General features: G+C 42.3%; 4 protein-coding genes, 1 non-coding gene and 1 pseudogene across 17 annotated transcripts; 4 read left to right on the forward strand and 2 right to left on the reverse strand.

The window, feature by feature from the left end:
• Nucleotides 1-13,714: 13,714 nt before the first annotated feature.
• On the forward strand, nt 13,715-398,142 carry LOC126101567 (PDZ and LIM domain protein 3). 4 transcript variants are annotated; one of them, XM_049912213.1, is made up of 9 exons: nt 13,715-13,856; nt 49,424-49,572; nt 85,655-85,895; nt 343,074-343,223; nt 344,223-344,279; nt 346,635-346,723; nt 348,554-348,607; nt 356,233-356,401; nt 397,452-398,142. In XM_049912213.1, exons 1-9 carry the CDS (start codon nt 13,746-13,748, stop codon nt 397,542-397,544), a joined length of 1,113 nt encoding a protein of 370 aa, XP_049768170.1. In that variant the 5' UTR covers nt 13,715-13,745; the 3' UTR covers nt 397,545-398,142. The 4 variants fall into 4 exon arrangements, with proteins under 4 accessions (XP_049768170.1, XP_049768171.1, XP_049768172.1 ...); XM_049912214.1 differs by lacking the exon at nt 348,554-348,607 and adding an exon at nt 372,080-372,109; XM_049912215.1 differs by lacking the exon at nt 344,223-344,279 and adding an exon at nt 372,080-372,109.
• LOC126101566 (isovaleryl-CoA dehydrogenase, mitochondrial) lies at nt 397,674-465,158 on the reverse strand. The gene is made up of 8 exons (XM_049912211.1): nt 464,891-465,158; nt 450,199-450,288; nt 449,798-450,019; nt 444,982-445,143; nt 426,733-426,992; nt 419,704-419,794; nt 414,657-414,825; nt 397,674-398,622 (listed from the first exon to the last, which is right to left on the reverse strand). Exons 1-8 carry the CDS (start codon nt 465,017-465,019, stop codon nt 398,489-398,491), a joined length of 1,257 nt encoding a protein of 418 aa, XP_049768168.1. The 5' UTR covers nt 465,020-465,158; the 3' UTR covers nt 397,674-398,488.
• Nucleotides 432,859-432,933, reverse strand: Trnat-ugu (transfer RNA threonine (anticodon UGU)). Its single transcript has one exon. It is a non-coding gene; the product is annotated as a tRNA-Thr (tRNA).
• Nucleotides 465,159-465,246: 88 nt separating the features above from the next.
• LOC126101564 (bifunctional 3'-phosphoadenosine 5'-phosphosulfate synthase) lies at nt 465,247-840,612 on the forward strand. 8 transcript variants are annotated; one of them, XM_049912203.1, is made up of 13 exons: nt 465,247-465,433; nt 579,417-579,509; nt 775,168-775,197; nt 779,002-779,116; nt 785,318-785,553; nt 785,841-785,979; nt 787,294-787,412; nt 787,495-787,698; nt 799,259-799,492; nt 806,254-806,451; nt 807,723-807,959; nt 827,945-828,191; nt 839,476-840,612. In XM_049912203.1, exons 1-13 carry the CDS (start codon nt 465,395-465,397, stop codon nt 839,571-839,573), a joined length of 1,989 nt encoding a protein of 662 aa, XP_049768160.1. In that variant the 5' UTR covers nt 465,247-465,394; the 3' UTR covers nt 839,574-840,612. The 8 variants fall into 8 exon arrangements, with proteins under 8 accessions (XP_049768160.1, XP_049768161.1, XP_049768163.1 ...); XM_049912204.1 differs by lacking the exon at nt 775,168-775,197; XM_049912206.1 differs by lacking the exon at nt 579,417-579,509.
• Nucleotides 762,908-763,025, forward strand: LOC126102471 (5S ribosomal RNA; annotated as a pseudogene).
• A 79,430-nt stretch (nt 840,613-920,042) lies between the features above and the next one.
• On the forward strand, nt 920,043-993,008 carry LOC126100309 (coiled-coil domain-containing protein 6). Of its 3 annotated transcripts, none has more exons than XM_049910917.1 (9): nt 920,043-920,168; nt 920,294-920,538; nt 920,688-920,837; nt 926,544-926,776; nt 931,108-931,265; nt 932,370-932,505; nt 958,777-958,904; nt 970,704-970,882; nt 991,217-993,008. In XM_049910917.1, the coding sequence occupies exons 2-9, from the start codon at nt 920,323-920,325 to the stop codon at nt 991,397-991,399; spliced, it is 1,383 nt and encodes a 460-aa protein (XP_049766874.1). In that variant the 5' UTR covers nt 920,043-920,168; nt 920,294-920,322; the 3' UTR covers nt 991,400-993,008. The 3 variants fall into 3 exon arrangements, with proteins under 3 accessions (XP_049766874.1, XP_049766873.1, XP_049766875.1); XM_049910916.1 differs by having other exon boundaries at nt 920,051-920,205; XM_049910918.1 differs by having other exon boundaries at nt 920,051-920,196.
• The last annotated feature ends 103,450 nt before the right edge of the window (nt 993,009-1,096,458 follow it).

Raw genomic sequence — 1,096,458 nt, forward strand, 5'->3', positions numbered from 1 at the left:
CAACATCATCAAAAGCTTCCTCTATGTCTAGAAATGCTATAAACGTAGGTATGCCTTTCTTCAACCGACCTTCTAAGATATGTCATAGGGTCAGTAGTACCTCGTGTGATCCTATGTTTCTCTGGATCTCAAACTGATCTTCCCCTGGTCGATTTCTACTAGATTCTCCATCCTTCTAGAAATATTAATCACTGCTTAACAGGACACATGGATAATTCAAGCATCTGTGATGTTTGCTAGCCTTACAGTTGGACATTATGATATATTTTGTTTTGTTTCACTTATAGTGAGTCCTTCTGCTGCTATTACTGCACATGTCTAAGTATCTGGGCTCGCTCTAGCGGAGAGCTGTCTGTATATATTGGTCGGTGAAAGCAGTACACACAAGGTGAGGGTTAGACTCCCAGTTCGCTGCACGGTTAGATTGTAGGAGAAGAGTGAAAATAGCGCACACTTCTTTTTAGAGTGAAGGATTCTTTCTTGGTTTGTGTTTTACTGTATACACTTTGTTCTAGAAAATGTTAACACTATGTTTGTACCACACTGAAATACAGTTATCGGATGCAAGGATATTCGTATTCGTTATGGTATTGACATGGACGTTTAATATTTTAGAAGATGGTCCATCGGCCTACCTGTACTTCCACAACTTTCTAAAACAGTAGTCGAAGCAGATACTTCAACTTCATGGTCCCGTTTTATTCTTTCTCTGGATTTCCTTTCTGTCGAAACACTTCTTTTTCAGACTTCTTCACCAGGGGCATTAGCAAGTCCAAGTCACGTGGAGCACAGGTCTCTATTGTTAGGAGGAGATTGCTGTACATTGTGCCTCGTTCTTTCTAATATTCGATGCAGGTTTTAGAGCATTGTGTAGGATGTTGCTGTGAACAGAAGTAACTTTTTTATCAGGTTCCTTGCAGGCCAATTTTTGTAACAGCTCTGTATAAATAGTAGTAGTCAGCAAGAAAATGCGTACACTCAAAAACACACACAAAAAACAAGTAAAAACAGAAAAAGGGAAATTTGGCATCACAAATGACATACTAGAGACAGAAAATAGCTCTTGAATTAATGTTCAGTTGCGTAATTACAGTGACACTATACGGAAGAATGCAGCTTGCAACCGATTTTAAACATGGGAGATGCAACCGATTTTACACATGGAGGAAAACTGCTTGATCTTAAAGTGATGAATTAGATATCTTCTGTTAGAAATTTTTCATTTTTTATAAAATATTTACGTGAACAATTTTAAATCTGTGAATCAATATGTGAAAACGAAAAATCGTGTAATAATCCAGGACACCTGCTGACGATTCCTTGTTACAAATGCTACACGCACCTGGGTATATAAACAAAATTTAATGTGCAGCACGCGAAAATGCGTTTTGTCCTACAACGTCTCTACCCTTTACACTAGTTGATGATTTCGAGGGTCTTAACATGTCTACTCGGTCACTCAGCGCGCGTCACTTTAGTATGAGCGTGTTCTACGTGTCCACCATCACGCGACAAACAACTTGTCTAACGCTAAGAATACTGTCACCATTTTCTCTTCGCACACTGCGATAGTGGTGAGATACGAGAATCTTTCGTCAGTCAAATCCTGGATTTTTCAGGGCTTTATTGGGGAATTACAAACGGTGAATCTGTCTTTCGTTGTTTGTCATAGGGACAAAGAATCCGTTTTGGAAGTTTCAAAGTATCTGCTAGCACCGCGTAAAATATTGTGTTGACAGCTTCCCAAGGGAGCATGCTTTTTCATGCAGTACGTCGTCTCACACAGTGGAATTATTGTACGAAAATGAGCTTCTAAACACTTCTCAGTAATATCGTAAAATGAGAGAATCTTCTTGAGTAGTCGTGCATTAAACCGCCTTTAAAGATATAGCGCATATTTTCTCCGTAGGTTTTCTGATTTGAATGATATTGTAAACATTTTTAGCTGTAGTTCAAAAGGAACTGACGCATAGACACGGTCTGCTAAGAGAGCGTGTTGAAAAGTAATGCCTCCGAATTTTTTATAGCAAAACTCTTAAAGATTTTAAAATAAAACAAACTTTATTAACATTGCATATCTTTATTCTTCATGTCTACATATTTATTTCTCAGCATAGTCACGCCGCCGAAGAAGAAATTCCTTGCAACGAGAGACCAGTTTGTTGATACCGCCATTGTAGAATGTTTCACTTTGTTGACGGAGCCACAACCTCGTGTCAGCTTGCACCTCATCACTATCAAACTGAAGACCTGGAAAATATTTTTTAAAGTTTTGTAGACAGATGAAAATCGGATGGGGCCAAGTCGGGACTGTATGGTGGGTGATCGATGACAGTGAACGTAAGACGTCGGAAAATTGCAAATGTGGCAGTGCTCATATGTGATCTGGTATTGTCATGCTATAAGAGAGCGTTCGTTCTTCATGTGTCGTCGAACTCGTCGAATTCTAAACTCAATTACAGCACGATGTTTCTCGCGCACCGATATACGAGGGTTGTCCAGAAAGTAAGTTCCGATCGGTCGCAAAATGGAAACCACAGTGAAAACCAGAAACGTTTTATTTGCAACAGTTAGATACACCTTTCACCTACTTCTCTACATAGTCGCCGCTCCAGCTTCGAGTTTTGTCGTAGTGTTGTATCAACGTTCCAATATCCTCATCATAGAAAGCAGCCGCCTGTGATTTCGGCCAGTTATCTGCACTGGTCTGCAGCTCGTTGTCTGTGGAAAAATTTTGTCTTCATAGCCAACGGTTTTTGTGAGCACGTATGAGACTCAGGGGGACCCAATTACGGACTGTATTGTGGATGATCAAACACTTCTCATCGGAAACGCTCCAGGAGCGTCTCCATTGCCCCTGCAGTGTGCGGACGAGAATTGGCATGAAGAAGGAACTGCTCGACAGTTGTGTTATGTGGGCTGCATGACACAGGCGAAATTTCTAGCCAGGCCCCCATACTTAGCGGGAGACGCTGTTCCCTAAGCATCTTTGCGTGCTCACTGTTCACTCAAAACTGAAAAAAGCGACGCGACACGATCGACGTGCATACTAGAGACACTGCCCAACACATTTGTGCAAAGCCTTACTGGATTTTCCCAGTGGTTTCCATTTCGCGACCGATCGGAACTTACTTTCTAGACAATCCTCCTAGCTACTTTACACACTGTCGTGTTACGTGCTACAGTTCGGAGATTTCTAGTGGCAGAGGGATGCAAATATGCAGACACGAAGAATGAAATTGTATAATATAAATAACGTTTGTTTTATTTGAAAAGCTGTAAGAGAGTGTACACAAAAAATTCGGAAGCATAACTTTTCAGCAGGCTCTCTCGTATATTTGATACGTCCTATTTCAAGGCGAGAAGACCTGATATTGTTGTGAGAAGCGTCATGTTGTAGAAGTATACTGGCTGTTTTATAAATACCTTCCAGAAAATGCAGTGTGACAATGAATTACAGGCACACTTTCACGCTCGTGATGCAAATTTAGCGCTTGGGGGTACAGACCTTTACATAGTTGTCGCGTTTCAAATTTCAGAGCTGAGAAAAATGCGTTTCATCTTCGCCCCGCCTCTAAATCCTCCTTGTTGCCAACGAGTGAGATGAGATGCTGCAGGGGTGATTCTAAAGCGTCGCCCACTGGAACCGTATGCAGAATTCTGTTCCTGACGAAGTAGTCAGCAGATAAACAAGTATCTTTGGATGAGTCTCAGATAAATTTATCGCACGAGTGAACGCAGTCATAAGAGACGAAACTCGTGTTTTGGAGGAGCAATACGGAAATCCTTGTTCAGCCAGTCTGATGCAGAGATTTCCTGTCTGATTAAAACTGTGTTCTGGACCTAGGACCAGACCCGGAACCTTTCTTCCAGGAGTGCCAGTCTCGAAAGACTGCAAGAGAATTTTCGTGAAGTTTGAGCGGTAGGAGAAGTACTGGTGCAAGTGAAGCTCTGAGGAGGGGTCGACTGCCGTGCGGGGATAGCCCGGTCGGTAAGGGCATTGCTCGCGAAAAGCGAGATTCCGGGTTCGAATCTCTGTCATGTATGCAGTTTTAATATGGCAGGATTTTTTAAAAACAGAACGCGTTCCTCTTCGAACTGAAATATTAATTCTGGATTCTTACAGAGGTTTGCTGTTTTCCCTAAGTCATTTTTGTCGAACACCAGATCAGTGTAACAAAATAGAAAAAGACTTGCGGAGGATCGGTGAATAGAACAGGGAGTGACAGTTAACACTGCACGTAAATAAGTTTGCAGCACAAGTGAAAGCATCCATCACTGTACGATTTAACTACTGGCGATAAATTAGTGGGAACAGTAACTCCCGAAGAATACCTAGCAGTAAACATCCATAGGGAAAGCAGATGCTAGGCTGAGATTAGTTAGAAAAATCTTAAGGACCGGTATTTCACTCACGAAAGAAGTGCCTTAAGAAAACTCTCATTCGATCGATTCTACTTTTCAGCAGGAATCGACAATCTAACGTGTTGTTACTTAAGGTACTGAAGGTGTCCATGAAAGATGATAAACCTGTTTTATCGTTAACGTTCGTTGTAGAAGTCCAAGACTTGCATCTTCATGTTTTTCGCTGAATTCTTATACAAATTTTAGGTTTTAATTCTTTGATTTAAAAATACCCAACACATATTGTCTTTCCTTTGCATGTCAAACAAACTGTAGGTTTTTACACCCCCAATCACCACAACAACTCACTAATTCTCCCATTGCTACTATGTGATTGGCATGATGCCGGCCGTTACACGGACGCTTGACAATGAATGCATCGTATTCTCAGCATTATCAGAATCATTATTTTGTGTAACTTGCAATGAATAGAAAATTTTACAAATGCTCCTACGCATGACAACATGGTTAACAGAAAAAATACACATATTTTACATAAATAGTTTCATAAAATGCAGAGTTTTTAAGGGCTAAATTTTGCAAGATGAATATTACAAAGGAAGAATGAAATTTGCGATTTGATGTTCAGTCGACTTCAGTGTCATTACAAATGGAGATTTAGCTTGTCTTGGACAAGTAGAAGGCAAAAAATCGTTCACGGGGTTTCAAAAGGAACCACTCAGAAATTTTAAATGTTGTAAGTACACCAAGGGAAACGTAAAAATGAAAATCTCCTCTTTAATATGAGGCAAGCGACACCTCTTTCGGTACGCTGATTATAACAGCAACAAGATATGAGCTATTTATTCAAATCTATACATTTGTGTGTATATTTGATGAAAAATATGTCAACACATCAGTGAAATGGTAGTTACTGAATGGAGGACTGGACTACATGTATAATACAATATTGTGGAAAACAGTTCTGACTTAATCATTTGTTTTTGATAACAATTCGCAGACACGCAGCTGTAACATGGCGATCAAGTGACGAAATGTGGAAATGCGATCGCTTTCTACGAGATCGAACAAATTACACTAGGTGAATGTGGATTTACCAAACTTGAAAACGGTAATATATACCGTGCAGAGAAGTGAAGTATGATATACATCGAACGCCTGTGTGGAGGAATGTTAGGAAGAAAATTAAAATGCTTCTGGCCTAAGTAAGACTTTTATTACAGTCACAGAGACTGAACATATCCCGTATGACACATATGGATCAACAACTAAAAACGTAAGGCCGCTCTAGCACTACCCATGGCGTGCTAGCACTCTTGGACTAATCCACCGAAGGTCTACCAGGCCTTACACCGATGCTACCTGCCAAGGGCCTAAGTTAGAGTCCATTGCCGAAGCACAGAATTGAAATGTTCGGGTACAAATCCAAGATCGTCTTATGAAGCAGCAACGATCCCAGTTGCAGTCCAAATCGAAGTCCGAAGCGAACGTACAGCGATGTTTATAGTGTGTTGGGGGTTCAGAGAAAATTTAATTCACGAAGGCAATAGAGGCTTTCGAATCACTTTTTATTGATTATTTCATTACCAACGTCCTTACCGCAATGGTAACACCGGTTCCAGTCAGATGACCGAATTTATGTGCTATCGAGCTGGGCTAGGACTTGGATGGGTCTGCCGAGCGCTGTTGATAAGCGGGGTGCATTCAGCTCTTGTGAGGCCAATTGCGGAGTTACTTGACTGAGAAGTAGCTGCACCGGTCACGAAGACTTACAAAGGCCGGGAGAGCGGTGTGCTGACCACATGCCCCTTCATATCCGCATCCAGTGACGCCCATATGCTGAGGATGACCCGGCAGCCGATCGGTACCGTTCGACCTTCAAGGCCTCTTCGGACGTTTTTTTTTTATTATTATTTCATTCCGTACACATGGGAGACGAGAGGAGCTGGCAGCAGACAGATCGCTTCTCATCATAAAAACGTTAAAATATAAGAGGATATCAAAAAAATTCCGTTCGAAGGCCATGCTAACCGCTTGCCTTCAAATCGGTGTTTATATGCCAGCATCTGAGTCGCGTAGGGTAGCATAAACGCTGCAGCAGCGCCCTCAAACGGAAATTTCTTGATTGCCCCTTATACTACATATATCGACTCTTCGCAGTTACAAGCCTAAAACAAATGGTGTAAAATAAAGTAAAATGATTCATTATAACGATTTTCTAGAAAAACAAATGGCGCTGGTGTAACTGATGCTAAGACTGTGATGGTGGCACATTCGGTAAACTCCTCAAGGTCAGCTTCCAGGAGCTAGTGGCAGAAAGGAAGGACTGACGGAGGGATGAAAATGGACAAGGAAGTGGTATGTATAAATTGAGACCAGAGACGGAAGGTGTGTAGTTCGGAGAGGTATTGGAGATTTGATCTGACGAGAGGATATGTGGACTGGAGCTGTAGTTAGTAGGATGGGTAGATGTCAGGGTGGATTTTTGGGCCTGAAAGAGGCTGCATCTTGAACTAGCTTTGGGACAGAATATAAAGGCTGTGTAGGTTATGGTAGGCTGCTTCTGTAGCCCGTGACATTTCCCTTTATATCGTCTAGAGCCAGGGTCATCATCATCACACTTTCTCACGAGATCCTGTGTAAAAGGGGAGGGGGGGGTGGGAGGCTGTCCACAGGAATTTGTGTAGGACTGCTCATCCCACAAAAGGCAGAAGGTACATACGTGCTGCCTCATATGGTGCGTCATTCAGGTCGGATAACGGAAAAGGTGACTGTCGAAGACTATGAAACAAATGTAGATGACTACGTTTGCTAAATGATGCAGCAGGGACTTACGTTCCTCAAAACAACCCCGTTACTTACACGACTTTGAAGACGAGTTTACGAGTTTGAAGAGCGTAAAGATGAAACAGAATTACCTCTAGATTTGAACAGAGAGTGCCCATATAAATTATCTTTATGAACGTACACTTGAATCATTTTTGAACTCTACTAGATAATAACAACTGGTTTTAAACTTGGGAGGAGATGCTCAAAGTTTTGGTTCCTCACTGATACATGTCATCGTGTGGACTCGTAGTGGCACGAACAACGTCCAGGCGATGTTTAGTTTGTCTTCGTTTACAGTCCAAGAATTGCACGGCGACGTGTTCAAATGCATTTCGATTACATGTCAAGTCCTATAGGTATGTAAACTTGGTTCGGTACAACTGATTCTCCGCGATTTCCTTAAATCGCTCCAGGCTAATGCCTTTGAAAGGGCATGACCGATTTCCTTCCCTATCGTTTGACACAATCCGGGCTTGTGTTCCGTCTCTAATGACCTCGATGTCGACGGGACGTTAAACTCAATCTTCCATCCTTAGGAGGAAGTTTACTTGTGTGAGGTCCGAAGTCTGTGGCAGCCACCGTAGGGGACCCTCTCGTCCAATCCATATACCCGGAAACTTTTCATCCAGAAATTAGTAAGCAGTGATGCGGTGTTCCCTCCTGCTGGAATATGACGCCAGGTTCCAGTTGTTCCAGTTGTGGCACAGCAAATCTGGTCACACGTTGAGGCAAACGTCACTCTTGACTGTAGATTCGCCGAAAAAACAATGGACCAATGGTGCAGCTGTGCGTAAGTGCACAGCTCCGCATCACGCAGTTACCTTGGGACTATCTCTTCCCACTTCGCGTCAGACATGAGGTGACACACATTCCTATATGTGAACGTTGTTCTTGTTGTTGTTGTCGTGGTATTTAGTCCTGAGACTGGTTTGATGCAGCTCTCCATGCTACTCTATCCTGTGCAAGCTTCTTCATCTCCCAGTACCTACTGCAACCTATATCCTTCTGAGTCTGCTTAGTGTGTTCATCTCTTGGTCTCCCTCTACGATTTTTACCCTCCATGCTGCTCTCCAGTACTAAATTGGTGATCCCTCGATGTCTCAGAACATGTCCTACCAACCGATCCCTTCTTCTAGTCAAGTTGTGCCACAAACTCCTCTTCTCCCCAATACCTCCTCATTAGTTATGTGATCTACCCATGTAATCTTCAGCATTCTTCTGTAGCACCACATTTCGAAAGCTTCTATTCTCTTCTTGTCTAAACTATTTATCATCCACGTTTCAGTTCCATACATGGCTACACTCCATACAAATACTTTCAGAAACGACTTCCTGACACTTAAATCGATACTCGATGTTAACAAATTTCTCTTCTTCAGAAACACTTTCCTTGCCATTGCCAGTCTACATTTTATATCCTCTTTACTCCGACCATCGTCAGTTATTTTACTCCCCAAATAGCAAAACTCCTTTACTACTTCAATTGTCTCATTTCCTAATCTAATTCCCTCAGCATCACCCGACTTAATTCGACTACATTGCACTATCCTCGTTTTGCTTTTGTTGATGTTCATCTTATACCCTCCTTTCAAGACACTGTCCTTTCCGTGAACGTTATGAGAATTCAATCTGGCGGATACATGAAAAGTTGACTGTTCTGAGAAACAAATATTTTCCAAAAAGTCATTCTTTGGGTCAGTCTAGACTATCAAACTGCAAGCTGCTGACGCCAAAGTTTTTACGTTGGCTTTAATGCCTGAAGTATCTGCACCTTGTAGGCTTAGTTACAATGCGTTTGTCGGACTAAAAAACTGCTGTGTCTTGACCACATTGACCCCCCCCCCCTCCACATTTATGTAGAACACTGTCTGTTTTCATAAATGGTGTGCACCAAACCCGAATAGTTGGTCGAGTCGGTGTTTCCCTTCCGTACTCCGTACTCTGTTGGAAAGTTTCGTTGCACCTAGGAGTCTGAGTTTGTCTCTATGAACCTTCGACAGCCACATTTTTCGTCAAATTTGCTTCATGTAGAAAGTAAACAATGCTATTTTAAACGCTACAAACCATAGTGCACACAGGGTTTTCTTACTGGACAGCTCGTGTGTGTCCCACTCCGAACAGTGAAGCGGGACTCACGGAGACGAAGCGCGCAGGCCTAAGCCGGCGGCAGTAGCTACGGTGTCGCAAGACGCCACGCTAGGACCTCTGCCAGCGGCTGGTCGGGCCCTCTGTTTACTACAGCGCTGGCGCAACACTCGGGGTTTTCCCACTGCTGCAATGTCTCCTTTGCGAGTACGCACAACTCTGTACTGTTAATGCTATACCGACAGTGCGATACGTCCTGCGATGCCTACCGCGGAATAGTGCCGGCAGATGTACACGCGATCCAACAGGTTGTTTGTTTATTTACATGAAGTGAAGGACACCGATGTGACGTCATATCCTGAGCTCGAAGGTAACGAGGTATCTCTAGCAGAATGGTCTCAATTGCAACCAGCATGAATTCCGAAAACGAAGGTTATGCGAAACAACAAAATTAATATTTTGAAAGCAATGAGTTATGGCAGTTAAGTAGATGCAGTACGCTTGACTTCTGAAAGGCGTTTGATTCCGTGTAGCACCTAAGCTTATTATGTTAAGTACGAGCAGAAGCGGTATCAAGCGCAATTGGTGACTGGTTTGAGGGTTTCTTGGCAGGGGTACAAAGCAGAGTCATCGACAGTTGTAGAAGTTGCTTCAGGCATGGCCCAGGGAAGAATGTTCCGACCATTGTTATTCCTGAAGTATGCTAACCATCGTACGGAAAATATGAATAGTAACCTCAAAATTGTTACCGTTAATTATAGTGAACTACTGTCTGAAAAAAAGCTGCATTAATATCCAGTCGTATCTAGACAAAATTTCAAAGTGGTGGAAAGACTGGCAACTTCCTTTAATTGATCAGTAATATGAAACTGTGTACTTCACAAAACGCAGTACCATAATATTCGAGGAGTACAGTGTCAATCGGGCACAATATTGGACTCATACAATTACCTGGTGTAATAAGTTGTAGAGAACGAAATTGAACGATCACATAGGCTTACTCGTGGGTAAAGCAGGTGGTAGAATTCGGTTAATTTGTTGGATACTGGGAAAATGCAATTAGCCTACAAAGGAAATTTCTTGGAAAACTCTCCTGCGACCAGCCTTACAATATTGCTTAAGTGTGTAGGACCCGCACCAAATAGATGTAACAGGCTATAGTGAAAGTATACAAAGAAGCGCTGCACGAACGGTCACATGTTTGTTTGACCCATGGGAGAGCGTCACAGAAACACTAAAAATATTGAACTGGCTGACGCTGCAAGATGCCAACTGTCCCTTGAAAGCCTATTTACTTTTAAGTACAAGTTTTAAGTGAGGAATCTACGGATGTACAAGAAGTCACTATCTATGGCCCTTGTACGGATCACAAAGATAAAATTTTCTTTAAACTGAACTGTTTTATGCAGCACTACATGCAGTTTCCTTTTCCAATCATGTGTGAGAAAAGAACAGGGGAGGACGTTATACTTGACACTTTTACAGCTGATTTATTTCGGGAAAGTTTTTCACGTTATCCTTCGATCTGTCAATTTACTTTGTGCCTGGGGTCTTCTACTGGTGAAAGAAATTTTTCTTACTACGATCTCAGCGCCTGCTGTTCACAGATGTAGTCCGTAGTTGTATGACGAGCATAGACTTATTATTCATTGGAAGAACTGTAATAAACACAGGTCGTCTCTCACGCCACTGCAGTAATTTACTGTTCTCACTACAATAGGTTTTTATCCAGACTTACTGTTCATTGCACCAACTCTCCGGCTGGACGATTATTACAATCCATTTTAGCAGCATAAGAGACAAGGCTCCGTCTGATTTCCGATATGATCATGAACAAGAGAGGATAGCAAGTTTGTGATATCGGTACTGAACCGTAATGTATAGCAAATTTGTGGCTCGCGCTGGATAGTGTCTGTACCTCGCTTATTTGGAACTGGTAGACGGGTTGAATTACAACGAATACCTCACGTGATCATTGCTATTACCAGGGCATGCTGAGAAGTAATCCATGTGAATTTTTTATGTGAAAACTCTTAAGCATTTTTAAATAAAACAAATATTATTAACCTTCTACATCTTTATTCTTCATATTTGTTTCTCGACATAGTCGGCGACGAACACATTTCTTCCAACGAGAAATCATTTGTTGATAGCGTTACTGTAGAATGTTTAACTTTGACGGAGTCTCAACCTCACCTCAGCTCGCACTACTTCATCACTATCAAATGGAGTTCTCGAATGTGTTCTTTAAGTTTTGGAAACAGATGAAAGTCGGGTGGGGCCAAGTCGGGTCTGTATGGTGGATGGTTGAGATAGATCATGGTTGAGATAGATCATGTTGCAAAGGTAGTCTATGTAAAAACTGGCGCAAAAATAATTGCCTTCAAAATATAATACGGGGTCTTAACTAACAGTAAAACTATGAGTAATTGATATCCACTGGTATCACATACCTAACTACTCGTAATACGAGAATTTTGTGTTACAGGACTACTGCATTTTGTAAATTCATATTTTCCTTGGCATTGGACGTGTAGTGTCTTAGTGGAAAATATTACTATTTTTTTTTGTTAGTTAGGTAATGTCTTTCGGGAGGATAAATTATTTTTGTTATGAACACAAAATGTTTTTGCAAATGGCGAACGTTATAAATGTTTAAAGGTTGTACACTCTTTAAGATAAGAAACTTTAATACTTCGTCTATAAAGATGAAAGTAATTCGGTATATTCTTGTTAGTACACGTTTTCTTTACACGTGGGCCAGAGAAATAACATCTGTCCACTTCTGAACTCAGTATTTTATATATTTAAAGTAACTGGAGCTTAAGTCTTTAAAAGTATTCCAGTACAACTGAAAATAATTTAGTCTGTCTATGCAAGAAAAACAATCTCGCGACGTTAAGCGTCTGTATCTACGTGGACATGAAGTATGAATTAGACACCACAAAAATACAGTTCCAATACTGCTAAATATCGACCATAAATCGGTGATGTTGTTAAGGTCAGTTATCTCTATGTATAAAATATGTTTCAAAATCCTAAAGCAGCGTTGTGTACAGTCGTTCTCTGGTAGCTATGATTCATTGACTCAATATTACTTCCTTATTTTGCGTAATAAATGAGAAAAAATGTTTTATGGATGCGCGGTTGTTGTCCACTTTATAAAGTGGGTACCGAAATTTTCATCGTTTCCTGTCACGTCAGTGATATCTCAAACTACGAGGGTTGGAACTTTGATAATGGCAACTATTTATTTACAGCCCCGACAAAATAGATACGTGTTTCAAAGTTTTAGTGACTTCAAAGTAGTCACCAGCATTGTGTATAACCCATTGCCAGCGATGCAGCGATGTAGAAGTCGTAGGATACTCTTAGCAGCGCCAGTTGTGTTGACAGTTCGAGCGTCGCGCTCTATTGCCCGACGAATGTGTAGCAGTTCTGAAGAGAATGCTGTGAAGTGTTTCCTTCAGTTTAGAAATCGAGTTGAACTTACGAGGGCTTAAGTCAGGGGAGTACAGTAGGTGGTATAGGACTTAGGGGCCCATCAGTCAAACAAATCAGTAACAGTTTGCACCGTATGTGCTTGAGCATTGTCTGCACAATGATGGTCAGGTCCTGCAGAAAGTGTCATCACTTCTGTCTCTAAGCTGATCGTAGGTTGTGTTCCAATAATGAACAACATAGAGACAGAAGTGATGACACTTTCTGCAGGACCTGACCATCATTTTGCAGGACAATGCTCAAGCACGTACAGTGCAAGCTGTTACTGAATTGTTTGACTGATGGGGTTGCTAAGTGCTATACCACCTACTGCACTCCTCTGACTTAAGCCCTCCTAAGTTCAATTCGATTTCCAAACTGAAGGAAACACTTCACGGCATTCGCTTTAGAACTGCTACAAATTCGTCGGGCAATAGACCGCGCCGCTCGAACTGTCAACACAACTGGCACAGCTGAGAGTATCCTACGACTTCCACATCGCTGGCAACGGGCTATACACAATGATGGTGTCTGCTTTGAAGGTCAGTAAAACTTTGAAACAGGTATCTATTTTGTACGAGCTGTAAATAAGTAGTTGCCACTATTAAAGCTCCAACCGTCGTATATCCATCACGAGATCGAGTAGAAGTGCTAATAGGGCAGAGAGAGAGCCTTTACAGACGTCAAGTAAGCGATTTTCTACAGTTCTGTGCAGAGCTGCGGAGCAAGGTTTTACCTGTCATTTTCATTACAACTGTGCTTTCGAAACTTTCTATACTCAACAAGTGCTACTGTTTGGAAGTCTCATTACTGAGACTTTCATATCGTTTAATTTGGGTAGAAGTTGTTGCCCATGCCCGGAGTGCACCGCGAGAGTGAGTGTGCTTTGTGTGTGTGTGTGTGCGTGCGTGCGCCCCACGCTGCAGTGTACGTGAGTGGGTGTGTGACGCGGCAGGCAGCAGAGCAGAGAGGAGCAGCCGGCTGTGATGGGGCGGCACACGGTGAGCGTGACGCTGCGCCGCGACGGCCCTCGCACGCCCTGGGGCATCCGGCTCGTCGGAGGCGCCGACCTCAGCGCGCCGCTGCTCATCACCAGGGTGAGTGTCCGGCTCCCTGCGCTCTTCAGTGTTTACCGGATCCACAGCAGCAACCACAACTGCGATACTACGGTACTGAGCGAAACCCCCAGCGGCTGGTCCTGGCGGAGGTTAGAGTCCTGCCTCGGGCATGGGTGTGTGTGTTTGTCCTTAGGATAATGTAGGTTAAGTAGTGTGTAACCTTAGGGACTGATGACCTTAGCAGTTAAGTCCCATAAGATTTCACACACATTTTGAACTTTTTTTTTTTTTTTTAAACCTCCAGGCCTCCGAAAACGATATCTGTAATCAACCTCTTTCAATTTATTGATTAAAAACAGTCTTGGTTGCAAATTTAGATTTTTATTTTTCAACGACGCGTTTCGCCTTATTTAGGCATCTTCAAGTTATCTTGGTTCAAATAGCTCTGAGCACTAAGGGACTTAACATCTTAGGTCATCAGTCCCTTAGACTTAGGACCACGTAAACCTAAGGACATCACACACATCCATGCCTGAAGCAGGATTCGAACCTGCGATCGTAGCGGTCGCGCGGTTCCAGACTGAAGCGCCTAGAACCGCTCGGCCACTCCGGCCAGCCAAGTTATCTTAATTTGGTATTTCTTAAAACAATCCTTTAGTCAGTGTAGCCGAAGGGTATCGTCGAAAGTATCAGGCCAACATCGCCTTCGTTAAACTCAGTAAAATTTTTCTAGATGGACGCGAGTGACACCAAGGTCTGCATAACGCGTTCCCGTTCTCAGGAGTGAGTAACAGGATAAGCAGGGGGCTCAGGTAGTAAGCATAATGCACCACCATTTTACTGAGTTTAACGAAGCAATTTGTTACTGGTAGGTTTGATCATCACGCGAGTGTTACGGAAATGCTTCAGGAACTCGGGTGGGATTGTCTAGAGGAAAGGAGGCGTTCTTTTCGTCAATCGCTACTGAGGAAATTAAGAGAACCAGCATTTGAGGCTGTCTGCAGTACAATTTTACTGCCGCCAACATGCATTTCGCGGAAAGACCACAAAGATAAGATAAGAGAGATTAGGGCTCGTACAGAGGCATATAGGCAGTCATTTTTCCCTCGTTCTATTTGGGAGTGGAACAGGGAGAGAAGATGCTAGTTGTGGTACGAGGTACCCTCCGCCACGCACCGTATGGTGGATTGCGAAGTATGTATGTAGATGTAGATAGCGATGTTGGCCTGATATTTTCGACGATGCCCTTTGGCTACACTGGCTAAAGGACACTGTTAACAAATACCAAATTAAGATAACTTGAAGATGCCTAAATAAGGCGAAACGCGTCGTTCAAAAATAAAAAACAAAACTTGCAACCAAGACTGGTTTTAGTCAATACTGTTAAGCACTGGTTTGCTGTATGCCACATATGGATTGGATGAATTTCTTTCCATTTAGTCCTCGTCTAGGACACACTGCGTAGCTAACGAGGAGAACACGGCGAGTGCCATTACCCGATTTCCCAGAAACTTCACTCACTGGAAGTGAAATCAAAGTAAGCGAACACGTTTCTCGACTTGTCTGTAAATACTCGACAGTTTCTGAGAAAGAGACAGGCACAGCTTTCGACGTACTTTAAATGCCTTCCAACGTACAATGAGCTTAGTCCAACTACTGGCACAGAAGCTAGCATCGCAACCTTTCATTTTTGCGCCCCGTCTTTGAAACCTGATTATTGTTTTTATTGATTTTATTTTATTTTATTTTATTTTTCAGTTATCTTCCCATGTCTGTAGAAGTACACTGCACGAATTTTTTTTGTAACAAGTTAGGGGATAAAATGGTTCAAATGGCTCTAAGCACTATGGGGCTTAACATCTGAGGTCATCAGTCCCTTAGACCTAGAACTACTTAAACCTAACTAATCTAAGGACATCACACACATCCCTGCCCGAGGCAGGATTCGAACCTGCGACCGTAGCAGCAGCGCGGTTCCAGACTGTAGCGCCTAGAACCGCTCGGCCACACAGGCCGGCTTTATGTTTATTCTTCAGAAAGATTTTATGTATTGTCTTGAATGATACTGATCGAAGACAAATTAGAAACACAGAAATTCCGAACAATACGAACATCGTGCGAAGGCATGTTTTCCGCAGGGACACTTCGTATGAACCTCACTCGGCAAAGAAACGTCATTTACATTGTTGATGATCACGCGATGCCAATCATTTTGCGACGAACCGCATAACGTATCACTTTACCGAAAACTGGTGCTTCCAATTGATTATGAATCAAGACGCCAACTGGAATTTCACCGACAACAATTTGAAATAATTTTTCCATTCATTTATTGTCTTTTTTCTTTTCAATTCATTCACCATACAATCATTAGACGAATAAGGATGGCATTATTTGTATACACTGGAAAACTTTCGCATAGTGATCTTCTGTGTACATGGATAGATAAATCAAAACAGATAAATAAAAAAATGAATATATTCTGGTTTGGAACACGGGACGCAAAGGGATGAAGCCGCGACGCTAGCTGCCGTGCCACCGCTTCAGTTGAACTAATTGCTCGCTAAAAGGCACGTAAAGCACCTGTAAAACTTCGACCGTCGTTTTCTCAGAAACGATCGAGTATTAACGGACAAGTCGAGACACGTTTTCGCCTATTTTGACCCATCTCTCACTAAGCGAAGTTTCTGGGAAATCGGGTAATGGCACTTTCGGGTGTTTTGTGGATTTGGGTTCACCCCCTCTGACTCCAGTGTCATGGAGGTTCGGGTGTTTTCCTCGCGGGTTAGTAGTGAGCCAAAGTGTGCAGTGGACCTTCGAAAAAGCTATAAGCCGCCTCGAAGACGTCTTCCGCAGAAGGAAACGAAACGTTGCGCTTCAACAACAAATTAAACCGACCCTGGCATAATAGCCCGGATTGTCACATTTCCGGCCGTGAAAGTTTACATTTTATAATTCTTATTACTGTCATTGAAGCTGAGGGAATTAGATTAGTAAATGAGACACTTAAAGTAGTAAGTGAGTTTTGCTATTTGGGGAGCAAAATAACTGATGTTTGCCGAAGTAGAGAAGATGTAAAATGTAGACTGGCAATGGCAAGTAAATCTTTTCTGAAGAAGAGAAATTTGTTAACATCGAGTATAGATTTAAGCGTCAGGAAGTCGTTTCTGAAAGTATTTGTATGGAGTGTAGCCACGTATGGAAGTGAAGTATGGACGGTAAACAGTTTAGAGAAGAAGAGAATAGAAGCTTTCTAAATGTGGTGCTACAGAAGAATGCTGAAGATCTAACATTCTGCGTGGTGTCTGTTTGTTCTATATCGTGTCTCCCTACCACTTTCGCGCAACGACGCTCTCAGCGTGTTTTTTAGGCAATTGACTAGTTTGAACCTGGGACCTGTTGCTGGTAAGGAGACGGCAGACCACACATGACATGTAGAGTTCAGAAGAGTTCAGTGAGACTAGCGATGATATAACCAAATACTTAATTATTTCAGCGTCAGCTCCACTGCACTCCCTATAAAAGAATCTTAATACTAACTAAATTTAGTGGAAGGGGTTCAAGGCTTTCCTATTTTTAGTTAGCTGGTAAAATAACGTCGAAAAAGCAGTTAAGTCTACCATTGGAAATTTTATTCTACTCACAAAACATTGTTTATAAATTGCACTATTGATAAAAGGAAATTTTTTAATACAGGATGGTAAAAACCAATTGCGTTCAACAAAAATGTGAACGAATATTCCCTGAATGGGTTTCCAAGTTCTACAATGGATCGAAGAATGACCTATGCCATATCACATCTATAATCTAGGTTTAAATTAAGTTTCACAAAAGAGAAAACTATCAAAAAGGTCTACAGTGACCCTCAATTATCTTTAATTACTTATCTAACTTGTCGTAAATTACAGTGGCTGATGTGGCTTCTCAATAACTATATAACAGAAAAATCATCGCGTTTCAGATTTTTACTTCAAGTGGCAAATGTGAACACCATGAGCTTTAATTGACGATCGACACTAGTATTACGCAAAAAGGGGGTGTAACAGATGAGACTTCTGCAGCTCTGAGTGAAGCTTTATGCGCTGTTATGCAGCATCGCATGCGTTCATTACCTTGTCGGTGTTCGTCAGGGGGTGGCGTGCAGCACAGCTCCGCTCGCCTCGTCGTCTCGGAAGCAACTCCCTCCTAACTTCTCCTTACTACAATTTACTGAAGTTGGTTTAAAAAAACTATCTGGCTGTGTTTTCATCTGACCAATCAGGGTCTCAATGTTAACCTTAAGCTCCGCCTACAAAAATTCTGTCTATCCAATGAGAAACGTTATACTTTTCGTGGTGGGGCAATGTTTTTAAAGTTTGCAACGTAACAGACGCGAAAAAGTCTCACGCCAAAACTTGCAGCTGGTGTGGTCCTTTTAGTGTTATCGTAAGGTCTATACTGTTCTTATGGAGGGCTCTATCTTTTAACATGGGCTGGGGGGTGGTCCTGACGTAACAGAGGCACGAAAAAGTCTCACACTCAAACTTGCGGCTCGGGTGGTCCTAGCGGTTAGCTGGCAACGTGGGTCTCCGTCCCTTATCGTAGGGCCTTCCAGCTTAACACGGTTCTGCTCTCGGCTTCTGTTCTCGTTTCTCCCCTCGGAACTGCGTCTGTCTCACGGTGGGAAGGTATGACATGCATTTAGGCATTCTTGTGTTAGTCTGTGGTATTCCATTTGCTCACTCGTTACTCGTATTACTTTGGTTAATTTAATGTCACGATTTATTCGGAGCTATGTGACATACTACTGGATTTGCTTATCATGTCAGGGTTTTCATGGAAGGTGTTGGATTTGCCTGACACCTTACAAAGATTAGATGGGTAGATCACATAACTAATGAGGATGTATTGAATAGAATTGGGGAGAAGAGAAATTTGTGGCACAACGTGACTAGAAGAAGGGATCGGTTGGTAGGACATGTTTTGAGGCATCAAGGGATCACAAATTTAGTATTGGAGGGCAGCGTGGATGGTAAAAATCGTAGAGGGGGACCAAGAGATGAATACACTAAGCAGATTCAGAAGGATGTAGGTTGCAGTAGGTACTGGGAGATGAAGGAACTTGCACAGGATATAGTAGCATGGAGAGCTGCATCAAACCAGTCTCTGGACCGAAGACCACAACAACAACAAGAACATTACTGTCGCAGAAACCGCTGTCTAGTTTTACTTTTACGCCCATCGGCAACGAAATACCTATTGTGAGATTATTACGCCTTCTTTCCTGAAGTACAAACTCAGATATTATTCCCTTTTGAATAAATTATGCACCCTTAAATCGTTCGACATTACCTTGAAAGCCCACTACGTCGCCTTCTTCATCAGTACCGATGCCTTTTCTCCTTTCAGTCGACCACGTACAGTATCTAATGACGTTAATGTCCTCTTGTCCGCGATGGCATTTTCTGCTACCATTTTCCATGTGTGCTAGTTCCCAGGTAGTGCCAGGAGCGCAGTTCGCTTTTTAGCCAATAACGTTTTTAAGTCGAATATACTTGCAGTCCGCCCCATACATTCGGTCGTGCAATTTCTATATCAACAAACATCTTTGTTCACATTGTTCAGAGAAAATAATAATTTTCGTGTAGAGGGTTGCTGTTGATTTGGGGGAAGACACCAAATAGCTAGGTCACCGGTCTCATTGGACTAGGGAAGGATGGGGAAGGAAGTCGGCCGTGCTCTGTCAAAGGAACCATCCGGGCATGTGCCTGAAGCGATTTAGGGAAATCACAGAAAACCTAAATCAGGATGGGCGGACGCACGATTGAACCGTCGTCCTCACGAATGCAAGTCCAGTGTGCTAACCAGTGCGCCAGCTCACTCGGTAATTTTTCTTTAGAAACACACGGCTATCCCACAGTAGGTCAGGGGGATGTAAAGCAATGGGATCTGCAGTAAAATTATTGCAGAGTCCAAATAAAATGTGACGTTGGCCGTTGAGTGTACTTCCAAAGAGTTCCTTACGCAGGATGTGGTTACACACGGATAGTATAGGGGGACGGGGGGAGAAGAGGTGGGAAGGAAGAGGTGCTTACAAGCAAGTCTTTCAGTCTTAAAGGGAAAGGGAGGTTCTATGTATTAGCACATCATCCTTGGCCTCTACCATCAATCAGACTTTTCCTAGCATCTCACAAGGATTAATAACAGTTTCTTTGTTAAAGGAAGGATTTATAACACAAAAGCGTTCTGAAAACTAACTTCCCCTTGAACAACACACACACGTAGCTGACGCGAGGACATTGTGATAACCATAAACGAATCGCTAGGCAACTGCCAATATTCTCTGAATTGTGATACCTTGACTAAGAACTTTGTGTTCAGTTACGATGGATTAAGTTTTTTTGTTGCACGTGAGGATGCGGGTGTAAGACGTGAAACCGGTAGTGCGGTTGGTTAAAACTTTGTTTTATCAGTAGCCAACTGTGTTTTCTTTCATCATGACCTTCAACAGCAGCGGATGGCCCACATATAAAATTGTTTCTCATGATTTTGTTTTGTCGTGCCTCCTCCTCCAACTTTTTTCCCCTGCATCAGTCTTCTGACTGGTTTGATGCGGCCCGCCAATGATTCTTCTCTCGTGCCATTCTCTTAATCTCAGTGTAGCACTTGCATCATATGACAGTTATTTCTGGGATGCATTGCAGTTTCTGTCTTCTCATGTAGTTTTTACCTTCTACAGCCCCCTCTAGTAACATGGAACTTATTCCTTGATGTCTTAACACACGTTCTGCCACCCTGTCCCTTCTTCTTGGCACTGTTTTTCATACAATCCTTTACTCTTCAGTTCTGCGAAGAACCTTTTCATTCTTTATCTTATCAATCCACCTAATTTTCAACATTCGTCTGTAGCACCACATTGCAAACGCTTCGATTCTCTCCGTTTCCCGTTGTGCGCTCGCATTGCGTCGCCATGTTGGCAGCCCTCCACTACAGATTACGAGCTTAAAACGTAGCAACAGTGACGTTGGTGTTTGTCACAGAGGCTGAGAGAATTTTGGCCGCTGATCCAGCTGCATAACTGAAGGCTCTTGCGTCACAGGCGATGACGTCATAGCGGAAGATAGAATATGCGAAGGCAGATTTCGATCGTTCGCGAAGCAGAAATTGACAATGGAAACCAATTCTAGCTTTCCGTATCTTAGCCTGTCTGTTATTTTGTCATTATTAAACTATGTACCTAAAAGGACCCGGACAACAACTGTAGGCCCACAGTATGATGCCAAATTACGTACGTATTCAAGCGTATGTGAGTGCAGAAACGATGCAGCGACACTGTAGGCAACATTCCTGTCTGAATGAATCAATAGAGAAGATTGAGTTTCAGTGGCTCATAAATTTGTGAATTTCTCAAAAAGATTTCAGGAAATACTTCACATTTCCTTATACTCTGTAACGAATGTTGCTGTGCCTTGAGGGAACGAACAGCTCAAGCTTTCGTTTAGCAAGCCTGAGGAGCGTGAAAGTGTACTGTGCGAATCTACAGTGAGATTACACTTTCGTTAAAGCAGATGACACAAAGCACGATTGCGCGACATCTCTTAGACTGCTAAAAGAGCTAATGTTGGTCAGTGCATTGACTTATGTTGTGCTGGGTCCCAGTACGTGATACGATAATTAGAGCGGTGTGTAAAGACCCGACATCTTTTTTGTTTGCTTTTACATTCTACTATTTAGCCTCTACAAAGTAGTGATATTAGTAGGTAACATAAAACGGATTATATCTGTATTTTTAGATTTTTGCACCGAAATTACTGAAGAAACAAATTTTTAAATGAATATCGAGTTTGCTTAAATATGATCCACGCACGTGATAACCTACTTGATCGGAAAACAATTAAGGAATTTGTCAAACACAGTAAGTATGCTACGCTACTGGCCATTAAAATTGCTACACCAAGGAGAAATGCAGATGATAATCGGGTATTCATTGGACAAATATATTATACTAGAACTGACATGTGATTACATTTTCATGCAATTTGGGTCATTGATCTTGAGAAATCAGTACCCAGAACAACCACCTCTGGTCGTACTAACGGCCTTGATACGCCTGGACATTGAGTCAAACAGAGCTTGGATGGCGTGTACAGGTACAGCTGCCCATGCAGCTTCAACACGATACCACAGTTCATCAAGAGTAGTGACTGGCGTATTGTGACGAGTCAGTTGCTCGCCCACCATTGACCAGCCATTTTCATTTGGTGAGGGATCTGGATAATGTGCTGGCCAGGGCAGCAGTCGAACATTTTCTGTATCCAGAGAGGCCCGTACAGGACCTGCAACATGCGGTCGTGCATTATCCTGCTGAAATGTAGGGTTTCGCAGGGATCGAATGCAGGGTAGAGCCACGGTTCGTAACACATCTGAAATGTAACGTCCACTGTTCAAAGTTCCGTCAATGCGAACAAGAGGTGACCGGGACGTGTAACGAATGGCACCCCATACCATCACGCCGGGTGATACGGCAGTATGGTGATGACGAATACACGCTTCCAATGTGCGTTCACCGCGATGTCGCCAAACACGGCTGCGACCATCATGATGCTGTAAACAGAACCTGGATTCATCCGAAAAAATGACATTTTGCCATTCGTGCACCCACGTTCGTTGTTGAGTACACCATCGCAGGCACTCCTGTCTGTGATGCAGCGTCAAGGGTAACCGCAGCCATGGTCTCCGAGCTGATAGTCCATGCTGCTCCAAACGTCGTCGAACTGTTCGTGCAGATGGTTGTTGTCTTGCAAACGTCCGCATATGTTGACTCAGGGTTCGAGACGTGGCTGCACGATCCGTTACAGCCATGCGGATAAGATGCCTGTCGTCTCGACTGCTAGCGATACGAGGCCGTTGGGATCCAGCACGGCGTTCCGTATTACCCTCATGAACCCACCGATTCCATATTCTGCTAACAGTCTCGACGAACGCGAGCAGCAATGTCGCGATACGATAAACCGCAATCGTGATAGGCTACAATCCGATCTTTATCAAAGTCGGAAACGTGATGGTACGCATTTCTCCTCCTTACACGAGGCATCACAACAACGTTAAACGAGGCAATGCCGGTCAAATGCTGTTTGTTTATGATAAATCGGTTGGAAACTTTCCTCATGTCAGCACGTTGTAGGTGTCGCCACCAGCGCCAACCTTGTGAGAATGCTCTAAAAATCTAATCATTTGCATATCACAGCATCTTCTTCCTGTTGGTTAAATTTCGCGTTTGTAGCACGTCATCTTCATGGTGTAACAATTTTAATGGCCAGTAGTGTACACTTCTAAAGTGAATATTCATAACTGGACAGGTTTTTTTATGCCATCGGGTTTGTACCTTTTGTGCACTAACTTTTAGAGAAACATGTAACAAGATAAATTTTCGAGTCATATATCAATGAAAAATTCCATGAACCATTTTTAATCACAGATATAAATTATTTTTTGAAGAAAGATATATTTCATTAATAAAATAGTTTACACGAGTAAATATTATTGTTTTCCTGTAATAAGTAATGAGTACATATTTAAGTGTTGCTAAATGTATGGAAGCGTCAAACTTGCGTAAAATATCCACAACCCTGGCTTGTAATTGAATTTTCTTTTGCATCGCTGAGTCATACATTTCCTTGCATTGCTCTGAGAATTTCAGCACCCGAGGAGTAAGTATCCCACATTAGCAATTTCTTACTAGTGCTTATCACAGTACCTAGAACTTATGATTCCAGTCCTGAACAGTTGTGCTACAAACGAATAATTCCCGAATGGAAATGTGATTAAGGAACTGATCATTTTATAGAGATAAAAATTTTGTTTGTGCTAGTTATGTCTAGGTAAGGACCTATTGATAGTGTCGTCGTGCCTGCCCTTTTCTCAATATGATCTAATCCAGAGTTTCAGTCTTCGTTGATAGAAGTGTGATACACTGTGAGCTAAATCGGCGTAAGGAATTTCCATAAATCTTTGTTTTACATCCTCAGTGCTCTGCTTTTCCAATAGATCAACTATTTATTAGTTCTGTATGCCTATGTGAGCCTTAATCCATGCTAGGTTAGCTGTTTTGCCGTTTGAGACTTCTCTTTCGGTGATTTAGATTGTGCAAACAAATTCTAGAATCTGTTAAAATTATAATTTTTTCACCTAAAGTCGTGCTATAGCAAACAGCCTCCTTTGCCGCTCAAATTTCTATTCTTGAAATAATGGTTTCTATGAGTTATGAAACTTTTAAGTAATACCCCTTCTCCACCAGTTACGGTTTGCAAACCATATGTATAAATATGTACGTCATCCGCCCAGTTCGTCTCGAAGAATTGCCTGCCTTTATATGGCGCTATGCGTAAATAACTCGTTGGCACATAAAATATTCCAGACTGAAAGTTAGTCACTTCGTACTCCGTACTAAAACATCTATGTTATGTTGCGCTTCTGTACGACTGGGAGGAAATGATGACTTTGACTAACTCATTTAAAATATTTACTGTTTCACGCAGTTAGACGCGAAACTTATCTATAACTGGATGTCTGTACACTGTCGCTCTATTACTTTAGAAACATATTTGTTAATATTACCCTGTGGTCACAGAGTGACATTTCCCCACTTTCCACCTTTAGAACATGGGGCGATCGAAACCATAGCTCAAAATCATACGATGTTTGTGTGAGAATTAATTAGACTGATTTTTCATGTACACAATTTTTTTGTTCAGACAATGATATTGTTTCCTTCAAAGTTGTTCCTTGAGCAGCTGTACACCGGCGGACTCATTCTCAGCCTTGGTAGCAACTGAAAGGCTTCAATTTGTATGGCCCTTGGCCATTGGCAGTGGCCTCCCAGAAACAAGCTTGGCCCCATAGCCACTCCAGAATATAATCAAATGTTTGGGAGTTATCTTTATGTGTGACAGTCGAGGGACGGCACACCTTACCTATAGCCATCTCTTACAAGGCACACATGTGGATGTATGTAGTAACTTTCTGCGATCGTTGAACGTAGTCCATGGTCTGGATATGATCCTCCCAATGCCAAAGATGGTAACGTGCAGTTTACAAGCAATCTTTGGTTACTTTGCCAGTGCAGGAATGGTCATCAAAGTGTGATACGACACGCTCACGCTCCCTGCCACAAAGGATGGTCTCGGTATGGTCAATGTGAGAGTTAGAGCAGCTGCTCTATATGTCACCACGATGATGAAGAGGTGGAACCACCGCCAGCACAGCTTCACAGGAACTCATATTGAAGAATTGGCCTTGGCCCCATTTCTCTCAAACCTTCCATTGCGACGTGGCATATTTCACCGACAACATCTCGTCTTAGGCCGGCCGGAGTTGCCGAGCGGTTCTAGGCGCTACAGACTGGAACCGCGCGACCGCTACGGTCACAGGTTCGAATCCTGCCTCGGGCATGGATGTGTGTGATGTCTTTAGGTTAGTTAGGTTTACGTACTCCTAAGTTCTAGGGGACTGATGACCTCCGAAGTTAAGTCCCATAGTGCTCAGAGCCATTTGAACCAACCATCTCGTCTTAAGGAGTTTTTTGTGGCCTTATGTCAGCACTGACCTCTGAGTGAGCGGCTGCAGAGGGCCCATAATATTTGTTGCCACATGATGTGAGGTCATTCCTCAAATCCGATTGAAAGTTGTCTATCCTCGGTTACTTTGCCAGTGGTCTTGCTTTCAGTGCAAGGCGCTCTTCTCGAATCCAACGCCAGAGTGGCCTGGTATTCGGTGGTCGACATCAGATATATGAATCCGTACAATATGGCCGATTCTGTGTTGTGTCCCCAGTACCACCTACCTGATACAGATGAGCGCTGTGGGTCTGCCATGGAGGTATGCAGGTTGATAAGACTGATTTTGGCACTCATTCTGTGAATAAGCCCTAGAGTGACTCTGACATTCCTTCTTATACCAGGTATGACATTTTATCCGCGTAATAAGATGAATACAGTGATATGGGTCAAGGGTTTGATTATGCTGCATTTTTACCGTGATGGTGACAAACAATTTTTCGATTTTTTGGCGCTTCCTATTGGAACAAGTCACTCGTCTACGACACCACCTGCGCTACCGCCAATACTTTGCTACATATGTGGTGTGTCGAATATGAGAAGTCAACCTTTTGTATATATCAATTTTACGAAACAGACCAGCGAAGGCGACAGAACCATATGTACCCTTTTTTTTGAGAAGACGTATCTAGCCTTAATTGTGGGGTAGGAGGAGCCATGGACACGTTGGTTCAAATGGTTCAAATGGCTCTGAGCACTATGGGACTTAACATCTGAGGTCATCAGTCCCCTAGAACTTAGAACTACTTAAACCTAACTAACCTAAGGACATCACACACATCCATGCCCGAGGCAGGATTTGAACCTGCGACCGTAGCGGTTGCGCGGTTCCTGACTGAAGCGCCTAGAACCGCTCGGCCACTCCGGCCGTCATGGACACGTTGACCGTTGGTATCAGTGAATGTAGTCTTCCTGCTACACACACACACACACACACACACACACACACACACACAGAAAACAAAAGAAAACAAAATTGCGGTGGGGGGGGGGGAGGAGGGGGGGGGGCGAGCGTGGTTCAGAGACAAGGAAGAGGGAGGTGAGGGAGCTGACGAGCCTAAATGTGATTTTTAGTCGGTTTCCCTCATCCATCTAGGTGAATTCCGCGCTGGTAACCACGTACAACATCAGATACACAGTATCCCGACATTTATAAAAAAATAAAAACGCTATCAAACTTGAACTGCACTTGGCAGATAGGATACGCAGACTCCTTCTGATAGTTGTGGTGGGGGGTGGAGGGGGGGGAGTAGTGGAATGAGGAAGGGCATCCAGGCACCAAACGCTACTAACAATGCCACAAACGATATCTAATAATGCCAAACGGAAAAAGAAGGAAATTAAGAAAGGACATTTGTGATACTGACTGGTGTGGAGTGGGATGGACACCCATGGCAGGAGATGCGTTTTGCAAAGTGGCAGAGCACCCGGTGATGCCCTTGGCCAGCTTCCAGCGTCTTACTGCTGCCAGCTAGAGGGCGCGCCAACAACGCCTCCGACGTGTTCACTTCTTTTAGTCTGTTACTATCGTGTCTGTCTCCTGATGAGAGCAGGCCGTCGGGCTCTGCTGATAACTGATCGCATACTTCTGAGTGTAGGACTTTGGGCTTAAAACAGCCGCCGCTCGGATTTATTACAGGGTTATTCATACCTCCAGGGTTTCAGAAGCCATGTTTCATGTGCCTGGAAAGATGACTCTACATAACGTGCTTGTTTGGGGCGCAGAACAACCACATGACATTGTGTAGCTCATTCGCGATTCACCTAAAATTAACGTTTCTCTTGCTTTGCCCTCTTCAAAAGTTTATGGACAGTTTTTCTTTGCGGAGAAAACTGTGACTGGTTTCGTGTACATGAACATGCCACATTTACAGCAAGGCAGTGGAGACTTCATTGTGCAACAAGATGGTGCTCCATCATACTTCGTTTGATACGTTCGTGATTACTTCAAATGCCTAACTGCCTCATTGTTAAAATGGACGTGCTTCCCTGTTCTTCATTAGGCGCTAAGGTCACCTGACTTAGCTCTGTGTGATTTCTTATCATCGGATTATGTCAAAGATCGTGTGTTCCTTCCTTCACTGCCATTTAATTTTGGAAGAGTTGCAAGGAAGGATAATTAATATGGTCGCTGACATCACCCTTGACATTTTGGGACGCGTATTGCAAGAGTTTGGCTATTGTATTGAAGTCTGTCGCATCACGAATGATGTCCGTGTTGAGCACATGTAACTTGAGTTAAAAGTTGTAGAGATATTCTATGCACTGATACGTGTGTATTTTCTACATGTCTTGTTATTTTCTCGCAGTCGTCTACTAAAAGCCGAGAGATACTTATGAATGACGCTGTACTTCGCCAGCCTCAAAAAGTACTGCCTCACTGTTTGACAGGATTTTGAGGCCGCACGGCAGGAAGATAAAAGGAGCTCAATTCGGCCCTTCACGTTACATCAGAGAAGTATGGATCCACTCTTTAGAAACAGTATCCGCTGTAAATTCGCTATTGGCCGACGAGTGTTACCCGTTTCAAACTGATAACTTCTCAATCAGCTTGAATTGAACGGGTGACACTTCTAAAGAGTGGATCCATACTTCTCTGATGTAACGTGATGGGCCGAATTAAGCGCCTTTTATCTTCCTGCCGTGCGGCCTCATGAACGCTTGCATCTAGCCAGAAATTTGGAAGTGTCTGGTCTCATTTCGTAAGCAAATATTATGTTTTAGACGAAAATGATGCGAAATACGTGGAAAAAATTACACGAAACGTGATGTGAGGTATGGATAATAAATGTTTAGTGAGGACAGTTCTTGCAATAACTAAACGCATATGATAATAGCTGTATGTAAAGTGATAACATTCATATCAGTGTGATATACTCGCTCTACGTCAGAACAGCCAAAAACACAATTTTAAAGAAAAAATTATGTTCCATTTTCAACAGAAAACCAGTCTAACAGTGCCCAAATTTTCCATAAATACTTGTAACATCACGATTAATATCGTTCGCAAAAGAAAACAGTTTATGCCCCACGCAGTTATCTGTGCGTAAATAACTTGAAGTAAATCGTCTACCAAATAAGTGTATAATAAATAATATTGCCATAAAATTATATGTATGCACTACGGGGAGATGATAACGTCCTCTCACATACAAGTGTGATTTGATAGACTAAGTACTAATCAGAATGGGTGACAGTAGGATCTGGGTACACCTTTTGACTACGAACATAAGATAAATTTTGGGCATTTGACGAAAAGGAATCTCAGGACCAACACTTTGTTCTATTAATTATATTTATTTGTGTTTTTGATAGATGAAGTTCGGGTATTACGGGGTACAACTTACTTTTGTAGTTGTATCTCCAAATTGAACTCATTCATAACTCTGGAACACACGTTTATCTTAAACTGCAACTATTGGGCAATAAGTATTTGTGTTTCTCTTCAACAAATTTTTAAAAAAGCTCATCACTGAAAAAGCATTAAAACACTTTGTACTTGGGAGGTAATACGGGATAGTCGGAAAATATGAAACAGCCCTGTAAAAACACAGATAATCATGTAAATTTCGGAAAATATATGTTATATGCGCAAAATAGAATTCTGAGATTGCTCTTAATTTAAACTCTCAAAATAAATACTTATCAGAAAAGCAAAAAAAAATTACTTGATGCGAGAACGAATCTGTTACGTTTATTAACTTTTCTTTAAGTTCTGAAGTAATTATTTGTGTACGTACTATGCGCGATTCATCTACTTTCATAAGTCACAGATCAAATGTTCGTTCTCAGCGCCTGCGTAATCAGGGTGAGCGAACATTATACCATGTATATCACATTGGCCGCCACGTCATCTTGACGCTAACAACATAACAGAGCCAACCGTATCGGTTGGCAAAAGTCGAGCAGTACATAACAATCTAATAATCTTTTACTTAATAAATTTCATTGTTTTAATTATTAGTGTACATTTTCAATGAACATTGCTTATTTTTGAAATCTTGCATTAAAAAATTTCGTCAAACTACATGTCCAATTTGTCAATTTGTTTAGTAGTTTGTGCATGCAGAGATACTAGAAACAGAGCTCAAAAAGTTGATTACAACATCTGTTAGAATTATCGATCATCATATTGACTACGCAGATATTCTGGCGACTAAGCAAACAAAACAACAACGAATAATGTAGGATACATCACCGGGTCCGTAAAACAAATGAAGCGCTTCTAGCCAATACACACAAAAATACATTAACAAATACAATAAAAATTTAAGTGTCGCTTTTACCGTTTCTAGACATGCATTGTAGGTTCCTAGGTGGAAGACGTCTTTTGAGTCCGCAATAAATTGCACAGAAGTTGAATTACCTTGTGTACACTATATTCGATGCGTAACAGCGTGCACACAGCGTCGGTGTATCAGCATGGAATGCAGTTCTAGAGTACTTTGTTGCAGAAATATATCTCCTGTAATTTCATATGCCGGTCCATATAGTTGACGCGCATTGCGTACACTAAGAAGAAGTGGGAGTGGACCAGACACCTATCGACTCCACGAACCGAATTAACGACCTCTCGCATGGCATACTGACGAACCATAGTGTGGTTCAAGACGGTTTGGCACTCTCATTTAGTCAAATTTTGGGCTTGTGTTAAATCTCCAACCTCCATGCACAGACAGTTAAACTACGACAGCACAAAGAAAACACTTTACACGATTTTCAGATGGAGGGTGTTCATGACGCTGCTTCCTTAGGCTGACTCACTGCTGTAGAGGCAGGAAAGGTTAAAAAATAAGTAATTATAAAACAGCGGCCACTGACATCGCTGGGATAGAAGAAAAAAAGGGAAAAAAGATAAAAGAACGTCCTGTGATCTCCTATCTTGTCATCAATGCTTTGTGAGAACTTCCAAAATTGTAATCTTTGCCGAGCGGGGTAGCCACATGGTCTCTGGCGTCTTGTGCGGTTCGTGTGTCTCCTCCCGTCGGAGGTTCGACTCCTCCCTCCGGCATGGGTCTGTGTGTGTGTTGTCCTTAGCGTAAATTAGTTTAAGCTGGATTAAGTAGTATGTAAGCTTAGGGACCGATGACCTCAGCAGTTTGGTCCCATAAAAACTTACATCAAATTTCCAAAAAAATATAATCTTCAAGTTCTCACGTCGCTTATAAGAAAGATAACCTGCGTGTTGTTGTAAACCATGTGAAAACGTGTACTGTTCAGCGCTGTAACATTGGTTAGTGTACCATAGAAGGAAAAGCGAATGTCGATGACGCGAGCCCTTGGGGGCTTCGATGTGGGTTGTAAATGTGTTACTTTAAGTGCTTTGCTTTGTCCCGTTTATCTTGACCACCCCAAATAATTTTTTGTTCAGAAACAAAATAAAAATTTATGAAGCAAATGTTGTTTAGGTACTCGAGTGACCACCATGGCTGATTTTTTTGTATCTTTGTTCGTTTCGAAGATATGAACAACAGTACGTGTTTTTTAATATCTCCCTATGTTTTTTGTGGTAAACCATTTTCTTTCCTCAAGACCACTTAAGAAATGAATTACAGGGTATCGTTCAAGTAAAGATGACATTAAAAACCTAACACAAAACTGACTGTCTCACCTGTAATAGCACACAGTGCAGGTATCCGGGATAACGTTACTCGTCCACATGCTGAAATTGACAATAAACGAATGGAAAAAGGATGCAAATGCATACCGGTTATTAAGTGGACCGTTTATAGTTGAAGGTTTCTGGGAGTACGATGTAGAGAAGGGAGGACTGCTGCATATTGTTTAAAAGTACTACGCTACTATACTAGATACACCCATATTGTAAATAAGAAAACATTACTGCAGTTACTATTCTGCTAATTTACGTTCTCCATAGATGTTTAGCATTTCTAACTTCTGGTCGTTAGTTTGCCCCGGTGGCTAAACAACTTTTGCTTCATAGTATTTTTCTTTGCTTCTAGAGAAAATGTTGTTTGGGGTGGCCATGATAGATGGGACACATTAAAGGGCAGTAAATTTCAAATGTTCCCAACGTACGGTAGGTCTCAGACATCCGGGTACTGAACATGTGACACGGTAGTAGCTTCATCGGAGTTGCATTCGCACGGATCTTCTACCTGCCTCTCTAAATTCACTTTTTTCCTATTCTCTTTAACGTGTCCTTCGTCGAGTGTTACAGCACAGTTCACTCTATCGGTTATACGGCATTTCATTATTTGTCTTAGTGAAATACTTCAGTATCAGCGAGCAAAGGATGCACTGGAAAACACTAAGACTAAGGGAAAGATGATAGTAAATGTGTTGAGGCATTAAACAATAGCTATAGTATATCCAGTAAATAACTGTGCACGTTGGGCCAGAGTGCTACTGTGAGAGTAAGAGGTTCACACTGGAGAGAAGGCCGCAAGAAACCTCGTTAAACCATTCAGGAGAAACTTAATTCATGCGGCTGCACGCCCGGAATTTTATGGAACATTCAGAAGACTGATTTCATAAAAAAATAAAAACAAAATAAGAGAATCAAAAATGACGAGTAAAGAGCTGTTACGAGATTTGATGTGTCATCCAAACCATAAAAAAATTAAACATGTGCAATAAAGGTGGGGTTACGGGAGAAAATGTAATAATTAGTTAACGGGTAATGTTACACTTACATAAATACTCCTGGATCCACCGATGATGCATTGTGGAGGATCCACGTACCGCTACTAGACATTTCGTTTAATGTTCTACTCGCAAACAGAGCGATGGAAAGACGACTGTCTATATGCCTCCGTACGTTCTCTAATTTCTCACATCATATGTTCATAGTCCTTAAGGGAAATGTACTTTGAAGGCAGTAGACTTGATCTGAATGGGACTGAAATGGCGGTTCTCTACATTTCCGCAATAGTGTTTCGCGAAAAGAGCATCGTCTTCCGTCCATGGAGTTGCATTTTAGTTCACGAAACCTTTCCGTAATATTTGCGTGAGAATCGAACCTACTGACAATAAATCTAGCAGTACGCCTCAGAATTGCTTCGATATTGTCTTCCTTTAATCTGACCTGGTGGCGACCCCAAACAGAATCGCACTAGCATTGTATACGCCGTATCCTTTATAGATGCGCTACGCTTTCCAAATTTCTTCCAGTAAAACGAAGTCTAGCATTCGCCTTCCCGACTACCAAACCTAACTTGCTTATTCCAATTCATATCCCTTTACAGCGTTGCAGCTAGATATGTAATCGATGTGTTTGTGTGTAAGACAGCACCCTACTGATGCTATATCCGAACGTTCCTGGTTTGTTTTCCCTACTCATCCGTGTTACATTTTTCTACATTTATCTTGAGCTGCCGTTCATCACACCAACTAGAATGTATGTCACCTTGCATCCCCCAACAGTCACTCAACGACAATACCTTCCCGTACTACATCACAGCATCGTCAGTAAATAGCCGTAAATTCCTGTTCACACTGTCCGCCAGATCATTTATGGCATTTATGCTTTTAGGAATGACTTCCGATTGCGTTATATTGTGTTACATCACAAATGAAGTTCATGCTATGACTGCAATGTTAATACACTTGTACTTAACGAGGACGTTACTAAAATTTGATAAGCTGTTAAAGGCACGCGTTTTTTCGGCGAATAAAATTACGTATAAAAGCCAGATCAAAGTATGCTTGTACAGCGCCGTTTCTGCCCCGCTATACTATTGTGCGCGTATATGACATTGAAGGTGGTACTGCACTATGTGGCCACCCGTACGCTTCACATTTAGCTCATTTTCCAGCAATTAATCTAAATATATAACTGCAAGCCTTAAAGAGGATTGTTCCCCGTTTTCCCAGTTTCAGCAGGTCCGAAAGCCTTTAAAAATGCAATGTTTGTTTTACAAAGGTTTTATGTTTTAAAATCTCTGCAGCTGCAAAGACTAACTCACTCACATTGTATCCCGAGAATCATTTGACGAAGTCCTTTTTCGACTCCCAGACGGTTCAGGAATTAAGTAACGCATGTTTGAGAGCATCGCTGTGCTCTTGCAGTTTCACAACGTATTTTTAATTCTGTTATGTCGTTAACATTACAGAACTTTTAATTTACCTCTTCGCTGGCTGTAATATGTATTTGTGCCCTCTAAACTTCCATTCGTTTACCGTCAGAAAAAAAGAAACATCGAAGTCATATTAGCGGAGGGTGAATACGAAAATGATGCAGCTTTATTCATACATCGATCACTATTTAGTACTTCACTACTAATATTAAATCCCTCAGCAGGTAAACCAGTATCGCAAAATTGTCGTCGAAAAATTTAGTTCTCCGCGTCCACACCATCATTTAAACACTAAATCCATGACCAACCTTTCAACTTTTTGAAATTTATTTTTTCAGTCATTGCTAATCGAAATGGCGATAAAACGTCTAAAATATTTTACATTTGGAGCGGAGGATACCATCGTCCGCATTATACGACAGGGGGCCGCCCATCTGGCAGAATGCAAAGATAATAATTCTTCTCGGATGTCTGAAAAATAGAAATTATGGGTAATTTTCTCCCAGGCGAACGTAATTAGTGACCGTCAGTCATGTCTTCTGGAGCGTGGCCCATTAGCTGCGCGGCGTGTTTGCTGCTCCTTTTCTCAAATGTCACAGTGCTGAGAAAACATTACGCAGCTGTGGCTCAATATGTCTTGGCGAGCAGTATTGCTCGAGAGTGGCAGAATAATATTTTCCAGCGTATGAATACGGGGTTCTCCACAGCGTGGACCTCACCAACCGTTTACACCGGTGACTGGTGCAATTGATACTGCTAGCAACAAAGTGACAGACGCAAGGCTATCCCACCGCTATGAGCAACTACTCACAGTCTTGCTCATTTCTAATTTTCAATGATTTTTTGTAAAGTGGTATAAGATAGAAAGACTTTAACCTCACCACTGCCCCTCACGAATTTCTTCTCCTCCTCCTTCTTCTTATTATTATTATTACTTGCTCGATGTCACCTTTCGTTGTGTTTGTTTATGGTCGACCACTCTGTGGCACAACATTAAGTTTTTATTCTATCCCGAAAGTGTTCGAGCTAGTCACTGCTCTCGAATGTTCATCCATACCCTAAAACCAACAACACGTTCGCCTTTCTCGCCGTTGTAACAAGAGTTTGTTGTTATTTCGTGATACGGCACATGTCCCCAAGGTCATGTCGCAGGAGAAGAATCAGCTGCGTCATAATGTGTTCGTCACTACCTGACACATCTCAGCATGCGTCACCATATACGTTCATTCATTTTTGTGACATACCATAACGAGAAAACACTGTGACAAGAAACTGGATACGTGTTCGGGAGGATGCCGGTTCAAATCCCCCTTGAGCCAACATTACTTCAGTTTTCCATTACTTTTCTAAGTTAAGGCAAATTTCGAGACGTTTCTTTTCAAAGCGTACAACCGATTTCCCTCCCTTTCCGTTCCCAATCCGAGCTTCTCCTCTATCTCTGACAACATCGTCCTTGATGAGAGACAAAATCACAATCTTCTTTCTTCCTTTAAAACAAATCGCTATTTACGTATGCATGCTTCGCTGAACCCTTTAGACGCAGTATCTTCTAATTCTGTCAGTGGTGTGCCTGTTCAGTGTTCATAAATGAAAGAGTCATACAAGTTTTTTAAAAAAAGGTGTCGATTATTTTCAGAGATGTTAGTAATCATCGGAACAAGAAAAACAGGCCCAATACACATTGATCTGGAAATACGTATTTTCTAAGACCTGAACACCTGTCCATAAGAGGGTCTAAAGTAATTTGATTGAGGAATGAGAAAAGACTTTGCATTGCCTCCTCGTCAACAGGGTCAAACGCTTGTTTTTATGAGTCAGGAATTGCGCCCGTGATCCAACTGTCACTAACATTTCTTCAATCCATATAACAATACCGACCCCAAAAGTAGCTCGGGACGAAGCAAGGATAAAGAAGAAGAAGAATGTAGGAGCACTGAAAAAACATTTACACGTCAGCATGTCCTTTGGTGAAAATAACACCGTAATCTAATTTTTCTTCCCTGTTCTGTGTCGTGGAACTAATGAAATATCTGTTAACCAGTTAGCGATAATCTAATTAAAATTATTAGTAACAAAATAATATTTAAAAGTTCTGTTTACCTTGATGTCTTATTATGAATACTAGTGGCTCTAAACGCGTCACCCATAAATTTACGTGCTATTTTTTTTTTTTTAATCATCAGTCTTCTAACTGGTTTGATGTGGCCCGCCACGAATTCCTCTCCTGTGTCAACCTCTTCATCTCAGAGTAGCACTTGCAACTTACGTCCTACGTCGTAAGATTATTAATCCTTAAACATGGAGTTTGTCCATTTAGCTGCTAAATTTCATTCATTTATTCCATTCAGATAATATCGATCCAAAGTAGCTAAGATGATCTGCCATATGGTAATTAATGACCTTCCATTTAGCAGACTACTGTTCTACTTGCGCTTATAATATTCGCAAGGGCCGTTAATTCTAGCTTCGTGCTTTGAAGTGAGTGTGATTGCTGTTGATACGTATTGAATAATATTACACTGGAGAACGACGTCTGATAGTTTAGACGATGCTACAGTAAGGCTGGCTAGCTTCCGAGGAAGCAATGTCAGGAAAGGTACTCGACGAACGCTGCCAGAGAACCAGGTAGCCGGTGCCAAGCGCACTCAGCCGGAATGACACGCGACTATTTGGCGCTGTGGAGATCGAGAATGACGCAGCGGGTGTCTGACCAGTCGGCAAAGAAATCTGAAGGACAGCTAGTGACCGTGTTTTAGGCGGGGGGCTGTCAGCGGGCTGGGAAACAGCAAGTTTCTGACTCTTATAAACGGAACCTAAACGTTTATGGCCTATCTCGCTGTATGACACAGTAACTGTGGCCGTTGCGAATGAAATTGTGACGCCACTTCGTGAGCACTAACCCAAAACTGTCGGAATGGTTTTTACTGACAATAAGATCTAACACCCGGCAACGAACGAAATGGAGTAACACTACAGTAACTGGGTAAAACGATGATACCAGCTATTTGTGTAGCAACAGTAATTTAACTGACATAGCTAAGATGTCGCGTCGGCACGTATGTAGAAACACGGAAATAACATTACGACAGTTGATTCGTCACCATGACGCAGTGTTTGGTAGGAGGATTCTAGCCTCTATCCTTAACTAATGAGCACGGTTAACCTTGAAAGCTTCGTTCTGGAATGTCTTTGAAGAAGTGAAGTGCTTAAGCTAATATAGCTCAAATCTCCAAAATAAAAAAGAAACTAATACTCGTAATTTGATAGGCGCACATCAGCTACGAACGGTATTTCTAAATTTGTCTTAAAGGTTTGACAGACAGACAGACAGACAGAAAAACCCGGCGGCGAACTCATTTAGTAACACGTGTAAATTTTAACAAATGTCTCCTTTTTCTTACTAATGGGAGTCTGCAATTTATATCGTCTCTACTTTGGCGATCGTCAGTTATTCTGCTGCCCAAATAGTAAAACTCATTCACTGCTTTTAGTGTCTCGCTTCCTTATGTCGTGTACATACACTACTGGCCATTAAAATTGCTACACCAAGAAGAAATGCAGATTATAATCGGGTATTCAATGGACAAATATATTATACTAGAACTGACATGTGATTACATTTTCACGCAATTTGGGTGCATAGATCCTGCGAAATCAGTACCCAAAACAACCAACCACCTCTGGCCGTAATAACGGCCTTGATACGCCTGGGCATTGAGTCAAACAGGGCTTGGATGGCGTGTACAGGTACAGCTGCCCATGCAGCTTCAACACGATACCACAGTTCATTAAGAGTAGTGACAGGCGTATTGTGATGAGCCAGTTGCTCGGCCGCCATTGACCAGACGTTTTCAATTGATGAGAGAATGTGCTGGCCAGGGCAGCAGTCGAACATTTTCTGTATCCACAAAGGCCCGTACAGGACCTACAACATGCGGTCGTGCATTATCCTGCTGAAATGTAGGGTTTCGCAGCGATCGAATGAAGGGTAGAGCCACGGGTCGTAACACATCTGAAATGTGGCGTCCACTGTTCAAAGTGCCGTCAATGCGAACAAGAGGTGACCGAGACGTGTAACCAATGGCACCCCATACCATCACGCCGGGTGATACGCCAGTATGGCGATGATGAACACATGCTTCCAATGTGCGTTCACCGCGATGTCGCCAAACACGGATGCGACCATCATGATACCGTAAACAGAACCTGGATTCATCCGAAAAAATGACGTCTTGCCATTCATGCACCCAGGTTCGTCGTTGAGTACACCATCGCAGGCGCTCCTGTCTGTGATGCAGCGTCAAGGTTAACCGCAGCCATGGTCTCCGAGCTGATAGTCCATGCTGCTACAAACGTCGTCGAATTGTTCATGCACACAGTTGTTGTCTTGCAAACGTCTCCATCTGTTGACTCAGGGATCGAGACGTGGCTGCACGGTCCGTTACAGCCATGCGGATAAGATGCCTGCATCTCGACTGATAGTGATACGAGGCCGTTGAGATCTAGCACGGCGTTCCGTATTACCCTCGTGAACCCACCGATTCCATATTCTGCTAACAGTCATTGGATCAAGACCAACGCGAGCAGCAATGTCACGATACGATAAACCGCAATCGCAATAGGCTACAATCCGACCTTTATCAAAGCCGGAAACGTGATGGTACGCATTTCTCCTCCTTACACGAGGCATCACAACAACGTTTCACCAGGCAACGCCGGTCAACTGCTGATTCTGTATGAGAAATCGGTTGGATACTTTCCTCATGTCAGCACGTTGTAGGTGTCGCCACCGGCGCCAACCTTGTGTGAATGCTCTGAAAAACTAATCATTTGCATATCACAGCATCTTCTTCCTGTCGGTTAAATTTTGCGTCTGTAGCACGTCATCTTCGTGGTGTAGCAATTGTAATGGCCTGTAGTGTACATGTCTACGCCTGGTGTTTTAGTTAGCCCCAGTAAACCCCTGTAATAATGTAACCCCCATTGTGAAAACAGCTTGAATCTTTTGATAGCTTTACAATTGAGTTAAAGTATTAAATATTTGAGTGTAGGCATCTAAGCGAGGAAAGTATTCCTATGGTCTGTAATTATGTTTGAAGTTTGTTTGTAATCGCTAATTACACTCGATAAGCATGTTGTTGTAAATTACACCCCGTTTTCAACAAAAGCTAGTTGTTCACGAATCTTAATGTTTGTGAGATCATATCGCCTTAACTTTGTGTCGTACAATAACGCAATTTTCCAGTTACATTCAGTGATATATGTGGATAATGTATGCAAACTTCGTTGGGAATAGACTTAGTAGAAAAACAGTTATAAATTAAAACGTCATGTGTGATGTTGAAGTTTTAGTGTATCGACAGCAAAAAATGTAATCTGTAAACTTTCATCCTTTCATGAGTTACGGGGCGTGTCAACTAGAAAATGTTTCGTAAACGTTTCAGATTTTGTGCAGAGTTTTTTTAATGTCGTTAGGAGCTCTCATTCTCAGATACTGGATGACTATAGTTTGGGTACTTGCGCGCCATGAGTTTCGCTGTCCCAAGACGTACGTGTATACAGTTTCAAACTGTAATATTTGGTTACTGTGTTAAACCTGTAACGTAAGATTGTACCTCCTAGTGGACTGATTATGAGAGCATTTTAAATTTTTAAATTCGTTCAATAATTATATGAAATTTTGAAAAAAAAATGCCTTCGGAAGCCGATACAAAGATAACCTGTAACTGGGACTGGGTTACCCTCCCCAGGTTATCATTTAGTAATAGAGATGACAATGCATCTCAGATATATTAGTCTACATGTGACAGACGCTAATCCAAGGTTATTTACCATATTTTATTTAATGGTTATTTTAAAATGGTTCAAATGGCTCTAAGCACTATGGGACGTAACATGTGAGGTCATCAGTCCCCTAGACTTAGAACTACTTTAAACCTAACTAACCTAAGAACATCACACACATCCATGCCCGAGGCAGGATTCGAACCTGCGACCGTAGCAGCAGCGCGGTTCCGGACTGAAGCGCCTAGAACCGCTCGGCCATAACGGCCGGCGTTATTTTAAAGTATACTTTTGTAAAGTAGAAAAGAGACAACTTTTAAATTCCTTGTTTGCAAATAGATTTTAATTTCTTCCATTATAATTTCTGAAGAAGCACTGAAAAGTAAATGTTTTTTTGACTGTCAGACAAAAGTAAATTAAATTATGGTCACTTCTGATTATAGACATTATGCGATTTCAGTTCTTGTTCGAACATCTCCAGTCCCCTTCATTATGCGTAAACCACCACCTAAGAGCCCTCTTCTCTTCTGTCTGTAGGAAAAGTTGCGCAGTTCAGACTGGGAAATTAGTGTACGTCTCCATGACCTTTTCTGGTAGCAAATTTCCCTGGACGCAAATTTGACGGGGCTCAGTTTACAGGGCAGCGTCCGCACATTTTGGAGGCAGTTCGCGTGAGTCAGCCGACAGCCCACGCAGCCACACACGTGCAGTGAGTGGGTACTCGCCCCGTCCGTGTCACACACTACGTGGGCTTCGTCGTCGTGATTCACCGCAACACTCAGAAAAGACCGTGTGCTAAACCGTGGACAGAAATAATACGCCCAGACGAGTAGACGGCTACGGTCGGAGGGGAACTGCGTGGTTGTCATTTCCATGGCTTTACATTCTAGGTTGGGTTGGGTTATTTGGGGAAGGAGACCAGACAGCGAGGTCATCGGTCTTATAGGATTAGGGAAGGACGGGGAAGGAAGTCGGCCGTGCCCTTTGAAAGGAACCATCCCGACATTTGCCTGGAGCGATTTAAGAAAATCACGGAAAACCTAAATCAGGATGGCCGGACGCGGGATTGAACCGTCGTCCTCCCGAATGTGAGTCCAGTGTCTAACCACTGCGCCACCTCGTTCGTTTGCTTTACATTCTGCTATCCCCACTTTGTTTCAGAGTTCATAGGTAAACCCATTGTGGTGACCTCACTGGAAGCTATACATTTGTTTCAAGCTAACTGGGCAGTGGCTGAGACACGGGGAGGGTGAGAGTTCGCGAGCTTCCCAATTTCGACTTTCCGTAGCTTTTTATAATCACTCCCTGTCAGTGACGCACTGGTCCTTTCAAGCGAGGACACGACTGATCCCTTTCCCCAAAATATCCAATCCAGGTACTTCTCAGTCTCTAATGAACTCACCGTCGAGGAGGTGTTAAACTTTCCTTCATTTCTTTGTTCCTCGCAAAGTACTGGAAACACAAGTTTTCGAGTTTAACGTCATGTTGATGCTCTGGTGGTTATAAGACAGAACCGTAATTGGTTACTTACGGGGCTTTGTTGGAGAAACCAGTGCACAGTTCGCCAGAAGTGATTTAGAGACATTGCAGAAAACAATCCAGAAAGACGAGGTGAAGACGATGTCTTAACCACAGCCGCGTCACTCTTTGCAATGTGAAAAGAGTTGCGGGAGTGGTGTTACTGCAGATGCAGTGAATCAGTCCATTAGCTCTTCATTCGTGCTGCATCCTAAAGTTTATGGAAGTCCCGCAGGTTGACGCAAACTATATGCGTTGTTGGAGAAAGAAATGAAATGAAGTTGTATTAACACTTTGTCGACATCAAGGTTGTTCAGTACACAATAGTTGCTCTTTCAGTCAAAGATGCTGGGGAGTATGTGGTCTTGTCTTATGAAGACATCATTCTGACATTTTGCCGGCCGGAGTGGCCGTGCGGTTCTAGGCACTACAGTCTGGAGCCGAGCGACCGCTGTGGTCACAGGTTCGAATCCTGCCTCGGGCATGGATCTGTGTGATGTCCTTAGGTTAGTTAGGTTTAATTAGTTCTAAGTTCTAGGCGACTGATGACCTCAGAAGTTAGTCGCATAGTGCTCAGAGCCAGCCATTCTGACATTTTTATCTGAAGTAACTCTGCCATTCCTCCAGTTTATTAAATCATTTCGTCCGTGACTATTTTCAATGGCTCCTTCTCGGTTGTTAGTTCAGTCTTTTTTTTAGTTCTGAACATTGCACAGGTTGCTGTTAAGTAATTTAAACGCATATTCTATGCACCGGAACTAGTGACAGAACTTCTTCCTCAGGGAGTGCAGACTAATCAAGATAGCTTTCAGCATGACATTTTTCCTCATTTTAAACTGTGTGTACCACGCCGTCTTCTATACATTACATCTTACCATAACACATTTCAGAACTGTGTGTTTTCTTTGCAATATTCACATTACGCACCATACTGATTAACTAGCAAGTTTGCACATGTAGTACAGTCTAAATAGTTTAAGAAAAACGAACGAGTGTAAACCAGTGAATACATTTCGAAAAGCTATGAGGAAGCATTTCAGGTGGTGTTGGCCCATTGTAGATGTCACACATTTAGACTTAGTTGCAGAACGACTCTGTCTGAACGGTGACTTGTTGCGTTCGTGAGTGACACAGCTTAAATGGCTGGCAGGAGGTATTTGTCCTTTTGAACTGCCGTGGCGAACTGTGGAATGATTGGACGAAGGCCAAAGAAAGGCCAGCGTTGCGGCCATCAGTGAGAGGCGCGTTGTCGTTGGTACTCGTCGAAACAGAGGCGAGAGCGGAGACTATTTGCGTGACGACGACGTTGTTTCCCGATTCATATTTTAATTTCCATCAATTCCGTAATGTATGAAGAGTTCGCAAGTTCCTATGTCTAACAAACCAGCTTACAACGATTTTGTCTGAGGATGTTTGCTGATTTTTAGTTGGTGTGGTGAACAGCAGTTTGCTCTAAATGCAGAAAAATGTAAGTTAATGCAGATGAATAGGAAAACAAATTCCCGTAACGTTCGAATACAGCATTAGTACGGTGCTCCTTGACACAGTCACTTCGATTAAATATCTGGACTTAATGTTGCAAAGCCATATGAAATAGAAAGAGCATGTGCGGTTGATTGTATGAAAGGTGAATACTGAACGTCGTTTTATTCGGAGAATTTTGGGAAAGTATAACATATTCATAAAGTACATGGCTTTGGAACGCCAGGCGACCCATTCTTGAGTACTTTTCGAGTGTTTGGGATCCCTACCAGGTTGGATTATGGGAAGATATCGAAGCAATTCAAAGGCGGGGTGCTAGATTTGTTAACGGTAGCAACACGCAAGTATTACAGAGATGCTTCTAGAACTGAAATGGGAATTCCTGAGGGAAGACAGCGCTATTATCGAAGAACACTATTGAGAAAATGTAGAAAACCGGCATTTGAAGCTGAAGGCCCAAATTCTCTAACACAGCCTGCAATAAATGGTGCACAAATCATTCAGATGAGTAGTCTAGGTCAACTGCCACGATGGCACCTTTTAAGCGAAATGCCGACATGAGCGCTACCACATCTCTATAAGAGCTTAATGCCGTGTGTATATTACTGCCACCTCCCAGACTTGTTTGGTCAGCGTGAATGGCAATCTTTGACAGTAGCGAAGAGGCGAGTACGAAGTACGCGTGCGAATAGCTTGTAATCTGAATTCACTAATGTCAACGACGGAAGTCTTGCGGTCTTCACACACCGTTTGGTTTTCGCACAGGGATGATCATGCCCTCCAAAATTCTCGGGGAGGGAGGAGGGGCGCGAAAGTCTGAGTCCAGGAGCTCGCAGCACATCTCCCGCCAAACTTCCTCCATCAAATCAGAAAACGTGCTATAAAATTCATGCGAAGACCATCAGGTGCAGGGGATTTGTTCCTTGTGCCCCGCGACAAGGGCATACGCATATCTTCCAGCGTGACGGCCTCCAAGAATATGGCGTCGCCTTGCACCCAACCCGAAGGTGCAGAACGTCCGTAACATCATTGTCAGTTCGTTGACCTGCTAGGTATAGAGAGCGGTGACAATCTGTGAGGACACGGGAGATATTTGTGTGTGTTTCTTTGCAAGTGGCCCATCCGCCGCAGTAACTGACGTGGTGAGTTGCCTCTTATGATGTCTCCGTTCTCCGACGATGTGATGTAGAGAAGCACGTTCCTCTGAGATGAAATCTTGCAGTCTCTCCCGAACATGTGTGCCGCCCAACCTGGCAGCCGTGATCTGCTGAAGCCGTTGCATTAAGGTCGCATTAAGGCCGGGTGTAGTAACGTATGAGATGACTATCAGGATCTTAAGTACATCATCCAGTGTCATCAAATTCTGTCTCTTGACCTTAATGAGTCGGAAACTGTCTGCATGGGTCAAAATGTCGCGGTACCTAAAAACCGGTCAAAATATTTGACTAGCTAAAATCAACAATAACGAATTTATACCCATGAGCTGAGTATCAAGGATATGCAATGTTACATCAAATATAAAGTTAGTTAATTGGCAACTCAAGAGTGCAACGACAGGTGAACAGTACAGTAATCCAATGGGGTTAGAAAATAATGATGGACACATGCAAGTTATGGCAGTAGACAACTTCCACAGGAGGGGGAACAATGTAGTATTGACCCATATGTGCCTTATACTGGCAAGCATAAAAATAGCATCTGAGTATAGTACGCAAAACTCCAAAGTATTATACTTAAATCCCGATGATCATCAGTATTCAAGTATTATAAGTATTTCATTTGAAGATATATGGCAACATTGACCTAACGATATCTAGCAGAGCATAAGTGATTTTGCTGGTACATCATTGATGACCTGGACCAACAAGTTAAAATATAAGTCACTGCCTATTTATGCATACCGATATCATTAAATCTTGACAGGGTAACACCTATAACGCTGTGTCTGTAAACTGTTCATCCATCCTAGGTACCAGCTTACCACATACTCACTGTGGTAAATGTCCCCTTATAACTAAATTGTAGTAAGGTTATACGAACAACTAACAGAGAAATGTTATCAGAAGTAAGTCAAAAAAATTATCTCTAACGTTACCATATAGGTGTAAAGACTCACTGGCCTCAAATGTATCAGAGGCCAAGTAATTCGATGGGGACGCAGTGGTTCGATTAAGTTCAAATAATACAAATCTGATGCGAACCAAGCACAAACACTCAACATATACGAGTCAAAGCTAAAAATATAAAATATGTTAACTTCAGATAACGAACCCCTAACTTAGGCGTCAATGGCTACCTACACCTTAGTCAAACTACTAAATATTGTCCATCCTGTCACTTATATCTACATCAGGCGTTGCCGTGATATTAAAAATAAATACACACATTTACTAGGATTCATATAGGAAGAGATTGACAGACAAAATGCAATTATTGCGTACCCCTACTGCCCAGTATTCCAGAGAGGTGTCGGACGGTTCTAGGCGCTACAGTGCGGAACCGCACGATCGCTACGGTCGCAGGTTCGAATCCTGCCACGGGCATGGATGTGTGTGATGTCCTTAGGTTAGTTAGGTTTAAGTAGTTCTAAGTTATAGGGGACTGATGACCTCAGAAGTTAAGTCCCATAGTGCTCAGACCCATTTGAACCATTTTTTGGAATCGGGTGAGATATTTGTACACCAGAATCTAACTCTCAGTCTACTTATAACCATTCAAGCACCTTCTCTAATACATTATTACAATATTATGATGCATAATCAAAGAAGATCGTAATTAGGGTGTTCTAGAGTAAAATATATCGTCACCTCACGTCATAGTCGTAAGAACGCTACACACGGAAGGAGCCATATAACTGGATCCGTGAATCAAATCTAAAATAAAAAACAATGGAGTAAATGACGAAGTTTCAAGAATACATCAACACACTACGTTTTATGATCGACATACCGTTATGTAGCAGCTCTTGGTGGCCAGGCGACGCAGACTGAGGCTGTTTGCAAACATCTATGTGTGGTCAAAGATGAAACCATAGAGTCAAAGGTTATAGGAAGCGTTGCTGGTAAGAATCGATAATAGTATAGTCGTTTCTAGTGGATCTCTAGTGAGGACGACGCATTACAAATCAAGCTATGGGGAGGCTAACGTATCCAGGGACTATTAATGTTCTTGATATCAGAGTAGTAGGTCGTGAAAAATTTCGAAAAAGAAATTATTTTTGAATTCTGTTTGCTCATTCAGTAGATTTTTATCCTCTTGCTCTGCATGGATGTAAATTTCCAACTCTTCAGGTATATCCATCGTCCCTCCTTTATCGACAATATGTAGTATTTCTAAATTATCATGAATATTTATGATCGTATGTTTTGTTTTTCGCAAATGTTCTTTAAAGGTGGAGTGCTCAATAGTATGCAAAGCTGTATGTTCACGGAACATTTCTTTAAATGCCCCACTAGTCTGACTAACATATATTCCGTCGCAGTCACTACGTTTAATTTTGTAGACTCCAGATCTCATAAGGGGGTCGTGTTTTTCTATAGAATGAGTAAGTGTGTTTGCTAATGTGTTTTTACTGGTAAAGCCTAATTCTATATTGTTTTTACAGAACGTTTGCGCGACTCTGTAGGAGATAGGACCTAAGAATTCCATGCTAGAATGTATCTTTTTACTGCTTTTATTCCGGGATAGAGCAATTTCGTGCAGTAAATTGGATTTCTTTTTGAGAACTTTACTATGAATCTCATCAATAATCTCAGGTTTGTATCCATTTCTTACCGTTCTATCTTTTAGTATACTCTTTTCTTTTTCGATTTCAGCGTTTGCTAACGGGGTTTTACTCATTCTGCTAACCATGCTGTAAAAGAAAGAAGTTTTGTATGTATTGAAATGCATAGAACCGATGGGTATAGTAGCATCAGAAGTTGTAGATTTTCTAAAAATGTTGAAACAATGCCTGCCATTCATATTTTTACAATTACATCGAGAAAATCTATTCTGTCCTCAGTTTGTTGCTCATATGTGAACGCTATTTTATGGTGGAGGTTATTGAAAATACTTAAAAGTTTATCTAACCCATTATTCCTTTCTTTGTATAATATGATGGTGTCGTCTACGTATCGAAACTAGTAAAGTATTAAGTCATTTAGCTCTGGGTATTGTGTAAAGGCTAAAATTTCTGTATGGTTCAAAAAGATGTTAGATAGTGTCCCTGATAAGTAATATCCCATGGCTAACCCGTCTTGTTGTTGAAAGATTTCATTATTGAACTGAAAGTAATTGTGAGAGAGAACCAGCTTGAGCAACTGGATGAACTCTTCAATTTCACTTACTGACATGTTTAGACTTGAGGAAATTCTTGTTGCAGGTATCAAGCTACATGTAGTAATTAACACACAAGTGATCCAGAAAATTAATGCACACTAAATGTAAAGGTATTTACAAAAAGAAACACTCTATTGTTTGAACTAAATGTGCATATAATTTTATAATCATTTAACAAAAATGTTCACATTGCAGAATAAATAAAATCGAAAACCCACTGATGATGGCACAATGATGCCGAAACATGTTTGGGTACTGAGAAAAAACGGTGTTTAACATAACTGGCGAGCCTCACATCAAACAATATTGATATTTTGTTTATGTAGGTGTTTCGTAAAACCGAAAACTAAGCCACTGGGATAATTTGGCACAATTTGCATTAAATATTTCAAACTTTTTTACAGAATGACGAAGAAATTCTCAATGTATCTTGAGTTTTATCAAAAATTTATCAGAAAAAGAGACCTAACTGTCCTCATTGTAGCCAATAGCTACAAAACATGCCTTGCTTGCATCACTACTCTCTCATGCGACACTAGTTTCATCGACACTCTGCACGCCTATTTAAAATAATCAAGTTAAAATGTGTGAACTATACTTTTCGTACATAATTTGATTGCTGGACTCCTTACTTTTGAACTGGTAGAAGTTGGTAGACCTCTTTCTGCCAATGATTTGCCAATAATAATAATAATAATAATACAATGTAGATCCTACAGCAATGTAGTTGTCATTATATAGTTACTGTTGTGTTGTACTTTTTATTATTTCCTTCATCTGTTGCAAACTGAACAGTGATGAAATTACGGGGCCATTGTGGGAACTACCTACAACTCGGATATATTTAAGCATGTGATGTATATGTCTCAAATTTACTGTTAGAGATGCGTGATACAAAATGTAACGTGTGTGTAAAGCGAGTTGACCACGTGAGAAAGAAGCGGTTCAGACATACGTTTCACAAGATGTAACTACCACAAAGTGTCACGTGTTAATGCTAGCATTTAAAAAATGTAATTATTGGTAATTTATGCAATCAGTACTACAATCGTATAAAGTCTGATAATAGTAATTATCTTACAAAAATAATATACTTTCCTGACCGAAACACAATCAAACCGTTTCGTTTTTACCCCCTCGGGAGTAATTACGTCCGAGTTGGGAACCAGTGTTCTACGCTCTGTGCTGTGAGGCGGGAGGGGCAGCAGTCACGTTACCGCTCAAAGCAAAGCTGCGCCTCATACCTACCGTGTAAGTTTGGAATGACATTCAAAATCTGCAGAGCTCTTATGGAAAAACCTTAACCGAAACCGTAGCGACGTCACTTTTGAAGTCAATATACACTCCTGGAAATTGAAATAAGAACACCGTGAATTCATTGTCCCAGGAAGGGGAAACTTTATTGACACATTCCTGAGGTCAGATACATCACATGATCACACTGACAGAACCACAGGCACATAGACACAGGCAACAGAGCATGCACAATGTCGGCACTAGTACAGTGTATATCCACCTTTCGCAGCAATGCAGGCTGCTATTCTCCCATGGAGACGATCGTAGAGATGCTGGATGTAGTCCTGTGGAACGGCTTGCCATGCCATTTCCACCTGGCACCTCAGTTGGACCAGCGTTCGTGCTGGACGTGCAGACCGCGTGAGACGACGCTTCATCCAGTCCCAAACATGCTCAATGGGGGACAGATCCGGAGATCTTGCTGGCCAGGGTAGTTGACTTACACCTTCTAGAGCACGTTGGGTGGCACGGGATACATGCGGACGTGCATTGTCCTGTTGCAACAGCAAGTTCCCTTGCCGGTCTAGGAATGGTAGAACGATGGGTTCGATGACGGTTTGGATGTACCGTGCACTATTCAGTGTCCCCTCGACGATCACCAGTGGTGTACGGCCAGTGTAGGAGATCGCTCCCCACACCATGATGCCGGGTGTTGGCCCTGTGTGCCTCGGTCGTATGCAGTCCTGATTGTGGCGCTCACCTGCACGGCGCCAAACACGCATACGACCATCATTGGCACCAAGACAGAAGCGACTCTCATCGCCGAAGACGACACGTCTCCATTCGTCCCTCCTTTCACGCCTGTCGCGACACCACTGGAGGCGGGCTGCACGATGTTGGGGCGTGAGCGGAAGACGGCCTAACGGTGTGCGGGACCGTAGCCCAGCTTCATGGAGACGGTTGCGAATGGTCCTCGCCGATACCCCAGGAGCAACAGTGTCCCTAATTTGCTGGGAAGTGGCGGTGCGGTCCCCTACGGCACTGCGTAGGATCCTACGGTCTTGGCGTGCATCCGTGCGTCGCTGCGGTCCGGTCCCAGGTCGACGGGCACGTGCACCTTCCGCCGACCACTGGCGACAACATCGATGTACTGTGGAGACCTCACGCCCCACGTGTTGAGCAATTCGGCGGTACGTCTACCCGGCCTCCCGCATGCCCACTATACGCCCTCGCTCAAAGTCCGTCAACTGCACATACGGTTCACGTCCACGCTGTCGCGGCATGCTACCAGTGTTAAAGACTGCGATGGAGCTCCGTATGCCACGGCAAACTGGCTGACACTGACGGCGGCGGTGGACAAATGCTGCGCAGCTAGCGCCATTCGACGGCCAACACCGCGGTTCCTGGTGTGTCCGCTGTGCCGTGCGTGTGATCATTGCTTGTACAGCCCTCTCGCAATGTCCGGAGCAAGTATGGTGGGTCTGACACACCGGTGTCAATGTGTTCTTTTTTCCATTTCCAGGAGTGTAATTTTGTTGACGCCAAAATTCTGTTTTGCATAGCTGAAAGCTCACTCCATATTCAATGGCGTGTAGGACTGCTGACACAGGTGTGCGTGTGTTGCGTGTTGCAGGCGCAGCCAGGGTCGCCTGCGGACGGGCGTCTGAAGCGCGGGGACACGATCACCAAGATAGCAGAGTACGATGCGCGGGATCTCCGCCACCAAGACGCGCAGTCGCTCTTCCAGAACGCCGGCAACTCCATCTCCATCGTCGTCCAGCGGTGAGTAGCCGCTCCTATGATTTACCCAATACAACACACAAAGAACGTCACGAAGTAGCCCCAGAAGAATGTAACAAAGTCAATGCGAAAGGAAGCTGGAGCTGCCTGCTGTATTACCGGTAAATCAGTTTAGTAAGGAATGGTTGCAAAACACGGAAACGAATATTTTACAGAAGAATGGAAAATGTGATAGAAGCCGACCTCGACGAAAATCAGTTGGGGTTCTTAAGAACCATAGGAAAACATAAGGCAATATACACTGTCCGTCCAAAATGTTTCGAGACTGATTTTATTACTGGCGCACCAACATCGACGCAGTAATTACGGTGGCAGCTACAACTAACAACTGTAAACAACAGATATGCAGTCGATCAGTCTGTTGTGAGCAGTGTTAAGTTGTGGGCTTCCGATCGAAATATGCCAACATTGTGTCACAAATCTAAATGGAGCAACATCTTTAGATCAAGTGTTCATGACATTTTTCCAGATTGTTTTGCAGAACCAAAATTATGTACGAAGTTTGTCCCGCACAACTTGACTTCCGAACAAAAACAATACCGCATGTGCGTCTGCCGCGAACTGGTTGAAATACAAAACGTGCAAAATTCTTTTCTGAAGGGAGCCATCTCGGTTGACGAGGCTTGATATTATCAGTACGAACCTTCCACAAAACCACAAACTGTAGATTTTCGCTTGGAGCCTCAGCGCCTTTACGGCATAACAGACATTGAAACCAATGTGACGCGCTAGTTGAACAACATCCCAAAGAAGGACTTGTGTGACAGTTTCACTTGGTTGTTCGAACGTTCTGCGCTTTTACCAACCGAGTTTCTAAAAGTCTGGACTGACGGGCTACACCACTGACATTATGAAGATGGCAGGGATAAAATACAGGGAGCTAAATCTTATTTAGAACTTGTACTGAAACCACACTGCGGTTATAGGAGCCGAAGGGCATGAATCGACCGCTGTGATCGATAATGGAAAACACTTGGTTGTAGCCCATCATCGATTTTCTTCAATTTGTACGAGGGTTGGACATTTAATAGTGGCAACTATTTATTTACAGCTCGTACAAAATAAATACGTGTTTCAAAGTTTTACTGACCTTCAAAGTAGTCATCAGCATTGTGTATAGCCCGTTGCCAGCGATGTCGAAGTCGTAGGATACTCTTAACAGTGCCAGTTGTGTTGACAATTCTATTGTCCGACGAATTTTGTAGCAGTTCTGAAGCGAATGCCTTGAAGTGTTTCCTTCAGTTTAGAAATCGAGTTGGACTCACGAGGGATCAAGTCAGGGGACTGCAGTAGGCGATATAGCACTTATCAGCCGAATCAGTCAAACAAATCAGTATCAGCTTGCACTGTACGTGCTTGAGCATTGTCGTGCAAAATGATGGTCAGGTCCTGCAGAAAGTGTCATCACTTCTGTCTCTATGCTGTTCATTTTTGGAATACAACCTAACGACGAGCTTAGAGACAAAAGTGGTGGCACTTTCTGCAGGACCTGACCACCATTTTGCAGGACAATGCTCAAGCACGTTTAGTGCAAGCTGTTACTGATTTGTTTGACTGATCTTGCTGCTAAGTGCTATACCACCTACTGCACTCCTCTGACTTAAGCCCTCGTTAGTTCAATTCGATTTCTTAACTGAAGGAAACACTTCACGGCATTCACTTCAGAACTGCTACAAATTCGTCGGGCAATAGACGGCACCGCTCGAATTGTCAACACAACTAGCACTGCTAAGAGTATCCTACGACTTCCACATCGCTGGCAACGGGCTATACGCAATGCTGGTGACTACTTTGAAGGTCAGTAAAACTTTGAAACACGTATCTATTTTGTACGAGCTGTAAATAAATAGTTGCCACTATTAAAGTTCGCCGGCCGTCGTGGCCAAGCGGTTCTAGGCGCTTCAGTCTGGAACCGCGCGACCTCTACGGTCGCAGGTTCGAATCCTGCCTCGGGCATGGATGTGTGTGATGTCCTTAGGTTAGTTAGGTTTAAGTAGTTCTAAGTTCCAGAGGACTGGTGACCTCAGATGTCAAGTCCCTTAGTGCTCAGAGCCATTTGAACTGCTAAAGTTCTAACTCTCGTACAATGAGCAAGCAGTAAATAAACCGAACCAGATATTTGGAAAGGGAATTAAAGTTCAGATAGAAGAGCGTAAAACTTGGAGCTTTGCTAATTGCATTATAATTCTGCTAGAAATTGCAAAGAACTTAGATCATCAGTCGAACGAAACTGCTACCCCCATGAAAAGAGGTCATAAGAAGAACATCAAGAGAAATGAAGCAAAGATATAGAATGTAGTTGAATTAAATCAGGCTGTGCTGAGGGAATTAAGAAATTAGTCGGTGAGTTTTTTTTTGGGAGGGGGGGGGTAGGGGGGAGGAAATTAACTTATGACAGACGAAGTAGGTATGATGGATAACGCAGAATAGTGGTAGCAAGAAAATTCTTTCTTGGAAAGTGAAATTCGTTAAGGTCGAATATAAATTTTAAGTGTTAGATATTTTGACCTGAAGATATTTGTCTGGAGTGTAATGAGCTTCTCGAATAACTAATGAGAAATAAATCTCGGGTGAACAGCCTGGTATGAGTGTGCATAGGACACCCGAGATTTATTTCGTCAAAAATACGCCTGGAGAAATTGAAAAATCGCAACTAATGAGAAGGTACAGAATAGAAATGGGATCGCATACTGACTACAAAAAGGGATCAGTTAATAGGACACATCCTGAGACATGAATATGTTGTCAATTTGGTAATGGATGAAAGTGTGGAGGGTAAAACTTGTAGAGGGATACCGAGACGTGACTGCACTAAGCGGGTTTAAATGTATGTTGGTTGCAGTACTTTCGCACAGCTGAAGACGCTTCTGCAGAATAGGCTATTTTGGAGAGCTGCATCAAACGAATCTTCGGACAGCAACTGTGAAGTCTTTTCATTGCGGTTCCTCCTTTCAGTCGTCGCTCTAATTCTGTTATTTCAGATAATCGTTAGAGAAGTAGAATTTCTACTAACATCTCAGGAAAAACATAGGAAAGGTATGTGGAACTGATGATATGTCTGTATGATTCTCTACATTCTATTGTGAAATAACTTCATTCCATTGCAGAAACAGATTATTGTAGTCAGCTGGAGCGACAAATGGTAGCAGTACACTGACAAAACCTACTTTTTGTTACTAACTGAGGAGAGGCCCGACAGATGTTACAAACAGCTTCTTTATTAACATGCAAAAACTGGTGGTTCCAGTAGGGATGACAAGAAATTAACTATGCCTCTTCAGATATTCCAACTAAGTATTGTTATAAGGTATAGGCTCCAGCTAAGTCCCGGGAGCCAGTACTAAACCGGGAACTCTTGCCTACTGCAAAGCCTAACTTCTCGGTGGGACGCAGTCTTCTCCGATGGCACGTCGACGAGCGTCTAAGTGGCGGACTGCAAGCGGTCGGCGCATGACTCGGCTACCTCTTACTGACGGGAACTGTCCCAGATGTTTTTTTTTTATTTTCATTCTTATTTCAATACCCCACAAAGGCGGTGGGATGGCAGTGGATAAAAACCGCTCTTCAGCCAAAGATTATATAAACTGTATTTAAAAGATGGTTAAAAGCTGACAATAAGAGACGATTTTGAAAAAAAAAACATATTGGTGGACGATATTTACAAGTATCGCATAAAAACAAGTGAGAATAAATTAGTTTTTTGTGAACTATACATAGATGGTGGTTTCTAAAACTCATCTTACGATTTTATTTTACTGTTAAAATATAGTCGCTGATGAATGTGAATGATGGCATGGAATAATGGTGATGCTAAATGATACCTGAAAAACCTGTCATGATGAAGATGTGATGATAAATATGACCTTGGAACCCTGTAGAAACGCAAGGAGCGACTAGAAGTCAGCAGGGCTTATGAAAGGGGGAGGAGAAAATTGAAGGAAGGTGTGAGGTGGAGCGTTGTGATTAGGGTTGGAAAGGTGGGTATATTCCGAGACGGGTTTCATTGTTGTGGAGTTTCATTGTTGTTGAGTGGGAGGTGGTTAAAATTCATGCGGGAGAGGATGGATAAGGCATGCAAGTGCATGAAAGGTACAGTATGGATGTAGTGGCGCAGCAAGGTACCCGTGTTGGTGACTACTTTGCTGGGACAGAGTTTTGCGATTACTGTATCGAAACTGTAGGTGCTTTAGGAGGACAAGAAGCTGTGGGAAATGCATGAGCTGTTACAAGATGCGACTTGGGGAAGGTAGGAGAATGTTGAAGGCGAGGAAGAGTGCATGGGACTTGTAGGATTTAGCCGAAGCAGAGACGCAGGAAACGTCGGCTTAGAAAGGTTGTAGACCCCAGGTGCAGCCTGTAGTAGCTTTAGTCGGTTTCGGGCTTTGTGTTCAACGGCAAGGAGATGTGTGCTCCTTGTTAATTTTCGGCTGAGGGTTAGTCTTAAATACTTTACTTTGTTAGTCAGAGGGATGATTTGTTTGTAGGTGGGGAGATGGGAATCTGGACGACGGAGCCGCCGAGTTGTGGGACCGAAGTTTGTGGCTTGGCTTTTCTGTGGATTTACTTGAAGATCCCTCGTATTACACCCCTCGAATAGGAGATTCAAGTGGCGTTGGAGGGAGGCATGGGAGAGTTGAAAGGTGTGTTGTGAGGCTAGGTAGACGGTGTCCTCAGGATATTGCAGGACTATGTGGGGGGCTGCGGTGTGGGAATGTCTGCAGTATACAGGATGTAAAAGAGGAGTGATAGGATGGAGCCTTCAGTCACACCTGCAGTGGGGTGAAAGATGCGGGAGCAGGCGTGGCTGATAGTGACATATTTAGGTCGGTGTTGAAGAAAGGATGCTATAAGGCCGACATAGTTAACTGAGAGTGCAACGATTTGTAGTCTGAAGATCAGAATGCCTTACCTGGTCGAAGACTTTTTGGATATCAGGGGAGACAAATAGGCCAGACTTCCGTTTATTCAGATAATGGAAGATTAGGTGGGTAAGATAAAGAAGTTGGTCGTCGATGGAATAATTGGGACGAAAGCCACGTTGGATACTGGGAATGGATAGCTGAGTTGGAATCTGCTGATGGATTTGTTGGGTAATAATGGTTTCAAAGATATTGCTGGAAACTGACGTGAGGCTGATTCATCGATATGACGATGTGAGGGTGATTTATCAGGTTTCAGGAAAAGTAGGACTTTGGACGTTTTCCACGGCTCTGGATAATAGCCTGTGTAAACAGTGGTATTGTCAAGGACGGCAGTGGTTTCGTGAAAGGCTCTTGGACAATCTTTCAGATGGTGGTCGGTAATTGTATCGTGACCAGGCACAGTGTTTCGATTTTTAGCGAGTGCTTGTGTAATGTCGTCTGCTGTTAAGGTGTGTTTAGTCCTGTTCGTGAAGCGCTGTGGAAGTACTTGAATTTTCATGCGAGGGGTGAGGTAGTTGTGTTGGTATCTTCATACACATAGGAGCCTACGTATACTCAAAGCTGAGAGCATGTGGGATGTTGAATGTGTATTCCAGGTAGAATGTATAGTCGTTGGTTTTGGTGAGGTTGTCGGGAAGTAGTCTGTTGTTATGCAGGATGAGATAGATGGGTGTAGGGTAGTTTCCAGGGAGTCTATGGAATGGTTTCCAATACTTTGTAGAGTCTATATGTGTTTCGTTTAGTGATGCTTGTCACGTGTCACATCCGGCGCCGTTTGGCTTATAGCTAACTGCAAACGTATTGCTGCAGCTGTCGGTGGCGTGTGAAGGAATACTCTGTATGTGCGACAGGATTCCTGGACGAGGTCAAGAGCACATAGAGAGAGAGCATGGCGGTCGTAGTAGAGCGTTTGGAGTGGACTGTGGTGGGAAATTGCGTCCGAGACAGTGTGTTGGGGGAAATCAGCCCCACTTTGGAGCCGCTAGGATTTTGAATTTAGAATGAGGACTTACGATTATGGTATGAATTTGGGCGCGGAATGCGTATCTGTCAGCACTGTAATAATCCTGGATGTGCAGGGGTGAGTGATTAGAAGTGGTGCAAGTTGGGTATGGTACACAGAATGAGGTCTGGAAAGGATAGGTAGGTGGTCACTCTTTTTTGGATCGAGGACTTCTACTTTGGTGCGTCTCAAGAGGTTACGGGAGACAATAATGGTATCGGAGGTAATGACCACGTCAGGACAGGTGTTGACAGGGATTTTTATATCGTGGCCATTGAGTATGTTGATAAACTGACACCAACGCCATGTTTCTTCGACAGTGCGGGAGTGAAGGTTAAGGTTGTCTGTGATTATGTATGTTTTAAGGATATGGACTACATGGGAAATCTTAGGGAATGGTATGGTTAGGGTGGTGTAGATAGCACCCAGGGTTAATGTGAGTTTTGGGAGAAAGATGGCGAGGATGGGATGCTCAGTTGAATCATTTAGGAGCGGTTGGGGAGTAGAAGGGATATTTCGGAGATGGGCGAGGGCTACTGTGTCATGGGCAGTAGGTTTGAGATTATCAGTGCGACGTAGGGTGTAAGGAGACATGGGGTATGGAATGGTGGGATTGGAGAAAGATTTCATTGAGGAGGAGGGCATGGATTTCGTGTTGTTGGAGACTATGGATAGTAAGATATTTATTGCGGCGGAGGGAACGTATATTTTAGTAAAGGACATTGTATGTCTGCTGCGCAATTTTCAGAAAGCAAAGAGGACTTTGATGGGCCGGTTACACTAGTGTGTCGAGACGACGGAAAATGAAATGGGCTTGATTTAGGGAATATGTGGCGTAGGTGTTGAAATGGAAGATGGCGCCTGTGGCGAGGGTTATTTGTTGGAGGATGTGGGTTCTTTCAAAAGGATGTATGTTTTAAAGGATTAATGTTACGAACGAATTATAGCGTCAATAGTGGGTGAAGGACGAAGGGAGTTGTTTGTGTGGTCTATCAACTGTGCGTAAAGGGATGGTGAGCTTAGGCATTTGGAGAGAGGGTTTGGATTTGCATTTGTCGGAGTAGATGGGATGAGGTTGGTCACAGATGTTATAGGTAGGTGGCGAGTTTAGATTCGGGCATTATTTGTGAAGGTGGTTCTGCAGTTGTCTCTAGGTCGGGTTAAATAGTCTCTCTTCAGGCAGAGACGTGCTGCTGCCTAATCGGCCATGACTGGATGGAGGTGTGATTCTGTGGTGCGATCAGCGGCCTTTTGCTGATGCCTGGCGTCGCACCCGCTGGTCCGTAGGTCTAGGTGCGCCTCCTGGCGGTGTGGGCTTCTGTCTGATGATCCCGCGAGGCTGCTACGGAGCGCGCGAGCATCGCCTACTGTGACCCACGCATCGTAATTGTCGTGAGAGTTGCGGCTGTTACCTCTGATCACCACAGAAATTTGCGTATTAAATATGGTCGACGGGCAGAAGGACACAATAATAATAATCTCTGTTGATCCATTCTGGATAAGGGACAGCGGCCCGTCAAATATTACCAAGAAAAACCGCCAAAACAGTCGTATATTTGGAGAAGTTATTTGATTTAGACAACCGATTTCGGCGTCTCAATAATGCCAACTTCAGGCCCCAGTGCACACCGTGTACAATCAATCAAATATATCGATACTTGCATACCTTGAGCCCTCAGTAACTGAATTCTGTGAATTAGTTTTTGAAGTTTTGTTAAGTTTTCAAAGCTCTAGTTATGCAAGTATTGACATAACAAGAATGTCTATACATGGAGTGCACAGGGGGCTGAAGATGACATTATTGAGATGCTGAAACTGGTTGCCTAAATAAAATAATTTCTCAAAATTACGGCAGTTTTGGCGGCTTTCCTTGGTAAATAATAATAATAGGCTTATACCGCTGATGGCATTCTGTTGTGGAATTAGAGAACACGTTTTATACTAACTTATTCTTTTGTTCTCCAAGAAAGGTGTTTTTGGAGTTTGCAGTTACTTATTCTGAAATACTAAATTTTTAAAGTAAAATTAAATGAAGTTACTGCTTAAATAAATGACTGGCTTAACTTAAACTTTGTTGTGTAAAAATGACTTTTAGTAACATCAGTGTAACGTAATGCAAAATTTAGAAAAGGACGAACAATTTACTTTTGATTATTGAAATATTGAAGTGGATTTACTTTAAGCAAAAGAGCAACTGGAGAACGAAATAAACAAAGATGTTTATACTATCTGATCAAAAATGTCCGGACAGTTCTCTGTAATTCCGGAACTGACAGATATATGTAACGATAAGCGAGCCTCCCAGTATAAAGGGGAGCGGAGGGATACAGAAGTAGTAATAGCTGAATGGATCGGTAGGGAGAGCTCAGTGACCGAACGTGCATGGATATCACTTGACTAATATGTCAATTAGAACATTTCATTTTGTAGCCTCCCCCTTCCTAATCGGCCTACAGGACTGCGATACAACTGACCGTGATCGCATATGCCTAATGAAATCTTATAGCGAGTAAGGCGATCGTTACCGAAGGAAAATAACGCCGGTTAGTTGGAGGAAAGTGTGCGACAGACTCTTCTGAAGAAAGAATCTATTCTAAACTTATGCTACATACTAATGATAATTTTGAAATTGGTGGAATATAGAGCAACCGCTCACGAACTCCACAGGGGAGAAAGAGGGTACCGCGTAGTATTTACCACAAAATTTACAGATAATACAAAGAAAACACTGATTAGCTAAAAAGGGGATTATTAAACGGTCAAAAAATGATTCAAATGGCTCTGAGCACTATGGGACTTAACTTCTGAGGTCATCAGTCCCCTAGAACTTAGAACTACTTAAACCTAACTAACCTAAGGACTTCACACACATCCATGCCCGAGGCAGGATTCGAACCTGCGACCGTAGCGGTCGCGCGGTTACAGACTGTAGCGCCAAGAACCGCTCGGCCACTCCGGCCGGCTTTAAACGGTCACCAGCCCACTAGGACAATGAATCTGTGAGTCTGCAGAATATTAAGGAAGGTAATGGCAAAGAAGTTGAAGCAAATAATCACTGGCGTGGCAACAGAAGGTTGTCACACTTTTCCACAGCACAACAGTTCACGAGAAAATATATCAATCAGACAGCTCTGAATTTGCAGTTACTTATTCTGAAATACTGAATTTTTAAAGAAAAATTAAATGAAGTTACTGCTTAAATTAATGACTGGCTTAACTTAAACTTTGTTATGTAAAAATTACTTTTAGTAACATCAGTGTAACGTAATGCAAAATTTAGAAAAGGGCGAGCAATTTACTTTTGATTATTGAAAGATTGAAGTGGACTTACTTTAAGCAAAAGAGCAACTGATTTTACTTTTAAAACAACAATAATGAAATACTGTACATACCAAGCCAGCAGAAGTCACTCGCTAAGCTAAATACAGAATAAATGAAATTGCGCACTCGTAAAGTTGTGCTGTATCTTTAGTTGTTAGTATTGACAGTGAAATTTACTTTCAGTAGCCTGTGTTATGCAGTACAAGAATGAACAGTTACTGAGGCAGAAAAGTTAGACTAAAACTTGGGCTTTAGCAAACACACAAAACTGGAAGTAAATAGTTAATCAGTTTTCATATTCTTAAGATACTCGGCGATTGCATCGAAAGGAAAAGGGATCCAGCTTGGTAATAATGTCTGAGGACAATGACAACACCGGTGCCCTACAAGTTTTAACTATTGCAGATTATTATTCAGGTTAGCCGGGTAATGCCTACTGAAGTTTATGATTTTTCACTTAACGGTCTCTCTGCTCGCAACGCGACAGAAACTCTCCATATGCAAAGATAAACAACGGGACAGCTACTGCCATTTTGTCGTTACTATCGATACATTGAAATAAAGTTCCCTTGGCTATTACCCAGCAATTTACAATATTTTCATTATAATTACAATCAATTACAAAAAGTCAGAAATAAATACACTATTACATCGGTTACGTATTAAATATAGTTTCTGTGATATAACTTACATATTCAGAATCAGAAGTACAAGTTATCAACGGATATTAAATGGCGAAAACTTTTTAACGGTACAGAAGGTATTTTACCTGTATTTTCGGTGTTACAAGTTCTTCCAAGGCTCTCCAAGTAAACTGTTAGTGATATGCTTGCGAAGTGCAAACGCGAAGGAACAACCGTAGCTAAATCGAGACGAAACAGACGTCACGTATTTACGGACAGGGACCGTCCAGCGTTGCTGACAGTGGCTGTAAAAATTCGCAATAAATCGGCAGAAGGAATCACGCGTAAGTTCCCAAGTGCTACCAGCAGTCTAGGTAGTACAATAACTGTGCGTAGGGAGTTAAAAAGAATGTTGTACCTCATGAGGCAAACATTACTGTTACCATTGCTAAGCGACGCCTGAGGTAGTATAAAGAGCGATGCCCGTTGATAGTGGATGACTGGAAACGAGAAATCTGAAGTGAAATATTACGCTACACCTTGTTGCAGTCCGACGGAATTCTTTGAGTTAGGTAAATACCTGGAGAACGTTACGTGCTATCATCTGTAGTGCCAACAGAAGCACGGAGGAGGTGGCTGTTTTTCGTGGTGAGGTTGTGGTTTTGCGCTTAAGAAAAAAGGTTGAAGAAACAGTGGTACCACAGGTAGTCTACATAACACACCGCAAGGTGGCTTGCGGAATACAGAAATAGATGAATATCATAAGACAGCACATAGCCTCAGCTTACACACTGCCTTGTTGACAATCTCTGTCATGGCTCTGTGGTATCGACGTCATATCTTAATGACACCATTTGTTCTTAACTATTGGTGTCGCTACTTGTGTGAACCAGACATATTTTTCCGCCCTTGGGTTGACCAGTGAGCATCTTTTGTTATCCCATGACCATCCCAGTGGTCCAGCACGTGCTGGCTGTACCCCATACAGATGCAGGTGGTGTCATCGCTGACAGAGAACCGCTAGACCACAGATGCACTGAGACTGCCGAGTTGTGGTCCGTGGCCAATCTAGTATTTGTGAGTACCGCGTGATAGATCTTGGTCTCGCATAGTTATCTTCAGTCATTTTGGGCGTAGTAGAAATCGTGTTCTTATGGAATACTAAAGCCAGTTTCTTCAGTAATGTTTTAATCAGTCAAGCATTAAAACAAAACTGTAACCCTGATAGTATTTTTAAATGTGAAGAGAAAATAAGGGAAGGTCAGCCTACCTTCTGAGCGAGAGTAATATCAAAGTAAAAAAGCTTAAAGAATTCCTTCAGCTAGCTTTGGCAAACCACTTACCAAAAATCACAAGCAAACGCGATTTTACTTCCATATTAAAAAAGAACTCCCGCATTACTAAGAAACTATTATTCCACAACATTTTTTCGCTGTTGAACATTACACTCACATTGTTTTACAGGCTATCACAATCAATCGACACATTGGTTGCGGACGAGGAGATTGCGACGCGCCAAGAAATGCCGCGTAGGAGATCTGACACAAAAGAAGCAATGGTGATGAATACAATTGTGTGCTTCCTATGTATATTAGCGATAGTTGCCTTCAAAGTTGAATTCATATGTGTTTTTCTACTACTGAAAACAGTTATGAAAGTAATTTTTCGCACGACTGCGCAGGTGTTCCGCTGTTTTCCTTGTATATGTATATAATGTGTCATGAAACCATATAATTTTGTAGGTACTTTCAGCGGAATATGCGGATACTGGTTGCAAAATGTGTTGTGTCATGCACAATGCGGCAGTTTCCACGTATCTAAGTGTTTATGACGTCATGTATCGTGAACTACGTGTGGAACAACGCTACACTTTTCTACTTGCGTTTAGCAGCATAGGTGGATACTGCCTGTGAAATTTATTGGGAATACAGGTAGTAGTACAGTAATAATACACTTAAACGTCACGCATGATGCAGGGGTTTTCATGCACCTTATTGTTTATGACGTATCTCCTGAACTATGATAGGCAGGTGGATCTTATGCCTCCCCCCCCCCCGCCACAGCGCTTGTTGGCTGACGGTAAGGGTTATGTGTACCAAGTTTGGTTGAAATCGATCAAGTGGCTTAGTAGAACATGTGGAAGACACACACACACACACACACACACACACACACACACACACACACAGCAACAACGAACTAATGAGAATAGTAATAGTAATGAAAAGTCCATGTTCTTAGACAGAGTTTAGCTCATTCGATGGATTCCTTAAAATATTACAGTAATTGCTAGGATAGCCTTCCCACACCTCTTTGATAAGTGTGAACGTATAACGTAAAAGAATGATTGTTATTTTGACACTCGAGAATAACATCCCAGTGGAATGAGAAAAGTCAGCGAATATTCTCCGTAAACTAGGCTTTAGATTCATACAGTTTAGTAATTCATTTTTCATTAATTATGGAAACTATGTTACTGTTGGAATCTCTGTTTTGTTGACTATCCAGTTTTCTAGTGACACAAATCGAAACAGATCCTGTTCCCCACTTAAAATTCTTGTCTTGGGTTGCGCAATGGACTTGTGTAAAGCTGACGTTACCATCCGACTCCAGCCCTATCAGTCGACATGTATTAAGCAGAAACATGCCTCAAATCTTCGTTCACAATTCTGACTTTTAAGTTTTCCATCGTTTTTCTCAATCATTATGCGAATTCCGATGTAGGTCAATAGGTACAAGGATAAGTCTTTCCTTTATTGTTGACTAGCTTCCTTGAACATAATTCGAAGTCGATGGCACGCCATTCCTTAATCTTCCTTCTTTCTTGAGTAAACAATGTTTGAAGGTGAAGTATTTCTTTCTTAGAATACTTCCAAAACGTCACAAGTAGGTGTAATTAAACTTTGTCTATTGGAACAAATAAACTTGGAACACAAACAGCGTGCTGTTTCTGATGCAGTACAACAAAAGAAAATAAACTTCCTCCAGAAATTCTCCTTAGTAATGTGAAGCAAAAGTTCGACACAAACAATTGATGTTCACCGAAACGAAAATAGTCTTGAGACTGTAGATTACGTTCTCTTGGCCAGTCTTCAAAACAGAGCACGTATTCAGTGTTCTATTTGCACGAGCATCACGACTTGACCATATAGCAGGTGAACTAAATAGAAACCTAGTCCCAACAGGGAATCATTAGTCCCAACAGGGAATCATATAGCGCTCGTAGAAAAAAGTGTTCCGAGACTGTTACCTGAAATGTTCCTCCATGATACTGACAAGAGGGAGATTGAGTTAATAATTAAATCACTAAAGACCAAGATCTCTCATGGATATGACGGGGTATCTAGCAGAATACTGAAGTATTGTTCCATGTATGTTAGCCCAGTACTTAGCCATATCTGTAACTTTTCCTTTAGGAGTGGTCGGTTTCCTGACCGATTAAAGTACTCGGTAGTAAAGCCACTTTATAAAAAGGGAGACAGGGATAATGTTGGCAATTATAGACCTATTTCTATGCCATCGGTGTTTGCTAAAGTTATCGAGAGGGTTGTATATACAAGGTTACTGGAGCATTTAAATGCACATAATTTACTGTCAAATGTACAGTTTGGTTTTAGAAATGGCTTAACAACTGAAAATGCTACAGTCTCTTTTCACTGTGAGGTTTTGGACGGATTAAATAAAAGGTTGCGAACTTTAGGTGTTTTCTTTGCTTTAACGAAGGCTTTTGACTGTGTTGACCACAAAATATTACTGCAGAAGTTGGACCATTATGGAGTAGGGGAGTAGCTTACAATTGGTTCGCCTCTTACTTTAAGAACAGAAATCAGAAGGTAATTCTCCCCAATATTGAGAGTGGTAGTGATGTTCAGTCCCAATGGGGCACTGTTAAATGGGGCGTTGCCCAAGGGTTGGTGGTGGGGCCACTGCTGTTTCTTATTTATATAAATGATATGCTTTCTAGTATTACAGGTGATTCAAAAATATTTCTGTTTGCTGATGACACCAGCTTGATAGTGAAGGATCTTGTGTGTAATATTGAAACATTATCAAATAATGTATTTCATGAAATAAGTTCGTGGCTTGTGGAAAATAATTTAATGCTAAATCACAGTAAGACTCAGTTTTTACAGCTTCTAACTCACAATTCAACAAGAACTGATATTTTGATCAGACAGAATGGGCATATTATAAGCGAGACGGAACAGTTCAAGTTTCTAGGCGTTCGGATAGATAGTAAGCTGTTGTGGAAAGCCCATGTTCAAGATCTTGTTCAGAAACTAAATGCCGCTTTATTTACCATTAGAACAGTATCTTAAATAAGTGACATTTCAACACGAAAAGTAGTCTACTTCGCATATTCTCATACGCTTATGTCATATGGTATTATTTTGTGGGGTAATTCTTCTGATTCAAAAAGGGTATTTTTGGCTCAAAAACGGGCTGTTCGAGCTATGTGTGGTGTAAGTTCGAAAACCTCTTGTCGAGCCCTATTCAATAGTCTGGGAATTTTGACATTGCCCTCACAGTATATATTTTCTTTAATGTTGTTTGCTGTTAGCAATATTAGCTTATTCCCAAGAGTTAGCAGCTTTCACTCAGTTAATACTAGGCAGAAATCAAATCTGCATGTGGAATGCACTTCCTTGACTCTTGTGCAGAAAGAAGTGCAGTATTCTGCTGCATCCATTTTCAATAAGCTACCACAAGAACTCAAAAATATTAGCAGTAGCCCAAACACTTTTAAGTCTAAACTGAAGAGTTTCCTCATGGCTCACTGCTATTCTGTCGAGGAGCTCCTGGAAGAGCTAAAAAATTAAGCAAATTCCAGTGTTACATTGTTGATTTTCTTTATTTAAACTTACAACTTGTCGCCTTAATATGTTTTTTATATTCCATTTTATCTGTTTCTACAATCTACAACTGAATATGTTTCTATATTTAATTTTATCTGTTTCTACAATCGTGTTATAATTTCATGTATTGACTCGTTCCATGACCATGGTGACTTCTCCTTAATGTGGTCCCACGGAACAATAAATAAATAAACAAAGGCTCGGAGCATAAGTCGCAGGAACGCTGCCGTCAGGGTGGCGAAGGCGACGTCCGATCCTAGGCAGTGTCCAAATGGTGATGGAACATCAGTCGCTGGCTGGTGAAAGTAGAACTGGCTCTAACGGACGGGGTAGAAATACTCGCACGGCAGAAGGTAACAGTTTTCGTATTGGGTATCGAAGTTGCAGCGGATGCAGCAAATGGTGCATGTCTGGAGCGACGCCTGATGCTATCTTCTCCGCCCTCTGGCTGGTTACCAGGCTGCCCTCTGGAGGCAGAACCGGATACCAGGGAAACCAGGCTGAACGCAAGTGTTGAGCTGACGATAACCTGCTAAGCACAGACGCGTTGCGGGTTGGCAGCGCCAAAGGGAAAGCCGAGAGAGACGCCAGAAGGCACTACTTTAGTTATGTCGCTACTGAATAGCTGTTAAGTGATGCGCTGACGATCTCCCCTTTGTTAATTCTTTTTATATGACCATAAAAGTGTGAACGGGAGTAAGTCAACCATCTCCACACTGAAATGAAGTAGTATCTTGTAGACATTAAAAAACCTCCTACATTAAAACTAAGTTGTAACAATAAACCAACTATGTTCCGATCAACTTGCAGCGGCGCTCTTCGGGGCGACAAAACTGCAGAGCTCTCCACTGTACGTATCCTTATGTATGAGATTTTCTCACGTTTGATGATGTTTGCATCGCTTATTCAGTAGCTTAGCGTGTCAATATCTACTTGTATGTACCGGTTTAGCAGTGAACCTTACGTCCGTTTTTCGCCTTTGCAGTTCTGTAAAATTCTAGATTCAAAAAATAAATAACATCATTAAGTTTCCGGAAGGTAGTATATGCTTCTTTATAAAGTGTTGAAATGCTGTTGAAACTTACATATTTCCACATTCTCATGTGGTCAAATGACAAATGTGTCTATGAAGCACCGCAGCACTTATTACTTCTTGCTCAAAGGCTCCGATGAACTCTTTTACTAGAAAAGATAGTCCGCCAGTTTTTCTGTAATACTTCACCATCTGAAATTCACCGCTGGCACCAACAACCAAAATACTAACGAAGAAAGAAATTTAACTCATTGTGTGAACATGGCAGAGTAGGAAGAGTACATGATTAAATTTGTAGGTGCTTTAGTACATAGAGATGCCCCTAAATCAGGTGGACAATGAGTCGAACTGAGCTTTTATGACAGATTAGGATACGTCATGCTGATTCAGCTCCACGCCAGAGTTCATCAGTTGTAATGGCTACTGAGTGGTGGCATGTCAGTTCTCGGCGATTCATGGCCAGAGGTTTACATTGAGTGAGAGATGTAGAGATCGTGCTGACCAGAGCAACAGTCTAAGACGCTATGTATCGAGGCAGGCAAGGCAGTATGGGCAACACATGGTCCTGCATTCTCTTGGTGAACGGCAACGTTACAACGTTTTCGAAGATACGGCACAGCCACCAACCTTCGCACACCATAAATGTCATATGCTAGCCAGCTACCTTGCAGGGAGCTTTACACCTTGATGATTAGTTGATGGGGTTTTGCAAATTAAAATGTTTTCATATATCTCAGATCATTGAGACATAGAAATAAAATCCTTTGACCAGTTTCAGTCCATATCATTCGTTATTAAAAATACACTGGAGTATAGGATTCCTCCGTAATTTCAACAGTAGCAGCGATTTATTTTCCCCCAGATATCTTGGTTCAAATGGCCCTAAGTACTATGGGACTTAACATCTCAGGTTATCAGTCCCCTAGACTTAGAACTACTTAAACATAACTAACCTAAGGACATCACACACATCCATACCCGGGGCAGGATTCGGACCTGCGACCGTAGCAGAGCGCGGTTCCGGACTAAAGCGCCTAGAACCGCTCAGCCGCACCAGATATCTTGTGCTCTTTATTTTTCTTCAGATAAAAGTTATCAGTAACGAGTTTGGAGTAATACCTAAATTCCCTTATTGCTACGTTAAATGTGCTGATTTTGTCAAAACACAGCAGAATTTAAAAATATTCATCTCACTAACATTCTAATGCAGTTGAAATTGTGACAGACTCCTGAAACAGTATATTATTAAACTACCAACGAATGAAAGACGAGTCAATAGTTTATGAAAATGCCTATTCCAAGCATAAAAATAAACTGTAATTTCTTCACATATATTGTTCCAAACCCACGGCAATCCTCATTTCACCAGCTGTCTATGGCCCTTAAAAATTACATTATTTCATTGAATAAATCTCTAGTTGCTCGAATATCGCGCCAGGTATGGAAGATTCGCGTATTAATCATATGGCACACTGTCATTTGCCGAAATCATGATTCGATATCTCAAACCATTTATGAAATACGACTAACGTTATGAATATTTCATTTTGGCAGTTTCGCTGTCGCGTGACTTCAGGATGAAGCGTTTTGCATACTATCAAACTGATGACTGATACAGATGTCTTTCCAAGTTTAAAGAATAATTTGATATGTTAGCTATATTTCATGCGTAGCAGTATATGACCTAACATGGGCCAACAGCAAATTCAAAGCGACCCCTATTTTTCAAAGGAAATTTTCCGAAATTCTTGCAGCAGTTTACTTAATCTCGAAATATCACAGTATTTATGATCATTAATGAAAATATTGGTGGTTTGTCATAAAGAAGATTAATTAAGCTATGAGATGTGAGAGAATCAATTATTTTACTGAATTGTGTCTTTAGAATTGTCTGAGAGACAATGCAGACGGGGCAGCTTCAACGACCTCCCGTTCATGCAGTCATACGGGGCTCTTACGAGTAGCTTCCGCCCCGAATATTACACTGTGCAAGAGTTTCAGCATCCGAGATACCGTTACCACTCCCCACTAGCCCGCAGTCAAGCGCGCAATCTAGCGAGTTTACGGCAAACCTTACTCTATGTGACACGGGCCTTATCGTTATTTCGTGAGCACAGTGAGTGTATGCTGTGCCACACGAGGGACACTTCAATATACACTCGAGAGCGTTACTGTCGCCTTATAATCCCTTTGCCTTAGTATGTACCGCTTTATTGAGTCGGTTTTCTGTCTGGAGAGTTACTGGCATGTAGGCGATGTAGAAGATCTACTTCTCAGTTTTTTCTGATGGTATGACTCCTTGTCAGAAAAATTGAGAAAGTAGCTATTGTACTGCTTTTTTATGGTGTTACGATTCCTTGTGTGTATAAGGGGCGTTCAAAAAGAAACGAGCAAGAGTCATAATTACAGAAACCAGTACCTGTATGTTAGAAGTATTGACCCTCGCTGTTGAGACACTTGTCCCACTGTGACACAAGGTGGTGAATGGCTGTCTCTTAAAATTCCCGGGACTGCGATGTTAACCAGTTCCGCACGTACAGCTGGACGTCGTCGCCCGAGGTGAATCGTTTGCCCCTCAGCCCCTTTTTAAGGGGACCAAAAATGGCGTAATCACAAGGAGAGGGGTCCGGACTGTATGAAGGGTGGCCGAGAACCTCCCATTTGAATTTCTGTAGGAGTGCCGCGACTATGTTGGCTGTATGAAGCTTTACATTGTCGTGGAGAAGAATGACCTCACGGGTGAGATTGCCTCGTCGTTTTGATTTGATCGCTTGGCGAAGGTGGTCAAGGTTTGCGAGTAGCGCTGGGCATTCACCGTTGTCGCGTGCTACAGGAAGTGAATCAGAAGGGGACCACCTTGGTCAAAGAAGAACGTCAGCATAACCTTTCCTGCACTAGTGTGAACGACGGAGTCCAGCTGTACGTGCGGAACTGGTTCACATCGCAGTTCCGGGAATTTTATGAGACAGCCATTCACCGCCTTTTGTCACATTGAGACAAGTGTCCCAACAGCCAGCATCAATACTTCTGACTTACTGGTTCCTGTAATTATGCCTCCGGCTCGTTTCTTATTGAACACCCGTTATATAAGGGAGAGGGAGTGGATTATAAAAACCGTCTTACTGGGATACATGGAAGAGAAGAGGAGGCGAAGTAGGAAGTGATTTCAGAGCTCGGATGGTATGATGGGTGGCAGCACAGCGCTAAGAAGGAAGCCGTGAATCGCAAGAAATGGGGACAAAAAGGACCTGATAATACAGCAGAATACTTATGACAACTTCTTGTATGCATCTTGTATGCAACTTCTCGTATGCAACTTCTTGTACGCATCTGCGTGAACAACCTAAGAAAAGTACGGATGTTATCCAGTATGTGGTATTGACATCACTATGGCATTCACTAGGTTCCTGGTCACGTGTTTAGATACTGGTGCTGTTCTAAATCCCTGTAACAACATCGCAGGATCTTCTCTGCTGCACCGAATTAGAGCTTTTGTTCCGTCATTGATAGCGTTGCGTTGGTGTGGATGCGTTGTGTGTTGCAGTATTGGCGGTATCAAGAACGTTGGTTGGAGGCTCCTATACTGCCTCTGTATAATCTGCGTGCCATAACACTATGACTGTTGTCCACTGCGGAACTGATTGTTGCCTGGTGGCGCAGTGGGCACTTGATGTGGTTAGTAAAGTATACAGGGTGCCCTACAAATGTTGCGACAAACTTCGAGGGATTGTATAGGGTGTCTTGAGGAACAAATCGATACTAGGAAGCCATGTCCAGAAACGTAATCTAACGACGCTTCGGAGCGTCGACATCATAGGCGCAGGCGCCTGCCATTAGGCCACCCCTTTGACAGCAACATGACTGCGTGCACTGATGGATCGCAGGCGCAGCGTCTTCCAGTGTTTTTTGTTATTCCGTGATCCCAAGTGATTGCTACTATCGCCAGTGGAGAAAATGGAGTTAGCTGCTGCGTAGACAGGACTTGCCTCCTATGAATGCGATGCTTTGTATCTTTGTGGATGACTTATTTGGACATGGGTTTCCAGCTGCAGTTTATTTTTCTCCTGGATACCGAAAAACATTCGAGATTTTAGAGGGACAACAGAGCATCGCATCGCTATTCGTATGTTACTGTCATGATCATCCGTGGAAAATGATTGAAGGACACTGGAACCATGAGTAGGTCACGCTCCGACAAATAGCATAGGTGGCAATCTATGACGTATCTGACGATAGTTTACTATTCTGGTGCTGACATAATTGTTTCGGGACACACTGTTCAATACATATTAATGAGGACCTGGCTTCACTGCAGAGAACGCCTGCGTGTTACCTTGTTGACCCAGCATCGTCAATCACGATTACAGTGTGCACGGGATCATAGAGACTACACCATGGGTCAATGGAAAAATGTCGTCTAGTCGGATGGACCACATATCTTGTTACACCGGACCGACGTTCGTTTTCAGGGACGCCATTCTCCAGGTGAAAGGCAGAACGGAACATACATCATGGACGTAGGCTGCAGGGGTGGTAGTGTGCTGTGTGGAACATTAATCTGGTCTTCTGTGCGACCTGTGATAGTAATCAAATGCCCCATGACACTGACGATTACATGAACATTACTGAAAACCATCAACATCCCTTTAACCTTGATGTCTCCCTCGATGGCGATGCCATATTTCAGCAGGATTTCTGTCCGTGTCATAAGGCGACAATAGTGCTGCTGAGTTTTAAGCAACACGATAGTCAATTCACTTTCATGTCTTGGCCACCAAATTCGCCTGTTGTCAATACGGTTAAACATATCTAGGGCGCTACTGGGCGACCACAAACCACCAACCCTTAATTTGCGGAACTTTCGTGATCTTTGTCTAGAAATCTGGTGCATCGTACGTCAGGAAACCTACCAAGGACTTGTCGAATCGATGACATTCAGAATCGTTGCTTATTGCGTTCCAAATGTGGAGTATCACGCTATTAAGCAAGTGGTCGCAAAGTTTTGGCTAGTTAGTGCACGAACTAGATAATGTAGAATGTTCTTTCGAGAAGGAGTAATCGCAGAAGTCAGATCCCATCGGCCACCAGTGGGAAGACTCGATTTATCAAACCGCTCTTCTGTCGATACTTACTTGCTTCCAAATCAACCCTTTTTATCTTGAAATCAAGAATTACGTTTATATGACAATACTACATACTTACGACTAATATATAATCATGTTTCGACAGTATAGTAATTAATAAAGGTACGAACTATATCTCGAGGCGTTAGTAATACTCCTTGTAATGAAATATACAAAGAAATAGAGTAATGCAGATGATAGGACATAGTTCTTTATATCATTACTTGAAGAAATATAGAAACTAACTATTTTTTTCCGTTTTATTTTATCCAAGAACCCGTTTCTACCTTTCACCCATCTTCAACTTACGTAATACACTTAGAACTTAATCAGTATAACATCATTCTTGACTGCTTTCTGAATGTTACAACTGCCTTTTGTCTATTATTTGTAATTCCTTTTTCTGCCTTTATTTACATAACACAAATACTTTCATGTTCACAAATACAGAGATGCAGAAAAACATTCACCATGTGGCCAACTAACGCGTCTGTTTATATCGGGAGCTGCAGTTAAAGTCAAAGTTACAATCTTCTTGAACATTCTAAAACTATTCCTGAAGTAACTTATGCTTCTCCATTTATGTAGATACACATTTTCGTGTAGTTGGAAAGACGGATGTCATGTAGTTTTAAAAGATTTATTTCACAAGTTTCATACACAGTTAACAGATTGACACGTTAGATTAGCATTTTAGAATAAATCAAGCAAAAGACTTATATTATATAAAGTAATTAAATTGCCATATTGGGAAGCAGAAGAAAAGTTATGGTCTTTCATTAATTATTAATAAATGTTTGTATCGCGTCTGCACTTAATGTGTAGGTTTGTAAGTAATTTAAGAAAGTTGCTTAGAAAAATTTTTCTCGCTAAGTCTGGTATTTAGCATGTCAACGGGGATGTGCATTTGTGGGAATAAATTGCTGTTTCTCGATCAGGTCATTTTATTACCTTTTTTTGCTGGATGTAGTATTTGTAGGTTGTGCAGTAGTCTATCGCTTGACGTTCATCATCAGCAAGCTGTAAGATAAATGCGGATTAGGTTTTTCTAGAAAAAGATCATCCCTGTGGCTGCGGACCTGCAAACTGAAAGCTCTTCCTGTTTGGCAAATAAGAATATCAGGCAGCCAGAATCGCGTGTTTTAATATTTTTATTTCAATTTGCTTTCCCCGTGGCCGGTTTCGACCAGAGTCTATCTGTCGTCTTCGAAACTGCAGTGTACCCGGAGAAAACATTACTATGACGACTCGCACAACTGCATAATCAGTATACCGTGGGAAACATTATGATAACCACAAGTCATCATATTTTTTACATACCTTCTGGAAATAATATTAATGTTCATGAATAAGACAAACGTAACGAGAGCACACTCGACTTATAAAACTAAGGAGCCAAGTTGACTTGTAAAATACATAAAACAGAGCAAATAAGAAGTCTATAGCACCATCAGTGTGCCCCGGAGTGGAGACGAGTTCGTCAAAGGAGTCGTAATAGTACAGCCCATCAGGAATTATTGAACTGGCATTCAGCGGAAACGCCGATAGACAGTTACGCGCATGGTCAACAGTGGCGTAAGTAACCATTACATCGATTATTAAATATTCTTTGAAATACAACTTTGTACTTGCTAGATATATCGACATAAGAGCGGTTATAACTATCGGTCCAAGTGAAAACAACCACAAGCATTTAAATAATATCCCAAAACCTGAATCACAGACACACCTGTCTCCTACACTACAACATTTATAGCTTGCTTATACGTGCAGGTAAGTTAATTTGTTAAAGATGACATAGACATTGTCCCTACACTTACAGGATAAAACACATTAATACACCGACGCTTTTTCATACTGACATTCTGAGTGTATGTCAGCAACAGTTGGCTAAGAAGATACTTGCAGACCAGAGTACATTAGGAATACATCTGCAACATGCCAATGTACATTTTGCACGAAGGGATGTATACAGTGTTTTGTATTCAATTATTCTTGGAAAAATGAAATTAACAATAGAAACAAAGAACATCGTATCTACTCCAAATGCCAGCTGCTAGTGTTAAGTACCTATGCACAGGATATTAGAGATATGAAAGGGTTCCTATTGTGACACATGGGCTATCAAATGTAAAAAGAACATAGAAAGAAATGTAAAAGATAGCCTGGATATTTTCCAGTCCATCTTTTACATTACTTTCTAAATATATTCTTTTTATATTTGATAGGCTAACAACTGGAGCATTTTATAATGTTTCTTTCTTATTTTTGTTGTTAATTTCATTTTTCCAATAGTATTTGAGTATACCAAAAAAATTATACATTCCTTCATACAAAGTGTACATAGGCATGTTGTAGGTGTATTCCTAAGGTATTTTTTTTTCTCCTGCTACATTGTAGACCAGAAGATAATAGCTAAAGTCTCTTAAAACCGCTCACTGGGGAAATAAAATAAAAATAAAAATATAACAACACGCGGTCTTGGCTGCCAGATATTCTAATTTACCAGATATCAGATCGCTGCCAGCAACATGTGAAACTTATGTATGTTGTGTCTGGCCTATGTATATGTTTGGACATAAATTGCAGCTAAACTTCCATATTCCTATTCGATTGAATAGCTTGCTGTTGTTTTAAATACTATGGATGCCTTCATCCTTTTTCTGTTATTTGTGTAAACCTGATTCCGGTATTTGTTCCATGGAAAAGGTTGGTTACTTTATACGAATAGTTTTTTAAATAGGGCCAGTTTTATTGTAAGCTGTGAAGTGTCATTACATTGTACTGGTTTGTCTTTGTTATTGGTTATGTGGGAATATATTTTAATGCTTAACTCATCTATTAATTTTTGGGCTGCAGGCAAATATTGTAAGCAATTGTTTTAATGGTGTTTAGTTCGTCGATTTGGTAAACTGATTATAATGGGATTTTAATCCTTTTGTGCTTATTTGTTTGACATGAGCTTTTGTTGTTTTTATCTCTGTGTGTTTTCCTGTATACCTGAATTCTATGCCTATTGTTAGAGTTATTTAGGCTGAGATACAGGAAACTTCAACCTTTGACTGTCTGGTGTCCAACAGTAAAGATAAGATTGTAATACAGTTCATTCATTTATTTTGCAGGAACGTCAATTTCTTCTGTTTCACCATCAAATAAAATTAGTATTTCATCAAAAGATCTTTTACAGTATATCAGACTGTAAACTGCCTTACAGTTCTCTCTGAATGATTTACATTCTAGTTATCCATGAAAAATCAGGAAGTAGACTGACAAAGCAGTTTCCCATTAGTAAAAGAACACCAGATGTGTAATAACTGTGCTGTCAACAAAGAAATGAACTCATAGATTGTGATTCTGCAACTTCTCCCGGTGTAATTCATTACGAAATAGTTCACTGGTGAATAGCACGGTGTCCAACGGGCACAATATTTTCGCAAGCCACCACGTTGCTATCATCAGTTGCGCGGACGAACTGGTCGCCTAGGAGCTGGCACAAAGTTTGTATCTCCTCCACTCCTCCTTCTGATCTGGCGTTCTGAATGCGATCCGCGCCCAGGTGCGGGCATGTGTCTAACATCTCCTTCCCTTCTCCCTCCCCCCTTCTCCACCTCCCACGCCTCCTTCCACAAAGTTTCTCCGTCCGACGTTCGTGCCAGGGACACGTGCTGGCGGCGTCTCCACTGTTATTCTATATCTATATTAATACTCTAGTACTGATGGTGTGTGGCGGAGGGTACCTCTGGCACCACTAAGTGATCCTCCCTTCCCTGTTCCAGTCGCAAATGGCGCACGGGAAGAACGATTGTCGGTAAGCCCCTCTATTAGCTCTAATTTCTCGAATTTTCTCGCCGTGGGCACTTCGCGAGATGCACTTGGGAAGCAGTAATGTTTTCCGACTCTTCCCGGAAAGAGCTCTCTCCAAATTTCAATAGTGAACGTCTCCGTGATGCACAACGCCTCTCTTGTAACGTCTGCCTCCGGAGTTTGTTGGGCATCTCTGTAACGCTCTCACGCCGATTAAACGATCCGTGATGAAACGCTCTGCTCCTTGTTGGATTTTCTCTATCTCAACTGTCTGTTCTTCATGGTAACGATCGCAGATTGATGAACATTACTCAAGAATCGTCAAACCATCGCCTTTACTTCGTGGGTAAGTTGCATCTACTTAAGATTTTTCCTGTAAATTTCAGTCTGGCATCTGCCCTTCCTTTTATTTGTTTTATGTGGTTATTTCATTTGAGGTCAACAGGATAGTTACTCCTAAGTATTTTGCGGTTATACAGTTTCCATAAATTTGTCATCGATAGTATAATTGTACAGTAGTGGGCTTCTGTTCCTCTGTATGCGCAATATGTTACATTTATTTAGGTTGAAGGTCAATTGTCAGTATCTACACCATTCACTAATCCTCTGTAGGTTATTTTCCGAATTAATACTGTCTTCTGACGTTGTCACATTCTTATCGACAACCACATCATCTGCAAACAGTCTTAAAGAGCTTCCGAAGCTAGGTCATTAATATACACTGTAAACAGAAATGGTCCTATCACACATCCTTGAGTTAATCCGGAAATTACCTTTTCATCTGTTGATATTTTTCCGTAAAGAGCAGCGTGTTGAGTTCTGATTGTAAGGAAGTCTCGAACCCAATCGCAAATATGGTAAGATACTCCACAAGCTCGTGTTTTTTCACTAAACGGCAGTGCGGGCGATGTCAAATGTTTCCTGAACTCAACGAACATGGCATTACCCTAAGCGTCGTTGTCCACAGAAGATTTTCGTTCACCAGAAAACATTATAATTCTTGAACATAAAACATATCTCATAATTCTACAACAGATTGGAGTCAACGATAAAGGCTTTTAATTGTGTGGATCTGTCCTAGGACCATTCTTGAAAACGGCAATGACTTTTTTTCCGGTTGTTAGGAACTCTCCGTGCTCTAGCGATCTACGGTAAACTGCTGCGAGAAGGGGAGCAAGTTCTTTTGCATAATCTTTAAATACTGTTGGAGGTATGGTCCTGACATGCTTACACTACTAAGCGACTGTAGTTTCTGTCCCTTGGTCGATTACCTCATTACCTGCCATTTCGACGTTTGTACGACGATTTAAAGGAGGAGCCGTATTACGAAACGATTTCGTGAAGACCGAATTTAGTATTTCGTCCTTCTTTCTTATGCTCCATTTCAGTACAAGCCTGTGCCCGAAGTCAATTCACTCGTTGTGGAATATCTCTTTCCTTTATCGTTATTTCTAACACACAATTCAACATAAATTGACATTCTGGTTACACAGAATGCGAAGATGATTAATGAGTCAGAATAATTGAAATTCCTAGGTGTTCAAATATATCGAGATCTGTCATGAAAAGCCCATGTTCAGCATCTTGTTCACAAACTGAATGCTGCTACATTTACTATTAGAACATTATCTACAGCATGTGACAGTTCAACACAAAAACTATTCTGCGTACGGAATAAGGAATGATAGCCCGGATTAACTCTTCCCATTCACGAAGGGCATTATTGGTTCAGAAACGTGCGGTTCAAGCAATTTGTGGTGCAAGTCCGCGAACTTCTTGTCGACACCTGTTCAGGAATCTGGCAGTTCTGGCATTGGCCTCTCCATATATATTTTCTTTAATGTTGTTTAGTGTTAACTGTATGAGCTTAATCCTACGAATTAGCAGCTTTCACTCAGTTCATGCCAATCAGAAATCAAATGTGCATTTGGATCGCACTTTCCTGACACTTATGCAGAAAGGCATGCATTATTCTGTTGCATCCATTTCCAGTAAGGTATTACAAGAATTGAAAAATCTTTTATTTTGTTTCATGTTATTTATATTAGCAGTTGGTTCATAAATTCTCACAGCAGCCTGTTTTGTTGTAACTGACAATTTTATATGCCCTCTTGCTGGTCGTTGGCGGCACCCTTAATCTACAAAAGGTGTTCGCGTCTGTTTTGATCCACTACGACACTTGACCGCGCATCATTTTGAAAAGATTTGATTTTAATAAATTCCATTCATTGATTTGAAGTATATTCTCGCTGAAAAAAAGAATTTGGTGCTTTAGTTTAGCGTTCACAGAAACCGTACTTCTCAGGCTGTTGGGTCTTTTTAGATCCTGCGCATTTTAAACTTCATTATTACAGCAAATCTTGACAATACCCAGTTTGTCATCAATGGAACCGGCATTGTGCAGTAATACGGGGTAGAAAGAAGTAAAGTCATTTTTGTTTTGAACAATGGAGTGTCTATTTCTGTGAAAATGAGGGAAGAGAAAGTATAAGTCGCTGTTTTCTGCTGTAACCAAATCAGGTTATAAATTGATTCACTTCTGCTAAGGTCCTTGTTTTCTGCCTTTAGAATTCTTATGTTTCGTAAGGGTTATTTCTCAAATACATTTGATAGTGATGAAGCAGTTTCAGAGAATGAAGATAATTTTTCGGACTGCAGCTCTTCTCTGTAGAAGAAATGGTTCAAATTTCTCTGAGCACTAAGGGACTTAACTGCTGAGGTCAACAGTCCCCTAGAACTTAGAACTACTTAAACCTAACTAACCTAAGGACATCACACACATCCATGCCCGAGGAAGGATTCGAACCTGCGACCGTAGCGGTCGCGCCGTTCCAGACTGTAGCGCCTAGAACCGCTCGGCCACTTCGGCCGGCTCTCTAGAAGACAACGATGACATACCAAAAAAGCAAGTGCTAAATAGCGCAATCTTAATTTCAAAATATAAATCAATTGAATGGATTAATGGAAGACAGAACCCCCGACGCCAACTGAGATAAAACAGTTCACCCGACTCCAGGGCTAACAAGGTACGCCAATTCTCGCATTACAAATGAATACTCAGCATTCAGATTGCTCCTTCCTTCTTTAATTAAAAACACTATATTCATTCATTCCAGTGCTGAAGGAACGCGTTTCTATCAAGATACGTACCAAAAAAATTATGCTCTTGTCCTAAATGCTCACATAGTTCCCTTGTTATTAGCAGGACTTTAAATGCTACAAAATGAGGTTACTGAAAGTTTTTAGAATGAATACAAAGGTAGCCCAATTTTCAGAGTTACATTGCTGGTAGAAACTGTCAAAAAGATAACAAGAGTTTTCCGATTTGTTGAGCGAGAGTCATACTATGAATACGTTGCACTATAGGATGCATCTACAAAGGTTTTGTGGGAGAAATGGGTAGAAATGTTATTTAAGTTGCATAATCGCAACATTTTTATTCCAGTAGATGAGAGAATTGTTGTATCCAGGGGAAACTGCTCTTTCCGCCACTTTATGCCTAGTAAACCAGCAAATTATCGCGTGAAGTTTTGGGTATTTTATGGCAATGAAACAAGCTATTTGTGGAATATTCGGCCATACACCGAGGAACGCCCAGTGGGCGCCCCTGAAAGCCTAAGGGTTGTAGTTCACTTGTCTTACGCCTTGAAAGGGCATAACTTTGCCTGTGACAACTTTTTCACCACCCACGATCTAGGACAAACGCTGATGACAAGAAATATCGCAATTATTAGAACTGTGAAAGAAAAAGTCCTACCATCCCACCAAAACTATCGTAGACCAAGCCCATTCATAATTGCAAATCAACATTTCTTTAGCAAAGGACACAACGCATGTACACTATGTGATCAAAAGTATCCGGACACCTGGCTGAAAATGACTTACAAGTTCATGGCGCCCTCCTTCGGTAATGCTGGAATTCAACATTGTGTTGGCCCAACCTTAGCCTTGATGACAGCTTCCACTCCCGCAAGCATACGTTCAATCAGGTGCTGGAAGGTTTCTTGGGGAATGGCAGACCATTCTTCACGGAATGCTGCAATGAGGAGAGGTATCGATGACGTTCGGTGAGGTCTGGCACGAAGTCGGCGTTCCAAAACATCCCAAAGGTGTTCTATAGGATTCAGGTCAGGGCTCTGTGCAGGCCAGTCCATTACAGGGATGTAATGTCGTGTAACCACTCCGCCACAGGCCGTGCATTATGAACAGGTACTCGATCGTGTTGAAAAACGCAATCGCCATCACCGAATTGCTCATCGACAATGGGAAGCAACAAAGTGCTTAAAACATCAATATAGGCCTGTGCTGTGATAGTGCCACGTAAAACAACAAGGGGTCCAAGGCCCCTCCATGAAAAACACGACCACACCATAACACCACCGCCTCCGAATTTTACTGTTGACACTACACACGCTGGCAGATGACGTTCACCGGGCATTCGCCATACCCACACCCTGCCATCGGATCGCCACATTGTGTTCCGTGATTCGTCAATCCATACAACGTTTTCCCACTGTCCAATCGTGGAATGTTTACGCTCCTCACACCAAGCGAGACGTCGTCTGGCATTTACCGGCGTGATGTGTGGCTTATGAGCAACTGCTCGACCACGAAATACACGTTTTCTCACCTCCCGCGTAACTGTCGTAGTATTTGCAGTGGGTCCTGATGCAGTTTGGAATTCCTGTGTGATGGTCTGGGTAGATATCTACCTATTACACATTACGACCATCTTCAACTGTCGGCCTGTACGCTTTTGTGCTGTACGTGTCCCTTCACGTTTCCACTTCACTATCATATCGGAAACAGTGGACCTAGGAATGTTTGGGAGTGTGGAAATGTCGCGTACAGACGTATGACACAAGTGACACCCAACCACCTGACCACGTTCGAAGTCCGTGAGTTCCGTGGAGCGCCCCATTCTGCTCTCTCACGATGTCTAATGACTACTGATGTCGCTGATATGGAGTACGTGGCAGTAGGTGGCCGCACAATGCATCTAATATGAAAAACGTATGTTCTGGGTGGTGTCGGGGTACTTTTGATCACATAGTGTGTCATACATCCCAACTAAAAACAAACGTGTTATCCCGCAAAGCAATCTTCACTACCATGCAAATGTCAATGATGACTCCAAAAGAAAACTTCCAATTATTTTAGACTGCCTTGCTAAGAAAGCAGCTGTGGATACACTAGACAAGATTATGGTGAACTATACAGTAAAGAGGAAGACAAACAGATGGTCCACTGTGTTCTAAGATACCACTGATATATCTGCATATAATTTATCACTTTGGTGAAGTGAAGTGTTGCACAAGCATTTTTCGAACCGATGAATTATGATCGCCACTATAAAAAGTTTATTTCCCTAATGAATTAGATAATGTGCTGTTTGGATGAATTATTTATGCGCATGTTTCGTAAAGTGGATGGCCGCAGAGTATCTGCAACCCGTAACGACGATAAACATCGTACCACGTTGGCGGTACCTGCTGGTCGGGCGGTTTACTCCGTGTCGTCGGTTCCTGCCTTGAAGGTATGGTGCGGGCCAGAGAGGAGTAACGCTCGTGATAATACCTATGACGTCACGGGGAAAAGAAAAAAAAAATGATATACATGGATTCAGTTGGAGTATGTTATGACTGACCACTTTTGGGCTTAGTCCATATCAATATAATTGTGATGTTCTGAACCACAGAGCACTTTTGCCTCGCATCATTGATGTAAACAAGAGTACAATATACGATACGTTGGTGAACAGAAGCATTGTATTTGTTTTGAAAACTGAATGTTGGATTTATACTCCTAACTTCCAGTCGTAACCGCAGCACTTCAAGAAACTAAGTTCAGCTAGAAGAGAATGTCAAGTGTGCAGAAATAGGTAAGGTGAACAAGATTGAATAATATGAAGTCTTAGTTACCAGTCAGGCTTTACTTCGACAGCAGACACATCGGTAAAGAACCAGCGGAACATCGCACGTGGCGGCCGTCGCCCACAACCCGAACAAATACTGCTGGGAATAAATAAAATTTACGAACAACAAAAGTAGTAACCATAAATTTGAAATTTTAAAGAGAACTGGTGAATTTTGAATGCGCAGATTTGCGGGAGATGGTATCCGTTGTCAGTAGTAACGAAGATCAACAGCCAAGATTATGCTTAAGTGCAAAGTCAATTGTCAGCACTGCGAATTAAGAAATTGGAAGATGTTTTGGTAGCCGATAGACAACGATTAAATCCTTCGATTACATTTACGACGGAGAGGGTAATAACTAGTCCACAAGTCGGAAGACTGAGGCTACGGCTACGAAAGGCGTCCATTGTAGTAATCCTGCGCATAATCTACAGGAGCAGTCGCAGATCGCATCTGCGGCTCGTCATCCTACAGCGGCGGCAGCTTCTATGGCGCTCCCGCTTTTACGGCGCAATACAACCTGTGTACAATCCGAGTTCATTAGTGCCCAACAACATTTTCTTTTGTGGTGGTGTTTATCTTGTGGAGTAAACTGCAGACCGTGTGGGTGTACTACAGTGGCGTATCTAGCCTTGTTACACTTTTGAGCTGAGGCTTATAAGGCAAGTCTTATTGAAGACATTCCCACGGTGACGAGGAGAATGGTTGCGGATGTACCGGGCTGATTCAGGACATTTAGTAAACAGCTGACTAGTGATATCAACGAATTAACTGCCACACTAGAGAATTCTGAAACCGAATTAAAGAATGGAACGACAACAACTAGAGCAAACAAACACCACACTAAAACAGCATATCAGTGATTCACACAGGAAAAAGCAGGAAATACAAAGGAGCACCTCACAGTTACAGACGAAACTTTCGAGGAGATAAATTCGGAAATATTGAAACAGCGCAATTTAGTTCGAAATGATGTGGATGAGCAATTTCGAGGTATAAACGAGGGCATCAGACAGTTAAAAGGATTGACAGAGCAGGAATTTAACACACACGATAGACGATCAAATCTCAGACACACAAGTAAAGTTGAGAGCGTTGGAAGAAAGCAAAGGTTCAAATGTAGCCGCTATTTCGGGCTCTACACTTGCTAGTGTGGAGGAGCATGTAGTTGAACTAGTCGAGAATACAGTACGGAAAAGGACTGACTCGTCTGTAGATACATCTCACTTTGATGCGGAAACAGATAGAGCAGAAAGTCAGTTACAGAATGTTTGGGACGAGTTAACGAAGACCAAAGACTAATTAAAGAAAATAAAGTTTATTGCAAATAGTGGATTGTCAGCCGAGCTGGAAAGTGTATTAGTCCATCCAAGCAATTCTCTAGATTTAAGCCAGATGGGGATGGTTCATCCTATGGATTTTGAGGAGTATTTACTAAATCTTTACCTAAGACATGGGATATTAGAAGAGGATTGATTTCACATTAAGTTGTTTAGAGGGAGACGCTGCAAAGTGAGGAATTGCTCATGCAGAAGAATTAACGTCCTGGAACGTTTTCAGGAAAATTTAAAAAGAATTACTGGTCTCATAGCACTTAAAAACTGACATTTGAGTTTCTTCACCCACAGTATTAGAATAATATTGGGAAACTTTTAAGAACTACACTCTTAAGATAAAAAAATTAAAAAACGCACCACAAAGTAACTATCCGAGAGGGATGGAAATCGGCAGGTGCGATGTATATGTGCTAATGCTTACAGTTTCATAAAAATTGGACTGTTTATTCAAGAGAAAGATCTCTCCCCTCTGGCCCTTATTATTCGGCTTGACACGGGTTGATAGAGTTGTTGGATGTCCTCGTGAGGGACATCGTGCCAAATTCTGTCCAATTGGCGTGTTAGATCGTCAAAAGCCCGAGCTGGCCAGGGACCCTGCCCGTAATGCTCCAGACGCTCTCAGTTGGGGAGAGATCCGGTGACATTGATGGCCAAGGCAGGGTTTAGCAAGCACGAAGAGAAGCAGTAGAAACTGTCGCCGTGCGTGGGCAGGCATTATCTTGCTGAAATGTAAGCCCAGGATGGTTTGTCATGAAGGGCAATAAAATGGGAGGTAGAGTGTCGTCGACGTATGGCCGTGGTCTAGGGGTGCGCGGATGACAACCAAAGGCGTCCTGCTATGAAATGAAAGAGCACCCCAGGCCATCACTCCCCTGTTGTCGGGTCATTATGGCGGGTGATGGTCTGGTTGGTGTACACCGCTCTCCAGGGCATCTCCAGACACGTTTCAGCTGACCGTCGGGGCTACATTCGAAGCAGGACTCATCACTGAAGTCAATTTTACTCCAGTCACTGAGCTTATAGGCCGAAGGGCCGTGTGCAGTCATAAAATAAACTTTACTTTTGCTAGACGGCCGCCTCCGGATTCAAAAGTGTAACGTCAGTGCATTTGGTGTAGAATTACTGGGGTTCAGTTACCGGTAAGGGATTCTCTCAGCCTCGTGATACCAAATGAGGAGCGCCATCATCAGGTTTCTGTTACAGGCAATAACGACTGGAAGGATTGGCACATGCTGCTCACATGCCCCACGACCGTAGATCACTACTTGTATTGCCTTGCAGGCTTCAGTCGGTCAGTAGAAACAGGTCTAGGGTGTAATCCGTGAATGGTGTTAACATCTACATCTGCTGAAGACGACGTAATTTATTGGTAATGTCTTGATGTTTGGAGGGAAACTGTATACCCAGCGTCCTCTATTTCCGTTGTCCCAATCCTAAGGCCATTCGTCAAGTGTCCAGTCACGAAAATCTTATTAATTATTCGGAACAGTGTAATTTCTTTTATTTTATATATCTTATCCCGATAAGACGAATATGTTGCTTCAAGATGTACTGTAATGTCAACGGGGCGTTATTCTCAGAGTGATGAGCAGAGCTTCTGCCAGTTGAGAGATCGTCAGATCAGAGGAGTTATGGTCTGGGGTGCTCATTCATTTCATAGCAGGACGCCTTTGGTTGTCATCCGCGCACCCTTAGACCAGATCTGTATGTTCTTTTCATCCTCAGGAGGACCCCTCGTCATAGCGTGGCTCTGTGTCGTATCAGACGGAGCCTGTGCACCCAAGCACTTGCTGCGAAGCCCACAGCGGTAATCAGGTTTACACTGTGGTACAGTTTACCAGCTCCAGGGGTAAGTTGTAGCTGGCAGTGGTGGCGTTGGTTATTTTGTGCATTATTTTAGCACCTATTCGACAGTTCTTGATAGGTTTGCGGAGTTACGTGGCACTAAATGTTTATGTACAGGTCAGCAATTCCCTTAAATAACGGGAACCACGTCATCTTTTCAGCCTCATCCGGTGTTTGTGCATAGCATCACGATGGAGGTATCCATATGTGGAGAACGAACTTTGGCAGATTGCATTCGAGTCGTCATACTGGCCTAGTATCTTGCATGATAGTATGTCCCACTGGGTACACAACACCATCACTTCTGGTTCTTATAGCCGGTAATTTGGACAGTATGCGTTGCATTTGAGCCATATTAAGTACGGTGGTTTTGCCATATCACTAATGTTTCCGTTACGTTATCTTTCAACAAGATAGCATTTGCCCATGCTGCACTGATCTACCCCAGTCGTAGTGGAAGGCGAGTAATGCCATGTCAGACTCTCAGCAACCCATGACCAGCTGTTTCCAATGGGTGAGAGAACTGGAGAACGTGCTAGCCAATCCAACACGATACATAAGGTGTTGGCCTGTCCATCATGTTATCCAGATCTCTACCCATTGAAAACATCTGGTCATGGGTTGTCAAGAGGGCACTAGCCTGGCCAGGAGGTTATCCAGATCTCTCAACCATTGAAAACATCTGGTTATAGGTTGCCGAGAGGGCCTTGGTCTGACCAGCAGGTTAACCAGACTTCTAACACATTGTAAACATATGGTCATGGTTGTCAAGAGGGCATTGACCTAGCCAGCAGGTTATCTGGACCTCTCAACCATTGAAAACATCTGGTCATGGGTTGCAAAGAGAGGGATAGGCTGGCCAGAAGGTTATCCAGATCTCTCAACCATTGAAAACATCTGGTCATAGATTGTCAAGAGGACATTGGCCTGGGCAGCAGGTTATCCAGATCTCTCAACGATTGAAAACATCTGGTCATGAGTTGTCAAGAGGGCATTGGTGTCGCCAGCAGGTTATCCAGATCTCTACCCATTGAAGACATCTGGTCATGGGTTGTCAAGAGGGCACTGGCCTGGCCATGAGGTTATCCAGATCTCTCAACCATTGAAAACATCTGGTTATGGGTTGCCGAGAGGGCCTTGGTCTTACCAGCAGGTTAACCAGACTTCTAACACATTGTAAACATCTGGTCATGGGTTGTCAAGATGGCACTGACCTAGCCAGCTGGTCATGGGTTGCAGAGAGGGGGATGGGCTGGCCAGAAGGTTATCCAGATCTCTCAACCATTGAAAACATCTGGTCATAGATTGTCAAGAGGACATTGGCCCGGGCAGCACGTTATCCAGATCTCTCAACCATTGAAAACATCTGGTCATGGGTTGTCAAGAGGGCATTGGCCTGGCCAGCAGGTTATCCAGATCTCTCAACCATTGAAAACATTTGGTTATGGATTGTCAAGAGGGCATTGGCCTGGCCAGCAGGTTATCCAGATCTATGAACCATTGAAAAAATATGGTCATGGTTTGTCAAGAGGGCATTAGCCTGGCCAGCAGGTTATCCAGATCTCTCAACCATTGAAAACATCTGGTCATAGGTTGTCAAGAGGGCATTGGCCTGGGCAGCAGGTTATCCAGATCTCTAACACATTGAAAAATTTGATTATGGGTTGCCAAGACGGCACTGACCTGGCTAGCAGGTTATCCAGATCTCTCAACCATTGAAAACATCTGGTCATGGGTTGTGGAGAGGGGATGGGCTGGCCAGAAGTTTATGCAGAACTGACACACTGAAAACACCTGGTCATGGATTCCCAAGAGAGCTTTGGTATAGCCAGTATGTTCTCCAGATCTCTACCCAATTAAAACATCTGTTCATGGGTTGCCAAGTTTCTGGCATGCCACTACTCGACAGCCACTATGACTTACAGATTGTGCATTGGGTGGAACCAGCAAGTAATGACGTGCCCATATTTGCAAACCAATCTCAGTTCAACTTGGTGCTCAGCAGGGTTAGGTCCATTGTTGCTTGTAGAAGTATACGAGATTTCTCACGCCACACACCCCAAAAATCAGTTACAAGTTCAGTCACGTACTCTTACTGCTATGTGCACATAAGTAAAATTTTATTTGTTATCCTTGTTGGTGATGTAATTTTAACGGCTGGTAGTGTAGGTTAATGAACTGAGTATTAACTAGCTGGATGCTCAGCGCTGACTGTTTCCTGGATCCTTTCCTCAGTCACTACCTGTGGCTGCTACTGACTGATCTGACGCTGCTTTCTGCAGGGAGGGGCCGACGCTTCCGGGCGTGGGCGGCAGTGCCCTGACGCGCTCCATGACGCAGCCGCTGCCTGTGTCTCCGCCGACGCCGACGCCGTCCGCAGCGCCGAGGCCCCCGGTGGCTGGCGGCGTCGCAACGCCATTTGCGCAGTCGTCCACGCTGCCCAGGGGGCAGGTCGTCTTCCCGCCGCCGCTGCCCTCGGACGTCCAGCCCCAGGACGACGACATCAACGCCATCACGCACCAGGTACGTCTACAGTCAACCTGCCTTCCCATTGTGGCTGCAGCCCAGAATGCAGCACCATCCAACCTTGTCTGGCCGAGCACATATGCGGGACGAGGGGAACGAGGCGCAAGAACGGAAGAAGTCCCTTTTGACATCGAGAGGGCTTTTGAACAGGTGATGCATGATATAATGCTTCACTTAGACTTTCCATTCGTGTGGAGAAGGTTGTATTCTGTAAAATGCTACAAACATGTCTCTGCGATCAGATGTGCACTGGATCAAACCCCACTAAGCCCACAAAAGGGAACGGGTGTTGGCCTGTCAGATCTCAGGCGCGCTGCCTCAGGAAGATCAAGTTCAGCCGTACCTTTCTCCCATCTACCGAATCACAGAACGCAACTGCCAGAGATACAGTGTAGCAGCGAAGACTTGTGTATGAACTCAACATGTGGTTAGACGCGCGATCCATGTTGAAATATCGATGCATGAATATGAGCTGCACTGTTGTGACGCTTTTCCGAGTTGAGCGAAGAAAGTGGAAGAGTCCACGCTTTGCTCAGTCTGAAACTGCTATCTCTGTTACACTACTGGCCATTAAATTTGCTACACCACGAAGACAAGCAGATGATAAACGGGTATTCATTGGACAAATATGTTATACTAGAACTGACATGTGATTACATTTTCACGCAATTTCGCTGCATAGATCCTGAGAAGTCAGTACCCAGAACAACCACCTATGGCCGTAATAACGGCCTTGATACGCCTGGGCATTGAGTCAAACAGAGTCTGGATGGCGTGTACAGGTACAGCTGCCCATGCAGCTTCAACACGATACCACTGTTCATCAAGAGTAGTGACTGGCGTATTGTGACGAGCCAGTTGCTCAGCCACCGTTGACCAGAAGTTTTCAATTGGTGAGAGATCTGGAGAATGTGCTGGCCAGGGCAGCAGTCGAACAGTCGAACATTTTCTGTATTCAGAAAGGCCCGTACAACACCTGCAACATGCGGTCGTGCATTATCCTGCTGAAATGTGGGGTTTCGCAGGGATCGAATGAAGGATAGAGCCGCGGGTCGTAACACATCTTAAATGTAACGTCCACTGATCAAAGTGCCGTCAATGCGAACAAGAGGTGACCGAGACATGTAAACAATGGCACCCCATACCATCAAGCCAGGTAATACGCCAGTATGGCGATGACGAATACACGCTTCCAATGTGCGTTCACCGCGATGTCGCCAAACACGGATGCGATCACCATGATGCTGTGAACAGAACCTGGATTCATCCGAAAAAATGACGTTTTGTCATCCGTGCACCCAGGTTCGTCGTTGAGTACACCATCGCAGGCGCTCCTGTCTGTGATGCGGCGTCAAGGGTAACCGCAGCCATAGTCTCTGAGCTGATAGTCCAAGCTGCTGGAAACGTCGTCGAACTGTTCGTGCAGATGGTTGTTGTCTTGCAGACGTCCTCATCTGTTGACCCAGGGATAGAGACGTGGCTGCACGATCCGTTACAGCCATGCGTATAAGATGTCTGTTATCGCGACTGCCAGTGATACGAGGCCGTTGGGAACGAGCACGGCGTTCCGTATTACCCTCCTGAACCCACCGATTCAGTATCCTGCTAACATTCATTGGATCTCGACCAACGCGAGCAGCAATGTCGCGATACGATAAACCGCAATCGCGATAGGCTACAATCCGACCATTATCACAGTCGGAAACGTGATGGTACGCATTTCTCCTCCTTGCAGGAGGCATCACATCAACGTTTCACCAGGCAACGCCGGTCAACTGCTGTTTGTGTGTGAGAAATCGGTTGGAAACTTTCCTCATGTCAGCATGTTGTAGGTGTCGCCACCGGCGCCAACCTTGTGTGGATGCTCTGAAAAGCTAATCATTTCCATATCACAGCATCTTCTTCCTCTCGGTTAAATTTCGCGTCTGTAGCACGTCACTTTCGTGGTGTAGCAATTTTAATGGCCAGTAGTGTAGATCCTTCGCCTGATGGATTTCCACTGCTTCTTTCACTATCGAATCCCATAATTATAAAGTCGACGCTGTATTTGGACATTGCCGTACACCATAGAGTGACCAGCGTCCATGCAAGTCCTGCTGCAGCTGATTTATTGGACCTGCTAGAGACGTTCGTATCTTCAGCGTTCCGTACATCTCTCTCGGAAAGTAAGGGACACTGGCCCGATTTATGAAAGCCATGGTCGCAGGTGATCTTTCAACTCTAAGCCTTGCAGAGCTCGAGCCATCTTTCACAAAACAAAAAAGTGCTTCGGAGGAGAGCGAAAGATTGTATGAAGGCCGTTCAATAAATAATGCAACACATATTTTCTGAAAGTATGTTGGTTTTTTAAGGACTCCAATACACCCTATTATTTCCCACTCTTTTGACTAAAGAACCCTATTTTTAAACATAATCTCTTCACCTTAGTGAGAGGGCCTCTATGCCCGCATTTTACTACTCTACTAGTCGACGCCGGAGCCAACGTTCTACTGCATCATCCACGAACACTTCCCGCGGATGGAAGTCGGAAGGCGCAAGATCCGGGCTCGAGAGTGACTGAGGGAGAACATTCCTGTGAAGTTTTCTGAGCTTCTCCTGGACGCGCAGACTTGTGAGAGGCCTCGTGTTTTCATGGAAAAGAGGTACCGATACGCTCAAGTCCAACACTGCAGGAGTCACAGCTGCGTGTGGCCGACCGGCACGCGAGAGATCGGGCAGGTTTGTGTGATCTTGTTGCGATGATGGCAAACGCCTCGCGCAACGACTCACCGTGCTTTTATTCACTGCCAGGTCTCCGTAGACGCTCTGCGATCGCCTATAAATACCTGCGATGCTCTGATTTTCTGCCGAAAGAAACTCAGTGATATTGCTCTGCTTGGAACACATCTCCATCACAGACGCCGTTTTGAAGGCTACCTATGGCGCCACCAGCTATTGGAACTGCATGAAACTATAGGGCTTGAAGGGGAATATTCTAAGATGCCGCACAATAAAGTTCTGCCTTTTTTCAAGCGAAATCGGTCGAGAAAAAATGTAGCATTACTTATTGAACGCTCCTCGTACTACGTGAGGAACTGACCTGTTTTTGACAACAGACTTCCCAGAAATGCTGGAAATCTCTCTGTTGCATCTGTCTCATTCCTTAAGCCCACCTTATACACTCCTGGAAATTGAAATAAGAACACCGTGAATTCATTGTCCCAGGAAGGGGAAACTTTATTGACACATTCCTGGGGTCAGATACATCACATGATCACACTGACAGAACCACAGGCACATAGACACAGGCAACAGAGCATGCACAATGTCGGCACTAGTACAGTGTATATCCACCTTTCGCAGCAATGCAGGCTGCTATTCTCCCATGGAGACGATCGTAGAGATGCTGCATGTAGTCCTGTGGAACGGCTTGCCATGCCATTTCCGCCTGGCGCCTCAGTTGGACCAGCGTTCGTGCTGGACGTGCAGACCGCGTGAGACGACGCTTCATCCAGTCCCAAACATGCTCAATGGGGGACAGATCCGGAGATCTTGCTGGCCAGGGTAGTTGACTTACACCTTCTAGAGCACGTTGGGTGGCACGGGATACATGCGGACGTGCATTGTCCTGTTGGAACAGCAAGTTCCCTTGCCGGTCTAGGAATGGTAGAACGATGGGTTCGATGACGGTTTGGATGTACCGTGCACTATTCAGTGTCCCCTCGACGATCACCAGTGGTGTACGGCCAGTGTAGGAGATCGCTCCCCACACCATGATGCCGGGTGTTGGCCCTGTGTGCCTCGGTCGTACGCAGTCCTGATTGTGGCGCTCACCTGCACGGCGCCAAACACGCATACGACTATCATTGGCACCAAGGCAGAAGCGACTCTCATCGCTGAAGACGACACGTCTCCATTCGTCCCTCCATTCACGCCTGTCGCGACACCACTGGAGGCGGGCTGCACGATGTTGGGGCGTGAGCGGAAGACGGCCTAACGGTGTGCGGGACCGTAGCCCAGCTTCATGGAGACGGTTTGCGAATGGTCCTCGCCGATACCCCAGGAGCAACAGTGTCCCTAATTTGCTGGGAAGTGGCGGTGCGGTCCCCTACGGCACTGCGTAGGATCCTACGGTCTTGGCGTGCATCCGTGCGTCGCTGCGGTCCGGTCCCAGGTCGACGGGCACGTGCACCTTCCGCCGACCACTGGCGACAACATCGATGTACTGTGGAGACCTCACGCCCCACGTGTTGAGCAATTCGGCGGTACGTCCACCCGGCCTCCCGCATGCCCACTATACGCCCTCGCTCAAAGTCCGTCAACTGCACATACGGTTCACGTCCACGCTGTCGCGGCATGCTACCAGTGTTAAAGACTGCGATGGAGCTCCGTATGCCACGGCAAACTGGCTGACACTGACGGCGGCGGTGCACAAATGCTGCGCAGCTAGCGCCATTCGACGGCCAACACCGCGGTTCCTGGTGTGTCCGCTGTGCCGTGCGTGTGATCATTGCTTGTACAGCCCTCTCGCAGTGTCCGGAGCAAGTATGGTGGGTCTGACACACCGGTGTCAATGTGTTCTTTTTTCCATTTCCAGGAGTGTATTTTACCCAAAGCGGCGTTTTATAGCTTGGCCGCAAGCGCAGTGACGCTCCTCTCTTAAACAAAGTTTGCGAGCGCCGTAGTTTCAATCCGTCTACACACTCTGAAGATGTACGAAGAGTATGAGACCGAAATATCAGTTCAAGAAATAGAGTTTCTGTAGCCGTATGCCCGAAAGTTGATGAAATAGTTACACTGAAGCGCCAGAGAAACTGGTATAGGCGTGCGTAATCAAATAGAGAGACCGCCTATATAGGACAACAAGTGCCTGCCGTGTTGTTGGATCGGTTACTGCTGCTACAATGGCAGGTTATCAACATTTAAGTAAGTTTAAACTTCATGTTATACTCGGCTCACGAGCGATGGGACACAGTGTATCCGAGGTAGCGATGAAGTGGGGATTTTCCCTAGCGACCATTTCACGAGTGTACCCTGAGTACCAGGAACCCGGTAAAATATCAAATCTCCGACATCGCTGCGCCCGGAAAAAGATCCTGCAAGAACGGGACCGACGACGACTGAAGGGAATCGTTCAACGTGGCAGAAGTGCAACCCTACCGCAAACTAATGCGGATTTCAATGCTGGGCCATCAATAAGTATCAGCGTGCGAACCATTCAACGAAACATCATTTGTATGGGCTTTCGGAGCCGAAGATACACTCGTGTACCCTTGATGACTGCACGACACAAAACTTTACGCCTCGCCTGGGCCCGTCAATACGACATTGAACCGTTGATGACTGGAAACATGTTGCCTGGTCGGACGTGTATCGGATGGACGTGTACGGGCAGAGGAAGGCATCCTATCCCTGTGGAAGATACTGACGAGATTGCTGTTGCTGCAACTGAACCAGGCAGAAAGTGCCAGTGTTCGTGTAGTATCACGAGAATTGTCCATCCCATGGTCAATAGCACAGAAAATTATGTGCTGTATTTTACGCTGGCACCCGTACAAGATCCAGGCGGTGCAGCAATTGAAACCTCGTGAACCGGAGCAGCGTTCTGAATTTGGTCTTCAGTTTCTGGCACACATCGAAGTTGATGACATGTGGCTGGCCCATATTCTATGCAGTGACGAGGCATACTTTACATTACAGAATGCCTAATTTGGGATACTGTTAAAAGGTGTGCTGTGTATGAAGAGCCACTGCACTTGCCATATGTGAGTGTGTGTTGTGGATTCTCAAGTACCATTAATCTCGGTCCGTTTTTCTTTGAAAAGAATACACCCAGAGGACCTATCAAGTATCCTCCGACGTCTGCACATTGTCGAGGCCTCCTTGCAGAGCAGGCGGTTCCTGCTGTGGAAGAGCGCAACGGTGTGGAAATCACTGTTTTCGTGCTAGGTGGTGGCAATAACTCATATTGCTACGCCGTACGGTCTAGGGCGTCTTGTCACGGTCCGCGCGGCTCTCCCCGTCGAAGGTTCGAGTCCTCCCTCGGGCATGGGCGTGTGTGTCGACTTAGCTTAAGTTATTTTAAGTTATATTACATAGTGTGTAAGGTTAGGGACCGATGACCTCACTATTTTGGGTGGCATAACACCTTACCCCAAATTTTTCATATTGCTCCCTCATTAAAATCTCTGCTTAAAGCAACCTCTGCAGCAACGTATTAGTTCCAGAGGTTTTCCGGATATACGGCTTCCAAGATCACGTAATCTGAATCGATGCGAGTTTTGGAACTGGAGATATCTAAAAGAACTCGTTTACAAGAGACACGTTCGGTCTCTACGTGATCCGAAGGTCAATATACAGGAACACTTTGCTCATTTTCCACAGGAACAGCTGCGAGCAGCTGTTGATCACGACATTTTACGGATTCAGCATGTCGTCGTCGTCTCCGGTGCTTATACTGAATAAACTGTGTAAAAGTAAAATCAACATAATCCCTTTCCTGCTCGTTTTACCATTTCTCCAGACATCCTGTTCCTAATGCATTACAAATGGTTCAAATGGCTCTGAACACTATGGGACTTAACATCGGATGTCATCACTCCCCTAGAACTTAGAACTACTTAAACCTAACTAACCTAAGGGCATCCTACACATCCATGCCCGAGGCAGGATTCGAACCTGCGACCGTAGCAGCCGCGCGGTCTCGGACTGAATCGCCTAGAACCGCTCGGTCACAAGGGCCGGCTAATACATTACATAAAGAAATATTTTTATACGTCTTTCTTGCGTTCATAGCGCCATATTTTCACCTAGTAGCCAAAATTGGAACTTCTTTTTTAGCAACGTGAATCGGGTCCTAATTAACGCATTAGAATCTCTACCAAGGTTTCCTGCCATACGATAATTACAGCTTACGCTGGACGTCTGTGAGTAGCTGCACTTTAATTACAATCACCCGGTATATTACGAGGTTCCATTGCTGCTGACGCTGGAACGAAGTAATAAATGAGGATACTAACCAGTGAGGCGCCGTAACTGTTGTCAGGTCACTGACAAGGGAACCTCCCCATCGCAACCCCCTCAGATTTAGTTATAAGTTGGCACAGTGGATAGGCCTTGAAAAACTAAACACAGATCAATCGAGAAAACTGGAAGAAGTTGTGTCGAACTATGAAAAAAATTAGTAAAATATACAAACTGAGTAGTCCATGCGCAAGATAGGCCAAATCAAGGAGAATGTGATCTCAGAAGCGCTGTGGTCCCGTGGTTAGCGAGAGCAGCTACGGAACAAGAGCGCCGGCACGGTAGCTCAGCGTGCTCGGTCAGAGGGTTAGCCGCCTTCTGTAATAAAAAAAACTGAGTTAATGGATCAACAACGAACTTCAAAGGGTGTCTTACGACGTCCGCCCCGATCATATAGAACGAACGAAAAACGAACAAAATGAAATTAAAAATTACTTTCTTTATTTTCGCAAAGTTATGATCGGTCCGTTCGTTCATTGACGTCTCTGTTCACTGTAATAAGTTTAGTGTCTGTGTTTTTGGACCGCACCGCAAAACCGTACGATTAGTAGACAAAAGGACGTGCCTCTCGAATGGGAACCGAAAACATTTGACCGCAAGGTCATAGGTGAACCGATTCCTCCACAGGAAAACACGTCTGATATATTCTATACGACACTGGTGACGGCATGTGCGTCACATGACAGGAATATGTTGTCAACCCACCTAACTTGTACACTTTGCGAATGGGTAAAAAGATTCTTCTACCTTGCCCGATTTAGGTTTTCTTGTGGATGTGATAATCACTCACAAAAAAGTGATGAAAACATAAGGGTTTGTCACATAAACTGAAAATAAAAAATTAAACATTTCACTCCAGAGAAGACTTGCACCTAGGACCTCTCGTTCCGTAGCTGCTCTCGCTAACGACCGGACCACGGTGCTCCTTGACTCCCGTTCTCCTTAATGTTGTATATCTTCGCATGGACTACTCAGTTTGTATATTTTACAATTTTTTTTCATAGTTCCACACAACTTCTTCCTGTTTTCTCGATTGATCTGTGTTCAGTTTTTCAAGGCCTATCCACTGTGCCAACTTATAACTAAATCTGAGGGGGGTGCGATGGGGAGGTTCCCTTGTGAGTAGCACCGCGCCACGGCGTGACGGCGCTGCCCGTCGGTTGCAGCGGAGATGAGAAGGTGGGCAGCGGCGACCCTGTTTTTGGCGCGGCCGTGTCTTTTTGGCGGCGTGCCGCGTATCGAGTTGACGACGGCCGACCGCATTCCCGGGTCCCCGGGTTATCACCGCCTGACTAATGCCGCGCAGGTGGCTAGAGGGGCGGGCTGACTCACGCCGCAAACACCTGCCGCGTCGCTTCGGAAATCTCGCTCTAGCAAACTTTTCCTCAAAAGCGCGCGTAGCTACACTCCTCGGTGTAATACAAGCGGTGTACGCGATCTCATGCGAATAGGTATAGAGTGTATCCGACACGTCCCCGTATCACATAAAGTACGGGGTTGTTGTTATTGTCGTCTTGAGTCCGAAGACTGGTTCGACGCAGCTCTCAACGCTATCTATCCTGTGCAAGCCATTCATCTCTGCATAACTAATGCAACCCACAATATTCTGACTTTTCCTTCTAGATACATAAAAAAAACTTTTGCATCACCTCGGTTCCGAAAGTTCCGGAATGGAGATCTACATGAACATCAATTCCGCCCTTTTTATTGCTCATCAAAATTACACATTGCATGTTTTACCACCATACAGTGAGACATTCAGAGGTGGTGGTCTAGAGTACTGTACACACCGGTACCTCTGTTACCCAGTAGCATGTCCTGTTGCATTGATGCATTCCTGTATTCGTCGTGGTATACTATCCACAAGTTCATCAAAGCACTGTAGCTCCAGATTGTCCCACTCCTCAACGGCGATTCGACGTAAATCCCTCAAAGTGGTTGGTGGGTCACGTCGTCCGTAAACAGCCATTTTCAATCTATCCCAAGCATGTTCGATAGAGTTCATGTCTGGATAACATGCTGGTCACTCTAGTCGAGCGATGTCGTTATCCTGAAGGAAGTCATTGACGAGATGTACACGATGGGGCCGCGAATTGTCGTTCATGAAGACGAATGCCTCGTCAATATGCTGCCGACATGGTTGCACTATCGGCCGGAGGATGGCATTCACGCATCGTACAGCCGTTAAGGCACCTTCCATGACCACCAGCGGCTACGCCGGCCTCACATAACGCCACCCCAAAAGAGCAGGGAACCTCCACCTTGCTGCTCTCACTGGGCAGTGTGTCTAAGGCGTTCAGCCTGACCGGGTTGCCTCTGAAGTTCCACATCATGCAGCCTCTTGCGCACAATGTAAGTCGTAACGCGACGTTCTGTAGCTGCACGAAAACATTATTCAACATGATGGAGTTGATGTCAGGGTCCTCTGAGCCTTAATCCTCAGGTAGCGGTCATCTATTGCAGTAGTAGCCCTTGGGCGGCCTCTCTGTATCTCCTCCATGTCCGAACAACATCGCTTTGGTTCACTCCGAGACGTCTGAACACTTTCCTTGTCGAGAGCCCTTCCTGACACAAAGTAACAATGCGGACGCGATCGAGCCGCAGTATTGGCCGTCTAGTCATGGTTGAACTACAGACAACACGAGCCGTGTACCTCCTTCTTGGTGAAATCACTAGAACTGATCGGCTGTCGGACCCCCTGCGTCTAATAAGCGCTGCTCATGCAAGGTTGTTTACATCTTTGGGAGGCTTTAGTGACGTCTCTGAACAATTGGCTCTGAGCACTATGGGACTTAACAGCGAAGGTCATCAGTCCCCTAGAACTTAGAACTACGTAAACCTAACTAACCTAAGGACATCACACACATCCGTGCCCGAGGCAGGATTCGAACCTGCGACCGTAGCGGTCGCGCGGTTCCAGACTGACGCGCCTAGAACCGCACGGCCACACCGGCCGGCTCTGAACAATTAAAGGGACTATGTCTGCAATACAATATCCACTGTCAACGTCTTTCTTCAGAAGTTCTGGAACTGGGGTAATGCAAAACTTTTTTTTATGTGTATATATTCATCTCTTGGTCTCCCTCTACACATAACTTATAAGAAAACATCTTAATACCTAATTTTACAGTGATGCGGCACTGTTACAGGCATCCGTATTCAAATACACAGATATGTAAACAGGAGAATGTACGGCGCTGCGGTCGGCAACGCCTGTATATGACGACAATTGTCTGGCGCAGTTGTTAGATCTGTTACTGCTGCTACAATGGCCGGTTATCAAGATTTAAGTGAGTTTGGATGTGGCGTTATACTCGGTGCACGAGCGATGGGACACAGCATCTTCGAGGCAGGGATGAAGTTGGAATTTCCCCTATGACCATTTCACGAGTCTACCGTGTATACCAGGTATCCGGTAAAACATCAAATCTCCGACTCGGCCAAGACCGGAAAAAGATCCTGCAAGAACGGAACCGACGACCACTGAAGAGAATCGTTGAACATGACACAACTGCAGCCCTTCCCCAAGTTGCTGCAGATTTCAATGCTCCGCCACCAACAAGCGTCAGCATTCGAACCACTCAACTAAACATCACCAATATGGGTTTTCGGAGACGAAGACTCAATCGCGTACCATTGATGACTGCACGACACACAGCTTTACGCCTTGCCTGGTCTCGTCAACACTGACTTTGGACTGTTGATGACTGAAAACATGTTTCATGGTCGGACGAATCTCGTTTCAAACTGTTCCGAGCGGATAAACGTGTACGAGTACGGAGACAACCTCATGAATCCACGGACCCTGCATATCAGCAGGGGACTGTTGAAGGCAGGGGACTGGAGGAGGCTCTGTAATGGTGTGGGGTGGTCCAGTTGGAGTGATACGGGACCCCTGATACGTCTAGATACGATTCTGACAGGTGAGCATCCTGTCTGATCACCTGTATCCATTCATGTCCATTGTGCATTCCGATGGACTTGGCATTTTCAGCAGACAATGCGACACCTCACACGTCCAGAATTGCTACAGTGTGGCTACAGGAACACACTTCTGAGTTTAAGCACTTCCGCTGGCCACCAAACGCCCCAGACATGAACATTATTGAGCATATCTGAGATACCTTGCAACGTGCTGTTCAGAAGAGATATTCACCCCGTCGTGCTCTTATGGATTTATGGACAGCTCTGCAGGATTTATGGCATCATTTCCCTCCTGCACTACTTCAGACATTAGTTGAGTCCATGCCACGTCGTATTGCGAGGGCCCTACATGAAATTAGGTAGGTGTACCAGTTTCTTTGGCTCTTAAGTGTATATTAGATATTAAAAAACTTTCTAGCACTTAATTTTATATTAAAAAACAAAAACTCTTTTTCAAAAACTGATTGCTACTGCCAGTCTACATATTATATTCTCTGTACTTCAGCCATCGTCAGTTATTTTACTCCCCAAATGGCAAAACTCATCTTGTATTTTTAGTCTCATTTCCTAATCTAATTACCTCAACTAGTTTGATGTAATTCGACTATACTCAGTCACCATTCTATTAGTTTTGTTGGTATTCACCTTATAACCTCTTTTCAAGGCATTATCCATTCCGTTAACTACTCATCTAAGTCTTTGCTATCTCTCACAGAATCACAACGTCGTTAGAAAACCTCAAAGTTTTTATTTATTCTCCCTCGGCTTCAGTTTCCTTTAATAATGTATTCTTGCTTCCCTTCAAGGCTTGCTCAGTGCACAAAAAAAAAAGTTGGTAATAAGTTACAACTCTGTCTCTCTCTCTTCTCATGTCCTTTCAAAAGTCTCTGTATTTTACCCTTGCGTTCTTCAAAATTTAAAAGAGTGTAGTGCGGTATGTAACGAAATTTGAGACTGGGTTGAAAATTTCTTAATAGGCAGGATGCAGTATGTTGCCTTGGTGGGTTTTCGAGGCTGTCCTATGGCTGCAACATCAGTGAATCATGACTGGAAACTGTCCACTCGTAAATAAAATGAAATGAAATTATCACATAGGCTCAGTCTACGTAAGGCGTGTCGCAGACATACGTTCATTGGGCTGGGCGGTTTTTTAGGTTAGATGGCCTTGGGCAAGTACAGAAAGGGCAACAGCCTCAACGGGAGCGGGGCAAAGTCAGGACATGCGGGGACCAAGCAGCAATCGGTATCGTAATTGTAAACTGTCGAAGCTGCGTTGGTAAAGTACCGGAACTTCAAGCGCTGATAGAAAGCACCGAAGCTGAAATCGTTATAGGTACAGAAAGCTGGCTGAAGCCAGAGATAAATTCTGCCGAAATTTTTACAAAGGTACAGACGGTGTTTAGAAAGGATAGATTGCATGCAACCGGTGGTGGAGTGTTCGTCGCTGTTAGTAGTAGTTTATCCTGTAGTGAAGTAGAAGTGGATAGTTCCTGTGAATTATTATGGGTGGAGGTTGCACTCAACAACCGAGCTAGGTTAATAATTGGCTCCTTTTACCGACCTCCCGACTCAGCAGCATTAGTGGCAGAACAACTGAGAGAAAATTTGGAATACATTTCACATAAATTTTCTCAGCATGTTATAGTCTTAGGTGGAGATTTCAATTTACCAGATATAGACTGGGACACTCAGATGTTTAGGACGGGTGGTAGGGACAGAGCATCGAGTGACATTATACTGAGTGCACTATCCGAAAATTACCTCGAGCAATTAAACAGAGAACCGACTCGTGGAGATAACATCTTGGACATTCTGATAACAAACAGACCCGAACTTTTCGACTCTGTAAGCGCAGAACAGGGAATCAGTGATCATAAAGCCGTTGCAGCATCCCTGAATATGGAAGTAAATAGGAATATAAAAAAAGGGAGGAAGGTTTATCTGTTTAGTAAGAGTAATAGAAGGCAGATTTCAGACTACCTAACAGATCAAAACGAAAATTTCAGTTCCGACACTGACAATGTTGAGTGTTTATGGAAGAAGTTCAAGGCAATCGTAAAATGCGTTTTAGACAGATACGTGCCGAGTAAAACTGTGAGGGACGGGAAAAACCCACCGTGGTACAACAACAAAGTTAGGAAACTACTGCGAAAGCAAAGAGAGCTTCACTCAAAGTTTAAACGCAGCCAAAACCTCTCAGACAAACAGAAGCTAAACGATGTCAAAGTTAGCGTAAGGAGGGCTATGCGTGAAGCGTTCAGTGAATTCGAAAGTAAAATTCTATGTACCGACTTGACAGAAAATCCTAGGAAGTTCTGGTCTTACGTTAAATCAGTAAGTGGATCGAAACAGCATATCCAGACACTCCGGGATGATGAAGGCATTGAAACAGACGATGACACGCGTAAAGCTGAAATACTAAACACCTTTTTCCAAAGCTGTTTCACAGAGGAAGACCGCACTGCAGTTCCTTCTCTAAATCCTCGCACAAACGAAAAAATGGCTGACATCGAAATAAGTGTCCATGGAATAGAAAAGCAACTGGAATCACTCAACAGAGGAAAGTCCACTGGACCTGACGGGATACCAATTCGATTCTACACAGAGTACGCGAAAGAACTTGCCCCCCTTCTAACAGCCGTGTACCGCAAGTCTCTAGAGGAACGGAAGGTTCCAAATGATTGGAAAAGAGCACAGGTAGTCCCAGTCTTCAAGAAGGGTTGTCGAGCAGATGCGCAAAACTATAGACCTATATCTCTGACGTCGATCTGTTGTAGGATTTTAGAACATGTTTTTTGCTCGAGTATCATGTCGTTTTTGGAAACCCAGAATCTACTATGTAGGAATCAATATGGATTCCGGAAACAGCGATCGTGTGAGACCCAACTCGCTTTATTTGTTCATGAGACCCAGAAAATATTAGATACAGGCTCCCAGGTAGATGCTATTTTCCTTGACTTCCGGAAGGCGTTCGATACAGTTCCCAACTGTCGCCTGATAAACAAAGTAAGAGCCTACAGAATATCAGACCAGCTGTGTGGCTGGATTGAAGAGTTTTTAGCAAACAGGACACAGCATGTTGTTATCAATGGAGAGACTTCTACAGACGTTAAATTAACCTCTGGCGTGCCACAGGAGAGTGTTATGGGACCATTGCTTTTCACAATATATATAAATGACCTAGTAGATAGTGTCGGAAGTTCCATGCGGCTTTTCGCGGATGATGCTGTAATATACAGAGAAGTTGCAGCATTAGTAAATTGTAGCGAAATGCAGAAAGATCTGCAGCGGATAGGCACTTGGTGCAGGGAGTGGCAACTGACCCTTAACATAGACAAATGTAATGTATTGCGAATACATAGAAAGAAGGATCTTTTATTGTATGATTATATGATAGCAGAACAAAGACTGGTAGCAGTCACTTCTGTAAAATATCTGGGAGTATGCGTGCGGAACGATTTGAAGTGGAATGATCATATAAAATTAATTGTTGGTAAGGCGGGTACCAGGTTGAGATTCATTGGGAGAGTCCTTAGAAAATGTAGTCCATCAACAAAGGAGGTGGCTTACAAAACACTCGTTCGACCTATACTTGAGTATTGCGCATCAGTGTGGGATCCGTACCAGATCGGGTTGACGGAGGAGATAGAGAAGATCCAAAGAAGAGCGGCGCATTTCGTCACAGGGTTATTTGGTAACCGTGATAGCGTTACGGAGATGTTTAACAAACTCAAGTGGCAGACTCTGCAAGAGAGGCGCTCTGCATCGCGGTGTAGCTTGCTCGCCAGGTTTCGAGAGGTTGCGTTTCTGGATGAGGTATCGAATATAGTGCTTCCCCCTACTTATACCTCCCGAGGAGATCACGAATGTAAAATTAGAGAGATTAGAGCGCGCACGGAGGCTTTCAGACAGTCGTTCTTCCCGCGAACCATACGCGACTGGAACAGGAAAGGGAGGTAATGACAGTGGTACGTAGAGTGCCCTCCGCCACACACCGTTGGGTGGCTTGCGGAGTATGAATGTAGATGTAGATGTAGATGTAGATATCACTGTTCATCAAGAGTAGTGACTGGCGTATTGTGACGAGCCAGTTGCTCCGCCACCATTGACCAGACGTTTTCAGTTGGTGAGATATCTGGAGAATGTGCTGGCCAGGGTAGCAGTCCAACATTTTCTGTATCCAGAGAGGCCCGTACATAACCTGCAACATTCGGTCGTACATTATCCTGCTGAAGTGTAGGGTTTCGCAGGGACCGAATGAAGGGTAGAGCCACAGGTCGTAACACATTTGAATTGTAGCGTCCACTGTTCTAAGTGCCGTCAATGCGAACAACAGGTGACCGAAACGTGTAACCAATGGCCCCCATACCATCACGGCGGGTGATACGCCAGTATGACGATGACGAATACACACTTGCAATGTGCTTTCACCGCGATGTCGCCAAACACGGATGCGACCACCATGATGCTGTAAACAGAACCTGGATTCATCCGAAAAAATGACGTTTTGCTATTCGTGCAACCAGGTTCGTCGTCGAGTACACCATCGCAGGCGCTCCTGTCTGTCATGCAGCGTCAAGGGTAATCGCAGCCATGGTCTCCGAGCTAATAGTCCATGCTGCTGCAAACGTCGTCGAACTGTTCGTGCAGATGGTTGTTGTCTTGCAAACGTCCCCATCTGTTAACTCAGGGAAGGAGACGTGGCTGCACGATCCGTTACAGCCATGCGGATAAGATGCCTGTCATCTCGACTGCTAGTGATACGAGGCCGTTGGGATCCAGCACGGTGTTCCGTATTACCCTCCTGAACCCACCGATTCAGTATTCTGCTATCAGTCATTGGATCTCGACCAAGGCGAGCAACAATGTCACGATTCTATAAACCGCAATCGCGATAGGCTACAATCCGACCATTATCAAAGTCGGAAACGTGATGGTACTCATTTCTACTCTTTACACGAGGCATCACAACAACGTTTCACCAGGAAACGCCAGTCAACTGCTGTTTGTGTAAGAGAAATCGGTTGGAAACTTTCCGCATGTCAGCACTTTGTAGGTGTCGCCACCGGCGCCAACCTAGTGTGAATGCTCTGAAAAGCTAATCATTTGCATATCACAGCATCTTCTTCCCGTCGGTTAAATTTTGCGTCTGTAGCACGTCATCTTTGTGGTGTAGCAGTTTTAATGGCCAGTAGCGTAGCTCACGCACGTCGGAAAGACACGAATGCCAAACTAAGCCCTTGCCTGCAAGTTGGTGCTTATATACCCGCATTGGAGTCTCACTATGTTACGCATAGATGCAGCAACGCCCTCAAACAGAAAGTTTTCGATCGTCCCTCACATAAAAAACACCGACTGGTAGAGAATGGGCATTATGATAGCACATGCATCGAGACTACAGAGAATAACAAGTATGGTTCTACAGTGAGAATGCTTGAGAAACGGGACGTACTAGAACAGCATGTACGCATGTACTAAAGTCTTACGGATGATGGGCAAAATCGGTGATCCGGTGGTTGCTTCTTTCCCTCGTCACATTTGTATTTTCGTATCACTCCTGGAGATTAGCCCAGAGCATGTTTTGCCTGATGTATTCTGCTTGCTACCTCATTACGAGGAGACCGCCCGACTAATTGGGATGGGTTGCAGCAGCCTCTTTACCCAACATTCGGGGTGACCGAGCCCATTGTGTGCGCACGACTCCTGGCTAAGCCGGCCACGGCCACCGGTACAGTTTGCGAAATCAGGGCTGGCGAGTGCCTCAGAAAACGAGGATCGGGACTCAGAATAGCCGACCGCACGCCGCGCCAGATTATCTTTCTTCTCTAATGAAGCCTTAATCTCAGCTGGTCACTCCTTAATGTGTATCGCCCACTATTTTCAGACTCATCGTTCCCGTATCTCAGGCGACCAAACAAAAATTATGTGCTAATGTATACGTCTACTTCCATTTGGACCGAGAAATAACCATCGGATCCAGCATCACCCTTTTTGTATTTGAAGATATATTGCAAACGGAAGCTTTAGCGAATTAGACTCTTTTAGAGAGATAAATGATTTTAACGAATAAAATCATAATATGCCATACACCAAAAAAGAATGTTTCGAGCACAAAGCGTCCGATATCTCCGCTATTTTTGTGATAAAATTTTTACCCATACCATAGCTCAGCGCTGAACTTACACAGGCCAATGGGTAACTTAACAGCCTAAGAATAGTGGAGGGGCACCGTTACATACTGATGAAAACTTGAATTGTAAGAAGCTTGTTACTGATCTTCTGAAACAGTAAAGTTCAACTACTTTTTCTCTTAGTATAATCACTAAGCTTGTAAACAAACGAGTGGACCTCCTGACGTATTCTGCGTATTTCTACTCAATAGTTTCTTATGGAATAATTTTGTAGGGTAATTCATCACATGGAAAGAAAGTATTGATTGCACAAAACCGAGTGGTAAGAATAACACATTTTAACACATACATTCGCTAATGAAATTCGTCATATGTAACCCACTGAGATGAACAGTGATGCCTATACCCACAACACTAGAGAGAAAAATTACCAGTTTACCCATTATTAGCGCTGTCAATGTTCAGGAAGACGTTCACTATGCAGCAAACAAAGTTTTTTGTCATTGACCCAATAACACAAAATGTATGTCGGATAGCAAAGGAAGTTATAAATCTAACTTAAAATCGTGTCTCCTGGACAATTCCTTCTATTTCAGTGTTGAATTTCGGCTTAATAACTGATAGCCAGAAGAAAAACCTTCTTTTTAAGTGTAGTTGCACGAATAGGACAAGCCGGCCGGTGTGGACGTGCGGTTCTAGGCGCTTCAGTCTGGAACCGCGTGACCGCTACGGTCGCAGGTTCGAATCCTGCCTCGAACATGGATGTGTGTGATGTCCTTAGGTTAGTTAGGTTTAAGTAGTTGTAAGTTCTAGGGGACTAATGACCACAGATGTTAAGTCCCATAGTGTTCAGAGCCATTTTTGAACGAATAGGACTAAAATAATAATGTGTTCATAGGACGAGGAATTCCACCTTACGCAAGACATCTTTTTAGTTTTGTTTTACCCAGACATGTGGTAGCACTTTTTGTGCTATCTTCAGTGGGTTATTTTTTTTTTATTTTCGTACTGTAAAATTGTTGTTACATATTAATATTCAACGAAACTTTTGGTGCATAATATTTACATTTGCGAATGAATAATTGTTGTAAAATAGTATACATCATTTGTTCAAAGTTGAGATATGTGTTTATGACCTGATGCACTGTGTGTTGTTTATAACATTATGTCTAAAGTTCTAGTTATAGCTTAATTGGCGAAAGAGTGGATGTATGCATTAGTTTACACACCTTACATGATGCTTTTGGACATTTATGTTGGTAGCTATTCTGCTACACAGCCTACAACTTGTCATCTGCAAACAGCAAAACGTAATATTTATTTTTCTGTTTATTATGCATTTACGAATGGAAACGGGTATATATCACTTTTTTGTGTGAAACTTACAGCTTTAATGTTGTAGTGCGTTTTCATATGTTGTTGGCGAGGTGAATATGCCGATTTCATGACCTATGGTCACTTGACATTTCACTTTCTCCGATTTTTCAAAACAGAGGCGGAGTTTTCGCCGCCATTACGTGTTGTGGCCGTGTGGTATTCATTTGTTCCATAGCGTGATTGGATGGGTGAGGCGCGCGAGTTTGAAGTGTATTTGGCGTTTGTGGTGTTCGGTTTGTGTGTGTGTGTGTGTCTGTGTGTGTGTGTGTGTGTGTGTGTGTGTGTGTTGGGCTGGCTGTATTTGTCAGTGTTGGTGGTGTTTCTTCCAAGTTTGCTTTATATTGTGTTGTTGATTCTGTATGCTATGTTGAGTCCTTGTTTCTGTAGTATATTACCCACCCTCTGTGTGACTTTGTTGCTGTAATTCATTATGTCCCATTTGTTGCTTACTGTCTGCTGATTTATTGTGTGTTGTATTTGTTTGTGTGCGTTTTTCATGGTTATGTGTTGTTTGTTTTTGTATTTTGTAGTTTATTTTGACTACTCTCTTAGCATCATATCCATTCTACTGTGCAATTTGTTTTATTATGTTCAGTTCTTTTGTGTAATCATGTCTGTTCATGGGTATTTTGTTCAGTCTGTGTAGTAAATATCTGAAGCTGGCTTCTTTGTGAGTTATGGAGTGATTGGACTGGTTATGAATAACGGTGCTGGTGATTCTTGGTTTGCTGTAGATTGTGAATTCATGTTTGTTGTTTCTCTTGTGTATGGTGGGATCTAAGAAATTAAGTTTTTCATCTGTTTGTGTTTCAATACTGAACTGTATTTGTGGGTGGATGGAGTTTATGTTGTCATTAAGTTCTTTTATGTGGTTCATCTATTAAGAAAATTATGTCATCTACATATCTGTACAAATATTTTATTTTGTACTGCTTTGATATTACTATTTTGTCAAAGATTTGTTTTTCTATCTGATTGAGGAAAATGTCAGCTAGGAGGCCACTGATCAGGTATCCCATGGGTTGTCCATCTTGTTGAGAGCAAAATTTGTTGTTGAATGTGAAGTAGTTTTGCTCTGTGATGAGCCTGAGTATGGATGATATTTCTTGTATGCTTGTTGTGGGTATGTTTCCTTGTAGTTGGAGGTTTCTTTCTATGATGTTGATGGTTTCTTCTGTTTGGATGTATGTGTACATGGAAATTATGCAAATGAAATTAATGTTGCTTTGTTTGGTATGTTTTCATTTCTTATTTTTTCTGTTAAGTTATTAGAGTCCTTTAGACTTCTGCTTTCAGTGTATTTGTATATTGTCTGTAGCAGAGTGTGTGTGTGTTTATCTAAGTAATATGTTGGTGCTTTGGTCAAGTTTATCAATGGGCATATAGGTATCCCAGGTTTGTGAACTTTAGGCAATGATTTTAGGGTGGGAGCCTTGGGATTTTCCTGTATGATTCTTTCGATCTGTGTTTCCCTGAAAATTGTTTCTGTATTTTTCTGGTTTTCTGTAAGTTACTTTGGTATCGGATTGTTGGATCACTTCTTAATTCTGTGATGTTGTTGCTTTGGATGAGTTCTAATGTTTTGTCAGTGTATTCCTATTTCTTGACGACAACGATCGAATTACCCTTGTCAGATTTTGTGATGATGGAATTTTCTTGTGTTAATTTGTTCTGTAGTTTTTTGTAGGTTTTTTCTTCAGCAGTCCTTGTGTTTTCTTTAATGGTGGTTTTGTTCTCTTTGATTATGTTTCTTATTTCCTCAGCAACTAGTTCTCTTGTTAGACTTGCATTGAATTCACGTGTGTTTAGTTTTTCTTGTTGCTTTATGATGTGTTCAGTTTCTGTTATATTTTCTATTATCCTGTGTGACACCATTGTATTTATGTTATGTTTGGGACCCTTTTCAGATAGTTGTTCAGAAAATTTTATGTCTGTTAGATTAATCACTCTTTTGTGAAGGGTGTGTTTGTTGTATTGGTGGTGGAATTGGTAGGTGTTTGTGTGATTTATCATTTTGATGAGTTTCTTTTGTTGGATTGTATGTTTTCTGCCTATTATGATATCTGTGTATGTTCTAAACATGTACATTAATTCATCAAAAATGGTGGATACTTTATGTGATTTGCAAGGTCCATATGCAATCTGTATAGTTCAGTATTCAGAGCCTGATTTTTGGAATACAAAGACTGGATTTCTTGCTTTATCCACATGATTTCAACCTTTCATTTTGTCTGATGTGCTGCAGATGTTTTTTACAGTTATAGTTCCATAGTTGGGTACTGTTTTATAGGCTAAACGTAGTTTGTAGAATTTTATGTTGAGTATGGGTTTTTGAAGTTTGATGATTATGTTCTGGAATTTTTTGAAAAGCTCCGAAGAACTGCAGCACCACAAGATGAATAATGTGTTCATTAATGTTAACACCAATCATGTAAACTTATCCTGGAAACTGATTAGTTCCACATCATTTCGATAAAAGAATTGTTCAAATGATCTATGGAACGTATAACTAACTTACTTAGTGTTAGGTGAGTTCGCACACGAGACAGACATGAGATTCACTGCAAAGAAAGTTGGTCTGCAGAGACAACTATGGTTGATAACTCATGCTGGCAGGCATTCCTTTCTCAAACTCGCAGTGTTTCTATAGGTTTGCATTACCTCAGCTGACGATGTAAACTCGCGGAGTCTTGTGACACAATACATGTTTTTTCTAAGGTCAGAATAACACTAGACTCACAATGACAATAAGTAATGGACGATAAATGTGTGCAGTAAAATACGGAAACGCGTTCGTCCCGCTGGATAATGTTCACGGGGGACAGCATAGACTCCAGATTTATAACAGTCCACAGAATGAGCGAGGCTGTATATCGCTGATGTGGGTTTCCCTCAGAGCACAACCTTAAGTTACAGTATATGTTAGAAGCCTAGTTATTGACAGATTAGAGAACTTCATGCACTTTCAAATCTCTGCTTATTGAAATTACGAGGTTTTCAAAGACAGCTGGAATTACGAAGTTTACATTGCCTACCATCAATATATATAACATATAAATAAATATGTAATATATAAAGGGGAAACATTGTTACCAAAAATCTCGGAAAACATCTTGACCGATCTACTACTACATTTGACACAATACCCTAACGTACTACCAAAAATTTCGAAACGTTATTGACAGATTTTCTTAAAATTGTACACTGTACTCGAACGGACATTCAGACGGACAGTAGGATATGTATATCACAGAAGCTCTTCTGCAAACCATGCAGAACTAGAACTGCTCGAAGAAAGGATATTGCGGAGACATGGCTTAGGCACAGCCTGGGGAACATTTCCAGAATGAAATTTTTACTCTACAACGGAGTGAGCGCTGATGTGAAACATCCTGACAGATTAAGACTGTGTGCCGGATCGAGACTCGAACTCGGGACCTTTGCCTTTCGCGGGCAAGTGCTCTACCGATTGAGCTACCGAAGCACGGCTCACAATCCCTCCTCACAGCTACACTTGCACTTGCCCACGAAAGGAAAAGGTCCCCAGTTCGATTCTCGGTCCGGCACACAGTTTTAATCTGCCAGGAACTTTCATTAGACATATTGTTTCTCGCATATACATTCTGTCTCATTATATTTATTTCTAAATTTGAATTGTGTATACAACAATGTGCTGTTTCGTTTTATTCCTCCCAGACGGTTTTCACAGGAAACAGGAAAATTGTTTTTACGACTTATGATCATATTATAGGCATACTACGAGAGCATGTGAATTTTCAGTAACAATAAACAAGGTTCAAGGTGAGAGAGAAAAAGAGGGGAAAAAGAGGTGGGAAGAGAGGAAGAAGGAAACGGACACCGATAGCAGAAAGGAAGAGATGGTCAGAGAGAGAGAGCAGGAGATAGAGAGAGGGGGAGGGAGGAGTAGAAGGTGGACAGAGAGTGAGTGGAAGAAGGTGATTTATAGACGAGGGGGAGGGGGAAGGAGAGGAGGAAATGGACAAAGCGTGGAGAAGGAGGATATCAACCGGGACAGGAAGGTGGGAGAAGGACATTAGGACGTATATCCAATTCCCATACATACGACGGCCGATGTTCAAATCATCACGCTATTATTTGCACGGTCGCAATGCAGCCGATCTCTGTGCCCGAACTTAAAGACTTTGGACAACACACACGAAATATGGCCTGTCAGAAATTGATATGTTTAGTTCAAGAAAGGAGGAGTGTCTGGCATCCTGAGGGTGAAAAAAAAAAACATCATAATTTGGACATAGGTCGGAATCTGTCGAGTGAGTTAGCAACTTTATTGGAAACCACGAGCAGGCGAAATCTTTGTCGGAAAGAATCGGCTTAAATTATAACCTCAAAAAATGATTTGTGTATGTGAAAAGGATATCAGATCTAATACTATGAGTTGCTGTAGTGAATCTTTCTTGTGATGTGATAGCTGTCCAGTTTTTCTACCTACGAATTATTGCTGTCTAGGCGTAAATTATAACCCCAAAAAATAATTTGTCCAGGTGAGAAGGGTAGCGTACCTATTGCTTAGAGTTACTGCAGTGAATTTTTTGGGTTTTGTTATGTGGACATTAACTGTCCTTTTCTGTGTTATTGTAGGTGGGCATTAATTGTCTGTTATTGTTATTACTGCTTACTGGTGTCAGTGCCAGTGGGGTGTGATTCCGTTATAAAGGGTCTCCGGAGATGAACAGTTAATATTCAGGGGTGTGACAGGAAGGATCATTCGAAGCAATAAGGTGTAGTAAACATGAGCCTACATGCCTACGTTAAGAACTCTGAGTGCTTTTCCATCACTGATAATGTGAAACAAATCTCTCTTACTTCAGGGTCCTCGGTTTCCATATTTTGGGAGGGGGTAGTATGGACCATAGGCACAAAAACTTGTAAGTTAAATATGGCCTCTAAAATGCATATCTTAAGAACTATGAGCACTTGTTCTGAGATGTGTTTCATATTAAAGAAAGAGAACATGTGCTCACGCATTTTAGAGCCCATGTTTACTAGACTATTTTGCTTCGAACGGTCATTCTGTTATATCCCTGAATATTGGGCTACTCCTGGGCCATCTTGTGTGAAGCAGTTTGCGAATGTGGTGTAAGTATTTCCTCTTTCGAGAGCTTTAGGCATTCAGAGTATCTTAGGCTAAAAGTTGTGTTTACAGTTGACACGTAAGCTGAATGACAGTCAGTGAAGGTTAACTGACGTGTGTCCCTTTTGCTGAATTTATTTGAATGCTGTGCAGTATTTGTAATCTCGCTCTTCAGTTTCATCACGAATCGTGTCCAGTAGGTGATATAACTTTTACTTGTCTGGTTATTCCTGTAAGTGAGGAAAGAACAACGCCGTGTTTTCAATAGCAAAAGCTGCAATGCAGTACTCGTCTCCAAGCACAGGGGGGGGGGGGGGGGGGGGGGTCATGGTATCCATCCTGCCCAAGGAGATTAAAATAGATTCTTACTCTCTTGATAGCCTGGAGTGAAACCTAACCTAATCTGTTTCCCTGTACGAGTGTTTATCAGGAATTACGTTTCGCCAAACAGCTGGGAGTCTTTTTAAGAACAATCTACGTATTTTGTTCTAAAGAGATTAGATTCAGCTATAAAGTGTTTATATGTCCTTCGTTCTACGAGATGTCTTGAAAATATCATTTTGATCGTAAATATTTATAGGATTTTCGAAGAAGATGTTCGAGCTATATCAGTCACACTAGGAATGGTATCAACTAGAAGAGAGCAACCTTTTTTGTGCTGACACAATAAAAGAATGTGGCAGACTAAGCCATCGTTTTGTCAGTGGATGTACCTGGAAAATTCTGAACGGTATCTATTTGTGAGACATGGTCAAATTAGGCCCAGTGTAGAAGAGTAATAAAACTAAAATAATTTATATCTCTCCACTTCTGTCTATGAGTACTTCAGTTTCACACTTTTGAAATATGATGTTTACAGCATAAAAATATTCAGCTTTTACTACAACTGTAAAGCAAGTTTTCTCAGAGCACAATGAGGAAGCAGTCATGATCCCATAGTGTAAACACCGCTTTCCATGTTCATCTTTCTACGTTGTATTGGTGCTCTAACGCCCCTGATACGGGGCCAAGAGAAACAGCATGCGACATCTAGCAGAGATAGCTTGAAGCTCTGGCAGTTTGGCAAGCAGAGAAATCTTGTGGTGAATGCCAGAACTACACATTCACAGACATGTGGAGCTCTCTGGCGGCAGAACTCAGAATCTCGTGAACATCGCAACACGCACTAGGAGGACGGAACACCGAAATATTGCAGATTCGCCAGTCTTGTACTGACGCGATTTTCCGTCTGATACTGTCCAAGTTGAACATCACCTTCTGTTAGTAAAAAGTTACTGAAATATTTAAATTATCAGTTCATTAAAATTAGTCAGCAGTGTTTCAGTTGGTGTTAGTCTAATTTACACTATAACGCAAAGAGAGTTTAATTATGAAAGACACTTTAATAAAATTTTTGCAAATGATGTTTCGTGCCTTTCGTTTCGAAATTTGAGAGTTCGGGTTAGTTTATTCATGGCGTTAATCTCAAACCCGGCACCTCCCTAATTTCTTTAGGGAAGTCATTGCCCTGCATAAGCTGTTTTTCTTTTCGAAATGCTTTATGATTTTTCGCTATTACCTGTTTCGCCCCCTTGGGTATTTTCAAGACAGATGTGAACCTGTTTGTAAAATGATAAAAGTAACTCTTTCGCAGCTCTTTGCCGACGTACCAGCGTCAGCCACATTAAATTCGTTTCTTCGCAATTAAAATAAAACCCTGCAAATGACATGTTCAACATCTAAAAATCCTTATGCAAACCAATGATTTAATGTGGAAGACGCTGGCAAAGTGACGAAAACTCGCATAAGGGTTGCATTTTATCATTTTACAGACAGGATTCAAATCTGTCTTGAAAATTTCCAAGAAGATTAAATTAGCTTATAGCGGAAAACCGTAAAAGAAAGTGTTTCTCTCAAAAATAAAGGGGTCCTATATAGGACAATGACTTCCCTGAAGAAATTTGCAGCGGCTGTGGACCCATACATACCGAAGACTTCCCTAATCCATTGATCAGATTTCTCTCTTACTGTTTCCTCTCTCTCATTGTAATCTCTGGATAATGATGCAAAGTTCGGTGATCGCCATGTCATCACAGAGAGAAGTTTTCAGTTGACAACGTCGCCCATCTCCCAACGAAGCAAGCTACCCGCCCAACCACTGAAAGGCGGGTTGCATATGCACACATCCGAAGGCGTTCACTATGCTGCGGAGAAAAGGAGTAAGACAGTTCATATTCTAATGTTATTCCTGAAATATATTAGCCACAGATGTTAATGTTAAATCGGCACATTAACATGAAAAATCTGTAACTTCCATCTCAGCTTCAGAGACAGAAATTATACTAATACGGCAGAGTAGGTTGACCGTTGGTACATGCAGAATCGAGTGTATTGTTTCTGAAAGATATTACTTTTATTCAATGAACGACTCATGAGTTTATATCAGACAATGCGAGAAATAAGAAAACGCGATGCTTGTTGTCGTTGCTGGAAAAAAGGAACGAAGTAGACGTCTCAGACTAAATATATCGACTAATAATCAACAGCTCTCCAATATCACCATGCAATGAATACATTACGCTTTATAGAAGTGCCAGATCTTCCACATAACCACTTTTTTCATTATTCGTACCTACCGAATAAAAACTCAGAACGACCTAGTGCTGAGATATTTTCATTTCTGAAGAACTGTTTCAAGGCAGGCATTAATAAGTGAAAGGTACAAATGTAATGTGTAAAAAGTGACTCCACCTCTGATGTTGAATGTTCCTTTAACACCCGTCGAGTGTGATATCTTTCAGGCATCACACCCATAGTCAAACACATTTACCAGAACAGGAGCACGTATGGGACATGACAATCAGAACCGAGTTCTGAACTTCCAAGTATTTTGAAATGAGGCGTCAGTTGCAGGAATTAAAATAGAGTCCATCCGCTATGGTGTGTTTTGTTTTACATGTTGGCGATAAGGCTCTGCCACCGCGAAATGAACAAATATAATGCTATTATCATTCTAAATCCCTATTACTTGAAACGTGTTTCTAGCAGCTGAGAAAACATTTCGATCTAAATGCGGTGCATTACCACTCAGCAACTCAAGTTATTCAGGTATGTGCTGAAGGGCAGCTTAAGCTGTTGTTACGCACTGAAGATTCATTTTTAAATGGCCTCAGCTCTACACTCTTGTGACACCTTAGAAGGTTTTTCGCGTTTTTAAGAATATACAGGAACCATAGACTGAATTACTGACCGTCTCTGCGGTAACAAATGGCTCTGAGCACTATGCGACTTAACTTCTGAGGTCATCAGTCGCCTAGAACTTAGAACTAATTAAACCTATCTAACCTAAGGACATCACACACGTCCATGCCCGAGGCAGGATTCGAACCTGCGACCGTAGCGGTCACTCGGCTCCAGACTGTAGCGCCTAGAACCGCACGGCCACTACGGCCGGCTCTGCGGTAACATTCGACATAAAATGTATATGTGGCTTATTGGTTACTAATTAGTCGCCATCTTTTCGTATTAATAGCACAAATAATCACACAGATTGATGCATAGTATTATAAAAACTACATTGTCATGTTGACTACTTTAACGCCTGGAAGCTCATTATTTAGGGTAACGCAACTTTCATTTTGTCTGTTCTGTTGGCTATCCGATGTTTGATAGAACTTGTTTTTGGGTCTCTAGCTACTAGGTACACATTTACTGCACAACAAGAGATCCATGGACACTGACCCTGTGCCGGCCGCCGTGGCCGTGCGGTTCTGGCGGTGCAGTCCGGAACCGCGGGACTGCTACGGTCGCAGGTTCGAATCCTGCCTCGGGCATGGGTGTGTGTGATGTCCTTAGGTTACTTAGGTTTAAGTAGTTCTAAGTTCTAGGGGACTTATGACCTAAGATGTTGAGTCCCATAGTGCTCAGAGCCATTTTTGACACTGACCCTGTCAAAACCCCTCATCAGCCATCACCTTTGGCGAAATGACGAACAGTAGAGGCTAGGACTGAGGGCACGTGGAGTCTCCCGAAATAAGGCTGTTGAGAAATTTAATAAGTAGTGGCGTTGTTTCAGTTTAAGCAAAGCCTGTGTACCGCCACTCAGTTTATTACTGTCTCGCCAGTAATCTGATCCTTCATATCTGCAAAGTGGCGAAGGACCAGACGCATACGGAACGCTTCTTTCGGCGATGGGAAATCGAACTCACCCGTAAATATCGTCACGCTGAAGGCGACACATCGGGCGGGAGTACGACGAGCTGTTGTTGTATTTGTATTTGTTATCGGATTTTGTGAATGGATCACTGTTTGCTGCTCTATCAGAAAATAACGCTCGTAGGGTACTGGAAAGAAGGAGATTTACTAACTTTTTTTAATAAATTTGACATTTGTGTTATTACTAGCAAATAAATTTCTCAACTAATAAAATATTCCGGGTTATTATGTCGTGGTCGAATGGATTTCACATTTAAATCCAACATTTCGTCCCCATATTCGAAGGAAATTTTCAAGGGGTATCGTAGCTTCTTAGAGTGTCCGATTTATACACTAGGTCGCTACTGACTGCAGCAAAATTTTCTTTATGTCTGCTTCCGCACAGTGGCGTGACGACATATATTTTGAATACACGAGCGCATTTCGCCGTTGTCGACTGGTGTCGTCCACTGTTGCTATCACCCCATGGAGGAAGATTGGATTGGATTGGATTATTTGGGGGAAGAGACCAAACAGCGAGGTCATCGGTCTCATCGAATTAGGGAAGGGCGGGGAAGGAAGTCGGCCGTACCCTTTCAAAGGAACCATCCCAGCATTTGCCTGGAGCGATTTAGGGAAATCACGGAAAACCTAAATCAGAATGGCCGGACGCTGTATTGAATCGTCGTCCTCCCGAATGCGAGTCCAGTGTGCTAACCACTGCGCCACCTCGCTCATGGAGGAAGACTGGTACATATCTTCTTCAGCACCGGTGTCCAAATGTCCTCCGCAGATGCAGACGAAACGTTGAGGTAATTTTCAAATGAATATCGACCAAGGCATAAGAGCCCGGAACATTTTCTTAGTTGTGACATTTCCAGCCGTGGAAGTTTACGTTTTACAGATACATTTCTTTTAAGGTGCAAACGGAAAAGGCAAATCCTTCACTCGATATATGCTAACCCTTCGACGAGTACTCTTCCTTTTTGTATACATTTTTGTGTCAAACTTGTGAACCGAACTAGACATTTGGAGTTTTGTTTTTGGTTAATTCTAAATGATTCCTTTTTATTATTATTATTATTACTGTGCAATGACCGGACGCGACATCATCCGTTATAACTATTCACACTTTCTGAAGTGAAACTGCGTTATGCCGACAAGACACATATTAAACTTTTCTGTTTAGGTTTGATGTCTCTTAGATTAACAATCATTCGATTAGGCCTGTTGATATCGAAACCCTCACATGAAATTGCCAGGACGCTGGGCCCGTCATTGTATTGTATCAAACCCGCTGTACTGACTAGCCTTGAAGTGTTATGCTACCTAACTCTAAAATTCTCTGCAAATTACATGTGACTCAGGTTTCAGTTTGATTTGGTACCTGCCCGCATCTCGTGGTCGTGCGGTAGCGTTCTCGCTTCCCATGCCCGGGTTCCCGGGTTCGATTCCCGGCGGGGTCAGGGATTTTCTCTGCCTCGTGATGGCTGGGTGTTGTGTGCTGTCCTTAGGTTAGTTAGGTTTAAGTAGTTCTAAGTTCTAGGGGGCTGATGACCATAGAAGTTAAGTCCCATAGTGCTCAGAGCCATTTGAACCATTTTTTTGATTTGGTACCGAGTTCTTGAAATTTTCACAATGCTTTTTCCCTCGCGGTTGACGAATGACGATATCTAGAGAACGTAGGGAAATACAAACAAGAATGCTTTATTCTATTGTAAACAAAGCTTCGACCTTAAAAGAACGCGAAGACGACGTCGAAATATATAAAATTCAATTTTCCATAGCGCTGAATGAACCTTTGAAATCGATGGTTTCATTTTTGTAGGTTAAGTTTATCCCTAGAATATAATTCAGTTATTTTTAACTAACTGTTTCTGATTTTTTAATAATTAATTTATTATTAACATCCAACAACGAGCTACGAAAGACCTTCATACATGCGAGGCTTAATTCAGTGTAACGATAGTTTTCTAACAGAATCTTGCCTTAGCAACAATAATCTAAGATCACTGTTTTTTCTACATAATGACATATTTAAATAAAAATCTTCCACACCGTCGATCATATTTCAGTTCCGCCACAGTAGATCCAATACTATTCGGATATACATTCAGCTGGTTGAGAAGTTTTTCAGTTATTCATCGCCTGAAGTATAGAAGAAAATGGCAGACTCCTGGCTCGGCGTAACATTAAATGCGTTTTCGGTTCACTTTCGGGAACGGCGTGCCCTATTAGACTTAGCGAATAGGACTTGAGGCTCCATAAACCAGTTTTCTACCTATTCCACGAGAATGTTGTAATGCATACATCGGCACACTGTGCAGACAGTCGAAGAAGGATGCTAGGAGGACAGGATGCATACCAAACTCAAGAGGCTACAAAGTGTGCTGTTGTGGAACACTGCACAGTTGTAGGCAACTCGATGAAATATGATCAAACGGAAGTGCGAAAGTAGACCTCGTCGGTTTGGTACTGTGGCCTAAAGGAGGCTGTCGAAATACTAGAGGTTGACAGATGTCCCGAACAGTAGAGACACTGGCTTCTCAGTAAAGCAAATATCACAACGTCGACCGAGAGCGACTTCTGCGTACGACGGGGGCCGCAAAAGCACTGGAGGACCGTAATTCTTGCCCAGTATTCAGCGATCGGGTCCCCTTACCACTCCACTCGATGCGTCTTGCGGCCGGCAAATGAGAGGTAGGTTGGAGAGCGATAACGGAGGCACGATGTAGCAAAGACGCTTCTTCCACAGGTAACACCTGAAGATGATGGCAAGTTACTGGTCATCCGTGAGTAATACACATACATTAATCACTTATTAAATAATACTATTATATCTCATGTGGTGAGAAAAATGGTGTCCAACAAGGTTTCCAAGAGTTCAGATCCCTAAATTAGTCCAGAAAATAGCAGTTTTTGTGTATGGTTAAACCTAGACATGTAAGGTTAATCACCTACAGGGTGGAAATTGTAGTTTGCCACATTCACAGCGTTCATCAGTATTAATGTAGCCCCATTTCTTTATACCGGGATAGGTCAGTCCTTAGGTGATTCAGCATTTTTCAAATCGTATATGGGTGTTCGAACTCCCCCTAAGATTCCTCCTTCGGGTTTTTCCATGGGCCTATTGGGGACGAGCTCCGCCAAAGTTCTCTCGACATGTATTAGGTGATAATGGGTTGCTGCGGTTGATTGTAAAAAGCTCTTTGTTGATTTCAGTCTCAGCGGCTGAGAAATATGCCCAAACAAAGGGTATTGGGATCTCTCTCTTGCTTTTGTTTTTCAACTTCTGCAGCTGTTTCCCCCTTACTTCTACGGGAATTGTACCCAGAATCTGATAGGCCTGATATACAGGTGTAGCGTGAAGATATCCTATAATGCTATGTCGTGTCCCATTCAGAACTACATCCATTTGTTTTGCAGGAGTCTTATTCGGCCGATACATGTACTTTCTCCTATATGGTTTTGACAATTCTCTGATAGAACACATAGGCATGTTATTCAACGAGTCTAAATATCTTTGCCAAACATGCAAAAGTTCAGAGTAAACGAAGATGAAGAAGTAGTACTCCTGTTACGAAATTATCCGACCACTTAAATTTTCTCAGTTGTTCATGTAGTATGAAATGGTAATTGTCGTTTCTAGACTTGAACGCACTTGATATCCTTCATGAAAGGCCCATACAGAAATTATCAGACATTACTGTCACGTAAATAAGCTGTGTGGGACATAAATTTCCTGTTCGTTGTCAAGAAGACCTAGCTAGAACGTCCGTGTGCAATATTTCCTTCTTTCAGGTATGCGAAACAGGCGGAAGGTAATTCCAGTTTCTTTGGTGTAGCATGCGGAGACTCGGTAGGGTTCGTTAAAATATTTGTGCTGGCGCTTATGTGGCACCGGTCTCTCATTATCTTGGGACACTACCTGGCAGGAGCCGTTGCCCCCAGTTGTAAAGAGGCACAAATAACAATATAGCACAGCGCCTGCCTCCGGCTAAAACGGAATTCTCCACAATTAATTTTAATGACGTGGCTCGATTCTCTCTTTCTTTGATAAGTTTCCCACCATTGCAGCATACTCGCCAATATATTCAGCTTGTATTATGGAGGAGCAGGTATTAAATCCTCGGCAGTTCGCCTGATTTACGTTTTCCGCGGTTGCCCTAAATCACTTTAGGCGAGTGTCATAAGTCACAACCAATATCTTTCCTCATTCTTATCGAGTTCGGGAAAACTTCGTATGTAGATTGATTGTGCAACTTTCTACGGTGCCAGAAGATGAAGCCATTTGGCTCTAAAATCAATATCATGTAAATTTGACATCAATGAACACAGCTGAGTGGGAATTTTTTTTAAAAAGCGGCAAATGAAAATATACAGGTCGTTTCACAGTTGCTATTACAGGCTTCTAGGATTTGTGAAGGAGACTTAGTACATAAAGTTTTGAGAAGGAACGCATTTTCGGAAACATACTGTCTGGATGTAAAATAAGTTCGAAGATCAGATGGGTTTCAAATCTCCAGCTTCTCGTTTCGCACACGACAGAGACAATGACATCTATCCTGTGCGCCCTACAGGAGCTGTTCCATGTGGCGACCTTGCTGTTTGTTGCACAACGTGTATCTTCGATGCATGCCTCCTTACACACGATCCACATACCCTGGTATGCATCCGTTGAGCACCAAAGTCATCCCTCGTTGTTGTGGGCACCAGTTTCTCGCAGCCATTGCTGTAGTGATGAAATCTGTATGCGATGGACTGAAGCGGCCTGGAAAATGTTCGATGCGTCTGTTGTACAACTTACAGGATTCGAACCTACGACCGTAGCGGTCGTGCGGTTCCAGACTGAAGCGCCTAGAACCGCTCAGCCACTCCGGCCGGCTTTTCACAGTTATTCGCATAAAACATTAATTAATTTTTCATGTTTACGGTTCGCCGTTCAAGGGTGCGCTGAAAAGTAATGCCTCTAAATTTTTTGTGTGAAAACTCTTAAAGTTTTTTAAATTAAATAAACGTTATTAACATTATGTATCTTGAGTCTTCATGTCTACGTATTTATTTCTCAACATAGTCACCCTGACGACAAACAGATTTCTCCCAACGAGAGGGTAGGTTGTTGATACCGTCACTGTAGGATGTTTGTCTTTGGCGATGGAGGTACAACCTCGCCTCTGCCTGTAACGCTTCATCATTATCAAAGTGAAGTCATCAAAGGAGTTCTTTAACTTCTGGAAACAGATGAAAATCGGATGGGGCCAATTCGGGACTGTATGGAGGATGATCGATGACAGTGAACCAAGGCGTCGGATTGTTGCAGATGCCGCAGCGCTCATGTGTGGTTTGGCGTTGTCACACTGAAGGAGAGGGTGTTCTATGTCTGTACAAACTCTTCGAATTCGAAACTCGATTACTGTACGATTTTTCTCACGCACAGACATAGTTCCGTTAAACACCACGTTACACTCAACAATACGGAGCCCCCTAGAAGCAGAGAGCTGCAAATATGTAGACATGACGAATAAAGATGTAGAATGTTTAGTTTTTGTTTAGTTTTAGTTATGTCATGTACCGTAGTTCATTTTCCAGATTATTTTATCGATATGATATGGAACAAGTCAGATTACAAGATATATATATATATATATATATATATATATATATATATATATATATATATATATACATGAATAGTGCTAATATTAATATTACTGAAATTTTTAGTTCTACACATGCAACTATATTTAGAGGTACAATTTTTGTTTTACCATTTCTGAAACAGAAACTCGTCCATGGAGTAGAAGGAGTTGTCCAAAAGAAATGATTTTAAGCTGGATTTAAAACGTTTGATTTAAAAGTTTTAAAAGACGTTACATAAAAAATTTGGTGGTATTAATTTTTGGCACGCCCTCGTACAATATCGCCAGGATGTTATTACACAATACATGAGCAGTTACATCACTAAAGAAGCATAATGTTAACAAACAACAACAATATTGAGATTTTTTATGATACGACGTAGGAGATAGGCATTAAACAGCTATTTTATAATATAGATCTATGGACAAGTTAGTCACATTATGAATGTCAAAAACGCAAACCTAGGTATAGTAATTGTTTACACATCAGGTAACAAACAACGTAACAATACAATTTATATCCATACCTAAAACATTATTACATATATCAATTCAATCGATAAGAAAGACTATGAGCTACACAAATAGGAGAACGTTTAAGAATTTTATTATGGTACAAGCCTAGGTCTCACACCACAACTCTAAGGATTACAGACGTCATACCACTTAGGCATCAGGTTATTATAGACCTAAACCTTGGACATCAGGGTGGTCAGAAAACCAAGCAGTTGAGTTGTAGGACCTCAGTGAAGATTTTTTTAAAAGCTTTTATTCTTTAAATCTTTTTGTTCACTTAAAATACCAGTGGAAAAATGCTCATATCAGAGTACAAAAAGGTGAATACGATCCTGTTTAAAAGACTGTGACTGGAAAGTGGGGTATCAGCCACCTCGTCCTACCTTCCTCAGCGCCTTTAAAAATTTTCACAAAAATTTTGGCATGCGAACATATTCGCGGCATTTTTGACATGCAACTCATTTCTCACTCACACAAGTTCCCGTAGCTATATCTCGCTCACAACCACTAGTACATTGCCGTAAGTCTCTCATACCCATCCACTCCCACTTACCCACTCTCCCTAATTCAGCACAACTCATTGTAATTATCTCTTTGTGTCTCTCTGTCACTGTCACCTCTCACAGCCAGTCTCCTTCGTTCTGTCCTATTACTACTGTCCCTTCTCACTGTCATTGTCTCCATCTTGCTCCTTCTTACTGCTAGTATCTCATTCAATCCTCCCCACTGATGCTGCTTCTCCTCGCTGTCACTAACTCTTTCTTCTTCGCTGTCGTTGCCAAGGCTCTGCCTCTCATTATCACTCGCTCTCACCCACTTCAACTTTCTCACTCTCTTAATTCCTCACCCCCTGGCACTGTCTTGTTCTCTCTTTTCCTAGCACTGTTCTGTCACTGTCAACTATGTTCCACAGCCGCTGTCCCTTTCTTTCTCTCACACTGCCATTATGTCCTTCGCTCTTTCTATATCATAACCCTTGTCTACAATCTTCCAGTATTTATTACTTTTTCGTCTCCCCCACACTGACACTGTTGCCTTCTCTCTCAGCGTAAAAAAGTGCGAATATATTCGCGTGCCAAAAGTTTTGGGACAACTTCTAAAGGTCCTGAGGAACGTACAATGGGGCAGCTGGTACCCCACTTTTCAGCTCAGAGAGCATTTTTGCTCTGGTTCCCTTCTCTTCCCTGCTACTGCAGGGCATGTCACTCATATAAAAAGAACTTAGTAGTAGTAGTAGTAGTAGTAGTAGCAGGAGCAGCTTTATTCATCCGCAAATGTCTTTTTACAAGGATATAGTTCATGTCAAAGTATTTACAAGTTTAGACCAATTTAAAATAAGCTAATTCGTATACATATACATTTACAGACTTCTAGTTATAGATAATCATTAGATTAACTCCTGGTATACAATACTTTTTTCACAAATAAATTATTAAATAATGTAATGCCACACTGTTCACTCATATCTCACTATCACAGACACACTCACACACACACATACACACACACACACACACACACACACACACACACACACATCTCGGCCATTTTCCGTACCACAACTTCCCATTTGCTGTCCTGAAAAACTTAGTCTGCATCCCTCTGTAATGAGTGAGATGTTGAGCTCAGAAAGAGATAGAGGAAGAGGTGTTAGTGTTGTGCTATGCATAGCTTGGGGTTAAATATTTATAGAAAAGGAAAAAACTTCAAACTTTTGTGTTCTGCCTTACGGCAGATCTTGTCAGGGGGAAGCCTCGTCAGAGAGGTCCACCACATGAACGTCTATGGAAGTGATTCCAGTTGTGGTTTCCCGTTTCCTTCTACTAATGATGATGAAATGATACTGAGGACAACACAACACCCAGTCCCTGAGCGGATAAAATCTCCGACCCAGCCGGGTATCGAACCCGGGGCCCCTTGGCTTGCCAAACCGCCGCGCTGACCAGTCAGCTATAACTTTTCTTTACCAAACCCCTACTCTGTTTTATCTAAGTAATCCTTCAATGTATAAAATGTATTGCATAACAGGTATTTTTAGCTGCCTTTTTAAATAAGTGTATTTTTGCAATTTCTTTAATCTCTTTTGGTAATCTGTTGTACAGTTTTATTTCTTGGTAGAAAATGCTGTTTTATGTGTATTGTTTCTTGGTAAATGGAAGTTGAGTCTAGCTCTTGTTCCATAGTCATGAACATAGCTGTTTGTGCAGTAATTACCAATGTTATTTTTGATGTGTACAACTGACTGGTAACTGTATTCACATGGAGCAGTTAAAATTCCCCCCTCCCCCCCCCCCCAATATTTTGAACAGGTCTTTACAATGAGCTGTTTATGGTTATTATTCTTATGGCTCTTTTCTGGAGTTTGAAAATTGTGTTCATATTTTGTGCATTTGTTCCCCAAAACAGAATGCGATAGCTAAGAAACTTTAATGGCCAGTAAAATTTTGATAGCTTACTTATGTGAAATTGAAAGAACGCAAAAGTGATTTAACACTGTATGTAGACTCGATATAACGTGCACAAATGTTTTACATGTGCTTCAGATCTTACTACAACATGGAATTCTCAGAATCCTTCTGATGATAACGAAGGCACTTTACAGTATATTTCTCCGTGCTACGTCATTTTATGAACTACATTTTCGCCTCACACCGGATTTTACGTCTGTATTTTTCGTTTACAGGTAGGGTAACTTTGAACCTGTGTATCTCGGAACCGGATAAAGATATCAAGAAAATGTTCAAGGTTGCTCAAGACAGCAGTCGTAGGAATATATCGTAAGAATTACATTCCTTTGCTGCGAATAGCCGTCTTGGAATACGCGACTCGGTTTTGATACCCAAGAACCATGTTTTGGGGGATTCTCGGTAACGGATAAAGAATTTTTGAAAATGGGAAGAGAATATAACGTTAAAATACGACCAGTGTGCTGCGGTTTTTTATTATTTAGAATTTGTCGCACACCGGAATCCATATGGGCATTTTACGGTTACTTGTAATGTAAGTTTGAACGTCTCTATATCGAAAACGTATAAAGATACCAATAAAATTTTTGAAGTTCGAGATCGGGATCTTACGAAAATATCTTTAAAATTTGAGACATTTACTGTGCCCAGCTGTGTTGGAATCCGCAGCTCGGTTTTGGTACAAAAAAATTGTAATAAACGCCTTTTATAGGGCTTTCTGAAGAACCGTCTATAAAATGATAAAAATTTTTCGAAACACGGTTAAAATTTGAGCAATTTGTTACCGTTATCTGTTATTTAGATTTAGCCTTATACTGGATTATACGTGCGTATTTTATGTTTAGAAGTAGGGTAGCTTTGAAGCTCTGTATCTCGGAAACGGATTAATATATCAATAAAATTTTCGAGGTTATTCGAGATAGGGATCTCAGGAATACAAAATTTCAGCCGTTTGCTGTGCACAGCCGTCTTGGAATCTGCGTCTCGGTTTTCGTACGAAAAACTGGTAAAAAACCCTTTTTGAGGTTTTCTAAGGAACCACCATGAAATAATTCTTCCTTCATCTTCCACCGTAGACAACATCAAGTGAAAAACAACCAAACGATTTGCTCCATTTGCCTAAGCAGGGAGAAGTGTGGAATATTTATACTTTGACCCTTTACTGTAGGATAGTGAGACTAAGATGGTTCTTCTCTTGCGGATAAAAATGGTGTCCCGCCCAGGGGCTGTCAAAAACACTTCACTCTTGTCTTTCTGTCGCCAACACAACCCGCGGTATGAGCCCGGAAGAATCCAGTTTTTATACTCGGAATTTTGGAACATATTAGGTAGCGCATGCTGTCACATGCATGCCGATTGTCAGAGTGTTGCTTGAAATTTCAAAAAATCTCAGTCTAGTAGATTCATTCTATACCTTTACCAATTTTGTTTATTAACTTGATATTGTCTTCTACATTGCTCATTGTACGCCCAGAAGATTTCATATGTTATATGTACCGTTAAGGCTGAGGGACTAGAATTATGGGAATCTTCCTAAAATCTTCTCTTAATTTCCTGCCCTTTTCACCGATGTTCATAGCTGGTTCTGTACATACATGCTTGATCGGATGTTGACTTCTGTTCTAAGTTATTCTGAAGTCTTGTTTTTATCTCCTCCTCTGTCTGAAGAGCTATTCTCACAACAATATTTCCGTAAACCTAGTTAATTTTGACATACATTTTACCTACATAACGGAAGGTGGTGTATTAGTTTTCTTATTATTCCTATGTAATTATACGTGGTATTCACCTGCGACCGACTTGTAGGCACCTCTTCAAGGAGTTAGGCAGTTTAACTGCACTATCGCAATATACATATTCCCTAATGAAATTCGTAATAAATAATTATAATTCCTCACAATTTGAGAAGAAAGTGTGTACCTACAACACTAGAGGAGAGAATGACCTTTGTTACCGACTATTAAAGATATAAATGACTCACACGGAGTTCCAAGATGCAGCAACGAATGTTTTTGATCATTTCCTCCGTACTACAAAATGTCTGGCAAGTAGCAAAGCAAGTTTTAAATCTAACTTATTATCATTTCTCCTAGGCAGCTCCTTCTATTCCAGGGACGAATTTCTATTTACAAACTGGTAGCCTGAGAAAAATATTGTTTTAAGTATGATTAGGCCTAACATTAATCACGTATACGTATCCTGTAAACAGAGTCGTTCCACGTCATCTCGATTAGTCGTTCAAATGATGTATGTAAAATGTAACTAACTAACTAATTAGCAGCTTATGCGACGCTATGGTTTGTGGAAAATAATATTGCTGAAATGGTCTGTCCTGGACAGAATCAAGCCAATGGTACACCTATGGAACTGATTAGAAAGTCGACTTCGCTCTGGACCCCAGCGTCCAACATCATTACCCTCTGTGGTATCGGCTCTTGAGGGAGAATGGGCTGCCACCCTTCCCTATTGATTCAGGCACCTCATTGAAAGTGTCACTACCGGAGCTCAAGACGTCGTGAAGGTTCAAATGTTTCGAATGGCTCTGAGCACTATGGGACTCAACATCTGAGGTCATCAGTCCCCTAGAACTTAGAACTACTTAAACCTAACTAACCTAAGAACATCACACACATCCATGCCCGAGGCAGGAATCGAACCTGCGACCGGCGTGAAGGTGAAGGGTTGACTTACTCTATATTTTGTCCACTAATAGATGTCCGGGTACTTTTGATTAGACGGTGTACTTCGAAAGTTAGAGCAAGTTGCCGTTCATCATACATTAACATTCTATCCAAGTCACTGAAGAACGACACTTTTGCATTCGCTACAGCATCGTCAGCAGTCGTATATTGTTGCTCACCTTATCCGACAGATTGTTTAGATATTTAGAGAACATGAGTGGTCCTATCACCCTTCCCTACGTCATTCCAGACAATACCTTTGCCTCCGATGAACACACCTTCCAGGACCAAGTAATGGATTCTATTACTTAAGATTCTTCACTTATCTGGGAACCAATTCCATATGGCTGGACCTTCGTTGACTCTGCAGTGCGGCACTGTGTCACTTTCTGGAAATCCAGGATTATCGAATCTCCTTTTACCCTTCATCTATTGTTTTCAAGATAACGTGTGAGAAAAGGGTAAGCTGCGTTTCTCAAGAGCTGTGCTTTCAAAATTAATGTTGGTTTTTGGATAGAAACTTTTCTCTCTTATTCATTGATGGCCATTTCCTAGTACAATGCAGATCAGAAGAGCGCACAAGATCAACTCTTGGCGTCATTGAATGCGGAATTATTAGTTACAGTGAACCGTCATGATGGTTGAGGGGACACCTGAGATACTTTTGGTGCATCATCCACCATTTCTGTTGTCGTACGTCAAGAAGCTGTGGCCTTCCAGCCGTGAAATGGCCGTAGATGATCTTCAAGCATTACTCAACGCGGCCCGCATCTCGTGGTCGTGCGGTAGCGTTCTCGCTTCCCACGCCCGGGTTCCCGGGTTCGATTCCCGGCGGGGTCAGGGATTTTCTCTGCCTCGTGATGGCTGTGTGTTGTGTGCTGTCCTTAGGTTAGTTAGGTTTAAGTAGTTCTAAGTTCTAGGGGACTTATGACCACAGCAGTTGAGTCCCATAGTGCTCAGAGCCATTTGAACCATTTTTTTTACTCAACGCGCTTGCTCTGCCAAGCAAGTTCCCCATTGTATTGTATGGAACTGGGAACCTAGAAACGACGGAGAGGCTTCGTACCCGCCGTAGCCCGCAGTGGTACACAATCCCACAACAGGCTACAGCAGTCCACTCACCTCACCGCCGCCCCATACAAAACCTGACTGCTTTTCACAGACTTCCACGAGGCATTTGATCAAATTAATCACAAATACCTGATAGAGACAATGCACCGAATGGACTTCCTGCCAAAAATCATCGACATCATCAAGAACATGGCAATGGGTGTTACTGCGCAAATCTCCGTTAACTGTCAACTGACAAAACAAATTTAAATAAAAAGGGGTGTTACCCAAGGAAGCCCCTTATCCATGCTCCTGTTCGTTATATCGCTGAAACCTTTCCTGAGACAGCTACAGCACAGGCTGACAGGCATTACCATTCAAGGAACAAAGACCGTGGTAGGTGCTTACGCGGACGATGTAGGCGTAATCATCAGAGACCAAGCAGATGTGACACAACTAGAGATGGTACTTGCAAAATACTGTTCCGCATCATGTGCGAGGGTAAATGAAAACAGAAATGAATTTCTAAATATAAAACGGCTTGCTAACTTGCAAATTGAGTGGGCGAACCATGTTACTGAACACAAAGCTCTTGGAATAGCATTGACAACTTCCCTTTTAAGAATGATAGCAATAAATTGGCGGGAGGTGGCAAGAAAAATCAAGGGAGCTTTGATTTAAAACGGTCAACGTAGCATAGACCAGTTCCAGAGAATACTGTTTATCAACTCGTATATTTTATCCAAGGCCTACTACATAGCACAGCTTCTCCCCATTCCATCAATGGTGGCGAAGACGATCACGTCCACCTTAGCAAAGTTCATGTGGATAGGGGAATTGTTTCGAGTGCCGGTGAAGACAGCAGTTTTGGATCCAAGCAATGGGGGAATGGGACTAACCGGCATCAAGCCTAAAGCGATGGAATTGTATGTCAAACGAACAAGGAGCATAATGTGTAACGATCCAGGATGCATTACAGCAAAACTATACGACATTGTCAGACCAGAAAGTGCAGAGCCGCCGATAAATATACAAAAAATAAGTTTTAAGCGAAAACACGTTAAGGAGTATTATCTTGAACTAAGCTATCTTAGCAAAAAGCCTTTAAAATCCAAAAACGTTGCAGCAAAGGCGATTTTAGCTGAAAAACGGAAACATGAAAGGGAAAATAACATAGAAACTAAATATGCTGGAATAGCATGGAATGTGGTCTGGAAAAACATCAGTAGTGATGTCCTTTCGTCTGACGTGAGAACAGCGTGGTACAAGGTAGTCAATAACATCATCACCACTAATGAGCGTCTCTTTGCCATCGGTTTAAGTGACACTAACCTCTGCAGCAAATGCAACATCGTTGATAGTGTGCCACATCGTTACACATGTGGAGACCGGATTATCAACTGGAGGTGGACCCGGGAGAAAATTGCTTAAATAACAAGAACTTCAGCAAACATTCTTCAGACCAGAAGAAATTTACCACCCTCAGGCAAAAAATAACGCAGTGATTTGGTTAATGGACAAATATACAAGTTAAGTTTTTAACAATATTGGGAGCAATGAACATATTGAATAGAAGATGTATATGGAAAATGAATTCGAGAAAACACTTAAGTATCAGAATCACAATAATAAATATGCTAACATGCTCCGAATTGTCTTCAACAGAATCGGTATAGGTTAGGAACTGGATTCCTCGTAGAGAGGGGATGGGTTGGGTCACGTTCCCGACCCTAACCTCACCTGCCAAGTCACACATAAAAATAAATCAGTAGTAAATCAGATACAAGAATATGACGACAAACATCTGGTGTCTGATATAAAGGAAGATCTTGAACTCCCTAAGGATGCGTTTAGAAGGCTGGAACTGACAAAAATAACAAGGCAGTGAAGGATTTTGCGATGTCGCTGTTCGGGACTGCTCTTCTGTCCACGTAGTTTACCCTGGAAGGGAAGCACATCAAAGATTTAGTTCAAATGGTTCAAATGGCTCTGAGCAGTATGGGACTCAACTGCTGTGGTCATCAGTCCCCTAGAACTTAGAACTACTTAAACCTAACTAACCTAAGGACATCACACACACCCATGCCCGAAGCAGGATTCGAACCTGCGACCGTAGCAGCAGCGCGGCTCCGGACTGGAGCGCCTAGAACCGCACAGCCACCGCGGCCGGCAAGGATTTAGTGAATGATCAATTTGGGTCTGGGAAATGATGATGAGGAACCTCAGACTGTAGAGGAAGAAAATGTGCATGCTGAACTGCCACCAGTTGAAGGTGACAATGAAGGTGCTAAATGTGTGCTACTGCTAAAGACTGAATATGATTCCTCATTCTTTGAATTCTGTAATTTATGACTACAATTATCTGCCACCTTATTTAAGTCATTTCATTGTAGCCATTTTTGTTACTGTTTTTGCGCAATTAAAAAGAAAAATAGGGTTATTGTGCGGCCCCCAGTGTACCACTGTACCACCCTCCCCTCCCCTTCCCCCCTCCGGAACGTCTCACACCAGAAGAGTGTAATCCCAATGTCTGCGTGGTAGAGTAATTATGGTGTACGCGTACGTGGAGAAAGTGTTTGCGCAGCAATCACCGACACACTGTAAATGAGGCGGAATAAGGGGAACCAGCCCGCATTCGCCGAGGCAGATGGAAAACCGCCTTAGAAACCATCCACATGTTGGCCGGCACACCGGACCTCGGCACTAATCCGCCGGGCGGATTCGTGCTGGGGACCGGCACGCCTTCCCGCCCAGAAAGCAGTGCGTTAGACCACACGGTGATCCCGGCGGAGGTTCGAGTCCTCCCTCGGGCATGGGTGTGTGTGTTTGTCCTTAGGATAATTTAGGTTACGTAGTGTGTAATCTTAGGGACTGATGACCTTAGTAGTTAAGTCCCATAAGATTTCACACTCATTCGAACACAGATCACACGGCTAACCGTGCGGGCAAGTTCCCCATACTTGTTTCCCATTCTATGTGTAGGGCGAGATGGAACAGCGCTTCTGACGTCTGCTCTAGTAGCAACATCCCTTGACGAATTACAGTAGCAAGCGGAAAGAACATGGACTATTATAATTATGCAGAGCAGTCTTTCATGGAGAAGTAAACGTTCAGAAAAATGAGTGCCTGTTTGAGAATGGCAGATGCAAGTAGTGGCTGAGTATAGACTGGTGTAAGACTGCGAAGACTATTAAGCAGGCGGTTGCTTCGCAATCGTCGCAGCCGTGGCGTTTATTCCGGGCCGTTGTTTTCGCAAGCCGCCGCTACCGGCCAACGGCGGCACGGTACGCAACCCGTGCATTCTTGAGGGCTCTCTCCGCGACAGTGGGTAGTGCGCCAATCTGTAACTGCCGTTCCGGTGCCAGCCTAGTCGACCCCCACTTACCACCGCTTTCGGATCACTTTTACGGTGAGCTCATAGACTCGAATAGCGACACGCCAGAAACCTGGCTGCACCACAGAAACCTTGTATTTTCCAACGAGCGGCTCTTTCCCGTTTTGTATATTATATTTTAGAGGGTGAAAACTATAATAAAGGCATTCTCCACACTTCCGAACGCAAATGTATGCGATAAAAATTCCATGTTACGTCCAGCACCCCCAGTAATTTCGCATCTCTTCCATATTTAAATTCATGTCCGTTCCTAAGGGCATTTTTTCTCTACGTTTTGGAAGGAAGTAGTATTTTAGAGTCCATGTTTACTAGACTTTTTTGCCTAATTTTGCCGTCATGTCCCTGAATATTGACAATTCCTCCAGAACACCCTGTATAGCATTTCTGCATAGACAACACACACAATTTATCAGGTTGCCCTCCATTCAGAGGCTGTTGCACGCAGCGACTGTTATTGACTTGTAAATAATAGATTTCAGCTATCAGTCGTCCTTTCGAAATTTATTGACAGATCTAGATTTCAGCTAGAAACTAGTCATTCTCAATACACTATCATTTTTGATCAATGCATGTAATGCCTGTTGGTCGGGCTTCATTCACAGTCCATTGAAGGACGATGATAGCTGAAATCTATTATTTACAACAGACAATTTATATTTTTTTCTGTTCACTGGACCTCATTGCAGCGCAAATGTTTACCCTACGTCCTTCTGTTTTGCAAGTAATGTTTTATCGCTAAATGATCGTCGATCATCACTTACTTGTCACGGTGTCACCAAATGTCAGAATATAAACACCGTCAAAGATATTACGTACCGTCTTAGACACGTTTAACGCCATTTGATCTTGTCCTTCTTCCCTACCGCTTTCATTTTCCTTTCTTTCTTAATATAATTTATGATTCTGTATTGCTCTTATTATCTGAAATGGATTTTTATCTTAAATGTGTGTCTACATGTCGTAAAAGTTAGGAATGTGTCCCGATGTTGGAGAGGACTCGAAGGTCCTATCTTACCAATGTAAAACACGAGCTATTGAGGACAAATCTCTAAATGCAGTTTATGCGTTTCCTCTGTGCAATCAGTTCGTAGACTGCTACATTTAGTGTATTACACTGTTTTCCTGACAAACTTGGACGCTGACGAAGAAGTAAACATTTAAAAATCACTGGAAGAAATGGGTAAAATGAAGTGGACGGATATGACGTCAAATATAGATGTGACCATGAGAGTTGGGGCGAAGAGATCGATGCTGGCAGTAATTTGCATGAGTAAAGCGAATTAGGCTCCACAGTTCGTGCGAAGAAACCAGTTAATGCACAAAGTCATTGGTGGAAGTTAAAAGATACTATCCGGCCGCGGTGGCCGAGCGGTTCTAGGCGCTTCAGTCCGGAACCGCGGGTGTGCTACGGTCGCAGGTTCGAATCCTGCCTCGGGCATGGATGTGCGTGATGTCCTTAGGTTAGTTAGGTTTAAGTAGTTCTAAGTTCTAAGAGACTGATGATCTCAGATGTTATGTCCCATAGTGTTCAGAGCCATTTGAACCAAAAGCTACTAGATCGTGCAATAAGACCCAGTTACTGAAGAACTGGAAAGGTGGAACAGAAAATATGTAAAGTATATCTCATGGACCTGCCTTTAGACATGATATTCGACATTATTTTTATTTCTTTTGTTATTCTGATTAGTGAATTGTTCACCGAGGCAGTTATGAGCAGAACCTAACGTAGAATCCAAATCATGTCTTGACGCCGCACTTTAGTGTACGCAGAACACAGGCAAAAGTGAACCTGTTGGAATTGTAGTCATACATTTCCCTCGCAGCTGTGTGCAAGAATAAGCATATAACAATCACAACTTGCATGGAGACTCTTACTGATAAATAAATCGTATCTACTTTATTCATTACCTCCTTGAAATTCTGAATTTACCATGTCTACGATATCATATACTTGGGCAATGCTATCCGTAAGAACCTTTAGCTGAAAAATTTCGTAACCTATTTTATGCTGAACTATCAGATTTTAGAACATCCAGCGGTATACTGAACACATCGGAGCGTTTAAGTCGCTTGACTCGTAGTCGCAAGGAACCCGGCCTAGATGTTTATATTTACGTTTCCCATAAGTCCTCTCAGCCAGTGCAAGTGAATTCTGGGATAGTTCTTTGAACAGATCCTGGCCCATTCATGTCTCCTTCCCCTTTGAATTGCCGGCCTCTGTGGCCGAGCGGTTCTAGGTGCTTCAGTCCGGAACCGCGCTGCTGCTACTATGGTCGCAGGTTCGAATCCTGCCTCGGGCATGGATGTGTGTGATGTCCTTAGGTTAGTTAGGTTTAAGTAGTTCTAAAGTCTACGGGACTGATAACCTCAGATGTTAAGTCCCATATGGCTTAGAGCCATATGAACCATCTCCTTTCAATTAGTTATCGGTTTATCTCCAACGATCTCGACAAAATGTTAAAAACGTCAATCTGCGCAACGAAGTTTCGACACCATCGTTTTACACATAATGCCTAGAGGTATTTCCGCGATCGATATTTAACAATTTAGTAATAGTAAAACAATGACTTGTACTATATTTGAAAGAATATACTTTCTTTTAATGTGAGCCTATTCAATACGATGTCTACCAAAAAGAGACTTTAATGTCCAACGTTACCAATTTGTTCCGAAATGGAGCATTTCAAATTCTCTGCATATTGGTGATCATTGGATGAAAAAATTATTTTACAGATTCAAAAATTAAGACAGCATACAAGAAAGCGTACTGCATGTTTCCTGGGTGCCAAACTAGACAGTACGGTTAGTATTTCACATTTCGAAGAGCTCTGATAACGCACCTGAGACACAGTTATGAAATATGGTCTAACAGCTTCCAAACCTTGGAATACATACTAGCCTAGTAAAGAAACACGACGATTGTGGTGACTCACGAAATATGTTAACAATTTTAAAAAAATGATAGGGAACATTGACAAAAAGAAGCTTTGTTTTATTTAGCGTTTACTTTTTTCATGTTGTACATCGCTAATGCTAAGATGGACGCAGATGGGGTAACGGACGATCTATCTGAGTGCTTTAAACTGGGACAGGAGAGTAATTTACAGAACCCCGGCTGCGACCGACGCAATACCAGCTCTGTAAATCGCTTCTGTGACTCTGTGACGGAATTATTTCAGCTGGAGACACGCAGCTGTTGCAACTTCCCGCTATTTCTCTTCCTCTGAATGGACCACAGCACTGGCTCTCGTGTAGCGGAATAGCAGCTTCAGTGACCAGATGCAAAATCTGAACGGTGCTGTCTGAATATTTCTGGCAGTGCGGACTCTTAAAAATTCATTCCTATCCCCGTTCATAACGTATTTCTTGCATTTAAACGGATCTTTCCCACATGAAATGTCACTATAGGCCCACTTTATCTTGCCGCTGCTTCGTTATGCCACTCACTCTCACATCCTCTCCAGACACCCCATCAGCAAGCCTCCCACAAATATCAGCACTTACCTACCGACAATTTCACACGCAAATCCTTTGTCCTAATCTACAGCCCACGTACTCAAGCAAAATATAACCGGACGGTATAATTTCCTGTGTTGAATCTAGATGACTGGCATAATCGTTTTAGTGAGATCATGCTAGTGATTGTCTTACGTTTGATCGTAAAACCGGCGTACCCAAAACCTAACGAATATGGCTTAGGTTAGTCGTCGATTTAATTATGTAAAGAAACTAGAACGTGGCTGGATACCATGAACATATTGTTCATTAATCATACCGGGTTAGCCTCAAAAATCACAAAACAGGCTGCTAACACTCATTAAAATAGGCAACACCATGCAACAATAGCAGCCGACCACCATCTACTGCAGCACAACAGCGGCGCCAGTTTTATATACACATATATAAATCTGTACCTGATCTCAGAGCCACGCCCTCCAGTCTGTGAGAGGGAGAAGGGAAACGAAATCACACATAAGCGCCAGCAAAGCATCGCTTGAGCGCTCACATGGTGTGTCTTTATGCAGATTCAACATGTACGCGAGTCAAATAAACCTACTTGTTCCTCACTAGTTCTTCAACTACCTTATGGTGTGAGGAAGAGGATATTTCTAGTACCACGGTTGCATGGATAAGTTTAAACTGAATCAAATGGCAGAAGATAAATCCAGGAACATTTTACCGCATAGATAATATTGTGGGGAAGGCGAGCCGAAGGTTGCGTTTCATTTCACAGGACACTTAGAAGATGCAGCAAGTCCACTAAAGAGACAGTTTACACTACACTCGTTCGTCCTCTGTTAGAATATTGCTGCGCGGTGTGGGATCCTTACCAGGTGGGATTGACGGAGGACATCGAAAGGGTGCAAAAAAGGGCAGCTCGTTTTGTATTATCACGTAATAGGGGAGAGAGTGTGACAGATATGATACGCGAGTTGGGATAGAAGTCATTAAAGCACATTAAAGCAAAGACGTTTTTCGTCGCGGCGAGATCTATTCACGAAATTTCAGTCACCAACTTTCTCTTCCGAATGCGAAAATATTTTGTTGACCCCAACCTACGTAGGTAGGAATGATCATCAAAATAAAATAAGAGAAATCAGAGCTCGAACAGAAAGGTTTAGGTGTTCGTTTTTCCCGCGCGCTGTTCTGGAGTGGAATGGTAGAGAGATAGTATGATTGTGGTTCTATGAGCCCTCTGCCAAGCACTTAAATGTGAATTGCAGAGTAGTCATGTAGATGTAGATGCACGAGGCCCAGTTAATGGACTAAAAGCAGCGATGGTATAAACCATTACACAATGACATGGTAAAAATTGTCGCACTGCTGGAATGTGACTGTCTCCAGACAGAAAGTGACGTCACACAGCCGCGCAGGATTAGCTGAGCGGTCTAGGCGCTGCAGTCATGGACAGTGGGGCTGGTCCCGGCGGAGGTTCGAGTCCTCCCTCGGGTATGGGTGTGTGTGTTTGTCCTTAGGATAATTTAGGTTAAGTAGTGTGTAAGCGTAGGGACTGATGACCTTAGCAGTTAAGTCCCATAAGATTTCACACACATTTGAACATTTTGACGTCACACGTCATTATACCATACTATCCCACAAATTTCGGGAAGTGGAAAGTTCAGCAACCAGTGTCAGCGGATATCTCACGATGTCGAAACAAGGACGTGGTACATCGCATCGGCGAGTGCCTTTTCCTCCTACGCTGTAGAAGGCAGATGCAATACTTGCATACTGTCAGTGTGCAAAATAAACTGATACTGTTCTATCTTTTCACCGTGCAATACTGTGATTAGACATGTAAAACTGTAGTTATCAGTTACGAAGTCAAAAATAACGGCATTCATTGATTTGCTACTTAAGGCATTCTTTATATCGTAGGTTTGTAACTAAAAAGAAATAAAAAACAAAAAAAGTGTATAGGAAGTGAAACATGTTTTTTCAATGTGTTATAGAATTTAATAAATTTTGTATCAGTATTATAGTATTATATGCATTTTGTTGTTATTTATGTACTTTTGGGTTCCATAAGTTCATTTGAATATGGCCCTTTTTAGCTTATCTTAATCTTTTGTAATTAAAACACGTTATTCAAGGCTCATTGTGTGTACACCCCATACAACAAGTCACATTCGATTAGTTTGAAAACCAAGTATATTTAAATAATCAGTTTTTCATTCGTATACTATCCGATCCAACCTTTAAACTTGGTTTTTACATTTAACGGTAGCATTGTAGAAAAAAAAATTATCGGGAATGTTGTTTAATATCTCAACTTGAAGATAAATAAATATTAGTGTACTTACTGAGGGGTGATAAATATGTGCTTTGGCTGCTGAAAACTACCGAAAATCAATAAACACGTTCAACACACTTCACAAATTAAGCGTTTTTTTCTCACTTAACATGGTTACTTAGGAATATATATGGCTTTTTTTTCTCCTCACTAGAGCGCAGCATATAGATCATTCCGTCTCACTGGCTTACCAATAGTTGAAGGATGAGGTTCTCCACCTAGCAGGAACATTGCGGATATTCCGTTGTTTCCATGCAATATTCAAAGAAAAATGGTTGTGCTACGCCTATAAATGGGAAAAATCGGAGCAGCAAAAACCAGAATAGCAAATAAGTACATCTAACAAGTAATATACCGTAAGTATACAACTCGCGAAGTGGAGTAGTTAAACAAATTATTAATTTGTACAACGCAGCTGCAGCATTGAAATTTCAGTCGATGTTTTTAACGATGTACTAACTGGAGATTAAATATGTATTATGCCATGTGAACATGGGTGATATCCCAAAACGCTTATTGGTATAAATAAAAACAGAAAAGTGGCTGATTTCTGTCTTTCTTAAAACCAGTATAATGGGTAAATTAATATTCGATGACGGTGGGTATCGAATCCATATTTTTTGGTGATGACGTTTCAACCCAAGCGGTAGAAGTGAGGTGCGAAGACAGTGACATATCAGCAATTCTCTGTAACGCCGAAAGCTATTTCTACCAAATTTTGACATGCGTATCATTTGCTATTTGTGAAAAAAATATTGTTATATTAAAACACCGTACAGCCCCAATGGCTGATGGTGAAAGTTTGGAGTATATTCAAATAAATTCGGTATACATCTGACTCACTACGTGTATACAATATTGTGGGAGTAAAATAGCCCTACTATCTGTAGGGCTTAGAGAGGAGATGAGAAGGAGTGTCCTATAAAAATGTTCGAAAACGACCTGCTACTATTTCTTTACCGTATTCATTTGACTTACAATACTTTACAAGTGTGAAACACAATTTGTCTCTCATGTACTGTTCAGTGCGATAACCAAAATAATAAAATAATGGAATATGAATGAATGTAAAGAAATTAGATAAAATACTTACTCTGTCACAAAAAAGTTGTTTGTTCCATTTTCACATCAAAAATGTTGAGCCATTATCCACTACTTTTTGCGTATTTCTTACCCAGACAGAGTTACAAGTTTCATCAGATTTCAGATGTTAGTTCAGGGCGACATTCGTTAGACATTCAGATGAAGAAATATGTGTACAAAAACATGTTTTATATATAATGTGTGCGTGCGTGTGTGTGTGTGTGTGTGTGTGTGTGTGTGTGTGTGAGAGAGAGAGAGAGAGAGAGAGAGAGAGAGAGAGACACATATGTGTGACATATGCATATGTGTGTGAAGTCTTGTGCAAAAAGCTAGTGCTATAACAATAAAAAAGTAAGAAACTTCCTGGCAGATTAAAACTGTGTGCCGGACCGAGACTCGAACTCGGGACCTTTGCCTTTCGCGGGCAAGTGCTCTACCAACTGAGCTACCCAAGCACGACTCACGCACCGTCCTCACAGCATTACTTCTGCCAGTACCTCGTCTCCTACCTTCCAAACTTTACAGAAGCTCTCCTGCGAACCTTGCAGGACTAGCACTCCTGGGATATTGCGGAGACATGGCTTGGCCACAGCGTGAGGGATGTCCAGAATGAGATTTTCACTCTGCAGCGGAGTGTGCGCTGATATGAAACTTCCTGGCAGATTAAAACTGAGCTACCCAAGCATGACACACGCCCCGTCCTCACAGCATTACTTCTGCCAGTACTTCGTCTACCAGTTGGTAGAGCACTTGCCCGCGAAAGGCAAAGGTCCCGAGTTCGAGTCTCGGTCCGGCACACAGTTTTAATCTGCCAGGAAGTTTCATATCAGCGCACACTCCGCTGCAGAGTGAAAATCTCATTCTGGAATAAAAAACTAGTTGCAATAGTGATCAAAATTAATAGAAATGTTTGTCACATTAACATCACTATCGTTACATTTCTCGTATTCTGTTTTTGTAAAAAGGGGACAATGATATACAACAGAAAATCGAGGAAAAATTAAAGAGATAATCTAACAGCAAGAGATTAATTGGTCTGGGGAAGAGAAAGTCAGAAAGAAACCTCCAACGTGATAAAGGGAGAGAAAACTAAGGTGAGGTAAAGGAAGAGAAAACTAAGGAGACAGAAGAAAAAAAGAGCTCGTGACGCGAAGGAGGACCTTGAGAAAGGATGAATATATCTTTAATAAAATTTACTAGCCCGTTATTATCAGAAATACCTTACTTTTTGAATAAGGCTCATGCGAGACGAGACGTCACGGGCCGACTGTACAGTATCTTGGCAGTACGTCAGTTGCAGGGAATTAAATGTGCCGGTGGTCTGCGCTGGGGCCGTTATTTTTGCCCCTTCGTGTAAATGCAGACGGGATCGACGACCTGAGGTGACCCGCGGAGGCGGTATCTGGCGGGCCATGTGCGCGCGACACGTTGGCCGACAGCCACGCACAAACACGCGCGTCACGCACACGGAATGACAGAGCTGCGCCGCGGCACGTTAGCGATGCTGCAGCGCCTGTACTTTAGTCTGCACCTCCTCCTGGCACCGGTATGTTAGAGAACAAGCCGCCTGCAGGTACACTCGTGCTTGTGCATATTCCCCAGGCTCTGTATGTTCGTCGCTTTGCCAGCTTTGTTCAGCAGAATGCATCCAACGTTTTTTTTTTATTTTTATTTTTATTTTTTTTTTTAAGGATGGGCCCCCTTCACGCTCACACCAACGTGGTGACCAAACCAAAAGTTCTACTTCACCTCCGTATAACATGTTTTTTGAATCAGGAGTCACAGGATGCGGGCTGTGATGTTATCCATGCGTCTGGGTAAGATTACTCATTAACATGGTCCGTCAGGAGATAGAAAGTGGACGAGAGGGATCGAAGGGTAGCGGTTGTAAGGGCAGAGGAGGAAAAGTGCCAAGGCAAGCGCCAAGGGGAAAAAAGCTCTGCGACAGTAGGACGGGTAGTAAGGGCAGTAGCGGCTTGCTAGCTGCGACAGTGCATGCAAGGTGTGGTTATGTTAGTGCGAGGTATCGTGCATCGTTACCTTTGTCGTTGCGGAAGCTCGTTGTGGGGCTTGCTGCAGTTGCTGCGTCTCTGTAACAGTTTAAGGTCGTCATACATTAGTGGGCGATCGGTCATGGATCGGCTCACTGTGTAGGGGGTGTGTGTGGCTGGTTTGCGTGCTGTGTGCAGCACGGTTTCCCTGCGGTTGCCTGTTTTTCGGCGGGTCGAGCATCTGGGGTTACCAGTAATAGCTGTGTTGCAGGGGCTCGCCAGTACTGACGTGTTAGCGTCCTATGGACCATAGATGTTTAATTCCTTTTGCCAATAGTGTCTTTGGTCTAATATGTTTCCATCTATGGTTGCGGTCGTAGTTACCCAGAGAGAAGATAAACGGGTTGCGCGAGTGTCTCGTGTTATTGTACAGTCGTTTGGAGAGTTTTTGGAATAACTGCAAGATGGTATCTAGCCGATATTCCCGGTGAAGGTCCGCGGTGCGTGTGTAGCGCGGAGCGTTGCTTATGATTCTGAGTACTTTGTTCTGTATGAGCTGCAGACGGCGCAGGCGTGTGGGCGCAGCGTATCCCCAGACAGGGGCTGCGTACGCCATCTCACTGGGTCTTTTATCTCCTGCAGACGTGGGACTATTACATAGTTTATTTGAGCTTTATATCGAGAAAACTTGTTGCCAAAAGATTTTTAGAATGAATGTGGAAAATATTCGATTCTAAGGCAACTTTCCAGACATGGTGATCACTAGTATCCTCACAGAAAATCGAAACTGCAACCCAATATGTACGAAAGAGAACTAATATGAATAATAATCAGTAGATTTTCAATTCAGAGTTCTCGAACGATAATATCTTATCAGTTTTAAACCTGTAGTTAGTTTTTGTCATAAATCTTTTCACTATTATAAACTTACGAAACAAAACATTATGACAACCTGCTCTACTTTTATAACGCAGTAGCGCTGCGATTCTGCGTGACAGGGTCGACAAGCTCTTGGCAATTTTCCGGAGGTATATGGCACCAGAAGTCTATGCACAGCTCACCCAAGTCTCCCAAATTAGTGCCATTGTTTCGTCAGCACGGAACTTGCGCCGATTGCGTTCCAGATGTATTCCGTTGGGTTCAGATCAGGCGAACATGGTTGCCAAGACATAAACGTGAGTTCGCTACATTGCTCCTCAGAGCACTGTAGCACGATTCTCGCCTTGTGTCACCTGATGGAAAATCCCACCGCCGTCGTTAAGAATATCAAGCATGAAGTGATGCAGCTATCAATAATCTTCTCATAGACCACAGATATCATACTGACGTAGATTACCACAAGTCCCATCGAAGCTCACTTGGATCTCCTCCATAGGATAATACTGCCTCCACCAACTACATCTACGGCGCTGTACATATTTCTAACAGCCGTTCGTCAGGATATCTGCATATCGGATACAACCATCGATCTGGGGTAATAAGAGACATCATTCATCTGACCGGGTAAAATCTTTGTATTGGAACGCAGGTCCAATCTAGATCTACATCTACATGTATACTCCGGAAGCCAACCAACGGTGTGTGGCGGAGGGCACTTTACGTACCACTGTCATTACCTCCCTTTCCTGTTCCACTCGCATATGGTTCGCGGGAAGAACGACTGCCGGAAAGCCTCCATGCGCGCTCGAATCTCTCTAAGTTTACATTCGTGATCTCCTCGGGAGGTATAAGTAGGGGGAATCAATATATTCGATACCTCATCCAGAAACGCACCCTCTCGAAACCTGAACAGCAAGCTACACCGCGATGCAGAGCGCCTCTCTTGAAGAGTCTGCCACTTGAGTTTGCTAAACATCTCCGTAACGCCATCACGCTTACCAAATAACCCTGTGACGAAACGCGCCGCTCTTCTTTGGATCTTCTCTATCTCCTGTGTCAACCCGACCTGGTACGGATCCGACACTGATGAGCAATACTCAAGTATAGGACAAACGAGCGTTTTGTAAGCCACCTCCTTTGTTGATGGACTGCATTTTCTAAGGACTCTCCCAATGAATCTCAACCTGGCACCCGCCTTACCAACAATTAGTTTTATATGATCATTCCACTTCAAATCGTTCCGTACGCATACTCCCAGATATTTTACAGAAGTAACTGCTACCAGTGTTTGTTCCGCTATCGTATAATCATACAATAAAGGATCCTTCTTTCTATGTATTCGCAATACATTACATTTGTCTATGGTAAGGGTCAGTTGCCACTCCCTCCACCAAGTGCCTATCCGCTGCTGATCTTCCTGCATTTCGCTGCAATTTTCTAATGCTGCAACTTCTCTGTATATTACAGCATCATCTGCGAAAAGCCGCATGGAACTTACGACACTATCTACTAGGTCTCTATGACTCATGCCCGCAACAGTCGTAACTGACAATATCACTGGGTCGACATGGGCACACGTAGGGATCGTCTGCTGCAGCTCATGTTAAACAGTCTCCACTAAACGGTGTGCTCTGAAACAGTTGTGCCTGCACCAGCGTTGTACTCTGTCGACCGGTCGGCCACAGATCGTCGCCTTCCTGTGTTTCAAAGTGGACATTTCCGACGCTCACGTTCTCTGATAATACTTGGACGTCCAACACTGTGGCTCCACCTTCTTTCTACCACTCTCCATACATGCTCACGATAGTATCTCGCCAACAGCGGACCAGTTTCACAGTTTGCGGGGTGCTCATTCCCTGTCCTTCGTCCTTTGTCAAAGTCGCTTATGTCAGTGGTTTCCCAATTCGAGGCGCTTATCGTCGCTATAATAATTACCCTCCGCATATACAATGCACAATACAATTAAAGGATCATTTTTTTCTAAATCTGATAATTATTTTCCATCGCGACGTATAAGTTTCAAATTTGGCACAAAAGTCCTTACAACCTTCCTCTGTAATGATGCGAGAGCGTAGCGCTCTATGAAATCACCTTCGGGCTCGGCGAAGTTTCAGACAGCAAGATGTTGACACTTGCGAAAAAGAAGGCCAGATCTCAAAAGATCATGTGAGGTGTAATTCTGCTCAACGTCAAGGTGGACGTTACGGCAAGTTGAAAAAGAGAGAAGTGTCAAGAGAGAGAGAGTGAGAGGGATATGTATATTTGAGCATAATAAAACTCTTCCCTCAAAAAACATTTCTCTTCTTCATACCTCCTCTGTGTTGCCATAGACCACGTGTTACTGATCTCAAAAAATGGTTCAAATGGCTCTGAGCACTATGGGACTTAACTTCTGAGGTCATCAGTCCCCTAGCACTTAGAACTGCTTAAACCTAACTAACCTAAGGACATCACACACATCCATTCCCTAGGCAAGATTCGAACCTACGACCGTAGCGGTCGCGCAGTTCCAAACTGTAGCGCCTAGAACTGCTCGGCCACCCCGGCCGGCTCACTGATCTCATTTGTACTAAGACTGCAGTACACGTGAAGTGCCTATTTGCTTCCTCCGCCCTGCGTGGAATGCATAAGTTGTAATAAATGTTCACCAACCTGCAGTCCTCTATAGTTGTTGTCCCCTGTACAGAAAACAGCACGTAGGCCGTGAATCCGTTGAAGCTGTAAGAAACTCTTAGCGAGGAACTGTTGTTTTAGAAATGATTAAATATCCAATCAGTTTGGTTATACGGGATGACACTTGCTTTTTATTTGCAGAACAGAGAAACTGCACAGTTACATTCCTTTTTAGAGTCACAAATGATTTCTATTATTCGACAAATTAATGAACTGCGTATTTCTGCAATTACAATCACACTGTTCTCAACTACACGTCCATATAACCATACTTGCAAATCAAGTATTAACCTGACACTGACCGCCGCAGATAACATGTCAGTCCTCCGAGGCTTCCGAACCACCTCTATTAACAAACCATAGACTACCAACAAAGATTTAGATAACACCGACCGCTGCAGTCAATACGTATGTCCTCCGATGCTGCCGAACCGGCTCTCACATTTACAAACTAGACATTGAAAATTAAGACTCGACTGATACCGCGGCGGACAGCATGTCCGTCCTTCGGGACTGCCGAAACAGCTCTAATCTTACATCCGAACCACTTCGCCCGCCATCCAAGCTAGGCGTGATACAAAGATCACCGAAGTGCTTCGTCTGCCTTTTCGTTTTGCAGTTGTTTATTATTCTGCTGGTTATTGAAATCCCTGGACTAGCAGGACAGAGTGGGTGAGGTTACATTTGTGGAAAAGGGCCAAAATAAGTTACTGTCAGTTGCACTCAAAATATAAACTTTATTTGTTAAAACACACAATCAAGAATGAAAAACTCTCAAGGTTTTAACGAAAGACCTCCTTTGATTTAATTTAGATCGGCTGAAGGCCACATCGAAAATCCAAGGCACAAGGCCTAAGCAAGGCATTGAGTACAGGACTTCTTCTGGAGGTTTCACTTCTTCAAAAAAATTTTTTTAATCTTCAAACGCTGAACGCCTTAGCTTAAATTTCTTCATAGAACTCGGCTGAAGCCCACACATTAATGAATAACAGTGTTACAGCTTAGAGCCGAGACAAAGATTTTCAATATTTAATCTAAATAGGGTGAAAACTCGGCTGAAGGCCACATAGCAGTCAAAAAAATTTAACGGATTAAGGCCTAGTAAGAAGAGCAAATAGGAAACTTACAAGAACATCACTTTTCGACCTAGTCTCCTTGCGATTCACCGCACTTGGTCCATCGTTGTACAAGTTTCCTGATGCCCTCATAAAAGAAGGTTGTCAGTTGAGCTGCGAGCCAGGAATCACCGCTTCTTTCACTGCTTCTTCCGAGGCAAATCGACGGCCCTTTAATGCCTGTTTGAGTGGACCAAGCAGGCCGGTGTGACCGAGCGGTTCTGGGCCCTTCAGTCTGGAACCGCGCGACCGCTACGGTCGCAGGTTCGAATCCTGCTTCGGGCATGGATGTATGTGATGTCCTTAGGTTAGTTAGGTTTACGTAGTTCTAACTTCTAGGGAACTGATGACCTCAGATGTTAAGTCCCATAGTGCGCAGAGCCATTTGAACCATTTTTGCAAGGTACACTGTTTATTGTTGTGTCCCATTCCCCATAATGTTCCAGTACTTGACCTTGTGCGGCCCAAAAAACATGAAGCATCAGTTTTCCTGCGGACGTTTGGGTCTTGAACTTTTTCTTGCACGGCGAATTTGGATGTTTCTCTTCCATACTCTTCCGTTTACTCTCCGGCTCGTAATGATGGATCCATGTTTCGTCACCAGTAATGATCCTGTCTAAGAAGTTGTGCCCTTCGTTACCATAGCGATCGAAATGTTTCTTGCAGATGTTTAAGCGCGTTTGATTATCCACCTGTGTTTGTTGTTTTGGGACATATGTTGCACGAACTTTATGAAATCCAAGTCTGTTGTGGATGATTTCGTGGGGAGAACCGTGATTAATTTGCAGACGATGTGCCATTTCGTCAATAGTTAATCGTCTAAGAGAAACATTTCACGTGAACGCTCAGTGGTTTCTACACTTGTGGTGGTAAACTGTTATCTGGCTCCATCGTCGTGCGTAACACTTGTGCGACCATTTCGGAATTTTTCAATCCATTCGTAGACATTCCGTTATACAAAACACTGTTCCCGTACTGTACCGAAGGTCTTCGATGAATTTCGGTCCCTGATATGCCTTCCGACCACAAAAAAACGGGTCACTGAACGTTGCTCTTCTTTGGTGCAAATAGACAGCGGAGCAGCCATGATTAACAGTACGGCAGCGATAACGAAACTAACCTAGCAGCTTGAAAATTGAAAAGATATAACAACAAATAAATAAAGCATGCGTCATCAACATGAAACGATAGCACTACCAAAATAAACAAACCTGTAACCAAACTGCGGGTAATAATTAACTTACCCTCACATCGCTTTAGTTTCACAGTCCCTGACATACGAGAGCGTTCTGAAAAGTAATGCTTCCGAATTATTTATGTGAAAATTCTTAAAGCCTTTTAAATAAAACAAACGTTACTGACATTCTACATCTTTATTCTTCATTCTTTATTCTATACCACATCTCAAACGCTTCAGTTCTCTTACTTTCTGGTTGTCCGAAAAGTACATGCCCAGAACTTTCTTCCTCAAATTAAGGGCGATGTTTGATACTAGTCGACTTATTTGGGCCAAGAATTCCCTACTTATTTGTGTTATTTGTGCTAGTCTGCTTCTTATATACTCCGTGCTTTAACCGTCATGTGTTAACTTCGTCAACCACACGGTCCGCAGTCATAATGTTGAGCTCGTCGCCAATCACCTTCTATCCTCATTGCTTTCGTATTTCTTCGATTTACTCTCATTTCATCTTTTGTGCTTATTATGATGTTCTTTTCAGTCAACAGGTATGTAATTACTCCTCACATTTAATGAGGAGAACAATGTCGTCAACGTATCTAATTAATACACTTGCTCCCTGAATTTTAATTTCGCTTATGGATCCTTCTTTTAATTCCTCGATGTAAAAGTTGGGAAGAAGGTCTTTCTCTATGTCTCTAGGTCGACAAATCCTATGAACGTGCCTCGCTTCTTTTTAAATCTTAATTCTGTCATCCACCGCAACATCAGCACTACCTTTGCGGTGCCTTTAATTTCGTTAAGCTAAACTGTTCATCGTTTAACGGATCTTCCATTTTCTCAATGCTTTGTCTCTGGTCACTATCATTAATAATAACAATAATGATAAGACAGTGCAGGACCTACAACAGTTCAGTAGGCATTACGTAGTTGCTGTTGTGCTGTCAATTAGTTCGCTTATTGTTGCGAAGAGAATAACGAAACCATTTCTGATCTCAGAGAAGGCATTTTCATGAGATATGTAACATGAATGTGACGTGAATGTCTCAGTTTTACTGTCACAGACGCAGGTACAAACTGCAAAGTTTGTGGTTAGTGAGTGGATTATGTGAGAAAAATGATGTTAATACATACGTTTCACAATTATAACACCCACAACAATGTGTCATGTGTTACAAATAATTTGGTTTCGTGACCGAAACACAGTTGAATCCTTTTGTCTTAACTCCTCAGAAAATTACATTTTACCTTCAGTGGGTAGCAACCCCCAGGTTGGGAACCACTGCTGTAAAGCATACACATTGAAGCGCCAAAGAAATTGTTATAGGCATGCGTATTCAAATAAAGACATATGTAAACAGGCAGAAAACGGCGGTGCGGTCGGCAACGTCTATATACGACAACAAGTGTCTGGCGCAGTTGTTAGATCGGTTACTGCTGCTACAATGGCAGGTTATCAAGATTTAAGTGAGTCTGAACATGGTGTTACAGTCGGCGCACGAGCGATGGGACGCAGCATTTCCGAGGTAGCGATGATGTGGGGTTTTCCCATACGACCGTTTCACGAGTGTACCGTGAATATCAGGAAACCGGTAAAACATCACACCTCCGAAATTGCTGCGGCTGGAAAAACATGTTGCAAGAACGGGACCAACGACGACTGAAGAGAATCGTTCAACTTGACAGAAGTGCAACCCTTTCGCAAATTGCTGCAGATTTCAGTGCTGGGCCATTAACAAGTGACAGCGTGCGAACGAAACGTCATCGATATGCGTTTTTTGGAGCCGAAGTCCCACTCGTGTACCCTTGATGACTGCACTATACAAAGCTTTAAGCCTCGCCTGTGGCCTTCAACACCGATTTGATGATTGCAAACATGTTGCCTGGTCGGGAAAGTCTCGTTTCAAATTGAATCGAGCGGATGGACGTGTACGGGTATGGAGACTACTTCATGGGACCCCTCATACGCCCAGATACGACTCTGACAGGTGACACGTCCGTAAGCATCCTTTCTGATCACCTGCATCCATTCATGTCCATTGTGCATTCCGACGGATTTGGCAATTCCAGCAGGACAATGCGACACCTCACACGTCCAAATTCTGAGTTTAAACACTTCCGCTGGCCACCAAACTCCCCGACATGAACATTATTGAGCATATCTGCGATGCCTTGCAATGTGCTGTTCAGAAGAGGTCGCCACTCCCTCGTTCTCTTACGGATTTACGGACAGCCCTGCAGGATTCATGGGTCAATTTCGTCCAGCACTATTTCAGGCATTAGTCGAGACCATGCCACGTCGTGTTGCGGCACATCTTCATGCTCGCTGGGGCCCTACACGATATACAGAGTGTTACAAAAAGGTACGGCCAAACTTTCAGGAAACATTCCTCACACACAAAGAAAGAAAATGTGTTATGTGGACATGTGTCCGGAAACGCTTACTTTCCATGTTAGAGCTCATTTTATTACTTCTCTTCAAATCACATTAATCATGGAATGGAAACACACAGCAACAGAACGTACCAGCGTGACTTCAAACACTTTGTTACAGCAAATATTCAAAATGTCCTTCGTTAGCGAGGATACATGCATCCACCCTCCGTCGCATGGAATCCCTGATGCGCTGATGTAGCCCTGGAGAATGGCGTATTGTATCACAGCCGTCCACAATACGAGCACGAAGAGTCTCTACATTTGGTACCGGGATTGCGTAGACAAGAGCTTTCAAATGCACCCATAAATGAAAGTCAAGATGGATGAGGTCAGGAGAGCGTGGAGGCCATGGAATTGGTCCGCCTCTACCAATCCATCGGTCACCGAATCTGTTGTTGAGAAGCGTACGAACGCTTCGACTTAAATGTGCAGGAGCTCCATCGTGCATGAACCACATGTTGTGTCGTACTTGTAAAGGCACATGTTCTAGCAGCACAGGTAGAGTATCCCGTATGAAATCATGATAACGTGCTCCATTGAGCGTAAGTGGAAGAACATGGGGTCCAATCAAGACATCACCAACAATGCCTGCCCAAACGTTCACAGAAAATCTGTGTTGATGACGTGATTGCACAATTGCGTGCGGATTCTCGTCAGCCCACACATGTTGGTTGTGAAAATTTACAATTTGATCACGTTGTAATGAAGCCTCATCCGTAAAGAGAACATTTTCACTGAAATGAGGATTGACACATTGTTGGATGAACCATTCGCAGAAGTGTACCCGTGGAGGCCAGTCAGCTGCTGATAGTGCTTGCACACGCTGCACATGGTACGGAAACAACTGGTTCTTTCGTAGCACTTTCCATACAGTGACGTGGTCAACGTTACCTTGTACAGCAGCAACTTCTCTGACGCTGACATTAGGGTTATCGTCAACTGCACGAAGAATTGCCTCGTCCATTGCAGGTGTCCTCGTCGTTCCCCAGTCGCGAGCCATAGGCTGGAATGTTCCGTGCTACCTAAGACGCCGATCAATTGCTTCGAACGTCTTCCTGTGGGGACACCTTCGTTCTGGAAGTCTGTCTCGATACAAATGTACCGCGCCACGGCTACTGCCCCGTGCTAATCCATACATCAAATGGGCATCTGCCAACTCCGCATTTGTAAACATTGCACTGACTGCAAAACCACGTTCGTGATGAACACTAACCTGTTGATGCTACGTACTGATGTGCTTGATGCTAGTACTGTAGAGCAATGAGTCGCATGTCAACACAAGCACCGAAGTCAACTTTACCTTCCTTCAATTGGGCCAACTGGCGGTGAATCGAGGAAGTACAGTACATACTGACGAAACTAAAATGAGCTCTAACATGGAACTTAAGCGTTTCCGTCCACATAACATCTTTTCTTTATTTGTGTGTGAGGAATGTTTCCAGAAAGTTTGGCCGTACCTTTTTGTAACACCCTGTAGAGAATGTGTACCAGTTTCTTTGGCTCTGTAGTTTATATGCATCTGCAGTACATCGTCTTCTGGTCGGGCCTCGAACCACACCCCGCTCATTTTCTGGCTGGTAATTACCTTTCCGTCTCCCCTGTCGTATAGCTTTATCCCCATCAGATATCCACCTGGTCTGTTTATGCCCACGATTCGTTGACCTGAGTTGGTTGCTGGCCGAGTTATACCGTCTGACAGTTGGCGCTGTGGTGTGGATGTCCTGCCCTGCCACAGCGCTAGCCCTTGACGTAACCCGGCTGCTGGCCGGCCCCGCGTGACACGCTCCTGCCACAGCTGTGCTGTTGCGGCCGCCTCCCCCGCCGCAGCGGCAGTGGGCGCCGCCCTGTTGCGTAACCGCCGAGGTGGGCGGCGTGGCGCACAGCCCGGAATACCGCCGCCGCTGGTCCCCCGCCAGGCCTCACTTTCCGACTCCGTCCACCCGGGGCGTCACGTCTGCCTTGCACTCCGTACTGTACGTGCTCGAGAAACGTACCAATCGAAGTACTGTTGAAAATTCTTATTGCAGTGGTGCCCCAAAGCTCTCAAATGATTCACGAAAGACATTTCCAAACTTTTAAAGGCTGCTATGAAAATACATTATCTGTGATCATCGTCATAGATCGTCATCAGAACGATATTATTGTTGTTGTGATCTTCAGCCCAAAGACTGTTTTGATGTAGCTTTCCGGGTCAGTGTCTATATAACTACTGTAGCCTATATTCATTTGAAACTGTTTCCTGTTGTCAATACTAGGTCACCGACTACAAATTTCACGCCTGACACCCCTTTAAGCCTCAGGGTGTGTTCTCTCATGCTATCCCCTCTCTTAGTTAAGATTTGCAATAAATTCCTTCCCCCCCTCCCCCCCAATTAAAAGCAGTACTACCTCATTAGTCATCCGATCTATCATCCAGAGTCCGACATTTTTTTGTAGCACCTCATTCCAAAACCGCCGGTTCTCTTCTTCTCTGCACTGGTTATCGCCCACCTTTAACTTTTATATATATCGCTACACACTTGAAAAATTCTTTCATTTTATTTTCTGTTTACTCGCATCCACAGTCCTGCAATCCGAAATCAATTCCAGAAAAGACTCTCCAACACTTACTTTTATAAACGACAAGTAATTGAAACCCTCAGCTGCCTACAGGTGTTGTTTGTATAACTCTATAGGGACAGTTGAAAATGTGTGCCGCGACCGCGACTCGAAACCGGGATCTCCTGCTTACATGGCAGACGCTCTATCTATCTGACCCACCGAGGACACGGATGAATAGCGCGACTGCAGGAACTTATTCCTTGCACGTTTCCCGTGAGACCAATTTTTTCCAACTGTCCACAATCTACATACGTAATGTACCTAATAGAAATTTGCCCATCCACTCATGACTCGCGCCCTCTAAGGTCTGTGCGAATGCGCACAGGTTGCCCGAATTCTTACGGGAATCATCACCTTAGTGGGCACGAGTAACGAGTGGATGGGCAAATGTCTATTAGGTACCATACGTACGTAGATTGTGGACAGTTGGGAATGTGTGTTTCACGGGAAAGTCCCTGCAGTCGCGTTATTCGTCTGTGTCCTCGGTGGCTCAGATGGATAAAAAAAAAAAAGATGGATAGAGCGTCTGCCATGTAAGCAGGAGATCCCGGGTTCAAGTCCCGGTCTGGGCACCCATTTTCAACTGTCCCCATCGAGGTGTATCAACAACACCTGTATGCAGCTGAGAGGTTAAATTAATTATCTTTTATTCTAGAGAAGCTGCACGGTCATCAATGGCATCTGTTCTTTCGAGAACAGTTGCTATCTTCATACTTACTTTTATGTTACAAGGGTATGCCTACGAATTTGTTATGTGATACTTTATAAGCTACCTAAAGAATGGAAACGTTATTAACATTCTTTGTCTTTGTCCTCTATGTCTACATAGAGGGCTCTGAATTATTACTTGCGACATGGCGGTGTGTAACTTAACAAAGTCAGTGCGTGAAAAACAGTGTGCTATAATCGACATTCCAGTTCGAAGAGTTCATCCACACACAGAGCAACCTCTCCTTCAGCATGAAAATGCCAGACTACGCACGACCGCTGTGTCATCTGCAGCAATCCGGTGCTTCGGTTCACTGTCATCGATCATCCTCCACACAGTCCCGACTCGACCCCATCTGATTTTCATCTGTTTCAAAAACTTAAAGAACACCTTTGAGAATTTCACTTTGATTCTGATGAAACGGTGCAAGGATAAGTATGGTTGTGGGTCCGCTGACCAAGTCAGCCATTCTACAGCGACGATATCAACAAACTGGTGTCTCTTTGGGAGAAATGTATTCTTCGCCAGGGCTGGGAAATAAATATGTAGTCATGAAGAATAAAGTTTTAGAATGTTAATAACGTTTGTTTTATTCTAAAATCTTTAAGAGTTATGGCATAAAAATTCGTAGGCACTAGTTTTCAGTCATCAGTTATCTGCTATATTAGCAGGTCCTTTGCCTCTCCATTTTCTGCGATCCATTGTTTCCTTCTTAAGGCTGCTGTATGTTGCACCGTCCATCATGTCATCCAGTATCTGGAATCTCTTTCTTCCTCGCTTCCTTTTCCCTTCTACATAACCTTTTCAGTACGCCATCGTAAATTTAACATATTTCTCTTTTGCTAAAAAGCTTTTCTTGCTATTTACAGAGTGTATTTTATGACCTCTTCTACCATAGTCAGTTATTTTGCCCTCTGTAGATCAGAAATCCTTTACAACGTCAGTTCTCCATTCGTTAATGTAATTACTTTAGCATCAAGTGATCGAATTTGATTACATTCGATCATTCTTGATTTACTTTAGTTGATGACTCTCCCATAACCTGTTTCCAAGATACCGCTCACCCCATTCAAGCTATCGTCCTTTATCCTGTCTGAAAGAATTACATTGTTATCAGGAAATCTTGCTTTCTGTTTCAAATATACTGACGGGAAAACAATAACGACACCAAACAATAATTAACATAATAATGAAATTTCGGGAATATATTTTAAGTGATTAACACTGCAATAGCACAGGTTAATGTAAGCGCGAGCAAGCCATTGGAAATGCTGGTACGCTCATAACCGGTATAACCGCTAGAATGTTGAATGCGTGCATGCAAACGTGCATGCATTATGTTGTACAGGTGCCGGATGTCAGTTTGTGCGATGGAGTTTCATGCCAATAACAGTCGGTAGTTAATACAGGGCCGGTTCATGCTGTTTGTGGGTGACGCTGGTGTTCCGTATGTGCGTGATTCACATCTGGTGATCGATCAGGCCAAAGCAACATTTCGACACTCTGTGGAGCATGTCGGGTTACAACAGCGGTATTGCGGCGAACATTATCCTGTTGGAAAACAACCCTTGGATAGTTATTCATGAATGGCAGCACAACAGTCCGAAACGCTAAATTGACGTACAAGTTTGCAATCAGGATGTGTGGGATAACAACAGGAGTGTTACTGCTGTGATAGGAAATCGCACTCCAGACTATAGCTCCACGTATAGGGCCAGTGTGTGTGGCTCGCAGACAGGTTGGTAGCGGGCTCTCAAGTGCACGCTACACGGCGTCTGGCTCAGAGCTGTCCTTCAAGTAACCGATTTGTAACAGTTCGTTGAGTCACTGTGGTGACAACTGCTGCCGGCGGGTGTGGCCGAGCGATGCTAGGCGCTTCAGTCTGGAACCGCGCGACCGCTACGGGCGCAGCTTCGAATCCTGCCTCAGGCATGGATGTGTGTGATGTCCTTAGGTTAGTTAGGTTTAATTAGTTCTAAGTTCTAGGCGACTGATGACCTCAGATGTTAAGTCCCATAGTGCTCAGGGCCATTTTTTTTTACAACTGCTGGTCACATTGCTGTGCAGATGCAGTACGATGCGCTAGAGTCATACGCCGAACACAATGGTCTTCCTTCCCGGTAGCGCCGTTGGCCGTGCGGTGCCCGTTCTTCTTGAGATGGTACAATCTCGTGACAACCCCTGCCAGCAATCATGTACAGTGGATACATTCCTACCAACTCTCTCTGCAATACTGCATCCAGCTTCTCCCAGCCCAATTACGCGACCTCGCTCAAAATGTGCGAGGTGTTGATAACGACGTCTTTGTCGACTTAGAAGCATTCTTGACTAACATCAAGTCACCACGTCCAATTTCAAATGTAACTAATGCTTACGCCCTTCACAGCGTGTATTTAAAGCAAACCTGATCTGCATCCTCATAGTGGAGGTACTAGCGCCACTCTTATGCGACAGGCGCCGAATTTGAATGGACATCATCTTTCAGATGTAGAACACGCCTACCAACTTTCGTTTATGTCGCGCAACTCCTCCTTGCTATTGCGATTTTTTCCGGCAGTGCATATCATTGGCGTCCTTCAAATGGTTCAAGTTACTCTGAGCACTATGGGACTTAACATCTGAGGTCATCAGTCCCCTAGAACCTTAGAACTACTTAAATCTAACTAACCTAAGGACATCACACACATCCATGCCCGAGGCAGGATTCAAACCTGCGACCGTCGCGGTCGTGCGGTTTCATACTGAAGCGCCTCGAACCGCTCGGTCGATCACAACGGCCGGCCATTGGCGTCCTTTACTGCTTGTTCAAAGGACAGGTTGAACAACGTGCTGGGTAGTCTACAATCCTGTCTCACTCATATCGCAACTACTGCCGTCCTTCATATCCTCCCTCTTTAGTTACTGCAGTCTGGTCTCTGTATCCAGTTTCTGTACAATTTGCATATAATTTTCGCTGGCCATATTTCATCTCTGCTATCTTTAGAATTTCAATGAGTGTATTCCAGTCAGTTGGGAGTAATAATCATGTAAATAAAAATGTAAATGTTCCTTTGTTCGAAATCGTGTATCTCCGAAAGTTCTTGACCGATTGCTTTCAGATTTTGAAACAACGTTCAATTCTAATATGGGTGTTCTTTTAGGTACATATTTTTAACGTATGTACAGTGTTATTACAAATGATTGAAGCGATTTCACAGCTCTACAATAACTTCATTTTTTGAGATATTTTCACAATGCTTTGCACACACATTCAAAAACTCAAAAAGTTTTTGTAGGCATTCACAAATGTTCGATATGTGCCCCTTTAGTGATTCGGCAGACATCAAGCCGATAATCAAGTTCCTCCCACACTCGGCGCAGCATGTCCCCATCAATGATTTCGAAAGCATCGTTGATGCGAGCTCACAGTTCTGGCACGTTTCTTGGTAGAGGAGGTTTAAACACTGAATCTTTCACATAACCCCACAGAAAGAAATCGCATGGCGTTAAGTCGGGAGAGCGTGGAGGCCATGACATGAATTGCTGATCATGGTCTCCACCACGACCGATCCATCAGTTTTCCAATCTCCTGTTTAAGAAATTCCGAACATCATGATGGATGTGCGGTGGAGCACCATCCTGTTGAAAGATGAAGTCGGCGCTGTCGGTCTCCAGTTGTGGCATGAGCCAATTTTCCAGCATGTCCAGATACACGTGTCCTGTAACGTTTTTTTCGCAGAAGAAAAAGGGGCCGTAAACTTTAAACCGTGAGATTGCACAAAACACGTTAACTTTTGGTGAATTGCGAATTTGCTACACGAATGCGTGAGGATTCTCTACCGCCCAGATTCGCACATTGTGTCTATTCACTTCACCATTAAGAAAAAAACATTGCTTCATCACTGAAAACAAGTTTCGCACTGAGCGCATCCTCTTCCATGAGCTGTTGCAACCGCGCCGAAAATTCAAAGCGTTTGACTTTTCTCATCGGGTGTCAGGGCTTGTAGCAATTGTAAACGGTAAGGTTTCTGCTTTAGCCTTTTCCGTAAGATTTTCCAAACCGTCGGCTGTGGTACGTTTAGCTCCCTGCTTGCTTTATTCGTCGACTTCCGCGGGCTACGCGTGAAACTTGCCCGCATGCGTTCAACCGTTTCTTCGCTCACTGCAGGCCGACCCGTTGATTTCCCCTTACAGAGGCATCCAGAAGCTTTAAACTGCGCATACCATCGCCGAATGGAGTTAGCAGTTGGTGGATCTTTGTTGAACTTCGTCCTGAACTATCGTTGCACTGTTATGACTGACTGATGTGAGTGCATTTCAAGCACGACATACGCTTTCTCGGCTCCTGTCGCGATTTTGTCTCACTGCGCTCTCGAGCGCTCTGGCGGCAGAAACCTGAAGTGCGGCTTGAGCCGAACAAAACTTTATGAGTTTTTCTACGTATCTGTAGTGTGTCGTGACCATATGTCAATGAATGGAGCTACAGTGAATTTATGAAATCGCTTCAATCATTTGTAATAGCCCTGTATATTTTAATACGTATAATGTTCAGATATAGATGTCATATATGAAGCGGTAGCAATGTTACCAAAAATCTCAAAATGTATATTTCCAATTTAATTCAAATTTTTACGCGTTACTACAATAAACGTTTGCACACATACTTACTATACTTTTTAATATATATAGTCTGAAGCCTTAAATACAACATTCCTGTTTGCTAACAACATTTCACTATATATACAGGGTAAAACGAAATTCGCGCACTCGGGCTTCGCAGCGCAACACCTGACATGCCAGCGATAAAAAAAATTCGTCCGGCGAGCGCGTCCGGCAGAAAAAGGACGTTAAAGAGTGGCAATCTGGGTACACTGTAACTACATATATAGTAACTATCTCTGTGAGCACACATTGTTTGTGCTGTAGAGTTGGGCTAGTGGATAGAGTTTTGGGTTAGCAAGCACGAGGTCGATGGTTCGATCCTGGGTTGTGTCATATGCTTTTTTTGGTCCATGTGGTATGGTATCTGGCATCTTAAACGTCAACATCGATTGCAGCGGGTCCTCTAGAAAACATCTTGCACTTACATACTACAATCATAGAAATGCAAGATTGGTCCGCTTTGAAAGAAGCCCTCTCCACGTCGTGGCCATGAATTTATTCACACAACTTCATCTACTAGATGCGAAACCTGTTTTCTTTGTACCCTCCTCCAGTGGTTCTCGCCTCGTTAAGGTCCATTACATTTCGTCGGGGCCTTACGTTACCAGTAGGGCTAGAACGTGCTTTGCAAATAATGTTCAAATTCGGTAAATATTTGTATGTGTTATCACGATAGTCTCACTAATTATGCCTTTCAACGTTGAGTATGGTAACCGCATACTATTTAGTACGTATTATTATTATTATTATTATTATTATTATTATTCTATCGATGGGATTGTGGAAACATCACGTCTAAGACCGTTATAGAAACACTGCCCTCGGGAAACATGATCGTCATGAAGCGGTGTACGTGGTCGGCAACCAGTGTACGATACTCCTTGGACGTCATGATGCCTTGCACGAGCTCCACTGGAACCATGGATGTCCACGTGAATGTTCCCCAGTGCATAATGGAGCGGCCGCCAGCTCGTCTCCGTCCCACAGTGGAGGTCTCAAGGAGCTTATCACCTGGAAGACGATTTGTCGTCCTCTCATCGGAAAGATGAGAAGGTATCGGAATTCATCAGTCAGGCAGCAGTAGGCCGCCGAGACACAAGCAGCAGCAGGGAAGTAACCGATACTGTGACTTTTACGAGTTCCTAACCAGGAGCGAATTTTATAATATCATCTTTGTGCTTTAATAGTTTAGTTTCTTGAGTTTCTGCGTATGAATTTAATATCTAATAGCCAGAGTTCTCGCGTTTTCGTTTGCGTCGGAAAGTAAACCGATTTTGTTACATATTACAACTTCCTAATCAGGGATGAATTATTTAGTTTCACCTGAGTGCTTCGCTACTTGGGTTTTTGAATCTTTGCGTATTAATCTAATTTATTAGACACAGTTCCTGCGTTTTCTTTAGGGTCTACAGGAGAGTTACGCAGCACGTGCCGATAATCCGTTAGTCTGTATAGTTTAGTTTTACACCGTCTTTAGTATGGACAGGGACTGCGATTGTTGTGTGCGGATGCGAGCCGAGTTGGTAACACTTTGCTCTCAGCTTCAGGCTGTGATAGCTTCGGTTGCACAGCTTGAGGCTGCAGTGGATGGGCACCACAGTTGTGGGCCGGCCATGGGGCTCCAACAGACTTCCAGCACGTCGTAGTCCTCCGGTCGGTCCTCACCGGTTGCCAGCCCAGTTACTGCTCGCACTGAGGCTGACCCCTCACCTGTGGTCAAGTGGGAGGTCGCCCTGGGGCGTAGCAGGCGGCGAAAGACTTCCCAGGCGGCCGCACGTAAGAGGCCTCAGGCGGTGTCCGTGACAAACAGGTTCCAGGTGCTGTCCGTGGCTGACACTGTCGCTGAGCCAGATGCTGTGTCGCCTGTCCTGTTTCAGAGAAAACCACTCAGCCTGCTAGATCCAGACAATCACAGAGGGTGAGATTATTGTTAGTTGAGAGCTACAACGTCAGGCGCGTTATGGGGCCCCTTAGGGACATGGCCGCCAAGAATTGAAAGAAAACCAATGTGCACTCCGTGTGCATACCGGGTGGAGTCATTCCAGATGAGGAACGGGTCCTCCCGGATGCCATGAGGAGCACAGGGTGCAGCCAACTGCAGGTTGTTGCTCACGTCGGCACCAGTGATGTGTGTCAGTTTGGATCAGAAGCGATTCTCTCTGGTTTCGAGCGGCTAAATGAAGTGGTAAAGGCTGCCAGTCTTGCTTGCAAGATGAAAGCAGAGCTGACCATTTGCAGCATAGTCGACAGGACCGATTGCGGACCTCTGGTACAGAGCCGAGTGGACCTGAATCAGAGGCTCAGACGGTTCTGCGACCGTGTAGGCTGCAGATTCCTCGACTTGCGCCAGAGGGTGATTGGGTTTCGGGTTCCGCTGAATAGGTCAGATGTCCACTATACCCGGAAGGCTGCTACACGGGTATCGGGGGCTGTGTGGCGTGGATTGGGAGGTTCTTTAGGTTAGATGGTCTCGGGAAAACATAAGAGGGGCTTCAGTCACAAAGGGTGCAGTCAGGCCGAACACAGGAAGAACATAGATACATGAACCATCGATATAACAGATGTAAATTATCGTGGCTGTGTTGGAAAAGTACCAGAGCTCCAAGCGCTAATAGAAAGCACTGATGCTCAAATCGTTATAGGCACTGAAAGCTGGCTGAAGCCGGATACAAGCTCAGCCGAAATTTTTGCGAAGAACCTAACGGTGTACCGAAAGGATAGGCTAAACACGGTTGGCGGTGGCGTGTTTGTTACTGTTAGAAGTAGTTCATCTTGTCGCGAAATTGAAGTAGATACTTCCTGTGAGTTGGTATGGGCAGAGGTCATTGTTGGCAACCGGAATAAAATAATAATTGGATTCTTTTACCGACTTCCCAATTCAGATGATACAGTTGCTGATAGGTTCAAAGAAAACTTGAGTTTGATTTCAAACCCGTACCCGACTCATACGATTATAGTTGGTGGTGACTTTAATTTACCCTCGATATCTTGGCGAAAATACATGTTTAATACCGGAGGTACGCATCCGAAATTGTACTAAACGCATTCTCTGAAAATTATTTCGAGCAGCTAGTTCATGAGCCCACGCGAATAATAAACGGTTGTGGAAACACACTTGACCTCTTAGTAACAAATAATCCTGAGTTAATAATGAGCATCAAAAAGGATGCAGGGATTAGTGAACACAGGGTTGTCGTAGTGAGACTGAATATTGTAACACCCAAATCCTCCAAAAATAAACTAAATATATACCTAACCAAAAAAGCAGATAAAAATTTACTTGACGCCATCCTGAGAGACAATCTCCACTCCTTCCAAACTAATAATATAAGCGTAGACCAGATATGGCTTAAATTCAGAGAAATAGTATTGGCAGAAATTGAGAGATTTGTAACAAATAAATTAACAAACGACGGAGCTAATCCTTCTTGGTACATAAAACGGGTCAGAACACTGTTGGGAACAACGAAACAAACATACCAAATCCAAACAGACGCATAATCCCCAAGATTGGCGATCTTTTAGAGAAACTTTGTCTCGAAACCTGGCAGCAAATCCAAAGAGATTCTAGTCGTATGTGAAGCATGCTTGCGGCAAGGCATAATCAATGCCTTCTCTGCGCTTTAGCAATGCACATACTATCGAAGACAGTGCTGCCATAGCAGAGTTACTAAACACAGCCTTCCGAAATGCCTTCACCAAAGAAGGCGAAGTAAATATTCCATAATTCGAAACAAGAACAGCTGCCAACATGAGTAACGTAGAAGTAAATATCCTCGGAGCAGTGAAGCAGTTTAAATCACTTAATAAAAGCAAGTCTTCTGGTCCAGACTGTATACCAATTAGGTTCCTTTCGGAGTATGCTGATACATTAGCTCCATACTTAACAATCATTGGCAACCGTTCGCTCGAAGAAAGATCCGTACCTAAAGACTGCAAAGTTGCACGGGTCACACCAATATTCAAGAAAGACAGTAGGAGTAATCCACTTAATTACAGGCCCATATCGTTAACGTCGATATGCAGCAGGATTTTGGAACATGTATTGTGTTCAAACATTATGAATTACCTCGAAGAAAACGGTCTATTGACACGCAGTCAACGTGGGTTTAGAAAACATCGTCCTTGTAAAACACAGCGCATGAAGTGTTGAGTGCTACTGACAAAGGATTTCAGATCGATTCCGCATTTCTGGATTTCCGGAAAGCTTTTGACATTGTACCACACAAGCAGCTTGTAGTGAAATTGCGTGCTCATGGAGTATAGTCTCAGGTATGTGACTGGATTTGTGATTTCCTGTCAGAGAGGTCACAGTTCGTAGTAATTGACAGAAAGTTTTCGAGTAAAACAGAAGTGAATTCTGGCGTTCTCCAAGATAGTGATATAGCCCCTTTGCTGTTCCTTATCTACAAAAACGATTTGGGAGACAATCTGAGCAGCCGTCTTGGGTTGTTTGCAGATGACGCTGTCGTTTGTCGACTAATAGTGATCAGAAGATCAAAACAAATTGCAAAACGATTTAGAAACGATATCTGTATGGTGCTACAACTGGCAGTTGACCCTAAACAACGAGAAGTGTGAGGTAACTCACGTGAGTGCTGAAAGGAATTCGTTAAACGTCGGTTACACGATAAATCAGTCAAATCTAAAGTCCGTAAATTCAACTAAATACCTAGGAATTACAATTATGAACAACTTAAATAGGAAGGAACACACAGAAGATGTTGTGGGGAAGGCTAACCAAAGACTGCGTTTTATTGGCAGGAAACTTAGAAAAAGTAACAGATATACTAAGGAGACTGCCTACATTTCGCTTGTCCGTCCTCTTTTAGAATATTGCTGCGCGGTGTGGGATCCTCATCAGATAGGACAGACGTAGTACATCAAACAGTTCAGAGAAGGGCAGCACGTTTTGTACTATCGCGAAATATGGTAGAGAGTGTCACTGAAATGATATAGGATTTGGGCTGGACATCATTAAAAGAAAGGCGTTTTTCGTTGCGACGAAATCTCCTCACGAAATTCCAATCACCAACTTTCTCTTCAGAATGCGAAAATATTTTGCTGACACGGATCTACATAGGGAGAAACCATCACCACGATAAAAGAAGGGAAATCAGAGCTCGTACGGAATGATATAGGTGTTCGTACTTTCCGCGCGCTATACGAGATTGGAATAATAGAGAATTGTGAAGGTGGTTCGATGAACCCTCTACCAGGCACTTAAATGTGATCTGCAGAGTATCCATGTAGATGTAGACGAGACCATGCAACGTTGGCCACTACGCCAACTTCCAGTGCCGATGGTCACGTGCCTATTTCAGTCGTAGTTACCGAGGTCGTGGTGTTAACATTGGCACATGCGTGGGTCGTTAGCTGCGAGGCCCCATCGTTTGAAGTGTTCGGTGCACTGTGTGTTCAGAAAACTTGTACTCTGGCCAGCGTTAAAGTCTGACGTCAGTTCCGCCACAGTTCGCCGCCTGTCCTGTTTTACCAGTCTGCCCAACCTACGACGTCCGACATCTGTAATGAGGGGTGGCCGTCCAACCCCACGATGTGTGGACGTGGATTCACTACGGTTTAGCTACGTGTTGAAGACACTCACCACAGCACTCCTCAAACACCCGACAAGTCGCACAGTATCCGAAATGCTCGTACTGAGTCTCTGGGCCATCACAGTCTGCTGTCGGTCAAACTCCGATAGCTGGCGTGCCTTCCCCATTCTACGCACGGACAGCACACTCACTGATACTGCATGGTCCGTGCGTGTGTCTGAGTGGCAGTCACTCCCCTTCAGGTGATGCTGCCATCACCTGGACGTGTTTATATCGATAGTAGGGCGGTGGTCGTAATGCTCTGGGTGAACAGTGTATATCTCATTTATATCGTATAAACGCAACTTTGGTCACATTAAGCGTATGTGGTGACAGTGCAATTTTAAAGCCTCCAGACTGCTCCTCAAAATCGACCTGGAACGTTTCTTGCTCTATCAGAAGGCGTATTATCCAACTCAAATACACAACCGTCTTCAGAAACGCCAGTAACTCGAGAGCAACTAACGGTTTCGTGATAGGTTTTATAGTAGCCACAGCTAATTGACTTGTGTAAAAGGTGCGAAGCATTTAATGTGTTGTCCAAAGAAAGATTTTATACGTTCAGGGAAGAACAGACATCCTGTACGGCGCATAACTGTCAAACAATATATATTGCATCAAGCCGTTTGTGCAGCACTCAGTTCGAACATCAACAGGAAACAATATGTGCTTGGACTTTCTAAGAGATCAACATGATTTTTTCCTACTATCCAATGATAAACTTTGCTAACTTAAATATACCAGTTTGACTTCAAGAAACGACTTTTTCTGGATCTTCTGACGAAAGTGCCAGGAGTGCTTTTCAAGATCTCGCTGCTCTGTGGAGTTCATGTTTGAAATTATATTCTGACGTCATGTGAACTGCCTGATTCACCTCCGTAGCCAAGGTAACATACGTTTTCGAGTTCGACTGGTGCTATAAATATCATTCACAGTGACCGGCAGTCGAAGCAGAGATGGAAACGTACAGTTACTAGTTCCCAAACGGTGTTAAATCGCAAACCACTCCGCAAAATCTCGTGAAAGCATATCACACCGTTCAACGCCTGTTATTCCGATCGGTACGTTAAATTCAACTGCACGGACTGAGTTTCTTCGTCTCCCGTCCTTTCATTAGACATTTACCACATCGCAAGAGCGCAAATACAACCTTCCTCAAGAAATACATACCCAATTAACTATCGTAAATGATCAGAAGGAGGGAAGTTCAAGCCAATGCCATTAGTACATTGTTCAAGGTAGCAATGCAATAGTCATGCAGTGGCTTCAACTCTCATCTACTTCAACTGTCCATCAGTCACTTTGGCGTCTTTACTGTTTAGAACAATTGTTGCTAATTGTGGCTGGTAACATTCCTCACACAAGTATTGCTCACGATTTCTGAAACGGCATGCTCAAAAGTAAAGTTCCAGAAATTTTTATGACAAAACTCTTAAGGCTTATCGAATAAATTAAGCGTTATTAACATCCTCCATTTCTATTCTTCATGCCTATATATTTATTTCTCAGCATAATCACCCTGGCGACGAACACATGTCCCTTAACGAAGGACCAGTCTCTTGATACAGTCACTTTGGAATGTGTGATTTCGTTGACGGAACCACGCACGATATCACCTCTGCTTGCACCGCTTCATTATTATCAAAGTGAAGTCCTCGAAGGCGTTCTTTAAGTGTTGGAAACAGATGAAAATTAGATGGGGCCAAGTCGGGGCTGTATGGAAGGTGATCGATATTGGTGGGCCAATACGTTGGACTGTCGCAGATGTCGCTCGTGTTTGGTCTGGCGTTGTCATACAGTTTCCCACGCATCAACATAGTTACGTTACACACCGCCATGTTAGACGCTGAAATTCGGAGCCCCCTAGCGGCACAGGGCTACATATATGTAGACACGGAGAAAAAAGATGTAGAGTGTCAATAACGTTTGGTTTATTTAAAAAGTTTTACGAATTTTCACATAAAAAATTCGCAGGCATTACTTTTCAGCACGCCCTCGTAGTAATACAGCATAATATTGTCGCGTCGCACATGACACTGCAGACCGAGGGATGTCAGATGTTTACAGAATTTCAAAAATGACGTGATCCGTCAGTTCTTTAGCCACATTCATGTTTCACTCAAATTTACTGAACCTTCGTCTTCTCAGAATTATCACGGCGTACCTTTACTAACCATGAAACTGCTGAAACAAATGACTCCACTCTCAAATTATAAACAATGTAGACAGTTAGTGGCATCTCTTCAGCACGGCTCGTGAATCTTGTCATTCAGTGTCTCCCCGAAGAAAACACAAGTTCTAGCATAAAAATAAGTCCAAAAAGAAATGCGAATGAACTGTACGACGGAGACGGCGACCCAAGTTTCATTTACTTGCTTATAAAATCTGTATGTTCTTTATGTTTGCTACACGTATAGCCTTGCCAACTGGGCGCGCGGTCAAAGACAGTCCACTACGCGTCATAAAGATGTTCCCAAGCGTGTAAATCGTGCGCCAGCTATTTTCGTACTTCAGCGCAGTCGCTGGACATCTCATGGTGCCGTCGGCTGGGATTTCAGGAGACGTCAGTGAACGATTGCACTAACCTGCTTCTTTTCTGTCACATATTCCAAAGACTGAAAATTCCAATTTGAATCAAATTCAAACTCATATATCACACCCATATATGAAACCCTTTTCGTAAATTAAAACCAAGGTATATCTTTGATTCTGACCTTAAATGAGACCGAAACAAAGTAATAGCCTTACATTTTCAATTTTTCTTATAATTGTTGTCCCGGCGGGGTCAGGGATTTTCTCTGCCTCGTGATGACTGGGTGTTGTGTGATGTCCTTAGGTTACTTAGGTTTAAGTAGTTCTGAGTTCTAGGGCACTGATGACCATAGATGTTAAGTCCCATAGTGCTCAGAGCCATTTGGACCATTTTTTTATAATTGTTGACCGAATTTAAAAGGTTAAATACGTCATAATCCAGTCATTACGAAGTATGATCTTATGTTCAGGGTGTAACACAATAAGTCAAGTATTAAAGTTAGAAACTGTGTACATTCCTTGAGGCAGCGTAACTCATGGCACGAAAATTACCCAGACGATATTCATTGAGTATTTCAGAATGAGAACACTTAGTGACTTCCAACAAGCTTTACACATAATTTCGAATGTTTTTCTCACTGATCCTCCCGCCTCCACCTCTCCATACAAGCACGCACACACGCACATACAAACATATATACATACACACACACACACACACACACACACAAACACACGCACACACACACACACACACACACACACTAATGAAAGCAAAAAAAAATATTGCGTACTATATTTTCATTGGTTATACAGAAAAATTTCAGCATAAGAGAGGTGGTTTTAGCTTATTACTTCTTTACTGCCATCTTTATTCCCAACCCATTTTCCAGACAGTGACCACATATAACACTGCAAGCACTTGCAACATTATCACACTTCCGCGTGACAGTCCTGCCAATGCCTTTGCCTCTGATGAAAAGTTGTCGTCGAGGATAACGAACTGGTTTCTGTAACTTCAGAGGTCTTCCAATCGCTCACATGTCTAGGAACCTATTCCATATGCTCGTTCCTTTGTAAAATGTCAGCAATGGGGCACAGCGTCAAATGCTCTCCGGAAGCGCCTAGAACCGCTCGGCCACAGAGGCCGGCTGTTCTCCAGTAGCTTGGGAGAGATTCATGGTGTATGCAAACTAGTGCTTAGAGTACTCTTTGTATAACCGAATTGGGATTCCATCTGCATCTGGAGACGTATTTGTTTTCAGCTCTTTCAGTTGTTTCTCTACTCCAGGGGTATTTATTACAATGTCATCCATACGGGAGTCTGATTGTAAAACTTCGGTGTGTTTGTACAGTTCTTCTGCGTGAACAATTTCTTAAACGCGAAATTTATGACTTTGGTTTTTCGTTTTGCTATCTTCAACTGCCACATCAGGCTGGTCAACGAGTGACAGGATGGAAGCCATAGACCCTCTTAAGGATTTTACACAGGACCAGAATTTTCTCGGGTACTCGGCCAGATCTTTTGCTAAGGAATGACGGTGGTAGTCATTGTATGCTTCGTGCATCGATCTTTTTACATACGCACGAATCTCTAGTAACCTTTGCTTATCGTCATTGGTGCGTTCTCTTTTGAACCGAGAGTACAAAAGCCTCTGTTTCCTTACTCAAAATTTTCAGAATTTCCTTGTTAAACCATGGTTGATCTTTTTCGTCCTTAATCCACTAACTACATTACAGAGATGAGTCTAGCGTCCTGTCATCCAGGTTACTGAAAACTGAGGACCACCTCGGATTACACAATACTTGAGAAGAATCGACTGTGGCTTCGTTTTGGAAACCATATTGGCGTTTGTAAGAGGTACTACTATCGTCAGTTCTATGGAGCAGTCAGTCGTACTCGTCGCGCATTGCTGTTCCTCTGGGATATTGAGAGCCCTCGCGTCTTTTTCGGCGGAGGCACTACCACACAGTTTAGGTCAGCAACCAGCAACATCTTAGGTCAGCCACATTTGCACTTCGAAGCATTGCAAACCTTGCGGAGGGACAAATCAGTAAGTTGACATATTAGCTTATCTAGATTCAATAATGGCATATAGAATAATGTTTTGGGATAACCCAAAGAAAGAAAATGTTCTTTAGTGATAAACGTGTTGTAAGAGTGATATGTGGTGTTCACTCCCTATCATCTTGTGAATATCTGTTTAAGGAGTTAGACATTTTGATTAATGCCTCACAGTATTTTTACTCCCGAATAACATATGTTGTAAATAATCCACTCCCGCTCAAAAGTACCAATGATGCACATAATTACAACACGAGAAGAAGAAATACGTTCGTTGTTCCACATTAAGGTTGCCTCTAGCACAAAAAGGAGTGCACAATGCTGCAACCTAAATTCTTGATCACTCACCCTTTGATATAAATATCTGACAGACAGAAAAGTTAAATTTGAAAACAAGTTAAAAAAGTTTCTCTTTGGCAACGCCTTCTATTCCGTGGAAGAGTACCTACTTTTGTAATCTGAAAAAGGTGACGGGTAACAATTATTTATGCACAAAGTACTAAAACAATTGTAAATGTTCGTCATGTAGTCTTGTTTACATATGAAAGTGTATTGTGGATGTAAAATGACTCGTTCCACATCATTACAATTACTCGTATAAGTGATGCATTAAATCTGTAGCTAACTAAATGAGTACTGTTTCTGAGTATCGCTCGGGTGTCTGAGATCCGCACCAGATCTGATTAAACAGCAGTTCAGAGACAGGCTCTTAGATCATTTACCCGTAGGTTCGAACAACACGCTGGTGCTACAGAGATGGTTCAGGAACTCAAATGGGAATCCATGGAGGGAAGACCATTGAGAAAATCCAGGCAAAATGTCATTTGAACGATTCTACTGTCTACAGCGTACATTTCGCGTAAGGACCACGAAGATGAGATACGAGAAATTACGCCTCATACGGAGGCATATAGATAGTCATTTTCCCTGCTCCTATTTGCGTATGAAACAGTAAAGGAATGGTTGGTAGTGGTACAGGATACCCTACGCCTCCCATCGTACAGTAGGTTGCGGACTATATACACTACTGGCCATTAAAATTGCTACACCAAGAAGAAATGCAGATGATGAACGGGTATTCATTGGACATATATGTTATACTAGAACTAACATGTGATTACATTTTCACGCAATTTGGGTGCATAGATCCTGAGAAATCAGTAACCAGAACAACCACCTCTGGCCGTAATTACGGCCTTGATACGCCTGGGCATTGAGTCAAACAGAGCTTGGATGGCGTGTACAGGTACAGCTGCCCATGCAGCTTCAACACGATACCACAGTTCATCAAGAGTAGTGACTGGCGTATTGTGACGAGCCAGTTGCTCGGCCACCATTGAACAGACGTTTTCAATTCGTGAGAGATCTGGAGAATGTGCTGGCCAGGGCAGCAGTCGAACATTTTCTGTATCCAGAAAGGCCCGTACAGGACCTGCAACATTATCCTGCCGAAATGTAGGGTAGAGCCACGGGTCGTAACACATCTGAAATGTAACGTCCGCTGTTCAAAGTGCCGTCAATGCAAACAAGAGGTGACCGAGAAATGTAACCAGTGGCACCCCATACCATCACGCCGGGTGATACGCCAGTATGGTGATGACGAGTACACGCTTCCAATGTGCGTTCACTGCGATGTCGCCAAACACGGATGCGACCATCATGACGCTGTAAACAGAACCTGGATTCATCCGAAAAAATGATGTTTTGCCATTCGTGCACCTAGGTTCGTCGTTGAGTACACCATCGTAGGCGTTCCTGTCTGTGATGCAGCGTCAAGGGTAACCGCAGCCATGGTCTCCGAGCTTATAGTCCAAGCTGCTGCAAACGTCGTCGAACTGTTCGTGCAGATGGTTGTTGTCTTGCAAACGTCCCCATCTGTTAACTCGGGGATGGAGACGTGGCTGCACGATCTGTTACAACCATGCGGATAAGATGGCTGTCATCTCAACTGCTAGTGATACGAGGCCGTTGGGATCCAGCACGGCGTTCCGTATTACCCTCATGAACCCACTGATTCCATATTCTGCTAACAGTCATTGGATCTCGACGGACGCGAGCAGCAATGTCGCGATACGATAAACCGCAATCGTGATAGGCTACAATCCGACCTTTATCAAAGTCGGAAACGTAATGGTACGCATTTCTCCTCTTTTCAGGAGGCATCGTAACTACGTTTGACCAGGTAACGCCGGACAACTGCTGTTTGTGTATGATAAATCGGTTGGAAACTTTCCTCATGCCAGCACGTTGTAGGTGTCGCCACCGGCGCCAACCTTGTGTGAATGCTCTGAAAAGCTAATCATTTGCATATGACAGTATCTTCTTCCTGTCGGTTAAATTTCGCGTCTGTAGCACGTCATCTTCATGGTGTAGCAATTTAATGGCCAGTAGTGTATGTATATGTAATGAAGTGAAACGCAGTTTCTGTGTGTCAATAAAGCACGGAATTATAACTGTCACGGCAGTTGTGACGGAATGTTCAGCTCGGCTGTTGGCTAGTTGTACTCGTGCGTAGCTGGTGGTGGTTACGAACTGTGGAGGGACGGAAGGGCCCCGGCGGATAACGACCGCTATTCCTGACCAGCAGCTGCCGGCTCTATCAGCGCCGTTGCCGTCCCCCGTACCCCGTACCCCGCCGAACACTGCCGCCAGCCACACCGCCGTTCCCCAGACTCGCTACGCATGGTCACAGGGGAACACGCTAGACTGTTCACAGCACGCAACACCTGAATCACGTACTAGAGGAGGCTTTTCAAGCCCACTGTCGGATATACAGGTTTCGGTGTTTGGAAGTTTCCGTGTCTCGATTCAAGCGAATGCGGGGATGATTGCGATGAGCAGACCAGGGCTAATTTCCTTCCCCATCACTAGTCTTTTCAATTTATGGATCGAGACCCGCAGTCAGCTTTTTGAAAGAAGTCGTTTTCCTTTTTTCTTTTATTTTGAAACAAACCGTTTATTTCATCATTATAGTATTCCATAATTTTGCAGTTCGTCCCCTTGAGCACTGACGAGCTACATCGCAATATAGAACAAAATAATACGAGTTCACACAGCCATAGTAGGTGTAGACACAACCATCACAGATGAGAAGCCACCATATACGAGGGTCACTCCAAAAGAAATGCATACCATTTTTTTGTAAATCCATCTTTTATTCTACATGTTTGAAAGTTTTACAGTGTGTAAATACTTCCTTTAGGAACAATATTTTCATTTTTCCACATAATTTCCGTCCCTCTCAGCTGCCTTACGCCATCTTGGAACGAGCGCCTATATACCCGCACGGTGAAATTCTGGACCAACCTGTTGGAGCCACTGTTTGTCAGCGTGCACAAGGGAGTCATCATCTTCAAACCTTGTTCCACGTAAAGAGTCTTTCAGTTTCCCAAAGAAATGATAGTCACATGGAGCCAGGTCAGGACTGTAAGGCGGGTGTTTCAGTGTTGTGCATCCGAGTTTTGTGAGCCACTGTCAACATCCTGGGAACCCACCTGGCACAAACCTTTTTTAACGCCAACACTTTCAGTACTCTGCAAACACTTCCTTCCCCTATCCCAACGTAGCGTGACAATTCGTTCACTGTGATGCGTCTGTCAGCAGTCACCAATTCGTTAACTCTCTGCACATTCTCTGGAGTGTGTGCAGTACGAGGCCTGCCGCTGCAGGAACAATCCTCAATATTGCCGTGCCCGCTTTCATCACGTAACCTGCTTGCCCACAGACTAACTGTACTGAGATCGACAGTAGCATCTCCATACACCTTTTTCAACCTCTTGTGGATGTTTCCCACTGTCTCGCTTTCACAGCACAGGAATTCTATGACAGCACGTTGCTTCTGGCGAACGCCAAGTGTAGCAGCCATCTTGAAGACATACTGTGACGGTACCACTCAAGGGAACAGGTTGAACTAAGTTTGAGAACAAGCGGGAAGGATATATCTACGCACAGTAAAACTTTCACACGATCAGAATGAAAACTGTATTTTTACAAAAATAGTGTGCATTTCGTTTGGAGTGATCCTCGTAGAATGGGGAAAGCAGATTCCCTGTCATGTCGCTGTGGTAGCATATACAACACATTAAAAATACTTTAGCATAACTATTGAGGCTATGTTTGGGCGAAACACTTTTCGCATCACCACCACATGTAGCTTTTTCACTACAGTGCTGTGAGGTTCAAATGGTTCAAATGGCTCTGAGCACTATGGGACTCAACTGCTGTGGTCATAAGTCCCCTAGAACTTAGAACTACTTAAACCTAACTATCCTAAGGACATCACACACATCCATGCCCGAGGCAGGATTCGAACCTGCGACCGTAGCGGTCGTGCGGTTCCAGACTGTAGCGCCTTTAACCGCTCGGCCACTCCGGCCGGCTGCTGTGAGGAAAATAACATTTTTAATGTAATGTAGCTTGACAGTTAGCTAATTGTTAAAGGCTGCAATAAATGTTTATTTCAAAATAAAAGAACAGTCGCGCAGGAAAGTAACTTCATTTAAGAAACCCTTCCCGTGCTTGTCCTCACCGAACTTCTACCTGTCCTAGGAAGAACATAAAACACTAATATTTCTTCGTCGTTTCTCTCAACCTAACAATTATCGAAACTAAACAAATGCAAAATTTATTGTATGTAAATAGTAATAGGAAACTATTTATTTAGAAAACATAAAGCTATGGTAGGAAAATAATTATTATAATAAATTCTCTTGTATACAGTATACCACAGAAGAGAGATAAGGTTTTATGCGAAACATGTCTTTCAAAGAACCAAATTAAATTCAGTTGCGTAAAAGAGTAATAATTGTCCCCATCTACCAGAAGAGTTCATTGCAAGTGAGTACAAATCACCGCACATATTAACTATACAAAACCAGCTGTCTTGTGAGTTCGTTATTTGTGTGTGTGTGTGTGTGTGTGTGTGAGAGAGAGAGAGAGAGAGAGAGAGAGAGAGAGAGAGAGAGAGAGAGAGAGAGTGGTGTACACAAATCGCCCCTACTAACTGATCGTTCACTCAGACGATGTTGTCATCGTGCTCATTTCACGACGTTCATGAAAGAAGAACTAATATATTGCCATACTCTTCTCGGTTTTCTGCGCTCACGGAGTTTTAACGGCAACCTTCCCCGTCTTCCACACGCTCTCTTGTAATATCTGTCATTAGAATGTTATGGACATCTTCGTAACACTCTTGCGCGTACCAAACAAATCATTGGTGAAACGTGTTCTCTTTGTTTGATCGACTCTATCCCAAGCCAGCTCTGTCTTGAACGAATTACGTTTCCTTAAGTTTCCCTCCCTCCATCACTCTCAGGCTCTTATCTTCTTATCCTGCAACTAGTTTTGTATGTCTTTTGTTGAGGAAACACCGAACAGAGCAGGACATGTCTTCAGCACCATCTAATCCGTTCTCTTGTCATTAGTAGAAATGCATCTGAAAGATATGCTCTTCCAATAGGAGCGTACCCATAAACACTCATCAAAACAAGTTTTGCATCACCTCGGTTCCGAGAGTTCCGGGACTTTGCAGAAAATTGGAATAGGGATCAACATAAACATCACTTCCGCCCTTTTTACTGCTCATGAAAACCACACATTGCTTGTTGCACCGCCATACAGCGAGACCTTCAGAGGTGTTTGTCCAGTTTGCTGTACACACCGGTACCTCTAATACCCAGTAGCACGTCCTCTTCCATTGATGCATGTCTGTATTCGTCGTGGCGTACTATCCACAAGTTCATCAAGGCGCTGTTGGTCCAAATTGTCCCACTCCTCAACGGCGATTCGGCGTAGACCCCTCAGAGTGATTGGTGGTCACATCGTCCATAAACAGCCCTTTTCAATTTATCCCAGGCATGTTCGATAGGGTTCACGTCTGGAGAACATGCTGGCCACTCTAGTCGAGCGATGTCGTTATCCTGATGTAAGTCATTCACAAGATGTGCACGATGGGGGCGCGAACTGTCTACCAATAAGACGAATGCCTCGCCAATATGCTGCCGATATGGTTGCACTATCGGTCGGAGCAGGCATTCGGGTATCGTACAGCCGTTACGGCGCCTTCATTGACCACCAGCGGCGTACGTCGGCCCCACATAATGCCACCCCAAAAGAGCAGGGACCCTCCACCTTGCTGCACTCGCTGGACAGTGTGTCTAAGGCGTTCAGCCTGACCGGGTTGCCTCCAAACACGTCCCCGGCGATTATCTGGTTGAAGGCATATACGACACTTATCGGTGAAGAGAACGTGATGCCAATCCTGAGCATGCTGTTGAGCCCATCTGTACCGCGCTGCATGGTGTCGTGGTTGTAAAAATGGACCTCGCTGTGGACGTCGAGAGTGAAGTTGTGCATCATGCAGTCTATTGCGCACAGTTTGATTCGTAACACGACGTCATGTGGCTGCACTAAAAGCATTATTCAACGTGGTGGCGGTGCTGTCAGGGTTCCTCCGAGCCATAATCCGTAGGTAGCGGTCATCCACTGTAGTAGTAGCCCTTCGGCGGCCTGAGCGAGGCTTGTCATCGACATTTCCTGTCTCCCTGTATCTCCTCAATGTCCGAACAATATCGCTTTGGCTCACTCCCAGACGCATGGACACTTCTCTTGTTGAGAGCCCTTCTTGATGCAAAGTAACTATGCGGACGCGATCGAACCGCGGTATTGACCGTGAAGGCATGGTTGAACTGCAGGCAACACGAGCCGTGTACCTCCTCCTGGTGCAATGACTGGAACTGATCGGCTGTCGGAGCATGGTTGTTTACAACTTTGGGAGGGTTTAGTAACATCTCTGAACAGTCAAAGGGACTGTGTCTGTGATACAATATCCACAGTCAACGTCTATCTTCAGGAGTTCTGGGAACCAGTGTGATGCAAAACTTTTTTTGATGTGTGTATCTAGTTTTTCCTTTAACCAACGTGTTATCCAAGATCTCTGTCATCTTCACTGCTCAGTATGAACGCCAGACCTGTAATCCATTGAACATACAAGGTGACAATTATTGAACTATATGAAATAAAATAATGGTAGTCTGAAAGATTTGCGTTAGGACGTTCAAACTGCACGGTTGGCCTTGTATGATTCACACATCTTTGTTTACATATTTCCATGTGCTGAAATTTCTTGGCATGTGAGTGGTACTTCAGGTTATGTCTGTAAATATACTTAAAAAAGAGCACCATATAGTCCTAAATGCTGCATCACAGGCAGTCAGCTCTGGAACGGAATGGCGCGGTTTTTTCAACGACACCAGGACCCCAAGGAAATTTCATCATTTGGGAAAAAGCTAATTTAAAATTATCGTAACGTGAACTAGCCATCTGAAAATGAACCTTTCGGTTCGAAATCGGTAACGGCGCTATTTAAATAAATAAATAGCGTTGTAAAAAGCAGCTGGTTGCTGTCGTCTTCTCTGTAAGAGTCGACTTGTGTTTTTTACGTAGCCACGGGCTCAGAATGTCAGTTTTCGACAAAACTGCAATTTAGACTTATTGTACAAATTTTGTTTATGAAAGTCCTTTACCCATTAATGTGCGATGGTGAGCTATGCATTAATCTTTTGATTGGGTTACATACGGAAAAGATGTTACTTCCACGCTTTCCATTTTGATTTCTTCTCTTAATCTCGTTGTTTCCGATGGTTAAAAACACTTTATAAGGTAACGTTTCTGAACCATTTAATTAAGATATAGTACTATAAGCGAAATAAAGTTACAAAGACATCTAAAACTTGTATGACTACACTGTTAATTACATGAAAAAAGGATGGAGTAACTTCGATAATTATGGCAGCAGTAAGGAAGATTAAGTACTATAAACAGAATAATCTTACAGAGCTTCTATGACTACACTACTAATTACACAAAGAAAGATTGGTAGCACTTGGATAAGTGTGGCTAAAGTAAAGTATGTCTGGATCCAACAGTCCTCAAATGTACTTTTTAGTATGAGTCCGTTTTCCGTTTTCTAACAGTTGCCAAAGCTGTGAGAGAGAACTTACATCAATTACTTAGCTGCCGCCTGTACGAATATCGTTCTTCATACAGACGTAGTGCGGGTAGCATAAAACGACATAGGTAGGGGCAGCTCGATCACCCTGTATGTATGAAACTCTATTTTAAACTAAGTAACGCTCGTCTCTGCTCCCTAAGCAGCTGTTTACCGTAAAATAAATATTGTGAAGCTTCCAGTCTGGCTTGCATGCCAGTTGCCATTTATTCTGAAATAATGCCTTTTTGTCACTCAAATAGCTCCATGTTCTAGCCGTCGTTGCTTCACACCACAGATTTCTTCATTTAAGGAATTTCAATAAACCACCGACACCCATTTCTTTAAAGAATCGAACTCTCATGTGTAAAACAGCTTCAAACAACTGATTGCTTAACAAATGAGCCAATGCATTAAATATTTGACGTTAAGCAGGTAAGCGAGAAAAAGATTAGAAAAGATTTGAAATTATGTGTAAAGTTTGTAGGAAGTCGCCAAGAACTCTCTGTCTCAAATACTGGATGAATACAGTCTGGTACTTCGCACTGCTTGAAGACATATACTCCGTTCCTAATTGTAATATATGTCTTACTGTATTTAACTTTTGACATAAGACTATACTTCTTAACGAGTAGATTATGACAATTTTGAATTTTTGAATTCGGCCAATAATTGTATTAAGTACTGAAAATGGTTTATTTGTCGCCTTTGGAAACTGTTAGATAGGCAACCACCAATTGGGATACTACAGCATGAACCTGTTTAGCGGTTTAGTAATATACACTGAAGGGCCAAAGAAACTTGTATAGGCATGCGTATTCAAATACAGAGATATGTAAACAGTAAAATACGATGCTGCGGTCGGCAACACCTATATGAGACAACAAGTGTCGGGCGCAGTTGTTAGATCGGTTACTCCTACTACAATAGCAGGTTATCAACATTTAAGAGAGTTTGAACGTGGTGATACAGTCGACGCACGAGCGATGGGATACAGCATCTCTGAGGTAGCGACGTACAACCACTTCACGAGTGTACAGTGAATATCAGGAAACCGGTAAAACATCAGATCTCCGACATCGCTGCGGCCGGAAAGACATCCTGCAAGAACGGGACCGACGGCGACTGAAGAGAGACGTTCAACGTGACAGAAGTGCAGCCCTTTCCCAAATTACTGTAGATTTCAATGGGCCGTCAACCACTCAACGAAACATCATCGATAAGGGCTTTAGGAGCCGAAGATCCACTCATTATCCCTTGATGACTGCACGTCACATAGCTTTACGCCTTGCTTGGGCCCGCCAACACCGACATTGGATTGTTGATGATTGGAAACGTGTTGCCCGGGCGGACGAGTCTGTTTCAAATTGTGTCGAGCGGATGGACGTGTACGGGTATGCAAAGAACCTCATGTTTCCATGGATCCTGCATGTTAGCAGGGGACTATTCAAGGTGGTGGCGGCTCTGTAATGGTGTGGGGCGTGTGCGGTTGGAGTGATATGGGACCCCTTGTCGTGTAGATACGACTGTGACAAGTGACACGTACGTAAGCATCCTGTCTAATCACCTGCATCCATTCATGTACATTGTGCATTCCGACTGACTTGAGCAATTGAAGCAGGACAATGCGACACCTCATACGTCCAAAATTGCTACAGAGTGGCCCCAGGAACACTCTCGTGAGTTCAAACACTTCCTCTGGCCACCAAACTCCCCATACATGAACATTATTGTGCATATCTGGGATGCCTTGCAACATGCTGTTCTGTCCGCCACCGTGGTCTCGCGGTAGCGTTCTCGCTTCCCGAGCACGAGGTCCCGGGTTCGATTCCCGGCGGGGTCAGGGATTTTCACCTGCCTCGAGATGACTGGGTGTTTGTGTTGTCCTCATCATTTCATCATCATCCAGGAAAGTGGCGAAATTGGACTGAGCAAAGGTTGGGAAATTGTACGGGCGCTGATAACCACGCAGTTGAGCGCCCCACAAACCAAACATCACAACATGCTGTTCAGAAGAGATCTTCACCTCTCGTACTCCTACGGATTTATGGACAGCTCTGCAGGATTCATGGTGTCAGTTCCCACCAGCAGTACTTCAGACATTAGTCGAGTCCGTTCCATGTCGTGTTGCTGCACTCCTGCGTGCTCACGGGGGCCCTACACATATTAGGAAGGTGTACCAGTTTCTTTGGCTCTTCAGTGTAAATAATAACATAATCAAAGACCATATTATGTACGAAGGGGTTTCAATAAGTAATGCGACACTTTTATTCTAAAAGCTGGTTAGTTTTATTCAGGATACTACTACACGATTTTGTTCCCCACTCTTTTTGCTACTGCAAGAGGCGACTATTGGGAGGGTTGGTTCTGCGCCAGGAGGCCCTCTCCCATTTCGCTCCTCGCAAGTTTTCCTCGGAAGGATAGTAGTGACCTGTGGTCGCCGGTAGGCGCAGTGAAAGAAGATTCATAACTAGTTATTTATTTTCGTAAAAATACTTCTTGACTCGTGGATGCGTCGTCTGTCAATGCCCGCTGAGGAATCGTGTCATGAGTGGCCTGCCCGCTCAAAGCAGGTGACGCCGCACTCTTCATTCCATCCGACTGCTGTACTGGCCGTCCACCGCTTGCTGTGGCCCCGGCGACGGCGCGGCGCGGTTGTGAACGACGGCGGCGAGTCTATGGAACTTTTACATACCGGCTTGGGAGATTCTGTGTCCCCTCCCGCTTACTACACTTCTTCATCATCCATCGCGCGCCTACGACTGTGGACGTGTAGCCCTGAAGTTCCATGATATTGGCCTACCGTACTGATAGGCCCTATTCAGTTCGCCAGAATGTCAGGAATGGTGTCCTGATCCTGGTGGAACAGAAAGACCTCTAGGTCCTCCCATCTGCCATAGAGGCAGGCTATGGGGTTGAACTCTGTGACTGGTGACTATGCTGAGGTAGCCATCTCTCCCAGCAGCTGCTGTTGATGTCTACAGGTTGCAGGAAATCTACAAAGACTTGTGCCATGCATCACTTCACTGCAATCAGGTTATCGAGTGCAAACGTCATGTATGCCATCTATCCGTCTGACTGACTGCCTTACGAGCTAAACTGCTGGCTTGTTTATGGAGCGAAGTAGTGGCTAATCTTTACACGACGTCATTCGTCATGACTGCACAGGACTTCCTATTACGAAGGTATCAGCACTTTTCCTTCTGCCATGCTTGCTTATCGAGTTTGTCATAGTACAGAACTGGTTCTTAAAAGCTCTTGATTCCGTTTGTTGCATTCTTCTTAGCCTTTTTTTTCACATAACGAAGGTGACGTGGCTCTGTCTGGCTACTCTGATCCACTGCATTCTGCTGTCTGCTTCGCCAGAAACGCCGATGACCCAGCCTCAGTGACGAAAAGCTGCTGCTGTAATATAGCTAGATAGCTTCACTTTCGGATTTTGAAAATTTTATCCGTTTTACTGCCCTACACAAGGTTGGCATGCAACATTACAAAACCTTATTTTTTTAACGTAATCTCTGTTCAATGCGACGGCCTTACGCCATCTTACTGGGTGCTGCTGTAATATAGCTAGATAGCTTCACTTTGGGACTTTGACAATTTTATCCGTTTTACTGCCCTACACAAGGTTGGCGTGCAACATTACAAAACCTTATTTTTTAACATAGTCTCCGTTCAATGCGACGGCCTTACGCCATCTTCCTGGGAGCGATTCTATGCCCGCATGGTACCACTCTACTGCTCGACGTCGGAGCGAAAGTCTTCCTGCATAAATAACCTCCGCATCATCCACGTATTGCATCTTGCTGAGCGCGTCCCTCACTGAGCGAAACAGGCGGAACTCTAAAGGTGTGCAACCTTGCTGTAGTGTGGATGAGGAAGAACAGCCCAAAGAAGTTTTGTGAGCAGCTCCCGAATGCACAGACTTGTGTAAGGAGAAGTCCATTTGCACTTTTATTGCGAAGAACACGCTGAAGATGTTAATTCGATTTCCTGAGGGTGCCGGCCGTTCTGGCCGAGCGGTTCTAGGCGCTTCAGTCCGGTACCGCGGTCGCAGGTTCGAATCCTGCCTCGGGCCTGGATGTTTGTGCTGTCCTTAGGTTAGTTAGGTTTAAGTAGTTCTAAGTGTAGGGGACTGACGACCTCAGAGGTTAAGTCGCATAGTGATCAGAGCCATTTGAACCATTTTTTTTTTCCTGAGGGTAGCACAGCTGTGTGCGGCCGTCGGCACGCTGCAGATCGGACTGGTTTACGCGACCTCGGTGCAATGATGGCAGGTGCCTCGCCCAACGACTCACCGTGCTTTTGCTTACTGCCAGATCACTGTTGACATTCAGCATGCGCCTGTAAATATCTGCGACGCCCTGGTTTTCTGCCGTAAGAAACTCAACGAGAGCTCTCTGCTTGGAACGCACCTTCGCTACAGAGACCATTTCGAAGGCTACATATAGCTCCGCCACCTGTCAGAACTTATTGAAACTAAAAAGGCTGAAGCGGGAATATTCCACTGTGTCGCAAACAAATTTTCCATTTTTTTCAACTCAAACTGGCCTAGAAAAAAATGCGTTCGTTGCTTATTGTGCACCCCTCATAGTACTGCTACATTCATGCTGCGAGTCGTAAAATAGAACTGCAGGTGAGATTCGCCTGTAGATAAGAGGCAGCGTTTGGACTGCGCAGTGTGACGTGGCAGTGCGTGGGAGCCGCGCTGCGCTTCCAAACACAATAGCCCGGTAATCGCCGGCGGTAAACAGGTTGCGAAAGGACTCCGTGTGGCGTGCCAAGTGGCACCAAAGCCACGTACTCCCGCTCAGGCAGCTGAAAGCTTCTGGGTCGAAGTTTCGGCAACGTCTGATTTCACGCAGAAAGAGCCTGCCAATGCATGTCTGGCATTCCTCATGGAAATGTTACTGGCTCTCTGCTGTTCCTGATCTAAATGAACGACTTCGGAGACATGTGAGTAACCATGTTAGATTGTCTTCAGATCATGCTATCATTTACCTTCTAGTTAAGTCATCACAAGATCGAAACCAATTGCAAAATGATTTATACGCGATATCTGTATGGTACGAAAAGTAGAAATGACCCTAAATGATGAAAAGTGTGAACTCGTCCACATGAGCGCTAAAATGAATCCGTTAAACGTCGGTTGCATGATAAATCACACAAATCTAGAGGCTGTCAATTCAACTAAATACGTAGGAATCACAACTGCAAACAACATAAACTCGAACGATCACATTGGAAATGTTGTAGGGAAGGTAAACCAAAGACTGCGTTTTATACGCAGAACTCTTAGGAGATGCAACAAGAGACTACTGAGGAAACTACTCTGCCACAGTGGTGCTGTGCGGTAAGGTATCTTTACCAGATTGGACTGACAGAAGTCGTCGACAAAGTTCAAAGAAGAGCAGCTCGTTCTGCATTACCGCGAAATAGGGGAGAGTGTCGCGGATATGATATGCGAGTTGGGGTGCCAATTACTAAAACAAAGGCGTTTTTCATTGCGGCGAGATCTTTTTACGAAAGTTAAATCTCCAACGTTCTCCTCGTAATGTCTATCTACATAGAGAGAAATGATCGTCATAATAAAATAAGAGAAACGATTGCTCGCACGAAAAGATTTAAGTGTTCATTTCTTCCCCCGCACTGTTCTAAAGTAGAACAGTAGAGAAATACGGTAGTGGGAAAGTGAGTCGATGAACACTCTGCCAGGTACTTAAGTGTGAATTGCTGAGTAGTCATGTCGATGTAGATGTAGATGCAGTTTTTACGGAAAAAACTCTGGAAGTGGCATAAATGGAGAATGAAAAGAAAGTTCAACAGAAGGAATTTATGTTAGGACGTAAAAAATATGTTTACACTGCACAATATGAATGTGTCAGTTTCACATAGCACAAGTAAAGTCTTTTAAGAGTGCAAGATTCGGGGTTAAGGTCCTGTTGACAATGATTTCATCCATACACATTATAAAAACCATATCAAAACATATTATAAAAATAGATGTACGTGTATATACAGGCTGATTCAGCTGCTCCTACCGAAGTCGTTTTTTACAACCCAAAATGTTATATGCCCTTCATAACCCATGCGCGATATTTTCATATCCTCTCGCTCACTACACGCGGATAGGTAGTCCTACAGAAAAAATGAACGGAACCTTTTTGTTCATTTAATGTATATAAATTTTGTACTGGTATACGTTTTCGCTAGAGGCCACAATTGTCGATTTATTTAAGAAAAATTCACAGAAGTGACTTTCAAACGCATCTCCACCTCCACATTCATCCCTCGCCAGTCATGATTTGTAATATGTTGTTCGTGGCCCTCCCTTCAACCAATGTACGAAAATTTCTGACTACACGAACTACTTTCGATATTCGTCCTTTTTTGGTCTCTGTTTATTGTGCTATTATACCACCAGTTTAGTCGGATATTTCGTTAACATTATCAATTTAAATGCGCCCATGAGGGTAATGAAAGAGAAGTAGCTGTTGTAAGCGTTACGCTGAAAGTAACTACACTGAGTTTTCGATCCAAACTTAACCTTTAAAAGCACAGTAATTTGCACTCAGAAAGCCTGACGAATACAGTGATGTAATTGTTTAATTTATGCTGCTCAAATTAACAAAATTGTCAGGCAAAATTTACACGAACTTAAATTTAACAATTTTTGAGCGCTCGACTAAGCCGGTGGTATAATAAGGCAAGTCAATGAAGACCAAGAAAAGGTCGAATGTAAGAAATAATTGGTGCAGTCGCAGTTTTTGAGCAGTTGTAGGAAAGGGGTGCCATGAACAACATAACAGAAATTCTGACCGGTGGAAGTTAAATGCGGGAATTGGTGTGCGTTTGAAGCACGGTTTTCTACGTTTTTAGTGACGAACTCTAAAGCTATTTACTCTAGAGAAAACGAATCCAGGTAAAAAATTTAATGAATATCTCGCACGTGGTTATGAAGGCCAGATATAACGTTGCAGGTTACACAAAACGTCTGTGGTACGGGCACCTGAATCACCCTAGATGTGTACGTGTATTCGACGTCTCTTAAATCACAGTGCCGATTTCAACCAAACTTGGTACATATGTCACTTACTGTCCGGCAAGAATATCTACCTTTCAAAGGGTGGGGGATGGAGGTGAGAATGCAGTGTAGCTCACGATGCACGAAAACCCATTCTTCAGTCCTCCATTATTTGATAATGAGACCACTTATTGATTTGCAACAAACTTTACACATAATGTCGGTCCTTTATGAAACTTTTTCTAGCTGACAACGCCTACAAAACGATGAAAGGAAAATTGTTTATCGCTTACTACATTTTCAATGTTCGTGCTGTAAAACTGCCGCATGAAGCATGACGTTTCGTTTTATTATTCTTTGCTACTTAGTTTCCATACTCACCTTGTGGACATTCAACTTCGTCACACTATGCGTATCATATCTGTAACAATACTTGCTACTCCAGTCCGATGGCTGCCGGTGTTGTGTAACATACCACCTCCTTGCTTCAGAAGTCAAAAACATCTTGGTCGTCTGTGTTCGAGAATACTGAATAACTCGTCACTCCCAATTCACGAAGACGTGAGACAGCCAGAATCATGCAGGTTGAAGTCCCGTAAACCGGTATGTAAAACGGCTATGGAATTGTTAAAGAAAGGACATGCATCTTGAAAGTTGAAGATCCAACAGTAAGGCTCAATTGTTTCGGCTTGCCAAGATACACTTGGACCAGGCTTAACCGTTTCAGATGTGGTGTGGGAAGAAGTGCTTCGATTCTTCGTAAATGGGTTTGGGTGGACACCCCATACTGTGACTGTGCTGACTTTCCACAAACAATGAAGCATATAGCAGTGGACTGCCCCCTCCGTGCCTTCCCCGGAAATCTAGTGGATTCGAACCTGGTTACTTCCGAAGTGGTGGATTGGATCAATGGCTAATATATAAAGATCTAAACTGTATTTTAGTGTGTCTGTGGTATTGTATTTTATATGTTTTTGTGATATTTATGTAGCATGTAGTATGTATTTTAGTGTGTCTGTGGTACTGTATTTTATATGTTTTTGTGATATTTATGTAGCATACGCTAAATAAATAAATATTTACTACTAACTGCATTCGCAAAACATTCTTCAGACAGTATTCACGTGCACCATTGAATTTACCACCAAAATTATATCATTGTGCGAGACACAGTCCAGGAGATGTGATGATATAAACACTGAGAAGCGTGAGAAACTGACACGTCTTGCAAGACTTTTAAATTTATTGCTCCGTTGCTACTAATTCCATTTGCAACGCTATTGGCAGACAGTATCCACACATACCTCTGAATTTACCTAGAAAAATATACCATTTTACGACACGTAGTTCATAAGACACGGAGTCATAAACACTGAGGTGCGTGAAAAACTGCCGAATCATGCACGATGTTTTGATTTTCAACTTCTTTAGTGCTAACTCTGTTCACAACACATTTGGCAGGCAGTAGCCACATATACCTGCAAAATTGCATCACTGTGCAGTATATAATGCGGGAGATACGACGTCGTAAACATAGAGATTCGTGAAAGTAATGAAACTGCTGGGCGAAATTTGCTAGAGTTACAGGTGAAATATATGTAGATATACGTGTGAAATATGTTAAATATATGTGAACTATATCTGATATGTACGTGAAAGAGCAAAGCCACTGGTAAAAAACTCATGCATCACCGGTACGATTTCAAACAAATTGGTGCACATACTACTTACGATCTGGAAAGAAACACTGTGGGGATAAGAGCCACCAGCGTCCTATTGGGTTGAGCGTGATAACGTGAAAGGGGTCCTAGGAGATGGACAGACAGCGATGAGGAATGGGAAGATGGACAAAGATAAAAGGGAGGAGGTGGAGGAAAGAGGGGAGGCGGAAATGGACAGAGAGAGGGGAGAGGAGGTGACGGATAGAGAAAGGAAAAATATAGGAGATGGGCAGAAACGAGAGAAGGAAGAGAGAGGAACAAAAGGAGTGGAGGAGATGGTGAGCATAGAGAAGGGGAGGAGTAAATGGACACAGAAAGGAAAAAGAAGTTCATGGACGGAGAGAGGGGTGTGAAAGAGATAGACAGAGAAAGGAAAGAGAAGGAGATATACAGGTAGGGAGGGAGGAGGAGACGTGCAGAGTGTAGGGGACAGAGGAGGCAACAGAGTGGCAGAGAGAGGGGCAAGGAAGAGAAGGAATAATAGAAGACTGAAATACAGGGTGGCGCACGAAATGTGTTACCATTTTGTTTTTGAATATAAACTTTATTGTCAATACAATCTGAAAGGAACATATACTACAATGAAGAGCCGTCCATGGAGATTCGTTCTAACTCAGCACATGCTCAATATGTCCACCATTTCGTTTCCTAACTTCCTTCAAACGAACACTGAAGTTAGTGATTACCCTATGGCACATGTCTTCCGTAATTTCCCTGCAAGCTTGAAGAATAAGTCTTCTGAGCTCCATTAAATCACGTGGACGTTTCGGGAAAAATTTTTCCTTTACGTACCCCCAAAGAAAAAAGTCGCATGGATTGAGGTCTGGACTACTGGGGGGGGGGGGGGGGGAAAGGGGGGGGGCAATTTTGTCTATTATTGAGGCTACCTGGAAACCTGAGTGAAATGATCCACATGTCGAAATGCTCGTGTAAAAACTCCAACACAGTGTTTGCAGTATGTGGCCTTGCTACATCTTGCATGAACCACTGCGTGTTGAAGGGCAAGGCAGTAGCAAGAAGCTGTGGAATGAAGCTATTGCGAAGCATGCTCAAATAACGCTCGCTGTTCACAGTTTCTTCAAAGAAAAAGGGTCCAATAAGTCCGTGACTGGAAATTGCTGCCCACGCTGTAATCCTCGGAGCATAATGTTGTCGTTCATGAAGCACTTGTGGGTTTTCAGTGGCCCAAAAGCGTACATTTTGTTTGTTAACCACACCGTCTAAATGAAAACGCACCTCGTCTGAAAACCAAACGTTGTTGAGAGTTTCTTCCCTATCCTCCGCCCACTGAGCAAACAGTAGTCTCTGCTGCTTGTGTTCTTCAGTGAGCTTCTGTGCACAGGTCATCTTGTATGGGTACATATGGAGGTCAATTGTAAGAATCTGTTAAACGGAGCGTCTGGATATTCCCAGTTGCACTGCTGCCTTTCTACACGATTTCCCAGGACTTCTCGTTACAGCAACTCGTACCGCTTCAATATTCTCCGGCGAACAAACAGGCTTAGGCCGAGGTCGCTTCGCTTCCAATACTGTTCCTTCCTGTACAAATTTATCGTACAACCTGTGGATGGTCTTCTTGCAAGGGACCCATTGTGTGTTGAACTGTTGTCGAAAACGCCTCTGAGTCACAACAAGGCTTTTCGTTTGATGAAAAAGCGACACAATTGCCGATCGTTGTCAGCCATTGCTGCTTGCTAGTCTCCTAGCGGCAGTATCGTGAATTACACGTCATTTCGTAACTCATTTGTTTTTCCAAGCTCTGCTGGTACTGCTGTAGAGATTCCAGCTGGATATCTAATGTGCGTCGTAAATTGTGAAAGAAACAATTGGTAACACATTTCGTGCGCCACCCTGTAAATACATAGCTAGGCAACGCCATGTACTCTGCTAGTTAGTGATACTGCAAAAGTTCAGACTGGGGCAGAAAAGGGGAGGAAATTAGGTGTGTCCTTTTAAAAGGAACTATTCAGACTTTGCCTTAAACGATTGAGAAAAATTATGCAAACTCAAAACTGTCATCCCCCCCTCTCCCTCCCCCTCCCCCCCCCCCCCCCAATGCGGTTCCAGTGACTTACTACCGCTCCACCCCATTCAATCGGTCATAAGAAGTGGATACATGTCTGTTTTATACAGAAAGGGTCTTCGGAGGAAGACTTCGTTAGAAATACTACTCTAGAGTATCGATAACTTTCTGTGTGGTATTCAGGTCCGAACATCCCGTTCGCCATTCCAGATATTGAGTTGCTTGCATTTGAAGTTACTCGTATGCGGTACGACGTCTATGCTATCGAACGTTGTGATGTTGGAAAGTCCTAAGCTATTACGTCACACAAGGATGTTATGTGTCTACATGTGTATAGCCACAATTTCTCGTTCAAAGACGTAGTGGTTCATTTGTCCGAAAGAATTGCTTATATCGGGATGGTTCCTTCGAAAGGGCCCGATCGATTTCCTTCTCCAGCCTTAATCCGACCTTGTGCCCCGTTTCTAGTGGCCTCGGTGTCACGGGACGTCGAACTCTCTAATCTTCCTCGCTTGCTTCCCAGCAGCTGATCGCCTTACAGATACAGGATGTTCCAGATAAGGTGTTTCTGTACTTGAAAAAATAAAAAGTGAAAGGAATATTTAATTAGATTAGTAAGCGTAAGAAACGTTACTTTTTCTGCGAAGTTTTGAACGTAGTTTATTTAGTTATTTTCCAGAGAGATACAGTAAATAACTGTAATTTATTGAGTAGAACATTAGTTTTTCTGTCAGGTAGCTGATGTATTTAAACCAACTGCGTCCAAACCAAGTTAAAGCGAACTTCTATGAAATTTAGTTATTGAGCCTGAAACGTTCAAAGTTTTATGGTTGGATGCAACGTGCTGTTCATTATTAACTGTGTTTAGATGGATCTTTTTGTGACAGAGTATTGATTTAAGTGAGACTTTCAAACGCGTGCCCTTTCTCCTGAATGCACAACAAAGTGCACCAACGACTTGCGAACCAGAAGTAAAGTTTCTGGTGTCACGGAGCAACAAGCTTTGTCGGTGTGCTGTTTGAAGTCATGTTCGCTTTGTTTGCAGAATATATCCTTACGCTTCCGTAGACAAGTCAGTTCGGAATGCACAAACAAACGAGGTTCGGTCTGCCATAGCTATTGGCGTGGGATAAACATGGCATAAACGTCCAACGAGTGCTTTGACATGTTGCTGATGTTGAGCGATCTCCGACACCATGGCAATGCAACAGTCTTGGCTTATGCGTGAGATATCCTGGTCGAAGGAATCCGGCAGCCATTTCGTTCCTACATACCTTCGGGAAGAAAGTAGTTTGAGATGTAGCTCCGGTAATAGACAAAGACCAGCTATAAGTCAGGGCATGGAAGTGCTCGTTTTACAACACCCCACGATCCTGAAATCAGCTTAGGAGAAGTTCCTGCAGTCACTGGTATCAGCCTTACGTCTTTGAGACGAATAATACATGGTCACAAGTGTCACCCGTACCTCCGGTAACAGGCACACGAGCAACAGGTGAACAATTTCAGCCGGAGAGCTACTTATAAAGTGTTATGTTTCCTAATGAATCCACGTCTATAATTTATGGTGCAATGAACTGACATAACATGCAGTGATTGGTCACGAGAAAAATCCCTAGGTGGGTACGCCAAGTGACCGTAAAAGGACGTGGTACATTAATGTGTGGTTTGGGACGTTGAAATCATCGTCCCCACTAATCAACACGTAATGTGACAGGTGTGATGTATCAAGCTTTTGTAGCCGACAGTAGAGATGTTCGCCTTGAAAATGTGTAGACATTAGAAGCCGCAGAGGAATTCAGCCAATTCTACACGTAATGTTATGCAATAAATGACCATCAGAGTTGCTGGAAGATGGATTGAACGCCGCGGTCGCATAAATGGTTCACACGGTCACCTGATTTAACAATAGAAGATTTCTTTTTGTAGGGATATGTAAGAAATCGTGTTTATGACAACGAACCCACAACCTCATATACTTCAAAGAATTTATCGAGGTACGCGTGCTTAGCTGAGTGGCAACGTGCTTGCCTCCCATGCACTGGGCCAAGGTTCGATTCCCGGCCGACAAGGAGATTTTCTCCGCTCGTGGTCTGGATGTTGTTGTTCTCATCATCATTTCATGCTCATCGTCGGCCGCAACTCGCCCAATGTAGCGCCGACTGAAATAAGACTTGCACTTGGCGACCGAACTCGAATGGGAGAGGCCGGCCAGGGTGGCTGAGCGGTTGTAGGCACTGAACTGCGCGACCGCTACCGTCGCAGGTTCAATCCTGCCTCGGGCACGGATGTGTGTGATGTCCTTGGGTTAGTTAGGTTTAAGTAGTTCTAAGTTCTAGGGGACTGATGAGCTCAGATGTTAAGTCCCATAGTGCTCAGTGCCATTTTGAACCGAATGGGAGTTACCGGCCAACAATGCCATACGATCATTTCATTTCATTTTCAGCTTATCGAGGAGGCTTATCATTCCGTGACACCAAAACTTTACATCCAGTCCACAAGTCGTTTATAAGAGGCAGTGAGATGTGCATTCAGTAAACCTGACATTCATTTGAACACCTTACTTAAATGAACATTCCGCCACCAGAACATTCATCTGGTCACAGCCAATTATGTTCAGCATGTTGCATCTAGCCCTAAAACTTTGAACTTTTCCAGCTCCCAAACTAAAATTCATATAAATCTGATTTAAAATTATCCGCACACAGTTGGTTTAAACACGTCAAATACACGACAGATAAAAAGGAATGTTCCATTTAGAAGATTATGACTGGTTGTTGTAGCTCTCTCGAAAATGACTGCACTGTATGACTAACAAAATGGAGCACGCAGAAGACATGATCGAGTGTCAATATAACGTCGTACACGTGCGTAGCATCGGCCAGTATTAAACGATCAGGGCTCCAGTTCTCTGTGACAGCTAGAACGGCCACTAGAGTGCATTAGTTTTGTTCATTTTCTGTTGTTTTTATCGGCCCGACAGGATAAATGAGGGACATGAACAGCATGAGATGTTGAGTGCCACGCGGGATTAGCCTAGCGGTCTAAGGCGCTCCAGTCACGGACTGTACGGCTGGTCCCGGCGGAGGTTCGAATCCTCCCTCGGGCATGGGTGTGTGTTTGTCCTTAGGATAATTTAGGTTACGTAGTGTGTAAGCTTAGGGACTGATGATCTTAGCAGTTAAGTCCCATAAGATTGCACACACATTTGAACATTTTTTTGAGATGTTGAGTGCTAACTGTGAAGGACAGGGAGATGCTGCATACTCGTGTGAGAAGGCGTTATCAGCACCTCACAGAGTCTGAAACGGTTTCGTGGGGATCCCCATTTGACCGCCTAGTCGAATCGTGGAGTATCTACGTTTGAGAGACATTCGAATGTGTCAGTGGTCGGACTTAGGACTGCATGGAAATGTGAGGGCAGGAGCAGCCATCGTCTATGTTCCAGTCGACCACGTCGGACAACTACGATGGAGAATCACCGTACTGTGCACCAAGCACATCGTAACCCTTTCACATACGCGTCTGCCATCCGCGAATAAGTAATGGACTGCCTCCAACACTCTCTTGTTATCCCACACCGTTCGTTGGAGACTAGCAGCAACCGGATTGGGGAATTAGACTGCAGTTAACGACACAACACAAACGGCTACATTTAAAGAGGTGCCGTGAGCGGGAATCACGGACGGAATGAATGGCACCGTATTGTGTTCAGCGATAAATCGCGGCCCTGCACTACCCTGGATGACCAAAGTCGGCGCGTACAGCAGCGATCACCGGAGAGAGCCATTCCGCCATAATGGGGCACAGTGGTGCTCCTCCTGGCGGCATGGACTGGGGAACCATCGGGTATGACTTCAGGCCACGGCTGGTAGCGATTAAGGGAATTCAGACGGCAGAGCTGTACGTCACGTACATCCTGCGTCGTTACCTTACATGCGACATTATCGTGGTGCTAGTTTCCAAGAGGACAATGCACTTCCACAAATAGCACACGTCTCTATAAACTGTTTGCGTCACGTGATTCTTGAGTTTCTCCCGGGGCATTTGATAATCAAAATATCCACGGGTGTACTGCCGGTCTACAGTGTCCAACGGGCACAATATTTCGGCGATCATACATGTCGGCATCATCAGGTGAACTGACGGACTGAGCTCCTATGAACGTGTCGGCACGGAGATCCGTACGCTATGGCTGCTCAGGGGGAACTGGGTTCGGTCGCGGCGGCGGCCGATTTAAATACCCTCCGCCCGCGGGCGCACACCCCGCCGTCCGCGTCCCGCGCCACGGTCGCGCGGTGGAACAGATTGCGACGGCGTCTGAGATGACGTCGGTGTGATATCTCTGTCCGCCGTGGTCGTCACAACTATACGTTTGCTCGGTTTACTCTTGATTAACGCAATCGCTGGTTCCCAAGCCTTGCTAAGATTATAGCCACAGTCACGGTATATGAGGTCGTCATTGGTGCGAATTTCGATGGCCTCTCTAACAACGCTGTCCCAGTATCTCGACGTCTGTACCAGAATCCTCGTGCGTTCATACTCCATAGCGTGATCTTCCGACAAACAATGTTCAGCGACCGCCGACTTGCTCGGATACATCAGTCGAGTGTGCCTCTGGTGTTCACGGCATCGATCCTCGACGGTAAGCATCGTCTGACCAATATACGACTTGCCACATTGACACGGAATCTGGTACACGGCGGCCTTCCTCAAACCGAGGTCATATTTGGCGCACCCCACCAGTGCACGAGTTTTATTCGGAGGACAAAACACATTTCTTCAAAATGCGGGCGATTTACCCCGAGATTTTCCCCTGTATATGGAATAAACGCAGTGCCTACCTCGTGATTTCATCCATCTCGACAGGTTGTGCTGTAGTGGTTGGGCGGAGAGCACCTGATGATGGCGACATGTATGATCGCCGAAATATTGTGCCCGTTGGACACTGTAGACCGGCAGTGCACCCGTGGATATTTTGATTATCTTTGCGTCACGCTCAGATACTCCCACCTTCCCAGATCTGTCCTTTATAGAACCAGTGTGGGACCAGATCTGACGTCAGCTCCGTCCTAGTGTCAGTGTCACGGGTATCAAGAACCAATTAGAACTGTTGTCGGCCAGATTGCCTCATGAAGATACAACGGTTATGTGACATTCTTCTCATCCGAATCAGCGCATACATATAGGCCAGAAGCAGTCCAACATCGTACTGATACACTATGTGATCAAAACTATCCGGACGCCTGGCTGAAAATGACTTATAAGTTCGTGGCGCCCTCCATCGGTAATGCTGGAATTCAATATGGTGTTGGCCCACCCTTAGCCTTGGTGACAGCTTACACTCTCGCAGGCATAGGTTCAATCAGGTGCTGGAAGGTTTCTTTGGGAATGGCAGACCATTCTTCACGGAGTGCTGCACTAAGGAGAGGAATCGATGTCGGTCGGTGAGGCCTGGCACGAAGTCCGCGTTTCGAACATCCCAAAGGTGTTCTATAGGATTCAGGTCAGGACTCTTTGCAGGCCAGTCCATTACAGGGATGTTATTGTCGTGTAACCACTCCGCCACAATGGTTCAAATGGCTCTGAGCACTATGGGTCTTAACATCTGAGGTCATCAGTCCCCTAGAACTTAGAACTACTTAAACCTAACTAACCTAAGGATATCACACACATCCATGCCCGAGGCAGGATTCGAATTTGCGACCGTAGCAGTCGCGCGGTTTCGGACTGATGCATTCCGCCACTGGCCGTGCATTATGAACAGGTGCTCGGTCGTGTTGAAAGATGCCATCGCCATCCGCGAATTGCTCTTCAACAGTGGGAAGGAAGAAGGTGCTTAAAACATCAATGTAGTCCTGTGCTGTGATAGTACAACGCTAAATACAAGGGGTGCAAGCCCCTCCATGAAAAAAGCAACCACGCCATAACACCACCGCCTCCGAATTTTTCTATTGACAGTACACACGCTGGCAAATTACGTTCACCGGGCATTCGCCTTACCCAAACCCTTCCATCGGATCGCCACGTCGTGTACCGTGATCTGTCACTCCACACAACGTTTTTCCACTGTTCAGTCGTCTAGTGTTTACGCTCCTTACACCAAGAGTGGGGTCGTTTGGCATTTACTGGCGTGATGTGTGGCTTATGAGCAGCCGCTCGACCATGAAATCCAAGTTTCCTCACCTCTCGCCTAACTGTCATAGTATTTGAAATGGATCCAGATGCAGTTTGGAATTCCTGTGTGATGGTCTGGATAGATGCCTACCTATTACACATTACGACGCTCTTCAACTATTAGCGGTCTTTGTCAGTCAACAGACGAGTATGGCCTGTATGCTTTTGTGCTGTACGTGTCCCTTCACGTTTCCACTTCAGTGTCTCATCGGAAAGAGTGGACCTAGGGAGGGATGTTTAGGAGTGTGGAAATCTTGCGTACAGACGCATGACGCAAGTGACACCCAATCACCTGACCACGTTACAACTCCGTGAGTTCCGCAGAGCGCACCATTCTGCTCTCTCACGATGTCTAATGACTACTGAGATCGCTGATATGGAGTACCTAGCAGTAAGTGGCAGCGCAATGTACCTAACATAAAAAACGTATGTTTTGGGGGGTGTCCGGATACTTTTGATCACATAGTGTATCTAGACTTACACTGTCAAGTTCTTTCTAGATATGACTCGAATTTGTAATCGCTTAAATAACATCACATACTCTTTCAACTCGTGAAGTTTCGTTTCGTTTCCGCTGCCCTTTCTGGGAGCTTCACTTTATTCTTCAGGCAGCGTAAATAAACTAGGTTCGTAACTCTCCTGGAAGAATAACATTTCTTACGTTTATTTATCGAAATAAATATTCTTTTCACTTACTATTTTGTAAGTTACAGAGAAAAACGCCCCATGTTGCTTATCCTGATATCATTTTCATGAGAGTTCCTCCGAACAGTCTTTGTTGTTATCACTGTTGCAGTGTATGCAATAAAGAGAAGTTGTAATGGGATGGAGTAGATGTTCTCTGCCTTCCAGTTCATTACAGCATATGTTGGTCATTGACGCGTGTCTCTGCCGTTAGTCCTTCCTCAATGAACCTACCATTGGAAATCACCGCCTCTGAATTTGACCTGTCGATATTATGTCAACGGGAAGACAGCAGACTTCATGGAATGTACACCGTCGGTACGCCATTCGGTCAATTAAGTCATCCCATCCGTTTTTACTCACTTTCGTAGCATCACTACTGTCAAATATGCTCTTGTTTGTTAGGTACACATGACGCAAAGTGAATACAGTGCCGCTGAATTGAATGTTGTAGTTTCCTACACCGTTGTTGAGCGTACAACACACTCACTTTGAGTGTCAGGTGCATACCTGTGTATTTCCGTTTACATCTGCATCGCAAGCCACGGTAAGACGTATGGCGGAGCGTAATATTGTAGAAGATTTGTATTCTGTCCTTCCCATTTGATTTACGGATGATACGGGGGAAGAAAATACTGTTGATACCTCTATCTATAATTTTTCTGCCGTTATCATTACGCGACAAGTATGGTGGAAGAAGTATTATGTTTCATTATGTTTTCACAAGCTTCACTGTTCTTACGATTTTCTCTTAAAATATAAATATCAGCAAATTTGGGACATCGGTTCGTACACAATAACAGTTTAGGATTTCTCGATGTTTCTCGCTTTCACATCTGCGTTTCCGATTTGGTTTTGAGGTTTTATTAATTCAGCCAAAAATTTGAAATGCTGGAAAAATAACTGATTATAGTGATATTAAAACCTGATGTGAAAAGCCACAATGTTCCTCTGTTCCATATTCGGTACAAAATTTTGTTTATTTTCGGCACTCAATACGAAATTTCAAACAATAGTGCTTAGAAGTTGCTGTTTAAGAATATACGGTACCCATTAAATATTTTAAGTGAATTATAAGTAAGTGGTTAAAAATAACATTATAATAATACAGTAATAGTTTCATACTTTCCTTTTAAAACTATAAACTGCAAAAATCCTTAAAAATAACTTTAACAACTGTAATAGTATTTACACTGTTACTTACAGAATGCCGGCCGTTGTGGCCGAGCGATTCTAGGCGCTTCAGTCTGGAACCGCGTGACAGCTACGATCGCAGGTGCGAATCCTGCCTCGGGCATGGATGTGTGTGACGTCCTTAGGTTAGTTAGGTTTAAGTAGTTCTAAGTTCTAGGGGACTGATGACCTCAGATGTTAAGTCCCATAGTGCTCAGAGCCATTTGAACCATTCTGAACTTACAGAATACTTTTTCGCTTCCTTCTGTAGTCTCACATTTTGTGAATCTGACTTGTTGAAGTGCTAAAATAAGACAGTTTTTAATGTTTGATTTTCCTTATCCTCATTAATCCACTTTGTATATTTGTTACAGGTAAGCAGAATCTGCGTCCAGCTAATGCAGAGCATTTCAGTGTCACGGAGGTCAACACCAACGGTGCCGCTACGACGTAAGTAGCAAGGAATTCAGAATTACTAGATCTGGATGTGGGCCGCGATACGAAACTAAATCTAATTTCTGCGTTACTTTCAGCCGAACAGCACATTTTATCTCCTGTTAAGTAACAAAGACTGCAACGAAATGATGAGTCGTGATACGTACCAAGTTACCAATTGGCTATTACTCTACAAGGACAGGTATCTTAATTCGCATTTCAACTCTCGTCTGAACATAGTCTGATAGCTCAATTGCAGAGAATTCTTCTTGAAGAGAGTGTACCTTGTACGTGTGCTCCAAATGCTGTCTTGTAAAATGAATATCTTAGTTAACACAAAAGAAGCACAAATTGTTACTTCTGGGAGGAAGACCTGAAAGCTCAGTTACTTGTCACAGAAATAACGTCGACATCAATGAATTTAGTTTTTGTTATGTAAGTGCACGACAAAACACTAACTTAAGTCAAGTGTCAGCATGACTTGTGGAATAGTCTTATTTGTGTGGCCAGTAGTAGTGTTTCATATGCAAATGCATTAATTGGAATATCGTGTCGTCATCATTTTTCTACCTATTATCGCCAACGGAATTTCACTCAGATTTAATGAAGGCTTATAAGAATTCTGCTCTTCCAGTTCCAGCAGTTAGTCTAACAATTGGGCGATACAAGTCAAACGTTGTCGTGCTTATATTGAACGTGATCCACGAGAAGCGCGTCAAAAAAGTGTATTAATATATGAAAACATGGAGGATGTGCGAAGCAACTTTAACATAATATTTTACGATATTGGAATAACTGTGGCGTTACTTAGCCAACTCAACGGAGAAAGTCATTAAATTTCGATGATAATTTGAAAAATCTACAAAATAATTACCTTTGCTTTCTGCTCCATCGCTCACAATTCTGCTGCACTATGCAAAAGTCCTTCCATGTTCATGAAATTGAGTCGCTTTGACTTTCCACACTACTGCTTGCAGACGAAACGTCTAACTGTGACGAAACCTTTACATGAAACATCGACCAAGTCAGTTTTTATTAGTTCCATTCGCCATATGGATGTACTCAGACGACATATGATGACAAATATAAATTTTCAGTGTTTGAGATATAACATTGCATTAAAATTAGAAATTTTCGAAACTATTTTTTCATGTTAATATGTGAGCCTCACAGGCGATAAACTCGTGAAAATTCAAAATTTGGAACAAGCTCATAACGAAGTTTTTATTACTTTGATCTCTGCACAATAATTAGTCTGAGACGGACCTGCACTCGTCTCGTTTCTCACTTGATGTTACGCTGAATAGCACTATAGGAGCCTGTGTGGTAGCGCTGAAATAACCTCTATCAAAAACTCATTCTTTATTTCCGCAATAGGAGGACAAAACACTATCCGCCAGTCGGTGCCTCCTTGCCAGTTTTATGGGACCTTAACCACTGCCACAGCGAGTCTACTGAATCTAGGAACTCTCTAAAATCACATGCAGTTAGGATCTTGGCTAGAGTATGATAATGTTTATAAGTAATGTGTTTTCTTTTAGCGAAGCTGTGAGAAATCACCTTTAGGATCTTGGCTAGAGTATGATAATTTTTATAAGTAATGTGTCTTCTCTTAGCGACGCTGTAAGAAATCACATTTATCATTAGATGTTACTACCCAAATGGTTTTGGAAATGCGTCATGTTCAATACGAACTGCCTTGAAACAATCACCAAAAAGTCACTATGCTTGAAGCTTTCACTCTATAAGTTCCAATTATGTAAGCCTCATTAAATGACCTGTTCCATAATGTTGTTAGAAATAGTTTCTCTGCCTTTAATTGTATTTTGAAAAACTACCAGGATTGAATTTACCCTCTGTGATAAAAACCAGTGGACGAAGTAAATCGACAGACACGGACTACGTCAAAATATATTCATCGTGGACTTAAAAATACAGTGCTTCACTGCTAGACAGAGCAACTCACCATGAAACCTTCCCGTCTTCTCTGTATCTCTTTTGTTACACAACCCTTCCCTTCTACAATAACCTATGAAACCTTCCCTTAGGATTTCTATCTCATGCTTAATAATAACAAATGAAATCTTCCCTTTGAAATTAATTCTCTTTCTCAATCTTCGCATACAAATTTAAATGCTGCTTATTAAAAGTGATTTTCTGATTATTTCGACGAAACATAGAATGTGTCGTCGTCGTGGCCCTCAGTCGTTACCTGCAATAACCCAAAACTGTTTCTTACCTTTTTTTTAATTGTTACTGGATCGCCATCTGACTGCTACATCTAACTGCGACATGAATACACTTACTCTGTTTTACTATGCTCTATTAGCTGCTGGTGGGCTGTCATAATAAGTGGCAGTATTTATTACCAAAGCTGACGTTATTCTTTAATAGCAAAGCTCACGTTAATCTTTAATTAATTTGACTGAAGTTACGTAATCCACAGTTAAACTTTTTCTTGACAACAATAAGTGTTTGTGTTGTCCTCATCATTTCATCATCATCCAGGAAAGTGGCGAAATTGGACTGAGCAAAGATTGGGTAATTGTACGGGCGCTGATAACCACGCAGTTGAGCGCCCCACAAACCAAACATCATCATCATCATCACGACAACAATAAAATTTTGCGAAGTTTTGCGTTGATGGTTTTTGGGATGGATTATAATCAGTAATGCAATATTGCTGGCAAAAATTAATTATATTCTGCATGAAATGATTTTACAAACGTTCAAATGGGACTTACTTTTCACAATAATCTTACCACTAGCATTGCGCAAACATACCTTCAGTAGTCTTGAGTTTCTCAGAAAAATAATTCAATAATATTAGTTCCTCTTATGATACTAGTTAGCTGATGTCTCTGTACATCCGTTTATAATCTCTTGTAAATCATAGCTGGTGGCTGGCAGGCACACCGCTCCTCTCAACCTCTCGCTTCAGACCTGCTACCGACTCGCTTCACATCTCGCTTACTACTGACTTCCTACGAACGCTAAAGTGCGGTCTCTCCCGCCAACAATGCTTTCTGGTGCAGACAATACCTGCTACCATTACAAAATGTATCAATACGCGGTCTTTCCCGCTATTTTCTTAAAATGTATCCAAACGCGGTCTGTCCCGCCCTTTTTAAAATTATATCATTGTGTGGTCTCTCCTGCTAACAATACTTTGGTGGAGACAATCCCTGCTACAACAATTATTTCCTACATGACAAATATTAATTATTCCTACTTAATCCTATTAATAAAATATAAACATCTTTCATAAATTGTGGTTTGACAATAGACAATAGAAATATACACATCTTACAACCATCGTACTGTTGTGTAACCCCCAGTTTGACGCAAGTAATTGGACTGTCGTCACTTCGGCGCGTATTTTTACTGAAGCAGATGGTCAGTTACCTTACCGAGGCCCAGCCACCCTGTTGCAGGCCTTCCTACCCACGAAAATCTGAATTGGTCGGCGGGAGTTAAATGTGTCACACAGCTCACAGTGTACGGGCATGATTCGAAAAGTGCCGGGATTAACGTACCGTGCTCCCCTGGCCATCAGACTCCCCGGATTTAAAGTCAATCGAAAATATGTGGGACCATGTTCGCACCATGGATCCTCAGCCGAGAAACCTAGCGGAGCTGGCCGCGGTATTGGAGTCAGTGTCGATACCTTCTAGAACCTCACTGCCTCTCTCCTGCACGTCCGCGCTGCTAAATGTGTTTATTTAGGCTATTGACATTTGGTTACGTTAATGTCATTGAACCATGTATTAAGATAACGTCATCTGGGGTTGACGTCATCATTCCTAGGCGTCTGCAGTATAGACCGAATTTTTTTTCGAATTGTTAAAAATTAACATAGTCACATTTGTTACATAAGACCGGTAATCTACACTCCTGGAAATGGAAAAAAGAACACATTGACACCGGTGTGTCAGACCCACCATACTTGCTCCGAACACTGCGAGAGGGCTGTACAAGCAATGATCACACGCACGGCACAGCGGACACGCCAGGAACCGCGGTGTTGGCCGTCGAATGGCGCTAACTGCGCAGCATTTGTGCACCGCCGCCGTCAGTGTCAGCCAGTTTGCCGTGGCATACGGAGCTCCATCGCAGTCTTTAACACTGGTAGCATGCCGCGACAGCGTGGACGTGAACCGTATGTGCAGTTGACGGACTTTGAGCGAGGGCGTATAGTGGGCATGCGGGAGGCCGGGTGGACGTACCGCCGAATTGCTCAACACGTGGGGCGTGAGGTCTCCACAGTACATCGATGTTGTCGCCAGTGGTCGGCGGAAGGTGCACGTGCCCGTCGACCTGGGACCGGACCGCAGCGACGCACGGATGCACGCCAAGACCGTAGGATCCTACGCAGTGCCGTAGGGGACCGAACCGCCACTTCCCAGCAAATTAGGGCACTGTTGCTCCTGGGGTATCGGCGAGGACCATTCGCAACCGTCTCCATGAAGCTGGGCTACGGTCCCGCACACCGTTAGGCCGTCTTCCGCTCACGCCCCAACATCGTGCAGCCCGCCTCCAGTGGTGTCGCGACAGGCGTGAATGGAGGGACGAATGGAGACGTGTCGTCTTCAGCGATGAGAGTCGCTTCTGCCTTGGTGCCAATGATGGTCGTATGCGTGTTTGGCGCCGTGCAGGTGAGCGCCACAATCAGGACTGCATACGACCGAGGCACACAGGGCCAACACCCGGCATCATGGTGTGGGGAGCGATCTCCTACACTGGCCGTACACCACTGGTGATCGTCGAGGGGACACTGAATAGTGCACGGTACATCCAAACCGTCATCGAACCCATCGTTCTACCATTCCTAGACCGGCAAGGGAACTTGCTGTTCCAACAGGACAATGCACGTCCGCATGTATCCCGTGCCACCCAACGTGCTCTAGAAGGTGTAAGTCAACTACCCTGGCCAGCAAGATCTCCGGATCTGTCCCCCATTGAGCATGTTTGGGACTGGATGAAGCGTCGTCTCACGCGGTCTGCACGTCCAGCACGAACGCTGGTCCAACTGAGGCGCCAGGTGGAAATGGCATGGCAAGCCGTTCCACAGGACTACATCCAGCATCTCTACGATCGTCTCCATGGGAGAATAGCAGCCTGCATTGCTGCGAAAGGTGGATATACACTGTACTAGTGCCGACATTGTGCATGCTCTGTTGCCTGTGTCTATGTGCCTGTGGTTCTGTCAGTGTGATCATGTGATGTATCTGACCCCAGGAATGTGTCAATAAAGTTTCCCCTTCCTGGGACAATGAATTCACGGTGTTCTTATTTCAATTTCCAGGAGTGTATTTTGACAGGCGCTCCGCTAGTCGTAAACGGAGAGAATTTCCGGGATAACGGAAGCAAGAGCTGCAAGTGAATGCTGTGCGGTCTCGTTTCAGCTGTTATTCTGGACAGGCGCCAGGACGTGCAGCACCGTTCGCTCTCTGAATGAATCAAATTAATAACGGGTCGCGCAACGCAGCAGGCGGCCGTTAATCCCGGACGAGAGACTGAAGTGGCCATCCCGCGGCCCGCTATAATCGCATTATTCCGGCCACGCTGTCTCCACTGCGCGACTTTCATTAACGCCGGCCCCTAAACATAGCAGCGTCTCCTTGCAGCGGTCATCGTGCGGAGCTATAAATAAGAGGCGTACACCTCCCACCACTCGCCACCGCACGTTACTTGCTACACGGATCGGGTGACACGCTCCACCGTCTGGTGGTGTTCAGCTTGTCTCTTTTCTTAAGCCGCTCAATGGACGACGTCCTGTACCGCGAGCAAGTTGTAATCTATTTTTTTCTACTCACTGAAACACGTTCATCTTCCGCTGAAACTAAGGTACGCATAGAAAAAATGATGTCGATTAGACGGACTCTCACAGGTTTCGGCAGATTCAACACTGATACAGGGGCATGGAAAAGAGAATAGCGGCTTTAAAAATTTTTAAACTTGTAATATTGAACAGAAGCAGTTGTGGTATCTAGGAATCATAATGACACAGTATGGTTGATGCACGAAATTAAATCGGCTAAGGCAAAGAAAGTTTCCTGCACGAAATATACTTCCTTCTTACTTATTAATTCGAAATCTAACGACCCACTTTCGTTGGTGTACTTAATATAGTTACGGATGGTCCTTCTGCATTCGTGGTCTAGGGGTAACGTCTTTAAGTAGTAATAAAACGTCGTCGGTCCCGGGTTAGAGCCCATCCGACCATTGAATTCTGAATAATAATCAGCATTGGTGGCCGAAGACTTTCCGCATAAGAAGTCACCCCTCATTCTGCCAACGGCCTTGTCAAAGAGAGCGAACAGAGGTTCGCAACACTCTCTTGCCCTGGGTCCCCTAAAGGCGGAAGAATCAGCGTTGAACGGCATGAGGATGCAAAAGTCAATAGAAACCACTGCATTAAAGACACATAATGTGAATCCCACATGAATAAATAAAGGAGGAACCTTCTTAAATCGTTCACTACAGTACCTAGCGTACGCTGACGATGTGGCATTAGTCGCACGAAAACTGCTATGCTAGGCGAAGCCTATCAACAACCGGAGAAAGGTGCAAGGGAACTTGGCCTGACAGTCAACATCGAAAAGACCAAGTATATGGCAATGACCAACCAACGAAACTTACCAAATCCCAGGATAGCCGACAGGGAGTTTGAAAGGGTGAGAGACCTCAAGTACCTTGGGTCGACTATCACTGAGACAAATGACATTGGCAGTGAGGTGCAAGCCAAAATAACAGCAGGTAACAGATGCTACTTTGCCGCATTACCCATGCTTAGGAGTTCGCTTCTATCACGAAAATCCAAAATCCTCATTTACAAAACAATTATAAGACCAGTTGTTATGTATGGTGCCGAAACGTGGACCATGACTGTAAATAAGGAAAGGATCTTTAGCATATTGGAGAGAAAGGTGCTACGTAAAATATATGGCCTAGTATATGAGCAAGAAGGTTGGCGCATTCGTACGAATGCAGAACTACAACACCTTTTTGAAGAATCTGACATTGTTACTACCATTAAAATAAGAAGAGTGCGGTGGGCAGGGCACGTGGTCAGAATGGAAGAAGACAGAGCGTGTAAGAGGATTTTTGATGGCAAGGCTGGAGGCAGACGGCGTAGGGGACGCCCCAGAAAGAGATGGGTGGATGGATTTGGAGAAGACATGAAAAAGCTGGGTGTCAGAGGATGGAGACGGAAAGCCATGTATCGGATAGAATGGCAGGATATTGTGATGCTGGCCAAGGCCCTTCAAGGTCTGTAGAGCCGAGGAGTAAGTAAGTAATGTGAATGTGGCCTATAATTAAAAAAGTGTCATGATGATCTCTCCATTGGCCAAAGATTCCGCAACAGTCCCGCATTCGTATCTCAGGAAGGAGACTGCCAAGGGGAAGGCGACAGTGAGAAAAAGACTGAATAATCAATGACGGGATAACTTTCTACAAGTCGGGTTGTGAAATGTCAGAAGCGTTAACGTGGTAGGGAAACTAAACTGAAAAAGGAAATACTAAGGCTCAGTCTAGATATTGGGGAGGGGGGAGGGGTCAGTGAAATGAAACGGAAAGAAGACAAGGATTACTGGTCAGATGATATAAGATAACATCAACAGCAGCGGAAAATGGTACAACAGGAGTGGAATTCGTTATGAATAGAAAGATAGGGCAGAGAGTGTGTTACTGCGAACAGTTCAGTGACAGGGTTGTTATATCAGAATCGACGGCAAACCAGCAGCGACGACGATAGTTCAGATATACATTCCGCCGTCGAAAGCTGAGGATGCAGAGATAGAGAAAATACATGAGAATATTGAACGGGTAACGCAGTACCTAAAGGGAAATGAAAATCTAATAGTCACGGGGGAATGGAATGCGGCTGTAGGAGAAGGAGTAGAAGAAATGGTTGCAGGAAAAATGGGCTTGGGACAAGTAACGTAATAAATTTCAGCTCGTAATAGCAAATACTCTGTTCAGGTATCACAAGAGGAGCAGATATACTTGGAAAAGGATGGTAGGTACGGAAAGAGTCAAGCAGAGATCCTGAAATCAGATATTGGGTTTAAGGCGTATCCAGCAGCAGATATATACTCAGATCAAAATGAAGTAGTGATGAAGAGTAGACCAAAGTTTGAGATTAGTAAGGAAGAACGAATACGCAAAGAAGTGGGATACGAAAGTACTAAGGAATGAAGAGTACGTTTGAAGCTGTAGATACGACAATAGGGAATAGCTCAGTAGACAGTACAGCTGAAGAGGAATGGACTTCTCTAACAAGGGAAATCACAGAAGTTGGAAAGAAAAACATAGGTAAAAAGCAGGTAACTGCAGAAACCATGGGTAGTAGAAAAAATACTTCTGTTTATCGATGAAAGAACCAAGTACAAAAACGTTCACAGAAATTCAAGAATACAGAATAAAACTCTCTGAGGAATAATATAAATACGATATTCAGGAAAACTAAGAAGAAATGGCTGCATGAAAAATATGAAGAAATCAAAAAAGAAATGATCCTTGGAAGGACTGACTAAGCATATACAAAAGTCAAAACAATATTCGGTGAAATTAAAAGCAACAGTGTTAACATTAAGAGTGCAAGGGGAATTCCAGTGTTAAATGCAGAGGAGAGAGCTGGTAGGTGGAAAAGGTACATTGAAAGCCTCTGTGAGAGGGAAGATTTGTCTGATGTGATAGAAGAAGAAACAGGAATCGATTTAGAAGAGATAGCGGATCCAGTATTAGAATCAGAATTTAAAAAACTTTGGAAGACTTAAGATCAGATAAGGCAGAAGTGATAGACAACATTAGATCAGAATTTTTGAAATCTTTGAGGGCAGTTTCAACAAAACGAATATTCACATTCGTGTGTAGAAAGTGCACTGAAGAGCCAAAGAAACTGCTACATCCGCCTAATACCGTGTAGAGCCCCTGCGAGTACGCAGATGTGCTGTAACACGACGTGGCATAGTCTTTACTAATGTCTGAAGTAGTGCTGGAGGGAACCTTGCAGGGCTGTCAATAAATCCGCAAGAGTACGAGGGATGGAGATCTCTTCTGAACATCACGTTGTAAGGCATACCAGGTATGTCCAACGAAGTTCATCTCTTGGGAGTGTGGTGGCCAGCGGAAGTATTTAAATTCAGAAGAGTGTTCCTGGAGCCATTCTGTAGCAATTCTGGACGTGTGGGGCGTCGCATTGCCCTGCTGCAGTTTCCAAGTCCTTCGAAATGCACAATGGACATGAATGGATGCAGCTGATGAGACAGGATGTTTACCCACATGTCACCTGTCAGAATGAGTCGTATCTAGATGTATCAGGGGTCCCATATCACTCCAACTGCACACGCTCCACACCATTACAGAGCCTCCACCAGCTTGAACAGTTCCCTCTTGATATGCAGGCTACATATCTGTACACGTCCATCCGCTCGATACAACTGAAACGAGACTCGTCCGACCAGGCAACATGTATCCAGTCATCAACAGCCCAATGTCGGTGTTGACGGGCCTAGGCGAGGCGTAAAGCTTTGTGTTGTGCAGTCGTCAACGGTACACAAGTGGGCCTTCGACTCCGAAAACACATATCGATGATATTACGTTGATTGGTTGGCACGCTGACACTTGTTGATGGCGCAGCATTGAAATTTGCAGCAATTTGCTGAAGGGTTGCATTTCTATCACTCAGAACGTTTCTCTTCAGTCGTCGTTGGTCCCGTTCTTGGAGGATCTTTTTCCGACCGCAGCGACGTCGGAGATTCGATGTTTTACCGGATCACTGATATTCATGGTACACTGGTGAAATGGTTGTGCGGAAAAATCCCCACTTCATCGCTTCCTTGGAGGTGCCGTGTCCCATGGCTCGTACGCCGACTGTAACACCACGTCCAAGTTCACTTAAATCTTGCCAACCTGCCTTTGTAGTAGCAGTAAGCGATGTAACAATTGCGCCAGACGCTTATTGTTTTCTACAGGCGTTGCCGACCACAGCGCCCTATTCTGCCTGTTTACACATCTCTGTATTTGACTATACTAGTATTTTGGCGCTTCAGTGTATGTGTCTGGCGATATACCATCTGAATATCGGAAAAATATCATCCACACAATTCCGAAGACTGCAAGAGCTGGCAAGTGTGAGAATTATCGCACAATCAGTTTAATTGCTCATGCATCCAAGTTGATGTGAAGAATAATATACAGAGGAGTGAAAAAGAAAATTACGGATGCATTAGCTGACGATCAGTTTGGCTTCAGGGAAGATACAGGCACCAAAGAGAGACAACTATGACGTTGCGGTTGATATTGGAATCAAGGCTAAATAAAAATCAAGACACGTTCACGGGATTTGTCGACCTGGAAAAAGCGTTCGACAATGTCAAATGGTGCAAGTTGTTGGAAATTCTGAAGAAAATAAGGGTAAGCTATAGGAAGAGACGAGTAATATACAACATGTACAAGAGGCAAGAGGGAATAATAAGAGTGGAAGACTAAGAACAAAATGCTCGGATTAAAAAGAGTGTAAGACGGGGTCATATTCTTTCGCCCCTACTCGTTACTCTATACATCGAAGAATAAATGATGGAAATGAGAGGAAAGTTTGGGAGTGGAACTAAAATTCTAGGTGAAAGAATATGAATGTACGATTCGGTGATGCCGTTGCTATCCTCAGAGAATTACACGGTCTGCTTAATGGAATGAAAAGTCTGATGAGTACAGAATATGGACTGAAAGTAAATCGAAGAAAGAGGAAAGTAATGAGTAGTAGCAGAAATGAGAACAGCGAGGACCTTATCATCAGGATTGATAGTCCCGAAGTAGATGAAGTTATGGAATTCCACTGCCTAAGCAGCTAAATAACCAATGATGAACGGAGCAAGGAGGACCTAAGAAGCAGACTGGCAAAGGGGCATTCCTGGCCAAGAGAAGTCTACTAATATTAACCATAGGCCTTACGTTGAGGAAGAAATTTCTGAGGATATTCGTTTGGAGCACAACATTGTATAGTAGTGAAACATGGACTGTGGGAAAACCGAAACAGAAGAGAATGGAGAGGTGGTGCTACAGACGCATGTTGAAAATTAGATGGACTGATAAGGTAAGGAATGAGAAGGTATGCGCAGAATCGGAGAGGAACGTAATATGCGGAAAACACTGACAAGAAGAAGGGCAGGATGATAGGACATCTCTTAAGACAGCAGGGAATAACTTCCATGGTACTAGAGGAAACTATAGAGGAAGACAGAGATTGGAGGATGTAGGTTGCAAGTATTACTCTGAGATGTAAAGGTTGACATAGGAGAGGAATACGTGGCGGACCGATCAAACCAGTCAGAAATTGCTGACTCAAAAAAAAAAGGGGGGGCGTAATATGTTGCTGTACCTCTCTCGTGTTGTAACATGAATGAATCAATGTTAACTGCTTGGGCCGCGACGTTTTGCAAAGCCCTGTCAATGTAAACTCCATAACTATACGAATGTTCAGCTTTTTTCTCGATCGAGAATGTTTAGCAACGCAAAAATTCCACTCGTGCTTGAGCAACGTAATTCTTTTGTTCTGCAATTAACGAGACACATTGTACCATGCACCTATTCCGTTTTCAATGCAGTCTAGAGAGAGAGATATTAAAATTAACTCACCTGTAACTCGACAGCTAACCTGCTGCCTGTCTGCGCTTTAGACTAGTGCATTCAGATTTGAAATTTGCAGAGACTGACACTGCACTTACTGTGATAATTTATTTATTTATTTATTTATTTATTTAACCTGATCAGATTAGGGCCATCAGGCCCTCTCTTACATCGGACCAGTGTTCCACACATGCAGCATTTCACACATCAGAGTTACATCATGACCATAGTTTAAATGAGAAAATTAGCTTACTCTAGTGACAATATGAATAAAGAGTAGTGACTAAGACCGAATAAAGTAAATGCGGCAGTATTCTTACAACAGGTGCTATACATACAGATTATGATAAAAGCAATAATAATGCGGCAGTATTCTTACAACAGGTGCTATACATACAGATTATGATAAAAGCAATAATAATAACAGTAAAAAATCAAATAATAATGATAAACATGACTAAGACCTAATAAAGTAAATGCTGGCAGTATTTTTACAACAGGTGCTATACATACAGATTATGATAAAAGCAATAATAATAACAGTAAAAAAATCAAATAATAATGACAAACATGAGAAAGATTGGCAATAGTAATGAAGGTTTGTGCAGATGTACATTAATATCTTGGTGTGTAAAGTAGATGTTTACTTGTATAGCGACTTTTGGGGAAGGGAGATTTAAGGAGGGGGAAAGAGGAAAGTAATGAGGTGAAGTGCATTCATGTACAGAGGAAGGCATTACTGTTGCTTAAGTAGATACGTCATTAACTGTTTTTTGAAGCCGAACATGTTTTTAAGTTCTCTAACATAACGAGGGAGGTTATTCCAGAGTCGGGTTCCCGCTACTGTAAAGGACTTGGAGAAGGTGACTGAGCGATGCAATGGAACGGAGAGGATTTTATTATAATGGGAACGTGTGTTTCTGTCATGTTGTTCCGAAATGAGTGTTAGGGACGAGGAGAGATATGAGGGACAGTGTACATTTATAAGGGAGTAGATGAGACAGAGTGTATGGAAATCTCTGCGTTTGTCTGCACGCAGCCAGGACAATTTTGCATATGCTGGTGAAATGTCACAGATATATCTGACGCAGGCATTCATGACCAGTTCTAGACGTCGGGAATTTTCCTGAGAGAGGCCTTGTAGGATAATATCGCTGTAGTCAATGATTGGGAGTATAAGCGTTTGTACTAATTCCTTTTTCAGATCGAAAGGGAAGAGTTTTTTTATATTTTTGTAGGACATGAAGGGATGCTGATGCTTTTTTGCACACTGGAGTTACGTGCTCTGTCCAATTTAGATTTTCATCTAATATTACTCCCAAACTCTTTGCTGAAGGAGATAAGTTAATATTTGTTCCATTTAGGGTAAGAGGTGGTACGGATTCCCGATGTTTGGGGCTAATGAGCTTAGAGTGACCAACAAGTACCACTTGGGTTTTAGATGGGTTTAGTTTTAGACCTATGTCCTGTGCCCATTTTGACAGTGCATCAAGGTCAGTATTGAAATTTTCAATAGCTTTCTTGAGATTGCTTGGTTTCGCACTTAGATACAACTGAAGGTCATCAGCATACATATGATATTTGCAATAGGTCAGAACCGATAATAATCACATTGAAAATCCAATAATTCCTCAACCTCGCCCATCTCCTCTCCCTCCCCACCCCTCCCTCCCGCCCAAAGTTAGTCCACTGTTTTCCAGTTCTATCACCATTCAGATGCCTAGATTTCATGTCGATTAGCCCCTACGGTTCAGAATACTCTGATCGAATCCACACTACCTGATAAAAAAGTGAGGTACCCAGAAGGGGAGGAGGAAATGAACTTCATGGCCTGAGAGGTTAAGTGATGTTGTTATGGTGATTAAAAAATTGATTCAAATTTACAGAGAACTTTGCACGATGAGACCATTTATCATTATGATCCGCTGGCCAGGGTGCAATGACTGTTTTGTTGGGAAACATGTACATAAATCTGTTGCATCCTCTCGCGAGGGTAAGGTTGGTCCACAACGTAACTAGGCCTCGATATCCTCGATACTGAAACTGGGGCAGAATTGACGTCCGATCTGGTCCCAGGAAGGTTCTACTGCGGTCATATCTGGGGATCTTGCTGGTTTCTGGAGTACCTTAACGACACGCAGGCAATTCATAGATCTCTATGCCGTCTGTGGACGAGCAATTTCCTGTTGAAACGATACTGTCGAATGAGGGGTAACACATGAGGATGAGGATGAAGGACGTCCAAGAGTCGCCGTTGTGGCGTCACGGTGCCCCATTGTCAACCATGTCTTGGATATGTTCCCGATGGCTTCCCATACCATAACGTCAGGAGAAACACTGCTATGCGTCTCCAACCCACTGGAAGAAGAATGGGACCTTTCCCCAGCTCAACGCCGTACGCGCCGATGACAGTCATCCTGGGTAGTGCAGAACAGCAAGTCGTTCGCTGAACTCCATGTGACACCATTCATCACCAGTCCACGCTTCCTGGTCACCCAATCACTCCAAATCCAGCCGTTTGTGTTGTGACGTTAACGGCATCCTACGCAAGGGAAGGTAATTCCCTAGACCAGCTGCTGTTGTTCTCCGCCCAATGGTGCGGGCTGGCAAAGGACATTGCAGGGAGTCCATTACATGTGCTTGGATGTCAGGTGCAGATATGAAGGGTTTACGATGTGTTTGGTGCACAATACGACGATCCTGCCTCCTTTGTGATATTCATAAGTGGTCGAGGGCATCGGGCCACATCCACAAATGTGGATATTGCACGATTCGACCAGCCAAGCAAGAAAAGGAGACCCACAATGAGGTCCCATTCGAAACTCTGTCAGGTACAAATAACGCTGTCTCAAATCATTACGCGGCGTTTCCGTATCCTGCACAGTAATGACATCTGATGTTCACGTCCTTTATATACCCTGCCAGGCCTTGTAACACACTAAAAATGAACAGCACTAAGACATTCTGGTGACCATTCTACATATCACAGAGAACTGCTATTCTATTCATTTGTATATTCGCCGGATAGCTGTCTTTACCAGAGTAGCGGGCCTCCTGAAGGAACCGATGGTGGGCTCTGAATCCAGGCGACAGACGTCATTCGTGCCGACATGAGCCAAATTTGCAGCCAAGTGCCGGTAGAGATTTCTGCGCATATCGTGCAAGACACATCGATCATCCCACAATTTCCTTAAGAGTCTCCATCACCCACCGAACGTTGCAGCAAAGTCAGCAGAGTACTACCCATAAACTAGTGTTAATATTCCAAGCTTCTTCACCTATGTAGCAATCAGAAGCACGTTCCACACCTTTCACTGCTCCAATCCAATGAACCCCTTTCTGACAACCTGACATCTGATATTCACGTCATTTATATACCCTGCCAGGCCTCCTATCTCTAGGACACATTCACGACACTTGACAATTCCAACATCACAAATGATGGCGACCCATCCATTTTCTATCGCTATACATGGAAAAAAAATCTTGAATCGTAAATTTTATAACCTTTGCTATGCAGTCTGCACTTATATGCGTTTCCAATCAATTATATCAATCTAATTTCATCTTTTCTGTCTAACTTATGTAACGGTAAACAACTACTACTTCCGCATTTTCTACGCAGATTCCGTCCTCTCCTTTATCTCCTGCACCCAGCTGATGTCCCAAGACCCTTCCCTCCCATGGGTCCATACCAGCATGTAGAAAACATCGCTTGCCTTACGGTACATCCCATCCTTTATTCATCCCAACTATGCCTCCACTTCCGTTTCAATAATTTCCTCTGCCAGAATTTCCTTTCCACATCCGACAATCTTCTCCCATACCAGCTCAAAGTTCCCACACCTATCAAACATTTTGAACACCTTCGCCTGTCCGCCATAAAATTCAGTCCCAACACCCATCTGTGTCCCCACCCCCTTTACTTATGATCCTTGTCCTGCCTGCAACGCTAAACATATCGAAGATCTCTCTCTCTCTCTCTCTCCTTTTTTTTTTTTTTTTTTTTTTTTTGATAAACAGCGTTTAATTTACTTATAACCAATTATTCAAAATGACAGTCATAGTCGCATTATTCATTTTGCCGCCAACCGGTTTCAACCCACGATGGGGTCATCTTCAGGGCAATTTACACCATGATAGTTACCAACTATCATAGTTACCAACCGTGAGCAGGCAGGGTGACGGCTCCAGCGAGCGACCAAATGGTGTAAATTGTCCTGAAGATTACCCCATCGTGGGTTGAAACCGGTTGGCGGCAAAATACATAATGCGATTATGACTGACATTTTGAATAATTGATTATTTCGAAGATCTGGTTGTAGCGCCCCCAGATAATTCTGCTTCATCATGTTCTGCAGCAAGGCCTCTATCTGCACGTTCCACCTTCCATTCATCTCCAAACGTTCCACATTCTTTCCTGCTGCACAAATGTGGGTGTTGCACTATCATATCATGGTACAATCCATGAAATCTATCCAGCCTACTGATCGTAAACTAACCCGTCGGCACCAACACAAAATAAGGCTCCAACGCACTGATGACCTTTTCATAGCCTAAACACTGTAGTCGCATAACAAAATGCAACAGCGCTGTTTGTCTTCAGTTTGGGAATACTGCTTCGTTGTGAAACCTTCATTCCTTGTGGAACCTTCATCCAGTATGATACGCTTATTGGTGATATGTGTGGTATAATTTGTTTATGTAGGACTCGTTCGCTGGTCGATGATAACCTGCCGTATCATTAATTATCTGTTTTAATTTTATGGTTGTGAACATAAAGCGATAGTGACAGATGTCTAAGTCTTACTAGGAAACGAGAGTATCTCAGGCATAGGAAGAGCACCCCTTTATTTTTCAAAGTAATTATTGAGACTTTGATTACCCTTCGTACATTGTAGCCATAGCGCTGAAACTAACGTGAGAGTACACACAAAAGCACACATATAGTGACAAAGCAGAAACTGGGATGAGATGAGGCTGGGGTAAGAAATCGCCATTAGTTTGACCTTGAGTGTTTTAAGTAAATCGCGGAAAGTGCTAATCGGGAATACCGGAGGGGAATCTGGATCCCGCCCTTGCTGAGTACGGATCTCATCGGTCAAGTACTTCATCGTCTCGTTCAACACCATTAATTACCTCTACCCGTAGTACCTTAGATTTTTGACTGCTCAGCCACAATCGTCATGACCGCAGAAAATTTATAAACTTACAGGGCGATCCGTGATGATGATACAAATTTTTAGGCAGAATCTATTCAAATTCCGCCGTAGCTTCGCGCAGCGGTCAAACTAAGGGCTCCAACTTCCGAACCTGGCCATGGAATACAGAATTTTCCACTGAATACTCCCCAATACCCTCAGATAATTTCCCGTGTTGATGGACTAGTAACGGTGCTCGTAACTTGATGTCAGAGAGACCGAAAATCCCAAGTCTGGGATAAAGGAATAACGAATTCTTTTGATGTACACAAGTTTTACGAGGTGCTACATTTACAACAGTTGTTCAACATGGTGTCCCCCAGCTTCAACGCAGGCTGAAGCTTTGTCGTGCCCGTTCTATCACCCACGGTGTCGTTCGAACAGTGTCGCAGGCAGCGATAATTCTTGCAAGGAGATCATCTTCGGTCTCGACAGGCATATCTGGTACACAAGCCTATAAGAATAAATCAAGATCAGGTGAACGTGCTGGCCATGAAACAGGATCTTCTCTGCCTATCCACTTTTCCGGGAATAACAGGATCTTCTCTGCCTATCCACTTTTCCGGGAATGTCTGATCCTTCGTGTTGGAACCACACCCACTGATGAATAACTAGTGGGATATGTTCTGGGAACCTACATAGTACGTCTCTGATAAACCGTGTACACTGATGCACTTAAGCAGGCAAGAAGAGGAAATGGGCCTAGTACGCTACCATTGACTAGGCCTGCCTACACGTTGACTGACGATCTCTGTTGACGACTCTTCACAATTCTAGCGCGGACATTCTCCTCAGCCATAACATGACTATTTCGACTATTTAGCAGTCGGTGTCTGGTGAAACAGTCTTCATCCGCGAAAAGTACTTGCACAGGAAAGTGAAGATCGAGTGTAAGGCGCTGCAAGAACCGTTGTCTGAACGCGATACGACATACCAAGTCAGCTGGAGTCAGACCACGCTCTTTCTGTGGATGGAAGGGTTGCAGCTCCATCTCCTGTAATACTCGTCCCACAATACTCTGCAAAACATTAATTTCACTTGGAATCGATCGAGTGCTTATTGCAGGCGCCTCATCCACTGGATCAAGCACTGCGTTTTCCTCGTAGCTTGTCGTCCTCCTCCGTCTTTATGCACTACTGGCCATTAAAATTGCTACACCAAGAAGAAATGCAGATTCTAAACGGGTATTCATTGTACAAATATATTATACTAGAACTGACATGTTATTACATTTTCACGCAATTTGGGTGCATAGATCCTGAGAAATCAGTACCCAGAACAAACACCTCTGGCCGTAATAACCGCCTTGATACGCCTGGGCATTGAGTCAAACAGAGCTGCCAATACAGCTTCAACACTATACCACAGTTCATCAAGAGTAGTGACTAGCATATTGTGACGAGCCAGTTGCTCGGCCACCATTGACCAGACGTTTCCAATTGGTGAGAGATCTGGAGAATGTTCTGGCCACGGCAGCAGTCGAACATTTTCTGTATCCAGAAAGGCCCGTACAGGACCTGCAACATGCGGTCGTGCATTATCCTGCTGAAATGTAGGGTAGAGCCACGGTTCGTAACACATCTGAAATGTAACGTCCACTGTTTAAAGTGGCGTCAGTGCGAATAAGAGGTGACCGAGACGTGTAACCAATGGCACCCCATACCATCACGCCGAGTGATACGCCAGTATGGCGATGACGAATACACGCTTCCAATGTGCGTTCACCGCGATGTCGCCAAACACGGATGCGACCATCATGATGCTGTAAACAGAACCTGGATTCATCCGGAAAGATAACGTTTTGCCACCATTCGTGCACCCAGGTTCGTCGTTGAGTACACCATCGCAGGCGCTCCTGCCTGTGATGCAGCGTCAAGGGAAACCGCAGCCATGGTCTCCGAGCTGATAGTCCATGCTGCTGCAAACGTCGTCGAACTGTTCGTGCAGATGCTTGTTGTCTTGCAAACGTCCCCATCTGTTGACTCAGGGATCGAACCGTTACACGATCCGTTACATTTTCTCTGCCTCGTGATGACTGGGTGTTGTGTGACGTCCGTAGGTTAGTTAGGTTTAAGTAGTTCTAAGTCCTAGGGGACTGATGACCATAGATGTTAAGTCCCATAGTGCCCAGAGCCGTTACAGCTATGCGGATAAGATGCTTGTCATCTCGACTGCTAGTGATACGAGGCCGTTGGGATCGAGCACGGCGTTCGGTATTACCCTACTGAACCCACCGATTCCATATTCCGCTAACAGTCATTGAATATCGACCAACGCGAGCAGCAATGTCGCGATACTACACTCCTGGAAATTGAAATAAGAACACCGTGAATTCATTGTCCCAGGAAGGGGAAACTTTATTGACATATTCCGGGGGTCAGATACATCACATGATCACACTGACAGAACCACAGGCACTTAGACACAGGCAACAGAGCATGCACAATGTCGGCACTAGTACAGTGTATATCCACCTTTCGCAGCAATGCAGGCTGCTATTCTCCCATGGAGACGATCGTAGAGGTGCTGGATGTAGTCCTGTGGAACGGCTTGCCATGCCATTTCCACCTGGCGCCTCAGTTGGACCAGCGTTCGTGCTGGACGTGCAGACCGCGTGAGACGACGCTTCATCCAGTCCCAAACATGCTCAATGGGGAACAGATCCGGAGATCTTGCTGGCCAGGGTAGTTGACTTACACCTTCTAGAGCACGTTGGGTGGCACGGGATACATGCGGACGTGCATTGTCCTGTTGGAACAGCAAGTTCCCTTGCCGGTCTAGGAATGGTAGAACGATGGGTTCGATGACGGTTTGGATGTACCGTGCACTATTCAGTGTCCCCTCGACGATCACCAGTGGTGTACGGCCAGTGTAGGAGATCGCTCCCCACACCATGATGCCGGGTGTTGGCCCTGTGTGCCTCGGTCGTATGCAGTCCTGATTGTGGCGCTCACCTGCACGGCGCCAAACACGCATACGACCATCATTGGCACCAAGGCAGAAGCGACTCTCATCGCTGAAGACGACACGTCTCCATTCGTCCCTCCATTCACGCCTGTCGCGACACCACTGGAGGCGGGCTGCACGATGTTGGGGCGTGAGCGGAAGACGGCCTAACGGTGTGCGGGACCGTAGCCCAGCTTCATGGAGACGGTTGCGAATGGTCCTCGCCGATACCCCAGGAGCAACAGTGTCCCTAATTTGCTGGGAAGTGGCGGTGCGGTCCCCTACGGCACTGCATAGGATCCTACGGTCTTGGCGTGCATCCGTGCGTCGCTGCGGTCCGGTCCCAGGTCGACGGGCACGTGCACCTTCCGCCGACCACTGGCGACAACATCGATGTACTGTGGAGACCTCACGCCCCACGTGTTGAGCAATTCGGCGGTACGTCCACCCAGCCTCCCGCATGCCCACTATACGCCCTGACTCAAAGTCCGTCAACTGCACATACGGTTCACGTCCACGCTGTCGCGGCATGCTACCAGTGTTAAAGACTGCGATGGAGCTTCGTATGCCACGGCAAACTGGCTGACACTGACGGCGGCGGTGCACAAATGCTGCGCAGCTAGCGCCATTCGACGGCCAACACCGCGGTTCCTGGTGTGTCCGCTGTGCCGTGCGTGTGATCATTGCTTGTACAGCCCTCTCGCAGTGTCCGGAGCAAGTATGGTGGGTCTGGCACACCGGTGTCAATGTGTTCTTTTTTCCATTTCCAGGAGTGTATAAACCGCAATCGCGATAGGCTACAATCCGACCTTGTAACAACACTAACGCTATCCTACTGTATATGTAATAAATTTTTGTCTTCTGAATTTCGATAAATTAGTATAATCGATATTCTGGTTTCATTTCTTTTTTGTTTCATGCCATTATGTTGAAGAAGCTATAAACAATTTTCGATGTAAATTTTAATATTTATGTCAAATTTCAAGCAATGTTGTAATCGAAGGGAAGTGTACCTAATGTTGAAACTATTGTAAGATGTGAAAGTTGTAATTGTATGCCTGGTCCATACGTAGGCAATGTATTAGAATATGTGGAATGTAAAACCTTTGGTGAATACCCTGTCTGTAGGGGAGCGGTAAAAGGTGGAGGCAGGCGAGCGCGGGAAAATGCACACGGGCGCTGCACGGCATAACGGGCTCAGCAGAGTTAGTCGGAGTTGGGCATCGATCTGAGAAACATGTGCTGGATCGAGGAGGCTCTCCTGGAAAAAGTGGTTTCGTTGAGCCTCGGATGCGCTGTTTCCGACGTCTATACAGCATGGCAATATTCCATAGGCACTAAATGGAAAAGAATTGCGACGCTATGAAGAAGTAAAGTGCCGATATTCCATGAGCCGTTGCTGTAATTGCATGTGTGCTTTGTGCCTCGCCATCTCGCCGCCTGCCGACCGCCTCATCGATACGAACAGGTTGAAACTTTCAGTACTGTATTCGTGTGGACCAGTGTCACTTTTGCTACATACTGTTCAATAATAACTTAAATTTTACCAGAACTGTCCTATCAATTAATTATCCTCACGACTAACCTAGACAGGGTCCTTTCCACATGTTGTGCAATCCGAGTATCCCAGAATGAAGATTTAAAGTTTATGTTAATAATAATTACTTGCAGACCTATCTATGTTAGAAGGATATTTAATGAACTTTGTTGTTAATGAATACTGGACGAATAATATAGGTCTGACCAAGTTGGAAGATAATATTGAAATTGGTTTAGTAATGAAGTTTATTTAAATTGAGACAAAAATAACAGTAGTTAAATGAGCAGGATATAAGACAAAAAGAGTGGTAAATCATATATTGGAAATCTTGAATGCTTAAAACTTTCAATAATTAAAATTCCAATGTAGTGATCATAACAGTTTCAGGGTCTCCCCCCCCCCCCCCCCACCTTTTCATTCTTTTCTATTAATTTGAATTCTGAAGTGTACTGAACTGATTTGACCAGCAAAGTTAAAGTCAATATAAAACCTAAATTTATCAGTGTTTTCCCTTCTTAAAATTGACTTTGTAGGTGTGTTTCAAAAGTGCTGTTTCTAGGGTAACCTATGCCCGATTTCAGTCGCATCAATAGACAAAACGCAATTTGTAGTAATCATTATAGTGTAATGTTGTGTATTTATAGCTTGTCCAAATTAGTACAGGAAGTGAAAATATTATTTCAGTAGATTTTTCTGGTTCTAAAATTTACCATATAATCCAGTATTACTACGTGTTGTAATGCTTGTACGTACATCCACTTGTACAAGGAAAAAACTCACTTAATGCCTAATTAGGCTAGCGACCGTATTATTAAGAATTGGTAGTATCTGCTGTGTATGTTTCTTGCCCGTCCTAACGTGTAGTTGCACTTTAGACTTGCTTGACGTATCATTGTTGTTACTGAGTGGGTGTAAGTCTGATTTTGCTTCCATTCAGGTACACGCGGTCAACATATTTACTAAAATCCTTTCTTATAAGGTGAAGCCCGTCAACTTACCATAGTACAGGCTTTAAAGAGTTAACGTACGCCCGAGAGGAGACGTTACAACCTTTATCAAAGTCGGAAACGTGCTGGTACGCATTTCTTCTCCTTACACGAGGCATCACAACAACGTTTCACCAGGCGACGCCGGTCAACTGCTGTTTGTGTATGAGAAATCGGTTGGAAACTTTCCTCACGTCAGCGCGTTGTAGGTGTCGCCACCGGCGCCAACCTTGTGTGAATGCTCTGAAAAGCTAATCATTTGCATATCACAGCATCTTCTTCCTGCCTGTGAAATTTCGCGTCTGCAGCACGTCATCTTCGTGGTGTAGCAATTTTAATGGACAGTAGTGTAACTGCCCTGTTTCACTTAACTGTCGGAACAGTCGTAGAAACATGGTGTGAGTCGGATGTCTTCTATACGAATATTTGGTCCTGCACAACCTTTCCGCTTTTCCGCTTTGTTTGCTCATTCACGAAAATTATATTTGCAAGTTCCGTTACTGGGTATAATTCCATTTAGTTAGGGCTGAACCATGTTAATACTTCAACTTCTGAATACAGACCGCAGTCTACTACAGTACAGACACTGTATAATAGGGTTGCTCATGTCAGTACACGGTACTCCATCAGCAGGGGATTAGTTATTATCCCAAACTACACAATTAAGTGTTCGACGGCGTTGTCTGCAGTGCAATCTTACCAAAACAGTACCGGCACATTATTCCACTGTGAAAGGCATCATAATGATTGCCGCGCGGGATTAGCCGAGAGGTCTGAGGCGCTGCAGTCATGGACTGTGTGGCTGGTCCCGGCGGAGGTTCGAGTCCTCCCTCGGGCATGGGTGTGTGTGTTTGTCTTTAGGATAATTTAGGTTAAGTAGTGTGTAAGGTTAGGGACCGATGATCTTAGCAGTTAAGTGCCATAAGATTTCACACACATTTTTTTCAGAACGATTTTCGGTAGTAAATTTCGCCTCTGTCGTTACCTCAGACTGATACATCTACCCTTCCCCGTCAGTTTTTAGCACCATCACGGAATCACCCGTGATATTTGGGAATAAAATGGGTTCATCTTGCTGCAGTTATCTCCAGACACCAAAAGTCGCATTCTTTCCGCTGGTGGCGCTGGCCATAATATGAGTGAGCTGCTGTAGGCGCCTCTGGGTAAACAGTCTTAAAGTATTTTCAGAACGCGTTACGCGGCCCCTTGCTTCGCAGCGGTCTATTAATAACGAAAATGGCCCACATGTGTACCACACGTAAAAAAGGGGCTTCAGTATCTGTCAGACGCTTTGAATTCAGTAAATTGTTTGTTTATTTTAAGTCTGTGATTTTAATAAGCTTCCCCCAAAAAGCAATAGTGCCAGTGAACAACAACACGTCGATGAGAGACATTAAAAAGTAAGTTATATTTTATTATTCTTGCCGACGCTTAGGTATTAACAAATGCATTACAATACAGTATGACGACACACTATTTGTCTACGAAATCGCGAAGTCTCAGTACAGTAATATAATCACGAATTCTTTTACGACGGTTTTGTTCTATTAATTGTTCTCCGTGCACCTGCCCTACATTTGTGTGATTCCGGTTGTTCTTCAAAAGTCAGTTGCTTTCCTGGCAGAGGCAATGGACGATATCGTAAAGCTTGGATCTTCGTAGAGAATTAACGGGGAAAGTGCACGAAAACAGTTACTCCCTGATTAAACTTGTGTTTACGCAGTTTGCCAGTTTTCCTATTGCCGTCTGAGGAACATCGGGCAATAGCTCTCTATTTTGGGAGACAGAGAATTGGAAAACACGTTATAAATTTCTATTTTGCTTCCATATTCCTTTAGAAATAATATTCCGTTTTTTGTCGAATACATGTATCCAGATAGCGGATGAATAATTCCCATTTTAGAATTCTACATACATTTTTGTTTACTGTGGGCGTCTCTTTTGTAGAACGTCGTCTTTTTTCTTGTGATTTATATTAATTTGCAGCGTAACTCGTACATGGTGCTCAGAAACCGTCTGAAAAGCCTGAAAGGGTGTTGCAGGGTAGGTTAGGTGAGAAATAATTCTCGTGAAAAAAATTCGATACGTTGCACCGTTTCTCAGTTAATCAGCATTGAAGACTGCTACACGCGCAAAGTCAAATGGCTCGCTCGAGTCGCTGTCACCAAACGTGTTCTTCAGTTGGTTTCCTGAAACTGAACAAGAAAACGATACGAAAATTGGACATGGGACAGTAGCAAGGATCGAACCCGAGCGAAAGGCTGAGCCATCACGTGCGCTGTCACCTACGCTATGAGAACAATAGACGTAATTGTATCTGTCGTGCCGCTTCAGTCTGGGTGCGCAACGGCCTGGTTAGCGCTAACTTCAATGCCAACTAACTCAGAAAGGGGGGGAAAGCATCGAATTTCTCTTAACAATTATTCCTCAGACCACAACCTGCCCTGCAACACCGTTACAAGCTTGTCGGACTGTTTCTGACCATCCTGAATACTCATTATTAGTCGCCAACGTCCGCGTTACTGTATCTCATCATCCAAATTCCAGTTAAGGACTCATTTACTGATATCTTTTACACTCAGTTTGCTCAACACCGCACACTTGCAGGACCAAGGATAAAGGTTGTATACTAGATTTTTCCGCACTTCGTTAGGGAAACTTTAGAGAACGCAATCGTGTCATAATCGCACAGTTTGAGGGGTTGTTTATGAACAGGAATAATGCGGTTACTTGGGTCTCATGGCTGGCAATTAAAGTATGTTCAAAAACTGCAAGAGGACGTTTACGCAAGGAGTGGGTGATTATTTATAATAAATCGGATTCGTAGAGATTGTGTCAAGAAGTATTGCAATGTTTGCAATTTATTATAATGTTGGGCCTTATTAGTATAAAAGTAGTAAGCAATAAAATATGTTTAGTTCTTAAATTCCTCACGTAATTCTCTAATTTGTCAAATTTATCTTCACTCCGACCGCATCTGCGCCACAAAAAAAATGGTTCAAATGGCTCTGAGCACTATGGGACTTAACAGCTGTGGTCATCAGTCCCCTAGAACTTAGAACTACTTAAACCTAACTAACCTAAGGACATCACACACATCCATGCCCGTGGCAGGATTCGAACCTGCGACCGTAGCAGTCGCACGGTTCCGGACTGCGCGCCTCGAACCGCGAGACCACCGCGGCCGGCCCTGCGCCACAAGCGCAAATAAATAAATAATGAAGTCAGCAAAATCAAATAATACTACTTGTTACTGAATGAAAGAATGAATGAATGGAAGAGAATTAGGTTAATGAAAAATCTCCCATTGTATGATCCCTCTGAAAATTAACTATATGTGGTAGATTGCAGAACCGCCTCGGTATACGACACAATATGCTTCTTTGCCGTTTCTGTGGACTCGCTAAATAACAGTTGGCAGGTGGTATTATTTTTCGCTTTGTGTTTATACTTTAGAATAGGGGTTCGAAACTATTTGATATCGACAAATTAGTAAAAGCGGAACAACCACGCAAAACTAGTTCTTCGAAAACCACACAAGGCATAAAACACCCTCCCTCGACAATGATTATAGGTTTGATCGTTAGTGTGGGAGCCTTACCAGCTAAAATTAATGTAGAAAATGGATAAAATCGAGAGAAGAGCAGCATGTTTGGTCACGGGGTTGTTTTAAAGGCGCGAAAACGTTTCGTAGCTGCTCAACCGCGTCTGCACGACAGGCGCTAGGAAAAGGCGTTTTGCATCTCTAACATGTTTATTATAAAAATTTGAAGAATTTCTAAGAAGAGCCAGGGCCAATATTACTACTTACCATACACATTTCGCGAGAAGACTGACATGTGAATCGAAGAAATTCGTGTTCATACTGACACTTACGACCATGATTTTCCCGTACTTCATTTTTCAATGGGACATGAAAAGTGGGAATAACAATCATGCCCAAAGTACTCTCTGTTATACACCATAAATTGGTTTGCTGGGTACATAAGTAGGTATAAAAATTGTAAGCAGGTTGTAGAGGCAGATCTTATTGGTCCCTTAACCAAACTATACATATCTGTCGTCGAATCTAAAACTAAGTGGCACATTAAGAAGCTTTTTCAAAAACGCGCTAAGAATGGTGAGAAATAAGATAGAACAGGCATTACTTGTAGCACTGTATTGTCTGAAACATTAAAAGTATATTGCTTTACAGTAACCAAGGTTATGTTTGAATTTTACTTGTGTAGAATGTCGAACAATTAACTAGGTCAAAAGTTTGAGAAGGTATGAGCCGGCCGCTGTGACCGAGCGGTTCTAGGCGCTACAGTCTGGAACCGCGCGACCACTACGGTCGCAGGTTCGAATCCTGCCTCGGGCATGGATGTGTGTGATGTCCTTAGGTTACTGATGAACTCAGCAGTTAAGTCCCATAGTGCTCAGAGCCAATTTGAACTTTATTTTTGACAGCGAAAACAGTGGGCGTCTCTGGCATATTAACATCGACACACACTATAATCTTACTTTTAATTCTTGTACTCGAATCCTTGAATTACACACATCAAAAGAGTGTTGCATCGCCCTGGTTTCTAGTACTCTTGAAAATAGACGTTGGCTACGGATATTGCATCACAGACACAGTCCCTTTGAATGTTTAGAGATGTTAGTAAACCCGCCCAAAGATGTAAACAACTATGCATGAGCAGCGCCTATTAGACGGAGGGGTCAGACAGCAGATCATTTCCAGTCATTCCACCAGGAAGGAGGTACACCGCTCGTGTTGTCTGTAGTTTAACCGTGCCTAGACGGTCAATACCGCGGTTCGATCGCGTCCGCATTGTTACTCTGTGCCAGGAAGGGCTCTCAACAACGGAAGTGCCCAGGCGTCGGAGTGAACTAAATGGCTGGTTCAAATGGTTCTGAACACTATGGGACTTAACATCTGAGGTCATCAGTCCCCTAGAAGTAAGAGCTACTTAAACCTAACTAACCTAACGACATGACACACATCCATGCTCGGGGCAGGGTTCGAACCTGCGACCGTAGCGGTCGCGCGGTTCCAGACTGAAGCGGCTAGAACCGCTCGGTCACACCGGCCGACAGTGAACTAAAGCGATGTTGTTCGGACATGGAGGAGATACAGAGTGACAGGAACTGTCGATGACATGCCGCGCTCAGGCCGCCCAAGGGCTACTACTGCAGTGGATCACCGCTATCTACGGATTATGGCTCGGAGAAACCCTGTCAGCTACGCCACCATGTTGAATAATGCTTTTCGTGCAGCCACAGGACGTCGTGTTACGACTCAAACTGTGCGCAATAGGCTGCACGATGCACAACCTCACTCCCGACGTCCATGTCGAGGTCCATCTTTGCAACCACAACACCATGCAGCGCGGTACAGATGGGCGCAACAACATGCCAAATGGACCGCTGAGGATTGGCATCGTGTTCTCTTCATCGATAAGTGTCGCGTATGCCTTCAACCAGACAATCGTCGGAGACGTGTTAGGAGGCAACCCAATCAGAATGAACACCTTAGACACACTGTCCAGCGAGTGTAGCAAGATGGAGGTTCCTTGCTGTTTTGGGGTGGCATTATGTGGGGCCGACGTACGCCGCAAGTGGTCATGAGAGGCGCCGTAATGGCTGTACGATATGTGAATGCCATCCTCCGACCGATAGTGCAACCTTATCGGCAGCATATTGGCAAGGTATTCGTCTTCATGGACGACAACTCGCGCCCCATCGTCCACATCTCTTGAATGACTTCCTTCAGGATAACGACATCGCTCGATTAGAGTGCCCAGAATGTTCTTTAGACATGAACTCTATCGAATATGCCTGGGATGGATTGAAAAGGGCTGTTCATGGACGACGTGATCCACCAATCACTCTGAGGAATCTACGCAGAATCGCCCTTAAGGAGTGGGACAATCTTGACCAACGGTGCCTTGATGAATTTGTGGATACTATGCCATGACGAATACAGGTATGCATCCATGCAAAAGAACGTGCTACTTGGTATTAAGAGGTACCGGTGTGTACAGCAGTCTCGATCACCACCTCTGTAGGTCTCGCTGTATGGTGGTACAACATGCAATGTGTGGTTTTCATGAGAAATAAAAATGACAGAAATTATGTTTATGTTGATCTCTATTCCAATTTTCTGTACAGGTTCCGGAACTTTTGGAACCGATGTGCTACAAAACTTTTTTCATGTGTGTATATGTAGATAACATTCCTTTGTTCTCTGATAAGCAAGTTTGTGTCGTGATGTTTGTTAGTTAGTTACATGTTCCATAGATCATTTGAACGATCCTTCTATCGAAATCATGTGGAACGTGTTAGTTTACAGGATATGTATACATGAGTAATGTTAACGTTAATGAACATGTTATTATTTTTACGTGAAATGTATTCGCAGTTGTGAATATGGACACCATCAACTATATAATGGAATGACGACAATGACAATTTGTGCCGGTCTGGGACTCGAACCCGTCACAAATTTTCATTGTCATCCTTCCATTGTACAGTTGATGGTGTCATATTCACAACTGCGAATACTTTTCATGTATTTCATAACGGCTATAGGCGCCGCACTGCCTGTTCCTTCGAACATGCATGCATAGTCCATAGTATTTCTTAACAACACAGGCACTGCAATATCGTATTATTTAGTTCTACTCAGACAACTACACTTAATTTTTTTAAGTGGCTACCGGTTTTATGTACAAGTTCATCTTTGAAATAGAAGGAGCTGTGCAGGAGAAATGATTTTAAATTAGATTTAAAAGTTGCTTCGCTACCTCTCAGACATTTTGTTATTGGGCAAATGAACGAAAATAATTCGTTTCGTATACCGAACTCCTCTCTGATCCACTGACAGCTTTTACAATGGTTAATAAATATCGTTTTTCTCTCTAGAGTTGTAGATATGTACTTCATTGTTCTTCTCTAATTGTGATGCACTATTAATGACGAATTTCATTAGCGAATATACGGATTGTGACGGCGTAGTTAACCGCCCATGTTGCTCTCTGTTTAACTTATAGTCTTTTCGCTTTAGTTATAATGTCGACTGTTTCAGCACGGATACCTTTATATGAGCCACCTCTCGAAATCGATATTCTGATTTTTCGATCTCTGTTATTAAAGGTCGCGCGATTTTCGGTAGCGGGTGTGAAATCGCTTTGTCGCCACGCAATTCGGCTGTAGTGTATAAATCTTTTGCGCAACTCCTGTGAGGATGTTACGTTGCAGTGCACTTGGCGCGCGCCTCGGCTGTCTCCTGAAATCTATTTGTGGGTGTAAACTGTTCGGTCTGTCGTAACCTTGCTTGTCTTCTAGCTTGCAGCCTTCTTGTGGGGGTGCTCTCCTATTGCCCATTGCATAACTTACAGTTTTTGCTTTCACTGTAACTTCAACTATTTCTGTATTGATACATTTAGGTGAGCAACCTCTCGAAATCGATAGTTTAATGATTTTAAGAAACATTGTACTATTTTAGGGCGCAAGTGTAGAAGCTATGCTAAAGTTTTTACGAAGGAGAAGATGGCACTGACTCGCTGTTGAACTTAGGCGTGTCAGTTACCGGTTGCAAACCGTTTGACAGCAGTACGGTGACATTTAGATGTGACATAGTGTGCTGGTTTTGTCGAGTGTGCCATATATTGATTAAATATTGAAGTTACTTGTACCCTTGTCATGACCTGTGATGATTTATTCCAAAACAAGTGTTACTGATGTTTTAGGCACTTATAATATCCCGTGTAACGTTATTGATGGGTACTGAAATATGATAAACGGAAATTAATCAAATACTTCATTATGCGTAACGTACATAATGTATCATAGATAGTTTTACAAACTTGGGAGCTGAATTCTTTACACCTAAACAAGAAAAAATTCCATATACACAAATATCCAAAAATCATAAGTTTAGCAGCGACTATCGTCGTACTTTTCCAAAATTTTGAAGGAGTAATGTTCGCTCTGAAACACGACAAAAAATTTCTAGAAAGGTACATCAGAAAATATTTTGCCTTTCATTCATTAACCATTCATTCATTAACTAAATTAATTAACTAAATAATGTTTTGCACATTTCTCAACTGTCACTCAAAACGTCATTTATTTGCATATACGCCTGAATGGACTGTGGAACCTCTGACCAGTATTGTATACAAACATTTTTTTTAACGTTGCTAATGAAACCACTCAAAGTTTGTAATGAGAAACAGTCTGTGGCGAACATATACGAAGGTGGACGAACTAGTACTCAAACTCTGAAAGGCATACATAATACATAACCAAACTGGACAGACTGTCATTGCTCAGGCAAGATCTTGCTAAGCATATCCGCATTGATTTAACTTTGTACGATTGCGTTATCCATTGCATTACCAACGGTAAGTGCGCAGATTAGTAATAAGTTACATGTCAGTGACAGCTGTAACAGTACTTTTGATTAATAGTGATTTGGGTAATTATGTAGTGTATGCGGAATGCTACAGCCGGTGTTTGATCTTTTATGGACACTCATATGGGATGCGGTGCCATATGAATACAATTTTTTATAATAAAATTGCATCAGCCGTACGTCAGTTACCCGCATCCATAGCAAAAACTTTCTATTAATTTACTTTCGCCAATTGCCACGCTGTGTAGAGCAACGAAATTGTTGCCGACAGGCCGAGTGGTAAGGAACTGTTTTTGGTAAGGATTGTCTCATGTAAATCCAGGCGGTCCTTCATCATCATCATCATCATCATCATCATCATCATCATCATCATCAGCCAATTCAATCATTAGATGATGTGGCCTCTTCGAGTCGTGGATTCAGGTAGGCTTTCAGAAGTCTTCTCCAAGTGGGACGGTCTTGGGCAGCTCTCTGCCAGGTGTTACCAGCGATCTTCTGGATGTATTTGTCCCATCTGTCTGGTGGTCTTCCTCTAGGCCTCCGGTGCTCTCTCGGACTCCACTCCAGTACTAGCTTCGTCCATCTGTTGTCTTTCCTTCTTGCAACGTGGCCAGTCCACTGCCATTTCAAGCAACCTACTCTCTCTAAGATTTCAATAACCTTCGTCACAGACCGGATGTCATCTGCCCTTTTCCTGTCCTTTCGTGTATAGCCCAGCATTGATCTCTCCATGGCTCTCTGTGCTGTCCTAAGTTTCCCTTTTGTGAATGAGTTCAGTGTCCATGTCTCGCAGCCATACGTCTTCACAGGAAGAATGCATTGATCAAATACTGCTTTCTTCAGATTTACTGGCATTTTTGATCTGAATACTTTTGAATTCTTCCCAAATGCTTGCCAGCCAAGCTTAATGCGTCGATAGATTTCTGGCCTTATGTCTCCCTTCATATTTATAATGTGGCCAAGGTAGACATATTCACTGACCTCTTCTAGTAGACTGTCCTTGACTTTCACATCTCCAGCTGGGACCCATTTGTTGGATATTACTTTTGTTTTGGAAAGGTTCATGTTCAAGCCAACCAGCTGACATTCCGATGCAAGATCTGTAACTAAGGCGGTTCTTACTTAACTGCAACTCCTTTCTATCACTACTTCTTGCAGCTTAGTCCCTATGGTATGGTGAGACCAGTCAAGCTATTGCTACGATATCAGATTTACTAAGAGAGAGGATGCAATTGCAATCCCTTGCGAGAATGTTGCAGGATGTTCAGTTTTTGTGAAAAATGTTACGCATGGAACTTTCAAATTGGAACTGACCTTACAGTCGAAATCGCAATTGTTGTGGTTCGAAATGAAGTTGACAGTAAAAGTCAAAAAGTCGTTCTTCAAAATATTTTCTGACTGTGAACCCTCCACAAGAAAAAAATCTAAAAAATGTTTTTTGTCACGAAACGATAGCCCCTCTTCTCCTATCGTTCTTTCAGTTAGACAAGTTAATACTTTGGGCTGACAAGTATGGCTCATTTCTACGAAATAGCATGAAAATTTGTGAATTGGTATGGCAGCTGCTGAAAATAATTCGTATGCCTAATTCACACTTCGAAACAAATACAATCTAGTGTTTGTTTTTAGCTGACTCAACTTACAATTGGCATTAGTCATACGGAAATGGAAATACTGAAAATATTGCATAAAGACACAACACAGTCGTCTTCTCCTCACTCCCTCCAAACACACGCACTTTTTACTTTTGTTAAACTAAAAATGGCACCGATCAGCTCGTTTTTAGGATATGTCTCCGGGGTGCAATGCAGATACCAGAACTGGTAACCTACGCCCAAGCATTTCCCTATTGGGAAACCCACTACCCCAAACAATCTCACCTAGTATTTGGCTGAAAATAATCAAGGCTCTATAATGGGCTGAATCTCAGTCTACTCTGCCTTCTGCAGTAGATACTGAAAATACAAAAAAATCTAAACATGGAAACACACGAGTATCGGAACATGATGAAATGTTCTGATTTTTAAAGTAGACTTTGGTATGTCCGCTGAAAGTGGCACAGGAAAAATACCCAGGTATAAAGTGAATATGAAGTTTATTATAACACACATAAATAGCCTTCTCAGATGGGAGTTAGTTTGTAACACAATAATCAAAAACAAGTCATTTCCTGACTTCTGAAAGAACAAGAATAACATTTGAAGACTGAAAACCTGAAAATGTCACAGTAAATTGAAAGTTGCAAAATTCACTGCCCATCTGTTAAGAGTACCACAGTAAAAGTCAGGAAGAGACGCGGAAAAGTGAAAGGCCCGCGAGTTAGAGCGAAAGTCAACGTCCTGAAAGGACACAGAAAAGTTTAAGTCAAGCGTATTGGCGATGAAAAACGAATATCACAAACTCCAATTTCTAGGTCTGTTTGACGTACAGGCCACGAATGGAGTAAGTCCCTAGCTGGCAGCTCCTGGAGTCGAAGATCGACGTGGACAGCGTCGTCGTCGTAGCTGCTGCTCCAGAATGACATTCTCATTGCAGGAATGCTTTTGCAATCGGCGCCTGGCCCAGGAGAACTCTCTCAGACCAAACTGAGCGAGCGTAGCCCGGGCACCGGCCTAAATACTGCCTGAGCACCAGTGTACTGAAGGTACTACTTCCAGCCATGTCACACACGGAGGAGAAAATGACCGCGGGGTCATCGACCTCTGTCGGCCCTTGTGTTGCCACCTGACGGCCGGGCGGAGCATGGCTATCCCTTGTCCATCGCCCGTCCCCTGCAATGTCTGTGCCCACATAACCCATCTGTGTTGTTGGTTGCTGGCTGAGTGGGCTGAAGGCTTCGACACAGATGACTTGACTCCGTATATAAAACTGAGCTCACAGATCTTGGTGAGGATTCTGTCTCTGCACTGACGCAATCATTGGATATTAGGTTCATTTTCGGAATGAGTGAAGTTTGAAACATTTTCCCGCGTCCCTGATTTCCGATTTCCGTGGCTTCCGTAAACCATTTGTAGAGAGCGGAGAATAATCTTTGAAGAGCACACTGTTGTATCCCTTCTCACACTCCCACCAAGTAGAGCTTATGATCCGTCTGACCCCATCCTCTGTGGAACGTGATATCCTAGTCGTCCATACCTTTCTCATTATTTCCTGGTTAAAATTCATCACATTAGTTTTTTCACGCACGCAAGTACATTTCTTCTCTGTGGTTTCGTTATTAATGGAAGAAATATGTTCATTCAGACACCTTAGGTCTTATTTCTTCCGTGCACTATAATCCAAGTCAACTGTGCTGTGTAATGGTCGAACCAGCTAACCAAATGAATAACGTGACATGTTGTAGGTCAGTATCTTTGCAGTTTTCAAATGGTTCAAATGCCTCTGAGCACTATGGGACAACATCTGAGCTCATCAGTTCCCTAGAATTTAGAACTACTTAAACGTAACTAACCTAAGGACATCCCACGCATCCACGCCCGAGGCAGGATTCGAACCTGCGACCGTAGCGGTCGCGCGGTTCCACACTGAAGCGCCTAGAACCGCTCGGCCACAACGGCCGGCCATTACAGTTTTGTAGAGCTGGCTGCTACAAATAAAATTATTTTAGAGGTCTTAAATTTCGGGAAAAGCCTAAAAATTTATCTTTGACTAATGGCAGTTTTTGTTTAGTTGACGAATGGATCGTGTTATTCACAGAGTTTATTTTTTTGGATATCTGCTCTTTAAAAAATAAAATCCTGTCGTTTCTACATGATCCATATCGTTAAGTGCGAAACGACTAGCTGTTCTCCAGCGGTCGATTACTGTTCTCGAGATCTCTTTCAGTGCACACCAATAAGTGCTCTTCTGTTGTGTGCCAGATACTGACCAATGCCTAAAATGATGTACTGCTAGTATGAGACTTCCATTTCTGTTATCTAATATTTATTTGTCTGTAAACAAGTGGACAAATTTAAGGTGTGAGCCGACTTTTGCGCCGTCCAGTATGAAATTAGTCTTCTCTACAGATACTTCTAAACGTTCAATCAGGAAACACAGTTTCATTTAATAAGCTAGGCGGATCTGTTCACCACGGATCTGATTTGGTTTATTGTGCAGTGAGTAGACGAAAGAAACTCTGTGCAAACTGTCCCCGAGAATGAGTTACTTCCGCAAACGAAGAAAGCCATGGAAAAAGGAAGATAACCGTTCGTGAAATAAAGAAAAGCAAATGTAAGAGATATCGATGTTTTATATTTCAAAGAAAATTCATCTGTTACTGTTACCACTGCTGCATGTTTGTATGATGAGTTTTGCTATTTGGGAAGCAAAGTAACTGATGATGATCGAAGAGGGGAGGATATAAAAGGTAGATTGGCAATGGTGTGAAAAGCGTTTCTGAAGAAGAGAAATTTGTTAACACCGAGTATAGATTCAAGTGTCAAGAAGTCCATTCTGAAAGTATATATATGGAATATAGCCATGTCTGGAAGTGAAACATGGACGATACGATGAACAGTTTAGATAAGAAGAGAATAGAAGCTTTCTAAATGTTGTGCTACAGAAGAATGCTCAAGATTATATGGGTAGATCACGTAACTAATGAGGAGGTACTGTATAGAATTGGGGAGAAGAGAAATTTGTGGCACAACCTGAACGGATCGCTTAGTAGGACACACTCTGAGGCATCAAGGGATCACCAGTTTAGTACTGGAGTAATAAAATCGAAGAGGGAGGCCAAGAGATGAATACAGTACGCTGATCCAGAGGGATGTAGGTTGTAGTAGTTACTAGGCGATGAAGAGGCTTGTAGAGGATACAGTAGCGTGGAGAGCTGGATCAACCACTCTTCGGACGGAAGACAACAACAACAACAACATGTTCGTATGTTTCTTGAGAATCTCGGTTACATATATTAAAAAACAAGGTTATGAAATCGGTCAGGAGCTTTTCACCAGCAGATCAGTAATCCTGCAAGAATGATACGGCAGGAAACATTTCTTGGAACACTGTCGCTATCTGGAATCGATAACAAACATTCGTAGGAGACACGTTTATTTTTTAAGTTTCTTTCTCTTTGATGTCTCATCATCTAGTTAACTAAATGGGTCGTTTTCGTATACAAAAAGTTGTACAAAAAGAGAAACTCATTTTTGTATCCATTTCTTAGAATACCTTGCGACGCTCCTCCCTATACTTCTCTAATCGCTTTGAGTTGCCTTCAAAGCAACCCTAGGAAACCAAAAAAAAGGTTCAAATGGCTCTGAGCACTATGGGACTTAACTTCTGAGGTCATCAGTCCCCTAGAACTTAGAACTACTTAAACCTAACTAACCTAAGGACATCACACACATCCAAGCCCGAGGCAGGATTCAAACCTACGACCGTAGCGGTCGCGTGGTTCCAGACTGCAGCGCCTAGAACCGCTCGGCCACTCCGGCCGGCTAGGAAACCAAAAGCTATAAATAATTGAATCACCATCATCACTATAAAATGTCGACCCCCTGCATTAAAGGTAGTACAGTTAGTCCCATTGTACCACCTGTATGAAAGGTGGGCTACTAAAGATCCCGTCTCTCTTTCACACTCGACTTCGGAAACGAAGAAGGGTCGATGGTCTCCTCTCTCTTTTCTTATCCTGGTATCGAGCTATTCTCCTTCCCTACCGCACTTCATATCCTTCTACCCTGGGCATGCAGAAGTTGGTCTGAATGCCTTGTGACTGCATGCGAGAATACTGAAGCCATTGCGTTCAAGATGCCAAATTTCTGTTCGTTACGCTTTGCGTAGTAGATAGGAGGACCCTGAAGTGGCAGTTTCTTTCTCCCGTCAAGAAGGCTCGTTGGTGGAAGTGGGAGTTTCCAGCAACTGGTGGCTGGGGTTGGTGTTGCCAACACACCGCTCGCTGCCGTCGTTGTAAATAGCGGCGCCGCGAGGCGGGAGAACAGCATTGCCCAACTGCGAGATGCTTTGCCAGGGCAGACAGCCGGTGCTGACCTGCGCTCTCTCTGTGTTAGCCGCCCAGCTGCCGGTGACAGTCAGAGCGCTGCACCATGAAACGTGCACGAGATAAGTGCATTCTACACTTTTTTACTTGTTCTGGAAGACGGTTGTATTCCTTCATCCGTTGCTGGGGTCTAGGCGAAGATAGAGTCTACCACGACGTTCGATAATAATTGCTCTTAATTCCATTGGGACAAGGGCTTTTGTGTGATGGACGTTTTTCTTGTGGTAAATTCTATGGGACCAAGCTGCTGAGGTCATCAGTCCCTAGGTTCACACACTACTTAATCTAATTTAAACTAACTTAAGCTAAGGACAACACACGCGCCCATGTTTAAGTCACGGGCTGGGCTAATGACCATAGAAGTTTTGCGCCCTAAAACCACAAACAAAAAAAAAAAAAAAACACGCGCCCATGCCCAAAGGAGGACTCGAACCTCCGACGGGGGTAGCCGCGCGAACCGTGACAAGGCGCCCAAGACGGCACGGCTTCCAAGCGCGTCTGTGATGGACTTACATCTCTTCTTTGCTGCCTACATAGAGTGAAATGGTTAAACTGAACTCGTATACGAGAAGGTCGCGCCGCAAAACATCGTCCAGCCATTCTGATTTACTTACCAAAGAAAATCACCAAACAGCCGTATGTTTTTGGAACTTATTTTATTTAGACAGACAGTTTCGGCATATCAGTAATGCCATACTCAGACCGCTATGCACTCCATGTACAGACAATCAGATATATCAGTACTTGCATGCTGGAGCCGCCAGAATCTGGATTCCGTGAATTCGTTTTTAGAGTGTTTACTTCGACGACTTGCACGTAAGTATCGATATATCTGATTGTCTATATATGGTGTGCATAGGGGCTTGAAGAAGGCATTACTGATACGCCCAAACTGGTTATCTAACTATAATAACTTCCCAAAACATACGGCTGTTTGGCGAGCTTCATTGGTAAATATTTGACCGACCGCTGTCCCGATTCCACAAAGAATCAGCAGAGGTATTCTGATTTACGTTTACCGTTGTTTCTCCTATCCTAACCCTCTTATCTCGTCTCTGAATTTTTCTGTAAGTTTCTAACATGAACTGAACAAATCTGTCATGTGCGTCTTATACTTGTTTCACACCCCTTGCTAGTTGTGATATATCCGCCTATTGTAGAGCTAAATATGCAGCCAGCTGCAACATAGGCATTCCTTTGAGGGAATTATTTTAACACGTAATGTTAGGGCCGGAGGAGTATACGTAAGTTATTAAATACTTAACAGTTTAAGTTGGCTCGCCGTCTTAGGTGATGAGAGGTTCATGTTGTAATTCAAACTACGGTATGAGACACAGTTATTCATTACACGTTATATTTTACGAATGGTTTAGTTCTTATTTAAGAAACAGCGTGCTGAAAGTTAACCTACGTTTTTCGAGTAATACAAAGAAGAAAGCCACATCATCTGCATGGGGAGAAATTACATTGGGAGTACCACAGGATTCGAGCATGGGTCCGCTACTGTTCTTGTTTTATATTAATGACCTGACATTTTACTTCAGTCCTGAGGCAGATTTACTCCTGTTTGAAAATGATAAAAGGTTTCTTAAGAAGTCCAGCAAACAAACATCAACATAAAAAAAAGTAAATGATGTTTTGTGAAAGTTACTGAATGGTTTTGCACAAATGGGCTAGCTTTAAACTGCAAAAAAAAGCGCAGTTCATCTAGTTTAGTACTTAAAAATTATCCCAAATCTTATTAACCTCATGTACCAACAAGAAATAATAAACAGGGTAGAACGTTGTTAGTTTGTAGCCGCGTGTGTTGATGAAAACTTAAACTCGAAAAACCATATAGTATACCTGCTGAAACGATTAAGTTGGCTACTTTTGCAACAGGAATAATTACCAACTTTGAGGGTACAGATGGCGAAAAGGTAACATTTTGCATATTTGCGTTCACTGATGTCTTACGGGACAATTTTCTTGGGTAACTCCTCCCTTAAAAAAAAGTATTCATTTAGCAGGAATCTCTTTAAGCAGGTGGGAATGTTAAGCATAGCCTCATTCTACATTTATTTGCTTATGAAATTTGTTGTCAACAATCTGTCTACGTTTGAGAGTAACAGATATATTCACAAGTATAACACTAGATGGAGAATTGATCTGCATTATCCTGTAATGAATGTTTGACACAGAAAGGGATATCCTGGCAGCGATTGTTATTGTGAGTTTAATCTCTGTTGCAGAAATGTGCTTTTGAAACTGACGTTATGTAAAGGTCGTTTTAGAAGATTGTAATCGATATCATAGTGTAGTATTACGTGAGTTTCACCGAGGAGAACTGGACTGGATCATTATTATTTTCTGGCGCCTCATTCCATAGTTATAAATGACTACACTTCATTTCATTACAGTTCCTTATATGTTTTTGTTGCTTATAATTCCCTTTAGTTAGTCCCTGGTAGACGGATTCTTGTAGTGTTTCTCCGATAATCTTTGAACTTTACCTGTTTTGTGGTGCCGAATCTGGATTAATATGAGGGGCTTACACATGTCGTTCCACAATCAGACCATTGCGCAACAAGAGCGGCAACTTTTCTTTTTTACGTTTCTTCCAGGTACAGCTCAGCTCTGACATGTATAACTGGTGCTTCACAGTGTGGAAGTGAAATGGCTCGGCAACTAGAAACATACTCGAACGGCGAAGCACGCGAGACAGTACTCGTTCTTGTAACCAAAACTTCTAAATTGTACACATGATCACCGTGACATTCTGGCAGTATAGGGACAAAATGCACTACTGGCCATTAAATTTGCTACACCACGAAGATGACCTGCTACAGCCGCGAAATTTAACCGACAGGAAGAAGATGCTGTGATATGCAACTAATTAGATTATAAGAGCATTCACCTACAACGTGCTGACATGAGGAAAGTTTCCAACCGATTTCTCATACACAAACCGCAGTTGACCGGCGTTGCCTGCTGAAACTTAGTTGTGATGCCTCGAGTAACAAGGAGAAATGCGTACCATCACGTTTCCGACTTTGATAAAGGTCGGATTGTAGCCTATCGCGATTGCGGTTTATCGTATCGCGACATTGCTGCTCGCATTGGTTGAGATCCAGTGACTGTTAGCAGAATATGGAATCGGTGGGTTCAGGATGGTAATAAGGAACGCTGTGCTGGATCCCAACGGCCTCGTATCACTAGCAGTCGCGATGACAGGCATCTTATCCGCATGGCAGTAACGGATCGTGTAGCCACGTCTCGATCCCTGAGTCAACAGATGGGGACGTTTGCAAGACAACAACCATCTGCACGAACAGTTCGACGACGTTTGCAGCAGCTTGGACTATCAGCTCGGAGACCATGGCTGCGGTTACCCTTGACGCTGCATCACAGACAGGAGCGCCTGCGATGGTGTACTCAACGACGAATCTGGGTGCACGAATGGCAAAACGTCTTTTTTTCGGATGAATGCAGGTTCTCTTTACAGCATCATGATGGTCGCATCCGCGTTTGGCGACATCGCGGTGAACGCACATTGGAAGCGTGTATTCGTCATCGCCATACTGGCGTATCACCCGGAGTGATGGTATGGAGTGCCATTGGTTACACGTCTCGGTCACCTCTTGTTCGCATTGACGGCACTTTGAACAGTAAACGTTACATTTCAGATGTGTTACGACCCGTGGCTCTACCCTTCTTTCGATCCCTGCGAAACCCTACATTTCAGAAGGATATTGCACGACCACATGTTGCAGGTCCTGTACGAGCCTTTCTGGATACAGAAAATGTTCGACTGCGGCCCTGGTCAGCACATTCTCCAGATCTCTCACCAATTGAAAACGTCTGGTCAATGGTGGCCGAGCAACTGGCTCATCACACTACACCAGTCACTACTCTTGATGAACTGTGGTATCATGTTGAAGCAGCAAGGGCAGCTATACCTGTACAAGCCATCCAAGCTCTGTTAGGCTCAATGCCTAGGCGTATCAAGGCCGTTATTACGGCCAGAGGTGTTTGTTCTGGGCACTGATTTCTCAGGATCTATGCACCCAAATAGCGTCAAAATGTAATCACATGTCAGTTCTAGTATAATATATTTGTCCATTGTTTACTCGTTTATCATCTGTATTTCTTCTTAGTGTAGCAATTTTAATGGCCAGTAGTGTACAATGTCGTGGCCTCGGCCACAGATGACAGTGTTTACGCAATCGAGGCACTGAGCGGATTTCCGTCGTCCAGGTACTGAACGATTGGTAGAACTTTCCGACCGTTGTTTACAGAGACATGGTCACTATGTTGAAAAATAAGGGCTTATGTCTTTGTCACTTTGAGGTGTAGCGCAGCATTCAATAAAAGTTACTGGCCGTGACATAGTAATGAGCAACTTACTGGTTGAAGTCCCCTCATACTGCCGCCGTCCATAAGGACCTCGATGTCAATGGGACGTTAAACCTTACCATTCCTTCATTCGTACTGCAGCATGTTGCTGATCAGTAGTTGGGTCTCATATGGAACTCATTCATGCCATATTAATTCCGATAGCGACTTCAAGCTGCTTGAGAAACGATGAGTGAAGCTTTAGAGGGTAACTGTTGGAGTTACTTGCATCAACATGTCTGTTGCGTCAGACTTTATATCGTGTAACATCGAAAGTTAGTTTTTTTAAAAAAAGTGCTAGAAACTTGTCTTTTACGGAAACCATTCGTTTTCTGAAGAATGCTTTTAACAGCATTTTACCGTGTTACATGGTGCCATTCCTAAAGAATATCAAAGCTGTGGAGCACAACCAACAGAAAATGTGACATCATGTTTGCTTGATATAATAAATACTGATCAAATTCCACCAGTAGTAGTACCAGTGAAAGTACCGTCTACAAATGAAGGTACAAGTCTATTTTTCTGCATATTGAGATACAGAGTCCTAAAGTTAAATGTGCCCTGAAAAATCTGCTGTTGGGATACCAGAAATACTCAAACATATGGCTTCTTGCTAGAGATGAACCTTTCTTTCTGTTTGTTTGGTTCATTAATTTCAGAAGCATTATAGACAGAAAAGTGGAGGTAATGGACTTGTATTGAATATAAGTCCTTCAAAGATACTATTTATTGACGTTAGTTTTAGAAAGATGTGCATTCGTTCACAAATGAATGTTGTGTTTCGGTGACATATTTTCATAAGAATATATGCTTTTCACCTGGTGGCAAACGACTAACAGAAGTTACGTTGCAGCGTTCACCTTTGCGTCACTAGCGCTGAAGACAATCACTACAGTTTTTGTCCAGGCTGTGGCGTGGGTGAACTGTGCATCTAATGTCTGTCAGTGAAATGGTATGATATTTGTGGTACTTGGGAGGCGCCAAAATATTCCTGGGACAATTCATACGTCGTCGCAGTGTTCCTCCACGTGCCGTGGAACGGTAGTTGAATGAATCAGCAAACAGTGACATTCAGCCCGTATGCCAACACTTTGTTTGTGCTGCCCAGATGGAGACCATGTCCTCACAGTTGCGCCACCTTCTGGGCATGCACATCTCAAACCAGGCCTGCGGACCTCCGGTGGTGCGACTGGTCGGTATTTTTGGATTGCAACGTTTGAGAATAACTGGCGTAACAAATTATATTCAGTACTAGCTTAGCGCCCGCTCCTTCGCTCGCTCTGCATAGGGTCATTTCTAATTTTTAATCGAATTTGTATGTTCTTAGGCCCATTGTTCATGTGTAAGTCTTCAGAATGTGCAAACATTTAAACGGCTTTCTTTATTTAGTTCACAAATTGTAACACTTTCTAAACATTTTATGCAAATTAAGGCCTTAAAAGCATGGTCTTCAGAATGTGCAGGGGATAGGCAAAATTATGTGAAAAGTGGTAGTATTGGGATGGTTGTGTTAGATGGTCAACAACGCAGGTAAGGCACGTGTCGCACTGGACTTCGCGTGTTCAGTACGGGCTAGGCATCAGTGCAGGTTGTTTACGAGCAGTGCACACTTCGTATTTGCATTCAGAGGCCGAGGTCGACGTGCAATGAAAGACTTAACAGAGTTCCAAAGAGGGGAGCTTGATTAGCTGGAGCATCAGTATCCAAGACAGCCAACTTATTGAATGTTTCAAGAACAACTCTTTCAACAGCCGTGACAGCCTACGCAAAACATGGAAAGACATCATCGTGTAAACGTAACAGCGGGTTCAAATCAAAACTAATTGACAGAGATCGTCGTATGCTAACATGAATTGTGTCAAAACAACACAAAACTACGGCGGGTAAAGTGAGTGCAGAGCTCAATAGCCATCTTCGAGACACCGTATCTATCGACACTGTCAGCCGGGAACAACATAAAGCGAATATTCATGTACGAGCTGCTATGCCGAAACCATTAGTGACGACAACCAACGCAAAGTAGCGTAAAACATGGTCTCAGGAACATAAATACTGGACGGCTGATCAGTGGAAACACGTCATATGATGCGACGAGTCAACCTTTTTCGTGGTTTCCAACATCGGGCTGGGTTTACGTCTGGAGAACGCCAAAAGAAGTCTACAACCCTGATTGCTTGATTCCAACAGTTAAGCATTGAGATTGAAATATGATGGCGTGGGCAACCATATCATGGTATTCTGCTGGCCCCATCATTACTCTCAAAGGCCGTGTTACAGCAAACGATTATGTGAACATTTTAGGTGATCAGGTGCACGCCATGACTCAAAAGTTGTTCCCCAACAATGATGCCATATTTCAGGACGATGATATACCCACTCACACGACCTGACGTTTTAATCTCACAGAACGGGCATATGATTAGTGAAACTGAACAGTTCAAATTCCTAGGTGTTCAGATAGATAGTAAGCTGTCGTGGAAAGCCCACGTTCAGGATCTTGTTCAAAGACTTAATACTGCCATTTTCACTATTCGAACGGTATCGAAAGTGAGTGATACTTCGACACGTAAATTAGTCTACTTTGCTTATTTTCATTCACTTATGTCGTATGGTATTATGTTTTGGGGTATCTCTTCCCATTCTAGAAGGATATTTTTGGCTCAGAAATGGGTGGTTCGGGCAATAAGTGGTGTGAGTTCACGAACATCTTGTCGACCTCTGTTCACGAGTCTGGGTATTTTGACATTGGCCTCTCAATATGTATATTCCTTATTGTCGTTTCTTGTTACCAATATTAGTTTATTTCCAACAATAAGCAGCTTTCACTCGGTTAATACTCGGCAGAAATCCAACCTCCATTTGGATCGGACTTCCTTAACTCTTGTGCAAAAAGGTGTGCAGTATACTGCTGCATCCATTTTCAATAAGCTGCCACTCGAATTCAAAAATCTTAGCAGTAATCCACGCGCTTTCAAATCGAAACTGAAGAGTTTCCTCATGGGTCACTCCTTCTATTCTCTCGAGGAGTTCCTTGAAAAATTTAGCTGATTCTCATTGTATTGCTGATAGCGTTTGCTTAAACTTATGGACTGATTTTCTTTCAGGTTTATGAACATTTATTTATATCTGTTATTACTTTTACGTTATAAGTTCATGCACTGACACGTTGCATGACCTTGGAGATTTGCTCCTCAATTTGGTCCTACGGAACTTGACATGTAAATAAATAAAATAAATAAACAACCAGGACAATATAATCGTGGTACGAGGAGCATGCAACTGAATTGCAGCATCTTCCTGGCCAGCACAGTCCCCGGACTTAAACATTATCGAACCCCTGTGCGCGGTGTTGGAGAGCAGACTCCGTAGCAGATTTCCGCCTCTCTCGTCACTACAAGAGTTAGAGAGGTTCCGATCGAACAGAGGCATAACATTCAACTGGAGATTATATAATAATTATATGTCAGTATTCCAAGAAGAATCGCAGCTGTATTACGTTCAAATGGGAGCCCAAGTAAGTACAGGTGTTCACATTATTTTGCCAATCCCTTGTACTTCTGACCAAAAACGGATTCTGGTAGCTGGAGCTGGAGGTTTTTGTTAATCCTGCCTTCTCAGTTCTTTTGGTGATATTTTCATAGAAACTTTCATCCCGTAACACATATTTATTTGTTTCTGACCGAGATGGGAAATGCCAGTCTTCATAGACTGTGGTTGAAAAATGTTTTAATATAACGAAATATTTTCATAAAAATTTTCCTCTCCTGCTTCATCCCCTTAGGGGTTGAATTTCCTAAAACACTTAAACACGTATTTTTTCCGACAAACCAAATAAAAATTTTCGTAGATTCAGCTTCAAAAATGTTTTCATAGTGAAGTATTTTCATAAAACTTTCATACCCTATTTTACCACCTTAAGGGTTGAATTACTAAAAATGCTGAAACACTTATTCTTTTTCTGATCGGAAAACCAAGTATCAATTGTTGTAGTTCTAGCTTTAATAGCGACGTATTTTCGAAAAGCGTTTCATCCCCTGTTTCACATTCATAGGGGTACAGTTTTCAAAAATCCCTTCTTAAATGACCCCCTACAGTACTCGTACAAGATCAACACCCTATCTAGATTACAAGTTTCTATCCTTAGCGGTTTGTGCTGGGCGATGATGAGTCACTGCATCAGTCAGGACATTTCCTTTTATATATAGAGATTATTTGCAAGGGAACGAGGTAAATCACATGTCGAACACCGTTTCCAGAGTTTAGAAATCCAGTGCATCAATGGTCTATCCTTGTTCTGCCGATGATCGGAATGCTGTAGTTTAAACGCCCAGCCGCATTTAAAGCGTGGTGTCTGCTTATGCGAAACGAATTACCACAGGAAATAAAATGGTGCTTTAAATCATTTGAATAATCTGTTTGGGTTCCAGGGAAATGAAGGAATACACGACGCAATATTGGCTGTACGATTCATCGTAAAAGATGGTTGAAAAATAGCAAACCTACGTTTATAACATTTATAGATTTACACAAAACTTTTGACAGTGTTGATTGGAATACACTCTTTAAGATTCTGGTTGCAATAAAGAAAAATTACAGGGAGCGAAATCAGGCGGCAGTTATAAAAGCCGACGGACACGAAAGACAAGTAGCAATCGAAGGGTTTGTGCATTAAGCAAACTGTGAAATTAACATGAAAAAAAGTTTGAAAGTGAATTAATGTTCAGGGAGAAGAAAGAAAAACTTTGAGGTTGTCCAATGGCATTTAAATTCTTTCAGAGACAGCAAAGGATTTGGAAGATTAGTCGAGCGGAGTGTGTGGAAAATAGGTTATAAGATGAACGTCAACAAAAGTAAAACGAATGCAATGGAATGTAATCGAATAAAATCGGGTGGTGCTGAAGGGTCTGTATCAGGAAATGAAACACTAAAAGTAGTAGATAAATTTTGCTATTTGGTGGCATGGCAAAGACGAAGAGGAGATAAAATACATTCAGTAGTTGCAATAAAAACGTCTAAACAGAAATTTGTTAGCATCTGAATAAATTTTAGTATTAAAAGTATTTTCTGAAGCTATTTATCTGTAAGGCAGCCTTGTTCGGAAGCGAAAATGAACGATAAACAGTTCAGACAACAAGAAAATATGATCCTTTCAAATGTTATAGAAGAATGCTGATCGCTAGATGAGTAATCAGATAATAAAGAGATACTGGACACATCTTGAGGCATCAAGCGATACTAAATTTGCCAACTGAGGCATATGTGTGTGTATGGGTGTATGGGGGAGGAGGGGGGGGGATGCGAGAATATTACAGAGGGGTACCAAGGCGTGGCTGCAGTATGTTCAACGAGACATAGTTAAACACACATGAAGTGGCGTGCACAGGATATACTAGCGTGCGCTCTGTCTCTAATTACCTCGTTGTCGACGGAAAGTTAAACACTCATCTCCCTTGCCTTTGCTGCCGGTCAGCATGGACTTCGAACAGCGCCGCTGGCTCGTAAAGGGGATGACATGAATTCGAGTCTCGCCTGTGGCATATTTATGGATTTTAAATATCCCGTTAACTGTCCGACATAGATACATAGCATCAAATGGAAAATTTATCAAATCAAAAAGTATAATGTGCGAGTGATGAGTGAATCAAGTATGTCTGGATTTCTATAATGATTTTATGATTCTAAAGCTTAAGGAGGAAAAACTCAGATTTTTTATGAAAAAATCACTAATTTTTAATGGATACAATTAGTTTCTATAAGATCCTCGAAGAAGCTAAATCAGTAAGTTTGTCTTATCGAGAGCTACTAATCTGGATCGAAAAGACATCGGTCATGTTTTTATGAGCTCCTTCCAACTATTCGTATAGATGGAGACAAATTACTTAAATGTATCAGCGTTCTGCGTCCTGGAACCTTGCCGCATGGAGAGAGGCCAAGAACGTATCTCGTCAACAATGCACGTGGCTGTCTAGGTGCGTGTAATGAATACCTGGGATTACTCTACATTGGAGTCAGTTGTACTCATGCCATGGTACCAGTTGTTCTAGAGATGTCGCGTTTGACATTAAACTGTGCCACTTGATTTTATCTGAGCACTACGCGTAACTGAACTCTACAAGCTATACTATTGTGTTTGTCTGATCCCTGACTTGACACCTTATTATCCTTATATTGTGTTGAAGGACTAATAGTCTGACTCACCGTGTGACTGATGAGAGCACAGTCCCTCATAGAAACAATGGCGTCACTGATCGAACTACAGACCGAAACCGAATGTGACGCAAGATAAAGTTCATGTTATGTAGCTGAAAGTGTTACTAAGATAACTGATAGCCCGCCCGGTTGGCCGTGCGGTCTAACGCACTGCTTTCCCGGCGGATTTGCATCGAGGTCCGGTGAGCCGGCCAGTCTGTGGATGGTTTTTAGGTGGTTTTCCACCCGCCTCGGCGAATGCGGGCTGGTTCCCCTTATTCCGCCTCAGCTGCACTACGTCGGCGATTGCTGCGCAAACAAGTTCTCCACGTACGCGTACACCACCATTACTCTACCACGCAAACATAGGGGCTACACTCGTCTGGTGTGAGACGTTCCCTGGGGGGTCCACCGGGGGCCTAACCGCACAATAATTGGTTCAATTGGCTCTGAGCACTATGGGACTTAACTTCTAAGGTCATCAGTCCCCTAGAACTTAGAACTACTTAAACCTAACTAACCTAAGGACATCACACACATCCATGCCCGAGGCAGGATTCGAACCTGCGACCGTAGCGGCCGCGCGGTTCCAGACTGTAGCGCCTTTAACCGCTTGGCCACCACGGCCGGTAACCGCACAATAACCCTGGGTTCGGTGTGGGGCGGCGGAGGGGTAAGGTGAACTGCGGTAGTCGTCGTGGGGTTGTGGACCACTGCGGCTGCGGCGGGGACGGAGTCTCTCCGTCGTTTCTAGGTCCTCGGTTAACATAACATAACATAACATAACATAACTGATTAAGTATGCGGATACTATGCATCCGATATGAAGAACATATACTACGTTAAGAATTATTGTTGTTATGGTCTTCAGTCCGAAGTTTGGTTTGATGCAGCTCTCCACGCTAATCTATACTGCACAAGCTTCTTCATCTCTGCGTAACACTACTTACTGTATTGTTCCTTCTCTACGATTTTACCCCTTCCCCTCCCCACATCTTCCCTACATTGGTTGTGTAGGACTAGCGGATAGAGCACTAGACTTTTATCGAGGAGGTCCTTGGTTCAGCCCCCGATAGGGACCGAGAATTTTTCTTCGGGCCAGTTCCTCCAGGATGGCCGCAGGTCCACCCAGCCTGTTATCAAATGAGTACTGAGTATCTTTAAGGGCAATGGTACCGTTCTCTCCCCTTCCTAGTGGGACGGCGAAGAATATTTACATTCTACCTGCAGTAAGGCCGCACACGTTACCTTTAGTTTTACATTGTACTTCCGTCCATTACCAAACAGACGAATCCTTGATGGCTCAGAATGCGTCTTATCACCTGAACGCTTCTTTTCGTCAAGCTGTGCCATAAATTTCTTCTCCCTCAATTCGCTTCAGCATTCTTCTGTAGCACCCCATTTCACATCTTCTGTTCTCTTCTTGTCTGAATTTCTTTTCGTCTACGTTTCACTTCCGTAAAAGGCTACACTTCAGAAAAATATCTTCAGAAAAGACATTCTAACACTTAAATCGATGTTAGATGTTACTGTTTTCAGAAATGCTTTTCTTGCAGTTACCAGTTTGCGTTTTCTACCCTCTCTAATTCGACCCTGCACCGATAGCAAAATTCATGTATTAATTATAGTGTCTCATTTCCTAATCTTTCTTATAATTGCTTGATTTAATTCTACAACATCCCATTACCCTTGTTTTACTTCCGTGACGACATTATCCGTTTAGTTCAATTGTTTTTCCAAATTCTTGACTGTTTCTGACAGAATTACAATGTCATCGAACATACCTCAAAAATTTTATTGAATCTCTCTGAATTTAAGACTGAATAACATCAGCGGTAGGGTTAACCCAGCTCACTTCCTTCATGTCATTCACCTCTTACAAATGCAGTCTGTTTTCTGCACAAGCTGTAAATAGGCTTTCGCTCCCTGTGCTTTAAGCCGGTTACCTTCAGAATTACAAAGACTGTATTCTAGTTAACATGGTCAAAGGTTTCTCTAAACCTACAGATTCTGTAAACTATCTTCTAAGATAAGTCTTAGCGTCAGTATTGCCTCGCGTGTTGCTACATTTCTACGGAACCCATAATGATCTTCCTCGGGGTCGCCTTCTACAAGATTTTTACCCATTATTCTTTAAGCAACAAAAAGAAATTGTAAATATGATAAATATATATCATATATTATGGTACTGGATGACGCACAATTAAAGGTGGCTATAACCACATCAAAAGATAATGTACCGTGCGTTTTACGAGGGCCTGCTGAAAAGTAATGGCACAGAATTTTTTATGTGAAAACTTTTAAACAGTTTTTAATAAAACAATCGTTATTAACACTCTACATATTAACTCTTCGTGGCTACATATTTATTTTTCCACATGGCCACCCTGGCAACGAACACATTTCTCCCAGCGAGAGACCAGTTTGTTGGTACCGTATCTGTGGAATGTTTTACTTTGTTAACGGAGCAAATACCTCGCCTCTGCTTGCACCGCTTCATCACCATCAAATTGAAGTCCTAGAAGGCGTTTTTTAAGTTTTGGAAATAGACGAAAATCGGATTGGGCCAAGATGGGACTGTATGGAGGGAATCGACGACAGTGAACCCAAGGCGTCGGATTGTTGCAGATGTCGCAGCGCTCGTGTGTCGTCTGGCATTGTCATACTGAAGAGTAGGGTGCTCAGTGTGTGGACGAAACCTTCGATTTCTAAAATCGATGCTGTTTATCACGCACCGGCATGCTACACGCTACAGTTCGGGAGCCCTCTAGCGACAGACGGCTGAAAATACAGATACGAAGAAAAAATGTAGAATGTTAGTAAGGTTTGTTTTATTGAAAAAGCTGTAAGAGTTTTCATATAAAAAATTCGAAAGTGTTACTTTACAGCACGCCCTCATACATGAAGAGTTAACTGCCAAACAACGTTGTGCGAGATGCGTGTGGCACTTGCTGAATGCTGATCAATCGCTAATGAGGATTGCATCTTTGGTCGTTGTGAAACGATTACAACGAATCTTAGGCGCCAGTTTGTTTCTTTGGATAAGACGTAGATCCACCGATTCACGATAGAAACAAGACAGTAATAAAACCAATTCATGACAAGAACAAGACAGAAGTCAAAGCAGAAGCGTACTTCATGGACATGCACCAATATAGGCAATGTCAATATCAGCTGCTTATAAGGTAACGGCAGGTGTGTACTCGGAGGCATTAGGGAATTGTTTAATTGATTACCGTCTAAAAGATGTAACAGTAGCCATAATCGTGAATAGTGCAGAAGCCTTCTGGATCAACTGAGTAAAAAAATACGTACTACGACGCGATATCCACAACCGAAGAAAAGTTTTCAGGACTATTAAAGGAATTTTAGTAATGGGAAAACCGAGGAATTCAGAGTAACAATTGTTCTAGCATCCATACTATTCACCAGATTTGGCTTGTGAGTTCCATGTGTTCTCACAGATAAGGAAATACTTGACTGAAACGGATTTTCTCTCCAATAAATGACCTACATCTGAAGTAGATGATTAATTTGGTTCAAATGGCTCTAAGCACTATGGGACTTAACATCCGAGGTCATCAGTTCCGTAAACTTAGAACTACTTAAACATAACCAACCTAAGGAGATCACACACATCTATGACCGAGGCAGGATTCGAACCTGCGGCCGCAGCAGCAGCGCGGTTCCCGACTGAAGCGCCTACAACCGGGTTAATTTGGAGAACGCCCACAGTGACACTTCTGGTACGGAATTACTAAAAGGTTTGATGAAGAGCATTATCATAAAACAGTATCATGTCGGCTATCATGTGCATTTCTAACCACAAATCACGCTCCTTCACTGCTACCTTGCCCCTCTGTGTGAGACTGTGAGATTCCTGTAATCCTAGTGCTATTTTGTCGACAACTGACAGACCGTGGATGTATGATAATACGCATTAACTCTTCAGACAAAGTAAAAACAACAACCAGGCACTATTAAAAATTCTACCTGTGAAGAACAAAAGCTGCGTTACGATTTTCGAACCGAGAGGTTGATCTTCGTGAGGCTGTTCACAATTATGACTACAAATGGTTCAAATGGTTCTAAGCACTATGGGACTTAACATCTGAGGTCATCAGTCCCCTACACTTAGAACTACTTGAACCTAACTAACCTAAGGACATTACACACATCCATGCCCGAGGCAGGATTCGAACGTGCGACCGTAGCGTTCGCGAGGTTCCAGACTTTTACGCCTAGAACCGCTCGGCCACAACGGACGGCTAATTGTAATTACATTACGGGTTCGATGCGATTTTTGCTGATTGTGGCAAAGGTTCCTTGGGGTGGTGAGTCCTAGTGGGAAAAAAAGATGTAAAAGTAAGTAATTTTTTGTAAATGAACCTAAAAGTGGATTATAATGAGGTAAACAACTTCCTGATATTAGCTTTGCATTACTTAAACAACATCATGAGACAAAAACTGAATAAGTTATGTGTTACTTACATCGAAAACAGAAAACTAATTCAATTTTTAATTTAGCAAATTGTTTCCTTTATTATAATCTTTGTCAAGTCCACTTACTACAAAGCAGTCATGTTTAATTACGTCGTCTTTTTCTATGCTTTAGGTTACCATGACCCTAAGGAACCTTCGCCACAATCAGCCAGTAGTATATGTTGAGCGAAATACGATTATGATTGAGAACAGCTGTCTGAGGATGAATCTGTCGGCTCGAAACCTGGGGCACCTTGTTTTTGCTATTCGGATGTGAAGTGGATGGTTGTTGTATTAACATTATTGTAAGGTGTAATATTTACAGATTCACTCCAAGTGAGAGTGTCTTAGCAGTGACAGCGGGAGATAAAGGAAGCGACGCTCGGAGGAGCCGGCGCCCGGCGTGCAAGTCGGCCGGCGAGCGCAGAATTAGCTACAAACGCGGCCGCCGCTTCTCATATCGCGGACTTGCGATTTGGCGCCCGGGGCCCACCGTCCGGATGTCGTAACTTGCCAACACTTGGCCGCTTCGAGGTGGCCCAGTTTGAAACTCAAACCTCATCGCTCTCGGCTACCGTGCCTGTCCACTTACTCAATTCACTGCGTACATTTGCCAAATCGCTCTACATACCGGAATTATTTCGCCTGTATTTGTTGACGTCAGAACTCGATAATTTTCAGAAGACCCACACGGTTGATGAATAGATAACGTCGTGTTCATATGTGTTACGAAAAAAAGGTGGAATACATTGACACCATCCCCTGTGTTCTTCTACAAACCGCACTGTTAGTCTACGTCTGCAGCTACATCCACATACATATTCTGAAAGCCATGCATAGTGGAGGGTATCTTGTACAGCTGCTAGTGGTTTTATTTTCCCTTTCATTCCCAAACGGAGTGAAGGGAAAAAAATACTATGTGGTTTCTTACGAGCCCTGGATTCTTTTATCTCGTCTTCACGAAATTTTCGTGAGATATATGTTGATGGCAGTGGGATCGTTCTACAGTTTGTCGCGAATCCTGTATAGCTAGACTGATCCAACAGTGTTTCCCGAAAAGAACGCCCTCTGCCCTCTAGAGATTACCATTTGAATTCATCGTGCATTTCCGTAACACTCGCACGAAATGTTCAAATCTGTGTGAATTTCTAAGGGACCAAACTGCTGAGGTCATCGGTTCCTAGAATTACACACTACTTAAACTAACTTATGCTAAGAACAACACACACACCCATGCCCGACGGAGGACTCGAAACCTACGGCGGGAGAGGCCGTGCAGTCCGTGACATAACGCCTTAAACCGCGCGGCCACACTCGCACGTTGATCGAACCTACCGGTAACAAATTTTAACAGCACGCCTCTGAATTGCTTAAGTATCTTCCCTTAATCCGACAATCTGCGGATTCCAAACACGCGAGCAGTACTCAAGAATGGGTCGTACAAGTAGTCTGCTTGACATATGAGCTAAACTTACCTAGAATTCTCCCCATAAAGCGAATTCGACCGTTCACCTTCCCTAAAAGCAGCCTTACGTGCTCGTTTAATTTCATGTCGTTTGGCAGCTTTACGTAAAGATATTTAACCGAAGCAACTGAATCAAGCGCACATCACTAATACTTCATTCGAACGTTACATGATCGTTTTCCTGTTCATGTGCATTACCTTACGTCTTTCCACATTTGGAGCCATCCATCATACCAAATAAAAATTCTATTCAAGTCATCCTGTATCTTTCTCCAGGCGCTCAAAGACGATACTTTCCTGTAACTCTACAGCGTCATCAAAGAACTGTCGCAGATTGCAGATTGCTGCTCATCCTGTCCGTCAGATATATATATATATATATATATATATCCTGTATCTTTCTCCAGGCGCTCAAAGACGATACTTTCCTGTAACTCTACAGCGTCATCAAAGAACTGTCGCAGATTGCAGATTGCTGCTCATCCTGTCCGTCAGATATATATATATATATATATATATATATATATATATATATATATATCCTGTATCTTTCTCCAGGCGCTCAAAGACGATACTTTCCTGTAACTCTACAGCGTCATCAAAGAACTGTCGCAGATTGCAGATTGCTGCTCATCCTGTCCGTCAGATATATATATATATATATATATATATATATATATATATATAGAGAGAGAGAGAGAGAGAGAGAGAGAGAGAGATCGGTCCTGTCACACTTTCGTGAGGCACACCTGACGAAACCCTTGTGTGTGATAAACACCACTGTCGAGGACCACACACTGGTTCTATTATTTAAAAAGTCTTCGAGCCACTCACATATTTGAGAACAATTTCCACACGCTCAAACCTCCGTTTACAGGGACGTGGCGATGTGTCAAGTCACCGGAAATCTGGGAATATGTAATCTGCCTGTCGCCATTCATTCGTGGTTCGCGGGATATCGTACGAGAAAAGGACAAGCTGAGTTTCGCACGAGATACTACACTGAATGCTGGTACTTGTACCATTATTTCCGATTCCTTTTTCATTCATGAATGTGGCACCGGATGAATGGTTGCCGAACTTGCGTTTCCATACTTGCCCTAATTGCTTCCATTTACACCTACCTAATGACATATTTTTAGCATACAAACAATAAGCTTTTCATGTTGTAAAATTGTAGACGCTGCGCAGTACCTAGGAATATGTCGACGAGATATTTGTGATCCACGGTCTTCGAAGGTGCGCTGGACTACCTCCCAGTTTGTCCAATGTTACTAACTTTACTCGGTGATTCATTTCGGGCGTAGACTTGCAAATATTTTAGCTTTGTGACTATTGGTACATAGAGTGACATTTTTATTTATTTATTGGCCTTCGGTTGCACCCATACAGACAGTCCAAACATACAATGTCTTAAAAAGTTAAAACAAATTGCAGTTCCTTTGTGAATATAAGAAAACTAAAGATACAACGTCAAGGGCAGCTACAAAAAAATATACAGACAGAAATACATCGGTTTCGTAAGTTAACAATCAAATTTCACACACACACACACACACACACACACACACACACACACACACACACACACAACCTGTAAAACTGATCCCACTTGTAATTTATTAACGTCTAAATTCTTCAAATGGTTCAAATGGCTCTAAACACTATGGGACTTAACATCTATGGTCATCAGTCCCCTAGAACTTAGAACTACTTAAACCTAACTAACTTAAGGACATCACATACATCCATGCCCGAGGCAGGATTCGAACCTGCGACCGTAGCAGTCGCGCGGCTCCGGACTGAGCGCCTAGAACCGCTAGACCACCGCGGTCGGCGTCTAAATTCTTCCTAAATAAGCGGAGTACATACGCGATGCCTAAGGACTAGCTCCGTAATCAGCCAGTCGGATTCCCCTATCAATCGAGGGCAGCCGAAGATGTGGTTAATGTCCTGCAGCTCCTCACTGTGGCAGAATGGCGGTGGTAAGAGGTACAGCCTGTAAAAGGTGTTCACGGTGGCATCCGAGGTTGAACTTCAACCTGCCACTGAACATCACAAACTTGTTATTATTACCTATGGCAGCTGAATTGCATTTCAGGGCCCACTATTCAACATACCATTGGGCCTTCGGTACGAGCGGGTGGATCTGTTCGTACCAGGTGTTCTTGTACAGACCTTCGGTCCCCCACGCTTTGTTCCATTCATTTCCGTGTCTCTAACTATCGCAACGAGATCATTCGCAGGATGTATGGCTCCTCTATGCCATTTGTCGTTGCGTCGTTGGCCAACGTGTCAACCTTCTCATTCCCCACAATATCAGCGTCTTTTCTTTCTCATTACTAACAACACAGCACCACAAAAAGACAAGTTGTTGTATAGATGTAGATCTATAAACAGTGAACCGTTGAGAGTTTCTCGTGATACATGCGTTCTTTTCAACCGATCGTCTACAAGGATAATTGATTGATAAACATTGATGATGATGTAGCAATTTACAAAACTTGTTGCTTAATCCCAAACACTAACGTAAGATAAACGTTAGTACCTGAGTTTAGTCTTTCATTCGTGATCTATTCCAGTGTAATGACGCCGTGTGCTATAAAATCTGGAAGCATCTGTGTAAACTTACAGGCCTAAAATCAGAACCTAGGACTGACACCATCGACGGGTAATAAGTCGGAAATGAAACACAATGTAGCTGTTCCCATACAAAAGCATCTCGTGCAGTTGCCTTGCCTACGCACCTTGTCCTCTCCTCCTCCGCGTTATGTTGTCTTAAACGCGTACGTATTTCCTGCGTTTACGGGCTGTCAGAGAGGAAAGTCAAACAGAAACGAGTCCGCGTCCAGCGTGTTGACGCGCCACAGAGTAGTTCACTGGACTGCTTTGTTCTCGGCGGGAAGCCGTGCACTTGCGAAAGCCACGGACTCAGTTTAGAGCCCAACGCCGGCGTCGCCTCTCCACCTTGCTCCTGAGCTGAGGTAACCACACGCATACACACTCAGAACAGCGACCGTACACCTGTTGTACTCGTATTGCTTTCATTGCTACCATTTTTTTTTCACAACTGCTAGTGCCCACTTTTCACATTGAGAGCCAAATATTATAATTTTCGTTAGACTATGAAAGGGCAAAAAAGAGTAGCTTCTGCAGTGCCTCTAGAACTGTTTGTTGATGTTAGATACCGTATGTTCTCTATGGCTTTTTTCTTTTGTGATAGCTATTGCTATGGAAACGATACCTCCCATTGTGTATAGGAGTGCAACAGAATGACGTTTTAAAACTTTAGGAGATTGTAGACGATGAAATTTGGAACGTTTTTATCTAAGAAACCTATAGCCACAAACGTGAAATAAAGTTTTCACATGACTATGTACTTTCCACGCACTCGGTAGGTTAAATTGTAAGTAGGCTGTTTAGGTTATTATGTTGGTAACGCCACGTAGCGCTCTGTATGAAAATCACTGACTGTTCTGTGTGCAGCCTGTGGCTGGTTTGCATTTTTGAAATATTCGCTGTTGTAGTGTTGGGCAGTTGGATATGAACAGCGCATAGCGTTGCGCAGTTGGAGGTGAGCCGCCAGCTCACGATCTGGACGTGTGTCCGTCAGAAAAAGGAAATTTGTAAAACTGGATGTCATGAACTGATATATATATTATGACTTTTCAACCCTATTAAGATAAATACATTGTTTGTTCTCCATCAAAATCTTTCATTTGCTATGCCTATCAGTAGTCAGTGCCTTCAGTAGTTAAAATCTATTATTTAGCTGGCAGTATTGGCGCACGCTGTATTTCAGTAGTTTGAGTAACGAAGATTTTTGTGAGGTAAGTGATTCATGAAAGTTATAGGTTATTGTTAGTCAGGGCCATTCCTTTGTAGGGATTATTGAAAGTCACATTGCGTTGCGCTAAAAATACTGTGTGTCAGTTTAGTGTTGATCAGAATAAGTAAAGAGAGAAATGTCTGAGTACATTCAGTTTTGCTCAGCTGTTTGAAAATCAAATAACTTAGAGGTTTTCCAACACTGTCATTTATAAATTTTTCTAAGGGGATGTTTCAAAATGAAACACCAGAATAATTTAATTTGGAGAACGTTAATTGACAGTAGAGTACAACCCGATACTGTGAACCTAATCTGTGGCTCACTACCGTAGAGTAAATGTGCAATATGACGACCATCAGCTTCGTTACATAATGAGCAACGACGAACCGCTTTGCAATCTATGTGTTATTCCGAAGTGTGTTGCAGCGTTCCACCGGACATGCATTCATCTCCAAAGGAACAGGAATCGATGCGAGTACAGCCGTTATGAAATACATGAAGTGTATTCGCAGTTGCGAATGTGGACAACCATTAGATGTGTACTTGTGACGGACTGAGACACGAACCTGGCTTTCCCGCTTATCGTGAGCGGTCGTCTTTCCATCTGACTATGCGAACACGACTCACAGCCAAACCCAAACTTCCATATGTCGTCAACCATATCCCAACAGCCTGTACTTGTACATCCATTATGTATATTCCCGTAAGGGCGGCACATTTCACATGAAAGTCGCCTGCCCAGTGTCGGCAGATAAATACAATTCTTCTTTCCTTCGCTACCGACTTTATCCCGCATTGTGCGAAGGGTCGGCAGGGTTAAGTACGGAGTTGGCATGGGTAACTGTAAGGAGTGGCCGGATGCCCTTCCTGCCGCCACCCCAAATTAGTGTACCCCAGCTGTCTGCGTCTAGTGTAGATCGTGAAATAGTGTGGATGTGTTTCAAATGTCTGCGAGTCGTGTAACTGAGGCGCGACGTGGGAACTAGCCCGGTACTCACCTAGTAGCATGTGGAAAACCGCCTAAAACCACATCCAGGCTGGCCGGCACACCGGCCGTCGTCGTTAATCCGCCGGGCGGATTTGATCCGGGGCCGGCGCGCCCACCCGAGTCCAGGAAGCAGCGCGTTAGCGCTCTCGGCTACCCTGGCGCGTGGCTGATAAGTACAATATTGCATCGTAATTCAGAATAACACAGGCGCTACAATATCGTATTGATCCAACGACACCGGGCAAGCGACTTTCAAGTAAAATGTCTCCCCGTACATACGGGAATACACATAACGGATGTACGAGTACGGGTCGTAGACGCATGATTGAAGACATATAGTAGTTTGGGTTTGATCGTGAGCCGTGCACGTATAGCTAAATGGTAAGGCGACCGCTCGCAATAAGCGAGAAATCCTGGTTCCAGTCCCGGACCGGCACAAATTTTCATTGTCGTAATTCCATTATACAGCTGATAGTTGTCAATATTCGCAACTGCGAATACATTTCATGGAACCATTTTTTGTCAGTTTATGGTCCCGCGCGCCCCTCTCATGGTACCAAAAGCTGTAAAGACACGCTTAGTAAGCTGAGATACTGTTCCTATTGGCGTAGGGAACATTAAGGACTTAACATAACCCCAGAGAAAGAAGTCAAGAGGGGTAAGATCTTGGGAGCGCACAGACCAAGGGACTGGGCATCCCCTCCCAATTACTGTCTGCCCGAAGTTGTCTGTGGGATATACCCTGGCCCGACGATCGATGCGCGTTGGAACACCATCGTTCTGAAACCACAAACTATTGCACAATTGCAAGGAAACGTCCTCCAAAAGTTCAGCAAAGTTCAACACCATTCAAACGATCAAGTAAGATGGTGGACCGATAAATTGATATCAAAGAACACAGCCCAAATGTTCATTGAGGACCTCACCTAGCAACTTCTCATATAAGTAGAGCGTGTATTTTTTGAAGCCGGCCGTAGTAACTTTATTTCAAATTTACAGCTATAGATTTCTTAAATCAAAATGTTCAAACTGTACTAATAAGTGGGCGCATACTGCTAAGTTCTCTGTCAGTTCGACTCGATTTTGTAATCACTACAGTAAAATCACACACCCTCTCAACACATGTAATTCCCTTTCGTTTCTTACTGCACTTCGGGCTGCTGCGCTTTTTAATGAGGCAGTATGTACGTACAAAGTGTAACAGAATGACGTTTTAAAAATTTTGGGGATTGTAGAGGATGAAATTATGAACGTTTCGATAACAGGACCTATAGCTTAAAATGTGACATAAACTATCTACAGCCACCACTGAGCTATCGAAAATCAACGCAGTTCATGTACGAGAAGTTACCAGGTAAGATTCTCGGTGAACGTATCGGCTGCAGTTCATGGACGTCACCTTATTGGACCACACACTTTACACATCGTTTAAATGGTGTGTGGTATCTGGGCTTTCTTGTGGCACTCCACGCAGTCACCATTAGGACGGCATCCTTCGCTTCCCACGGTTTCGTAGCGCTCTGTTCGCTTGTTTGAGCGCTCGGCCAGTTCGGAGTGTCGCAAGAGATTCCGATCATATTGCTGCTCGATAAGCGTTTTTTTTTTTTTTCTAGCCAGCATTCCGACGGTCATTCACTCGTACGCTGCTTCTGGCGTTACGAGGGAAAAATCTTAGACAGTTTTTTAACGTCTGCCAGAAATACTATTGTGAGGTGCGACAAATCTGTCCTGCCATGATCCGCCTTCACAGCTCTTACTTCCGCCAGTGCCTCAGCTCCCAGCTTCCAAATTTCACAGAAGTACTCCTCCTTAGCTTGCGGTCCTAGCACTTCTGGAAAACAGGTTATTTCAGAGAAATGCCTTATTCTCAGTCCAGGGGATTGTTTCCGTAATTTTCACTGTGCAGTAAACTGTGCGCCGATTTGAAACTTCCTGGCGTATTAACAACTGTATCTCAAAAGGGGACTCGAACTCGGAACCTTTACGTTTCGAGGGCAAAAATGAGGACGGCATGTGAGTCGTGCCTCGACAGCTTAGTCGGTAGAGCGTTTGCCACTGGTAGGCCAAGCTTCCAGTTGAAATCCCGGTTAGGCACAAAGGTTTGTGATGTCCTTAGGTTAGTTAGGTTTGAGTAGTTCTAAGTTCTAGGGGACTGATGACCTCAGAAGTTAAGTCCCATAGTGCTCAGAGCCATTTGAGCCAACAAAGGTTTGTTTTCAAGTTGTGCAGACCCATTTGTTGCGTATCCTTTGGGATAACTCTATTCGTTTGAGACGCACAACTGACGTGACGTGTCTGCTATTATTACCAGGCAAAGCGAACTGAAAACCGAACCTGGTTGGCAGCACCATCGTGTTTGTCCCTAGAAACAGATAGGAGAGGTAGTAACAGCGTATTGCATTGTATTGTATTGTATGTTAACCGGGGGCCTAGAAACGACGGAGAGGCTCCGTCCCCGCCGCAGTCGCAGTGGTCCACAACCCCACGACGACTACCGCAGTCCACTTCACCCATCCGCCGCCCCACGCCGAACCACTCTTTCAGGGTTATTGTGCGGTTCGGCCCCCGGTGGACCCCCCCAGGGAATGTCTCACACCAGACGAATGTAACCCATATGTTTGCGTCCTAGAGTAATGGTGGTGTATGCGTACGTGGAGAACTTGTTTGCGCAGCAATCGCCGACATAGTGTAACTGAGGCGGAATAAGGGGAACCAGCCCGCATTCGCCGAGGCAGATTGAAAACCGCCTAAAAACCATCCACAGACTGGCCGGCTCACCGGACCTCGACACACGTCCGCCGGGCGGATTCGTGCCGGGGACCAGACGCTCCTTCAATAACAGCGTATACTCCGTATTCTTAAACATAGGGTGCCAAGAAGCTGCAATTCTCTACCCCAATCCCCTGCGTAAGGCAGAAGTTAAACGTGGATCAGCGATTTTGTTTGACAATATTTCTCATTCACTACCACTGCAACATTTATTCTCAGCGTAATGTATATTAATCCACGTTTCGTCCGAATTAACCACTAGCGTCTTTCGTTCTGATGTTTGATTTTTGTCGGAAAAATCTAGCAGAATATACCTTTTATGCAACTGCGTTGTGTTGTTTGCGTATGATGACTCGTTTAATCTGGAATCATTCCAACCAGTTCGCGTGGACAGAACACCTCTTCTGTTTTCCTGCTCGTCTTGGTTTGTGAAATAAAATCTGTGAAGGTTTCACAAAGTTGCTGTTCCCTTGAATTATTCATAATGTCGCTGAATTAATGCCCAATAACACACTTATCCATACCGAAAATGTGATATTGTGTTCATTTTGCATGTTCTTTGGTGGCAGATACTTGAATCACATTCCACTCAGCACCACGTCCATCCTGTCGTAATTTGCACACCATCAATTTACTCAGCTGTAATACTTTCCTTGCACTTTTAGTCATCTTATCTGTCAATAAATTTAATAGCATTAACGGCAATCCGTTATATTGTGAGTAGTTCTTCACAACTGCTACCATCTTATGGTTGGACTTCGTAGATATGTAGATAAAAGGGTACCTTACTCTTTATTTAATCTTAAGATGGACTGTGAACTCGTGGGCCGTTAGCTTATCCGCTGTGGAGGTGACGTTTCAGATCAATTTATTGTGATGCCTCGATTATGGCTCGCGGGACTTTGTACCGCCGTTAAGGAACAACGGTGCTGGTGTACTCCAGGTGTCTCGTGGTAGGGCGGAGAGTGTCAGCGTTGGTTAAGAGCCTGCGGGTGGTCGTGACAATGTGGACGATGTAATCGTGAATATATAGCATTTCCCTTCTTGGTGGAGCTTTCGAATCCTGCCCCATCTGGGTGCCCGTATAAAGATCCTGAAGCATCTGTTTTGAAGGATTCGAAATAGTTGCACGACTTAACTGAATAGGGGGCCGTACATAGTCACGTGACCAAGTTAGTTCCCACTACGGTCGGATCAGTCGTTCGCTTTGGTGAGGAACACATCTCTGAGCAGTGCGCCGGTCGGTGTTTGTTGATGCAGAACTGGTGCAGTCATTGAGGGAGAAACGATGGGGAATAGCTGGTACACTCTTTTTAAAACATGACAGACTTTGGCCGAAATATGTAAAAACTAATTTCCTTTCCTGCTTGTCATTAACAGCAATGTATTTCTTACCAAAGATTCTTGTGGACTGCTATACACAGTTTTAAACTCTGCGGTAAACGGTAGTGCAACAAGTAGAAATTCCGCAGGCACATACCGACCCCTTCAGTATACAGTGTAACCAAGGAGAAACGGTCAATATACAGGAACACGACAGAAAAGGTCATTCAAAGCAAAAACGTCCAGAAAACAGGGGCTCTAAAATGCATGCATTACGAGCTATGAGCACTTGTTCATCTTCTTACTGTGAAAAACATCTCTTCTACTAAACAAGTACTCAAAGCTCTTACGGTATGCGTTTTAGAGCCCATGTTTACAATCGCTCGTGCACCGGCTGTAACACTACGTTCAAATTCACTTAAATCTTGATAATCTACCACTGTAGCAGCATTAGCCGATCTGACAACTGCGCCAGACACTTGTCTCATATAGGCGTTCCCGACCGCGGCGCCGAATTCTGCCTGTTTACATATCTCTGTATTTGAATATGCATGCCTATACCAGTTTCTAGCGGACTGATGACCACAGATGTTTGGTCCCATAGTGCTCAGAGCCATTTGAACCATTTGAATACCAGTTTCTATGCCGCTTCAGTGTTTATAGGACCGGCCGGGGTGGCCGTGCGGTTCTAGGCGCTACAGTCTGGAACCGCGTAACCGCTATTGTCACAGTTCGAATCCTGCCTCGGGCATGGATGTGTGTGATGTCCTTAGGTTAGTTAGGTTTAAGTAGTTCTAAGTTCTAGGGAACTGATGACCTTAGAAGTTAAGTCCCATAGTGCTCAGAGCCATTTGTTTATAGGTGAAGAGTACGAGAGCATGTTGGTATTAGGACGAAAGCGTACCAGGATTAAAAATTTGTGGTTTGAAGATGGAGTTGTCTGTATTCGCAGGGTGTACACTACATCTACATCTATATACTGCAAACCACTATGAGGTGCCTGGAAGAGGGTACGTCCCATTACATCAATTATTAGGGATTTTTCCCGTCCCATTCACGTATGCAGCGCGGGACGAATGATTGCTTAAGCAGCTATGTGCGCGCTGTAATTGCTGTAATCGTGCCTTCGCCAGCCCTATGGGAGCGATACGTAGGGGGTTGTAGCATACTCCTAGATTCGTCACTGAATATTCATTCTTGAAACTATATAAGTAGGCTTTCAAGGGGTAGTTTGCGTGTACACTATATGATCAAAAGTATCCGGACACATGGCTGAAAATGACTTTCAAGTTCGCGGCGGCCTCCATCGGTAATGTTGGAATTCAGTATGGTGTTGGCCCACCCTTAGCCTTGATGATAACTTCCACTCTCGCAGGCATACATTCAGTCAGGTGCTGGAAGGTTTCTTGGGGAATGGCAGCCCATTCTTCACGAAGTGCTCCACTGAGGAGAGGTATCGATGTCGGTCGATGAGGCCAGGCACGAAGTCGGCGTTTCAAAACATACAAAAGGTGTTCTATAGGATTCAGATCAGGACTCTGTGCAGGCCAGTCCATTACAGGGATGTTATTGTCTTGTAACCACTCCTCCACAGGACGTGCATTATGAGCAAGTGCTCGGTCGTGTTGAAAGATGCAATTGCCATCCCCGACTTGCTCTTCAACAGTGGGAAGAAAGAAGGTGCTTAAAACAGCAACGTAGGCCTGTGCTATGATAGTGACACACAAAACAACAAGGGATGCAAGCTCCCTCCATGAAAAATACGACCGCACCCTAACACCACCGCCTCCGAATTTTACTGTTGGCACTACACACGCTGGCAGATGACGTTCACCTGACATTCGAAATACCCACACCCTGCCATCGGGTCGCCACGTTGTGTACCGTGATTCGTCAATCCACACAACGTTTTTCCACTGTTCAATCGTCCAATATTTACGCTCCTTACACCAAGCGAGGCGTCATTTGGCATTTACCGGCGTGAGGCGTGGCTTATGAGCAGCCGCTCGACCATGAAATCCAAGTTTCCTCACCTCCCACCCAACTGTCATAGTACTTACAGTCGATCCTGATGCAGTTTGTAATTCCTGTGTGATGGTCTGGATAGATGTCTGCCTATTACACATTGCGAGCCTCTTCAATTGTCGAAGGTCTCTCTTTCAGTCAACAGACTAGGTCTGCCTGTACGATTTTGTGCTATGTGCGTTCCTTCACGATTCCACTTCACTTTCACATGGGAAACAGTGCGCCTAGGGATGTGTAGGAGTGTGGAAATTCCGCGTACAGACGTATGCACAAGTGACACCCAACCACCTGACCACGTTCGAAGTCCGTGGGTTCCGCGGAGTGCCCCATTCTGCTCTCTCACGATATCTTATGACTACTGAGGTCGCTGATATGGAGTACCTGGCAGTAAGTGGCAGAACAATGCACATAATGTGAAAAACGTATGTTTTATGGGGTGTCCGGATACTTTTTATCACATAGTGTACGTTACATTTATTTACGTTCATTGTCAACTGTCAATTCCGTCAGGTCTTCCAGCATTTCACAATAGTATTGTGGCGTTGTCCGCATATAATGTAGGTAAATGTAAGTTAGGACTACCTAAATATAAGAATTAAATGATTGAATTATGTCGCACAGTATTTTTAAAATCAAGTGTATCTGATTACAAATGTCACTTTTTTCCATACTGTCGGGAAAAAAATGCAACATAATCGTGGACAAGGTCATTTTATGAACAAGAGAGGTGACAAGTAGTTCGTCATTGTAGGAATATATGATACTCCCTTCCCAAAAAATAAATAAATAAATAAATAAAAAATAAACCCAACCTCCAGTTTTCTCCTGGCGGCAACGCAGGCTTGTACTCTCGCAAGAAAACGATCGTAAAAGGGTCGAGTGGCATCCTGCGGTAGATTGGCCCAAGTATCTTTCTCCTTTTGTTGCAAGTCAGCAATGGTTCTTGCAAGCACTGGAGGACTACGTTTGCAGCAGCATGGACTATCAGCTCGGAGACCGTGGCTGCGGTTATCCTTGACGCTGCATCACAGACAGGAGCTGTAGAGTTGTGGATTTCTTTTCCTATGTATGCGCAACATGTTTCAGGGTCAACTGCCAGGGTCTGCAAAAAAATGGTTCAAATGGTTCTGAGCACTATGGGACTTAACTTCTGAGGTCATCAGTCCCCTAGAACTTAGAACTACTTAAACCTAACTAACCTAAGGGCATCACACACATCCATGCCCGAGGCAGGATTCGAACCTGCGGCCGTAGCGGTCGCGCGGTTCCAGACTGTAGCACCTAGAACCGCTCGGCCACTCCGGCCGGCCCAGGGTCTGCACCATTCATCAATTCTTTGCAGGTCGTTCTGAAAATTCTTACTATCTTCTGGCGTTGCTACTTTGCTATAAAAAACTGCATCATCTGCGAATAGCCTTAAAGAGAGCATCCGACGCTTTCTACTTAATCGTTTGTACATATTGTGAACAGCAGCGGTCCTATCACACTTCCCTGTGGAACTCCGGATATTACCTTTAAATCTATCGATTTAGTTCCGTTAAGAGGGACGAGTTGAATTCTATCTGCAAGAACGTCTTGAATCTAATCTCAGGTCTGCTCTGATACTCTGTAAGCTCGTATTTTTTTCATTAAACGGCAATGTGGGACGGTGTCAAATGCCTTACTGAAATCAAGGAAACGGCATCAACCTGAGCGCCGTTGTCCACTGCGCTGTGGACCTCATGGAGGAACAGAGCGAGCTGAGTTTCGCAGGATCTCTGTTCCGGAATCCGTGTTGATTTTTATAGGAGAGTTGTTCATTTTCCAAAAAAGACATAATTCTTGAGCATAAAACAAGTTCCATAATTCTACAACATATTAAAGTCAACGATATAAATCTGTAATTGTGTAGATTTGTCTTACAGCCTTTCTTAAAAACGGGAATGACCTGCTTTTTTCCAATCGTTAGGTACTTTACGTTGCTCAAGTGACCTACGGTAAATTACTGAGATGCGAGGTGAACAGTGTGTCCTTCTAGGTTACAACCACGCTCCACTGACGAGTACGCTCTCCTGTTGAACAGCTTCATCCATTTGAACGGGGTCGCGTTGTGGACGTGTGGGAAGCTGGGTCGACGTCTCGACGGTTGCTGCACATGTTGGGCACCAAGTATAGGTGGTGTGTGGCTGCCTTTAACAGTGGTCTGTAGAAATTCCCACATCTGTAGACCAGGTTGTGCACGTGCGCGTAGTACACAGGCATGTCAAGATCGACGCACTGTGCGAGCAGCGGCGCCGACAGAACATCCAGCCACACGTTACACCAGCTGTGTCGTGCAGAACTACAGGGAACAGTCTGCTTGCAGCCAGGGTTAAGATCACGTGTGCCTTTGACAGGCTACCATTGACACCATGACACTGCCAAGCACGGCTATTCAGGTGTCGTGAAAGAGTTTACTGGAAAGTGCAACGGCGCGCTGATGCCTTCGGTAATGAAACTAGGTTCTATCTGTAGCGAGTGATGGACGCACAAGTGTGCGCTGTGGACCTGGTGTGCTGCTTATTCCAGAGTTCATTCGACCACGACACACTGATCCCAACCCAGGCTTTATGCCATCAGTTCCAATCCGCAGTCATAGTTGATGTTTCCAGAATGAAATTTTCACTCTGCAGCGGAGTGTGCGCTGATATGAAACTTCCTGGCAGATTAAAACTGTGTGCCGGACCGAGACTCGAACTCGGGACCTTTGCCTTTCGCGGGCAAGTGCTCTACCAACCGAGTTACCCAAGCACGACTCACGCCCCGTCCTCACAGCTTCAATTCCGCCAGTACCTCGTCTCGTACCTTCCAATCTTCGCAGAAGCTCTCCTGCATACCTTGCAGAACTAGTTTGCGGAGTTTGGAAGGTAGGAGACGAGGTACTGGCGGAATTGACGGGGCGTGAGTCGTGCTTGGGTAGCTCAGTTGGTAGAGCACTTGCCCGCGAAAGGCAAAGGTCCCGAGTTCGATTCTCGGTCCGGCACACAGTTTAAGTCTGACAGGAAGTTTCATAGTTGTTTTCTCCAGGGTAAAGTAATCATTGCCCGCTACATTACACAGGCTGTTATCCCCGTGCTACTGCCATTTATCTGACAGGTAGGTGATGTGGTTTTTCAGCAGGACAATGCACATCTACGTATAGCTGCTACGACGCAACGTGGTGTTCAACAACTAACCAGTAAGATGATGAAGCGGGATCGTGAAGATGATTGTTGTCTTGCAAACGTCCCCATCTGTTGACTCAGGGATCGAGACGTGACTGCACGACCCGTTACAGCCATGCGGATAAGACGCCTGTCACCTCCACTGCTAGTGATACGAGGCCGTTGGGGTCCAGCACGGCGTTCCGTATTACCCTCCTGAACCCACCGATTCCATATTCTGCTAACAGTCATTGGATCTCGACCAGCGCGAGCAGCAACGTCGCGATACGATAAACCGCAATCGCGATAGGCTACAATCCGACCTTTATCAAAGTTGGAAACGTGATGGTAGGCATTTCTCCTCCTTACACGAGGCATCACAACAACGTTGCACCAGGCAACGCCGGTCAACTGCTTTTTGTGTATGAGAAATCGGTTGGAAACTTTCCTCGTGTCAGCACGTTGTATAGGTGTCGCCACCGGCGCCAACCTTGTGTGAATGCTCTGAAAAGCTAATCATTTTCATATCACAGCATCTTCTTGCTGTCGGTTAAATTTCGCGTCTTTAGCGCGTCATCTTCGCGGTGTAGCAATTTTAATGGCCAGTAGTGTAGGATAGGAAATCTAGTAAACGAATTTGACGATAATTATTGAAGTCTTCCTTGTGCATGGCTTCCAGGGTCTAAGACTGGACATCATCCCGACTGCATTTTCCTCCTTCTGGCGGGATGAGGGTGGTAGTGAGGTGACACATCTAGTTTACGATGAACCCAGTGGGGAGGCGTGTTTCCCGGAAGGAGCGGCGGCGTGCCCGTGGCGGGACTTGCGCAAGCGGCCGGCAGGCGCGCCAGCCGTCCCCTCGCGGTGGTCGGTGGTCGTGGGCGGAGAGCGGGGCGTCCGCCGGCAGCCGCGGTAGGCGGGCGGCCGCAGTCGGCACCGGGACGCGACTCGCGAGCGGCGACTCCTCTGCAGGCGACATGGCTGCCGACGTCGGCGAGGCCGCCGGGCTCTGGGTGAGGCAGCTTAACTGTGGCGCAGGGCGTTCCAGGCCCCAGACAAGCTAAACGGAAAACTTCGGAACGTCATGTCAACATATCTCCTGCGCCCATTACTTTCCGAGATACACCACGTGTCTGGAAACGCATTGGTGCAGTTGACAATAAATCAGCTGATCGTTACCGGTTACAACCCGTATGTAATAATGCGAAAGCGAATTTATTTTGCAGCTCGTGAAGATAGATATTCCATTGCTAATCGGAAATGCATCCACTTTTAACGTGTGAACTAGTACCTATACAGCAAACAAGCGCTTCCCCCACTGTGATTTCTAAAGTTTTACGGGCGTGATTAGCTGCTGATACATTTTCGACTTTCTTCCATTTTCGACGATTCAAGGCAGTTGTGTTCTTGCGTACAATATTTCTACAAAGCGACCTGATAGTCTACTTCAGGTGCTGCGAAATGTGATCAGACCTGCGCTCTTTTCTAGACTCCAGTCTCCATATCACCAGTCGCAACACTTGAACAAAACCTCTAGGTAAGGCGTCGAAATATTTTGCGCAAACATAGAATCGCAGTTTAGCTGGAAACCCATAAACTCGCAAATTAGTTCTTTCCCCGTTTTCACTTCTTACATGTGTACACTGGTCTTAAACCAAGGTATACGCCATTATCTGACTGCGAAGGCTCTAGTGGTCTTAGCGGGTCTACTACAGGCCTACTTCTAACACTTCAAAGTCCTAGATAAGTTTTGTTGGTCGTGAGAAAAATTCAGGCTCCCTTCCTGTTGTTTTGGTGAACAAAAATGCATCAAATTCTGTAGTAAGAGCACATACCGTGCACCTGTCAGTTATCTATCTTCAACTAGTGGTCCAAGCGCATAAGAAGGGTTGTCAATGAATGACACTGCACAATATGTCAACTTATCAACTAAGAAAACATGCTGTATGTTACTCCCTACAGTACTGCTGGGATTTTACCAGCTCCTTTGTAAGATGTTGGTTCTATTGCTGGTAAACTTTGGTTTGCCGCTGAACATAATCTGAAGAATCAGTTCGCTTTAGCAGTTAACCATATTCCCATCGCCTGTTACAATCTCCTTCTTCAGTCTGTGGCAAGACAGCGCTAGTGGCAGACATAGCCTTCAGGTTCTACTCGTGTATCGTCCACCACACTAAATAAAATGTAAATGTCGTGTGACTAGTACCTCCCGTCGGGTAGACCGTTCGCCGGGTGCAAGTCTTTCGATTTGACGCCACTTCGGCGACTTGAGCGTCGATGGGGATGAAATGATGATGATTAGGACAACACAACACACAGTTCCTGAGCGGAGAAAATCTCCGACCAAGGTGGGAATCGAACCCGGGCCCATAGGATTGACATTCTGTCGCGCTGACCATATTTTTTTTGTGTTCGATATAGTTCGTTGAGTTTAATCTGGGCGGACGTCACAAGACATCCGTTCAAGATGATTCTTTGACTCAGTTGTTTTATTACAGAGAGCACGCAGCCCTCTGACCGAACATGCTGAGCTACCGTGCTGGCTACCACTCAGCTACCGGGGACGGACGTCCACCACACTCATGTTTACGGAATAAACAGTTTTGTAGGGTTTTATTCTGTTTCTTAGAGTGTGTTTATTCGACCTTAGTGCACTAATTCTTTTACATCTTGTTGGTTCTATCGTCCCGATTTGATTTCGCTCAGTGGGAAAAGAACCACCTTCGCGCAGGGTATCGAAGGCTCCGAAAAACTTATTGGATATTTTCTGCCCATAAAACTGTAGTTCATTGTCTCCAACTGAAGCGCTTCCATTGCAAAGGCTTTCACTAAAGACGGGAGGCATATCGGAATACTCTGCAGATCTGCCTCTGCAGCTAATGTTGTGAACTACAGCAGTAAACTGATACAGGTAATAACTCAGTCAAGACAGAAAGGTAAGAACCATCGCTGCATTGCTTCCCGTAATCAGTATACGTATCTCTGCACAAGTGCAAAAGGAAGGAAGCTAAAGGCTTTACCTCCCGACGAGAACGAGACAGAGCTCAATCTCGTGTTTTATCGGTGTACGGAAGGAAATCACATGCATCTTTTTTCGAAGATGGCATTTGTTTTAAGCCGATACAGGGAACTCACGGTAACCTTAAATAAGCCTGCGGGGATCTTGCTTGACTCTGCTCCTCCAGCTAGTGAAGTGCGCATTCAGCGGGCCTACTTTATGCACCATGCGAGTTTCAAATGACTGTAGTCCTACCTCGGAAATGTTTGAGAATGGAACCTGTTTTTATTTGATACCTTCCTTTAATAAGAGTTAATGACCGTACCTCCTTACGAATGACTGTTTCGTCTTGAAATGAAGTTTATTTTTCTAGGACAGTGGTCCACTGTCATTTGCCAAGGGGCGCGGCGATTGGCTTCGATTCTAGATGAGACACTGACAAGGTCGCTGCGTTCTCATCCATTGTCTTCAGAGTCCCGGTGTCGCACGGATTCGGCCGAGTGACACATAATTAGTTTCTGGCGCCGCCTGTGATTGTTTACACTGCGTTTTGAACTGGGATGTTGACTAGTTCGTAATCTGGGTTAAAACACCGTTGTTTAACACTTATGTATTTACACTGTATTTGCGGAGACCATCGGAGATGATTACTGTTTCAAGGTTATTTGTGTTTAGCTGTCACTGCTGCGCTTTTTCCAACTACGACAAACATTACATTTATAAAAAAAAAAGAAAGAAGGAAGAATAGAATTTTCTACTAAACGTACCGTCGACAACAAGGCTATTTGAGACGGAGAAGAAACTCGTGTTAGGGAAGGATGAGGAAGAAAACGGGCCGTGTCCTTATAGGAGCCAGCCCAGCATTCGCCTTAAGCGATTTAAGGAAATCACGAAAAATCTGTATCTGGGTGGCCGGACGGAGATTTGAATTGTTGCCTAGCTGAATGCGAGTTCAGTGAGCTAAACAGGGCGCCACCTCGTTCGGTACATTTCACGTATAAATTCCACTGCAGTGAGCCTCCGTTACAGGATGCTTCATTTGGTGTAAATACTGCAGCGGGGACTCCCAAGTTCGAGAACTATGACCACTTTTTCAGAGATAATCTTACGAATAAGCGACCGGCTTGAAATTGTCTTATAGCCAGCCATTACATGGATATTTCAACGCAGTTCTTACGCGTACTGCAGGTCTTCAGACCATTAAAGGTGATCACGTCTGCCAGACACCGGATTGAAAGGATAATCATTACATAAATTTGATTGGTTGGCTGATTTGAGGGAGGGGACCAAGGATCGAGGTCATCGGTCCCGTCGGATTAGGGAAGGATGGGGAAGGAAGTCGGCCATGCCCGTTCAAATGAACCATCCCGGCATTTGCCTGAAGCGATTTAGGGAAATCACGGAAAACGTAAATCAGGATGACCGATGCGAGTTTGAACCGTCGTCCTTCCGAATGCGAGTCCAGTGTGCTATCCACGCGCCACTTCGCTCGGTATTTTGTACATATGGAAAACGGCGTCAGAAAGAACCGCTGTATAAATTCCAGGAGATAGGCTGGCACTTCTTATGCCGAAATCTACCCTCGCCTAGAAGTTGTTCACATTGTGACAGCTTGAAGAAAGGTAATAACAGTCGTAGGTTTTATCATCAGAAGTTCCAGTTCCTGTCCTTGTTAACTAACACAAGTCCCTGTCGTCTACAGTCTCCACATAGTATCGCCGCCCAAACATCATCGCAAATTACTATCAGATTGTTCCGATATGTTGGCAACTGATAGATATAGATGTACTCTAAAATCCTGTTGGTCCCTATCAATAACGGTAGCAGATAATACATGTTCTGTACTATAGCATCATACTAACAATCAACACCGGCCAATTTTTCTTCGACTTGTAGACTCTTCGGCTGCTGGTAAGTTTTTCCACACGAGTAAGTGTTGCTGTCCACCATGCTGTAGCAAAATGGCACACGTACGCTTGGTCGGCATTTGCTATACGCACCAGCTACTGAAGCTGACATTCCAAGATGCTTAATTATTTAGCTTCTTTCAAGTTCGATGGATCAGTTTCACGATACCTCTCTATGATGTGTAGAGCGTCATCTGTGTTGCAGAAATGAAAAATTTTCTCAGCGAGAAAAGTAGCTTAAAATCGAGTTGTTTAAATATTTATATTTACCTATGCTGCTTTAAGCTAATTAAATCACAGGTACTGGTGCATGGACAGGTATTTTCTATTTGGACATTCTTCTGTGCAGCAGGAAGTGTCATTATTATCTATAGGAGGTTTTCGTTCACTAACAGATTATTCTGCATTATTTGTCCTGCCATAGCTATATCTGAATAGTGGAGACCGTTTGTATTTCTAGTGTCATACCCAAGAACACTTCAGTTTCTTTCACAAATATCACCGGTTGTTAATGACAAGTTGCATAAAAGAGTAAATATGTTGTGGAGCTGTTGTTAGTACGTTAGGATTGCTTCAAATGTTGTCAACCTGAGACTCGATAATTTTCGCCACGTGTAATCTTCATTGCATGTTAACGTACAGTGAATGCGGTTTGTTCAAGTACAGAATTGCAATGGAATGTGTTTTGTCAAAAATTGACATGTTGTGTGGAAATACAAGTTAGTTCTTACAATCAAGTAAACACGACAACCAACCACTTTTGATAATGCTAATTATTAATAACAAATATCACCATCACTGGTTTCCAACTGATAGCGTCATCACCAGACGACTGTTCACGTTTAAACAGTTCACGTTAACAGTGACTGGTTGCTGGTTTTACTTTATTGTAAGAATTAACCTGTATATTGACATTTTAATCGCTGGAATCTGCACGCACGCAGGGTAAATAAATTTAAGAGAGCAAGAAGCTATTTGTCGTTTAAAAGCTCTAGTTTGCAACAATGTACTCTTAGAAAAGTTTTCTTTCGTGTGCTCTTTCTTCCTGTTCTACTGTTATTGTCTAAGTTCCATTCTGCCTTGCACCTAACAACATGAAGTAGGGTTTTTTTTATCGAATGTTAACAGATGAACAACTTCGCTGGAAGACTGACCTTCCGTCAGTACTGCGAAATCACACGTTAGAACACACTAGAGGGCGGCATCGCAGAAGGTCAGAATACGTTGCCAGACGCATCTTCCTTCGTATCTGGGCATTCGTAACAGACTGTGGGTACTTTCGAGAGGACATACAAAGTTTGGTGGCGCAGTGTTGAGTACTGCACTGGCATTCAGAGGAGGCAGCATACAGATCCAGCACTGGCCCAGATTTTGGTTTTCCGCGGTTTTCCTGACTCGGTTAAGGCAAATGCCGGGTGATTCGTTTGAAGAGGATACGGTCGATTTCTTTTCTCAAGCATTCGAACTTGTTTACCGTCTCTAATGAAGTTGTGGCTGACAGGACGTTAAATCGTAATCTCCCTCCCTTCCTTCCTGTCTTCCTTCTTTAGAGCTTAAGACTTTAGTAGAAGATTATTGAGCATAGTTGATTTTGTTTTTAATTTCCCATAGAACGAGAGGTCAGTCTGACAATGCTGCAGATGGTAAAGGACGTCATGCTTTTGAAATAACCGTTTAGGAATTTAGTGAACAGATTTATCGGAGCATAAATGCCTTAAATCTGAGTACAAGACTCTTGTTTGTACCTATTACTGTTCTCTGTTATGACTTCAATATCTGCTTGTCACTCTGTCATCTTTTGACAGCTTGGTGACTCCAACGCGCAGACGCAGAATCCAGTTCAAAATTTAGTGACCTCACACACGATGTGTACTTTCCGTTTTACACACCAAAGGACTGCAGAATTCTACTATGATTAGTATTAGGATTATGCGCATTTGTTTGCCATTACGTGATGCAGTCGCAGTGACGTTGTCTCTCTGTCTTCCTATGCAACTGCAAGTCAAGTATATCTACCTAGAAAAGCCTTTTGCTAAACTTTAGTTTGACGCAACAAGTGTATATTACTTCGCCTACATTTTAGTCTTCTTATTTTTTAGGCCATGTGTGATCCCTTACGGTGCGACTATACGAGTCTCATAGCACCTGATTTCCAAATCAATTTCTACTGTTGCCACCCACGTCAGATGCAGTGTACTTTTAAAGCATTCAGTTTGACATGCAGACACATTCGCAGTTCGCCTTGTCACAGTACACAGAGACCTATCACTCTCTCTACACATGTGATTTGTACTTGAACTTCATTTCACTTTACTCAGATACCCCTCAGTGTTTTAACGACGTGTCCGACTTCGGAGATGTGTTATTAATTCTATAAAAAAATATTACTTTTTGATAAAGCACTTGATGTAATGATGACTTTCTATGACGCTGTTTCACGCTGTGGAGAGTTCGTTAAATGAGAGAAAACTACCTTTCAGTTAGTGAAGTTCCTAACTTAAATTTAGAGCCTTCAACCTATAGCAGAAATATCAGGTGTGCCACTGTAATTTCGGCGGCCTTGCAAAATACAACTTGTTAAGAAAAAAACTCCTCCGCTGAAATGAGGGAGTTGTTTGTTATCTCAGCGCGCCCATGCATGGGAGAAACGTAAATAAGCATAAAATGTGTTTACGTGAAATGGCTTGAAAATGAGATCAACAGAAAACACATTACATTAACAACTGTTACTTCTAACTACAGCACACTCCGTTGAGTTGAAACATACAACAAATGCTTTAATGAGCTTAAAATGCATGTTATCTCATTCTGTAAGCAATAAGACGGTAAAGTCTTTAGAAAAGCCAGTGTGAAAAATATTTTCATAGTTGCGTGCTCTGAGTTTCTTTTAGCATCAATATTATATGTTCTTAACCGACTTCATTTATCAGTAAACAGTAATTTTATGTCACTAAAATATTGTTTGTAATAATCTGCGATTTTCCATCATCTGCAGTGCGGAAATTACTAGTTCTAGACAAAAAATGAGTAGGACATGTTGTGTAGGAAATTTAATGTGAGTGCCCCATCCCCACGCTTACACCCCACAGGTGGAAATTACCTGTTGTTCGTGACACTTTTCGTGACACTTTGACTACCAGTACAAGGTCTTACGGCAAAATGGTTCAAATGGTTCTGAGCACTATGGGACTTAACATCTGAGGTCATCAGTCCCCTAGAACTTAGAACCTAAGGACATCACACACATCCATGCCCGAGGCAGGATTCGAACCTGCGTCCGTAGCGGTCACGCGGTTCCAGACCGAAGCGCCTAGAACCGCACGGCCACACCGGCCGGCTCTTACGGCACATCAGGCGCTTGGCATATCGCATTATTTCATTCGCCAAGGCGACAGAAGCGTTGTAGCTTCACTACAGCACCTACCTGTTTGTAAAGTGACTTGCTAGGTAGCAAGTTAGAAACTAACGATAGACTAAAACACAGTTTCCAGCACCTTACATAAATTCTCATACTATCCTTAAACTAAGTTAACCGACAGTTTACTCGCATTTCTTGTTCTTCTTTCTTCAATTTTACTTAATATCACTTGCTCTGTTACTCAACTGATGGACTTGAGTATAATGACTACAGTGACGGCTTTATTTCCGTATCATCAACATAAGACGACATTTACTGCAATGGGCCTCTTATGATTCACTCTACACCACATCAATCAGTCACAGTTCACAATCCAACATTCCACGCTTCAGTGATGTCATAATTTCTTGAAATTACGGAAATAGTAACACAAAACCGTAAGAGGGCTGTAAAACAATATCCGGAACGAAAACTTTATTAGCTTTCTACTGCAGTTAGTAAGGGATTATTTATGTTCTTTGGGTGTAACAGGGTGGGGGGAAGGCAGGTCGCCGGATTGTTCTCACACACTTTCCTCCATTATAGGTCTGCAGACCGAAGTGCGATCAGGTGATTCTGCACTCTGTCCGCCTCACTACGTCACAAGAAGTAGCTACAAGGTGTTTCACAAAATTATACTGATCCTTCCAGAGCGATCCGAATCACTGGCATCGCAGTGCGTAGACATGCCCGGGTGGTGTTTATTTCCCACCTAGTGCATTAACACTACGTGGAATACAGATATGAGTTACTACAAATACTAACGCAAGAAACGAATATGGGCAGAAATCACGTAAATTTCTGTATACTGTTCTACACTGATAGTAGGGAAATTAATTTGTTAGTCATCCTGTACGGCAGCAGTATTGTTCTTCTGGGAAAAGCAAATTTCCCCGTCACGAACGCTGCTCGCTTTTGATTTTGCTGACAGCCTATATCTCCCCGGCACTTGCTGTCCAGTTCTCTTCTGCGAGCAGTCAAAAGTCTTCACTGAGCATGTGTTTATATAGTGATTTACGTTTTATAAAGTGAGTACTTGTTTTCAGTTGTTAAGTGAACCATTAGTAAAATATCAGAGCTAACTCTCTTGGACAACACTGTGTGCAGCAAATCACCTACCACTCCACTGCTGGACAACAAGAATTGGTGAGCAGCAATACCATCCAGAACCATCTCCTCGCTACCGGGGACAGTCCCAAACATTGCACTCCACAGAACTCAGAGATTAATATGTGCGCAGGAATACTGCCACTGGGTGCTCGAGGCATTTGAAAAAGCCTTCTGCACTGACACTTTGATGCACGTCAATGGCAGGGTACGAGTACGTCCAAAATTACGTCAGGTTATGAATCCCGCATTCCATCTGTGCATCGTTCAGGCAGTTGGTGGAAGAGTCCTTGCTTGGGTGGGCGGGGTGAGATGCTTTGGGAGAAATACATCTCCTGGTACGTCTGCCATCGTCTTATACTGCCTGGTGATACAACAATCAACTGACGGGTCATGTGCATCATGTGCATCAGTATACGTACCATCTCACATTACGCATCGCTCCAGAACTGTCTCAGAATGGTTTGAGGAACACTGCACGCACATGAGTGTTGCGTACATCTGGGATGTCATCGACCGAGATGATCACCACGTGGTCCCGATTTCGATTAGTCTCTACAAACCTTGATTGACGGTTCGGAGGGCTCGCCATTGCTTTCAGTGTCTCCACGCCACGACGCGTCGTCGCAGTCATCAAGGGGAAAGTGGTCGCTACGCGCTAATAGGTCTCTCTAATTCAGTTGTTAAACAGTGTATTCGGGGAAAAATCTACCCTTGTGTACGTCCCATAAGACAGTATTTTGTGTATATCGTTGAATCTCTTCTCAACAACTTTTTTGGGAACTTGTCATAAGTACAGTATTAGAAAAATTTTAAAGTTCTCCACTATCGGCTACTTCGCATAACTCGCTTCAAAAAAGATCGAAATGTATAGTACTAAAGAATTACCTCTCAGTCAAGCGTTAACCATTTTCCTACAAAACAGGGAAGGATATGCTACTTACTACCAAGAAAATACTGCTGCGCCGTAATCATCATTCACCTTGTTCGTTTACAATGAGTTGTAAGAAAAAATGAATTATATTACCAGCAGCGACAATATGGGCGGCTTAGTAGTTGGTATCCATTGCGATTGCCTATTGGATTGGGCACAGATACTCACTTTTCACTATTAATATAAATACGGGTATATTCTGATTGTCGCGATAAATCTTCCAGAATCCAGCAGGTGATGTACAACTGGTACAAACATCTTCACCACTCACAGACAGGTTTTTTTTTTTTTGCATTAACACAATCGACGTGTGAGCAAATACTACAATCTGAACTGGTGTCAACATAATTCCCAAAAAATAGCGTTACAATAGTTACAGGCAATTACAACTGCTTATACAATGCTTTTAACTAAACAAAACTTCAAAGTGAACTACAACCTTAGTTCTATTCTTATTTTAACGTAGTGTGGAATTATTGGCTAATGGTAAACACAGATTCGGTTTATTACAGCCAACTTATTTTCCAGACAAATTTCTATATCCTATTGAGTTTCGTGTTAATTTCAATAACAGTTCATAATTACTGACATTTAGCAACAATTTTAATTTGGAATCTCAGGTTAAAAATATAAAAAGAGATCATTGTACTAATATCCATTTTCTTCAGCTGTCCACATTTTTTTTTCTTACTTGTCGAACTAGATAGGTACTACAAGCAGTAATTGCGTCGGTAATGCTTCTTCTTCGCGGAATCCGGTTTGATGGTTGTTCTTTCCTGTCCCTTGGCGTGTTGAGTAGAAATATATTTGCCAAACTCCAGCCTCAATTCTACTTATTGCTGAACGCCAACGATGAATAAAACATTTTTGGAAATATTTGATCATATTGTTATTATTGTTCTACACGTGTTGTTTTCTTGCTTTCATTCCTGTAACAGCTTGAAACCGTTTCATCTTCTCTGCGTCTCAGTACAATCTTTGCACTTCTCACAACGCTTATAACGAGCGAGCATTCTGATTTATCGTCATAGCCCTCATACCTACTGTTATATCACCCCAGAAGCTACCGTGTGGTTGAAGGTGCACGCACTAACAATGTTTGATAAAGATTTCAGTCACCTTATACTATACAAAAATAGGATGGACTAAAGTTGTGTAAGAGGCCACCTACGTGGATGAGTCATGTTTTGTGAGAATTGCTCCAATTAATCTCGTAGTCTGGTGTTCGCTTTTAGCGCTGCTAGATTTACGTGCACATTCCATTTCGTGCCGCTTCTGACGGTTACCTATAAATGTTTGTCCGTCGTGATCGACGCTAATGATTTATCTTCCGGTATTGTACTCAAACAATATCATATATTTTCTTCCTCGGAACATTTTACTACTGATGAAGGCTCTCCACCCTCGTAAGTTCCCAGCTCCGTCTCTAATGACCTTGTCATCGACGGGATGTTGAATACTAAACGTGCTTCCTTTCATTTTCTATCTCTTCTTTTCTTTAACGAGTGTTGTAGGGTAGCGAAGTTTGTTTCCTATTATTTGAGCGTTCCCTGATTCGCGTGTTTCCCTGTTGACCAGCTGTTTATTCATTGGATTGCCTGTGACTTCAGCTATTTCATGAACAGCCGTGTTTATTAAAGTTTGTTTCTCTAAGGTGTACATGAAATTAAATTATAACGTGCCAGTCGCCAAAAAAAGTATGGATTTTTTTTTTTACTTTAAAGCCGATCCTCATGATTTTGTTGCAGTTATCGTGGAAATCTTTAGATGTTTTAGTTTCATCATTTTGGCCTATAATCCAAACTTTTCCATCGTGTGACTCTTATGTTTTCCGAGGGAAGACATACCTGGACACCGCACGCACTCGGACACCGTACGCAAGGATAAGGATTTGTGCAACGATTGTGAAGGTGGTGAGATATGTTCCTGTTCGAAGACTAAGAACTGTTGCGACTGGGGTACTAACAGTTTTAGCTGCTATGGGATAAATGTCATACCAGACAGTACGACCTCAGCAGTTAGTCTGATGTCTAAAGCTTCTCATTAATCAGCTGCCGAGTAAAGCATTGTGGTGCTCAAACTGCCTGTCAGGTGTTTACAAATACATAAAAGGCCGCATTTCATACATGACATTTAAAAACTATGAGCTGCGAGAAAGTTAAAACAAACACTGCACTATATTCCACTACCACTTGATGGGAAGAACCCGCATTTAGGAGCAGTAAAGAGGAGAGGGGAAGGTGGATTGCTCCTTTGGGATAGTTAAAATGTTTATGCAGCTACTGGGTTCAGGTAAGTTGGGTCGTGGGGTTAGGTATAAGATGGGTGGATGGTTATTATCAAAACATCAAATTCGGGATACATGCAGCTAGGGTGGCGGTGACACCAAAGTCAAGAAGAGGAAAGAAAAGGGAGGAAAGGGGTGGGAGGGGAGCCCTGAACTCTGAAAGGGATAGGGAGAAGTGAACTAAGTTTGATAAGAGGGATAGACGTCAGGTTGGATGTCGCTGTCAGGGAGTGGTGGTCTCTTAAAATTACACTGTGAGAGGAATGGAGCTCTGCAAGTGAAGAGTCGGCGAGTTGTCTTTATATACGCATGGAAACACACCAGGATTTGTAATTAGGGGCAAACAATGGGGCTGTTGAAGTCGAGTTTACAGGAGGTGTAGCATGTATGGAGGTGTTAAATGTGCGCGAGGGGGTGGGGAGAAGAGATTAGCTGTTAAAGCATTGTCGTAGAGGAGGGTAATCGGATTCGGAAAGCAAGTCGAAGTGAGCGGCATTCAAGGATTTGGAGTGATTGATAGACTGTTGGTGTCATTTATCTGGGAGAGGATAGCTCAGCTCAAGACTTTGTAGGTGTGGATTACGGCGAAGGGATGCTATCCCCATGTTAGACCGGTAAGTATCTCCGTCGGTTGTGACCGTTCTGTTGAAAGGTTAGTAGTTGGGGTTTCTATCTTAGTTAACCATCAAAGGTTGATTCGAAGTATTTAGTATGATTGTTAACTGGATAGGATGATCATACATGGTAACGTAATGCTATTGAAGGCGGAAACTATAGGTGTTTCTTTCTATAATTATTGCCTCTGTTTGAAGAGACTACTCTTGATAGCCATTGGTTCTACCAAGATTTTAGCTGGTTGAGATGGATCTGGAGGGATTGCTGAGATTTCTGGATGATAAGGTAGAGCTGTAGGAAGGGGATTTCATCGATATAATTGAGGAAACGGGCAGGAAGTAGTGATTTAGACATATCGTCAGTGTGAAGAATATGTAGGACTGGAGAGAGGGCAGAGTCTTAGGGCACTCCTGCAGTAGTGTATTGGTAATTGGTATTGTTAATAGTGACAAAAGATGTACGGTTAGATAGGAAGAAAAGGTAGAGGGCAGCGGTGGTTTTCCTAAAGAATGCATCAGGTACCAGGGTAGGAACAAGTACGAAATGGCATAAATAATTTTCTCACAACTTACCCCCCCCCCCCCCCCCCGAAACATACCGTGCCATTTCCTTACACAGTACCTGCAAATTTACAAGAAATTGAAGAATCGTGATGTTGTGTACGTTGGTAGCACAGGCCGTTGTTACTCTTATCACGTTTGCTACTGACGCAGCTGCTCAAGAGATACCAGTTCAATCTAAGACAATTGTCTCTGTCTCTTAAGTAAAGTTCCCGTTTCTTGCCCACCGCTCTTTGAAAGGCTTTGTTCGACAGATAGTCTGTATCCTTGAAGGGCTCGTGCAATGCTTCCTCCACGCCCTTGGAGTTCGATGCACTCAGATTACATCAATATTTCACCGAAATACCTCCATCACAGTGCACAATACTTTATAGGATAGTTTAAAAGAAGTATTTCTTTTTCAGTTGCAGTAAACTAGATATTTAGAAATGGATACAAGGTGCCGCTAGTTCACAAGAGACCGATATATATCATTTCCAGGAACCACTTCTCTTCTAAGTATGCTCCTTAATCGTTACAAAATACACATTCCTCAAATACGTCCAGAGCACAATAGGAACAACCAGAAATATCAAAACTGTACGAATTCATTTCTTTGCGCCAGTTTCACTCACGGATCATACTGCCCTGTCTCGCAAGTCAACACGGCTGCCAGCAAGAAACATCTGCTGAAAGTTATATATACAGGGTTATTACAAATGATTGAAGCGATTTCACAGCTCTACAATAACTTTATTATTTGAGATATTTTCACAATGCTTTGCACACACATACAAAAACTCAAAAGTTTTTTTAGGCATTCACAAATGTTCGATATGTGCAACTTTAGTGATTCGGCAGACATCAAGCCGATAATCAAGTTCCTCCCACACTCGGCGCAGCATGTCCCCATCAATGAGTTCGAAAGCATCGTTGATACGAGCTCGCAGTTCTGGCACGTTTCTTGCTAGAGGAGGTTTAAACACTGAGTCTTTCACATAACCCCACAGAAAGAAATCGCATGGGGTTAAGTCGGGAGAGCGTGGAGGCCCTGACATGAATTGCTGATCATGATCTCCACCACGACCGATCCATCGGTTTTCCAATCTCCTGTTTAAGAAATGCCGAACATCATGATGGAAGTGCGGTGGAGCACCATCCTGTTGAAAGATGAAGTCGGCGCTGTCGGTCTCCAGTTCTGGCATGAGCCAATTTTCCGCGGGCTACGCGTGAAAATTGCCCGCACGCGTTCAACCATTTCTTCGCTCACTGCAGGCCGACCCGTTGCTTTCCCCTTACAGAGCCATCCAGAAGCTTTAAACTGCGCATACCATCGCCGAATGGAGTTAGCAGTTGGTGGATCTTTGTTGAACTTCGTCCTGAAGTGTCGTTGCACTGTTATGACTGACTGATGTGAGTGCATTTCAAGCACGACATACGCTTTCTCGGCTCCTGTCGCTATTTTGTCTCACTGCGTCTCGAGTGCTCAGACGGCAGAAACCTGAAGTGGGGCTTCAGCCGAACAAAACTTTATGAGTATTTCTACGTATCTGTAGTGTGCCGTGACCATATGTCAATGAATGGAGCTACGGTGAATTTATGAAATCGCTTCAGTCATTTGTAGTAGCCCTGTACTTAAGAACACTTTCCATTCGTGAGAAAACTATGAAGTTTCTTAGGAAATGTGTGGTGCTGTCGATGAGATTAGGCTCTAAATGATTAAATTGTGATTGGTTTCAGTTTTTTCTCATTGTTATATTGTATTACAGCCGCGGATTTCTTAATCCAACATGGGTGAAATACATTTTTATCGCCTCGCTTTGTCCGACAGAGGGAGCAGAGCCGCTTCATTTCTTGATCATCAGTCTGTGGCTTAAATCTCCAACTTATCCACAGTGTTTTATAAAACGAGGGCATGGGACAGAGCTGATGGTAATCTGTCTCTCGTTACATTCAGTGGGTCTCTTGAATATATATAAATTATGTCTGTTTCCGTGGAACTTTGGGTGTGGTGTGTCCGCGTGACTTTCCCCTATTGACTTTGAAATATACTTCTGTTTGCTTTTGTGGAGATAATCGGTGTAAGTTGCTAGGACCCAGATGAGGCGGTGCAGGTACTGTTTAGTGATGTACATATCATACTCCAGTTGTCGGATTCCTGAATCTTCCTTAGAGTAGTTGGATAGCTAGGCGACTTTTAATTATCAATTTCGCCGGTCAAAGCGAAGCTGGTGACCCTTGTTTAACCTGATTTCATAGGTGTAGCAGTGCAGAAAATTAATGCGCGTCTGCCATTAAACGTTACCGATTAAATCTGCAGAGCAAATTATCATGTAATTTGTTTCGTGCACTGTCGATCTAAAGGTGGCTTCACATGGGGCGTGACATGTTATCGGAAGCCAGTGTGGACGAAGCATCGTGGTAATTTCTACGACATAGAGAAGCATGACGGCTCACGCTGTCGATCTTCATTCGTGAGTTTGCCCTCACTTTGTCAACAACGTATCGGGTGATAAAATTACGAGAGAGTTAAACTCTACGATTGCTGTAATTCTATCCATGAAAACCATTGTTATATGGTACTACCAGAGAACGTTACTGAGGCAGAGACGTGAGACTGGCAGCGGCTCTGAGAAATTTCCAGTATCGTTGGAAGTCCCCTGCAAAAATGTTGGGCCATAGTCGTCCATAATGGCGAAATTGTTACCTGCATAGGATTTTGGGCATCAACTGATCTCAGGATTATGTCCCATGAATGTTAGACGGGATTCTTGTCGGGTGATCTGGGTGGCCAAATCATTCGCTCTAATTACCTAGGATGTTCTCGGAACTAATCGCGAACAATCGTGGCCCGGTGACATGGCATATTGTCATCCATAAAAATTCCGTCGTTGTTTGGAAACATGAAGTCCATAAATAGCTGCAAACGTCCTCCAAGTAGCCGAACATAGCCATTTCCAGTCGATGATCGGTTTAGTTGGACCAAGGGACCAGATATATTCCATGTAAACACAGGCCACACTGTTTGGAGCCACCACCAGCTTGCACAGTGCCTTTTTGACAACTTGGGTATATGGCTTCGTAGGGTCTGCACCACACTCGAACTCCTACCATCAGCTCTTACCCACTGATATCTGCACTCATCTGACCAGGTCACGGTTTTCCAGTCGTCTAGGGTCCAACCGATGTGGTCACAAGCCCAGGAAACGCGCTTCAGGCGATGTTGTGCTGTTAGCAAAAGCACTCGCATCAGTCGTCTGCTACCATAGCCCATTAACGCCAGAATTGCGCCGCACTGTCTAACGGATACGTTCGTCGTGCGTCCCACATTAATTTCTGCGGATATTTCGCGCAGTGTTGCTTGTCTGTTATCACTGACAGCTCTACGCAGACGCCGCTCGTCGTTAAGTAGTGACTGCCGGCCACTAAATTGTCCGTGGCGAGAGGTAATGCTTGAAATTTGATTTCCCGGCACGCTCTTGACATTGTGGATCTCGGAATATTGAATTCCCTGGCGATTTCCGGAACTGAATCCCATGCGTCTAGCTCCAACTACCATTGCGCTTTAAAAGTCTGTTAATTCTCGTTGCACAGCCATAATCACGTCGGAAACCTTTTCTCATGAATCACCTGAGTATAAATGACAGCTGCACCAATACACTGCCCTTTTATATGTTGTGTACGCGATACTAGCGCCATCAGTATATAAGCATATCGCTATGTTTTTGTCACCTCAGTTCATAGTTTCAATAATGACATGTTTGTTTATGACAGGATGTATTGCTTCGTGTTTTGGTAAAAGTAAAAGATTTACAATGTCGCTTTTTGCTGTGCCGCGATAGGTTTTTCTCTATAATGCTGTTGAAACAAGACCTTTCGCATATGCGAATAAGGTTGTCCAGCAATTTGCTATCGATTTGCTTCATTTCACTCGACATAAGGTCGCTACGAAGATTGTCACACAATTGAAATTTGCCGGTACAGGCCTGCACAGTGTCCGTATACAGGGTGAAAAGTATTTAAATCGACAAACTCTGGGATGTTGTAGGTGACATCAAAACAAATATTTTTCCCTAATGTCATTTTTTCCTATAAGGATTATTTAAACCGATGGAGTTCATATTACGCTCTTCAATTGTTAGAGGCCGTATTACGATCTTCAGTTGTTAGAGGGCGTATTAGGCTCTTCAGTTGTAGGCAACTGCTGTCCACCAGTGTAGAAGTGCATTGTCTGTGTTTACGAATGGAGCGATACACCTGGAGTGAGAACACTGATATTGTTGGTGCGTACTACGTAGCGCACTACAACGGACGAGCTACACAGCGGGTTTATCAACAAAAATATCCTAATCGCAGTGTCTCGCATCATACGACCTTTGCTGTTGTGTACCAACATCTGCGTGATACCGGGTCATTTAGCAGATTACCTGGACAGGGACGCCGTCAAACGGTGAGAGCGCTGCAATTTGAGGAAGCTGTCTTGCAGCATGTGGAGCGGGATCCTTCAATCAGCACTCGTGCAATTGCACGTAACATGGGGACGAATCAGACGAATGTAAGAACAGTCCTTCGAGCGCAAGTTTTACGTCCATTTCACTTACAGCGTGTCTACAACCTGGAACCAGTTGATTATCCACCCAGAGCACAGTTTTCGCGGTGGTACCTGGAACAGTGTGAAATGTTCAAAATGGTTCAAATGGCTCTGAGCACTATGGGACTTAACTTCTGAGGTCATCAGTCCCCTAGAACTACTTAAACCTAACTAACATAAGGACATCACACACATCCATGCCCGAGGCCGGATTCGAACCGGCGACCGGAGCGGTCGCGCGGTTCCAGACTGTAGCGCCTAGAACCACTCGGCCACCCTGGCCGGCAGGGTGAAATGTTTCCTACATTTCCATCCTCTGTGTTATTTACCTATGAAGCAACGTTCGTGTGTGATGGAGTATTCAACATGCACAATTCGCATGTTTGGAGTGATGATAACCCACATGCCACACTTACTAGCGCTCATCAAGTGCGGTTCTTGGTTAATGTGCGGGTCGGTGTTGTTGAGGACTGTTTAATTGGACCGTATCTGCTAACTGGGCCATTAAATGGCAGGCACTATTACAATTGTCTCGCCAGAGCATTGTCAGAATTTCTGGAAGACGTCCCGCTCTCCACGAGAGAACGCATGTGGTTCCAACATGACGGGGCGTGCCCGCATCTCGTGGTCGTGCGGTAGCGTTCTCGCTTCCCACGCACGGGTTCCCGGGTTCGATTCCCGGCGGGGTCAGGGATTTTCTCTGCCTCGTGATGGCTGGGTGTTGTGTGCTGTCCTTAGGTTAGTTAGGTTTAATTAGCTCTAAGTTCTAGGCGACTGATGACCTCAGCAGTTGAGTCGCATAGTGCTCAGAGCCATTTGAACCATGACGGGGCGCCGGCACATTTCAGTAGTCGTGTGCGTCGGTTCCTGGACCGACGGTTCCCAGGAACGTGGATTGGCAGAGGTGGTCCTGTACCATGGCCTGCTCGATCCCCAGATATTTCCCCTCTGGACTATTTTGTGTGGGGAGAGATGCACAACCTTGTTTGTGCAACTCCTGTTGCATCAGAAGAGGATCTGGTTGCCCGGCTAGTAGCAGAAGCAGGAACAATTCAGGATACTCCTGGGGTTTTTGCCCGTGTCAGACAGAACATGATCCGACGGTTTAACCTTTGTTTACGTGTCAATGGAGGCATTTTTGAAAATCTACAATAATTGAAATTTGGTTGTGTTAATGTGTTGCCTCTTGGTCATAAAAAAATGGAAAAGTGTTTGTTGGTTTAGTTAATTTGCCACCAGAGAAATCTTCCTTTACCGGTTTTAATAATCCTCATAGGAAAAAATGACATTAGGGAAAAATATTTGTTTTGTTGTCCGCTACAACCTCCCAGAGTTTGTCGGTTTAAATACTTTTCACCCTGTATAAACGGAAGCGTATGCACTTTGGTGTGCTTCCACAATCCTGCGTAACAGAAAATCGATCAAAGGTCAAGTAGTTTGAACAGTCTTAATGCTTGCACAGTATTACGCTGTAGTCAAACATGCTTGGACCGAGTGTTTGATCGTGCATGCTTGTCGATCTTGCGGTTAGCCCGTAGCCGCTTTAAGACTTCGTGGATTCTGGCCGCGGTCGCCAGTGGGATTTCGCACGACACCGCGGAAGTTGCGAGGGCGGGTGTAAGGAACGTTTCAATATGCAAAGCGTGAGTAATGGAGGCGGCAGTTGTTTGATTTGCCTCGTTTGTCAGAGAGCGTAAGCAAAGGTCGCCGGTTTCATTAGAGCGGCACTTCTGCGATCTGCGGACGAAAGATGCGGCCGCAGAGTGACGTAAGGCGTGCCATTGTGGGCGGGCGGCCCTTGTCCGTCATCAGCTGAGCGGCCGGTGGGAGGGGCGCCGGTGGCCGGTGTCTGGTGGCTGCGGCGGCAGTCCGCTCCCGGCCGACATGGAGGACGCCGCCGGCGCCGCCGCCGCCTCCCGCGAGGGCGCAGAGTTCTGGGTGAGGCCACAGTACTCTACCACGGGCTTTCTGGCAAGCTCTTCGAGCGGGTGGCGCTCTGGTTTGAATACGCCACCGCTCAATTCCTGCCCCATTCGAGGCCAGTGCCAAGTCGTCGCTCCTTCCCATGCCTCGCTGTTCACCAAAGGGAGCTTAGATTGGTAGCTCTGTGATTGAATCCTATCTAGTACGGGTCTACGATTTCAGAATTTGGTAAACTTTATTTCGTTATTTAAATTTTTAACCTGGTGTCTTTCTGACGCCACAGTCATCAAAGTAACCCAAGGGAGAGAAGTCGTGTGCGCCACCTGACTGTGAATCGTGTAGACTTTGTTTTGTGTTTTACCGTATGTTAATTGTTTCTGTATTGCAATCGCCCTTGCCGGATTTAGGAACCAGCCCAGCATTTGCCTAAACGAGCATGGGAGACCGCCTGAAAACTTCATCATTTAGCCACAAGCTACCGTCTCTCCCCGTTCCAGTCGCGTATGGAGCGCTGGAAGAACGACTGATTAAATGTCTGTGTGCGTGCTGTTCAAATGGTTCAAATGGCTCTGAGCACTATGGGACTTGACTTCTGAGGTCATCAGTCCCCTAGAACTTAGAACTACTTAAACCTAAGTAACCTAAGGACATCACACACATCCATGCCCGAGGCAGGATTCGAACCCGCGACCGTAGCGGTCGCACGGTTCGACGGCCGGAGTGGCCGAGCGGTTAAAGGCGCTACAGTCTGGAACCGCACGACCGCTACGGTCGCAGGTTCGAATCCTGCCTCGGGCATGGATGTGTGTGATGTCCTTAGGTTAGTTAGGTTTAAGTAGTTCCAAGTTCTAGGGGACTTATGACCACAGCAGTTGAGTCCCATAGTGCTCAGAGCCATTTGAACCATTTGGTTCCAGACTGTAGCGCCTAGAACCGCTCGGCCACTCCGGCCGGCTGTGCGTCCTATAATTAGCGTAATTTTTCCATCTCGACCCCCACGGGAGAGATACGCAGGGGCTGACAAATATCTCCGCATTCATCACTTAATACTGGTCTCTGAAACTCCATAAGCAGCCTATCGCGCGCTAGTTTCCATCTATATTCAAACATCTAACAATTCAAATTTCTAAACACTTTCGTGACATTCTGCTGTGATATCGAAATCTGTCACAGGTTTTGTGACAGTTCTTGCGGCGCGGGATTTGCCGAGCGGTCTAAGGCGCTACAGTCATGGATTGTGCGGCTGTTCCCGACGGAGGTTCGAGTCCTCCCTCGGGCATGGGCGTGCGTATTTCTCCGTAGGATAATTTAGGTTAAGTAGTGTGTAAGCTTAGGGACTGATGACCTTAGCAGTTAAGTACCATAAGATTTCACACAAATTTGAACATTTTTTTTACCGTTCTTGCAGTTCTTCTTTGTCCAAGTTCAACATTTCTTGTTAATCCTATTTGTACGAGTCCCACAAACTTGCTCAGTATTCTAAAATGGGATACACAGTCGATTTGTAAGCAGCATCCTTTATAGACTGGGTGCATTTTCCCAGTATTCTGCCAATAAACCGAGGTCTCCACCTGTCTTACCTATGACTGAGCCAATGTTATCATTCGATTTCACACTTATACAAATTGTTACACTCAGGTATTTGTATAAATCGTCTGATTCTAATCGTGATTAACTGATATTGCAGCCTTAAGCTACTACATTTTTTAGGAAGTGCGTAATTATATATTCCTCTTCATTTGAAGAAAGCTCCCAGTACTTGTACCATATCGAAATCTGTAAACGATGTTCTCAGGATGCTCGCTGTTTGGCGTGAAGGAGGTCATTCTGTTAGAGATACGTAATTATCTTTGAGCTAGTCGTAAGATACCTCGTTTAACCTTCTTCAGACTCGTCACTCTCAGGTCTTTGTGTCTTAGAAAACAAACAATTCACACTGATAAGACTCTCAACGTACAAATTAAAATTTTAAAAAAATGGCTGAATGAAGTATTTTGGGGAAAATGTGGCATTCCACCACCGATAGGACAATACCTAGTCGAGCACTGAAGTAAAACACACTTTCGAGATACTGACACCTATAATTTACCTTATAGAGATCAGTACCTGCAACTGACTGTCCCTGAGGTGCGTCCTGTAAATCTCGAAATTATACTTCTTTAGGTAATTGTAACTCAATTAACAAGCTACTTTACCAGGTGTCGTGTGGCTGATGCAGTGAAGTGAGCATTTCGACTGGACGTGACTACGTAAATGCCTGTCAGGATGATTTAAGTGTGTTTGCTGTGTGTTACTCTAGAGTCTACAATATAACGTCGCTCTTCTATTGTTGACGACAATGAGAGCGAGAAGGTAAAGGGTCAAACTCAAAATCAATAGGATCGCGGAACTTAACATTCCCATTTTTGGACTGATCACCACCAACATTGTCACGTACGCTCACTCCATGAGACCCTAAAGAGTAATTTGCAACTTGATCCAGAACATTAGCGTAAAGTGTGATTGTTGGAAGCCATATTCCATACTTCTCCTCTATTTGCTGGCAAATTCTGGTAATGAATATATATTACAGCGCAAGATTTGAAGCAGATAAATCGCAGCTGATATGCCTTTGCCATTGTCATGTCTGTGAATCAGCTTCATTGCTATTTATAGGAGAATCCATACATTAAGGTGATCTACGACGATGCTTGTCAGACGCGAAAGTCACAATAGCTTCATACTAAACCTGACGTAAATGGGGTCAAACATCAACCTAATGGTATTCACATAAATCTTCCGTAATACAGGTGCTGAGATGTAGGGAGCGTGAGTAACTTCTAAGAATAAAGTATACTCTCTCGTGTTCGTGAGCCTTTTTATTCTTCTCTAAACAACAACCATTGTAGTAAATATTTTCCTCTTATTGTATTATCCAAGAAAACTCTCTCAGTTGTAACATATCTCCTACAAGAAAACTGTGGAAGACACAGTGGCACCCATACAACGGCCTTTGTGCTATCTTTCCGAAACCTCCACACTATCTTTCCAAAAGTAAGCTGTTTTCCGCTCACATTCGTTCTTAGAACTTCACGTTCACCTTCTTCATTTGCAAAGTTCATTTCGTCTGCTCCTGGTCATGCGAAACTTATTAACAGGCTAGTGATGACGTGAGAGGAGCCTCAAATAATGTAGCGATATCGGTAACGCACTGATTCGCATTCTTGAGGAACAGAGATAGTATTTTAATTTTATCCATTGTTTTTCAGTGTTTCGTCCGCGACTGTTTTACTTTCGTAAAATGAAGAACAAACCGTCTTCAGTCACAAGTTGCGTTTATTTACTGCATTATGCATTTCGAGCCCTGGAGGCTCATCTTCAGGTGCTTTTTAGTGATCTACATCAGGTTTTTTAGTTGTTTGCCTTTTGATATTACATTTTTGTCTTACAACAAGGTATATTGTAGATATAAGTTTAACAGCGTTAATAATTTACTGCATAGTGCAGTAAATAAACGCAACTTGTGACTGAAAGCGGTTTGTTCTTCATTTTACGAGAGATAGTATTCTCGTCCGACCATTTTGAATAAAATTTTCTGTAGTTTCCATTAATCATTTAGAGCACGTGTTGAGGTGGGTCCTTTGGCAGACTACCGTCACATTTTTCTCCCATTCTTCTGCAAAGTAACCAGTGCTCTGCCTCTAATAACGCTGACATCTACGAGTCGCTTTTCTCTAACTTTGCTTCTTTGAGCAGCTCAGAGGTGGACACCCAGACTCGACGACGGAAATTGTTGACAGTACTAAAGAGTTGCCGTTCTTTCTTATCAAACAGCGACAAATATTCAGCTTCTGTCAACGGTGAGGTGTGGCCTGTCATAGTTTTAGGGGGCGCAGTTTTCGAATTATCAAGCGATTAAACAGTCATAGACAAAAATTCGCTTTCTCAAAATGTAACAACATATCAATGTACGTGACGTAGTTATTTCCTTCTATTCCAATGCTGTACAAGTAAAGAAAGAAACACAAATGCCCGTTCTAGTTATGACATGTTGGTCTCGTGTTAACACAAACAATGAGGAACGTAATCTGTTTCGTTGACTGTACGCGTTTGACGCTGTTCACCGGAAAATATGTCAGTCATGAATATAACATGCTGGTGCTAAATTACATTATAATATTACAAAGGGCTGTGCCACTAGAAAAAGCAATAGAATTCACTAGACCAGCTGAGATTCACACTTGATAATGTATTATATAAACACTAATTACATAAGTCTGTTCCGAATACTCATCAGAAATGGGCTGTTGATCATCTTTCGGTATCTGTCATCTTTTCGTGAAAGTAGAGACAACAGCACGTATTTGTTGTCCTGTTTAACTAATCACTGCGTTTGGGATATCGTTCCACACGTAATCTGTAAATCGTCAGATATCTGTCTGGCATCTCGGTAGTTAAAAGGAACTGTAAGTTAACAGGGTTGGAATCTATTACGCCATGTTAGGCTTAGAAAGAAGTCTCTGAACGGCTTAAAGCAATCCTTTAACCGGTTATGGAAGGACTGGTAGACAAGGGTAAAACTGTAGGAACAGGCAGAGAGTAGAATATATGACACAATTATCGAGGATGCTAATTGTAAAGGTGATTAATAACCAAGGAACTCCAAATATATTGTAATCAGTCATTCTCGAAAACGATGAGAGCTGATTAATTTGTGTGAAATATGTTTGAAGCAAACTTTTAAGGACGAATTGAATCGCGAACCTGACGGTATCAGGCTTATGTTAGAAAATTGATAAACCTACTTCAACTTCATGACATCAAAATTGAGATTCTTTTGTCGAGAAGGACTTCTGATACATTGCTCCGATTTGATAGTATCATCTAAAACTCTTTCTGGTACTGTCAAGTTGAAGCGCACATAATGTTGCAATAAAATTGTTGTTTTGTTCAGATTATGTCTTTTGGTCAGTCAAGAGTCTTTGGATATACCACCATTCGTATACCTGTTTATTTATATCATTTACCTCCTCTGATTTGGATATATCTTTTTCTGCAAAGTAAAGTTCTGTTGTGTCCTCTCCAAGAAACATCTTATTCCGTGTGACGTAGTGCTTTAGATAGTTGCTGTGACGTATCACAGCTTAGTAAAGGTAAGCAGTAGTCCATTGTCGCATTAGCCACTCTGTTTTGTGTATCTGAAGTATTCTGATAACCACTTTTACATGTAGTTAATAGTACTGGTCAGACATTGTAGCAAATCAACTAAAATGTGTAACATTTTGTAAAATGCCTCATGTATTCGATAATCTATGATAATTAAATGAGAAAGCTTTTCGATGTGGTCAGAACAATAATAGCAAAAATTGAATGAAAGTATATAGACGATATCGAGGTCGGTGTAACAAGTGTGCTGAGATTGTTTGTGACAATTGTGCACAGAAAAGTATTCTCGTTGAGTAGCCTTTGGGACATTAAATACGACTTACATCGAGTATCTACATAGTGCAATGAACGGAAACTTGTATGAAATGTTGTTGATTGCAAAATAACGGATAGAACACACAGACGAAATACCTAAGTATAAGCGATACAGAGGAGAGAGAACGCATGAAACCTGTTGTAAGGAACGAACAGTTGTTAATTAGTGTTAGAGTTACAGCTGTTACGTAGAATATTATATTTGTTTGGCCTATTTTTGAGTACTGCTTAGCCGGCTGCGGTGGCCGTGCGGTTCTAGGCGCTCCAGTCCGGAGCGGCGCTGTTGCTACGGTCGCAGGTTCGAATCTTGCCTCGGGCATTGGTGTATGTGATGTCCTTAGGTTAGTTAGGTTTAAGTAGTTCTAAGTTCTAGGGGACTGATGACCACAGCAGTTGAGTCCCTTAGTGCTCAGAGCCATTTGAACCATTTGAGTACTGCTTGTGTGTTTGTAACCGTAATCAGGTTAGATTAAAGGAGAAAGTAGGGAAAGTCAGAAGTGTTCATTTCTACAGTAAGACAGAGATGACGATGGGTTATAGATAAGACAGTTTTACTCTCAAAACACAGTTGATTAAGTGTAACGAACGAGTTCAAATGGTCCAAATGTCTCTGAGCACTATGGGACTTAACTTCTGAGGTCATCAGTCCCCTAGAACTTAGAACTACTTAAACCTAACTAACCTAAGGACATCACACACATCCATGCCCGAGGCAGGATGCGAACCTGCGACCGTAGCGGTCGCGCGGTTCCAGACTGAAGCGCCTAGAACCGCTCGGCCACTCCGGCCGGCGTAACGAACGAGTATTCGAGGCGGACTGTAAGGTTATTTTTAACCTCCGTTGTATTTCGCATCTAGGGACCACAAGAAGAAATGATAATTATTCGGGTGGTCGTGGAGGCACGTTCTGTTCGCAAGTGGAACAGTGACACAGAGCGAGGTGGCGCAGTGGTTTCGGGTGGACGGCGGTTCAAATCCTCGATCGATCACGCAGCTTCACGACTTTACGCTTTGACGCAAATTCGAGGTTTTTTTTTTTTTTTAAGGGACACAGCGGATCTCTTTCCCTATATTTCCCCAACGCGAACTTGGGCTGCGTCCCTCATTACATCATCGTCGACGGAACGTTAAGTCGTAAGCTTCCTCTTCCTCATTCCCCCTCCTCCCTGCCCCCCTCCTCTGCCTCCTTTCCCCTCCCTGAAACAGTGAAACGCAAGGGCACCCATCTGAAAATGGCCGCAGGCTGCAGTACTGACATGGTGTACTATTCCGCAGCCCCTCTGTTGTTACGCGGGCATTCTTTCGCCCCGCATAGTTGCAAGGCCGGAGGGCGGGGAGTCGTGCGGTTACCGCGGCCCAGAATAGCGGTCCGTCACTCGGTATATTTCCAGTGACGGACTGTTTAGCGCAAACTCCGCCACAGGCGCAGGCCGGCTGCAGGAACAGCGGCAGCCCTGACTCAGGCCTGAGTGCCCGCTATCGGAACCCAAATAACTCCCGTGGCTGCGGGCTGCGCCGCCTGCTTAGATGATGTCAGCCTTGACCGGAAGGATGGAGCCAGCTGGCTGCAAGCTGCAGCAAACCTGTCTTTAACCAGTCAGTCTCATACGGCCCCTCGCGGAAACCCTCACATACTCCTCACGAGAACTACTCCAGACATTCACTCCAAAATACGGAATTCACGTTGTCAACAACGTATAATGATAGTCAGTCGCATCTGTATCTTCATCTACCGGGTGATCAAAAAAGTCAGTATAAATTTGGAAACTTAATAAACCACGGAATAATGTAAATAGACAGGTAAAAATTGACACACATGCTTGGAATGACATGGGGTTTTATTGGAACAAAAAAAAAGTTCACAAAATGTCCGACAGATGGCGCTGGACAGCATCTACATCTACATCTACATCCATACTCCGCAAGCCACCTGACGGTGTGTGGCGGAGGGTACCCTGAGTACATCTATCGGTACTCCCTTCTATTCCAGTCTCGTATTGTTCGTGGAAAGAAGGATTGTCGGTATGCTTCTGTGTGGGCTCTAATCTCTCTGACTTTATCCTCATGGTTTCTTCGCGAGATACACGTAGGAGGGAGCAATATACTGCTTGACTCTTCGGTGAAGGTATGTTCTCGAAACTTTAACAAAAGCCCGTACCGAGCTACTGAGCGTCTCTCCTGCAGTCTTCCACTGGAGTTTATCTATCAACTCCGTAACGCTTTCGCGATTACTAAATGATCCTGTAACGAAGCGCGCTGCTCTCCGTTGGATCTTCTCTATCTCTTCTATCAACCCTATCTGGTACGGATCCCACACTGCTGAGCAAAACGTCAGTGACTGCGCATGACAATCGTGTATAAAAGGAGCTGTAATGAGAGAGAGAATCAGATGCGCCAGCAGTCGCAGCATGTTGACGTTACCTGAAAAGGCGCTTTTAGTGAAGCTGTATTATCAGAATGGGGAATGTGCTAGTTCAGCGTTACGGTCCTATTGCCATAGGAAGGGGATTCGAACGGGTAAAGGTCCGTTGACAAATGCAGCTGTGGCGAGAATGATTTCGAAGTTCGAAGCCACAGGTTGTTTAGACTATAGACCCCATAGTGGCCGACCGAGCACAAGGAGTAATGCTGCTGAGACAGTTCAGGAAGAAATGGAGACTGTAGCGGGTTCTTCTCTGCAGTCGCACGTCACACCGGCATTCCATACACTACTGTTTGGTTGGCACGTAGGCATACCCTCCGATGCTATCCGTACAAAATCCATCGGCATCATGAACTGTTACCTGGCGATTTAGTGAAGCGGAGGGCATTTGCGGCGTGAGCGTTTCAAAAGATGGCGGAAGATGACGATTGGTTGAGTAACGTGTTATGGACCGACGAAGCTCATTTCACGCTCCGAGGGTCTGTCAACGCCCGTAACTGCAGAATTTGGGCTACCTAAAATACTAGAACTGTCGTGGAAACTCCATTGCACGACGAGAAAGTCACGGTATGGGTTGGATTTACCACATCTACCGTTTCTTCGGGGAAATGCGTGATTCTGGTTTTGTAACTGCTACCGTGACGGGTGAGAGGTACGCCGATATGTTACAGAATCGCATCATCCCCGGCCTGGCTCATAAACACCTGCTGGAACTTACGATATTTATGCAGGATGGCGCTCCACCCCATATTGCTAGACGCGTGAAAGATCTCCTGCGCGCGTCGTTTGGTGATGATCGTGTGCTCAGCCGCCACTTTCGTCATGCTTGGCCTCCCAGGTCCCCAGACTCAGTCCGTGCGATTATTGGCTTTGGGGTTACCTGAAGTCGCAAGAGTATCGTGATCGACCGACATCTCTAGGGATGCTGAAAGACATCCGATGCCAATGCCTCACCATAACTCAGGACATGCTTTAAAGTGCTGTTCTCAACATTATTGAGGAATGATGGTGGACATATTGAGCATTTCCTATAAAGAACATCATCTTTGCTTTGTCTTACTTTTTTATGCTAATTATTGTTATTCTGATCAGATGAAGCGCCATCTCTTGGACATTTTTTTGAACATTTGTATTTTTTTGGTTCTAATAAAACCCCATGTCATTCCAACTATGTGTGTCAATTTGTACCTCTCTATCTACATTATTCCGTGATTTATTCAGTTTTCAAATTTATACTGACTTTTTGATCACCCGGTAACTACTCTGCAATTCATACTTAGTGCTTGGCAGAGGGTTCATATAACCACTTTCAGACTACTGTACAATCCCTGATTCCTCTCATTTTACGACGATTGACATTTCTCCCTATGTAGGCTGGAATCAACAAAGTATTTTCGCGTTCGAAGGAAAACGTTCGAAATTTCGTGAAAAGATGTCATCTCAGATGTCATCTCAACGGAAGTCTCCCGTGGTAGCTGAGTGGTCAGCGTGACGGAATGTCGTACCTAACGGCCCGGTTTCGATACTCGACTCGGTCGGAGATTTTCTCCGCTCAGGGACTGGGTGTCGCGCTGTCCTTATCATCATCATTTCATCCCCATCGACACGCAAGTCGCCGAAATGGCGTCAGCTCGAAAGACTTGCACCAGACGATCGGTCTAACCGACGGGGGCCCTTGCCGCACGGCATTTCCAACTCAACGGAAAACGCTCTTATTTAAATGATTGCCACCCCAACTCGCGCATCATATTCGTGACTCTCTCTTCCCTATTTCGCGATAATACAATAGGATCTGCCGCTCTTCGAACTTTTTCGACGTCCTGCGTCACTTCTATATGGTAAGGATCCCGCACCGCCAGCAGTACTCCAGAAGAGGACGGACAAGCGTAGTGTAGACAATCTCTGTAGGGGATTTATTGTACCTTCTACGTGCTCTGTCAATAAAGCGCAGTCTTTGGTTCGCGTTCCCCACAACATTACCTATGTGATCGTTACATTTTGAGTTGTTCTTAACTATAATACCTAGGTATTTAGTTGAATTGACAGGCTTTATATTTGTGTGATTTACAGTGTAATCGAAATTTTCAATATTTACCGGCAAATGGCACTTTTCACACCATATATACACCTTGTCTAAATAATTTTGCAATTCGTTTTGATCTTCTGATTATTTTAACACTGCTAAATGACAATATTATCTGCGTGCAGTCTAAGATGGCTGATCAGATTGTCATCTAAATCGTTTATACAGAATAAGAACAGCAGAGGCATTGAAGTGTGTACACGAGAAAAAGTATCGAGATTGTATACCTTGCCTAGTAACATATCTATAGAAAATTCCTCTACAATGCCTTTAGACAAACGTTCGATTTTGTGTACAAGTGTGTACTTACGTTAAAGTCATACAGTTCAGTGTTGCGCAATCACGCAATCGAGCTGTGACTCACAGGCACACAGGGGTGCCTCACAAAGAGAGCACTCAAGGTGCCCCTGAGAGATACGACAGCAAAGAATCGCTTCTCGGCTTTTGACAAGATCAATGTGTAGGTTTTTTTGAAGGCCACAAACTTTGTTTATGAAAAAAATACAGTCAAATCACCAACAAGAATGACATTTTCACGTACTCCGCGTTCTTTACTCCCTACATAAGTTGCTTCATTAGGGCAGACCTTACGTCGACCAAGGGTTCTTACAACAAAAGGCGGAGTGCCATACAATAGGTCGTACAAATATCTCTTATTATAACTGTCCGCAGGTGGTGGTCTCGCGGTCGCATTCTCGCTTCCCGAGCACGGGGTCCCGGATTCGATTCCCGTCGTGGGTCAGGGATTTTCACTTGCCTCGAGATGACTGGGTGTTTGTGTTGTCTTGACCATCATTCACGAAAGTGGCGAGATTGGAGTGCGGAAAGGTTGGGAATTTGTACGGGCGCTGATAACCGCGCAGTTGAGCGCCCTACAAGCCAAACATCGTCATCATCTATTATAACTTCAAATACACTAAATGCACGATATGTAACTACGTCACTATCACTAAAACTTTCGATCATTGAAATCGGCGGATTTCAACGTTTTAATGATCATGATGTAATAACATGTCGGACATTCAATGTATTTGAAGTTTATAATAAAAATATACGTACGTCGTATTTTGATGGCACTGTGCATTTTGTTGTAAGAACACGTCGGCGACGGAAGGTTGGCCCTGATGAAGCAATTTATGCATGGTGTAAAGGAGATTCTTGTTGGTGATTTGACTGTATTTTTTTCATACATAACGTCTGTGACCTTGAAAAAAAACTACACGTTGATGTCAAAAGCCGAGGAGCGATTCTTGGCGTTGTAGCTCTCAGGAGCATTCTGGGATGCTCCGTGTGAGGCACCCCTCTGCATCTCTGTGAGTCGTGAGGGAAACCGAGAGGCGAAACCAGAGGCGCTGGTCTTACAGAGTAAATCTGCATCCCTGTAAAATGCACGGCCTGCCTATCGCCGCTGAGAACAGATGTCGCACTAAACGAGGAGCCTTTGTTGGTCACGTGGAGGTGACACAGTTGTGTCATGCCTGGCGTGTGCTCAGGATCATTTACACTCGTGCTATTTCAGGGCAGAGTAATTTTTGAGGCTTGGAAACATTAAGAAATGGCATGCAAGAGAGGGGATCCATCGGAGGAGAAACAACAACTGTTCGCTCCGCTCCACCAAGCACTATGTAAATGACAATTGTTGATGTTAATTACACCGCAAAAGGAATAGGGACTCGCCCTAGCGGAGACAAACGAACTTCGTAATGTTCCTCAGAGCTCTCGACAATGTGTGAAATATGATTGCTCTCCTGTTCCCGCCTCGGAGGAAGATGGAGAAGAGACTTCGTGACCCATACAGCCTCGTGCCTTTTTTTTTTTTTTTTTAAGAAAATTGACGTTTCCATTCGGCAGCAGGATATTTGCGACACATCTTTGACCCGACCAGTGCATCTCGCGCCTCGCCTCTCTTCAGCACTATACCTCAGTATGATTGGAAATTTGTGCTGGCGTTATGCACCGCCTGATTGTTTATATGCAATCAACGGCAGTGTGACACATTATTACCTCAACTTCGAGCATTAACCGAGAGCAGAAAGGAGCTGACCGCTGTTAACGCCTAAAGGTGACACACAGATCGTCCGGTCACAGCAATTACGTTATGGTGATTTTAACTCACTAAAAAAAAAAAACTTTAAATACAAAAGAAAAGTAAGCTATTCTTGTAAACAGGGCACAGTGTTATTTACCTAATGCGCCTATACGGATTTGGATTTTCTGCGCCGCGCGGGATTAGCCGAGCGGTCTTAAGCGCTCCAGTCATGGACTGTGCGGCTGGTCCCGGCGGAGGTTCGAGTCCTCCCTCGGGCATGGGTGTGTGTGTTTGTCCTTAGGATAATTTAGGTTAAGTAGTGTGTAAGCTTGGGCACTGATGACCTTAGCAGTTAAGTCCCATAAGATTTCACACACATTTGAACATTTTTTTATCTTCTGCGGTTTTATGATACCAGTCTAGGAGAGTGTTGGGATGGCTCATAATAACAAGGAGCTGCCCCCTATTTCTTACACGTGTTTAAGATTTGTAAAACTAAGTAAATTCGACTGGTATCTTTATATTTAATTCTGTAGTTTCGTAGTTAGACGCTTTAGTGCTATAGTTTTATCATTTAATAAGTTCTGCATACGGTATGACGTAGTCTATGAATTTGTCTCATTGCCAAAAACTCAAATAAAAATTTTATGGCTAAATACTGACCATTCCGTCTGTGTGTGTGTCTATTTAGACTGGACATAATCTAGGCACCCACGCACGCGTGCACATACATACACACATACACATACACATACACACATACACAAACACATACACACACACACACACACACACAAAATAATTTGAGGTGATAAAAATCATGGGATAGCGATATGCACATATACAGATGGCGATAGTATCGCGTACGTAAGACATATAAGGGCAGTGCATGGACGGAGCTGTCATTTGTACTCAGGTGATTCAAGTGAAAAAGTTTCCGACGTCATTATGGCCGCATGATGGGAGGTAACAGACTTAGAAAACACGGAATAACAGTTGGAGCTAGACGCATTGGACATTCCATTTCGGAAATCGTTAGAGAATTCAATATTCCGAGATCCACAGTGTCGAGAGTGTGCCGAGGATACCAAATTTCACGCATTATCTCTCACCACGGACAATGCATTGGTCGACGGTCTCTACTTAACAACCGAGAGCAGCAGCGTCTGCGTAGAGTTTCCAGTCGTACCACACAAGCGACATCGCTTGAAATAACCACTAAAATCAAAGTGGGACATACGACGAACAGTGCTGCGAAATATGGCGTTAATAGGCTATGGCAGCAGACGACCGACGCTAACAGCACATCGCCTGCAACGCCTCTGGTGGACTCGTGACCATGTCGCTTGGACCCTAGGCCACGGTTTTCCAGTCGGAAAACAGTGGCCTTATCTGATGAGTCCCGATATAAGTTGGTAACAGCCGGTGGTAGGGTTTGTAGACCCAATTTGTCAACAAGCCACTATGCAAGATGATGGTGGCGCCTTAGTCGTGTGGGCTGTTTTTACACGGAATGGATTTTGTCCTCTAGTGCAACTGATCCGATCATTGACTGTAAATGGTTATGTTCGGCTACTTGGAGGCGATGTTCCAAAACAACGATGTCGTGCTACCAGGCCACAATTGTTAGCGATTGCTTTGAAGAACATTCTGGACAGTTCGAGCGAATGATTTGACCATCCAGAGCGCCCGACATAAATCCTATCGAACATTTATGGGGCATAATCGAGAGGTCAGTTCATGCATAACATCCTGCAGCGGCAACACTTTCGCAATTACGGACGGTTATAGAGGCAGCATGGCTCAATATTTCTGCAGGGGCCTTCCAACGACTTTTGACTCCATGATAAGTCTAGCTGCTGCACTAACAGGGCAAAAGGAGGTCCGACACGATATTAGGAGGCATCCCACCTCAATGTATTATCTACGAGGGCTGTTCAGAAAGTAAGCTCCGATTGATCGCGAAATGGAAACGACTATGATAATCCGATAAAGCTTTGCACAGATGTGTTGGGCAGTGTCTCTAGTATGACCCTAGATAGCATCACGTCACTCCTCTCATTTCTGAGCTCACAGTGATCGCGTAAAGTTGTCTAGAGAATAGTGTCTCCCGCCAAGTACGAGGACCTGGTGAGAAATTTCGCGTTAGCCGACCGCGGTGGCCACGCGGTTTAGGCGCTTCAGTCCGGAACCGCGCGACTGTTACGGTCGCAGGTTCGAATCCTGCCTCGGGCATGGATGTGTGTGATGTCCTTAGGTTAGTTAGGTTTAAGTAGTTCTAAGTTCTAGGGGACTGATGACCTCAGATGTTAAGTCCCATAGTGCTCAGAGCCTCGAGAAATTTCGCCTGAAGCTATACAGCCAACATTACATAACTGTCGTGCAGTTTCTTCTACAAGGCAATATTCTCAGCCGCATTCTGAAGGGGCAATGAAGATGCTCCTGCATCGTTTTCAATTGGAAATGTTTGACTACCCACAATACAGCCCGTAATTGACTCCCCCTGCGTTTCATTTCTGCTCACATGAACCGCTGGCTATGAATACAACATTTTGGCACAGAAAACGAGCTGTAGGCCAGCGTAGAGAATTGGCGGAAAGCACTGGCGGCTGTCTTTTATGATGAGGGTATTGGAAAGTTGGTACAACGCTACGACAAATGTCTTAGTCAGAACGGCAACTACGTAGAGAAGTAGCTGGATGGTGTAGCTAACTGTTAAAAATAAAACATTTCTAATTTTCACTGTGGTTCCCATTTCGCGATCAATCGGAGCTTACTTTCTGAACAGCCCTCGTATTTATTTCTGTACGAAAATTTAATTTTTTTTATTGTTTGCAAGCATTATTTTTAGGGAAACAGTTTGGATATTGCTGAGCCGGAGTGAGGTTGCCTTGTGAACTGTGGAGATAAATTTTATTGTTAGCGGCATATTTATGATTCCGCTCTAGTTTCAGATTTACAGCGAGTGTTAACAATGAATTTCTTAAGAAAGTAAATTCATTATGAAACTGTTATTAGTATTTTGTGGGATAGGCGTTGCATTGAACCGGGGGCGAGAACATTCAATTCCATTCGAGAAACACAATAAATAAATCTGACGTCATGACCACAATAATTACTTGTTGTTGACTAACGTAGGTTCATTCACTGACGAATAACACTGAACATCGCGATAAAGCTTATACATTTCTAATAATTGTTCTTCATCTTCGTTTAAAGACTCCGTAGGACGGCAGAGAGCAAATAAATGCGGAACTCCTTATTCTTATGATATTTTCCTTTCTTGTACCAATTCCCTTGACACTGAGATTGTCTTAGGCTATTGACGTTGACTCTTCTTCCGTAACTAAACTGCCTTTAGTTATTAATTTTCAGTTTAGGTTAAATGGATATTGATCTTCTTTAATCTCTTTCAACCTCTCAGCCTTAAGCTTCTTTCCTTCTTTTCGCAGTTCAGTAGTACCAGACTAGCCACTCGCGAAATTGTGGCCCTGTATTGCTCAGCTTATAACTGGCTCTCTGTGATACATGCATCATGGCTTGTTGCCTCGTAACTCTGGTATCTTCGGAAACTATCCCGACTGTGACCTCCGACTGCAATACGCCTCCACAACTGACCTCAAACCGGCTTACACCACAGCAGCATAGAACCGTTTTACTTTTTTCTAATTCTCGGACACCGCCGTGGGTAGCAACAGAGCACGATATCTTTCTGGTGCACAACTAACGCTTTATCTTTCTGGTGCACAACTAACACGTTCTCGTTCCCCAGGGCTGCGGTTTTGAAAAGACAAATCTTTGACTCCACGTGTCATTTCGTCCAATGCCATCCAGCCTCTTTCAACAAAGAAAAAGTGGACACACTCGATCCTGTGTACCTTCTAAACAACAAATTGATTCATATCTCGTAAATGATATTGAGTTAGGCGACAGATCCGTGGAAAGATGTAGGTTTAGGTTTACAGAGTGCTTCATGAACGGCGTCTGTCATCATATGTAGGACTTACACCGAAACTTGGTGGCGGGGGACGTTACGGTGGTTTGCTTCGATCTTTGAAGTATCACCACGTTATCATTCATAGAATGTTGCGGTTCGCCGAATTTGCACCAGTCCACGACCGTCTGCATCGAAACTCACTCTCACTGCATAACATCGCGGAAGAGTAGGTGGCTGTTGCCAAGGAAAGCGGTTTCCTGTTGATCGCAGTAACGAGAATGTCCGAGTGATGTTTGTCAGGTCATGATATCATACTGGAAGCATCAGACGTTGTGGACTGGCTTAGAACATGGCGGCCCACTCGCTTTAAGCGACATTTAGCCTACGTGGTGACTGCTTTGTAACCTACTGGATCCGTTGTGACGCCGTGAGTCAGTCAGTGTGAACAGACCGGTTGATGGGCAAGCAGTGTGAGAGCGGCTCATGTCTGTCTGTTACACTTGTAGGGTGACGAGTGTTCGTTTTATAAACAGAGTCAAGTGTTCGAAACTATATGTTTCATTAACACAGACAATACAATTCTCTTTCGAACTCCCACATTCTACCAACTTGGGGGAACTTAGGACCACACATGAGTGGGCCTACTGGCAAATTTTGGCCGAAATTGCAGTTGGGCTTAGTCGCGAATCCATGGTTCAGTTCCAGGGTGTAATACACTCATGCTCATAAATTAAGGATAATCCTGATACATGGTGAAACAACGCTCTGATGGGCGGTTTGTGGGTTTAAATCACCTCGGGGTATGACCATGCGGTGCATTTGACCTGCGGTCGTCGCACGGTAGCGCTGGCAGCAGTCCACATACGCAGAGCTGTGTTGGTGCTTGTCAGAGTACGGTGCAGCGAGTAAATGTGCAGACATTTTGAGACGTGCTAACGGTGACTGTGTGTTGAAAATGGCTCAAAGAATACATATTGATGACGTTATGAGGGGAAGAATACTGGGGCGACTGGAGGCTGGTCTAACACAGCAGGTCGTAGCACTGGCCCTCCGTGTGCCACAAAGTGTGATCTCAAGATTATGGCAACGATTCCAGCAGACAGGAAACGTGTCCTGGTGCTACAGTACGGACGTCCACAGTGTACAACACCACAAGAAGACCGATATCTCACCATCAGTGCCCGCAGACGGCCACGGACTACTGCAGGTAGCCTTGCTCGGGGCCTTACCGCAGCCACTGGAACAGTTGTCTCCAAACACACAGTCTACAAACGACTGAACAGACATGGCTCAAATGGCTCTGAGCACTATGGGACTTAAATTCTAAGGTCATCAGTCCCCTAGAACTTAGAACTACTTAAACCTAACTAAGCCGGCCGGAGTGGCCGTGCGGTTCTAGGCGCTACGGTCTGGAGTAGAGCGGCCGCTACGGTCGCAGGTTCGACTCCTGCCCCGGGCATGGATGTGTGTGATGTCCTTAGGTTAGTTAGATTTAATTAGTTCTGAGTTCTAGGCGACTGATGACCTCAGAAGTTAAGTCGCATAGTGCTCAGGGCCATTTTTGAGCCAAACCTAACTAACCTAAGGACATCACACACATCCATGCCCGAGGCAGGATTCGAACCTGCGACCGTAGCGGTCGTGCGGTTCCAGACTGTGAAGAGACATGGCTTATTCGCCTGGAGACCTGCAAGGTGCATTCCACTGACCCCTGGTCACAGGAGAGCCCGTAAAGCCTGGTGTCAAGCACACAGTACATCGTCTTTGGAACAGTGGTCCCAGTTCATGTTCACAGACGAGTCCAGGTATAGTCTGAACAGTGATTCTCGCCGGGTTTTCATCTGGCGTGAACCAGGAACCAGATACCAACCCCTTAATGTCCTTGAAAGGGACCTGTATGGAGGTCGGGGTTTGATGGTGTAGGGTGGGATTATGATTGGTGCACGTACACCCCTGCATGTCTTTGACAGAGGAACTGAAACAGGTCAGGTGTATCGGGGCGTCATTTTACACCAGTATGTCCGCCTTTTCAGGGGTGCAGTGGGTGCCACCTTCCTCCTGATGGATGATAACGCACAGCCCCACCGAGCTGCCATCATGGACGAGTACCTTGAAACAGAACATATCAGGCGAATGGAGTGGCCTGCCTGTTCTCCAGACCTAAACCCCATCGAGCACGTCTGAGATGCTCTCGGTCGACGTTCGATGCACGTCTTCAAACCCCTACGACACTTCAGGAGTTCCGACAGGCAGTGATGCAAGAATGGGAGGCTAAACCCCAGTAGCTGCTCGACCACCTGATCCAGAGTATGCCAACCCCTTTGTGCGGCCTGTGTATGTGTGCATGATGATCATATCCCATATTGATGTCGGGGTACATACCCAAGAAACAGAGGTGTTTTGTAGCAGATGTGTTTCGGGACGGTTTTCTCAACTTATCACCAATACCGTGGACTTACAGATCTGTGTCGTGTGTGTTCCCTATTTGCCGATGCTATTAGCGCCAGTTTTGTGTAGTGCTACGTTGCGTGGCACCACATTCTGCAACTATACTTAATTTATTAACATGAGTGTAGTTTGCCTCTCGCCCCTTCCCAAACATAACTTGCTGTCACCCCAACTTCTAGCGTATCACAGATACCTACTATTTTAGTAATAATAATAATATAATTAAAACATAAAAATTATTTTAATAAATAATAATTTATAGAAAAATATGTAAAACGATCAATAAAATATTTATTATTACTTATTTACATCAATGCTTAGTTCACCGATTTGGCATAACTTCCTTGAAACTGCAGTTGAGAGAAATACGGAATTGGAAAAGCATTCGTCCGAAAATTGATTGAAGAACTATAACAACAAACTCTCACAACTTAGACAATATCAAACATCATTTGCGGTCACGACTGATTGTTTTCATTAGAACCATTTTAGTTATATGGTCAGTAAAGCCAAATAAAATACCAAATGTAAGACATAGTTCATTCAGCTCGTAATTTCCACGTTTAGTTGCGATAACTTCAGGAGGTACCTACTGTCTATGTAGAGAAAAACAATTTTACCTGCCAACAGGACAGTGGTCCTAGGCATACTGCATAATTCCTGTACAACACTCGAAAACATCTGAAGATACTGAAGTATCTTGATTTAGATATGTTGAAAATTTGTGAAAAATGGTTCAAATGGCTCTGAGCACTATGCGACTTAACTTCTGAGGTCATCACTCGCCTAGAACTTATAACTAATTAAACCTAACTAACCTAAGGCCATCACACACATCCATGCCCGACGCAGGATTCGAACCTGCGGCCCTAGCGGTCGCTCGGCTCCAGACTGTAGCGCCTAGAACCGCACGGCCACTCCAGCCGGCATTTGTGAAAATATTAGAATCCTGCACTAATAGAGATTTTCTTATTTTTTAAAAAAAGCGATAGACTGAAGAGACGTCCTGAAATCTGGGACAAGATATTGCCAATGGAGGTACCAAAGCTGATTGACTCAGTTAATAAATGAAACTTCCTAATCAATTATTTACCTTTCTCCTAGCATCCAAACTACTGGTAAGGGTCGATTGTGAGACATGCTTGGACACCTCAGTCGGTATCACTTACCCACAACAGGAAAAAGGTAGCAGGTACAAGCGCATGGTTTTATTGTACCAGGAGATTTCAGATCAGTGCACACTCCGCTGCAGAGTGAAAATTGAGTCGGGAATTGATAAATGTTTCCACTGAGTACTTATGCAGAACGAATAAGACATATGTTTATAATGGTGCGTAGTATGACACAGTGTACGCTAAGTAAGTCAGTTTCGAATTTCCAGCCTCCTATGTACGTTGATACTGTTGCAGATTTTCATCCCAGGCAAACCTGGTGGAACAATACGAAGTTTCGAGATGCACTCAATCGATGTTAGCGCGAGAATTTGATCACAGGAATTATTAAAAGTGGAAATAAAGAAATGTGCACATACTGCTTGCACTTCTGAAATGGATGACTGCTTAATGTTTCCCTTTTTTTGCATATTTCATACTTCATACTACAAAATCAACATTCTGCTGTGCATGTTCTTTTTAAGAAAATGATTGCCTCCTAAACTAGCTCCAAAGCTGAAATATCAAGGTGGAGAGATACGTATTATATTTAGTGTATGTAAAGATACAGCAGAGGCAGGAAGGGAAGAAAAAAAGAAAAGGTATGAATGAATGAACTGTGTAAAATCGATGTAATGCATATCATATTTATTGCGACAGCAACGTTTTATATTTCCGATATAGCCGTCGTGCAGGAACCTCAAATATCAGTTTAGAAGAAAAGGAAAGCAGCGCTTTGCAGTTAGAACCAACCTTCCCCTTGCATTGACAAACACCTCGCAGTTCTCGGAGCCGCTGCAGTTCATTACCCCAGGTATCGCATAGGCTCCGTAGCAAACATTGCCGTTGCCGGGTTTAATTTGCTGTGATCGGCAATCCCTAGGCTCTTGTAACTAAGTGCGTAGGAAACCCTGCCTTCCGGCGTTACCGTGTTGCTGCGCAATACACCCTAGGACTGTTAATATTTTTAAAAATGTTAAGAATCCGATATATCGATATTTAAACGGCATGTCATTATATATCTAAAATATTATCAACATATCGATATATCAGCGAAAAAAATGTCGACGTGCCATCCAAAAAACAATATCGGCTGCACTTTCTAAATGTACTGCCGGTTTTAGAGCTGTAAATTTAGGTATTTGATTTATTATTAGCTATTCCGTATAGCAGCAAGTTCCCAGCCTGATTATCTCTCTGAGTAAGAACTGGAAGGAAGACGATGCACGTTCACGCATGCCGATAACCACCTTGCTAACAATGATAACTGCAGGTAAGTAGCACAACAAAAGGTATCCGATGGGTCCGTCGTTCGGTTTCATCACGTATCGGATTTGTCCGGAACACTTCGTATCTATTTCCCTATTTCTTCGTTTCTAGAAACGCAAGCGACCTAGCAGTTGTAGTGCCAAAATTGCGTGCTGAAGTTAAACGTTGCAGTTTCTGGTAATAGCACCGACTGCCGGTTACGTCAGCATTTTCCCTTCACACGTCTCCGCCCACAGGGAAGACCACTTTTGTCATTTAGATTTTTGTTCACCAGTTTCAGCAACTGTTTTTGAAAAATGCCGATGTGAAGAAATAGCACACTAGTTGCGTTAAAAACAGTTTTTTTAACTCAACTGGCCTGCTATTTCTTCACCTCGGATATCTTGCCATTCCATTCGCACCGCCACCACGCGTTGCAATCGATCTTCTTATTTGTACCATCTATACTTGTTTCACGCAGTCAAAGAGAAAGATTGGATGTAATGAAAGCTCAAAAAGTAGTAAAAGTCCTTATACAGCGAAAGTGAAATTATGTTCTATTACAATTTCAAAAGAACGACTTCAAATATTTGTCGAAAATTGCGAAAAAAATATAATATTAATAAAAATTACCGTCTCTCGATATCCCCATGTCGATATCGATATACTGGTGAAACGATGTGACAGACATGTATCGACATTTGCCGAAAGAACTATCGATAATCGACAATTTATCAATAGTCCAAATACACACCTCTTTCACAACACCAGCAATCATTAGCCAGGGATGTATATATCGACATTTTCCGGAAAGAACGTCGAAATATCAGTATTTTAATTAATAGCCCTAATACACACCTCTTTCACCACACCAGCGACCATTAGCCAGGGAGGTATTCCTCTCGCAGCTGCCGTCCAGTTAAACATTCCGATTAAGGTCCCCCTAAATGAACCATCTCAGCAAGTATGGGTAGCCCGAGAATGGGCGGCTTTTCCTGCCTGTAATGATCCCTCACAGAGGCACCGTTTGGGCAGACCGTAGCGCAAAAAAAAAAAAAAACCGAAAAGGGCATCGTATTACACATAACTTGAAATTTCTAGAATTTCTTGCCATATCCGAGACTTAGTTTTCACGCTGCTTCAACTTCGAAAGTTAGCTGAGAAACATGGAAAGAGATATATGCAAAAGTACGACGCTTTTACTAAAATGTTTGGATCAGCGACTGGTTGGTGGCCCGGATATTCTTCGTCAAGTAGTGTAGGGAAAAAAAAAAAGCAAACCGGTGATCATGCCCTGAAGACCGCGCGGTATACGACCGACCGCGGTGTCATTCTCAGTTATTTATCATCGGTTACGGTATGGAGGGGCACGAGGTCCACAAAACTCACTCCCGACCGTTGTCGACGACCAACCTCAGAGCCGCTACCTCTCAACCAGGTATCTCCTCAATTGGCATCACGAAACTGAGTGCACCCCGGTAAATGCAGCCACAGACTACACTAATTGTAGAGGACAGCTGTGTCAGGTATGTGACGTCCACACGTGCCTCTGCTTGGCCCATCCACCTGGCGTTGTGGGCCTGCAGGTGCTGCGCTCAGGGTGTCAGCGAAAATAGCTGCCAAGGCCGTGACGCTGGCCAAGACAGCGAGCGGGCCTACCAGCGCCCTTGGCCAGGACGCCGGGCATTCTTCTTTGGGAGCACACCGCTTCGATTCTCGAAACCAAAGCCGGTCTGATAAATCGTCTCTCTGGGGTGGTTTCTCAATCAGAGGTGCGGTCATCCTTCCTTGCGGGCGTTGCGCGATCGCTAATTTACTCTTGTCAATGCTGAATCTGCGAAAAAACCGCCAAGTTAGCCGAGAGCGCTAATGCGCTGCTTCCTGGACTCGGGTAGGCGCGCCGGCCCCGGATCGAATCCGCCCGGCGGCTTACCGACGGAGGCCGATGTGCCGGCCAGCCTGGATGTGGTTTTTAGGCGGTTTCCCACATCCCACTAGGTGAATACCGGGCTGGTCCCCACGTCCCGCCACAGTTACACGGCTCGCAGACATCTGCACACATTCGTACTATTCCATGGATTACACTAGACACAGACAGTTGGGATACACTAATTCCGTCCTGGGGGGTACGGGGTGGCGGCAGGAAGGGCATCCGGCCACCCCTTAAATTAACCTTGCCAGATCCGATTAACAATGCCGACCCTGCGTCATTGCGGGAAAAGGCACAAGCGAAAGAAAGAAAGAATGATGAATCTGCAAATAGATGTTCATATTCATTCTGAATGTCTTTGCTCAAGAATACTATTATTCACTGTAATAAGAAATACGTCGTGGCGTTTAAGAATAGCGTTGGTGATAGTAGAATCTAATATCTCCGTACCAAGTGCTCCATAACATCGAACGGGATTCATATCATAAACAGAATCCGTACTACCCTAAACGTTCGCATAAGAATCAAGAAGAACGTCAGACGTGTAACCAACTTCTTAAATTTTTGAGCCGTGCAATTTTTCTTCTTTCACGTGGACTATTTTAATCTTGGTGTGTTCGCTGTATGAGCCTATAGGCTACTTCCCATGATGCCTCTTCACAAAGGTGAGGTAATCCTCTTCGTGGTGGTACCTACAATTCTTGAAACTTTTCTAGTTTCGCTTCGCACGTCGTTACCAGTTCTGTAGTATCTAAGCACTCGTCTCTAGGCCTCAGCACGAAGCATATATATAATCTTAGTAGACCGTGATCAGTCATGGGGCTTCTAAGCACTCGTACTAGTGACGATGGTCCACGACGCGAAACTGAAAAAGGGTTAAGAATTGTACGTACCACTAAGAAAAGAATACATATACTAACATTATACAGGGTGTTACAAAAAGGTACGCCCAAACTTTCAGGAAACATTCCTCACACACAAAGAAAGAAAATATGTTATGTGGACACGTGTCCGGAAACGCTTACTTTCCATGTTAGAGCTCATTTTATTACTTCTCTTCAAATCACATTAATCATGGAATGGAAACACACAGCAACAGAACGTACCAGCGTGACTTCAAACACTTTGTTATAGGAAATGTTCAAAATGTCCTCCGTTAGCAAGGATACATGCATCCACCCTCCGTCGCATGGAAACCCTGATGCGCTGATGCAGCCCTGGAGAATGGCGTATTGTATCACAGCCGTCCACAATACGAGCACGAAGAGCCCTTACATTTGATACCGGGGTTGCGTAGACAAGAGCTTTCAAATGCCCCCAAAAATGAGAGTCAAGAGGATTGAGGTCAGGAGAGCGTGGAGGCCATGGAATTGGTCCGCCTCTACCAATCCATCGGTCACCGAATCTGTTGTTGAGAAGCGTACGAACATTTCGACTGAAATGTGCAGGAGCTCCATCGCGCATGAACCACATGTTGTGTCGTACTTGTAAAGGCACATGTTCTAGCAGCACAGGTAGAGTATCCCGTATGAAATCATGATAACGTGCTCCATTGACCGTAGGTGGACGGAACTAAAATGAGCTCTAACATGGAAATTAAGCGTTTCCGGACACATGTCCACATAACATCTTTTCTTTATTTGTGTGTGAGGAATGTTTCCTGAAAGTCTGGCCGTACCTTTTTGTAACACCCTGTATATATAGTTTTCAGACCTCCTTTCAAATTTGCTCTATATACAGGATGGTTATAATTAAACTTTAAAACCGCTGTAGAAATAACTCCACTGAATGACGTCAAATTGCAACGGAATACTATCGTAGAAGGTAGAAAACGTATGGCTGAAGAAAAGTAAATAGTTACAAAATGTAGCAATTGATGGCGCTGTAAGCATCACAATTTAATAGTGGTCTACTACAAATGACTAATGAATCATACAACAATGCCTAAGGTGAACGTTTGACGTTAAACAAGCTGTACTACTCAGTGTGCATGGATGTAGAAATGTGATAGTTACGTAAGCCCATCCACCACGGCAAGGTCATATCACATCGTGTGGGGATAATCGGTTTTTAATTGTCCTGATTCCAAAAACCGCATAAAATGCACCAATCAAATCGGATTGTTAATTTCATTGTGGCGCAAAACATGTTCAATATGCTGTCCACCGTTTTCTGCAAAAAGTTGAAATCGAGAAACTGCATGTTCCACAACTTATCGAAGTGTTTCCGGGGTCACGTTCAGAATGTGTTGCACAATGCGCGCCTTCAATGCAGCTAAGTTTGCAATCGGAACACTGAAAACAACATCTTTCAGATAACCCCACCGCCAGAAGTCACACGGATTAAGATCAGGTGATCGGAATGGCCAGGTGGTAGGGAAATGGCGGCTGATAATTCTAGTATTTCCGAAATGGCGCTTCTGCAGCTGCTTAACTGGATTTACAATGTGGTGACGTGTGCCACCTTGCGTAAAAATGACCCCATCCACACATCCATGCTGTTGTAGAGCTGGAATGACGTGGCTGCGCTAAAGACACCCATAGCGCCTAACAGTGACGGTACAGGTAACAGGACTGGAAGCACCTGTGTCTTCGAAAAAATATGGCCCTATGATAAATGATGCCGTAAACCCGCACCACACAGTGACATTTTCAGGATGAAGTGGTACTGGTTGATTTGCGTGTGGATTTCCCGTTACCCATGTTCTACAATTCTGTGTATTGACATATCCTGTCAGATGGACGTGGGCTTCGTCTGTCCACAAAGTCTTTTACGGCCAATCATAGTCCGCTTTAATACGAATTCTAAAGCAAAGGTCTCTCTTGTTGGCAGGTCAAGAAGAAGCAACATAGGTAATTTTGAATGTACAGCAAAGAAGGATGTTTCGTAGTGTTTTACGCACCGTGCTCACGGGTATCTCCAGTGTTCGGGCAATTCTCCGTGTACTACACTTTTGCACTCCACCACGCGTCTCCTCCTGCATTGCTGTGGCCACGGCTTCCACTGACGTGGAATCAATTCGTTTCCTCCCTCTACCATCCTTTCGATGTTCTAATTGAGCCCGTACCACCTCAGTCGCCCTTACCACTCATGACAGAGAATTCTCTCGATCAATGTTATCACGGTTTACCTGATGACGAAAGTCAGACTATCTCACAGTTTAGTTCTCATAAAGAAGTTCTAATGAACAGCGTACATTCCGACCGCAGCTGTAAGGGAATGATTTCGTCAGTTCACAGTCAGCCTCTTGCCATGAGATTTTATGCTGTATGAGTGATTCGTGTGTTACCCTCATTTCGAAGGTCGTTCACTGGATCACCTCTACAAGGATAGCGTTTCCAAAATAAGAGTAAATCTGTCTATGCTTCAGTTTTTCATTCGTATACAAATAAGCGTAGTGTTGACTTCTACTAGGAAAAGAACTGTTCCGTGTGCCTCTTTATTAAATTTCTAAGTACAGTCGTTTACATAAGGTGTTATTCTGAACGAATTTCCAAAGCATCTTCAAAAGTAGATTTGGTACCGTTTTTAGTTTACAGGAATAGATCAGTTGCGATTTGAAATTACCCTACTTCAGATACAGAAGTCAGTTACGTTTTATAAATCTCGTTCAGCTTCTCGGATTACGTCACTGACATTTATGATGAGATTCGCCTGCCAGCAGTAAAGAGAACCATCGAACCATACGCGGAGAAATTCAAATAATTCAAACATATCTTGAACGAAAATAAAAACTTTAGCGTCATATTGCCGGTAACTGCACTACTTGTTTCTGGGTAAGAACGCTGCTTCTTTGGCTGAGTAGTAGTATCGCGAGAAAGGAAGGGAAAAGAAACCCCGCGAGCAGGCCCTGAAGACCACGCGACAGTCGAGCGATCGGCGCGTCGTTGTCAGTCATTCATTATTGGATGCGGTATAGAGGGATATGGAGTCAGCACGTGGCATCCCGGCTGTTGCCCACATTTCGACCTTGGAGCCGCTAACTCTCAATCAGGTAGCTCCTCAGGTAGCGTCGCAAGGCTGAGTGCACCCGGGTCCATTCCTCCCACCAAGAAAAAAAATCCGTGACAGTAACGGGAATCGCGTTGACCACTCGACTACGGAGGTGGACAGTATCGAGACAACGATAAAGAAATTTCGCAAATTTCGGAAAGTGTATGGCAACTAATAAGAATATTTTGTACATTCTTATTAGCGAATTATATTCCTTGCTGGATTTATCAAAAATTGTCGCTAATTGCTTCGATGACAACTAGAAACCCATTACATTATATCTTCGTATGTATCCACCAATAGCAAAGAGGGGCGCTTGTGTGACTGTTTTTACAAACGTGTCGATTTGAGATAACTGCTGAACGGCAAAACATGCTTTCGTTCCACTCTAGCAAAATAAACTGCATATCTCAAATAACGTTCTGGTGTCCGTGACCTTACAGAAAGAAGAAATTTCGTTTCAGCTGCCATGCATACTTTTGGGACTGTATCACATGAGGTCATTTGAACTGGAACAATTCTCTCACTGTTCCGAATTGCCCCGATTTTCATTTGAGAATTCTGAGATTCCTTCACGATTTATGAGGCAAAAAAATTCAAGCAATATAGACAGCGCAGTAGTTAAGTTGGAACTGCAAAAGCGTTTATTACACCGAGAACTAAACGCTTTCTTGTACATTTAAAGAAGTGTGAAGGAGACAGCAGCTCGTGTCAATCACAGGGAATGATAGGCAGATGAAACATTCCTAATTCTGTTCTGTTGGCGTGACTTGAACACTTCGGGAATCGTCTAAATTTTGTGCATCAGCAATAAACTGTGTGTCTTTACCCAACGGCGTCACTGGAACCACGCTTGTCAAATATTCGAAAGATTTCACGTTGATGTCTGATAATATCTGCACTGTAAAAATTTCAAATACCGAGTCATCCAAGTGAAATTGCGCGATGGAATCGAATGAGTGAACGCAGTGGTCGACATGAATTGTATTCACACGTGAGATTCAATGTAACTGTTCAGCAATCCCAATTTAGGATATTTGTCACTTTGCTAACCCGTTTCAGACGAACACTGGAGTGGTTTCTCCTACAAGGGTCCTATCTTTCCCCCTCGCTGATGATGTAATCGACGGGAAATTAGTCTAGCCGCATGTCAGCACGAGTAGCTGCGTTAGCCTGTTGCTTATATTTCCCGCGGTGCAGCTGCGTGTCACAGGTCACCTGCCATGGACGAAGTATTGTACGAAGGGTTGTTTGAACGTGCAATGAAGAGCCTGCACTGACAAGGAAAATGACCCATTATTGATGTAAATATGCATTCATTACGTTTCTTTAGAATGCGATGTTTTCGTAACAAGAAATTTGTGGAAAGCGGATACTTTAGTGATGAACTTTTGTCTCGATAGAAAGTAGCGGTGTTGGCCAGGAGGTCCCTTTCGGATTCGGCCGCCAAGTGCAAGTCTTATGTCAGGCGGCGCCACATTGAGCGACTTGCGGCCGATGATGAGGATGAAATGATGATGAGCACAACATAATACCCAGTCCACGAGCGGAGAAAATCTCCAACCCGGCCGGGAATCAAACCCGGGTCCAGTGCATGGGAGGCAAGCACGTTACCACCCAGCTGAACAGGCGGACGGTAGAAAGTGATACATATGATTCAACTGGTAACTACCTCACGTGACATCTTTTGAGCGATGAGTATGATGGAACACACTTTGAATTGTGGTGATAGTGTCATCGTCGTCGTCATCGTTGTTGTTGATATCGAGTAAGCTTTACTTGGCAGTAAGTACTAGGCTTTTAATTAAAAACTGAAAGGCACAACGTTAAAGTTCCACAATAATAGTTGCTTTATATTTAATTGTGAACCGACTTAACAACTCAAGACTGAACAGACAGTCCACACGTCAGCGAGAGCTTCTAGCTGCACAAAGAATATAAGGTCTCGCTGATGTATGGACTGTCTGCCCAGTCATAACTTGTCTGATGATGCCCTACATTCTAGAAAGCCGAAAGCCGGCTCACAACAAAATGTATAATAAATATTATTGTGGAACATCAATACAGTGTGTTTCATATTTTTAATACACTGTCCAGTCACCTCTTCTGTCGTTGTTCGGCACTGGCGTGACACGCAATAAGCCTGACTTCCCATTTATGAATAGCTCCGACGTGCGCGAGGAGTGAACTGTACAACAGAGCCGTATTAGAGTACTCAAAACCGTTCACATATTATTCGTGAACGTCTGAGGATATGACCTACATTTATAACAAGGTTTCGTTTTAGCAATAGTCAGAGTTGAAGTGCTACAGTTTATGTAGTCTGTTCCACTGCATTGACTGCTTAAATATATAGTTCGAAGCGAAACAAAACACAAAAAAATCTGAAAATATCCTCCGGGTACGCTGAGAGAACCAACACAGAATAATGAATGGTATCTTCATCGTCCACATATCATGCTATCCATATTTAACACAAAAAGACGTTTCCCCCACTGTTCACACGTAAAGAATCACTATTTATTATAGCATGTCTACACCTTACTCTGTAAATAATTCTCACCAGCCCCCACCCCCACTCCCAAATAAAAAAAATTGTTAACTTTCGAGTGTGTAAATTCTCTTTAGTAAGGGGAAGGAAGGCTAACGAAATCCGCTGCGATACGCCATTGCCAACATTACTTTATTATGCGACACACAATACCGGATAGTGAGGTACTCGTGTTTGCGACAGTTAGCCGGCCGGGGTGGCCGAGCGGTTCTGGGCGCTATAGTCTGGAACCGCGCGACTGCTACGGTCACAGATTCGAATGCTGCCTGGGGCATGGACGTGTGTGATGTCCTTAGGTTAGTTAGGTTTAAGTAGTTCTAAGTTCTAGGGCAGAAGTTAAGTCCCATAGTGCTCAGCGCCATTTGAACCATTTTTTTTGCCACAGTTAATCTTACAGTGCCGTAAACATACCGGTACAATTTGGTTTCCTGTATTTTTGACAGATGTCAAAAAACAATCACAGCTGATCTACACCCTCCAATAGCGAACTTCAGTGCCAGTAACGAAAAGAGCTTACGTTGAAGTATTTTGTCCGGCATCAGGTATGACACTATCGTATGATTTCATTGTGTTCTCACTCATCGTTGCACAAGAACAAAGTACACACATCATAGGCATTTACCTTAGAATAGTGACAGTGAGGCGCAATATGCCTGACACTCCTGTGAGGAATGGCTTCGCCGTCTGTATGGTCTACCGCCCACTGAGGCGTACGGCCTTAACTTAGCTGTACTTCAGCGCAATTCAGCTAGCTTTATGTAAACAGTCGTCGGTGAGCTTGACAGTTAACTGCCGCAAATTACATCAGTTGACGTGCTTGGCAAGCACCAAGTCAGAGGCAAACTGCGTGAAGCAAGTGACAAGTTGAACAGCTGAGTTCTGGTTATTTCATGGGCTGACACCGACTGCCAAGTGGGAAGCTCGCCTGTCACCCCGGCTACCCTCTGAAATTTTGTTTTCAACCCAATGGGTGCTTATAACAACAACATATCAAGCGTGCATTGTAAGTCAACACCTGCAGAGTGAAGCTACATCAAGGGGGGAGCCAGAATCGCATACATTCCATACCCTTGCACCAATTCCGAGAATATCGCCATAACACCTCGAACATACGATTTCCAGTGTATGTAGAGTGCCTCTCGCAACTAAAAGGTCTACTACGCTGTATCAAAAGTAATCTGGTCCTCAGAGAACTGCGTGTGTACTGCGTAGTGAGCCAATATAGCGTGTCGTATAGTGAACAGACTACATTCAACATTATGACCACTTTTTTTCCCCTAGGCCTCTCTTCCGCATTAACAGTTATACAAGCAACGTAGGACATAAACCCTTACATCGTTAACTATTTGTTGTCCTGTCTTCCTCAGTTGCGCATAATATTATATTGGTAACTATTACTTTAGGTCCGTCGAATCGGAACTCAATACAATAAATTTTTCTTGCCATTCGCGTTTCGCCTTTTCTGCAAAGTATCTTCAGTGACGAATTTCGTAGATGCTAGTGTACATGTGTTCTTTTTTCTGGTTTACAGCCGTTCTTCTTCTGCTTTCTGCCATACCAAATTTCTTTTTCACAGCACAAGGAAATGAACATTTGTTTGCTTGATGTTTCATTTTGGAGATACGCTGAAGCGCCGAAGAAACTGGTATAGGCATGCGTATTCAAATACAAATATACGTAAACAGGCAGAATACGGCGCTGCAGTCGGCAACGGCTATATAAGACAAGTATGTGACATCGGTTACTGCTGCTACAGTGATAGGTTATCAAGATTTAAGTGCGTTTTAGCGTGGTGTTACAGTCGGCGCACGAACGGTGGGCACAGCATCTCCGAGGCAGCGATGAAGCATGTCACGAATGTACCTTGAATAACAGGAATCCGGTGAAAGATCAAATCTCCGACGTCGCTGCGGCCGGAAAAAGGATCCTGCAAGAACGGGACCAACGACGACTGAAGAGAATCGTTCAACGTGGCAGAAGTACAACCCTTCCGCAAATTCCTGCAGATTTAAGTGTCAGCGTGCGAACCATTCGACGAAACATCATCGATATGGGCTTTCGGAGCTTAAGGTCCACTCGTGTACCGTTGATGACAGAATGACAAAAAGCTTTACGCCTCGCCTAGGTTCGTCAGTACCGACATTGCACTGTTAACTGGAAACATGTTGCCTAGTCGGAAGAGTCTCATTTGAAATTGTATCGAGTGGATGGGCGTGTACGGGTACGGAGACAGCCTCATGAAATCATGGATCCTGCATGTCACCAAGGGACTGCTCAAGCTGGTGGAGGCTCTGCAATGGTGTGGGGCGTGTGCAGTTGGAGTGATACGGACCCCTGGTACGTCTATATACGACTCCGTCAGGTGATACGTGCGTAACCATCCCGTCTGATCACCTGCACCCATTCATGTCCATTGTGCATTCCGACGGACTTTGGCAATTCCAGCAGGACAATGCGACACCCCAAATGTCAAGAATTACTACAGAGTCGCTCCAGGAACATTCTTCTGAGTGTAAACACTTCCGCTGGCCACCAAACTCCCTAGACATGAACATTATTGAGCCTTTTCAACGTGCTGTTCAGAAGAGATCTCCACCCCCCCCCATACTCTTACGGAATTATGGACAACCCTGCATGATTCATGGTGTTAATTCCCTCCGGCACTACTTCAGACATTAGTCGAGTCCATGCCACGTCGTGTTGCGTCACTTCTGCGTGCTCGCGGGGGCTCTACACGATATTAGACAGGTGTACCAGTTTCTTTGGTTCTTCAGTGTATGACAGAATTACAGAAAGAAGCCCATGATTATAACGTGAATAAAGCTCCCTGATTTCTTGATGTATCAATGTGGACGGCCCACCATAGACCACTGATCGTAAAAATAACTTAACCGAGAGAGATCAGACACGAATGCCTTCACACTCAAACCCTTATAGGAAGGGAGTTCAACAAGAAATGCAACACATGTTTTTCTCGGCTAATTTCGGTGGAAAAGTGCGAATTTCGTTTTGGGACATCGTGAAGTATTCCCGCTTCAGGCTCTATAATTTCATGAAGCTTCGACAATTGACGGCGCTATACATAGCTTTCGAAGTGACGTCTGTAACGGAGGTCCGTTCTAAGCAGAGCTGTCATTGAGCTTCTTTTGGTGGAAATCAGAGCATCGCAGATATTCATGGGCGCTTGCAGAATGTCTATGGGGACTTGCCAGTGAACAAAAGCCCGTGAATCGTTGGGCGAGGTGTCTGTCATCATCAGAACAAGGTCGCGCAAACATGTCCGATTTCCAGTGTGCCGGCCGGCCGCCAACAGCTGTGATTCCTGCAGTGTGTTCATCGCCACAAAAATGCAAACGAACTTCTCTTTATCCACTACAACGCAAGCTATCACAAGAGTTAGCGCACCCGGGAGAAGCTCACTGAACATTAGGCTGACTTCCCCATCCGCCGCGCTGGGTAGTCGTGCGGTCTAAGGCGTCTTGTCACAGTTCGCGCGGTCCTTAAGATAAGTTAGTTTGAGTTAGATTAAGTAGTGCGTAGGGCTAGGGACCGATGACCTAAGCAGTTTGGTCCCATAGTCCTTACCACAAATTTCCAATTTCTTCCTCATCCACCCGTCAGCCCGGATCTCGCACCTTGACTTCCATCTGTTTGTCGCAATGTACTTTGCGCTCTGTTGTAAACAGTACATGGATGATGGGGAGGATATTGACGCAGCAAGACGTTGGCTCCGACATCGGCCTACAAAGTGGTACCATGAGGGCATACAGGCAATCTCAGTAAGGTGGTGTAAGTCCTTCGCAATGAGCGGAGATTATATTGAAAAATAGGCTTTTGTAGTCAAACAATCCCTCAGGCATGGGTGTGTGCGTGTTGTTCTTAGCGTAAGTCAGTTTAAGTAGTGTGTAAGTCTAGGGACCGATGACCTAAGCAGTTTGGTCCCTTAGGAGTTGACACACATTTGAACATTTTATTTAGCGAAAAAAGCGGGAAATATTGCGGCGTATTGGAATCCTTAATAAAACCAACTGCTTTCAGAAAATACAGTGTTCCATTACTTATTCAACGCTCCTCGTAACTGCTGCTGTCAGCGAATGTAGCTCCACCTCAACGAACTTCCGAGCGAATATTGCGAAGTGAAGCGGCACGGGAAGCTTCACATCTTAAGTGGGCCAAACGACATAGAAACTGGGCTGTTGTTGACGGAAGGCGTGTAGTGTCAACCAACGAGTGGAAATTTCCCCTCGTTTCAAATGATACAAGGCGTCGAATGCACCAATGGCCCAATGAGGGGCTTAACCCAAAGTGAGAGGAGGGTGTTGTTCATGCCGTAGGTAGTTCCGTGTTGTTATGGGTCCACTCATTCTGGGTACTGTGAAAATGAATCAGGATGTTTTTTTGTCATTCTCGGTGATCAAGTGTTGTCCTTTCTTCTTCCTCTTCACGATACCGCGGAAATTCCCGTCTCTCTAGGCAACAGCCGTGTTCAAGAGCTGTAGGCATACGTTTCTTTCTTTCTAAGTGATGCGTGCGTGTTGGGGTTTATGGGCGCTCAACATCGAGGTCATCAGCGCCCTTTTCTAAGTGATGAGTTCCCCCTTAAATTTATTGTGTGCAAATACGCAAAATATGTCAGGAGGTTGATACGTTTCTTTCCACGATTAGCATTAACATGAAGAGCGAAAGTAGCTGAGCTTAGTTGTTTGAGAAGCTCAGTAATATGCTTCTTACAGCTCAAGTTTTCATCAATATGTGCCCCCAAAAATTTGGAGCATTCTACCCTATTTACTGACTCCTGCTCATGTGCTTCATCAGCTGCTGTATAACTCTCTTTGTTGCAGAGAACTGAATATAGCGTGTTTTTTCAAAATTTAGAGAGACTCAATTTCCTGAGAACTGTATATTATTTGGAAAATACCATTCTCTCTAATGGGATTTATTATAACACTGGTATAACGTGAAAAAAGTAACAATTTTACTTGTTAAATGTTAACTGGAAGGTTATTCATGTATACAGCATAAGGAATAGGAGTGGACCCAAAATTGGAGCCTATGGGACTCCCTTTGTGATTTCTCCCCAGTCACTAAAATTTTGTACTTTTCTGACATTGTTCGAATCATTTAGCACAACCTCTTGCCTTACATTTGTTAAGTATACAGTGTTAATCCGACGTCTCTTTGGCATAACTAATTTTTTGTTCGATATGCTCATACGAGGGTTATTCGAAAAGTAAGGAACGATCGATCGCGAATTGGAAGATACAGTGAAAATCTGATGAAGCTTTGCACAGATGCGTTGGGTACTGTGTTTAGTACGCCTGTCGATCGCATCATGTCGCTCTTTTCTGCTCTGAGCTCACAGTGAGAACATAAATATGGCTAGAAATTAGCGTCTCCCGCCAAGTATAAATGCCTGGCGAAAGATTTCGCCTGAACCTATGCACTCCACATAACATAACTGTCATGCGGTTCGTTCTACACGACAATTCTCAGCCGCATTCTGCAGGGGCGGTGAAGACGCTCCTGCAGCGTTTTCGGTGGGAAGTGTTTGATCACACACAATACAGCCCGCAATTGGCTACCTCTGAGGTTCATCTCTGCTCAAATGAACCACTGGCTATGAAGACAGTATTTTGACACAGACGACGAGCTGAAGTCCAATGCAGAAAATTGTCGAAAAACCCTAGCGGATGTCTTCTATAACGAGGGAATAGAAAAGTTGGTACAACGCTACGACAGCTGTCTAAGTCTGAGCGGCGACTGTGTAGAGAAGTAGCTGGAAGGTGTAGCTAACCGTTGAAAGTAAAACAGTTTTGATTTTCACTGTTGTTTCCATTTCGCGACCTATCGTTTCTTACTTTCCAAATATCCCTCGTTTGCTGTGATGCAAGGCCCTAGAATCGAGGAATATATTTCTGAGGTGTCACAGTGCAAAACAGCGCATAGATGCAAAGCGTTGTCATGTTGGAAATCAGAGAAACGGGTAGCATTTGGCATAGAAGGTTACACAAGAAAGCAGACTATGTTCGGCCCCACACACAGTATGTATTGTGAATGCTGTAAGTGCTCTAGGCTGCAGGATGAGGAATTAAATAACAGTAAAGATGAAAAAATTCAGGAGTCGGATGAAACTGATTAAGAGTCTTGATGACTACAGAATCAGAAAGAGATAACACACTGAGAATTTGTAGCAAAAATCTTGAATGACTACAAAACTCGACAGTACTACGTCAGAAGCAAAAATATCTACGGTACATTAATGAAAAACTTTCTTATTGCGTTTAAGTCTTTCTGTTGCTGCATCAGTTGAGGAGAGAAGTTTGTTACTAGCCATACAGGAGAGTCCAGCGGCGGAGGCGCTGCGTTTGCGAGAGCGTCTCGAATTTCTGCGTACGTGCGTGACGGCGTGCTTTGATGCGCATGCGCGTCGCTTCGCGTCATGGAGTCCGCACGCAGCGTCACGACGACGCCTGCTATTTCTGAATCGGGGACGATATGGGCGGCGCCGCACTCGGCGGATTTGTTCGCCACTAATTCTGGCGGTCCGCACGTCATGCGCAGATCTCGCCGTCTTCAAATTACGTACAGACGCGGCTGCTTGTCCGACTAACAAATCCTGCAGCTACTGGTCAGCTGCGACCAGTGGGCTAAGATCAAAAGCGTGCGTGTCGTCGTAACATGCTGATCCCTCAATAATATCGTCACCTTCATAACACATAAAACGTTTGTGGTCCATGGCATGACTTTTTCTTGGTCACCCCTCAGATGGAAAGCGGCTGTTACTTTCATCAAATGATTTAAGCCCATATATTTACAAATTTTCTCTAATTATTGTTGTTTTGCCGTACATTCCGAAGACTGGTTTGATGCAGCTCACCATGCTAGTGTATCCTGCGCAAGCCTCATCATTCATACGTAACTACTGCAAGGTACATCCATATTAAGTAAGCAGTACTGTATTCAAGCTTTGGCGTCCATTTACAATTGTTACCCCCATACTTCCTTCCATTGATAAAGCGAGTGATTCCTTAATGCCTCTGGTTATGTCCTACCAACTGACTCTTCCGTTTAGTCGAGTTGTACCACACGTTTTCCCCCAATCTGATTCAGTACATCCTCATTGTTTATGGAATCTACTCATCTAAACTTCGGCACTCTTCTGCAACGCAGCATTCCAGAAGCTTCAGTTCTCTTCTTGTCTAAATTGTTGGTCGTCAACGTTTCACTTTCGCACAAGGCTACACTCCAAATATCTTCACAAAAGACCTCCCAATACCTGCATTTACTTCCGGTGTTAACAAATTTCTCTTTTCCGGTCAAGCTTTTCTTTCTGTCACCAGTTTGCGTTTTATATCCTCTCTACTTCGATCATCAGCTTTTTGCAGCCCAAGAAGCAAAACTCTTACTTTTTTGTGTCTCATTTCCTTATCTTATTCTCTTAGCATCGCCTGGATTAATTCGATTACTATCAGTTACTACTGTTTTCTTTTTATTCAAGTTCATTTTATTCAGCTTATGCTGTCTCTTCAAGACACTATCCTTTCCGTTCAACTGATCTTCAAAGTTCTTTGGCGTCTTTGACAAAATTACCGTGACTTCGACAAATCTAAGAGTATTTATTTCTTCTCCCTGAACTTTAATTTCTATTTCCAAATTTCTCCTTGGTTTCCTCTACTGCTTGCTCAACGTACATATTGAATAACATCGGGGACACGCTACTCCTCTGTCTCTCACTGTCGTCTCAATTACTGCTTCTCTTTCATGTCCTTCGACTTTTATAACCGCAGTCTGGTTTCTGCACAAGTTGTAGATAACTTTTCGCTCTATGTATTTTATCGCTGCTACCTTCACAATTTGAAAGGGCAAGTTGATTCAGATACAGTGCACGCATCAATTTCTTTGAGAAATTTCATTTCAGTCTCCCAGATTCTGGTGTTTTCCTTGTTTCTTCTTATCGAAATGTCGCTATGAATTATGTGGATTATCGTCATCAGCAGCAGAGCGGCACCATCGTCGTCGTCGTCGTCGTCGTCGTCGTCTGCCATTTCACATTTTCTGCTAGATATAGATCTCCTCTAGAAGATGCACGCATCCATGTTTCATGTTTTTTAATGTAGTCGGTGCCGCGCGGAGTGACCGCGTGGTTTAAGGCGCGATGTCACGGATTGTGCTGCCTCCGTCGGGCATGGGTGTGTGTGTTGTTCTTAGCATAAGTTAGTTTAAGTAGTGTGTAAGTCTAAGGACCGATGACCTCAGCAGTTTGGTCTCTTAGGAAATCACACGCGTTTGAACATTTGTCGTCTGCCTGCTCCCATTATGTCATCCTCTTAGTCTCATTTTACCTCTTGGAATTCAGCATGGAACTTCCTTGGCCTCTCTACATCCCTTCGCCTGACCACAATTCGCGAACACCTCAGTGTTATTGTCACTGCAGTCATAATTTACATCCTAAATAACAGTCTGTCCCTTGATCAATTTTCATCCCTCTCCCCTAGTAGTTTTTCAGTTTCTCCTTTGCCTGTTGTGCAACCAACTTGAATGTTTTCGTGTTGAAAGTACGCGTTTCACTGCCACAAGTTAAAGCTGACGTAAGATTTCCATTTCAGACACAGCGGACGGTTGGTTATTAAAACTTATTTAGTTTCTCAAACTCCTCCTGTTTTTAGTATCCTGTATATCATGAAATAATTTTACTAGTTATTTCTGATCAACATTTCCTCCATCTTTAACCACTTCTATTGAAATATCACAATATCTAGGCACAGTTTCTCTTATTGTATGTTATTATTATGTCTGGGTACATTATTTCACTTTCTCAGCCTCTTTAGCAAGCCCAATCTGTGTACAATCTCTCTCCGTACCTCCTGTGGCTTTTTTTACACTTCATCCGACACCAGTTCCACAATCATACTGTGGAAGTAACATTTGGCCCTATTGGTTCGCATACGAGAGTGACGTTATTGTAGTTGTGTGAAAGGCAACGTTGAGCAATTTTATTTATTCGTTTACTGCACTTGTATTGCATTGTATCTCTTCGCCAGTAGCTGATGACGGTAAAATACCTCATTACATACCGCAAAATTATTAAAAGACAAAAAAATTGGAATGATCAAAAAGTTTAAATCTTAAATGTCAAAACGCAGGTAAAAACAGAGCGTACGGCAAGAGTGTCTTTCATTTTACAAAGTTTAACAGCGCTCAAGGAATGGTAAAAGTATCGTCGATGGCCTGTCACTAGGAACAGTCACAGCATTTCCTCGAAATAATTTGGGAATCTCTATTCGTATAACAACGTGACTGTGTTAGATCCGAAGCCTCTTTACAAGAACAGAATTTCTTGCGTTTAAATTTTTTCCAGTTAGTTACAATAACTCCAACTCTTTCAGGTGGACCTATACCGACAGAATTTTCCTATTTTATCATGTATTTCACTAATTTGTTGCAGCACTTTTAAGTACACTCATTTGAACGAATACCTGTAGGAAATAGGATGAGCTACCAGGAGAAAACAATTTACTGCTCTCACTGTAAAGATCTGTTTCAACAGCGACGAATTATAAGTGCACCATGTGAGTACTTCAACCAGTTTGTTACCGCCAGATAATAGATTATTCACAAATCTCAGTATTCTGATTATAGAGTAACAGCCAAATTTACATTTACTGAAAAAAATGCACAAAATACCATTTTCTCCAAGGAATGAAATTGCACATTATTTTGTCCAAGGAGATTAACGGGACAACGAAAACCTGTTAAATCATACCTCTTATATAACATACTACACCGTTAATTATTGTTTAGAGAACACAGAATAGGGACTGGAAAAAAGTGAACATAAATTAATAATAAACATATTTGTCATTCTATAGTATACAGTCAAACTGCAGTATATCTTACTGTATGCCCAAGATCTGTGACGGATTCAACAGTTTTCTCGAGTTCAACAACGCGTTCACATGGACTCTGACCTAGTTCTTCTGAGAGGCTGTTGAGAAAACATGGAGAACGTGTTAGAAAGGTAGATGTATAACTGTAGTCCTGGTTTCAACCAAAAGCGCGTGCGTCTGTGTGTGTGTGTGTGTGTGTGTGTGTGTGTGTGTGTGTGCGCGCGCGCGCGCGCGCGCGCGCGCGCGCGCGCGCGCGTGATCGCCTGCATGCGTATAGTATGGTGCAGTGTAAGCAGTGACCGGTGGGATAAAAAATGTGTCAGTCTTTTTTGAGATTATAGGATAACCTTTCTCAGAAATACGTACGGTTCAAACCAAAAAAATCATTGTACACGACATATAAATCCTTCATCAGCTCCCCCTGTCTGCAACAATACGGTCCTATACATGAATTAATTAACTTTATAACTGTTTGTTCCTTTATATTAAGATAAGTTATCAAATATAATTGTGTAATTGATGTACGCAGGAAAAAACTATCGTAGTGTTTACGGCGATCATCACAACTTCTGGCTTCGTTAGGTGAACCCATTCGCTGTGATAACCTAGTAATCTGTCAAATATGTGTTTTTCCGTACATGCTGTAAGTAAGTAAAGTGTGGAGCGCGACAGTTGTGGCCAGTATAAACGTGGCACTCGGACCGTTTGGACACACATGGCGTAACGAGTCGACTGTGGCCTTTCTGAAGGGAACTTGCTGGTGATTCACCTCACGTGACTCATGGCAACCACGAAAAACGTATATCACGGCGGCCGGGTTGGAATTTGAACTCATTTCTTTCCATGTAACTATCTTGTCGTGTAACTTTATTGATAAGGCGATTCAGAATATACTGAAATTATCAGATTTTCAGATGTAATCGAACTATAACTGAAGAAATGAAAATCAATCAATCAGTCAAATGCTACGACCTAATAATTAGCGGATTGCTACATTATTGCAGTAAAGCAGATTGTACGCGTATTGCTGCTCAGTGAATCGTCACCCAGAATCTTTTTTTTTTTCTAGATTTGTTAACCTTAGTACCTTAAAGAGGGCAATTGTTACACTGTAACTGAACCGTCGTAAATTTTACTACTCCGTATTTTATTCAAAGGAAGTCATAGTAGTTTATGCACTAGTTAATTATAATTGTAAGGTTTCCAGTGGTATGTCACATACAAAATAAGTACAAAATGCCCTGTTTTACATCCTACACTGACAATACCAGATTGGCGGGAACCGCGAATTGATACCAACTGCAACCGTAAATTTCACAAGGGTTAAAGATTAAGCGCCTCCTACGAGGTCAGCAATACTGCGCAATATTTTTTGATGTGCAGTAGTATTGAACATGAGCGGTTCTAGGCGCTTCAGTCTGGAACCGCGCGACCGCTACGGTCGCAGGTTCGAATCCTGCCTCGGGCATGGATGTGTGTGATGTCCTTAGGTTAGTTAGGTTTAAGTAGTTCTAAGTTCTAGGGGACTGATGACCTCAGCTGTTTAAGTCGCATAGTGCTCAGAGCCATTTGAGCCATTTTGAAATAGAGTGGTTGCGCAATAATCTTGAGAATATCAGTGAGAACAAGTTTTCTAAATTTTCCAATAATTCCTTAAGCATACTTAATCTCGCAACAACTTTGTGTAATGTTATCATTTATTACACATGCGGCCCAGTCACATAAATGTGCCCACTGCGTATGTTCGACGTCAACGGGCAATAACCGCTCACAGACCTGAGGTGGCAGCACTAGCAATGTAGGGTGTACAGGGTGAGTCACCTAATATTACCACTGGGAACACCTCCCAAACCACAACAAACACTGAGTTACCAATTCCGTGAGGAGAGGGGATGGTGGAACTGGTTAACTCAGACCATCGATAAATGCACGCAAGTATGATTTTCAACACATATTTTTTATGGAAACCTGTTATTATTTTTAGCGCAACTGAAAATAGAAAAAGATACTTAATCAATGCCGTTTGTTGCATTGTAAAATATTAAGTACGTGCGGAGTAATTTGTAACGTAAAGTTGACGCATGAGTAACTCCTCAACAGTTCAGTCGTGTATATCGGAGAGAACCGAATCAGTTAGGGATACAAAAAGAACAGTGATGTAACGTAGGTACAGAAGAGGCATGAACAGCACGTTACGTCCACATGCCAACATTTTTATTAGTCTTTTTCGCTGAAGAATACTGTGCGGCACTGATTTGTTACAAGAAAATGTACATTAACACGAGAATGTAGTTACAACTTGCAAATTTGCTTTTTGTTTTCAATTACAGAATGTAAAAGAGTGTGTCCTGACATGACCAAAGTGGTGCTCATCATCTGCTGCACACATTTGCAGTATACCGCAGTACATCTGGTGTAATGTTGCCAGAGGCTCCTCAGTACGATGTTATATATCCTCCGGGGTTGTAGGTACATCACGGTACACGTTCGCCTTTAACGTACCCAACAGAAAGAAGTCTAAAGGTGCAAGATCAGGAGAACGGGCTGGCCAGTTTGTGTGTCCGCCACGTCCTATGAAACGTCTGTCGAACATTCTGTCAAGATTCAGCCTAGTGTTCACTGCAGAATGTTCAGGAGCACCATCATGTTGGTACTACATACATCTACGCGTTTCCAGCGGGACATTTTCTAGCAATGTTGGCAGACCATTTTGTAGAAACTAGACGTATTTTGCAGCTGTTTGTGTGCCTTCAATGAAGTGAGGACCAATTATTCCGCACCACACATTTACATTCCACGGTCGCTGTCGCTCTACCTGTCGAAGCCAGCGAGAAATATCTACGGACCAGTAATGTATGTTTCGTAAATTCACTGCACCTTGGTTTGCGAAGCCTGCTTCATCAGTAAACAGAAATTCACTCGATTATTAAACTCATATCCATTTAATTGCTGATTCAGCGACACATGATACGGGTGAAATTAGTCACGATGAAGTACGCGTATTACAATGCTTAGACTTATTGCACTGCCTCTAGCGATGTCAAGTTACCTCGTGTCGGTTCGCGGCAACAGTAGCTAGTTCACGGCAACAGCAGCTAACACACCAACTGCGCCTGCTTCTCCTGTGATGGGTTTGTTACGGACCCGTTTGCGTGTTAGGACAATACCTGTTACATTCAATTGTTTGTAGATGTTTTCAAATGTGCGGCTCGTTGGATGATATCTGTCCTGGTACCTTTCTGCATACGACCTGCAGGCTGCAAATGCATTTTGTCTACACTCGCCATAGCTGAGTATCATCTCTGCCTTTTCAGAGTCGCATTCGGGAGGACGACGGTTCAATCCCGCGTCCGGCCATCCTCATTTAGGTTTTCCGTGATTTCCCTAAATCGCTCCAGGCAAATGCCGGGATGGTTCCTTTGAAAGGGCACGGCCGACTTCCTTTCCCATCCTTCCCTAATCAGATGAGACAGATGATCTCGCTGTTTGGTCTCTGCCCCCCAAACCTTTTCAGAGTTAGAATAAACCATTTACACAGTTCTTACGACACTGTACACGCTGTTGTACTTGCGACCTCCTCACGTTCCTACTGTGCGTACTTTGCATCTTACTTGTGTCCAGTACACTACCGCAGACATCCGGTAATACAGTGTACTACAGTTATTGAAAGTACAAGAACTAATTCAGCAAGCACTACATGCAGACTCTGACACAGCCAAACCCCGTAAACATCGTAGTCTTCGTAAACATACCACTACAGATCTAGTTTGTTACAACACGTGACTGAACGTCTGAGATTTCAAGCGTCAACTTTACGTTGCAGATTACTCCGGATGTACTTAACAAAAAAATGGTTCAAATGGCTCTGAGCACTATGGGACTTAACATCTGAGGTCATCAGCCCCTAGAACTTAGTACTACTTAAACCTAACCAACCTAAGGACATCACACACATCCATACCCGAGGCAGGATTCGAACCTGCGACCGTAGCGATCGCGTGGTTCGAGACTGAAGGGACTAGAACCGCTCGGCCACCACCGGCCGGCTGTACTTAACATTTTACAATGTAACAAACGGCATTGATGAAGTATTTGTTTCTATTTTCAGTTGTGTTAAAAATAATAACAGGTTTGCATTTTAAAAAACATAAGCATGTTTTTCTCAATGGTTTGTATTAACCAGTCAGTTCCACCAGCCCCTCCCCTCACTTTCGGCCTGTGGAATTGCGGATTCTGTGTTTGTTGTGGTTTGGAAGGTGTTTCCATTGGTAATGTTAGGTGACTCACGCTGTATTTAGCATGTTGGGGAGACGCGGAAAACGTTGTAGTCGTTGTTCAAAATGGTTCAAATGGCTCTGAGCACTATGGGACTCAACTGCTGTGGTCATAAGTCCCCTAGAACTTAGAAATACTTAAACCTAACTAACCTAAGGACATCACACACATCCATGCCCGAGGCAGGATTCGAACCTGCGACCGTAGCGGTCGTGCGGTTCCAGACTGTAGCGCCTTTAACCGCTCGGCCACTTCGGCCGGCTGCAGTCGTTGTCGTAATGTAGATATGGAGCGATTTATCTGATGCCCAAAAAGGCATGAACTTGGGCTTTCTGGTCAAGGGAGGAAGAATTTCCGAAACGGCTAAGTTCGTAAACTTGAATAAATTAAATACCGACAGCTGTAATTTTATTAATTATTTTATTGGGCTACCAGTTTCGGTGCCTCATTGGCAGCATCTTCAGGCCCCTATACACATGGATAGATTGGTCATTTAAACTTCCACGCTACTATACAGGTCACTAATTTCAACTGGCTACCATTGATTTCTGAAGCTTCCCTGTAGACGTGGGCTCTCCACACCGCTTTTCTTCAAGTCTTTGACTAGCCGCAGTCCTGTTCCATTTATACAATATGGAACTACAAAAAGTTTGTAAAATGTTCACGTGCCGCCGTGATTAAAGCATACTTTGCATGACAAGCTACAACTGGCGCCGAGGCAACTGTGGTGGGCCACGGTCCGTGGATGACACGGGTGAGCGACAGCTGCAGACGTGGTTGGTTGGTTGTTTCGGGGAAGGAGACCAGACAGCGAGGTCATCGGTCTCATCGGATTAGTGAAGGACGGGGAAGGAAGTCGGCCGTGCCCTTTGAAAGGAACCATCCCGGCATTTTCCTGGAGCGATTTGGGGAAATCACGGAAAACCTAAATCAGGATGGCCGGACGCGGGATTGAACCGTCGTCCTCCCGAATGCGAGTCCGGTGTCCAACCACTGCGCCACCTCGCTCGGTTGCAGACGTGTGTACGGGCGAACAGAAGTGCAACTGTTGAGCAAGTGACCAACTTCACAGCAGGCGCTTGGTCCATGCATGCATGCTGGCTGCCGTTCATTGCTGACGAAGGCTAGAATTTGCACGCCAGTACCGCAAGTAGGCATGCACCGAGTGGCGACGGATGGCCTTTTCAGATGAACCGTGTTTTACGCTCCATCCGACAGGTGGACGCTGGCCTGTACAGCATAAAACGTCTAAAAACAAACACCCTGCACCAATCGTCGGAATGGGTCCAGGTCGGAGGAAGGAACATTATGGTCTGGGAACGTTTTCGTGGCATTCCCTGGGTGATCTCGTAATTCTGGGTGGCACAATGGATCAACACAAGCATGGGGGACCACATGCACCCCTACGTACAGTGTGCTTTTCCTCGATACGATGGTGTCCATCAATAGGATGAAGCAACGTGTCACACAGCGTGCCGTAATCTCTTGAATAACTGATGACATCTTCTGATATTATCTCACACAGATAAGTAATCGTCACGTTACATTATTCAGAGTTAAGCAACAAAAATAACTTGTTCACCACATCACATAAGTTTCTCCATAAAACCAAGCATTCGTTCTGACAAAGGAAGCTACCGATCAATCACCTCTTCGTCATAAGTTTCCATCCCATCTTCTTTCTATTAGTCTAACGTCTAAAGGTAGTTTAACAAAACCTTGTGCACGACAAAATGTTCCCTTTTTTCCTGGACAGTGGAACGTGGAGGAGAAGAGGGGGCCCATAATTGCAGTTTTTCGACATAATAACAGTCTTATTTTGTCGTTTGCGTAAACGCCTTTAGATCCTGTGGCTGAAGCTATTATCCCATTTTAAGGTGTAAAGATAATGCTGTATTCCTATTGGATTTGATTTTTAACACATTTTTATTAGGCTGCATTCCTTTTTGGTCGTCCGAAAAAATTTTTCAGTTGTTGTTAAACTAACTTCCCAATGAGCCACCAGAAGCTTGCAACTGTTAACATAGCTCAGAACTGGATGACAGTGCGATATTAACCCACTTTAGAGTCTGGTGTGTGGCGGAGGGCACTTTGTGTACCACTGCTATTTCCCTCTTTTCCTGTTCCACTTGCGAATGTTTCGTGGTAAGAGCCCGATTCTCTCTCATTTATGGCTTCGAGGTCTTTTCGTGAGATAGTCGTAGAAGGGAGCAATGTATTGTTTGAGTCAGGTGAAGAGAAACTGAAATAACCCTGAAATTTACCATACGTATTTGTTGTAATCTCGTCAAACTGTTTGAAATCGATTGAAAAATTTGACACACCCAAGACTAAAAAGCAGAAAATAATTTTTTAAATAAAAGCTTTTCAATGTAACACGTTTTTAAAAAGGACTAAAAAGTATAAAATAATTTCTCCTGGCCCCATACAAAGCCTAACCCCCTACAGATAGTCCTGAAAAACTGTGCTTGTAAATTTTTAGCGGCTTTGAAAATACTCGTAGAATTTAAAACGAAAAGCGTAGGGCCGTGGAATACATAATTGATGCATGAGTAGTTCACCTCATTACTATTACTATATACTGCATGCGCGCCCCGTTTTTCGTTCTAAATTTTACAAATATTTTTATAGCCATTAAATATTCACAATCACATATTTTCTGGACCACCAGCATGCGGTTAGTCGGTTCTTAAAACATGTATTAAAAAGCTTTTAATTCGAAGAATTATTCATTCATTCGTCCGCTGCAGTCGCTCTAGCGCACTGGAAAATTATTGAGTGACACAGCCCATGAGTTTTTGCTGAGATACGCACATTTAATACAGGAAATGTCCGCCTGCTTAGCTGGGTGGTTAGATGCTTGCGTCCCATGAAGCGAGCCTGGGTTCGATTCCCGGCCCGGGTTGGGGATTTTCTGCGCTCGTGGACTGGGTGTTGTGTTGTCCTCATCATTTCATCCTCATTCCCAGCACGAAAGTCGCCCAATGTGGCGTAGACTGAAATAAGACTTGCACTCGGCGGCAGAACTTCCCCTGATGGAGCCCCCCGGTCAACAGTGCCATACGATCATTTCATTTTTTTTTTTTCAATACGGGAAATAGGAATTTGGCCAAGTATGTGTTTTGAGCACAACTGACCATCGATAGTGAAATTGTTTTCTATTCCAAATCACACACAACTAAGTGCGACACTGAATTGTAATCAATTATATTTTCCGACGAACGAGACTGTGGCGGATTAAGACTGGGTTTGCGGCCACTGTTTTTTATATTCTCCGTGGACCCCCTTTGTGACTGTCTGGACGAGGACGTAGCTGTTTCATTCCGCCACTCTGCCCAACTTGACTAGTTAGTACTCCGTCTCCAGTGGCCTTAATGTCGGCAGAACGTTAAACTCTTATATTTGTTGTTCCGTGACTCATCTAACGTCACGACTCGACGAAAGATAAACGATAAAATTGTTTCTGGCACGGCAAGCTGTGACGGAAACACGGAAACATCTTACTCAACCGTAAAACACCTCTCCTTTAGTGTCAGCAGTAAATGTGGCACCTATAGGTTACGGTTACGACATGTCGAAAGTTTACGAGCTGCCTGTAGAAGGCGCAAACCACAAGCAACACGACGAGCCTGCTTTACAACACGTATCTCTTTGTAACGTACTTTCTCCTTTGCGTATTATTATGTGGCTCTACTATCTATGTCCCTTAAAACATTTTTATTTCTATACGCGTCGTCGTGGATAGGAGTATGGGAACAAAAATCTCAATATGGGTTAATAATATACAGAACACAATGAATAGAATTTAATGGTTACTTTTATTATGTATCCTTCGTCACAGGTACGTGACCGTATATTAATAGTTTCTTCTACATATCAATCTTTACCCACGCCGCCCCGTCTCGTAGGGTTGTACGTATTAGACCATTCATCCAATTACGGTTGCTGGCGGACGACTAGGCGACGCGTCTTATATGTTTGAACAACGTACTAGAACTGTCTTTGTTCGTTGTCTCCGTCTTCGGGAAAAGTTAGACGAAAGAAAGGAATCCGTAGATGAATTATTATTGTTGCCTGCGTCATCACAGGCTGTATTTACTCATTGCTCATAGCCTTATTTATTTCAAAATTACTGACTTGATTCATAACCACTGGGAGGGAGAGAGGGGAGCGGAAACTAAAGAGATATTACATCTTTGTCTCTTAGTTTGTTCTAACTTTTTTTAAACTAATTTTCAAGAAACTCCGGAAAGTCAACATTTAGTGGCTTCGTGCGAAACCGTCACTTTTTTGACGGTGGTGGGATGAAGTGGAGAATAAATAAGTCTCCATCAACTCTCCTTAGAGCTCAGTTGTGGCTCTTTGTTGTTTACACTCGTGGAGGTGAGTGATATCCTGTACTCAGCTCACCAACTTATTTGTTTCAGCAACACATTTGCGAAACTTTGGAGCCTTAACGAGAGCACAATAAAACCTATGATTCAGGCTGTCGTCAAATGTCTATTTATAACGTACGATCAACACGTCGAGAACAAAATGAAACAAGTTAACAACGAAGTAGTAGAAGCAGTCAATGACTATTTGCATTCTGAAGAGCTGAAAACGACGACTGCACGAGCAGCTAAAGAAATCCAACAAGATTTTCGAAACTTAGCATCCGTTGTGAAGGAAAGTTAACGATCAGTTTGTATAATCAGTTTTTGACTTTGACTTGTGTGACAGTGGGGCATGTATTTCCAACGCGAAAGCCGTTGAAAAACTTTAGTTCGCTAATGAGCAATGGAGAGATGCGTGTTCGGAATTACTATAAGAGACAGTTAGAGAAACAAATTGGTCAGGTGACATACTGGAGTTTAGGTGACCATTTGTCCCATTGTTTTCGGGACAGTCACGACTCTTTCTTTTAACTCTAGCTCAAATTCTGGACACCTCTTTGTTTCAAATTCAAGATTATGAAACCATTTATCCCACATTTGATACTTATTTCACCTATATCGGTATGTATAGGTATAAATTACAAATTAATTTACTATTTGTAACAAATTAAAGTTATATTTCGCATTTATTACATTTAATTAAGATTTTTTTAATGTGTCCCAAATTTCGATCTAGAAAATATGGTCACCTTAATATGAGTTGAAATCGTAATTACTATTATAATTAAATTGAAATTGAGGCGAATAGGACCTGTAACCATACAGATGGTTGCTGGACGGACCAATGACCTACACTGCCGGACTCCAAGAGATCAGGAAAGACCGCCAAGATGACCAAATCGAAGGTACACAGATTGTTGTAGAAAACATGCGGAATCAACATAGATGCATTCAGCCGAAGACCGGAATGCATAGAGAGATCTGGTGGTGACCTTTATCCAGGCTGATGATGACGATAGCTGTGGTAATGTGGTACTGGAAATACCTAAATGGAACGCCATTAATAGGGGTATTGCACCACCTTTGACTAGTTTCATAGCTGTGTTTCCTCGTGGAATGGATGCATACAATTCATGAACTGTTGCAAAAAGAATGTTTTATAATAAATTGAAGTCCTTTGCATCCGTGGACGATATGGAGCAAGTCTGCAATTGGCACTCTGCTCTCGTACTTACTTTGACGTTTTGTACGACTTGCTTCCGCATACAAGCATGTCAGTTGGACGCCATTTTGGTGGTGTGCGTGACGACTTTTCATTTGCTTAACTGTATAGAGAGAGTGAATGTTTAGTGCGTATGGAGTGTAGCCTTTGGCGATGAGAGAAAACACCTTGGCGAGGAGAGAGAACTCAAGTGGTGATACACGGTGCAGGCTCATAGTCTAATCCTCTCGAAAAGCATCTTTAGCCACTTAGCGTAACGGACTCAACCCATCACCATCAACAGTGTCGTACATCCTCACTCCCTGAGACAATGCAGACTGGTTTGGTAATCAGCTCAGTAAGTTAGCGTTTAGCCTATGGTCAAGAAATTCTCGCCACCTCGTCCCACCCACTGGCAGCCCAAAATACCAAATTTCGAACCGACTACTTACAAGTCGAGCGTCACCAAAAAAAAAAAAAAAAAAAGCTCAAATGGCTCTAAGCACTATGGTACTTAACATCTGAGGCCATTAGCCCCCTAGACTTAGAACTACTTAAACCTAACTAACCTAAGGACATGACACACATCCATGCCCGAGGCAGGTTTCGAACTTGCGACCGTAGCAGCAGCGCGGTTCCGGACTAAAGCGCCTGGAACCGCTCGGCTACAGCGGCCGGCTGAGCACCACCACGCAAGAGTGTGTTAGACGTCGAGCCATGTCAATTTGCGCTTTGTCAGTGTCGCGTACGTCACTGGAGTTGTTCCATTTGCGACCCGTATCTTCGTTAGATTGTTTCCCCAATCGTCTCTGCTCCGCTTGCATACTTGTCTTAACGCGTCACGTTTGCACAACGCCATCAGCCGACATACAGTCTGGCAGTGGACAGTGGTTACAGTGTTGATCTCACCTTGAAGAAAGAGAGTTACTTTTGTTTCGGCAAAGTTGAATGGTTCTGTGTGGCACCTGAGCACTATATCGTCAGACTTTGTTCAAATGGTACAAATGGCTCTGAGCACTGTGGGACTTAACTTCTGAGGTCATCAGTCCCCTAGAACTTAGAACTACTTAAACCTAACTAACCTAAGGACATCACACACATCCATGCCCGTGGCAGGATTCGAACCTGCGACCGTAGCGGTCGCGCGGTTCCAGACTGCAGCGACTAGAACCGCTCGGTCACCCCGGCCGGCGTCAGACTTTGTATTAGAGGTCTTAGTGAGAATGGTAGACTCCTCCTGTAGTGATGAACGATGTTTTATTATGTCACTGAGCAATGGAGCTGGTCCACACAAGGAACTGACGGTCACTGCTCGACATAAGAAATTACGAGTCAGTGCTTGACAAAGTCCGACTATTAAAGTTAATACTGCATCCGATCAATAGGAAGTTCTCCAGCGTCTAAGCTCGACCAGTGGAATAGCAAGTTTCTAACGGTATCTAAAAATTCTGAGTCCCAATGAGGCAGAGGTCTGCGATGAACGGTGGCTGCACCTGCGACGGTTGAGCGGTTCGAAGAACGTACGACAGGTAGCGTCCGGTGAGGCCTGGTCTGCAGCGAGCGGCAGCTTCTGCACAGTGCACACGGAGTCTCCGTAGCGGCTCGTGGAGCGTACGGAGAAGCTGAGTGCAGTGAGACTGTGGTCGGTGACAAGCGGCGACCGCACGGGCGACGGCGAGGCGGCTCGGGATGTCCTGCAGGCAGCGTTACACGGGGCTGTGGTCGCCAGAGCTGTGCCTCCATTCTGGGACAGCTTGACCGCTGCTAGAGACTTGTGTCCAGCAGTGGAGCTCGGCTGGAACACTCTGGATATGCTTTTCTTCCTTTATTGTTATTTGAACACCTTTACATGACAGGTAGGCCGGCAGCGGCCTATCGATGCCGTTCTTCGGCCACAGATAACACAAATAGTATATAAAAAGGCATAGAAAAACAAAACAAACACGGTGGGTAAAAAATGGGGACAGACATATATAAATACATGTAGCCGTTCACAGGCGCATTTGTCCGAATAAAAAAAAGTTTAGCACTTGTACACAAACAGAGAAGACAGAAATTAAACACGTGAACGGTGGAGCACAAACGGTGAGACACTTAAGCACCAACACGAAGACACACACAAACACTGGGGACGATCTCCGGCGCACGAATATTCACTGTTGATGCACAAAGCCGGGGACCTGCCAAAGGAAAAAGGTGTGGGTAGGAGGGAGAGGGGGTGGGGGAGGGAAGAAAGAAGGGGGGGTAGGGGAAGCCTGGGGGGGGGAGGAGAGAGGAAGGAAAAGGGAGAGAGGGTGCCCTGGGGGAAAAACACAAAGGGAGGAAGGGGAGGATCAAAGTTGGTAGGAGGGGTAAATGGATGGGATGAGAGCATCATCAGGGAGGGGGAGTTGAAGAAGCCACCTTGGGCAAGGGTATGGAGTGTGGAGAGATGGAGAGTGCGTGGGATGTGGGAGTAGAGGCACGGCAGCAGATGGGGGTGGGAAAGGATGTGAGAGACAAGCGGGTGAGGGGGATCAAGTTTGCGGGAGGTGTAAAGGATCCGTATCCGTTCGAGGAAAAGGAGGAGGTGTGGGAACGGAATTAGATCATACAGGATCCGTGCGGGGGAGGGGAGCCAGATGCGATAGGCGAGGCGGAGCGCCTGGCGTACCAGGATTTGTAGAAGGTAGGAGGGGCAGAAGATCCAGGCGAGATGGGCGTAGCAGAGGATAGGGCGGATGAGGGATTTATAAGTGTGGAGGATGGTGGAGGGGTCCAGAGCCCATGTGTGGCCAGAAAGGAGCTTGAGGAGGCGGAGTCGGGAGCGTGCCTTGGCTTGGATTGTCCAGAGATGGGGGGGTCCAGGAGAGGCGACGGTCAAGGGTGACGCCAAGGTACTTGAAGGTGGGGGTGAGGTTGATAGGACGGCCGTAGATGGTGAGATAAAAATCGAGGAGACGGAAGCATGGAGTGGTTTCGCCTACAATGATCGCCTGGGTCTTTGGGATTGACCTTGAGCTCTGGCTATGCGTCGGACAGTTGGTTATATACGCGCTGGGAAGCTTACACGATCGGTACACAGGCGGCACGTGACCGGTCTAGGAAAATAGTTCTGCGGTGGTGGCGCCGCGTGGGCGACATCGACGATTTGGTGTTGTGCGGAACTTCCTGTAGGCCTGCCGGTAAATATGTTTTGATGTTTACCGGCGGTGAACGCGAAGCGGACTCTTCCGCTGATCTAGTGTTTATTACTGGCGATCGAGTTGCGGCGAGACCGTCGCCGGCAATCCGACTGTTGTGCGGTACAGCCGAGTTTGTCAGGGGTACGGCATTCGGATACAACAGAGCCCGAGTACTTATGCTAATTGCGCCTCGCAGAACACTGAGATTTGTATGATTACCGGAACATCTCTCTCGAGTGCTTAAAAACTATAAAAAGAACAGTTGGCCTAGAGAGTATGGTTTGCTACTGCCACAGGCCGACGGAAAGATACAGAAGGCGGTAGCTGGTCGTTGCTAGCAAGAGGGTGATGGTCTCGTGTGGGGGACGTTCACGTGAATTGCTACACAGACATGGTAATTTCTGCGATCGGACCGCACAGAGACAGATCACGTACACCATTATATTCAAATAAAATACCTCTCTGAAAATATGTGTATTCAGCGAGACACTGCACTAACCCAATTATCTCAAATTTTGTCACAATAACTCAAATTCTGACAAACTGACAATCATCGAGGGCAAGAAGCTTCTCTCAAACAATGAGACAGGTTCAGGAAACACCACCCCTGTCATACTTACGAGGGCTGATCAACAGCGACTGAGATGTTTATTACCCCATTCCAGTGTTTACATGATCTTTTTCGAGGTATTCCCTTCCTACTTGACTGCGCTTTTTATGGCGCCTCTGCAGTCTTCGAACACACGCTGCAGGTCATTCTTTGTCAGGTCCTTGAGAAGCACCTCACTTTTCTTGAGCTGTGTTGCAGAGTTCTCAAATCGAATGCCCCGAAGCTTTGCCTTTAGCGACGGAAATAACAAAAACACACACAGTGCGCGAGATTGGGGCTATAAGGCGGATGAGGTCACAGGTAATGATAAATTGAGCCAGAAACTGCGATAATTTGATCTGCGATATGGGGCCATGCATTGTCATGATGAAGTCGCCACCCAGTCCGAGGAAGTTCTGGGCGTTTCCTTGCAATGTGCTTCCTCATTTTAGTCAGTACTGACGTGTAATATGCTGCTGTAACAGTTGCGTGACGGAGAACGGTATCCTAGTAAACCATTCCATGACAGTCATAAAATGTGCTTATCATCACTTTCCCTGCAGATGGAACAACTTTCGCCTGTTTTGGTGAGGTTTCCACACTGTGCTTGCTAGTTTTCCTTCAGGCTCGTAATGGTGCAGCCAAGATTCATCACCAATGATAATAGTTTCTAGAAACGCATCGCCTTCATCAACAAAGAGAGGTAGTACCTCATGGCTTGTCTTCATTCGCACAGCCTTTTGTTCGGGGGTCAACAGACGTGACACCCAACTGGGACAAACAAGGGTCATACGGAGATGATCTTGGATAATCCTAAAGACACTACAATACGAATACTTCACTCAGGTTGTTCTCTCGGTCAATTACAGCAGCTACATTGATGTTGACTTCAGTCACAGCAGCAGCCGAAACACCAAGTGCACAATTCGGCCTTCTTTCAAGTCCTTCAACTAACTGAACACTTTCGTACGAGGTAGTGCATCTTCAACGTACGCTTGCTGCAGTTTTTCGTAAGTTTCAGAGGCTGTATGGTTTAAACGAAAATAGAATTTTATTGCGCCGTAGTGCTGTTCTCGTGTCACCTCCATTATTTGATATAATGGAGATGAAATGCAGAAAGCATCTACAGAACAGAGCATTACTACCAACCTACCGGTACGAGAGTGATGTCGCCTATGAACATTACGCGTGAAAACCCACTCTTTTCAAACATTCGTGGTACAGATGGGAAATTATCAGGGAAGCTACAGGAAAAAATCAGTCTCAGTCTCTGTTGATCAGCCCGCGTAGTTGCTATTTTCAAACACAATGTCTTGCAAATAGTCGACACAGTTGAACTGGTAGTTTCCTTCTAAATCTTTAAAAGGCCCTCGCTGATAATAAACATACGATCATACAAGACATCTTCCCAAATACACTATCTGATCAAGACCATCCGGACACCTATTAGTGGACACTAACACGGGATGTACCCACCCCTCGTCTTTATGACGGCCTGAACTCTGCTGAAGACACTTTCGGTGAAGTGTCTGGAAGTCTATGGAGGAATGGCAGCCCATTTCGCCTCAAGAACCGAAACCAGCGAAGGTAGCGATGTTGGACGCTCGAGTCTGCAGGTGAAGTCGGCATTCTAACTTATTCCAAAGGTGTTCCATTGGTTTCATTTTGCGACTCTGGACAGACTAGTCCGTTTAAGGAATTGTACTGTCCACAGACCATTGCCTCACTGATGTTGCTTCAAGGCGGGGTGCATTATCGTGCTGACACAAGCGACCAACGTCTCCGGACTCTTCCTCTATTGTACACAGTGCACTGTGCTGTGAAATATGTTCGTATCCTTAACTACCGTAAGAGGACCAGATCCTAATACGAAAACCCCGGCGAATCCAGCACCACTTCCCCTTAGTTCACTCCTGGCACTACACTCAATGGCGGGTAACGGTTCTCCGGGCATTCGCCAAAGCCAACCCATTGCCTCGGGGTATAGTGTGACTCATCACTCCAAATCACTCGTTCCACCACCTCAAGCATCTGACTACAGAAATGTGTGGCTTATGAGGCGCTGCTAGACTATTATATCCCGTTCTTTTTAGCTCCCTGTACATAGTCGTTGTGCCAGCTGGACTACTGATGGAATTTCGGACCTCGCGAGTGATTCCTTCCGCTGACTGCGATTTTTACAGCCACCCTCCGCAGTGCTCGGCGGTCCCTGTCTGTCTGTACATAAGGGCTGCCTGGTTTGATGTTCCTTCGGGTTTCCACTTCACAATCATATCATCAACAGTCGACTTGGGCAACTTTAGAAGGTTGAAATTACTGTTACTCAGGTGACAGGCAATGACTGGTCCACGTTCGAAATCAGTGAGGTCTCCTGACCGTACCGTTCTGCTGCCACTGTTTCTCTACTGACAACATTATATTCCCCAACTTTTTTTGTACTGGTCGATCCGTTTCTCGTGACATCTAGTGGTCAATTACGCATTACATAGGGGTGTCCGGACACTTTTGATAAGATAATGTTTTGTGATAGACTTGAGGAGCTTCTTATTAGTACAACACAGAACTTCACGGTGAATGTTCAGCAGAAACGAAAGCACTAGTAACATCGTGAGTGCTCCGAGATAGGGTGCTGCCTCAACATACGTAAACGATTTATCAGGTCAGTCAGATTGTCTACAGGAAAGTAACACCACTAGACGATTGTAAGGGAATGCCAATCGACGTTTTCTTTTCATTATGACTGGCTGCGGACCATATGCCAATTTCAGTTCCACCTCATTTGCTCTTTTCTCTTCCTCCAATATTCTCTCATCTTTTCACCATGTCTCTTTTTTGCTCTACGCACACTATCTCACACCTGTTCTCATATCACATGCACTGTGGTAAAGTAAAGCTATCCGTAACCCCGAAGTTGGTTTCAACTTCATAGTGCTTTATTAGTGATGATCCTATTGGAGGTGCTATTCTTCCCTTCCTCCGACCTTAGAAATTCACATTCAGACGCGAGAGAACTAATATGCGACAGAAAATATCGTACGATCAACTACAGATAAAACTCTGAACCTTTCTAGCACCTCCCCATTGATCCACTGTGCCATAATTTGCCTTGCGAACCTTCTATTATGAACGCTTTCCTTTTAGAATTATTTCTTTCTTCTGTTGCTTCTTCTTGTTTTATGTTGTGCGTTGTGTCTTTTTTAATTACTCAGGATCAACTTGTTGGTAACACCATTTCCCAGGCATACAAAAAGACCTAATTCGTGTGCAAATGTCGTAGAACTGTACTATAAATCGTGTTGTCAATTATTTGTAGTGTCACTACATCACATTAATATCTGGGGCGAAATCGATGAAATACAATTACCGTCTGAACAGGGATTTGAAGCCTAGACCTTTCCGTGAAAAAGTTAATGCTCTACAGACTGGGCTATTCGATTTCTGCGACCCTTTTTTCATTGTCTGAATTTGCTATGTAGTTGTCCTGGAAGAAGACATTGCTGCTGTATGGCTCTACTGTAACGGTAGCAGGTCGTATATCGCCAGGAAAGTGTAACAGACGTACAAGTAATTTGCATCAGAATAGTAGAAACAAAGACGACATTACTCTCGAGAAACGCTGTAGAAGATAATTTAGGAAATTTACCAATTATGCGAGAAGGCAAAATAATTTTAAAAACCTATACAGAAGTTTTTGAAATTTGCTTTCGAAAACGTTAATTTGCGGTGCCTGCCTCATACATGAAAAGTCTAATTATAAGATTACAAACAGTATCTGCCGAATCATACGTCTAACGTTATGCAGACCGGAAGTTACTGCTCCTTCGATGATTTTTCAGCCAAGATAATCGCCTACGGTTCCTGGTTGGGATTCCACGTGAACATAATTTCTTCAGCAGATGTCAGTGAGACACTGACTTCAGAATCAATAAGTATTGACAACATAAACACGCAAGCGTTGTTTTGTTCAGGGGGAGTATTATGGCTATCAAATCGTCACAAGGAGGTTTTCTTGTTTCCCTTGTGACAGTTATAATTATGAATGGTCAGAAAGTATTAATTGTCATTTGATGTATTTAACGACCTTACAAGTGAAAAGTTCAACATAATAACGTTTATCGTGAATATCACCTGCATTGCGCACCGTAGAAGTAAATAGAAATCCTTTGCTAGGGAAACGTGTAGCTCCATCTTTTTGACAGATTAAGGAAAGTGAAACTATCCGAACGTATACAGCTACACAAAACAGACGCCATCCCGGCACAAACTAGCTTTAAGAAACAGCAAATCGCTGAAGTCGCCTATATTTTCTCTAGGAATGACGTTTCGCTTTATCGTTTGTTAAATTACGGCTTTGCTTCCAGCAAGAATACTCCACTACCAAAAAGAGGGCATTTCAGCGTATAATATTATATAGATTCTCAAAATCACTTCTTTGCTTCTCGTAGACGGGAAACATTTATGTCACGCGGAGACGAAGCTGCATCGAAAGTGAACTGGGTTTAAAAGGAAATTTGAGATATATAATTATCATAGTAAACATACCGCATTCTTCAGTAAATCAGAATTTGTGAATCTCAGGATCGTAACAACTCCAGTAGCTAATAACATAACTGATGAATGATTCTGCGGGATTATGGTAGTTCACTAAAGTCGCATATTAACTCTTACACGTTCTTCACAGTGCATGGTGGATAGGGTTCCGCGTCTGTTTACTATGTAAGCTGTGTTTTACGTGTCTAATTTTTATCGCCAGCCTGTATCCAATCTAATTCACAACGTATATGCTCCTGATTCAGGTCTCTAGAGTTTCATGACATGACTTTCTTCTTGCGTTTGATTTCGGACTTATCTTCGTAGTGTCTTATTTTATCTCGCATCCGATGACTCTACATCAGTGTTTGAGATTTTAGACTGTACTCTCTCTCTCTCTCTCTCTCTCTCTCTCTCTCTCTCTCCGGTTCGTAATTCGCTAAGCAGTAGGAGTTTATTCCTTTTTGAAAAGGGAAGAGAAAACACTGAAAGCCACCGATGAAAAACACTACAGATGGCGAAGATTATATTTTATTAGCGTGGTAAATTGCAAAGCTGCGTGGGAGCCGAGTCCTCAGCTGTAATCCTAGAGCTGCTGGGCCTGGCGGCCATCTTATAAGGGTCGGCCATAGCTATAGATAGCGCGCCAACTGGGCCCCAGCCGGCTCTGTCAAAACCTAGCGCCGCCACCGCTACCGCCACCGCCACCCGCCCACGCGTTTGCGAACGGCTTCCATGCCCCAGCTGCCCGTGTCTCCGACGGGCACACGTCCTTCGTGACACCGGCGCACATACCGGGGAAACTCTCGCAGCTGGCTCTCTCTCTCGCCATCCAACTATGTTATTTGTCTGAAAGAATACGCAGACACACATACAGGTGCAGTTGATGATAACTCTTAGTGTATTACTCGCTGGATCTGGCCTAAAACGCATCCAGTTAGGTGGAAAAAATTCTGTGACAAGTCTGGGTTCAGTTTTGAGTAAGGTCACCGTCTGATAGTACAATGCACGCCAAGTTCTTTCACCCCTCTCCCACAACCTCCCCCCACTCCCAAAATAAAACTTGGCGCCATCCTCATTTTCAATGTGCCACAGATCCCTAGCATTTTAATAATAACAGCAAAAGAATAGAGTATACAGGGTGTCCCAGTGGAAAGAACTATGAGTACTTCTTCATCTTCGATAGTGTGAAATGAATCTCTTCTACTGCAGGCTCGTTGTTTTCCATATTTTGGGAGGAGGTAGTATGGACCAAAACAAGAAAAAACAGTAGCAAAGATGAACATACGCTCATAGCTCTTAAGGTGAGCACCTTAGGGTCCATATTCACTAGACCTTTTTTTCTTGTTTTGGCCCATACTGCCATCTCCCAAAATATGGAAAATTAAAGAGCTTGCAGTACAGGAGATTTACTTCACGCATCGAAAGGAAGAAATGCTCAAAGCTCGTAAGGTATGCATTTTAGAGCCTTTGATTACTAGACTATTTTGCTTCAAATGATTGTTCCTGATGTATCCCTGAATATTGACCATCCCAGCAACAACAACAACAACAACAACAAAATAATTTGTTAATAAAAATAACACAGATGAAATGTTGTAATATAATAATTATATTAATAATTCCACTTCAGCAAAAATTCCAAGAACTTACAATTCAGAAAAATACATCATTTGAAAAGCATTCCTCTAAAAATTTGAGTCATCCATGAGTCACGCAACTGATTACAAACTGTAACAGCAACAAAATCACAACTTTCACAGTCTCATACTTTACACAATTCACACAATATCATATCAAAGCATGCACTCAGAGTTACTGATGCTTCACTTAGAACTACTAATGTGAATCCAGGCCTGCAGACTAGTCTTTACAAGTGTGTAAATGGGGAGATGGGCAAGTGGGGGAGATATGCTGTTTCTTTTAGCTGATTTTGCTTGCATTTGGGAAGTAAGTCACTGTGTTATTTTTTTCTTAGTAGACAGTCTTTCCCTTTCTGTCTTGTCTTACTCAACTTCTTGTGGCTTGCCAATCATACATGTGGATGATGAATCAAGCTAAATTTGCTGTTGTGAGCAGGTATGGTCAGCCTGTGAATGAGAGCCTTTTCCCGGCTGGCATAAGCCCATCCTCTTGGACAGATCCTCATGCAAACAACTGAAGAGTATCCAATGTTAAACAAAGGTTGTAATTTTTTTTAGAATTCATTGCTATTTTCAGTACTCATGCTACATTATCCTCCAAAAGCTATCTGAGGAATTCGGAAACTGATATATATGTAAAAACATGGACACATACTAAAATGTTCATAACTGTGGTGGTGTGGTGTCTTAATCTGTGTGACATCCCCCCCCCCCTGCCACCCTCCCCTCCCCCCTGCCCACTGGATCTGCATCTGCTTCGCCGGCCGAAGTGGCCGTGCGGTTCAGGGCGCTGCAGTCTGGAACCGCAAGACCGCTACGGTCGCAGGTTCGAATCCTGCCTCGGGCATGGATGTTTGTGATGTCCTTAGGTTAGTTAGGTTTAACTAGTTCTAAGTTCTAGGGGACTAATGACCTCAGCAGTTGAGTCCCATAGTGCTCAGAGCCATTTGAACCATTTTTGCATCTGCTTCTACAAAACATAAATCTAACAAAATTTTGGGTCTGTGGAAATGGGAAGCACATGTAACTAATATGTCAAATAACTTCCATCAATATGTCATGTTCTAAGAATACTGAAATCTACTGCAAGCAAGCCAAAAGAAGAACAGGCCTACTACACAGGCTAAATTTTCTGTTTCTCTATGGTATAATTTTGAAGAAATGCAATTTAAAGCCGGCCGGTGTGGCCGAGCGGTTCTAGGTGCTTCAGTCTGGAACCACGCAACCGTTACGGCTGCAGGTTCGAATCCTGCCTCAGGCATGGATGTGTGTGACGTCCTTAGATTAGTTAGGTTTAACTAGTTCTAAGTCCCATAGTGCTCAGAGCCATTTGAACCATTTGCAATTTAAACATAATGTACTTAAAATATGAAAAAAGGTCATTCTTGATTGTTTACATCTGCATTACTGAGATGGTCACTCTAAACATTCCTTGTTCAATTGCCATGAAACTATCTTATTCACAAGTTGTAAGTTTTCACCGATCAGACTACACTTAGTCTGTATGAGTGTGACATGTGTATTGTTTTGTTCATACGGTACTTCAATGCATGCTCATTTGACGCTATGTACCAGCTTTGGGTTTCACCCTTTCCTTGCTCTCATCCTCATTGTCACTAACACCAACAAAACATCAACATCTACATACATACTCTACAAACCACATATGGTGCATAGCGGAGGGTATCTGGTACCAGTATCAATGATTTCCTTTCATGTTCCAATCATAAATACAGTCAGGGAAAAATGATTGTATATAAGCCCCCATACAAGCCCTGATTTCTCTTATCTTACCTTCATGGTCCTTACATGAAATGTACATTGGCAACAGCTGAATCATTTCTGCAGTCAACTTCAAATGCCAGGTTTCTAAATTTTCTCAAAAGTTTTTTGCAAAAAGAATATCGCCTTTCATCCAGGGAGTGCCATTTGAGTTCACAAAGTATCTCCATAATACTTGCATGCTGGCCAAACCCACTGGTAACAAATCTAGCTGCTCACATTTGAATTGCTTCAATATCTTCTTTTAATCCAAACTGTTGGAGATCCCAAACACTCAAGCAGTAGTCAAGAATAGTCACACTAATGTTCTACATAGTCTTCTTTACAGATGAACCACATTTTCCTACAATTATCCCAATAACCCAAAGTCAACCATCTGCCTACCCTACTACCATCTCTACATCACTTTCCAACTTTACACCTAGATATTTAATTGATGTATGTCAAGCAGCACACTGTATACCAAGATTGTAGGATTGTTTTTCCTATTCCTCTGGATTAACTTACATGTTTCTACATTTAAAAAAGCTGCCATTCGTTACATAAAATAGAAATTTTGTCTAATTCATCTTCCTCCTACTGTCACTCAATGATGACACCTTCCCATACACAATAGTCTCATCAGCAGTCAGTCATACATTGCTGCTCACCCTGTCTGTCAGATCATTTATGTACATAGCGAATAAGAAAAAACCTGTCACATTCCCCTGCAGCATTCCTCACAATACCCTTGTCTCTGACGAACACTCACCATTGAGGACAACATACTGGGTTTTGTAACTTAAGAAGTCTTCAAGCCACTCACATATATGGGAACCTATTCCATACATTCATGCCTTTAACTGTCTGCAGTGGGCCAACATGTCAAATGCTTTCTGGAAATCTAGAAACATGGAATCTGCCTGCAGCCTCCATCAATGTTTTGCAGGATATCATGCAAAGAAAGGGCAAGCTGAGTATTTCATGGATGATGCTTTCTAAATCCAGGATGATTTGTAGGCAAAAGCTTTTACGTCTCAAGTAAATGTATTATACCCAAAAAATGCAACACTATGCTTCTACATATACAATAATCAGTCATTTCAACAAGATAGTATGCATAAGTGGCATCAACAGGAAACAATTCCATCAAATCTTGAGCTCCTCAAGTGAATGAAAAATAAACTTTTCCGATATCATATGTACAGAAGCTCCACTAATTAAATTACGATCCCAAGGGCACACAAAATGAGTTTTGACAAGTGAAAAATCAATAAATGACAATAATTTCCAACAATGACAAGAATAAGACATTGGATTGTCAAGAGCAAAGATTTGGTTGTTAAGAGCAAGAGTTCATACTGTGGCAAATATCTTCCTGTTTTATAGTGTATGGTAAAAGAGCAAATTTCTCAGCTTATTGCAGCGAAAGATGTTCATTTACACAGTGAACAGATTCCTTACCTGAAAGATCTTGCAAAATATACATCTTCAGTTGTGATAATGTATTCAGGATGTTGGACAGCCACCAATTTATTTAAAGTGGCACTAGGAGGAAGTCAAATGGTACCATATCTCATGAACAGAATGAGTATTTCAGCAAGGCATATTTCACAACACTCAGTTTTCCCAATGGCAATGCATATATATGGCAAGGTGCATTGTCAAGGTGTAAGATAATTTTTTATTTATTTTGTAATGCACACTTCTTCTCATATTATTTGTGCATAAAACATATATATAGTGCTTATCTGTTATTGTTTTGCCCTTTCCAAGGTAACCAGTAAGATGAATCCCTTTAGTACCCTAGGAAACACTGGCTATAACTTCCCCAATAGATGAAATTATGTCTTTCAGTGGAAGATCTCTGGTTTACAAACATTCCATTCATTGTTTTTTTTTCATTTATGAAGTGAAGTGGCAGCAAGCAAAATTAGTTGTATTCTTTTTAACATAGTTAAAACGTTTCTGCGGAATTCATTTTGCATTAGCTTTTGATCAGGATTTGACAAGTGCATCCTGCACAAAACTTTCCCATGCCTAATTTTTCTTACAAAATATGCCACACTCTTTCTTGTGATTGCCTAAGGCAACAGCTATTTTGTAAACATTTAATTATGTTGCTTCAGAACCTTTGTCACCAAGCAAGGTATCTCTATATTTAAGATGATGGAAGGAACTTCAGAAAGTAGAAGTAGACCTGTCTACAGCACAAAAGTTGATATTAACATTGCAGTACTAAACACTTTGCTGTTGTAGACCCACACCAACCACATTATTAAAAGTCACACTGCATTACTGAGTACGGTCCTATTGAAGGTGGTCCATCCTTTCCTTCATTGGGTTCAAATCCCCACTCGACTATGGTTTGTGTGGTTTCTCTATTTCAATTAAAATTATTGCCATCATGGTTCCTTGAAAAATATAAGACTAATTTTCTTCTCCCATCTCATTCACTTCCATATTGTGTTCCATATCACTTTGTTGTCAATGAGAATTTACTCAAATCTTCCATCCTTGAGAATAGTTGTTTGTACTTTCTCAATACTTTCATCAATGGTTGCAGGTTTTACCTTTAAAAGAAACATTATCAAGTTTGAATTCATCTGCTCATCTCTTAAATATTAAAAAATTAAGGAATTATAATTATAATAAACCTTACTAACTTTGTATGAGCATCTGATTCACTGTTTCGTAGAAGTTACATATCAAATGACTATCCCTTGTTGATTTTACAAATATATCCAATACCATAATGTACACAATCTGTTAGACACACTACAACCTTTACAGAGGTTTTAGCATATCACCTGCCTGCTTACTTGGGGATTAAATTAACAGATTTTAATTTCACTAACATGTAATAGCTAGCTCTTTTCCATGTTCTTATAGCACAAATGTAATGGGTTATTCTTTTTCAGCCATACCGCACAACGCCATTGGTATTGCCTGGTGCTAAAGTGAAGAAGGACACTCCAGTTGCGACTCAGTCATATTTGCGTCACCATCCCAACCCACACTTCAGGGCTCCACCTGCTCCATCTGCAACGGAAGTGTTGATGAAGCAGAAGGTCAGCATACACTAAGATTGTTCCTTTCTAGCTGAAATTATATGTTAAGTCAACTCCAATGTTAGTGGTGACATATGACTTTAAGAGCATGTGAGTTGATAACCAACATGGATATAGTTACAGAACAGAAATGAGCAAACATAATGCATTGTATTAAAGGAAAGCACTGCAGCATTTATCAACAAGTGAAACGTAAATCATAAGTAAGATAGGACAATAACAAATTTCAAAGCAATGCACATTCCACTGTGCACATTCCACTGCAAAGTGAAAATTCGTTCTGGAAACAGGCCTTTAGTCTATGGCTATACCATTTCTCCACAAAATCCTTTCTTCCAGGAGTGCTAGTCCCATCAGTTACGCAGGAGAACTTCTGGGTGGAGTTTTGGAAAGTGTGAGAAAGCCTGGTGCAAGTAAAGCTGTAAGATTAGGTTGCGAGTTGCACCTGGATAGTTCTGTGCATAGAGCATTTGCCTGTGAAAGGCAACAGTTCTTCATCTAATGTGGTTTTAACCTGCTATAATAAAGTTTCAAGTAATTGTTTGCCACTTACTGTGTTTGTTAACATACTTTTTGTGCAAGCTCTATGCAACTGTGTAGGTATTAGTACACATCCATTGACAGCAAATTATTAGTGAAATACAAATTAATGGAAATCACTTTTTATAATTTGATAAAAAAAATGCTACGATCAAAATGGGCCAATTAGGGCCCTCTCGAAATTTCAACCACTAGTGAAATACCTTCAAAATATTTATGGTAAATTTAACGAACTGTAATTAGTTTACTTAAATCAAAATGCTGTAGAATGACTAATTTCACAGTAGAAAGTTAAATTTAATAACAGTTATACTTGTTACAAATGGTAATCACAGAGTACCTTACAGCAAATCATGTTGTAGTTATGTCAGAATCTGCACACAATGAAGTACAAATACCATATCACAGAATAACCAAATCTTCTCATGTGAGGGCTTAGTGCAAGTTTTTATTGTCCAGGTGGCAGATACTGTCATTCAGAAAGTCGTCGGAGAAGAAGCAGGAGCAGGAAAACAGGTCTGTGTTGGGTGGTTGTGTTTGTTAACAAAACAACTATAAATTCTATTCTTCTAACATGAGCAGAGATGACAGCTCTATGCATGGACATGTAGTTTCTACAAATGAGAAAAGGATTTTGTTGCAACAAGTAGGACATACTATAACTTCCACAGATGCAGGCATAAAAATTGGAAACATTTCTCCTTTCCCTTTTTTCCCACAAATTTACATTCCTAATAAACAAAAACTTTCTAGTTTTATATATTTTGATTTTAAGCTCATTCTGCTGTGCATGTGTGTGTGTGTGTGTGTGTGTGTGTGTGTGTGTGTGTGTGTTTTTGTGTCCACATTTGCTTATTGGGGAGACAGTTCAACATCAAGGTTATTAGCCTCCTAAACTAAAAAAATTGAGACAGATCATTAAAACAGATAAAACTAAAAATGAAAGGCTCTTTATTCCAGTCACTAGAGACTGGAATTAAGTGATTAAAGAATGAAATGAAGGGCCTTTTCAATAATTTCAAGTTTGCTGTCAACCTTCAAGTGTCAACATCAGATTTCTTAAAACTAGAAATGCTTAAAATACAAACTAAGTTAAAAGTGCACTCACTCTCTTGCATTTTCACTTACCCAATTACCCTGGTACTTGTAACTGGCAATCTGTAACTGTCTGTAACAGAGTAACAACCAGAATAATAACTTAGGAAAGAGCCGCTGATTCACAATGGTCTGTTTTCTATGTGTCATATGGCACATTTTCCTTGGTGTTTTATCAGATATTTGCAGTTTTGTCTTTGCAACATGTAGTGGAGACAGCTCAAACAAATACATGTTTCATGCAATAACTAGTGACAATTGTAAAACCTACATGATACAGAATGCCTGTGTTTTACCTAAGCATTGCTGTAGGTCTATATATTTGAACATAAGATGAAAGTTCATGTTTGTCTGAGTTTAATGCTCTTCACACTACTTCCCTTCTCCAACCACCCTCCTTTGCCTCAATCCATTCCTTCGAAAGACCTCCCGAAATGGGAGTGGGCGAGACTGCATATTTTCATCCTGCAATATATTCCTTTACTACATTTCATTAAAATACATTTCCTTTCCTCCATTTATTTTCCACTCTGTTCAATAATTTATTTACAGAAAGCCAGTCAGAAAGAAACTATCATATTGTAACATAGTTATTGTTCTATTTTCTGTGTTCATATCCATGTTAACACAAGAGGGATGAGCTTTCCATTACATAAATGAAACACATGGAGAGCTAAGATGAAAATGGGTAATATTTTAACATATGATTACATGTCAAAACAAGAAAAATAGGTCCCAAGTGGATACCACAACAAACTCTTTCTGATTTAAGATCATTTCTTCTTAGATGGTGTATACCTAATGAACTACCATCCTACAGGATTACAATATGTAGAGAGAATTTATGTTGTAATATACTTGGCATGTGAACAATAGTATAGTCTTAGGAGAGGCTGCACACTTGAAAAATAAAGTTGATTTACTGATATATGAAAAAGTATTGTATTAGTAATTTTCTGTCATGCGTGCAGCATCAAACGATGCAGCTAGAACACCAAGTTTACACATGACTAAGAATCAGTTTGAGTATTTAATTTGTAATATACTGAACAGAGTAAGTGTTCAGTAAAATGAAAGAAGAATGCTTGTGGCACTGATTCTACAATAATGTGAAAGGTAAGAGTTTTGAATGTAACAGCACAATGTTAGATCTTTTCTCTTTCATTTGGGGCATTTTAGATGGCATAGTACTTATTGGCTACCTAGAATATTAATGGCACACTGTCTAATGAACAAATGATTGTCTCAGAAAGCATATGTTGTATGGACAATGTCCATTTCACATTTAGTTCTTGTTTTAATCCATGATACCACATATAAGATAATACTTAATTATAATATAACATCCTGCATTTCCTGACCAGAGTTCAGAGTTGTTTGTGTGTTTATAGAAATAAACAACATTCAAGTTAATCACTGGCTAATGATTAAAATGTTTGTGTGTTGTGCAGTGTGATGTGGTGTGCTCTGCTGTGGTGTGGTGTGAATATAATTTAAAAAAATAAATAAAAAAAAACAGATTGTTTCATGATATTCTGAAATCTGTTGCTTTATCAAAGTATTCTTGATTCAGATTTGACACATTAGTGGTTTGATTAACTAAGACGAGAGGCAGCTACACTGATTTTAAATTCAACAGTTTATGTTATGAAGGTCAAACCTTTCCTGAAACACTGCATATACACAACAACAGTTCAGCAACTCTTAATATTGATGTTTTTTGGTCTTTGATACCAGCAACAGAGTGCTGTTTCTTGAACACTGACTATTTTTCAGGTTGTGCACAAACAGTTCAACTCTCCAATTGGCTTGTATTCTGACCAGAACATAGCTGAGACTATTCAGAAACAAACTGGAGTAACACCGTAAGTATTATGTAAGAGCTATATATAAATCACTCACACTCTATGTACTGATTTTAATTGATATCACTGCAAAGATGTGGTCTTAAACAAAAGAAAAATGAGACATTTCTTATTTCTGACACTGGTTGACAGCTATGATCCCCATGAAAGAAGAAAGAAAAAAACTTCCTGTCATACTTCAGTAGATTATTTTCTGTATCACACAGGAAGTGAGAAAGAAAATTCATGATACCATTGGTACTATATGGTATTTTACCACTAGATAAAATGCATTCATTGTCTGAAACAAGTACTGGAGTGAACACTCTCAACACTGTGTGTTGGTATTAATCTGAAATTTCTAAGGTAAACCTTTTAAAATCTGAATACATTAGATGTTCTCAAGTATTGAAGATGGATCTTCTCCATACGAATCATTATCTCTAAATTGGTGGCAGTGAAATGATCTCAGGACTCTCAGAGGATGGTAAAAATAGAATTTATTGGCAATATTGGCATGCACAGGAATCTAAGAAAGCAGTCAGAATTCAGTGCCAGAAAATTGTTAGTTTTATCCAAAGTGAAGTTCATAATCAATGTATTTCTTCTGAATCAAACATCCAGATGAGCAAAGCTAAAGAGAAAAGAATGTTTCACTGATGGTGCTGTAGAAGAATAAATTCATCGTTGCATCTCTGCATTACATAAAATTTTGTGCTCAGACTTCTTCTAATGAAGAACCAAAATCAGTTCTCTGGAGCAAGGGGCCAGAACAAGTGCCCATTGCCATAAACTTAAGCAGCATGAACTGAGCCATGCTGTGCAGTCAACACCCTGGAATTCTATTAAATGGCATAAACCTTCACCATGATAATGCTTGCACTCACATTTTGGCACCCATGAGGAATATACTTAACAGATATAAATGGGAAACATTCCAACAGCTGCTTTGTTGGTCAGACTTTGTACTGCAGGAGTTTCACATAATAGTCAACATGAAAGACAGACATACATGGATGTTGTTTTGAAGTGGACTAGAATATAAGTAATCAGGTTTCACTGTGATTCTGCTCTTGACCTACAGACTTCAACAAAAAAGCAACTCACCATCCTTGGAGACAGATCTTTTTCATTTGGCTGTTCCTAATACTTCAGCATTTTACTCACAGAAAGAATTAAAACATCACTTCATTTTAATACAGTTAGCCTTCAGAATGTAACTATAAAAAATAATTCATGTTTAGCAAGTAATTTATTGAAATCTCTCTGTAATGTGAGCTAAATTCCTTCCTAAAGAGACATTGTTGTGCAAACAAATTGCCTAGTTGTAGTGGATCTTTATTACAGAACAAAGACCCACCATAACTGGGCACTGATAGATATGGAAGTGTGAGACATAGAAGCTACAGATTTGTTTGCACACAATAGCCATTACAATTGCTTCTGTTGTCCTATCTGGTTTAATAAAAGATGTATTCTGTCTGAAAAAAAAACATTACTTTCTTTATTGATTGTGTGTATGATACAAATTATTGTTGTATAGTTACTGTAAGATTCTAGTGACAGATTTAGTTGTATTAATCATGTTTATGTATAGGTTAAATTTTGATATGAGCTTATGTGTGTCCAGGATAATTTTTTCTGGTCATTCACTGCAGTAGTACTTACTGATATTATTGTGTGTGGAATTATATGTAAAACATCAGTCCAAGTTTGCCCTCTTTTGAGATGCTCATGCAAAAATAATTTCAAATAACAATTTATAAAATCCCATTCATTGTAAACATTGTGTGCTGCAAGTCAAAGTCACGAGTGTTAATGTGTTCCCCGTTTTCATTTACAAAATCTCAGGAAATCCATAGTAAGAGCTCCCACGCTGGATCGGCGAAATCAAGTACCTGTGAGGCAAGTAGGAAATGGAATCATCTTTTCTACTGGCTGCAGATAAATGTCTCTTTTCACAGTCACTGCTTTATTTTTTGCTAGCAGGCCTATTTTTATATATTCTTCACATTTTTTGCCTAGAATACATGCTCAGGTTAATAACAAAACTGCATCTCTTAATATTAATAGCTGATGAATTAAACTGCATCCTCTGTGGGAGATGTCACACAGTTGTCTACACTAATGGCATGGTCGCTTGTCGAAATGTGTTGCTGCCTAGCACAGTACTTAGAATTCTGTGACTGTTCAGCTTTAAACTTTCTTCCAACTTTGCTAACTGGCAAGTTAAGAAACATGCCAGTTACAATGTCAGACATGAATGACAATTCTAAGAACCACTTCAGAAGGTCAGTTATAATCATCTTTGGCTTTCAAGATATAACAATTTCATTTGAAGTCTTGGTAAGTAAGAATGGAAAATGTTAGGATTTAATTCTATCAACAATGAGGTAGTTAGACATGGATTCCTTTGTGACATGGCAGAAAGTATCACAATTTTCTGGAGATGGAAGGAAGAGCTTGGTAGTTTGAATCAGTGTAGTGCTCAGCTTTCTGTATACTGTATTTATTTATTTCTGTCTTCCTTTCATTCTAGTACCAGTAAGTGACATGCTGTCTTTTCTGCAATTGTTTTTCATTCTATGATCAGCTGTTCCTCCTCACTCTCCTTTTACTAACATTTGGTAAGATGGAGGAAACACACTACTATTTTGAGTCATTGTCACTGTACTATGCAAATGAATTAAATTGTCAAAGGAACAGTTTACTTCATGGGTATGAAAGTACAGCAGACAGTTGACTAGTAAACACTTATGTACATTATTCATTGGCTATATACATCTACAGGGAAGATGTCTTCATAACAAAAAGATTCTCAGCAACAAAATGCCATCTGCTATGAGAGCCAATAAAACACATAAAACATACAAGAAACTGTAAACTAACTAAGTTGCTACTATAAAACAAAAGTAATATTTATTACTTTTGATAATGAATGATAATTGAATGTAACTGAGGGTGTAATGAATTTAAAAGGAAGTAATAACAAATTACAACAAATATTTGCCAGACAGAAACAAAATAAAGAGAGAGAGAAAAAGAAAGAGAGAGATGAACACAGACATTAAAAGAAACAAGAGAAGGGTGGAAAGACGGATGGTTTCGGAAATCTGAGTGCATAGTAACAAGATGGCAAGAAATTAAGACAAAATGCATACAGACAAAGACAGAACACTAGCCAGTTGTTGTAGGAGGAGTTAGCCTTCACTTCATAGGGGTGGGTTTCACTCTTTCAATTATACTTGTGAATAATATAGCGAACCACTGCGTTGGGAATGATAAACAATTTTTACAGTGCTGCAATGAATGCTGATATCAATGCGTGATGAGACTAGCATTTTGAAAATCTTCATTCCTTCAAAATTCTATAAATTTTCATTCAGATACAAAACAGCATTCTTATTAATCTGTTATCAATATGATAGTGTCACAAAACCATTTTCTCCTAAAGCAGTGCAATATAATGAATGTTGTGTATGTGATCCATATCATGGCCTTTCATGTTACTTAGCAAGTGAATGATAACATCATCTTTGTAACACTGTCAAGGCCTCTCCAAAGAAATAAGCTAACATTTATACAACATTTGAATTTCACAAGCCACTATGAAATTCTATAGGCTCACACATTTCCACGAGAATACTACATAGAAACAGCAATTTATTATTGCTGCTCATTTCATTAACCATATGAGATGCCACCTATCATTCTGGAATTTGTCTTATGGGCACTGTAGATGACCAAATTTAAATTGCCACATCTCATTCAAATGTGATGTCAGACTCACCAGGTTCAAAATTTCCACTTAACACTAACATCAGAAGCAACTGATGGGATAACACTGTAATGATTTGAAATTTCTCACACTGACTTGTATACGTATTCTACCCAGTCAGTTCACCATGACCATTGTAGAGTAATTCATTCTATTCTCTTGTGCAATTTTATTGTGTGTTACATTTGTGCTACATTTCTTTTCCATAGTAGATAATCTTATACTTTTGATCATGCATCATAATAAGCCCATGCTAGAGAATAAGTTCTGCTTGCTGTTCTGTCACATAACTGTTTATTTGTATTTCACATTTCTCTCTCTCTCTCTCTCTCTCTCTCTCTCTCTCTCTCTCTCTCTCCCTCTCTTTTCACTTTGTGTTGTGTGTGTCATCTGCACTTGTCTTTCTCTCCAACTACTCAGCTTTCTTTGAGTACCACAGAACTTTGCATTGTGTTGTAAATATATTTTCTTGCTCCTCAATGGTATATAAATATTGAAGGAGTAAAGATAACAACTCACCAATAGCTTTTGAAAAAAAAAACACACACACAAAAATGGTTCCAATGGCTCTGAGCCCTATGGGACTTAACATCTGATGTCATCAGTCCCCTAGACCTTAGAACTACTTAAACCTAACTAGCCTAAGGACATCACAACCATCCATGCCCGAGGCAGGATTCGAACTTGCGACCGTAGCAGTCGCGCGGTTCCGGACTGGAGTACTTAGAACCGCTCGGCCAACACACACACACACACACACACACACACACACACACACACACACACACACACACACGAGAGAGAGAGAGGGAGAGAGGGAGAGAGAGAGAGAGAGAGAGAGAGAGAGAGAGGTGGGTGGGTGGGTGGGGGGGGGGGGGCTGGTATTGCTTCCAAAAGAGGATTCATCTTAAAGGTGGCGGAGTGCTCAGTCTGGTTCCTTGCTTTGCAACAATTCAGTGTCTCAGCTATTTGATGGGTTATTACTTTACTCCTTAAATATTTCTGTTGCCTGGTTTTCATATGTTGGTCATTTCCTTTTTGTCTGGCACCATGTCTTCATTCCTATCTCCACTTCATTTTGATTTAATGTTTCTGTCTCTGTATCTACAGTTCGGGTTTTTCCCATTTTGTTCATAGTTTAACATAGATCATTAGGTACTTCAACACTGAGATATATTTTTTCTTGCCAAGTATCTGAGCCCCAAGTAAATTTTCATTGTAGATGTTGCTTTAATATCTGTTGTTAAACTTGTTGTGAACCATTAACTTAGATTGTGTGACACTGCTCATTATCTTAATGGAAACTGTATGTATGTATGTAGCTATAGTTGCCAGAGAGACAAGAGGCACTGTGCCACTTTTGTATTGCGTTTACCTCATGTAATATGACAATGTATTTGTAGGGAGAAGTGAATGCTACTTGCATGTTTCCTAGAAACTTCACTGGGACGAGTAGATTCCCATAACAGTCACTGTCTCTGTGAATGTGTAGAAATTTTCCATGATGTTTTTTGCCAGTTAATTTCACATTTCACTACTTCTAGGTTCCTAGTTACTAATTGTGACTCCCCTGCATACAGTCTTGTGTGAATGAAAATTGTGGAATGATGCTGATGCTTTTAGTTTCAAAATGATTTTGGTGAGAACTTTTAAAATAATTGTTTGGATCATCTGTTAGTCTTTGTATCTTGGTGCATTTCAGATTAATCTAGGATTATAATGCACCAAACAAATAAGCTGCAGCAATTTTCTTTGTATATGCTTATGCCAAAGTCACCTATTAGATAAGAACAAACATATATTTCTTCATTGAAACTGCTCTCTCTAGTTTGATGTTAGTATTCTTATTTAATAATCAAATCAAATCAAATGTAATACAATACAGATTATGGGTATAAGTTATATTTGACCAGAGGAAGACTTTTTCAGAACTTTTTAGAATTGTCTTTCAGTTGATTCAAGTAATAATATTGGACTAAGTTCCAGACATACTACTAAGGAATACTGTTTGTAACAGCACAGTTAATTTTTTAAATAGATCTGATTAAATATGTGCAAGAAATGAGACAAAACTGAAGAAAAAGCATTCATATTCATTCTGTTGTATGCTCAACTCTTGTGACTACATGAATGGTGAGAAGCTAGTGTTTATGTCGTGAATTTAAGTAACAATTGATATCAAAATACAGATCAGAGGTGTGAAATACCATCACATCTTAACCAAATATTATATTACCCTGACACAAAATTTCATAATATTTATTCATGGTCTGAAGCCACTGCAAGTTAAAGTAATTTATCGACTGTTTAAATGACTGTCAAACAATGGAAAATCCAGGATGGAATGTAATAATATTATGAAAAGGAAAGTTGCCACTCACCATATAGCAGAGATGCTGAGTTGCAGATAGGCACAACAACACATTATTTTATTTGTAAACAGAGGAGGTAAATTAGTTGAAGTAATTCGAAAAATTTGCATTATGTGAATATAAAATATAACAAAAGGTTATTTTATTGTTTCAAAAAGGTCCACTTTGCCCTTAGTCACTTTCTATATTCAGTATTTACAATTTCCTTCGAAAGAAATGTGGCAACTAAGAGAAAGAAAAGAAATGATTTTATCAATTATAAACTTCCACAGACAAGGCATACCGAATTAGGAAAATAGTGGCCATATTGTAATTTTCTTATAATCTACACAAGCTTCAAGTCACTCAAACATATTAAACATCACTGCAGAGGAAGTTCAGGAGGAGCACCGTATAAAGTAGGTGCGGGTGTGTGATGGGAAAAGACCTTTCAACAAATAATTTTTTAATGAGGATTTGGACATTCAAAATTATTCATTGGATTACTTTTGTGATTATTCAATGAAATATATAGGTCTCAAACCATAACTAAAAACAACACTAGCATGGTTGACATGTTGAAAACCGATAGTATATACATCTACTTTCTCAGTCCATGTTTGGTACTCAGTAATAACATACATGGATGTCAGGCATGAAACTTCTCTCTCTCTCTCTAAAAAAAAAAAAAAAAAAAAAAAGAATAGTTGTATAATAGAGTAGTATCTTTCACTGTCGCATTTTTAGTCTGCATGTTTCATGGTGCATAGTTTTAACACTGGTAACCATAATAGCAGGTAGCACAATGGCTTATCAATAGCTACTGAAATAAGCCAGGATTTATTTGTGTAATGTCTATTTTAGTAAAAAAAAACTAGCAGTAGCAAAGTACAAAGCTTCGCCTGATTATAATATGAATCTGAGACTTAATTTCAAATATGCTTTTTTATTTGTGTCTTGGGTCAAATGTATTTTTTAAGTTATTCTTGTGTATATGTAAAAAAATGGTAGTATAATCTTGTAATCATTCCACATGAAAGACATTTAGAAAGTAAAGATAGAAGGCTTCAAAACATCACAAGAAGACTGTTGTGTTAAGACAGCTTGTGCCATCTTGCAGTGTTGATGGACTGCTGTATCTCACCAAGAGACCAAAAAGAAGTAGTGGAGTTTTTTCAATCTCATTGTCAAGTTACAGACTGAAACATCATTTTCTGAATGTCTTCCTTACATTGTAGTTATCTTAGATCTGAAATGACTCTGAACTGAAAGAGAAGTGGTTCATCAGATACGTAGCTGAAGGTGTCAAAAGGCTAAGATTGTGGTCAGATGAATGTCACTGTGCATGCGTTGCTTGAATGCATGTGTTTCTGCTTTATGTCTATGCGCTGCTCTGTGTGCCCTCCACAGTGAAAGCTTGCCTTTTTGATGTCAAAATAATTGTCTTTGCTTGGTACCGTCACAGGATGATGCTTACTATGCAAAAAATGAAGTTTTTCTGTAATTGATTCCCATGCAGAATTTAAGTGGAAACTGCCATCTCAATTCATAAGACAGTCACAATTCCACTGATTCATCGATGACTGAGTCCCAAAAGTTAGACATATGGGCCATGATTTTAGTTTCATTATACTTCATCAGATGACCATCCTGCAATTTGCATGTCATTTTCTCTATATAAGATTTGCCACACTCACAAGTAGGTGTTTACAGGATTTCATGTGAATGCAACAAATCTTATATAGGGCAAAGGATGCACACATTGCAGGATAACATTACAGAACATCACAAGCAGGTGTTTACAGGATTTCACATGAATGCGGCAGATCTTGTACAGGGTAAACGATGTGTACAGTGCAGATCTCATTGTAGAACATTAGTAGCATACTTGCCTTCTCCCAGCAAATAAGTCCACTGTCACTGAACACTGTAGTTCCACTGGTCATTTGATGAAATATAATGAAACAAAAATTGTGGCCCATATGTCAAAATTTTGGAGCACAATCATCAATGGAACAGTTGAACTATGATTGTCTGATTCCCTTATGAATCAAGGTGGTGGTTTCTAATTAAATTCTGGCATGGGACCCGATTATAGAAAAACTCCATGCTCTGCATAATCGTCATCATCCTGAAATCTTACCACGCAAAGACATTCATTTTGATATCTAAGAGGCGAGCCTTCATGGAAGGCACACAGAGCCACTCACAGACTTACAGCAGAAGTGCATGCACTCTGGCAATGCATGCACAATGCCAACTAGGACACCACATATGTGCCGGCAGGATCTTAAATATGGAAGCTTAGTGTACTGCTCATCAGTAGTTATCTGAAGATGGGCAGAATGTGCCAAAATGTCATACCAGCAAGTTACAGACATCTGGCAGTTCTCTTGAAATTTTATAGAACTCATCTGTTGTAGATAGACACTGTTCTACTATAATCTTGAAGAATATTTTGTGTGTGATGAGCAGATGGTTTCCCATTAGCATTTAAAAAATCAGAATATTTTGATAGTATTAGGACCCATATATTGGTGCTCTACCATGTGAGAAAAAGTACTGAATGCTTTACACTGCCTGTGCTTTGATCAAATAAAAACTGGTAAAAACATAAAATTTGCTATGTTACTTCAAAAATGTATTACAACTTCATCTTCTATATGAGTGAGTCTCCTTCACTTTCCCCCACTTTCCTATGCAATAGTCATAAGTATCTAAGTTATTTCTTCGTGAGATTCAAGTGTATTTATTGAATGCATAAAGTGTAAAACTGGATCTGTAATTTTAGAAGTGCTGGCCATTAATTACATTGACAATATAATCATTTCTGTATAGAACTGCTACTGCATCTCTAATCATAGTATTTTTATTGACCTTTCTTTCCTGAAACAAAAAATACAAATACAACAACAACAACAACAACAACAAAACACACTTGCCCGGCCTCCTTGGCAACAATAAAACTTTCAACATAACAACAACTCTAACATCCTCGAACATGATAAATTAACACTGTGTGGCCACCTACGGATACATCTTTTTTTTTACATAATATTGAGTAATGCACCAATAATACTTAACTTCAATCACTTTGATTAAACTGCAAAATTTTTTGCACTGACTCTCTTTAAATTGCATAATATTTTAAACTATGTCACCTCCAATTTTGCAATAAACTACATGTATTTGTACACAAATCTTGCAAATAATGCTTAAACCATTTTCTTATCTCCTTTCTTTTTTTAATATTATACACATACTATCCATTAATGACATATCACACCTTACCCAACTCATATCAAACAACACAAAAAATTCTTGTACAATAATTAACACACATGATAATGAGTTTCCCTCATAAATGAACAACACCATAAAATATAACACAACACATGCAGCATGAAGAAGACAGTCAAATATGACCCATCACAGTCCGAGACATTCAAGGCGCTGCAAGAAGAGGAACTGGGAGGACATTTGCAAGAAGTGACAGTACCTGTGACGCCCAAGGTCTTCAACCCCACAAACAGGCCCAATGCAGTTCCTGAAAAGCCAGCATGGGTGAAGGTGGGTACCACAAGCAAATTTCTAGAGTACAGTACTTGCTAAGACAGTTCAATAGTTTTAGAAATGTGGCTGAATGTTTTAATACAAGAACAAGTGCAGAACATACAAACACTAAGAGCTAATGGTCCATAAATGAAACATTTTGAGTACTTTTTCTGACAACAAAGATTTACTTGTATTATAAAGCTCTAAGAAAACATTTGCTGTGCCAATTTAAATAAAAGTCCTTTAAACAATAAATATGTCACCAGCTACAAACAAAATCTGAGTTGGAACTGTGAACAATCATCCTTTTTTGTAGGCACAATGTTGTAGCCCCTGCAAATTGATGTGCTGCCTGTTGATGTGTACCTCACATTATCTCCCGAATTTTTCATCAATAATGATTTAACAATGTTACTGATGTTTTGGCATTGTGAATGGGTTGCATTTTTTAAACATGTAGCTTCCACAAGTGATAGCAGGATTAAATTGAGATTACGGACAGAGAGTGTACGTAGCGACGGTGGAATTATACATTGGCACCATTTCCAACAGGTTACCTGCAATGGAAGTTCACTGCAATGGGGCAAATCAGAATGTTAAACAGCTTCTGTTGCAAAAAGCCATCTGGAAACTATACCAGTATCACTCAGAGTAAGCCCCTAAGGCAATGTCGCTATGGTTAAATATAATCTCTGACTGTAAGCTCAATTCTAGTCAACTATTATTAATGAAGATTCCATCTTAGCCACTGCAGGAAGTTAAATAACAGTCAGTTGGAGATCCTGAGAACAACACCAGTAGGCAGCATACAAGGAAGTGATCATGAAATCACTAAACAATTTCAATAACAGTTAACACCAACTGTACAAATTGCAATTTAGTGAAGTTATTTCATATCATCTTAGGTCATTGAAGATGATTATCATCTCCAAATACAATGTGTTTTCATGACTTACAAAGCTAGAGAAATTATTACCAAAAACAAGCAACACTGTGGCAACATTAGGAATTTCATGTGGAAGAGTGCATCATATCATCAGAGTGTGTGAGCTAATAATTATGAAAGGCTATTAGTTGCTGTGTGATCTTTTGTTTCTCTCCTGCTAAAGACAGGGTTTTCATATAGAAAAACAAGAGAGGGAGAGAGAGACTTTTAAGGCTAGACCTGCCATTGAGATTTTTACCTGCATACTTGACCCCAAGGTTGTTCAACAGTGTTCACCATTTAATTTTAAACACAAATATATATTTATCATAACCTTTCAGAAAACAAGAATTTAATCAAACAATTAATCAATTAAAAGAAGGTGATTTTAAGCACCAGTTAATCCAGTTGTTTTACTAATTTCAAGACTATGTAGTGTCACTGTAATTAATAATATCAAAATTGAGGTCCATACGTTAGCTGGGGCTCAGAATATAACAGTACATTAAATTTTTTTCTTAAAAAAAAAGAAAAACAAATCAAATTCATTTACCAGGGAGAACCAGCCCCCTAAGAACAACTAGCTGAATAATAAATTGCACCCTTTAAGAAAATTAGCTGGATCAAAATTACAAGGATTATTTATGGCTATCAATAATTTTACAATAAGCTAATTAAGCTTCAATAGCTTACAGTTTACCACAGTTCCAGCAGTGAGCCCATGAGTAAATAATAGGTCATATTGACCCAGTGATGAAACCACATTTCAAACTTAGCAGTCCACATGGGCAATACTACAACACACCACGATTTCCATCAATTTTCAGTACAAATAAATGCATGAATTTAAAACAAATTACTCACTTGCAAACTAAAACAATGTCACATTACACATAGCTGGAGCCAAAGCAGGTGAAGGCTGTCATTTAAAATACAATCTCAAGCCAGCTCTCAGCCATGCTGGCAATATAAAACCAGGAGGAAGCAGTTACAATGCTTGGATCCAGAGTTCATAATACCTTTACTTCCAGAAGACCAGTTTCGTTCTCCACAAATATATCTACAATGGACGAACGGAAAGCACCAAAAATCAGTTCTGCCCATTGGCCTATGTGCAACCAAAATATGGCACAACCACCAGGTCAGTGACCACTGTAAAAATGCTGCCAGCCCCCATAGGCTGTGGCGCTACTACTGGTGCACAAAACACCCAATAGTACACACTTTCTTGTAAAAGGTTTTGCCGAGTTCAGTGCACCAGCTTCAGTGTCATGGTACACCAATGAGTATAAATGTACTATTAACACAAAATGCAGCATTCAGTTCACTGGCAGTACAGTACAGTAATTAGGCAGAGACACTCTATGTAGACTACAAGGACAGTACTTTGAACACTGATGTGTCGACACATTCAAGTGGCTCTGTGAAAAAAGACTAACTGCCAAGTGCAGACTGAAAGTAGAGATCTGATGTTCAACATAAACAGCAACAGGTTGCAGCACTGCTGCAAAGTTTCCTTGTAGGTACGGCCCTTGGCCACATCGTGGTTGACCACACCAGCTGCCTGCTATGCCTCTTATAGAGCCTGTGGTGGTGCCAACCTTGAGCCTCACAATGCAAGTTATCGATGACACAACATTCCTCTCCCACAAACTTACATACTGTCATCATGTACTACTGAGGCAAGGAATGACAGCAGGGGTAAGGTCTGGATACAGATATTGCTTGAGGGAACAGATTCTTTGACAAAGGTCAATGGCTGGTCCCTTTCTGCAGCCCAGTATCCACCTTGAAAGTGGCCAGGAACACCAGCCAAAAATACAGCCACAGGGTGCACATCTACATCCAAAGATGTGGATACTATTGAAGGGCCATCCAAGATGGTAGCTGGACCCTCTGAGGCAGCTGGACATGGACCCTTGCTGGACATCACCTCGGGCTGTCGACTGGTGGCAGTGGTGGAGGCAGCTGCTCCACACTGATTTCCACGAGTGCATCAACCAAAAGTGTCAACCATGCTGAGTGAGGAGATCAAGAAGATTGCTACAGCTGCTGACCCCTGTGAAGCACTGGAACTGCAGACAAAGAAATTGCAGTACTCGACAATGATGCAGCCCTTTCAGGCCCTGGACAGTATACAAAGATCTGCCTAACACATCAGTAGTAACACTTTTTTCTCCACTACTGATCCTTACTGAACACCCAGAAAAACAGGTTTCTGTGGTTGAAACTTTTTGAGGCATGGTGGAACATAGGGCTTCTGTGGTAGATGAAGAAAATGTAGAAGTATGCATTCAGGATCTCCACTGGTAACTTGTTTCACCAGTGATCGCTATCTCATAGCAAGGAGCGATAGGACAGGAGAAACTTCTTGAAGGCCTGATATTGTGTGTGAGAGGAGCACAGCTTGTCAACTTATGTCTTAAAAGTGCTCCAGAACATTCAGATTCTCCACTGGACTGGAGACGAGATGGTGCTGTCGTGATGTGCTAGATGTCATTGCACGATACTCCAAAAGAGTTCAACAAAATCAATATGGAGACATTGCCATGGTCCCATTGTTGTGACCAATTAAAAAAATATTGCAGCTGAATGGACTGATGCTCCACACATGCTACACAGAGGGTGGTCATCTGTTTTAAGTGTCCATACCCAATCACATATAGTGGCGCTGAGCTAATTGCTTGGCACACACTGCTTCCCAGTGATCCTGGTGGAGCAATTGCAGCCACTATAGGGACTCACAGACTATTACTTGTGCATCATCATTTTTGTGTGGAGGAGGAGAATGCCCACATGCACAGAAATAGTAAGCCCGTGCAGAAGATGATGACGCAACAGGGGGGTGGTGTATTTCCTTTAGACTGAAGGCCATCCATTGCAGACACGCTGCAGAATCACACAAAGAGCTGGGCCAGATGCAGTTTTACATGCAGTTCGTCAGTAGCTGACAGGAAACCGATGAAGTTTATTGAAATCCTGAGACCCTATGTGAAAACAAGAATCCCCGGATGAATCAAATGTGGAACTGATACTCACTGGTAACTAAGACAACAAACTCAGCATTGAAATGCTGAGCTGTGGGCTTGTACAGAAGCTCTTATTGGTAATTGGAAAACAGCAGAGCATACTATTGCAACTTTAGTGCTGTACATGGCAGAAGGGACGAAACAGAGCTGTAAGCGGCCTGTGGCCTATAATAAGACAAAAGTATCACCCATACAAGTACAGATGAAATTTGCTAATTCCATAAATAATGACAAGTGCCTCTTTTTCCATCTAATTACAGTTGCATTAGGTTTTGTTCAAAGATTTTAAAACAAAGGCAATGGGCATATCAATAGAACCTATCCTGTGAAAGAACATCACTCCAATCTTGTAGGACAATGTATCCACTGCAGAACAACTGGCTTATTTGGGTTGAAATGAATAAGACAGAGATCACTGCAAACCGTATCCTTGAGATGCTAAGAAGATTGCCAACATTCCTTGAACCACACAAATGGAACACCTTTCCAATGTCGCTGACTCAACAGAGCAGCAGTCTGTGCTGCATTAGGGATATATTTGATAAAATATGTGAGTTTTGCCCATCATCACCTGCAGCTCCTTAACGTTACAAGATGCTGGCAAATCTTTGATTGGCAAAAAATTTAACTGTGCTGTCTGAATACACTGGGCACTAATGACATGACCAAACATTCAATTTCCGTGTAAAAAAAATGAACACTTTGTCTTGTTATACTTGAGCCCACTTCTGAAAGCACTTTGAATGGACACTCTAAGTTGTATAAATGTCCAACTGGTTTGTGACCAGAAACCACAATATCACCCAGGTAGTTAGAAGACAAATGGACTGTTGCTGTTAAGTGTTCCAAAAACCACTTCAAAATGGTGGGAGCTAATGCACTGCCGAATGTTAGGCATTGACATTGGAATATCCCCAAGTGTGTATTGTTTTGATTGCTCATATGCGGCACCTGCAAATATGCTTGTTGTAAGTCTATTTTTGAAAAGAAATGGCCCTGTCTCAATTTTGCCATGAGTTCATAGGGCTGAGGCAGGGGTAATGAGTCTACCAATGTCACAGAATTAACTGTAGTTTTGAAATTGATCCAAAGCTGTAATCTGCCTGAAGGCTTTTTTAGAACAACCAGGGAGGATGCCCACTGATTTGCAGAAACAGGTTGAATGATCACAAATGTATGTTGAACAGGACCAGCAATATGGAAGCTTGACTGAGCATTTTCCTTAAGTTTTATATGAGCCTCAAAATCCTAAGCTTCCCCTAGCCCTTCTTGAAATAATACACTATATCTATTGCACAGTTCATTGACACTGTCTTGAGGCACTTGCAGCATTCACTTGCAAGACGTTATCTTCAAGAGCAAGATCAAACAAATCAAAATAATCAAGACAAAAAGATACGGGCTGTCCCAGGAGCACAGTACATGAAGAGATACAGTTCTGTTTACATTGCAGAACATAGCCAGCACACTGCAAATGCCTGACACACGAATATGATTTCAATTATATGCTGACAGTGGGGCATGAGGCTGCTGTAACCATGGGCTTCCTAACAATTCATAAATATTTTTATTCAGTAATGTAACAGAAGCACCTATATCTAACTGCATTTTCACTGTAGGCTGAGGCACTCATAAATGTACACATAGTTTGTTCAACTGTCGATGAATCAGTACTGAACACTTTTGTTTGATGGAGGTCCAGCCATGATGGTGTCATGTGTACAGGCTCAGTGGAAACAGCATTAACTTCCATTGAAGAAAGCTGTGAACAGGAATCTGACTGTTAGTTACTATTTAAATCAGTCTTGATCACAAATTTATTTATTCTGGTAACCGGTTTCAATCACACTTGTGGTCATCTTCAGACCAAAATACTGTATGAGCAGGAGCCTCCTTCTGGTGGTAAATCACTGCAGTGATTTACCAGTGGTGTGGTCAAAACTGGTTACCAGAATAAATAAATTTGTGGTCAAGACTGATTTTAATAGTAACTATTAGTAATAACATTGGTCACTGTCTGCTCCCACAATGTATTCAAAAGTAAGGAATCTGACTGTCGCCTGGCACAACACTGTTGTAAATGCACAGTGTGAATGTGGCCCACTTGGCACAAGAAAATGGATACTGTTGATGGTCATGCACACTGAAGCACTGTGGGGATGACTTCTTAGCATTAGACTGAAAAGTAGTGTGCACACAGCATGACTTACTATTGTTTTTTACATGATTGATGAGTGGACGGATTGCATTGTGCACTTTTTAACTACCGGAGTGGCCAGAGCTTGTGAGTCAGTTTCTATCACATCTAAAATGTCCTGTGAATATATAACGGAGAGTCAGATTCCAGAGAAGGATTAGGTAACCTAAAAATTGTGGTGCATGTGTATGCATCAGATATATTTTGTGTAAAAGCATCATGGAGCATAGCGTCACCATATGACAGTCTGTGAGAAAACTTGAATTTAAAATGTCTGATAACACCCCATAATTTGGCTACCCACTTTTCATTTGTTTGTTTGGTCACATTGCTTTTTTAACGGAAAGAACTTGTAACTGGCAGCTGCAACTTGCATCTGAGATTCAATTTGAGCATCTAGTCACTCCCTTAATGACTCTTTAATCTACACTCCTGGAAATTGAAATAAGAACACCGTGAATTCATTGTCCCAGGAAGGGGAAACTTTATTGACACATTCCTGGGGTCAGATACATCACATGATCACACTGACAGAACCACAGGCACATAGACACAGGCAACAGAGCATGCACAATGTCGGCACTAGTACAGTGTATATCCACCTTTCACAGCAATGCAGGCTGCTATTCTCCCATGGAGACGATCGTAGAGATGCTGGATGTAGTCCTGTGGAACGGCTTGCCATGCCATTTCCACCTGGCGCCTCAGTTGGACCAGCGTTCGTGCTGGACGTGCAGACCGCGTGAGACGACGCTTCATCCAGTCCCAAACATGCTCAATGGGGGACAGATCCGGAGATCTTGCTGGCCAGGGTAGTTGACTTACACCTTCTAGAGCACGTTGGGTGGCACGGGATACATGCGGACGTGCATTGTCCTGTTGGAACAGCAAGTTCCCTTGCCGGTCTAGGAATGGTAGAATGATGGGTTCGATGACGGTTTGGATGTACCGTGCACTATTCAGTGTCCCCTCGACGATCACCAGTGGTGTACGGCCAGTGTAGGAGATCGCTCCCCACACCATGATGCCGGGTGTTGGCCCTGTGTGCCTCGGTCGTATGCAGTCCTGATTGTGGCGCTCACCTGCACGGCGCCAAACACGCATACGACCATCATTGGCACCAAGGCAGAAGCGACTCTCATCGCTGAAGACGACACGTCTCCATTCGTCCCTCCATTCACGCCTGTCGCGACACCACTGGAGGCGGGCTGCACGATGTTGGGGCGTGAGCGGAAGACGGCCTAACGGTGTGCGGGACCGTAGCCCAGCTTCATGGAGACGGTTGCGAATGGTCCTCGCCGATACCCCAGGAGCAACAGTGTCCCTAATTTGCTGGGAAGTGGCGGTGCGGTCCCCTACGGCACTGCGTAGGATCCTACGGTCTTGGCGTGCATCCGTGCGTCGCTGCGGTCCGGTCCCAGGTCGACGGGCACGTGCACCTTCCGCCGACCACTGGCGACAACATCGATGTACTGTGGAGACCTCACGCCCCACGTGTTGAGCAATTCGGCGGTACGTCCACCCGGCCTCCCGCATGCCCACTATATGCCCTCGCTCAAAGTCCGTCAACTGCACATACGGTTCACGTCCACGCTGTCGCGGCATGCTACCAGTGTTAAAGACTGCGATGGAGCTCCGTATGCCACGGCAAACTGGCTGACACTGACGGCGGCGGTGCACAAATGCTGCGCAGCTAGCGCCATTCGACGGCCAACACCGCGGTTCCTGGTGTGTCCGCTGTGCCGTGCGTGTGATCATTGCTTGTACAGCCCTCTCGCAGTGTCCGGAGCAAGTATGGTGGGTCTGACACACCGGTGTCAATGTGTTCTTCTTTCCATTTCCAGGAGTGTATGTCCTCCAGACTAGTGTGCAGAAATAATATAAGACACAAATGAAATACTTTGGCACCCTCATTAGCAATAAAATGAGCATCATATTGCAAATCTTGTTGTAGAATTCAGAGAAGTGCATGGTATTTTTTATGGCTGACAAATTCTTGAAACTTGGGTGCAGAAGTAGCTTGTTGTGGCACGACTGTCAAAGATAGTATCTGTGTTAGTTGCATGATGCTCTGCAGTAATAGTTGAATCTGGTGCCCCCGTAAGTGAACAGCTTGTGTCAGAAAAAGTTCCAGGGATGGAACAGACATGTTTATTCAAAAAGAGAATACAGACACAGTAACCCAAATGTCATCAAATGTTAGCAGAAGAACAGGGAACCATAGGGTCTGAAGCAACTCATCACCATTGTTGTGTCAGATCTAAAGGATAGGAACATTCAGTCCTAAAGCAATAAATAGTGGTGACACAATTCTAAGCATACTATTAATGAAGACAAACACTTCACTTGTATAGCAGATTTGACCTATGCTTGGGTCAGTACAGCAATAAGTGTACATCCACTATTAACATACAACTCAGTGTCCAGTTCACTGGCAGTACAATACAGTAATTAGGTACAGAAACTCTACATAGACTACATGAACAGCACTGTATCCATTGATACTTGACACACTCCAGAAACTCCATGGTAAAAGACTGGCATCTGAACACAGACTGAGCATAGAGCTCTGAGGCCAGACATAAATAGCAGCCGGTTATGGTAGCATTGCAAACTTGCTTCATAGATGTGGCTCTGTCACACTGTGGTTGATTGCACTGGTAACAGTGTCTGTGGTGATGAGTACATGGAGCCTCGCGATGTGAGATATCGATGACACCAACACATACATTTCATTTTAGTGTGTGTGGAGAGAGAGAGAGAGAGAGAGAGAGGGAGAGAGAGAGAGAGAGGGGGGGGGAGAGAGAGGGGGGGGGGGGAAAGTGAGAGTATGAGGGGGGTGGGGAAATCACAACTTCAACAGAGGAGTTGTGGCATAGAAAATGATAGTGTGCTGTGTAAAGTGAGAGGAGAGGGAAAATAAGGGTGACAGTAAGCGAGTGGGAAGAAGAATCCTGGAGATTTGGGCCAGGGGACCAGAGAAAATGCAGGAGGGATGATGCTCATCTACATCTATCACTGGAGCTGGTGATGGGGAGGATACAAGTGGCACAGGTACTATAGTAGCTGTTGTCACTGTCTATGTTGTGTTATCAGGATGACAGTTTTTATGGAAAATGTGGAATTTTCAGGGAATTACATTTTATATGGAAAAATCGAGGAAATCCTAGGGAATTTCAAAAAATCTCAGAAATTCTACGTTTTTAACCCAGCACTGTAGCTTAATTTTATTGCTCTTTATAAGTTGTGTTAATTAAATGAATATTATTCTACACTCCTGGAAATTGAAATAAGAACACCGTGAATTCATTGTCCCAGGAAGGGGAAACTTTATTGACACATTCCTGGGGTCAGATACATCACATGATCACACTGACAGAACCACAGGCACATAGACACAGGCAACAGAGCATGCACAATGTCGGCACTAGTACAGTGTATATCCACCTTTCGCAGCAATGCAGGCTGCTATTCTCCCATGGAGACGATCGTAGAGATGCTGGATGTAGTCCTGTGGAACGGCTTGCCATGCCATTTCCACCTGGCGCCTCAGTTGGACCAGCGTTCGTGCTGGACGTGCAGACCGCGTGAGACGACGCTTCATCCAGTCCCAAACATGCTCAATGGGGGACAGATCCGGAGATCTTGCTGGCCAGGGTAGTTGACTTACACCTTCTAGAGCACGTTGGGTGGCACGGGATACATGCGGACGTGCATTGTCCTGTTGGAACAGCAAGTTCCCTTGCCGGTCTAGGAATGGTAGAACGATGGGTTCGATGACGGTTTGGATGTACCGTGCACTATTCAGTGTCCCCTCGACGATCACCAGTGGTGTACGGCCAGTGTAGGAGATCGCTCCCCACACCATGATGCCAGGTGTTGGCCCTGTGTGCCTCGGTCGTATGCAGTCCTGATTGTGGCGCTCACCTGCACGGCGCCAAACACGCATACGACCATCATTGGCACCAAGGCAGAAGCGACTCTCATCGCTGAAGACGACACGTCTCCATTCGTCCCTCCATTCACGCCTGTCGCGACACCACTGGAGGCGGGCTGCACGATGTTGGGGCGTGAGCGGAAGACGGCCTAACGGTGTGCGGGACCGTGGCCCAGCTTCATGGAGACGGTTGCGAATGGTCCTCGCCGATACCCCAGGAGCAACAGTGTCCCTAATTTGCTGGGAAGTGGCAGTGCGGTCCCCTACGGCACTGCGTAGGATCCTACGGTCTTGGCGTGCATCCGTGCGTCGCTGCGGTCCGGTCCCAGGTCGACGGGCACGTGCACCTTCCGCCGACCACTGGCGACAACATCGATGTACTGTGGAGACCTCACGCCCCACGTGTTGAGCAATTCGGCGGTACGTCCACCCGGCCTCCCGCATGCCCACTATACGCCCTCGCTCAAAGTCCGTCAACTGCACATACGGTTCACGTCCAAGCTGTCGCGGCATGCTACCAGTGTTAAAGACTGCGATGGAGCTCCGTATGCCATGGCAAACTGGCTGACACTGCCGGCGGCGGTGCACAAATGCTGCGCAGCTAGCGCCATTCGACGGCCAACACCGCGGTTCCTGGTGTGTCCGCTGTGCCGTGCGTGTGATCATTGCTTGTACAGCCCTCTCGCAGTGTCCGGAGCAAGTATGGTGGGTCTGACACACCGGTGTCAATGTGTTCTTTTTTCCATTTCCAGGAGTGTATATAAATTTTTGATGTTTAAAAATGCACTTAAACTACTGCTTATTGGCCAGTATATCTTAGCCACGAGGGAAGTAAATGGCAAAAATAGTTATTGTAATCTGAGGTACTTCCCAACCTCTAACATATTGGGATCTTCTTATGACATCATCAACCTGGAATTCTCAGAGAACTCTGAAATAGTTTGAGTAGCCACACAGGTATGCACTGAATTCAAGAACTGGGTGTTTGAATTTGTGGCTATCAACATTTTAGTGGTGGTCATTCAAACACCCCTAGACAGTTGTTTAGTTGTGAACCCAAACAGTCAGTGGCAGACTACTTCCAGTATATCCATCTCACATCTACGTAATGATTTATCATCTCCAAGTGACATTTAGATATTTTTGTTTGGGTTCCCAAGCACATCTGTGGTTTATGAGTGCTATTCATACTCTGTACCATATTGTTTTTCACCATAATATTCCATATGATAAGAAGTAATAACTGATGGTCATTGCCATAACTCCCTGTTGATTAACTTAGTATTCCTAATATTTGCTCCAACCTCATCATCTGCGGTGACACAATGCATAAGATATTTTTGTTCTCAATTCTAAGTGTATGGGATACAAATAAATAACATGAAAAATCTTCTATTAGATAAGAGTAGTTTGTCCAGGATGGAATAACAACAATGAGGAAAGGATAGGCTGCTACTCAGCACGTAGAGAAGGTGTTGAGTTCAGACAGGCACAACACAAAAGTAAAAGAATAGCAGAAATACTTAAGCTTTCATATAAAGTGCTTCTCAGAAGCAGAATTCTCACACATTTATGCAACAGCGACTCATAAGGCTACTGTCTCTGGGTGCCAAGACCCAACCATTTGGAGAAGTAGCTGTGTGTGTGTGTGTGTGTGTGTGTGTGTGTGTGTGTGTGTGTTTGAGGGAGGAGGGGAGGGAGGGAGGGAGGGAGAGAAGGAGGGAGGGAGGAGGGGAGAGGGAGGGGAGAGAGAGAGAGAGAGAGAGAGAGAGAGAGAGAGAGAGAAAGCAAGCAAGTGGTTGTGCGAGTTCTATTTCTCAGGAATGACTTTGCCTAAAAGCTTAAATATTTCTTGTATTTTTTTTTCTTTTACATTGTGCATGTCTGCAGCTTAATGCCTCCTCCATGCTGATTAGAAGCAATCTATCTTTTCCATTTTGTTGTTATGACAATAGTTTGGTTTTATTCATTTACATGCTAAATGAATTGTGTTTCTCAGGGCATTGAAGAGAGAGGATGAAATAAAACGACAAATACTAAAAAAAGGTTTTTCCTCACTATAATATGGGAACTGTTTTTTTACAGATTATTTTAATATCTTTTACAGATTGTGTTAATATCTTCAAAATTTATATCAAACTTTTGTGGCAATGAATATCACGAAGAAAGCAGTAACAATGGGTCAATACAGTTGAGATTATTTTCTGAATAATGTTGAACCAACATAAAATAACACTGCAGTGACTGAAAGCAATATTTTTTTACCATTAACAAAACAATAAAGACATACAGCAGCTATTCAACCTGTACTGTATATCTCACACACTCTCTGTCCAATATCACTGCCAACAACTTTCAAGATAGCAAAAATTTATGTGTAACTTATTTTATATGTACCTACAGCTTGACAAATAAAATTAAGTTGTATAGTTGGAGGATAGTTTGATCAACTGCTCTGGTCCAGAATTAATTTTGAAGATATACCTTCCTCTGTTCTTGAAATGATTGTAGACTTAGAGGAAATCAGCTTTTATGTACCACCATTATATGGTATAGCTTATGTCTGCCATTGTTAATGCAATCAGAGTATTGAGTTGCATGGCAACACAATTTTTGTAACTAATGTGTAGCTGTATTTGATGTTTATAGAACATATTTTATACACCAGAATAACCAACAAATCAAAGAAATGACAGCTTCCTATATTAAGAGTGTAAAACCAGCATTTACAAGGGCTGTTCGATAAAGAATTATCTTTTTTTTTTTGGGAGGGGGGGGGGGGGGGTTCATGATGAAGGAGATTTCCACACTGAGCTTTGCTGTTTATTCTCAGGATCAAAATGATGAAGCCAAGTTTCATCAGCATTGATTAGATTTGAAAGAAACTCTGGATTTTCCTCTGACATCAACTTAAATGGCATGCGGACCAGCAAGCAAATGTCCTTTTGTTCGGGAATCAACAATCTTGGAAACCATCACGCACAGGCATGTGTCGTGTAATTTTTCTGTCACCAATGTGTGGGTGGCACCCAATGAAATGTTCAGTATTTCAGAAAGTAATATTAAGGTAATTTGTCAATTCTCTCTCACAATGACGGCAGCACTGTGGATGTTTTCTTCCGTAAGAGCAGTAACTGGAGCATCGGGTCCACCTTCGTTTGAAATTGATTGTCTCCCCTCTTTAAACATTTTAAATCACCTTTGAGCTGTGCTGTAGGGAAGAACAATCTCTCTGTTGGCCTCCTGTAACATTGTATAGGCCTCAGCTGAAGATTTGTTGAGGCAAAGGCAGAATTTCAAAGCCACATATTGTTCCTCGCGTCTTACCTCCTTTACAGTGGTAGGCGATACTGAGCATGTCTGACCTTGCCTGCCTCTCACAGGCGGAAACCAGGAGTTCCCACAATGAAATTACTACGGCGTGTTTATTGTACATTAAGCTAACAGAATATCATAAGATTAAACTCTAGTGTGAGAAATCATGACCACAAAAAAATTATGATCATTCTTTATTGAACAGTCCTTGTCTATTCAGATGTGGCCAAAATAACTCTTTAATGATAAAAATGTATATGATGTCTATACAGTTAAATATAACACTGGACACCATAAAGAAAATGAATAAATATTGTATTTTAGTTCTTAATGTTTCCGTTAGTAGGAATCCTTCAAGGACAAGAAACACTTCTTGAGGAAGAGCTTTCAGTTAAGACCATAATACACAAATGAATAACAGTAAAATTAATATAAATGTGACAAAGTTATGCAGGAGGCAGGTGACTATTATTGTAATAATCAGTAGTTCTGCATTCAGGCTGACTGATCACAATGGTAAATTTCAAACATCAGGTAAGGAATGTGTTTCAGAATGTATCCATTATCAAACATCTACAAAAAATCAGATACAAAAATATTTTATAAAACATGGTAATGGATAGCTACAGTGCTCCACTTCTATTGAAATCACCTGGCATAAACTGTACTATACCTACCCAGGAGCAATTGCTGCAGATGCATATGAGTTTAAAATTGTAAGTGATACAAACATTCACTGACTACAGTCACAGTTCTGCTGAGTGCAGATCAAGATGTCATTTTTGTCACCAGGTGGAATTACAAAATGTGTAGTGGTGCCAAGGCACATCAACTAATGTACATTTATCACATCATGTGGCTAATAGTTGTGAACCAACTTATTACGAAATAAATATTTTCTTCATACAAATGGTAATGATAATTTTACAATGATAACTTATTATAAAAGAAATACTTTCTTTATACAAATCATAATGATAATTTTACAATGATAAAAGGTTACACCAAATATTTGTTTAAATTTGGGAGTATTGCATGGTGTCACACATCATCGAAAGCTAAAATCACAATAACTGTGTGATATGACGAGTGGAAAAAATTAAAATATAAAATAGCAATATAAACATGCCACAATTTTAAATACAGGTAGTAAGACAGGGGAAGGGAATTGCAATATTTTTTGTAAAAATTAAGACAGTCCATCTGTCAGACTCAAATCTGGTATCAGATAGTACCCAACATGCACTACTGCACTTACATCAAATAGTAGAACCATTTTCTGCTAATGAGCACAACCAGTTTTTTATGAAACATTGGAAATATTTTAGTATAAGCAACATTTTAGTCCAACCTATGCTTGATAAAGTAACTGGTTGTGTTCACTGGCAGAAAATGGTTCTTCTATTTGATGTGGCATTAGTGCATATTGGATACTTTCTGGTACCAGATTTGAGTCTGACAGATGGGCTGTCCTAATTTTAACAAAAATATTGTATTCCCCTTCCCCCATCTTACTTTCTGTATTTAAATTTGTGGCAGATGTTTGTACTGCTATTTTAGACTTTAATCTTATTTTGCTTGTTATATCTCACAGCTGTGATTGATTGTAGCTTTTGATGGTGAGTGGCACCCTGCAACACTCCTGAATTTAAACAAATATTTTGTGTGGCCTCTTAACAATGAAAGTCACCATTACCAATTGTATAAAGAAAATATTTCTTTTATAATAAGTTGATTCACAACCATCAGACACACAGTATAATAAGTGTACATTAATTGATGTGCCTTGGTGCCGCTATACATTTTTCAATGCCATCTGGTAGCAAAAATGTGTTCTTGGGCCATCTGGTAGCAAAAATGTGTTCTTGGTATGCACTCAGCACAATTAGGACTGAAGTCTGTGAATCTTTGATTCACGTGCAACTTGAAACACCATACCTATGTGCCGCAATCACTCTTGGGAAGGTGTAGTAAAGTTTATGCCAAGTGATTTCAAAGTGGAGTGCTGTAGCTACCCACTGTCATGTTCTTTTTTTTTTTTAAGTGGCTTTCTGTAGAAATCTGATGGTGAATAAATTCTGAAATGTGTCATATGAGCAATAAAGTCATTCTTTGCCTGGTGTTTGACTTTTACGATTGTGACATAGTCAACCTGAATGCAGAACTAGTGATTATTAACAGTAAAATTGACTGGCTGTGGGATAAAAGTTGAATTTTTGCAAAATTAGCTTTTAAGGAGATTTGGGATTTATTGCAGTTAAGAACTTATGTATCTTTTCTTTCACAACAGAAACCACAGCCTGAACCGCAACGTACTTTTGTAAGTAGGAATGTTTCTGTGTACATTTATGTTACGTGTTGCACAATGTTCATGAAATAGCAAACTTCTCCTACATCTAACACTGTGTTTGACAGCATTTCCTTGTAATTCTAATGAGGTCTGTTCCATATAATTCGAAGACCAAGTTTTTTTTACTAAAAGAGACTGATAGTCGGAGCTAAAAACAAAAAACAGGACATGTATTTCAATTTTCCTTTGTAAACCTCTGTGCTAACATAGTTTGCAAAAATGGAGTGTATGTTTGATTTTTATAACCACATGGAAACAGAATGGCAACACATCATGGCTATGAGTTCAATCCAACAAAGAAAAAAAAATTGGGGGTGAATCATATGAGCAAGTACAGCAACTCACAGCACTAAAATAGCATTGAGCAATGGATTGAAGCAGATGTGGTTTTCCTTAAATAAAATTCAGCTAACAAACTTGTATACATTGAGGTGTACACAAATATCAGCTGCACACAGATACTATGTCTTTTCATGTTCCTATCATCCCATCTCACTGCTGCATCACCTTTTTTTGTGCACCTGTGGGTTGCTCAATAATGCTTCTATAGAATGAGTTGTTGTCTTTACTCATACAACTATTTATATCTATGAACATGTGTGACAACTAATGAAATATACAATACATAACAGCTGAATTGTTTGAAAGTAATGTATGACTTCAGTTTCATAAGTTGTGTTTGCTAAATATTAATACAAATTATTTACAGAAGAATGGAAAAACTGACAATAGTCAACTTCAGGGAAGATCAGTTAGGGTTCTGGAGAAATGCAAGGACATCCAAGGCAATACTGACCCTACAACCTATCCTAGAAGACAGGTTGAAGAAAGGCAAAATACATTTATAGCATCTGCAGTTTTAGAGAAAACTTTCAAAGTGTTCACTGGATTACACACTTGAAAGTACCAGGGATCAAATAGGGGGAGTGAAAGGCTGTTTATCCATATATTGTTCAGTATGTACACACAGCAAGCAGAAAGGAAACAAAAGTGAAATTTGGAAAGGTAATAAAGTTCAAGGAGAAGAAACTAAAAATTTAAGGGGTCAATGACATTGAAATTCTGTCAGAGATTGCACAGGATTTGGAAGAACATTTGAATGGACTGGATAGTATCTCAGAAATAGATTGTAAGATGAACATCTACAAAAGTAAAACAAGGGTAATGGAAGATAACTGAATTCAGTCAGGCAATGCTGAGGGAATTAGTTTAGGAAATGAGATACTAAAAGTAGTAGATGAAAATGATGATGGCTGGAGAACATATGATATGAAATGAAGAGTGCCAATTGCAAGAAAAGTAGTTCTGAAAAAGAGATATTTAACATTTAATATCAGTTCATAAGGAAGTTTTTTCTGAAGGTCTTTCTCTGGAGTGTAGCCTTGTATGGAAGTGAAACGTGGAAAATAAGCAGTTCAGACAGGAAGCTTTTGAAATGCTGTGATATAGAAAAATGCTGAAGATTAGATGGGTAGATTAAATAACTAATGAGGAGGTACTGAATTGAAATGGGGAATATTTGCGCCACATCTTGACAAAGAGTAGCAACTGGTAGGACACATCCTTAGGCATCAATGAATTCTCAGCTCAGTAATGGAAGGAAGAGTGGGAGGTTACAAATTATAAGACGTCTAAGGTGGATCTTCAACGATTAGAGCATGCCAGGACAATGTAAACAGATGTGCTAGTGTGCATTTTATTGAGTACTGTTTTTTTTAATGATTTTAAATTTTTAATTTATTACAGACCTTTATATAATGTGCTACATCTTATCTATACAACAACTTGATATAAGGTCCAACTCATAATGAACACAATTTATAACAAAAGTTTTTGAAGACCTGAAGATAACAGCAATGTCTGTCAAAACCAGCTGTTTACAAACAGAGGAAATTTTTATGAAATCAATCTTTCTAGCAGTTGTAAAGGTAACACCAGTAACCCAACTGGCCTAAGATATTCAGATTGTCTCCTTCTTTGCCATCTTTTGACAGGCAACTACTTGACTCTGCCATATCTTTGCTCAACTCTTCTGCCATATCTGTAGAATTTGGTATCTGGTCATATAGTTGTTGAAGAGCTGGATGGTCCATTTCTTTGTTATTAGGCCAAAATGCTTAAATTGCTCTGAATATCATCCAAACAAGCTGATTTTCCATTTTTATTCTGTTTGATAGCTTTCTCTAAATCAGCCAAGCTGAATGTTGTTATAGTTCTAATCCATCGATCCCTTTAGGTCTCTTTTATAGTGCAAATGACCTTGTTTACAGCTTCCACAGTTGCTTCACTAAAAGGATTTTCGTTAACTAAATTGCAGTGTTCTGTAAGTAGAACAACTTGGTCTGATGTGAGACTACGTAGACAAGATTTTTTTTTTTTTTTTTTTTTTAGGGCGCACAACTTCAATGGTCATTAGCGCCCTGGCTACTCTAAGAATGCACCGCGAGGCACAAGTTGACAACAACAACTAAAAGGGAAAACACGATAAAAGACAGACTGACAGGCATAGGATTAAAAAACAACATCATCAAATGTCCTTAGCGAGGTTTGTCAAATTGATAAAACAAAGAACACGAGCAGCTGTTCGTGGGTCATCCGCTAAAATGGCATCGAAAGTATTAGGCAGGTTAAGATCGAGGCGCAGTGTGTTAAGATCTGGACAGGACATTAAAATGTGTCTAACCGTCAGCAAGTGCCCACATGGGCAGAACGGCGCCGGCGCAGCCGTCAGCAGATGGCGATGGCTGAACCGGCAGTGTCCAATTCTTAACCGGGCTAAAACGACCTCCTCCCGCCGAGAAGGGCGTGAGGAGGACGTCCAAGCCACGGGAAGAGGTTTTAAGGCCCGAAGCTTGTTGTCGGTAAGTGCAGCCCAATCGGCATGCCACAGCGATAAGATGCGCCGACAAATGACCCTGCTAAAATCGGACGAAGGGACACAACAAGAAGCTGTCCGAGGCTGGATGACCGCAGCCTTGGCCGCAGCATCTGCAGCTTCATTCCCAGGGATACCGACATGGCCAGGAACCCACATAAAGCTAACCGGAGAACCGACGTCCACCAGCTGCTGAAGAGAGCTTTGGATCCGGTGTACGAAAGGGTGAACCGGGTACGGATCACTGAGGCTCTGGATGGCGCTCAGGGAATCTGAGCAGATGACATAAGCAGAATGTCGGTGGCGGCAGATGTAAAGAACAGCCTGGTAGAGGGCAAAGAGCTCAGCTGTGAAGACCGAACAATGGCCATGGAGCCGGTATTTGAAACTTTGTGCCCCGACAATAAAGGAACACCCGACCCCGTCATTGGTCTTAGAGCCATCTGTATAAATGAAAGTCATGTTGATGAACTTCGAACGAAGTTCCAAAAAACGGGAGTGGTAGACCGAACCGGGGGTGACCTCTTTTGGGAGCGAGCTTAGGTCAAGGTGAACGCGTACCTGAGCCTGGAGCCAAGGTGGCGTGCGGCTCTCGCCCACTCGAAAGGTTGCAGGGAGTGAAAAATTAAGGTGTTGTAGGAGGCGACGAAAGCGAACACCAGGGGGTAGCAGGGCAGAGACATACAACCCGTATTGACGGTCAAGAGAGTCGTCAAAAAAGGAACGATAAGACGGATGGTCGGGCATTGACAGTAGCCGACAGGCATACCGACAAAGCAGTATATCGCGCCGGTAGGTGAGTGGCAATTCGCCAGCGTCAGCATGAAGACTCTCTACGGGACTGGTATAAAATGCTCCGATCGCAAGTCGTAAACCCCGATGTTGTATGGAGTTGAGGCGGCGTAAGATGGATGGCCGTGCAGAGGAGTATACGAAGCTCCCATAATCCAGCTTGGAGCGGACGATCGACCGATATAGACAAAGTAGGACGGTTCGATCCGCTCCCCACGACATACCACTGAGAACACGGAGGACATTTAAAGAACGGGTACAACGGGCGGCCAAATATGACACATGTGGAGACCAGCTAAGTTTCCTGTCAAAGGTAAGGCCTAAAAATTTGGTTGTCTCCACGATTGGGAGAGCAACGGGACCGAGTCGTAAGGACGGTGGGAGAAACTCTTTGTAGGGCCAGAAGTTAATACAGACCGTCTTCTCGGCAGAAAAACGGAAGCCATTGGCAACACTCCAGGAGTAAAGACGGTCAAGAGAACGCTGAAGACAGCGCTCCAGGACACGTGTACACTGCGCGCTGCAATAGATGGTAAAATCGTCCACAAAAAGGGAGCCTGATACATCAGCTGGGAGGCAATCCATTATTGGATTGATCGCGATGGCGAAGAGAGCGACGCTCAAAACTGAGCCCTGTGGCACCCCATTCTCCTGGCGAAAGGTGTTGGACAGGACAGAACCCACACGTACCCTGAACTGTCGATCCATTAAAAAGGAACGAATAAAAAGAGGGAGGCGACCGCGAAGGCCCCATGTATGCATGGTGCGGAGAATGCCCGCCCTCCAACAGGTGTCGTAAGCCTTCTCCAAATCAAAGAACACAGCCGCGGTCGGGCGCTTCCGCAAGAAGTTATTCATAATGAAGGTCGACAAGGTAACCAGATGGTCAACAGCAGAGCGGCGCCTACGAAATCCACATTGTACATTGGTAAGTAGGCGTCGAGACTCGAGCAGCCAAACCAATCGAGAGTTAACCATTCGCTCCATCACTTTACAGACACAGCTGGTAAGCGAAATAGGTCGATAACTGGAAGGCAAGTGCTTGTCCTTCCCCGGCTTAGGAATCGGGACAACAATAGACTCGCGCCAGCTTGCGGGAACATGTCCCTCAATCCAGATGCGATTGTATGTACGAAGAAGATAACCTTTACCCGCAGGAGAAAGGTTCTTCAGCATCTGAATATGAATAGAACCAGGCCCTGGAGCGGAGGACCGTGATCGGCCAAGTGCGGTTTCGAGTTCCCGCATGGTGAATGGGGCATTATAACTTTCACAATTCGAGGAGCGGAAGTCAGGTGGCCTAGCCTCCTCTGCCTGTTTGCGGGGGAGGAAGGCAGGGTGGTAATGAGCGGAGCTCGAAACCTCTGCGAAAAAGCGGCCGAAGGCATTGGAGACAGCCTCAGGGGCCACAAGGACTTCATTCGCGATCTTCAAGCCAGAAACTGGGGAGTGGACCTTAGTGCCAGATAGCCGGCGCAGGCTACCCCAGACAACAGAAGAAGGAGTAAAACTGTTGAAGGTGCTTGTGAAAGCAGCCCAGCTGGCTTTCTTGCTTTCTTTAATAATACGACGACACTGGGCACGTAATCGTTTATAATTAATACAATTCGCCACTGTAGGGTGGCGTTTAAAGGTGCGTAAAGCACGTCGACGAGCATGTAAAGCGTCTCTACATGCTGCGGTCCACCAGGGGACCAGTACGCGACGTGGAGAAGAAGTGGGGTGAGGGATGGAATATTCAGCAGCAGCGAGAATGACTTCCGTGATGTGTGCGACCTGACGATCGCAGCTTGTGAAGGTTTGATCCTGAAAGGTCGCCCTGGAGATGGTCCAACTAGAGGAGCACGGAGAGGGAGTATGCTGCAGGAGATGGATAACACACGGGAAGTGGTCGCTCGAATATGTATCAGCAAGTGCATACCACTCAAACCGGCGTGCAAGTTGGGGAGTACATATAGAGAGGTCTAAATGGGAATAGGTGTGAGATGTGTCCGAAAAAAAAGTAGGGGCGCCAGTATTGAGGCAGACAAGATTGAGCTGGTTGAAAAGGTCTGCTAACAAGGAGCCCCTCGGGCAGGATGCTGGAGAGCCCCAAAGGGGATGGTGGGCATTGAAGTCTCCAGTTAACAAAAATGGTGCAGGTAGCTGAGCAATAAGTTGCATCATGTCTGCCCTGGTAACGGCAGATGACGATGGAGTGTAAACGGTACAAAAGGAAAACGTAAAAGTGGGGAGAGTAATGCGGATGGCAACTGCCTGCAGGCCGGTGTGCAACGTGATGGGATCGTAGTAAATATCATCCCGGACCAGCAACATAACCCCTCCATGAGCTGGGATACCTACCACAGGGGGTAGGTCAAAACGCACAGAGGTGTAGCGTGCCAAGGCAATTTGATCGCATGGGCGTAGCTTCGTTTCCTGGAGGGCTACAACGAGCGGACGATGCAAGCGGAGCAGCAACTTCAAGTCCTCTCGGTTGGAGCGAATGCTGCGAATATTCCAGTGAATAAGTGCCATCGTAAGAAAAGGAAGATGAGAGAAGGGGTCACCTCGAAGGCCGCTTAGGGCCTGGCTTCGAGCGAGCACTGCCGCCACTATCAGTAGGCGGACAGTCATCGTCCATGGGGTCTATAGGGTCATCGGCCATCTCGGGAGGATGGCCGGGAGGGGGAGCTTCCTCCGCCGGTGAACGGCCAGATGTACGGCTACCAGCGGTGCGGCCAGGCGAAACGGATGACGGCCTGGGGCAACAACCGCTGGGTGGCGCAGGAGAAGAAATGCGCCGTGGTGGAGAAGGAGAACTGTGCTTCCTATGCGCCTTTTTGGAAGGACGTTTGGTGGAAGTACCGGTCGAAGGCTGGGAGGTCGAGGGACGGAGGAAGTCTGCACGGGATGGTTCCTTCTTGAAGGAACGTGCATCTGACTTCGGGGTCTTCGACTTAGCAGAAGCTGAGGAAGGGGCTGGTGTCTGTGGGGTGATGGGAGGAAGAGGAGACGTCGACCGCGCGATCTTAGCACTGGCCGAACGGACGACCGTGGTGCTGAAGGTCAGATCGCATGTCTGGGTTGCTACCTCCTGGGTAGTCCGAGGAGAGGCGAGGACAGTACTGTATTTCCCCGCTGGGAGCAGCGTGGGCTTCCTACTAGCCAATAGCTTGCGAGCAGCCGAGGTGGACACTTTCTCTTTGACCTGAATTTCTTGGATACAGCGTTCTTCCTTATAGACAGGACAGTCGCGGGAGGATGCGGCATGGTCACCCTGACAGTTCACACAACGAGGAGACGGAGGTGGACAGTCACCCTCATGGGCATCCCTGCCACAAGTGACACATTTAGCCGCATTGGAACAAGACTGTCGAGTGTGACTGAAACGCTGACACTGGTAGCAGCGCGTAGGTGTCGGGACATAGGGGCGAACAGAAATAACCTCGTAGCCCGCCTTGATGCGCGATGGCAGCTTAACACTATCGAAGGTCAAGAAAAGTGTCCGGGTCGGTACAAGGTCATTGTTGACCTTTTTCATGACCCGATGGACAGCCGTCACGCCCTGCTCAGCGAGGAAAGATTGAAGCTCCTCGTCAGTCAATCCGTCGAGGGAGCTAGTATAGACTACACCACGAGACGAATTCAAAGTTCGGTGGGCCTCCACCCGGACAGGGAACGTGTACAGGAGGGTGGCCCGAAGTAGTTTTTGTGCCTGAAAGGCACTCTCAGTTTCTAGTAATAAGGTGCCGTTACGCAACCTGGTACAAGATTTGACAGATCCGGCTATGGCATCTACGCCCTTCTGAATAACGAAAGGGTTGACAGAGGAAAAATCCTTTCCGTCCTCAGATCGAGAAACTACGAGGAACTGTGGGGCAGGCGGTAGTACTTTTGTCACTGTTGGCTGGTCACGTTTCCGTTTGTGGGTCGAAGTCGAGAGAGATGGAGTAGAATCCATTGCGGAGGAATCCCCCATGATTGCCAGCGTCTCCGATGGCGCGCTCCTTCTTTGTGGGGACCCTCTCAGAGGGCACTCCTGCCTTAGGTGAATGTTTACACCTCAGGTCACACCTCCCGAGAAACAGACGGAGGGACCAATCGGCATGGTCAGAAGGTATCAGCTCAGGCAATCACCCCTCCCCGGGCCTGGCCTTTACCAGGGGGTACGCGCGTGCCTTACATGTCTACCCAGGGCGGGGACTTACGCGTTACCCCGTCACCGGCTACGCGTGCGAACGCGTGGGTCGGCCTTCAGGCACGCACAGGGAGGAAGGAAGAAGAGAAAAAAGAAGAGAGAGAGGGAGAAAGAGGACAGACTGTCTCAAACGCCAAGGCGGAGACCAGAGAAGGCAAGGAGAAGAAGGCAATGAGAAGGCAAGGAGAAGGCAAGGAGAAGAAGGCAATGAGAAGGCAAGGAGAAGAAGGCAATGAGAAGGCAAGGAGAAAAAGGCAATGAGAAGGCAAGGAGAAAAAGGCAATGAGAAGGCAAGGAGAAAAAGGCAATGAGAAGGCAAGGAGAAAAAGGCAATGAGAAGGCAAGGAGAAAAAGGCAATGAGAAGGCAAGGAGAGGTCAAGGGAAAGAGTAAGGAAGACAGTGAGGTGGAGAAGAGCAAAGAAAGGAACCAACAAAAGGAAGGAAGAAACGAGAAGTGAAAAAACCAAAAAGACCACGATTATAGGTCGTGGAACCGTCCGTCTCCGGACGCAGGCGCTAACTACCCCCGTGAGGGGGATGGACTCCTTTTAGTCGCCTCTTACGACAGGCAGGAATACCTCGGGCCTATTCTAATCCCTGGACCCGCAGGGGGGGTAGACAAGATGTCCAGTACTGGTAAGGTATAAATATTCAGGAGTATCTCTTTACAACTGCAGTGAAAGTGTCTGGAATAGATGCCATTGAAGATACTTTAACATCCAATAATTCTGCAAATTTCAACTATTCTGATTTGTTAAATTGTACCTTCTACAGAAAGGTACTTTCTGAGGTCTAACTACAGCAAATAGTTTTCACATTATTGGTCTACACTGTCAGTTTGTTATTGAAGTGCAAATAGATTTTACACATTATGGACTAATACTGCTACTAATGATTATGAGATCAGGGTTGTATCTGCACATCCACCTGCCACTGTTGAATGATGCAGCTAGTTTTGCATCATTGACTAGAGTAAGATGATGCATTTGTGTCCATTCTTGCACTGCTGCACCATTCTCATCTTATTATCATAGCCCCTGCCCCATTCTCATTTCATTATCATACCCCATAACTTGATATGATTGTTGAAATTACTCATCACAATCTGTGTATTTTTGTTCTGCAAACTGAGTAGTTTATTAAAAGTAAATTCAGTGTCAGCTGGTTTTTACAGTGTTTCACTGGTACAATTAACCATTTCTTTAGTAAGAATTTCAATATCATTGACCATCCCCATGAGTGATGATGACTTCCAAGCAGAATGAAACACAATTAAACAAACAGCGACATGCCATAAAAATTATAATGGTTACAATCTTGTCTTGATGGACTTCATACTGCATAAAAAACGAAAACAGGTCTCCACTTTTCTTTATTCTGAGCTTAATCCTCCTCCTCCTCCTCCTCCTCCTCCTCCTCCTCCACCACCACCACCTCATTAAAGGGTGCACTGTTCCAGATTTAGGTAAAGTCCCAGAATGTGGTCACAAAGTTCTAGGATCTCTGAAACATAACTTTACTAGCAGGAACAAGCTCCTACCAGAGAACAAGAAAAGGTGAATATGTTCCTCTTTAAAAGACTCTGACAGAAAAGTGGGAAACCAGCTACACCAGTCCTCATTCCGCTTCCCTCACCAACAATTTTGTCATGCGAACATCCAAGAGACAAATAATAAGTAAGGCAACACTTTTTTTTCTCAGTTGATTTCAGTTGAAAAACTTCAGAATTTGTTGTGAGACATCGTGGAATATTCCCACTTCAGCCCCTATAGTTTCATTAAGTTCTGATAGGAGCTTTATGTAGCCTTCAAAATGACATCTGTGAAGGTACATTCCAAGCAGAGAGCTGTCATCGAGTTTCTTTTGGTGGAAAATCAGGCACTGCAGTTATTCAGAAACTCCATAGACACCTGGCAGTGAACAAAAGCACGGTGAGTCATTGGGCAAGGCATCTTTCATCATTGCAGTAAGGTTGTATTCACCTGCCCAGTCTCCCATGCGCTGGTTGGCCACACACAGCTGCGACTCCTACAATGCTGGAACACGTGGACACACTCATTCAAAGTTATCAATGGATAACAATCAAACAAGTCACTGCTCAACTTGATGTCCCTCTTGGTAGTGCTGACACTCAAGTCTGCACACCCACGAGAAGTTCACAAAATTTCATTGGAATGTTCCTGCTCATCTACCGTATGGACTGGATCTCACACCTCCCAATTTCCATATGTTTAGCCCAATAAAAGATGCAGTTAATGAAAAGCAGTACATGGATGATGCAGAGGTTATTGATGCAGCAAGATGTTAGCTATGAGGTCAACAAGTGGGGTGATACCATACGGACATGTAGGCTCTCCCAGTAAAGTGGCATAAGGCCATCACATTGAATGAAGATTGTGTTGAAAAAAAGGGTTTTGTAGCTAAAAGAGTAGGGAGCAAGATGGTGTACTATATAATCCTGAATAAAACCATATCCCTTCAGAAAAAAATGTTTTGGACTTCTTATTGAAAGCCCATTCTATTGACACTCATAACATATAACAATCTAAATTCTTTTACCCAGTCTCTCTTCATACTCAACATCTTCCTCTCACTGCCACTGTCTCCTTTTTCTCCCACTGATTTGCAACAAATCCCAGTACTGCTGTCTCCTCTCTCACTTACACCATCTCCTTTAGTCTTTCTTCCTTTCTGCCACTGTCTCCCCCATACCTCAGCAGCTTAAAAATTCTGTGGGGTCCAACTCATATTTTCCCCTATACCCATTTGTTTAAAATTTCCATCAAAAATACACCCTCCTCTCTACCTACATGTCAAAAGTTTACCTATCTGGGGAAGGGTCCACCCTCCCCCCCCCCTAGCCTAAGTATGGTTTCCACTCACCTGTATTTCCATTTCAATTGTGTCCTTTCTCTTTTGCTCCCACTGCTTCTATCTCCATCCAGCTATCTTTCATTTTACTGGCACACTCTCCACAAGCATTAACATCTCCTACTTCTTTGGCTACCACTGCTGTCACCTTCATCCCTATCTCTCTCTCTCTCTCTCTCTCTCTCTCTCTCTCTCTCTCTCTCTCTTTTCCACCATCACTGCCCCTCTGCTAATCTCTTTCAGCACAAAAGAACATGAAATTGTTAGCATGGCAAAAATTTTAGTTGACAAAAGTGGAATAAGAATTGAGGCAGCTAGTTCCCCAGTTTTCTGTCAGAGTCTTTTGCAGAGGAATGCATTCACCTATTTTGTGCCCTGACAGGATACTTTTTCTGCTGATTCTATTCATTTCCTGTCGACAGCAGGGTGTGCTGCTGATATAAAACAAATTCTAAGGTTCAGTAAATTTTTACGTTTCATTTATATACTTTAACATCTTTACATACTTTGACACACATAACCAACAAGTTGTTGTTGTTGTTGTTGTTGTTGTTGTTGTTGTAGTCTTCAGTCCTGAGACTGATTTGATGCAGCTCTCCATGCTACTCTATCCTGTGCAAGCTTCTTCATCTCCCAGTACCTACTGCAACCTATGTCCTTCTGAATCTGCTTGGTGTATTCATCTCTAGGTCTCCCTCTACGATTTTTACCCTCCACGCTACCCTCCAATACTAAATTGCTGATCCGTTGATGCCTCAGAACATGTCCTACCAACCGATCCCTTCTTCTAGTCAAGTTGTGGCACAAACTTCTCTTCTCCCCAATCCTATTCAACACCTCCTCATTAGTTATGTGATCTACCCATCTAATCTTCAGCATTCTTCTGTAGCACCACATTTCGAAAGCTTCTTTTCTCTTCTTGTCTAAACTATTTATCGACCAAGTTTCACTTCCATACATGGCTACACTCCATACAAATACTTTCCTAAACGACTTCCTGACACTTAAATCTATACTCGACGTTAACAAATTTCTCTTCTTCAGAAACACTTTCCTTCCCATTGTCAGTCCACATTTTATATCCTCTCTACTTCGATCATCATCAGTTATTTTGCTTCCCAAATAGCAAAACTCCTTTACTACTTTAAGTGTCTTATTTCCTAATCTAATACCCTCAGCATCACCCGACTTAATTCGACTACATTCCATTATCCTCGTTTTGTTTTAGTTGATGTTCATCTCATATCCTCCTTTCAAGACACTATCCATTCCATTCAACTGCTCTTCCAAGTCCTTTGCTGTCTCTGACAGAATTACAATGTCATCGGCGAACCTCAACATTTTTATTTCTTCTCCATGAATTTTAATACCTACTCCGAATTTTTCTTTTGTTTCCTTCACTGCTTGCTCAATATACAGATTGAATAGCATCGGGGAGAGGCTACAACCCTGTCTCATTCCCTTCCCAACCACTGCTTCCCTTTCATGCCCCTTGACTCTTATAACTGCCATCTGGTTTCTGTACAAATTGTAAATAGCCTTTCGCTCCCTGTATTTTACCCCTGCCACCTTCAGAATTTGAAAGAGAGTATTCCAGTCAACATTGTCAAAAGCTTTCTCTAAGTCTACAAATGCTAGAAACATAGGTTTGCCTTTCCTTAATCTAGCTTCTAAGATAAGTCGTAGGGTCAGTATTGCCTCACGTGTTCCAATATTTCTACAGAATCCGAAATGATCTTCCCCGAGGTCGGCTTCTACTAGTTTTTCCATTCATCTGTAAAGAATTCACATTAGTATTTTGCAGCCATGACTTATCAAACTGATAGTTCGGTAGTTTTCACATTTGTCAACACCTGCTTTCTTTGGGATTGGAATTATTATATTCTTCTTGAAGTCTGAGGGTATTTCGCCTGTCTCATACATCTTGCTCACCAGATGGTAGAGTTTTGTCAGGACTGGCTCTCCCAAGGCCGTCAGTAGTTCTAATGGAATGTTGTCTACTCCTGGGGCCTTGTTTCGACTCAGGTCTTTCAGTGCTCTGTCAAACTCTTCACGCAGTGTCATATCTCCCATTTCATCTTCATCTACATCCTCTTCCATTTCCATAATATTGTCCTCAAGTACATCTCCCTTGTATAGACCCTCTATATGCTCCTACCTTTCTGCTTTCCCTTCTTTGCTTAGAACTGGGTTTCCATCTGAGCTCTTGATATTCATACAAGTGGTTCTCTTTTCTCCAAAGGTCTCTTTAATTTTCCTGTAGGCAGTATCTATCTTACCCCTAGTGAGATAAGCTTCTACATCCTTACATTTATCCTCTAGCCATCCCTGCTTAGCCATTTTGCACTTCCTGTCGATCTCATTTTTGAGACGTTTGTATTCCTTTTTTCCTGCTTCATTTACTGCATTTTCATATTTTCTCCTTTCATCAATTAAATTCAATATTTCTTCTGTTACCCAAGGATTTCTACTAGAACTCATCTTTTTACCTACTTGATCCTCTGCTGCCTTCACTACTTCATCTCTAAAAGCCACCCATTCTTCTTCTACTGTATTTCTTTCCCTCATTCCTGCCATTTGTTCCCTTACGCTCTCCCTGAAACTCTGTACAACCTCTGGTTTAGTCAGTTTATCCAGGTCCCATCTCCTTAAATTCCCACCTTTTTGCAGTTTCTTCAGTTTTAATCTACAGTTCATAACCAATAGATTGTGGTCAGAGTCCACATCTGCCCCTGGAAATGTCTTACAATTTAAAACCTGGTTCCTAAATCTCTTTGTCTTACCATTATATAATCTATCTGAAATCTGTCAGTATCTCCAGGGTTCTTCCATGTATACAACCTTCTTTTATGATTCTTGAACCAAGTGTTAGCTATGATTAAGTTGTGCTCTGTGCAAAATTCTACCAGGCGGCTTCCTCTTTCATTTCTTAGCCCCAATTCATATTCACCTACTACGATTCCTTCTCTCCCTTTTCCTACTGTCGAATTCCAGTCACCCATGACTATTAAATTTTCGTCTCCATTCACTACCTGAATAATTTCTTTTATCTCATCATACATTTCATCAATTTCTTCGTCATCTGCAGAGCTAGTTGGCATATAAACTTGTACTACTGTAGTAGGCATGGGCTTCGTGTCTATCTTGGCCACAATAATGCGTTCACTATGCTGTTTGTAGTAGCTTATCCGCATTCCTATTTTTTATTCATTATTAAACCTACTCCTGCATTACCCCTATTTGATTTTGTATTTATAACCCTGTATTCACCTGACCAAAAGTCTTGTTCCTCCTGCCACCGAACTTCACTAATTCCCACTATATCTAACTTTAACCTATCCATTTCCCTTTTTATATTTTCTAACCTACCTGCCCGATTAAGGGATATGACATTCCACGCTCCGATCCGTGGAACGCGTTTTCTTTCTCCTGATAACGACGTCCTCTTGAGTAGTCGCCGCCCGGAGATCCGAATGGGGGACTATTTTACCTCCAGAATATTTTACCCAAGAGGACGCCATCATCATTAACCATACAGTAAAGCTGCATGCCCTCGGGAAAAATTACGGCTGTAGTTTCCCCTTGCTTTCAGCCGTTCGCAGTACCAGAACAGCAAGGCCATTTTGGTTAGTGTTACACGGCCAGATCAGTCAATCATTCAGACTGTTGCCCCTGCAACTACTGAAAAGGCTGCTGCCCCTCTTCAGGAACCACGCGTTTGTCTAGCCTCTCAACAGATACCCCTCCATTGTGGTTGCACCTACGGTACGGCTATCTGTATCGCTGAGGCATGCAAGCCTCCCCACCAATGGCAAGGTCCTTGGTTCATGGGGGGCCAACAAATAAGTGTGGGTAACACAAAATCATTTGCTTAACATTTTTTGTGGATACTTTGCTCATCTATCACAACTCATAGAAGATGCCCAGCTAATGATTTGTATCTTAAAATATTTTACTGAATTTGCAGTCTTTCCAGTTTTACATAATTTTTGGAAGTCATCTCAAGTTCTTTTCACACATGTTAAGATCTGTTATAGCCCATTTTTGTCACTGGTGTACCACTTTGGGCATATTTGTGTAAGTGTGGAGAGCCCGTTAGACAGAGGCAATGTGTCAAAGTTTTATTGGTGAAAAATGCTGAATAGAAACATAGTAAAATCCAGGATGGAATGTAACAATATTATGAAAAGGAGAGTTGCTACTCACCATACAGTGGAGATGATGAGTTGCAGACAGCACAACAAAAAGACTATCCAGGCTCTGGCTGCTGAAGTCTGGCTTCAGTGGCCAAAGACTTTGGTAATGCGTACGTTAGTTGCATTTGCATGAATGTGTGTGTGTGTGTGTGTGTGTGTGTGTGTGTGAGAGAGAGAGAGAGAGAAAGAGAGAGAGAGAGTGAGAGAGAGAGAGAGACTTATTTTCAACGAAGGCGTTGTTGGCCGAAAGCTCACTTTCTGATACTCAGCACCTCCATTATATAGTGAGTAGCAACTGTGCTTTTCATAATATAATTGTTAGAACTTCAAGTTTAACACATATATTTCGGAATGACACAACAACACATATAAGTCACAGAGTACGTTGACAAGTAAGACATGTGTACACGTTAGCATTCAAATGAGCACCGAGTCCCAGTCTAGCAGCCGCTGCTCGGCTGGCCGCTTAGGTGGCACAGCTGCTGCATGGCTGGCAGACAGCGCCGCACGTAGAGGACGCGCGTAATTGCGCGGCGGCACTTTGAATGATCGGCGAGTCACAACAATAATTGAATAGAAACATAGTTGATGACCTTAGTACCCTTTCCAAGTGTTCAAAATGTCAGCTAAAACTACATCAATGCCTCAGACCGGATATTATACACTCCTGGAAATGGAAAAAAGAACACATTGACACCGGTGTGTCAGACCCACCATACTTGCTCCGGACACTGCGAGAGGGCTGTACAAGCAATGATCACACGCACGGCACAGCGGACACACCAGGAACCGCGGTGTTGGCCGTCGAATGGCGCTAGCTGCGCAGCATTTGTGCACCGCCGCCGTCAGTGTCAGCCAGTTTGCCGTGGCATACGGAGCTCCATCGCAGTCTTTAACACTGGTAGCATGCCGCAACAGCGTGGACGTGAACCATATGTGCAGTTGACGGACTTTGAGCGAGGGCGTATAGTGGGCATGCGGGAGGCCGGGTGGACGTACCGCCGAATTGCTCAACACGTGGGGCGTGAGGTCTCCACAGTACATCGATGTTGTCGCCAGTGGTCGGCGGAAGGTGCACGTGCCCGTCGACCTGGGACCAGACCGCAGCGACGCCCGGATGCACGCCAAGACCGTAGGATCCTACGCAGTGCCATAGGGGACCGCACCGCCACTTCCCAGCAAATTAGGGACACTGTTGCTCCTGGGGTATCGGCGAGGACCATTTGCAACCGTCTCCATGAAGCTGGGCTACGGTCCCGCACACCGTTAGGCCGTCTTCCGCTCACGCCCCAACATCGTGCAGCCCGCCTCCAGTGGTGTCGCGACAGGCGTGAATGGAGGGACGAATGGAGACGTGTCGTCTTCAGCGATGAGAGTCGCTTCTGCCTTGGTGCCAGTGATGGTCGTATGCGTGTTTGGCGCCGTGCAGGTGAGCGCCACAATCAGGACTGCATACGACCGAGGCACACAGGGCCAACACCCGGCATCATGGTGTGGGGAGCGATCTCCTACACTGGCCGTACACCACTGGTGATCGTCGAGGGGACACTGAATAGTGCACGGTACATCCAAACCGTCATCGAACCCATCTTTCTACCATTCCTAGACCGGCAAGGGAACTTGCTGTTCCAACAGGACAATGCACATCCGCATGTATCCCGTGCCACCCAACGTGCTCTAGAAGGTGTAAGTCAACTACCCTGGCCAGCAAGATCTCCGGATCTGTCCCCCATTGAGCATGTTTGGGACTGGATGAAGCGTCGTCTCACGCGGTATGCACGTCCAGCACGAACGCTGGTCCAACTGAGGCGCCAGGTGGAAATGGCATGGCAAGCCGTTCCACAGGACTACATCCAGCATCTCTACGATCGTCTCCATGGGAGAATAGCAGCCTGCATTGCTGCGAAAGGTGGATATACACTGTACTAGTGCCGACATTGTGCATGCTCTGTTGCCTGTGTCTATGTGCCTGTGGTTCTGTCAGTGTGATCATGTGATGTATCTGACCCCAGGAATGTGTCAATAAAGTTTCCCCTTCCTGGGACATCCCACCACACGGTGTTCATATTTCAATTTCCAGGAGTGTATACACATTTTACATGCATAAGTATGGCAACTTTGAACCTCTGTATCTCGGATAATGATAAAAAAAGTTTCAAGGTTTCTCAAGAACAGTATAAGCTAAAAATTTTGACACTGCCATGAATAGAAATTATAGGAAGTGGCTATCCCCACAACTGGTTTCGATGTTTTCTCAGGAACTGGCCACAAACAAATGGTGCTGTTAGCAGCAGCTAAGGTCCTTCCTAGAACACACCTAATGCAGAAGAGCCAACCAATTTGCTCAGTTTGCTTTAGTGGGGTGGGAGAGGGGGAGGAAGTGTGTAATGTTTGAATTTTGACACTGTACTATAGGATAGCTACAATATGCCCATTGTTCTGATATGTAGACAAAAGGTCATGACGCCAAGGGCTATTTGAAACACTTGACCCCTTATCCTTGTGATCATTAAGATCCTGATCTATGACCCCCTGAAAAATTACATTTTTGTGGGCAGCTTTCGTGCAAGGGCCGATTTCCACAACACTATTGAAAAAAATTTTGCCTAATAGCAGGATACCACATCTGCTTTGGAAAAAGGGTTGAATATATAAAATCACTTGTAGCTATTGTGAATTCTATGTATGCCAGTCTGGCACAGCAATCCACTCACTTGAAGGAACATGACAGAAGTTGGAAACAGAAAAGAAGACCATCATTACAAACCACCTGCTTAATGAAGGCCACTGTTAAACGGTGCAACAGGAAATCCCACATGACATCCACTAAGGGAGACATATGAACCATCTTGAAATAAGGGAAAGTAATAAATGCATGACTACTTGCCCAAACTTGGAACTTCTATCAGCAGCTGCTCCAAGTGTAACCAAGTGTGTGGTGGCAAAGTAAGTAACTCTGAAAGTGTCATCATTGGCACCTGACAGCTAGTACGGCTTCATTTTTGTCATTTTGTGCTAGTGTGTGGTAGTTGGTTATGGAAAGTACCGTTGCTGAATTAAATCTATTTACAAAGTAGTTGTTGAAATAAATCTGGAACTGAAGTCTATCTGCAAAATTTTGGCACCTGCAGGAAGGTTATGTACTGCACTAGATAATGTGTGTGGGGAACTAAATATAAAGTAGATCAAATGGGTGGTGGAATGAAAGAGAAACTCTGAGATTCACTAGTTGTGGAAGCTGAAGCAGATGCAGATAAGAGAGCCTCATCAGTGCAATAAAATTGCAAGAAACTGCACTGCGGCAGTAGTTTGACTGGATGGTGAGCTGAGAGATAAATGTGTAAATCAAGCAGTTATAGATGCAGATCAAACTGCCTCAATAGTGGTGTAAAATTGCAGAAAGGTTCTTGTCACCATTTGTGTGTTAAATAAAAGTTACATGTCTGTGAATTCCAAGCCTTTTTTTTTTTTTAAAAAAAAAAAAAAAAGAAAAGGTAAACCCATCCAATTACATCACATATTACAACTCCTACTTGTATGCTCCGTATTTTACTTTATTTCAGTTATGGTGATTTCACTGTAATTTCACATCGCATTATTAATGTTATCTCATTTACCATTTTGGTCCCATTTGTAATACTACACTTGTTGAAGACAGTATTGATTTGTCAATTCATGCCTTGGAAACATGTCACCAAAGTTTACTGTATTTTGTTCAGTTTATTTTAGTCTCTGAACAATTGTTGTAATTTGTCATGTCATTCATTAAATCATATGTTATATATTTTATCTAAGCTAAATAGTTATTTTTCACATTTTTATCAAAATAATTCTTTTCACTTTAGTTTTACATCAAACATTATTACTGTCAACTTTAAAAACCAATTGAAAGAATCTTTGGATCCACTTGCTTTAAAAATCTTTGATCTCACAAAATTTATACATCTGATGATTGCCTAACAATAGAAAACAGGTTGGTTAAATAATAAAGTAGAATAATAAAGTAGAATAATATACAAGTGCCATCCCTTTCCCATTCATTTACATTTACCAAAAATTCTAAGACAATGGGAAAAGGTATATTTCACAATGAAAAGCATGGCTATTTTCAAACCGAAACTGTTATACTTATCGATAGGCGCTTAAGATGTGTTGGAGTATGGCAACTGGCTATGATGGGCTACAAGTGCAACATTTCCTACGTCACTGATGGCATATTCTATTCTGAAAGAAAACAGACCAGAGTGCTCACATTGTTAACTGTTGTGGCTTCTTGTGATGCAGCTCTTTTTCCACCCTAAAGTGCCTTAAAGTGACGATGTTCCCATCACATTCATTCAACTCAGTGACAGAGAACGAGCAGTTTACTACAGATATGCCATTTATGCTCCACAGCAAGGCAAATACAGCTGGAGCTCCCGCACAGTCTAAAAGAATTTCCTGAGCAGTGGAAGGAAAGACTGCAGACAGCATGTGTGGACTCAAGTGGGTCCTACTTCAAAAGCAACATCCTGTAACTGAACATACACTGTTGTGCAGAACTTGGTATAAAAGTAAATATAGTAGGATGTGTCACTTCCCAAGTAAAATAACTTTAAACAACTTGGACCATACATAGAGAGAGCAGCTATATTATTGTACAGAAGGTAACTGAAAGACATTTGCAATGAGAAGAATAGAAAAGGCACTTTTATTTAAAGACAATAAATACACTGAAGTCATTCATAATTTATGATAGTCCCCTGGACATTACACAAGATAAATAAATGTAAATTTCGTGTGACTAGGGCCTCCTGTTGGGTAGACCATTCACCAGGTGCAAGTCTTTTGATTTGATGCTACTTCAGCAAATTGCGCAATGATGGGAATGAAATGATGATGATTAGGACAACACAACACCCAGCCCCTGAGCGGAGAAAATCTCTGACCCAGCCGGGAATCAAACCTGGGCCCTTAGGATTGACATTCTGTCATGCTGACCACTCAGCTACTGGGGGCGGATGTTACAAAAGATGTGACTTGTTTCTTAATAGGGTCTGTGATCACAAGGGATGGCAATGTATGCTCTGCAACATGTTCCCATGCTGGCCACAAGGTTGGTAAGGAGTTCTTGTGGTGGGATGTTCCATTGCTCCATCAGCACAGTTGACAACTGCTAGCTGGTTGTTGGCACATGTGCTGCAGTGCATCTCCTCAAAACATCCCGCACATGCTCAATGGAATTTAAGTCAGGAGCGAATAGGCGAACCAGTCTATTCACCATATGAAGGTAATAATGCACCCAGGAACTATGCTGAACATTATCATTTTGGTGGTCCAGGTGTTATGGTGTGGGGAGACTATAATGTTGTATGTGTGCACCGACCCTCAAATCTTTGAATGTTCACCAGTCAATGTTATTGCAACACTGTACTCGTTCCCAATGTGTATCTTTTCAGGGGTTCATTCAGACTGACTTAATTTTTATGGATGAAAATGCACAACCGCATCAACTGTGTAGGTGCATGAGCTCTTGGAATAAGAGGATATTTGGTGAATATACTGCCATACCTGTTTCCCTGACTTAAGCCCCTTCAAGCACGTGTTGGATGTGTTGCAGAGAGATACTGCAGCATGTCCACATGCACCATCAATCATCTAGCAATTGTCAACAGTGCTGTTGGAGGAATGGAACACCCAAACACAGCTTACCTACATTGTGGCCAACATGGAAGTAGCTGGAAGTTGTGCATTGCTGTCCACTGTGATCACACAAATCCACCCTTTTTTAATGCTCAGGGTACCATCGTAAATCACAGTAACTTCAGTGTAATTATTGTCTTTCAATAAAAGTGTCATTTCTGTTCATCTCATTGCTTATTTATTTCAGTTACCTACTGTACTATACAATAGCTTTCGAATGAAATGATAATTAAATGGACACCCTAGCTGCAAACAGGCGTTTATGTACTTCATTAGGGACATGTTGAAAATGTCTGCCCCCACCGGGACTCGAACCCGGGATCTCCTGCTTACATGGCAGATGCTCTATCCATCTGAACCACCGAGGGCACAGAGGATAGTGTGCCTGCAGGGACTTATCCCTTGCACACTCCCCATGAGCCCCACATTCCAGACATGTCCACACCACAACATTCTTAGTGCGCCTAATAGATGTACATGAAGTACATCAATGCCTGTTTGCAGCTAGGGTGTCCATTTAATTATCATTTCATTTCTTGCAAAGATGCATGGTCGTCAACGGTAACTGTTCTTTCGGGAACAGATACTACCATCATATATACTATAGCTTTCATTGAGCAGTGTTACGTTGACAGTGACACACAATACAAAAGTTGCTTTCATCCTTAATTTTTGCACACCAGCATATTAGACAGGTACACAAATTTGCTGCAAAAATCCAATTTTCTGAGGCAGTCTGTATATACAACAATCTTCCAGTTAAGAACAAGAACAAGAATTAGTAAACTACCTGTTCACTGCCTCGGAGTTGATCAGTTTTGATGAGGATTTTTCATCAAGAAGTGGTTCGAGGTCAAGGAATAGTCAAGCAATAAGACATCTTGACTAACAGTTCCTTAGTACCGTATTTACTCGAATCTAAGCCGCACCTGAAAAATGAGACTCGAAATCAAGGGAAAAAAAATTTCCCGAATCTACACCGCAGCTGAAATTTGAGACTCGAAATTGAAGAGGAGAGAAAAGTTTTAGGCCGCACCTCCAAATCGAAACAAAGTTGGTCCATTGCAATATGAGACACAATTTCGGCCGAATGAATGACGATACAGCTACAGTAGTTTGGTTCGAGTCGTAAGCTTAGCAGTTAAGCTTAACCAGGTAGTCTTTGCTATGCGTCAGGCGCTCCGTCCTTATTTTTACGGGTACCCTTCCTTTTTCACGTGCTTCGTCTGGCTTTGTCTTGATTGCATATTTTTGTTTGATCTGATAAGTGCCGTTCTCTTTGTTATAGGTGTTTACGTCACTCTGAGCTGAAAATGCATTACTGTACTGAGTCATGCATTGTTTGTCGTGGTATGGCTTGCTTTTGTGCGCGCTACCGCGGCTTACAATAAAAAATAAAAAAAGAGAGGAATTGTCTCATAACAGAAACAACGGCAAGAGACTGCTATTTGTTGTTACTCACACTGCTGCTTTCTTTGATAATGATCAACAAGAACTAAATAATAGACTGCGTATGATAGAAGATGTTCTGAAGGAGAGTTTAGCGAAAATTTTTCTCCGTTTGAAAATCTTTGCAGGCGCCTCTTTAGTACATTACATTCTGCACAGAAATTAGAGTCATCTTAGATTTAAAAATCTAGTCAACTACTGTGCTTCATTTCTGACTATCACTATCAGGCATAAGAATAATATGAATATAAACATGACATGATAAGTATATTCTTACACGTTTGCTGTTGTCTCACTCTAGTTTCGTAGTTTATTAGGCAGACAGGATTTAAGTGAGATAGCAGCAAACACGAAACAATACATGGCAAAATGTTTATATTCGTATTATTCTTATAAGAGAATACTGCATGTGATTCACAATTCATAAAAGTTCCTATTAGCAACCATCTCTTCTCACAGGTATGAAAAAATTCAGAACGTAGAGTTGGCCATATTGACAAACCTCCCAAAGTCTTGTCAGTCGGATTTTCGTTGTACATTGGAATGCTGCTACATTCGAAGATGATCAATACGGAATTTGTATTTACTTCGTTGGTTAATGTATGAAAATGCAGTGGTCGAAACTCGGGGCGGAGAAAAAAGCTCGTCTTCCACCTTTTTTTTTTTACATTTATTTACTGACGCAGAGGTTTTGGCGCCGGTATTTATCTTTGTGCCTGCAAAGCATGCCTGTGTTGCGCTACATATATTCGACGGCAGAAGTTAGTTGTGGCGGCACCTACCAACATTTATCAGAACTTCCACTTGCTTTGCACTCGATTCTAAGCCGCAGGCGGTTTTTTGGATTACAAAATCCGGAAAAAAAGTGCGGCTTAGATTCGAGTAAATACGGTAATATAAACAGCCTCATTTCTTTTGTGACAATACAGATTTATTTTAGCTATCTGACAAAGCCCCTTCACACATGGCCACTGCTGTCTCTAAGAACATTATGGCCTCACTGAAGCAAGTAGTGATCTTGGTTGCAGTGGGTGGTAGGGGGTATGGAAGAGTTGAGGAGTGGAGAAGGGGACAAATAGCAGGACAGGGGTGTGTGAAGATGCAGTAGTGCTGCTTGTGGGAGTGTACAGAGAGAGACATGGCAGTGGCAGGATGGTGGACTGCTAGATGCTACATTGTGAGATTGGTTGTGGAGAGAGGGGGGGATGGGGAATGGGGGGGGGGAGAAGAGGAGAGACAGCAAAACAGAAAGAAATATACAGGTGAGATGGGTGAAGGGGGGGGGGGCATTTGAAGGCATGTGTGAGGCTAAGATGCAAGCACAGAAGGGAACAGAGGAAAGTGGAGGGCACAGACAAGTGGTGTTATGGAAATGGAGGGAACATTCTCATCTGCACACTTCAGAATAACAGGCATTGATACGAAGGATCCAGATGGCATGGGCTGTGAAGAAGCCATGGAAGTCAAATATGTCATGTTGCATTTGGCATGCTTGGCAACTAGCCACAGTTTGACAGTGGCCTATCATGCAGACAGACGGCCTGTTAGTGGTCATACCCTGGCAGATTGCTGCATAGAGGTTGAACTTAAGTTGGTAGTAGTGGGAGGATGTATGGGACAAGTTCTGCATCTAGGTCTTTTACAGGGATGTGAGCCATGGGACAAGGGGTTGAGAGCAGGGGTAGAATAAGGATACTGCACAGGTTGGGTGGGTGATGGAATATCACTTTCAAAGGAGTAGGGAGGATATTTCTCATTTCAGGGCACAATCTGTGGTTGACAAAGCCCCAGTGGAGAACATGATACAGTTGTTCCAGTCCTGGGTGGGACTGAGTCACAAAGGGTTGCTCCTTTGCAGCTGATCATTGGGCATTAGGGGGATGCTTGGAGACTGGGTAGACAATGTGCTGGATATCTTGTTTCTGGATAAGGTGGAGAGGATAATTCCAGTCTTGAAATGCCTCAGTCAGCAAGATCCTCAATATATTTGGAGACGAATTTTTCATCACTCCAGATACATTGACCACAGGGGCCTAGGCTGCATGCTAGGAGCATCGTGATGTGTATGGGTGCAAGCTGTCAAAATGGTGGTATTGTTGGCCATTTGTAGGTTAGGTGCGATGGAGGTACTGATGGAGACATCCAAGTGGCAGATTTGTCTTCAAAAGAGAACTAATTATGGGTTAAGATATATTGGTCATGGTAACCAGGAAGAAGGTTGTGTGTTTGAAGTCAATTGGATTATAGAAAAGGCAGTGTTCAGCAATGGCAAGGTCTTCAGCATTGGAGGTGCCAATATAGGGGAGGAGGAACTGACTGTGACAAACAGGGCATTGGGTGGTGACTGGACAGGAAATATGGAAAGTTGTTAAAGGAAATGGTTAGTGTCCTTAATGTAGGAGGGTACGTTACGGGTAATAGGCTGAATATGGTGTGCAACAACTGCAGAAATTCTCTCTGAAAGGAGACAGTACCCAGCCTTAATTTAGTAACCTGAGGTTCTGGGAGAGACCAAGGGATTTGAGAAGGGACTTGTTCCCCCACTGGTGAAACATGTTTCATTACAAGGAGACCAGCAATTTTAACAATTTATGTCATATACTGCTCAAAATATGACATCCTCCTGCTTCTTACATCAGCACAACAGCTACCAAACTTTCTGTAAGGTTGCTTTGGCACAGTACGAGGTCTCTTCATTAACACACATCACTACCAAATGGGTCTGCTTGCTTTTGTGTCATTTGACTGCCTGTCACACAAAATAAGGTTCACACACTAGTACTGACAGAACCACAATTTTCACAGAAATCTGTCTTTTCTTACATTTTAGTAATCACATCCATTTAATACTTCTACATATTAATATATTGCTCCTCTTTATGAAGCAGTAGATGTGTGTGACTTATCTGTAACATGTGCCCTTGATTTGAGACCACTTATTCTCTTGATGGAAACTGATTTTGTTTCCTGGCACCCAAGATGCTGAGGTGCCATCAACTGCAAGGCTTCAAGTCACCAAAGATTCCTTAAAACTTTAAAGCATTTAGATTCCATAATAATGTGATGATGATAACCAGATTACTGTAGATGTAAGTGTAACTCATATTTTCCACTGCTAAAAATTGGTCAGTGAAATTCTCCTGACTGTGTGGTATTCCTGTTTGCAACAAATTTGCTTCGCATGTACATTATTTATAATGCTCTTCAACATCTCACAAATGATCATACTATTAATGAATTAATTAGTTGATTTATCACTTTTGCAGGTCAACTCTCTTGGCAATTATGAAGAAACAATACAACAAAGTGGAAGCTTCAAGAGATTGATGTACCAGGTCTTGGGACAGTCAGACTTTTAACTGCAATATTGTAAGATACAAATTAAGTGAAATCCACTCTGTGCACATCAGTTTAACTCAAAACATAAATGACACTGTGCGACAACCACAGAGATTTCACATCAATGAAAATATCCTTTTTATATAAAGCCATTGTGTTCAAATATTTGATATGGCTAGATTTAGACTTGCCTACATAACCAATCTGTGTTGTGGTCCTCAGCACTAAACTATCCCGCCTGCACATATGTCAATGAGTGTACATTCTAGTCAGTAAATGAGGGGGAAAATGCTATGCACATATGCTAGTATTTCTCAATATGTGAGTAATCATATCTGGCATATAACTGTTGGGAGAGAGGCCAGTCTGGCTTGGATATGAGGAATGGAAACAGTAAAGAAGTGGAGCAATGAGACACATCTGATCTTTTTCTGGATGAATGATATATTTTTGTTTATTGAGTGAGCTGAAACTATAATCAATGTCTGTATAAAAATATGAACTGTGAAAATAGTTTTAACGCAGTGGAATGTTTTGCTTATAAATCTGTACTGGACAGCTTTGTATATCCTGCCACAAAATAGTTTCCGTTAATAAATTTCTGTTCTGTTTTAATAATTGTTTTCTTGAGTCTCGTAACCACAGTTGGATATTCAAATATATCACTTAGATATTTCATAACAATGGCCTGACCTTTGAAATCTTTCTCCAAGATTTAACATCTGAATTATATACATTTTTCTCTTTCTATATAATTATGTAAACTTTCCAACATATATTTTTCTTAAAACAATAGCCATAAGTAAAGAGAAGATTTTTATGGTTTCATATATCACAACTTATTGTCAAGATACAATAAATGATAAAAATATACATGGCATATAAAATAAATTTGTACAAATTCTTAATTGAAAAACCACCACATATAAAAAGCACAATCCGATATGGTTATATGGCTTGTCTGTTATTTGTATTCAGCATTGATAGCTCTGCCAATCACAAGTTTTCTGATTTCAGTAGTGCCCGCTCCTATCTCATACAGCTTTGCATCCCTCAGAAGACGGCCAGTTGGATAGTCATTTATATATCCATTTCCACCTGCAGCAGCATGAAAATTAAATATGATCATCACACTGGAATTATAACAGCAGCATTATACAAGCTACTTGTACACTTTCTCTAGTTTTTACAATAAAATAAACTTAGAAAAGACCTCTTCCTTTCCTAAGATATGACAATTAACAGTTTGGAGAGACCATGATTGAAAAATATTCTTTTCTTATTTTATTACACCTGGTGAAAACATTGGTTTTATTTTTATAGTGACTCGTTTTAGCTGTGATCTACAGCCATCTTCATATTAATAATATTCATCTTATCCAATTCCAACAATACATTCAACTCTGTTATGAGGCTTATTATGGTGCAACACTGATGAAAAGATAAGTGCAGATTACAGCTGAAATTGGACAAGGTAAAAATTAAACCAGAATTTGTTGTCAGGTGTAATAAAAGACGAAACAAGGAACTGTGCCTTATTAGAGAGCAGGAAGACTCATTGTGCTACCTTTCAAATTCCTTCACATTTTGTCAGTCTGTAAACTGAAGAGCGAACAGGCAGATCCCCATTCTCTCGACCCAAATATATCACATATAGTATCTACTGACTGCAGCATAAGCTTATACTCGTGCTTCCACATCACAACTCTGAAATCAGTGGCTATGCAGCATGTAGACATTCGTAGAGAGCAAGTTTATTTTTCATTAAAAGCACGAAGACTATACAGAATACAGAAACGTGCACAAACAGTGCCTACATAAATCTTCACATGTTGCATTACATCGTGATGGAAAGCTTATTTCACTGTGTTCCTGTACAGTATGTGTAGTATTTTTTTAGGAATATCATTTCCCCCACCACAAGTAATTTAAAGACAGTATCCCCAGAACAACTGGACAGAATGTGGAAAAAAAATTTGAAGAGTTACTGAGGAATATTGCCTAGACACATATTACAGAAAGACTTTAATTCTAGTGGGAATCTAGCACTTTCTGCAGAGAATTTTCCATACTGCCCATTACTCCTCTGTTAATATCTATGGGGTAAAGAGTATCTGTACAATCTCTTTATCATACACTGTTCTAATAAAACCTGTGTTGAACTTAATGCTCCATCTGAATCAGGAATTTGATCATCTTATTCTTTTTACTAATTTATCAGACATTTCATCACATTACCTATTTTTCTTTGTCCACCTTATTTCATAAGTGAGACACTTGGATGTGAAGTAATTACAATTATATAACTTTTCTGGATTACTATCATCCAACTATTATATACAGTTTTACCTGCTTAAGCACATTTTGAAATAACTTTCAAAATTAATAAGACACATATATGAGGCAAACAACAAGTTTAATAGTAAATGATAAAAAAAGTTGATAATGAAAAATCATCTAAAACGTTGGAACAAGATAAAGAATATTACATTTGCCTTAAACAAAACAATAGAGAGCAGGGAAATCATTCTACATTTGAGGCTTTAGATGCCACAATAACTAGAAAGAAATATGCTAAGGATCAGACCAAGAAATTTATGACAACTAAACAAACTGCTACAAGAGTTTGTTGAACGTCTCCATAACAATTCTGCACTGACTAAATGATCATGTGGCAAAAACTGATGGACCTTCTTCATCTGTTGTATTGATCCAGTTCGGTAAGGGTCATCTTCTTAAAAGCTTTTAGTAAGCCACTTTTTTAGTGGATGAATTACATTTTCTTAATATTCTCCCAACGTATCTCAGCCTGCCATCAACTTCTCCTACAATTTGTTTCAAGTAGTCATTCCACTTCACGTCACTCCACACTGTTATGTTTAGGTATCTCAAGGTAGTTACTGTTTTCAGTGATTTGTCACCAATAGTGTAATTGAAAAGTATTGGATCTCTTCACCTATTTATGCAGAACATGTTACATTTATTTACATTCAGGGTCAACTGCCAGACCCTACACCAGATGTGTATCTTCTACAGGTCCTCCTGCAGTTCACTAAATGGGACACTTCCTTGGAGTGCACTCAAAGCTGTTTTACATGTCAGTTTCTTGTTCTATTAATAGTCTTTGACCTGATATTCCATATCTCATCGATGAACATAGCGAGTTGTTTTGCAATTCCTGTCTGCAGTATCTACGCAGACTTTGCTTAAGAAAAATTTTGTCTGTCAAAAATGTCCTAATGCATGAGCATATAACTTGCTACAAAATTCAACATTTTGATGTCAGTAATAGAGTGTACAATTACGTGTATCTGTCTGATGACCCATTTTGAAAACAGAAATGATTTGTGATTTTTTTCCCCAATTGCCTATAGTAAACTGAGTGGAGAAGAGGGAAGAGGGAAGAGTTCCTGCACATAATCTCTGTAGAATCTCACAGGTGTCTCATCCTGTCAAGAACACTTTCCATTTTTGAGTGACTCTAGTTGATTTTCCTTTCCACAATTTCAGACAGCCAACATCAGTATTTCAGCCTTCTTTTAATCATCATCTGCTTTCATGTATGTGTGGTCACAGAATGACAGAGCAGATGATTTTTATCTGCTTATGAACCTTCCGTACAACCAGAACTACTTAGAATTTGGCCCACACTACATAGAGAAATTTTATTTCTGAATTCATTGACTGCTTCTCGCATTGTTGTTCTTACATTCCTTTTGTTTTTTTTCCAGCTTCTGTTTGTCAACTAGGCTTCGACGTAACTTAAATTTGTAACGAGGCTCTCTTTCCTTTTGTAGCAACTTCCTAACATCACTCTCAAAATTCTCCAAGTTCTCTCTGAAGTGATCTTTCATTACATACTTTGAGGCAGATGGTCTATAAAAGCAACTTATTACTATGTTTGACTCACCTTTGATGATTAAATATGACAGAATTATTTCACTTTTTGAATCTGTAATAAACCGAACAGACAGTATAGAGTTCTTTATGACAATATATTTGTCATAATTAGTGTCAATTTGTCTATGCTTGTGACGTACATTCCAATTTTAATTTAGAATTTGCTGCTATTTACTTATAGTTTCAGCCCACTTTCTCTTCCTCCTACAGGTTGTCCCACATAAAACCAGTACACATCATGTACTGGTTAATCATCTCTAGTCCAACTGTTTATGAAGTGGCAACACTGCCTCAAAACTATTTTACTGGAAAGTTGAGAGCATCTGTGTGTTTGGGCATCAGTTATTGTGAGAAGCTCGTATTGCTAAGTTGTTACAGAAACAGGACAGCCTGCTATCGAAAAGCGAATTGATATTGTGGTGTGTTGTATAAAGACATGCTCCATGAAAGAATGTAGAGAAATGTTTCAAGCAAGGTATACTGGTAGAAAACTCATCACGACCAGTTCTATTCAAGATATGTACAAGAAATTGAAGGCTGTAGGACCTGTTCAGAATAAGCAGTGGAATAGATGACCAACAGTCACATCCCCTGAATCTACAGACAGAACTTGCATCAACATTATAAGTCCCTGCAAGTTGGTATTGGTGAGCAGGTTATTGTAGCAGGTTGTTACCTCTCATACATCATGTCATTGTGTACTAAAAGGTATGAAATTAAAAGCCTATTGTGTGAGTATGCTAAAAGAGTTGAAATTTGAGGATCAGGAATTCATTATTGTAACTGGCTATTAATATCTAGTACTAATGTTACTTGAACCCCTTGCCAACAAAAGTATGGTCCACATCACCAACATGTTCTCTGAAAAGAAAGACCTGCCAGTAGAGATCTCTGGTCACCAAGATCTCTAGACTTAACATTGTGTTATTTTTATTTATGGGCACACCAAAAAGGCAAAGTGTATGCTGACAATCCCCACACAACAGACAATCTCAAATGGAACATTAGTAGATTAATGGACAACAACACACCTGCAGAATTACAGTGTGTTGCTGGTGATGTCATCACACGATGTCAGCGATGCCTCGACACCCAAACCCACCACTCCCAGCATCTCTCACAAACAGGTAATAACACATTTTTGAACAGTAATGTTATCTATTCTTTTTTGGTTAGTTTATTATCAGTTGAATCACGGGTGTGAGGCGCACCAGTTTTATGTGGGGCATCCTGTACTACGTGGCAATTGTTGCCTTCTAGTGTACCTTTTAGCTTAAAAACCCCATCCCATACGCAGACCACACATAGTCTGTCATCAAAGTAGCTGCTTACTTTGTGTATTGCACACCTGACCTACTGGGTGAGTTCTTACAAATCTCCACCTCATAGAGGTCCAGAAGTTTACATTCAAAATTGTCCCAGAATCATCTGAGCCTTTGGTTTAGACCTTCCAAACCAGAGGACCACAGTCAACTCTCGAATATGGTGCTGCAGTAAGGCACCCTGCCTGTGAAGCTATCTATCTTCACCAATCCAGCCAACTGATTCAAGGAACCACACATGGCCTCAGGACAAGCTACGGTTTGCAGATACTTACACCTAGCATACACAGCAGCTACTGACAGTCTCCTCCGTACCTCAGTGAGGTCTCCAGGCAAATATCTAAACTGCATACTGACCTCCCTTCCTGAGCTGTGTGCTATTTCTCTTAGCAGCTCTGTTAACCACCTAACACTAGGCTTCCAATGACCTACATGCCCACTATCCATGCTTGTCTGGACTTGGCTGGAAAACTGGCCACAGCCCTAACAGGCAAAATGTCTTTTGCTGGTCCAGATGTGTTGTCATACCTGCATGTCATAATTTGTGGTTAGTCATAAGAGGGCTGTGATAAAGCCAGTTTCTACATCATTCACCTTCCTTCTAGAAACACATGAAAGCACCAATGTCCACCACTCACTGCTGGATAGATAGTGATCAATTCACCTTGTGTCAACAAGCACATACCCTATTACGTAACACTAAAATAAATCCCAAAATAAGTTACTAACCAAAGCAGTCAAGGACTAATTAAGAAAAAAACAAGAAGACTGCAACAATAAACAAACTTATTCAACTGTGGAAATGCAGGTGGAGTCAATTTAAACTGCCGAAATTGCAATGCACATAAAATATGGCTGTAAAATACACAGACTCTTAGAACAAAATAAATAAAACAACTACAAACTTACTGTTCACTTCTTGTCAGTACTTAAGATAACTGCTATACAGTTGAGCATTGGAGGGAGTGTCGTTGGTACGCATTTGTCTGTGGACACAGTATGGCTGTGGCAGCAACGGCAAGGCATTTCCATTCTGAATACATTCACATGCTACCCATTAACAAACAGTACTTGATTGTTTAGGAGACTGGCAATAAGCCTGTCACTTTTTTGCTCACTTTTGTTTCTGGTTCAGGACATTTTGTAACGTAAAATAACCAAGCAGCACTGAGAACATTGCAAACAATGAAAACTAAAAACAATTATCAAGTTTCTGCCACAAGCATTGCCTACGACTGGCAGCTGAGGTAGCGGAAAGATATGACAATGGTGGACACAACAGAAAGTGTGACCAAATCATTCTCTGATTGGTTGTTGTTACGGTAGTTGCACTGTAAACAACTAACTGTCAATCACTTTGTTATTCTGATCCTGATATAAACTAAATGGCAAATATGAATAAGTACTACTGCTGCCTGTGTTGCTGCTAAGAGTTCCTCCCTGCTTTACAATGCACACCTTCATAACTGAACACAATGTTGTCTGCTCTTAGCAAGGAACCTTGGTACATCCCTTGTCGCACTCATCAAACAAATGTTTGGAGTATTTACCATGCTACAGCCCCATGTTACCACATGTAATCAGCAATCCTACATTTTTTGGTGACATCTTAGTCAATTAACTTTCTGTATATTCAGGCTCCCTATATTTTTGTTTGCTGTCTGTCTATAAGTATCATTGTTAAAGGCTTGATTTAACATTTAAATACTTCTGTTGATCCTTTGACTCTTTCAAAACAAAACTTTGCGCAAACATTAGCATAAATCTGCAGTGCAGAGAGAACACAAAGATAAAATTTTTAGTGAAAACCATTACATTTATTTATCAACATGCCACATGTCCCATGTGAAAGAGTAACTACTTGCTGTGACCTTCTATGCTACGTAAAAATTCACAGAAACCAATTGGCATACAATAGGTAAGTTAAACTCCCCATCAGAGAGCTGCGTCATCTCATTAAGACAGGATTTTATACAGAATGAATACCAAAATCATGAAGCCTGTTAACACCAACCACTGCTAGAAAGAAGAGAAGGAGCAGATTATGTAAATAAACACCAATAATACAGAAGATGCTTTGTAAATAAAAGCAAAATGCATCTGGTGTAATTCTTTTTAATTAGATTGCAGTCAGCTCAAGACAGATAACCTCTAATAACCAAAATCTTTGCTTATGTCACAGAAGCACAAAGGGATCGTCCATTATTCATGCAGACAGTTTCTACTTTTGTCATGTAATGATATACATATAGCATAAACTAACAGGACATCCATTTTGTTCAGTATGGTTGTCACACACTATGATTTTGTTCATCAGCAAAGCAATTAAGGGTGAAATCATGACTGTATAGGAAAAAGCTGTTTAAATGTGGGCCCCAACATTACGGGGGCCCTCTCTGAGAAGATCTCTGAGCAAATCTTTGTGACCAACAAGACAAATCATACAGCATTTAGAACTAGTCAATGAGGTCACACATGACGGGCTAAACATGACACATTTAAACATAATGCATCCTTTCACTTGTCACCACAGACTGAAAAAGGAGCAGTGAAAAATTTGCAGAAGTGATATATAGTAAAGGGAACAGCTCATTGAGTAGATGAAGTGTTAAGACATCGTAAGGCACATACTAGAGTGCCAGCACAATGTAGTAACCATACTAAGCAAAATAAAAATAAAGAAAGGGGTGTAGGCAGAATATTACACAGTTTTATGAAGAACTACTAATAGCTGTATCACATCACACAACATACAGTAGTGGTGCAGAATGTTTTCAAAAGTTATTCAAAACTTCCTTGATAAACCACACTTTATTAAGTCCAAGCAACTGTGGCCTTTCATTTAAGTTTAGGCTACAAAATCTATTGCATCCAACATTAAGAAATAATTGGTGTAGGCATTGTGCACAACTGCGGCAGCAGCAACTATTTTATTATTATGATCATTCCTCTCTAGATAAGTGGGCACCAACAAAGTATTTTCACATTCTGAGAAGAAAGTTGATGATTGAAATTTCATGAGGAGATCCTGTTGCAACGAAAAATGCCTTTGTTTTAATGACTTCCACCCAATTCACGTATCATATCTGTGGCATTCTCTCCCCTATTTCACAATAGCACAAAATGAGTGTCCTCCTTTGAACTTTTTTTGATGTCCTTATCAATCCTATCTGTTGTGGATCCCACACAACACAGCAACACTCCAAAAGAACACGTACAAGCAAAGTGTAGGCAGTCTCTTTAGTGGAACTGTTACATTTTCTCACTGTTCTGCCAACAAATTGTAGTCTTTGGTTTGCTTTGCCCACAACATTATCTATGTGATCATTCAGAGTTAAGTTATTCGTAATTGTAATTCCTAAGTATTTAGTTGAATTCACAATTTTTAGAATTGTGAGATTTATTGTGTAACTGAAATCTAGCACATTCTTTTTAGTACTCAAGTAGATGACTTCATGCTTTTCATTATTTAGAGCCAATTGCCACTTTTCACTTCATACAGATATCTTGTCTAAATCATTTTGCAATTTGTGTTTATCATCTGGTGATTTTATAGATAGTAAATGACAGCATAATCTGCAAATAATATGAGTGCTACTGAGATTCTCTCCTTAATCATTTCTGTAGATCAGGAACAGCAGAGGGCCCATAACACTTCCTTGGAGAATGCCAGATATTATTTCTGTTATACTCTATAACTTTCCGTCAATTACTATGAACTGTGACCTTTCTGGCAGGAAGTCACAGTACAAGTCACACAACTGAGAACAGTCCATAAGCATACCATGACAGTCCACAGGCACACAATTTGATTAGAAGTTGCTTGTGACATAAGGTGTCAAGTGCCTTCTGGAAATTGAAAAATATGGAATCAATATGACATCCCCCGTCAATAGCACTCACTACTTCATGAGAATAAAGAGCCAGTTGTGTTCCACAAGAACACAATTTTCTACATACATGTTTGCTGTTTGTCAATAAACAGTTTTCTTTAAGATAACTCATAATGTTACAACACAGTATGTCTAGTACCTCCCGCCGCGGAAGTCGAACACGCGCCAGAACAAATGGACGTGGTCAGCCCATAGAGGGCTCCGCGTCCATGGCGGCTACTCCACGCAGTGGCTCTCGCGCAGCGAGGGTGCCACCGCTACGCCATGTGCAGACAGCGGTCAATAGCCGCTCCCTCCGGTTTCGTATATAGGGACCCGCTCTGCCCTAGTCCAGCCAGTCTGGTACTCGCTCTGGATTGCGTTTCTACCTCGGCGGTACTGCGTTCTGGTCGTTGCTTGTTGTTGACATTGCTTGGCTCTGGTTCCGAGTGGATTTACTGTTGGTGTTTGGTGTTGTGGTTTCTACAAGCCCCTGTTGTTTATCTCTCCTTGTTGTGTTGGTCATAGTCGGTCGTGGTCGGTTGTCGTTGGCCTGTCGTCCAACTCGTTCTTGTGTTTACCCGGTGGTGCGTGCTCCACCGCCGGCGGCTTCCCCGCCTGGCGGCTACGATCCACAGCCCAAGGCGTTCCCGCAGTTGGTTTTGGTTACTACAGTATGTGTTATAAAATCCTACTGTGAATCGATGTTAGCAATATGGCCCTGTAATTTGTCAGATTATTCCTATTTCCTTTCCTGGGTATTGGTATGATTTGTGAGACTTTCCAGTCTTTACATACGTATCTTTCAGTGAGGGATTGGCTGTATATTTTTGTTAAACATGGAGCTATTTTATAAACAATGAGGACCAGAGGGCTGGCTTGTCTTTATTAAGTGATATAAGCTGCTTTGTTACATCAAGGATACCTACTTCTAAGTTACTTATGTTGGCAATTGTTATCAGTTCAAATTCTGGAATTTTTGCTTTGTCTTCTGTGGTGAAGGAATTTCAGAAAACTCTGCTTTAGTGGCACTGTCATCAGTAAGATCACCATTGTTATCGTGCAGTGGAGATGACTGTCTTCCCACTGGTGTACTTTACATACGACCAGAATCTCTTTGGATTTTCTGCCACATTTCAAGACAGAGTTTCATTGTGGGAAATATTAAAAACATCTTGCATTGAAGTTATACATTTCAAGTTTCTGTAAAACTTCGCCAATCTTTACAGTTTTGTGTTCTTTTAAATTTGATATGCTTTTTTTGTTGCTTCTGCAACAGTGCTCTGACCTGTTTAGTATAACATGAGATCAATACCATTTCTTATTAATTTATTTTACATATACATTATGTGATCAAAAGTGTCCAGACACCTAGCTGAAAATGACTTACAAGTTCATGGTGCCCTCGATCGGGTATGCTGGAATTCAGTATGGTGTTGGCCCACCCTTAGCCATGATGACAGCTTCCAATCTTACAGTCATACATTCAATCAGGTGCTGGAAGGTTTGTTGGAGAATGGTAGCCCATTCTTCACGGAGTGCTGCACTGAGGAGACGTGTCTGTGTCTGTCGGCGAGGCCTAACATGAAGCCGGCATTCCAAAACATCCCAAAGCTGTTCTATAGGATTCAGGTCAGGACTCTGTGCAGGCCAGTCCATTACAGGGATGTTATTGTCGTGAACCACCCCACCACAGGCTGCGTATTATGAACAGGTGCTCAATCATGTTGAAAGATGCAATTGCCACACCCAAATTGCTCTTCAGCAGTGGGATGCAAGAAGGTGCTTAAAACATCAATGTAGGCCTGTGCTGTGGTAGTGCAATGCAAAACAACGAGGGATGCAAGCCCCCTTCATGAAAAACATGACCACAGCATAACACCACCGCCCCCGAATTTTGTTGTCGGCACTACTCACGCTGGCAAATGGCATACTCAAACACTGCCATTGGATTGCCACATTATGTGGCATGATTTGTCACTCCATACAACATTTTTTCCACTGTTCAATCGTCCAATGTTCACACTCCTTACACCAAGTGAGGCATCGTTTGGCATTTACCGGCATGATGTGTGGCTTATGAGCAGCTGCTCGACCATGAAATCCAAGTTTTCTCACTTCCCACCTAACTGTCATAGTACTTGCAGTTGATCCTGATGCAGTTTGGAATTCCTGTGTGATGGTCTGGATAGATGTCTGCCTATTACACATTACGACCCTCTTCAACTGTCGAAGGTCTGTCAGTTAACAGACGGGGTCGGCCTGTATGCTTTTGTGCTGTGTTTGTCCCTTCACGTTTGCACTTCACTGTCACAGGTGGAACAGTGGACCTAGGGATATTTAGGAGCGTGGAAATCTTGCGTACAGACATATGACACCCAATCACTTGACCACGTTTGAAGTCCGTAAGTTCCGTGGAGCGCCCCATTTTGCTCTCTCACAATATCTAATGACTACTGAGGTCGCTGATATGGAGTATCTGGCAGTAGGTGGCAGCACAATGCACCTAATATGAAAAACGTATGTTTTTGGGGGTTTCTGGATACTTTTGATCACATAGTGTATCCCTCAACAGCCATTGATACTATTTCTTTGTATTTAAACCACATCTGATCTACGCTTACATATTAAGGTTGGAAGGCATGGAGACTGTCTCTCAGAAAGGCCTCAAGTGTATCTTTATCTGCTTTTTTTAATAGATGTATTATGTGTTTATTTTTGGGGGTTTGAATGTTATGGTCACTAATCCCTGTATCCATCATGATGCTCCATATCCACACAGCATTGTGTGTCCCTAAGAAATCATGTATGTTTTGACAAACATTTACCCTTTAAGTGGGTTCCTGAACTAATTGTTCAAAATAATTTTCTTAGAACACATTCAGAAAATTTTCAAACATTTATTCCTACCCCTGACTTTAAACAGGTATTTTCACCAGCATATTGAGGACAGATTGATGTCACCACCAACTGTATGAGTGGGGTACCTATTTCACATGAGACCCAAGTTCTCTTTGAAATGCTCAGCAACTGTATCATCTTGAGTTGTGGCGGGGGAGAGGGGGGGGGGGGGTCGATACAAGAAACCAATTATTAATTTATCCCGGTTGTCAAGTATAGCCTTTACCCATACTAGCTCACAAGAAGTATCAACTTCTATTTCACTACAAGGTAAACTGCTCCTGACAGCAATAAACACTCCACCACAAACTGTATTTAATAAATCATTTCTGAACACAGTTAACTCCTTTGTAAAAATTTTGGCTGAATTTAATTCCGGCTTAGCTAGCTTCCCATACCTGTAACTACTTGAGTTTCAGTGCTTTCTGTTAGTGTTGTAGCTCTGGTTCTTTTCCAACAAGGCTATGACAATTTACCACTACGATACCAACTGTATGGTGTAGAACAATAACCGATATAAGTTAACAGATGGTGATTTTGTTTAACACATGACTGCTTTTCTTCTGATGGTTTACATTCAGGTACATGTTTCCATACTCAGTATTAAGAAACAATTGTTTAAATAAAAAACAAATAACGTGATGAAGATTAAACAGACACAAATGAAACATTCGGAAGTGGCTAAGTGACAGGTGGTGTAAAATTATCATCATAACTCAGCATATAGCAGAGATGTGCATCTTAGATAGACACAACAAAAAGACTCTCTCAATTAAAGCTTTCAGGCATTAAGGCCTTCATCAACAACACACACACACACACACACACACACACACACACTCACTGCGGTCTCAGGCAACTGAAACCACACTGGGAGTAGCAGCACCAGTGGATGATGGGAGTGGGAACTGGGTGGGGGTAAGGAGGGGGCTGGAGCGGGGAGGGGGAGGGATAGTATGGTGGGGGTGGCAGACAGTGAATTGATGCATGTTAGACGGAGGGCAGGGGTGAGGTGAAGAAGGATGGAGGGGGGGGGGGGAGTAGAAAAGGGGAGAAAAAGAGACTAGGTGTGATGGCGGAAATACAGCTGTGTAGTGCTGGAAGGGGAACAAAGAAGGGGCTAAATGGGCAAGGACAGTGACTAGCGAAGGTTAGTTAGTCACTGCCCTCACTCATTCAGCCCTTTCCCTGCTGCTCCCAGTGCGGTTACAGTTGCCTGACACTGCAATCGTGTGTGATTTGCATGTGTGTGTGTGTGTGTGTGTGTGTGTGTGTGTGTGTGTGTGTGTGTGTGTGTGTTGTTGTTGACAAATGCCTTAATGGCGAAAAGATTTAATTGTGGGAGTCTTTTTGTTGTTGTGCGTATCTGTGACTCGACATCTACGCTATATGGTGAGTAGCAACTTTCCTTCTCATAATATTTTACATTTTATTCTGGATTTTCCATTGTTTGATTAAAATAACATCATACTTGCATAAAGCTGGTGTATCCATATTGTTTTCAAAGTACATTAACAACTTTTTTGCAAAAATATTTCATTTTTTGCATTTTAATTGTATATTAGCCACCATGTTAATTATTGGTGCTTCCATATTATGTCTTTGATAAAGTAGTGGCACTTCAGATGCACACACACATTCACAATGTGTTTACTTTTGACAAACAGAGGTTATGGTCAAAGAGGTTAAGTCAAAGAAGCACAGATATGTTACATATACAGCTACATAACATGTTACAAATTAAGAAAATGAAGTGTGTGTGTGTGGTTCAAAAAGCTGCTAGTTGTGGGGGGCCATGAATTACAGTTTTTTGATTTTTAAAATACAGAGTGTACATAAAGTTCAGGAACACTTTCACTTATTTATTGCACAAGAACTAAACATTGTACAGATGTCAGACATATTGCATTTTGAAAAGAAACTCAAAGTTGTTTTTTTTTGTTTTTTTTTATACAAACATTTGATAAGCGAACCATGAGTGACCTCGCAGACGTCAATACCATACCTGTCCCAGCAAGACATCGTCGACTGTGGCAGTCGCTTCCCATATTATCTCCCGGAACTCTGTTACATTACGTGGTAGAGGCGGTACATACACCAGATCTTTGATGCGTACCCACAGAAAAAGTCTGACAGAGTGAGATCTGGTGATCAGGGAGGCCATTTCATGAAACAGTTGTCCCCTTCTGTAGCATGGCCAATCCATCGGTGCGGCAGCTCCTTGTTCAGTGCACCAGCTCCAATTTGAATGGTTTCATAGACAGCTTCCACCACAGGACTTTCCACACTGTCATTGGAGCCATTTTGAGTTCACGGGATGCACGATGCACCGATTTCATTGGACTCCTTAGGAGTGTCTCTTGTATGCGCTCCACATTCACTTCACTCACATTGGGACGTCTGCTTCTCTAAGCCAGGCACAAGCAACCTGTCTTAACGAATTTGTTGTGCCAATGATAAATGGCCTTCCTTGTTGGTGGCTTCTTACTGTACTTGGTTCTAAACATCCACTGAACAGCTGTAGCACACTTGTTTTTATCAAACTCCAACACACTGAAAGATCGCTCTGCACCTGAACTCACCATGTTTGCGACTAGTGCTGACTATTGGCAAATTACCAAACTACGCTGTGGCGGTATACATGAAGGGGAAAAACTTTCAGGGTTTTTCTTCAAAATGATATATGTATGATATCTGTATAATGTTTGGTTCTTGTGCAATAAATAATTGAAAGTGTTCCCGGACTTTATGTACACCCTGTATTTCATTAGAGATGTGTAGAAATGATTTGTATGCAAGATCTACTTGTTCATCAAGAATTAGATGTGGTGATTTGTAGCTATGGATATAAATTTCAAGCTCTTCAAGAACATTCATTTTCTTTTCTTTGCAAACAGTGTGTAGCATCTGTAGGTTGTCTTTAATGGATGTGGCCGAGCGGTCATATTCTTTTAGATGTATTACAAAAGTGGATTTATCAAAATTATTGAGCCAGGAGGCATCCATGTGTTCCTGATTTCTTGTAGTGAAACTCCTTCCTATCTGGCTTATGTAGAATTGTTGGCAATTGACCACAAATGTTTGCAATGACTGATTTGCTGTGACACTGACTGTCTGTCCTGTTGCAATGAATGATGTATTAATGTAGCTTAGTGTTACTACTGATGGATATTTGAATACCACTGTTACATTAAAGGATAGCTATTTGGTTTGAAATTTTTCATTTACATGGGATGCGAGTAAATTGTGTGTGTGTGTGTGTGTGTGTGTGTGTGTGTGTGTGTGTTGTGAATCTGATTTAGGAGGGGGTACACACTTTCATTTTGTTGTGCAGTTTATAAGTTATACCTGGATTGTATCCATCACTGTCTGCAGTTTGTTTCATAATGTTACTTTCTTTTTGCTCATCAAGAGAACAGAGTGGGACTTGGGTACATGATTAAGTGTAGATCTGAAGAATACCATTTTATATTGTATTGGGTGATAGGATAAATTGTTTATGGCAATGTTTGTTTTCTCCTCACAACTAGCAGTTTTTTGAAAAAAAAAAAAAAAAACACACACACACACACACACACACACACACACACACACACACAGAGAGAGAGAGAGAGAGAGAGAGAGAGAGAGAGAGAGAGAGAGAGAGAGACTACTTCACCTTATGACAGTGTGGTTCAACAATTGTTATAACAATTTCATTTTCATAATTTGTAATATGTTATGTAGCTTTATATGTAACATTCTGTACTTCTTCGACTTAAGCTCTTTGACCATAACCTCTGGTTTTTTTAAGTGGAAGCACATTGTGAATGCATGTGTGTCTGAAGTTGCCAACTTCTAAAGTACCACTACTTTACCAAAGACATAATATGGATGCACAAACAATTAACAACAATTAACATGGTGACTAATGTACAGTTAATATAGAAAGAAAGTAAATATTTTTGTACAAAAATGTGATAAATGTAATACGAAAACAATATGGATATACCAGCTTAATGTACAATAATATTTTCCAACACATCACACAGTCACTTCCAAATGTTTCATTTGTGTCTGTTTAGTCATCATCATATTATTTGTTAAACAGTGATCTTCGGCACTGCGTATGGAAACACAAGCCCAAAACCAGTTGTGTGTTAAATAAAATCATCTTCTGTTGTGACTGGTAGCCATTCTTATTAAACACCCTATAAAGGAGCAGTCATAGAAATCAACAGTCTCCATTGTCAATAAAATACATTTAATAGTGATTATTTATGGGTCTACTTTGCTGTGTTTGTCTGCACCCCTTTTAGACTGCCATTCTTTCTGTAGTTTCCCAAGACCCTCTAACTTGAAAAACCTTCCAGTCTCCTCCACACACCCATGTAACCACTTCCTGTGTGTAATGGACTCCCCCACCCATTAAGCGGAACCCGGAAACTCACCACCCTATGGTGCAAGTCGAGCATGTGCAGCCTAAATGGTCACAAAACCGTCTGTGCCTCTAATTCAGACCCTCCGCTTGGCTTTGTACCAAAGGACCACAGTTGGTTCTGTCAATGGTGCTACAGATGGCAAGCTCTGCCTTTACTTGGCAAACAAGACCGGCAGTCTTTACTGCTTCAGCTAGCTGCCCAAAACCAGAGACGACCTCTCCTGATTCAAAGTGACACACATCATTAGTTCTGACAATAGCCACCATCTGCAGTTGGCTGCTACCTGTGCTCTTCATGGCATCTGCAAGCGCTCTTTCGATGTCTGAAATGACTTCTCTTGGGCTGCACAAAGAGCACACACTGGATTCTTTCCCATCCTGGGCAGCCACATCCCTAAGAGACCTCATTATGTGCCCAACACTGGAGCTCCCAACTACCAGTAAACCCATCCTCTGTGAATGTGCAGTCCTTGCGAGCTGAGAGGCTTCCTCTAGAATGTCACCTGGATCAAAGACTTCATCAGCCACAGATAGCACATGAAACGTGTTTATCAGATGAACTAGGGTGGCTCTCCCACTGTAGAGAAAGAGTATCAAAAATATGTAACTACAGACTTTGCTCCCTTTCTTTTTTCTGATTAAATGTAGGAAATTAATTAATAATCCCAGTAAATTCCTGCATAGGTACAGAATTGGACCACACTGTCTAACACTTACCAAGACACTGAATTGCATCAAGTGCAACACGTGTAGCAGCTTCACTGCAGTAGAGAATTACACCAGCACAATCTTTTCTGTTGACACTGCCACTATCGCAAGCGCGAGCCACATTGTACACGTAACTGCGACAGGCACTGAGGGAAGTATACATGTCTGCAATCTTGGCCTGTACGATTGAGAAAACAAATGCTTGAGATACTTTCTCCACAATGTAACCCTAAAAAAATGTTTTTTGAAAATGTAATCTTTTTAAAATATACCATAATTACAATGTTATGACAATCACATTAAACCAAATTAGTTTTAAACATGCAACAGAAAATTATCATGTGCTGGAGATTATGTTTCATAAACTATTCACTACAACAATATATTCATCTCTCAATGGTACAGATCACAAAAGTCTCCAAACAAGTTTTTAATATCTTGCAAAATTTCTTGCTCATGCAACAAACATGACATATTTGTAGTAGAATTACAGCAAACTGTGAAAACTAATGAGTATATGCACAAAATTACGCCAATGTGATAATACTGGCTCAGCCATTCACGACAGCAGCTGTTAAGTTCGCTAATGTTTCTTTCAGAATAATTCTAGAAACTGATCTTAGAAGGCAACACCAGTCAAAGAACAGGTAACGACAAGTATGTACATTTTTCTCATACAAAATGAATCCAGTTTTCAGATGACAAGTGGCTCATATGTCAAGAAAATCACACACCCTGACCTATATTTGAGTGTGGTCTTTCTGACACAAAGTTGTGGCTCCAGCCATGCTCAGGCTTGGTCTCCAAAGTGTTAAGTAAACGAGTCATTCAGAACTTATGAAAATCCTCTTTTCTACGACAGCAGTACAGGCATGAAGGACACTGTGGTAGTACCCACCACCAGTTTCAATCTTAGGTTAATTAATGAACCATTCCCCATCCATTACTTCACCAAATGTGCCTGTGTGGCTCATTGAAATAAATGGCTGACAGACAGTGGCTAGCTTAATGTCCTCGATGATACGTCAGCAAGAATAGCCACTCACATTAATTAAAATATTACTTACAGACATGCTCTGGTTCAAGGGTATCAGTGATATCCTACTTGCATAGCTGAACAGCAATATTGTGACTGTGCATAGATTCTAAAGCTGCAAGGGGAGTAGGGAGAGCACCACAGAAACTACAAATTGGGGTGGTCATCTGTAAGAAATAGGGAACATGGGAATCCTGGTAAAAATTTCAAATATTCTTAATGCATCTTAATCAAACAGTGGAAAATCCAGGATGGAATGTAACAATATTATGAGAAGGAAAGTTGTTACTCACCACATAGCAGAGATGCTTAGTCATAGATAGCCACAACAAAAAGATTTTCGCACTTAAAGCTTTTGGCCAATGGCCTTTGTCAACAATAGATACAAGTGAGCGCAGGCGAGATCCACCCCCCCACATGACTGCAGTCTAGTCTCAGGCAATTGAAACCTGTGTGTGTGTGTGTGTGTGTGTGTGATGAGAGAGAGAGAGAGAGAGAGAGAGAGAGAGAGAGAGAGTGAGAGCACACGCGCTTCATGCGTGTGTCTGTATCTACTGTTGACAAAGGCCATTGGTCAAAAGCTTTAAGTGTGAAAATCTTTTTGTTGTGCCTATCTGCAACTCAGCATCCTAACTCAATGGATCTTACTTGAACAATCCATGTTAAGAACAGATCAAGAAAATTCCTTCTACCATGGAATGTTATTTAACAAGATATCAATCTTAAAAGCTCAGTTATCCGATGAGCTGTACTACTGATTCATCAACATCACAGTTATCAGAGGTTCACTCAAAATAACTATTGGAAACGTGACTGAGAAACAGCTTTGGCTGCAGGATGCTTGTGGGTGTGACTGACTCCATTACATCTATTGAGATTCAGATAAATCAGATGAACAATAGTGCCAAGTTTTTGCAACACACAGAGAGTTTACATGCAGACTGCAGTGTGACAGCAGCAACAACAACCTCACAGGTGCTTATTATTCAGGGTAAGTACAATGTAGAATTTTTCAGAATACCAGAAAGTGTGTAAAGCATTTACAAGAATTGTCATGGGAAAATAACTGAACAGTAATTACTATTTGTTTGAAGTTGTGCTTAACTGGAGTAACTTTTCAAGTAAAGGCTCATCTTTCATGGAGACAGCTTTCCACAAGAATGTAAACAATCATTAATGGTGCAATATTTACGATAATTTTGTGATGTTTTATGTCATGAAAATGTCTAGCGCTACAAGCTAATGTCAAATTAGGTTAGTAATATGAATGCTAAATCTAGGAAAATTTGTAAGCAGATGACATTACTAGATGTAAACCAAAATCACATAAAAATGCTGTCACTGACAATGTTTGGAATCAATAAAACAGTGTGTGAATGGTAAAATAAAAATAAATTTTCAATACTTGCAAATGCCTTTAATCATTATGGGCAATGCATATGTAATCTACAATTAAATGGCTAACCCACGGCACAAACCCAGTTGCAGGTTGCTTATCTAACAGCAACAGAAATTTTGTTTTCCGTGTTTCACACAGTCACTGACCAAATTTAAAAAGATGTCTTAACCTTATCACTAAGAGCTATAACCTTCTGTTAAATGTTTAACACAATGTCATGAGCGAAATTACCCAGACTATATTTATCCAGTTTTGAGAATGAGAACACATAACAACTTCCAACAAACATTACAGATTATTTCAGACCTTCATGACACTTTTTCTTACTGACATGCCCAACAGTATGACGAAAGGAAAAAAAATTATCACTCACTACATTTTTACTGTTCATGCAGCAAAACAACTGTCTCATCAGGAACAACATTTTAATTCATTACTTCTTTACTACTAACTCTGTTTGCAACACATTTTGCAGACACCATCCAAATATACCACTGAATGTTTCTACAAAACTATATCACTGTAAAACACATACCTTGGGAGCTACTGAATTTTATACTTTGGAGTTTAATTCTTTACGAAGTCGGGATGGGGTTTACTCGTTAAATACTAATGTGTATGACTTTAGGCATATTTCCTGACAGACTTAAGTATGCTGTGTTAATACCCATCTACAAAACTAAAAATTACTGAACCACTTCTACTTATACATCTATCTAACTGTTTCTAGTCTTTTTAGAAGTGTCTGAAAAAGTAGCCTGTGACAGAATAATGGATCATGTAACTGAGTAGAACTTGTTAACCAACTCTCAGTTTGGCGTTAATAAAGGATACTCCATAGAGAAAGCAATACAAGATCTCACAAACAAAGTACCAGTAGAGCAAAATAAGAAAAATTATCATGTTTGTGTATTCTGTGACCTTGCCAAAGCCTTTAATTATGTGGATCACAAAATTTTTGAAAATTCAAATACTGTGGTAATGATGCAATCCCTCTTTCATGGATGAAGTTTTACTTTCATAACAGAAAGCAGATTATCTCTTTAACAGACTGTTTCACATTCATTTGAGTAACCTCAGAATAAATGATCTGTGATGCTGAAATGTTTGCTGATGACAGAATTAGTAACTAAGGACTCAAACTCAACCTTAGCAGACACATCTCAGATGGCAGCTGAGCTTTACTACAAGGGATTTACTGTGAACAGTTTACACCACAAAGACCCACATTAAACAATTTCAGACCAGCAATAATGACTTTTTAGCATTAAAAAAAGACAGTAATGACCATAAACTAAAAGAAACATATAAGAACTTCCTTGTGGTCCAGCTGAATTATTTAAAATGAAGCCAACACATATACAAACTAATCAAGAATTTCAGTTATGCCCTTAGAAGCAGCTCTGATTGTGTTCACCTTGAGACAAGATTGTTGGCTTATTTTACATATTTTCACTACCTGCTGTCATGAAACTATCTTCTACGGCACTGAACCTATGGTGAAAAATGTATTTATTCAGCAGAAGTGAGTAGTAAGATTACTGTGTTCAGAAGATGCCTTTTTAAAGATCTTGGAAACTCTTACACTCACTTCCTAATGTATTCACTGTTAATGGCTTTCCTTGCGGATAATAAAAATCAGTCTCTGATGAAAAAATCAGTTTCAGATGAACTGTGATTTATAAAGACACAATACAAAACACAAAATTAATTTCAATGTAGAATTTGTTTCTTTGTCTATGGTTTGGAGTGGATGTACATACTCTGCAGAGAAGACATTCAACAAGCTCCCATCCAACATAAGAGCTTGAATGAAGAGTGCATCCACAGATTCAAGTCCAAGTCTGGAATAAATTTTCACTTGTAGATTTATTTGAATGCCCAACTGTAGCTGATGTTGCAATTTCTCTTTTGACAAGGAACTTTTGCTGAATACTGTACTACACTTCAAAATGACACAGATAGAAAACTATTTTTCAATATAGTCACCAAATATCTATAGACAACAGCTGAAATATTCTACGAGTTGTCTAATTTTTTGAAAATAGTAATACACACCCCAATCACAGAGCCCCTCAGGAACCACTGTGTGAGTGTCCTCATCATTGAAAAACCTCTGGTTCCCTCTCCCAGATACTCTTTCAGCTTACCAACAGGATAGAAATTGCCTGCTACAAGAACTGGCCTGCATGGTGGAGCAGCATCAGCCACATCTGTGTGGCCAAATTGCTTGCACAACTTCACTAGGCTAGGTGCAACATTGCATTCATTCCATTACTGCTAGGATTTCACACTGAATCTGTGTGCAATTTAGACATCTTGCCCAAAAGAATTTTACTGTCATGCGTACTTCATCTATGGAGTAAGTTTCCTGCTGGCACACCATTTCACTCCCACAATGTGGTGCACCTGTTATTTGTACCACAGAACAATTGTGTCTGCAGGAAACCCGTAACATGTACGCTTTTCTGACAATGCACCACTCATTCCACAGTGGTCTTAACATGGGATGATATTTCTAACTTACTTTCTGATGTCCCTCCATAAGTCTAAATTAAATCTAAGCTAACATTCAGTTATGTTTGCAAACCAGTGAAATTCAGATGTGAGAATTAAATTACCTGCATAAGCTGGAATTCTCCAATTCTCTGCCCAAACTGTTTTCTCTCATGCAAGTACTCAAATGCAATGTCACAACAAGCTTGCATTATTCTGAAACATTGAAATTTATGGAAGTTAAAATTACTGAAGTAAATAATCACTCAGTACATAATACTAACAACTTGAAAAACAGCAGTACACATTTCCTAAAATAACAATGCTATAAGTATTAAACAGTAAACAAAAAGATTGTTTCAATATCTAGCAGACAACAATTGATCAGGATAAAATGATACAATCCTGTTAGCGACTCAGCTGATGCCTCTTGCAGGGAGACAAAGATCTGAGTTGGTTCAATCATCTACATGAAAATGAACTTCCAGGAAATGAGTTACAAACAAATATAGAAAAAAATACAATCGATTTACCACAATAGCATTGCAGTCAAATGCAAATGTTTAAAATTCTTTAGCTTTTGGAACATGTAGATTCCTTATCAAATGAAAAGAAAGGGGACATTAAAATTTTTTAACAATGAACATTTTGTAAATCTATTGCCACCTAGTAAATAGGTAACCAAAAGTTACTTACTGAGGAATTACAATCATATATTAGAATGTGCAAGAAACAAAACTCTGGATAAGTTGTACCAAGGGACAGAACAGAATTCAGTGTTCTGGCTATGTGTGTGTGTGTGTGTGTGTGTGTGTGTGTGTGTGTGTGTGTGTGTGTGTGTGTGTGTGTGTGTGAGGGAGGGGGGCGGGGGAGGGGGCGCACGCATGCGTGCACCACTTATGAATAAGAGAGAAGATCGACAACAATAAACCATTTTCTATACTGTAAAGGAGTGAGATCATTTTTGTTTGTCGAGAGTCCATGTTGAGAAATGATACGAGGCAGTCACTTTGATACAGACTACAGGTTTCCAGTGATTCACCGTTTGAAAGTTGGACTGAGAAGCAGAAATGACATCTGAAAACAATATTATTCTAAATAATTTGGAAATAAAGGAGACTGCTCACTGAATACCAGAAATGTTGAGTCACTGACAGGCTCACACAAAACAGAAAGAAAATTTGCTAGTGTATGGGTTTTAGTTTAGGTTGGCCAATACAAGAAGTGCGAATTTTTTTTTTAGAAAGTTTAAAATATGGTGGCAGTTAGCCAACAGAGCATTTATTTATCTTTTTGTATTGCTTGCATCCCAGCCATAGCTGTGTGCACATAAAAAAGTGGGTGGTGGGGCGATGCACAATGGCAAGGGTCAGTGAAGCTCCAGCCAATACCTTCATTTTGCTGCATATGCCTGTAGCAGAACATTTACCACTGTTTTTCCATGTTAGTTTAGGGATCGTGATGTTATTTATCATGTTCATTGTTAGTGGCATAAAGCACACACAACAAGTATTATACTAAGAAGCAACAACAGCAGTTTTCTAGGAGGCTGAGAAGCAGAAACAATGGCCCGTTGTAGCAATCACCCAAGCATAGCCAGTTACCAGGGTAGGCAACTGCTGGAATGTGAGACATGGAACAAAGGCAATGAGTACACTGGTGGCACCATCAAATATTCTCCATATCTATGTACACAGAACACATTGCACTGCCCCCTTCTGACGTGCATGCCACTATAGCTAGAGATTGGAGGGGTTTTGCTGTACAGAGGATAAACTGTAGAGACCAATGGCCAATTGTGTCCTTGTACAATAAAAAAGAATAAATTAGTTTACTGATTTTTAATGTTAGAGTTTGCCCTTTTTTCCTCCTTGACCTGCAAAAAATGGTACAGCCTAGTCCATCTGAAAATAGGATGAAGTTCAGTTGATCTCATTCTGTGATCAGATAGCATTAAAGAAAATTATTAAAACAAAATTTAGTCTATACTCAGAAGACATTAAATAACCTTTCTTGTGGTTCCAGACACGGCACATAACAACACTAAGAATATAGCAGAGTCCCACTAATCCGAACCGCAGTAATCCGAATGTTCGGTTAATCCGAACATGAAAAATGTTAGTCTAAGTATGGAAAACTCTGCAGTAAACTGCTGTACACACACACTATTTTAATTTACACAGTACAGTAAACATGTATTGGAAAAATTGGCAAGAAAACATTAGGTTTAAACAATGCATAATAATGAAAGGAAAAGCTGTCAAACTTACTAAAATACAGCGGACATTTTATCCCTACTTTTTAGATGACAAAAACTCAGTCATAGTTTTTTGGCGTAATGAAGACAGTCTGTTATATGACACATGGTTGCACCATTGTCTCAAACATCAAATCAGCAGGTGTAGCAGTGGGCTTTTGCTCCAAATAATGAGGTCAAGGGCTTCTGCTGCATCACTGTGTGGCACCAGCTCTCCTTTGTCACTTTAAGGCTCATTGTCACTTCCATCACAGCAGTTCCCTTCTTCCTAGTCTTGAGTCACAGCAGTGTCAATAAGGTTCTCCACACATGCCCCACCCACTGCCATCCACTCACCTATATCTTCTTCACTAGCTTCTTCACATCCAGGGATACTGTATCATTTGTAGTAGATTCACTCAGTTCTTCTTCCAATTACAAATGGTTGCTTTACTAACACCCAGTTCTGTTTCCAGTTTAGGTACATTCTCACCATTGTCTATCTGCTTCAAAGCATTCAGTTTTTCTTTGAGAGTTAACATTGTAAGTTTCCGTTTACTCATGACGAAAATACGCACACCACTACACCTGAATAAATACAATACAACTGTTATGCGTGCCAGCGATAGATAACTAACATAACCAAGTGCTCTGTGAGCCAACTGGTAGTGCACTGACCTCAGACACTACAAAGGTATCAACAATGCACAACAATAAGTGCAGGGAGTGAGAGTGAGCCACTGTTCCCAAACCTGTTCCCATTGGTTAACATGGTGTACCTACTTATCTGCTTGGTATACTTCATTCTAGAAACTCATCACCGTAATTCCGGCTAGTCTGAACAAATCGGTAATCTGAACAAGGTCTGGTCCCAAATTAGTTCATATAACAGGATTCTACTGTAATTGGTACTTAGGGAATGTTTGTGCCAATAACTGCGCAAGAGCAGAAAACCATTGAAATTATTTAACTGCAAGAGAGCAGCAGTAACTGTTATCTGAAACACACCTCTGTTTACAAAACATTGTTTATTTTGCAAACGGGGATCAGATGCTTATTTATGGCTAATCATCATCAAAATCACAGTCACACCCTAAGCAAATGTATGCTTTCTGCAGAACCTCTTTTCTGAGGCACTATGAGCAATTTTCTTTTAGCGGACTTTTTTTGATCTAGATGATATTGTCTTCTTTTCCCATCTCTCTCCTATTTACCTTCTTCTCCTTTTTTTCTGTTTAAGAGGATTCTTCATCAGTGGAGAGAGGATTTCCAATTTGCCTCTCCTCCACTTCCTTCTGTCAACCGCCAGCAAATTTGTAACAAGTAAGTGCAGAAAGAAGTATGTGCACCTGCAGCACTTAGTCCTAGTACTTCCGCAGGATTTTACGGCCAGCTGCTCGATGGTATGCACTTCTGAACAAACTACCATAAGGTAAGCATTCTTACCCTAAATTTCACTAATTGACAAATATATCTTAGACCTCATTACAAGAAAGGCAGGCCACTACCACTGTGCATATGGGAGAGCAACAGCACATAAGCTTAAGGGGAGGTTTACTATCTTTGCCCCGAAAAAAGCATTTTCTTTGAGAATTTTTTTTTCGGGATCTGTTATAGATATCAATGTCAAATTTGGTCAAAATTTTTATTGATATTTCTTCTCCAAACTTGAATTTTTTCGACCGGAAATGTCGAGGGGCAAAGGCGGAAGTGCCGTCGAAATGAAACAAAATTTCAATGTAGACCTCCACGCACGGTATGTCACGTCAGCAGGCTCGTCTGAATTCAAAATTGAGTAGACGTATATAAGATTCTTTAGGAGTTGTACCTCACTTAAGTTATTTGGACCATAGGAAACAAAATGGCGGCCATTTGAAAAAAAAAAAAAAAAAAAAAAAAAGTGTGGGGTTCATCGATTTTTCGACTTCGTCGCCCAAGTAAAAAATATTTATAGTTGATGGATCGGAATAAAACTGGTACAACTTCTAGACAATTTAGTTAGCTTCATCGGAAACAAAGAATCATGCCAATCGGTTCAGTAGATCTGAAGTTACCATACCGCGTGATAAAAATGTAGTCATTTTGAGAAAAACGCGTTTGAAGTTTTGACTACATATAAATGCAATATTATGCAACTTACGTTCAATCTGCTATTCTGGGTCTATAAACTAGTCCTTCCTCTTCGTCACAGAGGACGTTATGCTCGATCTGGGCCATCCTGCGCTGCTCCAGATCCGCTCGTACGGCCGGTGGCAAGAAGTTTTCGGCCACTTGAATCCGGTGGTCATCCGAATACTTGGCGAACTGCGTCGAATAGAGTTCCAGGTTGACGTCCATCATTTCCATGGTCTTCAGAATTGCTGAATACCCTTCACTGAAGCTGCTCACTATCAGGAAAGTCGCAATCTCCACAGTCTTCGAACCAGAATGCAAACGCTTGGGGGCTAACTTCCAAACATACGGGTTCAAACTTTCATTTGAATTCTGTGTGTTTCCTCCCAAGCACTGATACAATAACTTGTCCTCTGAAAGGGCCTCGTACATCGGATGAATCACTTTTTGAACTTCTTTGGAGAGTGGCTGGTCGTGTTTATATTCATCCAGATGTCCAGGAGCCTCTGCAATGCGCCACTTGCACCAACTAGTTTCCCCAGCCTGACAATTTTGGTGTTGTGGGTGGTCATCCGTTGAAAACTTGTGGAAATACTTTGTCCAAATTGCTTTCTTCATCTGTTCCACCGAATTGGAATGTCATCGGGTTGCCAAGCCGTAGTACGTCATAAGCTCCTTGATCACTTAATCAGTTTTAGTCATGGGCAAGCACACAGAACAATTTTTCGTGGCTACAACGTTGAAATTCCCGAAAAAAATTGGTACTTTTAAAAGGCAGATTTCAGGCAGGTGCATTTTCTTGTTCAACAGCGAATAACAAACATTTCCGTTCTGTATTCGGGAAAACGTTTCAGGGGTGGATTCTAAACACTTTTATGGATCCAAAAATGCAATTTTAAAACAATCGATTTTTTTAACTAAAAGATAGTAAAACTCCCCTTAACAGCTAATGCAATACATTAAACTGCAGTTGCTATTTGGCTAAAATGCCTAAATTATCATGTGTATGCATTACTTTCAATGCTAAGAATAAGGCTTATTTAACTGAGTGCTAAGAAAGGACATAGGAGCAATAGCAAATACTTTGTCTTTGTCACTATATACTGCAACGATGACTAGCCAGTACCAGTTTCTTGCCAAGTGCAATCAACACAGAAAGTGGACAGTTTTACATTATACATCCTCTTGATCAAACCTCCTTGAATATCATTTCTATTTGGAGAGAGTTTAGTCAGAGTGAAAATGCGCAGGGTTTAGCATATTGTAGAACTATGTGGAAAATAGGGCAAGTTTCAGATTGACCATGTCTATGTATCAAATGGTGACACGGTTACAATGTGGTATTTCCTGTATGGAAACAACCAGCAAGGATGGATGATCAGTAATATATAGGTAAATTTAAATGATGAAAAGGTCAAATTAGGTTTCAAGCTTTTGCTTTTGCACTTCTTCCTTTTTTTTTTTTTTTTTTTTTTAGAAACAAGTGTCACAAACAAATCGTAAATCCAAAATAAGATCCTCCTCCTGTGGCAGAAATAATAGATTGCTGTCCAAACACTGAGGCACACTTTCTGTTTGCTCCAAGACATAAAAGCTGAAGTCAAAAATAGCAGCAGATGGATGGCCAACAACGCACATTCTATGAACGTAATTAACACCACTATCTCAAAAGCACAGAAACCACATGTGGTTTGTGTTTTAGATGCAGGTCATTACAGACGGAGCAATGACTCTGTACAATGACTATGAGGCAGTATAAATCCATGCTTGTATATAAAAACATCCCATTTAAATCACATAGATATTTAATGATACCACAAAAACGTTAAATCTATAAGCATAGATAACAAAATGGAGAGTTAATTTTGCCTCCTTTCAACGAGTGTTTACAGTATTTATACATGGCCACCACACTTTAGTTTCCACTTTTGAATTCAAAAATCTTTAGCTATCTATATTCAATGGTCAGGCTTTCTTTTATACTTCCAACAATGCATCCAATTCAAATCATAACCTATTTCCTCTATTTATTGTGAACAACAATGATTTAATTGTCTTATTGGCATTTCACCTTACAAGCTGGTACTGGTTGCAATACTGTGATGAAATACAATACTGTGATGGAATAGAAGCAATACACTTTAGATCAACTGAGTCATTACACACTACAGTGAGATCCCAAACATAACTCATACAGCATGCAGATAAGTAAACTAAACTGAATGGAAACAAACAGAAAGGAGTACAACAGAGAAAGTGGAAAGGAAAGAAAGTTAGAATGCTCCTTCATAGGCAGTCAGTAAATTTATGTAAGTTGGGTAGGGATGCTCTACTTGTGATTAGTGGTTTATTAGTATTTCTTGCGGTCTTACTGTTTAGACTTTAACATGTTCCAATGCCCTGTAACAAATGATGTCATAAACATGGATCATAGATATTGTGCATTACCAAGAGGAACAATAACAGAGAGGTATAATGCTGAGTGTTTTTGTATCACTTAAATACCAAACTTGGGCTTTCTGGTGTGACAATAATGCCCAAAACTGTCAGAGGCTATAAGAAGTGATAGGGGTATTGCAAATTACATATCAAATCAAAGACTGAAGCTACAGCCCTACTCTATGAGGTGAAAAGTGAGATATTCTTAGTAAGAAAATGAGCAAAACAGAAAATGACAAAGAAAGTCATAGTGTGTGTGACAGTTCTTTTACCAATTACTGTCATAACAAATAGGTGTCAAGTGATTATTATGTACAACAAATGCTTATGAAGTGACTGTGGGTGGGAAAAAAGAAAAAAAACATACCCAACAGGACCAGCTGCAAGAACAAGTCGCTCAAGATCCAGTCCACTAAACAAGACATAGATGCCACCATTCAGTTTTCCTAGCATTGAGCTAGCAGGAACCTTGCAGTCCTCAAAAATCAATTCCCCTGTTGGAGAACCACGCATGCCAAGTTTGTCCAGCTTCTGTGCTGTACGGAAACCCTCCATACCTCGCTCCACAATAAATGCTGATATGCCATGTTGTGGCTTTGCCGCATTTGGATCAGTACGGGCATATACCTAAAGAAGATCGATATTGAATTTAAACTGTGATAATTAAGCCAGAAAAAAATTGATATACAAAACACTAACAATTATGAAGGACACACTTAAAGTTTAAGAACTATCATTAAAGATAAGCAGAAGCAGCAGCACATATAATCCATTTGCAAGTTTGAACAATTTGCAACTACTGGATTGATAGGTGGGCTCCGCTGTTGCAATATGTGTAGCATTCAATTATTGTCAACTACAGGGACAAAATGGATACAATGGAACAAATTTAAAGTGAGTTCACAATTAGACACCTTCATTTGACTTTTGGAGAAATTCACCAATTTTATTCTTCCATGGTAATGGTTTTCCAATGACTCTGTAACTGCATACAACACCAATAATAAAATTCTGTTGCAAAGGAGAGCCGATCTGGAAACGCACCAAAACTGCTACTAGAGATAAAGCATTCTGAGCTGGAGAATAGTTGAAAAGAATGCGTGCTGTACCTGCATGCACATTCACTGTAGTGAGATCGGATCAGTGGCTCTCCTCTGATGGACTCACGTGGCTGAGTGCACCCCATAGAAGTCTTCCCACCAAGGAAAAATCCATGAATCCATGATAGTACTTAGAACTGAGTCCTGGTCCTCCACATTGCATTCAGCTATACTGAGAATTCAGCTACAGAGATGGTCAGAGACCAGATGCAGCATCTTGCACATCTAATTCTAAGATTTTGGTCTATGCTTGCATTTGTGACAATTTTCTTAAATTTCATGAAAACATTTTAGCCATTCTCTATGTGATGTTTTATCTCCATGCCTGATCTCCAATCTTCAAAGCACCACATACACAAACTTGTCTACCTTTTGTAATAAGGAACCAAAGAATTGCAGATCTGTATTTGTGAAGGAGTAGGGCTGTCAAGCAACAATCATAAAATGCATCTCTCTGATGTTGATATTCAGGCCTAGATTACCACTGTAACCTCCTAATAAATTAACAAGCGGTTGGAGATAATTTAACTATCTGCAGTCAATGCTGTATCACCAATATAGTATCATCAGCACAGCAAACATTGTTGATGAAGACTCCATTGTTTTTTTATTAGGCCTAACAGAAAACAAAACATGGAAAATACCCAAGACATGGAAAAATGGTTCAAAAGCTAAGCAGCTTTTTCAGTCCTGTTTGTGCTTCTGCCCTCCATCCAACATTTCAACAACATGGGGAAAGGTTACGTTTACCACCCGTTATTTGCATTATGAGACAGATAGCAACTATTTAAAGAATCACATTAAGTACAGCTAATAAACCACAGCACGCTAAAAAATCTGAGCATGGAACTTCTTCATTAACTATTCTTCATTATTTTTAACACAGTATCAGGTAGTTAGGAAGTGTAATTGTACAACATTACTTTACTGAAACTGCAATAGTTCTTACGAGGAAGGAAAGCTGTAACTTAATGTCTCATTCAAGTACCTGTCAACTGACCATGAGCTAAGCTGGGTAATGACAGAAAATATAATGGTCTTTTCACATGAATTACCTTAATTCATAGTAACCACAAAAAACATAAATATACACTATGTGATCAAAAATTTCTGGACATCTGGCTGAAAATGAATTACAAGTTCATGGTGCCCTCCATCGGTAATGCTAGAATTCAATGTGGTGTTGGCCCACTATTAGACTTGATAACAGCTTCCACACTCGCAGGCATACGTTCAATTAGTTGCTGGAATGTTTCTTGGGGAATGGCAACCCATTCTTCACAGAGGGCTGCACTGAGGAGAGGTATCAATATCAGTAGGTGAGGCCTGGCACGAAGTCAGCATTCCAAAACATCCCAATGGTGTTCTATAGGATTCAGGTCAGGACTACGTGAAGGAAAGTCCATAAAAGGGATGTTATTGTCATGTAACCACTCCGCCATAGGCCGTGTATTATGAACAGGTGCTTGATCATACTGAAAGATGCAACTGCCATCCCCGAATTACTCTTCAATAGTGGGAAGCAAGAATGTGCTTAAAACATCAATGTAGACCTATGCTGTGATAGTGCCACACAAAACAACAAGGGGTGCAAGCTCCCTCCATAAAAAACATGACCACAGCATAACACCACCACCTCCGAATTTTACTGTCGGCACTACTCACGCTGGCAAATGGCATCAACTGGACATTCGCCATACCCAAACCCTGCCATTGGATCGCCACATTATGTGCTGTGATTTGTCACTCCACACAACATTTTTTCTGTTGTTCAATTTTAGTGCCCCCAGAATTTTACGAAAGTCTGGAGACACTTGTGTTCCAGCCGTTTCGAACACACGTTATTTTAAAGCAGGGCGTAAGGATGAGCATGGGATACTGCACCCATTTATTGTTTGTGCAGGCGAAACTGGAAGGGAGAAAATTCGTTGGCACTGGCAAGTGTTCAGTGTGACCTGCGAAGAATAAACACATACGACCCGGAAGCTCCGTGGCCGGCTGCAAAGAGAGATGTAGCTTTGTATTGTTGATAAACAAATGGAGTGACTCGAGATAGTGACTGTTTAGTACATGTTGAACTGCTGTTGAGAGTATATCGACTGGACGTGGATAGTCAGCCATGATAAAAGCTTATGTATTAATTGTGTTCAAAAATGTGTAATTAACTGATCTTGGGTGCCCGGTAATGTGTGGGCTTACGTCATAAAGTTTAGTAGTTTTTTTTTTGTACAAAGTGGAAATAAATATGTTCTGGTGCATAAGAAGATATATATATATATATATATATACACCTAAAAACAAAGATGATGTGACTTACCAAATGAAAGTGCTGGCAGGTTGACAGACACACAAATGAACACAAACATACACACAAAATTCAAGCTTTCGCAACAAACTGTTGCCTCATCAGGAAAGAGGGAAGGAGAGGGAAAGACGAAAGGATGGGGGTTTTAACGGAGAGGGTAAGGAGTCATTCCAGTCCCGGGAGCGCAAAGACTTACCTTATGGGGAAAAAAGGACGGGTATACACTCGCACACACACACACATATCCATCCACACATATACAGACACAAGCAGACATATTTGTATACACTCGCACACACACACACACATATCCATCCACACATATACAGACACAAGCAGACATATTTGTCTGCTTGTGTCTGTATATGTGTGGATGGATATGTGTGTGTGTGCGCGCGCGAGTGTATACCCGTCCTTTTTTCCCCATAAGGTAAGTCTTTCCACTCCCGGGGACTGGAATGACTCCTTACCCTCTCCCTTAAAACCCACATCCTTTCGTCTTTCCCTCTCCTTCCCTCTTTCCTGATGAGGCAACAGTTTGTTGCGAAAGCTTGAATTTTGTGTGTATGTTTGTGTTCGTTTGTGTGTCTGTCGACCTGCCAGCACTTTCATTTGGTAAGTCACATCATCTTTGTTTTTAGGTATATTTTTCCTTCATGGATTGTTTCCTTCTATATATTCGGAGAAGCATCCGGTGCTGGCAGAAGACGCTGGGCGCTGCAAGAAAGCAGAACCAGCATTCTTCAACAAGTAAGTCCACGAAAACACTTAAGCTGTATAGAGGGAGGTTAATATTACACTGGGCCACCGCACGATCATCCAATGTTTACACTCCCTACTCCAAGCGAGGCGTTATTTGACATCTACTGGCAAGATGTGTGGCTTATGAGCAGTCCCTCGACCTGAAATCAACGTTTTTTCACTTCCCACCTAACTGTTATAGTACTTGCAGTTGATCCTGATGCAGTCTGGAATTCCTGTGTGATTGTTTAGGTAGATGTCTGCCTATTACACATTACGACCCTCTTCAACTGCCGGTGATCTCTGTCAGTCAACAGACTAGGTCGGCCTGTACGCTTTTGTGCTATGTGTGTTCCTTCACTTTTGCACTTCACTGACACATTGGAAACAGTGGACCTAGGGATGTTTAGGAGCATGTAAATCTCGCTTACAGACATATGACACAAGTGACACCCAATCACTTTACCACATTCAAAGTCCATGAGTTCTGCGGAGTGCCCCATTCTGCTCTCTCACAATGTCTAATGACTACTGTTGACACTAAAATGAAGTACATGGCAGCAGGTGGCAGCACAATGCACCCAATATGAAAAATGGATGCTTTTAGGGGTGTCCAAATACTTTTGATAACAGAGTGTAGGTCCCTGGATAGGAATCTGAAACTTATTTGGTTTATTACAAGGAAAGATCTGCAAACAAAAAATTTAAGTTTCTAATATAGACTATGAAGACCATAATAAATGTGGAGTGAATTTTCTATCAATGCTTGACAGAAGATGACAAGACAATGGGCAGGCACATGCATGCACATGAAATTCCCCCCCCCCCCCCCCCCCCCCCCACACACACACACACACAGATGGTGACTCAATACCTCTATCACTGGGCGAGTTGTTATCTTTACAGCTCAATTATTTGCATTTTGCCTGAATTTTATATACACTGAAGCTGCATGTGTGATTGTTTGGGCAAGACTCAGCATCAGAGGTGGGCATAAAATGATAACGGATCCTTCTATCGCCCAGCAGACTCTTCTGATGTAACTGAAAGCTCTGGAGAAAACCTCAGTTCACTTGTACATAAGTTCCCCAATTATATTGTAATCACTGATGGAGAGTTTAATAAGTCAACAATCAACTGGAAAAATCAAAATTTTATCAGTGGCGGCTGTGGTAAGACATCCTGTGAAGTAGTACTAAATGCCTTCTCTGAAAACTACCTAGAACAGATAGTTAGGAACCCCATTCATTACAGGAACATATTGGATCTGATGACAACAAATAGGCCTGACCTCTCTGAGGATGTCCCTATTGAAAGTGATATCAGTGATCATGACAGTTGTGACAACAATGATGACCATAGTACAAAGGACAACTAAACCAAGCAGAAAGATATATATGTCCAATAAACTAGATAAAAAAAATCAGCAGTGTCAAATCTCAATGAGGAACTTTAACTTCCAGCACAGGGCAAGTGATAAAGAGGAACTATGGCTCAAGTTTAAAAGAATAGTTGACCATGCGCTGGATAGGTATGTTCCCAGTAGAACAGTTCATAATCGGAGGGACCTGAATTGTACACAGTCACTATAAAAGTACTTCTACGGAAACAGAGATTAGTGCATAATATGTGTAAAGCAAAGCGTGAGGCTATACTAGAGAGCTACTGAATGAAACGCGTTTGGCTGTCAAGAGACCAATGCATGAAGCCTTCAATGACTACCACAGCAGAATATTGTCAAGTAACCTTTCACGGAACCCAAAGAAATTCTGGTCCTATGTAAAGGCTGCTAGTGGCACCAAAGTTGGCGTCCAGGCCCTAGCAAATGAGACAGAAACTGAAATTGTGGGTAACAAAGCAAAAGCTGAAATGCTTAACTCAATTTTCAAATGTTCCTTTACAAAGGAAAAACCCAGGAGAATTGCTCCAAATTAATCCCTGTACCACTGAAAAGATGAATGAAAGAAGTATTATTGTCAGTGGTGTTGAGTAACAGCTGGAATCGTTAAAACTGAACAACGCTCCAGGTCCCGATGGAATCTCTGTCAGATTCTATACTGAATTTGCGGCTGAGGTAGTTCCTCTTCTAACTGTAACCTATCGTGGATGCATTGAACAAAACACCATGCCCCCTTCTTAGAAAAACACTCTGGTCACCCACGTCTCCAAGAAGGATAGTAGAAGTGATCTACAAAACTACCGTCCGACATCCTTGACATCGATTTGTTGTTGTATCTTAGAACATATTCTGAGCTTAAGCATAATGAGGTATGAAATGATAATTAAATGGACACCCTAGCTGCAACCAGGTGTTGATGTACTTCATTGGGGACATGTTGAAAATGTGTGCCCCGACCGGGACTCGAACCCGGGATCTCCAGCTTACATGGCAGACGCTCTATCCATCTGAGCCACCGCGGGCACAGAGGATAGTGCGTCTGCAGGGACTTATCCCTTGCACGCTCCTCGTGAGATCCACATTCCCAACATGTCCACACCACTACATTCGTAGTGCGCCTAATAGATGTTTGCCCATCATACTCATTACTCGTGGCAGATTAATCTACCAAGTCCCGTACGAGTTTGGGCATAGCGTGTGCTTTCGCACAAGAAGGACAATGGCCGGAAGCCATATTTTAACTATATACGACGGTAGTATCTGTTCCCGAAAGAACAGTTACTGTGAATGACCATGCAGCTTTGCTAGAAATGAAATGATAATTAAATGGACACCCTAGCTGCAACCAGGCGTTGATGTACTTCATTGCCTGCAGACGCACTATCCTCTGTGCCCGCAGTGGCTCAGATGGATAGAGCGTCTGCCATGTAAGCAGGAGATCCCGGGTTCGAGTCCGTCGGGGCACACATTTTCAACATGTCCCCAATGAAGTACATCAACGCCTGGTTGCAGCTAGGGTGTCCATTTAATTATCATTTCATTTCTAGCAAAGCTGCATGGTCATCCACGGTAACTGTTCTTTCGGGAACAGATACTACCGTCATATATACATAAGGAGGTATGTTAATCAGATTGATGTCCTCAGTGCCAACCAGCATGGATTTCAAAAACATATGTAATGTGAAAACCAACTTGCACTTTTCTCACACAACATACTGAAAGCTTTGGATCAAGGCAACCAGGTAGTTTCAGTATTTCTTGATTTCTGGAAAGCATTTGACACAGTACCGCACCTACGCTTATTGTCAAAAGTATGATCATACAGGGTATCTAATGAAATTTGTGACTGGATTGAGGACTTTTTGATAGGGAGGACACCGCATGTTATCTTGGATGGAGAGTCATCATCAGATGTAGAAGTAACTTCATGTGCCCCAGGGCAGTGTGTTGGGACTCTTGCTGTTCATGTTGTATACGAATGACCTTGCACACAATATTAATAGTAACATCAGACATTTTGCAGATGATGAAGTTACCTATAATGAAGTTAGGTCTGGAACAAGCTGCATAAATATCCAGTCAGATCTTGATAAGATTTCAAAGTGGTGCAATGATTGGCAACTTACTTAAAATATTCAGAAATGTAAAAATGTGCACCTGACAAGATGAAAAAACGTGGTATTCTATGACTATAATATCAATGAGTCACTGTTTGCTTTACCTGGGTGTAACACATGTAGGAATATGAAATGGAATGATCACAAAGGCTCAGCTGTGCATAAAGCACGTGGTAGGGTTTGGTTTATTGGTAGAATACTGAGGAAGTGCAGTCAATCTACAAAGGAGATTGCTTAAAATTCACCTGTGCAACCAAGCCTAAAATGCTGGATGAAACTCACAGGATAGTTGGTAGATCTCACACGTAAATTCACCCCCTCCCTCTTCTGATGGGTCAGCCTACTTAAACTCATTTCGCAGTGTGTGGCTTAACCAAGTCATTCTCTTGGCTTACAAGTAGAGCCTGTAAATACAACCCCAAATTGTTGGTATATGGTATAAGAAATTTTATTTTCCATGTTGAAGACACATCATTCAGTTTATACTGATTCACAGCTGCCTATGAGATTTGGTGGGGCAGTTTCAGAGAACAAAAGCACTTCAAGGCTATCAGTATACTATTTGGGAAGAACAGCATTAAGACAGCATCACTTCTCATTAAGTCCAAAGATGAATGGAAATAAGAACCTAACATGGAAAAAAGTTATCTGCTAGGAATGGAGATACTGCTGCTCTTCTTTGGGTTTCATATGCACTTATGTGTGAATTATTCGAGATTTGAATGTTAGCACCGATTACTGAAAGGAGGCAGAGAGGTTAAGGGTGACTTGCGGCTCCCTCCTCCTATATCTCCCTACTTTTTCTTGTCCTGAAAAGGCCTCCTTCCGAAGTAGAAAACACATACACATTAACACAAGCACAACTCACACACACATGGCCACTGTCTCTTGCTGCAGTGGCCAGTGGGAGATAACACGCAAAAAGGTGAAGGAAATCAGCATTTGTCTACATTCATATTCTGCAAACCACCGCCAGTGCATGGCAGATGGTATGTCCCAAGGTACCAGTTATTAGGGTTTCTTCCCATTCCCCTCACTTATGGAGCACAGGAAGAGTTATTGTTTGATTGCCTCTGTAAATTCTGTTATTATTCTAATCTTGTCCTAATAAAACCTATGTGAGCAATACGTAGGGGATTGTAATATATTCCTAGAGTCATTTAAAGCTGGTTCTTCAAACTTTTCAGTAGAATTTCTTCAAATAGTTTACATCTATCTTGAAGAGCCTGCCAGTTCAGTTTCTTTAGCATCACTGTAACACTCTCCCATGGGTCAAACAAACCTGTGGCCATCTGTGCTCCCCTTCTCTGTATAAATTCAATATATCCTGTTAGTCCTATATGCTACAGGTCCCACACACTCAAGCAATATTCTAAAACCAGTCATGTGAGTGATATGTCAGTAATTTCCTTTATAGACTGATTGCAATTCCTCAGTATTCTACCAATAAACTGGCATCTACCACCTGCTTTACTCACAGCTGAGCCTATATTATCACTCCATTTCACATCCCTACAAAGCGTTACATCTAAGTATGTAGAGTTGGCCAATTCCAACTGTGACCGACTGATATTAAAGTCATAGGATACTATGTTTTGTGAAGTGTATCATTTTAACATTTTTCAACATTTAAATCTTTGCATCACTTTGAAACCTTATCAAGAGCTGACTGAATATTTATGTATGCAAACTGAAGGAGGATCACTACTATCAGCTGCAGCAGGACATTAAGTGGAAATCAGTGTCTGTTCCTTCGAAATAACAGGCACCACGCAGATCTAGCAGCTGTGAAGCACTATATGTAAATTGAAGTGGGATCCCTGCTACCAGCTGCAGTGAGATATTAAGCGGAATCAGAGGCAATGAACTAAAATGTGTGCCAGATATATTCTTTCAGACAGTACTTTATTATAGATAACTGCATCACCTGCAAAAAGTCTGAGATTACTATTAATATTGTCTGCAAGGCCACTGATATACAAAACAAATAGCAAGGGTCTCAACATGTGTCTCTGAAGCACACCAAAAGTTACTTCTACATCTGACAATGACTCTCCATCCAAGGTAACATGCTGTGTCCTTCCTACTAAAAAGTCCTCGATCTGATCACAATTTCACTTGATATGCCATATGAGCATACTTTTGATAAGTGAGAAAGCTTTAAGTATGTCATGCGAGAAGAGTGCAAGTTAGATTCCACATGATCGATGTTTTCAGAATCCATGCCAGTTGGTATGTTGAAGGTAATTCTGTTCAAGATACCTCATTATCTTTGAACTCAGAATATGTTCTAAAATTCTACAACAAATTGATGTCAAAGATCAACAATGGACAGTAGTTTTGTGGATCACTTTCTTACAGAGGGATGTTACCTGTGCTTTCTTCTAACTACTGGGCAAAGTTTTTTGATCGAGGGGTCTATGTTAGGTTATATTTATAAAAGGAGCTGACTCAGATGCAAATTCTATATAGAATCTGATAGTGATTCCATCAGGCCCTGCAGTTTTGTCCAACTTTAACAATTTCAGCTGTTTCTCAACACCAATGATGCTAATCCTAATTTCATTCATTTTTTTCAGTAGTATGAGGATTTAATTGGGGCAATTCTCCTGGGTTTTCCTCTGTAAAGGAACAGGTGAAAAAAGAGCTAAGAATTTCAGCTTTTGCTTTGCTACACTCAACTTCAGTTCCTATCTCATTCCCTAGAGAATGGACACTCAATTCAGTGTCACTGACAACCTTTACAAATGTGCAAGCTTTTGGAGCCAGTGGCTCATTCTGACAGAAGGACTGGCAAGATTTAGGAAGTAGTGAGAGTTCGGAAAATTCATCTAGAATCCCAGGTCAGGGGAGACACACTGGAAGGGATGAGAAGGAACTGGTTGCTGGGGATTGCACTGGATGACATTTGAAAATCTGAGAGCTAAAAGCTGGAAGATAAATGAAGTGCATTATGTGTGGTAGAGGTGGGAAAAAATAAAATAAAATAAAAGATATAGAATAAAATAAAATAAAAGATATAGAAAACTAAAAGGAATGAGGAAAGAAATAGCTACTGAGTAGCAATGTTGTGACTGAAGAAACTTAACATAAATTAAGGCCATGTTGGTGGTGAGAATGAAGAACATGTAATGTCAGCACCCAACTGCAGTGTTACCAATACACACCCTCAGTCTACACCCAGTCATCCTAACTGATAACTCTGTAGTCATACTAATGGAGAAGGCCGGAGAGTATGTACATAACATGTGTTATTTCACACTTGGCTCTCCCTTTGATTGCTTGTGGTTTGCCAGTTACAGGGCTGTCATAGGTGCTGGCAGGAGGATGTAGTAGGGATAATTTCAGAGGTAGGAAACATAGGGCAGGGAAATGGGTGCAGAAGGAATATGGGGTCTGATCAGTCTTTTCTGACATCTGACACTCACTGCATTCCTCAAGCACAGAAAAACCATCCACAGTGATGTGTACTGTGAGACACTACATAGCCTACAAATGTCTGTCAAGAGTAAATGGTCTAAACTGCTCATAGAGGGAGATATTCTGCTCCATGATAAAATGAGTCAACATGTCTGCAAGGCCACACAGAGTGTAATTTCCAAGTAGAAGTGAGAGTAGCTTAAGCATCTGCCCTACAACCCAGACATATCACATTGTGTCTTCCATTTGGTTGGGCTGCTAAAAACATCTCAAAGGAAAGTGCTTCAACTCTGTCCATGAACTGAAGGACATAGTGGAGGAATAGCTCCTGTTACAGCCACAGTATTTCTGGGAATAGGGAGTCCTCCAGCTTGTGAAACAGTGAGATAGTTGTGCTCAGGCCTCTGATGATTATTTTTGAATAAAGACTTCAATTATATGGAAGTGACGGCCTGGGAACTCTGCTTCACAACCATGCTGATGGGGTAATAACATATAGTGAAGGGTGAGGTGAGAACGGCTGTGTATTGCTGCAAGAAGTCTGCTTCTGAACAAAATATGATTGACTCGAATACCAAGGCTGTATGGGCAGCAACATCTGACATGGAAAGGATGCCACCTGTCAATATGTAAGTATTGTTCTCTGTTAGAAGATTTAATATGAACATAAGTGTGTAGCTGACCCTCAGTGACGGCAAGGTGAACATCAAGAAAAGTGGCATAGGATTTAGAATAGGACTGCATGAAATTTAATTGGGACAATATATATAAAGATTCCAAAAATTTTATCAGGTCTGCCTCACCATGAGCCCATATGGCAAAGATTTCATCAATGCACCTAAACCAAAACATGGGCTGAAGACATGGATTTCAGGAAAGCCTTGTCCAAGCAAGCCATGGAAAGTTTGGCACAGGAAGGATCCATCCTGGTTCCCAAAACTCTGCCTCTGATCTGTTTGTCCGTCTGCCCCTCAAAGATAAATTAGTTGTTGGGAAGTTTTTTTGAGTCATCAGTTTTCTGACTGGTTTGATGTGGTCTGCCACGAATTCTTCTCCTTTGCCAACATCTTTATCGCAGAGTAGCATTTGCAACCTACATCCTCAATTATTTGCTGGATGTATTCCAACCTCTGCCTTCCTCTACAGTTTTTGCCCCCTGCAGCTCCCTCTAGTACCATGGAAGTCATTCCCTGACGTCTTAACAGATATCCTATCATCTTGTCCCTTCTCCTTGTCAGCGTTTTCCACATATTCCTTTTCTCTCAAATTCCACACAGAACTCTCTTATTCCTTACCTTATTAGTTCAAGTAACTTTCAACATTCGTCTGTAGCACCACATCTCAAATGCTTCAATTCTCTTCTGTTCTGGTTTTCCCGCAGTCCATGTTTCACTAACATAAAATGCTGCGCTCCAAATTTACATTCTCATAAATTTCTTCCTCATAAAGGCCTATGTTTGATACAAGTAGATTTCTCTTGGCCAGGAATGCCCTTTTTTCCAGTGCTAATATGCTTTCTATGTCCTCCATGCTCTGTCATTGGTCATTTTGCTGCCTAGGTAGTCGAATTTCTTAACTTTATCTATTTTGTGGTCATCAACCCTAATGTTAAGTTTCTCAATCTTCTCGTTTCTGCTAATTCTCATAACTTTCGTCTTTTTTATTTACTCTCAATCCGCATTCTACACTCCCCAGTCTGTTCACCCCATTAAGAAGATCATGCAATTCTTCTTCACTTTCATTCAGGATAGCAATTTCATCAGACAATCTTATCATTGACATCCTTTAAACTTGAATTTTAATTCCACTCCTGAACCTTTCCTTTATTTCCACCACTGCTTCTTCGATTTACAGATTGAACAGTAGGGGAAACGACTACATCCCTGTCTTACACCCACTTTAATCTGAGCACTTGTTTTGGTTGTCCACTCTTATAATTCCCTCTTGGCTCTTGCATATATTGTGTATTACCTGTCTCTCCCTATAGCTTACCCCTATTTTTCTCAGAATTTTGAACACATTGCACCATTTTACACTGTCGAACACTTTTTTGCAGGTTGACTACTTATATCAATGTGTTTTGATTTTTATTTAGTTTTGCTTCCATTATCAACTGCAACATCAGAATTGCCTCTACCTTTCCCAAAGCCAATCTGATTGTCATCTAACCCATCCTCAATTTTCTTTTCCATTCTTCTGTGTATTATTCTTGTAAGTAACTTTGATGTGTGAGCCATTAAGCTGACTGAGCGATTATTCTTGCACTTTTCAGCATTTGCAGTCTTCGGAAGTGTGGAGATAATATTTTTCTGAAAGTTGGGTGGTATGTTGCCACACTCATACAATCTACGCACCAACATGAATATCCATTTTGTTGCCATTTTCCCCTCTTGATTTCAGAAATTCTGATGGAATGTTATCCATCCCTTCTGTCTTATTTGATCTTAAGTCCTCCAAAGCTATCTTAAATTCTGATTCTAGCACTGGGTCCCCTATCTCTTCTAAACTGACTCCTGTGTCTTCTTCTATAACATCAGACAAATCTCTCCCTCACAGAGGCCTTGAATGTACTCTTTCCACCTATCACCTCTCTCCTCTGCATTTAACAGTGGAATTCCCATTGCAATCTTAATGTTACCGCCCTTGCGTTTAATTTCACCAAATGATGTTTTGACTTTCCGATATGCTGAGTCAGTCCTTATAACAATCATTTCTTTTTCGATTTCTTCACATTTTTCATGCAGCCATTTCACCTTAGCTTTCCTGCACTTCCTGTTTATTTCATTCCTCAGAGACCTGTATTTCTGTATTCCCGAACTTCCCTGAACGTTTTTGTACTTCCTTCTTTCATTGATCAACTGAAGTATTTCTTCTGTTACCCATGGTTTCTTCAGTTACCTTCTTTGTATCTATGTTTCTCTTTCCAACTTCTGTGATTGCCCTTTACTGAGATGCCCATTCCTCTTCAACTGTACTGCCTATTGAGCTGCTCCTTATTGCTGTATCTACAGCCTTAGAAAAGTTCAAGTGTATCTCATCATTCCTTAATACTTCCGTATCCCACTTCTTTACGTATTGAGTCTTCCTGACTAATCTCAAACTTCAGCCTTCTCTTCATCACTACTACATTACCTGCATCTGGGTATGCCTTACACTCAAGTATCTGATTTCGGAATCTCTGCCTGACCATGATGTAATCCAAACAAAATCTTCCCGTATCACCCAGCCTTTACAAAGTATAGCTCCTCTTCTTGTGATTCTTGAACAGAGTATTCGCTATTACTTAGTGAAATTTATTATGGAACTCTATTAGTCTCTTTCCTCTCTCATTTAGCCTTTCTCCTCTATCATTCCTTGTCCCAAGCCCATATTCTCCTGTAACCTTTTCTTCTAATCCTTCCTCTGTAACTGCATTCCAGCCTCCCCCCCCCCCCCCCCCAAGACTATTAGATTTTCATCTACCTTTATGTACTGAATTACCTTTTCAATATCCTCATATACTTTCCCTCTCTCTTCAATCTTTGGCTAGCGGTGTTGGCATGTATACCTAAACTATCGTCGGTGTTGGTTTGCTGTTGATTCTTATGAGAACAACTTTATCACTGAAGTGTTCACAGTAACACACACTCTGCCCTATCTTACTGTTCATAAAGAATCCTACTCCCACTTTCTGCTGCTGTTTATATTACTCTATACTCATCCAGCCAGAAATTGTTGCCTTCTTTCCATTTCACTTCACTGGTCCCACTATATCCAGATCGAGCCTTTCCATTTCCCTTTTCAGATTTTCTAGCTTCCCTACCATGTTCAAGCTTTTGACATTCCACACCCCAACTCGTAGAATGTTATCCTTTCATTGGTTATTCCATCTTTTTTCTCATGGTCACCTCCACCTTGGCAGTCCCTTCCTGAAAATCCAAATGGGGGACTATTCTGAAATTTTTTGCCAATGGCGAGATCATCATGAAACTTTTCCAGTTACAGGCCACATGTCCTGTAAATAAACATTATTTGTCTTTAATGCAATGGTTTCCATTGCCTTCTGCATCCTCATGCTGCTGATCATTGCTGATTCTTCCACCTATATGGGCAGTTCCCCATCCCATGAACAAGAGTGTTCCCTGAATCTCTCTCCGTTCCTCTGCCCTCTTTGACAAGGCCATTGGCAGAATGAGGGTGACTTGTTATGCCAGGAGTCTATGACTGATGATTCTGATTATTAATCAAAATTTAAGTGGCAGCGGGTTTTGAGCCCAGAACCAAGGACATTTTGCTTATTAATCAAAGACACTACCCCCAGATCACGGGTACTTTGTTGGAAAGTATAAAGCTGATTAAGGTGAGTAGAAATGACATCACAGATTGGCATCAGGTGGGCATTGGTTGAGGTAATGTACAGCAGCAAACAGACCATGTACATAGGACATGTTGGTATAGACAGAAGAAGTATCCATGGTGACAAGGAAGGTGTGTGATGGGAGTGGGACAGTCACAAATTTCAGACAATCTAGGAAATGTGATTCTTGAGTTTCTCCCGGCATATTTGATAATCAAAATATTTTGATAATCTAGGAAATGGTTGGTGTCTTTAACAGAGTAGGGTGGTGTCTTTAACAGAGGAGGGAAGAATTTGAACTACATGTTGCAGGTGGTGATCAACTAAGGCAGTATATCTTCAGTGATCTTGGGAATGAGATAACAGAGGGAGTACAGATTGAGTTGTTACTCCTTGTGAGGTGTCTGGGTTTAAAGGAGGGACTGTAGGCCAGTTTGTATCACAAGGATAGGATGTTGATAGACAGCAGATGCTATATGAAGGATACCTTGTCGACCAGGAGGATGATTACGAATCTTCAGTTTTTAGGGAATGAAGAACTTGGGAGTTCTGCAGAGGACAGGTTAGAGTCATGTTGTAGGGACCTGAGAATGGATTGTGAAGCAATGCTGGGTGTTAGGAATTCTTGAAAGGATTGCAAGGGGTGATTTTGAGGTAACGGTGGTGCATCAAGTTGGGATCATGGTCAGAACTGTTCAAGGCAGGATTCAATGTCAGATTTTCTGTTTGAAAGGTTCTGCGATTGGGTTGCAAAGTGATATTTCCAGTACACACAATGTGTGAAGGAAACAGGTCCTTCAGCACACACCAGCACGATTACTTGCAGATTTCACAAGTTTAAGGGGGAAATGGGACCCTCTGACAATACAAATAATTCAGGAGGTTCAAGTGCCTCAGATGAGAGGTTGAGAACACAGTACTGTTGTGGATGGTTTTGTGATCATGGATTATCATTGCTCTGGAAAGCATTCGTGAAGGCTGGGTTATGTTAATAAGGCTGGCCAAGTGAAGTTTCTAGGAGAGGAGTGGTGGTTGGTGATTTGGGAGCTGTAGAGGGTCAGGAATGAAACACCACTGTTGAGATGAAGGAGAAGGTATGATAGCTTTCCAAAGTGAAGTCCGACCTGCTGTTGCAGTCTGAAGTTGGTATGTCACACAGTATCATCCTAGGAAACACGAGGGGCAGGTAATTTCAAGATTTTGTAGGAGGTGTGAAGTCTACTATACAACATGACAGTCATAAGTTTGGTACCTGTTTCACCACACAAGCCATCTGGATTCTTACCCCGGACACCAGTTTCTCAGAACTCCACAAGTGGGAACTAGTGTTACAACATGTCCTTGGTTCTCACCACCCATATGGCCTTAATTTACACTAATTCATTCGATCTTAGCATTTCTTCCCAGTAACTATTCCTTTCTGCACTCCCTTTTTGTATTCTGTATCGTATCTTTTGACCTGTCTATTTTCCTCACCTCCCACTCTACCACATATAATACTGTTTGCTTTCCTGTTATTAACTCTTGCACAATGTTTTTCAGCAGTCTCAATCTTATTTACAACACTGTCTTCCACCTTTAAGCTCTCAGGTTTTCAAATCTCATGTGGCGCAATCCCCATCCTTCTCATCCTGTTGTGATGACGCAAGCTGGGATAATTTTACTTCCCCTCTTGTTTTTGCCATCTGCCTCCTTAAAATTCATTTTTTTTTCATTTTTGTACTAATTACCATTAACATACATGAGTATAATCTGCATTTTCATATAAGAGAAAGTTGGCCCTCAGTTTTAAAGAATTTAACACTAGTTCTAATTTTTTTGCTTAGTTTTATGTAATTGATTTTCTAATTTATTTTGACTACTCCTAGTTAATACTTTTGTTACAGGGTGAAATCAGTAATTGTTTCATAACTTAAATTCTATTGTTGACTTATAAACAAATATACATTCTGTAATAACTGTAAACATTTGGAAGATTAAATACTAGTAATCAAAGTATATATTTGGATCTATTTGAAAACATGTTAGCAAAGCCAACCATTAATTAATTCCAAAGTAATTAACAGTTTTGTCAAAAGTATTGTTTGCGCAACAATATTTGTTAATTTCATGATTTAAACAAATAATTCGGCCTAACTCTTGTAGTAGAAGAAACTGTTAAAAAGAACCAATTTTTCGATGTATTCAGTTAAGATTTAACTGTAATTTCTGTAAATTTAACTTTGAACAGCATGTATTTTCAGTACCTATTATTGCGAGGATATATAAGGGCCCGATTTTTGGTCCCAAGACAATCAGTCCACGGCTGAGTTTCAGAAAAGAAACCTGTGTCGGTTAGAACAATAACAACAATGCTTGAACTTAACTGTGAAATAAATGTTACACAATTGGGCCATGTACTAAAACAATGACCGTGTGTGCTCCATATGTACCTTTTTATTCTTCAAGAAATGTGATCTATATGGTTAGGCTTTTACTGCTTGTAGATATTCAACAGGAAACTATTGTAGCAGTATGTGGATGTTTGCCTGCTACCTATTAATGAGGCTTATCGAAAGATAAACAATAGTGCACTGGCCATATAACTGTATTATTGAGGGGTTGTGAACAGTGGAAATAAAGTACTGTGAAATGCAAATGTACACCTGTCAGCTACATCATTTAATGTAGTCAGTGTTGTTCTTCCACACCACATTTTTCAGCCAGTGTAGCAACAGAGTAAGTTGACACCGAGGACGATCAACAAAGAAATAAAGCAGGGAATGTCGTCACACTGGCTGGTGAATCTCCCTTGATTTGTGTTTCTGGGAGACCTTTACAAACTCATTTCCTAAACCTTGCCAGTCCCTTTCTTTCATCTCACTACCTTCCCCTTCAATATTTCTGCCAGAAGGAGGAGTCACTGGCTCCAGAATCTTGCACATTTCCTTAATCTTTATACATGTTTTCTCCCGCTGCTGCTTGATGGGTGGATTTTTTATCTATTCAATTACATTTTCAAAAATGTTATTTTTGTTAATCTATCCTTTTCTTGATATTGTTATTTCATATAGGACTTCGTATTGTTTGATTAAGCACAGGCATAATTTAGTTTCACACATATCTACTGTCTGTACTGGGAATTGCACCAACAAAATGGAAGTACTGATGAGCCTAACTGTCTGCTAATCTAGCATTATTGCAAGCAATTATACTTACCACTAGCACATCTGCTTCTGGTCCATTTGTAATCCAGAATTTATTGCCATTTAAAACATAATAGTCTCCCTTCTTCACAGCCTGAAGCTTCATAGATACCACATCAGACCCTGAGCCCGGTTCAGACATTGCTAGGGCACCTATGTGCTCCCCTGAACACAGCTGTTGATAAATGTTACTTGAATTTATATGCTGTACCAGATTTATACAGAATGTTACAAAAATAATATACAATAAAAAATCATTCAAAATTATGGAACACAGCAAACAGTTGTTCTTTCCTTTCAGGCTTTATTAAAGCGAATCTAGATTCTGGCTAGTAACTAGCAATTATCAATGTAGTATTTCAGAGTACTAAAACATGTCCTAGTGCATCTGTCCCCTCTTATTTGGGTTCCTGTTACAGTTCATTAAAGTCTTTAATGAACTGCGACAGAAGCCCGAATAACATGGGACTGACGTACTAGAGGCCCGAATAATGGGGAACTGATTCACTAGGACATGCATCAAAACTCTGAAATACTGTACTGATAATGGCCAGTTACTAGCTGAAATCTAGATTTGCTTTAATAAAGCCTAAAAGGAAAGGATGACTGATTGCTGCGTTCCATCATTTTGAAAGTCCTATCACAGTCATTGAGTGCATTCCCCATTCCTAATGGAGGGTAACTTTATACAATAAAATGACAATGATTGTGTAAAATTACTGAATTATAACAATACAAACTGTTTATTTACCAGACATGCACTTAACATTTATGGTCCAGTCAACAGAAATAATAATACTACTTAATACTACTTAATACTCACTGTCCCTAAAGAATATCTGCTCTGGGTAATGTAGAGGCACAATATAATTACTGGGAAGTGTGTTAGCACAGGTGCCAAAACTAATAATTTCTGAAGATATGATGTTATGGTGTTATATAATAATGTTAAGTAAGTAAGGATACGAAAGAAAAGGTTTGTGTGTGAGACTCTGGCATAAGCAGAATAAATCACAAAGTAAAAAACTGATTGCTAAACCTCCTTCATCCACAAAGACAGGATAAAGAGCAATAATTGGAACTGGAAGAGCTGTGCAGCAGACACCCAAAATGCAAACAACAGCACGACAGGATGAAGCATAAATTAACACTGAACAAACCAAACAAGGATAATGACCAAGGAAAGCAGGATAGGTGCCTACTTTACCAACCTTTTGATCAGTTCCATTAAAACTGATTTCTTGGAGCTCAGGAGACATCAGTCCTCCACATTACTGTGATATACTGATGGCATCCTCCATAAATGAAGCTGTTGCCAACCTGAACAATTAAATTTTCATACACAGAGTTAAGTCATTTTGCGACATATATACTGTCACATTTCTTTTAATAACCAATAAGCAGAAAATGCACAGAAAGCAGCTCAGCTTCTCAAAGTGGACCAGAATCAGTTATGTTTCTACTATGTTGGTGGCACTAAAAAGCCCCATTGTCATGGCTAAAGTAGTGGACAGTAACCTACCAGAGGACTCCTCTTCCTTCCTTATGTCAGAAGCTGAAAATGTCAAATCAGTATTGTTGGAGCATCAAACATACAGCCACAAATCTCTGCTCTTGCAAATGAATTTGTACGATGATCAATCAAACATTCTATGCTCCAAAAATATTTTATATCAGTATTTAAGATGATCAAGAAATAATTTCTTTAGAGTAGTTACTCAGAAATAGAATGCCTTTGTTTACAAATGTGGATAAGAAAGGGCAGTGATAGTTTGGGAGACCACAGAAAGACCCTACATGAGATGGTCACAAGCAGTGTCTCTTTTTGAGCTTTCATATGCTTTAGTGGCTATGTTCCTCACTCCATAATCAAGGTAGGTATCTTGATTTTTGTAACCTAACAGTAGTTTTTAGAATTAGATGCTAATACAGTTGCGATGATGTGCTGAATTTGAACAAGACCAATAAAATAGCATATACATAGTTACTTTTGATTATTTCAGCAACATCCTTTATGAAGCTTCTCTGCCACAAAGCAATATTGTTGTGCATTCTGAAAAGGGATAAAGGTAAGCTCTATGGTAAACCTGTAAAGTGGAAGCCATTAACTTTCCTGTCCAGAGCGGCAAGTGTAGACAACTTGGTCAATATAGCACCACCAGTATATGGTGGTACAAATACTGGCTTTGGTGAAGTAAACCACAACAGATGCTGGATCTATAATCTATCTACCTATCTATATCCAGGTCCCATTCCAGCTAGTGCCGGGTCTGAGTGCTGACGAGTCCTCTCCATTCGGCTCGGTCTTCCCACCACTTTTCTTCCTCCATTTGCTGCTAGGTCAGGTCAAACCTCTCCTTCCCACAGGTATTCTCATTCCTGTTTTCCACCGTGTTCTTGGGGGCCCTCTATGTCTTTTTCTATTCATCTTCAGTTCTTCCACAATTTTGGGGAGTCTCTGCCCATGCATCCTCTTAACATGCCCGTACCATCTTAATCTGTCCCCCCCCCCCCCCCCCCAATACTTTCTTGTTTAAGGTGCTTTCTAATATCTACATTCCTTACTCTGTCCATTCTCATTTTTTCCTTAACTGCTCTGAGAAATTTCATTTCCCATGCTTGCATTGCAGTCTGCTCCAATCCCTTTCTGTCATTGTCCATATTTCTTCTCCATAGGTTACAATAGGGAAGTAATAACTCTTATACATAAGGAGCTTTGCTTTTTCTGAAACTTCCTTATTCCAAATCAGGTGTTTTATTGTTTGGCAGAAATTGCCTCCCTTCTGTAACGTCCTATTAATTTCGTTGGTTATTCTTCCATCACTAGATATTTCACTCCCTAAATAAGTGAAACTATCTACCACTTTGAGGGGTTCTCCATTCAAAGTAATATTTCCGTTAATCCCTTTGTCTCTTCCAAATACCATTACTTCAGTCTTATCTTTATTTATTTTTAATCCATACCTTTTCATTATTTCATTCCACACATCAAGTTGTAACTGTACATCTACCTCTTTATCGCCCCATATTACCATATCATCTGCAAAACTCATATTTTTGTCTTTTTCTTTTACTATATCTTTAACTGCCCTATTCATTCCCTCCATCACAACATTAAAAGGTGCAGGAGATAGTATACTTCCTTGTTTAAGTCCTTGTCTCATTTCAAAGTATTCAGAGTTCCCAATGGGGTTCTAATTCTACAATTGTGTCCTCTGTACATAGTCTTTATTACATTAATGTATAAATCTTCTATATCTATCTTCTTCATTTCTTCCCAAAGTCTTTGCTTGTTAACTGAATCATATGCCTTTTCTATGTCTATAAACACCATTACCACCCTTTTGTTATATTCCCAACTTTTTTTCCATTAGTTGACAGATAGAAAATATCAGGTCGATCGTGCTTCTTCCTTTCCTAAGCCCATACCGTTCTTCATTTAGCTTCTTTTCTATCTTTTCACTTATTCGATTTAATAAAATTCTTTCAAAAATCTTGGCTCTATGACTCATAAAGGTTATACCTCTGTATTTTTTACAAAGTCTTTTACAGCCTTTTTTTGCAGATGGGAACAATGACTACTCTCCTCAAATTGTCAGGTATTGTACTATTTCTCCACACACTTGATAGTACTCTATACAGTCATTGCATTGCCACTGGACCTGCTGCTCTTATGTCCACTGACACTTCATCAGGTCCCCCCCCCCCCCCCCCCAATTCATCTTCACAGCTATTTCCATTTCTTCCTGTGTAATTTGTCCTAATTCTGCTTTACAACTTCTCTCAATTACTCCATTATTTGTTGTTTCCTCATGTACCTGGCCTTTGATTGTGGCACCATACACTACCATTAACCTGGCTCCAGGGAGGTAGGATCCCCTTCACTATTCCTCCACTAAGGTAGTTCCTGTGTGGAATGTCCACACTGAGGAGGTGGGCATCCTACACTTCAGTAGGCCAGAGTGATAGGATGGCCGAGTTCAGGCAGGGACCCAATCCCGTGGGGTATAACACAGAACCCATGCCCAGGGTTGCGAGTTAAGACCTTAATGACAGCAACGGCAGAGAAGAAAGACTTCGGAACAGCGTAGTTGACAGATGAGGCAACCCTCCTTTCTGGGGATTAAATGAGAAGGGAACCACTGCCTTGTGGTTGAGGAGAAACTTCTAAGGCTAAGGGAGACAACCCCAACAGAAAATCCTTTCTTGCATTAGGCCTAGGAAGCCAGTAGGAAATACTTCATATATTGCTTTCAAAACACAGACGAGCCTTGGATCTATAATCTCTCAGAACAAATTCACTTCTTCTGGATTTCATGTCACCTGTCTAGATCTAACAGACATCTTTCTCCAAACTGCTGTATATTCTACATCCATTGATAAAAAGCAAAATTTATCATTATGTTTCCAAATTCTGTTTCATCTTAACTTGCTGTGTTTCTCTTGGCTTGGGATCTAGGAAGACCTAGCTATCTAATACTATAAAAATCCCATTTTTATTATACCCTTTCTTCACTTTTTTCTACATTAAAGGATCCTAAAAACTAAATGGATTTTGACTTTCTATGGCTAACTGTTGATGCATTCAAACCTAAAAAATATTATTTTGAGCATGTCTCATGAAAAAAAAGGGCCACTCGACAGTTCTCTAAATTTTCTGTCATAAATACAAGTAACATAAATAAGACTTCTGTTAAAAAACTTATAGTATCAGTTAATGTTGATGAGCAAAAGAAGTGGATATCTAACAATTTGGATTGTCATTACAAGCTTGTCAAAATATGATCAGTTTATAATACAAAACCATCCTAGATGGAAAACATAATTACCTTAGGAAGATATTTTGCTTTCTGTTCTTGTGTACCGTTCTTGTTGATTTGGTTAACACAAAGATTCGAATGTGCCCCATAACTAAGAGCAACCGCTGCACTCCCACGTGATATTTCTTCCATAACTACAACATGATTTAAATATCCCAGGTCAGATCCTCCAAATTCTGTAGGGACTGTCATACCCAGCATTCCAAGGTCACCAAGCTTCTTCCAAAATTCCTGTACAATCATTTTTTTTTATCTTCTTGTAGTGAAAACACAAAAGCAAAATGGTCCATATTCAAAACAAGCAAAATAAGCAGCTGTCTGCTCTAAGGTTACAAACATTTTCACATTAACAAATAGGACAACAAAAACTGATATAACATACTATTGAAAAAAATATGAGTGTTTCTTACCCTCATTTCAGAAAATTCATTTTTCTTGTCAATTTCTGCAGCCTTCGGTGCAAGTTCCTTCTGGACAAAATTAAAGACAGTCTGGCGAAGCTAGGGTAAAATCAAAGACTAATTTTAGATACTCACAGAATAATAAAAACTCTTAATAACACCAAAAATATTTTAATAAACACACAAGGCAGAAAATAAACTAAACTGATAATGAAATTTTTTGCACATCATTTAGTGATAAAATATTCTTGATAAATGGCTACAAATAGAAATATGTAAGTTTTACACATCTATAATTTTACTCCATCATCATTTTTATCTGACAGCTGGTATGAGATTCGTTAATCTTCCCTTCCTTTCCGGAACCCTATATCAAGACAATGCCTTGTCGGGGCTGCTATGGTACTGACCATATGTTATGTAAGCTATTATGAGATTGTCACTCCCAAAGACATTTTAAAGATACTGCAAGGTCTTCTCCATGGAAGAATTTGAGTACACCTTCTGTCTGCATTTAGTGTTCTGCATGATCAAATGTTACAACTTTTTCAAAGTGGTTGCACATCATGTAACCGAGGTGGGATGTGGGAACCAATCTAGTACTTACTTTGATGGATGTGGAAAACCATCTAAAATCCACATCCAGGCTGGCTGGCACACTTACTTCCCATTGTTATTCCATGAGGCAGATCTGATCTGGGGCCAGCATGCCTCCCCATGTCCCAGAAGACTTTAATGCATATGACTATCTGTGTGGGTTAGGGGCTTGTTAATTTTTGGTTATAGAAGACTAAATTAATGAACAAAATATCAATACACAGAACAAAGTAGTCCACTTAATTTAGGAAATAACATTAAATCCTGGAAACATTAAACGCATATATACACTGCCTTACGAGAAAAGTGAAGCACAGAAAGACCTGACCGGATGTTAATGTAACTTTGTACAGATGCACACTATTGGCAGATATGTAAATGATTAGAGTTACAACTATGTGCCACGTAAACATGGACACCAGAGTGCATTAGTGTTGTTATCAGACCCCATAGGGTACATAATTTACGTGAACAGCTTCAGATACTGAATTATCACTGAAGGTCATGGAGATGATACATACTCATGTGAGACAGCATTATCAGCACCTGACAGAGCAGGAAAGGGGCCTCATTATGGGTCTGGATTTGGTGAGTTCATCAAATCGTACAATATCCAGTTTTGTGGGGCACTGGAATATGACAGTGATCAGACTTGGGCTGCATGGGAACGTAAGGGAAGACACAAGCAACATAAAAGTTCCAGTCGACCATACCCGACCACCACAAGGCAGAATTGGCATATTGTGTACCAAGCACATTATAACACCTTGACACATCTGCACCTGTCATCCAAGAACAAGTAATGGACTCCCTGCAGCATTCTGTGTCGTCCCATACCATTGGTCTGTCTGAAATGTAAAAATTATCTGGTGCAAATTGTGTATGGTCAGAAGGACATTGTACAAAACGGACCAATTGAAAGAGTCAGTTCAACTGTTAACACACTATTCAAAAGCATCGAGTCTGGTCATCTTAGCTTAGAGTTTCTATGTTTTTCCTGAATCATTTCAAGCAAATGGCAGTGTGATTCTTATCGTCATAAACTCACTCATATGCTCTAACCAGCTAAAAATGCTCCTGTCAAAGCACAAAAAAGCCAAATATGCTCGTCTTTAAAAGACTGATAAAGTGGGGAACCAGTGCCTCAGTCCTCATTCCCCCATCCTCACCAAAAATTCTGGCATGCTAACATATTCATATTCTTTTAGGACACAACTTCTAAATTTGTTCTAAGTTTCTGTCTATAGTGAAGCCTTCATACTCAGCATCTCCATCTCTCTGCCACACTTATATATGTCTCTGTCCTCCCCCCCCCCCTCTCTCTCTCTCTCTCTCTCTCTCTCTCTCTCTCTCTCTCTCTCTCTCTCTTTCCCATTGGTTTTAACCCACATCCTTTCGTCTTTCCCTCTCCTTCCCTCTTTCCTGATGAAGCAACCATGGGTTGTGAAAGCTTGAAATGTGTGTGTGTGTGTGTGTGTGTGTGTGTGTGTGTGTGTGTCTATCAGCACTTTCTGATAGATACAAGTAAGTCACAGAATTTTTTAAATATATTTTTCCCATGTGGAATGTTTCTTTCTATTATATTCATATCATTAATGTGAACCCAACAATTATATATATATATATATATATATATATATATATATATAAAGAAAGATGATGGGACTTACCAAACAAAAGTGCTGGCAGGTCGATAGACACACAAACACAAACATACACACAAAATTCTAGCTTTCGCAACCAACGGTTGCCTCGTCAGGGAAGAGGGAAGGAGAGGGAAAGACAAAAGGATATGGGTTTTAAGGGAGAGGGTAAGCAGTCATTCCAATCCCGGGAGCGGAAAGACTTACCTTAGGGGGAAAAAAAGGACAGGTATACACTCGCGCGCGCGCACACACACACACACACACACACACACACACACACACACACACACACACACACACACATATCCATCCGCATATACACAGACACAAGCAGACATTTGTAAAGGCAAAGAGTTTGGGCAGAGATGTCAGTCGAGGCGGAAGTACAGAGGCAAAGATGATGTTGAAAGACAGGTGAGGTATGAGCGGCGGCAAATTGAAATTAGAAATTAGCGGAGATTGAGGCCTGGCGGATAGCGAGAAGAGAGGATATGCTGAAGGGCAAGTTCCCATCCCAATTCAGTAGTTAACCTTTCCTCCAAACCTCTCTCCCAATCCGAAACCTCTGTCCTATCCAAAGGCCTCACCTTCAGCCCCACTCCCAGATTTAACCAAACAGCCCTCGTCAAAGATTTACTGTCCTACACCCGTACTCTCTGCTGGAAATATCACTTTGCCACGAAGAAAAATGATCCTAATCCTACTCCTAATGATCCAACTCCCCAAGACACTATCCAAATTGAACCATGCCTGGAACAGTTCCGTCCTCCGTCACAGCGGGACCCACCTCCTCTTCCTCAAAATCACCCTCTCCTAACCTTCCAGGAATTTCTGACTTCCAGCCTTGCCTCTCAATCCTTCTTAAAAAACCTTAATCCTACTCCCAACATCACCACTGCTGAAGCCCAGGCTATCCGTGATCTGAAGGCTGACCAATCCATCGTCATTCTTCCGGCGGACAAGGGTTCCACGACTGTGGTACTTGATCGTCGGGAGTATGTGGCTGAGGGACTGCGTCAGCTTTCAGATAACACTACTTACAAAGTTTGCCAAGGTAATCCCATTCCTGATGTCCAGGCAGAGCTTCAAGGAATCCTCAGAACCTTAGGCCCCCTACAAAACCTTTCACCTGACTCCATCAACCTCCTAACCCCACCAACACCCCGCACCCCTACCTTCTACCTTCTTCCCAAAATTCACAAACCCAATCATCCCGGCCGTCCCATTGTAGCTGGTTACCAAGCCCCCACAGAACGCATCTCTGCCTACGTAGATCAACACCTTCAACCCATTACATGCAGTCTCCCATCCTTCATCAAAGACACCAACCACTTTCTCGAACGCCTGGAATCCCTACCCAGTCTGTTACCCCCGGAAACCATCCTTGTAACCATTGATGCCACTTCCTTATACACAAATATTCCGCATGTCCAGGGCCTCGCTGCGATGGAGCACTTCCTTTCACGCCGATCACCTGCCGCCCTACCTAAAACCTCTTTCCTCATTACCTTAGCCAGCTTCATCCTGACCCACAACTTCTTCACTTTTGAAGGCCAGACATACCAACAATTAAAGGGAACAGTCATGGGTACCAGGATGGCCCCCTCGTACGCCAACCTATTCATGGGTCGCTTAGAGGAAGCCTTCTTGGTTACCCAGGCCTGCCAACCCAAAGTTTGGTACAGATTTATTGATGACATTTTCATGATCTGGACTCACAGTGAAGAACTCCAGAATTTCCTCTCCAACCTCAACTCCTTTGGTTCCATCAGATTCACCTGGTCCTACTCCAAATCCCATGCCACTTTCCTTGATGTTGACCTCCACCTGTCCAATAGCCAGCTTCACACGTCAGTCCACATCAAACCCACCAACAAGCAACAGTACCTCCATTATGACAGCTGCCACCCATTCCACATCCAACGGTCCCTTCCCTACAGCCTAGGTCTTCGTGGCAAACGAATCTGCTCCAGTCCGGAATCCTTTAACCATTACACCAACAACCTGAAAACAGCTTTTGCATCCTGTAACTACCCTCCCGACCTGGTACAGAAGCAAATAACCAGAGCCACTTCCTCATCTCCTCAAACCCGGAACCTTCCACAGAAGAACCCCAAAAGTGCCCCACTTGTGACAGGATACTTTCCGGGACTGGATCAGACTCTGAATGTGGCTCTCCAGCAGGGATATGACTTCTTCAAATCCTGCCCTGAAATGAGATCCATCCTTCATGAAATCCTCCCCACTCCACCAAGAGTGTCTTTCCGCCGTCAACCTAACCTTCGTAACCTCTTAGTTCATCCCTATGAAATCCCCAAACCACCTTCCCTACCCTCTGGCTCCTACCCCTGTAACGGCCCCTGGTGTAAAACCTGTCCCATGCACCCTCCCACCACCATCTACTCCAGTCCTGTAACCCGGAAGGTGTACACGATCAAAGGCAGAGCCACGTGTGAAAGCACCCACGTGATTTACCAACTGACCTGCCTACACTGTGAAGCATTCTCTGTGGGAATGACCAGCAATAAACTGTCCATTCGCATGAATGGACACAGGCAGACAGTGTTTGTTGGTAATGAGGATCACCCTGTGGCTAAACATGCCTTGATGCACGGCCAGCACATCTTGGCACAGTGTTACACCGTCCGGGTTATCTGGATACTTCCCACTAACACCAACCTGTCAGAACTCCGGAGATGGGAACTTGCCCTTCAGCATATCCTCTCTTCTCGCTATCCGCCAGGCCTCAATCTCCGCTAATTTCAATTTGCCGCCGCTCATACCTCACCTGTCTTTCAACATCATCTTTGCCTCTGTACTTCCGCCCCGACTGACATCTCTGCCCAAACTCTTTGCCTTTACAAATGTCTGCTTGTGTCTGTGTATATGCAGATGGATATGTGTGTGTGTGCGCGAGTGTATACCTGTCCTTTTTTCCCTCTAAGGTAAGTCTTTCCGCTCCCGGGATTGGAATGACTCCTTACCCTCTCCCTTAAAACCCATATCCTTTTGTCTTTCCCTCTCCTTCCCTCTTTCCTGACGAGGCAACCGTTGGTTGCGAAAACTAGAATTTTGTGTGTATGTTTGTGTTTGTGTGTCTATCGACCTGCCAGCGCTTTTGTTTGGTAAGTCCCATCATCTTTCTTTTTAAATATATTTTTCCCACGTGGAATGTTTCCCTCTATATATATATATATATATATATATATATATATATATATATATATATATATATATATAAAAAGAAAGATGATGAGACTTACCAAACAAAAGCGCTGGCAGGTCGATAGCCACACAAACAAACACAAGCATACACATAAAATTCTAGCTTTCGCAACCAACGGTTGCCTCGTCAGGAAAGAGGGAAGGAGAGGGAAAGACAAAAGGATATGGGTTTTAAGGGAGAGGATAAGGAGTCATTCCAATCCCGGGAGCAGAAAGACTTACCTTAGGGGGAAAAAAGGACAGGTATACACTCGCACACACACACATATCCATCCGCATATACACTGACACAAGCAGACATTTGTAAAGGCAAAGAGTTTGGGCAGAGATGTCAGTCGGGGCGCAAGTACAGAGGCAAAGATGATGTTGAAAGACAGGTGAGGTATGAGCGGCGGCAAATTGAAATGTCTGCTTGTGTCAGTGTATATGCGGATGGATGTGTGTGTGTGTGCGCGAGTGTATACCTGTCCTTTTTTCCCCCTAAGGTAAGTCTTTCCGCTCCCGGGATTGGAATGACTCCTTATCCTCTCCCTTAAAACCCATATCCTTTTGTCTTTCCCTCTCCTTCCCTCTTTCCTGACGAGGCAACCGTTGGTTGCGAAAGCTAGAATTTTATGTGTATGCTTGTGTGGCTATAGACCTGCCAGCGCTTTTGTTTGGTAAGTCTCATCATCTTTCTTTTTAAATATATTTTTCCCATGTGGAATGTTTCCCTCTATTTTTATATGTATACACTCGCGCACACACACACACACACACACACACACACACACACACACACACATATCCATCCACACATATACAGACACAAGCATACCCGTCCTTTTGTAAGTCTTTCCGCTCCCGGGACTGGAATGACTCCTTACCCTCTTCCTTAAAACTCACATCCTTTCGTCTTTCCCTCTCCTTCCCTCTTTCCTGATGAGGCAACAGTTTGTTGCGAAAGCTGGAATTTTGTGTGTATGTTTGTGTTCGTTTGTGTGTCTGTCGACCTGCCAGCACTTTCATTTGGTAAGTCACATCATCTTTGTTTGTCAAGTTCAAATTTTCCATTCATGTCATCTTCTGTATCCAGAAAATTAATGAAAATTTATTTATTGTAGTTTCACCTTTTTTATGGTTTATGTAATTTATATAATCTCCCATGTTAAAATAACTTTTTTTTTACGCTGAACTCCTAAACAGTTACCAAAAACTACTTGAAGCAACTCCAAATTTTACCAATTTGTCTGTGGAGGACTCTCCTTTTGTTAAGCGATATTCCAATCCCCCAAACCCCTTCCCACCCCCACCCCCCATTAGCCCCACCCCCCTTCACTGACTTCTAGAATCACCTCTGCCTACAGTATACCACAAAATGCGGTGTTTAATTTGTAAGTACAAAGAATTTCATAAGACAAAATAATTTTCTGCAAGGTCCTCACGCCATCAGGTGGCACCATATAATGATTTCCAAGTCAAGACATCCTGTATAGGTGTGAAGTGCTCATTATAGAGAGATAGTATGGCCAGAAATGTTTAGAATTCTGAAGAAGGCTGGTCTGAAATATAATGATAGAAGGATAATCTTTAAAATATACCAAAATGAAACAGCCTTAGTTAAGAAGGAAAACAAAGAAGAAACAGCAAGAATAAGGAAAGGAGTGAGACAGGGATGCCCACTATCTCCAGTAATTTTCAACGCATATATCCAAGAAGCAATAGACAAAATAAGAGAGAATATTGAAGTAGGAATAAAACTTAACGGAATGAAAATAGATATGTTGCGATATGCAGATGATATCGCCATAATTACAGAAAGGAAAGAAGATTTAGAAGCCGCACTCAATGAAATGGAAAACACCTTAAAAGAACAGTATGGAATGAAAATAAATAAGAAAAAGACTAAAGTGATGGGAGTGGCGCCCTGAACTACAATGAACCCATACGAATAACAATAAAGGGAGAGAAACTAGGGCAGGTTACAGAATTTAACTACTTAGGTAGCAAAATAACAGCAGATGGAAGGAGCAAAAGTGACATTAAAAACAGAATACAACTTGCCAAAATAGCATTCAATGGAAAAAGAAACTTACTGACGAGTAGAAATGTTAGTTTAGACGTAAGAAAGAGAGTCATGAAAACCTATGTGTGGAGTACAGCCCTTTACGGATGTGAAACTTGGACTTGTGGAAAAGAAGAAAAGAGAAGATTAGAGGCATTCGAAATGTGGTGCTACCGGAGAATGGAAAAAATCAGCTGGCGAGACAAGGCTACAAACGAAGATGTCCTCAGAAGAGTGAAAGAAAACAGATCTCTTTGGCGAAATATACAGAAAAGAAGAATAACCTTCATAGGTCACATTTTACGGCATAACAATTTCATTAAAAGAATATTAGAAGGAATCATTGAAGGAAGAACTCGCCGAGGACGACCTAGATTAAGCTACATTCAACAAGTAATAAATGACATCGGGTGCCAGACCTATGCAGATATGAAGAAGAAAGCTGACAAAAGAACGGAATGGCGTGCTGCTGCCAACCAACCTGTGGGTTGATAACCGAAGAAGAAGAGTGTGTCAAAAGTTTTACTGGTGGAAAAATGGCAACTAAGAACAGTACAGTGACCTCAGAACCCTTGTGATGACCCCAGAACCTTTGCCACGTGTTCTCTATATCAGTTAAAACTACATTTAAGCCTCATGTGTCATACGGTAAATTTTAACCTCCGGGTCTCAGCAATGGATAATGATACAAAAAAAATTTCAAAGTTCCTCAATACCATCTTAAGAATACACACTGATAAGGCAAAACAATATGACCACTGCCCAACACAACACTGAATGCCGCCTGGTGGTGTTGCGGGCACGTGACATGGTAACAAAAGTATGTAAGCGGCGCAGACACAGATGGGTGATGGCGCGCACATGTGGCAGAAATCTGCCAACATTTAAGAACAATTTGGGCAATAATATGTTGTTGCATGGAAGTAATATACTGAGATGATGAAAGTCAAGGGATAGTGACCTGTACCTATGCATATTGCAGTAGTATCATGTACATGAGGCATAAAAGGGCGGAGCTATCATTTCTACACAGGTGATTCATGTGAAAAGGTTTCCAATGCCATTATGGCCACATGACGGGAATTAACACACTTTGAACACGAAATGGTAGTAGGAGCAAGATACATGGGACATTCCATTTCAGAAATCATTAGGATATTCAATATTCTGAGATCCAGTGTCAGGACTGTGCCAAAAATACAAAATCTCAGGCTTACCTCTATCACGGTCAACACAGTGACTGACTGTCTTCACTTAACAACCAAGACCAGTGGCATATGTGTGGAGATGTCAGAGATAACAGACAAGCAACACTGCATGAAATAACTGCAGAAATCAATGTGGAACATATGATGAACATATCAGCTAGGTAATTGCAGCAAAATGTGGTGTGGCATTAAGGGGCTATGGCAGCAGACGACCAATACAAGTTCCTATGCTAACAATATGACATTACTTACAGTGCCTTTCCTGGGCTTGTGAGCATATCTGTTGTACCCTAGATGACTATAACCCCATGGCCTGGTCAAATGATTCTTGACTTCACTTGGTAAGAGTTGATGGTTGGGTTTGAACGTGTCACATACTCTACTGAGCTATGGTTCCAAGTTGTCAAGAAGGCACTATGTAAGCTGATGATGGCTCCATAATGGTGTGGGCTGTGTTTACATGGAATGGACCGGGCCCTCTGGTCCAACTGAAATGACCATTGACTGGAAACGGTTATGTTTGGCTATTTGGAGACCATTTACAGTCATTCATAGACTTCATGTTCCCAAGATAATAACCACGTCATCAAGCCACAATCATTCATGACTAGTTTGAAGAATATTCTTGACAATTAGAGTGAATGATTTGGCCATCCACATTGCCCAACATGAATCCCAGCAACCTTTTATGGGATATAATCAAAAGGTAAGTTTGTATGCCACATCCTGCACTAGCAACAATTGCGCAGTTATGGATGACGGTAGAGGAAGCATGGCTGAATATTTCTATAAGACACTTTCAACAACTTCTTGTGTCCTTGCCATGTGTCTAGTTGCTGCACTATGCCGGAAAAAATGAGGTCAAGTACAATATTAGGAACCATCCCATGACTTTTGTCATCTCAGTGTGTATTATTATATTTTGGATCTTGTATGCGTTTTATTTCAAATTCTGAATGCGACAGGGGTAAAATACAAGGAGTGAAAGGCTATTTACAATTTATACAGAAAGCAGAAGGCAGTTGTACGAGTCGAGGGGTATTAAAGGGAAGCAGTGGTTGGGAAGGGAGTGAGACAGGGCTGTAGCCTATCCCCGATGTTATTCAATCTGTATATTGAGCAAGCAGTAAAGGAAACAAAAGAAAAGTTCGGAGTAGGTATTAAAATCCATGAAGAAGAAATAAAACTTTGAGGTTCGCCGATGACATTGTAATTCTGTCAGAGACAGCAAAGGACTTGGAAGAGCAGTTGAACGGAATGGACAGTGTCTTGAGAGGAGGATATAACTTGAACATCAACAAAAGCAAAACGAGGATAATGGAATGTAGTCAAATTAAGTTGGGTGATGCTGAGGGAATTAGATTAGGAAATGAGACACTTAAAGTAGTAAAGGAGTTTTGCAAAATAACTGATGATGGTCGAAGTAGAGAGGATATAAAATGTAGACTGGCAATGGCAAGGAAAGCGTTTCTGAAGAATAAAAATTTGTTAACATCGAGTATAGATTTAAATGTCAGGAAGTCGTTTCTGTAAGTATTTGTATGGAGTGTAGCCATGTATGGAAGTGAAACATGGACGATAACTAGTTTGGACAAGAAGAGAATAGAAGCTTTCGAAATGTGGTGCTACAGATGAATGCTGAAGATTAGATGGGTAGATCACATAACAAATGAGGAGGTATTGAATAGAATTGGGGAGAAGAGGAGCTTGTGACACAACTTGACTAGAAGAAGGGATCAGTTGGTAGCACATGTTCTGAGACATCGAGGGATCACCAATTTAGTATTGGAGGGCAGCGTGGAGGGTAAAAAATCATAGAGGAAGACCAAGAGATGAATATACTAAGCAGATTCAGATGGATGTAGGCTGCAGTAGGTACTGGGAGATGAAGAAGCTTGCACACGATAGAGTAGCATGGAGAGCTGCATCAAACCAGTCTCAGGACTGAAGACGACGACCACGACCACCAGAACAACAACAACAACTACAACATGTGTTTTACTAGCAATTAATATTTATTTGTGATCTGTTACATATCTATTTATTAATTTTTTAGATAAAATTTAAACCAATTGTTAGTGACTACTAAAGCTAGTGACTAGTATTTTTAACTATATTTTATTGTTAATTGTGTAAATGATTGTTCTATGAAAATAACTCTTAGCTTCATTCCCACTGATTACTTCAAGAACGATGATGGAGTATGGAGCAATATTTTGTAAGGCAGATCCCTATGTTAATAATTGTTGCAATCACCACTGGAAGAACTGTGATTTCAGTCCAAATTTTTTTATGCAGTTACAAATTAAAATAGTCTTGATCCCATAAAAAATTTTTTTACAATTGTGACCAGTTTCAGTCCATTTGTAGACCATCTTCAAATCCTTCTGCAGTTGTGGAACGGAGCAGGTACCAACTGTCGAGCAACAAACGCGAATTGCTTGTTTACCTGCTCCCTTCATCATCTCCGGTTGCCGCCACTGGAGAAGAGACTGAAAATGGTCTACAAATAGACAATCTGGTCATCATTGTAATAAATATTTTTATGTGACTAAGACTGTTTTAATTTTAACTTATATAAAAAACACATTTATACTAAGACTTTGTTATAATGGAAGGAGTAAGTTAATAAATTGATCCTCAAGATGTTTCTTTTACTTTTGAGGCTGAAGTAGCCGATCTGAAATTGATGTATACGTAAGTTTTAATTTTGCCAAAAAAGCAATGATAAAACAGTTGCTAAAATGTAATAATTCTAGTTACATTTCTCCTAATGACTAGTTTTGACTGGATTATACAGCAGCTGCAAAGTAACTCAAAGCAGTAACTAGCTTCCCCAAAGAGACGATTTCAGACAGAGATCTCAGATTTAGCTCCGTGTTGCTATTTACTTGAGTAGTAATTATAGTCAGATCATGCTCTAACAGTGCCGTAAGAAGAAATTCTGCATGATCATACCATTCCTAGCAGAAGCGCTGATGGCAATAAGCTTAAATATTAGACTACTATATAGAGATTTCTTTAGCATGATTTGCTCAGATACTTTCTTCTGTGTCAAGGATGTGTGTCAATTTTAATAGTAGTAGTAGTAGTAGTAGTTGATGATATCCCTGCGGCAGTGGTGGTGGTTGTTGTCGTATAAGTTGGAGCCTTTCAGAGGAACCATACTAACATTCACTTTAAAAATTTGGGGAAATCACAAAAAGCTGAAGGACATAATATTAACACTGCCTAGAATATCACTCAGGGCCATTTTTATGTCTCCTCAACAAATCACATAAGAGTTTTTAATACAACTGACAGATTTACCAACATAAGAGTTGCTTCAATAAGGTGAGATATCTGACATGGTTAGGTGAGCCTATTGCATTCAAAATAGGGCAAATCTGGCTGGGAAGTGTATATGAAAATGACACACACTGATAAGACACCTCCATAAGGAAACCACCCATCACCCAAGGAAAAACGAGATGTAATTAAAATCTTCATGGACAGGACCAACAAAAATTTGCAGCCAGTTTATTTACATAATGAGCTGAATCACTTATAGTTGGTTTTCCAGAGAAACCGTTACTCCTGTGGGGAGGTGGATTAAACACCGTCACAGAAGAGAATAAGCAAGGACTAGTGAGGAGCAACAGCTACCAACAAGGAAAGTTCTTCTCTCTTCTATTAACAAGATTACAAATTGTGTTGAGAAAGTGTTGGCCTAGCATGGAGTTGAAATGATCTTACCCACCAAGAAAATAAGAATGCTTAAGAACAGCAAAAAATGTACAGCATTCACTAATGTTACCTGGGATATATAAAATTCTGTGTAGTTGCGGACAAATACACATTGGAAGCACAAAAAGACACGTCAACACCATCTGCAAAACACAAACAGGAACTACTGTGTGGGTCAAACTGACAAATCAGCCACACAGTGAATTATTTCCGATATGGAAACAACAAAATATTATTCAGTGAGACCAGCATTTTAGTAAAGACAAAACATTGTCATGAGCACATATATAGAAAGGCCACAGTTACTTAAAAGCACCATTATACTTTTAATAGGAGAGAAGATGATAAGTTGGATAAAACATGGATGGCACCTTTGCATCTACAGAATAACAATCAATTACTTTTAATCGAGACCGATGGTGATAGAGATAATCAAGCATCCAGCGTCAAAAATTCAGGAGCCCCTGACGCACTTGCCATTTGACTTCTGAAGATGTTTTCTGCAGTTGGAGATGAAATATCAGGCAATATTTTCACATCTCAACCAAGGCCTCTCAGCATGGAAGTTTGATCTGAAGTGTTACATATCCCAGAAGTTGTCGTAAAGTAAACAAGAGAAGACACGATTTCTAGCATACTTACACCTAATACTGTCCTATAGCATAATATTTTGGGGCAAAGCAGCTAATGTGCAAAAAGTATTCACTCTACAGAAAAATGCAAAAAGATTATTTGATAAAGATAACTGAACATTTTGCTGAGGCCTCTTTACAGACTTAGATATATTACTCAATGGTATTTGTGCTTAATATGGACTCAGCAATTCACAGTTAGGCCTACTTACTTAGTTCCATGTTCCATGCGTAATTTGTTGTGATACAGAACAATGATGTGGAACGAGTCATTTTACAGCTGGTAGTTAGTAATTCCTACCCACCACATTTTCTACATAGCCTAATGGTAATAGAAATTCTTCTACAGAATAGGAGAAGCTTTTAAGGAGAAACTTACTCAGACTTTTTTCATATGTTATTTCGATGTCTGCCAGACATTTTATATCACTAGGTAAGTAATAAAAAAATTTTGCTGCAGTATTGTGCACCCCTTTTTGTGCAAATGTCCACATGATGACGACAAGCAAACACCACGTTATTCTTACAGAACTTTTTTTGCAATGAATATTTACTTTTTTAAAGATGATTTACCCCAGAACAACATTCCATATGACATTACTGAATCAAAATACGCAAGATATGCAACTTACTGATTTCTCACTCCTCAAGATTTGCAATGATTCTAAGTGCGTATGTGGGTAAACCAAGTTATTTTATGATTTCCAAAATAGGCTTTACCCAATTTAAATTCTCATCAATATGGACATCTTAGAGTTTTGAAGTTTCCACCCTATTTATTATTTCCTCGCCACATGTTATAATTGGTGTAGTACCCCTAGATATGCAGAACTGAATACAAATTGAGGGCAATTATAGTTAAAAGAATTCTGTTTACCATCTCTTCTGCTTCTGTATGTACGCAGAACTACAACAGGACTACTAGAAGCAAAAATACGAGCTGTGTCTAGGAATGGAATGGAGTTTTGTACTACAATCTAAAAGTCTATAAAAGTTGCCAGTGAATATCAGGCAGGAAACTGAGAAACCCTTACATATTTAAAAAACAATAGCATATAATATGGTAGCCACTCTTCCTACATTTTTTCGGCTCCATATCGAAAATTTTGTGCAATCGAATATAGTATGGTAGCTACTCTTGTAGACAAGTTTCAGACTGGTTGGACTCAAAAATGTAAATTCTGTGTTCTCTAAACTTTGTGTTAGTTTTTGGCTGCGTCAGTATATACACAGGTGATAGTAATCTGTATAATGGCTCAAGTATTATATAAAAACGGCAAATGGGTAGGATACAAGAAGGAGCAGTTGGTCTTTTAGTTAGCTTCTAACACATACAAGTAATCCCCTAAAATTACCAGTGCCGCTAGATTACCACTAGGCATAATTTGTTGTTAGTATACTGAACTTACAAAACTATTTAGTTATGGATTTATTCAATACAAGTACCGGTATCAAGCATTGGTAAACAGATAATGACATTTCCTTTCACAATATGTTACACAGCTGTAGGACCTATACGATACGTAGACTTAAATTTATTGCACTGAATACGGTTTCACGCGCAAACGAATGTTTCATACAGCATACACCACGTTTTAGAGACGAAGAAAAAAATAAACACACCTCTCTCTGTTCTGCATTAAGGCCGTAAACATTTTCGTCAATAGGGTAGTATTTAGACATACATCTTTGCTGTATCCTGAAACTTCCTCTTAATAAACGCGGATGCAACGCTTTGAAATACTTTGCCATCGTAAGCAAACACGTACCGACACCTCAGCTAGTTTACTATTTGTACAAATACTACCCACAACCTCTGAAATACAGAACTAACTGTCGAAAGTCATCTTTCAACAGGTACCATTATCAAGATGGCATTACTATAGAACAATTGACAGTCTCCACGAAGCAAACAAGTGCGGTAACATTGTTTATGGTGCGGATATTGTCACGTTGTATTGCCAGTATTTTTTTTTGTCTCTTTCTTAATAAAATTTCTGTAAAACAACATCGATTCGTTTTTTTTAACCACGGTAAACCTTTGTCTGAAAACAACTTCTAAGCAGTTAATTCGACGGCAGGTTTTACATCTGTTGTGAAAGCTTGTAGGCGACAAGGCAAAGCAGAATGCCCGAGGAGAAGGAAATTATCAAGAAACAGAAGACTGTAAGTATATATGCCAAAAATATATTCTTTGCATGTCAGGTTCCCTGACCATATCTGGGACGTTGTTGAAAACAAAATAGGAAACCTGCCGTACCAGGCAACACGTCAACTGAAAATAAGTACCGGTGTTTTATGACAACTACAATTCATTGTCGTAGCACCGCAATTAAATACTATCGGAAACGAAACTGTCGTTTTAATTCCATTTCAGAATAAGATTATGTTGAAAATGCAAGATTTTTATCGCATGTACAAATAATGCGGTTCTCGACGATTCAGTAGTTCGAAAAAAAAAAAAAGAAACAAACAAGGGAAAACTACCTTATAAATTTAATACTGGTGCTCGTAGCATCGCATACATTATGTAAGAATTTAGTGTCCAGTTTCTGTGCTACATATATCGCATATCATTGTGTTTCCATTTTCCCATATGGTAACCGAAGTGGCTTTATCATAAAGTATTCCCCTCCTGTAATATTACACTCAAATCCCATTTTCAGTTTTGAATTTTTGTTTACTCTCCAGGGAATATTTGACATTTCAATTGGTGCTTCCTGTCAACGCATCGAACGCAGCAATGTGAACCACACAATTCCAGAAAAGATTATCTGCTCATCATTATGGCAATACAAGAAGTGTTGTTTTACAGTTGCCGTTCACACCGTTTGAGTCTAAATCTACTTAAAACAGAAACCAAAAAATCGCGTTTTGCTTATACTGTGAATTCGAGAGATACACTCTAGTATTGACATAAGAAAGAGCATGTTCCTTGTTCTAGGGCCCATTCCATTAATGTTATTTTATCCATGCTGAATTATGTTGAACTTCGTGGACATTATTAAACTACTACTCACTAGTTGTTGAGGCAATAAGTAGTGCAGAAATGATATTTGTAGATCCTCCATGTTGATGATCTGGTGTGCTGAAAATGCATCAGACACTATCCAGAACATTTTCAGATTGTAACTAGATCTTATTAAATAATCAATAAGTCTGGCCAGATCCTGTTGCTTCTGTATTCTGAATTGTCATACTTAACGTAACTTAAGAAACTTACCAGAAATTGACAAATATCAATCAGAAAGCACTGATGAAAAAGTGCTGTGAATGATGCCACGAAGTACACATTTGCTGTAAATAATTCTCATCTTAAATGTGAGAAAACAAAAACAAGCCATAAGCATTTTTGTGCGGCAGGGACATGACACTGACAGCACACACATTGCAGAGACACAGATAATAAGAGCAATATGTATGTGGTCACATTTTGAAGATACTATTCCTATAATTAACCCTTCAATGTGAATAATGAGCACTGTACACTTCAAACGACTATTTGAAGTAGCACATAGCATATATCCAATTGTAAGGCTTTCCATCTAACCATAATTACACAGTCTCAAATACAAGTAAGTAATTTTGACATCAAAGTAAATAGAAAATTTTCAAAAAATAATTAAAAAAATATGATTTAGAAGACTGCAAGTAGTGTAGGGTACCGACATCCAGCTGACCATTGCATAAAAGCTATTTGTGGGCAAACAATACTTGGAGTCTCAATGAAACATTCTAAAATGATATTCTTGTACTAAAAAGGACAAAACCAATTTCTCTTCCACCTAGGTTGTTTATTCCTAAGTGCATTAGTCTATTACCAGTTGTGGCTAATCCAATGCCTGCATATCGGATGTGTGCAGGTCTCACTTATAAACAATCAAATAAATGAAAATAACTAGTTATGATGAAATAGTAGACAAAATTGCTCAATAATTAGCATCCATATTTTTTTAGGGTACACTGTAACCTAGTAGAAAGAAAATAACTGATATTCAGGTAATTCCAGAGTGGAAGTTATAACAGCACATAAGACACTGTATCTCAAACTAGCAAAATAGTTAGTACCTGATACTTGTTAAACGGCTCTACAATATTTTGATGTTGCTTATTTAATATTTATTCATTTGACAGCAGAAAAAAGAATTGTGTTATGGAAAATATAGGTCACATCATTGATTAGGATAAATAAAGAGAATTAATCTCTCTCTCTCTCTCTCTCTCTCTCTCTCTCTCTCTCTCTCTCTCTCTCTGTGTGTGTGTGTGTGTGGGGGGGGGGGGGGGGGTGAGACAGAGAGGGGAGGGGGGGCACATCATGGTTTAACTGGGGTATAGGGCAGTACATACTAGAGTTAAAGACTGAAGTTCACTATTAATGGATGGTTGCCAGATGGCATTACTGTGAAGTGTACTTGATTCATAAACTCTTCAGTGAACCCATAGATTTCCTTGTACTTACTGATTTTTGAGGATGATTTAGAAGCAAGGTGCAGTTTCTTTCTTTTGTCATATTATACTTTGTGAATAGTATGCATCTACATCAGTACTCTGAAACCACACTTAAGTGCCTGGCAGTGGGTTCATCGAACCACCTTCACAATAATCCTCTATTATTTCACTCTCAGACAACATGTGGTAAAAAATGAACACCTATATATTTATGTGAGCACTGATTTCCTTTATTTTATTATGATGATCATTTCTCCCTATGCAGTTGGTGTCAACAAAATATTTTTGCATTCGAAGGAGAAAGTTTGTGATTGAAATTTCATAAGAAGATCCCACTGCAATGAGAAACACCTTTGTTTTAATTATGTCCACCCCAAATCCTGTCTTGGTTCCATGACACTCTCTCCCCTATTTCTCAGTAATATAAAACATGCTATTCTTCTTTGAACTTTTCTGATGTACTTCATTAATACTCTCTGGCAAGGATCCCTCCCTGAACAGCAGTACTCCAAAAGAGGGCAGACAAGCATAAGTGTAGGCAGTGTGTTTTGTAGATCTGTTGCATCTTCTAAGTGTTCTGCAATAGACCACAATCTGTGGTTCGCCTTCCCCACAACATTTTCTATGTGTCCTTTCCAATTTAGATTGGTCATTTCAATATTTATTTCAATTTAGAGGCTTTAGATGTGATTGATCTGTTTTGTAACCGAAGTTTAAAGATTTTCTTTTAACACTCATGTGGATGACCTCACACTTTTCATTATTTAAGGACAATTGCTAATTCTCACACCATACAGATATCGACCTACTATTTCAAAGAATGGTATTCTAGAGACAAAACTTTAAAATCATTTCTGACAAAATGTGATTATACTTCATCCACAGCATTTTAATATTCACAAACATCTGGTTACAATAAACGCCTGTTTCAGGCCATTGTCTGCTTGGTGCCATTTTACAAGACATATACAGATCTTTTAATACAGACTTATTCAGTTCACTGTTACTGAGAAACAGGTAAGAAGTCAATAATTTTTCAGTAGTGTAGCAGTGGAATTTTACACCACTTCATTCAAGGAACCAAAAAAACTAGATAATCACAATATTGACCAACTTCTAAAATCTGTTTTTCGACCTAAATCAGATTTTTTATTGGTAATGGAAAACTACTTCTTAGCGTCGCCCTGTTTTAGTAGGGTCCGCTTTTTGGGTCAATACACGCCATTTCTAAAGGTCCAATGCTTCCTGTGGATTTAGGCTGCTTGATCTCAGATCTTAGTTTATAGTGTCTAGGTTTCTAGTGTCTAGACGTGAAACAGACATCGTGTTCCCAGTAATCGGATTGTAATATACATAACGGTTGGAGTAAGTTAACGGTGACACTCGTATCAATATAGTTTTACGGAGCTCAATTAAGATTTTGGTTGTGACCATTAACAGAGAAATTCGTACGAGTTTAGGTGCAATGAATAATTAATACGATGGTCTCCAAGAACGCAGAAAAGCAAGGTAAAGCTAGCGCGGGGTATTTAAAGGAGTGAATCAATTCCCTGTGGTAGTTGGGTACGTTGGCAGTGAGAGACACGCAGCAAAGATTCGATCTTTAAGGTTTCGTTCAGTGTCACCGATGACGGTCGTCTGACGCCGTCGCCAAAGGTTGCCCGATAACATCGGCCGACAGCTTGGTCACTGTGCGTCCGATCTCATTCGTCGGTTTTTGATGGGATCGAGGAGGTTGGGTTAGATTAGAACCTATTCTATGTATGGTATAGGTTAGACTTTAACCTCCAAGGATGAAGTGGGTACCATAATGTCTCTGTCCATGGAGACGAGTGCTGCACTGCCTCGTTTTCTATTAAAAAGATAGCGCATGCGTTTAAATAAGCCGTATCTCTCTCGAAAAGAACGTGGCGAGGATTGTACACTCTGTCACCAGTTATTGGAATTATGCGACAAGTTTTATGAATATGAGATGAAGGGGAAAATGCCATACTACTAAGTAAAAAATGCTTTAACTTTGTGACAGCGTTATTCTTCTTCCACCACTGATTGGCGTGAGGAGTGCAACCTTTGAATCTAAAATTCTGTTCTTGATTGTTTCATATTTATACGCGCACATGAAGAAAATATATAGTTTTGACGATACACCGCATAAAGGTTCTCTCCCAAACACGTTGTTCGGAGTATGGTGTACTATGCAACAGTGGTGGGATGTGCGACTGCTGTGTAATAAAGGTTTTTCCAATGAGGTTATGAGCATGTGCTCATTACGTCAAGTTACGTCGTGAAAGTAGATGCTGTTTCTATTACATGATACACAGATAAAATTTGTGTGAGAGTAAGAAAGAATGCCTGCCCGGTTAGCCGAGCGCTCTAAAGCACGGCTTTCTGGAGTGTGAAGGAGCGCCTGGTCCCCAGCACGAATCCGCCCGGCGGACGTGTGTCCAGGTCCGGTGAGCCGGCCAGTCCGTGGATAGTTTTTAGGCGGTTTTCCATCTGCCTCGGCGAATGCGGGCTAGTTCCCCTTATTCCGCCTCAGCTACACTATGTCGGTAATTGCTGCGCAAACAGGTTCTCCATGCACACGTACACCACCATTACTCTACCACGCAAACATAGGGGTTACACTCGTCTGGTGTGAGACATTCCCTGGGAAGGGGGGGGGGGGGGGGGGGTTCACCAGGGGGCCGGCCAAACCGCACAATAACCCTGGATTCGGTGTGGGGCGGCGGAGGGGTGAAATGGACTGCGGTAGTCGTCGTGGAGTTGTGGACCACTGCGGCTGCGGTGGGGACGGAGCCTCTCCATCGTTTCTAGGTCCCTGGTTAACATACAATACAATAAACTACATACGAGGAAGAATTATTTAACTAACAAAAGATAGGTTTATGGTTTCACAGCAGCTCACCTTATTCTAAAAATGGTGAAAATTAATGCAATGGTGGCAGGATATTCAGATAATCAGATTCTAATACGGGAAAGTTCAGTGCTCTTTAAACACGTGCTCTGGATTTGAGAAAGGAAGTAACAAGGTTTCTGGTGGCAGTATTATTTCAGACTGAGTGTAGCTTTTAATAAAGGAAATCATCTATAACTTATCAGCGTGTCTTTTTTAGTACATTGCACAAAGCATAGCTTCAAAATTCTGTATAGAATAAATTTAACATTTCGTAGTATTTGGGGTGCAAGGGTGAAGATATTGCTTTTGAATTAGTCTTTAGGGCATAGTAAATAGCATCCAACGTATCAAACAGAGCGTGGTATAGGCTTGAATATTGGAAAGATGTAATCGCCAGACGTCAAATACCGGAGTGGCACGTCTTTACTTGACCAGAATTACATCTTTAATGTGACTATCTGATTTCTTAACTGAGCTTTAATCACGCCTCTACAAGTTCTCGAAATTAGCTTTCGTTATCCAAAAGTGTTTCACGCACTCTGAATCTTCGGCCTTACATACTCGAATGACCCTAAAAAGTAAGATTCCAACACTACCGTATGTTTTGCTGAATTTATTTGAAGCTGTGCAGGCATACGGTAATTGACCTTCAATGATTACCATTTGGCATACGTGTGAAAGATAAAAAAAAGCTTAGAATAATGTGCTCCGAACACGTAAAGCGGTGAAAATTGTGACGTAGTCATCACTCTGCTTAGAGTAATGTACTCCGAACACGTAAAGCGGTGAAAATTGTGACGCAGTCATCACTCTTCTGACTGGTTTGATGCGGCCCGTCACAAATTCCTTTCCTGTGCCAGATTCTTCATCTGAAAGTAGCACCTGCAACCTAAGTCTTCAATTCTTTGTTGCATGATTCCAATCTCTGCCTTCCTCTACAGTTTTTGCCCTCTGCAGCTCCCTGTAGTACCAAGAAAGCCATTCCCTGATGCCTTAACAGATGTCCTATCATTCTGTCCCTTCACCTCGTCAGTGTTTTCCACATATTCCTTTCCTTCCCGATTCTGCGCAGAACCTCTTCATTCCTTACCCTATCCGTCCACTTAATTTTCAACATTCGGCAGTAGCACCACATTTCAAATGCTTCGATTCTCTTCTGTTCCGGTTTTCTCACAGTCCATGTTTCACTACCATACAATGCTGTGTTCCAAACGTTGCTCACCGACCACAACACAGAAAAGATCCGCTACAGTAACTTTAAGCGTAAGATACGCCATCCTCTTCATTTGAACAAATTATTTTTTGAGGTTATAATTAACACCTAAAATTTCCGATAAAGATTTTGCATATTTGTGGTTGCCAGTAAACCTTCAATTTCAGTAGACAGATTCCGAACGATATCTCGATTATGATATTTTTATACTCAGGATGCCACAGGCTCATCTTTCTTGGTTCAACAACTGTTTCTCACAGCTCATATGTGAGAACATCGGTCGATTTGACCGAAGAAGACAAACTGATTTGAATTTCACCGATTGACGTCCGAAGTTTCTACACTCCTGGAAATTGAAATAAGAACACCGTGAATTCATTGTCCCACGAAGGGGAAACTTTATTGACACATTCCTGGGGTCAGATACATCACATGATCACACTGACAGAACCACAGGCACATAGACACAGGCAACAGAGCATGCACAATGTCGGCACTAGTACAGTGTATATCCACCTTTCGCAGCAATGCAGGCTGCTGTTCTCCCATGGAGACGATCGTAGAGATGCTGGATGTAGTCCTGTGGAACGGCTTGCCATGCCATTTCCACCTGGCGCCTCAGTTGGACCAGCGTTCGTGCTGGACGTGCAGACCGCGCGAGACGACGCTTCATCCAGTCCCAAACATGCTCAGTGGGGGACAGATCCGGAGATCTTGCTGGCCAGGGTAGTTGACTTACACCTTCTAGAGCAGGTTGGGTGGCACAGGATACATGCGGACGTGCATTGTCCTGTTGGAACAGCAAGTTCCCTTGCCGGTCTAGGAATGGTAGAACGATGGGTTCGATGACGGTTTGGATGTACCGTGCACTATTCAGTGTCCCCTCGACGATCACCAGTGGTGTACGGCCAGTGTAGGAGATCGCTCCCCACACCATGATGCCGGGTGTTGGCCCTGTGTGCCTCGGTCGTATGCAGTCCTGATTGTGGCGCTCACCTGCACGGCGCCAAACACGCATACGACCATCATTGGCACCAAGGCAGAAGCGACTCTCATCGCTGAAGACGACACGTCTCCATTCGTCCCTCCATTCACGCCTGTCGCGACACCACTGGAGGCGGGCTGCACGATGTTGGGGCGTGAGCGGAAGACGGCCTTACGGTGTGCGGGACCGTAGCCCAGCTTCATGGAGACGGTTGCGAATGGTCCTCGCCGATACCCCAGGAGCAACAGTGTCCCTAATTTGCTGGAAGTGGCGGTGCGGTCCCCTACGGCACTGCGTAGGATACTACGGTCTTGGCGTGCATCCGTGCGTCGCTGCGGTCCGGTCCCAGGTCGACGGGCACGTGCACCTTCCGCCGACCACTGGCGACAACATCGATGTACTGTGGAGACCTCACGCCCCACGTGTTGAGCAATTCGGCGGTACGTCCACCCGGCCTCCCGCATGCCCACTGTACGCCCTCGCTCAAAGTCCGTCAACTGCACATACGGTTCACGTCCACGCTGTCGCGGCATGCTACCAGTGTTAAAGACTGCGATGGAGCTCCGTACGCCACGGCAAACTGGCTGAGACTGACGGCGGCGGTGCACAAATGCTGCGCAGCTAGCGCCATTCGACGGCCAACACCGCGGTTCCTGGTGTGTCCGCTGTGCCGTGCGTGTGATCATTGCTTGTACAGCCCTCTCGCAGTGTCCGGAGCAAGTATGGTGGGTCTGACACACCGGTGTCAATGTGTTCTTTTTTCCATTTCCAGGAGTGTATTTTCGGGCGATGAGATCGGTAACAGTGTGGCCGCGATCGTAGTGGCGAACTGATTTGAAAAGATCGGCCGTCTTCGGCCGATGTTGGCCGTCGGCGAATTCACCGATATCGGTGCCACCATGACCAAAGCCTAATAATTGTTTCATCTCTACCTTTCACTGCGCGGGTGGAGGTGGAAATGACACTTAACTAGACGGGACATTTCACTGCGGATAGCTAGCTGCACGGCGGTTGACTGCAAAGCTCCACGTACTTTCATTTATTTCAGGAAACGTATCGTTTGTTCACTGTTAACATAAAACAGGTGAAGTTGATATCAATGCTTGTTCACATTAAAGTATTGTTTCCGGGAATTCAAAACGAAGTATACGTAAATAGGGCTACCGGAATGATTGTATATTGCTTAAAGATCACTTGTGGTTTTACATTTGCATGAAATTTAGATAAATCTATCTGAAATGTGGTGTTTCACCCTGCGGCAGAGTGCAAGCAATCTTGGTACTTTATGACATTGTAAAGCTGTATGCCAGACCAAGACTCGAACCTGGACGCTTGTCTTTCTGTCAATTATCTTACTGACTTCTCTTGCCTTTTCTTTTTGCTACTTTAGTTCATTAGTACAAATAATCAAAATATAGCACAGATAATGAAGGTTACAAATCTTTAAAAACTATGTATCAGTTCGTAGAATGAAGGCTTTCAGGAGCAAGTGACATAGCTGCCAGTAAACCTTTCGGGATGTGAGGTCGTGGTCCAAGAAACTCTTCTGTTCCTGACGTTTCGTCCAGGATTGCGCTGGACATCCTCAGCAGAGGTCCTGGACGAAACGTCAGGAACAAAGGGTTTCTTCCACCACGACCTCTCATCCCGAAAGGTTTACCAGCAGTTATGCATCAAATACATTTATATGAAAAAAAGTAAACAATGTGTGTCAATACATTCATGTACACAACACAGCGGAAACAGAATAGTAAAAATAATCTACTGTAATTCAAGTAATAAAGACACATTCGATACACAAGTATCTCCAGAGCAGTTGCTCTCAGAGTTCATACTTGGGTGCAGGCATTATTTTTTGGTCTGATTTACAGTAGAATATACCGCCAGGCAAAAAAAGTGAAGCACCCAGATGGGGAGGAGGAAACGAAACGAAACTCTGTGGATTGAAAGGGTATTTCATGTTATTAAGGTGTTACAAAATCGAGTCAAATTTACGAAGATCTTGTACTATGAGCCTCCACATCAGTTTGATGTTCCACCTCCTACGGCTGGATGCACGCAGTGGTTCGGTTGCAGAAGGTGTCAAAAAGCTGTTGTGTCCTATCATGAGGCAAGCTGACTCACAACTGTTGTAACTGGTCCTTAATATCCTGGATGCACCGGCACAGCGTTGACGTCCATGCTGGTCCTGCTCGTGTTCTATTGGCGACGGATCTGGGGATCCTGCAGGTCACAGGAGTACCTCAAAATCATGCAGACAGTTCATAGGGACTTGTGCCATTTGTGGACGAACATTGTCCTGTTGAAAAGTGGCACCGTGATACTGTCTCATGACAGGTAAGAGGAGGGCGTTGGATGTCCGTGACGTACTGTCATGTCGTCACAGTTACCTCAATCACTACCAGCCATGACCTGAAGTTATACCTGATTGCTCCCCATACCGTTGTGCCTCTTCAAAACATTGGGATATCGGGACTTCTCTCTCCAGGCCATTGCCATACTCGACTACGATGGTCATCCGGGTTAGTGCAGAAAAGCAGTTCATCGCGAAACACGATGAGACACCATGTATCAGCAGTGCGTGCTCCCGGCCACGGCACCATTCCATATGCAGCCATTTCCGTTGTGGTGTTAACGGCAGCCTACACATGGGACGGTAATTCCCCAGGGCGGCTGCTGCTATTCTCCAACTAATGATGCCAGATGACAGAATGTTGCAGGGAGTTCGTTATTCAGGTAGGCATAGTTGTGATGGGATTACTATGTGCTTGGTATACGAGGGTGCTTTGAAAAGTTCTCGGGACGGAATAGAAAAAAAGCACTTACATCACCGAAAGTTTTTTTATTTTTCAGTGTAGTCTCCTTGTAGATTAATGCAGTTAGTCCAACGGTGTTCCAGTGCCTTGATCCCATCTCTAAAATGAGTTTCCTCCAGGCCTGCAAAATAGTTGTCAGCTCCAGATATCACTTCCTCGTTTGAAGTGAATCTTCGTCCACCAAGAAAAATTTTCAGTTTTGGGAAGAGATGGAAGTCTGACGGAGCCGTATCAGGTGAATAAGGCGGGTGTGGCAACAATTCATACTTTAGTTCATGTAATTTTGTTATGCCGACGGCAAATGTGTGCGGGCGCGCATTGTTTTGATGGAAAATGACTTTCTTCCTTGCTAAACCTGGCCCGTTTTCGCGTATCTTTTGTTGCAGTTTGTCCAGGGGGTTAACATAGTATTCTCCAGTAATTGTTTGCCCAGTGGGGAGATAATCTACAAACACAACCTCCTTCGAATACCAGAATACTGATGCCATGACCTTTCCCGCCGAAGGAATTGTCTTTGCTTTCTTTGGTAGCGGAGAATCAGCATGTTTCCACTGCTTTGACTGTTGTTTTGTCTCTAGGACATAGTAGTGCACCCAAGTTTCATCTGTGGTCACAAACTGGCGCAAAAAATCTTGTTCGTTTCTCCTAAAACGGGCCAAACATTCTTCCGATATGTCCATTCTCATGCGTTTTTGATCCAGCGTCAAGTGTCGCGGCACCCATCTTGCAGATGTTTTCATTTCTAATTCTTCAGTTGAAATGTGGTATACTCTTCCAGAAGACATCTGGCAAGCGTGAACAGTTTCACGTACTTTCAATCGTCGATCCTCCATGACCGTTTTGTGCACTTTTGCAATGATTTCTGGAGTAGTGGCCGACCACTGCGCGGATTATCACCTAAGCTCTCCCGACCAAATTTAAATTCATTTGTCCACTTGGCAACAGCTGAGTATGAAGGAGCAGATCCCCCAGTGTATTCTGGGAATCGGCATGAATGTCCTTTGCTTTCATACCTTTCTTGACGAAGTACTTAATCACTGCTCGAATCTCTATTTTTTCCATCTTCGCAAATCACTAGGCGGGAACAACATAAGAGCCAAGTCACCGCCAAATCTCTATTCCAAGAGCACTGACGTGGCACGTGTTTACAGGCAACAGTCCAATGAATATCACGTGAACAACTCGTTGCGCTTGCGCTGACCTCTCTTGGTAATTCCGAGAACTTTTCAAACCACCCTCCTACAATAAGTAACCCTTCTTTGTGATGGTCAGATGAAGTCGACCGGGACCGTGACGACGTGTATGCCTACCCTCACATTCCTATGCAGTCCAACGTCGGGCTATCTGAATGCCCACAAATCTGTAAAGGATGGCACCGGGAAACATAATTTTGATGTTACGTAATTTGTACGAATAAAAATAGGAAAATATTTTTATTAACGAAAATTGATGTACACAGTATGCTATTTATGTTCTTGTTATAAAATATTATAAACTGTCTCTAAACTTATTAAAGATTATATCCGAAAGATGTGCTCCCTTTTGGCGTTCACGTTCTAATAAGCTGTTATGGAAATTCCGAAATGCTCGGTGTGGCTTGTTTCGGGGAATGAGAGTGATGTCTTCAATCATTTGTTTCAGATAATAGATAGTTACAGGACGTGTACTGTACATATTGATCAAGAGGTCTCCGCAGGAAGAAGTCGCATACTCTTAAAGATCAGGGGATCTCGCATTCCGTGGAATGCCACCATTACGTCCAATGACGCGCTTTCCAAACAACTGGCGAACGACTTCCATCGATTGTCGAACAGTATGTGACACGTGTCTCCGTCCAACTGGAACCATAGGTATTCGTTGCTAAGGCTAGGCGCAAATTGAGAAGCGTATAGCACGTGTGACGTGACACTAGACTACAGCGCGACACGCACGTGCCGCACGGGTCGCGCGGGTCCAGCGCATAATGCGACGCGTACACCATACTTCGCACGCGCCGACTGGCGACGCTCTGCGCTGATTGAACCGACTCGCGCGCAACCTCTTATCTTTCTCAAACGATTTTACAGAAACTATTCTCTGAAAATATATTATTTTTGCCTTACTTGTAGTGTTTATATGTCAGCTTCGTGACGAAGTGCCCATCACCTCGCTAATGACCATTCTTATTGTGATGTACCCATGTTAGTGAGACACTACGCAAAACTCAAAAAGTTTGCAACGAAAATTAGGGGTCGCTATGATTTTGCGTTTGGTGCGTGTTACACCATATGTTGCTGCGTATGAAATTCAGCTAACATACTGAATTTTTGTGTAGACTTGGGAGGAGATCTCTATCTGCCTCCGATCTCGAGAAAATGGAACCCATGTAGCGCGCTCACTTCCGATCTCACGCCCGCGAGAATGAAATACTCGCAACATCTCTCGTATCTCCTAAACCGCTCGAGACATCGAAACGAAAGTTTGGCGAATGATAGCACACAAGGAGGAGAGTGTTTTGCCAATTATTAAACACACGGAACATTCTTATCTATGGCGATATATCACTACTTCTTTTTTTTATTTATTTCACTCCAGTGACTAATTTTTTAAGAGTTATCGACAGCTAGCGAAACGAGAGCTTCCTAGTATGAAAATAAACATGAAATTTCTTCTTTTATGTTACGGCAAACCGATAATACGAGGTTTTTCGTAAGCTATTGCGCTCTGTGATTGCCAATTACTTGTTTAATGAGGCCCTCCGTTTCGGAATTCTGTCTCAATAGCTGATGTGAGATGAGTTTGGAAAATTACATTGTGACAAAGGAAGTACAATTAAACCAGTCACCAAGAGAAATGTGGCCTTTACTCATAAATGGTGATGCTTCTTCGAATGAGAAAAGGTTAACAACTCACACAAAAACAGATTGGCAATTCTGTTGGAATTTTCGTGGAATCCCCGTAACCCATCGTATTTTTAACACTGAGCGACTGGAATGGAAACTTACCAAAGGATTTTATTCCTTCTCTTGATCTGAGCAGTATTAAAATAATGAGGAGCGTTCCTTCAGGCGGAATGATAGGCACATGCCAGATACTGTTTACTCACCTAGGGCTTGCCAAACTGACAATGCGTGATCGCGAATAAAATAGTTGTTATTGAGAAAAATAAACAATTGATCTGTCGCACAACACAACGGTGAGTGTATTGTCAGCAGCGAAGGATAATGCGCGCGACAGAAATGCACAAGCTAGCCATGTGTGCCTTGTGAGATGGAGTTCGAAAAACATTGTCATGAAAGTAGATCTGCCTTTGTCAGCAGCACATTTCAACAAATTAAATATATCTAATCATAACACTCTTTTGGGATATTCCTACTTTCGTAATAATACCGACCATTTTCTTCATTTGTGTAGCCTGTTGTTGTATAATTAGTTTATTAATGCTGATAATGCCCATGCAACAATTGAAATGCTTTTTCTCATCACGGCGAACCAATTAAAACATTGTTATTTGTGACTGCTTTTCGACTGTTTCTAGCTTACAGTGGAAGTATGTTGCTCACATGCATGTAGTACAGTGTGTCGTATTACATTATTACATCCATATCGGAGTAATCACAGTGAAACTTCTATACTTCAGATCTTGGACGCTTTTTACCAGATGCACAAAGGGATCACACCTGTGGAGATTATCCCTTTCTAAATTTTTGTAACAGATCGTACAGATACGTTAGCTTACTAGGCAGCGAGAAGATAACCTTGCTTTACTTTCCTGCCTTGATTCTTAATCACATGCTTTTATAATATTCTTTGCTTCCTTATTCACTACCCTCTGTCCCTTCTTGCGATCTGAAAACATCGCGGAGGCATACGGTGCAATTCCAGTGGCCAGTGGTTCATCAGTTACTGAAGTATACATTTTTCTTGACAGAAGAAAAACAAAACAAAACTATGCACATATAAGTAACAGAAAAGTATAACGTGCTAACGGAGAAAGCTGGAGCGTTTAAATGGCGAAAAACGAAATACTACCCAATGGCAATAAAATTCAGTACACAGTAAGGCAAAATTTATCGTATGGGCAATATTACCACTGCTCATATGCGCCGTTCCGATGTGAGCAAATCTCCGTGCTACTTTTCCGCTCCCCGTCTCAAATTTCCCACGGTGCTAGCGAGGCAAGCACGACGCGCGGGGCGAGAAACTGTGCCTCAACCACAACGCCGCACGACCTGGCGCAGGCGCGTGTCGCGTCCCAGTCGCGTCGCGTCGCAATTTGCGCGGTCCTGTTTGAACCTGTGATGTTACAAAAACACGCGCTGCGCTGCGTCGCGCCACACGCGCTATACGCGTCTCAATTTGCGCCTAGCCTTTAAGGCTAGGCGCAAATTGAGAAGCGTATAGCACGTGTGACGTGGCACGACACTACAGCGCGACACGCACGTGCCGCACGGGTCGCGCGGCTCCAGCGCATATTGCGACACGTACACCACACTTCGCATGCGCCGACTGGCGACGCATTGCGCTGACTGAACCGAAGCGCGCGCAACCTCTTATCTTTCTCAAGAAAATGGATCCCATGTAGCGCGCTCACTTCCGATCTCACGCCCGCGAGAATGAAATACTCGCAACATCTCTCGTATCTCGTAAACCGCTTGAGACATCGAAACGAAAATTTGGCGAATGATAGCACACAAGGAAGAGAGTGTTTTGCCAATTATTAAACACACGGAACTTTCTTATCTACCGATATTATGAGGTTTTTCATAAGCTATTGAGCTCTGTGATTGCCAATTACTTGTTCAATGAGGCCCTCCTTTTCGGAATTCTGTCTCAATAGCTGCTGTGAGATGAGTTTGGCAAATTACATTGTGACAAAGAAAGTACAATTAAACCAGTCACCAAGAAAAATGTGGCTTTTACTCATAAATAGTGATGCTTCTTCGAATGAGAAGAGGTTAACAACTCACACAAAAACAGATTGGCAATTCTGTTGGAATTTTGGTGGAATCCCCGTAACCCATCGTATTTTTAACACTGAGCGACTGGATTGGAAACTTACCGAAGGATTTTATTCCTTCTCTTGATCTGAGCAGTAAATAATGAAGAGCGTTCCTTCAGGCGAAATGATAGGCACATGCCATATACTGTTTACTCACCTAGGGCTTGCCAAACTAACAATGCGTGATCGCGAATAAAATAGTTATTATTGAGAAAAATAAACAAATGATCTATCGCACAACACAATGGTCAGTGTATTGTCAGCAGCGAAGGATAATGCGCGCGACAGGAATGCACAAGCTAGCCTTGTGTGCCTTGTGAGATGGAGTTCGAAAAACAAAGTCATGAAAGTAGATCTGCCTTTGTCAGCAGCACATTTCAACAAATTAAATGGTTCAAATGGCTCTGAGCACTATGGGACTTAACATCTGTGGTCATCAGTCCCCTAGAACTTAGAACTAATTAAACCTAACCAACCCAAGGACATCACACACATCCATGCCCGAGGCAGGATTCGAACCTGCGACCGTAGCTCAAAAAATTAAATATATCTAATCATAATACTCTTTTAGGATATTCCTACTTTCGTAATAATACCGACCATTTTCTTCATTTGTGTAGCCCGTTGTTGTATAATTAGTTTATTAATGCTGATAATGTCCATGCAACAATTGAAATGCTTTTTCTCATTACGGCGAACCAATTAAAACGTTGTTATTTGAGACTGCTTTTCGACTGTTTCTAGCTTGCAGTGGAAATATGTTGTTCACATGCATGTAGTACAGTGTGTCGTATTACATTATTACATCCATATCAGAGTAATCACAGTGAAACTTCTATACTTCAGATCTTGGACGCTTTTTACCACAAGCACAAAGGGAGATTATCCCTTTCTAAATTTTTTTAACAGATCGTACAGATACGCTAGCTTACTAGGCAGCGAGAATATAACCTTGCTTTATTTTCCTGCCCTGATTCTTAATCACATGATTTTATAATATTCCTCGCTTCTTTATTCACTACCCTCTGTCCCTTCTTGCGATCTGAAAACATCACGGAGGCATATGGTGCAATTCCAGCGGCCAATGGCTCATCAGTTACTGAAGTATACATTTTTCTTGACAGAAGAAAAACAAAACAAAACTATGCAGATATAAATAACAGAAAAGTATAACGTGCTAACGAAGAAAGCGGGAGCGTTTAAATGGCGAAAAGCGAAACACTACCCAAAGGCAATAAAGTTCTCTACGCAGTAAGGCAAAATTTATCGTATTGGCAATACTACCACTGCTGATATGCGCCGTTCCGATGTGAGCATATGGCCGGGCTACTTTTCCGCTCCCCGCCTCAAATTTCCCACAGTGCTAGCGAGGCAAGCGCGACGCGCGGCGCGAGAAACTGTGCCTCAACCACAACGCCGCGCGACCTGACGCAGGCGCGTGTCGCGTCCCAGTCGCGCCGCGTCGCAATTTGCGCGGTCCCATTTGAACCTGTGATGTCACAAAAACGCGCGCTGCGCTGCGTCGCGCCACACGCGCTATACGCGTCTCAATTTGCGCCTAGCCTAAGATCGTGCAGTCTCAGTGTAAGAATGTTTCAGGCATATCAATATACCGGGCGCATGTTACTGTTGTTGCTATGCCATTCTCACTTTCAAAAAAGATAGGGCCACTGACGCCATGACATAATACAACACACCGTACTGTAACATTGGCACTATGTAATGGACGCTCGTGATACTCATATGGATTTTCCATCGCCCAGTAACGGAAATTCTGATTGTTAACATATCAGTTAAGGAGAAAGCGCGCTTTTTGTGACATTCGTATGTTTTTAAGGAAATTTGCGCCCTCGTTGGTTTAACCCAACCTTCGTTTGCTAAACTCCCTGCGCGACACAGGGTCTCCTGTATTTAAATGCTGCACAATGTGTAACTTATAGGGGTGGAAATTTTGATTCGTGCAGTATTCTTTATACGCTTCGTCTCCCAATCTCTAATGCAGATACATGTTGTTGAACGAAGCTGTGATGGACAGATGCAATGTTCTCTGGGGTGAGGAGCCATTCGATTGCCACCTGGAGTCCTCTTTTTTCAAGGCTGCATCAGTTTCTTCAAAATTACATACGTTGTAATCGAATGAGTAGATGGGAGATATCCATTATGTCCTAACTGGTACTGCTGTCTAACTACCCTTTGCGCTGCATCATGCTATCACCCTGCTTGTAAATAGCTATCACAGCTACAGCATGTTGCGTGCCATTCCAAGCTGCAGCATTACTCTAATGGCAACGCTTTCACAACTGCACATTGGTACTCAATAACTGCTGGCACTACAGTGTCGACGACGCTAACGTTCAAAATTTCTCCTTTCCCTGCGCCACAATTGTACAATTCGACCAGTTGGCCAAATGGAGACACACTATGAGACCCGTTTCGGGATTTGTCAGGTGCTGATAGCACTCTGTCTAACAGGAGTGCGCAGCATCTTCGCTTCCTTAATAGTGATCACTCAACATCTGACGCTGTTCATGACCCTTATATAGCCTGTCAGGCCTGGTAACAAAACAAAAAACGAACGGCACTAATGCACTCTGGTGGCCGTCCTACGTATCGGGGAAAATGGTAACTCTGATCAATTACATACCCGACGACGGTGGGTACATATACGAAGTTACACTGAAATGTGAAATGCACGTATGGCATTTCTGGCTGGGAGACTCCGTCTGGGGTGATCAGCCTTCTGGTGCAAGTCTCTTTACATTCTAAGATCGTGCAAAATTCTGTCCAGCTGGTGAGTTAGATCGTCAAAATCCCGAGCTGCATGGATGGCCTTGCTGATAACGCTCCAAAGTTCTCAACTGGGCAGAGATCTGGCGGACTTGCTGGCAAGCACGAAGACAAGCAGTTGAAATGTAAGCCCAGAGAGACTTGTCAAAAAGGGCAACAAAATGGGGCATAGAATATCGTCACGTACCGCTGTGCTGTAAGGGTGTTGCGGGTGACAACCATCTGGGTCCTGCTATGAAAAGAAATGGCACCCCAGACCACAACTCTGGTTGTTGGACAGTATGGCTGGCGACAATCAGGCTAGCATCCCACCGCTGTCTGCGGCGTCTCCAGACACATCTTCGCTGGTCATCAAGGCCCAGTTCGAAGTGGGACTCATCACTGAAGACAATTCTACTCCAGTCAGTGAGGTTCCAGGTCGAAGACGTGTCTGGAGACGCCTGAATGTCGCTCGCCATTTGGCCCGGCAACCAGGAATGATCGTCTTAGGTGCAATTTCTTTTCATAGCAGGATCCCTTTGGTTGTCATCCGCGGCACCGTTACAGCACAGCGTTACGTCGACAATATTCTTCACCCCCCCCCCCCCCCCTATTTTGTTGCTCTTCATGGCAAGCCTTCATGGTCTTACATTTAAACAAGATAACGCCGAGACTTTGTACTGCTTCTCGTCGTGTTTGCCAAACTCTACCTCAGCCAGCAGGGTCGCCGGACCTCTCCCCAACTGAGAACGTTTGGATCATTATCGGCAGAGCCCTCCAAGCAGCTCGGGATTTTGACAATCTAAAGCGCCAATTGGACAGAATTTGGCACGATATTTCTCAGGTGGCCATCCGGCAACTCCGTCAGTCAGTCCAAGCCGCTTGCATAAGGGTCCGAGGTGATTATCGCGTTATAGAGTTGCTCGGTTTGTTAAGCACTTTCTCTTGAATAAACAGTCCAATTTTGTTTCTAAAACTGTAATCATTTGTTTGTCTGTACATGCACATCATATCTACTGATTTCATCCCATTTGGATAATTCCTTCGTGTAGTGCGTCGTGGGTTTTTTTTTGTGTAGAGTGTGCTTGACGCCACTTCGGCGACTTTCGTGTCGATTATGATGCAATGACCATGAAGGCAACACACACATCCAGTCCCGAGCGGAGATAATCTACAACACAGCCGCTTGGTCGAGACCGAGCGAGGTGGCGCAGTGGTTAGCACACTGGACTCGCGTCCGGGAGTACGATGGTTCAATCCCGCGTCCGGCCATCCTGATTTAGGTTTTCCGTGATTTCCCTAAATCGCTCCAGGTAAATACCGGGATCGTTACTTTGAAAGGGCACGACCGACTTCCTTCTCTGATCCGATGAGACCGACGACCTCGCTGTCTGGCCCCTCCCCCAAAACAACCCAACCCTTGATCGAGACCACAAGACCTTGAAACGCTGACGAGGTTACATTGACACCCGACCATGTTTCCTGGCTGCTTCACTTTTTTGTCGGGCACAGTACTGGAAACGTTACTTTCTTCTCGTTCTCGGAGCTTCCGTGGCGCCGTCCTGCAGTTTCATTTTCCGCAAACTCAGTGTTTATGACGTCGTATCTTCTGAACTATGTGCTGTACAATGATAGATCGTTGCAGGTACATCCAGTGCTATATGTGGCTGTTGTCTGCTTAATGTGTTGTGAATAAAGTTAGAAATAAAGAAGTAATACATGAGAACGCCATGCATGTTACGACAGTTTTTGATGCATCTAAGTGTACGTTATATATCTTGAATTATATGTTGTGCAGTGATATAATTTTACTGACAGTACATTCAGTGATATATGTAAATACTGTGTGCAAAATACATCGCGAATAAAGGTAGCAGCAACAGATTAAAATGTCATGCGTCATGTGGCAGTTCTATTGCATGAACAGCGAAAATGTAGTAAACAATAAGTTTTTTTTTTTCCTTTCATCATGCAGTGGGGTTCGTCTCCGAGAAAAAGTTTCGTGAAGGTTTGGAATGAAGTGTAAAGATTGGTGCAAGTCTGTAAGTGCTCTCATTCACAAATAATGGATGACTAAAGTATAGTTATTCGCGCGTCGTGGACTGCTCTGCTTTTTCACCCCCACTCCCACCGCTTTGATGGGTAGGTGGTTCTTACCCCCACGACGATGATTTCCAGACATTAAGTGATATGTGTATCAAGTTTGCTTGAAATCGGCCCAGTATTTTAGGTGATGTGGAACATGCATACATACATACATACATACATAGATACATATGCATATACATCCATTTTTACAACATGTATGGCTCCATGTAATTGTTAACATACACGTAATTATTTCCCATAACTTCTCAAGCGTAGTTCATGTTTCCAGGTTCGAAAAAAATGGCTCTGAGCATTATGGGACTTAACTTCTGAGGTCATCAGTCCCCTAGAACTTAGAACTACTTAAACCTAACTAACCTAAGGACATCACACACATCCATGCCCGAGGCAGGATTCGAACCTGCGACCGTAGCGGTCGCGTGGTTCCAGACTAGCGCCTAGAACCGCTCGGCCACCCCGGACGGCTTTCCAGGTTCGACACGACGTTATATTACACCAGCTACTTCCTTTGCAAAACAGAAACCGCATGGTAATGAAAGAAACAGTATCACTCGTTAGTAATATAGGGTGTGAAAAACAGATAATTAAGAAGTTAACTGAAGAATTACATGGATATCTAAAATGATTTAAATATCTTTTTAAATGGGAAAGTTTAACACTAAATTTCAGACTGAAATACTTTTCCAGCATAGAAAAATGTATAAATGACGGAATGAGGTACAAGGGTAATACACAGTTTTTGGACGTTTGAAGGTAATGAGAAAACGGGCGGCGAACGTACTTCCCAACGAGAGAGCTGGAGAGCTGAGTCTCTGCATCCAGCAGCCAGACTGCTGCATTATGCCTGGACATGACGCTATTTTCAATAAACGTTTTATAAAGAAAGGCAGGTTTATTTTACAGGCATTTCAGTTTGTGGCAATAATAAAACATCTTGTCTGTAAGAAAATAGTCTCGGAGGCTAACAGAAGGCCCTCGATTATGGTGCACATGTTTTCTTTGTTTGCGGGTCATTCCCACTTCGTACAACTGAGCTCGATGCTGTACCGCGGAGCAATAAACGGTAGAAAGGAAGTCACACCTGCATCTCACACTGATTTCCTTTATCGCCAACACAGATATTGTGTTGATAACGTTGGTAATAAGTCCATATAGGGGTAATCAAATTCCACGGAGCACTCTTCTTTTTAATCAACAGCAGCTGAACGTTTTCTCAATCTCTATGTTGCTCTAAGAATATTTTATTCACCACTTGCTGGTTGTGGCTGACAGATCATTTTCACATACTGGAAAGAATAAACGATGTTCTGCGATCCAATAAGACATAAAATAGATTCACATACTGTGGAGTCAAGTAAGGCTCTTGAGTTAAACCTTATATATGCAGAGTATTTCAGAGGTAATGGCCAATATTCAGGGATATGAGAGGAGTGATCATTCGAAACAAAAAAGACAACATGGGCTGTAAAACGCATACCTTAAGAGCTATGAGGAATTCTTGATCTTCGATACTGTGAAACAAATATCTTCTACTGCAACAAGAAAAAATGTCCAGTAAACATGTGTTCTAAAATTGCATATCTTTAAGTGCTATGAGCACTTGTTCACCTTCGCTATTTTGAAATACAACTCTTCTAATGAACAAGTGCTCATACCTTTTAAGGTATGCATTTTATAGAACATGTTTACTGGACATTTTTTTCTTGTTTTGGTCCATACTACCACTTCCCAAAATATGGAAAGCAAAGAACTTGCAGTTGAAGAGATTTTTTTTTCACACTATCGAAGATCAAGAACAGCTGATAGTTCTTAAGTTATGCATTTTTAAGCCCATGTTTACTTGACTTTTTGTTTCGAATAATCGCTCCTGCCATATCGCTGAATATTGACCATCACTTCTTAAACATCTTGTATATTTCACACATTTGACAACAAAAACACCAAAGAAGGCTGTTTTATGAATTTAACCATCTATTACTTATATAGTCTGTTACATTCATTCATAACACTGTGTCGTAGTATGTTACATGTTAAAATGCATCTGAAACTCTACACAATTAAATCATGCTATCGAATGTGTAGACCTTATATTCTACTTGCTTTTTAATGTATGTATTGTTTGTTGTGCACGTACTGCTATCCTCAAATGATGTACTAAGTAATAAAAAGAGCTTTTTTGTTGTAAATTATTGTTCGACAGCTCATTTACAGGCGTTTAAAAATGAGCAAAGACACGGAGTAGTTTTTGTAGTGTAGTCTAAGTGACCGACGAGAACTACCCCAGGACCCGCACCTTATTGTAGCAATGAAAAACAAACGTTTCTAAGTCGTTCTGAGGGGATATAAAAACATTTCATAACGAAAACGGGATGTATATTAACGGAGAAAATTCACAACTTACAAGAAAAAACTGTAGCGTGATATGTTATCGATTTTTTCGTTTGTTATCGCCCTGTATCTCAACCGACAGCAAGAACAAAATAGTTGATACTCTAATTATTTATTTATTTATTTTTTTACTTGGATTCAGGTTTAAGAGATCAGATAGCTTTTCGCAGAGTTAACTGAGGGAGACGCATCACTGCACCGGAAGTATCTTACTTCCCAAAGCAAAACAATAATACTGTTAGGTGCCTAAACAGTTAATTTTTTAAACTACATTATCCATAAATGTGGGTTGGACAGCATTGAAGAAAATACAAATTTTGGCTCAACCACACCTGTAATGTTAATCACATTAAAACTGCTGCATTTTAGAAGAGCAAGTATCCACTGTTAGAAACACATCTTCACAAGATTGAAATAGTCCATGCAATAAAAGCTACATTTATAAAATCTGTACTAAAACAGAACTGTAAAGAAATGAAAAGAAGAGATCACAACAAGAATTCCGGTAATAAGTGAATCACGAGTCGTGAGTCATGCCTGGGGCAGCTCGGTTGCCAGCGAGAGGCAATCGTCCCGGGTTCAGACCTCAGTCTAGCACACAGTTTTTATCTGTCAGTAAGTTTCAAATCAGCGCATAGTCAGCAGCTGAGTAAATATTCATTCTGGAGAAATGTTCTTATTAACATTTTAATAAACTCAACCTTTTATTTTTAAATCCTCTGAAATTCTTCAGACGCGGCTCTGTAAATTGTCAAATACCGATTATAAACGGATGAAAATTTTACGATTCGTCTGCCATTTTGAACCGCCATCTTAAATTTGTCTTACAAAAATATAATGCGGTACCGTCTTTAATGTCATAGATGAATGCAAAATTTCAACTAAATCAACTAACAAAAATTAAATATGGTGTTTAACATTTAATATTTGAAGATATGCGTAATTAATATAAGGAGTCAAAAAAATCAGGGTAGCTCAGGGGCGATGATTTTCCATTAGGTCATAGATAAGAGTAAACAAAAATTTTTGTGAACCACTGGACTATAAGTTTGTGGATGTGGTCTTCTTAATAGCCAATTACATTCTAAACCTTTGGCTTGACACACTCAGTGGCGAATACATATGGTGGGCGCCCCCCCCCCCCCCCGCCCTTGCGGGGCCACCCGCATTGCTACCCGCGCCACCCCCGCCAGTTAGCCCGCACTCTATTGGTCCGTTTCTTTCGTCAGTTTACTGGACTGAATCGAGTTATCGAGTGGTTAAACTTTCCTATGTAGCACACATGTCCTCGTTATCGTATTGTATACGTTTCTGTCTCTCACATAGATAGCTAACACATGTTGTGTTGTTGTTGTTGTGGTCTTCAGTCCAGAGACTGGTTTGATGCAGCTCTCCATGCTACTCTATCCTGTGCAAGCTTCTTCATCTCCCAGTACCTACTGCAACCTACATCCTTCTGAATCTGCTTAGTGTATTCATCTCTTGGTCTCCTCCTACGATTTTTACCCTCCACGCTGCCTTCCAATACTAAATTGGTGATCCCTTGATGCCTCAGAACATGTCCTACCAACCGATCCGTTCTTCTGGTCAAGTTGTGCCACAAACTTCTCTTCTCCCCAATCCTATTTAATACTTCCTCATTAGTTATGTGATCTACCCATCTAATCTTCAGCATTCTTCTGTAGCACCACATTTCGAAAGCTTCTATTCTCTTCTTGTCCAAACTATTTACCGTCCATGTTTCACTTCCATACATGGCTACACTCCATACAAATACTTTCAGAAATGACTTCCTGACGCTTAAATCTATACTCGATGTTAACAAATTTCTCTTCTTCAGAAACGCTTTCCTTGCCATTGCCAGTCTACATTTTATATCCTCTCTACTTCGACCATCATCAGTTATTTTGCTCCCCAAATAGCAAAACTCCTTTACCACTTTAAGTGTCTCATTTCCTAATCTAATACCCTCAACATCACCCGACTTAATTCGACTACATTCCATTATCCTCGTTTTGCTTTTGTTGATGTTCATCTTATATCCTCCCTTCAAGACACCATCCATTCCGTTCAACTGCTCTTCCAAGTCCTTTGCTGTCTCTGACAGAATTACAATGTCATCGGCGAACCTCAAAGTTTTTATTTCTTCTCCATGGATTTTAATACCTACTCCGAATTTTTCTTTTGTTTCCTTTACTGCTTGCTCAATATACAGATTGAATAACATGGGGGAGAGGCTACAACCCTGTCTTACTCCCTTCCCAACCACTGCTTCCCTTTCATGCCCCTCGACTCTTATAACTGCCATCTGGTTTGTGTACAAATTGTAAATAGCCTTTCGCTCCCTGTATTTTACCCCTGCCACCTTTAGAATTTGAAAGAGAGTATTCCAGTCAACATTGTCAAAAGCTTTCTCCAAGTCTACAAATGCTAGAAACGTAGGTTTGCCTTTCCTTAATCTTTCTTCTAAGATAAGTCGTAAGGTCAGTATTGCCTCACGTGTTCCAGTATTTCTACGGAATCCAAACTGATCTTCCCCGAGGTCGGCTTCTACTAGTTTTTCCATTCGTCTATAAAGAATTCGTGTTAGTATTTTGCAGCTGTGGCTTATTAAACTGATTGTTCGGTAATTTTCACATCTGTCAACACCTGCTTTCTTTCGGATTGGAATTATTATATTCTTCTTGAAGTCTGAGGGTATTTCGCCTGTTTCATACATCTTGCTCACCAGATGGTAGAGTTTTGTCAGGACTGCCTCTCCCAAGGCCGTCAGTAGTTCCTATGGAATGTTGTCTACTCCGGGGGTCTTGTTTCGACTCAGGTCTTTCAGTGCTCTGTCAAACTCTTCACGCAGTATCATATCTCCCATTTCATCTTCATCTACATCCTCTTCCATTTTCATAATATTGTCCTCAAGTACATCGCCAGCTAACACATACCTACGAGAAAAGTCGTAGACATTCTAGTGATCTCGATACGTTATTCTGTCTGGCATTTGTTCGAGAAAAGTCGCGAATATTCTACTGTTTTCTTGTACAGAGAACCTTCAATACTTAGCATTATAAATACGGACTATTCGCCGAATAGGAAGCTAGTTTAGATTCAGAAGCAGAAATATTAAGACTGAAGATTGAATAAGTAAAAAGTCGTAGTTGTAGCAGGTGCAAGGGTGAAGATTAGTCAAGAGTGAGAGTGATCAGTTGATTGTGAAGTATTAATAATAGTAATTCATTGTAATTTCTCAGTAAAAATATTGTTACGAGACTCGTAACAATATTGTTACTAATAATGTAACAATAGTTTCCCATACCTAACTCGTAATACGAGGTGGGTATGGGAAACTATTGACGCGTATATCTCCAATAATTGTGACTTTCGATAAGATTCCTAAAAATAATCAGTTTTAATAAAACTTTCTTAAACTTTGCATGTGACTTGATCAGTTTTTATTACGGTAAAAGTAAAGGTAGCGCCCCCTCCTTGAGGTTTTTCTGTATCCGCCATTGGACACACTGGAGCACAGTTTCGAGTGGTTACATATCTTTCCGTTAGTAACAGGGCTCGCTAAGCACCTTGGTGTGCAATTTTTGTCAGACTGTGGCCATGGGCTTGTGGCATAACTTTATTAGTGTTTAGAATCCATTGCAGGCTTGTAGTTTTGACACCGTTCCGTATGATAACGCGTCCCCTCATTGCTATCATGTTTTGCAGGTAGCCGAGTGCACAGGGGATCCTTTCATTGCTGCGTCAAATGTTTGGTCGATCGGTGTTACTGTTTATTGGGTAACGAAGAACCGAAAATTAACCAAGACCTGACATACCATGTCTGCTAGTTATGTAATTAGTCAGCAGTTACATCCTGGAGTCAATTCTCCCGCTCTTTGAATTGCCCTAGCTACGTGTTCCAGGGGAACAGTTTACGTAGTCTCCGAACTACCGGGCAAGTACATATTTGTCACATACGCGACACATTAGCAGAGGGGAACATGCGTTAAGTCACTGTAGAATTTCAGTACTAACGAAGGAATGAACCATGAATCTTTGGCTTTTGCTATATCTCTTTGTTTTCTGCATCCAACGAGGCTCGGACGCTATTAGGAATGAGTAAATACAAATATAAAATTACTTGGGCTATGAATAATAATAATAATAATAATAATAATAATAACAATAACGATAACGATAATTCATCTGTGAGTTCTTTTGTTCTGTCTCTCTTTTTCCGAAGATGGAGGCGATTCAAACATCTGCTTTTTAAGAGTTAATTTAATTTTATTTATTTAATCGTATGGCTACGGCGCCCCGTCGGCCAGACCGTTCGCCGGGTGCCGGTCTTTTGACGCCACTTGGGCGACGTGCAGTCGATGAAGGTGATAGGATGATGATGAGGACAGCACAGCACCCAGTCCCTGGGTGTAGAAAATTCTCCGACCTTGCCGGAAATCGAACCCGGGCCCAGAGGACTGACAATCCGTGACGTCACGCTAACCATTCAGCTACCGGGGGCGGACGAGTTAATTTAATGAATGGAAACTATAATCCACTATTACGTGCAAGCTTGCGGGATACGGCGGCATATGTAAATATTAACATTCAGCAGGAATTATTAATATCTAGTCTCTTACCTTCAAGGAAAGATAAATAATAAACAAAATTTACTTAAATTTCTGCATATTATATGGAATTGTTTGGGAACTACGGCTGTATTATAAATTAATTTGTACTGCTTCAGTCACTTTTTACTAACATTTATTAGCCAGTTAGGAGTCTCTGGTATGATGTAAACATCTGAATGCGAACGTGTTAAGAAATGACGATGTGTTTAATACTGTGTGGTGCTAGACAAACAAAATTCCAGCAAAAGCGGATAAATTTTGGTGCACAACCTTACTGGTACCCAGCAGATAATCATCTTACTTCAGATTATAATTTAATGTAATGTATATGTAACTGTATTGTATCTAAAGATAGCTGCATGCAACGCACACGCATCTTTTAGTTAAAAGTGACTGAAAAAATAAAAATTATTTCATAAAATTAAATATCCAAAAAGAAATCACTCGCCTTCGGTACCTTATTAACCCACAGTGAGACTTTTGTTACCAGACTCCTGCCCTCGACGATGTAAATTTGTTTATAATATTCCCCGGCCCATAACAAAGACACAAAGGCCAAATGGTCATAAAATTGAAAATATCTTAAGGAACTGAATCAGAATAACAGTATAAAAATAAAAGAAGTAAGGAATATTTCTCTGTAGTCCGACTCAAAACCACATAGCCGTTCATGCTACAGACATAGAAAAGGATCCTTTCGCTCGCCTGACATCTAATAAAAAATGGTTCAAATGGCTCTGAGTACTATGGGACTAAACTTCTCAGGTCATCAGTCGCCTAGAACTTAGAACTACTTAAACCTAACTAACCTATGTGCATCACATACATCCATGCCCGAGGCAGGATTCGAACCTGTGACCGTGGCGGTCGCGCGATTCCAGACTGTAGCACCTATAACCGCTCGGCCACTCCGGCCTGCTGACATCTAATACTCAAGCGGGTAATTTTTCAAGGGCTGGAGTTCCAAGTGTCATCAATGTTCGGTGCTGGTATTTTCTTTACTGGTGAAGAAAATGACCCAGGGGTTTCATGTACCACAGAGCGTGACATGTTCTTGATGATTGTGGTTCAGTCACAGGGCGAAATAGCAAAAGCTGCTGAGGTAACCGGAAGTGTAATTTTACAGCCATAGACTCAACAGAGGGCATTATACAAAGGGGATTAGGCCGAGGTCATCAAAGAATAGCGTTTAACACCATATCTGCGACAATGTCGGTAGAGACGAAGCACACGCTCGGATAGTATACGGATGAGGAAGGAAAGTAATCGTATCGTTTCCAAATGAACCATCCCCGCATTTGTCTCAGTTGATATAAGGAAACCACGGAGTATCTAAGACTGGATGGCCAGATGGGGATTTGAATCCGTCTCCCCAGAATTGCGAGTCCAGTGTCTTAATGACTTGTTCTATCGAACCTCCACTATTGCAGTGAAATTTAACACTGCACGAGTGCTGAGCCTCTAGGTGGTTGGAACTAATCATGAACTGCCTTGTACATTACATATACAACACCCGTCAATTTAACCAAATCAGTACTTCAAACTCCAATTTAAGATGGTTACCACTAGGCAAGTTACGTGGTATCATACGCTATGGCTACTTCATCGGCTTCTCAGTGCACATGTATCCCAGCACTTGGCATCGGAGATTTAAATACCTCATAACCGTAACACAAGCTATCACTTATCTACCATCGCTGCTGTGCCACCCAAAATTTTTGAGAGCATCGTCGTAAAAATCGAGTTCCGCCGTCATTTTTTACGCAATGCTTTTAGCCACTGTCCCATTGATGGAAGCAGTGTAGAAGTATACTCACTTGCACGTCTTCTATGGAATTAAAACGCAACCCTCGCGACTTCAGTTTCATTTTCCGGAAAGGTAAGAAATTGCCAGAGGCTAGATCATGTGAGTATGGTTCGTAGGATACAGTTATCATGCTGTTTCATCGAGTAATTCCCTCACAGCGAGTGAGCTGTGTGCGGATGAATTGTCATGATGCAGAAATCAGTCTTTGATCTCCCGTCTCTATGGCCGTTTGCATCAACATCTTCCGTCAATCTCTCCAAAACGTCGCAGTATGAGCTCCATGTGACTATCTGACAACTTGGAAGAAATACCTCATGGACAATTCCACGAATGTTAAAAAAAAATCATTTGCGTTTGATCTTGATTAGATTAGATTAGATTAGATTTACTTTCATTCCAATTGATCCGTAGTGAGGAGGTCCTCCAGGATGTGGAACATGTCAGAAAAACAACAATACATGACAAATATTTACAACTAAAACAAATAAGCTAATGTACCATTCCACAGGTCCCAAGTGGAATGATCGTCATTTTTTAATGAACACTAAGAGCCATTTTACAAATACTAATGCACTGAATTTCAAATAAAAAAGTTTTTTATTTATTTATAAGGTAATAAACATGTAATACAATTACTGTAATACTTATTTACAATGAACACATTACTGCACTGAAATGGTGCAGGAGTTAGATTATACTTACACACACACACACACACACACACAAATTTTCAGTGAACACATTACTGCACTGAAATTGTGCAGAAGTTATGTTGTACTTATATACAAATCAGTTGGTTTTACTAAGAAATTCATCAATGGAGTAGAAGGAGTTGGCCACCAATAAATCCTTTAGGCTTCTCTTAAACTGAATTTCATTGGTTCTTAAGCTTTTTATGGCTGCTGGCAAGTTATTGAAAATGTGTGTTCCTGAATAATGCACACCTTTTTGTACAAGACTAAGTGACTTTAAATCCTTGTGAAGATTATTCTTATTTCTAGTATTGATTCCATGAATTGAGCTGTTGGTTTGAAAAAGTGATATATTTTTAATGACAAATTTCATTAAGGAATAAATATATTGGGAAGCTGTAGTTAGTATCCCTAGTTCCCTGAACAGGCTTCTGCAGGATGTTCTTGAGTTCACACCACATATAATTCTTACTGCACGTTTTTGTGCCCGGAAAACTTTAGCTTGGCTTGATGAATTACCCCAAAAAATAATCCCATATGACATTATGGAATGAAAGTAAGCATAGTATGCCAGCTTTTTCATTTTTATGTCCCCTATGTCTGACAAAATTCGCATTGCAAACAGAGATTTGTTAAGACGCTTCAGCAGTTCTGTGGTGTGCTCCTCCCAGTTGAATTTATTATCAAGCTGTAATCCCAAGAATTTAACACTGTCCACTTCTTCTATCTTCTTGTCATCGTATGTTAGACATATACTCTTGGGACACCCCTTACAAGTTCTGAACTGCATGTAGTGTGTTTTTTCAAAGTTTAGTGACAAAGAATTGGCTAGGATCCAGTGATTAATGTCCACAAATATTTTATTGGCTGATCTTTCTAAGACTACACTTGATTTGCTATTTATTGCAATGTTTGTATCATCGGCAAACAAAACAAACTTGGCATCTGGTAATGTTACTGATGAAAGGTCATTGATATACATAAGGAAAAGTAACAGCCCCAAAATGGAACCTTGTGGGACCCCACATGTAATTAGTTCCCAGTTAGATGATGCCTGATAGCTTGATACATGTCTCTTTCCTAATAACACCCATTGTTTCCTGCCAGAGATATAAGATTTGAACCATTTTGCAGCATTTCCTGTTACACTATAATATTCTAGTTTACTTAAAAGGATATTGTGATTTACACAGTCAAATGCCTTTGACAGATCACAAAATATACCAGTTGCCTGCAATTTTTTGTCTAATGAATTAAGCACATTTTCACTGTAAGTGAAGATAGCCTTCTCAATATCAGAACCTTTTAGAAATCCAAACTGTGACTTTGAAAGTATGTTATTTGAGATAAGATGGTTATAAAGACGACTGTACATTACTTTTTCGAAAATTTTTGAGAATGCTGGCAACAGTGAAATTGGACGGAAATTTGATGCTATTTCTTTATCTCCCTTCTTAAACAGTGGCTTAACTTCAGCGTATTTCAGCCATTCAGGAAATATTCCACTGATAAACGACTGGTTACACAGATAGCTTAATATGTTACTTAGCTCAGAATCACATTCTTTAATTAACTTTGTTGATATTTCATCATATCCACTAGATGTTTTTGATTTTAAAGATTTTATGATGGACATTATTTCTGTTGGGGTAGTGAGGGTCAAATTCATATTATGGAAGTTACTTGAAATGTCTGGTCTAAGGTAATCCATAGCAGCATCTACCGAACCTGACAACCCCATCTTTTCAGTAACAGTTATAAAATGTTTGTTAAAAAGTTCTGCAACACTATATACATCTGTCACCAATGTATCATTTACTCTTAATGCTATTTGTTCCTCTTCATGTCTGGTTGCTGCGAACTTTTCTCTCTTTCCTGGAAAAGAGGGATGATAGTGTCTTCCACTCCAAAGATTGCTGTTTTATTTCAGAACTATTACCGTACACCCGTGATTAACTGGCAATTATGACCCCAAGACAGAAAATTTGGATCACCTCGAACTGTTGTTTGCTATGCACTTCACGTCTGAATCCGATTGCCTCGCAGGCCGGGGTTCGAAAGACGAGGAACGAACTTCGCTGCAATTCGTCTCATGTTCAGTTCGCCAGCTAGAAGGCGTTGACATGCGCCGTGTGAATTTCCGATGATTTCACTAAACGTCTGAACTGTTTGCCCTCTGTCCTTGCGGATCACTTCGCGCAACTGCGCGATCGTTTCCGATATCATCATGGGCGGACGAATGTTCCTCACCACAGACTCTCGGCCATCTTTTAATCGCTTAAGTCACTCAAATGTTTTTGCTTGGCTAACAGCTTGGTCATTAAACGCCTTACTTAGGATGCGGTGAGTTTCACGTACAGTCTTGCGGTACTAGAAACAGTACTTAATGCATATCCTTTGTTCCTCGAAGTCTGCCATTTATAAATTCGCAATTGCAGTAGAACACGGCGTAAAGACATCAGCAACGACGTTCACACCGATACATTCACAGTGACGCCACGTGGCAGACTGGCAGTTGAAAGAAATCTCTAGAGGCATCTAGAGACGGAAATTTGCACTGCTGATTGTTATCGGAAATTCTAGGTAACTCCTCACAAAACGAAAACATCTGCAGACTCTTTTGCTGTTGCTGCTGCCCGCCTGTCGAACAAGATAATCTGCCCTCTGAACACAACACAGTTCCCTGTTGCATTTAAGAAGAAACCGAAGCAATCCTTCTTTTCTCCAAAAAAATACGTATATGGCCAGTTTTTTTCTCACTCAAACAATAAAATTACTCTCCCATCTTCTCCCAGGATACTTTTTTCACTTTTTATTTCTCAACAATTCAAGGCACTCTTTTTCCCACATCTTCGTTAATTGTGTTTTATCATGTTCCTCTTCATCCCACTTCTTGATGCTGCCACTCATACACTGAGCCAAATCATTACGACCACCTGCTTAATAGCGTGTTGGTCCTACTTGGAACGCAACGCAGCAGACATTCTGCGTGACATGGGTTCGAAAAGTCCTTGGTACGTTTCCGGAGAGTATGTCGCACCAGACGTGTATGCACAGGTCACACAATTCCCGTAAGTTGCAGACCTGTGGTTTGTGGACGCTGAGCTGGCGCCCTGTGGGGTTCCAGAAGTGTTACAGAGTGACCTAAAAGTCGGTTAAAATTTTTAAATTCAGTCTTCACGGAATAATGTAGCTAGGGAAGTAGAAACTGACACACATGGTTCAAATGGCATGGAGTTTTATTGAAACCATCAAAGTGAACGAAATTACCAATAAATGGCGCTTCATATGAGGGTAAGTCAATTATTATCCGCAATTTAGTTATATTTTTGTTTATTTTAGTAATACTGTCGTTTTACGTTGATGACGCATGCTTTGTTTATTTGTTGTTAAATCTTTGCGATTTTCAAGCTGCTATGTTGTTTCGTTATTACTGCCGTGCTGTTAATCGTGGCTGCTCCGCTGTCTATTTGCACCAAAGAAGAGCGTTCACTGACCCGTTTTTTGTGGGCGGAAGGCGTACCACGGACCGAAATTCATCGAAGACTTTCGGTACAGTACGGGGACAGTGTTTTGCCACAACGGAGTGTCTACGAATGGATTGAAAAATTCCGAAATGGTCGCACAAGTGTTACGCACGATGAAGGAACCGGCGACCGTTTACTGCCACAAATGAAGAAACCGTTGAGCGTTCACATGAAATGATTATCTTAGACAGACGATTAACTATTGACGAAGTGGCACATCGTCTGCAAATTAGTCACGGTTCTGCCTACGAAATCATCCACAACAGACTTGGGTTTCATAAAGTTTGTGCAAGATGGGTCCCAAAACAACTCACACAGTTGCATAAACAAACGCACTTGGACATCTGCAAAAAACATTTGGACCGCTATGGTAAAGAAGGGGGCAACTTCTTAGGCAGGATCATTATTGGTGACAAAACATGGATCCATCACTACGAGCCGGCGAGTAAACGGCAGAATATGGAATGGAAACATCCAAATTCGCCGTGCAAGAAAAAGTTCAAGACCCAACCGTCCGCAGGAAAACTGATTCTTACGGTTTTTGGGACGCACAAGGTCCAAGGTCCAGTACCGGAACATTACGGGGATAGGGGCACAACAATAAATAGTGTACGTTACAGTGAGATGCTTACTGCCAGGCTAAAGCCTGCAATTCGAAGCAAACGCCGAGGATTGCTGTCAAAAGGTGTTGTGTTGTTTAATGACAATGCCCTCCCGCACACTGCTGCCCACACTGCTGAAACGCTCCAGAAACGCAGATTTGAAATACTGGATCATCCTCCATATAGTCCCGATCTTGCCCCTTCTATCATTTGTTTGGTCCACTCGGTCGGACGAAGCAGTGAAAGAAGCGGAGCATTCCTGGCTCGCAGCTCAACCGAGAACCTTCTTTTATGAGGGCATCAGGAAGCTTGTACAACGACGGACCAAGTGCGTCTAAACGCAAGGAGACTATATTACAATAAAATTTTATAACTACTTTGCGGATAATAATTCACTTACCCTCGTATAATACAAAAGCAATGATGAGCCGAAGAACTGATTTTGAGCAAATGCGTCATTCATCGACAATACCTGTAGTCGAGGGGCAATGTTGTGAACGGCACTGTGTAGCGTATCAGTAGGTATGGCGAGAAATTGCCGTCTTATGTAGACTTTTGCATCCCTAATGAGGTCGAACGATCGCGGTACACTTACGACTTCAGGTAACCCAGCGACCAATAATCACACAGATTGACGCATGGCCAATATTGGCGGGAGGCCAAGCTGGGCGAAAGTGACGGCTCAGCAGCGATGTCACCAAACGATGTGCGAAAGAGATCTTACTCACGAGTATCAATATAGGGTGCACAAAGGTCGTACCCCCCAGGAGGTGTTTATCAGGCAGGTAAGCCTCGCACACATCACGATGACAATTTGAAAAGCTATACCCCCTGTACCCTCGAAGAAAAAGGGTCTGATTATGATTGATGTGGTAAATCCAAACCGCACCGTGATTTTTCTCGTCATGTAATTTGGGTTTCCACGACAGCTCTAAGATTTTCGTTTGCCCAGTTTTATACACTATTCTCATGCGAGGTCACTGACGTGTTGCTGACCAGCGCCATTTATTGGCTAGTTTTTGCACCCATTTTTGGTTCAATAAAACCCCATGTCATTTCAGACATGAGTATTAATTTTTAGCCCTCTATCTACACTATACCGTAACTTAGAGCATTTTCAAATGTTTACAGACTTTTGGATCACCCTGTACATCGGATTCAGATCAGGTGAACTTCTGGCTAAGACACCAATATGAGTTCACTATCGTGCACCTCAGATCACTAACGCACGATTTTGACCTGCTGAAGATGTCTTCGCCATCGGGAAAGACATCAAGCATAAAGGAATGCGGGTTGTCCGCTATGCTATCATGTTGCCTTCATTTACTCTCAAAGGTCCCACGGAACACAGAGTGGTTCAAATGGCTCTAAGCACTATGGGACTTAACAACTGAGGTTATCAGTCCCCTAGAAGTTAGAACTACTTAAACCTAACTAACCTAAGGACATCACACACATCAGTGCCCCAGGCAGGATTCGAGCCTGCGACCGTAGCAGCAGCGCGGTTCCGATCTGAAGCGCCTAGAACGGCTCGACCACAGCTGCCGGCTAACACAGAGTGAATGTCCCCTTATTGTAATACTGCCCCCACCGGCTTGCAAGCGGTGAGTGTTTCGAGCACCGTTTGGCTGGATGACGACGTATCGAGACCGTGCCATCGACCTGATGTAACAATAAACATGATTCATCCGACCATCGACACGTGTCCATCTAACCACGACCAAGTGCCGATGACCCCTTGCCCAGTGCAGCTGGAATTGACGATTCATCATGTCAACGTAGGAACACGTAGGGGTCACCTGCTTCAAAGCCCTATCTTCAGTTCTGTCCGTTGAACGATGTGCTACGAAATATTTTGGCCTGAACCAGCATTGTGGTCTGTCGTCCGACCTGCAACAGGTTGCTTCCTATCCTGTTTTTCCGACCCCCACGTTCTCTGATGAGGGGTGGACATCCAACAGCTTGTCGCCCTTCGTGTTTTCACCGTACCTCAACCATTTTCCAGAGATACTGACGACAGTATCACGCAAAAAGCCGACCAGCTTCGACATTTTCCGAGATGTTCGTTGCCGCCGGCCGTAACAATCGGCCCTTTGTGAAAGTCGCTTATGTCACTGGATTTCCCCATTTGCGATCCATATCGTCAGTCTGCTGCGTTGTAATTCTTTCCTTATCGCGTCACACAACTCCACCAGGTGGCCTTCTACCTCGCGGTAGGCAGTGGTGATAATGTTTAGGTTCATCAATGTAGTTTCTTGTTTTAGAGTGTAAATGTAATGTATTTTGCACAAATAGGCGAAGAGATTCATTGGCAACATATCACTGGAAAGAGTAACTGCCGTAAAAGACCTCAGAGTAACTGCTCGGAGCGGCCTGAAGTGGAATGATCTCATAAAACTAACTTCCGGAAAGCCAGATGCCAGGCTCATATTCAGTGGAAGGACCTTAAGCAACTGTACTTCATCTAAGGAAGAAATGACTGACAAAGCACTTATTAAACCTATTCTTAAGTGACGTAACGCCTGTTTGCTTTCGTTTTGGAAACTTCAGCCGGTGGATCTTTAATGATTTTTCTGACGTTTCACCGTCAAATGTTCATCCTCCATTACCGATGGCGGACAGTTCTCATTCTTGAGTATTGTTTTAAGAGCCGCGACTGGTTTTGAGCCCCAAGTGTGTTATCCACTGGTTTATGCCAGATGCCTTAAGAGAACACAGAATGAGTTGTGGATTTTTAAAATAAAATGAAAACGTGCAATCTAGCTGGCATCAGTAATACAGTTGCGGAACCTGCATCATCACACTCCACATGTTAAATAAAATATTGCTCATCAGTCAGCGACCATTGCCATGTTGGACTAACGAAGTCAGTGCTTATCTCCGAAGATTGCCGTTGATGGACGAATATACGTGGATGCGTGTATCTTAATTAATTAAGGTAATAAAGTTCGGAACTTAGATAAGTAGATGAACATAGAAACATTTCATATTGTTACACGATTCGCTAGTGCGTTTAATCTTTCGAATCGTTTAAAACGTTTTTTGTTTATTCCGTTGCTACTAGTAAACCTAGTTAATTACTGTACTTCTTATCTTCCCAGATACACCAATCGTCCACTTGAATTAATTGTTAAATTAACCAACCTTAGAAGTTCTAATTTCCACATCTGGTATATGCTTTCCATTTTTCTGTCACAGCATATCCTGCGTCCCTAGTGTCATCTGAGAATTCTTTATTAGGATTAGACACCAGAAGCTGTGTGTGGGTAAAGAGATTTGTCATTTTGTGTGCTGGTTACTGAACACTTTTCTCTTTTGTATTGTCACTCGTCTTAAAACGAAATGAATAGTTTCTTACGAGAAACACAGTTTTCTTTTGAATATTTATATCTTTAAATATTCTATCACTTTGGTATTTTGTGTTTGAAAATATACGAAAATATTGTATATGTTGTTGAACTCACCCCGCAGAAAGACTTAACTATTCGACACTCTATATATGCATACATTCTCTGGAAAAGCAACGTAAAGTGCATGGCAGAGGGTATTGAGCATGGTATAACATGTTAGATTTGCTTCCTGTACCTGTCAGCATGGAGTGCGCGAAGAATTGCTGTGCATGCTATTATTAATCTCGTCTTCAAGGTCGATACGGTAGCGATACCTAGCAGGACGAAAAACATCATTAGATTCTTCACTTGATAACGGGTCTTGAAGTCATCTGCCACTTCACTTTTTTCAACAATTCCCGTGACACGTTGCCGTGAGTCAAACAAACCCATAATCATTCGTGCCACCTTTCTTTGTACTCGTTTATGTCCCCTGTTAGTGCTATTTAATGTGGATCCCACTCACTTGAGCAGTATTTTAAGGTGGAGAGCACAAATGATTTGTACTCAGTCTCCTTTGTTCACTGACTGCATTTTTCCAGTATCCTGACAATGAAAGGAAGCCTACCATCTGTTTTACTTATGACTGCGGCTATGTGATCATTCGATTCCATTTCATATCCGTACAAACTGTAACACACACATATTTGTATGAGTCGACTGACTCTAATTGTGATTAATTGATACTGTAGCCTTAGAATGCTACTTTGTTTCGTTTAGTAAATACAGTTTTGCATTTCCGAGAATTTAAAGCAATTTTGTACGGCCTTGAAATCTTATCAAGATCTGAGGGAAAATCTATGCAGCTTTTTTTCTGATAATACTACATTAGGATAATTTCATCATCTACAGAAAGTCTGTTACCATTTATATTGTCTACCCGGTAATTAATATACAAAATGAAAAAAATGTTCCTACTACACTACTCTGGACCACGCCTGAAGTTACTTTTACATCTGTCGACGACTCTCCGTCGAAGACAATAAGCTGCGTCCTCATTGCCAAGACATCCTCAATTCAGTTACATATTTTGCTTGGTACGTTTTTTTATTATAATTTGTGTGGTACCGAGTCAAACCCTTTCAGAAATCAAGAAAGTCGTAATCCACATGACTGCCTTGATCAATGGCTTTCTTGACTTCATCTTAGAAGAGCGGAAGTTGGGTTTGGCATGATCGATGTTTTCAGGATACCTCATTATGTCTGAGCTCGGAGAATAAACACAGTTCACGAGCTGCGATGTAGCCGCAGTAAAGTTTCTTAGCGATGCAGGAATTATTTATTTTATTGTAAATCCAGTCATAGGCCACAGATGTTTATTAATAAAAATTTGTGGTCCACGACTGGATTCGTAATAAATTAAATATAGCTGTCAGAAATTTAATACCTTTTGACGAATGAACGAAAACAAGAACACTTAAACAAGCACAGGATTGCAGATCTTTAAAAGTAATATCTTACTTTTTTTTTCTATAAATCCGTTCTGGACGGCCTCCAATGGGTCCTCCCATTTTCTCAGTAGATCAACCTTCATGAACTTAGCACCGCTAATTAATCTAGTAGAGGGCACTCGCCTGAACGACCCCATTTTTGTTATCGTTTGGCGGCGGTGTTTACGCCTCTTCCTGGTGCGCGTTATCACTGACCTCGTGATCACGGCGCAGAAAAACCGCCGCCTCTCATCTCTATACGTACCGATAATTCTGCTGTAACTGAATGGCGAACTGACGGAGCGTTGCGGGGCAGTGAACGGTGCTCGAAGTAATTCACTCGTGGCGCAAAGTATGTTACTGAAAAAGAGAGGGTAAAATGGTAAAGGCAAGAGGGAAGGTAAACGGGCGTGTGACATGTTGCTAAAAGACGATTGTTGTTTGTGTTGTGGTCTTCAATCCAGGGACATCTTTGGTGCAGCTGCCCACGCTAGTCGATCCTGTGCGAATCTTCTCTGCATAACTACTGCGATCCCCATTTCAACAGGTTTCTGTATTCGAGCATTGGCCCCCCTCTACAATTTTTACCCTCCACAGTTCCATCCATTACCCAACTGAGGATTCCTTTATGCTTCAAGATGTAACCGATCAGCCGATCCTTTCTTTTAGTCAGGTTGTGTCACAAATGCCTTTTTCCCCTCAATTAGATTGAGTACTTCCTCATAAGTTACGCAATGGACTCATCTAATTTTCAGCATTCTTCTATAGCACCACATTTCAAAAGCCTCTGTGCCCTCCTCGAATTAACTGATTATAATTCACGTTTCACTTCCGTACAGTGCTACAACACTTCATAGTAATATTTCCAGAAAGACCTCTCAACATTTAAATATGTATTTGATGTTTACAAGTTTCTCTTCTCAGACACGCTTTTTTTGCTACTGCTATTCTTCTATACTACTATATGAAGACAAGTCGTTGTTTAACGTTGTTACCAAAAATCTCGAAGAGTTCTTGACCGGTTTGCTTCATGTTTTTACACAATACTCTAATAAAAGTTCGGACGGACGTAAATCACATATTTGTTGCCCAGAAAGTAATGCGCCTCATTTTTTTCTTCGAAAGTTCTTTATTGAATATAATGAGAATCACACTCACGAAAGAATGGTGTTTTACTAATCGTCTTTTTAAAGTAAGATCCGTTTGAAAATAAGCACACAACGAAAGGTTATTTCAAAAAAGTTAATTTATTTTCAGAAAGTACATACGTCGTTCTATTTTTCGACGTAGTTGCCAAGTTTGTTCAAACACGTATCATACCTCTCAACCAATTTTAAAATACCCTCTTCATAAAAACTTGCCGCTTGCTTCGATAGCCAAGAGTTCACGGTCGTTTTCACGTCTTCGTTATCATTGTAACGGTTGCTACTGAGGTGTTGTTTGAGGTGGAGGAACAGGTGGTAATCGCTCGGCGCAAGATCAGGACTGTAGGGTGGGTGGTCTAAAACTTCCCAGCCAAAACTGTCCAATAAATCGCGGGTCTGACCTGCAGTGTGAGGTCTTGCATTGTCATGGAGAAGAACAATTCCCTTTGTCAGCATGTCTCGTCTTTTGTTTTGAATCGCTCTGCGTAGCTTTCTCAGGGTTTTGCAGCATGCTTCTGCATTGTTAGTGGTTCCTCGTTGCATGAAGTCGACCCACAAAACACCATGCCTATCCCAAAACACCGACGCCATGATTTTGCGCTGGGACAGAGTCTGTTTGGCCTTTACAGGCGAGTGTGTGTGTCTCCATTCCATGCTCTGTTGCTTAGATTGGGGCGTCTTATGCGAAACCCATGTTTCGTTTCCAGTTACGATCTGACTCAAGAAGCCGTCATCTTCGTGATAACGAGTTAAGAACATCACACAGTTAAATTTTAGGTTTGTGTGGTCCTCTGTTATTAGTTTCGGGACCCAACGGGAGCACAGTTTCCTAAACTTTAGGTGTTCAGAAACAATGTTGTAAAGCGCTGATCCCTACACGTCAGGAAATTCGTTTGAGAGACCTGTTATTGTGAAGTGCCTGTTCTCACGAATCCTCGCATCAGCTGAAGCCACCAAATCGTCTGTAATCAAAGAAGGGCGACCGGAATGGTCCTCATCATGGACGTTGTCACGGGTATTTTTTGAATTCTTGTACCCACTTACGAACTTAGCTTTCACTCATAACAGTATCACCGTACACTTCGCAAATCTGTCGATGAATTTCTTCAGCAGATAGGTTGCTTGCTGAGAAAAACCGTATCAATGAGCGAACTTCACACGCGCCGGGCGTGTTGATAGTCGTAAACATTTTGAAAGCACATAACAGAACCGTACAGGTTAGCTACAGAGCTGAAACTGAGCACAGTTGTTCCCGAGGCATGCCGGCACTGGAGAGCCTGCATACAGAGAGAGTGACCATAGGTGAAGTTGCCCGTGATTGGTTGATTAGCTTTGGCGCTATGTTTCTGCCAAACGTCTCTCGCGCTTCCTATGTTCGCCGTGCTTTGGAGTTGAATTGAAGTTCAGAGGACTTTTGGACACGATTAAAAGTTATTTGAATTATTGAGAGACTTGTTATGCGTTGTGCATGCATGTTCAATTTAGTTGTACATCGTTTTTTAGTACGTAATTAGCGTTTGCGATCTTAAATACGAGTTGAAATAATGAAGCGTTTTGTGATGAAATCGGTAGGCCTACATGTTTGAAGTAAACACGTTAGTAATTGTACAGTATTGTTTTTGAAATCTGTAATTCGTTCTGCAGACGTTCGTAAACGATGCCAGGTTGTGCTGCATTTGGTTGTTCCGAATCAGAACACTAGGCATTATTTTGGTTTCAGTATTATTGCTTGACTGTTGACGCAGGCAAGTTGTAAGCACGTTTTCCGCAGTTATCGTGGTTGCTGAAACATTATTCGTAGTAAATAATTGTAGGTACTCTTGAAGACAGTTTTTAATAGTCCTACTTACTGTGGGGTAGAAGGGATACGGTAGTTTTTTTGTTATATTTGGTCGTTATTACAGTAGCCTACATTTAACATTACCTGATTTTTGTAATCTTTTTCGTTTGTTATCTACGAGAGGGCAGTTGTTTACTTGTGACATGCAAAAAGTTTGAAGACGTGACAAGAAGTACTAATACGTCTCACACTTTTTGCATGTCACAAGTAAACAACTGCTTACGACTTTCATTCATCTGACGTAATACAGGTACGTTAAATCTTTAGCGTTATGCACTTCCGATACAAAACAAATGCTATACACTATATTTTTTTATTTGCGTTACTTTCATTGAATATGTCTAGTAAACGAACTTTAAAGGAGATAAATGCAAGTAACGAATAATTTTTACAGCCAGTGTATCAAATTCCTCGCACAAACGAAAAAATGGCTGACATCGAAATAAGTGTCCAAGGAATAGAAAAGCAACTGAAATCACTCAACAGAGAAAAGTCCACTGGACCTGACGGGATACCAATTCGATTCTACAAAAATGGTTCAAATGGCTCTGAGCACTACGGGACTCAACATCTGAGGTCATCAGTCCCCTAGAACTTAGAACTACTTAAACCTAACCAACCTAAGGACATCACACACATCCATGCCCGAGGCAGGATTCGAACCTACGACCGTAGCGGTCACACAGTTCCAAACTGAAGCGCCTAGAACCGCACGGCCACACCGGCCGGCTCGATTTTACACAGAGTACGCGAAAGAACTTGCCCCCCTTCTAACAGCCGTGTACCGCACGTCTCTAGAGGAACGGAAGCTTCCAAATGATTGGAAAAGAGCACAGGTAGCCCCAGTCTTCAAGGAGGGTCGTCGAGCAGATGCGCAAAACTCTCGACCTATATCTCTGACATCGATCTGTTGTAGAATTTTAGAATATGTTTTTTGTTCGCGTATCATGTCATTTCTGGAAACCCAGAATCTACTCTGTAGAAATCAACATGGATTCCGGAGACAGCGATCGTGTGAGACCCAACTCGCTTTATTTGTTTATTATACCCAGAAAATATTAGATACAGGCTCCCAGGTAGATGCCATTTTCCTTGACTTCCGGAAGGCGTTCGATACAGTTCCGCACTGTCGCCTGATAAACAAAGTAAGAGCCTACTGAATATCAGACCAGCTGTGTGACTGGATTGAAGAGTTTTTAGTAAACAGAACACAGCATGTTGTTCTCAATGGAGAGACGTCTGCAGACGTTAAAGTCACCTCCGGCGTGCCACAGGGAAGTGTTATGGGACCATTGCTTTTCACAATATATATAAATCACCTAGTAGATAGTATCGGAAGTTCCATGCGGCTTTTCGCGGATGATGCTGTAGTATACAGAGAAGTTGCAGCATTAGAAAATTGCAGCAAACTGCAGGAAGATCTGCAGCGGATAGGCACTTGGTGCAGGGAGTGGCAACTGACCCTTAACATAGACAAATGTAATGTATTGCGAATAGATAGAAAGAAGGATCCTTTATTGTATGATTATATGATAGCGGAACAAACACTGGTAGCAGTTACTTCCGTAAAATATCTGGGAGTATGCGCACGGAACGATTTGAAGTGGAATGTTCATATAAAATTAATTGTTGGTAAGGCGGGTGCCAGGTTGAGATTCATTGGGAGAGTCCTTAGAAAATGTACTCCATCAACAAAGGAGGTGGCTTACTCTTTCGACCTATACTTGAGTACTGCTCATCAGTGTGGGATCCGTACCAGGTCGGGTTGACAGAGGAGATAGTGGTAGACTCTGCAAGAGAGGCGCTCTGCATCGCGGTGTAGCTTGCTGTCCAGGTTTCGAGAGGGTGCGTTTCTGGATGAGGTATCGAATATATTGCTTCCCCCTACTTACACCTCCCGAGGAGATCACGAATGTAAAATTAAAGAGATTCGAGCGCGCACGGAGGCTTTCCGGCAGTCGTTCTTCCCGCGAACCAATCGCGAGTGGAACAGGAAAGGGAGGTAATGACAGTGGCACGAAAAGTGCCCTCCGCCACACACCGTTGGGTGGCTTGCGGAGTATAAATGTAGATGTAGATGTAAATTTTCCTGTGCTGTAGGTAGTAGGCTACTATGAGTGTACGATAGCTGTAAAGAAAGGCATTTAACGAATGATTTCGCCATATTGTCTTGTGCTTTTGATTCGGTGAGTGTGTACTCCACTACTGGCCATTCAAAAGTCCCGCCCGCAGTTTGGCAGAAAAATGGCCGCCGTATCGTCCGGTTGGCCACTCCCTCCCTATACAGGCTCTTTCCCTATACAGGCTCTCTAGCCGGCACGCGACGCACGCGCATGGGCGCGAACTACTAGTGTCTACAACAAAACGTTCCTTACTTAAAAAACACGCCTCGTATCTACACACCCTACTTTTCCACGTGATATCCATCCCGTGGCCTTCCTCCAACGCGAAACAAGGGCGTGTATGCCCTGTCGATACCAATCCTTGTTCTGGTGGCGGGGCGAGTGCTTCACTGTGTGAATCACCTCCTCATCGTCCTCAAAATGTCTTCCATGAATGGCATCCTTTAACGGCGAATGACAACAGCAGCTCGCTGCAACATATCAGGTGTGACAGCCGTGGTTGGTCCCCCCGCGCGGTGCAGATCGTGGAGCTCCGCCGAACCTCCTTCTGATGACTTCACCCTGCGTGCCCAGCGACTAAGTGTACTTCTGTCGACAGCAGATGCTCCACAGACTTTGCATAAGGGTTTGTGAATATTACCCACAGTTTCTTTCTCTGCAGTGAGAAATTCAATGACGGCATGTTCCTTCTACAGACGCCATTTTGAAACTGTCAAGCAGACACGCTATCTGTCGGAAGTGACGGAAACTTGGCGCGCTTACTCAGGAGACTTCAAATAATACATGCGTAACGTTTCTCATTCGTAACATTGTTTTCGGCCGAGAAAAAAATGCGGTGCATTAGTTTGTGGACAACCCTCGTATACAGGGAAACGTCGTCAGCAAAATCTTGAAAAGATCTTGACTGATTTACTTCAAATTTTAACACTGTAATAAACATTCAGAGGGACATGGGCTACATGATTTAAATATATATGATATATAAACAGATATATAAACTCGAAAAATCGTTGATTACCTTTGTTAGCAAAAGTTCCGAAAGTTCTTGCCGATTTACTTCGCATTTTTACACAATAATAAACATTCGGTCGGACATAGGCTACATATTTTTAAATATATTTGGTATATATTCTGAGGCGACCAAAGTCCTGGGGTACCTCTTGGTATCATGTCGGAATCGCACTTCCTTTTGCCCGGCGTAGTGTGGCAACTCGACGTGGCACGAACTCAACGAAGTCGTTGGAAGTTCCTTGCAGAAATATTGAACCATGCTGCCTCTACAGCCGTCCATAATTGCGAAACAGTTGCCAGTGCAGGATTCTGTGCACGAATTGACCTCTCAATTATGTCCCATGTAAGTTCGATTGGATTCCTGTCGAGCGACTTAGGTGACAAAATCATTCGCTCGATTTGTCCAGAATGTTCAACCCAATCGCGAACAATTGTGGTAATTCCATCGTTGTTAGGGAACTTTAAGTCCATGAATGACCGCAAATGGTCTCCAAGTAGCCGAACATTCCAGTGAATGATCAGTTCAGTTGGACCAGATGACCCCAGTCCAGTCCATTCCATGTAAACACAACCAACATCCTTATGAAGGCACCACCAGCTTGGACAGTAATTTGTTGACAACTTGGGTCCATGTCTTCGCGGGGCCTGCACCACACTCCAACCCCTACCATCAGCTCTTACCAACTGAAATAGCGACTCATGTGACCAGGGCACTGGTTTCCAGTGTTCTAGGGTCCAACCAATGTCGTCGCGAGCCAAGCAGAGGCGCTGCAGTTGATGTAGCGTTGGTCGTCTGCTGCCACAGCCCGTTAACGCCATATTTCGTCGGACTGTTCTAACGAATACGTTCGTCGTACGTCCCACATTGATTTCTGCGGTTATTTCACGCAGTGTTTCTGGACTGTCAGCATCAACAGCTCTGCGCAGACGCCGTTGTTTTCGGGCGTTATGTAAAGGCTGTCGGCCACTGCGTTGCCCGTGGCGAGATGTAATACCTGTATTGGCTCTGAGCACTATGGGGACTTAACTTCTGAGGGCATCAGTCCCGTAGATCCTAAAACTACTTAAACCTAACTAAGCTAAAGACATAACACACATCCATGCCCGAGACAGGATTCGAACCTGCGACCGTAGCGGTAGCGCGGTTCCAGACTGTAGCGCCTAGAACCGCTCGGCCACTCCGGCCGGCTAATACCTGTATTGCCAACACACTTTTGACACTGTGGATCTCGCAATATTGAACAAAACGGCTTCCGAAATGGAATGTACTATATGTTAAGCTCCAACTACCAGTCCGCGTTCAAAGTCTGTTAATTAACGTCGTGTGGCCATACTCACGTCGGAAACTTTTTCACATGAGTCACCCGAGTGGAAATATATAAAAGGAAACGTTGTTAGCAAAATTCGCAGAAAGCTCTTGACCTATTTACTTCAAATTCTTACATGAAAGCCTAATAAACATTTGATCGGACTTGTGCTATATATTTTTGATATATAATAATACATAAATATTAGCGTCATAAAATTTGGGAACGTTGTTAGCAAAAATCTTGGAAAGTTCTAGATAGATTTGCTTGAGATTTTTTACAGGAAGCGTTAATAAACGTTCTGATTGACATGGGTTCAAAAATGGTTCAAATGGCTCTGAGCACTATGGGACTTAACTTCTAAGGTCATCAGTCCCCTAGAACTTAGAACTACTTAAACCTAACTAACCTAAGGACATCACACACATCCATGCCCGAGGCAGGATTCGAACCTGCGACCGTAGCGGTCGCGCGGTTCCAGACTGTAGCGCCTAGAACCGCTCGGCCACCCCAGCCGGCGGATTGACATAGGTTACTGTTTTTTTTTTAATACATGTGGTATATAAATACATGATATATAAAAGATTAAAGTTTTTACCAACAATCTTGACAATTTTTTGACCGATTACGTCAAATTTCTGTACGATACTTTAATAAATATTTGGACGGACATAGGCTATATATTTGTAATATGTGTAATATATAATAGCGAAAAGTAGTCAACGCTACAAATTTTTACACGATATTCTAATAAACATTGACAGAGCAACGTATTTTTTAAATAACAATGTACAGTTTTTCCGTTACGGACTCTGAATACAAAATCCTGTCCTTTCCTGTGCTGAAAAAACTTGCTGTTTCGTTTTCTTTCTCGCAGTCAGTTTTAAGTACGATAGCGCTGCATTTAAACATTAGACAAATTGTTTCTCTCATATGCAGTATATTCTTTCTCGTTGTATACACAACTATGTGCTGGTTTGTTTTCTTCGCAATCTGTTTCAACAGAAAACAGGTTCAAATGGCTCTGAGCACTATGGGACTCAACTGCTGTGGTCATAAGTCCCCTAGAACTTAGAACTACTTAAACTTAACTAACCTAAGGACAGCACACAACACCCAGCCATCACGAGGCAGAGAAAATCCCTGACCCCGCCGGGAATCGAACCCGGGAACCCGGGCGTGGGAAGCGAGAACGCTACCGCACGACCACGAGATGCGGGCCCACGAGATGCGGACACAGAAAACAGGAAAACTGTATGTATGGCTTGACGGCTTATGATTAGAATACTAATAAGGAATCTGAATCGTCTGAAACTTAGTAATCCAGCCCGTTTGCAGATTAAAACTATGTGAATTACTGTCGCAGAGGCTACTATTCTCACTGATGCAGCAGCGGGAGAGGTCTCTCATATCCCATATGCCAATGATCCCAACTAGCTTACCCAGTCGTTTTAGGCAGGTTCAAATCCCAAAGAAGTTTTCGCTGGCAGTAATGTTAAATAAGACTCAAGGTCAAAGAGAGGGGGGAAGAGGAGATAGACAAAGGCACGGTCGGAGGGGGGGGGCATTAGGACGTATATCAGACTACCATATATCATATATATTTAGCAATTGCCAAATATTGCCGGGCTCGCTAGTTGTTTTACAATATCTCTGCGTCGGCAGTCATTAGATATTTTACTACCCAAATAGCAAAACTCATCTACTACTTTTAGTTCCTCACTTCTTAATCTTATTTTATCTGCGTCAGCTTGTCGCTTCATTGTGGTTTCACCGTCTTTAAACTACTAGGTGCTCGAGATAGTAGCACGCGAGCAGCCGAACAGCTTCGCCGTTTCCGAGATGTTCGTTCCCAGGCGCCGGGCCTTAACAGTTTGCCTCTCTCAGAGATTATTTATCCGTATACGCCGCTAGAATGATTCCACATTCATCTCTGTTCCCATGTGTGCAAAATATAAGAACGAAATTGACTTCTGCATGTTGTGTCACGGCCAACAAACGTAGCTCGAAGAGACTTGGACCATACATAGCAAGAACTGCTACAGCATAGTACAGAAGAGAGACACAAAGAGACCAACAGAAATGACACTTTTATTCAATTACCGTGATTCATGATGGTTCCCTCGACATTACAAAACGCGGGGTGAGGTTCTTAATAAGGTGAGTGGTCACCGTGGACGGCAGTGCGTGCTCTGCAATGTGCTCCCATGTTGGCCATAAGGCTTGGGAGTTGGGTTGGGTTGATTTGGGAAGAGACCAAACGGCGAGGTCATCGGTCTCATCGGGTTAGGGAAGGGTGGAGAAGGAAGTCGGCCGTGCCCTGTCAAAGGAACCATCCCAGCATTTGCCTGAAGCGATTGAGGGGAATCACGGAAAACCCAAATCAGGATGGTCGGACGCAGGATTGAACCGTCGTCCTCCCGAATGCGCGTCCAGAGTGCTAACCACTGCGCTACTTCGCTCGGTTGGCCATAAGTTCTTGTGGTAGGGCGCTCCATTCCTCCACCAGCACGGTTGAAAACTGGTGGATAGTAGTTGGCGCATCACACACGTGTTCGAGCCGGCCGCGGTGGTCTAGCGGTTCTGGCGCTGCAGTCTGGAACCGCGGGACTGCTACGGTCGCAGGTTCGAATCCTGCCTCGGGCATGGGTGTGTGTGATGTCCTTAGGTTAGTTAGGTTTAAGTAGTTCTAAGTTCTAGGGGACTTATGACCTAAGCTGTTGAGTCCCATAGTGCTCAGAGCCATTTGAACACGTGTTCGATGTGATATAAGTCGGGGTAACGAACAGGACAGTCCATTCGCCGAATATCCCTTCGTTCCATGAACTCCTCCGCCTGCCAGTTCGATGCGGTCGCGCACTGTCATCCGTAAAAATGAAGTCAGGACTGAATGCACCCCTGAGAAATGCGCATGGGGAAGGAGTACGGCGCTACAACAACGTTGACCGGTGAGTGTATTTGAAAGGAGTATACCGGAGCGCACTTGCATGTGGCACCAGAATAAGACAAGAATATTAATAAGTTAAAATGAAACTAGTATACTATAAATGATGAATGTCTCTGATATGCTCGATAATGCGGATGACTGTGCGCGACCGCAGAGCCAAAGATACTAATTTGTTGGAGTAAGAGAGTGCTGGGTGCACAGTTGTAGGTAGCTAGCTGTCTCTGAGGGAAAGAAGAAGGAGTAGGCAGTTTCTGTGGTGTGCTGTGTGAAGCTACCAAGAGTTAGATTAATTTAGGTGTGTCAGTATTGTTGAACATGGAAGCGGAAGTCTTCATGCGAATAAGGTAAAGATGTAAATAATTATGATTTCTGTTTTTGCCGGCTCGTTAGTATAAATGAGTTGGCTGATAATTTGTAATTGTTGAGTAGCCCCAGTATGTACGTAAACGGTTTTGATAAAGAGGCTAGTTAGATATTTCATTTTTGCAATGCTTTTAAGATTTGTTAACAGAGCTGTATGTAACTTGATGATTTACATTTATGTTGAATTAATGAAGTTAGATAATACTTACTGTTTAATTCTCATTGTTTTGAATCAACTGAGAGTAATGTAACTTCAATTGTCAGATGTTTTTGAAAACCCAAACTTAACTTGCAATATAATTTTGCTATAAAAAACTGAGTGTTAGTAATTCACCATAATCAGTACCGCCTCCCCGTCCAGGTCCTATTCTTTTTAAAGAAGTTGAATTTTCTTAAATGTTCTCGTTTATCAGCCAAAAGAATTTAAGTGCATTTCAAGTACATAGTAATATGGGCAGCACTGCACACTGCTGCGCCTGTAGTTAGTATATTCATATTTTTTTTATGAGGGATTAGAAAATATCACAATACTCCGTCGCCGCTCTAGAGGTAAGACAATTTATTTTTTATGTGCAGAGGGACCAAAGTTATCAGTTTTGAACAGGACCAGATGATTCAGTGCCTAGGGGGCTGAACGTATTTCTTTATTGGTATTGGGAGTTGCATTGCCCAAACGATTCGTAATTTTTGCCAACAGTAAGACAGAGTAAGCACACCACTGGCACTTACAACACGCAAACACGAAAATTCGAGTTTTGTGTTTCTTCCACAGTTCAGACTTCATTCAACGTAAACGTGCAGTTTATTATTTCAAATCATTTATAAGAGAACGTTACACTTGGAAAGTTAAATATTGTGTTAAAGATTTGGAGGTCAGCACACCCAGGGCCAGATTAAGGGAGTGGGGCCTTAGAAGGGTGGGGCTCTAGACCCGGGTCTACAGGTGGACGGTCGCCCCCACTCTGATCGAGTTCTCAACTGGCTGTCTAATAAGAATCATTCAAGATAACAGCCATCATAGAAGGATAAAAAAATTGAAACAAATTTCTTCGTTTGTTACATCCGCCATCCTAATAATGTATCCTAAGTCAGTTTTAAAACAGAAGATCAAATATAATGCATGATAATCATGATTCATATTTTCCCATTGCATTCCCATGCAAGTGTTCTACAGTCTCCTGTAGCTGTAGAATCCGCAGTCAAAGCCCAGCGAAAAATGAAGCCACTGCGTAGTTGCGCATTAGGATATACACTGAAGAGCCAAAGAAACTGTTCCACCTGCCTAATATCGTGTAGGGCCCCCACGAGCACGTACAAGTGCCGCAGCACGACGTGGCATGGACTCTACTAATGTCTGAAGTAGTGCTGGAGGTAACTGACACCATGAATCCTGTAGGCCTGTCTCTAAATCCGTAAGAGTACGAGGGGTTGAAGATCCCTTCTGAACAGCTCGTTGCAAGGCATCCCAGATATGCTCAGTAATGTTCATGTTTGGGGAATTTCGTGGCCAGCGGAAGTGTTTAAACTAAGAAGAGTGTTCCTGGAACCACCCTCTAGTAATTCTGGACGTGTGTGGTGTCGCAATGTCCTGAAGGAATTGTCCAAGTCCGTCGGAATGCTCAGTGGACATGAATGGATGCAGGTGATCAGACAGGATGCTTAACGTACGTGTCACCTGTCACAGTCGTATATAGACGTATCAGGGATTCAGTATCACTCCAACTGCACACGCCTCACATCAGTCTCCTGCTGACGTGCAGGATCCATGGACGCGTGACGTTCTCTCTATACCCGTACACGTCCATCTGCTCGATACCATTTGAAACGAGAGTCGCCCAACCAGGTCACATGTTTCCAGTCATCAACAGTCCAGCATCGGTGTTGACGAGTTCAGGCGAGGCGTAAAGATTTGTGTCCTGCCGTCACCAAGGGTACGCGAGTTGCGCTTCGGCTCCGAAAGCCCCATATCGATGATGTTTCGTTGAATGGTTCGCACGCTGACACATGTTGATGGGCTAGCACTGAAATCTACAGCAGTTTACGGAAGGGTTGCACTTCTGCCACGTTGAAAGATTCTCTTCAGTCGTCGTTGGTCCCGTTCTTACAGGATCTTTTTTCAGCCGCAGCGAGGTCTGAGATTTGATGTTTTACCGGATTCGTGATATTCACGGTACATTCGTGAAATGGTCATACAGGAAAACCCCACTTCGTCGCTACCTCGGAGATGCTGTATCCCAGTTCAAACTCACTTAAATTTTGATAACCTGCCACTCTAGCAGCAGTAACCGACCCAACAACTGCGCCAGACACTTGTTATCTTATATAAGAGTTGCCGACCACAAAGCCATATTCTGCATGTTTACATATCTCTGTATTTGAATACGCATGCCTATAGCAGTTTCTTTGGCGCTTCAATCTATATTGCTTTCATGTCAACAAGTTCCGTCTATTTATAAACTCCTTACGCGTGGAGTCGGATGGAAATTTTTGACCACAACCATAGGCGGGTTGCTTCAAACACTTCTGTTTGATAAACTCACCCCTCGCCTCTCCCTTCTTTTGTTCACTGCTTTTACCGCGTATCTGTTGTTGTGGAGCTAAACTATTAATTCGTATGTAGTATTTTTAAAGCGTTGTAATGTATAGGATATTTGCAGATTGACTGACACTGCTTATTCTCATCAGTATGTGTGTTACTCCTGGTTTTAGGGACTCGAAATGGAATCTCATTGCGTGAGAAAGTTTTCCAGTGGTGTCAGTGGTCCAAAACACTGCAGAGGAATCGTTAGAATCGTTGGCCGTTGTGGCCGAGCCGTCGTAGGCGCTCGCAGGTTCGAATCCTGCCTCGGGCATGGATGTGTATGATGTCCTTAGGTTAGTTAGGTTTAAGTAGTTCTAAGTTCTAGGGGACTGATGACCTCAGATGTTAAGTCCCATAGTGCTCAGAGCCATTTGAACTATTTGAATCAGAATCAGTTTTTTTTTTTCATGTTTTTCGACGACTACATAACTTTTTTTGTAGCTTTTACTCATCGTTAGCACTTTCTTGTGAAGAATAACGGGCGACTTAAGTCATTGTCCGGTACTAAATGGTCATGCCGCGAGGAACCAATATCAGCTGTTCGATAGAATTTCGATGCCGTTTACGTGTCACTTGAAGAAATTGTCGAGAACAAAGAAGAAAGGCAGCGACAAGAAACGAAACAGAATCTCTTCGGAAAAAAACTAAAAAAAGCTGGAGACAGAAATATTGGCTGTTTCCTGGGATGACGTGTCGCCTCAAATGGACAAAACTAACAAATATTTGGAAAAGCTTGGACTTGACTTAATTAGCGGGTGTCAAGCGTTGCGATCATTGATTCTGTTTTTCAGTCATGTTAGGGAAAATTTTGAGAATGTGAAAATAAAGCTAGGAACTTAAATGAGCACGTGTATCTAGAATATAGCGAAACGCAAAATAAGAGTTTTCCCTGATGTGAGTGGATGCAATAAATTTTTCGTGGCACTTGTTGCAGTTGTTGGTAAACTACAAGCAGAACCGAAAAAGCGAGAACAAAAGCATTGCGAAGTAATCGATCTTTTCCTGCCTTTCCTTTAGGAAGAACCTAAAGAATAGAAATGTCAAAAATATGTGAAAATATCGAGGCGATCTCGATGAAGAAAGTTTTCCTTGTGAAATTCTTCATTTTAGTTGATATTTTAAGTGCTCCCTCAAAGAAAGGCTGCTAAACATTTCACCAGTCGAATTATATGAATTGATGTTTGAAAATGACCAGGTTGACGTTTTTCCATATGTGGTGGCTGCTTACCGAATTTTTCTCTCAATACCAGTTGCGAATTGTGAAGCTGAGAGATTCTCCAATCTAGCCCTTATCAAGAACAAATTACTTGATACAGTGCAAGAAGAACGCATTTCCGCTCTCTCCTTGTTATCAGTTGAACCTGAGGTGACCAGTTCTCTTGACTTCCAGGATGTGATAGAGGACTTTGCTAGGACGAAAGAGTGGAAAAGAAATTTTTGAGGTACTCATTTTTTATTTTTTGCATTTATATAACAGGGCAACCTTGTGTGTTTATTTAAAATGCAACTGGAAAGTTGCATTAAGTATAATACCACCTAATACACGGCATGGCTGATGTCATAGATGTACGTGTTTTCCCTTGCCTGTTCTACTGCAATTTCGGAGAAATGTAGGAGCGATACATTTTCCGTAGCCCAAGGCCTCCACACGGTTTAATCTGGCACTGAGTATACCCATGCAATATTACGCCTACTACACCATAACGTCTGGACCATCAAAGCGATCGTGTTCGACAATATTTCTGGGTTCATTACGTATTCCCACCTTTCACCATGTAAAGATACGTCCAGCTTTGTCGAACATGATTGTTTTGGTGGTCAAGATGCTATAGTGTGGTGAGACATAAATGTGTGTGGACATACTTACATCTAAATCTTTGCACACCACTTACCTGTCAACGCTATTGACTCTGTGCTCCTACCCCGTGTGCGTATTTCCGGGAGTGCATTTGGTACTGACTTCATTTCTATGAAAGAGAATGCGCAACCACATCAAACAGCGCAGGTGGAGCAGCTCTTGAAACGAGAGGATATTCGGCGATTGGACTGGCCTGCCGGTTCCTCCCATTTAAATCCCATCGAGCACGTGTGTGATGTGTTGGGGGGACATACAGCAGCACATTCACTAGCACTAACGACCATCCAGCATTTATCAGCGTTGATGGTGGAGGAACGGAACGCCCTGTCACAGGAACTTCTTTACCAACCTTGTGACCAGCATGGAAGCACGTTGCAGGGCATGCGATGCCGCCCGTGACGATCATAGCTCTATAAAGAACCATGTCCCGCCTTTTCTGATGTCCAGGGACCATCATGAGTCACAGTAACTTCATTGTAATAACTGTCTGTGAATAGACGTATCATTTTGTTTATTTCACTTCTTATTTCTTTCAGTTACGTTCTGTACTATACTGTAGCAGTTCCTTCTATGTATGGTCTACGTTAAATAAAGCTATGTTACTCGGCAGTGCGAAAGTCACGTTCGTTCTTCAGTTTTGCACACCAGCGTAGTTCTCTTACCGCATCACGTGCCGGCAACGATTCCAGGAGGTACTGCCTCAAGGTGAGCAGAAAACGCACTTGTCGCTATTAGAATCTTCAGCTGCGATACCCTCTCGCGGAATACAGCGTGCACGTCATAACCAGCAGCGCTATCGCTGAAGTGGACTAGACGAAGTGGATGTCTCCCTCCCCCCCCCTTCACCCGCCCACCCCTCTCCTTCCACAGACTTTCACAATTTTTGATTACCCGACGCCAAGGCCGATGTGATTTAGTGCCTGACGGACACCGCCGGCCGGAGTAGCCGCGCGGTTAAAGGCGCTACAGTCTGGAACCGCGCGACCGCTAAGGTCGCAGGTTCGAATCCTGCCTCGGACATGGATGTTTGTGATGTCCTTAGGTTAGTTAGGTTTAAGTAGTTCTACGTTCTAGGGGACTTATGACCACAGCAGTTGAGTCCCATAGTGCTCAGAGCCATTTGAGCCATTTGATAGACACCAAAGGACAATTTGAAAACAAACTGAAAAAAAGTTTTAGCTTGACGATACCATCTGTTCCGTAGCAGGATTTTTATCATTGTAATGTGTAAAGGTGATGGGTAGGAATCACTGACTCACTTCCCTACATTTAAAAATAAGAAAGAAAGAAAAACCAACCTTATAAAAATTCAGCATGGACAACTTCATTTGCGATGTGAATGTAAAATGATTCGTTCCACATCATTACGATTTATTGTACAAAGGACCCGTGGAACGTAAAACTAACTAACGTGGTAAACCAGTTCCTTTCGTGCCTAGGAAGAGTAATAATATGTGTTACGTCATGACTCGTAGAGGTCGACACAGGAAAACCGCAAGGCTACCCGAAATAAAAACTAGCCACATTGCGAGGACGTGAGCGTTACAGAGTCGCACACGGAACAGCTTGTTAGTTGCTACATAAGGTGGCCTCTTTGGTAGGACAGCGAATGCCGGAACTACGATGCCTGCAAGGGAATTGCAATAACGACAACACTCCACTACACGGATATCTTCACGTCGAGTCGTTTCACGCTCTGAATGGTACTTGCTTTTCTGCTAATAACGATCGCCCAAGTGAACGACTGACACTGTAAAATCGCCATCTTCCTCTACCATGGCAAAGAATGGCTCCAGGACTAGAGAGAAATTTCTGCTTACATGTTGTCCCAGTGTACTCAATAGCTCCTAATTGGAGACTGCATGAGAAATGTGTGAAAGCGAGATAAGAATCGTGTGTCAGGGCCTGACGGTAGCATAATGGAGAATTACCGCGTTACCAAGATATCAATAAATTGGTTCGCACGAGTTCCTAACATAGTTTTTTCTATCGTAACGGGCCACCGTCCCAAGAACCTTTCACCACAATAGGGGAATAAAGGGTCAAACATTTATGTAAACTTCAACAAATCTGTATTTTGATGTGAATAGCCGTCTGAAGTTGATCCTGTCGATTCGAAGCCGATTATGTCGCTATTTACTTAAATAAATGTCATTATCAACACAGATGGTTGCGATCTTCTTCTTTGAAAGATTCAACCTATATTTTGCACAGCAATGAAGTCAAAAGCTGACATGAAAAATTTTTTGCTAAACATTTATCACAGCTAATTTCATTAGTGTTTCCTTTCGTGAAAGTTTTCCTTTAGTTGGTTAGATTACTTCCTTTACGTAAGAATGTCCATTTCAAGCTGCTTACTAAATCAGCTATCGTTTTGCGTTTACTCCGTTTCAGTATGGGTTCGAGCGCAACACTTGACATCATACAAATCGAAGGAGTCGCCTTGTACTTTCCTTTCTGTATTACTGTACATTCTGTGGCATTACAATGAGATATCACGTTTCAGAGAATTTTTCTGCAAATGACTCCTGCACTAAAGCCGTGTATTTATCGCCTTGTCGAAGCAAGAAAAATATGTTCCTCAGTTGTTTCATAATTAAAAAATAAGCTGAACGCCTAAACACGCCTCATCGCATTCTATTGCTTTCATAAACTGAATCAAACATGCGACACATCTTCCGAAAGATGAAAACCGAATTTCGGAAACCGTATTTCGCAGTCGTATTTACATGTTAAGGTCTGAAGCGGATTTGCTAGCCCAGTTGAATGTGGCATCTGGAAAACAGCTGTTCCAGTTTCAGTTCTAGTCAGCACAATCTACATATTTCTCTTCTCGTAAATATCAGAGGTAGACAGTTTCATGCTCAGTCTAATATTTCTGCTTATCCTTGCTGCGCAATAAGTCAGCCCCGCCATATTAATCGAGCCTAACAGACAGGGAGCAGTATGTCGTCCTGAACGGGGTAACTTCCAACAGAAACAAGAGTAACTTCAGGTGTGCCCCAGGGCAGCGTTAATAGGTCCTCTGCTTTTTACGATTTACATAAACGACCTGGTTGATGGTATTGACAGCGGCCTTAGACTGTTTGCCGATGATGCTGTAGTCTACAGGAAAGTAGTATTACACGAAAGTTGTGAACAAATCAATGAGGATTTGCAGAAAATTAATGCGTGGTGTAATGACTGGCAGTTATCTCTCAACCTGCTGCGTATAACAAGGCGAAATTCCCCATTAATGTATGAGTACAAAATAAATAATCAGTCTTTGGAAGCGATAACATCAGTCAAGTATTCGAAATAATCTCAAATGGAATGATCAGATTACACAAGTAACGGGTAAGGCGAAGTCCAGATTGTGGTTTATTGGTAGAATCCTGAAGCGATGCAATCCTTCAACAAAGGAGATAGCTTACACAAGAGATTGAGAAGGTCCAAAGAAGAGCGGCAAGATTCGTGACTGGTACATTTAGCCATCGAGAGCGTTACAAATCTCAAAGAAGGTTTGAAGTGGGACACACTTGCAGATAGACGACGCGCTAAACAGAAGGGGCTGCTCACTAAATTTCGAAATCCAATCTTCACCGAGGATGTAGAGCATACATTATTACCATCAACTTTCAAATCGCGTAATGACCATCATTCAAAGATAAGGGAAATAAGAGCTCGTACTGAGGCGTTCAGACAGTCGTTTTTCCCTCGTGCGATCCGCGTGTGGAACAGAGGGAGGGACATATGACTTTGGCGCGAATTGTGCCCTCCACCACACACCGCTTGGTGGCTAGCGGAGTATATATATAGATCTAGAGGTAGAGTATTTTGAAAACACGACGTAATCTGACAATCCAAGCACTTTTTAAAAACGGTTTTGCGTTCATAGGCGAGCGAAAATCGATTGCGGAATTGGAAAAGTGGCAGCTAGAAACGGATTCCCAGAATCGATTTTGGAGTGTTTGCATGACCAACAAGAAACGGTGTTGTGAAATCGGTTTACGAAATCCGGTATTAGGTGCCAAATGTAAACATAGAATTAAATGCTACGCAACGGTAGAACGAATTGAAAAACAAATGCGTACCTGTGAAAAATCAGTTCTACCAACTTGTGTCCTGTCAACGTAATCTACATCCGTAATCCGTAGTCGAGTACACAGCGACTTTCCAGGCCCACTGTTCAACAAATCGTCGTGAAAGATATTGTGGTTATATTGGGTTTAGTGTTCAATTACCCATGCATTGACCACTTCCGTTGTTAGTTACAGCCGGACGGTGTGGCCGAGCGGTTCTAGGCGCTTCAGTCTGGAACAGCGCGACCGCAACGGTCGCAGGTTCGAATCCTGCCTCGGGCATGGATGTGTGTGATGTCCTTAGGTTAGTTAGGTTTAAGTAGTTCTAAGTTCTAGGGGACTGATGACCTCAGATGTTAAGTCCCATAGTGCTCAGAGCCATTTGAACCATTTGTTAGTTACACTAGTGCCCCGATCACAGCTTGAGGCATGTTATTACAGACGCTCACTGCTTCGGGAGTCGTGTTTGTATTTCGCGGATGTTACTAGTCGTTTCACTTTCGTTGTTGATTTGTTCGGAGGTTCTTTTTTTCAGTTTTGTCCTGACGGTTACCAACGCGATCCGTCACCTCTTTTATGTACGGTTGCGGTGTTGGAAACTTATTCCGTTGCGTACGAATAAGAAAACGTAGGATTTCACTACATTTTAAAATTCTCTGTTTAAGAAGATTGGCTTTTCAGGGAGAAGAGTGAACGTGGTAGAAGAAATAACCACTTCTTATCATCTCGGCTGTGACAGCCATGTACCCTTTATTTTTCCAGCATATCCCAAAAATCAGAACTGCGACTGCTATCCGTCTTGGCTGTCACATTTATCAAGTGTATCCGTAATAGAGATTTAGGACTGTTCGTAAGCTGTGGAAATACACTGTAAGAAAAAAAAAAAAAAAAGAAAACGACGCACCACGAAGGAGGTGTGCAAACTGATAGGCTATTCAAAAATGCACCGACAGAAAATGCTAAATTGTAAATTTTGGCTACCGATGGATGAATGTGTGACCCTGCAGCGCAATTTTATCGCGAATCTGGCAAGTACAGTAAACAAGAGACATGTCGATACCAAGGTATCAAGTCTTCGCGACTCAGTTGGACTGTAACTATACCTCGCAGGCAGGTGCGTGAACAATATACACAGATGACAGCATTTGAGAGAGGATTTGTAGTTGGTCTCAAAGAATCGGGTTGGCGTAATCGGCGGATTGCTCGACATTTGAGTGGGAACGATGCAACTATTCGATTATGTTGGCAGGAATGGCTGAACCGTGGCCGAGCATAGCGTTAAGAAGGAAGCGATCACTCCAGAGACACGACAGAATGTGAGTACCGAGCAATCGTCAGAGAGGCACTCGGTGCCCCGGATTCATCATTATCATCAAATAGACGTGCAACTGGTGCTTCAGTGACCACAAGGACCATTAATAGGCAACTGATAGAAAGGGAACTGAGCTAATGCCTTCCCACCCACCCACCCCCCCCCCCCCCACCCCCAGCGCAGACTGCCATTGACCTCTGCACAACCCTACCTTAGACACCAAGGTCGCCAGATCTCTCCCCAATTGAGAACGTCTGGAGCATTACGGGCAGGACCTTTCAAGCAGCTCGGATTTTGTTGATGTAGCGTGCCAATTGGTTAGAATTTGGCACGACATCCCTCAGGAGGGGCATCCAACAACTCTATCAATCAATGCCAAGCTGGATAACTGCTTTCAGAAGGGTCAGAGATGGGCCAACACGTTATTGACTTGCTCAATTCGTGAAGCTCTTCAAAAATGGTTCAAATGGCCCTGAGCACTATGGGACGTAACATCTGAGGTGATCAGTCCCTTAGACTTAGAACTACTTAAACCTAACTAACCTAAGGACATAACACACATCCATGCCCGAGGCAGGTTTCGAACCTGCGACCGTAGCAGCAGCACGGTTCCGGATTGAAGCGCCTAGAACCGCTCGACCACAGCGGCCTGCGTGAAGCTCTTCATCTTGAATAAATCGTTCAATTTTTCTGAAATTGTAAACGATTGTTTGTCTCTGCATATACATCACAACTACTGATTTTAGTTCCATACATAATTCCTTAGTGGATGTATATTCTTGGAGTGTATTTGACGGAGTCTCAGATTTCGTTCTAAATGTGCTAAACTTACGCAGATCTTTATAATTTTGCGTTATCACTCCCGTACACACCTGTTACTGCCACAAGACCACACTGCCGTGGTTTAAAAATTATGACGAACTGTTACGTGTCATGCAGGACACACTTTCCCAGGGCATTCTTTGCACGGTGGATACTTGGTCATAGTACCAAACGACACGGGACGATTGTTATCGTCTGTGCATCTCTCTCTCTCTCTCATTCTCTTTAATTCTGCCGAACACAGACTAAAAAAGGAAAGGCGAGCTAACCACGTCCCATGACTGACCACAGAGGCTTTTTCCACTCGGCGACACGTAATCCCGATATCTGCCAGCGATCGTGGCCGGCAGCATTGTCTGGGGCTGTGTGCCAAGGTGAAGTGACGGGACCGGTTTTGATTGAGTGTCTTGGAGGTCAGTGCCAAGAGGCTTCAGGGATGAAAAAGCAGCGGCGTTCGCTGCTATTTTGTCAATCGTTTTCTGTAACAACAAAGGCCCTGCAGCGTGGAGAACTCTGAGGCAAGGGTGTGACGAATCGCGCGACTGGACGGAGGGATGGATGCCAAGGCTACGACATGAAGACGCGGAAGCTGCATCTCACGCCAAGGGGCCGAGCGTGACGTCATGACTGAGCTAGAACTGTCGCCCCAGTGCGTCTGGCTTTACTTTTATATCTTTTCATTTGCTGCGATAGCAAAAAGAAGAAATTACCGCCGTTAAAAAATTTAAAAGAAGAATAGATCAAATCTGCAACTCAGGATATCTGTATTAACGTTTATAAAAATTTCATCGTGAAGGATACAAGGGACTGAAATGAACTTCACACCGCGGATTCGCTGTATGAGAAGAAACAAGTCATTCGTATAACAGCGTATTACGGGATATTTAAAAATACTTTTATTAACTTTCGGCACCAAAACAAGAACAACATGTCTAGTAAACTCGGCCTCTAAAATAAATACCGTGAGATCTGTGAACACTTGTTCATCTTCGATACTGTGAATCTACTGGAAGCTCTTTGCCTTCCATATTTCGAGAGTTGGTAGAATGGACCAAATCAAGAAAAAAAGATGAACAAGTGCTCATTGCTGTCAAGCTGAGCATTTTAGAGCCCATATTTTCGAGACATTTGTTCTTGTTATGGTGTAAGGAACATGACCCCAAAGCTTGTAAAAGTACTTTTGAAACCCCCGTACGTGATATTTGTGAAATAAATGTGATGTGAAGCCCAGTGCACGGTTTTCTGTGTGTTACCCAAATTTGGCAGTGCAGCTGTCCATGTGTCAGTCAAGAGTTGGAATAACTGTGGAGTAAGGATTCATAAGCTCAGAACAGAACCGTTGTGGCCAACAAACATTGCTTCTAAAGTCAGGTAACTTTGTGTTGCTTACTTTTGAAAAACTGATGGTACACTTTTCACGTATTACGATTTGCTTCCGTAGCAGCAAAAGTTATTCCCCGTTGCTGTTAATACTAGGTAAATTTATAAAAACAGTACAAATACGTGTTAATTTTAATTTTAATAATTAACAGCCTCATTTGTACCGTTTACCTAGAATTTATCTATGTTTCAGTCGGGATAACCCAACCTTCTTCAGAATAACAGTAACTACCGTTTGTCCATAGTGGACATCGTCAAGCTATGTCCACTATGGACAAACGGTAGTTACTGTTATTCTGAAGAAGGCTGGGTTTTTCCGACTGAAACCTAGGTAAATTCTAGGTAAACGGTGCAACTGAGGCTATTAATTATTAAAATTAAAATTCATATTTACACTGTTGCTGACAGGTCCGCGAAATGTTGAAGATACAAATACGTGTGGTGTTGTAGTCTCGGCTGAAAATGTAAACAACAGCGTGTTACCTACAGTTACTTGCTGATTGCGTTTTGATGTCGCCCACATGTGCAGTAGGTTGTGTGCATTCCGTAGAAAAAAATGGTTCAAATGGCTCTGAGCACTATGGGACTTAACTTCTGAGGTCATCAGTCCCCTAGAACTTAGAACTACTTAAACCTAACTAACCTAAGGACATCACACACATCCATGCCCGAGGCAGGATTCGAACCTTCGACCGTAGCAGTCGCGCGGTCCCAGACTGTAGCGCCTAGAATCGCTCGGCCACTCCGACCGGCCATTCCGTAGACATTCCTACTCTACTGTTCCCTCCAAAAAATCTTCGTAATTCGCATTTCTTGCATAACTGTTACATCGCAGCCAGGAAGTGTCATTGCAGCGTCAAAAAAATTAATTAATTAATTAAAAAATAAAATAAAAATAAAAAATAAAAATAAAAAATAAAATAACCAGCCCTACTCTATGTCCACATCACATCGGATATTCCAGATTTCTGAACAATAACAAAATGATCTGTTTCAAATGTTGCACTGATCCAGCATCGAGTCACCTTGGACTAATTCCGCTACGGTGAAACGGTCAACATGGCAATCATCCCGTGCATTTGGGATGGTGAGGGTGAGTGGGTGGGAGGGGAGGCGGGGAGATTGTAGTCCCTCGGGCTCTGAAAACTCCTAATGTGGCAGCTACTGTTCAGATTGTCCTCGATACGTAACAGCTGACATCACTAGTTGTATCAAATAGCTGCAACATCACTGTAAAACACATTTTTTTGGGAAAATATCGTTCTGTCCATTCGAATTAATTCACGTGCTTATACTAACCCCTTTTTATGTCAACGAGGCAAGCTGGAACTCTCTTCATTTCGTTTGAAATTTCCTTTCACACAAGCGGGGACACTGCAAAGCACATCTGTACGCAATCGCTTTGCATGAAATTCGCATATTACTCGTAAATAGAGTACATATATCTATTACTATGCACATAATCGCTCTGCATTCAAAATCACGTATTACTCATAAATATACTACATACATCAATTATCGTTTTTTATGCCAGACGCTTACCGCAGTTTAAAAGCGTTTTCCACCAGACGCATTTCGCTTTTATGAACAAAGTATTTTCTGTGGTCGTTTTGAAAATGTGGTGTGCGTAGGAAGTTTCTACGATTTGCTGTTTGTAGGCTAAAAACAGTTTTTGTGTATAAATTTGGCGTACGATCTACTTACGTAGTTTTTCCTCTGTTTTAGGTGTTCTCAAGTACACTGCTTCTTCTATCGTCATTAGCGGATGCTGAATTCGTAAAAACTTCGTTTCCTTTCACCTTCCGCAATTTTTCGTTTTTTCCAAACCCATAGTAGTCTTTATAACATGTAAAAACAAGGAAAAATACCGTAACTAAACTGTAAGCCAAATTTATAAAAAAACTGTTTTAATCTTAAAAAGGCAAAACTAGGAACACCATTTATACCGTATTTTTGGAATGATCACGAAGATGCTTTGTAAATAAAAGCGGAACACGTTTGGTGGAACTCTCTCAAGTTGCAGGAAGTTTAAGACGGAAAAAATAATAGTCACTGATGTACGACAGCTGCTACGTCAGATGGTCTTGCCAACAATACATTATTCTGCATTTGATCAGAGTTTGGAATCATGACAGTCCTATTTCTCGGTGCTGTAATTTTTACTAAAACTTGAGGACTCGTATCATCACCGGCCATTTTTTATCCACCACTGTTTGACAGCCTCTTTCCAAGATTTCCATATCCTACACTCTCCCATTCTACGCTTTTAAGTCTGTCTTGCCTGTTTTATGACGTCGTAGGCAATCTTGCATTAACTCGTCGTATAGGTTGGTTTTTGGAACAAAAAATGCAGCAAATAAATTGTAGTGAGTCCAAAATCAGAGCGACTCCATATCCTTTCCTCATCTGTATTTCACTTTTGTACGTAGAAAGGCGGCGCTCTGGTTAAGACACTAGGCTCGCGTTCTAGAGGACGGTTATTCAAAGCCCCGTCTGGTTATCCAGATTCAGATTTTCCGTGCTTTCCCTAAAGTGTTAAAGCAAATGCCGGAATCATTCCCATGAAGTGACCAAGACCGATTTCCTTCGCTCACCCGAACTTTCGCTCCGTCTCTATAGTCCAGTCAACGAAGGAAAATTAGGGGGAAAAAGTTAGTGTAATCGGCAGTTTTTGTACGGTGGTAGGAGGGAATGCCATGAACAACATTCTAAAAATACCCGCTGGTGGAGTGCGAGCCTAGGAATGGGAGGGGGGGGGCTCTAAAGTTCACTTTCTTTTATTTTCCTTGAACAACACGAGAACCGCTCCTTCTAGCGAAAATGTTTCTTAGTGCAAAATTAACCTACATTTACTTTCGTATAAAAAAGGACCTATTCATTTTTCAGCGTTGCAGAGGATGGAAAAATCGCATATTATTAAAAATAGTGCTTTAATAGTATAAAATTATTGTTTACTGTTGAATGAAATGGGTTAAGAACAAATATTAAATATATGTACCACGTTTAAGTGCAGCAGAGCCTTATTAAGAGATCAATTATGCTCTTGCCTGTAACAGGGTCAAGAGGTGGGGGTGGAGAGTAGAAGTGCGAGGGAATTTATGTCGCCGGGTTGTGGTCGTGCATTTCCCTTATCCTTAGAGCGGCAAGTTGAAGAGTGGGCAGCCGATTCTCCACTCTGTCTACACCACTATATCACAAAAATTAACTGCAGTGTGTTTCACAACACAAAGTAGTACCGACCCGCCGCAACGAGCCTTATGAATCACCGGCGGCGCAGCTACAGACTTGCCAGGCTGATGTTTATTTTCCACAAATTTGCGTTAATACTACATGTAAGTCACCAAAAAAGACCGGAAGAAACGTATATGGACAGTATGTGCCTAAATGTCCGAACACTTTTCTTCACTGCTAGACGGGAAACTGACTTGTTATCATCCGGAACGGCAGTTGTAGCGTTCTTCCGGTAAAATCAACTTCCCTCACCACGAGCGCTGCTCGGTTTTCAGTTTACAGACAGACTGTCCTTCTAGCATTTCGTGTCCTGTTCTCTTATATAAGCAGACAAGAAAATTCATTCAGCTCGTGTTTATACAGTGGAGTTAATTTCCGTTTCTTAAACGAGTACTTATTTTCAGGTGTTAGGTAATCTTTTGTGTGAAGTATTTTACTTCACACAGTGGCTGAGAAGTGTATAATTTGAAAGTGTGATGTTATCAGTTACTTTTGTAGTGTTGGTGGGGAAGAGATTGTATTTTAAATGTGGCATCTCGCTGCTCTCTGTCGTTGACAGCATATTGTAAAGCCATGTAACTGTATTGTTGTAACTTAGTTTTGAGTTATTGAATGATCAGAAAATTACTGGCAGACTGGATAAATCTCTTCCATTCAGGAATTGCTGGCACTTGTAGAGTAGGCTTCACTGAGAGGAGTGACTTGTCACACATCCACAGTATATCTTCCAAGGTGGGTGTGAATATGGAATGGGGCTGATCATATTCAAGTCTAGAACGGTAATCTACTTTAATGCATTGCTTGACCTATGTTGTAATTTCTGAAGTTCCATTAAACTTTTTGGAAAAAAACGACATTTTGTCTATGGAGTGCGTGATTGATTCTTTAGTAAATTTTGTTTTGTTTATTTATAGGCGCAATCACATGTTTATGACACGCTCATAACCGGTTTCGGCCATACTTATTTGTAGGTTTTAATATAAATTTTCTTTTGTATTGTTCTAGAATCTGAAGATGGTCATTGTATGGCCGAAACCGATGTGAATGCGTCTATAAATAAACAAAAAAAGTTCCATAACACTTCGTTGACCTACTTCTGTTGTAGAGGGCGACATTATAAGCCTCTGGGCCTCTTCAGATGTTGGGAGAGCTGAGACCGGGGAGGCGCATTTGATACCCCTCCTGCTGTGAAAAGTATTCCAGTCAGTGATAGTGGAAACAATCAACGTCGTCTAATATAAACTGGCAGCTCTTCAGTGTGACAGACAGCTGACAGCGCCAGCTGTTGGACCGTTTAGTGGGGAATCACTTGATCGCTCTCCGGGGCACAGACTTTTGAAGGGCAGAACTGCATTACCACAATCTGGCGACGTACCTTGCCCCACCCCTGCCATCTCCACCCTGTTACAGCCTCAGTACATAATTTATCTATTAGTACGGCTCTACTGCACTTAGATATAGCACACACGTTTAATATTTGTTCTTCCACTCCATTTAACAGTAAACAGTAATTTTGTACTATCAGACCACTATTTTTAATAATCTTCGATTTTCCATTCCCTGCAAAGAAACTATTAGCCCCACGAAAAAAGAGGATATGACCTTTTATTAGTACATTTAATGTAGTTTAATTTTGTACTGGGATATATCTTCGCTTGTAGCCTTTAACCGCCGCTCACCTCACACCCTCACGCTTACACCCCACCAGTGGGGATTTTTTATATGTTGTTTCTGTCACTCTTTCCTGTCACTGCACAAAAGTTTGCGACTACACAAATTTTTTCCCTATTCGACTTTTATTGGTCTTCGATGACTAGGGTACTAATGACCTCTTCGTCCATGGGTAATTAAAATCCAATTCTCTTCATTCAGTTCTGGACCGGTCACTGTCAGCATTATCAGCTCGTACTCTTTTACTCATTTCCCTGTGGTTATTTTATTTCCAACATACCTCTTTCGTCTGTTATTGTTTTGGTCTAGCATGTCTGACTGACGTAATTTAAAACTAGCTTTAATCGTCTTATAAACTTACCGTTAAAGCAAATGGGGAATTCACGTTTGAAGACGTTCAATTTCTTAAATAAATTCAAAATCATTTTTATTCTTTTATTTACTTCTTTAGTGTCCACTTCGCACTCGGTTTAATGTGGCTTAACTAAATGATTTTTTAAAAGACTTCATATTCAACATGGACTATGCTATTTACCACTATTTACACGTTTGACCGTAGGTCACTTTCAAGTGGTTACGGATACTGAAAACACGGCTATAGTAAACATTAATAAGAAGAATAGAAATGGTGTAAGCTTCTGTGAGTCGTGTCAGTATTCGTCACATACACCATCGGTGCTTAACTGATGGCATTGAAACTGTGGAAACTAGAATCGTGCTTACTGCACATCTCATTTTATTAATGTTGACTTCTGCTTTGTTTTCAGCCTCTGTAACCACTTGACCGAAGTTCGAAATTGCAATGGCGGAAACTGTAACAAATAATATAATCGATGTGCGAATATCGAGTCATTTAAAAAATTATGCTAGACTATGATTCCACAACATAGATAGTTCTACGTCTACATCTGCATCTTCATGGATACTCTGCAAATCACATGTAAGTGCCTGGAAGAGGGTTCATCGAACCACCTTTACAATTCTCTATTATTCCAATCTCGTACAGCGCGCGGAAAGAATGAACATCTATATCTTTCCATACGAGCTCTGATTTCCCTTATTTTATCGTGGTGATCGTTCCGTCCTATGTAGGTCGGTGTCAACAAAATATTTTCGCATTCGGAGGAGAAAGTTGGTGATTGGAATTTCGTGCGGAGATTGCGTCGCAACGAAAAACGCCTTTCTTTTAATTTAAACAGACATTGTTCTGTAAACTGCTTCATCAAGTGTTTCTGTACAGTTTTTGCTTGTATTCCTGTCTTCGTTTCAGCGAAGTATTTGCACACGATTCTGTTCTCGCTGTTGCTAATTTATAGCTTTACTCTTGTACTTATTGAGTTGTAACAGTCTTTCTCGAAGTTCATGTGCAATCAAAACACACAACGCAATGTCGTTTTCAAATCCGAGGTGTTTCAGATAAGATCCATTGTTACGTGATCCTCCCTCACATTAGTACAGTACTGTAAAAGCCTCCAAATATGCAAAAATTGTTTTGTTGAAATGGCACCATATTAGCCGCTGATCTAACGTCATATCAAGATATTTTGCCACTGCACTCCACTATAAGGGTCGCTCGCGCATCGTCTGTGACGATAGGTGTACGGGTGCATTATTCTAACGACGATCACCAGGCTCTCCTCAGACATGTAGGATTCTCTGCCCAGGGACTGGGTGTTTGTGCTGTCCTCATCATTTCATCATCATAATCATTCGTGACAGTGGCTAGATTGGACTATGTACAAAGAATTGGGCCGTGTAAAAACTGAGACTTCGTACGGGCACTGATGACCGCGCACTTGAACGCCCCACAAACCAAACATCATCATCAGACATGTAGGAAAGCCGTCGCTTCGTTGCCCAAGGTGCAAGCTCATCGCACGCTGTACGGAGGCACAGCTGCAATGTCTGCGCGCGCATGCTGCGGCTTAACATGTTGTCATCTGCATGTACAAGAGCGTACGCAGGATCTTCGATGGGGGTGCTAAGAGGGAGAGCAGCTCTTGTTAGTTTCGTGGAAGGGTTACGTGTGGAGCAAACGAAAAATAGTTTCGTACAAAATAAACTCAAAACATGTATATGATACAACTTTATTGTAGATCTCCAGTACCTACACTGTACTTATCTGAGAGAAAATGGAGGAAATTTCTACGCATTATGTTTAAATAGGACAGTTAACGTTAAAATGTTACAAGGGGTATACTGGTCAACGAGGTTTGACGACAAATGTCTCTACGTACACATACCACCATCAGTATCCATAATGCGGTCTGATTCTCTGCAAACTTGTAGTGGTTTACGTGAGCTAGGTATACCAGAAAGGGAACCTTCGAACCTTAACGTACTCATCCGATGGACGAATTACCATCGGCAGTGTCAGGTAGCTTCACTTCATGTAACACTGCGGAAAGGTTTAGAATTCATCTAAAAAACTTCTTGTAGGCAGTTTAGCGGCCATCAATCATAAACTGCACACCAAGAATCTTCCTCCACCCCTCCCCCTCTCCCCTTACCACGCCATTGGTGTCCACATCGAATCGTCTACCTTTCGTGCTAGTGGTCTCGCGCTCACACTGGAAGAGGCAGGTAACTTCGACGTGGACGCGGACGGGGCATCCAACCTCACGAGGCACAGCGCCGTTGGTACATGGGATGAGCTGGTCAAGAGGACTTAAGTGTCGTGAGGGACCGAAAGTGGAAATTCTGTGATTCTTCCTGCTTTTAAAACTACACACTTTATGCATGTTTTCTTATCATTTTCATGTTTACCCTCTCAATAGCAGTGAGAAGGAATCAATTTTTTTCATGTTTTAAAATTCTGAAAAAATATTTATTGTTTCTAATGCATTCTTTTACCAGATTCCAGAAATGTTTTAAATTTTTCGGTAAAATTTAACCTAAAAATTTAAGTCTTAATAGTTGATGTCACTTTTTCCAGTGAAAGTCGTATTCAGTATTTTCAGGTTCAGGGCCTTTCTTACGCATCAGTACTTCTTTAAAAAAAGATTGTATTGTGGGTAAAATTCAACAATAATTAACGAAATTTGAATTTAAAAAAAAATTCTGGTGATCATGGTACAGTTGGTAGTAGACTTTTAATAAAGTCTCTTGATAATTGCTAAGAGTGTACTAAATGATATTTTCAGGTTCTGGACTTTACTTACACATCAGATCCTCTATAAAAAGACTATTGTTAATGTAAGTAAACAGCAATTAACGACTCTTACTTTTCTAGATTTTTTAGGGTGGGCATAACGTACCCTCCCACCCTTCCCCTTCGTAATGCGCGTTATGGCAAATTCGTTGGTATTAGTAGGTTTAAATGCCTTTTTAAAGCAGTTACTGCGTGTGCAGGTACAATAGGTGTGAGGCAAATGGGCAGAAACATACGCGCGCACATCCCAGGCCAGAAATAGTTATGATACTCACATAACGCGCGAGTTATAACACGAAAATAAATTAAATGCGAAAATTCTTTAACGAGCAATACGACTTCTCCTGTCATATTTTTACAATAAATCGTACAAAGAACGACGTGTTTTCGAGAGATCCTCAATGAGCTGATGATTAGAGACAGCTACACTCATAGGGTACAAGCTGTAATGAGAAAAAAAAACTGGAAACGAGAAATACAATATGGAGTCTCGCAAGTTCTACTTTTGGTGTAGAATGTGTTCTTGCTTCTTATTAATTTGCACTTTAGCTGGTACACTGCCGAAATATCGCAGAGCGTATTTTGTGTTTCACGTGACAAAATAGCTCCTCAGTGTGAAATAGCAGGAAGTGACATCGCAGACATCTTACAGCTCTACAACTAAGCCGGCCGGAGTGGCCGTGCGGTTCTAGGCGCTACAGTCTGGAACCGCGAGACCGCTACGGTCGCAGGTTCGAATCCTGCCTCGGGCATGGATGTGTGTGATAGCCTTAGGTTAGTTAGGTTTAAGTAGTTCTAAGCTCTAGGGGACTGATGACCTCAGAAGTTGAGTCCCATAGTGCTCAGAGCCATTTGAACCATTTGAACTCTACACCTAACTCATCTCGTGTGAGGACGCCTTAAAGTACACTCGTGATCTCTGCTGTGGAGGCGGATAGATCTTATAGTACACACTGCATTTCTCTTATTGGCGGCAGAAGCATTGCAATTCAGTTAAGATGTAAAGCATAATAAGCTGCTAACAACGTGCAAATAGCTGTCCGTAAACAAAAAAGATGTACAGACTGATTTGCGGCGCAAAGGGCCTGAAAGAATATTTGTTTATGAACCTGTGATACAAAAAAGTACATGAATCTCTCGTGGCAGTTCTCGCAGCCTCATTGAATGGATATTGCTTTTACTTCTTTACTGCCGCCCTATCGGTATTCGGACATATTTACGACGCTTCTTATCTCTAATGGGATGCTTAGCGAGTTAACGAGAAGTGCGAGCTCTCTTCAAATGCTTCTCTTCCTGTAGAGATGCGACGCAACAGACGATACAGAAGACATCAGCGCATTTCAACTCCACCCGCCAGAATGACAGATCGAATACCACTAATGACAGAAATTAAGGCTATCGTAATTTTGACTAAAGGAAAGCAGAGATGATGATGTATGGCTTCTGATGATCAGATCGTGTTCATTACGCCAAACTTTCGAATACTAACCTGATTTACATTCCGAATTCCTGTGTAGTGTTCTGTGAAGTGAGTGTACTGGACACAACAGACTTTTATTTTATCGAATAGGAAAATGAATGCAGTCCTTTCGTTTTTTTTTTAGGATAGTAGGCTAAAGGCAGAAAAACGAGATAGCCTAGAACAAGCCTTCAGCTATGTAAAGTGATGTATGATATTTAAAATCTGAAGAAAATTATGTTAAAAATACGGAGACAGACTTGTAACATGCAGCGTATACAAAAAACAAATAAGAACAAAAAGAGGACGTCAGCAGAAGCGTGTTTGAAATAACTTCGTAATGTTGGTTTACAGCTCATTGCCAGTGTCGACTTGTAACACGCCCTGGAGTACTAATGGGGGTGGGGGAAAAACTGGTTGTCGTTTCTGCTTTTCTTGTCCGAGCGCCCTATCCACACCACGTACTTGATAACCCCGCGGCGGCCGTATTATCCTGCTCCACACTGCTTAGTCCAGTGAAACTGTCAGAAAAAAAGCCTGTACCTTGCAAAAGGTGGGGTAGAAGATTTTATTGTTTTAACTCGTTCATATCGTTGGAAAGGTTAGAAAACCAAGTTTTGCCAACAAAATTTCTCTTGCGAAAACTTTCTGCAGTCAAGAAACTTCGAAAATTTCGGACTTTTTTCAGTTTTTTTGAAAATATCTCAGTTTCATTTGCTCCTATCGCTTTGACATCTATTTTCGTTTTTAAAGAGCACGAAATTCTTTACAAATTTGATTCTTACCATTTTTTTCTACTCCCAGTATCTAAGGCGCTACAGCGCGTCAAAAAATACTAAATTTTCAAATTTCGAGCAAAGTGGCAAATTACCTAATTTTTGAACACTGTTATTTCAGTTTCTATTTGTGTAGTATAAACATGTTACTCATCATGTTATTCACTCTGCTGCAGGGCCAAGAAAAAAAGAATCATATTCAGTAACTACGAACACATTCACGTCGGATTACGTGAAGTTTATTTGTGTTACAATATGTAATACGATTGCATGCAGGTGCCGTACATTTTCTACAGTTGATTGACGTTAATGATCAGTTATAAGAAAAAGTATGTAGGAATTGTTCTCTAGCGTACAAAAGCGGATCGGTCAGGCAATTGGAAACTTCATCTTGAAAGCGTGCGAAAAATGCTTCCCTACTTCCATTCAGCTAGACATTTTATGTACGCTAAAAGTGGTCACCTGTACTTACAGGATATGTTGAGACTCGAGGAAAAAATGGATTTATCAGAATATGAGAAGTTCAAAACGAAAGGACATTTTACAATCCGGCGATCAGGAAAGTATTGGTCAGGGGTTCCTTCTGACATGACTATGGAACAAACATTGATGAGAACCATGAAGAGTTCTGGAGGACTTACTTCTGGCCGAGGAATTTCGGACAGTGTATTAACCAGATGGACATTGGGTATGATTCACATCCAGAACATTTGTGAAGAAATTGAGTCGTATTGCGAAGTAAGCGCAGTAACATCAGAACAGCATGCTGATGCAAGAAGTTGTCGCATCGAACGAGATGGCATAGACTTGCGTAAGCTGCGTGATTGGTTTTCAGTGCATCCTCCCTTCCCTGAAAGTGATTTTATAATGTCTATCAGCAATGGTGTTGTCGGAACGGAGGATATTAATTGTCATATGTGTCACGAAGAGGGGGAAAAAGGCATGAAGAGTTCTGGAGGACTTACTTCTGGCCGAGGAATTACGGACAGTGTATTAACCAGATGGACATTGGTGACATTGGTGACAATTTCCACGATGTAAAGTTCCGTAGAAAAGATAAAGTTGTGACTCTCCTTTCTTCGTTCAGTTCTGTAAAATTTGGAAGCACTAAAATTACTCCTGTTGATCCTTTAATTCTTTTCCAAACGATTTGTTTAATGAAACAAAGTGAAGAAGAGCTAAAAGCCTTTCTGAAATATGAACTTGCTCCTTACCAAATGTCCCTATTCTTAGAAAAAGGCATGCGAATAGGAACAAAATCTTCATTCTACAATGCCTTCGTTCCAGTGGAAGACGTGAAGTTAGGTGGAACGAGTAAATTTTTTGTCATTGATGGAGGGTACCTTATCCACAAAGAGACTTGGACTCGAAATGTTTGCTTCAAGTCAATAGCCCAAAGCTATGTTTCTTACCTGCAACGTCATTTTGGATCTCAATTTGCTATTGTATTTGATGGGTATCCACGTGAGGGAGACAAATGTAGCACAAAGAGTGCTGAGAGGATTCGTAGGTCCAAAAAACATTCTTCGGCTTACGTTGTGGTTGAATCAGAGATGGTGAACCAAATCCCTCAGGACAAGTTCTTGTACAACGAACGAAACACGATGCGATTGATCACACTTCTTAAAAAGGAATTTCTGGAGTGTAGCATTGAAGTGCACCAGGCACAACATGCTGACATTATGATTGTAACATCTGCCATTTCAAGAACCAAAGATTTTGGAAGTGTTGTCATTGTAGGAGAAGATGTTGACCTGCTTGTGCTCATGACCGGTTTGTGGCAAGGCATTGAAAACTTATTTTTCTTAAAGCCAGGAAGAGGAAATGCGGAAGACAAGTGGTTTTCCACTGCATCTTACAAGTTTGATAGTGAATATATTCTGTTCACTCACGCCTTTAGACGATGTGATACAACATCCGCTGTTTTTGGTCAAGGAAAAATTAAGTGCTGCAGTATTGTTGCGAAAAATGAACACCTAACCTCAGCGCTTTGCACGTTCAATAAACCACTTGCTACCCGTGAAGAAATAATAATAGCAGGAGAACAGGTTACTATCGCATTGTATAGTGGAGGTGTCAGCAGTTCCCACACACTAGACCATTGGCGGTACCAGCTATTCGCCAAGTCTGCCACAAAAAGCAAACTGAATCTTGCACGGTTGCCACCTACACAGGATGATGCACAACATCATTCGTTGCGAACTTACCAACAAGTCCAAAGTTGGATGGGAAACTGGAAACCTCCTGAGAAATGGGGCTGGAATCACAGTGACCACGGTCCAATACCCGTTATAATGAACCAAGATCCAGCACCTGAAGCACTTCTTCACATTTTTTCATGCCCATGCAAGCTGAACTGTGGCAGAGCGTGCTCCTGCAGAAAAATGGGTTTGAAATGTTCTTCAATTTGCAAGAAATGTATTGGGGTCAACTGTGAAAACGTGCCAAAATTTTTATATGAAGACAGTGAAGAAGATGTTATGGAGGATGTTGAGGAAACCGCTGACGAAATCAACGAACTTTTGACCCGGTGTTTAAAGAAGAGGTCAATCTGGGATCAACTCTATGTACAGACCCTGAATCCGTAACTCAAGGTATTTCTGGTGACACTGAGGAACCTGGCCCATCAAAACGTTGGAAGTGATGCTCATATCTGTCTCAAGTGTGCGATATTACAAGTATTACACACCCAAAACTGTCAACATTTTTTAGTAACTGACAATGCATTTTAATTGTAATAAAGCTACTTATTTTTAATGTCAACTGTGTGGCGTTTATACACAAGAATAATTACCTACCTAATTAGGTTGCCTATTGCAACTAATAATAGTTCAGTTTCCTGAGACAATTTATTTTGTGTGTGTGTGTGTGTGTGTGTGTGTGTGTCTTAATGATGTATTTTTAAATTTATAGTTTTACAAATACCGGGGCTGAGGTGGCCCATAGACCCATAGTGAACTTCAGGTAGTGATGTAAGAATCACAATAGTTGGGTGCCCAGCAATCCTCATGTTGCATACAGAGAAATTGAATACCTGAAAGTGAGGTGGTAAATTCCAACATATAACATGATGTATAATGTATTTATACTACGCAAACAGAAACTGAAAAAATAGTGTTCAAAAATAAGGTATCTTGCCACTATGCTCAAAATTTGAAAAACTGGTATTTTTTGAGACGCTGTAGCGCCTTAGATATTGGGAGTAGAAAAAAACTGCAGGAATCAAATTTGTAGAGAATTTTGTGCTCTTTAAAAAAGAAAATAGACGTTAAAGCGATAGGAGCAAATGAAACTGAGATATTTTGAAAAAACTGAATAAAGGCCGAAATTTTCTAAGTTTTTTGACTGCAGAAAGTTTTCCCAAGTGAAATTTTGTTGAAAAAACTCAGTTTTCTAATCTTTCCAACCATATGAACGAGTTGAAAAAATAAACTCTTCTACCCCACCTTTTGCAAGGTATATCTGCTATTTGACTGGACTAGCTGTTGGCTTGCCTGATATTATCTATCGAAATATGAAAGCGGGTTTAGGGGAGCCACTCAACGTTAAAACACAGCACTGTCCTATGTCTAGTATGAACTTCTATATTCTGAGACGATATGGAAACCACAGGTTGCACTGTTTACACTCTAATTCGTAAATGTTTATCCCAATTAACAATCTTGATGATTAACAGTCCAAAATATCATTCAGACGAGCGTACGCGTAACCGACACGACGCGGGTGATTGTTGATGATGCGGAAGCCGAATGATCGAACTAAAGTTCTTACGCTCGTCACACATACAGATAGCTGATAATAGTCCTCCTTGTCACTAGTAATGCTATAACACTGTTCGTAAAGTTAATTTTTCAGTTCTCAGTTCTCACTTGTACGAGCGTGCGCGTAACCGTCGCGGCACGGCTGATTGTTGATAATGCGGAAACGCGATGATCGAACGCACGTCCTCACGCTCGCTACAAGACACTGGTACTTGACTACACTCTTTTATGGTAACTAATTTCTACTGATTCACATCAGTTCATTCTGGGAGACAGAACTCGGCGCGGATGATTGATACTGTGCGACACGCAACGAGAGGATGCACAAACACGTTATCGGCGGCACTGCTCATTTTTAATTACATCTTGGCGCACTTTCCTCTGAATTACTTCCATATTTAATCACTTTACTGTAACAGAACTCGTAGCAACACTTCAACCTGAGTACTAACAATGCTTGTTACATGCAGAGCTACATACTACACAACATAACAGTTTCGTGTCCCGTGCTCGTCTCACTACAGACGCGACTGCCTGCAAAGATACGCCACAACTAAGCCAGCGATATGACAATACGCTTACAGACTGACATGAATTTCGAAGAAGCAATGAAGGAACTGAAAGGAGATATTTATACAAATGTGTGCGGAATGAAATGGATACCAGCACTGAGGTTTGCAAGAGGTCCAGCTGATCAAACACAAGGTAGATGCAGAATTGTTCTACATCTCCATTTACATACTTTCCCCGCACGCCACCACAGGGTGCGCTGCGGAGGGTAGAAAATGGTTCAGATGGCTCTGAGCACTATGGGACTTAACATCTAAGGTCATAAGTCCCCTAGAACTTAGAACTACTTAAGCCTAACTAACCTAAGGACATCAATCATATCCATGCCAGAGGCAGGATTCGAACCTGCGACCGTAGCGGTCACGCGGTTCCAGACTGAAGCGCCTAGAACCGCTCGGCCACAACGGTCGGCTGCGGAGGGTACCTTGTACCACTACTATGGTTGGAGTCATGAACGATGGCGAACGTTTAGGCTTGTTCTTCGCACCTACGTCACGCATACTCCGACAACCAGTGAGCGGTCTGCTCTGAATGGCGTAGGTAATGCGAGCATTAAACGTGATCGTAGCGAGTTGTCTAGTGAATTTCTATTTCATTTGCTGCGAATTGCCATCGCTGATGGTGGTAAGTGATAAATTCTGCGTAAGCAAGCGAGATACATAATGTGCAGGATATACGCTTCCTTCAAGCGGAGAGCACGCGCACGCGCGTACCGCAACTGTCGCTTGGAATCGTCAACAATGCCATTCCCGTCCGTGCCTCGACATGCGCGAACCGCCATCGTTTGCGGATCGGACTATAGTCACTCCATTTCTTGTTCTATAAGCAAATAGAGCGGAGGAAAAAGGAGTGTCTATATACAACCAGGCAAGCCCGAATTTCTTGTATCTTGTCTACGCGAATTGTACGTTGGGGGCAGTAAAATCATTTCGCTGTCAGCCGCAAATTTTATCAATAGTTTTTCGTGGAAAGAGCTTCGTTTTGTCTCTACGATAGCCATTTGAGTTCACGGAGCTTTTCCTTAATACTCACGTGTTGATCGAACCTACCGGTCACAAATCTATCAGCACGCCTCTAGTCCGGCACCGTGCGACTGCTACGGTCGCAGGTTCGAATCCTGCCTCGGGCATGGATGTGTGTGATGTCCTTAGGTTAGTTAGGTTTAAGTAGTTCTAAGTTCTAGGGGACTGATGACCTCAGATGTTAAGTCCCATAGTGCTCAGAGCCATTTGAACCATTTGAAGCACGCTCTGAATTACTCCGATGTCTTCCTTTAATCTGACCTGGTGGGGATCCCAGACACTCGAACAATACTCAGAATGGGTCACACAAATGTTTTGTACGCTGTGTGCTTTACAGATGAGCTACACATTCCTAGAGTTCTCTCAATACACTAAATTCGACCATTCGCCTTCCCTACAACCGATCTTAAAGTGGTCGATCCATTTCACATTGCTCTGCAACTTAACGCCTAAATATTTAATCGACGTGAGCGTGTCAAACAGCACATCCCTGATACTGTATGCCGTATTCGAACCGTAGAGGATTGTTTTTCTTACTCATCTGCACCAGCTTACAATTTTCTGCATTTAGAGCATACTGTCATTCATCACACCAAATAGAAATTCTGTGTAAGTCACCCTGTATTCTCTCACAGTCACTCAACGACGATATTACCCCGTACACTACAGCATCATCAGCAAAGCTTAGCAGACTTTGTTCAGCCTATCCGTCAGATCGCGTATGTACATCGAGAACAAGAGCGATCCTATCACAGGTCTCTGGGGCACTCTGTCGAAACCCATGTCTCTGATGAACACTCGCCGTTCAGGACCACGTGCTGGGTTCCATTACTTAATAAATCTTCGAGTCACTCATTTATTTGAAAGCTATTCTGTGTGCTCGAACCTTCGTTAACACTCTGCATTGGGGTACTGTGTCAAACGCTTTCCGGAAGCCTAAGAATATCTCCTAGTTGCCCTTCAGCCATGGTTCGCGGGATACAGCGTGAGAAAAAGGCAAGCTGAGTTTCGCACGAGCAATACTTTCTAAATACCTGCTTACTTCTGCACAGAAGCTTTTATCTTAATGGAAATTTGTTATATTCAAACGTAGAATATCCTCAATAATTCTGCAGTAAACCGAGGTTAAACCTACGTTGAGTGGATCCGCTTGCTTAGCGATAATTTGAACTAATGGTTATGAAAGAAAGGCTGACATTGGTAAAAAGTAATGGTCGAAGGCGGTATGTTAACCAACAAAATTGACATAGACATAGTTGTGTAAGTATTGACAGCATTTTCTTTTATGGAAAGGACTGCATGACCGAATCAAGAGATGTGGTAGATTACTACAGACAAGGAATTTTTAACAAATACATACAGCTGTCTTTGTTTCGTAGCCTGGCACAAACTAGGCAGGTCACTGCCACGATCCAAGTAGGAGGTCCAAATCAAGATCGATGCTGAGGCCGGAAATGCAGTACAGAGCTAACGTCACGACTGAAGTAGTGAGCTCAAATCAGTAACGATGAACAAAGTTAGAATAATCGTAATACGGAAACATATAGCCGAGCGGTTCTAGGCGCTTCACTCGGGAACCGCGTTGCCGCTACGGTCGCAGGTGCGAATCCTGCCTCGGGCATGAATGTGCGTGATGTCCTTTGGTTAGTTAGGTTTAAGTACTTCTAAGTCTAGGGGACTGATGACCTCAGATGTTAAGTCCCGTAGTGCTTAGAGCCATTTGAACCATTTTTTTTTAAACATATAATTAGTTCCAGAATCATATTCCAGGTCCAGAAAAGCGAGATCACCGTTTTATTCGGATATCAACGTAACGTAAGCTTCAATGGCGAGATCCATACTGCCGATCCAGCCACCGACCTGCGTTTATATTTCCTGTCGGAAGGAAGGAAGATTAGGGTTTAACGTAACGCCTGTTTACTTCTTATACCGGTCACCAGCCATCCCGATGTGACGTGTTTACTACGTCCCTTGAAGTTGCAGCAGCCGAAAGTAAGTACCTACCACTCAAATACTATCACCACCATTCTCCAAGTCGCTTTCCAGGTCTCTGGAGTGTTGAGACGTTAGAATTGTTGTTGAACAGAATGTTATTACAAATGATTGAAGTGATTGCACAGGTTTACTGTTGTTGTGTTATTTTAAATATTGTCACAGGCCTCTGAACACGACACAGAAAAAGTCAGAAGGTTTTTATTTTTTACAAGTGCTCCGTATCTCAGTTTTCTTGATAAACTGAAGTGTCCATTCTTCTCAGTCAGCCTATAAAGAAGGGACTTTTACGATTTTTTATGGAAAAACTAATGAAACTGTGGTGTCACCGCCAGACACCACACCAGACACCACTAGGTGGTAGCTTTTAAATCGACCGCGGTCCGCTAGTATACGACGGACCCGCGTGTCGCCACTGTCAGTGATGACAGACCGAGCGCCGCCACACGGCAGGTCTAGTGAGACGTACTAGCACTCGCCCCAGTTGTACAGCAGACATTGCTAGCGATGCTACATTGACAACTACGCTCTCATTTGCCGAGACGATACTTAGCCTAGCCTTCAGCTACGTCATTTGCTACGACCTAGCAAGGCGCCATAGCATTTGATAATTATTATTGTGAAACCTGTACAGTAACGAGAGATGTTCTACAATTGTGGATTAAAGTTAAGTATTCTATCAGTTACTCTTGTTTTGCTAGTCTTATTTCTCTGACCTGTTCCAGACCTCACGCCAGCCTGCGTGAGCTTAATCGCGTGCCTTTCGGCTTCCTCCAAACTCCGTGAATTGGCTCCTGCCAATTCACAACAGAAACAATGTACGTAAATCTTTTTTCACTTTATTTATTGGTTCCTGGACAACGTTTTCTGATTTTTTTAATCACACCATCCGAGGAGTTAAAGTTGCTGTCTCCAAAACGAGGTGTGTCCACGGTGGAAGTCCTGCAGTCTGCAAACCTTATCTGAAATAAAAAACAAACCATTTTCTTAATATATAGGATACTGCGCATGGAGTAGCCGGCCGGGGTGGCCGAGCGGCCCTAGCCGCTACAGTCTGGAACCGCGCGACCGCTACGGTCGCAGGTTCGAATCCTGCCTCGGGCATGGATGTGTGTGCAGTCCTTAGGTTAGTTAGGTTTAAGTATTTCTAAGTTCTAGGGGACTGATGACCTTAGAAGTTTAGTCCCATAGTGCTCAGAGCCATTTGAACCATTTTTTTTTTTTTTTGCGCATAGAGTAGTAGCACAGTCATTAGAAAACAGAAAAAATAATAAAATGGGAGACATTTGAAACAAAGGTACTTCGCTGTGTGTTTTGGTCACTTTTTTGCAATAACTAATGAATAAATTAAAATTAAGAAAGTACACTGTATCTCAGACTGTGCGTATGGATTGGTGGCAAACTAATAAAGATATCTTTCTGAAATTTGGCTGAATCACTTCTCGGGCATGTCCACAAGTATTAATAGGCATTTTTATTCTAATTTATTCATTAATTATTGCAAAAAACATGACCAAAACCACACGATAAAACTACATTTTTGTTTGAAAAGTTCGCCATTTTATTATTTTTTTCAAATTTCAAAAAAACTGTGCTATTACGTAGTGCACAATATCTTATAGATTAAGAAAAGTGTTGTTTTTAGGGTTCTGTGCCTCAATCGGTAGTTTTAATATGGCACCTGACATTCAGACAGTATCATACGCACCTGTCAGATCAATGAATGAATGTGAAAGATGATTTCTCTCGATTCTAGAAGCCCGCAGTACCACCAGAGGAGCATCCAATCCTGCAGTGAGCCGTGGTCATAATGTTTTAGGTCATACGTGTAGGATTCTGAGTGTGTTCCAGTAACAACATGTTATACAGGGTGTTACAAAAAGTTACGGACAAACTTTCAGGAAACATTCCTCACACACAAATAAAGAAAAGATGTTATGTGGACATGTGTCCGGAAACGCTTAATTTCCATGTTAGAGCTCATTTTAGTTTCGTCAGTATGTACTGTACTTTCTCGATTCACCGCCAGTTGGCCCAATTGAAGGAACGTAATGTTGACTACGGTGCTTGTGTTGACATGTGACTCGTTGCTCTACAGTACTAGCATCAAGCACATCAGTACGTAGCATCAACAGGTTAGTGTTCATCACGAACGTGGTTTTGCAGTCAGTGCAATGTTTACAAATGCGGAGTTGGCAGATGCCCATTTGATGTATGGATTTGCACGAGACAATAGCCGTGGCGCGGTACGTTTGTATCGAGACAGATTTCCAGAACGAAGGTGTCCCGACAGGAAGACGTTCGAAGCAATTGATCGGCGTCTTAGGGAGCACGGAACATTCCAGGCTATGACTCGCGACAGGCGAAGACCTAGAACGACAAGGACACCTGCAATGGACGAGGCAATTCTTCGTGCAGTTGAGGATAACCCTAATGTCAGCGTCAGAGAAGTTGCTGCTGTACAAGGTAACGTTGACCACGTCACTGTATGGATAGTGCTACGGGAGAACCAGTTGTTTCCGTACCATGTACAGCATGTGCAGGCACTATCAGCAGCTGATTGGCCTCCACGGGTACACTTCTGCGAATGGTTCATCCAACAATGTGTCAATCCTCATTTCAGTGCAAATGTTCTCTTTACGGATGAGGCTTCATTCCAATGTGATCAAATTGTAAATTTCCACAATCAACATGTGTGGGCTGACGAGAATCCGCACGCAATTGTGCAATAACGTCATCAACACAGATTTTCTGTGAACGTTTGGGCGGGCATTGTTAGTGATGTCTTGATTGGGCCCCATGTTCTTCCACCTACGCTCAATGGAGCACGTTATCATGATTTCATACGGGATACTCTACCTGTGCTCCTGGAACATGTGCCTTTACAAGTACGACACAACAAGTGGTTCACGCACGATGGAGCTCCTGCACATTTCAGTCGAAGTGTTCGTACGCTTCTCTACAACAGATTCGGTGACCGATGGATTGGTAGTGGCGGACCAATTCCATGGCCTCCACGCTCTCCTGATCTCAACCCTCTTGACTTTCATTTATGGGGACATTTGAAAGCCCTTGTCTACGCAACCCCGGTACCAAATGTAGAGACTCTTCGTGCTCGTATTGTGGACGGCTGTGATACAATACGTCATTCTCCAGGGCTGCATCAGCGCATCAGGGATTCCATGCGACGGTGGGTGGTTGCACGTATCCTCGCAAACGGAGGACATTTTGAACATTTCCTGTAACAAAGTGTTTGAAGTCACGCTGGTAAGTTCTGTTGCTGTGTGTTTCCATTCCATGATTAATGTGATTTGAAGAGAAGTAATAAAATGAGCTCTAACATGGAAAGTAAGCGTTTCCGGACACATGTCCACATAACATATTTTCCTTCTTTGTGTGTGAGGAATGTTTCCTGAAGGTTTGGCCGTACCTTTTTGTAACACCCTGTAGATTGCTTTGTTGTCTGTCTGTCTGTCTGTCTGTCTGTGTGTCCGACTGTTAAAAACGATTTTCCTCACTAACGGCTAGACCTATCAAGCTGAAATGTATGTGACATACTGAGGTCTATGGTCCCTTGGCGATGTAAAAAATTAAAGCTTCTAAGTCAATGCAGTTAAAAGATACGTCCATGTATGTCAAATATTTTAATATTCGCAAACTCACTCATCAGAACCTGTAGGATACTCACCGTCAGCCTAGCATTATGAAATTTGGCAAAAAGGAAGATTTCACAGTGCAACCAAAAGAAAAGATCCGAAAACTGTAAATTAGTAATTATATCACACGAAACAAAAATTTTTGTCATTTCTTATCTGATTCTGTCTGTTAGTGCGCCTGTTAAGGCCCCTTTTGTCAGGGACGGCTAGACGCATCACACTGAAATTTATGTTACATACTAAGGTCAATAGGCCTTAGCGGCTTCTAATTCAATGCAACCAAAAACTATGACACTACGACAGGAGGGCATGTAAACCATTAGGGATATCATTGTTTCTACTAAATATAAATGGTTCAAATGGCTCTGACCACTATGGGACTTAACTTCTGAGGTCATCACTCCCCTAGAACTTTAGAACTACTTAAACCTAACTATCCTAAGGACATCACACACATCCATGCCCGAGGCAGGATTCGAACCTGCGACCGTAGCGGTCGCGCGGTTCCATACTGAAGCGGCTATAACTGCTCGGCCACTCCGGCCGGCTCCTAAATGTATTCCCTCTCCTTGTTTATAATTTTAAATATTAGTTGTATACACAACAGTGTGCTGTTTTATTTTCTTGCTCCCTGCCAATTTTACAAAAAATTGTGAAGTTATATTTATGGCTTATTGGCTTATGATTAGAATACTACTGCGGAATCTGAATCGTCGGTAACTTTGTAATTTTGTTCATTCGTAAATTAAAACTCTGCCAAATACTGTCATTGAAGTCACTATCCTCACAAATCCAATAGCTGGAGAGGTCTACCATACCCCGTAGGACAAAGATCCCATCGATTGACCCGCTCATTTTAAGTGACTTCAATTCCCAATCAAAATTTCGTTTGCAATAACAATAAATGATGCTGAAGGTCATAGAGAGTGGTAAGAGGGACAGCGATTGAGTGTGGGGGGGGGGGGGGGAGGGGAAGAGGAAAAACAGATGGCGAGGGGAAGGAGGACAGGAAGGACAAAGGAGGAGGAGGAGATGGACTAAGAGAGGGGGGAGGACAAAGTGGACAGACAGAAAGAGAGGAAACAAATTAGGATTTATATACAGTTCCCATAGATACTTCGCAAATATGAAGCATTGCTCGATTCACTAGTGTTCATAAATTCTAACCGTATAGAAGTGTTAGTCTGAAAGAAAATCTGTCTTCCAAATTATAGTAATGTTACTTTTTGTATTTACAAACGCTTCTAACGTATGATAACTAAAATGGCAAATGCGAAACAGATTTTTGAAACACTTTAACACAGAAGAAGAGTATGTGCTGCGGGTGCAGAACCGTGTTATTGTGTGCTAGATATTCACAACGGAAAATCTTTTAACTTTACTGCACGTAAATAAGGCCTCGTAATGGTGGTATCCGCTTAAAGTGAAAGCAGAGAGTTAAGCGTCTCACGGTTCCGCGTAGTTCCGTTAGGGGCGTTACTTGAGGAGTTTTTAACTTTCTACAACACACACTCCTTCAAGCGTGAAGAACGGGCATTGAGGCAGTGTTTACGTGTTTGTTGCCGTAGTCGCCGGATCGAAGACTGATTTGGTGCAACTCTGAATGCTAGTCCACGTTTTGCAAAACTTGTAATACCTTCATAACTACTTGACCCCACATCTGTAACTATTCATTGATGTTTCAAGATGTGTCCTATCATTATATCCCCCTTTTAAGTCAACGTGTCCAATAAGACATTCCTCCGCATTTCCTTTTAGTGTCGCTTTATTAGTTACTCGATCTACCCCATTTAATCTTCTACAACCTTCTCGAGGACCACATTACAAAAGCTTCCAGTCTCTTCACACACACACACACACACACACACACACACACACAGCCGCGCGGGATTAGCCGAGCGGTCTTAGGCGGTGCAGTCACGGACTGTGCGGCTGGTCCCGGTGGAGGTTCGAGTCATCCCTCAGGTATGGGTGTTTGTGTTTGTCCTTAGGATACTTTAGGTTAAGTCGCGCATAGAGAGAGGATAGAAATCAAATTAAGATTCGGATTGAATAAAATGTTCTCGGGTTTCCAACCGCGTCAATTGCTTAAAACTACCGATAGATGTAAAGGTATTTTCGGAAGTACCCCAAGGGAGTGTAATGGGGCTGTTACCGTTATCGAAATATATAAAAGTGATCTGATGGTTAACGTCGGGAGGCTATTGACGCTGTTCAGAGACGATACTGTTGTATGTAGGAAGTCTACAACGCAAGGAAAATGCACCGAATTGCAATGAGATCGGCAGAGCGTCGACTCTTGTTTCAGCAACCTTCCAACCTGCGACCGTAGCGGTCGCGCGGTTCCAGCCTGAAGCGCCTAGAACCGCTCGGCCACTCCGGCCGGCTGTAGATAAGTAGAAAGACCTTTTAGTACCTGAAATGACATTTCTCGTCTTCGACTGTAACTGCTAGTTATTATTTATTTTCTACTATTAGTCACTTTCGGTTATTTTACTACTTTCAAGAGGTAGTTGACGTCCATGACAACAAGCCACCAAGTCTAAGACAGAAAATGTAGTTCAGATATTTTGTACGATCTTCGTACCTTCCCGAAGAAAAATAATCTAGTACTTATTTTTTACAATGTGTCGAAGAAACAGACATTGACTATCTCGAGGCTGTACTAAATTTATGATATTTGTTCGCAGTTGCGGAATCTTTCTGACATTAGCTGCATCGCGCATGAAGCTAATACCTACTGGTGACACAGGAAAGTTTGTGCCGGATCGGAACTTGAACCGGAATATCTCGCCTTCTCGCAAGCGGTAATCTCAATAGCTTTTTCTATTCGAGCACACTTCCAGGACCCATCCAAACTTCCGTATGTCTTACTGTCTATTGTCAAAGATTCCATAATTGCGAACAAATATCGTAAATTTAGTACAGCCCCATGATCGTTACCTTTGTTGCTTCAAGACATTGTTATAAATAAGTATTACAAGCCTCGACAGGCAAAATAACGATCATAATACTAACGTTGAATACGTTCGTCTACTTGAAACCCTGTGGCTGGACTCCATGTAAATTTGCGAGTGATGGGGTCGTGGACAGTGTGGCATACGCTGAGATGAAAAAAACGTCATGGGCTACCTCCTAATATCGTGTCGGACTTCCTTTTTCCCGACGTAGTGCAGCAGTTCGACGTGGCATGGACTCAACTAGTAGCAGGAAGTCCACTGCAGAAATACTGAGCCACGCTGCCTCTATAGCAGTCCATAATTGCGAAAGTGATGCTGGCGCAGGATGTTGTGCACGAGCTGACCTCTCCATTTTGTCCCATAAATGTCTGATGGGATTCATGTAGGCCGATGCGGGTGGCCAACATGTAGGCCGATGCGGGTGGCCAAATCATTCGCTCGAATTGGTTCAAATGGCTCTGAGCACTATGGGACTTAACAGCTATGGTCATCAGTCCCCTAGAACTTAGAACTACTTAAACCTAACTAACCTAAGGACATCAGGCAACACCCAGTCATCACGAGGCAGAGAAAATCCCTGACCCCGCCGGGAATCGAACCCGGGCGCGGGAAGCGAGAACGCTACCGCACGACCACGAGCTGCGGACCATTCGCTCGAATTGTCCAGAATGTTCTTCAAACAAATCGCGAACACCTGTGGCCCGGTGACACTGGACATTGTCATCCATAAAAATTCCACCGTTGTTTGGGAACATGAAGTCTACGAATGGCTGAAAATGGTATCCAAGTAGCCGAACATAACCATTTCCAGTCAATGATCCATGTACACACAGCCCCAGGTTTATGGAGCCACCACCATCTTGCACAGTGCTCTGTTGACAACTTGTGTTCATCGCTTCGTGAGGTCGGCGCCACACTCGAACCCTACCTTCAGCTCTTACTAACTGAAGTCCGGACTCATCTGTCCAAACCACGGTTTTGCAGTCGTTTATGGATCAACTGATATAGCCACGAGCCCAGGAGATGCGCTATAAGCGATGTCCTGATGTTAGCAAAGTCACTCACATCGGTCGTCGTCTGCCATAGAAGATTAGCGCTGAATTTCGCCGCGCTGTCGTTATTTCGCGCAGTGCACCTTGCCTTTTACTTTTAGTACGGACAACTTTACGGATAAACAGGATCTTTTAACAAGCGCGAGAGCATCTCCAGTGGCAGGTGCTACAAGAGAGGCACTGTGCATCATGGAGAAATATACGAGGTGGAATCAAAAATTTTCGGGACTGGTGCTGCCATCTGCTAGATGGCGAGAGCTGCATATCTGATGAGTCAGTGTGCGGAGTGGCATGGAGCTGGGAGGACGTGTTGCGTGTCCACAGTGTTTTCCGTAATACTCTGTGTTTGGTGTGTGGCAATTTTACGATGGATCTGCGAACAGAACAGTGCATTTGTATCAGATACTGCGCGAATCTCGAGAAAAGTGCTACAGAGACCCTTGCAATGATTCAACAAGTGTTTGGGGGACGGAGCATGAGCCGTACGCGTGTGTTTGGGTGACATGCTCGTTTCAGGGCCGGCCATACAGACGTCGAAGATGACGCTCACACTGGCAGGCCCGTTAGCCACACAACGCCAGACATTGTTGCCAAACTTCAACAATTGGTTCGTGCTGATCGATGTTGAACCATTCAAGACCTTGCGGTTGAAGTGGGTATTGGTTATGGGACATGTCAACGAATGTTGACTGGTGAATTGGGCATGCATCATGTCACCGCAAAATTTCTGCCAAGGGTCTTGACTGCCGATCAGAAGGCACAGCGTGTCGAAGTGTGCACGGACATTCGTCAGACTGCATCTGATGATCCAACCTTCTTGTCACGGGTTATCACCGGCGACGAGAGCTGGATTTACAGTTATGATCCAGAAACAAAGCAACAATCGTCCCAGTGGAAGAGTCTGGGCTCTCCAAGACTCAAAAAAGCGAGACAGGTGAAGAGCAAAGCGAAGAGCATGATCATCGTTTTCTTTGATACCAAGGGAATTGTGCACAAAGAATTCGCCCCACCCAACCAAACAGTGAACTCCCTGTACTACTGTGACGTTTTGTGACGGCTCCATGAAAATGTGCGGCGACGACGGCCCGAACTTTGGCGTCAAGGGAAGTGGCTGCTGCATCACGACAACGCGCGCTGCCACACGTCCTGCTCACCAGGACCTTTTTGCCAAAAAACAACATAGCGGTTGTACCCCACCCGCCATACTCGCCAGATTTGGCACCTTGCGACTTCGCGCTATCCCCAGAACTGAAACTCAAGTTGAAAGGCCGTCGGTTCGACACTTAAGAGAGGATTCAAGAAGCATCACTGGCAATGATAAACACCTTCAAAGAACAGGACTTCCAGAAAACGTTTGAGCAGTGACAGAAGCGCTGGGACCAGTGTGTACGTGTGTACGGAAACTACTTCAAGGGTGATGGTGACCATTAGTCCAAAGGTAAGGTTTTCGACAGATGACAGCACCAGTCCCGAAAGTTTTGGATAGCACCTCGTACTGTTGAAGTTTTGAGAGTGTAAGGTTCAAGAAGAGTTAACCAACACATTGTTTCCACCCACATACATATCGTGAGGAGAGAAATTAAAGCATAGTAGTGGCCAACCCCGGCTTCGCACGTGTAGCGCAAAATAGCTACGGTTGGAAGACTTTTCTGGCGTAGCGGTAATAAATTACGTACGCAAGCCTTCCTTGTGAATCAGTCTCTCTATTAACGACAACCGTATCAAAATCTCTACAGTAGTTCCTGAGATTAGCCTTCACATACGGGCGAAAAACACCATGGAAACTTTATGTATCTAGATATGGATGGAGTCTTACCGATCGCCGTACTTCCCATGTACCAGTCGCAAACGGAACAGTAAAAGCGGTAAAAAGGTAGTGATATTAGAAGTGCTCAGCCACACAGCATGAAGTAACTTATGAAGTCCTATTTGTTCAGCCAGAGAGGTGAATTAACTGGTTCTATTATTTTATTTCTCACACTCTTAGTCTTCTGAAAATATTGTCTGCAATTCTACTACATCGTAAATTGGCATTGCTGAGGACGGTGTTAAATACTTAGTATTTTTTATTTTAATTTTATTTCTGTTTCTCTGCTGCGTGGAGTTTTACTGTGACATTTATCTCTGATTGTTTTTGTTGCTATCCAACAAAATTGCTTCAACTGTTTTGAATCGTTTTTGTATCAAATTTTCAGTTTTCACTGACAACGTAACATTATTGATATACACCTACGAATAAAAACATTTCTTGTGAATAACTCGTTGACTATCGTGAATGTAATCATGTAAGAAGTAGGACCGTATGTAGGATTTGAACACCCCTAAGCTGAACCCGCGGTATCGGCGTTCTCAGGGAATGTTTTGAAGTAGCTAACCCGCAAGTACAGCATTTTAGAGCAATTTCCGCATCAACAGTCAATAACGCGGTATTTAAAATTTATTATTTAGCTGTATAATCTTTAATATACCATTTGTTATTTGATAAAATTAAAAAAAAACACACACACAACTAATGAAATCATTAAGGTATTCAATACGATTCATCGCTAAGAACAACTTTAAAATTTTGTACATGGCTGGAAAAGCAACAAGAAATAGTAAACAGTTGCAAAATGGAAGGTTTATTAAAACACCTTTACCATGGTTTCAAAATTTATGAAAAAGTCTTCTTCGTAAGGAAATATTGACAACTGGATTACATAGGTGGCAAAGGTACCGTAAAATATAGCCGAAAGGCATCAGTCATATATAAAATTTTCTTTTGAAAAAGACTTTTTTTTATAAAAGTTGAAACCATGGTAAAAGGGTTTTAATAAACCTTTCATTTTGTAACTAATTGGCTGTTCACTATTTCTACACGAAGAGCTGTAAACAGATTCATTTTTTTAAAAAAAGAAAAGGAGCAAAAAGTTCAGTTTAATGTCAGTGCAAAAATCTGTTCTTCAGTTTTAAAAATAATTTATTTTAACTACAAGCATTTATGTTTTCTAGGCGAACGGAAGATAAAAATAACCAAGTATACTCTACATATACATGACTGAAATAAATACTTTCCTAAACAATAAAATGTCATACATTAGTGCAGTGTTTGTGTTCGACATTCACGAGAACAATATATCGAATTTCTGCAGAAGACTCATGGGTTGACAGTGATCTTATTGAGGTTCCTGACCCACACTGTACCAGTGGTACTGTTGGATGCTTGAACTGTAGGTGTGTCTTCAGATTTTAGGAGGATCCAGAAGAGTGAGATCCATCACTGGTAGTAATGGCATTTTTTTAACCAGTTTGGTAAAGTGATACCATATATCACTTGAAACTCTTCTATGCAAGGGCGACATGTTTACTTATGTCCTGCAATTTTGAAAAATACATTATATTGAAAAATTAAAACAGTTACTATGAACATGCACTTAAAAAATCAAAATGGAACACATATGCATGCAGTGTATTATGTAATAAATACATACATACATTAATGTAAATGTAAAATTTAACTATGTAATAGACATACCATTATTGTTGAAATTAATAATATCCTCCCAAAAGTTGAACTCGAGTTGAGAATTGTGAGACAAAGACTCAACTGAACGGTGAGATGAATGTGTGAAGAGCATTGGGAGCCAAATCAGTGAGTGAGCCAAGAACGCAGAGAGCAGAGTGACTCCTGAATTGCCTTGCAATGCATTCTGCATAGTGTTGGGGGCAGCGAGTGGCTGCCAGGAGTGGAATCAGTGAGTGAGCCATAAGCACAGTGATTTGGGAGTCACCTGCGGTCCACTTCTTGCTGAGTCCGGACTGGTAGGGGAGCCAAGTGCTTCCGCTTTGCAGAGGATCTTCTCTCACACAGTCAAGTGTCGAATGGACTGATGTGGCACCCCCTTGGAAACTGTATTTTCAAATCAAAAGCAGAAATAAACGGCAAGAAAGTGTTTTCTGCATAAATGAAGTGTTCTAAGATAGTGACCCATCTTTGCTTTCTGTTCTTTTTATGTCTGACAAAATCTGTTCAAAATCTGTAAGGTTTATAAACACATGCATAACATTATGAGATTTTCACTCTGTAGCGGAGTGTGCGCTGATATGAATCTTCCTGGCAGATTAAAACTGTGTGCCTTTTGCGGGCAAGTGCTCAGCCATCTGAGCTACCCAAGCACGACTCACGACCTGCCTTCACTGCTTCAGTTCTGCTAGTACCTTGTCTCCTACCTTCCAAACTTCGCAGAAGCTCTTCTGCAAACCTTGCAGAACTAGCACTCCTGGAAGAAAGGATATTGTGGAGACATGGCTTAGCCACAGCCTGGGGGATGTTTCCAGAATGAGATTTTCAACTGAGATTTTCACTCTCGTTCTGGAAACATCCCACAGGCTGTGGCTAAGCCATGTCTCCGCTATATCCTGTCTTCCAGAAGTACTAGTTCTGCAAGGTTCGCAGAAGAACTTCTGCGAAGTTTTGAAGGTAGGAGATGAGGTACTGGCAGAATTGAAGCTGTGAGGTCGGGTCGTGAGTCGTGCATGGGTAGCTCAGCTGGTAGAGCACTTGCCCGCGGAAGGCAAAGGTCCCGAGTTCGAGTCTCGGTCCGGCACACATTTTTAATCTATCTGCCAGGAAGTTTTACATACATAACATATTGTGCAGAGCGTTTTTTTTTTTTTTTTTTTCAGCGTGGTCTCTTCATAGTGGCTAATTCAGGATGCTGGGTGGCATATTCTGGCAGCAGCCTGCCCTAAAATTTCGTTCCATACACTGACGTCAATGGAGAGGCTTTTTGGATCCAAAGAGCTGCTGCTACCTTTTTTTTTGTCATCGATCACTCATTCCATGAAAGGATGTAGCTCTTTGAATCAATTCAAGAGTACGTCACCCATCTCTGCTTTTACGCCGGATTCACACAGGGCCACTTTGCAGCGCTGCTCATTGGTTTACAAGCAGCACTTTTGCTGATGTAAGTGGTGCTGCTATTGAGCATGAGTGCCGCACAAATACGCATTAGTGGCGCTGCAAGATGTGCTCATTTTGAGTAAAATACTGATCAATAACTGGAGGATGTTTCATTAAATGTTGAAGAAGATTTGTCAGAAATTACAAGAGAAACTTGCAGCCTACTGCATAACTTCATCAGGGAAAGAATTGGGTGTATGTTTGAGGAGATACTTTGTATTGCTGGACTAAAGTATGAGAGCCAGTAGACAACTCTCTACCTGTAGACGCTACCAAATGCTTCCGAGCATCATTTGCTGATTACTTCATGAATGAAGAGGCATGGAAACGACTTAAGTGTACATCAAATTTGAAATCACGACTATCATGCTGCTGAAATGTTTGCTTGAAATATAACTTTGCATGTACTGAATTTGTAAAGTTAGCTACTACAGTGTTGCCTGTACTACTGATGCGGGGCGATCAAAAAGTCTCTCCGCAGTGCCGTATGCCGCAGTGAATATACTGAAATGAAAGTCAGTGAAATACAAGTTACTAAATTATTGAATATTCATTTTTACTTACAAATTTTCACATTAAATGTTGAAAGTGTCCCCCCTGTTGTTGAATACACAGTTAAATTCGTCTAATCGTGTTTCCAAACATAAGCTGTAACATTTCTTCTGTAACAGAAGCAGTGAAAATGGATATTGCAGTTTTCAGTTCATCGATGGATTTTGGATAGTTTTTATAGACAGTTGCTTTCGCTGCACCCCAGAAGAAAAAGTCAGGTGGTGTCAGGTCGAGCGATCGTGGAGGCCAAAATCCCTGTGAAGTTATACGATCACCAAAAACATCAGCAAGCAGTGACACTGAAACGCGAGCTGTATGCGCGGCTGCACCACCTTGTTGAAAATAACCGTTCAGTATTTCACTTAAGACAAGTTCTCCTATGAATGGGTACAGAATATCACTGCAGTGTCGTTGTGCGTTTATTGTTTCGTTGAAAAATACGGGACCCACAATCCGATGTCTAGAAATTGCAATCCAAACTCCTATTTTCACAGAATGAAGTGGTTCCTCATGAATACACGATGGATTTGCAGTATTCCACATACGAGAATTTTGCGAGTTCATGTACCCGGATAAATGAAACCACGCCTCATCATTGAAAAACGTTTGAATAAGAATATCCCTTCCATTTTGTTGAAGGAAATTTTTGAACCATTTACAACAATGCAGTCTCTTGCCATGATCAGTATTTTACAGTTCTTACACGACTGTCATTTTGTATGGTAAAAGTTCTAATTTTTTCCTTACAGCTGTATGGGCCGTTCCGACACTAACATCGATTTCCTGGGTTTGTTTTCTTACTGACTTGTTCGGACTTATGGACTTTCTATCGGAAATATCGAGTAGTTCATCCTGAGACAAAATGCTAGGACGACCACTTCTCGGTGCATCTGTCATTGAAGCCGTACTTCGAAATTTGTTAATCAAATCTCGGACAGTATCGCGATGTGGGAGGGTTGTCTCCGGGAAAACTGAATTAAATGTTTGACGAACTGAAACTGTGTATTTACCGCCAGCATTGAACACTTGTTCGACTAAAAACACACGTTCTTCAATGGTTAGCATTTTAACAGTGACAAAAACGAAACAAACGAACAAAGGAACTAAACTTAAACGTTGACGTCAACACGTAACGACACCCACCAACGATACTACTGATGCTGGCTGAGATAATCAAAACAGTGGAATGTTGGGAGAGTCCACTTGATGGGAGGTAACCCAGGCAGGCGAACACTCATACGGCACTGCGGAGAGACTTTTTGAACACCCCGTGTGTGGTGGAAATGAACATTACTTTTTTGCAGCTTTATTTCTCTGTTGTGGATCTGCCATAGAAATTTGTTTCGAATTTCCCTATGATCGACTACTGACTTTGTGACCTCGTTCGTGTTTCAGATACCGTATGGTAGGTCAGTTTTCAATGTCAGTGGCAAAATTTCGGTATTGATGTTTGTTCCGCGTATTCCCATACCCAACGCCATTTTCTACGACAGTGCAGTCCAACTACTTCCTCTTTGCAGCAGCTACTGCACTAGGGACACAGCGGTCCACACGAGCCGTGCATTTGCAGCGGTGCGCTCACGCGTCTGGAACACTGGAATGGCTGTGGCGCAGTCTGAGCGCTACCACTACGTTCCTCGCATAGTCACGAGTGGAGCGACTTTTTGTGGTCGCCACTCGCGTCCAAACAGACCACCGAGAAGGCCAGCAGCGCGACCGTTCAATGGCTGTAGCTGCGAGTATAACCGCTTATATCCCTGCAGTGTTCGCCGTCGACAGCGCAGCTAAGAAGCGGTGCTAAGTGCCTACGTCTTAAGGGCCCCTTAATTTTTTCACGGTGGACTTCGAGTGTAAGGGTACGGCCCATCATTACTCCATTGTACACTACTGGCCATTTAAATTGCTACACCAAGAAGAAATGCAGATGATAAACGGGTATTCATTGGACAAATATATTATACTAGATCTGACATGTGATTACATTTTCACGCAATTTGGGTGCATAGAACCTGAGAAATCAGTACCCAGAACAACCACCTCTGGCCGTAATAACGGCCTTGATACGCCTGAGCATTGAGTCAAACTGAGCTTGCATGGCGTGTACAGGTACAGCTGCCCGTGCAGCTTCAACACGATACCACAGTTCATCAAGAGTAGTGACTGGCGTATTGTGACGAGCCAGTTGTTCGGCCACCATTGACCAGACGATTTCAATTGGTGATCTGCAGAATGTGCAGTGCAGCAGTCGAACATTTTCTGTATCCAGAAAGGCCCGTACAGGACCTGCAATATGCGGTCGTGCATTATCCTGCTGAAATGTAGGGTTTCGCAGGGATCGAATGAAGGGTAGAGCAACGGGTCGTAACACATCTGAAATGTAACGTCCACTGTTCAAAGTGCTGTCAATGCGAACAAGAGGTGATCGACACGTGTAACCAATTGCACGCCAGTATGGCGATGGCGAATACACGCTTCCAATGTGCGTTCACCGCGATGTCGCCAAACACGGATGCGATCACCATGATGCTGTAAACAGAACCTGGATTCATCCGAAAAAATGACGTTTTGCCATTCGTGCACCCAGGTTCGTCGTTGAATACACCATCGCAGGCGCTCCTGTCTGTGATGCAACGTCAAGGGTAACCACAGCCATGGTCTCCGAGCTGATAGTCCATGCTGCTGCAAACGTCGTCGAACTGTTCGTGCAGGTGGTTGTTGTCTTGCAAACGTCCCCATCTGTTGACTCAGGGATCGAGACGTGGCTGCACGATGCGTTACAGCCATGCGGATAAGATGCCTACCATTTCGACTGCTAGTGATACGAGGCCGTTGGGATCCAGCACGGCGTTCCGAATTACCCTGCTGAACCCACCGATTCCATATTCTGCTAACAGTCATTGGATCTCGATCAACGCGAGCAGCAATGTCGCGATACGATAAACCGCAATCGCGATAGGCTACAACCCGACCTTTATCAAGCCGTGCGGGATTAGCCGAGCGGTCTCGGGCGCTGCAGTCATGGACTGTGCGGCTCTGGTCCCGGCGGAGGTTCGAGTCCTCGTGCATGGGTATGTGTGTTTGTCCTTAGGATAATTTAGGTTAAGTAGTGTGTAAGCTTAGGGACTGATGACCTTAGCAGTTAAGTCCCATAAGATTTCACACACATTTGAACTTTTTTTGACCTTTATCAAAGTCGGAAACGTGATGGTACGCATTTCTCCTCCTTACACGATGACTGCGCGAGACAAAGCTTTACACCTCTCTTGGGCCCATCAACACCGACATTGGATAGTTGATGACTGGAAACGTGTTGCCTAGTCGGACGAGTCTCCTTTCAAATTGTATCGAGCGGACGGACGTGTACGGGTATGGAGACAACATCCCTGAATCCATGGACCCTGCGTGTCAGCAGGGGACTGTTCAAGCTGGCGGGGGTGCTGTAATGGTGTGGGGCGTTTGCAGTTGGAGTGATACGGGACCCCTGATACGTCTAGATACGACTCTGACAGGTGACAAGTAAGCATCCTGTTTGATCACCTGTATTCATTCATGTATATTGCGCATTCCCACGGATTTGGGCAATTCCGGCAGGACAATGCGACACCCCACACGTTCAGAATTGCCACAGAATGGCTCCAGGAACACATTTCTGAGTTTAAACACGCCAGTCATGAACATTATTGAGCATATCTGGGATGCCTTGCAACACGCTGTTCAGAAGAGACCTCCATCTCCTCGTACTTCAGACATTAGCCGAGTCCATGCCACGTCGTGTTGCGGCGCTTCTGCGTGCTCGCGGTGGCCCTACACGATATTAGGTGGAACAGTTTCTTTGGCTCTTCAGTGTTTGAACTGATCTTCCCTGTAAGATGTCACTTGGGTTCTTCCAGATCGCGAAACTCTTGCAGTTTACTTGAACTGCTGCAACGTGTACATCACTGTAGATAGGGCTACCCCAACTTTTGTTGCTATTGTCTTACTAGAATAGCCTCTTGATGTCGAGCTACAATTGTAGTACGTTTTTCATTTCCTGTCTCCTGCTTCCGTCCCATTAGGAGATATTGTGGTATGAAACTGGTCAGGTATACAAACACACAGCTAGATGCTCACAGTGCCGCGCGGGATTAGCCGAGCGGTGAGCGGTCTTAGGCGCTGCAGTCATGGTCTGTGCGCTGGTTCAAATGGTTCAAATGGCTCTGATCACTATGGGACTCAACATCTTAGGTCATAAGTCCCCTAGAACTTAGAACTACTTAAACCTAACTAACCTAAGGATATCACACACACCCATGCCCGAGGCAGGATTCGAACCTACGACCGTAGCAGCCCCGCGGTTCCGGACTGCAGCGCCAGTACCGCTGTGCGGTTGATCCCGGCGGAGGTTCGAGTCCTCCCTCGGGAATGGACGTGTGTATTTGTCCTTAGGATAATTTAGATTAAATAGTGTGTAAGCTTAGGGACTGATGACCTCAGCAGTTAAGTCCCATAAGATTTCGCACACATTTGAACATTTAGATGCTCACAGTGTACTGTAAACTTTTGCGATCTTATTACTACACAGGCAGCAGAAAGCATTAGGCCCATTCGAATGCAACCGTCTTAGGTGAAGGAACTTCAGTGGTGTTGTGGATGCTCATCTGCGCCCCTCAATGCGAACAAGTAGTCAAATACACAACGGAAGTGCTTAGTCTTTACGTGTTGTTCTTGTTTCATTATCAGAATGGGGATATGATTGAATATTCAAAGGTAAATCCCTGTTCTAACCAGAAGTCCATAGTTGTGCAGCATATGAGTGCAGAGCTGATGTTTAATTTGTCTGTAGTATTCAGCCGTGTGGCTGATTTTTGGTCCTTAAACACATTGACAGGATTAATTAATTGCTTATTCAGCGACGAGGTGCACACACTGAGCAGTTGAAATAATTGGCGAATTGCACTTCATAGATGTAACATATTCGAAGTCAAGTAACATATAGGAAAGAAGTACCAACTAGTCCTTTCAGAACGTTTTTACTTGTCACCCCGTTCTCATATCCATCTCCAACGCTAGGTGTAGTAGGCGTGTCTTACACCTACAGCTCTTCCTTGTTGTCTCCTCACGTACTCTTCATTTTCTACCTGCCCAACCCCCTCTTCATCTCCCCCTACACCTCCGTCTCTTTCCCCTTTTTTAGGCTATCTTCCCCTCCATCGTCTCTCTATATCCTTATTTCCTCTCTCAATTCATTTCCTCCGCCCTCTCTCTCAGTCCATCACCTTCTTCCCCTCTCTCTGTCCAGCTTCTTACCCCCCTTCTCTCTATCGCTCCCCTCCCCCCTCCCCTCTCTCTCTCTCTCACTTCCTCACCTCTTCCTCTGTCCATCTACGTCATCCCGTTTTTACCCCATCCCAGTGGGAGGTGATTCTTACCTCCACAGTACTTCTCTCCAGAGAATAATTTGCATATGTACCGAGTTTGGTAGAAATCGTTCCACTGGTTTAGAAGGAGGTGTGGAACACACATATAGACATATATTTTTTATAATACATATAGATTTTTGTGTGGCAGACCCATAGGCTGCAGCCTGTGTACAACATCTGCACTTAAGTGTGGTCCTAATATCAGATCCTTGAATTAAAACGGTGGTATTCATATTCATATTAATAATATAAAAATGCATAGTTAGTAAACACGCTTATCATTTCGCTGTTATGGGAGGATACGTAAAAAACAATGAGTGGATACCCATCATTCGTCTGACACAATATCTTTCGTGCAAAGTCTTTCAAATTTAGTTCTTGGGGCGTTGTACTTTTTCAGACTGACGGATTTAGAGATATTAAAAATGGCAGTCTTAACATCTTGTCCGCTCTTTGATTAATTTCTGCGGACGCCCGCGCTTGCGTTATTGCAGTGCCGTTGCTGCGGCGGCAGAAACTGTACCTCCCACAGCTATCTGCAGTGGCCTGATGGCAGCTGATGGGATGTTCCTCTATCTCTTTACAGACAATTAAGGCGTGGCGGGGAGTTTTTGCTGCAGAGTTTGACCTTTGTCCGCGTTGATAGCCCTAGAGGATAAAGTAGGACACGCTAATGTGGAGCACCGCGGGCCGTCTGCGAATGTCGCAGGGCGTAGCGTTGGGAAAAGAGCGGAAGCAGCATTCGGTGTGTTGCTTCTGCATCTCACCAACAATACAATCGATTTTGACTACCTTATTTAGCAGACCACGCTTCCTATTATCTCACCATGTACCGAAAGGTAGTACAGCAACGTGCTGTATTGTAAAAACGGTAGCCGGTATGAATGATTGGAATAACTAAACCATGTGTTTCAGAAGGAAGATCGATGTTTTAAAGCTTTTTAGAATGTATTACATTCTACTTACAATTACAAACAGTACAAAAAATAAAAGAGCAACTCGAATAGTTTTTCTCACAAGCAAAACCTAAATCTGTATGGCCGGACGCAAGTATGAGCCGTCGTCCTCCCGACCGCTAACCATTGCGCTACTCAACTTGAGCTCTTTCCTGTTGGGTTATAGTGTATTGCAACTTTAGTTATCCTGTTATTAGACATATGTCGGACTGCTTGATGCAATAATTTACCAACAGCCATATGTATTGTAGAAATTTATTTTATTTTATGAACTTCTATGTGCTACCAGTTTCGGCATTATATTGATGCCATCTTCAGTCCCCTGTACAATGAGTAGAAGAAAAGTACTATTATAAAAAATATTGAACATACGTTAACAGTTGGCAGGTATCATTTTAACTATTTAAGTGGCTCAAAAAGACATATTGTATATCACTAAAACAATATGTAACATTAGGGCACACATGTTTCTGCCAATGTCATACTGTTGTTAATAGTTTTCACTGTTTTACTCGAATATAGCATGATATATGAACATATGTATACGCTATTATTCATAAAACCATACCACACAGTTGTAATAGGTTATGCAACACACCAAATGTACTGCATAAAATCGTATGTCCAGTGGAACAGTGGAAGAATTTTTGTAAATATAATAATTAACTAATATAGATGACAATAAAATAAATTAAAATACAAGAAAATGTGACAACCATGTCAGAATACATAAGTTACATATGTGTGGTCTAGGTCGTATTATGTGTGGTACGACAAACAGCTTCCGCAATATTAACTATAAAAGGCATAAAAGACTTTGTCTTATAGTACATTTCTTCTACTCATTGTACAGGGGCCTGAAGATGGCATCAATATAATGCCGAAACTGGTAGCACATAGAAGTTCATAAAATAAAATAAATTTCTACAATACATACGGCTGTTGGTAAATTATTGCATCAAGAAGTTCATACCAGCCGTCGTCCCACGATCCATAATGGATCAACGAAGATATGTCGGACTAGTCTTTCCAGTCCAGTCTGTATTTTTCAGTTATAGTTGTAATGAGTTCAACAGTCAGTTCTGGTCTGATATCGGTGTTTCTGCTGCGGAACTTCATCTCTGATATTCGATTTGCCGTAGTTCATCCAATATTAGGATCCAGCTTTCGTTAACAAACAGCAGTAAAGGCAAGGCTATTACTTTTTTAAATCCAATTAATGTTTCTTCACGTACATTGTGTTTTAGTGTACGCTGTGTGGGTCGTCGGAAATTTCTGAATGTGGCCGATTTTAGGCCTGTACATTCTGAGATGGTAAATTTAAAATTTCGCCGTAGATATTTAAACTCTTTTACTTGTTAAGTCCTTTGACCATCTATAACAATTTTGGCCCTTACGGATTCCAATCCTTGAAATGCCATCACTTTTGTTTTTTCTGTCGGTATTCTCATTCCGTGTCTAGCGGCAACTTGATTCAACTTACGTTCTTCAGTTTGAATCTTTTCTTCAGATTCTCCTACCAACTAATAGCGGCCTCATGAAATTAAAAATATCATGTGTACATTATCGGAATAAATCTGCACATGTGGCGCAAAGGGCCAGGTTTTGCTTTCTAGTGCCGATCAGGCACACAGCGCTAATCTGCCAGAAAATTCCAACATGTTTCGTCGCACATGTATCCTATGAAATAACTATGACGATAAAATTAGTGAATTACAAGTCCTTACCTGTGCGCGACCCGTGAATGGATCAAGTGGTGGTGGTAGAATGGAAATGGGGGCGTTGGTGCATCACGTGCCTTTCCTTACACGCTACAAGTTGGCTTGAGAAATGGATGTAGCTGGATGAATTGTAATTGCAATGCTTATTCCTCGTTATTCTACGGTCGCAGGTTCGAATCCTGCCTCGGGCATGGATGTGTGTGATGTCCTTAGGTTAGTTAGGTTTAAGTAGTTTTAACTTCTAGGGGACTGATGACCTCAGATGTTAAGTCCCATAGTGCTGAGAGCCATTTGAACCATTCCTTGTTATTAGAATTCTGAACTGGAACCGAGTTCCTTAGACATTTTGGATGCACTAAGTTAAAATTATGCCCTCCTTCTTAGAGACATTTCTGAATACAACACGTCTACTTGATTGAAGCTGTTTCTTTTTTTTTTCAATTCGGTCCCGAAGTGGGAGCAGTATAGCTGGTTTGCTGCATGTTTTCATCCTATTTTCTAGTAAATTCGTATACAGATATGCCGCGAGTACTTCATTGGTAGTGTGAAGGGGCTAGTTGGTAAATCCTCTTGTTCCCATTGTCTACAAAGACCACATGAAATGAGTGTCTGAAGCGTGTCCTCATAATCTTTTTCAGTAATTGTATCTTCAAAATGTAAGTGTTCACTTAGTCCCTTAGATGCTGATTAAAATCAAATGTAAATCCCAGTACATTTACAGTCTGTTCCATACTACTGAATTCATTCACCATTACCATTGAACATTTTATAAGTGCGGTACTTTAATTTTCACCACTAATTCAACACATTCTTTGTACTCGTGAATCAGTTGACTATGACCTGCATCTCAAGCTGTATTTTAGTACATTACCATTAACGTGTTGATCCAACAGACGTGATGCCCCAGTATTCCAGTATCATTTTATTAATACCCTAATTATGAAACTGTGACCCATTTCATTAAATTACTTGAGAAAGATGTACGTGTCATTCTTTTGTTACGACTTTTGAAACCATAAAGAACATAGCCATTTCCACCCCATCTACAATCTACAATCCAAGCTTTCGCTCCGTCTCAGATAACTTAGTCTACGAGGCGACGTTAAACCCAATTCTTCCCCCCTTCATTCTTATTTCACTGCTTGTGATGTAACCTGACGTTTCAAAGACCTTGGTCGTCTTGAGAATTGCAAAGTGCGTCAAAGATTATTTTTGAAGGTCTGCTGCTTTCTTCCTGGAGCAATGGTGTTAGGCACAGCACATACACAACATACTGTGCGTAACGAGAAAGACAATACTTAGTATTACGTGTAGCTATAGATAGACTATCACCAGTCTTGAACTACAGGGGCATGATGAGAAGTAATGACTCAGAATTTTTTGTGTGAAAACTCTTAAACCTTTTAAAATAAAGCAAACGGTATTATACTTCTACATCTTTATTCTTCATGTCCATATAGTTATTTCTCTATATAGTCGTACCAGCGAGAAACAAATTTCTCCCAACGAGAGACCAGTTTGTTGATTCCGTCACTGTAGAATATTTGACTTTGTTGACAGAGCCACAACCTCATCTCTACCTGCACCGCTTCATCGCTGTGAAAGTGAAATCCTCGAAGGTATCCTCTTAAGTTTTGGAAACAGATGAAAATCGGATGGGACGAAGTGTGGACCGTATGAAGGATGATCGATTACAGTGAACCCAAGGCGTTGGACAGGTGCAGATGTCGCAGCGCTCGTGTGTGGTCTGACCTTGTCCTGCTGAAGGAGAGGGTGCTCCATGTATGAACGAATTCTTCGATTTCAAAACTCGATTACAACACGCTGTTTCTCACGCACCGAGCATAGTTACGTTACACACCGCCAATATATACGCTACAATTCGGAGCCGTCTAGCGACAGAGGGCGGCAAATACAAGGTGAAAAGTATTTAAACCGACAAACTCTGGGAGGTTGTAGGGGACATCAAAACAAATATTTTTCCCTAATGTCATTTTTTCCTATGAGGAGTATTTAAACCGCTAGAGGAAGATTTCTCTGGCGGCGAATTAATTAAACCAACAAACACTTTCCCATTTTTTATGACCAAGAGACAACACATTAACACAACCCTATTTCAATTACAGTAGATTTTCAAAATCGCCTCCATTGACACGTAAACAAAGGTTACACTGTCAGATCATGTTCTGTCTGACACGGGCAAAAACTCCAGGAGTATCCTGAATTGTTCCTGCTGCTGCTGCTACTATCCGGGCAACCAGATCCCCTTCTGATGCAACAGGAGTTGCGTAAACAAGGTTGCGCATCTCTCCCCACACAAAAAAGTCCAGAGGGGACATATCTGGGGATCGAGCAGGCCATGGTACAGGACCACCTCTGCCAATCCACGTTTCTGGGAACTGTCGGTCCAGGAATCGACGCACACGACGACTGAAATGTGCCGGCGCCCCGTCATGTTGGAACCACATGCTTTGTCTTGTAGGGAGTGGGACGTCTTCCAGCAATTCTGGCAATGCTCTGGCGAGAAAATTGTAATAGTGCCTGCCATTTAGTGGCCTAGGTAGCAGATACGGCCCAATTAAACAGTCCCCAACAACAGCGATCCACACATTAACGAAGAACCGCACTTTATGAGCGCTAGTAACTGTGGCATGTGGGTTATCCTCACTCCAAACATGCGGATTGTGCATGTTGTATACTCCATCACGCCCGAACGTTGCTTCATCGGTAAACAACACAGAGGATGGAAATGTAGGATGCATTTCACACTGTTCCAGGTACCACTGCGAAAACTGTGTTCTGGGTGGATAATCAACTGGTTCCAGGTTGTGGACACGCTGTAAGTGAAATGGACGTAACAATTGCTCTCGAAGGACTGTTCTTACATTCGTCTGATTCGTCCCCATGTTACGTGCAATTGCACGAATGCTGATTGAAGGATCCCGCTCCATATGCTGCAAGACAGCTTTCTCAAATTGCAGCGTTCTTACCGTGCGACGGCGTCCCTGTCCAGGTAAACTGCTGAATGACCCGGTCTCACGCAGACGTTAGTACACAGTAGCAAAGGTCGTATGGTGCGGGATACGGCGATTAGGATATTGTTGTTGATAAACCCGCTGTGTAGCTCGTCCGTTGTGGTGCGCTACGTAGTACGCACCAACAATATCAGTGTACTCACTCCACGTGTATCGCTCCATTAGTAAACAGAGAGCCCGCATCTCGTGGTCGTGCTGTAGCGTTCTCGCTTCCCACGCCCGGGTTCCCGGGTTCGATTCCCGGCGGGGTCAGGGATTTTCTCTGCCTCGTGATGGCTGGATGTTGTGTGCTGTCCTTAGGTTAGTTAGGTTTAAGTAGTTCTAAGTTCTAGGGGACTGATGACCATAGATGTTAAGTCCCATAGTGCTCAGAGCCATTTGAACTATTTTTGAAATAAACAGAGACAATGCACTACTACACTGGTGAACAGCAGTTGCCTACAACTAAAGAGCGTAATACGCCCTCTAACAACCGAAGATCGTAATACGGCCTCTAACAACTGAAGAGCTTAATACGGCCTCCACCGGTTTAAATAATCCTCATAGGAAAAAAATGACATTAGGGGAAAATATTTGTTTTGATGTCCCCTACAACCTCCCAGAATTTGTCGGTTTAAATACTTTTCACCCTGTATGTATACATGAGGAAGAAAGATGTAGAATGTTAATAACGTTTGTTTTATTTAAAAAGCTTTGAGAGTTTTCACATAAAAATTCGGAGGCGTTGCTTTTCAGCACGCCAAAGTAACACATGTGACCATTAAACGAAGTAGTCAGCTTGCGCATCAAAGATATCGGCTAACATCACATCCGTATAACAAATAACATTACTGTAAGTTGTTATCTGCAATTCGTTCGTTGCTACTTTTTGTATCTTGCCAAACAGGAGAAAAGAAATCGCCACAGTCTTAATAATAAAGTCAAGGAGTGGCATCGTTAGTCACGGTAAATTCGGACTGTGCTGCAGCAGATTTTTCTAGATCATCTTTACATGACGTATCAGTTTTTTGTATTAATCGCGTGCTCATAATAGGTGAGTAGTTATTAATAATAGGTACCTGGAGTACAATCTGATATCAGTTATGTGTTAATGTAGTGTAAATGATCGTATATTTGCTTTGGAAAGTCAGGAGTGATGTATTAAGTGAATGTGACGTGCTTGTTTAGTCTGTGAGTGCTTTTGTAAGGAATAATAGTCCAGATAAAATTAACCAGTCACAGCATCTCCTCTGTGAGTTGTCGGGTTGTGAATGCTCCTGCAGCTGTTCCGTAGGAGCCACACACTAAAGCAGACACGTTCCATCCTCAGACACCTGTATCAAAGTAGGAGCGACAAGTGTGGCGTTTGCGTGAGCTTTGTTCTTCACGTGAGAATTATCACGTATCCTAAGGTAAACAAGGAACAGAAGTAGAAAAGCCCGACACAGCATTTGAACAGCTTACAGTCGGACTGCAGCTGTGCTTGTTTCGATAGAAAGATCTTTATTAGAAAAGGTGTGTGCAGTACGAGAGCCGAAGCCAAGCTCAAATCCCTCCCAAGCGTACGGGATAAATAATTTCGCAACCCCAGGGGCATCGAGTTAATTCCTCGTAACACGACCTCTCGCCTTGATAATGGCCTCGATTTGACGGAGAGGAGAACTGAAGCCACTCATTGATGATTAGGTCTCGTAGAGCGTTTCCAAATGGTTCGAGACTGGGTGATTTTGCGGGCCAGTCAAGGTGCGACAGGATCCGTCAAACCAGAAACGTATTCGAGCAGCGCTGTGAACACAAATGATGTCATTTTAGAAAATGGAAGTGTCTGCAGTGTACTCGTCATGACGATGTAGAATAAAATCCAACACTTGACCGCCAAGAATGCTGAAATAAATATCCAGTTCCAGCTTCTTGACAACCTGGATTATCTCCAAAGTCATTGTACGAAACACCCCCAAAAAATTACACAGCTATCTTTGACATGCTCTATAAAACTGCGGATTAAACGCTTCACTGGACTGCCTCCGCACTCGACACATTGAATCATTTGGAAATAGGCAAAATAGCGACTCGTCGGACCATTCTGCACACCTCAGATACTATCCAGATTCTGTGTTCTTTGCCCCACTGAAGACGTGAAGGTTTATGCGCCGTTGTGAGCGATGAATATTCTAAGGGGGAAAAAAAAGAAGAACGAAGCACCACGAAGGAATTACCTGAATGGGAAGGAAATCGGTAGACAAACGAATGATTACAGTTTCATAAAAATTCGATGATTTGTACAAGAAAGAGTTTCACAAACTGAACAAGTCAGTGACGTGTCGATCCACCTCTGGCCCTTATGCTAGCAGTTATTCGGCTTGACGTTTATTGGTGCAGTTTTTGGATGTCGTTCTGAGGGATATGGCGCCAAATTTTGTTCAATTGGTGGATTAGATCGTCAAAATCTCCAGCTGGATGGAAAGCTCTGGCCACAATGCTCGTAACGTTCCGAGTTGGGGAGAGATCCGTCGATCGTGCTGGCAAGGTAGGGTTTAGGAAGCAGTAGAAACTCTCGCCGTGTGCGGGCTGGCATTATCTTGCTGAAATGCAAGCCCCGGATGGCTTGCTATAAAGGGCAACAAAACAGGGCGTAGAATATCATTGACGTACCACTTTGCTGTAAGGATGCCGCGATTACAACCAAAGGAGTTTTGCTATAAAAAGAAAAAAATTCATCCCAGACCGTCATTCCTGGTTGTTGGTCAGAGTGGCCGGCGCCGGTCAGGTTAGTGTCCTATCTCTGTCTGGGGCATTGCAAACACGCCTTCGGTCTGGAATTTCATTGACTGCAATAGAACTGTCTTCCGGTATGAGTCTCGCTTCGAACTGAGCCCCGATGACGAGCACAGAGTTTCTGCTGTCTATATTCGTGCTTTCCAAACGCTACCTTGGCCAGCGAGGTCGCCGAATCTCTCCCCAACTGAGAACGTTTGGAGCGTTATGGGCAGGGCCCTCCAACCAGCTCGGGATTTTGACGACCAAACGCGCCAATTGGACAATTTAGCACGATATCCCTCAGGAGGGCATCCTACACCTCTGTCAATCAACACATAGCCAAACAACTACTTGCTTAAGGACCAGAGGTGGACCGACGCATTGTTGACTTGCCCAATTTGTGAAGCTCTTTCTCTTGAATATATCATCCATTTTGTCTGAAACTGTTTGGTTGTCTGTACATGTACATAACACCTACCGATTTCCGCTCCATTTGGATGATTCCTTCGCGGTGCTTCGTCTTTTTTTTTTCCTTGGATTGTACTTTTGCGAGGCACCATACTCCAAATACTCTTTGCATGTTGCAGTTCCTTTCGCAATGTTCGTTCAGAAAATGATTTAGATGGCCGTCCATTCACTGATAACAATAATGCCTGCTAAGTTTGAAACTGATTGTCATAAACAAAGTGTGCTTCACTTCTGCCGTCACTGTTGCGTCCGATGTTCATACGACCATTGATAAAACGCTGTGTTTCATGGCCGCGAGTACACCATTCCTTGAAGACACGCCGGACAGTCCACGTTGGTACACCAGTGTTGGGCAACTTCAACCACGTTGTCGTCATGGACAAATCCAAGCACAATAGCCCCTTTCTGCCATTTTTTCTGTCACCGCTTATCTTATTGCGCTGATTCCATGCAAGCGACAGCCTCCATCAGCAGTGGCGCATCTGGCCCAACGATCTTTCCATGATGGAAATGCACTTTGGTAAAAGTCTGGGGATTGACTTTTACATCATCGCTTGACACGGGAAATAAGGTGTTTCTCACTATCAAATGTTTTACCGTGCAGGTGGGCCTTCAGAGGACCAAAGAGGTAAAAATCAGATGGAGCCAAGTCCGGACTGTAGGGAGGCTGAAGAACAGTTTTCCAACCCATTTCCTTGATTTTCTCCTGCGTTATAAGGGCTGTGTGGGGTTTGGCGTTGTCATGGTGTAGTCTGACGAGTCTGTGGATCTTGATGGCACGTCGCAGCTTGTCCAGTGACAAACAGCAACGGTCCCGGATAATTGTGGAGCGAGGTTCCAAAAAGTCAATGAAAATGACACCACACTGATCCCAGAAGAAGAAGGCCATCACCTTTTGGCCTGCTGTTCGTGAAAGTCGTGGTTTCTTCTTTCGACGGGAACCCAGATGACGCCACTCCATGGATTGGACTTTGCTCTCAGGTTCGGACAAAAACAACCATGTTTCATTCTGGGTAATGAAGCCTTCAAAACACTGTTTCCACTCTTCAGTAAAGGTCTTCATGAGACCCTCGCACACATTCTTCCTCGTCGTTTCATTTCTATTGTCAATAATCTAGGCACCCAACGTGCACAGATTTTTCTGTACCCTAATGACTGTACCAGTGATACCACATTACCCAATAACGAACGAGTCATAGCAGCAAGCTGTCGTGTCGTCACACATTGTCATTTTGGATGATTTGATCAATGGTCTCCTTATTCACGTCACTCACTGCCGTCGATGGTCTACCGCATCGCGGATTGTCCAGTAGAGAGAAATCACCTTCTTTGAACCTCTGCAACCACCGCTGTATACTGCTGCGATCCACTGTGTCCTCCCCATAAACAGGAAGCAGCTTCCTGTGAATCGATGTGGCAGAGTCATCGCCGGTCTTGAGGAACTCCATCACTGACCGTTGTCGTAACCTGACATTTACTTCAAGGTCCATTATGGCTCACCTGTAAGTAAAAGAAAATACTTTTATATACCAACTTATAGTTAAATGTTCCAAGTATGTTCACAAAAGTTTCATTCCCCTCCTGCAAAAAATAAAAAAAGTAAGAGACGACTGTGCAAAACTTTTTGAACGCCCTTTGTATGTAAATCAACTGTGCACAAGTGAGTTTAAATCAAATTTCTATCAATTTTATTTAGGGAGCTTTTTTTTAATCTCATTTTGTTCGCTTTTGTTCGTTGTGTCTGCTCGGGGCGGACGTCGTAAGACATCTGTTTAAAGTTCGTTGTTGATCGATTTACTCAATTTTTTTTTATCACAGAGGGCAGCTAACCTTCTGACCGAACACGCTGAGCTACCGTGACGGCTGGGAGTTAGAAATGTTCGAAGATATACTGATGGAGGCAACACACTATTCATAACATTGTTGGTGTTACGAAGTGCCAAGTTTCCTCTGTGCGCCCATTGAAGTCCTATCCGGTTATGATCTAGAAAATACCCTTACACTGCCCTGTACAAGCCAGGTCGGAATGCACAAACAAACCAAGTTTGGTCCGGCATGGATACTGACGCGGAATATACATGGCAACCAACGAGTGCGTTGACCTGTTCCTGATGTTCGGCGAATGGCGACAGGATGCCAATGCAGTAGCCATGGCTTATGTCTTGAGCTGTAGCGGTCAAATACCTCATTCACCCGTTACGGTATTACGTGCTGAACAACGACTTCGAGAAGGCACGGTGTTAATGGACGAAGACCAGCGATAACTGAGTATCTGGAAGTGTTTATTTTAGCCGCAATACACCACTATCTGCCTGTCAGCCTCACATCTGTGAGGCGAATAGTACACGCCCAAAAGTGCCACGCGTGCTACCTGTCACTGAGACAGTAGCTCCACGGGAAATATTCAGTGGGGGAGCGGGCAGTGAATAATTTCACAAATTACGATGCATTGAACAGTCATAAAATGCAGTACAGTGCTACAGAAAATCCTAGGTGTGTACATCAAGCCAGTCTTCTAAGTAGGCGATCCATTGAAGAGTTGTGTGGAATCCTTGGAGGTGACATCATCGGTTCAAACTACACTCCTGGAAATTGAAATAAGAACACCGTGAATTCATTGTCCCAGGAAGGGGAAACTTTATTGACACATTCCTGGGGTCAGATACATCACATGATCACACTGACAGAACCACAGGCACATAGACACAGGCAACAGAGCATGCACAATGTCGGCACTAGTACAGTGTATATCCACCTTTCGCAGCAATGCAGGCTGCTATTCTCCCATGGAGACGATCGTAGAGATGCTGGATGTAGTCCTGTGGAACGGCTTGCCATGCCATTTCCACCTGGCGCCTCAGTTGGATCAGCGTTCGTGCTGGACGTGCAGACCGCGTGAGACGACGCTTCATCCAGTCCCAAACATGCTCAATGGGGGACAGATCCGGAGATCTTGCTGGCCAGGGTAGTTGACTTACACCTTCTAGAGCACGTTGGGTGGCACGGGATACATGCGGACGTGCATTGTCCTGTTGGAACAATAAGTTCCCTTGCCGGTCTGGGAATGGTAGAACGATTGGTCCGATGACGTTTTGGATGTACCGTGCACTATTCAGTGTCCCCTCGACGATCACCAGTGGTGTACGGCCAGTGTAGGAGATCGCTCCCCACACCATGATGCCGGGTGTTGGCCCTGTGTGCCTCGGTCGTATGCAGTCCTGATTGTGGCGCTCACCTGCACGGCGCCAAACACGCATACGACCATCATTGGCACCAAGGCAGAAGCGACTCTCATCGCTGAAGACGACACGTCTCCATTCGTCCCTCCATTCACGCCTGTCGCGACACCACTGGAGGCGGGCTGCACGATGTTGGGGCGTGAGCGGAAGACGGCCTAACGGTGTGCGGGACCGTAGCCCAGCTTCATGGAGACGGTTGCGAATGGTCCTTGCCGATACCCCAGGAGCAACAGTGTCCCTAATTTGCTGGGAAGTGGCGGTGCGGTCCCCTACGGCACTGCGTAGGATCCTACGGTCTTGGCGTGCATCCGTGCGTCGCTGCGGTCCGGTCCCAGGTCGACGGGCACGTGCACCTTCCGCCGACCACTGGCGACAACATCGATGTACTGTGGAGACCTCACGCCCCACGTGTTGAGCAATTCGGCGGTACGTCCACCCGGCCTCCCGCATGCCCACTATACGCCCTCGCTCAAAGTCCGTCAACTGCACATACGGTTCACTTCCACGCTGTCGCGGCATGCTACCAGTGTTAAAGACTGCGATGGAGCTCCGTATGCCACGGCAAACTGGCTGACACTGACGGCGGCGGTGCACAAATGCTGCGCAGCTAGCGCCATTCGACGGCCAACACCGCGGTTCCTGGTGTGTCCGCTGTGCCGTGCGTGTGATCATTGCTTGTAAAGCCCTCTCGCAGTGTCCGGAGCAAGTATGGTGGGTCTGACACACCGGTGTCAATGTGTTCTTTTTTCCATTTCCAGGAGTGTAATTCAGTGGTACTCTTGACAGCTGACATCTATCGAGATTTATTGTCGTCTGTTTAGGTGCTCTCCTTGATAATGTGCCTAGACTTTAGAGGCCATATGTGGATGCTACACAGTGTTCATCCAGCCCATTTCGCGCGCGATTTTGTGCAAGAACTGATTTCCTGGAAGCTTGTAAGAAAGCCGTGGTCCTCTGGAATGACCCGCGCGGTCCCCGATTTATTGCCACTAAATTTATTTTTGTACTTATATTTAAAGAATGAGGTTTGTGTTATAGAACCCACAACCCCAGTTTTCTTCAAACAGCACCTCGATGGAACTTGTCGCTCTATGACACCAGTAGTTTCTGTACATTGTGTTGCATCCACTATTAGAACTTTGAACTTTAACTCCCAAACTAAAATTGATTTAAACTGGCTTGTACATAGTTGCTTAAATAAAACAGGTACCTCATAGAAAAAAGTGATGTTGTATTTTAAAAAATATAACTCGTTGCTGTAACTCCCAGGGAAATAATTAAATACACTATGTTCATAACTACGCAGGCGTTTCTTACGTTTACGTATCTAAATAAATGCTCTTTTCGCTTGTTGTTTTGTAAATTACAGAGAAAACATCTTATCTGCATCAGACAATTTTTTTTTTTTTTTTTTGCAATGTTTATGTTCTGAAATGGAAGCGCGCAGCGATCGGCGCAGCAAAGAATAATAATCAGCCATCAACAGACATTAGACTCTGTTAAACAAAGAGTTTGAGGCGAACAAAAAATGGATTGAATTTTCCGAACCGCGGAAAAAGAATTATCTCTTCGCCTTGAGAAAGATCCGCAGGGCGTCAGCGTTGGTCCTTTCCTGCTAGTTTATCCTTTCCGAAGAAAATTGCGTTGTTTGGACATTTGGTGTGAAGTGACATGGTAAGGGCCCTTGCCTACTTGAGGCCACAATCTTGTTCGCCACCATGGATTTAGACAGAGCTGTCGTACGCCGTTTTTGTCTGTGAGGTATTCACTTTGTTGTGTACTTGACAGATTCAGGCACAGATCTAAGATTCGATTCTGGGTGTGGTCACAGTTTGTTACAATCTTTCCCCCGCTGGGATACAGTGTGATAGGGGAGGAGGCTCTGGGATGTTCTGGGGATAATTTAATATGGCGGAAATGGATTGACTGTGCGAGGTAACAGGTATTTTGAATCAGATCGGTTACACGTAGGTAACATTTGGCCGTCATCTTGAAGAGGGGTATGTTACCAGCTCTCCGTCGGCTGAGACTATGCTACTTTGCGTGGGGAACATTCAGGAGAAATACAGAGTGTTTATAAATGAATATCGGGGTTTAAACGCTTTATAATATTTATTACATCAAACTTACAGTTATAAATGATATATCAAATGAAAGAGCAACTCGAACAGTTTTACCAAGAACCTTATAAATGTTCAATGTGAGCACCATTTGTCACACGCACACATCAAGTCTATAGCCAAGCGCTGGGCAAGAAGCCCAGTGACAGGGCTTGCTTTGCAGGGCCTCCACGTTCACCCGACCTGCGATTTTTTCCTTTGGGGCTTCATCAAGGATCGTTTGTACGTGCCTCCGCTACCAGCAGACCTCCCTGAATTAAGAAACCGGATTGAAGCAGCTGTTGCTACAATCACTGAAGACACACTTGTCAACGTTTGGGAAGAACTCGGCTATAACTTGATCTACATCTACATCTACATTTATACTCCGCAAGCCACCCAACGGTGTGTGGCGGAGGGCACTTTACGTGCCACTGTCATTACCTCCCTTTCCTGTTCCAGTCGCGTATGGTTCGCGGGAAGAACGACTGTCTGAAAGCCTCCGTGCGCGCTCTAATCTCTCTAATTTTGCATTCGTGATCTCCTCGGGAGGTATAAGTAGGGGGAAGCAATATATTCGATACCTCATCCAGAAACGCACCCTCTCGAAACCTGGGGAGCAAGCTACACCGCGCTGCAGAGCGCCTCTCTTGCAGAGTCTGCCACTTGAGTTTGTTAAACATCTCCGTAACGCTATCACGGTTACCAAATAACCCTGTGACGAAACGCGCCGCTCTTCTTTGGATCTTCTCTATCTCCTCCGTCAACCCGATCTGGTACGAATCCCACACTGATGAGCAATACTCAAGTATAGGTCGAACGAGTGTTTTGTAAGCCACCTCCTTTGTTGATGGACTACATTTTCTAAGGACTCTCCCAATGAATCTCAACCTGGTACCCGCCTTGCCAACAATTAATTTTATATGATCATTCCACTTCAAATCGTTCCGCACGCATACTCCCAGATATTTTACAGAAGTAACTGCTACCAGTGTTTGTTCCGCTATCATATAATCATACAATAAAGGATCCTTCTTTCTATGTATTCGCAATACATTACATTTGTCTATGTTAAGGGTCAGTTGCCACTCCCTGCACCAAGTGCCTATCCGCTGCAGATCTTCCTGCGTTTCGCTACAATTTTCTAATGCTGCAACTTCTCTGTATACTACAGCATCATCCGCGAAAAGCCGCATGGAACTTCCGACACTATCTACTAGGTCATTTATATATATTGTAAAAAGCAATGGTCCCATAACACTCCCCTGTGGCACGCCAGAGGTTACTTTAACGTCTGTAGACGTCTCTCCATTGATAACAACATGCTGTGTTCTGTTTCCTAAAAACTCTTCAATCCAGCCACACAGCTGGTCTGATATTCCGTAGGCTCTTACTTTGTTTATCAGGCGTCAGTGCGGAACTGTATCGAACGCCTTCCGGAAGTCAAGAAAAATAGCATCTACCTGGGAGGCTGTATCTAATATTTTCTGGGCCTCATGAACAAATAAAGCGAGTTGGGTCTCACACGATCGCTGTTTCCGGAATCCATGTTGATTCCTACATAGTAGATTCTGGGTTTCCAAAAACGACATGATACTCGAGCAAAAAACATGTTCTAAAATTCTACAACGGATCGACGTCAGAGATATAGGTCTATAGTTTTGCGCATCTGCTCGACGACCCTTCTTGATGTATGCCGTGTGACAAATGGTGATCACATTGAACATTTATAAGGTTCTTGGTAAAACTGTTTAAGTTGCTCTTTCATTTGACATATCATTTATAACTGTAAGTTTAATGTAATAAATATTATAAAGCGTTAAAACCCCGATATTCATTTATAAACACCGTGTATTAACGCATATGGACTGGTTTCCGTTTTTGAAGCCACTGACATTTCCAAAAATATCGTGAAACAACGTCCAAATGTGAGGAACAGTATCCTCCAATCTCAGCTACCTGTGTCAACCATGGTAGATATGACAGGGCGTTGAAATCTCCCATGTTCGAACAGTGATGTCTTCCATGTTGCCAAGTCCATGACACAGCAACTTCATATCAAGAATTATTGTGGTCTGACATTCTATATGGTTATGGATAACTGTGTTTTTATCAGGTGAGTATGTTGAGATATACTGGACCGATATTGTCCATATGTGTGTGTGTGTGTGTGTGTGTGTGTGTGTGTGTGTTGGTGGGTGGGTGGATGGGTGGTTTTGGGTCCTCGCCGTTCTGGTGGCGGCTGGTTAACGGTTTGGTTGTCGTTTCATGTTTCCCTGAAGGATGAGGACATCGACCGCCTTAGGTGGAGGGTTCGCCTCGCGTGGACGTTCATCCTGGCATGGATTCTGCACGCCTCTTCACGCTCTCTACAGGCCAGTCCAGTTGTTCATTTACTCCACATCCTATCCTACTCTGTCTCCGCGTGCTTTCTCTTATTATTGTGTTCGTTAGTTTGCGGAACGAGGGCACTTGGAAACCAATAAATCAATAATTCAAGGATGTTTGGGGGTATAGGTAAACATATTGTGATCATTAGTACCTTAATATACGAAGCGTGATCAAAAATTAATGGGAATTTTTGTTTTTCTTAAAGATTCTTTATTTATTCTTCAACACCAACTTTGTCCCCTTCAAAGTAATCTCCATCAGATATGATACACTTGTTCCAGCGCTTTTTCCAACCTTGGAAACACTTCTAGAACCCACTTTTCGTAATGGTGTTCAGCTCCTTCAGCGATTCTGTTTTTATGTCATCATTGGTGGCAAAACGACGTCCTTTCATGATTTTCTTCAGCCTGGGAAACAGAAAGAAGTTGCAGGGGACCATGTCTGTCGAATAGGTCGCTGAGGCAGCATTACGGTTTTGTTTTTTGTCAAAAAATCAGATTGTTTGCAGATATGCTGTCATTTACCGTCAAAAAGTCATCATATGACCAAAACTAATTGCAAAATGATTTAGATAAGATATCTGTATGGTGCGAAAAGTCGTAATTGAATATGAATAAAGAAAAGTGTGAAGTTATGCACATGAGTACTAAGAGCAATCCGTTAAATTTCGATTACGCGGTAAGTCACACAAATCTGAAGGCTGTAAATTTAACTACATACTTAGAAATTACAATAACAAGTAACCTAAATTGGAACGATCACGTAGATAATGTTGTGGGTAGAGGAAACCAAAGACTGCGATTAATTAGCGGGACACTTACAAGGTGCAAGAGGTCTACTAAAGAGGCTACTTACACCACACTTGTCCGCACTATTCTGGAGTATTGCTGTGCGGTGTGGGATCCGCATCAGGTGGTACTGACGGATGACATCGAAAAAGCTCAAATAAGGGCGGTTCGTTTTTGTACTATCGCGAAATAGACGTAATGGTGCCACAGACATGCTACGTGAATTGGAGGGGCAATAATTTAAACAAAGACGTTTTTCGTTGCGACGGGATCTTCTCATGAAATTTCAATCACCAGTTTTCTCTTCCAATTGCGAAAACATTTTGTTGGCACCCACCTACATAGGGAGAAATGATCATCACGATAAAATAGGAGAAATCAGGGCTCGCACAGAAAAATTTAAGTGCTCGTTTTTCCCATACGCCGTTCGAGAGTGGAACGGTAGAGAGACAGCTAGAAGGTGGTTCATTGCACCCTGTGCCAGGCACTTTATTTTGAATAGCAGAGTAATCACGTATATGTAGATGTAGAACAAACATTGAGGTGTGAACGACGATATTTCCACTAGTGGTTTTGCTATAATTCTGGTCGTTTTCTTCGGATTGCTTCACGCAAACGGCGCGTAACTTCCAGGTAATATTCCTTATTGGACGTATGACCACAGGGCAGTAACTCACGATGCACTATCCCATTGTAGTCGAAGAAAGCAAAGATAAGAACCTTCTCATGTGTTCTAATTTGTCGAATTCTTTTCGGTCTTGGTTCTTCAGGCAGTTTCCATTGGGACGATTAGGTCTGGTTTCGGCGTCATGTTATAACCTTCTTTAGAAGTTCTAGATCATTCTTGATTTCATTCACCAATTTCTGAACGATGGCTACGCGACGCCGTTTTGGTCGAAGTTCAACAGCTTCGGAATAAACTTTGCTGCTACACGTATCGTGACCAAAACATCGTAAAAAATTCCTTGCACGAACCAAAGGATATGCCGATATCATCAGAATTCTCTTTGATGGTGATTCGACAATTTTCCGTAAACATTTTCTTTACTTCTTCTACATTGTCATCGGGTCGCTCAGGGCGGTTATCATCTTCAACATCTCGACTCTGAAATGTTTATACCACTCATAAACTCTTTTCTTAGAGTAAATTCGCCAAAATCCACAGTCAACTTTTCGATTGTGGTGCTGCACTTTATTCCATTTTTCAAGGAAATTTTAATGCAGATTTTTTATCCATCTTTTTCGAAAGTAATGATTCGCAGAGCATTCGAAAATACGTATAACTTTTCGACTGTCAACAACAAACTAAGTATTCAAAACAGCTGAAAATGCAAACGTACATCAGGAACATATGTACCAACAAGATGAAAAAAATCGAAAATCGGATATACAAGCCCGCGAAATTTGATTCCCGTTACTTCTTGATCACACCTCGTATACCCACTTCGGTGCGTTAGTTGTCTTGTTTTCTGCATCTAATAATCTGCCCACAAACATACCGCATAGTTAGTAACCGTATTTTTCTGCACGATCGTAACTGTGCCACTAAGTGGACTTCGTCTGTCAGTTTAGAGTATCCGTTTTGCGTCCACGTGTCCATACTACAATGCCTGAACCGCTACCAGAGGAAAATAAACATTAATGGCTTGCTTGTGCCACACATACATGGAGGTATTAAGCAACCTAAAAAAATACTACTTGTAATAGATATAATTATTAGTAAATACTGATGTAATGTTCAGTACACTGTCCTCAGTCATCTATAGAAATATCCGCCCTTACACCTGTAGCACCCTGTATAGAAGCGTTTTACATGTAATTTTCAAAAAGGAAAAGATTCTGTCAATAGAATCTTCAAGAGAAGGTGTCAGTATATTTAAGTGACGAAAGCAGTCCGTACAAAAACTTTATCAGTGAACGAGACATCCGGAACTATTAAATCTGGCAATTAAGGGGGAAGACAAATGACTAAAGAGAATAATCATTAAAATTTTTTTTGTATGGCCATCTCCCGCAGCGGCTCTCATATATCAATATTACTGCTTTTCTTTCGACTTAAGCTTACTGCAGTTGAAGAGTGGTTCTCACGAGAGGCATTTCACTTATACACTCCTGGAAATGGAAAAAAGAACACATTGACACCGGTGTGTCAGACCCACCATACTTGCTCCGGACACTGCGACAGGGCTGTACAAGCAATGATCACACGCACGGCACAGCGGACGCACCAGGAACCGCGGTGTTGGCCGTCGAATGGCGCTAGCTGCGCAGCATTTATGCACCGCCGCCGTCAGTGTCAGCCAGTTTGCCGTGGCATACGGAGCTCCGTCGCAGTCTTTAACACTGGTAGCATGCCGCGACAGCGTGGACGTGAACCGTATGTGCAGTTGACGGACTTTGAGCGAGGGCGTATAGTGGGCATGCGGGAGGCCGGGTGGGCGTACCGCCGAATTGCTCAACACGTGGGGCGTGAGGTCTCCACAGTACATCGATGTTGTCGCCAGTGGTCGGCGGAAGGTGCACGTGCCCGTCGACCTGGGACCGGACCGCAGCGACGCACGGATGCACGCCAAGACCGTAGGATCCTACGCAGTGCCGTAGGGGACCGCACCGCCACTTCCCAGCAAATTAGGGACACTGTTGCTCCTGGGGTATCGGCGAGGACCATTCGCAACCGTCTCCATGAAGCTGGGCTACGGTCCCGCACACCGTTAGGCCGTCTTCCGCTCACGCCCCAACATCGTGCAGCCCGCCTCCAGTGGTGTCGCGACAGGCGTGAATGGAGGGACGAATGGAGACGTGTCGTCTTCAGCGATGAGAGTCGCTTCTGCCTTGGTGCCAATGATGGTCGTATGCGTGTTTGGCGCCGTGCGGGTGAGCGCCACAATCAGGACTGCATACGACCGAGGCACACAGGGCCAACACCCGGCATCATGGTGTGGGGAGCGATCTCCTACACTGGCCGTACACCACTGGTGATCGTCGAGGGGACACTGAATAGTGCACGGTACATCCAAACCGTCATCGAACCCATCGTTCTACCATTCCTAGACCGGCAAGGGAACTTGCTGTTCCAACAGGACAATGCACGTCCGCATGTATCCCGTGCCACCCAACGTGCTCTAGAAGGTGTAAGTCAACTACCCTGGCCAGCAAGATCTCCGGATCTGTCCCCCATTGAGCATGTTTGGGACTGGATGAAGCGTCGTCTCACGCGGTCTGCACGTCCAGCACGAACGCTGGTCCAACTGAGGCGCCAGGTGGAAATGGCATGGCAAGCCGTTCCACAGGACTACATCCAGCATCTCTACGATCGTCTCCATGGGAGAATAGCAGCCTGCATTGCTGCGAAAGGTGGATATACACTGTACTAGTGCCGACATTGTGCATGCTCTGTTGCCTGTGTCTATGTGCCTGTGGTTCTGTCAGTGTGATCATGTGATATATCTGACCCCAGGAATGTGTCAATAAAGTTTCCCCTTCCTGGGACAATGAATTCACGGTGTTCTTATTTCAATTTCCAGGAGTGTATTTGCAATCCGTCTTCACTGGTCGTTGGTGTTTATTCTTCGTTTTTTTTATATTTTCCGACGTCCACACCTTTTTGTCTTGTAGTAGCTGAGGTTGAAGTCGAAAAAAATTTGGCTGTCCTTTCGTGTTTCGAGCGTTTTTTGGCTCTTACGTAGCCGGTTCTTCTTTTGCTGCATTTGCGGTTGTTTTTCGCACTCCACTTTCGCAAAACTTTGCAGAAGCAATCTTCATAGAATGAGTTACATATGGTAATGGGTTTACCTGGCTGGCAGCCTATATTATATCTGCTCCTGCCCTCGGGCGCTCTGTCGAGCGCTTGTGTGGCGCCTGTGTCCCATGAGCCAGAGTTGAAACAGCTTGCTAAAGGCATAACTGTAGGTTCATATAACGAGTTCCGCTCCATCTTCGACCAACAGGAGGAGGACGCGAAAGACAATGCAGCACCACTACTGTTCGTTTGCATCTTTCTGGGCCGGCCCCTGTGGCCGAGAGGTTCTAGGCGCTTCAGTCCGGATCCGCGCTGCTGCTACGGTCGCAGGTTCGAATCCTGCCTCGGGCATGGACGTGTGTGATGTCCTTAGGTTAGTTAGATTTAAGTAGTTCTAAGTCTAGGGGACTGATGACCTCAGATGTTTAAGTCCCATATTCTCTGCCTCGTGATGACTGGGTGTTGTGTGCTGTCCTTAGGTTAGTTAGGTTTAAGTAGTTCTAAGTTCTACGGGACTGATGACCATAGATGTTAAGTCCCATAGTGCTCAGATCATTTGAACTATCTTTCTGGCTAATTATGTCTCGTGTGCCAAGAAAGATACAAACGGTAGTAGTGCTAAAGTGTGTTGTGTTTCACTAAAATCAATCCGTAGTTCTGCAAAGCAGTGTGAGATAAGGCCAGAATCGACGCTGCCAAACGAAGGAATTCCTTAAAAGCGTGCATTTCGTGATGTGAGCGTAAACCAAGCAGAAAAAATAGTAAGTAAAATAAATGTCTTTTGTAACGAACTGTTTTTCGATCTAGAAAGCGAGCGAAATTGTAAATATCTTTCATTACGGGCTATTGAAGATGTTTTATTTCAATGAAACGAAACGCGTTTGCTGACAAAAATATGCATTTTCTTGTAACAGCAGAGAGCGCCTTACAATACCTTAAATAATTGCAAAGCAACTACGGGCAATATGCTAAACAAAACAAGAAAATAATATTTAAGCTCTGGCTCATTAGGAGCATAAGATCGGTATGTTCTGTACAAGCGGTTAAACTTATAGACTTGAAATACATCCACATCTTCGCAACGCACAACGCCTTCTACAAACCCAGTACAAACTACAAACACAGCTTTATCGGATAATGTTAGAACCGCCAAGCAAAACAAACTAATGCACGGCACACGTTTGACGTCACCCGCCACAACACCTCTACATCACGACTCAAAGTCGAAGGGCCGTATCGAAGGCTCATCTTGAACCGAAATTCTTATATGGACCTATCCCTTGTGTCTCCAATGACAACAGCCCACAATCAAGCGTTAGCCAAAACATCTGTAATAACCACACAGAAACCGTACGCTGATAGGTAAACGATCTCTTGTGGAACCAGTTTTCGCCCCACATGTCTCGCCGATGCACGAGGTCAGAGATTGTTGCTGAGTGCCGTGGAGTCGAGTTTGCCCACCTTCGTGAGTGCGTAAAATGTGTGAATCAATCTACAAATCCTTTGAAGAAGTACATTTGTTTCTAATGTAGATTGTTTTAAAGGGTATTTTCGAAAACACTTTTGGAGAGGCAGCGACCCATTCTCACAACTTTACGTAGAAAAACAGTCTGCGTCGCTCAAATCACATTTATTGGTGACCGGTTTCAGTCCAAAGACGGACGGTACGCCAGAGTTGATGTGTGGGGTGGATCCACGGAGGAGGAACTGCAGAAACCTCGAGCTTCTGTCAGCTGCTGCGAGGTAAACGACCTTTTGTGGAACCAGTTGTCCGTAGATGCTACGAGCAGTTGAAAGCATCTGGAGGCTTCTGCAGTTCCTCCTCTGTGGATCTGTCTCCACATATCGACTTTGGGGTACGGTCTCAAGATGGTCCGCGTTTGGATTGAAATATATGTGATTTGTGCGATATAGGCTGTTTTTCTAAGTACGGTCTTTCAAAGTGTTTCCCAGGAAACTATTCTCTAACAAGGGAACCTCCCCATCGCACCCCCCTCAGATTTAGTTATAAGTTGGCACAGTGGATAGGCCTTGAAAAACTGAACACAGATCAATCGAGAAAACAGGAAGTTGTGTGGAACTATGAAAAAAAAAAAAAAAATACCGAGCGAGGTGGCGCAGTGGTTAGCACACTGGACTCGCATTCGGGAGGACGACGGTTCAATCCCGTCTCCGGCCATCCTGATTTAGGTTTTCCATGATTTCCCTAAATCGTTTCAGGCAAATGCCGGGATGGTTCCTTTGAAAGGGCACGGCCGATTTCCTTCCCAATCCTTCCCTAACCCGAGCTTGCGCTCCGTCTCTAATGACCTCGTTGTCGACGGGACGTTAAACACTAACCACCACCACCACATATGAAAAAAATAAGCAAAATGTACAAACTGAGTAGTCGATGCTCAAGATAGGCAACATCAAGGACACCGTGAGCTCAGGAGCGCCGTGGTCCTGTGGTTAGCGTGAGCAGCTATGGAACGAGAGTTCCTTGGTTCAAGTCTTCCCTCGACTGAAAAATTTAACTTTTTATTTTCGCAAAGTTGTGATCTGTCCGTTCGTTCACGGACGTCTCTGTTCGCTGTAATAAGTTTAGTGTTTGTGTTTTGCGACCGCACTGCAAAACCGTGCGATTAGTAGACGGAGGACGTGTCTCTCCAATGGGAACCGAAAACATTTGATCGCAAGGTCACAGGTCAACCGATTCCTCCACAGGAAAACGCGTCTGATATATTCTATACGACACGGCATATGCGTCACATGACAGGAATATGTTGTCGACCCACCTAACTTGTACACTTGGCGAATGGGTAAAAAGATTTTTCTACCTTGTCTGATTTAGATTTTCTTATGGATGTGATAATCACTTCCAAAAACGTGATGAAAACATAAGAGTTTGTCACATAAACTGCAACAAATGAATGCAACAGTTTCACAGTCGCACAGTTTTCCCTGTGCTCTGTCATATCATATGTTTTTAACGTTTTCAAATTTTTCCGTGTGTAGACCGTCAAATCCTGCATCTGTCCAAGCAAATCTGAACATGTCCTAGAATTTTGGAGAGGGAAGTAAATTACGTGTGAGTGCCTGAACTGAAAATTGTCAGAAAATAAAAAATTAAAACTTTTCACTCGAGGGAAGATTCGAACCAAGGACCTCTTCTTCCGCAGCTGCTCACGCTAACCGCGGGACCACGGCACTTCTGAGCTCAGGTTATCCTTGATGTTGCCTATCTGCAGCATGGACTACTCAGTTTGTATATTTTGCTTATTTTTTTCATAGTTCCATACAACTTCTTCCTGTTTTCTCGATTGATCTGTGTTCAGTTCTTCAAGGCCTATCCACTGTGCCAACTTATAACTAAATATGAGGGGGGTGCGATGGGGAGGTTCCCTTGTAAGTAGTATCTTCCAGTAGCACACACTGAATTCGCAACCGGGTAGAGCGGTTTTCAAATACCCAACTTGGTTTATGTAAATGCAAAGATGCTGCCTCCGAATAGACGTCGAACGGTATTCTTCCCCCTCTAACGATCACGCCATCGAAGAGATGCCAATCTCTGTTTAGTCGTATTACATTGCACCCAGTCACATCATCTTCAAATTATATTTTAATTCAGTACAAGCCAGTGTGTGATGAGTAAGTTTTGTTCATCTGCAGGCATGTCTGAACGCGGAATAATAACGCAAAATTAACTATAAAACAATGGGGCATAATATGTACAGGGGATGGACGAAACATTGAACACCGCCGTCCGGTGTGGCCGAGCAGTTCTAGGCGCTTCAGTCCGGAACCGCGCGACCGCTACGGTAGCAGGTTCGAATCCTGCCTCGGGTATGGATGTGTGTGATGTCATTAGGTTAGTTAGGTTTAAGTAGTTCTAACTTCTAGGGGACTGATGACCTCAGATGTTAAGTCCCATAGTGCTCAGAGCCATTGAACACCAAAAACACATTAAGGGCAGGTTTACTATCTTTAGCCCGAAAAAAGCGTGTTTTTTTGAGAATTTGCTCGGGATGCGTTGCAGATATCAATGTCAGATTTCATCAAAATGTTTGTTTATATTTCCTCTACAAACTGGAATTTTTTCGACCGGAAATGTCGAAGAGCAAAGGAGGAAGTGCCATCGTAACGAAACACAATTTCGATGTAGACCTCCACGCGCGGTATGTCACAGGTCAGCCGGCTCGTCTGATATCAAAATTGGGTTGACATTAGCGAAGTATATTCTTTAGGAGTTGTACCTCGTTTAAGTTATTTGAACCATAGGAAACAAAATGGCGGCCATTTGAAAAAAATACGGTGTTTTTTCATCGATTTTTCGACTTCGTCGGCCAAGTAAAAATATATATAGTTGATGGATCGGAATAAAAGTGATACAACTCCTAGGCAATTTAGTTAGCTTCGTTGTAAAAAAAAATCATGCCAATCGGTTCAGTAGATTTGAAGTTACCACCCCGCGCGATAAAAAAAAAGTTATTTCGAGAAAAACGCGTTTGAAGTTTTGACTATATATAAATGCAATATTCTGCTATTCCGGATCCATAAAATAGTCCTTCCTCTTCCTCATAGGAGGCGTTATGATAGGAGGCGTTATGATCGATCTGGGCCCTCTTGCGCTGCTCCAGAGCCGCTCGTACGGCCGGTGACAAGCGGTTTTCGGCCGCTTGAATCCGGTGGTCGTCCAATGCTTGGCGAACTGCGTCGAATAGAATCCCAGGGTGACGTCAATCGTAGTCATGGTCTTCAGAATTGCTGAATACCCTTCGTTGAAGCTGCTCACTGCCAGGAAAGTCGCAATCTCCACAGTCTTCGCACGAGAATTCAAATGCTTGGGGGCTAACTTCCAAACACACGCGTTCAAACTTTCATTTGATTTTGCGTGTTTCCTCCCAAGCATCGGTACAATAACTCGTCCTTCGAAAGAAAAAAAAACTGGTGCGTGAAAAACGCCGATTTCAGGCAGATGAATTTTTTTGTTCAACCGCGAATAACAAACACTTCCGTTCCGTATTCGGAAAAACCGTTTCAGGGGTAGATTCTAAACACTTTTTATGGATCAAAAATGCAATTTTTTTTTAAAAATCGATTTTTTTAACCAAAAGATAGTAAACCTTCCCTTAAGATGTCTAGTGCCAAACCGTTGACATTCGAGAAAGCTTCCAGTCGTCTCTGAATGGAACAGTAGAGGCGGTGATTTCAAGGGGATCTATATGCAGCCAAGTTTAAAGCTTTGGGATCTTATACCATTCTTCTTGCAAAAGTGTAGCAAGTTCAGGTAAAGATGGTGGAGGTGGAAACAGATCACGCAAGCTTCTCTCTAGAGTAGACGACAAACGCTCAATAATATTGAGACCTGTTGACTGTGGTCGCAGGAGAGACGCGACAGTTCACTCTCGTACCCACAAAACCCGTCCTGGAAAATTTGTTAACAGGGATCCCGTCGTGTTAGAACACAGCATCACCGTTGTATCATGGGATGGCCCTGATAAGTCAAAAAGGCCAAAATCTTTGGCAGTAATGCGACGTCGCAGAGTAACCTAAGCCCCATGGAACACCACAATATGGCTGCCCAAATCGCCACCGACACCTGGCCATGCTTCACTCTCGGGACGCAAACTCGACCGGAAGATAAAAACACCGAGAAACAAGACTCATTCGACCAAATGAATTTCTTCCAGCGCTACACAGCCTACGTTTTATGGCTTCCGCACCACGTTTTGCTGTTACGGGTATTTGCATCATGGTTTGGAATTCCAGCTCGTCCTGCATTTCCCATTTTCTTCGCGTTGTTTTGATGCTGACAGGGTTCGCGAGTACGATACTACACTCATGCTCATAAATTAAGGATAATGCTGATACATAATGAAACAACGCTCTGTTGGGCGGTTGTTGTTGTTGTTGTTGTTGTTGTGGTCTTCAGTCCTGAGACTGGTTTGATGCAGCTCTCCATGCTACTCTATCCTGTGCGAGCTTCTTCATCTCCCAGTACCTACTGCAACCTACATCCTTCTGAATCTGCTTAGTGTATTCATCTCTTGGTCTCCCTCTACGATTTTTACCCTCCACACTGCCCTCCAATGCTAAATTTGTGATCCCTTGATGCCTCAAAACATGTCCTACCAACCGATCCCTTCTTCTAGTCAAGTTGTGCCACAAACTTCTCTTCTCCCCAATCCTATTCAATACCTCCTCATTAGTTACGTGATCTACCCACCTTATCTTCAGCATTCTTCTGTAGCACCACATTTCGAAACCTTCTATTCTCTTCTTGTCCAAACTAGTTATCGTCCATGTTTCACTTCCATACATGGCTACACTCCATACAAATACATTCAGAAACGACTTCCTGACACCTAAATCTATGCTCGATGTTAACAAATTCCTCTTCTTGAGAAACGCTTTCCTTGCCATTGCCAGTCTACATTTTATATCCTCTCTACTTCGACCATCATCGGTTATTTTACTCCCTAAATAGCAAAACTCCTTTACTACTTTAAGTGTCTCATTTCCTAATCTAATTCCCTCAGCATCACCCGACTTAATTTGACTACATTCCATTATCCTCGTTTTGCTTTTGTTGATGTTCATCTTATATCCTCCTTTCAAGACACTGTCCATTCCGTTCAACTGCTCTTCCAAGTCCTTTGCTGTCTCTGACAGAATTACAATGTCATCGGCGAACCTCAAAGTTTTTACTTCTTCTCCATGAATTTTAATACCTACTCCGAATTTTTCTTTTGTTTCCTTTACTGATTGCTCAATATACAGATTGAATAACATCGGGGAGAGGCTACAACCCTGTCTTACTCCTTTCCCAACCACTGCTTCCCTTTCATGCCCCTCGACTCTTATAACTGCCATCTGGTTTCTGTACAAACTGTAAATAGCCTTTCGCTCCCTGTATTTTACCCCTGTCACCTTCAGATTTTGAAAGAGGGTATTCCAGTTAACATTGTCAAAAGCTTTCTCTAAGTCTACAAATGCTAGAAACGTAGGTTTGCCTTTTCTTAATCTTTCTTCTAAGATAAGTCGTAAGGTCAGTATTGCCTCATGTGTTCCAACATTTCTACGGAATCCAAACTGATCTTCTCCGAGGTCGGCTTCTACCAGTTTTTCCATTCGTCTGTAAAGAATTCGCGTAAGTATTTTGCAGCTGTGACTTATTAAACTGATTGTTCGGTAATTTTCACATCTGTCAACACCTGCTTTCTTTGGGATTGGAATTATTATATTCTTCCTGAAGTCTGAGGGTATTTCGCCTGTCTCATACATCGTGCTCACCAGATGGTAGAGTTTTTTCATGACTGGCTCTCCCGAGGCCATCAGTAGTTCAAATGGAATGTTGTCTACTCCCGGGGCCTTGTTTCGACTCAGGTCTTTCAGTGCTCTGTCAAACTCTTCACGCAGTATCTTATCTCCCATTTCGTCTTCATCTACATCCTCTTCCATTTCCATAATATTGTCCTCAAGTGCATCGCCCTTGTATAAACCCTCTATATACTCCTTCCACCTTTCTGCCTTCCCTTCTTTGCTTAGAACAGGGGTTGCCATCTGAGCTCTTGATATTCATACAAGTGGTTCTCTTCTCTCCAAAGGTCTCTTTAATTTTCCTGTAGGCAGTATCTATCTTACCCCTAGTGAGACAAGCCTCTACATCCTTACATTTGTCCTCTAGCCATCCCTGCTTAGCCATTTTGCACTTGCTGTCGATATCATTTTTGAGACGCTTGTATTCCTTTTTGCCTGCTTCATTTACTGCATTTTTATATTTTCTCCTTTCATCAATTAAATTCAATATTTCTTCTGTTACCCAAGGATTTCTATTAGCCCTCGTCTTTTTACCTACTTGATCCTCTGCTGCCTTCACTACTTCATCCCTCAGAGCTACCCATTCTTCTTCTACTGTATTTCTTTCCCCCATTCCTGTCAATTGTTCCCTTATGCTCTCCCTGAAACTCTCTACAACCTCTGGTTCTTTCAGTTTATCCAGGTCCCATCTCCTTAAATTCCCACCTTTTTGCAGTTTCTTCAGTTTCAATCTGCAGTTCATAACCAATAGATTGTGGTCAGAATCCACATCTGCCCCAGGAAATGTCTTACAATTTAAAACCTGGTTCCTAAATCTCTGTCTTACCATTATATAATCTATCTGATACCTTTTAGTATCTCCAGGATTCTTCCAGGTATACAACCTTCTTTTATGATTCTTGAACCAAGTGTTGGCTATGATTAAGTTATGCTCTGTGCAAAATTCTACAAGGCGGCTTCCTCTTTCATTCCTTCCCCCCAATCCATATTCACCTACTATGTTTCCTTCTCTCCCTTTTCCTACTGACGAATTCCAGTCACCCATGACTATTAAATTTTCGTCTCCCTTCACTACCTGAATAATTTCTTTTATCTCGTCATACATTTCATCTATTTCTTCATCATCTGCAGAGGTAGTTGGCATATAAACTTGTACTACTGTAGTAGGCATGGGCTTTGTGTCTATCTTGGCCACCATAATGCGTTCACTATGCTGTTTGTAGTAGCTAACCCGCACTCCTATTTTTTTATTCATTATTAAACCTACTCCTGCATTACCCCTATTTGATTTTGTATTTATAACCCTGTAATCACCTGACCAAAAGTCTTGTTCCTCCTGCCACCGAACTTCACTAATTCCCACTATATCTAACTTTAACCTATCCATTTCCCTTTTTAAATTTTCTAACCTACCCGCCCGATTAAGGGATCTGACATTCCACGCTCCGATCCGTAGAACGCCAGTTTTCTTTCTCCTGATAACGACGTCCTCCTGAGTAGTCCCCGCCCGGAGATCCGAATGGGGGACTATTTTACCTCCGGAATATTTTACCCAAGAGGACGCCATCATCATTTAATCATACAGTAGAGCTGCATGTCCTCGGGAAAAATTACGGCCGTAGTTTCCCCTTGCTTTCAGCCGTTCGCAGTACCAGCACAGCAAGGCCGTTTTGGTTAATGTTACAAGGCCAGATCAGTCAATCATCCAGACTGTTGCCCCTGCAACTACTGAAAAGGCTGCTGCCCCTCTTCAGGAACCACATGTTTGTCTGGCCTCTCAACAGATACCCCTCCGTTGTGGTTGCACCTACGGTACGGCCATCTGTATCGCTGAGGCACGCAAGCCTCCCCACCAACGGCAAGGTCCATGGTTCATGGGGGGGTTGTGCGGGTTTAAATCACCTCGGGGTATGACTAAGCGGTGCATTTGACCTGTGGTCGTCGCACGGTGGCCCTGGCAGCAGTCCACTTATGCAGAAGTGTGTTGGTGCATGTCAGAGTACGGTGCAGAGAGTAAGTGTGCAGACGTTTTCAGACGTGCTAGTGGTGACTGTGTTGAAAACGGCTCAAAGAACACATATTGATGACGTTATGAGGAGTAGAATACTAGGGCGACTGGAGGCTGGTCAATCACAGCACGGGCCCTCCGTGTGCCACGAAGTGTGATCTCAAGATTATGGCAACGATTCCAGAAGACAGGAAATGTGTCCAGGCGCTACAGTACGGGACGTCCACAGTGTACAACACCACAAGAAGACCGATACCTCACCATCAGTGCCCGCAGACGGCCACAGAGTACTGCAGGTAGCCTTGCTCGGGGCCTTACCGCAGCCACTGGAACAGTTGTCTCCAGACGCACAGTGTACAGACGACTAAACAGAAATCGTTTATTCGCCCAGAGACCTGCAAGATGCATTCCACTGACCCCTGGTCACAGGAGAGCCCGTAAAGCCTGGTGTCAAGAACACAGTACATGTTCATTGGAACAGTGGTCCCAGGTTATGTTCACGGACGAGTCCAGGTATAATCTGGACAGTGATTCTCGCCGGGTTTTCATCTGGCGTGAACCAGGAACAACATACCAACACCTTAATGTCCTTGAAAGGGACCTGTATGGAGGTCGTTGTTTGATGGTGTGGGGTGGTATTATGATTGGTGCACGTACACCCCTGCATGTCTTTGACAGAGGAACTGTAACAGGTCAGGTGTACCGGGACGTAATTTTGCACCAGTATGTCCGCCTTTTCAGGGGTGTAGTGGGTCCATCTTCCTCCTGATGGATGATAACGCACGGCCCCACCGAGCTGCCATCGTGGAGGAGTACCTTGAAACAGAAGATATCAGGCGAATGGAGTGGCCTGCCTGTTCTCCAGACCTAAACCCCATCGAGCACGTCTGGGATGCTCTCGGTCGTCGTATCGCTGCACGTCTTCAAACCCCTACGACACTTCAGGAGCTCCGACAGGCACTGGTGCAAGAATGGGAGGCTATACCCCAGCAGCTGCTCGACCACCTGATCCCGAGTATGGCAACCCGTTGTGCGGCCTGTGTACGTGTGCGAGGCGATCATATCCCATATTGATGTCGGGGTACATACGCAGGAAACATTGGCGTTTTGTAGCACATGTGTTTCGGGACGGTTTTCTCAACTTATCACTAATACCGTGGACTTACAGATCTGTGTCGTGTGTGTTCCCTATGTGCCTATGCTATTAGCGCCAGTTTTGTGTAGTGCCACGTTGTGTGGCACCACATTCTGCAATTATCCTTAATTTATGAGCGCGAGTGAAGTTCTGCAGTGGCTTTTGCAGCGAACATCCCCTTATTTTTCGTCACAATCATCTCCGTTGACCGTCCATCACGAACACTCTCGATACACATTCCGCGTTGTGACTTAGCGGATGACGTTTTTCCGCTTTCCCTATATGCAGTATAAATCTTCGATGAAATTCCAAAGACATCTGTTATCTTGGTTACAGAAGTAACAACACTTTTCCCACGTTCGAATTCACTTATATCAAACATAATGCACTCACAACTACATAGAACACTTTTCTGACGACGACTGACACATGCAACATATTGATTATATTGGACAGGTGCCGTTAATGGTGAAATCGACAGCGCAACATGCAGGCGTGGCAAGCATTTGCATTTACGTTTAAGGATGCATTTTTCGGTGTTTCCATTTTTTTGTCCAACCCCTGCATGTGGAGCATTCTGTTGGTGAGTTGGCAGTTTGGTTGTAGAGGGGTGGAACTGGGGAGAGAGGAAGGGACAGAAAAAGAACTTGATCTGTTTCACCTGTTGTTGTTGTTGTTGTTGTTCAATGAGCCACATTGCTTGTAGATTTGCTCAAAACAACCAGTGATGTACGCATGAAGATTCCCACCGGGACGGTATAATTACATTGCTGTCTTCCTGTCCCCTGCATGTGGAGCATTCTGTTGGTGAGTTGGCAGTTTGGTTGTAGAGGGATGGAACTGGGGAGAGAGGAAGGGACAGAAAGAGAACTTGATCTGTTTCACCTGTTGTTGTTGTTGTTGTTGTTGTTGTTGTTCAATGAGCCACATTGCTTGTAAATTTGCTCAAAACAACCAGTGATGTACGCATAAAGATTCCCACCGGGACGGTATAATTACATTGCTGTCTTCCTGTCTTCCTTTAGGTAGAAGTGAGAGCTCATTCCACACGAGGTTTGACCGTAGTTAAGACAATGAAGTGGTATTCAGAAGAACTGAAATTCAGATACATCCTAATTTATTCAATTATTGTATTACTTATTTATTTAGCGACCTGTTTCGTGGTAATACCTCATCTTCAGGCTCAATGGCATTACAAAAACAACTTTACAATAAGGTCATACTGATGTTACATAGTCTTTTCGTAAATACTGTGCTCATCCTGTGGAAGAAGAGAAAACTTAGTAAGAGGTGATGTCACTTTGGAAGCTGGATTGATGTTTGCACGAAAAAGTTTTGTAACGGTCACTCCCATTTTTTTTCTTCTTCTTCTTCTTCTTTCTTTCTTGTGAGTGGCTGTTACAAAACTTTTTCGTGCAAACATCAATCCAGCTTCCAAACTGACATCGCCTCTTACTAAGTTTTCTCTTCTTCCGCAGGATGACCACAGCATTTACGAAAGGACTATGTAACATCGGTATGGCCTTATTGTAAAGTTGTTTTTGTAATGCCATTTGTGGTGTCACCGCCAGACACCACACTTGCTAGGTGGTAGCTTTAAATCGGCCGCGGTCCATTAGTACATGTCGGACCCACGTGTCGCCACTGTCAGTAAGTGCAGACCTAGCGCCACCACATGGCAGGTCTAGAGAGACGGACTAGCACTCGCCCCAGTTATACTACGATTTTGCTAGCTACTACACTGACGAAGCCTTTCTCTCATTTGCCGAGAGACAGTTAGAATAGCCTTCAGCTAAGTCCATGGCTAAGTCCATGGCGCCATTAACCGTATCTGGAGAGAGTCTCATTTGTATAGTCAAGAGCGATGTACCACAATGATGGAATTAAAGTTAAGTAAACAGACGCTACGTACTTTTCTTTAGTGCATTAATAACGTATCCTGTTCCAGACTTCACGCCAGTCGGCGTGTGTGTACGCGTGCCTTTCGGTTACCCGTCACTGTGGACTGGCTGTCTTGTCAGTCCACTACACCATTTAGCCTGAAGATGAGCTATTACCTCGTAACATGTCGCTAAATAAATAAGTAATACAGTAGTTGACAAAGTTTGTAGCGGTTATTTAAAAAAAAAACTTTACATAATTCTTGAGACAGTCAAGGACGAAAACTAGTCAAAATGGCTTCAAATTCTAATTTAGATTGTCTATGTTCCCACAATCACTTCTTTTTAAATTTGATAGAATGCTTTCTCCAACAAGGTCATACCTAACCTTTCCTGCCTCACTGAGCAATTAAGTTATGCGACACCTCGGATGACCTGGTTGTCGACTTGGCGTTAATTTCTAGCCGTCCTTAAACTGTTTAAACCGGCTGACACTGCCATACTTTTATGTAAAAAGGTAAATGTTGTCATCGACCACGAAGGCTGGTTTGAACACGATTTTGCGTTACTAGGCGTGGTCGTATTTCAGGTGATATGCCGTTGCCTTCCTTCGACGTCTAAATCGATATACCCACTTATAAGGGAACCTGAAGTTGCACATGGACACCAAACCGCTGTGCAATTTGACATTTTTCACGTTAAAAATTACTGTAAAAAACTGTGATAAGTGTCTTTTAAAAATCGTAGAACTAACAGCGGATCGAACCCGGCGCCTATAAGTCAGTAGTCTGGCTAATGCTCAGGCTAATATTCTGGCTAGTACTTGGGCGCAATATTATGTTGATTTCTTGATTCATATTACTTGCGCAGCTATGGCAAGTTATGTGGACACTGTCTGCGAAATGTGTTGCGAACATAGCTACCGCCGGCCGTTGTGGCCGAGCGGTTGTAGGCGCTTCAGTCTGGAACCGCGCTGCTGCTACGGTCGCAGGCTCGAATCCTACCTCGGGCATGGATGTGTGTGATGTCCCTAGCTTAGTTAGGTTTAAGTAGTTCTAAATCTAGGGGGCTGATGACCTCAGATGTTTAATCCCATAGTGCTTAGAACCATTTGAACCATTTATTTGAACAGAGCTACCAGTAAAGAAATAATAAATTAAAATGTCATGCCTGTTGCTGAAGTTTTACTGTCTGAACAGTGAAAATGTTGTAGGCGATAAAATTTTCTTTTTAGTTATTTTGTAGCTTGAGTAGGAGAGGGTGTTCCGCGAGATAAAGTTTAGAAAAGCCTTGAAATTTTGTGTAAAGTTCGTTGGGGACGCTTAGTGCTCTCATTCTCAAATACTGGACGAATATCGTCTGGATGATTTGCGTGCCGCAATTTCACGCTACCTCAAGACATGTATACAGTTTCTAACTTTAATACATGCTTATTGTGTTGTACCGTTAACGTAATGAGTAAACTTACGCTGAAGCGCCAAAGTAACTGATATAGGCATGCGTATTCAAATACAGAGATATTTAAACAGGCAGAATACGGCGCTGCGGTCCGCAACGCATATATAAGACGGCAAGTGTCTGACGCAGTTGTTACATCGATTACTGCTGCTACAATGGCATATTATCAAGATTTAAGTGAGTCTGAATATGTTATTGCTGGCGCACTAGCGATGCGTCATAGCATCTCCGAGGTAGCGATGAAGTGGGGATTTTCCCATACGACCATTACACGAGTGTACCGTGAATATCAGGAATTCCATAAAACGTCAAATCTCCGACATCGCTGCCATCCTGAAAGAACGGGACCAACGAGGACTGAAGGGAATCGTTCAAAGTGACAGAAGTGCAACACTTCCGTATATTGCTGCAGATTTCAGTCCTGGGCCTTCAACAAGCGTCAGCGTGCGAAACATTCAACGAAACATCATCGATATGAGCTTTCGGAGCAGAAGGCCCACTCGTGTACCCTTGATGACGGCACGACACAATGGAAAATTGTACTGAAATGCAGGAGGATCTGCAGCGAATTGACGCATGGTGCAGGGAATGGCAACTGAATCTCAATGTAGACAAGTGTAATGTACTGCGAATACACAGAAAGATAGATTCTTTATCATTTAGCTACAAAATAGCAGGTCAGCAACTGGAAGCAGTTAATACCATAAATTATCTGGGAGTACGCATTAGGAGTGATTTAAAATGGAATGATCATATAATGTTGATTGTCGGTAAAGCAGATGCCAGACTGAGATTCATTGGAAGAATCCTAAGGAAATGCAATCCGAAAACAAAGGAAGTAGGTTACAGTACGCTTGTTCGCCCACTGCTTGAATACTGCTCAGCAGTGTGGGATCCGTACCAGATAGGGTTGATACAAGACATAGAGAAGATCCAACGGAGAGCAGCGCGCTTCGTTACAGGATCATTTAGTAATCGCGAAAGCGTTACGGAGATGATAGATAAACTCCAGTGGAAGACTCTGCAGGAGAGACGCTCAGTAGCTCGGTACGGGCTTTTGTCAAAGTTTCGAGAACATACCTTCACCGAAGAGTCAAGCAGTATATTGCTCCCTCCTACGTATATCTCGCGAAGAGACCATGAGGATAAAATCAGAGAGATTAGAGCCCACACAGAGGCATACCGACAATCCTTCTTTCCACGAACAATACGAGACTGGAATAGAAGGGAGAACCGATAGAGGTACTGAAGGTACCCTCCGTCACACACCGTCAGGTGGCTTGCGGAGTATGGATGTAGATGTAGATGTAGATGTAGACACAAAGCTTTACGCCTCGCTTGGCCTCGTCCACACCGACAATGGACTGTTGATGGATGGAAACATGTTGCCTGGTCCGATCAGTCTCGTTTCAGGTTGTACCGAGCGGATGGACGTGTACTGGTGTGGAGACACCGACCCTGCATGTCAGCAGGGGACTGTTCATGTTGGTGGAGGCTCTGTAATGGTGGGGGGCGTGTGGAATTGCAGTGATATGGGATCCGTGATACATCTTGATATGAATCTGACAGGTGTCACGTACGACGTCAGTATCCTGTGCATTCATATTCGTTGTGCATTTTGACGGACCTGGGCAATTCCAGCAGAACAGTGCGATTCCCCACAGGTCTAGAATTGCTGCAGAGTGGCTCAAGGAATATTCTTCTGAGTTTAAACACTTCCGCTGGCCAGCAGACTCCCGAGGTACGAACGTTATTGAGCATATCTGGGATGCCTTGCAGCGTGCTGTTCAGAAGAGATCTACACCCCTCGTACCCCTACTCCTACAGATTTATGGACAGCCCTGCAGGATTCATGTTGTCAGTTCCCTCCAGCACTACTTCAGACATTAGACGAGTCCATGCCACGTCGTGTTGCGACACGTCTGGGTGCTCGCGAGGGCTCTACACGATATTAGGCGGGTGTACAAGTTCTTTGGCTCCTCAGTGTATGTCAGAATTTTTGATTTTTAAATTCGTTCATTAATTATATGAAATACTGGAAATCAGAATTGTGTTACCCCTAGAAGCGGCAGATAGGCAGCCTGCGACTGGACCCATGCTCCATGTTCGAATTAGCCGTATAGTAAAGAGGTGTTATAGCTTATTACAAAAATTGAAATGAAAGCGAATATATTTTCCTAAATAATTCACTTTCCAGGTTCTTGCACGCAGCTGGTAAATTATTTGATGCGATTAAAGGGCAGCCGGACACCCTCAAGTCCTCAACTTTTTTGTTCGAATTTCGAAAATTTCAGATCCCACTTGAATCAGACGTTTATACAAAATTTATCTTAATATTTAAAATGTCTACTACCTTCAGCTTGGATATACTTTTCTTTTACTGGAATGGAATGTGTTTCATTAGAGAAATAGTTTCATTAGAACCATTTTGTGAGTTTTCGCTTTTAAAAAGTCTACTGGATTTTTGTCCAGTATTCTAAAACGTTGTTTTATCGGACATAACTTGAGGAGCGGTGGGATGGGGTTGGCGACGGTGCCCTCTTCCCCCAAGAAAAAAAAGTGATTTTCACAGGCCGAACCAACTTAACGCTCCGACAGTAAACTTTTCGATATATTATCAAAGTATGCAGTCATTACATGTAAAAGATCTTGACAAGTAACAACTGTACCCAGAACTATTTCGCCGTTCACCGTGAAACTAATATGAGTTGCCGTCCTCCAAACACCTCCTTCGCCCTCCCTGACACACCATCTCCAATCTCGAATCGTGGGTTACGGGGTACATTACTTCGATACAAACCAAACAAACAGTACTTCTACTCGGTCCAGTCATATTTATGTGGCTACCACCTGTGTTCGACGTCATACTGCATTAACCACTCACAGACCGTAGGTGGAAGCACTAGCAGTGGAGGTTATATAAAGCGTGTTGGCGGGGACGCGGAAAACAGTGCAGCCTTTGTCGTAATTCGTTTATCCGACGTCCAAAAGGGCATGATCATTGGGCTATGGGGCAAGAATGGAAGCATTTCCGAAACGGGTAAGTTCGTAAACTGTTCGTTTGCCGTCGTGGTTAAAGTATACCGTGCATGGCAAAATGGTGCTATCCGGAACCGGCGGCGACGCAACTGTGTTGTACCAATGGGCTATAGTTGACAGGAGTGAAGGACGGTTGCAGACGTGTGTGCTAGCGAATACACGTGCAAGTATTGAGCAAATGACCGCCCAGATGCACCAAGGGACCACCAACAGCGTCTCCTCAGCGTACATTGCTGTGTATGGGCCTCCGCACGAGGCGCCTGTTTCATCTTTCTTTACTCAATGCTGCTCTTCTGCGACGAACCCTGAAATTTGCACGCCAGTTACGACGTCCACTAAGTGGCGACAGGCAACCTTTTTAGATGAATCACATTTTATGCTCCATTAGACAAATGGCCGTTGGCGTGAAACGCCTGAAATGAAACACTGTAACAATCGTGGGAATGATTTAGACCGGAGGAGGTAGAATTATTATTTGGAGTGTTATCGTGGCATTCCGTGGATGATTTCGTGATTCTAGAATGCGAACGGATCAACACAATATGCATCTATTCATTGGGACCATGTCCACCCTTACCTGCAGCTTGTTTTTTCTCGCCACGATGGCATCTACCATTTGACAGCGCAAGGTGTCACACAACTAGCAGTGTATGTGCGTGGTTCGAAGAGCACCAGGATGTGATTATCATACTCCCCTGGCCACGAAATTCCCCGGATTAAAACCCAATCGAGAATCTCTGTTCGATCAATGGATCCTCAACTGAGAATCTTATCGCAGCTGGCCACTGCACCGGTGCTGCATGGCTCCACGTCCCTTTCGGTACCTCCCGAACCTCTCCTTCACGTGTCGCAGCGGTCCCTACTGCAGAAGGTGGTTATTCAGGCTTTTGAGAAGTGTTATCACATTAATGTGATTGGACAGTGTCGTTTTCCGTTTTGACCTCTTTAAATCCCATACGGCATTACAAAGTTAGATAAGAAAAGAAACATTCAAAGATTAAAAATCAGTGGTTCCCAAACCAGGCGTCACCAGTGGACTTGCCCAAAAAATGAACGAGTCTTCCCAACTCTGCGGCACAAGGAGCGGAGCTTCCGCATATGGGTGCGCGCACATCTGCAGTGTGGGTGTGGCCAGGCGGAACTGCCGTTTCCGGGCCTTTTTGACTGCAGGGCGCGCAGACGTGTCGCGGTCCAGTCTTCTGGCCCCTAGCCATCCTGTGAACTCACTGTATATACAGCCTGTCGTTGCGTCTCGCCTATCTAGCTCTCTGTCAACCGAGTCGCGTGTCTGCTTGAGAAGATGCTAACGTTTGCAAACTAGTAATACTTCAGCGACCACAGTGCCTTTTTCGAACGTCTATATTTAATATTTATTCATAGAATTTCAAAATGTACCTACGCCATTGAAACGTACTAAGAAAGATGGACAAGTCGTACTCAAAGAAATTTCAGTGCTACTTAAAGATATCACCCACGCAAGAGTAAACGGGTCAATACTTGAACATTTGAAAGTGAACCTTTCCACATTTCAAGTCTTAGAGACAGCGCTCGATTATTTTTAGCCCGCATCTCGTGGTCGTGCGGTAGCGTTCTCGCTTCCCACGCCCGGGTTCCCGGGTTCGATTTCCGGCGGGGTCAGGGATTTTCTCTGCCTCGTGATGGCTGGGTGTTGTGTGCTGTCCTTAGGTTAGTTAGGTTTAAGTAGTTCTAAGTTCTACGGGACTGATGACCATAGCTGTTAAGTCCCATAGTGCTCAGAGCCGTTTGAATCGATTATTTTTACTTCTACATCTATATTTACATGACTACTCTGCAATTCACGCTTAAGTGCCTCGTAGGCAGTTCATCGAACCACTTCCACATTATTACTCCACTTTTCCATTCTGGAACAGGGCGCGGGTAAACAAACACTAAGAGTCCATTCTCCTCAGTCAGTCTATTATACTTGCGGTTTTTACGATATCTTTTTGCAGAAACTAATGAAGCAGTCAACGTAAACATTTTTGCACAGTATTTATTGATTCAAAGACAACATTTTTTGAATCTTTTTAAAGAAACTGAGTCATTATTAAGCCCCCTATCGAGGAATTAAAATTGCTCCGTCCAAAATGAGGTGTTTCCGTGACGGAAGTCCTACAGTCTACAAATCTCATCTGACACAAAAAAAAGTTTTCCTAAATTACAGGATACTGAATACGGGGTTATAGCACAGTTCCTTTCTTTAAATTTGACAAAATAAGAAAATAGTTTACGTTTGAAACAAAGATACAATTTTATCGTGTGATTTTGGCCACGTTTTTTTGCAATAACTAATGAATAAATTAAAATAAAATAATTAGCACATTATTGGTCGTGGACGTTCCGGAGGATTAATTCCGTCAGCTTGAAATAATCTGTATTGTTGCAAAAAACGTTACCAGAAACGCACGATAAAACTACACCTTTATTTCATACGTTCACCATACTATTTTGTCAAATTAAAAAAAAAAAACAACTGTGTTATTAGTCTGTGCACAATATCCTACAGATTAAGGAAATTATTTGTTTTTTGATTTCATTCAAGGTTTGCAAACTTCCCTTTGGACACACCTCACTTTGGACCGAGCAACTTTAACTCATCGAGTGGAAGGCTTACTGATGACTAAATTCATTAAAGAATGAGAAAAAGTTGTCCAATAATCAGTAATTAATTGGCAAAAAGATTAATGTTGGTTGCCTCATTAGTTTCTCCACAAAAATTATAAAAATCGTTTATAGGCTGAGAGAGGAGAACGCATACTTAAGTCTCTCTGGTTGAACTCTGGTTTCTCTTATTTTATTACGATGATCATTGCTTCCTGTGCGTGTGGGCATCATCAAAATATTATAGCATTCGGGGGAAAAAGTTGGTTGAACGTTCGTGAAAGGATCTCGCCGCAACGAATAACGCCTTTGTTTTAATGATTGCAACCCCAACTCGCGTATCAAAGACACACTCTCATATGTTTCGCGATCGTACAAAACTAGCTGCTGTTCTTTGAAATTTTTCGATGTTATCCGTTAGTCCTATCTGGTAAGTAATACTCTAGTAGAGGACGTACAAGCTTAGTGGACATAGTCTGTTTAGCGGATTTGTTGCAAATGCTGTGTGTTCTACCAATAAAACACAATCTTTGGTTCGCATTCCTCACAACATTATCCGTGTGATCATTCCGGTTTAAGTTGTTCTCAACTGTTATCCATAGGTAATTATTTGAATTTACAGCCTTTATATTTTTGTGATTTACCGTGTAACCGGAAATGTAACGGAATTCTTTTAGAACTCATGTGGCTGACCTCACACTTTTAATTATTTAGAATGAACTGCAATTTTTCGCGCCATACAAATATCTTGTCTAAATCGTTTTGCAATTGGTTCTGCTCTTCTGGTGACTGCAATAAAGGGTAAATGACAGCATAATCTGCAAATAATCTACGGGGACTGCTTAAACAGCTTGCATCCAGATCGGATTTTATGTCAGTGATTATTTTAAAAAGTATCTGGTGCTTTTATTAGCTACGTCATTTTTAACTGTATTTTCAACATGTCCAAAAGAAACTTTTTTTAAAATATTTGGTTTCTCGTCTCAGGTTCTGTAACGAAAAATTGGTTATTCTCATTCTTGTTTCCTTATTTTAGTTTTACTCAACCGAATTTTTAAATTATCAGAACACGTTGAAGCGAAATTCATTTCAATTAGGCTTTAGCGAAAGATGCCTCTTTCTTTTATTTTTACCTATACAGGATTTACAAAAAAATGGCTCTGAGCACTATGGGACAACTACTGAGGGCACCAGTCCCCTAGAACATAGAACTACTTGAACCTAACTAACCTAAGGACATCACACACATCCATGCCCGAGGCAGGATTCGAACCTGCGACCGTAGCGGTCGCGCGGTTCCAGACTGTAGCGCCTAGAACCGCTCGGCCACACAGGATTTACGTTCAGTTAAATTTAGTGTAGAAATTTGTTACTTTGTTGTCTAACTGGATGCGTGGACGGAGGTATATACAATACACAGGAAAAGTGCGCTGCGTAAGATCTGGTAAGGAATCTGTCGTTTCATTATATAATTAGAGCTTCCCACACCTCTCGATTCCAGGAAGTCTCGATTCCAGAACGTCTTCCTGGAGGAAATACATCAATCTGAAGTCTAGACCATTGGATAGATTAACTAACGAGTGTAAGGAAGGACTGTCATGTAGGTGAGAAAGGGGGAAGGAGTTCGGGTATTCTGAATACCATGCGGAGGACCAGGTAACAATTCTCGGTACGCCAGAACCTGAAGCGAAGTGGAAACTAGAAAGTAAGTTGCTAGCTGACGTAGGCAGCCAATATCTGCATGTGACGCAGTTTGCACAGGACAGAATGGTCACAACTTACGGGCATACAGCCGCGTGACGTCTCCGATAACCGCCGATGTTTCGACAGGTAAACACCCCATAATTTTCAAGGCACAAATGCACCGAACGAGCGCTGCGCAAGGACATTTGAAACTTCGGTAGGCGGCGCTAAGACAACCAAATGCCATAATACGGCATATGCAGAAAGAAACCACACACCTTAAGCAAATGACGTTTCCACAAAACCAAAGATGACCAGCGTGTGAGATTACCAATAGTGAATATTCTCTCTCTGTCATGTAGCGTCTTTGCCGCTGCGCGCAAGTCTTTCTATGTGATGCCATTTAGACGACTTGAGTGTCGATGATGATGATGAAACGATGATGGGTACGACACAACACCCAGTCCCCGACCCGGCGGGAATCGAACCCGGGCCTCTTCAGATGGCGTCCAGTGACAATGACCCCGCAACAACGGAGACAGACATGTATGTATGTATGCTATACTGCCTTACGGCAGGTCTTGTCATGGGTTAAACCTCTTCCACGTTTGTCTGTCCATAGCCAGTCTTTTCATTTCTGAATATTTGCTTCCTTTGATATTGTCTAGCAATTGATATCTTCGTTTTCCTCTTCCCTTTTTCCCTCCACCATTCCTTCTATTCCTTCTTTCAATAAACAGTCCCTCCTCAAACAATGTCCAATCCAGTTCCCGTTTTCTCTTTCTTCTCCAATTCTTCTTAATACTTCTACATTCCTTACTCGGTCTTCCCATTTCATTTTTTCCATTCTTCTCCATATCCACATCTCTAGCGCCTCCAATCTTCTTTCATCTTCCTTCCTCAATGGCCAGGTCTTCGCACCATATAGTGCATCGCTCCAGATGTAACATTTGGCAAGTCTTTTCCTCAGATCTTTGTTTAGTGGTCCACAAAGTAATTTCTGTATCCTCTTGAATCCTTCTTTTGCCATTGCAATTCTTTTCCTAATTTCTGTTGAACAATATGTATAGTTCATTATTACACTTCCCAAGTAACTGAAGTTTGTTCACTTGCTCTGTTTCCTCTCCCCCTATTTTCGTATGGCATTTTCTCCCCTTTCCTCCAATGTAGAGGGTGGGAGAGTGGAGTGTATAAGATTTGCAGACGACATGGTTGTGATGGCAGGTCTTGTCATGTCCCTCCGCCACACACCGTCAGGTGGCTTGCGGAGTATGGATGTAGATGTAGATGTAGAGTGCAAGAGAGATGGAACAAATGTTAGATGATATAAACACAACATTAGAAGAATATGGAATGAAGATTAACAAGAAGACAGACATAGAGAATATTAAAACATTAGTGGTTGTGGAAGATATCACGTGACTGTATTACAGTAAGTTGCGTGAACGTATTATACGCTGCAAGAAACTCAATTCACAGTAACATTTATGCCCATAGAATGCAGGTAACAATGAGAGTGTTGCGTGAATTCAACCCCTGGAGACAAGTGCCGCGAACACCTTACAGTTGGCACTGGAGAACCTAGTGTGATCATATCATGAAAAGACCGCCCTATTGACTGGTTTCAGGTAATGGACCACACAGCTTTGTCCAGTGCCACCATGTACAGTCCTGCTTTCAATTAGTGCTGGCTGGACTGATAGCGAGCATCCTATCGCATCGGACTCAGTTTACACATGAATAGTAATTTCTGCTGTACTATACTTTAGCACGAGCCCGTTTCAACTGTTGCGGTGTGGACGGAATACCTCGACGCCGTGGAATTTCGGCACGCAATGATCCACTTACCAATCAGAAAGCACGCAGCCGACCTGCTGAGACACAGCGACCTAACCACTCCATACATTACGTCAACTTGTGCAAAGAATCTGGTAACGATTCATCGACACAGCATTGCATTAATCGGCGGTGCATGCCGTTGCCGCCAGACAGCCAAACAGTTACCAGGGCGTCAATTAGACGTGCACATCGGGCGAAGAGTCAGCTAAGCGGTCAACCAAGAGTGCAGCGGTCTGTGTATTGGGTCAAACAGCCTCTTCTAGCCAACCGACGACCACGCTCCTCCAGGTCGAAGATTCGACGCCATCGGGCTACACATGGAATCCAGTGAGGCCTCGCTTAGCCATCGCCAACCGTGTTAAGCGCAGTCCCTCTGGCCTGCATGTATGCATGTGGCCGCCGCAGACTCTGGTGCCGCTCAGCGCTGCCTCGCAACAGCGTGCGTGACCTTCAGAGAAGCCGCCTCTACTGCACGTGTACGAAGGCGCGTGCGTCGACGAGGGCGTGCAAATGTTTATGCTCTAGCTTGTCATAACCTGGCTGTGCCCTTCGAACGACATTTTCATGACTGCAATTATCTCAATATTTAACAGTAACTGACTTCTCGAGTAACATAAACGAGTCAATTCTCTTTCAAGGTTCTATATTTGTCGAAGTACTACATGTGCAAGTATGACATGCGTAAACAGAACCATTAACTCACCGAATTTGTGTTGTGCCCTCCAGCTGCCGTTGCGAGTGCAGTGCCGAGACAAAATGGCTATAAATCAAGAAAAGAACCTGGAATATTCGAGATGTTTATCTGTTACAACAGTGCAGCATGCGTCCAAGAACAGTCATGGAAAAGAAGCGCCATGTAAACAGAGCACTGTGCATTGGTATCAACAATGGTTGCCACTGTAAACAGAAGATGCCGGTCGACCAAGTGCACCAGATGCATCGGTGGAAAGGGTGAAGGAAAGTTTTGTACAAAGTCCGCTCAAGACACGAACTTGGAATGCCGCATCAGACTGTATGGAAGATTTTGTGACGCAGATACATTTCAAACTGGACCATCCGCAGCTAGTGCAACATTTAAAACCAGAAAATTATGACCGGCGTATTCGATTTTGCATCATTATGCAGAAGTTTTAGAAATAAATTTCCGCCACTTGACTGTTAATTGTTCTCAGGTACACGTTGAGATGCTAAAATATGTTTGACCTGTCTGTGACTGGCAAAAAACCATATTTCTGGTCTTATAGACCAGTTGTCGTTTAAGAGGCTATGAGTACAAAACGAATATACACTCCTGGAAATTGAAATAAGAACACCGTGAATTCATTGTCCCAGGAAGGGGAAACTTTATTGACACATTCCTGGGGTCAGATACATCACATGATCACACTGACAGAACCACAGGCACATAGACACAGGCAACAGAGCATGCACAATGTCGGCACTAGTACAGTGTATATCCACCTTTCGCAGCAATGCAGGCTGCTATTCTCCCATGGAGACGATCGTAGAGATGCTGGATGTAGTCCTGTGGAACGGCTTGCCATGCCATTTCCACCTGGCGCCTCAGTTGGACCAGCGTTCGTGCTGGACGTGCAGACCGCGTGAGACGACGCTTCATCCAGTCCCAAACATGCTCAATGGGGGACAGATCCGGAGATCTTGCTGGCCAGGGTAGTTGACTTACACCTTCTAGAGCACGTTGGGTGGCACGGGATACATGCGGACGTGCATTGTCCTGTTGGAACAGCAAGTTCCCTTTCCGGTCTAGGAATGGTAGAACGATGGGTTCGATGACGGTTTGGATGTACCGTGCACTATTCAGTGTCCCCTCGACGATCACCAGTGGTGTACGGCCAGTGTAGGAGATCGCTCCCCACACCATGATGCCGGGTGTTGGCCCTGTGTGCCTCGGTCGTATGCAGTCCTGATTGTGGCGCTCACCTGCACGGCGCCAAACACTCATACGACCATCAGTGGCACCAAGGCAGAAGCGACTCTCATCGCTGAAGACGACACGTCTCCATTCGTCCCTCCATTTACGCCTGTCGCGACACGACTGGAGGCGGGCTGCGCGATGTTGGGGCGTGAGCGGAAGACGGCCTAACGGTGTGCGGGACCGTAGCCCAGCTTCATGGAGACGGTTGCGAATGGTCCTCGCCGATACCCCAGGAGCAACAGTGTCCCTAATTTGCTGGGAAGTGGCGGTGCGGTCCCCTACGGCACTGCGTAGGATCCTACGGTCTTGGCGTGCATCCGTGCGTCGCTGCGGTCCGGTCCCAGGTCGACGGGCACGTGCACCTTCCGCCGATCACTGGCGACAACATCGATGTACTGTGGAGACCTCACGCCCCACGTGTTGAGCAATTCGGCGGTACGTCCACCCGGCCTCCCGCATGCCCACTATACGCCCTCGCTCAAAGTCCGTCAACTGCACATACGGTTCACGTCCACGCTGTCGCGGCATGCTACCAGTGTTAAAGACTGCGATGGAGCTCCGTATGCCACGGCAAACTGGCTGACACTGACGGCGGCGGTGCACAAATGCTGCGCAGCTAGCGCCATTCGACGGCCAACACCGCGGTTCCTGGTGTGTCCGCTGTGCCGTGCGTGTGATCATTGCTTGTACAGCCCTCTCGCAGTGTCCGGAGCAAGTATGGTGGGTCTGACACACCGGTGTCAATGTGTTCTTTTTTCCATTTCCAGGAGTGTATGTTTGACCTGTCTGTGACTGGCAAAAAACCATATTTCTGGTCTTATAGACCAGTTGTCGTTTTAGAGGCTATGAGTGCAAAACGAATATACATAATACGGCTAACACTGTGCACAGTGTAAAATCATTCACACAGTAGGGCGTATTGAACAGACAGTACATTCCTGTGACCTCGATGAACAGAAGAGACCAATGCAGGTCACAGGGATATACTGTCTGTTAAGTACGCCATACTGAGTGTGAATAATTTTTTATTCAGTACAACGTCACCATTTTAATATCTTTGTTGTGCAGTCTGTAAGACCAGAAATATGTTTATTCGACAATGACCTGTCATGAGACAGGTCACACATATTTAAACATTTCGTCATGCAATAAGTTTCCTTTAATTTACGTCTATGGCCCCTAACTTTTTGTTAACAGATTACCGGTTTCGGTCTTTAATGACCATCATCAGATCTGTTTCATACAAACAAAGTCCTAATGTACTGCAGCCATAGTGGCATCGTCAAATGTTGACTTGACCGGAGCCGCTACCGTTCTGTCGAGTAACTCCTCAGTTGGCATCACGAGGCTGAGTGCACCCGTAAATTGGCAAGAGCGCCTGGCGGCCCGGATGGTCACGGCCGACGGTGCTTAACTTCGGTGATTTGAAGGGAACCGGTGTAGCCACTGCGGCAAGGCCGTTACCATTTAACAGTCAAATGACGTAAATTTCTTTCATCATGTTCTACATTACTATGGTCCTCCACGAAGGAAAGATCATTAACTATGAAGAAAGCACTTACGCATAAACATTTCGTCTCCAAGTTGATATTCGGCGACGAATCAACCTTCCATTTATCTGTTAAGGTTAATCGCCACAATTTGAGAGAGTGGGGCACTGAAAATCCTCATGAAATTGTGGCATATGAATGAGGTTCACTGAAGGTTAATGTTTTCTGTGCAGTGTCACAGACGAAGCTGTATGTGCCCCTTTTCTTCTGTGAGAAGACTGTGACGGGTACATTTTACCTTGATATGTTGCTATTGTGGTTGTATTCACATCTGACTGCTGATTCCGAGAATTTCATCTTCCAACAACGCGTGGCTCCCCCTCGCTTTTCGCTACATAATCGACGTTGCTTTGCATCAGTGGATTGGGCGTAGTGGTGAAGATCATGTGGCTCTGTTATCTTGCCTCCCCCCTCGCCTCCCCCAAGTCCGCTGACCTAATACCTTCTGATTTTTTCTTTTGGGGGTACATTAAGGACCATGGTTATGTACCTCCACTGCCAAGGATACTGGAACAGCCGATGGCACTCATCGATGCTGTGATGATCATAGGTGGGATATTGCTACACGAGGTATGGAAGCAACTTGAGTATCGCTTGGGTATCTGGCGTTGTACTTTTGTAAAGTGCGAAATAGGAACACGGTGAGTTTGCGGCTCTACTCGTGCATCGATCACATTTGTACCTCTATATCTCGGGAAAATACAAAACTTTGATAACGAATAAATCATTTATAGTGACACTATATTAAATAAAGACACATCTTCAGTGCCACTCGATTAAGATTTCACTCTCTGACCCGTAAATGGCACTTTTGTTTTCCCTGATGACAACATCCTCTTCCGCAGTCCCCGCCCATAGATTCGAATGTAGAACTATTTTACCTCATGGATATTGCACTCGTCATTAAGTCATAGTGCAGAGCCGCATGTCCTCCAAAAAAAGTTACGGCTGTAACTTCCCCCTGATTTCAGGTGTATGCAGTAGGAACGTAGTAAAGCCACGTTGGCTAATATTACGAGTCCAGATCACTGAGTCATCCAGACTGTTGCTTCTGATTTACTGAAAATACTGCTGACTCTCTTCAGGAAACACCCATTTGTCTGGTCTCCCCACAGATACCCCTCCAATATGCTTGCACCTTGGGTACGCTGACGTATCATAGAATCACACACACTACCCGATCTTGGCAAAGTTCATGGTTCATAGGGTGGCTTCCGGAATTATAACGGTCAAAAAAATGTTCAAATGGCTCTGAGCACTATGGGACTTAACATCTGAGGTCATCAGTCCCCTAGAACTTAGGACTACGTAAACCTAACTAACCTAATGACATCACACACATCCATGCCCGAGGCAGGATTCGAACCTGCGACGGTAGCGGTCTCACGGTTCCAGGCTGAAGCGCCTAGAACCGCTCGGCCACTAAAACGGTCAAATTCTGCATTTGTATGCATATGGTATCGGTAGACGCCATATCAGTAATTTACGTAATACTGGTACTGTGTATGCAAAGACTGAAATCTGTTGTTTCGTCATGATGCAGCTTTTATTTTATTGAGTTAAAACATGGCCTGTGTTGGTATTTCTAGTCTGTGAGAGATGAGGATAAGATGTTAGCTTCCACATTTCACTAGAATTTTCCTGTTTCTCCAATGATGCTGTAGATAGCAAGTAAAAGAAACTGGCAGATTACAAACGGCGAACAGTGAAACACGACGAAGCTGACAGTGAAGTATACTACACTGCTAACAGAATTAAATGATCACGTTTTCGAGACCCCGTAATAGGCTCCCATTGCATATAAGTTTGAACTGTGTCTGAAAGGTGCCTACAGCCTTCATCTCTAATGGTGCGCCGCGCGGGATTAGCCGAGCGGTCTGAGGCACTGCAGTCATGGACTGTGCGGCTGGCCCCGGCGGAGGTTCGAATCCTCCCTCGGGCATGGGTGTGTGTGTGTGTGTGTGTTTGTCCTTAGGATAATTTAGGTTAAATAGAGTCTAAGCTTAGGGACTGATGACCTTAGCTGTTAAGTCCCATAAGATTTCACACACATTCTAATGGTGCAAAAGCGTGGCACCCTGCGCCGTCACCATCGGGCTCTGCAACGGAACTTTTTGGAAATTTGTGGTAAGTTCGTATGTGACCAAACTGCTCAGGTCATCGGTCCCTAACTTAAACTAACTTATGCTAAGGACAACACACACACACACACACACACACACACACACGCGCGCGCGCCTGAGGAAGGACTCGAATCTCCGATGAAGGGAACCGCGCGAACCGTAGCAAGGCGCCATAGACCACGCTGCACCGCGCGGCGCTCGGCAACGCTTGAAACAGCAAGGTATGTAAAACAGGCCACAGCTCGGTAGTTCATGTGAGCTGTAAGGTGATTAGTGATGTCACATTGTCATCAAATTTCACCACAATTCTGCCCAACGCCACCGTGGCCGTGTCACACTATGAGAAGGTCGTCACCCGCCCCTTTCCCCACATTTCACCCTTTCGTTTGACGTCCCTACTATGGAGGTCAGAAACGTGACACCCAGCGTTGAAACCAGGCGGTTTTCTTATGGGTGACCGACACACTTAAGACCCGCCGCTCCGAGGCGACACGAAAAGGCCTCAGGAGATAGAATAAAGGGCGTCAATGAAACAACCCGTTTCTCTGGGGCATTGGTTCCCAGACACTTTGCGGTCGAAAACGACAGTTCTCAGTGCAGTGAGAAACAGGAGGATGTTCTTGATACTCTTTGACACTGCTGATGCACTCAAACGTTCCAACCCTTCTCTAAGGTATCCCTTCGAAGTGCAGCATGACCACAAATTTTGCTTCTATAAGTTGGAACCGCTACGAAGCGTTCAAAAACATTCGAGGAAATTTGAGCCTAATCAGAAACGGGAGACGGTACTTACACTTTTCTGTTTCCCGACCTCATGTTGTGTAATCACGCTAGCGTGCAACATTAACATGTGTACGAATAAAGCGACAGATTAGATTAGATTAGATTAGTTTTTCGTTCCATAGATCCATGCTGAGGAGATCCTCGTGGATGTGGAACATATCAATATTTTTTTAAGCTGAAATAACAATGCTAATAGTATGATTATATACAATACATCATTTGTTTCTATTAAAAAATTCGTCAATGGAGTAGGAGTTGGCCACTAGTAAGTCTTTCAGGCTCCTTTTAAACTGATCTTTATTTGTAACTAAATTTTTTATGTTTGCTGGCAAATTATTGAAGATGAGTGTTCCTGAATAGTGGACCCCTTTTTGAACTAAAGTACGTGCTTTTAAGTCCTTGTGCAGATCGTTTTTGTTCCTGGTATTGTATGTATGAACTGAGCTGTTTGTTGGAAAAAGAGATATATTATTTAGGACAAATTTCATTAAGGAGTAAATGTACTGAGAGGCAGTAGTTAGTATACCCCGTTCTTTGAAGAGGTTTCTACAGGACGTCCGTGAATTTACTCCGCAAATAATACGTATTACACGCTTTTGGACTTTGAAAACTTTTGTTTGACTTGAAGATTTACCCCAAAATATTATACCATATGACATTATGGAATGAAAGTATGCAAAGTATGCAAGCTTTTTCATTTTTATGTCGCCTATGTCAGCTAACACTCGAATTGCAAATACAGATTTGTTAAGGCGTTTCTGCAGTTCTGTGGTGTGCTCCTCCCAACTCAATTTATTATCAAGTTGTAATCCCAGGAATTTAAGACTGTCAACCTCTTCTATCTGCTCTTCTTCATACTTTACGCATATGCTGGGTGGAAACCTCTTACAGGTTCTGAATTGCATAAAGTGAGTCTTTTCGAAGTTTAATGTCAGTGAGTTGGCTTTAAATCATTTATTAATATCCATGAAGATATCGTATGCAGATAATTCTAGAACTACACTCGACATACTATTTATTGCAATACTTGTGTCATCTGCAAACAAGACGAACTCTGCTTCTGGCAGTGTAACTGATGAGAGATCATTAATGTACGCAAGAAAAAGCAATGGCCCTAAGATAGACAAAGGGTCCATGTATGACCCTCCAGTTCGGCAACATGCTTAGTACCACCTACGCAACTTTGTTGAGCACTTCGCAAACGTACCTGTCAGAAACTTGGAGACCAACCTGACGGCTGCTCTCGCGCCTGAAGGTAGGCAAACCCCATCCAAGTGGTGTCGACTGGATTGCCTAACGCTGAGGCGTTAGAGCAGCTGCCAGGCTGACATGGTGTCAAAATTTCTGAAAGTATAATTCAAGGGTACTCAAGAAAGACGCGTGGGTGGCACCGAGGGTGTTGCCGAACTCACAGTTGGGTGGAAAACAGGTAGGTTGAAAAAACGCAAGTACCTTTTGTTGCTTCGGATCACGATCAAATTTCGTCGAATGGTTTTGAACGGACCGTAGTGGTGCCAACCTGTACACGAAAGCAAAAATTGTGGCCGCGCTACGCTAGAAAGGAATGCCATGAGGTTCAGTGGGGATACAGCCCACAATGTCCTCAGAGAAGAGTTGAAACGTCGAACGAGTCAGGAATGTCCAAGTTTGCCAAGAACATCTATCAGTTGCTCGTGGCTCTGCGAACTGCCGTTTGCGACCGGGAAGTTTGTGGGAATCAACGCCCAAGAGAAAGGGGTCGTTTTATTGACACACTTTATGTCACCCCTGAAGCCTTTTCGTGTCAATTCTGAGCAGCGTTATTTGAACGGTGGGTGCCGCGGTTCTGGTCTCCAACGCAGACACATCAAATGAAGGGGTGAAATGTGATTAAGCGGGGCTGTGACGACCTTCTCATCGTGTGACACGTTCACTGTGGCGTTAGGCAGAATTGTGGTTACATTTAGTGCCAATGTGTCATCATCAACCCAGACTACAACGCACATGAACTTCCGATCAGTGGACATTTTTTCGCATGTGTCGACACCTTGTTATTTCAAGCGCTGCCGAACCTGAGAGTGACCTCTCAGGGTGCCACACTTCGCACAATTACAGAGGAAGGCTGTAGGTGCCTTTGAGTCAAATTTCAAACTTATGTGCCACAATGGGTGACAATTAAGAGGTTTCGAAAAAGTGATCGTATAATTTTATCGCTCAGTATGGTAAAGAAATACACTCCTGGAAATTGAAATAAGAACACCGTGAATTCATTGTCCCAGGAAGGGGAAACTTTATTGACACATTCCTGGGGTCAGATACATCACATGATCACACTGACAGAACCACAGGCACATAGACACAGGCAACAGAGCATGCACAATGTCGGCACTAGTACAGTGTATATCCACCTTTCGCAGCAATGCAGGCTGCTATTCTCCCATGGAGACGATCGTAGAGATGCTGGATGTAGTCCTGTGGAACGGCTTGCCATGCCACTTCCACCTGGCGCCTCAGTTGGACCAGCGTTCGTGCTGGACGTGCAGACCGCGTGAGACGACGCTTCATCCAGTCCCAAACATGCTCAATGGGGGACAGATCCGGAGATCTTGCTGGCCAGGGTAGTTGACTTACACCTTCTAGAGCACGTTGGGTGGCACGGGATACATGCGGACGTGCATTGTCCTGTTGGAACAGCAAGTTCCCTTGCCGGTCTAGGAATGGTAGAACGATGGGTTCGATGACGGTTTGGATGTACCGTGCACTATTCAGTGTCCCTTCGACGATCACCAGTGGTGTACGGCCAGTGTAGGAGATCGCTCCCCACACCATGATGCCGGGTGTTGGCCCTGTGTGCCTCGGTCGTATGCAGTCCTGATTATGGCGCTCACCTGCACGGCGCCAAACACGCATACGACCATCATTGGCACCAAGGCAGAAGCGACTCTCATCGCTGAAGACGACACGTCTCCATTCGTCCCTCCATTCACGCCTGTCGCGACACCACTGGAGGCGGGCTGCACGATGTTGGGGCGTGAGCGGAAGACGGCCTAACGGTGTGCGGGACCGTAGCCCAGCTTCATGGAGACGGTTGCGAATGGTCCTCGCCGATACCCCAGGAGCAACAGTGTCCCTAATTTGCTGGGAAGTGGCGGTGCGGTCCCCTACGGCACTGCGTAGGATCCTACGGTCTTGGCGTGCATCCGTGCGTCGCTGCGGTCCGGTCCCAGGTCGACGGGCACGTGCACCTTCCGCCGACCACTGGCGACAACATCGATGTACTGTGGAGACCTCACGCCCCACGTGTTGAGCAATTCGGCGGTACGTCCACCCGGCCTCCCGCATGCCCACTGTACGCCCTCGCTCAAAGTCCGTCAACTGCACATACGGTTCACGTCCACGCTGTCGCGGCATGCTACCAGTGTTAAAAGACTGCGATGGAGCTCCGTATGCCACGGCAAACTGGCTGACACTGACGGCGGCGGTGCACAAATGCTGCGCAGCTAGCGCCATTCGACGGCCAACACCGCGGTTCCTGGTGTGTCCGCTGTGCCGTGCGTGTGATCATTGCTTGTACAGCCCTCTCGCAGTGTCCGGAGCAAGTATGGTGGGTCTGACACACCGGTGTCATTGTGTTCTTTTTTCCATTTCCAGGAGTGTATTTTTCGAGCGGCCAATAATATGGAGAAGGGCAATCGCGGGGTGGATGGAAGCGAGGATTCCTGTTTCTCAGCGACCTGCCACATTCCTCGTATGGTTTCTTCTGAGCCGCCTCCTGTACCATATTCGTCGTACAGAATTTGTTCGGATAAACTTTTTAATTTTACAATTTTTGCGAACGTTATTGTTTCAACTCTGGTGTTAGGGTCAGGCTATGAAAGAACTTCGGCATCACGCGCTTCAATGTTTGCCAGGAAAGTGTGAGAAAAGTTTCTGGACAATAAGATTATTATGGCTCTGGGCTAAGTTCAGATGTTAAGCGCGCTGACGCACGGCAAAGCGCGAACGAATTGAAGAGAGTTGAGACGACGAACGGAGGAAGGCGTTATTCGCTGCAGTTTCTCGCAGTCTGTTTCGGTTTCAGATATTTTGCAAGCGGTTGTACGGTAGCAGAGGTACACTATTCATGTATAATTCGGAAATCGACTATATCCAAAGTTATCTGGGTTGAATTAAAAGATATTGTGATGCTAATACGAGACGTAGAAAAATGGATTGAAATATCTCAAGAATTTGAACGGTACGCAATGTTTCCTCGTCATTGCATCGGAGCACTCGATTGCAAGCATATCAGAATAAATAAACCAGAACTTTCTTCTTATACTTCACTTATAAATATTGTTTCCCTAGTGCTCTTGGCATCTTATGACTCTGAATATCGCTTTAGCTGGGTAAACAATCGCGTTCGTGAAAAAGACAGCAACTCATAATTTTCAGGGATTACCACTTTGTACGAGAGATTCACTGGTAAGTCTTGGGATATATCGAAACAAACACCTTTAACAGAAATCCGCGACGTGGCACTCCCTTATGTGCCCGTAGTAGTATTTGGGCTGATGGAAAATTTAATGAGACTCTACGGCATAAAGCAGCTGATCTATGAACGAACTGTTGTTTAACTATCGGCTAACTTAAGCTCTTAGGTGCGTTGAGTGTAAAGCGTGTAATAAATGGAGAATACTACAACGATATCAATGTGGATTGTGTCGAACACATTGTAAAAGCGACTGTAGTACTTTACAACCACGTTGAAATGAGAGATTGATTTAAACACGAAGACTTCTTAGAAGGAAATCTCACAAGTATAAATACTACCCACAACGGACAACATACTTCATCAATGGATAACGTTCTGGCTAAATTTACCAACTTTTCTGTTAATGAAGCTTGACTTACGAACGGAAGTGTACTTGTTAACGATCAAGTTTTTCTTATTTATATTTTTTCTCGAGTCATTTCCCTCACAGAAGTTCAAACTCAAGTCTTCACTTGCTTGGCGTCACAAGATTTAAGTTTTATGTGACGCTATCTTACAAATTGCCTTTTTCTACTTTTCAAATAATAGCTCGACGTCTATATTCTCGCCGTCGGTGTCACTCATTTTTCGCAACGTCCAGCAGACAAAAGTAACAGAAACACACACACAATACTTTTCTGATGACAACGAAAACGCGCGTTTGACTGAACAGCATAAGGGCATCATCTATCTTTCTAACAACGCGTCAACGCACGTTTGTCTGCGTCTAGAGACTTTTTGCGTAAACGCTGCGTTAACGCGCCCTCGTGTGAATAGTTGTAAGTTGAGAGTTAGATGTCTAAACGCGCGATTCGGAAACGCACGTTAGACTTCCGTCACGTGAACATAGCTTGAAGCTTGAACGAGTGCTTTACTTGTGCGCTACTTGTACAGATTCCGAAGTCCTACACTTCCAGAAAGTTTTGCCTCAGCACCACATCAAACGGTCGACGAAAGGCCGAACTTATGGAATAGGTTCTCACACATGGCTTGGAAGCGTTTTAAAGGGTTGTTCGGCCACCAGGTGCAAGTCTTTCAATTATACGCTACTTTGGCGGCTTGCGAATTCGATGAAGATGAGATGAATAATTAGGATAACACAAACACCCAGCCCCCAGTGCCGGGCGAATAAAATCTCCGTCCCGACCAGGAATCGAAACCGAGGTCTCCCGATTCAGAGGCAGCTACACTAACCAACCACTAAACCACGTTACTTTTGAAATAATAGAACCCAGTACGTTAGTACGTTGTCCTGGACGGCGAGTCAACAGAGATAAGGTTATCGTCAGGGGTGCCACACTGGAGTGTGTAGGACCGCAGTTGTTATATGTGTACATAAACATCTGACAGATAGGGTGCGTATCAGTCCACGATTGTTTGTCGAAAAGTGTCGTCGTTTAGTGACTGAAGGAGCACACGAGATGACAGACAAAAATTCTGGTTGGTATGGTGAATGGCGTGTGGAAAAATGTGAATTAATGCAGACGAGTAGAAAAGACAATCTTCTAAAGTTCGAATACAGTATTAGTGGCGTGCTGTTTGACGCAGTCACGTCGATTAAATATCTAGGCTTCATGTTGCAAAGCGACATGAAATGGAATGAACACGTAAGGTCGGTTGTAAGTAAGGCGACTTCGGTTTATTGAAAGAATTTTATGAAACTGTAGCTCAGTTATAAAGGAGAACGTTCACAAAACACTAATGCAACGGATTTTTTAGCACTACTAGAGCGTCTGGAATCCCAAGCGGGTCGGATTAAAGAGAGAAATCGAAAAAATTCATAGTCCTTTTGCTAGATTTCTTACCGGTGTCCGAACAACATCAAAGTATTACGGAAATTCTTCATCTTGAATGGAAATCCCTGGAGGGAAGATGACTTTCTTTCGCAAAACACTGAGGAAAATGAGAGAATGGACATATGCGAACCGCAGAACGAGTCTGCTGCCACAGACGTACGAGGGGCGTTTGAAAAGTCCGTGCAAAGTCCGAGAGATGGCACCACCGGAGCGTATCGAGGTCATATTCAGTTAGTACATCTTTGGAAAGAACGCACATCAAGTTTAAGCCGTGTTGGTGTATTTCTTTATGTTTGGCATTCGTGTGAATCAAGGAAGTCGAGTGATTCTCAAAAAATGGACGAAAAAGAATTTCGTGTGGTCATTAAACATTACTTTATGAAAGGCAAAACGCCTCATGAAACTAAAGAAAAGCTCGATAAACATTACGGTGACTGTGCACCTTCGATTAGAACAGTTTATAAGTGGTCTCAAAATTTTCGGAGTGGCCATAAGGGCACAAGTGATGCTGAACGTTGTGGGCGCCCTGTGGAGGTTACGACTCCAGAAATTATTGATAAAATCCATGATGTGGTGGTGGATGACAGAAAGGTTAAGGTGTGTGAGATTGCTAGTGCTGTAAGCAATGAACGGGTACATAATATTTTGCATAAACATTTGGACATGAGAAAGCTATCCGCAAGATGGGTTCCGCGATTGCTCACGCTTGACCAAAAACGGAATCGTGTGAAGCGTTGCAAGGATAGTTTGCAGCTGTTCAGGAAGAATCCGCAAGACTTTACGCGTCGTTTCGTCACTGTGGATGAAACATGGACACATTATTGTACTCCTGAGACCAAAGCACAATCTAAACAATGGGTTACCAAGGGAGAATCTGTACCACAAAAGGCGAAGACCATTCCTTCGGCCTGAAAGTATATGGCGACTGCCTTTTGGGATTCGCAAGGGATAATCCTCATCGATTATCTGCAAAAGGGTAAAACTATTACAGGTGCATATTATTCATCGTTATTGGACCGTTTGAAAACTGAACTGCAAGAAAAACGCCGTTGATTGGACCGCAAAAAAGTCCTTTTCCATCACGACAATGCATCAGCAAACACCTCAGCAGTTGTGGTCACCAAATTAATGGAAATAGGATTCAAACTCGTTTCACATGCCCACTGTTCTCCAGACTTGGCTCCCTCGGACTACTACTTGTTACGTAATTTGAAGAAATGGCTGGCGGGACAAAGATTTTATCCAAACGAGGAGGTGATTGCAGCAACAAATAGCTTTTTTGCATACTTGGACAATTCCTATTATTCGGAAGGGATCTACAAATTAGAACAGCGTTGGACGAAGTGTTTAAGTCTAAAAGGAGACTGTTAGTTGTGGTCTTCAGTCCTGAGACTAGTTTGATGCAGCTCTCCATGCTAATGTATCCTGTGCAAGCTTCTTCATCTCCCAGTACTTACTGCAACCTACATCTTCCTGGATCTGTTTAGTGTATTCATCTCTTGGTCGCCCTCCACGATTTTTACCCTCCACGCTGCCCTCCAATGCTAAATTTGTGATCCCTTGATGCCTCAGAACAAATGGCTCTGAGCACTATGAGACTTAACATCTATGGTCATCAGTCCCCTAGAACTTAGAACTACTTAAACCTAACTAACCTAAGGACAGCACACAACACCCAGCCATCACGAGGCAGAGAAAATCCCTGACCCCGCCGGAAATCGAACCCGGGGACCCGGGCGTGGGAAGCGAGAACGCCTCAGAACATGTCCTACCAACCGGTCCCTTCTTCTTGTCAAGTTGTGCCACAAACTCCTCTTCTCCCCAATCCTATTCAATACCTCCTCATTAGTTATGTGATCTACCCATCTAATCTTCAGCATTCTTCTGTAGCACCACATTTCGAAAGCTTCTATTCTCTTCTTGTCCAAACTATTTATCGTCCATGTTTCACTTCCATACATGGCTACACTCCATACAAATACTTTCAGAAACGACTTCCTGAGACTTAAATCTATACTCGATGTTAACAAATTTCGAAAAATAAAAAATGCTTACCCCAAACACGTAAGCAGTTTTTATTTTTGCACGAACTTTTCAAACGCCCATCATATATCTCACGTAAGCGCCGCTAAGACAGTTTTAAGACGAATCAGGGGTCGTATGGAAGCATATAGACAGTTTTTTTTCCGCCCTCCATTTGCGAATGTAACAGGAAAGGGTTCAAAATGGCCCTGAGCACTATGCGACTTAACTTCTGAGGTCATCAGTCGCCTAGAACTTAGAACTAATTAAACCTAACTAACCTAAGGACATCACACACATCCATGCCCGAGGCAGGATTCGAACCTGCGACCGTAGCGGTCGCTCGGCTCCAGACTGTAGCGCCTAGAACCGCATGGCCACTCCGTCCGGCTTAACAGGAAAGGGAGTGACTAGAAGTGGTATAAGGTACGCTCCTTCATGCCGCGTATTGTAACTTCGAGAGTGAGTATGTGTATGTATATGTAGATTTAGATGCTTCTAGGAAGCTGTTTAGAGCTCAACAAATGAACTTTTGGTATTTGTGTGGTGATATCCATTAGCAGTAGGAGCACAATACGAAAAAGATAAAACAATGAAGAAAGGTTTAGGTTTAATGTCTCGTCGACGACGAGGTCATCAGAGACGGAACCCTATCATGGACTGTAGAAGGGAGTATGGTGCGACTTTTCAAAGGAATCGGCCTAGCACTTGCCTTACGTGATTTAAGAAAACCACGGAATACTTAAATCTGGATGGCGCTTGTGATGACCACTGCACCACTTCGCCTTGGAGTCAGATTAAAAGACGACGATAAAACGCAGCATTCAAATTTCTGTCACGTTGTCGCGATTACCCTGCATTTCTTTATCGTAACACACCGTCTGATAATACGCAGTGTCTCTGTTGTGAATACTAAACAATGCGTCGAAGTATCTGCGGTCGCATAGCCCAAAGAAGGGCAGGCTAAATATATCCACGGCGAAATATAATATGCGTCTGTTGTTTTGAATCAAATTCATCACTGATAATCAATGGGTACAACGCCAATCACGAAAGTAATTAACTTTCAAGAATTAATAATTAGTCCAGAATTTATCTAAAATTTTGGGTGCACGTGTAGATAGAAATTTGAATAGTAGCAACGCATTCAAAGGTGCCTTAACTCACTCATCCATATTCTTATCTGAAGGTAAGTACATTCGTTTTTTAATGTTAAAAATATTGCGAAGTTGTTGCTGTGGTCTTCAGTTCGAAAACTAGTTTGATACAGCTCTCTAAAGTAGTCGACCTTGTTTTGTTCAGATTTCTTCTTTTCTGTGTAACAATTAAAATCTACATCAACTTGAACCAGTTTAGTGTAGTCAGTTCTCGATTTGCCACTAAACATAAGACTATTGTGAACCTAATGCAACCGAGCGAGGTGGCGCAGTGGTTAGACACTGGACTCGCATTCGGGAGGACGACGGTTCAATCCCGCGTCCGGCCATCCTGATTTAGGTTTTCCGTGATTTCCCTAAATCGCTCCAGGCAAATGCCAGGATGGTTCCTTTCAAAGGGCACGGCCGACTTCCTCCCCCGTCGTTCCCTAATCCGATGAGACCGATGACCTCGCTGTCTGGTCTCCTTCCCCAAACCAACCAACCAACCAACCTAATGCAAACGTGTAAGTGTAACCTGTGTAACCGAATATGCCAATGTTTCCATACGGAACTCCGCTGCATTAAAAGGACACTGACAGTAAGTGACTATGCAAACCACAATGTGTAAAATTTCCATTTTCTTGTCCTGTTACAATTGTACTTAGTGTTAGAGCTTTTATGGCTACTTGGCTGCAATATATTTATTACTAAAGTGATTTTCCCCTAGTTCGGTTTCTACCAATCTTTCCATTTTTTTCTATAAATAATTCCTGTTAGTGTTTTGCTACCACGACTTATCACATTGACGATTCGGCAATACACCTGTCGGTACCGGCCTTCTGTCGTACTGTGCTTATTATATTCTCTTTGATGTCTGAAGGTATTTAACATTCCGCATTCCAGGAAGAGCACTTCTGTAGTGTTCCGTTATCCCAAAGGATACTCCAGGTGCCTTGTCTCGACTTCAGTCTGTCAGTGCTGTGTCAAATTATTCGCAGCATGTGACAGCCATCATCTTATCTTCGACCATTTCTTCTTCGGTTTATATCATACTGTCTTCACGTTTCTGTACCTTGTATTGCTCTTTTATATATTCCTTACGACTTTAATCCTTCACTTATTTGCTTAATACGGGCTTCAAATCTGAGTTTTTGATATTCATAACGCTGTTTCTCTTTTATCCGAAGGTTTCATTATGTTTCCTATCTGTAACACCTGTCTTTCTCAGAGTCATACGTACTTCTACAGTCTTGCTTTTTCCTCTAGGCATTCCTGTTTTACTATTCTTCGATATGTCTTTAATTCTCATCACACGATTACGTTAAGTACGGTGATAGGTTATTGTTAATCGCAAAAATTAGTCTTTGTCTTGAGCTTCTTTAGATGACCAGCGAAAATGAAATTATTGAACTGCATCCTGACAGTTAAAGGTATAGCCTGCGAATAAGGCGGATACCTGTTTTTGTTGGGAAAGCTTAGCAACTCTGTCTGTTAATCTATCCATCAGTGGCTTACGTAAATTGTTTTTCTGGTTTGCCACTGTCAGGAACACTTGCGAGTTGAGAAACAGAGAACATACAATGTTACCGAGTCACGCTGATGGCAGATAAATCGTTTCGTTTCAGAGGCATTGTTTTCAGGACGCGCCTTTCGTACTTTTCCAAGTCGGTGGTGCGGTTCCAAGGTACAGGCAGAAGCCTCGTATCGCGGCGCCTTGGAGTGAGGACGTGCCTATCTCTTCAACGCGGAGTAGTCTCCTATGGAGATAGCGTACAAGCCCACTCCGTTTGCAGGTTTTGTGTTGGCAGACTGCCGCGCAGAAAATGCAAGATATGGTAAGCTGGGCACCATAACAGCCACAGCAGAAATTTCCAATACTGTGTCTTGCTGTAGTGGTTCAAATGGCTCTGAGCACTATGGGACTCAACTGCTGAGGTCATTAGTCCCCTAGAACTTAGAACTAGTTAAACCTAACTAACCTAAGGACATCACAAACATCCATGCCCGAGGCAGGATTCGAACCTGCGACCGTAGCGGCCTTGCGGTTCCAGACTGCAGCGCCTTTAACCGCACGGCCACTTCGGCCGGCTGTCTTGCTGTCATAATTCGTTACAATACATGGGGGGGGGGGGGGGGAGTAAGTGAGAACCGAGAGTATGGTTTTAGAGATTAGATTAGATTTACTTTCATTCCAATTGATCCTGAGTGGGGAGGTCCTCCAGGATGTAGAACATGTCAGGAAAACAATAATACATGACAAATATTTACAATTGAAACAAATAAGCTAATGTACCTTCCACAGGTCCCAAGTGAAATGATCGTCATTTTTTTTCATGAACACTACGTGAAAGAATCATTTTACAAACACTCATTTACTAAGCTCGCATTAATGCACTGAATTTAAAACTAAAAAAATTTTTTAAATTTATTTATAAGGTAATAAACATATAATACAACTATTACAATACTTATTTACAATGAACACATTACTGCACTGAAATGGTGCAGAAGTTAGATTGTATATCAGTTGGTTCTACTGAGAAACTCATCAATGGAGTAGAAGGAGTTGGCCACCAATAAATCCTTTAGGCTTCTCTTAAAGTGAATTTCATTGGTTGTTGAGCTTTTTACGGCTGCTGGCAAGTTATTGAAAATGTGTGTTCCTGAATAATGCACACCTTTTTGTACAAGAGTAAGTGACTTTAAATCCTTGTGAAGATTATTCTTATTGCTAGTATTGATCCCATTAATTGAGCTGTTGGATTGAAAAAGTGATATATTTTTGATGACCATTTTCATTAAGGAATAAATATATTGGGAAGCAGTAGTTAGTATCCATAGTTCCCTAAACAGGCTTCTGTAGGATGTTCTTGAGTTCACACCTCATATAACTCTTATTGCACGTTTTTGTACCCGGAAACTTTTAGCTTGGCTTGATGTATTACCCTAAATGATTAATCCCATATGACATTATAGAATGAAAGTAAGTATAGTATGCCAGATTTTTCATTTTTATATCCCCTATGTCTGAAACAATTCACATTGTAAATAGAGACTTGTTAAGACGCTTCGGCAGTCCTGTGGTGCGCTCCTCCCAGTTGAATTTATTATCGAGCTGTAATCCCAAGAATTTAACACTGTCCACTTCTTCTGTCTGCTTGTCATTGTATGTTACGCAAATACTCGTGGGACACCCCTTACAAGTTCTGAACTGCATGTAGTGTGTTTTTTTTTTTTTTTCAAAGTTTAGTGACAAAGAATTGGCTAGGAACCAGTGTTTAATGTCGATAAATATTTCATTTGTGTGTGTGTGTGTGTGTGTGTGTGTGAAATCTTATGGGACTTAACTGCTAAGGTCATCAGTCCCTAAACTTACACACTACTTAACCTAAATTATCCTAAGGACAAACACACACACCCATGCCCGAAGGAGGACTCAAACCTCTGCCGGGACCAGCCGCACAGTCCATGACTGCAGCGCCTTAGACCGAATATTTTATTAGCCGATCTTTCTAAGACTACACTTGACTTGCTATTTATTGCAATGTTTGTATTATTGGCAAACAAAACAAACTTAGCATCTAGCAATGTTACTGATGAAAGGTCACTGATATACACAAGAAAAAGTAAGGGCCCTAAGATGGAACCTCGTGGGACTCCACATGTAATTAGTTCCCAGCTGGATGATGCCCGATAGCTTAATACACGTCTCTTTCCTAATAACACCCTTTGTTTCCTGCCAGAGAAATAAGATTTGAACCATTTTGCAGCATTTCCTGTTGCACCATAATATTCTAATTTACTTAAAAGCATGTTGTGATTTACACAGTCAAATGCCTTTGTCAGATCACAAGATATACCAGTTGCCTTCAATTTTTTGTCTAATGAATTAAGTACATTTTCACTGTAAGTGTAATTTAGTTTTACATAATTCGTCAATGCTGCAAAACAGTATGGTGCTGTAATAGTCACGCTGTTTATCTGAGGATTGATCACAGGTGCACAAGAACATGGTCATTAGCACCCAAGCACATTAAATGAAAGAAAGAAAGAAAGAAGAGCGAAGGTTTAACGTCCAGTCAGCGATGAGCTAATTAGAGACTGAGCACAAGATTCGATTGCAGAAGAATAAAGGATATCGGCTTCTGTACATCAGTTGCTCCAAAATTATTCCAGCATCGTCAGTCCCTAGGGCGCCATTCGGTTCGGTACTTGTACAAGACCTGATTTTTGCTCTGTATCTGGTGTCAGTGTCTTGGCTCGCGTGGCACCAAATGGTTTTCTACAGCCCGGTGTTTTACAAACATTTGTTGTGCTGTTGGGTTTTCAGTCTAATGGAAGACTGATGGCAAAAGAAAAACGAGTACTCGTGTGCCAGATGTAAAGCGAGCTGCCTGGATAATAGCAGTTCACAAGCCTCTGCACAAAATATTGGGCCATTCCTCTGGCTGCTTGTGGGCAACCCAACCCCTCTTAGTGGTTACAGTCAGTATTTTTCAGACATTTAGCTCTCGCTAATCCACACATCAGGGATTTTCATTCCAGCTGGGATCGCATGAGAGCTTTATAAAACTAGAGCAGACACACTTCATCTCTTCGCCAGTGTCTGTGACTGATGCACCTTGAGAGATGTTGCTTCCGGATCCCTCAGGTATGATCCCCAGGAACTCTTGTTGGAAGTGCCAGGTTTGGAAACCTCACCGATTTATTGTAAGGCTCCATAGCGAAGGAAGAGTGGTAAATGAAGACGAATGGATGGAGAACGCTATAGATGGTTTTCTGTGTTTTCAAAGGGGATTGTGGGGTTTTGGAGATCCTTCATTGTGTGAGTGGGAGTTGGGAATGAGGTGGTCTCATGGCCGAGTTGTGGAAATAGATGAGGTGGTATAATGGGAGCTTGATCCATAGAAAGAATAATGTGGGGTGAGCGACGATATGGTCAAATATCGCCTTAAAAGTCTGGGTCACAGAGAGGGTATCTATTAGAGCTACCTTGGAATGGGAAATACTGTAAAAACAAGAAACAGCAATCTGTGATAAGAAATGATGAAATAGGACTTTTTTCTGTTCAGATTCACGGGAGATGTAAGATTTCCAAAGATATTCGGGGTATTTGACAGCTAGTGGACGGTACGGGTGAGAGCGAGATAGCTAATAAGTAAATACGTGCGACCAGCTTTTCAAGTACCATACGCACCTGATCGCTGGGCTCACCATTTTTGAATGGGTAATAATCGGAAGACTTTGATTCTATATGATACTTGGCCGGTGTTGGTCCGTCTGCCACGACCAGTCATTTGGCTCTATTTTGCTTACGCTACTATTGCAAGGCCTCAGTGTTGCCATTTTTTTAGGCAACTATGTTCTGCATTCAGTGTTGGGCCAGACTTCTGCACACAGCAGTTGGTATCTGGCAGTTGCCAAACTCCTAATGGAGTCAAGTGATAGCCTCTGGCGATGCCAGCATCGCAGATCTAACAATAGCAATACTGTGTCTAGTAGAGTTGTATCGAAGAAGGTGTGAATATCATGTTACGCTATCTGGCTTGTTCGTTTTAAAATGTGCGATGAAGTAATCCTGGCCCCAATGTAGGCGCTACCTATGATACCGCGTAGAAGTATGGAAAATAATTAGAGATGTTATGGAAATGATAGTAATGAACAGCATTATGGAAAACATGTGTATGAATAAGGCATATTCACATAGAATTTAAAGATTCTGTACCTCAGTACGTCACTTCCACTTTCATACTGACACTCAATGTGAAATTCACTGAAGGTAATTATGTAAGATCAGCACCACGTGAGGTAGGTGAAACTAGTTTGCTACGCCTTGCTCTTTACCCACTGCAGTCTATGTACTGGACAAAGCTTGTTCCCTGCACACCCAACATGTGCCTCTGTAAGCTGTCGCCTCAAAACATCACATGTAGTCAGTGGTCGTAATAATGTGACTCGATAGTGAATTTTGTGCAATCGCCATAAGAGATTAGCAGTAGGGCTATTGATATTTTTTAAAAAAAATATAGGTATCCGGTATATCGATATTTAAAAAAATGCCTGGCACGCTATATATCGAATAAAGTACCGGCATATTGATATATCGACGGAAAAAATATCGACGTACTGGCCTATAAAAATTGTACATTGCACATTGTAAAAAATTTGCCGCTTGTAGAACTGGATATTTAAGTATTAATTAATTATTAGATATTACGTACATCAACAAGTTAGCAGTCTCCTAATCCCCCTTACAGGAAGAATTGAAAGGAAAACGATGCACGTTCACGCTTTGTAATAATCACTTTACTAACAATGGTAACTGCATGTACTTTGTGCCACCTATACTTGCTTCACATACAGAGATAGAAAGACTGGACGTTATGAAAGCTCAAAAAGTAGTGACACACAGTGAAAGTAAAATTATGTTCTACCTCAAGTTCAAAAGAATAATTTCAAATATTTATCAACAGTTTCCAAAAATAGCGGCACTCGATATTGCCATTTCGGCATTGATATATCGATATACCTTGGGAAAGGTACCGCCGTATACATCGATATTTTTTGAAAAGAATTCTGATATATTGATGTTTTATTAACGGTCCTACACTCCTGGAAATTGAAATAAGAACACCGTGAATTCATTGTCCCAGGAAGGGGAAACTTTATTGACACATTCCTGGGGTCAGATACATCACATGATCACACTGACAGAACCACAGGCACATAGACACAGGCAACAGAGCATGCACAATGTCGGCACTAGTACAGTGTATATCCACCTTTCGCAGCAATGCAGGCTGCTATTCTCCCATGGAGACGATCGTAGAGATGCTGGATGTAGTCCTGTGGAACGGCTTGCCATGCCATTTCCACCTGGCGCCTCAGTTGGACCAGCGTTCGTGCTGGACGTGCAGACCGCGTGAGACGACGCTTCATCCAGTCCCAAACATGTTCAATGGGGGACAGATCCGGAGATCTTGCTGGCCAAGGTAGTTGACTTACACCTTCTAGGGCACGTTGGGTGGCACGGGATACATGCGGACGTGCATTGTCCTGTTGGAACAGCAAGTTCCCTTGCCGGTCTAGGAATGGTAGAACGATGGGTTCGATGACGGTTTGGATGTACCGTGCACTATTCAGTGTCCCCTCGACGATCACCAGTGGTGTACGGCCAGTGTAGGAGATCGCTCCCCACACCATGATGCCGGGTGTTTGCCCTGTGTGTCTCGGTCGTATGCAGTCCTGATTGTGGCGCTCACCTGCACGGCGCCAAACACGCATACGACCATCATTGGCACCAAGGCAGAAGCGACTCTCATCGCTGAAGACGACACGTCTCCATTCGTCCCTCCATTCACGCCTGTCGCGACACCACTGGCGGCGGGCTGCACGATGTTGGGGCGTGAGCGGAAGACGGCCTAACGGTGTGCGGGACCGTAGCCCAGCTTCATGGAGACGGTTGCGAATGGTCCTCGCCGACACCCCAGGAGCAACAGTGTCCCTAATTTGCTGGGAAGTGGCGGTGCGGTCCTCTACGGCACTGCGTAGGATCCTACGGTCTTGGCGTGCATCCGTGCGTCGCTGCGGTTCGGTCCCAGGTCGACGGGCACGTGCACCTTCCGCCGACCACTGGCGACAACATCGATGTATTGTGGAGACCTCACGCCCCACGTGTTGAGCAATTCGGCGGTACGTCCACCCGGCCTCCCGCATGCCCACTATACGCACTCGCTCAAAGTCCGTCAACTGCACATACGGTTCACGTCCACGCTGACGCGGCATGCTACCAGTGTTAAAGACTGCGATGGAGCTCCGTATGTCACGGCAAACTGGCTGACACTGACGGCGGCGGTGCACAAATGCTGCGCAGCTAGCGCCATTCGACGGCCAACACCGCGGTTCCTGGTGTGTCCGCTGTGCCGTGCGTGTGATCATTGCTTGTACAGCCCTCTCGCAGTGTCCGGAGCAAGTATGGTGGATCTGACACACCGGTGTCAATGTGTTCTTTTTTCCATTTCCAGGAGTGTAATTAGCGGTACATATGCAGCCATACAGACAGTCATTCTTCACCTGCTCCGCTCATAGATGCAACAGCCAAGTGAGTGACCAATCTGTTATTATGCAGTCGGAGATTTTTCTAGTGAATATGTCATTTTAATTCTTCTCGCGTGTTCTGCCGTGCTATCTTCTAGAGAGTTACCCTCAGCCATCACCTGAACACCGCTATAAGTCTCGTTGCCGAAGATACATATTGAACCGACGATTCGAGCCGGCGTATATATATCGTTTGTCGTTAACACTTGGACATTTACGGTACACTTGACATTCAAGGTACTCCAGCTGAGAGGCAGAGAGAAACAAGTACATCACGTTTTATACGTAGTAGCTGTACAATAGAAATATGCAATAAAATGAACAGCGCAATGTGCAACGCAACGAACTGTAAAAAGAGCCAATAAAAAGGAACAAGAAAGCGAACAATAAGATAAGCATATGAGCGAACATTAAAATCAACAATACAAATAACTTTAAAATGGACTATAAAAATATTAAAAATAACAATAAAATGAACAATAAATTTCCACTAAAAGGTTCACAGTGGATTAAGAAATATGGACAGCAAGCGTATTTCTTAAATATTAATGTTTAAGCCATTAATTCAGGAAGTTCCAACATCCCTCAGTTCGTATATACACTCCTGGAAATTGAAATAAGAACACCGTGAATTCATTGTCCCAGGAAGAGGAAACTCTATTGACACATTCCTGGGGTCAGATACATTACATGATCACACTGACAGAACCACAGGCACACAGACACAGGCAACAGAGCATGCACAATGTCGGCACTAGTACAGTGTACATCCACCTTTCGCAGCAATGCAGGCTGCTATTCTCCCATGGAGACGATCGTAGAGATGCTGGATGTAGTCCTGTGGAACGGCTTGCCATGCCATTTCCACCTGGCGCCTCAGTTGGACCAGCGTTCGTGCTGGACGTGCAGACCGCGTGAGACGACGCTTCATCCAGTCCCAAACATGCTCAATGGGGGACAGATCCGGAGATCTTGCTGCCCAGGGTAGTTGACTTACACCTTCTAGAGCACGTTGGGTGGCACGGGATACATGCGGACGTGCATTGTCCTGTTGGAACAGCAAGTTCCCTTGCCTGTCTAGGAATGGTAGAACGATGGGTTCGATGACGGTTTGGATGTCCCGTGCACTATTCAGTGTCCCCTCGACGATCACCAGTGGTGTACGGCCAGTGTAGGAGATCGCTCCCCACACCATGATGCCGGGTGTTGGCCCTGTGTGCCGCGGTCGTATGCAGTCCTGATTGTGGCGCTCACCTGCACGGCGCCAAACACGCATACGACCATCATTGGCACCAAGGCAGAAGCGACTCTCATCGCTGAAGACGACACGTCTCCATTCGTCCCTCCATTCACGCCTGTCGCGACACCACTGGAGGCGAGCTGCACGATGTTGGGGCGTGAGCGGAAGACGGCCTAACGGTGTGCGGGACCGTAGCCCAGCTTCATGGAGACGGTTGCGAATGGTCCTCGCCGATACCCCAGGAGCAACAGTGTCCCTAATTTGCTGGGAAGTGGCGGTGCGGACCCCTACGGCACTGCGTAGGATCCTACGGTCTTGGCGTGCATCCGTGCGTCGCTGCCGTCCGGTCCCAGGTCGACGGGCACGTGCACCTTCCGCCGACCACTGGCGACAACATCGATGTACTGTGGAGACCTCACGCCCCACGTGTTAAGCAATTCGGCGGTACGTCCACCCGGCCTCCCGCATGCCCACTATACGCCCTCGCTCAAAGTCCGTCAACTGCACATACGGTTCACGTCCACGCTGTCGCGGCATGCTACCAGTGTTAAAGACTGCGATGGAGCTCCGTATGCCACGGCAAACTGGCTGACACTGACGGCGGTGGTGCACAAATGCTGCGCAGCTAGCGCCATTCGACGGCCAACACCGCGGTTCCTGGTGTGTCCGCTGTGCCGTGCGTGTGATCATTGCTTGTACAGCCCTCTCGCAGTGTCCGGAGCAAATATGGTGGGTCTGACACACCGGTGTCAATGTGTTCTTTTTTCCATTTCCAGGAGTGTATTTTTATCCTGGATACAATCTGACATTACAGCCATTCACAATATGGCCTATTCTCCGTAAGTTTATATTTATACAAATGGTTGCGGAGTCTCGGCTGTTCAGTATAAAATGTTGATTGATGGTACTTGATGGCTGTTAAGTTACACGCCTCTGCACTTTTATTAGTTGTCCAGATTGCGCACTGTACCTCTATTGCCTTGATAACGCCCGGCATAGTGTTCTGGTGCATTCCTTGACATCTGTTTTCTCAATTAATCATCTGCTCATGAAGGTACCAGCTGCCATATTATGCATTGTTTTCTGATTGTTTTCCTGGTCGTGTTTTCTTTGTTTTGCCCTGCTTAAGGGCTACACGTCATATAGGACTACGCTCTTTGGGTATTCTGATTGACATAAATGTCTTTCTTACTGCGTATCTGTTGCAGTACTCTTCTTTAGACTTAATTCATAGTTTATAGTTCGGAACATCACCTAGCCACACGCCTGCCTAACAGCAGGCCTTCCATTTTTTTTTTTTTTTTTAAAGAAAAGATCTTGTGGGACCAAAAGTGCTGAGGTCATCGGTCCCTAAGCCTACACACTTCTTAATCTAACTTAAACTAACTTACGCTGTGGACAACACACACTTGCATGCTCGAGGGAGGACTCGAATCTCCGTCGGGGTGGGGGGGGGGGGGGTGGGGGGGGAACAGCACGGATCGTGGCAAGGCGCCCAAGGCCGCGCGGCTTACAGGCATTAATATTAGCATTACACCGTGGTTATCTGTGCATAATACGCAATATTGACCATTTATTAAGTTCTTTTTACTATAATACGCCATACATATTTTGTTCCCTAGTTTATATTAACAGAGTGTGCAACTGTTCTCTCATTTTGTTCCTTACTTTAGCTGTGATGTTACTCCCTGTGCAGTTTGGCATTGTTATATTTTACTAGATATTACCATTGTATATAATACTGACACCACCCGTTTTGTTATGCGTGTTCAAGCTGTTGTCATTGTCATCTTTATACAGGGGCCTGAAGAAGGCGTAATGTAGCGTTGAAACGGGTTGTGCAAATAAAGTAAAATAACAACTGGAAATTTAAACGGCTGAAGGTGTTTCGATTCGACATTTTATATGGCCCATTGTGTGGCGCAGAGCATCACGGTCACACTAAACACTTGAGATTTAGCCTCATTTGTATGGAAGGTCCTCGAAAACTCCATGTGATACCCGAAAATTATATTAAAGAGATCTTCGTTGTAGGTGGGAAAGTTCGAAGCCAATAGTTCTTTGCCTGAGGTCGAAAGTGGGTCAGTAAGTCATCAAATTTTCGGCGCTCCAGTCTATCCACTAACGCGCATTGATGTTAAAAGTATACCTCGAACGCTAAAGCTAGTGGGCGTTTTCTGTTCGCGTCCATAGCATTCGTTTAGCTAAAGGCGTGCTCTGGCTAGTGTTAAATAACTTCGAGACACAAGCCTATAGCCACAAGTTAGCGGTAGCAGACCACTTGTGACCACATGTAGAGTTTCCCTGGCTTTCAAAGACTTGCACTGATTGACTCGAGTATGAAGAAAATTTAAATTAATATAGCCAATCACTATCTGCAGTGTACTGAGCAGCAACTGGAAGGTTATTTTGTGGAAATGAGAACTGCTACAGTGGTCAAACGGAGCTGTATCAGACGTAAAGAATCGAATGTTAATAACAGAAGAGATGTGTACTTGGAGCAGCGAGTTTGGAGAGTTAGCATTGTTGATAGTTTGTTTTACTGCACTAAGTAGCACCAAGTTTCACTGAACTCCTGCTACAGAGCGAATCTTCAGCAAGAGCATAATTTTTTATGGAAGGAAAGAGCAGAGAATCTTCTTCGCACAGAGGTGCAGCCTTGTGATATCAGAAGTGGAAGACCTTGGATCCCGCCCAGTCGTTTATTAAGCAGTTCTATCCGGTTCCACTTGCTTAGTTTTGTTAATGTGCTGCGTTTCAGCATTTTCAATATTTGGAGGGGTCATGATTAACCACCAGAAAAGCTTATTCATCTTGAGCTCCGCGACTGGTTCTGGATAATGTTAATAAGAAACCACCACAGCTGTATTGATCCACATTTGTTGTGTTACGACCGGTTTCATTAAAAAAAAAAAAAAAGAAAGCATCAGGTTACATTCCCAACAGCAAAAAAAAAAAAAAGGAAAAACCACAGAGTTGCGCTAGTACCACGATCTTACATAACGTTAAAGGCGAAGTCCGGAACTGGACGATCATGTGAACACTCCGTCTACTGCGTGGCAGAAGCACGGCGACCACTGAGTTAGGGATGGCGGTTAGCGCTGAAACAACCGGTTTTCGGTGGCGTTGTATTTTTTCATGTCAGTTTACCTTGAGTGTTAAAACCGTACAAAATAACCGGTTTTTGAAATAACCGATTTTCGATTTTTTATTGCTATTATTTCCTGTAAGAAACGTAAAAATCGAACAAAGATTGAAAAATTTTGACTCTCTGAGTTTCAGGATATATGGAATCAAAATATTAAATTAAGTAGTCAAATAAAAGAAAACAGCCCGTCTACCGGTCGCTGCTTCCCTCGAGTGTGATATGTGGTTGAATGCTACAAAAAATTGCCAGTATTCTCCTATTGATTCTAATTTTTTGAAACTCTGGTAAAAACTCGTGTTTTAATATGGGATCATACCACAATTTGGGCATTACGAATATTCAGTACTACAGCGTGAAAACTGGCGTCGAAGAACTCTGTTTTCGTGCTACTCTGTCCGTTTTCAAGTGCTACAAGCAGATAAAGGCACATTATGTAGGCAGAGAAAGCAGATCAGCTACTTTCTATTTTTATTGTATACTGTGAGTGAATTAGCTTATTGCTGCTACCGTAATTTCCTTCCTGTTTTATTATTTCGTACAAATGGCAAAAAAATCTTTACTCTTTTAAATGAAATGAAGCATTGTACGTCATTGCTACGTCACTTCATAAAAAAATTCCAGACTAGGTTGGTGTCATCCTACAATCCAACCGATATCTGGCGACGACAGCGACCATGCGGGAGGAAGGTCTTACACACTGCACGTACATGCATACCTTAAGCCACGACATACGGGAAAATGGTAATTATTGTCTCAGCAATGCTGTACCAATTCTTATGCCATGTGTTAATTGCTCGTTTCTGTCGGCCTTGTTATTAAAATAGCACAGATCACTTTTCCGATTCTCTTACAAAGCAATATTTCAAAGGAGTGCAAATGTAACTAATGAAAATTAATCTTTTTTTTTAAAAAAAAGGTTTATTTAAAAAAACTTTTGCACTGCTTCTATGGCTAATTGATATTTCAGTATTTTGACTCGGTTGTTAGTAAAAAACAAAAAATGCCTGTTATAACCGAGGCCAAACAAATACTGAAAAATACTGGTTATTGAGAACTAAAATACGGTATCAGGCAACTTGGCATGCTGTGTACAATAGACACTGTAACTGTTCCTTATTTCATAGGATAGTGCTCAGGATTCTCTTGTTGGGTTGGGCGTGACTGCTCTCAAGTGGCCCACACGGTCCAGTTGGAGTGTTTTTTAAAGAATTAATGGGTTCAGTCGTTGCCTCACAAGCAGCAAGGATAAAAGGAGCCCACCCAGACAGAGCCCCTCTATCCAGAATAAGCCTTGTACAGCAGATGAGGGACAGCACCAAAGGTTGCCCACTAACTACTTTTCCACCTCAGTAATCATGTGCACCTTTTTGGAGCAGCGTATCTTGAGACTAAGCATTTTCTTTATTTTTTTATTTTTTATTTCCTTATAGTCACTTTTATTAAGGCTGCCTGCAATACCAGCCGAAACGTTAGCAGTGTTATCACATATCACGAAGGGATCATATGTCCAGAAAATTTTTATTGAAATGGACTCGTGCAGCTCTTATACTTTTTAGGGAGGTTTGCGACCCGGACAGGCAAATCCAGATCCACATTCCGCGTGACACGCAGTGTTCCACTGTCGCTTTGCACGGTGGTCGCTGAAGCATGCCCGGAACTTACGTTTACGTAGGACTGGTGGCGCTCACTGGTTCCCAGCTCAGGAAAACCGGATTCACCAGACACGTACCCATTGAACTCATACTGAACTCCCAGGGGGCTCTCCATTTGGGACGATCCAGGAGGCACATGTGGGTAATCGAATCACATGGACGTGGCGAGCTTTATATTCCACACACCCAGGATGATATCAATTTCCATCATGGGGATGATGAAAAGATTTGGAAGTGCTTTTATGTGAGGTTTTCAAACGGATGAATATCCAAAAGTGCAGGTTTACATCATGGAAGGAAGCATGATAAAAAACATGTTGATAACTGGCAATTTTTATAGCAACGTCTTTTCCAATATTTTTTTTTGTGAAATGACCTAATTTTAGTGTCGAAAGGCGACACATCACCCATTGTTGTTGCACTTGCTCCATATAAACGAAAAAGGGGACTATCAATTGTAACAAATAAAAAATATTTGTCTGGCCATAACTCTAACCCGAATATCTGTGTATCACGAACAGCAGAGGGAGAAAAATAACAAAATGAATTTGTTGAGTCTGAGGCTTGCTCGAATGGATCAATAGAAAACCATGCGTCTAGCGAACGGAGGTATCCTACTTCTTGTCCTGGTTTTGCACACAGTCTTAATGTCAAAAAAGTATAAGTTCAAGAAACGCAAGTTCTTAAGGGTATGACTCAATGTCGTGGTTTATAAGCTCTGTTATTCAACTTGTACGTCGAAAAAGAGATGAAGGAAGAGAAGGAGAATTATAAGTGCAAAGCGTATAGATGTCACTGCAAGAGTTCGCATGCCGCGCAGGGCAGCCGCGCGGTCTATGGGGCGTCTTGTCACGGTTCGCGCGGCTCCCCTGTCTGAGGTTCGAGTCCTCCCTCGGGCATGGGTGTATGTGTTGTCCTTACCGTAAGGTAGTTTAAGTTAGGTTAAGTAGTGTGTAAGCTTAGGGTCGCTGACCTCAGCAGTTTGGTCCCATAAGATCTTACCACAAATTTCCAAAAAATTAGAATTCACAGATGATGTAGCCCTTCCGGCTAGATGTAATGAAGACCTACAAGACATGTTGTAACGAAGAATTTGCAAGCATTTAAAATGTGCTCTCGAAAGACGTGAAAAATGAAGTGGACAAATAAAATAGGGACTCAAGAACTCAAAAAAATGGTTCAAATGGCTCTGAGCACTATGGGACTCAACATCTTAGGTCATAAGTCCCCTAGAACTTAGAACTACTTAAACCTAACTAACCTAAGGACATCACACACACCCATGCCCGAGGCAGGATTCGAACCTGCGACCGTAGCAGTCCCGCGGTTCCGGACTGCAGCGCCAGAGCCGCTAGACCACCGCGGCCGGCAAGGACTCAAGAACTGCTAGGAAGAATGAACGAGGGAAGAAGTCCGTAAAGACCCGTACCAGAGGAAGGGAGAGGTCAGTGGGATATTATTGCCTCTGTAACCGAGGTCGTTAGCATATGTCTGTGTGGTGACGGTCTGTTTGGAGGTAAGCCGGTTCGAATCCTGGTAATGGATGACATTTTCACTATCATTACTTGGCCAGCAAGGGGAAGAGAGGTAGAAGAGGTAAGTTCCTGATCACCAGTGTTTGCAACAGTGTCCTGGATAAATTCCGAAACTGTCCTCAAAGTTTCAGGAAATGGCGGCATGTGTTCAAATGGTTCTGAGCACTATGGGACTTAACAGCTATGGTCATCAGTCCCCTAGAACTTAGAACTACTTAAACCTAACTAACCTAAGGACAGCACACAACACCCAGTCATCACGAGGCAGAGAAAATCCCTGATCCCGCCGGGAATCGAACCCGGGAACCCGGGCGTGGGCAGCGAGAACGCTACCGCACGACCACGAGCTGCGGACGCGGCATGTGTTACTGTTTATGGTGATCTATCTGTCGGATGGCGACGTTAAGCTGGGCGATCCCTTTGCAGATATTTGAAACGAGTAGGCTATGTACCGGTATCAGTTGGTTGGGTTGTTTCAGGGAGAAGACCAGACAGCGAGGTCGTCAGTCTCATCGGATTAGGGAAGAACGGGGGAGGAAGTCGGCCGTGCCCTTTCAAAGGAACCATCCCGGCATTTGCTAGAGCGATTCAGGGAAATCACGGAAAACCTAAATCAGGATGGCCGGACGCGGGATCCGGCATCAGTATTATACTATGTAAACATGACACCGTGCATGCATCCGTTACAGTCACCTACTTTCTTCAAATACAGATAAGGTGTGCCTTCCTTTTCTTGGCCTTACACCGTATATCACGTTGTCGGCATGTCATTATAGATTTTCCGATGGTAATAGTGTACGACTGCCGGTGACATAAAAGTAGATATCTTAGGTGTTGCGAAACAACTCAAATCACTTAAGAAAGGCAAGTCTTCCGGTCCAGATCGTATGCCAATCAGGTTCCTTTCAGAGTATGCAGACACAATAGCGCCTTTCTTAGCAATCATATACAACCGTCTGTTCGTAAAGACTGGAAGGTAGCACAGGTCACACCAATATTCAAGAAAGGAAATACGAGTAACCCATTGAATTACAGACCCATATCACTGACCTCAATTTGCCGTAGGATTTTGGAGCATATACTGTGCTCGAACATTATGAATCACCTTGAAGAAAATGACTTATTGATACATAACCAACACGGATTCAGAAAATATCGTTCTTGTGCAACACAGCTAGCTCTTTATTCCCATGAAGTAATGAGTGCTGTCGACAAGGGACTTCAGATCGATTCCATATTCCTAGATTTCCAGAAGGCTTTTGATACCGTTCCTCACAAGCGACTATTAATCAAATTTCGTGCATATGGAGGATCGCTTCAGTTGTGTAACTGGAATCGTGATTTCCTCTCAGAGAGGTCACATTTCGTAGTGATAGACGGTAAATCATCGAGTAGAACAGAAGTGATATGTGGCGTTCCGCAAGGTAGTGTCATAGGCCCTCTGCTGTTCCTGATTTGTACAGGGTGTTACAAAAAGGTACGGCCAAACTTTCAGGAAACATTCCTCACACACAAAGGAAGAAAATATGTTATGTGGACATGTGTCCGGAAACGCTTACTTTCCATGTTAGAGCTCATTTTATTACATCTCTTCAAATCACATTAATCATGGAATGGAAACACACAGCAACAGAACGTACCAGCGTGACTTCAAACACTTTGTTACAGGAAATGTTCAAAATGGCCTCCGTTAGCGAGGATACGTGCATCCGCCCTCCGTCGCATGGAATCCCTGATGCGCTGATGAAGCCCTGGAGAATGGCGTATTGTATCACGGCCGTCCACAATACGAGCACGAAGAGTCTCTTCATTTGGTACCGGGGTTGCGTAGACAAGAGCTTTCAAATGCCCCCATAAATGAAAGACAAGAGGGTTGAGGTCAGGAGAGCGTGGAGGTCATGGAATTGGTCCGCCTCTACCAATCCATCGGTCACCGAATCTGTTGGTGAGAAGCGTACGAACACTTCGACTGAAATGTGCAGGAGCTCCATCGTGCATGAACCACATGTTGTGTCGTACTTGTAAAGGCACATGTTCTAGCAGCACAGGTAGAGTATCCCGTATGAAATCATGATAACGTGCTCCATTGAGCGTAGGTGGAAGAACATGGGGCCCAATCAAGACATCACCAACAATGCCTGCCCAAACGTTCACAGAAAATCTGTGTTGATGACGTGATTGCACAATTGCGTGCGGATTCTCGTCAGCCCACACATGTTGATTGTGAAAATTTACAACTTGAACACGTTGGAATGGGGCCTCATCCGTAAAGAAAGCATTTGCACTGAAATGAGGATTGACACATTGTTGGATGAACTATTCGCAAAAGTGTACCCGTGGAGGCCAATCAGCTGCTGATAGTGCCTGCACACGCTGTACATGGTACGGAAACAACTGGTTCTCCCGTAGCACTCTCCATACAGTGACGTGGTCAACGTTACCTTGTACAGCAGCAACTTCTCTGACGCTGACATTAGGGTTATCGTCAACTGTACGAAGAATTGCCTCGTCCATTGCAGGTGTCCTCGTCGTTCTAGGTCTTCCCCAGTCGCGAGTCATAGGTTGGAATGTTCCGGGCTCCCTAAGACGCCGATCAATTGCTTCGAACGTCTTCCTGTCGGGACATCTTCGTTCTGGAAATCTGTCTCGATACAAACGTACTGCGCCACGGCTATTGCCCCGTGCTAATCCATACATCAAATGGGCATCTGCCAACTCCGCATTTGTAAACATTGCACTGATTGCAAAACCACGTACGTGATGAACACCAACCTGTTGATGCTACGTACTGATGTGCTTTATGCTAATACTGTAGAGCAATGAGTCGCATGTCAACACAAGCACTGAAGTCAACATTACCTTCCTTCAATTGGGCCAACTGGCGGTGAATCGAGGAAGTACAGTACATACTGACGAAACTAAAATGAGCTCTTAACATGGAAATTAAGCGTTTCCGGACACATGTCAACATAACATCTTTTCTTTATTTGTGTGTGAGGAATGTTTCCTGAAAGTTTGGCCGTAGCTTTTTGTAACACCCTGTATAAATAATCTTGGTGATAATCTGAGCAGCCCCCTTAGATTGTTTGCAGATGACGTTGTAATTTACTGTCTAGTAAAATCATCAGACGATCAATTCCAATCACAAAATGATCTAGATAGAATTTATGGTACGAAATGTGGCAATTAGCACTAAACAAAGAAAAGTGCGAGGTCATCCACATGGGTACTAAAAGAGATCCGATAAATTTTGGGTATACGATAAATCGCACAAATCTAAGAGCTGTCAATTCGACTAAATACCTAGGAATTACAATTACGAGCAACTTAAATTGGAAAGACCACATAGATAATATTGTGGGGAAGGCGAAACAAAGATTGCGCTTTGTTGGCAGGACACTTATAAGATGCGACAAACCCACTAAAGAGATAGCCTACATTACACTTGTCTGTCCTTTGCTGGAATATTGCTGTGCAGTGTGGATCCTTACCAGGTAGGAGTGACGGAGGACGTCAAAAACGTGCAAATAAGGGCAGCTCGTTTCGTATTATCGCGCAATAGGGGTAAGAGTGTCACAGATATGATACGCGAGTTGGGGTGGCAATCACTGAAACAAAGGCGGTTTTCTTTGCGGCGAGATCTATTTACGAAATTTTTTCAATCACCAACTTTCTCTTCCGAATGCGTAAATATTTTGTTTGCACCCACCTACGTAGGGAGAAATGATCATTATAATAAAATAAGAGAAATCAGAGCCAGAACGGAAAGATTTGGGTGTTCCTTTTTCCCACGCGCCATTCGAGAGTGAAATGTTAGAGAAGTAGTAGGAAAATGGTTCGATGAGCACTCTGCCAGGCAATTACGTGTGAATTGCACAGTAACCATGTAGATGTAGATGTATATACACTTCTTGTCGCCGCCCATCCTCCTCCCCATCCCCTCGTCTCCCCTGGGACAGGATGTGTGTACGCCGTCTGTAAATTTCTAGTATTATCCAATGTGAGAGTGCGAGAACATTTTTGAAATGTTCGCGAGTCGTGTAACTGAGGCAGGACGGGAGTACCAGTCCGGTATTCACCGATCCGGATGAGGGAAACCGCCTAAAAACGACATCCAGGCTGACCACCACACGAGGCCTTGTCATTAATCCATTCGGGGTCAGCTACTGCCCGATCGCGGAAGCGGCGTGTTAACGCCCGCTGCTATCGAGACTGGTCAGATACAAGTACAACACACCTCTCACATAGCCGCAGGGAAAAGGGCGTACGTGCGTTGTGGAACACCGTTTCCGATAGTCGGCTAAACACACCCCGTGGGACATCTTACCCTACAAGGCATACCTTTTTCTTTTCGTGGGACATCTGCTGCAACATCCAATTATAGAGAACTTGGTGCTGGAACGTGCAGTACAGGGGATAATCATGAGGGCAGACAAATTTTAGAATACGCAAAACAGATTCTACAGTATGCTGGACACAGCATTTATACGAATATGAAAAGCTTAGTACAAGATAGGAAAGATGGCTGACAGGATCAAATCAATCAAGGCTGCTGACTTAAATACGAGCCATGCCATTACTGCGTGATGATCACCTGCTTTGACGCTCGCTACTAACTCCTCACGAGAGACGATCTCATCGTTAATGTCAATACTAAAATTAAGTCTACAACCACAGAAAACACAAGGTCCGTCAACAAGTGCAGTAGCAGCAACACTCTTCACTGGTATGCGGTTCTTCTTGTCTCCAGCTGTTGTGGCGAACTGTATGTTCTCGATCGTTTTATAAACTTTGGTAAATCTGCCTTCTGCATTGTCTTTGTATACTCGTAATAAGAGAAAAATATCTGTAAATGAGTCTGTATTCATTTGGGTTAAAGTCCACTTGCTATGTTGAACTTACCGCTAAGTGGCTTCGCATTCTCAGCAGTTCCTCTCGCTTAATCCTTGAGGTAACTTCATTTCGCAGGCGGGTATCGTCGTTCCCTGACGGAGAATTCTCCACATACTTCGATCGGAAATCTCATGGACAGCGGTGCGTTTGCACGCGGAATGCTATGGAGACTGTTCGATTGATGGCTCTGCGCGTCTGCACTTTTTCAGACTACCTTATGCTCCGCGTTCTGCAGAGGGGTTTTACTTTTCAACGGTAGTCCAGTAACCTTCACGCGCGAAACCGACAGCTCGGTCGATCAGACACAGAACTGCCCCGGCCAATACTTAAGCACCTGTGAAGTACCCATTTTTTCGTTGTTACACATTCATTGTTCTTGAAAGCGTTTCCATAACGAAGTCAGATAGTCTGGGGAGTTTCATTTAAAGTGGTTTCGCCACAGGCAACCAACCAAAGCCCTTCCACCACCGTACCCGAGATACGGTTCGAGTAGCGAACCCTTCAAACACGAGAGTTATTTCTGTTGTGCCCCGTACAATCAGTTAGGCCCCTCAACCAAAAACCTAGAATTAAAGTCCATGTTACTGGAGCTGGTACATAACGATCACAGAAACCGCAGCTTCCAAGCTCATTTGTATACCTTAAAACATTTATGAATAGAATGATTCAGACGCTGCAGATATTAATAATTTAATTTTTGGATGTTCCAAGTTAGAGCAATATAGAGATCAATTAATTCATCTCAAAACTGAGAAAGCTTGGGGTACGATTCCTTACAAGTATTACTGGTCTTCTAAAAAAGAATGATAAGGCAGATCTTAGATGTCACACTAGATTTCTTTTAGTAAGCAGTTTACGAAATCTAACCACAGACCTATAGAGAAGGTGCGGTGATCATTTTTAGTGGTTAATAATAGAATTGTTTGTAGAGAGTAGTTCAATTCTATCTACAAAAACCTCTTTTTTTGTAATTGTTGATGGCTAAATAGTGTAATTGTTGAAGGATAAGTAGTGTAATTTTTGATAGCTATATGGTATAATGAAGGCCAATATATCATGGAAAGTTAATCCCAGACGGGCCATGGGAAGAATTTCGTTCGGTTCTAGTCTATCTACATTGGGGAACTACTGCAAAAATCAGGTACCTACTATTTGGAAAGTGGGTGCACTCAGCGACTGATATGTGATTTATAAATTATAGAGCTCAGCAATCAGTCTCCTCTTTTTTGCAGGTTTTATTACGCAAATCCAGATTTCGGCTACTGCCTAGCCCAGTGGCGGCTCGTGACCAAAGAAGTTGGTGGTGCACTTTGCTCACGAAGTAAAACATCAACAAAAGAGAGAAAATCAGTACACTGCTCATGTTTTTGTAATGCCTGATAGAAACAGACCGCTCGCTCGTGTCACTCCTGCATCTTGTCATAATAAATCCAAAAGGTGTACACAGAAAAAAGTATTACTTTTGCAGAATAAAAGGAATTAAAATCAACTGCAGCCCTATCTATCAAAAAATGGTAGGCATGCCTTACTAGCCTTTTTCAGCAGGGCTGATGTTAATGCCGTTCGATTTTGTCCTTCATATCTGCAAATCTTTCAGTCACTCTTTGATTGAAGTCTGCAATTCCTGAAACAAGGTTTCGTTCAATAGAGAGCATCGCGAGTGCAGACAGTCTTTCTTGGTCCATAGTATTCCGCAAGAAGGTTTTGATGCGTTTCAGCGAAGAAAAACAACGTTCTGCTTCTGATGTGGCCATTGGAAATGGAATTGTAATCGCTTTCAGGAGCTTCACAGATTCGCTCAGTGTATCACAAAGATGATTGTCTGTTATGTAATCCAGAAAACTCAAAGCTCCATATATGCTTCTGAACTCCTCTATTCCATAAATAACAGAGAGCTCTGTTCGAAGTTTCTTTGCTTCCAAAAAAGAGTAGCATTCCATAGCAGCTCTGAAAGAAGTTTCTGCAAACCTGGAAAAGTAGCGAATTTTTTGAGCAAGCTACCTTATGTAACTGCAGAGAGACACATACTATTCAGCATTTATACTCCTGCCAATTACGGGCGGAACACGTAACCTGGTAAATCTTCTGGCCACAGACAATGCCATCGAACTAGCGAATTTATGAGTTGAAATAATTTAATAATTCTCGCATACTAATAATGAAGTTGTAAATGTTGATTTTACTATTGTTGCTAATCATTCTTCTTTCGTGTCATTCGTGGTAGATGTCTAGCTTATAACTGCAGTTTTCTTTATCTTGTGTGGTTATAAAAAATATAATTTGAATGTATACTGTATGCTGGCGCTGTGACGAAATAAATAAATGTGAACTTGAAATCGAGAATTTGTGTAAGTTCAAATTGTGTAACATCTGATCGGTTTCTTGAAACGAGAAGCGTAATTGCATTTTGCCCTGACCGAAATTCAGCTGCAGGGCAGCGGAAACCACTACAGCACGTCATTATCACCAAGGTGCTCGTAATAACTCGAAGTAACTGCAAAGGGCTCGTTGCGTAAGCACTGCTGGCCCACAAAATATTTGATGTGATCTTTCTCTCACAGTTCCAGAGAAAGGTCACAACAGTTCAGGATAAACTTGTCTTGTGCATAAGAAATAACATAGATTTCCGACAAATTTCAAATGCAACCCGTTTACACTCATTAACCGTCAATCAAGTAGTATGTAGTGGAAGTTTACTTCTATATTAGTCGCTGGTTGTTGTATTAAAATGTGTATTGTAGAAAACATTCCTTGAGCACCGTAACTGGAATCAATGGAGAAGGAAGGTGGTAGCGCCCGAAGCTTTAGATGAAAACTTAAGGACGCCACAAAACGATGTGAATTAGAACTATAATGTGAAATCTGTGTCAACGAAGGTGGATTACTATAGTTTTTAGTACCTATCGATCCTCACTTCATGCTAGCAAAATATCGGTTGATTAGCTAAGCTGGTTTCAACATTCGAAATATGGATTTCTCACCGGAATCCTTAAGTACAATTTGAAGAATTGTTTTTGTATCAATGGAATTAGCAGGCAATGATCAATGTTATAATGTAGTCATAAATATGTCATATGTATAAAAATTTAGCTGGCCGCTGTGGCCGAGCGGTTCTAGGCTCCTCAGTCCGGAACCGCGCTGCTGCTACGGTCGCAGGTTCGAATCCTGCCTCGGGCATGGATGTGTGTGATGTCCTTAGGTTAGTTAGGTTTAAGTACTTCTGAGGCTAGGGGACTGATGACCTCAGATGTTAAGTCCCATAGTACTCAGAGCCATTTGGACAATTTTTTACAAAAATTTAAAAAACTGAATTCGCAAGATATAAATTTTGGTTAGTTTCAAAGAGTTTATTGTCAGGTGACACGATCGACTTTCTCCGATAATCTATTATGAAATTATATCGCAGTAAGATGTAAGTAAAAGATATGGACAAACTATCAGGACACTTCCCTCACACCTATCACAAGAAAATACATTGCTGGTCAAAAGATTGCAACATTAGAAAGGATAATAAATAACAAATTTGAATTATTGTGCTGATACAGTAGAGTAAAAAGAATACATGATTGTGTGTGTAAGTGATATGGAAATATACAGCTGCCAATGTTAATACAGAGTGCTGCTACCTATGCATCAAGTCCAACTGAGTCTGGATGACAGATGCTTATTATGTCGTTTCATACTACTTCATGTCTCTCCCAGAATTCATTAACCGTAGTTGCTTGTGAGCTGAACTTATGGCCAGATGTTTTCAGTGGCTGAGAGATCTGGAGAACTTACTGATTAAGGCAACGGTCGAACAACCACTGCATGAAGGTAGTGAAGACTGCGTGGACAACGAGCGGGCTTGCGTTCTCTTGTTGGAAGGTAACGTAACAGAGACGTCGAAGATAGGACACAATTGCTGCCCTTGTAAGGCCTACTGTTCAAATTATCTGCAATGTGAACCACAAGTGAACTCGTGTATGCATTGGCACCCCCAAACGCCTAACGTAACGCCAAGCACCGGGAGGCGCATGAAAGTGGCGGATCCAGTCTGAGACAAAAAAAAAATTCTGGTTTTTTGTTTCGCAGATTTCGATCACTAGCGATCTCCCGGGCGGGATCAATAACTAACTAGAGGTTTTTTTTATTAACTTTAGATCGGCTGCAGCACTGAAAACGCCCGCAAGCGGTGACCACACCAATCATTCTGCAACCACAGCGCGGATTGTCTAAGAAGCCTAAATCCTTAATGAATTTCAGAGTTGCCCGAAAGATTGAAATTTTGACGTCGTTTATTGTCTGGAACCTGGAGTAGGGAAGTTGGCATTTCCAGCTGGATCAGTTTTGTTGCCAGTTCTATGTTGCGTGGGTGGACTTTTTACTACAGGTGCACTTGATTTTACCGCGGCAGGTTTGCTGCAGTGTTAGCTAGTCGGCAGTTGTGACTTTCAGAATCTAATGTATGTTGATTTAAAAATGGTTCAAATGGCTCTGAGCGCTATGGGACTTAACACCTGTGGTCATCAGTCCCCTAGAACTTAGAACTACTTAAACCTAACTAACCTAAGGACATCACACACATCCATGCCCGAGGCAGGATTCGAACCTGCGACCGTAGCGGTCACGCGGTTCCAGACTGAAGCGCCTAGAACCGCACGGCCACACCGGCCGGCTATGGTGATTTAGCAGCAGCTGCTAGCTGAATGTAAATGTCGTGTGACTAGGGCCTCCCGTCGGGTAGACCTTTCGCCAGGTGCAAGTCTTTCGATTTGACGCCACTTCGGCGACTTGCACGTCGATGGGGATAAAATGATGATGATGATTAGGAGAACGCAACACCCAGTCCTTGAGCGGAGAAAGTCTCTGACCCACCCGGGAATCGAATCCGGGCCCTTAGGATTGACATTCTGTCGCGCTGACCACTTTTTTTTAAATCTCATTTTGTTCGTTTTCGTTCGTTGTATCTTCTCGGGGCGGACGTCGCAAGACACCCGTTTCAGTTCGTCGTTTATCCATTAACTCAGTTTTCTTTATTACAGAGGGCGGCTAACCCTCTGACCGAGCACGCTGAGCTACCGTGCCGGTAACCTCTCAGCTACCGGAAGCGGGCAGCTGCTAGTTTGTATAAAGCCAAAATAGCTGGAGGAGTTTCTGGTCGGAGAGATGGACTTGGTGACGTGTATTGAAGTGCGAATGAACCGTGGAAACTGATTTTTTGTGCGGCTTTTTGATCATATCTTTCAGCTCGCAGCGGGAGACCTATTTATCGTGACTGCAGGGGCCGTTGCGGGGAGGTAGTATTGAGCCAAGAGAAGTTGTTGGCGCAGTACGGTTCTAGTCTAGCAGTGGTCGGATCTGGAAATTTATGTGAATGCAACAGTACTATTACAGAGCAATGTTGATAAGTACCAGAAATAAGAATATTCCAAGTTGTCTAACGGGTTCAAGCGATGCTGGTGCCCGTAGCAAAAACGATTTCATAGATAAGAGTGTAGCAGCTCGGAGACTTGATCCGGGTCCGCTGTTCAAAGTTTCTTCGCCATGAAAAGTGCAATTATGTCTCATATTGGAATGACGTGCATTCTAAAGAGCTACACGACGTGGATCGAGACACTGACTTGGCTTTGTGACAATTTTCTTAAAACAAGGAAAAAAAAAAGAAACTGTTACACAGCACACCTTGACAATTGTAAAGTTGTCGAAAGCGCCCAAGTGTTGCTGTTGCCAATCAGTGCTCCAAAAGGAAGCGAGAACGTCCCACTAAACAGTCACTCATGTTAATGGTCTATACAACACATTTTAATTTGTGACACAGAGCTATACACTCCTGGAAATTGAAATAAGAACACCGTGAATTCATTATCCCAGGAAGGGGAAACTTTATTGACACATTCCTGGGGTCAGATACATCACATGATCACACTGACAGAACCACAGGCACATAGACACAGGCAACAGAGCATGCACAATGTCGGCACTAGTACAGTGTATATCCACCTTTCGCAGCAATGCAGGCTGCTATTCTCCCATGGAGACGATCGTAGAGATGCTGGATGTAGTCCTGTGGAACGGCTTGCCATGCTATTTCCACCTGGCGCCTCAGTTGGACCAGCGTTCGTGCTGGACGTGCAGACCGCGTGAGACGACGCTTCATCCAGTCCCAAACATGCTCAATGGGGGACAGATCCGGAGATCTTGCTGGCCAGGGTAGTTGACTTACACCTTCTAGAGCACGTTGGGTGGCACGGGATACATGCGGACGTGCATTGTCCTGTTGGAACAGCAAGTTCCCTTGCCGGTCTAGGAATGGTAGAACGATGGGTTCGATGACGGTTTGGATGTACCGTGCACTATTCAGTGTCCCCTCGACGATCACCAGTGGTGTACGGCCAGTGTAGGAGATCGCTCCCCACACCATGATGCCGGGTGTTGGCCCTGTGTGCCTCGGTCGTATGCAGTCGTGATTGTGGCGCTCACCTGCACGGCGCCAAACACGCATACGACCATCATTGGCACCAAGGCAGAAGCGACTCTCATCGCTGAAGACGACACGTCTCCATTCGTCCCTCCATTCACGCCTGTCGCGACACCACTGGAGGCGGGCTGCACGATGTTGGGGCGTGAGCGGAAGACGGCCTAACGGTGTGCGGGACCGTAGCCCAGCTTCATGGAGACGGTTGCGAATGGTCCTCGCCGATACCCCAGGAGCAACAGTGTCCCTAATTTGCTGGGAAGTGGCGGTGCGGTCCCCTACGGCACTGCGTAGGATCCTACGGTCTTGGCGTGCATCCGTGCGTCGCTGCGGTCCGGTCCCAGGTCGACGGGCACGTGCACCTTCCGCCGACCACTGGCGACAACATCGATGTACTGTGGAGACCTCACGCCCCACGTGTTGAGCAATTCGGCGGTACGTCCACCCGGCCTCCCGCATGCCCACTATACGCCCTCGCTCAAAGTCCGTCAACTGCACATACGGTTCACGTCCACGCTGTCGCGGCATGCTACCAGTGTTAAAGACTGCGATGGAGCTCCGTATGCCACGGCGAACTGGCTGACACTGACGGCAGCGGTGCACAAATGCTGCGCAGCTAGCGCCATTCGACGGCCAACACCGCGGTTCCTGGTGTGTCCGCTGTGCCGTGCGTGTGATCATTGCTTGTACAGCCCTCTCGCAGTGTCCGGAGCAATTATAGTGGGTCCGACACACCGGTGTCAATGTGTTCTTTTTTCCATTTCCAGGAGTGTATTTAATGTCTGTAGACCTCTCGGCTTAACCTTCGGTGCGGGCATTACAAGGAGAAATTTGGTGATAAATAATTCGCAGAAATAGCGTTTTAGGATAATGTTCAAATTGGAAGCCTATTCCGCAGCATTCAAGTTTTATTACTTAATTGTATGAAACAATGCTATGATTTAATGAACTGATGACATTAAAAGACAAATAGAACTGAAATCATTAAGGTATCCAACGCGATTTATTAACATTCCTATAAAACTATATTCAACACAATTTAAAAAAAAAATAAGAAATTGAGATTCATGTCCATGGAAAATTGCTGTTTTAAAGATTACATTTTGTAACTGTAACCAGTCATGTTTGTCGGTCAACTGCAAGATAACAAATGAAATATATCAACCAAGCAAGTGTTACTTATATTTTATTCAAATGCAGTGGTTTCCCAAATAATCAGCTTTGAAATGGATACATTCAACAACGTTACTGGGTAACTGCTATGGTAATAATGTCTTCGTAACTTAAGTAGTTCCAAAATATTACTTTCAATACTCAACGAAGCCAAAATGTTGAGCTTGCCTTGATAAGGTGCTAGTCTTTTGATCGACCTAAATTTTGAATATGTTTTGGCTGTTTGTGATCATAAGTGGCAGATATATTTTAAGAGCTGTCTTAATACTAGAAAACACCTTTGACATTCGATGGGTGCGGGTGAATGAAATGAGGTACGCGAGCAATCGGTATTTGGCGAAATATAACTTACTTCGTAGTGCCAACATTCTGCAAACCATTCTTTTAAATGTCCTACCAACTTTTACAACTGAAATTCCGTGCGGTTGAATACATACCACTGTGAATTTGTTCGCGAAGGAGCGTTAGGTCTGTGAGGCTAATTTTTACAGTTCATACACGATGTCCCCCAAGTAAGCCCATACGAAATAACTACGTCTTATAAGGGGACCTTCATGAGACTAAAATGAACTTATGACGCAGGTGCCAACACTTCACCAAAATTTGTACCCCGTGTCAAAATCCAACCATATATTGCTTTTGTTCTCTCTCTTTTCTTGTCGCGGAAGTATGTGGCATCAAATATTTTTGTTGTGACATCGTGAAATACAGTGGAATTATTGAGAAAATGACTAAGAATTTCAAATATTGAAAATAGCTTCTATTACCACAGTCGACACGGACTAAAACTTCACAGAAAATTTTTACGAACTGTTTTGGTTTGTCTCTAATAAGAAAGTGGCAAATTTGGTCCTGTACTCCAACAAGACGTAAACTACGTATATGATGGAACGGCAACCTGATGTGTACGCAACAGCCACAGAATCGGGAGAGCTCACAAAAGAAACCCGACATCATTTTTTGGACAAGTTTTGCGACCCTTCGTAAAAATGGAGCCATTTCTCTAAATTTTCGAAGCGTGAGTTGGCCAAACGGTCATTTCTTATCCAATGGGCTACTTGTCGATGATATCGGAGCACCGACATTCCGCCACAACGTATGCCTCTATGCTAGGCCTGCGACATATAGTTTTACAGATAGGTAAAGATGGACATTCGCCAGTTACTGAAGTGCCCTATTTTCATGGCACAGCAAAGCGGAATCACAAGCAGAAGTGATGCAATTAAGAAATACGGCTTGATCTAAACCTTTTGCTGACCTCTCGATGCGCATAGTTTGCAGCGAAATTATCTCCAGATCGCGAGGTAATACCTACTTTAACGAGGATGCTTTCCCAATTATATTCAGCCTAATAAATGTGACTGTGGCGTTCGTGCTTTCGCACGTTGCTCGTGATGTCCCGAACTTTTATAGTTTGAATGTTTTGTGGTAGATGCCCCGTGGGAACGCACTGATTCTCATGAAGCATGGAAGTACAACTCAAATCAAAAAATGAAATACTAGAATTTATACTGTGTGTGTTCAATTTTCAGTTACCTTTAATTACAAAAGATTATGTATGTTTTTCACGATGTAACAAAAAATAATGGTATCACATAATTCCGCTAGAACAAAAGAGAAAAAAAGAACTTAGACCGTATTTGAACACGGGGCGCAAAAATTTAAAGCTGTGCTGCTAACCACTGGGCTACTAGCTTACTTAGAAAAACGCTGCGCGAGCGGACTGATGAAGTGGCGTCGAAACTTTGACGCCATTTACCCGGAAACTATTTAGTGTTGGCATCTATCAAGGGGAGGCCGCCAATTGTGAAATTCAGATTCGATTCATACTGTGCATAATAAAAGCTCATGGCCAGAGGTGTAATGTGGCAAAGCACCAAGATGCACTTCTCAGCCGTTGTCGAGAAAATCGACAGTTAAAAGAAACCGTTGCGGTGAAATACTCTCTACTATTAATTATTTTCTACAGCGTCGTGGCGCAGCGGTAAGCGCTCGGATTCGTAATCCGAAGGTCGCCGGATCGAATCTCGCGCAATGCAACTTTTTTTTTATTATTTGTTTTTTGTAATGCAAATGTATACACACACACACACACACACACACACACACACACACACACACAGATATATAATTCCCAGCAATCAGTTGCAACAATTATGCATATAATAAGTTGTTAAAGTCGTTTGTCGTGGAAAAATAATTCTTGAAATAAAACAAAATATCACAAATAATATCAAGTGGATACAATTTATTGAAAAGTTCGGTATACACTCGCACATAATTAACAATTAGTGACCAGAAGTAGCTGGAGTATCGCACGAACCAGAGTGATAGTTATCACAGAAACGTGGAAAACAGAAAACAGCACGACATCGAGCACATCTGATAAACGATGCGTTTTTACAAGAACAATTGTTTTTTAAATTATATGTTGGGAAACACACCTGATTGACATTCTGAAAAATTGTTCTATCGTTCGTCAGGTTTGATGCATACCACGCGAATCGTATCATATCGGCAAAAATCGGAGAAGACGATTGGTGGTGGACGATGGATTGGATTTTTATACAATCGTCTCTGGAGTTGATGTCACGGTTTCGCTCGATTAAAAAAGCACAATTTTGAAGGCGCTTGATCAAATTTTTTACCTGCCGGTAAAAATACACGTCACACGGTTGGACGAGAGGAGTGCAATTTGGAGGAATGACTTTTATAGTGCACGTTGGTAACTTCTTATCGTCCTGGAACGTCTCATCGTATAACGTCGGGTTCGTTTGCTCACCCCAAGAGTCGATCAGAAGGAGAAATTCTTTCTTTTGTACGTATGGTTGCAAAGCATTACGCAAGAAGTTCATGAACAAACCCGTTGTTAGTTTGCCGGATTTGGAGGATGTAATAACAACGTTGGTATACTTCTTGGCATACTCGTCGCCTGTCTTCTGTACTCTGGGTCCAAACGTACCTCTGGACTCTTGGAGGCATACGAAAACAAGAGGCAAGACTCGTCCAGACATCGTGATTGAATATTGTGCCGTATACGAATGCGTCACCTTGTTCATGTCGTGTCGGGTTACCAGGACAGCCTTTGACTCTTTTTCGGCGAGAGTTCTGTTGAACGTGGACTGATACTGGCACCCTGACAAACAAAATATAAAAATATCGTTTATATAAGAAATATACGAAATCTGTGTTGTCTATCATATATCAGATTATCATATTCTATCATCATGTCATATGACATTTGTGAACACACTTTACGTGCCTGTTTGATCAGTATTAATTATGAAATCTTTGTCGAAGTTAGTTATCAACGTTCGCCTCTGGATCCGAAATGTGTCCGCTGCGGCCAAAATTTCGTCTTGGGTAGCCGTCTCTTTCCGGGAAACAAATTTTGTGATTTTCCGTTGCCGAATCCCAAGCTTCTTTTTAAATTCGGTGACCCATGTTTTTGAAGCTTTGAAGTTGAAATCTAGGAACTGACTTGCAGCGCTCAAGGCCCACTGCTGCAGGTTTCTGGTAGTAACTTGCTGGAAGTTTTGTCGAGCTCCTACGAAGCGATCATGCACCTATGAATCGATGGTGCAATATTTATCAAATTTGCTACCGCCACGTTTGATTTGCTCTTCCCACTTGGATAAATAGCCCATATTGGTCAAACGAGAGCACCCCATTTTTTGTAGAATTTTGAGACTCCAGCATGGATGTGCTTTGGCCAGATCGACAGCTCTAATTTTGTAATCCAACGAAATATAGTCGTACCCTTTTTTTTTTCTTCTCGTCCGGCTCGTATTCGTCTGATGATTCGTTGGCAATGGGACTCGTTTCAACGTCTTCGTAGGCATTATTATCGTCGATTTCATTAATGTCTATCAGTTCCGCATCATGAACGAGGGTTTTTTCGGCGAGCATTTGCAGCGTGTTCTGGAACATTTCTTCCCCAATTACCATGGCTTCTTCGTTGATTGATGATGACGGTTCTGCTGCGATGAGATTACTGTTAGGAAGGAGGCTTTCAAAATACACCAACGCATCTTTCAATTGTTGTTTCGCCACTTCACTGTGTATAGAATCTTCTTCGATCACATCACTTTCATGCGAAGGGCCCGGATCGCTTTCCAATTGTACCGCCTCCATTTTTCCGTTTGTTTAACAGGGTGTACCAAAGCTCTCACGTACGCACTGATTTTCGACGATGTTATAAGTTGCGCTAGGGACCACATCTACCTTCTTTTGAAGTTAGCAGGCAACTACGGTGTTATGCGGCGGCTCGTTTCGGCCCATTCAACATCTGTCCTTCAAGTGTAACGAGCGAGTAAAGGAGTTTATATTGCATACATGCCACAGCAAATTCGTGTTCGTGGGGTCTCTATTCTAATTCGAACGTTTGACTTACACTATACGTATTCGTTTCGGAATATCGTTTCTACGTCTTCCTTTAACTATACGTGGTAAACATTATGAAGACAATTAATAACATTTGTGAAATACAACTTTGTTTGCGGAAAACATAATGTGTGTGTATGTGTATATATACATTTGAATTACAAAAAAACAAATACTAAAAAAAAAAATGGTTGCATGGCGCGAGATTCGAACCGGCGACCGGATTACGAACCCGAGCGCTTACCGCTGCTCCACGACGCTGTGAAAAATTATTAATCGTAGAGAGTATTTCACCGCAACGGTTTCTTTTAACTAGATTTTCTCGACAACTGCTGAGAAGTGCATCTTGGTGCTTTGCCACATTACACCAGTGGCCATGAACTTTTATTATGCACAGTATGTATCGAATCTGAATTTCATAATTGGCGGCCTCCCTTGTAAGCCAAAATACAGGGCTATTACAAATGATTGAAGCGATTTCATAAATTCACTGTAGCTCCATTCATTGACATATGGTCACGACACACTACAGATACGTAGAAAAACTCATCAAGTTTTGTTCGGCTGAAGCCGCACTTCAGGTTTCTGCTGTCAGAGCCCTCGAGAGCGCAGTGAGACAAAATGGCGACAGGAGCCGAGAAAGCGTATGTCGTGCTTGAAATGCACTCACATCAGTCATAACAGTGCAACGACACTTCAGGACGAAGTTCAACAAAGATCCACCAACTGCTAACTCCATTCGGCGATGGTATGCGCAGTGTAAAGCTTCTGGATGCCTCTGTAAGGGGAAATCAACGGGTCGGCCTGCAGTGAGCGAAGAAACGGTTGAACGCGTGCGGGCAAGTTTCACGCGTAGCCCGCGGAAAATTGGCTCATGCCACAACTGGAGACCGACAGCGCCGACTTCATCTTTCAACAGGATGGTGCCCCACCGCACTTCCATCATGATGTTCGGCATTTCTTAAACAGGAGATTGGAAAACCGATGGATCGGTCGTGGTGGAGATCATGATCAGCAATTCATGTCATGGTCTCCACGCTCTCCCGACTTAAGCCCATGCGATTTCTTTCTGTGGGGTTATGTGAAAGATTCAGCGTTTAAACCTCCTCTACTAAGAAACGTGCCAGAACTGCGAGCTCGCATCAACGATGCTTTAGAACTCATTGATGGGGACATGCTGCGCCGAGTGTGGGAGGAACTTGATTATCGGCTTGATGTCTGCCGAATCACTAAAGGGGCACATATCGAACATTTGTGAATGCCTAAAAAAACTTTTTGAGTTTTTGTATGTGTGTGCAAAGCATTGTGAAAATATCTCAAATAATAAAGTTATTGTAGAGCTGTGAAATCGCTTCAATCATTTGTAATAACCCTGTACATGTTTCTTTATTTTCACCCTTCCTTCACGCTGCTAAGTTTTGACTATATCTGAGAGTGGCCTGTGGCAGGTTCCCCTTGTAAGATTCTTTTTTGTTTTAAATTTCTGTGGTAGGGGCACATATCGAACATTGCGACCGTGTTGAGGAGTTGCTACGCCTATGCGGCCACCGGCTTGGCAGCGACCACAGAATGTGTGACTCGCCTCGTGTTCGACCTTCGCGATTGTGACCGCCACTGTGAATAGATTACGTGAGGCAGTGACAAGCCTCTGGAAGACGCGATATCGCTACGATCAGCTTGTCGAAATGCCATTAGCAGCGAATAGCGAGCAGCCGGTGTCCTTGACTGAAAGCCGGTGTCGAAACGAGGCGAAGCAAATACCTCTCCACCTCGAGGAAAGGCACTCACCGCTTAGAGACACAATTGGCCAATCCGATAAGAGATGTACGTTATCATTGAACTGATTACTCCATTGCGGATCCCAAATGCTAAATGAACTGATCTTGGTTTCTTTGACTTCGCCCGGCAGTAGTTTTTACCGGCAAATGTCACGATCGGCCTATGTGATTGCCTGATAAGGCAGTTGTAGCCGTGATTGCTTGCATAAAGATATGAGCTAGCCTTAGCCAATCTGTCTCGACACGATTCCACATATGCGATTAAAATCACAGGCCTTGGTGGTGAAGCAAAGAGATCGGGGGTTATTTGTTATCAATGGAGATGTAACAGGTCTAGCAGTACTGCGCTTTACTTTGTTTTTTATTATTTCGTACGTGGAGCCACCTGCAGAAGTCACAAACGAAACATGGGTACTGCGGTTTTTGACAGTTATGCAAAAAATGAAAGAACAAACGCAAGCATATCCTGCTTGGAATGCTTGTTGTAATTAATTAGAATACGTCTAATGAGCAATATTTTTCCTTTTTTTCTGAGTCATCAGTCTTCACAATGGTTTGATGCGGCCTGCCACGAAATCCTCTCCGATGCCAACCTCTTCGTCTCAGAGTAGTACTTGCATCCCGTCCTCAATTTTTCTTTGGTGTATTCCAATCTCTGTCTGGTGTCTTAACAGATGTGTTATCATCCTGTCCCTTCTTCTTGTAAGTACGGAGAATCTGCTCATTCCTTATCAGTTCACCTAATTTTCTACTTTCTTCTGGATCACCACATTGCAGACGCTTCAATTCTCATCTGTTCCGGTTTTCCCACTGTCCATGATTCACTACTGTGCAATGCTCTGCTCCAAACGAACATTTTGAGAAATTTTTTCCGCTAATTAAGGCCTATGTTTGATGCAAGCGTAACAGATGAAATTAAATGTAATTATACGTGACCTACGGGTGTTTATTTGAACATTAAAAACGAAAAAAAGTCGGAAGGCGATGTGAGAAATTACTCCTCCAGTTAACACCCCTTTTCTTGAGTTACAATCACCGTATCAACGCCTCGTTTCAACGTAGTGGTTGCGAAGACTCTAAGCGTTGCCAAGATCACGGGTTCGAGGGCAGCTTCGAGATTGACCGTGTGTTTAGAATGCGACATTATTTTGTTATGCTCTGCTCATTCAGTGCGATGTGAATGATATTCTAAGTTGACTTTGGACATCGTATGAAGTACCACCTATAAACTGCACCCGTATTATTTCATGAACGGTTCAAGATACCGAATCCAAATTTTCGGCAAGTATTAGAACGGAGAGGGGAACATAATTTTATTGCGTGGCTAGTTCTCTTAACTCCTGTATCAGTCGAGATATTGAAACAAGTTTCTTTTGTGAATCAAATGCCATACTTTACCGTAATTCGAAGGCTCTTGAAAGGACGAGTACAGTGATGTAACTTTGTTTAATGTTGTCGTTGAAACTCGTCGCAAAAGTATCTGAAAAGGGAGGTGAAGCTGAGAGATCAGTTGGCCGGAATTTGCTATTGCGGTGTTAACTCCAGAACGAAACAAAATTACGCGTCCCTTCGCCTGCTCGTTTCCGCAGATAACTTCGTTCTGGTGTCTTGAACCATTTACGAAATAAAATGGCTGAAAGTTTTAAGCAATGCCCCCTGAATACCGATAAAAAACGGGATGTCAAGAAAGTGAGTTTCCCACGTCGTCAAAAGGTAGGACACCGAGAATTCCGAGTGCCCATGCGTGAGAACTGTCCGCGTAAATATCTATACATATACCATTATTCATTAGAAGAGGTAATAAACGTAGGTAATAAACGTCTTTCTCCCATTGTGTATTTTTCTGAGGTATGATTTGACTTACAGACTGTATTCATTAACAACACCACAGCTTTTGTAATTTACAGTCTAGTAGTTTATCTATTTTTAAGACCAAAACAGTTCATTCAATAACATAATGAGGAGTGGTGCTTGTATTCCCAAAGATTAATTTTTATATTCATTGCATTCGTTAATTAGAGTTACTGTACGACGTTTTATCTGGTAAATGAAGGTTCGGTTCCATCGAAAACGTAACAGATTAAGAACGTCCAACATAGTAAATACTTATGTATTCGATTTACAGCTCACATACTCTTTTACCCACATGTATGTGAGTTGATTTTTAAACCTCTGTTCTCCCTGCAGATAATTCAGTCGTAATAACGAAGAAAAATAGTATTAAGCTGCGGTAACACTGTGAAAATGCCATGGCAGGAGTGAATACACCGTCAAATGTTATCTGATATTGCCGCAGATAATCTGGCGTTAAATTATATCTCTGTCAACTGCGTAATTTCTAGACGTCTTAATTGATTTTAGAATTACTACGAAGACATTTTACAAAATTCTCTTCAAAATAACATTTCTGAAAAACTTGCATACCTGATTGCGATCTTTAAATTTTCCCTTATTTTACTATATCTCTGTTCTTGAGATAAATTCTTTCCTTATCTTTGTAAACTTTTCTTATACGATCGTAGCACAGGAATATTTACTACTGTTTCCTTCCTTTTACTTTGTCGTCTGATTTACATCCTTTTTTTACACTATTAATACATTTTTTTCATTTTCTTCCATTAAATGGGGTCAATAAAGGCAGAGTACAATAACGAGAGGAACATCTGCAGAAAAAAAAAATCACTTGTTTTAACGTTTCGCTTACAGTTCCTGGTTTCCCAAACCATTAACTATAAAACTCAGTTACTTAGCCATTTGACCTGGTATGAAGTAATCAATAATAAAACAAAAATCATTACTCGCTACCGCCAGTTTTTATTACTACAAAAATAACACTTCACAACTTTAGGCGTTAGTTTTAAGCAGCTTCCCAGCCTACGTCATACAATACTTAGATGGTATCACAACCCAATTCACGAAACTATGAAAGTGCTATTCATGTTTTGAAGCTGCACTTGCCTAAAACCGTTCCTCCATCACTTCAGACTTCTTTACAATGTATATTACCGCCTCAACATTAATTATTCTTGATAGCTCTTTACTTAATGACCACTATAATTCCACTACAGTCCGTACCAAAATAACTACGAAACTTCCCTACAGTTTTGTACTGAGAAAATACAAGTAATTATGAGAGTCGATAGACACTTACTTCCTCAGCCAGCAGGTACAAATTCTCGATACTCCAGATAAACTCACGACCACTCACCGTGAGTCCTGACCGTCGAATAACTCAGTTTCATACAAAATGAATATCGCTTTCATTGTCTTTTTGCATTGTTCGTATTACGAAATAATAACAACTCTGTCAGCCAGCGATCGGGCGCATATTGTATACTCTTTGGCTGACACCGTTCCTCTGTTAACATGCGATTTGCTGTAAACCCTCTTCTGCAAAGTGTGAAGGTCATCGGCAGATTATGGGAAGCTCTATACTTCCTCCCACACGCCAATGAGCCAAAACAGTTACAGTTACAAATACTGAATCACTTAAGGACAAAGCACATGGTCTCCTTATGTACGTAAAAATCGTGCGATGTTTATAATCACGTTCCCCGCATTTGTGGCTCGTTACAAATTACAGACCAATTTTGGTACACAGCAGTTGGCCCCGAATGTTTAGACTTTCGCCTTTGTGGAGAGTGAAATTGGCAACTCTGATCCCAGTCTCATTAACCATGAGGTTGAGTCTGAAATACAGTCTTCGAATATCGATACCAGCTCCGATCGAAATTCATAGCTACGTCTGACTATAAATGGCTCAGACACCTCAGCGAGAATGTAGGGCTGTTAAGAAGGTAGACTTTCGAGGTCAGTGACGACGAAATTAATAGCTCTTGGTTTTTTTTTAACCATGTTATTCTTTCCAGAATCTTTGGATAGGACTGTGTAATTCTCCAGCTGATGCCTCCTTCTGGGAACTGGCTCCAATCAGATCTTCGCAAATTGAAGGTCTTTGAATCCTGCATTTTTCTCCGTACAGTGTTCATGACTGGTTCGCAATGACGTTCCTGTGATTGTAGGAAACGTTCACCTGATGGATACTTTGTGTTCCTGTTTGCATACCCATTTGGCGTCAAATGGTTCAAATGGCTCTGACTACAGTGGGACTTAACTTATGAGGTCATCAGTCCCCTAGAACTTAGAACTACTTAAACCTAACTAACCTAAGGACATCACACACATCCATGCCCGAGGCAAGATTCGAACCTGCGACCATAGCGGTCGCGCGTTTCCAGACTGAAGCGCCTACAATCGCTCGGCCACAACGGCCGGCATTTGGCGTCCTCTCAGCTGTTGACATGCTATAACTCTCGTCACGATTAAAATTATTTGGATGTTATGGTTAGTAAAGTCTGTATCTTGACAGCATACATGATGTTCATTTGCAACTGACTTGCTCGGTTGTCTTAGACGCACGTGTCGCTCATGCTCTTTTAGCCGCACCTTAACTGCACGACTTACCTACCCTATGTATACTTTATTACACTTGCACCTAATGTCGCATACTCGAGTAGTCTGTAGCGGATCTTTCGTTGTTCTTAGTACATCTTTTATTATTTTCCTCAGCGAAAGGGTCGTAACCAAGGATCCAGACGTTCTGTAGAGTATCACGTGATATCCAAGAACATAACTTCAAGACAGGGGGTTGCCGGTGCGCGCGGACGTCCACGGCGAAAAGCATGTTTGGCAGTTGACCTTCATAAAAGGTCTTTGTGGTTTTGGGCCGGCAGCTTTTAATGCAAAACTGTCACTTTACGATCTCGGAATTCAGTAGTCATCTACGCAGATATCCCTATTTGAAACAAAAGCGCAGAGTGCTCATTGTAAATGTTGAGGTGATTTATGACAATGGCGATCTACATATGGCTCAGTGCAGACCACAGCCTCTGCAGGAACTACTCTGGGAGACGTTTGTTTATTCTTCCTACCTTACTGACTGTACTACCACCAATTTCCAGCTTTTTTTCTTGAAGATTTTTCTGTGTGGCTAAAACCTTTAGAATGACGAAAAGTTTCAGATGGCTATCATACGGTGGCTATGACAAAAGAACGCAAAAATTGATTCCACTGTATGACGTCTCATTGACGCGTGAATATGTCGAGAAATAGCTTCGCGAGGGTCGTACTTTAAATGTCTCCAGCTAAGAAATTTTCATTTTTGTTTATACCCATACGGAAGCTTACATTTTGTATAATGCTAGTAAGTTCTGTAGGTTGAAGACGTGCTACGTCGGAGGCGTTAGCGGGAACGCACATTGGACAAGAAGTAGCGACCACAGATGACAGTTCGTGATGAACGTTTCAGCTGTCCCGAGAGTGACGTCACAGTGACACTGTGGGAATCAGGCCATCGTCCAGTGGAAAATTAGGGACGCGCAGCGCAACAGGAGACGCACACATGTCGTGCCTCATCTGATGCAGTCTACAGTTTTACGGCTGCTCCCGTTTTTCGTATATTATCTATGTACGCGGTTTCGTTGCACAACACGTATAGTACGGAATGCGACCGCCTTGGTATTTCGTTGAGAATTACTCAGTAAATACCACCCAACGCCGAGGTGATGGAGTAGTATTACTGTGTTGCTTGTCTACGTTTGCTATTTTCGTGCATAATTGCTGAGGAAGCAATATATCCTTCTAATGAACTGTTTCATGATTCCCTCTGATATCATAGTTATTTAGTGGTTTTTACCTATTTCAAAAATATAGGATTCGTGGTAATTTTCATTCGAACCCGTCTCCATAATCGAGGTCGCTAACGGTCGCCTGAGTGGTGGTACTCGACTCAGAGGTAAGCCGGTTCGAATCCTGGTGGTGGATGAAACTATTACCGCCAGTATTTGGCCGACAAGGGGAGTAGAGTTGGTGGCGTAGGGTTCCTAATCACCTGTCTTTACGCCCATGTCCTGAATTAAACCCCAGAGCTCTCCGCAGTGTCTCATGAAGTAAGGACATGTGGCGCTATTGATCATAATCCGTCCGCCGGATGGGGTTGTTAAACTCTACGACCACCTTAGCGGTGTTCGAGGCTATGCGTCGACCCCGACTTTCACCCACTTTCTTCTCTCCTCTCTTCTCTCCTCATCATACAACAGAAACACTACGCTTTAAACGCTTCCATTACTCTCATCCACACTCCAAAGATACGCCTACGAGACAACTCTCCCGGGCTGAATGCTGCTATTCGGTTCCATGGCGGCAGGCGATTATGGTACCACTCCTCGAGCCAGCGAACGGCAGGTTATCTCGAGATAGCTACAGGAGTGTTGCCTTCACTGGCTGTACAGGCAAGACCGTTGAGTGTATGATAGACACCTAATATGGACTCTCGAAACCAGCCGTTTCCGACGTGGTATGTTCTTCGATTTGGAGAAAGCTTATACTAGTACTACCACCTGGAGACATAATATCGTCCAACAACTGCGTGAATTGGGATTTCTTGGGCGTCTCCCCATATTCCCGCGGTCGTTCCTCGCTGAACGCTATTTCCAGTACCGAGTCAGTGACACGTACGCCGACCGCTTCTCTCGGCAAATAGGTGTTCCTCAGGGTAGCATCCTGAGCGTCACCCTTTTCATTATAACCATCAGTTGTATAGTTGTATGTTTTCAGAATACTGAGTACAGACCAATATCCCTTGTCTGTGGATGAATTAGCGGTATTCTGATCTTCCTCCAGTCTGACGAATACTACAACTGCAGCTGACCGTTAGTAGGATGGAGGATTGGGCTGATACGACTGGTTTTAAATACTTTCTGCGCATTTTACTTGGTCACGTGAATCATTTACCTTACCAGAACTTGGATTTTAAGAGTGCGGTTCTTGGGCCTCATGTTTAATCAAAGATAAACATGGCTGCCACATTTTCATGATTTGAGATGTAAATGTCTGAAAGCACTAAAAATCTTAAAATACCTAAGCGGTAAGAACTAGGATTCAGATAGGTAAATATAAATGTGTGACTAGGGCCTCCCGTCTGGTAGACCGTTCGCCGGGTGCAAGTCTTTCGATTTGACGCCACTTCGGCGACTTGCGCGTCGATGGGGATGAGATGATGATGATTAGGACAACTCAACACCCAGTCCCTGAACGGAGAAAATCTCCGACTCAGCCGGGAATCGAACCTGGGCCCTTAGGATTGACATTCTGTCGCGCTGACCACGCAGCTACCGGGGGCGGACTGCAGATAGGTCAGGTCTGATCTCATTAAGTAGAATCTTTGTCTGCACGCTCCTTGACTATGGCAGCATAGTATATGGATCAGCTAGACTGTCTTATTTAAAGACACTGGATGCTGTCCACCACACAGACAGCAGAATGGTCTCAGCAAACTGTTGTACCAGTCTCATTCTTAGCCTCTGTACAGTAGGTGAGAACTCTTCGCCGTGCTACAAGAGTACAAAGTGAGGATCATCGTCTGAGGCTGGCCGTGAGGTATTCTCGAAAAGCTAAAAAATGTTTCAAATGGCGCTGAGCACTATGGGACTTAATATCTGAGGTCATAAGTCCCCTAGAACTTTGAACTACTTAAACCAAACTAACCTAAGGACATCACACACATCCATGCCCGAGGCAGGATTCGAACCTGCGACCGTAGCGGTCGCACGGTTCCAGACTGAAGCGCCTAGAACCGCCCGGCCACAGCGGCCGGCCTCGAAAAGCTATTCAACTGCTTTTGTGTTGTGAACTGTTCTACCCTGTTCCGTCCGAACACGCCTCGGTAGCCCCATCAGTATCGATCGATCGTCGTATCGCCCTCAGCCCAATGGCGTCACGTCATCGGATGCGGATATGAAGGGGCGTGGTGTCGGCACACCACTCTCGCGGCTGTTGTCAGTTGTTTTGGCCTGGAGCCGCTACTTCTCGGTCAAGTAGTACCACAGTTTGGCAACAAGAAGTTGAGAGCACACCGGTAGGTACACAGCGATTGGAGGCCCGAATGCTCACCCACCCATGTGCCACTCAGGCGTGCTTTGGTGATCTGATGGTGCCACTGCGGCACGGCCGTTGACTAATAACGAAACGTAAATGGATATTGGCATGAGGTGGCTTGACATATACATTGTATGACGCTGATCGTCGTCAGTAGCTAGGGTGTGGGTAGTGGTAACAGTAATCGCTCTTCTACATCTACATCCATACTCCGCAAGCCACCTGACGGTGTGTGGCGGAGGGTACCTTGAGTACCTCTGTCGGTTCTCCCTTCTATTCCAGTCTCGTATTGTTCGTGGAAAGAAAGATTGTCGGTATGCCTCTGTGTGGGCTCTAATCTCTTTGATTCTATCCTCATGATCTCTTCGCAAGATATACGTAGGAGGGAGCAGTATACTGCTTGACTCCTCGGTGCAGGTGTGTTCTCTAAACTTCAACAAAAGCCCGTACCGAGCTACTGAGCGTCTATCTCACAGAGTCTTCCACAGTAGTTTATCTATCATCTCCGTAACGCTATCGCTTTTACTAAATGATCCTGTAACGAAGCGCGCTGCTCTCCGTTGGATCTTCTCTATCTCTTCTATCAACCCTATCTGGTACGGATCCCACACTGCTGAGCACTATTCAAGCAGTGGGCGAGCAAGTGTACTGTAAACTACTTCCTTTGTTTTCGGACTGCATTTCCTTAGGATTCTTCCAATGAATCTCATCTGGAATCTGCTTTACCGACGATTAATTTTATATGGTCATTCCATTTTAAATCACGCCTAATGCCTACTCCCAGATAATTTATGGAATTAACTGCTTCCAGTTGCTGAGCTGCTATATTGTAGTTAAATGATATGGGATCTTTCTTTCTATGTATTTGCAGCACATTACACTTGTGTACGTTGAGATTCAATTGCCATTCCCTGCACCATACGTCAATTCGTTGCAGATCCTCCCGCATTTCAGTACAATTCTCCATTTATGCAATTTCAGTCTTTCTCGGCGTATTCCACTGATTAATTCTTCAATTGAATTAATCAATTTTCCATTGTTGCAACCTTTCGATATACTACAGCATCATCCGCAAAAAGCCTCAGTGAACTTCCAGTGTTATCCACAAAGTCATTTATATATATATAGTGAACAGCAACGGTCCTACGACACTCCCCTGCGGCACACCTGAAATCACTCTTACTTCGGAAGACTTCTCTCCATTGAGAATGACATGCTGCGTTCTGTTATGTAGGAACTCTTCAATCCAATCACACAATTGGCCTGATAATCCACATGCTCTTACTTTGTTCATTAAACGACTGTGGGGAACTGTATCGAACGCCTTGCGGAAGTCAAGAAACACGGCATCTACCTGGGAACCCGTGTCTATGGCCCTCTGAGTCTCGTGGACGAATAGCACGAGCTGGGTTTCACACGATCATCTTTTCCGAAACCCATGCTGATTCTTACAGAGTAGATTTCTATTCTCCAGAATAGTCATTATACTCGAATATAATACGTGTTCCAAAATGCTACAACTGATCGACGTTAGCGATATAGGTCTATAGTTCTGCACATCTGTTCGACGTCCCTTCTTGAAAACGGGGATGACCTGTGCCCTTTTCCAATCTTTTGGAACGCTACGCACTTCTAGAGGCCTACGGTACACCGCTGCAAGAAAGGGGGGCAAGTTCCTTCGCGTACTCTGTATACTCTGGGATCCCATCAGGTCCAGCGACCTTTCCTCTTTTGAGCGATTTTAATTGTTTTTCTATCCCTCTGTCATCTATTTCGTTTGAAACTGGCAGTGAGTTGTTGTTGTTTTTGTTGGTTGTTTTGGGGAGGGAGACCAGACAGCGAAGTCATCGGTCTCATTGGATTAGAGAAGGATGGGGAAGGAAGTCGGCCGTGCCCTTTCAAAGGAACCATGCCGGCATTTGCCTGGAGCGATTTAGGGAAATCACGGAAAACCTAAATCAGGATGGCCGGACGCGGGATTGAACCATCGTCCTCCCGAATGCGAGTCCAGTTTCTAACCACTGCGCCACCTCGCTCGGTACTGGCAGTGAGGTATTCTCGAAAAGCTGTTCAAGTGCAGTTGTTTTGTCAGTAGCTTTGTATAACGCCTCATTTTGTGTGTCACATTCTGGATGGCAATTCCTTTCCTGGTAATAACTATGATAAGTCACACCGGACAAAACATTGATCCGTCCCGTCCCTCCTCCCCCCCCCCCCTTCCCCAGGAGAAATCATGCTAATGCAGCATAACTCCGCCTTTCATTATGACAATGGTCCGAATTCGGCGAGGAAGAGAGTCTCCAAGTTTTATCACGTATGCCATATCCAGCTGAAATCGCTCACTGACGATTAGATCTCGTAGAGCTACCATATTATGATAGTGATAAACCACCAAACATTTTCTCTGGGTAAAATAATCCGGCGATTTACCGGACCAGTCGAGATGTGATATGGTGCCTGACTGTTCGTCATATCAGAAACGTACGTTTGTAGTCCTTTGAAAGGCGTTGTTACATTGGAAGACGCCGGCCGGTGTGGCCGTGCGGTTCTAGGCGCTTTAGTCTGGAACCGCGTGACCGCTACGGTCGCAGGTTCGAATCCTGCCTCGGGCATGGATGTGTGCGATGTCCTTAGGTTAGTTAGGTTTAAGTAGTTCTAAGTTCTAGGGGACTGATGACCATAGATGTTAAGTCCCATAGTGCTCAGAGCCATTTGAAACATTTTTGAACCATTGGAAGACGGGAATGTCCGCAGCATACTCATCATGAAAATGCAGAAAAAAGAACAACACCTGGTTACCGAGAATGTTGAAGTAAACAATATGGTTCATAGAATGAAATTTTCACACTGCAGCGGAGTGTGCGCTGTTCCTGGCAAATTAAATCTGAGTGTCGGAATGAGACTCGAACAGGGTACTTTTGCCTATCAACTAAGCTACCTAAGCACGACTGACGACTCTTCCTCTCAGAAGTTCTCCAACGGTAGTTGCGGGACTAGTATTACTGAAAGAAAAAATATTGGTGAAGTTTCATACTAGCGCATACTCCGCTGCAGAGTGGAAATTTTGTTTAGGAAACACCCCCAGGCTGTGGCTAAGCCATGTTTCCGCAATATCCTTTCTTCCAGGAGTGCTAGTCCCGCAAGTTTCGCTGGAGAACTTCAGTGCAGTTCGGGAGGCAGGAGACGAGGTACTGGCGGAAGCAAAGCTGTGATGATGGGTCGTGAGTCGTTCTTGGGCAGCTCAGTTAGCAGAGCATGTGCTCGCGGAAGGCAATTGTCCCGAGTTCGAATCTTGGTCTGGCACACAGTTTTAATCTGCCAGGAAATTTAAATGTATGGTTTCCGTAGTTTCTCTAAATCAATGAAGATAAATGATGGGACAGTTGCTTTGAAAAGAAGACGATCGACTTCCTAATGCCCTCGTCGTTGACGGGACAGTAAACCACAACATATTCTTATGCCAAATATATTTTTTGTCTCAAGTGAATAATATCAAATTAAATCTCTTCTGACGCTCCGCGGGCGGGTTTTGAATCTCTGTTGTTGATGAGGGGTGACATGGACACCTTGAAGATAATAGCAATCCAAAGTTTGGCAAAATACAAAAACCACAGACTAAGATCGCAAATATTTGTATTACTCAGTTACCGGTTTCGATCGTTTTGGTCATCATCATATTTTTTTCTGCCAGTACCAAGACAGTTAACCTTCTTCAAAATGGTTCAAATGGCTCTGAGCACTGTGGGACTTATATATCTGAGGTCATCAGTCCCCCAGAACTTAGAACTACTTAAACCTAACTAACCTAAGGACATCACACTCATCCATGCCCGAGGCAGGATTCGAACCTGCTACCGTAACAGTCGCGTAGTTCCGCACTGAAGCGCCTAGAACCGCTCAGCCATCGCGGCCGGCTCGTTAACCTTTTAATCTCATTATTATCATTTCCAGTGTCATCTTTTCTGTCAAATGTGACAGCGTACTGTTTACTGCTCCAAAATCATTCAGTTTATTACGGGACAGCACTCACTCAGTTTTTAACAATGTTACGTGATACCAGCTGATAATCGCAGATCATCCTCTGACAAATGGCCTCTAAAGGAAAAATTTTCTCACGCTCAGACCACCCATTGGACAACAAATCTTCAAAATAATTTCACAATTGTAAGGGATATGTTTGCTTGTTGGGATCAAAATGCAAAAATTGCCGACATGCAATGAAAGCGGCGTCAGCAGGAAAAACATAATGGACAGTAATGTTACACAAACTACCAGACGCTGCTCCACTTGCTATGTCAGCAGTGCCAATGTTTAAATTCACTACTTGGAGTTCTAATGCTCCTACTTTGTTAGAAGTCTTTTTCTATAACTGTTCGCACATCTTAACAAAATCATTTGCTGCCTTTTTATTTCTGTTTTGCAAATATTCACTTTAAAATTTACTTCTGCAACCTGATCAGAGCGAACTCTAGAATCCTTACCTATTCTTTCTTTTAACCTCGTTCTTAACAATTCATTCACTTCTTTGACTTATTACGAACTTGACTGATTTCAGTTTCGAAAATGTTTTCCAATCTGAATAACTAATGCTCTGCTTTGATTTTCAAAACATGATGATTGGAATCAGTTTTATAATTTAGCTATCCTGTTTTGAATTAATTTTCTCCTTTATTTCTTTATTACTGGATTCCGGTTCACGCTTTCAATTACTCTTTAAATCCCTGTTACTGGATTCCATTTTATTTTGCAATTAATTAATACACTACTGGCCATTAAAATTGCTACACCAAGAAGAAATGCAGGTGATAAACGGGTATTCATTGGACAAATATATTATGCTAGAACTGACATGTGATTACATTTTCACGCAATTTGGGTGCATAGATCCTGAGAAATCAGTACCCAGAACAACCACCTCTGGCCGTAACAACGGCCTTGATACGCCTGGGCATTGAGTCAAACAGAGCTTGGATGGCGTGTACAGGTACAGCTGCCCATGCAGCTTCAACGCAATACCACAGTTCATCAAGAGTAGTGACTGGCGTATTGTGACGAGCCAGTTGCTGGGCCACCATTGACCAGACGTTTTCAATTGGTGCGAGATCTGGAGAATATGCAGGCCAGGGCAGCAGTCGAACATTTTCTGTATCCAGAAAGGCCCGTAGAGGACCTGCACACGCGGTCATGCATTATCCTGCTGAAATGTAGGGTTTCGCAGGGATCGAATAAAGGGTAGAGCCACGGGTCGTAACATCTACATCTACGTGATTACTCTGCAATTCACATTTAAGTGCTTGGCAGAGGGTTCATCGAACCACAATCATACTATCTCTCTACCATTCCACTCCCGAACAGCGCGCGGGAAAAACGATCACCTAAATCTTTCTGTGCGAGCTCTGATTTCTCTTATTTTATTTTGATGATCATTCCTACCTATGTTGGTGGGCTCAACAAAATTATTTTCGCATTCGGAAGAGAAAGCTAGTGACTTAAATTTCGTAAATAAATCTCGCCGCGAAGAAAAACGTCTTTGTTTTAATGACTTCCATCCCAACTTGCGTATCATATCTGCCACACTGTTAGTTGTTTCCGTGTGACACCCATTGTCGACGGAAAGCGCCCATTTGTTTCACGTTACAAGCAAAATGACTTTCGAAGCTTAATTTTACGTGTTCAGTCGATGTATCAGTCCCAGATGTGTCTAGCGCGATATTAGTTTTATGTATAAGTATTACCAGGGACTGTAAAAAACTCCAGCAGCGGCGGCACCAGCTTGGCCCACACTGATTGATACTACATGCAGCAGCGCTGCTCGGTTGCTGCTGGAGTACTGGACATTCTTTGTCTCTTACTGTCCCTGTGACTACATATTGGTAAAACAAATATCGCACTAGACTACCCTGGGACTGCTCCAAGGAATGTAACGGGAAACAAACGGGCGCTTTCCCTCGCCACTGGGCGCTGACTGAATAACATGAGGAGCATTCTTTGTTTTAGCTGACTCCAACTACACACTGTAAACCTGAAATCACAAGTACCTGTCAAAACTTCAGGAAGGATACAAGCTATATAGAACTGTTGTCTTATTACAAGCTGCATTTTACCAAAAAATTATTCATCTTGTTGTATGGACTTCCCAAGTACTATTGTAGTGTAGTAGCCGTATGACTATCTCACGATAAAAAAAGCGAGGCACTTCATGCTTATTCTTTGATTATTCATTCAACTATCCTCACGAACTTGCAACTTCAGTAGAATTTTTTCCAATGACAATTTTAATTGCAACTTACAAGGTAATAATTTATGTTTCACTTTTATTATTTGTCGGGGAGAGCAGAGAAATATGTGAATTATTTTTGGCGACCTTGACAGGATGCAAACCTGCAATGTAAACCACAACATATTTTTATTCCAAATATAAATTCCCTCTCAGTTGTGCTGTTTATTCTGATGGTCAAATTCACAAGCTAAGATAAAAGCATTTACGGATGGCTACTACTTATGGAATATGGTAGTGATCCTGCTACGTGTCGAATTCGTAAATGAGTTTTAATCTGTATTTTATTCAAACTTAAAGACAAAACCCTGCGTATCCGAAACTAATCATAGCGAAATTTAAGCGTCGAAATAAATAACAGAGCAGTTTGACACCTGACAACTCCCTTATATTTTACCGGGTGATCAAAAAGTCACTATAAATTTGAAAACATAATAAACCACGGAATAATGTAGATAGAGAGGCAAAAATTGACACACATGCTTGGAATGACATGGGGTTTTATTAGAACAAAAAAAAATGCATTGCTAGACACGTGAAAGATCTCTTGCGCGCGTCATTTGGTGATGATCGTGTGCTCAGCCGCCACTTTCGTCATGCTTGGTCTCACAGGTCCCCAGACCTCAGTTCGTGCGATTATTGGCTTTGGGGTTACCTGAAGTCGCAAGTGTATCGTGATCGACCGACATCTCTAGGGATGCTGAAAGACAATATCCGACGCCAATGCCTCACCATAACTCCGGACATGCTTTACAGTGCTGTTCACATTATTCCTTGACTACAGCTATTGTTGAGGAATAATGGTGGGCATATTGAGCATTTCTTGTAAAGAACATCATCTGTGCTTTGTCTTACTTTGTTATGCTAATTATTGCTATTCCGATCAGATGAAGCGCCATCTGTCGGACTTTTTTGAACTTTTGTATTATTTTGGTTCTAATAAAACCCCATGTCATTCCAAGCATGTGTGCCAATTTGTACCTCTCTATCTACATTATTCCGTGATTTATTCAGTTTCCAAATTTATACTGACTTTTTGATCACCCGGTATTTCATCATCAATGGAATCAACAGAATTGAACGACAGCTTCCTCCACCCCCCCCCCGTCTGTCTCTCTCTCTCTCCGTGTGTGTGTGTGTGTGTGTGTGTGTGTGTGTGTGTGTGTGTGTGTGTGTGCGCCCCCCCCCCCCCCATCCGTCTCTCTCTCTCTCTCTCTCTCGGTGTGTGTGTATGAGCGCGCGCGCGCGCACCCATTGCAGGTTCTTGGACCGCGACTTTGCTAACGCCCTTGTGCTCTTCTTCATTCATATAAGAGCAAGACCTCTGAGCTGCTTCTGTTCTGAATGTAGAACACTTTCTCCTACACTGCGCGTTCTCAGAAACCTCACGTAACGTGTCTCGAGAATTGTATTGTATCTGGCTGTCGTTGTCTGCAGTAAATCAGCATTACAGCGGTCCTTGCGGCTAGAATCATGGAAAACTACCAGCTCACAATGAATGGCGCCGGTATAAGCAGGTGTGCCTGTTCTTCGTGTGGGATCTCCATCTTACATCACTTCTCGTTTTGTCTTCTAATTAGATGAATCTGCTTTTACCTGAGATACTGATGCTTGTTTTATTTTGCTGTTTCTTGCTGTACGACTGTCAAGATGACGATGATGATGATGTTTGGATTGTGGGACGCTCAACTGCGCGGTTATTAGCGCCTGTACAAATTCCCAATCTTTGCTCGGTCCAGTCTCGCCACTTGCATGAATGATGATGAAATGATGAGGACAACACAAACACTCAGTCATCTCGAGACAGGTGAAAATCTCTGGACCGCCGGGAATCCAACCCGGGACCCCGTGCTCGGGAAGTGAGAACACGACCGCGAGACCACGAGCTGCGGACGACTGTCAAGAGCTCAGGTAATAAGTCAGTAAGGGGCAAGAAGGGAAAGACAAAAGGTGAAAGGAATGTATAGAGGGGCTATACGAGGGAAATAAAGGCCACATGATAGAAAGGGAAGAGAAACTAGATGGAGATGGATACGATAAGGTTTTGGCAGAGCGCTGAAAGCCATAGGTGGAAACAAGCCCCTGGAATAGACGCCATTCCCTCAGAATTATTGACAACCTTGGGAGGGCCAGTCATGACAGAATTTCAAATAACTCTCGGGAACGCAGCCAGGTGACTTCGTCCTGTCATTTTCAAGGCCCCTGACAACCCCAATCGAATCAACAGAATTAAACGACAGCTTCCTTCCTACTCTCTTGCCTTGAAAGTAACAGGGTGTTCACTTTTCGAAATATGGGCGAGTGTCAGACGACGTCACCCGGCTGCATATCCGTAAGTTATTTGAACACTGTATACGCGGGGAGAAACTCAGGTCTGATACAGACACATAATCTGTACATATACGTGTACATACGAGGGTAATCTAAGGGAAAAAAACGGCGCATCATAAAGGAGTTATCGGGGTGGGATGTGATGTACATACACAGACAAACAAATGATTACAATTTCAGGAAAATGGGATGATTTATTGAAGAGAAAAGCTACACAAATTGAGCATGTCACTAACGCGATAGTGCCCAATTCTGTCCAACTGGCGCGTTAGATCGCCAAAATTTCGAGCTGTTAAGAGGGCCCTGCCCATAATGCTCTAAACTTCTCAATTGGGTATATATCCGGCGATCTTACTGACCAAGGGAGGGTTTGGCAGGCACGAAGACAGGCGGCAGAAACTCGCGCTGTGCGCGGGTGGCGGCTGGACATGATCTTACTGAAATGTAACCCCAAGATGGTTTGCCATGAAGGCAACAGTACGGGGCGTAGAATTTCGTCGACGTACTGCTGTACTGTAAGGGTGCCGCGGATGCGACCAAAGGTGTCCTGCTGTGAAAAGAAATTGAATCCCAGACTGTCTCACTCGGTTGTCGGGCCGTGTGGAGGTCGACACTGAGGTCAGTGTCCCACCGCTGTGCGGAGCGTCTCTAGACACGTCATCGCTTGTCATTGGAACTAAATTTCTGAGAAATTTCTTTTATTTCCATCATTGCTTCTTCGATTTACAGATTGAAAAGTAGGGGCCAAAGACTACATCCCTGTCTTACACCCCCATTAATCTGAGCGCTTCATCCTTGGTCTCCAACACTTTATTATTCCCTCTTGGCTCTAGTACATATTGTATACGAGTATTACCCGTATCTCCCTTTAGCTCAGCCCGATTTTTCTCAGAATTTCGAACATCTTGTACCATTTGGAGCACAGCGTTGTATGGTAGTGAAACATGGACTGTGGGAAAACCGGAACAGAAGAGAATCGAAGCATTTCAGATGTGGTGCTACAGACGAACGTTGAAAATTAGGTGGACTGAGAAGGTAAGGAATGAGGAAGTTCTGTGCAAAACCAGAGAGGAAAGGAATTTGTGGAAAACACTGACAAGGAGAATGGACAGGATGATAGGACGTCTGTTAAGACATCAGGGAGTGACTACCATGGTATTAGAGGGAGCTGTAGAGGGCAAAAACTGTAGAGGAAGACAGAGATTGGAATACTTCCAGCAAATAATTGAGGACGTAGGTTGCAAGTGCTACTCTTAGACGAAGAGGTTGGCACAGGAAAGGAATTCGTGGTGGGCCGCATCAAACCAGTCAGTAGACAGATGATTAAAAAAAAAATACGTAAAGAAAGTAATCATTATGAGGTAACGCCCAATAGGTATGCAACAAACTTAATGTACAGGTAATGTGAGTATGACTTTAACTGACCAAAGCTACTAGAAACACTATCGTAATCTGTGTGTCTACGGTAGCCTATGGTAGTTTTACAACTGTAGCCAGAGCTCACACAGATCTGACTGCAAAGGTTTCAGTGAGTGTGAGCACCAAGCTAGTATATGCTGGAGGTATCTAGTTATTGGGTAACTCCAATACTTTACTTTCTGTATTTTGTGTTCATTCATAAAGATAGCACTTGCAGTAGCCGTAGTCACTTCCTCTCTGGAGAACATTATGTAAGTAACTGGCTCCCCAATCAGCACACTTATAGTTCAGCTACCAGGCGACAGCAAAGCTACAGCGGGTGGGAAACTTGCTCTGAGCAACGAATAGCGTCTCAAGCAAGCAGCGCATACCATCCAGTTGGACGACCTTCAGCGTGAAATGTGTCTTAAAGGTTCTTGGCAACGTTGTGACAGTTGACGCAATTATACGGATGCAAGGTATACAGAAAACCGGCCATTTGCCATGTGTGGCACCTGTCATGACAGACGTCTTTCTGCTTGTGCCGTACAGATTATCAGCATGGCAATGATGGAGCACGAGTCCCTGTACTGTGGGTCGGCCCGTCCAGCGTGGTTTAGGGCCGGTGTGCTCAGTCTTTTTAAGCTTGACATCTGCTACATGCAGTGTATTCCATTTAGATGTATACTGACTTAAAAAGCCATAAAGTTTTAAGCATAATACAACACCATAGTCAAAATTAGTCATTTAATTACACAAAATACATAAAGGTTGTAGGCCTATTACTCAATTTTCAAGTTATTACACACGTGAAAAAATTGTGTACCATCAAAAATGTTGAACAAAATGTTTGTTTGTGTGGCCATCCTCCGCAGCAAGCATATGAATACTTGTTTTGTAAATAAAACTGTCGTTTCCTGTTGCTAGTTGCTTTATTTATCCCATACGCGTTTCGCCTTCTCCTGTTCTAAGGTTTCACCAGTGGGATCTATAACGATACAGTTTTGTTAGTTTTAGATTATTAAACAGCTCACTTTGCGATTTTTTTGTAGAAAAAGTAATTACTTACGATTTGCTGATCTGCGTTTCCTCACACTTGGTCTGGAGGTCGCACTACCACTTTTATCACTGCCATATAATCACATCTTTGTGTTCTCACCTTCCACACACTGTTCACCATGTTTCTCGCACTTTTTTGTGGTGGACTATTGTTCTTTTGTCATTCCATATAACTATTTCGTCGTACACAATAGTTTCCTTGCGGAATTTTCATGATTAATTATAAATTAAAACAGGCATTTGAAAAAAAAAGGAAACAAAAGTAACACCGACGGGTCTCGAACCAGGGTCACCTGGACGGAAGTCTCGCTCGCTTGCCACTCGGGTACTCGCTCACTTGCCACAACAGTGAAACTTTTCTGTATATAAAGAGCTGCCCAAACTTTAACAGGCAATATTTCAAAAACGAGGCCGCATTGGCACCTACAATTTTAGGGTGTGGTAGGTGCCTATCCGGACTATAAGCAGGCGAAGTGGGAGCTCATAACTCGATGCACCTCCCAGAAGGCCCCCTCGTGAGTGAGCGCGCCAAGTTTCCGTCACTTCTACAGATAGCGTAGCTCCAGGTCAGTTTCAAAATGGCGTCTGTAGGTGATGTACGTTACAAGCAAGGTGCCGTCATTGAAGTTCTTACTGCAGAGAAATAAACTGTGGGGAATATTCACAAACGCTTGTGCATTGTCTATGGAGCATCTGCTGTCGACAGAAGTACGTCGCTGGGCACGGAAGGTGAGTTCATCAGAATGCGGTTCGATAGAGCCGCGGAGAGATTTGCAGCGCCCGGGGAGACCATCCACGCCTGTCACACCTGGCATTCGCGAGGACAGACGCATTACAGCTCGGCAGTTGTCAATCAGCAAAGGAAGTGTGACCCCGCCACCAGCAGAAGGATTGGTACCGACGGGACATACACGCCCTTGTTTCGCGCTGGAGGTAGGCCATAGAACGAGATGGAGATTAAGTGGAAAATTATAATGTGTAGATAAAACACAATCCTTTCGATGGTGTAATTCTCATTATGTTCAATAAAGAATTGTTGACGAAAAAAATGCGGTACATTACTTTCTGGGCAACACTTGTACATTGCAGAGCGTACACTGCCGTCCGTGGTAGACACACACACCCCATTAAAAACCTTGTCCAGCCTTTTGTAATGTCCAGGAAACCAGCAGAAATCGTGATGACTTCAGTTTAATTATTGTCTTTGTAGTAAAGGTGTACCATGTAATACACAAAATATTCCTTAACAAGAGCGTCTTAGAGGGAATAAGGCTCCATTTCCGCTGTTAACTCCGTTATGGCGTCACTTGAGCAACGTGCTCAGGAACTTGGTCGCTTCCTCTGTCCGAACGCTCTCAACCTACCTTGAACGTCGTCCAACAGCTTTGATCACTTTTTAGAGTATAAGATCTGGTGTATCTTTCCTGCTCCGCCATGGCTGGCAGAAATAATTATTGTATGTCTGACGAACGGTGCAAAATTCATATACAAGCAGTTCACGAGATCTGTGCATACTTTTTTCAACGAATAGCTGCTGCATTGTAGTGCAAACTTGTTTCAGTGACACGTTGAACGTATTGGTCCTCGTATTTGCATTATCTTGATGACCAGGTGTAATGTTCGTTTCTTACTGACGGAATGTCAGTAGAAAATAATACCAGATTCATTACAACCTACATTTGCTCCAACGAACGACAAGTTCGCAAAGCGCGAAGGGATTGCATCATGCAACAAAAAATAATAATAATAATACAATATTTGGCATTCTTAGCCTCCGACGAAACTACGTTGGCGTGAAGTTAAAACAATAAATTCCCTCCTGTTCGCTTTCTCGCAAAGTAACTGTAAGAACCACAGCATTAGATCAGAAGTGCCTGTGAATGTCAGGCAGACCGCGGTTTTGTCCGACCAGCGCCCTTCCGCATTCACTTCTTTTTTTCTACTTCTATTCAAGGCCATGACTATCCGTTTTTGCATCACGAGGAAGTGAATGCGGTCTCCCTTTTTTTCGGCAACGCCGTTCGGATTTCACTGAGTATACTGCTTAACGGCAATCGAGCGTGGCTTGCGTTTTGTTTTGGCACCGTACAGTTGTAGTCAGCGTGCTGGCGAAGAGGAAAACTATTGGCGTAACCCAGTCGTACTCAAGATAAAACAAAGGAAGTGACATACCTACAAGGACACGTAACAAGTGACAGATTAACAGTGACATACAACCAGCAACTGCCAGGGACGTGTCGTACGTTAACAGTTTCACGTCCACAAGTATTTTTTTACTCACAGCGCATGTATACGTTGGTGTAACTTTTTTCGTAGATGATTTATACGAGAAGTACTGAACGAGAAACATGAACAAGCGACAGCAGTAGAAAATTTGAATCTTCGAAGGAAATATTGTCTATTGCAGAAACGAATAGTGGAACCACGTACAAGGAAAGAGGGAACAAGAAATACGGTCAGAGTAGATCGAAGATGGATCCAAAGAGATACGGAATCGAAGTGCAACAGACCGCATCAATCCAAAGAATTTCAAGACTGAATTAATAAAAACAGGAAAGTTGGGATGGTGGTTTCAGTGCTACAGGTGTTCTACGTAGTTTCCATCTACCCGAGTGCAACACAGATGACGTTCATACTACCATGTGAAACTGTCAGCAAATTTTATTTTTTGGGGTGCTGTTCAGGTCACGCATCATATTGGCCTGAACGAGTGTTATGTCGTCAAAGCGTTGACCGTTCATGTGAGTTACGGCGCTGTATCGCTTTGTGGTAATGTTGAACTGACAAGACTCGTCACTCATCAAGATTTTTTTCTAGAAGAGAACTGACCGCGCTTTGCAGTTCAGTCAACTCGCGACACGCTTCCAAGTGTGTTGTTTTGTCAAGGGGTCAAGCAGTACGGGACAAACTTTGCCCATACTTTTCGTTTCTTCAAAACATTCCAGAGAATGTCTTGAACACTTAATTTAAAGATGTTGCTGTATTGAAGTTTGTAACACAACAAAGCTGATACACTACGGCCGTACATACACTACTTAACACTGCCTGCTCTTAACTGACTGGTCGGATGTACATCTGTTACTTTCAATTGTTAATTCAAGCTGTCACTGTAGTTTCTGCACTGACGTCACGTATACGTTAGGAATAAAATCAGTCTCGGAACTTTTTGGGCGGACGGTGTATGGTTTATTGTTGGTATGAAATAAAAAGGAGAAAAAATTGAAACCTCGAGAAAAACGAGACGGTTCATACATGAGAAAATAAAATCAAGAGTTTTATACCGAAACAGGAAGAACTCTGACACAACTATTGAAAAATGTTTGACTGTTCGGACATGCAGAGAATTAATAGCAGAAGATCCACATGTCAAACACTTGCGCTTCTTGTGGGGAATAAAGCCAAATTATGCTAGTATTCAGAATGAAACTTTCGCTCTACAGTGGAGTGTGCGCTGATATGTAACGTCCTGACAGATTAAATCTGTGTGCCGGACCGTGATGCGAACTCGAGACCTCTGCCTTTCGCAGGAAAGTGCTCCACTACCTGAGCTACCCAAGCACGACTCACGACCTATCCTCAAAGTCCAAATTCGACTCACGATCTTTCCTCGCAGCTATATTTCTGCCAGTACCTCGTCTGCTACCTTCCAACCCTCACATAAGTTCTCCTGTGGTACTTGCAGGACTAACGTTCCTTGAAGAAAAGATATTCCAGGAACACGGCTTAGCTACAGTCTGGGGAATGTAACCCGAATGAATTTTTCATTCTGCAACGGAGTGTGCGCTGGTATGAAACTTCCTGGCAGATTAAAACTGTGTGCCGGACCGAGACTCGAACTCCTGACCTTCGCCTTTCGCGGCCAAGTGCTTTTATCTAGTATTGGGTAAATGAGGTTCAGAAGGTTTTGCCAGATAAAAAATCAGAGAAAATAGATACCGACGAAGGGAAACTTTCACTACCAAACTCCAAAGTAATCAAAGGTTTCGAAGAGGCAATTCTCGTAGCGTGTGTACATCATGGACAAGAGAATAGGATAAAACGAAGGAGCAGTGATCAATGATGGAAGTACAGTGGTTCATAGATGTCTGAATCGAAAAGAGAAGAAAACGAAGGAACAAATAGAAAAAAATTCACAATTGGCGCAGTAAGTTTTGTACTGTGCTCCGAAACAGGATGGAATTGAAAGAGCAGGAATGAATGAAACCATTTACGGAAAAAGAATAGTCTAGTAGCCCTAAGTAGGTTCCCAAATTAATGTTTCCTCTCGTGGATTTCGTACTGTAAGCAGGGACTCATGTACACAGTCACACGGTTTTTTATGTGCAGTGAGCAACTAACAACTACTGCAGACTATCCGTATGTGTAAATATACTAACTATAACGTATTACCATAGAAGATATAACTGAAACAATAACAAAAAGAATAGCATAAAAATGACTGGGTGTTGTGTGATGTCCTTAGGTTAGTTAGGTTTCAGTAGTTCTAAGTTCTAGGGGACTGATGACCATAGATGTTAAGTCCCATAGTGCTCAGAGCCATTTGAACCAATAGCATAAAATACAGTAAGAGAATAGAAGCAACCAAAATACCTCGTTAATAAGTAAGAAAGTCAAAATAATCTTTTGCAAGAAATAAAGACGATTTATCATTATTGGTTAGTTTAGTCAGCAGGAGCAATCTTTCCCTCAAAAAGGCTTTGTTTGTCTGTCGAAGTATCTTTGGGATTCTGAAGATATTGTGTATGTAATAGAATTTTGACTACTAGTTCTGCGCCTCTCATAACAACGCCATATATGAAAGAGTGTTAACTCTTTTCTTTTGTGTCGTACAGTCGCCGCACACTTAGGGCAATAGAACGTTAAATGCTGTGACGATAGCGTTGTGGCACCATATTCACACTCCCATGTCGCATTTTTCGCTAGTAAATAATAAACTGTTTACATTCAGAGACCAGTCAGAGAGTGCACTAATGCATGCTCTAGTTAGAGGTACCTCAGTTACATTCTTTCTCGAGTATTACGAAAGACTTTTTATGCCGTCTGTTTCATATTTATCCCATCTCTATTTCTGATATCTACTTAGTTAAAAGCGTTTTGTCCCAATACATCTTTTACTTCATCGTATTCTCGTTTCTTCGGCCAATAATTTGAGCTTGCTGTCTTATAGCATCGTCTGCATTACCAGTAGTTAGCTACAGTTCGCTGTCGTTCTGAAGGCACCTGTGCTGTACAGTGCTAACTTTTGCAGTGGGTTTTCCGCGGGATGTGCCTCTACGGATAGATGCTGCTCCCATAGTCGAGAGTAGTCATCCTAATCAAATATTGCCGAAATTATAATCTTGGTAACCTTTTGTAACTGCTTTATGTAAACCTATTAACTTGTGGTTGCTGAGTTCTGCGAATTGTGATATGAAGCCAGACCATTCGCCGGGATATATGCTCGGATTCAGGTTTGTTATTCTATTTGAATGGCAACATCTTTAGACACCTGTCGCTACATTATATTTATTTCCCACGTGCAACATTTTTCTGACCAAAGTCAATTTTCAACTTTCGGCGTGATAAAATAAAGAGATGAGAACCAACATTATTGCCGCGCGGAGTGACCGCACTGTTTGAGGCGCCATGTCACGGATTGTGTCGTCCCTCCCGCCGAAGGTTCGAGTCCTTCCTCGGGCTTGGGTGTGTGTGTGTTGTTCTTAGCATAAGTTAGTTTAAGTAGTGTGTAAGTCGAGGGACCGATGACCTCAGCAGTTTGGTCCCTTAAGAATTCACACACACCAACATTACTTTCGTTCCGTCACAACCAAAGTTCATAATAGACCTTGATACAAAACTTGTTAAACATGATAAACAGAAGTTTAGAATTCAAATTTCTGTTGACTGGAAGCACAAATCCTACAAAACTTTTTATTTTACATCAAACTAGTGCTTAATTTGCAATTCTTTGCATTATTCTTTGTTTTGATTAATTTCTAGCTTTATTTATCAGTTGCGATGTTCCGTTTCCTCATAGTCCACTATACAAGTTAAGTGCTCATTGTTGTGCTTGACTTCTTTTGTGAAAAAACCCGTCTAGATTGCTTAATGAATTTCTTTGTAACGTCGGTATGGTTACTACCATCATCAGATGAAAACTTAGAAAGCTCGGTGTTAATAAAACCTAGGTGATCGGTTTCATTGATACTGAAAATGAACGATGGTTTACAAATTCTAACTTTTCATCTGATAATTGTAGTAATCAAACCGACATTATAAATAAATGTAGTAAACACTAGAGAGCTTTATTCACAAAGTATCCCCAATGACCACAGACTTATTTAAGAAATTTATTTCCTTCATAAATAGTATAGTGCTTGACTTCGCTTCAGTTCTGTTTCTTGTCAGTGACTGAATTGTTAAAAAAAAAAAAAAAAAAAAAAAAAAAAAAAAAAAAAAAAAAAGGTAAAATAATCCAAGTCCGCGTGGGGTAGCCGCGCGGTCTAGGCGCCTAGCCTTCGCGCGCCTTCCCCCACCGGAGGTTCGAGTCCTCTCTCGGCCATGGGTGTGTGGGTGTGTAAGTTAGTTTAAGTTAGATTAAGTAGTGTGTAAGCCTAGGGACCGATGATCTCAGCAGTTTGGTTCCGTAGGAACTTACCGCCAACCACCTCTGTGCAAATCCAAAGATTACGGTTTCGATCTCTGGTCACTCCTAGGATTTTGACCTGTCACGTACCACTTTTTCTACCTTCGGCAATGTTTGTTAATGTGAAAAATGTTTTTGATTCACTGTGTTTCGGAGTCCACGTTAAACTATATGTGATCCTATCACTGGATGAGGAAGTCAGTTCAAAGAGCGGAGGAAGGCAATGGTATACTACCCCGAAAAGGACCATGCCAATTAAAGTTGGCTCTGAGCACTATGGGACTTAACACCTGAGGTCATCAGTCCCGTAGAACTTAGAACTACTTAAACTTAACTAACCTAAGGACACCACACACATCCATGCCCGAGGCAGTATTCGAACCTGCGACCGTAGCGGTCGCGCGGTTACAGACTGAAGCGCCCAGAACCGCTCGGCCACTGCGGCCGGCCATGCCAATTAAAGCACTCGGACGTTCTAACTAACCTCCGGGTTTTGTTGTACGAACCGTATGTGGTTATTTGCATTGTCTGCCACTACCAGCTCCATGGGCTCTTGTTTGGTTTGCCGGCCAGAGTGGCCGAGCGCTTCTAGGCGCTTCAGACTGGAACCGCGCGACCGATACAGTTGCAGGTTCGAATCCTGCCTCGGGCATGGATGTGTGTGATGTCCTTAGGTTAGTTAGGTTTAAGTAGTTCTAAGTTCTAGGGGACTGATGACCTCAGTCCCATAGTGCTCAGAGCCATTTGAACCATTTTGTTTGGTTTAGTAAGTGCTCCGACTACCAGAGCTGGGACTGAAAACTCTGACCGGAGGACAACCCTTCGATATATATAGTAATGTTGTGAACTTTAGCGGTACCGCGGTTTCTACGTTATTCTTTCAGACTCCCAGAAAGCTGCAGATAAGTCTCGAAACTAACCCAGGACTTACGCTTATGGTCTGTAGATCAAGGGCACATCTGCGTGGTAAAAATTTCTTCCAGCGTCGGAACTCGAATTTAGTACTTCGCGTTCGAGGGAGGCCCTGGTCTATCAATAACAGCGTCGGAGGCACGTCGGGATCCGTATACTAGACACAGGTGACTAGGCCATTTGTGGGTTTTCCACTGTGCGGCGGTATCTTTCCGCGGGTGCAGCCGCCTGGTGAGCTTATCGTGTGATAGCCGGCGCCCCGGTGGGTGGGAGGAGGGGGGTTGCCTCTTTGTACCGCGCCGCTCCGCGCCGTTCCCCTGCCTCCCGCGCTCCAATTGTTACTTAAAGTCGCTCCGCGCGCAGTTCTCGCCCAGTCCGACGCACCATCCGTCACTTCTTCCTCCGCCGCCGCCGAGTCTCTGGAGACGCCGCCAGGAGGCCGCCATGAGCAACCTTAACAACTTCAACAAGCGGATACACCCCATCGGCGGATACTGGCAGCAGGTAACGTACAAGAAGCTGACGGGCCCCGAAGCGCGAGTGGACACTTGTTATTCCGTTCTGCAAATACCATCGCCTTGCTACGTTTGGTAAAGAAACAGAGGCGCCATCACCTGTCTCACCTAATGCTGGTGGCTGTTGGTGTCGAAAAACATCCAGAAGATCCAAGTTCGGAATCTGGTTAATCTACATCTACATCTACATGATTACTCTGAAATTCACATTAAGTGCTTGCCAGAGGGTTCATCGAACCACAATCATACTATCTCTCTACCATTCCACTCCCGAACAGCGCGCGGGAAAAACGAACACCTAAACCTTTCTGTTCGAGCTCTGATTTCTCTTATTTTATTTTGATGATCATTCCTACCTATGTAGGTTGGGCTCAACAAAATATTTTCGCATTCGGGAGAGAAAGTTGGTGACTGAAATTTCGTAAATTGATCTCGCCGCGACGAAAAACGTCTTTGTTTTAATGACTTCCATCCCAACTCGCGTATCATATCTGCCACACTCTCTCCGCTATTACGTGATAATACAAAACGAGCTGCCCTTTTTTGCACCCTTTCGATGTCCTCCGTCAATCCCACCTGGTAAGGATCCCACATCGCGCAGCAATATTCTAACAGAGGACGAACGAGTGTAGTGTAAGCTGTTTCTTTAGTGGACTTGTTGCATCTTCTAAGTGTCCTGCCAATGAAACGCAACCTTTGGCTCGCCTTCCCCACAATATTATCCATGTGGTCTTTCCAACTGAAGTTGTTCGTAATTTTAACACCCAGGTACTTAGTTGAATTGACAGCCTTGAGAATTGTACTATTTATCGAGTAATCGAATTCCAACGGATTTCTTTGGGAAATCATGTGGATCACCTCACACTTTTCGTTATTTAGCGTCAACTGACACCTGCCATACCATACCGCAATCTTTTCTAAATCGCTTTGCAACTGATACTGGTCTTCGGATGACCTTACCAGACGGTAAATTGCAGCATCATCTGCGAACAACCTAAGAGAACTGCTCAGATTGTCACCCAGGTCATTTATATAGATCAGGAACAGCAGAGGTCCCAGGACGCTTCCATGGGGAACACCTGATGTCACTTCAGTTTTACTCGATGATTTGCCGTCTATTACTACGAACTGCGACCTTCCTGACAGGAAATCACGAATCCAGTCGCACAACTGAGACGATACCCCATAGGCCCGCAGCTTTGTTGGAAGTCGTTTGTGAGGAGCGGTGTCAAAAGCTTTCCGGAAATCTAGAAATACGGAATCAACTTGAGATCCCCTGTCGATAGCGGCCATTACTTCGTGCGAATAAAGAGCTAGTTGCGTTGCACAAGAACGATGTTTTCTGAAACCATGCTGATTACGTATCAATAGATCGTTCCCTTCGAGGTGATTCATAATGATTGAATACAGTATATGCTCCAAAACCCTACTGCAAACCGACGTTAATGATATAGGTCTGTAGTTCGATGGATCTACGTGATTACTCTGCTATTCACAATAAAGTTCAGTGAACCATCTTCATGCTGTCTCTCTACCGTTCCACTCTCGAACGGCACGCGGGGAAAACGAGCACTTAAATTTTTATGTGCGAGCCCTGATTTATTTTATCGTGATGATCATTTCTCCCTTTGTAGGTTGGTGCCAACAGAATGTTTCCGCAATCGGAGGAGAAAATTGGTGACTGAAATTTCATGAGAAGATCCCGCTCGTCCTAACATTTTCTTTGTATTTTCTATGCCTTTATCTGTACCCCACAATCACCTTAAGGTGTGTGGCGGAGGGTACAGTCCTGTTCCAGTCTCGAGTGCTAGGCCTCCATATGAGCTCGAATATCTCTAATTTTTTCATGGTAATTTCGCGATTTGCATGTAGGAGGAAACAACATATTATTGACTATTCTAGGGAAGTACACTCTCGAAATCTTGCCAATGAACCTCACACTAATGCACAACGCCTCTCTTGCAGCGTCTGTCATTGACTTTGGATGCATCTTCGTGGCGCTTTCGTGTTTACCAGCTGATGTTATCATACTATGCTCTTCTTTTGATCTTTTCTGTTAACTCTACCAATCCTGTCCGGTACAGGTCCTAGACTCTAGAGCAGTATTCGGGTATCGGTCGAATGACTGCTTCGTTAGTTCGTGAGTGACTACATTTCTTGATCTTGAGGGCTCTTCCAATGAATCTTAACATGGTATCTGCCTTACCTGTGATTAGTGTTGAGTTGTCGTTCCACTTTAAATCGCTCCGTAAGCGTACTACACAACGGATTTGAATGACTCCAGTGATTGTTCTGCAATCGTGTAATCATATAGTAGTGGGTCTTCCTGTCTATTCATGCGCAATAGTATATCTGTTTATGTTGAGGCCAACTGCACCAAGCTTCGATCCTCTGCAAATGGTTCAAATGGCTCTACGCACTATGAGTCTTAACATCCGAGGTCATCAGTCCCCTAGACTTAGAACTATTTAAACCTAACTAACCTAAGGACATCACACACATCCAAGCCCGAGGCAGGATTCGAACCTGCGACCGTAGCAGCAACGCCTCTGCAATTCTTTCAGTATTTAGCCACACCTTTCTAGCGCTTTGACTTCTAACATCACAGCGTGCAGTTTCACGAGACTCCTGCCTTTATCCAGACGGTGTTCAAACTGTCCTGCGATGAATATAGTTTTAGAAATGTTGCTGAAAACGTTGTCCATTTACATTAATGCAACACTGACATGTGCGCGCTAATGATGTCTAACACAGCGATAGACATTCCGGAGTAGCTGGTTGCCCGTTTTCTGACACCGCAGCCATTACACGTGAAACGCTTGTTTTAAGCTAGTTTGACAATCATTAGCACGCAGATGCCAGTTATGTGTTAATGGAAACGGATAACATTTTCAGCAACATCTCTAAAACAATATTCATCACACGGCAGTCTGAACACAGTTCAAAAATGTTCAAATGTGTGTGAAATCTTATGGGACTTAACTGCTAAGGTCATCAGTCCCTAAGCTTACACACTACTTAACCTAAATTATCCTAAGGACAAACGCACACACACCCATGCCCGAGGGAGGACTCGAACCTCCGCCGGGACCAGCCGCTGAATACAGTCTCTGAACATCACTAGCATCAGATCAATAATTCAAGAACAGTCTTAATCGTATTTGTTATAATACCGCCAACCGGTTTCAACCCGACGTAGGGGTCATCTTATGGGCGTTTACACCATTGGTCGACTGCTGATGGTACCACTCCTGTCTACATAACGGCAGGATAGCTTCCTGCCGTTATGTAGACAGGAGTGGCACCACCAGCAGTCGACCAATGGTGTAAACGCCCATAAGATGACCCCTACGTCGGGTTGAAACCGGTTGGCGGTATTACAACAATAATAAATGCGATTAAGACTGTTCTTGAATTATTGATTAATCATACTAATCGCTATTTACTATTAAAAACAGTCTTGATCACGATTCATTTATCAAGGTGACCAGTTTCGACCATTACTGTGGTCATCTTCAGACCATTGAGTAGGAAACTCTTTCTGTTGGAGAATCACTACTCTAGTGATTCACCAACAGAAAGAGGTTCCTACTCAATGGTCTGAAGATGACCACAGTAGTAGCCGAAACCGGTCACCTTGATAAATAAATCGTGATCAAGACTGTTTTTAATAGAAAATATTTGTAAGACATTGATCACTGTCTCTCCCATAATGTATTCAAAAGTAAATACTAATCGCTGCTTCTCTCCACAAACATATTGTCCAAAAAACTAGCATCGGAACCTGCAAGGACCTCTAGAAGTGAAACGGTGCATCAGCGACATCTCTTTTTATCTTCTGCAAATACTCTAAAATTTTGTGTACGTAATTTTTTGCACCCTATGTACGGTCAAAAATAATGATCCGACAACACTCCTTGGTGTACGACCGAAACTATTTTCTCTCCACTAGCTAAGAACTCTTTAATGCATCACAAAGCTGGTCTGATATAATGTATACTCGTATTTCGTTCAGTAGACGACAGTGCGAAATTTTATCGAACGCTTTCTGGAAATCAAGGAACTCGGCGTCAACCTGATCGCCGACATCTGCTTCCTTCGGTGTCTCGGGGGTGAAAAGAGCGAACTGGGCTCCACGCGATCGTTGTTTGCATTTGTGTCGATTCCTGTAGTGAATATACATATAGGAAAATGTAAATTGGCATCGTTGTTCTAATCAGACAATTCGTTGTAGGCCAACACTAAAAATGATTGGATGAAGACGCTAAGTGCGTACGACGAGTACTTGTAATAGTACCATTCCGAATGAATTGGGGAGTTCTCTAAACGAAACATTGATAGCCGCTGTAGGGTTAAGTGCCGTCGACTGAGGAACTAATCAATCGTATTCGTGTTGAAGGAAGAATCTATTCATTCCAATGAAGTGATCGTAACATTGCTTAGTACTAAGCAAGGACCGAAGCTAATTTTATCTACAATGGGGAAATGATTCTACCTTAATCCATGAAGAAGGGAACATTCATAAATTCTTTTCTACATCTACTTGATTACCCTCCAGTTAGTCTTCGGTAGAGGATGCAGAGAACCCAATCACACAATCTCTCTTCCTCACTATTTTAAAAAGCCGATGATCTGCAGTTTCTAGACATTTTTCGAAAATCATTGTTTAGCACATATTTGTATTGCTACTTTATTAATCGACCCGTTTCGGCCAGAAACGGACTTTCCTCAGGTATAATATGACATCGTCATCAGAGATATGACATATCAGAACTATTAACAAGCATCATTCCATAAACAAACATGTTAATTCAAGCATAACTGTAGAACACGTACTGTGCGTAGTAGAGCTGTGGGTTCGTCAACAAACTAAATTATAGCTCATCATTACGGTTAAAGCTAGTCATTCGCGTGCTGAAGCTAATGGTATTATTCGCTAAAATTTTATAACTCTTTGTCCGCCGTTCTCCTCAAAGAATTATAGGTCGGTTCCATACTTTTTCATAACTCCACGTCATACTGTCACTTTATCATGGCGATTGGTACCGTGGTAGGTAAAGCTGTCTCAAAGACTGGACCAGAACGATCTCTGGTGATGTTTCGATAGTCTGGTTACTAAGCAGAATTTTTTGGGGATTTCCTTTTGGAGCCACACTAGTTTCGTCTTCCAAGTACAGCTTGTCTTCGCCACCAACATTAGTGCTGCAATAGTTGCGAAATACACCAGTCTTCGCAATCGTGTCCAACCTCTCGTATTCGAGTGGCTCTGATAGTGATATTGCGTTATAAAGTAGGTGAACTTCGCGTTATCTTGTGACGAATCTCGTGATAAAGGAAAGTTTCTAGGTGCAGAAATCGATCGGCCTTCGAAGCATCAAGGTTACTGGTGGCTAGCCACCACGTTGACGGACAGCTCGAGTAATTACCGTTTCCTGGCGACCGGATGCTTCCTAGAATTTATTGGGCGGAAGGATGAGGTGTTACCGCGTCTTACAGCAATTATCTCTGCAGTCATTTGTAACAAATTCGTTAGTTTCATATTCGATTTAGATCAGATGATGCTGAGGGAATTAGGGAATGAGACACTAAAAGGAGTAAAAGAGTGTTTTTTTATTTAGAGAGCAAAAAATGGATGTTGTCAGATGTAGAGTGGAGAGAATAAGGAGGTTTACAAGAACAAGGAAAGTGTTTTTGAAAAATAGAAATTTGCCAACACCGAATATAAATTTAAGTGTTAGGAAGCGTATCGTCATACAGAAGTGAAACATTGACTATAAATAGTACAGAATAAAAGAGAATAGAATGTTTGAAAATATGTTTCTACAGAAGAATGCTGTAGATTAGAAAGGTAGATAGCATAACTAAGAGGCCACAACCTAAGGCATCAGGAACTGACAATTTACGGGGGGGAGGTAAAAAGAGTAGGGGGAGACCAAGGTTTGACATACAGTACGGAGGTTAGAAGGGATGTAGTTTGCAGTAGTTACTAAGAGGTGGAGAGGCGTTTAACGGGAAAAACTGGTGTGCAGAACTGCTTCAAACAAGTGTTCGGGAAAAAGACCACAACATCGTTACTAATCTACTGGGTAATTCTTGTTAACGCTTTAAAACCCCAAAGCGGCATGGATGACAATCAGACAACTAATTTAATATAAGACGCATGGGGCCGCAAACGTCGGGAAATACTCGAAACGTGGGTGACAAGTGTTGAGTATGTGACGTCACCAGATGACGTACCTCGCCGCACGTGGAGCTGTTGGACTTGTCGACTTTACCCTCGCCTATTGGGAGCAGTGCTGCACTTCGTTCCGCTATGCTACTCTGTTTTCGGACATCTTTTGTAAACGTAGAAGTTACAAAATGTTTGCCCTCATTGCAACCAAGCAAAGGCTTTTCTTATTTTGTATTTCTTTCTTTTTTTATTTGCAGACCTTATTTAGTAAATAAAACATATGTCATTTACTGGTAGCGGCGCAATGCGGAAGCCGGCCGGTGTGGCCGAGCGGTTCTAGGCGCTTCAGTCTGGAACCGCGCGACTGCTGCGGTCGCAGTTTCGAATCCTGCCTCGGGCATGACTGTGTGAGTTGTTGTTAGGTTAGTTAGGTTTAAGTAGTTCTAAGTTATAGGGGACTGATGACGTCAGATGTTAAGTCCCATAGAGCTCAGAGCCATTTGAGCAATGCGGAAGCTTATACTCGTTTACTTGTGACGCAATACGCTAGTTTTTTGTTGTACTGACTTTGAAATAAACCATGGAGAGACAGGTAAATGAAATAATTAAAATTACCTCAGTGTAGCCGGCCGCGGTGGTCTCGCGGTTCTAGGCGCTCAGTCCGGAACTGCGCGACTGCTACGGTCGCAGGTTCGAATCCTGCCTCGGGCATGGATGTGTGTGATGTCCTTAGGTTAGTTAGGTTTAAGTAATTCTAAGTTCTAGGGGACTGATGACCACAGATGTTAAGTCCCATAGTGCTCAGAGCCATTTGAACCTCAGTGTAAACACACAACTTCTAACCCAATAAACAAAGTACTTCCTGTCACATGGAAGATTCGAATCTGAGCTTCTCGTGCTACAGCCGTGCCCGTTGGCCCGGAGCCACAGCGACATGAATACTTGGGTTGGGATGATCAGATGCGACAGACCGGTAAGCTCAACCGCTGTACGTGCGGTGAGGTGTCAATGTCGTCTACGTCGCTTCGGGGATTTTTAAACGTTAATAAGAATCGCCCTGTCAACGAGCCACCGACCACGGATCCGTTACGCCAAAATACTCAGAAAATATCACTAAACAAAATCTGAAATTGCTGGTGCAACGTTTCCACTTTGTCCTTTTGTACCGTGTATATCGTAATTTACGACGTGCACCTTGCCCTTATTTAATTGCCGACTGCTCTTTATAATATGTGTCAACCTCTTCCCACATTTTAATGTTATCAGTTGTGGAATTCTTTTACTACCCTCACTTAAACTGCCAGCGTTGTTTTTCTAGTGTAATATGTTCGATTTTGTTTAAATACGATAAATTTAATCGAGTAACTGTGCACGCTGATGTGACTTCTAGCAGATATGCGTTTGTGTCTGTTTTGAATAGCAGCGTCGAAGAACACACGGTAGTTTTAATGACTCTGTGCGTCCTTGTACTACGAGCGTCATTTCAGTAGTTGTGAACACTGTAAGATGGAAATGAAGAAAATAATTTATTTTACAAAATACCTTTACAGGCCTTCAATATAACCTCCATTACTGCCTACGACAGCTTCTCAACGGTTTGGCAGCTTCTAGTATTCCAGATAGGGCCCTTCATTGTTGAGCTGTCTGATTACTACATCTCTGGAAGCTTAATCAATTGTATCAAAACGTTTTCCACGGAATTGTTCCTTCAATTAGGGAAACAAATCAAAGTCTGGTTGCCTCATATCAGGACTTTGTGGTGGGCGGGGAAATATTTCCCATCCATATCTGTCGAGTGTTTCTGTCGCTGGTAGGGCAATATAAGGTCTTGAATTATCGTGCAAAATGAGGACACAAGATGCAAGCATGTCAGGCGTTCTATGACGAATTTTCGGGCGCAAACAGTTCGCAGAAACAACTTGTACTACGCGCCTGTTACAGACATCCCCTGGGGCACTGTCTGTAGCATTGACTCCATGTCATACGCGAAGGTCATCATCAGTTTCACCTTTGACTGTTGGCAGTGGCATTTTTTCGGGCGTGGAGAGGCAGAACTTTACTATTGCGACTTCTGAGATTTCATTTCTGGCTCAGAATATCGTATCCAGGTTTCAGCAAGTGCAAAAATCCTTTTCAGAAACTATTTTCCTTCTGTTGGATAATGCTGAAGCAATTCTCCTGCTATTATTTTACGATTTGCTTCCTGCTCTTCAAAAAAAATGGTTCAAATGGCTCTGAGCACTATGGGACTTAACTTCTGAGGTCATCAGTCCCCTAGAACTTAGAACTACTTCAACCTAACTAACCTAAGGACATCACACACATCCATGCCCGAGACAGGATTCGAGCCTGCGACCGTAGCGGTCGCGCGGTTCCAGACTGTAGGGCCTAGAACCGCTCGGCCACCCCGGCCGGCCTTTCCTGCTCTTCACTCAGATCATGTGGAACCCAACTGGCAGCAACTTTTCTCATCTTAACTTTTCAGTTATGAATCTGTAAAGCGAAGTGACAGACATTCTGGCCTCATACGTAATTTCCTCATATGTTTTTCGTCGATCCTCTCCCAAAAGTCTCTAACAAGGACCTAAGAGGTGACGTCTGTTGCTCTTGATGGCCTTGCACTTCTTGGGTTGTCCTCAGTGCTTACCCGACCTTCACGAAACGAGCAGACCGCCGTGATACTGTGCTGCTATCCACTACACTATTCCCGCACACCTCTGTCAAAGCGTTTTATATTTCCGTTTGGTTCTTTCCACGTAGGGATTCGATTTTGTTGTAGGAACCGTGGGCGTTACGTGTAATCCGACTTGACTCGGTTGCAGTTTCCATTTTAAAACTGAATTATTCACGACTCAGTCACCCGAACCAGGGAAACATAAACGACCGTCACGCCAAAAATCTGCCTCACAACTGACATGAATTCCAACTTGATCACGCCACCGTAACGGTCGCACATACGCAGTGTTCAGGACTTTTAAAATCACCCTCGTACATATCTACATCTACGTATACATCCATACTCCGTGAGTACCTCTATCTGTTCTCCCTTTTATTCCAGTCTCGCAGTGTTCGTGGAAAGAAAGACTGTCGGTATGCCTCTGTGGTGGCACTAATCTCTCAGATTTTATCCTCCTGGTCTCTTCGCGACATATACGTAGGAGGGAGCAATATACTGCTTGACTCCTCGGTGAAGGTATGTTCTCGAAACTTCAACAAAAGCCCGTACCGAGCTACTGAGCGTCTCCCTTTGCAGAGTCTTCCACTGGAGTTTATCTATCATCTCCGTAACGCTTTCGTTTTACTAAATGATCCTGTAACGAAGCGCGCTGCTCTCCGTTGAATCTTCTCTATCTCTTCTATCAACCCTATCTGGTACGGATCCCACACCGGTGAGCAGTATTCAAACAGTTGGCGAACAAGTGTACTGTAACCTACTTCCTTTGTTTTCGGACTGCATTTCCTTAGGATTCTTCCAATGAATCTCAGTCTGGCATCTGCTTTACCGACGATTAATTTTATATGTTCATTCCATTTTTAATCACTCCTAATTCCTACTCCCAGATGATTTACGGAATTAACTGCTTCCGGTTGCTGACCTGCTATATTGTAGCTAAATGATAGAGGATCTTTCTATGTATTCGCAGGACATTATACTTGTCTACAGCCGGCCGGTGTGGCCGTGCGGTTCTAGGCGCGTCAGTCTGGAGCCGCGTGACCGCTACGGTCGCAGGTTCGAATCCTGCCTCGGGCATGGATGTGTGTGATGTCATTAGGTTAGTTAGGTTTAAGTAGTTCTAAGTTCTAGGGGACTGATGACCACAGATGTTGAATCCCATAGTGCTCAGAGCCATTTGAACCATTTGAACTTGTCTACATTGAGATTCAATTGCCATTCCCTGCACCATGCGTCAATTCGTTGCAGATCCTCCTGCATTTCAGTACAATTTTTCATTTACAACCTCTCGATATACTACAGCATCATGCGCAAAAAGCCTCAGTGAACTTCCGATGTTATCCACAAGGTCATTTATATATATTGTGAATAGCAACGGTCCTACGACACTCCCCTGCGGCACACCTGAAATCACTCTTACTTCGGAAGACTTCTCTCCGTTGAGAATGACATGCTGCGTTCTGTTATCTAGGAACTCTTCAATCCAATCACACAATTGGTCTAATAGTCACATGCACTTGCTTTGTTCATTAAACGACTGTGGGGAACTGTATCAAATGCCTTGCGTAAGTCAAGAAACACGGCATCTACCTGGAAACCCGTGTCTATGGCCCTCTGAGTCTCGTGGACGAAAAGCTCGAGCTGAGTTTCACACGATCGTCTTTTTCTAAACCCATGCTGTTTCCTACAGAGTAAATTTCTAATCTCCAGAAAAGTCATTAAACTCGAACATAATACGTGTTCCAAAATTCTACAACTGATCGCCTTTAGAGATATTGGTCTATAATTCTGCACATCTGTTCGACCTCCTTTCACTGTAGCGCTGTTTTAATGTTATGTTCGTGTCTCTTTCCTTTCTTTTTATGCACTACGTAGCGTAAGTACGAACAGATTTTTACGAACAATATTTCATCTGTCTGTTTTAGATGCGAATTTGATTGATTGGGTAATCGAAACTGGTCATCATTTATAAACATACGATCAGTACAAATAAACGTTATAATGTATATTAAGATGGTGTACTCTGCATACAGATCTTGTAACACCCGAAATTTTGTCATCGGAGTTGAGGTTCACCCTGTATACAGTATGTGTCACATCCTAGGAAGGTCGCACGTCAAACAACGTACGGCGGCTGCCGCTTGTGCAGAGACTGTTGGCTTCCCAGCGCCGTCTGGTGTCCATGTGGAGTATACGGCCGCCGCCTCTTGCTTACGCACAGCACGTGCGACGCGGAAGCCTCCGGCCGCTGACTCGTACCGGAAGCATCCAACCGCGAGTCCGTCAGCGAACTGCAGCAACTGCATTGCCGGCATTTGGCGACACGGCGAGCGCTGTTTACAGCGTTTCTTTTGCTACCACATCGCGCGTCACGTTTTTTTCTTTTAGGCAGCTAGCTACAGAAGTATATCTGCACTTCTTGGGACGAAAGCTACGGCCTTGCTGACGCAGCGGCGCGCGAAAACAAGTTGTAGGAAGCTGTGACGTGACATCCAGGGGTACAGTCATAGGCGCAGGACGCGGGTTCGAATGACGCATCGGGAATTAGTGTTGACTCCGAACGTAACCTTTCAGAATGACAGAAAACCGGCACTAAACAAAGAAAAGCGCGAGGTCGTAAATCGCACAAATCTGTGGGCTGTCAATTCTACTAAATACCTAGGAATTACAATTGCGAGCAACTTAAACTGGAAAGACCACGTAGATAATATTGTGGGGAAGGCGAAACAACACTTTGTTGGCAGAACACTTAGAAGATGCGACAAAGCCACTGAACAGATAGCCTACATTACACTTGTCAGTCCTCTGCTGGAATATTGCTGCGCGGTGTGGGATCCTTACCAGGTAGGATTAGGTCACATAAATGTATGATTCTGTGTGTTGTCGGAAAGGTTGTAAAGTAATGCTGTGCTTATCTCATATATAAAGAATATTTTATGTAAGATTATAGTGTTCGTGTTTTATGTGACATTGTAGGCTTTAACAGGTGGTGTTCTTCTTGGGTTTGCTACTGTATCCTAAAAAAGCTTTACCAAATATTTCAGCGGACAGCACCTTTAATGCTGTAAATGTTGGTGTAACGACATGTGCAACACTTCCGTTACCTTATAAGTAATAAAACCTTATTGCCAACGAGAGCTGCACCTTACTACCGAAATTGCATGGATGCTACTGTACTTCCCACCCTTATCAATGTCCTGAAAAAAGTACAACGTCGCTCGAGTAGCTGTGTACGGTTTTCATTAACGCAGAAGTTCTGGATTTTGCATGTATCAAACACTCTTAAGTAAGTAGCAGCGAACACTAAATACGTACGAAGTTGTGCTAGCTCGACACTTACCAAGCCACACACTAACCCAGCGGTTTCGAACCTTTCTGAGATCGATACCCGTGAATGAAGTAACATGTTAGGTGCTACCCACACCCCCCAACCATCATGCACATTAGAGCCTAACTAAATTTTAGAATGAGAAATATTTTCTTAGAACACTTTCATTTTTGAAATGATGCAGTATAAAAGACATTTAAGTCTTGTAACTGAGTTATTAAACCACGAACTAATGAGTCAATGAGTTGGCACTGCTAATTTCTAACAACCTCTGTTTATAGAACGATGAGCCGGCCATTGTGGCCGAGCGGTTCTAGGCGCTTCAGTCTGGAACCGCGCGACCGCTACGGTCGCAGGTTCGAATCCTGCCTCGGGCATGGATGTGTGTGATGTCCTTAGATTAGTTAGGTTTAAGTAGTTCTAAGTTCTAGGGGACTGATGACCTGCGATGTTAAGTCCCATAGTGCTCAGAGCTATTTGACCAAAACATGCTTCCTCTGCACCATTTCTGTACCCAATTGTGACATTTTATTCACCCACGCCCTGCACCCCTATGAAAAATCAACTGCTGTTTGTAAATCACTTGATTACTGGACTCCTTATTTCTGAACTGACGGAAATTTTAAGACTTCAGACTGCCAATCCTTTGTGTCTGATCATTATAACCAGTAATAGTAATAATAATAATAATAATAATAATAATAATACTGCACCGCTCCTGCAGGAGTGTAGTAGCCATAACATAGTTTTGTCAATTAGTTCGTTTATTGTTGCAAAGTGAATAATGAACCAATTTCTGATCCACTGTGGGAACGATATACAACTCGGAGAAGGCATTTTCATTAGATATTAAAGTGATGAATACGTCTCAGTTTTATTGTCTTAGTTGCGTGGTACAAAGTACGTGGACTGTGTGCAGAAGATGTTCTTCATGCATTACTTTCACAAGGTGTAACCTCCACGACATAGTGTAACGCGTTAATACTAGGTTTTGAAAAAAAATGTAATTATTGGTAACTTATGTAATCAGTATTACAGTCTTACGAAAAAGAGAGAATGGTAATGATCTTTCAAGAATAATTTAGTTCCACGACCGAAAATAATTGAACTCTATTGTTTTTACCCCTCAGAAAATTACATTTTAGCCCTGCGGGGGTAATTACCACAGGTTGGGGACCACTGCACTAACCGGAAGGCCATTTGTACTAGGAGAATCCAAAGAATGTATTCAGGAGCAGTAATTATAAAAAAGAAGATTTTCGCACTCGGTACTCGAGGCATACTGAGGTAGCCGCAAATCGAAGAGCATCGAAAGAAATTCAGAAAACATAAAACCAACCGCCGGCATGTTAGCTCAGCCTGTTCGGTCAGGGCACTGGCCATTTTGACTGTATAATTTCTTAGAGTGCAACTAGAAGGAGCTATTTAGTTTGCTATAGCCATTTTTTCTTGATCCGTTAGTGGGAAAGGAGTTAAATTCGCAGAGAAAACGGAACGCAAACTAAGAGTGGGGGGTATTTACTATCTGGTCTACAAAATAGTTCCTCAGATTGCGTAACGAGGCTCAAATTTTCCATCGCGTGATTAATGTATTAAATATATGGTCTCTGTGTATCAAACCAGTTTCTTAGAACTGTAACAAAAATGACGCGCTTCTTTGCTCTCGTCGTGTAAGTTTTTCAACGCGAAACAGAGCAAAGAAATTAACTGTTTCTGAGTTCTCTTGATCCAAGCGGCGATCCATGAAATAGCGATAAAGACAGAAGAGCAGCGACAGCTTTCGGCCGTGGGGAGACTGCAGAAATTTCCAGCTGTTTACTTGACCCTGTTTCGGTTGGAAAGCAACAGGCCGAGCTCCTACAACCGAGAGAAGCGGAGCCACGAATTTCTTATTTGGAGAGAGTGCAATCCATTTATAGCTTTGTTTCTTGTGTCATTATTTTTGTACTCCATTGCTGAGACACCAGGCGCGTACACATATAACTTCTGACCTCTTACGGAATTGTTACTTGTTCGACGTTTCAGTGTAGCAAAACTTGGCGTACACGTAAATGGAAAGCTGCTACGTGACCGTATAAACACAGTGTGGCGTCAATAAGCGTATCAGTTGTACATCCGAACAGTGGTTGCAGATAAGACATCACACTCTAGTCGATACTTAGGCGCCGCTTTTCTCGGGAGTGACGCTGGCTAACGCTAACATTGTGGCTCAGAAAATACTTTATATTTTGTTCAACAACTAATGATGAGCAATACACACACTACCAGACAAAATGCATTAAATATTAGCGAAGTAATATTAGTGTTGAGTGTGCCGTGACAGATGATACAATTTGCCGAAAGTAGCAAGGAAACCTCTGTGGCCTTTTTGGAGGAACCATCCGACATTTGCCTTAAATGATGTAAGGAAACCATGCTAAACATATTTCTACATGACCAGATGCAAACGTGCGCTATATTAGCGACTGCAGCTGGCTTCGAAAAAAAGAGGGGGACTTGCTTGTTTATGGTCCAGCTGTAAAAAAAAATCATGTCATACCTCCTGTAGCTGATGATAAAAAATTCTTTATTCACCACCGCTTTCAGTATTTCGATCATATTCAGGGATCATAAAACTGTTTTTACAGCCTACATAGCTGGCCGCTGTGGACGAGCGGTTCTAGGTGCTTCAGTCCAGAACCGCACTGCTGCCACGGTCGAACGTTCGAATCCTACCACGGGCATGGATGTGTGTGATGTCCTTAGGTTAGTTAAGTTTATGTAGTTGTAAGTCTAGGGTACTGATGACCCAGATGTTAAGTCCCATAGTGCTTAGAGCCAATTCAATCATTTTGAACAGCCTACCTGGCAACGTTCTTACTGTGGCGTGAAATAAGATAAAAGCCATCCTGCGCCGCTGCCGTCAATGCACGATCAATAGTAAAATGTGGTAACACGGCTAATCAATCTTTTTATGCTCTTATAATCGGGTGCCATATATTCGTATGGACGCACTCTGCACGCTGACGACTCAGCAGCTGATTTGGTAAGCAGAAACAGCTGCTCAGTCGTCAGTACGAGGTCTGTTCAAAAATTCCGGACATTCGTGATTTCGCGCCAGTGGTGCGATGGAGCGACATGCCGTTGTCATCCCGCACTCGCCTATGTTTAATGTGTAACTGCCGGAATTTTCGTTATTGTATGTCTGCAAGTTCTTGTTCAGTGCTGTATTGAATGGAACGTTGCGTTTCACAGTTTGCGTACCGAGCGAGATGGCGCAGTGGTTAGCACATTGGACTCGCATTCGAGAGGACGACGGTTCAATCCTGCGTCCGGCCATCCTGATTTAGTTTTTCCGTGATTTCCCTAAATCGCTCCAGGCAAATGCCGGGATGGTTCCTTTGAATGGGCACGGCCGACTTCCTTCCCTAATCCGATGAGACCGATGACCTCGCTGTTTGGTCTCTTCCCCCAAACAACCCAACCCAACCTCCCCCCCCCCCCCCCCCCCTCTCACAGTTTACGAATTTAGAGATGGCTGAGTTAGAGAGGAGCAACGCGTCTGCATTCAATTTTGTGTTAAACTCCAGAGAACCTTTACAGAGACAAACTAAATTATGCAAGAAGTCTATGATGATGAGTGCTTAAGCCGTACTCGGTGTTACGAATGATTCACACGGTTTAAAAATGGCTGGACGGAAGTTAAATATGACCCTCGTCCAGCAAGTCACTCGACGTCTACCGACGACAAACGTGTCAGGGCCTTTAACTAAACTGTGCGTGCCAGTCGAGTCCGAGAGATTGCAGGAGAATGTAACAGTTCATTTGGCTCATGTCATGAAATCCTGACACAGCATCCTGGAATACATCGTCTTGCCCCCATGTTTGTCCCGTGACGCGCGAGAAGACCAGAAGGACTTTAGCTTCGCAATCTTTGAAGAGCTTTCGGATCGCACAAATGAGAACAAGATGTTCCTTAAGAGAATCATAACTGGTGACGGGACGTGGGTCTACAGTTATGACTTTGAGATCAAGGTTCAGTCTTCACAATAAATCGGAAAAAATTCTCCCAGACCAAAAAAACTCGTCAGGTCTGGTCAAATGTCAAAACTACGCTAGTAATTTTGTTTGACTTTGAAGGACTAGTCATCATGAATTCGTGCCACACGGATAAACTGTTAATCGATGATATTATCGGGTCGTGTCGCGATGCTTTGCGAGAAAACGTGAGAAGGAAACGGCCTGAAATGTGCCTAAACAATTTATGGCTCTTGTATTGCGAGGACGTTTTTTTTATTTCCAAAGTTGAAAGCCCCGTTGAAAGAACGAAGATTCGCAACGGTAGACAAGATGAAAAAAAGAAAAAAAAATCATAGCCGGCGCTTCTCGCGATCCAGCAAGAGTTGTACCAAGGCTGCTTCCGGAAGTAGAAACGGCGTTGGGAGGATGTATCAATTGTGGAGAAGATTATCTCGAAGGAGACCATGCACAAAAAGTAAAAGGAAAATGAGTTCCGTAATTTTTTAAGCAGAGCTCGTACGTAGAATGCCTACACGCGAAAAATACACGGTAGTTTTAATTAAACTTCCTCTACTCGGAAAACTATTTACGGTAGGAATGATGTTCAGACAGCGCTGCAGGATTTGCTTTGTTCGTAGAGTTAGTGTTATGTTTACCGTTAGGTACCGCTACTGGTACGCCGACGTTTGGGTGAAACGCAAGTTATCAGTGTGCACGGCAGCTGCAGACAGTCTACAAGGGGCTTGACAAGGTGAGCAGAGCTTTACTCGTAAATCTGTTTTATCAAAACAACAGCAACAGTGCCGCTGTTCTTCGAGAGTGCCGACGCATTAAAGGAATATGGGGAGGTCCTCATTTCGCACCGAGGTTGAAGAACGTTATTCGCAAGTTCTAATTTACTGTCAATTTGGAAACTGCTGTTGGGAGAGGCCGATGGCCAATTGCGCCACAAATTGGTGGAGAAGTTACTGTTGTCGTGGCCAAGAATGCTGGACGCAGTGCGCGAGCTTCATATCAGTGGACGAGCTGTTCACTCCAGGTGAACATTCCATGGTCCAACGTTCGAAAAGTGCTGCGAACAATTGTGAAATGGTATCTGTAGTGCGAGTCAAGGCTGTCGTTGATGCAGATGGCCGTCACACTGAGCAACGTTTGTAACCTGGAACGTAAACTTGGTACGCAATTGACAAACGTTGCCCTCTCATGCAAAAATTAAAATTCGTTTCCCTCAATGGTTTATTCGTTATTTCTCTTCTTCATATCATCAAAAATGTTTTCACAAAGTTTCGTTCTCCTGCGGTCGCTCGTTTTTCATGGGGACCATCGCAAGTAGCGAATGTTTAATTGTAGCCGTCCTGTACTAAATGGTTCAAATGGCTCTAAGCACTATGGGACTTAACATCTGAGGTCATCAGTCCCCCAGACTTAGAACGACTTAAACCTAACTAACGTAAGTACATCACACACATCCATGCCCGAGGCAGGATTCGAACCTGCGACCGTAGCAGCAGCGCGGTTCCGGACTGAAGCGCCTAGAATCGCTCGGCCACAGCGGTCGGCTCTTCCTGTAATGTCCTCATTATAACAGTATACGAAGATGGATTGGCATTGTTAATACAATACACTATTGGCTAGTTGTTCTTAATTTCACGGGCCCCTAACGCGATTTTGACGAGTGGCAGTGTTCTATACACGAGGAAAAGATAGCTAAAGTACTATCTCCGTCGTATTCAGGTAAAACTGGAGGTACACACAGTCTTACTGGATGCGGGGGTCTGTATATAGGATGTTGTTACTGGAACATACAACAGAATCCTACACGGATGACCTAAAACATTACGACCACTGCTCATCATCTTTCACTTTCATTGATCTAACAGCTGCGTATGATACTATCTTAATGTCAGGTGCCATATTGAAACTTCCGCAGGTCATCCCAAGCCTAAAAATTGGAAATATCGTCAACGATATGTCCAGTAGCCGATGTTTCCAAATATTAATAGGCAACAAGATGAGTTCACAGATGTAGCTAAACAGCGGGCTACCACAAGGATCAGTGCTGGCCCCTCTCCTGTTTGGTTTGTACGTATTAGATATGTCTGCATCCACATCAAAATAAGTTTGGAAATGCTGACGACTGGACACTCGCAACGAGGCATTGATACATTGAAGTTACCAGGTCCGTACTGACCAATGATCTATCTACTAATGGTGAATGTTTCCGCAAATGGAGGTTGTAGCCAAGTGCCACACAGACAGAAGTATCCACATTACACCTACCTAACAAAATGGGCAACAAAGAGCTCACTGTTCACCTTCATGGAAGATAACTGGATGTAACAGAAGCCCAACATGTCAAGGGGTCCCGCTTGATAGAACTCCTATTTAAAACAGTTTCCAAAATCAGAACTCGAAATAACATTACCCGGAAACACTGTGGCACATCATGGGGATCAACTGCATCAACACAGTTCTGGGATCGGTTTACCCTGCTGCTCACTAACTTGGATAACAGTTCTCACACAAAACTTGTTGACAGACAAATTAACCATACCTTGCGGCTTAGTACAGGTACTATCAGACCGCCGGCCGGTGTGGCCGAGCGGTTCTAGGCGCTTCAGTCTGGAACCGCGCGACCCCTACGGTCGCAGGTTCGAATCCTGCCTCGGGCATGGATGTGTGTGATGTCCTTAGGTTAGTTAGGTTTAAGTAGTTCTAAGTCTAGGGGACTGATGAGCTCAGAAGTTAAGTCCCATAGTGCTCAGGGCCATTTGAACCATTACTATCAGACCCACACCTACTTTCTGGTTACCTATACGTAGCCACGTACCATCTCCACTTCTGTGGCGGGAAAGTGCACAAGAGTACTAAAAACTACAGAAGAATCCTGACCTCCATGTCACGTAGACATTCCAAGCATCAGGCTACGATCTCGTCACACACCCCTGGAAACGGCAGTAATGTTAGTTGGAAATGGCTTTAATACTGATGACTGTTGGAGACACACATGACAGATTAATACTACAACCGAAGAACTTAAGATACCATGCATATCGACCAAGGCACCTGGCTTTGTATTGCCACGCAAGATTTAGTCGCTTCTTAACCGATTAAACACTGGTAGCTGGACCGACGCTTTGGATAGGTGGAAGAAAATAACTTCAGCAAGTTGTGACTGTGGCGCTGAAAAGTAGACTGTTTACCATGTAACTCGAGAATGTCTTCTGGGAGCTTTCCCTAGGTATCCAAGAGAGTTCCTGGTGACGGCCGAGGGATCAATACACTGTATTCGTGGCTTGGATATTAGTTTGTAGTTTGAGATAATTGTAATATTATTTGTTTGTGATGTAGCCATAACTAAATAAATAAAATAAACAATACAAACGGAGCGGAGACGAAAGGGTAATCATTCTAGTGAGTATACGGCCCGCTGATGCGAACATCCATTGATGTAGGAGTCTTCGACAAGGTCAGATTGTTATGGACCAGCACCTGGAGAGGAGAACCTCGGAAACGCCGAAACTGGTTGGCTTTCGCGAGCATTTGCGGAAAATGGTTGAAGATGAAACCAGGAATAGGCCACAAGGTCAGGGACGTTCACGCCTTCTCACTGAACGTGGAGGTAGCAACCTGATGATGCCACGTACCTCCGGAAACTTATCAAGGACTTAGCGATTCCGTGCCACACAGAACCTGCTGCACTGCGTCCTGAAGGTGGTCACAACGTTTCGGCTCATCCGTGTATCTGGTACAGTGAATTCCGTCTAACTGTCACTATTAAAGATAACAACTGCAAGTAGTCTGGTAAATTATAGTGTGTGCTGGTGACTCAGCGGGCATCATACTGCAAAACTTCAAAGCTTAAACTGTTGGACTTGAAGATAGGAAACCATCACCGATACGACCCTGACTTGTAAGATGGTGTCAAGATAACCTTCGGATGCTGACTACCTTGTTTGGGAGAACTGTATAGCATTGAACGATACCTGTCCGAATTTGGAAAGGTTAATTTCCGTCACGTTACTGCTATCGGAAATTTTGTCGTTAAATCGGACATTCGACACACAACAATCTGTTAAGCGGACTTTTAGGCACCGAGGGAAATCTTGTCGCTAAACTGATCCGTTATCTGGCTCGTCTTGGCTCTTGACTGCTTCCCTCGGAGTTCCCAATATGCGTGTCGGTGGGAGCACTGCACAAGTGTTGCGTTAACCACAGATGAACACGCAAACACGGATACGAGGTCACCAGGCAACCTGTGCAGGCAAGGACGGAAACCTGCACGCACTTTGAACAGGGACACGTTGAGGTGCATTTTACCGGTTTTGAAACTTGCTGCAGGTGTGTCTTGTGGCAGCGTTTCTATTCGTTGCAGTTATCAGACATAAGACTGGTTTGATACAATTGTCCATGATGGTCTATTCTGAGCAAACTTCATTCCCACATCCTTTCTAACCTGCTAGCAGCATTCAAGCCTTGGTCTCCCACTGTAATTTTAACCCCCCGTATTTCTCTCCCTTACAAAACAGAGCCGCGCGGAGTGCCCGCGAGGTTTGAGGAACCATGTCACAGACTGTGCGGCCCCTCCTGCCGGAACTTCGAGTCCTCCCCCGGGCATGGCTGTGTGTGAAGTTCTTAGCGTAAGTTAGTTTATGTAGTGTGTAAGACTAGGGACCGATGACCTCAGCAGTTTGGTCATTCCCATAAGTCTTTGGTGGAGAGACGCATTAATTTTGTCTTACAGTATAGTTCCCTTATTCGCGACTAAGGTTATACAAATTGACTTACGTTATTTAGAAATCAAAACTGCTGCAGACGAAGAACATTTTCACTGACTGCTCGTCCAAAACACTGAAATGGCACTGAACTTGGTGGCACACACACACACACACACACACACACACACACACACACACACACACACACACCCCAAAACAGATATTGCTTGATGCCTGATGTGTGTCCTATCAACCTACTCCTCCTTTTAGACAAGTCATTCCATAAAACTCTTTTCTCCTCAATAATATAAAGCATTTTTTTTAATTTTTTAGTGTACCACTTTTTCAATCATGCAAGGGCGGTCTGAAAAAGTTCGGTGAATGGTCTCAGAAAAAAAGGAAACACGAGTTACAAACCAATCAGTTTTACTGGCCTTCAAAGTTATCAACTTCAGGCGCAACAAACTTCTGACGTCGGTTGTAAAGCTATCGCAAAATGTCAGTAAACGCGTCTTCTGGAATCGCTCAAAGCATTAAGGTCACGCGTTATTGGATATGTGCATCATTGCAGAAAACGAGACCTGGTGCTGTCAGTACGACTCGGAGACAAAGCGACAGTCAGTGGCATTGTCCTCATCGTCATCCTTGCATCCCAAAAAGAGTCATCTGACAAAATCCAGGTTTAAGATGACGTTGATCACCTTTTTCGGTAGCAAGGGCTTCATGCATCATGAATTTCTACCCGAGGGAAGCAGCAAAGACGATGAGCACCATTCGATTGACTGTCGCTTGGTCTTCGGATCGTAATAGCAGGACCAGGTTTCATTGCCTTCAGTTTTGATGTCCAACAACGTGTTATCGGAACGCTTCGAGTGATTCCACAAAAAGCGTTTGCTGACTGTTTACAACAGCTTAACAACCGACGTTCAAATGGTTAAAATGGCTCTGAGCAGTATGGGACTTAACATCTGAGGTCATCAGTCCACTAGAACTTCGAACCACTTAAACCTAACTAACCTAAGGACATCATACACATCCATGCCCGAGGCAGGATTCGAACCTGCGACCGTAGCGGTCGCGCGGTTCCAGACTGTAGCGCCTAGAACCGCTCGGCCTCCCCGGCCGCCACAACCGATGTCAGAAGTGTTTTACACCTAATGATGATTACTTTGAAAGCCAGTAAAGGTATTTTGTTCCTAACTCTTCTTTCTTTTATTTTCTGAGACCGTTCACCGAACTTTTCAGACGCGCATTGTATTCGACTCTACTACCGTCACTGTCGAAAATGTAATTCATGACAAACTCAGAAAGATAACCGGGTAATACGAAGAAAGGAAGACCACATGTGGTAATTATCATGATGTTTAACGTGTATTCATCGATGTCTTTCTTCATTGACCGTTGAAGGAGCACTTCGGTCTCAGGCGATTCTGAAATATCTCAGCGGTGCTTTATGAAATGTTTACGCTAAATCCAGCCATGTTGGCTGAATTTTAGTGCCGTGACGGTGTTGAATCATTAAATGATTGTTTATTAATTTTACGAAGAGTCGCTAAAATTATGACAAGATTATAATGTAGAGCGTTTCGGATTGGTTCTCCTAATGACTAAGCAGACGGGCTACATTAACCACTAGCTCAAGTTTAACCATTAGAAACACGGTCTATAAAAAATAATCATTTTCTTGAATGACAGTTTTTAAGCGAGACATTTACCTGTAGTCTTTGCAGTTACTCGATTTCTATATTTTCGTACACAACCTGAAAAGTTCAAATTGACGAGCTCCACTACGGCATGTAAGGTCGTCAACTGGAGCCGTCCTTGCTTTCAACGGCAATGCTGCACAGCGCTGCTGTTGGAGGCCAAAGGCTGGTCTGATCGCTGGTCGACCGTGTACCGTATTGGTGGCGGAAATCGTTCGTTATTTACAATTAATATGGTAGCCTGGTTCCATTTTCAAGGAAAGGCTATGCGGGTACTGAAAGTGAGAGAATCTCAGTCAACTTGCTCCTCGTCCTTCTCGTCCAGCTGTCTACGTGGTAACTGAAAAGGTTGCGCACACATTGAAGGAGCTGATAGAGAAGTCTAAATTCAACAACTCTGGAAGAGGAACGCATGGTCTTGGAAATTTGCGGTAAGTTCCTATGGGACCGAACTGCTGAGATCATCGGTCCGTAGGCTTACACACTACTTAATCTAACTTACGTTAAGGACAACACACGCACCATGCCCGAGGGAGGACTCGAACCTCCGACGGAGGGGCCGCGCGAACCGTGGCAGGGCGCGACAGACCACGAGGCTACCCTGCGCAGCCGTGGTCTTGGAAGTAATCCTCAGCAGTGAAAGCTTTGGAATCATGAACAACAAGGACAACCAACGCACATACACCTTAAATTCAGGAGAGACACTCTACTGTTTCTTTGTACGAGCGGTTGGAAGCAACTAGATGTGATAGACGATAAATCATGGAGTAGAACAGAAGTGATATCTGGCGTTCCACAAGGTAGTGTCATGGGCCCTCTGCTGTTCCTGATTTACGTAAATGATCTCGGTGATAATCTGAGCAGCCCCCTTAGATTGTTTGCAGATGACGCTGTAATTTACCGTCTAGTAAACTCATCAGACGATCAATTCCAATTACAAAATGATCTAGAAAGAATTCCTGTATGGTGCGAAAAGTGGCAATTAGCACTAAACAAAGAAAAGTGTGAGGTTATCCACATGGGTACTAATAGAAATCCGATAAATTTTCGGTATACGATAAATCTCACAAATCTAAGGGCTGTCAATTCGACTAAATACCTAGGAATTATAATTACGAGCAACATAATAAAGATAATATTGTGGCGAAGGCGAAACAAAGGCTGCACTTGGTTGGCAGAACACTTTATTAGAAGATGCGACAGACCCACTAAAGAGACAGCTTACGTTGCACTTGTCCGTCCTCTGCTGGAATATTGCTGTGCAGTGCGGGACCCTTACTAGGTAGGATTGACGGAGGACGTCGAAGAAGTGCAAAGAAGGGCAGCTCGTTTCGTTTTATTGCGCAATAGGGGTGAGAGTGTCACTGATATGATACGTGAGTTAGGGTGGCACTCACTGAAACGAAAGCGGCTTTCTTTGTGGCGAGATCTATTTACGAAATTTCCATCACCAACTTTGTCTTCCCAATGCGTAAATATTTTGTTGACACCCACCTACGTAGGGAGAAATGATCATCATAATAACATAAGAGAAATCAGAGCTGGAACGGAAAGATTTACGTGTTCCTTTTTCCCCACGTACCATTCGAGAGTGGAATGGTAGAGAAGTAGTATGAAAATGGATCGATGAACCCTCTGCCAGGCACTTAAGTGTGAATTGCAGAGTAACCATGTAGATGTAGATGTAGCACGTGCACACTTTCCTGTACACGTAGTCAGTGTCACAAATCCCAGGCATTTGATAGGAAGGGAAGGTCCAATTGTATGGACACTTCACTCCACTCCTCTAGATTACTTATTCTGTGGGGACATGTCAAAAGCGCCATGTGCGTGAAACCAGTTACCGACGAAGAAACACTGGCGAGGCCACAGTACTTGCAGCATCTGATGAGGTTCGTGCCATGCCTGGCGTACTTGGTAAAGTGCACCAGAGTTTTCTACGAAGAAGTAATGCCTGTATTGACTGTAGTGGTCAATACATTGAAGCCTGCAATTTACAGCGTTGCTGAGTAATCAGTACAGTATCTTTGCCGAAAGTAAGAAGCATGTGCGTTAATTGTCTTTGTTGTTCCTGACACTCCAAAGCTTTCACAGGCTCAGGTTTATTTCAAAAGCCGCAAGACCCATTTCGAAAATTGTTACATTTCGCTCTTCTGTCAGGTACTTCAATTTGTGGACAACTTTTGAATAAATCTGTGCATTGACCAACTGCTTCTGGTTCGCACGCTTCTGTACCACGCTCTACATACATCTATACAAATACTCCGCAAACCACCATATGAAGCATGGTGGAGAGTATTACGTGCACCACTGACATTTTCTCACATGCTCCCCTCACTCTCCAACTGTGCGCGGAAGCAACGTTTGCGCGTAAGCCTCCGTGTGAGTTCCAATCAAATGTTCAAATGGCTCTGAGCACTATGGGACTTAACATCTATGGTCATCAGTCCCCTATAACTTAGAACTACTTAAACCTAACTAACCTAAGGACATCACACAACACCCAGGCATCACGAGGCAGAGAATATCCCTGACCCCGCCGAGAACCGAACCCGGGCGCGGGAAGCGAGAACGCTACCGCACGACCACGAGCTGCGGCCGAGTTCGAATGAGTCTAGTTTTTATTCTTCTGGAAATATCAGTTCCACTACCAAACTTGAGTCACAGTCGCCAGCGTTCATTTTTGTAAACAGCTGGAACTTGGCAACATCACTCTAATTTTACGCTAATGCACTCTAAGAAGAAAAACCGATGCACCACGAAGGAGTCACGCAAACTGGTCACAGATTGATATTCACACAGATGGGAAAAGCAAAATTGTAAACTTTTGCGCCCAGTGGGTGAATGTATGACGCTGCTGCGCAGTTTCACCGCGCAGTACAGTAAACAGGGGATATGCGTATACCAGAGCATAAGCTCGTTGCGAATTTCATTCCGTGTATTCATTTGGACTCACTAATACAATACACACGCTTTTTACTTTCATTTAACGCCTTATAACGATTGATTCTTGTTCAAGTTCACAGTATTCTCACTTCTTGCAAGCTCCAATATTTCTAGTATGGTCCAAATAGCCTTTCCCACTTAGTTATAATTATCCAAGATGAATGTGGTGATGCAATGATGTTTTTAGTCATATTCATTCCAAGTCCGAGCTCTGGTCTAAAATTAGGAAATAAATCCTTAACCTTTTTAAAAAACGTTGAAGTGAAGTCGTACATCTCTTCACGCATATAGGCCCTACACATAACTTTGCATACCATTGTGGTAACACCGGATGGCACTAATCACTTTGTCCTATGTCGGCCAATAGATAATAATGGCGATGAAAGGGACGTTGTACGTCCTTTCACGCATGTATGTTAAGCCCGTTACATTATTTGACGTTTCACGTCAACAGCTATTAGAACATAAAGGTAGTTTGTCTGTTCCACGCTATATGCGTTCACAGACCTCACTTGATGAAGCTTCATTGTTCAGTACCTCAAGTACCTGTTTTTAAGAAACTAGTTTAGCTTTAGGTTCTTTTTACACTATTTTGGTACATATCCCATAGCACTATTCAAAATGACCTCTGTCGGTCATTAGATATTAAGGGCGATGAATGCGACGTTGTACGTCCTTTCACGGAATTAAGTTAAGCCTGCCATACTAATTTGACCCTTTCTGGTCAGTAGCGCTTAGAATTTAATATAGTTACTTTACACGCTTATCCAAGCGTAGTCATCAAATACTGTCACCGACCCCAAGCAATTGAAAAATAGGTTATTCATCCCCCATATTTTTACCCTGCTTCTAGTGATGGTATTTTGTCTGTCCTGCGTGCATGCGTTTTGACCATCAGTAGAATTTGCTATCCTACATATATAGTTTCAGCCTATCCACGTTATAAAATTGTCCTCGAGCTAGGACATTATACACACACACGCATTAACTTCCTGCGCCTTTGACCCGGTCATCGGATCACATTTTACGCCAATCACATGGAAGAAGACGATTTCTCAATTTGCGCATGCGCGTTCCTTTCTGACATTCTCACAGCCTAGCTGCTGGCGCCACCTCTGTTTACCTGAGAGCCTGCGGCCCACCGAACGAACGTTGGTTGGGTGAGGAAGCACGCTTCGTACGTTTTAGCTAAGTACAGCTACTGACATGGTACACACGTACCGTTTATTTTACATTAATGCGAGTCTTTTGCCCTTTTGGGCGTTCTGTATTAATGTTGGACCATGCCTCTTTAGGCAGTTTGTAGTTGTAGTGTGTTCGGAAGAAGGCGTGGTTATCCGCGCCGAAACCTATGTCAACATCCGGTTTCTATTTGCAATCGAGGCGGATTCTTTATAATCATTAACTTACTATTTACACAGACATCGACGGAAAAAGCAAAATTGTAAACTTTGGCGGCCAGTGGATGAATGTATGACGCTGATGCGCAATTTCACCGCGCAGGTGGCAAGCATAATCATACAGTGGACATATCGATACCAGAGCATAAACTCTTTGCGAATTTCATTCCGTGTATACAGTTGGAGACTAACTACGCCTCGCAGACAGGCACGTGAACATGATACGCAGATGTCATCATTTGAGATAGGACGTGCAGTTGGCTCAAAGAACCTGGTTGGAGTAATTGGCGCATGGCTTGACATTTGAATAGGAGCGATGACATTATTCGACGATGTTGGCAGCAATGGTTCAACGTTAGCCGAACACAGCGTCAAGAAGGAAGCGGTCGATCTAGAGAGATGACAGAATGAGAGGACCGAGAAATCTTCAGATAAACACCTAGGATTCATCATTATCGTCAATTCGACGTACAACTGGTGCTTCAGTGGCGACAAGGTTTGACATTATGGCTCCCTCTGCGCCATTACCGTTGACCTTTGCACACCATCAAACTCGTTGTAAGTGGTGTCGGGCATATTCGACGTGAAATCTCAGTAACTGTCTTAAGTGATGAATTCCGCTTCCAAATGAGACCCAATGACCAATCTGGAGGTGCCCCAGGCAGCAGTGGGATACCAACCCAACTGTCGCCTGCCATATGGACGGACAACCAGGAGTGATGATCTGGAGTGCCATTTTATTTCATAGCAGGACCCCTTTATCAGTCATTCGCGGCACTCTTATAGCACAACGGTTGGTAGACAATATTTTACGCCCCATTTTGTTGCCCTTCATGGCAAGCCATCGTCGGCTAACATTTCAGTAAGATAATGCCCGCCCGCACATGGCACGAGTTTCTATTGTTTGTCTTCGTGCTTGCCAAACTCTAACTTCGTCACCAAGGACACCGCTCTCTCCCTAATTGAGAACGTTTGGAGCATTATGGAAGGGAATTCCATCTCGGGATTTTGACGATCTAACGCGCCAATTGGACAGAATTTCGCATGATATTCCTCAAGAAAACATCCAAGAACTCTTCAGTCAATGCCAAGTCGATTAACTGCTTGCAAAAGGGCCAGAAGTGGACCAACGCGTTACTGACTTATCAATTATTGAAGCTCTGTCTCTTGAATAAATCATCCAATTTCTGAAGTTATAATCACTTGTTTGGCGGTACACGTACAGCCCATATAACGATTTCCTTTCCACTCGGATAATTCCTTCGTGGTGTGTCGCTTTTTTTTCCCTTCGAGTGTGTGTTATTTTCGCAAAATATGCACAGGATGAAACAATATCATTGTTCGAAACTACTAGGAACATACGCTCTAGGAACCGTATTATTCAACAGCTCTGTTGTAGTTTTTGCCAGTGGATTTGGAGGAGCATCTCCGTGACGATTTTACGTCTCCTAAAAACCCTCTGACGAAACGCGCTGCTCTTCTCCGGCTCTTCTGTATTTTCTCTGTCACTCCTATCTGGTACCGGTCCTAAACTGACAAGCAACATTCAACTTTAGTTCGCAGCATATTTCGTAAGCTACCTTCTTCTTGAGCGGGTTACTCTCTCTAAGCATTCTTCCAATGAATTTCAGCCTGCCATTAGCCTTCCTATGTTTCGTTTTGTGTGTTCGTTCCACTTTAAACTGCTCCTTACTTCATCGCCCTCCCTTCTAGCCGGCCGCCGTGGCCGGGCTGTTCTAGGCGCTTCAGTCCGGAACCGCGCGACTGCTACGGTCGCAGGTTCGAATCCTGCCTCGGGCATGGATGTGTGTGATGTCCTTAGGTTAGTTAGGTTTAAGTACTTCTAAGCTCTAGGGGACTGATGACCTCAGATGTTACGTCCCATAGTGCTCAGAGCCATTTGAACCATTTTTGAACCCTCCCTTCTGTTTACAGCTTCCTCGTCCTATTCGACTTATTCACGCCGCATTAGGTGCCCGTACCATCTCAGATTTGCCTTTTGCGGCTCGTCCTTGTAATTTATCACTCTCATTATCACTTTTCGCCGAAGGAAATGTAATAGGAAGGAGCAGGGTTCAAATCCCTATCTATTCGTCCACTTTTATATTTTGCGTTGCTTCGCAAACTCACTCCTAGAATGATTGCTCCAACTAGGCTATGGACGGTTCTCCCGCTCTCCTTGTAAAACTCAGGTGAGTTATTTCATGAGACTGACGTCGACGAGATTTGAAACACTTACCTTATGTAACAAAAGATGTTCAGAAAACACTATTGCTACTAACGTTACGTGGCCGTAGTGCTTAATTTATGGCTATTTAACTCACTCTAATATGATCTATAGAATCGCCAATAAGTATTTTTGTATTACTACCAACGTTTCAGTTGACACCCCTGACAAAAAAAAAGCGAAGATTTTGTCGGCTGTCAATATAACTTCGTAAACGTACACACACACATGATCAAAGTTGCAATTCTCTGTGAGTGGTAGAAAAGTCACCAGAGTGCATTAGTGTTGTCATAGCCCTAGTAGGGAATATAAGGGTCTTAAACAGCGTCAGATATTGAGTAATCATGGAGGTGCCGTATAGTCCTGTGGGACGGCTTTATCAGCACATGACGAAGTTTGAAAGAGGCCTCATTGTGGATCTCCATTAGTCTGGCTGGTCAATTCGTGCAATATCCAGATTTGTGAGGCATTCAGACGTGACAGGAGCCCGATGTCGCACAGCTTGGGAACGTGTGGTCAGGCATCTTCATTCAAGGTTCCGGTCGATCACGTCTGATAACCGCAAGGGGAGATCGCCGTGTTGCGCAGCAACCGCGTCCTAACCGCTTCATATTTACGCCTGCCATCCGAGAACATATATGGACTCTCGACAACATGTCGTGTCGAACAATTGGCCGGAGATTAGCAGCGCCGACCTAGGAAATTACCGTTTGATGCAAAGGCTACCATTAAAACAACACTAATAGCTGCATTTGGAGTGGGGCTGTGACTGGTAAGCATAGACTGCTGATGAATCGCGTCGGATCGTGTTCAGCGATGAATTGCGGTTGTACACTACCTCGGATGACCATCGTCCCTAGCATGGCGGCGACCTGGAAAGAGCTGCCATTCTCCCAGTGTTTTGGAGAGGCACAGCGGTGGTATTCCTGGCGTCATGGTGTGGAGAATCGTGGGATATGTCTTCAGGCCACGGCTGTTAATGACTGAGAGAACTCTGACGGCACGAGGGTACGTCACGAACTCCTGCGCCCTCATGTGTTACCTCTCATGCAGCTGTATCGTGGTGCCATTTCCCAACACAAAAATGCTCGTGCACATATGGCACTTGTCCCCTTGATGAGGTACTCCCATGGACGCTCTTGTGGAACCATCTCGGACGTCATTTCCTTCTCGGTGTAAGTCTCCAGGATATTAATATCCATTTATAACACTTGAGGGTCAGTTAGCCTCAGGAGAGGATAGAACGGCTTTATGACACCCTTCCAACCGAATCAACGCATGCATCCAGGCCAGAGGAGACGCAACGTCATAGTGACAAGTGGGATCGTACTACCAAGTTCTTTGTAAATTTGACTCTATTTGGTAATCACTGCAATAATATCGCAAACCCACGTAACCTGTGAAGTTTCATTTCGTTTCTTCCTTCCCTCATCCACTTTTTTTGTCCATCAATGTAATTAATGGAAAATATTCAGTGGTCAGAAAAGAAACGTTTTTAAACATTATCTGACTCGTTGGCGACCCGAAATCTTTCCTTTCCTAAACTACTTAGTCCGGTCTTTTTCACTTGCATTAAATCTTGTCTCTTTCCTGTTTTCACTTGCGGTACATCTGAATGTCTAGTACATCTGAATGTCTATTTTGTTTTGACGTCTCACTGCTACTATTCGATTTGGCACATATGTTATTTGTTTCAGCTCACTTGCACGTTGAGCGACATGGTTAAATTATAGACGTCAAGAAACTCATCGACTTAACTCTGTAAGCCGGCCGGAGTGGCCGAGCGGTTCTAGGCGCTTCAGTCTGGAACCGCGCGACCGCTACGGTCGCAGGTTCGAATCCTGCCTCGGGCATGGAAGTGTGTGATGTCCTTAGGTTAGTTAGGTTTAAGTAGTTCTAAGTTCTAGGCGACTGATGACCTCAGAGGTTAAGTCCCATAGTGCTCAGAGCCATTTTTTTAGTCCGGAACCGCGTGGCTACTACGGTCGCAGGTTCGAATCCTGCCTCGGGCATGGATATGGATGTGTGTGATGTCCTTAGTTTAGTTAGGTTTAAATAGTTCTAAGTTTAGGGGACTGATGACCTCAGCTGTTAAGTCCCATAGTGCTTAGAGCCATTTGAACCATTTTTTTAACTCTGTAAACTCATAAACAATTACACAGATACACTTTTATAGACACTAGGCTTTCATTTTTTTTATTACGACATGATCTCCCGCAGTAAATTAAAAATAGTTTACTCCCTCTGGTTCTGTCCAATTTTGGAAGGGGGTGGGGTTTGGCTTGGTTGTAAGCAAATTGTGGAATTGAAAATCCGCTGTCAAATACTCTCATTAGCATCTTGCCTTGCATTTTGCTGAAAAGTCGCTGATTGTACCATGGCTCATCAGACGAACTGTTAACTCTCCCTATACACGGTATGCAATAAAACTTCAAATGGTTCTAAGCACTAAGGGACTTAACACCTGAGGTCATCAGTCCCCTAAACTTAGAACTACTTAAACCTAACTAACCTAAGGACATCACACACATCCATGCCCGAGGCAGGATTCGAACCTGCGACCGTAGCAGCAGCGCGGTCCCGGACTGAAGCGCCTAGAACTGCTCGGCCACAGCGGTTGGCAATAAAACTTCCATATACGGTAGTGTATAATGTCTAATACCGAATTATAACACCTTCGCGCATTCTCAGAGTTGTTTCTGTTTCTTTGACAGATACCTTTTACAGTCATTTCCATTTATCATAACCAGTCTGTAGTGATTTTAGTGTTGGAACGTGTTTTTCAAAAAGGTGTCTGTCCTTCAATTCCAGTGACAATTAAAAAGAGCCAAATTTAAATAGTCTAAAAACGTGAACTGTTGGAAGATGCACGACCAACAAGGTTATACATTGAAAAGCTACAATTTTAGCTGAGGCGCAAGCACGTTTGGCATAGGCAATGCCACCGCCACCAAGATAAGTAGATAATGAAGGTGAAATTCTGAACATCGGTACTCTGACCCACGTTCCAGCAGTTATCAATCTGAGGAGAGTGGCAGTAAATAATCTGAAGGTGAAAGCAATTGAAGTTGCGGGTCGTATTGAGAGTGAGAGATAGCGCGAGGAAGCGTTCTTTCGAAACATTAATCTGTGACGTAGAGCTCTCCACGTGGAACTCGATCACGTACGGGCACAAGAGAGAAATGAAGAAGCTGAAGGCAGGTGTTCATCAGCATTATTGTTTTGCTTCATTTCTACAGGGAGCTGCTTCCTAATCCATTCCTGTTGTGTATCAGCTTTTAGCGCCATCGAAGTCGTGCTGATCTCGTTGCAACTACTACGATGATTACAACTTCCCCATGAGGTGGTCGTCATCAATAATACGACGACTTTATTTTAGCCGCAACGGTTCGCATTATCCAGTCTAGTAGTTTCTGTCATTTACACGCTGCGTCTGCTGAAGCTAGGATCACCCATAGATACCATCAGAGGATTGACGCCTATTCAAAGTGGCTCGAGCTGAAAAGGGTAATAGTAAACAGTTCGCAGCAGCAATATTGGTGCAGTAAGTAGAGTGGAGTGGCTGTAGTGGTCTAGCGGGTAGAGCACTGGACTTCGCCCCTGGAATTCTCGGGAGGGGAGGACGTTTCCTGGTTGTAGTTGTTACAGGATGGCCGGAGATCCACTCAGCTTGCTACCAAAGGACTGCCGGGGTTCTTTCTCTGGGGGCGGAGGTGGGGTGCGGGGTATGGGGCGGCAAGTGCGATCGACTCGCCATCCTCCCCATCCAAGTGCGGCATCGAAGAAAGGTTGCACTCTGCCTGCAGTCGGGCCAATAGCCCGGTCACGTGCTTGCGCCACAGGCTTTCCTTTTTTATATAATTTTTATGTTTGATGACGAGCCGGCCGGAGTGGCTGTGCGGTTCTAGGCGCTACAGTCTGGAACCGAGCGACCGCTACGATCGCAGGTTCGAATCCTGCCTCGGGCATGGATGTGTGTGATGTCCTTAGATTAGTTAGGTTTAAGGGGCTCCGGAACGCCCTATACTTGCAATGTTAAAATAACGCTTATAAATTACATCTTTCCTCACAAAGTATTTGAGGTAGGAAGTTGAACTTTTTACAGATTATTTATTGGAATATGGGCTACACCTTAACACAGGGATTTTACAAAATTTTAGTTCAGTTATTAAAGATGATTTTTTTTCAATTGTAATGAACATTCACAACATTTTTTTGCAATCTTTTATTTATATATTCAAAAATATACAGTTTTTTGGAAAAAGGCTGTGTTAAATTATGCAGAAGGTACTGTGTAACATTTACTGAAAGTTTGAAACAAATATGTTTGGAAGATCCTTAGAAAACATGTAATTAGTATGAGAAAATAAAAGTTTTGGGAATCGAGCGACAAAAATTGGATTAACTTTTTAGTGCATTCCAGGACCATAGGATGGATTATCTTCATCCTCTGCAAACTCCTCCTCCAGCTTCCTCTTGTTCCTCCTCCTGTTTACTCTTGCTTGTATTTCTAGACTCTTTACAGCCCTGTCTGCAGCCCGAAGGCGTTCCTTGTCTAAAGCAAGCATCGCTCGTACCATGTTAGAACCTATCTTCATTCCCATATTTCTAAATACCTTGCACCTTACAATGTTGCCATCATTGAAAGTCGCAACAGCATCACACACACCAAAGTGAAGTGTTTCTATTCCAACAAATACAGTCTTGGGGATTCTCGACCATATAACACTATTTACACTTTCATTGGGGTTTTGAGTTTTTCCGTGAATACACTTTTTCAACAGTTCAGGTGCTGCTAAGTCTCTGAAAATAGGTTAGCCACAACACATACTTTATCTCACATCACTAAAATGTACCTGATGAACACGGACGTTAATAATAACACCATTTGACAGCAGTTTAACAGCGCCACAGTGGGTCACGCCCATGTAGAACACATTTCAAAAAAAATTTAAAAATAGTTGTAGTCTTCGGAATTGAATAAATTATATATCTATTAAAGGTAATAATCTGCAGATTCAGAAAACGCAAAAAAGTAAAAATTGAACTTTTCATGATTTTGAGCCTTTCCGGAGCCCCTTAAGTAGTTCTAAGTTCTAGGGGACTGATGACCTCAGATGTTAAGTCCCGTAGTGCTCAGAGCCATTTGAACCATTTGAACTTCCGTTCTTGAGAGCCCTTCCTGGCACAAAGTAACAATGCGGATGCGATCGAACCGCGGTATTGACTGTCTAGGCTTGGTTGAACTACAGGCAACACGAGCCGTGTACCTCCTTCCTGGTGGAATGACTGGAACTGATCGGCTGTCGTACCCCCTTACGTCTAATAGGCGCTGCTCATACATAGTTGTGTACATCTTTGCACGGGTTTAGTGACATCTCTGAACAGTCAAAGGGACTGTGTCTGTGACACAATATCCACAGTCAAAGTCTATCCTCAGGAGTTCTGGGAACCGGCGTGATGCAAAACTTCTTTTTATGTGTGCAGATGCACTACCTACAGCGACATATAAAATTCTGTGTCGGACTATCGCCTTATCGCTTAGGCCTTAGGATATCGGAGAACGCTCGCCGGATCGACCCAGACTTCCATATTATTAAAATTATAAATAATGTAGCAACCAGTCCATATTACTAATTTATTACTGATCTGTGAGCAGAAATAGATAGGTGTGTGGTATATCGAGGAAGTTTGTCCGTCTCGGGAGCATTCTCGGATAGCCAAAGTAGTAAGACGACTGCTCGCGATAAGCGGTAAAACCGGGTTCGAGTCCCGGTCCGGCACAAATTTTCAGATGTCGCTTTAGGTAGTAGACCTATACGTATTACTTTTTTACTTTTAAAGACAGTGGAAACTCATTTATCCGGAGGAGGTTGGATTATCGAAAAATCATTGTTTTACCCGCTTAGCAAAACGGTGGAACAGTGTCTAATAAATAAAGAATATGATATGTAGGGAAACCAACATCTGTATCCTGTTTCTAAATCAATCTGAAAACATTATGACATACAGAGGCAAAGACCTTTGGGCATCTTGTTTGTTGAGAAAATATTCCGAGTTAATGTGCTGCTGATCATGTGATATACCACAAAAGAGATACAGTTTTATCTTACACTCATATTTTATCTTAAACTCATATACCGTTACTTAAATTGGTGATCTTGAAATAGTCGAGTTCTCCTTAGTCGGCTCCTTGGACGGTTTTCCTGGCTCTTCGCTAGAGAATTCCTCACACATCGTTTGTTTTCACTGATACCAAAGGTCGGGGGCCTCCTCGAAGGAGGAGGATGATACGTTGCCGTCGTAATTTCAAATCTCTTTGTTATTCTCATTACAAACTCTCCTTTATAATTTAAATGAATCTGTTATTCATAATGACACACAACACATCTATTCACGTACTTGTAAAACTTTAACCAGCGCGTACGTCGATAAAGTGCGTTTCTTGGAAATGGGAATCATTGAGACTGAGGAAAATCGTTAACTCACGTGTTGGTAATCTATCGTATACGGTGTGTGGCGGATGGCACGTTACCAGAATACCCCTACCGTGTTCGGAGATAACAAGCGGGATGAAAGATGTCGACGCCCGTCTGTACAAGCCCAAACTTCTCTTATTTCATGGCGGTGGTCATGACATAAGATTTATATTTAGTGACTAAATTGTCGTATGGTTTCTCGGAATACACTTAGTAAATTCCTCCTCTGTGCAAAAGGCTTTTATTTTACGGTCTCGCACTGGAATTTATCCAACATTTCTGTGACGCTCTCGTGATAAGTAAACTATCCGGCGAGGAAGTGCACATCTCTTCTTTAAGTCTTCTCTATCTCTTCCGTAATTCCAACTCGCTAAAAATCTCAGACCGGCCAACAACACTCAAAATTTGTTGAAAGAGAGATCAGCAAGCGGCCTCCTTATACACTATCTGATCAAAAGTATCCGAACTTCTATTAGTGGATATTAATAATGTTTGTGTCCACCCTCCGCCTTTATGAAGGCTTTGCTGGGAACACTTTCAGGGAGGTGTTTCAATGTCTGTGGGGGAATAACACCCCATTTATCCTCAAGAACCGAAACCAGAGAAAGTAGTTTTGAACGGTGGGGTCTGGAGCGAAGTCGACGCTCCAACTCATCTCAGAGGTGCTCCATTGGGCTCAGGTCAGCACTCTGGGCAGGCTGGTCCATTTCAGAAACGTCACTATAAACAAACCATTGACGCACAGATGTTGCTTTATGACTGGGTACATTGTCATCCTAAAAGAAGCATTGTCTTCGTACTGTTCCCCTGGTGTATACAGTACAGGATACTGTAAAATGTGTCCATATCTTTCTCCATTTAAAATTTTCTTAATGGAAACACATCTCAGCCGTGAAAAAACTGGATATATTAACTCCACCTCCTCTGTAATTCACTATTGGCACTAAACAGTGGTCGGCCGAAGTGGCCGAGCGGTTCTAGGAGCTTCAGTCTGGAACCGCGCGACCGCTACGGTCGCAGGTTCGAATGCTGTCTCGGGCGTGGATGTGTGTGATGTTCTTAGGTTAGTTAGGTTTAAGTAGTTCTAAGTTCTAGGGGACTGATGACCTCAGAAGTTAAGTCCCATAGTGCTCCGAGCCACTATACAATGTTCTCCAGGCATTCGCCAAACTCAAACATTTCCATTGCATTGCCACATGATATAGTGTGGTTCATGACACCAAACCAGAAATGTGTGGCATGTGAGGAGATTCTCGACCATTGTGTTCACAACACAATACTCCCTGCCTCCTCCGTCCGCCGCTCGTGGTCTCGCGGTAGCGTTCTCGCTTCCCGAGCACGGGGTCCCGGGTTCGATTCCCGGCGGGGTCAGGGATTTTCACCTGCCTCGATATGACTGGGTGTTTGTGTTGTCCTCATCATTTCATCATCATCCAGGAAAGTGGCGAAATTGGACTGAGCAAAGGTTGGGAAATTGTACGGACGCTGATAACCACGCAGTTGAGCGCCCCACAAACCAAACATCATCATCATCATCCCTGCCTCCTTTTACACTAACGGCTCCGCCTCTCATGACATCTAGCGGTCAATTCCGCATTACATAGGGATGTCCATATACTTAGATACCGCACTTCCTTAGGTTCTTACAGTAAATCTCGGCCTGGCAACGGGGAAACGTGTGACTGGTACCTTAGTGCGGACGGCGTATGCTAGTGGTTGGCCGTCGTCTTCCTTCAGCCTTGGTCAAGATGCGTGACATGTGTAGCTGTGTACTGTGGGCGACCTTAACGAGCACGCGCTGAAGGCAGTGTGGCGCCCGAGTTCGGAAGTTGCCGTCACGAACTTCTAGGACTTGGAGAGGAGAGTGATTACATAATACTTTGGATAGGAATTCGTTTCCGGAAACATCGTCCAACGACGCTACAGGGCGTCCAAGTTACAGGGCCTACGCTTGTAAATGTATGTGCACTATGTGATCAAAAGTATCCGGACATCTGGCTGAAAATGACTTACAAGTTCGTGGCACCCTCCATCGGTAATTCTGGGATTCAGTATGGTGTTGGCTCATCCTTAGCCTTGATGACGGCTTCCAGTCTCGCAGGCATACGTTCAATCAGGTACTGGAAGATTTCTTGGAGAATGGCAGCCCATTCTTCACGGTGTACTGCACTGAGGAGTGGTATCGATGTCGGTCGGTGAGGCCTGGCACGAAGTCGGCGTTCCAGAACTTCCCAAAGGTGATCTGTAGGATTCAGGCCAGGACTCTGTGCAGGCCAGTCAATTACAGGGATATTATTTTCGTGTAACCACTCCGCGACAGGCCGTGCATTATGAACAGGTGCTCTATCGTGTTGAAAGATGCAATAGCCATCCCCGAATTGCTCTTCAACATGGGAAGCAAGAAGGTGCTTAAAACACCAATGTAGGTCTGTGCTCTCATAGTGCCCCGCAAAACAAAAAGGGGTTCAAGCCCCCTCCATAAAAAACACGACCACACCAAAACACTACTGTCTCCAAATTTTACTTTTGCCTCTACACACGCTGGCAGATGACGTTCACCGGGCATTCGCCATACCCACACCCTGCCATCGGATCGCCACATTGTGTACCGTGATTCGTCACTCCACACAACGTTTTTCCACTGTTCAATCGTCTAATGTTTACGCTCCTTACACCAAGCGAGGCGTCGTTCGGCATTTACCGGCGTGATGTGTGGCTTATGAGCAGCCGCTCGACCATGAAATCCAGGTTTTCTCACCTCCCACCTAACTGTCATAGTACTTGCAGTGGATCCGGATGCAGTATGGAATTCCTGTGTGATGGTCTGGATAGATCTCTGCCTATTACACATTACGACCCTCTTCAACTGTCAGCTGTCTCTGTCCGTCGACAGACGAGGTTGGCCTGTACGCTTTTGTGCTGTACGTATCCCTTCACGTTTCCACTTCACTATCACATCGGAAACTATGGCCCTAAGGATGTTTGGGAGTGTGGAAATCACGCGGACGAACGTACGATACACGTGACACCCAATCACCTGACCACGTTCGAAGTCCGTGAGTGCTGCGGAGCGCCCCATTCTGTACTCTCACGATGTCTAATGACTACTGAGGTCGCTGATATGGAGTACCTGGCAATAGGTGGCAGCACAAAGCACAATGCATCTAATATGAAAAACGTATGTTTTTGCGGGTGTCCGGATATTTGATCACATAGTGTATGTCAGAGGTGATTCTGTGATGACTTTACAAACTTACAAGAAATATGGAGAAAGATAAATGTACCAATTTGAGGTAAGGTTCCCTGTACTGGAAACGAACAAGTTGAAAGTTATAAGCGAAAACCGTTCTGATACTTCTGACAGGTGTACTGGTACTGTTGTTGCTTAGATTGTAGGGTAGACAACTTTGAGAGGTGGTAGTCCACACCAAAACAAGACAAAACGTCAAGTAAACATGGGCTCAAAAATGCATACCTGAAGAGCTGTGAGCACTTGTTCCTCTTTGCTAGTGGGAAACACATCTCTGTTCAACAAGTGTTCATAGCTCTTAAGGTACGTATTTTAGAACGCATGTTTACTTGACATGTTTTTCTTCTTTTGGTCCATAGTACTAGCTCTGAAAGTTTTCTACCCTACTTTCTTAGCCAACAATAGTACCGGTACGGAAGTACCAGAACGGTTTTCGCTTATAACTTTCAACTCGTTCGTTTCCAGTGCATGGAACCTTACCTCAGATTGAAACATTTATCTTACTCCAAAAAAAGGTTCAAATGGCTCTGAGCACTGTGGGATTTAACATCTGTCATCAGTCCCCTAGAACTTAGAACTACTTAAACCTAACTAACCTAAGGACATCACACACATCCATGCCCGAGGCATGATTCGAACCTGCGACCGTAGCGGTCACGTGGTTCCAGACTGAAGCGCCTAGAACCGCTCGGCCACTCCGGCCGGCCCTCTTGCTCCATCATTCTTGGAAGTGTGTAACATCACCACGGAATCACATTGCATATCCATACACTTACAAGCGTAGGCGCTTGGGACTTGGACGACGCTTCCGGACACGAGTTCCTATTCAAAATACTATGTACTCACATCCCTCTACAAATCCTAGAAGTTTGTAATGGAAATTCCCGAACACCATGTATATGAGTCTGGTATGCAGGGCATAGTGTGTGGCAGACCGCTACCAGTGTGTAGCCTGGTCCTCTCGAAGATCGAAATTGACTTACGGATGCTATGGAGAGATCCTCATCAATAGTACCACAGCCTGTCACTCAACACATATTTATCTTTCTTGGCTTTCCACTTTTATTATTCTTTCGCAGTTTAAACAGATATTTATTACAAGCCCGTCTCCAACTTAATTTCCAACCTTCTCAAGATTCTTTTCTGGATGTCTATACGAAGAGTTGTGCCTTGGCAGACATTTGCAATTACGTTTGGCCAGTGTGTTGCTGGAGTCAAATTAAACACTTATTGCTCACCACATCTTTCATGCAACGCCCAGTGTCAATGGAAAGAATCAATTTTGTTTCCCGTTACAATCGAAATGTAGTATCAAACGGAATTTTACGCGAGGATTCGATAGAGCGGTCCCAAATTAGGCTAGTGCAATGTTCTTCTTATCGATATTTACAGGAAGAATAACCAGTACTCTAGCAGTGACTCACATTCTGCCCTGACAAGCGCAGAGTCCAACCGCCATGCAGCATAGCTGTTCACTCGCTGTTGAAATACGGGTTATTCTTCCTGTTTTACTGTTTCTGTTAATACATGTCGATAAAATGAAGATTGCAGTAGACTAATTTGGGACCGCTCTATCGAGTGGATGCGTTAAATTCCGCTTCAAAAGCCATTTTCTTAGTAACGTGAAACACACCAACGCTTTTCATTGGCAATGGGCGTCGCGTGAAAAACTTGATGAACAGTGTTTTTTGGGCTGACTCCATATACACTATGCAAAAATTAAATCGCAAGTATCTGCCGAAACACAAGAGAAATTGCGCCTCAAGACTCTTATGAAACAGTCTAAGGCGCTGCAGTCATGGACTGTGCGGCTGGTCCCGGCGGAGGTTCGAATCCTCCCTAGGCCATGGGTGTGTGTGTTTGTCCTTAGGATAATTTAGGTTAAGTAGTGTGTAAGCTTAGGGACTGATGTAGGTTAAGTAGTGTGTAAGCTTAGGGACTGATGACCTTAGCAGTTTAGTCCCATAAGAGCTCTCTCTCTCTCTCTCTCTCTCTCTCTCTCTCTCTCTCACACACACACACACACACACACACACACACACACACACACACTCTTACGAAAGGCAGTCTGTATAAGTTATTCCATCACACTTTTATATCTGTGTGTACCGTGGATACACGAATGGTACACTTAATCAGGAAACATGTAAATGAAATGATTGTATGACATTGTTGGCCGGGAGGCACCATTCGGGGGAGTTCGGCCGCCGTATTGCAAGTCCTTTTTAGTTGACGCCAGTTCGACGACTTGCGAGTCAATGACGATGAAATGATGATGAACCTGCCGGGAATCGAACTCGGGCCCCTTGCGTGGTAGGCGATAACGCTACCGCTACGCTATGGAGGCGGACAAGAAACATGTAATTACATGCTACAGGTATGTATTCGAGGTTCACTCCAAAAGAAAACACATTTTTTTCGAAAATCCACCTTTTCCTACATATTTGCTATTCACGAATGTCATAGTAGTTTTCTCCCGCTTATGTTCAAATTTAATTGAATCTGTTCCCGTGAGTCACCCTGTTGTAGTCGCCTATCAAGATGGCTGCTGCACTTTTTCGTCTGAAGCAACCTGCTGTCATAGCGTTCCTATGTTGTGGGAACGTGACAGTGACAAACATTCACAAGAGACTCTGGACCTACCATCGGATACTGCACAGGCTCCTGACAAACGTGTCGTGGTGAACGAACTGTCAACCTTAGTGGGTAGAGAAGCAGTGAAATTTTGCTCTTGCATGATAACGCTAGGCCACATGTCACAGAGAAAAGCAGCATCGAGATCAGAAAGCTTGGGTGGACAGCAGTGAAACGTCCACCATACAGTCGTGGTCTTGCGACGTGTGATAACACCAGCTCTTTAGTAAATTGAAGGAATCCTTTTGCAGAACCAGATTTGAAGATGATGATCCTCTTGTGAAGGCTGGCAAACAGTGGCTCAAACGACTTCTACCGTCCAGGTATACAGGCATCAGATCCACGGTGGCTTAAGGCAGTTGTAAGGGAGATGTGGAAAACTGACGTTTTGTCTTTCAAAAATGTATCAGCATACTACTGTAAGAGTATCAAGAGTATGGAAAATAAAGTGGATGTTTGAAAAGTCGTTGTACATCTGTTTTGGAGTGACCCTTGTATTTACTTTATCTGTGTTTAATTCGATAGCGGGTTAGCAGGTGAAGGACCGTCACCTCGTAGGCGTGAGGACCGCTTCTGTCAGGTGACGACCATCCACTCCAGTCTAACCCAGTAGCCTCCACTCCGCCTGTTGCCGCGGCTGGTTGTGCAACGCCGACCTGTTCCCATTCCGGCAGCGCTGATTGTGGCCGCTATCTCCTTAAGTAACCGCGCTTACCGGCGGCGCTAAACGTCCCCGGAGACAGTCAGTACAGTAACGCCAGTTCAAGGTCAGCAGCCATCTCCGGCGGCGCACGCGAAGGAAAGCAAACAGCACCGGCTTCACAGACACCAGGCCAACGTCCGTGGTTGTCAGACACTCTCGGTGTTCCGGTTAGCGAGTGGGACAGCAATACGATCAACGTCATCATCATCATCATCCCCACTGTGGACCACGTTCATTTTATCTGTCCATCTTCTTCTCGGCTGTTGCAGAATTCCACCTTCTGTTGGCAATCTAGAATTCCAGCTTTGACCAACAACTGCCGTCTTCTTCTTCTTCTTCTTCTTCTTCTTCTTCTTGCGGAGTTTCTACGGCTGGCGCCTTTTCTCCGCCCCCAATAACCATCTTCTTCTGTCTTGACTGTCCTCAATATTCATAGTCCCTGCTTGCACTGCCTCCTCCACATCATTGTGCCAGTTGCGCCGTGGGCGACCCTTTTCTTCCAGTGGGATGATATCCATCGTAGTATCTTATCTGGTGTCCTATCTACATTCATCCTATTCACATAGCCAACCACGTCAGCTATTTTTTTATATCGTCACAGATATCCGTATTCATTTTCATCCTTTGTCGGATTACGTCATGTCGTATCCTATCCATTCTAGTACAGCTTGAGCTTCGACTCAGTATCCATCTCAGTGGCACAGTTGTTTTTTGCTATTGTCCCACGCTTCTGCACCTTACAAAATCAAAACTACACTCTGGACTATTGTCTCATATATACTGTCTTCCTTCTCGTTCTTCCTACCTTTTTGTTCCACTGAACAGTTCATGGAGGTCATTGCCCTTGCTAAAGCACGTCTTTTATTAATTCTGCTACCTCTAGTAGAATTCATCATTGCGTGTTTCCTGTTTATTAAATAATGCCCCAAGATATTTTGCCTTTTCCACACTTACAGTTACTTCTCCATCTACCTCCGAGTTATTTACTTTTTCCGTTCCAACAGACAAGTACTCGCACTTCTCCATTTCATCTTCAGGCCTGCCTTATTGTATTTCTCTTTAATATTTCTTATCGCGTAGATCTTCTACATCTTCTGCTAGTACAATCTGGTCATCTATATATCTTGCTGTCATCGCCTGTCACTCCCATAAACTGCAGGACTGCTCGTAAATACAACTTGAAGCGTTCGCTCCCTTATTCACCTCGAATTCTTGTGTCCACCTTTTTCCAATCCTTACTCCCGCTGAGTTATTTTCATATAGTTTCGTAAAACCCTTTAGCAATCTTTGTCCTAGCAATATCTCTTTCAACTTTTCCTACAATTTGTTGTTGGGTACATTATCGTATACTTTATCTAGGTCAATCAGTGCAACGTGCATCCAACCTTTGTGCGTTTTTCACATATTAGTTTTATTGTAAAGATGTTGTCCATTACCAGTCTTCCAGCTCGGAATCCTCTTTGCTCTTGTTGCTGCTTGTGACTTGTTTCTTTCTCTACCACATCCTTCAGTACCTTCGAGTACAGTCGTCAAACGAAAGGAATCACTACCAATCCCGTGTAATTATTGACATCATTACGTGACCCTTTCTTATGCACCGATCTTATGCTACATCATCTTACAGTTCCTCCCAGCCTGTTGAAGAACTTTTATATCCAAACAACATAATTCCCCTGTTGCATGCTCACCTCACATTTGTGTGAAAATTTAGGACAATTTTCTTGAAATAAATCCTTAAAATACGTTGTCCACTGACCATGACTAATACACTCCTGGAAATGGAAAAAAGAACACATTGACACCGGTGTGTCAGACCCATCATACTTCCTCCGGACCCTGCGAGAGGGCTGTACAAGCAATGATCACACGCACGGCACAGCGGACACACCAGGAACCGCGGTGTTGGCCGTCGAATGGCGCTAGCTGCGCAGCATTTGTGCACCGCCGCCGTCAGTGTCAGCCAGTTTGCCGTGGCATACGGAGCTCCATCGCAGTCTTTAACACTGGTAGCATGCCGCGACAGCGTGGACGTGAACCGTATGTGCAGTTGACGGACTTTGAGCGAGGGCGTATAGTGGGCATGCGGGAGGCCGGGTGGACGTACCGCCGAATTGCTCAACACGTGGGGCGTGAGGTCTCCACAGTACATCGATGTTGTCGCCAGTGGTCGGCGGAAGGTGCACGTGCCCGTCGACCTGGGACCGGACCGCAGCGACGCACGGATGCACGCCAAGACCGTAGGATCCTACGCAGTGCCGTAGGGGACCGCACCGCCACTTCCCAGCAAATTAGGGACACTGTTGCTCCTGGGGTATCGGCGAGGACCATTCCCAACCGTCTCCATGAAGCTGGGCTACGGTCCCGCACACCGTTAGGCCGTCTTCCGCTCACGCCCCAACATCGTGCAGCCCGCCTCCAGTGGTGTCGCGACAGGCGTGAATGGAGGGACGAATGGAGACGTGTCGTCTTCAGCGATGAGAGTCGCTTCTGCCTTGGTGCCAATGATGGTCGTATGCGTGTTTGGCGCCGTGCAGGTGAGCGCCACAATCAGGACTGCATATGACCGAGGCACACAGGGCCACCACCCGGCATCATGGTGTGGGGAGCGATCTCCTACACTGGCAGTACACCACTGGTGATCGTCGAGGGGACACTGAATAGTGCACGGTACATCCAAACCGTCATCGAACCCATCGTTCTACCATTCCTAGACCGGCAAGGGAACTTGCTGTTCCAACAGGACAATGCACGTCCGCATGTATCCCGTGCCACCCAACGTGCTCTAGAAGGTGTAAGTCGACTACCCTGGCCAGCAAGATCTCCGGATCTGTCCCCCATTGAGCATGTTTGGGACTGGATGAAGCGTCGTCTCACGCGGTCTGCACGTCCAGCACGAACGCTGGTCCAACTGAGGCGCCAGGTGGAAATGGCATGGCAAGCCGTTCCACAGGACTACATCCAGCATCTCTACGATCGTCTCCATGGGAGAATAGCAGCCTGCATTGCTGCGAAAGGTGGATATACACTGTACTAGTGCCGACATTGTGCATGCTCTGTTGCCTGTGTCTATGTGCCTGTGGTTCTGTCAGTGTGATCATGTGATGTATCTGACCCCAGGAATGTGTCAATAAAGTTTCCCCTTCCTGGGACAATGAATTCACGGTGTTCTTATTTCAATTTCCAGGAGTGTATTATGATGATGTAACTTTTCACTAGTTGACACTTGCATTGATTGGTCTTCTGTTTGTATGATGTGTTGGTGCCACACTGTAATAAAAGTATGTAAACCCGTCCAGGCGATAACAGAGTTCCGTCGCGAGGAATGACGGCACGGTGCATGTAGTATCAGTGAGCGTGCTATCTATCCGAGTTTGACAGAGGGCAGAGTGCGACGGCCCGGAGGCTCGGCAGAACACTTCGGAAACTGCACGACTGTCGGGTGTTCGAAGAGTGCTCTGGTGAGTATCTTCAACGCGTAGCGAAACTGAGGTGAAACCACATCCAGACGTAGTAGTGATGGGCGGTCTAACAATACCACCACTTGCAAAGTAGGTTCGAAATCAGATTAATAATGTTGCTCACGCAGCATATGTTCGCTTTATCGGGCAACAACAAAGTTATTGGCTGTGGATGGTAGCGTCAGAATGGAAATAACGAAGTCACTGCAAAAAAGTCATTAATTTTGGCACTTATCTTGAATGGATTCCCACGTAGGTTTCGTAGAAGTTGTTATGGCTCATTTTGTTGATTCTAGGGTGATTCCACTTTGACTGCTAGAAGGTCCAGATCTGTGTTTTAGCAATATTTGAAGACCTAACAAATGCGTTTTTCAGGAAATTATTAATGATCAAACAATCCCAGAACAGAACAATGGTATGGTAGAAATAATTCAAAAAATGGCTCTGAGCACTATGGGACTTAACATCTATGGTCATCAGTCCCCTAGAAATTAGAACTACTTAAACCTAACTAACCTAAGGACGTCACACAACACCCAGTCATCACGAGGCAGAGAAAATCCCTAACCCCGCCGGGAATCGAACCCGGGAACCCGGGCGTGGGAAGCGAGAACGCTACCGCACGACCACGAGCTGCGGACGATAGAAATAATTCTTGACTTTTTGTTCACGATCCACATTTTTATTAAACTTCTTGTAAATTCACATATACTTCTTTGTAACTGTCACATCATCAAGAAAACAGTTTTGTATCAATCTTCATGTATTTAATTTACACTTTAACCAAACACAAGACTTCGCTGTTCTTTTACAGAGCGAAATAACAACTTAACCTCTGCAAAGTGAAAGAAAGACTGCTCTGTGCGCATTCGCGCCAAAACGGTTACAAGTAAGTCAAAGATTATGACAGTCTCACAAAAATGAATACACACAAGAACCATATCACTGTAATACACTCCTGGAATTTGAAATAAGAACACCGTGAATTCATTGTCCCAGGAAGGGGAAACTTAATTGACACATTCCTGGGGTCAGATACATCACATGATCACACTGACAGAACCACAGGCACATAGACACAGGCAACAGAGCATGCACAATGTCGGCACTAGTACAGTGTATATCCACCTTTCGCAGAAATGCAGGCTGCTATTCTCCCATGGAGACGATCGTAGAGATGCTGGATGTAGTCCTGTGGAACGGCTTGCCATGCCATTTCCACCTGGCGCCTCAGTTGGACCAGCGTTCGTGCTGGACGTGCATACCGCGTGAGACGACGCTTCATCCAGTCCCAAACATGCTCAATGGGGGACAGATCCGGAGATCTTGCTGGCCAGGGTAGTTGACTTACACCTTCTAGAGCACGTTGGGTGGCACGGGATACATGCGGACGTGCATTGTCCTGTTGGAACAGCAAGTTCCCTTGCCGGTCTAGGAATGGTAGAACGATGGGTTCGATGACGGTTTGGATGTACCGTGCACCATTCAGTGTCCCCTCGACGATCACCAGTGGTGTACGGCCAGTGTAGGAGATCGCTCCCCACACCATGATGCCGGGTGTTGGCCCTGTGTGCCTCGGTCGTATGCAGTCCTGATTGTGGCGCTCACCTGCACGGCGCCAAACACGCATACGACCATCATTGGCACCAAGGCAGAAGCGACTCTCATCGCTGAAGACGACACGTCTCCATTCGTCCCTCCATTCACGCCTGTCGCGACACCACTGGAGGCGGGCTGCACGATGTTGAGGCGTGAGCGGAAGACGGCCTAACGGTGTGCGGGACCGTAGCCCAGCTTCATGGAGACGGTTGCGAATGGTCCTCGCCGATACCCCAGGAGCAACAGTGTCCCTAATTTGCTGGGAAGTGGCGGTGCGGTCCCCTACGGCACTGCGTAGGATCCTACGGTCTTGGCGTGCATCCGTGCGTCGCTGCGGTCCGGTCCCAGGTCGACGGGCACGTGCACCTTCCGCCGACCACTGGCGACAACATCGATGTACTGTGGAGACCTCACGCCCCACGTGTTGAGCAATTCGGCGGTACGTCCACCCGGCCTCCCGCATGCCCACTATACGCCCTCGCTCAAAGTCCGTCAACTGCACATACGGTTCACGTCCACGCTGTCCGGGCATGCTACCAGTGTTAAAGACTGCGATGGAGCTCCGATGGCCACGGCAAACTGGCTGACACTGACGGCGGCGGTGCACAAATGCTGCGCAGCTAGCGCCATTCGACGGCCAACACCGCGGTTCCTGGTGTGTCCGCTGTGCCGTGCGTGTGATCATTGCTTGTACAGCCCTCTCGCAGTGTCCGGAGCAAGTATGGTGGGTCTGACACACCGGTGTCAATGTGTTCTTTTTTCCATTTCCAGGAGTGTATTACAGCGGCCACCCCTCATTACAGATGTCGGACGTTGTGGGCTGGGCAGGCTGGTAAAACAGGGCCTCCGCAGCCGACGACCCATGCATGTCTCAATATTAACGCCACGACATCGGTAATACGAGTGGAACGTGCACATGAACACCGGAATTGGACTTTGCCGTAGTGCCAGAGCGTTGCATGGTCTGATGGATGCCGATACCTTCTTCATCATGTCGATGGGAAGGCGCGAATCCGTCGTTTTCAAGACGAAAAGCTCCTGGACACTTTTACTGAGGGACGGAGAAAAGCTGGCGGCGGCTCCATTATGCTCTGGGGAACATTATCGTGGCATCTATGGGTTCACTGGAGCTCGTGCACGGCACCATGACTGCCAAAGAGTTACACTGGTTGCAGACCACATACACCCTTCATGACGATCATGTTATCCGATGGCAGTGGCATTTTTCAGTAAGGTAATGCGCCATGTTGCAAGGCCAGGAGGGTAATGGAGTGGTTCGAGGAACATAGTGGCGAGTTCCAATTGATGTGCTTCCCCCACAACTCGTCAGATCTGAACCCGATCGAACACATCTGGGATGTCACTGAACGTAGTGTCAGAACTCATTGTCCCCCTTCCCGAAATTTACGGGAATTAAGTGACTTGTGTGTGCAGATGTGGTGTCAACTCCCTCCAGCGACCTACCAAGGGTACATTGTTCCATGCTACGATGCGACGCCGCTGTTATCCGTGCCAAAGGTAGACATACCGGCTATTAGGTAGATGGTCATAATGTTGTGGTTTCAGGGGAACCTGTCATCTTGGAACAGAGCATCACCATTGGGGCGCAAACGTTGTATCGTGGGATGGAACTGATTTTCCAAAATGATCACGTAATTCTCCAAATTATCACCAAACTCGCGCCATGTTTCACTGTTGGGACATAAACTCGGCCAGAAGTTGTAAACAGTGTCAAACAAATGAGTTTTTTCCACAGCTCCATAGTCCAGGTTTTATGGCTGGGGCACCACGTTCCCCCGGTACGGGCATTTTCATCACTGGTGAATGGTTCTGGAATTTCAACTCGGCCTGCATTTCCCAGTTTATGGAGCTCCATTCGAAATATGTATTTTGCTGCTGAGATGTTTCGCGAGTGCGACATCCATTTCTGCAGTAGCTTCTGCAGCTGTTGTCCTCTTTATATTTCGTCACAATACTCAGATCGTTCGACCCGATCACTCAAAACACGCACATTCGTTCCAGTTGTCTTAGCAGATAAAGTTTATGGCTTTCTCAGTATGTGGCGTAAATCTTCGACATGATGCCTCTTGAACCATCAGACATTCCGGCTCCCTTGGTTACAGAAGCGTCCACCACCCGAGTACCAGCAAAGTACTCGCGTTCGAATTCACTTAGCTCCAACGTAATTCACTAACAGTTACACAGAACACTGTTCTGACCGCGATTTGCATGTGCAACGTATTGAGGACCGTTGGTGGTCAAATACAACAGCGCAATCTACAGCCTTGGCCAGCATCTTCATTTATGCTGAGCGTGCATTTCTCGCGGTGTTTCCGTATTTTTGTCGAACCCCTGTAATGGACGGGCTTAGGAAGGCAACAGCATACCACCTCCGGCAGGACGATGCCTAGTAGAGCATTGAAGTGTCCACACCAGCCTTCGCGTTTCATGTCAGTGTTTCCTTTCAGAGAAGATCATTTTGATGGTGTAGACGACGGCACACGGTGCTTATACAAAGTAGCCAGAAACGGTCTGAAGAGCTTGCAAGGGAGTTGCAGAGCAGGTTGTGCTGAGAAATAATTGTTAAGAAAAAAAAATTGACCAAGTGTGTGTATGACTCGCGCACTGAGGATTCTGTACAAACATAATTACGTATATGGTCAGTTCGTCCATTCCAGGAATCTAGGATTTCGACGAGTTTTGCCTGTTATGATAAGATACTGGCAAGATATCGGTCCCAGGGACTCCAAGACTTTCGACAGTGTTTAATTTGAATTAACGTTTGAAAACGTATAAGAAATGACAAAAGAAACATTTTTCCGAATGTGATAATTACAAATTAACGATTCTCGAATTCGTTTCTTTGGCTGTACTGTGAAACCCTTGCTTCTTGGCAAATTTCACGATTTTAGGTCAACGAAAAGTGGGCTGTAGGCTTTGCTGAGTGAGTTTGCGAGTGTAAAAATTTGTGGCATAAATGGCCGTATCTTTTGGTGTCATTGACTTTGAAGCCTTTATTTACTACACCGCCAAGCGACTACAGGCTACATCTTTGTGTGTAACATAAATTTCAGGTTGATACTTCTGCCCATTCCTGAGAAACAGGATGGACGAAGAGATAGACGGTCAGATAACAAATGAGTTAAAAAAATTTCTTTTTATATAATTACAAATTAACAGTTTCCATTTTTTTTCTTTGGGTGTCGTATGAGACTTTGCTTCTTGCGAATTTCGTGATTCTAGGTCACCGGAAAGAGCCCTGTAGGTTTTGAGGAGTGAGTTTTCGAGTATCAAAATATGCGACATGAATGTATTGCACTGACTTAGAAGCTTCACTTCTTTACATTGCCAAATGATCGTGGATCTTATAATCTTAATTTCATAATTTTTTCATAATGCGGGGCCGCAGTCATAATATGTTTCTTTAAAGTCAGTGCCGCCATTAGACACTTGTTTATTTACAGTGTTACATTTACACTTACACAATCATGATTTCGGCCTCAAAGTGCCATTATCGTTTTAAGTGTTATAAATTGCCTAAAATGACATACTGTCGTTTGCCATTTTGAAGCCGAAATCGTGATTGTGTAAGTCTAAATGTATCACTGTAAATAAACAACAGTCTAACGGCGGTACTGACTTTAAAGGTAGGTAGCTAGGTAGGTGGTTAGTGTTTAACGTCCCGTCGACAACGAGGTCATTAGAGACGGAGCCCAAGCTCGGGTTAGGGAAGGATTGGGAAGGAAATCGGCCGTGCCCTTTCAAAGGAACCATCCCGGCATTTGCCTGAAACGATTTTGATTTTAAAGGAACAATGATTTCAACTTCATACGTCTAGGCGGACGGACAACAAAGCGATCCTGTAAGGGTTCCGTTTTACCGACTGACGTATGGAACCGTAGAAATCAATGCGTTGCGCCGTTCCCAAGTTAATTAGCGTTGAAGCTAGCCGCACAGTTCCAAGCGCGCGCAAATTCCAGAGACGGTGTCGCCAAATGTGTTTTCCGTTTGATTACCCAAAACCGAACAAGAGGGCGATACTAAAATTGGACCTGGCACGGTACTAAGAATCGAACCCGAGCCAGAGGCTGAACAGTCCCGTGCCCTATTATCTACGACATCTATCTATCGTACACTATGCGAACAACTGACACCAGCTATATCTTGCGGGCCGCTTGGATTTGCCTGCGCAACGGCCTGTTGCTTTAGTACTAATTAACTCGGAAACGGAGGATGTATCGAATTTTTTTCTTACGAAATTTTTCTCAGCACAGCCTAACCTACAACAAACTTACAAGCTTTGTTTCTGACCACCCTGTGTAATAACCTGAATATGAAACTTTGGAGAAAGAATTTTACCTATTTTGGGTCCCTGGAATTGAAGATACTCGATTTAATAGGTTATTTGATTATGTTATATACAAAAACTTTTTTGTAGCTAAGAAATTTTTCAGGCACTATCCATTTAGTTTAGTTTCGTTCCATAGCATTTTATGCCCTTTCCAATTTAAAGTTCCTGTGTGGGAAACCTTTATAGTGAACTGATCAAAATGGAAAGAATCAAAAAATAATGATAATAACCAAGAATATAACAACAGATCGAAAAGTACCTCGGAGAGGTGCTAAATGCACAGTAACTTCGATCTTCTTTAAGAGATCCTAGTAACAGTAGTTAGATGGCATCCGTAAAAGGATTAGCATGTCTTGGGCAGTACTGAATAAATAAACGGTTCTAAAGGACAGTCTACTCCAAGAAGACCCTTCTTTTTCTCCAGTTGGAGACGTTTAGAAAATGTGTTGCAGAACTACGCGCGATAACTTGATAATACACTTACGTAGATTTGGAATGTAGCCGAGAAAATAATGAAACTGGATTTTTTTTTTTTTTTTTGGAAACAGACTCGTGTAATGCGTTCTTCTCAGAAGAGTCTATTTTTCTATATCAGTTTCCGAATTCAAATGGTTCAAATGGCTCTAAGCACTATGAGACTTAACTGCTGAGGTCAGCAGCCCCTAGAACTTAGAACTACTTAAACCTAACTAACCTAAGGACATCACACACATCCATGCCTGAGACAGGATTCGAACCTGCGACCATAGCAGCAGCGCCGTTGCGGACTGAAGCACATAGAACCGCTCGGCCACAGAGACCGGCTTAGTTTCCGAACCAAGTCTTCACCATGTTGTAACAATGTGAGCATCTCCTCATTCCGTTGTTTTAAGAAACTCGTTACTTCTGACAGTGAAAGTTCTGTATCATTAGTCATTAATGAGGTATTTCTCAATTGGTTATACAGTCGATATTAGAAATGCCAGTGTCATTAAAGTGATAGAGGAAATTTTTGTGACCTTGGCGGTTTCACCGCGAGCCGTGCGAGCGGAGCTTGTCGACCAATAAACATTCTGCCACTCTTTTTGTGCAACCGTGGAATTGTTAAATCACCTACCAATGGCATCACGTTCAACTTTCCGACCTCGGCAGTCACTGCACAAAAAAGTGCCGTGTTTGAAAGTTTGCTACGAAAGACTGGTGAACCATGGCAGTTCCAGAAGTGACCTTTTCCAGTCGAACTGCGCCGTATAACGGCGTGTACAGTTACGCTGTTTAAGGAACATGAGTTTCTGGGTGAAGGTTCGTTACGCTTATTACATGATCGACAGTCAGAGTGTATACTTCAATGGCAGTTAGATGTGAAGGACACTACCTTTATCCGGTATGTTTTTATGCGACGTCGTGTCATAGCAACTTCCATAACCCCTCTTGTGTTGGTATTATAATCCTTATACGAAACTTACGGAGGAGGTAGTAGCCTGCGCAGATACGCACACTAGTGTGCACACGCCCGCCTCATTGTCAGGATCGAGGGGTCCTGGGTTCGATTCCCGACCGGGTTGGGGATTTTCTCTGCCCGGGGACTTAATCAACCTCGTATCGGTTCAGTAACGCAAGACAGTGCAAGTGTTATCACAGTGGCGGGATACAAAGCGGTGGCAGAGTCGATTGTGACTTCAGCGCCGCAGGTTGCCACTGTTCAGCCCCCCCCCCTCCCCCCTCCCGCCGTGATCCCGTGTACTGTATTCTATTATAGTAACTTTGGCTTTATCCATTTCTCTCAGAGGCTCGGTACACAGCGCCTCCGTCACAGTGAAGAACGCACCTTCTAGTACTACAGAAGGCCGAGGTTTGGCGATAAAGCGCTTAGTGCTGTGTTATATAACCAGTTCTACAGTGCTAATAAGCGTTTGCATGTCCCTGACGCCCTGCCACAGGATCACGCAATGCACAACGACACTATGCGCCTACACTGGTGAGACTGTATCTAGAAAAGCCATAGCTGTTGCACGTCTTGTAGACGGAAATACTATCCCCAACTCGTGACGCGACTAACATTTGTCATGAACAGAAGCAGGACCTACAGATTCCACGCTAAATAACGGAAACAATGTTGTAGTTCATAAATTCTTGCAAGGAAAATATTCCAGTTCAAACAGCTAAAACCAAATGATTTCAAGACAGAGATATACGAGGGAGTACTGAAAAGTAATGCATCACAATTTTTCATTCTGCTCTCCATATCAGCTACGAATGTCACGCATATCACTCTGCTGACTTTCCCGCTCCGCTGTCGCAAGTTACACCCTCCACCGCAAGAGCGCTCCAAACCATACTAACATGGCGGTGCGTAACGTAAATAAGTCGATGCGTGAGAAACAGCTTTCTGTAACCGAGTTTATAACGGCTCAAAACATGCATCCAATTGAAATCCGTAGAAGAATGAAAGTTATGTACGGCGGTGATCGTATCGACATCAGTAATGCGCGACGTTGGGTTGTTCGTACTCGTAATGGAGGAAACTGTGTTGCTAACCTCAACGTGTGTGACAACAGAGCTCGGCGTGGAAGACCGCGAATGGCAACCGACAAGATACGTCGGAATCAGTTGATAAAATCATCAGACAAAATCGTCGTATAAGATATATACGAGGGAGTACTGAAAAGTAATGCATCGCAATTTTTCATTCTGTTCTCAATATCAGCTGACGTATTACATGTCACGTATATTACTCTGTTGACTTTTCTCGCTCCGCTGTCGCAAGTTGCACCCTCCGCCGCAAGAGCGCTCCAAACCATACTAACATGGCGGTGTGTAACGTAACTACGTCGATGCGTGAGAAACAACGTTCTGTAACCGAGTTTATAACTGCAGAAAACATGGCTCCAATTGAAATCCATATAAGAAGAAAAGTTATGTGCGGCGGTGATCGTATCGACATCAGTAATGCGCGACATTGGGTTGTTCGTGTTTGTAATGGAGGAAACTGTGTTGCTAACCTCAACGTGTGTGACAACAGAACTCGGTGTGGAAGACCGCGAATGGCAACCGACGAGATACATCGGAATCAGGATGATGAAATCATCAGACACAACGTCGTATAACGCAGACACCCCTCTCAGGTAAGTGTGGCACACCATGAGAGTGCGTACAGGCCGTCATTGCAGAACTGCGGAACAGGAAACTGTGTGCATGGTGTGAAGCTACAGTGCTTACTCCCGACGTGAAACATAGGACACTGGACATCTGTCAAGAGCTTCTATTTGTGTTTTGAGCGCGTGGGGTTGATGTTTTCCTTTAGAACATCGTGATGGCTGTTGAAAGCTGGGTTCACCATTTTGACCCCGAAATCAAGAGAGTATCAGTGGAATTCCGCCACAAAGGATCACCGAGGCCAAAAACATTGAAGACCATGTCATCATCAGGCAAAGACATTCTCATAATGTTCAAGGTGTGGCGCATATGGAATTCATGCCTAACGGCATCACCATAAACTCTGCAAGGTGCTGCGAAACTCTCAGAAAACTGAAAGCGCGAATTCGAATAGTTCGTCCACGCATGGAGTACCCTGTCCTTCAGCATAACAATGACAGAAAATACATGAGCACTGTCACATCTGCAAGAGTGACGTCTTGGGTTCACTGTCATCGATCATCCTCCATACAGTCGCGACTTGGCCCCATCCGATTTTCATATATTTCCGAAATTGAAAATACACCTTTGACGACTGCTCTTTGATTGTGATGAAGCGGTGCAAACAGAGGTGAGATTGTGGCTCCGTCAACAAAGAAATTCTACACTGACGGTATCAAAAAACTGGTTTCCCGTTGGGGGAAATACGGGGTGCACCAAAAATAAACTTCTGATTTAAAAAAAAAATCGTAACTACACTGAAGAGCCAAAGAAACTCGTACATCTGCCTATTATCGTGTAGGGCTTCCGCGAGCACGCAGAAGTGCCGCAACATGACGTGGCATGCACTCGACTAATGTCTGAAATAATACTGGAGGGAATTGACACCATGAACCCTGCAGGGCTGTCCATAAATCCGTAAGAGTACGAGGGGGTACGTTGCAAGCCATCCCAGATATGCTCAATAATGTTCATGTCAGGGGAGTTTGGTGGCCAGCGGAAGTGTTTAAACTCAGAAGAGTATTCGTGGAGCCATTCTGCAGCAATTCTGGGCGTGTGGGGTGTCGCATTGCCCTGCTGGAATTGCCCAAGTCCATCGGAATGCACAATGGACATGAATGGATGCAGGTACACGTTCATCCGCTACATACAATTTCAAACGAGACTCCTCCGACCAGGCAACACGTTTCCAGTCACCAACAGTCCAGTGTCAGTGTTGATGGGCCCAGGCGAGCCGTAAAGCTTCGTGTCGTGCAGTCATCAAGGGTACACGAGTGGGCCTTCAGCTCCAAAAGTCCATATCGATGATGTTTCATTGAATAGTTCGCACGCTGTCACTTGTTGATGGCCCAGCACTGTAATCTGCAACAATTTGCGGAAGGGTTGCACTTCTGTCACGTTGAACGATTCTCTTCAGTCGTCGTTGGTCCCGTTCTTGCAGGATCTTTTTCCGGCCGCAGAGGTGTCGGATGATGTTTTATCGGATTGCTGATATACACGGTACACTCGTGAATTGGTCGTACGGGAAACTCCACACTTCATCGCTACCTCGGAAATGCTGTGTTCCATCGCTCGTGCACCGACTATAATACCACGTACAAACTCACTTAAATCTTTATAACGTGCCATTGTAGCAGTAGTAGCCGATCTAACAACTGCATCAGACATTTACTGTCTTATATAGGCGTTGCCGAACGCAGCGCCGTTCAAATGGCTCTGAGCACTATGGGACTTAACATGTGAGGTCATCAGTCCCCTAGAACTTAGAACTACGTAAGCCTAACTAACCTAAGGACATCACACATATCCATGCCCGAGGTAGGATTCGAACCTGCGACCGTAGCGGTCGCAGCGCCGTATTCTGCCTGTTTATACATACATCTGTATTTGAATAAGCATGCCTGTACCACTTTCTTCGGCTGGTCCCGGCGCCGGTTCGAGTCCTCCCTCGGGCATGAGTGTGTGTGTTTGTCCTTAGGATAATTTAGGTTAAGTAGTGTGTCAGCTTAGGGACTGATGACCTTAGCAGTTAAGTCCCATAAGATTTCACACACATTTGAACATTTGAACCACTTTCTTAGCGCTTCAGTGTATTAGACTATAGTCCATAGTGTAGTTTTGGTTTTGCAAGGTGCAGAAACCTTGCCCGCATCCGCCTTTCTCTTAATGACTTCCAAGCCAATTCACGTATCATATCCGTGGCACTCTCTCCCTTGTTTCGCGATAATACAAGACGGCTGCCCTTCGTTGAGCTTTTCCGGCACCTGTCTCCAATCTAAGAACTGCATCCCCTTTCTGGCACATTCCTACATGACGTCATTGTAGAGACGGAACGTATCTGCTGACAGATACTCTCAGTGGCAGCTATATCAAGTGTGTATTGTTCAATTCGACTGTGCTTTAATCACTTCATTCAAGCTCCTCATTTGCACTTCAAGGGAAGAACGTGCGACATAGCAGGAGCCACTGTTTTGTGAAATATAAGTCTGTAAGTACTGCAAGTATTATCATTTATTGTTTCAAGCATATGTTTAGCTTTCTCCATATTATCATTATTACTCCTGATTTTTCCGGTAACCCAAGATTATAGATAAAATTTTTAATTCTCAATTTGTGCCTGTCAGTCCATAAATTTTTTTTCGGTATTTGTTCTTCTAATTAATGTCTGAATTTCTTGTACCAATGTCGCCGTATGTCTACGTCTTTTCGTCGTCCTTGTGGTCCCCAAGCATGATACGTCGTGGCTTTCTCTCCTCTGACACCCTTTTCGTCCGTCCATACCATAGGAGTTGTTTTTCTTCCACAACATCAGTAATCGAACTTGTGACATCCATTTTCTTCGTGATGACTTCATTTCTGACTTTTTCCAGTCTGGATTTTCCTGCAGATCAGCTCCAAAATTCCATCTCAGTGCCATCAATCTATTCATTAATCATGACTTCTGAACCATATGTCAAAATACTTCTAATAATTGTTCCGATAGTTTTTTTCTTTTGTTTCGTTTCTAATCTGTTTATCTTTTAAAACAGCATTTGATGTTCCAATAATGAATTTTCCAACTTTTCTTATAAAATTAATTATTTTAACTTGTATACAGTCTTGTGCTATTTTTACTCCTAGATATTTACACTCTTCGATGTTTGTCCCTTCGTCCAGTGTCAGATCTCGATTTGTTCCTCCTATCACCACGTATTTTGTTTTATTCATATTGACCTGAAAGCCCCATTTCTATACAGTCAACAAGAGTAACTCTGTACCACTTTTTTCCAGTTTTTGAAATTACTGAACGCAAGACAATTTACACTTCATTTCAAAAATTGTAACATTTTAAACCAATAGCCACCGAGTGTAAGGAGTGTGAAAATGTATATTAACTATTCCTTATTACACTAAAATTTCAATTTTAAGTTAAAGGTACGCCGTCACTCATGTTAACTTCAGACTATTCATAATAAATGTAGTATTTTTCTTACATCTGATGCGCCGGGTAAATTTACATCTCGCCAAAAGGAAATCAGATTCTAATAAGAAGTAAAAACCAACAGTCTTAAATAGCTGTTGCAGTTTTACTTTGAAACAACAAGATATTTGTATCGATCTGGCGTTGTTCGACTTAAAGGGGGTAGGACGTCTAACGGGCCGACTTGGAGCAGGAGAGGCACCATATGACATTTCAATCTCCACTGTCTATACTTTTACAAATAAATTCATAAAACTTTGTCAGCATGACCAGAAAGGATTCAGGATTGAGAGTGATAGCTGTGGAAGTTCAAAAACGTAACAAAATAACTTTTTTTACAAATGAAATTTCATCATTTTTTTTCATTTACTATTGGCTGCATTAGTTGCTATAAGTATACTTTTCTTCATAAGTAAAAGAGATTCCTCGATGAATTTTTCTCAGCATACAAACCATACTTGCAGATGTAAGAAACTATAGAATCTATGTAATTTATGAAAAAACGAGTGAGCTGTTGCATTTTAAACTTCATGTTTAGAAAAAACTCAAATTTATAGTTAATTATCTAAATTTTTATCACAGTTTTTGATAGATTTGGAACAGGAAACGTATTTGCTCTAATGCTAATGGAATGCAAAAAGACTGTTGGCTACGTATCACGCCTGAGTCACAATTAACAGGGTAACGCAGATGCTAGCGCAACATCAACGTACTGCCTATGAGGCTGACATCAAGAGAAATGAAAATTAGCAGGGGTGTTGAGGAAGATACGGGGAAGTGAAAGATCCGTTCAAGATTTGTACCACATAAACAGAGTGACGGTAAGAGAGCTAACCAGACGGAGACTGATACAAATTTGGCACATTACACTCAGATCTCTCTTTTTTTGCAAACAATTGTCACAGAGATGAAGCTAGGTGCTACCAGATCGATCGGCTATAAGTTAGACAACCGACATGGTCGCACTGCAAAGGTGTGTCAGAGCTTGGCTGCATTACAAGAAGAACGCTGAAAGTTTCCAACAGGTTTATAAACGTTTCCAAAAGCGTATTCTGGCCTATGGATATTACTTTGGAGAAATATGAAGGTATTATGTTTTGCATCTCCGGTTTTCCCTATTTCGTGGTACCATTTACCAAACTTCAGGGGTAGCCTTCTTGATGTAGCATGAGCAACACTGGCCAAACTGATGAAGTAAAAATATTGTGAAACAAATCATAAGCGGAGAATGCTGTTAGATGAGAACTTTCATAGACTGGGATCGCCGAACATTATCGGTCACAGTCAGCTGTAGAGCTGATGAGCAAAAGTATGTCAGATTCACAAGCATATTTTTGCAGTCATTGCACAACAAGGCTTGTACAAAGTACCCAGGCTCGGATGGCAATTGTCAGTGTAGCAGTTTCCAGACGATTCAACTTGAACCAACGCTGGTACGAAGGGAGTAACTTAAGCTGATAGGTCGACCCTCATAAAGCGCTGGTTTCATATATCCTGGATGCCGGAAAACTTTTATACGTCAGCCTGTTGAATTACTGCCTTTAAACTGCTAGTCGTTGTATAATGGCGCAGGCTGCACTTTCAAGGTATTCTAATGGGCCGGTTTTTACTCTCCAAGGACGAAATGCGGTCAAGGATTATGTGGTGATGGAAGTTAAGTGCAGCAGTTCGTCTCAAAGGGAGAAGAAACAGGAATAATAGTAAGTGTGCCCACGTATCATTACATACAGAACGATGTGGCTATTTTAAAAACAGTTTTTGTTTACATCATTGACTGACACCTGCAAAAGAACTTCATCTGTTTCTGTCAGTAGTTTCTGTTGTGGCTACTCCGATTTGGCGTTGTATAACATGCAAGTCTTTTGGGCACTAACAATAATTGCCTGTCACAGTATAAGGAAAGATAAATCGACATCGTAGTTATTCGAATATCGAAACCGCAGACTTTGCCGCCCAGAGAGACAGGTCGTTTTATGGTTAAAAAGCACCAGCTGCGCTAGCTTAGGAGGGCGTCTGCGATGCCGCCATATCGGGCCCTCGTAGACTTTTCTAGCAGTTGCGCATCGTCCTCGACCACTTGCAATAGCATGTCGAGTGATAAACGGCAACCCGTCCCCGACCACTTTTAGAAATGACGGAGTGCCGTTCGCCTTCGTTGCCGAGAACACGACTTGTTTCTTAATGCCCAAGAGAGGGAAACGCTGTGAAATAACAATTTTGTCGTCGGATTCTACGTTCACGCCACCTCAGAAACATCGAAGTTCGTTCAGTCATCACGAGATGAAAGACTTCGTTCAGAAGTTTCTGCTGTAGCTTTTCAGGCGACCCGAAAGGAAGTGACGACAACGTTTCAATTATCGTCGTACGAGGTTTGTGAGAAAAGCGATGAGACTGTCAACACTGGGAGCTATCTGGCAACGTTTTGTTGTTCTCCCTGTGTGGACCGGTTTGTTCATCCCTTTCCATATTCTGTCCGAGTTTCAGCTGCGTACAGCCATCACGCGATGTTTGACAGAGCCATCAGTGAAGTTGTGTTTTTGTTGTGTGTTATGAAACTGGAACAACGGAATTTATGTAGAGCAATGATGTGCAATCAAGTTTTGTGTTAAACTTGGGGAATCCACGAGTGTGATAACTGAAAAATTTAAACAGGCCTTTGGGGAACGTTCTTTATCAAGTGCACGAGTTTTTCGCTGGCAAAAATCATTTTGGAACACTGAGAACACGTTGAAGATAAACGTTGGAGACCTTCAGCTTCAAACACAGACAAAAATGTCGAAGATGTGTGTGCTCTTATGAGATCAGGCCTCCAGGAAAAACTGTCAACAAAGTATTGTACAAAGATGTCATTGAAAGGCTGAGGAAAAGGGCGAATCGAGTGAGACTGGACATTGCAGGCAAGTGGATGCTGCATCATGGCAACGCCCAATGTCACACAGCCACTTCCATCACGGAATTTTCTGCCTCAAAAGGCATTCCTGTTGTTCCACAGCTCACCTGTTCACCTGATCTAGGTTCTTGTGACTTTTTTCTTTGTTCGAAACTGAAAAAATGTAGTAAAATGACGTCATTTTGGGATTACAGGGAACATTCAAGAGAATGTGACTGACATGTTAAGGGCCATACTAGTTGAAACGTTTAAATGCTGCTACCAAGACTGAGATCAAGGACTCAGTGGGTCTGTAGCTGCCGAAAGGAACACTTTTGAAGAGGACAGTATTGTTGTTTGAAAAAAAAAAGCTTTAGCAGATAAAAAATAAGTGTCATAACTTCTCTCGCAGCCTTCATATGTATTCATTGAAGTGTGTGAGCAACAACAAAAGACATTTTACCGAAATCATTTCCGTCACAGGTTAGGCACTGCTGCCAGTTTTATTCCATATGTCCTCCTTTAGATTAGTTGCATCCACTTCTTCTTCTCTCATGTTGGTACATGGGAGCTGACAGTGACAAGAGGCAGTCTTCTACTTGCAATGGGTACTAGGTCTTTCGCGAAGGAGTTCTCATCAAAAACTCATCACTGTCGTAAGGAACTGTCTGATTGTCAGGAGCCAAGACTGATTGTCGTGAAAGTTGTGGGGCTCCCGCTCTTATGTCCAGAGTTCGGCAACTGATTGGCTAGATTCCTACATGATGACGTCATGGAGATGGGAAATGATGCGTTGGCGCTCTCTGCGTCCATAGATTACGTTTGCACTCGCTTGCAGCGCCATCAGTACTATGATGAAAGCTATGTGAAATCTTTCTCTGTGATCTTTGTTAATCAAGCACACGCTTCCGTACATTGACGAGTGTTTCTATTGACATTCCTATCACATAGTTTTAATTTCCACAGCTTTCCGAATCGCAGAGACCCAGTAGTATATATTAAGGATAAGGCGGAATCCTCATCTGTTCAAACATAACCTTGTATTTATTCGCTATAGTGTGCTCGGCCACCGTTAATTTTTCAAGGTTTTTGAACTTAACATCACTTCGATGTTCAACACAGCGATCAGCTACAGCCCGTATAAACTATCGCACGTAACTGCTGCCGCACTCGAAAGGAATATTATAAATCCCTGGTTATTTTCAGACCGAAATTATCTTTAACATGTCGCAACTTCTTTAATTTCTCTGCGTCGTCTGAAGATAGGTCCGATTTCTTGCCTGTTTAGGACTCTTATCTTACTCGATTCTGGTTTGGATGAACGTATCGCATCTTAGTTTCCTCTACATCGTTGACCTAGTGTGACCCAGTCCTTCTGAACACAGTCGTCGAGGATTACTTTCGGAGCCGAGACAATCGTTGTCCGTAATATTCCTCACTCTGCTTACTAACGTTTCCAGTATAACTCTCTTCTGAGCTGTCTGAAGAAACCTGCGCCCGTCAAGCTATAGGTCCGTTTTCTATACACAGAATGGCTGAGTCATCCATCAGCTTTCCGTTCCAACAACACATCTAAGAAAGACAACTTCCCCTTTTTCCATCTCCTCTTTAAATGTATTTGATAGTCTTCCGTTCTTATGCAGCGCCTCACTATCCACATCTTCAGCGGAGAAGAGAATAATTCAAAAACACCTTGTAAATGTCTTAAAAATCTGTTATTTTAATATATGTGAATAATGATAAGATCAACTACTAAATACCAGGGTAGTAGAATAAGTACGTCCTAAGCGGTCCTGCATATGGCTGAAATATACAATCTCTGTACGTGCTGAGACTCGAACTTCACTCCGTGCTTTTCGCGGTTCGTGTTACTCAACGTGTGCTATGCCAACACGCCTTGTAGCTCAGAACATCAACTTTTTTACTACTTGCCCTTCCTTACAATAATCTCCTGTGATAACCTTAAGACGACAGCCATGCAAGCAACCTAATGGGAATCAGTAAGATGGACTGAATTACGTAATTCCTTCGTAGTGGGCTTGGTTTTGCATGGTCAGGCAGAGCAGGTTTGCAGAACTCGGAAGAGAAGAGGACATCACAACGTAGAAGAATGGTTTAGGCCTGTCGTTGAGCATAATCGGATCAATCTGTTGGCACAACAACGCAAAAAGAATAATGTAGAAAAAAATGTAGCAGACAAATACAGTATAGAGATAAGGAGGCAATAGAGGACAGGTATTATCTTACATCGAACAATAAATCACTTCAGACACTCATAATATCTAATCTCATAACGTCCTTCGGGTATTAGAAATGTCGTGTTTACAACAGAATTCTGTCATTTCTGGCGCCGAGGCTGTTAATTTTTGGACTGCAACCCGCCTGGTTGCGTTGGTCGTGATCTCTGATGCTCATGCCACTGATTCTTCCTTGAGATCGCTAACCTGCTGCTCCTTTTACCTGCCGCACGGAATCCATCTATCCTAACAGTTTAATTGTGATATGTAGGAAGCAATCTTCTGGTAAGACTAACCGCGCTTCGTGCGTTAAGGTCTTCCGTGTCGGTGTCGGAATAAGGAACTTGTAGAGTGCCTGGCATCAGTAAAATAAGAGTACTTCAAGTCTGTACAGAGGTTACCGAGAGTCTTTCTTCTTCGGGAATGTGTCTTTCACCATGCAATTATGCATACTAGTTGCGTCAGCCATATTTTTTTTTTTTTTTTTTTTTTTTGACCGACGAAGGCGCTGGTTATGCGATTGCGATGTGACTCAACAAGTCTTATAAATCTGAAATTATTATTTAATTGCAAGTACGGGGGCACAGCAAGAATGTAGAGTGGTTTCTGGCGTACCTCAAGGAAGAGTGAGAGGACTGTTACTACTCGCGATATCTGTAAATAAACTGCTAGATGCCGTTTGCTGGGCAGTTAACATGAGACGCACTGGTGCGTAAGGCGCTCGTGTCATTAGAATATTGTTGTGAAATACAAGACCTGCAAATGATCAACGTTTGGTACTAAGATCAGCAACTGTTCCTTACTTCATTGTCTGACAAATGAACAAGAATCTGTCACATGCCCATCTTCTCGGGACCTTGAATGAAATTTTCACTCTGCAGCAGAGTGTGCACTGATATGAAACGTTCTGACAGATTAAAACTGTGTGCCGGACCGAGACTCGGACTCGGGACCTTTGCCTTTCGCGGGCAAGTGCTCTACCAACTGAGCTATCCGAGCACGTCTCATGCCCCGTCCTCACAGCTTTACTTCCGCCAGTACCTGGTCTCCTACCTGCATCTACATCTATACTCTGCAAACCACCGTTTGGTGTATGGCAGAGGGTAAGTGTCACTATACCACAGTTATTAGCGTTTCTTCCCGTTCCGTTCACGTATGGAGCGCGGAAAGAACGATTGTTTTGAATACCTCTGCGCGTGCTGTAATTATACTATTCTTATCCTCAGGATCCCTTTGTGAGCCATACATAGGGGGCTGTAGAATATTCCTAGAGTCATTATTTAAAACCGGTTCTTGAAACTTTGTAATAGACTTTCTTGGGATACGGTTTTTTTACGTCTGTGTTCAGAGTCTGCCAGTTCAGTTCCTTCAGTATCCCTGTGACACTCTTCCACGGCTCAAACAAACCTGTGACCGTTGGTGCTGCCCTTCTCTGTACATTCAATATGCCCTGTTAGTCCTATGTGGTACGAGTCCCAAACACTTGAACTATATTCTAGAACCGATCGCTTGAGCAGATTGGACTGCACTTCCCCAGTACTCTGCCAATAAATCGAAGTCTACCACCTGCTTTACTCGCAACTGAGCCTAAGTGATCATTCTATTTCATATCCCTACAAAGTTTTACACCCAGGTATTTGTATGAACTAGCGGATTCCATCAGCGACTAATTGGTATGATAGCCGCAGTTTTACACTTCTGAACATTTTTAAAGCAAGTTGCTAATCCTTGCACCACTCTGAAATCCTGTCAAGATCTGACTGCATATTTATGCAGCTTCTTCCAGACAGAACTTCATCGTAGATAATTGCGTCATCTGCGAAACGTCTGCGGTTACTAAAATATTGTCTGCAAGGTCACTGATATACAACATGAACAGCAAGGGTCCCAATACGCTTCCCCTGGGGCACACCTGAAGTTGTGGGGCACGCTTAAGTTGAAAAATAATTTTGTAGCCAAAAGCGTGGGGAATAATATTGTGTATTGGAATCCTGAATGAAACCAACCTGCTTATTGAACGCCCCTTTTAAATGTGAACATGTAACAATACATACATTACGCACTGTAAAATCGTTACTATAATTATAAATTTTATACACGAAGCTTCCTCGTGAATCAGTTCGCCTATTCGTGAAAATACCCCTACAATAGGTCCCGAGTTTACCCTTCAGATACCGACAAATAAACGCGCCGAGTGACATTGGTTTATAACATGTGTAGATACCGTGAATGACTGCCTTGCCGTCATCTCGTTTTTTCCTAGAAAGCAGCCTTGTAGCACAACAGACACGAGGTCGCGAGCGTCACACGTTTCCGTAGTTGTGAGTATTTATTATCTGAGTCTGTTATCTCGTAAAAGTCTCCTCCTCGAACACAACGCCGTATCGCGATTCGGTGAACAACAGGTTCGCAGTGTGTGTAACAAGCTTTCTCGGAACTTTTGAAAAGTTCTCCCACAAATTCTAGAGCTGAAGCATCTCATGATGTAAGGCTTATTCGATGGTGGTCTTGCTTACTGTTGTACACACTTTTCTTCCATTGTAATAGGGGCCAGACTAACAGTAGATATTGTCATAACATAGAACGTTTCTGTTGTTGTAACTACCTGGAGCACGGAAACGAGAACTGAAGAGACATGACACAGCATTCGAAGCGAAAGCTGGAAAATTACCTTGAAATGCTTTGTGGAAATAATTCCACTTTGTCTTTAAATATAATAAGCTACAGCCAGCGATTTGCTGTCTTTGTTCAAGGTAAATTTACCCCGTGAAAGATTCATCAACACCTCTCTTTGACATCAACTATTTAATAATAATGTCCACCAGAATTCAGGCATTAACGTCTTTTGTTGCTGTATGTTTTGTACAGCCATCAACCCCCATTTCCCCCTCCCCCATCCACTCCCCCAACCCCCCATTAGGTCGGCATTTCGCATCTCTTGAAAACCAGCAAAGCCGACCGCGGTGGTCTAGCGGTTCTAGGCGCTGAGTCCGGAACCGCGCGACTGCTACGGTCGCAGGTTCGAATCCTGCCTCGGGCATGGATGTGTGTGATGTCCTTAGGTTAGTTAGGTTTAAGTAGTTCTAAGTTCTAGGGGACTGATGACCACAGATGTTGAGTCCCATAGTGCTCAGAGCCATTTGAACCAATCGAACCCGGGCCCAGAGGATTGACAATCCATCATGCTGACCATTTTTTAAGCTATTTCTTTGTTCGTTTTCGTTCGTTGCATCTGCTCGGGGCGGACGTCGCAAGATACCCGTTTCAGTTCGTCGTTGATCCATTAACTCAAGTTTGTTTATTACAGAGGGCAGTTAACCCTCTGACCGAACACGCTGAGCTACGGTGCCGGCAAACCCATTCAGCTACCGCGGGCGGACGATTTACATTTACTGAATTATGTAGGTTTGCAAACAAATTTATTTTTTAATAAAAACGAATTGGACTCCCGCTGGCCAAGTTGTGTTGAGCTAAATGAAGATTATGTCAAGAAATAACTCTTTCATGAGCAAAGTTTATTTACCTTTTTAATCATGTTTGTTATTCTACCCTATAGAAGGTTGCATGTTGCGCTGCCCCTCCTTGTTAAAAACTCGGCAATGACCTGGCGGATGATAACGGGTTGTGGAGCCTTCGTGACGTAGAGAGGAATGGAGAAAGGGGAACATGTGTGCGGTGTGACTGGTCCCGTTCAGTGTCCTCCGCACAGGGAGACCTCGCGTCAACCGTGCTCCGTAGCAGAGGTCGTGAACGCTCGCTTGTGCGGTAGCGCGTAACTGGGAGGTAGATGATTCGAATCCCGGAGGTGGTAGCAAAATTTACAGCCACTAATTTATTTGACCGTCAAGGGGAGGAGAGGTGCCGGCGCACAGTCTTGACTGCCGAACTTTGCACCAAAGTTCTGAGCTGAATTCCAAACCTCTCCGCAGTCTCTCATGTAGTGACGGCATGTGAAACGAAAATCTACCTTGTCAGATTGGAGCACGCTGCTTCACAAATACTTTTGTCTTCAGAATTACCTTAATTACATTCGATGAAGGCTGCGCGGGGTAGCCGCGCGGTATGAGGCACGTTGTCACGGTCCGCGCGGCTCCCCCCGTCGGAGGTTCGAGTCCTCCCTTGGGCATGGGTGTGTGTGTTGTCCATAGCGTAAGTTAGTTTAAGCTCTCTCACGATGCCTAATGACTACTGCGGTCGCTGATGTGGAGTACCTGGCAGTACTCCATCTACTGGCATGGCTAAATGTAACCCCTCTCCGCTTCCATTATGTGGTTCCATTCCTTGTTGAAGCTTATCTGCGGTGGAAACATGAAGTGCAATGTCCAGCCATATTAATGTGACGACCTGTGAAAAACCTTTTGGAGCGCGGACCGCCACGAAATATGCTGGGAGAGAGTCAGTGAACTTCAGGAAGGTACCGACAGGGACGTGGAGCCATGCTGACTCCAGTGCCGTAGCGAGCTTCGCTAGATTTCTCGGTTGAGGATCCATGGCGCGTAAGCTCGATCGAGGTGGTTCCACTTATTGTCGACTGTGTTTAAATCCGAGAAGTTTGATCGAGGGGAGTATGGTAAACTCATCCCGCTACTCTTCTAACCAAGCGAGCTGTGTGGCACATTGTATTGTCCTACTGCTATATGCCTTCGTGCCGACGGGGAAAAAAAAACAGCATATAGGAGTGGACATCATCCCCAAGGATAGATGATTTCTTGTGCTGCTTCTTTGTGGTTTCCAGAATGACAAGAACACCAGGGGACTGCCACGAAAACATTCCTAGACCATAACGCTCTCTCATCCGGTCGTCACCTTTCCGCCGATTGCTGCAGTGTGCTTGCTTTCAAACGCTTCACGCCGTGCACGCCAACGGCCGTCTGTAGATTCATATGAAAAGTCCACGTGTCGCCACTCAGTGAAGGACTAGTTGCCCAGTTGCGGTATGTCCGTGCAATCTCCAGCCTTCGTCGCCGACGAACAACAGTCAGCATGGGTACATGAACCACGTACCTGCTGCAGAGACCTAGAGACGTTCGCTGGACAGTCGTTGAGAAAACACTGCCGGTAACCGCTTGGTTAATCTGGACGGTCAGCTTCTCAGTAAAAAATGGTTCAAATGGCTCTGAGCACTATGGGACTTAACTGCTACGGTCATCAGTCCCCTAGAACTTAGAACTACTTAAACCTAACTAACCTAAGGACAGCACACAACACCCAGCCATCACGAGGCAGAGAAAATCCCTGACCCCGCCGGGAATCGAACCCGGGAACCCGGGCGTGGGAAGCGAGAACGCTACCGCACGACCACGAGATGCGGGCGCTTCTCAATGGTTGGACGTCTGTTCGCCGGTGCACATCTCCCCAACCGTCGGTCACCCATGTTATACAGGGTGTTACAAGAAGGTACGGCCAAACTTTCAGGAAACATTCCTCACACACAAATAAAGAAAAGATGTTATGTGGACATGTGTCCGGAAACGCTTAATTTCCAATTTAGAGCTCATTTTAGTTTGTTCTTCCACCTACGCTCAATGGAGCACGTTATCATGATTTCATGCGGGCTATTCTACCTGTGCTGCTAGAACATGTGCCTTTACAAGTACGACACAACATGTGGTTCATGCACGATGGAGCTCCTGCACATTTCAGTCGAAGTGTTCGTACGCTTCTCAACAACAGATTCGGTGACCGATGGATTGGTAGAGGCGGACCAATTCCATGGCCTCCACGCTCTCCTGACCTCAACCCTCTTGACTTTCATTTATGGGGGCATTTGAAAGCTCTTGTCTACGCAACCCCGGTACCAAATGTATAGACTCTTCGTGCTCGTATTGTGGACGGCTGTGATACAGTACGCCATTCTCCAGGGCTGCATCAGCGCATCAGGGATTCCATGCGACGGAGGGTGGATGCATGTATCCTCGCTAACGGAGGACATTTTGAACATTTCCTGTAACAAAGTGTTTGAAGTCACGCTGGTACGTTCTGTTGCTGTGTGTTTCCATTCCATGATTAATGTGATTTGAAGAGAAGTAATAAAATGAGCTCTAACATGGAAAGTAAGCGTTTCCGGGCAGATGTCCACATAACATTTTTTTTTTCTTTGTGTGTGAGGAATGTTTCCTGAAAGTTTGGCCGTACCTTTTTGTAACACCCTGTATATGGTCCGTGGTTCATCATAATTGCCTCGGCGCCGGTTTGGACAACACCATTTGCCATGCACTGTATATTTTAACCATGGCGGCACGCGAACAGTTTACGAACTTAGCCGTTTCGGAAATGCTTCCACCCTTGGCCCGAAAGCCAATGATCATGCCTTTTGGATGTTAGATAAATCGCTCCATTTCCGCATTACGACAACGACTGCACTGTTATCTCCCCCCGCCCCCCTCCCACCTTTATACCGTTTATATACCCTCCACAGCCAGTGCTGCCATCTGCGAGTAGTTATTGCACGTTGACGTCGAACGCAGCCCGTGGTCACATTAATGTGACCGAACCTTGTGCAATGAGATTAGTAAAATGTAGGCTGATCAGATATGTACAGCTAACATGGATTTTTTCTTAGTTTTCCCAGTTCACGAACATGAGAGCTTCTAGAGTTTCTAAGTGTGTGTGAAATCTGTTTGCCCCATTCCTCTTTCAGTTCTAAATTTCCCACATCGTGACGCTGCGGGCGGGGTAATCACAAAGTTCTGATTATGTCCTGAGTATAATAAAATTACATGAGTTTACATTTTCTTCGGGATATTACCGTAGATTGGATCAGTGATGTATTTCCTAGGTGATAATAATACAGACTTTGTTGGAAATAAGTCAAAATCTTTCTTAAAATGTATAAATCCCTGACAAAATGGTAATTCATATTCATTGCTACATTCTGTATTTTCATTCGCTAGTTGCAAATAGTCCAAGTGACTTGTTACTTTACGTGAATAAAGTTCAATGTTTATTTCCTGTTAATAATTCTTGTGAATGTCGGCGAGGATGCTGATGGGTCCATAGTTTTCTATTTATTTCCTTTCTGGTGACGTAGAACAAGTATAGCATCGTACCGTTAATTTTCTTCCTCCGCAAACGTTCTGCAAACGATTTTGCTAGTTCCTTTTGTCTTTCATTACCCCAATCTTAGACAATTTCTATTCGAGCAACCTCATTGTCAGTCATGTTACCGTGTTCGTACATACATGGCTGGTTACAGTCTCATACAGAATTACGAAATATAATTATTTTCATACATTAATTACCGGTTCCACATATTAACTGCTGTCTTCAGATGTGACAATAATCGACAAATAATTTCTCCATAGTCTATAAACACTAGTTACATGCATTATTTATTTATTTAGCGTATGGAATCTAAGTATATTTTAATGTTGAATTACATTATATTACTTTTAAACAGTTAATACTTAATCACAAGCAAACATCTGGTTCTTGAATATATTTGATGGGATTTCGGGTTGCCGTCATAGCCCCCTCTGTATGCTCTGGCGCTGCAATCTTCCCTCACGTGTTGGATTGTCTGCCTAGGTGCACCACAGTCGCGTGGTTGGTTGCTTGATTTGGGGGAGGGGACCAAACAGCGACGTCATCGGTCCCATCGGATTAGGTAAGGATGGGGAAGGAAGTGGCCGTGCCCTCTCAAAGGAACCATCCCGGCATTTGCCTGAAGCGATTTAGGAAAATCACGGATAACCAAAATGAGGATGGCCTGACGCGGGTTTGAACCATCGTCCTCCCGAAAGCGAGTCCAGGGTGCTAACCACTGCGCCACCTCGCTCACTCGCAGTCGCATGCTAGTGAGAACAGCAATCTCCACTTAAAAAGTGCCGTCTCCCATACCCTGTTCTTAGTCGCATGAGAGCTGATCATTTCTGTTGGTGGTGATCAAACCCAGGGACTGTCCCAGTAATACGAAGTAATAACCAGTATGTTGCTGTGGCATTCTGGAGCCAGTTTCTCATTCAGTAACTGGTGACGTTAACCCCGGTGAGACTGTTTGCACGTACAAGAGCAGGATGTCTTGAACAAAGTCTGTTGATTCAGTATGCATTAGTAGTGCGTGGTTTGCCAGGTTCTTGTTGTATTCCCTGATCAAAGCTTCTTTCCTTCGCAGAGCTGTGGAGGTGCCAGACACTCAGACGGTGGGAGTTGACCTAATTGTTCCCCAAATGGTACACACAGTTGTCATGTTGTCACCTCCATATAATATTACGGGACACGCTATTGTTCTATAAAACTTCAATGTAGTGCCTCTCCTAGTTTTGTATTTCATAATTGTTCCACACTCATGTTTGAATTTGAAAAGTTTTGTTTCTGTATCGTCATCTATCGTTGGAGATACTTCACATGCTCCAGTATTTAGCCACCGTATCTCAGTTTTGAATGGCAAAATATTGGAGTAGGTATCTACCTGTAACTGTCTTGAATATGCGGGGCACAGAAACAAAAATCTGTAAATTTAAACATGTATGTGGAACAATTCTGAAATTTAAAACTAGAAGACAAAACTAAGCAATGGAGGTTCCGAAAGTATTATATGGAAGTGATGCGTAGGTACTCCCGAAGAAAGACAGTGGGAAAATTACGTCAGCTAAGATGAAATTTATCAGGGTAGTCAAACTCCGCACACTGATGGATAAAATACGATACACGGAAAAAAGACGAGACCTACAGATTTTTTATATGGAAAGCAAAATTAATAATTATTAAGCCAACTGGTGTGTGTGTGTGTGTGTGTGTGTGTGTGTGTGTGTGTGTGTGTGTGGTCGGCCGCGGTGGCCGTGCGGTTCTAGGCGCTGCAGTCCGGAACCGCGGGACTGCTACGGTTGCAGGTTCGAATCCTGCCTCAGGCATGGATGTGTGTGATGTCCCTAGGTTAGTTAGGTTTAATTAGTTCTAAGTTCTAGGCGACTGATGACCTCAGAAGTTAAGTCGCATAGTGCTCAGAGCCATTTGAACCATTTGAACCAATCGAACCCGGACCCAGAGGATTGACAATCCATTACGCTGACCATTTTTTAAGCTATTTTTTTGTTCGTTTTACCTCGTTGCATCTGCTCGGGGCGGACGTCGCAAGACACCCGTTTCAGTTCGTCGTTGATCCATTAACTCAAGTTTGTTTATTACAGAGGGCAGTTAACCCTCTGACCGAACACGCTGAGCTACGGTGCCGGCAAACCCATTCAGCTACCGCGGGCGGACGATTTACATTTACTGAATTATGTAGGTTTGCAAACAAATTTATTTTTTAATAAAAACGAATTGGACTCCCGCTGGCCAAGTTGTGTTGAGCTAAATGAAGATTATGTCAAGAAATAACTCTTTCATGAGCAAAGTTTATTTACCTTTTTAATCATGTTTGTTATTCTACCCTATAGAAGGTTGCATGTTGCGCTGCCCCTTCTTGCTAAAAACTCGGCAATGACTTGGCGGATGATAACGGGTTGTGGAGCCTTCGTGGCGTAGAGAGGAATGGAGAAAGGGGAACATGTGTGCGGTGTGACTGGTCCCGTTCAGTGTCCTCCGCACAGGAAGACCTCGCGTCAACCGTGCTCCGTAGCAGAGGTCGTGAACGCTCGCTTGTGCGGTAGCGCGTAACTGGGAGGTAGATGATTCGAATCCCGGAGGTGGTAGCAAAATTTACAGCCACTAATTTATTTGACCGTCAAGGGGAGGAGAGGTGCCGGCGCACAGTCTTGACTGCCAAACTTTGCACCAAAGTTCTGAGCTGAATTCCAAACCTCTCCGCAGTATCTCATGTAGTGAGGGCATGTGAAACGAAAATCTACCTTGTCAAATTGGAGCACGCTGCTTCACAAATACTTTTGTCTTCAGAATTGCCTTAATTACATTCGATGAAGGCTGCGCGGGGTAGCCGCGCGGTGTGAGGCACGTTGTCACGGTCCGCGCGGCTCCCCCCGTCGGAGGTTCGAGTCCTCCCTTGGGCATGGGTGTGTGTGTTGTCCATAGCGTAAGTTAGTTTAAGCTCTCTCACGATGCCTAATGACTACTGCGGTCGCTGATGTGGAGTACCTGGCAGTAGGTGGCAGCACACTGCATCTAGTTATGGAAAACGCGTGTTTTGGGGTGTGTCCGGATACTTTTGATCACATAGTGTATTTCAGCGTCTTTCATGATGTGGCATATTTCACGCATCTCATTGCTTATGGCGTCGTATCTCCTGAACTATGCATTGTACAACGATATAACGTTGTAGGTACATTATGTGGTGCATATGTGACTACCGTCCGCAGAGTGTGTCGCGAACACAGTTAGGAGGATAATCCCAAAAGTAAGGTCTCCTATTTTTTTTATAAGTACATAGACATGTTTATTTCTACAATGGTTTACATCAGTTTACAGCTGAAACATTTAGCTATTTTTCGACATAATCACCATTTCTGACGATGAATTTTTGTAGACGCTGTGGCGGTTTTTGTATGCCCACGTCATACCAGCTCGTCGCCACGCTGTTCAGAAAGTTATGAACCTCTTCTTTCACCTCGTCGTCGGAGTCGAATCGCTTTCGGGCCAAATGTTCTTTTAACCTAGGGAACAGGTGATAGTCACTGGGCGCCAAGTCAGGACTATAGGGTTCAAAAAATGGTTCAAATGGCTCTGAGCACTATGGGACTCAACATCTTAGGTCATAAGTCCCCTAGAACTTAGAACGACTTAAACCTAACTAACCTAAGGACATCACACACACCCATGCCCGAGGCAGGATTCGAACCTGCGACCGTAGCAGTCCCGCGGTTCCGAACTGCAGCGCCAGAACCGCACGGCCACCGCGGCCGGCGACTATAGGGTGGGTGGGTGATTGTGTTCCACTGAAACTGTTGCAGGAGAGCATCGGTTTGCCGAGCGATGTGTGGGCGAGCGTTGTCATGGAGAATACGTACACCCTTGCTCAACATTCCTCTTCTCCGGTTCTGAATTGCCCGTTTCAGTATTTCCGGGTCTCACAGTACCTGTCAGTGTCAATTGTGATCCCAGCGATTCATCTCCAATGACGAGGTGAAAGAAGAGGTTCGTAACTTTCTGAACAGCATGGCGACGAGCTGGTATGACATGGGCATACAAAAACTGCCACAACGTGTACAAAAATGAATCGACAGAAATGGTGATTATGTCGAAAAATAGCTAAATGTTCAAACTGTAAACTGACGGAAACCATTGTAGAAATAAACAGGTCTATGTACTTATAAAAAAATAGGAGATCTTACTTTTGGGATTATCCTCGTAGTACTAAAGAAGTAATAAATTAAAACGTCTTGCTCGATGCAGCAGTTTTACTGCATGAACAACGAAAACGTACGTAGTAAGCGACAAACTATTTTTTTTCCTTTCGTCATTCTGTGGGGTTTGTCAGTGAGAAAAAGTTTCGTAGAGGTTTGAAATCATGTGTAAAGTTTGTTGCAAATCACTGAATTCTCTCATTCTCAAATAATGGATGAATGTTGTTGTTGTTGTTGTTGTTGTGGTCTTCAGTCCTGAGACTGGCTGGTGCAGCTCTCCATGCTACTCTATCCTGTGCAAGCTTCTTCATCTCCCAGTACCTACTGCAACCTACATCCTTCTGAATCTGCTTAGTGTATTCATCTCTTGGTCTCCCTCTACGATTTTTACCCTCCACGCTGCCCTCCAATGCTAAATTTGTGATCCCTCGATGCCTCAGAACATGTCCTACCAACCGATCCCTTCTTCTAGTCAAGTTGTGCCACAAACTTCTCTTCTCCCCAATCCTATTCAATACCTCCTCATTAGTTACGTGTTCTACCCACCTTATCTTCAGCATTCTTCTGTAGCACCACATTTCGAAAGCTTCTATTCTCTTCTTGTCCAAACTAGTTATCGTCCATGTCTCACTTCCATACGTGGCTACACTCCATACAAATACTTTCAGAAACGACTTGCTGACACCTAAATCTATATTCGATGTTAACAAATTTCTCTTCTTGAGAAACGCTTTCCTTGCCATTGCCAGTCTACATTTTATATCCTCTCTACTTCGACCATCATCGGTTATTTTACTCCCTAAATAGCAAAACTCCTTTACTACTTTAAGTGTCTCATTTCCTAATCTAATTCCCTCAGCATCACCCGACTTAATTTGACTACATTCCATTATCATCGTTTTGCTTTTGTTGATGTTCATCTTATATCCTCCTTTCAAGACACTGTCCATTCCGTTCAACTGCTCTTCCAAGTCCTTTGCTGTCTCTGACAGAATTACAATGTCATCGGCGAACCTCAAAGTTTTTACTTCTTCTCCATGAATTTTAATACCTACTCCGAATTTTTCTTTTGTTTCCTTTACTGCTTGCTCAATATACAGATTGAATAACATCGGGGAGAGGCTACAACCCTGTCTCACTCCTTTCCCAACCACTGCTTCCCTTTCATGCCCCTCGACTCTTATAACTGCCATCTGGTTTCTGTACAAATTGTAAATAGCCTTTCGCTCCCTGTATTTTACCCCTGCCACCTTCAGAATTTGAAAGAGAGTATTCCAGTCAACATTGTCAAAAGCTTTCTCTAAGTCTACAAATGCTAGAAACGTACGTTTGCCTTTTCTTAATCTTTCTTCCAAGATAAGTCGTAAGGTCAGTATTGCCTCACGTGTTCCAATATTTCTACGGAATCCAAACTGATCTTCCCCGAGGTCGGCTTCTACCAGTTTTTCCATTCGTCTGTAAAGAATTCGCGTTAGTATTTTGCAGCTGTGACTTATTAAACTGATAGTACGGTAACTTTCACATCTGTCAACACCTGCTTTCTTTGGGATTGGAATTATTATATTCTTCTTAAAGTCTGAGGGTATTTCGCCTGTCTCATACATCGTGCTCACCAGATGGTAGAGTTTTGTCATGACTGGCTCTCCTGAGGCCATCAGTAGTACTAATGGAATGTTGTCTACTCCCGGGGCCTGGTTTCGACTCAGGTCTTTCAGTGCTCTGTCAAACTCTTCACGCAGTATCTTATCTCCCATTTCATCTTCATCTACATCCGCTTCCATTTCCATAATATTGTCCTCAAGTACATCGCCCTTGTATAAACCCTCTATATACTCCTTCCACCTTTCTGCTTTCCCTTCTTTGCTTAGAACTGGGTTGCCATCTGAGCTCTTGATATTCATGCAAGTGGTTCTCTTCTCTCCAAAGGTCTCTTTAATTTTCCTGTAGGCAGTATCTATCTTACCCCTAGTGAGACAAGCCTCTACATCCTTACATTTGTCCTCTAGCCATCCCTGCTTAGCCATTTTGCACTTCCTGTCGATCTCATTTTTGAGACGTTTATATTCCTTTTTGCCTGCTTCATTTACTGCATTTTTATATTTTCTTCTTTCATCAATTAAATTCAATATTTCTTCTGTTACCCAAGGATTTCTATTAGCCCGCGTCTTTTTACCTACTTGATCGTCTGCTGCCTTCACCACTTCATCCCTCAGAGCTACCCATTCTTCTTCTACTGTATTTCTTTCCCCCATTCCTGTCAATTGTTCTCTAATGCTCTCCCTGAAACTCGCTACAACCTCTGGTTCTTTCAGTTTATCCAGGTCCCATCTCCTTAAATTCCCACCTTTTTGCAGTTTCTTCAGTTTCAATCTGCAGTTCATAACCAATAGATTGTGGTCAGAATCTACATCTGCCCCAGGAAATGTCTTACAATTTAAAACCTGGTTCCTAAATCTCTGTCTTACCATTATATAATCTATCTGAAACCTGTCAGTATCTCCAGGCTTCTTCCATGTATACAGCCTCCTTTCATGATTCTTGAACCAAGTGTTAGCTATGATTAAGTTATGCTCTGTGCAAAATTCTACAAGGCGGCTTCCTCTTTCATTCCTTCCCCCCAATCCATATTCACCTACTATGTTTCCTTCTCTCCCTTTTCCTACTGACGAATTCCAGTCACCCATCACTATTAAATTTTCGTCTCCCTTCGCTACCTGAATAATTTCTTTTATCTCGTCATACATTTCATCTATTTCTTCATCATCTGCAGAGGTAGTTGGCATATAAACTTGTACTACTGTAGTAGGCATGGGCTTTGTGTCTATCTTGGCCACAATAATGCGTTCACTATGCTGTTTGTAGTAGCTAACCCGCACTCCTATTTTTTTATTCATTATTAAACCTACTCCTGCATTACCCCTATTTGATTTTGTATTTATAACCCTGTAATCACCTGACCAAAAGTCTTGTTCCTCCTGCCACCGAACTTCACTAATTCCCACGATATCTAACTTTAACCTATCCATCTCCCTTTTTAAATTTTCTAACCTACCTGCCCGATTAAGTGATCTGACATTCCACGCTCCGATCCGTAGAACGCCAGTTTTCTTTCTCCTGATAATGACGTCCTCCTGAGTAGTCCCCGCCCGGAGATCCGAATGGGGGACTATTTTACCTCCGGAATATTTTACCCAAGAGGACACCATCATCATTTAATCATACAGTAGAGCTGCATGTCCTCGGGAAAAATTACGGCTGTAGTTTCCCCTTGCTTTCAGCCGTTCGCAGTACCAGCACAGCAAGGCCGTTTTGGTTAATGTTACAAGGCCAGATCAGTCAATCATCCAGACTGTTGCCCCTGCAACTACTGAAAAGGCTGCTGCTCCTCTTCAGGAACCACATGTTTGTCTGGCCTCTCAACAGATACCCCTCCGCTGTGGTTGCACCTACGGTACGGCCATCTGTATCGCTGAGGCACGCAAGCCTCCCCACCAACGGCAAGGTCCATGGTTCAGGGGGGGAATGGATGAATAAAATCTGGGTATTCGGGAGTCTAGGGCTCCACTTCTTTCTCGTCCCCACCCTGACTTCTTTCGTAGGCATGTGGTTCTTGTCCCCACAGCGATTCTTTCTAGTAAGCAAACGATATGTGTACCACGTTTAGTTGAAATCGGTGCAGTGCATTAGGAGGAGATGTGGAACATACATACATTTTTATGATATTGATTCATACATGTCAGTGTTTGCACCTCCCGTGGCACTGACAATGTCCAGTTGGTATTTAATTTCTCTTAATGTACGCTCGAGGAACTTCGCGGCGGCATTTTTAAATGCATTGCGACTGCGTGTCTTCAAGTGCTGTAACCTTGGTTCAGTACACCTGATCCCTTACAGAAACCCATGGAAAGAAGTGTAGTGGTGTGAAATGACGTGATCGTGGTGCCGCCGAATTGGACCATCTCGTCAGATCTACTCAGCCGAACACTTCCATCCAGAAAATGGCGGACATTTAGGGACCAGTGCGATGGTGCCCTGTCCTGCTGGAATAAGACGCCACATTTGCGTCCAGCCGAACATTACGGGGCAACGGCCTTGCCGCAGTGGTTACACCGGCTCCCGTGAGATCACCGAAGTTAAGCGCTGTCGGGCGTGGTCCGCACTTGGATGGGTGACCATCCAGGCCGCCATGCGCTGTTGCCATTTTTCGGGGTGCACTCAGCTTCGTGATGCCAATTGAGGAGCTACTCGACCGAATAGTAGCTGCTTCGGTCAAGAACACCATCATAACGACTGGGAAAGCGGTGTGATGACCCAACGCCCCTCCTATCCGCATCCTCCACTGAGGATGACACGGTGGTCGGATGGTCCCGGTAGGCCACTCGTGGCCTGAAGACGGAGTGCTTTTTTTTAAAAAAAAACATTACGGGGATACTCTGATGAACAACTGATTAATGATTCGATTGTGCATAAGTGACCTTCGCACTCTCTCCATTTCACACTGAGGAGAGTCTGATCCACAAAGACGAACGTTATGACGGTTCAGTTTGCCAGATCCATGGAAAAGCTAACTCATCGAAGAAACAAATCTTTTCCAAAAAGCCACTGTTTGCACCAGTGTTGACTAACGCATCCACTACCAACTGTTCGCACTGAGGTTTGTTCGTCGGCTTTCGAGCCCGTAGCAAGACTTTGTGCATGTCTCTGAACGCCGTACGCGCTGATTTTGTCGGATTCCTTGCAAACACCTACCGTACTTCGCCCACCTTGGCACCTGAAACAAATCGGTGACCCGCTGCCTGTTTATGAAGAACACCATCTGTTTCCACAGATGACGTCTGTCAAGCCCGAACAGTTAGCCAGGATGGTTGTTCGCTTCCATATTTTGATCAAAAGTTTCGCTGCTGTTCGGTATCAATCTTCGTCGTCTTGCTGCACGGTGAGCTTTCTCCTGTGGTGTCCACATTTTTCCTGGAATCTGCGGCAAGTGGAGGACAAAAATAAAACTTTGAGTAATCTTGTCACATGCTGTCAACTACACTCATACTCATAAACTAAGAATAAGTGCAGAATGTAGTGCCTCACAACGTGGCACTACACAAAACTGGCACTAATAGCATAGGCACATAGGGAACACACACGACACAAATCTGTAAGCCCACGGTATTGGTGATAAGTTGAGAAAACCGTCCCGAAACACATGTGCCACAAAACGCCACTGTTTCCTGCGCATGTACCCCGACATCAATATGAGATATGATCAACATGCACACGTACACAGGCCACACAATTGGTTGGCATACTCTGGATCAGGTGGTCGAGCAGCTGCTGGGGTATAGCCTCCCATTCTTTCACCAGTGCCTGTTTGAGCTCCTGAAGTGTCCTAGGGGTTTGAAGACGTGCAGCGATACGTCGACCGAAAGCATCCCAGACATGCTCGATGGGGTTTCAGTCTGAAGAACAGGCAGGCCAGTCCATTCGCCTTATATCTTCTGTTTCAAGGTACTCCTCCACGATGGCGGCTCGGTGGGGCAATGCATTATCATCCATCAGGAGGAAGGCGGGACTCACTGCACCCCTGAAAAGGCAGACATACTGGTGCAAAATGACGTCCCGATACACCTGACCTGTTACAGTTCTCTGTCAAAGACATGCAGGGGTGTATGTGCACCAGTCATAACCCCACCTCACAAACCACGACCTCCATTCAGGTCCCTTTCAAGGACAATAAGGGCTGGTATCTGGTTCCTGGATCACGCCAAATGAAAACCCGACGAGAACCACTGTTCAGATTATACCTGGACTCGTCCGTGAACATACCCTGGGACCACTGTTCCAATGACCATGTATTGTGTTCTTGACACCAGGCTTTACGGGCTCTCCTGTGTTCTTTGAGCCATTTTCAACACACACTCACCATTAGCACGTCTGCACACTTACTCGCTGCACCGTACTGTGACATGCACTAACACACCTCTGCGTATGTGGACTGCTGCCAGCGCCACCGTGCGACGACCGCAGGTCAAATGCACCGCACGGTCATACCCCGAGGTGATTTAAACCCGCAAACCGCCCACTTGAGCGTTGTTTCACCGTGTATCAGCATTATCAAATTATGAGCATGAGTGTAGTTGTTAATACACTATTTTATCAAATGTATCCGGATACCTGTTAATGGACTATAATATAAGGTGTGTCCACTCTTCTCCTGTAATGGAAATGCCGTGTGGCTAGGGCCTCCCGTCGGGTAGACGGTTCCGCTGGTGCAAGTCTTTCGAGCTGACGCCACTTTGGCGACTTGCGTGTCGATAGGAATGAAATGACGATGATAAGGACAACACAACACCCAGTCCCTGAGAGGAGAAAATCTCCGACCCAGCCGGGAATCGAACCCGGGCCGGTAGGTATGACATTGCGTCTCGCTGTCCACTCAGCTACCATGGGCGGACTCTTCTCCTGTAGGACGGCTTGAACTCTACTGGGGACACTTTCAACGAGGTGTCTGAGTGTATGTGGAAGAATGACAGCCAATTCTTCCTCAAGAGTCAAAAGCAGAGAAGGTAGTGACGTTGGACGCTGGGGTATGAAGCGAAGGCAACGTTCTAACTCATCCCAGTATGCACTGTCACTGATACAAACAACCTTCATCTACGAACTGTTTCTCTATTTACGCAGTGCATGATGCTGTAAAATGTGTTGATAACATTCCATATTTAGCGTTTTCTTAAGCGCCACAAGGGGACCACACTGTAACCACGAGAAACATCACCTCTTCCGTATTTCGCTGTTGGCAATACACGTATGGCAGGTAATGTTCTCCAGACGTTCGCCTCACCCAAACCCTCCCGTCAGATTGCTACAAGATACACAAAGATTCATCACTCTAAACCAATCCCTTCCAGTCATCCACTGTCCAGTGGCGTCACTGTTTACGCCACCTCGGGTATCGCTTAGCACTGACTAGACAAATGTGTGGCTTTTGAACATGTGCTCGATCACAGTATTCCACTCTTTTTAACTCCCTACACACAGTCCTTGTGCTAGGTGAGCTGCTTGGTAGCACTTTTGAACTCACGAGTGATTCCTTCCGCTGATTTATGCTACTTTTTTTACAGCCAACCTCGACAGTATTCAACAGTCCACGTTCGTCGGTACAGTCTGCCTGCTCTTGGTTAAGCCATGTTTGCTCCTTCGCGATTCCACATCACAATCACTTCAAAAACAGTCTACACGGGCAGCTTTAGAATGATTCAAATGTTTCTTATGAATTTGTTACATTCAGTGACTTATACTCTGTTCATCATAACAATAAACGTGATGTAAACGAACACAAACGCGGTGATTAGTCAGAAGCTGTGGCAGAAGTACACTGGTGTTCTTACGCTCTTGGTTGTAGGTCCGACTTATGTATTAGATATTTTATTGCTAAGTTACATTAAGTGAAACTTTAAGATTTTTTAATGATTTAACAGCCATCAAAGTTTCTCTCAATCGCGCTATAGCTTTAGAGTTTTTATTTCAAAAATCGTGTAGTCACAGTCTCTATAGTGTTGTGTTCTGATTGTCCTGTCGCGCTGTTAATACGCAACATGAAAATGGCTGAAGCTGCTTCTTGATTCGCAATGAAACACGCGTAAGGAACACGGTTAAAAAAGTGCCGAGATATAGGTTGTTCTTAATGTTTTTGGTAAATTTACAGAAAAAAATCGGTTTTGAAGTCCGCGGGACTGTATTTGATAAAATTGAGATACAAATACCCACTGGATGTATAGCGGAAACGGTAGCGTCTTAGATTGATGGTTTGGTGCAGTTCATGAATCGACGGTTCAAGTGTTGCCTTGATCATCCTTTTTTTCGTTCAATTTGAAATACCTAAATCTCGTAATTGTAAAATTCGTCATCATTTTTATGAATAATGCACGTCTTCCTGTTTCTAATTACAAAATGCACACGTAATTCCTGTTTTCATTTCAAATGTAAATTCTTCATTATCGATATTTTATGAAAGATAGTTAATAAGGGTCGCTTAAATTACGAAAACATAACAATTTAGTTTTGTAGGACAAAATGAAAAACCAAATACTCTTTATTTGGACTATATACATCGTTTTATACCACAGATGTAATGTCTCACGAAGTAGATCTGATAAGTGTCGTAAAAACATCAAAAACAATCACTTTCACAGCATCGAGAACACCATACAAATGTTACATTTTTACATTTGCCACTGTATCGTTACAATATGAACTCAACAGAACTAATCTGGAGCCAAGTTAAGGGAAAAAATAACCGGCTGTTAAGCTGCTAGGCGTACTGGAACAAATGCACGCAGCTTATTCACATGTCACTGCCGAACGCTGGCGGGATATAGAACGGCACGTCACAAAAGAAGAGGCGAAAATGCGGCGCCTGAGTGGATTCTGTTGTTGATCGACTCGTTATCAACGTAATAGATGGCTTTTCTAGAACTGAAATGTATTTCGTGGATTGGGATAAGGAAGGAGCTAAGAGTTTACCGTTACCAGACGACTGACTGTAACGAATACCTTCATTGGCTCCAGTACGCAACAATACGTTGACATGCCTTTGCGTCACACATATCGCGCTCAAAAAATTGCCATTTGTTTAGGAATTTTTATCATTCTTGCTTGTAATTAGAATTAGAGCATTTTATACATTCCGTCAGGTCATATAAAAAGCGTGCGATAGTGCTGGAGTTTTGCCGAATATTATTTCATTCTCTTTAAAAATTAAATGACATTCAAACCTATATTGTTTCTCTGCTCGTCTCTTTTTTCGTCTGAACCCCAACTGCTCACATCATTGCAGGTTAGTTGGACCAGCTGACTGGCCAGTGCTGTCCAAGTTAAATTCGTCGGTAAAGCTGTTGTCCCGCATTAACGCTTAGTCTATGTGAGTGAAAGTGGACGTAGTGCTACTCTGAGGTGGTGGTTGATTTGCAAGGAGAGGACCAAACAGCGAGGTCATCGGTCCCATCGGAGTAGGGAAGGTGGAGAAGAAAGTCGGTCGTGCCCTTTCAAAGGAGCCATCCCGGCATTTGCCTGAAGCGCTTTAGGGAAATCACGGGAAACCTAAATCAAGATGGCCGGACGCGGGTTTGAACCGTCGTCCTCCCGAACGCGAGTCCAATATTATAACCACTGCACCACCTCGCTCGGTTATGCGTGAAACACAGCATCCTTATATTCGAACTTGATTGCACTGGACACAGCTTGACTTCCGCTCAACGTGAAATGAAATCCAATGAGATTCAAGGAAACGCGGAAGACTACTTGGTGTAATGTTTCCACCAGGTTTATTCTTATGACACAGAAGGCGTATTCGTGCTGGGGTGCCACAGGGATCGGTCCTCGGGCCCGTATTGTACAGTTTGTACACTGCGGACACACCGACGGCCCCCCTGGTGCACACCGCACAGTACGCTGACGATACAGCCTTCTACACGAGAAACGCGAACAAGGACCTGGTCATCCGTAGGCTACAAAAGGTTTTAGATGACAGAAACTTGGGCCCGTCGCTGGCGCATCACCATCAACTCTGAGAAGACGCAGGCAATGCTGATTACCCGCAGGCTCGGAAGGCGCGATCCTCCTCAACGTCCCCCCCTCCACCTTCACCTAAAAGGAACCCAACTCCCCTGGCGCAGAACCGCCAAGTACCTTGGCGTAACCTTGGACTCTCGTCTTACGTGGAAACCCCACATAGACGAGGTCCACAGGAAGGCCTGCGCCAGAATGTCCATCCTATAGCCTATCCTGAACACAACCAGCTCCCTTCCCTGCCCAGTAGCAGTAAATGTGTACCACGCCCTGATCCGGCCAGTAATGGAGTATGCGTGCCCTGTCTGGGGATACGCGGCAAAGCAGCACCTGGACAAACTCCAGAGGCTGCAGAACCGCGCCCTCAGAAGGGCACTGCACTTACCTCTTGGATTCCCTACAGACGACTTGCACGCCGCAGCCGAAATCCCACTCCTGAGAGAGCGTTTCCAGGATCTGGCAAGGGCCTTCTACGAGGGTTCTTCCAGATCCGGAAACGCACTCATCCACTCCCTAGGTCGGTATGACATGTCCCGCGATAAGCACAAGCGCCCTATGACGATCTTCGACGACTAAGTCGAAGAGAAAATCCCTACACCAAATCCATCATCCTGTTCCTTCCCATATAACAACAAACTTCTCGCCCACCTCAGGCAAGTACCAGACACACTCACAACAATCATCACAAATCACAGACACCAAAAACTATAGAAAAATCACACACACACGTTCACAGGGGAGTAAAAGCCAAAAGGCTACAGACTCCCCCTCACACTTCCCCAAAGAGGGGAAAGCAACAGATGAGAGTAGCATTCTTATGAGGGATACAGTATAGCCCACGTTCGAAGATACTGAGCTCTCCACATCGGCCCATTCAGCTGTTACTGCCCCTCTACTGACAACACAATACTCCCCGCATCCTTTTATGCTGGCGGGTCCGTCTCTCGTATCATCCAGCGGTCAGTTCCGTACTACATAGGGGTGTCCTGACACATTTGGTCAGATAGTGTATACAGGGTGTTACAAAAAGTACGGCCAAACTTTCAGGAAACATTCCTCACACACAAATAAAGAAAAGATGTTATGTGGACATGTGTCAGGAAACGCTTAATTTCCATGTTAGAGCTCATTTTAGTTTCGTCAGTATGTACTGTACTTCCTCGATTCACCGCCAGTTGGCCCATTTGAAGGAAGGTAATGTTGACTTCGGTGCTTGTGTTGACATGCGACTCATTGCTCTACAGTACTAGCATCAAGCACATCAGTACGTAGCATCAACAGGTTAGTGTTCATCACGTACGTGGTTTTGCAGTCAGTGCAATGTTTACAAATGCGGAGTTGGCAGATGCCCATTTGGTGTGTGGATTAGCACGGGGCAATAGCCGTGGCGCGGTACGTTTGTATCGAGACAGATTTCCAGAACGAAGGTGTCCCGACAGGAAGACGTTCGAAGCAATTGATCGGCGTCTTAGGGAGCCCGGAACATTCCAGCCTATGACTCGCGACTGGGGAAGACCTACAACGACGAGGACACCTGCAATGGACGGGGCAATTCTTCGTGCAGTTGACGATAACCCTAATGTCAGCGTCAGAGAAGTTGCTGCTGTACAAGGTAACGTTGACCACGTCACTGTATGGAGAGTGCTACGGGAGAACCAGTTGTTTCCGTACCATGTACAGCGTGTGCAGGCACTATCAGCAGCTGACTGGCCTCCACGGGTACACTTCTGCGAATGGTTCATCCAACAATGTGTCAATCCAAATTTCAGTGCAAATGTTCTCTTTACGGATGAGGCTTCATTCCAACGTGATCAAATTGTAAATTTTCACAATCAACATGTGTGGGCTGACGAGAATCCGCACGCAGTTGTGCAATCACGTCAACACAGATTTTCTGTGAACGTTTGGGCAGGCATTGTTGGTGATGTCTTGATTGGGCCCCATGTTCTTCCACCTACGCTCAATGGAGCACGTTATCATGATTTCATACGGGATACTCTACCTGTGCTGCTAGAACATGTGCCTTTACAAGTACGACACAACATGTGGTTCATGCACGATGGAGCTCCTGCACATTTCAGTCGAAGTGTTCGTACGCTTCTCAACAACAGATTCGGTGACCGATGGATTGGTAGAGGCGGACCAAGTCCATGGCCCCCACGCTCTCCTGACCTCAACCCTCTTGACTTTCATTTATGGGGGCATTTGAAAGCTCTTGTCTACGCAACCCCGGTACCAAATGTAGAGACTCTTCGTGCTCGTATTGTGGACGGCTGTGATACAATACGCCATTATCCAGGGCTGCATCAGCGCATCAGGGATTCCATGCGACGGAGGGTGGATGCATGTATCCTCGCTAACGGAGGACATTTTGAACATTTCCTGTAACAAAGTGTTTGAAGTCACGCTGGTACGTTCTGTTGCTGTGTGTTTCCACTCCATGATTAATGTGATTTGAAGAGAAGTAATAAAATGAGCTCTAACATGGAAAGTAAGCGTTTCCGGGCACATGTCCACATAACATATTTTTTTTCTTTGTGTGTGAGGAACGTTTCCTGAAAGTTTTGCCGTACCTTTTTGTAACACCCTGTATAGTCCACGTTCGAAGTTACTGAGCTCTCCACATCGGCCCATTCAGCTGTTACTGCCCCTATACTGACAACACGATACTCCCTGCATCATTTTATGCTGGCGGGTCCGTCTCTTGTAACATCCAGTGGTCAGTTCCGTATTAATAAGGGTGTCCTGATGCATTTGGTCAGATTGTGTATCTAGTACAGTTTTACGTCTAGGGTAGGTTTTAAAGTCTGAAAGTGTAAAGATAATTTATGGTGGCCCTGTAAATATAAAAGCAGACAGTGCACGAAGGAGAGGTTGAGAGTGAAATCTTTTGGTGCTGGGCTGCTGCACTACCGTCCCCCTGAGGGCCTCGCATTGACAGCGCGCCTCGCGCCACTGTCAGCCTTTGGTCTACCGCGCTGGCCGTGGCCTTCCCGAGGAATGGAGGCCGCGCGGCGCCCGCAGCTAACTGCTGGCACACTTTCCAGCGCGTTTCACTGCCGCCCCAGCCCTCGCACAGAGCAGCAGCACTCGTTGTCTAGTGTTTGCACCGCACCCCCCACGGGGACGAGATTCGCCGCGATCAACACACGACATTAAAAGAAAAAGTTAAAAAAAACCGATCAAATATTTTGCCTAAAGGTAAGAAATAAAATAGAGAAAATTTGACACCTCATTTGAAGAACATAATTTCGAGCATCATTCAAAAGCATATCAAATGTCTCTGTAATCTATTTTGTTTCCTACGTTAGGCAAATCATTGCAGAAAACATTTGACCGAGCGAGGTAGCGCCGTGGTTAGCACACTGGACTCGCTTTCGGGAGGACGACGGTTCAATCCCGTGTCCGGCCATCCTGATTTATGTTTTCCTTAATTTCCCTAAATCGCTCCAGGCAAATGCCAGGATGGTTCCTTTGATAGGGCACAGCCGACTTCCTTACCCGTCCTTCCCTAATCCGATGACCTCGCTGTTTGGTCTCTTCCCCCAAACAACCCGACCCAAAACATTTGACTGACTTTTTTCAATATTATCCTGACCCAAAACATTTGACTGGCTCTTTTAAATATTTTTTCTAAAGATAAGTCGCCTTCATAGTGTCTTCTTTTCTCGAAATTTCCTAAAGTTAGCACTTGATGTGAAGGAAGCCAGTATAAAAATCAGATATCACACCGATGCAACTTTTTTCACAATTAATAGCTGCGACTTGAAGACGTGAACTTACTGACATCTCATTTGCTTTTCTAGCTTTTTCTGTTCTCGAAAGGCCACGAATTTAATAGATGATTCGAAGGAACCCAATTAAAAATCAACTATCACGTCACTGTAACTTTTTTATGCAAATTAGCTAGACCTTGAACATTTTAACGTATCATATACATAGCTAGCAGCAGTTATTATTAAAATATTTCATTTTCCGCTCGGATCACTAATTAAGTTTTTCTTAATTACCTCCATTACTTTCATGCAATTAAATGCCTTTTTGCAAAACTGGATCTCGCGCTGGACAATTTCATACTCCATTTCCCATTTCCCATTCTTACTTTCAATATGAAAATTCGGGCAAATTTTCATTGTGTAAGTTTTCCTCAAATCGCAAAGTTTATCTTTCCCCCCTTTCTATGATACTGCCATCAAGTTCATTTCCCTTGTATAGCCCTTGTATATTTCTTCCATCTTTCATCTTTGCCTACTTTATTTAGTACTGGCTTGCCATCTGAGTTCTTGATATTCATACAACCACATGTTTCTTCCAAAGGTCTGTCACAATTTTCCTATAAGCGGCATCTGTCTTTCCCCTGAGAGCAAAAACCATCACACAAACTCCACCATCCTTCACAGGTGGAATAAAACAATCTGGAATCTGGATTTTGTTTGTGTGTGTTTATTTCTCAGACATACACTGCAATACACATGAGATAATCGAAACTGAAGTAAAGAAATAAGAGTAGAATCTGGATTAATATCTGTAAATGAAGAAATAGAGGGGTACATAAGGAAATGGCGAACCACATCAGTAGGTGGAGGATGACGAGACTACCAAATGTCTATACAAATATAAAACAATAGGTCATAGAAGCATAGGGAGACTCAAAACCAGATGAAAGTGCTGAGACTAATGTTTACAAGAAGGTGTAACAGGCAAAGCCTAATGTGCGCAGGGGATGATGAGAACTAATAATTTATTTGTATCAGTGCTTAACACATCACTCTAGCACAACTTCCAAGAAATTGCAGTTTTGAGAAACACATCATTTGGAAAGCATTTGTCTGAAAATTTGAGAAGTACATGTGCCATGCAACTGAATTATGAGTTGTTACAGGAACAAACTCGAACAACTGTAACATTATAATTTACAAGATGTAAAATTAAACTGTACACTCACACTCATTAGTGTTTCAGCACTATGATTGTGAATACAGATCTTCAGACCATGTCTGGCTGGCCATGTACATAAGGGGAATGCTGTTTCTTTCTTAAAAAATCTAGATATGTGCTTAAAAATAGCTGCTGTTTTGTAGTGTATGACAATTAAGATAGAAGTTAAGATGTTTCAAATTTTCTGGAATATTGTCCAATGAATTGGAGAATCCTGGGGCTGTATTACACAGATCTTATTTGTGTAACTTTGATATTATTTATTAGGAGCACAGTAATTTAGACACTGGAAGCGCATTCAGGAGGCAAGGGATTCAAATCTCCACATGTCTAATCACAATTAGGTTTTCCTAAGTTTCCCTCAATCACTTAAAAAAATATGTTGGGATGGTTTATTTCAGAATGTTATTGCCAATTTGGTATACCAGTATCATCCAAACCAAACTTGTTCTACATCTCAAATGAACTTATTACTGATGATGTGTTATATCCTAATCCTCATTTCTTCCTTTTAATAATTATTGTTCATGAAACAAGAGTGTATCTGTTCTTGAACATGAAGTATCCACTCACTGAAGAAACACATCACCTTGAGTATTTGTGACTGACTGATTGTAGGTGCCGAGTGAACTCTCAGGTCCAGTTTCTTGCCCACTCTTCTGTTTCAACTCTCCAAACACACCTTGTGTATCTACTCAAAGTTGCAACCTGGTAGTGTCTTCCTCTTAGCTTCTGTCTCCAGGAGTGCTCTTTTGTCAAAGATACTTGGGTACTCTACTTCATAAAAGGAATCAGTGGCTTAACATACCTTCCAAAAATAAATATCACATATATTGCCAGTGAATATTATATATTACACTATAGACAAGGTCTTCAATCACTTTATGAAGAATGCTCTCAGTGCAAGAACACTGTTCACAAACACACGGATCTACGTTTTGAGTCCCAACTGTCACATCATTAAACTGTCACAAATGTTCATTTGATGAGTACATAAATTGAATCACTGAAATATCGTGTGTCCACTATGAAGACTGTACCAAGTGTGAACTTGATAGCCATACTTTAATTCCTGCCCCTTTAATTTGTGTTTAAATCACAATAAGTGTTACCTAAAATACTAAATAAATCTATTGAGGCTAGATTATCTTTTCTCCCCCTGATCTGATCTCGCTTACATTCTAGTAGTGTGAGGCGATTTTCTCTGACAGGATAATTGGCAGTGAAAATCTATTACACACGGTCTTACTTAGAGAGCCAGTATGAACTCCATAATGTCTGAAAGTGATACCTTGACATTATGAACCAAGAAAACATATTATGATTTGGGAAATGTAAATTTTCAGTACTGGTTTGCTGGAAACTGGCATTTTGAAAGTTTGCCTGTGCGGATAATACACGTAGATCATTACTTAAATTAAAACACTAACCTGAGTCATTTCTTGTTTTTAATATGAAAGCTTCATCCGCTGATGTCATTTAAATTTTGTTATTGTATTACATTGGTAGCATATTATAATTTCTTTTTAAAAAAAATGGTTTAAATGGCTCTGAGCACTATGGGACTTAACAGCTATGGTCATCAGTCCCCTAGAACTTAGAACTACTTAAACCTGACTAACCTAAGGACAGCACACAACACCCAGCCATCACGAGGCAGAGAAAATCCCTGACCCCGCCGGGAATCGAACCCGGGAACCCGAGCGTGGAAAGCGAGAACGCTACCGCACGACCACGAGATGCGGGCAATTTCTTTTTAATACAGAATTATGTTAACCCACGAGTGATATGTTCATTGGTGCAATGCTGGTAAAGAAACTCACTGACATGCTTATTTTTCTTCTAGGGGTTCTATGCATCATCAACCTCAGCATGGGTAAGCCAGACATGACACAGCATGCAGGTGTGGCTGTATATAATTTTATGCTATGCATGCTGCATGTTTGGTGTTTGGCTGTATAGTAGAATTTTCTCTTTCATCCTTTCGTATAGAAAAACAGTAGTGAGAATTGTCATAAGGTATAGCAATGGCAAATTTGAAATGAGATTGTATAATTAGAGCTATAGTACATGGCTTTGTGAATAGTACATCATTACTGCTCTCTCTTAGTCCCATGGCACCATTATGTTGTTCCACTAACCTAAGGTAAAAATGAGTGGTTAGTTCCTCTGCATGCTATAAATAGAACCTAATGGGCACCCAGTCAGGTCCTATGGGCATTACTCTGTTGAGTGACTTATCTGTTTTCCAGTTCTACATTCAGCTATTCCTGTATCTGCCATTTGTGCATCACTGCAATCATTGAGTATACAAAAAGAAAAATGTGAAGAAATTTTTGCATAAAAGAGTAGAAACATAAAATTAATATCAAATAGTTCCTTTTTTGCATGAAACTGTGGAGAACTCACAAAATATAGTATCACTCAGTTAATATAATTTCCTGTGCATTGCAGTCTTGTTGCTTATTTTAACAACAAGAAAGACATTCCAGAACAGATCTTTGCTGAACTAGCACTTCATTTTTGTTAGTATTCAATGCAAAAACTTTAGAAAATGTAATAGAATGAGAGGCCGTGGTTTACTTATGTAGCTCATAATATCTCAGACATAGTAGAAATTTCTTTTTATTACCTCGTGCATGTCAAAATTTATTTAAAAGTGGTTTAAGGCAATTACTGGCTTCTGAGTTAATTTAATCCATCATAATAATTGCTAAACATAATTTGCATCAACACTGTTACATACTAACAGTTGAAATAAATGTGCTGCTTTTGTTGAATTCACTGCATAGAACAGAAGAAAGGCAGCTACCAATAGATTGTCAAAATAGGCACAATCACACAATGCCTCTGGAAGCACGGGTGATAAGTGACATCTGATCACGAAATGCCTTTTGCGGAAATCTGATATTCCATGTCTTTGTTCATTTTTGTTTTTATGTATCTTGTTTTGGCAGTTGATTATCAGATGCTTTCTTTTTCATTTTGATGTTGTCAATGTTCTTCATTAATTGCATGCATATGGCACTGGAAAATAGATGAAAGTTCATAACAGCCATTAACCAGGATAATAAATTACAGTGATTGAGTGGCAGATGAAGGTTAAATGTTTCATTGACCAATACATTTCATTCAACAGGAGAATTATCCTGTTATAGCCACGTAAAAAAGAGATTATTTAAGTTTACAAATTTATTAGAACTCATTTCTTCCTTCTTTTTGTAATATGACAGCCGTATGTTGTTTATTGACAGCTTTTTTTTTACATAAGTTTTGGCGTAACATGCAGTTTGATATATCTTCCAGAATTTCCATCAGTTTCTCAGTACAGATTCCCAAAGACAACAGCACATTATTACAGTCTGCTTGCCACATTTTATACACCATTCAAGTCATTGACATGAAATTTCATAGGGTTCATGAGATTTTTTTACACTTTCACATTGAGATTGCTGTAGCAATGAATACCATTAAGGAAAGAACATATTGATAAGTGAGTTTAATGTTTCTAAGGCATTAGATACATCTTCTGCAAAATGTACAGTTACCTGTTTTCATAAATTTCTTACACTTGACTTTTCCTGAATAAATAAATTTTCTTTAGCTGCATTTCCTGCAAATAAGAATTCCATCACCTAAAATGGTTTTAATGGCTGCAAAATAAGCAAGCACCCTGGTCTTAAAGCCAGCACACTTAGCAATACTTTTAAGTACAAAATATGTTGAGCTGATCTTCTTCTTTAACTGATCTTTGTGTTCACTCCATTATCCAGCTGGAGCCCAAGGAATTTTACTTATACTATATTTTGTAATGCATGACCATTAGCGTCTGTTAGTGTTAACAGCGGGTAATTCTTGCTTGTTTGAAATTACATAAGTTGAATCTGCGTAGGTTAGATTTAAACTCTTTGCTGTGTGCCACTTGTAGGCCTGAGGGGCAGGATGTTAATGCCTAGTCTACTGCTGTTAGTCACATATGTGTGGCTGTCCTTGATGTGGGTCACTCCTGCAGTAGCCTCCTCCCACCACTGTTCTTCCCTCCCCTCCCTTCCTCTCCTCCCTGCCACACCAGCTGTGTCCTCAGCTTCTACACTCAGTTAGTGGCTGCTCACAGGCGAGCCAGTGCAGCTTCTGAGGCAGCAGCAAGATGTTCAAGAAGGTGTGTAGTCACTGTTTGACAGGTGGCCCTTTTGTCACTTATCTTTGCAAGTGATTAGATTGTGGAGAGACCAACACCCAGTGACTCCCTTTTTGAGGAAACAGGAGTTAGCTGAAGCAGTACTGGCTTCACTGTATTTTGTTTACAAAATTCCAACAAACTTCTGATCTTCTGTGTACAGCAACAACATGAATGTGTGTACCTCCTGGTGTGTTAGCAGTGTTGCATTTTGGTGTCTATTATTTGTATAGGGTGTTAAAAGAGATGATAGTATGCATAAGTGTCTTACAGAACTTGATTTCTAGAGTGTTGCCATTTGATCTCACTGTGAAATAACGTTTGTTGATTTGTTTAGTTTGGCACATGTAATATCATTGACACTTACATAAATCTCATTGCTGCTCTACACAAATGACATCATCTATGCAGTACCTACCCACACAACTGTCATCAAATGGGTTTTGAGATCTATTGTTAGTGCATGTCAGGAATATTAGATATGATTATTTTCTAGCTGGACTGACACATAACATTTTTGGTCACAATTATTTGTGGAAGAGTTCATAAATTTAATAAACTACAGTAATGTGATAACAACAGACAAAAATGTGCTATCAATGTCTCTAAGCAACAAAAGAAAAAGTAGAAGTACTTAAGTTTGAAGTTATAGATCCAGTTAATGCTTTGTATCAGTTTATTTTTATGTCTTTAACCTTTAGTATGGGGAATTGTAAGGCAGCTCTGTCATAAGAACGGTTATAACAGTGAGTACTTAGACCAGACAATTGCTCATAGAAGAAACAGAAAGAAGGTTAGGGTCTTATGTTACAATCCTTACAGATGGACCACAGCTTGGAGTGGAGAAAGACATCAGCTGTGTCCTATTTTTCATAAAATCATAGGAAATCTAAAACTGAGTAGCTGAACATGATCTTGAGCTGTCATCCTCCCAAATGCAACTGCATAAGGCTATTACATGTTTGTTTCTTGTTTTTATCCACACTGATGCCTGTGGAATTTTCACAACTTTACTTCAACAAAGTCTATAAGTAATTTGCAGAGAGTTCTACCAACAGTTGATCTGATTAAAAGCCATAGTTCCACAATTATTCTTGTTCAAAATATCTTTGTGTTATGTTATTCTACTTTAATCCAAAATGGATACTCTGTTTTTGTGATCAAATAAACTGCATACCCTGTATAAAAAATAAACATATTGCTTCCTGATGCATGAAATTTGTAGACATAGTTTACATGCTATTTTATTCACTTCTTAACTTTTGTGGTAGAAACACATTTTGAAAATCTGATTAGCCAAAGTTTTGCATAGTACTAAATAAAAAGTGTTATGTAGTAACTTAAAAAATAAGGTATCATAGAAAATTAATTAAATCTCCGCACAGTATTATTACTCTTTTCCATGTGTTCTCTGTACTTATCTGATCTTGTCTATGAGTGTAGCAGTAAGATATAACAGCAGGAAAGTGCTTATAATAATTCTCTTTATTTGCATGTACACAGGCTTTGCAAGTGGCCACAAATGTCACAGAGCAAAAACATCATGTGTCAAGGGACAAGCGCGGTCAGATCCTTGGCAACCTAAGAGGCTTCCGAGGATGCACTGTGTGGTTCACAGGTTGGTACTCATTTGAGTTGTATATGAAACAAATAAACATTACCACTTTTATAAGTTTTTGTTCCTTGTATTTTGGCTCAAAGTTTTGCTGCAGTTTACATGGTTGTGTAGAATGCTGCATGTGTGTCTAAGTACAAGCAAAAATAATAATGTAAAATATGTCAGTCTTGATATGGAAAACACTGACAAGAATAGGGGACAGGATGATAGGACATCTGTTAAAACATTGGAGAATAGCCTCCTTGGTGCTAGAGAGAGTTGTAGAAGATAAAAGTTGTAGAGGAGGACAGAAATTGGAATACGTCAGCAAATAATTGAGGATGTAGGTTACAACTGCTACTCCAAGATGGAAAATGTTTGCACAGGAGAGCAATTTGTGGTGGGCCACACCAAACCAGTCTGTAGACTGTTGACAAAAAAAGGTCTCGATTGCAGTTGTTTCAAACAAACCAACTGAAATGTCATTCACTCATGGCGCTTACCTATTATTTCTTATTTTACAGCTTACTTTTAGATTTTCAGTGGTTGTATTCCTATGAAGCAGGTTTTTGAATGGATGAATTGGTGAATGATTTTCTTGATTTCATTTGTCATTTCCTATCGTGTCTTCATAGCTGTAATTCCAGAAATATCTCATTTCTTCTGATCTTCAGACAGTTTCTTCTCTTCCTGCATAAATCTTTAAGACATGAAGCACTCAAAACATGTCATCCGTCTTGCAATAGTCACATTCTCTGGACAATGCCTTGTGCTAATTTTTTGTTCATTTTCAGTTTTGCTTTTGTTAACCACTTAACATCTTCTCCTGACTGGAATTCAGAGATTCAAAATATGATGTATGCATGTTTCCATCATGTGTCGATGCACAGTTCTTCACAATCTTTGTTAAAGTTTTCCCATTGTTCCTCAAGAAACATGCAGTATCTGTAATAGAAAAAAATACTTATCCTTTAATTGAATGTTAATGGGAAGCAAAAGACGAATATATGTCTGCCTGTGTCTGTATATGTGCGGATGGATATGTGTGTGTGTGTGCGTGTGTTTACCTGTCCTTTTTTCCCCCTAAGGTAAGTCTTTCCGCTCCTGGAATTGGAATGACTCCTTACCCTCTCCCTTAAAACCCATATCCTTTCGTCTTTCCCTCTCCTTCCCTCTTTCCTGATGAAGCAACCGTGGGTTGTGAAAGCTTGAAATTTGTGTGTGTGTTTTTCATCTCTATCAACATACCAATGCTTTTGTTTCCCTGCCCCCACCTCTACCACATATTATGCAATTAGCTTCCCACTCTTATTAACTCTTGCACAGTGTTTTGTCAGTAATCTCTGTCTTGCCTATTACCCTACCTTCATCCTTTAAGCTGTCTGGTTTTCAAACCTCACCCAGTGCAGATCACAACAGTCAACCTTTCCTTAATGTCTTCCTTAACTTCTATGTGTTTTCTCTTGCTGCTGCTTGATGAGTAGATTTTTTTATCTATCCAAGTATATTGTATTCTCTGAATTGTTTAGCTGTTGTGCACTGATTTATGGGCTGACAAAAATACATTGTAAACTACTTTTGAATTCAAAGCTAGTAGATTTGTGAATGTCATACAGGTTAGGTCCCTAAATCTTCTGAAATATTTAGCCACTGATTTTATTACTGCTTTTATTCTGTTTCTATTCATGATCTAGGTAAATCACTATTTCTAATTATTCTGATTCTTTGTTAATTAATACAATTCAAATGAGGATATGTGCGACATTAAAATTTTCTGTAACTGTTTTACATTTCTTTGAATAAACTAGTATGTTCACAACTGCCCAATGAAACTTGATGAACAAAAGATTAATGAGTACAGTAGAAATTGTTACTTCCAGATAATCCAAATTGTTTGATTTGCAAGATCTTTTACTTCACCTGTTCTCACAAGAAATACTCAGAAAGCTGTCAGGTGGTGGACTCGAGCGAACTTTTCATGAATAATACAATAGTTAGCCTGCTGAACAGGCAAACAACTGTAAAACCACTTATAAAATTTATTAATCAGATATTGATCCACATCATCCCCATTAAATGAAACAGTGCAGTATTGTTACACAGAAAAATTAATTGGGATATAATCTTGCTATATTTCCAGATATCATTTCACCTTACTTCTACATGGAAGATGAAAGGAGTACTAATGCTGCACTTTTTACATATTATTCTCACTTACCCTTGATTAATAGTTGTAGGTGTTTACAAAGACTGCAGCATAAATCAATGTCTCTGATCATTGAGCAGTAGTGTCTAGTTTGTATGCCAGTCAAAACATATTTATTGAAATTCCATTATCATATTACAGCCTTTTTCCTTCAAAAATCTGCCAAGCATAAGAAACAAAAGTTGAGACTTATAAATATACTTAGAAACCATCCAAAAGCTGTAGATTTGCTTTGTGTAGCTAAGCATTGATTCAGGTATGATGATGAAATTGGCTATTTTTCCCTTCCAGGCTACCTCTGTACTAATCATTTCTGTAGAAGTGACAAAAAGGGGGGGGGGGACTGTCTGATTCTTGCCAGAGACAATGTAGACTGTAATCCAGCACTCAAAACCACACAACTGAACTACAAAAACATTTGAACATGTAGTAGTAGACATTAAATTCATTAAGCTTTTAGTTATATGATTCTATTGATCACCTGATAGTAGCTTACCAGTATTCATTTCAAAACTAGACACGTGATCCAAGTGTACAGCTCAAAGTACTCTAATATTTTGCTATATGGTGACATTAACATACTTGATTGAAGAGAGTCTGCAGCTTGGCAAAAACTAGTGTATGTGTTAAAATGCTATAACATGGAAAATATGAACCACAGACCTGGAAGAATAAAACCTGCTAGTTCCTCTACTATTGACAGTTTTCTTAATACCAACAACTCATTGTCATGTACATTAAACATTATTTTAATGGTACTTTTGATAGTAACTATTTGATATTGAATATAGCCATGCCAAACACATATAAGCAGAGACATACCAGCATTTATAGAAACAAGTATCTGTGGGAAATAAGAATATTGTAGGAACTCCACACTTACACATTTGCTTCACAATGCTGACTGGATGGATGTTCACAATGCCTGTCATGTTGACATTAAAATAAGTAAACTGATGGGTACTCCGCAGTACTGTTATGATGTAGCATCTCCTTTCAGATTTACATCTATACAGCACCAATGCAGAAATAATTAAATTTAGAAATACAAATATCTCACAAAAATAAGTAAAAAATAGTTTCTTGTATACAACAGAACTCCATATAGTGATTATTTCATGACTATTTCAGACTGTATAAAAAATTCTCAAGTTATTCACAAAGCCAAGAGACTACAACCTGCAAATTATAGTCAACACTAGGAATAAACCTAAAGCCATGTGGGAAGCAATAAAAGAACAGTTGGTAAGAAAAGCAAGGGTCAGACAATAATATACATTAAGAATGAGGATAGGGTTGTCTCTGACCACAGAGAAATACGTGAAGTAATCAATAACCACTTCATAAACATTTGCAACAAGCTTTGTTCTCTTATTAGTTCCTGTGCCCTCTCTACATCTTCATCCATTTCTGCTTCCATACTCTGCAAACCACTGTGAAGTGCATGGCAGAGGGTTTCTCCCATTGTACCAGTTATTAGGGTTTCATCCCATTCCATTTATGTGTAGAGCTGGGGGATGAATAATTGTTTGAATACCTCTGTGTACACTGTAATTATTCTTTTCTTGTCCTCAAAATCTGTATGTGGGCAATATGTAGGGGGTTATAGTAAATCCCTAGAGTCGCCATTTAAAACCAGTTCTCAAAACTTTAGTCAATAGACTTTCTCAGCGTACAGTAGATTAAGTCTATCTTCAAAAGTCTGCTAGTTCAGTTTCTTCAGCACCACTGTAACCCTCTCCCATGGGTCAAACAAACCTTTGGCAATTCGTGTTGCCCTTTCCTGCATATATTCAATATGCACAGTTAGTCATATTTGGTAGGGGTCCTATGCCCTTGGGCAATATTTTAGAATTCATTCAATTTCATATCCTTACAGAGTCTTACACGCAGATATGTGTACGAGTTGGCCAAGTCCAACTTGACTGACTAATATTATACTCATAGGACACTATGTTTTTTCATTTTGTGAAATGCACAATATTGCATATCTGAACATTTAAGGGAAGTTGCCAATCTTTGCACCACTTTGAAATCTTATCAAGATCTAACTGAATATTTATGCAGCTTCCTTCAGACAGTACTTCATAACAGATAACTGCATCACCTGCATAAGATCAAAGTTTTGACAACAAGCACAGGTGAGTCAAATGTGTTTTGGAAATCAATAAATATTGCATCTACCTGATTGCTTTGATCCAAAACTTTCAGTGTGTCATGTCAGAAAAGTGCGAGTTGGGTTTCATGTGATCAATGTTTACAGAATCCATGCTGATTGGCATGGAGGAGGTCATTCTGTTCAAGATACCTCATTATGTTTGAGTTCATAATACATTCTAAGACTCTGCAACAAATTGATGTGAGAGATATTGGATGGTAGTTTTGTGGATAACTCCTACTACCCTTCTTGTAGACTGCTATTACATATGATTTCTTCCAACCACTGGTCGTATTTTGTTGTTTGAGGGATCTATGATAGATTGTAGTTAGGAGAGGGGCTAACTCGGCCACAAATTCTATATAGAATTGGATAGGGATTTCATTGGGCCCTACACTTTTCTTCAGTTTTAATTACTTCAGCTGTTTCTGAACATCACTGACACTAAAATTTCACTCGTCTTTTTAGTGCTACAAGGTCTAAATTGGGGCAACTCTCCTTGGTTTTCCTTCATAAAAGAACATTTGAAAATGGAGTTAAGCATTTCACCTCAATTTTATCTCCTGTCTCATTCACTAGGGCTGGACACTCACTTTGGTGCCACTAACAGCCTGACCATCGACCAGTTTTCTTTGGGCTTTGTGAAAGATCATTTCGCAATATTCTGCTGAGGTAGTCATTGCTCCCTTGACAGCCAAACACGTTTCATTCAGCATCTCTCTATCTATAGCCCTATGCTTTGTTTTACACCTATTACGCAGTACTCCCTGTTTCTTTAGAAGTTTCTTTACAGTGACTGTAGACCATGGGCGGTTGTTCCCATTATAAACTGTTCTACTGGGTACATATCTATCCAGTGCATGATTAAAGATTCTTTTAAACTTGAGCCATAGTTCTTCTATATGCTCCTGCCCTGTTCAAGTTTCAAGTTCCTCATCGAGATATGACATTATCGATTTTCTGTCTGGTTTACTGAACATATATATCCTTCTGAATGTTTTAGTCATCCTTTGTTCTTTGGTAATCATTGTTGTCATGATCACTGATACCATTTTTGACGTGGACATCCCAAAGACATCAGGTATGTTTGTTGCCATTAGATACAAGATATTTCCACCATGAGCAAGGTTCCAAACTATTTGTTCTTGGTAGTTTCCAGAGAAGGCATTTAGCAATGTTTCAGCATGTCTTACGTGTTCCCCAAAATTTTCCAGAACATTGTGTCTTGATCCAGGCACACCAATTAAAATCCCCCATATTATAAAACAAAATCTACACTCAATTGGTTTTGATGGCATGTCCAATATCTTCTCAAAGATTAGATTAGATGTACTTTCATTCCAATTATTCCACAGTGATGTGGAACATATCAGAAAACAAGCATATACAATAAATATTTACAAAATGAGAACAGATATGCTGAGTGTACTGGCTAGGTGGTAGTCTAATGAGCTGGCTTCAAGTTTTAATCATAAAATGTGCTCCGTTAGTATTTTAATCATTTGCCAAAATAATTCCATACAAATTAATGACTTCTTCATTTTCACATGTTTTCAACTCCATCATATCATATTTGTAACAGCCAAGATTTCTGTAGGAGATGTATTTAGCAGTAATAGAAGCAGGCTATTGCTCACCTCTAAAATGAACTTCATAATTGAAAAACAGCCACTCCAAATAGCTCAATTTAAAAATATGGCTGTGTTATCTTCATACTGTTATTGTTGTAATTTAATCTTGAACATGAATGATATTCTGACTTTAATACAGGTACATGTCTTCAATAACCCTGTTACTAATGTTGAATTTTTCCTAGTTTTAGTCTGCTGTCACACTAATATAAATTTCTTTCCCATAGGACTGTCTGGAGCAGGAAAAACATCTATTGCATTTGAACTGGAAGCATACCTCATCTCACGAGGTATACCTTCATATGGTCTTGATGGAGACAATGTGAGAACAGGCCTCAATAAAGATCTAGGCTTCAGCAAGGAAGATCGTGAAGAGAACATTCGTAGGGTGGCTGAAGTGGCGAAGTTGTTCGCTGACAGTGGAGTTGTTGCACTATGCAGTTTTGTTTCTCCATTTTCTGCTGTAAGTTTATAACTTAATGTCTTTTTAAAACAAAAGTTTTTATAAAAATGAAATATGTTATTAAAATACAATACTATTTCCATTGTTGTAAGACAATTCTGTGGTGACAAAGGTACAATGAAGACATCAAAAACTTCTTTTTATGTGTGAAGTTCTGAAATGCATTATTTTTTATTAATTTTTGTGTTCATAGCCCAGGTCTGGTGTATTCAGTTTGAAATTGACATGACTTTTTCACATGGAAATTTCAAAAAATATATTAGCATCTCTTTTACCATACATTACAGGACAGAGAAATGGCACGTAAAATCCACAAGGAAAGTGATTTGCCATTTTTTGAAGTCTTTGTTGACACACCGCTGAATGTATGTGAACAACGTGATGTTAAGGGTTTATACAAGAAAGCTAGACAGGGAAGCATTAAAGGTAATACATGACATTACGTGTTTACTTTAACTTTCCAGCTTCAATTTTTTTTCTGTCTGCATGTGTCGCAATATTATTCTCCATTGTTTGATGTATTTAAATGTAAGCTATATCATTCTAAAATGAAGAAAGTTATAAGACAGCAGAAGAATGCTTCTTTATTTTCACCAAAACTAAAACAGCTTAAAGAGAATGAAAATAAACATATTTTGAAATTGAAGTTTTTGTCTTATTAAATTGTTGGAAAATAATAAGAGATAGATGAAAGATTTACAATTGGAAGATAAAAAGTTAAACTCTGGATAAGGGAAGGCAAAACATCGAGGGTACGACTTGGGAATAACATGATATTGCATAGTTTACTTTCAATTTTCAGATTACTAATATTGAATTGTGAATAATGAATACCATATGTCAGAGATGATATCAAAAAATCAGAAAAAAATCACAGAATATTGATGAAAAGAGACCATAAGAGAAAAATGTGTAAACAAGAAAAAAATAAAACTAAAGAGAAGAAGAATATGAAAGATATAGTTGATAATTGTGACTGAGTTTTGTATATCCACTAACATAATTTTGAGAGTATTTGACACCAGAATTGATCACCGTCCCATTTTTGGAGGGGAAACACACTGTCTCCCTTAATTAGGAAGGATTAGAATGTCTTTACCCAACTGGATGCTACGAAAGAGCAGAAAAACTAGAGATATATAGGAGCACATATATAACTATGGGAAGACTGTATTCTGACAGGCAGACATCTTTCTATCTTTTGAAGAGCTGATTGTTATGTTCCTTGTTTAGATATGTATTTCATCTAGATATTACCAATGGCTTTCTGTTTCATGACTCATAATTTGTGTGGGAATGGCTCATTCAGTTCCGAAACACATAATTTTTATATTCATTTCAGACTGTTAGGATGACTGACAGAGAAAATTACAATAAATATAACTCTAGTGTAAAGGCAAGTGCAAAAATTATGAATAAATATGCAAAAATGCATTAGCACAAAGAAAAAAGGTATGAGACAGAGTAGGCAAAATTCTTGATAGCAATAAATGAGTAAAAGGAAAGTGAGTTTTAAAGTTTAAGATATAAAGTACTTTCAACAATACAAATTTAAAGAATCAGCCAAAAGTGAACTGCATCAATTAATATTCCCAGAGAATATTCCAGATAACCTAACCAGTTACAGACATTTTATATGTATTTCAGTTAACTGCAATGTGTTGACATTTAAAGATTAACTATTTGATACAGAGTGTGGGACTGAGACTATGTATTTCCTAAGATGTTTGTCTGTTGCAGGTTTCACTGGAGTTGATCAGGCATATGAAAAACCTGAAAATCCTGACTTGGTAGTGAAGACAGTTAACTCGAGTGTTGAAGAAAGTACAATGCAAGTTGTAGAATTTTTGCAGGAGCATGTAAGTTAAACATAGTAGTACACTAAGTTGTTTGTTAAATGTGTACATAATGGCATAATGACATAATGTGTTAACATTTAAGGGTATAATTCCACCAACATTAAAAGCGAGTGATGAGGTCCATGAGCTGTTTGTACCTGAGAATAGGCTAGCAGCAGCAAAAGAGGAAGCAGAGCATTTGCCTGCTTTGGAAATCACAACACTAGATCTTCAGTGGCTGCAGGTTCTATCTGAAGGATGGGCTTCACCCCTTGAAGGCTTCATGCGCGAAGACCAATTTTTGCAGGTAAAGTAGACATTTGAAAGTGTCTGAAAAAAATTAATTTTTATTTTGTATATGTCTCTTCTTAATATTTTTAAATCTAGTGACTGCATGAAGATTGCCCCTAATCAGTTATTAATGTTACGATCTTGTAAATGGAACTATGTTCTATTAGACATAGGGAAATCACTGAAAAAGGGTGTCTATTAAGAAGTTGACAGAAATTATGTCCGTGAACAAACATTAACAGAAAATTAAGTAGTTGAATCAGAGCTATATTTATCTATGAAAAACTTTGGTATAAACAGGACCATTCAATGATCAGGCAGGAAAATCACAGCATAATGAGATCAGAGGAAACCCAATAATTACTATCAGTATTGTACTAGATTAACAAATAACAGAAAACATTTTTAAAGAACTTGTTGACCATAAACAACAAGTGGAAATACCAAAGAGACTGGCATTCATGGAGAAGCTCCTCTGAGCTAAGGGAACCAATAGGAGTCATCAGGTAGGTTGCTAGAAAAAATTTAGCACCTCTTCAGTGTGGAAGTCTTTCAGTTATTTTTGCACCTGGGTCTTAAATGAGTGGACCATGCACTCTGTTTCCCTGTTAGGTTATGACTGAATTGGAGGAAACGAACATGGTGAATGCCTGACTGCACACAGAACTCACAAAATGCCTGAGACAGGAACTTGTGTCCATTGCCAGAAACAAGGGTAACTGCAAGACTTTCCACAGAAAAAAATTTTGAGACAGCTGGAATAGCCAAGGAGCTCTGGACCATGTGTGGAAAATTCAAAAACACATCAATGAAAATTAGCCAGAACACATTCAGAAATGGACCCAAGAAATCAACATGAGTGCATTTCCTGGGCTTTATTGCTGGATGTCATGGCTCCTAGGTCATCGTTCTGTGCCCCTCACGTAACAGCTGTAAAACCTCCAGCAGCAAACTCCCAGCCTTGACCACCCAGGGAGATGCATCATTCGTGGAGATGAAGGGGACCCCATTGAAGACTGAGAGGTGATGCTGCAAGACAAAGTAGTTAGAAATTGGACTGGAAGAGTGGCTGGAGGACAAGAAAACCAACTCTGTTGGATGAGGCGGACTACCTGCCTGAAAACAGGCTTGGCTGATTTTGCCTTGGCAACTCAGGCACTAGTAATCAGAAAACCATCTACTGCTTGGCAGTAGATCTCCTACCAAACAAACTTGGGGTCCAGGCCAACGGGCTGGTGGAATAAGGCTTATGCATTGGTGGGGCACACCATGGGGCAGATGTAAATGTCATATTTGTATTTGGAGGGTAACAAGGCCAACTGCAACAACTTGTGGGCTACCTTATCAGGGACCCATGCAGATGGACTAAATAACAAAATCCATAATTAGTTGGAATTTGGTGCCATACAAGAAACCATGAAATTAGGGACTGCATACACTACAGCCAAAGCCTCTTTCTCAGTCTAAGAGTACTGTACCTCTACTGGAATGAGAGTTTTGGATGAAAACACAAGTAGTTGCCGTGTTCCAATGGGAGAGGACCACCCCCATGCCATGCTTTGTGGTATCTGTAGCCAAAACCAATGGCATGTTGGAATGTGGTGCTGACCAGAGGCATTCCGACAGCATGGTGAAGGCCTGGTCACACCCTGGAGACCAGACAAAGGGAGCACCTTTGCATGGAAAGAGATGCAGTGGGTGTGCGAATGTGAACACCCCAGGAATGAACTGATGGTAACAGGCAATTTTACCTTAAAAAAAATAAAAAAAAACACCTGCAGTTCACATAATGACAAAAGAGACATGGCAAGTCAATAATGGCTGTGACAAGACTCTCCATGGGTCAGATAACCTACCTTGAGATGATGTGGCCCTGGTACTCAAGAGATGATTGGGAAAATTTGGACTTTTGCAGACTGCAGCGCAGACCCATGGCCAGAATTTTTGAATGAGTGCTGGAGGTTGTGCAGGTGATTTCTCATAGTATGTCCTTTAATGATGATGTAATCTAGGTAGTTGAAGCAGTGCGGAATATTGTATGTGACCTATTACAAATAGTGTTGATAAATTGGGGGGGGGGGGGGGGGGCCTTGTGACTCCAAACGTCAGCTGTTGGTATTGATTAAGACCAAATGGTGTGTTAATGACAATGATATGCTTGGATGCATCACCCAGGGTAACTGGTGACATGGTTTGGAGAGACCAGTTTTGGAGAAGAATTTATCCATTAGTGTGTGTCTGAACAGTTCATCAGGATGTGGCAAAGGAAATGTGTTGACCATGGACTGTGAATTCACAGGGGCCTTAAAATTACCAAAAATGCTTAATTCATCAGAGTATTTCTTAATGAAGACACATGGTGTGGCACATTCACTAGAGGAAATGGAGAGTGAGCCAGTCCAGCTTCACCTTGACTTGAAAGTGAAGGGCCAATGGAATGTCTCTAGCACGAAAAAATCTAGGATGAGCGGACTGCTACAAGGTTATGTGTGCTCGAAAGTCTGTGGTGCATCCTAGCTGTTGTGCAGAAATTTTGAGCACAGAGATTCCAGTGAGTGATAGGGGACCTCAGCAGATACTATCTGTATGGAGCCTATGTCCAAAATGCCAAAGGCCTAAAAGGCATCAAACCCAACAACGTTTGCTAAACTATTGTCATGGATGGCAATAAAGGTAATAGGTCCAGTCACTGAGTTATAGATGACTTCAGCTTGAATTGGCCACACAAGGGGATTTGATGTTTCCCATATCCCGTGAGGCACCTGTTTACTGGTGACAACTGTGGAAAGCCGAGGTCTAAATGTGTTTGGCCTTTAAGCAGGGAAACTGCCGTACCTGTGTCTACAAGCAGGTGCAGCTGACATGTGAGAATGAAAGTCTATGTAAAAAGCTTATTGTCATCATGATAGGTAATCGGCCCTAATGACAACACTTCCTACATATCCTGATGCTGCATTCTGTGCAGTTGAGTGGCAGACTACCGCAATGTGGCCTTTTTCCAACATATACAGTAGACAGCCCAACAATAGGGACATCCTGATCTGTCATATATGGAGCAACGCAACACACATTATGACAGTACTGGGCACTACACGCTGAAGTTTGAATAATTTGACTTGAGCCCCCACGTGCTACGGCACAGAGTGTGTGTGTGTGTGTGTGTGTGTGTGTGTGTGTGTGTGTGTTACACTCAGCTTAATTGAGTGGCCCATAGATGTGGCTGGTCTCAATGTTTGGCTATGTTTTTCGTCATTGGGTGCCATCTCACACCTGTCGTAAGCTGAAATAAAATATAACAAAACAATGCAGGCAGGTCTTGTGGTGAAATTTAAAATATTGAGTCACTCATCTTGATTTATAATTTGAACAAGTAGCTTATTTTTCTTCAGTATATTCACTATACACTTAAAATGCAGACTGAGGGGCTCTTACATAAGGGCAGCCGTTAATAACTGATCCAACAACACTTCACTATAAAATTCATATGTCACGATCACGGCACTCAACAGTCTATTCACAATTCACAAAATACGCTCTTGTCTGCTGTCCTAAACCACTATATTGTGCTCAACTTGATCATTTTCGAACATCACTACATACATACTTGTCCCCGAAAGTGGCTACCAACCCACTACTATCACCTGATGCGCGGCACGTCCAGCTCTTAGTGTTGCTCAAAACCAACTCCCCGTCATCAAAGATGGCCACCCTATGCACCCTCAAAATGACTGTCACAATCAAAACAATGTTTGACAAAAATAATTATGAATATTCTAAAACTAGACACAAAAGCAAATCTGATACATTGAAAATTATGTAAAATTTACAGGCAATAACAATTTAAAGTCCAATTTTATGTATCTTCCACCATTTTTTCACAAATAATGTCCTTGTGGCACGTGATATTGCTTTTCCCAGATTTCTGATATTTACATAAATAAACAAATAAAAATACATACTTAATTACTCACCTGCCTCTTTAAATTTTAGAATGCTGCCACTAGTTTTGTCTCTTTAAATTTATTTATTACCAAAAACACAGTTTCTCTCAGTGAATCCCATATTCTGACCTCTCATTCAAAATTGGTACATGCTATGCTAAATCAGCTATGATTGCTTGATTCAGCTCTACTAGCTGCATCCGTAGACACTATGTTTATATTAATCGCCACAGCATTACTGAAATATTAGCTTTGGAACTTTCATAAATTTACAATTTTGAAGACTGAAGACAACAATAACTTTTAAACTATTATATATTTTTGTGGCACATCTAGATAATTTAGTTTTACATATTTTTCTGTCCATAAGTGCCAACCCACACCTTCGTGTCACCATTAGGTCTGTTTCTATCAATTTTTCTGTAGAAATAAAACCCTGCCAAGCACTCGGGTTTTTCCAAGGCCGCATAAATGCTAGCCACTCACCACAGCCCCATAGCAACTGCAAGCCATGTGCTCTGTGGTGGGAAACTGCTGCTCTAATCTTCTATCACAGCTTGTATGCTACCAACATGATGTCAACAGGGAGCAGCAGCTGTAACTCATGAGCACTGTGTGGGAACTGCTGAATCAGCCAGCATGCATCACTAGGACACTGTCCTACCCAGATGAAGTGATCATAACTGGGCCACCATGTGCCACTGTAACATCACAACAGGCTTCCAGATGCTGACCAGCGGCATGTGAGACCTCATACAACTAGGCAATGGACAAAACCTTTTCAATGGAGGAGGCCTCTAACTGGAGGGTCCATTGCTCAACATCCTTGTCTGAGGTGGAGCAGATGATAACTTCATGAACCATGATGTCCATGTATTACTCTTTTGACTAAACTGTGACAAAATGACAATTGTGACTAAGGCTGTTGAGGGTTGAGGCCCAGGCGTAATACGACTGATGGGGCTGTTTCTTGTGTTGGTAAAATTCAGCTAAAGTGGCCATGATATGCATGCAGTAGCAGTAATAGGAAGACAGCAACAAACATAAGGTGACAAATAACAACAAGGAAGCTTCCTGCAATGGGACCAATTGCCACAACACCTGATATGAGAAATCCGTGACAAAAACAGAGCATGAGATACCTCCACAACTGTAACATGGAATGCATTAAAATGCTGCCATAGGTCGTGTTCATACTCCTCCCAATCTTATGCTGCCTTGTTGCTTGTCAGGAACTATGGAGGAAATGGAGCCAGAGATGAATTTTTGGAGAGCAATTCCAGCACTGCTTGTTGCATCATCATGATGAGATCCTTCTGTTGCTGCACCAGTGTTTGAATCAGAGACTCCAATCACCACAAAATGTGAAAAGCAACTGCACAACAAAAAACACATGAAGATATGAGCCTACTCATCACCAATGTCTTCTAGTCCCAGAAGAGAGAACACCACACAATGACTGATACAATAAACATTATTAAGTCTAGGAAACAACTTATTATAATAGGTACATTTGCCATAGAGTGGCTCACGAGAACAGTCCAATAACACATATGCAGAAGTAAACATGTAACTGAGTTAGAGCTGGCCAAGGCCACCTCTAAGAGCTGTTGCTGGTAGAGTGCACAGATAAGAAGCTGTGTGCACACCCATGAGTGACGGCTTCTGACAGTTGTCTAACTTCTAGTTGCATCTGATGCCTTCTATGGTGCGCCTCATGACTGCATGCCCAAGTCTCGGGTGTGGATGAATATTGGTCACTACGACTACGACTACTACTACTACTACTACTACTACTACTACAACACATAGCTAATGCCTGGCAAATGTGTCACTGTTCTTATTTAGGTAGCTCCCACTGTTGTTACATTTTTGCAAGTGCAATGGCAAATTTAGTTTATATTCGCATCATATAATTTCTTAACTACAAAATATGCTGATTTTACAAAATATATCATTTGTATACAAATAGCACCTTTGGTATTGTAGGTTGTTGTCAATATTTCCCACAGCTTAGCTAATTGCTTGTGATGTTATCTGAATGTGTTCTGTAAGCCTGAAATGCAGCTTTAAGTAAAGTGTAGTGCTACACAAGTGATTACTCCCTGCAGTGATTAACTTTGATACACTCTCTCTTTGATTTATGTTTGCTCTCTGTTTTGTAATTATTCTATTGTTTGGTTCTCTGTTTAAAAAAAAAAAAAAAAAAAAAAAAAATCAAATGAGTTACAGAACAGTTTCTCATTTGCAATAAAGTGAATTTATTCAACCTGCAATAATTGGTGACCGCAATGTGATGTTTGACGGTCACTGACATGTTGAACTGTGCATTTTGCCAAGAAAGGAACACTTGCATCAACCATGTTATGCATCTTTTGTGGCCTTGTTACTGTAACTCTGTGATGTCAAACATGCTAGCAACTGTAGATGTGCCTACAGCTGAAGCAATCAATTGTGTGTTGGTCAAACCACCACTATTTTGGCAACAGAATCCTGTCCTATGATTCATAAAGTTAGAAAGAACTGCAGATGAGACAAATTATAGTTGCATTGTTGCAACACTCAGCGAAGAAATGGCCGTGGAGGTACAAAACACTCTGGTGTCATCACTGAGCACTACACAGCGAGCAAGAATGCCATGGTAACATTCCTCTTTCAATCTGAAGTGAAGAGATTGGAAGAGCCACTCTGAACTGAAGAGTTTGGGGATCACACTCCATCACAGCTACTGCACCACCCCGAATATTTTAGTGAGCAATGCTGTTAATGAAGAAATCCTGCACAATATTTGGTTACCATGCCTGCCATATGATGCACAGAAGATATTAACAGTGTGTGCTGATGCGATGCACTCTCACAAATCGTGAATCGCATAGTGGAGATGTATCCGTCCATGAGCATCACCATAGTTTGCCTATAGCCTCAGGCAGAAAAACCCTCGGCGCATTACAAGTGCAGATCACCAAGCTCACCACACAAATTGCTGCCTTACAGGCTCAGAGTACCAGTTGCCAATTCTGATGATGATGATGATGTTTGGTTTGTGGGGCGCTCAACTGTGTGGTTATCAGCGCCCGTACAATTATCCAATCTTTTGCTCAGTCCAATTTCGCCACTTTCCTGGATGATGATGAAATGATGAGGACAACGCAAACACCCAGTCATCTCGAGGCAGGTGAAAATCCCTGACCCCGCCGGGAATCGAACCCGGGACCCCGTGCTCGGGAAGCGAGAACGCTACCGCGAGACCACGAGCGGCGGACAGTTGCCAATTCTGTCACCACCACCCACTGGGAAAGCATAACCATTCACTCTGATCAGCAAGAGTCTGCTGGTGACACCAACAGCTCCACGATGCAGAAGTGCAGTCCACCATGTGAGAAGGGATACTCAACAGAATGTGAATGATAATGGTCACTGGCTCTCCAGATGGCAGCCATCAACTGTTTGTGACAAAACATAATACAAAGATACAGTTCCTATTAGACATAGGTGTTGATCTGTCAATTTATCCATCTTCCCATCTGCTGTACTGCAACAGTGATGACTGCTGCCTTCTTGCCACCAATGGTTCTATGATCTTAACACATGGTCAAGCCACATTAACATTAAACTTACACTTGCGGTTCAAATTTGAGAGACAACCCTTCATAGCAGATATAATATACTCTGTACTTATCATTTTATGGACTACTGCCTTACTTCAGTTATCGACATCTCCTTGATACCACTACCAACTTGGTAAGCAAAGGGCAGGTATGTCATGTGGATGATACTGCAGTGTGGATGATAAACAGTGACTCTCCATCCATAGAGCTCCTTAAGCAGTTCTCAGAGATCACATACCAAACACCTACACTAGTGCTTGTGCAGCACTTGAGGGTAGACTATATGTGAACCACACCAGAGAAACTGAAGTAGCGAAGCAGGAATTCTTGTTCATCCTCACATAGGGAATCTGCCATCCATTGAGTAGTAATTGGTTATCTCCACTGCATGTGGTCCCAAGAAGAAAAATGGAAAAAATGTGCAGATTACAGACAGCTCAGTGCCAGAACCATCACTGACTGGTATCCAATACCGCTTATCCAAGATTTCAATTAAACATCCATGGTAAGCACACTGTTACTACGTGAGTTTTACCAGATATCTTTGGCACCAGACAGTGTTGCAAAAATTGCCATCTGCACACCATTTGGACATTTGAATTCACTAGAATGCCTTTTGGAATTTTTAGTGCTGCCCAAATGATTCAACAACTCAAGGATGAGGTTACATGTGATCTATATTTTTGTTATGTGTATATCAATTTTTTTTTGGTCATGTCAAGCTGTGAGGCAGAACAGCAGATTTTTTTCTCATCTTTGTGCACACAATCTGCATATTAACATGTTGAAGTGCACCTTAAGTGCTGCTGAGGTTCAGATCCTACACACTGTCAATGCTCGAGGTGTATGACCGCCACGGAAGTAGTTAGAGAATTATGATGATTTCTTGATGTCACCAATTACTGTCATTGTTTAGTACACAACCCTGCCATCCTTGCTGCACCACTGAATGAATTCCTGCATAGCATTCTGAGGCCAAAGGACGAACTGTCATGGGATAATGAGGCTGATTTAGCATTTACCAAGGTGAAGACTGCAACTGCAGAAACTGTTGTGTTAGCACACCCAGTTCCACAGGTGCCTCTCACCCTAATGGTAAGTGTGTCTGCCTCTTCAATCGGTACTGCTTTGCAGCAGCGAGTAGGTGAACACTGGCAGCCCATGGCCTTTCTCAGTCAAAAGTTATCACCATTGCAGTTGAACTGGTCCATGTATGATCATGAACTGTACACTGCATTTGCCTCCATTAAGAAGTTGCACCACCTGTACACTGCATATGCCTCCATTAAGAAGTTGCACCACATGTTAGAGGGATAGCAGCCCTTATGCCAGCGGCCAGAGAGAGCTTCATAACATCAACTGTACTATTTAGACTATATTGGGCAGTCCACCACTCACATAGTCCATGTCAAGGGAGACCTGAAAATGTGAGCAGATGCTCTGTCTCAGATCAATGTGATCACTGTGCAGTTGATTTTGAAGCTGTCACTTCAGTGCAACAAGCAGACAGTGAGCTGTGAGACTTTTTGACACAACTGTCAGGCCTACAGTTCTGTCATGTTACAGTACCATCATCAAACATGCTACTGTATTGTGATGTTGCAACCACCAAACCACAAAAGTTTGTGACTGTTGACTTTCAGCAGCAGGCATCTGCTCTGTACATGACCTGTCACACATTAGAATATGGGGCACTACAACATGGTGAAGTGAACTTTTGTGTGCCCAAACGTGGACGAAGATTGTGAGAAATATGTGCTCCAGCGTGTGGCCTGTCAACAGAACAAAGTTAGCCAGCATGTCAGGACACTTCCTGGCACATTTGTTCCATCAAACCAATGATTTGAGCATATGCATGTGGATATTGTCAGATCACTCCCACCATTGGAAAGGTATCCCTAATGTCTTACAGCCAATGATTGATTCACGCGCTAGCGAGAGGTGTTTCCTGTGGTCGACATTACCATCACTGTAGCGGCCACATTCTTCTGGGGATGGAGCACCCATTTTGGTGTACCACTATGAGTTACAAAAGACCAAGGAAAGCAATTCCAGTCATGGCTGTTCAAAGCACTCCTATTGGATATGAAGTGTATTAGAACCACAACATACCACATGGCAGCAAGTGGCTTAGTTGAGCAAATGCACCAACAATTGAAAGAGTCTTCTCAGTGTCATGAATCACAGCAGCAGACACAGACATTGCCCATCATTCTCCTGGGTATCTGCACTTTGTTGAAAGATGATCTGAAAGCCACAACCTTGGAACTTGTTTGCGGTCAGCCAATACAACTGCGCAATGCAGACAACCACATTGAACCATCAGACTTCATGTACAAGCTACATGCACAAATCTGGCAGCTGTGTCATGTTGCTCTGAGAGACAAGCAGATGTGTTGCCCCTTTGTTTTGAACAAGCTACTAAGATGTCATTATGATTTTGTATGGCATGATGCAGTACACAAGCCACTGCAGCCACCTTATGGGGAAACTTATTGTGTTATCAGTGGGGAGGAGAAGATGTTCAAGGTTGACATGATGGATACACCAACCACCATCACCACCAACAGACTCAAATTAGCTTTCAGCGCCCCCTACACTGGTACAGGCTCATCCATGGAGATTCTAAATGTGGTATTGACAAATGCACCAGCCACTCCACCACCTGTCACAAATAAGCCACAGTGGACACTAGAGTCTACCTCTGATGACACAGCGTTTGCAAAACATGCTGTTACCGAGTCTGGACAACATGCCTGATTCAAGAGGAAACATCATTGAGACTGAAGAGGGGAGTTTTGAAGTACAGCATTAAGTGAAATGTAGTGCTACACTCACAAGTGATTACTTCATGCAGTGATTATGTTTGATACAATATCTCTTTGATTTATTTTTGCTCTCTGTTGCATAATTATTTTGTTGTTTAGTCCTGTGTCTAAAAAAACCATCAAATGAGTTACAGATTAGTTTCAAATGTTACAGATAAGTGAGTTTATTAAACCCATACTATGTCCTTCATACATGAAGTGTTAATTTTCACATAAAGTATTTTTAGGTTAATCCCTCAAGTGCTAGGTAATTAATTGTAAGACCTATCTGATGATCTAATTAAGTCATTTAAATTGCAGTAAGCTTACCAAGTGAAGAAATTGCTTACTAGGTCCATAGTGTAAAAACTATACCAGTTTTTGTTTTGCAGGACAGCAGAGAATGGAAATATGCTTAGTATTTCAGTTTTCTGTCAACAAAGTATGAAACAGCTGTTAAGGCAAAACATGCTGAATTTACTTTTAGAGCATTTTACAAATAAGCTCATTCCATTTAACCAGTGGTTATTAAAGCTGTAAAGAGCTCATTGTGTCATTGATTATCTGTCCATTACTCTCAATTTTGCAGACTTGTGTAGTGTTCAGGTACATCTAAAGAAAAAAGTCAACCATCTGATACCATGATAACTGGAAAAGCGAATTACCAAACAGAATAATGAGAATACATTTAGCATTAATGTAAACTAAAATTACAAAATCAAAAAATAATGGTATATCTTGTGGAAAGACAAGAGTGTCTGCTCAACAAAACTGGGTTGTGATGGATAAAAAAATTGCTGTGATGGTGGGAAAAGGAAAAAAGAAAAGCTAGACATTAGTATCCTGCCCTAACGTGATCTGATGTAGAAAAATTACAGGATACAAAGATGAGGCAACTACAAAGAGCGAATGTATCCAGCCATTTTCTGCTGTTCTGTCTTCTTCTGTGACATTCAGTTCTCAGTGTAAAATAGAAAACAGTGATAATGATAACAAAACAACTTGGCAATAAAATCACTATTTTTATTGCCTTTGATATCTTTGATAGTCTTTTGTTTCATAAATAGTGACAATATAGAAACCACACTTGACTGCAGTTTATACGATTTAAAAATTGTTGAATGCAGGTTGAAATGTTTAAATTTAGTATGCTGATGCTGCCAGAATGATAACTTAGTTGTGTTCCAAATATAAAACTTACCACTTCTGTTATGTCTTAGGCCATTCACTTCAACTGCCTGCCTGAGAAAGCTGGAATTAACCAGTCTGTTGTAATTGTACTACCAGTACATACAGAAGACAAGGAACGACTTGATGGGATGTCAGCCTTTGCTTTATCCTATGAGGGAAGGAGGGTAGCTATTCTCCGTAAGCCAGAATTCTATGGTCACCGTAAGGAGGAACGTGTCTCCCGTCAGTTTGGTACATCCCACAGAGGACACCCTTACATTAAGGTAAGGAAATAAAAACATAAGTAATTACAATAATAATGTTAAAGAAAAGGACATTTTATGCAAGCCGGTGCATTAATTTTGTACATCTCTAGAACTAACATATTTACAGTGTATTATTGCACCAGCATGGCATATTAATGTACTTACAGATAGCTGATTCAACTTATAGTGGAAGAAGTTTTCAACAACAGTATTTGGCTGGAAAGGGAAAAGATGTTGAGACCTAAAGTTCTTAAGTGCCAGGGCATGTACCAGCAACCAACATTAAATCTGAAACTTCACTGTAGCATATCATGGTGTGAGGCATGTGATTGTGTTAATGGTGATCCATTACATCATGACATAAAGCTTGGTAACTCCCTTGATACTGTTCAGAAACAGTAGGTTATGTGCTGGAACTTTTTTTTACTCCCTCTCTTGTGCCCTTGAATGAGTCCTAGCAGTTTCCCAGCTGTTCAGCTTCATATACTTTTACACTGCAGCAAGAAAAATCCAGGCTGGGAAAGAACAGTACATCCTTGCCGTTGAAGTCTTGTCCTGCTAGCAAACACACAAAACAAAAATTTTCAGCTTCAGGCTTTGTTCTTTATAATGAGAAGAAACTATGTAGAAAGGCAGAAAACTTTCTTATTAACTTAAAATAAACTTTTGTCAGATCTGTGTAAGGCTACAGTATTTTTTCCCCTATGCATTGATGTAAGTGAAAACTCAATTCATAGAAGTTTCTCTAGTTGCCGGCCATACATCTTGGGAAACATTTCATTTTATCACAACAAGAGAATTCTTAGTTAAAAAAAAGTTGTATTCCACTGTTTGGACACTTAGCATTAAAAAGAAAGCTTATGTTTGAAAACTGAAGCTATTAATTTACTCCACATGTTAATACCATTATAAAATCCAATTTCTTCTTATCCTGGAATTGCAATAACGCTTGGAATTCTTCTGTTGTACAAAATTGAATCTTTTTTGAACTTATCATCATTATGAATTCGAAAGTAAAGTTCTATGTACTGACTTGGCAGAAAATCCTAAGAAATTTTCGTCTTATGTCAAAGCGGTAGGTGGATCAAATCAAAATGTCCAAACACTCTGTGACCAAAATGGTACTGAAACAGAGGATGACAGACTAAAGGCCGAAATACTAAATGTCTTTTTCCAAAGCTGTTTCACAGAGGAAGACTGCACTGTAGTTCCTTCTCTAGATTGTTGCACAGATGACAAAATGGTAGATATCGAAATAGATGACAGAGGGATAGGGAAACAATTAAAATTGTTCAAAAGAGGAAAGGCCGCTGGACCTGATGGGATACCAGTTCGATTTTACACAGAGTACACAAAGGAACTTGCCCCCCTTCTTGCAGCGGTGTACCGTAGGTCTCTAGAAGAGTGTAGTGTTTCAAAGGATTGGAAAAGGGCACAGGTCATCCCCATTTTCAAGAAGGGACATCGAACAGATGTGGAGAACGATAGACCTATATCTCTAACGTCGATCAGTTGTAGAATTTTGGAACACATATTATGCTCAAGTATAATGACTTTTCTGAAACTAGAAATCTACTCTGTAGGAATCCGCATGGGTTTCGAAAAAGACAATCGTGTGAAACCCAGCTCGCGCTATTCGTCCACGAGACTCAGAGGGCCATAGACATGGGTTCCCAGGTAGATGCCATGTTTCTTGACTTCCGCAAGGTGCTCGATACAGTTCCCCACAGTCGGTTAATGAACAAAGTAAGGGCATATGGACTATCAGACCAATTGTGTGATTGAATTGAAGAGTTCCTAGATAACAGAACGCAGCATGTCATTCTCAATGGAGAGAAGTCTTCCAAAGTAAGAGTGATTTTAGGTGTGCCACAGGGGAGTGTCGTAGGACTGTTGCTATTCACAATATACATAATTGACCTTGTGGATGATATCGGAAGTTCACTGAGGCTTTTTGTGGATAATGCTGTGGTATATCGAGAGGTTGTAACAATGGAAAATTGTACTGAAATGCAGGAGGATCTGCAGCAAATTGATGCATGATGCAGGGAATGGCAATTGAATCTCAATGTAGACAAGTGTAATGTGCTGTAAATACATAGAAAGAAAGATCCCATATCATTTAACCACAATATAGCAGGTCAGCAACTGGAAGCAGTTAATTCCATAAATTATCTGGGAGTATGCATTAGGAGTGATTTAAATGGAATGGCCATATAAAATTAATTGTCTGTAAAGCAGACGCCAGACTGAGATTCATTGGAAGAATCCTAAGGAAATGCAATCCGAAAACAAAGGAAGTAGGTTACAGTACGCTTGTTTGCCCACTGCTTGAATGCAGTGATGTGGGATCCGTACCAGACACGCAAAAGCGTTACGGATATGATAGATAAACTCCAGTGGAAGACTCTGCAGGAGAGACGCTCAGTAGCTCGGTACGGGCTTTTGTTGAAGTTTCGAGAACATACCTTCACCGAAGAGTCAAGCAGTATATTGCTCCCCCCTACGTATATCTCGCAAAGAGACCATGAGGATAAAATCAGAGAGATTATAGCCCACACAGAGGCATACCGACAATCCTTCTTTCCACGAACAATGCAATACTGGAATAGAAGGGAGAACCGATAGAGGTACTCAGGGTACCCTCCGCCACACACTGACAGGTGGCTTGCGGAGTATGGATGTAGATGTAGATGGCACTGCACAGGAAACATCATCTCTCCAGGTCAGGTATTCCTATATTGTCAAGTTACAATCATGCTAGTATCTCTTAAAATGTTCTGATCATGAGGGTATTGTAGCTTCAGCTTCCAGTGAATTTGATTTCATACATTACAGAACCAGTTTAGGATGAGACAAGTACATTTAAATTAGTTTCAAGGTAGTTCACTTATCATTTCTGATGTAAGGAAATTGTCAGAATTGGTCTCTGCCAAAATCACAATTTTTCACCAGCTATTTTGCAAGGCAACCACTATTTCTGAATAAAAAGAAACTCAGTCCCTTACAAAAAAATGTGTAATATCATTTTATTCCCCTAAACTATTTGTTTCTTGGAATGCTTTAGAGAGTAATTCACTATGTATATCATCTTTTCCACACTGGGCACAACTTTTGGTTAATTTCTTAAAATCACAAAAGTGAAAATTTGACTCTTGTTCAGCACCCAGTATTCAGATTTCAGTTGGACATGTTAATGCATCAGCCTTCCTTGTGTGAATTAATAATTAAAGCAGCTCTCCATGTTAGACTATCCTGTGCAAGCCTCTTCATCTCTTTGTAATTATTGCAAGCTACGTTCACTTGAACCTGTTAACTATTATTAAGCCTCAGTCTCCCTCTAAAATTTGTACCCCCCATACTTTCTTCCATAACCAAACTGACTTTTCCTTGATGCATCAGGATATTTTTCTCATGACAGAATCCTCCTGAGTATTCCTGCTCAGAGATGTGAATGGAGGAATGTCTGACATGATAATATTTTACTCAGGAGGATACCATCATTATACCATACAGTAGAGCTGCATGTCCTGAGTAAAATCAACAGCTGTGGTTTGCCCTGGCTTTCAGCCATTTGCAAGCCATATTAGCTCATTTTACAAGACCAGATCAGGTAGTCACCTAGACTACTGCCCCTCTGATTGCTGAAAAGGCTACTTCTCCTCTTCAGCAGCAATATTGTAGTCTGGCCCCTCCACACATACCCTTCTGATGTGATCCACCTATGGTATGGCTCTCTGAATCACTGAAGCATGCAAAATAACTCCTTGTGACAAGGTCTATCATGCACGAGGCATTTAAGTGGTTGATAATTGGGGCAGCTGTTGACTAGTAGTAAGATACTGTTCCCAAAACTACAGCAAATTGCTTATCAAACAATGGAACTCCAGGCAGGATATCAACAATGTAGGAAAGAACACATTGTTACTTGCCATAAATAAGACACATTAAATTGCAGACAGGCGCAATTAAAAGACACTTCTGGCGTGAGATACTGGAGATGGCAGTCATGTGTGCACGAGGTGTGCTTGCTCGTGAGTATGAGCAGTGTGTGTTTTTCTTTTGCTGATGAAGGCTGTGGCTGAAAGCTATGTAAGCGTCTTTTAATGTTGCCTGTCTGCAACTTAAATGTCTTCTTTACTGTAAGTACCAATCTGTCTTTTCCTTCATTGTTAGTAAATTTCTTTTGTTATAGCTATTATTATATGTTCCAAAGGTAATATCATTAGATCATCATTACTATCACCACCACCACCATCACCATCATCCTTGACCAGTTAATAACTACTGCTAAGGAAGCCCCCCCCCCCCTTCCTCTCCCCTGAGTTTTCTGTCCATTGCAGTCTTTAGCTATGCATTTTGATTGCTGCTCTAACAAGTTTTCTAATGTCACCTACCCGTCTTTTTGTTGTTTTTATGATATTTCCTGAAATTCAGGAATACCTTTCTTGGTATATCAACCATTCATTTGCACACACATGTCCCACATATGTAGATTTCATTTTCATTACAGTCAAATGTATATCTAAATAATTACTTATTCCATTCCAGCCCTTCACCAATCTATCTGTCTGCTTTCTGGTGTCTCCCAGTAATTCCAAACATGTGTACTCCATTACTTGCTCGGTAACCCAGTGGTTTTCACATTAAAAGTCCTCATTGTTGCAAGTCAGGACTGGAAAGAACACTTATAGTAAAATTTGCATACTATAAAATTTTTTGCAGATGCAAACTAGATCATTTTTACTCTTTTGTTTTGTCTATCTAGTAACTGATTTCAGCTGTTCTAGAGACAAAAACTCTTCAGCTCATTCTATGACTTATTGTATACTTTCACTATTTTCTGTTCAGTGTGTAGCTTGTACATTATATTAATCTCCTTTTAATTGATTTTTCAGACCTGCTTTCAAACTTGCTCTATTAAGTTATTCCAAATGTTGTTGAAGTTTATCAGGACTAGAGGCAAACAGAACAACGTCATCAGTAAATTTAGGCATGTTCAATTAATACATATTCTCAGTTTGACGTGTATAAACTGTAGTTTTGGTGGGAGAGAATCTCTTTGCCTGACTCCTCTTTCAATTCTAAATTTTCCACTATTTGGGTTCTCTAAGGCTGTCAATATTGATTTGGTTGAAAACTAAAATTTTTCTCAAAATCGGTGAATCTCAGGCAAGTGGTAATTCATCCTCATAAATCCCACTTCTAAAGCCAGTTTGTTCCTCTGTTTGATTTAAATCCAATACTTTTCCTATGCAATTTGTAATTTTATCAGATAGCATTCCAAGCAGTGAGCTCAGAGGCAATATGAACACATATGCCAATACCATGAATAATAGTCATGTCACATATGAGTACATAAGAATATTACCAGCAGCCCAACAGCAGTCATTTCCATTGGACAATGGTTGAGTACTTGGTGGAAAGCCTGTGGCATTTTAACCACCTGATGCAGTTGGAAGACTGAGAACATTTTGTTGAGTAATATCAGCCTTGTATCAGTTTTGGGGAATTGTCTTGTTCTGCAAACCTTCCATAAATAATGTTGCGAGTTCCTTTTTTATAAGGATTTCCGTATGTTAAGCTATATTTATTGAGACACTATGTATAGGTATATCTCATTTATTTGTAACTTGAATGACTTGACACACTCATGTGACATTACTTTCAGGGTGTTAGTATATTCATTATTAACTGCAGTATCTACGTTTGTATTTATTTCTTGAAGCATAAAAACATGTAATGACATCTTTAAATCCTTGTACAGTTCTTTCTATGTTTTTCATTAATGACAGAATTCAATTTCTGCTCAACACAAGATTCTGATTTGTTTTCTTTATATTCTTGTTTTCAGTAATTTCTCTTATCAGATTCTCATTCTACTTCCCACATTCTCTTGAAGACATTTGTGATTAATTGTGTTGTGTTCTGTAAGTCTATCATGTTCCTATTACTTATTTGAGTCCCCTGTCTTCTCTTTCATACTGGCTTTTTACATTTTGACAGATGGGAATGAAATCATAAAAGCTATTTCATCAGTTGTATGAGTGCATTTAGGCACATTAAGAGAAGCTATCAGAAAAATAAGTCTATATGACCATGTCAGGATCGGAAGTCATCAGCATCCCAAACAAACATCCAGAATATTACCCATTGCTTTACCAATGTAATTTCTACTTACGCAGAGCTGTCATTGCTCTACCATTGTCATAAATTCACTGCTTAATATTTCAAAATTTGGCTGGTATCAATAATCTGTATAAGTGTCAGTACCCATATTGAAGCAGGCCACTCCTCTCTGTCTGTAAAATGCGTGTGTGTGTGTGTGTGTGTGTGTGTGTGTGTGTGTGTGAACTGTCCTCTGGAGAAAAAATGACAACTGAGCAACATTCGCAACATCTTGTTGTATATTTCCCTACCAGCTGTTCAGTGCTTTTGTTATACAACAAATGGTTGCCTTTTCTCACATTAGTTTTTATATTCCAACTGGGTTTTCCCATATAATGTTAATCATGCTAATGTTATTACATATCATATAGTTTTAGATATGTTAAGACACAGATTTAAAAATGTAGTATGTCTTTGTAATATATCAGGATTTTGTCCAATTAATATTAACCCTAACTCATCAAAATCTGTCTTTCACGGCACATATTTATAAGAGATTGAATCACTTGAATTTTCACAACATTTTGCCTTTTTTTTTGTTGTGTAATTAGTTTTTTGCATACATAATAGCTTTCTCACTATGTTGAAATCATGCAAGCAATTCATTACAGATGATTTATGAAAGTGGTGACTGGTTAGTCGGTGGTGACCTGGAGGTACTTGAAAGGATCCGATGGAATGATGGACTAGACAGCTATCGTCTAACGCCACTTGAACTTCGAGCAAGGTTTAGGGAAATGGGTGCAGATGCTGTTTTTGCATTCCAGCTTCGAAACCCAATCCACAATGGACATGCATTACTTATGCAGGTATGTCTTATCTTTCTTTCTCTAATATAAGACTTGTCAGTTATCAGATTTTAAATAGTTGTAATATTATGCCAACTTTTAATTTTTTATATGCAAATTCAGAGTTTTAAGGGGTAAATTAGATTTTCCATAAAAGCCGTATGTTTCATAATTTAATAAAAATATTCTACTTTATTGCAACTGTAGACATCTTTATGGCTGCAAACCTTTCATTTTTATTATTTTTATACATAGAAATCCTTTTTTTTCAGTCATTCAAAAAATGCAACAAATTTTAGTGGGACATCATATGCAGCTTAGAAATAGCAATATTCTACATTATTTTTCTTATAAGTCGCTTAATTTTCTTTCTATAAAGATGCTCACTGGGAGGTATCTGTGCAGAATTTCCTGAATTTCTCTTGTAAATAACTGTCAAGGCTACTGTATTTCTAAAGATAGTTTTCTAGTTATAAGTCCTAATATTCTGATATAAAACTTAAATAAGGAGAATCAGTGACAATTTCCACCAAGTAACGATGTAGTGTGGGTTATGCAGCAGGGCGTGGTAGTGCATGATGACTACAAACAGTCTGGAAAATAAAATCAATTTCTGTAGGAGGAAAATTAGTGAGGAATTCTTAATTCATGGTGAATTGGAAGCAGTGGTTATGCAATGGAGGATATAGAATGTGGAAGAGAGGATATATTGTTACAAAACATGTTATTAACAATAACACTATGATTTTTCAACTGTCATATAATTAGAGGTTTCTGGGTCCATTTTCTTCTCAGCAGTTAAGATTTGAGTATAATAAATGTAACCTATTTTGTATTGTCAGCTTCTATTCTTCACCTAACAGACTTCCATATATTCCTCTGCCATGTCACAAAATGCTCTATCATGTGAGACTTAAAACTTGTATTGTGCCTGTCAGATCGTCAGCAGTCATCTTTAGTGTGGTATACAGAAGTAACTTTTTCTCTAACTGTTCTGTCATGAACTAAACGCTGTACTTCCTTTTACCAAAACTTTGTATCATCTAAGAATAAGTTTAGGCAATATATTGAACTGTCTGTAGAGTTTTTCTGCTATATTAGGTCTTTTATAGAGATGTGCTACATTTGATTCCTTCCTGTCTGACTTATTGTACATTAGGCTCCTTACATTAAATATTGCTGTAGTTTAGAATCATTTATCTATAGTCACACCATTCTCATATATACAATAACTGTATACACTTTTAGTATTATGCATTCACAACATGATAATGTCATTTCCATTGTGAAAGGACACAAAACGAAGGCTCTTGGAGGAGCATGGCTTCCGGAAACCAGTGCTGCTTCTGCATCCTTTGGGTGGTTGGACAAAGGATGATGATGTGCCCCTGCCAGTGAGAATGGAGCAGCATAAAGCAGTATTAGATGAAGGAGTACTCGATCCAGAGTCTACCCTGTTGGCAATTTTCCCATCTCCAATGCAGTATGCAGGACCCACTGAAGTTCAGTGGCACGCAAAGGCTCGAATGGTAAGTACTGTGTGAGAGTCTCTTTACGTAATACAGATATTTCTTCAACAGAAAAAGATTGTTAAGATGCTCACTTACCAGTATGAAAGGTAAAAGTAGGCCCATAACCATCATAATATTTGACTGAAAGCATTTAAAATATGGACAAGGAACTTTTATAACATTATATCAAAAGTGACAATCTTCTCTCCAGTTCAGTCCTGACATGTTATGGGAATTGTCATGGCAGAAGCTGGTAACTCCACCCACTGTGGCGCTTCTTCTATGTAGGACTTTTGAATTCTGAGAATAGTTGCTATAACCCTCTGTCCTGTTGAATAATCTCTCTGTGGCTTTGAATAATGGATTGACAGTGTGTAGCAGGGCAAGGTGGGGCTATCCTACTTGTTCTTGTACCAGTCCTGATGCCAGTATTATATTTTTCCCTTTGCTGATATCCTTTCATTCTTAGTGCTTATGTGATAGTGACATGAAGAAACTAATTTCTTTGTCATCTGTATTTCGCAAAATTTTATTGTCCACAGGACAGTTCTCAGATTACTGATGATAAGGTTTGGCAGTGCTTCCTATAGCTCATTCTTCAACTGTCGGAGCTCTTTCTCTTTCCATTTCTCTTGAAGTTAGTCAACAGCTTCAATGGTGGACAAGGTCTGGAGACCCAATGGCAAAGAAGGTGGAAGAACCAACTTCAGCATCGTCTGTATTCCATGTTAGGAGTGGCTGTAACAGCCATCTGTTCTCCACATTACGAGTGGCCTTTCCTTCTGCTGGCAGTAGCTCTAAAATGCTTGGTGACAGGCTATGTGACAAGCTGACCATAAAAATTCTGTCACATGTTTATGAAAATGTTGTCTTCTGGATCTGGTACAAAGGCTAGGGCATACCCTGCAGGCAACGCGCGTTGGCATGGCCTGGTCAGCATGAGAAATATGCACAAGCGTTACCATCGCACGGGTGCCGACGGCTAAACAAGCTAGCCCTTGCATCCTGTCTTGCAACACTCAATGCTGGCACCATGACTGGATGGTACAATGAGCTATCTTAAGTCCTTGAAACCTGATGCATAGACATCTGTGTGATTCAAGAAATACGGTGGAGCAGAAGCAAATCATACGACATTGGATGCGGTTACAAGCTGATGTATAAGGGCACGTGCGGAACAGCTAGTGGCATTGGCATTATAGTGTCATCCAAGTCTGATGGTAATGTCTCTGAAGTGCAATGATATGATGATTGCCTGCAAAAAAAATCCACTTTTTCAGGACCTACACTCTACAAACTGGCTAAGCAATTTCCATCAAGGACTCCTTTTGGAGGATGCTTGATGCAAAGATTGGAGTGCCCCCAGAAGATTACATCATCATTGCTGGTGATCTGAATGGGCACATAGGGTGCAGAAAGGAAGAACATACCGCTCACAGTGGGCATGGATTCCGAGAAAAGAATTTCTCAGAAGCTCATAACCTGGCAATTGCGAACACATGGTTCAAAAAGCATGACTCACATCTAATCACGTATTATAGCAGCACTAATGCCACACAGATTGACTACATCCTCATGAGACACCGTGATCTCAAAGATGAGCTTGATGCAAAGGTCATTCCCTATGAAACAGTTTTGACACAACACAATCCATTGATTTGCAAGCTACGAATCAAGTTACCAACAAACAAGCACCTAGATCACACAGGACCTGCAAGAATCAAATCGTGTAAATTCGAGGATCATAGCCCGCATTACTTTGCCACCAGTTACTACAGTTGAAGAAATCTAGGAGAAACTGAAAGAGTCTGCTCACAAAGCTGCACAGGCAGTTCTTGGGACAACACAGGCAGTTCTTGGGACAACAAAACCAGGACAATGGAGGATGGATAAAGATATGTGGCTTTGATTCCATTGTCAAAGACACAGTACACACAAAGAAATGAGTGTATCCAGAGTTTCTTGCTGATAAAACTGTGGGGTGATGGAATGCATACAGAACAGCCTGAAGAGATGCAAAACAGATTACAGCAGCAACCAACCCCTCATGTTATGCTGATCTATATGTGAAACTTGACACATGTGATGGAGAGCAGGACTTATATCGACTCGCTAAAGCAAGACATCACAATTCAGAAGATGTTCATCAGTTCTATAGAGTCCGTGATGAGACCAGTAATCTGCTAGTTGACTGGAAGAAGGCCAGAGGATGATGGCGCAGCTGCTTCAAGAAGATCTTAACAGAAGAGTTTCCCCATCCACCAATACCCGTCACCCATGCTGTTGAAGGGCCCACTAGAGAAATTGCAGTCATAGAGGTCAAGACTGGAAACGAAGATACTAAGGTGGACAGTGGGCCTAACTAAGTTAGATCATGTTTCCAATGACAGCATCAGGAAACAGTTTGGTGTTGCACCAATCCAAGACAAGATGTGTGAGTCATCTTCAATGGTTTGGGCATGTCTTACGGGCTGGTGATGACTCTATTGCCAAGGCAGGTTACACACTTGAAGTCGTATGCAGAAGACCCAAAGGCAGACCTAAGCAACATTGGGCTGACATGATTCATAAAGACCTTAAATGTGTGGACATCCACCCAAATGCAACCCGTGATAGAGCGAAATGGAGACAACGGAACCATGTAGTGGACCCCATAGGCACGTGGGACAAACACTGAAGGAAAAGAAGAAGAAGAAGAAGAAGAAGAAGAAGAAGTTATAATTTCTGGAAGCTTTTCAAAGTTTCTTATGTTTGTATACTGTGAAATGTTCATCCAAGAGGTCATTTATGCTCTGTTCTTGATTTAAGTTCATATTCATGATAAATGTGCTTTCAGTGCCAAGTGTTGTACTCCATTTACGACCCTGCTTTCAGGTTTGGGCTTGATTTTGGTTACGACATGATTCTGTTTTGTGAGACATTAGGTACTTCAAAATGTCTACATCACCATGGTTCCAGTTAGACAATGTAAAAGGCATCACCTACAAGGAGAGGAACCAGAATACAAAGCAGTATATTGTTCTCAAGGTTTGTACATTCAGGAGGCTAACAGATACTAAAATAGCAGTAAGTCAGCTGCACATTAGGCACCTCAGAATGTTTTCCAGAGGTGCCAGTCAGAACCCAATGAAATCTCTGAAAAGATTTGCCTGAGTCACCAAATATAACAGGATGGGGACTTGGTGTGTTTGGGAAATCTATAATTTTACCAGGACATCACAGTCAAGTAGTGGTGTGAGAAAAATGAAGAGAAGCCCAAAATCTGGGATAAATTCAAGGCTGAACTAAAGAAAAGTTTGGTGAAAGTCAGCAGCAAGTAAGCTTAGCAGAAGAACAATTGAAAGAAAGGGTCCAACATCATGAAGAAATGACCCAGTCCTACATACAGGAATGTTTTGATCCTCTGCTACATTGAGAGTCTGAATATGACTGCTGACAAAATTACACATTTGATGAAAGGAGTCACAGAAGAGATGTATCAAGCTCTTCTGATGAAGGATATCACAACAACAGAGGTATTCATCAAGAGATGCCAGCACATTGAGGAAATGCAACAGAAAGAGTTGGATGAAACAGGTATGACTGATTCCTGAATGTGACCCCTATGGCAGCTGTGGAAGATGAGTTTTGCCTTACCTCTTTCATACACCATATTGTAAGAGAAGAGGTACAGCATTTTTTGGTAGTTATAAATATCAGACTGAGTAAGCAAGAGATAGCGGCTATGGATGTCAACCTCATACATCAGGCAGTAATAGAGAATGTTGAACAAGAGGTGTAAAGATCTTTAGAATCAATCTCTTCCAGCAGTCGAAAACACCAGGCAGAATGGACTCAGCCAGATCAGACTTAAGCCACAGCCATCAAATGACACCCTCGTACCCAACTAGTGCATGTAAAATCAGCTGCTCTGCCAAGTATAAGACCTCACAGAAGAAGAGATATTGGAGGACAGAGGAAAACACACTTGTATATTTTCAGTTTTGGGTGTCCTGGACACTTTGTATTCTACTGCAGAGAAAGGAGATGAGTTTTTGACTACAACTGCTACACTACCATCGCAACTGTAGCCTGGATAAGGCTGTTCACCTATATGCCATAGCTGTTGCCCCATCATCGTACAAAGTTACCAGCCTCTCGCCTAGTCACTGAATTCAGGAAAACTTAGTGAAGCAACCATCTATTGAGATGAGTCCACCACAGATGAAAATCCTTCATATGTGACACTTACCAAGATGTCAGGAACCTCATCACTATTATCATTGCTGGCAACCCTGTCTGAGCACTAGTCGAGTCAAGAGCTTTCTTTCCTGTATCGTCAAATGTTTATCATTGACGGCTAAAAAAGATTGTGTTCCATTATATGAAAGTGATTGTACTAAAAGTCACAAATGGGAAATACTTGCAGCTGAAAGGAACTTGTACTGGAAGAGTAACTACCAGTGAAATCATAATGCTATTCTTGGATGGTATTTCTTGCAGGCATCACAAGCAATCAAAGACTTTGGAATATTATATCTCCAGGCTGATAAAGTTATTTTTAACAAGCACATGTAACAAACACTGCTCTGGGCAGTTGTTTGCCATTGAAAATGTTGCTTCCCCATCATCAACAAGACAAGTTACAGTCATCAATCTAGGTGTCCATTTAAACTGTGAAGTTTTTGTTGATTTCAAAAAGCTACTCAGGCTCACAGGAGATATTTACATGCCAGCAACAACCATAACCATTGCAGGCTCCTGCCAGCTTCAAAAGTGGTGATGAACACCTTTGACACCTTAAATGAATGTTTTTGCTGTCTATAGGACACTGTCATTTTTTTAAAAGATATTTGATTATCATCTAAGCCACCTGAAAATTGTGTTGAAAGGTGTCCACATGTATCCAAAGAAGCGTCTCTTCATTACGCAAGGAATAAAAAATAGGGAATCTTGTTAGTGGAGATGGGAGAGTCTGTCCCAATCCAGAGAAAATAAGAGCAAGCATAAATTTTCTGACTCCTTGCCACATCCATAATCTAAAGTTTTCTTGGAATGTGCTTGTACAACCAGCAATTCATACAGGACTTTGATGCCAGATTTCCCTGAAATGATTTTTTTAAAGGTCTTTTCTTGTCCTTAAGGGTGCACAAACCTCTTTTCCAGCCCTAGCACTTTATGATGAGGATGCTGAGACTGAACTTCACACCAATGCTAACAGATACGGGATAGGTGCAGTTATTGCACAAATTCAGGAAAAGGTGATAGCTTAAACTTTCAGAGTACTCTACGACCGAGAAAGAGTGCCTTGCTGTTGTTCGGGCCATCAACGTGTTATATCCATATTTGTTTGGCAAACCATCTTTGTGAGAGACAATCATTGTCTACACTGGCTGACGCCTAAGTGATCCTTTGAGTGAGCTGGGAAGGTGAGCACTGAGGGTCCAAGAATACATCGTCACACTGATATACAAAAACGAATGTGAATACAAGGACACTGACTGCCTTTCAGTGGTTCCTTTGGTGGAAGACAGCAGTGTGGATGAAGTCTCAATCATCACTGCATTACATGACATTACTGCTGAACAAAGAGGAGGTTCAGTATTTCTGAAAACCACATCAGTCTTGAAGAATGAGGAACTGACCAAAAGAGAATGGAACATTTTATAAGAGGGACTATGATCTGATGGGGTGGATGTGGTTGCTTATCATCCCAGCTCATCTGCAACCAGCTATCCAGAAGTATTTCCACAATGCTGCAACATCAGGTTACCTTGGGCATATGAAGACTCTAGAGTGAATCAGACACACATACCACTGGTCAGGTCCCTACCAATCTGTTAGATACTATGTGAGCCACTGTAAGGAATATTGGCAATGGAAGCATGTGCTGCAATTATCTCCAAGGCTTGCAGTGCTAGTGCCACCTGCAGCAGTACTATTTCACCAAATAGGAATCAACCTCTTCGAGAGGTTCCTGAAGTTGACAAATCAGAATCAATGGATAATAATTTGCACTCACTACCTCACCCACTGTGCTGTCACCAAAGCTGTGCTGACTGTCAGAGCTGAAAAACTTGCAAGGTTCCTTGTAGAAGACATCAATTTCAAGCACGGAGCACTCCATGTGATGATCTCTTGACCATGGAAAAGTTTTCTAAATGACACTAATGTTGGAGTTGAACAGGGAGATTGGGATATACACTCCTGGAAATGGAAAAAAGAACACATTGACACCGGTGTGTCAGACCCACCATACTTGCTCCGGACACTGCGAGAGGGCTGTACAAGCAATGATCACACGCACGGCACAGCGGACACACCAGGAACCGCGGTGTTGGCCGTCGAATGGCGCTAGCTGCGCAGCATTTGTGCACCGCCGCCGTCAGTGTCAGCCAGTTTGCCGTGGCATACGGAGCTCCATCGCAGTCTTTAACACTGGTAGCATGCCGCGACAGCGTGGACGTGAACCGTATGTGCAGTTGACGGACTTTGAGCGAGGGCGTATAGTGGGCATGCGGGAGGCCGGGTGGATGTACTGCCGAATTGCTCAACACGTGGGGCGTGAGGTCTCCACAGTACATCAATATTGTCGCCAGTGGTCGGCGGAAGGTGCACATGCCCGTCGACCTGGGACCGGACCGCAGCGACGCACGGATGCACGCCAAGACCGTAGGATCCTACGCAGTGCCGTGGGGGACCGCACCGCCACTTCCCAGCAAATTAGGGACACTGTTGCTCCTGGGGTATCGGCGAGGGCCATTCGCAGCCGTCTCCATGAAGCTGGGCTACGGTCCCGCACACCGTTAGGCCGTCTTCCGCTCACGTCCCAACATCGTGCAGCCCGCCTCCAGTGGTGTCGCGACAGGCGTGAATGGAGGGACGAATGGAGACGTGTCGTCTTCAGCGATGAGAGTCGCTTCTGCCTTGGTGCCAATGATGGTCGTATGCGTGTTTGGCGCCGTGCAGGTGAGCGCCACAATCAGGACTGCATACGACCGAGGCACACAGGGCCAACACCCGGCATCATTGTGTGGGGAGCGATCTCCTACACTGGCCGTACACCACTGGTGGTCGTCGAGGGGACACTGAATAGTGCACGGTACATCCAAACCGTCATCGAACCCATCGTTCTACCATTCCTAGACCGGCAAGGGAACTTGCTGTTCCAACAGGACAATGCACGTCCGCATGTATCCCGTGCCACCCAACGTGCTCTAGAAGGTGTAAGTCAACTACCCTGGCCAGCAAGATCTCCGGATCTGTCCCCCATTGAGCATGTTTGGGACTGGATGAAGCGTCGTCTCACGCGGTCTGCACGTCCAGCACGAACGCTGGTCCAACTGAGGCACCAGGTGGAAATGGCATGGCAAGCCGTTCCACAGGACTACATCCAGCATCTCTACGATCGTCTCCATGGGAGAATAGCAGCCTGCATTGCTGCGAAAGGTGGATATACACTGTACTAGTGCCGACATTGTGCATGCTCTGTTGCCTGTGTCTATGTGCCTGTGGTTCTGTCAGTGTGATCATGTGATGTATCTGACCCCAGGAATGTGTCAATAAAGTTTCCCCTTCCTGGGACAATGAATTCACGGTGTTCTTATTTCAATTTCCAGGAGTGTAATTCTGCCTATTGTGACATTCACATACAAAACAATGAAGCAAGGCAGTACAGGCTCCACCCTGTTCTTTCTGCTCCACGGTCATGATGCTGATGCAACAATGGATACACTGTTCTCGTTTCAACTGGATGATAATCAGGATGATTACATGAAATGTCAAGCATCATCAAAACTGTAGAAGCAAAACACCTGGCTCACTTATGGATCCTGGATGCTCAGGAGAAAAACTGAGAGTGTAATAATGCCTAGCACTGGTCAGTGAGATACAGCCCAGAAACTTGGTATAGATTTTTATGTCTGTGTAGAAAGTGGGACTACCATAAAAGCTACTAAATTGCTATTCTGGACCATATCATATCCCTTGTCACTTGTCAGACATCAGATACAAAGTCAAGGATTATGACCCTTCATCACAAAGACAAAACTGCAGAGAAATCGTTCATGTCCTCCATATGAAGCCTTATTCAGTCCTAGCTGCAAATTGTCTATGTGGAATTCTTGTTCAAGCGAACAGAAGACCCGCTCAGTGACCATGAAGCTTCGATGCTCATGATAGTGAGGAGGATGTGACAACATGACCAAGATGCACAGACCCACCAGCACTGCCACACAGAAGACCAGTGATAAGATCTGGATCCAGATTGCTACTGCTGACTCCAAAGAGAACTTCTGAAACAGTGGTCACTGTTTCTCCAGCAGAGAGTGGAATGCTGGGGGCTGTGCTGTATGCAGTGTGGCATAGCAGCTAGCATCACTGGCTGGCATGCTGCAGGTCACCAATTCGAACACAGTCACCAGCAATTATTTTTTATTTAGTAATTATCATTTCTGAAAAGTTCTTCAAATTTCTTTTATTTGTATATTCTGGAATATTTGATTTTTATATAAACAGCAACAAGCTATAGCCAGGATGTCGGTTCTGTTTTGGCTGTACGTTCATGTTCATAATAAATCTGCTTTCAGTGCCAAGGTTGTACTTCACTGATGAGACAACTTTCAGATTTGGACTTGATTCTGATTATGACATGGCAACATTATCACTCCATTTAATCTGCAATCAGCAAGGAAAATGTGAAATCTTGCCATTACCTGGGTTATTTATCAGCTTCCTGTTACACTATATCTCCATGAATTTCAGTTTCTTTCCAAGAGCTTATTTTACTCCTCAGTAGCTATGTCTTTGTCAGACATGTTATCTGCATGCACCTCAGTTCATTGTCATACCAAGACTTATGTATCTCTTCCTTCCCCAAGCCAATGGAATATGATTTGACATACACTAGTCACCAAAAGGAAAAGGCCACAGCAAATTACATTTGATGGTTGATAAGTTAAGTTTAGTTACTTCTAACTGCAAAATCTGGCAGACACAATAAAGACAAAACATGTGAACACATGATAAAATTTTCAATGCGTGCTGCGGAAAAATACTGACAGAAATTAAATAACTAATTACATGTTTGATACTTGTCTTTGTGTACCATCATCACTCCAGTATGTTTCTGTCCACCTGGAGATCATCTGCTCTTGTGGATCTGTTGCAAAACTTATACAAAAGTTAGTTGGCCAAGTCTGCATGCTCTTTTAATGCCTTACCCAGTACACCACAGTAACATGATAAACTGTCACACTTAAATTATACTATTTATTTAACTGCATTTGGAGTTGTATGCTTGAATCTGAAGACATCTGTCAGAGGTAAAACTGCACTGCCTGAGTACCTTTAGAAAATCCACAATAAAGTTGATAGTTGTTGTAAATGAGACACTTTCAAAACTATTCAAAACTGTTCATCATCACCATCCTAAGCCAATGGTCATGCACTGCTGCATAGCTGCATAGAAGCCTCATCCAAACTTCTCCATGCATTATAATATCCAGATTTTTGCATCCAAGTTTGAACTGCTTGTTTCTTTATGTTGTAAATCTATTTTCCATGTTATCATTCTCTGGGGATTTTCTCATTATGAGGAACCCAATACAAAATATTGTTAGTCCATCAACCATTATTTTCTCTCACTGTAAGTCCATTCTGCCTCTATTTCAGTTTTGGAAGAGCTGCTATAATGCCCTCAACTTGTGTCCTACTCATATCCATTTATTTAGTTGTTTAGAAGTGATATGTTTGTTTATCATCCTTTCAACATGTTTATCATGCAGTTAGCTTCACCAATTTAAATTATACATTTACATGTAGTTTTTAGTTAAACACATACAGTTTTTAAGGAATTTGCAAATTGATGATTTTCATTACATAATTTACATTATAGTATATATCATTACACATCTACATAACTATAAGTGGATAATTACACCATATCTTCCATTGTGTATCACCATATTAATTACAGAAGTACACAAGCTTCCTTCCTGTTTAACATTATATGTGAGTATCTACATTTTACATGAATGAAAAAGTATATTATGATTACACACGTTATTTGAATAAATACACTCTAATTAGGATGTTTTCTGTAACGACTAGGAATAACACAATAAATATATCACCTTTCTATGGTTTACTGATGCAACAGTGATACAAACAATTCTGTTACCAAGCACCAAGTTGTAAATGAACACTTCATGGAAAATTATTTAAATTGATGGTGAAGGAAGTGCAAGTGAAATGCAGAAAGAAATCACAAGTCTGTTGAGACACTAAGCCTAGTAAACGATGAAGGCCAAGTTGCAGTATAGCATTCAGATTCTAAGTCCAGAGTGCAGCTGAATCCGCATCAAACGGCAGGTCCACCACAGCACAGCACGTCCGAGTTGTAGAGTAGAAACACAACACAATGAGAACTGGATTGTGGACATCAGGAACAATGTTAAATAAGGCTCCATAGTTAATGGAGCTGGTGGCTGGAGTCAGTGCATGCTCTGGGTGGCCAATCGCTGAGTGTTATGGGTAGCCAATTACTGTGTTTTGAAGCGTGCAAATGCGAAGGTGGCCTGCGATGTTAGCAGCAGGCCTCTCATGAACAAGTGCGGCCAATGATGCATTTCTTGACCGCACATCATGGAGTGCGCCACTGCTTGGTGCGGGAATTTAATAGTGGCAGATATCACACCCCTTTCCCCTTGGGGAAGCAGGGAAGCATCTGTTGTGAATGAACGCCACATCCGTAGGGTCCTCGTCTGAGTCCTCAGCAGAGTTGGTGACTCAGGACCCCAGCTGCAGGGCGAAGGTTGTATGGTGTGGACCATGGCAACGGAGCTGGTGGAGCAGGAGGAGCCAGTGGAATGTCTCCATCTTCATCCAGAATTACTTGTGGTTGGTGACTGGGCAATGTCTCATAGTCTGAGAAAGGCAGTGGAAGTCTTGGGAGTTTGTCATTCAGGCCATCCATGAAGTTTGTGACTCTGGACTTGTTGACGTACCTCATCGCTATCGGTTGTGTCTGCAACCCGGGAACTGGTAATGGGAAATGAATCTACAGCAGCTTCTGCTTCTTCATCGATGTGCAAACACAGAATTGCTTCTTTGTCAAACTCTGGCTTGGGTCCCCATGAAAGCTGGAAGAGGGCATCAGTGTTGACATGCTCAGTCATGTTGCTGAAGTGAACCTCATACTGGTAGCATTCCAAAAATAAAGCCTAGTGCTGGAAACGGTAAGCAGTCCTGTCTGGAATCTTCACTGCTGGACTGAATAAGGAGATCAGCGGTTTATGGTCTGTGATGAGGTGAAACTTTGGGCCATAAACAAAAATGTGGAATTTCTTTAATTTGAAGATGATAGCCAGTGCTTCTTTTCCTATTTGGGGGTAACTGCACTGAGTGTCAGTCAATATTTTTGATGCATAGGCCACAGGGTACTCAGAGCCATCTGTCTCCCTGTGTGTGTCCATTGCAGTTCTGCCTCCCTGTGTGTGTCCATTGCAGTAACTATCTGTTTTGTTGGCTCAAAACGTGTGACACAAAATACCGTCAACAACTGGGACAGCAACCTGTGGAAGGTGCACCCACAAGCTGGTGTCCAGTGGAAACGCACCCCTTTTCTGCATATCTGGGACAAGAGGGTGGTTTCTGTTGCTGTTGAGGGTAAGAACTTTCAGTAATACAATATCTTCCCCAGAAAGGAATGAAGTAATTAAGCACTGTTGGTCTGGGAAGTTTGATTATGGCTTCAACATGTTTACCCAGAGGTCAAATGCCTGAGCTGGAAATGATGTGGCTGAGATATTCAATCTCAGGCTGGAGGCACTGAATAAAGATTTCACTTTGTGAAGGTGTACCTACCAAACAAGTTCTCAGCGGAATCACTGTAAACGACTAAGAAGGTAATGTGGTGGGTAACATTATATTGTTTTCCCTGTTACAGTGATGCCATCTAAATAGTTAATGCACCCATCCACTTCGAGTAAATTTTTTTCAAAAACTCTTGAAAAATGGCGGGGGCACTTGCTATACAAACATTAGTCGTTTCAAACATTAAAGCCCATGAGGTGTGGTAAGTGTAAGAAACTGTTGATATTCTGCATCAAGGGTAAGTTGGAGGTATGCATCTGCTAAGTCTGTTTTAGAGAAGAAGCTTCCACCTTTCAATTTTGACAGTAAACCATCTGGCTTCAGAATAGGATATGTCTTAATCTCTGATTGGGCGTTGACAGTTACTTTAAAATCATCACACAGGCGGATCTTCCCTGATGGCTTTAGCACTATGACTAATGGGGTAGCTCACTGACTAGAAGGAATAGGTTCTAGAACCCAACTGTAGTTAGGCGATCCAAATTTTACTTTATTTGGTGTCTGAGAGCTGATGGAATGGTGCGGGCTCAAAACTACTGAGGCTGTGCATTATGTTTCAGTGCAATGTGCACCTCAAAATCCTTTGTGGTGCCAAGTTCTGGGGTGAACAGGTCCTCATAACCTTGGCAAAGTGTCTCTAGGTCTGAGTACAGAACATCTTTGGATACCACAGAATTGTCTATTGAAAATCCAAATTTCTGAAAAGAGTTACATCTGTACAAGTTCTCAGCAGAAGTCCAAACAAGTTCTCAGCGGAATCACTGTAAATGACTAAGAAGGTAATGCATATAATAGAGGGAAACATTCCACGTGGCAAAAATATATCTAAAAACAAAGATGATGTGACTTACCAAACGAAAGCGCTGGCAGGTCGATAGACACACAAACAAACACAAACATACACACAAAATTCAAGCTTTCGCAACCAACGGTTGCTTCATCAGGAAAGAGGGAAGGAGAGGGAAAGACGAGAGGATGTGGGTTTTAAGGGAGAGGGTAAGGAGTCATTCCAATCCCGGGAGTGGAAAGACTTACCTTAGGGGGAAAAAAGGACAGGTATACACTCGCACACACACCCATATCCAACCGCACATACACAGACACAAGCAGACATTTGTAAAGGCAAAGAGTTAAAGAGTTTCGGCAGAGATGTCAAACCGCACTCTGCCGAAACTCTTTAACTCTTTGCCTTTACAAATGTCTGCTTGTGTCTGTGTATGTGCGGTTGGATATGGGTGTGTGTGCGAGTGTATACCTGTCCTTTTTTCCCCCTAAGGTAAGTCTTTCCGCTCCCGGGATTGGAATGACTCCTTACCCTCTCCCTTAAAACCCACATCCTTTCGTCTTTCCCTCTCCTTCCCTCTTTCCTGATGAAGCAACCGTTGGTTGCGAAAGCTTGAATTTTGTGTGTATGTTTGTGTTTGTTTGTGTGTCTATCGACCTGCCAGCACTTTCGTTTGGTAAGTCACATCATCTTTGTTTTTAGATATAAGAAGGTAATGTGGTGGGTAACATTATATGTCATTGGCAGTTGACTGGAATTGTTTGTTTATTATACGCCATTAGACATCTCTTCGTTTCTTGCAAGGGAGGAGCTCCAAGTTTCAAATAGGTACCATAATTCAAAATGCTCACAGCTGTGCCGGTGTCTAATTGCAATTGAACTGGTTTCTTTGCAATTTGCATTTCTATGAAAAGCTTACTGGAGGTCTCTTGGTGGTCTATAGTGGCTACCAGATTAACATCCATCTGTTGGGCAGGAGGCTGTCTTGCCTGATGGGACTTCTGACATACAGAAGCAAAATGGCCATTGGCAGAACATTTTTGCCAATAGGCCCATCTCTTAGGACAGTCTTCACGTTGATTTTTTTTTTTAAGCAATCCAGACATGATGGCAATTGTTTCAGTATCCAAGACCGGTTTGATCGGCTTGTGCAAGGTGGAGGATGATGTTGATTAATAGTATGGCATCCCACCTGGGTCTTCAAGTTGAAGTGCCTTGTGCTGGAAATCCCAGTCTGGCATACCCCGGATGATCATGTCCCTGATTATTTCTTCTGCTTATGACTCCTCACTTTTAGGGGAACAAAACAACATTTTTGCCCTAAACCTTTCAACTCTTCGGCCTGTTCTCTACGAGTCTGGTCTGGCTGTTACTTGCATCAGTGAAATGCCACCCGTGAGGAAATAACATGGGTAGGCCTCTGGTACTATTTAGTCAGCAACAAATGAATATTTGAAAAGGTTAGCTCTGAAGGCTTAGATAAGGGGGCCACTTTGCACAGTAACTGGTAAGCCTCAGGTTTTGACCATGACATAAACAAAGATTTCACGAGCCTAGTGTCAGTTACCCTGAATGCATGGAAATGCCCCAGTGATCTTGATTCATAGGCTTCCCAATCCTCGAAAGCCTCATCAAAGGAAGGAAAAGCCAGCACTTGCTGTGTTGTTTGTGCCTGCAGTAAGCTTTGAAGATGTGGTTGGAAGGTGTTCTGTAGCAGCTTCTGGTTCTTGTCCTACTGATGAATAAGTTGCATGAGTAGAGCTTCCATTGTAGAGGGCTGCTGGCTCATCAGCATTTTATCATGTTATAACTAGGAATAACACAACAAATATATCACTGTTCTATGGTTTATTGACACAACACTGATATAAATACACACATCAAAAAATGTTTTGCATCACCTTGATTCCGAGAGTTCCGGAACCTGTACAGAAAATTGGAATAGAGATCAACATAAACATCATTTCTGCCCCTTTTATTACTCATGAAAAACACACATTGCGTGTTGTACCACCATACAGTGAGACATTCAGAGGTAATGGTCCAGATTGCTGTACACACCAGTACCTCTAATACCCATTAGCACGTCCTCTTGCACTGATGCATGCCTCTATTCGTCGTGGCATACTATCCACAAGTTCATCAAGGCACTTTTGGTCCAGATTGTCCCACTCCTCAACGACGACTCGGTGTAGATCCATCAGAGCGGTTGGTGGGTCACATTGTCCATAAACAGCCCTTTTAAATCAATCCCAGGCATGTTCGATAGGGTTCATGTCTGGAGAACATGCTGGCCACTCTAGTCAAGCGATGTCATTAGCCTACAGGAAGTCATTCACAAGATGTGCATGATGGGGGCGACACTCATCTGTGAAGAGAACATGTTGCCAATTCTGAGCAGTCCATTCAGCATGTTGTTGGGCCCATCTGCACCATGCTGCATGGTGTCGTGATTACAAAGATGGACCTCGCCATAGAGGTCAGGAGTGAAGTTGCGCATCATGCAGCCTATTGCACACAATTTGAGTCATAACACAATTTCCTATGGCTGCACGAAAACCATTATTCAACATGGTAGCTTTGCTGTCAGGGTTCCTCTGAGCCATAATCCATGGGTAGCGGTGATCCACTGCAGTAGTAGCCCTTGGGCGGCCTGAGCAAGGCATCTCATTGACAGTTCCTGTCTCTCTTTATCTCCTCCATGTCCAAACAACATCGCATTGGTTCACTCTGAGACACCTGGACACTTACCTTCTTGAGAGCCCTTTCTGGCACAAAGTAACAATTTGGACACAATCAAACTATGGTATTGACCATCTAGGCAGGGCTGAACTACAGACAACACGAGCTGTGTACCTCCTTCCTGGTGGAATGACTGGAACTGATCGGCTTTTGGACACCCTCCGTCTAATCGGTGCTGCTTATGCGTGGTTGTTTACATCTTTGGGCGGGTTTAGTGACATCTCTCAACAGTCAAAGGGACTGTGTCTGTGATACAATAGCCACAGCCAGCATCTATCTTCAGGAGTTCGGGAACCAGGATGATGCAAAACTTTTTTTGATGTGTGTAATCCTGTTACCAAGTGCCAAGTTGTAGATGAACACTTTATGGAAAGCTCATGGTGGTTGTACCAATGTCCAGAAAGTGCAAGTGAAGTGCAGAATTTGGGTGGAAATCACAAGTCCATTGACATACTAAGTCTAGTAGACATTGAAGTCCAAGTTACAGTATAACATTCGGATTCCAAGGCCAGGACGCAGTCAAATCAACATCATACAGCAGGTCCACCGCAGCATAGCGCTTCTGAGTTGTGAAGTAGAAATACAACATGATGAGAACTGGCTTGTAGACATCAGGAATGATGTTAAATAAGGCCCCATAGTTAATGGAGCTGGGTTGTTGTATATTCTGGGTGGCCAATCGCTGTGTTTTGAGGTGCAGGCGCTTGAAGGCACCATGCGATGTTAGCAGGGGGCCACGCACAGATGAGTGCATCAACAATGTATTTCTCGGCCATGCATAATGGAGTGCACTGCTGCTTGGCATGAAGATTTAATAGTAGTGGACACCCCATTTTCCTTATTATACATGTCCTTTAAGTCCTCTTCTGTTGAATAACTTGCCTTATTTTTAAACCATTCCTCTAATTCTAACTTAAACTTATTTAGAATAAGTATTTTTACTGATTGTGACACTTGACAATAGAAGTATCTGACTTTTGCTGGAATGGGGCAGTGGAGTAACTCAGTGATGTCAGATAAAAGTTTTTGCCAGAGTGGGATTCAAACCCAGATTTCCTGCTTTAGGCCACACACTAAAGGGAAATGTCCTTTGTCTATTATTCCTTTTTGCTCACAGCACTACTGTATTCCTATGAGTGGTCAGACATAATTGTGCATCTGCACTGAAAGATCATTATGCTATTAGGTGCATATAAATAAGTGTGGTGTCTGTTCCTTCAGACTTCCATGCATGGACAGGGGCACTTCTCTGTAGTGTGTGGTACATGGAGATTTGGGTTGGATGGGACACATGCTCCGATAGCCAAAGTGTTTAAGGGAACCGCTCGTGTAAAATGGTCTTAAGTCTTATGTGTTTGCAATTATTATGTGCCTTTGGTAGACTTTAAAATGGTACGCCTAGCATGCAGTTGTTTCTGGAACTATGCAAATGTCAATTTATTCTCAGAGTAAATTTCTGTATATTTCCTTAGACATATATTAAGCACTTATACATATAGAGACTTGAAACTGTCATTATATTGAGTTGATTGAAATGTTTTTTACACGATTCTCTAGGACCCAACCCTTGAATACATCTGATTGCTTTGTCTGTCATAAGAATACACAGTTTGTACCTGATAAATTTCTCCATTATAGAACCCCATACTGCAGCTGTGACTGAAAAAACACATAGCAACAAATAGCTAATAAATTTATAGTGCTAGAATTTCTTAGTTTATAAAGTAGATAAATCACACATGTAAGTTTACCTGTAACGCTCATCTCATGAGAGTCTGGTCTATTATGAGGTTCAGCAGTTTGACACTTTAATTCCCTTCCTTTCATGCCCCTAGACTAAAATAAATTTCTTTTGTTTTTGTTTTATTTACACTTATCTGATAAGCTTTATACCAGTGGCTGCTTTCTTCGAATAGTTCCGTACTTTTGTCTATTACTATCTGCATATCATACCATAAGCATATAGGACATTTTTGCAAGCCACATAGTTTGAGAAGTCATTAACATCAACATTGCACAGAAATGGTCCAAGAGCATAGTATTGTGGGATTCCTCTCTTTATCTTCATTAGTTTTGACCTAAAACCCAACTTAATTTAGTGGTTTATCTACAGTATCATAGGTGTTTTTTTTTTTTTTCAATAATCTCATGTGATACAGAATCAAAAGCTGCACTAAGTCTATGAATGCGGCACAGGTGCCAGTTCCCTTTTCATAACCATTGTGAATTGCAGTTAACAGGCTTTAAATAGCTTTTATAGTTAATTGGTGTAGTCTAAATTCAAACCAGTTGTCATTCAGTAGGTTGTTATTCTCAAAATACATCTGAATACGTATATGTATGTACTGGACACTTCGAGAACGTATTTCCACAAAAGTGAATTATCATTTGGTGCTCCCCTGCTCCTCTATTTTTCCCTTGTACACTTTCTCCATTGTCAGTTTTCCCTACTAACTGTGACACACACTGTATGCAAATCCTGCACTTGAGCACACCCCAAGTGTCTGCTGCTAATTGTATGTCCTATGAAGAAATCTTAAGGTACTCCTTTCAGTTTGGAGCCCTAGTTTGGAGTCTCTAACACAGGTTACAGACATTTTGTTTATGGCACCTTGGGAATACACATCTGAACACAGTATTCCGTTTCCTAAATGAATTCCGAGCCATTTTACCCTCCTATTTAGTTCTTTAAGTGCCCATTGACTTGATGTTTTCATTTATCTGAGTAGTATAAATTGACTAACCATTACAATAACTTCTTCATTAAATGTTACTGTCTTGCTATCAGTGTACTGATTGTGCATTATTCTGGTTGTACTGTAATTAATCTTCAGCCCTTCTGACATACTTGCTCTGTTCAATTCCTTTTCCTTTGCTGAAGTTGTTCTGGATTTCAAACAAGTAAAAGAAAGATCTACACACTGAAGGTCATTCAGAGAAGATCAATTTTTGTTCATTCATTATTCATCCCAGCTTATTGATTAGGATTCCTTTTCCAAAATAGCAGAAACTAGATTTGAAATGAATTCACCTTACCTAACTCCTTTCTCATTCCTCTTTACTCTCTTGACGTAATTGAATGGAAGCTGTACCTTATTCTAACATACTCTCCAAGAAAAGGGGTAGGTGGGTTCTATCCTTTGGTTCTCAAATGGTGTGAGCACAGATTTTATTGTAACAGAGTCAAATGCTTTCTCGCAGTCTATAAAATGGAAGCTGATATTTGCTACTCTCTCTGTAATTTTGCTGACTACCTGTAGATATACCCACGCTACAGTCAGCTTGTTTCTCTTCCATCACTAAAGTCTGAAGGATTTTACCAGACAATAAGTAATTATTTTTGTAAAAATCTTATTTTATGTACAAAGGACTAATGCACTTGTAGTTCTTTACATCTTCCCAGCTCCCTTTCTTATGAAGTATAATAATTAAAGAATTGTTCCAACTGTTAGGTATCATCTCCTTGTGCAAATATAATGAGAACAACTGTGTGAATTTTGCTTCACCTTTCACTTGATTCTGTCATTTCTTTTATTATTCCATCATTCCCATTGATCTCTTTCTGTACAACTAACTGCTACTTCTTCTGGTAGAACTTCAACAGTGCGCCCAGTCTCACACTATAATCTTTGTGTTCATTTCCTTACGTGTACTATATAGAAAACGGTACCTTCAGTATGGTCTCCCATTTTGTTATAACAGTATGGCACATCTGATATCTTCTTTGTCACTTACCTTGTGTTTCCTGAAATTATGTTTCCTTTGTTCCTCTTTGCTTTTGCAACATATCTGTTTCCAGTTTAATATTTGTCAAAGCTGCATTTCTCATATTTAGCTCTTTAGTTTCACCGTTCTCTAGAGCCCGAAATGCCCTTGTTAATTGTAATTGGCTTCAATGCTGTTGTGGTGCACTAATAGCTGAATAGCATTTGAGTGTTATAACTATAAGAGCAACACTGTTTTGAAAGAAAAAGTTGTTCTGCCAATTATATTCATCACTTTTTTATATTATAATAGATTTGACTTATTATGGAAAGGGTAGTTGCTCTTCACCATATAGTGTAGATGCTGAGTAGCAGATAGCCACAACAAAAAGACTATCTTCCTGTTGTGTTTCTATGACCTAGTATCTCCGCTATGTTAGTTTGTTAAAAGTCATGCACTTCAGAACAGTTTACAGAATACGCATGTAGATTTTTTCAACATCTATGTGAGAGAATTTACAACCAATACCTGTCTTCATGAATCAAAATTTTTAGTACTGCTGGTAGACACATATAAAAGTCCACAAACTATTCTGGCTTATGAAAATATTAGTTTCCTCCACAGAAAGAAGTAGGTATAGTTTGGAGAAGGTTAAAAATCAAGGACAAGTCACTCAGACCCCAACCCAGCCCTCTCTCCTCTCCAAGGAAGGAACTATAGTTCTGAACACCATGGTAGTTTCATATACTTATATCAGTGTTTATTAGCAGTATCAAAAGTTTTGCATCTTGGAGGTAAGTAATGACCAGAAATTCGGTGTCATCATTTTATAGTTTTCTCAGGTGAATTTTCCTTTTGATACAGTTCTTTAAAAGTCAACATTTCCACTAACCATTGTATGTATTTTCCTTTTTTTCAGAATGCTGGAGCAAACTTTTACATAGTTGGCAGAGATCCAGCTGGCATGCCTCACCCAGAGCGTGAAAAGGGAGACCTGTACGATGCAACACATGGAGCTCGTGTGCTGCGTATGGCTCCTGGGCTGTCTGCACTTGAAATAATACCTTTCAGAGTAGCTGCATATGACAAGAAAGCTGGACGCATGGCATTCTTTGAACCTCAGCGTAAAGAGGACTTTGAGTTCATATCAGGAACAAAGATGAGAGGTAAATGATATCCAGTTTAAGTATTAAGAGTATCAGCTTTTTTATTGCCTCACCCCTTTTTTCTATATTGTTTGTTGTTCCATTTAGCAAGTGTCACCACTAATCTAAATGTTTTGTGTTTGATTACAAACCTAGTGTTTGATTCCTGGTCAGTGATATATGTTTATGGCACTTACACAGGCAGGGAGGAAATTTATCAACTCAGCATTGAAAGACTGTATCTTAGATGAAAAGATGCACTTATTTATTAGCATGGTCTCATATAGGTCATTTCACCATGGAGTAGACTCCATCTCTGAAATTTGATTTTGATTGAGTCATTATCTGAATGCTGCCTCACCAGTAGCTGTGTGATTAAACATGGACATGCACTTTCTGTTAAAGTAATTTCATATTTTGCATATGTAGCTGACTATGTTAGGCAGTCTAATAAAAGGAAAAATTATGCCACTTAACCCTCCTACTACTACTACTAGAATTTTTTTGTTACACTGAGTACTGCTGGGGATATATTGGCAGAATTTTATTTATTTTAATGAACTGACATAAAAGCATACATTACTGATTGAAACCTGGTGAACTACGTGCATAAGCACTTACAGGTCTTGTCTTAATCTTTGATCTCATAGATGCTTACATTTAAAACAAAGCAACTCTTTACATTTAAAACAAAGAATCTCTGAATGTTGTTTACAGACAAAAGAAAGCATCTTATGCACGTTTATGAATGTTTCCTATCCACTGAATATTCGTGTGGGGAGCACTGTCCATGTTTTGCCCCTTTGTGCACTTCTGCTGAAGGAGGAGGACAAGGAAGAGAAGTTTTGCTGTGCCGACTTCTGTTTTTCTGTACTAGACTTTTTCACAGTTCCAGAAGAAATTCTCTTCTTCTGTAATTGGCTTTTCTTACTCCAGTCAGGATTTAAGTCCAGCCAAATTATGAAAATATTTAGGGCCCTACTATACAAAATATTATAAAAAATAACCATGGTTCATCTTCTTGTCATACATTTTGTGGTGTAGGTCCTGACTAACTTGATTTAATTGCGTTATAATCTAGAATTATAATAGGCTTTGCTACATCACTGTCACCTATTTCCTCTCTGAAATGCATAATACTGAGCAATGTCACTATCTTACCCTTTTTTGGGCAATAGGAGACAATTGTGGCTGATGCCTGGATTCCAAAAAGACATGGAGTTGCAGTTTTTCCCCTTGCTTCTATAAATTCTGCAGGTAGTTCATGATGACTTTTTCTTAGCATTCCTAGCAGAGTCATTTATTTTGATTCTAGTTCCTTTACCAATTCCAAACTTGTAAAGAAATTATCTGTTGTGATATTTCTATCACTCGGGATAAATGTCCTGTCAATTCTAACACTACTCTTTTTCCCTGATTTATTTCTCTAGGCTGGCCTTCACCTTTCCTGTGTACACCTGCACTTATGTGACATAGTAATTAGTGCTGTCACATGCAGCCCATATCTTTATACCATACTTTCCAGGTTTTGAGGGGATGTACTGGCGAAACGGACACCTACTCCTAAAAGTTGCCAGTTGTTCATCAACTGTAATATTCTTATGTGGTTCATATGCATCATATAATGTGCTTACCCACTGTTCAAATAAATCCCTTATAGGAGCCAATTTATCAGGGCTATGATTCTGTTGCTGGTGCTGAGCACCATCAAACCGAATACAGCGTTATATTTCTGTAAAGCGGTTCCTAGACATTTAACTATTGAAAATAGGTCAGCCATGTTCTTTGTTTCATAAATTCACTATGCCCTCATTGTTACCTATGTACACTCCTGCAAGAATAAGCAGGCCAAGAAAGCATTCAAATTCTTCTCTATAAATATCTGTCCATTTGTTACTGAAAAGTAATGCTACCTTCTTTGTTGGTCCACTTCAGAATTATCTGGCAATTGCTGGACTTCATAAATAATTCAAATGCTGACTGCACAGTATTTATGTTCCTTACAGTACACCTCATGGCACTTGGAGCCATCTTCAGTATATTTTGTGCTGGCTGTCTCCCATGTAATCTAACAGGATTTTCCCCCATGTTTCATTTACATTTCTTGACCTGAAAAAAATGAGATTATTATTTCGCATATATACTTACATATTATTATTAGTAGTAGTACTACCATTAAAGTTTTTGCAGACCTATGATAGATTATGTGTATTCACTTGAAAACATTCTGATCTGAGATGCCAGCAACTTCAGGAAGTAGAGTTTCCAAATCTTCATCTTCATCAGAATCTTCAGTTGATTTTAACCTCCAGAAATCATAGCATAAATTTCTTCATCATCATCATCAGATGGTATATCTCCTAATTCCTCTTCTTCATTGAAAATTGCTTGTATTTCAGCACTACTCAAATGTTTTCTAGTCATAATGTAGTTCATGCACATACTGAGGCAAAACACTAGCAACAACTGAGGCAATACACAACAACAGCTGATGCAAGAAATGGCAACAATGGGTATCAATAATAAGTGGGAAATGTTAGTTATGTTGTTTTGGGTGTTTCGTCTAACATCTGTTCAACGTAACATTTGCCGTACTGTTTTCATAATGTTACATTCAAGAAACAAAACAAAAGTTTTAGATTGGGGTCTTGCTGATCCCAGTTGTACTCAATGCATAGCTGATGAATAAATTTTAATATGTTGTAAATGTAAAACTGAACAATGTCATTGCATACAAGCATCTTAGAGAGACAAAGTCAAATTTTGAAAATAATTGTTTTGAAAACAAGGGAGATATTTTATTTCAAAGTGTGCTTATGGGGTCATATTGACCCCAGTTGTACTAGGAGGGTTAATAACTGTAGAAGGTCTACTAAACATTATAACTTATTTCAGTACATACAGTTGTGATCACATTAAAGTTGTTTATTTTTTGATGATCAGTTTTGATCTTCTCAGAGATCATCTTCAGGTCTTACATTCCTTGTTGACCGTAAGAACTACTGGCATGGAGTAGGTCCATCTGTGCAGGCATGGAGAACACTGCTGTTCCTATGATCAACAAGGAGTGTAAGATCTGAAGATGATCTCTGAGAAGATCAAGATCAAACATCTAAAAATAGAAATAAACAACTTAAATGTGATCACAACTGTGTTTACTGAAGTAAGTTATAATATTATAAAGTTGCCGTTTTCTCTATAACAATGTTCCAAAAATTTTTGTCTGCTAAGTATGGCGAATAAAGCAGATGTTCTGACAGTTTTTACTTCATATTCCTCAATTTCCCATTTGTCAAAACACTTTTGAATACAGTTACGTTGTCCTGATGAATGGTGACATACTTCCTTTTCTTTTTGCAATCCACACCTCTTCTTACAATTATTTTTTTTTCCGGCTATTGCATTGAAAAGAAGTGTGCAACATTTGTCAGTTATTGTTTGTTCCTTTTGCATTGTTACCAATAAGATGAATTAATTTTGCAGTTCAGATAGCACTAACTATAGACATAACCATCCTGGCACATCTACTTTGAATTTCTCATCAGATAGTCCTACATTGTGCTTTTTACTTACGTCTGCATCTGTTATTGCAAGGGAAGTATGCTCACATTTAATTACAGTTATCATGTTTCATAACTGTTGAACTTGAATGAACCGAGTTGTAAATTTTACTAACTTTGGATTACAGACTTTTAAGAGTTGCAGAGGGGCTAAGTAGATAAACTTCTAATAAGGTGACCATATCCAGAAATCTCGTGTTTGCGTGTAAAATAAGTTTGAAGATTGGATCAATCTCAAATTTCTGGCTTCACAATAAGCACGCAGGGGGACAATGTGTTGGGAATGGACGACTGTGTAGATTATCTTCAACCAGAAAGATTCCCAATAATGAGTAATGAAATGATATTTATTAAATATGAAGAAATACTCTACTTAAATTGTGCTTCTACTTGTGAAATGTCCATCACAATTAGACATTTGAAATTATTACAAGTTCTCTAAAATATTAAAGTCCTGTCACTGTGCCTCTTGGTGATGCCTACATAGACTCCAGAGCTGGCATAAGATGCCTATGGACACTTAAGTCTCGGAGATGATGTACCATCACCACACAATGAGCTCAGACCTGTGTGTTCCACAGGGGCCCATGGCATGGGCAGTCTAACCGCTTTGGATGACAGTGTAAGAGCAAAGTAAATATACTAACTTCCACTTCTTGTACGAGATGACTTACTTGACATGCTCAGCTGACCTTCCTTGCTGGCTAGCCTGCTGCTGCAAATTCTCTTTCACTTCTTCTCCGAAGTATGCTGCTAGGTACAGGAATCTCTTAAGACTCTTTCTACTTATAAAAATAAGTAGACATACGAAGTTTCATTTGCTTCAACTAACAATGTATATTTGAACTTCAGACATATTACAAATCCCACTCTTCACATAAATATATACTGTTTAGTAAGTCTTTCATGTCTCCAAACTTTAGAAACAAACTGATTTACATATAAGAGAAAGTTGGCTTAAACACCATGTCCAGTCTCAACATGAATCGGATACATGTCTTCCCTTGGTTGGCTCTGAGCGCTATGGGACTTAACATCTCAGGTCATCAGTCCCCTAGAACTTAGAACTACTTAAACCTAACTAACCTAGGACATCACACACATCCATGCCCGAGGCAGGATTCGAACCTGCGACCGTAGCGGTCGCGCGGTTCCAGACTGAAGCACCTAGAACCGCTCGGCCACCAGCGGCCGGCTGTCTTCCCTTCAACAAGGCTAAGACAAGAGTTTTTCTCAAGAGTACCTTCTCAACTGTTCTCGTTATTATAACAATGATCACTGACAGAATTAGCACAGAATAACATACAAGCTCCATGGTTCTTCTGTACACTTCCACTAAAACTTCCATGAATCGTCCGACAAGTACTTGTCATTGCCGTTTGACTGCCGCGTCTACATTCTGCTCCTGACTGAATCTCAAACCTGCACACACAAACATGTGACACACAGTAGATAGGATTCTGTCATCCCACACTCACTTCTGAAATACTGTGTGTTCGAGATGGTAAAAGGCTGAGCAGTTGTAGAATTTACAAAGAAATTCTCAAAACACTACAGCAGTGTTTTGAATACTCATCGTCAGCTTCTCTTCTAAATGATGAACGGTGTGACCTTGAAAATTGAGAATGTGGCACGTCTGTGGAGCACCACAACCAATCCTGCTAGTAGTGAATGTACCAGTTTCTTGCAGATGATTTTGTACGTGATATCATAACTACAACAGGGGTTGATGATGACACCTTCTTTTCAGTTTTTAAGCTTACTGTGAATCAGGAGATTTGAAAGTGATCTGATCTTCAAACTTGTCTTATATACAAACGGTAGATTTCTGGGCATGGGTTTCTTGTCGGAACTTTTATCTATTAAGTCCCCTTTACAATCCCTACAAGCATGTAATAGGAATTGTGAAACACCCTATGTAAACAAAAGTATTCTGCAGATTGATATAGTTCTGTTCAAACACGTAACACATAAATTTAAATACAATTTCACACATTGCATTGTACTCTAAATGTAAAAGAGTTATCTACAAATTATGGGAAAATAGTTATTTTAGCATGTAACAATTCACTATTGCATTGACACTATTCTTGACTTATTGAAGGTGTCCATAAATGATGTTATTACAATTTTAAATCATTCACATTCACTATAGAATTCTGAGGTTGTATCTTTCTTGATTTTCTGAGCCAAGCAAATTTTTTGTTTTTGCAGTTTGAAATAAAAATAAATCAACACATATCCTGTAAATTTTCTTCATTTATTTCTGCCAAACAAAGTTGCAACTTGTCATCTCCATCGCAAAGCAAAAGTCAACAGTTCTCCTATTACTGCTACTGCTTTGACCTAACATTGACCTCATGTAAAATTCTTACAGTATGTGCAATTTACAGTACTGTTGTTTTAATGTCTTTCTCTTAATTTACAAATGATGATAATGATGTTTGGCTTGTGGGGCACTCAACTTGCACTGTCATCAGCACACATACAAATTCCCAATCTTTACACAGTCCAATCTAATCATTTTCATGAATGATGATGCAGTGATGAGGACAATACAAACACCCATTCCCCAGGCAGAGAAAATCCCCAACCACGTCGGGAATCGAACCCAGGACCTCGTGATCCAGATGTAGCAATGCTGACCAATAGACCACGAGCTGTGGACTAATTTACACTGTACTACTATTTGTGCATCTCAGTCTATTATATTACAAGATCAAGTTGACAACATATGTTACTGTGCTCACCATAGTATATGTAATCATTACTAGCCCTATAAAGAAAAACGAAGATCTGAAAACCTGGAATACATCATTACTTTTCATGTACCTGTCCACTATACGTTCTGTCATCTTAATGAGTGGTAGTTTGTCCACTTTTTCATTATTTACATTCCACTCAGAATTGCCCTGATCACTGTAAATTCATTTTTATGTTTTGCATTTTTATGTTCCTACTTGATATCATCTGGGTGGGGACCAGAGCCTTGGTAAATTCAAGAAGCAACATCATTCTCACCAAGCTGTTAGTTTTAATGAGTATTTTTGTTGTGAATTGGCAGGAGCCAATTCACGGAGTTTTGAGGAAGCCGAAAGGCACGCGATTAAGCTCACGCAGGCTGGCGTGAGGTAGGCTTCACAATATTAATTATCAAATGCTATGGCGCCTTGCTAGGTCGTAGCAAATGACGTAGCTGAAGGCTATGCTAACTATCGTCTCAGCAAATGAGAGCGTATTTGTCAATGTAGCATCGCTAGCAAAGTCGGCTGTCCAACTGGGCGAGTGCTAGTACGTCTCACTCGACCTGCCGTGTGGCGGCGCTCGGTCTGCCATCACTGACAGTGGCGACACGCGGGTCCGTCGTATACTAGCGGACCGCGGCCGATTTAAAAGCTACCACCTAGCAAGTGTGGTGTCTGGCGGTGACACCATAATTTTATTAAGTCCACATCTACATCTACAACTATGCTCTGCAAACCACCAAGAGATGCACAGCAGAGACTATGTCCCATTGTATCAGTTATTAAGGTTTCTTCCTGTTCCATTTACTTATGGAGTGCAGGAAGAATGATTGATTGAATGCCTCTGTGTGTGCAGTAATTGTTCTAATCTTATTCTCGCGATCCCTATGTGAGTGATACATAGGGGATTATAGTATATTTCTAAAGTCACCATTTACAGCTTATTCTTGAAACTTTGTCAATAGACTTTCTTGGGGTAGTTTATCTTCAAGAGTCTTCCAGTTCATTTTCTTAGTTTCCCTGTGACACTCTCCCATGGATTAAACAAACATGCGACCATTCATGCTACCCTTCTCCATATGCATTCAATATCCCCTGTTAGTCCTATTTGGTAAATATCCAATACACTTGAGCAATGTTGTATTGTGGGTCACACAAATGATTTAGCAATGTTCTAGGGTGGGTCACACAAATGATTTGTAAGCAATGTCCTTTGTAGAGTGATTGCTCTTCCCCAATAAACTGAAGTCTGCCACCTCCGTTATCCACGACTGAGCCTATGTGTTCATTCCATTTTGCATCCCTACAGAGTGTTACACCCACGTGTTTGTATGAGGTGGCCAAATCCAACAGTGAGTCATTGATATTATAGTTACAGGACATTATGTTTTTTCGTTTTGTGAATTGCACAATTTTACATTTCTGAACATTTAAATCAAACTGCCAATCTCTGCATCATTTTGAAATCCTTCCAAGATCTGGCTGAATATTTAAGCAGCTTCTCTGATGTAATACTTCATCATAGATAACTGCATCCTTTCAAGATCTGGCTGAATATTTATGCAGCTTCTCTGATGTAATACTTCATCATAGATAACTGCATCATCTGCAAAAAGCTTGATGTTACCATTAATATTGTCTGCAAGGTCATTAATACACAGTGTCTGCCAGAAAAATGTATACACACTTTAAGGAACGAAAAGTATTACTTATGTGTTTATTTTACATTTAATAATTGATCACACATGTTTTACAACCTTCAATTTAGCACATGGTTAATTTAAATGTTTAAAATGTTCACCGGTGGTGGCTATACACATAAAAGAACAACAAGAGGTCATAATCTCCTGGCGAAGTTCCTCCAGCAAGTGTGGCTTACATCAATGGACATTCTCTTTCACAGTTCCCCGCAAGTAAAAGCTGATAGGTGTAAGATCTGGTGACTGTGGAGGAAACTCAATGGGCCCTCTTTGTCCAATCCAATGCCCCGGAAAACTGTCACCCAGGAAAACTCGTACAGCTAGGTGGTAGTGTTGATGGTGCCCCATCCTGTTGGTAGAAGACCTCTTCATCAGCTCCATAAAGTACACATATATCTGGCAAAACTGATGTGTGTAACATTTCCAGGTATACTTCTCTAGTGACAGTAGCATCAAAGGAAAAGGATCCTACTAAGCTCCTAGACGATAGTCCACACCACACTTGAACCCCTGATAGACTGACCACTTTATCCACATAAACATGTGGATTTAGCAGTGCCCAGTACACACTGTTATGCTGATTCACAGTTCCATTAAGTTTAAATTGTGCCTCGTCACTCCACACTACCTTTGTCACAAATTGTTCATCATTGGTTACCATTTGCTCATACCATTTGCAAAATTACATTCAGTGATGAGGATCATCATCATTAATCGTGTGCAATAATCATGGAATGTAAACTTTCCACTTTGCAGCTTTCAGAATTCTTCATACACTTGTACTAACCCCCATTTCACGTGCTCATTGCATAGCAGACTTTTGAGGAGAATTAATAAACGTTTCCAAAACAAGAGCCAATGAAGCAGGACTTGTAGCTGTACGCTGTCTTCCTGATCTTCCTTTGTGAATATCACAAATCATTCCATGCAATTCAAACTTGTCAATGATGCGCTTAATTGTTAGGCGGGTTGGCGGTTCTGTTTCAAACTCCCACCTCCACTGGCATTGCACTTCAATGGCATTATCAAACCTGAAAAACCACTTCCCAATAATTTTTCTTGCTCTAATGTCAAGCATGCTCCAGCCATTTTGTTTTCTCAATACCAAGATGAAAGTACTAATATCTGTTGAGCCAAAGACCATTCAACAACACACTCTTAATTGAAATCGAACGACAATATTGATATCTCGATAGAGCCTGACAAAGATTGTATACATTGTTCTGGCAGAGTCTGTACAACATGAACACCAAGGGACCCAACACACTTCCCTGGGGTACACATTAAGTTATTTCTACATGTGACAATGACTCTCCATCCACGATAACATGCTGTTTCATCCCTACCAAAACGTCCTCAATACAGTCACAAATTTCACTTGATACCCTATATAAGCAAACTTTTGACAATAAGTGTAGATGTCATACTGAGTCCAATGTTTTTTCGAAATCAAGAAATACTGCAACTATCTGATTGCCTTGATCCAAAGTTTTCAGTATGTCATGTGAGAAAAGAAACGCAAGTTGGGTTTCACTTTATCAATGTTTTTGGAAACAATGCTGGCTGGCATTGAAAAGATCATTTGTTCAAAATACCTCATTATGTTTGAGCTCAGAATATGTTCTAAGATTCCACAAAAAAGTGATGTAAAGGATATTGGACAGAAGTTTTATGGATCATTTCTACTACCCTTCTTGTAGATGGGTGTTACCTGTGATTTCTTCCAAAGACTAGCCTCAGGTTTTTAAGGGATATATGATATATTGTAATAATCAGATGGGCTAACTCAGCCACAAATGCAATATAGAATCTGATAGGGATTTCATCATGTCCTGGTGCTTTGTTCAGTCTGAATGATTTCAGCTGTTTCTCAACACTGCTGACACTAATACTTATTTCATTCATCTTTCCAGTGGCACGAGGATTAAACCTGGGCAATTCTCCTGGGTTTTCATCTGTAAAGAAACATTTGAAAACCAAGTTAAGCATTTCAGCTTTTGTTTTGTTACCTTCAGTTTCAGCTACTGTCTTATTCACTAGGGACTGCACACTACCTTTGGTGACCCTAACGGCCTTTACATATGACCAGAATTTCATTGGGTTCTGAAAGATCATTTGACATTATTCTGCTATGGTAGACACTGAAGGCATTACACATTGCTCTCTTGACAGCCCAAACATGTTTCATTCAGCATCTCTCAATCTATAGCCCTATGCTTTGTTTTACACCTATTATGCAATAATCTCCACTTCTTTAGAAATTTACTTACAGTGACTGTATACCGTGGAGGTTCCCTCCCATTATGGACTGTACTATTGGGTACATATCTATCCAGTGTCAACTATTCTTTTAAACTTGAGCCACAGCTCCTCTACGTGCTTTTTCCCTGTGCTGAAAGTTTCAAGTTCCTCATTGACATATGATACTATTGCTTTTTTATCTAGCTTACTGAACATAGAGGGAGACTAAGAGATGAATACACTAAGCAGATTCAGAAGGATATAGGTTGCAGTAAGTACTGGGGGATGAAGAAGCTTGCACAGGATAGAGTAGCATGGAGAGGTGCATCAAACCAGTCTCAGGACTAAAGACCACAACAACAACAACAACATACTGAACATATTTATATGCTTGGCTTAGTTGTCCTTCGTACTTTGGTAATCATTGTAGCCACAACTGCATCATGGTCACTGATACCACTTTCGAAGTGGACATGCTCAAAGAGATCAGGTCTGTTTGTTGCATTAGATCCAATATGTTTCCATAATGGAGTCCCAAATTTTCTGTTCTAGCTAGGTTTCAGAGAAGGCATTTGAGTGTGTGCTCATTTTCAAGGAGACCTACAAATATATAACATTATAATACATTTACAGTGAATGGCAGTAAAAAAGACATAAAAGGGTCTACATCCAATTTGGTGTTAGATACTTTTGACTTCCATGTAGTTATGATTTGAAATTATGTTTTTAGCTGTAAGTGAAAATGAGTGCTTGTTTGAGATTGGCCATAACGCTTCATAATGTATTCATTTAAAATAACTGGCTAATGAGAATGATGATGTTCTTTGTATCTTATCTAATTTGTTCTTTGCTTTTGTCTACCTTTATTCTTTCCAGCACCATCTGTATTTATCTCAACTACATTTCTGTTTTCAGTCTCTGCATATCTTCATGCATTTTTAGCTCTTCCTTTGGTGCTTTTTAACTTCTCATATTTGCAGATCTGTTCTTTTGCTGGCATGTCATTTTTCACTTTTCTCTCATCCTGTGTGGTACAGATACATTTTTTCTGTCGTTACAGGTTTGGCTCGTTCTGGACAGCTTCCACCGGATGGGTTTATGGCCCCAAAAGCATGGAAAGTTTTGTCAGGATATTACCAGTCACTTCAGAACAAGTAATGGGTGTTCTGTTGTGCAGAACTGTAGCTGTTGCTTGAAGAAAGAATTAGTGCTTCAATTCTAAATTAAGTACTTGAGCTACAGTATTACTGTGATAGTACAATGCTGGCTGTTTCAGTCAGCTGCAAAAATATATGACTAAGGATCTTTTGCATTCAGAAACATTGTGGAAACCACATGTATGTAAATATTGTTAACTGGAGTAGAGCCCTAATATTCCCCTAAAGTTACAAACATCTTACAATGACTGCACATTATTATTATTTAATGTTAAATGTAAAAAGAGCATTCCAAACACATGTGTTTCTGCAAGTAAGATATTCACTGTATCTTAAAATGAAAATATGCATTTCACCTTTAACTGTAACATTACCAATTTTAAGTTACTTGGTAAGTATGTTACTTGTCAAGTCTGTATTTCAAAACAAGTTGCATTTAGCTGTAAAGCTCACAGAACAATTGCTATTCATTGAGTGACTGTGGGATGTTGCTGCTGCATTGTTTCATGTACCTGAAAGGATATGAAATACTGAGGTAAGAGAAGAAAAGGGCAGGCTATGTATCTGGGACAGATAACCTCAATATCTGGGACAGATAACCTCAATATCTATGAGTGGTTCGCGCTGATTCTCAGAAGATTTTCTTTTCTGTGAAGCATTACAGTATATCTTCACACTGCTGCTGAAGGGAAGAAGGGGGCACATATACTCACCAGATTTTTATTGTACATTCCAAAGAGCTGTATCATATGATATCTGTTAGTTAAGAAAAATTAACTTTGCACTTCTCAGCTTATATGTCTGTACAATTGCATTTGCCATGAAGGAAGGATGACATCTGTATTAACAAAGTGAATTATGGTGCTATGTGCTGTTTGTATATTTTATGTAATTTTTAAACCTCCCCACTGCGTGCAATACATGCCATTTCAAATTAAATTATGACTTATGTTATATTTGTTATTTCAGAATACATGTTATTGTCAAAAATGGTGTAGTGCCTTTTACAAAAATATTATCAATAAAAGAATTTATAGAAATCTGTTAATTTTTTTCTAATGTTCTGTTGCTGCAGAGGACATATGTGACCATCAACTTTCAGAGAAAATACATGTGCCTCCTAGTTGAATCCAGTAGACTGTATAAACATACTGACCTGAATACCACATATGATATTCTAAAGGTGCTGAATTACTTTCAATCCATCAAAAGAAATGAACACTTAATCTATCTACCCTGTGTGACAATAAATGATCATATAGTGTGAAAGGATAAAAAGGAACAGTTGTCATGGAATAAGGGAAGGGTAAATTGTGCGTAGAAAAGAGTGTGTTGTATCTGACACTTGAATTCTTGAACTGTTTGTGCTGCATTTGGCATCATATCATGTAAGTGACAGAGAGAGATAATTTCATTGCAGCAAGAACAGGGTCAATAATTTCAGTAGAATGAAAAACCACCCAAAGTTGCAAATTTCACTTTTTTATGTACTTGATGACTATTTTATGGCCGGGACCCATTTTCAAACCATCATAACAGATAGTCAAAATAGCATTTCCAAAATTACAAATACCACGTAAAAAAAATCACGTATTATGAAGTGCAAGTTAAAGCACATACAGATAACTCGTACTGATTAACAGAGGTTTGTGACCTATAATTACTCCAGCATGCTGGAAGTTTATCAAGAATTTCAATTGTTCTGACATGCTTCTACAACCAAGAAATGAATACATTACCATTGAAAATGCAGTAAGAAAACTCAAACTTAATAGACAATTTTCTAAAGGAGATATAATAGTCGAGTCAAGCCACAACACAATGTCATGGAGAAGGAGAGGGAGAGACAGAGAGATTGTGTGTGTGTGTGTGTGTGTGTGTGTGTGTGAGAGAGAGAGAGAGAGAGAGAGAGAGAGAGAGAGAGAGAGAGAGAGAGAGAGAGATCTATCATAGGTTTTTGTTGTAGCCTGGGTGCTCTTAGTTTCCTTGAACCACACTGAATATTCAGAAGTAGTTGCCTACAATAGACTCAAGAACTTTGTAAGGAACAATGTAGTAGTAGCGTTTGCTTCAGTGTTACTACTTGTGGGTTGATACGGTTGTGTTATTACTTAAAATGTGAGTTTCACAGGGTAGGACATCCTAGTGTGACTTCCATGTGTAGAGTTTATTATAAGTGGATTGTGTGGTATGTCAGTTGACATTATGTCAAAAACAGTAAAATATCCATGTTACCAGTGAACTTAGAGCAATGATCAGGTACGAATGCTACAAGACACATGCTATGATTTGGTGTGGGTACTTTACTTCTGGTATTCAATTTACTTAGCTGTAAAGAATTTAAAGTTACAATATGTTTACCAGTGACGGCCATGATAAGGAGCCTTCGGGGATCCCAAAGTGCAGCTACCATGTAAGAACTCATAATTTGTTACTGAGAAGTGTCTGAGTAATTGAGGATAGGGATAGTGTAATAACTTCAAGTTGAACAAATATATTTCAAGGAAGACGCAATACATGAAAGTCACAGATCAAGTAAACAGAGTAAAACGTGTGTACACTTTAACAGGCAAATCATAACTGAGTCCAAGTCTAGCGGCCGCTGGCTGGCTGGCCGCTTAGGTGGCGCTGCTGCAGCATGTAGAGGACGTGAGTAACTGCGCGGCGGCACTTTGAAAGATCGGCGAGTCACAACACTTTTCCCCCCTTTGAATTTTTTGCACAGGTCTTGATGGAGGTGGCCTGTAGATTGCTAACATCCATAGGTGTTGTTTGACTGGCCGTAAAGTCTCGAGGAGGAGGCTTCCTGTACGGATGGAAGTGTCCCCAATGATAACGGGTTGAGATGACAGGAGACATAGGGGTTGAATCTGCTGGGGCCCCGTGCACCAATCTGCCCATTGCGGCAAGTCCGGTTGTTATAACAGGAGACATGGGTGATGTCTTTGCGTCTGTAGGAGAAAGAGGCGAGTAGAGTTGCTCCGACAGATGATGGTCATCTGTTTCCTGCATGGGCACATCTCCTGGTGGCGTCAGTTCTTGTGCTGGCACCAATATGGTGGTGAGAGGAATGCATTGTGAGTAAAGAGAGATTCCAGTATACTGAGCGTCAGGTAGAGCCGAAGGTCGTGTAGCAGCATCCGGAACAGGTGTTGCCGGCACACGAGGCCGACGCTGGTCTGAATGACGCACTGCAACACCCGTGTCCATCTGAATTACATACAGGCATCAGCCACGGTGTCGTAAGATGCGGCCAGGACTCCATTTTGACCAACTTCCATATCCCCGTACCCATACAAGGTCGTCGGTGGTGAACCGGCCAAGCGAAGGCACCCGCGGCCGTGAGGGGGAAGCCCGCAGAAGATGAAGTAGCGTGCGGGGCTGTCAGCCATGTAAGAGCTCGGCCAGGCTGTGGTCACCCATGAGGGTGAAACGTTAAGAAGCCAGAAATTGGAGAAGCGCAACATCAGCAGAAGAAGTCAGGAGTTTCCTCATCTGAGCCTTAGATGTGGACCAGTCGTTCAGACTCACCGTTTGACTGTGGATGGAACGGAGGGGCTGTGACATGCATGACGCCATGAAGGGCACAAATATCCGCAAAATCGGAAGAGTCAAATTGCGGACCATTATCAGTAACAAGAGGAAGGCCTTTCAAAGAGAAAATGCAAGCTAGAGCATTGGTGGTTGCCACGGTGGTAGGCGACGTGCAACGGACAATGAAAGGAAAGTTAGAGTAGGCGTCAATAACGAGAAGCCAATAAGTACCTAAAAAAGGTCCCGCGAAGTCAGCATGAATACGCTCCCAAGTCTTCTCAGGCGAAGGCCACGGTGACAAAGATGACTTTGGGGTGGCGGCCTGTGATGCACAAGGGCCGCAGGCAGCGACCAAGTGTGCGATTTCAGAGTCGATGCCGGGCCAGTACGCATTTCGGCGTGCCAGAGATTTTGTGCAAGAGACACCCCAGTGCCCTTGGTGAAGGAGGCTCAAGACTGAAGCACACAAAGACGCAGATACCACAACACGCGGCGAAGCATTTTCGGTGGAAAGGAGGATAACACCATCCCTAGCTGTGAGGTGGTAACGCAAAGCGTATTAGTTCCGCAACGGATCAGAAGTCTTAGCGGACGGACAATCTAGCCAACCCTTCTGAATACAGTGTAAAACCCGGGAGAGGTAGGGTCAGAACCTGTAGCAGCCGCCAACCGGTCCCCGGTGATGGGGAACCCGTCCACAACCCGCTGCTCGGCAACATTCAGGTGAAAACACAAAAGTTCATCCCTATCGAATGCCAGATCACGACCCATGGGAAGGCAAGACAGTGCATCAGCATTCGCATGTTGAGCTGTCGGCCAGAAATGAATCTCCTAACTGAAACGGGACAAGTAAAGAGCCCGACGCTGGAGGCGGTATGCAGCCTTGTCGGGAAATGACGTTGATGGATGAAACAAGGAAACAAGTGGCTTGTGATCTGTAACAAGATGAAATTTGGATCCATAGAGAAAAACACCAAACTTATGAAGAGCATAAATAAGGGGCAAAGCTTCTTTTTCAATTTGAGAATACTTTTGTTGGACATCCGTGAGCGTTTTGGAGGCATAAGCAATGAGTTGTTCAGAACTGTCAGAAAAATGGTGCGCAAGGACTGCACTGACCCCGTATTGAGAGGCATTCCTGGCATGAACAAGATGTTGGCCAGGTCAATAAGTAGCCAGGCACGGGGCCTGTTTCAGCATAGTCTTCAATTTCTGGAAAGCTGCATCGCATGACACGGACCAGCGAAAAGGCGCGTTTTTATGCAACAGGCGATGCAACGGCTGAGCCACCGAAGCAGCAGACAGTAAAAACTTGTGATAGTATGCTATTTTCCCCAAGAAGGCCTGCAGTCCCTTAACAGATGTAGGGCGAGGAAGGGCATCGATCGCAGCGACAGTTTGCTGAAGCAGACAAATACCATCCCAATAGAGTTGAAACCCCAAGTACTTGATAGATGCCTGAAAAAATTTTGATTTCTGAAGATTACACATAAGACTGGCAGTCTGTAAGACATGAAAAAGTGTGCGGAGATTTTGAAGATGTTCGTCAGTGGTGGAGCCAGTGACAACGATGTCGTCCTGGTAATTTATACGCCTAGGGACAGTGAGCAATAATTGTTCCAAGAATCGCTGAAAGAGAGCAGGGGCGCTGGCAACCCCGAATGGCAATCGTTGGTATTGATAGAGGCCAAAAGGCGTGTTAAGGACCAGAAACTGCTGGGAAGCAGCGTCAAGAGGAAGTTGATGATAAGCTTCTGACAGGTCAAGTTTAGAAAATTACTGGCCTCAAGCAAGTTTAGTGAACAATTCTTCAGGTCGAGGCATAGGGTAAGTGTTGATAAGGCATTGAGCATTTACAGTGGCTTTGAAATCGCCACAGATACGAATATCACCATTTGGCTTAGCAATGACAATGACAGGAGTGGACCACTCACTGGAAGTGACAGAAAGCAAGCCCCCTGAAGCAGTGAGACGATCCAGCTCCCGTTTGACCTGATCACAAAGGGCCACAGGAATGGGCCAAGCCCGAAAAAACTTAGGCCGAGCAGTGGGTTTGAGCGTGATATGAACTCCAAAGTCGTTTGCACAGCCTAACCCAGGAGAAAAAAGGGACGAAAATGTCATCAACAAGGAATCCAATTGAGCATAAGGAACAGCATCAGAGACAATATAGACAGAGTCATCTATGGAGAACCCAAAAACGCGAAAGGTATCGAAACCAAAAAGATTCTCCGCGTTACTATGGTCGACCACAAATACGGGAACAGTGCGAATGACAGATTTGTAGGGTACCTCAGCATCAAATTGTCCCAAGAGAGAAATCTTCTGTTTATTGTAAGTCCGTAATTGCCTAGTGACAGGTGACAGGATTGGAGAACCCAACTGAAGATACGTCTGAGAATTGATGATAGTGGCAGCAGAACCAGTATCCACCTGCATGCGAACATCTCAACCAAGTATTTGGACAGTGAGGAATAACTTCCCTGAAAGGGAAGAAGTACAATTGACAGACAACACAGAATCAGAATCAGCGCCATGTTCATGAACATCATGTAAGTGGTCGGATTTGCAAATGGATGACACACGACCCTTTTTTTTGCATTGGTGACACATGGCCCAACATTGTGGACAATCTTCTCATGAATTTTTCGTAAAACACCGCGGACATGAAGGAAGTTGCTGTGGGTTTTGCTGCAGTTTCTTAGAGGTTTGTTTACAGTTAGGCCGGGGCTGCACTTGGGAGCGTACTGCGGCCACATCGTCCGGCAGGGACACGCCACACGCTTCGTCAACATCGCACAGAGGTTGTATTTCCCCGACGTTGCGCCATGCCTCTATTTGCACTCCAGCGGTGCGAGAAATTTCAAAAGACTGAGCGATGGAGAGGACTTCATTTAGAGTCGGATCTGCCAACTGAAGGACATGTTGCCTGACTTCTTTGTCGGGCGCTGATCAGATAATAGCATCCCGTACCATGGAATCAGCATAGGATTCTTTGTGAACTTCAGTAACAAATTGACACTTTCTACTGAGGCCGTGAAGTTCAGGAGCCCAAGCGCGATAGGATTGATTTGGTTGTTTTTGACAACAATAAAAGGCAACACGAGAAGCTACCACATGCGTTTGCTTTTGAAAATAGACGGACAGAAGTGAGCACATTTCAGCAAAGGACAAAGACGCAGGATCTTTCAAAGGAGCCAATTGTGACAACAACCGATACATTTGAGGTGAAATCCATGAAAGGAACAGAGACTTAAATGTTTGTTCATCCGCGACATGAAATGCCAAGAAGTGCTGTCAAAGACGTTTTTCGTAATCAGACCAGGCTTCTGCCGTCTCGTCGTAAGGAGGAAAAGTAGGTAGAGACAACGATGAGAGATGCCCCGCATTTGATGCCGCGACGAAATCACGAGCGCATTTGTGAGAAGTGTTTGCTGTTCTATGAGACCTTGCAATAGTTGCTCTAAAGTAGCCATGGAAACATGTGGGTCAACGATGGAAAAGAAAAATCGCTACCTCGTCGCCAATCATAATAACTTCAAGTTGAACAAATATATTTGAAGGAAGACGCAGATCAACTAAGCAGAGTAAGACATGTGTACACTTTAACAGTCAAATCATAACTGAGTCCAAGAGAAGACGCGCGTAACTGTGTGGCGGCGCTTTGAAAGATCGGTGAGTCACAACAGATAGAATTGCTAAACCAGTACATTTTGTAGCTTTTTTGGGTACATCCACCAGCTCTGAATATTTGATACAGCATTCTCCAGTAAGAATTGTAGTTAAGAGCCACAATTTAGATAATTGTTCTGAATAGAGAGAGTCTTAAAATAATTTTCACATTCTCTGAGTGTTGAGAGTATTAATAAAAAAGACAATAAGATAGAAATATATTTGAAGCTAAAGGCCATGTTTGGTCTATGCACACAGTATTCCCTCAATGCACCACACTAAATACCTCTTTCAATATCTAGCTTTGCAAGTGAATTCTGAATGTTAGTCAAGATAACGAATATTTTACTTATCTGACAATCTGAGCCAATGAAACTATGTTTCAGAGTTAACATTGCTGTGTCAAGTTTCTAAAAGATAAATTATGGATGTATTCTTTTTGGAAGATCTGCAACAAATGAACAGTACTATATCAAATTATGGAAAATTTTGTGTGGAACCTCCACCGACTATACCCTGATGTAGATTGTGGGAAAGGACGAGTGGTGGAAGAGATGTGGCAATAAAAAAAAGTATTTAATATCTGCACAAGTATTCGGCAGTTTATGTTCAGGTATTCTAAAAGTTGCTGTGTGCATCATAGGGCTGTGGAAATTGTATTCCCTGTCTGCATTACCTCTGAAATCTATGGAATTTGTTGCTATATTTTACAGCATAGCAATTCTGTGTTGCTGCTGATAGCAGTGATTCAGTAACAGTAATGGTTTTATCATAAAACACATGTCTTTTTTAACTGTGTTCTACTTATTAATGTGCCAAAGGCATTAATTGCAATTCAGAACACCCAGGAAAGGCCCGTTTTGAACTCTTTGTGTATAATGATACTTTGTAGTGTAGCAAGTTAAAACTGAGCAAGATCTTTGCTCAGATGACCAAGAATATGACAAGGTAGTTACAGTACTGTATGTTTATGGCAGAAAAAAATCTAGGCCAACAATATAGAGTTAAAAGTAGGAGTAAGGAGAACTTTTGGAGGTAATGAAAGTTGGCTTACTTGGAACTCACTCAGTATGTTCATTGTCGCCTTTAGACAAGGAATTGCAGCATATGGTGGATGTTAATGTGCCTTCTGGGTTGTATCATTACAAGCAACTTTTCAAATTAGAATAGCAAAAGGCATTAGCTAACATCCCAGTAACTGCTCAGAAAATTGCTCTAGCTATCATCAAGAACCCCAACCTAGCAACAGGGGCCTAATGGAAGTATTAAAGGTGGTCCAAAAACGCAGTGCTGCAGGCGTTCTTCATGCAGTGAGTCCAATTGTCATTAATTACTGGAATGTTGATGCTGTCACCAGATTAAGAAAAGCACCAGGTGGACACTCCAGATTAACTGCAACAGCAAATCATATCCAGTACTACACCGAAGCCATTGGAAGATGACCCAGATGAAATAGTGTTCACTATGCAGTGTGTTTACTGGCCCATATAAGGATGTCCACAATTAAAGCCTCAATTTCAAAACACTGAAGAAAGAGAAGAACTGCTCAGAATAACATCAAATTTGAACAGTATATCATTGATGAAGGGGAAACGTCACAGGAGGTGGGAAATGACCAATAGATGGTGCTGTAAGCATCAGAATATGCACACCCACAGACAAGCAGCATATGGCTGTTCCTCAATTTGCTTCTGAGTACTGGTAACACTATTTCACAAGAATAGTGACTATGCGCCAATAACCCTGCAGAACTGCCAGACACTCAAAAGTATGAAAAATGACTTTGGTCCAATGCCTGCTAAGGGTATGGAGAAAATTATTAAAAAATTTGAAAAGACAGGTCCTTTTGAAGTGCAGTGTGGTAGGGGAAGGAAAACAGTTGATCTAATGTATGTTGAAGATGTGGCAACAGCATTGTAGGAGGGTTAGACACTGGACTCGCATTCGGAAGGACGACGGTTCAATCCCGCATCCGGCCATCCTGATTTAGGTTTTCCGTGATTTCCCTAAATCACTCCAGGCAAATGCCAGGATGGTTCCTCTGAAAGGGCACGGCCGACTTCCTTCCCCATCCTTCCCTAATCCGATGAGACCGATGACCACGCTGTCTGGTCTCCTTCCCCAAACCAACCAACCAACCATTGTAGGAGGGGTCAAGTAGCCTATATGTGTGCAAACATCCAGTGCAAAGGGAATCACCCAAACATTGGACATGCCTGTGAGCACTGTGAGCATGGGGCATAAAAACCTACCAGATATCACGTGTTGCTATCCATACAAAATCGCCAATATTCCAGAATTGCTTACTGCCAATATGCCAGCAAGACAAACATTCACCCTGGAATTTCTAGCTTGCATGGAGGTGGGCAATGACTGGCCAAGGACAATTCTGTGGAGAGATGAAGCCCATTTCTATCTCCAAGGACAAGTCAGTATGAAGAATTGCAGAATATAGGCAATGGAAAATCCACAGGCACATCAACTGGCACCATTTAATTTGACAAAGGTGACTGTAGGGTGTGGGTTGATGGCATCATTTATTGAAGGAGATGAGTCCTGCAGGTCCTGTTACCTATGCCATCACTGGTAAACACTATGAGAGTCTTTTGCACACCATCATTCCAACCCTTCAACAGTATGGATGTGTGGATAGAATCATTTTTATGCAAGATGGTGCTCTTCCACACATTACACAGCCAGTGCAGCAGCAGCTGCAGAGCCATTATAAAATGGCTAGAATTATCAGCCATCATTTCCCTACAGCCTGGCCATCTAGATCGGCTGATCTTAACCTGTGTGATTTCTGGTTGTGGGGTTATCTAAAAGATGTTTTCATTGCTCCAGTTATGAACGTAACTGAATTGTAGGCACACACTGCACAACACATTCTGAAGATGATCCCTGAACATTCTGATCTGTGGAACATGCTGTTTCTTGATTTCAACTTGTGGCAGAAAATGGTGAACAGCATACTGAACATGTCTTGCACCAGTCTCACAACAACTAGAAACTCGTGTCATTTTACTTTTTATGTGGCCTCCAGACAGTTAAAAACTGATTTTTCCCATCTGATGTTGTATGGCCTTGCTGTGGTGGATGGGCTTACCTAACTATCAGTGCCACAACTGTTGATTGACAAACTTGTTCAGTCATGCACACTGGACTGTGCAAATGGTGTAATATGCAACTCAAACCATAGCCATCATATTGGAATTCATCTGTCATTTGTAGCTTATCTCATTTACATTAAGACGCTTACCATCTATTGACAAAAAATTAAATTTTCTTTTTTTGTTCCGTGATGTTTCCCCTTGCATCAATAATAAGCTGTTCAAGATCGACGTCCTTCTGAGCAGTGTTTCTCTTTCTACAGCTTTTTAGATTGGGAACTTTAATTATGGACACTCTGTTTATAGCAGCCGTAGAGAGAATTGTGAACATATTCTCTAAACACATACATCATCAACCTAACATAGCCACTTTTAAAATCTATATAGTTAGTGAAGGGTAGATGCACTGTCTCCTTTTTTGTATGTCATTAACAAGCGATCTACCACCATAGATGCCACAGTCCATGCCCCACAAAATATTGTCACAATTGAAAGACAATGGACCACAGTTCATCAAATTGTTCCGGAGAATTCTGCACTCAAACACGTAACTTCACCATTGTTCTGCCCACAGATTAAAGGAGAATCAGAGAGAGTGGTGTGAACACTCAGGTATCAAATGAGCATACCACTGGAGCATGCATAAGAAACAATGAACCTGTTCCTTAGCACACACTAGACAACGTCAGTAACTGAAAAAACTCAGCAGAGATATTTTGCAGAGATATTTCATGGGAGTCAACCGAGAATATTACAACACATCTTCCGCCCACCAGCTCATTCCAGCTTGCACTCCAAACACCCTCCATTTCAGGCTTGCCACTCAAATATGGGGCCAGATGTGTGGGACATCACTGCAATGGACATCAGCCATGATGGAGGTAATCTGTCGATGGATGATGCATACCACAGCCACCAAGTAGTGTAGCCTATATACAACCAATGTATGAGGGTTGGAACTTTAATAGTGGCAGCTCTAAGCTGGTCATAGGTTGTGTTCTAAAAATGAACAGCACAGAGACAGAAGTGATGACACTTTCTGCAGGACCTGACCATCATTTTGCAGGTCAATGCTCAAACACATGTGCAAGCTGTTACTGATTTGTTTGACTGATGGGGCTGCTAAGTGCTATATCACCTACTGCACTCACCTGACTTAAGCCCTCATAAGTTCAACTCAATTTCTAAGCTGAAGAAAACACTTCTCAGCATTCCCTTCAGAACTGCTACAAATTCATCGGGCAACACACCGCGCCGCTCAAACTGTCAACACAGTGGCACTGCTAACAGTATCCTATGACTTCCACATTGCTGTCAACAGGTTATACGCAATGCTGGTGACTACTTTGAAGGCCAGTAATACTTTGAAACACGTATCTATTTTGTACGAGCTGTAAATAAATAGTTGCCACTACTAAAGTTCCAACCCTCTTATTTCCATACAGGAAAATTTTCATGTAGGTCCTATAGGACTGCAGTCCTGTGGGGCTGCTAGCCAGTTGAGTAAATACCATGATGACATTGCCATGCATGTGGACACTAATGGTCCCGATGAAACTCTAATGCTGGACACCATGAACCTGTGCCTCTACCATCCCTGAGTCACCATTACCTGAAACCTTCCAGCCCTATGTGCCTCCCATAAGAGAGAAAGATTTGATAACCACACAATCAGAGATGCTATTGGTGATATAAGTTGTTAGCAGTGAGAGGGTGCCCTTGAGTGTACCATGATACAATGCCCTCCCATGACTAGCCCTTCATGTACTGAGCCACAACCCCTCTGATAACACTATATAATGTACTTGAATAGATAAAAAAATCTCCTCACCAAGTGGCATCAGGAGAAACACACACTTAAAAAAAAGGTTTTACTTATGTAAGCTTTCAGAGCCTTCCAGATGAATGGTTGAAGTGGGAGGCTCAGGGGTGAAGGGCAAGGAACTGGAGAGGTTTAGGAAAAGAGGTAGAGTTGAGAAAAGTCACCCACTCGGGTCAGACGAGACTCACCAGACAGAATGAGAAGGTAAGACTGATTGTTGGGCACTGCACCAGATGAGATCTGAAAACCTGAGAGCTTAAAGGTGGAAGACAGGGTAGTATGCAAGACAGAGATTACTGCTAAAACACTGAGCATGAGTTAATAAGAATGGAAAGCTAATTGCATTGCATGTAACAGAGGTGGGAGGGGGACAGTGAAAACAGGCAGATCACAAAATGAAAGATGTAGAAAACTAAAACAGAGTGAAGAAAGGGATAGTTACTGTGGAGAAATGCTGAAACAGGATAATTTAATGTAAATTAAGACCAGGTGTGTGGTGAGAACCAAGGACGTGTTGTAGTGCTAATTCCCACTTGTGGAGCTCTGAGAAACTGGTGTTGGGGGAAGAATCCAGATGGTGCATGCGGTGAAACAGGCAACGGGGTCAGACTGTCTGTCATGTTGTAGAGCATGCTCCACAGCAGTATATTGTGAGTTACCGGTATACACACTCTTCCTATGCCCATTCATCATAGCTGACAACTTGCTGGTAGTCATGCTAATGTAAAAGGCTGAATGATGTTTACGTAACAACACATATATGACATGTTGTTTCACAGGTGGCTCTCCCTGATAGTATATGTTTTGCCAGGGCTGGTATACAGGGTGTTACAAAAAGGTATGGCCAAACTTTCAGGAAACATTCCTCACACACAAAGAAAGAAAATATGTTATGTGGACATGTGTCCAGAAACGCTTACTTTCCATGTTAGAGCTCATTTTATTACTTCTCTTCAAATCACATTAATCATGGAATGGAAACCCACAGTAACAGACCGTACCAGCGTGACTTCAAACACTTTGTTACAGGAAATGTTCAAAATGTCCTCCGTTAGCGAGGACACATGCATCCACCCTCCATCGCATGGAATCCCTGATGCAGCCCTGGAGAATGGCTTACTGTATCACAGCCGTCCGCAATACGAGCACGAAGAGTCTCTACATTTGGTACCGGGGTTGCGTAGACAAGAGCTTTCAAATGCCCCCATAAATGAAAGTCAAGAGGGTTGAGGGCAGGAGAGCGTGGAGGCCATGGAATTGGTCCGCCTCTACCAATCCATCGGTCACCGAATCTGTTGTTGAGAAGCGTACGAACACTTCGACTGAAATATACAGGAGCTCCATCGTGCATGAACCACATGTTGTGTCGTACTTGTAAAGGCACATGTTCTAGCAGCACAGATAGAGTATCCCGTATGAAATCATGATAATGTGCTCCATTGAGCGTAGGTGGAAGAACATGGGGCCCAATCAATACATCACCAACAATGCCTGCCCAAACGTTCACAGAAAATCTGTGTTGATGACGTGATTGCACAATTGCATGCGGATACTCGTCAGCCCACACATGTTGATTGTGAAAATTTACAATTTGATCACGTTGGAATGAAGCCTCATCCGTAAAGAGAACACTTGCACTGAAATGAGGATTGACACATTGTTGGATGAACCATTCACAGAAGTGTACCTGTGGAGGCCAATCAGCTGCTGATAGTGTCTCCACATGTTGTACATGGTACGGAAACAACTGGTTCTCCCGTAGAACTCTCCATACAGTGACGTGGTCAATGTTACCTTGTACAGCAGCAACTTCTCTGATGCTGACATTATGGTTATCGTCAACTGCACGAAGAATTGCCTCATCCATTGCAGGTGTCCTCGTCGTTGTAGGTCTTCCCCAATCGGGAGTCATAGGCTGGAATGTTCCGTGCTCCCTAAGACACCGATCAATTGCTTCGAACGTCTTCCTGTCGGGACACCTTCGTTCTGGAAATCTGTCTCGGTACAAACATACCGTGCCACGGATATTGCCCTGTGCTAATCCATACATCAAATGGGCATCTGCTAGCTCCACATCTGTAAACATTGCACTGACTGCAAAACCAAATTCGTGATGAACACTAACATGTTGATGCTACGTACTGATGTGCTTGATGCTAGTACTGTAGAGCAATGAGTCGCATGTCAACACAAGCACCGAAGTCAACATTACCTTCCTTCAATTGGGCCAACTGGCAGTGAATCGAGGAAGTACAGTACATACTGACAAAACTAAAATGAGCTCTAACATGGAAATTAAGCGTTTCCGGACACATGTCCACATAACATCTTTTTTTTATTTGTGTGTGAGGAATGTTTCCTGAAAGTTTGGCCGTACCTTTTTGTAACACCCTGTAGATGGTGGTAGGAGGGTGCGTAGGGCAAGTCCTACAGCAGGGACGATCCTGGGGTAGGAGTCAAAGGATAGGGAGGTGGGTGCAAAAGCAGTGTAGGGTCTGTTAAGGACACTGCAGAGACTGAGAGGGTTAGAAAAGCTGTTCTAGGTGTGGTGGGCAAAATCTCAGACAGAATAGATCTTATTTCAGGGCATAATTTTAGGAAGTCATGGCCTTGTCAAAGTAGCTGATTAATAAATTCAAGACCAGATAATACTGAGTGACAACAAGTTATGTGCTCCAAAGTTGGTTTTTAGGGATCAACAGTACCAGGATTGTATGTGATTGCCCATAAAATCTATTTTTGAACTAGGCTAGTGGGGCAATTCCATCCAGTCAAGGCTGAGATGAGAATGGGGGTGTATTGATGTAAAGAATCTGCATCCAAACAAATATGTTTGCCTAGAACACCAAGGCTGTATTTGGGGGGGGGGGGGGGGGGGGGGGGGGGAATGTTTGACATGGAAAGGATAGCACCAGTCAAAATGTAAGTACTGTCGTTGTTAGTAGGTTTAATGTGGACAGAAATGTGTAGCTGGCCTTAGGAGAGGATGAGTTCAACATCAAGGTAAGTGCTATGGGATTTGAAATAAGACCATGTTAAATTTAATTGGGAGAAGGAATCTAGCGATTCCAGAAATTTTAACAGGTCAGCCTCACCTTGAGTCCATATGGCAAAGACATAATCAATGTATCTCAACCAAACAAGGGGTTGAAGGCTTATGGATCACAGGAAAGCCCCCTCCAAGTGATCCATGAAAAGGTTGACATAGGAGGGAGCCATCCCGGTTCCCATGGCTGTACTCCTGATCTGTTTGTATGTCTGCCCCTCAAAGGTGAAGTATTTGTTGGTAAGTTTAAAGTTGATTAAGGTGAGCAGGAAGGATGTCATAGATTTGGAATCAGGTGGACACTGTCTGAGGAAGTGTTTAGCAGCAGACATACCATTTACGTGGGGGATGTTGGTACAGAGGGAAGTGGCATCAATTGTAGCAAGCAAGGTGTTTGGTAGGACTGGGAGGGGCACAGATTTCAGACAATCTATGAAATGATTAGTGTCTTTAACATAGGAGGGATGTCTTTGTATTGTGGATTGCAGGTGCTGATCATCTAAGGCAGATATATGTTTGGTGGGTGCTTTGAAGCCAACAACTATAGAATGGCCAGGATGATTGGGTTTGTGGATCTTAAGAAGAAGGTAAAAAGGGGGAGGGGCATGGTTTGGTTGGGACAAGAAGTTCTATGGACTGAGGTGTTAGTCCTTATGAGAGGCCTGAGGTTTTAAAAAGAAGACAGCAGGTCAGTTTGAATCAAAGGGATGGGATCTTGATGGTGAATGCTGTATGTAGAGGTGTCAGACAACTGGTGTAAACCTTCACTAACATACTCCTGTCCGTCAAGTACCACAGTGGTAGATACTTTGTCTGCTAGGAGGATAATGATTGAGTCATCAGCCATTAGGGAGCACAGAGCCTGCAGAGGACAGGTTAGCATCATGTTGTAGGGACCTGAGGAAGGATTGTGAAGCAATGCAGGATATGAGGAATTTTTGGAAGGCTTGTAAGGGATTATGCTCAGGTAGCGGTGGTGGATCAAGTTGGGATCATGACTGGAATTGTTCAAGGCAGGGTTCAATGTCAGGTTTGCTGTTGGAAAAGTTCTTGGATTGGGTTGCAAAGTGATATTTTCAGTTGAAGTTATGTGTAAGAGAAGTTTGAAGTTGGCTTGACAGATGATACCATCCAAGAAAACGAGAATCAGATAATTGCAGGATTTTGTAGGAGGAGGGAAGCCCGGTGGAGTGGAAATTGACAGATGAGCCATTAGGCCATAGATTAGGTGGGTAAGTACAAGATAGTGCTGTATTTGAAACTGTAAAAGAGCCTGATATAGAGTAGGATTAAATCCAGAAGTAGGGACTTTCAATGTTAGGTCTTGGGAGTAACTCCAACAGACAAGCAGGTTTCAAGAAACAGAATTTGGGACGTTGAGTTTGATAGTGCAAAAGCATGTTTACAAAAAGGATGGATGTAATATGTGATGGGATTTATTTTGGCAAGAGAGGAGAGTTTGGAGTGTTAGAAATGGTGGGAGGGCCAAAAAAGATAAGCATAGGGTGGAAAAAAAGATATAAAAATGGAAGAAGAACAAGAAAAAATTTGGAAAAATCATAAAAATTTCTACAAAAATCTTGAGAACAGATAATGGTTAACATGTTGTAATAAGTGTGCAAGAAAGTCTTGCCAGAAAATTGGTCTATATGGTACGAGAAAAGATTAGAAAAGGAAACATTGATATGGAAAGTCACAAAAAGAGACAATAAGACATTAGACTGGCACCAATTAGATTGTGCCTCCAAATACTTTGGATGCTTGCTGACCTTCTCATCTTGTTGTCGACCCATGCACACCATGCATCTAGTATGATATTTTCTATAGATTGTGACTGTGCTTACAGATTTTGGACTTTGGCTTGCTTCATTCACTCTTTTCAGTACCTTGTTTTCTGGGATCATAACCTACATATGGTATACGGACCAAGATTTGTAGATGTGTTCATGCTAGGAACTGTATCAATGATTGTGAATTAATAAACATTGGGACATCACTAACAGAAAAATAAATCAGCATAACCACACAAATGGAGGTAACAGCATTCACATAAACACATTTACACTGATGTGCCACAATATTATGACCTCAGTTCACTGTGAGATTGAATGCAGCCTAATGGCATTGCTGACATGTGACAGTAATGAAAGTATATATGTGGGCCAGGAAAGTATATATGTGGGACAGAGATGAATGGGGAATCAATCTGCATATGGAGAAATTCACTGACATAAGAAACTCTGAAAGTTGGCTGTTCATGCTACTGTCGTGAGCATCTATGTGAAGTGGTTGAAGGACGATGTAGTCAGAACTACGTAACAAGGTGTTGGACGTCCACACCTCCTTACAGAATGTAAAGTCTGAGTCTTGTTCACTCTGTAAAGCAGAATAGGCAGTGATCTGTGGCAGATAAGATGATGTAGTGCAAAGCTGGTGCAGGCACAAGTGGTTTGGTACACACAGTGTTAACTTAGGACTCCACAGCAGGTGACCCCTTTATGTTCCAATGATAACCCAACATATCATCAATAGCAATTGCAGTGAGCATGGGATCACCAAGAATGGACTGTGGATCAATGGAAAAGTGCCAACTGGCCAGATGAATCATGGTGTTATATCAGATCAATGGTCATATCTGGATAAGCTGTCAATCATGTGGTGGTGAACCACTCATCATACCACATACACAAGCTGGTGTGGACAACACTATGCTATAGGGGCATTCACCTTGGTTCATCAGGACCTGTGGTAGTAATCAAGGGCACCGAGACAGCTTTGAGCTATGTGTTCACTATTGAGAGTTACCTCCATCCCTGCATAATGTTAGTTAGCAAAGAACAAACACAGAAAATACACACACCGAGGAACTTGTCAAGGAGAAGTATCTTTAATCTACACCTGAAAACACTAATGCTGTCTTTCAGACTTTTACTGCCATTGATAAATTATCAAAGAGTTTTATAGCGACATATTTTACTGCTTTCTGTGGAAAAGGTAGATATGTTAAAGGGTAATGTGGGACCTTAACCTTTCTGGTGCAGTACTTGTGAATATCTCTGTTACTTTCAAACTCAGATGGATTGCTGAAAATAAACAGAAATGAATAGATGTATTGTGAGGCTCTGGTTAATATTCTGAGCTGATTAAAGAGATACCTGCAATATGTACATGAGTGAACTCAATACATAATTCAAATTGCTCTTTTTAGTGCAGAATATTGTCTGATAAAACATCCGTAATTAAAATACGCAAAATATGTCAACTTACTTTCTTTTATATCCTTTCTTTTGACAAAGGTAAAGCAAATCAAACTTTGTACCTGGTATACTATTTGGTTTTTTTCCTTTCAAGTTTTCATCAATATGGACAACTAAGAACTTAAAATTTTCTACCTTGTTTATTATTTCATGTTGGTATACTAGGTTAAGAGGAGGTGAGATATTTCTGAATGTACAAAACTAGATGAGCTGTGATTTTTCAGAGTATAAAGCTAGGCCATTTGTGCAAAGCCAATCAGTAACTTTCACAAAAACATCTTTTACTATTTCTCCAGTGATGCTTCTTTGCTCCACTTCACAACAATGCTTGTGACACCTGCAAACAGGGCTAATTATGCCTCCCAATTCAAATTAAAATGGCAAATCATTAGCATAAAGCAAGAAGAAAGTGGGTCAATGATCCAACCTTATGAGGTTCCCATTGTAATTTCTCCCTATGCAGATGATGAGGCATCTCTTTTTGTATTACTTGAAAAGCCTAGGGTAATTTTCTGCATTCTGTTTCTCAAATAAAAACTAAACCGGGCATGCAATGAACTGCATCTAAATCACATAAGATCCATAAATAAAGATCTGTAGCGTCAGCCACTAACCAGACAAGGGTACATCTAGAACCGGAGGCTCAAGGATGCAACAGTTTTGTTATGTGAACACTCTTATCGCTTGGCATTGGCGGTGCGCCAGCGGGAACGCGCACACCTAGAGCTACTAGTGTGCGCGTCCGGGATAACGTTCCGCTGGCCACTGCGAAAATTCTAAGTGTCTTATCTAAGGTCAAAGTCCTCACACAGTATATAAGCGAGCGCGCTCTCGCGCTACGCTGTCTGTGTCTTGCTGCTGCACAGGCAACTGCATTGAACGCCGCCAACATGCCCTACAGGAGGTATCATCGTACCTGCACAACAGTCTACAAAACCATAGAAAACATTGAACTTACAACGTCAGGAGACAAGAAGAATCACATTCCAGTGAAGAGTGTTGCAACCCATGCCCTCATTGATGGAGCATGTGTATTTCTTGGATGTTCTCTTAATTTCAGCTTGGGTATCAATGACACCTTTTCACATGGAAATGGATGGTTCACCGTTGCTATAGTAAGAGGTGGTAGCGGAGTTTCTAGTGTACCTGGTCTTGAAAGTTTTAATGATAGAGATGTAATTGCTTACCGTACTTATCATTTAAACATTTTACTACGTCCTCAGTAAATGTTTAAATAGCTGACTTACTAGAATACACCTTTTTAAATAGCTGACTCTGTAAAGAGACACTGACTCAGGTGCAGCAGCATTTTTAAAATCGACACTGTGACTGGTTAAGTATCCCATTATTGCACAGGCGGGTAACAACCCTAGGGTACATTACTTTCTCAAAAAAAATAAAAAATGATGGAGTGGCATTGTGTAATGTATCTTTCACAGAATGAATGTACAGGGTGATTCAAAAAGAATACCACAACTTTAAAAATGTGTATTTAATGAAAGAAACATAATATAACCTTCTGTTATACATCATTACAAAGAGTATTTAAAAAGGTTTTTTTCACTCAAAAACAAGTTCAGAGATGTTCAATATGGCCCCCTCAAGACACTCGAGCAATATCAACCCGATACTCCAACTCGTTCCACACTCTCTGTAGCATATCAGGCGTAACAGTTTGGATAGCTGCTGTTATTTCTCATTTCAAATCATCAATGGTGGCTGGGAGAGGTGGCCGAAACACCATATCCTTAACATACCTTCATAAGAAAAAATCGCAGGGGGTAAGATCAGGGCTTCTTGGAGGCCAGTGATGAAGTGTTCTGTCACGGGCTGCCTGGCGGCCGATCCATCGCCTCGGGTAGTTGACGTTCAGGTAGTTACAGACAGATAAGTGCCAATGTGGTGGCGCTCCATCCTGCTGAAATATGAATTGTTGTGCTTCTTGTTCGAGCTGAGGGAACAGCCAATTCTCTAACATCTCCAGATACTGTAGTCCAGCTACAGTAGCACCTTTGAAGAAAAAGGGACCAAAAACTTTATTGGCTGAAATGGCACAGAAAACGTTCACCTTAGGCGAATCACGTTCATACTGAGTTGTTTCCCGCAGATTCTCAGTGCCCCATATACAGACATTGTGACAGTTGACTTTCCCGTTAGTGTGGAAAGTTGGTTCAAAAATGGTTCAAATGGCTCTGAGCACTATGGGACTTAACTGCTACGGTCATCAGTCCCCTAGAACTTAGAACTACTTAAACCTAACTAACCTAAGGACAGCAGACAACACCCAGCCATCACGAGGCAGAGAAAATCCCTGACCCCGCCGGGAATCGAACCCGGGAACCCGGGCGTGGGAAGCGAGAACGCTACCGCACGACCACGAGATGTGGGCAGTGTGGAAAGTTGCTTCATCACTAAACACAATCTTTGAAACGAAAGATTCATCTGTTTCCATTTGAGCAAGGATAAAATCACAGAAATCGATTCTTTTAAACTTATCAGCTACAGACAGTGCTTGAACCAATTTCAGACGATAAGGTTTCATAACTAACCTTTTTCGTAGGACTCTCCATACAGTTGATTGTGGAATTTGCAGCTCTCTGCTAGCTCTGCAAGTCGATTTTCCTGGGCTGCGAACAAATGCTTGCTGGATGCGTGCTACATTTTCATCACTCGTTCTCGGCCGTCCAGAACTTTTCCCTTTGCACAAACACCCATTCTCTGTAAACTGTTTATACCAACGTTTAATACACCACCTATCAGGAGGTTTAACACCATACTTCGTTCGAAATGCACGCTGAACAACTGTCGTCGATTCACTTCTGCCGTACTCAATAACACAAAAAGCTTTCTGTTGAGCGGTCGCCATCTTAGCATCAACTGACGCTGACGCCTAGTCAACAGCGCCTCAAGCGAACAAATGTACAACTAAATGAAACTTTATAGCTCCCTTAATTCGCCGACAGATAGTGCTTAGCTCTGCCTTTTGTCGTTGCAGAGTTTTAAATTCCTAAAGTTGTGGTATTCTTTTTGAATCACCCTGTATAATAAAATGATTGAACTTTAATCCTCCAAACGCTAATTGTTTGGAAGTGGGAAATATCACAGGGCCGACAGCAGATGTGTATAAAAATACAATACAGATCTTGGAAGAGCCATTCCATTGCACTGAACTTTAATCCTCCAAAAGCTAATTGTTTCAAAGTGGGAAATATCACAGTACCCACAGCAGAAGTGTATAAAAAGGCAATACAGGTCTTGGAGGAGTCATTCAACTACACTGTCCATGGGCTGTTCTTTAATTACAGTTTAGTACATAAGTAGTAATTACTTACTTACATTTAATCAAGTATAAAATTGCTTTATCAACAAGTATTTAGAACTCCCTTCAGATTAAAACTCTGTGCCGGACCGAGACTCGAACTCGGGACCTTTGCCTTTCGCGGGCAAGTGCTCTACCAACTGAGCTACCGAAGCACGACTCACGCCCCGTCCTCACTGCTTTACTTCCGCCAGTACCTCGTCTCCTACCTTCCAAACTTTACAGAAGCTCTCCTGCAAACCTTGCAGGACTAGCACTCCTGAAATAAAGGATATTGCGGAGACATGGCTTAGCCACAGCCTGGGGGCAATGAGATTTTCACTCTGCAGCGGAGTGTATGCGGGTATGAAACTTCCTGGCAGATTAAAACTGTGTGCCGGACTGGGACTCGAACTCGGGGCCTTTGCCTTTCGAGGGCAAGTGCTCTACCAACTGAGCTACCGAAGGACGGGGCGTGAGTCGTGCTTGGGTAGCTCAGTTGGTAGAGCACTTGCCTGCGAAAGGCAAAGGTCCCGAGTTCGAGTCTCGGTCCGGCACACAATTTTAAGCTGCCAGGAAGTTTCATATCAGCGCACACTCCACTGCAGAGTGAAAATCTCATTCTGGAAACGTCCCCGAGGCTGTGGCTAAGCCATGTCACCGCAATATCCTTTCTATCAGAAGTGCTAGTCCTGCAAGGTTCGCAGGAGAGCTTCTGTAAAGTTTGGAAGATAGGAGACGAGGTACTGGCGGAAGTAAAGCTGTGAGGCTGGGGCGTGAGTTGCACTTGGGTAGCCCAGTTGGTAGAGCACTTGCCTACAAAAGGCAATGGTCCCGAGTTCGAGTCTCGGTCCGCCACACAGTTTTAATCTGCCAGGAAGTTTCATATCAGCGCACACTCCACTGCAGAGTGAAAATCTCATTCTGGAAACGTCCCCCAGGCTATGGCTAAGCCAGTCTCCGCAATATCCTTTATTTCAGGAGTGCTTGTCCTGCAAGGTTCGCAGGAGAGCTTCTGTAAAGTTTGGAAGGTAGGAGACGAGGTACTGGCAGAAGTAAAGCTGTGAGGACGTGGCGTGAGTCGTGCTTGTGTAGCTCAGTTGGTAGAGCACTTGCCCACGAAAGGCAAAGGTCCCGAGTTTGAGTCTCGGTCCGGCACACAGTTTTAATCTGCCAGGAAGTTTCATATCAGTGCACACTCTGCTGCAGAGTGAAAATCTCATTCTGGAAACGTCCCCCAGTCTATGGCTAAGCCATGTCTCCGCAACATCCTTTCTTTCAAGAGTGCTAGTCCTGCAAGGTTCGCATGAGAGCTTCTGTAAAGTTTGGAAGGTAGGAGACGAGGTACTGGCGGAAGTAAAGCTGTGAGGACGGTACTTGAGTCATGCTTGGGTAGCTAAGTTGGTAGAGCACTTGTCCACGAAAGGCAAAGGTCCCAAGTTCGAGTCTCGGTCTGGCACACAGTTTTAATCTGCCAGGAAGTTTCATAGCAGCGCACACTCCACTGCAGAGTGAAAATCTCATTCTGGAAGTATTTGGAAGTTGTTATATTATAGTTTTCTCTTTTATGTAAATAGTTTCAGACAATTAATGGAGAACATGTGAGTCTTTTACCATGATATTTGGTTAAACATGGTAATCATTGCTTAATACATTGGTAATAGAAAATTAGGTGTCAAGGCTTCATGTAATTTTAGTTGAGCTTGAGATTGTTTAGGTGAATATTTCAAAGACAAGTTGCTGTAATATGCGATTAATAATTATTGACATAAATTAACACTGCAATTTAGCCATTTAATTTCTTGCAGTGAATCTTTGTTCACAACAAATGCTCTATGCACTTTGTTATCATGGTGAGTATTTATCAGTTCAACCATTTCTGTAAACAACATAGTCATTGGGTTGTGATACAAATCTACTCTACAAATACAGCTACATGATTACTCTGCAACTCACAATGAAATACCTGACAGAGGTTTCACTGAACCACCTTTAAGCGACTTCTCTACTGTTCCACTCTTGAACAGTGCATGGGAAAAACGAACACTTAAAGATTTCTGTGTGAGATGTGATTTCTTGTATAAGTAGGTGGGCACCAAAAAAATATTTTCACACTCTGAGGAAAAAGTTGGTGATTGAATTTCATGAAAAGGTCTCTCTGCAGTGAACAATTCCATTGTTGTAACGTCTGCCACCTCAGTTCATGAATCATATTTATGGCACTCTCCCTTATTTTGCAATAATGCAAGATGAGCTGCCCTTCTGTGAACATTTTTAATGTTCTCCATCAGTCCTATCTGATGTGGATCCCACACCACACAGCATATACATATACAAAGTGGTCACAATAAAAGGAAGGTTATTGTTGCTTTTTTGTCAAATAAATAGTAACAGTTCATTAAATGTTGGGTTGTAGGACTGGTTGGATGTTGCACTACCTGATGACCAAGTCCAGTGGATCCAAGGATAGGGTGCACGTGACATCACCGGCTGTGGTAGGATCCATGTTAGTGATCGGTTTCTGAACAGAAGGTCATCAACCAGAACAGCAGGCAGGAAATATCTGATCAGCTCTCTTGGCATCTCAAGGTTACTTCCATTAGTTCAAAATTACTAGTTAACATGAAACAGATACATTTGAATTACTACTTTGTAATGTATGACGTATACAGATTACAATCAAAGATACAAGCAAAAATTTTACATAAACATAAATTATGACAGATAGCTTTAATATACTAAATGGACCAGAGTTTAGCATTTATAAAGGATCACTGATTGCCCATTCTGTGGTGACTTAAAATAGTAAAGGTTGTTATGAGTGAGTGTATTAAGTTGACACCACTTTTGTAATTAATGTTCACAACATGCACGATATGAATGTCTCTACTGGGCAGTTTTTTAACACATAGTTCAACTAAATAACGATGGTGCACCAAGTGTTTCCAATGACACTCAGGACTGGTGTCCCGCCTCACAGGACATTTGGAACACGTCAGTGTAATGTTGACTCTTGCATGTCAGAATTGTGAATTCTTAAGTATGAGTACTTGCGACGCATGTGAACAAGCTTTGCATCTCACACGCAGAAACTTCATCACCCTGCACTAGACTAGGAGTGGACAATTTGTAGCTGAGTTCAACCACATGTAAGCACAAAATTCATCAAAGAGTGCACATTAGCATTTCAGTTTGTGGTCCATGACAGCATGTCCTAATGCAGTGTTAGTTTGACTGAGCTATTAATGTTATCAATGTGTGTTCATCACAGTCCCATATACTCACCACATATTCACTAACATAGTAACACTTTCTTTAGAAATTATTCTCAACGTAAGAGGTTATTAATCTTCTATTTACAGCCCATGCATTTGTGTCTCCCCCATGGATCTCAAGTGCTCATAGTATAGTGTGACATGAGGTTTTGTTAGGAAATGACAGGGTACACTCTTAGACTCTTTGAGAAGGAAGATATTCACATGAATGTAGAGAGAAAAACTATTATTTCAAGTTAACTGAACTAGAGTGGAACAAAACAATGTCACTGGGCTTCTTTACACAGAGCCAAGAATATACACTGGAGCTGCAGCTCCCACAGGCATTAGTTGTGACTGGAAGTCATCACTGGCCATCGCGGATGTGTTATTCCATGCAGCCGCTGCTGGAAGGTGTTATGGTGGACCACCAATGAATAACCAAAGAGCCTGTATAAGAAATGAACATTATTTAAAATGTAATGTATTGGACTTACTCTGTTGTACCTAGACCAGACAGAAGGAGGAGCCTGATGCACATTGTAAAGTACATTGTATTAATGGTTAATTTGACATAATTTGACAATATATGGTTGAAAATGGTTAATTTGACATTACAAGGTAGAAATGATGGCACTCTGGTCATGAATGCTTCATGTTGTTTGAGGAGAGAAATCAGCTCTTTTTCCAACTAATTCATGAAATCTTCAGGGAAGAGGACCTAAGCACTATGAAGAAGATCATTAGCTTGGGACTGAATAGCAGGATCACTCTGGACAGCTCTGTTCTTCTTTGTGTAAGAGTCACATTTTGTAGGCTGATAACACTGTCTATTTATAGAAAAAAAACAACCTATGCATAGAATGCTAAATCAAATCCTTATATGGAACTTGGAAAAGCAAAATAAAAGCACAAAAAACTTATGCTTAAGGCTGAGCAGAACACATACTTATGACTAGTGAGGAGCTGGGAAGACTGTACTTATTCAAGCCAGCTTATATTTCTAAGCTAATATTTACATGGCTTTGAATAATACTGAAACTAAACCAATTTCTTGATGCTACCTTATTAGTAACATGACATATTAACATTTACAAAAGGTTGGCAATCAAAGCACTTTCATCTTGTGCTAAATTTTCCTCCTGTCTGTTCCAGAAATACTGAAAAAATATTATAGTTGTAACATATGCAGCTAATTATTTAGTACTGCAAATAGCAAAAAAGACTGTTCACATTATGAAAGTTAACTAATATAAATGTGCTAGCATCTTTGTTTCCTTCTCCTAACACAAATAAACTAATCCCCATAGGATAGTATGATCTCATTTTAACCTAATAATCAGAAGTAGTGAATTTTCTCATTACGCCCATGTTGTTGTTGTGGTCTTCAGTCCTGAGACTAGTTTGATGCAGCTCTCCATGCTACTCTATCCTGTACAAGCTCCTTCATCTCCCAGTACTTACTGCAACCTACGTCCTTCTGAATCTGCTTAGTGTATTTATCTCTTGGTCTCCCTCTATGATTTTTACCCTCCACACTGCCCTCCAATGCTAAATTTGTGATCCCGTGAAGCCTCAGAACATGTCCTACCAACTGGTCCCTTCTTCTTGTCAAGTTGTGCCACAAATTCCTCTTCTCCCCAATTCTATTCAATACCTCCTCATTAGTTATGTGATCTACCCATCTAATCTTCAGCATTCTTCTGTAGCACCACATTTCGAAAGCTTCTATTCTCTTCTTGTCCAAACTATTTATCGTCCATGTTTCACTTCCATACATGGCTACACTCCATACAAATACTTTCAGAAACGACTTCCTGACACTTAAATCTATACTCGATGTAAACAAATTTCTCTTCTTCAGAAACGCTTTTCTTGCCTTTGCCAGTCTACATTTTATATCCTCTCTACTTCGACCATCATCAGTTATTTTACTCCCCAAATAGCAAAACTCCTTTACTACTTTAAGTGTCTCATTTCCTAATCTAATTCCCTCAGCATCGCCCGACTTAATTCGACTACATTCCATTATCCGCGTTTTGCTTTTGTTGATGTTCATGTTATATCCTCCTTTCAAGACACTGTCCATTCCATTCAACTGCTCTTCCAAGCCCTTTGCTGTCTCTGACAGAATTACAATGTCATCGGCGAACCTCAAAGTTTTTATTTCTTCTCCGTGGATTTTAATACCTACTCCAAATTTTTCTTTTGTTTCCTTTACTGCTTGCTCAATATACCGATTGAATAACATCGGCGAGAGTCTACAACCCTGTCTCACTCCCTTCCCAACCACTGCTTCCCTTTCATGTCCCTCGACTCTTATAACTGCCATCTGGTTTCCGTACAAATTGTAAATAGCCTTTTGCTCCCTGTATTTTACCCTACCACCTTTAGAATTTGAAAGAGAGTATTCCAGTCAACACTGTCAAAAGCTTTCTCTAAGTCTACAAATGCTAGAAATGTAGGTTTGCCTTTTCTTAATCTTTCTTCTAAGATAAGTCGTAAGGTCAGTATTGCCTCACGTGTTCCAATATTCTTACGGAATCCAAACTGATCTTCCCCAAGGTTGGCTTCTACTAGTTTTTCCATTCATCTGTAAAGAATTCGTGTTAGTATTTTGCAGCTGTGGCTTATTAAACTGATTGTTCGGTAATTTCCACATCTGTCAACACCTGCTTTCTTTGGGATTGGAATTATTATATTCTTCTTGAAGTTGGAGGGTATTTTGCCTGTCTCATACATCTTGCTCACCAGATGGTAGAGTTTTGTCAGGACTGGCTCTCCCAAGGCTGTCAGTAGTTCTAATGGAATGTTGTCTACTCCCGGGGCCTTGTTTCAGCTCAGGTCTTTCAGTGCTTTGTCAAACTCTTCACGCAGTATCGTATCTCCCACTTCATCTTCATCTACATTCTCTTCCATTTCTATAATATTGTCCTCAAGTACATTGCCCTTGTATAGACCCTCTATATACTCCTTCCATCTTTCTGCTTTCCCTTCTTTGGTTAGAACTGGGTTTCCATCTGAGCTCTTGATATTCATAGAAGTGGTTCTCTTTCCTCCAAAGGTCTCTTTAATTTTCCTGTAGGCAGTATCTATCTTACCCCTAGTGAGATAAGCTTCTACATCCTTACATTTGTACTCTAGCCATCCCTGCTTAGCCATTTTGCACTTCCTGTCGATCTCATTTTTGAGACATTTGTATTCCTTTTTTGCCTGCTTCATTTACTGCATTTTTTTATTTTCTCCTTTCATCAATTAAATTCAATATTTCTTCTGTTACCCAAGGATTTCTACTAGCCCTCGTCTTTTTACCTACCTCATCCTCTGCTGCCTTCACTACTTCATCTCTTAAAGCTACACATTCTTCTTCTACTGTATTTCTTTCCCCAATTCCTGTCAATTGTTCCATTATGCTCTCCCTGAAACTCTGTACAACCTCTGGTTTAGTCAGTTTATCCAGATCCCATCTACTTAAATCCCCACCTTTTTGCAGTTTCTTCAGTTTTAATCTACAGGTCATAAGCAATAGATTGTGGTCAGAGTCCACATCTGCCCCTGGAAATGTCTTACAACTTAATACCTGGTTCCTAAATCTCTGTCTTACCATTATATAATCTATCTGATACCTTCTAGTATTTCCAGGATTCTTCCATGTGTACAACCTTCTTTTATGATTCTTGAACCAAGTGTTATCTATGATTAAGTTATGCTCTGTGCAAAATTCTACCAGACGACTTCCTCTTTCATTTCTTTCCCCCAATCCATATTCACCTACTATGTTTCCTTCTCTCCCTTTTCCTACTCTTGAATTCCAGTCACCCATGACTATTAAATTTTCGTCCCCCTTCACTACCTGAATAATTTCTTTTATCACATCATACATTTCATCAATTTCTTCATCATCTGCAGAGCTAGTTGGCATATAAACTTGTACTATTGTAGTAGGTGTGGGATTCGTGTCTATCTTGGCCACAATAATTCGTTCAGTATGCTGTTTGTAGTAGCTTACCCGCACTCCTATTTTTTTTTTTTTATTCATTATTAAACCTACTCCTGCATTACCCCTATTTGATTTTGTATTTATAACCCTGTATTCACCTGACCAAAAGTCTTGTTCCTCCTGCCACCGAACTTCACTAATTCCCACTATATATAACTTTAACCTATCCATTTCCCTTTTTAAGTTTTCTAACCTACCTGCCCGATTAAGGGATCTGACATTCCATGCTCCGATTCGCAGAACACCTGTTTTCTTTCTCCTGATAACGACGTCCTCTTGAGTAGTCCCCGCCCGGAGACACAAATGGGGGACTATTTTACCTCCGGAATATTTTACCCAAGAGGACGCCATCATCATTTAACCACACAGTAAAGCAGCATGCCCTCGGGAAAAAGTACGGCTGTAGTTTCCCCTTGCTTTCAGCCGTTCGCAGTACCAGCACAGCAAGGCCGTTTTGGTTATTGTTACAAGGCCAGATCAGTCAATCATCCAGACTGTTGCCCCTGCGACTACTGAAAAGGCTGCTGCCCCTCTTCAGGAACCACACGTTTGTCTGGCCTCTCAACAGATGCCCCTCCGTTGTGGTTGCACCTACGGTACGGCCATCTGTATCGCTGAGGCATGCAAGCCTCCCCACCAATGGCAAGGTCCATGGTTCATGGACCATGCCCATACATCAAAGTATTTCTTCTTTGATCACCACAGCACTTAGGTTCTCTATTTCAGAGTACCCAAACTAATGCTTTAGTGTATTTTGCTTTACTCTTCTTATAACAACTATTTACATGCTTGTATATGTCAATAGTTATTGGAGTGTGTTAGGCAGTACATTGCCTAGCAAGTAGTTCATCCAAAATATATAATTAATAAGTAAGCCCTAGCTTCATCTAGATAATAGCATCTTAAACTTCCCCCTTCTAATGAATGTCCAAGTACTCAGAGTATTGATCTCATAGTATTCCTTCAGTCCATACAGATATTTCTCTTGCATATGGCATCAAGATTTCTACTGACAACACTGTTTAAGCCAATTCCAGATCATAATTAAGAATCACACTTAAATATAAAACATCACATATAATACAAATAAGACCAATTAATTATGCAAGTATTCCTTTAGGTCCTGGTGGTCATGTAATTCCTTAATTCTGTTAGTTTTAGGATAGGTCAGGAGATTTTTTTATTTATTAATTTTTATTTATTTTTTCTATCCATACGTAGACAATATAGATTGTATGGATGTTGTCAACAAATACATATATTTAATACAGACAAAAGGGTATATAAATGTACAATTGAATTTCCTAAATATAAACTACAATTATTTGTCTTACTGTGTTTATGATTATACATGATGTACCACTCTGTTATTGAACATACCAAAGAAATCCCCTAGTTACAGTACTTAATCAGTCATATTGTCAACATGTCAACAATACATAAATAAATAAATAAATAAAATAACAAGTACATGTATATGATTTAGACACAAGGGTATATAAAGTACAATTGCATTTCCTAAATATAAACTACAATTATTTGTCTTACTGTGTTTCATGATTGTACATGATGTACCACTCTATTATTGAACATACTAAAGAAAGCCCCCAGTTACATTACTTAATCAGTCACATTGTTGACAAAATTTTACCTACTTTCCAGGTAATCTTTGACAGAATAAAAACACTTTTCTAAAAAGTAACTTTTTAGGCTATGTCTGAAGGCATGTGTTTCGCTTCTATCTTTTATATTCTGTGGAAGTTTGTTGAATAATTTAAGTCCATTGTATACTACACTATTCTGTGTTTTCGTTTTGTTTTTTCTGCTCAGATGTAGGTGGTGACTTGATCTGGTTTCATGTTCGTGTAGGGAACTGTTCGTTGGGTACTGATTGATGTAAATCACTGTCTGAAAAATGTATACACAGGGAACAGTCAAGATTCAAATAGATTTAAACAAATCGGTGCAGTGCATTCTCTTGTTACTATTTGTCATAATTTGGATGGCTCTTTTTTGTAGTTTGAAGATTGTTTGCATATTCTGAGTATTTGTTCCCCAAAAGATTATTCCATAACAAATGATTGAGTGAACATATGCAAAGTAAGTTGCTCTGGTGGATGAGTTACTACACACTGATTTTATTATTCTAAGGGCATAGCATGCTGATGCTATTCACTTTCCAAGGGCATTAATATGTTCAGTCCATTTTAGTTGAGCATCAATGTGCATCCCCAGAAACTTTGTTAACTTACTTTGTATGATTCCTCATTATTTTATAAGGATCTGTGTACAAAGGTTGCCATTTACAATTTCTTTTACAAAGAAGTGAAGATTTTGGGCAAGTTTTAATAGAATATATTCTGCTAACTGATATGTTTGCATTTATGGAAATCTTCTATCGTAAAAGATCTTTCTCAAGCATCTTGCTCCATCAGTGAGACTAAGACTTATTGTAACTTCTCTTCCCAGAAATATTCCTCTCTTTGTAGATATGGAAGTGGATTTTCCTATTCATTCTACTCTTTTGTCCTACTTATGAATTCAGCTGGAGTAAACTGTGTGTTGTACAGTGGCAAATTGTTCACTACCTATTCAAAAAGCTCTAAATACTCTATCCATTTTGTTAGAATACTGTGTGCATAGGTTCTGATGAAATGCTTAAATTCTTGAAAGATACATTCAGTGGGATCTCCCCCAGGATCTCTTTAATGCCATACATACATACATATATACATATCAGCTATCAATCCCTGCAGACCACGAATTGCTTCTACAAATTACCTCCATTCCTTCCTGTTTTGTGCTCAGTTCCTCCAGCTGCCTTCAATCTCTAGGGCTGCCAGACCATTCACCAAGTTGTCCTTCCAGCATTAGCTAGGTCATCCTGTGTGACATCTGATGTTTGGTTTCCCCTCAAATACTTTCTTCACCTGTCTTTCTTCTGACATACGAGCTACACGGCCTGCCTACTGGATTCTTTGGCTCTTCAGCTTCTGTAGTATTGTTGTTTCTTGCATTAGACATAGAATTCCTCATTCTTCCTCCTTCCCCAATCTCCTTTATCTCAGATTGGTCCCCTTATCTTCCTCATTACTCTTCTTTCAAATATTGATAGTGCTTCCTTTTGCGTTTTGTCATGCTCCAAGTTTCTGAACCCTACATGACTGCTGGGCATATCACTGTGTTGTTGATTCTCATCTTAATATTCACTGATAGTGACTATGAGCTGAGCATTTCCTTGAGAGAATACTTGCATTTCATTCCCACTGCTAGTCTTCCCTTGATGTCCATTTATATGCTGTCATATCAATGTAAAATGTTTCCCACACCTGACAAGTGAAATCTGATATGTTACCTAACAGTGAAGCAGCAGGTTTGCCAAGTGTTGGTATATAACAGATTATTACTCTTTTAATGATTGGACCTGCTGCAGTACACTTTATAGCGTATAGTTAAGCATACTTTGCAAAAATATCTCATAGTGCTACCACATACTTAACTCCACCTCTAGCTGAGGGTAAAGGTTCTGTAATGTCTATTGAGATGATCTGTAGTGGTTTTGTTGGCTGCCCTTCTTTGAACTTGCATTTTCTAAGTGTTCTTCCAATAAATTGCAGACATTGCTTTGCTTTCCCTACAACAACATCTATGTGAGAGTTCCAATTTGAGTTTTTCATAATTTTAATCCTTAAGTATTTAGCTGTCAATTTCCTGTAACTGGATAGATAAAATCTACTCAACAACCAGAGGCAAACAAACACACATATAAAAAAGGTTTGATGTATGCAAGTGTTTGGAGCCAATGGCTCCTTCTTCTGGCAGAAAGATTGAAGGCGAATGAAGAGGGGTCAAGGACAAGAAATGGAGAGATTTAGTAAAAGGATAGAGTTAGGAAAAGTCACTCACAACCCAGGGTCAGGGAAGACTTACCGGGTGGGATGAGAAGGAAAGACCAACTGTTGGACACTGCACCCGATGAGATTTGAAAAGCAGAGAGCTTAAAAGTGGAAGACAGGATAATATGCAAGACAGAGATTACTACTAAAACATTGGGCACGAGATAATAAGAATGAAAAATTAAATTCATCATATGTAACTAGAGGTAGGAGGGGGACGGCAAAAAAAGGCAGGTCAGAAAATGAAAGATGTAGAAAACTAAAATGGAGTAAAGAAAGTAGCAATTACTGTGAATAAATGCTGAGACAGAAGAAATTAATGTAAATTAAGACCAAGTGGGTGGCAAGAACCACGGACATTTTGTAGCACTAGTTCCCACCTAAGACATTATGAGAAACTGGTGTTGGGGAAAGAACCCAGATGGGATGTGTAGTGAAACAGGTGCCTAGGTCACGATTGTCATGTTGTAGAGCATGCTCTGCAATGGGATATTGTGTGCTGCCAGTACACACCCTCTTCCCATGCCCATTCATCGTAACTGACAACTTGGTAGTAGTCATGCCAATGTAAAAGGCTGAATGGTGTTTACAACAGCACATATATGACATGTTGTTTCCCAGGTGGCTCTCCCTTTGGTAGTAAATCTTTTGCCAGTTATAGGGCTGGTATAGGTTATGTGACCAGAAAGGGTAGGAGCCATAGGATAGGAAGATGGATGCAGAAGGAGCATAGGTTCAAAAAATGGCTCTGAGCACTATGGGACTTAACTTCTGAGGTCATCAGTCCTCTAGAACTTAGAACTACTTAAACCTAACTAACCTAAGGACATCACACACGTCCATGCCTGAGGCAGCATTCGAACCTGCGACCATAGCGGTCGCACGGTTCCAGACTGTAGTGCCTAGAACCGCTCGGCCACTTCGGCCGGCAAGGAGCATAGGGTCTGACAAGGATACTGCGGAGGTTGGGAGGGCAACAAAAAGCTATTCTAGGTGTGGTGGACAAAAGAACAGACCTCATTTTAGGGTGTGATTTTAGACAACTGTCGAAGCAGATTCCTTTTACTACTCACGTGGATGACTTCACACTTTTCGTTATTTAGAGTCAATTGCCACTCTTTGCACCATACTGATATCTTCTTCAAATCACTTTGCAATTTGCTGTGATCATCTGATGACTTTATAAGATGGTAAATGACAGCATCATCCAGAAACAATCTAAGAGGGCTGTCACATTGTCTCCTAAATCATTTATGTAGATCAGAAACAGCTGATGGTCTATAACACTTCCCTGCAGAATTCCAGATACTACTTCTGTTTTACTTGATGACTTTCCATCAATTATTATGAACTGTGACATTCCTGACAGAAAGTCATGAATCCAGTCACACAGCTTAGACGATACTCTTTAGAATATATAATTTGTTTAGAAGTTGCTTGTGACAAATGATGTCAAAAGCCTTCTTGAAATCTAAAAATATGGAATCAATTTGACATCCCCTGTCAATGACACTCATTACTTCATGAGAATCAAGAGCTAGTTGAGTTTCACAAGAACAATGTTTTCTAAATCCATGTTGGCTGTTTGGCAATAGATCGTTTCCTTCAAGGTAATCCATAATGTTCAAACACAGTAGATGTTCCAAAACCCTACTGAAAATCAACGTTAGTGATGTGGGTCTTTAATTAAGTGAATAACTCTTATCTTCTTTCTTGGATATTGGTGTAACTTGCACAACTTTCCAATCTTTATGTACAGATCTTTCGATGATTGAGCGGTTGTATATGACTGCTAAGAATGGAGCTACTGCAACAGCATACTCTGAAAGGAACCTGACTGCTATACAATCTGGACTGCAACCCTTGCCTTTATTAAGTGGTTTATGCTGGTTTGATACACTGAGGATATCTACTTCTAAGTTACTCATGATGGCAGTTGTTCTTGATTTGAATTCATAAATATTTATCTAGTCTTATTTTGGTGAAGAAATTTCAGAAAACTGTGTTTAGTAACTCTTCTTTAATGGCAGTGTCATATGTAACACCACCACTGTTGTTGCGCAGTGATGATATTGATTGTGTCTTTCCACTGACATACTTTACATATGACCAGAATGTCAGAATTTTCTGCCAGATTTTGAGATAGGGCTTCATTGTGGAAACTATTAAAAGAATCTCACACTGAAGTTCATGCTACATTTCAAGCTTCTCTAAAACTTGCCAATCTTTGGAATTTTGCATTTGACATGCTTTTTCCATTGCTTCTGCAACAGTTTTCTGACTTGTTTTGTGTGCCCTGGGGGATGAGCACCATCTCTCGTTAGCTTATCTGGTATATTTCTCCCAACTGCTGTCAATACTATTTCTTTGCATTTAAACCACATCTGATCTACACTTACTAGTCAGGCTGGAAGGAATGGAGACTGTCTCTTAGGAATACATCAAGCGAATTTTTATCTGCTTTTTTAAATAGATGTATTTTGTGTTTATTTTAGGTGGATTTTGATGTTACAGTATTTAGTCTCACTACAAAATCTTAACGTCACTAATCTCTATATCCATTATGATGCTCGCCGGCCGGGGTGGCCGAGCGGTTCTAGGCGCTTCAGTCTGGAACCGCGCGACCACTGCGGTCGCAGGTTCGAATACTGCCTCGGGCATGGATGTGTGTGATGTCCTTAGGTTAGTTAGGTTTAAGTAGTTCTAAGTTCTAGGGGACTGATGACCTCAGAAGTTAAGTCCCATAGCGCTCAGAGCCACTTGAACCACTTGAACCATTATGATGCTCCCTATTTGCTCATGATTATTTGTTGCAAAGAGGTCAAGTATGTATATTTTCCAACTGTTTACACTTGGAGTGGGCTCCTGAACTAATTGCTCAAAATAATTTTCTGTAGAAGGGTAGAGAATATTTTTGGGTAATGTTTTACGCATATCAGTGATTTTTTAAGTGTATTTTCACCAACATATCGAGGGTAGATTGAAGTCACCACCAACTATAATCGTATGAGTGCAGTACTGATTTGAAATGAGACTCAAGTTTTCTTTGAACAGTCCAGCACCTGTATCATCTGAGTTGGCAATCTGTAAAACGAAAAAAAGTATTAAATCTACTTTAATTTCACTACAAGGTAAACTACCTCTGGCAGCAATAAACACTCCATCACCGACTGCATTTTAACCATCCTTTCTGAACATGGTTTGGTCCTTTGTAAACATTATGGATGAACTTATTTCCAGCTGTAGGTACAGCCAATGCTCTGTGCAGGATATTATACACTTGCACAGTTGAGATGCCTACAGTCTCAGCAATCTCATGAATTTTTATTTGTCACTTTTGCATTAGCATATTATGGATTTTGCCAGGGGTTTCCTTTGTGGGGAAATACATTGGATGGCTGGAGCTCACTTCATCTTCAGTGCTTGTCTTCCCACACTTAAACTAATTAATCCAAATGTAAATTGTCCCATGTGATGGTGCAGAGTTCCAATTATGTTTTGATTTGTGTGACAGTCCAAACCTTCAAGTGAAATTTTCATCCCAGTAAATACACTAGCCAATTCAGGCACACTCCACTACCACAGCAAACCACGTATTTCAACAGTTTTCTATACCTATAATGATTTGAGCTTAAGTGCTTTCTATTAGCGCTTAGAGCTCTGGTGCTTTTGTAACACAGCTACAAGAATTTATGACTACAGTACCAATTGTTTTTAGGTCTGTGTTTGCCCTGCATCCTTTTATAATGACATCCTTTCTGTAGTTTCGCAAGACCCTCTAACCAAAAAATCTACCCAGTCCCCTCCACATACCCCCTGTTATCCATGTAGCCACTTCCTGTGTGTAGTGAACCCCTGATCTATTAAGCGGAGAATCTGGTGCATTGCACAAGACATCTCAGTTGTCAAATGCTTTGCCCAAGGGCTCTACTGCTGATGCACCTCCTAGAATACCCAACATGGTGGATCTGCCCTCACAGCAGGGTTAGTGGCAGATGATAATGTATTCACATTACTTGAGGTGGAGGACCAATGTGGAGACTGGCTGCCTGGCCTCACCATTCGCGGAGTGAGTGGGCAGGTAGCCATTCCTTCAGCAGAATCTGAGCTGGCACAAGGGAGCAGTGCTTGGCTAGTTATCAGGAGCTCCAGCACTAGCTATGTTATGTGGCCCCTTAGGGAAACAGCGTTCAGGGCTAGAAGGAAAGCCAAAGTTCACTCGGTATTGGCATTGCTATGTACACTGCTAGAATACAAGTAAAGAAGAAAAAAGCTGAGTAGTAGGAAAGGTACCAATTATTCTGTGTCCATCACACATCACATTGGAAAGTTAAGTCTGGAGGACTGGTGCAACTCCTATATTCTCCACCCCTACACACGAACCATGCTGCGCACATCCAGAAAAAATTAGCGACTAAATATAATCCTGCAAGAATACTAATGGTGTATGAGATCTGCCAGTGCTCCAAGGCAAAATAAAAAGATGTGTAACTTTTGCAATATTTGTGTGTGATGTCACTGTATGATCTGTACATAAATACTGAGTATATATACAGATCACAGTCACCCATATGAGACTGTGCATTTGCCACAGTGCATAAAAAATAAAATATTCCTACATGTGAAGTTACTGACTGATGGTGGTCACAACACAGCTCTCAACATATCATAAAATGTGACCTTACAGATTTGCATAGATCACACAATGTCAATGAATTGAGTCTCTAAAGATGCACCAAAAACAGAAATTAACTTATGAACAACACATGCACAATGATTGCTGGAAAAATGGACTGCACATACCTGATAACAGTAGAAGCACCACCATTTCTTCTCGATCACTGCGACCCCGTCAAGTGAATGTTGCCTCCACCACCACATGGCTCAAGGTAGGTCAGTGAAATACAGCTGTCATCACAACAGTGCTCACTGCACAAGTGAAGTGTCTACACCAGGGAAGAACCAGTACAGCCTCAGGGTGTGGACAACGGTTGACGGTAACCACAGGAAAACATACTACACAAACTGATAAAGGGGAGGGGGGGCAGGGATTTGGAGGGGGGATTGTATGTTAGTAATTTTGTGCAGATGGATCTGCCCCAAATTTTATCTAGGGCTTTGCGCAGGTGAATCCACTCAAACGGTGTTCCCAGCTGTAGCAAATGGTGGATCCATCTGTAATAATATTCCCGAGCATAGTGTGTTGTGGATCCACCACAAACAATATACCATACCTAACACAGGTGGGTACATCTTTTGAACACTGCTCCAAACCCACCCAAGGATGCTGTGACATTGCTGATGCCCGTTGTCGCCCTCCATCCCCAACGCCACATCCAGTGTTGGTAAGAGGAAGGAATGGTGGCCCCTGTGGAAAGCCAACACACAAATTAGAGTAACAGTGCTGTGTGTGTGTGTGTGTGTGTAGAGGGGGGGGGGGGGGGGGTGCGCTTGTGCGGATGCATGTCTGTGTGCGTGTTTACATTGGGATAATGTGAACACTCCACTCCCACACAGCAAACCACGTATGTTTGGATGTGTTTTAGCAAAGGATTTAGCACTTAGAGTTGACATTTGGAGGAAGAAGTATAGTTTGCAGATACCTTAACTGGGTAGGGGCTCTGCATTGCAGTTTAATGGTAAAAAATATAAAGCTACACCTGGTGGTGTAAGCATACATACATATGAACACTTACATATGGAATGTGGAAAAATATATAAAAACTAAACACAAAAAATGGTCATACAAGATCTCTGTATTTATACATATGAAGTAGTCAAAAATCATTTGTAACAAAAGCACTAGATTAAAGTTCTGGAGATCTCTTGGACATGAGGAAGAGAATAATTAGAATCACAGCACCATCTGGTCCAAAATTGACTGAGAGATCTGCACTATTGTTTGAGAATGTGTTCACAGCCACACCTTGGAAAAAATATATGGAGTTTGTTATTTGTACAGAAGGAGAAACATTGTGTCATACACATAGATAAAAAAAATCAGTCTTTCTGTTGTGCCTATCTGCAACTCAGCATCTCAACTATATGGTGAGTAGCAACTTTCCTTTTCATAATATTGCTACATTTCATCCTGGATATCCCATTGTTTGATTTTAAAAAAAATCACTATATATATGGAGTTATTGGTAGAGAAGGGCTGTAGCAACTAGATAAAAGAGAGGATATGACACCACATATGCTTCAGCAGTAATAAGACAGCATTTTCAGATATGGGATCATTTTCTGGGGGTACTGAACTCACAGTGTAAATGTTTTTAGAATGCAAAAAAGAGCTCTAAGAATAATTTGTGGCCTTAAAAACATGGAGTCCTGTAAATCCCATTTTACTGAGCTTGGTGTTCTAAATGTTCCAAGTTTATTCATTTATGAAACTATCTTGTTCACTAGGGACTACCTCCAAAAAAACAGACAAACTGCCACAGAACAAAAATGTACACAGCTATAGTACCAGAGGGAAATCAAATATACACTCCTGGAAATGGAAAAAAGAACACATTGACACCAGTGTGTCAGACCCACCATACTTGCTCCGGACACTGCGAGAGGGCTGTACAAGCAATGATCACACGCACGGCACAGCGGACACACCAGAAACCGTGGTGTTGGCCGTCGAATGGCGCTAGCTGCGCAGCATTTGTGCACCGCCGCCGTCAGTGTCAGCCAGTTTGCCGTGGCATACGGAGCTCCATCGCAGTCTCTAACACTGGTAGCATGCCGCGACAGCGTGGACGTGAACCGTATGTGCAGTTGACGGACTTTGAGCGAGGGCGTATAGTGGGCATGCGGGAGGCCGGGTAGACGTACCGCCGAATTGCTCAACACGTGGGGCGTGAGGTCTCCACAGTACATCGATGTTGTCGCCAGTGGTCGGCGGAAGGTGCACGTGCCCGTCGACCTGGGACCGGACCGCAGCGACACACGGATGCACGCCAAGACCGTAGGATCCTACGCAGTGCCGTAGGGGACCGCACCGCCACTTCCTAGCAAATTAGGGACACTGTTGCTCCTGGGGTATCGGCGAGGACCATTCGCAACCGTCTCCATGAAGCTGGGCTACGGTCCCGCACACCGTTAGGCCGTCTTCCACTCACGCCCCAACATCGTGCAGCCCGCCTCCAGTGGTGTCGCGACAGGCGTGAATGGAGGGACGAATGGAGACGTGTCGTCTTCAGCGATGGGAGTCGCTTCTGCCTTGGTGCCAATGATGGTCGTATGCGTGTTTGGCGCCGTGCAGGTGAGCGTGTCAGGACTGCATACGACCGAGGCACGCAGGGCCAACACCCGGCATCATGGTGTGGGGAGCGATCTCCTACACTGGCCGTACACCACTGGTGATCGTCGAGGGGACACTGAATAGTGCACGGTACATCCAAACCATCATCGAACCCATCGTTCTACCATTCCTAGACCGGCAAGGGAACTTGCTGTTCCAACAGGACAATGCACGTCCGCATGTATCCCGTGCCACCCAACGTGCTCTAGAAGGTGTAAGTCAACTACCCTGGCCAGCAAGATCTCCGGATCTGTCCCCCATTGAGCATGTTTGGGACTGGATGAAGCGTCGTCTCACGCGGTCTGCACGTCCAGCACGAACGCTGGTCCAACTGAGGCGCCAGGTGGAAATGGCATGGCAAGCCGTTCCACAGGACTACATCCAGCATCTCTACGATCGTCTCCATGGGAGAATAGCAGCCTGCATTGCTGCGAAAGGTGGATATACACTGTACTAGTGCCGACATTGTGCATGCTCTGTTGCCTGTGTCTATGTGCCTGTGGTTCTGTCAGTGTGATCATGTGATGTATCTGACCCCAGGAATGTGTCAATAAAGTTTCCCCTTCCTGGGACAATGAATTCACGGTGTTCTTATTTCAATTTCCAGGAGTGTACATCAAAAATATCACAGAACAGCCACCTGTCAGAGGAGCATAATTAGCATTGGTGTAATACTACACAATAAGATACCAGAGGAAATAAAAAATGCTACTCATCCAATATTTAAAGCTAAACTAAAGGCATTTCTAATAAAGCACTGTTTCTATTATTTCAGATAATTTCTGAATACATAACAAAATTAATTGTAATAGGTACCTATTTTTAATTTGCCTACTATTTTGCTAATACTATGTATTATTGTAAATTATCTTTGACCTGTCCAATAACAACTGTACAATTTGTGCTGTGTGATAAAACTGGACCAATAAAAAAAAGAAATCAAATCAAATCATTTTTTGAGATTAGATTTACTTTCATTCCAATTGATCCGTAGTGAGGAGGTCCTCCAGGATGTGGAACATGTCAAAAAACAACAATACATGACAAATATTTACAACTAAAACAAATAAGCTAATGTACCATTCCACAGGTCCCAAGTGGAATGATCATCATTTTTAATGAACACTATCTGAAAGTCATTTTACAAATACTAATGCACTGAATGTAAAATAAAAATGTTTTTTATTTATTTATAAGGTAATAAACATGTAATACAACTACTATAATACTGATTTACAATGAACACATTACTGCACACATTACTGCACTGAAATGGTGCAGAAGTTAGATTGTACTTACACACACAGACACACACACACAGACATTTACAATGAACACATTACTGCACTGAAATTGCATTTTCTGTCTGCTTGTGTCTGTGTATGTGCGGTTGGATATGGGTGTGTGTGCGAGTGTATACCTGTCCTTTTTTCCCCCTAAGGTAAGTCTTTCTGCTCCCGGGATTGGAATGACTCCTTACCCTCTCCCTTAAAACCCACATCCTTTCGTCTTTCCCTCTCCTTCCCTCTTTCCTGATGAAGCAACCGTTGGTTGCGAAAGCTTGAATTTTGTGTGTATGTTTGTGTTTGTTTGTGTGTCTATCGACCTGCCAGTGCTTTCGTTAGGTAAGTCACATCATCTTTGTTATATATATATATACCTAAAAACAAAGATGATGTGACTTACCAAATGAAAGTGCTGGCAGGTCGACAGACACACAAACGAACACAAACATACACACAAAATTCAAGCTTTCGCAACAAACTGTTGCCTCATCAGGAAAGAGGGAAGGAGAGGGAAAGACGAAAGGATGTGGGTTTTAAGGGAGAGGGTAAGGAGTCATTCCAGTATATATATATATATATATATATATATATATATATATATATATATATATAGAGGGAAACATTCCACGTGGGAAAAATATATCTAAAAAGAAAGATGATGAGACTTACCAAACAAAAGCGCTGGCAGGTCGATAGACACACAAACAAACACAAACATACACACAAGATTCTAGCTTTCGCAACCAACGGTTGCCTCGTCAGGAAAGAGGGAAGGAGAGGGAAAGACAAAAGGATTTGGGTTTTAAGGGAGAGGATAAGGAGTCATTCCAATCCCGGGAGCGGAAAGACTTACCTTAGGGGGAAAAAAGGACAGGTATACACTCGCACACACACACATATCCATCCGCATGTACACAGACACAAGCAGACATTTGTAAAGGCAATCCTGGGAGCGGAAAGTCTTACCTTAGGGGGAAAAAAGGACAGGTATACACTCGCGCACACACACATATCCATCCGCACATACACAGACACAAGCAGACATTTGTAAAGGCAAAGAGTTTGGGCAGAGATGTCAGTCGAGGCGGAGGTAAAGAGGCAAAGATAGACAGGTGAGGTATGAGTGACGGCAACTTGAAATTAGCGGAGGTTGAGGCCTGGCGGATAACGAGAAGAGAGGATATACTGAAGGGCAAGTTCCCATTGCCGGAGTTCTGACAGGTTGGTGTTAGTGGGAAGTATCCAGATAACCCGGATGGTGTAACACTGTGCCAAGATGTGCTGGCCGTGCACCAAGGCGTGTTTAGCCACAGTGTGATCCTCATTACCAACAAAAACTGTCTGCCTGTGTCCATTCATGGGAATGGACAGTTTGTTGCTGGTCATTCCCACATAGAAAGCTTCACAGTGTAGGCAGGTCAGTTGGTAAATCACGTGGGTGCTTTCACACGTGGCTCTGCCTTTGATTGTGTACACCTTCTGGGTTACAGGACTGGAGTAGGTGGTGGTGGGAGGGTGCATGGGACAGGTTTTACACCGGGGGCGGTTACAAGGGTAGGAGCCAGAGGGTAGGGAAGATGGTTTGGGGATTTCATAGTGATGAACTAAGAGCTTGTAACAGAACTGAAATGATGGTGGGCTGACAGTAATTTGGATCCCCCGCGCGTCTGAAATGGGCGCGCATGTGTGAGACTGCCAGGGAGTGCACCCTGATGCCATCTATTGGCGAAACTGGGAATTAGCACTGTCAGACAATGCACTAAGCTCTCAGAGTCAAATGTATTCTTTTTCTTGGTAATTATAAGTTATTACTGTATAATTTAATGTTGTAAAACGCTAGTAGTAAATTATTATGACTGGTATGGACTCCAGGGTAGTAAATATAAATATTCTTAAATACTAAATGATTTCGGTAAAAAGGTGGTAGGGGAACGCCCCCACTCTTGGTGATACGAGCGTAGCTAGGGGTAGCTGGAGACACAGGGACTGAACAATGGAATGACCTGGGGAGTGTTGACGTGATCGGACGTGCGTAACTGTGCTCACGCAAAAGTGATTGTGCAACAGCGAAGAGGCGAATATCGTCGCCGTTTGTGGAGTAGAACGCGACGAATGGTTGTCGAAGCCGCCTCTATGCCACTGGGGCTGATTGTAAGAGTTCCTGCGCCCAGAATTTATGGCGGACGTGCAGTAGCTTATACGAGTGCTACAGCTCGTAGTTCCAGCCGCCATTAAGGGCATGAGGCGTGAAGAGCTGCGTTAGCCACGTGCATCTCACCACCAGCACCGACACGTCTACCCAAGGCAAGACTGCTTGCAATTGTTAAGTCGAACTTTGTATACATGTAAAAGGAGAATACCAGTTTTCTTTTATGCAAGTGCAGAGGACAGAATATAGTAATGAGTAAAATTACGACGCATGTTGTTCATTGTAAAGTGTAGTAACCTCAAACATAGTATAGTGAAATCAGACTGAGGCCACCATCGCCTCTTTCATTTACAATTCTTTTGGTTGTAGAATACTTTAGCGTATAAGAATGTTGAAAAGAGCAATGGTCACACCAGAATGAGTCGCCTATTTACAGTTACTTAAATTTTTCTGAGCAACCTTTCAAGTAAAGTCACTTAACTAATTCTGTATCAATGGTCCAAAGAGTAATATCCAAAATCATTAAATAAGTTGAAGGATAGAATTTTGTTAACCGAAGTTGCATAACCTGTCTTGGTAGTAATTACCAAGCCAACTCACAGAAACTGAGAGAGTATTTGCTTTGTAGAATCATCTAGAATGATCAGAAATAGTAATATTCAGAATTAAGTTTAAATTCAACTCAAGCCATTTCACTTTGAAATGAGCCCAAAAATTGATTTATTCTTTTGCTCCTTCAGAGCTGGCGACCGTAGTTATAAGTATTTTCAGGAGGATTCGACGGTAAGTCTGCTGCTCTCGTCGTGCTGATAGGATTATCCACTGCTGCTAGCAGTGGTGATTAGATACATAAGCTCACTACCAAGTTAAGTGGGTCAGGTAGGCAGTGTTACCAAGTGAACTGTAGGGCACTGTAGGCCGTGGATCGAACCCGTTCAATCATCACAGCTCTTAGGGAAATAGTCCGGTTAGGAGTGTACTATTCATTAGGTAAATACTGGCGAGTAACGGTCAAAAATGTATACGCAAGTGAATTTAGCAAGGTCCACGTAGCACCTAGTTAATGTGGTGCAATGGCGAGGGTAGGAGTGGAGTAAAAGTGAGCTGAGCTTGTGGCAGCTGTGCTGGATTCAAATATTAACTACGTGAATTCACTACTGCCTCTTACCATTGGGACTGAGCTATTTACAGTTAAAATACGTAGCAGTAAGCGCAAAGGCATGACAGCTACAAGTCCGTATTGGTTTTATACATACGGAATTGGGAAGTGGGTCATTCCGTCAGTGGAGGGGGTTAAAACAACCGAGTCAGTGGAGAACATACCCCATTTACTGATGGAAAGATTCAGCGGTTCGGTCGCATGTGGCGACCGTGACAGGACTAACCAAGTTTGTAGAATAATGGCTGCAATAACAGTGTTTTATATAAACTTGTAGTTTCAAGAAAATTTAAAATTTAAAATTCTGTTGTAGACAAATATACCACAATTGGTAAGTTCAAGACGACAACCTGCAAAGCAGCAAAAGAAAGTCCAATAGTAGGAGTTAAACAAGTAATACTTGGTTTAATAAACATTTCTATTAGGCACGAAACACAGCAGCATAAGATGGAGTCGAATAGTAACAAGCAAGACGAAAACATTACAAGGTCAGACCCAGAATTAGGGACCATAGATACTGTTGTAGGGTTGGAAAATCTTATAGATGAATCCACACCCATAAGACAGGAGGAACGGGAAGTGAAACCAAAGGTAGTGAAAAGTGAACCCAATGTATCTGTGGATGCAAGTCACAAGGGAGAGGATATGGAATTAACAAGTTTGTTAAATAGGATGATGGCGCAAATTCAAGAAGGGAATGCTAGTTTGAAAGCAGAAATGGCTAGTAATATATCCCAATTGGATGAAAACCTATCTGGTAAAATAAAAGCCAATTTAGATATTTTGAATATGCAAAGCCAACGTATCACAGAGGTAAACAAATCAGTAAATAGCATTAGGGCTGAAATAACAAATGTTCAGAGAAAAGTCACAGAAATAGAGAAAAGATTTGATACCGAAATTCAGAGAATAGAGAAATCAGTGGAACCCTTGGTTAGTGAAAAATTAGAACCGATAATTGAAAGTAAATTACAGGTGATAGTACCAGTTCTAAAGAAAGAGATTGTTAAAGAAACGACAGCTGATATTGAAACACTGCGCAATACCATGTTGAGTTTTGATGCATGTGTGCAGGAGCAGGAAAATACACTGCGTAATGAGATAAAATTATTAAGTCAGCAAGTTCAGAATCAGACGTTTCTTAACTGTAGTGGTATCCCATTGGTAATGCAAAAATCGGAAATACTGAGTAGGGAGGAAAAATACGATCCTCAAAAGAAACAAGTTGGATGGCATCCAATGGATTTTATAAAAAATTGTGAACGTGTCTTACCAACAGACATGTCGGATAAAGAAAAAATTAATTTAGTAATAGATGCTTTAGCAGGTCATGCTAAACGTTGGGGATTGAATTTGGATATCGACAATTTGAAGTTTACAGACTTCAAAGAAAAGTTCCTTGAGGAATTCTGGAGCACACAACAGAGAGATAGGTTGTGGAGAGAATTCGTTGTCGCCAGAATGCCAGAACATGGGCGTGGGCTCATGAAAGAATACTGTGAAGGATGGTTCAAGCGTTTGGAGTATCTTAAAGATCGTAGATCAGAATCGGAAATAGTGTGGGAGTTGTGGAAAAAGCTACCTGACGATTCAAAGCGTTATGTAGGAGGCACTCATCGAACATTCGATGAATTTTTAGAAAAAATCGAGAATGAAGATAGGTGGCGTGAAACTAGACAGTTTCGAGGTTTCAGAAACCAGAATGGAATAGTAAAAGGTGGTAGGAATGAACCGCAAATTAACATGATGAGAGGAAGAGGTCAAGAAGGTAACTCTCAGCGAGGGAGAGGACACTATCAGGGAAACAGGATGCATTATCAAAATCAGGAAAACTAAATACCGCGCAGGTCAAGGGCCTAACGCGCGCGGAAAGAAAGAAATGGCCCAAATATAGGGAAGATCGGAGTAGGCAGTACTATAGTAGAATAGTGCGTCGTTCGCCTGAAGAGCAGTTACATAAACGAAACTTTGCGAAGTATAACGCAGGGATACAAACAGAGGAGAGAGAGCAGGGAGGAATTATTAAGGGAAATGAAGTAGGAAAAGAATATCGGTCGGATGTGAAGGCTCACGTGAATGAAATAAGTACAATTCGCGGTCACAGTGACGAATTGATGAAGGAAGAGTCAGAGGAGGCGTTGTTTGTCGGTAGGGATGGCAACTGTGCAGAGAGGCAGGGGCAAGGGAGGAGTGATGTGACTTATGGTAAAAGGTTCATACGAATAGTCGACGAATCGCATCGAGAAGTAATTAAAGAGGAAATGGTGGATAAGAAAAAGGGGCATAGTGCAGAGACGCATGCCGATTCAGAAATTACCTCGTATGCAGAATATATACATCAGTTCAAAAGCCAGCCAGCACAATTAGAAAGATCTTCCACTCAAGTGATTAATTTGGACCCGAATATGACAGTGTTAGAGAGCCATACCGATTATGATGTGTACCTAGTGACAGCAAGAGTACATGACTGTGATGAAGATTCTTTTAAAGAAATTAGAGAAAGTGTATCTAACCAAGAGAAAGAGTGTTGTGATCCCTGTAGTACTGAAGCAAATGAGTTGAGTGAGACTGGAATTCCATTAGTAGGGGAAAATAATGGAAGTAAGAGTGGCGAATGCACTATCCAACAAAGGGAAAGTATTGAAATGGATTATAATTTGCGAGAATTATTTGAACCCGAAGAAGGTCATATTTCTAAGGAGGAGGAATTATCGTCAGAATCATCAGAAAGCATCCAGGGAGAAAAAGAAATAGAGGAAGTTTCCGATTCCGCAGCCGAGAGTTCAGACATGACAGATTCGAATGAGAACGTGATGGCATTAAAGAGCCTAGACGAAGGACTATTGGAAAAAGTGGTGAAAGAATTTAGGATGAAAAGGAGAAAGAAACCTCCGGATGGAATGGTCAGTATAAAAACTGGAAAAATAATATGGCAAGACTTGGAGGTGGAAAAGGATTTATTATGGGAAAATAAAGAAAGTATGAAAGAGGACAATAGGATGCAAACAATCCTACCTATTAATGTATGTGGGTACGATTTATATGTATTGTTGGATACGGGTGCTCAAATAAGTGCTATTTCGCACGCATTTTTTGAGATGATCAAAGAGCAACGAGGAGTAGTCATGATGCCAGTAACAGGTTTTAAAGTGATAGGGGCGACAGGGAAATGTAGTAAACCTGTTAAACATCAAGTGATGATGGAATTTAAGAAAAAAAAAACAAGCTATTTTCTAATGCATTTTTAGTAGTTCCAGAGCTCAGTGCCGAGATCATTTTAGGCATTGACTGGTTAATAAAACAAAAAGTAATTATAGATTGTGACAAAGGGATAATAGTTTGTAAAGTTGATAGTGCGGTATTAGAAATACCATTTGAATCATCTAGAGTAATGGAAGAGAACCAGCTGAGATGGGTAGAATTTAGAGATGATCATGATTCAGGAATAGGTCAAAAATTCGATTGGTTTCTGGTGAGGCAGATAGTTGAAGATGGAAATAAGGAGACACTCCTTCGAAATGTAGTGGATAAAACGGAAGGACTATCTGATGCCCAAAGGGAGGATCTATGGCAAATTCTGAAAGAAAATCAGGAGGTATTTTCGGACAAACCGGGACGAGTGATAAATTATGAGTACTGCATGGAGGTAGAGGAGCATGAACCTTTCTTTAAACCACCATATAATGTACCCTTGTCTAAGAAAGAAGCAGTTCAAAAAGAAATAGATAAAATGGTTTCATGTGGGGTCATTGAACGGAGTTCTAGCCCATATAATAACCCATTGGTGATAGTAGGTAAGAAGGATGGAAGTGTACGAATAGTGATAGATGCTCGTACTCTGAATAAAGTAGTGAAGAGGGAGTTGGATCGTCCAGAGAACATAGATAATTTATTGCAGAAGTTTAATGGTGTAAAGTACATGACTAGTTTAGACCTAACGGCAGGATACTGGCAAATCCCATTAAGTGAGGAGTCTAGGAAGTACACGGCATTTTTATTCAATGGCAAATGCTACCATTACACAGTGGTACCATTTGGCCTAAATACTTCCGTTTCAGTGTTCATTCGGGCTTTAGACAAAATTTTAGGGAGTGAACTTAGTTCGCTAATCACGGTTTATGTAGATGATTTGTTAATTGCTACAAGGACATGGGAAGAGCACATGGAGTTATGCGACAGGGTGTTCAAAGCTTTAATTAAAGGAGGAATGACCCTGAACCTGAAAAAATGCGAGTTTGTGAAGAAAGAAATAAAGTTTTTAGGTCACATAGTAACACCAGAGGGAATTGAAAAGGATCCCAACAAAGTCAAAGCAATAAGAAATTGTCCGGCTCCCAAGAATAAAAAACAACTAAAGTCGTTTATAGGACTTTGTTCCTTTTATCGTAAGTATGTGGATGATCAAGTGTTCAATAGCCCACATCTGAACAACCTACTTAAGAAGAACAGTGTGTATATATGGACTGAGGAATGTGAAACAGCATTCAACCGGCTAAAAGACAATTTGGCTAAAAACATAAAGTTATGGCACCCTGACCTGTGTGAACCATTCCACATGGCAACAGATAGTTCAGATTATGGATTGGGAGTATCCATATTTCAGGAGGTAATGATAGATGGGGAAAAAACTCATAGACAAATAGCATTTGCGAGTAGAACCATGTCTAAGTACGAAAGAAACTATACAGTTTCAGAGAAGGAGGCTTTAGCTATAGTATGGGGTTTTAGGAAATTTCAACTTTTCTTATGGGGACATAAGACTGTGGTCCATACAGACCACAAAGCTTTAATATTTTTGAAGGACTGCAGATTGTTACATAACAGGTTGACCAGATGGGCGCTGTTTTTACAACAATTTGATATAGAGATCAAGTATGTTAAAGGGAAAGAACATGCAGTACCGGATGCTTTGTCGAGATTACCAGAAGGAGGTGAGACACTAGAAAGTGTAAAGAATAGGGAAGATGTTTTTGAGGTGAATTACTTCAAAAAAGCGGAAGGAAGAGAAAAAATTAGGGAAATATGTCAGAATATGCGAAGATATCAAAGTGATGATGATGCACTCTAGTCGGTAAAGGTCAAGTTTGACAATTCGAACGCAACTAACATAAGGGCTTCATATAAAATACATAAAGGTGTACTGTATCTTCAAAGATTAAATAATCCAGGGAAGTGGAGAGTATGTTGGCCGGAACAACACACTGAAGTGCTGATAGATTATGTTCACTTGGCATATGGCCATTGTGGTGCACGGAAGTGTACCGATAAGTTAGATGAATGCATTACCTTTAACAACATGGCACGAAGGGTAGCACAGAGGATAAGATCTTGTGATCTATGCCAAAAGGCGAAAGTAACAAATGCAACTAATCAAGGGCCCATGCAATCAATAAAACCTGATGAAGTATTAGAAATAGTAGCAGTAGATATCTTTGGACCATTACCGAAAACCATGGGGGGTTTTGTGTACATATTTGTAGCAGTTGAACTTTTCTCAAAGTATATAAAGCTTTATCCCTTGAGAAAAGCTACTGCCAGAGCTGTGTATGATAAAATGGTGTGTGATTATTTTGTGAAAGTAGGGAAGCCAAAGAGAATACTATCAGATAATGGTGTTCAGTTTTGCTCAAAAATGTGGAAGGATGGGATAACTGAGAAACAGGTAGAAGTGGTACATATCTCAGCTTATCACCCATCAAGCAATCCAGCAGAAAGATATATGCGTGAGATAGGTCAGTTATTTAGGACGTACTGCCATAGTAACCACAAGAAGTGGGGCATGTATGTGAGTGAATTCGAAGAAATCATGAATTCATTAACAAACGAGAGCACTGGATTTACTCCAGAAGAAATCCTGAAAAAGACAAGGAGTAAAAGTCTAGTAGAAGACCTACTAGAATTTCCAAATAGAGTTGCATTAGATTATGATAGTAAAAAGAACTTAGTAAAAGACAAGATGAGAAAACAAGCAGATGCGAGAATTCGTCGTCACGACGAAAAAGTAAGGAATCCCAAATTCAAAATAGGTGATCTCGTTCTTGTAAAAACACATGAAAAGTCAAGTGAAATTAATAACGAGATCAGCAAATTTAAATATATATATAATGGACCATTTAAAATAGTGTCCATACCCAATGTGAATGCTTATTATTTAGAGTACCCATTAACAGGCAAACGCCTGGGAGTAAGAAACATAGTGGATCTCAAAAGGTATGAACCACGAATTCTACCAGATTGAAAATAAATATATAAATAAATATTAAAGTAAACCAATATGTAAATAGTTGTGTTTCTTTTGTTCTATGTGAAAGGTAAATGCTCACTAAAATATATTGCAGTATTCTAATGAAACTTCTAGTTTAAGTAGAGACTAAACAGACTGGAAAAGACTGAGCTTCTAAGAAAGCCTTAATAGATGTGTGAATAAGTGTTGTGGAAGAGGTAGAAAAGTGAGGAGGTAAAGTGAAAAGGACGGGCTACAAAGTAATAGGTGCATAACGTGTGTTTTACTTGCCTGAGATAAAAGAAGTGTATTTAAAACTTTGTAAAAAAAAAAAAAAAAAAAAAAAAAGATGTTTAAAGTGTACTGTGTTTAGAAGTAAGAAAATTGGAAAGAATATATGTAAATCATTTATGTAATGTTTAGCAGGAAAGAGAGAAAGAATTGGTGTTTCATTTTAAATATGTAATATAAGTATCGAGGTGTATCAGTAAGAAAGGGAAAACCCTTGGTAAAAAGTTTATCGAACATTTCAGATTCATTATAGGAGAGACTTCTTATTGAATTATCACTGTAAGATACTTCAATAAGAAGTGGGGCATGTGTAACGGAACTGAAATGATGGTGGGCTGACTGTAATTTGGATCCCCCGCATGTCTGAAACGGGCGCGCTTGTGTGAGACTGCCAGGGAGTGCACCCTGATGCCATCTACTGGCGAAACTGGGAATTAGCGCTGTCAGACAATGCACTAAGCTCTCAGAGTCAAATGTATTCTTTTTCTTGGTAATTATAAGTTATTACTGTATAATTTAATGTTGTAAAACGCTAGTAGTAAATTATTATGACTGGTATGGACTCCAGGGTAGTAAATATAAATATTCTTAAATACTAAATGATTTCGGTAAAAAGGTGGTAGGGGAACACCCCCACTCTTGGTGATACGAGCGTAGCTAGGGGTAGCTGGAGACACAGGGACTGAACAATGGAATGGCCTGGGGAGTGTTGACGTGATCGGACGTGCGTAACTGTGCTCACGCAAAAGTGATTGTGCAACAGCGAAGAGGCGAATATCATCGCCGTTTGTGGAGTAGAACACGACGAATGGTTGTCGAAGCCGCCTCTATGCCACTGGGGCTGATTGTAAGAGTTCCTGCGCCCAGAATTTATGGCGGACGTGCAGTAGCTTATACGAGTGCTACAGCTCGTAGTTCCAGCCGCCATTAAGGGCATGAGGCGTGAAGAGCTGCGTTAGCCACGTGCATCTCACCACCAGCACCGACACGTCTACCCAAGGCAAGACTGCTTGCAATTGTTAAGTCGAACTTTGTATACATGTAAAAGGAGAATACCAGTTTTCTTTTATGCAAGTGCAGAGGACAGAATATAGTAATGAGTAAAATTACGACGCATGTTGTTCATTGTAAAGTGTAGTAACCTCAAACATAGTATAGTGAAATCAGACTGAGGCCACCATCGCCTCTTTCATTTACAATTCTTTTGGTTGTAGAATACTTTAGCGTATAAGAATGTTGAAAAGAGCAATGGTCACACCAGAATGAGTCGCCTATTTACAGTTACTTAAATTTTTCTGAGCAACCTTTCAAGTAAAGTCACTTAACTAATTCTGTATCAATGGTCCAAAGAGTAATATCCAAAATCATTAAATAAGTTGAAGGATAGAATTTTGTTAACCGAAGTTGCATAACCTGTCTTGGTAGTAATTACCAAGCCAACTCACAGAAACTGAGAGAGTATTTGCTTTGTAGAATCATCTAGAATGATCAGAAATAGTAATATTCAGAATTAAGTTTAAATTCAACTCAAGCCATTTCACTTTGAAACGAGCCCAAAAATTGATTTATTCTTTTGCTCCTTCAGAGCTGGCGACCGTAGTTATAAGTATTTTCAGGAGGATTCGACGGTAAGTCTGCTGCTCTCGTCGTGCTGATAGGATTATCCACTGCTGCTAGCAGTGGTGATTGGATACATAAGCTCACTACCAAGTTAAGTGGGTCAGGTAGGCAGTGTTACCAAGTGAACTGTAGGGCACTGTAGGCCGTGGATCGAACCCGTTCAATCATCACAGCTCTTAGGGAAATAGTCCGGTTAGGAGTGTACTATTCATTAGGTAAATACTGGCGAGTAACGGTCAAAAATGTATACGCAAGTGAATTTAGCAAGGTCCACGTAGCACCTAGTTAATGTGGTGCAATGGTGAGGGTAGGAGTGGAGTAAAAGTGAGCTGAGCTTGTGGCAGCTGTGCTGGATTCAAATATTAACTACGTGAATTCACTACTGCCTCTTACCATTGGGACTGAGCTATTTACAGTTAAAATACGTAGCAGTAAGCGCAAAGGCGTGACAGCTACAAGTCCGTATTGATTTTATACATACGGAATTGGGAAGTGGGTCATTCCGTCAGTGGAGGGGGTTAAAACAACCGAGTCAGTGGAGAACATACCCCATTTACTGATGGAAAGATTCAGCGGTTCGGTCGCAAGGTTATGAAGGTTAGGTGGACGGCGGAAAGACACTCTTGGTGGAGTGGGGAGGATTTCATGAAGGATGGATCTCATTTCAGGGCAGGATTTGAGGAAGTCATATCCCTGCTGGAGAGCCACATTCAGAGTCTGATCCAGTCCCGGAAAGTATCTTGTCACAAGTGGGGCACTTTTGTGGTTCTTCTGTGGGAGGTTCTGGGCTTGAGGGGATGAGGAAGTGGCTCTGGTTATTTGCTTCTGTACCAGGTTGGGAGGGTAGTTGCGGGATGTGAAAGCTGTTTTCAGGTTGTTGGTGTAATGGTTCAGGGATTCCGGACTGGAGCAGATTCATTTGCCACGAAGGGACCGTTTGATGTGGAATGGGTGGCAGCTGTCATAATGGAGGTACTGTTGCTTGTTGGTGGGTTTGATGTGGACGGACGTGTGAAGCTGGCCATTGGACAGGTGGAAGTCAACGTCAAGGAAAGTGGCATGGGATTTAGAGTAGGACCAGGTGAATCTGATGGAACCAAAGGATTTGAGGTTGGAGAGGAAATTCTGTTCTTCTTCACTGTGAGTCCAGACCATGAAGATGTCATCAATAAATCTGTATCAAACTTTGGGTTTCCAGGCCTGGGTAATCAAGAAGGCTTCCTCTAAGCGATCCATGAATAGGTTGGCGTACGAGGGGGCCATCCTGGTACCCATGGCTGTTCCCTTTAATTGTTGGTAGGTCTGGCCTTCAAAAGTGAAGAAGTTGTGGGTCAGGATGAAGCTGGCTAAGGTAATGAGGAAAGAGGTTTTAGGTAGGGTGGCAGGTGATCGGCGTGAAAGGATGTGCTCCATCGCAGTGAGGCCCTGGACGTGCGGAATATTTGTGTATAAGCAAGTGGCATCAATGGTTACAAGGATGGTTTCCAGGGGTAACAGACTGGGTAAGGATTCCAGGCATTCGAGAAAGTGGTTGGTGTCTTTGATGAAGGATGGGAGACTGCATGTAATGGGTTAAAGGTGTTGATCTACGTAGGCAGAGATACGTTCTGTGGGGGCCTGGTAACCAGCTACAATGGGGCGGCCAGGATGATTGGGTTTGTGAATTTTAGGAAGAAGGTAGAAGGTAGGGGTGCGGGGTGTAGGTGGGGTCAGGAGGTTGACGGAGTCAGGTGAAAGGTTTTGTAGGGGGCCTAAGGTTCTGAGGATTCCTTGAAGCTCCGCCTGGACATCAGGAATGGGATTACCTTGTCAAACTTTGTATGTGGTGTTGTCTGAAAGCTGACGCAGTCCCTCAGCCACATACTCCCGACGATCAAGTACCACTGTCGTGGAACCCTTGTCCGCCAGAAGAATGACGATGGAACGGTCAGCCTTCAGATCACGGATAGCTTGGGCTTCAGCAGTGGTGATGTTGGGAGTAGGATTAAGGTTTTTTTATGAAGGATTGAGAGGCAAGGCTGGAAGTCAGAAATTCCTGGAAGGTTTGGAGGGGGTGATTTTGAGGAAGAGGAGGTGGGTCCCGCTGTGACGGAGGACCGAACTGTTCCAGGCAGGGTTCAATTTGGACAGTGTCTTGGGGAGTTGGATCATTAGGAGTAGGATTAGGATCATTTTTCTTCGTGGCAAAGTGATATCTCTCTGTCACAAGTGGGGCACTTTTGGGGTTCTTCTGTGGAAGGTTCCGGGTTTGAGGAGATGAGGAAGTGGCTCTGGTTATTTGCTTCTGTACCAGGTCAGGAGAACCCCAAAAGTGCCCCACTTGTGACAGGATACTTTCCGGGACTGGATCAGATTCTGAATGTGGCTCTCCAGCAGGGATATGACTTCCTCAAATCCTGCCCTGAAATGAGATCCATCCTTCATGAAATCCTCCCCACTCCACCAAGAGTGTCTTTCCGCCGTCCACCTAACCTTCGTAACCTCTTAGTTCATCCCTATGAAATCCCCAAACCACCTTCCCTACCCTCTGGCTCCTACCCCTGTAACCGCCCCCGGTGTAAAACCTGTCCCATGCACCCTCCCACCACCACCTATTCCAGTCCTGTAACCCGGAAGGTGTACACAATCAAAGGCAGAGCCACGTGTGAAAGCACCCACGTGATTTACCAACTGACCTGCCTACACTGTGAAGCGTTCTATGTGGGAATGACCAGCAACAAACTGTCCATTCGCATGAATGGACACAGGCAGACAGTGTTTGTTGGTAATGAGGATCACCCTGTGGCTAAACATGCCTTGGTGCACGGCCAGCACATCTTGGCACAGTGTTACACCGTCCGGGTTATCTGGATACTTCCCACTAACACCAACCTGTCAGAACTCCGGAGATGGGAACTTGCCCTTCAGCATATCCTCTCTTCTCGCTATCCGCCAGGCCTCAATCTCCGCTAATTTCTAATTTCAATCTGCCGCCGCTCATACCTCACCTGTCTTTCAACATCATCTTTGCCTCTGTACTTCCGTCCTGACTGACATCTCTGCCCAAACTCTTTGCCTTTACAAATGTCTGCTTGTGTCTGTGTATGTGTGGCTGGATATGTGTGTGTGTGCGAGTGTATACCTGTCCTTTTTTTCCCCTAAGGTAAGTCTTTCCGCTCCCGGGATTGGAATGACTCCTTACCCTCTCCCTTAAAACCCATATCCTTTTGTCTTTCCTTCTCCTTCCCTCTTTCCTGACGAGGCAACCGTTGGTTGCGAAAGCTAGAATTTTGTGTGTATGTTTGTGTTTGTTTGTGTGTCTATCGACCAGCCAGCGCTTTTGTTTGGTAAGTCTCATCATCTTTCTTTTTAAATATATATATATATATAATAGAAGGAAACATTCCACGAAGGAAAAATATACCTAAAAACAAAGATGATGTGACTTACCAAATGAAAGTGCTGGCAGGTCGACAGACACACAAACGAACACAAACATACACACAAAATCCAAGCTTTCGCAACAAACTGTTGCCTCATCAGGAAAGAGGGAAGGAGAGGGAAAGACGAAAGGATGTGGGTTTTAAGGGAGAGGGTAAGGAGTCATTCCAGTCCCGGGAGCGGAAAGACTTACCTTAGGGGGGAAAAAAGGACGGGTATACACTCGCGCACACACACACATATCCATCCACACATATACAGACACAAGCAGACATATTTAAAGACAAAGAGTTTGGGCAGAGATGTCAGTCGAGGCAGAAGTGCAGAGGCAAAGATGTGTGTATGTTTGTGTCATTCGCATGAATGGACACAGGCAGACAGTGTTTGTTGGTAATGAGGATCACCCTGTGGCTAAACATGCCTTGGTGCACGACCAGCACATCTTGGCGCAGTGTTACACCGTCCGGGTTATCTGGATACTTCCTACTAACACCAACCTATCCGAACTCCGGAGATGGGAACTTGCTCTTCAATATATCCTCTCTTCCCGTTATCCACCAGGCCTCAATCTCCGCTAATTTCAAATTTCCGCCACTCATACCTCACCTGTCATTCATCAACATCTTTGCCTCTGCACTTCTGCCTCGACTGACATCTCTGCCCAAACTCTTTGTCTTTAAATATGTCTGCTTGTGTCTGTATATGTGTGGATGGATATGTGCGTGTGTGCGCGAGTGTATACCCGTCCTTTTTTCCCCCTAAGGTAAGTCTTTCCGCTCCCGGGATTGGAATGACTCCTTACCCTCTCCCTTAAAACCCATATCCTTTTGTCTTTCCTTCTCCTTCCCTCTTTCCTGACGAGGCAACCATTTGTTGCGAAAGCTTGGATTTTGTGTGTATGTTTGTGTGTATGTTTCCCCTTAGGGGGAAAAAAGGACAGGTATACACTCGCACACACACACATATCCATCCGCATATACACCGACACAAGCAGACATTTGTAAAGGCAAAGAGTTTGGGCAGAGATGTCAGTCGGGACGGAAGTACAGAGGCAAAGATGATGTTGAAAGACAGGTGAGGTATGAGCGGCGGCAGATTGAAATTAGAAATTAGCGGAGATTGAGGCCTGGCGGATAGCGAGAAGAGAGGATATGCTGAAGGGCAAGTTCCCATCTCCGGAGTTCAGACAGGTTGGTGTTAGTGGGAAGTATCCAGATAACCCGGACGGTGTAACACTGTGCCAAGATGTGCTGGCCGTGCACCAAGGCATGTTTAGCCACAGGGTGATCCTCATTACCAACAAACACTGTCTGCCTGTGTCCATTCATGCGAATGGACAGTTTGTTGCTGGTCATTCCCACATAGAACGCTTCACAGTGTAGGCAGGTCAGTTGGTAAATCACGTGGGTGCTTTCACACGTGGCTCTGCCTTTGATCGTGTACACCTTCCGGGTTGCAGGACTGGAATAGGTGGTGGTGGGAGGGTGCATGGGACAGGTTTTACACCGGGGGCGGTTACAGGGGTAGGAGCCAGAGGGTAGGGAAGGTGGTTTGGGGATTTCATGGGGATGAACTAAGAGGTTACGAAGGTTAGGTGGACGGCGGAAAGACACTCTTGGTGGAGTGGGGAGGATTTCATGAAGGATGGATCTCATTTCAGGGCAGGATTTGAGGAAGTCGTATCCCTGCTGGAGAGTCACATTCAGAATCTGATCCAGTCCCGGAAAGTATCCTGTCACAAGTGGGGCACTTTTGGGGTTCTTCTGTGGAAGGTTCCGGGTTTGAGGAGATGAGGAAGTGGCTCTGGTTATTTGCTTCTGTACCAGGTCGGGAGGGTAGTTACGGGATGCAAAAGCTGTTTTCAGGTTGTTAGTGTAATGAATCCTTGAATCCTTGAATCATTACACCAACAACCTGAAAACAGCTTTTGCATCCCGTAACTACCCTCCCGACCTGGTACAGAAGCAAATAACCAGAGCCACTTCCTCATCTCCTCAAACCCGGAACCTTCCACAGAAGAACCCCAAAAGTGCCCCACTTGTGACAGGATACTTTCCGGGACTGGATCAGATTCTGAATGTGACTCTCCAGCAGGGATACGACTTCCTCAAATCCTGCCCTGAAATGAGATCCATCCTTCATGAAATCCTCCCCACTCCACCAAGAGTGTCTTTCCGCCGTCCACCTAACCTTCGTAACCTCTTAGTTCATCCCCATGAAATCCCCAAACCACCTTCCCTACCCTCTGGCTCCTACCCCTGTAACCGCCCCCGGTGTAAAACCTGTCCCATGCACCCTCCCACCACCACCTATTCCAGTCCTGCAACCCGGAAGGTGTACACGATCAAAGGCAGAGCCACGTGTGAAAGCACCCACGTGATTTACCAACTGACCTGCCTACACTGTGAAGCGTTCTATGTGGGAATGACCAGCAACAAACTGTCCATTCGCATGAATGGACACAGGCAGACAGTGTTTGTTGGTAATGAGGATCACCCTGTGGCTAAACATGCCTTGGTGCACGGCCAGCACATCTTGGCACAGTGTTACACCGTCCGGGTTATCTGGATACTTCCCACTAACACCAACCTGTCTGAACTCCGGAGATGGGAACTTGCCCTTCAGCATATCCTCTCTTCTCGCTATCCGCCAGGCCTCAATCTCCGCTAATTTCTAATTTCAATCTGCCGCCGCTCATACCTCACCTGTCTTTCAACATCATCTTTGCCTCTGTACTTCCGTCCCGACTGACATCTCTGCCCAAACTCTTTGCCTTTACAAATGTCTGCTTGTGTCTGTGTATATGCGGATGGATATGTGTGTGTGCGCGAGTGTATACCTGTCCTTTTTTCCCCCTAAGGTAAGTCTTTCCGCTCCCGGGATTGGAATGACTCCTTACCCTCTCCCTTAAAACCCATATCCTTTTGTCTTTCCTTCTCCTTCCCTCTTTCCTGACGAGGCAACCGTTGGTTGCGAAAGCTAGATTTTTGTGTGTATGTTTGTGTTTGTTTGTGTGTCTATCGACCTGCCAGCACTTTTGTTTGGTAAGTCTCATCATCTTTCTTTATATATATATATATATATATATATATATATATATATATATATATATATATATATATATATATAGTTTTACTGAGAAATTCATCAATGGCGTAGAAGGAGTTGGCCACCAATAAATCCTTTAGGCTTCTCTTAAACTGAATTTCATTGTTTGTTAAGCTTTTTTATGGCTGCTGGCAAGTTATTGAAAATGTGTGTTCCTGAATAATGTACACCTTTTTGTACAAAACTAAGTGACTTTAAATCCTTGTGAAGATTATCCTTATTTCTAGTATTGATTCCATGAATTGAGCTGTTGGTGATATATTTTTAATGACAAATTTCATTAAGGAATAAATATATTGGGAAGCAATAGTTAGTATCCCTAGTTCCCTAAACAGGCTTCTGCAGGATGTTATATTTTTAATGACAAATTTCATTAAGGAATAAATATATTGGGAAGCAATAGTTAGTATCCCTAGTTCCCTAAACAGGCTTCTGCAGGATGTTCTTGAGTTCACACCACATATAACTCTTACTGCACGTTTTTGTGCCCGGAAAACTTTAGCTTGGCTTGATGAATTACCCCAAAAAATAATCCCATAAGACATTATGGAATGAAAGTAAGCATAGTATGCCAGCTTTTTCATTTTTATATCCCCTATGTCTGACAAAATTCGCATTGCAAACAGATTTGTTAAGATGCTTCAGCAGTTCTGTGGTGTGCTTCTCCCAGTTGAATTTATTATCAAGCTGTAATCCCAAGAATTTAACACTGTTCACTTCTTCTATCTTCTTGTCATTGTATGTTAGACATATACTCGTGGGACGCTCCTTACAAGTTCTGAACTGCATGTAGTGTGTTTTTTCAAAGTTTAGTGACAAAGAATTGGCTAGGAACCAGTGATTAATGTCCACAAATATTTTATTAGTTGATCTTTCAAAGACTACGCTTGATTTGCTATTTATTGCAATGTTTGTATCATCGGCAAACAAAACGAACTTGGCATCTGGTAATGAGAGAGAGAGAGAGAGAGAGAGAGAGAGAGAGAGAGAGAGAGAAAGACATAGCGACACAAGATGACACTGTCAAACTCTCACTAGTTCTGTGTGTGTGAATGAACAGTAAAGTTTTCTTTATTTTGAATGCTGCAATATTCCCTCCCAATACGTGTGAGTTTCACATTGTAAGTATTTGGAATCATAAAATATTTGCATTTAGGGTAAAGCAATACATCTTGATCATACATTGATGCTACTAAAATTTGCCAATAGAGGAAAGAGGTCTCCGTGCACAACAGGGAAAGCATACATTTCATCTACATGACTTACATTAGCTCTTAATACTACAGCTCAGCACTTGTCTAATTGTTTTAAAACACTCGTCTTGCTTTTAACCATTTTTTTTATTGTTCTCCCTGGCAGTACCAGTATCATCTGTGGGATAAATACTGCTTTCAACTTGTATAACATTGACCATTTTGGAGGAAAATGAGCACATGTTGGGGAGAGAGATGCTGTCAGCTCTGATATTGTCCATATCACATTTCGTCATGCTGCGATAGGTTACGTTTCTCTCTTACAGCTGAATCGTCAGGATCGCCTGATAGCTTGATCTGCCAGTCTACGACCTCCTGTCACAACTTCTATTTAACATTTTACCATCATACGTTATTATTTAAATAAGCAACTACATTCTTGTTAGAAAGTGGCCTGGATGGCTTTAAATTGAGTTTACTTTGCATAATTCCACACACAGAGAAAAAAAAAGGGATCACATCCACTCTATTCCTGGCCTGCGGGGGTCTACATTGCAATGCATGCGCACGCAAGTGCAAGCGCACACACACACACACACACACACACACACACACACACACACACACACACTCACACACAATAGTGAGTGATTACATCCACACTTAGAGAGAGGGTGTGACCAAAAGCCCTGCCATCTTGCATCCATGTTGCTTGTCATTGGTGGACTCACACCCCACACCATGGTCCTGGGGTATCCACGTTATGTCACACTCACAAAGTAGTGTAATTTGATTGTAAGTCCAATCACATTGAGAAGTTATGGCCAGAAGATTATGTGACTGTAGTGTTGTCATCATGACCTTTACTCAAAAATTTTTGCTATCACTATGAATAATCATCATTAGTAAAAAGCATTTGTTGTTGGAAGTCAGTCCGTTCATACTACTAGGCTAAGACACATTCTGGTGTTTGTCCGGCACATTTACAAATACTAAGGCAGAATGATGTGAGGTCCAAACCAGTGTCTTTTGGAGAGTTAAGGTACATACTGTTGACTTGTGTGATGTACATACATTCCAGATAGTTAGTACTGATAACTCACTATAAAGCTATGCTCTATGTGTCTTCAATTTTAATTATTTAACCTGAAAAACTCGTGCCATAATTGTGCTTGTATAAAATAATGTAATCTGACACATTTACTTTTACTACTGCTACTGCTACTACTACTACCTACTATAGAGGATGCATAGGTGCAGAATTGAGATTGTAAGTCTAGATTGCACATATTATCTTACCAAAATTCATATCTTAGTTCTACTTAAAAATATATCAAAGTCATCCATACAATATAAGACCCTCAAAGTTAGGATAGCATTATCACATCCTTCCACATGGTTGTCAGACTTTGGCAGTGACACATCACATATATTTATAGGCATTGGGGCTTACACTTCAATAAATATACACTGCTAAGTGTACATCCCCATGACCACCACTGCCAGCAGTCATGTACAGTGGCTACATTCTTGCCAAGTCTTACTGGAATATTACAGAAGGAACATCCCGCTTCTCAAAGCTCTATTACATGACCTAGTTTAAGGTGTTGATAATGTCATCTTTTGGCACCTAAAAGTCATTTTTCACTAACATCAACTCACCATGTCCAGTCTCAATGGTAACTAATGCTCACAACCATTACAGCATGTACAAGGGTTGACTGAAAGGTAATGCCTCCACCTTCGTAACTCTTCAACAGTTGGCAGCATTGGTATGCGGCAGGTACTGGCTTGTTCCGTAGCCTCTTCTCTACAGCTCCAGTGCATTGATCGGTTGTGTTGTTACAGTGTGACGTTTGGAACCCTACGCAATGTGATTTAATCAACATGCAGTCATTGAATTCTTGACAGCAGAAGGTGGCACCCCAAGGAGATTCATCAGAGAATGAAATCAGTTTATGGTGATTGTGTTGATGTGAGCTCTGTGCATCACTGGGCAAGTAAGTTTAAAGATGTTGAGGTGGGAACATCTGACCTGCATGACTCCGAACAGAGTGAGCCTCACAGGAACGCTATGTCTGTGAGAAAACAGAAGCACATAAACTCGGGTAGTAGTGTCCAACTGTGTGAAAGATACTGGTAGGAAATCCCGCCAAGTGTGAGCCGTGTGCTACAATCAGCTTCCTTCTCGCGGAAGGAATAACACCCACTGAAATTTTTTCACGACTCAAAGTAGTTTACAGCAAAGGTGTTATGAACAGAATGAGTGTGGTGTGTTTAAATGTTGTAGGGAGTTCAATGGAGACAGAACAAACGTTCATGATGAAAAGAGGAGTGGAAGAGCTTCCGTCTTTACTGATGAGTTGGTGCAAAAAATTGAGGGAACTGTCTGTAAAGACCATCAGTTGACAGTGGATGAAATTTATGCTATGTTTCCACAACTCTCCAGAGCTTTCCCATATGAGACACTCACAGAAAAGCTGGGATACCAGAAACAGTGTGTAGAACAGCTGACAGAGCAGCACAACAAAAATTTGATCAATCACACCCGCAAGATTATTGAGCTACTGGAACTGGAAGGTGAGGATTTTCTGAGCTCTACTGTGACTGGAGGTAAAACGTGGGTGGCTCATTAAACATCTGAGACAAAAACAAAGTCATTATAGTCGTGTCATGTGAATACTCCAAAAAATTCAAAAAGACAATTTCAGACAAAAAAATCATGGCCTCATAATTTCAGAACCAAAAAGGCATCATTTTGGTCAAATGCCTCAGGAGGACACCATCAATCCACAATGATACTGTGAGACCACCTGCCAACCCCCTAAAAAAAAAAAATCATAAGAAGCATTCAAACAACAGGAGGGGAATGCTCACAAAAGGAGTGTTCTTGTTGCATGACAATGCTCTTTCTCACACAGCCTTAGCCACCAACATAATCTTGGACTAATTTGGTTGGGATGTTTTGAACCAGCCCCTATATCTCCCAGACTCAGCAACTTCAAATTATCATCTTTTAACTCCCCTGAAGGTGCACATAAGTGGAATTAAATTTTCAACCAACAGGCATGTGCAGAAAGAGGTTCTTAAGTGAGGGAAGGAGCTGGTAGGGGAGTTCTTCGAGGAGGACGTAACGAAGTTTGTGTCACAGTTCACCATATGCGCTGAACAGGATGGCTGTTACACAGCAAAATTGGTAACAAATGTATCAACAACATCCTGTATTTGATTCAAATACACTTTTTCTACAATACTATGAAAATGTAATTGCTTCTTGATCAGAAATGAATAAATAAATATGTGTTTCAGCACTTTTGGAAATTTAATCCCTATGGAGGTGAAATAGAGGGTGAAAGTATTTTTGAAAATAGATCATTATTAAAGAACCACTAAAGCATTTCTAGCGCTACAGCAGGTATGAAAATTGATATTTGACTTCTCAGTTAGAAATTAAAAAAAATACATCTTTCAGAGTTTTTGCAAATTCAACCCCTAAGGGGGTGAATTGGGGGATGAAATCTTCTATGGAAATATTTCATGAAAGCATTTTGAAAGCTAAATCTATGAAAATTTGTATTTGGCTTCTCAGTTAGAAATAGAAAATTACATGTTTTTGGAAATTCAACCACTAAGAAGGTGAAATAGGGCCGGACTGATTCACTGACTCATTATTGCCCACCCGAAACTGCTAAGAATAGAAATTTGAAATTTGGATGGAATGTTGATTTTATACCATAGACATTGTTTAGTAAGGGATTGTTCTTAATTCCACCCCTAAGGCAGTAAAGTAGGAGATGAAAGGTGGAAATTCAACCACTAAGGGGTTAAATAGTGGATGAAAGCTTTTTTTAAAAAAAATCATTATTACAGAACTAGTAAAGCATTTTTAAAGCTACATCTATGAAAACTGGTATGTGACTTCTTGTTTGGAAATTTTAAAAAAATTAAAAAAAAAAAAACATGTTTCAGTGTTTCATAAATTCAGCCCCTAAGGGGGTGATATGGGGGATGAAAATATATAAGAAAATATTTTGTTATGATAAGCTAAATCTGTGAAAATTAGCATTTCAGTTCTCAGTTAGATGAAAAAAATTTGTGTTAGGGGTTGAAAGTTCTTATGGAAATATAACTACAAGAACACAAAAGGTATGATTAACAAATACTTTGAACTCCAGCTATCATAATCACTTTTCAGTCAGAAGTACATTCCAAAAAGACCATGCTTCTACGGGTTTAATTAGCATGAAAAGTTTAGAAGGTGTAGCAACTTGTGAACAACATAAAAATTCAATTAAAGAAAAAAAAAAAAATGTGGAGACCATACAGTCTAAGTGAGCAAAGTAGTGGGCACTAAGCTAGGGGTTTATAAAACCATGCACTGTATGCTTATAGTCTTAACGTGCAAATCGATTACACAAAACAGCAATCCCAGCACTTGTTTTGTAGATGATCTAATGGTGGAATTCCAAGTTACTCTTCTGGATGACTGACATTAATTTATCTGCCATGTTACCAGAATCAGCTACTTCCTATAGAACCAAGACTGGTAACATGCTTTATTGTGGTCTCACAGCTATGCTGGCAGAGTCATAGCTATCCCAGATGTGTTACAGTTCCATACTAATGTGAGGGTCTTGTTGTAAATAAATACCTATGATTACTCATCGAATCTGTAATTGTTTATCATATGCATAACATGTTTAGGGTTTTCATAGTGTGTTGCAACAAATATACCAGATTTTCTCATCAATCTGAGATGCTTATCAGGTTGTATTAAATGATATGGGCTATAATTATTGCCAGAACTATATTGTGACTCTTCCATAGAAACCTAAACAGGGCCTCTTAGAGTGCAAGCAAACACGCACACACACACACACACACACACACACACACACACACACACAGAGAGAGAGAGAGAGAGAGAGAGAGAGAGAGAGAGAGAGAGACATTCTGCATGGTACCTTGTGACACTCACAAAAGGGGAGGTAGGAAAATGTCTACCAGTAGCAATCATGTTACACTGTTTAAAAATGTCAGTTCTCAGTAGACTTTCTGCGAAATGAGTGTTGTTCAGTTTGAGTTCACATGACATTACCTTGTTGACAGATCCTACCCATAACAAGACCAGCATTGTTGGATTTTGTAAAAAAGTCTTCTACTTAGTAAGAGGAATATTACAGCACTTCTACAAGCAACAAAAGATTCACTGCTACTAAATGTGCCCAGCACTTTTATAAAAACACATTACAGGATTTTCTCATCAGTATGAGACCCATGCCACACTGGATTAATAAATATATGATATAATTATCATAGAACCTGTCTTAAACAATGGTCCCAAAACAAATTATCCGGCAGAGTGCTATAAGATGAAAACATCACATTCAAGAATTACTGGTATTTTGCAAATGAATTGTTGTATTTACTGCATTGCAAGAGAACAAAAAATTAAAGATTACTAACATCCTATCTACAGCCTTCTCCTCACAGAAGCATCAGGTTCTGAACTTAGCTGATTTGTGCTTCGTCTTCAATGATGATGTCATGCCAGGATAGTGGCAGAGCTCCTATGGGATCTGAGAACAAGGAGAGATGTGGGTCCATGGTAAAATCTTCATGTTCAACATTTCTCACTGAATGATTTTACTGTATCTGGTACAGCTAACAGCATTACTGCTACAAAATAATCAGTTTTGTTTAACACAGGATACTGACCTATACTGTATGGGTAAATCCAGCAGATCACAAACATGTTTCACATCATACAGGAGATGTATAATAAAAATAATTTTAGAACATTTTAAGGTTGTCTTCATACAGCATTCAGGAAGCCCACAAGCACCTCTATAGAAGTGTTTGGGTTCCTCTATCTGGCAACTGTCTTAAGAAGTGTGGTGAGTAACCTGACAAAAACAGCTGCACATGCTGTGAGCTGCTGAAAGGAATTCTGGACTATTAACTAGACAGACACACAGGTCAGAGTTTCCCCTCATTTACCAGTTTACTTAGGACATTTTCTGATGGTTACTGTCAACCAGTGTCTGTACTTTGAGGCAGTTGCACTAGTCCTGCCAGACTAAACTTACCAATGTGATAGACATAGAAGGATTGTTAGCTCTAGTTTGTCACTAAATTTTTTCCGATATGTCAAGTATGGTTCATGTGCAGGAGTGGGGAATATAGCAGTTGTGCCAGTATTTGAGGGGAACTCCAGATTAACCTTACCCATGTGAAGGACACATAAGAATTGGTAGCTCTCATACCTGAATTTTTTTATGTGCTTTCTAGCAATGTCTCCCACTCCCTAATATAATAATGCAATAGTTTGGATACTGTTACATGGCTATGCTGCATGCACAAAAGCACAAGTTTTCATTACTTATTGGTCCAGATAGATAGAAAGAAGGGAAGGGGAGTGCCTGGAGGTTATCTGGAATGCAGCACACATATTTCCACTGACATTCTGTGACCTGTTACTCATTATTACAGTGGGTGGGAAGCCCCTCACTTGATATACCAGTAGTGTCTTTAGTGGCAGCAATTGGGTCCATGAAGGGCATATAAAAAATAATACAACTATCTCAGTCATTGCTGGTGCAGTGTTCACGACTATACCCCAAACGTAAATGCTTGAATGGTGGGCTATCCTGCATGCAACACACTTTTTTCTGGGGCTGTTGTAGATACTGGTGACCTCATTCTCTAGGTGTGTATTTTGAGAGCTGTGCTGATTCTTATACACATGGTATCTTCAGTTGCAAGCATCAAAATTTTGCTGTGATGACATTATTTCTATCACTATGAGAACAAACTACAGGAGCTCCAGGTTGGAACATCAACAAAATAAGAAAAATAATAAGTTGCTACTCATGATAAAGATGCCATACTGAGTTGAAGAAAGGTACAATGAAAAGAATGATACACACTTAGCTTTCAGCTGAAGCTTTCTTCAGAAAAGGAAAGAAAACACACACACATTCATTCACACAAGCAAGCGCACCTCATGCACACATAACTGCCACCTCCAGCAAGGTAGACTGGAATGGAACTGCCACATGGAGTAAAAGAAGCAATCTGGAGCAGGTGGAGAAGGAGAAGTGATAGCAGGGCCCAGGTGGGATTGGGGGGAGAAGAGGCTGTCTGGCAGTGTACGTGGACTAGTTGGTTGGAGGTATGATAAGGACCAGTGTCGGGAGGCTGTGGGGCATAAAGTCTAGGAGGGCTGGGGGGGGGGGGGGGGGGGCAGGTAAGGGGGGAATGGGGAGCAAAAAAGGAGAGGAGCACAGAAGGGGTGCATCGGCAGAGGACGGCACACAATAAGGGTGGGGAATGTGAGTAGGTTGAAGGTTACAGGACAGAAGGGGCAGAAATTGTTGGCTGGAGGGTTGTATGCACATTAGGTTATTGTGGGTTGTAGCCAGGATAATTTTAGAAGTGGGGAATGTTTGTAAGGACATCTGCACATTTCAGAAAAGTTGGTGGTGGAGGGAGGATCAAGATAGCCTGGACTGTGAAGCAGCCATTGAAATCAAGCATGCCATGTTCAGTTGCATGTTGTGCCATAGAGTGGTCTATTTTGCTCTTGGCCACAGTTAGGTGGTGGTCGTTCATCTTCGTGAACAGCTGATTGGTAGACACACCAACTTAAAAAGCTGAACAATGATTGCAGCAGAGCTGGTAAATGACATAGCTGCTTTCGCAGGGTGGCCTGGCTTCTGGTTGTAAAGAATAAGTCTGTGACAGAACTGTAACAGGGTGTGGTGGGTGCAACCCCGGATCTACAATATTCCGAAACGTGGCAAAAACTTGATAGAGGCGCCCCCCAACCCCACCCCACCCTTCCCACTCAAGCGTTTGAGATAGGATGACAAATTTTTTTAAAAAAATCGATTTTTAAAAAGTATGTTCACTTTCTTAAGAGTTTGAGATATAAAATATATATGTCCGAGGTAATGTAAGACATGTTATTTGGTCTTAAGTGTGCCACAGCGCAGTGCCAATCCTCTTCACACAGCACTCTTCTGTCGCACGTCTCTGTATTTCGCTCTATGGAGTTAAAATGTGTATGTTTTGTAAGGAAAGCCATCAAACCTTTATTGCATGTTGGCTAATAACTTCCTCTTTTCTGTGACATAAAATGAAATACAGGAAGGATAAAACCAGCAAAGACAAGAAACAATCAAGGCAGTACACATTTCTTCAATCCTTAGGTCCCAGCATTTTTCCTCTCTAGTCTTTACTTTCCTTTCTGCGGCATCATCAAAGTTTGTCAAACGTTTTGCTCCATGAAAAATCAAAATGTCGTTGTCTAATACTGAAAAAGATGTTAATACGAATAGAACCCAAGACTGGTGTTGTTTCTTGATATGATTAAGTCTACTGTGTATCTGTCTGCTAGATAAAACGAAACTGTCCTCTTAATATTACAGCAGTTGTAATGTACGCCAAATAAGGGAGACTGTTATGGCACAAATGATCATGTTTATCTACCTCATTTAAATAAATAAACCGACAGAATATACGCCTAATTCGCGAAGTACCAATATCAAATGCCTACCTGGCCTGCTACAAGCAAAAATGTTTATGTTAGGAAATAGTTTCACATTTCATTCATATGCTCTAGTTTCTCAAGCATGAGATCTAAAAGTAGCAGTAGTATGATATTTTTATATAAATCCATGTAAGTTGTGGGATGTCCCCGTTCCTTCTCCTATCTCGTTCCAACAAACAATCCTTCTCCTTTCTCGTTCCAACAAACAATCTTGTCGTCACTAATTCTGTACTATTCTTGTCATTGTCAAAACTTATTCCTCGGTTAACTTATCCTGCCATAATCACAGATTTATTTATCCATCACGTGTTCGTACAACGCGTTTCCGTGCTATCCCGAGAACAAAATTAAGCGGCTGCTAACTGGGGACTGAACAACTGGCCCTAGTAGTATAGCGATCTGGCAAAATCTTTTTTGGTCAAAATTTCATTTTCTTGGTTACGCCGAGAAGACAATATGTAATCTTTCTTACCTGTTACTCCTGTAAGTCTTTGTTTTCGCTCTGGTAGTCTGAATCTATGGATTTCGGCAACAATCATAACAACGCTTATCATTCACACACCCACACAACCACACAAACACACAGCGATAGGCATTCATCCGTTCGAGTTTACATTCAACTTTTATAGTCCACTCCCCTTTTGTATGTGGGAAAGTTTTTTTTTATTTCTAGACGCGACGGGGATACCCCTGGCAGAGACATCACGTACACTATCCACACATTCCAAAATCGACTTACGATTCGTTCAGACATCAACTTAGAATGTGTTCAAAAATGTTTAAAAACCAACAGCGATGCGTTTCAAACTCATGTGAAAAATCGGTAGACCAACGTGCGCTGGATGCTGGGCACTTCGTTAAAAAGCGTTTTTTTCTTCAAGAGTTTGAGTTTGGCGCACACTGAAATTGCCACTGGGGGCACATACCCCAGTTTCCCCCCTACCCGTCCCAACCCCCTCCCACAGCGTAGATGCGGGCCTGACTGGGTGTGTGGAATGAGCAGGTCTTTCACCTCGATCTTCCACAGGGATATGATCTTTTGGAAAGGGTTGGTACTGGGAGTGGTATCAGGATGGACTAAGATGTTGTGAAGGTTGGGTGGGTGATGGAACTCTTCTTTAGGAGGGTTGGGAAAGATTTTTGGTAGGATGTCCCTCATTTCAGGACATAATGATAGGTAATCAAAGCCCTGACAAATAATGTGGTTCAGTTACTACAGTCTGCAGTGGTATTGGGAGTTAAAGTGGGCACTCCTTTGTAGCTGGTTCTTGGGGATGGTGGGAGGATTAGAGTGTGTGGGGAAATGGCACAGGTGACCTGTTCGTGGACAATTCCATGGGATAATGCCTGTCTGTGAAGGCCTTGGTGAGACCTCCAGCACAGTGGGCAAGGGACCTCTTGTTACTGCAGATATGCCATCCACAGATGGCCCTTCTTCAGAATGAAAACACAATCACATTGATTCACACAAGCAAGCACACCTTATGCACACATGACTGCCATCTTCAGCAGCTCAGACTGACATGCAACTGTCACATAGAATGAAAGCAGCAATCTGGAGGGGGTGAGGAAGGTAAATAGATAGCAGGAATGGATGGGGAGGGTGGGGGGGGGGGGGGGGAGAAAAGAGCACTCTCTGGTGGAGTGTGCAGGGACTAGATGGAGGCAAGGCATGACAAGACTGCCACCAGTTGTGGTGTCGGGAGGCTGTGGAGCAGTAAGTTGAAAGTTGGGGGGGAGTGGAAAAGGAGAGGAGCAGAGAGAAGGGGAAAGATGGGCAATAGCACTGGAGGAGGGAGAGACACAACGAGGGTGGGGAATGTGAGTAGGGAGGAGGTGATAGGACAGAAAAGGCAAAAACTATTGAGTGGATGGTGTGTGCACAATAGATAACCGTAGGTTGTGGTCAAGATAATTTCAGGATTGAAGAATGTGTTGTAAGGATACCTACCATCTGTGCATTTCAGAAACATTGGCAGAGGAGTGGAGGATCAAGATGGCCAGGGTTGTGTAGCAGCCATTGAAATCAAGCACGCTATGTTCAGCTGCATGTTGTGCCAAAGAGTGGTCTATTTTGTTCTTGGCGGCAGTTTGGTGGTGGTCATTCATCCTGGTGGACAGCTGGTTAGTAGTCATATCAATATAAAAAGCTGACCAATGGTTGCAGCAGAGCTGATAAATGACAAGGCTGCCTTCACAGGTGGCTCAGCCTCTGATGGGGTAAGATAGGTCTGTGACAGAACTCTAATAGGAAGTGCTGGGTTGGTGGATGGCGCAGGTCTTGCACCTAGGTTTTCTGTAGGGATATGGTCCCTGTGGCTATGTGTGAGGAATGAAGTACTGTATTTGGAGTCTGAAAGATGTCAGGAAAGGTAGATTTCAATAGTGGCAAGACAAAAGTAGACCACCCAGTGACACAACATGCAGGTACACATAGCCTGCTTGATCTGAATGGCTGCTTCACAACTAGGGCCATCTCAGTCCTCCTCTACACCACCAGCCTTTCTGAACCACATATATGAGAGTTATCGTTGCAACAAATTCTCTGTTCCCAAAATCATGCTAGCCTCAACCAATGGTAACCTATTGTCACCACAATCTTCACCTGACAGTTTGTGTCTCCTCTGTCCTACTTCCTCTGCCCTAATCACATCCCCCACTCTCACTGCATGCCACCCTCTGCCAGTGCATCTTCCTGTCGTTCCTCTTCACCACTCCTCTCCTTCTCCACTCTGTGTTTATGACCCTCTCCCTCACCTTCCTGCTACCTGCCCCACAGCCTCCTGATGCTGCGACTGGTGGCTGTCTTGTCATGCTTCCATCTAGTTCCCACATGCTACGCCAAACAGCGTTTTTCTCTCCTCCCAACCATACCCTTCTATACCTTCCCGTTCCATGCCCCATCCAGACTGTTGCATTTGTTCCACATGACAATTTCATTCCAGTGCGAGCTTCTGGAGGTTGCGGTCAGGTTTGTGTGAGGCGTGCTTACTTGTGTGAATGAATGTGTGTGTTTCCTTTTCTGAAGAAGTGTTTGGCCAAATGCTTAATGTATAACAGTCTTTCCATTGTGCCTGTCTGCAACTCTCTTGTCTTCTTTATAGTGAGAAGCGACCTGTTCTTTTCATGATGTTATTAATATGAGAACGAGATTGTTTTGACCCGCCCTAGTACTTTAGGGGTTTATATATCAAGCTGCGGTATTTCTGCTGTGTGTTCCCATCAGGCTAACCTCACTGAGGTGATGGACGCACACAATTCACCTAGATGCATGAACAGACTAACATTTTGCAGAACATCTAACAATCTGCAAGAATCAAATTTAGGAACAATGTCACGCTCTCTAGATGCACATTCTGGAGTGCTGAGCTAACTCTTATACATACAGTATCTTTGTTGGAAGTCAGAATTTTACTATGGTGCTGCACAACCTAGTAATGTAGTGGTGCCTTAGCAGGGATTATCTACCACTGCCTGGTATTTCTTATACATACTGTATCTTCCATTGGAAATCAAAATACTGCAGTGCTAATAGAATTTGCTGTGACGTTGTTATTACCACCAATGTGATCGTCTATAATTCACACAATATCACAATATAGTATCTCTCTCTCTCTCTCTCTCTCTCTCTGTCAACACACACACACACACACACACACACACACACACCAGACTAGTATTGTAATTGTGGCTTAGTAATGATAAATGATTTGAACACATGCTGCACTGTGATTGGCTGAGAGCTTCATGATGTCAACATGACATTGGGGGTAGTTGAGGTAGAAGTCATGTAATTCAAGAAAATTTTGGAAAAATACACGTAATACTGGAAAATACAAAATCTTGTAGAAAATATAGAAAAATTCCTAAAATTGGTAAATATATGGAAAAATATGACACATTTTGAAAAACATGTAAAATTTTGGAAAATATGGAAAAATGAGAGTACTTAACCCTCTACCTGCATGTGGTCTCTGCTGATGCCTTGACTGATGAAAATCGTATAATATTAAATTGTTATTAACAAATAGATTTCAAATGACATGGCTTAACATAATTTTTATCAACAAATAATCACAGCCTAAGAGAGCCCTATGCTGGCCAGCTCCAGAATGGTTCAGGGGAGGGGGCAGGGTTCCCCTGCGTGATCTTGGTCATTTCCAGATGACTCAGCAAGGGGAGGGGAGCAGGGAGTGAATTTGAGTATAAGTTGACCAAGTGTGTAGCCCAACGCCAAATGTGTAACTTGACACCAGAAGTGATAAGGTCGTTATCTTCATTTGAAATGATACTGAATAACAACTTGTGCACACTGTTTGTTTCACAGGCACATTGGAAAAACGTGTTCTTGTTAGTTGCATCATGTTTTACTCAGATATGTAGTAAAAATTGCAGGCTGTGATTGTTGTTGTCATCTTCAGTCCAGAGACTGGTTTGATGCAGCTCTCCATGCTACTCTATCCTGTGCAAGCTTCTTCATCTCCCAGTACCTACTGCAGCCTACATCCTTCTGAATCTGCTTAGTGTATTCATCTCTTGGTCTCCCTCTATGATTTTTACCCTCAACACTGCCCTCCAATGCTAAATTTGTGATCCCATGAAGCCTCAGAACATGTCTTACCAACCGATCCCTTCTTCTGGTCGAGTTGTGCCACAAACTTCTCTTCTCCCCAATTCTATTCAATACCTCCTCATTAGTTATGTGATCTACCCATCTAATCTTCAGCATTCTTCTGTAGCACCACATTTCAAAAGCTTCTATTCTCTTCTTGTCCAAACTATTTATCGTCCATGTTTCACTTCCATACATGGCTACACTCCATACAAATACTTTCAGAAACGACTTCCTGACACTTAAATCAATACTCGATGTTAACAAATTTCTCTTCCTCAGAAACGCTTTCCTTGCCATTGCCAGTCTACATTTTATATCCTCTCTGCTTCGACCATCATCAGTTATTTTACTCCCCAAATAGCAAAACTCCTTTACTACTTTAAGTGTCTCATTTCCTAATCTAATTCCCTCAGTATCACCCGACTTAATTCCACTACATTCCATTATCCTTGTTTTGCTTTTGTTGATGTTTATCTTGTATTCTCCCTTCAAGACACTGTCCATTCCGTTCAGCTGCTCTTCCAAGTCCTTTGCTGTCTCTGACAGAATTACAATGTCATCGGCGAACCTCAAAGTTTGTATTTCTTCTCCATGGATTTTAATACCTACTCCGAACTTTTCTTTAGTATCCTTTACTGCTTGCTCAATATACAGATTGAATAGCATCGGGGAGAGGCTACAACCCTGTCTCACTCCCTTCCCAACCACTGCTTCCCTTTCATGTCCCTCAACTCTTATAACTGCCATCTGGTTTCTGTACAAATTGTAAATAGCCTTTCGCTCCCTGTATTTTACCCTACCACCTTCAGAATTTGAAAGAGAGTATTCCAGTCAACATTGTCAAAAACTTTCTCTAAGTCTACAAATGCTAGAAATGTAGGTTTGCCTTTCCTTAATCTTTCTTCTAAGATAAGTCGTAGGGCCAGTATTGCCTCACGTGTTCCACCATTTCCACGGAATCCAAACTGATCTTCCTCGAGGTCGGCTTCCACCAGTTCTTCCATTCGTCTGTAAAGAATTTGTGCTAGTATTCGCAGATGTGACTTATTAAACTGATAGTTCGGTGATTTTCACATCTGTCAACACCTGAAGAGATTCCATTGATATTTTTTGTAAATCTGCTTAATGGATACCATGATGTTTTGGAAAGAAACTAAACTTTACTATAAAAAAAAAATCCTGACAATTAATCAGCAAGTACTGCGAAAACTGCTGTCCAAACGGCTGTCCAAACGGCCACTCCCACGAGATGACACATTGTGTGGTATGTCTGATAGAGACCAAGTCTGACACCCAGATCCAGCAGAACTTCTGGATACATGGCAGAAGCAAACCACCATCACAATCCTTAATCAGACAGTGGTACACGAGGTTTAAGGAATCCAGAAGTGTCACGAACAGGACGAATTATGAACATCCACACACGAGTGCTGCAGATGTGGAATGGATGCAGCAGGCATGTATCTGGCGCCCAACCGAATCCATCCATCAAGCATCTCGACTGTTGCAGCTATCAACCATGGTATTGTCGTCCATGAAGACGAATGCCTCGCCAGTATGCTGCTGATATACACTACTGACCATTAAAATTGCTACACCAAGAAGAAATGCAGATGATAAATGGGTATTCATTGGACAAATATATTATACTAGAAATGATGTGATTACATTTTCACGCGATTTGGGTGCACAGATCCTGAGAAATCAGTACCCAGAACTACCACTTCTGGCAGTAATAACGGCCTTGATACGCCTGGGCATCGAGTCAAACAGAGCTTGGATGGCGTGTACAGGTACAGCTGCCCATGCAGCTTCAACACGATACCACAGTTCATCACGAGTAGTGACTGGCACATTGTGACGAGCCAGTTGCTCGGCCACCATTGACCAGACGTTTTCAGTTGGTGAGAGATCTGGAGAATGTGTTGGCAAGGGCAGCAGTCGAACATTTTCAGTATCCAGAAACGCCCGTACAGGACCTGCAACATGTGGTCGTGCATTATCCTGCTGAAATGTGGGGTTTCGCAGGGATCGAATGAAGGGTAGAGCCACGGGTCGTAACACATCTGAAATGTAACGTCCACTGTTCAAAGTGCCGTCAGTGCGAACAAGAGGTGACCAAGACGTGTAACCAATGTCACCCCATACCATCATGCCAGGCGATACGCCAGTACGGCGATGACAAATACATTCTTCCAATGTGCGTTCTCCGCGATGTCGCCAAACACGGATGCGACCATCATGATGCTGTAAACAGAACCTGGATTCATCCAAAAAAATGACGTTTTGCCATTCGTGCACCCAGGTTCGTCGTTGAATACACCGTCGCAGGCGCTCCTGTCTGTGATGCAGCGTCAAGGGTAACCGCAGCCATGGTCTCCGACCTGATAGTCCGTGCTGCTGCAAAAATCGTCGAACTGTTCGTGCAGATGGTTGTTGTCTTGCATACGTCACCATCTGTTGACTCAAGGATCGAGACGTGGCTGCACGATCCGTTACAGCCATGCGGATAAGATGCCTGTCATTTCGACTGCTAGTGATACGAGGCCGTTGGGTTCCAGCATGGCATTCCGTATTACCCTCCTGAACCCACCGATTCCATATTCTGCTAACAGTCATTGGATCTCGACCAACGCGAGCAGCAGTGTCGCGATACGATAAACCGCAATCGCGATCGGCGTCAAAGCGACCTTTATCAAAATCGGAAACGTGATGGTACGCATTTCTCCTCCTTAGAGGAGGCATCACAACAACGTTTCACCAGGCAACGCCAGTCAACTGCTGTTTGTGTATGAGAAATCGGTTGGAAACTTTCTTCATGTCAGCACGTTGTAGGTGTCGCCACCGGCGCCAACCTTGTGTGAATGCTCTGAAAAGCTAATTATTTACATATCGCAGCATCTTCTTTCTGTCGGTTAAATTTCGCGTCTGTAGCACGTCATCTTCGTGGTATAGCAATTTTAATGGCCAGTTACTGAAATTTTTTTTAGACTTGAGTGGAGGTTTCTGTCTGTCGCCAATCCCGAGAAAATTAATTTGATGTACCTCATTCATTTGCGATTGCGCTCACCAGCGATGAAGTCAGAATGAAGTAACCACATCGGTTCTCATATTTCATAAACGGTTTAAGATATGGAAACGAGATTTTGGTAAATTACAGCACGCAAAGAGAAGAGTAATTTGCATACAGTTATTACGCAAAACTTCGTTTCTACAATGTTATTCTGCTAACTACAGACTTTTTCGATGAACGAATGTAATTTACAAGGGCCATCCATAGCTGGTGAAACAAGAAACGCTGGGAGTTTTGGAATAAAGTAAGTGCAAATATTAAACGTTTATTTTTGTACCGAAGACGTGCTTTTTCATAAGCTACTGACCTTACGTTTCCTCAGTTCCTCACTTAATGAAACAAATAAACCACTGTTTCAGAATTCTCTAGCAACTGTATCTGCACAACATGTTAGTGAGGTCACATTGTGCAAACTCCGCTGTGTTTTGGCAAAAGAAGCAACTGTTAACATAGCAACAAGAGAAATATAGGTTTTGCTCAAAATTCGCCGCTCACAATGCTTCTCTGAAAGTTAGAAATCGTTAACAAGCCAGGGGAAAACAAAGCGCTGCTTTTGTTGCATTTTCAGCCGAGTTCTTTCCAGATACTAATCAAAACGGAGGGGACGGTAGATCTTTTTGAATGGTCATCATGCAAGTGCGGATGTGGAGTGGTTTCGCTTAATATTTACCGAAAATGTGAGTGTAGGCCTCAGTTTAGAAGTGCACTTACCTTCCAGTTCTCGGCGTTTCCCCCTGCAGCGCATGCCCACAACCCCCACTGCTACCACTCTGCTCGCATGTGCCCTGCCAACTGCGCATCTAATTGCCATAGGCCACGTTGTTCTGTGCGCACTTTACCGATCTAGATACTTAAGTCAACATATTACTTCTGCTCCCGTAGATGTATGTGCACCAAAGTTCACGTTGGCAGCACTCAGAAATCATTTAATAACGGTCGATATCATTTCATGTCCCTCGATTTTGAAACAGTATCTTCAGCACAACCTACAGGTGGTGTGGAGTGGGGGAGGTCATATTTTCACGTATCTAAATTACCAATTTCACAGCTAACTTTCGTAGAATAAAACAGAACGAAAGTGAACAGGGGCTAGCCACATGGATAGTATTGTGTAACTGGCTGCAGAGAACATTCTAGACAGGAAAAGACATATAGTCTCATGCTGACCATAGTTGCTCTTAGTAAAAAAACCTACTCAGTGAGTCTATGGCTAGAACTGGCACAGTAAGATGGGTCAGGCAAGAAGGAACAGGAAAGAGGCTTCACTAAGAAAAAAATAACGGAGAAACTGATTTCCTGAAATTTTGGAAATTTGTGGTAAGTTCTATGGGACCAAACTGCTGAATTCATCGGTCCCTAGGCTTACACACTACTTAACCGAACTTAAACTAACTAACGCTAAGGACAACGCACAAACCCATAAAATTTTTGAAAACATAGGTAGCGATCGTAAAATTACACTCTCATGCCCAAGGGAGGACTCGAATCTCCGACGGGAGGGGGGCGAACCATGGCAAGGCGCCAGACCACACGGCTACCCTGCGTAGCTGATTTCCCGAATTTAGGCAGGAAGAACTGAGAGAATAAGCATGTACAGCATAACAGTACACGATATTGTGTTTTTCATTTATAATTACGTTTCTCTGCCAAGAAACCATGGAAGAATCAGTCAGCATTCCCTCTCAACATGAAAGCATAGCTATAGTCTACACACCTGTGTTAACAACAATAGTGTTACGTATGGTTACATGAAAGACTGATAATGCTAAGAGTACTACACAATTTTATATTCTGTAAATTGGGATGTCAAAGTTTTCCGGGTTGCGATTTGTCCGCACATGTGCGATTTGCGGAGCGATCGATCGTCGATGTGACAGATCGCTGCGATCCGTCGCTTGTTTGTGGGGTCCTGCACAGTCAACAGCTTATACCTTAGAAAAGCATAGGCTATAGAATGTAGGTCCTATGCATGTTTTACATTATTATTTAGCGATTTACAGTATGAGTAATATGACTACTACAACAGTTGGATTACGCCTCGCAGTCACCTTGAAACAACATAACGCCAAAGCAGGCAGTAATGGTTCAAATGGCTCTGAGCACTATGCGACTTAACTTCTGAGGTCATCAGTCGCCTAGAACTCAGAATTAATTAAACCTAACTAACCTAAGGACATCACACACATCCATGTCCAAGGCAGGATTCGAACCTGCGACCGTAGCGGTCGCTCAGCTCCAGACTGTAGCGCCTAGAACCGCACGGCCACTCCGGCCAGCAGCAGTAATGGAAATCGGCATGGCGCGAGAGAGTGTCTTTGTTTTCTGTCTGCAGCCTTCCATCATTTGGACCATAGGCCACTAATGTTTTCTCACAGCTGGCAGGATAACTGACAAAATGACGAGCGCGGACCGCACCATTATTTTGTACTACATCTAGGTACAATAATTTAGAATGATAATGTTAAGTTTCAGGTACACTGCAGGCAGGAGGTGTCCTATTATTCAAAAAATAATATTTAAGATCTCCTTTTTCTTCTGAAGATAATATTGAAACAAATTGTATCACTGTTTCCATACGTTTCATCATGCTTATTTAGAAGCCTCGGAGGGTAGGATCAACTGATGTCACAGGCCGCGTCCGGCCTATGGGTCGTAGCTTGGTGACACGTGATTTATACCAAATCACAAAAAATAAAGCTTGCGCTTGAATGCCTTGTTACATCCTTTCTTGCTTTTTTCTAAGAAAGAAGATGGTATTTTCTCGCCGCAAATTAAAAATTCTGTAAATTATATTCGCTTTTCTTGACCTACACTTTAGAAACCAACTGGCGCCTTGGAGCTGTACGAGCCACAGAGGGTAGCCACCAGTTCTCTGGGATAAAAGTTTTCTTTTTTTCCTGTGCAATTTGATTCTTGTGCTATGACTCATGCCCAAATTCAGTTAAAAAAGGATGCCAATTTTAGTCTTGGCCCTGTTGGGTTAATTTTTGAGGACGCCTACGTGGTGAACATAAACATTGCGTGGAAGCACATACGCCATTGAACTCAACACAAGTTTTACTTTCTGAAGTGCTGCGAGCGATTTCTTAATGTATGCATACCTATTTGGATTCAAGCACCGCTCGTCTTTGAGATGAAAATTATGTTCGAAGAACAGAATACATCATACGTTCCGTGGGCAATTATTGGTGTTCGGAAATCATTTCCAAGACAAAAACGGGCTTGAGTTTAATCTGCAACGAAAACTTCTGCAGCTACACAATAACTGCTCTGTAAAACGTAAATATATTCGATTGCTTCTGCTTCCAATTCTTCGCTACTTATGCATGATTTTAAATATAATTTGACTCAACAATTACGCACAACTAAGACTTAAATTGACATCTGTGTACTCTTTAAGTTATCGTTGTTTCCAATGTCTTACTGAGTAGTAGCGTGGCGAGTACAGCAATTTCATTTCATAAAATGTCTCCCGATTGTTTTGCCTTAAATATTTTGGGAGGGGCAACGTTTAATTATTCCCCTATAGTCGTCACCACAACGCTGCTGCCACTGGAACTGGATGTATCTCTTGTGAAGTTCTTTGCAGCAGTACTCGTAGTTTCTATAGTCATTGCCAGATAGCGTTTATTCTCCCCGAATAAAAACACGTAAAAACTTGAATAACGCGAAGGTTGTAGTTTGTTTAAAAGCCGACAAGGTATTAGAAGATAGAGCTGAAGGTAAGAAAAACACCGGACCCTGGGCCATGTAAGTTATGTGAGTAATGTCCAAACAAATGAAGTTGTTCCGTTTGTGTGTATTTTTGTGGTGTTATTGTACTATATTCATTTTTATGTGTTTTAAGATCGAGGCCCACGTTGAGATTAAGCAAACATGGCGGATAGTGCCAGTGAGAGTGACTCAAGTTCCATCGATGGAGGTCCAATAATGATGCCACCGTCCCCCGTAACCCGGGAACAGTTACAAAAAAGAATAGAGTCGTTGCAGCAGCAGAACAGAGTGCTTAAAGTGGAATTGGAGACCTATAAATTAAGAGTGAAGGCGTTGCAAGAAGAGAACAGAGGACTGCGGCAAGCATCTGTGATAATCGTAAGTTTGGCGTTTTTGAATTAGTGTTTGATAGTCTGCGCTAGTACTATGAACGCAGCACATTACTGAAAATACATATTATTGGCGTAAAATGGTTATTAGTGATAATATTACGTCGTAACACCTCTGGCGTGCATCCATGTTCACAGCAAGCTAAAGCAGAACAAGAGGAAGAATTCATTAGTAACACGCTTTTGAAAAAGATTCAGGCCCTGAAGAAGGAGAAAGAGACTTTGGCGCATCATTATGAACAAGAAGAAGAGTGTCTTACGAATGACCTGTCAAGAAAGCTCAATCAGGTGAGGTTATAAACGTGTTTCGTGCTGAATGTATGGATTTGGTAGTTGTCTGTATCTAGCAGTTATCAAAAGAGCAACAATAATTTTGTAAGAATATTTGTGTACGTCAACCTACTTAATTAGTACGTACGCAACGAACTGTTTTAAGTTCGTTTTCTGTCAACATATTGCACAGGGTATTGCAGGGTTTGGTTATAATCAGTGCAGACCAAATGTTTTGTCGTGCGTTTTCACTTCATAAAACTCAATGGATTTCCAGGTAAGCATTTATCATAAATTTTTAACTTTTATTGGGGTAGGCCTAATTAACTGCGTTAGCAGACACAGCTCATGCTCCCCGTCCTGGCTTTGTTTACTTGTGCAAATGTGCTGCATGACGGGGACGCTAAAGATATTTTTGTTTCTTTTAAAATTCCCTTCTTGTGGTAATGTGTGTTATTGCAGATACGAGAAATCCCATGTTGTGTACATTAATATTAGTTGTTCACAAAAAAAAGAGGACATCTGTTCCTAAGTACAACTTGTAATTACAGTAGCGCTATGGTAGTTCCCTTTAACATCCATGTTATGTTGTAGGGTATGAACAGTTCTGCATTTGCTGCTGGTTCAGCAACTTCTTGAAATTTTCACATTTCGAAGATTCTAATTCTCATTTCAGGTTTCTTGCTCTCTTGATATGTAGAACTGTTGCCTATAAGTGTCATTTTCCTCCTCACCAGCTGAATATATTTTAATGCCTGACACAGTCAATATGAATTTACATGTTTTGAAACATATACACAGCCCAAAAGAGTCATAATATTACTAAGTACAAACATGCGTTTACATAGTTTTTGATATATTTTTTTCCTGAACCTACTTTTTGCTCATTTATAAATTGTAAAACCATTTTAATTGATTTGATTGATCTTGCTCTGCAGTACTATTCTGGTTTAAATTTTATTTGCAGCAGTGGCGGTGTGGTGCGTTGATGTCTGCAATGACTTTTGAATGCTGAGAATTGAATGCCGTTCATATTAACGCAAACATTTTGTTATAAAATGTTGCTTTATGATGATGATGAATTTACTGAGCTGAGAAGGGTACATACAAAAACCTGCCAATCACAGAACAAGGATAGCATTAATTATTCTCTTAATGGCCAGTCGTTGCCCACGTTGCCGCACTATGCTGCTGCTGCTGCATCTCCTGCTGCCATAAGTAAAATTCTACCCTCTTCTGTATGGCAATAAAAGCTAGTGTCTCAGAAATGTTTTGATATCAGCTTTGTTATGTTTTGGTATCTTATATTTCCAAAGGAGATGGATAATGTGTGATTTTTCATTTTTATATGTTCATGAAATACACGAAACAATCGAAAGCTGTTTTAGAGACATGTTTCATATGATTTCATTTTGACATGCGACTAATTTGCTGACAAGTAGTTTATATTATTTCATTTGCCATAGTTGTACTATGGACTGCACAAAACTGAGTAATTGTGCTACCTGGAAGTGTAATAACCACTTGAAATTGTTCTCATTATAAACCACCAAATCATATAACCTCTTTTCAAGGCGTCACTCCGTTCCTGTGATCTTCCAAGCCCTTTGCTGTGTCTGGCACAATTATGAGTAATTTCCAGGAATTATTGCCTGCCGATTGTGCAACTCTGTGTCATCCACATGACTCTTTGTGCATGAATTGTGGTGAATGGTTAGTACATTGGCAGGGGAGCACAGCTTATTAGTTTGTTTGTGTATAGCAATAAGTGAATGTGTTGCGGTTTCAAGTGCTGATAGTCTCATAATGAAATCTAATTCCTTGGTTATGTAGTGTGGGAAGTTGTTCGAAATTTTGTTGGGACCCGAATTGCTTTCAAATGAGGATAGCATGAAGTGTATAGAATGTCATGAAGTCAGCTATGCGTAACTTTGGAAAAAAGGTGCAGAAGCTTATTTGCCTTCGCCGTTGTAGTGTGCACAGTGTTACAAAAGAACATCAATAAGAAAGAACACATTGTTTAACAAGCCAAAGTTATCCATTGAGAAGAACATCATTTTAATTTCTTGTACTGTATGCTACAAGCAACAGCTTCTGAAGCATGATTGTCCATGAACACCGTGTGAGACTGCTGTGGCCTCTGCCAAGAAGTCTGTTGGTCATAGTATGAATGAGATTGTTCCAATCGGAGGACAAAACAGAGAGGACGACCACTGGAAAAATGAAGTTGAACATATTTTGGTATTTGGTGCCATTGAGAGATAGTCCTGCAAGTGCTTTCCGTCAAGGAGGAAGAAAGCTCTAGTCTCTCTGATCAAGCACTTAATACACGTCATAAAGTCTTGCATCACCCTGGCTCCCAGAACTCTTGAAGATAGCCATTGACTGTGAATATTGTATCTCAGACATTGTCCCTTTGACAGTTCAGAAATGTCACTAAAGCCGCCCAAAGATGTAAACAACCATGCATGAGCAGTGCCTATAGACAGAGGGGATCCGACAGCCGATCAGTTCTAGTTATTCCACCAGGACGGAGGTATATGGCTCATGTTGTCTGTCATTCAACCATGCTTAGATGGTCAATAGCGTGGTTAGATTGCGTCTGCATTGTTACTTTGTGTCAGGAAGGGCTGTCCACAAGGGAAGTGCCCAGGTGTGTCTGAGCAAGGGTCAACAGAAACCTCCGATCTTACTCGTCGGCTTTGACCCGTGACGTAAGCGCGTTGTGGTGTGTGACGTCATTACGGCGCGGAGTTTGGTTTGTGATTGTGGCGTCTTTGTAGATGTTGTGTGGGTGTTTGTCGTGCCCTCTGGTGGTGTGTTCATGGTTTTCGTTTGTTTGGTGTGTTGGGGTCAGTTTGCTGTTGCTCAGTGGTGAGTGCTGTGTTCGTGGTTTTGAAGCGGAATTTGTATTAGTGAGTTAACGGTTTTGTGTGGAGCTGTTGTAGATGTATGTAGGTTTAAGTGAACTGTTTTTCGAGTTTTGTATTGGGCGATGTGATCGGGAGGTTCTGTTGAGCTATATAGGTCAAGGGAAGTGTTCGATACTAATTTATGCGATCGGGAGTTACTGTAGATCTATGTAGGTCAAGGGAAGTGTCTGATTCCGGATAAGAATGTGTTTTTTGGTATTTGGTCAGTTTCGTGATGTTGATTTTTTTCGTCGTTTTGCGTGGTTTTGTATGGCGGTCAGTGGCTACATTTGTGTATATTTAGTTTCTCCCCACCCAAAAACCCCCAATTTCCCACGCTTTTCCCGTTAGTCATTAGGCTTTTGTGAAACCTGTGTATTTCAGTGTTTATGATACGTATGCGATGTTTTTATATCCGCCATATTGGAATTGTCATTTATGCTCGTTTCCGCCATATTTGTGACGTCATGGGTCAAAGCCGACGGGTAAGATCGGATGCTTCTGTATTTCCCTGAGCAAACCAAAGTGATGTTCAGACATGGAGGAGATACAGAGAGAGACAGGAACTGTCGATGACATTTCTCGCTCACTCCGCCCAATGGCTACTACTGCAGTGGATGACCACTACCTACGGATTATGGCTCGAAGGAATCCTGACAGAAGTGACACTAAGTGGAATAATGCTTTTCATGCAGCCACGGGATGTCGTGTTAAGACTCAAAATGTGCGCAATAGGCTGCATGATATGCAACTTCACTCCTGATGTCCATGGCGAGGTCCATCTTTGCAACCATGAAACCATGCAGCACGGTACAGATGGGCCCAACAACATGCTGAATGAATCGCTGAGGATTGGCATCACATTCTCTTGACTGATGAGTGTCGCATATGCCTTCAACCGGACAATCGTCGGAGTCATGTTTGGATGCAGCCCAGTCAGCTGAACGCTTTATACACACTGTCCAGCGAGTGCAGCAATGTGGAGTTTCCTTGCTGTTTTGGGGTGGCATTATGTGGGTCCGACGTACGCTGCTGGTGGTCATGGAAGGTGCCATAACAGCTGTACGGTATGTGAATGCCTCCAACCAATAGTGCAACCATATCAGCAGCATATTGGCGAGGCATTAGTTTTCATGGATGGCAATTCGCGCCCCTATTGTGCACATCTTGTGAATGATTTCCTTCAGGATAATGACATCGCTCGACTAGAGTGGCCAGCATGTTCTCCAGACACGAACCCTATTGAACATGCCTGGGATAGATTGAAAAGGGCTGTTAATGGATGATGTGTCCCACCAACCACTCTGAGAGTTCTATGCCGAATCGCCATTGAAGGGAGTGGGACAATGTGGACAAACAGTACCTTGATGAACGTGTGGATAGTATGCCACGATGAATAGAGGCATGCATCAGTACAAGAGGATGTGCTTCTAGGTATTAGAGGTACCTGTGTGTACAGCAATCTGGACCACCATCTCTGAAGTCTTGCTGTATGGTGGTACAACATGCAATGTGTGGTTTTCATGAGCAATAAAAAGGGCAGAAATGATGTTTATGTTGATCTCTCTTCCAATTTTCTGTAGAGGTTCCGGAACTCTCGGAACTGATCTGATGCAAAACTTTTCCTGATGTTTGTATATTAGTAGGCACTAAACTGGTAACAGGTGGCTTGATGTCATGAACATCTTAAAAGTAGTGATTTCAACATGAAATTGTGAATCATTCTGTTAAATTTATGTTGTCGGATGATCCAAACCTGTCAAATTGTATATAAGAGGAGATGGACATCCAGGAGATAGGGACAGACTGTACCTCTTGCAATATTTACATTTCCACAATTTGAGGTTTCATGGAGAAATTGACCCTCCTGTTACTCAGTAATTCTGACTGACATAGCAAAGAGTGTACCTGGGTTATGGGGAAAAGGATTGCTGCTGTAAGGTTATGACATGGGGAATAGTGCATGAAGATGATGTGGCTGACGGGTAAAGTAAGTAAAGTTACTACTTTCATTTGTAATTAATTGTAACGTAGTAATTAATCTTTTGTCATTGCTTGATTGAACACTATAAACAGTATTCACAATTCTTGCCACCAAAATCGCTTTTTTGACGTATATCACTAGTTGCCTGCACCTTTGATAGGTAATAATTCTTGGAAATTATCCAATTATAATATCATTGGCAAACCTCATAGTTTTTTATTCTGCCTGAACTTTATTTCCCTGTCCAAACTTCTTCTTTCTTTCCTTTACTGCTTGCTCAGTGTACAGATTGAATAACATCTGGGAGAGGCTACAATCTTGTATTACACTCTTTTGAAGTACTGCCTCTGTGTCCTTTGATGCTTATAGTTGCAGTCTGGTTTCTGTACAACTGGTAAAGAACCTTTCGCTCTCTGCATTCTTTCCGTACTGTATTCAGAATGTCAGAGTGTATTCCATTCAACAGCCAAGATAGAAGGGGGTCAGAACATTCAAAAATGGAGGGAATTAATTATTGGACCAACTGTGAATCCATCTTGTTGTTGTTGATATTATTGAGTTGATTGTGAGGGAATAGTTTGTAAACTTTAGTTTTGTGATTTGCAATTTGGAGAAAAGACTTGTAAATTGATAACTAAAATTAAGAGCTAAATTGATTTATGTGGTGTTGTAGGAAATACTGATAAGTAAATTACTGAATGTTTGCTGAGCTCTGAAGAGGTCACACTGTACATGTGTTTGTTTGTTCAAATGGTTGAATAGGGAAAACAAAGGATGATAGTAGAAGACATGAAATTACAAGTGGAATTTATTTCTATTCTTTTTCAGTTACGGCAAGAGAAATGTCGACTGGAACAGACTCTGGAACAAGAGCAGGAATGTTTGGTTAATAAGCTTATGAGAAAAATTGAAAAATTGGAAGCAGAAACTCTTGCAAAACAAAGCAACTTGGAACAGCTAAGACGAGAAAAGGTTGAATTAGAGAATACCTTGGAGCAAGAACAAGAGGCACTGGTTAATAAACTGTGGAAGCGAATGGACAAGCTTGAAGCTGAAAAGAGGTTAGCGAACATGCTAATTTGTGCTAATAAGTATCGTTGACTATTCCTTATTTTTCTGCCATCCAGAGATGTCAATACATTGAATAATATATTCGATAGACACACAAACAAACACAAACATACACACAAAATCTAGCTTTCGCAACCAACGGTTGCCTCGTCAGGAAAGAGGGAAGGAGAAGGAAAGACGAAAGGATATGGGTTTCAAGGGAGAGGGTAAGGAGTCATTCCAATCCCGTGTGTGCGAGTGTATACCTGTCCTTTTTTCCCCCTAAGGTAAGTCTTTCCGCTCCCGGGATTGGAATGACTCCTTACCCTCTCCCTTAAAACCCATATCCTTTTGTCTTTCCTTCTCCTTCCCTCTTTCCTGACGAGGCAACCGTTGGTTGCGAAAGCTAGATTTTGTGTGTATGTTTGTGTTTGTTTGTGTGTCTATCGACCTGCCAGCGCTTTTGTTTGGTAAGTCTCATCATCTTTCTTTTTAAATATATTTTTCCCACGTGGAATGTTTCCCTCTATTTTATGTATATAGACACACACAAAGATGATGTGACTTACCAAATGAAAGTGCTGGCAGGTCGACAGACACACAAACATACACACAAAATTCAAGCTTTCGTAACAAACTGTTGCCTCATCAGGAAAGAGGGAAGGAGGGGAAAGACGAAAGGATGTGGGTTTTAAGGGAGAGGGTAAGGAGTCATTCCAGTCCCGGGAGCGGAAAGACTTACCTTAGGGAGAAAGAAGGACGGGTATACACTCTCTCTCGCACGCACACACATATCCATCCACACATATACAGACACAAGCAGACATATTTAAAGACAAAGAGTTTGGGCAGAGATGTCAGTCGAGGCAGAGCACAATCAAGTTATTGTGGGGAAAAGGGTGACACCAATAACTCTCCATTAAGTGAAAATGCTGGTGCCAAACAGATCCTAAAATATGTTCTACAGCTATACTCCCTATGGTGCTCTTTTCTGATACGCAATGAACACCCGTTGCGCCCCCCCCCCCCCCCAATTTTTTTGAAAATAAATGATTTAAGGCATCCATAGGTTCTGTTATTTCACTTATCTAGAAGTGACTTTATTGTTAAAATGTATACTGTCATTCAGTATGCTCATTTTTGCTTCTGCCTTTGGTTAATGACGAGTATAATCAATAATTTATTTTAACCAGCACATGAATATAGCTCAGATAATCATTAGAAAAGTGCATGAAATGCAAATAAAAATCTGTGAACCAATCTAATCGAGGAAGAACTGTAACTAGTTGACATACAGTGGAACGTACAGGTTGGAATATGAGCAATTAGGAAAAGGACAGATTGATACTCGCTGTAAAATGAGACGTTGGGTTGCAGAATGGCTCATCAAAGAGACTGTTACACATTAAGCTTTCGGCCAAATCCATCAAGGAAAATGCATGTGCGTGCGTACACACACACACACACACACACACACACACACACTCTCTCTCTCTCTCTTCTCTATCTGCTTAGGTCAGACTGAAACTGAAACGTGTCAGATGGGAGCGACAACTTGTAGTGAAACAGGGAAGGGGCAGGGTTGGCAGGATACGGATAGAGTAAGATGAAACAGTGCTGCACAGGGGAATGTGCAGGGACTAGAGGTGAGACAGGACTACCTGATTCAGCATTGGGAGGCTGCAGAGGGAGGGAAGGGAAAAATAGGGAAAGGAAAGGAAAGGAAAGGAGAGGAGCAGAGAAGGGGAAAAGACTGGTGGTCCATTGGTAAAGAATAAGAGCACAATGAGGGTGATGGGATGTGAGTGAGAAGAAGCTGTAGGTCAGAGTGGGCAGAAACTGCTAGGTGGAGCAGTACCGAAAGTTGAGGGCAGGATGGGGTTGAAAGTAGAGACTGTGTTAAAAGGATAACTCCCATGTGCACAATTCAGAAAAGCTGGTGGTGGAGGCAAGGATCCAGACGGCCTGGGTTCTGAAGCAGCCATTGAAATAAAGCATTTTATGTTCAGCTGGTTGTTGTGTAACAGTGTGGTCCACTTCTCTCTTTGCCACAGTTTGTCAATGGCCATTGAGCCTGGTGGATAGGTGGTCGGTAGTCATACCAATATGAAAAGCAGAGAAATGATTATACCAAAACTGACACATAACATGGCAGAGAAATAAAGAAAATCTGGAGGCAATGAAGAGAGATGTTTGGGCCATCCTGCTTTTTCAGTACCCCACACTTTTCAATGTTACCACCATTGAAAGTAATAACAGCATCATGAACTCTTAGTTTCATAGTAGGTTCTGTGTCTGCCCATGCAGACATTTCCTTAGTAGGTAAAGATGAGCCAAGTCTCTGAAATTAGGTTTAATTGCTGTAATAACAGCAGCTGGAAGAGAACGCTGGTGATGATAAGATTCTCCAGTTGCCTGAGCTCTATTGTATTTGCACCATGAATTTTCTCCTGATGGACACAATCCATGACATGGCTTATCATCAATTGAGGACTCAGGGAGGAATATGGCCCATCCGGTCAACAATTTTCCATTTTCTAATTTTTTTTCCTCTCATATCAACTGCTATTTTTCTCAGCCTTTTCCCAAATGTTTTTGAACATGGCCTACACATTGTATATTGCTAATAATGGCATCTCCATATGGCTTAGAGTTAACCACATTGTTGTATGCCATACTGTCACCATCGCCCAAATATTTGGTGTACCATACGCCTCTGTTTCTACGGAGCGATGAAATATTTGTTGTACTCCATGAACTTCCATACCACCACTTGTTCCTCGAAAATTAGCCACACAGTTGTGTTCTTTATGTTCATTGACTTTACAACATTTGCAATATTTAGACGTTATCTCCTCATCTAACACTTTACCGGTGTCTACACTCGTGGCAGTCACTAATCCATTCAGAGAAGTATGTCCTCTTTTTCTGCCAACTTCCATCAAGTGCAACTGCAATATCTGAACGTCAATCATTTTTCTTTGCTGTTTTCCTAGCACCCAGTTCCATGCTTTCCTCACTGACCTCACATTCAGCGTTCTCTAATATTGCAGTCAGGTTTTCAAATTTATGTGGTGGTTGATGTAAGTTCATCACTGAACAAAATGTTCTCTCTGCATCCATGCCCTTGCCAATGGATCGTAAGGCATAAACTAATCTAGTATTGATTTTATAAGGGCCACTTGCATTTGGTTTTGAAGAACTTGTAAATGAAATTACAGCTGAGCATTTCATGCAAATTAAACCCAAAGCAATTGCCAGGCCTTTTGTCCCACCGGCACTCTCACAAATTTTCACACTCTGTGACTCACCATACTGTCTACAATGTACAAATTTAGAAATTACATCTGATAATATTCTCAAATTTTTAATAATGTTACTGCACCCCTTGTCACTTACAGTAAATTCGTTGTAATGCTCTTGAAATGCTGAGAGCTTCTTTGATGATGCACTTGTTGAAGAATTACAATTAGAAACATCGTTGCCAGGCGACTTAACCTCTTGTACATAAGGCTTTCTAAACTTGTTTCCTCTAAATTGCCGTTTGTTGAAAGTGCCTTTACGTTTTGTCATCTTCAATAAAAACAACAAAACATGTAAAGTAGCACTGCAAACGTAAGTATAATAACCTCTCGCAATCGCACTTGAACAAAACTAACTGCGTGCAAAACTAACTGCGTGTTTGAAAGCGTGTTGTTTACAAACAGCAGAAACAAAAGGATACCGACTGTTGCATTCCTAGGATAGCCAACACACACTGGACTAGAAAAAAAATCCCTAACATTCAATGTAGGGGATATAAAGATCTAAAACACATGCAGAAAAGTGGGTGTGGCATATAAACACATGTGGTAGGAAAATGCTCTTTAAATGCTCCAAAAAAAAAATTTTTTTAGCAAAATCCTTTTCAGAGTACTTAAATAAAACCTTAATCTATCGAAATATGATGAAAACCAAAAATCAGATTTTTTTCTTTTTTCAACCTGAACCACAGTGTCATCCCCTTAAGTTTGTCTGGCCTGAGTGCCCATAAATAGCGGCTGTGTGTGCATGTGTGTGTGCCCCCTTTTCTGATGAAGGGTTGGGCCAAAAGGTTGATGGGTAACAGTCCTTTTGTTGTGCCTGTCTGCACATCAACATGTCATCTTTATGGTGATTAGCACTCTGTCCTTTCCATATTAGTTGACATACAGTGCAAGTGTTAGTGAGGAAGTGTCATTGTTCTCAAAGTGGAGGATAATTGTTAAATTGTGTGCTTCGTTAATTTCCAGAAAATGAATGTGAATATTGAGGTTTTGAAACTGTTTCAAGAAATGTGTATTTGTAAGTGTTTGCTGTGCAGGATGTTGCAGATAAAACTGGACCAGCCAGTATCAGATCCTGCATCACCTCGAGAAATAAGCAACGGTGATCCAGCTGCAAATCTGAGCACCCATATACAAACCCTACGTAGCGAAGTGGCACGACTGCGGAATCAGCTGGCCATAGCACAACAGGAGAGTTAGTACACTATGCTTAATTTATTTATAATATTTATGTATGTGGCTACATGGAGTTTTGATAAAGCAGTGAAGAGCTGTGGGAGACATAAGCTGTGTAGTTGGAGCAGTGAGGTGCTAGAAAGCATCCTGATGAAGTTCAAAGTATATAAATGATAAAATGGGGATACATGGATATAGGGAGCAGATAGTGGAAGCCCCAACTATGCTGCTGCCCTAGAATATTCTCTTGACAAGTACTACCTTATGTCATTTGAGTGTCAAAAAAAGTGTGTGCAGTGAATTTCGCTTCTAGATAAGACTGTCCTTTGCAGCCTTTCCCACATATTAAAGTTTTCAGTAGTGGCTCAGTGCCTCCTGAACCCTCATGTTGTGATGTCTGGGATCCAGCCCATGTGGTGATTGACTTTCTTCTCCATACTCCTTCTCTGATAGGTTTTAAGCAGTTTAAGTGAACTTCTTGGGTAATTGATACAGGAGTAGCATATTGAGTAGCAATTGTAATATTACTTTGCCTACCTTTTTCATTGTCGAGCTACTGGTGTAGTTAATATTTTGTTTGGCTTGTGTATATTGTGATCTTATTGTGGAGTGATTGAAATGGATTCTTTTTTGCTCAGAGGAAAACAGACTGATAAATATTCATTTAACAATGTTCCGTTTTCACATACACTATGGGATACACAAAAAACTGTGCTTGTCAGTGGGAGCTATGTTGTGTTAAATGGTTGTTTCACGAGGCATCTTGGAAAGCTGTAATTTACGTGCACAATACTAGTCGCTGCTCATTGGCTGTCATCATCATCATCATCATCATCAACATCTGAAATTACAGTCTCCAGTAAGACAATTGTTCCCCTGGAGAACAACTTTTCAAATAGATCAATTTGGAAGCTACAAAAATTATGTTCATGTCTTCATTGATAGAACATACCATTTCTGTGTTTCACTGAATTTTTTGCTTCATGTCTTCCATAAGTCGTCAGTCTGGTAGTTTTTTAATCGTTAGTTTGTGTCTGTCAGTTGTCCATTGATATTAATATTGACAAATATGATTCCAAATACTTTAATTTTTTGTCTTTATAGTGTTAAATTTTTTACACAGACACCGAAAAAATGCAGCGGTATGTAAATGAAGAAAAGAGCATCCGTGAGGAGAACCTAAGACTACAGCGGAAGCTGCAGTTGGAAGTGGAGAGGAGAGAAGCGTTATGTCGGCATCTTTCAGAATCGGAGAGCAGGTATAGCAAATTCTATTTCCAGTTTTTCTATAATTCATAGTTTTTGTAATGTTCATGGTCTTTCCTTATGTTTCTGTGAGATTAGATATTATTCCTGTGTGAGAAACAGTTGTTCAGAATGAACCTCCTGAATTTCCAGTATTTGCTTTGGTATACAGCATCTACACTTATGAAATATTTCTGACACGGTTCTAGTTGGCGGTTCAGTTCGTGTTTTCTGACTTCTTCCACAAGATAAGGAATACTTAGTGTCCAAATAATAACTTGGACATGAACTCTTGTTCTTTGGCAGTTAAATTGAGGACTAGGTAGTTACTGCACTGAAATGTTTAGCAGCACAGTGAAATAAAAAAAGTATACACGTGACTTCAATTCTTAGTGACATGGATATGTTTTTCACTCAGTATGAAGGTATCCATAAAACTTCAGCATACATCGTGTAACGTTCTATAGACACAGTACCAGAAGTAACACCAACCAAGTTTTCTTCTGCTTCCACACGAAGGGGTTCACAATAACATTGAATGAAGTATAGAATGATACAAAGTTTCATAACTGTAGAACATACCAATATACAGTCTCATACGTGAGCATACTTACTTATAAGTAAGTAAACATAAGATAGACCGAAGGCACAGCGTGCCGGGCTTATGTTGGGTCACTGCATACGGTACAGCACTTGCTGTACCATCTGTCCAGGTTGCAAGATGACTTCTCTAGCCTGACCATGGAGGCACTTGTACTGTGCGGTGCTTGATTTTGTGACCTTGCATTATAGGGGTGCAACACTCCTGTGGAGATGTTTGTGTCTTCATTGGTAGGCAATGACAGCTGTAGCAGATATGGTGCTGGGACAGGAGAATACTGTCTGAAACGGCATGGACACACATGTGCGGCACCCACTCCCCTGCGAGAGGCCTTAAGGGAGCACAGATGGTGATGGTGCTGTATGCATGTGCACATCTGGGTGGGCACTAAGTGATGGAGGCAGCATAGATGGCGTGGCAGTGTCAGGGTCTGCAGACAAGGAGGCAACCCGCCACTAGCTATTCGGCACCTGACGGTGATGGCACACAGAGTGAAGAGAGTGCAGGAACCGGAGGAGGCGTGGATCTCACTGCAGGGGCCGGCACAGATGGTCAAGGTGGCCACAGGGGCAGAGGGCCAAAAGGAGTTAAAGGACAGACTCGCAAAACCGTCGTGAATACGCTCTCAGGGGCACTGGGGGGGGGGGGGGTCATGGGGAAGAGAGGCCCATGATGTTTGATGGGTGGTGCACTGTGAGCAGGCTATCACAACGCTCACACTAAGCCAGAACGGGTGTCAGTGGGCCAACTATTTTGTACGAGAAACACACCAGTGGTCCAGGTGGAGAAATTGTGTGATGTCCCACCCCATTGCAGATGGGATCACAACCCTGGGTGCTGACTCGTCAGTAGCCAACACTAACACACCATCAAGAATGGAGAGGCAGTGGCAGAGCGCGTAATAGTTACACAAAGAGTCTGACACTTGGTCTTGTGGTTTACCTGGCTTGGCTAGCCATGGTCTACAAATTGAATAGTGTGACATAAGACAGGATCAGCTGTGGCAGCCACCGAAATGTGAGAAATGCTAATGAGAAAACCATGGTGTTTGGGCTTCGGTGTCGTAATTGGAAACGCAGCACTTCATCCTGATCGGATGTTGGATCAGTGTCAGCTGGCAGTCGAGTAAAAGCATCTGCATTAGTATGCTGCACTGTGGGTCTGAAATGAATCTAATAGTTATACCATGACAAAAACACAGACAAGCATTGCAGACAACGGACTGCTTTGTCCAGTAAGGATGCTGAAGGAATGAAAAGAGAAACCGGAGGTTTATCTGCAGCCATACTCTCCAAAGCACTGCAAATAACATGGCAGAAGGTACTTCTCATTGTAACAGTTATTAGGGTATCTTCCTGTTCCATTCACATATGGAATGTGGGAAGAATGATTGTTTGAATGCCTCTGTGTATGTGCTCTAAAATGGTCTTGTCCTCATGATCCCTATGTTTACATCTCTCAATAAGAGTCTGCCAGTTCAATTTCTCCAGCATCTCTGTAACACTCCCCCATGAGTTAAACATGAGTATTCTAGAATGAGTTGCATGAGTGATAAGTAAACACTGCCCTTTATAAACTGATTGCACTTCCCCCATGTTCCACCAGTAAACTGAAGAAACATGCTTTAACTACATTTGAGCCTATGTGATCATTCCACTTCATAACCTTACAGAGTGTTACACCGAGGTATAAAGCAAGTTGCCAGTCTTTGCATCACTTTGAAATCTCACAAAGATTTGACTGACTATTTATGCAGCCTTTTTCAGTCTGCATCATCTGCAAAAAGTTTGAGGTTATTAGTAATATTGTCCCCGAGATCATTATTATACAACACATATTTCCCTGGGGTACACCCGAAGTTACTTCATCTGACGATGACTCTCCATCCAAGATAACTTGCTGTCTCCTCCCTATGAAAATGTCCACAATCCAGTCTCAAATTTCACTTGATACCCCATATGATCGAAGTTTTGACAAAGGTGCAATACTGATCAAATACTTTGCAGAAATCTAGAAACACTGTGTCTACCTGACTGTCTTGATCAAAAGTTTTCAGTATATCATGTGAGAAAAGGCCGATTTCGACCTGGTTTCACATGATCAATGTTATCGAAATCCATGCCGGTTGGCATGGAGGTGGTCATTCTATTCAAGATACTGCATTGTGCTTGAGTTTGGAATATATTCTAAGATTCTGCAACAAATTGATGTGAAAGATATTGGACGGTAGTTTTGATGATCATTTCTACTACCCTTCTTGTAGACAGGCATTACCTCTGCTTTCTTCTAACTATTGGGCACAGTTTTATGTTTGAGGAGGGATCTATGATAGACTATACTTAGAAGAGGGGTGACTCAATCCCAAATTCAATATAGAATCTGAGGGATTCCATTAGGCTCTGGAGCTTTGTTCAATTTCAACTATTTCAGCCATTTCTCAACATGGTCAACCCATACCAAGTGCTCCAAGAAAAAAATAATTGGTTGCTTGACCATCTCAGAAAAATTTTATACGTGCTAGGTGAATTCTCCAATGTTTAGTAGTCACAAAATATTTTTTTAAAAAATTATTGTTTATTATTTTCAAATGGCGGCCACATTTGTTCCAGGCTGCATGCGTGTCTTTCATATTTGCAAATATCTACATTTTTTACAATTATTCAGTAGTGGATTGTCCTAAGCCTTTAAGATAAAATGCATTTAGTTCAACACACTCTGAACTACAAATTAACATTATCATCACTTAGCTGAATGTATTCTTTAATATATTTTTAATATAAAAACAAAAAAAATAACTTCTCCTTTCATAAAGAAGATTTTGGGTTTGATGTAGAATGGCACTTTTTCGCTTCATGCCATGGGAAGAATGCCTGTGATGGTGTCGAGGGTACAACAAAGCGAGCTGTCACAAAAGCAAGTCTGCAGCGGACCGATGACAATCATATCATAACACCTCAAAAAATGTTTGAATTCCGTAAAAAACATATCAAAAGAATTACCTATGTTTTTTTACAATGTGAGGAAATACTAGAAGTCTATGACAGTGTTTAAAAACCTATCTTTTCATTGTTTTGTACCCCATTCACACAACTTACTGAAGTGTAAGATCACATCAACTTCGCCTGATAGTGAACTTCATCAGTGTGGAAAACTTTTGCAACTGGTTCTTCAAAATAAATACATAGTGGCTTGTGTTTACGATGAACAGAGGTGGATTGGCGAAGTTGATAATATTGACTGTCAAAACCAAGATGTACATATTGTATTTTATCACCATCCAGGACCAAGGACATCTTTCAAAACAGTTGAGAAGGATCAAGTTTGGATGCCACTTAAAAATGTACTAAGGAAGCTGTCTCATGGAATTTAGAACTGTGACTGGGTGAACTTATAACTTAACACCCAAACTGGGTGAACAAATTTCTCAAATGTTCAATGAGCGATATACTAAAAACAAATAACAAGAGAACAATATAATGTAATTAGTAGGTTTATTTTCAATAAAAAAATTAATCATAGATATGATACTGTAACTGATACATGTTATTCCATAAGCCTAGATATCGCAGATGTTAAAAAATGTATTTTTCACTCATGTTTGTAATTTTTTTCCATAACTTCCAATTGAATCTCAAAGTTGAAATTTATACTAAAGTTTGATATCATAGAGGTCTATTAACTATGGAATTTTCTGATTTTTATGTGGTCCCCCAACAGAGATACTGCAGGCCACAAAATGGAAAAATTAAAAAATAAATTTTTTAAAATGTGTATTTTGTAAGTGTAAGCTGCTCACCATTGATACTCTATAAAAAGTAACTAAACTATACAGTGTAATACCAGGAAAAATATTAAAGCTTAGAAATTAATCTTTCTTTGGAAAACTACTGTTCAAAAATTGAGTTTTTTTTTTTAAATTTGTGGCTAATAACTTTGAACATTAAAAATATATTAAAGAATACATTCAGCTAAGTGGTGGTGATATTAATTTGTAGCCCAGAGTGTGTTGAACTAAAAATGCATTTTATCTGAAAGGCTTAGGACAATCCACTACTAAATAATTGTGAAAAAAGTAGATGCTTGCAAATACAAAAAATTGCATGCGGCTTGGAAAAAATATGGCCGCCATTTGAAAATAATAAACAATAAAATTTTTTAAAAAATATTTTTGTGACTACTAAACATTGGGGAATTCACCCAGCAAATATGAAATTTTTCTGAGATGGTCAATCAACCAATTATTTTTTTTCTTGGACCAGTTGGTATGGATTGACCCAACATAGCTGACACTACTACTACTTACTTCACTCATCTTTTCAGTGGTACAAATATTAAATTGGGGCAATACTCTTGGGTTTTCCTCTGTAAAGTTATATTTGAAAACGGAATTATGTATTTCAGCTTTTACTTTGATACCCTCAATTTCAGTTCCTGTCTCATTCGCTAGGGTCTGGACGCCAACTTATGGTGCCACTAACAGCCTTTATAACCACGTACGGGTTCATGGGTTACAATAGGCCCAAGGTTTTCCTGCCTGTCATAAGATGCAGTTAAAAGTGGTCTCCCACTTTTCAGCCCAATAAGTTCAGGTCCCATTTTATGGTTTCACTTCCTGCTTTCCAAATTATACAGAAGTGTGGGCCATTTGGGGAAGGACGTCTTATATGGTGCACCAGTTATCCACAGTGCTGTTATATTAGATCTCTTGCACCTCTTATTGTCATGGCTTTGCATCTCCACCTGCAACTCAACTATTTTGGTGAGGGGTACCTTCCGGGGTACATCTTCTTTTTCCGTTCTCTACTGTCCTCTTTCGCCTCCATGACACTATTGGATTTCTCCACACTCAATATCCAGCACTTTTGCCAGTCCGTTGTGGTGGGGCCACCATGTACCCATTTGGTGGTAGCTCCCTGACAACACAGGGGTCGCACTGCTGATGTCAGAGTTGCAAACTGCCCACGTATGCCAAGGAGTAGATGCCCATCTTCTTGGGGCATCAGGACTCCCGGCAATGGCCATCATGCCAGATGGCCTTTGCTATGGCTGGGTGTTGCCTGTGGGAGAAACTCCTGATAGGAGTGGGTGGTATCAGGGCGGATGACCTGCAATGTAGTGGTCAGTCATCTTTCGCTTGGGACCGAATGACCCGAGCAGTCTCTGAGAAAGGGAAGGGTGATTACATTGCTGACAAATATGACTCTAAATCATTCCCCTCCCTAGCAACATCATGGGAGGAACGTAGGGCTATAAAGCGAAGAGAGCCATATTCACCTTGTTATTTAGTGTGCAACAGAGCTCATGGGAACTCCTTCTAGATATGAAGCCTCTTTTTTTTTTTTTTTTTTTTTTTTTTTAAATCATCTGGAGGACAAGTTTGGTGAAGTGACAGTGCTGCCCAAAATGCGCAGTGGGTCGGTTTTGATTCAGTTGACATCTCCAACACAGTCCCAGGCATTACTCGTCAGTGACAAGCTGGATGATAGTCCTGTTTTGGCCACTCCCCATAAAAGCCTCAACATGGACAAAGGAATTAATTTTCATCGCGACCACCTGTTGCAGTCCAATGGTGAGCTATGTGCCAGTTTGGAACGACGGGGCCTTCACTTTGTCCGTTATCAAGGAGACAACGAATGTATGGCAGTTGTCGATTCAAGCTACTCTCAGGGACCCCATTGTCCTTTGCTGGCTCCACATCCGCCATATTTGGCTAATACGTGGTCACTTCCTCCATCGCGAGGATTCACCTGGGTGTTGCTGTGGCTCCCACATGACTGTCGTCCACATCTTGTTCGGCTGACCTGTTTTAGCCGCTCTGTGGCAGTCTTTGAACCTTCCCAGCATCCTGCCTCCAGTGTTAGCCAACAATGTCTCAATGGCTAGTGGGGTTATACGTTTTATTCATAAGGGGGGTTTTTACCACACAATCTAAGGGTGGGAGCCTGGCCTTCTCTCACAGACCTCCATTCCCCCCTCCCCCCTCTCTGTTTTAACTGTTCCTCACTCTTTCATTGGTGTTTGTTTGCCTTGGTGTTCTTCTTGTCCCTGTATGTGTTCATCTTGCCTTCTCTTTTAGGCTGGAAATTTTAGTGTGTTGCAGAGTGGCTGGCTCATCCTTTTTTTTTATTGTTGTGATAAGCCAGCCTTGGCCACCTGCTATAGTTTTTTAATACCTTCCACTACTTTTCCTTTTAGTGTACATTTTTCCCCTTTTGGTTAGCTTCTTCTGTTTTTCCTTTCCAGGTGTTCCTCGTTACTTTTCCGCTCTTTTTCTTTCCCCGACCCCTTTTGGGAATTATTTAAACTTAAGGTTTGTCTGCATGAGGAAAAAGGGACTGATGACTCTGTAGTTTGGCCATTTTATACCCTACATCAACCAACCAAACAACCAACCAACAGCCTTTACATATAACCAGAATTTTTTTGGGTTCTGTGGAAGATTACTTGACATTATTCTGCTAGGGTAGTCACTGAAGGCTTCGCGCATTGCCTTCTCAACAGCCAAACACATTTCATTTAGCATCTGTCTATCTGTAGTCATATTCTTCGTTTTGCATTTATTATACAGTAGTCTCCATTTCTTTTGAAGTGTCTTTACAGTGCCTGTGTACTGTGGAGGGTACCTACCATTATGAACTGTTCTGCTGGTACATTGAGGATGACATGAAAATTATTGAACTCTATGGAAAAACATAAACTGGTTACAAACTATGGTGTGCACACACTTTATTCAACATGTAAATGTCACTACAGATATTCAGATTTACTTTGACAGGTTCGATGTGCCTGCCGTCATTGGCGATGATGTGGCGCAGATGAATGGCATACACCTTGTTCTTAATATAGCCCCACAAAAAGGAATAGTGTGTGTTCAGATCTGGAGAATATGCCGGCCAATTGAGGCCCATGCTAGTGGTCTCTGGGGTCCCCAGAGCCAGAATATGGTCCCCAAAGTGCTCTTCCAGGACATCAAGCACTCTCCTGCTTCGATGGGGTCGAGTTCCATCTCGGATGAACCACATATTGTTGAAATCAGGGTCACTTTGGATAATGGGGTTGAAATCATCTTCCAAATTTTCATGTACTGATTGGTAGTCACCGTTTCATCAAGGAATATTGCACTGACAATTCCGTGGCTGGACATTGCACACCACACTGTCACCCATTGTTTGCTAATTGACGAACCCATCAAGATGAAAGTAGGCTTCTTCGCTAAACCAAACTATATAATTCCCGACATGTCCTGCGGCCAACTGTGCAGTTTGAATGTCCTAAAGTAAACCGTTCAGAAGTTAGGACAATTTTATTTCATATAGTTCAGTAATTGTTACCTTGTGTATATCCGAACATTTTCTACTATTCTTTTAAACTTGAACCATAGTTCTTCTATATGCTCCTGCCATGTGTTGAAAGTTTAAAGTTCTTCATTGAGATTTTGACACTTCTCATTTTTTTTTTTGGTCTAGTTTACTGAACGTGTATATCTATTGCTTGTTTCAGTTGTCCTTTGTACTTCGTTAATCATTGTTGCCACAACCAAGTCATGGTCATTGATACCAGTTTCATTGTGGACATAGGTCTGTTTCTTGCCACTAGGTCCTATATATTTCCATCCTTAGTGGGGTTCCGAACTATGTATTCTGTGTAGTTTTCAGAGAATGCATTTAGTAATGTTTCACAAGATGTCTTATCACACCAACAACTAACAAAACTGTAATTATCCCAATTAATTGTTGGGTGATTAAAGTCTTCACCTAATTTTACAGTATGATTGGGGAACTACGTACACGTGAACAAAGGTTTTCTGTAAAGTTTTTGAATACATGAGAGAAGTCTGGTGGACAATAGAATCCCTTATTATTTTGCCCACTGCTGCTACTGAGTTTAGCCCACTCAATCTCACATGTAGCCTCAATTTCTGTCTCAGTGGATTTGAGTTTCTTGCCTGCTGTGACAAATACGCCACCTCTACTCTCCATTAGCCTGTCCTTTCAATATTCACTTAAATTTTTCACATTAATCTCACCTGTATCAGTTTCAGGTTTCAACCAACTTTCTGTACTTAGTTTTGTGTGTGCTTCACTGCTGTTCAGGAGCACTTCAAACTCTGGCACTTTGTTGTGAATGCCTCGACAATGAACCATTAGGATTTTGATGCTCTCATCTGTGGGAGGCATTTCTTTCCTCTTACATTGATACCTCTGGGTTTCCCACAGCTGTCATTATCTGGATTGGATGGAGAATTACTGAATCTAAGAAATCCATGTGTGTAACCCACATGCAGCCAGCTACTTGGGCAGCAGCCTTTGATGTGTCATGCACACTGACCAATTTAGGGGTGTCCTACAGCTCTCACCCCAGTGGCACAAGTCCAGGAAACTTCAATCTAGCTTGTCACAGAACTTTCAGAATTTCTGGTTGTTTCCCCAAAACATGAAATAAGTCCCACTAACTCAGTTTCAGTGAGAGACAGCACCTTGGACTTGATGCTTAGGGGGTCAGTGTAACACCCTGAGTCTTCCCTGGTCTCTATCTGCATTGTACAGGACACCTAGATCTACTATTGAAGCGGTGCTTACAGTCAAGTGATGGGTAATGACAGGTCCCTACTTTCTGTAGAGGAGACTGATCCACAAGAGTGGATAATACTGAGGTGTATTAGGTACTGGTACCACAGACACGTGACTCTCAGCTCTTCCAATGCACCGCTTTATCAGTAATCAAAAGAAACTTAGAAGTATCTATGAAAACGTGAAATGTTTTGAGCACTTACACAATAGCAAGGGTTCTTCTCTTTGCACTGGTGCTTCCGATTTAGTTTCGGAAGTGTACACTATAGTGTGTTCAAAACTGTCCACATATTTGTGTTTGAAAATGGTCCAAAGGCCATAATAGGAGGCAGCTGTGGCTGAAACAAGATTTTTGCCAGGTTGGAAGGTAAGCAAGCAAGGCCTTAATAACGTAAAAACATCCTCGCAGTGAGGGAACTAGTGAAAAGGAACATATTTATGTAAGAGAGTGTGAAGTGAATGGGCCATTGTCTACACCAGGAAGAAATTTATGGTCGTAAGCAATTGTTCTGCAAGAGGCTTGCAACTCTTTGACTTTTCTAGGGTGGGGCAAAGCTTTAATGGCATCGATATACTGGTGTAGAGGCTTGATGCCAGCATGTGAGACTTCAAAACCAAAATAGAGGATAGAGGGCTGAAATAATTGTGATTTGTCAGAGTTACATGTCAGACCAGTGGCCTGTAGAGTCATGAACAATGCATGAAGGTTCCACAAATGTTCATCTATTGAGGAACCTGAGACCACAGTATCATCCAGGCTGCTAATGTACCCAGCACTGAAGCCGTGAGATGCTCCAAAAATTGTTGGAAGAGGGCAGGGGCACTAGCAGAGTCAAATGGCAGGTGCTGGTATTAATGTAAACAGAAGGGAGTATTCACTATGAAGACAAGTTTGGGATCATCATCCAGAGACAGTTGTAAGTAGGCTTCAGCCATAGTTCGCAAATAAAACCACAATATAGGTATGACCCAAGTGGATCTCCGCACTAGACACAACAATATCTGAAGATTGAATGAACAGTATAAAAACTGTTAGCGATGGCGCATATGCATCTGCTGGACTCTGTACGATTAGAATGCCCAAAATTCACAAGGAAGCTAACAATGAATTGCATCAATCCGAAAAATAAATTTTTTTAAGAAATAGAGCTTATACTTACTTACCGTAAGTTGCTACACACGTGCAAGATGCATCTGGGTTTTGAGCTTATTTGAAGGGAAAAGTGTGTCTTACATATGAAATGTGGTACATAATTAATTTTTGGTACATGTCATCATTTGTGGTGTACACTAAAAAGACCACACAGCAGTACTGTAGGTTGCTGCTAGAGGAGCTAAAACAAAATGATGATGAAGCCTGGTACTGAAGTTGAGATGGATTGTGGCATTTTGTTTTGGCTCCTCTATTGGTATGGTATGGTGCTGTGGTGTGGGGATTTTAATTTGTACTGGAATTGAGTTGCAGACATGTAGCCACAAGCAAAATGAATTATGTAACTTCTTTAAAGTGGTGATAAAAACATTGTCGCTTATATGTTGCAGTGTTGTAGCTGAGCATTTCAGTCTTTCTCTTTCCTGTGAATCGTTTCTACAGATTTAGCAGTAAATCTCGTGTTGCCATTAGTAGAAATACAATTTTTTAATATTTCTGTTTGGTTCGAGGTTCATGCAGAACATGTTATAAAATCTGGATATGTTATTTCGTCTCATTTTTTACTGTTTGTGTTTTTTCCTTTCAGAGAAGAAACTTTCATTTGTGGGTTCATTGTTTATTTCCATGTAGAAAAAATTAGTACAAATGCAAATAAACGCGTATTCAACCAGAATGGGTAAAATGTAAAACTTTTTGAACTGGAACGTCTGTTTCTTTGAAGACAGGGAATAGTACAGAGAAGAAGATAGAAAGCTTGGGATTTTGATTAAGCATGAAGGCAGTCACAAAAGATAAAATTTCAAAGCAGTGTGTGAACATTTTTCCCATACTAATATGCCAGTACTGTGTGTGTGTGTGTGGGGGGGGGGGGGGGGGGGGGGCTCGGCTCGATGGGGATGGTTGTTAGTCTGGTTGACACAGGTTGGCCTAGGTCGATCACGACAACTCTGATCTGTAACTGTTAAAACAAACTTCTCACTTTGTTTGGTTAGTTTCAGATACTATCTCCCTCTAACAGATATCCGCTTACTGATAGAGCAGCATGCCAAAATGTATAAGCGGCCCTCGCTTGTAATTGAAGCAATGGTGTTCGAAGGATGTCTGTCTTCTTTACTGCTACACACAGCGACTGCACCACTTGGTACCGCAACAACTCCCTTTATCTGAAACAATAAACCAAATATCCTTCGCGTGTTCGCGATGGGCTTATAAACTTACATGAAACTTGATATCAGTGGCTTTTATATCCGGTTTGCAAATGAATGTTCAAACTTAGATAATATGATATCCTATATGATATCCTGAATTATAAGTTCCACCATTCAAGTCGATGCCACATTATAGCCTTACAAGGATATTGATTTTGGAAGTATTATAGTGTCATTAATGCGGCACTACAGTGCTAATTCAACAACTCCTACGTCGTAAATCCAGAGATAATGTATTCTCTAAATAAAGTACAGAAATTGTCGTAATAAAATGTTCAATTACTGTTCACTGTTAATAATGTCACTCAATCACCTTTAGCTTCAGCCTTCTCAAGAAAATAATTATTTCACAGTTACACAATAAAGTTCAATTAAATGATGTAGGCGACACAAAGTATTAAAGTTATAACTGAGTTTATTGAAACTTCTGAATTATCTAACCACTGCACTAGAAAGCACACTGATCTATAATTCAAGGAATTGAAGCTGCGATTTACATCAGCAATTCTGACATTGACTACAGCTTCCAACAACACGGCATACCTGTGAATTCTTCATGGTAGTGTGTATATGTTTCCTACTCAAGTCTATTTGTAGAGTTTGTTGGCATTTGATATATTGTTGTGTCGCTTCTTGTTCGTGGCGATCATAGATCATGACGACCAAGTCCCATAATTGATTAAGTATCAGAGGAGTTAGTTTTCCCTCGGGTACAATATCTGTTCTGTTGTGTGGCTAAACGGTAAATGTTCTATCACTTTTCTTCAGAACTTTGACTAATACGTCAAGACGATACTTGAAAAACTTTAAAATTCCAGATCGGTCTGAAACAATCTAGTATCGGTCAGCAAGCGTGCTTCTATCACGAAGTATACAAGAGAGCGAATTAACATCTCCATTGAAGTTTTTAATTGCAGTTGCAGTGATCTTGCAGCTCGATGTGGCTAAAACTCTTTTTCTTGGATAAAAGTTATCTCTGATCAATTTAGTTTGCCTGGGTTTTAATCTTCATAAAGAATATATTTTGAATTCTTTGTTTAGAGTTTCATGTTTTGTAGATTAAGTTATCATCTGATAATCTTTTGTTTAGTTCCTTCTGTGGAATAGATGTTTGTTCCTTAGAATTTCTGTTGGTCAAACTTTCAATAGTGTTAATATTTTGTTGCCAGTAGCTACTGTCAAGGTTAGGATGACTAATTTTTACATCTTTTGCTGTCAAAAGGGATGTCATTAGGGGCTCTATATTTGGCATGTTATACTGGTTGCTAAAGTATTGCTTTTGTGAAAATGTGAAGTCTTACTGTGATATGTACCCCATATGAAATTATCCTTCCTTCCCTACCCAGTTACTAGGTTTGTAAAGTGTCTTAGTAGTTTGAGGGTAGTAGTTTTCATTTACATAATGAAGCTCAGTAAAGCACTCTAGGTGTCCAATCTATAGTTTCTGTAGTGATTCTTTGATGCGAATAATAAAAGATGAAACATTGTCCCATCTTATCTTTTTATCTTCTATTCCAGATTGTTTCTGTAGTGTCTGTGGAGTTGTGGTTATAGGAAGAATGCACTCCCATGTGTTTTTTGTAGTTTATTGGAGATACATGTACATGAAATCTACAAAGATAATTGTTGGAGATTTATCTGCTGTCTACACCAGGATCAGAATAACAGTAATTGATAGTTGGGCATAAAGGGGAGAGGGGATGTTAGCCAGTTCACCATTATGTGCCAGCTCAAAGTGGCTCTGATAGCAGCAGCTGTGCAATTCCGTACTGAGTATGTTGATAGATTCCTCATTAACATGCAGTATTGAATCCATTCTGCAAGCACTTATTTCTCTTCACATTTTTCATAAAAGAAGCATACCACACTGAGGAACGAAGCATATAAGTTCATATCACAATAATTATTTTGTGGACTAATCTCGTCAGCAACTGACAGGTGACTGGCAACTAGGGTAGCAGAATGAAAACTGTGCACAGGGTAGAAGGTGTGACCAAACTCTGGCTCTGGTTGTTGTTATGGTAGCTGTCCTGTAAACAAGTAGCTGTCAAGTTGTTCTGATAAATGTATAATGCAGCTGTTCTGAATTTATCATGCAGCTTGTTTTTATAACAAAAAGTGAGCCAAGTATGGTATGAAAATACCTATTAGGCTGTGCTGTAGATCAGTCTTGAAAAGAATGATATTTCATTCAAACTGGAGACACACATTGATAGTATACCTTGAAAATAATTTATTGGTTGGCGCAATTACATTGAATTCGAAACAAAATTAGCCATCAGTGATCAACCTCAAATCAGAAAATAGATGCTGTGGTTCACTACCACCATTGGGGAAAACAGTCATTTCTGCAGTGATGGTAGTGAACCATGGCATGTTTTATGATCTGAGGTTGGCTGTGGTAGCTGAAAACAATAGCTTTGGTTTTGAAATGCGTGTCATTGTGCAGGACAATACAGATCAGTTTCTTCCTGCAACATTTATTTTGCATTTGCGTTTCTATGCTTTGCCACCTCCCAATCAGATTGTCAACTTCCAACATAACCTAGACCTTGGACTATACTACAAATCATTTTGTCACCTCCATCAAGATTTCAGGAGACAGAATGCTATCACACTGTAGCCTGTAATTATGGTTGTTGAAAGGGAGGTATTTGTCCTTTTCTTTTTTAACACTTTTTCTTACTGTAGCTGAACTTACTTAGATAGGAAAATACAATACTGTCAAGAAAGTAGAAAAACATAATGTTGTCTATGCAGTATTTCTACATGAATCGTAAAAACCCAAAAAAGTGATTTGCCTAGTACAAAGGATGGGCAAAAATACGGAATCACCAAAAGTACAATACATTTTCAAGCTTAGTATGGTGTAGGAAATCAGTTACACTCCAAAGAGCTTCTGCTCGTCTCAGAATGGATGAACGTAGGTCCTGTACAGTTTTCAAGGGAATCCTTTACTATTCTTCCTACTAACTAGTGCCAAGTTCATGTAATAGTGATAGAGGGGGAGATAACTATTGCACGACCTTCTCTTGGTAGACCACAGAGGCTCCATAATATTGAAATATAGTGACTGTGGTGGCCAATGTGACCTCACAGTGTAAACATGAGATCAATGGAATAACATGATATGGCTGCCCAAATCACTACCGAATTCTCACCCTGTTTCACTCTTGACAGCTAGCAGTCTGCCCTGTAGCCTTGGGATGGTGTATGCCAGACATAACCTCTGCCAGAAGTTGGAAACGGTGTTAAACAAGACTTATCCAACCAAATGTCCACCTTGCATTGCTCCATAGTCCAGGTTTTCTAGATTCGGTGCCACATTTTCTGTTATGGATATTTGTGTCACAAATGAGAGGTTTTGAAATTCTAGCTTATGGAGCTCGCTTTGTGTTGTTTTTGTCGGTGACAGGGGTCACGAGTATGATATTATATTCTGCAGTGACATTTGGAGTTGTCGGCCCCTTACTGTTTGTCTCAATCCTCTTCAGTGATCATCTGTCATGATCACTCGATGCACTTCATCCCTGTTGTAGTGCATTGGATAATTTTTCTCCGCATTCCGTGTATGTGATATAAATCTTTGATATGGTGCCTCTTGAAATGCCAAACACTTCGGCTGCCTTGATTATGGAAGTACCCACCACATGAGCACCGGCAATTTGCACACATTCAAATTCACTTAGCTATGACATATGCACTGGCAACTACACAGGATTCTGTTCTGATCATGACTCACACTTGTAATTTATTGAGGACGTTACATGGGCACTGTTTGTGGTCAGATACAACAGAGGAACTTGCAGGTTTGGTTAGCACCTACTTTTATGTTCAAGCATGCATTTTCCATGGTGTTTTGAGTTTTCAAGTGGTAGTATGAAAGGGAAGATGATTTTGCTTTGTAGGTAATAAAAAGTTGTCTTCTGTGTAGCACAATGTTGACTCAATTATGATTATCTTAAATCAACTTCCGGGAAAGCATGCAAGAGGCCTTGGAAAGAGGAAAATTAGTGTGCTTTTTTAAGGAAAAAATATAGAAATGTAGTAAATGTGAAGGCTAAGAATGCTGAACGACATGACTTTGACTTCTGTTGCCACATAAATATTGCGTAACAACGTAGAAACTGTGATGCGGCATAAATCTTGGGCTCTCATAATTTCTCGTAACTATGATCTAATTCGTGCAGTTTTTGTCATTTTATCTGCACATCATGTACATACGACATTGAAGTGAAAGGAACATCACTATTATTTCAGTTTTCAGTTTCAAATATTATCAAAGCAAGTACTAATTACTAAAAATTGGACCATAATTAGGTGCCACTGTGTCTAACTGTGGACCATTTCGTATTTATTATGATAGCTAATAGTTATGGTTCATATGACAATTTATTTGAGTTGGAAATGAAAGAAAAACCTTATGTAACATGTTTATGTTGCAACTGATGAAATTTAACCAATACATAAGAAAAGAAGTGACAAAATCGTTTATTTACCCCATATGCTGTGGCTTTTTTTACAGAATTTAAATCTCTCTTGTTGGACATCTTAACTGGTGGCCGAATTTTGCAATTTAAATCATATTCATTGTACGTAAGATGATACCTTTCTCTAGGCCAAATGCACAGTTCGTCACTTCTTGACATGTAGCTCACTTCTGCCACAGTTTCTGACATCTACATCTACATCTACATTTATACTCCGCAAGCCACCCAACGGTGTGTGGCGGAGGGCACTTTACGTGCCACTGTCATTATCTCCCTTTCCTGTTCCAGTCGCGTATGGTTCGCGGGAAGAACGACTGTCTGAAAGCCTCTGTGCGCGCTCTAATCTCTCTAATTTTACATTCGTGATCTCCTCGGGAGGTATAAGTAGGGGGAAGCAATATATTCGATACCTCATCCAGAAACGCACCCTCTCGAAACCTGGCGAGCAAGCTACACCGCGATGCAGAGCGCCTCTCTTGCAGAGTCTGCCACTTGAGTTTGTTAAACATCTCCGTAACGCTATCACGGTTACCAAATAACCCTGTGACGAAACGCGCCGCTCTTCTTTGGATCTTCTCTATCTCCTCCGTCAACCCGATCTGGTACGGATCCCACACTGATGAGCAATACTCAAGTATAGGTCGAACAAGTGTTTTGTAAGCCACCTCCTTTGTTGATGGACTACATTTTCTAAGGACTCTCCCAATGAATCCCAACCTGGTACCCGCCTTACCAACAATTAATTTTATATGATCATTCCACTTCAAATCGTTCCGCACGCATACTCCCAGATATTTTACAGAAGTAACTGCTACCAGTGTTTGTTCCGCTATCATATAATCATACAATAAAGGATCCTTCTTTCTATGTATTCGCAATACATTACATTTGTCTATGTTAAGGGTCAGTTGCCACTCCCTGCACCAAGTGCCTATCCGCTGCAGATCTTCCTGCATTTCGCTACAATTTTCTAATGCTGCAACTTCTCTGTATACTACAGCATCATCCGCGAAAAGCCGCATGGAACTTCCGACACTATCTACTAGGTCATTTATATATATTGTGAAAAGCAATGGTCCCATAACACTCCCCTGTGGCACGCCAGAGGTTACTTTAACGTCTGTAGATGTCTCTCCATTGAGAACAACATGCTGTGTTCTGTTTGCTAAAAACTCTTCAATCCAGCCACACAGCTGGTCTGATATTCCGTAGGCTCTTACTTTGTTTATCAGACGACAGTGCGGAACTGTATCGAACGCCTTCCGGAAGTCAAGGAAAATGGCATCTACCTGGGAGCCTGTATCTAATATTTTCTGGGTTTCATGAACAAATAATGCGAGTTGGGTTTCACACGATCGCTGTTTCCGGAATCCATGTTGATTCCTACATAGTAGATTCTGAGTTTCCAAAAACGACATGATACTCGAGCAAAAGACATGTTCTAAAATTCTACAACAGATCGACGTCAGAGAGATAGGTCTATAGTTTTGCGCATCTGCTCGACGACCCTTCTTGAAGACTGGGACTACCTGTGCTCTTTTCCAATCATTTGGAACCTTCTGTTCCTCTAGAGACTTGCGGTACACGGCTGTTAGAAGGGGGGCAAGTTCTTTCGCGTACTCTGTGTAGAATCGAATTGGTATCCCGTCAGGTCCAGTGGACTTTCCTCTGTTGAGTGATTCCAGTTGCTTTTCTATTCCTTGGACACTTATTTCAATGTCAGCCATTTTTTCATTGGTGCGAGGATTTAGAGAAGGAACTGCAGTGCGGTCTTCCTCTGTGAAACAGCTTTGGAAAAAGGTGTTTAGTATTTCAGCTTTACGCTTGTCATCCTCCGTTTCAATGCCATCATCATCCCAGAGTGTCTGGACATGATGTTTCGAGCCACTTATTGATTTAACGTAAGACCAGAACTTCCTAGGATTTTCTGTCAAGTCGGTACCTAGTATTTTACTTTCGAATTCACTGAACGCTTCACGCATAGCCCTCCTTACGCTAACTTTGACATCGTTTAGCTTCTGTTTGTCTGAGAGGTTTTGGCTGCGTTTAAACTTGGAGTGAAGCTCTCTTTGCTTTCGCAGTAGTTTCCTAACTTTGTTGTTGTACCACGGTGGGTTTTTCCCGTCCCTCACAGTTTTGCTCGGCACGTACCTGTCTAAAACGCATTTAACGGTTGCCTTGAACTTTTTCCATAAACACTCAACATTGTCAGTGTCGGAACAGAAATTTTCGTTTTGATCTGTTAGGTAGTCTGAAATCTGCCTTCTATTACTCTTGCTAAACAGATAAACCTTCCTCCCTTTTTTTATATTCCTATTAACTTCCATATTCAGGGATGCTGCAACGGCCTTATGATCACTGATTCCCTGTTCTGCACTTACAGAGTCGAAAAGTTCGGGTCTGTTTGTTATCAGTAGGTCCAAGATGTTATCTCCACGAGTCGGTTCTCTGTTTAATTGCTCGAGGTAATTTTCGGATAGTGCACTCAGTATAATGTCACTCGATGCTCTGTCCCTACCACCCGTCCTAAACATCTGAGTGTCCCAGTCTATATCTGGTAAATTGAAATCTCCACATAAGACCATAACATGCTGAGAAAATTTATGTGAAATGTATTCCAAATTTTCTCTCAGTTGTTCTGCCACTAATGCTGCTGAGTCGGGGGGTCGGTAAAAGGAGCCAATTATTAACCTTGCTCGGTTGTTGAGTGTAACCTCCACCCATAATAATTCTCAGGAACTATCCACTTCTACTTCACTACAGGATAAACTACTACTAACAGCGACGAACACTCCGCCACCGGTTGCATGCAATCTATCCTTTCTAAACACCGTCTGTGCCTTTGTAAAAATTTCGGCAGAATTTATCTCTGGCTTCAGCCAGCTTTCTGTACCTATAACGATTTCAGCTTCGGTGCTTTCTATCAGCGCTTGAAGTTCCGGTACTTTACCAACGCAGCTTCGACAGTTTACAATTACAATACCGATTGCTGCTTGGTCCCCGCATGTCCTGACTTTGCCCCGCACCCGTTGAGGCTGTTGCCCTTTCTGCACTTGCCCGAGGCCATCTAACCTAAAAAACCACCCAGCCCACGCCACACAACCCCTGCTACCCGTGTAGCCGCTTGTTGCGTGTAGTGGACTCCTGACCTATCCAGCGGAACCCGAAACCCCACCACCCTATGGCGCAAGTCGAGGAATCTGCAGCCCACATGGTCGCAGAACCGTCTCAACCTCTGATTCAGACCCTCCACTCGGCTCTGTACCAAAGGTCCGCAGTCAGTCCTGTCGACGATGCTGCAGATGGTGAGCTCTGCTTTCATCCCGCTAGCGAGACTGGCAGTCTTCACCAAATCAGATAGCCGCCGGAAGCCAGAGAGGATTTCCTCCGATCCATAGCGACACACATCATTGGTGCCGACATGAGCGACCACCTGCAGATGGGTGCACCCTGTACCCTTCATGGCATCCGGAAGGACCCTTTCCACATCTGGAATGACTCCCCCCGGTATGCACACGGAGTGCACTTTGGTTTTCTTCCCCTCCCTTGCTGCCATATCCCTAAGGGGCCCCATTACGCGCCTGACTTGGCTCCTCCTGCCCCCCCCCCCCCCCTCCCCTCCTCTTCCCCCATATGTATTTCCGTTAAACATCAAGTTCGTTTTATTTGGGGTGTAAGGGTGATATAGCTTCCAAGCTCTCTTCTTTTGATGTTTACGCTACAATTTGTATTAAAAAAAAGAGCTATTTTACTTTCCATTATTGAAATACAGTACCAGCAGAACAATTTTGGGCCATAATTACACCTCAGATTCAAATTTTCTATAAAATATTGTGTAATGCAAATACATAAAAAGATATCTGTGCCCATTCTCAGCTGAGCAACTCTTTTGAAATTCAAACTGTAATTTACTGTGGATATTATTATTGTTGTTCAGGTGGGTTACTATTTTAGAATATGTGACCTTCTCAAAAATTTTGTGAAATGGTAACTGTAGTAAAATGGTTTGGTAGTTACTGATATCTATCACCTTTCTTATATAATATGGGAACAAGTCTTTAGTACTCTGTTCGAAACATTACCAACTCCAGAAGAGATTTTATTTTTGAGAGAATATATAATTTTCATAATTTCAGAAGGAAAAGATGGTGAGTCATTCATATGGTTGAATTTTACATGAGTTGCTTTTTCAGCACACTGCTTTTACTTTTTTCCCCCTGAACCGTTTGTACATACATTTTCTGCTATGTTTAAGAAATGATTGATCATTTATGGTCCTTTAATTTAAAACAGTAGCGATGTTACCCTATCCTGTGACCTGTTTGCATGTTCCTCATTTTATTGTGTTTCGTTGCCTGTTGTCAGAGTTTTTGATTTCTGACATAATGCACATGTTCCTTGAATTTTTAGTAACTTCTCTTGGTAATTCTGAGTATTTTTTGTAGTGTACAACTACACTGCAATCTTTGTTTGTTCTTGCCAACAGATACATTTTCTTTCACAAGATACTACACTACTCTTAGTAATCCACAGTTTTTACATGAATGTTAAAGTGTCCTTTTTGATTAGCTTATTTGGAAAGCTGTTTTCAAATATTGATATTCATGGAATATTTAAAATTTACATCAGCATTTTGTTCATTATAAAGGGCATCCCTCATCTCTTGTAGACTGTTTCTTAAAATGTTTGTCTTGAAGTCATTAATTACCCTAACTGATTTGTGCTGAGGTATCTGTGCTGTAAAGCACTATCTTATTTATCCATACTGTGATTCACAATCACAGAGAGCATTTTTTAATGGGTGTAAAGTTTCTCTCTTGTTTTTAGCATCATTAAAGAAAACGTTATCAGTTAGGGCCCTACTGTCTGTGTTGGGAAATTAATTATCAAGATCAAATTGTAGGATCCAAACAAGGTTTCCAGATAATTTTCCACATCGGAGTTCTTTAGGAAAATCTACATTGAACTCAAAACAACTATTACCTGCTAGCTGCGTGACAGACAGCATAGTAAGTAGCCCATGTGTCGTGAACAGTTTAAAATTTCCTAATGGCCAACTATGTACAGTTACAGTTAGTAGTGAACTATTTTTTCCGTATTAATTCACAAGTGCACACTTTTGTGTGTTGTTCACTACAAAAACTATTTGTTTCATTATTGTGGAACTTGTGTTCTGTCTTAAGTAATGTAAGAACTCCTCATTTTCCAATGTTAGTTCTACGTAAGTGGACTGCTGAAGGGTAATCTTCATCAAAAAAAATTGAACAGCTGCTGACACTTTCCAAGTGTGCTGAGATAGTAGTTTGGCTGTTTCATGGAGTCCAGCACATATGAGACTTCCAAATGCAACACAGAAGGAATGCAGGCAACGTTTGTACTGGTCTACTCAATATGAAGTAGAGATCAGCATCTTGGACCATAGTTGTGTGCCTGGAGTGTAGTTATAGGAAATAACTGTAACTGTATTTATTTCCATATCTATTATAACAGTTGATCAATTTCAACCAGACTTGGTGCACACCAGGAAGGAAACAAAGTTGGTGTAAGAACCACTTATCTCCCGTAGGAGAGAGTGGTGGGTGATGTAAGACAAAACTGTGGATCATCTGGAGCAATTTCAACCAAATTTTGTGCATACATGAATTATTGTTATAACTATTTGCATGAAAAAACTGTGTTGGTGGTATACTGCTACCATCCCTTGGATGGAAGCAGTCGTGAGAAACCATGACGCAAAACAAATATTCAGTGGCAACATTGATATTGCATTTATACTTTCGGGGTCACTAGGCTCATTGATGTTGGCCTTGGTGATGGTTTCTACGAAACTTGGCACATGTAACACTTGACATTTGGAAAAAAAATACTGTGACAGAAAGACAACTCTAGCAATCCTACAGCTAACGTGGTGGTGAAAAGAGGTGACATAAAAGAATGCCTCAGAAATGCTTGGAGCAACTTCAACCAAATTTGTATATACATGGCTCATTTTTTATACAACAATGATGTGAATAAAATTCTGCACTACCCCATAGGATTGCAGGTGAGGATGTGAAGGGGTGATGTGCAAAAATATTTGAAAACGGTCTGTTGATATTTCTTCCTTGTACATAGTCGACTTGGAATACCTCAAAAGAATGTAGTGCAATCTGTGACTCTTGTTGCTCAGTGTGTCAACCAGGTCGGGAAAAGCATTGCAGTGAGTTAGTAATTTTGTCAGCTTGTCATACAATAAAATAAACCGCATCCCTTGGGCAGTCTAGTGTATGCTGAAACTTATGTCACAAACCACACTTGAATGATTCATCATCATCATCATCATCATTTAAGACTGATTATGCCTTTCAGCGTTCAGTCTGGAGCATAGGCCCCCTTATACAATTCCTCCATGATCCCCTATTCAGTGCTAACATTGGTGCCTCTTCTGATGTTAAACCTATTACTTCAAAATCATTCTTAACCGAATCCAGATACCTTCTCCTCGGTCTGCCCCGACTCCTCCTACCCTCTACTGCTGAATCCATGAGTCTCTTCGGTAACCTTGCTTCTCCCATGCGTGTAACATGACCCCACCATCTGAGCCTGTTCCCCCTGACTGCTACATCTATAGAGTTCATTCCCAGTTATTCTTTGATTTCCTCATTGTGGGCACCCTCCTGCCATTGTTCCCATCTGCTAGTACCTGCAATCAACCTTGTTGATAAGGTAACCTGAATTCACCCAGCGTTTGCTCCCATACAACAAAGTTGGTCGAAAGATTGAACGGTGCACAGATAACTTAGTCTTGGTACTGACTTCCTTCTTGCAGAAGAGAGTAGATCGTAGCTGAGCGCTCACTGCATTAGCTCTGCTACACCTCGCTTCCAGTTCTTTCACTATGTTGCCATCCTGTGAGAATATGCATCCTAAGTACTTGAAACCGTCCACCTGTTCTAGCTTTGTTCCTCCTATTTGGCACTCAATCCGTTTCTATTTCTTTCCCACTGACATTACTTTCGTTTTGGAGATGCTAATCTTCATACCATAGTCCTTACATTTCTGATCTAGCTCTGAAATATTACTTTGCAAACTTTCAATCGAATCTGCCATCACAACTAAGTCATCCACATATGCAAGACTGCTTATTTTGTGTTCACATATCTTAATCTCACCCAGCCAGTCTATTGTTTTCAACATATGATCATAAATAATATGAACAACAGTGGAGACAGGTTGCAGCCTTGTCTTACCCCTGAAACTACTCTGAACCATGAACTCAATTTACCGTCAACTCTAACTGCTGCCTGACTATCCATGTAAAGACCTTTAATTACTTGCAAAAGTTTGCCTCCTATTCCATAATCTTGTAGAACAATAAATAACTTCCTCCTAGGAACCCGGTCATATGCCTTTTCTAGATCTATGAAGCATAGATACAATTCCCTGTTCCATTCATAACACTTCTCCATTATTTGCCGTAAGCTAAATATCTGGTCCTGACAACCTCTAAGAGGCCTAAACCCACACTGATTTTCATCCAATTGGTCCTCAACTAATACTCGCACTTTCCTTTCAACAATACCTGAGAAGATTTTACCCACAACACTGATTAAAGAGATACCTCCGTAGTTGTTACAATCTTTTCTGTTTCCATGTTTAAAGATTGGTGTGATTACTGCTTTTGTCCAGTCTGATGGAACCTGTCCCGACTCCCAGGCCATTTCAATTATCCTGTGTAGCCATTTAAGACCTGACATTCTACTGTATTTGATGAGTTCAGACTTAATTTCATCCACCCCAGCCGCTTTATTGCACTGCAATCTATTGACCATTTTTTCCACTTCCTCAAATGTGATCCTATTTCCATCATCATTCCTATCCCATTCTACCTCGAAATCTGAATCATTACTGATCGCATTTTCACCTACATTGAGTAACTCTTCAAAATACTCCCTCCATCTGCCCAAGGCATACACAGGATTCACCAGCAGTTTTCCTGACCTGTCCAAAATACTTGTCATTTCCTTCTTACCTCCCTTTCGAAGACTGCTAATTACACTCCAGAATGGTTTTCCAGCAGCTTGACCCATAGTCTCCAACCTGTTTCCAAAGTCTTCCCACGATTTCTTCTTGGATGCTGCAATTATCTGTTTGGCTTTGTTTCTTTTTTCAACATAACTTTCTCTGTCTACCTGGGTTCTGGTATGTAGCCATTTTTGATACGCCTTCTTTTTCCTTTTACAGGCTGCCTTGACTGTATCATTCCACCAAGCTGTTTGCTTCATCCTACTTTTACACACTACTGTTCCAAGACATTCTTTAGCCACTTCTAGTACTGTGTCCCTGTACCTTGTCCATTCCTTTTCCAATGACTGTAATTGACTACATTCAACTAACTGGTACCTTTCTGAGATCGCTGTTATGTACTTGTGCCTGATTTCCTTATCCTGAAGTTTCTCCACTCTTAATTGCTCAACAAAAATTTCATAATGCTGAATAGTAACTCTAAACTTGTGGAATATAGTTTACACCGTGGCAACCAAGGCCGAAATTTGCTCGGGCCAATACTTTGTGTTAAAAAGACCGCACCCAATTATAGATCAAGCCGCGACTTTGATGTGCGAGCCACCTATTGCTTGAAAACTTTCTCATTTATTGTGAGAACAATTTATAAATTCCGCACTACCTGTACCTTGACTGGTGATGCATTCTGTTGTCAGTTTCTAGAATTATTATGAAACAAACATTAGTGAACTTAACAGCTGTTGTCACAAATGGATGCGTCAATATGATCACATTGGTGTAATTTCATGTGTTTACGCATTCTTTTGCAGCTTGCTGTAATTCTGGTACAAATAAGTCACATTCGTTGAATGAGCAAGAAATTTTGGAAGCTCAAGAGGAAAAATAACTCACCTTACACCATAGAGACCTAAAGCACACTGTTGTCAGCCCCATACTGAAGTGAATATCGGAGAAATCAATGAGACAGCTTCTCTGGAATGTTCATATATACAGTGTGGGCTTACAGCACAGATAATTGGCTCACCATAAAAACATCGGATGTCAGAAACTTGCATAAATGCTATACGGTCGGAATTGACGATGATGTCCTTTAGACCCTTCTGCTTCTCACTGTGTCAATTATGTAGTTCATAGTTAACAGGCATTGCAAATTATGGTGATGTAAAAGCATGTTCAATATGCTCAAAAAGAAAAAATCCTTGAAACTACCAAGAAAACACAAAATAAAGTAATTGAACTTTGAACAAAGCTGTATATTTTGTGTGGTTAAATGAGCTGCTGTAATTGTAATGTTACCTGTTTCGTAATAATGTAAGTTCAGAATGGATTCCCTGTCAATAAATAAATGAAAGTTGAGTTTCTTCATTTGTATTCATAATTAATACTACATCTAAGTGAGGTATTTTGGAATAGTTTCTAAGACACGTTTCATCATAAGTATTGAAAGAAGTTATCCAGGAACTGAGAACTTGTTGCTCAGGCAGTGGTCATTTTGTATTTCATATAAAGTATACTGAGGTGATAAAAGTTAAGAGATACCTCCTAATATTGTGTTGGACCTCCTTTTGTCTGGTAACAACTTGACATGAAATGAACTTGAGTTGTAGGAAGTGCTGTGCAGAAATATTGAGCCATGCCTTCAGGCCGTCAGAGGTCAAAATATGGTCCAGTCAAGTACAATAACAGAGTTATTCAAATTATTAGAAAAAAGATTTGTTGGGAGCAAATCTCCTGCATTTTTTTTCTAATATGGGAGTGAGTGAGTGGGTGTTGTGTGTTGTGCATTGCTTTTTATTGCAAACTGTTCAATGCCTTCACCTTTTGCTGTATAGTCCTCCCTGTGTGGAATGCTTCTGTTATCAGGAGAGCAAGGGATTCTTTAGTTTTCCTTATCAACACAAAATATTGACGGTATTTGCAGTTAATGCCACATAATATTTACTATCCTTGGGAATTTACCTGCATTGCCCATCATGTTAGATTCCACAAGTATAAAGGTCTGTGTACAATATTAATACTTGGAACTCATTTTTAACAATATCTTCTTGTTCATATTATAACAAATATTATTTTTCCCATTAGTACGAAATAGTGACACAACCACAGCCTTAAATTTCACTCGACTTTCCATTAATAAGTCATTTTTTAAAATTTTTTATGCTAATATGTATAATACTTACCTTGCCATATGTGTGTGTGTGGCAGCAGTTTAAAAAAATAGACCAAGTATGTATATGAAAGTATCGGGATATCCTGCAGTCTAGAGATGGAGGAGGAGCGGCACTACAACGAGATCGCTATGTCGGGAGGCAACGTGCGGTCACGCACCGTGTCCAGTCCTGTACCGTACACACCCTCGCCGAGCTCGTCACGCCCACTCAGTCCAGGTATGCTTATTTCCTATTGCAGAAACTAAATTTGGTGCTTTTTTTATATTACTTTCTTTCCATTTTCTGTCTGCAGCTATGTTGGTGTCATGAGCTTTGTGAGTGTAGAGTGCAGTGGTAAGTATTTGTTAATAAGCCTTCCAATATTGACACAGTCTTCTATTTTGGAAGAAATATCCGTAAAGTTGCTCATAGCAGAAAAACAGCCATTCAGGGCTCAGAACCAAAAAGTTTGCTCGAGAATCAGTAGGAGGAGGAAATTAGGCAATTAGATGGTGTAGCGGTGTGACTAGTTATTAAATACATGGTTAAGTATTGCTTCACTTGAAAGATGAAATTAGCCTATGGCCCAGCTAAGTAGAGTTCAAAGAACACGTATGTCATTTCTTGGTTCTTGGATTTTCTCATAAATACTGAAGATGCATGCACCAGAGGAGAAATTGCAGTTGTTACACTATCAGAAGCAGTGCAACTTTCAGGAAGAAACGTGACTCACGTGCATGTGACAGAGTAAGAGAATCAAGAGGGACAGACATTGTTCACTGTATGTGGGGACTTTAACATTACTTTTTGTGGGCAGGTAGAGAATACTGAAATGGAAACACACAGGTGGATTAAAAGCTGTTGTAGCTGTAAAAAAAAAAAAAAAAAAAGGATTTACTTGGTGTCCCCAAATAGTGTTGAGCGTTCTCCAGTAAACATAGCCTGGAGGAGCTTTCAGCTTAAAGAGAATTTAATCTATATTTGAATTTTATAAATTGGTGCAAGATCAAAATGAGGCAGACTTTACTGGGAGCGAACCATTTCATCATAATTTTTGTCGTTGCCGATCACATGGAAATTATGGTTCCACATTTTTGTGGGTTGCTGAAGGTTAGTGGCAGTCACTGAATATCAAGAGGTAAATTTTCCCATCAAGGCAACAATCCATCAAACCTTCGTCTATCAATATGCCTCTTGTACTTGTCTGTCAGACCATCTGAAACTCATACCTTTTTATTTTGGGGTAGTCTAAGTTTTTCACACCACTCTGTAGTCATATTGTTATGGAACCTTTTGTGGTGACTTTTCCATTCAGTTATGAAAGGGACTGGTTTCAGAGATACACACCATATTATTCTGATTGGTTTGTTGTCCACCAAGATTCCTTTCCTGTACCAGTTTTTTCATTTCATGGTAGCACCTACACCCAGTGTCCTCACTTGATGTATTCTAATCTTTCATCCTGTTCAGTATTACCCCCTGCAGCTCCCTCTGGTACCATGGAAGTTACTCGCCTCTGGTACCATAGAAATTATTCGCAGAATCTATCATCCTGTCTATTCTGTAGAAAAAGATAGATTACTACTTACCGTAAAGAAGACACGTCAAGATGCAGACAGGTACGATTAAATGACTCGCGTATAGCTTTTGGCCACAGCCTTTTGTCACCCACACACCCCTCATGCACACATGACTGCCAACTTCAACATCTCGGGCCGGAATGCAACATGATGTGGGATGGAAGCAGCAATCTGAAGGGTGAGGTGAAGGGGAAGGGATAGTAGTGTATGGGTGGAAAGAGAGAGAGAGAGAGAGAGAGAGAGACACGCTGCTTGGTGGATGGTGAAGGGACCAGACTGCCAACAGGTGCAGTGTCAGGAGATTGTGGAGCAGGTAGGTGTGGGGAAAAAAGGAGAGGAGTGAGAAAAGATAGGTGGATGCATTGGCAGTGGGAGACAAGAATGGGAAGGAGACATTACTGTAGGTTGTGGCCGGGGCAATCACGGGAATAGAGAATGTGTTGTAAGGATGACTCCCATCTGCCTCCACCCAACAGTCCTCCCTCCCCCCCCCCCCCCTCCCCTGTCCTATCATGTCCTCCCCATTCTTGTCTTCCACCCGGTTTATTTGCAGCTCTCTGCCAAATCATCCGCCCATCTTTCCCCACTCCTCCCCCTGCTCCATTCCCCACATACTCCTGACACTGCACTCGTTGGCAGTCTAGTCTCTGCACACTCCAGCAGGCAGCGTTCATCTCTCTCCCCAACTGTACACTACTATCCCCTTCACCTTCCCCTACAGACTGCTGCTTGCATCCCGTGTGATGTTGCATTCTGGCCCGAGATGCTGGAGTTGGCTCTACCTGGAGTTTCCATTGTTTTATCCTGTCTATTCTTGCAGTTAAAATATGAAATGGATAGATGATTACTCATCTCACACCATGAGACACTGAGTAGCAAACAGGCACTCTGGAAAGAGACTTACTTATACCTCAGCTATTGGAGCCAGTCCTTTGCTAGATTTTAAGAAAAAGCCAGATTTCCTCTAGTTAGAGTTTCACACATTCAGGTTTAATACTCATATCTACTGAGGACCTGCACATTTCCTATATTACCAGTTCACTTCATTATCTGTAAACCATATCTCAGTTCCACCCCCACCTCCCACTTTGAAGTATATCTACAGTAGCTGGAGTATTTGAGAAGGGAAGATACACTCCTGGAAATGGAAAAAAGAACACATTGACACCGGTGTGTCAGACCCACCATACTTGCTCCGGACACCGCGAGAGGGCTGTACAAGCAATGATCACACGCACGGCACAGCGGACACACCAGGAACCGCGGTGTTGGCCGTCGAATGGCGCTAGCTGCGCAGCATTTGTGCACCGCCGCCGTCAGTGTCAGCCAGTTTGCCGTGGCATACGGAGCTCCATCGCAGTCTTTAACACTGGTAGCATGCCGCGACAGCGTGGACGTGAACCGTATGTGCAGTTGACGGACTTTGAGCGAGGGCGTATAGTGGGCATGCGGGAGGCCGGGTGGACGTACCGCCGAATTGCTCAACACGTGGGGCGTGAGGTCTCCACAGTACATCGATGTTGTCGCCAGTGGTCGGCGGAAGGTGCACGTGCCCGTCGACCTGGGACCGGACCACAGCGACGCACGGATGCACGCCAAGACCGTAGGATCCTACGCAGTGCCGTAGGGGACCGCACGGCCACTTCCCAGCAAATTAGAGACACTGTTGCTCCTGGGGTATCGGCGAGCACAATGTCGGCATGAAGCTGGGCTACGGTCCCGCACACCGTTAGGCCGTCTTCCGCTCACGCCCCAACATCGTGCAGCCCGCCTCCAGTGGTGTCGCGACAGGCGTGAATGGAGGGACGAATGGAGACGTGTCGTCTTCAGCGATGAGAGTCGCTTCTGCCTTGGTGCCAATGATGGTCGTATGCGTGTTTGGCGCCGTGCAGGTGAGCGCCACAATCAGGACTGCATACGACCGAGGCACACAGGGCCAACACCCGGCATCATGGTGTGGGGAGCGATCTCCTACACTGGCCGTACACCACTGGTGATCGTCGAGGGGACACTGAATAGTGCACGGTACATCCAAACCATCATCGAACCCATCGTTCTACCATTCCTAGACCGGCAAGGGAACTTGCTGTTCCAACAGGACAATGCACGTCCGCATGTATCCCGTGCCACCCAACGTGCTCTAGAAGGTGTAAGTCAACTACCCTGGCCAGCAAGATCTCCGGATCTGTCCCCCATTGAGCATGTTAGGGACTGGATGAAGCATCGTCTCACGCGGTCTGCACGTCCAGCACGAACGCTGGTCCAACTGAGGCGCCAGGTGGAAATGGCATGGCAAGCCGTTCCACAGGACTACATCCAGCATCTCTACGATCGTCTCCATGGGAGAATAGCAGCCTGCATTGCTGCGAAAGGTGGATATACACTGTACTAGTGCCGACATTGTGCATGCTCTGTTGCCTGTGTCTATGTGCCTGTGGTTCTGTCAGTGTGGTCATGTGATGTATCTGACCCCAGGAATGTGTCAATAAAGTTTCCCCTTCCTGGGACAATGAATTCACGGTGTTCTTATTTCAATTTCCAGGAGTGTATAATAGAATATATTGTTGATCATCATGCTACAAGAATGGTTCAGTTTGACTGATTTTTGACTGATTTTTCTTTGGGAAAGGGGAGGGCATTTGTTGTGTTGGTGTTGTCCTCCCCCTCCTCCTCTCAAGTGGTTGCGGGGTCATTCCACATCAAAGGGACCAGGGGTCCCCACTCGGCTATCTCCAAATCTCATGCAACTTGGTCTGAAGGTTCTATATAGTCTTCGATGCTTATATACCAAATTTCAGTTCAGTATCTTCGGTGGTTGAATTTTCAGGGGATTTTAAAGAGAGGCTTCTCACCTTCACATCATGTACGCAGGTGCAGATGTGCCAGGTGTGCTAGGATGTTTTTTAAGTTCTAGCACACATTTTATCATTTGCTTTAACATATAGTGACAACTTTTTAGGCTGAATCACACCGTGGCGAAAATTTGTGATTTTGCCACACCTAAATACAGGTACAAGCCTCTAAAGTAGCAAAAAAATTCGCCTTGTATTCTGAGAGCCACGGTTTGACTAAGCTCTGCTACTTTTCATATGAACCAGCCACACCAAAACTACAGAGGTTTATTCCTATATATGATGTCTATATATGGATCTGATTTAACTAACATTGAATGCTTAGAAGAAAAGATATGCATCTACAAAGTTGGCCAAAATCTTCTGCATGCAAATTTTAGGCTATTTTTGGGGGCAATACCTTAACTGTGTCTTGTTCAATCCTCTTTTCCGTGCCACAGCTTGAAAGAGCATCCTTGGAGCTTTCAAAGGTATATTGTTTAATTTCTGGCTCTAGCATATTGATGGGTAAAAATACATTTCAAAAGTTATTATTTTAGCACTTCAAGAAAATTGAAAAGTGCAGTATTTTGCTCATTAAGTCCCACAATTTTTTGGAGTACATAAATCAGTTTCAAACATTAATTTAACATGTGCTGTAAACCAAGTATAAAACACAACACAGCAAATTTACAAAACGGACACTAAATAGCCAGTTTCATTTTTGGTTAAATTTTGTCAAGGGCAGATTGGGGAAAACTGTATTGTCTTCCTGATGATGGTGATTGTACTTCTAAAGACATGAAAATATTTTGCTCAGGAATCCAGCAGGTGCCTTTAGCAGCTGGCCAGTGGAAGGAATGAGCAGAACGCTGATGACATATTCTTGTTCATGTGAAATATGCTATTAACTTTATTTGAAAGGCATAGACAGCAATGATATCGTGATGGAGACAGTTGCTGATCATACAAATGCTAATACTCTGACATTCCTTTGCCACCAAAATAGATAACAAATGGATGTAATGTGGCCTGACTGTTTTCCAATGAAATCCTTGCACAGCATCTTCAACAAATGAATAATTCTCAGCAAAGTATATCAATACAATTAATTCATTTTATGTAAGATTTCTTTTTTGCTGTTTAAGGTATAAACTTTAGTGTTTTGTCACTAAGTGAGGGCTTTTCTTAAACCAGTAATTTTCAAAATCAGTGTCTCCATGAAATCTTCAACAGTTCTGACATGTCTCCATGTGTGTGTATCAGTATGGACCTATTGTTGGTATTGCAGTATTTCTTCAGGGTCATAGTCTTTAAAAACGTCTTCGAGAAAAGCCTCTAGTTGTATTTTTTCTGGACATCCCTCACAATGTTGCAGCATACAATCCTTTGATTCCAAACTGCATACAGTTTTTTCCCCTCAAAACCTTTTAGTCATCTTGGATGGATGTTTGTGAAGCCAACATTAATTTGACATTTTGATGAGTTGCAAATACACGTATTGAATGTGATCCAGAAGCACCAACTGTAGTGCACTGTTTCAGCCTGAACTCACAAAATTTTGAGAAGCTTAGATGATAACTATATTGCTTATAATAACCAATGAACATTTCTTCCAGGCTTCAAAGGAGCAGATGTTTCTGCTTGTGAATCTTTTTCCCATTTATTTTTACTGCAGTACAATCCTTTTAGCTTTGGCATAAAAAAGAAAACTCGTCTCAAAAAACAAAAAGTGAGGACATTTTGTTTTATTTCATCATTGAGCTTTTTCCCTTTTTAGTTTGCATGTGCTGCCAAAATCCCATCTTCTATCTTTAGTTTCCTAGTGTTATGTAAATGTAAAATGTGATTTATTAGTCTCATTACAAGCATTGTACAGATCATATGATCTGTTGTTCAGGAGACACGTCAAGTTTAGCAAAAATGCAATGTATAATGATTTACAGAAATTATTTTTACACTATTTTAAGAATAATGCCAATAAATGCAACACTGCAGTATTTACTATAAATTAACAGTTAACCTATTTCCTTTGTTGTATACAGACAGAACTGCAGTATTAGCTATAGATTTTTATTGTTCAAAGTGTCGGACTGCCTTCCATGAATTCTTCAGTGATGTACTAACATTTCTCTATTACAATATGTTTGAGTAAACTTTTCAACGAACCAAGGTCCATTGTTAATGTTTCTTTTTTTTAATTTCTTATATATTTTTAGCCCCATGTACAGTGGTATCAGAGCGTAAATCTTGAAGTGGTGCAAAGGCAATTTGAAGTGTTCTTTGTGACTAGTACTGTAGCTATGCTTAAAACGGAACTTTTCAAGATTATGTTGATTATTATGTACAAAAATCAAAATTTCAAAAATGTACAATGAAGTAATTTTTAGTATTTTTAATTTCTTGAACAATGAGTGACATGACTCACTTTTGTGGGCAGTGTACATGTTTCTAATGATTTTCTTCTGAAGAATTAGTAGCCTTGTACTGCTTCCAGAGTTTCCCCAGAAAATTATCCCATACCAAATAACAGATACAAAATAACTATGGTAGACTGTCTTTTTGTGTCCGTATCAGTGGCACCAGATAAAATAAACATTGCAAAAGCTAGGGAATTCATTTGCCAGGAAGTATGTGTGTCTTCCAGTTTAAACTTTTGTCAAGATTTAGGCCCAAGAATTTCACATGGCTCACTTCTGTCATCAGTTGATTATTATGGGCTATTTGTACAGTACAAATTGCTGGACAATTTAGAGACAAATTGCATTATCTGAGTCTTAGTGACATTGAGCATTAGTCCATTTTTATGCAACCAGTATTCCAGTTTCCCCAGAACATTTTCTGTACTATCTTGAATCTTTTCTGTTGTATCATTTTCTATCAGGACTGAGATGTCATCTGTGAACAAGACTGAATGAGCATCAATATTTAATGGTAAATCATTTATATACAGCAAGAACAGGCAAGAACCCAGTATTGAAACCTGTGGAACTCCTTGGGAAATTGTTTTCCATTCGGAGTGGTAGTTAACTGAATTTGATGTTAAAATAGCTCTTTGTTTCCTTTCTGTCACATAAGAGTTGGATTCCTGTAATGCAGTATCTTCGATCCCATAGCTCTTCAGTTTGTGAAGTAATAATGAGTGGTTAACCGAGTCAAAGGCTTTTGTTAGATCACAGAATATTCCTGAGACTTTTGTACCCTGGTCTAGTGATGTGCTTATTTTTTCTGTAAACATTTATGGTGCTTTTTCCTCTTTGAAAACCAAACTGATTTTTACAAATAATGTTATTTACTGCAAGGATATGTTCTATTTGTTTTGCCACAAGTTTTTCAAATATTTTAGAAAAAAAGAGAAAGAGAGAGAGGCCGGTAGTTTCCCATATCATATGGTGATCCCTTTTTAAATAATGGCATAATCTCTGCACATTTTAGGACATCTGGGAAAGACCCATGTTCAAAGAACTGATTTACAGTAATAGTCAGTGGGTATGAAGTAATATGGCGTACTGCCTTGATTACCATGGAAGGTATTCCATCCCATCCAGCTGAATTTTTGTTTTTTACTGCTAATATTGTGTCTTCCACATCTTTGAGTGATTTTTCTGAATTTTTTGAAACAAATGTTTTGTATGTCATCTCTATGCCTGAAAATCATATTGTCCTGATGGGCTGTCATGTCTACATCAGATTTTGCTATATTGACAAAGAAATCATTGAAGCAGTTTGACATTTGAACATGATTTACAGTAATATCACCCTGAAACCTAATTTGAGAAATGTCTTGACTTTTAACATTGATTCCCAACCCTGATTTCACAACAGACCAGACTGCCTTTGTTTTATTTCTTTGTTTGTTTATGAATATACCATTTGCCACTTTTTTGCTGCCAGTATCACTTTTCTGAATATAGTCTTATAGCACTTAACGTAAGTTACAAAATTAGGTTTTCTATTTACTTTGAGCTCATTGTGCAGCTGTCTTTTTCTGGCACTTGAAATTTTTATGCCTGGTGTAATCCAATTTCGTTTATTCCTGGCTTGCTTTTGATAAAATTTTTGGGGAAATGTTTCGTTGAATGCACCCAAAAAACAATTTAGAAATTTATCAAAATTTTTGTTGCTCGAATCCCAGTGGCCTAAAGGCCAGCTTATAACACAACTTATCACAAAACAACTCTAAATTTTCTTTGCTAAAATTCCTTCTTATGTAAGAGTCAGATTTTAGTTTCTCTGTTTTGGGGAGCTCTGTGAACAAAGATGAGTGATCAGATATTCCTAGATCTAGGCAAAACTTCCTTGTATCATCAAACTGACAATTTGTAATAATATTATCTATGCAGGTTGCAGAGTGTAAGTTTTCTGTAGTGCACATAGTAATCACTGCTTTCAATTAATGTATTTAAGTTGAAGTCTCCTGCAATGACAATATTTCTCTTGCTTTCTTTTTTAAGTTTAAGATATGTTGAAATTTTCCTAAGAACAATTTAGTAGCAGAATTCCCAGGAATTCTGTAAATTGATATTATCACAGTATTTAAATCACACAGCTCTACACAACAGCTTTCAAAAATGCATTCTTCATGTAGATAACTAAAATCTTCTTTCACTTTAAAGTATAAGGAGGCATGCAGTAAGATACAAGAGCCCCCACAAGATTTCTTATTTTTACAAAAGCTGCTTGCTAGTTCGAAATTACTAATTCTATTTAGAATGTATACACATTTTTTTGTGAGCCAGTGTTCGTTTGAGCAGACTATCTTTATGTTTGCCAGTTCAGAAAGTATAACTTGCAGCTCATCAGTTAGTAACCTAGATTTGGATATTTTCCTGCTAAACTGTTCATATTTAGATGCATCGAGATAGAATTTTTGAGTTTGTTTACACTCCATTTTAGTCAAAATAGCAAATTCTTTAGCTGCTGTTTTTCCAATAGTCCAGCTATTTGGGGCCAGGGTCAAAATTTGAACTTTACTGCAATTGCTTGAAGCCTGAAGCTTAAGATTAAGTTCTTCAATTAAGATATCTGTATCTTTAAATTTTTGGCACTCTTCAATTTGTATGTGAGCAATATCTACTTGGCTCACACCAGCAGTTTTGGCAATTACCCAAGTAATGCTACCTTGGCCTTTCAGAACTTTCCACTTTATGTATCCCATGGAATCCCTTTTGCTGATCTGTTGAACCTTTATGATGGCTCTCCAGGTGGTGGTGGTGGTGGTGGTGGTGGTGATGAAGTATTAGCAGTAAAGCAAGCATAAACAATATCCATGTCTTCAGTGGATGGTGATTCTTGCTTATCCTGGTGAAATGATTCTTTTTGGGCCACTTCTTGTGTACATTTGGTATGGCTCAAAAACATTAGCCATCAGACATTGCAATGGTCACTGCTGTTAAAGCCTTCTTGGTTCCACGTTTTTCTTTACCAAATGGGTTGCAGTAAATTTTCTGCAGGAACTGAAATTTTGTCATCAATAACACATTATGGTATGGACAAATTTAGGCACCTTCAGTAAAATCAAGCCCAGACCTACGTCATAGAAGCTTCTTGTCTATTGGTTAAATTTCCTTGACTGATTGTAGTTGACTTTTGTCATAATAGAATGTTGATGACTTATCGACAATTGGCTCCATCTGATCCACCAAAGTAGCTGGATGAACGGGTCTCTTGGTTCATTTTATACAATAGTTTATTAACCTGTAACAAGCAATTTTGAAAGCTTGTGAATATCCACATTCAAGGCATAGAAGATTCAGTCTTGTTTGTGTATATAAAGTATAAAAATTTGGCCATCAAAACATATTGATTTAGTGCTTACCTTCAGTAACAACAATGATTATTAATTATTCAAACACTCTGTACTCAACACTAAGACTGTACATTGCCAACACTAAAGATTACACCTCACAGGAGACTGACACAGTGAAAATTGCCAGTAATGAAAGCAACAACTGAAAGCAATATTTCAGCAATGTATCACTGCTGTTTGGATAGAGCCTTAAAAAACTATGGCTGCTTTATAATGCCAATGGCAACTGAGTGACAATGCATATATACACCACCATGCATTGTAGGGTTAAAACATTCTAGACAACATAACATTCCATTATGATCATCTAGATTTTATCATCTTAAGAGCATTTTCTGAAATTTTATTATATTTATATTCTATACTGTAAAATAAAAAAAAGAAATGTTAAAACACTTGTTAGCACAGTTACATTCCCTAAACTGCAGGCAAATCTTATACTATTAAAAGACACTACAATTACACATTTTTTTATTTAAAACTTAAAATTTTATTATGTCTTTTGTATTTACTGATAATCCATTGTCCCTACTTTTGGATAGGCCCCAGCACTGGCAATCTGTTGTAAATAGTGAAGGAGAGTATATAGTTGATGACATAAACCCTGTTATGTGTATCTGTTGTGTTCATTAAACTTTTGGAAAACTCTACGAACTTGGATGCCAACACAATATTTTATTATTATTTCATGTTGTTTAACTGACAGCCTTTGATACTGACACCATTCTAGTAGAATTGTGTTTAGGAGTTTCTTGTTCAGAATCACAATTTCTATGTTTATTATAATAAACAAAAAATATTATCTACACTACAATCGTCTTCCTGCTATCTTCTTATGTTCAGTGGCTTCCTCATCAGAACTGTCATCATTCTCATGTGTATGTTTTATTTCAGCATCGGAATTTGTATTGGGTAGCCCATAATGTTTGGCTGTTGTCACATTTTTGTGTGTCCAGAAGAAGAAGAAAGTCATCTGTAATTTACAGACCATGTGCTCACAAAATTAGACACAGAACAGTATCTATATTACTGAAAGTATAAGTAGAAAAACTAAGTACAAATTTTACTTACATGGAGTATTTTTTATGCCAAATGTGACACATTCACTTTCAAACTTCAAAATGGCTCTGAGCACTATGGGACTTAACTTCAGTCACCAGTCCCCTAGAACTTAGAACTACTTAAACCTAACTAATCTAAGGACATCACACACATCCATGCCCGAGGCAGGATTTGAACCTGCAACCGTTGCGGTCGCGCGGTTCCAGACTGTAGCGTCTAGAACCGCTCGGCCACTCTGACTGGCCTTTCAAACTTCTTACAGATGCGAGGTGCACTATAGGTGTTCAAAAATGGAGAAAAAGAACTTATCAGTACAGTATCCAAAGCATTAATGAAGGAATAACTGTTTGCACAGACCCAATAATAGATCTAAATTCACGAAAATTAAACGTAATCTGTTGTTTATATGTCAATGTACCCACTGAAGAGTTAAATGTATTTCTTCCTTGCTTCTTTCCCATCTCCAATTGCTGTAGCTTATCCTTTATCATATTGTCTTTGCACATGCTGTTCTTTTTCTGTTTATTACGGAATGAAAGTGTCAGTGATTTGTGCCAGCTGCGTATTGAGGCTTCTTCGAAGTGATCAGGTTATAGTAGGTTACATCATGGATGTCTCTTATGCCTCCCATGTATTTTAAGTAATTTTTCATTCACAGATTTTGTGTTATTCGGGGATTTTTTATGGACATTGTGACTAATTTCAGTGCCGAAGACCCACTCTGAATGACTCTAAATATTTGCTGTTTCTATAGGTGTGACAAGCTTGGTGGGGTCTCGAAATGACAATTCCTTTGGAGGCACTTCAACTACAGGATCCACTCCTGCAGGGCGATGCTGCTACGTGTGCGGCCAGCCCACATTTGCTCCATTACCTGTCTGCTCAACAGGTGTCATAGCCTCATCCACGCCCCTTGTACCTGGTGGACCCCAGGTAAGCTCCCTTTGTGTAGTAGAACCTATAAGTGTAAACATAGAATTATATTATTTAAGAATTTTTAAAATAAAAAGGTATGGTTGAAGTTCTTGGCCTGACACAGAGATCAGCATTATATTATTAAAGTTTCAGGTTTTTACTAACTTTGTAGTCATCACACAATTATTCTTAAGTTTGTGAAGGTGCATTAGTCTGCTCCTTCATTTAAAACAGTTAAGAAATGGACAACTTAATCTAGTTGTGCCCATGAAGGATGTCCCTTAACTGCAACCACATGTGGGCGCAATGTAGTATTCAGCAGTGAGCACTGATATGAAATGGATGACACCATAGCAAATCAGAATAAAAAGGATGGTACAGTTTACTTGAAGAATAACTAATAAAGCTTTGTCTATGAAGGGTGACACTTTTTCTGAAAGCTAACCTAAAACAGATCTTCAGATAATTCGAAAAAGAATCCACCGATTTTGTGGGCCATGGCTGAGTTGAGTCTGCCGCTTAACACCAGAAATGAAATGTGAAGGCAGTCTATGGAAGCAGTAGTTGCTTTACATGGTAAAGACCAGAAGTGTTATGGTCAGTGTCTTCTGGCATTTAAAAGAAATTCTTCTTGTTGATTACTTTGTACACACAACGTGTGTTCAAAAAAATAATGAGATTATTTGCTTTTTGGATACAGTTTGGTCTGTTCTTCTCAGTGTTGTCCCCTTTAAAATAATCCCCATTGGTCATTATTCACTTCTCACAGCTTTCTCCAATACCCAATTAAGTATTGGTGATAGCTCTTAGCTGTCACTGTGATGTGTTTTTACTCTTGCCCATGCTTGTCAAACGATGGCCCTTTATTTGATCTTGATGATGATGTACTGGAGCATTCAGGCTGCCTTATCTTAAACATCCTTCTTTGAAATGTGTACACCACTCATAAACCCTTGCTTTTCTCATAGCAGATTCACCTAAAGCAGTGCATAACATTTCTAAATCTTCGCTGCACCTAATTCCATCATTATTGCAAAATTTAGTAAAAATTTTGTGATTGATTTTTATACAAAATAATACAACATATGTAACCTTTTTGGCAGCTGACAACAGGCTAAATACGTGATACAACTGACACTGTACAAATACTTTTCAGACGTGTTTCCCAACAACACAGTGACAAGAAATTGTATGAATCAAGCTATCACTATATGTGAAATTACAAAATTCATGAATATACTTTTTCAACACACCTTGTATAGGTAACTGCTAAGTATAATACGGGAAGGGGACTAGACTGTAAAAGAAAAAAAGTGATGAATTTCCAACACCACGTGTTCTCTTTCTGGCAAAGGTGCTTTAATATTTGCAAAACTGAGATATTTTATGTAGGAAGTGCGCAAACATATTCCCTATACATTTAAAATGGTAATCTCTTAACTTCAAACTAATCCTACATCTAAAGAACTTCATAACTGAAAAACATTTTGAGTACGAAAGAGAGATTGTGCTAGCCTCAGATACAGTATAACCCCACTTTTATTTTCCCAGAATTAAAGTTTTCCTGCCATTTATGTCTTTTTTGTCACTGCTATGAAATTTGCCATGATCACAATGTTAATTTGCACCCAATTTTGTATTTATAATTTTCTGTGATTTATGCTTTATTAATGAGTGTTTGTGGAGGGGGGGGGGGGGGGGGGACTTGCATAAAATGATGCTGGCATGGCATTTGCTTCAAGTAGTGTTCACAAAAATTATGTGGTTAGTTTCTTGGCACCAGGGTGCTCTGTTCTACAGGTGAATCGGTAAAAGTCAGAACCATTTGTTATCTCCTCCTGCTGCCAGGCTCTAGTTTAGATTTCAGTTATAAATAGCCATCTTCAGTGCATTTGAGTGAGTTATAATCCAACAAACTCTTAGCAGTACATGTTGTGTACTGCCTGTACGCCAGTGAAGTTGTAGAATGTCATGTACTGCTGGAAGTTTGTTGTATTATAATTCTCTCAAATGCACTGAAGATGGCTGTATGTAGCTGCAATCTGGACGTGCAAGAATAATAAAAAGACCAATGATATTGCGACAGGTAGCTGTATTCCAATCTTTCTTTAAGTTGTACTCATTGTGGCAGCTGATGGGAGTAACCAGGTTCATTTGAAAAAGGTATCATGACCAATCACAACTGTTTTCAGGATTTCTCCACTGCACATGTGCAGCTTTGTGATTGAATGCATATTTCCCATGTTTTGTTGTTTGACCACTTGTGCTAGTTGACGCCGTGGTGCTCGTTGTGTTGGTCAGATGTCTGGTTTAAATGAGGAAACACAGCACCAGTTAAGTAAATTGTTTTTTTATGTGTAACAATGCATGTTTCAAGAATTTATTCTTGCTCTCAAATGTAAATAGTTATGTTAGCTTTTTTTTTTTTTAAATGTTTCATTCACCTGAGGCGCAGTACCTTTTAACCTCAAAAAGATGACAACAGTGTAGAGACGCAGAACAACGCATGTACGAACATCACATAAAATACTTCTGTAAATATATTTGATAGGCAGAATAAATTCTCTAAATGCATCAAGCAAAGTGTGAAAAAAATACATAAGTGATGTAGGGTATCATTATTTAAATAATGAATGACCCATTGCTGTTTTTTTATCTGGTTTCCCAAAACACAGACAATGAATCAAATTAAGTCAAACGTTTCTACTTCCCAGATAATTACCGGTTCCAGTTACGTCAGTGGCAAAACATAGTACATAATTGAAATAACCTTTATGGGATAATAAACATGTCCCCATCTAGTATTTTGATGCTTATTATTATTATTATTATTATTATTATTATTATTATTATTTCTATTTTTCTCAGACCTTAGGTCTGGTTAAAAATGGAAAGTGACGCAGACCTTCATCAAGCATGACTTCCTTTTAACTGTACGGTATATGTTACATTGTATTTAGGAACTTTCGGGTTATTGAACACGTATCAATAATTACGGATTTCTGTAGTTGTATATACCGTATTTACTCGAATCTAGGCCGCACTTGAATCTAAGCCGCACCTGAAAAATGAGACTTGAAATCAAGGAAAAAAAATTTTCCCGAATCTAAGCCACACCTGAAATTTGAGACTCGAAATTCAAGGGGAGAGTAAAGTTTTAGGCCGCACCTCCAAATCGAAACAAAGTTGGTCTATTGTAATATGAGACACAATTTAGGTCGAATGAATACAGCTACAGTAGTTTGGTTAGAGTCATAAGCTTAGCAGTCAGGCGCTCCGTCCGTATTTATACGGGTACCCTTCCTTTTTCACGTGCTTCGTCTGGTTTGAATTGATTGCTTATTTTTCTTTGATATGATTAGTGCCGTTCTCTTTGTTATAGGTGTTTACGTCACTCTAAGCTGAAAATGAATTACTGTACTGTGTCAAGCATTGTTTGTCGCATTCTGATAATGAGTTTCCAGGCTGTCGCCGCTCGCGGCATGGCTTGCTTTTGTGCACGCTACCACCGCTTACAATTTAAAAAAAAAGAGAGGAATCGTCTCATTAGCGAAACAATCACAAGAGACTGCTATTTGTTGTTACTTACACTGCTGCTTTCTTTGATAATGATCAACAAGAACCAAATAATAGAATGCGTATGATAGATGATGTTCTGAATGAGAGTTTAGCAAAAATTTTTCTCCGTTTGAAAATCTTTGCATACGCCTCTTTAGTACATTACATTCTGCACAGAAATAAGATTCATCCTAGATTTAAAAGTCTAGTCAATTGCCGTGCTTCATTTCTGACTGTATCACTATTAGGCATAAGAATAATACGAATATAAACATGACATGATATGTATATTCTTCTGAGTTTGCTGTTGTCTCACTCTAGTTTTCGTAGTTTATTAGGCAGACAGGATTTAAATGAGGTAGCAGCAAACACGAAAGAATACATGGCAAAATGTTTATAATCCTATTATAGGGAAGAGAATACTGCATGTGATTCACAATTCATAAAAGTTCATATTAGCAACCATCTCTTCTCATAGGTAGGAAAAAAATTCAGAACATAGAGTTGGCCTTATTGACAAACATCCCAAACAATCTTGCCAGTCGGATTCTTGTAGTACATTGAAATATGCGTCTACATTCGAAGATTAATAATATGGAATTTGTATTTACTTCGTTGGATAATGTATGAAAATGCAGTGGTCGAAAAAAGCTCATCTTCCACCTTTTTTTTTTTTAAATTTATTTACTGGCGCAGAGGTTTTGGCGCCAGTATATTATCTTTGTGCCTGCAAAGCATGCCTGTGTAGCGCTACATATATTCGACGGCAGAAGTTAGTTGTGGCGGCACCTACCAGCATTTTTGAGAACTTCCGCTTACTTTGCACTTGATTCTAAGCCGCAGGCGGTTTTTTGGATTACAAAAACTGGAAAAAAAGTGCGGCTTAGATTAGAGTAAATACGGTATACGTTTGGATGTAGCTGTATTGCATTGATGTACTGGTGGATATTGTGTGGTATGACTCCTGTAGTTGATAGTATAATTGGTATAATGTCAACTTTATCCTGATGCCACATGTCCTTGACTTTCTCAGCCAGTTGGGATGTATTTTTCAATTTTTTCTCCTGTTTTCTTCTGTATATTTGTTGTATTGGGTATGGATATTTTGATTAGTTGTGTTAATTCCTTCTTTTTATAGGTGGGTTTGATGTCAGGTTTGTTATGTGGTGTTGTTTTATCTGTTATAATGGTTCTGTTCCAGTATAATTTGTATTCATCATTCTCCAGTACATTTTGTGGTGCATACTTGTATGTGGGAACGTGTTGTTTCATAAGTTTATGTTGTAAGGCAAGCTGTTGATGTATTATTTTTGCTACATTGTCATGTCTTCTGGGGTATTCTGTATTTGCTAGTATTGTACATCCACTTGTGATGTGATCTACTGTTTCTATTTGTTGTTTGCAAAGTCTGCATTTATCTGTTGTGGTATTGGGATCTTTAATAATATGCTTGCTGTGTTATTATTATTATTATTATTATTATTATTATTATTATATAATACATTAACTATGGAAATGCAAGGGAGGATCTTGTACGGCAGTTTCATTGTTTAAAAGTCACTGATTAAAAATTTATTTCCCACATTTGACACCATTTCTTTAAAGTCCCTTGTAAAGTGTAAAAGTGAGGTTTTACTATATACTCTTTGCAGACTTCTCACAATCTCACGCCACGGATGTGATCTATTCATTGCAGAAACATTGTAGTAAGTGCATTGATATTAAATGAAAATGGTCTTTGAATGAATTGTCACCTTACCCTGTAGACTTCCAGTTTCTCAATATTTAAAATTTAAATGGCCCCAGTTTCTCTCACAAAAAAATTTCATTGCTCTTAACAATGAAACTTCGCCTTCTCTATTTCTTTTTTATCTATCGAATCTGAAACTTTTTGTATAAACCTCAGCTATGTGTCTCTTAATTTACATTGTTTGCGAACGATCAGGTTAGTTCAATGTGTACATACCCAGGGAAAAACAGGATATCTTGGAGAAACTCAAGAATTTTTTAGAATTTTGGGAATTTTTCATTGTTTTAGATTTCTGAGAAAGTTTTGTAATTTTGACCAGTAAGAATTGATACTCTAACGAAGAATTTTACTTTTGCTGAACACCTCCTAATAGTCGGTCATACGCCTAAACATTTAGAAGACACTGTTATCCTACACAGAGAAGTCAAAGGGCGTAGATTAGATCTGTGGGAAGAGTTACAAATTTTCAAACATCTAGAGCTCAAGGATGGTAATACACTGAACGACCAGTTGAACCTTGCTTGTAGACAATTTTTTGAAGGCTTTAAACCTGTATTGTTTATGGTATAACATTAATGCTGGTAACCTTAGTGGTCTATTTCCTCAGGAAGCTATGATGCACCTTCAATGCTTTAAGCTCACTATCCCTTATGTAATGTGGTTTTCTCACGATCTATGTTTGCCACTACATCGGCCCTTACGTGATTTTTTCTGGCTCTAAAACTTTGGTTCCCTGCGAATGTGTATTAACTGGATTGTGTACCAGTGTCCGTAATTCTGTCTTGACAAGAGCTATTATTGTCAATTTTAAAGTTCTGACATATATACCGTTTGTGGGCTTCACTAATATAGTAATGTAATTTTTATATTTTGGCTGTGCATGCCACTGGGCGTAATTCTCTCGGCGTAAGAGCCACCTGCTTTTTTGATGTATAACTGCATTATTTGTACCAATGCTTCCATACTGATATAACGGGAGTGCAAAATTTATTCCTTCTTTTTTATTGTTACTTTATCTAAGTACGTTATTAATACTGATAATCTACATGTTGCCTTTGCATGCCAATTGGCATGTGGTTCTCGCCATGAGCGCCACCTGCCCTGGTCTCAGAGTAACTACGCTCGCCGATTGCACTCAGTCAGTTGTGAGCTCTGCAAGATCCATGTACTAATTTATATTTACGTGACAAATCCTAATTCTAGGGCTATATTTCATTTTTGACAAATGGATCTGTGCTGACATTTGTAAAAACGGCGATGGTACATTAGTCCTTACTAATGTAAAATTGTAAGTACCAGTCGTCGTTCTCATATTTCTGTAATGCAAGAGCTCTTTAATTTGTGTTAAAATTTATTCTTGGCTTAAGTTTCATACTTTTCTAGTGTAAGCTAAGACGTTCATTGTCCTTAGGCCACCTTCTGAAGAAGACAAATTTATACTTGTCGAAACCTAGGTAAAGATTTCTTTATCCATTGCAACTGGTCGGCTGTTTATAATTTTATTATGTGGAACCGTTGTGCAGCTATGTTTAAAATTTTACTTCAGCTCACTATTGCAGAATAAAACATAAATGAGAGAATAATACGAACATAAAATATTAGTTGCAAAGAAAATGCACCATTTAAAACAGCAAAACACAGTGTACACAAAAGCGTGTGGAGAAATCGGCCGCAGATAACCCGCTTACGGGTGATTGTCTACTATACTAATTTAAGCCACAAACTTTTCCCGTTTGAGTGTTCGCACTACTTAATTAGGGGTGTTGGTTGGCTGACTACACCAAGTGTCGGATGATCTGAAGAGCTGCTGTCATTGGCTGGCAGGATAATGTGACATGGACTATGATTAGCTGACAAAAGCTTATCGTGCAGTCCAATCTTGATTTCAGTGAAACTTTTCCAGTTAATAACGGGGTTGGTACAGCAACCAGTATGCATGATATGAAGAAACAAGCAGTCTTTGTTGCAGTGTGAATATTTTATTATTATTTCCCATTGACACATTTCACCTCTATTTATGCATTTGCAGATTGGCTTGTGAAGAAATAAAAAAATTTCACAGTAGTGGCATGACCCCGTTTAGTGAGATTTGATTATCAATAAAATATTATACAACTTACTGATATTTGGCAGTATTTGGTATGTGGGATTTCACACATAAAATATTCCGGTAAGTAAATGCCCCTTGTCAAATCTTTAAAAACGCTATGTGGTGTCCTACAAAATAGAATAAAACAGAAGATGACTGAAGGGTATTTTTTTTTAAATTCACCTGTTTTGTCCCTAAATTGACAACCGTTACTGGAAATAAGAATGAAGCAGCAGATCACCTTATTACGGCACGTGACAGTCCAGTGCAAACCAAAATGGTATTAAGCCTACAGTAAATCTTTAAATCATAAATATGCTGGAGATGTGCATATTCAGGTTGCACACATCTCACTGGATATGAAAACATATAAGGCCCCTAAGACTAGTGCACATAGCTCTTAGCTGATGGTGCCTGCAGACTGTAAGCTAAGATAGTGTTCAGTTTCTAAATCTTGTCATAACAACAATCAATGACAGTTATTATAAATGACTGGTGTTCTAAATATTTGCTGACTTAATGCTTACATTAGTAACCAGAATAATCAGGGCAAATGAAAATTACAAACTAATGTGTATAATCCCTCTGTTAAAAACTTAGCTAAATCGGCACAAGAGCAAGAGTGCCAGTATCAGTTGTATGTCACAGTTTACATTGAGCGTAAATACAAAAATCAGTAAACTTAGAAAATTAGAAATTTAAAAAGATAACATTTTGAAAAAAGTAGTAGACGACACAATTCAATTACAAAGCATCCAGGGCTTAGCTATTATTATTAAACATTGCTCTCGTAGTGACGTAATACACTTGGGTCTTTCCAGCCAACTGATCATTTTGGAGCCACCTGTCTCTTTTCCTTTTGTGATACATTAAATGCATTCGCAATTGTGAATAAGGACAACCATCAGCTGTAGAATGGAATGATTACAATGAAAATTTGTGCTGGACCGGGACTCTAACCCGGATGTTCTGCATATCGCAAGTGGCTGCCATGACCGGTCCTGAACTAACATATATTACCAACCATGCGTCTACGACCTGTACTCATACATCCATTATGTATATTCCCGCACAGGTCAGATGTTGTACTTGAAAATCGCTTGCCCTGTTTCAACAGATAAATATGATGTCTCGGTGCCTGTGTTATTCTCATTGTGATGCAAAGTTCCTTTTGACATGCATACCTGCATATGCAAATGAACAGGCACTTTTGGGTCTGGCCAAGAGTCGTGCACAGATAACCAGATGGTAGGGGACCGTTTTTGATAAGCGGGAAATCCGGATTAAAGTCCTGGCTCTGCAGAAATTTTCATTGTTGTCATTACATTCTGCAGCTGGTGGTTGTTCTAATTTGAAATTGCAAATGCATTTAATGTGTTTCATAACGGCTGTAGTTGCCGCAGTGCCTGTACCTTGCATGTCCAAAGCAACTTTGCATTGTAATCAGAATAACACAGGCACTGCAATATCGTTTCTCCTATGTGCTTAGCTATTTCCCTTTCTTCCAGGCTGTTAAGAGGTTTTTTTCCCCCCCCCCTGTTTGAGCTTAGTGGAATATTTTTAAATTTTGCAACTTGGGAGAGTGTGTCCACTGGACTTCAGATGTTCTGCAAAGGCAGAGTTTGACCTGTTTTATTTAATAGGTCTTTTTGAAATCTGGCTTTCAGTAACCTGCCATTTTGGCCAATGTACACAGCATGACATTAGTCTCATTCGAGCAAGTACACATCTGAGCTTATGTATTTATCTCTGGTCATTTGCTCATTTCATATGTACATATACTGAATATTGATACCTCCAGAGAAAGCTATTCGAAAGTCTATCCCTCAGAAGAGTCTAGCCAGATCATATAAAAGTTTCCTAAAAAGGGCCAGTGTACATAATAATATCCGCATCAGAAGGGCTGTTACAATAACTAATGTGATCTTCACACATTTTTGCTTTGTAGATTTGGTTTGCAATGGAAGTGCTGTAGCCATTCTTAATAACAATGTGTTTGAGCTTTTTAAGTTTTGGCTTAGTCACTAAGAGATAACTCTAATACCCGGGGAACCATTGCTTTAAAATAGCTGAGTTTATATTGCCGGAGGTGGGGTGATGTGTGAATAATGAAGTGCTTCGTGGTTCATTTTCTCAGAATGTCAACATGAAATTTATTACCTATTAAATGAAGCCGCAGATAAAGATAATTTAGTATTTCATCTTGGTCTATGTTCTCATGGATGAACACCATTTTTGGATGGAGTGCATTGAATTCATTGGTCAGTGTGACAGTCTCAGAAGCACAGTCATTAAAGATAACTATAATATCATCGGCATAGCACAGATAAAAAAGGATTTTATGACCCGCTGGTGACTTCTGACTGAAAAAATTTTCATTTGTGGTGGTTTACAAGGATGTCTACTAGAAAACCAGCCCAGCCAGGAAGCTATCCATAGCGAGTCCATCAAATTGGTTACAAATGTGATTATTAAATGAAAAGTAATTGTGTGACATGAACAGTGTTAGAAGCGAAAATACCTCAATTTCTCCTGTAGTCATGCACTTATTATTAATTAAATTTCCTTACATGATGAGATGGTCTCCTCCAGGGGGTCCAGGGAGACGTTCACTTATAAATTTTTTAATATCTTAACGTCAGTAGGCAACATCCTTGTGGAAATGTCTGACTGTAAATTAGAGTAAAACGTTCTTTCTGATTGCCTTTTGTAAAAGAGAGAGAGAGAGAGAGAGAGAGAGAGAGAGAGAGAGAGAGCGCGCTGACATTAGGAAATAATGGGGAAAAAATTTACACTGCAACCAAAACTGTCTGTTTCTTCATATACACTCCTGGAAATGGAAAAAAGAACACATTGACACCGGTGTGTCAGACCCACCATACTTGCTCCGGACACTGTGAGAGGGCTGTACAAGCAATGATCACACGCACGGCACAGCGGACACACCAGGAACCGCTGTGTTGGCCGTCGAATGGCGCTAGCTGCGCAGCAGTTGTGCACCGCCGCCGTCAGTGTCAGCCAGTTTGCCGTGGCATACGGAGCTCCATCGCAGTTGTTAACACTGGTAGCGTGCCGCGACAGCGTGGACGTGAACCGTATGTGCAGTTGACGGACTTTGAGCGAGGGCGTATGGTGGGCATGCGGGAGGCCGGGTGGACGTACCGCCGAATTGCTCAACACGTGGGGCGTGAGGTCTCCACAGTACATCGATGTTGTCGCCAGTGGTCGGCGGAAGGTGCACGTGCCCGTCGACCTGGGACCGGACCGCAGCGACGCACGGATGCACGCCAAGACCGTAGGATCCTACGCAGTGCCGTAGGGGACCGCACCGCCACTTCCCAGCAAATTAGGGATACTGTTGCTCCTGGGGTATCGGCGAGGACCATTCGCAACCGTCTCCATGAAGCTGGGCTACGGTCCCGCACACCGTTAGGCCGTCTTCCGCTCACGCCCCAACATTGTGCAGCCCGCCTCCAGTGGTGTCGCGACAGGCGTGAATGGAGGGACGAATGGAGACGTGTCGTCTTCAGCGATGAGAGTCGCTTCTGCCTTGGTGCCAATGATGGTCGTATGCGTGTTTGGCGCCGTGCAGGTGAGCGCCACAATCAGGACTGCATACGACCGAGGCACACAGGGCCAACACCCGGCATCATGGTGTGGGGAGCGATCTCCTACACTGGCCGTACACCACTGGTGATCGTCGAGGGGACACTGAATAGTGCACGGTACATCCAAACCGTCATCGAACCCATCGTTCTACCATTCCTAGACCGGCAAGGGGACTTGCTGTTCCAACAGGACAATGCACGTCCGCATGTATCCCGTGCCACCCAACGTGCTCTAGAAGGTGTAAGTCAACTACCCTGGCCAGCAAGATCTCCGGATCTGTCCCCCATTGAGCATATTTGGGACTGGATGAAGCGTCGTCTCACGCGGTCTGCACGTCCAGCACGAACGCTGGTCCAACTGAGGCGCCAGGTGGAAATGGCATGGCAAGCCGTTCCACAGGACTACATCCAGCATCTCTACGATCGTCTCCATGGGAGAATAGCAGCCTGCATTGCTGCGAAAGGTGGATATACACGGTACTAGTGCCGACATTGTGCATGCTCTGTTGCCTGTGTCTATGTGCCTGTGGTTCTGTCAGTGTGATCATGTGATGTATCTGACCCCAGGAATGTGTCAATAAAGTTTCCCCTTCCTGGGACAATGAATTCACGGTGTTCTTATTTCAATTTCCAGGAGTGTAGTTTCAGTGCTTCAGAAGCTACCATGCTTTGTGGGAATTCTTTTGTAGTAGGAAAATATGCAGTGTACATGTTGCCGCATGTCAAAGTTCATACCAAGAGGTTCTACGCTGGTGTATAAAAGCTGTTCCAGTAATAAGTTTTGCAGCTCCAAGGGAAGGTATATTGACACTTGACACTTTTTTAGTGCTTTCACGCAGGAAAGAAGGCATTTTTAACTAGGAAATCCAGGCATGTTTTTGGTCTTGTGCATGTATACACCTAGCAGTAACATGAGGGCAAGCCGTAAAGTAATACCTCAGAATTTTTTATTCTGTTCTCAATATTGGTCGAGGTATTAAATGTCTTGCATATCACTTGCTTGACTTTTCAACTAGGCTGATGCATGTTGCAACCTTCTGCCACTAGAGGGCTCTGAATTGTTGTGTATAACATGGCGGTGTGTAAAATAACTATGTTGGTGCGTGAGAAACAGTGTGCTGTAATTGAGATTAGAATTTGAAGAATCCTCTCCGTGACGATGCCGGACCACACATGAAAATTGAGACATCTGCAACAATTGGACACATCTGGTTCAGTATTATCAGCCATCCTCCATACAGTCCCGACTTGGCCGCACCCTGTTTCATCTGTTTCCAAAACATACAGAAATACCACCTCCGAGGACTTTGCTTTCGTAGTGATGAAGAAGTAGTGAGGTGGCAAAGGTGAAGTGGCTCTGGCTACAAAGTCAGACGTCTGCAGTATGGTATTAACAAACTGGTTTCTCGTTGGTGGAAATGTGTTCCTCGCCCGGGTAACTATGTTGAGAAATAAACAAGTAAGCATTAAGTAAAAAGATGTAGAATGTTAATGAAGTTTGTTTTATTTAAAAAGCTTGAGAGTTTTCACATAAAAAATTTAGAAGCATTACTTTTCGATAAATCTTTGTACATACTCATAAGTATTTGAATTGGGGACTTTCACTGTTTTGGAGAAAGTTGATTGTACACAGCATTAAATGAACCAAACTTTGACACCCTGTAGGCCCAATTGTCTGCTACCAGACATGAACTATCTTCTCTTTTAGCTCTATTTTAGGTGCAGAGTAGTATTGGCATAGCTGTTTTTGACATTACCAACCTGATATTGTCAATAGATTTCATGTTGGGAGACTATACTGACCACTACTGTCTCTGGAAACTTTGATCATCCAGACATTACCATGTAATAATTGATCAGTGGCAACTGACATTGTCACCTTGGAAATTAAATGGCCCAAATTTGCACCACTAAAATAGTCCCTAGCCTTCTTCATTTCCTTTTCAATTATTTTACACTACAGTGTACCACTGACTGCACCTGTACATATTTTTGTCCTTCCAACCCCTTTGGAACAAAATGCACCCCACACTATAACACTGTCAGAACTTTTTGATTTGAATAACACACTCATAATACTCTCCTGTCTAAAACCATAGTTCTAAGTCGGCATCACTACCACGCAAACCCCTTTTTGACAGAGAAAATTACCCTGTCCCAGTCTTCCACAGTACCTTCATATGCACTGAAGCCTGTGTGAGATGGCTTTTCTAGGTGTTTTAGCTTTCTTGTGCTTGACATTAAACTCTGAAAGTTGTCTTAAACAGTGTTCAATGTGAAATATGCTTCTCAACATCCTCTTCAAATTTGGAAGGAATTTGATGTGAACTCTTTGTTCTCTCTTTGTTCTCTCTTTGCTGGGATTTTTACTGACCTGCATAGTCAGAGACTTGCCCTTCTTATGACCACATCCGTGTTAGAGGCTTGATATTCCAGTATCTCTCTGCTTCTTAAAAATATTTCCTGCTGTTTGGTGATAAGTGAATAGTTTCTTTTCCGTGTCTGCATTTGAATCTCTTGCAGTTATTTGTTTATTTTATTATTATTATTATTATTATTATTACAAGGTGTACAACTTTGCTTCTGCCGTTTGCCAATCGGTGGCGACAACGGTAAGTAGTGGTCGAAAGAAACAGGTCGCAGATGTCAGGCAGTTAGCTTCGACCTTGGTCAAAATATTCTCATTCCAACGTTAGTCGATTTGTGTATGAATCGTAAAGTTGCTCTTGATTGAAAATGTCAGTTTACGAGCCCAATTCTCGTCATTTGCAGGAGATGTTACTGTTTTGTTTCAGTATGAAGAAAACAGCGGCTGAGTCTCATCGAATGCTCTCATGTAATTATGGTAAGGATGCTATTAGTAAAAGAACATGTCATGAGTGGTTTCAGCACTTTATGAACGGTGATTTTAACGTCGTAGACTGGTGTAATGGTTGAAGAGAGGATGTTTTTGAAGATGCAGAATTGGAGACATTGTTGATTGAAGACTCGCATCAAACTCGAGAAGAATTGGCATGATTAGTGGGAGTGACACAGAAAGTCATTTCAAAACGACTCAAGGCTATGGGCATGATTAAGAAAGAAGGAACTTAGTTCCCATGTGAGCTGAAACCAAGAGACATGGAATAGCGTTTGTGTGTTTGTGAACAGTTGCTTCAGAGGCAGAAACGGAAGGGATTTCTGCATCGAATTGTGACCGGGGATGAAAAATGGGTCCATTACGATAACCCTAAGTACAAAAAATCATGGGATATCCTGGCCATGCTTCCACGTCAGCAGCCAAATCGAATATTCGAATATTCACAGCTCCAAGATCATGCTCTGCATTTGGTGGGACCAGCTCAGCATTGTGTACTATGAGGTATTAAAACCGAGTGAAACAATCGCAGGTGCTTGTTATCAAATGCTATTAATACGTTTGAGCAGAGCATTAAAAGACAAACGTCCGCAATACAGCGAGAGACACGATAAAGCAATTTTGCAGTACAATAACGTTTGAGCCCATATTGCAAAAGATCAAAACATACTTGGAAACATTAAAATGGGAGGTCCTACACTAACTGCCGTATTCTCCAGACATTGCTCCCTCTGACTATCACCTGTTTAGAGCAATTGCGCATGGCCTGGCTGACCAACACTTCCAATCTCATGAAGAAGTCACAAATTGGATAGATGAACAATTTTTTCGGTGTGAGATTCGTGCATTGCCTGAAAGATGGGAGAAAGTAGTGGCCAGCGATGGAAAAATACTTTGAATGATACATGTGTAACCAATTTGTTTCATTAATGCCTCAAATGTTGAGGGGGGGAAAACGGTCAAAGCAAAGTTGTACATCTTGTAAATGGCTAATGTTGTTCCATGTTTTCTCGGTGAAATTGTTCCTTCCCATAACCTAAAACAACAAGTTTTGGCAACATGTTCTTCAGGGACCACCTACAAATATTTAAAACCATAGCAGCGTAATAGTGGTGTTTAACAGTGGAAGGGAAAATAAAATAAAATAGTTGAAACTTACTCTGACTTGTTTTAACTCTGGACCAAAGGGAATGATTTTTCACACTTTAGCAATTGTTAGTAGGCACAGATGTGGCAAGGGAATACTGTTATGCCATATGGTGGCGAAATAGTAATTTTTCGTGCAGGCACTCTTTCCAAATTATTTAGAAATTGATAGGAGGTTAACAGCTTGTCAACCAGATTTTCCATATCTGTTGAGTTCCCTTTATTTTCTCTTCATACAAATAAGTATTACAGTAGAAACCCGCTACTCTGGTATCTTTGGATGTTGACGGTGCTGAACTACCGAAAATGGTTCATTATCATCTAAAAATAACATTCTATGGGGTGTAATAATAAAGAAAAGAATCAATTATTGATAGTATAATTTAAATATGTAGATAAAAAAAAATCAGCAGGGGAAAAAGACACACACACACACACACACACACACACACACACACACACACACACGATTTAACTATTACAAGGTTTTGGAACCAGTGGCTTCTTCTTCTGGTGGAAGAGTTGAAGGGGAAGGAAAGACCTGTCTTTCCTTTTCATCCCGTCTGGTAAGTCTCCCCTGACATGGGGTTCTGGGTGACTTTTCTGAACTGTACCTCTTTCCCTAATAAACCTCTCCAGTCCTTCTCCTTCACCCCTCTTCCTTCCCCTTCAACTCTTCTGCCAGAAGGAGCCATTGGCTCCAAAAGTTTGTAATAGTTAGACCCTTTTTTGTGTGTGTGTGTGTGTGTGTGTGTGTGTGTGTGTGTGTGTGTGTGTGTGTGTGTGTACGCGCGTGGGCGTGCGCGCCCCTGCTGCCACTTAGTAGATTCTTTATTATATGAAGTGTGAGACACAAGGTACTCAATGGTGCTGGGCACCCAGCGACTGGCCTTAGATTGTTTGTGTGTTCTATACTTTCGTTAAAGTGATATGTTCAATACAGTATAAAACAACATTTTAGAGAACAAATGAAAAACTTTATTGCATGCATCGTGTTATGTAATTTTAAGATTCTATGTTCATTTCGGGACACTACAGTTTTATACTGCAGTACAGTCTCTTGAAATAAGACCTAAAGCCCTTTTTTTAATTTCTTTATTTTGCGTCCCCCCCCCCCCCCCCAAGCCTCATTATGATAATTCTGCAGTCTTGTGTGATTTGCTACTTCCAGCAAATTTTATAAATGTATTAATAGCAACAGCTGCTTCTTTCTAGGTGGGTGGAGGTGTCAAGCTTGTTGCGCCAGCCGCTTAATCTTTGTTGTATTTCATATCTGGTAGTCAAAGTTCTTGTTGTGGCCCTCATACACATTATACTATCAGTTCATGTTATATTTCTTCGACTACAGGTTCTTTGTCAGTGTCTGCCCATTCCAAAACTTCATCTCTTGGTGAACTTATTTCTTTTCGAGCAACATCAAACAGGTTCAAAACAGCATCATTTTCGACTGCAGTACTGATGTCTGTTTCTTCTTCGTAGGCATGTGGCCAGAGTTTTTGCCAAACTTCTGAAGAGTAGCAGGCTTATCTTTATTCCATGCCAAAGTGGTTCCAAAATATAGCATCTTTGATGATAATCTTTTTTAAAAATCCACCTCTGAACAATCTGAATTGATAAGCTCTTGAAGAGAAGCGGGTCTGTAAATATATTTGAATTTTGAATTACTCCCTGACCCATTGACTGAATCAGGCAAGTAACATTTGCTGTAAATAACTGGTGAATATATTCCCCAAGAGAAATTCAGATGTTGGGGGGTGGGGTGTACAATTATCCACCAAAAGTAAACTGTGCTCTGTTCAGGCAAACCAATTTTTTTAAACTGACTCTCAGAAAAGATATGAAATTATGAAAAAACCAGTCTTTAAAAAATTATGAAGTCTTTCTCCAGTTCATGGCAGGGTTGGTACAGCATCTAGTAATATATGAAGAAGAAACAAACGCTTGGTAGTAAGGTTGTAATCATTTTTGGTTTACCAATGATATGTTTTCTCTTTATTCAGTTGTCTTCATATTGGCTTACACAAAACAATTTACATTTCGTTAGAAATGGAATGATCCCATTTTGCAAAATTTTATTTGCTAGCACGAAGTTGTAGCACGACATGATGTTGTTATGAGGGTTGCCCAAAAGGTAATGCACTGCATTTTTTTTTTTTCTCAGCAGAAAAAAATTCTACCAGTGCAAAATGTGTGTGTTTTATTTGAAGTCTCCTGAGTTAGTGTGCAAAGTTTCCATCATTTCCGACAATAGCGAAGCTCCAGGACAGTTCCAAAATGGTGTCTGTAGGCGATGTATGTTACATGCAATGTGCCGTCATTGAATTTCTCGCTGCAGAGAAAGAAGCTGTGGGGAATATTCTCAAACATTTGTGCAAAGTCTGTAGAGCATCTGCTGTCAACAGAAGTACAGTCAGTCACTGGGCACAGAGGGTGAGATCATCAGAAGGTGGTTCAGCAGAGCTCCACAATTTGCAGTGGTCAGGGAGGCCATTATCAGCTGTCACACCTGACAGCCCTGACCTAGCCCCTTTGGACTTCCAATTGTTTGGCCCATTAAAGGATGCCATTTTGTGGACAATGAGGTGGTGATTCACAAAGTGAAGCACTGGCTCCGCCACCAGTAAAAGGATGGGTACCTACAGGGCATACAAGCCCTTGTTTCATGCTGCAGGTAGGTTATAGAACGGGATGGAGATTACGTGGGAAAATAGGGTGTGTTGATAAAACACCATTCTTTCATGCATGTAATTCTCATTAGGTTCAATAAAGAATTGTTGAAGCAAAAAAAGGCAATGTATTACTTTTTGGGCAACCCACGTAGATTGTGTTGGGCACACAGGATACCGAGTGTACGAAACTTTCCAGCAAATAATTATTCTCATCAGATATTCAGAAACATTGTGCAGTGTGCTGTAAATAAACAGAATGGAATATAGCCATAAAATAGTCACACCTGGTGACTAGCTTTATCTTTTTCTTCTTCTGGTTTAATGGTATGTAATGTATATTTTTATGACAAAGCCCAGTCACTGAGTGCGACTATTTTTTGGTTATATTCCATCCTATTTATTTATAGGATATTGCACAATGTTCCTGAATATTTGATGAGTGCATTTATTTGCTAGGATGTTCTGTATGCTCGGTATTCCATGTGCCTAACACTGTCTAATAACAGCGAGTCATGTTACAATTTCTTGCTAGTAATTGGTATTTTGCAGAATGGGGTCATGGTACCACTAATGAAATGTTAATTTTTTGTATAAACAAATCTGAAGGTGCCTGAATCAGGCGAAACATGTCAAGTGATGTCAAGCTTTTGTTGTATTATAAGTGTAACATCTTTACATTTCACATCCACTTCGTTGTGAGAGTTGCTTGGTTGAGAAAATATTCCCAAAACAAAATGCAGCGCTACTATATTTGTGATACAGAATAGCAGCCATTGTGATTGCACTTCAAAATAGCACTTCTTAAACACTGTAGACAATTGATACATGACAAACTGTCTGACAGGTGATTGAAAAAATTGTTGCCACTATGCGACTCAAAATTGTTGACCATTGCCTAGTGTGACTGAATTCCACTAAACACATCTGAAATATTCAGTAGGTATGAAGTGATGCCAGATTATTGATTGTACTTGGCTGTTGGATGCCACATTAACTTTCACTGTATTTAAAATTGCTTGATAAATGGTTCTGTTTGATGTAGGGTTCTAAAACATATCAATATGTGAGCAAAACATTGAGTAAAGTCAAGTGCAACAAGAAAACATTGGGATGCATCCAAGTGGGATTATTTTCCGGGACTGCAACGTATTACCATGACAAATGGGATTGCGGTCAATCTTACACCAGTCATGAGCTTGGCAGTTGAAAACAAAATTGGTCAAGATGTCCAGTATGAGTGTAGTTGATTGTGGTCAAATCATGGTTGCGTGCTACACGGTACACAATGTCTCAAGTCACGTAGGCTTATCAGGTGTCTGAGGCACTCGTGGAGAGTGTTGGTGCTGCAGAATGTGAATCATTGTTGTCATTACTTTTCAAACATTTCCTACCCTTTTTCCCTACAGCCCAAAGTTTAGATTGACGCTTCTTACTCAGCTGCACCTTTCTTACTGTTACTCTTCTATTTCATGTCTTTCTTGTGGCCAATTAAAACTAATGTATACAGTAATCCTGAAAGTTAGAGATCCAAGTAGATATGCCAGCTTGGTTGGGGGTTTTCTGTGCCCAGGGGCTTGGTGTTTTTGTAATCATCATCATTCGTGACAGTGGCTAGATAGGACTGTGTGTGTGTAAAAAAAAAAAATTGGACTGTGAAACAATTAGGACTTTGTATGGGTGCAGATGACTGTGCAGTTTAACGCCCCACAAACCAAACACAGTCATCAAATGTATGTCAGCCAGCTCATTAGTAGACACTTCTGGGAAAAATGTCATTTGTAGACATAAATTTCCTTAATTTTTAATTATTTCATATCAGTAATGGAAAGAAAAAAAGAAAGAAAGAAAGAGTACAGATGGAAAGACATAAAACTTTCCATTTTCATCATGTTACTATGCTGAAGTATCTTATGGAGTTTGATACATTGTCTTTGAAATCTGTGTCAATTTCCAATGAACCAATTCTATGACACTTCGTCGAAGAATTAATTTTATAACTGTTGCTGCACTTAGAAAACTTGCTATTATTTTCATTTGAAGTGTAAATTTTTGTGTTCTTACTACTATTCAGTTTCCCATACTCAAGTTCTTGTGGGTAAAGTAATCTGTTGCCAAATGTGTTCAAAGTTTGTGTGCAATGCTGTTGTTTACATTGATTCATCCAGGAATGCAAAACTGGAGTTAGTGTCAATAGTTAGTTTATTTCAAGAACACACATTAAATAAAGCACTATCACCTCGGTTCATTTGTAGCCTACGATATATAATTGAAGATGAGGCACCGAATCTCATACTGTGTCCTGCAGAAATTATTAATAAACTAAATTATAACAGTTTGATATAAAACATCTTTATACAACTGTACAACAGCTAATCACAACCACAGCTTGTCTGATGTTAACGTGTCTGCTCTGATATTTTAATTATCTTTCTTCATCACAGTTCATTGCTGTCTCATTTTTTTTTTAAATCAGTTTCTCGTGTTCTTGCTTTATGAAAGTAGGGTCAGCCAACTTATAACCTCAAGTTCAGTATTAATTTTAAGTAGCACTGTTTTGGTATTTGTATGTTGTGTTGATCATTTCTTTTCTTGGTATTTGTATTTGCTGTTGATTATTTCATTTCTTCCACAGGTTTTTAAATCCCAATAACTTAAAAATTATTTCTGTGCTTCAGGCTGGACGGAGGCCTTCTGAGCGGTTTATAAAACCTGCTGTGCCAGTCCCGACTGTGCCAGCAGTAGCTGTTGGTGGTCCAGCTCCCACTCCAATTCCGTTGCAGGCACAACAAGCACAGAATCAAGCACAGCAACCTCCACGCAACTCATCACCACTGCCTATGGAGTTGGGAAAGAGTTAGTGTTGGTCCTTACAACACACTTTGAATGCTGAGGCCAATACATTGTCTCTCTTTTTTTCATGTTAAGAGGTTTTCCAGCCAAAAAATAGTAATCCTATTGTTGTAGCTGATTTCTCAGTTGCAGTTGGTTTTCCTATAAAGTTATTGGTGTAATGTTGTTTGGTAATAATGGGATGTGTAACATATCCGCATTCTGTGTATGAGAAGGAAATTTCTTTGAGGAATGCATTGTGGAAAGTTTTCCCAGTTTCTCATGTTAAATTTTCTTGATTTACTGCTGTTACAATATGAAATTTTTAGATATAAGGCAAAAATATGTTCCCCTCTGCTTCTTAACCATTGAGTGCAGCGTTTGATGGAAAGATGTTTGAAATGTCTTTCCAGCTGTACTGTTACTTGTTGGAAACTAGCTTCTTTCTGTGTAAGGACTTGGTGATGTGTTCAGAGTTTTACATCAGGTCTCTGTTCCTAACATTACCTGGCCCACTGAGTGTAACATTTTACTAAAGTGAGAAAGTGTCAAAATGAATGTATGCGTGGGTGCATGTGTGTGCTATAATCTTGTTTTTGCTGCATATAAACTGATGCTAGCTTGAGTTGTCTTCACACTAAACCTGTAGCAAGAAGATGGCTTTGAACAGTTGTGTGCTTTACATTGTATTTGAAGCGTGTGACGCCAGATAGCAACTGAGCTGGGACTTTGGGATAACCCCCTTTTTTTCTTTGTAAATTGGCTTTAATGCACTGATACAGTGAGAGTTGCTTGGGTTTTTTTTTTAATAACAGAAATTATTTGGCGATAATTCTGTTTTTGTTTTACTGGATTGTGATGCATCATTTTGACTGATAAAACTTGTGATTTGCATGTGTATTGTGTGGATGTGTGTGAAATTTATGTTACATACTAATTTAAGAATGTAGCAGAGTAAGCTTTAAAAGGCCATTGTATTTTTTTAGCCATATTCAGAAAGATCTGATGAAAGTTTATAGGGAGGGATTGTGGGCTTGTTTATTGTTGTACTGCTAAAACCTATTTCTCTTGGGGTGCTGTGTCCTTTTGCAGTAGGTGGCAAATCGAACAGGGTGTGAAATTTTATGCTAAATACTTATCGATGTCTCCTTCCCAAGAAGCGATGTTTTTTTTCACATTCCAAAATGTAAAGAACTTGAACTATGTGTTCTCAAATGTTGTTCCTTTTAAAGGGAACAGTTGTAATATGATTGGATCTTTATTTTGATGTTAATTGTCATTTATAAAAACCGTGAAAAGAATTATGTATGTGTGAATATATAACCTGTACTTGCACATTTATTTTTCTAAACTTTGTTTCTCCTCTTCAGGTGTTTGACACATGTATGAATTTTTGGCAATTATTGCTGTATACTACTGGATATAATCCCTAGTCATAATTTTTTGAGATTATTGAATTCCAGTTGGAGTCATATCTGCAAAACATTGAATTATTCGGTAACCAGTACTTTATTTGCATTTGTTTACAATTGTAATTGCTTTAGCCCTCAACTGAAAATGTTAACCCACATATTGCTGTTGGTAAAATATGTTTATAGAAACTCTTCATCAATAAAAAGAATTGCTTTGGATTATAAATTGGCATAGTTTTTACACTAACACAAAGATTTACAAGGAATGAAGATTCATCATCAAATCTTGTGCAGTCCATGATTTGTCATTGTTTGAAAGTACTTTCACAAACATTTATAGGGATCATTCTAAAAAAGGAACATGAATCACAGTGGAATTGTCTTGTCTTGTAAACAGTAAAGGACATTTAATTTATTTAAAAATTGCAAATTCTTTAAAAAAAGTAAAACAGTAGAAAGATTTATGCAAGAGATCTTGAAATATACCATTGAACAACAGCTTTTAAAGAAACACGCTAAGAGATGATGTTAATAGATATGTTTCATTGACGACATTTTAACACTTTGGGTCCTGAGCCATTGCGCGCGTCTCTCTACCATAAAGACTGGCTGATTTTAACGTATTTTAAACTACTACAACTCATGAAAGGTTTCAGTTACAGCAATAAAATTACTCTTATTGAAAAACCTAGACTTTCTTGTTTAAAACCATATATAACACCTTTATCTTGAATTAATACATACTTCTGACAAATGTTATTATTATAACATTGTTTTTGAAAAAAGGAAAAATTGGTCAAAGGTATATTCACTGTATTTTCTAGAAGAAATTTTTTTTATTTTACACAAAAATTGTAATTATGATGGATACAGTATGTCTCATCTACAGTAACCTCCTGTAACTATTTTAGGATGCAATTTTGCTCTTTGTGTGGTAAATTTTGAAGCGCAGCATTTTGCACAATGCTACTTTACATTCACTACACTGGTAGCTTCTGTCTTTTCGCCACACTTTGCCAGAAACTTCCTTATTTCCATAAGTGTAACTCCTTTCCACTTTGATAATGAGCAGGTGGGTGAAAGGGAATTTGTGCTTCATAATTTCATGATGCATTGTTGAGCATACAGATTAGTTTGTTCTTTTATATGTTTCATCATATTGTCTGTCAGGAAATATGAAAAAAATTCTAGAGGTGCACTGTTCTGGTCTAAACTGACAACATTGCATATTCCAAATTGTCCTGAGAATAGATCGATATCTGGTGCACGATCAGTAGTCGTCCAACCTTCCTCAGAATCGGTGTGGTGCATACGTCTCGGCTTCCCCCTCGCCGTCAGTCTCGCTCGTTCTTCAGGCACAATGACGACGGGATTACTTGCTGCTGAAGTGTTTGGACACCTGCTCTCTTCTTCTGAGTCTATCAGAAGATTAGTATTTGCAAATAAAATCATAATTGCGTACTGAGAGTTTTTTCAGTGAAAATATGAACAAAAATTATAGATGTTTTGTTGTCAGAATTCTTTACCTGAACTGCCGGAAACTACTTCTTGAACATAATCCACATCATCAGAGTCATCTACAATATCTTCCTCTGACAAATCAACACCAATTTCTTCTAAATCACAATATAACTCGTGAACAATTTCTTTGTCCGTCAAGCCACGCTTCGCCATGTCGACGCTACTGAGACTGCGCGGGACAAAATCGCTGCTTACAAAACCCGACAAATAAAAAGGGAAGCACACCCACAGCATGCCCGCACTATCTAGTGAACTACAGTCCATGCCACACCTCCCAGACAAGTGGGAGCCGTAAGAAAAGAAGGGGAAGAACGAGAACATGCGCCCGTAAAATTACGGGTGCCAGACTTCCGGGCAGGTAGCGCACACCCGTATTGTTATGGGCGTCGGCGCCTAAGTGTTAATAAAATATCTGTGACAGTAACGTGCATGAGAGAACAGTAATCTACTTTGGCAACAGTATAGTTATTAATTCTGTTTTTATAACAGCAGTATTTCTAAATTAATAGTGCCATTTGAAATTTTCACCAAATTGTAGAAAACAAAGTAATGCCAGTGAAGTAGTAGTTGTTTATAAAAGGCATTGCATTATGTTAATATTACCTGGGGAAAAGGTGCAAGAGAGGGACATAAAATGAGTTTTTGGAGTGTTAACAATGGCACAATGCATCCTCAATGAGCACTGTTGTGCAATGTGATTCACTTAACACTAAAATTTTGCTTCATTGTTGAGGAATTGTGTTTAACAAGATTAAAAGTCAGCTGTGAGTTATTAGCATCTCACTTGTGCCAACAATATTATGAAAAGAATAGTTGCTACGCACTACATAGCGGAGATGCTAAGTCGCAGTATGACAAAAAGACTGTCACAAAATGATCTTTTGGCCAACAAGACAACCCCCCCCCCCCCACCACACACACACACACACACACACACACACACACACACACACACACACACGAGACTACAGTCTTTGGTGGCTGTACCCAGACTACGAGCAGCAGTGCATGGTGGGAGAGCCAGTTGGGTGGGGATAAGGAGGATGGGGTGGGGAGGGGGAGGGATAGGAGGGTAGGTGTGGGAGGTCGGTAAAATGCTGCTAAGTCGGGGTTGCTTATTTGTCCTTGGTGCAGACAGTAAACAGAACATGCAATTCTTGACTGTCATCACACCCAACTCTGTGCTTGAAAAGAACCACGGTCCACTCCCGTTAATGCGACAATCACCTATGTTTGACATCAGCATGCAAGAACCACTTGCTGATGTTAGGTGGCAGCACTAGAATTGGAGAGTGTATAAAACATGTCAGGGAGATGCGGGAAACAGTTGCAGTCTCTGTCATAATGCAGAAATGGAGCGATTTATCTTTCAAGCCAACATTGGAAGCATTTCCTAAAGGACTAAGTCTGTAAACTGTTCGTGCATTGCTGTGGTTAACGTGCACTGTGCATGGCTATATGACGCTATCCAAAACTGGCAATGAGGTAAATGAAATGCATTATGGGTCATAGATGACGGGTGAATGACAGCTGTTGGAATGTGTGGGGGTGAACAGACATACACTGTTGAGCAACTGACCACTATGATGAACCAATGGGGTACCAACAATGTCTCCTCAAAGACTGTTCACAGAGTGTTGCTGTGTATGGGCCTCCGCAGCAGGTGCCTGGTTTGTGCACCCATGCTGACTACTGTTCAGCAGTGAAAAAGGCTAGAATTTGCGAGCCAGTACTGAAACTGATCATCCGCTGGGTGGTGACAGGCAGCCTCTTCAATTTTATGCTCCATCGGGCAGATGGCTGTTGGCATGTACTGCCCTGCAAGAATCGTTGGAAGTTTCCAGTCTGGAAGAGGGAGCATTATGGTTTGGGGAATGTTTTTGTAAGGTTCCATGGGTGACAACATTATTGTGGAAGGGACATTAGATTAACGCATGTGTGCATTTATCCTTGGGGACCATGTCCACTGTACGTTCAGTTTGTTTTTCTTAGGCATTACGACATTACCAGCAGGATGATGCAATGTGACACACAGCTCATAGTCTACATGCATGTTTCAAAGTGCAACAAGATGAGTTCACCACATTCCCTTGGGCACCAAACTCACTGAATTCAAACCTAATTGAGAATATGTGGGACTACCTCAATCGGGCTGTTCATAGCGTGGATCCTCAATTGAGAAACATACTGCAGTTGGTCATGGCACTGGAGCTAGCATGGCTCCACATCCCTGTCATACCTTCCAGAAACTGACTGACTGACTGTCTTCCTGCACATCCACGCTGCAAAAGATGGTCACATTAATTTGACTGGATTGTGTAGAACTTTGGGCAGTCAGTATTGTCCGAACTGTTCTTCCTCCCACTGCTGTACCATTTAATAATACATTAATTACCTTGAAATTTGCTACAGCTTTGTTAGTGTATAGCCAGAATATGGTGCTGAAATATCTAGATCCTAACTTATATTTAATGGGTGGATATTCTGAGAAGTTTTACTTTATTCTAGGCCAAGATTAACAATCTGTCAAAAAACTTGGAAGTATTGTGCATAATGCTACAGAAACTTCCCTGCATTGTTTTTTTACCGTAACACATTTATAAAAATCTGATCTTTGTAGCTTCAAGTTTCAGTCGATACAAAAGAAGAAGAAGAACAGATTTTCTTTGAAAAGATTGATCTGATAAAGTTCAAATTCGGTATGGATTACTTTCTCATGTTTGTGAACAATTTTGTAACAAATTGCTTGATTTTAAATTCTTGTTCGATTCTCTGGTGCCAACTTACACATGTTGTTAATTATCCAGTTTGCTTAACAGAATGAGATTTTCCCTCTGCAGCAGAGTGTGCGCTGATATGAAACTTCCTGGCAGATTAAAACTGTGTACCCGACCGAGACTCGAACTCGGGACCTTTGCCTTTCGCGGGCAATTGCTCTACCATCTGAGCTACCGAAGCACGACTCATGCCCGGTCCTCACAGCTTTACTTCTGCCAATATCTCGTCTCCTACCTTCCAAACTGTACAGAAGCTCTCCTGCGAACCTTGCAGAACTAGCACTCCTGAAAGAAAGGATACAGCGGAGACATGGCTTAGCCACAGCAGAATGAAATTTTCACTCTGCAGCGGAGTGTGCGCTGATATGAAACTTCCTGGCAGATTAAAACTGTATGCCCGACCGAGACTCGAACTCGGGACCTTTGCCTTTTGCGGGCAAGTGCTCTACCATCTGAGCTACCGAAGCACGACTCGCGCCCGGTCCTCTGGAAACTCTGGAAACATCCCCCAGGCTGTGGCTAAGCCATGTCTCCGTTGTATCCTTTCTTTCAGGAGTGCTAGTTCTGCAAGGTTCGCAGGTGAGCTTCTGTGAAGTTTGGAAGGTAGGAGACGAGATACTGGCAGAAGTAAAGCTGTGAGGACCGGGCGTGAGTCGTGCTTTGGTACCTCAGATGGTAGAGCACTTGCCCGCGAAAGGAAAAGGTCCCGAGTTCGAGTCTCGGTCGGGCACACAGTTTTAATCTGCCAGGGAGTTCCAGTTTGCTTGTTTCTTCACATCCCCTGTATCAGTGCTATGGGGTCATAATAAGCTTGCATGAGTGTGACACTTCATCAGCTTTAAAACAACATGATGATATTCAGATGAAGTAAAAGAGAAAATTAATCCAGAATTAAACATCTAAAAAATGAAACAAATCATATTGAACTGATTGTAATTGTTATTGTGAGAATAAATAACATGATTAATGGAAAATCTCATATAAAGATGTGAAACAAATACTAACAAAGAGATAGAGGGACTGGCCAGTACTTACCTCAGCTCAGTACAGCCGATAGATACACATAAAACAGAACCGAAAATTACATTCCTAGCTTTCGGAACAGATGTTCCTTCATCAGGGTGGAGAGAGGGGAAAGAAAGGGAAGAAGGGAAAGGAGATTCAGTTACTCACAACCCAGGCTATGAAGCAACAGGGAAAGGAAAATAGGTATGGTAGCAAGGATGGAGGCATGGTTGTCAGAGGGAAGCCAAAGATATTCTACTGTAAGTACTGTGCCAGCTTCAAACCAAAGAGGATGCATACAGAAGTAAAGAGGTATGTAGTATAAAGATAAACACAACTATGTAGGACGAAAAGATGCGTGAATGGCTAAAGAGGAAAGGGAAAGAGGAGAAGACTGAAGAGTAAATGGGAGTGAGGTTGTTTAACGTAGGTTCAGTCCAGGGGGATGGCGGGATGAAAGGATGTGTTGGAGTGCAAGTTCCTATCTCCGCAGTTCAGAGGGACTGGTGTTGGGTGGGAGAAGCCAAATGGCACATACGGTGTAGCAGGTTCCTAGGTCCCTAGAATTATGCTGGAGGGCATGCTCCGCTACTGGGTATTGGGCATCTCCTAGGCGGACAGTTCGTCTGTGTCCGTTCATGCGCTCAGCCAGTTTAGTTGTTGTCATGCTGATGTAAAAGGCTGTGCAGTGCAGGCTGGAGTAGGTGGTTGTGGGGGGATGCATGGGGCAGGTTTTGCAGCGGTGTCGGTTACAGGGGTAGGAACCGCTGGGTAGAGAAGGTGGTCTGGGAATATTGTAGGGTTTAACAAGGATGTTACGGAGGTTAGGGGGGCGACGAAAGGCAACTCTGGGTGGTGTGGGGAGAATTTTGTCAAGGGATGATCTCATTTCAGGGGTTGACTTGAGAACGTCATATCCCTGGCGGAGTAATTTGTTGATGTTTTCGAGGCCAGGATAATATTGGGTGACAAGTTGTCCACAAACAGATCTCCCGAGCAATACATTCCTCCCCGTCCAACAACAATGTTCCTACCCCCAGACCACACAGAAGCATCCCCCTTGTCACCCAATATTATCCTGGCCTCGAAAACATCAACAAATTACTCCGCCAGGGATATGACTTTCTCAAGTCAACCCCTGAAATGAGATCATCCCTTGACAAAATTCTCCCCACACCACCCAGAGTTGCCTTTCGTCGCCCCCCTAACCTCCGTAACATCCTTGTTAAACCCTACAATATTCCCAGACCACCTTCTCTACCCAGCGGTTCCTACCCCTATAACAGACGCCGCTGCAAAACCTGCCCCATGCATCCCCCCACAACCACCTACTCCAGCCCCGCCACTGGTAAAACATACACAATTCAAGGCAGGGCCACATGTGAAACTACACGTCATTTATCAACTGACATGCCTGCACTGCACAGCCTTTTACATCGGCATGACAACAACTAAACTGGCTGAGCGCATGAACGGACACAGACGAACTGTCCGCCTAGGAGATGCCCAATACCCAGTAGCAGAGCATGCCCTCCAGCATAATTCTAGGGATCTAGGAACCTGCTACACCGTATGTGCCATTTGGCTTCTCCCACCCAACACCAGTCCCTCTGAACTGCGGAGATGGGAACTTGCACTCCAACACATCCTTTCATCCCGCCATCCCCCTGGACTGAACCTACGTTAAACAACCTCACTCCCATTTACTCTTCAGTCTTCTCCTCTTTCCCTTTCCTCTTTAGCCATTCACGCATCTTTTCATCCTACATAGTTGTGTTTATCTTTATACTACATACCTCTTTACTTCTGTATGCATCCTCTTTGGTTTGAAGCTGGCACAGTACTTACAGTAGAATATCTTTGGCTTCCCTCTGACAACCATGCCTCCATCCTTGCTACCATCCCTATTTTCCTTTCCCTGTTGCTTCATAGCCTGGGTTGTGAGTAACTGAATCTCCTTTCCCTTCTTCCCTTTCTTTCCCCTCTCACCTCCCTGATGAAGGAACATCTGTTCCGAAAGCTAGGAATGTAATTTTCGGTTCTGTTTTATGTGTATCTATCGACTGTACTGAGCTGAGGTAAGTACTGGCCAGCCCCTCTATCTCTTTGTTAATAAATAACATGACAAAGACCAGTTCTGGAGATAGTACCGACAGATGTCACTAGATCGCGAAAGAACAAAAGTTTGAGAATTGGACTAAATTGTGATTGTGATCTTTTATTTATATATTGGTTGGTGCTGTTGCATGTGACCTGCACCCTAGAAGACATTGCAGTCTGCATTTCAGTTGCTCAAGCAAAGAATTGTGTAAGTGTTGGAGGGGGAACAGTGGCGACAGCTCAGATCAGAAAGGGAAGCGAAATGGTGAGTGGGCTGCAAATTTCGTTGTGCTGCCAATCAAGGGAATCTATATTGCATACTTTGGCTTTTTATGAACATATACCATATTTAAATTACAGTTTGCCCAAATCCATTTGAACTGACTTGAAAATTAGACAAATATCTAAGAATAGTATATGTTTCTGCAGGAGATGGTAAAAGTCTAGATGGGGGCCAGTAGCATACTTAATGTGTTTCCTGCAGCAGTGTTTCAACGTTCACTGTGAGGTATGATGGGAAAGAAAGAGGGTGTATCACCTGCTGGTTTTCATGCAGCCAATTGGGGGGGGGGGGGGGGGGCAGACAGGGTGTTTGCATTCTCACTTCAGTACAGAAGCAAAATCCGATATGTATTAGACAAAAAACAGCTGTGTTCAGATCCACCTTAACCACAACCTCAGAAATCACAATATATTTGGAGGGAACAGTCAAATATTTGTGACAACAAAGATATAAATTTAACAGCTGTTTTATTAGGATGATGGTGGTGAGTAAAAAAAGTGATATCTCAGGCGACAGGCTTAAAGGTAGTGAAGATAAAAATTACTATAAACCATTTATTTTTGTTTATTTTATTTCCCCTTGTATTATCAAATTGTAGGTGATCAATAAATGGCCAAAGTTTAGAATATGTGTATGAGGGGTGTTTGAAAAGTCCGTGCAAAAATAAAAACTTCTTACGTGTTTGGGGTAACCCTTTTTTATTTTTCAACATAGTCTCCTTTTAGACTTATACACTTCGTCCAACGCTGTTATAATTTGTTGATCCCTTCCAAATAACAGGAATTGTCCAAGTCTGCAAAATAGCTATTAGTTGCTGCAATCACCTTCTCATTTGAATATAACCTTTGTCCCGCCAGCCATTTCTTCAAATTGGGGAACAAATAGTTATCAGAAGGAGCGAAGTCTGGAGAATAGGGGGGATGTGAAATGAGTTGGAATCCTATTTCCATTAATTTTGCGACCACAACTGCTGAGGTGTGTGCTGGTGCATTGTCGTGATGGAAAAGGACGTTTTTGCGGTTCAGTCGTCGGCGTTTTTCTTGCAGCTCGGTTTTCAAACGGTCCAACAACGATGAATAATATGCACCTGTAATAGTTTTTCCCTTTTCCAGACAGTGGATGAGGATTATCCTCTTGCGAATCCCAAAAGACAGTCGCCATAACCGTTCCGGCTGAAGGAATGGTCTTCGCCTTTTTTTGGTGCAGATTCTCCCTTGGTAAACCATTGTTTAGATTGTTGTTTGGTATCAGGAGTATAGTAATGTATCCATGTTTCATCCACAGTGCTGAAACGATGCTTAAAGTCCTGTGGATTCTTCCTGAACAGCTGCAAACCATCCTTGCAACACTTCACGATTCTGTTTTTGGTCAAGCGGGAGCAGTCGCTGATCCATCTTGCGGATAGCTTTCTCATGTCCAAATGTTGATGCAAAACATTATGTACCCATTCATTTGAGATGCCCATAGCACTAGCAATCTCACACACCTTAACTCTTCTGTCATCCATCACCATTCATGGATTTTATCAATGATTTCTGGAGTCATAACCTCCACAGGGCATCCAGAATGTTCAGCATCACTTGTGCCCCTAAGGCCACTCCGAAAATTTTGAAACCTCTTATAAACTGTTCTAATCGAAGGTGCAGAGTCACCGTAATGTTTATCAAGCTTCTCTTTAGTCTCCTGAGGCATTTTGCCTTTCATAAAGTAATGTTTATTTACCACACGAAATTCTTGTTTGTCCATTTTTTGACAATCACTCGACTTCCTTGATTCACATGAATGACAAACATAAAAAAATAGACCAATATGGCTGAAATGTGGTGTGCGCTCTTTCCAAAGATGCTACTAACTAAACATGACCTCGATACGCACCGGTGGTGCCATGTCTCGGGCTTTTCACGGACTTTTCAAATGCCCCTTGTAGTGCTGTCATTTCAGGCAGGTGCTTTATGGCAGAAAAAAGTTTGGGATTTTGATTAGCCAGAATGTATTAAAAATAAATCTCTCTCAAGGAGCCTCTGAAAAAAAAAGTGGGTCATCTTATATTTGGAGTCATCTTATACTTGGGTAAATATGGTATGAGTTTCATCAAACTATTTTGAGAATACATCTGTTAAATTACACTTAAGTGCAATACAAAGAAGAAAAACTTGAATTATTGGCAAAGAATAAATGGAAACATTAAAATTGTGTTGTTCACACCCATCGGTCTATTCTGCACACTTTTTGCAATATTTGCACATAACTTTCTGTTTCACGTTAGTGATAAGAAAACTTCTGCACTGTCTATTTCTTCAAGCAATCTGTTTGTCATTCCTCTTGGATGCTCCATCCTGGAAGAAGGCTGTTTATCTTTGTTCAGTATTTATAAATTGTTGTTTTAATTTTCATCAAAATCCTTTTTTAAATTGCAGTAACATTCTGTGATTGTTTTGTGGACCCTGGGATTACAGGTGCTATGAGTTTTTTGAGTGATTACATGGGGCATTAAAAACTAACTTTATGTTTTATTTATGTATTTCTGTTTCATTCTTCATATATTCATAACTGTATGTATTCTTAAATTGTAAGGTTGGAGCAATGTATCCAATCACGGCAGATCCACAATTAACTCTTTAACTGGTTGCAGCATATATATTTGTGCCCAGTGTGCCAAGAGTGCTAATATCAGATATGTATATGTTTTGATGTTTTCTTAGTAAGAGCTAGCATCGTAGTAACACAACACCATTTATAGAGCTCCAAGCCGTTTGTAGGATTACCAATGGTTCCTTGATGCAACTCAGATGGCAGAAGCAGCAGTTCGTCAACCTTGTGTCTTGTTTTGTATTGTTTCTTTGTATTTCAAAATGTGTAAACTCATGCTGTCTGCTGAGGAAATAGAACGTATTCTCTTGGGAAATGTTAATGGGAGTTAATTTTCTCTTTCTTCATACGAAACAGAGGGCACTGTGGCTCTTGATTCTTGTCCTTCAATACATCAGGGACTCGAAAGTCATTTTTCTCATTGCACATCTTCTGGAAGGAAGTACGACTGACAACAATAATTAAGATGAAAATGATGTGCCCCCAGTGAAGAAAGACAAGTTTGTCGATAAATGTTAGTGGTACAGGAAGGAACTGAATCCCATGGTTCATTATTTTGTTACCGTGTATTCAAGTGTGACTCTTATACTTTTGGAAAACTCTAGTGCACTACAAGTCTTTCAGACATTGTTCACAGGGTAATTAGTCTCGGTTATTGTAGACAAGACTAATAGTTACTATTAGTGTTCAGAGTACTACTCTTTGTGAGAAAAGCTGTTTGAAGGCTTGGAAAGATAGGTGTATAGTAGAAACATATTGTTTCCTGTAAGTCTGCAGGCTTTCATAGTCGTTGTCACTAAAGTTAAAATCTTCTGGGTTGTTAAGCTGTGTCATATTTCTTCTAAAAAGATCGACGTTTTGACCCGTCTGCTGGGATCTTCCACAGGATCTTCTGGTTACACTACTGCTATTGTTTCCTGACAGTAACTCTTCTCATGGCAAGAGCTAAAATACCGAAGTATTCTGAATATTGTTCAGATGATCCTCTTCTCAAAACTCCAACCATTGGTGATGTAATTCAAATGGTTCAAATGGCTCTAAGCACTACGGGAGTTAACATCTGAGGTCATCAGTCCTCTGGACTTAGAACTACTTAAACCTAACTAACCTGAGGACGTCACACACACCCATGCAAAGGCAGGATTCGAACCTGTGACCACAACAGCAGTACGGTTCCGGACTGAAGTGCCTAGAACCACTCGATGATGTAATGTTGTATGACATACACTCTGTTCAACAAAAGCTTATAATAATATTGTAAAATGTAGTCTATGATGCTAGAGGTCTCATAGACCCAGGTGCTTCATACATTATTCGTTTGGAGCCCATATACTGTAAAGTGTTCACTACTGGCATGCTTTGTGGCTGTTTCCCAGTCATACATACCCTGCCACAACAGCACACTGTGAGCGGTCTAGTATCAACAACAACTTCATTCAGTACCACATGTGTTCAGTACTGCAGTAATGTGCCACATAGAGGCATACAACACTTTGATAGAGTCAGGATAGTGGCTTTACTTTCAGTAGGATGTTGCCAATGGGTTACAAGTCACTCAAAGTGTCTTGTTGAAGGTGTGGAGAAAAGTACAGAGAGATGGGAAGTGTGAATGATTGCAGCGGTTGTCCTCATATGACAACACCAATGCAGGATTGTTTGCTCCAGCTGTCGGCTCACAGGTGCCCATCACCAGCTGCCAGAAATATTGGAACTGACTTCTCCCGGGCAGCAGGGATTCGTATCTCAGACCAAACAGTGTGTAGAAGATTATATCAGAAGCGGTCTTCATTCTAGAACAGGAATGAGAAGTTTTGCACTGAACCAAGGGAACTGAAGCAACAGAAGACCTGGGCTCTTGCACATCAGCATTGGATGATTGCCAGACAGAGTAATGTCATGTTTGCTGATGAGACCAGGATTGGTTTGCAACCAGACACTAGGTGTGTTAGCATTTGGAAAAGCATGAGACAACACCAGGAATGCTGATACATTCAGAAAGTCCATCCGTTTGCAGGTGGCAGTGTAATGTTCTGGGTGGCAATAATGATGGGATGGTGGGACCCTCGTAATTCACATATATATTTGACTAGTCCCTGATACCTCCCAAGAGGTCCTAACAAATGATTGTTATGCCCTACACACGCGAAGTCGGTCACAACTTCATCCTAGTTGATGACAATACAAGACCGCACTGTACTCTAGCAGTGTCTCGGTATCTTCAAAGATGCAACATCAGCTGAATTCATTGGCCAGCACAGTCCCTAGACATGAATGCAATTGAATTGAGCATGCATGGGACCTGTTGATAACTGCATAGGCTTCTGTGGCCAGAGTAAGTTGACATTAATGTTTTCTTAGTATGGTACTGTTTCATGATGTAAAAAAATGTGGCATTTCTCTGGGTCTTTAGGTGTATTTTACCTTATATTTTGTCATTACTGCTCACTGAGCATGAAATTATGTTACAGTTCTAAAATATCATTGTTATAATTGGCCCTTTAAGGTGGGAGGAGTGAGAATGTTACCGTAATAGGTTATCACGGTGAAGGTATAGGGGCTCTGCTGTTGTCTACTGCTCCTTGCATTGTGCATGATTGGTGTTCATCAGCGAATGAGGTGCAGTGGTAACATTGTAAGCATCGTTAGCTGCAACAGGTAAGAGACGCGCTTTGTTGGTGCTGCACATTTTAGCAATTTGACCGAGATAAACACATGCTGCCGTGTTCTTGTTCGGTACACTAGTGTAGATGTGTGAAGAGAATCAGCTAAGTGAAAAATCTGTTCCACACACACATTTGTTTATATATAGAAACCAACTTCAGAATTTTCCTTTCTGTGAGACCGCAGGTACAAGATTCGTGTATATCGATTTGAAGCTCTAGATTCGCATATTTTTCTGTTTGCATCACTTCTGCATAATTTGTTATTGATTATATTAATACACATTTTTATTGTGATCTATTGTGAAATTTCGAACATTTGCGAGTGCTGTGATAAACTTGTGCTGTAACTGTCAATTATAGGCTTAAACTCGCTCTTTTAAAATTTTTGAGAACAGTAGGCCTAACCTCGTTCAAAACAATTGTTCTGTAATGGGAAATGAAGGTGGTATATTTGTCACAGTAGACAAGAAACTCAAATCCACTGAGATAGAAATTGAAGCTGCATGTGAGATTGATTGGACAAAACTCAGTATCAGCAGTGGGCATAAAATGGTAATGGGATCCTTCTATCACCCACCAGACATCATCTTCTGATGTAACCAAAAATATCAGAGAAAACCTCATTTCACTTGTATGTAAGTTCTCCAATGATTCTGTTGTAATCATTGATGGAGATTTTAATCATCCAACAATTAGTTGGGAAACTTACTGCTTTGTTAGTGGTGGGTGGGATAAGACATTATGTGAAACATTACTAAATGCCTTCTCTGAAAACTACATAGAACATAGTTAGGATCCTTACTCATGATGGAAATATATGCAATCTAATGGCAATAAACAGACCTATCCTCTTTTAGGATGTTCACATCGAAACAGGTATCAGTGACCTTGATGCAGTTATGGCAATAATGGTTACCAAAGTACAAAGGACAATTAAAATAAGCAGAAAGGTATATATGTTTAGTAAAGTAGTTGAAAAATCAGTGTTGTCATATATTAGTGAGGAACATGAAACTTTCAGCACAGGGCAGGAGCATGTAATGAAACTATGGCTCAAGCTTAAAAGAATAGTTGATTACACATTGGATAGATATGTACCCTGCAGAACAGTCTATAATGGGAGGGAACATCCACGGTATATAGTCACTGTAAGGGACCTTCTAAAGAAGCAGAGATTACTGCATAATATGAGTAAAACAACCATAGGGAAATAGATAGGGAGATGTTGAGTGAAATGCGTTTGACTGTCAAGAGATTTATGCATGATGCCTTCAGTGACTACCTTAGCAGAACACTGTCAAATGGTCTTTCACAGAACCCAAATAAATTTTGGTCACATGTAAAGTGGCACCAAAGATAGTGTGCAGTCCCCAGCGAATAAGACAGTAACTGAAATTGATGGTAACAAAGCAAAAGCTGAAATGCTTAAATTGGTTTTCAAACCCAGGAGAATTGACCAGATTTGATCCTCATGCCACTGAAAAGATGAATTAAGTAAATATTAGTGTCAGTGGTATTGAGAAACAGCTGAAATCGTTAAAACTGAGCAAAGCTCCAGGACCTGATGGCATCCTTGTCAGATTCTATACTGAATTTTTTGCTGTGTTATCCCCTCCTGTTGCTGTAATCTATCACAGTGTCAGTTAGACCTCCAGTGAGAGAACACTGTGAGCTCCTGCTGCTAATAAAGTGAGTACACCGTTCGATTATTACATATTTTTATGAGCTTCGAGCAGGAGCTTATTTTCAGTTACCTGTGTAGTTACTAGTATATTTTTGTAATTTCTCGAGTGTTTGAGTGCTTACTGGGAGCAACCTGTATTTATTTTAAAAACAGTGTAGTTACAGGCTTTTGTTTGTCTTGCTTAGAACAGCTCAGTGTCAGATATACCATCAGTGACAAAGCCACTCAAGTTCCTGCTGCTAATAAGGTGAGTACACCATTCATTTATTACATATTTTTACGAGTTTCAAACAGGAGCGACTTCAGTAATGGATAGGCACTGTGATTGCTGTGTACAGATGCGAGTTGGTGACCCTTCGTTCACAGCTCCAGGCAGTGTTGGCTTCCGTCACACAGTTAAAGGCTGCTGCCAAGGGGGCATCACTGTGAGTCTTTTGCAGGGATGCGAGGAACGTCGAGCACGACCCACATGTCCGCAGATTGGTCCACTGCTGTGACTGCCCCAGGTACTGCCTGCGCCGGTGTTGAACCCTCACCCATGGTAGAGTGGGAGATCATTCCAAGGTCTGGCAGGCAGCAAAAGACTTTCTGAGGGGCTGATCGTTGGGCCTCCTTGGTTCATTTGACGAACAAGTTTCGGGCATTATCTGTGGCTGATGAAGTCTCTGAGCCGGATGCAATCGTCCACCCTGTTCCGGAGGAAGCTTCTCAGCCTGCGAGGTCTGGGCATTCACAGAGGGTGGGTTTGCTGGTAGTTGGGAGCTCCAATGTTAGGCGCGTAATGGGGCCCCTTAGGAACATGGCTGCCAAGGAGGGGAAGGAAGCCAGTGTGCACTCCGTGTGCATACCAAGGGGAGTCATTCCAGATGTGGAAAGGGTGCTTCCGGATGCCATGAAGAGTACGAGGTGCAGCCAACTACAGGTGGTGGCCCATGTCGGTACCAACGACGTGTGTCGCTTTGGATCAGAGGAGATTCTCTCTTGTTTCGGGCAGCTAGCGCAAATGGTAAAGACTGCTAGTCTTATTTGTGAGATTAAGGCGGAGCTCACTATCTACAGCATCATCAACAGAACCCACTGTGGTCCTTTGGTGGAGAGCCGAGCGGAGGGTCTGAATCAGAGGCTCAGGCAGTTCTGTGATCATGTAGGCTGCAGATTCCTTGACTTGCACCATTGGGTGGTGGGTTTCCAGATTCCGCTTAATAGGTCAGGAGTCCGTTACACACAGGAATCAGGTACATGGGTAGCGGGGGCTGTGTAGAAGGGACTGGGCAGTTTTTTATGTTAGAGACTCTCTGGAAACCACAGAAAGAGTGTCCGTCTAAAAGGGGGCAGGTGAGGTAGTTTCAGAAATGATCGGTATTGTAGTTGTAAATTGTCGTAGCTGTGTTGCGAAAGAACCAGAGTTCCAAGACCTAGTAGAAGGCACTGAAGTTCAAATAGTTATAGGTATGGAAAGCTGGCTAAAGCCGGAAATAAGTTAATCCAAAATTTTTTCTAAGGACCTAACAATGTTCAGAAAGGTTGGTGGTGGAAAATTTATTGCTGTCAGAAGTGGTTTACCTTGTGGTGAAATTGAATTAGATAATTCTTGCGAAATAGTATGGGGAGAGGTTATACCTGACAATCAGACTAAACTATTAATTGGATTGTTTTACCGACCCCCGGCTCAGAAGATTAGTTACCGAACAGTTCAAAGGAAACTTGAGTCTCATTTCAGATCGGTATCCCACTCATACAATTATAGTCGGTAGTAACTTCAATCTACCCTCAATATGCTGTAAAAATTAAATGTTTAAAGCTGGTGCAAGGCATAAAATATCATCCAAAATTGTACTGAATGCTTTCTCAGAAAATTATTTTGAACAATCAGTTCATGAGCCCACTCAAAGTGTAAATGGTTGTGAAAGCATACATGACCTCTTAGTAACAAAAAATCCTGGGCAAATTGGGAGTATCATGATGAATACAGGGATTAGCGACCACAAGGCAGTTATTGCTAAGCCGAATACCATGACACCCACAACTATCAAAAAGAAACGCGAAAGCTGATAAAAATGCTCTTCGTACCTTTTTAAGAAACAGTCTCCACTCCTTCCGATCTGATAATGTAAGTGTATAAAAGATGTGGAATGATTTCAGAGAGATAGTATTGATGGAGATTGAGAGATATATACCACATAAATTAATAAGTGATGGTACTGATCCCCCCATGGTACACAAAATGGGTCAGATCGCTGTTGCAGAAGCAATGAAAAAAGCATGCCAAATTTAAAAGAACACAAAATCCCCAAGATTGGAAAAGTTCTGCAGAAGTTAGAAATATAGCACGTATTTCAATGTGAGCTGCTTTTAATAATTTCCACAGTGAAACTCTGTCTTGGAATCTGGCAGAAAACCCAAAGAGATTCTGGTCATACATAAAGCACACCAGTGGGAAGACGCAATCAATACCTTCACTGCGCGATAACAATGGTGAGTAACTGGTGACAGTGCCACTAAGCAGAGTTATTAAACGTGTTTTTCCGAAACTCCTTCACCAAAGAAGATTAATTCCAATCAAGAACAACTGCGAAAATGTGAAACATAGAAGTAGATATCCTCGGTGTAGCAAAGGAGCTTAAATCATGTAATAAAGGCAAGACCTCCGGTGCAGATTATATAACAGTCAGGTTCCTTTCAGAGTGTGCTGATGTGATAGCTCCATATTTAGCAATTATATACAACTGCTTGCTCACAGAAAGTTCTGAACCTAAAGACTGGAAAATTTCTCAAGTCACACCAATACCTAAAAAGGGAAATAGGAGTAATCCACTGAATTACAGGCCCATATCACTAACGTCAATTTGCTGTAGGGTTTTGGAACGTATACTGTATTCGAACATTATGAATCACCTCGAAGAAAACAATTTATTGACACACAGTCAGCACGGATTCAGGAAAGGTTGTTCTTGTGAAACTCAACTAGCTCTTTATACTCATGAAGTAATGAGTGCTATCAACAGGGGATGTCAAATTGATTCCATATTTATAGATTTCCAGAAGGCTTTCAACATGTTCCTCACAAGCATCTTCTAACCAAACTGCTTGCCTATGGAATATTGCCTCAGTTGTGTGACTGGATTAGTTATTTCCTGCCAGGAAGGTCACAGTTCATAGTAATAGATGGAAAGTCATCAAATAAAACAGAAATAACATCTGGTGTTCCCCAGGGAATTGTTATAGGCCGCCAGCCGGTGTGGCCGTGCGGTTCTAGGCACTTAAGTCTGGAACCGCGTGACCGCTACGGTCGCAGGTTCGAATCCTGCCTCGGGCATGGATGTGTGTGATGTCCTTAGGTTAGTTAGGTTTAAGTAGTTCTAAGTTCTAGGGGACTGATGACCACAGATGTTAAGTCCCATAGTGCTCAGAGCCATTTGAACGTTTTGTTATAGGCCCTCTGTTGTTCCTGATCTATTCTAACGACATAGGAGACAATCTGAGTAGCCCTCTTAGATTAGTTGCAGATGATGCTGTCATTTACCATCTTGTAAAGTCATCAGATGATCAAAACGAAATGCAAAATGATTTACATAAGATATCTATATGGTGTGAAAAGTGGCAATTGAGCCTGAAAAAAGAAAAGTGTGGAGTTATTCACATGAGTGCTAAAAGAAATCCACTAAATTTCAATTACGCGATAAGTCACACAAATCTGAAGGCTGTAAATTCAACTAAATACTTAGAGATAACAGTTACAAGTATGCTAAATTGGACCGATCACACAGATAATGTTGTGGGTAGAGCAGATCAAAGACTGTGATTCATTGACAGACCACTTAGAAGGTGTAACACATCTAATAAAGAGACTGCTTACGCCATGCTTGTCCGCCATATTCTGGAGTATTGCTGTGCGATGTGGGATCCGCATCAGATGGGACTGACGGATGACATTGAAAAAGTTCAAAGAAGAGCAGCTTGTTTTGTATTATCGCAAAATAGGGGAGATAGTGCCACAGACATGATACGTGAATTGGAGTGGCAATCATTAAAACAAAGGCATATCTCATTGCAATGGGATCTTCTCGTGAAATTTCAATCACCAGTTTTCTCCTCTGATTGCAAAAATACTCTGTTGGCACCCACCTACACAGGTAGAAATGATCATCATCATAAAATAAGAGAAATCAGGGCTCGCACAGAAAAATTTAAGGGCTCATTTTCCCTGCGCACCGTTCGAGAGTGGAATGGTAGAGATTGCTTGAAGGTGGCTCATTGAACCTTCTGCCAGACACTTAATTCTGAATAGCAGATAAATTACTTAACTGTAGTTGTAGATGTAGATCCCTCGAACAAAAAGCCACGCACACTACTTGGGGAAAAAAAACACAGTCACACCTGTCTACAAGAAAGGTAATAAAAGTGATCCACAAAACTACTATCCAATATCCTTGATGTCAGTTTGTTGTAGAACCTTACAACGCATTCTGAGCTGAAACATAATGAGGTATCTTGAACAGAATAACCTCCTCAATGCCAACCAGCATGGATTCCAAAAACATTGATCATGTGGAACCCAACTTGCACTTTTATCACACGACATACTGAAAGCTTTGGATCAAGGCAATCAGGAAGATGCATTATTTCTTGATTTCTGAAATGCATTTGAGTCAGTAACATGCCTAGACTTTTGTCAAATGTACAATTATATAGGTTATCAAGTGAAATTTGTGACTGGATTGAGGACTTTTTGGTACAGAGGACACAGCAAGTTATCTTGGATGGAGAGTCATCATGAGATGTAGAAGTAACTTCGGGTGTACCCCACAGAAGTGTGTTGTGTGCCTTGCTATTTATGTTGTATATTAATGACCTTGCAAACAATATGAATAGTAACATTAGGCTCTTCGCAGATGATGCCGTTATCTGTAATGAACTTTTACATCAAAGAAGCTGCATAAACATTCAGTCAGATCCTCATAAGTTTTCAAATTGGTGCAAAGGTTGGCAACTTGTTTTAAATGTCCAGAAATGTAAAATTTTGTGCTTGACAAGAGGAAAACATGTAGTATCATGTAACAATAACACCAATGAATTACTGTTGGAATCGGCCAACTCATGCAAATACATGGGTGTAACACTTTGTAGGGACATGAAATGGAATGATCACATAGGTTCAGTCATGGGTAAAGCAGGTGGTAGAATACTGGAAAAGTGCAATCAGACCACAAAGAGGTTTGCTTACAAATCACTTGCGTGACCAGTTGAGAAGTGTGTAGGACCTGTCCGAATAGGACTAACAGTGGTTATTGAACGTACATAAGAGAAATGCAGCAAGAATGGTCACAGGTTGTTAAATCGATGAGAGAATGTTACAGAGATACTGAAGGAACTGAACTGGAAGACTCTTGAAGATAGAAGTAAACTACCCTGAGGAAGTGTGTTAACAAAGTTTCAAGAACCAGCATTAAATGATGTGTGTAGGAATATACTAAAATCCCCTATAAACTGCTGACATAGGGATTGTGAGGATAAGATTGGAATTATTACTTCACATGCAGGGGCATTCACTCAGTCATTTTTCTGACATTCCATATGTGAATGGAACACAAAGAAACCCTAATAACTAGTATGTACCCTCTACTACCTCATGGTGGTTTGCATAGGTGTGGTTCCTGTTTCACTTGCCAGTAGCACTCATGTCTCATGTTGTTGGTGCAGTCTGATGGATTTTGAAGGCTGGCAGTCAGATGGGCCAGGCCTGAGCCCATCCTCTCTATTCGTGTTGTTAGTGTGTTTTAGTATTTCAGTGACTACTCTGATTCTGCATTTTACCAAATCTGGCTGCTTGACAAGTATGCAGGTATCATTAATTTGTTTTCCTTGCTGCAGTCTTTCTGGTGTTTGGCCACTGCAGATTTGCTGTGTTTGCATATGCACACTGCTATTCGCCTCACCAATTGTTCATATCAGTGCATACTTTTCCACGCTGTGCTTTACACACCTGCAGTGTGTAAAGCATTTATTTTGTCCTTGGTGGAGCCTAGCACACCTTGAATCTTGCGGTTGGACACTAACCCAATGAAGATGTGTGCCAATTCGGTCAGTGACATTCTTCACATAGTACACATTCTGTTCACTACAGTTTGTCCATTTCTTGCCTGTCTCGCTTTCTTTCATTTGTTGACAAGGTTGCGTGGATCAGTTTATGATTGTTACCATTTGTAGTGGTAGGAGCAGGGAGGAATTGGTAAGGTGGTGGTCCAAAATTATTTTACACATCTTGCTTAAAATAATGTATTACACAGAAATTCAAACTTCAACATTAAAAACAAAAAAAATCTTTGTTTTTACTTTCACAGGGTAAATAACATGTGCTGTGTACTTCATATTACAATGACATCATGCTGCAAGAAATAACAGTTTAAAAGTGTGATGGTGGTCCACATAAAGTAAGCTGAAACAAATGTTACATGTAACTATAGCTTAGGAAAAGAAGGGTTCAAAATGGGCATCAGTTTCATACAGTTTAGGTGATAGCTGTACAAGTTAAAGTCTGAGTTAGAAATCTGAGTTCCGCCTTCATGTAATTTAGTTCCAGCAGAATGAATTTGCAATTACCAAATTAATTTATAAAACATGTAAAAGGAGTAATAGTACAGTTCACTGCAGTGAACAAATTTTAAAAGGAGCAACAATTATTACATGGCATCAGCCAGTGAACACTTTAAAATTTAAAGATTAAATACACAAATACCAAATAATGTAAATCTCAATCATGCAGACATTTCAAACAGTATCTGTCTATAGGAGCTGATGCATCTCATTAGAAAAGGTGATAGTTCCAAGAAAATAGCTATGATAGGTTAGAATTAAATTGCAATTTTTCTGTAACTAACTTACAGCATGACAAGTTAAAACTATGACTAACTTACAATGTGACAAATGTCCGCACCTCGTGGTCTTGCGGTAGCGTTCTCGCTTCACGCGCACGGGGTCCTGGGTTCGATTCCCGGTGGGATCGGGGATTTTTCTCTGCTTCATGATGACTGGGTGTTGTGTGTCTTACATCATCATTGACTCGCAAGTCGCCGAAGTGGCGTCAACTAAAAAGGACTTGCAATACGGCGGCCGAACTTCCCCGCATGGGGCCTCCCGACCAACAATGCCATACGATCATTTCATTTCATTTCAATGTGACAAATTAAAACCCTGGTTACTGAATTGAAGAGCCTTAATGACACACAGATACAAGCCCCACTGCCGAATGGCTGCTTCCTGACAAGCAACCAACATAAAACATAAAGGATGACACTTACACATTTGTTACATGCACAGCTATTTATTAGAATGTTAACAAAATACAACCAATGTGAGGTCACAGCACTGTTCAAACACTGACATGAAAATGAACGTAACGCTGCTTTCAGATGTAACTAGGGTATGTGAACGGTGTAAGTAGTACCAAAATTCTCACTGCTTTCTGTAGGACTCTGTAGAAGGAAACCACTGGCACATAGCTTAGCTCTCTAGAACAGCTAGAATTAACATGGTGATGACAGGACACCAGAAGGAAGAACTTAGAGGATTCACACAAAATTTTCTTGCAGAAATAATAAATACCTGATCAATTGCAGAATGGAAGATTTACTCGTGTTTAAATCCCTTTACCAGGTTTTCAATGTTATAAAGAATTTTCTTCTGAAGGAAATATTGACAACTGGGTTGCATGTTGTGACAGAGGTACCTACATTAAAATATAACCGAAAGGAATCATTCAAATATAAAATTTTTCACCTCCATTATAATTACAACAAGCGCAATGTAGTTGTTGTCATTTGGTATCCATCAATGTAGAGATAGATACCAAAATGACAACAACCATGTTGTGCATGTTGTACTTATAATGGAGGAAAAAATTTTATACACGACTGACGCCTTTTGGCTGTATTTTAAAGTACCTCTGCCATGACAGGTAACCCAAGCTGTTAGTATATCCTTCCAAAGATGTTTTTATAAACGTTGAAAGCATGGTAAAGAGATTTAACGAAACCTTCCATTTTGCATATGATCAGCTGTTTATTATTTCTACAAGAAGATTCCATCCTGTGGTTGCTGCTCCAGCCATAAACGAAATTTTAAAAAAACCTCCCACAATAATCTGCCACAATGCCACCAGTTCATTACAGATTCCACAAGAGTCTGCTCCACAGAATCCCAAAACAGCATATAGTCTCATGATCTGCTCTTCAGGATGCTAATAGAGTCCTGCAATAGACACATGCCTCTAGCAGTGGCAAGCCAGACGAAGGTACTACACAAGTAACGGACACCATAGACAAACTACAGCTGAGTGCCATGGCGCCTGTCATCACAGTCTGCATCACCAGCGACGCTTCGTGAAGGGCGACCCCAAAACCCATGGCGCTGCTCCCAAAAGAAGCCCCACTGCAACATGCAAAAGCCCAAGTAGCCTCACGCTCACTGCACAAGAAACCCTCCAAAGGGAAACTTTCTTTAAAACAATCAAATTACCCCAAAAGTTAGAAGGTGCAGCAAAATCACCAAAAAAGAATTTGATAAAGCAGGCTGGATGGGTCAGTTATCCCCCTCGTAAAGTGAAGCTCTGCTCTGTCTTGGAATTAGTATTAGGCTTAGCTCTGAGACACTCCTGATGCTGACTGACCAACCAACCAACTAACAACATCCTTATTTAAGGTAGACCACATTAAGCTCCCTTTAATTTTCATAACAGTTTTAAAGGTACCCAGGTGCAAAGAGTCTCATGAAAATACATACATGTAGCTAGAATTAAATCACGTGGTACACAAATCGTAGGTTTCCTGTCGTACCTGCTTTTGTAACACACAAATCCCTTGGTCAGTAGATAGCCTGGAATCACCTCTCCCAGCTCCAGTTGACTCTTAGTAACGCCCAACTGAGGGCCGTTATGTTGCTTAGCACCCAGATTATCAAACAGTTGGGGAATTTCACCAGGACAGCTCCACCACAAAATTAATTGACTACATTGGATGGCAGTTCCTCAGGTTCCTGCTCAGGATGAGACAGGCAGCTTAGGGCATCGGCAACTTGGTTATCACTTCCCTTGATGTGCCGAACCTCAAAATGGAAAGCAGATATTCGAACCTCCCACCTTGCCAGTCTCCATGTTTTCCAAGGACATGCCAATGCCCAGGATAATGCTTGGTTATCAGTTTTTAGCAAAAATTGCCCATATACCAAATGAAACTTGAACCTTTGAAGGCCAAAAACCGCCAAAACCTACAAATCATAGAATGAACATTTTTTCTGTCTCATATAATGCCTGAGAGATGTAAGCTATATGTTTCCTTTCATTTCTATTCTCTTGAAGCTGAACTGATGCAATACTGGCATTTGATACCTCAGTCTCCAGTAGGAATTGGTTGTCCAAATTCAGAAACCCTAAAACAGGCACACTAGCCTGGGCAATGTGTGCATCAAATGAAGCCTGTTGCAACACTTCCCAAACCAAGAGGTTCACCTTTCCATTGCAACTGATTAAGGGGAGTGGCTAATTGTACAAAATTTGGAACGAATTTCCGAAAAAAATTCACCATGCCTATGACTCTTGCAATAGCCTTATTGCTTCTAGGGTTCATTACTAATCCATGTGCAATCCCTCAGCAGAAAAAAAGCATGATCCAGTAATGAAATTTCTGTGCACATTAAGTTAACATTGGGGCTTAATGGTAAGACCAGCTTCACATAGCTGCTCAAGCACCTAAGCGATATGCAACAAATGATCTTCACAGTTACCACTGTAAATAACAATGTCATTGAGGTAGTTGTACACACACTGGTCTCCCAATACCCAATCCAACAAATGGGATAACAGAGTTATTTTTGTGGCAACAACAAAGGGGACTTGGTTGTATTCGAACAAGTTCCAATCTGTCATAAATGCAGTTACAGGTTTGGATTCTCTGCTAAAGGTATTTAACGATATGCTTGGTTTAAATCAAGGATGGAAAAATACTTCGCCCCAGAAAACCAAGCAAAACAGTTATATGCATATCAGGAAGCAGAAAATACTTGAGAACAAACTTTTAGTTGAGTGCCTTATAGTCCACCAGCAGCCAGTAGCCCTGCCCTTGGGATTTCACCTCCAAAAACATTGGCAAGGCATAGGATGGTCTAATTACTCCTTACACAGGCATCTTATCTATAAGCTTCTTCAGTTCCCTCATCTTAGGTGGAGATAAACAATAGGGAGAGTGACAGATTGGCATCTTATCTAACAACGGTCCATCAGTACTTCGGGAATTTGCCCGAATGTCTTTATTTAATAAAGCCTCCCTCTGTTCCGGAGCCAAGTCCAAGGTGTCAAGTTTGGAATTGCTGGTTTAGATGATTCGTGTGTGGGTAATGGAGAAAAAAAGACTTGATAAAAGCTTACAGTTATACAAACTTGAATGCATGCAGAATGCAAAGCATGGAATATCAAACAGAAAAGTCAACCAAAGGACAACTGCATCAATACAGCTTGAAACTGCCACTGCATGGAACATATGTACACCACTGTACATTTGCCAGGACAAAACTTCAGAACAGGTCACTACACATACTCAGGTTGGAACTGATGTTAGCACCAAATATATTTAACACTAGCTTGAAATTTAAGCCAAATGGCAGTGTCAACATAATCTAATAGACAACCTGTTTTTGTAAGAAAATCACACTCAACAATGACACTCAAAACCAACCCCCATACTATGGTAAATTGAACAGGCCAACATAACAATTTAAGTTTAACATGAAGAGCAACACTTCCTACCACTAAAGTAATCTCACCATTAACACTTTGACAACGTACATCCAACATCTGAAACTGAGGACCTAAGGAAGATGTACAATTTGTTGGTACCACTGTTTGTCAATGAGTGAAAGGTTACTGCCACAATGTAGTAAGAGACAAACAGCCTCCCCCTCAGTATCCAAATCAGGGAAATGATTTTTTATAATAATAAATCATTTGAAAGCCAGTCTGAAAGCAATGTATTCATCAAAGACCCTGGATTGTAATTATCACTTATCGAGCACCATCAAAGTTCACACAGTATCTTGACACACCTTTGATGACTTTACAGTACTTTATACAGGTGCTTTCTGACGCAATTCAAGAATTTATTCACTTTCATGCGAACTTGAGAATCTCACACAGTGCACACATATTGCCCATCAGAATACTAACTGAACTAGTGCAGTGAACTAGTGTACCATTTCATGCCTGCTTGTTCAGTGGACACTTATGATTGGTCAGTTCAGTCAGTCAGTGGTTAATAATGGTAAAAGAAATCTTGAATTAAGATTTTGGTGTGAATTTAGAGTTATTGTATTAATAATTAGAAAGCTGTCAGTGTAGCCAATGTCACCAGCAGAGTTGGAACTCTCCAGAAATGTTTGAACAGTAAATATAAGCAATCAAAGCTATGTGTGTGGCGCCAAGTGAAGTATGTGAGTCATTACTCTTCCTGTTCTTTCCAGTATGGTATTGCTTGTTCTCACAGCACCTTCACCACGCTTCTTGACCATCCGCTGCTTTTTGGGGTGCATAGGTCTACCAATCCTGGGTGCTTGCTAACTTACAGCAGGCTGAACTTTCATATATTGTATGATTAAATATGATAAAATGTGGGCTGAAATATGTCATAAATGCTACAACATCTTCAGAAGTGGGCAATATGCTTATAAGAAATTAGTGATCGTAGGATATGGCCTTCTTCTGTGCTCTGAAAAAGTCTCACTGGAAAAGAAGGCATGACTGATTAAATGTGAAAATTATCAGGTGATCAGTAAACAAGTCACACTTTATAATTGCTCACCTGAGTAATATTAGGAGGAAAGGGTAACAAAACTGAAATGTAAGGGGCGAACACCAGTTTGCTTAAAGGAGAGGACATACCAGAGGAGCTGTCCTGATGTAATGCTTGGTACAAGGGTGCCCATGCGGTAGTTTGTAGGGGGTGGGGACGGAGGCAGGACCTGGGAGTAAGGAGTATTTTTAATATTTTGAAATATAAATGGCAACTTGTAAGCAGCCATAAAAATTTTACTGTTCTAACCCTGTTAAAAATCTGCATAAGACCAACTTTTCAATCATTTTCTTGAAATAAAAACACCTGACTACACCATGTTTTTCCCTTTCCCTGAGAGCTGTGGGGTAGGCTGCAACCACCTACCCCCTCTCCCAAGTTTGGACACACTTGCCTTGGTAATGAGGTGTAGTCATAAAGTTCTGATTATCAACTCGGAAAAAATCAAGCTGTGAGGAGGAGGGCACAGCAAGTTGGCAGACTCAATGAGACTACCGACACACAGTTTTTCAGAGAAGAGCATTCTGTTGACCAGAGAACATACTGGTTCTAAGAGTGGAATAGACGTGGCTCAGCTCCTCGTTTGAGGAACAGGGTTGAAGAAGACACAATGGTGTTCATTAAGCAAGTACCAAAAATCAAGGACATTTATCTCGCCATCAGCAAACAACCACTTCACAGAGTTTATCTTCGTTTGTGGGAAGTATCCTGAGTCTGGAAAGAGGAGAAAGTGATGGGGTATCTGATGAGATGTTTTGTGGATAATTAGGGCTAGCATCCACTGCATCAAGAATCAGACACCTGTCATCAATCCACACACCAGGCAATGTTCATCTGTGTCCAGAACATCACAGGCAACATAAAATGGTCAGTCTTCAAGTTGAATCCCTTGAAGGTATAACCATCATACTTGCTTCTTATTGACCGTAAGGTATCATGCAAATTGGATGTCAGTGACGAGATAAGGAGCACTCACTGATCACCAGACGGCACACCAGCTGATGTGGGAATGCTTCTCTTCAACCACAACTGGTGACCCATGCCGCTGAAGAAAGCTATAGATTGTCTTCATGGATATCAAACCAGCCGGCAGTATCACAGTATGGATGCAGCCCATTTTGTGGAAAAACTGGCAGAAGTAAAAGAAGGACGGCAGGTCATCTGAAAGTGTTATAGGGGAAGAGAGAGAGCATGGTGCAAGGGCCTCCAGCAACAGGCTGGTAAAGCATGTGGAACAATGGCACCACGGCATCGTGAGAGCTAACAAAGAGGGTTATGCTCTGTCAGGGACATGATGGAGATCTAAACCACCCCTGCACTGTGGGACGGTGAGGGTGTTATACCTTATCTTGAACAGCAAGCCATGATAAACAAATGAACTCAGTGCTGCTAGCATGCAGCGAGCCACGGATGACAGAATAGGAAGTCTCTGTGCCACATGGGGGATAAGAGACATTTAAATATCGTGTCCATTGTAGAAGAGAGTGCTTGTAGACAGTGATCTAGTTGGGACAGTAGGCGCTGGCAGTTGAGGGCAATCATGCGCCACAGATCACTTAAAAAATTGAGCCCTAAAGAATGGATAACAGCAGCTACATGCAATAGAGCAGCACTGTCCGCAGGAAGCTCTGCACCTATAGCCATGGCTCTTGACCTACAGACGTTAAGGCAGCTACCAGAAGCTTCACTGTAGGTGGTAATCCATGCCAGTGAGTCACTGACCTCAGTACTGCTATGAAGAATGATGTTGAGATCACTGCATAAGCAGTGCAGCTGAATACATGATCACTGAGAGACGTCCCAGCCAGGCTTGATGGTCACAACGGTGATTGTAGTGTCAGGGTAGCCCACACCGCAGAGCACCCCTTCCAGGTAGTCTTGATCCACCTGATCAAAGGCCTGGCTAAAGTCAACAGCTGCCAAAACTCCAGGCACATGATGACTGTGAGCAAGAGGTAGCAAGTCCCAATAGTGACAGAGGGCAGTGCAGATGTTATTGTTACCACCCAAAGAAGTTTGATCAGGGGAAACTGGATATTGGGACGTCTGTTTAAGCCCTGCAGCCAACAGCTGGGTCAATATCTTTGTGTCACTGTTGAGTAATGTCAAGGAGTGGTAATCACATATCCATGATGTATGTACTTCAAGGCTTGTGAATGGGAATGGTGAGACCATCAAGGAAACTGTCTGGGATCTGCACAAGAGGCAACATAAGGTACCGACAAATTTCTGTCCACAGCAGTTCTAATAGGCAATGAAATGTCTGGTAAAACTCTATGGAAGGTCATCAGAGCCAGATGACTTGTTTGTAGAACCTGCCTGGATAGTATCATGGACTTCGTCCTCTGTGATGTCGGCAAGCAGATCTATTGTTGCATCAGCAGGAATCAAGCCAAATGAAAGTTGGGAGACTGATGTGATGTTGGTAGGGTGGTGATGTTGTGCAGAGTACAGCAGAATATGACATCCATGGAGGGAAGATCCAATATTGCATTGGGTATCTAATCACTGCCCATCATCAGTTGTAAGAAGATAAATCAAAGTCCTCCAACTATGGTGCAGTTCCACTATCACATGGTACGTAGATGGATGCTCCTGTGCTACCCTATCGTGTGTGTGTCCTGACCATAGCTCCATCAAGGTGACATCGAGAGCTGTGCCTTGGCCTGATTCACCATTGCCTGTTGTTTTGGCAAATACGGCATCACAGTACATTTCCAGAAACTGGATCGAGTGAGGTGGTGCAGTGGTTAGCACACTGGACTTGCATTCAGGAGGATGACGGTTCAATCCTGTGTCCAGCCATCCTGATTTAGCTTTTTTGTGATTTCCGTAAATTGCTTCAGGCAAATGCTGGGATGGTTCCTTTTACAGGGCATGGCCAACTTCCTTCTCCATCCATTCCTAATCCGATGAGACTGATGACCTCGCTGTTTGGTCTCTTACCCCAAATCAACCCAACCCAACTCAGAAACTGGTGAAGTAGAAATCCTGGGTTCATTGCCACCACCCTTCAACCTCCCTTCCATAACCAATCAAGACCTTGTGAGGGTCAGGCTTTGTGCAGAGGACCCACCATTACAGGGCAGACTGATGTGTGTCACAGTGTTGATGACAAGCTGTCCACGTGGTCTCGATGAACTGCTGGCTGTTGGGTGAAGTAAGATGAATCGTGTTCAGTTTCCATGGTACTCAGCCATGCCACACCCTTTGGCAGCAGAGATTGATGGCAAATATTTACACGTCATGGTCAGAGAATGCAATGGAGTAGACTTCAGCATCTTTCACACCACTGAAAATATCACAGGAGTTATAATTACAGCCGAGACAACTGGAAGAATGGATAGTGAAACGTGTAAACCTGAATGATCACCATAAGCATGCTCCCAAGAGTCTACAAGGTTGAGGTGCTGGAGAATTGTTACTAGAGCCCGATACCTAACAACTAGGGTTGGGATAACTTTAAAGAAAAAACACATGGAAGGTGGACCCACATACTTCGTCATTTGTTTTTTCATGGAATACACATTATTGCTTAACAACAATATTATAATTACAATTTAAAAAACCTTGTTAAAATAATTACACTCACAATAATTTTAAAAACTTGAATAGGCTGAGTTCATTAATAACAAATTTTAACAACTGCTTGAAACCAGGTGTATGCAGTTTCTAAGACAAGAAAGAAGTCATAGCAACTAGGCGTGGCTGAAAGCAGGTCAAACAAACAATTTTATCAGTAAAATGAACTACAATAACAGCCACTAAATATACTAACAATTTCCAGGCATGGATAACAAGTTACGCAAGTGGACAGCACCCATCCATAATACTGAAGGGCTAACAAGTCACACTACTAATTTGTGCCCTTAAGATCATGTAAGTGTTAGTAAGAATCGCTTAAGCAATAAAGTACACAATCCCCCAAACTACAGACATAGCCGGGAAGGCATAAAATTTAAATGTGACTCCCAACTGTTACACACCAGCAGAAACATTGATGACGATCCTTAATATTATCGCCCACCAGAGCTTTAGGAGGGCCAGATGTTGGTCAGGTGACCAAAGTAATAGTTGCAGTAAAACCTTGGCTGGGGACGAGCCAATCAAATCACGAAAGCTCATAAATGACCACAAGGATATAAGTGTTTCCTCTCTTAGTATGGGGAAGGGGTATCACAAAATCAATAAAGCTAGCTTTTATCCATAGGGGACTGTTCGCTCTCGGATTGCAATAACCCCATCGGCGGGTTTTTAGTGAGTTTCCCCTTCTACAAGAGTCGCACTCACCCTGTACAATGATGGCCAGGTACAGTGTAAATGTCCATCCACCAGCGAACTGTGGGAGTAATGAAAGATGTAGGGGACTAACTCAAGAGGCAAGCAAATGCTGAATTGCCTGGATTTGCCCAATTGTTTACACAATATATCATTCTTCAAAGAAAACCTTGGCACCTCCTTTCTGGACAACAATTGTCTCCTAATCGGTCCCCACAACAGATCCTGGTCCTGCTTAATTTTAAGGTCAGCAAATAATTGGGGTACTCCATTCAGAACAGTACAAGCAAAATCATTGGAGCTGTGGGCTCGATCTCCCTCAGTGGTATCTTCCTGTCCAAACATGTGGCTGAGTGCATTAGCCTGCTGATTTTTGGAGCCTTTAATGCAGCACACCTTAAAATGAGATGCCGACATCCAGACCAACCACCTTCTGATTCTACCAGTTTTCCTGGGCCTGGCCAGGACCCAACCTAACGCCTAATTACTGGTCTCTAAATCAAATTCCCTATGTTTGAGATAGAATTGGAATTTTTCTAAGGTTAACAGAATGACCCTTGCCTCACACTCAAACATAGAATAATTCATAGCCTTCCTGGCGCAAAAACTAAAGCGTGTCTTTGACGGTGATCCTCTTAGAGGAACTCTGCAGCAATCCCTGCATTGGAAGCGGGGGTCTATACAACAAATCTCTTGCCAATATTGGGCACAGCCAACACTGGATGTTAGTGATGGCGGTCTTAATAGCTTCAAAGGCGCACTGTTGGCTTTCGCCCCCTACAAAATTTTCTCATTTGCTGTGCAGATCATTAAGAGAGCAACAAGCTGAGCAAAACTGGGAGTGAACCTGTGGAAACAGTTGGCCATTCCAAAAAACCTAGCTAGCTCCTTCCTAGCTCTCGGTTGGGGAAACCCCTTCAAGTCCTTTGTTCGCTCTTGGTCGCCATCACCAGAAACGAGATGCCCCAAGAATGAAACCTGACATCTGCCAGGAGTAATCTTGAGACAGCTTAACAGTTAACCCAGGATTGCGAAGCTTCAACAGCATCTGTCTAAGATGGGAAATGTGTTCCTCAAATGAACCTCTATAAATGACCACACCATCCAGATACTTAAATACACAGATGAATATCAAATTACCCAGGGTATGATCGAACAAACGAGAGAGAACAACGGTTCTGGTGGCCAACCCAAATTCAACCCAACTGAACTCCTAGAGATTCCAGTCAGTGCAAAAGACTGTGACGTGCTTAGATTTTTCCGTGAGAGGGCTTTGATAATAGGCTTGATTCAAGTCAAGGACAGTGACCACTTACCATCCGAGAACCACGTAAAACAGTTGTGAATATCAAGAAAGGGGATTGGCTCTAAAACAACCTTTTTATTCAGCGGCCTATAATCCACGACTGGCGTATAGTCCTGACTCTGAGACTTGGCGACAAGGAAAATCGACGAGTCAGAACGGGAAGTAGAAGGCCTGATCACCCCATACTGTAACGTATTAGCCAGCTTATGCCTCAAGATTTTCATTTCAGGGGGCGAAAGTTGATAAGAAGACTGCCGAACAGAAACATCACCAATCAGACATGTATCATATTGGATCACACTAATCACTCCTAGCTTATTAGACAAAACACCAGGAAACTCCCCCAACAGACTCAGAAGCAAAGATCTGTGTGAAGTTATTCTAGAAGCGCTCTCAACATACAACCTTGAGCAATTGATTAGAAAACCAACTCGAAATGGGAACATATTAGATATCTTGGCGACAAACAGACCTGATCTTTTTGAGGAAGTGAATCTAGAAGAAGGTATCATCGACCAAAAAAAAGCAAATAAAAGTGTCATTAATGAATATCTTCATAGCTCCAAGCTTTCACCGCGGGACACAAAGATATTGAGCATCTTTGGTCGGAATTTAAAGGTATTGTCCACCATGTGCTAGAGAAGTATGTGCCCAGCTAGAGTATAGGGGAGGGAAAGGATCCACCTTGGTACAACAAACATATTAGGAAGTTGCTAAGAAAGCAGAGAATTTTGCACAGTCGTTTTAAACGTAGTCACTGCCCCGCTGACAAACAGAAATTATGCGAAATGAAAGCAGCTGTCAGAAGGACAATGAGAGACTGTTTTAACGAATTTGAAAGCAATATTTTATCTGCAGATTCTAAAAATAACCCCAAAAAATTTTGGTAGTACGTAAATATGAACGCTACAAATAATTCAATACCTTCTCTTGCTGACAGTATGAGTTATGTAACTGATGATGATAAACAGAAGGCCGAAATTCTAAACCTAGCTTTCAATAACTCGTTTACGATAGAGGACAGCAGCACCATTCCCCCTTTCAATTACCGAACAAACGAAAGGATGGCTGACATAGTGTTTGGTGTGTCTGGGATTGTAAAACAGTTGACATCCTTAGACGCCAGAAAGGCATCTGGTCCAGACGGTATCCCCGTAAGATTTTATGTTGACGATGCTAAAAATATCGCACCATTCTTATCCGTCATCTATCAGAATTCATTGGAACGGCGGAAAGTTTTACGGGACTGGAAGGAGCCCCAGGTCATAACAATCTATAAAAAGGATAGAAAATAGGATGCACATAACACCGGCCAATTTCACTGACATCGATTTGTTGTAGAATCATGGAACATATTTTGTGTTCAGACAGAATGACCTTTCTAGACTCTGAGAAGCTCATCTGCAGGAACCAGCACGGTTTTAGGAAACAGCGGTCATGCGAGACACAGCTGGCCCTCTTTGTGCATGATATACAACAGGCTCTAGATACCAGCTCCCAGGCTGATACCATATTTCTCGACTTTCGAAAGGCGTCCGACTCAGTTCCGCACTGTCACTTGCTACAAAAAGTGCGCGCTTACGGTCTATCCAATGACATACGCGGTTGGATAGAAAGTTTTCTAACATACAGGGAGCAATATGTCGTTCAGAACGGGGTAACTTCAACAGAAACAAGAGTAACTTCTGATGTGCCTCAGGGCAGCGTGATAGGTCCTCTGCTTTTTACGATTTACATAAACGATCTGGTTGATGGTATTGACAACGGCCTTAGACTGTTTGCCGATGATGCTGTAGTCTACAGGAAAGTAGTATCACGCGAAAGTTGTGAACAAATCAATGAGGATTTGCGTAAAATAAATGCGTGGTGTAATGACTGGCAGTTATCTCTCAATATTAGTAAGTGTAATCTACTGCGTATAACAAGGCGAAAATCCCCATTAATGTATGTGTACAGAATAAATTATCAATCTTTGGAAGCGGTAACATCAGTCAAGTATCTGGGTGTGACTATTCGAAATGATCTCAAATGGAATGATCAGATTACACAAGTAACGGGTAAGGCGAACTCTAGATTGCGGTTTATTGGTAGAATCCTGAAGCGATGCAGTCCTTCAACAAAGGAAATAGCTTACAATACGTTAGTTCGTCCAGTCTTAGAGTTTTGTTCGTCTGTATGGAATCCTTACCAGTTGGGTCTGAGAGGTCCAAAGAAGAGCGGCAAGATTCGTGACTGGTACATTTAGCCATCGCGAGAGCGTTACAAATGTCATAGAAAGTTTGAAGTGGGACGCATTTGCAGATAGACGATGGGCTAAACAGAAGGGGCTGCTCACTAAATCCCGAAATCCAATCTTCATCGAGGATGTAGAGCATATGTTATTACCACCAACTTTCAAATCGCGTAATGATCATCATTCAAAGATAAGGGAAATAAGAACTTCGTACTGAGGCGTTCAGACAGTCGTTTTTCCCTCGCGCGATCCGCGAATGGAAAAGAGGGGGGAATATGACTTTGGCGCGAATTGTGCCCTCCGCCATACACCGCTTGGTGGCTAGCGGAGTATGTATGTAGATGTAGATGTAGAACAAATGAGTGGACTGATTCGATTGAAGATGAGCAACATCAGATTCCCCAGTTTCGCAACTTTTAACATTAATCACGCTCAGACATGTGTGGTGACAAGAACAGAGAGGTTATTTGAATAAAACTGCAGCTGTGCAAAAAATTATCTGCTAGGTCCTTTAAAACCAGGAGAGTAATGGGCAGGAAAAATTGCAAATGAACAAGCTACCACGCACCTCCCCAACCATGGGCAACTCTTGCCCATTGGCCACACGACATCTCTGAGAGCAGAGGCACACAGGAGATAATTTACACAAATTTCCGAACTCCAAATACCACTTATAGTCAAGTAACGAGGCATAACTGCTGTAGTCCAATAATGTGCACAGAGGTTCCTGTTTGGCACGCACACAAACGTAAGGGAGGGTCGATCTTGTCGCAGCATGAATACATGCAAACCAAGGGGCTGACCTTCTTTGACACATACGAACCCTTCCCCTCCCCCATAGCGCCAGCTGTCAGGCTTTGGGGCCTTCAAAACTGGACACTCGTGTACGAGATGATTGTGTGTGCCACGACGAAAATATCGCCTGCAAGCGAGTGAATCAAATTTAAGGGGGGGGGGGGGGGGGTTGTCACTCCTAAAAACTGAAGGCATTGTTGCTGAACCTACATCTACCCTGTGCTACTCATTAGCAAAAATGAGAGCCTCAATAGAATCTACTGGTTCCTGCAATCCATCAAAGTTTATGGGAAGGCGAGCAAATACCAAATGTGATTGACCCTTAGCGCACATATCCTCAAAGATGTTAATAGATCCTATCAAACTGCGCAACGGTCATACCAAGGGCTAGCACGGCCGTGTGCATTCGCTCCATATATTGGCTCAACATCTCTGAGGATGCCTTTACCTGCCAATAATACTTCCACTCAACCTAACTGGACATACACACTGACAACTTTCTGCATATAATAAGAGCCCTGAACTGCCCTGTAGAGCCCTGACGTCTCAAGGTTTCTGAGACCAAGGTACCCAGTGTCCCTTTAAATAGAGGATAAAGTGAGGATAGAATCACGTCGTGCGGTATGCTTAAAGCATCTGCATGAAACTCAAACCGCACAAGCAGCCACAAGATTTGCTCCATTTGATTTAAACTGTCAACAGATAATTCTGAAATACCCGTCAGGAGACACATAATCGGATTGGGTAACTGAGCAAGTGATCAGAGGGCAAACTACCTAGACTTCAGGCCTCAGTGTGCTTATCGTCACTGAGTTGATAATGACTTGAAATTACCTGCCCTGAGCCTACATCCTCGCTTTCTAAACAAAGGGATGCTGCCATAGCCCACAAATCTCTTGCCTGATCACACAACTGCTTAACATTCAGTCTCTCATGATCGTTAAGCTCACACGGCACAAGTCCAACGAGCGATTCTCTAAATGCACCTGATGCGCTTGAATCCTACCGACCTGCATAGTTATGGGTTGGCTATCCTCCAGAAAGGAAAGATTTCGCTGTACCTCATCCAATGCAGCTGAATTGATATGAAGAGAGGCATCTACCTCTGGAATGATATCCACCGAAAGACTCAGTGGCCTGTCCAACGCCGCACACAACCTGGTCGCCAATTCCGGGACGCTGCCTTCAGTTGTATGTTTACGGACTTTCTTATCATATTGTAAGAATTCCTTTTTCGTATGCGAAATTCTGGGACACCCTGGAATCCGTGATAAGTAACGGTCCCCTGAAAACAATGACAACATATAAGTACAATACCTTGAAAAGGAGAAATATATTACTATAGAAATCACAAGAAACAATAAATGATATCAAAGGGTAAAGAACTCTAATCCTCCCTGCCACAAAGGAAGTAAAGATGCTCTGTGGATGCCATTTGATACTTCATAACTGGGGTTAGCGTAACTTTAACGAAAAAATTCATGGAAGGTAAACCCACATATCTCGTCATTTGCTGTTTCATGGATACACTTTATTACTTAATAACAATATTATAATTACAATTTAAAAACACCTTGTGAAAAGAATAATAACACTCGCAATCATTTTAAAAACTTGAACAGGCTAGTTCATTAGTAACAAACATTGACAATTTTTGCTATTAAGAGCAGCACTTGAAACCAGGGGTACGTACACTACTGGTCGTTAAAATTGATACACCAAGAAGAAATGCAGATAATAAACGGGTATTCATTGGACAAATATATTATACTAGAACTGACATGAGATTACATTTTCACTCAATTCAGGTGCATAGATCATGAGAAATCAGTACCCAGAACAACCACCTCTGGCCGTAATAACGGCATTGATACGTCTGGCCATTGAGTCAAACAGAGCCTGGATGGCGTGCACAGGTACAGCTGCCCATGCAGCTTCAAAACGATACCACAGTTCATCAAGAGTAGTGACTGGCGTATTGTGACGAGACGGTCACTCGGCCACCATTGACCAGTCGTTTTCAGTTGGTGAGAGATCTGGAGAATGTGCTGGCCGGTGCAGCAGTCGAACATTTTCTGTATCCAGAAAGGCCGTACAGGACCTGCAACATGCGGTCGTGCATTACCCTGCTGAAATGTAGGGTTTCGCAGGGATCGAATGAAGGGTGGAGCCACGGGTCGTAACACATCTGAAATGTAACGTCCACTGTTCGAAGTGCCGTCAATGCGACAAGGGGTGACCTAGACGTGTAACCAATGGCACCCCATATCATCACGCCGGGTGATACGCCAGTATGGCAATGACGAATACACGCTTCCAATATGCGTTCACCGCGATGTCGCCAAAACGGATGCGACCATCATGATGCTGTAAACAGAACCTGGATTCATCCGAAAAAATGACATTTTGCCATTCGTGCACCCAGGTTCGTCGTTGAGTACACCATCACAGGCGCTCCTGTCTGTGATGCAGCGTCAGGGGTAAAGGCAGCCATGGTCTCCGAGCTGATAGTCCATGCTGCTGCAAACGTCGTCGAACTGTTCGTGCAGATGGTTGTTGTCTTGCAAACGTCCCCATCTATTGACTCAGAGATCGAGACGTGGCTGCACGATCCGTTACAGCCATGCGGATAAGATTCCTGACATCTCGACTGCTAGTGATACGAGGCCGTTGGGATCCAGCACGGCGTTCCGTATTACCCTCCTGAACCCACCGATTCCATATTCTGCTAACAGTCATTGGATCTCGACCAACGCGAGCAGCAGTGTCGCGATACGATAAACCGCCATCGCGATAGGCTACAACTCGACCTTTATCAAAGTCAGAAACATGATGGTATGCATTTCTCCTTCTTACACGAGATATCACAACAACGTATCACCAGGCAACGCCGGTTAACTGCTGTTTGTGTATGAGAAATCGGTTGGAAACCTTCCTCATGTCAGCACGTTGTAGGTGCCGCCACCGGCGACAACCTTGTGTGAATGCTCTGAAAAGCTAATCATTTGCATATCACAGCATCTTCTTCCTGTCGGTTAAATTTCGCGTATGTAGCACGACATCTTCGTGGTGCAGCAATTTTAATGGCCAGTAGTGTAGTTCCCAAGTACAAGAAAGAAGTCACACCAACTAGACGTGGCTGCAAGCGGGTTCGACAAACAATTTTGTCAGTAAAATGAATTACACTGGCAGCCACTAAATGTACAAACAATTTCCAGGCATGGATAACATGTTACACAAGAGGACAGCGCCCTTCCAAAATACAGAAAGGCTAACAAGACACGCCACTGTTTGTGCCTCTCGTAAAACCCTTAACAATGTATGAGCATTAAAAAAAAATCGCTTAAGCAATAAAATACACAACTCCCAAACTACAGGGACGGCTGGGAAAGCACACAATTTAAATGTGATGCCAATTGGTACACACCAGCAGAAATGTTAACTATGACCTTTCATAAATGTACAGTTGCCCAAAATACAAGGTAAGCTGAGAACTACAGCAGACGGTTATCGCAGCCAACAAGAATTTAGCAGGCAAGTTTCACAATGAGTGGAGTTAGTTAATGACTGCAGATCAAAGAAAAGGGTCAACAGTTTATACTGAAAAGTAAAAGGCCTTAAAATTTAATGCACTCCACAAGTGGCAATAAAGATGCAAGGTTTAACGAGTAGTTAAAGATCAGGTTCAGTGAGGAGGAACTTTGGTCTTGCAGAAAACGCTTTAAACTTCAGGAGCTTACTGAATTCACCATTCAGGACGGACTAATGGTTCCCGGTTAAATAGCTACACTCCACCGTGGCACGCATCAAACCATCAACTGTACTTAACTTGAGCAACTGTGCTAAGGCTGGGAGAAGACAACTCAGACGTCCTGCGACGACAAAAGTGCCACCACAGCGGAAAGAAAACTCGTCTCTGCTCTCGGCCCAAAGAACAGGAATGCATCGTCCGCTGCCAAAGCTACCGTGCCAACACTCATCAGAAGGGAACAGTAATCTGTCCGTAATAAAGCCACAGATGTAGGAAATCTCAACGTATCGGGAAAGTGACTACACATACGAGCTACAAGCTTAACACTCCTTAAAAGACGAAATATCGGCGCCTGCTGACGCAATCTGGCTTGGAACAAAAAATTACAGTCAGTTACACTGAGTGATGATGATACAATCACTCGGAGGCACGTTATAATAACATGTCCAATTTGGCATTAACACAGATGTGGCCTTGCAATATCGAGTACCCAAAAAATAAGGAAACAACACTTAACTCCCTCAGATGTGAAGGAGCCATGGCTTGAATTATTTCAGGCCGGGGTGTTATTTCCTCCAATCCTTACAGGAAGTCTTCGAGGTGCCATAAAATTTAAGCTTGCAGAGTAGGTCTGAAACTTGCCGACCAGGTTGCACGTGACGTCAGCTGATCTTCTCGCAACTCGCCACCACCAATCCTTAAGCGAGCTGGCAAGGCTTGTCTCGACCAATTAAACGACTTGCGGCTTCTTGAGGTCTGTACTTGACAGGTGGAGGCCCCCCAAAAGCAACAACATGCTGGCCATGTGCCCTCCAGCCAAGTCCTATACCAGGCCCTGCCAAACCAACAACACACATCTCTACCAAAGATCCTACCTGACAACATCCATACATCTTAAAATGGTTAAATAAAAAATAAAATAAATAAAATAAATAAATAAATAAACCTCGCGACCTAGGATCAAATCGATATCGGCAACCCAAGTAGTTAGTGGCGCCAGCGAAGTGTCCTGCTGCCAAGATTATTGTGCGGTGCGTGGAGAGTGACGTGGCAGTTGGTCTTTGGACACCAAAGTGGAGTTGACGTCGCCTCCCATGGCCAATACCTACTGCTGGCCCAGGAAGAGAGATATAACGGCCTCGTAGAAGGAAGTGGAATGTTCATGATGGCGACCAGAATCAGATGGCGCACAGGTGTTGATGATTCTGACACCAGTAAACATGAGAGCCTTATCTATGGTGTCAGGGAGATAGGCAACTGCATAAGCATGGATACCATCATGGAGGAGATTGACATTCGACTACCAGTAGTGACAGACACCTTGAGGATACGGTAGGTTTCGAACGTCTTCCACGTTTCAGCACCGTGACTGACGACATTGCCATAAGGTTTACAGGCGGCCACCACAACATTGGACGATACCTCAAATGGGAGTTCGAAAAGACTCAACGTTCAGAGGCCAATACCAGCGTGATCAACCATGGCACTACCTATATGTTCGTCAGAGTATCGGAACTTGAGATCGTTAACATTGCACTGCACACGGTCGGCGCACAGCTCTTCATTCTCAATCTTATGTACACATTAGTACTGAGGATCGAAAAATGAACTCCGAGAAGCATTTTGTCCCGTCTAAACTGTTCTGCTTCATACACCTTCGGTCGTGCATGATCTAAAGGAAAAGTAAATTTAATTGTGGTGTGGCGGAACGAAAACGCCATGCTGGTCGGTGAAGTCAGACTTTAAGACAAGATGCCTCGCGGAAGTATACAAACGCGCGATCGTTTGCAAGCAACACAACAGGCGAGACACAAGCAAGACATGCTCGCTTCATCACTGCCGAAGGCAGATTGAAGAATGCAAACCACAAGACTACCAACAGCTGATAAGTGAATAGCTGCTGCTGGAGGAACATAAAGACGGGTAATAGTAATATTGGAACAGGTACCCACTGTCCCATAATTAAGGGTAAGTATCTATTATTATGACTATGCTAATACTAGACTACTCAGTTATGGCGCTATAATGCCAACTGCTTCCCAAGAATCCCTAATACTCTTGCACTGGTTTCTAGTAATCGCAGAGAGAGTGCTCCAAAACATGTTTTCGTCCGTTTTATTTGCGTAATTTTAGTGCGATTTTAGGCTCGTTTTCGAAGAGAAATGGCTTAATTTTGGTACAATATTTACAGTGTGCTGTAGCACATTAATATGGCCGCCACTGTTTGCAGACCACATCAGTGGTGATTAGGTGGCTAAAAAACCCATCTGAATCGTCATGGCTCATCTAGAACCTTTCTGCTGCTGCCTCAGTTAGGTGAGCTTTTTGAATACTTGCAAGCAGTTGCGGGACCCAGCAAGCGGCGAATTTTGTCGAATTCAAAACGCCGTGTTAGATGTTGAAAACTGAAGCATGACTGATTTTATTCCACTGTTGCCTCGATTGTGATACGTCGGCCTCCCCTTCTCTTCAAGAGTCCCGATTCTTCACAGTGAGATGGCCCGTCACTTTGCTCTTCGTCATTCAGACTTATTGGACCACACCAAAAGCCTCTGCGACGCTCAATCACTGTGTTATAAGATGGTGCATTACTGCCGTACACTCTCATCAACTCAGTATGAACTGTAGCAGCGTTTTTCCCTTCAAATACACAAAACTAATTACCACACGATATCACACTTTATCGATTGTCAGCGCCATCTTTTTTTGGCTCTCTAACGGCGTGCTTTGGTACTGCGCATGAATTTTGACTGCAGATATGTACCTGCAAGCAAACAAAAAAATATTAGGCTACTGTCTAAGCTTGTAGCGTTTTTCCGCAAGTTTAATAAACACAACAGACACAAATAACAGAGGCTTTAGTCACGAATAATATATTTTCCTTCACTGTTTATAACAGTCTGCCGAAGCTGTGGTAACTTTTCAATCCCGCAACTGAAGAAATCACGTGGTTTTGAGCGAAGAACTCGTCAAGCCATGTTGGGTCCACATTTGCATGCAGAAGGGAAGTTCCTTGAAGGCTGTTCGATAGAGAGCGGTAAAGGTGAAAATCTGAGGGCGCAAGATCAGACCAATAAGGTGCATGCGGAATGACTTCTCAACCCAACTCGGGTGTAGTGTTTCTTGTCAGTCTAGCAGAACGGGAATGAGCTTTACCGTGGAGTAGCATTGTTTCAGGCAGTCTTCCTGGACATACTTCTTGGACTACGTCTGCAAGTCGCCTCAGTTGTTGACAATAAATGTCCGCAACGATGGTTACACCTCAGGAAAGCAATTTGTAGTACACGACACCGTCGCTATTCCATCAGATGCATAACATTATCTTTTGTGGATGCACGCAAGTCTTTGTATGGTGAGTTACCGCTTTGTTTGGGCTCATCCAATCCTCCCTTCTCCTTATGTTAGCATAAAGACACCATTTCTCGTCACCAGTAACGATACAGGATAGGAATGGTCAGTGTTGTTCCCGAGCCAATTGACGACGTGCAACTAAAGATACACAAACAGCCGCCTGCTGGTTTTTGTGATTTTGTCGTAGAGCAGGCGGTACCCATACAACTTATTTTTGAACCTTCCCCATTGCAAGCAAATGCCACACGACAGTAGAATGATCACAGTTCATCACATTTGCAAATTCTTGAGCACACTGATGTGGATTAATGTGTTTAAACAGTCTGCATCAAACCATCAAGGTCTTTCTGAATGTGGAGAGTGACTAATGTCAAAACGATCCTCCTTAAAACTAGAAAACCATTTTCTTGCCGTATTATGTGCAATGATACTATCTCCATAAAAGGCTCAAATGTTTCTGGTTGCCTCCGTTGCTGTCACTCCTCTACTGATCTCAAACAGAAGAATATGTAGGAAATATTCCGATTTATCCTCCTGGTACCTCATTTCCTAGCGTCCATAACTCCACTCATAATCAACAGATAATCAAATGGTAATATGTGAACTCAAATATCTATAGTGAACTGCAGACATAAACTGACAGTCGATAAATACCGACATGCAAAACAAAAAAGCTACAAACTAATGTGGCAACCTAATAATTACGTAACTTTATTTTTAGAGATGATTACTAATACTTTATGACAAGACCTCGTAATTTTAAACACATTGAAGAAAAAGCTTGGTATCTTTCTGGCGTTTCAGAACCCCTAGAGCAGCGATTGTCAAACCTTTCTGCTAGAAAACTGATAGTAACATCGTGGGGTGCCATCTCTGGTCGCATATGTACCGATTTTATTTTTAGTTAGTAACGTATATAAATTAGTATGTTATGAATCACTATTAGACTAATTGTAGTAAGGACATCTTAAGTTGGCTGCCAGCCGCCAAGTTTTTTTGTGATCAGCAGAGTTCTGACTGATGTGGCCCGCTAGGAATTTCGTCCCTATGATAATCTTTTCATCTCAGAGTAGGTATGGCAATCTTCGTCCTCAATTATTTGTTTGATTTATTCCAATATCCGTCGTCCTCTATAATTTTTACCCTCTACAGATCCCGCTAGTATCACAGAAGTAATTCCCTGGTGTCTTAACATATGTCCTAACATCCTGTCCCTTCTTGTTGTCAGTGTTTCCCATATATTCCTTTCCTCGCTGAGTCTGTGGAGAACCTCCTCGTTCCTTGCTTTATAAGTCTATTCAATTCTCAACATTCTTGTGTAGCACCACATCTCAAATGCTTCGATTCTCTTCTGTTCCGATTTTCCCACAGTCTGTGTGTCACTACCATACGCTGCTGTGCTCCAAACATTTTCCCCAGAAATTTCTTGCTCAAATTAAGAACTGTGTTTGATACTAGTAAACTCCCCTTGGCCAGCCATACCCTTTTCGCCAGTGCTAGTCGGCTTTTTGTGCCCTCCTTGCTCCATTCATCATGGGTCATTTTGCTGCCTAAGTAGCAGAATTCCTTAACTTCGTGTACTTCGTGATCTCCAATGCTGATGTTCAGTTTATCACTGTTCTCATTTCTGTTACTTCTCATTACTTTCATATTTCTTCGATTTATTCTGAAACCATGTTCTGTACTTTTTAGACTGTTCATTCCATTCAACACGTCATGAACTTCTTCTTCACTTTCATTGAGGATAGAAATATCATCAACAAATCTTATCATTGAGATCCTGTCACCCAAAATGTTAATTCTACTCTTGAACCTTCCTTTTATTTCCGCCGCTGCTTCCTTGATGTATAGACTGAACAGTACCCTTTTTAATCTGAGCGCTTCGTTCTTCCAGTCTTCTTGTTCAATCTTGGTTCTTCCACATACTGTGTATTACCCATCGTTCTATATACCTTGTAACATCATGCGTTTACAGGAGAGCGATTTGGGCACCTGGAAGTGGTATGAGGGGAAGTGAAATTGTTGTATGGCTGAACACTAGCTGGCCAAGGGCTCAGAGTTCGCTACGGCAGTATGCAAGTGTTTTTTATATTTATATCTCCTATATCTGACATTATTCTCACTGCAAATATAGACTTGTTTCAGTGCTTCAGTAGTTCTGTGGTATGCCCTTCCTAACTGAATTTATTATTCAGATGTGATCCCAGAAATTTAATACTGTCAACCTCTTCGATCTGCATCTCTTCATATGATATACACATGCTGAAAGGAAATCTCTTACAGGTTCTGAGCTGCATGTAGTGGGTCTTTTCAAAGTTTAATGACAGTGAATTAGCTTTAAACCATTTATTAATGTCAGTGAAAATTTGATCAGCAGCCATTTCTAAATCTCTACTTGACTTGATACTTATTACAATGTTTCTGTCATCTGCAAACAAAACATATTTAGCATCTGGCAATGTAACATACGAGAGGTCATTAATGTACACAAGAAAAAGCAACAGACACAAGATGAAAGCTTGAGGAACACCCCTTGTAATTAATTCCCAATCAGAAGTGGTCAAGTTGAGTCAAATCACGTCTGTAAAACCTAAGCTGGCCGGAGTGGCCGAGAGGTTCTAGGCGCTACAGTCTGGAACCGCGCGACCGCTACGGTCGCAGGTTCGAATCCTGCCTCGGGCATGGATGTGTGTGATGTCCTTATGTTAGTTAGGTTTAAGTAGTTCTACGTTCTAGGGGACTGACGACCTCAGAAGTTAAGTCCCATAGTGCTCAGAGCCATTTGTAAAACCTAAGAATGATGATCTTTGGTGTGGACAGCCTTCAGCCAATGGAAAAGCAGACAGTAGCAGAACAGTACGGGAGTCAAGTGGAGACTGGGACGTTTTGAATTAAGAGCTCAAGCGGCGATTCGGTGCACTTTTACACGAGTTCTGGAAGGAGGCAGACCTGTCTCTGGTAAGGAGTGGTATTCAATTGTAGATGTGTTTGACTCTGGGTGGTGAACAGCTGCTACTTTACTTTAAATTCTGAAGAGTCTCTATGTTTCGAGATATCTGAATGTGCCCAGGATAGGACTCTTAACATTTTCCGCTTGTATTACGGAACTGAAGATAGACTTGGTATGAGTTATTGTTCTTTGTATCATGTGTGTTAATTTGTTAATCGTCGTGTTGAACTCTGAACTGCTTTGAGCTGGCGAATATTTCGTGTATTGCGATTATGAAATGCAATTAGTTTTTTATATCTCTGGTTATAAATTAGTTTCAGGATTTTGCTACCATTCTGATAATGCTCTCAATGTAACTTTACTGAATTTGATAAGGGTATTTCCTGTCTGTGTTTTAAGTGAATATCGTGGGACAACTTCCCCTTTACCTGAGGTGTCCTCTCTTGAATAAGCATTGTTCAACATAATTCTCTGTCGTCCGTATCAATTACAGACATTAGAATAGAACCGATGTTATTAAATTATTCATTTAACTTTTATTTTGTATTTCTGTGTATTTTATTAACTAGCAGTTCTAGCCAATGCACAGACTATTTGACTGAAGGATCACAGCTACAGGTTATTATTTGCAGCAAATTAGCTGCAGGGCGTGTATACTTTTTAAACAGAGCTGTACGTAGCCCAGGTACCTAAAATACGAGTAATCACAGGTAAAGACGCAACAGGTTTATAGAAACATGTTTTACATACGTTTGAGGAAGTATTGAAGCGGTGGTTAATGTAGTTTTGTTTTCCGGTTTTCTTATTTTACCTTTTTATTAAGTAAGTTGCATTTTCTAGAACTATGTGATAAACCTGTAATGTTTTCTTTATTTTTACTACAGCATACCTCTGTTTCACATTACCAAAAATTTTGGAATTAAATCTGAATCAAACATTTACAAGTTCACTTTTGCTATAAATACTGTTTATTTTTGAGTAACAGACAGGAGGATAACCATACAGAACAAAAATGTACTGCAGATTATAAAGGCCTTTATATATCCTCATACAGTTCATTGATCGCATACGTAAAGAAAACTGTTATGAGGTAACGTCCGATAGGTATGCAACACAGCTAACGTATGGATAATGTGGCCCGATCTTAAATGACGAAAGGTACTAGGAAACTGCCATGGGCAACGTTTACTTATGGGAGTCTATCCGACGGTAGTTTTACAACTCTATATGTGAGACATGATCACAAATGTTTACAAAATGTTGTACAACTTTTGCATCAAAGAAGCAATAAACAAAGTGAAAGAAGGTCTCAGAAGAGGAATAAAAGTGAAAGGAGAAGAGGTACCAATGCCATGGCTCGTAGATGGTGTAGCCCTTCTGGCTGGATGTGAGACTTACGGTATGTTTATACCGCAGCTCTTTGCTGTCACCTCGCTGCTCGGAGCTGGCACATTGCGCTTTGCTGCTCTCCAGGAACCTTATTACATTTGAGATGCCGTCTTGCTGCCAGCACATCGCATCTCGCTGGTCGTGCAAGGCATCTCGCTTCTTCCTGCAGCTGTTCACATCGCTAGTTGAGTGGCTTATGTGCACTGTGTGAAGCTAAAAGTATGTTCTGTGCACCGTCTGATGACGAGAGTAGTGTTTCATTCGCACAAAGAAGTGTGATTATTGCTAACGAGAAAGAAGAAGAGGTATAGATGCACCCTTTGAATGTAGACTGCCCACATTTCAGTCACGTTCACCAGTTATAACAACAATCACGAGCATTTTTTAAGACAGTTATGAATATCATAACAAATTTTCCGTTTTATTTTAAATGTTATCGAACCAGAATAGTTACAAATACGAAGATTCGACGCAAAATTACACACATAATCGGTTCCGAGAGTTCCGGAACCTGTACAGAAAACTGCAACAGAGATCAACATAAACAACATTTCCACCCTTTTTATTGTTCATGAAAATCACACATTGCATGTTGTACCACCATACAGCGAGACCTTCAGAAGTGGTGGTCCAGATTGTTGTACACACCGGAACCTCTAGTACCCAGTAGCACGTCCTGTGCCTGTATTCGTTGTGGCACGCTATCCACAAGTTCATCAAGGCACTGTTGGTCCAGATTGTACCACTCCTCAAAGGCAATTCGGCGTGGATCCCTCAGAGTGGTTGGTGGGTCACGTCGTCCATAAACAGCGCTTTTCAATCCATCCCAGGCATGTTCGATAGAGTTCATGTCTGGAGAACACTCTGGCCACTCTAGTCGAGCGATGTCATTACCCTGAAGGAAGTCATTCACAAGATGTGCATGATGGGGGCGCGAATTGTCGTCCTTTGAGACGAATGCCTCGCCAATAGGCTGCCGATATGGTTGTCTATCGGTCGGAAGATGGCACTCACGTATCGTATAGCCGTTACGGCGCCTTCCATGACCACCAGCGGCGTACGTTGGCCTCACATAATGCCACCCCAAAACAGCAGAGAAGCTCCACTTTGTTGCACTCGCTGGACTGTGTGTCTAAGGCGTTCAGCCTGACCGGGTTGCCTCCAAACACGTCTCCGACGATTGTCTGGTCGAAGACATATGCGACACTCGTCGGTGAAGAGAACGTGATGCCGATGCTGAGCGGCCCATTCGGCATGTTGTTGGTCCCATCTGTACCGCGCTGCATGGTGTCGTGGTTGCAAAGACGGACCTCGCCGTGGACGTCGGGAGTGAAGTTGCGCATCATGCAGCCTAAAGCGCACAGTTTGAGTCGTAACACGATGTCCTGTTGCTGCACGAAAAGCATTATTCAACAAGGTGGTGTCGCTGTCAGGCTTCCTCCGAGGCATAATCCGTAGGTAGCGGTCATCCACTGCAATAGTAGCCTTTGGGCGGCCTGAGCGAGGCACGTCATCGACAGTTCCCGTTTCTCTGTATCTCCTCCAAGTCCGAACAACATCGCTTTGGCTCATTCCGAGACGCCTGGACACTTCCCTCGTTGAGAGCCCTTTCTGGTACAAAATAATACTGCGGATGCGGTCGAACCGCGGTATTGACCATCTAGGCATGGTTCAACTACAGACAACATGAGCCATACACCCCTTCCTGGTGAAATGACTTGAACTGATCGGCTGTCGGACCCCTTTCGTCTAATAGGTGCTACTCATGCATGGTTGTTTACATCCTTGGGTGGGTTTAGTGACATCTGTGAACATGAGATTGTGTCTGTGATACAGTATCCACAGTTAGCGTCTATCTTCAGGAGTTCTGGGAACTGGGAATATGCGAACCTTTTTTTGATGTGAGTATTAACGTAATTTCAGGTGAAGAGTGTTTCAAAAAAATGGTTCAAATGGCTCTGAGCACTATGGGACTTAACATCTGTGGTCATGAGTCCCCTAGAACGTAGAACTACTTAAACCTAATTAACCTAAGGACATCACACACATCCATGCCCGAGGCAGGATTCGAACCTGCGACCGGAGCGGTCACGCGGTTCCAGACTGAAGCGCCTAGACCGCATGGCCACACCGGCCGGCAAGAGTGTTTCGTAAGCATACTCATTTGAGATAGCATTTCGTGATCTTTTATCGTCATCTACTTCATGTACTACATGTGCCACTTGTAGATTTTCTTAATGATATTCTAACCAAAAACAAGGCTGGTGCATATTGTTTTATTTGACGCCACTTTAGCGACTTGCGCGTCGATGATGATGAAATGATGACGAGGACAAGACGCACACCCAGTCCAGAGCAGAGAAAGTCTCCAACCTGGGCGGAAATCGAACCTGGAGCCAGGTGCTCGAAAGTTCTTAGTGCTAATCAAAAGACCATGAGCTGGTGAGAATAAATTAAGTGGAACAGAGGAACTAATATCCAAAACTTATTACAACTAATACTATCCCATCTTGAAGCATTTATGATCTGTATGCCTGCGTCCTAGATAGCTTTGTGTTCAAAAACGTCTGAAATAAGTGCTTTTTTAAAATCATCTCTTCTGTTTCTCTAGACATGAATGTCTGTGTATGGGGGCTTCATCCGTAGGATACTGGGAATTGTGAAAATGAAGTTAATCAACACTCACGCGACCATCCTAGAATATCATTCAAGTATGTGGGATCCATACCAAATGAGACCATCAGCAGAAATTAAAAGTATAAGAAGAAAGAAAGCAGCAATGGTTACATATTTGTTTGATCCATAAGAGAGCATCACAGGGATGCAGAGAAACCTGAGTTGAAATTAGGTGCAAACTACCTCTACAAAGACTATTTACAAAATTTCAAGGACCAGTATTAAGTCAGAGATCTAGGAATACACGATGTCTCCCTATGTATCACTCTTTCAGTGATCGCGAATATAAGACTGATGTAATTACATCTTGGACAGAGGCATTTAAGATGCAATTTATCCCGTGCTCCATATGTGAATGAAAATGGATGAAACCTTAGAATGCGGTACAATTGAAAGTGCTCTATGCCATGCACGTAACAGTAGTTTACAGAGTATGAATGTGGATGGAAATGTAAAAGTAAATGTATGTCATGCGAAAAACTGTTCATGGAGGAGCAGTCAGACATGTCATTGCTACAGTAACGAAGAAGCAGCTAACCACAGCTTGAGTGACAGGGCGGACAGCGATAGTATCTGTGTAGCGGGTCGGGCTTTTGTGACGCTAGACACTGAGATCAATGACAGAGGGGAGCAAATGTCATTCTTTTGTCAGGGATGGCGGGAGAGAATGCGAAACTTTGTGGGCAGCGGTAAGGGTTCTTCATGGGTTTCTTCCCTTGGCTCAGTGGGTGAGGCGTGAGAGAAAAACTGGAGGTTCCACGATCAGTCATTTGTTGACACGTAAGACCCTTTAAACAAAGAGAGTAATACATTATGTTTAACTCGCTCAATTCCTCATGGCACTGGTGCGGGTCAGAGTCATAACAGGTAGATTGCAGTGACCGCTGATGCGGCGATGGCTCGTGTTGCAGCGGAGCGCCAGACGGCGTATTCTTCCAATCAGTACCGTGTCCGTGACCCTCCGCGGGGGTGGCGCGGTATTCTCCTTGTGAATTCGCTCGTTGTGTCAGAAAGAAGCGGTTATGGCGTGGCGCGGAGTACTTCGTCCCGTAATCGAACCAGCGACCCTCAGGTTTGGCGCCTTCCGGCTGAGTTTATTATCCTCTAGGTTCAGAGGTGACCCATTTGGTGAGGCCGCAGTCCCTTCGTCCTCATCAGCCTCCTGGGTAAGTACCACACGAACTTCTTTCTGGTAACATATAGGATGGCATCATTCGTGTGGACCTATTGGTGCTGTACCGACAGCTTCTGTCGAGCACCGTAGCAGCTAAGTCGTTGCATCGAAATATGACGACCACTGACTAAACATCGGTTCGTCTGTCCAGGCGACATTTCTTTTTCTCTTCTTTCTCCCCTCGAAAGGCCACCTCATGCCCATTTGTCGGAGGTATTTATTCAGTGTTTTTGCCAATGACGCGAAATTTCTAGGGCGGCGACTGACTCTTCGGTCGTTGATCTATGCTTCTCATGCTGGATAGAAACGCGACCAGTGTGGACACATGTGGCGGCTTTCCTTGTTTTACCTCTATGCTGGATGGTCGGACATTGCCATGTCGTCACTCACCGCATCGCCAGATACATCACACATGTTAATTCAGTATGCTGACAGTTCCTGGAGCATTGACAGCTGATGTGCAAACTACGCTGATATTTGTTCGCCTTGGAAGCATTGCCCACCTGCTCGGTCATTGATCTATGGAAGTGTTGAGTGCTGCTGCACAAACTCCGCTGGTCACCGGCCTCCTTGTTCGTCTGCTGCCGCTTCCGAATATTGTGGCTTAACATGTCAAAGTCTCTAAAATGTTCACTTCACCTATAATAAGTCTTTACGTATTTTTCTACTGGACCTCTGACCAAAATGAGATATAATTATTACATATAACCAAAAGTAACACATAATTGTTATACACCCTACATTCCTCCGCCCTCCAGAAAAAATTGTCTTCGATTTTTTTTCTGTGTCCATCTACAATTGACTAACAAACAAAAAGAAAAAAAAAACAAAGCGGAAACCTTAGTCTGTTAGGAAAATTATGTAATACATCCATTCCGTAATAGCTTAAAATACATCAGCATTAAGAAAACTTCTAGAAGTAATGTTAGAAATATGGTAGAACGACGATCACTTACAATACAATTAAATACCCAGCAACAATTATCTCTATGTACATTTTAGCAGTACACATGTATGCTCAGGAATTTTGTACATATTTACCTGGAATATGATGTAGTGATATGTTATTGTGTGTCTCGGGTTTTCGTCTGCTACATAGAAAAGCAATACAGAGTGTAATTATGAACAAAAAAATTCCAGAAATACCTCTAACTAATATCATAATTCGTGTTTTACATTCCTCTTTCAACCGTACAATATACTGCATCAAAGCGTTGGCATCAATCTTGTCTTGTTGTGCAGTGAGGAAAACAACTAATGACTGCAGGATGGAGGAAACAAGGGAGCTGTTTAGGTAAGACAAAGTTTGAAGAGCCAATAGTTACATAGGTGTTTTTGGCCAGTAAATTAGTGGGTACAATGAGGTGACAATTGTCGAACAGGTAATGGTAGCGGATAAGTGAAATTTCATGCCTGAGAGAGAACATAATGTGCCATTAAATACGTTTTCAATCGTACTAGCGGCACCATGGTCGAAACAGTGTGCAAAAACATCGGTCGGCTCGATAACTATATAAAGCTAGTGTTCTCCTACTTGCTCAAAAAAATATGGTATAGCGTTAGAATGTCCCACAGGAAATTTGAGGCTTTGTTTTGCTCAAAAAATAGCTGGGATTCACAATTATCGGTGTTCACTTCAGTGACACATGATTAGCATATGGTAAGCCGCTCGTGTATGCAATTACTTAATTCAGCAGTTGTCATTACTGCAGCAGTACTCGATGTTTTGCAGATTAGGAATACTTGACTTGTTCGAAATTATACAAATTCGTGAAGTTGGGCCCATTTCACTGGGAAGGAATGCATTGTATAACAGTCATAGACATCTGTTTTGCCAGTCACCAGGAAGGAAATATGAATTGATAATCTTAAATCATCTGTGGCCATAAGTGCCTTAGGTAAGTAGTAGTACTGCGGCAAGTGTTCCTTATCCAGAGGGAAGTTTAATTGTAGTGACTCCGGTAACTGTTTATGGATCCAAGTCAGTACGAATATAAAGTTTGTCAGCGACAGTAAAATTCGCAACAAATATCCCTGTGCTGCGTGGTGAATGGCTTCCTTGAGATTCTCTGCTGTTAGCCATGCATCCACTAACCGATCTGTGAGTAATCAAAGTAACATCGCTACTGAGAACTTCTTATCCTCTATATCTAGTCTGGTTTGTATTATTTTTAAATTGGTATTCAATGCCGCGGTCGTAGCTTGGAGATACTTGTTCAATTCTTGTGTAATATTCCTAATGGCCTTGGTGTTATGAGTACTGCTTGTTCTAAGTCATTCAACTTCGCGGCGTGCCAGGCAATAGAGACCTTGTTGAGACCTGTTGTGCTGAAAAAGGTTTTAAATAATTTACCACCTGCATTCACCCACCCTCGTTTAATCGTTCGACTGTATGTGGCATTAATCATTCTATTTGACGCAATTGGCCTCGTAACTGGTCATATGAGTACTGCAGAGTTTTTTATTCCCGTGCTACCTCATCATTATCTCCGCTGTTTTTGCTGCAGAGTTTATGGTACTAAATTCTAGCTGTAACCTCTAAGTTCATTACATTTCTGCCACAGATTATATTCCAATACAATGGTCCACTGATGATAAGTTAGTACCACCATGTCCTATCTAACAAAAATGACGACATTCCTCAACTGGTGCACCTGTAATTCATAGCTCATTTTATTCATACCTGCAAACAAGAAAAGCAGTGCTGCATTGATGTAGGACCTCACTGTGATAGAAGGTGATACCTATAATAGGGAAATTAATATTGCTAAGCGCATCTTACATAATTGTGATTTTAAGGCAAAAAAAAAAATTATTGTGCACTTTGTACGTAAGTTGTAACTTAAATAGTGGCAACACTGCTGTGGAGTCACTATGCAATGGAATGTACTATTGTCGCTGATAACAAACGTTGTTGACATACCTGCCTTACCTCCGAGCAAATGGACTCGCCCGTTCCACGTCACCGACGTGCGCACAATCGAGGGAAACACAGTCACTTGTGAGCGAGCGGTCTAACGTAACGGTGTCACTATGTTTTCGACACAGGAACAACGAAGTTGGATCATGATTGAACGCGCCAGACGTCGTACAGCACGACAGTGTCATCAAGGTCTTCAAGAGGCGTGCGGGGAATCGGCAATGCCGTACAGAACAGTGGAACGCTGGGTAAAAGCCTTTAACGAAGGTCGGCAAACTGTGGCAGCCATGGATCGGGCAGGTCGTCTTTGCGTCTTTGAAGAAGAAGTTCAAATGGTTCAAATGGCTCTGAGCACTATGGGACTCAACATATGAGGTCATCAGTCCCCTAGAACTTAGAACTACTTAAACCCAACTAACCTAAAGACATCACAAACGCCCATGCCCGAGGCAGTATTCGAACCTGCGACCGTAGCGGTCGCGCGGTTCCAGACCGAAGCGCCTAGAACCGTTCGGTCACAGCGGCCGGCAAAGAAGAAGTGCACGCTGTTACCGCGTTAGTGGACAGTGATCGACGCCATACGATTCGTGAACTCGCCCACGAAACCGTATTAGCGCACACGACTGTGCTTCGCATCACGAAAGAAAAATTGCATCACGATGGGTTCCGCATGACTTGACGGAAATGCAGAAATGGATGCGTTACGACGCTGCTCAGACGCACTTGGAGCGCTATGAGGCTTTCTTACGCCGTTTCGTAACACTGGATGACACATGGGCCACATCGTACGAGCCAAAACTGAAACGTCAATCCAACGAATGGCCTCATTATGGATCGCCGCGAAAGTCGAAAGGGCGTCAGAGCCCAAGTATGGTGAAAATTATGTTGATTCTCGTGTACGACTGTGATGGTGTTATCTTAACGCATTACGTTCCTCCACGGCAGACCGTCAATGCACAGTATTACTGTTCGTTTTTGGAGCATCACCTGCGACCAACTTTGCGAAAGAAGCGGCGACACTTTCTGCGAAACCCACCCATCATTTTGCACGACAATGGGCGGGCGCATACTGCGCAAGCTGTGGCTGCTCTTTTCAGTCGATGGGACTGGGAAGTACTGTACCAGCCACCATACTGCCCGACTTAAGTCCTTGTGATTTTGATTTGATTCCGAAGATGATGGAACTGTTCCAGAGGTTCGACAGGCAGTAGACCGCTCCATTCACAGTATCAACAGAACAGGCTCTGATAACGGTATACTAAGCCTTCCACATCGCTGGCAACGGGTTCTACGCAATGCTGGTGACTACTTTGGACTGTAACATGTCCAAACATGTAACTGTTTTGTATCGGATGTGAATAAATAGTTGCCACTATTTAAGTTCAACCCTCGTATGACCTAGATACCCTTATCAATATATTCCACGGAATGACTTATTTTAGCACACGGGGTCTAATCATATGCCGATACTTCCTCTTATTTAAAACCCAGAATCCCCCTTTGTGTATTTTGCTAATTCCCTTTTCTGTACCTTATTTCCCATTAGTACATTATCACCAGAATCTGTAGTATACAAAGATTATTTACATTCGCATTAGAATGGTAGATTTTGGATGCGTAATTGACTGCTCGTAGCCAAAGGTTATATGGGGCAGAGGGCGTGTTCTGTTCAAATGGTTCAAATGGCTCTGAGCACTATGGGACTTAACATCTGAGGTCATCAGTCCCCTAGAACGTAGAACTATTTAAACCTAACTAACCTAAGGACACCACACACATCCATGCCCGAGGCAGGATTCGAACCTGCGACTGCAGCGGTCACGCGGTTCCAGACTGTAGTGCCTTGAACCGCTCGGCCACTCTGGCCGGCGCGTGTTCTGTGTTGGCGGATCAACGGTCTCCCGTTTCCGCGGTCCAACACGCTTAGGAACACTATTTGCTACTGTTGGCAGCATTACTTACACATGTTCAAAAATGTTCAAATGTGTGTGAAATCTTATGGGACTTAACTGCTATGGTCATCAGTCCCTAAGCTTACACACTACTTAACCTAAATTATCCTAAGGACAAACACACACACCCATGCCCGAAGGAGGACTCGAACCTCCGCCGGGACCAGCCGCACATTTCATATGTTACCCCCTTAAAAAGGTTCAACAGGCTTGGATGAACAGTAGTTGTTTTTGTGGGTAACTGTAACTTGACGTTAACTGATGATGTGATTTAGAGAACTTGGTAAGAACCCTGGTTTGTCCAATTTTGAAATCCAGATACTTAGTGTGTAGGTAGCCTAATTTCTCTTGCCATTCTAATGCTCTGGTTTTATTTACAAAACAAGTATTTAATGCTCTGGTATTTGCTTTCTGTACTTTTTTTCCACACGTCCTTAATGATTTGAGCAATTTTCCTAACTGCCTCTCCATTTTTTCCTTCTTTGGGATGAATAATATTGAATGGCGACGGTATCTTCCTTCCACAAATAGCTTCATAAGGCGACATGCCTGTTACTTCGTGTATTTTGAGTTGTAAGCGCTTACACAGTGTTGAATGATGATATCCCAATTGTTGTGTTGGTCATTGATAAAATAACTAAGCATTTTCCCCTTCCTGTCCGTCTGTTTGCTGTGGTTTAATGGATGTGTAACTTACGGACTTTCAGCAAATGGCGAAATTGTTTCATGAGGTCGGACATGAAGTTACTACCTTGGACGGTTATAAGTGCTTCTGGTATGCATAACTTTAAAATCCAATTATTGACCATAGCCTGTCCAGTGGTGTTTATCTGTAGAAAAGGGAGACTTACCATGGTTAGATATCTTGAGAAATGATCTATAATCGTTAGTATGTGCCTATTTCCAACTGATTTTTTGTTAAAGGGACCATAAATGTTCATTGCTATTACTTAGAACGGGTGTGACGCTTCCGGGCGACTTCGTAATGGTGTACGTTGACGGAAATAGTCTGCTTGCTGGACACGCGGTATGCAATTGTGCACGTATTATGTTACATTGTGCTTTCTTGTCTCCCAGCGGAAATGTTCAGCAACGCACCTTTCAGTAGTTCTTTGGCCACCATGACCTGAAAGAATGTGATCATGGGCCTCTTGCATGATTTCCTGTTGGTCGTGTTTGGGAACCAGGATTCTCTGCTCGAGTCAAGTTGTTTGACACAAGACTCCATCCTGCAGACAAAACTGCTGTTTTGTTGCATATCTTTTGCAGTCTGCATCTGAAGTCTGTGCTTTTTGCTATTCTGCATTGTGACCAATTGCTTCCAGTGCCACTACCTTTCGACTGAGACAATCTGCATTGGAATGTTACTTCCCAAGTTTATGAATGACTTCAAAGTCCATTTCGGAGAGGCGTAGGGACCAACGCGTCAGACGACTTGATTGGTCTTTTAGCCCAAGTAATCACTTGAGAGCAGCATGGACCGTGATTATCTTAAATTTATTCCCATATAGATAGCAGCTGAAATATTTTATACCGTAGATGACACTCAGTAACTCTTTTTCCATTGTTGAGTAATTCCTTTCTGCCATATTTAATTGTCTGGATGCGTAGGCTAGTGGATGTTCTGTATCGTTAATGTTTTGACCCAAAACTGCTCCGATAGCATCTCCAGATGCACTGCAGGACAGGATGAATTCTTTGCCGAAATCTGGATAGATTAATTGAGGACTGAGTGTTAATTTGTATTTCAATGTTTCAAATGCTGTGACATATTCTGTTGTACAGTGAAATGTAGTACCTCTTTTCTATAACTGTGTGAGATATCGTGCTATTCCTGCATAGTCTTTTACAAATTTTCGATAATAATTTCAAAGGCCTAGGAATTGCTGTAGTTCCTTAATAGATTGTGGTGTTGGAAAATTTTTACTGGGGTTTATATCCGTGGATCAGTTTTGATTCCGTCTTCGGTGATAACATGGCCTAAATATGTTACTTCCTTTAATGTGAGCCGGCCGCGGTGGCCGAACGGTTCTAGGCGCTTCAGTCCAGAACCGCGCGACTGCTACTGTCGCAGGTTCGAATCCTGCCTCGGGCATGGATGTGTGTGATGCCCTTAGGTTAGTTCGGTTTAAGTAGTTCTAAGTTCTAGGGGACTGATGACCTCAGATGTTAAGTCCCATAGTGCTCAGAGCCATTTGAACCATTTTTTTGAACCTTTAATTTGAAGTGACACTTTTAATGTTAATTTAGCGACTCTGAGACGTTGGAAAACTTCGCGTTAGTGAACTGCATGCTCCTTGACGTCTTTTGAAAATGCGATTATATCATCTAGGTATACCATGCATTGTCGCGGTTTTAACCCACGTAACACACCATCTAGCAATCATTGGAATGGTGTGGGGACATTTTTTAATCCGAAAGGCACCCTTAAGAATTGCCAATGACGTGAAGGTTTGGGGAAAGCAGTTTTATATCTGTCCTCTGGTGCAACTTGTATTTGACGGTATCGGCACCTCAAGCCCATTGTGGAGAAGTATTTACTGTTGTCGAGGTAGTCAGTGGTATCTACGATATTCGGTAATGGACACATGTCTGAGATTGTTTTGCTGTTTAAATGCACGTAATCATAACAGACTCTTTAAGGTTTTGTACTGTCAACAGATTTCTTTGGCACAATTACGACATTTGCGCTGTGTGCCGAATCCAAATATTCTATTCTATCAACTTTTAATTGCTGATCTGTTAATTCATCGAGTAACGGTTACAATTGGTTAGGAATTCTGTATGGTCTCCCATAAATTGGGGTATTATTACTTGTTGGTATCCTGTGTTGTGTGATGTTTGTGGCTGGTAACATCCTGTGAACTAAACAGATCCTGAAACTCGTCCAACACTGCTTCTATCATATCTCATTCGTTTCCTTTTTAGTGTGATATCTTCTGACGCAATGCAGTTTTGTAGGCGGCTGGTTTGTCGCTATTGTATGCATCTGACCAATCAAAATCATCTTCCTCTAAAGCATGTATGTTAGTATTAACATGCTCTTTCGTAACTCCTTGTCTTCTGCCCAAAATTATCTGTATGCACCGGTACCTTCTGCACTTCACCAATTGTTGCGACACGAACTATACTCCTGCACACAAAACAATGTGCTGTGTCTAATTCATCAATTTCCTCTAACGGTTCCACTATGCATAGTGTGTTTGCGGGTAAAGCAGCATTAATGCCTACCCAAAGTAACTTTCCTTTACTGAATAATACACGGAAGAGCCAAAGAAACTCGTACACCTACCTAATACCGTGCAGGGCCCCCGTGAGCACTCAGAAGTGCTGCAACACGACGTGGCATGGACTCGACTAATGTCTGAAGTAGTGCTTCAGGGGATTGACACGATGAATCCTGCAGGGCTGTCCATAAATCAGTAAGAGTGCGAGGGGTGGAGATCTCTTCTGAACAGTACGTTACAAGGCATCCCAGATATGCTCAATGGACATGAATGGATGCAGGTGACCAGATAGGATGCTTATGTACGTGTCACCTGTCAGAGTTGTATCTAAACGTATCAGCGGTTCCATATCAGTCCAGCTGCACACACCCCACACTGCTACGGAGCCTCCACCAGCCACCAGCTTGAACAGTCCCCTGGTGACATGCAGGGTCCATGCATTCATGAAGATGTCTCCATACCCGCACACGTCCATCCACTCGATACAATCTGAAACGAGACTCGTCCGACCAGGCAACATGTTTCCAGTCATCAACAATCCGAATTTGGTGTTGATGAGCCCAGGCGAGACGTAAAGTTGTGTCGTGCAGTCGTCAAAGGTACACGAGTGATCCTTCGGCTCCGAAAGTCCATATCGATGATGTTTCGTTGAATGGTTCGCTCGCTGACACTTGTTGACGGCCCAGCATTGAACTCTGCAGCAATTTGCGGAAGGGTTGCACTTCTGCCACGTTGAACGGTTCTCTTCAGTCGTCGTTGGTTCCGTTCTTGCAGGATCTTTTTCCGACCGCAGCGATGTGGGAGATTTGATGTTTTACCAGATTGGTGATATTCACGGTACACTTGTGAAATGGAAATTTTGGAAATTTGTGGTGAGGACTATGGGACCAAACTGTTTAGGTCATCGGTCCCTAGGCTTGCAAACTACTTAATCTAATTTAAATTACCTTGCGCTAAGGACAACACATACACTCATGCCCGAGGCAGGATTCGAACCTCCGACGGGGGGAGCCGCGCGAACCGTGACGAGGCGCCCTAGACCGCATGGCTACCCCGCGCGGCTCATGAAATGGTCCTACGGGAAAGTTCCCAGTTCATCGCTACCTCGGAGATGCTGTGTCCCATCGCTCGTGCGCCGGCTGTAACGCCATGTTCAAACTCACTTACATGTTGATAACCTGCGATTGTAGCAGCAGTAACCGATCTAAGAATTGCGCCAGACACTTGTGTTATATAGCTGTTGCCGTGCGCAGAGCCGTATTCTGCCTTTTTACCTGTCTCTGTATTTGAATACGCATGCCTGTACCAGTTTCTTTGGCGCTTCAGTGCATAAAATTAGGCATTTACGCTGAGTTTAAATCGCGTGATATTCCGGTATGAATGTGAGTTTGCGTCTCACTCTTGTATTTGAATCTGTATCTCTCGAACACGTTTCTGCTGCTAGTGCCTCGCGCGATGCGCAGTGTGTGTGTGTGTGTGTGTGGGGGGGGGGGGGGGGGGAGTGTGAGGGAGTGGTGGTGTTAGAGGAGGGCACATGAACTGAACAATACGTTGCTCGGCCTAGTGGCTGCGAGTAGTTTTTTGTGTACAGTCGTTCGTTTTCTTAATTATGAGTGATATAAGACGTTTTCTGTGTAAAAAGCTCAAGATCAACATTGATAATGAAGGTACTCCTCATATTACAGTACCAGTCCAGGTATGTTTGTATTTGTACCCAAACTAATTCTTGTGTGTTTTGTTGTCTCTACAGTTCTTATATTCGTTTCTCTCCAAAAATTTATTAGTGAAATTGTTGGTAATTTGACGGGCGTCGTGTACGCGATGTATAGTGTGCATATTGACTGTTTGCCACTGTCATGTTCGGTTTCCTGGTACACAGGTTTTACTTTAAAAAATGTGAACGGGCTATGGTGAGTAGTGAAGCTTTGGTTTCTTCAAAAACATTTGAACAAAAAGGGACTGAGTGTTCACCAGCGATTACATACAGCATATCACAAGGACGTTGAAGAAAATCATGTGAAACTTCGGTTAGTCGTATCAACAATTTCATACTGCGCACACCATGATTTTCCACTTCGCGGGAAGGTCGATGACGGTTCTGTTTTCACAGATCTTCAACGTTCTCAAGCTGACTCTGGCAACGAGATTTTGAATAATCATTCAGGGTCGGGGGTAAAACCTCCTCGTACACAACTCATCAAACTCAAAATGAACTGATCGAATCTTGTAACTATAATAGTGGTACACAGCAGTTAGCGATTACGGTGCGCTATGTGATTTATGATCGAGGTAACAAAACGCTAATAATTTGTGAAAAATTTTTCGAATATGTGCCGCTCCAAGAAATGAACGCGAAGGCTAATTTGAGAACTATTGTTCAGTTTCTAGAAGAGTCAAACATATTGATGAACAAGGATACGATGGCTGCGCTTCAATGGTCGGTCATATGGGTGATGTTCAAAACCTCATTAAAGGCAAGTATCATGCAGCCCTACTCTTCCACTGTGCAAGCTATACTTCAAATGTTGCCATCAATGACCTTAACGATGTCAGTAAAGTGAAAAACGCTGCTGGTACAGCGAAGGCGATCTTTTTTTTTTAGGTATAGCACAATGGGGCAACATTAAACCCCAAATATCTCTCTCTTCTGTGAAACACGTTGGACAGCATAGTACAAGAGTATTAGAAAACTTTCTGAGAACTTTATTAATATTGTACGAGCTCTATAAGATATTTCGCATAATGCATCAAAACCCGAAAACGAAAATAAAAGCGTATCAGCTCTACACGACTGCAACAAGTCTAAAATATATTGTGACGCTCTTAGTCACTGCTACCTGCTAAAGCCATACTCGAAGCCGTGTGCAGCCAGCAAAAACGGGTAAATACAAGCACAAAAGCAGTTCACGACCACGTAAATAAATTAACGAATGTGCTTCAAATCACACCGCGATAATGCCTTGTCGGATTTCAGAGACAGCTTCGAGAACGCAAAAAAAGAAAAAAGAAAAAAATTAGGAAGAACTGAATGTCGAATTTAAACGCCCTTGACTGGTGTCAAGGCACACTTACAGTCAAACCAATCATCTGAAAATGCAGAGGAATTATTCAGAATTCCTGTCTTCATCCCATACTTACACTCTGTTGTAATTTCCTCTTTGAGAGATCGATTTTCTTCTGCACACAGAAAAGTATTTTCGTTTAAGCAGTTCCACTCTTAAAATAGAAAAAAAATTTGACAAATAATCATTTTTGTTCGTTGCGGAATACACACAGAATTTTTATAAAGGTTTTTTACAGAATTTTATTCCCGAGACTACTACGTGCTAAGAAACGTTTAAGGAAAATAATGCGAGTGTTATCTGTTTTGTGTAATCGCTCTTCTGACTGGTTTTATGAGGCCCGCCAGAATTCCTTTCCTGTGCCAACGTCTTGATCTCGGAATAGCAGTTGCAACCTACGTCCTCAATTATTTGCTGGATGTATACCAATTTATGTCTTCCTCTACGTTTTTTAGCTTCTACAGATCCCTCTAATACCATGCGAGTGATGTGACCTTAAATAAATCCATGGTGTACGCAGATTTGATCGACCAAGCTACTCCGTTTTACCCGTCTGTGTGCGAGGCGTTCAAGATCGGCCTCACTGTTCCAGCGACAACGTTTAGTACTGAACGTTCATCTAGTACATTACGAAGTGTTAAAGCGTGGGATCGGTCTGCGATGGGAGAGGCGAGGCGCAGCGGCCTGGAATGCTCAGTGTTCACAGGAAAACGGTGAAGGAGACGGAATTCATTGGCAAGGTGAAGAACAGTTTTGGACAACAGCCTGGACGCCTCAAGTTTCTGTTCGCACCATGATTGTCCCCAAAGCTTACACTTAAATAATTATTTCTTTGAATTCACTCGTGTTCAGGAAAAACAGAAGACCTTGGACGACTAGAGATAGGACGTTCATATTCAGAGAACATGCACGTGAGTATGTTCTGCAGAAATGATGAGAATTTGAACCATATCGGCCCGCAAATTCAAGATCAACATTGATATCGCGGCACAACACCACCTACCGGTAAAATGTACCTGTGCCTCTCGTTATCGCTATAAACCGAACGTAGTGGATCAGTGTGACTTGTGCACAGGTACGGGATGCCTCGCAGACGTATGCGCGAACCGTACCGTCAGATCAGTGAGGTGAGTTTGAAAGAGGTCGTATTATTGGCTTGAGAGAACGTGAAGCTGCCGCCCGGGAAACTGCCGCTCGTGTGGTACGAAGTGTTTTCCGCAGTGCAACGAGTGTGTGCAGAATGGTTCACGTAAGGCGGTAGAACACGATGAGATGGGTCAGGTCACACCACCCAGACCACCCCCGAGAAGCTCCACACCCCATTCGAATGGCATTGCTGTACAGATCTGCGACCTCCTTGGCTCTGGTGCAACAGTGGAACAGTGTAACACAGGGGCGGGCAGGAATCCTGCACGTGTGCGGTGCACTTGCACGCGTGCAGTTAACAGGTGTTCTGCGTGCACACAGGGGCAAGCCTGCCACCCGCTTACCTCCCCTCCCCACCATACCTTCTGTCCACTCCTTCCTCTGTAATGCGTTTTGTTTTTCTAGCTTGCTTTATTGAATGATGGAATAAGGTTAGCAGGAGTGCTTGAAATAAATCATGTTTTGAAAGAGTACCTATTAACTACGATACGTTTTATTTAATTGTCACAGGTGGAGTTTACAATACGTTTAATATCTGGAACAAAATTTCTGCATACAGACAAACGCAAACAGTTACGTAAATTTTCATCACTTATGTTTGCTCTTAACCGAGGCTTATTAATGCAGCAAATGGTTTTTCAGCTCTCACTATATTAAGCGCAATTTTATAGCTTGCACTTACCGCTGGGCTATTATTTTTGTCGTCCTGAAAAACTGAAAACAGTGCTCCATAAAATATTAAATCAGTTAGATGAGAGACATGACGAGAGAAAGTCGCAGATCTCTCGTAACAACGGCAACTAGGACAGATGCATCTAATATCGTCAGGTCGGTCAATTTCCTCATCCGCTCAGAATCAGAAAATAAATTGTACTCGTCCTTGTGAAATTTATTATAATGGCCTTCAATACTAAACTTCCGCTGACCAGCGAGAATACTGCCCACATTAAACATTTCGAATTTTCACGTTTTTGCACAAAGAAAAAATGATTCTCCCATTACTTTTTAAAAGATAGCAAATCTCCACGTCTCCGTTTCTTTGATTCACTCTGCATTTTCCGGTTCTTGAAATACAACGTTCACTACGTAGTGGTCGCTTCGCATCAACGTCCGCGGCTTAGCCTTGGTACTACACTGCCGCAACCTGCCGGCTGTCGCCACTGCCCCATTCGACGATTGCACGCGAGCAGCACACGTGCAGCGCTGTGCGCTCACGAGCCGCGTGCAACGTTTGCCCGCCTCTGGTGTAACACATCGTACATTATTAGGGGTGACAGTCCGTCGCTGTTTATTGCGGCATGGGCTACGTGCTAGTCGTCCACTTCTTCGCCTACCTTTGACGAATGTGCAGAAACATGCCATGCCAGTGTTTTCGGACGAGTCTAGGTTATGTTTGTTTGAAAATGATGGCCGCATTTTGGTTCGCCTCAGTCACAGGGAGCAGCATCACAGTGACTGCATTCGCGAAAGATATACATTGGCAACTCGAGGCCTTATGATGTGGGGTGCTATTGGGTACAAACACAAATGACAGTTAGCGCGTGTCCAGGGCATTTTGACCATTTTGACTTGCGTGAATGACACCCTGCGACCCGTAGCCATACCCTTTTTGCACAACACCCCAGACGCCATTTTGCAGCAAGACAATGCACGACCACATTACGATGCACGAACACGTGCCTCCTTCGTGTCACTGGATGGCAGCCTTCTGCCCTGGCCCAGACCTGTTGCCAATTGAAAATGTGTGGGATATGATGAAAGAAAGGGTGCAGCGCTGTGACCCAATGCCAACCACCACGGATGAACTTCGTAACAGGTGAATGCAGTCTGTTTGGCTATGCCATAGGGTGCAATTCGCGCCTTATACGTGTCGACGCCATCACGCATGGAACAAGTTTCCAGAGCCGATGGCGGGCCTTGTGCCTACCAGGCAACAGGAGACATGCTGAACTGAGGTTACTGAAATGCTAATCATTTCTGCAGAACATGCTAATGTACATATCCTGTAAATATGAACGACCTATCTCTCGTCGTTAAGCGTGTTCTGTTTTTTTTTTTTTCTGAACGCGACAGCAATATATAATAAAATTTTTATTTCCTCATTGTTTCCTGTGTGTATTTTTCCAAAGACGGGGCGCGAGGAAGTACACCCCCTACCGGCACCCATGCCCAACACTCTCCCCCTTAAGCAACAAACGACCGTTCCTAGGGCAAGTCCTTCTAGTTTTAGTGACTGTGAAGTGCTTTTTTTTGAGATCAGTGTTTTACCTCGTGTTTTAAATATTTGAAATGTGATCTTATTGTTTTCGTTTTATCTTTTATTCTGTTTCAAATTAAAAATGAAGACAGCTATGTTTTATATAAATAAAAATGTCAATTAATTTCACATTCTCACCCACACGGGGCGAGGAGGGATGAAATAGGAACACGAAGAAGATGATGATGATTTTCATCCCCCAGAGACTTCGCATATAATTTCAATCAGTGGATGGGAATCACAAATTTGTCTTTACTTCTTGTGTTACAGGTTTAGCAAAACTGATTTTTCTAAATTTTTGTCTGCGTGTGCAAAAATTTTAACCTCGTGATTGTATAGGGAGGGAAAAGTTAAAATCTAGTTTCCGAAGTAATGGACGACAAGATTCTTTTTGCTGGGCAGTAAACATGTATCTAAGAATTTTCTTCTGGCAGCATCAGTATTTGAGATAGACTACTTGAACTTCCCCAGAAAACTATATTATTTCTAATGAGAGATTCAAAATGGCTACGATTTTCTGTATTTATGTTGTATTTTAAGTTTCACACTTTTTGAATGTTTGGTTTTGAAATTTACCACTTTAATTTTTGTACCAACTCATTTAAACGGAACCGATTTTTTGGTGCACCTGGTGCACTTACAGTAGAGCTCGGAATTTTTTCTACCTCATCAGATGCAATTAAAACAGATATCCCACCTGCGAACGTAACTGACGGATATTTTATCTTTTTGGATAAGTCGTTTACAAAGAACTGGAAAAGTATTGGTCCTAGGATGGATCCTTTAGAAGTACCTTGTTATACTGTACTCTATTTAGAATAATAATTCGCTGCACTTGAAGTGACAGTTATGCTTTGTTTTGAGTTCTGCAGAAATAAAGTAAGCAATTTCAGAACATTGCTCTTAATTTAATATTTTCTGATTTGTCGACAAGAAAGGATTGGCTCACTGACTGAACGTATTCCTCAATGTGGCAGAAGATATCTGCAGCTTTACTCTTATAGTCTAATGCTTTGTTTATCTTTTCAATAAAATTGTTCACTGTATCCAGTGTTTTTGCCTTGATGGAACGCAAAATTGGTTACTTATAATAATATAATGTTTTGAAAATAATATTTTGAATCTGGACGGCAACTAGTTTTTCCAGTAATTTTGACAGGATTGGTAGAGTGGGAATAGGGCAATAGTTTTCTATGTCCTCCCTCGACCTTCTATTTAACATGCAGGGTGATTCGTGATAATGTTGCAAACGTTCGGGGATGAAAGAGATGGGCAAATGTGTCAACGTGAGATAAGAAACCCTGGTACAGAAATGACCGAGTCGAAAGTTACAAGGGGATAGGCAAAATAATGTGAACAGTGGTAGTAATGGGTTGGTTGTGTTAGATGGTCAACAACGCAGGTAAGGCACGTGTCGCGCTGGACTGTGCGTGTTCAGTACGGACTAGGCATCAGTGTAGGTTGTTTACGAATAGTGAACATTTTGTATCTGCATTCAGAGCCCGAGGTCGACGTGCAATGAAAGACCTAACGGAGTTCCAAAGAGGGCAGATTGTGGGGGCCCGATTAGCCGGAGTACCAGTAACCACTTCACTCAACTTATTGAATGTTTAAAGAGCAACTGTGACAGTCATGACAGCCTACAAAAAACATGGAAACATATCATCGTGTAAACGTAATAGTGGACGCAAATCAAAACTAAATGACAGAGATCGTCGTACGCTGACACGAACTGTGTCAAAACAACACAAAACTATGGCGGCTAAAGTGACTGCAGAGCTCACTAACCATCTTCGAGACCCCATATCTATCGACATTGTCCGACGAGAACTCAATAAAGCGGATATTCATGGGCGAGCTGCTATACCGAAACCACTAGTGACGACAACCAACGTAAAGAAGCGTAAAATATGTTGTCAGGAGCATAAATCCTGGACGGCTGATCAGTGGAAACACGTCGTATGGTCCGACGAGTCAACGTTTTCGTTATTTCCAACATCTGGGCGGGCTTACGTCTGGAGAACGCCAAAAGAAGCATAGAATCCTGAATGCTTGATTCCAACGGTTAAGCATGGAGATGGAATTGTGATGGTGTGGGTAGCAATATCATGGTATTCTGCTGGTCCGATCATTACTCTCAAAGGCCGTGTTACAGCCAACGATTATGTGAACATTTTAGGTGATAAGGTGCATGCCATGATTCGAACGCTGTTCCCCAACAATGATGCCATATTTCAGGACGATAATGCACCCATTCACACAGCCAGGACAGCACATTCGTGATATGAGGACCATTCAACTGAACTGCAGCGTCTTCCCTGGCCAGCACAGTCCCTGAACATTATCGATACCTTGTGGGCGGTATTGGAGCGCAGACTCTGGAGAAGATTTTCACCTCCCTCGTCACTACAGGAGTTAGAAGATATTCTGATAAAAGAGTAGCATAACATTCCACTGGAAACTGTACAATCGTTACATGTGAGTATTCCAAGAAGAACCACAGCTGTATTATGGGCAAATGATGATCCAACACCTTATTAATAAAGCATTCCCAAGTACGTAGAGGTGCTCACATTATTTTGCCTATTCCCTGTAGTTGCCTACTCTACAATCTTGCAATGACAGTTCCAGTACATGTATACCACTGTCAGAGATATAGCTGACATAGGTGGGAGAGGGAGAAAAGGGGTTACTGGTCAGTCTGCGCTCCCAAGCGGTACAGAGCAGAAGGCAGAAGGACAATTCACAGTGAAGGCATTTGATTGTTTTCTTCTATCTAAGCCAACACTGGTACAGGCATTTACTAGAAATGCAGGTGGTGGGACTCGGTAGGGAACTCGTTGTGGAGACTCTTGGACAAACAGGGTTTTGAAATAGTTGTTTATTCAAGACAGGACTAACCAATACACTGGAGGCTAGTTCTAGGGTTAGAAAAAGCGTGAATAACACTGTTACAACAGAAGCCAGCGCAGAAGTTCCAGGAGTGGATGCTAACTACAGTAGCAAACACTAGCAGCATCTAAAGGCAACAACTTAGTTGCAAAACAAAACATACTGAATGTGACACTGTTCACTGAGGCACTCCAAGTGAGAGAGCAGACTTACGCGGAGCTGGACCGAGGCTGGAATCGACGGACGCGGATTCGGCGCCCAGATCGTCTGACTGAGAACTCCGCCAAAATGCGGAATCTAGGGGTTTTAAAGAGTCGCGTGGGGGCACTGTTTTTCCCACTTAAAGCCACCCAGCCAATGTCGCAGGTCTCTTGCAGGCGCCTGCCAATCACGGTTTATTTAGGTCCCCTCTACTGCTCCTAAGGCGGGGATGTTAATGCAGTTGCACTAACGAAGTCCGTATTTGGTATCAATTTAGTTCAGCTGAAAGCTAAACGTAACTGCTCTGCCAAATAAGGCTTGTAACATTATTGTTATACGTCATTTAGCCCCGCCCCTCGGGTTCCCCGGAGAAGGGACTGCTAGGTCAACAGTTTTTGGCGTTTTCACTCTCTTTCTAAACCTAGTGAGCCTACCGACGTTGCTGTTCTCAGGGCTGGCATCAAACTGGCTTTATACGCTAATACGTGCCTGTTGATTACAAAGTTCTACGGTGGCAACCTACTACAGCGTCTAGACAACATATGAAGTTACATGTTAATTCCTTGAAGAGTAACTAGCGCCCTGGGACCGCGTCTGCGGGCGTCTGCTTTTTCGCAAGGCTCTCCCCTTACGGTTTACTTGATGTAACAGTATCTCTCCTAGTTTCGTCTGCTCTCAGCATCGTCTCTGCTTCCGCACCTTGGAGCGCCTGTCCTCCTTTCTCACAGCTTCAAGATAACATAACAGTAGCAAAGAATAATCAATATATTACACCTCCCCTCGTGGAAGAAGTTTGTTGACAGTAACTCGTCAATAGACTTGTAAACTGGCTTCTGTTGTACTTAAAACACCTTATCTCTAGAAATGACATTAATTATATCAACTTTTTTCTAAACACTTCAGTCTATGAACAGTTCTTTAGTGTCTTGTCGCAACATAAAACACTTTTCACTGCACACATAGATCATCACTGTAAAATGGTTCTCTTTTGTCGAATATACTTTACATGAAAACAACATTGTCACATATTGTTTTACAAAATGTTCACTTTACAAATACATCACATATACATACACATCCAAAATTTAATACATTTACTTACTTAATTGCTATTCTTGGTTAACTGTTTTTATTTATTCCATAACATTTTTTATCATCACAGATACACAACAATACAGAAGTTGTATGTTACATTTAATTTAAGCAATATCAAAAGAGTATACATTTTTACCTTATTCAGTTTACATAGAGTGACATGTATTACAATATTGGTTTCTTATGTACTAAGGGAGACGAAAATTTAATAGTCATGGGTGACTGGAATTCGTCAGTAGGAAAAGGGAGAGAAGGAAACATAGTAGGTGAACATGGATTGGGGGGAAGGAATGAAAGAGGAAGCCGCCTTGTAGAATTTTGCACAGAGCATAACTTAATCATAGCCAACACTTGGTTCAAGAATCATAAAAGAAGGTTGTATACCTGGAAGAATCCTGGAGATACTACAAGGTATCAGATATATTATATAATGGTAAGACAGAGATTTAGGAACCAGGTTTTAAATTGTAAGACATTTCCTGGGGCAGATGTGGATTCTGACCACAATCTATTGGTTATGAACTGCAGATTGAAACTGAAGAAACTGCAAAAAGGTGGGAATTTAAGGAGATGGGACCTGGATAAACTGAAAGAACCAGAGGTTGTAGAGAGTTTCAGGGAGAGCATAAGGGAACAATTGACAGGAATGGGGGAAAGAAATACAGTAGAAGAAGAATGGGTAGCTCTGAGGGATGAAGTAGTGAAGGCAGCAGAGGATCAAATAGGTAAAAAGACGAGGGCTAATAGAAATCCTTGGGTAACAGAAGAAATATTGAATTTAATTGATGAAAGGAGAAAATATAAAAACGCAGTAAATGAAGCAGGCAAAAAGGAATACAAACGTCTCAAAAATGATATCGACAGGAAGTGCAAAATGGCTAAGCAGGGATGGCTAGAGGACAAATGCAAGGATGTAGAGGCTTGTCTCATTAGGGGTAAGATAGATACTGCCTACAGGAAAATTAAAGAGACCTTTGGAGAGAAGAGAACCACTTGTATGAATATCAAGAGCTCAGATGGCAACCCAGTTCTAAGCAAAGAAGGGAAGGCAGAAAGGTGGAAGGAGTATATAGAGGGTTTATACAAGGGCGATGTACTTGAGGACAATATTATGGAAATGGAAGAGGATGTAGATGAAGACGAAATGGGAGATAGGATACTGCGTGAAGAGTTTGACAGAGCACTGAAAGACCTGAGTCGAAACAAGGCCCCGGGAGTAGACAACATTCCATTTGAACTACTGATGGCCTCGGGAGAGCCAGTCATGACAAAACTCTACCATCTGGTGAGCACGATGTATGAGACAGGCGAAATACTCTCAGACTTCAAGAAGAATATAATAATTCCAATCCCAAAGAAAGCAGGTGTTGACAGATGTGAAAATTACCGAACTATCAGTTTAATAAGTCACAGCTGCAAAATACTAACGCGAATTCTTTACAGACGAATGGAAAAACTGGTAGAAGCCGTAGAAATGTTGGAACACGTGAGGCAATACTGACCTTAAGACTTATCTTAGAAGAAAGATTAAGAAAACGCAAACCTACGTTTCTTGCATTTGTAGACTTAGAGAAAGCTTTTGACAACGTTAACTGGAATACTCTCTTTCAAATTCTGAAGGTGGCAGGGGTAAAATACAGGGAGCGAAAGGCTATTTACAGTTTGTACAGAAACCAGATGGCAGTTATAAGAGTCGAGGGACATGAGAGGGAAGCAGTGGTTGGGAAGGGAGTGAGACAGGGTTGTAGCCTCTCCCCGATGTTATTCAATCTGTATATTGAGCAAGCAGTAAAGGAAACAAAAGAAAAATTCGGAGTAGGTATTAATATTCATGGAGAAGAAGTAAAAACGTTGAGGTTCGCCGATGACATTGTAATTCTGTCAGAGACAGCAAAGGACTTGGAAGAGCAGTTGAATGGAATGGACAGTGTCTTGAAAGGAGGATATAAGATGAACATCAACAAAAGCAAAACGAGGATAATGGAATGTAGTCAAATTAAGTCGGGTGATGCTGAGGGAATTAGATTAGGAAATGAGACGCTTAAAGTAGTAAAGGAGTTTTGCTATTTAGGGAGTAAAATAACCGATGATGGTCGAAGTAGAGAGGATATAAAATGTAGACTGGCAATGGCAAGGAAAGCGTTTCTCAAGAAGAGGAATTTGTTAACATCGAGTATAGATTTAAGTGTCAGGAAGTCGTTTCTGAAAGTATTTGTATGGAGTGTAGCCATGTATGGAAGTGAAACATGGACGATAACTAGTTTGGATAAGAAGAGAATAGAAGCTTTCGAAATGTGGTGCTACAGAAGAATGCTGAAGATAAAGTGGGTAGATCACATAACTAATGAGGAGGTATTGAATAGGATTGGGGAGAAGAGAAGTTTGTGGTGCAACTTGACTAGAAGAAGGGATCGGTTGGTAGGACATGTTTTGAGGCATCAAGGAATCACAAATCTAGCATTGGAGGGCAGTGTGGAGGGTAAAAATCGTAGAGGGAGACCAAGAGATGAATACACTAAGCAGATTCAGAAGGATGTAGGTTGCAGTAGATACTGGGAGATGAAGAGGCTTGCACAGGATAGAGTAGCATGGAGAGCTGCATCAAACCAGTCTCAGGACTGAAGACCACAACAACAACAACAACAACATGTACTAAGGGGGGTTTTCTGCAATGTCGTGTTTCATCTTTGATCCATAGGCGGAGCTGGCATCGGTAGCGGGATACTTTCCTCATTGCGTGCTGGAGTAGCAGAGTCCTCATTTCGCTCGTCACTACTTCGACCGTTGTTTCGGAGGGTTCGTCTACTCTGGATGCGTGTCATTTCTGACCCTTCGCATGTATGTACTATTGTTGTTCGCACACATATTCAACCACAACCATCATCTCCAATGCCTTTCCACACGTATTTGAAACAATCTGGTAAACATTTGCAATATCGGTACAAACAACTTATAAACAAAATAGTCAGTATTACAGCTCCTAGGTAAGACCAGAACGAGTAACGATACCAAGAGATTTCCGAGAAACTGTGCTGTTCTTGGAATGCTATCTCTTCCTCTATTTCGGATCTTATGACCATTGATCTTGAGGTCGTCTAGATGTTGCACTACATGCTCTAACGCCATGCCTGACTTCAGCTCCGATACTTTTCTTTGTTCTTTATTAATTATACAACAATCAATCTGCATGTTTAGAGCGGGCACTATATACTCACTGGCCACGTTAGTTCTTATGATTTTTTCAGAATGTATGAACACTTATGTTCCGTATCCCTTGCACAGGCCGTAAAAGGTCAGTTTTCCCGTACCTTTTACTAGTACATCTGTGGGCTTGTTATCGTTACACAAAACTGTCAACCCTTCCTCTTTCGGGGCAACGAACAATCATTGATCCTGACTCAAGGAAGTCCATATACTATCATTCAATTTCACAAACTTTTTAATGCAATTGCTAGGAATTTCCCTTATGGGTTGCAACATTCTAGCTTCACACGTTTCATGATCGCACGTGGACATTAAAACAAACTTTTGTTTACAAGTTTTTCGAACACGATCTATTTCCTTACACAGTAGTTATTCGCTACTCAGTTTGAAATAGCGCCGCTTAGCTTCGTCAGTTGACAAATAATCTTTCTCGGGCTGTATGTACTTGAATAAATTCTGATTTCCATCAACTTCTGAAGGTAAAGGTAACACTTTGTATAAATTGAACAACTCATTTGCCACTAATGGAACATTTAGTACATAACTTAGTATATTGCCTGACAAGAAAGCATCAACATCAATTGTGCGTAGCAGCTGATTCCCACTCTGTTCTGTGAGCTCAATTGGGAACTTCTTATCTTTAATGCCATCCCGAATTAATTGTAAGTATTTAACTATTTGAACTTGATTAATTATATGAGGTTCCAGTATTCCTTTTTGTGCATTTAAAATTGCAGCAATTAACAACTCGTATTCCCGTTCTGATTCCATAAATATTTATACCAACTGTATGAGTTGCTCATTAACGGTAGTAAGAACAGCTGACTGTTGTAGTTTTTGATCTGTGCTATTAGCATATTCATTCATGCGTCTATGAAGTTTCTCCATGTTCTTGACAATAATTTCTTCGTTACGTGCAAGGCTAGACACTGTGTGATTGAAACTTGTCAAAGTGGCTTTGACTATGGTAACTTGCTCTTTTGTCAGCTTAAGCAGCTGCCTCTGTTCGCTTTCAATTAAATCAATGTTTGATTTGAAAATCGAGGCACCCTGTTCGTCTAAGGTTCCAAACAGAATTTTACTGATTTCTTCCACAAAATTCAAGACACCTCTTTTTCTACGTGTTTCATGCCTTGTTAATTGCCCAATTAGACCTTGTGCAATTCGTATCTTTCGAACATGCTGTTGTAAAGCCTGTTACACTGCTGTGCATTCCCGATCACCAATTCCTAGACTGGTTAATTTCTGTTTACAATAACTTACAGATAAATGTGCAAATCTCTCTGTTTCATCAGCTTTAGCTTGGAGTTCTCCTAAATGAATATAACTCACGATTTTCCACGTCACACTGTAAATCTGTACCTTGCCATTGCTGTCATAACACAAGGCTGGGGACGAAGGAATCTTTTCCACACTAAAATCGTGATAGCGTCCGAGGGTGTACAGGGCGGTGAAACAGCGCACTAGGTACAATACTCCCGTCAGTTTCCTCACCTGTTAATTTCAAGAAAATCTGGTTTTAGTAGAATTACTTTAATCTGTTGGCATATACTGTTAAAAATTTATTTCTTCTTAAACGGATAACTACATTCGGTCCTTTTGTCCTTACTACAGTGAAAGAACCACGCCACTGGGTGTCTAGCTTACGACTTCTGCCTCTTCTGACACTTCCATCGTACAAAAGAACCTGATCACCTGTTTTGAAGTCTTTTGGGTTCTTCGTTCTATCATAGTATTCCTTATTTTTCTGTTTACACCGTTTGTTATGATCCTTTGCCCGCTGGTGCATTTGCCTCATTTTCTCTTTTAATTCAAGAACATAATCATCGTAATTATACGTAACACAAGTGGGATCTCTTTGCAATGTTCCAGGTATGTTGCATACCGCATCTCGTGGTCGTGCGGTAGCGTTCTCGCTTCCCACGCCCGGGTTCCCGGGTTCGATTCCTGGCGGGGTCAGGGATTTTCTCTGCCTCGTGATGGCTGGGTGTTGTGCGCTGTCCTTAGGTTAGTTAGGTTTAAGTAGTTCTAAGTTATAGGGGACTGATGACCATAGATGTTAAGTCCCATAGTGCTCAGAGCCATTTCTCTACCGAAAAACAATTCATGGGGTGTATAATTGGTTGCACTATGGGGTGTGGTATTGAACACGAGGACAGTCTGTTTGATGTCTGTTGATATAGTGTCTTAGGATTTCCGTTATGGTCCGGAGCGACCTTTCCAATGTGCCGTTCGACTGCGGATGGTGACAAGAAGTTCGTACTCTGCACACTTTCAATAAGAAAGAAATTTTTTTCTCGGTCGCAATTGGGAAGCTTTCGTTTCCACCTGGATAGCCGAGTTCATTAAAACCTGCATTTCCAGGACACGGGAAAGAACACCGGCCCCTGATCCAATCCGTCTCGCGGGTTAACGACAGGTGCCGGTGTGCTGGCCAGCCTGAATGTTGTTGTTTAAGCGGTTTTCCACATACACCTAAGTAAATAGTGGGCTGGTTTCCACGCTTCGCCTCAGATACACAATGAGCAAACACTTTGAAAGACGATTTCAAATATGACCAAGCTATCACACAAGATACAGATAGAAAGGCTACACAGATTTCTCCATTCTCGCGGGGAGGGGAGGGGTAGGGGGGAGCTGGCAGTAGATATAAAATGCATTAGGGAGTGGCATGATAATAGTGTATACGCGGGTATAATATCTAAGAGATTGATGGGGTACCATACCAGACCTACCAGACATTCGCGGCATAAAGGGCTCAGGACAGGAAAGAAGTTGCTAGCTTTTGTGATGGAATGTCAGTGAGGAAGTATGTCGAGTGTAAATGTTAAAGGCGAGCGATGACGGCTATGAGTGCATACACAATCTCGATAAGTGTTCGTGATCTTCTGGTTGAAGGAAATAGTAGGAGGCGGGAGAGGATCCTAGTGACTGTTAAACAGCATCCATAGGAGCTCCAAGCAAGTTTAGGATCCCCACTAGCTCGGATTTAGGAAAGACGTCTAAACAATTCTGAAGCCTGCTGCTAGACTTCTTAATGGCCGGTGTGATCAGTGTGGGAATGTTACGCGTATGCTCCGCGAGCTTAGGTGGGTAACCTAAGAGGAAAGAAAACGATATTTCTGCAAAACGCTATTGAGAAAGTTTAGAGGACCAGCATGTGTTATATACTGGAGAAGGATACTGCTATCTCTAACATTCATTCGGCGTAAGGCCCGTAAGGACATTTATTTTCTGTTTTATTTATTTTCGACTTCAACGGACCCTTGAGGCGAGTGTATCGCTAGGATGTAAAACGTGGCAGATCATTACAGTAATAACCGTACGTAAATGATCATAAGGCTTAACAATCTAAGTTATATGTAAACATAGAAATGAAAAGTGAGGTCCAAGTGTTCAGATAACAAAATCTGCAATTAATATGTAAAGGGTTCTGTGAATAAGTGATGTAAAAGTGCTACATATTAAATTCACATTGTAATGCTTAAAATTAAAAAGAAGTTTTAAACTATTACACACCGTCAAAAACTTCCAGTAAAGAATAAAAAGAGCTATCCAAAAGCCAAAGTTATAGCTCGTCAATGAATGCACTCAGATCCCCAGTGGCTGATCTGACATGAACTGGAAGTTTATTGTACAGCTTTGCGCTTGAATAATACGGTGATGATGATGATGATGATGTTTGGTTTGCGGGGCGCTCAACAGCGTGGTTATCAGCGCCCGTACAAGTACCCAATCTTTGCTCAGTCCAATTGCGCCACTTTCCTGGATGATGATGAAATGTTGAGGACAACACAAACACCCAGTCATCTCGAGGCAGGTGAAGAATAATACGGGGTGGTCCATTGATAGTGATCGGACCAAATATCTCACGAAATAAGAATCAAACGAAAAAACTACAAAGAACGAAACTCGTTTAGCTTGAAGGGGGAAACCAGATGGCGCTATAGTTGACCCGCTAGATGGCGCTGCCATAGGTAAAAACGGATATCAACTGCGTTTTTAAAAATAGGAACCCCCTTTTTTATTACATATTCGTGTAGTACGTAAAGAAATATGAATGTTTTAGTTGGACCACTTTTATCGCTTTGTGATTGATGGCGGTGTAATAGTCACAAACGTGTAAGTACGTGGTATCACGCAATATTCCGCCAGTGCGGACGGTATTTGCTTCGTAATACATTACCCGTGTTAAAATGGACCGTTTACCAATCGCGAAAGGGTCGATATCGTGTTGATGTATGGCTGTTGTGATCAAAATGCCCAACGGGCGTGTGCTATGTATGCTGCTCGGTATCCTGGACGACATCATCCAAGTGTCCGGACCGTTCGCCGGATAGTTACCTTATTTAAGGAATCAGGAAGTGTTCAGCCACATGTAAAACGTCAACCACGACCTGCAACAAATGATGGTGTTTCCGATGCTGTCGCGGCTAATCCGCACATCAGTAAGCAGACAAATTGCGCGAGTATCGGGAATCTCAAAAACGTCGATGTTGAGACTGTTACATCAACATCGATTGCACCCGTACCATATTTCTATGCACCAGGAATTGCATGGCGACGACTTTGAACGTCGTGTACAGTTCTGCCACTGGGCACAAGAGAAATTACGGAACGATAACAGATTTTTTGCACGCGTTCTATTTAGCTACGAAGCGTCATTCACCAAAAGCGGTAACGTAAACCGGCATAATATGCACTTGCACTACTGGGCAACGAAAAATCCACGATGGCTGCGACAAGTGGAACATCAGCGACCTTGGCGGATTAATGTATGGTGCGGCATTATGGGAGGAAGAATAATTGGCCCCCATTTTATCGATGGCGATCTAAATGATGCAATGTATGCTGATTTCCTACGTAATATTCTACCGATGTTACTACAAGATGTTTCACTGCATGACAGAATGGCGATGTACTTCGAACACGATGGATGTCTGGCACATACGTAGCTCGCGTGCAGTTGAAGCGGTATTGAATAGCATATTTCATGACAAGTGGATTGGTCGTCGAAGCATCATACCATGGCCCGCACGTTCACCGCATCTGACGTTCCCGGATTTCTTTCTGTGGGGAAAGTTGAAGGATATTTACTATCGTGATCCACCGACAACGCCTGACAACATGCGTCAGCGCATTGTCAATGCATGTGCGAACATTACCGAAGGCGAACTACTCGCTGTTGAGAGGAATGTCGTTACACGTATTGCTAAATGCACTGAGGTTGACGGACATAATTTTGAGCATTTATTGCATTAATGTGGTATTTACAGGTAATCATGCTGTAGCAGCATGCGTTCTCAGAAATGATAAGTTCACAAACGTTCATGTACCACATTGGAACAACCGAAATAAACTGTTCAAACGTACCTACGTTCTGTATTTTAATTTAAAAAACCTACCTGTTACCAACTGTTCGTCTAAAATTGTGAGCCATATGTTTTTGACTATTACAGCGCCATCTATCACAAAGCGAAAAAAGTGGTCCAACTAAAACATTCATATTTCTTTACGTACTACACGAATATGTTATAAAAATGGTGGTTCCTATTTTTAAAAACGCAGTTGATATCCGTTTGACCTATGGCAGCGTCATCTAGCGGCCCAACCATAGCACCATCTGGTTTCCCCCTTCAAGCTAGACAAGTTTTGTTCTTTGTAGATTTTTCGTTTGACGCTTATTTCGTGAGATATTTGGCCCGGTAACGATCAATGGACCACCCTGTATACTCCTACCAGTACCATGCTGAGTTTTTTTATACCTTTGTGAGGATCATGTTTACTGTTTTGTATCACGACACCGTGTATACAATTAATTTAATAAACGGTACGATTCTTGTTGACAAGGCACCTGTCAGAAAAATGTAGTGGCGTGTCATGGTCAGGATGCGCAGCTGCACTGAAGTCACAAAAGTCCTAAGACAGCGATAGGCATATGTACAGATGGCGATATTATCGCGTACACAAGATATAAATCAGCAGTCCATTGGCGGAGTTGTCATTTGTACTCAAGTGGTTCATGTGAAAAGGTAGCCGACGTGATTACGGCCGCATGACGATAACTAATAGACTTTGAACGTGGAAAGGTAGTTGCAGCTAGACGCATGGGACATTCCATTTCGGAGTTTCTTAGGGAATTAAATTGTCCGAAATCCACAGTGTCAAGAGTGTGCAGAGGACGCCAGATTTGAGGCTTTACCTCTCACCACGGACAATGCACTGGCCGACGGCCTTCACTTAACCAACGCGAGCAACGGTGTTTCCGCGTAGTTGTCAGTGCTAACAGGCAAGCAACACTGCTTGAAATGACCGCCGAAATGAATGTGAAACGAATGACGAACTTATCCATAAGGACAGTGCGGCGAAAGTTGACGTCACTGGGCTATGGCAGCGGATGACCGATGCTAGTGCCTTTGCTAACAGCACACATCTTCTGCAGCGTGTCTCCTGGGCTAGTGACCATGTCCTTGGACCCTAGATGACAGGAAAACCTTGATCTGGTCAGATGAGTCCCAATTTCGGTTGGTAAGAGCTGCTAGTATGGTTCGAGTACCCACAAGCAATGGACCCAAGTTAGCACCTAGGCACTGTTCAAGCCTGTAGTGGCTCCATAATCATATGGGCTGTATTTACAAGGAATGGACTCAGTCCTCTGGTCCGACTGAACCGATCTTCGACTGTAAATGGTTATGTTCGGCTACCTCGGGACCATCTGCAGCCATTCATGGACTTCATGTTCCCAAATAACAATGGAATTTTTATGGGTGTTTAGTTTAGTTATGTCATTTTCCGTAGATAATTTTCTGATTATTTTATCCATATGGCGTGGAACAAGTCAGATTACAAGATATGTATACACACATGAATAGTGCTGATATTAATATTACTGAAATTTTTGGTTCTACACATGCAACTACATTTAGAGGTACAATTTAAAACTTGATCTGCTACATGCCAGACACTTTATGTTGTTGGGCAAATGATCAAAGATTTTTGTTGCTGAATAATGCACTCCTTTTTGAGCAACTGACAGCTTCAATAACGGATAGGAAAGGTCATTGTTCCCCTCAAGTGTTGTACGTCTGAACATCACTGTTATTCGCGAATTGAGATGGATAATTTATAACGAATTTCATTAGCGAATATATGTACTCTGATGGTGCAGTTAAAATACCTAACTCCTTGAATAGGTGTCTACATGACGTTCTTGGGTGAACATCACTAATTATTCTCACTGCTCTCTTTTGTGCAATCAATACTTTATGTCTAAGTGGTGAGTTACCCCAGAAAACTATTCCATAATACATTGTTGAGTGGAAATATGCAAAGTACGTTAGGACGCTGATCTGTTTATTACCAAGAATAGCGATTATATGAAGAGCGAAAGAAGGTGAACTTAGTTGTTTGAGAAGCTCAGTAATATGCTTCTTCCAGTTCAAGTTCTCATCAATGTGAACACCCAAAAATTTGGAGAAATCTACCCTGTTAACTCAGCCCTGTTCATATGCTACATCAATTGCCGGTATGACTCTGTTTGGTGTACAGAACTGGATATAGTGAGTTTTTTCAAAATTAAGGGAGAGTCCATTTTCTGAGAACCACTTAATAATTCTTTGAAAAACATACTTAACAATATCTTCAACTATTTCTTCTGGAATGGGATTTATTATAACACTCGTGTCATCTGCAAAGTGAACTAGTTCTGCTTGCTGAACGTTAAGTGAGAGATCATTCACATGAATAAGGAACAGCAGAGGACCCAAAATTGAACCCTGTGGGACTTCCTTTGTGACAACTCCCCATTCACTAGAATTTACCACCCTCACAACATTATTTGTGTTATTCAGCACAACTTTTTGCTTTCTGTTGATTAAGTATGATTCAAATCAGCTGAGTGTATAGCCTTCATTTCCATAAAACCTGAGTTTTTCTAAGAGTATGACACGATTCATACAGTCAAATGCCTTGGAAAAATCACAAAAAATACCAACTGGCGATAATTTGTTATTTAGGGCTTGTACTATTTGATGGGTAAATGTGTATACAGGGTGGTCCATCTCATGACATAAGCATCAAACGAAAAAACTACAAAGAACGAAACTCGTCTAGCTTGAAGGGGGAAACCAAATGTCGCTATGGTTCGCCCGATAGATGGCGCTGCCATAGGTCAAACGGATATCAACTGCGTTTTTTAACACAGGAAGCCCCTTTTTTATTACATATTCGTGTAGTACGTAAAGAAATATGAATGTTTTAGTTGGACCACTTTTATCGCTTTGTGATTGATGGCGGTGTAATAGTCACGAACGTATAAGTACGTGGTATCACGCAATATTCCGCCAGTGCGGACGGTATTTGCTTCGTGATACATTATTCGTGTTAAAATGGACCGTTTACCAATCGCGAAAGGGTCGATATCGTGTTGATGTATGGCTGTTGTGATCAAAAATGCCCAACGGGCGTGCGCTGTGTATGCTGCTCGGTATCCTGGACGACATCATCCAAGTGTCCGGACCGTTCGCCGGATAGTTACCTTATTTAAGGAATCAGGAAGTGTTCAGCCACATGTAAAACGTCAACCACGACCTGCAACAAATGATGGTGTTTCCGATGCTGTCGCGGCTAATCCGCACATCAGTAAGCAGACAAATTGCGCGAGTATCGGGAATCTCAAAAACGTCGATGTTGAGACTGTTACATCAACATCGATTGCACCCGTACCATATTTCTATGCACCAGGAATTGCATGGCGACGACTTTGAACGTCGTGTACAGTTCTGCCACTGGGCACAAGAGAAATTACGGAACGATAACAGATTTTTTGCACGCGTTCTATTTAGCTACGAAGCGTCATTCACCAAAAGCGATAACGTAAACCGGCATAATATGCACTTGCACTATTGGGCAACGAAAAATCCACGATGGCTGCGACAAGTGGAACATCAGCGACCTTGGCGGATTAATGTATGGTGCGGCATTATGGGAGGAAGGATAATTGGCCCCCATTTTATCGATGGCAATCTAAATGATGCAATGTATGCTGATTTCCTACGTAATATTCTACCGATGTTACTACAAGATGTTTCACTGCATGACAGAATGGCGATATACTTCCAACATGATGGATGTCCGGCACATACGTAGCTCGCGTGCAGTTGAAGCGGTATTGAATAGCATATATCATGACAGGTGGATTGGTCGTCGAAGCACCATACCATGGCCCGCACGTTCACCGCATCTGACGTTCCCGGATTTCTTTCTGTGGGGAAAGTTGAAGGATATTTACTATCGTGATCCACCGACAACGCCTGACAACATGCGTCAGCGCATTGTCAATGCATGTGCGAACATTACCGAAGGCGAACTACTCGCTGTTGAGAGGAATGTCGTTACACGTATTGCTAAATGCACTGAGGTTGACGGACATAATTTTGAGCATTTATTGCATTAATGTGGTATTTACAGGTAATCATGCTGTAGCAGCATGCGTTCTCAGAAATGATAAGTTTACAAACGTTTATGTATCACATTGGAACAACCGAAATAAAGTGTTCAAACGTACCTACATTCTGTATTTTAATTTAAAAAACCTACCTGTTACCAACTGTTCGTCTAAAATTGTGAGCCAAGTGCTTGTGACTATTACAGCGCCATCTATCACAAAGCGAAAAAAGTGGTCCAACTAAAACATTCATATTTCTTTACGTACTACACGAATATGTTATAAAAATGGGGGTTCCTATTTTTAAAAACGCAGTTGATATCCGTTTGACCTATGGCAGCGCCATCTAGCGGGCCAACCACAGCACCATCTGGTTTCCCCCTTCAAGCTAGACAAGTTTCGTTCTTTGTAGTTTTTTCGTTTGATGCTTATGTCGTGAGATGGACCACCCTGTATACACATTTACCCATCAAATAGTACAAGCGCTAAGTAACAAATTATCGCCAGTTGGTATTTTTTGTGATCTTTCCAAGGCATTTGACTGTATGAATCGTGTCATACTCTTAGAAAAACTCAGGTTTTATGGAATTGAAGGCTATACACTCAGCTGGTTTGAATCATACTTAATCAACAGAAAGCAAAAAGTTGTGCTGAATAACACAAATAATGTTGTGAGGGTGGTAAATTCTAGTGAATGGGGAGATGTCACAAAGGGAGTCCCACAGGGTTCAATTTTGGGTCCTCTGCTGTTCCTTATTCATGTGAATGATCTCTCACTTAACGTTCAGCAAGCAGAATTAGTACACTTTGCAGATGACACGAGTGTTATAATAAATCCCATTCCAGAAGAAACAGTTGAAGATATTGTTAAGTATGTTTTTCAAAGAATTATTAAGTGGTTCTCAGAAAATGGACTTTCCCTTAATTTTGAAAAAACTCACTATATCCAGTTCTGTACACCAAACAGAGTCATACCGACAATTGATGTAGCATATGAACAGGACTGAGTTAACAGGGTAGATTTCTCCAAATTTTTGGGTGTTCACATTGATGAGAACTTGAACTGAAAGAAGCATATTACTGAGCTTCTCAAACAACTAAGTTCACTTTCTTTCGCTCTTCGTATAATCGCTATTCTTGGTAATAAACAGATCAGCGTCCTAACGTACTTTGCATATTCCCACTCAACAATGTATTATGGAATAGTTTTCTGGGGTAACTCACCACTTAGACATAATTTTGAGCATTTATTGCATTAATGTGGTATTTACAGGTAATCATGCTGTAGAAGCATGCGTTCTCAGAAATGATAAGTTTACAAACGTTCATGTATCACATTGGAACAACCGAAATAAAATGTTCAAACGCACCTACGTTCTGTATTTTAATTTAAGAAACCTACCTGTTACCAACTGTTCGTCCAAAATTGTGAGCCATGTACTTGTGACTATTACAGCGGCATTTATCACAAAGCGAAAAAAGTGGTCCAACTAAAACATTCATATTTCTTTACGTACTACACGAATATGTTATAAAAAATGGGGATTCCTATTTTAAAAAAAAAGCAGTTGATATCCGTTTGACCTATGGCAGCGCCATCTAGCGGGCCAACCATAGCACCATCTGGTTTCCCCCTTCAAACTAGACAAGTTTCGTTCTTTGTAGTTTTTTCGTTTGACGCTTATTTCGTGAGATATTTCGCCGGGTCACTATGAATGGACTACCCTGTATAGCATTCTCAGTCGTGTAACCCTTCCGGAATCCGAACTGTGACATGCTGAGCAAATTATTTTCATTCAAATGTGAGACTACTCTTGAATACGTAACTTTTTCGAATATTTTAGAAAATGAAGTCAGCAATAAGATTGGTCTACAATCATTTAAGTCATTCTAGTCCCCTTTCTTACGAAGAGGTTAAACAGTTGCGTATTTCAATATGTCTGGAAAAACTCCCTGTACCAGCGAAGCATTACATATATCACAATGTGCCACGTCTAAGGGCCACTATTGTTCGCGATTAGTTTCAAGAACATTCTGGACAATTCGAGCGAATGATCTGACCATCCAGCTCGTCCAAAATGGCACAAAATCGAGAGGTTAGTTCTTGCTCAAAATTCTGTACCGGCAACGCTTCTCAATTACGGACGGCTGTAGGGGCACCATGACTATATATATCTCTGCAGAGGACTTCCAACGACTTCTGGAGTCCATGCCACGTCGAATTGCTGCACTACGCCAGGCAAATCTTTTCCGACACGGTATTAGGAGATATCCCATGACTTTCTTCACCTCGGTGTAGAACCAGTACCTAGATATACGGCAATCAAAAAAATGGCTCCAAGCACTATGGGACTTAACATCTGAGGTCATCAGTCCCCTAGAACTTAGAACTACTTAAACCTAACTAACGTAAGGACATCACAGACATCCATGCCCGAGCCAGGATTCGAGCCTGCGACCGTAGTAGCAGCGCGGTTCCGGACTGACGCGCCTAGAACCGCTCGACCACAGCGGCCGGCATATACGGCAATCGATGGTCCTTGGCTGCATTTGCCAGTGGAATAGGAAAAGTAATGGCGAGCTGGGGTGCAAAGCACTCTCGACCGTGCACTGAAGAGTGGCTTGCGGAGTATATGTGTAGGAGCAGAACAGTAAAGTAGGACAAATGTTGGTACACGTTGTGCTGCTATTCCGCTTCGCTGTCGGTGTAAATCTTGTATTACGCGGATAGAAAGTATCTAATGGTCATTTTTACTCCCCTCGCTGTAAAACATATAGTTTGTAACAGTGTAATGGAGTTAACTCAAATGTAGCCTCATAGAGCTTCCATTAAATTTATCTTTATTACAACATATTCTTCTTAAGCACTCCACCTATAAATTTTAGGTCTGTAATCCTTTAGTGGTTATAATTCAAACCTTCCGCTTAACTTCGTCAGCAAACGTTCCACATAACCTCTGTGATTTACGTAAAACCTGCTGCACTTTCAATTACCTATTTCATTCCAGACCTTTATATACATAATACTGAAGACACTGAGCGGTGGAATGTGTCTCAGCAGAGGAGGCATTAATTTTACGGACGTCAAATAAAACTGCACATAGAAGTTAATAAAGCTCACAATTTCTGACTCGTATAATTTTGTATGTGGAAACTGGGCATTCGGATTTAAGCTCTAGTCTACGTCGAGGTAACTAGAAACGGTTGGAAATATAGGCACACCACGTTATGTCAGAAACTGAAAACCACATAAACTGCTTTTTGATTCAGAAATATGTACGTGTGATAAACAGTTTTTCGTTTCATCAGGTCAAGATTACGGCTTAAAGCGAAAAAAGATTTGTAACGCACAAATACTAGTGAAACAACTGCAGTTACCTGTACTTTAGGCCACGAATTATGAAATGATTCCCTCTTAGAGCGACGGGCGCTCCACTAACATTATGTCGTTGATACTAGTTCGCTAAGCCCCACCACGTGACCCTCTACATCTACGCCTACATCTATACCTATACCTTCATGTACATTTACACCTCCATACATACTCGGAAAACCACTGTGAAATGCATGGTGGAGGGTACTTCTCGCCCCAATCGCATATAGAGTCCGGGAAGAAAGCTTAAATGCCTCTGAGCGTGCTGTAATTAGGAAAATCTTGTCTTCATGGTACCCACGGGGCCATATGCAAGGGGATGAAGAATATCTCTACGTTCTTCACGTAACGCTCTTTCTTGAAATTTTGTAAGTATGCTTTCGCGGCATAATTGGCGTCTATCCTCAAGTGTCTGTCAATGCAAGTTTTTCAACATTCCTATGAGTCAAATAAATCTGCAACCATCAGTTCCGTCCTTCTTTGTGTACGTGCGACATCCTCTGTAGGGCCTACCTGAGAAGCGTCCCATATACTTGACCACTATTCAGAGATGGGAGCCAAATGATCTGTAAGCAGTCTCCTCTGTAGACCGAATACATTTTTCCAGTATCCTGCCAATGAACTGAAGTCTGGGAACAACTTTATCTGTGACTAAGCGTTACTAGGACAGAAATAGGAATTCTGGACAATGGGGGGAGGAAAAGAAGCAATCTAGACCAAATCTGACCTTCGAACGTTGGGTTGCCTACCTACAGGGATAGGTGTAAATGCTTGATGTCATCGTACGTCACCCCCCTTAAACAACGTCGTCTTTCCTTAGCCATGCTCCTTTCTAGGAAGCTGGCCAATCAGAGAGCTTCTAAGCCAGTTGAGTCGCACTAATTTAACTCAGTGATTGCTCATTACTTTACAACCGTATCAGTTCACACAGTCACATTTTTCAAGTCCTTCCTAAGTCATGCCCCCACTCTTTTTGGCACCTACGGCATGGGTGGAAGGGTGAATATTATCGTTCTTGTGTAGCGGTATTGACAACTGCATAATGTATGCACGTCTTCGGACATATTCGCACGTTTGCCAATATTAGTTCGTTTTTCATTTCCATGGAGCCTAAACGGTGAAATATAATCCTGCGAAAATTTTGGGAGGTTGCAAGTGACTTATGTTGTTAGATTTTCTATTATGGGTAAAGCAATTGTGAGTAGTATGTATCTAAACGTATGTGTGTAGACTTTGCGGGCTGCATCATTGCCAAATTAGTTCGTTTTTCGTACCCAAGGAGGCCTAAAACGGTGAAACATTATACTATGAGCGGTCTGAGAAGATATTATTGGCTTATTTCCTAGATTTTCTATTTTACTTATAACTATTTGAGCAAAATGCGCCTGGACGTATGTGTTTTGACCTTACGGGCGTCGCAAGCAGACACTATCATAATGCTCGTGTTGGTTTTATTTCGTACTTTTACATGATTTGTAGATCTGGAAAAAGCATTCGACAATATGAAACGGTGAAAAACAGTGAAAAAACAGACGTACGCTATATTGAAAGACGAGTAATGTTTATATGAGGGTCACTCCAAAAGAAATGCACACTATTTTTGTAAAAATACAGTTTTCATTCTGCATATGAGAAAGTTTTACAGTGTGTAGATACATCCTTCCCGCTTGTTTTCAAACTTAGTTCAACCTGTTCCCGTGAGTGGCGCCGTCACAGCATGTCTTCAAGATAGCTGCTACACTTGACATTCGTCAGCATGGAGGTAAGAATAGAGGGAGACGCCGTGACGTCACAGCTGAGAAGCCATGTGAAGCCGAGGGTAGCCATCTCAATCCGACAAAAACATTGCTGCTGTAAGCTTGTGTGCATAGGCTTGTCGCTCGCTTTTGGAAGGATTTTGCGCTATTATGGTGACTTGTGTGGTGTTCGGATGTACGAATCGTTCTGATTGTGATGCGAAATCGAAGGGAATAACATTTCATGTGTAAGTTGTCTCGTTAAGTGTGATTTTACAACTTCATTGTGAATGAACGTGTGCTACATCGGTACTTGTACTATAGCGTGTTTTTCTCCTGTATAATTTTAGATTTCCTAAAAATGAAAGTCGGAAAGCTCTGTGGGAGAATGCCGTGAGGAAGAAGAATTGGCGTGCGTCTAAATGGAGCACTATATGTTCTCAGCATTTCCGAGAAGAGGACATAGACCGAACTTCCCTTTCAACAGTAAGGCTCCGAGAAAATGCTGTACCATCACTTTTCCCTACACACCCAAAACATTTGCAAAAGGTATGTTAATTCAAAGAATTAAATTCTTAGTTTTCAAGTTCACGTTTCAGTATAATACGAACGTATCGTCGATAATCGAAGTGTTGAGTAACTCACTTTGTCTTCCTCATGTACCAAATTAAAAGCTAACACTACATTAGCTGGCGTAAAGTATAGGCCTAAACATGACACTGTGTAGATTTGCCATTCTATGTACCGTATTTCAGTAAATATTGGTGGTAATGAACAGTGTTTCCCAGTAGTGTAACGTAACTGAAATGTCCCAGTACGTATTACAAACAAGATGTATTTATGGGGCTTTGGAGGGAGGGTATAGCTAACTTAGTTTTCAGTTTCTATTATTTAGTTTGTGATACACGTTTATTACTGAATTAACAAAATTGTATCGTTTACATTGAAGACTAGCTATTCGTAATATTACGTTAAAAACTATTTTTAATCAGAAGAAACTCGGAATTTCGTCTTTACAAGATTTTATTTTAAACAAAAGCTTTGAAACAACCAATCTGATGACGTTACAAGCGTATATGGTGCAATTAGCGACCGTAATATACGCAGCGCTATAGCACACTGGCAGTGTTTTGGTCAGAGTGTCATGGCTGCGAGTCACGCCCCCATGGCTTCAAAACGTAGTACGGCTGGGATACGTAGCGCCATCTCCCCTTATTCTTACCTCCATGTTCGTCAGAAGCAACGTGGTGTCATAGAATTCCTGTGCTATGAAAACGAGACAGTGGGAAACATCCACAAGAGGTTGAAAAAGTTGTATGGAGATGCTGCTGTCGATCGCAGTACAGTTAGTCGGTGGGGAAGCAGGTTACTTGATGAAAGCGGGCACGGCAATATTGAGGATTGTGCTCGCAGCGGCAGGCCTCGTACTGCACACACTCCAGACATGTGCAGAGAGTTAACGAATTGGTGACTGCTGACAGACGCGTCACAGTGAACGAATTGTCACGCTACGTTGAGATAGGGGAAGGAAATGTTTGCAGAATACTGAAAGTGTTGGCGTTAAAAAAGGTTTGTGCCAGGTGGGTTCCCAGGATGTTGACAGTGCCTCACAAAGAAACAAGAAAAACGGTATGCAGTGAACTTTTGGAGATGAATTTATTGGAAGAATTGTGACAGGTGATGAAACACGGCTCCATCATTTTTCACCAGAGACGAAGAGGCAATCACTGGAGTGGCATCATGCAAATTCACCCAAGAAAAAAAAAAATTCAAAACCACACCTTCTGCTGGAAGAGTTATGGCTATGGTGTTTTTCGATTCCGAAGGACTCTTGCTTGTGGACATCATGCCAAGTGGAACCACCATGAATTCTGAAGAAACTTCAAGCTCGACTGAGTCGTGTTCGACCACATCGGCAAAAGCAGGATGTTTTGCTGTTGCACGACAATGCATGGCTACATGTCAGTCAAAAAACCATGGAAGCGATCGCAAAACTCGGATGGACAACACTAAAACACTCGCCTTACAGTCATGACCAGGCTCCATGTGACTATCATCTCTTTGGGAAACTGAAAGACTCTCTTCGTGAAACAAGGTTTGAAGATGATGACTCCCTTGAGCACGCTGCCAAACAGTGGCTCCAACAGGTTGGTCCAGAATTTTACCGTGCGGGTATACAGGCGCTGGTTCCAAGACGGCGTAAGGCAGTTGAGAGGGATGGAAATTATGTGGAGAAATGAAAATATTGTTCCTGAAGGATGTATCTACACACTGTAAAAGATGGATTAAAAAAAAGTGTGCATTTCTTTTGGAGTGAGCCTTGTTTATTCTCTAAGACAACAGAAAACGACGCACCATGAAAGAATTATTTGAATGAGATCGAAACTGGTAGATGTGACGTACATGTACAAATAAGCATTTACAATTTTTCACAAATTCAAGAGAAAAAGCTTCACACACACTGAGAAAGTCAATAAGGTGTTGGTCCACCTCAGGCTGAAATGGAGGCAGCTATTCGGCTTGGTGCTGACTGATAGAATTGCTGGATGTCCTTTGAGAGATATCATGCCAGATTCTCTCCAATTGGCGCGTTAGATTGTCAAAACTCCGAACTGGTTGGAGGACCCTACCCATAATGCTCCAAACGTTCTCAATTCGGGAGAGATCTAGCGACATATGTAGCCATGGAAGGGTTTGGAGAGCATGAAGACAAGAATTAGAAACTCCTGGTTGTTGGGCAATATGGCGGGCGACAGTCGGGTTGGTATCCCACAGCCGTCCTGGGCGTCTCCAGACACGTCTTCGCTTGTCATCGGTGCTCAGCTGGAGTCCAGGCCGAAGACGTGCCTGGACATGCCCCCGAAAGCAGTGGGATACCAACCTGACTCTCTCCCGCCACATGGCCCGACGACTAAGATTTTCTGCTCCTTGTCGTCATACTTTCCAAACCCCTCCTTGGTCAGCTATGTTGCTAAATCTTGATTTCATAACAGAACCCCTATGGATATCATCTGCGGCACTCTTACCGCACAGTGATACGTCGATGATGTACTACACTCTCCTTGGCTGCCCTTCATGGCAAGCTATCTCGGGCCTACATTTCAGTAAGATAATGCCCGCCCCTCACAGCGACAGTTTCTGCTGCTTGTCTTTATGCTCGACAAACCCTAGCTTGTCCAGGAAGGTCGCCAGATCTCTCCCCAGTTGAGGACGATTCGAGCATTGTGAACAGGGTTCTCCAGCCAATTAAGGATTTTGACGATCTAACGCTCAAACTGGACAGAATTTGCCACGATATTCCTCAGGATGATATCCAACAACAGTATCATGCCAATGCGAAGCCGAACAACAGCTTGCATAACCACCTCAGCTAGAACAACGAAAATTGATATTTCGTTTCTCGGTCAGAAATAAACGAATATATACAATTGTTACCCATCGTGGATGGGGATCATTGGGACTGTGATGAACAAAGGTTTCTTGAAATTACTGTAACCAGACGCCTTTTGTTTTGTTCTTCAGTTTTTATTATCCAGTTATCGGTCTCGAACCGCCTAGCGTTCATCATCAGATGGTACATATTTATTGATTTTTTTTGCAGAAGTATGGGAGTCATGCAGCTGTGTGAACGAAACCTGAAAACACTGAGCGTGGCGAGAATGCGTTAATCTCAGAGAATATGAAATGTAACTGGTTAAAAGGGGATAATATAAAAATTCAGTGAATGAAGGAGGCGAAAGGGAATACAAACGTCAAAAAACGAGACTGACAGAAAATGCAAAATGGCGGAGCAGGAATGGTTAGATGACAAATGTAACGATGTAGCTTATATCGCAAGGGGCGAAGATAGATGTCGCCTAAAAGAAAATTAAAGAGGCCTCTGGAGACAAGAAAAGTAGATACGAATATCAAGGGCTTGGATGGAAAACCAGTAATGAAAGGAGAATGTAGAGATACTATACAATGGCCATGAACTTGAAAGCAGTGGTATATAAAGGCAAGAGGACTTAGATGAAGATGAGATGAGACACATCATACTGCGAAAAGACTTTGACAGAGCACTGTAGGATCTAAGTCTAAACGAGGCCCCGGAATAGAAGACATTTCGTATGAACTCTTGATATCCATGGGAGAGCCGGCAGTCGATCAAATTAAAACAAGCAACAGAGCGAATACGATGAGAATCTTGGCAAAATTACAGGCGTTGTACCTAATGAAACGGTAAAACAAGTACAGCAACGTATCACACAACTACAGGAACAGGTCGACAAGATAACAGCCCAAGTAGAAAGTTTTCAAACCTTGACACATACGTACAGTGAACATTTTATTGAAATAACAGTACAAATAGAAGAAATTAGCAATAAAATGGCAAATTTGTCCACCAACTCTGACAATGATTTAGTTCATACGACACTTTGCATTTTTCGGAAATGGTTGAATATCAGTCACTGAAACAATTCAAAGAAAAGCAAGATAAGATTAACGAACAGCAGAAGGAAGACAACAGTCGGCTTGAGGCGCAGCTCATACTCATCGAAAACAGCCTTGCTGATGATGGCGGAAATGATCGCGAACAGAAACCTCCTTCCTTCACTACTCAAGCAATAGAGAATACAGGAAACTATCACCATCTCTGGCGTCTTGGGGAACAGCAATTTATGCCAAAAAATACATTACAGGAACAGAGTGAGCGTAGCTCTTGGCGGAGTCAAAATTTCGTGGCACCAAGGCTCGAGGAAAATTTGGCTACAAACACTTTTCAGCACTACGCTATTTTAAAACATTCCGTAATTATAATGACGAAATGCATCTCCAAGCATGGTTGAACCAGCTTTATTATGATATTCCACCTACGTGGCCTTTAGAACACAAGCAGGAATTCATGTGCAGTTTTCTTGAAAATGAACCTGCTGTAAGAATTTGAGCACTCATTAGTGAATTTCGTTCTGATGAAGATGTTTACAAAGCTTTTCTCTCAGCGTACCGTGTTAAACACTGCGTAATCATGTTGCAAAACTTGCAGCTCTACACAGTACATTGAAGATATAATCAGACCCAACAGACACCTTTACTACCCATTCAGCCCCCTGAATTGATCAGAATTTGTTTCATAACATTACCAGTATATTAACGCCAAATTATCACAGCGAGAAAATGTAAAGACAATTTTGAGGAATTTGCTAATTTATTACAAGAATTGGAGCTTGTCAGTGATAGTAAACTGATTGGCAAAGAAGCATCAGAAATGTTTGACAATTATGACGCTGTTTGTCCTAGTAATCATAGCAGAACTATGGGTCATATACTAGGTTTCACAAGAAAAGAAATTCCAGACACAGACGACAACACCACCCATATAACAAGAATATCTGGTGTCAAAACAGCTAGCAAAATCGTCAACATTTTCAGAGACATGACCAGCTACATTTTAATCAAAACAAAAATCTGTACCATAACGCTAATAAGTATAATGATAAACAATAAAATGTTAACAAACATGTATGCAGTTGGCAATGTAATAATTCAAACAAAGGTAACTCCTGGCACAGCAAAAACCGTTCAAACTTTAATCAGAGATCAGGTCAATAGAACAAACACAATTAGCAACAGTGGCAAAATTCAGGACAGTTCAACCAAGAGAGACAAGTAGAGAGCGTGCAATGTGCAATCTCAAGCTAAACGATAACCATAGCAAAAAGGGAAGTTAACAATGACTTGTAACACCTGAAAATGGCTAAAACTGTCCGCTGCTATAAAAATAAATTGCAGGGACTTTGAGGAAATTAGGAACATTATATTAGAAGAAAAGGAAACATACACCAAACCACTTACTCATCCTGTTATTACAATCAAAATTGCCAATCAAAATGTTACTGCTGTGTTTGATTCCAGTAGTGCAGTATCTGTTATCAGCGAGGCTGCATACAAGTTCACTAAAAATATTGTCTACCCCATATTACCGCTGAGAAAGACTAAGATTCTAGATACAATCTCAGGAACGTCTGTCGATGTTAAAAACGAGACATACATTAAGTATAGTTGTCAAGGTCATTGTTTTGCCACCAGCTTTTTAATTGTGCCACTTCTTAATACAAAAGTGATCCTCAGCATTAATTTCCTTGATCAGCACAACGCTATTATGAATTAATCTCACAGTCTCAGTTGAACAAGTTAAGTTAAAGTTAGGGGACTGGCTTAGTAGTCAAGACAAGGAAGTTAACCGACTTTTTTTTTGTATGATGACACTTTCAGAAATTTGAAGACGCAAACACTTATCCTGATGATTCTTCTATCAATGTCTCACTCGATTATGTAATACAAGAGAGATTGAGTGACGCTGAGACTGGTGAATCTTATGTGAAACAACAGCTACATAACATCTTACATACTTATTCTTTCGTGTTTACCCATAAACTAGGTACTATTAGAGTTTTCCCCTATAAAGTCCAAGTCAAAGAGCACACAAAATTTTGTGTCAGACCATATGTTATTCCTGCATATTGTAGAGACAAGGTAAAGAAAGAAATACAAACAATGCTAGAAAACGGTGTGACTGAGCCTGCAATCACTTTGTACAACAGCTCTTTACATGTACTAGAAAAATGAGATAAATGTATTAGATAGTGCTTGATTCAAGACAGGTTAACACTATCATTACAGACTTAAGATGAGCTTTTGGAAAACTTTTCCAGCATACAAGTTCTATCCTCTATTGACTTAAGATCAAGCTTTTGGCAGTTAAAGTTGCATCCTGACTGTCGACAGTACACTGCTTTCCTCTACTTCAGCACATGCTATCAGTTTAGGAATTTGCTGTTTCGTCTCAGTATCTCTTCAGCTGTCTTCATTCGTGGGCCTAGTTGTGTACTCCCTGAGAATTTGAGAAATGTCAGAACTACACATGTTGATGACATAGCAGAATCCGACTGCTCTTCACACAATCAAGTTCTGGCAGATCTTTTAAACATCTTCCAAGAATACGGGGTTAACTTAGTGAAATCATATTTTAGTCAAAAAGTATCAATTTCTTGTTACCCATCATTTCGCCTGACAGTGTACCTCCAGACCCTGGTGAGGTAGAATCAATTGAAGAAATCCTTCGTCCTGCTCCAAAAAAGCAAGTAAGAAGTTTTCTGGGAGTCGTCAATTTCTACCGCCATTTTTTGAAATTAAAATCATTGACAACATCTAATCTTTGTACTCTCAACAGTAAAAATACACCCTGGGTTTGATCTGAACAAGTGCAATTGGAATTACAACTTTGGCATTACTGACATTCCAGGAGAGGAAAATATTATTGCTGACACGCTTTTTCGATCACCTATTGGCTTTAAAGAAAATTTTGAGTACATTTTAGGTATCAACTTCAGTCTCTTATATTTGCAAAACGTAGCATTCGAAAATCTGAGCACAGTTTCATTGCAAAACTTAGCACAGGAACAAATGAAAGACAGTATTTGGTGTGACATCATCGAAAAATGGCACAATAAACAAAATGTTGCAATTATCATTACTATTTAGTCAAAAATGGCATTCTTTTCAAATGCAGCACTGTAAATGGTACAAACTGGATAGTATGTATCCATGCAGATTTTACCAACAAGTTCATCTGGTACACCCACATCAGCCATCTCATCTTGGACCATGAAAATGCTTTAACAAATTAAAGATATCGTGCTATTTCAACAATATGGATCGAATACGCAAAATTTTAGGAGTCTATGAGCTATGTCAAAAAGCCAAACCTGCCACCATTATCTTATTCCGCACCTTTATTCGCAGTTATACCGTAAAAGCTTAAAGATTTTGCAGCAATTGACCACCTTGGACACCTGGTTAGCTCAAGGGATGGATACACAAACATCTTTGCAGCAGTGGAGCTTGCAGTCTTCAAAATCCGCAACTTTAACACCTTTACGCAAAGCCACAGTGAGAACTGTATCACAAGCTTTCACAAAGATTTTCTTAAAGCAGATAGGTCATGTCAGTAAAGTCATCTCAGATAATGAATTACAGTTCCGTCCCAAAATTTGGTTAAACAGATTAAAGGCTCACAGAAAACAACCAGTGTTTATATCTTTATATTCACCTCACTGAAATCCATCTGAGACGATTATGAAAGAGATTAATAAGCTTTGTCGATTATACTGCCATGAACAACATAAGAACTGGAACAAATACATCTCCTCCTTTCAAACCGTATTAAATGACTTTCCTATATGACTCTACATAGTTTCCACCCATTCTAGTCTTAAAAAATAAAGAACCCTCTGACAAAATAAGAGAATTAGTACAGTTTCCTCATATGAGAAAATTAAGATGCAAGGATGTTATTGAGGTGGCTATCACTCACATTAAGGACGCAGCAGAACAATGTCGAAAACTCTACAATGGTAAGGCTAAAATAAGAATGTTTTAAGTAGGACAAAAGGTACTTATTAGAGCACATCACATGTCCACCAAAGGAAAGTCATTAAGCAAAAGATAGGATCAAACGAATGCCAGATGAAAATGCAATAGAGGTAGAAACTTTACGCACTAAAAAAACGAGAGGTTTCTATCACATTTCACATGTTAAGTGTATTCTTGAATTGTTTTTGGTTATTTGTCATGACACATATTACACTTTTCTGGGTTAACTTTAGTGATGTGTTGGTACACTTGTGAGAAATGATAAATATTTCTGCAATTCAATCTGCACAGGTAAACGTTTTATGACCTGTATTGAAAATATATTAAGGTAGTGTGGAATACAGAGTGAAAAGATAACATCCTGTGGAACAGTTAGTTTTGTAGAGTGTGGCTAAAGGATATACAGTGAATGAACAGCTATAATATTGCTAGTGATGTAGTCTTCATGTTGTCTTCTTTTGTGTGAACAGAGCAGAGAAACTATAATGTATTGAGTGAGATGAGATGAAGTGTTGGTATTTACAGGGTATATGCTATGGAGTTTAGGTGTTTAGTAGTAATTTGTTGTACTTGAAGATTTTTATGAAACTATATGAGATTATATTTCCACTTTAACTGTTATTGAAGTAAGAGGAAGTGACATTCTGCTTCTGGCTTACATACAGCTGTGACAACATTACATTAGTCTATGTTTAACAAGACATTAGGAAACCAGTATGTGAAAGGTGACTCCTTTGGTTGGTTGGAGAGAGGACATCTTTTACTGTGCACACATTTGCACTTATGATCCTTACATGTACAAATATGAATGGCATTTGGTCCGTATGCAGCAGTATTTATCTCAGTGTATCTGATTTGAGGAATATGCTAACAATTTTCTTTTCTGAGCAATTTACTTTAATATGAAACATATGCTTTTCTGGATTTTGTTGAAGACAGTGAATCTATTCTACAAATAGTGTTCATTAGCCAACTATGACTCTGTAGTACAATATGGCTCATGCTATTAAACACAATTTCTCTTTTTGCAGATCTTAAGGTAGTTTTCTATGACAACAGCATGTTATGGAATAAAAAAGGAGAGAAACGAAAATACAGCATAATGGTGATGACTAGTGCCATTGAGCACACAATAAAGAAATAAAATATAATTTTATATGAAAATATGTACAGTTCTGGAAGGACAACATAATGACCCAATTTTCTTACCTTTTTTTCAGCTTTTTCAGATTTCTTCGCTTGACAATGTGTGTTCTTGTTCATTACTATCTGTATGGTAAATACTGTGAATATGTTTATTTGTGCACAAGTTCTCTGGATATTTTATGTTTTATATCTAGTGAGAATGCATCTTTGTATGAGTCTAACATATTATACTTTGAGTTTTCTCTGCTTTATTCACTGGAGAGTTTGGCTTCAAGTAGAATTTGTTTTCTTTTCTTGATATGAATGAATGAGAATGTGGCATCCCATCTACTAGATTAAGCATTAATTTTAAGGTTTATCGTAGAACAGCAACATAAAACTTAGCCTCAAGTGAGTGAGAAAGAAAATGTCAGAAATAAAGGTATACCTTGGTGTGACATGATGATAAAGTAAGAAAGTATAAAGGTATATAAAGTGGCAGATACTGCAATGTATTTTTTGGTATATATATATGAATTACCTCGAAGAAAACGATTTATTGACACATTGTTAGCATGGATTTAGAAAATATCGTTCTTGCGAAACACAGCTAGATCTTTATACTCATGAAGTAATGAGTCTACCGACAGCGGACGTCAATTTCCAGAAGGGTTTCGACACAGTTCCTCACAAGCCTCTTCTAACTAAATTGCATGCCTATGGAATATCGCCTCAGTTGTGCAACTGGATTCGTGATTTCCTGTCAGGAACGTCACAGTTCGTAGTAATAGACGGAAAGTCATCGAGTAAAACAAAAGTAATATCCGCTGTTCCCCAGGGAAGTGTTATAGGCCCCTATTGTTCCTGATGTATGTTAATGACATAGGAGACAATCTGAATAGCCCTCTTACATTGTTTGCAGATGATGCTGTCATTTACCATCTTGTAAAGTTATCAGATGACCAAAATAAATTGCAGAATGATTTAGATAAGATATCTGTATGGTGCAAAAAGTGGAAATTGGCCCTGACTAAAGAACAATGTGAAGTTATTCACATGAGTACAAAAAAAAAAAATATCCGCGAAATCCCGATTACGCCATAAGTCACACAAATCTGAGGGCTGTAAATTCAACTAAATACTTAGGTATTAAAATTACAAGTAACCTAAATTGGAACGATCGCATAGATAGTGTTGTGGGTAGTGCAAACTAAAGACTGCGATTCATTGGCAGAACAAAGGTGCTACAGGGCTACTAAAGAGACTGCATACACCACGCTTGTCCGTCTTGTTCTGGAGTATTGCTGTGCGGTGTGGGATCCGCATCAGGTGGGTCTGTCGGGTGACATCGAAAAAGTTCAAAGAAGGGCAGCTCGTTTTGTATTATAGTGAGATAGGTAGATAGTGCCACAGACATGGTACATAAATTGGATTGGCAATCACAAAGACAAAGGCGTTTTTCGTTGCGACGGGATCTTCTCATGAAATTTCAATCACCAGTTTTCTCCTCCGGTTACGAAAACATTCTGTTGGCACCCACCTACATAGGGAGAAATGATCATCACGATAAAATAAGAGAAATCAGAGATTTCGCAGAAAAAATTAGATGCTCCTTTTCGCGTGCGCCGTTCGAGAGTGGAACGGTAGAGAGACGGATTGAAGGTGGTTCATTGAACCCTTTCCCAGGCACTTTATTGTGAATAGCAGAGTACTCACGTAAAGGTAGATGTTCTTACAAACTCTGCGCTACTGTATGCTAACAACGACAGTGAATTTGACAATAAGTTGATCAAGCTTTTACAATTTTCTCTTTGTGATGAGTCTAGGAATGAGAAATATATTTTGCAATTTAGTAGCTGTCAGGTAGAACTTGTGCCACAAACAGTGTACTGTGGAAGTGACTGTGATCTGGGACACTGTGCTATTCCTAGTGCCTAGTAATCCCTTTGTTCAGTGAGAAGACTTATCCTGCCACATCACGCAGTGCTCAATCTTCTGGACCTGTGGTATACCTGGAGCTGCCTTGCCCATAAATGGATATAAAAGAGATGGCATATCTTTGTTACAAGTACGGTATCTTCCTGTACTTAAGAGTTTACAAGATGCAAATTCTGACAATAGATACCGCTTTACTGCCAGTACTCAAGATTATTCTACAGCTGGCATACAGCTGCTTCAACTATGTTCCTGTACCATGGATTGGCGTACTGTCTGCAGTGAAACTTTTTTCAGTGACTTATTTTTTGCATTGTAGATGCTGCGTGTGGATTTCCTAGGTGAAGGTACTTGCAGTAGACAATTATTCTTGAGACAGTTTACTGGATTTAGATGTATTAAATAATGGACGTGTTATGTGGTGAACATTGAACAAGTGGGACTTTAGCCAAGTTTCGCCCTGTGTTAATGGAAGGTGTGATATAAATCTTAAAAGGATCTGTGTTGAGAAATGATTTGTCAATACTGAGCTGTTTACTAATGAAGCTGTGATTTCGCAAATATTTTTCACTATGTGGTTGTGCATCCACACATAGAAATGTTGTATCCTGAGCACATAGTTATAGAAAATGTCATTTTTAAGAATTTACGTATTGCTTTCAAAAAAATTCTATTTTCCTACTTCAATGGCAAATAAAAAAATTTTTCTTCACGGTGTGAGCGGTGTTATAAGATGGCTATTTTTTATGATGTTATTGTATGTGTTAATATTTTTAAAGGAAAATGAAATACTTGAAGAATTGTGGTCAGAGAAACATTTGTTAGGTAACAGTATCTGTATATCGATAGCAGCACTGTGGAGTCATAGAATCTTTGACAGCCAGTGTTGGACAGCGGCGGTGTGCAGCAGCCGGATTTTTTCGTTGAGTGTACAGTGTAATGCTGGACGCAGTTTTGGAACTATGTGAGTTGCAGATTCATTATGAGGAGGAATGATGACTCAGAACGGACATAAAAGGGTTTGAAATAAAGAAAAAGGCATTATTTGATGAGGTAAAACGTTTATGTTTATTTTTGTAGACTTTTATTGTTGGTCTACTTCACCCTCGTGACAGGGAATGAAAGGGAAGCAGTGGTTGGGAAGAGAGTGAGACAGGGTTGTAGCTTATCCCCGATGTTATTCAATCTGTATATTGAGCAAGCAGTAAAGAAAAGAAATGAGACACTTAAAGTAGTAAAGGAGTTTTGCTATTTGGGGAGCAAAATAACTGATGATGGTCGAAGTTGAGAGGATATAAAACGTAGACTAGCAATGGCAAGGAAAGCGTTTCTGAAGAAGAGAAATTTGTTAACTTCGAGTATAGATTTAAGTGTCAGGAAGTCGTTTCTGAAAGTATGGAGTGTAGCCATGTATGGAAGTGAAACGTGGACGATAAATAGTTTGGACAAGAAGAATAGAAGCTTTCGAAATGTGGTGCTACAGAAGAATGCTGACGATTAGATGGGTAGATCACATAACTAATGAAGAGGAATTGAATAGAATTGGGGTGAAGAGAAATTTGTGGCACAACTTGACTAGAAGAAGGGATCGGTTGGCAGGGCATATTCTGAGGCATCAAGGGTTCACCAATGTAGTATTGGAGGGCAGCGTGGAGGGTAAGAATCGTAGAGGGAGACCAAGACATGAATACACTAAACAGATTCAGAAGGATGTAGGTTGCAGTAGGTACTAGGAGATGAAGACGCTTACACACGATAGAGTAGCATGGAGAGCTGCATCAAACCAGTCTCTGGACTGAAGACCACAACAAACAAACAGACAACATTATTTTTTTAAAGTTTTGGACACGATCACTCTTTACAATAGTCAGAACCAGTTTCGGCCTTCAACATATGAAGCCTATAACATCTAAAGATGGTCTTTGAAGGCCGAAACCGGTTATACTTGTACCATAAAAAGTTATTGTGTCCAAAAAATAACTTATAAATAAGTCAATCATTCCCTGCAAATGGAATGTCGTTTTTACCAAAATAGATTTAAGTGTTAGGAAGTCTTTTGTGAAGGTATTTGTCTGGAGTGCAGCCACGTAATGAAGTGAAACATTGACAATAAACAGTTTAAACGAGGAGGGAATGGTGTCTTTTGAAATGTGGTGCTACAGAATGGTGCTGAAACTTAGATACGTAGATTACGTTAGTGATGAGGAGGTAGTGAATGGAATTGAGGAGAAAAGAGATTTGTGATATAACTTGACTAAAATAAGGGAGCCGTTGATAGAACATATTCTGAGACATTATGGGACCATCATTTCAGTACCTGAAGGAAGTGTTGGGGGGAGGGGGGGGAGGGGAGGAGGGGGATCGTAGAGGGAGACCAAGAGATGAATACTGTAAGCAGATTCAGAAGGATGTATGTTCCAGTAGTTCTTAAGAGATGAAGAGTTTTTCACAGAACAGAGTAGCATGGAGATCTCCATCAAACCAGTCCTCAGACTGAAGACCACAACAGCAACTAGAACAACATGCTGCCACAGTTATTAAGGAGAGGGAAGCGAGTGAGGGTGCTGAGTTTTAAGTCCAGAAGCGGAGGTAGCCTTTAGTGTGTAGAACTTTCGGTGGGGAAAGAGATTATTGCAATGAAAACAAAAGAGGTATCGCAAAGGAAAGCGTTGCAAATGTGTTTTTAAGGGTTGTTAACACCTGTATCTATGAAGAAAACATTATTTTCAATACAGAGACTGTAAATTAATTTAAAAGTGTTAGACGAAGGGATGCAATCCAGGCAATGGGAAGTCTTTCCTTTGGCCGACAATCAATTCCCCTTTGAACATGCACCAGAGGAAAAAGAATGCAAGGAGACATTAGTAGAGACGTCATGGGGTGGACAGAAGAAGAGTTTAAGTACACTTGAAACACTGTGTGTGTGTGTGTGTGTGCGCGCGCGCGCGTGTGTGTGTGTGTGTGTGTGTGCGAGAGAGAGAGAGAGAGAGAGAGAGAGAGAGAGAGAGAGAGTGCACTCGCTCAGAAGTATAATCTAATGTAATCCAAATCAGCAGTGGTGCATTTATATCGACAGTGCGTGAAAGTACTTTCTTAGTAATGCATAATTTCATATTCGAAAAACATCTAGGTAATTATACATGGAAGTATGCATAATTGATGATATATATCGGTTTACTACGATGAATATTTGCTGCTGATATGTCCAGTAAAAAGCACCTGAATGTTCGAAAGAACTTAGCCTTAGAGACGAAATGTTTACCCTTCACGTACATTTTTGGAACTTTGTCATTTTGTGGTAGGCTTGTATCGAGAAGATTAAACCTCATCACCCACGACGATTTTCTTCAGGAAAGAAACTGTCCACACTTGGCGTTTCAGTCAAGTCGTGGCAGGCTGTCACACGTCGTTACTTTTATTCAGGGATCGGGATGTGCGGGACTTTTCTCTTCCTCAAAATTTTCTGGAGCATGGCTTGAACACTAGATTTAGAGATGTTGCCCCATTGTGAGTTGTGACACAACAACAATGACACGATACGGTCGTATGTTCAGTATTTAAACTGTCTGCTCATAAGTGACTGGTCGAATACACAACTGTTGTTTACGTTTATTAGTTCAAGATGTCACCGTAATTACTACGCTGAAGTCGCTGACAAACCAGGAATCAACTTAGTCTCGCAATTTTTTGGAAATACAGTGTATATGACAGCTCCTTGTTTTCCATATTTTTGTAGTTGGACACTACATCAATGATATAAATGATAATCCAGTAATGAATGGCCTCTCTGATCCTGTTGCACAACTAGCCACACTAAACAACTTGTCAGATTACAATGTAGTGGTATCATGGTAAACAGAGTAATTACCGAACAAACAACAAGAAAGTCAAGGCAGCCTAACAGGAGGATCACTGGAGATATGTGTATGATGTGTCAAATTTAATGTATTTTCAGGTGGGTCTGTATCAATCTTTAACAGCTGCCTTCTCAAGAAAACTATGAAGTATGACACAAGTAAGACATAAAAAACGTGGATTACAAAAGGAACCAAAATAGCTTGTGCAAGGAAAAATAAATTATTTGAAATGGTTAGGACAAAGAGGGAAGTAGGACTGATTACACATTACAAGAAATATCATACTGTGTTAAATAGAGCGGCTTTAAAAATCAAAAAATCCCTGTAATGTTCAAAATGAATAATTAAGATAATAAAACTAAATCTATATGAGCAATAATTAAAAGACAAACTGAGAAATCACCTAAGGAATGCGAGGACTATGTTCTTGAAGAAAAGAGTCAAATAACAAACGACAGCTGTCAGATAGCCTTTGTACTTTGTAATCGTTTCCTTGAAGTACTTCAGGAAAACATGGACAGTTGAAGGGATACAACAACAAATATATGGAACAAGCAATGTCTCACACTTTCAGGCAAATTACAATTACTCCATGCTCTTCCAAAGACATCAAGAGTGCAATTAACTCCCTAAAAACCAAAAGTTCTCCAGGAGTACCTGTCAATATCACAGAGGATATTTACAGAGAGACTGAAACAAATTACTGTCGACCCCTTTACGAGGAAGACAGTGAGGCAATTACAAATACCGATCTCACTAATACCCTCTTCTCGAAGGTAACAGAAGTAAGAACCGTAACACAACTCCCTCGAAACAAAATACTTAGTTTTAATTTGGATTTCAGTCCACACTAAATGCCATCTTTCAGTTTACAAACCGGAACGTACAGAATTTAAATGACAAAATATTGCCAACTGTAATTTTCTGTGACTTGTCAAAAGCATTTAATTGTGCAGTTAACAGTATTCTGCTAGTAAGCTCAAACATAGTGGTGTTAAATATTTTGTTGGTAACTGATTTTCATCATAAGTAAAGGATGCAAAACGTTGCGTTACGAAACTCAGGGACTAACACAATGAAACAACATCTTCACAATGACGGTAATCGTCACAAGATTCGATAATGGATCCGCTGATGTTTCTTGTTATGTACAAATGATCTTCCATCATATATCTAACAACCAGAAAGGATAAAGGAGAAGTAAAAGACTGAGTATCATTAAAGCCATGGAAATTTACATTCGTAATAAAAATACTTGATTTCTAACAGAAATAAAAAACTCTTCAACAAACTTAAACAAGTACTAATGCAACAGATTCAATTTATTTTATCATTGATCTCTCACGGCCACACACAGTGACAAAACAAGAAAAAGAAGAATGCTATCATCGAGAAAGGCTCTTCTGAGAGCCAACTGACTAAAGATATTGGACCCATCGCCCATGTTCAAATTAATGTAGAAGGCCTGACATGGG

Source organism: Schistocerca cancellata, chromosome 9 (genome assembly GCF_023864275.1).
Source record: "Schistocerca cancellata isolate TAMUIC-IGC-003103 chromosome 9, iqSchCanc2.1, whole genome shotgun sequence".
Classification (NCBI taxonomy): domain Eukaryota; kingdom Metazoa; phylum Arthropoda; class Insecta; order Orthoptera; family Acrididae; genus Schistocerca; species Schistocerca cancellata.

What these genes read in the sequence shown, in the direction of transcription:
- LOC126100309 (XM_049910917.1), top strand. Translation starts at nt 920,323, where the DNA reads ATGGCGGATAGTGCCAGTGAGAGTGACTCAAGTTCCATCGATGGAGGT. An exon ending in AAGCTTGAAGCTGAAAAGAG is followed by an intron (nt 926,777 to 931,107) that starts GTTAGCGAACAT and finishes TTTGCTGTGCAG; the next exon opens with GATGTTGCAGATAAAACTGG. An exon ending in GTCACGCCCACTCAGTCCAG is followed by an intron (nt 958,905 to 970,703) that starts GTATGCTTATTT and finishes CTGTTTCTATAG; the next exon opens with GTGTGACAAGCTTGGTGGGG.
- LOC126101566 (XM_049912211.1), bottom strand. Translation starts at nt 465,019, where the DNA reads ATGGCAAAGTATTTCAAAGCGTTGCATCCGCGTTTATTAAGAGGAAGT. An exon ending in AAGCAAAATATCTTCCTAAG is followed by an intron (nt 445,144 to 449,797) that starts GTAATTATGTTT and finishes ATTTATCAACAG; the next exon opens with CTGTGTTCAGGGGAGCACAT. An exon ending in GAGAATTCCAGCTTATGCAG is followed by an intron (nt 414,826 to 419,703) that starts GTAATTTAATTC and finishes TCAATCGTACAG; the next exon opens with GCCAAGATTGCAGACATGTA.
- LOC126101564 (XM_049912203.1), top strand. Translation starts at nt 465,395, where the DNA reads ATGCCCGAGGAGAAGGAAATTATCAAGAAACAGAAGACT. An exon ending in TAGACAGGGAAGCATTAAAG is followed by an intron (nt 785,980 to 787,293) that starts GTAATACATGAC and finishes TGTCTGTTGCAG; the next exon opens with GTTTCACTGGAGTTGATCAG. An exon ending in TAGAATTTTTGCAGGAGCAT is followed by an intron (nt 787,413 to 787,494) that starts GTAAGTTAAACA and finishes TTAACATTTAAG; the next exon opens with GGTATAATTCCACCAACATT.
- LOC126101567 (XM_049912213.1), top strand. Translation starts at nt 13,746, where the DNA reads ATGGGGCGGCACACGGTGAGCGTGACGCTGCGCCGCGACGGCCCTCGC. An exon ending in CGCCGCTGCTCATCACCAGG is followed by an intron (nt 13,857 to 49,423) that starts GTGAGTGTCCGG and finishes TGCGTGTTGCAG; the next exon opens with GCGCAGCCAGGGTCGCCTGC. An exon ending in TCAACGCCATCACGCACCAG is followed by an intron (nt 85,896 to 343,073) that starts GTACGTCTACAG and finishes ATTCTTTTTCAG; the next exon opens with CCATACCGCACAACGCCATT.